The following is an 819,055-nucleotide window of genomic DNA, read 5'->3' as shown; positions in this document are numbered from 1 at the left end:
CTAGTACTTGTGAAGCGTAAAACACAGCTAGTTCTAGGATTGCTGGAAGGAGCTGGAAGTCATTGGCACAGCAGTGTTCTGCTGCTGAGGCAGGAAAGAAACCCTTCTCCTCTCCCTCCTCTTCGGCTCCAGCCAGTGTCTCTCATTGGCAGGATCTAATGGGAGCCATCTGACAAGGGAGTCTGGAAATTGTGCTAAAAAGTACCAGTCCCAGCCTCACAAAGCAGAGTACAGAGGAATGAGCTTGGAAAGCAGAGACTGAGTAAGTGAGCACATGCACCCCAAAATCTATTTAAACCTCCCAACCACCCCGGGAGAGAGGTACCATTTCTATCCCCAATGAATAATTGGCAGTGTGGTATTCAGATCCAAGAAGTCTGGCTCCAACTTCCATCCTAAAATTACTGAAATATGTTGACTATTAATTTTTATTCAACAAATATTTATTGAAATAGTACCTACTATGTGCTAGAAACTATGCTAAGGCCTGTGAATAGTAAGTAAGCGAGACGGGTATCTATTCTTAAGAAATACGTAGTCTAGTAGGCAAAGGAGCATTGTTCACATAAGCCCAGTATCCAAAGGGAGCATGGAGTTGCTAAGGACATTCACCACGAAGGGTACACAGTGTCCTAAAAGCCTGAAGGGGCAAATACGGTAGATAAGAAATTGGCCAGGCAAAAAGAGGGAGGATGAATATTCTAGATAAAGGGAACTGTACAAAGTGCCTGTAGTCAGTCAGAAGAAACTGAAAGAAGACCAGTTTGGATGAAGAAGAAAGGAGAAAACGTGTTATGAGATGAAGCTTGATATTTAGGTGAAGACATTGCAGGGCTTTGTGACATGTGACTTTTCTTCCTCTGAGAGCCTTATAAAGCATGTATTTGTCAGGTTAAGCCAGGTATATACTGTACAAAAAAAAATCTTAAGTGGTTCACAACCATGAAGGTTTTCTCAATTTACATGTCTGTGCAGGGTTGCCTGTGGCCTCTGAATGAGGAACTCAGGGTGGAAAACAGCTACCATTTGGAACATGGATGGATGTGTTGGCAAGCCACACTCCAGCTTTTAACAAGCCCATCTGGAATTGACCTCAGTCACTGCCACTCACATTTCATTGGTCAGAGCAAATTACCTGGCCATGCCTGAGCTCCATGGGACCCGGGAAGATAATGGCTCTTGGAGGAGGATGGAGAACCTGATTAGGACTAGTCTTGAGGATAGAAGGGAACGTACACAGTGTAGAGGCTGAGCTGAGAGGAGCTGGCCCTCGAGGAAGTTGTGAGGCAACCAGATAACACGCTTGGGCTGTGGGGTCGGCGATAGAACGGGAGAGCAGTGAACAGACTAGAGAAACTAAGAAGGATAGAAACAGCTACTGTGCAGTGAACTCATTATAGGTGATTTACCCCATTAAATAATACCTGCTCTTACTGCAGCTCTCAGAAAGGTATAGTTCTTCAAAACATATTTCTGATAGGTGGATGGACAAATTTCACAATACACACCTTAGAGTTTAAATTAGACCAAATCAGCCACTACCTAGTTTTGGTCTTTATTGTTTCGGGATATGAAATTATAATCAAAGGCAGCCAAAACCACCTGTTGACATATTCAGGACATGTGCGGTGAGAGTACAGGGCTTGGGTGGAGAAATGTAGTGATTAAAACCATGGACTTGGGCACCAAACTGCCTGGGTTGAATCCTAGCTCTCCATTTTATTAGCTCTGTGGTGTTAGCGCAGTGCCTCAGTTTCCCCACTGGAATAAGTATAACAGCGCTATCTACCGAACAGGGCTGCTGTAGATATTTGATGAGTTAGAATTCATTAATTGGTTAGCAGAGGTCTGCCATATTACAAATGCTGGAAGGAAGGAAGGAAGGTTGTTTCCAACACGTAGAGAGGAGGCATTTTTTCAGTGCACTGAGGGCATAAGAGTCTAGCCGAGGAAACCAAATAATTGCACCATCCCTTTTAAGAACCAGGAAGGCATCATGTGCCAACTATATACTCAAGAGAGAGGAAAGTGGGAAGAGAGTCCATCTGTTTTCTGTTGCCATAACAAAACGCCTGTGACGGGGTAACTTATAAAGAATAGGAGTTTATTTGGCTCATGATTTTAAAGACTGGGAAACCCAAGAGCATGGTGCTGGCGTCTGACAGTCTTTCTTTCTGCATTATAACATGGTAGAGGGCAGCACATGGCAAGGCAGAGCAATCATTCCAGCTCAGATCTTCCTTCCTTCTCTTAAGTCTCTAATGCCAGCAGGGGGACCCTAATTACTCCCAAATGCCCCACTTCCAAATACCATCAATTAACACATGAATTTGGGGGTTAAATTTCCAACACATGAACTTCTGGAGACACATTCAAAACATAGCAGGGAACCACAGGGAGGAAATGTTCATATTAATAATGATAAGTATTGATAGCCTCAGACACAGCTGAGCCCTTATTTAACTCCCTGCATTGTTGTAAGTGCTCCATGAACTCACACATATAATCCAACCTCATGAAGAAGATTTCTTGCTATCCCCATTTTACAGATGCGGGCACTAAGGCACAGAATGTTTTAGTAACTTTCCTTTCTTATTTTCATAATTATCCTGTGTGCTATTAAAGGGAAAATTCTGGGATGCTTATGGGGTGGAGCACCTGTGGGTCACAATTAGAAACAAATGGAAATCTGGTTCACAGGCCTATCCCAGTGTCCAGAGCAGCATCCAGCACACAGAAAGCACTCCATACTGTCAGGGGCTGAACATTCAATTTCCCTTTCTAGATCTACCTTCCACCCTTCTCCAAACTGCTGACCCCTCAGGGATTGGCCTGTTTGGAACATGTCATTGAGCTTCCTTGACCTCAGGTTTTCAGTTGGTGGAAACTCTGCCAGAGATTGGTGGGAGGAAGGAGAGCAATGTCAGGATATTTATTTCCAGGGCTCTGTCCTTGAGTCCTCTCTAGATAGTGTTCCTCAACATAAGGTTACAGCTCCTCTCAAGATGGTTCTCTGTACCCTAATTTCTCCTTCTAGCTTCTGATAACTGCTTTCTCCCTTTATCCCATTAAGCAAGGAGCAATAAGAGCTTTGGAGTACAATGCTATCTTTTGCCATCTCTCCACATCTCACCCAACACCTTTGTAAACAGTCTTTTTATTAAACCCCTCTCACATCATCTTGAGTTGAATGTGCTGTCTGTTTCCTGCTGGAACCCCAACTGACAGAGTGGTCAAGCCAGAGCAGGCTTCTGGAAACTTCTTTCTCCTGAAAACACCAGCAGAGACTCAGATTTACTCACATGATGGATGTCAAAACCATAAATTTCCCCGTCTTAGTTTATCCCAGACTCAAAAGGTTGGACTGAACCTTCAAAGGTCACTGAAGTGCATCTCCCTGCCTCCAGTGAGGAACCCCACCCCCACCACCTCCCCCAAGCGAGCCTGTCAGAGGAAGTATATCTTACTTTGAAGATCTCCAGGTAAGGAGAGACCATAACTCACTCCAGTGCCTTCAGTCTCCTTGTCTGATTCATCTCCCTCCTGTCTAACACAGGACCCCTCCTGTTACAGGTGAAGCCCATTTCCTTTGTCTGCTCCTTGGCAAGAACTGCAAAAAAATCCTTCATTCTTTGAAAACAGGCATTAAATCATCCTTACCCTCCTCCAGCTTGACGTGCAGATCGATGAAAGTAGCTCATCTGCACATGCTAGTCCCCTGGATGTTCTAGGAGCTCCCTGGGCTGTAACTAACACAGGAGAACAGGCTTAAAAGGTTGGTCAGAGGAGGGAGAAAACATGGAGCCCAGGTTTCACAAAACATGACTGACTGGGCTCCTGGCAGAAGTGCAGGCGAATCCTTCTCCATCCAGTTACTTTTATCTACTTGGCCGTTTATCCTCTGCCTGTTACCTCAAGCATGAGTTCTGGGCGCTGCTGGTGTTTACCAGCCCTGGCTTACACTGTTACTCTGCACACATTTCTCCTCAGCTTCACCTCAGGTCTTTCTGTTTTAGTCTGCACCACAGACCAGGTGACTTAACAAGAATTTATTTTCAGAAACCTGAAAGTCCTATGTGTCAACAGGTTTAGTTTCTTCTGAGTTTCCTCTCCATGACTGCAGATGACTGCCTTTCTCACTGTGTTCTCATATGGTCCTTCCTCTGTCCACACACATCCCGGTCTCTCTGTGTCCAAATGTCCTCTTCTTATGAGGACACCAATCACATTGGATTATGGCCCACGTTGAAGGCCTCATTTTGTTGTAATCACCTCTTTAAAGGTCTTATCTTCTGAGATACTGAGGCCTCCACATATGAACTTGGGAGGGGAACACTATTTAGCTTCTTACCTTTTGTGGTCTCCATCTAAATGGACTTTCAATGGACTTCAACTGAGCCATCTATGAAGCAGGAGCAGCAATAATCGCTAAGCTTTGATGAACCTCAGAGCTCAAAACCAATTGTAGTGGAGCCAGGAGCCAGTGGCTCACACCTGTAATCCTAGCTATAGATATCAGAAGGATTGTGATTTGAAGCCAGCCCAGGCAAATAGTTCAGGAGACCCTATCTCATAAATACCCAACATAAAGAAGGGCTGGTGAAGTGGTTGAGCACCTGCTTAGCAAATCATGGGGCCTTGAATTCAAATCCCAATACCATCAAAAAGAAAAATCAATTTTAATTGAAATACATATTTTCTCCCTTAAATCTTGATGTGTGTACATTCACACACAATATCCCAATTATATATTTTGAGCCACTTATCTGGATCTTTAAAGTGTTCTCTAATTTCATACACTGTTTTTTTCTCATTCTTGGATTGTTAAATGTGGTCACATAAGGACACCACAAAAGCACAAATGACTCACAGATTGGCCCCACTTATTCCACCATCACTTTAAAGGCCTGCAATGGAGCCCAAACACCAGAACTATGATACATGTTCTGCTTATGTCATTGGTCACCTCATGCAATCATCTCATCCTCCCTACAACCCACCAAGGGAGCTCCCACTAGTCCCATTTAACAAGACAGAGAGACTAAAGTCATCCTGTACTCTGTATGAATCACAGAGACTCACCTTTGAGCCCCAAAAGCTGAGTAAAGTGTAATCAGACCAAGAGAAGAGCCATCAATTAATATAATTAAATATTTACATCCCCAGAGTGCTTACAATTAGGACTTGGTATCTCACAACCCTTAAGTACTGTCAGAATAATCAAGAAAAGCTTTGTATAGTGTTAATACCACTCGAGTGAGAAAATTCTCATCCTCTGAGAGCAGGTGACCAGCACAGGAACCATCAATTGAACCACTAGTTACTCTGAGCACCATTTGCAAGGAATGAGGGGTAAACAATGAGCTGAGTGGGAAGTGTGACTTCTGAGGTCACACAGCCATGTCTGAGACACAATGTATGGAGAGTCCTGATTCTTCAGCAGCTCTCTTGTTAAGTCAGGACAAATCTTCAGTCACTGCACAGACAGCCACACATTTGACTATGGCACAGCAAGAGGAAATCAGAGGCTGTCACTCTCTGGCCAATGTGGTATTGGTTAGGATCCAGTCTGGAGTTAAGACATGGTATTAGTCAGGGTTCTTTAGAGAAACAGAACCAACAGAATGGGTATCTGTATCCCTATGTCTGTCTCTATCTTTACATCTCTCTCTCCATTTAAACAGGTTTTTTAATATGATGTTGGCTCACATGATCATGGAGGCTGAGAAATCCACTGCCCTCTGCAAGTGGGAGTCCCATGGAGCAGTAGGAAGACCTGTGATAGTGTACATTCCAGTCCAAGCCTGAGGTTCCGAGAACCAGGAGCACCATGAAAAAAGAAGTGAATTCAACCTACCTCTGACTCTGTTCCATCCAGAGGATTGGAGGAGCCCCATCCTTCACCATGCACACACACACTGGGGAGGACATCTGCTTTCTCAGCCCACAAACTCAAATGCTAATCTCTTCCAGAAACACCTTCACAGACACACTCCAAAATATCATTTAGTCAGGTACCCGGGCATCCTGATCCAGTCAAGTTGACAAAGTTCACTACCACAGCGGGCACACGTTGCTAATTGGCTCAGCAGACCCAGGGTTTGGTTTCTCCCCTTGCTTTCACATGATTTATCTTTACCACTAAATCCTTGAACCTCAGCACTCCTCATTAGTAAAATGGGGTGACAGAAGTCCTTAGTAAACAAAGGAAAGCCCTATATAGGTGGCTGGCTGGCTGTAAGGACTGATAGAAATGGTGGGGCCGGGACATGGCTTAGTGTAGAGTGCTTAGCTAGCATGTCAAGGCCCTGGGTTTGATTCCCACCACTGGGGCTGATTCATTTTTAAAAAGCCAGACATGGCTGCATACTTCTGTAATCCCAGCTTGGGTGACCGTGGTGATTGTGGCAGAAAGATTGAGAGTTCAAGGCTAGCCAGGACTAAAAAGACAGACCCTCATCTCAAAAAGAAAGACAGGGGAGAGAGAGTAATTTGTTGGAAATCCAACTTCAGTAATACAGGTGGAGGCAGGAAGCTGAGGAGGAAGAAGAGGCCAAAGTGGTGCTTGAGAGATCCTAAGAAAACAGAACTCAGGGATGTTGTTTCATGTGGGCCCATTGTGAAGAACCAGGGGATAGAAAGATGCTGCCAGATGAGAATCAGAAATTAAAGTCAATTATAGAAACAGAGTTTCTTTCTTTTTTTCAAAACAAAGAGAGTTTCTCTCTCTCTCTCTCTCTCTCTCTCTCTCTCTCTCTCTCTCGCACACTTTCTTTTCCTTCTTTTCTTTCTCCCTCCCTCCCTCTTTCCTTCCTTCCTTTCTTCCTTCTTTCCTTCCCTCCTTCCCTTCCTTCCTTCCTTCCTTTTTTCCTTCTCTCCTTCCCTTCCTAATTGCCACGCTGAAGATGGACCCCAGGACTTTGTGCATGTGAAGCAAATGCTGTACCACTAAGCTACATCCCCCAGCCTGAGAGTTTTACACTCTATGTACCCAAGTGATGACCTTCATTGCAGCGCCTCTCCAGCTGTTAGTAACCATGAGTCAAGGGAGCTCTGACCTGGGACACAAATGCTAATGGCCTTCTCAAGATGATGTAAGAAAAAAAAAAAAAACACACCTGCTGTTTTGACTTTCCTATAGCAGCAAGGACAAACCACAAAGAATATCTGTAAATTGTCATATAAAATAATAAAGATGATTAACAACTGCTACCCATTGAGAGCAGTTGAGAGACATGTGCCAGTTTTTTGCTGTGTACATCACTTACAAGTGTTATTTTATTTAAACCTCCCTGCATCATAGCAGCGAGGTTTTCTTTATGACTGAGGTGCAGGAAGGACTGTGTCATCCTTTTTTCTTTCTGGTAACCCCTGTAACTCAGACCATATCTGTTGTGGTTGAAAGAAAAGGTCATGGCTGGAGATGAGGTACAAGGAGTTGTAAAATTCATAATGTGAGAACTGCCCTTCCCCTTACCTCACCCTGCTTTCAAACAGGACCCCTGAACTCTGGTTCCTCCCAAACAGGGGAGTAGGCCAAGGGACAGGGACAGGACAAGCAAGTAGGGCACTTGTCTAGGGCACAAAATTTAAGAGAATGACAAAAAATCTTGAATAATCAAGATAAATAATGTGTTGGTACAAATTTCTAGAAAGTAAGATTTAATGTAAAAATATTTGCGATGGTTGGGCTCAGTGGCTTAGGCCTGTAATCCCAGCTACTCAGGAGGCAGCGAGGGAGAAGACTGTGATTTGGGAAAAAAGCTAATGAGATCCTTATCTCAATCAATAAACAGGAAATGCTAGGTCTTGTGGGTCATGTCTGTAATCCTAGCTACTTGGGGAGCTGAGATTAGGAGAACCAAAGTTTGAGGCAGCCTGGGAAAACAGTTCAGGAAACCCACTCTACAAAATAGCCAGAGAAAAATGGACTAGCAGTGTGCCTCAAGCAGTAGAGTGACTGCTTTGCAAGCAGGAAGCCCTGAGTTCAAACCCCATCCCACCAAAATAAATAAAACAAAACAAAAAATAAGCCAAGCATGGTGACACACACCTGTGATCCCAGCTAGGCAAGAGGCATAGACAAGAGGATCATAGTCTGAGGCCAGCCCTATGCAAAAACATGAGACCATACCTGAAAAATAATTAAGTAAAAAGGGGTTGGGAGCATGGCTTGAGTGGTGGAGTACCTGCATAGCAAGCGAGGGGCCCTTAGTTCAAACACCAATACCAACAAAAAAACCTCACACACATACACACACATATATGTCCAGGATTACTGACTTACTTTCCCCTCAGGCTCCCATCCGTATGACTCAGTGACACTGTTGATAATCTTATGAAGAGAAAATTATCTTTATTCACAGGCTACATGATTGACTCTGAAGAAAATGCAAAGAATCTGTAAAAAAAAAAAGTTTCAAGACCTAATAAATAAGAATAGTAAGTGTACTAGTCAGTTGAGATGTTCATAGCAGCATACCAAAAGCAGGGTGATTTGAGCGACAGAAATTATTTCTCACAGTTTTGGGCACCAGCAAGCTAGGTTTCATTCTGAGGGGTCTTGTCTTGGCTTGTGGGTAGCCATCATCTCACTGTGTAGTCACATAAACTTTTATCTGTGTATATCCCAGAGGGAGCAAGGGAAGGAACGAGAGAGACAGAGACAGAGACAAAGACAAAGACAAAGACAGAGAGAAACAAGCTCTCTGGTGTCTCTTCTTATGGAGCACTAATCATGACCTTGTGTAACCCTAACTACCTCCAAAAGCCACATCTACAAACACCACCACACTGGTATTAGAACTTCACTACCTGAATTCAGACAGTAGAGAGAAACATAAACACACAACTGACAACAATAACATGGTAAACACACAAAAATTAATTCTACCTCTATGTAATAGTTATATAGAACTGGAATTCAATTTGTAAAGTACTATTTACAGTAGTGCCCGCAAAATTCTTAGGTACAAATCTAACAATATATGTCCAGGACCTGTATGCTGAAAACTATAAAACATTGACGAAAGAAATCAAATAAAACCTAAAATAAGTGCAGAGATACACCATGTTCTTAGATTGGCATACTCAAAATTGTTAAGATGACAATGTCCTATGAATTGATCTATAGAGTCAAAAAAGTACCAGCACAATTTTCTTATACATATATATCAACAATCTGATTTCAAATTTTATATGGAAAGGCAAAAAGACTGGAATAGCCAAAACACATTTGAGAGAGAGGAACAGCTTTGGTGATCTCCGTACTATGTAATTTGAAACCTATCATAAACTTACAATAATCAAGACAGGGCAATATTAGCAAAAGGATACATAAATCAATGAATAGAATAGAACACAGAAATGTAACCACTCCAGGGCAGTCACCTCGTTTTTGACAAATGTACAAAGGCAATTCAATAGAGAAAGTAAAGTCTTTTCAACACATGGTGCTGGAAAACTGGACATCTGCATGCAAAAAGAAGAAAATGCAGGAGAAAGAGGAGGAAGCACAACTTCAGCAAATATGTCACACTTGGTACAAAATCTAACTTTAAAAAGCATCATAGAACTAAATGTAAAACCTAAAATTATAAAACTTCTAGAATAAAATAACTAGAAAATCTTTGTGATGCTGAGTTATGTAAAGCATTCTTATGTACAAGAACAAAAGCATGATCCAGTGTTTAAATGATCCATTTAGCCAAACTAAATAAAATCTTTGGCTTCTCAAAACACACTGTTAAAAAATGGAAAATACAAGTTACAAACTAGAAAAAAAATAATTTCCAAGCATACATCTAACAAGGAATAATAAAAACAAATATCCCAAATTTTAAATAGGCAAAATATTTGAATAGACACTTCGTCTAAGAGGAAGAATAAATTTAAGTGTACTATGTTATAAAGAGAAAAAATTAAATTTAAGTGATTTAAGCTAAACCATACTTAGATAACATTTTATGGCTTAGGATGTATATATTAACAAAGTATGAAGTCATTCCCTTAAGGGTGCAACTCAAAAAAAATTTAAACCACTAAATTATGCCCAAGAAAAGTAGAGAGAAAAAAGAAAAAAAAAGAAAGACAAAACAATAAACAATAGAGATTAGCACAATTGCAAAATTGGTACTTGAAGCAAACCCTAAAACTGAATACTCCCTGAGGAGAATGTTCCATAAAGAGGATCTTGAATCGCATGTCAGTAAGCCATGTCAGGAATGAAAGGGTTCATAACTGTACATGTGGCGGTCATTAAAAATAACATAATGAGAAGTTTATGAACTAGTTTTATATCCATAAACAATAAAATATTTGCTAAATAAGACAAATTCCTTTAAACATTCTGACACCAGACAAAATAGAAAATCTGAAATGTCCTATTACAATGAAAGAATTTTTTAAAACCTTTACACCAAGAAAACTCTAGTCCTTAATATCCTCAGCAGTGACTATTACTTAAGGAAGATAATGCCAATATTTCAGAACTCTTTTAGAGAATAGAAAAAGAGAGACCCTCCTCTAACTATTTTACTTGATTGTCAAAACCTGAAAAGGACATTGCAGGAAAGAAAAATTACAGGCTAATCCCATTCCTGAACAAAGATGCAAAAATCCTAAACAGAATGTTACCACCAAATCCAGTCTTACAGTAAAAGAACAAGCAGTTTGGTTTCATTCCAATCATGCAAGTTTAATTTAGCATTCAAAAATCAAAGCCATTCACCATATATAACAGGATTAAGGAGACTATTTGCATATGGCAAGTCATCAAGCTGTAGACTTTTATTTGGGGTACTTATCTATGTGTGTGTTAGATTTCACAATTTAAAGCATTAATATAGTCAAGTCTGCCTTTTATAACTTAACTGACTGGACAATATACATCTTGAAAAATTAACTGTGCAGTTGAGCTTTCAAGAAAGAGAAATCCTCGGGTTCTAGAAGGATAGAGAACTCAGGCACAATAGAAGCCTGGTGTGTGTTGAGGTGGGAACCGGGAGCACTGCAGTGGCAGTATAAGTGAGTAGGACCTGAGTCAGTTGCCTGTATCAGTTTAGGGTGTCTGGGAGATAGTGTGAACTTGGGACGTTTTAAGCAGTCGATGCATGTGAGACATTGAAGTCAAGTAGCACGCTCTTAAGTATCTGAAGCTGGGAGAAATGCCTCAGAGCTATTGAATGAAATCTGGGCCTATGGCAGATGGGGCGGGCTTAAAGGTGCTTTCCTCTGCTCTGGGACTCTTCATCCTCCTCCTGGCACGCTCCACTTGTTTGTCTCTCTGCTTGTGACAGGGAACACTTCTGAATGTTCACTGTGGGTTGCAAATAGCTACTCCAAAAACAAGCTTATTGAACTACTGGCGATCATGCCAAGGAGGAATCTGGTCAAGCAATGAACAGGCTGGAAAAGCAGGTAAGTCCGGGGAAGTGGACATGTTGGAGAAGGGCACCATGGGCTTCTGAGGAGACACCCGGGAAGCTGCAGAGGTAGGCATGACTTTGGGGACATGGAGGAGCCTTCAGTGGAGAGAAGGCTGATGCCAGCTGGGCAGAGACTGCCCTCTTCTCTCCAGAGTCTGACTTGTGACTCTCAAGAGGCACATTTTGACTGATGGATTAACTAGGAAAGTCCTTCTATCTCCCCAGCCTACTGCACCTCCCCTGAGTGCTCATGGGAGCATTATAGGAACAAACAACGCCCTAAAGCCAGGATCCAAATTCCTTGCTCTTTGTCATCTACAAAAGACCAGTGGGTCAGGGAGTCCATAAATCCACACTGGAACACATTGAGCCACCGCTCCCTGGAGCAATGAAAAATCATTTAAAGTCCCTCTTTCTAGCTGATTCGAGAAACATCACTGGATCCAGAGCCCTTGCCCAGGCCAAGTGCATGCTGTGGGGCTCATCTCCCAGCTCACTCTTCTTTCTGAATGGCATTTTGCATTACTGTTAAATCTTGAGGAACTCAGTGACCACGCCTGGGACATCCAGGGGTGGAGGTGAGAAAGGTGGGGGAAGGGGCGGAGCAGGTAGCAGACTCATAGTCCAGGGGGTGCTTCTTGACCTTTGATTCTCATAGAGGCCAAGGCACCATCAGAAACTGGACCCAAACCTGAGTTGTTTTTTTTCAAAGCTGAAAGGAGAATCAGGAAGATCAATGAGTTATGTGTACCTTTTAAACAGCCTGAAAATAGCTGAAGGAGGCAAGGTTATAGTGTTACTTAAAAGAGAAGAAAGATTGATATAAAATAATTATACACAGAATATGCTGTAGACTGCAGCATTTGAGCAACCTCTGCATAAAAAAAGCAAAAAAGGAGGATATTAGCCAACACATCACACTGTATTTTCCAAACAGTTTGTAATATGCATGTCTATCCTAATTCCTGAATAAATCTAAACTGCATATGCCTATTCTTCCCATATCTTGAAAAATAAGACTTTGGAAAAGAACAATGTAGACGTATTTATTATCCTGCTCCCTAATTTTGCAGACTGAGCTGGCACATCTTACTCAGTTAGTATAATAGCAACACCAACCCGCTGACCACTTTTACATTTTGTCATGGTTTGGATCTGAAATGTCTCCGCAAAGGTTCACCTTTGGATGTTTGGTATCCAGGTGGTGGTAGAAACTTCAGGTGTTGGGGCCTAGTTGGAAGAAGTAAGTCACTGGGGTGTGCCTTTGAACCTTTGAAAGTTATGTTTTTTCTCTGAACACCTACCCTTCCCTTTCTGCTTCCTCTTCTCTTTTCTTCCCTTTCCCTCCCTCCACCAGCTCCCAGGAGTGAGCAGCTTTGCTCCACCATGCCCTTCCACCATGGTGTTCTGCCTCACCATGGGCCCAGAAACAGTGGAGCCAGAAGAGCATAGGCTGAGCCAAAAAAACCTCTTCTGCTTTAGGTTGATTTTCTCAAGTATTTTGTCACAGCAACAGAAAGCTGACTAACCCACATGACACCCTGGTCATGATGTTCTGTGGGTTGTATCATGGGTGATTTGTAACCTTGGTAGGAGCAGTCTTCTGAAGTGGAGGCTTAAGCCAGGTTGTAGCAGGCTATAGACTGAGATGGGGCAAGAGAAGAAAGTGTGACAGTGAACTTATTCAGGGAGTTAGGTACATATCAGCAGTAAAAGGAAGTTTTGTATAAGGAGGTTGCATTGATTTGATGGGACTGCTATAGCAAAATACTAAAGCCTACTGCCAGGTGTGGTGGTACACAAACTGGAATCCCAGTTATGAGAGGCTGGGAGAACCTCCCAAGGAGGATCTAAGACCCTGTCTCAAAAAAAGAAAGAGAAAGAAAAAAGAAAGAAAGAAACATACATTTTTAAATGTTATATTAATCCAGTTCTTGTTACTTTAGCCAAACACATGAAGCTGGGTACTTATAAAGAAAAAAGATTCATTTAGCTCACAGTTTGGGTGGTTGAAAGTCCTACATCATTTGTCCTCCTTGGTTCCGCCTCTGATGGGGGCCTAACAGTGGGCAGCATCACGGCGGGTGCCTGGAAGCAAGAGAGATCACATTGCCAGACAGCCAAGAGCAGTTCAGAGGCCAGGCTCAGGATTTTATATCAATTCACTCCTGCAAAAACTACCACAGGGCCGCCTAGATCGACTTTAATAGTTTCTGGGGTCAGCACAGTGACCCCAATGACTTAAGGACTTACTACCAAGCACCGCTTCTTCCCCTGCCCCCAACTCCTTTTTATTCTGAGATAGTTCTGTAGTTCTTGGAAATGTTGAGATTTCAATTCACCACTTCCTTCACTCACGTATGTATGGTCTAGGCTAGTGGGTAGGCTTGAGATTCAACTGTCCCAAGCAGGGGACTTGGGTTGAGGAGCATGCACAAGAGGCCAGCAGCCCTGTGGCCATCACGAAACACATGCTTGTCTGTGAGCCCAGTAGCACTGCCTTCTGCACAGTCTGCATGCATCGAAGAAACGACTTCACTTGGAAGTTATGACTGAATTCACAGTTACAGAAGGACAAGACCATCACAGATAAGAAACTGGATCAGAGGTCAATCACAGACAGAACTTCCCCATCTGGAAAGGAGTATGGCTCCCCCCAGGCCACACCCCAAGGGGCATCCCTGAAGTAGCACCAGTTCTGAAGAGGACCAGAGGAGCCCCTGTTCTCAACCAGGTTCCCAAAGGGATCCGAGGAGAACTGCCCCTCCTTTAGACCCATCATTGCTTGCTTCTTACACCTCAACCCTTAGGGTACAAGGGTTGTAACCCAAACTACAGTGATTGTAGAAAGAGCCCCTGGAGAAACAGAGGAGGATAAATAGGGGGAAGCCCTAAGGCTAGGGCAGGGGTGGATTGCAGGACCTAGGGGGCTCTGAGCAGGAGGTGCTACAGAACCAGACCAATGGGAACTGGAAGGCCCTGCAGTCTGTTTCTCTCTAATTCAAGTGTGAGAAGTTGGGGAGTCTTCACGTGATGGAAAAGGATGCCTGGAGTCTAAACTGGAACCAGTCTGAGGGTAAATTGGCCATGTGTATCAACAGCCTTAAAAATGTGCAATAATTTGACCTAGAATTCTACTTCAATTAATTTATCCTAGGCAAATAATTAAGGGTGTGCACTGGAACAATCAGGGTGTGTCCTAGAATTTATCCTAGGGAGTAACTAGGTGTGTGCATAGAAATGAGGATTAAGACACAAACAAAATGACAGCTTTGTTTAAAATAAAACCAATATCGCTGTAACAAAATCTATGGTATACTCTTAGAATGTCAAGTGCACAAGTCAGCAGGGCCTTGAGGGTTCTGTAGCCATTAGTTATGGAAGTATATTTGTTGAGAGGAATGGTGGAACAGTATAAACTAATGTGAGGAAATGAGAGGCAGACAATTTTGCAAAGAATAATTATGCTTCAAAAAAAGGTGGTGAACATATGTAAAAGAGGAGAGTGAGCCTGTGTGTGTGGGAAGCACAGGTTAACTGTGGTGAACGCTGGGTGGTAGGATTTAGGGAGCTAATTACTCTCTTTTTGCTTACCTATAGTTTCTAATTTTTGCCACAGTCTACATATTATTTAAGCAAGAAGGGGTAGGGGGGAAGCAATAAAAATTTTAATGCACCACCTGCGTTTCTTGTCAGGGCTATTTTCCTTAAAGAAACCAATTTTTCATTACCTCCTAAGAGTTTCTGTGTAAATGACGTTGGCTTGTGGAAAATAATAAAGGCGATATGAATCCACACCGTGCAGATTTCTTGAAAAGGCAACAAAGGTACCAGGATCCATACTCCATAGCGTAGACAGTGTTTCGCACATAGTAGGACCATAGGAAATTGTCAAAGAACTAATGAAACAACATGGAAAAACCAGAGAGAAATACATGCAGTTTCAGACATTTAATTTTTGACAAAGGAGCCTAAAACATAGGTTGTGAAAAGACAGCCTCTTCAACAAACAGTGCTAGGAAATCTGTATATCCACATGTAGAAGACTGAAACTAGATCCCTATCTCTCACCCTGCAGTAATATCAATTCAGAATGGATCAACGACCCCAATGTAAGGCCTCAAACTTTGAAACTACTACAGGAAAGATTAGGGGAAACACTGGAACATATAGGCATACACAATAACTTTCTGAGTACAACTCCACTAGCTAAGCAAATAAGAGAGATACTGACAATTGGACAGCATCAAACTAAAAAGCTTCTGTACAGCAGACAGTCACAGTGAAGTGACAGCCTGCAGGATGGGAGAAAATCATTGCCAGCTATACATCTCATGGGATTAATGACCAGAATTTATAGGGAACACAAAAAATTAACCCCCTCCAAAATCAACAACTGAATGAAGAAATGGGCAAATGAATGGAACAATTTTCAAAGGAAAATGTACAAATGGCCAATAAATACATGAAGACATGTTCAACATCCCTGCATTTTTTCCTTTGCATAAAGGAAATGCAAATCAAAACCACATTGAGATTCCACCTCACGCCAGTCAGAATGGCTATCGTCAAGAACACAAATAACAAATGTTGGCGAGGATGTGGGGAAATAGGAACCCTAATACACCATTGGTGGAAATGTAAATTAGTACAACCACTATGGAAAACAGTATGGAGGTTCCTCAATACTGCAATCCAGTGATGCCATGCCTGGGCATATATCCTAAGGAATGTTAGGTCAGGATACAATAAAGACACTTACACACCTATGTTCATTGCAACACAATTCACAATAACCAAGTTATGGAAATAACCCAGATGCCTTAAAAGTGATGAATGGGGTATTATTCAATCATAAAGAGCAATGAAATTATGTCATTTGTGGATAAATTGATGGAACTACAGATCAACATGTTAAGCACAATAAGCCAGGTTCAAAAAGACATATGTGGAAGATAGATCCAAAAGAAAAACTTATACAGAAATACAAACAGATCATACTGAGAGAGAGAGAGAGAGAGAGAGAAAGAAGAGAGACAGAGAACATGTTAGCAATAGTGGAACTGTCAGAAGGGACTGGGGGAAAGAAAAGGAAAAGAGAATGATAGAGAGTGAATAACATCGAAACACATTGCACCTGCGTAGGATGATGGTGTAACAAAATGCACTGGGAGCTGCTGGATAATAGGGGTTAGAGGAGAAATGGAAAGGGAGAGTGATAGAGGAGGTTAATCTAATTATAGTATATTCATGGGTGAAATATGGTGAAATCCCTTTGTACAATGAATATACACTTTAAAAATGAAGAACAGGAATGTTCTCCTATTAGGGAGAAGGTACTAATAGGAGAGGGAGGGCAAAGGAGGGGGGATATGGTCGATGTACTTTATATACTTGCATGAAAATAGAACAATAAACCTATTGAAATTGTTTTTAGTGTGGGGTGGAGGTGGGAACTGAAAGAGAACGATGGAGGGGGTGAATCTAATCAAGGTATATCGTAAGTATATAAAGAAATATCACAATAACCCCCCCATACAACTAATATATGTTAATAAAAATATATTTTTTAAAGAAATAGTCGAAGAAGAGATGGTTGCATGAAGCTATGGGCCTCACTCAAAATAAGAAAATCACTCTCTCACAGAACCTCTGTATGAAATTAAAGCCCTGCCCTAGCAGAATAACCATTTACCAAATGCTATGAGTCCCTGATGTGGCTCCAGAGTTGGCAAAATCTATGGAATTCTCTTTGTACAAGGTTTCACACCTGTGGGAAATGTGAACTCCATCTTCTACTCACTACCCAGAACACTGGTCAGCCAGGACCCCAGACCCTGTCAGATGAAGGGCACTGGTACTGGTGATAGATCATCTTCAGAAATGTTCTAGCCGCTTTTCAGGCATACTGTCATCACCACAATATCCTGAAGGCATTTCCTAGATGTCATGAGATGGCCTTTTAAATTCATGTTATGGGCTGTCCAGCTATTTAATCTGGTTCTTAAATGTAAATGTTCCCGATGCTATGGAGAGGAAGCGAATGGGAGAATATTATTAAAGCGGGATGAGTCTAATGTCTTTTATCTGCCGGAGACAAGCCAAGATTGGAGGTATTTATTGGTTCAGTACTTCAGCAACATGGTTTTAATTGTCTCTGAGTGCTTTGATAGGTAGTTAATGCAAGGATATTAATGAAAACAGCCCAACTTCATTTTAAAATTAACTACCTGGCCATTGAGCAACAGGAGCTGATAAACTATGGCAATAAATTTGCGATGGAGATTTATGTCCTCGTAACTCAGAGCCGGGCAACAGGCATGCTTAGATGGGGTGGGAGATAAGGAATACCAAAAAGGACATTTCTCCCCCCAAAGAGACTTTCTCCCAAACAGTTGCTAAGCCTATCGGCAGTTACTTCTCTTTGGGGTGCAATGGACTTGGGAAGCCCTGGTCTGCCCGGCACCAGGAACAGGTCCCAGAGCATCTGCAGGAGGAAGGTTTTTGTAGTGTGCCCCTCAAAACCCTATTGATAGTAAGGGAAGTACCTTTCATTCACCTGCACTATGACAAGCAGCTCCTCCTTGGTCAGCTGGGCCAACACACAACTGCTCTTTCCCAGAGTTCCTTACTGACTATGCGATGGACAAGTCTACCATCCAGCTGGACACAGCAATGGCGGGAGAGAAATATTTCTTACACAGTTGTGGTCAGTCTTTGGGCTAGGTGCCTAATCTACATAATTTCATTTAATCTCCACAACAATCTTGAGAACTAACTCTTATTAACTCGGTTTTAGAGGAGGAAGCTGAACTCATGAACCTGAAATGACTTGTCCTGGCCCTACAAGGAGGCCAGATGGCAGGGAAAATGTGAACCTTTTAGAAGTACGGAAACCACAATTTGAATTCCTGGAACCCCACTCATTGGCTGGGCAATTTTGAGAAAATTATTGAATCTTTCTATGCCCAGTGTTTCTCATCTGTCAATACATGGGATTACCCCTGTCATTCCAGAATACTAGGTGGGGGAGGTCAAATCATAAAATTAAAGTCAACTGAGCTAGAATTCTAAACTAGGTTTTCCTGACTCCAAAGTTCTTGTGACTAAACCACAGATACTCATGACTCTGGGGAGGCACGGAGGCCAACACAGGATGCCAAATCCAGAGTTGCCAGTAGGACCCACTGGGTTACAATGTGAGGCTTGGATTTGTAGAGGAGAGAACGCAGTTATGCATGATAAGGAAAAGCCAGCATCCAGCAGACTCAATGCTAATAATGTATCTGCTATGTGGGAATCATAGAAAAGCACTCCCCCCCACCACTCCCGCCAAGAAATTGAGAATGAGAGGAGATTGGCCTCAGCCCCAACTCAAATGTGAGCAAGTTCAAAGGCCTGATTAACTATGCTATGCCAGAAACTCAGTGGGCCAAAAGGGGAGGAAGTTGGGAGGGAAGACAAGGACAAAATAGTCAACGTTGGTGGCACAAGACATGCCAAATAGAGTTTCCGAGGGGTGAGGAGGACACTGTCTGCTGCTGGGATTCTGCTGTAGGGCATCATTCAACAAGCCATTTCCACTGGACATTTCCTAAAGCAGAAAGTCATCCTGCTGCAGGAAGACTGGTAGGGAGAATAACAAGGATCTAGGAAAGAGGTTCAGTTTTAGGCCCTGGAATTAACTGAGGACTTTCAGTACTAGAGAAGCTACTTACAGTAGGTTTGGAGCCCTGAGGTCCATCTGAGTTCTAGAGAAGATGTCCCTGGCACCGTCCCTAGTAAAATCACGATATTCAGTAACTTGGCACGTAAGATGGGCCACACTCATGATTCGGGTCCTGCCTTAATCCCCAAGCTCCTTATTTCTCATCACTCTCTACCTCACACTTTGGCCTATAGCTGCATACGGTCACCTCTGTGTCCATGCTGCTTGTGACTATTTGATTATAGACTTCCTAAGGGAGTCTATAATCCAGCACTGCTTAAGGGGGCTGAATTCTATTCAACCTTTAAGCATCTTTTAAGAATCACTCTCTGCCCACCCCCAACCTGGCGTTCGGTGTCTCTCATCGAAACCACGTGCGTGACTCTATCACTGTCCTTGCCACCTTGTTCTAGATTGAATTATCGGTCCATTTTCCTTTCTAGATATTGTACTAGCTTAGGTCAGGAACTACATATTCTTTTTTATAGTCAGTTTCCAGAATTTAGCTACTGCTTCATAAATTATTTTGCAATAACTAGTAACGGAAAAGTGGGCCAATATTTAAATGGAGTATTCCTTCTCTCCCAAGAGTTACCAGACAAACACAGGATGCTCACTTAAATTTAAATTTAAATTTTAAATAAACATGAACAATTTTTAGAGTAAGTGGAAAATGCTGCACAGGAAATACAAGAAAGTGTTACTTATCTGAAATACAAATTTAATTTGGCATCCTTTATTTTTATTTGTGAAATCTGTTAGTCTTGTTTCTCCTGTTAAATTTGAAGATATTAAAAAGTATAAAGGTATAAGCATTCTAATGTTGCTGGTGAAAAATATTCAATCTGGGGGGAAATTTGACAAAATATTTTCAAATATCATTGGAGAGTTGTACAAAGATAAGGGGGTGAATTCTGGGCTATTCTAAAATGGCCCAAAGTTAGAAACAATGTAAAAGCACATCAACAAGGATGGCGGTTGGTTAAAGGAAATAAAATTTCTTATACACTGAAACATTAAGAGCAGAGGATATGTAATCAGAATGCCTGGGTCCAGTCACAGCACAGGATACTGGCTGTGAGACTCTGAGAAAGGTTACTTAATTTTTCTATGTCTCCATCCTCACATTTGTAACAAGGGAATATAAATGTCTTCAACTAATAAAAGCTGGAAAGATTTAATAGGTTACACAATACAGCATGTATAAGAGGAACTGGCAGGGAGTAATGTTCAAATAAAGACTACTGTTGTTATTGTTTTCATTCCTATAGCAGAATACTATCATTGGTATCATTGGAAATGTCTTTATAATTTGTATTTATTATACAGATTATATTTATTGGTACATAAAGGTGTTCTCCTTATGCACCAAATAACTTTTGAACACACACAGGAAAAACAAAGAAATGACTCCTCCCTTGTAAAAACCTGTAAGATCATAAGCAGACATTACAGAAAACATATGCAAATTATGATGCAATTAATATTGTGGTAAGAGCCATAAAGACACATCAATGCAGTGTGAGGGAAAGGACTATTAAGAAAGGGCTATTTTTCCTGAAACCTAAAAGATGAGTGGAATTCCAGGAGAAGAGTGTTTTAAGTAAACAGCTTCTATGAAAGTCGTGAGGAGTGGGAAATATGGACAAGTTTAAGGAGCTGAAGAAAGTACAATGTGGTTGGATCCTAGTCGATGAGTGGGGATGTGGGGCAAGATGAAATTAGAGAGTAAGTAAGGGTTCAATCACATTTAGCTTCATAAAATATCAAAAATTGAATTAAGTAGGGTTCAGTGGTTGGGTCTTTATCCTGAGGTCTTCTGATACAATCTTACCCTCTATGATCTTTGTCTTACCTGCTCAGGATTTTCAATTCTGGACTAGAAAATCTCAGTGGTTGGATTAAAGCCATGTGTGCCATTGAACAGCTGCTTCCTGTGCCTTCAGGCCCTGGACAGTCCTTTCCCTTCTGAATCCAGGGAGCCCATGTTGACCTCATGTCTCCTCAGTACCCCTAGTCTCTAGATAGCAATTGCTGGTGTTCCCCTCAGGAAGGTATTTCTCAAGACTTTGGCAAAGGGAATGCCCTCTGATCTCTCCCAGGAGACACAGTTAGGGAGTGAGAGGGTGCATTGCACATGATAAATTCACTCCAGCATTCCTATCTCTCAGTCTTTGGATTCTTTCCTTTACTTGATATCAAGGAATTTATGACTTCTCATCTCTGTTTAATGTTGGCCATCACTGAGTCCAGATTTCTGTCAACCCATTGAACAAACAACAGTGTCTACTCCCAGCTGCTCCAAACCAGCAACAGAATCAGAGTCTCTGCTGAGTGCATCCACATTGATGACTATAACGAAGCCTAACGTCGTGTTCCTCTGTCCTTAGTCAAGAGCCTGCAAGATTCATGCCTACAAGTATTTTGGAGATTGTTGAAGGTATAAATTGGCAAAGTTGCAAATCATTTATTATACATGCCTCTGCTCTCAGCTTTGACTTTGTAGTTCACAAAGATATTCTAGGTCAAATCTTAGAAACAAGGGAGAGAAGCTACAGCGCGGATCAAAGACAGAGCAGACTACTTCTTTCCATGTAACTCTTTTGGGTTAGGATGCAAAAACCAAAGAGCATCAACAGTGAGGGAGGAAGCTGCACTGGCACTCACTTTACCAGGGAAGAGGGACAAGAGAAAGAGGGAAAGAATTTCCCTAAGGAATCCCAGAAAGAGCTTTGGTTTGGGGAAGCCAAGAAGCAACAAATGGTCAGTGCTCCGTGTTTTGTTTCAGGCTTACGTAACACCACGAAGGCAGAGGGGTGGGGAAACTGACCTTCACTATCCATCTCCATGAGATGTTGCGGCTTCTAGGCGACAAGCTTGTGCAAGTGACCATAGAATCTGCCTCCTCCCAACCACAAAAGCGATGCTTCCTCTCTCTGGATTTAGGGACATCCCTCTGTCCCCAGCACTCTGGGCTATGGAGCATCTACAAGGCAGCTTGGGTCTGTTTTCCTCCATTCTCCACCTCGCCATTTCTACTGTGGCCTATTTCCCCAAAAAATAGACTATCTTGAGAAAAAAGCAGGGGGCTCTTGACTTCCTCAAGTCTGTCTGGAATTTCTGCTCCCCCTCTCCCCCAGGTAGGCAGGCTCCTGCCTCAGCTCCCCTTACCGCTCCTGCCTAGAGAATCTTTTTGCTGCTGCAGCTTTATCCTGAAGGCAAACTGCTGGGCTACACCTAGATTTCTTCATCTATTACTTATGCCCTGTCTTAGGCTTTTGAAACTCACAAGCCAAGAAACTGACCCTTTGGTTTTGCATTCTGCTTGGCTATCCCTCTTGTCAGGCAGGAAATAGAACACACAAGCCACTTGTCAAATACTAAGAAAAAATGTTAGTATAAAATATGATTCTGTAACATTACTGTTTTTGCTGATGTGTATTTTAAACCTTTTCATTGATTAAGTCAGATTACATTGAAGTTTATAAAACAGTTACACGGGGCATGGAGGTAATCCTAGCACTTGGGAGGCAGGAGGATCGTGAGTTTGAGGCCAGCAGCTACTGCATAGTGAGTTTGAGGCCAATCTGGACTACAAAGTAAGACCCTGTCTCAAAAAACAAAACCAAACAAACAAAATAAACTAAAATGACTTTATGAGGTAGTAAGATTTTTTCCATCAGTAGAGGTATCCAAACAGAGGCAGGTATAGTAAAAAGAACCTATCCATTGTTTGGAGGTAGAATGAGGAGATGGTTGAGGTCTATTTTATGAATAGGGTCTCACTTTCATGCCCCATTTGCACTGGACCACAATTCTTTTATTTACACCTTTGTGTAGCTGGGATGACAGGCATGCGCCACCAAGCCCAACTTTTATTGGTTGAGATTGGGTTTCGCTAACTTTTTGCCAGAGCTGGCCTCGTACCACCACTCTCCCAATCTCTGCCTCCTGAGTAGCTAGGATTATTGGTGTGAGCCACCATACCTGGCATTTTTCTTTTCTTTTCTTTTAATTACGTTTTTATTTGCTCCCCAGATGTGGGCATCATAATGGGAATACTTTTGAGGTCCACACTAATTATGAACATTTAAAATGGCCTCCCTGGTTTCTAATAAATTAGTCAACATATTTACTAGAACTTACTCTGAATGCTCAAGATCTCTATTTCCAATTCTATTGATTCCATTGGCTTTGTACAACTTTTTCTGTTACAATGGCTTCATTGTGCTTTATTTCTTTTGGCCTTTGCCCCATACATCTTCTGTGGAGTGGGTGGGGTGTGGCTCAGCAGTACAGTACTTGCCTAGCACATGCACAGACCTAGGTTCCATCCTGAGCACAAGAAAGGAAAGATGGAGGGAGGGAGAAAGGGAGGGAAGGAAAGAAGGAAGGGGGCGTGTCCTGGACTGGGAAGAAAGCCATGCTTCTTTTTAGCATGGGGCCCTGAGAAGATACTCAAGCTCTGAGCTTCAGTTTCTTACATGCAAAATAAGGAGAAATTGTGCCTACGATATCAACACAATCAAAATTAAGCCAAAATCCAGGTGTCATCTGATCCTGAAGCCACAGTGTCATGGGTCTGTCTGTTTCTCTGCCCTGTCCACTCCACCTTCTGTGGGGTCAGCTCCCTTCCCTCACCTGTCTCTTTCCTTGGCTGCCTCCTCTAACAGCAGCAAAAACAACAGTCTTCGGGCTTCCCCTCCACACACTACACCCTCCAATGGCAGAAGTTGGTTCTCTTCCAGTCATCACTGTGGATAGAAGAGAAAGCATCTTTCCTGGAAGTGTCAGCACCTCTCCTAACACCTCATCAGCCACACTAGGCCCCATTGCCAGCCCAACAAATTCTTGTGGCCCAGAGTGGTCAAGCTGACCAATAAAAAGTAACTAGGGTCCCCTCTGGAGAGAAGGGAAAGGACTTCCTCTCCAGAGAAGTGAGTTAAGCCTAGGAAGGGACTCCCCTCCATAGGAAGACCTGGAGGCTTCTGGGAGAAGGAGATGGGGAGACAGATACTGGAGACACACCCACCAAATGGCCTGCATTCCTACAGTTCTCTAGGTTAACATAAAAACCATGTGAGATTGTGAAAGTGACAGTGCCTTGTACCTGTAAATTGCTAGACACAAGTATGTGAAGAGATGTCATTGGACTATGTTGGTTTCTGGCCATATCACTTTGGACATTTTACAGAATTCTGAGCCTTGTTTTCCCCATCTATAAAATGAGGCTGTCATCTAATAAGGGAATATGCTCACACATTATATATATTTTTATTTTCTTTTTTTGCTGAATCCATGCTAGAATTCCTGTCAGTTGTTATAAAACCAGTTTGAGCTGGTAAATTTCAAGGTGTGGTTTGCAATCTTAGAAAACCACACATAGGCACATCAGTAAGTGAGTAACCATGGCACTGAGATTTCAGATGGAAGGAATGCTTTGTGAACCAAATTTTTAGTAACACATAGAAAATGAAATTCATCTGTGCATAAGTCATCATGCCCTCAGCGCTTAATCTCCATATCTCTGATGCAGAAAGATTAATCTTACAAGGAATAACTGACAACCCATTGCCTCCGGCTGCAGAGAAAATGAAAATGTCCTTTACAAACGTGATTCATATTACAATACTTAGGCACGTTCTGTGCTATCTGGTCTTGTTCAAATGAAAGGAACCTAGTCAACTTTTCTCTTGGAGGCTATCCTTTTTTTTTTTTCCTTCACTTTTTCTGATTGTGCCACTCTCAGAATTGTTAGAGGATAAAAAAGAAGTCTGTTTCTTGCTAACACAATCTTATCTTGAAGCCAGGCATTCCTAGGGAGGTAGTATGGCTCTGTGGGATTTGTCAGATTGTCGTGTGACCAAATTGTGAGTCAACTATTTACTTAACCTCTCCAACTTTTAACATTCTCATTAGGAAAGTTGGGGTGATAATAGTATCCACTTCATTATAAGAAATAAATGAGGTAATGTTTGTTAAATGCATAAAAGAAAGCCTAACATACTGAATACATGTTAGCTAATGCTGTATTTGGATTTTCAAAAAAGAAAGAATGTACTATATTGGGAAAGTACCAGGCGAAGCTGATGCATATTTCAGCTTGAGATCTTGCTCCATCATGGCTTGCATGTCCCAACCTATAAGGGACCTGGAACAAGAGTACAGATAGAGGTCCCTGGCTCACGACTAACTCTCTTCTCATTTTATTCCCAACTTAGACTGGCACTCGGGGGTCTTGTGCACATGCTTGAACATCTCAACCTATATCTCCCAGCTCCATTCTCTGGTGCAGAGACTCCCCCTTGCACTTTATAAACGTTAGACTGTATGTACCTGTGACAAGGTCTGTCATTATCATTGGGAAATGGACGGGTGAAGCGGCTCTGCAAGCCACAATAGTAAGTTTGGGCCATTTGGTCCGGGACTTCAGAGGACCTGGAGCCAATAGTATGGCCTATAAAAGAAAACAAAGGACCTGGTTGTTCACAGCCCCTTGGCATTATGACATCTCAGCCTGCCGGGCAGATACAGCCAAAGGAAAGCCAAAGAAAGGGGCCTCATAAGCCTGGAACCCCGGAGAAGAGCCCCAATGGCCTAAATCTAAGAGTAGTGCTGATTTCATCTCCTGGAAACTTATAGACAAGCCCACAGCTGAATTTAAAATAAAAACCTTATTGAGATATAATTAAGAAACCATGCAATTCACGCATTGACGTGTACAATCCAGTAAGTTTCGGTATATACACAGAGTTGTGTAAACAGAACATATTCAACATGTGTGGCCTAGGGTGAGCCTGAGAAGGAGAGACTGGAGCTGGTTTTTCCTCAAGATGTCCCTCCCTTCACCTCTCCAATAGTGTCAGTGCACTGAGTTTGATTCTAATTTTTAAAGATCTAAATTCCTGGTACCAAAGTGCAACCCAGTGCCTGCACTGGGGACCAACTAAGAAATTTAATGATTTTAGCTGGTTGGCACTGTTGTCCCAGCTACTTGGGAGGCTGAGGCATGAGGATTGCAAGTTTGAGGCCAGCCTGAGCAAATAGTGAGACCAGAGAGAGAGAGAGAGAGAGAGAGAGAGAGAGAGATTTTTTCCCAAAGAGAAGAAAAAGCCTCCAAATTAGTATTTTCCTGAGGGAGCTTCAAGGGAAATTTTGATGATATAAAATTTCCACTCTGATACATTGTTGTCAGACCCAGATCTCTGAGGAAGATACAATTTCACTTTTCTCAGGAGCACAGGCAAATCACTTCAGTCTGTCCCAGGCGTTAGAGATGACCTCTGGCTTTTGCAGGCCCATCTGCCTGTGACTCAGAATAAGGTCACTCAGTGTGGCTATCTGCAGCTGTGGTCTCCTCAGTTCAGACAATAGTGCATCTGATCAGCCGAACACGGAACAAAAAACTGGCCTCTCCATAACTGTCCTTTGCTAGCTAAATGTATCAGCTCTTGAGTTGGGACAGACATTTGGATTGTGAGGAGTATCAGGTTGGCCAAGCTAGTCAGATCTTGATAGGAAAGTGTATACACCAAATTGATTCTCCCTGTTTTTTTTTTTAACTTTTATTTTTAAAAAATTGATATACTAGATTATGTATAAAAAATAATGGACTTTATTATATTTTCATACATGCATAGAAATGTACATTGATCATATTTACTTTCCATTACCCTGTCTTCTCTCGCTCCCCCTTCTGCTGTCATCTTCCTTCTCAAATAGTCTGTCGTCTACTTTTATGTCGTTTTTTAAATCTGTATTCCATATATGAGAGAAAACATGTGATATTTGTCTTTCTGAGTCTAGTTTATTACGGATTATCTCCAGCTCCGTCCATTTTCCTGAAGATGACATAATTTTGTTCTTCATGGCTGAGTAAAACTCCATTGTGTATATATTCCACATTTTCTTTATCCATTCATCCATGATGGGCAAACAGACTGAGTCCATAATTTGGCTATTGTGAACAGTGCTACAGTACACCTGTGTGTACAGGTGCCTGCAGACTTACATTCCTTTGGATATACACCCAGGAGTGGTATAGCAGGATCATATGGCAGTTCTTAAAAAATAGTTTTTTGTGGAACCTCCATAATGATTTCCATAATGCCTAGCTAATTTACATTCCCACCAACAGTGTATAAATTTTCCTACTCCCCTCCTCCAGCTCCTGCATCCTAGCCAGCACTTGATGTTATTTGTTTGCTGGGTGATAGCCACTCTGACTGGGTTGAGATGGAATCTCAATATAGTTTTGATTTGCTTTTCCTTTACAGCTAAGAATGCAGAACATTTCTTCATATATTTATTTGCCATTTGGATTCCTTCTTTTGAGAACTGTCTATTCAATTCATTTGTCCATTTATAAATTGGATTGTTCTTTTGGTGTTTAATTTTTGAGCTCTTTATATATTCTAGATATTAATCCCCTGTCTGATGAATACCTGGCAATGATTGTATATTGTCTCCATACTCTTTTTGCTGTGCAGAAGTTTTTTAATTTGATGAAATGCCATTTGTTCATTCTTACTCTTATTTCCTGAACTATTGGAGTTCTATTCAGAAAGTCATTGCCTTTGCCTATGTCTTCCAGGGTTTTTCCGGTTTTCCTCTTAGGAGTTTTAAAGATTCAGATCTTATACGAAGGTCTTTGATCTATTTTGAATTGATGTTTGGATAGACTGAGATACAGGGAATCTAGCTCCTGTCTTCTACATGTGGCTATCCAGTTTCCCAGCACCATTTGTTAAAGAAGCTGTCTTTTCTCCAATGCATGTTTTTGGCACCTTTGTTAAAAATCAGTTGACTGAAGCTGCATGGGTTTATTTCTGGGTCCTCTACTCTGATCTGCATGTCTTTTTTTTTGTGCCAGTATTATGCTGTTTTTCTTACTATGGCTCTGTAGTATAATTTGAATCAGGTATTGTGATACCTTCAGTACTGCTCTTTTTACTCAGGGTTGCTTGGCTATTTGGAGTCTTTTGTGCTTCCATATGAATTTTAGGAATGTTTTTTTCTATTTCTATGAAGGATGCTATTAAAATTTTGATGGGGATTGATTGCCTTGATTCTATAAATCACTTTTGATTTTGCAATATTAATTCTATCCATAAACATGAAAGGTTTTTCTAGTGTCTTCTTCAAATTTCTTTCTTTAATATTTTATAGATTTCATTGGACAGGTCTTTTATCACCTTGGTTAGGTTTATTCCTATGGTTTTGTTTTGTTTTTCTGAAGCTATTGTGAATATGATTGCTTTTCTGATTTCTTTCTCAGCATGTTCATTATTGGTATATAGAAGAGCTACTGATTTTTGTATGTTGATCTTTTAACTTGCTACTTTTCTGAAAGATGTTTGGTGAAGTATTTAGAGTCTTAAGCATAGGATCCTATCATCTGCAAATAGGGATAATTTGAATTTATTCTTTCCTATTTGTAACCCTATTATCTCCTTTTTTTAAAAAATTGATCTGGTGAGAATCTAGGCATTATTGAATAAGAGTGGACAGGGTAAGTATCCTTGTCTTATTCCTGATTTTATAAGCAATGTTTTCAACTTTTCCTCATTCTGGATAGTGATGTTTCTAGGTTTGTCATACATAACTTTTATTATAGTAAAGTATAGTCCTTCTATTCCTAGTTTCTTCAGAACTTTTATCATGAAAAGATGTTGAACTTTGTCAAAGGCTTTCTCTATATCTATTGAGATGATTGTGTGATTTTTGTACTTAATTATATTTATGTGCTGTATGACATTTGTTGATTAATGTATGTTGAGCCCTCCTTACATCCCTGGAATGAATCCAATACCATTATGTTGTATGATTTTTAATGTGTTATTGAATTCAGTTTGAAAATATTTTATTGGAGATTTTTGCATCTATGTTATCAATGAATGTTGTGTCCGTTCTTTTTTGGTGTCAGGGTAATAAGCTGTAGAATGGGTTTGAAAATGTTCCTTCCCCATTTTATGGAATAGCTTGAGGAGCTTTGGTGTTATTTCTTCTTGAAAGGTCTGGTAGAACTCAGCAGTGAATTCATCTGGTTCTGAGTTTTTCTTTATTGAGAGAGTCTTTTTTTCTTTATTCATTTATTAATATGTGCATACATTGCTTGGGCCATTTCTCCCCTCTGCCCCCTGCCCTCTCCCTCTCCCCATGACCCACCTTGCTTCCAGGCAAAACCTGTTCTGCCCTTTTCTCCAATTTTGTTGAAGAGAAGACATGAGCAATAATAAGAAAGACATAGTGTTTTTGCTAGCTGAGATAAGGGTAGCTATACAGAGAGATTCCTAGCATTGCTTCCATGCACAAGTGTATTACAACCCGAATTGATTCATCTCTACCTGACCTCTTCACTACTTCCTGATCACCTTCCCCTATTGACCTCTGTCGCTTTAAGGTTACTGTATTAGCTCCTCTGCAGTGGGGACATCAGACACTTTCAAGTTTTGGGTTTCCTACCTATCCCCATTCCTCCCGTATGTGCTCTCCCCTTAGTGTGTGATCCAAGTCCAACAACATTACTGCCTTTGCCCTAGATCTAAAGTCCATATATGAGGGAAAACATACGATTTTTGCTTTTCTGAGCCTGGCTAACCTCATTCAGGATGATGTTCTCCAGTTCCATCCATTTACTTGCGGATAAGATTTCATTCTTCTTCATGGCTGAGTAAAATTCCATTGTGTCTAAATACCACATTTTCTTAATTCATTCGTCAGTAGTGGGGCATCTTGGCTGTTTCCATAACTTGGCTATTGTGAATAGCACTGCAATAAACATGGGTGTGCAAGTGTCTCTGGAGTAGCCTGAATCGCATTCCTTTGGGTAAATCCCTAGGAGTGGGATTCCTTGTACACCAGCAGTGTGCAAGGGTTCCTTTTTCCCTACATCCTCGCCAACATTTATTGTTGGTGGTGTTTTTGATGATAGTTATTCTAACAGGGGTGAGGAGGAATCTCAGTGTGGTTTTGATTTGCATTTTCTTTATGGCCAGACATGGTGAGCATTTTTTTCATGTGTTTTTTGGCATTTGAATTTCTTCTTTTGAGAAAGTTCTGTTTAGTTCAATTGCCCATTTCCTTATTGGTTCTTGATTTTGGGGGACTTTAGTTCTTTGAGCTCCCTGTATATTCTGGTTATCAGTTTTTGTCTGATGAATAGATGGCAAATATTTTCTCCCACTCTGTGGGTGGTCTTAGTAGGATGGTCTTAGGATGGAGAGTGAAGGGGGTGAGAGTAAGAATGAGAAGATGATGATGGTTGATAGTATAGAAAGAGAAAAGAAAAAAAAGATACTAGGAGTAAAAGCAAAAATAGAAAACCCACAATAATAAAATTAAAAAAAAAAAAACCAAAAACTCAACAGGGAGAGACAAACAAACAAACAAGAAACAAAACAAACAAACACAAAAACTCCAGGTTCAGGAACAACAGAATTTCAGTCTTAGTTTAAGTTCTGGTATAACTCCTCCAGCATCCAGTCCTGGTATTGGTATTTAAGTAGAAGCTCTGTCGTACTCTCACCAGGTGGTTGGCTTGTGGGTAGTGTTTTTTTCTTCTTTCAGTGGCAGCTGCTTGGTCAGCTCCTCCCTCAGTGAAGTGTGGCAGTTTAAGTTTGCATGCTGTCCTCAGGTTCAGGAGCTCAGATCTGTAATTCACCAGCTGTCCTGCTTGGGAGGTGGATTTTTGCTATACTTGTTTACTGCGGGCTTGTTTCTTTGCCTCACCCCTTTTCTCTGGGGCAAGGTCAGCCACCCTCCTGCTGTCAGTGTGTTGTGATGATTCATTGTTTTTCAGTTTTGTGGAGCCATTTGACTTTGGGTGTTGCTCACTGGCTCAGGAGATGAGCTTTGTGGTCCGCTACGTGTCCTGCTTCAGGCAGTGGCTTATCACCCACCAGCTGTCAGCATCCTGCCTGTCCAGCCATTTGTTTGCTGATAGTTCACCTAGAGATTAGCTCCTTGCCTTCCCCCCCTTCTCTGGCGCATTTTCAGCATTCCCACCCCCTCTGCTGTGTGCTAGTTTTCAGTTCATTGTTTTTGTTCAGGTGTTTTTTTGGTGGGGGGTCAGTCTGCCCAGGGGACTACACTGGTCTATCCCAAGGGTGGATGGGGGAATACCGCAAGACACTTGGTGCTCACCTGTTTGGTCTGTCAAATGTCTCCCAGGCAGGTTTGCAGCCAGCAGTTGTGGTGGCACTGGTGGCAGTCCACCTGTTTTCTCAGTGTAATGTGGCATGGAGAAGCTTTCTATGGGCAAGGGGTTCAGCGTGTTTAAATTTTGATTCTCCTTGGTGCTTTATTAACACCAAGTATGGCTCCAGTGTCTCAGCAAGGTTTTGGAGTCACAGAGCTCACACTTTCTGGTTCTGCACCTTAGTCGCATTCTTGGATCTCCCAAGAGATTCTTTACTACTGCTTCATTCTCATTGTTCACTATACATCTGTTTAGGTTGTTTATACCTCTTGGTTCAACTTAGGTAGGCCAAATGCATCTAAACATTTATCTATTTCTTCAAAATTTTTCAGCTTGTTTGGAATACAATGTCCAAAAATTTCCCCAGCAATCCTCTATATTTCAATTGTATCTGTTAAAATATCCCCTCTTTTATCTCTAATTTTATTAATTTGTATGTTCTCCCTCTTTCTTTTGATTAGTTTGGCTAAGGGCTTGTCAATCTTGTTTATCTTTTCAAAGAACTAACTCTTGGTTTCATTGATTCTTTGTGTTGTTCTTTCAGTCTTCATTTCATTAATTTCTGCCCCAATCTTCATTTCTCTCCATCTACTGCTTTTGAGTTTGGCTCATCCTTGTTTTGCTAAGAGCTTAAAGTACATCATTATCTTATTTATTTGAGGTCTCTTTGATTTTTTGATGAAGGCACTCATAGCTAAATACCCCTCTTAGATCTGCCTTTGCTATATTCCAAAGGTTCTGGGAAGCTGTGTTTTTATTTTCATTTGATTCTAGGACATTTTTAATTTCCTCCTTGATTTGTTCAATGGCCTACTGATCACTCAAAAAGTATTTTGTTAAATTTCTATGTGTCTGTCTACTTTCTATAGTTTTTTCTTGCAATTGGTTTTTAATTTTATTCCATTATGATCTTATACGAAACAAGAAATTATTTTATTGTTTTTGTATTTGTTAAGAGTTGTTTTATGGCCTAATTGTGGCCTATTTTAGAGAAAGTTCTATGGACTGCTGAGAAGAACATGTATTTATCAGCTGTGGGATGAAATATTCCATAAATGTCAGTTTAGTCCATTTGCTGTATGATTTGTTTTAACTCTGAAATATCTATCTACTGATACGAGTGGAGTATTGAAGTCGCTTACTACTATTATATGGACTTACCTGTTTGTGGAGTATTGAAGTCATCTACTACTATTATATGGACCTACCTGTTCCTTTATGTCCAGTAGTGTTTGTTTTATGAAATTGGGTACACCAATATTCAATGCAAATATATTTATAATCATTATGTTTTCTTGATGGGTTGTTCACTTTATTAATACTTAGTGACCTTCTTTATCCCTTCTGATTAGTTTTGGCATGAAGTCTGCTTTGTCAGATATGAATACAGTTACTCCTGCTTACCTTCAAATTCTGTTTGCTTGGAATGTCATTTTCTATTCTTCACTTTCAGTCTGTTGTGTCTCTGCTAGTGAAGTGAGTTTCTTATAGATAGAAAACAGTTGGATCTTGATTTTTAATCCATTCAGCCAGTCTTTGTTTTTCAGTTGGAGAGAAAAGACCACTACATTTCAGGTTATTATTGAAAGTTTTGCACTAACTTCTCTACTCTTCATCTTAGGTGTTTACCTATTTAATGACTTAATCATGCTTGATTTTTTCCCCTACATCTCCTTTGTTTATCTATTCTCCTAGTGAGTTTTATTCTTTCCTGAGCTCTCCTATTTGTGTATATTTTCCTTCCTCATCTATGTGTAGTATTCCTTTAAGTATCATCTGCAGTGCTGTCTTAGTGGTCATGAATTGCTTTAGTTTTGGCTAATTATGGAAGATCTTTATTTCTCTTCAATTTTAAAGGACATTTTGCTAGAAATAGTAGTTTGGTAGGCAGTTATTTTGTTTCAAGGCTTGAAATATATCAGTTCATACTCTCTTGGCCTTTAAGTTTCTGCTGAGAGGACTGCTATCATTCTGGTAGGTATGCTTTTGCATGTAATTTGCTGCTTCTCTCTTGCAACTTTCAGAATTCTTTCTTTGTTCTATACTACTGGCATTTTTAACTATACCATGACCAAGGACAGGTTCTTCTCTGGTCATGTCTATTTGTAGTTCTAATTGCCATGGATACTTGGATGTCTATTTCTTTTTCTAGAGCTGGTAAATTTTCTGCAATAATTTCATCAAATAAGTTTTTGGTGACTTTAGTCTTTCTCGTCCTTTATACCACAAATTCATAGGTTTGGTATCTTAATTGTGTCCCAGAGGTCTTCAATGTAGTGGTCATGATTGTTTTCTTTTTTCTTTCCTGATATCTAAATATAGTAATTTGTTAATCTTGTCTTCAAGACAAGATCACAACCCTGACACTATGACAAGTTGTCCCCAAGCTCCCTGACTTGCAATTGTTCCTTGTTTCAGGTCCCCAGAGTAGTTCAATCTCAAACAATAGGCCCCTCTTAAGATGGTGCTTTGGCACTCCAAGATATGGGGATCAACTCAATGGATTTCTTCTCTTGCCACATAGGAAAAGTCACTGTCACACTGTCACACCAAATCTCCCTGACATACACTGGATTTAAAGAGAACTGCAAGCTTATCTTACAGCTAGGACTGCCAGTCTATTGTCACCACAGCTTACCTTGTGGCTGTGGCTTTGGCTCTCCCCTCCCAGGTTGAGTAAGAGCTATGAGTTGTTTCTTAATTTTCTCTGTGAAGCCTTTGTTTCCCTGTGCTTTTCAGCTGTCCTGCCACCTCTTTCATGATGCTCTTCCTTTCTTTCTTTGGAATATAGCCTGTCCTTTGTTGCCTTGACTCTTCTCATTCATGGAATCTCATAGAAGAAGCTTCTAACTCTATCTTTACTCCTTGAGCTAAAATAGTGGGAGTTTGGCCAGCAAGGGTTGCTGATATTTATTTAAAATTACATTTGAATACTTTACTGAAATACTATAGGCATTCTAAAAAAATCACACAAAAAAGTCATTTCTAATAGGTGAAATAAATAAGTGCAATAAAAGCTCTCATTATGGTAGTAGTTCCACAGGGTGTGTCCCTACTTTGAGGCTCATTCTGACTTGCTAACAACAAGGAGCAACCAAGGGTCACTATGCGGAGTACAGCTAAAACAGCCTGACCTATCTCACTGATTCTCAGAACAATAATCTCCAATATATTCACAGCTATTAGTGTGGCTAATGCTTGGAATGAATGCCTTTTCTTCATGCAGGCTCATTTTATCACTTTATAAGTTTTGATGGTATTAGCAAATTTGTAATAGCTTCTCCCTTCTCTGCTTCACAGTAGATTGAACATTAGTGTTAAATGGGAAGTTTATGATTTCTCCTTAAAATAGAATCCTAATTATGTTTAAAACTACCTTCTCCTTGGGTGTTTTTCAATAATAATTCCCAAAATGCTGAAAGGTTTCTGTTCTTCAGAAAGAACAATCTAGATCTGGCCTCTTCTGGCCTCATACTGAATTCCATATAAGCATCTGGCTTTTTCTGACCCTTAGAGAGACAAGCAGGACTTTAAACATGAATTACAGTTGTCAGTATATTGACACTTTCCATTCACTTTAATCAATATTTCTGTAGACTTATAATTTTTAAGATTCAATGATCTGAGCCTGAGGTTCTGGGTTATGTTTCATTGGCTCAGTGACAATTTTATTTCTGTGGTAAAGCTCTTCAGGTAACATTAAAATTTTTCATTTCATCTTCATATTCAATTTCACATAGGGAAAACTGGCTTGTCGGTTATAGCAGTCTTTTCATGTTTTTTAGTAGCATGCTTGGAACCATCATGCATAACAGAGATAAGAATTCTCCAGTCATAAGGGGCAAGAGTCCCAGATTCAAACTACATGGACTTCTCTTTCCTGGAGTCCCAAGTTCACTTATTTGTAGGAAAGAGCTGGGGAAATAGATTGAAACATGTGAACTAAAATTTCCCCTCTGTAAGAAACAATATTAATATATGACTTTGAGCAGGTACTCTACTCCTCTATGTCTCTGCTTGTTTTAAAGATAGATTCTGTGATAGCTATTTCCTAGAGTGATAAGGAACCTTAAATGAAAAATCAAGCTCGTGTTTCACTCAATCATTGTGCTCCAGCAGGCCAGGTTTTCTGGGCAAGAATAGGACAATAATAGCTTTACCACTGCTCTCAAATCAAACCAAAGTGAACCAGTGAGAAGTTTCTGCCCAAGGCTGCTTCTCAGTAACAACACCAGTGGGTACAGCAAACAGAAGACCTGGATCATCAGCAAGAGGGATTCTGATCTGTACTGCTTGTCATTAAGCACACACAGGTTTCCAGTACCCAGATGTTCTCTGTAAGATCTTACCACCTGGCCCACTTCTAATTGTTCTTATTTTGTTCCTAATAACTAAAGTTTGTATCTTTCCCTCCTCCCATAAGAGAGTCCCCTCTCCAAGTTCCTTTTGATCAGTTCTTCCCTACTCAATGAAAATGATTATAAGTATGCTTTGAAATTATTACAAACTGTGTACATTAGTTATTGTGGCTATATTTCATACAAATTTCCAGAAATTCTATGTATCACACTTTTGATATCCATTTATTGTCAACTTTAACCATCTTAATTTTTTTTTGGTCTTCTTTCAAACATAGCTGATCTATAATCATTTATTCCCCAGTAGCCCTTGAAACCTAAATCCAAAACAACACTATGGCTGGTGTGTCAGCAAGGAGAGCTTGGCTTCTATTACTCCATCCTGTTTCCCCTACCAGCCAATTTTGTTTCCCCAGAGTGAAGCCAAAATCCCATAGCAGATATGCTGCTTTCTGTTAATCTTTTCATTAACAGAACATCTACTATTTGCAGTTGTCAATTACTATTGGCACTGAGAAGTCAGTCCTCCTCTAATCTCAAGGATGGTCGGCAGATCAGGCCCTGATTCATCTGTGGTAGGGCTTCTTCCTCTCCTCCATCCCTACTGAGGGGTTTGCAGAATCTCATTGTTCTGTGAAAAGGGGGTAAGGTCTAAGTCCTGGTTGGGATTGTCAGCCAAGGGAAAGTAGAACCTGTAACTAGATTATAGGCAGCTGGTAGCCAGATCAATGGGTCTCCCTTCAACTTGGGGACCCCTGGGCTATGTACCTGTGAGGAAACTCAGCCAGAAGGTATGAGTGAAGGGAGGCAGATGTGGCAGGCAGTTTATTGCCTAGGCCTGACAATTCAACCTCTGCAGCATCAGAGGTGTTTACCAATACCTCCACTTTCTCTGGAAAGGGTGAGTTATTGCGTATGAAGTAAATACAAATATTGGAGGTTATTCTCATGCAAAGGCAACTTGAGGTAAAGTTTTTTTAGGTAGTAAGTCTTATCAACAATAGCTTCCCTAAGTACTTACAAAGTGTCTATCCATTAGGCCAAAGGAGGCGCTTTGATTCTCCCTCAGAAGAGAGAGCAGTTCAATAAATCAGCAAGTGGATGGAGCATCTAAATCCAATAATTGTGAAGTGTACATAAATCATTGCTGTCAATGCTGATTGTAGACTTGATTCATTCAGAATAGTCAAAATCAAACAGCAATCTCCAATCCAGCATCTGGACTCACACAGCTCAGGCCCCAGCCACCAAGCCAAAACATCCTTCTGGACCTGGATCTTATGCTGGCTAACTGTTGGGAGGTGAAGGAGGAGGAAGGAGGTTGATATGATCCATTCTCTTGATGGAGTCATGGTGGAAGCTCAGAATGGATAATTCATCAACCTGTTTGACTGTGTTAGGTTCCATCCCTAGATCTGCTGATGCAAAGGAAATCAGGCTCTGCTGTCTTACCCCAACTGCCCAACTGGGCCTTCTAGCACTTTATCTGTGGTTGATTTTCTCACTAGCAATGACAGCACATGAACAATGGTGCATGATAGAAGGTAGAAATTTAGCAGATTCAAGTTGAGCCAAGATTGGCAGAGTATTTCCATTTACTCCCCTGGATTCCTTCTCATAGAACATGGGCATTTCCACCCCCTCCATTCAACTCAAGTAAGTTTCATGTGAAATGCAAGAAAAGTGCAGCCCTTGTATTTATAAACATGCCAACTTGCAAATGGTTGGATAGGTATTTGAATTATTGATTGTTAAATATTTAAGCTGAATTCCTCATCCATCAGTTCTTGTGAGAAGCCAGGGGACAGATTTATGATGCTAGAGTCTTTCTGGTTAGTTGGCAGTTGGCATCTCTATTAATTATAGCTTACACGGTAAGTTCTGCAGCATTCGTTGCAGCCACTCAGAATCAACATCTCTATTATTCCTTTGAAAGAGGGCTTGAGCAACAAGAGCCCCTGAAATGAAAAGGGAAAGTAACATGTCATCTCTGAATTATTGCCACCACCTTCTGTGGTCTTGGTGGATCTGATTGCATCTCTCTGATAGAGCAAAACTTTTAGAGGCAGATGGATCTGAAGTTTTTATTCTAGCCCCATCACTTCCTGATTCTGTGGACTTGAACTATTTATTTCATTCTTCTACATCTCAATTTCTTTATCTAAAAAATGGGATAATAGTAATTAAATGGAAATCTATCTACACATATATACATATGTGGAGGGCTTAGATATATCAAGTTTAGAGTACCTATCAAATAATAGACAGCTGCAGTCTAAGGCAACAAAGCATTGCTTCCACAAGGAAAGACTCTAGTCACTTTTATTCACTGTTAATATGCATTGCATAGGACAGTGCCTGACATTCAGAAGAAACTCAATAAACATCTGTCCTTTCTACACTTTACAGGCCCCATGGCTCGCAACCTCCTATAAAAAGGCAAGCACATCTCCAGGAGGCTTGTGGTCATCGTCACCATAGTCTGAGGCATATTTCCTCTTTAATTTCACAGCTGAAAACTCAAAATAGAGCTGGGGGTATAGCTCAGTGGTAGAACACTTGCCTAGCATGCACAAAGCTGTGGGTCTAATGCCCATGCACTGAAAAAAAAAAAGACTCAAAATTGAGCAAATTTCTCCAAACTAGTGTAGGCTGTAAGAGAGAATATAGGTATGAATTTATAAGCTCATGGAATGCTCAATCTCTGCAGATGGGACAAAAGCATAGCGCACAGAAGGGAAATGCATTGAGTATGCAGGGAAGGAAAGTCCTCCTTGGGTCTCTAGCTACTTTTGTGGCTTACATCTCAATCTCTTCCTCTTTTCTGAAGATTCATACTCAGCTGTCAGAGAGGAATGAGCTGCTGCTCTTGGACAGCTCTCTTTGCGAACTGAACCCATGAGGAGGGCTGTGAGTTTTCTGACTAACGTTGGAATGGTGTGTGTGTGTGTGTTGAGGGGGAAGGGTACATGGAAGGGTGTTTGACGTGGAAATTATGAAGGCAAGGACTGCACTTTGCTCACCGTTAACTTCCCCATGCCAGCACAATGAGCAGCACTTAGTAAGTGCTCAACAATTCTTAGCTGAATACATGGATTCTAGCCCTGCTCCCATAAAGTATGGCAAGTATGAAGTAAGCTTCCTCTGGCCAGCTTCTTACTGTACTAAGCACCTTTACTGTTCCGGTGAGATATTAGCAGCCCTGTTTCATAAATGAAGCAGTCCAGGTTCCTGAAATTCAAGGAATATTCTATCAGTTATGGGACCAGAGAGAGGTGTGGCCCAGAGTCTTGACCCTCAGACTCTAGATATTTCAACAAACTATTCCGTTTCCAACAGGCTACTTCCACATGCTCCAGCTGTTTCTGACCCAGCTACTCTTGAGCCCAGCACCAATGACAGTTCAGATACTTTATTGTGGAGGAACTGTCCTGTATTATTTTTAGTAGTATTCCTGGCCTCTACTCACTACAGCCAGTAGACACCTCCTCAATCCCTTTTGACAAACTAAAGTGTTTCCAGATATTATAAGTGTCCCCTGACTGGCGGAGCAACAAAATTTTTCCCAGTCAAGAAGCACCATAATCTCTCTGATTCTTCTCCACGCCCCCCCCCCATGACAAAGTGTGAAGTTCTTGGGATATCAAACCTCAGATATCCAGTTGCCACCAGATATCCAGCTGTTAATTCCCCACTGTTCTACACCCTAAAACTGAGCTCATCATCCTTTTCTGACTCACAGCTCACCCTTACATATTCTTTACTGCTATAGGCTGAATGCTGGTGTCTTCCCCAAATTCATATGTTGAAATCTGAACCTCCAAGGTGATGGAATTCAAAAGTGGATTTGAGAGGTAATTAAGTCATCAGGGATGTGTTCTCATGAATTAGGACTAGTGAGATTCTAATAAGAGAGCTTGCTCTTGCTTTCTGCTGTCTGCCATGTAATGATACAAATAAGAAGGTGGCCAAAAACACAAGGGAGGTATGAGGATAGGTAAGACACCCAAAAAACTAGATAGCATTTGTTGCCCTCAACACAGAGAAACTAACGCAGACACCTTAAAGCAACTGAGGCCAATAAGAGAAGGGGACCAAGAACTAGAGAAAAGGTTAGTTTGAGAAGAATTAACTTAGAAGATAACATACATGCACAGGAAATTAATGAGCATCAACTCCCTGTATAGCTATCCTTATCTCAACTAGCAAAAACCCTTGGTCCTTCCTATTGCTGCTTATACTCTCTCGTCAACAAAATTAAAGATAAGGGCAAAATAGTTTCTGCCTGGTAGCAAGGGGCTTGGGGGGTAAGGGAGGGGGCAAGTAGGTAAGATAAGGAGCATGGGGAAGTGGGGAGAAATGATCCAAACATTGTATGCACATATAAATAAAAAAAAAAAAGAAGGTGGCCAAAAAATTGCATGTTCTCCCTCATATGCAGACTTTAGACATAAAACAAATGCAGTAATATTATTCGACATGGGTCACATGCTAAGAGGAGAATACATACCTGAGGAATAGGGAAAGGTAGGAAACCCAAAACTTGAAAGTGTTTGATGTGTCCACTGTAGAGGAGCTAATATAGTAACCTTAAAATGACAGAGGTCACTATGGGAAGGAGACCAGGAAGTAGTGAAGAGGTCTGGTAGAGATGAATCAACTCGGGTTGTAATACACATCTGCATGGAAGCAAGGCTAGGAATCTCTCCATATAGCTATCCTTATCTCAACTAGCAAAAACGCTATGTCTTTCTTATTATTGCTTATGTCTTCTCTTCAACAAAATTGGAGAAAAAAGCAGAACAGGTTCTGCCTGGAAGCAAGGGGGGTGGGAGGGAGAGGGAGGAGGCGGGGCAGGGGAGGGAGGCAGGGGAGAGACATGGCCCAAACAATGTATGCACATATGAATAAATAAACAAATACAATAAAAAGGAAGTCACAATAAAGCCACCCAAGGTCTCACTAAGCTGTAAATGTCCAGAACAGAGCAAATCCAGAAAAAGAAAAAAAAGAAGGTGGCCATCTGCAAATCCAGAAGCTGGCTCTCAGCAGACACCAGATCTGCAAGCACCTTGACCTTGCACTTTCTAGTCTCCAAAGCTGAGAAATAAATGTTTGTAATTTATGCCACACAGTCTATGTTATTTGTTGTAGCAGCCTGAACTAAGATACCTGGCTCTGCTAATGTCACCACCACTGGCCAGTTGCCCCAAATGACATGCTTATCCATTCTCATCATACTTATCCATTCTCAACAACCAATCAGTCCCAAGTCCTGTCCATTTACCTCTTCAGTAGCACTTGAACTTGTCTACTTCTCTCTGACTCTACTGCTACCCAGCTGCCTAATAATGGGTTGCTCTGAATCAGATTTCACAGACTTCCTTGTACTTCTAATCTATTCTCTTGCTAAAGTGAAATTCTTATAAAATGTAGGCCTAGGGAGGATCCAAGATGGTGGCTAGAGTAGGGAAGAAAAAATCCTAAACTTTGAGACACGAGAAACCTCCTTGAGATGTCAGAGGTAATTCTGATTGCTTCTAGCCAAAATAATAACCACCATCACATCAGGTGCAGACAAAATTCAAAGACAGACCCTTAACCCAGCCTTTAATTGCACTTAACAGCCGCAAAAATCCCATGGCACAGCTAGCAAGATGTGTCCTGCCTGGGAAAAAAGCCCCCCAGCTGTTTCTCTTTTTTTCTTAATCTTTCTTTTTTTTTTCTCCCAATCAGCAGAAGACAGAGCATCAATCAGAATCAAACTCTGCAACATCCTGGACTCCTAGCCTGTGGAAAGCCTCCCTATACTGCACTGCACTGAAAAAAGCAACACCATTTCTCCATGCCAGCTGGCTCCAAAGCTGCTTGCTTGAAACTGCAGAAGGAACAGGTGAGCAACTCCCCTATTGACCCCCCAGGAAAATAACCCAGCACAGTCCCTGGGCAGACTGACCCCACCCCCCCAGCAAAACTGAAAAACATAAATAGTGAACTGTAATCTAACACTGACAGTGGTGGTGGGAGTGGAACACTGAACCTGCCCTGGAGAATGGGGGTGGAACAGAAGCTGAACTCTCACTGAAATCCAGGAAAAGCAGCAAAGGCTGAGAGTGTGGGCAAGGTGACAAGTCAATCTCCCAGAGGATCTGCTAGCACCCAGCACAGATCAGGAGACCACAACGGCTGAGAGCAGGAGTGGGGTGACAAGCCAACCTCCCAAAGGAGCTGCTAGCACCCAGCAGAGGCCAGAAGAGGCATAAAGGCTGAGCACAGGAGTAAGGTGACAAGCCAAAGTCCCAGAGGGGCTGCTAGCTCCAAGCAGAGGTCAGAAGAGGCACAAAGGCTGAGAGCAGGGGCAGGGCAACAAGCTCCCAGAGGAGCCACTAACACCCAGCAGAGGTCAGAAGAGGCACAAAGGCTGAGATCAGGGGTGGGGTGACAGACCAACCTCCCAAAGCAGGGCAAGTGGTGGGTCCTGGAGCTGATCTCCAGGACAGAGGGCAGCATTCAAACTGAATTGCCCCACCTTGCTGGGGGAGGAGCTGACCAAACAGAGCTGCAGCTGAAGGGCAACACAGCTGCCACCTGGTGAAAAACAACAGCTCTGACCACCCTGCACAAACTGGCAGACTTACCTCACCTCAGAATTCCAACTAACCTTGTGGACAGAAGGATCGAATACTATTCACAAGTCAGTCACTTGGTGAGACCACATCAGAGCTTTCACTTGTGTGCCAATACCAGGATTTGACACCTAAGGAATAACTCCAGAACTTTTATCAAAAGACTGAACTTTTTGTGGTTCCTGAACCTGGTGTTTTTTATTGTGTTTCTTTTTTTTTTTCTTGTATTATTAACTTCATCATCACTATTTTCTTATCCCTACTTTTACCCCCTCCACTTGCCCCCTTTTCCTATGTTATAATGCATTGTTCTCCCTCTCTACTCTTTCTGCCCCTTTTCATCCACTCTTTCCCCTGTCTTCACCTCCCCCTCCAACCCTCCCCTCATCTGTCACCAAACTATACCTCCCTCCTACACATTCACCACATACTGACAAGCCTACTGTACCAACTGTACACAACTCCAGCCCCCTGCAGTCCCTGACACAAGCACCCTACACTACAACAACTATAACAACATAAATACACCTGAATATACACAAGGGCCACAAAACTCAGAAGCCCCCATACCTCCTCTTCCCCAACTCACCCACCTCTTCCTTGCCCTGCCTTTTAGTGCCACCTTTACCAATTCCCCAAAATCTATAACTAGCCTAATAACCATTAACCCCCCAACTCCCACTGTTTATAGATATTATCACCATAGGGTTTTCTACATAATATGTAAACAACTGGTCTGGCATTGAACCTATGAATTTGTTATTGCTAAATTATACCTCCAAGCCAGGGACAGAATAAGCGTATCAACCTAGCTAACAACGAAGTCAGTCACAACACAAAAATTAAATCAAGGGAAAGAAAACAGGCAATTAAAACTACCAACTAGCCTATCAAGAATATAGTTGCATAGCACCAACTGGAGTGATGGGAAGAAGAAGGGATGGAAACCACTCTCCTCAAAAAAAATAATTCAATACAGGATTCAGTGAGAAATGAAGAAAATGGATACCTAGTTCTTGACCTCAACAAAACAATGATAAATGTCACTAAGGAGCCCAGTGACAACCACAGAAAAACCCTCAAAGAGGAAATCTTGGAAGAAATCTCTGAGAAATTGATAGAGATGACACTAGACATGGTTAACCAGAGTGTAAAAGACACACTCAAGAAATTTCAAGACACTAAAAATAAAGAACATGGGAAGACACAGAAACAAAGGAACTCAGAGAGGACTTCAACAAACATCAAAGTGAAACAAAGGACACTATAAACAGAGATACACAAATTAAAGAGAACAACACAAATTATAAAAGAGGAATTGAACAAAGATATGGAAAGCCTCAAAAGAATCAAACAGAAAATCCTGGAAATAAAAAGTCCCTTTAGTCAAACAAAAAACACAGTGGAACACCACTCCAGTAGACTAGACCAAGTGGAAGACAGAGTCTCAGAACTCGAAAATAAAATAGAAATTAAACAAAAAAAAAAACAGAAGAAATCTTAAACAACTTAAAAGCTGTGAAAGTAATATGCAAGAACTCACTGACTCTAGCAAAAGACCAAACCTGAGAACCATGGGCATTGAAAAAGGAGACCAAATAGAACCTCCCTATGGCATATTATTAAACAAAAAGCACAGAGAACAGAGAAAGAATACTGAAGGCTGTAAGAAAGAAAAAACCAAATAACGTATAAAGGTAAACCCATCAAAAATAACAGCAGATTTCTCAATGGAAACCTTAACAGCAAGAAGGACATGGAGTGAGATCTGGGCACTGAATGAAAGTAACTTCATCCCTAAGATACTCTATCCAGAAAACTGTCATTCAAAATTGATGGAGCAATAAAAATCTTCCACAATAAACAGAAAATAAAATAATACATGACCACCAAGCCACCATTACAGAAGATTTGACAAGGAATTCTACACACAGAAGATGAAAGCAAACAAAACCACAAGAAGACAGGAAGTATCAAACCACAGAAGAAGAAAAGACAAGTAATCAGACAGTAGCATTGATTCAGCTGCACATAATCAAATCCTTAAACAACAAAACCACTAAATGGCAGGAATTATCACATACCTACCAACAATAAACTGAATGTCAATGGACTCAACTCCCCCATCAAAAGTCAATGTTTGGCAAACTGGATTAAAAAGGAAGATCTGACAATATATTGTTTATAAAGACCCATCTTATTGCCAGAAATAAACACTGGCTTAGGGTGAAAGGGTGGAAGAAGATTTACCAAGCCAATGGCCCCTGAAAACAGGCAGGATTAGCAATACTTATATCAGACAAAGTAGACTTCAAACTTACATTGGTCAAATGAGATAAAGAAGGACACTGTATTCTAGTAAAAGGTGCAATACATCAAAAGGAAATAACAATTATCAACCTATATGCACCCAATGTCAGTGCACCCAGTTTTATCCAACATACACTAAAGGACTTAAAAAATAGATACAGACTCTAACACAGTGGTAATGGGAGACTTTAATACCCCTCTATCACCAATAGATAGGTCATCCAAACAAAAAATCAACAAAAAAATCCTAGAATGAAATGACACCATAGATCAAATGGACCTAACTGCTGTCTACAGAATATTTCATCCAACATCAATGCAATATACATTCTTTGCAGAAGCCCATGGAACTTTCTCCAAAATAGATCATATCTTAGTACACAAAGCAAGCCTCAGCATATATAAGAAAATAGAAATAACCCCCTGCATTCTATCTGATTACAATGCATTAAAACTAGAACTAAACAACAGCAGAAAACACACAAATAACTGGAGGCTGAATAACACATTGCTCAACCATCAATGAGTCATAGTAAAAACAACAGAGGAAATTGAAGCATTTTTGAAAGTTAATGAACATGAAAACACAACCTACCAAAACCTATGTGACACAGCAAAGGCAGTCCGAAGAGGAAAGTTTATAGCCATGAGAGCATATATTAAAAGGACAGAAAGATCTCAAATAAACAACCTAATGATACATCTCGAACTCCTAGAAAAACAAGAACAAGTAAACCCCAAAACAAGCAGAAGGAGAGAAATAATAAAAAATATAAGGGCTGAAATTAATGAAATAGAGACCAAAAAACCATACAAAGAATCAATGAAACAAAGAGCTGGTTCTTTGAAAAAATAAGGAAGATTAACAAGATCCTGGAAAATCTGACTAAAATGACGAGGGAAAAGACCCAAATTAGTAAAATCAGAAACGAGAAAGGGGAAAAAAACAACAAACAGTGAAGAAATCCAGGGAATCATCAGAGACTACTTTAAGAACCTATATTCCAATAAATTGGAAAATCTTGAAGAAATGAACAAACTTCTAGATACTTAATGATCATCCAAAACTGAACCAAGAGGATATTAACTACCTAAATAGATCTATAACACATAATGAAATTGAAGCAGCAATAAAGTCTCCCAAAAAATAAAAGTCCTGAACCTGACAGATTCTCAGCTGAATTCTACCAGACCTTCAAAGAAGAACTAATACCAACTCTCCTTAAACTTTTCGATGAAGTAGAAAGGGAAGGACCACTGCCTAAATCTTTCTATGAAGTCAGCATTATACTCATCCCAAATTCAGACAAGGAAACATCCAAAAAGGAGAACTACATGCCAGTATCTTTGATGAACATTGATGCAAAAATCCTCAATAAGATAATGGCAAACCGAATCCAACAACATATCAGAAAGATCATTGACTGTGACCAAGTCGGCTTCATCCCAGGGATGCAGGAATGGTTCGACATACACAGATGAATAAGTGTAATATAGCACATTAATAGAAGCAAAGACAAAAACTACTTGATCATCTCAATAGATGCAGAAAAAGCCTTTGATAAGATTCAACACAACTTCATGATAAAATCTCTAAGAAAACTAGGAATAGAAGGAATGTACCCCAACACTCTAATGGCTATATATAGCAAACCCATAGCCAACATTATAGTTCATGGGGAAAAACTTAAACCATTTCCCCTAAGGTCAGGAATGAGACAAGGATGCCCACTCTCCCCACTCCTATTCAACATAGTCCTGTAATTCCTAGCCAGAACAATAAGCCAAGAAGAAGAAATAAAAGGAATACAGATAGGTAAAAAAATAGTCAAAGTATCTCTATTTGCAGACAACATGATCCTATACCTCAAAGACCCAAAAAACTCCTAGTCACCATAAACAGCTTCAGCGATGTAGCAGGATACAAAGTCAATGTACAAAAATCAGTACCTTTTCTATACACCAACAATGAACAAATTGAGAAAGAATACAGGAAAACAATTTAATTTATAATAGCCTCAATAAAAAAATCAAATACCTGGGAATAAACTTAACAAGGATGTAAATGACCTCTATAAGGAGAACTACAAACCACCAAGAAAGAGATCAAGGAAGACTACAGAAGGTGGAAAGATCTCCCGTGCTCATGGATTGGCAGAATCAACATAGTAAAAATGGCTATACTGCCAAAAGCAATCTACATGTTCAACATAATTCCCATCAAAATCTCAATGATATTCATCACAGAGGTTGAAAATTCTACCCTAAAATTCATTTGGAAACTCAAAAGACCATGAATAGCCAAGGTAATACTGAGCAAAAAGAGCAATGCTGGAGAAAAAGAGCTAACTTCAAACTATACTACAGAGCCATAGCAATAAAAACAGCATGGTACTGGCACAAAAACAGATATGAAGACCAGTGGAACAGAATAGAGGACCTGGATATGAATCCATACAGCTACACCCACCTTATTTTTAACCAAAAGCACCAAAAACATACAATGGAGAAAAGAAAGCCGGTTCAACAAATGTTGCCAGAAAAAGTGGTTATCTGCCTGCAGAAAACTGAACTAGATCCCTGCCTGTCACCCTGTATTAGTATCAATTCAAAGTGGATTAAGGACCTTAATATCAGACCTGAAACCTTGCAGTTAGTACACAAAAGAGGAGGGAATACTCTGGAAGCAATAGGTATAGGCAAGGACTTCCTCAATAGAACTCCAGCAGCCCAGCAACTAAGAGAAAGGATGGACAAATGGGACTACATGAAATTAAAAAGTTTCTGCACAACAAAAGAAATGGTCTCTAAATTGAAGAGACCACCCACAGAGTGGGAGAAAATATTTGCTAGCTATACATCAGACAAAAACTGATAACCAGAATATACAGGGAGCTCAAAAAACTAAACTTCCCAAAAATTAATGAACCAATAAAGAAGTGGATAACTGAACTAAACAGAACTTTTTCAAAGGAAGAAATACAAATGGCCAAAAAACATGAAAAAATGCTCACCATCCTTGGCCATAAAGGAGGAAATGGAAATCAAAGCTACACTAAGATTCCACCTCACTCCTGTTAGAACAGCTAGCATCAAGAACACTACCAACAACAAATGTTGGTGAGGATGTGGGAAAAATGGAACCCTCATACACTGCTGGTGGGAATGTAAGCTAGTACAACCACTTTGGAAAGCAATATGGAGGCTTCTTTAAAAACTAAACATAGATCTGCCATATGATCCAGCAATACCACTCCTAGGGATATACCCAAAAGAATGTGACCTAGATTATTACAAAGGCATCTGCACACCCATGTTTATTGCAGCTATTTACAATAGCCAAGCTATGGAAAATGTGGTATTTAACACAATGGAATTTTTCTCAGCCACAAAGAAGAATGAAATTTTGTCATTTGCAAGTAAATGGATAGAAATGGAGAACATCATCTTAAGCAAAGTTAGCCAGGCTCAGAAGTCCAAAAATCACGTGTTCTCCTTCATAGGCTGATTATAAACCTAAAACAAATGCAGTAATTATTGGACATGGGTCATGCACTAAGGGGAGAATGTGCACAGGAGGAATAGGGAAAGGAAAGGAAACTGAGAACTTGAATGTGGTTGATTTGCTCACTGTAGAGGAGTGAATATGGTAATCTTAAACTGACAGAGGCCACTATTGGAAGGGGACTAGGAAGTAGTGAAGAGGTCTGGTAGAGATGAACCAATGTGGGTTGCAATACACATATGCATGGAAGCAATGCTAGGAATCTCTGTATAGCTATCTTTACCTCAAACTAGCAAAAATGCTGTCTTTCTTATTACCTCTTATGTTTTCTCTTCAACAAAATTGGAGAACAAGAGGGCAGAACAGGTTCTGCCCAGAAGCAGGGGGGAGGGGAAAGGGAGGGGGTTGTCGGGAGGAAGGGGGAGGTGGCCCAAACAATGTATACACATATAAGTAAATGTAAAAACAATAAAAAAATAAATAAAATGTAGGCCTAATCACACCTTCCTTCAGCTAATAGCCTTCAAATGATACACCAGCCTGAGATGAGTCCAGGTTCCTTCACATGGTTTGGAAGGTCTTGAACAATCTTCCCTCTCTGGGCTCATTCCTCCCTTTGTGCTCCATGCTCTTGACCACATGGAACTCTTCCAAGATGCCAGACTTCCTATACTTAATGAAGCAGGATATGTGGCAGTATGCGTGATTTTCTGTCCCTGCTTTTGTTTAAGGGGTCACCCTCTCCTCCGTGCCTGGCTCATATCTAAGTTAGGATAACAGTCAGGCATCCACTGGTATTCAAATGAATATTTTAAAATACCTTTTTGAACATAATAAAATATAGGAGATATGCTAAGGATGCACCAGGATGAGGGGTGCAGGAAAGCTAAGGTGATGGAGTCCAGGTGCAATAATAAAGTGGTCATGGTAGGACCTATTGAGAAGTTCTAATCTGAACACAGAGTTGCAGAAAGTGAGGGAGTGAGCCAACCAAATGACAGAGAGCAGGAACTTCCAGACAGAGAGCAAGACCTGAGCAAAGACTCTGATCCTCCATAATCTAACCCATGAAATAAGTAAGTTGGGGCCCCCAAGCTCTTCCTACTCTAAAATTCCATTACAATATGAAAAGGGAGATCCTAACTCTATTGTGCTTCCTTTACAGGGATACTGGCAAATTCCTGGAAAAGCAAAATATGAGTCTTCCTTGAGTGGTAAAGAGGAGTAAGAACTGAGGCACACCAGAAAATGGAGTGCTCGCCAATGAACTTAGCCTTCCTCAGCCTCAACGTCTCCATCTGTGGATGGGAGTCACAACTACCAACCTGCTTATCTTTAGGTTTGGTGAATGGTTCCAAGGAGATAATCCAGAAGGCCTATGAATTATGGTGCATGTGGTAAAATTATTTCTCTGGTTTGCTTATGCTGTTCCTGAGCTCTGTGGCCTTGCTTGATATGTTAAAAGAGATGAGCATTTCGTCATGCACCAAAGTCCTGTTGGCTGTGACTTATGTTTCCTAAAGACCAAAATGAAGTCCAGATGTAAGTAAGACTTTCTGTCTAGGCTGTGCTGCCTTGCAAATAAGAGTGAGCCTGGGGAACTAGAGAAAAGGTTAGATCAAAAAGAATTAACCTAGAAGGTAACACCCACACACAGGAAATCAATGTGAGTCAATGCCCTGTATAGCTATCCTTATCTCAACCAGCAAAAACCCTTGTTCCTTCCTATTATTGCTTATACTCTCTCTACAACAAGATTAGAAATAAGGGCAAAATAGTTTCTGCTGGGTATTGAGGGGGTGGGGGGGAGAGGGAGGGGGCGGAGTGGGTGGTAAGGGAGGGGGTGGGGGCAGGGGGGAGAAATGACCCAAGCATTGTATGCACATATGAATAATAAAAGAAAAAAAAAGTTAAAAAAAAAAGAGTGAGCCTGGGGCATAGGGGCGTGGCTCAAGTAGTAAGGCCCTGAGTTCAAACCCTAGTACTGCCCTCCCCCTCAAAAAAGAGAAGAGTGAGGCTGTAATACCAGAGACAGCTAGGAGAGCATGGGTTAGTCACTTCTCTGAGTTGCTTGCTGACCCCTTTCTCTGAGAGTGGCGCTCCTCTCCATCACAAAGATGCAGTTGCCTTTTTATGATGTGGCAGAGCCTCCTTGCCCATCACTGTTAGAGCAGAAGTGGGACTGACACAAGAAGGGCTTACAAGATTGTCTCTATATAGAAAATATAGCTAATATAAGGCAGAACCTGAAGTTGGGCTGAACACTATTACTGAAGGAACAGATCCATGCTGGCTGATTCACAATCCCTACAATTCATCTCCACCTAAAGCCTAGTTGTAAAATTTTGGATTCCAAAAAGACCAAGGAGTCCTTCCCCAAAATGTCCTTTTTACTTTGAAGCCAATTTCAAGAGGGCTTCTGTTTCTTGCAATCATAACAGACTGGACAGTATTCTTCCTTGGGAAGAATCGTAATGGAAAGAACTTCTTGACTTCCCCTTTTGAGATTGGGGTCTCTTTATGTTGGCCAGGCTGGTTTTGAACTGTTAGGCTCAATCCATCTGCCCTAGCCTCCCAATTTTTGGGACTATAGATATACATCACAGAGCCCAGGTCTCTCTCACTTCTTGAAATGTACTTTGAAATACAGAAATTTGTTTTCCAAATTCTGTCCCAAAGCACAGTAGTCCCATTAAGTGAGTAGAACGGTGCAGAGCTGGAAGTAAAAATTAGCTTAAAAACGTGTATTGAATATATTTTCTTATTGTCTGTATTCTTGATACTTTAGTATCTTGGGCCTTGCTCACTGTGTATGGTGAGGTACATTTTCCATATGCATCAGAACTCATACTCCTTACCACCTAATTTGGCCCTCACACGCCAGGAAACAACATCCCTCTGCTCAAACCATTCCAGATACACGTGCTAGACAACTAGAGACACCCCCTAGGCCCCAAAGCCCATCACAATTATTCAAACTATCCAATCCTAAGCCTGCTTAGCTCACCTTGCCTGTGGAAACACACCTGCTCATGCTTCTCTCTCTCTCCTTCTGCTCTGAACCAACCCTGGTACTGATCTATGCACTCCCGTGTGGCCCAGCATGTCCCTACTCTTGAAAACATAATCTTTTTTCATTGATAGCAGAAATGGACTAAGACAGAGAGTGAGACCCTATGGCGAGTCTCCCAATAGCAGTGCTGGAACTGGGTAAGAGAGGCCCTTCAGTTGCTAGATCATAGGAATGTAGGGTGAGGAGTCCCAGGTGAGGATACAAGATTGCTGAGTGAAGCAGGAGTGTGTGATTATTCTGAGGATTCAGGGCACAAGTGTTTTTCCAACTACAGAAACAGGTCAATGTTAGACAACTGATAGAACTGTTCTGGTATAAGCCAGCTAAACATTTCCCCTGAATTCATGAGCAGTCTATGTTTATCATAGGCTGGTTGTATCATCCCAAAATTTTTTAAAGTTTTATGTAAATAAGTATACATATAATTCAGGGGAACATGATAAATAAATATAAAACTGTTCTCCACATAAAATCAACTATCTACATTTTAAAATACAAGATATGGCTATATTATTTATAACAGTGTCAATATCTCAAATTTTGGTTAAAATAAGGATTCATTTAATTTAAGTACCCAGTGACTCTATTTGGTGAATTCTAAACCTTTTTCTTTCTTTAGGAATGGTCACACAGCCAGGCAGAGGCCTCTGGCTTGGGTGATTGCCCATAATAACAGAAAGAATACTGAAAGCTTTGGCTCTGCCACTTACTCACTGTGTGGCCTTGGGAAAGTTTTATAACATTTCTGATCTTCTTTTTCCCTCATTTGGAAAATGAGAATAGTCATAAGATAATCTGAATAAAAAAACATTGATATAACATGCATTCAATAACAAAAAACTCATTACTGTAACCTAGAAAACTGGAAAGCCAACTAACCAATTAACTAACTACAGAATCTCATATACCCATACCTTCTGGGTCACAGGCTTCATTTCACAAATAGAGTTGATTTGGATTTAGATGTGGGGGAGGTGGTCTGAGACTAACTGCTTGCCCAACTCTGCATCCTTGCCTTCAGTTAAGGAAAAGCGGATGTATAGACCGGAAAGGACGTACTAATTGGAGTGATAAAGCATAGGCTGAAAGAACATAGCATAAAACAAACACATAGATCAATGAGACAGAATCAAGAGCCCAGAAATAAACCCATACATACATGGATGGTCAATTAATATTTGACAAGGGTGCCAAAAATCCACAATGGAGAAAGAACTGTTTCTTCAAAAAATTGTGCTGGTAAAATGGGATAGTCATCTGCAAAAAAATGAATAGGACCTCTATTTTACTCCACTCACAAAACTTAACTTAAAGCATATTAATGACTTTAATATAAGATCTGAAAGTTCAAAACTTCTAGAATAAAACACAGGAGAAAAAAAATTAAAGAACGGGAAAAAAGAAAACAGGAAAAATCCTTGACATTGGTGTGGAATACACACACAGAGACACATAATGTCGTGTGTGTGTGTGTGTGTCAACAAAACCAAAAACAAACAAGTAGAACTACATCAAACTAAAAAGCTTCTGCACAGCAAAGGAAAAAAAAAATCAACAAAATGAAAGGCAACACATGGAATGGGAGAAAAATATTTGCAAACATGTATCTGATAAGGAGGTAATATCCAAAATATATAAGGAACTTCATATAAATCAACAGCCAGAAGAAGACCAAATAATCTGATTTTAAAATGGGCAAAGGACCTAAATAGACGTTTCTGATGATGACAAAGAAATGTCCAAAGAGTAATGAAAACGTGGTCAACATCACTCTTAGAGAAATGAAAATCAAAACCACAATGAAATAACATCTCACATCTGTTTGGTTGTTGGCTCTTATTAAAAAGACAAAAGATAACAGGAGTTGTTAAAGATATGGAGAAAAGGAACCCTTGTCGGTGGAAATGTAAACTGGTGCAACCACTAAGAAACAATATGTAGATTCCTCAAAAACATTAAAAATAGAACTTGCATATGATTTAGTAATCCTATTCCTGGGTGTACACCTGAAGAAAACAAAAACAGTGTGTCAAAGAGATAACTATGCTCACATACTTATTGCAATATTATCTACAATAGCCAAGATATGGAAACAATTTAAGTATCCACCAATGGATTTATGGATAAAGAGAATATGGTGTATACACAATGAAATGTGATGCGGCCATAAGAAAGAGGAAAATCCTGTCATTTAGGACAATAGGAATGAAACTTGAGGACATTATACCAAGTGGAACAAGTCAGAGAAAGACAAATACCATATGGTGTCATTTATCTGTAGAACCTAAAAATGTTGACTCCCTAGAAACAGATAGTAAAATGGAGATTATTGAGGCATGGAAGATGGGGAAAATGGAAAATGTTGGTCAAAGGGTACAAACATTCAGTTAAATGATGAATAAGTTCAGGGGAGATAACATATGTCATGGTGACCATAGTTAACAACACAGTATTGTACACCAGAAATTTTCTAAGAGAGTAAATCTTAAAAGTTCTTATCACACACATGAGAGGAACTGTGTGAGGCGATGGTTGTGTTAACTGATTGTGGTAATCATCACAGTTCTACTTTCCAATTCTACCTAGGAAATCTGGGGGAGGGGAAGAATTCTTACTTTCTAGTCCTAGAACCACCACCATGGAGTAGTGTCACTGGTTATTCACACCCTAGCAAAGAAGGAATAGGGTCTCCTCCTCCTCTATAGACTGCAGTTTGATCTTGAGCTTATGACTCACTGATCACTAAAAATATCTGTATTGTTATCATGGCCACTTTCCAGTCCTCACCTAATGATTCTTCATTTCATCAGGGCTCCTGAACAGATCTTAGCTCAGTGATCCCTCTACATAAATAGATGGCAACCCAGGTAGATGAGTCAAGTTCTGTTTTCTGGAAGTCTGGCTGGCCCTTCTCAGACTCATAAGCTATCTGCTCAGATAGGATCCTCACCTGTACAGTCCTCATTCTTAAGGTAGGGAAACCAGAGAGGATATGGTCCTTACTCAGATCCACACACATAGTAGTATCATGTATCAGTTAGCTTTTTTAAATAACAAGCTACCCCAAAATTTATTGAGTTAAAGCAAAGATCATATACTTAGCTCATTGTTGTATGAATCAAGATATAGGACTGGGGTTATCTGGTCTTGGCTGGACTCACTCACATATATGCACTCCACTGGAGAGTCAGAAAAGGGTTGGCAAGGCTATGGTGACCTCAGTATGACCTAGTCTGCATAGTCTTTCACCTCCAGCAGGCCTCCAGGTCTCTCACCACTAGTCACACAGCAACTGGGCAGGATGCCGTGAGAGAGTGGGAGTACTCAAGAACTCATAAGCCTGGGTCGAGAACTTGCATATCACTTCTATGGTCTCCTATTAGTCAAAGCAAGTGACAAGACCAGTACAGGTTTGAGAGGTGGAGAAATAGTCTCTATCTCTTGTACAGGGCTTGCCTAGACTGCACGAGACCCTGGGTTCAATCCCCAGCACTGCAGAAAAAGAAAAAAACAAAAAGGTCAGAGAAATCTATCTCTTGATAGGAGATGCTTTTAAGTTACATTTAAAACGGCAAACTATCCGTCCAGAAGTATGCTCAGGAATTCTCCCTGAAGTCTACTGATTTTGAGGTAGAAAGGACATCTGATGTTTTGCCTATCTAGTATGCATTTCCTCTTCTGATAAATACACTCAGGTTTTACTTTGGTTTCAGTCTTAGCAGAATTCTTGATCAAAGAGCTGCACTCAATCTATTCAACAGGTGGATGTGTTGCCCAGGCTCAACACTTTCTGTCTGGATTGGGAACATTGAGGAAAAGGACCCTGTGACTTCAGAAGAACACTCCATTGCTCCTGCTCCATTGCCTCCTAGGGCAGTCTGGCCACTTCTCTTCTCAGCCTGGCTATCCAGGTCAGCACTTAGGTCCTGTGGTGGTACACTAAGATCCCCCTCACGACTGGGCCAGGAATTTCTTCAGCTGCTGGGAGGGTTGCTTGCTGATAGCCCCCAAGAATTGCCTTGGCTCAAGATTGCTTCCTTGAGCAGTGAGTGACCTCCTTGGGACAATTCTGAGATTAGCTGAGGTTTCTGAGGTACTTGCATCCCTGGTCAATTTTGCTTCTCCCACTCCCTCATAAGTTCTGTGTCCAAAAACACTCTCCATTAGAGTGAAAAATATTGAAACATTCCGCCTATATATGAAAATAATACAATGCAATGCACTTCAAACTGTTAATTAATAGGGGAAGAGGACAATAGAGAAAGAGTCGGCAATAGAGGGGTAATCTGATGAAAGCACAATATATACATGCCGGAAATGCCAAGGAATTTGGACTATCAATATATACTTTTTAAAAATGAAGGACAGAAAAGTAAAACAGGTCCTTTCTGGGAGTAGGTAGGTACCAGTTGGAGGCAGGAGGGCATAAGGAAAGAGGGTGAATATGATGGATGCATTTTTGTATTCATGTATGAAAATAGAATAACGAAATCTGTCAAAATTTCTGTAAGAAAGGTGAAGAGGGAATGAAGGAGAATGATGGAGAGGGTGAATCTAAATAAGATACATATTATAAGCACAAATGTAAATGTCACAATGTATCCCCCTGTACAACTATTATGATAATAAAAACAGAAAAAAAGTCAACATGAAAAAAAAAAAAAAACCACTATCCACTACATGTCCTGCAAAAAACCCTCTATCTGAGAGACTGTTTCCTGCAAGCTCAGTGGAAGCGATCCCATGTCCCTGTGGTAACTTCCATCTTTACCTGGGTGGGTCAGTCAGCTTCTGTTGCACACAGCCCAAAATGCTAAGAGACATTCCCACCCAGGATTCTGTCCACTATGCCATTTTTGAATTCTTACCTACTGTTTACTCAGTGACTAGGCCACTCAAATTAACCCTGCCATGTACGTGCCATTGTCACAAACTAGCTGACTTGGTCCTTCTGCTCTACCCAGACAGAAATCACGGGAAGTGAGGATTAACTCTGCTAGTTACTCTGGCCCCCTGCTGTTATTTTCAGTCACCAAAGTGTATGACACAGGGCAGAGGCAGTCTTCCCTGGGCCTTTGAAAGCTAGGGCAGCAGACTCACCTTTAGGTTCTTGGGATTTGGACAGCTAAGGGTAGAGTCATGGGGTTCAGGCCCAAGAACCTAAGGGTTATAGCTCCTTTGTGCCCCAGGCAGGGACCTGCAATGGGAAGGATCTCTCCACCTGCCAATCCTGACCTGCCACTATCACTTTCACCTTCTCTGCTACCCACCTGTGCTACCACCTGGCTACTGTCTGCCCCCCCCCCCAACTCTGGTCAGTTTCACCTGGGCTCCTCATCTGTGATCAGCCCAAGCTGCTGCTGCCTGGGACCACTCAACTCTTACTGTTGTGGGAACTGCTTACCAGTCTTCCTGCTGCCCTGCTGCCAAGGCAGCCTCCTCCCTGCCTCCACTGCCACCTCTCTCCCTACTAATACTGCTCCTCTTCCTTTTCTTTGTGTTACCAGCTCAGCAAAGGTGGGCAAGATCACTGGAGAGAAAGTCTTTATTGGGACCTGATGCTATAACACCAGGGTCTCTGCAAAGAAAGGGTCTCCCAGCTGCTCACAAAGTGAGTTGAGCAGCCTGCTTATATATCCAAAGGAGGAGGGTGGACAAAGGTCCAATTGCTCACCAATCACAGCAATTCCCTCATGTTTGCACCAATCATGGTTCAGTCCATTATACAAATAAAGGATTATGTTTACACCAATCACAGGTCTTTTGTTGGGCCAAAGTGCTCCCCCTCTGGCCTGGGTGGAAGAGGAAGAGAAGGGTCTAGCAGCTGTCAACTAGGGAGTTAAGTCTTCCTAGCCTCCAACATCTCAGCACATTTAAAGAAAAAAAAGTAACTTCCAGAGGGTACTTACAACAAAGACTTATCAGTAAAATTGCTTTAATAGTATTTAACAGTACACTAACAATGCTTAAATTCTGTCCAGTGCCCCAGGGAGAGGTGGGTCCCTACCATCTGTTTCACCATTATCACCATTTTATTGTTGGGATAACTAAATCAAGAACCTTCAGTGAATTGCCCCAGGTGAATAGCTTCTAAACAAGGTAGTTAAGAATACTGATTTGGAGACAGGCTCCCAAGTTATGATCGCTGCCTCCACCACTCACTATGCACCTTAGACAAATTACTAAATTTCTAGGCCTCAGTTTCCTCCTCTGTAAAAGGGGACAAGAATAGTACCTCTGTCATAGGGTTTCTGTGAGAATTAAATGAGTACATTGACTGATATGTAATTAATGTAAATTAATTAATGAGAACGTGTGAGAACAGTACCTGGGAAAGAGCAAGCCCTAAGTAAGTGTTTGCTATTATAACGGTTGCCACTGATTGGCATTATTAGCAGTACTTGTATTAATGTGGAGCGTTCTTATTCAAGCCCATGTGTGCTGTGTTTACCCCTCACACGCAGATGTGGTCCTCCAGTGCAACCTGCCCCTGGAGGGCCAGCACTGGAGGACAGAGCCGTGAACTCCTCTGAAAGAGAGGATGCCTGCTCTGCAGACAGGCCTCTTTCTGCTTGCTTGTGCGTTTTTCTTTCTTATACCTTTGATATCCTGTCTGTGGTTGTCTTCTTGGAGCAATCCGAAATGTTCTCCTGTTTGGGGACGTGTGTCCTGATGGGGATGTAATTTGTTAAAGTATATTTTATACACAATAGACTCCCATGGTGAACAGACCTGCTGTGCTACCAAGGAGCTAGTTTAATTATTAGGATCATTCTCCATCTATTCTTAATCTCAGGCCTACCTCTGTTTTCTGCACATTTTAGGATGAGACACAATGTGAATATCAAAATCAATAAATTACAAGTTTTCAAAGGTGGAAGCCAAGCAATAGTTACCTGGTTACTGGGCACAAAAGCCAACTCTCTCTTAGAAACCATAATCCCAAAACAATAAGCCCAGGCAGTGGGACACATTCTTGTTTGGACACATGCTGTTCTGCTGTTAAAAGAACGCAGATTGGTCTTAACACTTAGCACCTTGTAATTACAAGGGATGAATGGTTCTTAGTGAAAACAGAAGTGTACCTGGGACTTAGCCAACTTCTATTTGGAAGTCACAATGCCCACGATCAATGTGAGCAACAAATAGTAGCTGAGTACTCTTCCACAAAAAAGAAGGGACTGCAACCTTTTCTGTCCCCCCAGAAGAGAAGTGAAGGGCAAGATACAGAGAAGCATCTTTGTAGAAGAGCCAGCAAGTGATGGAGGGACACAAGGAAAGTCATCAGGAGCCAGATTGAGGGGAAGAGGGGCTTCCTGAACTGGAGATTCTCAAAGTGAAGGTGAGCAGGAGGCAGGTGCAAAAGACCAACCTAGGCAGAAGGCCAAGTTCTCTTCATAGCACCATTTCATGGACAGCTTTGGAAACTACGAGCATCCCCTAAATATACTTCACTCCCACCTCCATCTTCCCCCCACCCAATCAAGGTCAGACTCTTTTCCTTCTGCCTCCCTCCTTTTTTCCCTCCCTCCCTTCTTTCTTTCCTCCTTCCTTTCTTTTTCTTCCTTCCATCTCCCCAACTCCCTCCCACAGCTCCTGGTAACCATCATTCTACTCTCTAGTTTTATGAATTCAACTTTTAAAAATTCTATATGTAAGTGAAATAATGTAGTGTTTATCTTTCTATGCCACACTTATTTTAATTAACATAATGCCCTCCAAGTTTATCAATATATAAATGAAAGGATTTCTTTCCCTTAAAAAAGCTGAGTAGTATTCCATTGTGTACATATGCTATATTATTCCTTATGCATTCATCCACTGATGGACTCTTAGGTTTGTTCTATGTCTTGACTATTGTGAATAATACTCCGATGAACATGGGAGTGCAAATATCTCTTTGACATACTGATTTCATATCATTTGGATATATACTCAGTAGTGAAATTGCTGAATCATATGGTAGTCTTATTTTTTTATTCATTTATTCATATGTGCATACATTGTTTGGGCCATTTCTTCTCCCTACCTCCCGCCTCTTCTCTCTCCCTCCCACCACCTCCTCACTTCCAGGCAGAATCTGTTCTGCCCTTATCTCTAATTTTGTTGAAGAGAAAGTATAAGCAATAGTAAGAAAGACTAAGCATTTTTGCTAGTTGAGGTACGGATAGCTATACAGAGAGATTCCTAGCATTGCTTCCATGTACAAATGTGTTACATCCCAAGTTGATTCATCTCTACCAGACCTTTTCACTAGTTCCTGATCCCCTTCTCATATTGACCTCTGTTGCTTTAAGGTTTCTGTATTAGTTCCTCTGTAGTGGAACATCAAATACTATCATGTTTTAGGTTTCTTACCTATCCCCGTACCTCCCGTGTGTGCTCTCCCCTTATCATGTGACCCAAGTTCGACCACATTGCTCTATATGCCCTAGATCTAAAGTCTGCATATGAGGGAGAACATACGATTTTGGTCTTCTGAGCCTGGCTAAACTCGCTCAGAAGAATGTTCTCCAGTTCCATCCATTTACTTGTGAATGGTAAGATTTCATTCTTCTTCGTGGCTGAGTAAAATTCCACTGTGTTTAAATACCACATTTTCTTAATCCATTCATTCGGTAGTGAGGCATCTTGGCTGTTTCCATAACTTGGCTATTGTAAATAGTGCTGCAATAAACACAGGTGTGCAAGTGCCTATGGAGTAACCTGTGTCACATTCCTTTGGATATATCCCTAGGAGTGGGATTACTGGATCATATGGCAGATCTATGTTTAGATTTTTAAGAAGCCTCCAAATTTATTTCCTGACTGATTTCACTAGTTTGCATTCCCACCAGCAGTGTACAAGGGTTCCTTTCTCCCCACATCCTTGCTAACACCTGTTGTTAGTGGTGTTTTGAATGATGGCTATTCTAGCAGGGGTGAGGTGGAATCTTAGTGTGGTTTTGATTTGCATTTCCTTTATGGCTAGAGATGGTGAGCATTTTTTCATGTGTTTTTTGGCCATTTGAATTTCTTCTTTTGAGAAAGTTCAGTTGCCCATTTCTTTATTGGTTCATTAATTTTGGGAGAGTTTAGTTTTTTTGTGTTCCCTACGTATTCTGGTTATCAGTACTTTGTCTGATGCATAGCTGGCAAATATTTTCTCCCACTCTGTGGGTGGTCTCTTCAGTTTAGAAACCATTTCTTTTGTTGTGCAGAAGCTTTTTAGTTTTATAAAGTCCCATTTGTCCATCCTTTCTCTTAGTTGCTGAGTTGCTAGGGTTCTATTGAGGAAGTCCTTGCCTATACCTATTACTTCCAGAGTGTTTCCTGCTCTTTCCTGTACCAACTTCAGAGTTTTGTGTCTGATATTAAGGTCCTTGATCCATTTTGAGTCGATACTAGTTTATTCTTTGAGGAACCTCCATACTATTTTTCAAAATGGCTATACTAACTTCCCTTTCCAATGACAGTGCACAAGGGTTACTTTTTCTCCACATCTTCATGACACTTTTTATCTCTTGTCTTTTTCACAGCAGCCATTCTACTTGGAGTAAGGTGATATCTCATTGTGGTTTTGGTTTATACTTTTCTGATTATTAGTGATTTGGGGCATTTTTAAGTACAAATATTGCCCATTTCTTTTAAGAAATGGTTATTTAGGTTCTTTGCTCATTTTTCTTCCTTACATTGAGTTGTTTGAGTTTCTTTGGATATTAGCCCCTTACCACCATGTAACTGGCATAAAAACAGACACATAGACCAATACCAAAGAATAGAAATCCTAGAAATAAATCCACATATTTATAGTCAAACGATTTTCTTTCTTTTTTTTTTTTTTACTTTTAAATTGATTTTGAGTTTCTACCATTTGGCTAACTGGGAATTTTATTTTTTTTATTGTTTTATTATTCATATGTGCATACAACATGGGTCATTTCTCCCCCCTGCCCCCACCCCCTCCCTTACCACCCACTCCACCCCCTCCCTCTCCCCCCCACCCCCTCAATACCCGGCAGAAACTATTTTGCCCTTATCTCTAATTTTGTTGAAGAGAGAGTATAAGCAATAATAGTAAGGAACAAGGGTTTTTGCTGGTTGAGATAAGGATAGCTATACAGGGAGTTGACTCACATTAATTTCCTGTACGTGTGTGTTGCCTTCTAGGTTAATTCTTTTTGATCTAACCTTTTCTCTAGTTCCTGGTCCCCTTTTCCTATTGGCCTCAGTTGCTTTTTTTTTTTTTTTCATTTTTCTTTTATTATTCATATGTGCATACAAGGATTGGTTCATTTCTCCCCCCTGCCCCCACCCCCTCCCTTACCACCCACTCCACCCCCTCCCTCTCCCCCACACCCCCTCAATACCCGGCAGAAACTATTTTGCCCTTATTTCTAATTTTGTTGTAGAGAGAGTATCAGCAATAATAGGAAGGAACAAGGGTTTTTGCTGGTTGAGATAAGGATAGCTATACAGGGCATTGACTCACATTGATTTCCTGTGCATGGGTGTTACCTTCTAGGTTAATTCTTTTTGATCTAACCTTTTCTCTAGTACCTGTTGCCCTTTTCCTATTGGCCTCAGTTGCTTTTAAGGTATCTGCTTTAGTTTCTCTGCATTGAGGGCAACAAATGCTAGCTAATTTTTTAGGTGTCTTACCTGTCCTCAACAAAGGTGCCAAGAGCACACATGGGGACAAGATAGTCTCTTCAATAAGTGGTATTGAGACAACCGATATCCACATGTAGAAGAATAAAAATAGGCCCTTATCTCACACCTTATAAAAATGTAGTGGATGAAGTACTAAATGTAATACTTGGAACTTTTTAGAATGTTTTTAGAAGAAAATGTTGGGAAGATGCCTGAAGACATTGGTCTGGGCAATGATATTTTTTAATATTAACCCCAAATCACAAACAAAGAAAGGTAATATGATTAAATCAAACCACGAAGCTTTGCAACTAAAGAAATAATCCGGTGTCAACCTGTGGAATAGGAGAAAATATTTACACACCATTCCAGCTCTCATCATTTCTCACTGAGAAATCTTCAGTGGCCTTTCTGGAATTGCTGTCTCCTGCCCCTCCCATAGCCTTCCCACCTCTTCACCACTTTCCCAAATTTTCCCTTGCTGAGTAATCTCATTCTCAGTCTTCATCCTAAAACCCTTTGAAGAGGGCTTCACTGCCTATTTTACTTGCTAGCCATTGCCCATGCCACATAGTACACACTCAATAAATCCTTCAAGTGTGAATGAATTTTAGAATGTTATCTTGCCTCAGCTGGTTCTACTCAAGTTCTCCTTCTCCCTCTCCCCAGTTCCTGATAACCTCTTATCTACTTTCTATGTCTATGAATTTATTTATTATAGATATTCCATATGCATGAAATCATACAATATTTGTCCCTCTGCATTTGGTTTAGTTCACTTAGCATCTGTTTTTAAGATTCATTCATGTTGTAATATGTATTAGGGGAGTGAGTTTTTTCACACTCCTATTTCTCCTGATCTAACTAGGGGCAACTGGAAATGCAAAAAGGGCAAACCATAGAAGACAGACATGCAGAAAGTTGGGATCAGGTATGCTGGGCGCTCAGATGGAGATGCACAGCAGCCTCATTGCTTTTTTACTCTAATAACTCTTCTTTTACTCTACTTCTTTCCTCTATCTTTAAAACCTTACTTCTAAAGTCTTTTCTATTCTTTAAAGTCTCTTTCCTTAGACTTGCACTGTTCCATGCTTTCTTTAATCTCTCATAAAGTTTTGCTCAGACTTGCAAACAACAGCAGCCATGTCTAAAAACTGCATCAGCATAACTCTTAAAGTCTCAGTCCTTAAACTTGCACTGTCCCATGTTCTCTTTAGCTTTCTTAGTCTCAGTGCTCAGACTTGCATTGTCCCATGTTTCCTCTAATCTCTAGTATAACTCAGCAGCCAACGTCATTCTGTGGCAGTCCCCTTGCAAGCCGCCAACCAATCAATCCATGCCCCACCAAAAAACCTCCCCATCAAAAAGACCTCCCAGACTTTAACACCCCATTATCATCAATAGCTAGGTCACCCAAACAAAAAATCAATAAAGAAATCCAAGATCTAAAATATGCAATAGATCAAATGGACCTAGTTGATGTCTACAGAACATTTCATCCAACTTCTACACAATATACATTCTTCTCAGCAGCCCATGGAACCTTCTCCAAAATAGATCATATCCTAGGGCACAAATCGAGTCTCAGCAAATATAAGAAAATAGAAATTATACCGTGCATACTATCTGATCACAATGAAGTAAAAGTAGAACTCAACAACAAAAGTAAAGACAAAAAACATTCAAACAGCTGGAAACTAAATAACTCATTACTTAATGGACAATGGATCATCAATGAAATAAAAGACAAAATTAAAAAGTTCCTGGAAGTCAATGAAAATGAAAACACAACCTACCGTAACCTATGGGACACAGCTAAGGCAGTCCTGAGAGGAAAGTTTATAGCCATGAGTGAATATATTAAAAAGACTGAAAGATCCCAAATCAATGACCTAATGATACATCTCAAACTCCTAGAAAAACAAGAACAAGCAAATCCCAAAACAAATAGAAGGAGAGAAATAATAAAAACAAGAGCTGAAATCAACGAAATAGAAACCAAAAAAACCATACAAAGAATTAATGAAACAAAAAGTTGGTTCTTTGAAAAAATAAATAAGATCGATAGACCGCTGGCAAACCTGACTAAAATGAGGAGAGAAAAAAACCCAAATTAGTAGAATCAGGAATGCAAAAGGGGAGATAACAACAAACACCATGGAAGTCCAGGAAATTATCAGAGACTACTTTGAGAACCTATATTCAATTAAACTTGAAAATCTTAAAGAAATGGACAGATTTCTAGATACATATGATCATCCAAAACTGAACCAAGAGGAAATTAATCACCTGAATAGACCTATAACACAAAATGAAATTGAAGCAGCAATCAAGAGTCTCCCCAAAAAGAAAAGTCCAGGACCTGATGGATTCTCTGCTGAATTCTATCAGACCTTTAAAGAAGAACTGATACCAACCCTCCTTAAACTGTCCCACGAAATAGAAAGGGAAGGAAAACTGCCTAACACATTTTATGAAGCCAGTATTACACTTATCCCAAAACCAGGCAAAGACAAAAAGGAGAACTATAGGCCAATCTCCTTAATGAACATTGACGCAAAAATCCTCAACAAAATAATGGCAAACCAAATTCAACAACACATCAAAAAGATTATTCACCACGACCAAGTAGGCTTCATTCCAGGTATGCAGGGGTGGTTCAACATATGAAAATCAATAAATGTAATAAACCACATTAACAGAAGCAAAGACAATAGATGCAGAAAAAGCCTTTGATAAGCTCCAACATCATTTCATGATAAAAGCTCTAAGAAAACTAGGAATAGAAGGAAAGTACCTCAACATTATAAAAGCTATATATGGCAAACCTACAGCCAGCATTATACTTAATGGAGAAAAACTGAAACCATTCCCTCTAAAATCAGGAACCAGACAAGGATGCCCACTATCTCCACTCCTATCCAACATAGTACTGGAATTCCTAGCCAGAGCAATTAGGCAAGAAGAAGGAATAAAAGGAATACAAATAGGTAAAGAAACTGTCAAAATGTCCCTATTTGCAGATGACATGATCCTATACCTTAAAGACCCAAAAAACTCTACTCAGAAGCTTCTAGACATCATCAATAGCTATAGCAAGGTAGCAGGATATAAAATCAACATAGAAAAATCATCAGCATTTCTATACACAAACAATGAGCAAACTGAAAAAGAATGTATGAAAACAACTCCATTTACAATAGCCTCAAAAAAAATCAAATACCTAGGTGCAAACCTAACAAAAGATGTGAAAGACCTCTACAAGGAAAACTATAAACTTCTGAAGAAAGAGATTAAGGAAGACTATAGAAAGTGGAGAGATCTCCCATGCTCATGGATTGGCAGAATCAACATAGTAAAAATGTTGATACTCCCAAAAGTAATCTACATGCTTAATGCAATTCCCATCAACATTCCTATGACATTCATTAAAGAGATTGAAAAATCTACCATTAAATTTATATAGAAACACAAGAGGCCACAAATAGCCAAGGCAATACTCAGTCAAAAGAACAATGCAGGAGGTATCACAATACCTGACTTCAAACTATATTACAAAGCAAAAACAATAAAAACAGCATGGTACTGGCACAAAAACAGACATGAAGACCAGTGGAACAGAATAGAGGACCCAGATATGAAGCCACACAACTATAACCAACTTGTCTTTGACAAAGGAGCTAAAAATATACGATGGAGAAATAGCAGCCTCTTCAACAAAAACTGCTGGGAAAACTGGTTAGAGGTCTGCAAAAAACTGAAACTAGATCCATGTATATCACCCTATACCAACATTAACTCAAAATGGATCAAGGATCTTAATATCAGACCACAAACTCTAACGTTGATACAGGAAAGAGTAGGAAATACTCTGGAGTTAGTAGGTATAGGTAAGAACTTTCTCAATGAAACCCCAGCAGCACAGCAACTAAGAGATAGCATAGATAAATGGGACCTCATAAAGCTGAAAAGCTTCTGTTCATCAAAAGAAATGGTCTCTAAACTAAAGAGAACACCCACAGAGTGGAGAAAATATTTGCCAACTATACATCAGACAAAGGACTGATAACCAGAATATATAGGGAACTTAAAAAACTAAATTCTCCCAAAACTAATGAACCAATAAAGAAATGGGCAAGTGAACTAAACAGAACTTTCTCAAAAGAAGAATTCAAATGGCCAAAAAACACATGAAAAAATACTCACCATCTCTAGCAATAAAGGAAATGCAAATTAAAACCACACTAAGATTCCACCTCACCCCTGTTAGAATAGCCATCATCAGCAACACCACCAACAACAGGTGTTCGTGAGGATGCAGGGAAAAAGGAACCCTCTTACACTGTTGGTGGGAATGTAGACTAGTACAACCACTCTGGAAAAAAATTTGGAGGCTACTTAAAAAGCTAGACATCGATCTACCATTTGATCCAGCAATACCACTCTTGGGGATATACCCAAAAGACTGTGACACAGGTTACTCCAGAGGCACCTGCACACCCATGTTTATTGCAGCACTATTCACAATAGCCAAGTTATGGAAACAGCCAAGATGCCCCACCACTGACGAATGGATTAAGAAAATGTGGTATCTATACACAATGGAATTTTATGCAGCCATGAAGAAGAACGAAATGTTATCATTCACTGGTAAATGGATGGAATTGGAGAACATCATTCTGAGTGAGGTTAGCCTGGCCCAAAAGACCAAAAATCATATGTTCTCCTGCATATGTGGACATTAGATCAAGGGCAAACACAACAATGGGATTGGACTTTGAGCACATGATAAAAGTGAGAGCACACAAGGGAGGGGTGAGGATAGGTAAGACACCTAAAAAATTAGCTAGCATTTGTTGCCCTTAACGCAGAGAAACTAAAGCAGATACCTTAAAAGCAACTGAGGCCAATAGGAAAAGGGGACCAGGAACTAGAGAAAAGGTGAGATCAAAAAGCATTAACCTAGAAGGTAACACACACACACAGGAAATTAATGTGAGTCACCTCCCTGTATAGCTAGTCTTATCTCAACCAGCTAAAACCCTTGTTCCTTCCTATTATGGCTTATACTCTCTCTACAACAAAATTAGAAATAAGGGAAAAATAGTTTCTGCTGGGTATTGAGGGGGTGGGGGGGAGAGGGATGGGGCAGAGTGGGAGGTAAGGGAGGGGGTGGGGGCAGGGGGGAGAAATGACCCAAGCCTTGTATGCACATATGAATAATAAAAGAAATTAGAAAAAGACCTCCCATCCTCCTTCAGTGAGTCTTTTATATCCAGTGGTAAACAAGGAGGTGGAGCAACAGTTTTCGGGGAGGGGCATGACAATGTAACAAGAAAAACCTGTGAACTTTCTCAATGAAACCCCAGCAGCACAGCAACTAAGAGATAGCATAGATAAATGGGACCTCATAAAGCTAAAAACCTTCTGTGCATCAAAAGAAATGGTCTTTAAACTGAAGAGAACACCCACAGAGTGGGAGAAAATATTTGCCAACTATACATCAGACAAAGGACTGATAACCAGAATATATAGGGAACTTAAAAAACTAAATTCTCCCAAAACTAATGAACCAATAAAGAAATGGGCAAGTGAACTAAACAGAACTTTCTCAAAAGAAGAAATTCAAATGGCCAAAAAACACATGAAAAAATGCTCACCATCTCTAGCAATAAAGGAAATGCAAATTAAAACCACACTAAGATTCCACCTTACCCCTGTTAGAATAGCCATCATCAGCAACACCACCACCAACAGGTGTTGGCAAGGATGCGGGGAAAAAGGAACCCTCTTACACTGTTGGTGGGAATGTAGACTAGTACAACCACTCTGGAAAAAAATTTGGAGGCTACTTAAAAAGCTAGACATCGATCTATCATTTGATCCAGCAATACCACTCTTGGGGATATACCCAAAAGACTGTGACACAGGTTACTCCAGAGGCACCTGCACACCCATGTTTATTGTGGCACTATTCACAATAGCCAAGTTATGGAAACAGCCAAGATGCCCCACCACTGACGAATGGATTAAGAAAATGTGGTATCTATACACAATGGAATTTTATGCAGCCATGAAGAAGAACGAAATGTTATCATTCGCTGGTAAATGGATGGAATTGGAGAACATCATTCTGAGTGAGGTTAGCCTGGCCCAAAAGACCAAAAATCATATGTTCTCCCTCATATGTGGACATTAGATCAAGGGCAAACACAACAAGGGGAGTGGACTATGAGCACATGATAAAAGCAAGAGCACACAAGGAAGGGGTGAGGATAGGTAAGACACCTAAAAAATTAGCTAGCATTTGTTGCCCTCAATGCACAGAAACTAAAGCAGACACCTTAAAAGCAACTGAGGCCAATAGGAAAAGGGGAACAGGTACTAGAGAAAAGGTTAGATCAAAAAGAATTTAACCTAGAAGGTGACACCCATGCACAGGAAATCAATGTGAGTCAATGCCCTGTATAGCTATCCTTATCTCAACCAGCAAAAACCCTTGTTCCTTCCTGTTATTGCCTATACTCTCTCTACAACAAAATTAGAAATAAGGGCAAAATAGTTTCTGCTGGTATTGAGGGGATGGGGGGGAGAGGGATGGGGCAGAGTGGGAGGTAAGGGAGGGGGTGGGGGCAGGGGGGAGAAATGAACCAAGCCTTGTATGCACATATGAATAATAAAAGAAAAAGAAAAAAAAAAGAAAAACCTGCATTCCTACTTCTCTGAACATAAACATCTTAGGAAAAGCAGCTGTGCTGCATTTTGTACTCTTCTGCAGCTGGGGCCATGCCAAACTCAGTCTGCTGATTATCAAGCACAACTGTGCATATGTCAAGTTCTCATATTAGAACTTCATTTCCTTTAATGGCTAAATATTTTGTTGTATGTCTATACCACATTTATTTATCTATATCTGTTGATGGGCACTTGGGTTGTTTCCATTTTTGGCTATTTTGAAAAATGCTACAATGAGCATCGGCACACAAGCATCTATTAAGAATATGTCCTCTCAATTAATTTGGGTATACACCTCGAAGGGGAATTGCTGGGTCATGTGGTAATTCTATATTTAGTTTTTTCACATAAAGCCTCACCATTTTAATTACCACCAACAGTGTATAGGATTTCCAATTTCTCCACATCCTTGACACTTTTTATTTTCTACTGTTTTTAAAATTACAGCCATCCTAGTCGATACAAGGTTGTATCTCATTGTGATTTTTAACTTGCATTTCCCTAATGACAAATGGTGCTGGGGATCTTTTCATGTGCATTTGGTCATTTTTATGTCTTCTTTGAAGGACCTGTTTATTCAAATCTTTGCCCATTTTTAAGTTGAACTGTCTTTTTATTATTGAGTTTTATGAGATCTTTATATATTCTGGATACAAATTCCTTATCAGATATATAATTTTCAATTTCACACGTGTGGTTTGGACTTTGAAGCATGGAGGTTTTTTATTTTGATGAATCTATTTAAAATTTTATTTAATTTTGATTTAGCTATTTCTTATAATTACTTATACTTTTGTTTACATATGTAAGAAACTATTGCCTAATCCAAAGTCATAAAATTTTATTTTTATTTTGTTCAAGCAACATTTAGTTTCAACTTCTACATTTAGGCCTGTAACGCATTTTGAGTTAAATTTTGTATATGATGTGACACGGCGAGGTTGGGGTATGTTTCCAAGCTTGTTCTTTGGCTATGGATATCTGGTTGTCCAATCACCATTTGTTGAAAAGAGTATGTTTCAGCATTGAGCTTTCTTACCTCCATTGTTGAAAATCAATGGCCCATAATAAATTTCTTCTATAGTGGGAGACTTTAATACACCTTCTTAGTAACTTCTGGAATAGATAGACCAAAACATCAGAAAATATATAAAAGATATGAATTAAGCCGGCACCAGTGGTTCATGCTTATAATCCTAGCTACTCAACAGACAGAGATCAGGAAGATCGCCATTTGAAGCCACCTCCAGGCAAATTGTTCTGGAGATCCTATCTCAACAATACCCAACACAAAATAGGGCTGGTTGAGCCATGCAAGTGGTAGTGTGCCTGCCTAGCAAGCACGAGGCCCTGAGTTCAAACCCCAATACCACCCCAAAAAAAGATATGAATTAATCCAATAATTATTTATGGAACATTCCAAACAACTACAAAGTACAAATATTTTTATGTGCATTATGAGTATTTATACTAAATTTTTATATATAGTAGTGTAAGTCCTCAGACTATTCTTCGAAATTGTTTTATCTAATTTTGGTCATTTACACTTTCTTCATTTACATTTTTGTATGAATTTTAGAATCACTCTGGCAATTTTTAAACAGCAACAACAACAACAAAACTAGCTGGGATTCTGAATGGGGTTTCGTGAACTCTCTGGATCATGCTGTGGAGAACTGGCATTTATATATACATACGATCCTAGGAACACAGCATATTCCTCCACTTACTTAGATCTTGTTTGATTTCTCTTAACAATGCTTTATGGTATGGTGGTGGTGCACTTCTTTCCTTATATTTATTCATAAGTATTATAAATGCTATGCTTTAGAAATAAGATTTTTTAATTTGTTGTTGTGGATATCTAAAAAGTCTACTGATATTTGTGTACTGACTTTGTATTCAGAGAACTGAAAAATTAATTTCTTAATTACTTTTAGGTTAGAGTCTGTTAAAATTTCAGTATGTAATCAGATCATCTGTGAAAAATGATAGTTTTCTTCCTTTATAATCTTTATCCTCCTATACTCTCATTTTAGTCCATTGACTAGGACTCCAATATGGTGTTGAACAAAATTCTTGATAGCAGGCATTTTATTCCTGTTTTCAATGGAGGAATTGTTTAATTTTTTTTTTTACCAGTAGATAAGACAGATACTTTAAGTTGTTTACTTTGTTTTTAAGAAACACTTTATTGTAATAAGGATGCTCTTAATCCTGATTTGCTAATTCTTTGTTCATTTTTTATCACAAGTGGGCACAGTATTTTATCAACATTTTTATTAAGCACAACCTGGTCTTGCTTTATTTCATAAGGGAATTTTGTATTTATGCTCATAGGAAATAGACAGTAAATAAGACTTGAAATTCAGGCTGCTATGTGCTAATGACTATGGAGAACACTTCCTATGAATACTTAACCTAGTGTCTGAGAGTCAGGGAAGGCTTCACATAGGAAGAGAACTCTAAGTTAAGGGTTAGGAATAGTAATCCAGTTCATAGTGACATGGATAGATGAGATAGCATATTCTGAGCAGAGAAAAGAACACATTCAAGGAGAAAGCTTTTGTACCCCAAGAATGGCAAACTACTCAGTATAGTTAAAATACAAATAGGATATTGAAAATTCATATGGTAACCAATACTGGAGTAACATCAGTTCAGCAATTTTCCCTCTCCTGCTCTAAGCAGCCCAGGAGTTCTGTAGAAATGTCCACAGACTAGATCAGGATGGAAGGTAGGAGACAAAACAAGACTCTCTTGAGACTTTGTCATCTATTTAAAAACCTCCACTTTGGCCAGAACACATTTGCACTAATCTGATTCATAACATGAACTCCTGTGGAAGATGTCATCTGAAGAAAGGATCCTGCTCTATAGTTAGCTGGTTCCTAGGAAATAAGCTATTATCTCCATAGACTTACTACTCTGCTCCTAGGAAAGCACCCGAACTCTGTCCTCCAAGGGAAGCAAGGGAGGGATCTTCTTGTTAGAATATGACCAGATGTTTGCAACATGCTGCAGTGAAAAACTTGAATGTTCCCAGAGCTGAACTGCAAAAACTAAGGAAAGGGAGGGGGAGGGAAGAGGAAAGGGGAAAAGTCAAACATGTGAGTGTGAGTGTTTGCAAGGACCTTGGAAAATATGTATTCTGAAAGGTGAGAAGCTGCAGGAACTCAAATGGGAGGCTTCATAAAAGAACATTCTGGAATAAAACATGCTTCTCCTTGTCACTTGTGCCATTATCACAGAGAGCCAAAATGGTGAACAGAACCAAGAATTTCTCTTCCCACCTTTGATGTCATCACTCTGCCCAGACACACCCAACCCTGCCTGTTGGAGAGGATAATTTGAGTTTGGCAGACAAGGCAAAAACAGTTCATTTTCCCAAGACTTTGAAAAACAGCAATTAAAACCATCTCCAATGCCTTGAAAATTAATTAATTCTTTTCCAGTTAGGCTGACAGCCTTGTGAAGGCTATAACCTCGTCTTGTTAATATACATTGGAACATTTACTCATTATTTCTCCATATCTACCTGTCTTATCTATCTTTATTTGGACTTTTACAAAGTAGTTACTGAATTGTGTGCACCAGTAAATGCATTAACTCTGTGCAATTTCACGGAGATTTATGCACCTGCAATGTCGAATATATTAAGTTCCCATAAAAGCTTGGCATTTTGGGTATGATCTTTCCAAAGACCCTATGGGGTACATTTTCAATGTGGAAAGTGGTATGAAGGAACCAAAATCAATGGGTTTAAATTATTAAAATTCTAAGCAGTCGTTACGGATTGGGTCAAGTATTATAAAACTTACAGTCCATCAACTTACTTTCAATATTAATTTTAGCCTTGTGCCTTGCCATGAACGCATAAGAATGGAACGCATGTAACATCTCACTTACAGCTGACACAGAAGGGAAGTGACTGAAATATAGACCCTCCTGGCCTCTGGGGAAGATTTATGTGGCGGAGATCACCCTCCTGAGAGTGACACTGCAGGTGAGTGGCAGGTCTGCATTATAAATGCCTGGGGTAACTATAAAAACATAAATGGCATTAGGTTATTGATTTTTTTTTCTTTCTAGAGCCCACAAATTAGAAAAGTCACTGCTAAAAATCACTGATCTATCCACAAATTTTAATTAAAGCATACATAAATCATTTTAGTTGCTGCACTTGCATATAAACAAAGGGGGAGATGGCATCTTTACAAATGCTTGTCAACATTTGGTGACTAATGGCTCACAGTGAAAATACAATCTGAAGCAACTGAATTGAGAGCAGATTCTCCAGCTAACTAATATCACATGCAAACCCTCTACAACTCTTATGGTGAAAGGCATTGAAACCACAGAACAGGCTGGGTTTTTTTTCTTTTTTGGGGGGGTGAAGAGATGGGGATAATTTTGTTAAATAGAGCAATACTATTTTTTTTTATTAAATAAAGCGAAACCCTGTAATGAGATATTACAGCTGCCGCACTTTCGCCACATGACAGAGAAATGGATACCCTTCCCCTTTACAGCAAACGCCAACCATATGCTGCGATGATTGCAAATGTTGATTTTATTCCTAAATAAATACACAGCAAGGACGCATACAAATAGGTCTTTAGAAAACAGGAGCTAAAGGGGATGTTCTGAGAAGTCCTAGATCCCATGTCATCAAAAAGGAGAAACTGAGATAGTGGATATTAAAGGAATTCCCCGGGGATTTCCAATCTTGGCAGGGTCTCAGGAAGCCACACCATGACAGCAATGTGCTCCAGTTTTGGGAAAAGCCTGTGGAATTGGAATGCCCCTTCTACAGACATGGTGAGAAAGGTCCCCTCTGCATGTCTCTTGGAAATCTGGGGCACTAGGCTCTGCTGTTGTTGCAGGGAGGGGGCACAGTCAGAATGACCCATGGCCAGCACAACTTAATTCAAGGTTGTATACAACCTTGAATGAGAAATGGGCATTAGTTCATTTTCTTTGCAGCTAGACTGAAGACCAGGAGAAAGCAAGAAATGTGTGGTCTATAGTAATGCCCTAATTGTCAAATGCCAGTACAATAAGGAATGCAGTTTGTTCCTCATTCATTCATTCACTCATTCATTCAATTAGCAAGCATTTATCATGTACTTACTATATGCCATGCATAGTGTTGCTATTTGAGGATACAAAAGAGCATAATACAAAGTCTCTGCCCTTTGAAAAGATTCACAAGTTAAAACACTTCTTCAACACAAAGTGGTATTTTAATAGCAACATCCTAAGGAGACCCTGGGGACCTAGAAGAAGGCAAGCTTAACACTGGAAAAAAAGGGATGGGGCTAAAGAACATTTTACAAAGATGGTGACAGGCTGAATCTTGTCATATGAAGGTGATTTGATAAGAAAAAAGATGCAGTAAAATTTTCAAACAACTGAATTTAACCTTTTATGTACTAAACTTTTCTCTTTATCAATTACTAAAAGAAGGAAAATCTTATTTTAAAAAATATAAAGAGAAACTATAGCGAAGACATAGAGAACAAACCCTGAAGCCCCACTACTTAGCTTTAAATCCTGGCTTTACCACTTCCTGACCCTGAAAGCTTAGGCAGGTTACTTACCTTCGCTCTGCCTCAATTTTCTAATCTTTCAAACAGGAATGGTAATGTACTTACCTCACATGTATTGTTACTGTAAGAGGCAAATGAAAGTCAAAACCTGGAGAGATCTTAGTGCTGTGTATATAAAAGCATTACAACCCCACATACATGTATTAATATACAACGCACATTGACACATACATTCTCACAAGCACACAAATGTGTGTGTGTGTTTGTAATTATGATATTTGCTGTATGGCAAATGTTTATTGAGTGTTGATTATGTGCAAGTTACTATGTTAGGCACTGAAAATAGATGATAAACTGAAAAAAAGGTCCTTGATCTTATGGCTCTCACAGCTTTAACTCCAATGTCACCAACATCTAAATCTGTCTTCCAGAATGAACACTCCACTTAGTCACAGATGCCACCTCCTTCTCTTACGGAACTCTCACACTCACCAGGCACAGAAACACACACATCATATTTTCCCTTCTAAATCTTTTTTTCCTTTGTTCTCTGCCTAAATTGGTGGTATCATCATCCAGTCAGGTGTTCAAGCCAGAACCTGTAAATCATCCCTGATTCTTCTCTCTCACCCTCACCCCCAAATCCAATCACCAAGCCTGTCCTTTTTTATGTCTAAAATGCATGTCAAATCCACCCCTTTTTCTTTTTCTGGATATTCACTCATGGATATCAAGCCCTCAACATTGCCCTTCTGTATGATTGCCAGAGCTTCTGAGCCAGCCCACTGTACAGCCAGATCCCACAGGGAACTTTCCAAAATGGAACTTTGCCATCTTTCTCTCTTTAGTTCCTTAAATGAATCCTCCTTGGTTGTGGTATACACAGTGTACCATTCAAGCTCAACATGAGCCCAGCCTCATTGCATCAGATGCTGAACACCTCTGGCCTCATGCTGAACCCCACCTCCCATTTGATCCTCCTTCAAGATGGATTTCCTTTTATCCTCAACATCTCCACTCTTTCCTTACCAACCCATACTCTGTCTCTCCAGGAAGATTCCTGGGCCCCTCTGCTGGCTAGTGCTCCTTCTCTGAATCCCCGTACCCTCCTATGCATGACTCTTGTTCACTACACACTTCTCTTTGTGTGGTAGACAATGGTTATCAGTATGTACTTCTCTTACACCACTGTACAATAAGCCTTGCACCATTGCCTGGCATAGAGAATGAGCAGTCACAATGTACTCCCAGGACATAAAATTTTTAAAAAATGACTATTGCTTTATATGAAGTGCTGTCAATCAAACTTATATATTAGTATCACATCTATTATATGACACATCCCAAGTGCAGAGATATTAAAATGGGAAAAACAGGCTTCTTAGGCACCACTAAACATGGTAACTAAAATTATCTTCATGACTTTACCAGACTTGTACAGCAATTAAGGCATGGGCTCTAGAGGTAGACAAAATCCCATCTGCACTCTATTAGGTGTGTGAACCTGATCAAGTTACATCCCCTTCTCTGTACCTTGGCTTTCTCATTTATAAAATGGGGTTAACAAAAATCATAAGCGCAGGATGTCACTCAGTGGTGAAGCACTGACCTAACATGTGGAAGGTTCCAGATTCAGTCCTCAGCACCATGAAAAATAAAAATAAATTTAAAAGTTCTTTTTCTGTTTTGTCCACCCACACCATTCTTGCACTTTGAACTTTAAATGATAAAGCTATAGCCTTTCTGGAATGGCCTATTTTGTAACTCAGTAGATACATGTTTCTCTGTCCTTGGAGAACCAAGACTTACCCATCTCAGTGCTATCTTGCTCAGTCGATCCACTGGCTCTGAAGGGATGCTGATCCTAGTCTCTGCCCAATCAGAAACAGGAGATAAAGTCACAGGAGGAGGAAGGGCAGGTGGTCATACAGACAGTAAACCTGACCAATCAGCACACACCATGCTACTTGGCCACAGCAACTGGTTCAAGGGAAAAAAATAGCACTAGGTTTTAGGTGAAGGTCAAAGAAGTTAATGTGCAGAAAGCAGGTGCACAGTGCTTAGCATATGGTACGTGTGGACTAGCTATTCATTATAATCATCATGACTGCTGTGGAATGAGCTATCTTCCAATGAAGCCTGAAGTAATACTGAAACCCGAAAGCATGGGCCTGGATTCTAAATGCATCTATGCATTTTCTACAGCGAGTGAACACGTGCTGGGATAGGCTTTATGGGGCAGAGTTCTTCATCTGATTCATCTACTAATATATCCCAGGCACTTAGAATACAGGCTGGCACATAGGGCCATAGTTGGTGCTTAAAAAATTGTTCAGTGAATGAATTGCTTTGCTTTTCTGGTAACACAATTCTGTCTAAATGTAGGATTTCCCTTCATACTGCCTTCAGTGTGTCTTCCTCTAATCTCCCTCCCTCTCTTCTTTATTTTTGCTTTACTTCTAGATGCTGTTAGCTGGAAAATAAAAATAGCCACACAGCCGTACATATTAGAATGATATGATATGAAAAGTCAGCCTAAGTAGCGCACCTCATCCCTGCCTAACCCCTCCGTGGACACAGTCTTGCTGAGGGGGAGCACAGGTGTTTCTCATGATGCTTAGTACTATGTTTGAATTGATGGAATCTTGTGATTTCAGAGACAACTGCTACACCAGGTTCCTCTGTTCTGTTTCTGGGTGGGCATGGACTGCAGTCAATCCTCAGAGACATTGTACGGAAGGTCGGAGCATTTGGGTGGGCCTGTTGTTCTTTGACCTTTCTCCTGACTCACTTCCATTCCTGTCACACATTCCTGGTTGACAGCAAGCTTTCAACTGGGAGACAATACCATCTCAGCCCAAGGGACCTCAAAGACAAGCTCCCTCTCCCTCATCTCAGGGAAGAGCCACCTGGAGGAGAGAATGAATTTCCAACCCTACAGGCCCCAGGAAGGTTGCACCAGAGCTCAGCCTCACTGTCTGTGAGACTGAGAATGAACCTGGCCCATTGCTTACAGAGTGTGAAGCCCAGGTAGACACCAAGGACGGTGGCCAAGGGCAAAATTCCACTGCAGCTCAGTTTAGAGGTTGGTGAGGAAAGGTAAGAAATCCAAAAAACATGAGAGCATCTGATATCCTCAATGCAAAGGAACTAATGCAGAACCTTTAAAGTGACAGAGGCCAATAGGAGAAGGGGATCAGGAACTAGAGAAAAGGTCAGTTCAAGAAGAATCAACTTAGAATGTAACACATATGTACATGAAAGCAATGTGAGGAATCTCCCTGTATAGCTATCCTTATCTCAACTAGCAAAAACCCTTTGTCCTTCTTATTATCATTTATACTCTCTCTTCAACAAAATTAGAGATAAGGGCAGAACAGTTTCTGCCTGGAAGCGAGGGGATGGGGGTAGGGGGGGCAATGGGAGGGAGTGGGGGGTAGGGGGGAGAAAGGATCAAAACATTGTATGCCCATATGAATAAACAAAACAAAACAAAACAAAAAAAAAGAGGTTGGTGAAGAGAGGTGGCAGGTGGCAAGGACAAAGCACTGGGGTAGAAAAACCAGGACACTAGAATAACCAGGTTTGACTGGTGAGCATGAGGTGATGCTAACATCATTAATAACAGTCATAGATCTCATTTGGGAGACCTACTAAGGGCTTTACTTATGTTGTCTCATTTTGTTGTTGTTGTTTTGGTGGTACTAGAGTTTTAACTCAAGGCCTCACACCTGCTAGACATGTGCTCTACCATTTAGGCCACACCCTCAGCCCTTTCTTGCTTTAGTTATTTTTCAAATAAGGTCTCACTTTTTTGCCTGGGGTCAGCCTCAGACTGTTATTCTCCTACCTACCCCTCCTGTGTAGCTGGGATTATAGACATGTGCCACCACCCCTGGCTTGTTTGTTGAGATAGGATTTTACCAGTTTGCCTCAAGCCAGGATCCTCCTAATCTCCACCTCCTGAGTAGCTGCAATTCAACAACATACCATTAATTCAACAACATACCATTGCAGAACAAGATCAAACCCAGGTCTGTCTGATGCCAATGTCTGTGCCTTTGACCACTCCAGTCCTGGGCCTCCGTGATCTGAGGTGACAATGGGAGCACATGGGCCTCTAGGAAAAGTGTCTGCAACTTCACCTATAGCAGCAGATAGCCTGTTAAGCACAATTGGATGTTCAGCAATAAGAATGGTCTTGAGGCCAAAGATAAATATCTCAAAAGTAGTCAGTACCTACCCAGTGCCATGTGCCTCCCAATGAACTTTCTCTTTTGTGACAACACAGTTTAGATGAAGGATACATGTTACGCCCATTTGTATATGCCCCTTTCTCAGCCATCTCAGCACTCAGGCCTGCCAAACATCAAGATGTCAGTGTAAAATAATAGCAAATAATAGAAGAAAGCTACAGGCAAAAAGCCTGGTCTGATTCCTGGCTCAGCCACTTCTCTGATCCTTATTTTCCTCCTCTGTAAAACAGAGAAATTAATAATGGCACCTACTCTCACTTCATGGACTTCATCAACATGTGCATGATGCACTTGGACTAGCTCCTGGAATATCACACCTGCCCATAAACACTAACTACTATTATTATAGTGAGCATAGGAACCAGGGACCTGCCAAATTTTGCCTGTATTTTCTCACTTAAACAAAATGAAATAGGTACTATCATTTTGGCCCCATTTCTATAAATGAGAAAAATCAAGGCCAGAGTTTACTAACTTATCCAAGATCACACAGCTAGTCAGTGGTGGAGATGGGTTTGAACTCAAGCTGACAGACTCTAGGCTGTGTCCTCAGAATCACTACACTGAACTATTCCCAGTGTAGAGCCAGGCTTCAGTCATGTACTTGCCTCATACAACCCCCTCAACAAATAAGAAATCGTGTTGTCTGCTTAGCATCTGCCATCAGCAGCCTAGCCTGCTTCATCTCTCAGGCCTGATATTTAGCTGGTCCACATATGACCTTGGATTCCTCAACTAGCACCCTCATCAGACACGGGAATGGGAGGCACCCCTCCAGGTCTAGCATTGTATCCCTCCATGCCTGGCTCCTCCCAGAAAGCCTAGAAAGGTTTGCTGCTTCCTGAGAGCCTCCATTTTTGTGCTGCTAAGGTCCTGTTATGTTGTAGGTAATAAATCCCATTAGATGGGATTTACAGCTTCATAGGGCATTAGTCAAAGATTCTAATGAGCTAGGAGTTCTCAAATTGCTTCTTCCTAGACTGAGCAGCAGGAAGGAAAGTAACATCCTTACTAGGATGCTTCCTTGATGCTAATTCTGCTGTTTCAAATATTTGGAATTCCGCAGGGTGAAAGGCAACAGTGGGTTTATTCTTTTTTAGAACTGTGCACTCTGGATTCTTGCAGAAGGGGCACAGGGAGAACATAAACACATTTAAAAAATGTTATGCCAGGTGTCCATGAAGGAGAAAGAGACTTGGAAGGCAAGGACAGGCAAAAAGCACACAGATACAGGGAAACACGCAGAAACCCAAGTCCCAGTTGGTCTGACAGTGGCCCAGACAGGGTTACATGCTCAGAGGAGATGAGTTGCTGTGAGGAGCTCCTAGAGATGCAAGGCACAAGGAGGAGGGTTTCCCATTTCACCATTGCCCCAAGCAGAGCTCCTGGACCTGACAAGGTCCAAGAGTACAGTGGGCAGTCACCAAAGAGGTCTCTGGCCCTGCAAAAGTAACTAGAAACTTGTCCACAAGCTGTAAGTTGCAAGACTGAGACTGAATTCCTCCTAACATGAAAGGGATTGGAGTTCAGATTTAGAATTAAGTTGATTTGAGAAAGTGAGTGTGATACAGTTAGCCAGGTTCAGAAAGCCAAAGGCTGTATGTTTTCTCTCATATATGGTATACAGGTCCTATACAAATACAAGTAATATTATATATGCATACAAATATGTACAGAACATGTACCCAAAAGTGGGACTGGTAGAGGAGACCAAGGGAGGAAAGACAGTGGATAATAATAAACGCATCACATCTGTGTAGGAGCAAGACACAAGGAAACACTGTTAAACAACACAGAATGGGGGGAAAGGGTGAGGAAGTGCAATGGAGGGGGTTACATTGACTTAAGCACAATGCATGTACAGGTATAATACCAAGGCAAAAATCCCACTGAAAAATGAAAAGACACTTAAACAATGAAGGACGTGAATGAAAAATAAGTCACAGTAAGGGGAAGTTACAAACAACAGAGGGAGGGTAAAAGAAGGAAGTAAAGAACATGAATATGGTTGATGAACTTTCTATACAAGAATGGATATAGAGTATTCAAACCTGTTGAAATCACCATAAGAGAGGGACTAAGGTACAAAGGAGAAAAATGGAAGGGATGAATCAATTTGTGATACAATACATATATGTGTAGAAATGTCGTAATGAAACTCCATGTACAGTTATCTTAAACAAACAAAAATGCCTTTTTTCAAAAATGAAGGACAGAAGTTAAAACAGGTCCTATCTGGGGGTTGGTGCCAGTGGGAGAGGGGAGGATATAGGAAAGGGTGATTTCTTCCTTGAAACATTTCCCTTAACATTGGCACCTATTCTTTCCTTCCTAAGCAACAAAGGAATTTGTATCAGTATACACAATCTATTATTTCTTTTGATAGTTTTATTGGTGTACAATTAATACACTATAGTATGTACACATTTAAAACATAAAATTCAAAGTTTTTCAGTATGTTTACAAGATTATAACCATCACCACCATCAATTTTAGAACATTTTCATCTCTCTGGTGAGAAACTATATACCCATTTCCCCTCAACCATCCAGACCCAAGCAACCAACCACCAATCTACTTTTGTCTCTGTAGGATTTGCCTATTTGAGATACTTCAATAAATAGAAAATAAAATATGTGGCCTTTTGTGACTAGATTCCTTCACTTAATGTTTTCAAGATATAGCTACGCTTTAGTGTGTATATCATTTAATTATTTCAACTGTATAATATTCCATTGTGAGGATATGCATGCTTTAGTTATCACTGATTAGTGTAAGTTGCAAGACTGAGACTGAATTCCTCTTAACATGAAAGGGATGGCAGTTCAGACTTAGAATTAAGTTGATTTAACAACCAACTGCTCAGGAAGCAGCCAAAGGCTGCATGTTTTCTCTCATATGTGGTATACAGGTCCTAAACAAATACAAGTAATATTATATATGCATACAAATAGATACAGAACATGTACCCAAAAGTGGGACTGGGAGAGGAGACCAAGGGAGGAAAGACAGTGGATAATAATGAAATGCATCACATCTGAGTAGGAACAAGATGCAAAAAAATACAGTGAAAACAGTTAAACAACACAGAATAGGGGGAGAAAGGGTAGGGGTTTCCTATATCATCATTATGAATAATGATGCTCTGAACACTTGTACTAGTTTTTGTGTGGACACATGTTTTTGTATTCCTTCAAGTACATACATTGGAGTAGAATTGCTAGAACACATGGTAACTGGATAGTTAACATTTCAAGACACTGCCAAAAAGTTGGCCAAAGCAACTGCACTGTTTCACATTCCCACTGGCAATGTCTAAAGCTTCCAATTCTCCGTACCCTCTCCAGCACTTGTTACTTGATTTTTTTATTGTAACCCTCTCAGCGATACAATGTACCATTGTTTTGCATGTCCCTAATGACTAATGTTGAGTATCATTTTATGTACTTGTTGGCCATTTGCTTATCTTCCCCAGTAAATGTCCATTCAGACCCTTTGCCTATTTTAAAAATTGGGTTGTTTGTCTTTTTACTATTGAGTTGAAAGAGTTCCTATCCATTCTGGATACTGGTCCTGCAAACATGATTTTCAACCACTCTGTGTATTGTCTTTTCATTTTTGTGATAGTGATGTTCACAGCCCAAAAAGATTAATATTTATGTAGGTCATTGTAGTTTTATGGGGGAGGTTGAGACAGGCTGATCTGGAACTTGTGATCTTCCTGCCTCCACCTCCCAAGTGCTGGGATTGTAGGTGTCCACAACATGCTTGGCTCAACTTATCTATTTATTCTTTGGTTGTTTGTACTTTAAATGCTATGTTTAAGAAAATATACCTAGAGATTCCAAGATGGAGACTAGAGGGAGGAAGCAGAAAGCATGCCTCCTAAAGTAAAATCTTGGAGAGACGCTGGAGATACACATTACAGGAAAAACCACTGAGAAGAGGCAAAACTTTGACTCCTCCAAACCCCCAGCCCACGCATAGCATCTCCACTTCACATTAAACGAAGAAATCAGGAGGGCTCCCACACTGCTGCCAGATGCCAGCGCCCAGACAGCTTGGGAAGATGCGGACCACAAGGTGAGCTAAGTGGCACATGGTACTCCCACAGACAATCCTGGGCCAGATCAGCATAACACCCTGCACAGACTGACCCCCACCCAGGGAAAAAAAAACTGAATAATAAGCAATAACAATAAAAAAGACACGCAGCAAAGAGGATGGGGCACCCTGAGTGCCAAAGGGGGGGAGGGGAAATCCCTCACAACAAGCCAGCTGGAGAAGGCAGGAGTGGCGGCACATGCCCAGCAACCAGGAGCGGGAAAGCTTGTAAAAGCGGTGGTGGGAGGAAAACTCCACAGGAGAGGGGGGAAGGCCCACTTCCCACATGAACTGTAAATAAACACATCGGCCTGGTGCAGTGTCACCTCCCCCAGTGTACTTGGAAAAGGGAAAGCTTGTGACAGTGGTGGTCCCACCCAGGAGAACTCTAAGTAAACAAAGCCTGAGGATTCCAAGATGGCGGCTAGAGGGAGGGAGCAGAAAGCAAGCCTCCTATAGTGAAATCTTGGAGAGACGCTGGAGACACATTTTGCAGGCATAATCACTGAGAAGAGGCATAACTTTGACCCCTCCACACCTCCAACTGGCACAGAGAGTCTCCACTTCACGTTAAATGGAGAAACCAGGAGGGCCCCGGGGCCGCCAGTTGCAGGCGCCCAGACGGCTTGGGAAGACGCAGACCAGGTGAGCTTCACGGTAATGTGGTACTCCCACAGACAAGCCTGGGCCAGAGCAGCATAGCCCCCTGGACAGTCTGACCTCCACCGGGGGAAAAAAAATAGAAACTGAGTAATAAGCAATAAGAACAATAAAGACACATGGGAAAGAGGGTGGGGCGCCCTGTGTGCCAAAGATTGGGGGAAGGGAATCCTTCCCGGGACTGTAAATAAACAAGGCGGCCTGGCCGGAGAGCCTCTGGCAGGAGCGGGAAAACTTGTGAGAGTGGCAGAGGGAGGAAAACTCCACAGGAGAGGAGGGAAGACCCACTTCCAATGTGAGCTGTAAACAAACATGGCAGCTGGCAGGAGCAGCAGCACCGCCCAGGAAGCAGGAGCAGGAAAGCTTGTGAAAGCGGAGGTGGGAGGAGAACTGCACAGGAGAGGGGGGAAGACCCACTTCCCACATGAACTGTAAATAAACACGCAGGCCTGAGAACGCAGGCCTTTCCCAGTGCTTGGAAAGGGGAAAGCTTGTAGCAGAGGCTCAAGCACAGGAAAAATCTGAGCAAACAAAGCCTGCAGGGCCAGGTGAGTGCTAAGCTCACCCCAGAGATCTGCATAAATAACGCCTCTAGCAACAGCAGGCTGACAGCAGCAGGCAGGCAAGCCACAGTTGCAGATACCATTCTCAGAACTGTCTCCAGATTCTTTTTTTTCTTCTTTGTCTCCCTACCTTTGATGAGAGAACAAGCAAATTACACCTGCAAGCTGAAAAACTTACTGAAACTGTATTGCATTTGAACTTGGGACACTTGGGGATTTTTTTGTGCGTGTGTGTGTAGTTTTGTTCTACTTTATGTTTCCCCTCTGATGACACAATTACAGAACAACATCTGAAGCACCATCTCCAGGATTGGAGACTGAGACTTCACTGCATTTGAACTTGGAAGTTTTTTGGTTTTTTGGTTTTTTTAAATTTTCTATTTTTTCATTTTATTTTAATACATTTTTATAAATAGATTTTTCTTTCATTTACTTTTTATTTTTATTCTTACCTTTTTTTTATTTTTGATTTTCAATCCTCTCTCTGTCTCTCTATTGTCTGTTCAGCTTACTGTCGATTAGTACACTAACACTCCCTGTTTATACCTTTGAAATCTTCTTGTCTGATACCTTGTTCTGTTTTCTCCCTCCAATCTGTGTATTTGTTTTTCCCATTTCTTTAACTTCTTGCTTTCCATCTCAGCTCACCCTTCCATTCTAAATATTACCATTGTTATTATTACAAGCTAGAAAATACTTAATTGCACACAGTACAGGGACAGTAACAACACTAAAGACAATGACAGGAAGACAGAAAAAACAGGGAAACCAGATTCCCCACAGCAAAAAATTACTACAGGAACCAGAGGGGAATGAAGAGAACAGAAACTCAGATCCAGACTCCAACAAAATGAACATAAACTATGCCAAAGGACCCAATGAAGCCCACAAGAATAATTTAAAAGAAGACATACTACAGGAACTCAATGAGAATTTTATAGAGATGATACTGGATAGGGTCAACCAAAATGTACAGGAGACACTCAAGAAATTCCAAGACAACAAAAATAGAGAATTTGAAAAAACAAAAGAAGAAATAAAGGAAACCATAGAAGCACTGTATAAACACGACAGTGAAAGAGAGAACACGATGAATAAACAGATAAATGAACTCAGGACAAAAATAGACAACATTAAAGAGGAAAACAGCCAGGATATGGAAAACCTCAGAAAAAAGAATGAAACAGAACTGCAAAACAAAACAGAAGGCCAATCCAGCAGAATAGAACAAACAGAAGACATAATCTCAGAACTTGAAGATGAAATGGTAATTAAAGGAAAACCCAAAGAACTATTAATTAAACAACTCAAGACCTCTGAAAAGAAAATGCAAGAACTCACCGACTCCATCAAAAGACCAAACTTGAGAATCATGGGCATCGAAGAAGGAGAAGAGGTGCAAGCGAAGGGAATGCGTAATCTAGTCAACAAAATAATAATGGAAAATTTCCCAAATCTAGAGAAAGATATTCCCATACAGATGCAAGAGGCCTCTAGGACACCAAACAGACCAGATCAAAATAGAACTACTCCACAACATATCATCATTAAAACAAGTTCAGAAACTAAGGAAAGAATATTGAAGGCTGTAGAGAGAAAAAATAAGTAACATACAAAGGTAAACCCATCAAAATCACAGCAGACTTCTCAACAGATACATTAAAAGCAAGAAGAGCGTGGGGTGAGATCTTCCAGGCACTGAATGAAAATAACTTCAACCCCAGGATACTCTACCCAGCAAAACTATCATTCAAAATAGATGGAGCAATAAAAGTCTTCCATGATAAACAGAAACTAAAACAATATGTGACCACAAAGCCACCACTACAAAGGATTCTTCAAGGGATTCTGCACACAGAAAGTGAAACCCAACTTAACCATGAAAAGACAGGCAGCACCAAACCACAGGAAAAGAAAAGGCAAGACAGTAGAGAATAACCTCAACTTAGGTACACACAATCAAACCTTCAAACAACCAAGATAACTAAATGACAGGAATCACCACATACCTGTCAGTAATAACGCTTAATGTTAACGGACTTAATTCACCCATCAAAAGGCACCGCTTGATGAAATGGATTAAAAAGGAAAATCCAACAATTTGTTGCTTACAGGAGACCCATCTCACCGACAGAAATAAGCATAGGCTAAGGATGAAAGGCTGGAAGAAGATTTACCAAGCCCATGGACCCTGAAAACAGGCAGGAGTAGCAATACTTATCTCTGACAAAGTAGACTTCAAACCTACATTGATCAAACGAGATAAAGAAGGACATTCCATACTAATAAAAGGGGAAATGGACCAAAAGGAAATAATAATTATCAACCTGTATACACCCAATGTCAATGCACCCAATTTCATCAAACATACCCTGAAAGACCTAAAAGCGTATATAAATGCCAACACAGTGGTTAATAAGATCCAACACCATTTCATGATAAAAGCTCAAAGAAAACTAGGACTAGAAGGAAAGTACCTCAACATTATAAAAGCTATATATGACAAACCTACAGCCAGCATTATACTTAACGGAGAAAAACTGAAACCATTCCCTCTAAAATCAAGAACCAGACAAGGATGCCCACTATCTCCACTCCTATTCAACATAGTACTAGAATTCCTAGCCAGAGCAATTAGGCAAGAAGAAGAAATAAAAGGAATACAAATAGGTAAAGAAACTGTCAAAATATCCCTATTTGTAGATGACATGATCCTATACCTTAAAGACCCAAAAAACTCTACTCAAAATCTCCTAGATGCCATCAATAGCTATAGCAAGGTAGCAGAATATAAAATCAACAGAGAAAAATCATTAGCATTTCTATACACTAATAATGAACAAACTGAGAAAGAATATATGAGAGCAATTCCATTTACAATAGCCAAAAAAAAAAAAAATCAAATACCTAGGTGTAAACCTAACAAAGGATGTGAACAAACTCTACAAGGAAAACTATAAACTTCTGAAGAAAGAGATTGAGGAAGACTATAGAAAGTGGAGAGATCTCCCATGCTCATGGATTGGTAGAATCAACATAGTAAAAATGTCGATACTCCCAAAAGTAATCTACATGCTTAATGCAATTCCCATCAACATTCTTATGCCATTCATTAAAGAGATTGAAAAATCTATGTTAAATTTATATGGAAACACAAGAGGCCACGAATAGCCAAGGCAATACTCAGTCAAAAGAACAACACTGGAGGTATCACGATACCTGACTTCAATCTATATTACAAAGCAATAACAATAAAAACAGCATGGTACTGGCACAAAAACAGACATGAAGGCCAGTGGAACAGAATAGAGGATCCAGATATGAAGCCACACAACTATAACCAACTTGTCTTTGACAAAGGTGCTAAAAATATATGATGGAGAAAAGACAGCCTCTTCAACAAAAACTGCTGGGAAAACTGGTTAGCAGTCTGCAAAAAACTGAAACTAGATCCATGTATATCACCCTATACCAAGATTAACTCAAAATGGATCAAGGATCTTAATATCATACCCCAAACTCTAAAGTTGGTACAGGAAAGAGTAGGAAATACTCTGAAATTAATAGGTATAGGCAAGAACTTTCTCAATGGAACCCCAGCAGCACAGCAACTAAGAGATAGCATAGATAAATGGGACTTCATAAAACTATAAAGTTTCTGCTCAACAAAAGAAATGGTCTCTAAACTGAAGAGAACACCCACAGAGTAGCTGATAGAAAATATTTGCCAGCTACACATCAGACAAAGGACTATAACCAAAATATATAGAGAACTTAAAAAACTAAATTCTCTGGGGGTAGGGGGGAGAAATAAACCAAGCCTTGTATGCACATATGAATAATAAAAGAAAAATGGAAAAAAAAAAAAAAAACTAAATTCTCCCAAAATTAATGAACTAATATCTTTATTAGCTAGTGAACTAAACAGAACTTTCTCAAAAGAAGAAATTCAAATGGCCAAAAAACACATGAAAAAATGCTCACCATCTCTAGCAATAAAGGAAATGCAAATTAAAACCACACTAAGATTCCACCTCACCCCTGTTAGAATAGCCATCATTAACAACACTACTAACAACAGGCGAGGATGCAGGAAAAAAGGAACCCTCTTACACTGCTGGTGGGAATGTAAACTAGTACAACCAAATGTACTAGTATGGTAGATCCAGCAAATTTGGAGGCTACCAAATTTGCTGGATCTACCATATCATCCAGCAATACCACTCTTGGGGATATACCCAAAAGAATGTGACTCAGGTTTCTCCAGAGGCACCTGCACACCCATGTTTATTGCAGCACTATTCACAATAGCCAAGTTATGAAAACAGCCAAGATGCCCCACTACTGATGAATGGATCAAGAAAATGTGGTTTTATACACAATGGAAATTTATGTAGCCATGAAGAAGAATGAAGTGTTATCATTCGCTAGTAAATGGATGGAATTGGAGAACATCATTCTGAGTGAGGTTAGCCTGGCCCAAAAGACCAAAAATCATATGTTCTCCCTCATATGTGGACATTAGATCAAGGGCAAACAGAACAAGGGGATTGAACTTTGATCACATGATAAAGTGAGAGCACACAAGGGAGGTATAAGGATAGGTAAGACACCAAAAAAACTAGATAGCATTTGTTGCCCTCCACGCAGAAAAACTAAAGCAGATACTTTAAAGCAACTGAGGGCAATAGGAAAAAGGGACCAGGAGCTAGAGAAAAGGTTAGTTCAAGAAGAATTAACTTAGAAGGTAACTACATGCACAGGAAAGCAATGCAAGTCAACTCCCTATATAGCTATCCTTATCTCAACCAACAAAAACCCTTGGTCCTTCCTATTATTGCTTATATTCTCTCCTCAACAAAACTAGAGATAAGGGCAAAATAGTTTCTGCCAGGTAGCAAGGGGGTGGGGGGGAGGGGGAGTAAGGGAGAGGGTAGGGGAAGCGGGGAGAAATGACCCATACATTGTAAGCACATATGAATAAAATAAAAATTAAAAAATTTATCTAATCCAAAGTCATAAATATTTACCTCTATATTTTCTTCTAAGAGATTTTTAATAGTATTTTTGAAGTCTTTGTCTTCTAAGTCTACCATAAGAGCCTCTTCAAAGACAGTCTATAGTATCTGCTTTTTCTCTTTTTTTTTTAAAGTCTTATGGTTTTTTTTACTGAAATCTGGGCATTTTGTTCATTTACTCTGTCTTTCTAATAGTGACTCTGGCATGGCATAAGTCACTTATCCATCAAAAGTCCCAAGTAGGTGGCAGAGCTGCACTATGAGCATAAGATTTCCTGCCTCCAAGTAAGTCTCTTTCTTCCATGCTGATTCCCTCTTTCTGAGAAAAGAGAACTACAGCAATTTTGAGGAAAATCGTTCTTGACACCTTGAATCATCCACGGGATTGCATGCTCTGAGAGCCTGCTGTTGCTCCCAAAGCAAATATGCTATCTGGCCTCTTCATGCTTGCTGCACTCTGGCACACAAAATGACTAATGATGAACCACAGAAGGGAAATGGAGTGACCTTGTTGCACCATCCCAACCCCCCCACCAGTGACCCCAATTAAGACCACAATCTGGCTTGTTTACAAATATGTAGCCCACAAAATGGCAAATATAACTCAACCACAACCAATCTGGCCTTTGTTAGCTATGTTGTAACAAGAACTTGTACAAATATCATTATGAAACATTTATTTAGGGCAAGAATTATTCTGAATTCAGGTTTTTCTGCCCTAACAGGAAAATTATATTCGTTAGAAATAGTGACGCATATCTACACCTCTCTCTCTTTAAGTTGATTTGTGAACATCTTCAAAACCCTGCATCCTTGGGAATCTTTGGCTCTTCAGAATTTAAGTGGTTCAGTTGGATCTCATTGGTTGATTCCTTTAAACGAATCTAAAAATCTAAATAGCTTATCTTCTCAACAGGCTGCAGAATCAATAAAGCGAGGAGGGTAAAATGGACGAATTTGAGTGGAAACCTCTGAGGACAGTGTAGTTTCCATGGAAAGAAGAAAAGTTGACATTTCATTAAATTGTACTAGACTATAAACTTATTGAGTGTTAGACTACCTCTCCCATAGGCCCTATAAAACACCTGGTATAGTATTATTTACCTATCAGGAAGTCTTCAAGAATTCTTTGATTATTGCAGACTGAATCTTCCTTTAGCAATGGAGTTGGGATTATGTCACTTCAAGAATTTGCCTCTGTTCTCTTACTAGTCCTCATCAGCCATATGGCATATGCAGACCTTCTTTGCATCTCTCTGGGAGTTCCAGGTTGGGTTGGAATGGCTCACATATAATTTAAGCTGTTTCCCAGTCATCTCTCCCTTTCTTGTCCTCTGGCTGTTGTTTCTCTTGGCTAGAGCATGCTCCTGTTTTTATCAGCCACATCCAGGCACTGTGGGTTGGATTGAGGGGCTCAACAATGTTCTTTCCTCTACCCACATTCTGAACCCGTTGAGAACTCAGAGAAAACACCAAGATGGAACGAAGCCAAAATATCACCTCCATCACCGAGGAAAGCTAAGTTGAAGGGCATGGCTTTTTATCTGTGAGCTAATGCACCTCCCACTGTCCAAATCAGGCCAGCTTGGCCACCCAGTCCCAGAGAACATTGAACCACTCTGCACATTCCCGAGTGGGGTCAGGTTCCTCTGCCACTTGTGGTATGGAGAAGTAGAAGTGAGTGTGTGTGGCCATTGGGCAGCTTACTCTCAGAAGGAAGAAGCAAGGAATTGAGCCAGCTATGCCAAGTTTATTGTGTCTAAATTTACCAATCAGTTGTTTTTCTAACTGCCCTGGGAGGAGAAGAGTAAAGGACCAGGGGACCAGGAAAAGGCCAAGAGTATTGCTCTTATTAAGCTCATCCCACAAAATCAGGATGATTTCAGCATGGTGGAGCAGCATTTACTTCCAAGGCCCTAAAGCATTTTGCTAAGTGTCCCATCATGGTGGCACTGGTCTGTCCTTGACCTCTAATGCCACTGCTATTTCCTGAGTCTAGATCTCTGACGGTTCCCTTTCTCTCTGATCAGTTCAGCCTCTTTCCTTTGCCTTTTCACTGTTCTTTCCATAAGGCAGAGGGTCATAGCCAAATTAGCATAGGAGAGTGCAAGAATTATCATTCTACTTGGGAAATTTTGAGTTTGTTTCTAATTTGCAGTTTATAACCAGTTTGTGGAATGTTCTAAACTCAGTAAAGTCCGAACATGAAAAATATTTCTTCCAGTGACTGCCCCTAAAAAAGCTCTGGTGAGTTTCACTTCCTTTCTGTAAGTCACATTTTAGATAAAACTCTATGCTCGTTTTCAGTTATTAAAATATCTAACATAATACAGTTGATCCAGTTTAAAGCTTCAGACTTATATCCAACTTAATTCTCTTCCTCTTGACTCAGGAGACTTACCATTTGCTGTGAAAGACAATGTGCTTTCCTCTTTCACTTCTCATCCTTCTCTCCTGCCTTCCCCTTTCTTCTCCTGTTTCTGAGTCTTAAAAAACAGGCGGCGAAAGGGGAAACAAAATTAAACTCAAGTAGTGCTGTTTGATCCTTCCTTCTTTGACAGTCAACAGTCATGTATGGCAGAAGCATAACTGCTGAGTCTCTCATTGGCACAAAATAAGTTAATGGGATTTGGTAAAGGCCTCACATTTCACAGTAGCTGTGATGGGGGTGCACTCTGACATGATTTCTTACAATACCCCACTCTATCCTGAGTTCCAACTCCTAATGGCAAATCCCACAGCATCTTTCTGGGTGGGATACTGGTAAAACTGCTGATCTACATAATCATTTAGCCAACACATCAGAACTGTACTTCATTCTCATCTAACAGAATTGAGGTAGATGAGTTTTCTCTCTAGCTAGCAGGACATCTCTGATTCACAGTTTCATTCAGGAATCCAGGTTTCCCCATCTATACCTGCATTGCAGCCTGCAGGAAAGAGAAAGAGAAACTCAAAGTTAGCAGCTTTGCCTTTAAAGTGATGAGAAAGTTTCCATACATCACTTCTATGCACATTCTATTGGCCTGAAAAAAGATACATGTTCATACCTAGCTGTAAGGAAGACTGGGAAAATGTAATCTTTATCTGAATAGCCATGTGACCTGTTAAAAAAGGAAAACAAAGAAATTGGGTTTGGGGCAGAGTTCAGCAGTCTCCTCTGGAATATTTGGGAACATTCTCACACTGTAACACAAACCACTTTGCCCTCAGGTCCTGTTGCCAAGTGTGAGTCATAGTGTCAGACTTCTTCCCCATTTCCTCTAGGCCCCCAGTGATCTTCCCTGAAACAACTCCAGCTGTCAAATTTGTCTGTAGATGCTAGAAACCCAACTGTAAATAAATTCACATGTTCTTGCTTAAAGTGACACATGCAGTTCAAATGTATAACCTTCGGTTGCCTGGGGGATGCACTGTAGGAACATCATGCCTAAGCCATGTAAAGAGGGCAGAGCTGGAAAAGGCCGCTAGGATGACAGCGATGTCTGTGAAGAGTTCTGAAAGAGGAGAAGTTAGTCCATGGGAAGCATTTTGGCACCGAAAGCGGACATGCCAGAAAGTACAGACATAGTGCATCCATCCACGGAACAAAATAAGACACCATTTCTTGAGAGTCAAGGTTGGGAAGCGGTAGGGGAATTTTTTAGAAGGTAGACAAGAAGCAATAAGGGCTTTTGTAGGCATAGACTTTATACTGAGGACAAATAAAATTTAATGGAGAATTTTAAGCAGGGAAGTAACCCAAACTGATCTGTATTTTCAAAAGACAACTCTAAAGTGAAGGGTGCACTAAAGTGGTCCACACTGGGTGCTACCAAGGAGTTGGGAGGCAATTGGAGACATGTAAGGGGAAAATAATCAGGGCCTGAAATAAAATAATCTGCCTTCAAAAACCCACACATACTTTCTATGATGATTGCAATTTTCTTCTCTGTTTAAACACTATTGCATTTCAAAAGGGATTTGAGGTGAGTTTCACAAATTCATTAAATACTGTAGTGAATATGAATTCCAGTCTGAAAATTCAGATATGTAAGAAATATTATATTTCTTTTGTTTCTTATAAATCAAGCATCATTTCTAATCCTAGTCCACCCCTACTGGGTAGGTAGGGGAAATTTAGCCTCAGCCATTTTGGGGGTCCCCATTTTCACATTAGTGGGATGGTCATTCTTCCCTGAGAATGGAAAATAGTAGGGATTGGCTCACAAGTCTCTGTGGCTCTGCCCATCCCAAGTCATGTTTACTCAGAGACCTCGGCCTTCTCACCTGTGCTCTTTCCACTTTTCTGGTGCTCTACTTCCCTTTGTTTTCTCTACACCCACAGGTGCAAAGAGACTCTGTGAATCTCTGGTTAAGCTTGAGAAAATTGCCACTCTTTCCAACTTTCCCTCAGAAGTCCTTTTTCTCCATTGGACACTATTCCAACCTCATCAAGGTCTTTGGACATTTCTAAACCAATCCAGAAATGGGAGGCAACCATAATTTTACCACCCTCAGAGCGAACAGGCACAGAGTCTGCAAGCTACTTTCATAGAAGAAGAAAACTCTCGAATCAACATGTCAACAAAATGACCCTGTCATGATATTATATGATTTTCTTTTTCAAATATAAAGAATTCATGTTGAATAGAAAATAAAATAAAAATCTAATGAGAAAGTTACAGTTTTAAAAACTATAATCACTTTCCAAAGTTAGGACTATAACTTCAGCTTTGAGTTAGGTTGTGACCAAAGCAAAAATGGACACACAGACCCATGTTACAATGTTTTATGACATCTATTAAGGAAAACACACAGTCCGCGCATGGTGGCTCATTCCTGTGACCCCAGCTACTAGGGAGACAGAGATTGGGAGAACTGAAGCTTGAGGTCAACTGTGGCAAAAGTTAGTGAGACTCTATATAAATAAAGAAAAAGCTGATTGGTGGTGCACACCTGTTATCCCAGCTGTGTGGAAAGCATTAGTAGGAAGGTCTCTCTTCAGGCCAACCTGGGCATAAAATGCAAGACCCAACTTGAAAAATAACTACATTTAAAAGAGCTGGGATGTGGCTTCAATGGTAGAGTTCCTGCCTAGCAAGTGCAAGGTCCTGAATTCAAACCCCAGTAATTCTGGGAGAGGGTGGAGAAGAAAGAATATCCACCTGTATTTCAGGAGCAAGATAGTTTTGCCTGTCTTGGGGACCAGACAGGCAAATCTTCTGATGGACAATTTCTCCACCAGATCCATGGAAAGGGAAGACTGAATGCTACAGGCTCTTCCATGTCAAACATCATCCTATAATAATAAGTTTTGCTAGATTGTTTTTAATCGCAAAATAAGCACAAAAGATACAAAACAACTCAAAAATAGTCCTTATCTCAATGTACTGTGGTACACACATAGATGACTGCCACATACTATTAAAATACTGTCATGCAGGTCTCGAACAAAAGTAAAAAAATAAACAAATAAATAACCACAGATGAGAATGGACACCGAAGGCAGACCTTCAAGGAGACATCAAAATTCCCTGAAAAGAAAGGATGGAGGGAGCCTTGCATTCAAAGATCATAGAGGCTGCAATGAGAACGGAAAATTCTCAGGTCATAAGAAGCAGAACACAATATCATATTCAAAACAACTATACTGTGACAGTCAGTCTTGTCAATTTGATCCAATAGTGGGACACCTAGAAGATTAGTAAAGTATACTCTGGGTGTGTCTATGAGGGCATTTCCAGAGATGATAGACACATTGGACAGCAACTGAGTGGGGAAGACCTACTCTGAATGTGGGTGGGCATCATCCAACAGCATGGGGGCCTGGATGAAGCAAAAGCCAAACGGGCTGTCTTTCACTCTCTCTGCCTCCTGTCCATCATGAAGTGAACACTTTGCTCTACCATGTGCTCCCATTGTGATGCTCTGCCTCACCGCACACAGGTCCAGCCTTGGCAATGGAGCCAAGTGTCTACAGACTGAAACCTCTGAAAGCATGAACCAAAACAAATCTTTCCTCCTTTAAACTGTTTATCTCAGGGATTTGTCACAATTAGAAACAGTCTAACACACATACAACATACTGAAAGGAAGGCACACTATAGTATTTGTGTTGCCTTTATTAATTCGGGATGCTATGATAGCACATACTTGGCACCATATAAATAACAAAGCTTTATTCCTGACTATTCTGGAAGCTGGGAATTCCAAGATCGAGGTGACAATAGATTAGGTATCTGATGAAGGCCCACTTCCTGGTTCACAGACTCCTCATCTTTTCATTGTAAACTTACACAGTGGAAGTAGCAAGACAGCTTGCAGGGGGCATCTTATAAGGGGCCTAATCCCACTCATGAGGACTGTCCTCATGAGTGGGATTATGACCTAATCACTTTCCAAAGGCCCCACCTCCAAATCCCATCACATTAGAGATTGGGTTTCAACATATGAATTTTGTGGGGGCATAAACATTAAGTCCCATAGCTGTTGCTATTTCTAAGACATCAAATTATCAGTGATTTTTGTATTTTGCCTTCAGCTTTTCTACACTTTCAAATTTTATGTGGAAAGGGTTATAAATATTTAGTGACTAGTTTGGGTTGTAACTGAAGAACCACATGAAAGTAGTTTTTAGTTTTTGTCACGCATGAAGTATTCCAGAATGAAATGATATGAGGTTTGGGATTTGCTTCAAAATAATGTGGTCAGAGGAAAAGTGAGTAGACAGGGGCATACATGAGCCAAGACTGGCTATGAATTGCTAATTGTTTAAACTGGGTGATTGATAGGTACATGGGGATTCACTATACTACTTCAGCATATATTTTAAATTTTCTATAACAAAAGATGAGAAAACAAGCAAGTAGATAAGGATAGTGACCTACCATTAGTTATGCCCAAATATAAAGTGAGCATAATACCTACCTCATAAGCTAGTTGTGAAGAGTCAACAAACTGACATATATAAGAGTTTCTTAACAGTGCCTAACACTTAAGTCTAAAATTTAATTTTTATTATGATTGCCTAAACCAGAGGCACATTAACCTCCTTAGGATGCTAGATTCCTCCATCTTTCTGTTCTTCCCATCTCAAATATGTCACAGCTGTCATGGCCATGTGATGCTGAAGCTGCTTTTGGTATCTCCTTCCATAGCCCTGATCAGTAATAGAAAAAAGGTGATTCCCTGTCTTTGTGCGTGTGTATGTGTGTTCCCTTTCAGACTCAGAGAACTTTTCAAGAAACCCCCAAGCAAGCTTCCCTTTACTTCTTATCAGCTATGCCTAAGTCGATCAAAAAGCAATAGCTCTTCTAGAATGGCCATGGACCAATCAAAACCTACACATTAGGACTTTGTGGGGCCCCTGAAACATACAAATGGCTGAAGAAAGAAAAGTCGTGATTCTGTTAGTAAAGAAGAAAGTAAGAGAGTGGCTAGGGCAGTCAGTCAATAATGACACCTGGCATGTTAGAAAACAATGACTAGTGAGCTCTGTGTGGTGGCAGGCAAGTATTCCTGTCTAGGAAGAGGTAGAGAACAGGGGAAGAGCTGGTGGTGGCAGGACATATGAATTGGCATGAGATAGGGAAGCACCAAGAGAGGACACTATTTTTTCCTGTAAGCCGAGGGAAGCCATGAAACTGAGGGACGAAGCTAAGAAAAAATAATAAAGACATAGAGGCAACTTCACTAATTTCATGTTAGCCTAGAATTTTCCTAAAAATAATATGTAATCCTATGCAAATTGTATGTACATTATATGCAAATATACTTCTTACTCCCTCAAATATTTTCCATTTCTATTTTATTGGTAGAAATAATTGATTCAACAATTAGCTCTCTAAGTAAGGAAGCCAACTGGCCTTGGCTAAAATATTTACATTTTAACTTCATTTCTGCTGGCTGAGTTTCATGATCTGTCTGAAGGAGGTGGTCAATACCCATAGCCCTCACTGTAGAACACCTACCCTCTGTGCTGAGTGTCATTATTCATATGTGAAAATAAATTCCACATGGATCTTTTGAGGAAAACAGAGCCTACGAAAATATTATTTAATTACAAATCAGAAATGCATTATTTGATCCATTAAAGAAGACCATGATGAGGACAAATACAGCAAGGGGATTGGACTTTGGTCACATGATAAGGTGAGAGCCCACAAGGGAGGTATGAGGATAGATAAGAAACCCAAAAAAACATGATAGTATTTGATGTCCTCAATGCAAAGGAACTAATGCAGAAACTTTAAAGTGACAGAGGCCAATAGGAGAAGGAGACCAGGAACTAGAGATATGGTCAGTTCAAGAAGAATCAACTTAGAATGTAACACATATGTACATAAAAGCAATGTGAGGACTCTCCCTGTATAGCTATCCTTATCTCAACTAGCAAAAACCCTTTGTCCTTCTTATTATTGTTTATACTCTCTCTTCAACAAAATTAGAGATAAGGGCAAAACAGTTTCTGCCTGGAAGCAAGGGGGTGGGGGAACAGGGAGGGGGGAGGGGGGGAGAAAGGGAGGTGGCGAGGGGGGAGAAATGACCCAAACATTGTATGCACATATGAATAAACAAACAAACAAAAAAAGAAGACCATGATGCAAGGAGGCTGACTTCAAGCTGATGAAAACTTTTAAAATTAAGATACTGGGAACTTCATCATTGATGTGAATTTTGCTTGGGGGATGGGGGGCATTGTTCATGTGAAAAAATGCAAATGGATCAGGAAGGAGGAATTATCAGTGTGCTTGTCACACAGAGGCCTTACGGTATTTCTCAACAAGGAAACTTGATTTCAACAAGATCGTTGCTAAAAACATAAGATTAAGTTTTTGTTTCTATGAAAGTCAAGTAGCTCCTGTTCCTTCATTGGCAAAGTAATAGAAAATGATTTCTTATTTGTCTGGTCTGCTTGAGGATGGGACTATTTGATTTGATGTGTAGAGCCTCACAACGCACTCAAATTTGTTTAATGTACTGACTAGCCAAATCCCAAGCCTGATTAACTGAAAATCATGTATATTTTACATGGATCACTAATTGTATCCATCCTATCACTCATTTATTTATTCAACAAAATTTTATTGAGAAATTCTGGTAATAGTTGCTATTATAGGTACTAGAAACACAGTTTTGAATAAAGAAGCAAAATTCCCTTGCAGTCTATATTCTAATGAGGGAATGATATAAGATTAGATAGATAGATCTTATATGTCTCATGTCATACATATGTGTATATATATATACATACATAAACATATATACATAGTGATAGAGCCTAAAGAAATAATAAGTAAAATAGGTTAGGGGACTAGAGATTGCAAAGTGGTCAAGAAGACTTGTAAGTTTTGACAGCATGGCTAAATAAGACCTCTAACTTAGCAAGTTAGATCATGATTGTGGTAACCATTAATATTAATATCAATTTTACTGGTTCTTCTGGGCATATGATAGGATTGTATTTCCTCACAAAATTGGATTTAGAGACAGCCAGTGACATGCTTTGACTGATTAAATGTAAATATAAATGATGGTGCTACTTTGACATGGAAGCTTTAAGAGCTGACATATGATTCATCATGCTCTCCCTTTGCCTCTGCCATAGCAATGTTTCAATAGTGGCTGTTCTATCAGCCTGGAACCTGAAATGAAAACAACACAGAGCAGATCCAAAATGGGCATTATTACAACTTGTTCTGAACCACTAAGATTTTGAAGTTGCTTGTTACTATTTCATAACCTAGCCCATCCTGTCTGAATGGGCTACAGTAACAACCAATTAAAGACCTAGAAGAAGTGGGGAAATGAAAAGTGTGGACACCTAAGGAAGGGCATTGGGGATAATGACAAGTAAAAGGACCTCAAAATGGGAGTCTTCTTGGCATTTTAGAGTCAAGTAAATAAGGAAAAGAGTAGTAGAAAGTGAATGCAAAAACTGATAGATTCTCACATCATGTAGGTTCTATATAAGAACTTTTACTTTTTTTTTTAAGTGAGATGTAAAATCATTCAAAGGGGACCAACATGATCTGATTTAACATTTAGAAAACACTGAGGTTTTTTTTTTGAGAATGAGATGAGGTAGGGGTAAGATAGCAAGCAGCAGGAGAAGAGTAAGAAGGTTATTGCTTTAAGTCTAGGCAAGAGAGCAGAGTCGCCTGAATCAGGCTAGTGGCAGTGGAGGTGGTAAGAAATAGTTGAATTTTGGATATATTTTTCATATAAAGCTGATAGGATTTGCTGATGCATCAGATGTGGGTTACGTCTTATTCCATTCCTGCTACTATAACAAAATACCTGAGACTAGACAACTTATAAAAAGCATAAATTTATTTCTCCTTCTGGAGGTAGAAGTCAAAGATCAAGGTGCCAGCGGTTCAGTATCTCACAAGGCTTCTTTCTGCTTCTAAGATGGTGCCTCATTGTTGTGGTCCTCCAGAGGAGATAAATACTGTGTATTCCTTCCAAAGGGATGTATTCTGCTGTAATTCATATACAGAAGAGATGAAATGCAGAAGGTTTTAGCTAGTTGTTTCCAGCTCTCTTATAAGGCATTAATCTCATCTATGAGTGTAGAATCACTACAGATGTGTGGTCAGGTTGTAGCCTAACTACCTCTTACAGCCACACATCTTAATATTGTTGCATTGGGGATTAAGGTCCAATATCAATTTTAGGGGGACATAAACATTCAAATCATAGCAAGGTGGAAGAAGAAAAATGGAATCAAAGATGATCTCAAGGTTTTTGCTTTAAATAAATTGGAAAGATATAGCTGCTACTTACTGATATGGAGAAGTCTGTGGGAGGATCAAGTTTGTTTGGGGGAAACTTGGAACCTTAGTTTTGGATACTGTTAAGTTTGGGATGCCCTTTAGACTTCAAAAGAAATGTTGAATAGATAAGAGGTTCATAGCAGAGATACAAATTTGGAGCCATTGGTATATAGGTAGTATTTTAAATCATTAAACTCAATGATAGCACCAAAAGGAAAAGTGTAGAGCGAAAGGTGTACAGATCTAAGGATCAAGTTTCTTAATTGAATGATAAAGATCAGGGTAGGCTGGGAAATGGGGTGGGGGACAAGATGGCAGGTTAGAAGCATCCACCATTTTGACTCTATGAATGTAAAGTCAGATAACACAGGAGAGACTATATTCTGAAGAAAGAAATAGAAGAAGAACATGAAGAATCATGAAAGAGGTGGCAAAAGAGCAGAAAAGCATAGAGAAACTGAGGCAACAGAGAAAAGCAACAAACAATTCCAAACCCATCCTTGGCTCCCCAGGAGTTGGAGGGGAAGCTGAAAATTGTAAGAAAAGCTCGATGGTCCTGGTGACAGACTGGCAATTCTGACTGTAAAATAGCCCCACACCTCCCACAAGTCTTCAATCTATGTGGGAATTTGATGAGATAGTGATGGTTCTAGTAACCTCAGGGAAGAAAAATATTATGTCACTCCTCTCATTTCTGGCAGTTATAGCAAGATGCCATCTTGAGAGAGGGCCTACTACTACTGAACTACTCTGGGAAACTGAAAACAAGGAACAATCAAGGTTCAGGGAGTCTTGGGGCCCTCTGCCACAGTATCTTGTGAGAGACAGCCACAACAAGTGGTCATGAGAAGGCAGAGGGTCTGATGGGTCCCACAGAGAAGTTCTTGCAGTGAAGGGTGCCAGCAGCAAAAGTCATGGTGATCAAAGGCCCCACCCTCCATTGCAAGCACCAAGTTCCATGATCTAAGGGTAGCAGCAGAAACAAAGTACCAAGCCTGTGGTTGTCAAAGTATTTGGCCTCCTGGGCCTGTCTCCTACCTGTATGTGTTGGGTCTTAGGTGAGTTACAGGGCCCTGAACTCAAACCTTCTGAAGCATGTGATGTCCAAAGCCTCCTCCCTCAAATAGGGAGGCAAATTTCTGGGTAAGGTCCAGTTCCAGAAATCAAGTCACCTTGATTGGGTGGGCATCAAGGCCCACCTCCAGAAATTGCATCCCATCATGTTTGCTTCCAGGTGAATCTGAGGACCTGCAGCATGGGCATTTCAAATCATGTGATTTGCATAACCTCTTCTCCCTAACTGTTGAGAAGGGTCTGAAAGCACCAAGACCACCTCTGGGAACAACATGCTGGCATGTTATAGCTGCCAGGATGGACTGGGGGCCCAAACCCAGGTCCTCTGAATCGCATGACTTCCTCAGCTTCCTTTCCAACACAGGAAATTAAACTGCTGGGTGGAACCTGAAAACACTGAGACCTGCCTCCAGGAAATGCATCCTAGTGTGTGTTTGCTACCAGGCAAACCTGAGGGTCCCCATTCCAGACACTCTGAATCAACAGATTTCCACACAGTCTCCTCCTCCCCATAAGGAAAGGAACTTATGGACAGGGTCTATAAGCATTAAGACCAGAAAGCAGAATGACTAGTTCCTTCATTTCTCCCCCATCCAGTACAGAACTCAATGTTCTATTTGTTCATCCCACTTTCTGATGCACTTGGGGATCATTTCAAGGCTTGGACACTTGCTGCTCCTGGGGATACAACTGGGGAGCTCGTGAAGCAAGGGGGAATCTGCCCAGTGTTCAGACTATAAAACTTCCCACAGCAAGCAATGGATCCCAGTACACAAAGTAGGGAAGCTTCTATACTGAAAGTAGCTCAGAAGTAGAAAACCAGCCCTTCTAGACTTCAGTTAGTTAACCATGATCTAAGTAGTGCTGGGGATCAAGCCCAGCACCCTGAGCATACAGGCAAATGCTTGGCTACTGAGTTATACCTGAGTTCAGTGGTAAAAAATAACATTTCAACCCAACCACTACACTGTCCTTCATGAATATTGAGACTATTTCGAAAGACTAGAAGGAATTAAAACTTCCATCCAATGATTTGGCCGCAGATATACAAATCTCAATTCAGAAACATAAGAAAATATGAAACAAGGCAACATGATTCCTCAAAACTTCAACAACCCCACAGTAACAAACAATAATGACTGTGAAATGGATGAAATCTTAGACAAGAGATTTTAAAAATTATTATAAGAATGATCGGGGGAATTCCAAGATGGCGGCTAGAGGTAGGAAGCAGAAAGCGACCCTCCTATAGTGAAATCTTGGAGAGACACTGGAGACACACTTTGCAGGCATAATCACCGAGAAAAGGCATAACTTTGACTCCTCCACATCTCCAGCCGGCGCAGAGAATCTCCACTTCACGTTAAACGGAGAACCGAGGAGGCCCCCGGGCCGCCAGTGGCCGGCGCCCATACGGCTTGGGAAGACGCGGACCAGGTGAGCTTCGCGGTACCGCGGTTCCCCCACAGACAAGCCTGGGCCAGAGCAGCATAGCCCCCTGGACAGACTGACCTCCACCAGGGAAAAAAAGAGAAACTGAGTACTAAGCAATAAGAACAGTTAAGACGCGCTGGAAAGAGGGTGGGGCGCCCTGAGCGCTGAAGATTGGGGGAAGGGAACCCTTCCCGGGACTGTAAATAAACGAGCCGGGCGGGCCGGAGAGGCTCTGGCGGGAGCGGGGCGCGCCAGCAACCAGGAGCGGGGACGCTTGTGAGAGGAGGGAAGACCCACTTCCCACGTGAACTGTAAATAAACACGCAGGCCTGACAACGCGGGGCAGTGTCGCCTTTCCCAGTGCTTGGAAAGGGAAAAGCCTGTAGCAGAGGCCCCCCCTCCCCCGCACAGGAGAACTCTGAGCAAACAAAGCCTGTGGGACCAGGTGAGTGCTAAGCTCACCCCAGAGATCTGCATAAATAACGCCGCCAGCTACAGGCTGAGAGCAGCAGGCAGGCAAGCCACAGTTGCACATACCACTCTCAGAACTGCCTCCAGACGCTTTTTTTTCTTTTTCTCCCTACCTTTGATGAGAGAACAACCGAATTACACCTGCAAGCTGAAAAACTTACTGAAACTGTATTGCATTTGAACTGGGGACACTTGGTGGGGCTTTTTTTTTTTTTTTCTTCTGTGTGGGTGTGAGTGTAGTTTTGTTCTACTTTATGCATCCCCTTTGATGAGACAACTACAGAACAACATCTGAGGCACCAACTCCAGGACTGGAGATTGAGATGGACATCCAAATTATTAAGACTGAAATTGCATTGCATATAAACTTGGAAGTTTTTTGGTTTTTTGGTTTTTTTTGTTTTTTTTAATTTTCTATTTTCCATTTTATTTTAATTCATTTTTATAAATAGATATTACTTTCATATACTTATTTTTTATTTTTTTTATCTTTGATTTTCAATCCTCTCTCTGTCACTCTATTGTCTGTTCAGCTTACTGTCGATTAGTACACTAACACTCCCTGTTTATACCTTTGAAACTCTCTTGTCTGATACCTTGTTCTGCTTTCTCCCTCTTGTCTGTATATTTGTTTTCCCCTTTTCTTTAACTTCTTGCTTTCCATCTCAGCTCACTCTTCCATTCTCAATATTACCATTGTTATTATTACAAGCTAGAAAATACTTAATTACACACAGTACAGGGACAGTAACAACACCAAGGACAATGACAGGAAGACAGAAAAAACAAGGAAACCAGTTTCCCCACAGCAAAAAATTAGTACAGGAACCAGAGGGGAATGAAGAGAACAGAAACTCAGAGCCAGACTCCAACAAAATGAAGATAAACTATGCCAAAGGACCCAATGAAGCCTACAAGAATAATTTAAAAGAAGACATACTACAAGTACTCAATGAGAATTTTATAGAGATGATACTGGATAGGGTCAACCAAAATGTACAGGAGACACTCAAGAAATTCCAAGACAATAAAAATAGAGAATTTGAAAAAGCAAAAGAAGAAATAAAGGAAACCATAGAAGCACTGTATAAACACCAAAGTGAAAGAGAAAACACAATGAATAAATGGATAAATGAACTCAGGACAAAAATAGACAACAATAAAGAAGAAAACAGCCAGGATATGGAAAACCTCAGAAAAAAGAACGAAACAGAACTGCAAAACAAAACGGAAGGCCAATCCAGCAGAATAGAACAAACAGAAGACAGAATCTCAGAACTTGAAGATGAAATGGTAATTAAAGGAAAAACTGAAGAACTATTAATTAAACAACTCAAGACCTGTGAAAAGAAAATGCAAGAACTCACTGACTCCATCAAAAGACCAAACTTGAGAATCATGGGCATCGAAGAAGGAGAAGAGGTGCAAGCGAAGGGAATGCGTAATATATTCAACAAAATAATAATGGAAAATTTCCCAAATCTAGAGAAAGCTATTCCCATACAGATGCAAGAGGCCTCCAGGACACCAAACAGACCAGATCAAAATAGAACTACTCCACGACATATCATCATTAAAACAACAAGTTCAGAAACTAAGGAAAGAATATTGACTTCTGTTGAGAAGTCACAGCAGACTTCTCAACAGAAACATTAAAAGCAAGAAGAGCGTGGGGTGAGATCTTCCGGGCACTGAATGAAAATAACTTCAACCCCAGGATACTCTACCCAGCAAAGCTATCATTCAAAATAGATGGAGCAATAAAAGTCTTCCATGATAAGCAGAAACTAAAACAATATGTGACCACAAAGCCACCATTACAAAAGATTCTGCAAGGGATCCTGCACACAGAAAGTGACACCCAACTTAACCATGAAAAGGCAGGCAGCACCAAACCACAGGATAAGAAAAAGCAAGACAGTAGAGAGTAACATCAAGTTAGGTACACACAATCAAACCTTCAAACAACTAAGATAACTAAATGGCAGGAATCATCACATACCTATCAGTACTAACACTTAATGTTAATGGACTTAATTCACCCATCAAAAGACACCGTTTGACAAAATGGATTAAAAAAGAAGATCCAACAATTTGTTGCTTACAGGAGACTCATCTCACCGACAGAAATAAGCATATGCTTAGGATGAAAGGCTGGAAGAAGATTTACCAAGCCAATGGCCCCCGAAAACAAGCAGGAGTAGCAATACTTATCTCTGACAAAGTAGACTTCAAACCTACATTGATCAAACGAGATAAAGAAGGACATTCCATACTAATAAAAGGGGAAATAGACCAAAAGGAAATAATAATCATCAATCTGTACGCACCCAATGTCAATGCACCCAATTTCATCAAACATACCCTGAAAGACCTAAAAGCATATATAAACGCCAACACAGTGGTTGTGGGAGACTTTAACACTCCATTATCATCAATAGATAGGTCATCCAAACAAAAACTCAATAAAGAAATCCAAGATCTAAAATATGCAATAGATCAAGTTGACTTAGTAGATGTCTACAGAACATTTCATCCAACCTCTACACAATATACATTCTTCTCAGCAGCCCATGGAACCTTCTCCAAAATAGATCATATCCTAGGGCACAAAGCAAGTCTCAGCAAATATAAGAAAATAGAAATAATACCATGCATACTATCTGACCACAATGCAGTAAAAGTAGAACTCAACAACAAAAGTAAAGACAAAAAACATGCAAACAGCTGGAAACTAAATAACTCATTACTTAATGAAGAATGGATCATCGATGCAATAAAAGAGGAAATTAAAAAGTTCCTAGAAGTCAATGAAAATGAAAACACAACCTACCAGAACCTATGGGACACAGCTAAGGCAGTCTTGAGAGGAAAGTTTATAGCCATGAGTGCATATATTAAAAAGATTGAAAGATCCCAAATCAATGACCTAATGATACATCTCAAACTCCTAGAAAAACAAGAACAAGCAAATCCCAAAACAAATAGAAGGAGAGAAATAATAAAAATAAGAGCTGAAATCAACGAAATAGAAACCAAAAAAACCATACAAAGAATTAATGAAACAAAAAGTTGGTTCTTTGAAAAAATAAACAAGATCGATAGACCCCTGGCAAACCTGACTAAAATGAGGAGAGAAAAAACCCAAATTAGTAGAATCAGGAATGGAAAAGGGGAGATAACAACAAACACCATGGAAGTCCAGGAAATCATCAGAGACTACTTTGAGAACCTATATTCAAATAAATTTGAAAATCTAAAAGAAATGGACAGATTTCTAGATACATATGATCATCCAAAACTGAACCAAGAGGAAATTAATCACCTGAATAGACCTATAACACAAAATGAAATTGAAGCAGCAATCAAGAGTCTCCCCAAAAAGAAAAGTCCAGGACCTGATGGATTCTCTGCTGAATTCTATCAGACCTTTAAAGAAGAACTGATACCAACCCTCCTTAAACTGTTCCATGAAATAGAAAGGGAAGGAAAACTGCCAAACACATTTTATGAAGCCACTATTACACTTATCCCAAAACCAGGCAAAGACACCTCCAAAAAGGAGAACTATAGGCCAATCTCCTTAATGAACATTGATGCAAAAATCCTCAACAAGATAATGGCAAATCGAATTCAGCAACACATCAAAAAGATTATTCACCACGACCAGGTAGGCTTCATCCCAGGGATGCAGGGGTGGTTCAACATACGAAAATCAATAAACGTAATAAACCACATTAACAGAAGCAAAGACAAAAACCACTTGATCATCTCAATAGATGCAGAAAAAGCCTTTGATAAGATCCAACATCATTTCATGATAAAAGCTCTAAGAAAACTAGGAATAGAAGGAAAGTTCCTCAACATTATAAAAGCTATATATGACAAACCTACAGCCAGCATTATACTTAACGGAGAAAAATTAAAACCATTCCCTCTAAAATCAGGAACCAGACAAGGATGCCCACTATCTCCACTCCTATTCAACATAGTACTGGAATTCCTAGCCAGAGCAATTAGGCAAGAAGAAGGAATAAAAGGAATACAAATAGGTAAAGAAACTGTCAAAATATCCCTATTTGCAGACGACATGATCCTATACCTTAAAGACCCAAAAAACTCTACTCAGAAGCTTCTAGACATCATCAATAGCTATAGCAAGGTAGCAGGATATAAAATCAACATAGAAAAATCATTAGCATTTCTATACACTAACAATGAGCAAACGGAAAAAGAATGTATGAAAACAATTCCATTTACAATAGCCTCAAACAAAATCAAATACCTAGGTGTAAACCTAACAAAAGATGTGAAAGACCTCTACAAGGAAAACTATACACTTCTGAAGAAAGAGATTGAGGAAGACTATAGAAAGTGGAGAGATCTCCCATGCTCATGGATTGGTAGAATCAACATAGTAAAAATGTCTATACTCCCAAAAGTAATCTACATGTTTAATGCAATTCCCATCAAAATTCCAATGACATTCATCAAAGAGATTGAAAAATCTACTGTTAAATTTATATGGAAACACAAGAGGCCACGAATAGCCAAGGCAATACTCAGTCAAAAGAACAATGCAGGAGGTATCACAATACCTGACTTCAAACTATATTACAAAGCAATAATAATAAAAACAGCATGGTACTGGCACAAAAACAGACATGAAGACCAGTGGAACAGAATAGAGGATCCAGATATGAAGCCACACAACTATAAGCAACTTATCTTTGACAAAGGAGCTAAAAATATACGATGGAGAAATAGCAGCCTCTTCAACAAAAACTGCTGGGAAAACTGGTTAGCAGTCTGCAAAAAACTGAAACTAGATCCATGTATATCACCCTATACCAAGATTAACTCAAAATGGATCAAGGATCTTAATATCAGACCCCAAACTCTTAAGTTGATACAAGAAAGAGTAGGAAATACTCTGGAGTTAGTAGGTATAGGTAAGAACTTTCTCAATGAAACCCCAGCAGCACAGCAACTAAGAGATAGCATAGATAAATGGGACCTCATAAAACTAAAAAGCTTCTGTTCATCAAAAGAAATGGTCTCTAAACTGAAGAGAACACCCACAGAGTGGGAGAAAATATTTGCCAATTATACATCAGACAAAGGACTGATAACCAAAATATACAGGGAACTTAAAAAACTAAATTCTCCCAAAACTAATGAACCAATAAAGAAATGGGCATGTGAACTAAACAGAACTTTCTCAAAAGAAGAAATTCAAATGGCCAGAAAACACATGAAAAAATGCTCACCATCTCTAGCAATAAAGGAAATGCAAATTAAAACCACACTAAGATTCCACCTCACCCCTGTTAGAATAGCCATCATCAGCAACACCACCAACAACAGGTGTTGGCGAGGATGCGGGGAAAAAGGAACCCTCTTACACTGTTGGTGGGAATGTAGACTAGTACAACCACTCTGGAAAAAAATTTGGAGGCTACTTAAAAAGCTGGACATCGATCTACCATTTGATCCAGCAATACCACTCTTGGGGATATACCCAAAAGACTGTTACTCCAGAGGCACCTGCACATCCATGTTTATTGCGGCACTATTCACAATAGCCAAGTTATGGAAACAGCCAAGATGCCCCAGCACTGACGAATGGATTAAGAAAATGTGGTATCTATACACAATGGAATTTTATGCAGCCATGAAGAAGAATGAAATGTTATCATTCGCTGGTAAATGGATGGAATTGGAGAACATCATTCTGAGTGAGGTTAGCCTGGCTCAAAAGACCAAAAATCGTATGTTCTCCCTCATATGTGGACATTAGATCAAGGGCAAACACAACAAGGGGATTGGACTATGAGCACATGATAAAAGCGAGAGCACACAAGGGAGGGGTGAGGATAGGTAAGACACCTAAAAAACTAGCTAGCATTTGTTGCCCTTAATGCAGAGAAACTAAAGCAGATACCTTAAAGCAACTGAGGCCAATAGGAAAAGGGGACCAGGAACTAGAGAAAAGGTTAGATTAAAAAGAATTAACCTAGAAGGTAACACCCACGCACAGGAAATCAATGTGAGTCAATGCCCTGTATAGCTATCCTTATCTCAACCAGCAAAACCCCTTGTTCCTTCCTATTATTGCTTATACTCTCTCTACAACAAAATTAGAGATAAGGGCAAAATAGTTTCTGCTGGGTATTGAGGGGGGGAGCGGGAGGGAGTGGAGTGGGTGGTAAGGGAGGGGGTGGGGGCAGGGGGAAGAAATAAACCAAGCCTTGTATGCACATATGAATAATAAAAGAAAAATGAAAAAAAAAAAAAAAGAATGATCAATAACACTGGGGATGTGTTTCAAGTGGTATAGCACCTGCCTAGCAAGCACAAAGCTCATAGTTCAGACCCCAGTACAACTCCCCCTCCCCCAAAAGAATGATTAAAGAGGACACAAATAAACACTTCATGAATTAAAAAAAAAAAAACTCAAAGAGGCAAATCAAATAAAGAAGATAATGCAGGACCACTAATTCTGAAAAAAATCTATTTGAAATTCTGGAAATGAAAACCCCATAAAATCAAATAAAAATTCAGTTGAAAGTCTCTCCTGTAGACAGGATCAAGCTGAAGACAGACTATTAGGGCTTGAATACAAGGTAGATGTGTCAGAATATGCAAATGAAGAGAGAGAAAAAAACCAAAGAAGTATGAACAGAGCATGCAAGACCACTGGGACACCATTAACAGACCAAAACTATGAATCATGGGCATAGAAGAAGGAGAAGATCTACAAGCTAAAGACAAAGAAAACATACTCAATAAAATAATAGAAGAAATGTTCTCAAATCTTGAGAAAGTGATAGGCATCCACATACATGAATCTTTTAGGACTCCCAACAGACAAAACCAGAAAAGAGCCTCTCCACATCATATTATAGTTCAAACATTAGGCACACAGAATAAGAAAAGAACATTGAGAGCTGCAAGAGCAGAGCACCAAGTCATCCATAAAGCAAATCCATCTGAAAAACATGAAATTTCTCAACAGAACCTTTAAAATCAAGGAACGATATAGTTCAAGCCCTGAAAGAAAATTACTGCCAAACTAGATTACTATACCCAGCAAAACTATCCTTCATAATTGAAGGAGAGATAAAAATTTCCCATGACAAACAAAACTAAATCAATTCATGACCACTAAACCAGCACTGCAGAATGTACTTGATGGAATACTAAACATAGAAGAAGAAGATAAATGCAACCATGAAAATATGGAGAATAATAGATTTCACTAGAAAAGCAGATACACAAATGAGGAGTAAGGAAGAATCAAGCACTACAAAACCAGTAAAATAGCAGGAATTACAATATACCTTTTAATAATAACTCTGAATGTTAATGGTCTCAGTTTTCCAGGGAAAGATGCAGACTGATAGACTGCATTAAAAAAATAAGACTAGACTATTTGTTGCCTACAAGAAACACCCCCAATGGCAAAGATAAACATAGACTTACAGTGAAAGTATATAAACAGATTTTCTAATCAAATGGAGTCCAAAAGCAAGCAGGAGTAACATATTCATTTGAAAAACCAAACATCAAACCAAAATTAGTCACTTCATACTGATAAAGAAAACAATCAGGAGGAGGAGTTAACAATTATAAATATATACACACTGAAGGTCAGCACATCCAATTTCATAAGGCAAACACTACTGAATGTAAAAACACAGAAAGACTCCAACATAATAATAGTGTGTGACTTTAGTATCCACTCTCACCAATAGTAGGTCATTCAGACAAAAACTCACCAAGGAAACTTCAGAATTAAATGACACTATAGATGTACTTAACAAACATCTACAGAACATTCTACTCCAAAACTTCAGGATACATATTCTTCTCAGCAGCCCAGGGAACTTTCTCCAAAATAAATCATATCTTAGGACATAAGGTGAGTCTTAACAAATGCAAGAAAACTGAAGTAACCTCCTATGTTTTATCAGACCACAATGGAATAAAACTAGAAATCAATAACAAGAGAAACTATTTGTGGTTATATATACTAAAACATGGAGGCTGAACAATTCATTCATGAATTCACTCATGATCAGTGGGTCATGGAAGAAATAAAGGGGGGAAATAATAATAATAATAATAACTCCTAGAATCAAATGTGAAAACACAGAACCATTCAGGCATAGAAAAGTCAGTGCTAAGAGGGAAGTATATAAACATGTGTGCCTTTGTTAAAACTCAGAGAGATTCCAAATAAGTAAACTAACGATGCACTTCAAGCTCTTAAAAAAACAAGAAGAAGCCAAGCCCCAAAGCAGTAGGCAAAGAAATTATAAAAATCAGAGCAGAAATTAATGAAATGGAGACTTAAAAAAAATTACAAAGAATCAATGAAACAAAAACTTGGTTCTTTAAAAAGATTGATAAACCATTAGGTAAACTAATTCAAAGAAAGAGAGAGAAGAATCTCCTCTCCCCCTTTCTTTCCCCATCCCTCTCCTACTCCTATAAATGGGAACAGGGATATCACAACAAACACCAATGAAATTCACAGGATCCTTAGGGAATACTTCAGAAACTTATATTCTAATATACTGGGAAGTCTACATGAAATGGATAGATTTCTAGATGCATATAACTAGGAGGATATTAGTCACGTAAGCAGGTCTTTAACAAGCAATGAAATTGAATCAGTAATAAAGAGTCTCCAAAAAAGAAAAGCCCAGCACTGGATGTCTTCACTAATGAATTCTAAACCTTTAAAGAACTAACACCAATGCTCCTCAAACTATTCCATAAAATGGAAAGGGAAGAAACGCAACCAAACTCATTCTATAAAGCCAGTATTACCCTGATACCAAAACCTGATAAGGACACAACAAAAAAGAAAAAGTAATAGACCAATTTCTTTAATAAATATAGAGACAAAAATTCTCAATAAAATACTTGCAAACTGAATTTGACAACACATTAAAAAAGATCAGATACCACAATCAAGTTGGTTTCATTCCAGGGATGCAAGGTTGGTTCAACATATGCCAATCAATTAACATAGTAAACACATAAACAGAATAAAGGACAAAACTTACATAATCATCTCAATAGATGCAGAGAAAACCTTTGACAAAATTCAACATCCCTTCATGATAAAAGTCTTGAAGAAACTAGTAATAGGAGGAACATATCACAACATAAAAACAACTATAAAAGATAAACCTATAGCCAACATCATCTAAATGGGGAAAAACTAAAACCACTTCCTCTAAAGTGAGGAATGAAATAAGGATGACCACTTTCTCCACCCTTATTCAATGTAGTACTAGAATTCCCAGCCAGAGCAATAAAACAAGAGACAGAAACAAAACAGATACAAATAGGAAAAGAAGAAGTCAAATTATTCTTATTTACAGATTATATGATCCTATACCTACCAAGACTCTAAAGATTTCATCAAAAAAAGTCTTAGATCTTAGATCTGGTAAACACCTTTGGCAAAATAGCAGTATACAAAATCAAATACACAAATCAGTAGCTTTTCTATAGACCAATGAGCATGGTAGTACAGTCAGGAAGTAGGTGGTAAAATGGAATTACACAGGAAGCAGGTAGATGATGGAGAAAGAAAGGGACAATGTAATTGAGGGCATAGGCAATGGTGTGATAGTATTGTAATTAACTCTGGAATTTAAGCCAGCCAAGGTCAGAAGTGGGGAAATGAGCAGGGGGAGTTACTAAGAAAAATGTTAGGCTGATTAAATGCCTACAATGTATCCTCACTAGATTATGTGATTTGTGTTCATTGATGCTAATACTTACAACTCTGGAAGGAAGGTATAATTTCAAGTTTATATGTTGCTAATTGACTAATCTCATACATTTTGATCACAAGTGAAGTCCTGAGAGATCTATGACATTCAATTAACTATTTCAATATCCAATATTTAGTGAATATATTCAGTGCAGTAAATGTTCTGTAGCTTTGAGAACTCAAAAGAAGCTGGCAGGACACTTACAGCTCTTAAGTGCCAAGGAACTGCAAAACTTAACCAAGAGACTGGCTTAGTCAGGAGTTACAGGCTTCTAATATACATTGAAATATGTGTAAGTTGACTCTGGGGACAAGGGCTACACAAATAGCCCCCTCTGGAAATCAATGTGCAACTATAATTAAAGTTCAGCACATCCAAGCAAAGTCAAAGACAAGAATCCAGTCAGCTTCCTGGAGTTGAGTAACATATACGCAAACTCAAAAAAAAGTCTGCATACTACTTAAGATGACACAGTAGGTTTTGCTGAGGTTCGAGAGGCATCTCTCCAGGTGTCTGTAGCTTCAGGTTTCTAGTTTAAAGTAACCTCAGTGTGGTGGCCAGCATACTTTTTTAAAAAAGGAAATTAAGTAACCTAAGTGACTTACAGTGATACTGTATAGACAAGTATAGAATTACCTAATAATAAGATTTCACACTAAGGAATCTATATGGGGGTTGGGGTATAGCTTAGTGGTAGAGTGCTTGCCTAGCATGTGAAAGACTTTAGCTTTTATCCCCAGCACTGCAAAAAGAAACAAAGGGAAGGAGAGAGAGAGAAAGAGGGAAAGGAAGAGTGACAGAGAGAGAGAAAGAGAGAGAGAAAATGAGAACTCTATGTAAGTGTTACATATTTCTAACATCTGCCTGAATTTGGTCAATAGAATGGCAGTTTTATAACTCCATCTTAAATTATGTAATCAAATATCTAATTACACTTGTGGTTTTAATTTCAAGTCTTACTAAGTTTATGTACTATATGAGAACATTTAAGAGAACAACCTTCCTGGATTTATAAGTTCAATTTATTACATTTATAATTTAATACTCATGAAAGTTTTGTTTGTTTTATTTCAGACAACTAAAATCCTTAAGAAAAGAATCAAATATATTCAATATGTAAATGCACTTTGAAATATTTTAAGTTTTTAACTAACCAAGTTTGTAAATGAAATCAAATACTAGTCAGAGGACCCCTTAAAGATGACTATTAAAATTTGTTAGACTGATAAGGAGATTAATAAGATTAGAAACTTAAGAAAAGTCAATTTTACCACTCTTGGGGATATACCCAAAAGACTGTTACTCCAGAGGCACCTGCACATCCATGTTTATTGCGGCACTATTCACAATAGCCAAGTTATGGAAACAGCCAAGATGTCCCAGCACTGACGAATGGATTAAGAAAATGTGGTATCTATACACAATGGAATTTTATGCAGCCATGAAGAAGAACGAAATGTTATCATTCGCTGGTAAATGGATGGAATTGGAGAACATCATTCTGAGTGAGGTTAGCCTGGCTCAAAAGACCAAAAATCGTATGTTCTCCCTCATATGTGGACATTAGATCAAGGGCAAACACAACAAGGGGATTGGACTATGAGCACATGATAAAAGCGAGAGCACACAAGGGAGGGGTGAGGATAGGTAAGACACCTAAAAAACTAGCTAGCATTTGTTGCCCTTAACGCAGAGAAACTAAAGCAGATACCTTAAAGCAACTGAGGCCAATAGGAAAAGGGGACCAGGAACTAGAGAAAAGGTTAGATCAAAAAGAATTAACCTAGAAGGTAACACCCACACACAGGAAATCAATGTGAGTCAATGCCCTGTATAGCTATCCTTATCTCAACCAGCAAAACCCCTTGTTCCTTCCTATTATTGCTTATACTCTCTCTACAACAAAATTAGAGATAAGGGCAAAATAGTCTCTGCTGGGTATTGAGGGGGGGAGCGGGAGGGGGTGGAGTGGGTGGTAAGGGAGGGGGTGGGGGCAGGGGGGAGAAATGAACCAAGCCTTGTATGCACATATGAATAATAAAAGAAAAATGAAAAAAAAAAAAAAAAAAAAAAAACAAAATAGTACGGCAAAGAATAAAAAAAAAAAAAAAAAAAAAAAAAAAAAAAAGAAAAGTCAATTTTTCAATTTTTAACTTTAATGAAAGAAAGAACATTAATTTTAAAAACAAAACTAAGTCTCTGATTAATCTTTCTGTGCACTAAAACTTCCCTTGAGAATACCAAAATCTTACTGACTAGTGAAGGAAATTAAGGTAGACGGTTATGAAGGGGCAGACCTGGGATACAATCCCAAACTTGTCCAACTCAGAAACCCATGTTTTTCTCGTCATTCTTCATCACCTTCCCCAAACAAATAATTAGAGAAGAGTAACACACAATTAACATAAAAATTGAAAAGAAGACTTCATTCTTCTCCCATATCCTGCAAGGCCTACAGATTATAATTATATCATTACCCCACAGTACAGACAAAGCTGAGTAGGTGTTAAGGATCAGGCTGAATTAGCATGACTTTAATTACAGCATACTCTGTAAATGGCTTTTCTTACTAAATCCCTAACGTTTGCATGTGTGTATATATTTCATCAGTTTCTCAGAAGAGTATAAGTAGAAGAAATCCAATAACCTATGGTTGACTATTTAAACTATATTTGTTTTACGGATAAACTGGTGTTTCCTGTCCTCGAGCTTTTTCCTTAAATTGATTCTATATGCCCCTGGGGCAGAGGAATTGCATGGAAGACTGTTCGCTTTTAAGCTTTCTAATGAAACCCCAAATCCAAATCCCCAAACAGGTAAAATGTGATCATTCTCATTAGTAGCCAGCACTATTGAAGCTGCACTTTGGCCACTCAGCCTCATGTCAGTGGCTGCTCTCCAAAGACTCACCTAATTCTTGCAGAGCTGTTTTAGATTGCTCCAGCTTCCTCTGTGGTATGTGCATCCTGTTGTTTCTGTGTTTTCTGTTAACAAGGAGGAAAGTTGGTAATGGCTTCCAGAAGGCAGTCATTGATGGCCTTCCCAACAGCCTCAGCCCTTTGTCCTTGCTTCGTCTTGTTCAGCAGGCAGCAGGGAAGAGCTGTGATTATCCCATTCTTCTTTGCCAGTGATAGGTGTAGAGGTGAACATACGGTTTCATTTGAGCCAATGAAACATAAGGATAAGAATGCAATAGTGGAGAGGAGGCTTCTGGGAAAGATTCCTTCCCAGATATAAGAGGGAGTGTTATGAGAAGCTCCTCTGGCAATCTCTCCCTCCTGCCAGTCATTTGAATGAGGGATTCTTGGAGTTTCAGCAGCCATCTTGGAACTGTATGAGGTAGAATCTCCACTTTCATCAGCACTTACCCAGGAGAGACCAAAACTTACTGTTGTGTTTCATTCAATTGGTCTGAGTAGCAATACTTGATGAAGTACCTGGAACTTAAAGGAAATCAGATCCTTACAGAACCTAACTGAAGACTCCTTCCTGGCCAGTGAGCAATGAGACTGGACTTAACAAGTCTCAGGCAGACTTACAGATATACACTGTTCTATCCTGAACACTAATTTTTAAGTTTTAGTTAGCCTCACCACTTCTCATTTAATGTTTAAAAACCTCTGACTTTTCCCCCTTCAGAAACCTCTTAGTAAAATTTTCATTGATACGTGTTCTCTTGACTACCAGTTTAAGAAACTTATCTTTTCTGTCTAAAATGAAACCTAAGAAAAACACTGGTGCCTTTGTTTTGTTATGGGAACCATAGAAATGATTCTCCAACTCTCATTTCATGATATTCATGAACCAACCTAGAAACCAACCATTGCTAGACTTCTTACTAAGTAAACCTGAGGTAGTTTTGTTTTGTGTCAGGGATTAGCCAACTACAGCCAACGGGCCAATAAATAGTTTTATTGGAACACAGCTATGCTCACTTGTTTATGTATGTCTATGGTTCCTTTTATGTGCCACTAGCAGAGTTAAGTAGCTCCAACAGAGACAGTTTGGCCAGCAAAATCCAAAATATTTACTATCTGGTCCTTTATAGAAAAAGTTTGCTAACCTCAGTTTTCAGTAGTTAGTTAGGTTTTCTGTTACATAATGTTGAAAGCATGCCAAAATTATCTATCTACATGTTGGCTACCTCCTCCAATTCCTAGATTCTCCCAAGAAACTCCCAAAGGGGTCATGGTTACTTCCCTATACATTCATTCATAGTGCCTTAAAGACTGAATCCAATATCTACTTAAACTAAAATGTTGTACAACTAGTATCGCTGCCATCCAGTCATCCAGCTCTTTCTCAGATCTATAAATGAGCCCTGCTCTGTCTCAACAGGAATATCATACATATAAGTCTGGAACATTCTTACAGCTCTTTCTTTCCCTTGACTAGCTTCTATCTATTTTTTTTTACAGCTTAGGTCACATGTCATTTCCTCAAGAAAATATTCTCTGACTCCAAACCAGGCCATACTCTTATCTTATGGGATCTTAAACTTCTCCATTCTAACAGTTATCAGAAACTGCAACTAAGGTATGAATTGTGAGATTAGCTTTTAATATCTTCCTTCCTTTTCAAGAATGAAAACTCCTTAAGTCCAAGACTATCTGTCCTGGTTATGTTCTTTATCTGGACTGCCTAAAACCTTACTTATGTAAATCACAAAGTTGATATGCAATAAATGATATGCAATCCTACTTTGAACCATGTAAAGTTCTAGGTCCTTTACTTGACTTAGTCCATCTTCCAGAAACATAAAAAATACTGAATTGTGTTAGTCTAGTGTGTTAGTCCTGACAAGTGTGTCAAGTGACATCTTGGCCACCACACCCCTCCAGCATGCTCCTTGTTTTTCTAGGAAGACACTTCCATCTGACGGTCTTTCATTCATGCATCCCTACCTCTGCTTATCCCCAGAAAGATAGTTCTGCCACTCACTAGCCATGAGCCCTTGCAGGTTACTTAAACTCCATTTTCTCACCTGTAAAATGAAAGCAATGGAATGGATCACAGACTTCTTCCACTGCGGAGAAACTATGTAAGCTTCTACCTAACCTCAGACAATCTATCAGATACAAGAAGGAGGAGAAGAAGTACCTCTAGAGGGAAGAAACAGTCCTGGAAGTCCTACTAACAGAATCCACTGGATATTTGCCTGAGACCACTGCAAACCTAAAGAGACTTCATTAGCTTTCATTGGAAATTTCCAATTCCAATTTCATTGGAACATTTCCCCTCCATCATCAGAAATGGGATCTTGAAATCAAAATGGATCTATGCAGACAATGTCACTTTTGGTTATAAAGCCAAGTTCCATTTAGTCTAAATCAAACTTTCAACCTCACTTCCAATTTAAAACTCCTGCTCTTCCCAGCATGCCCTAATTTTCAACACTCAACCAAGCCTGAGTCATGGTCAGGAGTCCTTGGTGGCAAGAGAGAGTGTGTTCCAGAATTCATTCTCTTCTGTGTACTGGTTCTTCAGATTTGGTGTGGATAGGAGAGAAACAGGAAGAAAGAACAACATTTTTTAGATGCTGATGTTTGAAGTCTCCCTTGACTTATCACTGCCTGTCCCAATTGGAAATATCCATACCCTGGGTTTGGGAGATGGTTGGATGAATGGATTACCTGGAAGCACCTTGCAGACCTATATGTAGGGCAGCTCCAGAGACCAGCATAGGCAACACACACACTCCAGCTGGTATCTTCTAGTCTTCTATCCACCAGCTTCTACAATTACTCTACTACACTTTCTGCTTGGGTGGCCTTTAAAGAGCTTTAAATCTTACTGCCTTCTAAAACATCACCTTGGCCCAGAGAAACCCCAGGCATCCCTTCCACGCTGGATGACAGTGTCAGTGTGTTCCTTTTTACTCTCTTCTTTATCTTGATGTTGCAAATGACTCATCTGGCTTCCCACCGCCAAGAAGGGAGCATGCATGAAGCCTCCAAGAACTTTCTCCTTCTACTCTGCTTGAAAAACAGCACCTGCATGGGCCTGGAGCATGCAGCCAGCATCCAGCCAGGAGTAAGAAGCCCCCAATTTCCTGGGATGGTCCCTCCCTTAAGAGCTTCTTTCAATTTGACCTAGAAGTGGAGAATTTATGGATAAGGCAAGATAAATGGTACAAAAATCCCCATTTGACCTATAGCTCCTTAGCATGAAGTTCCTACTTAGCAAACTGCATTTGAGTTTCTTGTCTTATGCAGGCTGAGTTGGGGTAGTAGGATGTTATGAGACTATCTGTTCCATTTTTAATAGACTCTGCAGGTGTGTACATAGTGTTACTCTCAAGGATGTGAGTCCTTGCTAGCCATTGCTTTAGGCTTTATAGCTGTATCCTAGAGTTCATGACAAGAAGAGTAACATTTATAAAAAAATTAAAAATTATATCACATATAATATCCAACCAAACTCAAATCATTTTATTTTGTTATAAAATTTTCCATATTACTAAATGGGCTTTGAAATGTTATTTTTAGTGACTGTGAGCGGGAGATAAAGAATACTTCATAGCATAAGTAATGTTGGAACTGGGTGTAAAAGGGTGAGTCATAGTTTTCCAGAGAGAATGAGGGAAACCTCATATTGAAAGATACAGAAGAAATAACTTTAAATGTTCTGGGAAGTGGGAACTGGGGCACAGAGGCCTGATCTACACAATCCTGTGAAATCTGAGGGTGAGGTTTTATTTTCAGTGGCCAAGCCAGAATTCAAAGTCAAAATTTCCAGATCCCAAGATGGGACTGAACATAAGAAGAAAAGGATGATATCAAGGAAACCAAAGTCATGACAAGGAAGAAGGGGACCCCCTAAGTGTGAAAGAGAAGAAAGGATAGAAAACCCCCTCTGCGCAGTTTCCAGTTAGGTCTCCTTTGTTCTTAGAGAAGCCTGGAGGTTGACCACCAATCTCTTTCATCTGATGAGTAAGGTGTAATAAATTTGTGCTTTGCTTTGTTGTACAAAGGTGAAATGCTTTCCAAAATTAGCCCTGTCCAACTGTTAAAATCCCCAATTTCCCAAACTCTCTCAACAGGAAATAAGCAGTGGACATCCAGATGTTTCTCCTCATGGTGTTTGTCTGTGAAGTGTTTGCACTTATCTTTTTCTTGTCAAATCATGACTTTATAAAATGCTTTATTATAGTCATTGATCATTTGCACAAAAATGCTAAGAAAGAGAACTGAGGGATACGTGGGTACCAGGTGACCCATGGCAAACAATTCACCTCAGAAAACCATTACCGAGAGCCATGCTTCCAACAAACACCAAGACATAAGAAGTAAGGATTGGTGGAGTGGCTCAAGCAGTAGAGTGCTTGCCTAGCAAGTGTGAGGTCCCGAGTTCAAAGTCTAGTACTGCCAAAAAAAAAAAAAAAAAAAAAAAAAAAAGACATAAGAAGTAAACCAAGTATGTGACTCTGTTGAAACTGTCCTTTTTCTGTATAAAGAGAAGCAGCCCAGGAAGCACCTTTAATGAAACCACCCTTTGGAGGTTAAGAAGGGAATGGATCTATCTGCAAAGCATGACTCTCCTAAAGGCTATGTATACAAACAGAGCATCTTCCTGAAGAAAGAGAATTGTGCAGAAGCCAGGGGGTGGGTTGCATAAAAAGTAGGCTTTTACCATGGGTATCATTACCCCTCACCTGTTGCCGGGGACTAGGCTATAAAAGGTAAGCATTTTGCAAACATTGCCTTATTTAATCATCACAACAGTCTAGGAAAGTGGTAATATTTCATGCCCTATTTATAGATGAGGAAGCTTAAACCCAAGACAGATTAACAAGCCTAAAAGGTTGCACACCTGGTAAGTGGTTGAGCTGGAAATCCAACCTATATATGTATACCTGAGTCCAAAGACATGGGATTTTGCCTCGGTTAGGGCTGTATGTTTTTCTCTCTGTTGGTAAGTATTTAACAAGAATCATTCTCCACCCCATCTATGGCAGATATTTTGCTTAGAAGATGGGTAATTTTCAATCACTTTTCTTGTCTTCATTTTTGGTTGTCTTACTCTTTCTTTGAATCCCAAACAGAGATATAAAAGACAGTCAGTACACATCTGGCAGGGCTCAGTGATTAACAATGGAAAAAACAGAAGCCTTTCTCAAACCAGGTAACTGTGACCCAAAGGATAACTTAGCCCACTTCCAACTGGTCTTTCTTCCTTTTAATTAATTGATTGGCCTTTATTTCTCTTTAAGTACAATCATAACCAAAACTCCATGTGATTTATCCCACCATTAAAGGAAGCAAAGGAAGAAAAAAACGAAGATAAATACAACCAATGTTATTTTATTTGGACCTTCTGTCTCATTAGCAAACTTATGGCTTAGGTGTAGAGTGATATTTAGTTTAGAAAAGGCATTTTTCTTTTTTCTATTTTTTTAACTGAATGTTTAATTGGTTTGTCCCCTTTGGCCTAGCTAGAGAAATACCTACATCTGACATGCTCACACTGTACATAATAATGGGCATAAACAAAAGTCAAACATCTGCTCACCAGACCTGCCCGTCTTCTTCCTATGCACAGAGGGAAGCATCTCCAGCTAGCCTCCAGTTTGACTCTGCAGGAATGTTGGATCTCTGTAGCATTTTTGCCTCTCACCTTTCCTGGGCGTTTATAGGGCGTTTTGAAGTTACTCTGAACAAACAGGGTCTCTGTGTTTCACTTACTACTGAGCCAACCCTGGGGCCTTGGTTCCATCAGCTCCTTATTAAGTGTTTAGTAATTACAGTTTCCACCTTTTGGTCTTGCCCGCTCTGCAGACATCTGGAAAGAATTAGCTCCCAGGCCCCTGTAACATACCCATTTTGTGGTTCTAGGGAGAATTGTATGCTAGGGGATGTTGGAGCCCTTAACGAGCTTTCTTTATGATGTTTAACAGTAAAAGGTCCCCTCGTTAATATTAATAGACAAGGAGAAAGCAAGGCCAATACCCCCTGTTTTGCAAGAGCTTTACTGTGAGCAAGAATTTCATGCTGAAAAAGAAAGAACAAATATGAAAACAGGATAAAATATAAGGTAAAATAAGACATCATAATAGTAATAAGCCCATGTTCTTGAAAAGCATATGAGGCTTTGCCTGTGCTATTCAGTGTGACAACCACTAGCCTCATGTCACTTTTGAGCATTTAAACTGTGGCTATAAAGATTCAAGTATGAAGTGTACACTAAATTTTGAAGGCAGTATAAAAATGTAAAATATCTCAGTAATTTTTATATTGATTATATCTTGAAATGATAATAATTTGGAGATATTAGGTTAAATAAGATATACTATTAAAATTTATCTTACTCATTTATTTCCTTAATGTGGCTATTAGAAAATTTAAAGTGAAGTAAGTGACTCAACATTTGTGGTTTGCAGCATTTCTCGTTGGATAGCAGGGCACCAGAGGACCAGGAAGACTGTTAATCAAGGACTTCCAAGATTCCTATGACTGAGATCCATGTGACATCAGAGTGAACGGGAGAGGTACATAAGGAGGTTATTAAGAAAATGTCATCCTCAATATCAACAAACAGGAAAAGACAGCTATAGGAAACTGATTAGTAAATTCTTTTATAGGACAAAATTTTAGAATCAATAGCTAAATATATTTATGAGCAAATTAGAAGCAATGATTACAAGAAACTAGTTGAATTCACTAAAAACAAAACATATCACATTAAATTCATTATCATTTTTAATTAAGTGACTAGACTAACAAACTTGGACAGTTACATAAAAATGTCTGATTTCAGTAAACTATTGGACAGATCTTCTCATGGCATTGTGGCCAAATTTCAGAAACTTGAATTGGATAATAATAAATAGGAAAAACCACAGCTGGTTGAATATTTGTATTATAGTCTTGAAAATCTGTTTATAGAAAGGACTATAGGAGAGGTCACAAAACTGAAAAAAAATTAATATATTAGATACCAAGCTCTGTACTCAAAAACTAATACATCAATTATGAAAATATGACATTTAACCACCATAAAGTGCTGAGTTCATAAAATTAATTGTGTAGATACTGCACTAAGTTGTCCCAGTTTAAAAATAATGTATATTAAAAAGAATTAATGTTTTTCTAAGGCACAACACAAACTAAATGTGTGACAGCTTGTGGGAAAATATCATAAGAAATAGTAGTCTCACTTTATTATACGGAACTGGCCAAATCTAGAATATTTTATTCAGTTATTGGAAAACCAGTCTTACAAGTGAGGCCATACGGCCTCACAGAGAGGAGCTCTGGGGTACCCCAGTGACATCACTTGGGGACTGTAGATGTTAGAACAATTGGTGGAAGTTATAGGAATGGGAGGAACAAATCATTATAATGAAAAAATTTTAAATAATTTGGGGGCTGTCCATGAGAAAGACTGGCTTGGAAGATAACAAACATGTTCCCTGTCCTGAAGTATGTTCCATAGAGGGAGATGGGTATTCTCCAGAAATGTTAAAAGAGAGAATTCTCTTTTGGAAGTAAGGCTAAATTATGTGAGATCTTTAATTTTCAAACAACAGGGCTAGAAATCCTGTTATCAGTACTTGGAGTCTACAGAAACCCTGCAGTTTTAACTTGGATAAAATTAAGCTAAATATCATCTAGAAGCTTGCTAGCAAATGGTGATGCACCAGAAAATCAGACTATCAAGAAAACTACGGCTGGCTCTGTGAGCGTTTGGGAATGGGGAGAGTGAGGATGAAGTCCTGATTTGTAGTGTGTGCCAATTTCTGTAGTGTAAATACTCCTACTATGGTACGTTTTAAGCTACCTGAGTTTAACAATCACCTCACAAATTTCCTGAAAATTTAAACAGCTCTCACAAGTCAATATGAGCCAGTTTCAGTATATCTCTGTTAGCAGTCGGAATGTGATATCAATGAGACAGAATTGATCAATCAATCAAATGATTTGTTTGTTGTTTGTTTGCTATGAATTCCATACTCTAAAAGGTGTTAATATCTTTTACCTCAAAAACTTAAGGCAAATTGGGTGGGGGGAGGAGAAATGTAAAGATTAACACACATTGAAAAAAATAGTGTTTTAGCACTGACCATGTATTTTTGTGTTAGTGGAGCCCAGAAAACCACAGAAGGGGAAAGGGATAGAGCTCAGTGGTAGAGCACTTGCCGAGAATGCATGAGACCCTAGGTTCAATCCCCAGCACTGAAAAAAAAAAAGTCAATAAAAGAATAAGGCATGATGTTTATTGAGTATTGAAATGTTCCATCACTTTTCTTTCCCAAGAAATGTAATCACACTCCTGTGAGGTAGTCATTGTGCCCATTGTATGGATGAGGAACAAAAAACATCAAGACTAGCACAGTGCCTGCCAAAGAGCATAGATAAACCCTGTTTAGTTACAGATCTGATGCTGAGCTAAAAAATGCTTTCACATTACATAAAATATATATGAACAGGTATAAATCTATTAGAGTATCAAGAAGTCATGGTATATTTTTTTCGGGCTACTCATTCCACACAAGTGAGAGAATGTCAGTTCTCCAGCAAGACATCCTGATGGTCCTCTCACCTCCGTCTGAAAAGTGTGTTGATCTATTTACAGTAGCCCCTCTTAATTGTGGGGCATACATTCCAACACCCCAATGGATATCTGAAACTAATAATAACATTGAATCATATATGTGTGCTTACTACATTTTTCCTATACGTATGACCTATAATAAAGTTTAATTTATAAATTAGATACAGTAAGAGATTGACAGCAATTGTTACCAATAAGAGAACAACTGTAAAAATACACTTTAATAAAAGTTCTGTGACTGTGATTTCTATTTCTTTCTCTCAGTCTTACTGTACTGTACTCACCTTTGTTGTGATGATGTGAGATGATGCAATGCATATATGATGAAAAAAGGTGAAGTGAAAGGCAATGCATCGTGTTGCAGTGTTAGGCTACCATTGACCTTCTGATGATACAGCAGACCACAGAGCCACAATGAGACTGGTAGATGAAACTGAAATTGCAGAAAAAGGAACCAATACAGATTGGTTTATGCCAATCAGAGCTGGAGTTGGAGAGTCAGCTTCCAGGATGAATAAAGTAGGTGAGAGGCAATGACACAAATGAAGGGTAAGAGGATCCTGCATCCTCAGATAACATGTCCACTAGAGTCAGGGAAGTTGTCACTAAAGAGAAGATGTGATTTTGAAAGGCCAGTTGAATGAGGTGAATTGAATGTTTTTAACCACATTTCCATAACATAGAAAACATCACAGATTTCTATAATGCCGGAAAATTTGTGAAATAGATAATCATAAGTTTTGTGAAATTGTGTCATCTAAATAAAAGTTATTATTATGTCAAAAAAAAGAAAGAAAGAAAGAAAAGGGAACCATGGATAAGGGAGACTACTATATTTTCTTCAACAAGGTTTCACCTTTAAGCCATGGTCCTTTTATCTGGTGATCTGTTTGTCCCATTTTATTAACAAGTGAAAAGTTCTGGGGTTGCCACAAAATGTCCAAGGAAGAATGGATGCCAGACTCAAGCATTATGTCAGACCAAGGCAAGTTCAGCCAACCAAGCAAGCAATGAAGCTCACAAATCTGTTCAGGAGATTCTCTGATTTTTATGAAGGGCCCTGTGCCCATCATGCAGCCTGGAGGACTGAGCAAGAAGGCACATGGTCTGAAGGTTGTCCTGATTTCAGGGGTTGGCATCATGCCAAGGCACCCAGCCATGCTACACCTCCCAACCTGCCACCCCCACCACCGGGAGATCATCTCTCCTATCAGCACCAGCACCACTTCCCGGGCTGTGCCCAATGGCTCTCCCTGCATGTGTTCTGCAGGAACAAACTATGAAACCCACCTATGCATTTTCTATGGGTTCTGCCTCTGGTTTAAGTAGATAGCACATGCTGTCATCTGGTTTTTGTTAAATTCCATAAGTAAGAGAGTAATTCATACTCCAAAATGGTCAATCTCACTACTTACATAGTGAGACCATAATTGAAAACTGTTTTGTTCTCTTCTGCTTTTCCCTATTTCTCAAATTTCCTTTAATGGGCACAGAGTACTTTTACATTTAAAAAATTAAGACTAATTTATGGTAGAAACAGCAGCCTGGTCATAGAAATGTCTATTCATAGAGGCCTTAAGAGCCATACTCTGGCAGCTCTGTTGGCCAAGAAATCATTTTACTGGGATGTCCCCACATTCTGTGAACTGAGTGAGCTTTCTTTCGAGACTATCAGCCAACAGTTTGAGTTCTAGGACAAAAGCTTAGAAAATGATGGAGGGTTTCCTCACTGTGGAATGACAAAATAGGTAACAGCTCTTTGACCAATCATATCTTATTAACTGTGTGTCAGACACTATATTATGCTGGACACAGAAGACACAAAGATCAATTATTGTGTCTTCACTGTAGTTAGGAAGGTAGATATAAAAATGCTGTTGCTACACTAGGAAGTGAGTTATGTACAGGTGCGAGAGCAGTCAGAGCAGGTTTCAGAGAGGCCAGGACATTTCAACAGTCATCACTTCAGACCAGAGCAGTTGGGTGGTAAGGAATTAGTGAGGGACAAGGAGAGCTCAGCAGAGGGAAAGTACATGTGAAAGCAGGAACCAGCCAGAGTGTGGAATTGCCAGGACACCAGGACCTAACTCACAGAAGGCTCTCGAAGACATACCAGTTCTTGTCTAGGTAAGAAAGCAGGCTAGTTGGCCACTATGAGCCCCAATTCCTACTAGCCCATCTAGCATCATAAGCATGGGATGACAGAAAAAAAATCAGAGTGACATCACCATTGGGATTGTGTGATAATCAGAGTTTTCTTGCTGCCTTTTGGCAAATAAAAATCAAACTCTGAGCTGCCCATTCAAGAATGACAAATTGCATTTTACGGTTAGCATGATAAATAATTCTGTTTTGTATAGCCTACATAATTTAGAAAAGAAATTATGGTCTAGGTACTTCCCTACCACCTAGATACTCAGGAAAGGAAAGAGAGGTGGTTTAACCAACCGTACTTGCTTGGGTCCCAGGCGGCCTTCCAGGTCAAGAAATAAAAATAATTGTAAGGCAATTTTAATCTTTGCTGAACTCTCTCGAAGCATACCAAAGAGAATCCCAAATGCACAGCAAAACATCTCAAAAATTGCCTTTCACTACCTCTCTCAAGTCATATATATCACACATTTATGGCTCCCTCCTCCTGATTTCTTTCCTCCCTCCTATACTCCTCCAAACCCCTCATAAGCCTAACTACAGAGCACTTGTATTTCTACCCCAGCTCCCTTTCCCCTCCCCCCTTTGTAGATTTATTCCTCCTGTGGCTGGTAGCTCTCTCTTCCCTTCTAAAGTAAATCAATTTCACCTTTCTGGCCCCTGTTCCAATCACCACCACTGTATTTTTATATTTGTGGCAGAAGTTTAATAGGTGGGAAGGGGGGATGCTTCGCAGAGCCTAGAATACCCAAGAGAAGGATGTGTTTTCCTTGTCATTTGAGCAGCAAGCATTTTTAGCCCCTGCTGGCAAAGTTTCTTTCTGGTGGCTCCCATATTTTAGGTCGTTGCTCACCCTAAAACGTAAGGCATATCATAGAAGTTTAATGCAAAATGATCTTTATGAGTCTGTGTTTCTTAAGTATTTCCCTTTTTTCATAGCAAATTTAAGTCTGTGTCCTTACTCATCCAAGTGGTCAACTACAAGTATACTATTTATTTCATCCCAGTCTTTTCCACACACACAAATTCCCATAATGCAAGGGCGCTGGCATCTCATTGGCCATTCACACTGTCCCTGGAAAATAGAATGCACTCATTTATTATTGCATTCAGGATTTGTTGGGGTGAATTTGAATGCGAGCATAAATTTCCTAAAGCATCTTTCAGTCCCTGGAACCAAGTGTCAAAGTCCTGAGACTCAGAACATACGCAAATGCATTTTATCTTCTCCCAAGCGACCATACAAATGGGTGACCAGGAAGCAACCTTTCCCTCACTTACCCTGTAAGCCAAGAATCTTCAGGTATAGAAAAAGCCATCCTTTTTTCCTTTCCTTTAAGGAAAGTGACCAAATGCAAGTTTTTCTGAACCAGCTCTGAGCCCACTCCGGCATTTGAAGAGTTAATCTGCTGCCACCTAGTGGCTCCCAGCCAACCTGCAGGACCCTCAGCTCACTGAAAAGGAATGAGGGTGACTGGGGTGGAGGTGGGGTGCCTTGGGGACAGGGCCAAAATCCAGAGTGTCTTCGTCCTCCTGTCCCAGAGTACTAGTTAGAAGGATTGGTGTTTTTTTTAAAGCATATTTTTCTCTTTCTCTCTCTCTCTCTCCTCTCTCTCTCTCTCTCTCCCTCTCCTCTCCCTCTCTCCCTCTCTCCCTCTCTCCCTCTCTCCCTCTCTCTCTCTCTCGTTCCTTCTCTCTTCACCGCCCCCCCCCCCCCCATGCAACTGCAGAGCCTGTTTCCTGTAGACCTGAGGCAAAGCAGTAGTACAGGCTGGGATTTCTTGCAAGTTTTCCACTGTGGGGTGCCGCAACAGCTGTGACCCTTTCTTGATTTTGATGTAGACTTCAAGGGCGCCGTCCTCAGCGGGGGAACATTTTTACCTCAGGAGCCTATTCACATTGGTAGCCTTGGCAGGGAAATTTCCAGAAGCTTTGATTACACAAATACCTCTGCTAGGTACAGGCCCGTCTTGGCAACCTGGGGAGAGAGAATGTGCACGTGGGCTGATTAAACTAAACGACCCGTTTCCTTTGGTGCGACTGGGGGTTGCGGGGGTCTTCAGTTTGGAAATGATTTTTTTCCTTGGCTGTGTTGCCTGGAAACTTTGAGGGTTTAATTAGGACAGGGAGGGGAGTTTTTTGGCTTCTGCAGCTGCCTCTGCTCTCCCCCGGGGGGCGCAGAGAGAGAGAGAGAGAGGGAGGGGGAGGGGGAGAGAGAGAGAGGTGCCTTTTATTTCAATTGATTTCACTTAGTAACTTTTAACCTTCCGAACCAGAGTGAGACTCTGTGTGGTTTAGGTGTCACGTACTGGAGTCCGGGCACCTGAGTAGAAGTGGTAGCTATTACCTTAGCTCCTTCCATCTAGGGCCACTCTTAGGAAGGTTTTCTAAACGTTCTCAAGCAACTCTCAGAAGGACTGCCTTCCTCAGGGTCTCCCAACTCTCCAAGTTCCAGAGCCTAGGCCTGCCCTGGAAGCAGTTACTCGACTTGGTTAGGGAAAAACCAGAGCAAACAAATTAAAATGTGACATTTTTAATCCTTTATTAACTTCAGTGTCCTTTACTAACCCTCAGCATTACCAGTTACTCTCTTGTTTCAAGATTTGGAAAGACAAAAGAAGAAAACCTTTTTGGTTTTCTTTGGTATGTACATATGTTTGTATTTATTTTTCAACCACAAATTTTATACAGGAATATATTCTGGTTATAAGAGGATAAAATTCAGATGTATAACCCTTCTTGCTCAAGAGCAGATTTTCCAGCTGGGGTCAAGGTAGATCTTGACCTTGGCCAGCACACACACTGGCACACACTTGGCCAGTCCCTCTGCTTCCTTTTCTCCCTCTCTTCCTTTCCTCATTCCTTCAGAGGAACAGTCAGGGGCAAAGTCCCCTCCTATGTGGACAGCACAGAAACAAGCCACTGCATACTACAGGCAATGGTTTTCCACGGCTGCGTGGGCAAAGTTCCACAGAACAAATGGCTTAGACAGCAGAAATGGGTTGGCCCATGGTTCAGATCAACAGGGTTGCTTCTTGAGGGCCTGAGGGAGGTTGTTCATGTCTCTCCCACAGCCTCGTGATTTGTTAGCCATTGTTAGTGTTCCTTGACTTGTAGATGCAGCACCCTGGTCCCTGCATTCAGGGTCACAAGGCATTCGCTCTGTGTGTGTGTGTGTGTGTGTGTGTGTGTGTGTGTGTTGCTAGATCCAAATGTTCCTTTTTATAAGGACACCACTCATATTGGACTAGAGCCGACCACAACAACCTTCCTTTAAACTTCACTACCTCTGTGAAGGCACCATCTCCAAATAACATCACATTCTGAAGTTGTTTGAGTTAGATTTTCAACATCATTTGGAGAGATGATGTTCAATCTCTAATGTCAGGTAAAGCAACAAGTATGTGCACTTGGTACTGTGGAAGCACTACTTTAGGAGGGGGTACAAAAAAAACATGGAATATTTTTATACTGCCCTAATAACAAAATTCCCTTCTTTACTTTTTAAATTTAATGTTTATTTTCATTAATGTTATACATACGCATACATTTAAAAGTCAGGTTGTCTTACCAGGCCTTTACTGCCTACTCTCTAAGACAATCTCTTTCATCTCCTAGATCCTGTTAATAAATTTCCAAACATCAGTTTCATGTTGCTGCATGGTCTTTCAATAATAGACATTATCTTTTGGCTACACAACATGAATGATGGAAGATGAATCCAATGTTTTCCTTTCCATGACTATCTGAAGTCACATGGGATACTAAAATTGCCAATTCTTTCCTGAATAACATTTTTCCCACTTGGAGTGAGTAACTGCCTTGTTTTTTACTTGCTTGGTTTTTAATGTGTTTATCCCTAATCAAACTCAAATTCTGCCCAGTTGTATAAGTCTCTTGATACATTCATATACACTGGCTCCAACGTGGCACTGACTCACCTATCCTCCTAGGGAACCCTCAGTTTAGACTCTTCCTTGTAGGTTGGTCAGATGTCCAGAGGAGACTCTTCCATTCTGTACTTGAAGAGTAGACAGCAGTCTTTCCATTATGCAGTTTCACCTTTTTCAGTTTCAGTTAGCCACAATCAACTGCATTCTGAAAATATTAAATGAAAAATCACAGAAATAAACAATTCATGAGTTTTAAATTGTGCTCCAGTCTTAGTAGCAAGATACAATCTTATGCCATCCTGCTCCATTCTGCCCTGGATGTGAATTCTTCCTTTGTCCAGTGTTTCCATGCTATATATGCTACCTCCCCATTAGTGGAGACAACTGTCTCAGTTATCAAATTGACTTGTGATATCAAAGTGCTTGTGTTCAAATAACCTTTGTTTCACTTAACAATGGCCTCAAACTGCAACAGTAGTGATGCTGGCAATTCAGGTATGTCAAAGAGAAGCCACGAAGTGCTTCCCTTATGTGAAAAGATGAAAGTACAAGCAGGTATTTTGGGAGGGAGACACCAAAAGCACATTCACATCACTTTTATTGTAGACTATTGTTATAATTGTTCCATTTTATTATTAGTTTTTATTGTTAATCTTTCACCATGCCCAATTTTTTAATTAAACTTATTGCAGGTATGTAGGTATAGGAAAATACAGAGTAGGTATAAGGTCAGTACTATTCATGGTTTCAGAAATCACTAGGGGTCTTGTAACCCATGGACAATGGAGGACTCCCAGATATCTTGCTGCTGTGTTCTGGGTGCTGTGGGGGAAGGTAGAGCCCAGCATTTGGTCAGCCTATCCATATACCTTTAATCCGTCTTTCTCAGTGTAGCATCCACTCCACCCTGGCATCTCCACTTCAGAAACCCCTTGCTTTCTGTCTCTAGAAAACAAATCTTCTGTCATTTACTGCAGTGGAAAAGGAGTCCCACAGCTGGGCAGCCTGGGAGTGGGACAGGGGTTGAACAGCTTCTAAGACCATGTCCACGAACCCTCCTCTTTCAGCCCCACCTTCCCTCTTACTTTTCCAATGGAACCAAGTACTACCAGAGCTTTTTACTGAACTTTTTCACTGCTTCAAATGTAAACGAAGTCACTTTTGGAGTCTTCTCTCTGTGGGCTCAGTATGTCACCTTATTGGGTCTGCTACACCAGTCACCAGTCTTTCACAACACTCCAATTTCCAAGGTTTTACAGTTTCCTCCTGCCCTGTCCTCTGCATTTTTGTGTGAGTTTCAGGAAGAAAGAGAGTTACATGCATTTGTCCAATCTGTCAGGCTCAACTCTAAAGCCATTTTTGCTTCTTAACCCACATGTCCTAGAGACATTCTCAAACCCCAAAGGAGTCATCCTATTCTTGGCCCATGTGGAAGTTGTGGGTGAGTTCATGGGCAAGAGCAGCCCTTCAGAAATCCTGCCACGTGTGACAACATGACTGGAACTGGACATTAGTGAAATAAGCCAGACATAGGAAAAAAAAATGCTGCTTCGTCTCACTTATATGTGGAATCAAAAAAAGTCAAGTATATAAAAACAGAAAGAACGGATGTTGATGGATGTGCGGGGCAGCGGGGGGTGTAGTTCAAAGGGTACAATGTTCTACTCATATAGGATACGTCTAAAGAACTAATGTAGAATGAAAACTGTAGTTATAATACTGTGATATAGATTGGAAACTCACTAGGAGGGTAGTTTTCAGATGTTGTCACTACTAAAAATAAATTTTAAAAAGTAACTATATGAGGAGATGGTTATGTTAACTGGCTTGACTATGATCATTTTTTCAGTGTGTACATGTACACCAAAACAAGCTATAGACCTTAAATATATACAACAAAAATAGAGGACCGTCAGTGTGCCCTAGTTAATATGTGAACATACACACACATTCACCTCAGCTATCCATCTGCATAATCCACAGCCAACCTGGGCTGGACATTTTGCTTCATCTGCCAGATTCTTATTTTGTTCTCCATGTAATTCTCTTTCGTTCCCCTCATTCTCCCCCACTGCCATTAATTCTTAAAAATACACCTGAAGTGTTCTTTTCAAAATACAAAGCCAATTATTGTAGATCATCCCCTTACTTCAGAGCCTTCAAAGTCTTCTGTTCACCCTTAGAATAAAGTTTAAAACGCCACTATTGTCCTCTAAGCCCCCTCACAGTGGACCCCAACTACCTGTCCTACCTCAGATTAGACTCCCTCTCCTTGTCTGAGCCTTGGCCTCCTTGGCGATTTCTCAGTTCCATTGGGCTCTTACACATGCTCTGTCCTCTGCCTGGAAAGCTCAGTACCCCACACACACTAAATTAAATCCTGTATTGCACATTCCCATGACACCCCAAGGTTTTGCTTTGGTAACATTTTATTTACTTGACCAGGCTAGACAGGCAGTATCACGAGAGCAAGAATTTTTTTGGTCTTGTTCATATTCTAACCTTAGTACCTACTACCAGACCTGGCATGTAGAAAAGATTTTTAAAATATTTATGAAATGAATTATATTTTTTTACCTTAGTTTTTTCCAACCTTTGCTCCTCTACAGTTACAATAAGAGAAAGCATTAGCTCAATATTGAGAGGTTTAATTCTCTTTCTGGAAAGCTGGGCTTGGTGCCTTTCTTTCTCCCCTCTGAAAAACAGCCTTAGATGTCCTCAGGATACTAGATCTGGAGACCAGACGACTCTCCACTCATTCTACTGGCTCTAAAAGCAGAACATCCCTAAGAATACAAAGAAAAATGGAAAAACGTAATTTTTGTCTCTCATAGGCAATCAGGGAAGTTGGTGGCAGCAATAAAGTTAGCAGGTCACACAAGGATTCCCACAAAATAAACTGTTACAGAATCACACTTGCCATAAGATATAAAGGTTGCCCTGATTTTTTTTTTCACATGAGAGAAACAAAACAAAAATGGTGGCCACTGTATATGACCATGGGAAGTTGGAAGTTGCAACTATTTGAAGATTGTACTCCATGCCCTCCTAAGGCCTTTCCGTAACTCTGTGACCTTATTCTATGATTCTTTATAACACTTGTTCACAAGAACTTCTGGGTTTCTGAAAATACATAGCTCTTGAAAAAATCAAAGTTTTAGTGCAGGGTTTTAAAAAAATATAAACACCTTTATGAACTTGGCAGAGAGTCAAGTAAAGAATACTGTGGGTCTGAGATCTGCCAACAATGGCACAGTTCTAAAGAGCTCGGCAGCCAGCATTTTAGCACTCACAGTTGAGCTATGCAAGGGCTGCAAGATTGAAATCTTCATTAGCAGCTTGGAATTTTGAGTTTGACACAGGAAGGGAAATAAAATAATACCTGCCTGAAAGAGAAGAATACAGTTTCCTAAACTTTAAATTAAACATATGACAAATTGATTGTGTGATATTTTGTAGTATTATTCAGTAAATATTTACCCCTCCTTCTCTCACCATGGGCCTTCACCTCCCTCCCCCACTGATGTTGGGTTTGGACACACTTTGGTTTTGCCAATGAAACATCTGTGGACATGACATTTTTCTTAAAAGTGCTTGCTTTGTTCAACTTTAATCTTGTGCATGATGACCTGCCTTGAGAAGTATATCCTGGACTCAATATATAACATAGATATTCATGTACAGCATATATATGTGTTAATAGACTTGATGGATGTATATTTAAGATATGTAGCATATGATATATACTGTATTTATATTTTGAATAGTTGTAAACACAGAACCCCAGCAGAGCTCAACAAAAACTCAGCCAAATCACAGTTGATCCCTTTGACTGTGAGAATAAATGCTTGTGTTTTAAGTCACTAACTATTGAAGAAGTTATCATACAGCATTATTGTGGAAAAAGCTGACTAATGAAGAAGGCAGTATGAGTTCTCATGAGATATTCCAGCTGTGACAGTTAGGAGCATGGTTTCTGATGTTTGGCATATCTTGTTTTAAATCTCATTCCCATTATTTCCTAGAGGAGAAAAGTTATGTAATTTAACCTCGTTGAAAACTTTTTTTTTCTTTTGGTAGTACTGGGGTTTGAACTCAGGGCTTTGTGCTTGCTAGGCAGGTGCTCTACTGCTTGAGCCATGTCTCTAGTCCTTATCTTTGTTGAGACTTGATATCTTTATCTTCAAAATGGAGACAATCGTCATACCAATTTCATAGCCCTGCTGTAAGGATCAAATGACTTAATGGACACCAAGCAGCTAAGATAATACCTGTACACACTGAGAAGGCAATAAACATTTGGTATTATTAACGATAACAATAAATGTCTTTTCTATTAAATGAATATTACTTTCCTATTAACCTATATTATAAAACTGGATATATTTTTTTCATGAAACTAAGTATAGGGGCTAGGATGTAGTTCAGTAGTACAGCACTTGCCTAATGGATCTGAGACCTTGGCTTCTATCCACAGCATCATAAAAGAAAAAAAAAAAAAGAGTAGACATAGGAGGATTCTGAGAAGGCTGCAGAATAGAATAGGAAACACCAACAATCTGCCTCCTTATCTAGACAACACCTGTACTAGCAGAATCTGGCTAATGCAACTATTTTGGAACTCTAGAATGTATTAAAGCTTGTAGCTTCCAAGGAAAGCCTTGGCGGTTTATGGTAGCAAATTTCAGTCAGTTTTAGCTCTCAGCCCAGGAGTAGCTACCCATCATCCCTCTCAAGTCTCATGACAGGAGCTTTGCATTTGTTCCTGGAGCACCTTGCACACAGCTTGCAGGAACCAGGGTGGAAAAAAACACCTTGACCTCCAAATATCAGAGATGTGATCTGATCACTGATAGCTACTTCTGACCACAGAGCTGAGACAAAGAGGCTGAAAGCCATTGCTGTTGCACTTCCTTGCATTATGGCAACTCATCCTCCTCTTACTAAAGTGACTTCCAGGGACTTAAGGCACTAGTGCCCTCCCTGTCCTTTTGTTTTCCTCTTTTACTCCGTTTGATAGCTAGACATGAAAAGCCAGGACATTCAAAAGCAACCAAATATATGAGGAACATTAGAAAGAGATTGTGAATGCCTAGAAAAAGGCACATGAGAAGAACTGATCCTTGACCCAGAGACATCCCGTAACAATAAAAAGAAAAACAATAACAAAACCAGCAAATTCTGGAAAAGGAGGATAATCTGATTTCTTGAGTTACGTTATTAGGTTCAGATGTCCAGCTTTCAACAAAAAAAATTCAAAAGGCATACAAAGAAACAAAAATATTTGGCACATTCAAAGGAAAAAATGAATCAATAGAAATTATACTTGAAAAAGAACTATTGGCAGATCTACTAGACAGAAATATTAAAGCAACCTTTCCTTCTGGTTTGTGTGTGTGTGTATGTGTGTGTGTATTACAGGGGTTAGAACTCAGGGCCTCATGATTGCTAAGCAAGTGCTCTACTACTTGAACTCATTTTTGTTGTTGTTGCTCTTTATTTTTGTTTTGAGATAATTCATCAAGGTTGGCCTAAAACTCATGATCCTGGTGCCTCTGCCTCCTGAGTAGATGAGATTACAGGTGTGTGCAGCCACACCTGGCTTTTAAAGTAACTATTTTAATGATACTCAGAGAATTAAAGGAAGATGTGGTGAGAGCCAGGAAACAACGTGTGACAAAATGGAAATATCAATAAAGTAGAAAACTTAAGAAGGAACCAAAAGGAAATTCTGCAGCTGAAAAATCAATTACTGAAATGAAAAATTCACTAGTGGGATTCAAAGGCAGATTTGAACAAGCAAAAGAAAGAACCATCAAACTTGAAGAAAGGGCAATGGAAGTTATTGCAGAAAAAAAGACTGAAGAAAAGTGAACAGATATGCATTGTGGGAGTTCCAGAAGAAGAAAAAGAGGGAAAGAGAGAACATTTGAAGAAATAATGGCTAAAAAATCCCAAATTTGATGCAAGTTATGAATATAAATACCCAAGAAACTCAAAGAACTCCAAATAAGTTGATCTCAAAGAGGTCTACAAAGTAACACATTACAATTAAAAAAATTCTAAACACTGGAGATGTGGCTCAAGCGGTAGAGTGCTTGCCTGGCAAGCATGGAGGTCCTAGTACTGCCAAAAAACATTTTTTTTTTTAAAGAAAAAGAAGGAATCTTAAAAACAGCAAGAAAGAAGTGACTTACCACATACAGAGGAATTCAATAATATTTTCAGTAGATTTATTATTCTTAAAGACCTGAAGTCTATGAACCAATATATTCAAAGTAGTAAAAAAAAAACAAACAAAAAAACCCAGTCAACTAAGAATCTTATGCCTAACAAAACTTCCTAACAAGTGAGAAAGACTATAAACTATTAAAGAAAGAAATCAAAGAAGACTACAGAAGATGGAAAGGTTTCCCATGCTAATGGATTGGTAGAATCAGTATTGTGAAAATGACTATATTACCAAAAGCAATCTACATGTTCAGTGCAATCCTGATCAGAATTCCAATGACATTCATCCCAGAGACTGAAAAATCTACCCTAAAGTTCATTTGGAAACACAAAAGACCATGAGAAGCCAAGGCAATACTGAGCATAAAGAACACTGCTGCCATTCACAATAGCCAAGTTATGGAAACAGCCAAGATGCCCCAGTACTGACGAATGGATCAAGAAAATGTGGTATCTATACACAACGGAATTTTATGCAGCCATGAAGAAGAACGAAATGTTATCATTTGCTGGTAAATGGATAGAATTGGAGAACATCATTCTGAGTGAGGTTAGCCTGGACCAAAAGACCAAAAATCATATGTTCTCCCTCATATGCAGACATTAGATCAGGGGCAAACACAACAAGGTAATTGGACTTTGATCACAAGATAAAAGCGAGAGCACACAAGGGAGATATGAGGATGGGTAAGACACCTAAAAAATTAGGTAGCATTTGTTGCCCTCAACACAGAGAAACTAAAGCAGATACCTTAAAAGCAACTGAGGCCAATAGGAGAAGGGGACCAGGAACTAGAGAAAAGGTGAGATCAAAAAGAATTAACCTAGAAGGTAACACACACGTACAGGAAATTAATGTGAGTCAACTCCCTGTATAGCTATCCTTATCTCAACCAGTAAAAACCCTTGTTCCTTTCTATTATTGCTTATACTCTCTCTACAACAAAATTAGAAATAAGGGCAAAATAGTTTCTGCTGGGTATTGAGGGGGTGGGGGGGAGAGGGAGGGGGTGGAGTGGGTGGTAAGGGAGGGGGTGGGGGCAGGGGGGAGAAATGACCCAAGCATTGTATGCACATATGAATAATTAAAAAAAAAAAAGAACACTGCTGGAGAAATGGCAATACCTGACTTCCAACTATACTACAGAGCCATAGCAATAAAAACAGCATGGTACTGGCACAAAAACAGACATGAAGACCAGTGGAACAGAATAGAAGACCACGATATGAGCCCACACAGCTATGTCCACCTGATTTTTTACAAAAGTACCCAAAACATATGATGGAGAAAAGACAGCCTCTTCAAAAAATGTTGCTGGGAAAACTGGATATCTGCATGCAAAAACTGAAACTAGATCCATGTCTTTTATCCTGTACAAGTATCAACTCACAGTGGATTAAGAACCTTAATATATAAGACCTGAAACTTTGAAGCTAGTGCAGCAAAGAGCAGGAATGAACAGGCATAGGCAATGACTTCCTAAATAGAACTCAAATGGCTCAGCAACTAAGAGAAAGGATTGACAAATAGGACTACAATTAAATATCTTCTGCACAACAAAAGAAATAGTCACCCGATTGAAGAGACTGCCCACAGAATGGGAGAAAATCTTTGACAGCTACATATCTGACAAGGGATTAATAACCAGAATATACAGGGAGCTCAAAAAACTAAACTCCCAAAAACTCAATAACCCAATGAAGAAATGAACAAATGAACTGAACAGAGCTTTTTCGAAGGAAGAAGTCCAAATAGCCAAAAAGCACATGAAGAAATGCCCAACATCTCTGGCCATAAAGGATGTGCAAATCAAAACCATGTTAAGATTCTACCTCATTCCTGTTAGCATGGCTACCATCAAGAACACAAACAACAACAAATGTTGGCGAGGATGTGGGGAAAAAGAACCCTTTTACACTGTTGATGGGAATGTAAAGTAGTACAATCACTATGGAAAACAGTATGGAAGTGCCTCAAAAAACTAAAAGTAGAACTGCCATGTGATCCAGCAATTCCACTCTTAGGGATCTACCTGAGGAATGTAAACCAGGTCACAATAAAGGCACCTGCACACCCATGTTTACTGCAGCATTACTCACAACAGCTAAGCTGTGGAAACAGCCAAGATGCCCCACTACTGAAGAATGGATCAAGAAAATGTGTTATTTATACACAATGGAATTTTACTCAGCCATGAAGAATGAAACTGTCATTTGCAGGTAAATGGATGGAACTGGAGAACATCATCTTAAGTGAATTTAGCCAGGTTCAGAAGGCCAAAGGCCACATGTTTTCTCTCATATGTGAAATACAGACCTAATACAAACATTAGCAATATTACAAAAAACAGGTCACACCAATGGGAGGTCACTAATGAGAGAGGGACAGCCAAAGAAAGAAGTTAAGAAGATGAATATGGTTGATGTACTTCCTATACAAGAATGAATATAGAACACTTAAATCTATTGAAATCACCAAAGGAAGGGGACTAATGTAGAAAGGAGAAAAATAGAGGGGATGAACCAATTCAGGTTATAATACTTAACACATGGACATGTCACAAGGAAACTCCCTGTATAGCTATCCTAAACAAACAAAAATGTCATTTTGTTTTTTTACAAAAACTGAGAACAAGAGGGTAGAACAGGCCTACCTGGGTGGGGCGGGGAGTGGGGGGTTGGTATCAGTAAGAAGGGGGAGGTGTGGGGAGAAGGTGTAGGAGGGTGTATATGGTGCCAATATTGTGTACACATGTATATAAGCAGAAAAATAAGACCTGCTGAAACTATTCCAAGAATGGTGGGGGGAGTGGGGGAGATAAGGGATAAAGGGGAATGATGGATGGGGTGAATTCAACTGTGATACATAGTAAGAACTTTTGTAAATGTCACAGTGTACCCCCAGCACAACAATAATTTTTAAAAGTAGAGAGAAATTGAGAGATTCCTAAATAAACAAAAGCTGGGAGATTTTATACCATTAGACCTACCCAAAAGGATGCTATAGAATCATTTGAAGTCATAGGAATGAATAAAGGTCTTAATGAAGGTCTTAATGAAGGTAGACACATGGGAAAGTACAAAAGCTTAGTATTATTCTAACAATGATTTGTAACCACCTTTTACTATATGATTTAAGAGATCAACACATCTTAAAAAGTGGTTAGTCTACAATCTAGTATTATTGTAACTTTGGTTTATAACTCCGCATTTTGTTTCCTTTATAACTTAAGGTATAATGCATTTAAAAAAATTATTATCTTGTTTGTGGGGCATGCAATATATGTAGATGTAATTCCATGACATCAACGATGGAAAGGGGTAGGGATAGAACTGAAAAAGAGTAGAGGTTTTTGTACGCCAGTGATGTTAAACTGATATAAATTCAAATTGTAGTGGTATAACTTTAGGATATTAAACATAAACTTCATGGTAACCACAGAGACAATAAATATAGATATACACCAAAGAAAATGAGAAGGGAACTTAAATATGTACTATAAAAGATTAGCTAAACACAAAAAAAGACAATAATGAAGGAAATAAGGTATATAGATAACCAATAGAAAAATGACAGAAGTAAGTTCCTCAACATTAATTACTTTAGGGGCTGGGGGAATGGCTCAAGTGGTAGAGCACTTGGGTCCAATTCCAAGTACCACACACACAAAAAAAAAACCCCTCACAGATTGGCAGAATACATTTAAAAAAAAATACATTGCTCCATCTATATCTTGTCTACAAGAGATTCAGAGATTTACATTAGGTCCAAAGCACAAATAGATTGACAGTGACAGTATAGAAAAAGATATTCCATGCTCTCTTTTCTCTGAAAAGAGAGTAGAGATAGTTACACCAATATCAGATAAAATAGATTTTAAAATCAAAAAGTTCACAAGAGACAAAGAAGGAGGTGGCATGTTGAGAAAACGTTCAATCAGTATGAAGGTGTGAAAATTATGAATAATTATGAATACCCCCTGCACATCAATGATACACCATCAAAATATACGAAGTAAAAACTGTCAAACTGAAGGGATGTTATTACACCTCAATAACAGGTAGAACAACCAAAGAGAAGATAAGACAGTAAGAGAGGGTTTAAACTGCACAATAAGCCACGTGGATCTAACAGACATACAAAGCATTGGACAAATCTTTAGCCAGATGGACTAGAAAAAAAAGACTCAAATTACTAAAATCAGAAATGAAAGTAAAATATTAATATGAATTCTATAGAAATAAAAAGTACAATTTAGAAATAAAAAATACAAGAGTAGTATGTTCACCAACAAATTGGATATCCTAGATGTAATGGACTTTTTTAAACCCGTCCTCCCAAAGAGTTTCTTTAAACATATTCATTATTTTTTATCAAATAAGAAAATAAGCCAGGTGTGATGTACCTGCCTGTAATCCCAGCACCTGGGAGGCTGAGGCTGAAGGATCAAGAGTTTAGGGTCAGCCTGGACTACACTGAAAGACTTTGTCCCAAAATAAAAAAAACAAACCTAGAAAATAGTAAGTCATCAGAACATTTATGTACTATTGATAAGAATATAAGAATATAAAATGGTACAACCACTGTGGAAAACTGTATAGAGATTTCCCCAAAATTAAAAATAGAATACCAATATGATCTGGCAATTCTAGGTACAAGAGAATCCAAAACAGAGTCTTGAAGAGATGTTTATACACCTATGTTCATACCATCACTATTCACAATAGCTAACAGGATGGAAGCAAGCTATGTGTCCATTGCTAGATGAATGGCTACGTGAATGTGGTGTGCACACACAGGCTGTTAACACAAGGCAATTCTGACAATATATTACAACAAAAATGAACCCTGAGCACATTGTGCTCAGTGAAATAAGCCAATCATAAACAGACAACTGCTATATGATTACACTTAGATGAAATACTCAAAGGAGTCAAAATCACAGAGATGAAAGTACAATGGTGGTTGTCAGGGGATGAAGGTAGGGAAAGATAGAGGGTTAGTGTTTAATGGGTGTAGAGTTTCAGTTTTAGAAAATAAAAAAGTTACAGAGGATGGTGAAGGCTGCACAGCATTCCTAGTGTGCTTAATATCACTGAACTGTTTACTTAAAAATGGTTTCATGTTATGTGTATTCTGTCACAATTTTTAAGTGGATATACTTATTCAGAAATATTTAGTGAAGAAATATATGTCCAGCTGCAAATCTAATAAATTCCATATATCAACTTTCTTATGTATGCGAGGTTTACTTTCCACAAAGCAAATCTTTGTGTCCTGTGTGTGTGTGTGTGTGTGTGTGTGTGTAAAACACTTTTAAGTATGTTACGGTCTGAATGTTTGTGTCCCCTCCAAATTCCTATCTTGAAATCATCATTCCCAAGGAGACCATATTAGGGAGGTGGGGTTTTCAGGAGGTGATAAGGACGCAAGAGAAGAACTCCCGTGAGAAAGATTGGTGTCTTTCTAAAGAGAGACTGAGGGAATTCATGGGATCCTCCTATGAGGTGGGGACACAAAACAGGAAATAGGGCATGGATTCAGAGCCTGACTCTGCCAGGGCTTTACCTTGGGCTTCCCAGACTCCAGAGCTATGAGGGATAAGTGTTTGTTTAAAAGCCATTCAGTTTTATATAAAATTTTGTTACAGCAGCCAAAACAAATTAAAGACAACTTCTTTGCAATAATTTCCCAAATCTGAGCTCCTTTTACCAGCACAGTTTATATTTCCATATCCCAGAGTGTAGGATATGAACTTTGGGGTCAAGTATTAGTGGTCTAGGTGTCACTCCATGCTCACGGTGCCCAGAGTTGCTCATCTAGGGTTCAGGGGTGACATACTTTGCTGCCCATGTACTTAACAAATATATATTAAGTACTAGGTATTGCACTGGGTGCTAGAAGTGGGGAGATAATTAAGACATGGTTTCTGCAATCTTTGGCTCTTATAGTTCACCTACAGATTGGTGAATACATTTCACCCTGGTGGCAACTCTGATGGAGTTAGAAGGCCTGCCTAAGCACTGACTAAACATAACTATAGGCAATATTTAAATTCAGTGGGGAAAAGAGCCATTGGCATAGAAAGAAGGAATGGCTTTGAATGTCTGCTAAGTATTTATCTGGGGACAAGAGCATATACAACAAAATATAATTTCATGTAGTAAACATACTTGTAAGATGAGGACGAAGTAGCATCAAAGCACAGAGCAAAGGGTTCATTGATTTAGCCAGGAGGGGAGGAAAGTAAGGTCAGGCTTAATTGAAAAAGCGAAATTATAGCTGGACCTTGATGGATGGCTACAAATTTAGTGAGTGATGAAGTGGACAAAGATTTCAGGCCAAGAAACATGGCAAGCAAGGCAGAGAGGTATGTAAGTATGCAGGGAGCTGAGGGGCCAGTGAGGGGTTCTGTATGGTTAGGAGAGAACATGAAGTGATGCTTGCAGAAATAAGGGTGTCAGAGAGTGAGTTTGGACCAGATGATATTGCTTTAGCCTTTAAGTCATAGGCTCAATGGGAGCCAACTAAGCAAAAGAATATATGGCCAAATATATTCTTTCAAAGAGTTACTCAAGAGTTAGACTGAAGGTAGAGAAGAGAGAAAGAGACAGGACAGTAGAGAGGGATTACAACTGTGAAAACAGGAGCAGCAGGAAACTGAACTGGGGTGGCATGGGGCATAAAACAGAGGTGTTCTCTCAAATGTGATCCAGTAGGGTTTCGATGGGTACAAGCAAATTCCTTACACTGACTTTTCAGAACTTATGTCCTAATATCATAGTCTGCATATGTCAATATTGTTAAATTATACATATAAGTGGGACATCCAAGAGTAACCTTGGACTTTTACATAGTAGATGCTGTTTTTTCCATTTAACAGAGGGGAAAACTGAGCTTCAGTGATTTTAAAAAGCCCAAGATCAGTGATGTTAGACTATATACCTTCCAAGTGTCAAAGATGGCCGATGGACCCAGGGAAACTTGACTCAAGAGTTTGTGCAGCTGGGTATGATGGTGCATGCCTGTCATCTCAGCACTCTGGAGGCTGAGGCAAGAGGATCATGAGTCCCCAGCCAGCCTGGGCTATGTAGCAAGACCTGTCTCAGAAAACAAGAAGCAGCACGGTGACCCATACCTAACTACTCAGGAGGCGAAGACAGGAGGATTGCAGTTTGAGATCAGCTGGGACAACAAGTGTGTGAGAATCTATCTCAATCCACAGATGGGTGTGAGAGAACATACCTGCTGTCCCAGCAACACAGGAGGCTCAGATGAGGAGGATTATGATTCCAGACCAGCTAGGCAAAAAAATAAAGTTCACAAGACACCATGTCAACAGAAAAATCTGGGTGTGGTGGCATGTTCCTGTCATTCCAGCTACAGTGAGAAGCAAAAAATAGGAGAATTATGGTCCAGACCTGCCCAGGCACAAAGCAAGACCCTATCTTAAAAATAACCCGAGCAAAAAGGGCTGAAGGTGTAGCCTCAAATGGTAGAGCACTGTAAACCCCTGAGTTCAAAACCTAGTACTGCCAAAAGAACGTTTTCTATATCACACCAACAATTAATTCTCCAACATGCATGTTCATCTCTGCTATACATTAAACCTCTTTCACTCATGTCATTTTTTTTGGATATGGACATAGGTGATATAGGCATGAATGGATACATAGGTATTGACGCAAAAGATGATCCAATGAATATGAGAAAAGTGGCAAAAGCAGAAGAAAATAATGCCAACTGAGCCCCGCCTCTGCAATAATGTTAATGATTTGGACTTGAAGTAGAGGAAAGCTATTGATTTTTTCCTGATTACTCAAGAGGCTCGTCAAGTATTCTGACTCTCACTCTACTGAAATCGACGCTTTCGTCAGCCACTGGCTGCGGATCTAGCCTTGTGCTGGGGGAACACAGTGCAGTGTTTCTGGGGAAAAAGCCCAGGACTCTGAGTCAGGTGACAAGGTTGGGAGTTTGACTGAGCCTTGTGGCCTGTTCACTACTGCTGGCAATAGCTCAGATGACCTCAAAGTCCTCACCAGTCCTTCATTGTTCTTGTGCCTGCCTTGCAGGATTCATTTCAGGGAAAAGTGGAAGAGCAATTAGTGCCCAACATGAAAGTGTAGTAATGAAACACACTCAGTTGCCATGCCAATGCCCTGGATATGCAGGGGCATGTCTATACTTCCTGCTCCTGTGGTCCCAGACACCTCACTGACAGAATGGGCCTTACCATTTCTTACTTTTTCAAAAACTGCTGGATTTGAAATCTTGCAGGATGTTTAAACCTTGTTCTAGAGGATCTGCAGCCCTGTGACACTGGGACACTCTGTGCCTCGAGCACTTTTCATCTTACCTGGAGAATCCCAGTGGAGAGTTTAGAGCACATTAAGGAAATTAACCAAGACCTTTGGAGCGCTAGGCAGCACAGGGTGTATTCTGAGACAACATTTTTTTGAAGGATGGCTAGATATGATGCTATTTCCTGGAGCCAAACTTGCAAACTAGTGCTTGTGCCCCCTTTCTTCCAGAGGGAGGCTGGAGGGTGCACAGAAACACAAGCTCATCCTTGCCACTTCAACAGCATCATCAGATCTGGCAGTTATCATTTTGACTTCCGGAGGAAGAAGAGCAAGTGTTGAGTCTTGCAAGAGAGCAGTCCTCACTGCCTTCTGGCTCGAATAGACTAGGCAAAGTCTCCAGAGAGCACAGCTCCAAGCACTCATTAGAGACAATAACATTCCCGAGTGCCAGGGCCACATGCTCTGCTCTCCAAAATAAACGCTTCTCTCACAGCATCGCACTCTGGTACTCCTTAGATTAACCCAGGAGCTGACAGATTGGTTGAGAAGCTGCAGCTAATATTTTTGAGGGCATAAGAGATCATGGCACTGGTTCTAATTCCACAGCTGATCTTTTTAGCAGATCATGATGGATGACTCTCCACGGTGGTCAGCGCCTCCTGTATATTTTATGTGGAATGCTTGCCTTTGACATGTACTTTACAGAGACATATGTGTATCTTATTTTAATTAATGGAAGAAATGATTCATTCACAAGTGAAAGATTTAATTAAATAAAGGGTCAGCATGGGTCAGTTATGAATTGCAAAATACCTCAGGTGTTTATTATATTCTGTGTGCTGTCTGGAGTGTGCATGGCAATAAAGGCAGGCCTGCAAAGTAACAAAATAAAGTTTCACTCATTCATTCATTCATTCAGCAAGTATTACTTGGGCCCCTACTCTACTTAGGCACTGTGCCAAGCCCCAGGGACACAATGGACAGACAGGTATGGTTTTTGCTGGAATGACAATTACAGTGTAGAAGGGGATTCGAGAAAAAATTAAGGACAAATAGTCATGCTAGTACAGATCATGACATTTTATGAATGTTTTCTTTGCAATGTTTTGGAATTGTTTTTTATAATGCCATACCTGTGCAACAGTGGAATATATGTATCTAAAGCCAGTCTGAGCCACACCTGGAAGATACAGTATTTAATTTTTAAAAGCAGCAGCTACCCATATGGAGGCGCCCAAACTTAGGATCATTATTATTCCAGGAAATGTTGGAGAACACAATTACCTGGCTCGTGAGCTCCTTCCTCTGAGTTGATAAGCTCTGTGCTTTGGAAGCTGACACACCTAGAATCAAATTCTAGCCTCTCAGCTTACTTGCTTTCTGACCTATGGCATTGGTTTGCTTTTTTGACCTCAGGAAACAACAGCAAAAGTTCACAAGACAATGAATCCCTATTAGATAACACATGGATAGGACCAAGGGCACATAGCACTCCACTAATGTTTGTAATTCACATTTTTATTACATTACTATTAGAAGTAGTGTTTTGCACTCTATTTTCTTATCTTCTTAGTGACAGAGGTAACAACATTTTAGTACTAGACACAGCTGATATATGATTATTCTCAATAAATACCTATTGAGTAAACGAATGAAATTCTTTCTACCCCTTTTTGGAACTGATAATCCCAGCTACTCAGGAGGCAGAGGTAAGAGGATTGTGATCTGAGGTTGACCCTATCTGAAAAACAAAGTGAAAGTCAAAGGACTGGACATATGGTTCTTGTGATAGAGTTCAGTGTCCAGTACCACAAAAAAGAGAGAGAGAGAGAAGGAAGGAGAGGGAAGGAAGAAAGGAGAGACAAGGAAGGAAGGGAGGGAGGGAGGAGAAGAAGAAGAAAGGAAAAAGAAAAGAGGAGAAAGGAAACTCAATAAAAACACAGTCCTTCAAAGACTTTCCATGACACTTGGAATAGAATCTGAATTGCTGGCTATGGCAAACAGGAGCCTACATGCTTGACCTCTGCCTACCATCCCAATCTCAACCACCACCCTTTCCCCTTCAAACTCAGCTTGAGCCACTGGCCTTGCTTGAAATGCCTTTCCTCTAGAATTATGCATGGCTCACTGTTTCCAGTCCTGCTCAAATATCTTCTCCTCCAAGGGGCCTTCTCTAACCACCTCAGCTATTCATTTTCTGTCTCCTTGCATTAATAGAATGCTTCATTTTTTTAAATAGCATTGTCTCTGATAAAAATTAAATTATATATGTCTTGGCTTACAAATGTATTTTCTATCTCACCTACTTCTAACATGCCAATTGCTGAGGGCGGAGACTGCTCTGTTCTTTATCAGCCATCAAATGAATCAAACCAGCGAAGTATGAGGTTTTCATTTTCCCGGGAAAATAGAGTCGCAAAAACTATCCCAGTAGTTTCCAAACTACAGTAGTCTCCAAAATATGAAAGCTTTCCCCCAAAACTTTTTTCTACTTGCAGCACTTGATGAATTTCAGAATGACAGGAAGAGGGCAAATAAATTTTCCGGTCACACAGAAAATGAAGATAGAGCCACTAGGAAGTCTCCAAATCTCCAGATTTCAACTGAGTTCCTCTATGGCTTTGCTTTCTCACCATGAATCTGATGAGAAAACTCACTGCCTTTGTGATTAAAATATAGTTGTAGAGACTGGGGATTTGCCCAGAGGTACAGCACTGGCCCTGGGCTCAATTCCCAGCCCTGGAAAAAACAAAGTAGCTGTGAGATTACTCCTGTTCTCAAAGCCAGCAATCATGGATTTTCCTTAGTTTTTACATGATCTGGCTGGAAGCACAGATCAGGAAATTTGAATGTTTCATTTGGCATCTTTCACTGACCAAGTACTGAAGCACTGCAAACACAAGAGGTATCTCCATTTGCCATGGATGTTTGGTGGTAGAAAGGAAAGGCAAGAACTGTGTACACCAAGATATTGTCCAGGACACAATGACTGTGATTAGCTCTCTCTGGGTTGGAAGAAAGGCAGGGAACTCAGGCTTTCTTCTGCCCCGATGTGAGAGGTCAGAGCCTGTGCACGTTGTTGTGCGAAGTGGGGTCTTGCTCTGGGTATCTAGAGCATCCTGTCCCAGAAGTATCACCAAAGAACCAAACAATGCCGGCTGTTCCTGGCAAGGTCAGCCCTGGCTTACTCAGATCAGTGTTTTAGGAGAGGTGCTTCAGGGTAACAGAACTGGCTCTGTTTCCACCATGACCACATAGGCCCTGGTTTCTGCTGTGAAAAACAAAATTTTAAAAAATGTTACCATACCAAATTGTGTGTGGCTTTTGTTTTATAAACAATTTTTTCAGTCTGTTGAAACTATAATAAAGACCAATACCATATCCACTTGTTTTCCAAAGAGCCAACTCAACTTGGGAGACTCTCAGCATGAGCCCCTGGTCTTTCCTAGCAGATACTCTTCAAAATGTGACTCCCTGTGGTTAAGAGCAGAACAGGGGTAGTTGGCACCTCACCCCGGAAGCACAGGCTTCTTTCTGCTTCTGAAAAGGGAGGTTTCAGTGGGAGATGGCTGGAGTCACATCCAAGAGTAGAGGACCAGGGTGCTTCTAGGCAAGAAGGAGACCACCCTGAAAAGGGTACTATACCTTTTGGGCTCAAGTATTGCACTGGCAATGAGAATACTTCCTGAAGACTTTGATTTTCCCAACTATCTGGACACTGACTGAAGCTCATTCTTTCCAAATGCCTTACTTTTTTCAATATGATTTCATTTAAGCCAAGTGTATGAAAGCTTACAACAGGATGTCACTGATTTTCAAACACAAAGCAGGCAAGGGTGAGCATATTAATGGAATAAATATGTTCTAGAAGAAAATAATCTAGTTAATTCTTATCATTTACACAGATGACAAATCACAAAATCTAGTTGAGTGCCAGGAACCTCTTTTCCCTGGTGACCAAGAAAACTTGTACACTCCACCACACTCCCGAGGATGGATCCCACTTACGACTGAGACCAATGGATAATTCATGGCTTACAGAATGCACCGTTACGCCCAAGTTGCACGAAACAATAGTTCAGAATCTGATCACCACTTTCAAATCTCACTTTTCAAATTTCACATCTATAACATGGGAAAAATATGCTTATCTAAAAGTGTTAGGCTGGCAGAGTAGCTCAAGTGGTAAAGCACCTGCCTAGCAAGCATGGGGCCCTGAGTTCAAACCCTAGTACCATAAAAAATAAATTGAAAGTGTTGTTGGGAAAATTAGATAACCCACAAAAGGGGTTGGCATAGGGTTTGGCATATGCTAAATTCTCAATAAATGTTACCTTCTAAAACATTGTTACAACCAGTGTGACTTATGGCATTATTAGCAAAGTGTAATATTTGTTGTTAATGATTTCTATCAGTATCATCCTGATTCATGTTTAATTTTTTACTGTCTTTTGAATCCCAAAATCTAGTGGCCTATATACTAAGAGGTAAAATACAATTAAATACAATTAAAATACATTATTCCTCAGGTAAATTTCTCTGAAAAATAATGATGCTTTAGACTTCCATATGTATTTTCTTTGAATAAGTCAAATGGACAAATAACATAAAACCAGCATATTTTTCTATCTATTAGTAGAGTATAAGTCTCTATTTAGCACCTTTTTTTACTCTTTTCTCTTTAGCTCCTAATACATGGGGCTGCTCAAAAAATACTTGTTGCATAAATAAATGTTCTGTACTAATACAGAGGGAAAAATTACTGCCTGCATAACCTCTAGTATTCATTCATCTAGCACTTTTCTAACAAAGAAATTTCTAAGAGAGATGTGGTTATGGACAAGGGAACTTTATAATCTTGTATTTCACCCTTTTTGGTGGTTTATGTTACAGAGCTCTTGCTCAGGAACAAAAGCTATATGACTGGCTAGAACATTTCCTTAGATGTGTCATTTGAAATACTGACTCATTATTTTAATAGCACCTTTCTTAAATTAGGGTCAGAATTCTTTACCCAGCCACATTCTTTTCATCCACGTTAGGAAAGAGCTGTCACTGTCTCATGTTCCCACTAATTGGATAAGTGATTCTTTCTGACCTCGAAACAACTTAGTAGGAAAGATACCCAGTGACTCTAAAAGTGACAGCCTTCTCCTTTTCAAGCTGGCTTGTAAGATATGAATTTTTTCTAGTTCCTATAAAGGAGTATACATGAGTCAGCAAAATATAGGAGTTAGGATCTCCCAAATGGGGGGTTCTACTAAATTCATTTCAAACCAAGTGAAGGGGGTTTTCACTGGGCCACATGGCAAGAGCAATATGGTGGCAAAGCCTATATGCTGACTCCCACCTGCTAAATCCAGAAGCTGAGCAACATGATAACAGGTCGCTTTGATGGTAGAGCCAGGAAAGGGCTGCTGAGCTGAGGAAAATCCTGCATTCCCTCAGTTTGATGGGATAAGTGCAATTCCCTGAATGTTTGTGTGCCCCTCCCACAAATTCGTATGTTGATAAATTCAACCCCCAAGGTGGTGGCATTAGGAAGTGGGACAAATGGGACATTTGGACATTAGGAAGTGGGACATTTGGGTGAGATCCCTCACCTCTTCTGCCTTGTGAGGATGTAACAAGAAGTAAGCAATATGCAATCCACAAGTAGGTCTTTACCAATCACAAATCTGCCAGTGTTTTGATCTTGGAATCCCAGCCACCAGAACTCTGAAAAAAAGTTTCTGTTCTTTAAAAGCCACCCAGTCTATGGTAGTTTGTTATAGCAGCACTATAAAAAAAATAGTGCAGACAACAAATGATAAGTTTCACATGGACAGACATGGGCAATGCTGAAGAGAGAACTAAGCTGCAGAACTTTTAAAGTTTTGTCCACTTGAACCTGCTGGGCGAGAGGCCCACCATGTAGGCCATGGGAAGCAGCCCCTGTTGAGCCAGTGTCTGCAGAAAGGAGACAATTCAAGTCAAAGGAAAATGTGCACTGGAGCTGCAAGTGGAAGACCCAATGGGAACCACCAGAAAATCCTGGGATCCCCTCTAATGGAAAAGGGGGCAGTATATAATAGAAAAGATTTAAAAAGGCTTTCCTAACCCTTTTTATCTCCTCCCCTTCCTTGCTCACACACCAGAAGAGTCATAAACTGGATAGCAAGTGAGGGGTCTGGGAAGGGAGACACAAGAAGAAGAGATGTAATTCCTCCTAGATCCCATCTTGCCATAGTCCCCTTGCTCACCATAGCAATCATTCTGACCTCATCCCTGTTGTTCTGATACTCAAAATTTACTCCCAACATATAGCCTTTATACTTGACATTCTCTTTGTCTGGACTATTCTTCCCCTAGATAATCAATTATTGGAACATTTCATTTTCTATAGAAATATGTTCTAGTTTACATCTTAAAAGATTATTCAGGTGGAGAAAGGACAGCAGAGAGAAAATAGTAGAACAGATGTAGAGCTATGTCACTGGTCCCCAGGAGGCATAATAATGGGGTAATAGAAGGAGAAGTGTTTAGAAGTGACAGAATTCAGAATATGCCTTGAAGCTAGTGCCATTGGACTTGATGGATGTGACAAAAAAAGAAGAATCTTTTTTGACTGCAAAGTTTTTTTACCTGAACAAATGAATGAATGAATGAGGAGTCATTGAAGAGTCTTCAAGCAATGAGGTCTCAGATTTGTGTTTCAGAAAATTTACTCTGGCAACATAGTTAAGGTCAGATTGGGCATGGGGACTGGAAGCCATTTACACTAAAAGACAAGTTAGAAGATTACTAAAATTGTTCAGGGGACAGATGCTAAGGCTCTGAGCTCTGGTAGTAGATATGGAGAAGGGATTGATTAAAAAAATATTCAAGAAATAAAATAATTCATATATAGTTATCTGATCACTGTGAGGGATAAGAAACAATGGTTTCCAGATGACTGAGTAGTGATTTCACCAATGGTGAAGAACATGGGAGAAAAAGAGGTGAGGAGGAAAAAGCATATTGAGTTGATTGTTGAATGTTGTTATAGGCACAGAGATGTGTCATCCAGATTGTGCTTCAAGGTAGGACTTTTGCTCCAGCTGCTGGAACTGCTATCAACAGACAGCTTCTGGGTTTGCCTCAGTTGCCAAAAGTCAGTCAGTACAAAGTCATGCCCCTTCCTGGAATGACCCGTGTGTGGTGCGTGATTCAGTGGGGTAGAAAGACCCAGATCATTTGCCTCACTGTAGAATAACTCTGACAGATCCTGCATACTCTGGAGCTCTTTGTGGAGGGGCCAAAGCTTTCTTAGGCTTCTCTCTCTGCCTGCTCTTACTTCCACCATTGCCTTCCACAGGTGTTGATTCCTAATAAATATCCTGGATGTCTATGTGTCTCATTGTCTGCTTCCAGAGAATCCAACCTGTGACAGGCTGGCACCAGAAGTGGCCCAAAAGAGCAGGTTATAAGTTAGTGTTTGGAAGTTGGATCACTGAACTGGCTGACTGGAAAAAGGGGGACAGTTGGAATATACCTAGTAGTGAGTCACTGTGACTATTTTCCTGGGTGGGGGATCAGAGGAGGAGATACACTGGTTGTTGAAATGTAGCAGGCATTTAAGAACTAGGCAGTAACTGTTAATTATAAAGAAAATGGGATTGGCTGCCTGTTGGTAAGTGTCATTGATATAGTGAAGTGTGAAGGTATCTATCTGTTGAATTTGGTGAAGAGTATATCACCAATGGCCTTAGAAATGGCTGTTCTAGCTGGGCACAGTGGTACATGCCTGTAATCCTAGCACTAGGGAAGCTGAGGTAGGAGGAGCTCATGTGTGAGGCCAGACTGTGAGATCATGTCTCAAAACAAACAAACAAAACATTCCTTTAACAGATAATCATTATATAGATGTACAAAGAGAAGAAAAGAAAAGACAGGAGAGAGGAGGGGAGAGAAGAGCTCCAGGAAGTTAGGATAGGATGTGCAAAGCCTGCCATTGATGCAGGGGAAAAGGTAGTCCTTCCAGTTACATTAACTGGTTGGGGAAGGGGAAAGTTTACAAAACTTACTCTGACACCCTTAATTTGCTTTTCAAATGGGACGCAGACAGCCTGGACTACATAGGAAGAACCTGTCTCAAAAACTGAAAAAAACAAAAAAGAGATAAGAGACAGAGCCATTGCCATGGTAGGAGGATCTTGTGGAATCTGGGCAGCCAGGTCTTGGGTAGACTCCTCCTCAGCCTGATGGGGATGCAGTTGCATCAGATGCAAAACAAGCAGGAGAATGGAAACCAAGCTAGGTGTTAAAACAAAGGGAATTGGTTACAAAGATTATGGAAGGCTCAGAGGTCAAAAGGGTAAGCAGAGGTATTCCCAAATGTACATAAACTACAGAAAGTTGCTGTTAGTCAAAGTACCAGATGAAACTAGGGGCTGGAACCATGACTGTGCTTTGTTACTGTTGTTGCTGTTTTTGCTGTTGTGACACCAACACTAAAAACAGAAATAGTCCCTTCCTCTTCTTTGCGTCTTCCAGTCTCCCTCCAGCTCTTTCCATTTGTTAACAGGAAGCCAACTGGCAAGAGCTTCTGAGAAACAGTTTGCAGCATTGCCAGAGCAGACATAGAAGAGTGGCTTAGGAGCTGAAAGACAAGAGGCAAATGACACCTTCTGAACATTGTGTCCCTCCAAAACTCCTATATTGAAATTCTAACACCCAAGTTAATTCTCTTAGAAGGGGGGACTAGCTAGAGAGTGGTTCGGACATAAAAACAGAGCCTTTTTCAATGGGCTTAGCACCCTTATAAAAGGAACTCAGAGAGACCTTCTCCCCTTCTATCAGATGAGGACACAGCCAGAAGTTACCACGTATGGATCAGATACCACATCTGCTGATACCTTGATTTGCCCAGACCAGTCTCTAGAACTGTGAGAAATAAATTTCTAATGTTTACAAGCTATTTTGTCTCTGGTATTTTGTTATGGCAGCCTGAATGGACAAAGACAGCAAATAAACACCACAACCACACTAGAGAAAAGAAATGGTCCAAGAGGCTTGAGCTTTGGGCTAAAAAGAAACAGGTGTGCTGTGGCTGTAGCGCCAATAAGCATAGGCATGTGTCTCTAACAGGGAGCCCAGCAGGTGTGAGGCATGGCCAGGCATCCTTTTCTTCTTTGTTCACTAGTATTGGCAACTGCAAGGATGACAAAGCACCTGGTGGCAGAGAATCCAGGATTGGTAATGTCCCTCAGACCATCTGGCTGGTACTTCCGTAGGCCCAGGAGTTCCAGCAGATTCACAGGTTCCTCCCCATGCTATGATCCTCCCAGTAGGAAATATTGGACAAGCTTCCTAGGGCAGCCAGACCATATGAACAAGATTTAGAGGAGAATTTTGCCCTTAGAAAGACATGTTTGGAAGACAGTCAAAGCATCTCCTTTTCTTTCATTTACAAAAACAGAAAGGAAATTAAATAAATACATGGTTTTAAATCAATAGCTTTATGTAACAGAGATAGCTAATTAGAAAATACAACTGAAAAATCTTCCACAGTCAATATCAATAGAATTAGAAATACCTAGAAATAACCTTAACAAGAAATGTATAGAACCTACCTATAAATGAAGAAAACTAAAAATTTAAAGTACTGAAAATGGCACTAGAACAAGAGAGACTTGTCTATTAGAAGGTTAAATATCATTAAGATATAAATTATTTCCTAGTTTAGTTCCATGTTTACTAATCACAAACTACCAGCACAATTTTAACCTCTTATATGCCTAAACATCCAGAACAATATTTCTCACACAATTGGTTGGAAATATAAGTTGTTAAAAATATTCTAGAAAACAATTTGACTACATGATCCAGGGATTATTTATATTATTATTATACATTTTGATCATATTGTCAATTCACCTAAAGTTTACCAATAATGACCTGATCCTAGGTGGTAAAATTCTTAGTATTTTTCACTTTCATATTTTTGTGTGTATTTTAATTCTTACCATGAAAACATTTAATGGGGGAGGAGGCTGTCATTTCAAATGAAGAGGCATTTGGTTTCTTCCAATTTTTCTTTCAAAAATTCAGTAACTCTTTAAGTGCCAGTATGTGCCAGGCACTTTGTGACAGCCTTTCCTTTCAATGTCAGGTCACCTGATAAGAGTCATGTCTACATTCTAAAATAGTGGGATATGGGGCTGGAAAGATGGAGTGGTCCAAGTTGTTGGTGGATTTGTAGATCAGACAGGGAGCCCTGATGGTGAGCTTGTAAGTTTGGATACATCTGAGGGAATCACTGGGAAGGATGGCTGTGAGTGCAGCAATTGCCTCCTGAAAAACTAAAGAGCCTTTGCTTACCCCCGGTCCCCACCCTGTTTGTAGAAGAAATGGTTAAGCACCGCCCCACTTTTTATATCCCAGGGCTGCTATCTCTAAAGGCTAAATCAATAAAGCATAAGTACTGAAATTCCTCCTTTCTCTATGAGGTCCACAGAGATAGAAGCCATCTGTATGAAAGCCATATCAGACACAGAAATCACAGGAGCATCTGACAACAAGAAGGTGAGTGTGATGAAAAGCAATTGGAGCTGGATTTTTTATTGAGGCAGAAAATAAAGGATCATAAGAAGTCCTGCTAGGAGTAGGCTTGGACAATCCTATGGTAGTCTCTGGACAACAATGGCTGATCTAAGCACAAGCATGTGACTAGACAGTCTTCCCATGATGTTAATGTATGAGTCCTGGAAAAACATCTTTCTCTCCCTTTCGAAATTAGCACAATGATCATAGAAGCCTTGGACCACCAACAGCCAACTTTCCCATCTCACAAAAAGAGCATGTCCACAGACTTAAGCTAACTTCAAAGAAAGGAAACACAGTCAGAATAAAAGGAATGACATAATATCATTTAGCATCATTTCGATCTAGTACATGAGAAGCAAGAATATTCTGTGTTTCCCAGTTATATAAGCTTATAAAGTCTCTTTCGTGCCCAAAGCATCTCAGCTACATTCTGACATTTGCAACAAAGAACCCTGACTAATACATCTTTGATTCAGTGACTGGCCCATAGGAGTAGGACTCTATAAAGCTGTGTTAAATGGATGAATGAGTAATTTTGCAAAAGGTTCAGGAGTTGGCTCTGTGAGGGGAGAATTCCTCCTGCCCCAAACTGCTCCGTACCAGCAACACCCAGCATCACCAGCATCGTGATATAAAGAAGCCACACCTGAATCTATGTGAGGCTTCTCCTTAAGCAATCTTTGCCTAGTTAGCAAGTGCCTGAAATACCTGGTAACGTGTAAGTAATTGGAAAGACTCCAGGTTTGTATTCTTATTTTCCTCATTCAAAGTGATAAGTGAACTTAAAGTTAGAAAAGCTCTTAACAGAAAAGTCATCACGCCAATGCAAATCACTGAACAAATGATCCAGAAACACTCCATATGACCTGGGATTTTGGGAAAAAAAGCCCTATCTGAAGTGTGCTTGAGCCTTGTGACTGCGGGCAAGTTTTCCTCTTGCAGGTATCAATAGTGTTAGTCCTCAAGTGTGGAACTACCAAGGACTCTACCTCAAATGGAAGGAGGCAGAACTTCTAAACCATTGCTAGGTTAATCCATTTCATTGGTTTTTGGAGAATAAAAGACAGCTGTGTTTTGTTTAATAAGCAAATTTCATTTGAATTCCAGTTTTTTCCTCCTTATAAGGTAAATGTCCTACTCAAAGTTACTCTCCCTTCTCAAACCCAACAGATCTAATCCTCTTTCAACACACATGTGAAAATCGTAGCATTTTATGTTCTAAAAGCAATTCAAGGTTAAGTCAAAAACAGTCCTTCTGGAATCCATTTGACTCATATAAATAATTGCAAAGGTCAACAAGGGTGCTTCTGAAATTTTTCCCTTCCATTATTCACTAAGGTCAATAATCTAAAATCATCAAGATACGATTTTTAACAGCAAAAAAATAAGATCAAAAACTAGAAATTGGTTTTTCATGTGCTCTTGCAGAGTTAGGAAAATCTGAAAGTGTGTAATAGTTTCTGTCTGAAAATTAAGTATAATGAAAGAACTCAACTCAGGCAGGGGCAATCCTCGGCAGAGAATGAGGACTATCAAAGAGAGAAGCCTGGTGGACTCTGACCTGCAGTGGTTTTCAACTTTTGACAAAGTGTATGCATTTACAAGGAAAGCCCGGGATTGTGGGGATTTAGAATAGGGTGGAGAGGGTTAGACTGATCTGCACAGAGCTTTGGAAGCATTTGAAAAAGTCTTTTTGTTTCTGAGAAGGGGCAGAAGGGGAAATAATGGGCAGGGTAGATGGAGGACTGGATAAAATGTTTCGTATATTTATTTTTTATTGACAAACATTATTCTGTACTCCCAGTTACTTGGGAGGCAGGTAGGTGGTGGGGGAAGTGGGAGGGAGCACATCACTTGAACACAGGAATTTGAGACCAGCCTGGGCAGCATAGTGATATGCCATTTAAAAATATAAATGAATAAAAAATAAACATTTTATGTATATATACACATCATGTCATTATATGTATATACTATACATGTTGTAATATACATCATATGGATGCATGTTTATGAATGTGTGTTTTAAAATATGTATTCGACTAGGGACATTGCTCGGTGATGATAGTGTTTGCTACCAGGCACAAGGACCTAGGGTCAATCCCAGCACTGTCAAAATAAAAAAAGGTGTTAAAATATGTATAGATTATGGAATGGTAAACCAAGTTAATTAACATATGCCTTATTGCACATACTTATTTTTTATTTGTGGTGAGAACACTTAAAATCTGTTCTCCTTATCTTTTATTTTACGTTCTCTATGTTGCTGTATCTTCCTTTTGTCTTACCAAGCCTTAGTTCACTACATACACAGAAACTTTTTGTGGTTAAAATAAAACAAAACATGGGCAGGGGGGAGAAATGAACCAAGCCTTGTATGCACATATGAATAATAAAAGAAAAATGAAAATAAATAAATAAATAAATAAAACAAAACACAACACAACAAAAAAACAGAGAGGCATACAAATGTGGAATGGTAGCCTTTCAAATCATGGTAGAAACAGGGGAGAGTACAGGCTGGGGGTGTAGCTCAAAAGGTAGGGCACCTCCTCTCAAGTGCAAGCTGAGTTCAAACCTCAGTACTGCCAAGAGAAAAGATAAAACAAGAGTGTGGGCAATTATGAAAGGTAGTAAGTAACTCAGACAAGGTTGGGCAGAGAAGGACCAGACTGGAAAACATCTATGTATTGTATATAGGAATAAAAGTGGAGTAATACCATATTATTGTTTCACTCTGCATGTAGGAACAGAATTCGTAAATAGAAATTGTAATTACAGAAAACATCTCACATGGTCTTTAATATTTAATTAGTCTCCCCACTGGAAATCAACCACACAGAAAAGAAACACTTTCTCAATAGGTTAATATTAATTACTTACCAACCCTGATATCGATATTTATGGAATACCTAGGAAACAAGCTTTCATGAAGTGGAGGCTGGTTCATCCATCTACTGGGAGGCTTACAGCATTTTCCAAGTGTCAAATTCACTTTGCGCTCTGCCTCTTTATGTTGTGAAAATTTGAAATTACCATTGATTTGAAGGCTCTTCAAAAGGCTTTTTTTATTCTAGTTGAGAAAAAAAGTCAAAACAGATTAATCTAGTATTCTTTATGTATGTCATTTCCTAATCTTGCAAAAGGAAGAGGATAATTGTATGAGGAAAATGTGGAGTGACTCAAATGATAGAGGGTCTACCTAGCAAAGCCTAGCAAGCATAAGGTCTTGAGTTCAAGCCCCAGGCCTGCCAAAAACAAAAACAAAAACAAAAACAATCTGGGGGTGGGGGCAGGGGGGAGAAATGAACCAAGCCTTGTATGCACATATGAATAATAAAAGAAAAATGAAAAAAAAAAAAAGAAGAAACTAGAGAGTCAGTGTCAGTATACATGGCTAATCACAAACACACACACACACACACACATGTATGTGTATGTATTTAAGGTCAGAAACCAGGGTATAAAGGGTTGAGCTGTAGCTCAGTGGTACAGCACATGCCTAGTTTGTGCAAAGCCCTGGGTTTGATATGTCCAGCACTGGGAGGAAGGAAGGGAGAGAGGGAGGGAGGGAGGGATGGACAGAGGGAGGACAAAAGAAATAGAGCAGGAAAGTGAGTATTCAACAGGACTTGAAGAATGTTCTTCCCAACAGAACATCTTTGTTCAGAAGGATAAAGGTGCACTATCAAAGATTTCTAGACCTCGTGCCTGGTGGTCCTTCATTTTCATTCATCCTCTCAACACTGTGTCACACCTTGGCCTGGTGCTGGGATGCAGTGACAAGTAGAACCCATTTGCTGTCCTTGGGTGTTCGGAATCCAATGGGGAGACATTCAAATCAGAAACAATTGCAACACTTAGCTAAACTCACCACAGAGATAAATACTGGTGAGAACAGGAATTGTAGGTGAGGAGTGACAATTTTATATGTAAACATACATTGAATATGTTTAAAATGTATGTTGAATATGTTTACGTGATTCAAAATGTTTTCTCTTTGTTATCTGCAAACTCTTAAACAATAAATAAATCATGCTGTGAGAGTTAGTGTGTAACAGTGCAAGTACGCTGGACCCCAAGCCAGTTCCAGTTCTGGCTCTGTCCCCTTGCAGCTATGATACCTCCAGCAAGTCCTGGGAGACTTTGGAGCCTCAGTGGCCTCCCCTATAAAATAAATGCGTTTGTCCTGATGATCTATAAGCAACTTGCCAGGCTTGACAATCTATGCTGCTTCATTTAAAATGCAAATGTTATCCTCAGAGGGTGATGCATGGAGCTGATGGGACTTTATTGTGCATTAGTTAATTAAATTAGCTAGCCAGTCACCTTGCAGAGCCCTGAGAAAAAAGGGACACAGGTGGGATTAATCTCAAAAGAAGAGCAGAAGAGTCCTAGAGTCAGAGCAGATAAGAGAACAGGCAAGCTAGGCAAATAGGGGTGTTGAAGGATATTTAGCCTCTGGGGGAAGTAGCACGGAGAAAGGAGAAACATGGAAAAATTTTTAGCACGTTTTCAACCTTGCTTTCAGAATAAAGCACCAGAACATGTGATGTGAATCGAAGGCCAGAGTAGCTCCAGACTATCTGCACAGGAAGGGTTTAGGGCAGCTGTCTGGTTGAAAAGAACGCTCAGGGATGGACGTGTCTTGATACACTTACATCGCATTTACACAAACTACTCCTGCTTAAATAACAGATTTATCTGGGATGATGGATGTGTAGGAAGAGTGAAGATGAGGACATACGGTATGGATTAGGACCTACCCAAATGATGGACAGAAGAAGGTGGAGGAGGAGGAGACTAAAACTGCTCATAACTTTCCTTGCAAAACTCCTTCCACATCACCACTCATGCAAGCAGACTGGTCAAATCTCCCCTCTCTCTTCTCATCCCAACATGACTCCCATCCCAAGTCACTTAATGAGAAAGCACTTACTTACTCTTCTGTCACTTATCCCTGCCCTGCCCGGGTGCCACAAATGTACAGCCCTAGCAAATGACAAATGTGAGGGCAGGTTACATTCTGCCCTAGTCACCACCATTGGTGTTTTTGCATAGCTTTTTCAAAATGTCTGTCCTCAATTTACTTGCTTCTAAGGGTAGATACTTTTACAGGGGGTACAACTTAAAAGCTGTGTTAGATTTTGCAGTCAGAGCGAACTTACTTTTCAGGAGCTTACAAAGGCCATATCAACCACGACTAGAGTGCAGCTATGGAGATCAGATGACTGGCAGAAGTTGAGGCTGGAGCAGAGCTGTGTTGAGTCCTGGCTAATCCATCGATCCAGTGTTGGTCAGTTTCACACATGCACAAAAGTGCAGAATGCTACTTTGCTGTGGAAGTGTTCATACTTTTTACAGGGTAGTATAGGATGGGCTTTTATCTTAACTTAATATCTGACGCTAGTTGAAAGAATTTGAAAGATGAGATGCCCCAAATAAGTTCTGCATTTGAAAACAGTGGAAACTACATGCACATCCAGTCATCTCTTGTGATGAGCACATGCTTACCTATGGTCATACTTTCTGATTTCACACATCAAGCAAGGTCCTTGCACACCTTAGATCCTTGTGTGTTCAGGTCCGGGTAGATGCCTGGCTCTCCTTACAGTAAAGCACCTCCTCTTGCTTCTCTGTTTGGGGCCAGTCCTGATGCCTGAAACCTTGACTCCTACCTCCTCACTTCCTCTAGATCTTGTTCCATCAATATTCTGAGTGTCCTTCCCTGAATCCTCAACCACCCCTCCTTGTCTACTATTTCCTTCCTCTCATCTCATGACAATGCTTAAATCTCTTATATTTCAGCAGACACTCTCCCTTTCCTTGGTATTTCCCCACAAATTACCATCTCCTCTTTCTCTTCTTCATATATTAACTTTTTTTGGTTTTTTTGTTTTTGTTTTTGTTTTGTTGTTTTGTTTTGGTTTTTGGCAGTACAGGGGTTTAACTCAGGGCTTTGTGCTTGCCAGGCAGGTGTTCTACTGCTTGAGCCATACCTCCAGTCCTACTTTTTTTAAGGGTGTACTGTTTTTTATATTTACATAGCCTTATTTCCATTAGCCTTTCACCTCACTACAATTTATCTCCCATTTTGCATAAAGAAACAGAAACAAGGAAAAAGCATTTGGTTTCAATATACTGGATAGCACCCATTCTTACCTCCTTGGAGAGCCTAGAAAGTTTAAAACTACTTAGGTTGTGTATGTAAATCAGGTTCTGCCAATGAATGCATTCACAAAAGTTTTGAAAGACAAATATAGAAAAGAGGGTCCCCTGTTGCTGTTGCTATTCTGCTAACAAGCAAGCTCACAAAAACATGAGCATCAAAAGCAGTTGTGTGGCAATAACACCAGACTTGGTGTCTGGTTAACACCTTTATGGGTGTTAAGAAGATTTCAATGGTGACAGAGGAAGTGGTTTCCTAACCCCAACTACCTTATCTCTAAATAGGGTTTATGAGGATGAGCACTGAACTTTATAGTTCCACTTGTGGTCTCCTGATTTATGCTTCTCTACCATTTTTTAAAGCACTTCATTTCCTGGATAAGATTTTTCAATGCTTAAAATACCTAAGGTACTTTCTTTTATACTGAGCAGTAACCAATACAGGTTGTGGAACTGGAAAAACTGATAGATTGCAAACTCTTAACAATGCGGATTTGGGAGTAGTTACCTCATTTGGTTGGTTTGAAGGCAAGGATGACTCAATTCCCCCTAAAGAATGGGAAACTGGCAGTCCCAGGGCACAACTGCAAATAGTCACATAAATTATCACATTTTTAATGGACTTAATTAAGTGCCTAATGAAGGCAAGACTTTTGGTGGATCAGCATATAGGAATGGGATAAACAAGGACTATGAAGTACCTGACCACTTCTGAAGCTCTGGAGAGTTTAAGAAAAGGAATCATGCTCAGACTTTTAAATCTCTTTAAATTCTAAACTGTAACTGAAATGAGAGGACTGAAGAGTTTCTGTAACCATCATCAAACAATCTCTTAAAGTCAATGGGATGATCCAAAAGTAAGATGCCAAGTCTGAGCGTGAATAATGAATTATAAATTAAATCGAATTTGCAGCCTCACCTGATCGTCTATGTTCAAGCTAGGCTTTGGTTAGGAAAAGAGCAGAGTCCAGAGAACTGTGATTAAATTCAGACGTATATGAATCCCTGCAGTTCCCACTATCCACAAGTCACCCCGACCAGCAAAAGCAGTCCTTACTCCCTAATAAACCCAGCTATGCCTTGTGTGGGGTCATGCAGCAGCCATCCTTCCTTGGGATGTCAAGTATCCTTGTGTTCCACCATAACAATTTCCATTGTCTCTTGACCTGTCAAAAAGTCACATCTACCATGCCTCAAGGAGAAAAGTAAAGAGGGATTGCTATTTAAGTATTTGCCATTGCCTGCTTATTTATATCTACAGAAGTCTGGAGAATTGTGATAGAGGATTCATGTTGGGAAAAGACAAGATCAAAAAGAAAGGATTATCAATATAGATGTAGTTACTAGAAATTTTGAATCCAGTAATCTAATTTAAGAACAGGCATTTGTTTGCTCAGTTGATCAACTGAAATCTGGTTTTAAAAGAAGCCTACCTCAAGTGAGATTGAAATGTCAAAGATGCCTGAACATAACATAGAAGGAAAAAATTCCAAAGACTTAGGGGTTAATAATGCTGAAATGGAAATATTATTCATGACCTGTTAACTCCCACCATTGAACTGTGTTTTCCAAAAGGGCCCAAATAATATTCCTTTCACTAAGACACAGAAGTACATCTGAGGTTCCAGCACCTTAAAAGATAGGAGGGGTATCCTGTCCTACATAGCAGATGCTGCTATTGCTGCTATTGTAAAAGGCTCCATGAATCTAGTGATGATGATGTGGCATTGTCTTGAAGATGAATTGTAATTGTAAATTTTGGCCTTGACTCATTTTTTTTGGTGGTGAGGGGGGAGAGTTGGAATTATTAGGGCTTGAACTAAGGGTCTTGCATTTGCTAGGCAGACACTCTACCACTTGAGCCCCTCCACCAGCCCTGGTCCTTGTCTTGGGTAAAGAAACTGAAGCCATTTGCCATGATGACTGTGCACTGAGATAAGAGAAATATCCAGACTTTGGGGTTATTGCTAGACATTGGTTCTTAGCTAGCATTAATCCTTATGGACAACACAAAAGACAAATCTATCCACTAGTAAGAGTAAAGGCTAGGGAGGTTAAAGTGATACATGCAGTTTTGGCTAGAATCCATCTTGCAAAAGGCCAAGAAAGCTCACCAATCCATTCTGTGGTTATTTTCTCATTCCAGAACACAAAGTTGGAATATCATTTTGGCAGGTGGTAGACTCCACATTGATTCCCCATAACAGAGGGAAGGAACAAGTGTGGTGAACCAAAGAGGGAGTCAAAAACATCACATCCCTGAGTGAATACACACAAATGCCATGATGGAAGACTTGAAAGGGGAAGATGGCAGCAACAGTGACAGTATGGCTCTGGATCTTGCTGAATCTTCATATAAATCATACTGAAAAATCATAAGACCAAAGACAACCAAACAACCAAACTAATAACAGTGTATCCACAAAAGCTCCAAACTATTAACAGGTGGAGAAAACAATGACAATAACAAGATCTACATGTTATCAGTGTCTGTTGGAAAAATCAGAAAAAGCAACCATGAAACGTGGACTGAAAATCCCCAAAAAGCAACAGATCCTGAAGAAAGGTGCAACAGGCCAATTTTGGAACAGCAGCAGAAATTCCAATAGTGGTTGGGTGCAGGGGACAGGGGCAAGGCCTGCAAGGGGCTGCAGCAGTTTAATCCCCTGAACTCTTGAAAAGACCCAACAGGACTGGCTTGCAGGACAAAACTCCACAGGGGAAACTGCTGGGAGTGGAATTGGACAGGAGCAACAGAGATGAATGAATATGAAGTAGGGAAGGGCAATAGAGCCAGGACTACATTAAAAAAAAAAAAAAAACCAGGAGAAAGAGTTCTGTAAAGTGGAAAAATCTATCTGAAACAAGCCTCCTTTCAAAAGTTCAAGGAGCTGGGAAAATGGCTCAAGCAGTAAACCACAGGCCGAAAAATCACAGGTGCTGCATTCAAACCCCAGTACCACCAGAAACATAAGTTTAAAAAAATAAAAAGTAAAAGCTGAGCATGGTGGCATATACCTATAATCCCAGCACCCAGGAAGCAGATGCAGGAGGATGGTGAGATGGTTGAACTACATAGTAAGTTCCAGGCCAACCTGTGCTATAAAGCAAGACCCTGTCTCAAAAACATCAATAAAAAACAAATTTTATATTTAAATGAATAGCAAACAAAAGAGAATGAAGATTAAATCCCATACAGAGTTATGATTAGGAGGAGGAAAAGTAGGCAGAGAAAGAACAGGAGCAGAAAGAGAAGATCCCTGCAGATAAAAAAAAAAAAAAAAAAAAAGCACATATGAAAGAACGATATTCTCAAAACTATACCAAAGGCCAAGTGCAGTGGTTCACATCTGTAATTCCACCTACTCAGAAGGTGGAATTTGAGAAGGGGCCACCCTGGGCAAAAAGTTAGAAAGACCCTATCTCCCAGCTACTGGTGGAGGCAGAGGTAAGAGGATCCAGGCCAACATGAGCAAATGCATGACCCTATCAGATTAAAAAAAAACTAAAGCAAAAAAAGGGCTAGGGGTGTAGTTCGAGTGGTAGAGCATCAACTTAGCAAATGAAAGGCCCTGAGTTCAACCCCCAGTACAGGAAGGAAGGAGAGAGAGAGAGAGGAGAAAGAGAGAGAGAGAAAGAAAAAGAGAGAGAAAGAAATGGAAGAAAGAAAGAAAGAAAGAAGAGGAAGGGGAGGAAGGAAGAAAGGGAAGGAAGAAGAGGGTGAGGAGGAAGGAAGGGAAGGAAGGAAGGAAGGAAGGTAGGTGTCAATAAAAAGAAAAAACTCCTTTTTCAACAAAACAAGACATATATAAGACAAAAATAAAAGCAAATAAGCACAAGTGAAGTCTTCAAATTTGAAAGGTACAAAGAAATAAACATTTACAATAAAAAATAAATCAAGAGAAGTGACAAACATTGAATTTAGACAAATAAAATCCAAGATCTGGATAACAGGAGTCCCTGAAGAACTCCAAAGCAGGGAACAGACCAATATAAATTCTTCACAAAATAAAAATAATAGTCATTAAAATTACAGATGGAAAGAGCACACTTTGTCGAGGAAAGAGATCTAAAATAGGTATGTCATTGATGTCTCTTAGCATGAATACTCTCAGTTCTAGTTATTGCTGTTTTCTGTCTCCTGACAGGACAATGACCGACCCAGAACTTGGTACAAGTAGTGTTCTTAGAAGGCAGATTCTTAGCCGGGCGCTGGTGGCTCACACCTGTAATTCTAGCTACTCAGGAGGCAGAGATCAGGAGGATCGCAGTTTGAGGCCAGCTGGGGCAAATAGTTCTGCAAGACCCTATTTCGTAAAACCCTTCACAAAATAGAGCTGGTGAATAGGAGAAGGGGACCAGGAACTAGAGAAAAGGTTAGATCAAAAAGTATTAACCTAGAAGGTAACACACATGCACAGGAAATTAATGTGAGTCAACTCCCTGTAGAGCTATCCTTATCTCAACCAGCAAAAACCCTTGTTCCTTCCTATTATTGCTTATACTCTCTCTTCAACAAAATTAGAGATAAGGGCAAAATAGTTTCTGCTGGGTATTGAGGGGGGGAGGGGGGGGAGTGGGTGGTAAGGGAGGGGGTGGGGGCAGGGGGGAGAAATGACCCAAGCATTGTATGCACATATGAATAATAAAAAAATAAAAATTAAAAAAAAAATAGGGCTGGTGGAGTGGCTCAAGATGAAGGCCTTGAGTTCAAGCCCCGGTACTGCAAAAAGAAAAAAGGCAGATCCTCAAAGATCTCACAGATTGGATTGGGGGATTCATTTGATCATGTCCGTGGGCCAGAACAATGTACTGAACTCCCTGCCAATGAAAATGGGGAACACAGGTAATGTGTAGCATGAGGTGGGTCTCACAATTAATAAAGTTATCTGTGGCTGGTTGTGATGAGGTGTCTGCTGAAGCACTAAGACACAGTCTAGTGAAATGGCTGAGCTTAACTGAAAAAGAAAAAAACTCTCAGGCATCTACACCATAGCATACATGAGTAAAGGAAAAATTGTACTATCATCAGATTTTTTAACAGCAACTTTTTATGCCAGAAGAAAATGGAGTACCATACTTAAGATCCTAAAAAAATAGAAAACATGAGGCAAAGATTCTATATACGACAAAACAGGTCTACAAGGGCTGAGGGTGTGGCTCAAGGGGTAGAGTGCTTGCTTAGCAAGCATGAAGCCCTGAGTTCAAGCCCCAGTACCACAAAGAAAAAAAAATGCTTAAAAGGAGAATGATGGAGGGGTGAATTCAACTATGATATATTGTCAGAACTTTTGTAAATGTCACAATGTAACATTATGTCACAATGTAACAATAATATACAATGTATTATTGTTATAACCCCAGTACAACAATAATATGATAATTAAAAATTTTTAAAGAAAAAAGTTAAAAAAAATAGACATAAAAGTATAAAAGTGGAGGCAAACTTTTATCCACATGTCAAGAATTCAAGGAGAGCTGGGTATAGTGGTATAATCCCAGCACTCAAGAGGCTGAGGCAAGAGAATTGAGAGTTTGAAGGCAGCTTGGGCAACACAGCAAATTCTGTCTCAATATTCTGACTCAAAGAATATTGTTCCCATGAGTCCTTCCTAAGAAACCTACTAGAACTAAGCAATAGCTTAGCTCTACCAATAAGGTAGCCACAAGCCACATGTGGTTATTTAGATTATAATTATAATGAATTACCTGAAGCAAAATTAAAAACTCAGGTCTTCAGTTAAACTAGCTACATGTAGCTAGTGACTATTATATACACAGTATCTACAGTGTAGATATAACATTTCCATCATCACAGAAAATTCTACGGGATAGCACAGTTCTAGATAAGGACCACCAGATGACTGAAATGACTGGGTAATCATTGACACAAGGACTGCCGGTGATATTAAATATGTACTTAATTGAATAACTAAGACTACATAAGGATAAAAAGGGAGACAGTATAGTATATAATGTTTTACATGATCTGACAATTTAGATATAGTGAAGTCATTAAAATAAGGGAAATAGAAATAGCATATGCAAAGGAAAAATATTTTTAAATTTTATTTTCAGTAATCATAAATGATAGCAGTATTAGTACTGCTACTCTGAGAGCATTTTATGTGTAACTGGTACAAAGCAAATGGATAGTTATGGGTATTCTAGTTCTATCAGTCTTTGAGAACCAGGATTCTCAATGTGGAAGAAAAGTGATATAGATATAATATAGGAAAGGTTAAGTACAAAAAAATCCTGAATATAAATTAGAAGCTAGATGTGGTGGTACACACCTATAATCTCATTATTTGGGAGGCAAAGGCAGGAAGATCAAGAGTTAGAGGCTAACTTGAGCTACTTAACAGGATGCTATTTTAAAAAAAAAACTAAACAAAAATGTCTCAAAAAAACTAAACAAAAATTGGAAATATGAAAATATGACCAACTCAGTAATAATGAGCCCATACAGGGCCCGTATTGTGGTTTCAAATACAACTTCCCATCAAAGGAAACCAGGGACTCTTGGAGAACTGGCTGATTCCAAGTCTGAGTTATGAGATATATAAGACATGCCCGGAACATCTTGACATACCAGATAGCAAGGACACTATCAGAGACCACTGGAGACATGTCTAAAAGATTCAGGAGCCCACCTGATGACATTCTTATTGGCCAAAGATGGGGCAATTTCAACATCAAATAAAAATTATATCAGATAGAGCAATTCCTATAAAAATTCTGATGCCATTTTTCACAGAAATAGAAAAACCAATCTTAAAATTCATATGAAAGCACAAAAGATCCAAAATAGCCAAAGCAATCCTGAGCAAAAAGAACAATGCTGGAGGTTTTACAATGCCAGACTTCTAACTGTACTACAAAGCCATAGTAACAAAACCAACTGGTACTGGCACAAAAACAGACAAGTGGACCAATGAAATAGAATAGAAGTTGCAGAAATAAGCCCACACACTACAGCTATCTGATTTTTGATAAAGGTACCAAAACATCCTTTAGAGAAAAGACAGACTTTTCAACAAATGGTGTTGGGAAAATTAGATATCCACATGTAGAAGACTGAAGCTAGACCCTTTCTCTCACCCTATCCAAAAATTAATTCCAAATGGATTAAAGTCTAAATGTAAGATTTGAAACTACTACAGAAAAACAAAGATATAGGGAAGATAGAGGCATAGGCAACCCCTTTTTGCATAGGACTCTAATTGCTCAGGAAACAAGAGCAAGAACTGACAATGAAATCACATCAAATTAAAAAACTTTGGGGCTGGAGGTATGGCTCAAGTGGTAGAGTACCTGCCTGGTACGCATGAAGCCCTGAGTTCAATCCCCAGTACTGCCAAAAAAAAAAAATTCTGCACAACAAAGAAAACAATTACCAGAATTAAGAATGGGAGAAAATCTTTGCCAGCTATTCATCAGATAAAGGATTAATATCCAGACTATATAACGTACTCTAAAAATAAACACCAGTAGAACAAACAAGCCAATTAAAAATCAATTAAAAAATGAATTGAGCTATCAAAACTACAATAAAATTCCATCTCACCCCAGTCAGAATGGCAATCATCAAGAAAACAAACAACAAATTTTGGCAAGGATGCTGGTGGGGGGGCGGTGTATGGATTAATTTACTTTCCCATTGTTGGTGGGTTCTATGGAGAGCAGATTATGAGAAGCCTATGAGAACTGGACATAAGCAAGGTGAGATGCAGCTCAACTGTTTTTCCTAAGATGTTTATCTGTAGGCTGAGATATGCACAGCCCCGTCCACCGAAGAGGGAAATGCAGCTCAGCTGCTTCTAAATTGTTTACATTCAGAGAGGCAGGGACACAGGTTTCTCCGGTTACAATGTCACGCCCTTCCCTGAGAACCACTACTCCACCCTGTTTACCACTGGGTATAAAAAACTCACTGAAGGAGGATGCCAGGCTTTTTGTTTTGGGGCTTTTGCTTTGGGGGCTTTTGCTTGAGGCTTTTGGAAGGGAAAAGAATTGCTGAAGGGAAAAGGAGAATTGCTAAAGGGGAATTGCTAGCAAGCCTGAAGCTGAGACTTTGCTTAAGAGATAACATGGGACAGAGCAAGTCTAAGGAAACAGGTTTTAAGCAAGGTTTTAAAGACAACTTTAGAAGGAAGGTTTTAAAGAGTAAAGACAGAGAAAGCAATGATGGTTGTGAGTCTCCACCTGAGTGCCCAACACACCTGATCTCACTTTCACTTTCTGTCTATCCTGTGTCTTTTCTAAATCTCCATATGCCCCCAGTTATCCCCAGTTGGGTGGTAATAATGAGAAAACTCACTCCAACAAAGGAGCGAGAGAAACAGCTCGCTCCAGGGTTCCTCAAAAAACTAAAAATAGAACCACTATATGATCCTCTATAATACTCCTAGGCATATATCCAAAGAAATGTGAGTCTGCATACAATACTGCACACCATGCTTATAGCAGCACTATTCTGATAGCCTAGGCGTCCATCAGCTAATGGGAAAAGAAGAGTGTTAGCCATAAAGAAGAATGAAATTATGTCGTTTGCAGGAAAATGGATAGCACTGGTTGGTAATCATCATATTAAGTGAAATAAGCCAGACTGAGAAATACAAATATTTCATGATCTCTCTCATATGCAAAATCTAGACCTTTGAAAAATGAGTGACAAGTGTATAAGGGTGGGGGGACTGTTTAGTGGTGGGAACCAGCACAGGGAATATGGTCAAGTGGTTCATACACGTGTATGAAAACACAGTAACAAAACCTGTTAGAATTGTTTTAGAAAGGGGGTAGGAGGGTTAAGAAAGAGTAATAAAGGGGGTAAATTTGACCAAAATACATTATATGCACATTTAACACGTACTATAAAAAGAAAAAGAACAAAAATAACAACAGATTAAATCTCATCAAATATGTTTAAGTCCTTGAGTTTATAATAATATTAAAATAAAAAACAACTAACTGGTCACCTTCTAAGGATAAAAAGGAACCCAATTCACTTCCTTCAGAACTGGTAAATTAAACAAGAGAATCAATCATTTATCTTGCTTATTTTAAAAGAAATGTCTCCTTATAAAAATTAGTTCAGTAATGTGGAATCAAAATGATAGACTATCACAATCGTGAAGTCTCTAGTAAGTGGGTGGATCTTGGCCTTGAGCATCGCCAGATGCTAAAATCATAACAAGAGCAAAATCAAACAGATATTATATGCCTTCTGATGAAAGAACACATCACTTATTGTATCGACTAAGGAATTGAATCTGAGGCCAATCAAACCTCTTGGTCCAACTGCCAATCCACAGGAAATCAAAGGGTAGACAAACATATTGAACTGCTTCATGAGTTTGCAATTAGAAAATCCAGCATTGGGGTGTAACTCAGTGGTAGAAGCCCTGGGTTCAATCCCCAGCACCAAAAATTAAATTTTTAAAAAACCCAGATGTATAAACTTTAAAATTGACATGATTAAGCTAGAATATTTAAGGACACACACACTTAGGTGATAATAGTTTTAGAATGTAAGGATGAGATTGCTACACAGAAGTCAGGATAGCTGTTACTTTCAAAGGAAAAAGGCTATGATTGGGATGAGACGCATGTACAGGGTTCTGGGGTAAACTTGTATGTCTTAACTCATAGTTTGGTTACAAGGATGTTCACCTTAATGTAACCCACTGCTATTACAAAATAAGACTTGAAAGATGCTGAAGTAGTGATTTTTATCATAGCCCGTTTACCCACCACGATGGCCACTGCTGAAGATGTATAGGTTCTGAAAAATCACTATGAGATCTTAAATTGAGTCCTATGGCAGCACTTTAATTGCAATTACTTTTTCAAATGTAGCCTCTTTACTAGAGCAAATCAATACAGTGGGTGGCACGTAGCGTGCAGGCAGCAGTGAGCAAAATGCTTTGTTCTCTATCCCAACAAGCAGAGAAGACCAGAAGAGTTTGCTTTCATGTGGCAAGAGACAAGTTCTCCTGCACTGTCCCACCTCAGGGACATAGCAAGTCTGGCTCTCTGTCAAAACTTAGTCACAGGACATTGATCACCATACCATCCCATGGGACATTCTAGCAGGTCAGTACATTGATGACATTATATGCTTAAGACATCATAAATAAGAAGCAGCTGTAATTCAGACACATAGATGAAACACCTAGATGTGCATGAGAAGCTGTGAGGTAAAACATCACAAAAACCCAGGGCTCTGCCACCTCAGTATGGAGATATTTAGAAGGTCTTTTAGGATTAGCCTGGACACCAATGTGATCTAAGCCACCCAGTATTGATTATGCTTTCTAACCTGTGTGTTAATAAGTATGTGGCAAAGATTTGTTGAATGTCTTATACATTTTAATATTTATTATAATGCCTTAAAATATTTGAATCTATGTAGTTGTGTTTATCAGATACTTGTTAAGTGACAAAAGGTATGATCAGCTAGGTCAGGAGTCAGTTCATGATAGCCTGTGGGCCAAATCCAACCTGTTACTATTTCTGTAGATTTTACATTTTTCAGGGGGTTGAGGAAAAAAATCAAAAAAAGAAAGAATTATTTTTACACGTGAAAATTATATGAAATTAAAATTTCAGTGTCCATGTCCACCAAAAAAGGTTTTTTTTGTGTGTACAGGTGTTTGAACTCAGGGCTTTGGACTTGTTATGCATGTGCTCTACTGATTGAGCCACCAGTCTTTTTTGTTCTGGTTAATTTTTAGATAGGGTCTCACTTTTTGCCCAGGTTAGTCTCCTGCCCAGCTTAGATCCTCCTATTTCACACTTCCACCATACTAGGATGACAGACACATGCTACCACACCAGCTATTGGTTGAGATGAGGTCTTGCAAACTTTTTTTTTTTTGCCTGGGCTGGCCTGGTACCATGATCCTCCTGACCCAGCTCATAAGTAAAGTTTTATTGAAACACAGCCACACTCATTTGCTTACATCTATTCTAAATGGTATGTTGCAACAAAGATCATACAGTCTGCAAATATTTACTGTCTGGCACTTTGTAGAAAAAGTTTGCTGACCTCTGAACTAGGTATCCCCAGGTACAGAGCACAATTCTTAAGAAGATGGTTAAAAGAGTCTGCCTCGTTTTGCAGAGCTCGGCTTCTTCACTTCCATTTCTCCTAAAGGAAGCAAACAATCCTTACAGCTCATGGCTCCAGGGTGTGGTTTATTCCAAAACTTGTCAGCACCTTTAGGCTCTTCTCTGCCATGTTTGAGACAATGAGATATGCAGTAGTCAAGACAGATAAATACATCCAGAGAGGCAGAAGGACAGCGATAGAGAGCATAGAAGAAAAGTCAGGACACCGAATTTTGGCACACCAAACCCATAAGGGAAATTTTCTTTCTGTCAGCATCAATTTGAAATTATGTAATGTGGCCTTTTCCAAAGTTTACTACTATTTTTATTGCAATAAAATGTTTATTGTGATTATGAGACAATTGTCTTAAAGCTATAGAAGGGTTTAAACTATATTTAGTGAATCAGTGTTTTAAAATAAGACATTGAGCTGGAGGCATGGCTCAAGTGGTAGAGTGCCTGTTTTGTGAGCATGAAGTCCTGTGTTCAGACCCCAGTCCTACCAAAAAGAAGAATAAATAAAATAAGACTTTGAGGCTTATGAAGAAATCAACTCTTCCCAAAGAGAGAAAATGAGGGGTTTTGTCCTAAAATAATGATTTCATTGAGTTAGAAAAGTTGCTGTATTTTTGTTATTTAACTTCTTCATCAACCTCTATAAAATGCATTACTCTACTTATCTACCATATGTCTGGAGTAACCACATGTTAGTAATTGGCTTTCTTTGATTTTTCTTTATCCGCCAAAAATTCTTTATCATTTAACTTTATTACAAGCAAGCAGAACCTGGTCCCTATTAGAGTGACAAGGACTATTTCCATAATTACAATACATAGATAATAGCATTTATTCTGGCAGTTCCAGTGCTGTTCAATCAGGCAAGATTCGCTACAAAAAAAAAAAAAAAAAAAAAAAAAAGACTGATTTGCCAAAAGGGAGATTAGTGTAAGATAGAATAATCACATTCTATTTTTTGAAGTTTTCAACTCTCATGGAGCACTTCTTGTTAGACGTTCTATTTCGAAATTCAGAAGGATATTGATTGCTATCCACCTGATAGAGGAAAACCACAAAAGGCAAGGGTGCCATTCTGGAAATCATAACTTTTAAGCTACTTGCAATTTTGAAAGTAAGCCCAGTGGTACCACAGAGGACAGCGCACCCATGGAATCCCTGCAGCACAGTGACCGAGCTCACTACCCGTGCGGGTGCTGTTATGCCTTCTCCGTTCCTTGGTCATGTGCCGTGACACACGTGACTGTCAAGGATGATCATTGTCAAGGACAAACTAAGACTCTTGGTGTTTTTTTTTCCCCCTTTGGTTTTTTGTTTTGTTTTTACCAAAACTGCATTTTATGGGCAGAAATGCACATGTGACATTACATATTTTTTGGTAGCAGTTTAAATAGGGTGGTCTAATACAAGGAGTGGATAAAATGCAAGCAAACTTGGAGACAAAACTGCAAGCGGTAGACTTAAAGGAAGGGTACACATAGGGGAACTGGTCAGGACCTAAAGCTGACCTTTAAGGAAAATGCCAATGCCACTATGTTCAGAAGTTGAAATGGCAGTCATTCAATTGTTCTGCCCTCCACTGGGCTCACTAGAAGGAAGTGCTCTAACTCAACCCCAAATGTCACTTCCCAAAAAATATGTATATATGCCTATAATGGTCAAAAACATGGAACTATTTCCTGCTGCATTTTATTTTTTAATCTTCTCTGAATTGCTAAGGCAATTTCTTGATTTCTGTCCTTTCTTCCTGAGCAAGGCTCCTGTATAAATCCTTGTGATGTCGTCTGCTCTTACTGAGTCCATTTCAACACCTGAAAAGCCTTACAACTTGCAGACCATTCTCCATACTGAGACGTACATCCTTTTGGTTAAACTATCTCAGTACTTAACTTATCAATCTCTTGAAAACTATGGTACAACTTTGACTCCAAGAAGCAGAAGGAAGAACACATAAGAAAGAAAAGTAATTTGAAGGAAATATGAACAAAGTGATTATTTGTTCATTCTGGGAGGTGGCTACAGGGATATCTGTCATTTTCTGCTTTTCTGTATTTGGAATACTTCATAAGGTTTGAATTTTTTTTTAAGGAAAAAAAAGCTAGTTATCGGGTGCTCAAATTGTAAATGAAGAAAGGAGAAGGGGGAAAGTCGCACTGCTTTTCTTTTTCAGGGGTAGTAAGTTAAGAAACTCTGCAGTTGCATTGGGGGAGCAGTGATGTAGGGGTCCCTGGGAGCAATATTCCCACCCCACTGAAGGAGGTGAACCAAGGTACTTAGAAGCTCTGGAGAACCTTTAACACAGGAAGCTATTTATCATAACAAGCTTGGTTGATACTGCTCCCATACTGAACCAATTAGGTTCGCTTATTTCGTCATACTTCATAACTTGGGATGATAGGTTTCCAAGTATGGTACAGTGTAGTAATTGAATTTTGATCAAACACACATGGCCCATAACCCAGTATGTGAAATTTTCAGAACAGTTCACAGCTTTTAAATATCCAGTCAACATGTTGCCAAAAGCACAGGATGTACTTGATGCAAGAGGGAGAGAAAAGGGAGGGCTGAGTCTTGGTAGAGCTGTAAAACAAATATTTTTGTTCTTGTTCTCTTCTTATTTTTCAAATAGCAGTGGAGAAAGGCCGCAGAATATCATATCATAACTCAAGTCTTCCCTTCTCTTGTTCCATGTGTGTAAACATCTTCTAGTCTCGTTTCAGATTACCCGTCCCTTTTTTGCATAAAACTGTTTTCATGTTGCAGGTCTGTTACAGATGACTTACTAGCATTCTCATTGAAGCACTCTCCAAAGAAGTATTTCTTGACCACCTGTTATATATTAGCTGCTGGCTATATAGGAAGATATGATCCTACCCTCATGTGATACACTGTGAATGGAAAGACAGGCATAAGGTAAATCAAAACAGCAATAATTTTATAATTGCAATCTATGAAGGAAAAAATAGAGTATCTGGAGTGACAAGAATGGTGATACAATTTTTCCAGTAGGGATGAAGTAGAGAGAAGCCTACGATGTATTGCCAAGGACATCCCATTTAGAGACTGAACACTGCATGGTCTTCCCAGAAGTGATCTGAAGGATAGTTTATTCAGAAAGAGACCAAAAAAAAAAAAAAAAAAAAAGAAATGGTGGGCAGGAAGGGGAGACAGACCACACCAAGTCTTTTGAAGTATGGTCACTGAAGGGTGGTAAGCCAGAAGTGATATGGTGGGAGGCAAGCAGGACTAGAAGCAGAAAGACTAGAAGGCATTTGTCCAGCTGTGAAGTGATAATGGCTTGGAAGAGAAGGGATGGAGAACAGTGGGCAAATCTGAGAGGTATTTCGGAGAAGAATTGACATGACTTGGTAATAACTGGAGGTGGGAGGTGGGGTAGGGGAGGTCCCATGGATATTTCCAAGTTTCTAGCTTGAGCAACTTTAATGAATCAAGTCTACTGAACAACAATGGGTTAAGTCTAACTCTTAAGGTTACACCAAAGCCTTTACCAAAAGCCAGAGGAATGTCTCTGAGCTATGAAAAATTCAGACTTGACATAAACTTTGAGGTTTTCCTCTCAGCTCTACAGAAGAGCTGAGATACTGTTAGAGATACTGGCAATAGAACTAGGAGAACCTAAGAGAAAACAAATTGGCCCTTTGAAATTATTTAAAAACCAAGCATGTTTATCATTCAACAGGTTTTACTGAGTGTCTTTAGTGTGAGGGGTATGAGGGAAATGAGACACATTCCCTGCCTAGGCAGAGAGAATATTACATCATGGGAGAAAAATATGTGTGTGTGTGTGTGTGTGTGTGTGTGTGTGTGTGCATTTGTATATGTGTGTGACAGTGTATTTCGTTACACAGATCAGGGCACAGGGTTACATGTAACAGATGACAAGATTATTAGTTCTAAAGGGGATTGGACACTGCTATGAACATCTTCACAGACATTGTATTTGCAATAAGTCTTGGAAGAAAAACATGAGTTTGGTAAGCAGAGAAGAGGATAAGGAGAAATTACAAGAGAAGGAAACACCACAAGCAAAAGCTTGGGGGTACTAAACAGGACAGGGTTTTTAGGGCCAAGCCCTTGGGGTGAAAAAGAAAGGTCTCTGATTCCAGAAAGTAGAATCTGACTCCAGATTCTATTCTGAAATCTGAAAAACACTACCAGCCTGCTCTACACTCTCAACTGGCCCAGGTAGAGAATTCTCATTTGGGTGCCCCAAATGCAATTGGTGGGCCTCTTGCTACAACTACTGCCTGAATATTTTCTATGTTCTTCTGAGCTCTGGGTTTACTTCCTGAGATGGAAGGTCATCTCTCCCTAGATTCCCAACAGGCCCACAACTTGGCCACTGCCAAGGTCCTACCTTTCTAGAGTGCCTAGGAAGACAAGTCAGTGACCCAGGGTGATGGTCATGTAGGCTGAAACATGCAGGCCAAAGAATGACTGTGACATTTAATCTCAGTCTGAAAATTGGCACAGCTGTCCTTGTGCGATAGTCAGGCTCAGTGACTGACCACCGACCAAAACAAATGAGAGAGAGAGAGAGAGAGAGAGAGAGAGAGAGAGAGAGAGAGAGAGAGAGAGAGAGAGTGTGTGTGTGTGTGTGTGTGTGTGTGTGTGTGTGTGTGTGTGTGCGCGCGCGCGCATGCGTGTGTGCGTGCATGCCTGTGTGTGATCTTTAAATGTTAATAGCTATTCAGACAGTCCTGGGAGAGGGAATTGGCAGGTTCAGCTGGAGGCTACTCCCACCTGCCTCCAGGCACTGCAAACACAGCTGTGTATGAAGGAGACAGTCAAAGCTTCCAAGGAAAGAAATAATGCAGTGGAGGAGGAGGGGAATGAGAAGAGGCCTTTCCCACAAACCCACTTGGGACAGGCCTGTCTAGCAACTGCAAAAACAAGCGAGGAGCTTCTTTCTACAAACTTCATGTTAAGTACAATCATTCAAGATCCAACTCAACAGCCACTTTAAAACCATTTTTTAAAAGGGGGAGAAGCACACCATTCAAGCTCAGAGGAGAACAAGGTAAATGCACTTCTGGCAAGGCACACATTCAGGTTTTTCTCCTTGAATGGAGATGAAACCGTAAAGACGATTTATGCACTTGGACTTGCATTTCCTTACACAAAACACAGGACTTCCTGGTAAAGTGCCTAGAAACTTCTTTATCTGTGTTTCCCCAGGCTGAGAAGTACACACATTTTAAAAGTTCAATTTTAGAAACAAAGAGGGGGGCGGGGAGGAAGAAAGGAAAAGAAAAGAGAAGAAAAGAAAAGAAGGAGGGAGGGAGGGGAGAGAGGAGAAGAAGGGAAAAAAGTCAGCAGGCCAGATTTCAACCTTGATGTTAACAATGGCAGAGCGGTCAAGGGTTTGCGCTCCCAAAAGTGAGGGGGCAATTAGAAAAGGGGAAGAAGTCGTTTCAGAAGATGAAAACCAAAGCAAGGAGGTATTTTTGGTATCATTTTAATCGCAAAATAGCAGGAATGCGATCTGTGCCTGCGTGCTACCCGAGCGGCGACGTGAATACCACTGAACGCTAGTTTGAAAATTTCCATTTTCGTAATTTGCTTCCCTTTGTTAAGCCAAGACTTGAGAGAAAGCTGGCAGCCGTCTCCGAGGCTGGCACGATCTCACCTCGGACGCATCCGGCGAGGGAGGGAGAGAGAGAAAAAGAGAGGGAGAGAAAGAAAGAGAGAGAGAGAGAGAGAGAGAGAGAGAGCCGGAGAGGGAGAGAGGGAGGGAGGGAGAGAGGGAGGGAGGGAGAGAGAGAAAAAGAGAGGGAGAGAAAGAAAGAGAGAGAGAGAGACAGAGAGAGAGAGAAAGGGCCGGAGGGGACCCGAGGGAGAGAGGGAGGGAGGGAGGGAGAGAGGGAGGGAGAGAGAAAGAGAGAGAGGGAGGGAGAGAGAGAGAGCCGGAGAGGGAGATAGGGAGGGAGGGAGAGAGAGAAAGGGAGAGAGAGAGAAAGAGAGAGAGAGAGAGAGAGAGAGAGAGAGAGAGAGAGAGAGAGAGAGAGAGAGAGAGAGAGAGAGAGAGAGAGAGAAGAGAGGAGAGAGGAGAGAGAGAGGAGAGAGAGAGAGCCGGAAGGGACCCGCGACCGCGGCCGGCCGCCAGCGCAGTGCAGCGCCCTCCCGGCCTCCCCGCCAGGGCGTCTGGCGCCACCTACAGGGAGCCGAGGGCAGCGCGCCAGGGCCGCCGCGGCGTCCCCAGAACCAGGCTAGGTGAGGGGGACCTGACACCCTCACACCTCCTGAGTAGGAATGGATGGGGATAGCGGGAAGGGCGAGAGGAAGAATGTCCATCAGCAGGCCCAGGGAGTCCGAGCAGACTGAACACAGGGAGGTACGTCTAGAGGAGAAAAGATACCAAGGTAGAGCACCTGCCTAGCAAGTTCAAACCCCAGCACCTCGGGGGTAAGGGAGGAGGGTGTCTCTTCACCAGATACCATGCTGCGTCCTGTGGCCCAGGAATTAATTTACCTGCTTAAATGGAAACCCCTATGTTTGGGCCCAGTACAGGTCCAGCACCTGGTGTGTACTTAAACATTAGCTAAGGAAGGGAGGTAAAAAGAGAGGGTTGAAGGAGGGAAGTAGGAAGGGAGGAAAGCAGCCCACTGAATAATCCATTCTATCAAACAAGAGACCTAAGGTGTTTTAAAACACACACACACACACACACACACACACACACTCCCCCCCTCTTTCAGGTAAGCACTGTTGTTTAATGGCTAGAAATTGCTACAAAAATCCTGCGCTTAGGCAAGTCCCCAGTGCTCACGCCTGTAATCCTAGCTACTTGGGAGGCTAAGATGGGAGGATAGTGGTTGAAGGCCAGCTGGGGCACATAGTTCAAGAGCTCCCCATCTCCAATATAACCAGAGTAAAAGAGACTGGAGGTGTGGCTCAAACAGTACATCACCTGCTTTGCAACTGCAAAACCCTGAATTCAAACCCTAGTCCTCCTACCCCCCTCACCCTCCCACCTCCCCACCCCTCCACCCCAGCCAAAAAAAAAAAAGAAGAAAAATCCTGCATTGATCTAGGGTTCTATCTCCAGTGTGTGCAGCAGTAATTGAGAGCTGCCAAGTTCATCCCTGCCCTGTTTTGCAGAAGAGTAAAGAGAAGCTTGACAAGATTAAATGCCTTTTCCCAGGTCATTCAGTTTATTGGTGACAGACCTGATTTGGGGCTAAATTTTCCTGACCTCTTTAGTATTTATTTTGTAAGAAAAGAGAATCATTTTTCCTGACTGAAGGCTGGCCTGCACGGATTCGCTCTGTTGACTGGCTCTCAGGAGGAAGTCAACTTCTGTACCTACCTGTTATCCATCCCTGAAGTTCTGTCCCAGCTTCCACTCTGGGCCAACACAGCTGCTTATGCTGTTTTATTCCAAAACTCAAGTGCTGCCTGGGGCTGACGCCAAACTTGTGAATTCATTTTTTAAAGCCTAAAGGGTAGAATCTTTGAGCCTATGTGTTAGTAAGTTACAAACAGGCAGGTGCTTTGTTTCAGCAACACAGGTGTCTTATTATATGCAGTATCTACTTAGCCAAGGTGCTTAATAAGCAATTATTGAACTTCCCAATGAGAATTACACACAAAGATGGTATTTACCAACTGAAAAGCAATTTTTGCTCTAGGCTATTAACATTCAGTTTCCAAATAAAATTGAGCACCCTTCTGGTAAATGAGGCTCATCTGCATTGTGTCTGAGGACTGTAATCCAGTGAAAGCTGAGGAGCAGAAGCTCCACATTCTAACCATGCCCCACCTCCGCAGTGAAAATAACATGTCATGATCTCTGAAAGGAAGGAAATGAATCATTATTACTAACCATAATAATAATAGCTTCGAAACAGTATTAAGTGCTTGCTGCATTCCAGGACCTCTGCTAATTATTTCATGGGCACTAACTTGTCCTCACAACAACCCCATGTTGATTACCATTAATATTCCCATTACACAGAACAACAGAAAAGAAGTTCAGAGCGTTTAAGATACTCTCCTATGGTGACAGTTGATACTGGCAAGGCCAGTGTTGGAACTCCCAACTCCCAGCTCCTAAACATTACATAACAGGATTAACCACTCATTCTGTGCCGCTGGTGTTCAAACCCCCCAATCTCCCCTGCTGAGCTCCCCCAGGAATCCTGTGTTTCTGATTGCTGAAAGCATACCATTAATTATATATTCTGCAATTGTCCCAAACTTGAATGGGTCGCAGCCAAACTCTTTTCTTCTTTTTATAAGCACCTACTGAGAACCACCCATGTTCCCACCTCTTTGGTTTTATCTAGAGCTGTATTTCTCAAGTGAGGGGGTGAGTTTGTCCTCCAGGGGACACTTGGCAATGTCTAAACACACTCTGGGTGTCGCAACAGTGGGCAGAAAGTGCTACTAGCATCTAATAAGTAGAAGTGAAGGTTGCTGCCCAACTCTGTGACATACCTACCAAACAGAAGAGTTATTTGGCCCAAGATGTCAATATCTCAGAGTTGACAAATTCTGTTTGAGAAATCTGAAAATTAATCAAACAGATATCATCACCAGTAGCCTGATACAAGAGATGCATATATAAACTTTAAGTATAAGTTTCATATTAATATCTTTGTGATGACAAAGGATCAGGGCCTCAAGATGTATTGAGAGCTATGGGGTTTATTATGGGAAGAGAAAGGCTTGGTAGAAGAGGTGGCACTTGAGCCAGGATTCAAAGAAGAGACAAGACTGGATTGCAGATAAATGAACAAGCCATGCATAGAGTGTGGGTGTGTGGGGAATGTTAGCTTATTGTAACTAGGGTGTGAAGAGAAGTAGTGAAGAAAAGGGGTTAATGATTTGTTGGGGCCTGATGCAAGAATGATGTTGGGCTTTTTTTTATAAGTAATGAGAAGCTATCTAACATTCTTACACAGTGGAGTCATTTGATCAAAATGTCTTGGGGAGATGAATCTAGCTTCCGAATGAAAATGGATCACAGTGAATATGAGACCAGAGACAGAAAGACATGTTGTAGCACTATTGCTATGTATTTTGCTATTAAAAAAAAAAAAACACTTAGCTATTTTTGTTATTAGAAGTAGCAAACGATATCGGAGTGATTATTGTGATTCAGGACCTAAGCTAATCACAATGTCTATAATCCTACTTAATGTTCCCCACTCTTATAAGGAATTTGCCATTTTGTAGCTAAGGAAACAGAGTCTCCCCGAGTGGACAGGAAGTGGCAGAGTTGGGATTGAAGTCCAACTCTCGCTACTAAAGTCTTTGCTCCTGCCTGCTTTGTGATCTGGGTAAATGGTCAGGATTCTTGACCCCTTTACCAAACCAGACTGTTCTCATCTATAAGGAGGACAATAAAACCAAGCAGTCCAGCCCCACAATGTGAATGAGACAGTCTAGGACAAACAGCTTCAGGAAATGTTGCTTCTCCTTGATAGGCCTAAACGGAGTGTTTCTCCAGGCTAGTTTTGGCCGTGTGCGGAGCATCTGCCTATTAGGAACAATTTTTTCCCTTAAATCTACTTGAAGTCAGTTCCTCCCAGAGGGATGGTAAAAACAAAACGGGGCACAGTCCAGAATATTTGAAGCAAAGATTGGTTTCTTGTGTCAGCCCTATCCTGCTTCATGAGGCAGCAAACAGAAAAGATGAAGTGGGGAGAAGACTGTGACTCAGAAATTCCTTGTTTACTTGGCTCCTGAACAAATTGCTAACCAGATTCAGGTGTGCACTCTGGTTTTGTTTGAGAGTCTGTTGGCCACAGGCAAGGAAGCTGTGGAAAGGTGTCAACCACATCCGCAGACAGAGTGGGTGGCAGCACTGGAATTGATGCAGGCGCTGACAGAGGCAAGGCTATGCATGCGTGCCGGCACTAGCAACAGTGGCAGGCCTTTGGTGGACCTGAAACCACGGTGACTTTTGTCATGAAAGAAGATTTGCTGCAAGGAGCTAAAGAAGCAAAGACCCACAGGAAGCCACCTCCAAATAGCTAAGGACCAGAAGGTACCTATGAGAACCTTCCTGAATACTTTTAGAACTACTGACAGGAATTGAGAAGGTGACCATTCTCACAGAGAAGGCAGGGTAAAGACAGAAACACTGCTTGATGGCCATCTCTGCTATTCTATGTGACTTCCGCAGGACTATCTTTCCATTGTTTGGGAGAATTGTGATCTAGAATTTTAAGGTCAAAAGTTGCAGGATTTTAAGAACCAAACTTTTTCTTCTAAAATCCCATAATTCTAAAGAAACACAGATTCTTGCCCCACAGTCTCTTAGATGCTGACATTCTAATAAAAAGACTTCTTTTTAAAAGCAGGACAAAATCTTCCTCAGTAGACTTGAATTCCTGAAGGTCAAGGGTTGAATCTGCAGCACTGAGCTCAGGAGGATCTGCAATGTTCACTCAAGAAATCCAGAGAATTCATCAAATGCATTAATATAGTTTTATACCAAGTTAAAAAAATTAAAGCCTAACCTTATGCATCAATATGCCTGTTTTCACAAAGCCTTTGCCCACAGTCTGTAAGTTGTCCTAATACTAAGACCAAATGCCAAAAAGCAAATGTTTTCGCCTTAAGAAAAATCTGGAAGAAGCAATTATACTAAAACATACTACTCAAAATGATCTGTTTCCCTGTGTTTGCTTGTGTAAGTGCCATAATTAGGCCTCTTCAAACCAAACAGTGTCCTGAGCAAACAATGCAAACCAGAAATCCAAATTTCTCATTCTTATGGCCTCTTTATTTTGTTCCAGGGGATATCCCTTATGGAAATGAGGGATACAAGCACACTATCAAGACTGGAGAGTCTTCAAACAACTGAAAAGATCCATGATGACTTCACCTACCCCACACTTCAAACTGTCTTGCTTAAGTCAACTCGGTGGATAACATATTAGTTAACACTGAAGCACCAAGTTGGCTTCTCATCTTTATTGATGCATTTGGTGCAGAATTACGAGGTATAGAGTCAAAATATGACTCTGGCTCTTGAAGTTTGGTTTATCAGGCTCGTTGAGGATAAAACAGTGACTGTAGAAAGAAGGAAGTAGCACTTGCTAAGTGCCTATTTTGAGCTAAGCCCTGTGCTGGACAAAAGGGGTACCAAAGCTGAATTAGTTCATTTTATCCTTTCATCTGGTATATATTTTTTGGATGTGTTTGTACTACGCCTGCCTCCAATGTTAATGCGTATGTAAATCACCTGACACAGCAGGTCTGGAGTTGGGCCAGTAGTCTACATTTCTAGCAAGTTCCCAGGAGATACCACTGCTGCTAGCCCACAAACCAGTATGGTAAGGCACTTTGAGTAATAAGGGACTGCAAAATATCCCAGTCCTTTGCTATACGGGCATAAATAAGCTAGCCATGGCCCTTGCCCTTTTGAAGCTTCTGTTCTAATACTGAATATAAATATTAAGAAGGAATTACAATAATGTACAATGTTAATGGAAATTCAAAGTCATTTGATGAGCATGGTTTGAGAGGACCTAACTTAGTGTAGGAATCAAAAAAAGCTTTCCTGAGGAAGTGGTATTTGGAGTGATAGGAATTTACAAATAACAAAGGAAGGGAGAGTATTTCAGGAAAAAGAATAGCATGTTTGAAGATGTGAAGGTGAGAGAAAAGATAGTTAAATATTTACTGAGCGTTTTCATTGCCAGGCTTTATACTGGGTATAAGACCCTGACTTGGAGACTGCAGTGAGGGGACAGATAAGGGAGGTGACTTCAGACTCATGTGGCAGGAGTTCTAACGGTGGTGAGCACAGAGTGCTAGAGGAGCATGGAGCAGAGCTCCTCGCCTAGCACAGGAGAGAGTATTTGTGCTGAGTCTTGAAGAATGAGAGTGAGGCAAGAGAAAAAGATGTGATTACAGGAGGTCTGGTCCTTGCCTCTGAGGACACAGTCTAGTGGGGCAATAGGCAAACTGTACTACATGGTTCTGATTATGATACAGTAGTGCCTGACACACAGTAGGCCCTCACTGGATGAATGTTTAAAGGATGAATATATAAATGCTATGGTAGTGATAGGAACAGGATGCCCTAGCTGTAACAGGCACTAAATTGAGTGCCACCAATTCTAAGTATCCTAGGAGTTCAGAGCACAAAGCACTCAAAAAGGGTGAGAACAGAAACTGGGCTTGCAAGATGGGGTGAGTCTGTGGGATGCAGAGGCTATCAGTAAACATCCATCCAGAGGCACTGCTAGGAATGAAGGGTGAAGAAAACAGGAAATGTGCACCAAGTACAGTTTCTTAACCCAGGGTTCATGGAACCTGGGGTGTCTATGAAGGCCCAGAGATTATATGCAGACTCCTAGGTATCTATGTGCAGGGCTATTTTTCTGGGGAAAGGACTAGAACTTTCATCGACCAGTCAAGGGAATTCAGTCACCACAGGTAGCCTATTCTAGGTGGCCTAGAATCACTTAGCGATGATAAATAATTATGCCAATATAATCCCAACACAGAAAGCCTTGGGTGGGAGTGAGCTGGAATGGTTTCAGGTCTGCCTTTAAGTGGCATTTTAGCATTTCCTTTCTGCTGCCTATCAATCCAGACCTGTCCATGTTGTCAGGGTACCCTTAGCAGCCAATGGAGATGCCTCCTTCTAGAGGCAATTTATATGCACCCAAGTCCTTCCTAACGAGTTTCCAGGGAGAACAATGCCTTCCTGTTAGAATGTCAACTGTTTACAGTTCTCTGGTCTTTTCTCGGGGTGTCCACTGAGCCTCAGTTGCTGCAGCCACCTGAACATCAGATGGGCAATTAATTGGAACAGATTTAATAAGTGTATTGTACAAGGAAGCTGTATGTTTGTGGACTACAGTGCTTTCCTAGTCATGCATAATAGACCAGGCACCTTTCCACCCACCTGCTTATGCTACCAGAGTGAACACAAAATTTACATACCTGGAAGAAAACTGTTTTCTTGAAACATTAATAATAAATGCCGAAATTTGTCTGCTATGGTTGAAACATACTGATGGCTTAACTTTGTTACAGTATTTCCCCTTACACTGATGGTCATTGAAATACACTGGTGGTCACTGAAATGGCCCTTCTTAATCGAGAATCACGGTTTTGTGAAATACTAAAGAGTAATCCGCTATTTGAGGACACAAGGAATGTTTAAGGTCCTTAGAGTAAAATAGAGAAGCAACCAGGCTGTGCTAATAGAACTGCCATGTTCAGAATGACAGGGCAATAGTCCTCTCTCCTCAGGGCTAGACATTGTGTAAGAAATGTTTTATATTCAGGGCTCGATGCCACATAAGAGGGATAGCATTAGATATGTGATGGTGGTAGGTGCCCTTGAAATGAAGGCAAATGGCAATAGCTAACATCCATGGAGTCCTAACTAAGTGCAACACTGGACATTCATCCTCACAAGCACCCTGTATTATGCCTACTTGCCAAATAAAGAAACCCAGGCAGGCACATAGTAAGTGCCATTTGGTTCTGTCTCATGACAATGGACCCTCAGCTTAGGCAGGTGGCATATTTTCAGCTCATCTTAGTAATATGACAATGAAATCATTGCTGCTATGCGTGTGCATGATTGTGTGTGTGTGTGTGCATTAGTCTCGTCTCACCAATCAAACACACACAGTGTGAAAGCAGTGACCACATTAGCTATGCACATACTTACTCCCCAGACTGGACACAAAGATCTTTTTCTAAATAAAATAACAAATTTTAAAATGCTCAGATTACTGAAAGTATGAAAGGAAAGAACACTCTGAAGGAATGAAACATTACTCATTTTAGAGGACACTTTGGCAATAATTGCAAAACGTGAAATGCTCTGAGTTCATACCCCAGTCCCACCAAAAAAAAAAAAGTGAAATGCATGAATACCTTGACCCAGTTACATGTCTATGAATCTAACCAATGTATTCTATAGAAACACTAATGCATATATACAAAGACATATGGATCTATGCATAAATATACACAGATATATATATATATATAATATATATGCAAAGATATACACACATACATGAATATATAAATATATATAGGTGTTTTATTACAGTTGGTTCATATCAGCAAAATAAAATGAAAACAACCTAAATGACCATCAGTAGGGGAGTGGTTAATAATTAGTGTATAACCATACAATACAATACCATGTAGCCATTAAAATATTGGAAATGATGTATTAGGCTAACTATACATGAAACTGCCAACTCTTTGTTGCTGTTGATCCAAAGAAATATGGGTGAACTATTTTTTAAGTTTAAACTATTTATTAAGTCATTTCCTGCCCACAAGCAAAGTAATGGAAGATCAGTGTGCTTGTATCAAATGATAATTTGATACAAAAAAAAGGTAAGCATTAGGTACTGTGCACTTTTCTAGTCCATGTGCAGAGAAAGGGTCCAAACCAGTGCTATGGTCATGTGCCTGGCTGATGGCCCAGGTTCTCCACTCATCTTCATAGCCAGTGGGAACCAGATTCACATGAGGATTATGGGCAGAGTATGGCTGCTGCCTCCCCAGGGAAAGGGCTTAGTCTTTGATGATGAACTTGGGTCTCATGCTGTCGGTGGTGCCACTTCAGGAAAACATTCAGCATGCTCATTCCCACTCCAGGCAGTGCAATAAAGTAGGTGACAGCTTTCCACACTTGAGCTGAGCCCTCCTTACCGTGGGGTGGACCTGGGCTGCCCACCTGGGGATCGCACCAACCTAGTAGTGGAGAACTTCAGGATACAGGTGCTGTTGGCAGCACCATTTTGGATCTTTTCTTGAAAAACACATGTACAGACATGAAAAGACTTCTAAGCATATTAGTAATTAGAGACAGCAAGTAGCAGAACAGTACATATGGTGTGGAATATTTATGTTCTAACCATAAGAATCAGGGCTTGGGGTGAGGTTCAAATCGTAGAGTGCCTGCCTGCCTAGCAAGCTCAAGACCCTGAGTTCAAACCCCCATATCACCAAAAAGTATAAGAAATAAAAATATAGAAAAAGAAAGAAAGCACATTTATTTCTGAGTATAACAGTTCATATTTTAGTCTATATAGTTCTCTATTATAACCTTTTATGATTAGAATTTTATAATTTGTTCTTAATATTTGTTTACTACAACTGATTATACAATATTTATTTATTTTATAATTTTTTTCATCTACAAATTCCAAACTCTCCTGAGAGTTTCTCCACTGACCCACAAAAGAAGAGTAATGAAGAATTAGCCTTAATTATTCAGGCAAAGAAACCCAGACTATTATAAGAATACAGTAAAAAGCAGACGTTTGGCTTGGTTTATCTCAGATAATTGCCTAGAGATTTCCTGCTTACTTTCCTGTCTGTACCTGGCTCTTCAGATTAATGTGAGGTGATCTGTTCACAGCTCTTGGCAGGCAAAAAAAAAAAAACCAAAAAACAAAGAAAGGGGAAAAATGAAAGGGGAGTGTGGGGAATAAAAGATGGGCAGAACTTGAGAAGTCTTCATAAAGTAACATAACACACTCCATCCCCTCTGGGACAAAGGAACAAAGCTGATAGCACACAGCAGATGATCTCCTTCCCAAGTCATAAAAGCACAGCACTGCACCCCAAACTCCTCCTCCAAGGAGTGGCTGACACCTCTTACTGGCATTTTTTTTTCTTTTTCCTTAGCTATGGGTAATAAAAGAAAAATCACCACTATCAGGTACTGTCAACTGTAGGTTGTCCACATTGTCAGTTTCTCTTGGTTCTTATTTCTTTAAATCAACTGTTTTGAGGTATGCTTTACATACAATAAAATATAGCCATTGCAATTGGATATATCCATAAGTCTTGGCAAAGTTAATGAAGTCATGCAACCACCCCCATAGTGAAGAAACAGAGCATTTCCATCATCCAAAATGTTCCTTTGTGCCAGTCAGTTCCCACTCATATCCCTAGCCCCAGGCAACCACTGGTCTGTTTTCTGTCACTACAGATTAGACTTTTCTTTCCTGACACTTCATATAAATAGAATCATACAGTATGCACTCTTTGGTATGTGGCTTCTTCTGATCAGCACAATGGACATGCATCCATGTTGCTTCATGAATTTCTTTTTATTGTTGAGATTTTATTGGATGGGTAGGCTATAACCACTGTTTAACCAGTCACCCTGTTGCTAGACATTTTGGTTGCTTCTAAATCTTTGGCTATTATGAATAAATCTGCGCTGAGTTTTAGTCTTTTATATTTGAAGAGAAATTCAAATATATCCATTTGTTTGGGGCATGAAAATGGAAAATAAAATAATATTTTAGGTACCTACTAAGTGCTAGTGAATATACATACATTATCTCTTCAATCTTCACAAGAACCTAATCTGTGAAATAGGTATCATTGTATTCTTCTACCAATGAGAAATTAAAGACACCAAGAAGTTAAAAAGCTTACCCAACATCACAAAGCTAGTAAGTAGCAAGTCCAGCAATCTGAACACAGGCCTGCCTGACTCCTGTAGGATGTTCTGCAACCCTATTTCTAACGCTTGCATTTCTGGTAGAAGGCTTGGTAAAGAAAGCCAAAGGCAGAAGGATTTGGGGTCAGAGGTATGATGTTGACACAGAAGGGGAAAAAGAAGGAAGTGAGCATTGACTGGGGAAAGATAAGAGAAAGGAAGGCTGAGGGAGTGACTCAAGTGGTAGAGGGCCTGCCTGGCAAGCACAAGGTCCTGAGTTCAAATCCCCATACCACCAAAAGAAAGGAAGGAGGAAAGAAGATAAAAGAGGAGGAAAGAGGGTAGCACTCTCTCCATCTGTAAAGAAAGCATGTGAAGCAATGAAGGACTCTAAAACTCCATCAAGGAGTTGGACACCCTGGAAATGGCCTGAAGCTGGAAATACTCTGCTCACAATTGAAGGCACAACCTCATCTAGCATTGGCAACTCCTCCCCTCCTCAGGAACCTTGATAATGGCCTTAAAGCCTACAGAATCAGGAAGGGCGAGTGAGCACCCTTCTAGTTGGATGACTAAGCAATGCTGCTTGCATTTATGTTTGAAGTCATGAAAGAAGCCCTGCTTAGAGCTAGAGAAGCTGAAAAGAAATAAGATGACTCATCCAACAGTCTGAAATCTACAGAAGGGTCAATATTTTACTTCAAATATTAAGTGGATGCCTAGAAAAAGAAAAGAGAGGCATATTGCTTTCAATATGTGTCAACCACTGAGCTACGAGCTTTACTTGTGTAATTTGAGGTTGTTTTTTTTTTTATAACTCTGAAGCAATCACTCATTATCCCCATTTTACTGAGGGACTAGTTCCTCATAGTAACTCGGTGAGGCTATATGGCCTGCCCAGTACAGCAGAGGTAGAATTCTAGCTCACTAAACTACTGTTCTGGCCCCTTCCTTGGGGCCATCTAGCAGTGACTGTGGTGGGGGAGCAAAAATATACAAAGCATGGTTCCAGACTTTGGAGAGGTCAGAGGTAAATGCTGGACAATTTTTTAGAAATAGGAATGCTTTGGGGAAGTGATTTAATATTTCTGATTAGAATGGGAATAATCCCTTCTGACTAAGCAGAGATAATTCCTTTAATGCCCTCCTTAAAAGGTTCATTTCTTTGTTTCACAAATTCTTTTTGAACTTCTATTATGTGCCAGGCTGAAGTTCAGCCTGGAGCATATATCTAGAAAGAAAAGAAGGCAATAATCATTTAAAAAATAGATAAGTAAGTGGGGAGAGGATGACAAGAAGAAAAGGAAGGGAAGAGGAAGTTTACCAACTTAGCAGTTTAAAACAAGGAAGAAAGAAAAGAAGGAAGGAGAAAAGTCAGGAGGGAGGAAGGAGATGTTTTTGGATGGTAAGAAGGTTATATGAGAAAAAGAAATTGAGCAATGGAATGATGGGTGGTTTTGGGTGGGGAGGTGGTTATTACTTTGCAAAAGGTACTCAGGAATGTTCTCTGTGGTAACACTAAACTGAGACCTGAATAATGAAAATTATCCAGCCACATACAGGTCAAGAGACAATAAGAGTCGGGGAAAGAGAAAAAACTGAGAGGCAGGTGAGGTCATGTTACATTTGAGGGACAGAAGGAAGTTAGCAGGGCTGAGATATGATGAGGAAGAGGGAGAGTGGTAAGTAAGAAAATCAGAAAAGCAAGCAGAGGCCAGGTCATGAAGGGATGGGAATTTGGATTTTATGGCCATTACACTGAGAAAATTCTGAGGAAGAAGGTGATCTTGGAAGTCGGTATTCCCCAGTCAAGCCTTCAGATGAGAATGCAGCCCTGGCTAATACCTGATTGCAGTTATGAGATCCTGAGCAGGGAAAGTAGTTAAACCATGTATGTACTCCAGACTCACAGATACAATGAGATAATGAGTGGATGCTGTTTTAAGCTGCTAAATTGATGATAATTTGTCAGTCACAGTAGAATACTAATACAGGTGGAGGATAAATTATTGAGTTACAGAAGGCCTTGAAGTGCTCCTCATTCAAATCTAAAAGACAGGAACCAATTCAATCCCAGCTGGTCCCAGCCGCACTTGGTGCCCCATTCCTGGGGGGCTGTGTGCAGATTATCCTTTAAGGAAAGAGAATTTGATGATTAGGTGACCTCATTAATCTCTGTCATTCTCTCTTCCTGGTCCACCACACCAGTCCCAAATGCTGAGTTAATCTGTTCCTTGCTTAGTCACCACATTTGGCTTTGCTGAACCTGCAGAAATTTCTTCAAGTCAGGAAATGCTGCATCTATAAGGCCAGCATCCATTCCACTAGAGGAAGAAGGAGCTCCCCCAAGTCCTGAGTGTACAGTTCCCACCTGCTCCTTAAAATCTTTCCAGATCATGAGGGTCATATAGTTAATCCTCTCAGCAGAAGCCTAAAGACTTCACTGCCCGTCTGCCATGGCATCTTACATAAACACCTTCCAGGAGAAATGGTGAAGACAGACCCACCTGATTCTAAATTCTCAGTCTGTCTCCCACTGCCTGTGGATCATGGGCAAGATCCTTAATATCTTACAGCCTCAGTTTCTTTATCTGTAAACTGGGGATCGTAATACCTTTACAGAGTTGTTCTGATTGACCTAACACTTGTGAAGCCTCCCTCTAGTGATGAAAAAGTAGCCCAGCTCATTATCTTCCTTCTTTGATTTCTTTTATCTCCTACTCTCTTTAATAACCATTTTTGACACCTAATATTATGCTATGTTTCATTGTTCCTCAATTACTTTGTATGCACGGGTTGTGACCTCCCAAACAGGCTGAGGATAGACAGCCATATTTTATATTTCTTGGGGTCCCCCAAAGGATTTAGGTCAATCCAGGGCATGAAGCAAATTTACAATGAAACAGTAAAACCTGCCAAATTAAATTAACAATCCATCATCATTGGAGTAACTTAAAACCGGCTATGCTCCATGAACTGTCATTTGATTGTAGTTTCTCGTAAAAGGGCCCCCTTTCTATAATATCCATTTTCAAGTTAAAAAAAATACTGAGTGCAAAGGCCTTTTCTTTAAAAAGAAATCTTTTCATGGTTCTCACATTTGCATTTGAAACACAACTTCTTTGTAACCATTCTCCCCCTCCCCCCAAAAAAAACCTCACAAAGCATCCTAAATTGTACAATTCAGGTGATGTTCCCTCAACCCAAATGACACAGAAGTGCCCAGCCCCAAGTTTTCACCTTTCCTTTCTTATTTGCCCACCCATTTGTGTACTGAAGAGTTAAGATTTTTAAAGGATAGTTTGAAAAAGAAATGAATCCCAAATCTACATAAGAACTGTAAGGTCCTTATTTCAAGTGAATACAGGTTAGAATATGTCGGACCCATAAAAGCAGAAAGGCTGCCATAAAGTGCCATAAGGAATCTGTTGGAAGAAATGGGATCAGATAGATGTGGTGCACTTCTCTTAAGTGCATACACTTAAGTGCATAATCAGCTTGCACTCCGAGAATTATGCAGTCTCTGTCTGGCCCCCATTAGATTGAATGTGTTGCTACTCCAGCTAATTGCATATCAGCAAATTGCATAATTCAACTATATGCACCCTGAGCCGAGTTCCAAATTCCATCCAGTACAATGTAATCAAACTAGGGAAGTGAAGAGCCAGAATACTTATGAGAGGCTGCCCATTTGTCACATTTGGTTTGGAAGTCTGTGTTGTGGAGAAGGCAGCTCATTGGTCATAGGCCTAAGTGCTTTGGATTCCTGAACGTTCTGTTCCCTGCAACACCCCCACTTCATGGAGTCCCTACCCCAAAATTAATTAAAATGGGTGCAAAAGAAAACAGGATGTCAGTGTGGGAAAACCTGATTAAAAAGTCAAAACTCTGAGTCATAACTATGGCTCTGTCCTTCCAGGACTGACAGCAGTTACCAGACAGGCAAAAAAAGCTCAAAGTAGTCTGAATTTTGCCTTTAGCGATTCAGGCAAGTTTCTTTTCTCCCTTGGCCTGAGTTTTGCTGGTCTCCCAACTGTAATGAGGGTTAAACTTGACACAGCTCGGTGGTCTGCACATTCCTGTGAAAATCTATGACTAACTGCAGCAGAGTGCAGATGATTGCTTTATGTAGAGGAATACAGAGCCTGACATAGCTCAGCAAGGGCTGGAACGAGAAAGTGATAAAATAGAAAGGAAAGAAGGAAATGTCACTGACACCCTGGAAAGCTCTTTAAAGGATGGCTCCTGTCCCTGGTTTTGCTCCAGTTCTTACTCTGTAAAGACCCACTCTTTCTCAAATATTCCTCCTCAATCACCTGGAGGAGTCTCTAAGTCACCAATTACCAGCTGACAGAGTAGATGGTTGTTCGTTTACTACTGTGGTTAAGAAGAGTGATAGGAGAGAGGGAGGAAGAGGGAGAATGATGGAGGGTGTAAATCTAACTAAGATATATTGTAAACACATATGTAAATATCACAATATCCCCCTGTACAACTATTATATACTAATAAAATCATTAAAAAATGTTTAAATAAATAAATAGAAGAAGAGTGATTCCTAGTTCAGCCTCTTACTAGTTATATAATTCTGGAAAAGGTACTTAATCTTGTAAAGTCTTCCTTTCCTTTACCTAAAAATGAGGCCCATAATAGTACTTACTTTTTGGGGCTTTTGCAAGGGTTACATGAGAGTACTTATGCAGTGTATGGGACACCGTCGTAAGTGGTGTTACCATTTACTAGCACTAAGCTCAAATATTATCCAAGATAAACTAACAGGAATTATGCATGAACATTTTTACAGAATACTGAAGTAACATTTGTTTCAACAAAAATTTTGGGGGGTTTTAACGAATTTAATCTGCATGTCATATGGCCCATTTAAGTGCCTAAGAAAGGACTTTCGCTTTGGGATGAGGACATCAAGGTACATAACAAAATATGTGCACAAATCATTCTAGAAAATTGGCATGGAAAGGAGGGACTCTGACTAGTATTATCGTGTGGCACCCATGTCAAGTGGGCATGCTCAGGGAAGCTCCAACAGAGAAGGAACTTAAATGTCAGTTACGTTGAATTAATATAGAAGTTCCGCTGACCAGTTCCAAATGGAAGTCAATGATTTCTCAGTAGATGGATCAAAAATGGAGCAAACACTCTAGTGTAACATTCAAACAAAGCCTCAAAATATATGGCTGTTGTGTTGCTATACCCCAGCACCGAGCACAGGGCTTAATAGTAATATGCGCTCAATAATAAACAAGTTAATTAATTAGTTAATGGCTCCAAGCTTATCTTTCACTGTCTCCTGTCATGAGCACTTCATTGTACCCCGGCTGATACCTACTCAGATTCTCATAAACACTAACTTATTCCTTCCTACCTCCAAGCCTTTGCTCACAAGACTTAGTAACATGCTCCTTTTACTCTTTTGTCTCTTATACAAATTTGTCACACTTTTGAAGGTGTGATGGTTTTGAACTGTGTCACTGTTCAGCTTGACTAAACTGAAACCACATTTCCCAAGATCTCTTTTCCTATATGATTCCAGGTTCAGGTTGACCAAAAGAGAAATTTGGAAGACCTCTGGAAAGTAAAGTCTTGATTAGATGTGGTGATTGAAGAGCAGAGCTGGTAACAGATTCAAACTAGTCCTTGCTCTCCCCTGTTCCCTGACAGCTCTTCTTCCCAACGGCTGGCCCTGATGACCACCAAAGCCCAAAGTCTACCACCAGAGCCAAAGCAAACAACCTTCTATTGGCTTCTCCATTAGTTCTCTTCAGTGTCTCTTTCTAACAGCTGGCCTCCCAGATTTCCCTTGCAAGTGTTTAGTCATCCATCAGCACTAGCATTTCAGGGCAAAGGCTGGTTAGTGATTTTTATTTTAGATCCTTCAGCTCTCCTTTTCTAGATCCTCTCACAATTATGTAATGTCTAATTGCTGCAATAAATCCCTTATTTCCTTACACTCATTGAGGTTCTGCATCTCTGATCCAACTTTGACACAGTTCACGTAACAATTGCTCTTTGATTCCTTCTCTGACTCTTCCAGCAATTTCTCTACAACTTTTTGGCACAATGTGTGTGGTCCTCCATTGGCATTCACCACACATTGCTTTATACTGCATCTGCATGCATGTGTGCCTTCATGATCCTAAGGACATGGTAGGTATTCAGTAAGTTTAATGAGTAAATGAATGTTTACATAGCATATATGTCACCATTGTCCCCTCTCACACTTATAGAAGACATATTTTATTGATCACAGCACTCATTCTCATCACGCTTGAGCTCAGCCTTTCAATCCTTTTTGACACAGTGCTATAGACAGGCAATTGAAGCGGGCATGGGAGAAGCCTGTTATCCATATTGAAAGCCTCTGAGTGCAATGACTTACATTTCTTAAGCAAATTAAATATGCATAAAGTATCACAGAGCATACTGAAGCTCAGTAGATGCTACTTCCCTTCCCTACTGTACCTGTTTCTCACACAGTAGGTATCCAGGAAATGTTTGTTGAGTGAGAGAACGTCAGTGTAGCCTTCACAAAATGAGCTGTGTGATCTCTACAAACCAAAGTGACTCACAAAAGTCCCACCCTCCAAAATAATGAATAAACAAAAGGGCAGCTCAAGTGCTCTTCTTGCATTTTAATAAGGCCATTCCAGCCATTAATGGACCTTTCTGAGCTAAAGAAGACAAAGTACAAACAAGCCCAGGCTTTGACCAGACCAAAAAAAAAAAAAAAAAGTGTCACGATGCCAAGCACTTGGAAAGAGGGCAAACTTTCATAGTTTCTGTCCTCCCAATGTTATTAGCCCTTGAGGAGGAAGACTGGAGGAGAGAAGTTTGATGGGAAGTTTGGGTCCAAAGGAGCCAGGTAGAATTATGAGATAGGAAGTGTAGGGTCCTGAGAACGACACTTTTGTTTCTTTCTTAGAAGGGAACAGAAATGAAGACAAAATCCATTTGACGCTTAGAAACATTATTTTCGGTTTGTTTTCTTTTTGTGAATTTTGTCTTGCTCACCAAGACTCCAATCTCTTAAGAATTCTGGTAGGTACTTCCTATTCCTGTGCTCATTCTCTCATTTCCTATTCCTATGAATGGAATGCAAGGATGCCTCTGATTGTCCTGGAAATTGATCATTGACAGCATGAATCTCAGGAAAGTAAAGACAAAAAAAAAAAAAAAATCCTCATGGGTCAATTCTGAAGGTGGAAGGAAAGTAGAAACATTTATCTTCACAGTTACTCTACAAAGCATAGCAAAGTCTTCTCCCAATCTGTGTAATACACACATGCAGGCTCCATGATAATCAGAAAAGAAATAATAATGTTTTGTTATTTCTTAATAACAAAAACTTTATTGTTCTTAAACAATAAAAATGTTTTGCCACATTTTTCTCTCTCACTTGGAATTTGTGTGTCTGGCCTCTGTTGGTTTTTCATTGGGAAAGAAATTTTAAGAATAGTTCCATGTAACTGACATGTATTCACACTCTTGAGTCTAGAAAATGTATAACCTAACAAATACTATGCTGATTCAACTTTTTTATTTTTTTGCTTCGCCATCAATTGAAAGAGCACTAAGTCTTGGACAACTGTTAAATGTGAGATATTCTCATTTTCCCTCCACATTTTGGGAAGCACTCTCATAAAATAGATTCAAAGTTTCTTCACTTGACTGAAAGCGACATGAAGGCCAGATATTATTTTTATTTGTGTTTACATACAAATAAAAGAGAGTAAAGTAAGGCCTAACACAGAGTAGGTGAGTAGGAATACTTGTAGAATAAATGAATGAGTTTTATAATATTGGTATTACAGGCAGAATAAATGCCACCCAAAAGATGCCTACACTCTGATTCCCAGAACCTTTGAACACATTATCTTACATAGTAAAAGGGACTTTGCAGAGGTGATTAAGAATCCTGAGATGGACAGATTTACCATGGATTATCTGGGTGGGCCCAAGTTAGTTACAAGGGTTCTTCTAAATGACAGAGGAACAAAAAATTTTTTTCTAAAAAAAAAATATAAAAGACGAAGGGTAAGGGTCAAAGAAAGAGATGGGTTGACAGAAGCAGAGTTGGAATGATGCAAGACCATAAACCAAGAATGAAAAAAGCAGAGAAATAGTCTCCCCCTACAGTCTCCAGAACACAGCCCTACACACATTTTGATTTTAGCTGAGTAAAACCCAATCTAGACTACTGACCCCTAGACCTGTAAGACAATAAGTTTTTATGTTTTAAGCTAGGGAAGTTTATGGGGAATAGCAGCAATAGGGAATGAATATAATTAGTCCTAACATTAGTAAGTCAGACAGCAAGTCATTGCTAATAGGTAAAAAATCAGAATGACAGCTAGTATTTGTTGAGCATGGGAAAGGTGTAGTACAAGATTCTTTACAGATACATTGTATTCATTCTAATTCTCAGAACTAATAAGGCAGGTATTATTAGTACTTGCAATTTACAGCCATGGAAATGGAGGGTTAGAAAAGTTGAATGACTTGATTAAGAACACACAGGTAGCAAGTGACAGAATGATTGAACTCAGGCAATTTGACTCCATACCATCTCCCATGCTAGTGCTAAGAAATGTGGAAAATATCAGAGACCTATAAGTCATTCCTCACCTTCAGGGAACAAATAGCATGGCAAAGACCCCCTAGCATCCATGCCATTAGAGAGATTGTGTCATAGGTGCTAAATGATCAATGACCTACATTTAATGAGGAAACTGAGAAAGCTGGAATGCTCAAGACCCTTTGGAGCTGGGCCTTGGCGGGTCTTGGGCTTGGACTGCCAGTGCATCAGGGAGCCCCTTCTGGGCCAGGGAAACGGAATGAGCACAGGGAACAGTTGTGCAAATGAGCATGGAAATGGGGAAAGAAAATAATCAAAAAGGTCTGTGAGGGAAAATACAGAGGAACAACAAGAAGATAAAGTACTTAATTATTTCTATGGGGATGGTAACATTTATTGAGCACCTCCTCCATCATGAAGGGCACATTCACATTTGTTATTTTCTTTAATCCTCACAAGCCTCCACTAAATGAGTATTATTAGTCTCATTTTTGCAAAAGAGGAAATTAAACATCCAGAAAGATTAAGTAATTGCTGAAAGGTACATACTCAATACGTTTGATTCCAAAATTCATGTTCTGTTTCTTTTTTGTCCCCACAATAAACTCAGCCCTTCTCTGAGAACAAACACATTTCCACTAAAGTAAGAGACAGGCAGAGCTGTCTGAAAAAAATGGAAAGAGCTGCTTTGGAAGGTGACGACTGAAAGGCCATCAGACAAGACTGGTTTCATTCAATCAGTTCAACAAACCTTCACTGACAAGCCCTGTGCTGAACACTGGGCATAGAAAACTCACACCAAAAGGACACTCATCCCTGCCTTCCATTAAGGTGCCAACTGTTTACTGAGGAAGACAAGTGAGCAAAAAGACTTCTAGTTGGTGCAGTGGTACACCTGTAGTCCCAACACTGGAGAGGCTGAGGTTGGATGATGACAAGTTCACATCCAGTTAAAGCTACATAGGAATGCCTGTCTTAAAAAAAAAAAAAAGCAAACAAGAAATGGCTAGGGGTATGGCTCAAGTAATAGATCACCTACCTGCCTGGCAACCTCAAGTCCCTGAGTTAAAAATGACCACCAACTAAAAGAGGAGAGAGAGAGAGATAAATTACTAACACATACTTCATCTCAGGAGTGAGTACACAGGTATCTGTGACATTACTCTTCTTTATTTAGTTGTTTATAATGGCTATAGTTTTGATAACTGCCCCAAGGTCCAAGTTTTAAAGGCTTGGTAGTAGCCTATAGTGCTGTTGGCAGGTGGTAGAACCTTTAAGAGGTGGGACCTAGTGGGAGGAAGTTAGGTCACTAGGGGTGTGTCTTTGAAGGAGACCTCTTCTTTTTGCTTCCCAGCTGCTATGAGGTGAGTAGCTTTCTCTGTCACAGGCTCTCCACCATGATGTTCGGCCTCACAGGTCAAAAGTGAGGAGGCAACTGACAATGGACTGAAACCTTGGAAACTGTGAGACAAAATGCAACTTTCCTCATTTTAAGTTGATTATCTCAGGTATTCTGTCATAATGACAGAAAGCTGACTAGCACAGCCTGTACTAGTTTTATTTCTCCTGAAATAAAAAAATGAAGGAACAGTAAGTTTAAAAATGAAAATTCAGTCTGGAGGTATATGCATATGCAAGGAGGCTCTGGGTTCAATGTCCAGCACCAAAGAAAGAAAGAGAAATGAAATGAGTTTTCAACAAATGTCATTGCAACAACTGGTCATCCACATGCAAAGCAGTGACTCTAGATGCAGACCTTATACCTATCACAGAAATGGATTACTGACCTAAATGTAAAACACAACACTATAAAACTCCAGAAAGACAGTGTAGGCAAAAAAATCTAGATGATGTTGGATTTGGCAATGACGTTTTAGATACTTCACCAGAGGCATGAACCATGAAGGAAAGAATTGGTAAGATGGACATCATTAAAATTACAAATTTCTGCTCTTCAAGGAACACTACCAAGAGAATGGAAAGACAATTCCCAAAGTGTGAGAAAATACTTGCAAGAGTCATCTGATAAAAAGCTCTTATCCAAAATACAGAAACAACTCTTAAAACTCAACCAAGGCTGGGCATGGTGGATACAGCTATAGTCCCAGCTACTTGGAAGGCTGAGGCAGGAGGATCACTTGAGTCCAAGAGTTCAAGACTTCATCTCAAACAAGCAAAAATAAACAAACAAAAGCCCTAAACAAAAAACAAACAATCCAGTGGGAAAAATGGGCCAAAGGTATACAGATAGCAAATAAGAATGAAAATTTGCTCCACATCATGTCACCAAGGAAACAAAAATTTAAATGACAGTGAAATACCACTAGGCACCTACCAGAATGGCCAAAATCCAGAATAACACCAAATGCTGGCAAGGATGTACAGCACCAGGAACTTTCATTCTTTGCAGATGGGAATACAAAATGGTACAGCCACCTTGGGAGACAGTTTGGCAGTTTCTTACAAAACTAAACATATTCCAATCAAGGGATTCAGCTATTGCACTCCTTGGTATTTACCCAAATGAGTTACGTCTGCACAAGAACCTGCGTGTGATGTTGATAGCAGCTTCACTCCTAACTGCCAAAACTTGGGAGTAATCAAGATGTTCTTCTGTAGCAAAAGGAAAACCAAATTTTGGTACACTCAGAATAATGTAATTTTAGTTGGCACCAAAAAGAAAACATTTATCAAGTCATGGAAAGACGTAAAGGAGAAAACTGAAATGCATAGAACTAAATGAGTCAATCTGCAAAGGGTTTGAACTCTATGATTTCAGCTACCCAATAATCTGGAAAAGGCAAAATCATGGAGACAGTAAAAAGAACAGTGTTTATCGGGGAGGGATGAATAAGTAGGACATAAGCAATTTTTAGGGCAGGGAAACTATTCTGTACGATACTATAATGGTGGATACCTGTCATTTTATATTTGTCCAAACCTTTAGACTAAATAACACTAAGATTGAACCCTAATGTGAACCATGGACACTGGGTGGCTGTAGTGTGTCATTGTAGGTTCACCAGTCATAATAATGTACCCCCTGGTTGACAATGGAGAAAGCTATGGCTGTATGGGGTTGAGTAATACACAGGAGACCTCTGAACTCACTGCTCAATTGTGCTGTGAGCATAAAACTGCTCTTTTAAGAAGTTTATTATTGAAAAAAGATGACGGGAACAACTTTGAATCTTGCATCTCAGTCCTGAGGAGATGTAAGTAGAAATATTTTAATAGGTATTTGATCATAATATTGATAATACTATTACTTCATGATCAATTTATACATGAGAAAATTGAGAAACAGGGAGATAAAGTATCTTGCACAAGGTCCCAAAACACATTCAGTAGCAAAGGGTAGAATTTGAGCCCAGAAAACTTGACTATCATGCCTAGGTGAGAAGCCATATGTGACATGAGGTTTTAAGGACATCTGTTTCCTTTTGCTGCTGTGCCAAACTATAACACACTCAGAGTCTTAAAATAATACGAATTAATTTTCTTATAGCTCTGGGGGTTCAGAAGTTCAAAATGAGCCTCACTGAGCTAAAGTGTAAGTGGGAGAGGGTCTGTGCCCTTCTAGGGGCTTAGAAGAGAATTGTTTTGAGGTCTTTTCCCGGATTCTTCTAGAGGCTGTGCACAGTCCTTGGCTCATGGCCCCTTCCATCATTACAGCAGCAATGGCGTCAATCTGACCTCTGCTTCCGTTGTCACATCTCCTTCTCTGACCGAGACAAACCAAAACAACAAAATGATGATAATATAAACCTGAGGACTTCAAAAGTTAAAGGATAAGAATGAAATGGATAAATATTAAGTTTGACAAACTATCTTCCCTTCATAAATTTCTTGAATCATTATTTGGTATCTGAAACAGAAGTTTAGCACTCTAATGTAGTATTTAATTTATGTGTCAAATGCTCAAGACAATTTTATTTTAAAAGTGGAAAGGATAAATGGAAGTAAGATTTCAATACCATATTTAAAGTGGTAACTGATAATTATACACTTATACAGGTATATTCGGGGCAACCACCAAAAAATTATGCAGGATGAAATGTTCAAAAACATTATAAATTAAAGAAACTTGATTTTTAAAAAAGGCTCAAATAATGTCCAAATGACAAGGAGAAACAAAAGAATGAGAAACAGGAAGAAAACAAACAAGTTTAAAAAAGGGTATCTTTACGACCTAACATACCTGTAATCAATGTGAAGGCAAATAGTATCAATATACTAATTAAAAGATAAAGATTAGTAGAATAGGGGAAAATGATCCAACAATATATTGCCTATTTAAAAAAAAACCCCTCACACTGACCATGACAATGGTATTAGTTTTCTATACTGGAGGTAAACGAGCTTACTGAAAAGGGACCTCTAAGGCTAACCTGAAGCTCTTGGCAGAACTGTGTCCTTCTGGAGGCTGTAGGGCAAGATCTGTTCCCTTTTCCACCTTCTAGAAGCCAGTAGCATGACACCTTTACCTCTCCTCTCTGACCTCTGCTTCAGTCATCTTCCTCTGACAGTCATGCCTCTCTCTTTCCCTCATAAGGACTCTAGTGACTATATTGGGAACACCTGGACAATCCACCCCATCCTGTTCCTCCATTTAATCACATCTGCAAAATCTCTGTTGCAATGTAAACTAATGTAGTTCTAGGTGGTGAGGATTGGGACGCGAGCATCTTTGGGGGACAAACATTCTGCCTACTGTAAGACTCAAGGGAGAAAAGGTAGACAGACCAAGATCCTTTCACGACTATAGGCCAATAAGAAAGCTGTGGCTGCTAAGGCAGTCTTGAGAGGAAAGTTTATAGCCATGAGTGCATATATTAAAAAGATTGAAAGATCCCAAATCAATGACCTAATGATACATCTCAAACTCCTAGAAAAACAAGAACAAGCAAATCCCAAAACAAATAGAAGGAGAGAAATAATAAAAATAAGAGCTGAAATCAACGAAATAGAAACCAAAAAAACCATACAAAGAATTAATGAAACAAAAAGTTGGTTCTTTGAAAAAATAAACAAGATCGATAGACCCCTGGCAAACCTGACTAAAATGAGGAGAGAAAAAACCCAAATTAGTAGAATTAGGAATGCAAAAGGGGAGATAACAACAAACACCATGGAAGTCCAGGAAATCATCAGAGACTACTTTGAGAACCTATATTCAAATAAATTTGAAAATCTAAAAGAAATGGACAGATTTCTAGATACATATGATCATCCAAAACTGAACCAAGAGGAAATTAATCACCTGAATAGACCTATAACACAAAATGAAATTGAAGCAGCAATCAAGAGTCTCCCCAAAAAGAAAAGTCCAGGACCTGATGGATTCTCTGCTGAATTCTATCAGACCTTTAAAGAAGAACTGATACCAACCCTCCTTAAACTGTTCCATGAAATAGAAAGGGAAGGAAAACTGCCAAACACATTTTATGAAGCCAGTATTACACTTATCCCAAAACCAGGCAAAGACACCTCCAAAAAGGAGAACTATAGGCCAATCTCCTTAATGAACATTGATGCAAAAATCCTCAACAAAATAATGGCAAATCGAATTCAGCAACACATCAAAAAGATTATTCACCACGACCAGGTAGGCTTCATCCCAGGGATGCAGGGGTGGTTCAACATACGAAAATCAATAAACGTAATAAACCACATTAACAGAAGCAAAGACAAAAACCACTTGATCATCTCAATAGATGCAGAAAAAGCCTTTGATAAGATCCAACATCATTTCATGATAAAAGCTCTAGGAAAACTAGGAATAGAAGGAAAGTTCCTCAACATTATAAAAGCTATATATGACAAACCTACAGCCAGCATTATATTTAACGGAGAAAAATTAAAACCATTCCCTCTAAAATCAGGAACCAGACAAGGATGCCCACTATCTCCACTCCTATTCAACATAGTACTGGAATTCCTAGCCAGAGCAATTAGGCAAGAAGAAGGAATAAAAGGAATACAAATAGGTAAAGAAACTGTCAAAATATCCTTATTTGCAGACAACATGATCCTATACCTTAAAGACCCAAAAAACTCTACTCAGAAGCTTCTAGACATCATCAATAGCTATAGCAAGGTAGCAGGATATAAAATCAACATAGAAAAATCATTAGCATTTCTATACACTAACAATGAGCAAACGGAAAAAGAATGTATGAAAACAATTCCATTTACAATAGCCTCAAACAAAATCAAATACCTAGGTGTAAACCTAACAAAAGATGTGAAAGACCTCTACAAGGAAAACTATACACTTCTCAAGAAAGAGATTGAGGAAGACTATAGAAAGTGGAGAGATCTCCCATGCTCATGGATTGGTAGAATCAACATAGTAAAAATGTCGATACTCCCCAAAGTAATCTACATGTTTAATGCAATTCCCATCAACATTCCAATGACATTCATCAAAGAGATTGAAAAATCTACTGTTAAATTTATATGGAAACACAAGAGGCCACGAATAGCCAAGGCAATACTCAGTCAAAAGAACAATGCAGGAGGTATCACAATACCTGACTTCAAACTATATTACAAAGCAATAACAATAAAAACAGCATGGTACTGGCACAAAAACAGACATGAAGACCAGTGGAACAGAATAGAGGATCCAGATATGAAGCCACACAACTATGAGCAACTTATCTTTGACAAAGGAGCTAAAAATATACGATGGAGAAATAGCAGCCTCTTCAACAAAAACTGCTGGGAAAACTGGTTAGCAGTCTGCAAAAAACTGAAACTAGATCCATGTATATCACCCTATACCAACATTAACTCAAAATGGATCAAGGATCTTAATATCAGACCCCAAACTCTTAAGTTGATACAAGAAAGAATAGGAAATACTCTGGAGTTAGTAGGTATAGGTAAGAACTTTCTCAATGAAACCCCAGCAGCACAGCAACTAAGAGAGAGCATAGATAAATGGGACCTCATAAAGCTAAAAAGCTTCTGTGCATCAAAAGAAATGGTCTCTAAACTGAAGAGAACACCCACAGAGTGGGAGAAAATATTTACCAATTATACATCAGACAAAGGACTGATAACCAGAATATACAGGGAACTTAAAAAACTAAATTCTCCCAAAACTAATGAACCAATAAAGAAATGGGCATGTGAACTAAACAGAACTTTCTCAAAAGAAGAAATTCAAATGGCCAGAAAACACATGAAAAAATGCTCACCATCTCTAGCAATAAAGGAAATGCAAATTAAAACCACACTAAGATTCCACCTCACCCCTGTTAGAATAGCAACACCACCAACAACAGGTGTTGGCGAGGATGCGGGGAAAAAGGAACCCTCTTACACTGTTGGTGGGAATGTAGACTAGTACAACCACTCTGGAAAAAAATTTGGAGGCTACTTAAAAAGCTGGACATCGATCTACCATTTGATCCAGCAATACCACTCTTGGGGATATACCCAAAAGACTGTTACTCCAGAGGCACCTGCACACCCATGTTTATTGCGGCACTATTCACAATAGCCCAGTTATGGAAACAGCCAAGATGCCCCACCACTGACGAATGGATTAAGAAAATGTGGTATCTATACACAATGGAATTTTATGCAGCCATGAAGAAGAACGAAATGTTATCATTCGCTGGTAAATGTATGGAATTGGAGAACATCATTCTGAGTGAGGTTAGCCTGGCCCAAAAGACCAAAAATCGTATGTTCTCCCTCATATGTGGACATTAGATCAAGGGCAAACACAACAAGGGGATTGGACGATGAGCACATGATAAAAGCGAGAGCACACAAGGGAGGGGTGAGGATAGGTAAGACACCTAAAAAACTAGCTAGCATTTGTTGCCCTTAATGCAGAGAAACTAAAGCAGATACCTTAAAGCAACTGAGGCCAATAGGAAAAGGGGACCAGGAACTAGAGAAAAGGTTAGATCAAAAAGAATTAACCTAGAAGGTAACACCCACACACAGGAAATCAATGTGAGTCAATGCCCTGTATAGCTATCCTTATCTCAACCAGCAAAACCCCTTGTTCCTTCCTATTATTGCTTATACTCTCTCTACAACAAAATTAGAGATAAGGGCAAAATAGTTTCTGCTGGGTATTGGGGGGGGGAGCGGGAGGGGGTGGAGTGGGTGGTAAGGGAGGGGGTGGGGGCAGGGGGGAGAAATGAACCAAGCCTTGTATGCACATATGAATAATAAAAGAAAAATGAAAAAAAAAAAAAAGAAAGCTGTGGCTGATGTTTCATCTGACATTCATGGAGCTAATCCTCTCAGGACCAGCATCCAAATAACAGATAGTTCCAGGCACCTCTGTTTACTGAGGAGCCACTAATGTCTTCCAAGCCTGCTTTTTATTGGCCTAGAGTTTGGCTGGGGTTGGACTTGCAAATGACAGATTTTATTATAGGCAGGCAAAGTGTCCTTCTAAGTGTGAGGAAAGCCCAGTTAGAGGTATCTGTCAGATATTCTGACATACGCTATGGAAAAGCCCAGTTTAGAGAAGAAAACCAGAAGAATTTTAGTTTGTTTTGGTTTGTTCATGTTTTTAGAGACATGGTTTCACTATGCTGTCAGGCTGGCCTCCCAGTCACAATCCTCCTGCCTCAGCCTCCTCAGTAGCAGATACTACAGACATGTAGTGACTGGCAAAAAGAATTTTAATTTGAGCAACAGCAAAACACAAATAAATAAAATAAAGTCATATATATGTGTATATAGTATGTATGTGCATTTATATATATATGTGTACTTTAGGAAACCCCATTCTAATCTATCTACTGGAGGCTATGCAGGTCACTCTGACCCTTTCATGGAAATGCTTGCCCTTGTTTTCATAGGAAAAAGCAATGGCTTTCATAGCTGGTGATGGAAATTATGGAAGGAGCACAGGGCTGGATGTCAATTAACTCCTACAAAACGAGGACTAACTTAGCCATTTCATTCAGCTCTCAGTTTTGCTAGCCCAAACTTTGAGTCAAAATAGTGTTGTTTGGATGGGCCACAGAAGATTTATAAACTACTTTGATACTAGGTGATACTAATTTTTTTTTAACTTGGGAGGCCATTAGGCTGGGGCAGCTTCAGTGCTTTACATTCTATGTAAAAAAAACTGAAACCCAGTGTAAAGAGCAAAATGAAACTAGAAGCTTTACCTCTCAGAAACTGCCAGCTAACCTCTAAGTATGTTCTTTCTACTAGCCAATCAGATGTATGTTTTTGTCTTCATGGTGTTACTGGGGTTTGAACTCAGGACCTTGTGCTTGCTAGGCCACCACTTGTGCCATGCTCTCCCCACCTCCTTTTTTTTTTTTTGCTTTAGTAATTTTCCAGATGGGGTCTCATGCTTTTTGTCCTCAGACCAGCCTCAGACTTCAACCCTCCTACAAATGCCTTCTATATAGGTAGATTATAGACCTGAATCACCACACCCAATTGTTTATTGAGATAAAATCTTGAAAACTCTTTGCCCTGGTTGGCCTTGAACTGCACTCCTCCCTACTTCTGCTTCCTGAGAAGCTGGTAGGTGTGTACCTCTGCCCCTGGCTGCAGTCAGCCTTTAAAAGTTCACTGTCCACACTGAGGCACTGCTGGTTCTGAGTGCTGCTTAATGCCCAAATAAGCTGTTAAATGTATTTCATGTAAAGTTTTTCTTTTGACACAGGAAAACTCTCTAAACTGATGTGACAAATGGATGTTCAGCCTCTGCTTAAGTTCCCTTAGTGGCTGGGAGAAACCCTATTTTATTTTTATGAACAATCAGTAGAAAATGGAAACCAAGTTAATGTTCAAAAGACTGATACCACCAAGTGTGGATGAGGACATAGAACAAATAGAATGCTTATATTTCCTGGTGGCAGTGCAAGTGGCACAAACACTTTCAAACAGCTAGTGTTTACTAAAACTAAGCACATGCCTACCGTATGATCCAGAAATTCAACTCCTGCACATAGATGCGAACAGAAGACATATACAAAGAGGCCCACAGAAGCTCTATTCATAATAGCCCCAAAGTAGACACCAGTCAAATGCCTGACAACAGTAGAATCAATATCTTTGATACAATGCAATACAACACTATAATTGATAATGAATACAACATGCCAAACACAAATGTATGTGATTACATTCACATGAAGTTCAAAAACAGGCAATAAAATCATAGAAGAGGGATTACCTATGGAGGGGCACTGACTGAGAAAGTACACAAGGGAACCTTCTGGGTGCTCCCATTATTCTTAGCTTAAAGTGGGTGGTGGTTAGATGGGTGTATACACACGCAAAAATTCACCAAACTTTATACTTAAGATTTTGGCATTTTATATATACTACAATAGAATCTTTTAAAGTGAACTCATTTGGCCTTTAAAATTTTGTCTTTCTTGGATAAAACAAACAAACAAACAAAACTCCAGTGGGGCAGTTATAAAAGAAAGAGAAAAATAGATATATGATCAGTTGTCCATCCAGAGAGGGCTTCATAGGAAGGTAGTTCAGGGCTGTGACTAGGAGAATGGACTTTGGAGACACAGACCTGGGTTCAGGCTTTGACTTCTTGTTATCTGTGTAATCTTGCTCAAAATGATGATGACAACAATAATGGGACCTGAATGTAGACGGGGGACTGTCAGGGGTCTTCAGGGGGAGGAGGGAAAGGGAAAGGATACTGGGGTGAAGTACGCTGCATATATACATATGAAGACAGCATAATGAAATCCACTAAAGAGTGTTTGAAGTGGGGGTGGTGATGGGATATAATGGAGGGGGTGAACTTGTTCAAGGTACACTGTAGACGTGTGTGGAATTATCTCAATGAAATCCCTCATATTATCAATGTATGATAAATAAAAAAAAACTTTAAAAAGGCATTTGGTATCTCAAACGTTCAGTCTCATTATGTATAAAATAGGGATATGTAAATAGCAGTACTGACCTCACAGGAGTGTTAAAAATACTATATGAGATGAAAAATGTAATAACCTTAACAATCATCTATTTATTAAATACTATATGCTACACACCGTGTGAAATATATTGCTTTACTTAACCCTACAATGACTGTGAGAAAGATACTAATATGTCCACTTTAAGAAAAAAGAAACTGGTTGTGTGTGGTATCTCATGCCTATAAATCCAGCTACTAAGAAGGCAGAGAGCAGAAGCATGGTAGTTCCACGCCAGCCCTGGCAAAAAGTTAGTGAGACCCCAACTCAACCAATAAACCAAGCATGGTGGCATGTGTCTGTCATCCCCGTTGTGTGGGAGGAAATAGGTGGGAAGATCACAGGCCAGGCCAGCCCAGCCAAAAGCACGAGACTATTCAAAGAATAAGTAAATGAAGAAGCAGGCATAGCTAAAGTGGTAGAGCACCTGCCTAGCAAGCATGAGGCCCTGAGTTCAAACCTCAGTACTGACAAAAAATAGAAAAATAGTGAAGAAATCAGGTTCAAAGAGCTTTTCTATGTTAAGTGCATCTGATCCTAACATCCATAAACTTGAGTGTTACCCTGTATAGACATTAGTGTACTTGGATAAGTCAGTGGGTAGATAAAGAAAAATTAAATCAGAAAGTTGCTGGAGACTATTTACAATAGCCAAGTTATGGAAACAGCCAAGATGCCCCACTACTGACGAATGGATCAAGAAAATGTGGTATCTATACACAATGGAGTTTTATGCAGCCATGAAGAAGAACGAAATGTTACCATTCGCTGGTAAATGGATGGAATTGGAGAACATCATTCTGAGTGAGGTTAGCCTGGCCCAAAAGACCAAAAATCATATGTTCTCCCTCATATGCGGACATTAGATCAAGGGCAAACACAACAAGGGGATTGGACTTTGAGCACATGATAAAAGCGAAAGCACACAAGGGGGATACGAGGATAGGTAAGACACCTAAAAAATTAGGTAGCATTTGTTGCCCTTAACACAGAGAAGCTAAAGCAGATACCTTAAAAGCAACTGAGGCCAATAGGAAAAGGGGACCAGGAACTAGAGAAAAGGTTTGATCAAGAAGAATTAACCTAGAAGGTAACACACACGCACAGGAAATTAATGTGAGTCAACTCCCTATATAGCTATCCTTATCTCAACTAGCAAAATCCCTTGTTCCTTCCTATTATTGCTTATATTCTCTCTTCAACAAAATTAGAGATAAGGGCAAAATAGTTTCTGCTGGGTATCGAGGGGGTGGGGGGGAGAGGGAGGGGGCGGAGTGGGTGGTAAGGGAGGGGGTGGGGGCAGGGGGGAGAAATGACCCAAGCATTTGTATGCACATATGAATAATAAAACAATAAAAATAAATAAATAAAAAATAAAAAGTTGCTGGAGGAATGGGTCAGGTGGTAGAGTTTAAGCCCCGGTACCAAACCCCCTCAAAACAGAAACTAGCCTGGGTTCTGCTGAGGAGTATAATAGCTAACAAAACCTTTCCTGTTAACATCTTAATGGGTAGCTGTCTTACAAGGCAATTGTGATGATTAAATGAGGTAATCATCATTAATTTGGGTTTTCTTCCTTTTTTTTTTTTTTTTTGATGGAATCGGGGTTTGAACTCAGGGCCTTGCACTTGCTACGCAGTAGCTCTTATAACTTGAGCCACTCTGTCAGCCCTTCCTTCTCTTTCTTTTGGTTAGTTTGGCCAGAGGTTTGTCAATCTTGTTAACCTTCTCGAAGAACCAATGCTGTGTTTCTTTATATCATGCTTTTCGTTTCCATGTCATTAAATTTCTGCCTTGAGCTTCATTTGCTGCTTTTGGGTTTGGCTTGTTCTTGTTTTTCTAAGAGCCTGAGGTGCATAGTTAGGTTATTTATTTGAGATCTCTCTGAATTTTAATGTTGGCACTTGTAGTTATAAAGTTTCCTCTCAGCACTGCCTTCTCTGTGTCCCAAAAGTTCTAATAAGTTAGTTGTGTTTTAATCTTCTTTAGGTCAAATAGCAGGTGGTTTAATAGCCCCCCTTTCTTTCTAATAATCTACTTAGCTGATCTGTTTTCAAGAACCTCTAGCCAGGTGTGGTGATGCACCTTGGGAGGTAGAGACAGGAGGATTGTGAGTTTGAGGCCAGCTTGGGCTACATCAGCAAGTTCCATACTAGCCTGGGCTACACAGCAAGATCCTCTTTCATAAAACCAGAAAGAAAAAAAGAAAACCATCTCCAGCAATCACCCCTTACGGGTGAAAACTCAATGTGTGTACAGTTCTTATTCCACACCAGGCACTGCTCTAAGCTTTGGGACCATGAAAGGGCTTCAATGGGTCAACTTAATCTCATTCACTCAACCACTCCTTAGACACAAGAATTAGGGTCAGAATCATGCTTGGATGCTAATTCCTAAATTATCCTAAGCGGAAGGGTGTTTAATATCAAATTAATGTATATTCCTATTAACTCATTCTGCCATTCCTGTTCACTCAAAACTAGTTTTTGAACATGTTGAAGGCACTGTTCCAAGTGCTGAGGACTCAGCACTACCCTAGACAAGGCCACTGCCTCATTAAGCATAAGTTCCAATAGACGACAGGAGAAATCAATAGACAAATGCACTGCAGGCAGCAAGAGGTGCTATGAAAAGAACTAAAGGGCAGGACTCAGAGAGGGGAGGGCTGGAGCAGATATTAGGAAGAGCGATCAGGAGGAATATTTGAGCAGAGACCTGAAGGAGCAAGGAAGCAAATCTTATAAACCCTCAGAAAGGGTATTTCAGGCAAAGGAAAGAGCAGATATAAACATCTTGAGGGAGGAACCAATTGGCCTATTTGATACTGACAGGAAGCCACTGGAGAACTGGCAGAAAAGTGACAGTCTCACTTATTGTTACCTCTTTAACTGCTGTGTGATGAATGTGTTGCAGGAGAGCAGAAGTGTATAGTAGGTCAATAGTGAAAATGGATAAACATTTCTTTCTGAAACCTTGTAAGACACCTAACTCATTCAAAGCAATCTGTGTTTCATGTCTCAGGCCATCTCAGTTCAACAGTTCACCTCCATCTCTTTGTTACATAGCGAAGATATATATCATCCGCCCTAAGGTTTCTATGTTGCAATAAGTGAATTTCATGTTCCGTTGATATAATTTATTAAAATTTGACATTTTTTTTTTCTGAAAATCAAAGATGGGACCTTGAATCTTCATAATCAACACTCTCTTAAATAGAAAATGAGCTCACATGATTAAAGGTTCCAAACACTACTTTCTAAAGGGTTCTCGTAAAACAATGTTTTTCTTTGGCATATGTAGCCCAAATAGCTCTAACCTTAATCATTTTTCAAGTTTTAATCTCTACATGCTTGGCATATTCTGATAACACTGACAGGTTAAAAGCAACATTGTGTTGTGTGCATAGTGATTGCTTGCAATTAACCATAATTTAGGCTGAAAGTAGACTTGATCAGCCCCTCACAGCAACATTTCTAAACTTATTAGATAAATATCTCCAGAGAGCTTCAGAGGAAAAAGCAGCAACAAGATATGCAACATTCCAGCATTCCTTTTCCTAAGGAGAGTTGCAAGGAGTGAAGGTGCTGGTAAGACTGATTCTTGAGAAAAGAGAGACATTTTTGTCTCACATTACTGCAGATAAAGGCAATTATGGAGATAAGAAAAATGTAGGCAAACAATGTTCAAAGAAGGAAAGTTTGAGTCCTCTGGTATTTTACTGAGGGCATAAGCACACTGAAACGCAAGCGTGAGGCAGACTTCAGTTAGTTCCATCATCCCATCCCCTTAAACAGCGCTAAGTGGCCACTACCATCCATGTCATTTAATCTCGATTGACCTGATTGATGTCATTAACCTATTCACATGAAGACAGGGATTCAGAATGCTCATGTGCTCAGTCACAAAGCAAGGAAATAATGACAGGAAGCAGAGTCAGGTCCATTTGATTCTAAAGTCCGCACGATTCCCGTGGCTGCTTGGATACAAGACCCAAGTCCTTGGTATGGTATGTTAATTCTGCCTTTTTCATTTAATGTACCAAGTCAGGATCATGGCAGAAATCAGGGCAAGTGCATCTTGAGGGGGGATGGGGAGAGAAGGATAATGTAAGATTTTCTTGGCTTCCTTGTTCTACTTTACCCATGCATTTATTATGTCAAATGAATACATGCAAATAATGCATTATTGTAGTAAAAAATTTAAGACAAACCTAAAGAAGACCGACCTGCAATCCCATCACCTACAGATATGTCTAGCTTCGTTTCACTTTAACAAGAATTAAGCAGTCAAATTATATGGTCCTACCCACTATCTCATCCCTTGCCACATAAATGCAACTCTCAAAGATAAATGGCCAGGCTTTTGGTTCAGAAAATGCTATAAACGTCAGATGAGAAGGTAGTCTATGGATTTTTGGCATAATCACTTTGTCTCATTTTGACATTCATAAACCTTTTTTTTTTTTTTTGGTGTTACTGGTGTTTGAACTCAGGGCCTCAGGCTTGTAGGCAGGTATTGTACTACTTGAGCCACTCCACCTGTTTTTGTGATGGATTTTTTCAAGATAGGGTCTCACGAACTGTTTGCCTCAGCTGGCTTCAAACTTTGACCCTCCTGATCTCTGCCTCATGAGTAGCTGGGATTACAGGCGTGAGCCACTGGGCACTTGGCTCAAGAAACATTTTGGCATTTATGTGATATAAAGTTGAGAAATGTGAATTAAAAAAAACAGCAAACTCTGTTAAGCAAAAGGACTCAGTATAGGAAGATAATTCTATTTTCACTGGAAACATTTAGCAATATAGTTTTACAAAGCGTGGGGCTGAAGCATAGGTCAGTGGTAGAGCGCTTGCCTAGCACATGCAAAGCCCTGGGTTTGACCCCAACATCACAAAAAATAAAATCTCTTATTTATCCCTAATTAGTAACTTTCCTCATTTTCAAAATTTACCCACCTCCCTTTTCCCATTCAGCAGAAGAGAATAAGACCATAAGACTCTTCTCCCTTGTGAAGCAGGAAGCTTTCTGTAGGGTAATTTGACAATGCAGACAACTATTTGACATCCCATGCCAGAGTGATTTGTTCTCTGTCCTGTCTCCCCCCTACCTCTTTACAATGTGCACCTGTACTGTAGCTGCTGTCCTGGTCTCAGGTTTGCTCTTCTCCCTCAGTTCTCAGACATAAGGAACAGCAATCAATGCTAACATAAACAATGGCCTCATTACAAAGCAGGGGCAGGCTCGGGTCTCTGCACTGCTTTACCAGGGCTAATCTGGATGGGGGTAATTGGGCAGTTAAAATGGTTTTGTTTAAACTTAAGTTTGGCTATTGGACTTCATTCCTTTTCAATTACCTTGGTTAACTGAGACTGCACATACGTATAAAAAATTTTACTATATGATTACTCTTTGTCTAAGAACGACAAATCTAGGGGGAATATCAGAAATATTCATCATTTGCTGGAATAACAAATTCCAAATAAGGGATTGAATAAATAAATTGGTGTAGACAAGGAATACTCTGCAGCCATGAAAAAGATTTTGTGAAAAGGTATTTATTGAAATAGAAAACTCTCTAGTGTGAAGCAGGCTATAAAACAATATGCATAATATACCATTTTGTGAAGAAAAATGTATAAACATGCATGAAAAAGATTTTGGAAGTAGAAAAAACACTTTCTTTTTGGACTTTGGAATCCAGTGTTTTATTTTCTTTGCACTTTCAGGCTGGTCTCAGCTTTGTTAATAGAAAAAAAGCGTAAGGGATCTATCTCATAAAAGAAGGGAACAAGGGCAGCCAGAGTCTGGGGGCACCTCCACGTCTAAAAGAGGAGACCAATTTCCCCTCTGCTGCCACTTCCGAGGTAAGATATTACGTATTTTAGCTTTATGCACCTGCATTAAAATAAGAGGGAAAGACACATTTTAAAAAACAAAACATATTCCAAATTATTACTTCTTATGGTCTTAGTGGCCCCATGAACAAATGCTGACAGTAGTCATTACAGACTTTAGATGTCTTAAAGAGGTCTTTTAGTTTAATAGTGTTGTGTCCCCCAAAATTTCATGTTTTGGAGACTTAATCCCCAAATTCATTTAGTGATGGTATTTGGGTAGGTCTCTGGGAAGTAAATAGGGTTACATGAGGTGATGACAGCAGGGCCCCCATGATAGATTAGGAAGAGCCGTGAGCTCACACTCCTGTTCTCTCCCTGCTACATCATGATGAAATAAGAAGGTCCTCAGCAGATCTGGCATGTTGACACTAAATTTCCCAGGCTCCAGAATTATAAAAGATTAATCTATTCCTTACAAATTTCCCAGTTTTAGGTATTCTGTTATAGAAGCAGAAAACAGAGTAAGACATAGTGAAGGAAAGAAATCTTCCTAGGTAACAGATACTTCTGGGAACTGTACTGATCCTTTCAGGCTAAAGTAGTACCATTTGTGAATAACTGCTACAGGGCACTGCATGTCTTTCTGGGATGGAAAGAAGCCACACTATTTGCCCTAGAGGTTGAGGAGTAATCTATGGGATGACCAAGATAATGCATCTCACAATTCTGGCCAGTGTCCTCAAAGCAGGATTATCATACAAATCATTACAGACAGGGTTTAACATATAATATATACACACATGCAGTACTAATACTCAGGCATGATGAAATAATGCCCTACAAAAGAAAAAAACTGACAAACAGAATTTATGTGCATTCACATGAGTTTGTAAAAAATAGTGAAAGAGAAGAAACATCTGTTAGAACATTACATATATTAGGCAAAAGAGAATTAGGCAAACTGGAAGTGTTCTTATCGTGTAAATTTAGGAAATTATAGTGAAAATAAAGTCAAAAGGTCTAATAATATACTGGGAAGGGACTTTGCTTCCAGATTTCATCAACAACTTTTTTGGAGTACAGCTTATTAAACATTTTGAGAAGCACCTGCTTTGAAACAGACTTCCCACCTGGCCAATTTAATGAGCACAACAATTAAGTAGGAATCAAGGTACTTTTCAAGATTTGACTGCAGTTATTATATAATTGAAGTACGTGACTGTGGAGAATTAGGGCTTTTAAAATCTGGGCTTAGGTGATCCTGAAGGAAACTAGGGAGGACTGGAAACTGGGCATCTACCCAACCAGCTTAACTCCGACCAAAGTTTTGTGTTTGTTTCATTGCTGCACTTCCAGTTAACAGTGTCTTCCATGTAGCAGACACTCAAAACTTGAATGAATGACTGAATGACTCAGAGAGACATTCCTGGTGAAGATTAGCAGTCAACCTAACTCTACTACATACATCAATATTTGATAATTGCCCACCACCTGGAGAAACTGACTGACTACTGTTATGAAGCTAACTGTATTATACACTTTTTAGGGAAAATGGTTTTACTCTTGAGGACCTAGATGCTAATAACTTTAAAACTGGTATGCCTATCACTAAAGAAAGAGCAGGATAGAATCATGGGGACATAGCATTTCATGTTTTCATCTTCTTAGAGCGTTTTTAAGCTCTGTGAAAGAACCCAGGTGCTTCATACAGGTGCTACTTCCTTCAGACCCTGGTGCGACACTGAAGGCTCTATTGCTGTTCATCTGCCTAGTGGTGCTCACAGATGGCAGACTAATCACCTGCTGGGTTTCCATCTTGTCCACCCAGCTTCAGCTGTAACTCAGTGAAACAGAGCAATCAGTAGCTGGGCTTCCACAGCTAGTGTATCACTCCTGAAGTACAAAAGGAAAGTTCACACTTCACACACTGGAAGAGTCATATGGCCTCAAGGTCTCACAACTCCCTGATGACCTTTAGTGCCCAGGATACGAGGGAGAAGATAGACTTGAAAGCTGCAACATCACAGGTGGGCTGGGCTACCACGCACAGGATTGCAGCCCCAATACCATGGATTAATTGCTTTGAAGGATCAAAATGCAGAAGACAGCTACATTCAGTATTTAAGAAGGTTTTCTTAATAAAGCACTAAAAATGTAAATAAATTATGCTTTTATTTTTCACAAGCAAAAGTGACAAGTGGCAACTTGCCTTTGTAGGATACATTAAACAATATTGGAATAATAAGCTATCTCATAGAGACAGTAGCCTCAGAAAGACTATTATATACCTTTTAAACAGTCTTATTAAATAAATCTAAGAATAATATACTTTTAACTAAATCAACAAATCAGAATGACCACATACACACACACACACCATGTAGAATCCACAAGGGGATGTGAAGAAGGAAGAGGGAAAAAATCTGGAAATCCACATACTGGGAATCCCTATTAAAATCAAGGAGGCTCAAATCCTAAAATGGAAAAAAAAAATATGTTAAAACTGTATATTAAAAGAATCACATGAGGCTACTGCAGGTGCTTTTTTTTTTTTTTTTAAATTTTCAGTACTGGGGATGGAACCCAGGCCTGTGCATGCTGGGCAAGTGTTCTGCCACTGAGCTACACACCAAGCTCTGGGTGCACATTTTAACACTTCATTTACTCGACACTTTTTCCCACTCTTGGACTAAATTTATATACTGTCGAGAGATCGTAAGAATGATAATCCCGCTAGCTGCCTGCCTTCACAATGGGTCCCTCAAATCTTAAATTTCAAGTATGAGTCTGAAATCCCAATTAAATGTTTACATAATAGGCTACAGAGAATGAAATCACTTTAAAATTGCATGTGTTTAATTTTTACACTTTTGAAAGAGACACAATATACAGTATGAACAAGGTTATGTGAAACTACATAACCCTTCTCATAAAGTAGGAGAAACTATTTCCAAAATGCAGATGCCTAATACAAACTGATGTGGTTGGTAGGGGCTTGGGTATGTGACAGTATATTACAGAAGTAAGCCGGGCGCTGGTGGCTCACGCCTGTAATCCAAGCTACTCAGGAGGCAGAGATCAGGAGGATCACAGTTCAAAGCCAACACGGGCAACTAGTTCCACGAGACTCTATCTTGAAAAAACTCTTCACAAACAAGGGCTAGTGGAGTGGCTCAAGGTGTAGACCCTGAGTTCAAGCCCCAGTAATGCAAAAAAAAAAAAAAAAAAAGACTGATATTCTAGTTTCAGTTCTACATTCGTGGTACATCTTTGTCTCAACTTCCTTAGGTTTTCCTTCTGGTAAGAAGAGGTAAAAGGATCTTTAAGATTCAACTTTCAAGCTCAACAGTTCTGCTCAGGAGGCAGAGGCAGGAAGATGGAGGGTTCAAGGCCAGCATGAGCTACATGGTGAGATCCTATCTCAAAAAACAGAAAACCACCACCAACAAAAATTTCAATAATTCTTACAGTTTACAAGAAAGAATTTGAAAAACTTCTTGGAAATTTTGGATGGTTTGTTACTGTTCAATCCCATTATAACAGTCATATCCCATAATTTTAACAGTGAGAAAGAAAATACCTAATAGGCAAAATTATACTTCATATCCTATTTATACACTACAACAGAGATAACAAATGTGTCTTCTCTTCCTGGCTTCTAGAAGTGGTCTCTGAGACAGAATCAACTGAAAACCCATGCACTATGATGGTGGCCTACATATCTGCTTTTCTCTTGGCCTATCTATCTCTCTAAAAGCAGCTAGCTAGTTCAAAGTGAAAAATTACCTAACAAGTGCCTTGTACCCTACATTTTATATAGCACTTGACCATTACAGAGAATGGTTATACCAGGAAATGGTTTTTCTGACATTACTCACTTCAGCAGATGTATAACCTATTTAAAGCTGAAGCCAATTAAGAATTCTCAAGGGCAAGGTCAAACTTTAGGTTACAGTAAGTGTTTACAAGTGATTGAAGGTTTGAATTCCACCAAATTTCAGGTATAGGGAAGAATAAAAGAAAAAGACTGAAGATCATATATTGAGGAGGGACGTGGTGGTACCTGTAATCCCAGAACTAGGGAGGCAGAGACAGGAATATTTCAAGTTTGAGGCCAGTATGGGCTACAGAGCAAGACCTACTGATCCTCAAAGAGATGGAGAGCAGAAAACATAAGCTACATTAGACTACTTGCATCACATACTTTCATCATACCCATCATTTAATGAATATCTTCCTTGCTGATTTTTTTTTTTCTTGTGAACTTTGACCTTTAATCATATTTACTGCAAAGACTACTTTACAATCTGCAAAAGCAATGACCATACATAGTTTTCAAGGATTAGAGACATTTGGGTTTATGTAGACCTGAGTTTCCTGATAAGCAAAATGAGAGATTTGCCACACTAAATGATCTTTTAAAACTTCTACGGTTCCAAAATTCTCACATTTTATATGACTAGTATACTATAATTGAGATTAGATATATATCACTTACTGTTTCTCTCTTTAAATATTTATGGATATAATTGTGTTTTTCTAAAAGTTTCATTAGTGATACTCAGTCTTGTAAGTCTGGTTCCATAATAATCTATAATGTAACTACTTCCATCTGAAGGTCCAACAATCTAGAAGAGATAAATTTCAAAATTATTCATTTTACAAAAGATAATTCACAATACTTTTCTTAGCTGTTAATAAAATTATTTTATTAAAAATAAAAATCCAACTATAAATTGAACAAACAGAGTGGCACATGAAGCTGAAAAGGATTGGGGTAGCTCGTAGTGTCAAAAGCTGAGCTGTAACAGCCAAGATCTCTGGCTCAAGTGGTAGAGCACCTGCTTTTTAAGTGCAAAGCCCTGAGTTCAAACCCCAGTACTGAATTAAAAAAAAAAAAAAAAAAGAACCAAGGTCTCAAAGTCTGAATTCTGTGCACCATGAGGCCCTTGGTCTGGCCTCCCTGCTTCTTTTCTTTGTTTTGTAGACAGGCATTCAACAGACTGCCAGCAGTCCAGAGCTCCCAAAAGAAAAAGTAGTACTTCCTTTCCCAGTGTTTACATACCAATTCCAGGGAAAGATTTCCATTGGTCTGCTATTGCCTGCTTTCTGTGCCTAGTGTGAAGCAAATTACTGTATCCAGCTGGGCCCACTGCCTACAGTAATCTCAGCTATCTGGGAGGTAGAGATCAGGAGGACTGTGCTTCAAGGTCAGCCCAGGCAACAAGTCAGCAAGACCTCTATTACAACCAATAAGCAATGTGTGGTGGTACACGCCTATGATTCCAGCTACATGGGAAACAATGGTTAGGAGGATCATGATCTGAGGCTGGCCCTGGGCAAAAACGCCAAGATCTTACCTCAAAAATAACTAAAGCACAAAATGGCTGGAGTGTGGGTAGAATGGTAGAGCACTTGCCTAAGTGCACTAGGCTCTCAGTTCAAACCCCAATGCTACCAAAAAAAGAAGTAAAATAAAAAAATTACTGTATCCAAGGAAACAGAATTTAATATGACTGGCTAGGTCAGGCTCCCTATGGGAGATGATGTAAGGTAACTGACAGTCCTGCCAGAACCACTTGGAATGGAAAAGGCAAAAAAGAACACATGTTCACTACCATCACTGTGTCCACTTAATCATGTTTGTGACAATCCAGTTAACTGTATCTCTCAGTAAGTCATTCTATACAGCAATAACCTTCAAACTGTAGCCTTAGGATAGACAATGATTTACCAAGTTGTAAGTGGTTCCAGAGTTTTATAAGTACCAATTCTCAGATACTTGTAGAATTCATCTGCCTGACAACAGGCTATACTGGAGGCGTTGTGCTAGCTTTCCTTCCCACTTCCCTTCTCACTATGGTCTTTTCTGTAGCTTGGTAACAGTAAAGCATACCTTTCCTCTTCAAAACCTACCATGAGTCTGACAATGGCACACTGCTCTGAGATATAAAAACTTCTAATGTGCCAAACCAAGGGCTTAGGAAAACCTCTAACCAAAGGCCCAAAAACATGTTCTGCCACATCTTGTTCAAAAGATGTGTTCCCAATAACATTTTTTACTAAAACAAAAAATAGGAATTTGTAACACACTAATGCTGTTTCAACCTACTGTATTACCAAAAATTGTAATAACTCAATCCAAAAATTTCAGAAAGGTTTTAAAATAATTTAATTTTAATGACTAACATGATTGATTAGAGATTTCCAAGCACAAGAATATATTACATTAAGATAAAATCCTGTGGGAAAGGTGAAAAGAAATCAAAATTCAAGGAGAAAAAGAAGCAATGTAAAATTTGTAATGGTTTGTTAAAGAGTTTATTCATGTCTTTTTTAAGTGGATGATATTCAAAATCCTATGATATTTATAGTCTGTTGGATACATTTAAAAATTGATGTAACAGTTTCATTTAAATATGTCAATATTTGAAACTACATCTTTTGCAACTATTTAAATTCATGACAGGAAACTTAAATGTCAATTTAAAAATATGCAGCGGGTACAGACTTATAAAAAAATTTCTTCTAGAGGTTATACAACTAGAGTTTGAAGAAAACTACCACACAGCACTTCTCACTTAAAAAATGAATTTGATCTTAAAAACTATTCAGCAAAAGCTGGGTGCAATGGTGCATACCTGTGGTCCCCTCAGCTGAGGATGCTGAGGTAGGAGGATAGCTTGAACCTTTTAAGGCCACGAGTTCAAGATCAGCTTGCACAATATCTCAAAACAACAAAAACAAAACTACTCAACAAATATTTAATTCTTATACTACTCCAAGCACTATGCTAGGCATTGTACAGAGACCAGTGAATAAGCTGCCACTTCTGCCAACAGGGAGCTTACTGTAGTGAACTATGTACCTTAATGTTCAAGTAATACTGACAAGGCACTTGTCAGATATCATGTCAGGTGCTACTATGCATGTTCACTCACTTTCCAAAGATTAAGTTGACTTGGTTTGACATTTATAAATGCTATTTATGCATTTAAGCAAAAGTTAAAACATTGCACTTTTGGTGGCAAGGGTCACAGAAGAAATTATTATGACTATTAAGTCAAGAGAGAAAAGAATGGACAATTAGAAGACAACATGTTTTGAGGTTGTATTAGGAAAACCAAGAAAAGGTAAAGCCCAGCTAGAAGTAGGTCGAGTAGTACTGTAAAGACTTGTTGATTTGGAAAGTTAAGAGTGGGACTGAGTCTTTTGTCCTAGTATCTTTTCCTTCCTATATCACTTCTCCTGACAATCTCATTTACTCACTGAGGAAAAGTATGAAAAAGTCAGAAATAAACCAAGTGTATGACTGCATGACCTTTTAATATTACACATTTCTGATAATTCCACCTAAAGCTCATTTGACTCTCTCAGGAAGTATAACTATTCAACTAAAAACTGATCAGAGCCCAAGTGCTTGTCAATTTAGTGATCACCTTGTAGAAAAATGGTAAGGCACTGGTCCCCATCACACCTCCCTCCTTCCTGTTCAGAAGACAGCCCTAAAGATTATAGGTTACATATAATCCAGTTTGGTATTTAATTTAGCAATCTTCTATGACAGCATTTCTTTCTCTTTAAACTGTTCATGCTGGTTCTTCAACAACCAGTTCTGAACAATAATTCCATTTCTCTTCCAAGGATTGTTTGGCCTTGGAATGGTAATACAATTCTGGCCAATCACCTATAAGACAAGCTCATTCAGGGTTTTATTTACTTTTAAGAAGGTATGTGTGCAAGGAAACAGAACCTTTTCTGCCCCTGAAAGTGACCACATAAGGAAGTGATACTAACCAAAGGATGTGAAGGTGAAAGAAGAAAATATGAAAGACAGAGGAAGGGAAAGAAAGGGAAGACAGGGAAAGAGGAAAGACTACATGGATTGGGGGCCTTCATTATGTCCTTTTCTTCTGAATAAATAAATATTAGAACTACCTAATCCCTAGACTGTTGTATAATATAATAAACTAAATGTTACTTGAAGCCAACAACCCTAATAATGCACTTGTCTTCAACATCTCCTACAGACCACTGCCAGATAACCAAAGCACAACACTGGCTATTATTTTCTGCTAAAACAGTTTAAGGAACTGCCCATTGACCACCAAATTAAGTTAGTGTGGTAAATCATTAATCTAAAAAAACAACTTGGAAAAAAAGCTATCACTAACTAGTTGTAGGGTCAAAAAATTTAATTCTCTCTTATCCAATACTGAGGAAGAGAACAAACTGATCTGGATAGTACTTTTTAAGTTCCAATGTGTTGTATGCAAACATCTCGGCTTAGGCCTCTCTGCAAGGTATCAATCATCGGCATGCCTTTTCATGAACTATCCTGTTTAAAAAGCAATTGCTTCCCCTACATAATTTTTAAGAAAATTCTCACAACCCACATGAGTTCCTGTCCTACTGACCTAACTGGGGAAGGCTAGAGATGCAGAAAGGACAAAAGATAGAAGAGAAACATGCACAAAGCTGAGGTCAGGTGTGCTGGGCACTCAGATGGAGATGCACAACAGCCACTTTTACTTCTTTTTTACTTCTCTCTTCTTTTTCTTTGCTTCTTTTCTCTATTGTTTAAAACCTTACTTCTTTTCTATTCTTTAACGTCTTGGTCCTTAGACTCACATTGTCCCATGTTTCCTCTAATCTCTAACACTCTAACATAACTCCTAAAGTCTTGGTCCTTAGACTCATAGACGTACAACAGCAGCTGCCCCCTCACAAGCAGCCAACCCTCATATCCTCCTTCAGGGAGTCTTATATACAGTGGCAAACAAGGAAGTGGAGCAACAGTTCTGGTGTGTGTGTGGGGCATGACATTGTAACAAGAGAAACCTGCAATCTCAGCTGTGCTGCATTTTGCCCTCATCCCCTTCTGTGGCTGGGGCCGTGCCAACTCAGCCTGCAGGTTATTGGGCTAGCTGCTCTTATGTCAAGTTTTCATAGGCTTCTCATACTCCACTCCCCACAAAAATTGGGAAGGAGGAAGAGGGAAAATGACAGAGGGGTGAATGTAAGACATATTGTAAGCACACATGTAAATATCACAATGTATCCCCCGGTACAACTATTATATGCTAATGAACAACTATCAGCAATAAAGGTTTCAGCTACTCAAATCCAGATGCCCTCACAAAAATAAGAAACACATATGTATAATAAATGTGCCAATTATAAAATCTCTTATGAGGATGGTAGTGAACTGTCATAAAGTTTTAAATCTTTTAAATTATCCCAGATTGGGAAAGTTTTTACTCAGTAAATTTGCCCATGTCCATTTGTGCACTGACAAAGAATATGAACACCAAAATTATGAGTTTATTTCTCTGCCAAGAAATACCCTGAGGCTGGGATTGTACCTCAGTAGTACAGTGCTTGCTTAGCATATGTAAGGCCCTGGGTTCAATCCCCACCTCCTCTCAAACTCAACCAATCTACCAAAACAAACAAAAAACCCTGAAGTCAAATTCTATAGTATGAAGCTATTGCCATACAATAAGCTGGGGCAGATTTTTTGTAATCTATGAGAAATATAACGACTTTTTACATACTTCATTCCAATTAATGGCCCAAGAAGTTGCTAAAGATCTGCATCCTACAAGGGGGTAAATAAGGGCTACTGTACGTTGAAAAGCAAGTGTGCACAACAGACATCAACGTCTCCTATGTAGTAAGCCTTCAAACCACCAGAAAGCAACTTCACATCCCTCTGTATTAGTTTCCTAAAGCTGCTGTAACAATTGTCACAAATTTTACAGGTTAAAACAGCAGAAAAGTCAGGCATGGTGGTATATATATATCTGTAATCCCAGTACTTGGGAGTCTGAGGCAGGAGAGATCAGGAGTTGAAGCCAGCCTTGGCTACCTAGAGAGTTCCAGGCCAGTCTGAACTATATGTGAGATGCTGATTCAAACAAACAAACAAACAAAAAATAGAAATTTATAGTCTGGAGGCCAGAAGTCTGAAATAATGCAACTGCATGACCTATTGACTCTAGAGGAGAATCTGTTTTACGGTTCTCTCTAAGCTTCTATAGACCAGCAGCATTCTTTGGCTTGTGGCCGATTAACAGTCTGAAGACACTTGCATTTAGGGCCCACATATAATCTAACATGATCTCCTCATCTCAAGATCTTTAAGACCTTCTTTCCAAACAACATTCATAGGTTCCAAGACCTACAATGTCCTCCTTCCATGGAGATGATTTGAGATAGTTTGGAGAGATTTTCTGTTCTTCATCCTTGATTCTCAATCTAATTCTTTTTTTTTTCCTTTTTCTTTTATTATTCATATGTGCATACAAGGCTTGGTTCATTTCTCCCCCCTGCCCCCACGCCCTACCTTACAACCCACTCCCCCCTCTCCCCCCCTCAATACCCAGCAGAAACTATTTTGCCCTTATTTCTAATTTTGTTGTAGAGAGAGTATAAGCAATAATAGGAAGGAACAAGGGTTTTTGCTGGTTGAGATAAGGATAGCTATACAGGGCATTGACTCACATTGATTTCCTGTGCGTGGGTGTTACCTTCTAGGTTAATTCTTCTTGAACTAACCTTTTCTCTAGTACCTGTTCCCCTTTTCCTATTGGCCTCAGTTGCTTTTAAGGTATCTGCTTTAGCTTCTCTGCGTTAAGGGCAACAAATGCTAACTAACTTTTTAGGTGTCTTACCTATCCTCACCCCTCCCTTGTGTGCTCTCGCTTTTATCATGTGCTCATAGTCCAATCCCATTGTTGTGTTTGCCCTTGATCTAATGTCCACATATGAGGGAGAACATACGATTTTTGATCTTTTGGGCCAGGCTAACCTCACTCAGAATGATGTTCTCCAATTCCATCCATTTACCAGTGAATGATAACATTTCGTTCTTCTTCATGGCTGCATAAAATTCCATTGTGTATAGATACCACATTTTCTTAATCCATTCGTCAGTGCTGGGGCATCTTGGCTGTTTCCATAACTTGGCTATTGTGAATAGTGCCGCAATAAACATGGGTGTGCAGGTGCCTCTGGAGTAACCTGTGTCACAGTCTTTTGGATATATCCCCAAGAGTGGTATTGCTGGATCAAATGGTAGATCGATGTCTAGCTTTTTAAGTAGCCTCCAAATTTTTTTCCAGAGTGGTCGTACTAGTCTACATTCCCACCAACAGTGTAAGAGGGTTCCTTTTTCCCCGCATCCTCGCCAACACCTGTTGTTGGTGGTGTTGCTGATGATGGCTATTCTAACAGGAGTGAGGTGAAATCTTAGTGTGGTTTTAATTTGCATTTCCTTTATTGCTAGAGATGGTGAGCATTTTTTCATGTGTTTTCTGGCCATTTGAATTTCTTCTTTTGAGAAAGTTCTGTTTAGTTCACTTGCCCATTTCTTTATTGGTTCATTAATTTTGGGAGAATTTAGTTTTTTAAGTTCCCTGTATAATCTGGTTATCAGTCCTTTGTCTGATGTATAGTTGGCAAATATTTTCTCCCACTCTGTGGGTGTTCTCTTCAGTTTAGAGACCATTTCTTTTGATGCACAGAAGCTTTTTAGCTTTATGAGGTCCCATTTATCTATGCTCTCTCTTAGTTGCTGTGCTGCTGGGGTTTCATTGAGAAAGTTCTTACCTATACCTACTAACTCCAGAGTATTTCCTACTCTTTCCTGTATCAACTTAAGAGTTTGGGGTCTGATATTAAGATCCTTGATCCATTTTGAGTTAATCTTGGTATAGGGTGATATACATGGATCTAGTTTCAGTTTTTTGCAGACTGCTAACCAGTTTTCCCAGCAGTTTTTGTTGAAGAGGCTGCTATTTCTCCATCATATATTTTTAGCTCCTTTGTCAAAGATAAGTTGCTTATAGTTGTGTGGCTTCATATCTGGGTCCTCTATTCTGTTTCACTGGTCTTCATGTCTGTTTTTGTGCCAGTACCATGCTGTTTTTATTGTTATTGCGTTGTAATATAGTTTGAAGTCAGGTATTGTGATACCTCCTGCATTGTTCTTTTGACTGAGTATTGCCTTGGCTATTTGTGGCCTCTTGTGTTTCCATATAAATTTAACAGATTTTTCAATCTCTTTAATGAATGTCATTGGAATGTTGATGGGAATTGCATTAAACATGTAGATTACTTTAGGGAGTATCGACCTTTTTACTATGTTGATTCTACCAATCCATGAGCATGGGAGATCTCTCCACTTTCTATAGTCTTCCTCAATCTCTTTCTTGAGAAGTGTATAGTTTTCCTTGTAGAGGTCTTTCACATCTTTTGTTAGGTTTACACCTAGGTATTTGATTTTGTTTGAGGCTATTGTAAATGGAATTGTTTTCATACATTCTTTTTCCGTTTGCTCATTGTTAGTGTATAGAAATGCTAATGATTTTTCTATGTTGATTTTATATCCTGCTACCTTGCTATAGCTATTGATGATGTCTAGAAGCTTCTGAGTAGAGTTTTTTGGGTCTTTAAGGTATAGGATCATGTCGTCTGCAAATAGGGATATTTTGACAGTTTCTTTACCTATTTGTATTCCTTTTATTCCTTCTTCTTGCCTAATTGCTCTGGCTAGGAATTCCAGTACTATGTTGAATAGGAGTGGAGATAGTGGGCATCCTTGTCTGGTTCCTGATTTTAGAGGGAATGGTTTTAATTTTTCTCCATTAAGTATAATGCTGGCTGTAGGTTTGTCATATATAGCTTTTATAATGTTGAGGAACTTTCCTTCTATTCCTAGTTTTCTTAGAGCTTTTATCATGAAATGATGTTGGATCTTATCAAAGGCTTTTTCTGCATCTATTGAGATGATCAAGTGGTTTTTGTCTTTGCTTCTGTTAATGTGGTTTATTACGTTTGTTGATTTTCGTATGTTGAACCACCCCTGCATCCCTGGGATGAAGCCTACTTGGTCGTGGTGAATAATCTTTTTGATGTGTTGCTGAATTCGGTTTGCCATTATTTTGTTGAGGATTTTTGCATCAATGTTCATTAAGGAGATTGGCCTATAGTTCTCCTTTTTGGAGATGTCTTTGCCTGGTTTTGGGATAAGTGTAATACTGTCAATTTAATTCTTGACAACGTCTCTCCCTCCTCACATAGATAGCTATACAAATAATGGGCATACACTTAATGTGACATATGACTTGGGTATGTATTTATTTTTAACAGTGCAATATTATTTGAATAAATACTAGTTTTAATTTACCTGAATAGTATCGTGTTGTAAATCTTCAATTTAAAACTACTTTCACAGTACACTATGATTGTAAGACATTCCCATGTAACTGTACATACAACTAGTAATTGATACAGGGCTAAGTAGGGAGTTTGAAGACTTGATGGCTGAGATGATGACTTGAACGTTGATAAGGAATCACATCCAAAATTGCTGATGTTAATGGAATGGCTTGTAACATACAGCAGGGTCTTGCTGATCCACAGCCCCTACCACCACAGAAAGTAACAGCCCTGGTCTGACCACCCATGGCCAAGGATTCCCCCCACGTGACATGTGCGAGGAGTTGATGACACATAGCCCAACTCTAGAAGTTAATGACACATTACGCAGTTTTCCAAGACTGAACAACCCCATCTCTACATATCCCAAAAAAGCTTAAGATCTTGTGATCACCAGGTCAGCACTTGCTCTTTAGCTTACCCATCCTTCCATCCAGAAGATGCACTTTTGCTTTGTTTTTTATTAATAAAGCTGCTCCTATTTAAATTTATACTGTGTCCATCTTTAAATTTTTTTCTCATTAGACCAGGATTTTTCTGCCCCCCCCAGACCAGTGATCCAAATCTGGTGATATATTTTGGCAAGCCAAGCCAGGAGACTCAAGGAGACCCCTATTCAGGAGCAGGTGACTTTATTCTCCTCTCATTCTGGTAAGTTTACCTGATTCCTTATTGATACTGGGCGGGAGGGGGGAAGAGGGGAACCATCTGGACTACCTTTTCAGTTTAACTTTCTCATTCTTGACTATTATCTTATAATACTTACACAATAATGGAGGTTTACTTCTCCTCTCTACTGTGCTTGGGAAGACCAATAATTATCCATCGATTTGCCTTTTTATCCTAAACTGAAACTGTAGAGTTAACATGTAAAGATTCTAGGCTCTTGCGTAATTTCTCTCCCCTCTACCTTCTTCTTGCTGTTTTGCTGTTCCAGGTTGTTTAGAAGTTTTGTTATCTTAGCCAGCCCTCGTTGAAATGTAACATTCTGCAACTCAGATTGAGGTAAAACATAGGAAAAAATGCTTTCAAGGACCCTTTTAAAAATCTAAGCTCAGCAAAGTTTGTATAACTTCTGCAGCTATGTGTGGCTGGGTGACAAGATAAAAAGGAACCAGTAAGTAGGAGATAAAGAGATACAAAAAGATTATAAAGATGGAGATCATTTCTACATAAGAAAGGGTTTTGTATGTAAATAAGGTTTTGTCTAAAAGCAAAAGATTGTTCCAAGGTACAGGCAGGCAGACATGGACAAGGCCAAGAGAGTAAAAGCATGCCACAGAAGGATTGTGGTGGGATTTATGATGACATATAATGGATTAAAAAAACAACAACAATAATGTCTTGATAAATTTATGTCTAAAATTTCCTCTCAGACCCTAATGAAACTGGAAACAAAAAAGTGTCACTGATCTCCTCTCCAAGATAGCCTGCTCTCCTCTATGGGGCATGTTCTTCCTTCTCTTAATAAACTTTGTCATTACTTTCACTACATTTCATGTCTTACTTGAAATCTTCTCTCATGGGAATGCAAGGACTGAGGACTTCAACTGAAACTCCACAATATAAGTACTGCTGTAATTATTGTCTAAAGTTACAAAGGATGCATCCATTCCTCTACTGGTGGACACATCTAGCCTCCTGCTGCTACAGTGGATATCTATCTACTGTATCATACACTTTAACTGCTTTGTCCCCTTAAAGACAGGGTACGAGCTTTCTGGGGGCAAATGCTCAGGAGTACCTCCTATTTACTTGTTAGTTATTTAGGTAACTTGTTTGGTGAATTGCCGATTAGTCACTATGCTCATTTAACTATTAGGCTGAGTTTCATTTTCTTGTTGATTTGTACAAATTGCCTGTATATTCTAGGTATCAAGTCTTACTACTAGTATCATTTTACTTGGTCTGTTAACCATTAACTTGACCTGTTATATCCTTTTAAAAATAGAATTTCTCAATTTTAATACAGTCAAACTCACTGACTTTTAAAATGTTTTTTTTTTTTTAAATGGGACTGGGGTTTGAACTCAGGGCTTCAGCACTTGCAAAGCAGGTGCCCCACCACTTAAGCTATACCTACAGTCCATTTTGCTATACTTATTTGGAGATATGGTCTCACAAACTATTTGTGTGGGCTGGCCTCAAAAAACCACGATCCTCCCAATCCCAGCCTCCCAAGTAGCTAAAGTTACAGATGTGGGCCATGGCTCCCAGCAACTTTTTTCCTTTATGGCTTATCATTGGTGATCTTGTTTAAGGCTTAACCCATCCAAGATCATTAAAGTATTCTCTACATTATCTTTACATAAAAGTTTACATTCAGTCTCAGGGTAGTTCAGTGGTAGAGCACATACCTACCACAAGGCCACAGGGGAAAAAAAAAAAAGCTTACCTAGGTTTACCTACATATATAACCAAAAGAACAGGAACTACAAGGGACTTAGATACTTGCAAGCAAATGTTTAATAGTCAAAAAGTGAAACCGCTCAAGTGTTCATCATCAGACAAACACATAAACAAAATGTGAGGGGTATATGTGTGTGTGTACGATGGTATATAAATATCAACAAAACGTGTATATATAATGGAATATTACTCAACCATAAAGAGGAATGAGGTTCCTAAACATACCACAACACTGATGAATCTTGACAAGCAAAAAAGGCAGATACAAAAGGACAAATATTGTCTATATTATCTTATTCCACTTTTGTGCAATATTGTGAAGTACGCAAATTCATAATGACTGAAAATAGAGGTTATCATTAGTGATAGGAAGAGGGAGGGACAGTTATTGCCTAATGGGTATAGAATGTTATTTGGGTGATGAAAAGTTTTGGAACTGGATAATGGTGATGGCTGCTCAGCATTTCTGAATGTAATTAATGCCCCTGAACTATACACCTAAAAAAGGTTAAAATGGGAAACTTATTATATGTATTTCAACACAAACTAACTTACCTTACTTGAACTTTATTAATGTTGTAGTATTAATATCCAATTTATAAATTTATAAATTTATATCCAATTTTATAAATTTATAAATTTTGGGGGTTTGAATTTAGGATCTCATGTTTGCTAGGCAGGCAGGTGCTCAACCTCTTAATCCAAGCCTCCAGCCCTTTTTTGTGTTGGGTGTTTTTGAAATAGGGTCTCACTTTTTGCCCAGACTAGCCTCAAAATGTGATCCTTGTGGTCTCTGCCTCCCAAGTAGCCAGGATTATAGATGTGAGCTACCAGTACTCATTTAAACTATATTTTTGTTTGTACATATTTAGGTAGCACTTTAATAAAAATAAATTAAAAAAAAAAACAGAGCTATGGGGAAGTACTTTATTATCTAAACTATAGCAATAGATTTAGCCCCTCACTTAATTACTTTACATTGTTATTGAAGTCATACTTTTATGGGTAATCAAGTATTTTATAAATTCAAGAATGCATGAACAAATGAAAGAAAGAACACTCTATACAACTCTACCAACACATTTTTTTCTATCTAAAACACTTCTGACTTTCTCCATACAAAGAATGCAAATTCTAACACTGACAGGGCCAAATCATCTCTAAGGCTTCTAAGCTGGTGACAAGCACAGTGACTCAATGGCCTGCAGTTACAGGACACTGAGGCAACCTATGTCCATTTTACTTCCCCCAAATAAGTACCTTTATGTTTCCTAAAAGTTGAATTGCATTTGTTCCACAGCTGACTATGTGTGTGGTAAGTAATATGAGGACATTAAAACCATCTGATTAGTCACATTTTAATTAAGCATCAAAATTCCTACCTGGTACTAGAATCTAGAATTTGGATCTCCTGAGTTAATTTGATTTAAAGACTGGCTAGTATTAATTCTAAATAACCAGTATCAACATTATTCTTTAAGAAATGAGTAAGTTTCACTACTATATCTCCTGAGGAAAACACAGCTTTGGGATTAATCTCAGAACCAGTTTTAAATACTTTTATTTTGATAATTCCTTTAAGTCACTATATGGCCTCAGAGGGTATGTGAACTACATGAAACCTACCCAAGTATGGCACATGACAGAGTAGAAACTACACAAATAAATTATGAGTCACCAGGTTTTCCAGTTTATTTCCCTAATAAATCATACCAGGATTAAATAGGTAATATGGTAAGAATTTGAAAGGCTTGATATTTACAAAAAGTGCTTTGCACTTACATAGTGCTATCCTACATCTAGTGAACAACTGAGTGCTTAGATTTAGGAGTACACATTTAGCTCTTCTTTTGGTCAAACAGTACACAGTAAAATTAAATGAGATAAAAATCATGCTTTTTAATTTCTCAAGTCAATATATCATTTCTGATAATAAATAAAATCTATTACTAGACCATTTTTGGAATAAATTATAAATTTCTTTAGGACAAGGATCTCAAGATTATTATACCTAGATTTGTGCTCATTAAACTTATTTAAATGTCAGCATAAAACCTATTATATATAGTTCATTACATCACCTTTTGTTTTTATTCATTGCCCCTCAAGTGATCCTGTGAAATTTTATCTAAGGTACTGCTATGGTCTGAATGTTTGTGCCCCTCCAAAATTCTTTTTTTTTTTTCTAAAATTCTTATGTTGAATCTAATCCCCATTAGCTGGAATGATGAGGTGGGCCCTTGAGGAGGTAATTAAATCATGAGGGCTCCACTCTGGTAAATGGTACTGTACCTTAACAAAAGGAGCCTGGATAGAGTTTATCTCTCCCTTCTGACACATGAGAACACACAGAAGACACCATCTACAAAGTTGTGTGCTCACATCACACACCAAATCTGTTGGCACCTTGATCTTGGGTTTCCCAGACTCTAGAATTGTGAGCAATGAATTCTGTTGTTTATAAATTACCTAGTCCAAGGCATTTTGTTACAGCAGCCGAAATGCATTAAGACAGATCCTAAAGGAAAGCAGTCACTTTTTAAGACTACCATGTTTAGCTTCTTGTTTGTACTTGGCACAAAGCCATGCTTTTCACAAAGTATACCACATTCACTTCAGATCAGAAAAAAAGAAAATTAGGACACACTTCACTCCGTCTAGCATTACTACCGGTGCTATGGGGATTAGTAAAAGCCTTTTTTTATCCCTTAAGAAATTTATGTGTGGAACGTCAAGCCTAGTGTATAAAAGCTTAAAAAAAAGCAACATAGAAGCCAGTGCTAAAATGAGTGGCATATATTAAATGCCAAATTAATGAAACATTTTATAAATCTGAAACATTTATTTATAAAATTCACAAATGTCTTGGAGATTTTTCCTTCAAGAAAATCCATTGGGTAATGTTAATAGGAATGAAAATGAAAGTAATTTCTTCCATAATGTACAAAATATTTAAATTAAAACAAAGAAATCGACATACTTCCTTTTAACTACCTTTTGCATTCCATTTTCCCCCTGTATAATACTCAGCTTCCTGGATTCATGGTTGTTTGGCAGAGTACACATCAGTAATTCAGGTATAATTTGAGATGTTCGGATTGTGCATGTGATGAAAGATGTTTAAATGTAATCAAAATATTATTTTTTCTTGATAAAAAACTCATTGTTTAATCTGTTATTCATGATGTAGAATTATGTATCACTTAATGATGGAGACATGGTCTGAGAAATTCATGGCTGGGTGATTTTATTACCCTACAAACATCAGAGTGTACTACACAAACCTAGATGGTATAGGTTAATCACCCAATGCTGCTTCTGGATGTAATCATGAAGCTGCTGTTGAAATTATAATACAGTATACTACTTTATAGCAAACTTTTTATGAGTAGGAAAAGTATGCTCTAAAATAGTGACAGTGAGTACCTAAACTAGTAATAGTCATTTCTGGTTGTTTTCAAGTATGCATTATTCATAATTGTATTTGATGTACTTCTATATCACTGGCAGCATAGCTACAAACATGTGAGGTATGCATTATGCTATGACATCATGACAACTCCTACCTTACTAGGGAATAAGAATTTTCTAGTTCTATTTTTATAATTCTATGGTCCATTTCAGTTGACTGAAATGTAGTTAGGCAGTGTATGACTATATATAAAAATATATAGGCACGAAAGAATGAGTGTTTTTAAATCTGCAGAACTATGTATAAATAACTACATGTATAATAGTGATATAACTAGATGTAGGAATAACTATAGTAAACTATAGTTACCTAAATTTGAAAGATGGTATGGTATACACAAGTAATTGATTTTTTTTTTTTTTGGTAGTACTGTTGTTTGAAGTCAGGGTCTCACACTTGCTACGGAGGTACTCTACCAACTGAGCCATTCCACCAGCCTGAGTCACTGATTTAGATTTTTGTTGAATGTATTCCATTTACTATGTCATCCCATTCATGACTCATACAAGTTACCTATTTTTCACCCTGGACATGCTAAGTTCTACCACTGAGCTATACTCCTAATTTGCATACTTTTAAGAACAAAATATAGCCGCCTCCAAGCCAGGTGTGGTGGTGCAAACCTATAACCCAAACATTCAGGAGGATGAGGCAGGAAGATCTGAGTTTGAGGCCTGCCCAGGCCACATATTGAGTTCCAGGCCAGCTGAGGCCATATTACAAAAAAACAACAAAAAAATGAAACTTCCAAAGTTTATTAACAAATAAAGTACTTTCATTAAATATAACAACATATAAAGCCTACTTACTTTAGCAATATGTGTATCATACTTCATATTGTTTTGGTTCTAAGATAAATTAACTGGACTTCTAGATTTTTGCTGTAAGTACAGTAAGACAAAGAATGTTTTTCTAGGTGTGAGTCCATGCACAGTATGTGTGTGATATCACAGCTCAATAGGAAAACACTGCTATTCACTGGGAAATAATATTTAATGACTAAAGAAAAAGTGAAAAAAAATCAGGCATGGACAAAACAGGCAAAGAAAGAAGAATTAGGAAAAAAATGACAAAATGCAAAAGGAAGGTCTATTGAGAAATTGAAAAAAATATATTCGAGACATAAATACTAAGATAATTTATGATATTTATAGTAAAAAACTTGATCAATTTGCTGGGGAAAAAAGTCTCTAAAACTGATGAAGTCATCATCTTCTTTTTTTTTTTTTTTTTGAGTTTAAGACCCAGGATGGTCTTAAACTCAGGATCCTCCTGGCTCAGCCTCCTGACTTGTGGGATTACAGGCATGCTAGAGCACACCTGGCCAACATCATGTTAAGTGTATTATACTTCATGTAGAATAAAGCTACATATCCTATTTGGTTATATTTTAAAACTAATTTATTTTTCCTACAATCTGAAAGTGGTCTAAACTGGCCATACTTATTAAAAAGTCTTATTCATATAAATGTACTGCAGAAATTCAAGCACTCTAATTCTGTCTTAATTTCTTTTTTTTTTTTTTTGGTGGAGGGGTGCATATGGAAGCTTGAACTTAGGGCCTGATGTCTACTAGACAAATGCTCTACCACTTGACAGCACCTATCTCAATAATTTCTTAATGTGATAGCATTAAGAACCCCAATCCCAAGAGCTCTTTGGAGAAAAGAACTATTTACTATGAAAAGTTCAGATGCACACATGGCAGGAACTAGTGGCTGAATTAAATCAGCTCTAGCATTTGATATAACTAAAGCTATAAAGCAAGGAAAGAACCTAGCATGAAAATATTAGGTATATTGTTGGGTTTCAAACACACTTTGAATTCTGGGTATCTTAACTTGATGAATTCCAATAATACTTTAAATTTCTTGAAGCATACATGCACAGGTACCTTAGCCTCTTCATGCCTGCTTGCCTGTCCTGCAGTTAAAGAAGGCAGGATATTTGGTTAGGCATATGTTTATGAGTAAAGGCAGGAAAATTCCAACTTTAAAACCAAATATTTTCCTTGTTTAATTCTGGGATCTTATTGGTCCATATGATGCCTCCTCCTAACAGTATGGTACCAAAATCTCTTAAATTTCAACTTTCCTTTTTAGTGTAATAATAATATCAAGCAGCCAGAATTGAAGAGTGGAAATGATGGATGAGAAAGCAGAGCAAAACAGACGATTTAAATGCACACTGACACCCTCCCTGAAGACATTAGGTGCTCCATGAATGCTTGTTAAAGTACTATTTGGCAATATTTGTTGTGAAATTCATCTCTTTCTCAAAGTTTAGAATCCTCATGAATTAAGCACCAGTTTAGTGCACCGTAAGACATATGGGACACTTTTAAGCGCTTAAGGATAGTATCTCACAAACTATGCTTGCCCGTCCCCACTGTAACAGGAGAAAGTGAGGTAGAAACAGATAAACATCAAGAGAGTATGGAACATGTTTGTTTGTATGGACTTGATCTTGCTTGAGGCTAGCCCCTTGTCCCAGACATTCTAAGGAGCATTCATACATTCCTTTTTTCTTTTTCCGTAAAGTTGCTTGATTTTAGTTTCTGTAATTTGCAATCAGCAGAGTATTAGTATAGAGTAGCTGTCTAGTGCAAAAGAAATTCTTATTTAGAACACCTTGATGTTCATGTGTGTATCTGTGTCCTGTCAATGTCCTATTACTGTAATTGACAAGGCAAAAAAAAAAATGACTTTAGGCAAATAAACAGTAACTTTGAGAAATAACCACAATCCTTCTTGCAGACTCAATACACACTATAAAGATCCTGAAAAGTTCCTTGATAAATCTCTAATTCAGTTGAACTCATATCTACAAAGCACATGTGAGCATGGAATCCTTTTTTTTTATGAATATCTTGCATCTTTTAGAACCACAGTTTAGGAAATGCTTATTAGAAACATGACTATGAATCCCTTAGATTTGGCATCTGAAGAAAACATTCCTATCTGCTTCCTAATATATCTAATTTTGGGGGAGTGTAGGGGACAGTGTGGTATTGGGAATTGAACTTAGGGCTTCTACTTGTTAGGCAGGCTGTCATACCTCTAGCCCCTAAAAATTTATTCTGAATATAAAAGTAGTTGACATTTCAAATTGAAACCAACTTACCTGCATTGAGATAAGAATGAAATCAATTAGGCTCCCAATTCCACAAAATCCTACAGTGCAAAACTTTAACAAACCTAGAAAAGAAACTAAAGTCATTTACAATCTGGAAACTCTTATAAATATTAACAAACTTTTCCATGTTCTAATAAATCATAATATATGCCATAAACTCTAGTTATAATATGAAAAGCAATACTTTAAAAATAATATTTACATATATGATCATATATATACACATAATACATACACAAATATATACACAACACATACATACATATACATGGTGAGGGAGAGAACAAAACTGTATAAGCAATTCTGATGGGACTATGGGAGGATGTGGAGGGAAATGTTAAAAGAGAATGAAAAATATTGAAACAGCCTATCTATATATGAATGTAATATAATGTACTGTACTCTATGCTGTTGAATATTAGGGGAGCATGGTAACAGAGAAAGAGTAAGTAATGGGGGGGGTTAGTTTGATTAAAGCAATGAAATATACAGGCCTGAAGTAACAAGGCAAAACCCCCTTGGTCCATCAATATACACTGAAAAAACAAATGAAGCGCAGAGGGGTAAAGCATGTCCTTTCCAGGGATGGGTACCAGCAGGAGGGGAGTGGGCACAAGGAAAGGGTGAATGAGATGAATATGGTGGATGCATTTTGTATTCATATGTGAAAATGGAACAATGAAACCTACTGAAATTGTTCTAAGAAGGGAGGGAGGAAAAGAATGATGGAAGGGATATATAAATATCGAAATGTATCCCTGTACAAGTATTATATGCTAATAAAAATTTTAAAATAAATCATCAAATCTTTACCTAAAAACATAGGAAAATTTAAAGGATTCTTACATATAGAAAAACCACAAATAGGGCTGGTGGAATGGCTCAAGTGGTAGCGTACCTGCCTAGCAAGCATGAGGCCCTGAGTTCAAACTCCTGTACCACAAAAAAGTTATTTAATGAATTAATAAATTATAAATTCATTTATTTCACTAAATAAAAGAATTAATAAATTATAAATTCATTTATTTCACTAAATAAAAGAATTTATAAATTAATAAACATTAATAACTGAAAGAAAAATTCAGTGTAACCTTACAAAACGCTTTCTTTCTTTCTTTTTTATGGTGAGACTAGGGTTTGAACTCAGGGCCTCATGCTTGCTGGGCAGGTGCTCTACATGAACCACACCCCAACCCCTTTTTGTTTTGAGTATTTTCTTTTTATAAAAACTATTTTTCAAAAGTAAGATAAACCTTTTTTGCCAAAATAAAAAAAAAATTTTTTTTCTTTTTATCATATTGTTGCTGTACTGGGGATATAATGTACAAAAATGCTTATAACATATCTTAGTTAAATTCACCTCCTTTTCAGTATTTTTGAGATAGGGTCTCATAAACTATTTGCCCAGGCTGACTTCAAGCCAGATACTCCTGATCTCTGCCTCCTGAGTAGCTAGGATTATAGGCATGAGCCACCAGCACCTGGCACAAAATTTCTGAAGACTATAAATCTTTAAGAATAAATATTTAAATCTTAGTATATCAATGGACTGAGGGTGTAGCTCAGTGAGCTTGCTGGGAGACCCTGGGTTTCCCAGCATCATAAAACCAAACAAAACAACTCAGTATACCAGAGTTACAAGACATCTTTTAGTACTAAATTCCTTATTGATTTAATAAGACTCAATACATTACATGATTCAAATTTTGATTTAGAGTGGGAAGTTTTAATGTATAAATGGTCATGCCACAAAAAATAATTAGGGAAAACACTGACCTTGCTGTAAAAACTGCAAAATTTGATTAGTAATCCAATTACCTATAATTTACCCTAGACTTTTTCTTAAGAATCTCTTCTTTATTAACTCTGTAGTCAAAACCAACACTTGTGCTGAATATCAAGTATACTTTTATCCTTGGTCCTAACCCAAGAACTAGGATACTAATAAAATAGGTGATAATAGAACATCAAATCTAGGATGTATACAAGGATATAACCCCAAAACATGACGACTGTTAAGAGGCAAGAATGGGGGGAGGATGATGGGAGGGAGCAGGATGAGCAATACTTTCTTTTCCTATTTTTAACTCGAGACAAGTCTTACTACATAGCTCAGGCTGACATCAAATTTACAATCATCCTGTGTCAGTCTGCCCAGCTAGCAATCTTTCTTTAGTCTTTAAACTTGAGTTCCTTACAAGTCATTTCATTTGATATACAAAAATAATATGAAACAAGACTCTGTGAAAAGGTAGCTCCAAAATCGACTACAAATATTAACTAAAAAATGTAAGAATATGATGAGATTACCTCCTACATACAAGCTGAATTTTGCCTTCAGCTTTCTTCCACTTACTACCTCCTTAATTTATTGTTTATTCATTTATATATATATATATATATATATATATATGCATTGTTTGGGCCATCTCTCCCCATCTTCTGCCCCCCTCCACTCTCCCTAACTCCCTAACATTTTATCTTTGCTTGCTATCTGTCTCATGGAAGCCCTCCCTGGGCAGTGACTTCTATTTTGCTTATTCCTTCACTCTTAGTGCCTACAACACTGCATGAGACAGAGGGTCCATATCTACTGAATAAAGGGCTAAATCCTCTCATATTTCTGTTTCCTAAACACCTCCATCATTTTACCTATTTTAAATAATAACTCCTGACTTTTTTTCATTAGTTGTCTAAAGAAACTTATCCATTGAGATTTTATCCACTCAGTATATTTTATATTTTGAAAATATATCCTTTTTCACATAGCATTTTAGCATAAATCTGGAAATACCATAGTTCCCCTTTAATTTGTTCTTTAAAAAAAGAATACTAAGAATAGTTCAAAAAAGTTTTGCTTTCATTGCTCATCTATGAATGAAAAGCAACCATGAGCTAAGGCCTTTGTCTTAGTTTTGCCATCTTCCAAGGACGTTCTTCCAGTACCCTTCTGGTACATTTTCTCATATTCAGCTACTTCTTCGCAGAAGCCTTCCTTGACCTGCTGTGTAAAGCAGCCTGTGCTCCTCCCACCACCCAAAGCTCTGTCACTTCTTTCTTGCTTCTTTCCTTTCCAGCCTGATTGTGAATCTGTTAACAGGCAGGGTTCCTTTCCTTACTCAGTGGGTTCCTTTGTTCACTCATCTTCCTTCGTCTTCTGCAGTGTAAATTCCTAATGCAGAAGTACCATCTGTCTTACTCATGTAGATGCCCTGAGCAATACCTGACAGACTCCAAGAGTTTGATGGATACTTGTTATATGAATATAAAAATTGGAAACAATCTAAGTATTCAGTAGGGAAAGACTGTCTCAAAAAATTAAGGTATATGTAACAACAGAACAGAATACTATGCATCATTTAAGACAATGATACAGAAGTACAGCTGCTGGCAAAAGAAATGTGAGAACACTCAAAATACAGTAAAATGATTCCATCATGAAAATCTGGAAATTCTACAGCTAAATCCCTGTCCTCCCTCCTTGCCTGTCCCTCTCTCTCTCCCTTGGAAATATAAATTAAGAGTGCTTCACAAAAATGAACACGAGAAGTCTCTGTTAAAATAAAATATTAGAAGGCCAAGCATGTTGGCTCACATCTATAACCCCAGCTACATGGGAAGTGGCGATCATGAGGATTGAGACTTGAGGCTAGCCCAGGCAAATAGTTAGCGAGACCCCATCTCAATCAATAGGCAGATGTGGTGGTTTGTGCCTGTGGTCCCAGCTATGTAGGAGTTGTAGGTAAGAGGAGCACAGTATAAGGGCAGCCCCAAGCAAAAACGTGAGACCCTAGCTGACAACTAAAATAAAATGGGGCTAGGACATGGCTCACATGGCAGAGCTCGTGACTAGCAAGCATGAGGTCCTGAGTTCAAACCCCAATACTGCCAAAAAAAAAGACTAAATCTTAGATAAGGTAATGATAATTGCATTTGGAAATCTGGTAAACATTGTACAACCCTGGAGTAGAGCACATTTAAAGGAACTACCAAAGAGGTCCCAGATGATACTTAAAATTTAAGCAATTTACAAGCTAATATATAGTGACAGAAAGTAGATTAGTGCCTGTAAGGGAAAGAGGTGGGACATAGAGGGATAAAAAGCAGGGATTAAGTTGGGGGGGGAGGATGAGGAAGCTTTTGGGAATGGTGGATATGGTCATCTTGAATATGATTATTTGATTATTTCAATGTGGCATGTTTAACGAATGTCAAATTTATTTGGGTCTGGGGATGTAACTCAATGGTAAAGGTGTGTGTGTAGAATGTACAAGGCCCTTAGTTCAAGCCCTAGCATCCCAAAAAAAGTGGGGGAGAACACAGATGTTCTCTTTTGGAAGGTCTTCTCTAATGGCCCAAGGATGAAATTAAAGTCATTCTTAGAAGTTCCTCTAGCACTGCCTTAACTCTCAGCATAGCAAATATCCCAGAGTTCGATTTATTGTCTATTTGTCTGTCTTCCCCTGTCTTTCTGGCAACGACTTGAAGTAGGCTGTCATAATGCCTAGCCTAAACTAGGTATTCAATATGACTACTAAAGAAACAAACTATATCCACTATAACTCATCTTATCTATTAATACACACTGATCAACTTGGACACATTCCATGTGACACTAAAACCAGTAGCAACTATTATGCTATGGAATTCATTATTTGGTATTTGCAAATACCAAAGTAGACTTTTTCTTTTTCAGTATTAGAAGGTTGAGAATGTAGCTCAGTGGTAGAACACTTGCCTAACACATGAGGCCTTGGGTTCAAGACAGAAAAAAAAGGCAGTTCTAAAGAACACTGTTTCTCTTTCTTCCTAACCTTTTAAAAACATTTTAAAAGCTAGAAATACTTCCAAAAAAATGTATCGTCCATTCCTACTAAAGAGGACATAATAAAATACAAGAAATGTCAAAAGACTTGGCTGGACTGTAACGACCACCATATCATGTTTCTTTCTCCTTATAAACTTAAGTTTCTCTATCCATCCATCATCTAATGACTAAATGTTTTTTATACTGGCAATTCAGAGGCTTTCTGTGCATATGACAGTTTTCAGCTGTATTAAGGAAAAGTACAGTTGCTCTACCAAATGGCACTACTATTCAGGCAAAGACTATGGCATCAACCTCTTTTAGCTCTCTCTGACACAAGTCTTTCTTCATGTTAAGCCATTATTCACAATTCCACCAATATTAATATTGCTGAAATATAAATTTGATTATGACACTTTGCTTAAAGATTTTAATTTCCAAGTGGAGACACAATGATGGAAGCTCAAGGCAAACTTGGCAAAAGCTAGAAAGACCCTGTCTCAAAACTAAAACAGGTGTAATGCCAATAATCCCAGCTGTGCAGGAGATGAGGTAAGAGACTGCAGTTTGAGCACAAGACCCTGTCTGAAAAACAAACTAAAAGCAAAGGGACTGGAGGCATGCTTAAGTGGTAGAGTGCTTGCCTAGGAAACACAAGGCCCTGACTTCAATCCCCAAAACTACAAAAGCCACAAAATTACAGTAACAACAAAACCTCTAATCCCCTCTGCTATCTAAAAGGGTAAAATCCACACTCCATAGCAAGACATTCAAAGCCTTATAATCTGACGATGGGTTACCTCTGCAGTCAGCTTCATATGCTGTCACCATTTTTCTTAAGCCATAGGTAAAACTTTTCTCTTTCTCTTAATGCATACCCATTCTCTTTCATACCCCAAGACCCTGCACATACTGTTCCCTATAATTACTTAAATCTCTAATTTCTTCATCTTTTAAAAGCTGCCTCAAATGTCACCTCTTCTAAGAAGTCTGTCTCCCTTCCCCAAGGCCTCCTGAATTAGTCCCTTTTCTGTGCTTTCAAAGCACTTTGCTATGGTTTTATTTACAGTGCTACATCATAAATTGATCTATCAACATGTTTCACTCTTTTTTTTTGGCAGTACTCAGGGCCTTTTGCATGCTAGGAAAGACACTCTACCACCTGCCCTTCTTTGCTTCAGTCATTTTTCCAGATGGGGTCTCTAATTTTTCATTCAGGCTGGCCTCAGACTGCAATTCTCCTGATCTTTGTCTCCCATCCCAAGTAGCTGGGATTACAGGCATGATCCACCACACCTGGCTTACTTCACATTTATTTTCTTTTTTACCAATATACACTGTGATCATCATTACTCCTATAGTATTTATATGGTCTTTTTGTTTTTTTTTTAAACTTGGAACTTTCACAGATTTGTGCGTAATCCTCACACAGGGGCCATGTTAATCTTGTCTATCATTCCAGTTTAAGTACTGCTTTAGTGAATACTGCAGCTATTTTCTTTGAAAGAAATGTCTGGTTACTAAAAAAAGTAGTCATACAGTACTTTAAACTTTGACTTTTATTTATGAACTTTACATTCAGTTTTAGGTATGGATTTCAGAAACATACCTCCCACTACCCCACAGTGAAGATTCCTCTTTGCAATCTCTACACTGGCTCAGTGAAGGACAAATAAGACAGTAGAGTACTGTAGTAAACAAAGCACGATCTCTGGAGCCAGGAGATTTGGGTTCAAATTAAAGCAACTTGCTAAGTAGCCTTGGATAAATATTTCATGCTCATGACAATTTCCTGATCTACAAAACAAAGACATGCCTGTGATCCCAGCATTTAAGAGGGCAAGGCAAGAGGAATGAGAGTTAGATGCCACCCTTGGCTACAGAGCAAGACCCTGTCTTAAAACAAACAAACAAACAAAAAAACATTTTAAGGAGGCATATGAAAGTATTGTTTAACAGAAACTATGGCCCAGTGCAAATAGTTCTCATAAGCCTTAGCAACCATAGCAAATGTGCAGACTGAAACTATGGGGAAGATGTGAAGAGGATCCTAATGGGTGATACAAGTCAGGCTCCATCCCAGCTCATGCTGATCACCAAAGTCCAACAGAAATTTGTCCTCCAAGTAACTGTTTCTACTCCCAAGTTAAAGTAACAGAGGATTGGGTAGAGGAAAAAATGTTTTGGAGAGACAGAGGATTTGCATTCATTCATAAAGCCCTTATTGCACATACACAGTGTTCCTGGCACTAGCACTGACAGTTCCAAGTATTGCTGCAAGTGCCTACATTGTCCTGAGTGTGGTTTTCAAAAGGAAAAGTCAGTATTTCTTACTTAAGCTGAATTGTAGAGCTAGCAGAAAGCTCTACATTCACAGAAGAACATTAACTATTCAACTTCAATTTCATGGAATTTACAATATGCAGAGATTTAATCTGTAAGAATACATGTATTTAACCAGATTACAAGTTTCACAAGAATCTTTTTTTTTGGATGAAACATACTCACCCAAGGCAGGATATCCAAGGTAAAATCGATCTGCTCCCAGCCATCCGAGAAAAAGAGACAATGCAACTGCCACTTTGTATGAGTAGCCATTTCTGCGCAGAATTAAAACCTAAGTGTCATATTCATGTATTTCTAACACGTGAACATTTTAGAAAACAAAACTGTGAATTACTACTTATGTGTTAATTGGCTAGTTCATTTCATTAATGCTTTTTGGGTAACTACTATGTCACAAGCACTATTCTAAGCCTTGGGGATATATTAATAAAAACGACAAAGATGCCTAGATTCCTATACCTCGGGAGCTTACATTTTAGTAGCAGCAAGAAAAACCACAAGTATATTTAAAAGATAAATCACATAACTTGTTAGAAAATCATAAATGTTATAGAAACAAACAAAACATGAAGCAGGATGTTTCAGAATGCCAAGGTTATAAGGAATCTGGAATGCCAGAGGCCACTTAAAAGGAGTGATAAGGTAAGCCTCACTAAGAATGTGATATCTGAGCAAAGACCAGAGGGAGGTAAATGATTAAGCCACGTGGAGGGCAAAAGAAAAAGCTGGTGCAAAGGCAGCATATTTTGCAGGTTTCAGGCCTATCAAGGAGGACAGAGTAGCAGGAGTGAGAAAAGAAAAGATTATTAGGGGATGTATAAAGTCAGAAAGGAGAAGCAGATTATACCTTCTATACCACTACTAATACTCTTTTACTCTGAGAGCAATGGGAAGCTACTGCAGGATTTTAAGGTGTGACATGACCTTATCTAGATCTTAAAGTAATCACTCTGGTTGCTGTGCTGAAAATAAAGACTGTAGGGGAATACTGATCAACGATTTCCACAATAATGTCATACAAAAACCACCCCAAAACTTAGTAGCTGACAACAATAAGCTATTATTCTCACACTTGTAGATTGCAGATTGGCTGTGCTTCAACTGACTTTTAAGTTCAACTGGGAGAATCTGCTTCATGCTGAAGTGTGGCTGAGCTTGGATCCAGGCTCTAGATTTAGTTCAAGGCAGTTCAGTCAGAAAAACTTAGTTTTTCTAGGGTTCAAGCTGACAGTATAGCAGCTACGTAGGGTAAATTCCTTGAAGAACATAGCATCAAAATAAAAAAGGAAAGCCAAACCCTACAAGCACACTTAAGCTTCTGTTTGCTTCTCACCTGCTAACATTATAGAGATCAAATTTAGTAACATGCTCAAGCTCTAAATCAATGGAGTGGGACGTTTATGCTACCCAGTTGACTAGGAACAAGAGGGATAAATATTTGCTGAACAAATTCATCTATCTTCTTCTGTACTGGGGCTTCAACTTAGGGCCTTATGCTTGCTAAGCAATTGCTCTACTGTCAGGGTGAATAAAAGGGAAGCCATATTAAAACTGTACCCCTTTCCCCTTGAAGGTGGCTTACTGGAAACGCCACCTGGCCCTAAAGAAAAATAAACCACCACCTTTAGCCGTTTACTAGCAACTCCCCACTTGCTCTAGAAGAATGACCTGCCCTTAAGTTATTATCTCAGGAGCCTCAGAGGGCCAATGAGGATTTTCCCACCCAGTGACCTTCCTGGGACTTCACCACCAACCTGTGGTCTCCAGCTCTCTTGCTGGGGACCCCTCCTCAGGGCTTCTTCCTGAATAATAAGCCCTGTGCTGGCACCGAGCTGTCTTCCCATCTATGTATTGTGTGCCTCTTTTCAGTCTAACACTACCACTTGAGCCACACCCTAGTTCTTGCTGAACAAATTCAAACAGGGACAAGAGTTTGAAGGCTATTTCAATAATCCAGGTAGGAATTAATAATGGCTTGACTGGAGTAATAATAAAAGTAGTAGTGAGAAGTGATCAAATTCTGGATATATTCTGAAGTATAGTTAACTAGATTATCCTGAAGTATTAAATTTAGGGTACCAAAAAAAAAAAAAAAAAGAGAGAGAGAAAATAGTAAAGCTAGCACTGAAGATTTTATCCTAAGGAACTAGAAGAACAAGGTAGGAAAAGGCAAGAATGGGTAGATCTTGGAAAATTGGGATGGAAGTTTTAGATATGTGAGTTTGAGATGTTTATCAGACATCCAAGTGGAGTTGTCCAATATAAATAGCTGAATTTGCAAATTTAGAGTATATCTAGGCTGGAGACATACATAAATTGAAGAGTTACAAACATACAGGAAGTATTTAGAGCCATGAGATTACCATGTGAGCATAGACAGATATATTACAACAATGTCTAACTTTATGTGGAGGGCACTGGCACCCTAGGTACACTGAATTAGGGTACCATGATAAAGGTAGAAAAATAAAGAGCCTTTGCAGAAACTCAGGTGGTAATCAAATGGGCAGTAGCAGAAGCAGAAAAAAAAGAAAACTGGCAAATATTAAGAAGCCAGAAGCAAGGAATGAGGGGAAAGGACAAGAATGTCTTCAAGGCACCTGCTTAAGAAACTGGGTAGAAGAGATGCCATTCCCTAAGACAAAGGAGGAAATGATTTGAAGGAAGATGACAGATTCAGTTTTGGAACATACATATATACACACATATATCTGGACTATATAGATGATAACATATCTACAATATATTATATAAGAGAAGCAAAAGGAGTGAATGAATCAAAAAGAAAAACAGGACCAAGGATATAATCTTGGGTAACCCAAGATTTAAAGCAGTAGCAAAGAAACAGGAATCAAAGGAAATGGAAATATACTTTGTATTAGAAGCCAAAAAAATAAAATATTTTAAGAGAAAGAAATATGCAATGTTGTAGAAAGATTACAAAATGGATTGTAAAACCATTTATTACTGTAACAAAGAAGGCTGGTGAATTTCAGCATGGCCAAAAGCCATACTGCATTAGACAAAAATAAAAGTTCACAGTCAAGTTAGAAACAACTCAGCCCAGCATGGTGGCACACACTTGTAAGGGAGGGAGGGGGGACGGGAGTGAGGAAAACAGAGAGAAATAAAGAGAAACGAAAACCCTAATCCTTTCAAAAGTTTCGCTGGGAAGGGAAATGAAATTAGAAAATCATGCTAAAGAGTAATCGAAGCATGATATAACAGAGATTGTCTACTTATTTACTGAACCATTTCTCTTCTTCTCATAGATACACAGTTAAACTACATTTCATAGCCAACTTGCAAACTGCACATGGCCAGGAGAATGAAGACAGAAATGTCTGACCCTTAAGAAACATTTTCAAAGGGCTCTCTCTCTTCTCTCCCATCTGTTAGCTGACTAGAAAGGACTCTGAGGACTACAGGAATCAAAGGGCCAAGATGAAAGTACTGGTCCTCTACATAACTATGTGAAACAATCATCACCCTGCTCACATCCCATTCCCAGACCTCCAAGGTAACCCAAATTGGACCAAAATGTGAACAAGAAATAACTTTTGTGTGTGAGTTCGTTGAACTCAGGGCCTCACGCTTGGCAGGAAGGCACTCTACTACTTGAGTCACTGTGAGCACTGAGAAATAACTTTTAGTGTGTTAAACTACTAAAAACCAGAAAACATTTTATAGCCTGTTCCAAGTAATATAGAGGGCAAGAAAAACCAAGGTAAGTGGCTTAGTAATCAGCAGAAAAATCAATCTATAATTTAAAAACCAACTAAGCCATACCTAAGCACTTTGGAAATAATTCCTTTTAACATTTTTCACACTGTAAATGAAAAAATTTGGAGCTCAACAAGGTTAAGTGTTTGCCTTGGGATTATAAAGATAAAAATGTTAAAATCCTCATTAACTCAATGAAGTAGGATCAAAAGGAAAAAGAAAGGACCCTAAGAGCTCTAAGGATTCTGAAAGAAGTTGTAGAAATAGCCAAACAGTGGTTATTTCTTGATAGGACTGCAAATAGGTACCATCAAATAATATGCAGCTATATACAGTTAAAAGGTAGAAATAGTGTTAGCATCTAATAAAAATGTGAAAAAAACCCAAGCTTTTAGTACAAAGCAGAGATATAAGCTTTAGTATAGCAAAAATAAACTTAAATGTCCCTTAAGCAGGACATTTCTAGCAAAATATTTGTCTTACTATATCTAAAACTGATACTTTAGAATTCTGTTTAACATTACCATTCATCATCCATATCTATTATAAGGAATGACACCAAATTTTAAAATGTCTTTAATGTGCAAATCATTAATAATTAGTGCTTTTCTGATATAATACCTAATTGTACTATAGAAAACCCTCAAATTTTAAAAACAAAATTGTTTGTGTTTTTTTTGTTGTTGTTGTTTGTTTTCACTCTATGAGGCAGGGTCTCAATATATAGCCCAGACTGGCCTTGACTCAATAGCCCAAGCTGGCCTCCAAGTGGTGATCCTCTTGCTTCAGTCTCCTGAGCGTTGCGAATACAGGTGGGCATCACCACCTCTGGCAGAAAAACAGAACTTTTTCGAACTCATTTGCTGGCATAAACTGACTGCCCTGAATCAACAAGGCCTACGTCCATTTATAGTCTGTATTTATCCCACACAATGAACTCGGCTCTACTTGGTTGCTGAACTACGTTATAAAAATATATGCAGACTTAAAGAAGAGATTTTCTTGGTGTACATCTGTGATCCCAGCTACTTAAGAAGCCAAGGCAGGAAGACTGCAAATTCAAGGATAACTTAAACGGATAACTTATGGCAACTCTGTCACAAAATAAATTAAAAAGGACTGCGGAAGGTTAGCTCAGTGATAAGAGTGTTTGCCTTGCACGCATGAAGCCCTGGGTTCCATCCCAAGGACTAAAAAGGAATTATTTTTTGAGGTTTCATGACACAAGCAAAAAGATAAAATTATATTCACAGAAAGTGTATCTTTATCTCCTTATTCCATGAATGTAAGATACAACACAGGCAAGAAATTTGAAATTTTAAGTTTCAGTCATATACTTACACATTTCGGCAAGATATGGGCCTGAGAAAACCAACTTCATTTCCAGTAAAATGTGTTTCATTGCCACTGAAATCCTTACAAGTTATATTGGGTGCTGGAAAACAAGAGACTAAAGGCAGAAAATGTTAACTGTTTTTTTCAAAGAGCAACAAAGCATACAAAAACATATAAAATTATAATAAACTATCTCCCAATATAACATCTGACATGAGGCTTTAAATAGGAAAAGCTGTATTACTTATGCATTTATGTAAGATAAATGTGAGTGTTTCCTTTTTTATTTTTGAGACAGACTCTTGCTGTTTAACACAGGCTGACCTCAAACCTATTGTCCTCCTGCCTCAGCCTCCTAAGTGATGAGATTACAGGTATGCTCGATTATTCCCAGCTAGAGCAGTCCCTTAAGCCAAAAATACAATAATTTTAAGAATTGCCACCCTGCATTAGATATGTGCAAGGCACGTCTAGTTCAAGCTCTTGTCTCTGATAAAGATAAAAAGGAAGAATTGTACAATATTACTGTCCTTTACTTCATCTCTAGGATGAAGAATACTTGAATTTTTTGTGCATGCAAGGCAAGCACTCTACCACTGAGCTACATCTCCAGCCTTTGGTTTTTTGAGACAGCATCTCACTATGCAGCGCAGGCTGGCCTCAAACTTGCAATTACCCTGCCTCTACTTCCCAAGTATTAATACCTCTATTTTAGTTGGTACCTCATATTATTTTTTTGAATTTTTAAAATTTGTGTTGTACTGGGGATACCATTTTATTTATCTGTTAAATTACTGCAATATAATCTCACTTTATATTTCCAGCTTATATTAACTATTCAAACAGAAAGAAGACACTACAATTGAGCCAAATATTTGGCTCAGAGATTCCTGGTAAGCTTGGTATAAAAAAAAAAAACTTTAAGGGTTATTGTGATATAACTGAAAGAAAAACATGTCAATTCACCTGTAAACCACTGTAGTAATGTGGTTTCATTGATGACAGAAAGGACACAATGTAACAGAGAAGGCTCTCAATAAGAATTTTTACAAACAAGAGGTTTTACACAAAGCTACTTCCTATCCTGACTCCACATATACAGAAGGACATACATGGTGCTAAGGTTTACAAAGAGATGGGGAAAAAGATAGCAGACATTTGATAAGTAGCTGTTTAGCCACCTGCTTTGATACAGGGATAACACTGACTTGTGAATGAATCATTACGTCCCTAAGATTATGTGTTTAGAAAACCTTTCATCTGAGGTTATGCTTTTGACTAGTTATCTGGTAGACAAGTCAAAATTGAGTTTACCAAATGACTGAAATGCTAATATAAATTCCATGTTGCTGGCTAAAAGATCTATATGTTCCAGATCATTTATTTTTAAAATTTATTTATTTTTGCAGTACTAGGGTTTGAACTCAGGGCCTCACACTTACTAGGCAAGCACTCTACCTTCTTAACAGGGGCAATTTTATTCCCCAGAGGACATTAGGTAATATTTGTATACATTTCTGGGTTTTACTACTGGAGGGATGTTACTGGCACATAGTAGGCAGAGATACTACTAAACATCCTACAAGACAGCCTCCCCACAGTGACGATCCAATCCAAAACATCAATAGCACTGAGGCTGAGAAATTCTGCTCTGTATTGCTCTGGTCTTCAAAAAATTTTGCTCATACAACTCCCCCCTCTTTTTTTTAAACTATGCATTCCCACACATCTATTTGACATCTAAAAGTTTTCATCATGAATTAAAATGGTTACAAAAATTATAACACTGCCTTTAAAATTAAAATGCTCTATCATTCTTTATAATGGAATCTAAATACCAAAAATATTTGATAGCCATCACAATCCACCACAGAAAATATGAAAGAGCTCTTTTTCATAACTCAGAAACTTTGCCTCCATTTTAGGAAAGAAAGCACACATAACAGCATCTGTATGGGATGAACTGTGTTGCTCCAAAATATATACTGAAGTCCAAGCACCAAATATCTCAGTAATAAGAATGTGGCCTTATTTGGAAATAGGTTCTTTGCACATATAACTAAGTTAAGATGACATCATCAAGGTAGGGCCTAATGCAATATATAAGGTATCCTTATTTTTTAAAAAAAGGAAATTGGACACATACAAGGGGAGAATGCTGTGAAGATTCACAGGGGGAAGAATGTGATATGAAGAGGGAAGCAGAGATGGACTGATATAGGGGGAACCATGGAATAGCAAGAATCACTGCCACCAACAAAAGATTAAAAAAATGGCTGGAGGTGTAGCTCAAATGATAGAGCACCTGCCTAGCAAGCAAGCGGCCGTGAGTTCAAATTGAAGTACTACCTAAAAATAAAAATAAAATAAAATAAATTCTCACACAAGATTGGAAGAAGGAAGGAAGGATTCCACTCGCGAACCTGAGGGTGAGCAAGGGCTCTGTCATTTCAGACTTTTGCCATCAGAAATGAATCAGGAAATTTCTGTTGTTTTAGGCCATTCAGTTTGTGGTACTATGTTACATCTGTTTACATCTTAGAAAACTCTGAGCATCCCCAGTAACTCTGCTCATCCCCAGGAGAATAGGTTCCTGTTTACAGACCAATATTTGAATTACTAAGCATGTAAACCAAAGAGATGTCTAGTTTAAAAAGATGATGATTGGTTGATTGCATTATGAAAAAAGATCTATCTGTTGTCTGCAAGAAACATACCTCACTGGCAAAGACACACATGAACTGAAAGTGGAAGGATGGCAAATGATAAAGTAAGGATGTAGAAATCAAAAGCAAGCAGTAGCTATACTCATATCTGACAAAGCAGACTTCAAGCCAGTATTAGTTAGAAGGAATAAAGAAGGTTGCTACCTATTAATAGTGGAACAATCCATCAGAAAATATAATAAATGTAAATTTATATGTACCAAAGGCTGGTGTATAAAATTTCATAAAACAAAACACTATTAGAAATAAAGGGACAGATAGGGCCAGATACAATAGTAGGAGACTTCAATACCTCACTTCCACCAATAAATACATCATCCAGACAAAAAAAAAAAAAAAAAAAAAACCCCAAGAAATGTTCAGAGTTAAAATGCACCACAGAGCAAATGGATTTAATAGACACTTACAGAATATTCTAGCAAACACATGCAGAATACATACTCTTCTCAGCAGCCCATAGAACTTTCTCCAAAACAGATCATATATTAGGTCATAAAGCAAGTTTTAATAAATAAGAGAAAACTACAATAGTATCTTGCTCTTACCTGATAAAAATGGAATAAAACTAGACATAAATACCAAGAGAAATTACAGAAACTGTAAAAACACATGGAAATTGAATAATACATTTTTGAATGATCTGTGGGTAATTGAAGAAATCAGACAGGAAATTAAAAAAATTCCTAAAATCAAATGAAAATACAACATATCAGAAGCTGTGGGATGCAACAAAAGCAGTTCTAAGAGGAACATTTATATCTATGAGTGCCAACATTTAAAAAAATTAGATATCTCAAATAAATAACCTAATGATGTGCTTCAACTTCTTAGAGAAAAAAAGAACAAGCCAAACCCCAAATTAGAATACAGAAAGAAATAATAAAGATCAGGCTGGAAATCAATGGAACAGAGACTAAAAGATAATACAAAGAATCAATGAAACACAGGTGGTCCTTCGAAAAGATAAACCAGACTGACACTTAGCCAAACTAACCAAAAGAAACAGAAGACCAAAATTAATAATTTAGAGGTTACAAAAAGGGGGGGGGGAATATTACAACAAATACAAATGAAACTTCTCAGAGGATAATCAAAGGAATATTTTGGAAACTTATATTCAAACAAACTGGAAAATCTAGAAGAAATGGGCAAGTTTATAGACACATGTGGCTTACCAAAACTGAGCCAAGAAGATATGAAAAACTTAAGCAGATCTATAAAGATCAACGAGATTGAAGCAGTAACAAAGTCTCCCAAATAAAAAAGGGGCCAGGCCAGACAAAATACTGCTGAATTCTACCAGACCTTCAAACAAGAACTAACATAAGTCCTCTTCAAACTATTCCATAAGTCAGAAGAAGAAGGAAGAAATGTTGAACATCCTCAGCCATGAAGGAAACACAAATCAAAACAACACTAAGATTCTATCCACCCAATCAGTCAAATTGACAATCATCAAGAAAATGAACAAGAAATAGTGGCAAGCATGTAGGGGAAAAGGAACCCTCATATAGTGTTGCTGGGAATGTAAACTAATGCAACCATGATGGAAATCAGTATGAAGTTTATCCAAAAACTAAAAATAGACCTACCTTATGACCCTGCTATACCACTCTTGGGGTGGTACAACATTCAAAGGAGTGTAAATCAATACACAAGAGAGATTCCTGCACACCCAGTTTATTGCAGTACTATTCACAATAGCTAAGTTGTGGAATCAGCCAACATATCCAACAACTGATGAATGGATAAAGAAATGTGGTATGTATATATATGTGTGTATATATATATATATATATATACACACACACACACACACACACATACACAAAATGGAGTGCTATTCAGTCATAAAGAACAAAATTATTGTCATTTGCAGCAAAATGGATGGATATGGAGAGCAACATGTTGAGTGAAATAAGCCAAGCTCAAAAAGCCAAATATTGCATGGTTTTGTTTTATGCAGAATCTATAACTAAAATGAGACATGAGCATAAAAGGGGGACTATGGGGGAGGGTAGGGACTCAGCAAGAGGCGGGAACACAGGGTACTAGGGGTAAAGAGGATCAAAGTACATTGCGTATATATAGCATAATGAACAACACCAAATACCATTTCAAAAGAGGAGGTGGATAAGGGAATAAGCTAGTTCCTCCCCACCAGTGCTGGTTGTATCTTCTGGTGACCATCCTAAAACCCCAGGACGTGGACCTATAAGAAGCACACTGAGTTTTACTAGGAGGATCTCAGGGCCCAAATGAAAGGTGAACATGTTCAATGTACACATTACACATCTGTAGAATTATCACAATGAACTCCTCCTGTACTGTTGATATATACTAATAAAAATGCAAAAAGAAAAAGAAAAGAGTAACAAATGCTTGTAAGATTGTGGGAAGGGGGTAAGGACAGGAAGGAAACCTTATACACTGTTGTGAGAATGTATATGTCAAGCAACAATGGAAATCAGTATGAAGAATCCTTAAAAACTAAAAAAAAGGGTCAGACATGGTAGTGCACACTTATAATCCCAAGTACTTGGATGGAGGAGATTGGGAGGATAACAGTTCAAGGCCAGCCCTGGGGGTGGGGAGGAGGGAGTTAGCGAGCTGGGCATGGTGGCAAATATCTGTAACCCAAAATAGACAGGAGGCGTAAGTAGAGGACTGTGGTCAGAGGCTGGCACCAGGCAGCCATATCTGAAAGACCATATCTGAAATATAACTAAAACAAAAAGGGACTGGAGGCCTAACTCAAGCAGTAGAGTGCCTGCCTAGCAAGTGCAAAACCCTGAGTTCAAACTCCAGCACTTCCAAAAAATAAAACTAAAAACAGAACTCCCATAATATCCTACTATACTGCTTTTGGGCATATAGTTGAAGGAATTTAAGTCAACATACAAGAGACTGCATATTCATGTTTATGCCAGCACTGTAGATAATAACCAAGTAAGTTATGGAATCAGCTTAGGTGCCCATCAACATATAAATGGATACACAAAACACAGTACATATACACGACGGAATATTTACTCAGCCATGAAAAAATAAAATGTTATTTGCTAGAAAATGGACAGAACTAGAGACCAATTTAAGTAAAAGATACCAGACTCATAAAAATAATTTCTGAGCACATTTTCTCTCATATGTGGAATCTAGATCTGAAAAGAGAAAAAAAAGGTCATAAACAAAAAAGAGGGACTGCTGAGGGGAGAGGGGACCATTGGCAGGTGGGAGTGAGAACAGAAAGAATTAAAGGGGAAAATACAATCAAATACATTATATGCACATATGAAAAGGTCATAATGAAGTATATGTATGAACATATCACAATGAAACTCCTCATTATGTACTATTAATATACACTATTAAAATAACTAAAAATTCAAACAATTTGCCTTGATAAGTAGCATCTCACTTTCCATGAAGTGACCTGTGAGCTACAAGGATGTCCATTAAGTACTGGCTCTTCTCACACTACTGCTTTAAATCTTCTGTCCTCAAACAGAGAACTGAATCATACAGCATAGAATTCTATTACTAATTTTGGACAATTTTTCTCTGTTATCACCTTGCTGTTATAGTTTGAATCTGAAATGCTTGCTGAAGAATCATTTGTTAAAAGACTTGGTTGTCAGCTCATGGGCTTTGGGGAGGTGACCGGATCATGAGGGAACTAACTTCATTAGTGGACTCATCCATTGATGAGTTCATGAACTATTAGGTGTTGGGCCTGCATTCAGGAAGTAGGTCACTGGGGTGTGCCCTTTTTTTTTTTTTTGGTGGGACTGGGGGTTGAACTTAGGGCTTCACACTTGCAAAGCAAGCACTCTATTGCTTGAGCCATACCTTCAGTCATTTGCTCTCGCTATTTTGAAGATGGGGTCTTGTGAACTACTTGGCCGGGCTGGCCTCAAACCATGATCCTTCTGATCTCAGCCTCCCAAGTAGCTAGGATTATAGACGTGAGTCACCAGTGCCCAGCCTGGGGTGTGAGTTTGAAGGGTACATCTTGTCCCTGGTTCCTCCCTTTCTCTGCTCTCTAGCTGCTAAAGATGAGGACCTTTCCTCCACTATGTCCTTCCACCATTATGTTTCTACCTTGCCACAAGACTCAAAGCAATGAAGCCAGCCAACCATGGACTGAGACTTTTGAGCCTGTGTGCTAAAATAAATCTTTCCTGTTTTACATTGCTTATTTGGGGTATTACATCATAGTAATGGAAAACTGACACACGTTTTCTCAGTTTGAAATTGTCACTTTCTTGTCATACAGCCTTGTTAGACCTTCCTGCAGACTGTCTTAAAATCAGGTCTTCAAGAGATAGCTGCAATACAGAACATTAATTATGATTCCAGTTGGGGTTATTTTTAAACATATCCACCTAATACAGTGCATTGTTTTCTGAGATGACAGTTTTCTATTCAAATTTTTTCTTTTTGATGCTGGGGATCAAGCCCAGGGTCTCAGTCATACTAGACTTACCAGAATAAAGGAAAAACCACATTGTTACAAAGATTTTAAAGAAGTATGACACAAGTATGTTTATATGGAGGCATAAAAATTAAATACTTCAGAGAAAATGGACAGGCTTCTGCTCTCAGTATACACAGCAATGAATGACAATAAAAAAAGAATACTGAAACTGGTTTGTTTGAATTGATCAAGAACTCCAAAGAACAGGGCTATGGAATTGGAGAGGACCTGGATTTAAGTCCAAACTCTATCACTTAGTGTGTTCCTTAGGACAAGTTACAAAATCTTTCTAAATTTCGTTCTCCACCTATGAAACAGAGATAACTTTTGTAATGCTATTATATATGTATTAAAAGTATGTGGCATGTAAAACACAGTGCTTGGTTAGAGAAAGTACTCAAGAAGTGTTAATTTCCTCACTTTAGGAAATTAGAGAAATTCAACAATAAGAAGACTAATAGAGAAAGAACCTGACACGAGAATGAATAATATAACATTGTGAGTGGCTACAGAATTAATGTAAAAAATTTGTGTTAACTAGTAGACACAATTAAGCAACATGTTGTAAGCTTGAAAGCTATTCAATTTACAGTTTTCTTACAAAAAGGTTTAGTCCTGGCCAATATTTGGATTTAGATGGCATATATTCAAGCCAATAACAACACACTATTTCTTGAAGCAGCACTATATTTTAAATGTAGAAATGTTAAACTAGAGAACTCTATATTCTGCTCCCAGGCTCAGTCACTGGTCCCTCCACTTCAACTTGGCAAAACTATTCAGCCCTGCAGAATCCAAGCAATGCATGGAGTCCCCAGTTGCCATTTCCCAGAAGTATGCTGGACAGAATGAGAACATCACTTTCCAAGAGGGAGTTGCTAAATTTCATGAATACAGAACTGGCTGCCTTCACAAAGAACCAGAAGGACACAGGTGTCCTTGATTTCATAAAGAACCAGGACAGAGGCTGAAACTAGCCTTCAACAGTTTTGGCAAACTGATCTGCAAGAATTTCTTAAATCTTATTGTCGTCTTGGCAATGGCTTTCCATGACTCCTTTCTCAAGGCTACCCAGAAACATATCTGAGGCCCTGTGCAGCTGGTCTCCCAACTTATCCCTCTAACTACCAATTTATCACCTCCTCCTCACAGTCCCACATGTACCCTGAGCCCAGGACACCTACTATTATTCCATGCAAGTCACACCTACAGGCAGGAATAAAACAATCTTATTTGTTATTTTTGTGTGTGTATATAAGTGTTTGTGTTTGTACATGGTACTGGGGATCAAACCCAGGTCCTCACTAAGCTATATCCCCAAACCAAAAATATCTGTTTTAAACACATACACATACACACACTAAAACTGAATAAACTAACCAGCCAATGAAGTTTCCCTAGTACTAATCCATAAAATAAAAGGATCAGACTGGATACAATTTCTTTAACAGGTTATTCTATGTTGACTAGCTCCATACACATGCCAATCTAGCATTCAGATGAAAATAACAGCTAGAGATCAAGTTGGCAAGAGCCAACCCCATCTTTACATTTTCCAGCATTAAAACACAGCTCTCCTCTGGCCAGAATGACTAACGGATGATAAATCCATGGGAAGAGTTTGATGAGGAATAGGATATTAGACTAGTCTTAATGAGCTGCTCCATATACTCTTTATTAGTTGCAAAGGAAAAGATATTAATTACGCAGTAGAAAACCTGAGTACTCAACAACAATTAACATTACTAATGAGAAAGAGATGTCATGAGTTCCCAGAGGTGAGATGCTGAAGACACCCCACTGCCTATGTAATCTTTTAGCCTGGAATGTATGACCTAATTTTAATCATAAGGAAACTTCAGACAATCTCGAATGAGGAACATTCTATTAAAATTAAAGGGACTATAATCATCAAACAAGTCAGTGCCATGAAAGACAAAGCTGTGGATGTTTCAACTTAAACAAAACTAAATGCTAAAACCCAAGGGTGTAAAATACATAAAAGTTTTGCATGTATGTTAGAATACCAACAAAAGTCAGCTGCAAAGTAAACCCTGGATCACAACCAAACCATAACACCAAGTTATAAAACTCTGGGAGTCTGACGGACAATCACAATGCAAGCGCCATGACCTGCCAATGCCTAGCACCACTTCTGTTTCTACAATAGCTATGAGAGAGCAGAAGCAAGCTTCAGAGAGAAGGCACAGAATAGAAAGGCACCATTGCTCAGCCTACAGAAGATCAGAAGCCACTGCCTTTAACCAAGCCACAGTGCAGCAAAGAACACATTCTGCCATAGAGAGGCAGGCCTCAAGGATCATTTTGAGGTCTTTTTCTGATCAGGAATTAGAAAGGATTTACTATGATTACCACATTAACTTTTTTTGTGTTTTAATAGACACAACTAGAAAAAAAAACTACTAATAACAAACACAGACTCAAGAGTGTTGGGCTAGGATGAGAGCACCTTATCCCATCTCTCTCTCTCTCTCTCTCTTTTTCGTTTTTTTGGTGTGACTGCAGTTTGAACTCAGTGCTTCATGCTTGCAAAGCAGGTGCTCTACCACTTGGGCCACTCCTCTAGTTCATTTTGCTCTGGTTATTTTTGAGATGGGATCTTAAAAATTATTTGACCAGGCTGGCCTTGAGCCTTGATCCTCCCATTCTCAGTCTCCCAAGTAGCTAGGATTACAGGTATGTATCACATGAACCCATCTCCAACTATTAAAACCTCTGTACTATGCATAAATTATATAACTATATGCAGACGCCATTTCTGGCACACCTGTCTCAAACTTTGTTTTCTTTTTGAATTTATGAGGATGATTTAAGCTCATTTATTATTCTTTAAAGTCATTTATTAATCTACAACATTTTACATAATTCCCAGATTTAGGCAAATTACTTCTATTTTACATGCTCCTGAAATGAATACCTTCTGTGAAAACCCTTCCTTCTATTTTCTTGAACCTGTCTGTTTATATCACCTATAAATACTTAACATGATAGGTCATGGCTAGTACAGTCTTTATACTTTCTAGCAACCTGATTGTTTATTTGATTTTTTATATGCTTATCACCTTTTTATCAATAATCCTTAAGGGAATTCCAACTTATTTTATCCAAAAGAGAACTGAACTGGCAGAATTCTGTTTGGGTAGAAATCCTCATACCTGAAAAAAACACCATAGGATAGAAAATACTATTTTGAGATAGTTAGCTGTCAGCTTCCTAGTCTGACGTTAGATACCTGAGTCACAAATAGCATGCACAGGTTATCAACATCTTTCATATGAACTAGAAATAAGTATATCTGAGAACTGACTCTTTATGCACATTAACTATGTTCTGTGTTCTAAAAGCTGTATTATAAAAGACTATAAATGATAAAACGGGAGTCAGAGCAAACTTATGCACTACCCAAAAAGTGAGGGGTTACTTACAAACTTCTTTTAAGTTTACTATTCCTAAACTGAACAAAATGTATACATGATAAGCTATTTTTATTACATAATTCATGTATAGCCTACTACTGTTCAAAAAGTAAAAATTTACCATTTCAACATAGTTCCAAAAAGACAATGATAAAAGTTTAGCACATCTTACTTCCAGATATCTCTTCTGCCTAGAATTGGGCTAATATTAGCCATTATCAAACCACCTACGAAAATTCTGAAGCATTCTTAAAATCCCTCCTATATTGTTTTTATACTTAGGATGTACTTATGTGAACCTTACAAGAAGTATAGTATGGATATTAGTTCTTCTCTGTATTTTCTTGAACTAAGTTTCATTTCAAGTTCTTTTTCAGTAATTAAAAACCCTATGCAGGTGAGGAAGCACATGTGTATGGTCCCAGGCTGAGGCAGGAGGATTACTTGAGCCCACCAATTTGAGATCAGCATGAGCAACATAGTGAGACACTATCTCAATAATAATAATAATAATAATGAATAAAACCGTAACTAAAGGAGTATCTTTGCATAACAAAGCTTAGGAATTAAAAGCTATAAATTTTTGGAGTACAGACATGTTTACCCTGATTTAGACATTATACAACATATACAAGTAACAAAACATCATATCATACCACATAAATAGATACGGTAGCTATGTTTTCATTTATCAGTTAAAAAATATAAGCTCAAGAAGAAAAAAACTGATTCTAAAGGTTTAAAAGAAATAATAAAAATAAATTCCACAGTTTATATAATTAAGAAACATTTTTATTTAAATGTTGGGGATGGGGTTCAGTAGTAGAGCGGGTGTGAGGCTCTGAGTTCAACCCTCAGCATCCAAATTAATTAATTAATTATTAACAATTCCCAGCTAGTTCTTCACTGCCATTTTTTTTGGGGGTGGGACTGGGATTTGAACTCAGGGCCTTGCACTTATAAAGCAGATGCTCTACCACTTGAGCACTCTTCCAGCCCCTTACCTAGTTCTTCAAATTAAAATTGTTCTGGAAACTGAATATTAATAACGTCTGACTTAAGGAAAAACACACTTATCAATTATCTTTAGTGGTCATACACTGATCTATGAAACAAACAATATTTTAAAAATTATTTTTAAAGACATGATTCTGGAAGACTTACCATGAGCTGTGTAGTTTGTACAGTTAACTGGTTCTTGTGTAGCATCATTTATCTTTGGATCTTTACAAATATATGTACAGAGAAGTTAAGGAAATATGAACTACATTTTTAACAGAAAACATCATTATGCCTTTAATACCTTACATAATCTTGTTGATATTCACATGTAAAACAGACGCTACTAATTTGTCCAACTCAACAAGCACAAGTACAAATATATTTTTGGTTACAAAATAATACTTGTACACTAACTTATTCCTGGAAAAGTCTACAAAATACTTAAAAGCTCTAGCAGAGGATGCCCTCCTCAAAGAACATTAGCCAGGGACCAGCAGAAAGTGAAATTAAAATATTTACCAAATTATTGTAAGATGGCTCAGCTTAAAAACAAATTCATTTCCAGAGATTTGGTGGAATTAATTTACAGACCCCCCACCCCAGTATACACTTTATTTCACGTAATACAAACCTATGAGGTAGATACCAGATCACAGAAACACAAACTGTGGCTCAAACTTTGAGTATGTTATCCTGTCACATAAATGATCGGTGGTAAAATCAGATGTCCTGATTCCAAGCCTTGGACACTTCCTCAGACTGCAGGAAGAAGGCTGTTTTCTGTGTGATCCCTCCAACATATTAAGTTTTTGAAAACCCTCCTAAAATAGATGTCCAATGCACTCAAGAGAGGTTGGAAGTGGATTAAATACTTTTTTGCTGACACTACAATGGGGAAGGCATAGTATTCACAAGATGTCTCTAGAGATAGCCTGACCCCTCTTTAAGATTTTGAATCACTATTGGAAAGTTCATCTTTTTTGTTGGCAGTAACAGACATTTTCCAGTGGTCACCACTTCATAGTTATACAGGCTCAGTCACTTCTCTCTGAGGTTCAACTCTTACACTGTTCAATCATTTTCTTAGAATCACCCTCATATTTTTCCAAAAAGAGGACTAAATTTACCAGGTCAGTGCTTCTCAAACTCCAAGCATAATGATAGCTAGGAAGTTAGAGCTATTCTGTGACAATCTAATGATGGCTACCTCTCCTCAAATCACGTAAAAATACTATGGATTTTTCTTAATTTTCTTTCACAGACTCTTGTACAGGTTGAGTATCCTTTACATAAAATGCTTGAGGCATCATGCCCGTCCTCCAAAACTTGCAGATTTTGGAGCATTTGGAATTTCAGAGTTTCATGTTAGGGATGGTCAACTTGTCATCTTCCCCTTCTTTACAAAATTTGTGTAAAACTAACTTTGCGGAAAAGTAGCTATATAACTCCCATCTCATCTTGATCCTAATTACCATAAAGCTGTGTTACAGCAATTCACTTAATCCTAACTCACCCCCCCCCTTTCCTCAAGTGTAAATAAATAGCAACACATACAGTCCTATTATGCCAGGCACGGTCCTAAGTGTCTTACCCGTACTAACTTAAACAGCACGACATCCCTTTAAGTTGGTGCCATTGTCATTAACACTTTTATTCATGAGAAAATAGAGTTTAAATAATTTGAAACCAAGGTTACAACGTGGAGAAGGAACTGGGCTGGCAATGCAGCATCTCAGGACGACAAATACCTGTAGTTAATGATAACTGAGCAACACAACTTGGCTCATTAGGGATGACTCGTTACTTAGTTGGCGAACTTGCAGCGTAGTCTGAATTTTTGTTCTGCTCATATGAGGAGGTCAGGGCCTGGAGTCCTTTAGGGTCTCCAGGTTTGTGGCACAGGTAGAGAGGAATGAGGGCAGGGGAATCAACGACCGGCAAACCCTATGCACAGCACCCAGGGCGGCCTCGTACCCTCCGGTCCCCACACCCTCCTCACCTCCCGGGGTCCCTCGGTCACTAGTGGGCCGTGATCCCCGTCCACCTCGCCTCCGAGGGAGGGCTGTCCACATAGGATATTGTCCCACTCTGAGGTCCTCGCACTTAAGCGTCTCCTCGCCCCCGGCGGCGGCGGTGGCGGCAGCCCCCCAAGATCCCGTGGTAACTGTCGCGAGCCACAGAACACCCAGAAGCTGGGCGGCCACAACCTCAGGCGAAGCGGCCCCGGAGGCCCTGGCGGCCGCCATGTTGGGGACCGGCGGCGTCCCACGCACTTCCGGTTGCGCCTCCGCCTGGGTGCCGACGGGAGGCGGGCGGAAGGAGGCGGGACGGTCTTAAAGGCGCCGCGCTGTAGCTGGGGCTAGGTTTGGTCAACCCGCTTGCTCTACTGAGGGTCGGCGGATCACCTAGGAGTGTGTTTTTGTTTTGTTTCTTTAAATGCACGTCGGGGAGCCCTCGCCCGAGAGTGTCGGAAGAAGGAAAGGCTGGCTCGGGCGTTGGCTTCCTCAGCCCAGCCGCGCCCCGCGTCCGCCCTGCGAGGCGTTTCCCGGCTCCACGTGTTGCGCGAGGCTCGGGCGACGGGACGAGCGCCTTCCCCGCGTGGTCTCCAGGAGGGCGCGTGGGGCCTGGGCTCCATCGAGAGCCACTCGTGAAGACGCGGAGGCACGTTGGCCGTGGTCGCCCAGTGAGGGGAGTAGATTGGCTGTTTGCGTCTGAGCTGCCAGGGATTACGGTCTGCTGCCTTGCCGCTGCGGAGGAGGAGCCGCGCAGGCTGCCTGGACAGAATTTGGGAGCGCTGTCGCAAAGAGGCATTAGGATTTTTAATTTTACTTATAAATTTTTAAAATTTATTTTTGTGGTACTGGGGTTTCAACTCAGGACCCAAATCTTCAGTCACTCCAGCAGCCCTTTATTTTGTGAAGGGTATTTTGAGATGGGGTCTCGCGCACTATTTTATTTCCCTGGGCTGACTTCGAACCGTGATCCTCCAGATCTCTGCCTTCCGAATAGCCAGTATTACATGCGTGAACCCGACTAGGATTTTTAAATATGAAAATTAAGGTGGGGGAAAACTTGGGGGAGGGCGCCTATAACAATAAAAGAACGAATAGTTTATGACTACCGTAAATGTTTCTTTCTTTTTTTTTTTTTCGGATTTTTACCCATTTTGGTGGCACTGGGATTTAGAACTCAGGTCTTAACACGCTTGCTAGGCAGACGGTCTACCACTTGAGTCAGTCTAAGACTACTGTAAGGGAAAAGCTGGAAGGTTTTCTCTTATTCTCTTATTTTTACATATTCTGAAATTCTGTCGTGGGGGAATTTATAATGAGAAACACATTTTTAAGTGAAAGTGTAATCCTTTTTGACATCTGAAATATTTGAATTTGGTGCGCCTTTATCCACCTTAGGGCCGTCATTTTGAAGAATTATACTATGCACTGGTTCTCAAACTGCATAGCATCGGAGTAATCTGGAGTGTACTTGTTAAAACAGAATAATGTGCCAGGCCTGGTGGTTCACGTCTGTAATCTCAGCACTGAGGAGTCTGAGGCTAGTGCAGGCCACATAGTGAGACCCTGTCTCAAAAAAAAAAAAAAGAGAAAACCCCAAAACCTTCCTTCAGTTTCTGATTCAGAAGTTAAGGTTGGGGCTTTGCATTTATTTCTGAAGGGCTTCCAAGGGATGCATATATTCCTGGCCTAAGAACCACTTCTGAGAACGCTGGTATGATGTGTTATGGGAAGTATCGTTTTGGAATCTGATCTGGACTACATAAAGCTGTTTGAAGTAATACTTCAGCGTTGTAACTATGTTTACATTTTTTCTTGGTAAACAAGTTTGGCAGCATTACCCTGCTGTTCCTAACATTTATGCATAATTTATGCTTTAAGTGGTAGGAAATTTGAAATTCACTAAGTTCAACTTTAAACTTACTGTTTTAAGTGGTCTTCTCCCTCCCACCTCTCTTCCTCATGTTCTTTCTCTTCCCTTTCTTCCTTCAAAAAAAAAAAAAATTTATTAAGCATTTACTATGTACCCAGCACAAGCTGCAATAGGAGTTAGGCTAGACCTTAGAGATTCAAAAATGAAGAGACAAGAATTAAGCATTTAGGTTTGGTAAGCAAGAGATAGTTGCTAGTTAAGGTAGTAGGACAAAGTTCTGGGGGTGAACTTGTTGTGTTTTTCTTTTGTTCAAGATACAGTCTTGCTATGTTGCCCAGGCAGGCCTCAAACTCCTGCCTCAGCCTCCTCAGAAGCTAGAACTAGGACTGGAGGTGTGGCTCAAGTGGTAGAGTGCCTGCCTAGCAATCTTGAAACTCTGGGTTCACACCCCGGTACAACCAAAAAACCTCAGAAGCTAGAATTACAGGCTGCCCAGGCTAAGCTGGTGCTCTACCACTCACCTACACCCCTAGCTCTGGGACCTGGGTTTTGATTAAGATATCCCTCCTCCCCCAACAGTACTTAAAACACCATATTTTGACATGAGCATCATACCAGTTTTAGTATATGTGCTGTCAAAGCAAGCATAGACATTAGCTTTAAAATAATTAAAAGTCAAGAACAGACTGAGTTCTCTGAGATTTATCTTCATAGGGTACATGACAACCTGAAAATGTACAGCCTAGAAAACTAACCATTACCTTTAAGTTAAAAAAAAGACCAAAAACAAAAGCCCCTAGTAACATGTACATTACACAGTTTAACCCAATTCCTCAGCCTCATCCTGAGATGAAATTTAGAGAAAAATTAGAAGTCAAGGATTAGGTAAATTTCAAGAATAAGGGACCACAATATGGGTTACATATGTTACTTGGCAATATCTGTGTAATATGTAAAAATAGAACAGCTTTGTATTTTGACTATTGACTCAATGATTGATTTTTTTAAATACAGCCTGAAAACAAAAAAAAAGAAGCAATTTTGTATTTTCAGTTTATTGAAACTATAACAAAATTCGATGTTTTTCTGCTGATCGCAAGAATATTGCTAAGCTTTGTATTTGTGTCAGTTTTCATAGTTTGAACAATTAATTTTGAAACCATTTATGCTTTGCTGATTAATCCCATTACAAAATCTATTTTTATGTTTTCAACATTATCTTTATTCTGTCCCACAATATATAAACTTTAAAGAAAACCGAAAAGGTTTCTCTGTTAAAGATGCAGTGTAAAATTTTTTGACTATTGGACTGGAATGTAGCTCAGTGGTGGAGCGTTTGTATATAGCATGTGCAAGGCTGGGATTTCAATGTCCACCACAGAAAAAAATTGAATTTTTTTACTCGTGATGATGTGTTTAAAAATTCATTTTCCCTACATACTACCTTTTAATCCATTTTCTCCTGGCTATGTGAAATATACTACTCTATTCCTTTGCAATCAGTCTCTAATCATGATAGATTGTTTAAATTTAGTAAGAACTTAAATCTCAATGTTTTCACTGCCATTTTTTTTTTGTCACATAAAGTTCTACAGAAATTCTATAGAAAGTAAAGGACATGAATAACACAACCCAAGGTGGAAATTGTGCAGAAACATTAGGAAAGAGGATTACCAGCAAAGCCTGAAGGAAAGCTTCCTCTGGGATTCAAAGACTCTACACATTGGTGCTTTTCATTCCTAAGTTTTTATGCACACCTAATTACATTCACAGATAGTTCTGTGCATACCAAAATTTGCCAGGGAAACCAACCTAACTCTTGTTTCCAAGGTTAGGACAGAAACATAGCAATATAAAAAAATATTACTCTTAAAGCTTCTTTGTGTGACTATGATGGCCAATTTTGTCCTCTGGTGATAAATTCATAGCATCAACAATCTGTGTAATCTTTATTATCCACTTCTGCACAGCATTTAGAGTTCTGTAACTGTGCTATTGGTTTCCAACTATGTCTGATCCTGTCCTCTCGTTGGTTTGCTGATTTAACTGCCAGCATGGTATCCAATTAAATTAACTTTGCTTCACCACTTAATAAGGTCGACATTTATATGCCAAATATATTTAATCTTAATGTAAAAAGGAGGATCTAAGACTTATTTTATCAGCTTCATCCCCATAAAACAAATCAAAACAAAATAAATTGGCTTTTCTAAATTTCACCACCACTCTCTTTTTATCAGGTTCAAAACTTGGACTCATTTTTACCCTTCGGTCAGTAAGCAATTGCTATTTTAAAGTATTTGTTCTTTTTTTCATCCTGTGTTTTCATTCCTTATGTACTTTGCTATAGTGATCTTATAGTTCCTGTTTTATTCCAGTACCTCTCGACAAGTTCATCTATCTGTTTTTCCATACTGCTTCCAAATATATCCCTTGTTATTTTTTTAAAGCCTATATAATATTCAAAATTCTATTAAGTTTATTTTCAGAGCCTGGTCCAGTGGCAGATGCCTGTAGTCCCAGGTACTTGGGAGGCTGAAGAAGGAGGATTCCTTTAGTTGGGAGGAAAGGGGACCTTGTCTCAAAAAAGAGTAAACAAAAATTTTTCCATGATTCCTTAATTTATCAGAAATGAAAGGCAAATACACCTAAAGCTCTCTGTGGTACTTTCAGGTTCTCCAGCATCTGCACTGCTGTCATTAATATCTGCCTTCCTGAACCATCTTTGTGCTGCTTCATCAAGTGCGTTCCTTATCCTGATAGATGCAGTGCACCTATCCCTTCCTTTCACCTTCAGAATTCCCATATGGAGTAAGCACTGCCACCACAGTTTCACTAGAAAGAATTAGAAAGGCTAAGTAACTTGCCAGGGTCATATATTTTAGAAAGTGGTGAAATCAAGATTCAAGCTCAGCTCTGAATTCAGAGCTCATGCTGCTCTTCAAAAATCAAATGCAGATCAGGCACAATGGGTCACTCCTGTAATTCTAGCAACTTGGGAGGATTGAGGCTTTTGGCCAACTGGGCAAAATGTTAGGGGGACCCCATTTTAACAAATAAGCTGTGTATGGTGGTATAGCACCTGTTGTCTCAGCTAAGAAGGAATCATAGGTAGGAGGATCATGGTCTAAGATTGTCCCCAGGCAAAAACTTACTAGACCCTGTTTAAAGCAAAAAAGGACTGGGGCAGGGCTCAAATGGTAGAGCACCTGTGTAGCAGACATGGAGAGAGCAGACAATTGGGCTAAAAGTGGTGGAGATGGATGATTGCTGGGAGAGTCAGAGAGGCCTCTTTTCATCATAAGGCCCTGGAGGAAGGGCTAGGCCACTGGACCTCCTCGGCAGGGGAAAGAGGATGAGTAGCCATGGAGTGGTGATGCTGTGGGCACAGAGTAATCAACTGGCCAGAGTGTGATTCTGGAGAGGTGAAGTGCGGGATTAGGTTGAAGAGTCAGCAAGAAGGGGAGAGTTTGGAAGCCACCAAATTCTAAGAAAAGGCATTTCAACTTGATTTCATTCGAGTCAATATTTTGAGAAAGGGGGACTGTGTTCATAACATCAAATGTTGAAGTAAGAGACTCAGTGGTTTGCAAGGTAATGCTTTGAGATTAGTGATCTCCGCCTTTTTAAAAACTGCTCTCTGATCTGGGAGGCATTGTTGTCTCTATTTTTACCTAATTCCAAGTCCTCTCTTGTGCTTGTTTAAATTCTAACCAATGCTTTCAAAAAGTGTAATAGATCTCTGTATTTCCTGAAGGTTCTGGCTTCATGCTACTTGGTAAGTTGTTATTGTATAAGGTTATTTCCCTCAATAGTTTGTTATTTCCTAAAAAAGCAGGGATCATTGCGTATCTTCCTTTTTAAATGTAGTTTTGGCACATGATAATTGTACACATTCATGGGGTGCAGGATGGTAATTCAATGCGTGAATGTAATGTGTCACCATTTACATATTTTCAACATTTATATTTCTATGTGCTTGAAGCCTGGGAATCCCTTCCTTAAATTGTTGGGCTAAGGGTGTAACTCAGGGGTAGGACACTTGCCAGCTTGCAAGAGACCCTGGTTTGGTCATCACCACCACAAAAGATATTATCTATATGCAGGTGTGTTATATAGATACGTTGTACACTATAATATCCCTGTGGTATTGTAGAACACTGGAACTTGTTCCTCCTATGTAACTATATTTTGGTACCTGTTGTCCAGCCTCCTTTTATTTCCCCTCTCACTCCCCTTCCTAGCCTCCTGTAATGACTATTTTTCTCTCCTCTATGAAATCACTGTTTTTTAGCTTCCACAAATGAGGAGCAATATGCAGTGTTTGCCTTTCTGTTTCTGGCTTCTCTCACAAAACAACATAATATCTTCCAGTTTCATCCATGTTGCTGCAAACAACAGGATTTTATTCTTTTCTAGAACTGAATACTTTTCCATTGTGCATATGTACAATATTTTATTTACTCATTCATTTGCTGGTGGACACTTAGGTTGATTCCATAATCTTGACTATTGTAAATAGTGCAACAATAACTTGCAAGCGCAGATGTCTTTTTTGATAGGCTGATTTCCATTGTATATTTCCTTATATATCCTTTGGATATATAAGCAGTAGGAGGATAGCTGGGTCACATGGCAGTTCTATTTTTAGTTTTTTGAGGAACCTCCATCCATACTGTTTTTCCATAATTATTGTGCTAATTTATGTTCCCACAGTGTACATGAGTTCCCTGCTTTCTGCATTTGCACCAGCATTTATTTTTTGTCTTTTTGATTATAGTCATTCTAACTGGGGTGCGATGACATTCATTGTGGTTTTGATGCCAGTTCTCTGTTGATTAGAGGTATTGAGCATTTTTCCTGCTTGTTGGTCATTTGTATATCCTCTTTGGAGAAATGTCTTTTCAGATCATTTGTCCATTCTTCAGTCTGTTGATTATTTTCTTTTGCTGAACAGAAATTTCTTAGTGTGATATAATCCCATTGCCTATTTTGGTTTTTGTTGCCTTTGCCTTTAGGATCTAATCCAAAATATCTCACACACCAATGTCTTGAAATGTTCCCTGTGTTTTCTCCTAGTAGTTGCAGGTCTTTGGTTTAGGTCTCGGATCCATTCTGAGTTGATGTTTGTATATTGTAATAGATAAGCGTCTAGTCTGCATGTGGATATCCCGTTTTCCCAGCACCATTTATTGAAGAGACTGTCATTTCTCCAAAGAATGTTTTAGTTACCTTTGTCAAAGACCAGCTGGCTATAGAGGTGAGGATTCATTTCTAGGTTCTGTATTCTGTTCTATTGGTATGTGTTAGTTTTTATGCTGGTACTCTTCTGTTTTGGTTACTATAGATTTGTAGTATATTTTGAAGTGAGAGATGTTAGGATGCTTTCAGCTCCATTCTTTTTGCTCAAAATTACTTTGGCTACTCTGGGTCTTTTAAAATTCCATATTAATGTTTTTTCAGCACTGGGGTTTGAGCTCAGGGCCTCACACATGCTTAGGCAGGTGCTCTACCACCTGAATCACTCTGCCAGCTCCCATACTAATTTTAGGATTTATTTTTGTATTTCTATAAAGAATGTCATTATGTTTTGATAGGAATTGCACTGAAATATACATTGCTTTGAGTAGTAAGGGGGTTTAACTATTCTTCCAATCCATTAATATGGGATGTCTTTCCATTGTGTGTGTGTGTGTGTGTGTGTGTGTGTGTATTCTTTTCAGTTTCTTTCATCAGTGTTTTGTAACACTGAAGAAATCATTCCATGGTTAATTGATTTCTAAGTGTTTTTTTTTTTTGTAGCCATTGTGAATAGGATTATTTTCTTGATTTCCATCTCAGCAAGTTCATAATTGGATATAAAAAATGCTACTGACTTATGTATTTTTTTAAACTAAATTCATTTATGAGTTCTAATAGTTTTTTCATGAAGTCTTTAGGTTTTTCTGTATAGAAAATGATATCTTCAAACAGGAATAGTTTATTTAATTTCCTTTTTCTTTTTCCTACTTTCTTTTCTTTTTTCTTTTTTTTGAGACAAGTTTTTTCTGTTATTGCCTGGGCTAGCCTTGAATTCACATTCCTTTTGCCTCAGCAATTACAGGCATGTGCCACTACTGTTTATTTCTTCTCTTGCCTGCTGCTTTGGCTAAGATGTATAATACTGTGTAGAGTAAGAGTGATGAAAGTGAACATCCTTACCTTGTTTTTCAAATTGTGTATATTCTTACCAGGATTAACAAGTGATCCTTTAAAAAGAGCAAACAAGTAACCATGAACTTCCAAGTGCATGATCATACAACAAATACCCTTGTAGTGCAGTTGTTATGTATATATTTATTTTCTTTGAGGACAGCGATACCATTTTATAAATGTCCTCAACCACAGTGCTAACACATAATGCATTTATTTAATGGATAAGATATCTGATGACTGATTCTCTTTATTGTTAATAAGTGGATTGATTGTATTAAAAAAAGTTAACTTATCGTCAAATTCCACCCTCATGAATGTTCCTGAGGGTGGAATAATGCTACTGCAGCATATTTTTCTTTTTTCAGGGTGCTGAATATCCAATACAAGGCCTTGTGCATGCTAGGCAAGTTACTTTATCAGTAAACTACATCCCCACCTTAGCACATTTTTCTAGAAGTCAAGTTGTTACATCATGAGTAAGTGTTAAAATCTGTAGTGAAATAAACACAGTGGATTTAGAGTTAAAGCCAAACTACCTCTCACATTTTGAGCCAATCAGTTAACTTATCAGGTGTGCAGTTTATTCGGTTCCTTCACAGAGTAAATGAGATCAATGTATAAGTTAACACCCTGAATACTGCAGGCAAATATTACTAGATTCTTTTCCTTCAAATAAATGAGAACAAAGAAAAAAGGCCACAGTTACACTTAGGATTTGTGTGTGTGTGTGTGGTACTGGGGCTTGAACTCAGGCTCTACATCTTGAGCCACTCCACCAGTCATTTTTCTGTGATGGATTTTTCGAGCTAGGGTCTCTCAGGCAGGCTTCAAACCGCGAGTCTCCTATCTCTGCCTCCTGAGTGGCTAGGATTACAGGCGTGAACCACCTGCGACACTTAAGAAATTCTATGTTGGCTGGGGGCATGGCTCAAGTGGTAGGGCACCTGCTTAGCAAGCACAAGACCCTGAGATCAAACCCCAGTACCGGGAAAAAAAATTCTATGTCGTGGCTTCAGATCTAGAAAACGCAAGAGAAGGATCGATAAGAAAACGGCAAGGGAAAGGGGCAAAAAGACAAGGGGCTAGAGTGGTCTTGACCGGGTGGTTTAATCAACATCGTCCTTGAGCTGCTGAAGTCTGAGCCTCGCTCTCCGCCCAGGCGTCCATCCACACCTGGCGGGTTGGACCTCGGGGGTGGGTCGGTGCCGGCTGCCCGCACAGCCCCAAATCCCACCCTTGCAGGCTCTCTGGCCTCCCCCTCTGGTCTAAGTTCACCTGCACAGAGCAGCAAGGCCAAGGTCCGACCTGCCCTCCCGGCTCCCCCCTCCCCTTCCCCTCCCCCGCGCCGCCCCGGGCCCCGCCCCGCGGAGGGGAGGGTCAGGCGAGGGGAGGGCTTGCAGGTGAGGCGCGGTCACCCGGGCCGCACTTCCGCCCAGGTGAGCAGGGCCGCAGCTGAGCCGCCCTGCGGTCCGCGCTGCCCCCGCGCCTTCGCCGGACCAGGTAAGGCGTGGGGTCCCCGAGCTCTTCGCCTGCGGGGAGGGGCAAGGGTCGCGTCCCTGGGGGCGCGCGGGGGCCGCGGCGGGGGCGACGGGGATCCCGAGGCGGGGCGGGGGCCGCTGTCCTCTTGCGCTGGGCCGGGGGCTCCACCGCAGTCCCCGCCCCGTCGCGCGACCCGCGGGAGGCCGGGCCGCCAGCCTCCATCTCCGCAGGCCTGGGATCTCCGCCCGGTCAGCTGGCCGCCCCGCCGGGCGGGGCCTCCCCACCGCCACAGCGGGAGGGGACAGCCACTCGGCCTCGGGGCCTCCCGGCGCCCAGGATCCCCGGCCAACCTCGCTGCGTGGACAGCAGCTGCGGAAACCCGCTGGCCCCCAGCTTGGGATCACTGGACTCCTACTGGGAGGCATATTCCAGGTCCGTCCCACTGCTCCCAGTGCCCCAGCCTGCCCATTCCCCCTGGCAGGCCGAGTTACCCCGCCCCCACCCCCTCGCCGGGGGTGTCACCTGGCCCTGGGTCCTGTCTCCAGGTGGTGCTTTTATCACCTGGGACTCCAACTCGCTGTTCACCGATTGCCTCTGCCATTGAGAGGCTGGGTTTCTTTCTCCAGGTCTTTTCTCCCCTATATTTAGGGTCTGGCCCTGCCCCACAAGTGTGTGAGTGTGTGTGTGTGTGTGTAAGGTTTTTTCGAGATAGGGGCTCACGCACTATTTGCCCGGGGTTGGCTTCCAACCTCAATCCTCCTGATCTCTGCCTCCTGAGTAGCTAGGATTACAGAGGTGAGCCACCAGCGCCTGGCTCCAACAAGTGTTCTTGAATGAAGAAACAACAAAAGGATACCTGGGTTCCCCCAAGCTCGTAGACCAATTCAAAGCTGACTCATTTTCACAATCTAGGCAAAGTTCGGGAGGAGTGAAGTGGGTAGACTCAAGTCTCCATTTAGCAGAATTAGAAAATATTAGGTGAGGTCGTGACCTTTAGCTAAAATGAGTTTGATGTTGGTAGGCCCGATGGCCTTTAGAAGTGTTATTAAAAACTTAAGATAATTAGGAAGTTAATAAACACAAGGAGTGAAAGATACTCATGGGTAGAATTTATACAAGGAGTTCTAAACAGGTTTAAAGTTGAAAAAAAAGTTGTGTCAAGTGCTTATCTGTATTTAATGATACCTTATAAGTTCCAGCCATACATCGTTGTATTATTGCTGCGGCTGTTGTTCTTACTGTGGTGGTGCTGGGGAGGAACTGCACACTTGCTGAGCAGGTGCTCCACACTGAGCACTGCCACCAACCTCTTCATATTTTCATAACTATAAAGTTAACATTATTCATTGTGGAGGAAATTGTAGAGGATTTTCAAAAAAGGAGCTGAAGACTCCTAGAAACCCACTCACTATTGAAAGAAAAGCACTACTCATGTTACATTTTCATTCAGCTTGTATTTTTAAAAGTAGAGGGATAATTTCTTATAGTGAATTTGTTTTTAAAACAGTGGCTTATCGTTTCCTTTCCTTACAGTTGTGATTTTGCTTAACATTTAAGAATGATCTTTACACTGAACAGTCAAGTAGTCTGAATTAACTTTCATTGCTTAAAGTTTAACAAAAACATTATTTTGAGGAAGCCACAAATGAGTTTACTTTGTTTACTTAAGACTTTGCTTACCCCTGTAGTAGATTATTTTTTGAGAAAACAAGGCTATTCTGCTTTAATATTTGCAGGTGCACAACAATGCTTTGTCTTTTCTTGTGTGTGTGTGTGTGTATGTGTGTTGTGTTTGTGTGTAGTACTGAAATTGAATTTAGGGTCTTGCTCTTACTGCTCTACCCATTTGAGCTAACTTTCAGCCCTTTTTGCTTTAGGTTATATTTTAAATAGGGTCTTGCACTTTTTGCCCAGGTCTGTCTCAAGTGTGATCCTCTTATCTATGCCTCCTGAATAGTTAGGATTACAGGCCCACTACTCCCTAGCTTGTTTGTTGACATAGTCTCAGCAGCTTTTTGCTGGGATTAGCTATGTTTTTTCTTATTCAGGAGTCTTTGTATAGATTTGGATGCCTAAAGGCCCCAATTTTAGGTTCTGGTGCAAACAGAGCCTTTCCTTTTTTCTTTTTGATGCTAGGATCAATCCCAGGGCCTTTTCCCATGCTCAGTACATGCCCTGCTGCTGAGCTGTGGCCCCAGCCAGTACTGTTTGAGCTGGCTGTGAAGAAACACCACTGAGCTGCCTGCGGAGGGTCTGGTCCACTTACCATGCGGCTTTTGGCAGGACTCTTGTTCTAGTCCTCCATTTTTCCCCGTTTGTAAATAATCTACCTCAGTGAAATTTGGGGGAGGTTGAAAGGAAACGATGTTTCAGAACATGTCTTGTGAGCAGGAAGCCATTACTCTCCAACAGTCACTCCACACTGATGTTTAATTTTGATGGAATTGTGGAGCAGCCTCTTTTTTTAAATTTTATTTTATTATTCATATGTGCATACAAGGCTTGGGTCATTTCTCCCCCCTGCCCCCACCCCCTCCCTTACCACCCACTCCACCCGCTCCCTCTCCCTCCCACCCCCTCAATACCCAGCAGAAACTATTTTGCCCTTATTTCTAATTTTGTTGTAGAGAGGGTATAAGCAATAATAGGAAGGAACAAGTGTTTTGAGCAGCCTCTTTTTATTGGGAAAATGCAAGTCTGTGAGCTTCTTTACCCTGACAGTTACTTGGATCAAAGGCATAGAGACCCTCTGAGCTGACAAACACAAGTCTTTTCTAAAACACTGTGTAGGAATCTTTCCTAAAAGGTCTAGGTTAGCACTTTGCTGGGTCATTCGGGCTTGTGATGTGCTGTAAATGTAAAACACACCAGATTTTGAAGAGATTTAGTGTGAAAAAAGTTTAAGATATTGATTTGTATACTATGTACATATTGAAAGGATGACTTGCATATATTGGGCATAGTAAAATATGTGATTAAAATTGATTTTCCCCCCTACTCCCACCTTTTTATTTTTTTACTTGAGGCTACTAGAAAATTGAAAATTACGTATATGGCCCACATATTTAGTTGGAGGGCACTGTGTTAGGATTCAGTGTGTGTTTACTCTTTGGGGGTTTAGTTGAGAGAAACACACTCTGTATTCATGTATACAGTGACTTTTTTGTTACTGTTTTTGAGACAGTCTTGCATCTTGTTATGTAGCCCAGTGCAGCTTTGAACTCCCACCCTCCTTCCTCAGCATCCTGAGTGCTGGAATTACAAGCTTGCATCACCATGGCAGTTACTCTACTACTTGAGTCAACTCTTCATCCCTTTTTGCTTTTTAGGTTATTTTTCAGATACTCTTGCATTTTTGCCTGGACTGGTCTTGGATCAGCTCCTCCTACCTATGCCTCCCATATTAGCTGGGATTACAGCAATGGTACCACCACATGCTGATTACTTGTTAAGATGAGATCTTACTAACTTTTCACCCAGTTTGGCTTTGAACCTTGATTTCCTGAGTAGCTGGGGTTCCAGGCATGAGCCTGGCCTTAATCTGACTTTTTAAACTCCAACTTGTAGTCCTTCACTATTACCTCCTCTCTTATATTCATTGCATTGGTAAACAGTTTCATTGTTCAATCTTCTCAGAACAAAAGCAAAACCTCAGGTAAAATAATTATTAGCTTCCTTGACACCTCAAAATAAATTAAGTCATTTTGATTGAAAGAGATGCTAGTAATAATAGCAGTCACTTGTGTGCTGTGTGCTAGGACAAATACAGTATCTTATTTAGTCCTTTCAACTATGTGACATAACTTTTCTTACTACTTACCTCCTTCTTGAATTTTTGCTGTCTGTATGGTAGAGAGGTGAGATGAGTGAATGTTGAGAAATGTTCCTCTTATTTAACATTTGACCTACCACTCATTTTATTTATTTATTTATTTTTAATTTTATTATTCATATGTGCATACAAGGCTTGGGTCATTTCTCCCCCCTGCCCCCACCCCCTCCCTTACCACCCACTCCGCCCCTTCCCTCTCCCCCCCCTCAATACCCAGCAGAAACTATTTTGCCCTTATTTCTAATTTTGTTGTTGAGAGAGTATAAGCCATAATAGGAAGGAACAAGGGTTTTTGCTGGTTGAGATAAGGATAGCTATACAGGGAGTTGACTCACATTAATTTCCTGTGCATGTGTGTTACCTTCTAGGTTAATTCTTTTTGATCTCACCTTTTCTCTAGTTCCTGGTCCCCTTTTCCTATTGGCCTCAGTTGCTTTAAGGTATCTGCTTTAGTTTCTCTGCGTTAAGGGCAACAAATGCTAGCTAATTTTTTAGGTGTCTTACCTGTCCTCACCCCTCCCTTGTGTGCTCTCGCTTTTATCATGTGCTCAAAGTCCAATCCCCTTGTTGTGTTTGCCCTTGATCTAATGTCCACATATGAAGGAGAACACACAATTTTTGGTCTTTTGGGCCAGGCTAACCTCACTCAGAATGATGTTCTCCAATTCCATCCATTTACCAGCGAATGATAACATTTCGTCCTTCTTCATGGCTGCATAAAATTCCATTGTGTATAGATACCACATTTTCTTAAAAATAATTATTCTTAAAATAATTTTCTTAAAAATAATTAAAAGTAATTACCTATACAAAGGTCATCAACATTCCCCCTTTTTATGATTAGTGCCCCCTAGTGGTATCTATGCTTTTTTTGGCTTCGTTTTTACCTTTTTTTATAGCACTTTTCCCATGGTATTTACTTTCTTGGTTGTAGGGAGTTTTCTGCATGTATGAAATGAGATGATAATACATTGTTAAGGAGATAGGTGAGATAATTTTACACAGAACGGCCTTGCATTGTACATAGCGGGCATTGAAAAAAATAGTCAACTTAGTGGCAGGTGAATGATTTTTGGAAAAAGGCCAGAAGGAAACATGAGGGTGAACATTGATGGGTAGGCTGTCCAAAACCTAAAGTGGCCTTATTTCACAATTTTCCAGAATTGTTTTGAATAGTACAGTCTTCCAAAAGTGGTCTGATCATTATTTCTGGAGAGAAGTGAGGGCACACCATCTTCAGTGTGGGAAATTGAACAGTGGTGTGGAGCTAATCCTTAGTGAGGACCTGACGTCCAGGTCTTTTAAATTTTTTTAATTTTTATTTATTTATTTATTTATTTTTTGTGGCACTGGGGTTTAATCCAGGGCCTCACACTTGCTAGGCAGGCACTCTACACGTGAAGCCACTCTACCAGCTCTGCCCAGATCTTTTTTTACTGGGAGCCTGGCTGCAAGATCAGAGATTCAGTAAGTGTGGAAATTGCCTCAAGTTGTTTTTGCTCATAGAGAAAATGGTCGTCAACAAATCTAGAAACATACCATGAAGCACCAACTTTGTTCATGCAAAATTGACCAGGTTACTGAAGAATATTGATATGAGCTTATTCACTTTGAACGATTCAGTACAAAACTTAGCATTTGGCCAACTGAATTATTCTGAGGAACTGACTCAGTTTTCAGTTATTATTCTGAGTTTATCATGATGTCTTTTAACTTTGACGTCGGCATTTCCTGCATGTTCCCTGTCAGGAGAACTTAAGCAATAGTTCCAACTGTCAGGATCATTCTTGAATTTATATCTATTTCCAAAATTCCTGGGATATACTGTTTTGACAGTGGTTAAACACTGTAGAATTTTTATATCTAAGGGTTTAGGAAGGCCAATTTTTAGGAACACAAGACTAGGACACAGAACTTGAATCTGTACTTGCATGACAGCAGGTATAAGTATTTAGAGGTCTAGTGGTGACACTGCTCTCCAGCTGGGAGAGTTTATTATTTAACCAGTGCCTCATAAATGCTGAGCTTCCAGGACAAAGAATGCTAATTAGATAAATCCTGAGCTTTACACACCAAAGGAAGCCATGAAAACTTACAACTGCAGTAGAGTTCAAGTTTTGGGAAACTTCTGAAGTCATGACTTAATAGCTGATTGATCCTTCAAACTCCCTGGTTCCTGAGCTCTGGCAAGTTCCCTAGGGGAGTAACTGATTGTGGTCTTCCCAATTCACTGCAGTGGCAGGAAGAATACCTTTAGGTGCCCAAGGACGTAGCCAGGGGCCCTTTCCTCTGAAATGTTCAAGATAGAGCAAATGTCTTTTTAAATTAGTAGGGAGCTATATTCTTGTGAGCTATTGGTAGTTGGAAAAGTGTTTCTCAGCTCCTTAATTTGCCTAAATTCTTGATCTCAGGAAGTTAATCAATCCTTTCAGTAAGTTTCCTTCTATCAGAAATTTAAACTAAATCAAATTTCTCTCTCTGAGTCAACTTCCCCCACCCCCATATTCCAGTTATTGGTATTGGCGTGGGACATGGTTTTTTAAAAAGCCACAATATTATAATGATTTCCTTCAATCAAATCCTACCTTTGATCAGATATGAAAAATTAATGGCCTAAACAATGTTGAACAATGGCAGAGTGGAAATTACCAAGCATAATGAGCTGCTCTTCCCTTAGAGGCCCTTAGGACTAAGAGGATAGTGTTACATTGTGGCATTTTTAGTGTGTTAACTATGACCAACTGGAGGTAGACTCAGCTTTACCATGCTTGAACAAACTGGAAACTCTTTTGTAAGCCCTGGTTTTTGAAAATTTTGTGGCAGTGCCTTGTGAATGCTGAAAGCGCTTTACTACCCCCCCACCCCCACCCCGAGCTGTAGACCCTGCCCTGTTAGTATCTTTGCCCAAAGATTTCCTGTGGCCCTTCCTTGGTGAGAGATAGGTTCCATTTAGCCCATTGCTGATGTTCTGCTGGAGAGCTGTGACTGGCATGTCTCCCTTCGCTTGCCTTTGCTCCCTGAACTTCTAGAGCTTCAGTCCCCTTCACTAGGTATCACCAAGCCTGTTTTGTGGACACAGGTAGCTGTACTGGACATGGCTGGCCTGCCCCTTTCTAGCTAACCCTCACTGATGGGTGCTCTAGACCCATGGTTTCCAAAATGTGCAGGGTATGACAATAAAATTTTACTTCCTGATGTTTACTTTTCTTTCATGAAGTTTCTGTTTTATGTATCTTTAAAAAATATATGACCTGTTAGAATAGTAGTATATTTTTATAATTGTAAAAAATAGATTGAGGTCTTTAGTCAACTCCCTCCCCCACTTTAATTAACTTCCTCCTGCCTCAAGGGTAATGCTTAGCATGACTTAGAAGAACCCTCTCAAAGCTGTCTGTCTAAACCCGTGCTTCTCAGCTATTGGTGAAAGATTAGTGTTCACCTCCCTAATCTCTCAAAGTCTGACTTTTTTTTTTTGGTGGATGCAAACTCAGGGCTATTTTTCTTTGGCTGTTTTGGAGATGGGATCTCTTCAACTATTTGTCCAGACTGACCTTGAACTGTGATCCTCCCAATCTCAGTCTCTCAAGTAGCTAGGATTACAGGCATGAGCCACTAGCGCCTGGCAAGGTCTGATGCTTTTTATAGAAGAAATTATTTTTAAAATGAAATTTAAAATATATATACAAAATATAAGGGTAATTTTTTTTGTTACTAAATATAATAGATGCATGTTACTGTACCATCTTGCAGGAAGGTTTCTAAATACTTATTTCCAGTTTTGGTACTTATCTCGTTGTGGGCTTAGCATCGGTTCACAACTCACACTTGCAGTAACATTGTTCTAAACTACTTTTTTCTCCCCCCTCTGCTACTTCCAGAGACATTACACTAGCTCATTTAGAGCTAGATGTGTATTCTAAAATTGTGCCTTCCACAATTTTATGGAAGTGGTTTTTAATTTGTGGCCACTGGGCCTTGGGTCACATGAAAACTTGTTAGGAATGCAAGCTCAAGGCCACCTTAGACCTACTGATCAGAGCCACTGGGGTGGGACTTGTCATTCATGTTCTGTGGGTGAGTCTGATGCAGGCTAAAGTTAGAGGCTCATTGACCTGGGGAGGCCCTATATGTATGTCAAACTGGGACACTTGAGTGAAATGAAGCACCTTTTTGGTGCTGAGGATTGAACCCAGGTCCTCATGCATGCGAGCAACACTCTACAGTGAGGATGCTGGGTAGATAGAGACTTGAGAATAAATTGAGGAAAGGAGACAGAATGGTCACTGTATTTTTACTTTCCACCTTGTTCCTTTTCTTTTTCAATGAGGAGTTTCTGGTATGTTCATTCCAGTCTTCCCAACATTCTTCATCAAAACTGCTGTAGGAACAGTGTTTTATGAAATGTTAAGTTATCCTTTTGTCCTTTCAGTTACAATACCTGTTACATAGTTATTGTCTGGACAAATCTTTTGTTTCCTCAAGAAAACCCTCAGACTGTGTTGGGATTACAGGTATACACCACCATGCCTGGCATTTTTACCACTTTTAAAAAAAATTATAAACTTAATGCATGCTATTTATTTATTTACTTTTATTATGGTGCTGGGGAATCAAACCCAAGATCTCATATGTGCTAGGTTAACACTCTTAACATTGAGCTATATCCCCAACCCAAGTTTTTTATTTTATTTTTTTTTAATTTTAATTTTTTTATCATTCATATGTGCATAGAATGCTTGGGTCATTTCTCCCTCCTCCCCCCACCCCCTCCCTTACCACCCACTCCGCCCTCTCCCTCTCCCCTCCCACCCCCTCGATACCCGGCAGAAACTATTTTGCCCTTATCTCTAATTTTGTTGAAGAGAGAGTATAAGCCATAATAGGAAGGAACAAGGGTTTTTGCTAGTTGAGATAAGGACAGCTGTACAGGGAGTCGACTCACATTAATTTCCTGTGCATGTGTGTTATCTTCTAGGTTAATTCTTCTTGATCTCACCTTTTCTCTAGTTCCTGGTCCCCTTCTTCTATTGGCCTCAGTTGCTTTTAAGGTATCTGCTTTAGTTTCTCTGCGTTGAGGGCAACAAATGCTAGCTAATTTTTTAGGTGTCTTACCTATCTTCATATCTCCCTTGTGTGCACTCACTTTTATCTTGTGATCAAAGTTCAATCCCCTTGTTGTGTTTGCCCTTGATCTAATGTCCACATATGAGAGAGAACATACGATTTTTGGTCTTTTGGTCCAGGCTAACCTCACTCAGAAAGATGTTCTCCAATTCCATCCATTTACCAGTGAATGATAACATTTCGTTCTTCTTCATGGCTGCATAAAATTCCATTGTGTATAGATACCACATTTTCTTAATCCATTCGTCAGTAATGGGGCATCTTGGCTGTTTCCATAACTTGGCTATTGTGAATAGTGCCGCAATAAACATGGGTGTGCAGGTGCCTCTGGAGTAACCTGTGTCACAGTCTTTTGGGTATATCCCCAAGAGTGGTATTGCTGGATCAAATGGTAGATCGATGTCCAGCTTTTTAAGTAGCCTCCAAATTTTTTTCCAGAGTGCCAACCCAAGTTTTTTAAATAAAAATTCAAATGACACTGAAATCTATAAAGTAAAAAGGCTAATTTTTATTTTATATTTTTATGTGGCTGGGATTGAACCCAGTGCTTCATGTATGCTAAACACATGTTTTACCACTAAGCTATATACCGCCAGCTCCAGAAGACCGATTTTTAAATTCCTCCATCCCCACTTTGACTTTCTAGAAGTAATCACTTTCTAATGATAATCATTATTACTAAGTTGACTAAATCTTTTTCCACAGACTCCCAAAACACACTTTTTACCCTCATAAAAATGAGAAAATAATTATAGATTATAATTATAGAATCTAAGTTATAGATCATGTCATGGAATCTTGCAGTTTGTATCTTTTTTCTTTTCCTCAGCATGCTTGTATTTTATTTATTTTTTGGTGCTGGGCATAAAATCCAGACCCTCTTGCATGCTGAGCAGCACTCTACATTGAGCTACACCCAGATCACCAGCATACTGTTTCTCAGATACGTACTTATTGTATGTAGCAGTAGTTTTTCCTTTTTATTTCTGAATATTATATGCCCATTATTGTTTACTCATCTGTGATTAAACGTTTGGGTATTTTTAGTTTGGGACTTTTACAAATAATGCTGTTTACTTTCATGTACAATTCTTTTTGTGGACATACATTTTCATTTCTCTTGGGAATATATGAGTAGAAATACTAGGTCATTCAATAATTTTTTTGGGGGGGAGGTGGGCCTGGCAGGGTTTGAATTAGGCTTCTAGCTTGCAAAGTAAGCACTCTACTGCTTAAGCCACACTCCAGTCTGTATAAATGTTTTTTTAACTTTGTAAGAATCTACCTTTTAGCGCCTAGGAATATAACTCAGTAGTTGAGTGCTTGCCTAGTATGCACAAGGCCCTGAGTTTGATCCCTCCACACCGCAAAAACAAACAAAAAACTACCTTTTCTCCATACATTTAATTTAAAAACAAAGAAATAACCAAATAATTTTCTAAAGTGGTTGTGCCATTTTACATTCTGGCGCTTAGCACTGCCTGTTTTTTTTGTTTTTCATTTTAGCCTTCTGAGTGGATACGTAGTAGTACTCCACTGTGGTTTAATTTGAATTTCACTAAGAGGAGTCTTTTAATGAAGAATGTTCTTGAAATTTTCTTCAGTTTTCCTAGAGGACTGTAGATATGTTTATACAATGGAATTCAAATTGCACAATTTAAAAATTCATATTTAAAATTTTTTCTTTAGGTTTCGTTAAAGGTGATTGAAGAGAATAATCCAAAATGCCTGAAAATCCTGCTGCAGGTAAATTAGGTACAGAGTTTTGTCATTAAATTAATTAATGATTTAAAAATGGATCATGAGATGGGATTTAACTTGTACTCTGATAATCCTTCCTCAACAAAGACAAACTGCAGGTTCTGCAGGTCCTGGATCGCCTGAAAATGAAATTGCAGGAGAAGGGTGACACATCACAGAATGAGAAGCTGTCTCTGTTTCATGAGACACTGAGGAGCCCTCTCTTCAACCAGATCCTCACACTTCAGCAGTCCATCAAGCAGCTGAAGGGGCAAGTAAGTCTTATCTTGGGTTCTGCTTTGCCGTTTGCAAACCAGCAAAGACAGAAAGAGACAGATGAAGGCAAGTTGCCTATAAGGACTCTTAGTCAGCAGGACCATATTGGGGCCTGTGTCCTATGGGCAGCATTGGCATGGATAGTTTTAACATGTTGATAATAAATTTTATGTTGGGCTTTGGAACATGAGTTTTGTATTTATGTAAATATGTAAAAGTTAGATGGCTTGAGAATTCCCAGTATTATCTTCAAAATTATAAAATAGTGCTTAATTTTTTAAATCTGGTCCTGAGTACTGAACTTAGGGCAACGTAGAGGCTAAGTGTGTGCTCGACCACTGAGCACACAAAATGCCTCTTGACATTTATTCTTTCTGGTTTTGGGGGGGCTGAGGTTTGAATTCAGGGCTTCACACTTGCAAAGCGGGTGCTCTACCATGGGAGCCACTCTTCCAGTCCATTTTGTTCGGGTTATTTTTGTGAACTGTTTGCTTGGGCTGGCCTCGAACCTCAGTCCTCCTAATCTCAGCCTTCCAACTAGCTAGGATTGCAGGTGTGAGCCACCAGTACCTGGCTGACATTTATTCTTAATGTTACCTTTATTCCACTATGTTGGCAGTTTGTTACCAGCCAGTGATAACTTTAAAATCCTGCTCCTTATAATTACACAATGCTCTTCTTTCTACTAATGTTTAAGTGACTCTATAACTCACTTGCTATTAACCTTGTAAAAGGACGACCTCTGTGCCTCAGTTCACAAAGATTTCATAGGCTACTGTAAGGATTAAATGAGATAATGCGGGCAAAGATCTTGGAATAGCACGTGACTCTTAGCAAGCACTCAGTAAGTGCTATTTTTAGTACTGTTACATACTACCTATGGCCCTTTTGTGGCTCCCCATGTGGAAATGTACAGACGAGTACAAAAGTACTTCATGGCTTACACTTACATGGTGTATCTGTGTATGTGAAGTGTAATGAGATGTTAATGTACATCTTGTTCCCTTGGGATGATCAGAAGGCAGGAAAAAACATGTAAGCAATTATACATTTTATATCATTATATTAAGTAGAAATTCTAACCCGATGAGCACAGATTCATGTATTTCTCTCACATGTATATATTTAACACACAAAATGCACATGTAATGGACAAAATATAATGTGTGATAAATAAAAATGTTCTTTTCTGTGGGCTTCGATTGATGATTCTCTTTTGTTTTTCTCTCCAACAGCTTAACCATATCCCCTCAGATTGTTCAGCCAACTTTGATTTTTCTAGGAAGGGTTTATTAGTATTCACGGATGGTTCCATTACAAATGGGAATGCCCAGAGGCCCTGTAATAATTTAACTGTATCTGGATTATTTCCTTGGACCCCGAAGTCTGGAAATGAAGACTTTAACTCAATCATTCAACAGATGGCACAGGTAGTTACATATTGTCATGGGAATATTTAACTTTATTTTTCCTGTTTCAGGTTAAAAAAGAAACCCATACATACTTTTTTTTTTGCCATGAAATGTGTTACCATATATTTTGTTTATGTTTTGTATTGTTATGGGGAATTGATATCATTTGCTAACCTGTACATTGGAAATTTCTTGTCTTAAAAATATGTAAAAGTTGAGCAAGGTAGTGTGCACCTATAATCCCAGTATTCTGGAAGCGGAGGCAGGAGGATCTCAAGTTCCAGGCCAGCCCGAGCTACATAGCAACCCTCTGTCTCAAAACAAAAACCAAAGACACAAAACCAAAAGAATACCATAAGAAAGTGTCCTTGTGTATAGTAAATGAGTGTTTTTAGGCAGACTCCAATTGAACACAGTTTGTAAGGAAAGAGATTCTCAGTGGTTTTGATCACAGAAAAAAAATTAATGACTTCTAAAAGTGACAAAATTGCTGTTAATTTTATATAAAACAAAATTAGCAGGAGTTGGAACTAATATAATTTGAAATCCTTGGAAAACATTGGAAAGGGTAGTCCTCTTGTAGCCCCTAGTGCCTATTAAAATTGAATAATAGATAACTGAATGTTTGGGCATGTTAGTTTTATGTTTGTTTATTCCGCCATGTAATAACTGCCTTTAAAAATGAAACTTGAGTTTCAAAGTTAAAAAGACTCTATTTAAGCTGTGGTTTTGTTTTTGAGATAGGATCGCCTTAACTTTGCCCAGGCTGTCCTTGAACTCACAATCCTGTCTTATCTCCCAAGTAGCTGGGATTACCAGTGTGCACGATTGCTGTAGGCTTCCATAGCCTTTTGAGTGCACCTAATGAATGGAATATTTATTCATCACTGTAGTGTTAAACAGAACCCTAAAAGAAATGCAGCTGATTCTGACTAGGCTAAACACTAGCATATTTTGGATAATTTACTTTCCTCATTAAAAATGCATTTTGCATCTAGACAATTTAGAGAAATTCATGTACAAAGTAATTTAAAATTTACTGTGGGAAAAGGCATTTTTCTCAGTTTTCATTCAACTTGGGACTCATCTCATAATGTGAATGAAGTGTGAAAATACCTCTTGGATTCCCTGAGGTTGCAGAAGGCTGCACAGTACCTCTTGTGTTCTGCTGAAAATAATCAAGTTAGAGGATTTCAAAACAGAAGTAGTAGTGTCTTACTGAAACGCTGAGTTTATTTGGTTTTATAGGGATAGGAGAAGCTGGTTTTTGTGCTGAGAGATTTCAGTTCTGTGGAAAGGGTGTATTGTTTAAATGTGTATCATTGACTTTTTTTTTTAACCCCCCTTCACAGGGCCGGCAAATTGAATATATAAACATAGAACGCCCTTCAACTGGAGGCCTTGGGTTCAGTGTGGTGGCTCTTAGAAGCTCAAATCTGGGACAAATTGATATCTTTGTGAAGGAAGTACATCCAGGGAGTGTAGCAGACAGGTGAGGATGGTGTTCATTTTGTGCTTTGCTAATTTTTTTTCTGACAGTTCCAAAAACATTATTGTAAAGAGAATGATGAGCTAGTGATAAAAACAGTAACAATAGAAGCTAACATTTGTCAGGCGTTTTCTGCCTGCTCTTACATTTACTTATGGTAGCAGTCTAGCTACATAGGTATCATAACTCCATTTTGTCCTCTTTTTGTTTTGTTTTTGTGATGCTTAGGATTGAACCCAGGGCCTTGCACATGTTAGGTTAGTGCTCTACCATTAAACTACATCCCGAGCCTTATTATTCCGATTTATAGATGAGAGAGCTGATGTTCAGGAGCTTAGGGCTTTACCTGTGGTCACAGAGCCAATATGCTGGGATATGGTATGATTCTATACTGTTTGCAAAGAAACCTGCATCAGGCTTAAACTCTCTTTTACAACTGCACATATTTTAGCTGTGGTCTCATCAGTAGAATGGAAATACTGAAATTCTCATTCTGCATATTATTGCTAATTAAAGTCAAGACTATAACAATTTTTTCAGTGGTCATATCACACGATTAATTTATTATTTTATCGTTAAGATGCACCTCAACTCGGTGCTGTCCTCCATATTGCATTTGTTTTTGTTTTTTAAGGGTTATATGCAAGCTTCATATTTTTTTCTATTGATATCCAGGCTTTGGTTCACTTAATAAATACACTGTTCAAATATGCTTGGGAGAATGATTGCAATAATGGCAGTATATAATTATAAAAATTCTTAGTCAATAATATATTTTTTGAATTTATTTCTTCAGGTATGTTCTGTGGAGCCATGGTAGTGGTCAGATGTATTTGAAAAACTATCCTGTTCTTGGAGACTGAGTGTACATAGTTAGGGTGATCATATAATTTATTGTCCAAGTTGGGATGGTTTTGGGAGTGAGGGGATGTGCTATTTTTTAATGATTTATTTATTTAAATTTATGTTTTTGGTGGGACTGCGGTTTGAACTCAGGACTTCAGGCTTGAGAGGGTGTGCTCTTAATAATGAAACATACAGCAGTTTTAAACTCAGACTACTCTTAAACATTGCAGAATAAACCTGAACTTACAGTTGCTTAATATTAAGCCCATTAACTTTGGTTGGCCAGCTTTTCTTTTTAAATTAGAATTTTTTTAAACTATTGGGATATAATTCAAGTAATATAACTTCATCATTTTAAAATCTACAGTGTAGTGAGTTTTAGTATACTTGGTGTTATGCAACCATTTCCACTATTTAATTCTAGAACATTTTTGTTAACCAATAAAGAAACAATAACCCCATTAGTCCTGTTAACAGTCATTTACAGTGCCTTTCTTTTTCTGTCCCTTAGCAACCACTAATCTACTTTCCTTAAACAATACCTGTAAAGAAAAATCTTTGGAACACCTTGGGAAGTTCTGACCTAATATATTATGTTCGTGATCCTTCCTAACTTTGTGTTATGTGTATGTTTGGTGTTTAGATACATGAAAAGTTGAGCAGCCTACTGTGGTATATGGGTTGAGTCTTCATTGCAGGTTGACCTTCCAATACTATAATTGTAAGCATTTTGTCAGTAATTCATGCAGTTATCCCTACATTCAGTATTTGCTTCTCCATTCTTTCATAAAGCCATCATGAGGAACTTCCCTAGTCTATTTTGCTATAGCATAATACCCAAAACTGCATAATTTATAACAAGCAGAAGTTTATTTGCTTATAGTTCTGAACGCTGCGAAGTCCAGTGTCAAGGTGTGTATATCTGATGAAGTCCTTCTTGATGTATTATCATGAGGTTATAAGGCATGAGGATGAGAGCTGGCAAGAAGGGACCAAACTCACCCTTTTGTAAAGACACCAGTCCCACACATGAGCTGGAAGTTCTCATGGCCTAATCACCTCTTTTTTTGTATTGGGGATTGAACTCAAGACCTCATACTTGCTAGGCAGGTGCTCTACCATTTTAGCTACTCCATCAGCCCTAAAAGGATTGTTTTTTTGAGTTTTTTCCCCCTGTACTGGGATTTAAACTGCCCTTGAGCTTGCTAGGCAAGTACTCTACCACTTCAGCCACGTCCCCAGCCCCTAATCACCTCTTAAAGGTCCTCTCTTAATACTATTATTATGACAGTTAAATTTCAACATGAGTTTTAGAGGGGACAGACATTCAAACTGTAGCAGAAACCTTGCCAAATACTTTGTTGACATGCTGCCATGAAATACATCTACAGTGTTTCCCTGATCTACCATATATGTAATTGGATTTTTTTTTAAATTATGAAAATGTTTCTATCAGGATATATTTGTTATACATGGTGGGGGGATTCATAGTGACAATTCTGGTTAGGCTTACATTTGTTAGGTCACCCCTATTGTCTCTCCCCCTTACCCCCCTCTTTGCTGCACTTAAAGCAATTGCAAGAGGTTTCTTTGTTCTATTTTATATAAGTATATAAGGTCCATCAACCATATACTCTCACCTTAATCTCCTTCATTCACCTTCCCCTTCCCACTAGTGCCCCCCCGACCGTACCTCTTTTACAGTCCTGTCTTTCATTATTAATATTTAAGTTGATATTCAAAGAGGTTTCTCAGTGTATCCCCTCTGTGAGTATACTTTACTTTGGCCCATTCAATCCCTACCATTACTCTCCCTTACCCCTTTACCCCTGCCCCCAATTTTTCAACAGCTTTAGGTCCCATATATGAAATTGAATAATGCAATTTCTGAGCTCCCTTCCCCTCCCAAAGATACAGAAATAGTTCCAATACCTATGTGCCAAGGTTTTTAGGGCAGAGAATCTTATTAGAAAGGGAAGGCTTATAGATTCGTTAAGCAAAGAAGTACTATAGTTTGGGCCTGAGTGTTGATTTTTCTCTCTAGCTGTATTGACCTTGGTCAGGTACTTAATTTTGCCAAAAATTTTAGTTTCTTGATCTGTAAAATGGCAATGTTATAGTAAGATACAGACGAAATAATATAATTAAGTCTGGCAGAGGAGTGCCTAACTTACTGTAAATATTCAGTAAACAGTTGATTTGCTATTTACAGACTCCATTTATGGATTCAACTAACTGTGGATTGGAGATAATTGGAAAAAATTATGTACTGAACATTATGTGACTGATTTACACGCCATTTATATTATATCAAGTACTAAAGTAATCTAGTGATTTAAAGTACACTGGAAGATGTGCATAGACCATGTAGATTCTATACCATTTCATATGAGGCATTTGGGCATTGGTGGATTTTGGTATGGAGGGGTCCTGGAACCAGTTCCCATGGATGCTGAGGGACGACTAAATAATTGCTATCATTCTTACTCTTCTGGCAACATACAAAGCAGCATGATTTGTATAATACATTTTCAAGATACTACATATGTCTTCCTATTTTCCTCCCATTAATGAGTATAGATTCATTGTGGGGTGGTTGATGATGTATATATTAATTTTTCACAATACTCAACATACTTAATAGCATGTAGTAATTAGAATCTATTTGTTGAATGGATAAGTGAATGGGCTAGCATTCATATGTGTTTTGGGGATTTTAAATATTCCAAGAATAATGTATGTATGCCTATATGTTTAAATTTTAGTTTTAGTATATTAATAGGAAAAAAGAAAAAAATCCAAATTATAAAGCAATAAGCTAATAATAACCTAAAAAATCCTATAGATGAAGTTGTTAGTATTTTTTTGCCAAAATACAATGAAAAAAATATAGTTTCATAACAAATGATATAGTGAATGGGGTCCATAGATGGGAGGGAGGGCATATGGAGGCTTATAATATGTAGAAATGGATCTGTGACTACAAACTGAGGTGAATACTTCCAAAAAGAGGAGTTTGATTATTTTTGTATGTCAGACTCTTCCAAGGCTGAGAAGTCAGGTGACTCCTCAGAGGCAGTGGTACTTGAAGGGAGACTTGAGGAGAGAAAGCAGGTTCTGTAGAGAGCAGAAGGTGTTGGGGGAAAGAACAGAGAGCTCTCTGGACCATTAGCGCCACAGGGAGATGGAACACAGGTCCTGTGCTTGGAGTGTAGCTGGCACTTAACTAGGAAGGGAGCGTAATGCAAGATGGTGCAGGAGGGAGGGGCTGGAGGGAGGTAGGGGCCAGCCATGCATGACCTTGTTAAAGGTCTTCATGATCTTGATCAGGTCTTCCTTTCTTCTGAGGACTTCCCACATACAGCCATGTTATTTTAGAAGCTTTCCCAGGACTTGTGCCCTCAAAGACACAGAAGTCAACCCTTTCTGGATGTTGTGACAGTGAGACAAGAACTATTTTCTTTTGAATAGAAAGTGTGAATTCAGTGTGTAAGTAATCATTAGTATGGAGAAGCTAAATTTCATATATATGTGTATATAGCACATTATATATAACTATATATAACTATTCATATAATAGCATTTGGTATTAAGTTGTATAATTATATGCTATTTTATATACAATAGTATGGGGGAATTCAATTGTAAATAATAGGGGCAGTAAAGCTAACCTTACTCAACCTTAGAATGCATCAAAAATCATACTTTCTAGAAGATGTTTCCTCTAGACATTGTTTCTCTTTGGATTTTATATTCTTTGAGTGTACTTCAATGTGGAAAGGAAGGAGATATTCTGGAGATCAATTGGGCAGGAGAAAAGTTGTATTAAAGTAGTTTGATTTCTAGAAAATAGAAAATTTATAAGAAGCTGAGGATTGAGATGCAAATAAGTTACATCAGGGTTGAAAAGATTTAAGAATAACTTCTCCATTTGGGATGAAGTAAGAGATTTCCCTGAATGAACAAGCTGTGAATAGGAGCGTAGATGAAGAAGTTAGGGGAAGGAGGACATGGGATGAATGGGATTGACTCGTGAATATTTCCTGTGCCATTTATATTTAAAAACAAGGATTTCTTTAGTGCTGGGGAAAAGTTCACAAGCAGTATTCTTAATTTAAGGGTTTGGAGCATAGCTCAGTGCTAGAGTGTTTGCCTAGCATGTATGAGGCCTTGGCTTTGATACTCAGCATCACAAAAAATCTTTTAAAAATATGTTTTTATATTATGAAAATATGTTATACATAGAATAAAACTATAAAATATAGACATATAAAAATGAAGCCTCAAAACACTTTGACTTTTTTGGGGGTGAGTGTTACTAGGAAGTGAACCCAGGGCCTTATGTATGTTAAGCATGTGCTCTAATGCTGAGCTGTACCCCCAGCCTTACACCACCAGCCCACAATGTTTTCTTTTTGTAAAGACAAGGTCATAGAATATATGCAGTTTTACATATTATTCTTATGTCTTAGTATGACATTAGTCATTCCTACTATTAATAAAAGAATTTATATGCATAATTTTTAATGCTACCTGATCTGTTGTGAGAGCCACCCACAATATTGGCATCAAAAACTGAACTATTGAAATTGCTAGTTCCAAGCGAGACTCTAAAACATGAGCTCCTGACTCCAGAAAACTTAAAATTGAATAGTGGAGGATTTAGCTAGCTCTGGGAAGAGCATACTTAGTAAGTGATAAGTGGTTTAGAGCCCTGTGAGAATGAGACTGGAGACTCAGCTGTATGGTGGAGGGTGGATTGGATTTGGTTAAGTAGGAAGGCATTAGATATGAAGAAAATAGTTTACACAGAAGCAGGAAATGCCAGGCATGTTTGAGAGAGAAACCATAGATCAGTATGGTTGGAGAACCAGTTTTTGCAGGCAAAATCCAAATCGGAAGAATACTTTGGGGCAGAATGTAAGTCTGAGTCCCAACCTGGTTTACTTTGTGTCCTAGAGCTCAGTAGTTACCGTATTCTGGTCCATGACAGTGTTCTATTGATCTGCTATGAACTGAGAAAAATAAGGGCAATATAATGGACTTTTCATAACTCAAGGTTGTATTTATGAAGAGGATTATTCTGTGTTCTGAAATAAATCCCTTCATGAGTTTTAGGGGTTAAAAATATTATTATTACAGTTTTTTTTTTTTTTTCTGGTGTTGGGGACTGAATCCAGGGCTTTGTGCATGCTGGGCAAGCACTCTACCACTTAGCTATAGCTACAATTCCAGCCCTCCTTACACGTTTTTTGAATTGGGAAACACCATCAAGGTAAAGCCTTTTAAAAATAAATCTTGTGGTATTTTGCAAATGAGAGTTTAGGCATTAGATAAGGATTCTCTCTGGATGGTTTGCATTAGGAATGGAAAGGAAGAGACAAAGAAGAGTGAGGAAGGAGTATTGCCTTTTGGTGGTATTTGGGAGATAAAATAGTCAAATACAGTAAATGAGGACAGAGTAAATCCTAGGCTTATCTTAGGATGCACTTTACCATAAGAAGTTAGACTAAGCTTCCGATTTACACTCTAGATGAGGTGGTGAGCTTGTCTGGGCTTTAGTTTCTTATATGTAAAATTTAGCTAACTACTTTGAAAGGTAATTGTGAGGATTCAATGAGATAATGTATTCAGAGCACTTAACAGTACCTGACTCATAAGTGCTTAGCAAATATTGCCTTTTTTTTTTTTTTTTTAATTTTGTAGCCAGGCTGGCCTGGAGCTCATAATCCTCCTGTCCCCTGGTCCTTCCGAGATTTTGTTAAATTCTTTAAAAAAAAAAAAAGTCTCTTTTTGCTTGATTAGCAGTTAGGAGGCCAATATTTGGGTGAGAGAAAAGGGCTCAGATACAGGTTTGGAAGCAATCAGTATGGATTTTTAAGAGGGGTTTGACCTGTGTTGGCAAATGGTAGAGAAGTAAAGCACAGTGGAGATGGGGTAAGCTTACTAGTGAGGAGATCATTGGAGAGATTGAGAACATAGTTGGATTTCATGTGATGCCAGTGCCAGTCAGATCGGAAGGAGCTCAGGAGCCATATGGTACTTAGGTGGCATGTGGTGTTCATGCTTGCAAAACCCTGGTGGTGGAGCCTGATCATATTTTTCTAGCCAAATAGCTTTTAGAGTGTGTGTGTGTTTGGGCTGTACTACTTAATTGAGTGATTAGTTATTAAGCGCTTTGATGAAAAGCACTCTGAGCTCTGTTATATAACAATAATTGTTTGGGTAAATGTAATAAGTAAAGTAGTACCATAAGCAATAAGTTAGTTATCTTAAATATCAGATTTTTAAAAATTAAGCTATTAGAACATTTCCAAACAAAATTTTCTTTTCTTGTATGATTAAGGGATCAAAGGTTAAAGGAAAACGACCAGATTTTGGCCATTAATCACACGCCATTGGACCACAATATTTCCCATCAGCAAGCGATTGCATTATTACAACAGACCACCGGGTCTCTGAGTCTGGTTGTGGCCAGGGAACCAGTCCACACTAGAAGCAGAACTTCTACTGGCCCAGCTGATACAACTCTGCCCCAAACAGTGAGTTGCAAACTTGGAAAAGTACTTAATTTTGAATTATGCTGTTGATTGTAAGGATAGTAAAAAGATTAAGAAGGTGTCATTTTAGTTATATAGGTTAAGAAAGATAAACATATTTCCAAATATAGCATTAACATATTTAAAGAAGATGTTTCTTGAAGGGTGTTTTTGTTGCTGTTGTTTGTTTTGGTTACTTATTTTTTTTTTCTGTAGTGTAAAATGGCAGAGTAGAGCTCCCAGGGTGGGTGGTAGAAGGAGGTCCTAAAAGAGGGTGTCCTATTTTGGTTATTTTGTTTTTGATCTTTTCAATGTCCCGTGAGTCATTTTAGTTAATATCATTATTTAATATAAAAGCCAAATTGAATATTAGGCATAATTTATATGGTGATAGAAGGTCTTGTATTCCTTGATGATGTTGCCAGGTAATTATTTGAGATTTTTTCTTATTTTTTTGTGGGATTGGGGTTTGAACTTGGCTTTGTACTTGGGAAGCAGGCACTCTATTGCTGTAGTCTGAGAATTTATTTTTTTATATTATTTTTTGAGACAGAGTTTTAATATAGTTCAGGCCTGCCTGGAAATCGCAAGGTAGTCCAGGCTGTTCTTGAACCTGCAATTCCCCTGCCTCAGATTCTTGAGTGCTGGGATTACAGGCATACACCATATTTGGCTTTTTAATTTGTTTTTGTTTTCTTTAGATCAAACCCAGGGCCATGTGCATGCTAGACAAGCACTATACCACTGAGCTACACCCCAGCCCCGTCCCTGGCTTTTTAATTGAGAGGTTTTGTTACAGATTTATTTTTGACTTTCCTAAAACAGATTTGGTTATTTATTTCAAAAACATTTTTACAAATTATAATAGGAATTTATGTATATCTAGAATATTGATGTTACAAAATTACAGCGGGTATTTTTATTTTTACAAGGAAATATACTTAATAGTATATATGTTTCTTTTAGGAATGCTTAACCTGGCTTTGTAACATTTTACTGATTTTGGCCTGCATCTTCAGAATGCAAGCTAATAAATTTTATTTTCTTATAACACTAAGTGTTAGCTAATTTATTTAATATTTGCTCATCAGGACAAATGCAAAAATAGACTGGTACATTGCAAGGTCACAACACAAATGAATGTATAGACATTTTCCATGTAATCTGCAATAGTTACACAGCATAATTTATATAATAAATACAATGAACAAAGTGGGACATTGTTTAGCATATAAAGAAGGGCTTTAGAGTCAGGCTTTGATGGATTCAAGTCCATTTTTTTCCCCTTCCTAGTTGTGTCACACCTGGTAGGTCCTTGACCTCTTCACACTTCAGTTTTTTCATCTGTTATATGGAACCAACAGTGATGTCTAGTTCTCAGAGATGTTGCCAGAATTAAAAGAGAAGGCCTGTGAAGAGCTTAGCACAGTGTCTGGTGCCAGTAAACACTGTGACCAGTAGCTGCCATCATCAGTTCAGGCTCCTTATTTCAGCAAATATTACTGCTTCACTGATATTAGGTATTCTTCCAGACTTGAGGTTGTTAAATATTTCCAAGATTCCTGCTTATTTACCTGGTAACCATCCAGTTTCATATAATAGAAAAACTAAATGATGAGTGTGCCTTCATCATCTTGAGAGGGAGATACTGTTCTGCAGTTGGATTATGTGAATTTGATGCATATGGAAGCCTGCTAGTTAGATGAAAAACAACTTTCTGTCCAATTTGTATGATCCTGTTGCTAGTAACTGTAGTTGTAGCAGCCTTTCTTCTCCCTCATGAGAGTCTCCTGAATTTGTCTCTTTACCTCATGTTCTTACCATCTCATTCTTTGCCGTTTTCCTGTCACTGTTTTATTCCTGCGATTCCCTCTGCTAAAACCTTCATTTATTCCTACTTACCTTCCCAGTTAAATAACCTTTTGAACATGTCTTTGACCTATTCTGTTATCTGGCCCAGCTTTGCTCTCATATCTCCCTTTTACTTTAATGTCTTTCTTCTTCTTTCTTTTTCCTTCTCCTCCTTCTTCTTCCTTCTCCTTCTCCTCCTCTTCCTTCCTTCCTCCTTTTTTTTTTTTCACAACTGGGTTTGAACTCAGAGCCTCAAGCTTACCAGGCAGGTGCTCCACCACCTACTACTTGATCCAGAATCAAGGAAATGCTCCTTTTCCTTAAAGCTGTCCACAATTCTTAATTGAATTTTACTCCCTTTCTCTAACACTCTAAAGTCTGTGCAACATGTTGTGATTCTCTTTGAATTGAAGCATACCTATATGTTGGGCTCTATGCTAGGTTTGTTTCTCTACTGGATTGTAAGATCCTTAAGGGCAGGGACATCTAACTGTCTACCTATTTTCTGTCTATCTGTGTATGTTTATTTTAGACTCTAGAGAGTCATCTTGATTAGTTGTATGAATGTGCAATTTCTTGTAACTCTATTGTTTTAGAAACTTCTGTATTAGAAAATTAAGCATCTGTGTGTTTTACTGACACTAGTTCTTCCTTGCCATTAACTTGTAGGTTTGTTGGAGACATATTGAAGATGTTGAGCTCATTAATGATGGCTCTGGATTAGGTTTTGGAATAGTTGGAGGGAAGTCAAGTGGTGTGGTTGTAAGGACCATAGTTCCTGGAGGATTAGCAGATCGAGTAAGTTGGCCCAATTTTTTTTGTTTGTTTGTTTGTTTGTTTTTATAATTTTGGTTTTATAAAGTTTAAATTGTATGACTTGAAATGTAATTTTATGATTGACTACGATAAGTGACTCAATAAAAAGAATTTAAGTGTAGCTTAAAAGTGACTTATTCCATAAAAAATGTTGTAGTGTTTAAAATAAAACTTTATTTATTTATTTATTATATTAAAATAATGCTTTCTTTTAAATGGTTTCTAATACAACTTTTTTTCTTGCCTGTAATTGACAGGGTTATTGATTCTGTCAGAAGATATTTTTATTTAAAAAAGTACTGTCTATTGAACACCTATATTTTCTTAGTATATCTTTCAAGGACTTAGTGATAAAATCAGAAGGTACAATGATTGTAAACATTTATCCCAGTACTGTACATGAAAAATTCTTGATTTAAAATTTCCTGATACTTAAAATTTTCTGATATTATAAATCAAATGTCTACCCTTCTTTATGCAGCAGTGTTTAAACTGAAAGTAGGCTATTTAAAAACTTAGAAAGTACTTTTGCTTAATTTTTATTTGGGAGAAAATGTTAAAAATCAGTAACAGTTTTTAGAAAAACTACTTAATAATGACTTCATATTATGTACAATGTCCATGATGAATCAGAATTAACATTAGTTATTTCTGCGTTCAGAATAGTAAATAAAGTTTCACTGATTATTATCTACTTATATATAAACTCATCTGATGTAATAAGTGAAAATGAATTTGCTATGCAAATGCAGCTTTGAGACAAGTTCCTCAGCATCTTGTTTCTGATCAAACTGTGGAGCTACCGGTGTTCCCATGTGTATTCATTTAGAGCAGTGGTTCTCAAAGTTTGGTCTATGGGCTTCTGGGAACCTGTGAGTCCCTTGCAAGGGGGTCTTTGAGATAAAAACAACTCTTATAATAATTATTATCCCTTGTCATCCCCTTTGATAGTTGCAAGTATGACACAAAAGCAGCAGTGGACTAAAACTGCAGGTGCCTTAGCATAAAACAAGGCAGTGGCCTCCACCTATGCTGATAGTCATTGCATTCTTTTTCATCAAATGCCTGCAGCAAAAAAAAAAAAAAGAGCCAGGTTCACTTAAGGTTCAACATGATGCAGTAAAAATGAGTGACTTTAGTAAACTTTGACCTTTCAGTGCATGCCTTTCTAATACCCTATGACAAAATAGGAGGTATCTTACAGCATTCCTGTTATGATCTTTGTCTTGAGAAAAAAATATTTTAGAGATGAACCAGTCATTTCTTAAAATATGGTACAACATTTTAATTTTTGAAATAATAATAACTGACAGAAAAATTGTGGTTATTCAGACTTCAATGTTTGGGAATTTCCTTGAAAATGAATGAAGTGAGCCTGTTACTTCAAGGAAAACTGTAACAGTGTTTGTTGGCCATGATAAGATTTAAGCTTTCAAACAAAAATTAGAGTTCTGAAAAATTTATATTTACCACAGGCATAAATTCCCCACTATTTAGACTTTTTTGAGTGGATTATTGATGATAGTCACCAATGTTATTTTCTGGCATTCTGAAGTGATATAGGTCAATATTTGGAAGATCTCTACAACTTTGTGAATCAGTATTTTTTGAAAACCAGTATGTGATATGACAAAGAAATTTATTGGTAACAGCTCAAAGAGTTTTATGAAACAGTGTCTGAAAATTGATGTAGTTTCAGATTCCACATTACAGCTGACTTTTAAGAAACCACCACTTGTCAGGTTTGGGTGTGTTATCAAAGAAGAATGAGGACTGTTAAAATATTCCTTCCTTTTCCAACTGTATAACTGATTGAGGCCAGATTTTCTTCATGTATTTAACCAAAACATTTTGACATGTTGAACCAGACTGAAGCAGATAGGAGAATATAGCTTTGTCTTTTAAACCAGCCATTAAAGAGATTTACACAAATATGAGGAAGTAATACTCTTCTCAGTAACAGTTTCTATTTGGAAAATGGAGCTCTTGTTAAAATTAAATAAGCACACACACACACACACACACACACACACACACACAGTCATTTATTTGTATGTTTATTCATTTACTTATGGTGCCTGGGATAGAAACCAAGTAAGGACACATGTTCTTCAAGTGCTCCACTACTGAGCCACTCCCCCAGTGCTCTTTTTCCCTGGAGTCACACTAAGTTGCCCAGTCTGACTTTGAACTTGTGATCTTTTTGCCCCAGTCTCCCAAGTAGCTGGGATTATTGGTGTGCACCACCACACCTGACCAATATGAATATTTTAATATGTACTAATATATGATTTAAATATTTCAAAGTTTCTGTGCCAAGTTCTAATTCAGATATTGACAGATAACCCATATAAGTGAAAGCTCTTTGAGATTTTTAGTAATTTTTTATAGCTTTAGTGATTTATAATTGACATACAAAAAAATTACACATATGTAGAACTTGCAATTCAGTAACTTTTAAAAAATTTCTTTGTTGCAGTGCTAGGGGTTTAACTCATAGCCTCATGACTTGGTAGGCAGGCACTCTACCACCTGAGCCACTCTGCCAGCATGCAACTCAGTAACTTTTGATGTATGTATGCACATGTGAATTCCTCTTTATCAGTCAGGGCTCTCCAGAGAAACAGAATCAATAGGATACTATATATACATTAAGAGTCTCTCTCTCTCTCTTTTGGTGGTTCTGGGATTTGAACTCAGGGCCTACACCTTGACCACTCCACCAGCCCTTTTTTGTTTTGGGTTTTTTCGGGTTAGGGTCTTGCAAAGTATTTTCCTGGGCTGGCTTTGAACTGTAATCCTCCTGATCTCTGCCTCCTGAGTAGCTCAGACTACAGGTGTGAGCCACTGGCGCCCAGCTTTTAAGAGTCTCTCTTAAGGAATTAACTCAAACATTGTGAAGCTAGAAACTCATACAGCATCTGCAGAATAAACTGGCAGGATTTCCCAGGACATTCAACTGGGACTTCTGTCAAACTTGGGTGTGTGACCAGTTTTGAGGCATAATTTCTTTATCAGGAAACCTCAGGTTTTGCTCTAAAAGTTGCCAACTGATTGGATAAGGTTCACTCACATCATATTTATCTCCTAAAGTCAACTGATGGTGTTAGTGACATCTATAAAATACCTTTATAGCAATATGTAGACTAATAATTGACTGAACAACTAGATACCACAGTTGAGCCAAGTTGACACCTAAATTTTCACCATCATCCTTTCCATCACTACCACCAAGATAGTGAATATATCTGTCACTAATATGTCCATCACCTGAACAGTTTGCTCTGGCACCACATAATTCCCATTCTTTCGTCTTCAAAAAATTGTAAGAGTGTAAAAGGGGTCTGAGACCAGAATGTTTGAGAATGGATCTTGTTTGGGTCTTCAAAACACATTTATTACAATATACCCCCCTGTACAACTATTATATGCTAATAAATGAAAAAACCCATTACACAAAACAGTTAATATTCTTTTGTTTTTCTTTTTGGGAGACAGAGTCTTACTGTGTCGTGCAGGTGTCTTAGATCTCATAATGTATCCCAAACTGACCTCCAACTGAAGATCCCTGTGCCTTTGCTTCTTGAGTGCTGGGATTACAGGTGTACACTCCCATATCCAGCCATAACAACTAGTCTTTAAGGGTTTCTTTTTTCTTTCTTTCTTTTTTTTTTTTGTGCTGGGGCTTGAACTCAGGGCCTCACCCATGCTAAGCACTCTGCCACTGAGCCACACCCCAGCCCTAACGGTTTTTGAAATAATTCTTTTGTAGTGGAATATTTTGGTATCTCTTCCCTCCTGTCCCCTAACACCTCTTTAGCAATTTTAACAGGCTTGTTTGATGGAGTAGAGTTTTTTTCAAAGTGCAGTGTTAACTTTGAAAAACAAAAGGTCAAATAAATTTGAACAAAATCAAATAGGTTACTTTACTGTAAGAATTTTCTGAGGTTTTTAATATACTAATGTGCATTATGAATTTTCACAAGGACATTGTGACGTGCAGAGTTTCCCAGATTAATCCCATTGAGGCACTGTTGGGAAGAGCCCAAATGTGATCTTCACCCTTTACTGGAAGGGATCATCACAATTCAGATCATCAAGGAGGGGGTAGGGGATGCCCATCAAAGAGTTGTAATGGAGAAGCAAGAGCTTATGCCAGACATTGTCATCAGCCTAATATGCATTATTCTAATGTAATCTTCAAAACAGTCTTATAGTTTTATTTCCAAATTATAGCTATGGAACCTGTTTAAAAAATTGCCCAAGGTTGCACTGCTAGAGAGTGACAAAGTCACTTCTCCCTTTCTTTTATCTCAGCTAATGGCAGATGAAATCCCTTCAGCTTTCCCAATGTAACCCATTTATCTCATGCCTGGCCCCCTTGTTCCTTGGTTCCACTCAGTGTGATGCTTGCTGTAACTCAAGAAGTAAGTTTGATTGCAGTTCCCTTATTCCCAAGCCTATAGCACAAGATGTGCCTATTGCTACCTTTGAACAAATTATTCTTTCTCATCCTGCCCACATCCTAAGTGAACCTTTCTGACATGAAAGAGTGAGCATGTGAGCTTTAGAATCATGCAGATAAAGGCTGAAATCATTAACCATAGGCAAATTACTTCTTAGTTTCATTCCACGGTTCTAAAGTAGTCCTGAGTGTATTCTGAGGTTTGACGATTTGCTAGGAGGACACTCAGGGCTCAACATACTGTTGTGTTCATGGCTGTGATTTATACAGCAACAGAAGAAGGGCGTGAGGTGAAGTCTGAAGGAAACCTGATCAAGTTTCCAAGAGTCCTCTACCAGCTGACTCCCACAGGAACACTTAAATGTTCCAGTGGCGATGTTGACAGTACATCTGAAATGTCTATCATGAAAGCATTAGTATCTCAGAGCCCAGGCTTTTATTCGATGGTCATGTAGGCACACACTGTCCAGCATGTACTAAAGGCTTGCAGAAGAAGCAGGTCTTCAGGAGAAAAACCACATTGTTTGCAATTTAGGCTCAGTGAGTCATTCTTATCAGGTTGTGATGGGAGCCGTCCCAGAATCTGAACTCCCAGACATCAGCCAACAGCAAACCTTGTAAGAAGGTCCTTCAAAGCATAACAGTCTCAGGCCTATGGCAATCTGTATGTCTGGGGAGTATAGCTGTCTCAGGTTATTTGTATAGATGTGATCAAGACTGGTCACAATAAAGTGATACTGCTAAAGGGATTAATGAATGCTTCTTTTTTCAAAGAATATAAAATTGAAGATAGAGTCTTATAGCTCATGCCTATAATCCTAGCTTCTGGAAGGCTGAAATCAGTGGTTAAAGGTCAGTCGGGCAAAAACTTCTTGAGACCCCCATCTCAACCAACAGCTGGGTACAGTGGCATGTAGGCCACAAAACGGATCAGGAGGATCATGGTTCCAGGCCACCCAGCCAAAGTTTTCAAGACCCCCACCTCAAAGGAAAAAAGCTGTGTTGTGCACCTGTCATCTCAGCTATAGCATGAAGCATAAAATAGGAGGATTGCAGTTGAGGCCAGCATAGGGGAAAAGCAAAGCCCTACCTCCAAAATAACCAGTGCAAAAAGTCTTGCAGGCATGGCTCAATCAGTAGGGCACCTGCTTAGCAAGTGTGATGTTCTGAGTTCAAACCCTAGTACCACCAAACAAACCAAAAAACAAAGAGAAAAGGGGGAGAAGTGATAAAATTGTGTAATAGGAAGTTAGAAAAGAGAGTCTGTTTTTTATTTAAAGGGCCTTCATAAATACCTCCTTATATTTCCATGTGTATTTACAGACAAGTTAGTATGTAGGATTAAAAGATGGAGGTGAGTTGAGGAGGTGTGGCAGTGAACACTCACTGAATGTTACTGTAGTCTGAAGAACCATCAGAAGTGAACGTGTTTGGAGACTTGGTGTGAACAAGGTCTGGGCTAAACATTTTACATCTGATACTGAGTTTAGTGATCACAATTCCATGAGAGAAGGATTTGTTCTCATTTTGACTGACAGACCGCAAAGATTTAGGTAGGGTAAGCAATTGACCTTTGTAGACCAAAGTAAAGCCATGGTTTGAATTTGGTTCTATGTAGACCGCAAAGATTTAGGTAGGGTAAGCAATTGACCTTTGTAGACCAAAGTAAAGCCATGGTTTGAATTTGGTTCTATGTAACCCCAAAGCTTTGATTTGTTCTGCTGCAAACTACTGCCTCTAACTTGTAAGAAGGTAAATGAAATAGAAAGTAGCATGCATTTTGTTTAAAAAATTTTGATTTATATGAAGCTTTTTAGAAGCGTTTATTGAGACACAGTTAGTTGCAATCACCAGTCAGTTAATATAATCAGGGCTAATTCCATGGATACAGAAATACATGATATTGAGTAAGGGGAGCTAAAAGGCCTATTTATGTGTGATCCTCAGCCACTCTCCAGTATTTCTGGCACACAGCACACATCTTTCTTTTTCTTTTCCCCCCATGGTACTGGGGTTTCAATTCTGGGCCTCACACTTGCTAGGCAGGCACTCTGCCACTTGAGCCATTCTGCCAGCCCACAAAACACAGATCCTTAGAGCATTCTATTGTGTTTGGGGAAAAAGTATAAAATTTCAGAAGCTACTGTTTGTAATTAATAATGGGCAATGGACATTTTTACAGAAACCTCTTTTATGTTATCTGGTGGAATTCTGTGGATTTAAGGTTACACTGAGTCACCCCATTGTGTCTAAAAGTTGATTATTACAATGCAGCCTATTTTAAAGTTGTCATAAATTGACACTTTGGTGTAAAGCAGATGTATTATGACTCTCGTAACTGTCAATACTAAGAAGAAACGTGGTCAAGCAAGGGATGGCGGGTGGGTGAGGACTAAGAGGGACTTTAACCTAAAGTAATCAAGGTCCACCATTGAATAGGTGGTTTTCCTAGGCAATTTTGCTTTGCCTGATCCTATAGACTGATACTTTCCTTATCCTTAAACCAGTTGATGAGGGCTCTGTGGATTCGAGTAGGGTAGGACAGGTGTACTGAAGTTTAACTTCGTTAATTTGTTGGCAAAAGGAGTATTAACTCTCTAAAGTCACTGCTTTTGTTAGTGACATAGTGCCTTTTGATTAAAGACCAAAAATGGAACTAACCTGTAAGCAAAGATAATTTTTTTTCTGAGTTATTTTTTATTTTATTTTTAAATTTTATTTTGTGGTGCTGGGGGTCAAACTCAGGATCTTGTGTGTGCTAGACAAGCGTTCTACCACTGAGCTACATCCAGAGCCCAAATTTGATTTCTTTACTTCTTTTGTAGCTCACCCTTGAATTCCTATAGGTTTTCAAATATTTTAAAATTGAAATTATTATCTACCAGACATACCAGAGAACTTAAAATACAGAGTGTTTTAGCCAAAAACTATTAACTTGGATTAAAGTTAATTTTTTCTTTTTAACTATATAAATGATAACTGTCTTCACTATAATTGTGTGATACCCTATTGTACCAAATGTTTTAATTTTTCTGCTTTCTATGCTGTCTGGCCATATGCATCTTTTTTTGTCTTTGAAAGAATGGATAGGTTAATAAACTTTATATTTGAATATTTGATTAGCCTGATATGTACTTGAATGTTGCATAGCTATTTATTGGTTTTCAATCATTTATAAGAACAAAAGGGACTTCATGCTTTTTAGTGTCCTTGCTTAGTAGACAGGTTATGGAAGGAGACTATCAATCAGAAGATATCAATAAATGCAGTGTTTGGGGCTGCTGGACTTAGCCAAGGCAGCTGTCATTTTGGTGTCTTTCCTATCAGTCTGATGAATGACTATTTTTGCACTTACAAATTCGTTAGAACACCTGTTTTTCTGTAAGAAGAAAATGTTTGACTTTCAGTGACAGATGCAAATTATGTACATCATTTTAAAATGAAGAGGTGAGGTAAAATAAGGAAAAAATAGTGCCTAAGAAGTGACTACATACATACTGTGGAAAATGCCCTTCTTTTGCCAAGCCGAGTATGAAAACACTGATGTAGCATTCTTTATTGTTTTGGTCAGATCATAATTCTTTCCAAGGATAGTTTGACTCACAAAGGCAACTTTGCCCTTATTTTTCATCAGAACCACTGACCTTCTCTTAACTAGTTGCATGGAATATCAAATTATCACATGAAAATAGATATTCAATTCTTTATTCCCCTTTCTATAATAATTTCTTTTCTGTATCTGCTTCTTTTCTTAAATGTTTTCAAATGTTTCTGAATTAAATTGCATTTGTGTTGTCTTGTTTCTGTGACACTTCCAGTCACTTTCCAGCACCTTCTGCAGCATTCACAACACAGCATAAAGCTTTGTGCTCATTGTTTTGATCTGAAGACCTCCTTCACTCGGCATCATGCAGAGTTGGAGAAAGGCAAGGATGATGAATAGACTTTTCTGTCTTGAGGATTTTAGGAACTTCTTCCTTCAGAATGTCATGTATAACTTACAGATACTGCCACCTGGAAGCATGATTGTTAAGCTTAGAGCTGGAGTAACTCAGTGTTCCATCAGTGTTCTATTCTCATGCTCTTTTGCTCTCCCAGTTGCAAAGTATTTATTTTCAATCTTTTTTGGCAGTTATAGATGATAGAATATAGGAAAATAGCAAATGTACTGTCTATAAGCATCCTTTGTGTGTGAGAGATCAACTTAAATAATGTTACTCTAGAGATACCAAAGTACAAGACAAATGACTATGTGAAGAAATATCAGTGGACAGCTTGGATTAAACATCAGTTTTATTTCTTTCTAGCTTTGTTAACTTGATCACGTCAGTCAACTGGTTTGAGTCTCAGTTTTCTTATTGTTCTTTGAATGAGGTGATACATTAAAGTGATCTTTATCCTGGGGTTTGAACTCAGGGTCTTGTGCTTGCTAGGCAGGTGCTTTACCACTTGAGCCACACCCCAACCCCATGAAATTGATTTTTAACATGTAAAGTACTCTACAGGTATAATTAAAAAAATAAACAGCTATGTTGGCATTTTGGTATTTTTTTTTTAAATTTTTTATTTTTTTATTATTCATATGTGCATACAATGCTTGGGTCATTTCTCCCCCCTCCCTTACCTCCCACCCCACCTCCTCCCTCTCCCTCCCACCCCCTCGATACCCGGCAGAAACTATTTTGCCCTTATCTCTAATTTTGTTGAAGAGAGAATATAAGCAATAATAGGAAGGAACAAGGGTTTTTGCTAGTTGAGATAAAGATAGCTATACAGGGAGTTGACTCACATTGATTTCCTGTGCATGTGTGTTACCTTCTAGGTTAATTCTTTTTTATCTAACCTTTTCTCTAGTTCCTGGTCCCCTTCTCCTATTGGCCTCAGTTGCTTTTAAGATATCTGCTTTAGTTTTTCTGCATTGAGTGCAACAAATGCTAGCTAATTTTTTAGGTGTCTTACCTATCCTCATATCTCCCTTGTGTGCTTTCGCTTTTATCTTATGATCAAAGTCCAATCCCCTTGTTGTGTTTGCCCTTGATCTAATGTCTGAATATGAGGGAGAACATACGATTTTTGGTCTTTTGGGCCAGGCTAACCTCACTCAGAATGATGTTCTCCAATTCCATCCATTTACTAGCGAATGATAACATTTCATTCTTCTTCATGGCTGCATAAAATTCCATTGTGTATAGATACCACATTTTCTTGATCCATTCATCAGTGGTGGGGCATCTTGGCTGTTTCCATAACTTGGCTATTGTGAATAGTGCCGCAATAAACATGGGTGTGCAGGTGCCTCTGGAGTAACCTGTGTCATAGTCTTTTGGGTATATCCCCAAGAGTGGTATTGCTGGATCAAACGGTAGATCAATGTTTAGCTTTTTAAGTAGCCTCCAAATTTTTTTTCAGAGTGGTTATACTAGTTTACATTCCCACCAGCAGTGTAAGAGGGTTCCTTTTTCCCTGCATCCTCTCCAACACCTGTTGTTGGTGGTATTGCTAAGCATTTTGGTATTGTTAATATTTATACTAAAGTTAATTAAAGAGAATTCAAAACTTTTGATGAAACAAATGTAGAAAAAAAATGGAGATTGATCATCTGTTTCAGAAATTCCACAAGGAAAGTTATAAATATTTTGAGGTGATATGCGTTGTAATAAATTACCTATTAAACTTTTCTGCATCTGAAATATATGTACACATGAATGTGCACATTTAAAATAGTAGTAATTATGATAATAACCAGCAATGTACTTATTACCCAGCTTTAGAAATAGAACATTTCATATCCTTACTCTAAACTCACCCCAATTCAAGACTTTAAGTGTGTCTTATGTGTGTGGTTTGGATTTTCCTAACCTCCCACCCTGTAGACCCAGTTGTAGTCCTGATGTCTTCTTTTGGATGCACGTTTCTAAAGCTGGACTGGTTTCCATTCCCACTCAACTGTTACCATGTCTCGTTCTTCATAGTTCTATCATTTCCAGTTGGTCAGGCTAAAATCTTGGGGTTTGATCTCCCCACCCCCATGTAGAAGCTATAAGCAGATCCTATTGACAGTTCATTGAAAATATATCTAGAATTTCCCTTCTCAACACCCCAACTGCTAACCTAGTCCAAGCTATTGTTATCTCTTTCTAGATTTTTGCTAAGGCCTCCCAACTGGCATCTCTGCCATCTCTGCTTGGATTGTTTCCTCTGCTATAGTCTATTTTAAGCACAGAAGCTTGAGGGCTCCTGTAAAAAGTCCGTCAGATAATGTCTCTCTTCCCTTCAAAACCCTCACATGACTTCCCTTCCCAGTCACACAGAGAAAGGGCCACACTGTCTGATCCCGTTAATTTGCACACTTTCCCTCACTCTATTGCAGCCACGCTGGCGTTTTTCTGTTCCTCAGACTTGGTGGCTGAGCTAGTTGACCCTAGGCGTCCCTTAGCTTTATGCTGAAAGCTTTTATTCTGACCTGTTCTTGAGGTCCAGGGCTTTCTGATCCCTTCCTTGCGTACATAGCCGTTATACTCTGGCTCTGGGCCATTGGGAATGATTCGATACCCTCGAGCATATGCCTATTTTAGAATTCTGGTTGCTTTTTCTCATTTTGAACTCTTCTGTCTTTTGTGTTCTCCAAGGAAGTCCTTTATTCTTTTGCCAATTCAGCAATTCATTAAAAATGTTATATTTTGTTCAGCATTTATAGTGTCTTCTTTGTCAAGTCACTTTGTCAGAATTGAAAATCTGGTGAATTGTTAACTAGTGAAGTTAAGTTATTGATTTCCCTAAAAAAATTTTTTTTTCTTGGATTCAAGGATGGAAGACTACAGACAGGGGACCACATCTTACAGATTGGTGGCACAAATGTGCAGGGAATGACCAGTGAGCAAGTTGCCCAAGTGCTAAGAAACTGTGGGAATTCAGTTAGGATGCTTGTGGCTAGAGATCCAACTTGTGAAATATCAGTAACTCCTCCTACCCCTACATCCTTACCTGTCGCTCTGCCTGCTGCAGCCAACAGAAACCCTGCTACTGTGAGTATATGCATCATTCTTTCATCTTCAGTTATTGGGAATGATACAGTACAAGATAAGAAATCCTTTGAACTCCAAGCACCACATTGGTGTAAGTGGTGCTTTAGTGCTCAACCCAACTTGGAGGCAGGCACTAGACATGTCTGATTTTTCCTTTTTTGCTGTTTCTCTGGGAACAGTCATTCAACTTCCATGAACCTCAGCTACTCATTTGTAAATTGGAGAATAATAGTTCTTGCCTTGTTGACTTCATTTGGTTGATGAAGAGACATCCCAGTGGTGGCAGGGCATACTAGTCAGCGTATTAGAATTATCACTGATGAAAACTCTCGCTAACGTGAATGATGTATAGTAATAATAATGGCTGTTATACTTATGAAAGAGTAATTATTATAGTTAAATAGTAATAATTAGTAGTCCTTGTTAAGCACCTGGAGTTGTCCAGTTTCTTTGTTTATTTTTGGCAGTATTGGGGTTTGAACTCAAGGTTTTGTGCTTTGGAGGCACAAAGTGCTTTACTGCTTGAGCCATGCCTCCATCCAGATCCAGGTTCTTGATAATGACATCCACATGGTACTTCTGCAAGATAGGTCTAATGCATTTAATAGATGAGGAAACCAAAGTCAGTCAACTTGTTGAAGATTTTTATTGGGAGTCTGGGGATATGGCTCAAGTGCTAGAGCACTTGAGGTCCAGAGTCAATCTCTAGTACCCGCAAGGGGGAAAAATTACAAATAGTATGTTGCAAAGGCTGGTTTTTTAATTCGGATATTTTGATCCATTCCATGCATATCTCACAGGCTCTGAATGAAAACGTAACAAGGCAACAAAACAGCTTTTTAAAAGAGGGGCCAGAAGGAAAAGAGAAGTGACTAAGGTAGAAAAGGGTAGAATGCTACCAATTGTCACCTGAGGCATAACTCTGATCTTAATGGAAAGTTGTTTGTCTTTCTCTACTTGGAACTGTATAAGAGGAAGTTTTCTGGTATTCCTTTTTTTTTGACAGCACTGGGGTTTGAACTCAAGTCCTCACACTTGGTAGGTAGAGTGGTGTTGTACCACTTAAGCTACTCCACCAGCCCTCGAGTGGAAGTTTTCTACCTGTGATAATAGAACCTTTTTTTTTTTTAAACTTGTCCAACTTGTGGTTACAACCATTTTTTCCCTCTTTGTTACATTATCTCCCTGAACACTTCTTTAGTGAAGGACCAGTGAAGCCTTGATGTATGGGAATTTTGCACACTTATTTCTACTATTAACGCTTGGCATTGTGAGTGAAGTGTTTAAACACCTTGCTCCTCTGCAGAGATGTTTAGAAGATGGGTATTAAAAATAAGTTTTAGGGTTGATATTTTTTATATTACTTACAATAGGGAGCCCTATCTTTTGTTCCTAAATTTTCTTTATGCTTGTGATTCTTTCGGATGCAATTATAGCCTGACATTTTTCTAAGGGGCTTTCTATCATTTTCTATCATTGTATAACAAATTACTACAAATTTAGTAGCAGTTCTGTAGGTCAGAATTCAGGGTGGGCTGGCTGGGTTTTCTGCTTAGATTCTTACAAGGCCAAAATAAAAGTGTTGGCCTGTTTGTGCTTTTTTTCTGGATACTCTGGGAACAATCCAATCCTAAATTTATTCAGATTGTTGACAGAACACAGTTCTTGCAGCTGTAGGACAGAGGTCCTTTTTTCTTTGCTGGCTATCTGCCAGAACATCTTTCCTCTCCTTAAGACCTCCCTCCCCCAGTTCATTCTCACATGACCTCCTCCATCTTCAAACTACAGTTGAATCCTTATGTTTCAAATGTTTTTCACTTCCCTTCTGCTACCAGCAGGAGAAAACTCTGCTTTTAAAGGACTCCTGTGATTAGATTAGGCCTGATTAATCTCCCTTTTGCCATGTAATGGAACAAATGGAACACTTTCCAGGGATGGAAAGTGATGGAAGCCAGGCTCTGGTGGCTCATGCCAGTAATCCTAGCTACTCAGGAGGCAGAGATCAGGAGGATCATGGTTGGAAGCCAGACCGGGCAATAGTCTGAGAGACCCTATCTTGAAAAACCCTTCACAAAAAATAGGTCTGGTGGAGTGGCTCAAGTTGTAGACCCTGAGTTCAAGCCCCAGTACTGCCAAAAAAAAAAAAAAAAAAAAGTCAAGGAAACCATCAGAAAGCTCTGCTTATCACAGAAAAAAACCTAACAAACCTTGGACGAATTGACTATGTACACATGGTTATATAACTAAACACATATAATTAAACACATATAATTAAGCTTGTTATTTCCTTTCAGGACAATTCTTTTTTTGAAACTTACAATGTTGAACTCACTAAAAAAGATGGACAGAGTCTTGGGATTAGGATTGTTGGCTATATTGGAACATCTCATACAGGTAAATGAATCATGTCTATTTTATATTTGGAAATAATTATAAAGGATGATAAGGTTTTTAGACAGTAAAATTAAATACCTGCAGATTTTAATTTAAACCTTAAATAATAAAACCACGAATGTATAATAGCAGCCAGTTACTTTTCAGTGATTAGAGAATCACATTTTTATCCCAATAGTTTAATAGCTGGCTCAATAGTTACTGAGAAAAGAATGTAATAGTCCAATTCAGCAGATAGCATTCAAGTTGTACCTCCTTTTGTTTCTAAAATAGATAGATTTTGAATATTGTGACTGTTAACATATTATGTGATACAGTTCTGCCTATATTGCATATTGTGAATGTTCAGTAAGTATTACTACTATGTTTAATCTTGGAAAAAGAAGATAAATATTTCATTAGAATTATTTTCCTTTCGTATAATGGAAATGGACCATGAGAATAAATACATGGCCCAGGTATCTCTGAATATAATCTGCTCACCTCTCACCTGCAAAGCTACCTTTGGTAACTTTCACTGTAAGAGTTTTTCTTTTATTATAAGAGAATTATTAGGGTAAGTAAAAGTTAGCCTTTCTACAAACTAGTTACATGAAAATTCAGTTATGAAATGTTTTAGTTTTTCTGAAAAAATAGCAAGTTTAGAGTGTTAATTTCTTTAAAAAAATTATCTTGCATACTTACAGCAGGTGGAAAGATTAAGAGTGCTAATATATTCAAAGTCCTGAATGAAATTCATGTCAGGGCACCTTGTGCTATTTTAGCCTAATGAAATATCTTTTTTTCAGACCTTCAGATTCTTCTAAGTGTACCTTTTTCAGATTAGCATTCAAATAAGTTCCAAAAGAGCTATGTATGGGTTTTATAATAATGTTGCAAAAAAATCATATTGAGTAGTTGTCAGTATGCTGTCTGGTTAAAGAAATCAAGAACTTAGTTTATAAACTTATGATTTTCTTCCTAAATAAAACTGAATGAATGATAGAAAACTTGTGTTACCGAGTAACAAAAAGAATCTTTTTACTTCTTTTTTGGAATTGGGTCATTTGGGAAGGGTGAGTTTTCCTGCATTATACTTTTCTATCTCAATAAACTCTCCTGAAAAAACAAAACAAACCATAAATTAAAAAACCCAGCATGCTTTTTAACATGTCATGAAAAATTGATTAGACATTTTTTGGAGACAGGTTTTACTCTGTAGCCCAGGCTGGCCAGGAACTTTCTGTCCTTTTTCCTTAGTCTCGTAAGTGCTGGATCTACAGGTGTGTACCACCATACCCAGCTTATTATGTATCAGACTTTTCGGAGGTTACTTTCCTTAGTTCTGGAGGAGATAGAAAAGTAAATATAAGAACGGTCCAGAGCGCCAGGCATGGTGGCATGTACCTGTTGTCCCAACTACTTGGGAGGCTGAGCTTAGAAGATCACTGAGCTCGGGGGGATTGAGAGCAGCCTGGGTAACAGACAGAGGCTCCCGTCTTAAAAAAGAAAGGAGGGAGGGAGGGCGGGGAGGGAAGGGAAGGGAAGGGGAGGGAAGGAAGAAAAATGTCTATTCAGGGAGGCAAACATATAAAAGCTCTTTAAATGTTTAAGGGTAACTTATGTGTCTTAGTACAGATAGAAGCAAGCTGTCATGGTGTGGCAGATGAAAAATTCAATTTGATGGGGGAAGTGGAGAATTCAGAAAGAAGGCATTTGAACTAGAGATAAAAAGGATTTTTATAGAGGGGATCAGGTTGACAGGAAGGAAAAATTAAATGAAAGAAAGTACACGATCAAGTGTATGAAATTCCTTTGGTGTTTTGGTGGAATGTCAGTGTGTCTGGATGTTTGTTGAAGGGGTATTGTAGAAGATGACATCAAGAAATAAGTTTATTGTTCAGATTGGAAAGGGTCCCAAATGTGATTCTATGACATTTATATATTATTATGTAGGCAAGTAGGAATCCCTGGATGTATATTTTCTCCTACAAAGTTTTGACTTCATTTGAAATTAGTAAAGATATAAAATTACCAGATCTATGATTTTTAAAAAATTTTTCTTTACAGTGTCAGGGAGTCCTGAGCTCTGTGGTTTCTTATTTTCCAGTTTCCTTGCTATCCTTTTATATAGTTATAATTTTTGTATAGCCACTTGTTTCTGTATAAATGTTTTATTTTGTAATATAAGGATTATTTAATGTGCTGAGCTCATTCTAGTGTTTTTTTTTTTTTTGAAGCCCATGTGTAGTTTTCTTTATCCTGTGTTTGGACAGCCTAGATAGCACTGAAGTAAACACGGAAGTTTTTACTTTACGTGAAGTAAAGGAAGACCTGTTAGGAGACTCTTGTCATAGTGCTGGTGAAAAATGAAAATAGCTTCTGCCAAGTCAGCAGAGATAATGGACGTAGAGCAGGACTTAACCTGGGCCCTCCTGAACCCAACTTAGATGGGAGTGTGTTTCATCAAGGCTCCATTACTGATTATTTTTCCAGAACAGCAGTCATCAGTCAAATCATTTTGAATTCGGGTCACTTGTGAGGGTGACAGTTTGAAATAATCCATCAATTTCTCTGCTTGTGTTCAAAATAGTATTTATCAAGCCTCCAGTCAGCCTCTTTAGCTAATTAACCTCTTGATATGAATTTTGCAATCAAGGCCTAATTAGAGCTTTCTTCCTTTTTCCATATGTCTGTGTACCTTCAGGGGAAGCTGCAGGGATTTATGTGAAAAGTATAATACCCGGCAGTGCTGCATACCACAATGGCCAAATTCAAGTGAACGACAAAATAGTTGCTGTAAGTAACTGCACTCTTCTAGATTTTAATGGAGTTGAAAAAGAAAGGTTAATTATATGCATGAGAGGAGGATGGATTAATGTAAGTTTCACAAGGTTTTGAGGAAATTTAAGTTTATCAATACAATGAAATCCCATAAATTTGGCCTTTTTATGGCTCTAAATCTGATTTTTTTTTTTTTTTTTTTTTTTAACTGTCAGTGAAGAAACAATTCACTAACCATATTGGTAGGAAAAAAATTTCATATATATATATATATACTCACACACACATATATATATACACACACATATAGATAGGGTGTGTGTTAATTACATAAATAAAAATATATACATGCAAGTATATTTGAAAGATAGTCTTGCATTCTCCTAGAAAACACTCTTCATTATCTCTTTACACTCACCGATCTTGTATACAATTAATAGACCAGTAACCAATTTTTTTTTCTCTTTGTAGAAGTAACTTTTCTACTTAAAATAATTTTGAGGATACCCCAAATGGAAATATTTAACATATTTGTGAATATTATCTTTTGCTACTTAATATTCCTCTTTCCCCCTCTTTCCTTGTAGAAATGTAATTTATATCTATATATTTTTAGTGTCAGTACATGTGTGCACATAGCAATTTACCTAGCAGCAGATGTTGAGTAATATGATTTCAATCTTTGTCCTTCAAGTCCATCTAGGGAAGCACCTTTCATGACTTGCCTTTTATATTAATAGGCTTAGGAAATGTCTTCTGGCGATTTGCAGGGTTTGCAGGCCAGCAGTCACAGGGCTTGCTTGAGAGAATGCTTAGGGGAAAGCCAAAGTAGTGGTTTGGCTGGCTTGCAGAAGAGAGAGGCCGGTTGGTCCCAAAGGACTTCAGAAATGGAAATAGGGCTTGACTTAGATTACGAATACCTTTCTTGCACACGTTTTCAGAACACTAGAAGACCTAACAGAGGGAGATTAGTGTGTTTCTTTGGAAATATCACCTAGTGATAGAGAGGGATATGTGTATTAGGTGGCCTCTTCAATTCTGTTAAGAATGGCTTTTATTAATACATATTGAGGGCCACATGCAACAGTTGACCATCTTATTTGGGTTTTTGAAGTTTGAGTAGCATAAGAGATTAAAACTCTTTACCTTTCTCAGACTGTTAGATAAAATGTGTGTGTTGGGAGTCCAAGCTTGAATTTGTTTTCTAATATGTGTGGAAGTTTGTCAGCATATTTTACTACAGTTTGCATCCTTACTCAAAAATACTTTCAAAGGTCCAATATAAATTATTTTGGAGATAAAATGAATCTCCTCATTTTATTCAGCATTGCCAGAATTAAAAATGATGGTAGTTAACTTGAAACCTGTGTTTAATGTGACTCTTACTGTTTTAGGTGGATGGTGTGAATATTGAGGGTTTTGCCAATCAGGATGTTGTTGAAGTATTAAGGAGTGCAGGGCAGGTGGTACACCTGACCTTAGTTCGCAGGAAAACATCCTCATCTGTTTCTCTATTGGAATGGCCTTTAGATCAAGGTAATTAACGCTACCATCCCTGTTCCCTCTGCAGAGTTAAGGTTTGGAAAAATAGCAAAGTTCTGGAGGTAGCTCTGGAAAAACTGCCTGTTTGTGTAATGTGATGGAGAAGTGAATCAGTTATCTGTGAAGCAAAGAAGCATTTCCTTTGCTTTTTATAAGGTGCCAGTCCAAATGATGTGAACCCTAAGTTCTAAGAGTTTCTCTAAATGGAGGTAGAAATCACTTTTCCAAAAGACTTCTAAATTTCATTCATTGCTTATACATGAATAATAAAGCTATGACACCTCTTGATCCAGGGGTGAATCTTGATCTCATTTGACATATGCTCTTACCTTTTTTAGTGAGTGAAAAATAAAACAGGAATTTTTGTCAGGAACATTTTTATTTTCAAAATAATATTTATTGCTAATATGGTTATAAAATATCAAATCCTCATTGTGAAACAAATACATAATTGTATGCATATCAGTTTTTAATTATCAACTTAAAAATGTATGTATCAACAAGAGTTGGTAGTGAGAACATAACTCAAAGTGAGCAAGAAATACTTCTGGTAGCATTTGTCAAAGATGAGTAAATCCTCCCCTGAAATATTTTTCTGAAGATAGAAGCATGGAAAACTTTGCTTTCAACTGAAATTAATTGTTTTTAAATTAGAACTTTTATTTATTTATTTTTGAGACAAGGTTTCGCTAATGTAGCCCAGGTTGACCTCAAACTTTCAATCCTCCCACCTCATCCTTGTGAGTGCTAGGATTATAGGTACACACCACCATGCCTGGCTTAAGTTAGAAATTTTAATGTTTTGTATGACAGCAGAAATTTTGCTGCTGAAAGACTGGTACCATGCCTAAGTAGTGCTAATTGTATAAATGCCATATTGACCTTAAAAGGTTTACATCAATATCTACATAAATACAACAGTTTAATAGTTGCAGTAGAGCCCTTGTCTTTAGACTATTATATCAATGAATGCAGGCATGGCCGGTATCTGTGGTTAGCAGTTCTTTTTTTTTTTTTTTTTCTTTTATTATTCATATGTGCATACAAGGCTTGGGTCATTTCTCCCCCCTGCCCCCACCCCCTCCCTTACCACCCACTCCGCCTCCTCCGTCTCCCCCTACCCCCTCAATACCCAGCAGAAACTATTTTGCCCTTATCTCTAATTTTGTTGTAGAGAGAGTATAAGCAATAATAGGAAGGAACAAGGGGTTTTGCTGGTTGAGATAAGGATAGCTATACAAGACATTGACTCACATTGATTTCCTGTGCGTGGGTGTTACCTTCTAGGTTAATTCTTTTTGATCTAACCTTTTCTCTAGTTCCTGGTCCCCTTTTCCTATTGGCCTCAGTTGCTTTTAAGGTATCTGCTTTAGTTTCTCTGCGTTAAGGGCAACAAATGCTAACTAATTTTTTAGGTGTCTTACCTATCCTCACCCCTCCCTTGTGTGCTCTCGCTTTTATCATGTGCTCATAGTCCAATCCCATTGTTGTGTTTGCCCTTGATCTAATGTCCACATATAAGGGAGAACATACGATTTTTGGTCTTTTGGGCCAGTGGTTAGCAGTTCTTTACTGGGCAAGTGTACACTGTAAATTTGTATTGGGATTCATTCTGACTCTAGACTTGTCCTTCTTCTCCATGATTTGGGTCTCCTTCAAACATGCTTCACACGTACCCTTTGAGCACATGGGGCCCATGCTGTAATCACCTATGTATGTGTGGAACCATAGTGTAGGGGAGAGTGGTTTTGTCCTAGTCCCTGTTCCCGTGTCACACATGCTTTCCTTGCACATGATGTGGTTAGTATTTAGAAGTCTGACAGAGACTACACAGCTTCCAGTCTTGCACAGTGCCTCCTCTCCATTCTAAATCTTGCTATCTTTTCTTCTCTACCCTCCTAATATTTACATACCTTGTCTGTTCTTACTTACGTTCCCATTTGTATACTCTCTGTGGCACACAGACTGCTTTGTACTGTAAACTGCTGCCATATAACTATTTCCCCCAGCTATACTAGCAGTAGCATTTTTAAAAGTTGTGTTAGTTATCATAAAATCTGCCTCCTGACAAAGTTTTTAGTGTGTAGTACAGTGTTGTTAACTGTTAACACTTGGTTATTATGAATAATGCTACAATGAATGGCTATCATTTCTTCTTCTAGCCTAGACTGTGCATTTATAGTTGTTACTGGATCAGTGATCTAAAAAAAATACTATGTGTGATTTAAAGATTCATATTGAGATTATAGGAAATTTTAACTGATTACATTTTTCAACTTTTTATTAAAAAATTTTAAGCAGACGGAAAAATGAAAAATACATAATGAATAAACACAAACCCATCATTTAGATACAATAGCTAACATTTTGCCATTTTTCTTCATCTGTTTGTTTTTCCTTGAACCATTTCAGAGTGAGTGTGTAGACATCATTCACTTTACCTTACATGCTTCAGTCTATGTCTTATAAAAATAAGGATGGTTTGTTATATAATCACACCAAAAAATATGAATTCCTAATATTAAATGCTAAATATATACTTAAAATTTCCCAACTGCCCTAAAATGTCTTGTATTTTCTCTTCCTACTCCTTCCTAACTCCTTCCCCCCAAATCTCCCAAAACTAAGGCCTAATCGTGCATTGCATATATTACATTTGTATTGTCTCTTTGGTTTATTTATTTATTTTTTTTCTGATACTGGAGTTTGAACCTGGAGTCTTGTGCTTTGTAGGCAGGTGCTACCAGTTGAGCCACTCCACCAGCCATCTTTGGTTTCTTAATCGAGAACAATCCCCCCATCTCTGCTTCTAGGGTATAGATTTTTTGAAGGAATCAGTTCATTTGTCACCAGAATGCTACATTCTGAATTTAATTGTTTCTTTGTGGCATTATTTAACTTGTTCTTCTTCCTCTGAGTTAAAAGCTAGAGCTAAAGACATAGTGAGATTCAGGTTAAATAATTTTAAAATAAGAATATAAGCACTGTGTAGTTATTTAAAATAATCTAAAATGATTATTGTTTAACTTTTCTTGTGTTTAAGAGATAGATACATAGTGACTTGATGATAACTTTGGATAACTCCTGTCACTTTTTTTAAACTCAGTGGAGCCAAGAGAAGAGAATCCCCCACATCCAGGGGAGTTGTCTACAATTCCTTTCTGGTTGATTAAAGTTACCTATGTAGACTTGCTTGTGGTAAACACGAAGGTATGGTGCCAGTACCTCTCCAGAGCCCAGAGTAATTGGTTCAGCTTATTCTGCATCTGTCGCCCCCTACCCAGAACAGTAGCAAGAGCGTAAAACTTGTTTTTTTTTCTTATTCTATATTGAGAAGCATCTATCCCTGCTTTGTCATGGACTTGACCTTGCTTTTCTTTCCCATTGCTTTGTTCTATATTCTTTCAATACTATAAAAAGTTTATTTTCCCCAAGTAGACTGGTTACTCCACATGGCATTTTATATAAGTTACCTGTGATGCTTGCAATGACGTTATGAAAAGGGAGAACAGGAGTGAAATAACAAATGAAATGAAATAAACAGGATGTGAATAAATAAACCACTAGTAATTCAAATTAGCAATTCTTTTTTTGTTATTCTTGTTTTTGTTTATCTTAGTATATTCCATTATTAAAATGGAGGGGAAAGAGGAATAAACAATGTGTAAATACCTGATTTGAAAGCTGCTCCACTTTGGGAGGAAACAAAAAAAGTGAGCAATTCTTATTTTAGGAACTGTTGTAGAATCACCAAAAACAGAAGCTGTTTCTCTAACTGAAGCTGTGGAAGCTGAAACTAATGTGGATGCTGAAGATGAGGAAATTGGAGAAAGAATGGATAATCTAAAAAAGGACAACATTCAAATCTTAGAACAGTCGGGTAAGCAAAAGCATTCATTTTGGAGTACTTGGCTTTCTCATTTGTTTATTATTTCTTCTCTTTACAATTAAGATTAATGTGGCAACTCTTGGAGACATCTTGGAGATTTAAATTAGGTATTCTGAGGTGTACACCTTGAGTCACTCCACCAGCCCTTTTTTGTGATGGATTTTTTTCAAGATAGGATCTTGAGAACTGTTTCCCTGGGCTGGCTTTGAATCTCCTGGTCTCTGCCTCCTGAGTAGCTAGGATTACAGGCAAGAGCTACTGGTGATTGGCTAAAATGGGGTATTCTTAATATTAAAATCTCCATACTTTTGACAGTTCTAAGCAAGCATATTCTTGTGCATATAATCTTTTTTTAATCATACCGCTTTTGAATGTTTATTTACTAGTATGTGATTATTTTATATCGTGTTCCTAGCATTTTTAATTATTACATACACTAGCTTGTACATTATTATTGATGTATCCATATAGATTATAGCTATTACATACATATACATATAGTAGTGTTTCTTTTTCATCATAAAAATTAATAATATGTATACTTTTTTAAATGTTACATCACATTGCCAGGCTGCTATATATTTATCCTTTCATTTTCTTTTTATCACTGTGCAACGTTGTCCTTTTATTTTGCACTGTGATACCTCAACTGTTATTCTGGCCTATTTCGCAAGCATATTGAGTCATAACCTCGCCCACTTCCCAATGCAGAGGTGCTTAGGGAAGCTGTGTTAGCTAAATGAAATTGCTCAATACTGACACTACCTGTGTTCCACAGTTTTGGCTTCTGGTTTTCTCTTGCCTCAGGAAAGAATAGCATAAAGGAAGGCATTGTTTGTAATGAGATAAAATAAGTTTTGTTTACATAATTTATATCTATAGGACACAGCAGAGATAACTTGGGAAAAGAAAATTATAAATGACAGATACTGCTTCTTTTGTCACAGACTTCAAGTACAATAGTATACAGGGTCACTTCTATTTAAAATAACGTGGTAAACAATGGGTATTGTTCTTTTCATCTATGCATCAACCAATTTATCAATATACTTTTAAACTTTCATGTTGGTCACTTGCTAAGATAAGTTCAGGAGGAAAAGGCAAAAAAGATAAGGACCTTTAATCCCAACTCTTTTAAACTTATAAATTATTTACAACATCTTAAACATAAGTTTTTTTGGGGTTTTTTTTTGGTAGTACTGAGGTTTGAACTCAGGGCCTCCTACCTGCTATGCTTGTACTATACCCCTTGAGCCACACTCCAACTCTTGAAGGAAGGAATTAACCCCTCACTCAATTAAAATTTTTTCTGTAATTTAGAAACCTACTTTGTTCTTTTTGACCCAAGTAGATTGCAACTAATCTTTGTTATTTTACTTTAGATGAACTCAGCTGATTTTCAGTGTATTTCAGAATGTATTTGAAAATACATTCTGAAGCTAGAAGTAGTTTTAGAAATACTTTTCCTGTGCTTTTTTTGTTGCTGTTGTTTTGAGACAGGGATTTGCTAAATAGCCTGGGCTGGCCTGGTACTCTGGATTCTCCTGCCAGCATCCCCCGAGAGCTGCGTTTATACTTTTTGGATGAACTTCACTACACTTTTTTTTTTTTTTTCATGCAGATGTATAATTTCAACTTGAGAGTAAAAGCAAGGTCTTCTAATTTTATGAAGTTAGCTCTATATTTTTTTTTGCATGTGGAATAATTAAGATAGTTATGTTATCATCTGTTTGATCATTTTGTGTAGCCTAAGATTTATTGAGCTTCTGTAAGTAAATTAATCTCTTTTCTCTGGCACTTATGCCTCTGTGCTATGCTTTAAAATGCATGACTGTGTTTGCATTGTATAAGTGAAAGATAAAAAGATAGTCAAGAGAATTGTTGGTGAAATGTCAACATTATTTTATACACATGTATGGAGCTCTCATCTGACTACTACCATGTTTTTAAGCTTAGAATTCAGCCAATACATTGGAAATTGTGTTCAGATTCACTTACCACATAAGAAGCTGCTGCGTGGAAGAAATTTAATGGGCAAGACATTTCTTAAGAAAAAAGCTTAGAATTTCTTAAGGAGATATTAGCAGGTGTAAGTGCACATGTGCAGAGCCCAGATTAATTTAATATTTTAATATTTTACTTTAAATAGGTTCATAGATTGAATCTAGCATGTCAGTTAATACAGTTATTTCATAGATGTTCCTCTGTGAATGTAGCAGTTTAAGTTCTTTAGTGTTCATTAGTCTTAGTCTCTGATTTCTAAAGCTAGACTGTTTAACTTAATGATTTGTAATTTGTAATTAAGCACTATGTGCAATGAGATGAGTGGTCTGTGTAGAAGAGTAAAAGAGCTGATACCCGATGATATATTTGATTTTAGTCAGATGGTTATGTTAGTTGTGATAAGTGTTCTGTGACTTTTCCAATCTTATGACAAATTTGAGAGAGTTTAACCTAGAAAATGTGGAAAGTTTTTCATCCTCTGCTTTTAGTATGGATATAAGTTGAAATTATAGTTTTGGTACTTTGATTTTTATCTGTTAGACATTTTAGACTACAGTGAGTTCTGAGCTCCTGGCTAAGATCCTATAGAGGATGGGCAAGACACTTAAAATCTATCTTAGTTCTTTAAAATTATCTTACCTATGCAACAAAGGCAATATTACATTAAGAACATTGCAAAGATACAAATATCCTAACGACCAAGTGGCAGTAAAAGACCGGGGTAAAAGCAAAATTTCTCTTATATGAAAGCACATTCAACTCTGAATTAAAACAAGTAAGTCTTTCTATCAGTCTGCCCATATGAAAGCCTGATTGTACTTTTCACTATGCGTGTTGATCATAAAGGTATCTTGATAGGTTTTCACTTTTCCAGTGGTAGGTGGAATGGTGGAATGTTGAAATGAGTAATATTTAAACTAAAATCCTTGCATGACTTAAATAAAGCAAGGCCGCATGTGTTCTACTTGTATGCTATGGAGTATCTACATAGAAACTGTATATATTCAAATTTCTCCTAAAACTCGTCATTTCCTCTTATCTGTAAAAAAATTCCTTAGCAACAAAAGCCCCTTCATAATTTGTCACAGCTGGTCTTTACATTTACATGTCTTATAAATCACTTTTGATTTACTTTACCTAGCAGGCTTAAGTTAATGTACTTTCGTTTATATTCATTTCCCCTTTCCTCACTGAAACTGTGCTGTTATTAAAGAATTTAGTAGTTAAGTGTGTTTGGCTCACGGTAGCTTCAACATTTCTTTCTTTCTTTCTCTAGAAAATAAGCTGAAATCCAGATGGGAAAACCTACTGGGCCCCGATTATGAAGTAATGGTATGTTAAAATCTTCAGATACAAAACACTCATGTCTCATTTCATGTCAAGTTTCTAACACTAAAATATAAAGAAGTGGAGGGTCAAAGAACAGCCAGACTGCTATATTTTTTTTTCTGCCTTTCTTCCCTATTGAATCAATCAATTGATTTTTTTTTTTAAGCATTCTAAGCTGTAAGAACAATTAAGGTCTGCACACAAATTTCAGTTACAATTAGCAGACACTCAGTTCATGTTGAAACCATTTAAGTTGACAATAGGCAAAACAATGTTAGGAAAGAGAGAGAGAGAGAGAGGGCTTGCCTTTAAATTTATAACCTGTATCAGCTGCTTAAAATTGCTGGCATTTTTATGACTGCTTTTATGATCTGTTTGTTTTATTGTACACTGAAAGGGCTGTGGATATTAGTCCTGTGTTGCAGAAAGAATCTTACAGTTTTATGAGAAAAATGAAAGAATGATTAGCAGATGTATTTAAAAGCACAGGAAGTAATTTAGGTGAGATATAAGTTTGTAGTGCTAGTGGTCCATTAGACTTCCTTTCACCTGTTATTAGATTCATTGAATAGGGGATTGGTTACATTTCCCCCACATGAATCCACATGAAAGCAGAAAGCTGTGTTCCTTGACAGTGTCCAGCAAATGCAGTAGTAATCAGATATTCTTTTAAATTTCTGCTGCCATACATTTTCTTATACATATTCATTATTAACACTGGGTGGCTCTCTGCAGATTCTTTTCTCTTCTAGGTTTTGAATGTCCAGCCACTATCTATTGTTAGAAAATTTCAAAACATGTCCTGTCTGGGAGTTGGTACCAGTGTGTGGGGGGATATGAAGAAATGGTGCAGAAAGATGAATATGGTGGAAATATTGTGTACTCATGTATGAAAATGGGAAAATGAGACCTGCTGAAACTATTCCAGGAATGGGGGAGGAGAGTAAAGGAGAATGATGGAGGGGGGAACTCAACTATGATATATTGTAAGAACTTTTGTAAATGTCACAATATACTCCCAGTACAACAATATATAATATATTTAATATAAATAAATATTATATTTTATATATATATAAATATATAAAAGAAAATTTTTAGTATCAGTAAGATAAGTCAAAATGGTGCTAAGTTTAGCCCGGCACTGCTGGCTCAGACCTGTAATCCTAGCTACTCAAGAGTCAGAGATCAGGAGGATCAAGGTTTGAAGCCAGCCTGGCAAATAGTTCCCGAGATCCTATTTTGAAAAAACCCATCACTAAAAAGGGCTGGTGGAACTGCTCAAGGTGTAAGTCCTGAGTTCAAACCCCAGTACTGCAAAAAAAACAAAAAAAAAGTGCTAATTTTGTGCTTGCATGTCAGTTCCCTGCTTAGTTACTTCATGGATTTAGAATACTGTTATTAAGTTTAACCTAGAAAAAGATCTTTTCTTCTATCCTTAGTGGCTTGATACTCAAAGAAACGTGGTATGCCAGTGTTTAACAATGGTCAGTTTTGTTATGCGCTTTTTGTTAAAGTTTATCCTCTATATAACCACATTTACTTACATGGTGAGGTCATAGTGGGGGGAAGGTGCTAGAAAAAGGAGACAATTTGAACTTGGAACTTTAAATTGATGGCTTTGAAGTATAGACTGTTCTGAGAAATGAGTGGCAGAAGAGAGAATCCAGGTAAGATGGGCGAGGGAATGAATGCATATACTTCACTCAAAGTGAAATACTTTCTTCCAGGATTCACTTTTTTGAAATGCAGTACTTTAGGAAGCTTTAGCTGGAGCACTATTTAACTTATCTCCCCCCTTCCAGATGCATGGAATTTTATTAACAACTTACAGATGCAAATCATTAGTACTTGTGCTTGAAAGGAATTCACGTCTGTGGATGTCCACTATTGAAACTCAGAACAAAAGGTTTAGGCCAGGATTAAAAGCTTTGAGTATTCCCCCAAGCTTCTCACGAGGGATCAGCCCTTTCTTCTGGGGAAGTGATTTGAACTTGTTGTCGTAAGCCAGATACATTAGCTTTTGCAAACTTGTCTGACTTTACTGACCTTTGCAAATTTTAAGGCTCAAGTTTGAAAGTAAAAATGGCCATGCTCTTGATTTTGACAAAAGGGTAAATTTTTTATGGGTTCAGTACAATGGAGGATTATATTAAAATTTTAGGAATCAAGAGCTTTTAAAAATAGTATAGTTAGCCTTCTGTATCTGCTGGGTCTCAGATTCAACCAACCATGGAGCAAAAATATTTGAAAGAAATTGCATCTGTTCCTAAAATGTATACTTTTTTCCTTATCATTCCCTAAACAATACAGTATGAAACCTACTTACAAAGCATCGATTCTGAATTAGGTATTGTAAGTAATCTAGAGATGATATAAAATATACAGGAAAACATGAGCAGATTATATGCAGATAATACACTGTTTTGTATAGGAACTTGAGCATCTTGAGGGTTCTGGAATCAACCTCCCAGTACTAAGGGATAAATATATATACATATGTATGGATGTATACTTGCTCATCACTTCAGTTCAACTTGTAGAAAACTCAGGAAAAAAGATTGATGTGGAGAATAACAAAAAAAGGAAATGCACTCTGAAATGTTGCTTTATGTACTAAGGATTTCAGAAATACAGGAAAGAGATTTTCAGATGGTGTTAGCCGTATATAGATTTTGCTGATATTTTCAGAAAACAGGAGGAAATAAAGTTATGCTTTTATGAATACAGAAATTTTTTTTTGGTAAATTTAGGTAGCTACTTTGGACACACAGATAGCAGATGATGCTGAGCTGCAGAAGTATTCAAAGGTAAGCACTATTTTAAAAAAAAGTAGTAGTTTTTAATTGTTGTGAAGAACTTCTCTGAATTCTTATTGAAGAAAACAAGTGAATGCTGTGACCTAAAGTTTCTAGACTTTAGTCATAAATGTTTTCAGGAAGTGTGATGGGTTCTCACTGTCAGGAGAGGTGATGATAGAAGGAATTCTCTAATGCCATGTCCAGAAATCCTGGTTTGACTCTTTTGCCCACATTAGAAGTAGTATGAAGAATAACAGGCAGCTTATGTCAGCTTTTTAAATGTAACAAGTCTTTTGAAAGATGTTTCCTAAAAATCAAGACCAGGAATATAGACTTAAAAAAAAAGTCTCAGGTCCAGATGTTCAAGGAGAGAAAAAGTAGTTTATCTTCTGAGTATTGGCAGTGGTTGTTCTTGACTTAAAACATTTTTGGTAATCATTTATTTCTAATGCATAATGCAAGAAGGTAACTTTTACAGATTTTCAACATACTTAATGTCCTCTCACTACAACTTAATTTTGTGGTTTCCATTCTAGATAATCAAACTCCAAGGCAATTAAAACTTGGAGAAGCCTTTTAGGTAGTTTTCTCAGCAAATGATAAGAAAGGAAAGATTTCTTGCCAGAATAGTTTGAAACATCATTTTGTAATCCTACATGGGACTGAAGAGCTGAGCTCATCCTAAAGTCTGCTTTCAGATGCAGTATTTAAAATGAGTTTTCTCTGTCCCGTGTGGGTTTAATAAGAAGTTGAATATCTTGTTAGTAGTTTTGCTATTTCCTCTTTTGAGTACTTGTGATGAATGTTTCTTTTCCACAATTTAATGCTCTGTGTGCCATTATTTTGTAGGGTTAGATTTCAAGGCTGACAGTGGGGAATACTTCTTTTCTTCTCAGCTTACCTGCATTTGAGTCACTTCCTTGCTGTGACTGTGTTGCCAACTGACCAAGCTTTCCACAAATGTACATTGTATGGATTAGAGGTGTGGCTCAAGCAATAGAGTGTCTGCTTTGCAAGCAGACAGCCATGAGTCCAACCCCAGTCCTACCAAAAAGAAAAACCCAAAAAAACAAAAAAGTACATTGTAAAAGCAACATGGCAAATCTCATAGCTAGTTTTAAATTATTTGCAGTTATGTTTATATTAGAATAGTGATTTAATTACTAATAATAGTTCCAGCTACGTATTTTGAGAGGAATTTAATTCAAAATGAGGGTAACATATAATGATCAAACTTCAGTTGCTACTAATTGCTGCAGTATGGTGTACTGATCATATGGGCTCTGGAGCCATGTTCAGATTCTAGCTTACCTAGAATCCAACAGCTGTGTGAACTTGGAAAATATTTAAATTCTGTGTTTCAGTCTTGTATGTAAAGGGAGGAATACTAGTAGTTTATTACTTGAATTCATGGATTTGTATAGAAATTAAATATAATGTGCAAGCATTTTTATTATCATTATCATAGAAATTAATGATGCTTTCCCCTAAAATTGTTCTTTAATTTACACTAAACTCTTAGATAGTAGATATTTTGTGTTTAGCTATATTCCAGTTTATAGAATTTCCTGTGCTTAATCTACTGCTAAAGCCCACCTACTTGATGCTTACTTTTAGTTATTTTTGTGTTCTACATTTTCCTTTTTAGACTATAGTTCTCAGGTGAAATTATCAATATAAAAAAAGCTCTGTATTTGCCATCCTTTTATCTATTTCTTGACTGTATTAACAGTACCTTTTAAGGACTTTAAATTGTTAATTCAAATATTTAGACGTATTTTGGATGTGTCTCTATTTTATTTTATTTTGTTTGGTGGAACCAGGGTTTGAACTCAGGGTTTCACACTTGCAATGCAGCTGCTCTACCACTTAAGCACCACCTCTAGTTGGATATGTTTCTATTGTTTTCTCTTGTTATTAATTATTTGCCTGTATCCATTGTCATGCTATAATTTGACAGAATGTCTAATATTATATATGGAAAATACAAAGAGCTGCAGGCGATCTTAGTTTTCTCTATTCAGAGATGTCTTGCTTTGCACAGGGTAGTGTGTGTGTGTGTGTGTGTGTGTGTGTGTGTGTGTGTGTGTGTTTGTGTGTGTGGTGGTGGTGGTAGTAGTTAACAGTGAGTGACCATCTCAGAGCAGAGGCAAATGTACAATTCTGATAAGGCTCAGACTATATGTTCACTCTTAAGACACAGCCTTCCAGGAATTCCAGGTCAGGGTCTGGGGTGTTTACCAGTCCCCTCATCCTGCTGGAACCTGAACTCTGATCCTACCTCCTCAGTACTGTGTGGCTACTGATGTCTTTACTTTGCTTTTCAGAAGTTTCTGGGTTAGCTTTTTAACCTTCTATACTATATTTCTCAGGAGACATCCTTGGACAGAAAACATGCCCTGGATCAGGCTTAGTTCATCACACAGTTTTGTTGTCTTTCCTCCCAACTTCAAAGCCATAGACCCAGTATCTCCATATTTCATAAGTAAACAAGGACAATAAGCATACTTTTTGTGCATCTTTTAAGCATGTGACTCACCAGACAGAAGATGTTCTCTCTAGTTCCCTGCCACCAGCCTTAGGAAATTTACCCTCTCCCCAACAGTCTGTGTGTTGTACTTAGCCACTCTGGTGTAACTGAGTGGAAAGGCTTTGAAATGATCAGACTTTCAGAACCACCTTGAAACGATACAAGTACATTCAGCTGTGCTTTCATTGGCCAAATGCTTATTAATATCTGTTCTATGAAGCTGAGGTTCCTGAAGAGAACAAAGCAGGGTAATAAAGCTCTGCTTTGTAGCACTTACATGCAGGAGGGGGAAACAAAAAAATCACTTACCTAGTACAGGGGATATGTGTCATGAGACTATTAGGGGGAGCTGGATAGGGAATTCAGGCAAGAAGCTGGGCTTGAATTTTAGATAGGTTGGTCAGGAAAGGCCTCATTAAGAAGGTGACATTTGAATGCTAGGCATGTGTCTGAAGAGGTAGAGTGCCTGTCTAGCAAGAGCAAGGCCATGAGTTCAAACCCCAGTACTGGAAAAAAAAAATAAAAATAAAAAATAAAAAAAGGTGACATTTGAGAAAATTTCTCTTTCTTTTTTGAGAAGGATATTTGTTTTTCCACATAACATTTTCATATTTTTTTAAATCCCCTTATAATTGGATATTTAGGTCATACATCAGTAGCTTTTCATTTTCCTCTCACAGTATGTAAAGGGGATTTTAATTACCCAATGAAAACTCATTTTATAGATGTGGTACTGAAGGCTGCCAGGTGGAATGACTTTCCCAAACTGTACAGCAACAAAGTAGTAGAGGCAGGTTGCACTTAGAGTGCTTCCAGTCATTTCTGAAAATCTTACTTTGCTCCTACTATTTGCCACACACTGTGCTACCATTTGTGGAGAACAAAATGAAATGGGTTCTTGCTCGCAGAGTGCTCAGATTCTTGGCTTGGATAGGAGTATGATGGTAGACAAGTAAAAGATAACTTGATAACTTGTAGATTCTAAGAAATGCTGAAAATGAATCATCAGGGTGAATAGAACATAACTAGGTGAGGCTACTTCCTTAATTTTTTAAAACTCTTCCAAAATTTAATTTTCTAATATTAAAGTTCCATTTCCCCCATGAAACATTATGTCCTAAGACTGAGGATGAACAGTGGGGATGAAGAAAATGGAAAATAGTCTCTTAGCAGTCTCTAAAATTAATTCTATAGTAGATTCATGCTCGAGGGAACAGTTCTTTTTTTATCCACCTTCCTCTTCTGTTTCTTTAGTCTTATTCCTGAGTCATATTTTTTTATCTTTTGGTGTACTGAAGTTTGAACTCAGGGCTCTGGACTTGCTAGGCAGATGTTCTACTTGCTTGAGCCATGCCTCAAGCCTACTATTTCTATTTTTTAAATTGTCATATAATACTTGTTATTCTTTATGGGGCATAATATTCTAACTTGACACATGTATCCAATATGTGATGATCAGCTTAGAGTAATTTGCATTTCTATTTCCTCATCGGTTGTCATTTCTATGTTTGGGAACCTTCACTGTTCTCCTGTGGTTATTTTGAAATGTGTAAATAATGTTATAGACTGTGGATGCCGTTGTGCTCTAGAACACTAGCAGTACTTCCCCTTCTAACCAATTCTGGTTTTCTACCATCTCACTAGTGACTTCTATTCTTCTATTCTTCTGTGTGATTTACTGTTTAGGAGAGGCCACTTTGAAGGGAAGGGGTCAGGGAACACCTCCAAGCTCAGGCTTGAAGGATAAGAATGTGATGAGCCAGGGACTGGGGAGTGGCAGGTCTGGCAGCCCTGTTGTGGTGACAGGCTGGCATGTGGGAGAAAGAACAGTTGTTTATTTAGAATGTCTGGGCCAAACTCAGTCAAGAGCAGAATGTTGTGTGATGAAGTCCAGGTGCTATGGAGCTTGAGAACCATGTGATAGGTGTGGACTTTGTCCTCAGAGCCAGTGGAAGGTTTGCAGCATGGGTGTGACATGATCAAGGTTGTAGATTTTCCTTCTGCCCCTTCCATGCTCTTGTTAGGAAAGTCATGTTTCAAGACTGTAGCTGGTGTGGCTGAGGATCTAGTTGTCTCTATCACCACATTTCTCAAAGGGATGATTTAAGAAGTACCTTCATGCTTATGGGGCTTATGATAATAGATATGGTTTTCTTGTGAGCTGGATGGAGTTGTGGGAAAGAGGAAGGTGAAAGTTATTTGCAGTGGCTTGTGCATTAGCCACACTGCTTCTAGGAAGCTGTTAATCATGACACAAGCACAGCTTTCCCGAATCTGGGGAGACTTGCACTTTTAGGGATGGCTTTCTTGGCAAGTGTTTACTATTAAGATAATCACAGCACTATGAGGGAAAAGCATTAAGCTCTTTCTGTGACCTTTCTGCTGGCCGTCAAGAGTAATATCAACTGAGCATCACTAGTGTGGGAAACAAAAATAGCAAGGCCTGGTCTTTGGTTTTGACAGGACGAATTGACAGATTTCACTTTGTTTTCCTCCTGAATTATATTTCCAGGGTCAGAGAACATTAAAATGTGGTTTTCCCTTTCATCATAAGCAAACTTTTTTTTTTTTTGATGGTGCTGAAGTTTGAACTCAGGACCTCACATGTGTTAGGTGAGTGCTCTACCCCTTGAGCCATGCCTCCAGCTGGCAAATGAAATTTTAAGGTGGTGGGATATCCTGGGCTGTCCAGGGGCTGCAGCTGGGTTACCGTGCTATCACTGGGGCCAGGTCTTTGTTTTAAATGTTTTCTTCATTTTTCACAACACCCTTATTGATCTGCAAGCATTTTCTTCTCTCCATTTTTCATATGGGAAAATTGGCTATCAGGCAGGTTAAGGTAACTTGCCCATGATCATATGCAGCTAGTTAGTGGAAGGATTAGGAAACAAGTCACGGGTTACCTGGTTCCTAAGCCTGCACCATTCTTTTTTTGTTAATTTTTAATAGCTGATGACGGACAACACATAAAATTCAAAGGTGCAGAAGAGTGGACTGTGAAGACTAAGTGTCTCTACCATCCTAAGGGCCTTAGTGTCCTCCCCAGAGGCAACAGCAGTTTCCAGTTCTCAAGCATTTGATTTTTGTACTTTGTGGCCCTCATTTTGAGCAGAGAACACAAGGCACAGAATCAGATAGTTTCAGTAACTGTGGTTTCTCCTGAGGGCAGTTTGTTGGTCAGAAGAATCAGAGGATCTTTTTGTTTGTTTGTTTGTTTTTCTCTTTCTTTCTTTTTTTGGACAGTCAGACTAAGTAGCCCCAGCCGGCTTCAAACTCATGCTTCTACCTCACAAGTGCTTTGACCACAGGCATACATCACCATTCCCAGAGCAGGGGTGCTTGTTCAAAATGCATGTTCCCTATTTTGTTCCTCCTCATCAGTATTGTAATTCTGTAGGTTTGGAGTGAGGTGTATGAGGGGAATTTTGATCCCCTCTTTTTCCCCACTACATTGAGAATGGTCATACAAGTATTGCTAAAATGCTAATTAATGTTCAAGGAAGTAAACGGTACTTCCTGAAGACAGATGAAAGAAGCTTATAGGAGGATTGCATTTGAATATACTCTGAGGAATGGTTTGTAAAACACCATTCCTGGATATTCCAGGCAGAGGAAATGCCATGAGCAAAAGTAGGGAGGGAGTCAAGTACAGTATTAGGTCAGGTGTTAAAAACTGCAGGCAGGTAATGCAAATGACACTAAAATGATAAATGGGAGCTGATACTTGTCCTTGTGTTAGACAGCTGAAGAGAACTTTCTTTATACTACTGTACACAACAGAGTACAATTCAGGACTAAAATTTCAGAAGGGGTGAGAGAAACAAATACTATATAAATGAAGCACTAATGGATTGGCTGGTTGTGGTGCGTAACCTTGGAATGAATGGAACTGTCTTTGAGATCATTGTGGTTGTGAGGCTCACCATTGCTTCAAAATGTGTCGCCTCAGTCTTGGAAAGTTTGCTTTTTGCTAATGGGAAATTTAGTAATGCCCTAGTTTTTAAACATAAATATCTATTTAATGTTCTCACTGTGTGTGTGTGTGTGTGTGTGTGTGTGTGTGTGTGTGTGTGTGTGTGTTTCTTGCTGTTCTGTTTTATTTTGAGTTCAACTTTTTTGGAAGTATCCTCCCCCACCCCACTGACACATCTTTGGAGCATTTCTTTCCAAAAGTTTTTTCTCCCCCTGAAGCAGTAGCATTTATATTCCCACTTGAGCATGTTGGCATCTTGTTTTAAGATCCTAAAACTAGAGCTTTTGGGGAAATAAATGGGGTGTGTTTTTTTCCTGACATGTCTCTCCACTCTTGGGATGAGGGCTCCAGCTCTCTTTCTCAGTTGATCTTTATCATTTTAGCACTGACGGTAAATCACGTGATGGTCACCCTCTCCTCGTATGCATTTCTTTGCATCTTGTACTTGTCGTGTCAGGACCATGAAAACCCTGCTGCTTATTAGCTTTGTAGTTTCAATAGGACCTGTCACACAGCACGTTGCATAAGCATTAAGAGGCATGACCCAGTGCTCCTGTGAAGGTGTCAGTCATTGCCGAACCCACTCCTGTCATTTCAGCACTTTTCTGCACGAAGAACTCAGAATAGCAAAGGGGTGGACAAGTGAAAGACACAGATGAAATGGTTGATTTGTTTAGTTGCTAAATGCAGCTGGGACAGGTAATTAAACAGTCCTGCTCCCTTGGAGAAGCCTGCAGCAATGTAGCAAGAAGTCTCAGGCAGCCAGCTGTACTGAAATTTAGATTCAGAACTAATATTAAGTAGGCCTCCTTCAGACTGACAGATTGTGTAAACAACATGGCTGGTTTTTTTGTTCAGCATGATGGAAAATGAAACGTATGTTTTGTTCATGGTTTAAGTTTTTAAGAGAGCATTCAGTGTTCACAGATATCTGGAGGAATAATTTATATGGGCATGGCCCCATATTTGGAGGGGTAGAGATGCCATGGACAAGCCTATGCTGATCCTGCATGCTCCAGCTCATTCCTGACCTCATTTGGTCAGTGGAGATGGGGCACATAGGTCAGACATGTGAATTCACCAGGGTTAGTTGTGTAGGGAGATTGAGGGGGGGAGGCCCAAAAGGGGAGACTGGAATCACTCCCTCCTTAATTAACCCTCTTCTCTTTGATGAGCATATTATTATATAAGGAGCAAAATTCTCTTGTGTGGACGGCAAAGTCTTTGATGCCATTTGGTACTTATTTCTATGTAGAAATTATCACTACCATCCACTTACTTGCTCACATAAAAGCTTTAGCAATTGTCCTTTCACTCACCTATGAGCAGTTCCCTAGTAGGCTACCTCATTTTATCCTTCAAGTCTTCAGATGTCTTTCTTTCTCTGGGAGACTACCTGAACTAATATCCCAGATCACCTCCACCAGCGGTGCTCCTATGTTATGAACTGAGCAGTTGCCTTCAGTACTTATCAGAATGACTATTTACGTATTTTTCATACCATGGTCAGACTTTTCTTTGGATGTATTTCTGTGTATTCTTATTGTGTTGGCATCATGATGATCTTGCTGTATATTGGCCAGTTCATTGTTCACGTACACATTTACTTGTCTTTCTGTCATACAGTTGTCACTTCTAAGCAGGGAAAAAAGACTTTCAGTCATTTTGTATTTCCAGCTTGTAGTTCAGTCCCTCATACTATAAGCACATGCTGAACATCATGTCCAAACAAGGTGTCAAAAAAGGAAGGAAAGGAGGGAGGAAGAAAGAAAGGAAGGAAAGGAAATTTGCAGCATTTATCATTATCTGTGGTGTCAGTACTCCTGCAAGGGCATTTTTCAAGCTACCAAGATGACGTCGTCACTGATCATTGAGCTGGCAAGCAATGCACAGTAGCACTTTATTGTCAGAGATGCCTCTTCAGGGTCAGGACTGTCCCAGTTGCCTTAAAAAGCTAAACAAATCAATCATTTCATCCATCTCCTTTTCTTTTTTTGTGGTACTGGGGCTTAAACTCAGGGCCTACACCTTGAGCCACTCCGCCAGCCCTTTTTATTTATTTATTTATCTATTTATCTATCTATTTATTTATTTACTTATAGGGTCTTCTGTACTGTTTGCCAGGGGCTGGCTTTGAACCGCAATCCTCCTGATCTCTATCTCTTAAGTAGCTAGGATTATTGGTGTGAGCAACCGGTGCCCGGCTCATCTATCTCTTTCAATCATCTACTCCTGTGGCATTCTCTGAGATCTGAGGGAATATTTCTACCACACAGATATAAATTACTTCAAGAAAATGTTTAGCAGTAAAATATAATAAATAATTAAAAAGTGATGGATTTTGAGTGCTTATTACATTTATTTTTATTTAATTAAAATTTATATAACTTACTTTCTAATAATGGCTATGTTTAACAACTAGCTTACAGAAGTTCTACAAATTGAACAATCTGCTTTTACAAGCCATTACAAACCAGGCCCAGCATCCCACTGGAGATGGTCTCTTGGTGTTTGCCCTATGGTGTTTGGCTCAGAGAGGAAGAAAGGCAGTTTGCAGAGATGAGTGGGCAAACTGTTATTACAGAACCATTTCTCTGAGAGGTTTTACTCACTTCCACTAGATGTACTATTAAGCGGTGATACATTCTCTTCTATCTTGATATACATGAGTTCATACAGTGACTAGACAAGAGAATGAGATAGCAGCAGTGAGAAATTAAGAAATCATAGCGTGAGAAGAACAGTAAAAACAACTTTAACCTTCCATTCAGGTTACTAGAACATCTCATTGCCACAGATGGCTATATATCCAAAAGTGCTTGGTGACAAGAACACTTCATTTTCAAAAAATTAGCTCAGGGCCAGAAGTCCCTTATGCCTGTTTTAAGTCATTGAGGTTGTAGTCAGTTGGACTACTTGCCACTTCACGTTTGTCTGGATGTCTACTGTGGTATAAAAATGAATCCCAGATGGTATCTGAAAGAAGGTCTGTGGGTCTCTCGGGATTTGGGGCAGATGAATAAGGGAAGGTGACAGCTCAGGGGTGAGGCATCACAGAGAATAGGAAAAATGAAGGAAAAGCCACACTGGGGCTGCATTACCATCCTTGTAGGATTTTCCCCTCAATCAAAAATAGTTGGCGGTGGCCCTTGTATGTTTAGTTAAATAGGTTAGTAATATAGAAAATATAGATCATAAAAGTATCTTTTACCATATTTGAGTGACTAGAGTTTCTCAATCCTTGACTCATATCTTAGCCTCCATGAATCCTTATAAACCAACACAGTCAATCCTAGAATGTGTAATGGTTGCCTTCCCCAACTCGGAAATGTTCTCACTTACTTTGGCAAATGGAAAAGAACATCTTTCACAGATTAATTCAAATAGTATTCAATAAACCGTGTTCATGCCTAATACTGCCCTAGGGCTTGAGGCTGTAGAGATTACCGGTACAGACTCTGCAAATTCATGTAATGCACAGAGAGCAATCAAGAAATAGAATTCTAGGGCTGGCTATGTGGCTCAAGTGGTAGAGTGCCTGCTTTGTAAAGCTCAAAGCCCTGAGTTCAAAAAAAAAAGAAAGAAAATAGAATTCTAAACACACTATGTTGTGAGTTGTGAGGGAGATGTGTACAGGGTGGTCTTAACCCCCAGATGGAGGCTCATTAACTCAGGGCTTCCTGGAAGTGGCACTGCCTTGTTGGATTATGAGTAGAATTGGGTAATAAAGGGGAGTTAGGAGGTGAGGAATATCTGCAGAAAAGTGAAACACAGGACTAGAGATATGGCTTAAATGGTAGAGCACCTGCCTAGCAAACTGAAGGCTCTGAGTTCAAAAATGAGTACCACTGAGAAAAAAGTGAAACAACCTATGTAGTAACAATTGTAAGAACATAGTGGGGTACCTGGAGCTTGGATTAAAGGCAGGTCTTTGTAAGTCTGTTTCTCCATTCTCAAAGACTCTGAAAGGAAAGAAGAGTGAGAACACTACCAATGACCTCATAATATTACTTGAGGCTGCTTTTCCCATTATTGTCTTCTTTTGGGATTTTTGTGATCTTACTCAAGAGGTGGTGTTTTCAAATCAGAGTGGTCCTTGATGGAGGATTAACAGCTGAATGTATCTTTGTTGTGCTGGATATCATTGCTCTTTGTTTTGCTACAGCTGTTGCCTATTCACACTCTGAGGCTTGGCATGGAAGTGGATTCCTTTGACGGGCACCATTATATCTCTTCAATTGCTCCTGGTGGTCCTGTTGATTCACTGAATCTCCTGCGGCCGGAGGACGAGCTTCTCCAGGTAAAATTTCTGGGGAAAGAAAGATACAAGGTAGGAATTTTTAAGTTCTAGGAAAATGTGTCAAAGGTAGGAATTTTTAAGTTCTAGGAAAATGTGTCTACTGAGTTACAGTGTCACCAATTTCAATGTAATATGAGCTATTAATACTAGAAAATACTTGTAGTTTATTGGATGATAAGGAACTCTAGGTATCAGACTTTCAGTTTATTTTCCCCATCTGTTAAAACTTCTGTGACATACTTTTGAATGTTTATCTAAATGACTGACTAAGAAAGAAGTTGGATAAACATAGTTTGTATTTTTATTATGAGCAAAATGCTTTTTAAGGATCTAATCCCTGTCCCTTGTTAGCAACATGTAGTCACATTTATTTAAAGATTTGTTGGTTATTTCTAATAAGGATTAGAGCCGAATAATCTGATTTATGTATAGTTGACCTGTTGGGACACTCCTCTCAATGGAGTACCCTCCAGGGGGAACGCTTAGGCTTCCCCAGCCTGTTGTCAGTCAGAGCAGTTCTAGAACACCTCTGCTTTGAAATGACTTTCTCAAGAGATTAGATTGGAAAGTTCCATTGCTAACTCAACAAACAAACCAAAACAACATTGAAGCCCCTACTTTTATAGACAAGAAAATAGCACGCTGACTTCCCCAACTTTATATATTGAATTAGATAGAATGAAAGTTTAGCTCCTGTTTCCTAATTCTAGTTTCATTGTTTTTTTCCAAATACATTGTACTACCTCTTGAGTCCCTAAAACAGATATAGGAAATGGCCAATTGAGAAGATGGTATAGGGGAGTGTTCTCTAAATAGTTAGGATCTACAAGCCCTTGATTGGATTTAATAGAATTGACCTGACAGCCTTAGCCAAGATTAGAATCCCATGCACCCTAATTTTAGAGATTTTTAACATTGATGTTGGTCAAAGTGAAATGACAAAGATGACACATAGGTTTCATGTTGGCTGCAACTGTAATTTCTTTGCAACACATACTCCTGCCGAAAGGAGTGTGTTGAGAAGAATTCAAGGTTGAATTTCAAGGTCAGAGGGAGAAGTGCTATGACCAATTATCAACTTCTGTCAGAAGCATGGGAGAACAGGGTGTTGGAGTCCTCTTTTAAGATATAGTAAGTGGCTTATTTTTAAAATTAAATTTTTAACTGATAACATAAAGCATTAAGATTATACATAGTAGTGGGGTAATGTGATGTTTTGATACATGTAGTGTTTAAGTCAGGTTAAATATGTCTCCTCAAACATTTGTCATTTCTTTATGGTGAAAAATTGGTTATTTTTAGAAGTGTTGAAAAAGTGGTTCTAAGAATAGAGGATCCAGATATGAAGCCACACAACTATAAGCAACTTATCTTTGACAAAGGAGCTAAAAATATACGATGGAGAAATAACAGCCTCTTCAACAAAAACTGCTGGGAAAACTGGTTAGCAGTCTGCAAAAAACTGAAACTAGATCCATGTATATCACCCTATACCAAGATTAACTCAAAATGGATCAAGGATCTTAATATCAGACCCCAAACTCTTAAGTTGATACAAGAAAGAGTAGGAAATACTCTGGAGTTAGTAGGTATAGGTAAGAACTTTCTCAATGAAACCCCAGCAGCACAGCAACTAAGAGATAGCATAGATAAATGGGACCTCATAAAACTAAAAAGCTTCTGTTCATCAAAAGAAATGGTCTCTAAACTGAAGAGAACACCCACAGAGTGGGAGAAAATATTTGCCAATTATACATCAGACAAAGGACTGATAACCAGAATATACAGGGAACTTAAAAAACTAAATTCTCCCAAAACTAATGAACCAATAAAGAAATGGGCATGTGAACTAAACAGAACTTTCTCAAAAGAAGAAATTCAAATGGCCAGAAAACACATGAAAAAATGCTCACCATCTCTAGCAATAAAGGAAATGCAAATTAAAACCACACTAAGATTCCACCTCACCCCTGTTAGAATAGCCATCATCAGCAACACCACCAACAACAGGTGTTGGCGAGGATGCGGGGAAAAAGGAACCCTCTTACACTGTTGGTGGGAATGTAGACTAGTACAACCACTCTGGAAAAAAATTTGGAGGCTACTTAAAAAGCTGGACATCGATCTACCATTTGATCCAGCAATACCACTCTTGGGGATATACCCAAAAGACTGTTACTCCAGAGGCACCTGCACATCCATGTTTATTGCGGCACTATTCACAATAGCTAAGTTATGGAAACAGCCAAGATGCCCCAGCACTGACGAATGGATTAAGAAAATGTGGTATCTATACACAATGGAATTTTATGCAGCCATGAAGAAGAATGAAATGTTATCATTCGCTGGTAAATGGATGGAATTGGAGAACATCATTCTGAGTGAGGTTAGCCTGGCTCAAAAGACCAAAAATCGTATGTTCTCCCTCATATGTGGACATTAGATCAAGGGCAAACACAACAAGGGGATTGAACTATGAGCACATGATAAAAGCGAGAGCACACAAGGGAGGGGTGAGGATAGGTAAGACACCTAAAAAACTAGCTAGCATTTGTTGCCCTTAATGCAGAGAAACTAAAGCAGATACCTTAAAGCAACTGAGGCCAATAGGAAAAGGGGACCAGGAACTAGAGAAAAGGTTAGATGAAAAAGAATTAACCTAGAAGGTAACACCCACGCACAGGAAATCAATGTGAGTCAATGCCCTGTATAGCTATCCTTATCTCAACCAGCAAAACCCCTTGTTCCTTCCTATTATTGCTTATACTCTCTCTACAACAAAATTAGAGATAAGGGCAAAATAGTTTCTGCTGGGTATTGAGGGGGGGGAGCGGGAGGGGGTGGAGTGGGTGGTAAGGGAGGGGGTGGGGGCAGGGGGGAGAAATAAACCAAGCCTTGTATGCACATATGAATAATAAAAGAAAAATGAAAAAAAATAAAAAAAAATAAAAAAAAAAGAAAAAGTGGTTCTTGGGCTACTTACTACAGATGAATGCCCTAACTTTTTTTTTTTTATTCATATGTGCATACAATGTTTGGGTCATTTTTCTCCCCTCCCCCCACCCCCTCCTTTACCACCCACTCCACCTGCTCCCTCTCCCCCCACCCCCTCGAGACCCGGCAGAAACTATTTTGCCCTTATCTTTAATTTTGTTGAAGAGAGAGTATAAGCAATAATAGAAAGGAACAAGAGTTTTTGCTGGTTGAGATAAGGATAGCTATATGGGAAGTTGACTCACATTGATTTCCTGTGCGTGGGTGTTACCTTCAAGGTTAATTCTTCTTGATCTAACCTTTTCTCTAGTTCCTGGTCCCCTTCTCCTATTGGCCTCAGTTGCTTTAAAGTATCTGTTTTAGTTTCTCTGCATTGAGGGCAACAAAAAATCTAGTTTTTGAGGTGTCTTACCTATCCTCATATCTCCCTTGTGTGCTCTCGCTTTTATCTTGTGATCAAAGTCCAATCCCCTTGTTGTGTTTGCCCTTGATCTAATGTCCGCATATGAGGGAGAGCATGCGATTTTTGGTCTTTTGGGCCAGGCTAACCTCACTCAGAATGATGTTCTCCAGTTCCATCCATTTACCAGCGAATGATAACATTTCATTCTTCTTCATGGCTGCATAAAATTCCATTGTGTATAGATACCACATTTTCTTGATCCATTCATCAGTGCTGGGGCATCTTGGCTGTTTCCATAACTTGGCTATTGTGAATAGTGCCGCAATAAACATGGGTGTGCAGGTGCCTCTGGAGTAACCTGTGTCACAGTCTTTTGGGTATATCCCCAAGAGTGGTATTGCTGGATCAAATGGTAGATCAATGTTTAGCTTTTTAAGTAGCCTCCAAATTTTTTTCCAGAGTGGTTGTACTAGTTTACATTCCCACCAACAGTGTAAGAGGGTTCCTTTTTCCCCCCCTCCCCGCATCCTCGCCAGCACCTGTTGTTGGTGGTGTTGCTAATGATGAATGCCCTAACTTTTAGTGGATGAGTTAAACTTGCTTCTGGTACTGAGATCACATCTTCCTCTCCTGATTGGCTTGGCAAGGAGCATCGGTTTGACGTGATAATCTGGATTGGAGACTATCACTATGGTTCGTAGTTATTAGGTTTTGTGAAATGGTATTATCTGAGATGAGAAGGTATGAATAAAATCACTTTATTGTTTTGGGTGGTGAAGTATACATAGCATAAAATTTACCATTAGACTTTTAAAGTGTAAAATTCAGTGACATGAACTATAAATCACTCCTAGTATGTGGTAGGTGCTAAAGAAATGTTGTTGGGGGGATTAGAGTGAAGTAAATATAAGTCATCCCAACTAGCAACTGAATCCTCCATGCTGTAGGCAAGATTAGAATATGCTGGGCCCATGACCTTGAAGTAGAATGTGGTATATAAAGTAGCATGAAGAGTTTTGATTTTTTTTTTTTTTTGTGGTACTGAGGAGGGAACCCAGGGTCTTGCACAAGTTAAGTAGGCATGTGCTGTTCCCCTGAGCCACATCCCCAGCCCTGAGTTTTTAAATTCTGAAGTGTAGATTTCTGGTGCAGGAACTTGGGGTACAGAAAGAAGTCTTGGTTTGAACATTAGAGGGCCACTTTTGGTTCTGAATTCGCAGCAGATTGCCATGTGTCCCTTAGCATGTCATTTAATGTTTTAGGGAATCAGTTTATTCACCAATAAATGCCTTTTTCACTGTGTGTTGTTGAAGATCTAACAAGATACCGTCCATGGAAACTATAAGGCCTTCTCTCAGTAGCACTAATTGGCCATGTTATCTTTGTGACAGAGGCATGATTGCAGGTTTTATGGGCTAGGGTGAGGATTGAATGATAATATAGTCACAAACATTTGTACAATATTCTGTGTTCTGCAAATGTGTACATGTGTACATTTTCTAATCAAAAAGTCTAGAAAATTGAGACTTGATGACACAAGAGTCTCAAGTTGAAGGACCTTGAGAAATACTGTGAATTCTAAAATAAAAAAACCAGATTCTTCTGAATAACTGAATGTAGACATAAAACATCTCTGTAAAGTTAGCCAAATAAACTCTTGGACTCTGTGTGTGTAATGTACTCCTTAGAGCTTAAAACCAGAAACACAAATATGCTTTGGGGTTAGAAGACTGTGCCAAGTCTCAGCCCAGAACAACTATTTACAGCAGCCATAAATCCCCTTAGCCAGGAGTTGGTAATGGGAAATGTGACCAACCCCTTTAGCAATGCAGTAGTGAGGAGGACTAGCAGGCATTGCAATAATAATTGGAGACAATACGAATGAATAAATAATGAACTAAATAAATATTTAAAGGTACTCCAAGATAAAAACCTGAAAAGTGACTTTCTAATTTGTTAGGTAGAGTTCCTACGTCCATTGTTTCTGCTTGCTGTTTTTAATATAGGTTACTACCCAGTCAGTTGACTCTAGAACTTTCTGTGCAGTGTCATCAGTTGGCACTGTGGATAGGTGACCAGTGATCAGTACCTCCCTGCCCCTTCTCGTGTAAAGGTTGACTTGCAGTTCTTCCAAGCAAAACCCTTTTGTCTGCTGCTAAACTTGCTTTCCCCAGTACCTCTTTATAGTCACAAAGACTTGGGACATGGTATTTACTTTTCTAGTAGGGCCAGCTCCCCGAGTGCACCAGCCTCACTTTACCATGTGGTAATTTATTTTGTAAATAATTAAGAGGCAGGGGGCTGGGTGCCAGTGGCTCACTCCTATAATCCTAGCTACTCAGGAGGCAGAGATCAAGAGGATTGCAGTTTGAAACCAGCCTGGGCAAATAGTTCTGCAAGACCCTATCTCAAAAAACCCTTCTCAAAAATAGGGCTGGTGGAGTGGCTCCAGGTGAAGGCCCTGAGTTCAAGCCCTAGTACCACAAAAAAAAAAAAAAAAAAGAGGCAGGGGGTTGTGTCTGGCCCAAAGGCTAAGTGGGCTATGTTATGGCTTGAGAGTAGTTCCCAGAATGACTTGATTTGAGGCTCCGCCTGCTGCTAATGGGATGCTTCCAGCAGCCTGGTGTCCTCGGATTCTCTGGAGTACCAACAGATCTGTGGAAAGGCAACTCCCAGTAAAGTCAGTCATGCCAGTTATATGAACATTAGCTCTATACCCATCGGGAGTTAATGCCAGACTAGAAATAATATTGAAACTGATAATGCTGTTAATCCCTCCCAGGAAGACAGGAGTCAGATGTGAAAAGACCAATGTTGACTGGATTGTCTTCATTCCTTAGCTTTTTCTGAGTAGCAAACAGGCTAGCTTTTAGTGATATGCAAACAGAACTGAGAGAACTCTTTGAGCTAAAGTGATAAATATGGAAAATCATAGTCGGTTTAATATTTTTAAATCATATATTATGCACCAAAATAGTAGGAAATTTGGATAATTTTTGGTGATAAGGATTAATCATTAGTAATGAATAGTTTTGTGTGTGTTTTTTTAACACATGTAATACTTGCATGCCATAACCTGGAAACCGCCGAACTTCCTGTAGACAGTTGATAGCTGCATCAGCAAAGCTGACAAGAATGGAACTGATGCAAGTTATGCATATTTATTATCTGTATAAGTGATTTTTCTAAGATGGTATAAAGTGTGTAAGAGGTGAGAGAACATTTGAACAGAGGTTAAATTTGGACAGCCAAGTGTCCTAGGTTTGGTAACCTACACATTGTAAGGTAAGCAATTTTTTAAAAGCCTTTAATTTAATGTTAACATCTATAGTGATATTCTTATTAATGTTGTGAAATGAAAATGCAAAAAGAAATGGTCTTAAAATGGCTGTGAGTGATGTTTAGTACATGTAAGGAGAGATGAGTGTAAATAAGTAGGTGAGAGCACAACACTTGAGTGTCAAAGGGGAGACCACAGAGGTGTAGAAAAGGAGGAAGGCTGCTCAGCCCAGAAGAGTGGTACTCCACACATGTTTATACTTTATTCATTCAAATTCAGTAAAGATTCACCCTTAATTTTTTGAGGATCCCTAACATTTTTAGTTGATACTAAAATCACATGATTGCATTTAGCCCCTTTGGCTATGGGGACAATAAAATGATACTGTATTTTCAATTTGGTAAATTGGTGTATACAAGAGATGTTTTTACTTTTTCATTTGGGGCCTCCTCAGTGCTGCCTTATCCCTGCTTTTCCTAGGTCAATGGCATACAGCTTTATGGGAAATCTCGCCGAGAAGCCGTCTCCTTTCTTAAAGAAGTGCCAACCCCTTTCACCATGGTTTGCTGTCGACGGCTGTTTGATGATGAGGCCTCTGTGGATGAACCAAGGATCACTGAGACCCCTGTTCCCAAGCTGGAGGTAAAAATGAGATGTGCTATAGTCCCCTAAGCATGCCTTTTCACCAGGGGTGCCCCGAAGGGAGTGGTACTACCCCACTCCACTCTTTTTTGTTTGACGAAGAGAACGATGCGTACCTTTGCACATTTTTACTTTTCATTTAGCACCCTAAAACTTTTTTTTTTTTTCTCTTGAAATGTTGGTAACATTGATGGGCATGCATTTTCATTTTAGAGAACTTTTTCTTTTTTAAATTAATTGCCTGGGCTCATGGCTTTTGCCTTTTAGTTCAACTCAGGTCACCTTATGATGTTACAGTGTTGAATATCTAAAGGAAAGACTCTTTCATTTTCAGAGTCTTAAAAATAGGAAGATCTATGATCAGATTCAAAGTGAGTCTAGAAGTTGCCATAAAAGCAGAATGTTGCAGAATAAAGTAACACTTTCTCTGCTGTTGGAGCTCTTCTCCTAAGAGCATTAGAGTTATGGTAAGAGTTCTGAGCACATGCTTAGCTGTCATGTGCCCTCTACGCCCTCCTCTTTCAGGCCACTTTGTCTTCTTTCTAGACTATTCTAGGTTATAAGTCCATTCACACCAGCTTAGATATGTGAGCCTTCCCTTTTACCTACTTAACATTTGCATTTCAAGTTGCATGGACCTTAATCCTGCCTCTACCCCTTCATATTTTTGATTATTTGGACAAACGACCTTGCTTTCTGTTCATCATCTTCTGAAAAATGGTGCTGCTTATAGAATTTATGCATCTTATGAGTTTATAGGAAAAGGAATGCTTGTGAAATTCTTAGCATTATGCCTCACACATGGGAAATGTTTTATAAAACCTAGCGATGGCTGTTCTTGACTAGTTTCTTCCACACATCTTTGATTTCTTTTTTAATTTTCTTTTGGCAGTACTGAGATTTGAACTCAGGGCCTTGCACTTGCCAAGCAGGTGCTGTACTACTTGAGCCACACCCCCCACCCTTTTTTGCTTTTGTAGTTTTTTGAATAGGATCTCCCTTTTATGCCCATGCCAGCCTGGACTCCAATCCTCCTCTTTATGCTTCCCTTGTGGCTGGGGTGGCAGGCATGTACACCACCACACCCAGCTTTTTATTGGTTGAGATGGGGTCTTGAGGACTTTTTGCCCATGCTGGCACCTGATCTGCACTTCCCAAATAGCGGGGATTACAGGTATGAGCTACTGTGCCTAGCTCCAATCTTGACTTCTGATTTCCTAAATTACTTGAGTCTAATACTGTTTTATATCACAGATCCTTTAGTGTGTATTAACTTGGTTTTCCAAGAAGACTGTCAGTTCTTTGTGAGTAGAAGCCACCCCTTTAAGTTACTTTGTATCACATTATTGCCATCTGTATTGGGCATAGAAGAGGGACTTAGTGCCACACACCTGTAATCCCACAATTTGGGAGATGGGGGAAGAATTATGAGTTTGAGGCCAGCCTGGGCTATAGTGAATTCCAGGCGAGCCTTGGATTTTAGTTATTTATTTAGGTGGTTATAGGGTTTGAACTGAGGGCTTCAGACTTGCTAAGCAGGTGTTCTGCCACTTGAGCCACACCCCCAGCCCTGTTGCTTTAGATATTTTTTCAGGCAGTGTGTTGAGGTTTTGCAGTCTTGGCCCATGCTCCTCCTATTTAAGCTTCTCGTTAGATGGGGTAACAGGTGCTTGTAACCATGCCCAGCTCCTTTGTTGAGATGGGATCTTACTAACTTTTTGACTGAACTGGCCTGGAATCTCGATCTTCCTGATCTTTACCTCCTGAGTAGTTGAGGTCACATGTGGCACTTCGCCCAGCCCTAAATTTTTGATTATTGGTTGACATCTTTTAAAAAAATGTATATCTTTTGTAAAAAAAAAAAATTTCAAGGAGAGGACTCTTTTGTTACATTTGCTATCCTTCCTAAGGTGAAGTGTGGATGGTGGCTTCCCTCTGAAGGTTGATAAAAATGCCTTTAATCTAATCCGTTAGGGTGTATAAATCATCAGCCCAGCTTGCTGACCCTGTGTTCCTATTCGTCATGTTTTACCACAATGGCTGAGGAGCAGCTTGAATTATGCCGAACGTCCACCTTGCTGCCCATTAGTTGATTGCCTTCCATTCTGTAAATATGAGAGTCATGCCGAATTGATTATATCAGAGTGATAGATTTCGTTTTGGAGCACAATATCTTATGCACCTGGGATGACTTAAAACTTGTGTTTTATAATTGTATGTGGTTTCTTGAAATCTTGGCTTTCTTTTCCTTCTCTTTTTTTCATTTAACCTGATATCCATTTATGTTGTAAACTCTTACCTAGTTAGGTGGCTAGGCCAAAATTCCAATACTCGTTAATCAGCGAGGATATTAAATGCCCCAGAAAACATCAGTCGTGTTGTATTGGCCGTCAGTACATTTATAGGTTACATTTTCATTGGAAAATGTAAGTGTTTTCTTTCCAGGTACATAACTTCCTCAGGCTGGGGCACACAGAGGTTATTGATCCATAACATTCCCACTAAGTTTAGGTCTTATGATTTGAGAACTAAGAAATTGTTCCTGGGTTTAAATTCAATACACCATGGCTTAGGTATTGACCTTCCATGATCTGCAGCAACAATTTGAAGGTTTTTGTACTAGCCATGGTGCTTTTCCAAATTATAGACCCCTTTTGATTCCATTAAATGGATTTTCTTAGCCAGGTCACTCAAAATGTTTGTAGAAATGATGCATTTTTCATTCTGTTTACTGAGATCATCCAAGGTCATAAGAAAGTTGCTTTTAGAAGTGGGAGGATGAGGACTACAAGGAGAAATAATTTTAAAAATTATTTATTCTGTAGCTTTATTAAGAATGCATTTTGTGAGAAACACACTCAAAAGTACATGGTACATTAATGCACTGGACAAATATTTGCCAAGTGTCTACATGAGGCAGGGGGTAGGGGCTTGAGTGGATCATCAAGGGAAGTGCAGCAGCCTCAGAGTTCCCATTCTAGCCTGCAGCACTCTATAGAAGCCCAGAGTATTTGGGGGAAGGTAAGTCAGAGGAAAATAATACAGTGCTATAAGTAGTATAAAAACAGAAGTGTTTTTTCATTTTAATGCTTTTTTTAAACTCTTTAATATAGCACAGTGCGTTTCCCATTGGTTTTGTATTTATTTTTTAAGCTGTATGAGTTCCTTTCTTTTTTTCTTTATATTTCTTTTTTTCCTTTTTTAGAAGTTATATTCTCATTGTACTGGGGTTACTGTGTGACATTTATAAAAGTTCTTATAATATATCATAATTGAATTCACCCTCTCTGTCATTGTCCTTTATTCCTCCTCTTCCCCATTCCTGGAATAGTTTCAGCATGTCTCACTTTTCCATTTTCATGCATGAGTACATAACATTTTCACTACACTCAGCCTTCCTCACCCTTTCCTTAGATTTCCGCATAGGACCTGATTTGGAAGGTTTTGAAGGAGCCACTGCCCTTCTACCTAGTGGACCTATTGACTGTCGCCTCTAGGTTCTTGGAATCCCACATGGCAGTGTTGTTTCTCCCTGAAAAGACAAGGCATCTAGACTAGAGGGACTGGGGATGTGAAGTTAGAAAACAAAATGAAGGACTTGTGTAATAGGCAGTTGTGCTGAGCATTTTCCTCTAAGAAAGGATTTTCATTATTTCAAATCAGTAATTTTTACTTAGTTATAGAATTACATAATGCCCAAGGACTTGGATTTTTGTTTTCACGTAAATTTTTTCTTGAAAATCTCTAGGAGTCAGCAGAAGTTTTCTTCTGTCTTGCTCTGACTTGTCTCTGTGTTGGCCTCTTTCTCTCTGTGTATTACTCTAATTATGAATCCAGATGTTGCTTTTTAAACATCTTATTTGCTACTACTTTGTGTGCTATTTCACTTTTACTTAAATTGCATATTTTTCCTTTTATGCTTCAAATGGGATGACAGAACTCATTGAAGTATAAGAGGTTAGTGTTATACTTTCAATGAAACATGTACTTAACGTTTTTAAAAAAGGAACTGTATGAGCATCTGTATTTTTAAATGCTTGATTTTTATATGGATCTTTTCCTGGATTGTGTGTATTCCAGTGCATGGCCTCTTTAAAAAAGATCAAAAAGAAGAATTACGCATGCCGAAGAGAATTCCCAGTTTGAAAAGAAGCCGTGAGATTTCTGATATGTTCATTCTTTTCAGAATAGAAAGAATGGTGTTTTGAAGCATTTGTCTTTGGTGTTTCAGGTTTACCACAGTATAGATGTTAATACTGAAGACGATGATGGAGAGTTAGCCCTGTGGTCTCCTGAAGTCAAGATTGTTGAGCTTATAAAGGACCATAAAGGCTTGGGATTCAGCATTTTGGATTACCAGGTATAAGAACCCATTTGAAGGGTTTTTGTTTTGTTTTGCTTTTGTTTCTTGTTTTGTTTTTTGGAGTAATTGCTTTATGTTAAGGTTTTGTGAAATGGTAATTGTTTAAAGCATCCATTGATTTAAGCAAAGCTGAATGCCAAACATGTGATGTTGTACTTCTTATTGTTACCTTTAAAATTAGTAGCTTGTTTAGTACATGTAATCATGGATGATATAATACTGGACAATAAGGGAGGTATTACTTTTATACACATGGATGAAAACTTGAGGAACTTTTTAGTTTTTATTTTTAAAAAATTTATAACTTAATTATTTGATGAGCTTTTAAAAATGAGTCTCCACTAGCTTCATTGAGCTATATTTCATGTACTACAAAATTCATTGATTTAAAGCATTCAGGTCACTTGTTTTTAGTATAGTCACAAGTTGTGCATCATTATCAATTTTAGAGTGTGCTCCACACTCCAAAAAGAGACCCTGTACACATTAGCAATCAGTTCCATTCTCACTTTCCCTTCTTCCCTTTGATATAAGACTTTTATAGTTTTGTTTACCAATTAATCTCAGTGAATTTAAATAAGTGGAAATGCTCTTGGTGAAATTATATGTTTACATTGATACATAACATTTTGGTTGTTGTTGATTTGAGACAGGATCTTGCTACATAGCCCTTGCTGGCCTACAATTCCACGTGTAACCCGGCCTGGCTTTGAACTTGAAATCCTCCCACTGGGATTATACATGAGTGCCACTTTGCCTGGCCATCTGTGTACTTAAATATTTATAGCAACTCCAACTCTAGCTATGCTAAAGTTATTTATACATTGGGAGGGGGTGCAAAATGTCACCATAGGACATGTTTACATTATTTGCATATCTATACAATTTGTCTTTTATCCTTGATTATGTGGGAGAATTAAAACTGTTAGTTTACTGTTAAGATGCATATTTTAAACTTTACTGCTACCTGAATACGCTGTGGTTTGGTAAAGCAGAATATACTCTATCAAAGTACATAAACTGCAAAATGATACAAAATTGATTTTTTAACATAATAAGGCAATCGGGAGCAGATTATAAGAAAGTATTTTTACTTTTGTTGGTATATTCTGTGCCAGATAACCCTTTTGTGTCAGAGTTTCTTTTTGGAATATTATTGAACTGTGAGCATTGATATCAATTGAAGATTTTGGGAAATATTTTCATCAAGAAACATCAATACTTTTAGATTCTGGAGTGTTGTGTATTGGCTAATACTGGGGTCACATAAAGCAAATGGCAAGGACTACCTCCTTTGCTCCTCTTCTCCCTGTTTCCTAGCACATAGATCAGTAAATACCTGCAGAATGACTGAATAAAGTCAAGTTGAGTCTAGCTAAAATTAACTGGGATTGTCTGAATTCAATGAGAATTTGTTAACCATTTTCATAATTGGGACTTAAGTTAAAAAACACCTTTAAGATGTAGTCTAGATGTTCAGCTATTTTCCATTATTATATGGATTGGTGTATACTTGCATTCTTATGTAATAAATATTTATACCTTTTGGTTATCTACTCCAGGCCTCACACCTACTACGCAGACTCTACTGCTTGAGCCACTCCACCAGCCCAGTGGTTACCTTCTTAAATGACATTATTTACAGCATTTATTTATTTACCAATATGGGGGATCTAACCCAGGCCCTTGCACATCTGGAAAAACAGTTCACTTACTATATCCCCAAATCTAAGTTTTATATTTTGAGAATTGCACATGTTAAAGGAAAGGAGTATTTTTGAACTTAAAAAAAAGAATTTTCAATAAGGGATAGAAAGAAAAACTTGATAGTCTTTATCTTTATTTTAATTTCTAGTTGGCAGAAACATCCCTTAATCAGTTTTGAGCTTTACACTTAAAAAAAAATAGTTTTAATCGGGGATTATTTTTCCTTCACTACATGAGTATGCATTCTAATTTCTATTGCTTTTTGAAATTTTACTTTTATTTCTAAAATCTAGAGTTGAGTTTTTCTTGTCTTCCTCATAGTCATCAGCACACATACAAACTCATTTCTGCAAAATTGTATAAACTACTTTTGGGGCAAAAAGTGTTAGATATTCTTTTTGCCTTTGTGTGTTTCTCAAAGAACTGATAGAAAAAAATACTCAATTTCCTAACTGGTGTGTAGGCTCACATGAGAAGGCTCAGTTTAATTACATCTGTATCTAAACCTTGAAAGGAAAAAAGATTCATTACTGAATATTTTTCTTAAGTCAAATCTCAAGTCACAGTTGTGTATAGCACATTTTCACCATTTGTCAGTGGTATGTGAAATTGTTTACTTACTATGACATTTAAATGACAGTTGAGCACAATTTAAAATTTGGTTTGAGGTAAGTTAATTAATTGACTATACTGTCCCTTGTTATAATTAGGTAATAAATTCTAAAGTTGAAAAATATTTTTTGCAAGCCAGGCAAAGGTTTAGCAAAAGCCATGAAAGGCCATGTTCCTTGCTGTTTCAGTATTCAGTGTGTCCTGTATGAATTTATTAGGGTACCGAATAGGGCCAAGGCAGATTCCTGTCCTGCTGGACTGAGCGTTATTTAGAATAAGAAGTACTGTAGAAGAGAGCTTGCCTCACATGCACAAGGCCCTGCGTTTGATTCCCAGCACTGCAAGAAGAAAAGAAAAAGAAAATCTTGTCAATGATGTCTGCATTCTAATAACTTCACATAAAAGCAAAATAAGTTAACCTTTAAAAAAAAAGGTACTAGAGTGCTACAGAGACATTTTAACCTCTGGGGGAAGTAGAGTAAGAGAGCTTCGGAGGTATAAAGGACCTGCAGTCTTGAAGATCCTGGACTTTGCTTTGGAATGTTAACGTCAATTAACCACTTCTCTAACTAACAGATTTTTTTTTTAAATTTTTTTTTTTTTTTTGAGATACTGGTGCTTGAACTCAGGGCCCTCACCTTGAGCCACTCCACTAGCCCTATTTTTCTAAAGGGTATTTTTGAGATAGTGTCTCGTAAACTATTTGCCTGGGCTGGCTTCAAACTGCAATCCTCCTGATCTCTGCCCCCTGAATAGGATTACCGGTGTGTACACTTATGTCATCAGCGGTCATGGAACTTCACATCTGTAAAATGGACATGATCATGTCTCAGTGAAAGTGTTGTATGAATTAAGTGAATTAATGTGTAAGGAGTATGGAATGTTACGTTATGGAAATGCGAGATTCCTGTAGCCAAGCAAAGCAAAGAAGCATGCCTTCTTACCGGAAATGAAGGAGCTGAGTCTTACGCAGAGTCCTAGACAGAAGACAGTCATATGGCCAAAGAACAAAGTGTGGAAATTCACTTCCATGAAAGGCATTTTAAACAAGATTAGGGCAAAGGAAAAAGAGGAAACAGCAGGGAAGACAGCAAATACAACTCAGGTTATGAAGTTTTTCGTTGGATTTAGGGTGAAGTGATAGTAGGTTTTGTTGGCTATTTGAGCAGAGGTAGAGTATTTGTTAGTCTCAGATATGCCTAGGCATCGCTCTGTGTAGTGCATGTTCTCAAACCCTGCCCTGCATGTGTGTCGTATTGTGGAATTCACTGGTTTTTGTAGAACTTCGTACCACAGGGTTGCATCTTGGAAAACAATGCTGTATGAATATACACCTTTACTATTTACTGTGTTTCTAAGCAACAGAACTTCAGAAGTCTGGTTACAAGTTTTTATAGCATGATTTTTTTCAAGTTGTAAGTGAGGTTTCTATATCATGTCTTAGTTATCTTTATTTTGTTTCTATAGTACTTAGGTATAATGGCTTTATTTCTCTGAATATTGCTTTCATAGAATATTATTAATACACTAACATTAACACAAGTAAAGTATAAATTCAGTAATAACAGACAACATTTATGGAGTGCTTATTATATGCTAGGCCCTATTGTAATTGCTTTACATACATTAGCTCATGTTTTCCCACAAGGATGAGGAGCATCCTCGCCTTACAAGTGAAGAAACTGAGGCACAGAGAAGTAAGTAACTGGGATAAGGTCACACAAATAGTGTTTGGTAGAACTGAATTTGCACTCACACAGCCAAGCCCCAGGTCTTCATGCTTTTAAACATAATACTGTATTTCTCCTTTCTTTGTAAGTAGTATTTCCATCCGCATTTTATTATACTAAAGGCATCCCTATAATAAATTTGTTACAGCAGATCTTCATATTTTTCCAGCTTGGAAAAAAAATTCATTTCTTACAGACTAAGCTGCGAGACAGTATTCTCATTTTTAGTGCTTCTATGAAAGTTTAGTAAATAGTAAAAATTAATACAGTACTCTCAAACAAGTATTTATTGCTTCAGAAGAAGATAATTGCAAATTTAGGAAACTTAAACTAGTACAAAGTAATTTGTTGCAGATTAACGTTCAGTTATGAGGCAATTATTAGGTAGTCTGAGAGTCTGTACTTCTTAATTTCTACCAAAATGCTTGAAAAACTTTTAAGCTATATGGATTTTACCTTCAGTTGACCTTATAAATTAAACATGGCAGGTGGGTATTTTCTGGTGTTTTGATTTATGGCGAACTTTGAATAACCCCTCATGATTATAATTCACTGGAAATGTTTGACATTAGCCAATTTTTGAACATTAGCCATGATATTGCCATCCTAGGTACTTTTGAATTTCAGTGATTTAGAAGGTAAAATTTATTAACCAATAATTCTCTTCTCTCCTACATCCTATTCTCCATTTTTCTTTCCTCCTGACTGACTCAAATTTTGCCAAAGCAGGTATTTTTGAAAGGCTTTGGGTTTGTCTCCAATGTTGAGAGAGAGAAAGAAAAGTAGAAAGCATACGGCACAGTTGTTGAGTGGTGACTCTTACATATTACTGTTAGCAGTGTGTTTGAAAGTCCAAAGGCAAATGGTGACTCATTAAAAAGAATAGTGCAAATAGTCCTTTCCATAAAAGTGAACGGTCTTTATTTAATTTTTTAACAGAAGAAATGGGTTATGAAGTCAAAGTTAGTGTGAATGCGTCATGCTACGGTGTTGTGGAGTCTTGGATATGGTATGCCTTTGAATTTGTGAGGAAAGCTTAATGCGTAGTTGTGACTGACTGTTAACTCTCTTAGATTCTTTTGTTGTTTTGTTTGTTTTGTGGTGTTGGAGAACAAAACAAGAGCTTTGAGTATGCCAGGTGCCCTACACTGAGCTACATCCCCAAATCCTGTTTATAAAAGATTTTAAAATGTTGTATGAAAGGATTGCATAAATTTCATGTGTGTGTCTAAACTTGTTTTTTTTGTTTTTTAGTTGGCTTTCTGAATGTACTAAAATTCTTTTTTTTTAACTGATCATATGTACCTAGGTGTAAAAATTCAAAGGTACATGAAGGCATCTTATGACAAATCTACCTTCTCTTCCAGATAAGAGAACACTGTTTTTGATGGCTCTCTTCTCAGAAATATTTTATACATGTGTGGTCACATAAGTAATAGTTTTATTGTGTTATATAATGTTTTTTAAAATTTTTGACACATAAATGGGATGTATAAAGTGTATTATATACACTTTAACCTCTGTGTTTTTATTTTCAACTGCATCTTCTTTCATTTTGGTGTTTATAGAACTGCCTAAATCTTTTTAATGACTAATATTTTATTGTTGATATACAATAATTTATTTAGTCAGCCTCCTGTGCCCACTTGGTATATATTTTAAGTGAGGCTGTAGTAGATCTTTGTCATATTCTTTTGTCAAAAAAAAAAAAAGAATGGTGACAATAAATCTGGTGGTAAATTTTTATAAGTCCAGTTGCTCATCAAAAGAGTATATACCATTTAAATTTTAGTGCATTTTTACCAAATTGCTTGAAGGTGACTGTGAGACATATACATTTAGATCACTTAAAGTTGATGCCTTCTTATGTAGAGTCATTTACTTATTCAGGTAGTTCTCCTAGAAAATAGTGTAAGCAGATGTGTCACTAAGGGATTTACTAATGGTTTTTCATAATGTGGACAGATTAAGTGGTAGCAATATATAACTGTCAATTTTGTTTCAACTTTACGGCAGTAATTCATTATTGGCCTTTGTAGCAAAGTGGTTATAAAGTATTTATATTCATACTTTGATATTAGTGTCTAAAAGTCTATTCCTATTTCTTCTACCAATTTTAATTTTCTTTATCAGGAAATTGAGCTTTAAAATGGGAAGGGGGTTAGCACCTTTATTTTTGCCAGGAGATTCGAGAGTTTAAGTGGATATAGCTATCAGCTGGTAATGGTCAGCAGCCAGTGGAAGCCCAGTATCTTTACATTCAACTTATCTTATGAGTGTTCAGAACCCTGCATATAGAATTTGATGGATATTGACATCATTTTAACGTATAGCTGTACAAAGAATAGTAACATTAAAACGTCAGGTACAGAACTATGCTTTTTCCAGAATCCAAATAGGATAGTCAAGTATTTGAAGTTACATAGTTTCACTTTAATGCTCAAGCAGTCTTAGAATATGGTGACTGGTATCTGGTTTTTGTGTTTTTATGTTTTTTCTTTTTCTTCTTTTTGGGTTATTTTTGTCTTTTTTTTTAATTTTTAAAGAGCTCTTTGGGCTCATTACAGCCGCATAAGATGGTGGCACTAAGCAAGATGCCGTCAGTTTCCTACTAATGGTGATATTCGTGTTCTCACACAGACATGAAGCTGTTGTGAAAAGCAACACAGCTGCATTTAAAGGTTGTGTTTTTCTTAACGGGACTTAGGGGAACTGATAAAGGCTACTTTTTGCCCATCCCTGATTCCTATCCATGTTTATTTTTATTAACTGTAAGCTCCAGTGCCAACTGGGCTGAAGATTTCTTTTCACAGAGGATTTGCTTCCTTTCCCTCTATGGGAAAGTTCTGTATCCTTTAAATCATTTTAAGCTGCTTCATTTGAAAAATAATTCTTAGTAGTGTGTTCATGGAGTGGATTGATTGTGGCTACTGGGGAAAATCTCTCATGGCTTAAATATTGCTTTTCAAGCCTGCAAAGTGGGTGAATGAAGGGAGCCCACTCCTGGTGTGTGGAGTTTGTAGTGTGCTCAGGATGACGACTGACTTCCAAAAACCTCATTGCAGCACGACTAAAGGCATCAGGAGACCAGAAGCCACTTAATAAGAGATCAAAGAGGCTGTGTGTATATCAGCTTGAAATCCAGATAGTACAGATCAAAAGCTTGCCTTAGTGAGGCAGCTGCAGGGGGATGAAGTTAGCAGGAGGCCTCCCACATCTAAGTTGGGCCTGGTGTTGAACTTTGTGGGAATTTCATGGCTCTGGAATACAAATTTGGCAAAAAGTCCGATTATGTCTAATGGGGGTGAAAGAGAATAGTGCTCGTCAGCTGGATGGTGCTTTCTCATGGGGAGCCTTCCTTTTAACACATGCCTGCTTCTGTTTCACACTAGAGGGCATGGCTGAGGAGGTGAGGAAAATGATCTAGCGGTTGTCTTAGCTTTAGTGAGTATTTCAGAAATGGACAAACAATAAATACAGTGTTTATCAACTGACCATGGAGAGCTAAAATACAGGCTCAAAGATGCTCTGATTTACTACAACACCTAAAAATCACATCTCTCCTGTGCTTCCTCAAGATATTCTAGGAAGTGAGTGGATATAAGTCTTGTTATGTATCTGTGTCTCCCGTGTAATAATAATAATAATAATAACAATAAAGAATAAGTATTTTTAAACAAAAGAGTAGATCTAAAGAAGAAATTCAGTCTGCAGAGGCATCTCCTCACCAGTCTCTACCTCCAGACATGGCTTTGTTTTGGAAGTTCCACCTGATTCTGATGCCAACATTGAGGACCAGGATAATGAAAGCCATAGCCCTTCTTAGAGTGTGGCAGGGTGTCCTGTAGGTAGGTGTCATTGGAGGCAGGCTGTGATCCAGAGAAGCCATGCTTTCTCGTTGAGGGCCAAGAAGTCGTGCTGCCTCCTTTTAGGACAGAGGTTTAATTTGCTAATGATGCATGAGGAGGATTGACTGAACCTCATATGCCATTTCGAGGGCTCAAGTTCTACTTTCAGCCCTTCCCTCTTTGTTTTATCTTAAACAGGCATTAAACTTACCACAGTCACTCTATGAATATACAGTATGGTTCAGAGCACTAACTTGTGAGACAGAAAGGTCACCTGGGTTTGGACTCAGGTTATAATGTACTGTTAAGGACTTCAGATAAGCTTTGTATCCTCGGTTTTCTAAAATAATAACTCCCAAAATAGAAATCATATTTCTAATATAAAGTTGCAATGTCTAAATAAAAAGATTCATATAAATGCCCATATTTTTTTCTGCACAAAATAATCAGTGTTATTGTTTGTTGGAAAATGATGATGATAAGTTTTAAATATAGACTTGGCACAGGTTTGGTATGCCCATCATTCACTCTCACCTTCAAAAGAAGTTATCATTCATTAAGTATGAGCTGGTGTGGAGAATATATAGGTGAAAAAACACGTTCCCTTTAAAGATCTTACATATGTCACAGGTGCATTCAGATGTTCTATGCCAGGCACTGTTCCAATCCTGGGGAATCTAGCTGTGAGCAAACAGACAAAGTCCTGTTCTCAGAGTTTAAATACAATTTGGAAGAGGCAATAGATAAGCATAAGTTAAGTTATAATAAAGGAAAGAGTATTATGTACCACTCTGCACCATACATTATGATTTTAGCAATGACAGAAATAAGATCTACTCTGAGGATTATTTCTTAGGAGCTAGACAGCCTTCGAAAGGAATTGAGGCCTGCTGTGTGGACAGGCCAGTAGTGGACATTCTAGGAAAAGACAGTGGTCTGGAATCAATGTAAGTCCTGATTTCATGTCTTTATTTTCCTTAGTAACTATTTAATGTCTTTCTAAACTTTCAAATTTTATTCCTTTTAATGAAAAAATCCATTGAGAAACCTTACATTCTAATTTTTTATTTGGCAATCATGACCACAAGGTAATAATGGCCAACAATTATGTACTGCGTACTCTCTCTGGCATTGTTTGAAGTGCCCTGTGTATGTTAACTGATTTCATCTTTTCTACAACCCCAGGAGGTTGGTCCTGTAATTATCTTCATGTTCTGGATAGAGAAACTGATGCTGAGAGGTTAAGGAATTTGCTCACTACCAGCCAGTTAAGGTAGTGGTGAGTCCTCTAGTCCAGAAGGGTGAAAATGCAAACTTCAGGCCAGAAACAATACTGATTATTTTTTTCTTCCCAATTATAGCCTAGCTGAAGATGGTAGAAATTTCTGTTTTTGTCTTTCTGGAAAGATATATTTATTTAATAGTTTTGCTTCTCTTTATCCCTTTTTTTTTTTTTTTTGGTAGCATGAACTCAGAGCCTCTTGCTTACTAGGCAGGTTCTCTGTACTTGAGGCCATACCCTAGTCCTTGCTCCTCATTATCCCTGAAGCTTGTGGTCCCTTGTCTTTATTCCTTTCACCTGGATAAAGCTCTGCAGAGATTTGATGGGTTTTGCTGCCACAGTATGAACTGCGTGTGGTTTGCCAGGAGTTTCCCACTAGGACTCCTTGGTTTTTTTCCTGGATAGTTTCAAAGTTAGCAGTTTTTATTCTGTACATTGTGTGCTGCATATCTTGGAGTATTGGATAGCCTTTTAAGGATTAAAAAAATTACGTAGAATCTTTTTTAAAGAATGAGGGCTATCTTGTGTCTTTGATGTAGCAGCAGGAGTTGTCATACAACCTCCTAGCTTAGAGATGGCTCCTGTTTTTCAGTATCTGCAAGGGTTATGAGTATTGAAGATGTCATGTTGTTATGAGGCTTTTTTGGGTACATTTGGGAGGTTCAAGGTCTGCATATTTGGAAATTGTAGGTTCAACACCGTATTTTCATGTGTTAGCATTTAAGTGTAACGTCACAAACAGTTTAGCAAATGACAGCACTGTTGGTCTAAGTTACATATGCTCAGTTGAATGTAAAGTGCAATAAATGAGTTAAAAAGTGTTAACCTCTCCAGCTCTTATGTCCTACTTAATTCTTTTCTTTCATTATCATAGCAATAGCAATAGCAGCAGTGGGTATGAAGGGACAACTGTGGACTTACTAGGCACTTTACTATGCAGTGCTTCTAACAACTGTGTATCTGTGAATCTCCATTTACAGATGACAAACTCAAGTCTCAGAGACTAGACAACTTGACCAATATTACTTGGCTAATATTTATGTTTAAATTAAGTGATTTGCTTAGAAAATTAAGATACATTCCAAATTTAGTATTTGAAAGGTTTGAAAAGTTTTACATGTCTGTGCTCTCCCTGCATCATAATAATCTTCAAGTAATGTAATATTTTCCTGAAAGATATTGGGATATTTCTTATTTTAAATTCATTTTCCCCATTTAAAAATGTTGTGATTAAACACACCTACCATAAACCCCACCATTTTAGCCACTTTTAATGACACAATTCACCAATGTCAGGTATGTTCACCCTGCAACTCGTGTCATTGTAATTGTACTTCACTGTAGCTCTGTGCCTAGTGGAGCCCCAGGCTTTTCAGCCAGATAAAAGACAGTTCTGCATCTCATTTTGTTTTCCATATAACCAGCAAAAGGTTTGGATCAGGAGTGACTGCTAAGTGGTAAATTAGAAAATCAGGAAATTACACCGTGACATAAAATTTTCAAGAAATAAAGCATCCAAAGAACATATCACAGAAGAGTAGATAAGAGGGAGTAATTTCTTTCAAGAGTGGTCTCTCTCTCTCCTTTTTTTTTTTGAGGTACTGGGCTTAGAACTCAGGGCTTCACTCTTGCTAGCAGGTGCTCTACTGCTTGAGCTATGCCTCTATTCTTTTTCACACTCATTATTTTAGAGATAGGATCTTGCTTTTTACTCAGACTGGCCTGGACCTCAGTTCTCCTATTTTATGGTTTTCTCTATCACTGGAATGATAAGCATGTACCTCTATTCTCAGCTCTTTTCCATTGAGTTGGAGTCTCATAAACTTTCTTGCCCAAGCTGGCCTGGGATGGCAATCCTCCTGTACTCAGCCTCCTGCTTAGCTTGGGGTGACAGGTGCATGTTACTTCATCCAGCTATTGATTGATATGGGGTCTGGCAAATTTTTTGCCTTGGCTGGCCTCAAGCATAGATCCTCCCAAACTCAGCCTCCTAAGTAGCTAGGATTACAGGCGTGAGCCACTGACACCCAGTTTCCAAGAGTGGTTCCTATGGGACTCCTGCTTGAACCATTTTAGTTGTTATGGTGCTTAGATTTTTAGAGTAGGGATATAAATCAGTGATAGAACACTTGCCTAGCATGAGTGAGACCCTGGGTTCAATCCCAGGGGATTTTTGTTTTAAAAAACAAATTCTTTTGAGACAGTATCCTGTTATGTAGCTCATGGGCCTCCTGTTTCATCCTCCTGAGTGCTGAAATTTCAGATGTGCGCCATGACAGCTCAAAATAGATTTTTAAAGTACTAAGATATATGAGTCAATTATATGCAAGCTTATATAGTTTTGTTTCCTTTTGATTATATTTTGATCATTTAGCAAGTTTCCTGTCCACTTACCTTCCATCGCACTTTTAATCGCCTTATGTGCAATACCGTGCTGCTCAAGGACTGTTTAGTTCTGTGCTGATGTGTGAAGAAATCTATTCTTAGTAGCTAATAGTGTTTAAGAAGCAATAAGGCATTAGGAATCAGGAAACATAACAGTTTACTCTATCTTGAGTGGGCTGAATGTATTTTGTGGGCACATACTTTGAACATGGTGGTGTTATGGTAATTGCTATGTTATAAAACAGTTAAAAAGGGATTAGAGTTTAGATAAGATAGCTTGCTCATTGTTCTTCATTTATACTTTACATTCACTATAAATATATTTATTTGTCTTTCTTGAAAGTAAATGCTTAGCTTACTGGTCAAATCTAAAGAAGCTCTTTTGAAATAGTTATATCCCACTATCTTAAACCAGAACTAGTCTACTGATTTTCAAATTCAACTAATGGACCCTGTCATTAAAAAAAAAATTTATTTATTACTATCTTAAAATGGCAAAGGGGGAGAAAAAGGTGTTTTAAGATTTGTCTTACAAAGGAGAGTACATATTGTCATATGTATTTTGTGGTTTTCTTGTTTTGTTTGGATGGTAGAATACTCAGGAAGTTAGTCTTGTGTAGTCAGTGACCTTTTTATGAGTTTTTAAATGTTATCACTAGCTAAAATTATGTCACTGTTGTACCTGTAGTGGACTTTTTTTTCATTGTTTATGCAGCATTTCCCTACTTGTTTTTTATACTGGTTTTGTGACTGGTAGAAATTAAGGACAAATTTGACTCAAGATAACACTGTCAAATGTAGCATTTTACAATTGGGGAAGGGATATAATTCACATATCCAGCTTTCTCATCCCACATTTGAGGAAATTGACTCAGAGAAATGAAGACACTTGTGAAACTTTATGTAGCCAGGCCTGGACCAAGTTGGGGCTCACAGCTTGTCTGTTGAATTCTAATTCACAGTCATCCTACCACTAACAGTTTGAATATCTGTCTTCTCTGACTCTCATACTTACCATTTCCCCTTTTAAAAATCTTTGAATTCCTATTTTTGATTGGTACTGCTTTTAATGGAGATTTCAACTCATGCCAACTGTGCACCAAAGTTTCTGTGTCACTTTTTCCCCCTTGAGACGTATACGTGTGTGTGTGTAGAAGAAACTTGCCTTTGATTCTTCGTACCCAGTCTTTTCTTTTGCCTACCTCCAAGTCAAAATAGTTAACCTTCTCCCTTTTAAATTTAATGGTTTCTTTCTGTTTTCCACATTTTAGCTACTTCGGTGAGATATTATTTTTTAAAAAATTTAGCCATTAATTAATTATAGTTTAAATAATCCTTAGTTTAAATAATGAAGTTCACATTTTGCTCTTCAAGGAATTAATATTTGACTACTAACTGTTTTCATGGTTTTCTCTTATTGACTATTACTTAGTTTGGACAATCCTTTATTAAATATTGCATAGCTAACTATTGATATTGTCCAGAAATTAGTGTACATAGATCCTTCAAAATTATCTTTGAAGCATACGTCCTAATTTAAGTAAAGAAAAACTTGTAGAACGAAACTTTCAACCTAATTCTGTACCATATCCTTGAGTTCATTGGTTGGTAGGTTTTTTCTTTCCATTTATGGAACACTTTCTGTTTCAACTCTTATTTCAGAGTTGATTGACACTGTTTTGCCATTCCTGCCCAGGAACCACTTCTTCCTTGGTTTAGGACTCTGCACTGCATTCCCAGAGCAGGTGTTCTGCTGCAGTGAGCTGCTAGACCCCGGAACACAGACCCTGATGACTTACAAGTAAAACTACATGAATGAACCATGTTTCCTCATGAGTCTAGTAGGTGCTTATCTCAAAATACTCAGTTGATAATGAGTGCCAAAATTATCAAAAGTAAAGGAATTTGTAGACAAGTTTTTATCTGAAATAAGCTGGAACCTATCTCTTAGCTATCCTGCTGTGTGGTCTCTGAATTCTTGCCCTGTTACTTAATGTTTTTAAGTTGGGTGTTAGTTGCAGAATACATGTAAAAAGCAAACAAATCCAAAAGATGTTCTTTATTTTGATTGTGGTTAAAGCAGTGTTATACCTTGACTTTTGGTTTTTTTCATTGAGGCAGTACTGCAAAGCATATAGACGTTAAATGCCAGAGCAATCCTCTGGGTGTGCCTCACATTGGCATTATTTTTAAAATGCCAGTTTTTAAACAGTGACCATTTTTGTTGCTAGTTCCTTTTGTGTCTTCTTTATTTTACATTCCCTGCTTTATGTTTTTCCAGTGAGTTTGCCAGAGTTGCTTGCTTGTATTTGTATTTGAGTCTTTGGAGTAACCGTAGTTAGAACCCTGCACACCTAATTGATATCTGTTGCTGACAGAGCCCACATTTCAATGGACCCACCTCCCCACCACAGGTGACACCCCTGCACTCTGCTGGATTTTATGTGAAGTCTGGTCTCTTTGATCTCTGGGAATGGACACAAATACTTGTATAATACATTTTATGGGCACTTCAGAAACTTTGAATCCCATCCATTTGGGCATAATGATTGTCACATGTCTGCATCTATTCATATAAAGGTGTTCTTATGCTTATTAGATGAGGGGATTCTTGCAAAGTAAACATAAATTAAAATTTGGCAAAGAAGGACATGACTTACCTGTACGTGCAGACATGCTGCACATTCTGTGCTCAACTTTTCTTCTTCTAGGTACTGAAATACATGCCTCTCATATTTAAAGGACTCAGTTTTAGACTGAGAAAGGTGATAAATTTATTTTCTAACAGGTTTGCATTCTTTCAGCCTTTATTCATTTAGCAAAAAATTTACTTACAGGTAGAGAAACAACTTTGCTGAGTGACTAAACTCTGGAATTTAACTGGTCAATTTAAGTTCTAGCTCTGCTATTTATCAGCTGTGTGCTTTGGTTAAGTCATTTAATTTTTCTCTTCATTTTCTCATCTGGAAAGTCATGGTTGGTGTGAAGATTATATAGGTTCAAGTAAGTCAGACTCTTACAACACCTGCATGCAAAAACTCAAGAAGGTTGACAGTTGTTCATATATGATAGGAAATGGCCTTTGCTTTTGGTGTACTTATAGTTTGAGGAGAGAGAAACTGGATAGGCTGTCATTAAATATTTTGAAATTTTGGTACCTACTATTTGGCAGGCATTGTAGTAGGCCCTGGAAGAAATAAAGCAGTAAACAAGCAAATATACTCTTGTTCTCACAAAGCTTTTTTTTTTTTTTTTTTTTTTGTGGTACTAAGGTTTGAACGCAGGGTCTATACCTTGAGCCACTCTACCAACCCTTTTTTGTGATGGGGTTTTTTGAAATAGGTTGCAAACTATTTGCCCCACTGTCTTCAAACCATAATCCTCCTAATCTGTGCCTTCTGAGTAGCTAAGATTACAGGCATGCATCACCAGCACCCAGCAGCATAGTCTTCGAGAGCACACAAGGGAGGTATGAGGATAGGTAAGACACCCAAAAAGCTAGATAGCACTTATTGCCCTCAATGCAGAGAAACTAATGCAGATACTTTAGAATGACAGAGGCCAATAGGAGAAGGGGACCAGGAACTAGGGAAAAGATTAGTTCAAGAAGAATTAATTTAGAAGGTAACACACATGTACAGGAAAACAATGCGAGTCAACTCCCTGTATAGCTTTCCTTATCTCATCTAGTAAAAACCCTTGGTCCTTCCTATTGTTGCTTATACTCTCTCTTCAACAAAATTAGAGATAAGGGCAAAGTAGTTTCTGCCTGGTAGTGGGGGAGAGGGAGGGAGCGGGGTAGGTAAGGGAGGGGGCGGGGGGAAGAGGGGAGAAATGACCCAAACATTGTATGCACATATGAATAAAAGAAAATGCAAGGTTATATCTAATAGGAAAACCTAGGTAGTTCTGAAAGGTCAGGGCAGGTAAGGAAAATATATTGTGACAAATGCTTTAATGGACATTATAGCATCACAAATGCTTTAACGGCCTCTGGGGAGTTGGGGAAGTTTTCTCATTGGAGGGAACTTTTTTTTTTGGTAGACTGGGGTTTTGAAATCCAGGCTTCACCCTTGCAAAGCAGGCACTCTACTGCTTGAGCCACATCGCTAGTCCAGTTTGTTCTGGTTATTTTGAAGATAGGGTCTTGTAAACTATTTTCCCAAGCTGGCCTCGAATCTCCATCCTCCTGATTTCAGCCTCCCAAGTAGCTAGGATTTACAGGTGTAAGCCACCAGTGCTTGGCGTGGATGAAATTCTTAAGCTGACTCTGGTGGCAAAGATGTAGACAAATGGCAGCAGGTCAGGAAGAGCATTACTGGCAGAGGGGATAGCTTGCGCAATGTCAAGCCAAAGCATGAGACAGTCCCTGAGTTGCAGTAGTTCTGTATCACTGGGACAGAACTGCAGTTCTAAAGGTTTTTCTCTACATAAAGGATAAAGGAGTTAGGTCTTAATCCTGGAGGCAGTGGATGTCATTTAAGTATTTTAAGCAGAGGAGGAGTTATGATCACATTTTTATTTTTAAAGATATTTCAGTTATCTGTGTAGAAAGTAAGACTGATAGAGATGAAATTTAGAGACAGTAAACCTATCAGCAAACTATAATAGTTGTTCAGGAAAGAAATAATGAGAAGCTGAGCCAAGATAGTGGTGGTGGAAATGGAGAGGAAGGATCTGATAGAAGAGGTGGGAGACCAGATTGACATGCCTAGCACACCCCTCAATGCAAGGGTGAGAGAGGAGAAGCGTCTGCATGGGGTGTGTGTGCTGATGCCACTCGGGTTATAGGGAGAGAGGAGTCTGGTTGTCAACTTGGATTTCCCTGGGCATTGGAATATCCTGTTTGTAGTAAATATCAAACATTAGCATCCTTTCAAAAGACTTAAACATTCCCTGTAACCATTTTTCTTCAGGCATGGGGCTTCATTCACCTGTGACAGAGAGCATTGAGGTGGCTCAGCAGGATTTCCTAGATAAGTGATGAGGTATAGAATTCCAGTCCCCTCTCCTGTCTTCTGCTTTAGTACACTGATGAAAGTTTGCTGATCTTGATTGAGTAATTGATTGATTATAGGAATTTGATATTTTTATGAGCTATAAGGAACAACTTTCATAAATGGTTGAGTTGGGCACCATAGGGACACTATTACAGTATGTATAATAACATAAAGCTTTTGACTAGAGAGGAAAAGAATTTCCTCAGAAGAGAATGTCTTACAGATAGTTCTTATTTTCTACAATTGGTTTTTAGTGCCCTCTGTTGGCTATTTAGTCTAAAGCAGTGTCTTCATTCTGGAACACAGTGTGCCTTGCAATGTTCTTCACCAAAAGGAGAAAAATGAGAGATTTAAAAATTATGATAACAGGTTATAAAATCTGATGGGGACATTTGTAGGTCCTCAGGGTCGAGTAGGGGGTTTTGATAATATCTTTTTAATATTTTGGTTGATATAACACGCCTATGACATGGTGGACTACATTTCCAGAAACTAGACATTTCTGATGAGAAGCAGCCTGAAGATCGGTGTTTGAGCATTTTTCATTCAGAAAAGCCTCAAGAATAGCAGCTGCCCCAGTAGGCAGCAGCAGCTGCTGTTTGAAGGGTGGCTGCTACATGGGATGTCCATGAAAGGAAATGACTGTTGCTCATTAAAGGACTTCATTCAGCCATGTGGGAAATCACACAGTCAGGAAAGTCATCCTAGCAAAGGCAGTAACAATTATACATAATGGGACATCTTCAGAGGTGGCTGGTTTGTCTTTCTTTCTTTTTTTTTTTGTCTTTTCCTCCAACCAACAGAGAAGCTATCTTCGGGTTTTCTTCTCCAGGAAAAGAGGTAGTAGATTACAGTAACTACAGGTCTAGACCTGAATAAGTTTTAGTAATCAAGTACACCTGGCAGTAATTAGCGAGCTAAAAAATACCATGCTTTGTGTACATAAGTGCTACCATGACTTTTGTACAATAAATGAAATCTATTAATCTCCCCAGAGTAGAATTCTATTTCCATTATTTTTGGTGAATCTTCCTAGTTACAGAACTGTATTCTTCCTAATAAGCATTTCAGTCAGCTGCATTCTTAAAAACTTACTCATTTACATACTGGGTTTAAAAAAAATCATATGTTTTGATTCAGTGTTTTATGAAACTAGTGGTTGTTCACAGCTAACTTAGTGAAATCATTTATTTGCTTTTGGTATATTTTTATTGTTACAATTTTCTCTAAGAAAGTTTAGCAGTTATTGATCCAAAGTAATACTAGCTGCTTTCTGTGTGTTTCCTGAGAGGAATAAGCTATTATGTACTTTCCCTTCCTCCTCAATAAAAAAGCCTTTCATCAAAAACTGACATCCTAAATGAAGGACATAATTGTACAGCTTATTTATTAGTGTGTCAAACTTAAAATGTAATGGTTTCATATTTCAGAATGAAAAGTGTGCTGTGATTCATGGTTGCTAGTGACAAAATAGACAGCTCTTTTATATTACCGTGCTGATCGCCTCCTGATATACCACTGCACTTTTTGCTTCCCTTCTCTTCTCTCCTTATGCAATAGCTCCCTCTACTTGAAAACATTGTTGTAATTATATTTTAACGCTGCATACTTTATTAGTGAATTCCCTTCACTGTTTTTTACTTTTTATTTTCTTCATAAATATGTGGTGTTAAATATTAGAGCTTGTAACAAAATTACCAGGGATCTCTTGACTAAGGGAGCAGAAAGGCAAGGTTAGTTGAGGAAAATAAGATAAATTGTTTTTGAAGGCATTTTTCAAGGAATTGGCTGTGTAGCTTTTGTCTTAAATATGGTATATTTGCTTCAAATTCTGCGTACTACTTTGAAGATGAGCCATGACGTCTGAAACATAGAAAACTGGGTCAAAAAACTTCAAAAGATCCATCAACCACTTCAAACAGAGCCTGGAACTTGGCAAATCCTCACCTTGTGAACTGCAAAATCTCATAGTTCTAACACAGAGCCTGGCAGATTCTGTCTGGGCTATCAGGAAGGTTTTAGTGGAAGCCAGCAGCAGTGGAATTTCATGCTGTTGTCTCTTGCTTTTGTTGAATGGTTACTGCATAACGAAAGGATGGGAACCACACAGGCAAACCAAAGCACGTGATGCTGTGCTTGGGTTGAGCATCTCTCCTCTCCCCTTGTTTGATCTTAGCAGTAAGTGTCACATACCTCAACCATTAGGAGAAGTTGAATCTCAGCCTAAGAGTTCCATGTGAATATGTCTGTCTTCTTCATTCACAGCTCTTTGTCCCCAGTTTCTCCTGACCAATATTATTGTGCGGAGCTTGGCCATCAAGAGTAAGGACTTAGTGAGCCAGACTGCCTGGATGAATCCTGGCTCTGCTACTTACCAGCTGGCTGACTTCAGCTAGCTTCCTTAACTTCCTCATCTATAAAATTAATACATTAAATCTACTTATATCCTACAACTGTTGTAAGGATTAGGTGAATTAGATGATTGTCAAGCCTGACATGTATTAAGCACTATTTACCAGTTTGCTTAATAAAATAAAAAATTAGAGTGGAGTTAAGAATTGTTTTTTATTAACCAAATGTATTGACATGTCAATAAGAAACACAGAGCTCTCCCACTTGAGAGAGATTTACACATTGGTTTTGTTCATGAGTTTCCTTTCTATTGGAATAGTTCTGACCTAGGGCACCTAGCTATGTCTAAATTTTGATTATGTTATCTTCAAACGTGTGTGTGTGTGTGTGTGTGTGTGTGTGACTGGCAATTGAATACAAGGCCTTACTTACACTTGTACTCAGGTGCTCTACCACTGAACTAAATCTCCAGCCCTAACTACACTTTCCTAATGCAGTAAAATATTCTGTTTTTTATGTCTTTCCTGAACTTAAGTGGTTTTATGAGAGGATTCTGTACTGGCACATGCTTTAAAGTGTGGTATCATTTTCCATAATGTGCTCCTCTTAGAGCCTACTTAGGCTAGAGTCTTTGTAGACGGACTTGTCTTTGGTCCACAATATGACAGTGCTTGAGAATGTCAGAGAATCTTGCCTTTGGTCCAACAAGATGCCAGTCACCAAAAGTTTAAAAGACAAGTTTATATATGTTGAACATTCAGACATGTAATTGAAACTGTTAAGGCTATACCTTCACCTTGATACAAGCTATCAGAGTGATATTTTTGTTTACTTTGACCTCATTAGAAGAATAATGCCAGAAAGCTGAGCATATGAAGTAAAATAGTAAGATCAGATTCATGAAGGTAAGCACAAATTTTCTAAAGCCTACATATTTGTTTTCAGGGTACTGACTCATTGTTCTCTTTGCATTATTCATAGGATCCTTTAGATCCCACAAGATCAGTGATTGTGATCCGCTCCCTGGTAGCAGATGGTGTTGCAGAAAGAAGTGGAGAACTTCTACCTGGAGACCGCCTGATATCGGTCAATGAATGCTGTTTGGACAATACCTCACTTGCTGAAGCTGTGGAAATACTGAAGTCTGTGCCCCCGGGCGTTGTGCACCTTGGCATCTGTAAGCCTTTGGTGGTAAGTATTGAATTTTGTCAATATAGGACGTGATAAGAGTGTGATAGTTAAGAACATGGATTTTAAAGACAAATGCACTTGGCCTTGAATTCCCTGTTCCACTGTTTACTATGTGCTTGCCCTTGGGCAAGTTTCTTAATATCCTTGACTTACAACATGAACAAGTAATATCTATCTTATAGGGCTTGGGGGAATTAAGATTATATTTGATGGACGTGTAACTTATTATAGTTATATTACTGCTAGCCTCTAACTTCCTAGTTCTGCTACCATCACTCTATAAGTAGTTTTACATTTTAACTTTCATTTGAGAATGATGAGATGGCAAAGTACATTGAAATCCAGTTAACCATATCATTTGAACCATATGGCAATGAGATTTTAATGCTTTACTTACTCATCAGAATGTCTGGTAAGCCCTAGCATCTAGAACTCCTATACGGTTGAACCATCTTGAAGACGTCTTACTATTGAATGTACTGTGTCAGGTTACTATTCATGACCAAAGGGTACTTTACAGTTATGGTGCTGTTAAGTTCTCCAGTACAGAAACAAAAGCAACAAACCCTTGATAATATTTCAGCCTTTAAAATATATATACATATATATGTCAGTCAGCATTTTAATCCCATTACAAGCATTAACTAACATAATCCTCAAAGCAACTTTAAGGGCAGTCCTCTGTTATTCTCAGTACAAATGAGTCAGTGGAGGCACAGAGGGCTGAGTAACTTTTCCAGGACTGTATAACTAGCAAGGGGTAGAACTGAAATATGATCTCAACTGGGCATCTTCAAACCCTGTGTTCTTAGCCACAGTACTGTGTAGCTATGTGTTCCTGTTTTATTATGTTGTGTCTTGTTTTGTTTGTATGCAGTCAGTGTGTCTACAACAGAGAGTTTGATCATGATAGGTTGTTCAGGAAACCTGGATTCTTTTTCTAGCTTAGCCCAGTAGGTTTCAAACTTGAAGATACGCAGTCTATGCAAGAAACCCTGGGAGATGGTTAAAATGAAGTTTCCCAGACTTTGCCCTCAGAGATTCTGATTTAGGAATTCTAATGTACTGTTGAGGAATCTCCCTCTTCAGTGGGTCACCTATGTTGTTTTGATGCAGAGATTTTCACTTTAAGAAGCATTGTGCAAGTAGTTTGATCAATCACTATACTACTTCTACAAACTTATTTCTTTACTGAGAAGAATGGTTAAAACTAGAGAACTAAGGTTTTTCTTAGTTTTAAAATCTTTTGGGGATGGCTAGAGGTGTGACTTAAGCAGTAGAGTGCCTGCCTAGCATGTGTGAAGTCCTGAGTTCAAACTCCAGTACTACAAAAAAAAAAAAAGAAAATTATTTCAAGGGAAAAGAGGAATGGGAATATAAGATACACTGTACCTTGTATAGAATTATTACAATGAAATCCCCTTGTATTATTAATATATGATAAATCAAAAATAAAAACCTTTCATTGTATGAAATATATTAACTTGTTGCATGAGTAACGTCCTATAAGTGCTCAAATAGCTAGCTAGATGAGAAGATACTATAGATAGATATGATCATATACAGATATAGGTAAGTGTACATGGGGTTTTTGCATTGGAAAAATCTCAATATGGCTTCTTGTGTTAACTTTTAAAAATATTTCAGTGCCAGGGATAGAATCCAGGCCCTTAAATATGGGAAGTACATGTTCTGCTGTTGATCTGCACTCCTGGTCTCAGTATCATATTTTTTATTCTTCATCTACTACAGATAAAAATGCCTGTATATGATACCTATCAGCACTTGAAATTGTTCCACATAGCTAACCAAGTTCTTGACTTTCTGTGTATTTGGTGTATTGTCATAGCCAATAAATGGTACAATGAAGTACTCAGTTTGATTTTTGGCTAAATTAAGGAGATAAAAAAAAAACTACTAATATTTTAATGGGACCTCATTTGCTTAGCATTTTAGGTTGTAGCACATACTTTGTCTAGATTTTTCCTGATGAATATTTGTTAGATTGTGGTGATTACATGGGAAAATTCCAAACTATTTAAGTCTGATAGGACATAATCAAGGAAGACTAAGACAGGGTAACAAAATGGGACTTAGTATCAATGGGGCATGGATTCCTTAGTGGTGTTTGTCATGGAGGGAGAGCTGCAAACCCTCAGACCCTGGGGCATTGCTCTGAGATTGTTCTGGAACATCATAATCTTGGGGAAGAGCTTGCCCAGCCTCTTTCCCTTCATGAGTCCAAGGCTGCCAGGATACTTAAGAGTGAGAGACTAGTGAGGACATTGAGAGGAAGGTCAATTGCAAGACTTTTTGTTTTTTAACCATTAAGTAATTCCTTCTTTAATATCTGGGTTCTTGTATAAAACTGCTCATGAGCTGTAAATAGTGATTCAAGGAACTAGGCACCAAATCTTTGCTGAATTCTCAGTCTTGGTCTCTGCCCCTTTCTTATGGTACAACTGGTGACTGCATATCTTGTCAACTGATGTTTCCTGGGCATTTATTCAATCCACGGCAGAAGGAGGGATAGAGAATATGTATAAAAAGATCCGAAGTCTGATTAGGACAGAAAGATTGTGAATACGTGAACAATTATGAGAACAAAATTATTTTTTTAAGGTGTACAATATATATCTATATAATTTCAATGATACATTTTCATCTTACCCATGAATGTGATTTTTATCTTCTCTTTTCTATAAACTTACCTCAAATATATCAGATCAAAAAAAAGTGAATGAACTGACCTTTTTTGCAGTGAGTTTTCAGCACTTGGGGGTAGAATTGGCAGTAGAACTCTTGAGCAGGACATCTATGGGTTTTGCTTAGTTTTGTGTGTCCTTGGGCCAGTTTATTGAGCCTCACCAAAACCCACCTTGCTGCTTTGTAAAGTGAGGATCCCACGTACAGCCACTGAGAACACGGGGTTCAGGGCAGACAGCCGGAGTTCAGATTCTGAATGTGGAACTGACTTGTTAGGAACACGGGGCAAAGTACTGTGTGCCTTTTACTGATGTACAATATTGTTAATGAGAACACCTACTTAAAGTATATATTAATACATTAATTATACATTAACTGTATTTAAACCTGTACCTGTGGATAGCTATATAACTATATATAAAAGGTCTAATTCTGGGTAGGTCATTTTTTTCCTTAAGGAATATTTAAAATTTGAGAAGCTCTAATCTAAATATGGCTTTCTTTTTAATTATGGGAGAAAGTTTCTTGTAATAAAACAATTTGCATAAATTTTGTTGTATACTTGTACAAGATGAAAATTAATCAGAAGAGGGTTTGAAACTAAAGGATTTTCTTGATCATAAAAGTGGTTTATATTTTCAGGAAGATGAGAAAGAAGAAAGTTGCTATGTTTTACATTTAAACAATAATGAAGATGAGACTGAACTTTCAGAAACAATTCATGATATAAATTCATCTTTAATACTTGAAGCACCCCAGGTATTTAGTAAATTTATTTCCCATTGGAATTATTTGCTGTGAGCTAGTTTCTATAAGAATACAAAAGCCTGTCTCCTCTCCCTTGGCTAAATAGATACAAATTGAATAATTCTTTTTCTTTCTCTCTCTCTCTCTCTCTCTCTCTCATACTCAGGCTGGGCTTGAATTCATGATCCTCAGCTTCTTGAGTGGCGGGATGTGGCTTTTCTTCTCTCTTTTATTAGTACTTGTAAAACTGTAATCTTTTCCTTCTGTTACATTGTTTTGTTAAATGACACAAGCAAGATGTAAGGCATTTAAGAAGAATAAACAATACCTTAGTTTGTATCACTAACATAGTCCCAAAACTGGAGGAAAGGGGATAGAATATATTATTGAAAGTTGACATGCATTTAAAATGCTGTAGAAAATGGAACTAAACAAAAAATGTTCATATTGAATGCTTTCTAAAGAAGAGTTATCTAGTTGAGTCGTACTTTATGCTATAATTGTAAGAAGTATAAATTAGAGCTTTTTGGTTTTTATTCTAAAGTATGCTTTTGTTCTTTGTGATTCGAATATGATTTTTGCTTGATAACAACTATCTAGTGACATAATTGGCTCTTGGCATCTATGTTGACACTGACAGGCATTCCTATAATGTTGGTCACACTTCTAAAATTGTAGACATTGTTATTAAAATCTCATAACCACGTGATATGTCATAATCTCTGGCTACAGTTGTTTTTTGGAAATAACCAGTACACAGTATTTGGTATACTATATTAATTTAAAAACTTCATGAAATGTTTAGCTGTGAAGAGAAGGCAATGGGAAAGAGTAGGTTTTCCCAGGAATTTACACTTGATAGTACTTAATAGATAGGGCTTAAAATAGGAATTATCATTGGTCTCTTAGCTGGAATTGGGCCTTATTGTACCCAGCACTGACAGGTTCCCCAGAGTTAGGTCAGAGGCTCAGCAAATCCACATATTCATCAGGCATTAGCCAGGGACTCAAAATTTCTGCCTGTGGATGACTGTTTAGGTTCAGTAGTATGCACTAGCTGTTCTGATTAGTGAACTGTGGGAAAAAAGTATACTGAATGCATTCTATTTATCATATACTTTCAACATATTTCTATTAAATGGTATATTATAAAAGAATTGTATTCAAAGGAGTTGAAACATACTGCCCACATTTTAGTTACAGAGGATAGTTTTTGAGGGCTGGGTATATAGCTCAGAGGTAGAGGACTTGCCTATCATGAGCAAGGCCCTGTATTAATTGCCAGCACTGCAAAAAAGAAAAAGAGAATATGTTTTGAACTTTCAAATAGCCATAATTTCTTTGTGTTACTTGGCAGTCTTGCCCTTGTAAATATTCCTATGAAGTGAGTCTGTATTGACATACTACTTTTTTAAAATTAAGTACATGGGTTAAATATTTAGTGTAACAGCTTAACAAAATTTCTATTTCTGATGGAGAATTTTCAGGTGGTTAATGTATAATGAATCTTTTAGAATAGTCATTCACCTTGCCATGGACAGGTTTCTGCCTCTTATTTTACTGTTTGTCCTTTCCCCTGAGTTGCGGGCAGTGTGGAGGTAAGCTTCTATTTCTGCTGTGTAGTGGGGAAATATAGCGGCTGACCCTGCTAGCCATGTGTGAGTACAGGCAGCATACTCAATTATGTCAGCATTTTGATTTTCTGGTTGAGGTGAATAGTACAGCTTTAAGTCAAGTGTAGTTTAACATTTTTTGCAACTTTTATTTGCAGGGTTTTAGAGATGAACCATATTTTAAAGAAGAACTTGTGGATGAACCATTTCTAGATTTGGGACAGTCTTTGCAGTCCTCACAGAAAGAAATAGACAATGGCAAGGAGTCCTGGGAAATGCAGGAGTTTCTGAGTCCTGGACTGGAGGAAATGGGCGAAGAAAGAGAGATGCTTGTTGATGAGGACTATGAACTGTATCAAGACCACTTTCGGCCCATGGAATTATATCTCTCAGCACACATGCCAGAGGCCACTCCTGTGCCCGCCAACCAGGAACACCAGTTTGGCACACAGTGGTTACATGATGACCTCTCAGGTGGTGAAATTCCCGAGTCTCCAGATACAAGGTCTGTGAGGGGTGTATCTTCCCAGCAGACACAGCAGTATGGCTATAGCGCTGGAGACATGGTAAGAGCTTGTGCCATGGTTTCTCATTCTCTCATCTGCACCCCTGCCTCTTCCCATCTCTCCCTCATGTGACTTTCCAGAAATAAAACAAAGCAAAGCAAAAAATTTAATAGGTCTTTTCACAATGAGTGGTGGTTTACAAGATCTCCTGTAGACTGTATAAGGTCATTTATTTTGGGTCACCTATCTTTTCACAGGAATCAATAAGCTGGAGCTGTCTTGCTGCTGTAGTGGGTTTTCACTGTGCCTTTTTTTTGTTTTTGTTTTTGAAGGCAGAATCGTCCTGTGTAACTTAGGAGGCAAGCCTTGAACTTGCATTCTCCTGCCTCAGTTCTCGAGTGCTGGAATTACAGGTGTGCACTACCATGCCCAGCTTCACTAAGCCTTACTACTCACTTCAAGGAAGAGCTCTTTGAACATTTGTGATTGTCTTTTTCTTTTTTTGTTTTTCCTGCAGTACTGGGGTTTGAACTCAGGGCCTACAGCTTGAACCACTCCATCAGCCTTTTTTTTTGTGTGATGGGTTTTTTTGAGATAGGGTCTCATAAAATATTTGCCTAGACTGGCTCGGAACCTTGATCCTCCTTATCGCTGTCTCCTGAGTACCTAGGGTTACAGACATGAGCCACCAGCACCTGAAGATTTCCTTTTAAATTACCTAGGGGAACATAGTTGTATATTTTTCATGTAGCATGTTGATTAGGGAAAATAAAGGCAAAATTGATTTTTTAAAAATACTGTTAGTTATTTATATCTTGGCCGTACATAGTGTTCCCTCCACTATATATGACACAGAGAAGCGATGAAGACTAGAAAACCATCTCTCCATTTGAGACACTGTTTATTTGCAACTTGGAAGGTTTGCCCTTGATATTAAATCACCAGTAAACTTTGTTTTTTTCTAAACTTGTAGTCAACCAGTCACCAGTAGGAGTCTTTCATTAAAGGCTTTGTGTTTTTCTTTTTGCACTACTGGGGTTTGAACTCAGGTACTCTACCACTTGAGCCACTCCCCCAGCCCTTTCTGCTCTTAGTTATTATTTGAATAGGATTTCACTTTATGCCCAGCCCAGCCTGGGTGGTGATCTTTCTGTTTACACTTCCTGTTTAGCTAGGATGACAGGCATGTACCACCACAGCCAGCTTTTACTGGTTGATGGGGTCGTGAGAACTTTGCCTTTGCTGGCCCTAAGCTCCAATCCTCCCAATCTCTGCCTCCTGAATAGCTAGGATTATAGACATGAGCCACCACACCTGACCTCGTTAGGGACATTTTTTACTGTTTTATTTTTATTCACTTGTTTCTTCCCTGAATTAATTTTCAGACAAATGAAAAGATAGTCACTGTTCAGAGATGTTTTGAAAAAGTCAATTTAGTAGGATATCCGGAGGCAAGATTTTGCTCCGTGCCAGCCTGGCACCTCTTCTGTCATGGCAGGCAGTGCAGACCTTCCTTTGCCCTCCCACAGGGCCAGTAAACAGTGTTCTTCCCCTGCCTCCCCCAGACATTTCCTCTGTTCTTCCCTTCTGCAAGTCTTGTGGGTCCCTGTGTTGGGCAAGGTGCTATGTTAGCTGTGTTTTTGGGACCCTGGAGGACTCTCCATGGTAGAGGGCTCTGGGCAGCCTAGCAGGAATCAGATTTGTTTGGAATTTGTGAATGCTCCTGGATGGAAGAGGTGACAGAATCATCTAGAATGTTCCGGTTACATTGGTACTTTCTATGTCTGCCAGTCCCTTTCCTACAAGTGTACAGCCCCAAACTATATCGACTTTCATGAGCAAATTGGAATTAGAGATTATTGAAGATGCATAAATACCCACTTGTGATGGCAGATTTTCCTACAAAATTTTTTTTCTATTCAAGTAAGAGGCAACCTGAAATACTGATCTTTTTAAATATACAAACATTTAAGGATGTAGATGAAATATTCAGATGTATACTGGTAATATATACTTAATTTGCTTAGTTAAAATTTGTATTTTAAAACCTTTAAAATGAATTCTGAGTAAGGTTAGCCTGGCCCAAAATACCAAAAATTGTATGTTCTCTCTCATATGTGGACATTAGATCAAGGGAAAAAAAAAGTTTTACCTTTTATCACATTTAATATTTTATTCAAATTATTATAGTGCATATTTAGCGAAAGTATCAGCTGGCCACAATGGCTGACAACTCAGGAGGCAAAAGTAGGAAAATTGGGTCTGAGGCCAGCCCTGGAAAAATGGGAGACCCTATCCAAAAAATAACTAAAGCAGAAAAAGGCTTGGGGGCATGGTTCAAGTGGTAGAGCGCTTGTGAGAGCTCTGAGTTCAAACCCCAGTACCACCACCACCAAAGAAAGTATCAACATTCACTAGAATCTTTCTTTTTTTACTATTTAACACATTTTCCAAATATATCATCTTCATTTTCATCTAGGGCATTGAAATAACAGCAAATTTTGAATCCATGCTCTCACTCAAAATTTCATCCTTACCTCAAGCTCTCATTTGTATAGCATTAGGATTTTTGGAAGTCCCTCTTATCTGCTTATATCATTGTTTTCTGCAGGGTGATGGCTCACTCTCATTTAGTGACGTGTTTTTTTAAAGGCCTGTTTAAGACAATAATCAATGCTTACATTTGAAGGACACGCACCCTCTTACTAAGCCTGGGTTAAATTTCCTAGTTTCCTTCTTTTTGTTTCCCCTTACTTGCTTATTATTGCTGTTCTCTTCAATAAAAAGAATTTTTTTTCAATTTCCCCAAATAAAGGCTACCTAAATTATCAGCCTATGTTAATATATAAACTTTTAAGACTATAGATAAAATAACCAAATGTATATTTATAGTATTTACTTTGTATATTGACCATTCATATTTTAAAACCGTACAATGTTAATTTTCTGGCCTATTCTCACATCTAAGGATAAGGTTATAGAATGTATAGTTAAAGATTGTTTAAGCCCCAGTGGATGTTGCTCAAGAGTATTTTATTTTCCTTAAGTAGTTATCTTTCCTTGCTTGGGTCATTGACGCTTTTCCTCCCTCCCAGTGATGATAGTTCATACTCACACTATCAGGATGGGCCTGCATCTTTATTGGCCCACCTCTCATTACTAATGGACCCCCAAGGTGATAATTTGTTATCTAGTACAGGTCACGTATCCCTTATCCAAAATGCTTGAGATCAGAATGATTAGGGTTTTGAGATATTTATATATTCTTCAAGGAGTATGTTGGGGATGAGACCCACATCTAAAAGCAAAGTTCATTTGTGTCTCCTGCATACTTTACACATGTAGCCAGTAGGTGTTTGTCTACAGTGCTTTTAGTGTTATTGCCCTGCCTAGCAAGCATGAGGCCCTGTGTTCAAACCCAAATACTGCCCCCCAAAAAAAGCAAAACAAGTGTTATTGCATTTTTGTTTTAAACCCCTATGCTAGGTCAGGTGTGGAATTTTCCACTTATTGTGTCATGTGGTACTCGAAAAGTTTTGGATTTTGGAGCATTTTGGATTTAGTATTTTCAAATGAGGAGATTCTTAACCTGTAATACTATCTAATACTGCAAGCCCTGAGAGAATTTTGAAAGCACATTCAAATGTCTAACAAATGCGTAATTCGCAGTTCCTGCTTTAGAGAGGCCCCTCTAGAAGGGTGGAGAGACGTCATTTGTGCCTTGCTTGCAGGACCCATTTTGGGCTACAGATGTGGCTGTGTTTGTGTAGTACAGCACTACGTGAATGCTTCAAAAATTGTCATTCTCCACCACCTTCATATGTCCTTTTAGTTTAAGAGTGAGACTTAAAGGTTTGTAGGTCTAGTTTTTTGTAAGTGTGGTAAAACACATAACCTTCAATCTACCATTTAAATCATGCTTAGGTGTGCAGTTCAGTGGTATTAAATACACTTGTTGTGTGCCCCATCAGTCTTCACACGTTTTTTATCTCCCATCACTGGAACACTATACCACTGAACAATAACCTCCTCTCCCCGTCCCCGGTTACCAGCCACCATTCTATTTTCTATTTACGAATTTGAGTACTTGTTAGAAGTGGAATCAGGCAATATTTATTATTATGTGTCTGCTTACCTCATTTAACACAATGTCTTCAAAGTTCATCCACGTTGTACTATTTATTAAAACTTCCTTTTTGGAGCCCAGTAATTCCCCCTTGTATGTATATGTTAGAAGGAAAAAAACCAAACATTTCCTCTGCTTTCTGGTTCATGCCTGGGAGAGTGCAAATTAAAGTGACAAAAGGCATTAACAAGAGGAAAAGGAATGGTTTCTATGGAAAGAACAAAAAGGTTTTTTTTCTGTTTGTTTAGGAAAGACAGTGGGTTTTCAGAAGAACAAATGATCAATCTTTCTACTCTTCAAGAGAGGTTTCATAGTAGGCTTACTCTTCTTGGTAGTGGACCGGACCTCGGACCTCTTTGACATTTGACAGTCTCATTTCCCACAGTTGCTGCTTTTAATCATACAAGGGAAGCTCTAAGAGGGCTTCTCTTTGCATTTTTTGAATCTTAAATATCTTTAGCGTAAAATCATCCATACCGACTGCGGGATTCCAAGAGGGCCCTGCACACATGCCATTTTTTGCTTTCCATTCTTTGGTGGTGGATATTTGGATATTTGGGTTCCTTCTACCTTTGATCTTTGTGGATGCTGCTGTGAACCTCAGTAGATACAGAACTGCTTTCAGTTCCTTTTGGTTGTCAGTCTAAGTAACAATCAGAAATTCTTCAGAGAATAATGGTACAGATTTGGGAATGACAGCATTTCAGTGGGATTACATGTGCCATACTAAATACTGGGCATGTCCAAGGAGGTTGAGGCAAGGGGAAGTTTTTAAAAAGGGAGAAATTAGCATGATCTACTTGAATATAAAGTTCATTGAAGACATGAGGCAGAGGCTGGCTGAGCTTACTGGTGGAAGTGCCCTTGCTAGGCCTTGAATGGTAAATGTTGATTGGATCCAGAGAGGCCTAGGGGATTGGATGTGTCTGAGAAGGAATGTAGCTAATACAAGAACTTTGTCTAAGTTGTTGCAGCCTTAAAGAACTTAAACTTTGTAACTGAAATCTGTGCCTATCTGTAAGGCTTGCAAAGCATGAGGTGCAGCTAGAGTGAGAAGAATTCTCTTTTGTACCCTTGGAAGCTTCTTGAGAAAGACCTCATTCTCAGATAGGCAGGCATGAGTCCTCCCCCTCTTAACTTTCCAGCTCCATTTTTGTCTGGGTCTGACAAGAACTATTTCACCTTGGTATCATCTACTTTCACAGGGTATTTACAGAGAGGTGCAATTGCCAGAACATATGATAATTCCTTATTTATTTTTGAGGAAACACCATACTGTTTTTCATAGCAGCTGTACTACATTGCATTCCCACCAGTCATGCACAGTTTCCAGTTTCTCCTCATCCTCTTTGCTCTAGGTTTTGTGTGTAAGAGAGAGAGAGAGAGAGAGAGAGAGAGAGGGAGGGAGAGAGAGAGATTGTGAAGTACTGTCTCATTGAGATTTGGTTTTTTTCTTTTTGGTGATACTAGAAGTTGAACTAAGAGACTTGCACTTGCCAGGTAGGCACTCTTAACTTCAGACAGACCCCCAGCCCTTTTTGCTTTAGGTATTTCTAGAATAGGGTATTGCATCTCCCCCTCCAGCCAGGATCCTCCTGTTTACACGTCTTGCAGATTGAGGGTGACAGATGTTTGACACCACATCCAGCTGTTGTTTAAGATGGGATCTCCCTGACTTTTTGCCCAAACTGACATTTACTTCACTTCTCCTGATCTCAGCTTCCTGAGTAGCAAGGATTACAGATGTGAGACAGTATTTGGTATACCAGTTCATAAGATCTGATCATAATTCTACAAAAAGTGAATCACTGTAAAATATATACTTCATATATTCTGAACAAAAATTTAAAAATCCTAATAAAATGATGAAAATTTATGTTGTATATCTTAGCTGAGCTGCTATAACAAAAATACCACAAACTGGGTAGTTTATAAATAAAATGTACTTATTTCTCACATTTCTGGAGACCAGGAAATCCAAGGTCAAGGTGCTGATAGTTCTCTGTTTGGGAAGGGCCTGATTTTTGTTTAATAAATATAACTTTGTAACAGTGTGCTCACATGGTAGAAGGGCCAAAGAGTCACTCTCTGGCCTCTTTTTATAAGGGCACTGATCTAGTTCATGAGGACAGAGCCCTTGACCTAATCACCTCAGAAGAGGCCCTACCTCCTAATACCTCCTCCTTGGGGCAATAAGGGCTGAAAAACTCCATTTCTATCCTGGCAGAGTCCTAGAATTAAATCGACATGAGATAGATTAACAGTAAAAAAGCATACAAATTAATTTCACAAATTTTATGTGACATAGGAGTCCTCATAAAAAATAAAGACCCAAAGAGCAATTAGAATGAGTTATGTACTGGATTGGAGAAGAATAATACAGTGTGCAAGTGTAACTAAAGTTTAGAAGTCTTAAGAGATGTTATCCTAATGAGGTCTGTAAGGTGTTCTGTGTTTCACCTTCTCATCCTTCAAGCTAAGGATGCTGACCTTGCTTTTTCTTGTGTAGGGAGCATGTCTTTCATACAGGAAATAGGATTTCATCTTCCTCTCTTAAACAGAGGAGGGTCCAAGTGATCTTTTTGCACCTGCTGTGTTTCAAGTGCCTTTAACTTAGCAGTTGATATGTCATAATAGCATATTTAACCCTTTCAAGGATTTGAATTTCAGCATATGAATTTTAGAAGGACACAAACATTTTAGCATTCTGACAGTTTTTGAACTTTAGAAAACCATAAAAGACATGTGTGTAAGAAGAAAAGAGGAAAGTGCACTGTGTTTTCAACAAATTTTTGTTGTTGTTGTTGTTTGTTTTGATGTTTAGAGACAGGGAACTTATGTAGCCCAGGGTGGCCTCAAACACAGTCCTGTTGCCTTAGCCACTGAGCACTGGATTACAGGCATGTACTACTTCCATGCCCAGCTTCTACAATGTTTAGCTGTAGGCTTTAAGTTTGGGTCATCATCAGGCAGGTAAGAGTGATAGGAAGAGCAAGGCGACATGGTGGCACACTGGTAATCCTAACACTCAGGAGGATGAAACGAGGATTTTGAGTTCCAGGCCAGCCTGGGCTATATAGGAAAACCCTGTTACAAAATAAAAACAAACTGTACAAGCAAAAAAGAATGCTTAGCAATATGAAAATTTACTGTGTCTTTTTGGGATCTGCAGTGGAGCTGTTTACGGTCTGGGTATCAGCAACAACTGACCTCAGCTGCTGTGGTCAACCGTCTGCTCTTCTTCCTTGTATATATTTATTTCAATCCACGTATGTTCTGCAACAACGTTTGTATTAAAAATCTAGTGTTTGGCTAGGGCAGATTTTACTAGTATGAACTCTTGGAGATATTAAGTTCCCAGCAGGATAAACTAGCATGTAAGGATGCCTGTTTGCAGGGCCAGTGCTCAGCTATCACTGTTATCTGATTTGAACACATTACATTGTTCCAACTTGTTTCGTAAAGGAGGAATGCATTTCTATTTTTTCTCCCTTTCAAGATGGAAGAAACCTTTGGCTATGATTCCTTACCACCTGTACCTTCTGCTGAAGAAAACAGTCAACATGGGAGATTTGATGATCTAGAGAATCTCAATTCATTGGCAAAAGGCAGCCTGGATTTAGGTTTGTGATTTTTGTTTCTTACAACACAAGTTTGACTATTTGCAATCTTTCTGTTTTATATTGTGTATAGTGAGTTTCACTGTCACATTTTCATTCGTTCAGATGCTTTGAATTTAAATCTGCTTGTCAATTGTCTGCTTCAGAACACCTGGAAGAACAACTGTGTTCAGATTTCAACAGAGAAATGTCAGATTCTGTTTTCTGGGAGGGCTAATTTTGGTTTTTATTAGCAGTATGGATTAAAACATGAACTGGTACCTTACATTGAAATAAGTCTACTACTGTATGTTAAAAATCTCTGATGCTTTTAAATGGTATTGTTAGCTCATTGAATGGCACTGTTAAATATTAATAAAGAGAGGCATATTAGAACATTCATGAAACATTTTCATAGCCAGACATTATAGTCAGTTTTAGTTCATTAATAGCTTAGTTTCCGTCAAGAAATTCTAAAAATATCATGCCTCTCCTTGTCTCCCCTGATGTAAACTCCTATATACTTTTAAAAACTTGACTTTAAGAAATAACTTTTCTGCATTCAGCACTGAACTCCTGAGTGTCATTGTGATATTAACATCCCTGTATAAGACTGGTGAGTTCTTTCCTAGCCCCGGGCTTTGTGGAGCCACTGGTGAAGATTTACACTCTCTCTTCTGCTGTGAATCTACTTACAGAGAAGCCCTCCATGTGCATTTCTCCTGATGTACTTGAGATGTCGTTGTGGGGGTAGAGAGAGTACTTTCGAAAGATCGATGTGAGATCAGGATTCTGTTGAGTAAAAACTGCAGAACAGAATCCTAGTGGTACAGATTGGAGGCATCTATGGTTGGATAACACTCGTCAGTTCCTTGTGGGTCAGAACAGTGCACGGGTAGTTGCTTTTGAATGCCTATGATTAAATGAGTCTATGAATTTTTTAAGATTATGGCTGAGAGAAAATGGGACTTTTTTTTTGCCCCCAAGCTTTCCAGGTACACTGCTTTTTAAAATTCACATTTCTATAGTTTGCTGAATATTAAGAACTTGTTCATGATTTATAACAAAATGAATGCACAGACTGAGCCTGTTTGATTACCATCGATACTGGGCAGCAGTCTTGGACTTCCTCGGACCAGATCATTCTTGTGTAGAGTGGGGAACTGCTCTGTACATTCCAGGATGTGCAGCTATTTCCCTGGCCTCTACCCTGGAATGTTGGTGATGCTCACTCTTCTAGTCTTGACCAAAATCACAATATCTTTGGACATTGCCAGATGTCTCCCTGTGGGCACAACTGCCCTTGGTTGCGAACCACAGCCTTGTGCCCTCAGGATTGAAAGGAGTTGACTAGATATATATGGATGAGTGCCAGGGAGTGAACTTGGGTAGAAGACAGGGAAGGGATGATGTTCTCATGGGATGGTCCAGTCCTCCCACCCCAAGCCCTGCTCGTTGTGTCATCTAAATGACTTCGGAGTTACTGTCTATGCTTTCTACTGCCTGTGTTAGCTTCCTATGGCTGCTGTAACAAATCACCACACTCTCGATGGCTTAAAACAATAGATATAATCTCTTTCAGTGTTCTGGGGGCCAGAAGTCCCACATCAGTCTCATAAGCCATTCTGATGGCTCTAGGGAAGAGTCTAGTCTTTGCTCTTTCAGCTTTTGGTGGCTCCATATGGCAGTATCACTTCACTTTCTGCCTTTGTCTTCACTTGGCCTCCTTTTTTACCCATCTGTGGTGTCTTCTCCTCTTCAGTCTCTTATAAGGTCACCTGTCATTGGATTTGGAGTCACTTGAGTAATCCAGGATGTTCTCACCTCAAGAGCTCTACCTTATTTGCATCTGCAAAAACTCTTTTCTCAAATAAGTTACATTTGTAGGTTCTGGAACATGGACATATCTTTTTTGGGGGGGTAGGGGACACCGTTCAACCACTACATTGCCTTAGTCTGTTACTTTGCAAGACCCTATGTTAAGTTTATTGTTTGAGGTATAACTTTAGGAATATACTAAATTTATGTATCTTAGACTGTCCCCACTAGAAAAGCATTCATAACCACATGCTTTCAGAGAAAGATTTTGAGAACCTCCAACATGCATGCTATGTGGAGGACATGAGTAGATTCATGCCATCCATGGTTGATGCAGATTTCAGTGGCATGCATATTGAGTTAACTCTACTCTGCTTCTCATTTTCTTCCTGAGATTCCTGTCCAGCAAACAACAGGCTCTGTTTCAATCTAGGCCCTCTGTGCTGAGCTATTAACCTGCCATGTCACCAAGCAAGCCTCAGCTTCTCCATTTTCTCAATTATAAAATGAAGAATTATGACCAGGTGCTGAGACCCCTTTCAAGTCTTTAGCTAGTTCACTCTATTACTTGTGCTTTTTTTTTTTGGCCAGGGTTTGGAGGGTAGGGGAAGGAGTAGGATGGGACTGGGGTTTGAACTCAATGCTTCACACTTGCAAAGCAGGTGCTCTACCACTTGAGCCATACCTCTAGTCCTCCACTCTATTACGAACAGGCAGTCTGAGATTTATCTATAGTACAATTACTTTAAAAATCATTTTTGAGAACATAAGTATAATAGGCTGCTGTTGACCCTGTAGTTAATAAAAAATGAGGTATCCTTGAGTAAGGCTATAGCTCAGTGATAGAGTGCATGCTAGATTTCAGCCCCAGCCCCATCAGAACTGAACAACAATCACAACAAAACCCAAAACCAACAAAATGATGTATCCTGAAGGAACTTATATTGTCCATGGGCTATGAGCCTGTGAATGAGCGTGACTAACAATGTAAGGCACACAATAAATTCCAAATGAGGAATATACTTAGTGCTACAAGATTTTGGGCAGAAGTAGCTCCATTTCCCTGTTTCCAACTTCCCTGTCCTGAATGGGTCTGTCATTGGCCTCCAGAGTCAGTGCACATGCTGTAAACTGAGCTTCTGAAGGACTTCTGTAGCCATAGTACACTGAAGAAGTATTTGTTAAGTGAGAGCATGACATACTGCTCATGTGTGGTTATTCAATACCAACATCATCTCACTACTTTTGGTTTTTGTTTTTTTTTTTTCAGTTGCTACATTATACAATCACACAATCTCCTCTCTATTCGGATTCTGTTTGCCTTTTGTTGATGCCATTCTGTTCTTGGTACCACACCAAGTATAAACTTTTTTAAAGTTTCCCCATTCCTCTGCTGTGAGCATTAACTTCCATCCATCCAGGCGCATATTTCTTTTTTAACTTCCCTGTTTTTCTAACCTCTGTGCCCCTGTTATGTCTGTTACCTAATGACTGCAGTGGCCTTCCAGGATGTGATTTGTTTTATGGGCTCGTGGGTGCTGGGAAGCACTCGGTGACCAGCTCTGTAGAGTGTGTGTTAAGAGGTGAGAGATGTGAGCCTGAGCAGCAACTAGGGTCTAGTGACGAGTCAGTGGGCAAAGGACTCGGGCAGCCTCTGTGTGCAGCAGGAATGAGAAGTGGTACACACTACAGTAACCTGTGCAGCCTATGGTGTGACTTAACAGACTACTTTTTACCATCAGAGCTGCACAGGAAGAAGCTCTGCAGACAGAATCAGTTCCTGTTCTCCCAACTCTGTTTGTCCCCATTCCTGTCCAAGTCCTGCTCCCACATCTAGGTCCCCTTCTCGTCAGTGAAGAGGCACAGATAGCCAAAGCTGGAGCAGCTGGGCAATGCTTTGACTATTTTGTAGGAATGTGGGCCCCAGCAGATGGAGCGAAGGTATTTGGGAATGGCAAAGTCAGTTGGGACTTCTTTTAGTGCTCCCTGCTCACAGGAAGGACTTCAGTTTTAGGATTTTTCTTTTTTCTCTCTGCGTTGTTTGGTTTAGTTTGGTTTGAAGGGCACCTGTGCTGTGTCGCATTCTTCTGCTTGTCACATTGCTGAGCTGTAGTGATTTTTGTGGTGACAAATCAAAACACCATTTAAGCTCTGTGCTTTTCAAACCAGTCTGCCTCCTCACACTGTTTACTCTACACAGCACACTTAGAGATTTGAGCAGGACGGGTTCCCCAGGTCCCTGACTGCTCTATTTAAAATAGCCGTTTCTCCTTCTGGAACTTAGCGCCTCTGATGTCATTCAGAGTGTTCAGTCTGTCCGTCCACACTAGCATGTGGCTCCCAGTGGTAGGAACTTTGTTAGCTTTGTGCACCCGAGTACCTGAGAGTTCCTGGCAGTGGAGGGTGCTTCCTGAACACTCATCGAGCAAACGTTTAAAAGCAAATGAACAACAACCACATTAATGTTGGATGTACCGAAAGCTTTGTCTTTCTTTCTTTTTTCTTTTTTCTTTTTTTTTTTTTTTGTAGTTTTAGTGTCTTCCTCTATGAGCCATAGAAGTAATACTTCATGTTTTTGGTCTTCTCACATTTGTTTGATGGGGAATAAAATAAAGTGTAGAAGTTACTTACATTAAACCATTTTTTCTTTTAGTTCAGGTTCCCTGCCAGAAAGATTTAAAAACTTACAAGAAGTGTACAAATAATAGATGTCTGTAATCTTGATAAGAGTATGCATTTTTTCTTATCGTTTGAATAAATGCTATATTATTTATTGTCTCCCATTCTTGTAAAACAGTGTTTCATCATCTTTCATATGCTTGAGCTTCTAGCCAACACTTTGATTATGAAATTTGTGATATTTTAAAATTTCTTCCTACCAGGAACATCATTTTAAAGAAATATATTGCAGGGAAAAACTGTTTTTAATCTATGGTTCATGGAACCTGTAGGTTGCCCCCATTATCTCTGGGAGAGACTCCTGCCCTGCCAAGTCCAGGGTTCTTTCCAGGCACTAAGGCGCTCCATAGCTGGGCCTCCTGGACCTCTCCCTTGCCTTGTATATCATTGTGCACTGAGCTGTGCACACTCAGCTCTGAACCATGCTACTTTTCTGTCTGTAATTACTCTGTGTTCACTGACAGTGTTTTACATTGCACATGCTCTGTGAAATGGACTGTGTGATGCAAGGACCCAGTATCCATTCTAATGATAACATTAGCTCTGAAGTTTTGATTTGCTTTCTTCTTAGGCAAACAGTATCTTCTCCCATTTTAACTAAAAACTCATTTTTGATTTATTAAACAGGTATTTACTCATTCAAAGGTACTTGTTAGTTGCTTTCTATGTAGGTTCCATGTGGGTTGTGAGGATGGAGCAGTGAACAAAACATAGTCAGCTCTTGTGGAGCCCATGTCCTAATGGTAGCTAGTGCTGCTATGTCCTACTTAGCAAGTCCTAATGCTGTGGTACGGATGAGGAGGGAAAGTAAGGCACTGAGGGGGATATGGAGTATTTGAGGTGGGTTTCTATTTAATAGGGGTGGCATGACTAGGCTGTTTTAGTAGGAGGACATTTGACTGAGAATTGAGTGAAATGTGAGCCCCTTATAAAGATATTTCAGGTAGGACTAAGAGGTAAGATAATGCAGATAAACACAAAATAGACATAAAAATTGTCTATAAGGACATGGTTTGGTTGTTATCTTTTCAAATGAGAAAACTCCCTGTCTACCCTCGTAACTTGCCTGTCAGCTTCCTTCCTCATCCCACATCTTTTCTTTCTAAGCAGTAAAACTATTAAAATGCAGCGTAATGCCCTCTCCATAGATAATCATTGTGTTGAACCCTGTGCATTATCTGCATGACTGTGTGTCATGACTATACCTGGGCATACATGTACACATGTCCATATGTTGTATGTTTATTGTACATAGTATGTCAGCACATGATCTACTGTGGTGAAACCAGACTGTCCCCCTCCAAGGTTATTTGAACTAATGGAAAGACAAAAATCATAGCTTTTCTAATTTTTTATATTAATATGAAAATCCTACAACATACTACCTAAATCTAGGGAAGAATACAAGAAGTAAAGCCCACAGCTGTCTTCCTCCTTCCACCAGTGCCTCTCAAGCTTACTACATGAACCCTCTTAAGTAGAAATAAGAATTAATAAAAATTTGGCAAAAAATGCTATAAATAGTTAAATAAATTATGACACTCTATATACCTTACGTGCCAGGTAAAAATTGGCAAAATTCCTTAACCTGAGTGTCTTCATCCATAAAAAACAGTTGATAGTATTTTTTTCTTTCTACTCACAGTTTGATGTGAGAATTAAATGTGTTAACAGATGTAAAATGATTCTGAAATTTATAAACAAAGCCTTTTTAAAATTTAAGCATTCTTATTTGATTATTTGCTTTTCCATGGAGAGATTTTTTTTTTCTTTTTTTACTTAGTTAATTGTCAGAGAACCTATAATTGGAAGAGCCTAGGTTGATAAAAGGAGAATGTGCAGTAAGATTAGAAAACTATCATAAAAGGAATTCTTTTGATAAAATAATAATGTTGCTAAAATGTCATTTTTTTCAGTAAGCCATACTTAAACAGTAACCTCTCTGCTGAGCAATCCCATCCCCCTTCCTGGCTTCATTTTTCACTGTAGTACTTACCACCATCCAACATTAAGTCTTTCACTTACTTGCTTTAATATTATCAGTCTTCTGCTTAGAAGGCTGCCTGCCCATAGTGGGCGCTGTTTGTTGAGTGGCTAAAGGAAGAATGACTGTGAATTTGCTCTTCAGGCATGATGACTCCAAATGATGTCCCAGGTGCCAGCATGCTTGTTGACCTTCCTGCTGTGGCTGAAAGGGAACAAGAAGATTTGCCTTTATACCAGCTCCCCAGGACCCGCGGTATTTCAGAGGCCTCAGCATACGTGGGGATGTCGTCTTCTAGATATGCCACTGGTGTATGGTATGGTATCATTTCTCTGTTTTCACCTTATAAAATAGGCTTCTGTTTTTTTGCTTTTTGCACAATTTTGGTGGATCATTTGGTAAATACAGAAAATATTATGACTAAATCTACTATATCAGACAATTACTATGTTAATGTCATTGGACCATGCATACACGTTTATGTTATTGTGCACAAAATGGATGACATAGAGAATTTGCTTAGAGAATAGGGGGTTAATTTAGAGCTTGTGTTAACAACTCAGGCAAATGTACTTGAGGACGAATTGAGGGGTGGATTTAAGACTTAGAGAATCTATAGGAAGGGTGACTAAACATGTTACGAATAGGATGACTCCTGCTTCTAGAGCAGGAAACTAGATGGATAACAGGATGGTAAGTCTTTGATAAAAGATTATAGGAGCCAGGTGCCAGTGGCTCATGCCTGTAATGCCAGCTGATCAGGAGGATTGGGGTTTGAAGCCAGTCTCAGCAAATAGCTCTCGAGATCCTAGCTCAAAAAAACCCATCACAACAAAGGGCTGGCAGAGTGGCTCAAGGTATTAGCCCTAAGTTCAAACCCCAGTACCGCCCAAAAAAAAGGAACAAAAACAGCTTGGAAGGGAAAGTCATGATGAGTTCATTTTAGGACATGTTGAATGTTGAAATCCCCATAGAACCAGAAAATGAAGTGGAATCCATTAGATATGTGAGTCTGAAGATTAATGTTGAAGTCTGTTCTAGCATGTATCATTGGGAGCAAGATCAAGTGTAGATAAAACTCCAGGATTTAAATGGTCACCCAGGGGAAGCTCAAACAGTAAGAAGAGCATAGGGCCAAGATTGGTGCCCTGTGAAAGAGCAGTGTTTAAGGCATGGTTGGAGGAAGAGTCGAGTGGGATGAATGAAAGGTAGAAGGAAATTGATGAACTAGAGTTTGAATTGGAAACCAAAAGAAGAGAGCATTTTTAACAAAAAGATCACCACAGGCTGTGATCATAAAGCTACAGAGAGGTCAAAGTAGATAAGACAAAGGAGTTTTCATGAAGCTTGGCCACATAAATGCCATTAGTAAGCACAGAGCATTTTCAGTAAAGTGGACTACTCAGACAGTAATGGGTTGAGAATTGAAGAAAAAGTCAGAAATTGTACACTGTAAGAACAGACTAGTGTTGAGAATCCAGGTTATGAAAAGAGGCTAATACTGCATATTGACCCAGGTAACTCCAAGGTATCATCGTATCAAGGAAAGGGGTAAGTGTTACATATATATAACTACATACATAAATATGCACATACATCACTGCATACACATTTAATTATGTATTATGTATAGATTATGTATGACCACATTCATATGTGTATGAAAAAACTCTAGAGAATTTTATTTGCTTGCTAGACAATGTAGCAAAGGAATATGTAGAGACTAGGAAGAGGGTGGGGAGGGCGCAGTTAAAACAGTCTTGAAGATTTTTCTAGGAAGGGAGGACATTGCACACCTAGAGAGATTAGCTTTTGAGAGTTAGATAGGTGCATTAGATAAGAGAAAGCTCACCTTCTCCACTGAGACAAGTGCCAAGAATAAAAAGAAGTACAAAAGCCAGTACCTTTTATAGCTTGGGGCAGGAATCCAAGGTGATTATTGTCCAATGACCCATGATTTTTTCTTCTGACACTCAAGAGTGAGGTTATTTACTCAGAGTGATGGAGTGCTAGGAAAGTGGTGTTAAAAGGAGATGTACAGGGATAGAGACTAGCTTTTGAAGCTAGGGTAGGAGGAGTTAAAAAAATTCTTACTCCCCGGGGAGTGACAGAATGAGCACCACTCATCTGAGTATGAAATCCTTGGCAGGATCCAGAGATATTGAAGTGCAGGTTCTAAGACAGTGCAGTGAGAGGGGAGGGCTAGAATAGTTTGCTTACAGACCAAGGAGATGGCATAGAGTATGACAGATAGCGTGCAGGGTGGGCCTTGGGGTAGAGGTATGGCCATCAAGGGAAGCATGTTGGAAGGAAAAGCTTACAAGGTGTAACATCGTGAATTGCTGTTATGCTGGCATATGAAATGTCTCATATTAGATGGTGGGCATTTCTCTGTTCTGCAGCTTGTACCCTTTGCCCAGAGTTATACATAAAAGCTTCATAAAAAACTTTCCAGAGCAGGAGGGGATGGGCACAGGTAGGCCCAACCATTGGAAGAACTGGTGGCTTTTTCACTCAACGGAACCAGACCAATGTCAGAGGAGAGTCGCTGCCAGGCCCTGTGTTCTGGGCAGCTCCTGAGGACCACATAGAGATAAATAAGCAATGATTCTTTCCTTAGGAGACATACCCCTAGGTGGAAGAGTTGGGAACATATTTTATGACTTTTTAATACAGCCAAATTGCTTTCCACATGAGATACCTTTGAATTTTAAGTTTGTCTTGTGCTTAGTGTTGCAAGTTGAATCTGCTAGAAGAAATCAGAAGTGGGGCTGCTACTCTAACCTGTGGAATTATAACTGTAGAACTGGTAAAGATCTAAGTACACGTCTAAGCCCACCCCACTGCCTTGCATAGAAGAGGAAGTGCAAACTGAGTTGTGTCTCATTCAATTCTCCCAGCCTCTGAGAGGGAAGATGTGCTTTACTCCCACCAGCTTCTCCTCAAGTGAGCACTTGGACAGGCTGAGTTCTTAACGCAGGCACAGGCATTTAAAGATCCAAACTAACTTGTGTCTTTGGAGATCTGTCTTATATTTGAAATTCTTTCTTGGCTTACTGTCAGAGATTTATGATGTATTTAAATCTCAGTGGTTTTGAAAGCGTTCCTGTAAATCATATTCCCCTCTTTTCACCTTTAAAGGCATGCCTCCAGTAGTTAGGTTCTGAGGTATTTATTGCCACTCATGAGCCTTCCTGAGTTTGGAAGTTTATCTTTAAGGCTGTTGGGGTATCCTGTTGTGCTGAGTGACACTTTATAGAGTTTCTTCTTTGCATGAATTTTTTGTAGACCCCTCACAGATGTCTATGAGCACACACATGTGCTCACATGTGCTGAAGATAAGGAGTTAATGACTGTGTTGTTTAGTGTACACTGTGTTTTTGCATCAAGCTGACCTCTCCTTTCCTTTGGAGGCTGTACTGGTATTAAGGTATCAAAGGTACCTTGAAAGTAGAGATCTTTAGACAGACAGTGTGGAAAGGAAGACTGTAGAGAGAATCCAGGTAAACATATTTGAAATATCCTCTCTTTTCTTAAGGTCAGTGAGATCATGTCTTCTGAACTCACCCAGTTTCCATCTTTTTCTTCCTCATCTCTGCCATCTGCTGTTAAGGACATATGGGTACCCATAGTGCTGGACAAGGGCATTTCACTGACTAAGAGGAGGTCTTCAGTGTGAATATATTGTGGACACTGTTCAAATCTTCCTCTGTTATAGTTATGTGACACTGAGGTTTCCCTGTAATGCTGTTTACCAGCAGAACCTGGGTGACCGAAGCCGTAAAAAGATAAGGGGACTACTGAGTCCTGCTCAGTAGCCACTTTAATGAAGTATACATTGCTTTTTATAAACTCCTTTTACACAGAGAGCATTTGGTCAGAAAAAGCATGCCAAGTATTACACGTCAAGGTTACATTAGTACAGGGAAATTAACTCCTTGTTATGTCTCTTTTAAAGTGGGAACAGAGAAGCAGGAGAAGCACATGGTCAGCATAACTTTCTTATTTACATCTGAAGGACACGAAGCCATCTGGGAACCTTGAATACTGTTTTTCTGGATGTCTGGCTTTCTCACAAGGCCAGATGCCAACTCACACAGGCAAGGTCCCACTGCTGGTTCCGACATTTCCCTATGCCTGTATTTCCTCATAGGTTAAGTAACAATGCATATAAAGGATTTACATTATTTTATTTGTCAACTATACATCAGTAAAGTCAGGGGAAGTGATATAATAATGCCTTGCTCACAGTGAATGTTTAATAAAAGATTGGCAGTGATGGTGGTAGCAGTGGCAATGACAATGATCAGTGTATGGGCAAGATGGGTTCTCTGGGTAACATCCATTGTTGCTGAATTTAATGATAGGATAAAACCATAGTAAGGGAAGCAAATGTCAGAGGCTAATGCGGGGAGGATAATGAACTTGAGGCAAAAGACCTGTATTTAAAAAACCAAACCCCATGTTGTAGGTAAAAGAGGATGTAAATGAACAGAAATGGTTTTAGGCTTTGGGAACTTTGTTATGAATAGTGGGAGGTAAAATAGGAGGCAGGGTGCCATGATTGGGGAAGGATTAAAGGAGTTAATGTTGTATTTTAAGTCCCTAAATAGAGGGCCTGGAATTTAGCACCTTCTAAATAAATGGTGGATATCTAATAGGTTTGCCTTTGAGTTAAACTGCCAAAAGTTATGTGTAATTTAGCAGAGAATGAATTTATGTATTTGAGAGAGGGTTACCCTTAAGTAACCTTGGAGTTGAAAGAAAAAAGGGAAAGGTGAAAATTGGGGGCCTGTCTCAGTGGTAGCTTGTGTGCTTAGCATGTTTGGGGCACTGGGTTTAGTTCTCTAACACACACACACACACACACAAAACGAGGACAGAAGAGGTTACTGGCAAGAGTATGGGATACATGACACTTTCCTGTTTTACAATATTGCCACAGCTGTGACCCAAACTACAAGTGACGTATGAAAATTTAAGACAGGAAGTATACAGAAATATTCTAATGCCTTTGAAAATGAAGTTAGATGTTTGATTACTAATCCAGACTGTACAGAAAGCCAAGAGAGAAGTCAAGTTAACCCAAGCAATTTATCATGTATGGCTTGGACTTTTGTTTCTTAACAAAACAAACACAATTTTACTCATTAATGAAACGTACTTTTTGTGGTACTGGGATTTGAACTCTGGACCTCACACTTGCTAGGCAGGTGCTTTTCTACTTGAGCAATTCAGACAGCCCTGTTTTGTGTTGGGAATTTTTGAGATAGGGTCTCACGAATTATTTGCCCAAGGCTGGCTTTGAATAACAGTCCTCCTGATCTCTGTCTCCTGAGTAGCTAGGATTACAGGTGTGAGCCACTGGCACCCAACAGTTGAAATGCACTTATTTTAAGGTATGCTTTGCTGCATTTTGATAAATGTACATTCATGTTGCCCACACCCCAATGAAGATAGGAAGCATTTCTGTCATCCAGAAGTTCCCCTCTGTCCCTTTTTAGTGTCTTACACCAGGCCTCCACTAATCTGATTTCTAATGCTGTAATTTAATTTTCCCCATGCTGGAATGCACATAAATGTGGTCATACAGTAGCTGTTGTTTGTGTCTGCTTTTTTACTGCAACACAGTGTGTGTGTCATTCTAAACATTAATGTAAGGCAATGTTGAATTCTTACATACTGGTGTCACATAATGATTTGCTTCGCATCTTTAAAGTTATAGTGCAGCACCTGTGTAAGTAACTGCACTAATTTGGAAAACACTAGTGCCCACGTTTTCTGCTTCCAAATGCTTATATCTCTGTGACATGTTGCAGAAAACTGCCATGTGAAATCGGTATTAAAAGGGGACAAAGAAATATTGAAATCATGTAGTCACAATCAGAGCTCTATCTGCTTCCACCATTTCTGAGCACTGAGCTTTTTTGACCTGCATATGACTTAGTAAGTAGAAATTTTATATGATAAAAAGTACTATTAAGAGGAAAGATCACCTTGGCTATCTGGAGTCATCTGATTTTTGTGTGATGTTGAAACTTTTATTTGCAGAAAGATCGTATGTCATGGTCATGGATTAGCATTAATGTCTACTTGTTCACTAATGGAGTATTCCATCTTTTCCTTCACAGAATGATAACTTTGGGCATTTGTTATAAAGGCTGAAATAAAAAAGCATTGTATCTATTTGATGGTTAGTTCCTTTGGAGGAAAAATTGGTCATAAAACTGGTTGAAAAAAAAACCTGGTTGAATGTAGGGTTTTTTTTTTTGAGACTTAGCTTTTTTAGAACAGTTTTAGGTTCATAGCAAAATTGAGAGGAAGGTACAGAGATTTCCCACATACCCCCTTACCTACACACGTACAGCCTCCCCCATTATCAATATCACCTACTAGAACGGTATGTTCGTTACAATTGATGAACCTGGATGAACACCCTGAGTTCATAGTGTACATTGGGGTTCGCTCTTGGTGTTGTATGTTGTGCATATTTAAAGAATTCAATTATTTTAGGGTTTGCAAGTCTGGCTGAGCTATTTCTCATGGTTAATTACAATGGAATTTATAAAATTTGAGGTTGGAAATCACTTGTTAATATTTCAAATGTGCTTCTATAAATTTACATCTTAATACAGTGCAGTAAAAGTATTTTACTTTCACTGTTAAGTTCTATTTTGGGTTAAAAGATATGTACATTCATCAAGGTAAAGTGACTGCATTAGTTGACATAGTTGCTGAAACTACTGCATGGATAGGTTTCACAAGTTTTATCCTTTGTTAGGTATGAAATAATCTGAAAAAAATCTGTATACCAACTCCCTGAAGAAAGGCAATATGCTATGAAAAAAAAATCAGTGTCTTCCATCAGAATAATCCTTTTGTTGCATACTTTATCTAAGAAAACAATTTTTCATTGTTTTCTAAAACAGACATTAGCTCCCCTACTGTGATGTTTCATGTGAGAGCCAGTAGTTTAGGAAACTTTGTTTTCATTATTTTAATTAGAAAAACAAGTTGCCCATACTACTTGTTAAAGTGTGGTTGCCCTTCTATTGCAGTTTTATTGGTTGTACTGGGGTTTGAACTCAGGGCCTTGTGCTTGCTAGGCAGATGATCTGTTTGAGCTATGCCCCCCCCCCCCCAGATCTTTTTTATTTGAAGGATTTAATTCATGTAGTGATAGTATAAATGTGCCATAGTAAAAATACTTATTTTTCCCCTTTAATGCTCATCATGATTTGGAGTGCAAGAAAGTAGAAAACGCAGAGAAGGCTTCAGTGTTTTTTTTTTTTTTTAATTGATAGACTCTTTTGGGGTGAGGGGAGCCCTGGGGTTTGAATTTAGGGCTTTGTGCATGCTAGGCAGATACTCAACCATTTAAGCTATGCCTCCAGCACTCAATGTTGTTTTAATCTTAGTTTTCAGTCTTATTTTAGTGAATGTTTATTTAACTATTTCTAGAATACAGCAAAGCATGAAACTATTCCTTGCAATAATGTCCATAGTCCAAAAATAGGATATAATCTAAGTGTATCATATATTGTAATAGCAATATATCAGTGCCATTAACTAAGATACTTTTAAATAAAAAGTGATTAATACTATGGTAATATATGAGGAAATTTTTTATATAAATCAAGTGAAAAAATTATAAAAGACTATCTTGGTTGAACCTCAGTTAAACACTAGTTATATCTCATCTAATCCTTGCTACTATTTCATAGAATCACCAGAATATGAAAGTCTGTGCTGTGATTACAGCTACCCAGTAAATACAAATATGCACATGTGCCAGGAACAAGAATGTGATAGGACAGCATGAAGACAGGTCACAGAAGCTGGTGAATTGTGGGTGTCATTGAGGGACCATTCAGCTGCTCATAGAAACAAAATCCACATAGTGTGACCTAAGCAAACAGGGGCTTAGTTTGTTTTCACATAAAAAGAGCTGAAGAGTTGTTCTTGGGTTGGCATGGGTTGAATCCTATCTCATGATCTTAACACCTTTGTCATTGCTCCTCTTCTATCCTTAACACATGGCCTTAGTCCTCATTGTTATTTTAAGATCTGAAGGTGGTAACTGTACCACCAATGTCACCTCTGCATGGTAGGCAAGAATAAGAGAAAGGCACAGAGAAAAAGGCTCCTGAATTTTCCTGGAAGTCTCATCCAGGGACTTTTGCTTCTATACCACTAATTGAAACTATATCAGACAGTTCAGGAAATCCAGAAAATGTACTTTCTTTTTCCAAACTGGGCATAATGCCACCTGGAATAAAGTGGAAGTTATGATGGTAAGGAAGAAGGGAGCAGAAGACATTAGATAAATAACCAGGTAGTGTTGGCCAAGTAGTTTTCCCTGAATGAATGATACTTTTAAATTGTAAAAATTAGACTGGCTAAGGCAAGGAAGCCATCTGGTCATGGGTAAGATGTTAATGATCCCAACTATTAAAGTGATGTTTGGATTGTCTAGATTCTTTTGACTTTCTCCTTCTCACATGGACTTACGATCATTATTTCCTAAAAAGTTTGTGGAGTGGTAGGTTGGTGGAGTTTTGCTACTCTATTCGGTACTTACTTGAGAGTTCAGAGAAAATTGGCACACTGACACTTGGTGCTGAAAGGGTAGGCTGTGTGTGGTGTGGTTGTCAGGTTATTTGGAGTCTGTGAACCTTTTCAGAGCCTCCCTTCCTCAAGAGTAAAATACCATACTGCAACCAGCTGGGCTTATTTCAGAGTTTTTAGGAAAATGAAACCCAAAAGGCAGTGCCTGTATCTTTGTATAGACTAATACCACTTATGATAGCACATGTTATTAAATGGTCCAACATCACATACCTATTTTATGATGCAGATTAGACTTGAGCTTACAATGGCTCCTCTGCCAGATAATAAATGATAATGCCTGTATCCTATTAGATCACATGACTCCTATAACCATTTACTCTAAGTCAGCATTTTATGTTATCCAGCTCAGCCGTTCCATTCTGACATAACTTAACAGGTAAAAATATAATGGGAGGGTATGAGATCAAATTATATAATGTAAGTAAATTTCTCTGTAACTGCACAAAATGTTCACAGGATACAAATGATAGAAGTCATTTGGGGTTAGAGTGATTGATAAAGGTATCATGTAATTGAAAGAAGTATCATGTTGACCTGTCAATTAATACTAGCCTGTTCTTTTATTTGGTCAACCAATTCCAAGTTTTAGCAAATGTATTTTGTATAGTGGTAGATAAACAAAAGTAAAATTGTACAGAGCAAGCACAAATTTGTAGAAAAATATCATCTGGAGTTTCACCAATAAGTGTTTATAATCATTCTGTGATTTTTCTGGTGTTGCATGGGGATTTGTTATATTGAATATTAAAGTAGATATGTTTGCTTTGTGTATTTACTGATAACAAATGTTGTAAAAGCTTAAAAATTAAGAACTTTTAATTCTCTATGCATTGTGTGATTTTGAAGCTTTCCAATAACTTAGAAGACTAAGAGTGTGTCTTATGAGTTGTATTTTTTTACTTTCTTTCCCCTCAGTGACTTACCTGAGAGAGAAGAAGGAGAAGGAGAAGAAACACCAAACTACAGCCACTGGGGTCCACCAAGAATGTATGTGGGTAACATTGTTGGCTTTCTCAGTAGCACAAGCACAGATGTCTGTCTAGGATCGTAGATAATGAACTGAATGCACTTTATGCCTGCATTATTAAGCAAGTCAGGTGGGGCTGCCTTGAATGTAGTGAAGCTGCAGAGTATAAGCAGCAGTAGCTGAGGTTTCTCCTACATATCAGTTTTTCTCTACTTTCCTCCCCTGTAGAGGCCAAGTTTGTGTCTTGTTTATGGTAACATCTTTCCTTGGATATGGTCATGGATTTCAATACTTGCCAGGTCTGCACTTTAAGATTATAGGTCTTCTTTTAGCTTCTCTCTCTCTCTCTCTCTCTCTCTCCTTTCCATTGCCACCCAACCTGTCCTTTTCTTGATTAAATTCTGAGTTTTGTCTTAAAAGCTCTTAGGATTTGCTTTCTGAGTTACTTTTAAATTTGATTTAATTGCTGGCCCTGTGTCTGTGGCTTAAGCAAAAATCTATAATATATATAAGGACAAATTTTATTAGGCAGAAAGAAAGAATATCATCCAGGCTTAGGAGTGAATAAAATCTGTCCTCTGATTTGAGAACTACAGAGCTTAGCCTTCAGACTAGGAAAAGAAGCATGGGCTGTGTCTCTCAGTGCCAATTTTATTTTATTCTGAGTCTGAGCTTTTTACTAGAATGTTATATGTGGCTTTCTTAGTTTTTCACCCATTTTTTATTTCCTCAGTTCATTCTTTGCTGATATTACAGATATAAATAACACATGCAAAAAAAATTAATAACAGGAGATGGGAACATTAAAGCCTAGCTAAATCTGGTCTGATTCTTAAGAGCTGTATGTATTGTTTTTAGAGATCTTTTTCAGATTTTAAACTTTTGCATGTCATTGACAACATCTTACAATTTTGGAATAACATTTGTAAAAATACATTTAGAAAATTTATTTTTATAAAACATGAATCATAAATTGAATACATGTAGAGACAGTTCAGCAAGTTAAATTAACTTGTTCATGATTGAATGTTTATGTTTTTGTAGGGTTGAGATTCATAGAGAACCCAATGTGTCTCTTGGTATCAGTATTGTTGGTGGACAAACAGTTATAAAACGTCTGAAGAATGGAGAGGAGCTTAAAGGTATATTTATCAAACAAGTTTTAGAAGACAGTCCAGCAGGAAAAACCAACGCACTTAAAACTGGAGATAAAATACTTGCGGTAAATGATATTAAAATATTACTTTTGTTTGAAAAATATTTAAGGCAGTAAAAGAACCATTTAGCCTGAAGACCTTTCTTTATGTGTTTATACAATTGGTATTGTCTATTTGTAAGCCTTAGTTTGTACGTTGTACACACAATTTATGAGTTTCTAAGTCTAGGGGAAAGCAAATAAAATGATAAAATGGAAACCTTAGCCACTCAAAAAAGATAATTTAACAAAGGGCTCTGTGGATAATGGGGTAGACGGTAGATATTATACTTCTTCCAAACCTTTCACGAGCTCTAAATTTCATAATAATGGGTCAATGGGATACCTGTGCTTGTCTAGAGAAAGGAATTGACCTTATAAAGTCAAAGACTGCGTCATGGGAGTGGCGGATCCATGTTTCACTTGTGATGAGCTTTGCAGGAACTAAATTGTAAAGGCAAATCAAAGCATAGCGACTCCCCCAAGATCTGAATATAATATTGTGTTGAGTTTATTCGATGGCACCATAGTGGGTAGCTCACTCCCAGAAGCTTGTTCATTTATTTATTTATTCATACATTCATTCACTTATTTATAAGATAAGGTCTTTAAGAAGATATAACAATGGAAAACATAAATGCATCAAGTATTGTTGCACTCAGTTTTATGAGACAACTATTATTGGACATAAGGAGACAAGTAAATCCAGGTACAGTCACAGTAGGTAACTTCAGTACCCTATTCTCACCAATAGCTAGGTCTTCCAGACTGAAGAACATCGTGGTTAAACTGCACGTAGATCCCCTGGATTTAATGTACATCCACAGAAGAGTCTGCACCTCAGTTGCGTAATAGTACACATTCTTCTCATCAGTCCACAGGACTTTCTCTGAAATACATCACGTTTTAGGCCATAAAACAAGTCTTAACAAATACAAGGAAATTAAAATGATTTCTTGTATCTTATCCAATCACAATAGAATAAAACTATAAATCAATACCAAAAAGAAATACAGAAATTTTATAAACATATACAAATTGAAAAAAAGTTTTCATTTCCATCAGAAACTGGGATAAATCTAAATGGGGGGGTGTTAAGGTCTTCGTATGTGTCCCAGTCTGACTTGCTTTGAACTTTTGATATCTTACCCCAGCCTCCCACGTTCTGGGATTGCAGCTGTATTCATCATACCTGCTTGTTCTTGATTTGCACTTTCTGATGATGATAATCAGCTGTGGGGTTCAGTTCTGGAGACTGAAGTCTGGACTCTGTCCTTTTTCTAATTGTTGTTGTTCTTGGGCAAATTATTAGATGTACCATATCACTTGTTTCCAAATAAAATGGAAATGAGAATTCAAACCCAGCAGCATCATTGTGAGTGTTAAACAACTACAGAAAAGCAGCTCTGTATATACAAATTTGGGGTTGTGGAGGTTGAATGTTCCTTATCTTAAGTGCTTTGGAGTGGAAGTGTTTTCTGATTTGGTTCTTTTTTGGGTTTTGGAATATTTGCATTTATGTAACACAGTATCTTGGGGATGAGAATCAAATCTAAACATGAAATTCCATTTATGCTTCACACACACCTTATACACATAGCCTGGAGGTAATTTTATGCATTATTTTTACTGCAACTGTACTTTGATTGTGACCTGTCACATGAGGTCAGTTATGGCATCATGCCAGCACTCACAGAGTTTCAGATTTGGCAACATTTTGAATTTTGGATTTTTTTTGAGTGAGGGATGCTCAGCTTACATTTGCTTTTGTGAAATTTTTAGAAAGAATTCTAAATACACCAATAATATGGCAGTGAAAAAAAAATGACCAAAAGTGTCTTCCCTTACCATTTTTACATGGTAATGTAGTAGGAGGGAGAGAGGCAGTAAGTTAATTTGGAAAAAAAAAAAAAGCCAAAGACAATTCACAGGCTCTTCAGCTTTCTTTTTTGTTTGTTTGGTTTTTGTAATTCTGGGGATCAAAACCAGGGTCTTGTGTGTGGTAGGCAAGTGGTCTATCACTGAGCCACATCCTCATCCCTTAATTTCTTTCTCAATTTTTTTTACTGTTCTTTGTTGTTTTATTTTTGTTAGTTTTTTGTGAACAACCATTAACCTGATTTTGCTTCTCTAATCTAAGCTGATAATCTTCATCTAAAATATAAGTGAGATTCCTTTTTACTTAGATAATCAGATCTATTTAAATTCTAATTTTTTTTGTATTTTTCCCTTATCGTTCTATTTTGAAATAATTCTAGATTCATAGGAAATTACAGAGAAATGTCCCAGAAAGTCCATGTACCCTTTCCTCAGTGGCCTTTGTTCGCTATGTAATAATAGCAGCACCAAGAAATTAACAGTGGCACAACCCACAGTTTGTTGAGATTTCATTAGTTATATGTGCAGTCCTGTGTGTGTGTAGCTCTGAGCAGTTTTATCACATAATCATACATGTGGCCTTGCATAAGCACCACCACACTCCAAAAGCTCAATTTAGGGCTGGCGGAGTGGCTCCAGTGGTGGAGCACCTGCGTACAAACCCCAGTACCACTAAAAATAAATAAACAAACAAACCTCACCTGTATCATCACAAGACCCCTATGTGACCCCTCTAGTGCTTCACCATCCCTAGTCTAGGACAACTACTAATCAGTTTCTCCATGCCTGTCATTGTTATTTCACAATTATCACACAAAAGGAATCATACATTATGTATCATTTTGAGATTTGCTTTATTTTTACTCAGCATAATTTCCTTGAGGTTCATTTAATTTATTGTATCAGAAGCTCATTCTTTTTTATTGCTGAGTAATTGTCTCAGTCTGTTTAGCTGCTATAACCAAGTATCATAAACAATAGAAATTTATCTTTCACTGTTCTCAAGGCTGGGAAGAGCAAGGTCAAAGCACTGGTAGCTTAGGTGTCTGTTGAGGACCTGCTTCTGTTTCATAAAAGGTATCTTCTTACTTATCCCCACAGGTGGAAGAGGGGAGCTAGCTCTCCTGGGCATTTTTTACAGGGGCACTAATCTCATTCTTGAGGGCAGAGTTGCCAGACCTAATATTACCTAGCAAAGGCCTCACCTCCCAGTACCTTCACCTGAGGGTTAGATTTCAATAAATGAGCTTTGAGGGGGCACAAACATTCAGACTACAGCAGTAGCATTTTGTGGTGTGGATATAACATTACTTAACTGTGCACCCATTGAAGGATATTTGGGTAGTTTCTTATTATTAGCTATTGCAAATAAAGATGCTATAAATATTATACAGATTCCTGAATGAAATGGGATAAATATCCAAGTGCATACTTGCTGAGTTTTTGAAAAAAACCTATCAAATTATTTTCTAGAGTGGCTGTATCATTTTACATTCCTACTAGCCATGTATAAGTGATCAAGTTTCTCCATATCCTTACCAAATTTTGCTTTGTTAGTATTTTTCCACTTTGGCCTTTCTGTTAGGCAGGTAGTGATATCTCATTTTGGCTTCAGTTTGCACTTCCATCATAGCTAGCATGTAGCACGTTCTCATGTGCTTATTTGCATCTACGTATCCTTTCCAGTGGAATATCTTCACCTGTTCCCTAATGGATTAATTGTACTTTTATCTTTTTAAATTTTGGTGGGTTTTTGTTTTTTGCCTCTCATCTGTTTCTATTGTCAGTTGAATATAAAATGTTCTCTCACTCATCATTTGTTATACATAGTAACAAGAACCCAAGACTTTCTCTCGGATTTAATCATCTGTACTTTCCCAAACTCAGAGGTTACATTTCCTAAATGTTATATCAAATATAACGAATCACTTGTTTGCTTTTTTTCCTGTGAAAAGTATAAAGTTTTTGTTTTGTTCTAATTTTATTATTTGCTTATTTATTTATTTAAATTTTGTGGTACTGCAGCTTAAACTCAGGGCCTATACCTTGAGCCACTCCACCAGTCCTTTTTGTGATGATTTTTTTCGAGATAGGGTCTCGTGAACTATTTGCCTGGGTTGGTTTCCAACCATGATCCTCCTGATCTCTACCTCCTGAGTAGCTAGGATTACAGGCGTGAGCCACAGGCACCCGGCTTTTGTTTTGTTTTTAAGTACAGCCTAGTAATCATTTCTCTCTGTATAACAAGTGTCTGAAAGCAATAACATGAAGGATTTAGATGCATAAAATAAAGAATTTTTATAAACTAGGAAGTGAGAACTTAACTTTTCAGAAATGGATCTTCATCTGAGGCAATAGATGAATCCTTGGATTATAGTTCTGAAGCTGAGGAAAACCAAGATGGTTTTTAGATATGTTTGGTAAATACAGTGTGCTCTTGGAGATTTCTGGACATGCTAATAAATAAGCCTCTCCAAGTTTCTATAATAAGGAGCCCTTTACAGTTAGTTACCCAAACTAACTGGATGTAGACCCCTTTTAGTAAAAGAACCTATGGGTGTTTGAGTGTTTCTCTTTTAACATGGTTTAAGAAATGTTGAATTCTTGAATGTGATAATGGACAATTTGTTTAAATTAGGCAAATTGTTTAATGAAGAGACAATAAAAGTCCAGAGAGTTACTCCCAAAATCCCCTGCTCCCACTCAAAATTATGTGCTATGCTAGTGACAGGTGACAACTTATGGTTCTATTACATAATTGGCTTGTGTTATTTCACATGATCTCTTAAATGAAATTATGCCTTATGAGCTACCAGTTTTGGATCACTGTATTTAATCAAGGTTATAATGATATATGTGTCTTGGTTACTTTTCCTGAAGGTGCAACATTATTTTCCTTAAACCTGTCCTGAGACAGCAACACATTTCATGGGCCAATCTTATTTCCCCCCCCTGGGTGTGGTCTAAATCATTAGATTCTGACTGTTCTTATAAGTAGACAATCCACATGAACTTTGACTTCGCCTGCCCATAATACCTCATACTTTTCCAATCAGAATAAATTGCTTCTGTGTTTCAGGTGTCTGGAGTGGATTTGCAGAATGCCTCCCACAGTGAAGCAGTTGAGGCCATTAAGAATGCAGGAAACCCTGTGGTGTTTGTGGTTCAGAGCTTATCATCCACCCCAAGAGTAAGTTTTACTTCCTGTTTTCTACAAGTTGAATACTATAGTCTTGCAAGGCAAGCACATCCCCAACCCACAGTGCTGTTTCTACACCTGTGGATCAAATTTTTGCCTTCAAAAAATTTTCCACATATCTTCATTGTCACTTAGCTATAGTATTACTTAGAAACAGTATTAGCTTCACACAAATTTAGTTGTTAACTTCAATTTCCATTTCTCCCATTCCAATTTTGATTTGCTGGTCAAATTGAAGTCATTACAGTGTGTGATAGCTTAAGTCACAAGCAGTGGAGTCAAAGACCTGTTTCTAATTCCTTGGTTCCCTGTTGAGTAGCTTTGCATTTCTGAGCCAGTTACTTTATGAAATGCTTTGAATGCGAAGAGAGTCAGGTATGAAAACATTCTAGAGATCCATCAAATATGCTATATATTTATTAAAGCATGTAAATGCGGACATGTTGGCAGTGTTGAATTATTGTATGTCTGATATCAGATTTGAATTGAAAAATGACAGTATTTAACGATAACAGGTTTTTTTTTTTAATAATTACTCATTTGGTATGGAATTGGAACTATGATAAGAAGGTACTGGTGGCAGGATGTGTATATCATATTGCAATGTGCAACAGAAATGTCACCCATAAATCCTATAACTGGAAACAATATTTTCCATTGTAATTAAAGACAGCTGTTCAAAACCTAGGCACTTGTGAACAGTAGAAAACCTACATATCTAGCAGAATTATTTGCTTTTCAATATACTAATGTAGTCCTTTACAAACTCCTTTACATCGAGCATTCAGAAAATAAAATTTGTACAGCAAACTGGGGAAGTAGATGGGCTAGCTGCTCTGGTGGGAGTGTATTTTGCATACTTGTCACCTCTCGCACACAGGAGGCCACAGCCTCTGCCTGATTCAGGCAGCATCTGCTGTGTTGTACTGCACTGCAGTACAGGGCCTTCGACTCTTAGTGCTAAATGTACTGTCAAGCTAATTGAAAGCAGTGAACTGAATGAAGTCCTCTCCTTTTCCTAAAATTTGAAATGCAATTTAGTTTTTCAGAACAGTTTTTTAACTCATAATATTGAGAATGTTGTTGTGTCCATCCTTCTTATTTCCGGAAACTGAATTCAATCAGAAAATTGGTCCGATTAGTCTTTGCCAAATGGATCTTAACAAAGAAACAACTTTGAGTAAAAATGAGTCAATCAGATTATGCATTTATGTGGCCAACTGTGAATGCCCTGCTGGAAAATATTCAAAGCATTTAAATAGGTAATAAAGTCAACCAAAAAAGGCTAAACTTTCAATCCAGCCTTTGCTTGTGAGCTAAAGTGGAAATTTTTGCTTGGATGACATGAACAGTGCAATTTCTTTCAGCTGTTCAAAAGAAGAAAATCTCTTCAGCATCATGCCATTCTCACATCAGTTGTCTGTGTGGTGTAACAGGCTACCACATTGTGTACTTGGTTGGTTAAGCGTTGAACTATGTGTGGTTCCAGCCAAGGGAGTGCATTCAGTTGATGGAGTTAATTACTGTGTCTATGACTTGGTTCCATTTTTGTCCTTGCTTCAGCTCAAAGTGATTTCTGCTGAATGAGGCAATTAAGCAAGTTTTATATCTTGCTAAAAGATGCTCTCTTTGACTTAATTCTTGGTGCAAGACCTACAGATCATCTAGGAATGGAAAATGTAGGCAATGCCTTCATCAACTTTATTTGTTTGTTTATTGATTTATTGGTACTAGGAATGGATTCCAGAGCCCTCATGCATACTAGCAAGCACTGACTGTACCACCGAGTTACATCCCTAGCTATCCTTTTTAATTTAATTTTTCTTTTTCTTTTCTTTTTCCAGTGCTGGGGATTGAACCCATAGTCTCACACATGTTAAACAGGCATTCTACCACTGATCTCCATCCCCAACCCCTATTTTGTTAGTTTGAGACAGGGTTTCAATCTTGCCATCTTCCTACCTCACCCTCCCAAGTAACTTGAATTACAGGTGTGAGCTACTGCACCCCATTACCTTCAACATTTCTAACAGTTAACATTAAATTTTGAACTTTTCCTCAAAACCTAAATAGAAGCCATTTCCTAATGTTGCGCTCATCAAGGCCCGATTGTCTAAAACTACCTTGGGGACATACGAGTCCTCCCCCACACCATGAGCCGGGTAATGGTGTGTGCGTGTGTGCAACACTAGCTGCCTTAGGGCACCACTGACACGTTACCTTTTAAGCGTCTAAATTCAGCATGCCGCCAAAACGTGGCTATCCACTTAGAGTTCCTTGGCCAATGGTTTTCTGAGACCAGAACCCATGATTTATACTGCACTTCTTTATAGAAGTTTTTATACCAGAGTAATTGTTGTTTCCACTTAACAACAACTGTATCTCATGGTATTATCACATTTTATTTAACATTCAAAAAAAAAAACCTTTTGAAATTGGACTCATGTCTTCAGCTCATTAAGTTTAGTTTATATCTTGTGCTGTTTTGGCTCTTCTCATATTCTGTTGTACTTCCTTAATATTGTTTTATAAAGGCCCCTACATTTTTGGGCATATGCACATTTGATATATTAATCATATAAAATATATTTACTTTTATAAGAAATACATTGTCTTCTATTTTTGTAAAAGAGTCTTTTTTTGGTGAGCATTGACTTCTGAGTTTTGCTAATGATATGCATACAGAAATATGTCTTTGCTGTTCAAAAAACATTGTAAACATTGTAAGTGGAAATTAACATTCTGTCTAGGCAGCTTCAGCCGGCTTTTCCAGGGGAGAATGTAGGCCAGGCATGGTTTTGGTTTAAGATTCTTTGGGACAAGAATGTATGCCTGTGGACCCACCAGTCTTCAAACGCTGACTTATGTGCTCTGTGTGTTGAATAGCGATGTAAGTGCTAGGCACTACCACAGTGTTCAGATAGGAAGCACTGACGATGTATGTTCATGACTCATTGCTATTAGCTTTTAAACAAACCTTCTTGAGGCTTTCTCATTCATTCTAACTTAGTTTATTTAACAGTGAAAGAGAAGGAAGTTGAATCTTAAGTTGTGTTTAGATGAATGTGGATTTTTTGTTTTTGGGTGGTGGTTTTGTTTTTCATTTTCTCTAGGAAGGCAAATCCTTTAATTTTCTCAGAAAGATGATTTATTTTTTCTTTCAGTCTTCATGTCTCTTTTCAGGTTTTATGCCAACACTATACCTGTTAGTCATTAGAAGAACCTTAAAAAAAAAATCTCTAAGGGCTATGGATGTAGTAGCTCTGTGGTAGAGGCGCTTGCCTGGCAGGGCTAGGCTCTTGGTTTGATCCCCAGAATTGTAGGGGGAAAAAATCAATAAAAATATTATATATTCCTAAGATGTTCCATAGATAGTTTTACAAAAAGAAATGAGCCAAGAAATAAACAATGCAGTTGGCATCATTAAGAACTAAAATCATTTTTATGAAATTCTCTTATAATCACTATTGAACATAACTACATATTAAACCCCTTCTGAGCTGCATGGAAATGATGGAAAATGTCACTAAGTTCCTACTTAGCTTATCCCATGGTGGAAGTTTGTCATTCATCCCTATGCTAACAGTGATAGTGACATAGTTATTGAGGGTATGCTGGCTGGATAACATACTTTAACTGGGAGTACAATGATGAATGGGTAAATATATCAAATAAATGAGGTTTCCTATAATCTAGGAATTAATTTAAGTCACCACTGCGACTTTATTTTGGAAAATGAGATGTTTGGATGACAGTGTTGTAACCTTTTTAGTCTTCTTCATCTTCACACAAATCTGAATTTCTATTCCTAGGTGACATATAATTTTATAGTATTTTAGCGTTAATGCAACTTACCAGATTTTCCTAGTTTTATTGTTTGGCTTGAATTATACTTCTCATAGATTTTCTTTTGAGATGAAGTCACAAAGTTAATTATATATTTATTGTTTAAAAAATATAGTAAGAAAGGTTGGAGATGTAGCTCAGTGCCTTCCATGCTTAGCATATATAGGAGCCTAGGTTAGACTCCCCCCAGCACTGCAGACAGACAAACAAAACCCTAGTAAGAAATGCAATGAATCGGGAGGCTGAGATCAGGAAGATCACAGGGTTCTAGGCCAGCCTGGGCAAAAGTTTGTGAGACTCCCATCTCAAACAAAACACAACCAAAACAAAGGGAGGGAGGGAAAGAGGAAGAGAGAAAAGAAAAGGAAGAAATGCAATGAACATAAACATGACATTTGAACTTACTTTTTTCCCCTTGCCACCTCTTTTTTTGTTGTAGGTCATTACTAATGTGCATAACAAGGGCAACAAAACCACCAGTAGCCAGGACCAGGACGCCCAAGGAAGAAAAGAACAGGTAACCTGAACCACCCATGCTTCTGAAGAATGGTTGGGTTCCCTTTCCCATACCTGAGCTGTAATTATACAAATAGCTTTTGATGAGTGTCAGTGGAGAAGTACTGTGTGTGTATTTCCTCCCTTTGTGCATAAATGCTTCTCTCAAGGATGAAGTGGAGGTACAAAAGTATTGTAGAGGACCAGTCAGCCATGGACGTCTGTGTCTCTGCTTCCTACTTAGCTGGGCTGGTTTGTGTCCATTCCCAGAACTTGCTGCTCACGCTTGAGACTTTGATCTTTCTGTCTCAGCCTGGAAGTTCATTTCCTGCCTTGCTCTTCCCATAAGAATGCCTTCTCTACTGAAAAACTGTACTGTCAATGAGAGTTAACCATCCACTCATACCTGTTTTCCTACTTCTATTTTAGTAGAATTTGTTGACTTAAAAATGATTTTGAGATATGGTATCAGGTGGGAATGAATTTTCATTTTTCCCTCTTGTAAAGATAAGTGTTGTCCTACTGTGTTAAAATAGGACCTCCTTTGCCTACTGATTAACAGGGTAACGCTGTCACTTCAGGTTACAAGGAGGGGTCTGCTTCTGGGCTTTCTCTGTTCCATCTCTCAACTTGTCTATCCCAGCATGCAGGCTGTACTCTTAAATTATTGAAGCCTAATAATACATCTTATTTTTCAATAGAGCAATTTCTTTTACATATTTCTTCTTGTAAAGTCTTAACATATTTCTTCTTGTAAAGTCTTAACATATTTGTGTCCTTGTTTTCTGTGTAAATTTATAATCAGCTTGTCAATTTACAAAAACCTCTTGGGATATCCATTACAACTGTGTTGAAGCTGTAGATTTTAATTTGGAAAGATTTAAATGATGTTACAACTTTTTAGCAATTAACATGCTTTATTTTTTACTTATTAAAGTTTTTTTATTTCTTTCAATTTAAACAGAAGCTATTATAAACCTTTGATTTATTCCTTGATAACTTTACATTTTGTATCACTATTACATTATCTCTTTATGTTGCATTTTCTACTTGTTAGTGTATAGACATTAAATTGACTTTTATATATTTAGTCAATGTATTATAATGTGGTTGCCTTATTTTTTTATAACATGAAAAAATGTAGTGTCAAACATTAGGAAAGGCAAAACCCTGAAATAAAAATATAAGAATCTCTCTTAAACCCACCACTTAAAGTTAAAATTTTAGATGTTTTTTGTATAGCCTTCTAGTGTCTTTATGTTCTCTGTAAATATAGATGAAGTATTTTTAATAAGAATGTTAATATTTAAATTCTAATACAGATTTTTATTTTGGGATTTGCTACACATAATAATAGATACTTTGCAGACAAGCATTTTTCTTTCTCTTATTTCTTTTTCTTATTTTAGTGTATATTTAGTAAGACTTTCGATATTGTATTTAATGGAAGTAATGATAGCTATCATTCTTGTCATTTTTTTTTCTTGATATTTAAGGAAATGCTTTTAATATTTCACCACTGAATATAATGTGTGCTGTAGGTATTGAGATAATCCTTCAGATTAAGGAAATATTCCTTCATTCCTGTTTTCACTGTAGATTTTTAACATGAATGGCATTGACATTGAATTTTATCTAAAGTTTTACTTGCATTAACTGAAACAACCTTAAATCCTTGGATTTAATTTATTGTGATCATATTCATTTTTGCTCATTGTTAGTATTTTTTTTTTTTAAGCAGTACTGGGGTTTGCTAGGCAGGTGCTTTACTGCTTGAGCCGTGCCCCTAGCCCAGTATTTCTTTTAGGATTTTTGCATCCATGGTAATGAATAAGATTGACTTGGAAGTTTTCATTTGTATACTGCTGTTAGTTATGCTGTTAAGATGAATAGTAAAAGTATTTGTCTTTTTCCATTTTCTGAGTGTTTATATAAAATAGTAATTACCAATCCTTCATTTTGGTCAACTAGCCGATAAAACTATGTAAGCCTGTGTCTTCTATGTGGGAAAAAATTTTAAATACTGATTTAGTTCTTTAATAATTATTTCACATTCGTTGTCATAAGATTCATATATTCATGTGTTCTCTTAACTGTTATTATTTCTGCTCCATCCAGTTAGTTCTTTTGAAATTCTGCATGTAAACTGTTTGTCTTCTCCTATTGTTGATTAACATTAAAAGTAATTTTTTCATGTACTACTTTTTGGCGTCCAGCACTGGGGTTTGTACTTAGGGCTTTGCACTTGCTAGGCCTTCAGTGCATTTTGCTGTGGTTATTTTAGAGCTAGAGTCTCAATTTCAGCCCAGGATAGCCTGGGCAGAGATTCTCCTATTTTAAACTTTCTACTGTCACTGGGATGAGAGGCATGCACCACTATGCCCTGCTTTTTTCTATTGAGATGGGTCTTGCAAACTTTTTGGCCTGGGCTGTCCTGGAACCATGATCCTCCCCATCTCAGCTTCCTAAATAGTTTGGGATGACAGGCTCACACTACCACGCCAGCTATTGGTTGAGATGGAGTCTTGCATATTTTTTTGCCCAGACTGATCTCAAACTGAAATCCTCCCAGTCTCAGCCAAGTAGTAATTCTTTTTGAAGAATTAACTTTTGACCTGTGTTGATCTTCTGTATTGTATCATTTCTCTGCTTAATTAATTTTGTTACCATCTTAATGTTGCTTTACTTCTTTGTTTGGTCTTATTCTCCTCAGCCCCCACACCAAATCTTTAGTTATTTGAAGAGCATATTAGTTTTTAATCCTTCTTTCTTTTTTAAAATCCATGTTTACTTGCATCACAAGATGTTAACTTGAATTTCTGTTGTTCAATACCAAGCTATTTCATGCTTGTAGAATTTTTCATACCCTAGGTTTATTTAGAAATGCATTTTTAAATGTCCCCTATGAATATTTTAAAAAATCTTTTTATTACCTACTAACTTCATTTATAATGGAAATTGTTATGTGTATAACATTAATTCTTGCACATCAGTTGAGACTTTTTTTTCCCAGATAGGGTCTTATTATGTAACTCAGGGTGGCCTCAAACTCATTATGTAGCCTAGCCTAGCTTTAAACTTTTGATCTCTCCTGCCTCAGCCCCCTGAGTGCTGGGTTGGTAGAAGTCTGTCATCACGCCTTTTTCTTTTCTTTTCTTTTAAAATGGCCTAAACATAGTTATTATAAATGCTGTATTTGTAATTAAAAAGAATAGCTATTACCTAGTTATAGAGTACAGATTTTTTTTAAGTTGTTAGAGCCAAATAACTAAATTGATTTCTTCAGGTATTTTGTATATTTACTGAGATTTTTGTTGTTAGCAGAACCTAGTGATCACTCATTTTGATTGTAAAATTAGTTTACTTTCTTATGTAGTTTTTTTAGTTTTTATTTTACATGTTTTCAGTTTAACTTATTAGGTGCCAAGATTAAGAATTGTCTCTGTTCCTATGGAATTGCACTTTAATTATTATGTGGACACAGTATGTAGTAATGCTTTAACATCTATTCCCTCTATTTACTGAAAGTATACTGGCTTTCTTTTTTGTATCTGCCTGATATTTTGGCTTGGAATTTTTTTTTTTTTTTCATCTGATAGCATTCAGATAAAACGAATTCAGGTCTCCATGCAACCTGGTTGCATATAAACTTGAACAGTTCTCAGAGATACCTTGTTTCTCCTTTTCCACCTGAAGCTAAGACCAAGGCCAGTAAACATCCCTACCTTCTTCTGTGATCAGGATTTTGGTTTGTTTGGGTTAACCCTGTTTGTCTTTATCCATTGCAGATTAACTGAATTAAACACTTGGGAAACGTTCATTATATGGCCCAATCAAGGCACCCACTCTTCAAGGATTTGGGGAAACCTCTTGAAAAGAATAAGTAACATTAGATTGTTTAGCAAATTGTAGGATTGTCCATTTAACCAGGCTGGCCACAATCTTTGAACTAAGATCTTAATTACAAAGATTGTATCCAGATTAGCATCAGCACTCATTGTGTGATCAAGATTCTGTGGTTTCTGTTTGGCAGCTGTTTAGAAGCACAGGTAATAAGTAGATTTCAGGAGCCTGTGATTATTGCTTGCACAACTGGTAATTACTTGCACAACTCTCCCTCAACCCTTCAGGGGTACAAGATTTATTCTCAGGCCTGGGAATGGGAGCGTTTGTGTCTATAGTCCAGCTTTCTGCCTTGCTTGGCCTCAAGGGGGCACCTGGGACTCAGTAAATCCTTAGATCTCAGAAGGTTAAAAATGAGTAAATACTATATGATTATATTTACATAAATGTGCAGGAAATCCAGTCTGGCATTCCAGAAAGCAAATCAGTTCCTGGAAATGAGGTGTCGGGAAGGATTAGGAAGCAGGAGGGTTGAAAGAGATGTAAAGGAACATTGGGCGGTGGTACTTATGTTCGTTATCTTATTGGTGATGATGGATTAAGATTATATGCTTTAAAGTGTGTACAGTTTCTTAGGTCCTTCATACTGCTGTATAGTGCACTAAAGCTGGTAAAGTCAGAAATTCTCTGTTTTCCTTAAATCTTGTGTTCTTGTGGGACAAGGCAAACAGGATAGTTCAGCACCCGTTACTTTAAAGCAATTTAGGGGTAAGGCGTGAAGACTCACAAAACATGGCATCTGAGTGGGAATGGAATATAAGCTCAGTGAGGGCAGGGACTCTTCGGTGTCACCATTGCTCTATCTCCATTGCTAAAGCACTGCCTGCCACTTAATAGGCACAAAACACACATTTGTTAATTGAAAAAAGAATCCAAAAACAAAGCAACAAAATCTCTGGCTCATGGTCATCAGGGACTAGAGGTGCCCTCAGCATGTGCCTCCTTCTCTAATGGAGTTGGGGCCTCCTGACGTCACACGTTACCAAAACACTTTTTATAAATTTTATCCATCATTTTTATGTGGCTAAAAAGAGTTTCCTGGAGTTTGATCAGTTCATAGGTTGATTCAAAGCCCTGCACATTCTCTATCTATTCACTGGGGTCTGTAGTGAGCCGGTCACTGTGCAGCCCTTCTGGTCATGTCCAAAGGAAGCCAATAGGTGTCAGTCTATAGGGACCAAACAATGAACTGGTTACTTATTTAATTACTCTGGTAGTTTTGTTAGTTCAGGAAAATTCCAGAGATGAACCCAGGGAAGAAAAGATAATGGCCTGCTCCATTCAACCAAAACGCATTTCAATCCATGACAAGGATGTCTGCATTCAGTAAAACTCCAATCCGAGTCCATTAACATCTAAAGCCAGTGTGTAACTGTTCTATGGCAGCCTCTGTTACAGAGAAAAACAACTAATCGCTGAGTTAACATAATATAAGAAATTGCACCTTCACCCACCTGCCACAGAACAAGGGCAACAAATAGTGAGACGAAGGGACTTTGTTTAGTAGAGATGTGTACAGAGGGACATATCTTCTCCAAAGTCAAGAGGTCCTGATGGTGACTAACCTCTCTCTTTAAAAGTTATTATCATTAGAAGTAATTCTTTTTATGTATTATTTATCCTTATTTTTAAAAAGTACATGTTCTCTAGAATTATGAACAAGCAAAAAAAAAAAGACTGAAAATCACCAGAAACTCATTCCTAACACAGGTCTAGGTTAAAAATATAAACTTCACCTTACATAGAAACTACATTTACTACATTTTTAATCATTTAAATGATTAGAAAAAGAAGAAAGTTTTAACAGACTAACTCAAAAAAGAAAACAATTAGCAGGTCTTGGATAAATTACTTGTTTTTTTTTTTTTTGTTTGTTTGTTTTTTGGTAGCCTGCGCTGACCTTGAACTCACAATCTTCATGCCTCCATCTTTCCAGTGCTGGAAGCACAGGCATGTACCACCATGCCCAGCTGAAATTTGTTTTTGTTCTGTCAGGACATGCCAGACTGTAGGTCTAAGGGAAACCTTGTGAAGGCATTTTCCATAGATCAAAATGATCTCTAGTGAGCCTCCTGGTGGCACTTAAGATGTTACGCTGTGCATGTTGTCGGCTTATCCTTAGCAGCAACAAATGATAGTGTCCCATCAGTGATGTTCCACATTATGCCCTGTCTTCTGATTGGTGGTTCACGTGTAAATACTTGTGACATTCAAACATGTTTGTGCACATGTAGAACACATAGTCATGTGGGTGTCGTGCAGAATAGGTGTAAATATTTTCATAGCCTTGTGTATTTTTGTTTTATAATCCAACCAATGAGATAAAAGAGCTCAAGGAGAAGTGTAACTGTTTCTAAATGAAAATTAGCAAACCACTTTGGTACTGTGAATCTGAGTTCTTACATAAAAATACTTCTTAGTGGTTTCTGTGAAGAAGAGATTTTTTTTCTTAATTAAAAGGCTGGAACATTTAAAGTAATTTGAATTTAGTTGTTCTCTTTAAGAGACTGGGAATATTAGATTTAAAGGATGTTTTTTGTTGGAGGAGATTTACATCTAATTTATTAATACACTGATGATAGGGAAATATTTCACACTCAAAATGAGTGATAAGGACTTCTCAACCCCAAATTCTCAGGAAGCTTTTAACTTCTGTTCTAGAGCCATAGTCATATATTAAATGCAGAAACAGAAATGCAAAAACCCACACTAGTCTGTTTGTCAGAGAGCCATTCTTTCCAGGACACCTAAGACAAGTTCTAGTACAAAAACAATCAGGCAAACAAAAGTGAACGACAAGCACATATTCTGTTACTTTTCAACCAAAGAGAGTAGATACCTATAGAACCAACTGAGAATAGATAATCCTCCCAACAAATGCCACCAAATGAACAACCATAAAACCAAACTCCATTTATTGGTGCTACTCACAGGCAATAAGTTACAGCCCACATATGTAGTAGAACCAGACTTGACCTAGTAGCAGAAACAAAAACATAGAATTAGAAATAAAAGCACCTGAAACGTGCATTCACCAAGGGAAGGTGAGGAACCACAGGCACGACTGTAGAGGAGAGGTGATCTAGATGCTCTCCAGATCGTTGGTTATAATAGTATTTGGCTTATCCTGCTACCCTCATCTTGGTTTCTGGAGTTGCCTGTGGCATGAACCTGGGCTGGGGCCTCCGCATGTGCTTTGGGAAGCTCCTCAAAATCTCAAGTGAGGCGGGCACAGAGATTGGAACTGAAGCAAGCATCTTGGGAGTGTGGGGAGTACGAAATGATTCTTGTGGTTTGAAGTGACTTAAAGACGGGAAAAGACAAAGTTGCCGCCCAGTGCTCTCATGCTGCTGTTTCTGCGTAAAAGCAAATTCAAAGGAGAAACCCTTACATGCTCAAACAGTGGGAATACTGAGGACAACTCAAAGTGGTGGTCAAAGAGCCTGATGAAGAAGCCCTGATGGAATTACTGACCCATGCCAAAATGCTAGGGCTCACCATGAGTTTAATCCAAGTGCTGAGTGCTAGGCACACTCAGATTGAACCAGGCTCTCAGACCATCCTAGAAATCAGGCCAGGATGAGCAGACAACTCAATAAGTTACCAGCCACCTCACACTTTATTAGACAGACTTTTGTGTGATGCTCCTATTGCAAGTGTTTGAAATCTGTCAAATTCTAATGATAAAAATTGAATTTCTTCCCCCCCAAAATAAAATAAAATAAAATAAAATAAAAAGATCAAATTCTGTTGCTGCTTGGAATTTACTGTAGTAGCCAAAAAATCATGTAGATGGACTTAAACAGCTCATGAAGACATCACGGTTAATTAGTTCCAGAAGGTGAGTCTTTTTGAGCATCTCAGTGGGACTTCCAAAACTATCAAAGTATCTAAGTTAAGAAAAAATAAAGCCATGACTCATAAATTCATGCTAAACATGCAGGTGCCAGGTATTTGTTTAACTCATTAACAAGAGAACCAATGAGATGGTAAGCGTGGTGCAGACAGACGAGTTAACACTGAGTCTGACTTGTTCTCTGCCCTCGTGGAGATTGTAGTCTCTTGGCCTCATGTGGATGCCTTGCTCCAGCCTTCTTTGCCACAGGGAGAGCCTGGCCCCACCCATACCCTTCTCTCACTTGCAGCGGAAAGATTCCAGTATCTGGCAATCCATGCTGAGACTGTCGGAGATTAGGACATGCTTATCTTGTATGCTTTTCAGGAGCATTGGTGGAAGCTAGTCAATAAGTTAGTTTGCAAATTTCCCTTAAATGTATCTTTAAATGCTATTAAAGATAATTCATATGTCTTAATATTATTCTCAAATCCAAATGTTTTTGTTTTAAATATTGTCTTTCACATAGAATAACCTCCTGGGAAAAAGTTTTACTGAAAAGAATTCATTTGACTTTATTCTTCATTTCATTCACCTTTTATTTTAAAATTTAAAAAATTTAAAGAGACACAACAATCACATTTCTCTTGTCACTTAATGAGTATTTCATTTTGGCATCTTTATCTTCATCATTCTTGCATTTTAATAATTTTTAATTTTCTGGATATATATATAATTACTGCTTTGATTAGACATTAGAGAAATATGGGTGTGTTTTCTTTCATGAGTCCCAAATAGTGTCTCCTGTTTTGGAGGAATTTATCACATGCCTTCTCTGTAATGGATCAGTCATTGTCCACTTACTGAAGCATCTCCTGCCATTAGTGTTTCTGTTATACAAGGCATAATTGAATGTACTTTATTGAAGTCCTGTAGCAAAACAAATTTTAATCAGTTACTGGAGTATTTGCAGAAGGCTTGGAGCTACAGACTCGTATTCTGTTTAGCAGCTTGGCTGTCTCTAAAGCTTGGCATGTTTTATTTTTCTCCACGTTCACAAAAATATCTCTGTTCTGTAAAGGTAATCCGATCATAGAATTTTGTTCTACTTTAATTATCTGTGTGAGTCAAATATTGATGTGCTGTATCATTTGGTATGTAAATGGAAAGCATGTGTGGAAAAATAATTATTCATCATAAAGATTTCACTGTCTAAAAACATTAAAATGTGGCCATCCATGAGTTATAGACAAATGCCTTTTCAGTTACAACACTTTGGTATTTCAATTCAAGTATTTTTTAAAGGATGAAATCTATAACTTTTATAATTGAAGAAAATTTAGGTGTAGAATATGTTAGTTTTTAATTTCAATTATTTTGTTAATAACAAAGAAGATTAAATTTCCCAATGTAAAGAAAATTTATACAACTGGCTTTCTTACTAGAGAAAGGAGTGCATCTTCTAACTAGGGCAGAGTCTTCAAAGCTATGCTTTCCAATTCCTGTTCTCTACATTGCTGTTTACATTCTGGAGTCACTCATACAATAGCATAGTCACAAAAGAACAAATTGCATTTCTTTAACAATCCTTGAATTATGACTGAAGTTGACTGTTGTCAAAGTACGTCCATATTATCTTTTTATCCTTTTTTTTTTTCCATTGAAGAGAGTTTTGTCTGAAAGCAATTAATTGTTCTCTCAAATTTTGCATCTTCAGAGGCGAGGAATGGCTCCACCTCCAATGAAACTGCCTCCTCCTTACAAATCTCCATCATCTTCAGACAGTGATGAAAGCGAAGGAGAATGTTCACCAGCCGAGAGTGAGTTCCTTAGCATTACCGAGAGTAGGTGCAGAATTTATTAAATTATGCTATATGACTTGTAAATGATCAAATAGACGGCTGTAGGCTCTTCCAAAATGTGCATAAACATAGGCTAAAATAGAAGATGTTATTGTTAAAACTCCTGTGGCTTTATTTCTTCCTTTGTGTTTTTCTTTGACATTGACAAAGGGATATTGAAGGAAGCTGTGTTGTTCAATGTTGTACCGGTAGTCCTTCCTATTTTCACTATTTGGTTGTGAATACAAAAATGCTGAGAAGTCCTTGGAATTGGAGTTTGACCTATAGGAATCTGAGTGGGTCATAGATGTCAGCTCTCAATTACTTACCTTAAAAAGTAATGGTGATATTGCTAATTTGAAATTACAGGAAATCCAAGTCATATTTAATCCTTTGGAATTCATTTAATGATTTTCCTTTGCACTAGCTGATCAGATATACATGCAAATGTATACTAAATGGAGGCTTTATTTTTTAAAATGTGCATTTCTTTTATGCATATATAGTACATATAGTTGGACCTGACTGCTAATGTTTATGGAATTTCTTTTGGGAATGATGAAAATGTTCTAAAAGTAGATGGTGATGATGGTTGTACAATTTGTAAATATACTGAAAACTACTAACATATACATTATAAATGGGTTAATTTTATGGTATATAAAATGTTTCTTAATTTTTTTTCCTTCAACAGTATAGAAAAGGATTTCAATATAGAAACTGAAAAAGTTAAATTTCTGGCTCCAGCACTTTCAGAGCGTGACTTTAAGTATGGCCTCTTCTCTAAAAAAGGGAGGGTTGTAGTGAGGATTGAAATAAAACAATGAGGCCTTCAGAGTACCACATAGTGAGTCTTCTACAGGTACTATAGCTATTACAGTTATTAATAATTATTAAATTAAGTATATTTTTCTAAATATAATAAATATATAAATAAAAATATTAAAGTAAATATAACTACAATAATCAAGTTAAGTTCATACAAATTTGATTTGTACTTTACAGAGTCCTTGACATACACATTATTTTCACAGTTTCTGAGAGGTTTTTTAATTTTTTGGTAGTGGTAGGGGTGAAGTCCAGGGACTTGCACATGGGAGGCAAGCACTCAACCACTGAGCTGCATTCCCCATCCATTATTTTCATCATTTATTGGACAAATCTTGATTGAATAACACCTGCCTTTTAGAAACAGTTTTGAGTGAGTCTGTATGAAATGAATTAAACATGACTCCTTTTTTCTTGGTGGGGTCGCCAGCCTTGCAGGGAGAGCATAGAGGCATAGGGACAACATTTGATGTTGACTGCGGCACTGTGGTTCTCAACCTGTCTTTGGAGAGCTATGTGTGGTGGATCCCGCTGCCATGCCTGAGCACACTGTCATACACCCTGTGTTCTGGTCTAGACTCTAGAGTGCCTGTGCAGAATATCAATAGGTAGTGACTATTCATCATTTCTCAGATGCTGGAAAGCTAGATTTTGCTTCACTACTAAGAACTCTGATTTAGGTGTGCAATTAAGACTATTCAAATCCTTGTTCCTGACTTAATTGTGTGTTCGTATACCTCTGCATGGCTCACATTTGCTTATCAATAAAGAGACAAGGAGATTCTTACAATAACTTGCCTAATAGGGCTGTTGTGATAATTAGAGATGATAAAGCATTTGAACAGCTTAATATACGAATTGTGATACCAGTTGGGCATTGGTAGCTCATGCCTATAATCATAGCTTGAAGGGCTGAGATCAGGAGACCTCATCTCCAAAATAACCGAGCAAAATGGACTAAAAGTATGGCTTAAGTGATAGAGCACCTGCTTTGAAAGTGTGTAGCTTTGAGTTAAAAACCCAGTTCTACCTCCCTGCCCCACCCCTGGAAAAAAAGTTTGATACCTGGTAAGTACTCTGGTTTCCATGTGCCAGTCATTATTCTAAGTTCTTTACATGTACTATTACAGCAGTCAACTTAATAACTTTGTAAGAACTGCCCTTATTCAAAGAAACTGAGATTTGGGGAAATGAAGAAATGTGTCCAAAGTCATACAGCTAATAAGTTACAGGCGTTGGGTTTAAACCAGGCACTATGACTCCAGAGCCTGTACCATCGTCTGCATTTGCTGTTTCTTAAAACACATTACTGTAGCAGAAAAAGAAACAAAGCGGCAAGGGTACCCTTATGATTCTCATTTCTATGCCATAAGATAGGCAGCCCAGCAGCATACTCCCCAAGGCTGCAAGCTCACGTGCATGTCACGTGTACAGATATACACATGGCATCGGTGGGGTTCAGGAAGGATACCAGTGTACACTAAACGTGGAAGAAGACTCCCAATATGTTCAAAGTATGAAATCTTACATTTCACAGATTATCTAGCAAGCTTATTTGGGCTGTATAGTGACTCTATTTATTTTGGTCTCTATTTTTTTCCTTCTCAATGTGAGTTCCCTTCCTATCCTATCTCATTGATTTTACTCTTAACCTCTCCAAGAGTTGCAAATGTATTGGAGAATTTATTAAATAGTTCTCATTCAAAATGTGGGCAAGCCTAAAAGCCTGTGGCCTTCCTGTATTTCCTTTGGAGTGGTTCTTTGTTTTTCTTTATTTCTTAACTCTTATTAATACTCTGCTCCAATCTGTCCCAAACTAAAGATAGATCAAGTCACTGTTTTATTCTTACATCTTTTCCATTTACATATTTTATGAAATATTACATACATTTCCCAGAGTCTGTGACTCTGGAGTGTACAGCAGGAGTTCAACTCCTTGGTCCACAACGAAGTAATGACTTAGAGATCACAGACACAAGATGTGCATGGATGAGACAACATTAAGTAGTCTGGTTAAGAAAGTGCAAATAAGATCTAAGTGACAAGGAGCCAGACATGCAAATATCTGGATCACATGGTCATCACAAAGATTAAGGTTTTGTGAGACTTTGAGCACAGTAACATGTCTTAAGTGTATTAGTTAGATTCCCATTGTTGTGACAAAACACCCAAGAAAATCAACTTAAAGAAAAAAAGGTTTATTTTGGCTAATGGTTTCAAAGGTTTCAGTCACTTTGGGCCTGTGCTAGCCCAGTGATGGCAGGAGCATGTGGTAGTGGAGTGCTTACTTCATGGTGGCAGCAAATAAAAGAGAGAGAGAAGGAGGAGCCTGGGTCCCAATGTCCCCTTTGAGGGCATGCCCCAGTGTCCTGACTTCCTTCCTCGAGGCCCCACCTCCCAATAGCACCATGGGCTGGTGACCAAGAATTTAGCACATGAACCTTTGGGGAACATGTCCAAACCATCACAATAGTTGATGTAGATGGGCAGATGCAGCGGAATATGCATATGTAATTGAGGCAAAAGTCTTGTGAACATTAATTACCTGTATATGTGATGAACTTTATTCTTTTTCTATTTCATTTTTTAAATGCTGGTTATAATTCAATTTATTTCATGACCAACAAATGAGTTTCAACCTGTGTTATGAAAGGCACTAAGATAGATCAGTGGTTTTTAAACTAGAAGGCATCAAAACACTTGTCAAGCTTGTTAAAACATTAGGCTGAGGCAGGAGGATTCTGAATTTGAGGCATGGGTTATATGGCGATACTTTCTCCCTCAACAAAACAAAATTAAACTAACAAAAAGGTGGGAACTCAGCACTGCCTCATGAAACCAGCAAAAGAGCATTCTAGCATAAGAGCTCTTCTAGGAGATTATGAGATGATGTAGGTTAGGAAAAGAAAGTATATCAGGAAGGCTTCTGTCGTGGAACTTCGGTAGTCAACTAAGGCATGCGGGCAAGAGATGCCACCCACCGTTGAGTTTAGCACCAAAGAATTGAGAAGGAAGAAGAGAAAGAGGATGCTTGATAAAACAACCATGGTAATTATTGTTCAAGTTGATGTGAGATTAAATGTTATGACCAATGTGCATAGTTCGGCACACAATAGGCATTTATGTTTCAGATCCCTTATCTTGCATTGTTGAGCACATTCCATGCTATACTGCTGACTAATTCTAAGAAGGCTTATAATCATTGGTTGAAACAAAGTTACTTGAATTTTGATTAAGAATTATGAAACAATAAAGAGTTAAGAAGCAAGATACTACATCAGTGTTTAGCTGTTAACAAAACCACCATTATCAAAGACTGAAGGATTTGTCAGTGGTACGGATTGATGGTACACAATTTATTTTGGGGAAATAGCCATCAATACCAAAATTTTAAAACCACATTGCCTTGTGAAAGAGAAGAGGTCACTATCCTATGGTGACTTTAAAGTCTCTGTTTCTAGCCTTAACTGCTCTCTGGTCTCCTATCCCAGTTTTCAGTTGCTGTTGGAACAATGCCATGTGGTTTTTCCACTAGCCCTATAAATCCTTGTGTGTCTTCCGCTAAGGCTACCTTTTGCTCCCGCATCCTCCCCAACCTTTTTTTATTTGGTGGTGGTGGTGGTACCAGGGATTAAACCCAGGGCTTTGAACATTCTAGGCAAGTGCTCTACCACTGAGCTACATCTCAGCCCACTTTTTACTTCCTATTCTGTTTTAAATAAAGCCATTTCCAGGTCTCCTATCTCTTGTCTCCCAGTGAAACTTCTCTTCTGTTTAATTTTTCTCTTCCTGACAATGAAGGTAGGTGAATTATCATCCCCATTCTCTTACATTTGTAGCTTCTTTCACATTTTTATTGACACAATTTTAGTAAAGCACAGGAAACGTCATAGTTGTATGGACGGTAGGACATCCATTCTCCCTGCCTTTCAGTGCATTCCCATGTGGTATTCAGAGGAATCTTTCAGGGAGATATTCAACCTACAGATTTCAGCTCAATGTCACCTTCTTTGGAAAGCATTCCCAACTCCTTAATTCAATACAGGTTCTTACATTTTTCTTTTATACCGCTTAACAAAAAGTAGCTTTTAGTATAATTGTTAGATTAGTATCTGTCTTCCCCACTTAAAGCCTTTCAGTTCCATGAAGTTAGTGCTGGTCTCTGATCTGATTCGCACATGACAGACACTTAGCATTTGGGACAGTTGAATCCAGGGGGCATGTGAGTCACATATTCAGCAGAGGGTATGATGAAAATCCAGATTTGACAAGCCCAGTCATCTGTCAGGTGTCAGAGCATTCTGTGCCCAGCAGCCTGACTTCTCTTTCCCAGTATGACATCCATCCTTAGCTGGAAGCTGCCCTCTGCAGAAACCCAGCTTGGATCCATCCCTGAGGTTAAATGCTGTCACACCACCTGAGGCATTCATTCCTTTTCGCAGCATAGAAGAGGGTGGTCAAAATGAAGCACTGAGACTGTTACCATAGGCTTGACTCTTGGAGCAGACAAGGTCTGAGAAATTCAGAGTGCAGCTGACTTGGGTATTGTCACTTGGCTGTTGATCTGGCTCATGCTCCAGTACCTTGCATCTTCTTATTTTATTTTAATTCTTGTCTTTTGCTTTTTGGTTTTGTTGTTGTTTGTTTACTTGGTTTTTTTGTTTGTTTGTTTTTTGACACCGTGTCTTAGTATGTAGCTCAGACTAGCCTCCTCTGTCGCCTCTTGTATACACGTTACCTCTTCTGATCTCTCGCAGCACCCTGGTGAAGGGTTATGTCCACCTTAAAAGTAAGGAAGCTAAAAGAGAGAGCTGCAACCTGACCCAGGTCATGTGACTAGAGAAGCTTAGTCAAGGTGTGTTCTGTAATAAGCACATGTAATATTTGTCACTGTGACTGCTTATTGTAAAAAGTGCGGTAAGCCATCTTTATAGATGTAGAAATACACACAGACATATGTATTCACATGGATAGTGAAAGTCTTAGGCTGTCCACTAGAGGCTGAATTATTTAGTTAAAGAACATGCACAGTTAGATGTTTTATGGGCCAGAGTGTACTTCAGTGGTGCACCACTTACGTAGCATGTGAGAAGCCCTGAGTTCAATTCCCAATATCACAAAATTTTTTTTCATTATGTTGCCAAGCAGGTCTTTGAAAAGAGGAAAATGGATTCTCATTTCTACAGTATATAAGAATTCCTTTTCTTCTCACAACCTCTCCAACAATCATTAGTAGAATTTTTCAATCTTTTTTTTTTTTTTTTGTGGTAGTAGTGGGGTTTGAACGCAGGGCCTTGCACTGGTTAGGCAGGTACTCTGCCACTTGAGCATTCCCCTATACTCCCACCCCCTTTTTTTTTTTGCTCTAGTTATTTTTTGGATAAGGTCTTGCGTTTTTGCCAGCCTGGATTAGTGATCCTCCTACCTCCCATGTAGCTCAGATTGCATGAGTAGCCACCATGCCCAGCTTATCTGTTCAGATAGGGTCTCATTAACTCTTTTTTTGCCAGGCTGCCCTCAAATCTCCATGTTCCCAATCTCCACCTCCTGAGTAGCTGGGATGATAGGTCTGTACCATCATTCCCAGCCCTAAAATCTTAAGTGATCTGATAGGCAATACAATCTGCTTTTCATCTTAATTTGAATTTTCTTTCATTATTAGTGAGACTGAACATATTTTTTATACTTGTCCAAAGTTTGTTTGTTGTTTGTTGCATACTGTCTGATTTTTGTTTTTCTATAGTTGTTCATGTCTTTTTCTGACTATATATATTTATATATGTATTTAAAATGTTTACATAACAAAAATTATTATTATTTTCCTTTAGAGTGCTGCTATGAAAATATGAAGGACCTGTCCCTGTACGTGCCAAGAAAAAAAATAAATGTACTTTATTGATGTACATTAATTGTTCAAGGGAGTTTCATTGTGATATTTCCATAGATGTGTATAGTATACTTAAAACAAGTTCACACCCTCTCTACTTCCCTTCCCCCTTATTTCAAGTAGTATATAATAGATTTCAGTATGCTGTCTTCATATGTGTGTGTGTGTTTATATATATATGTAATGTACTTCAGTCCTGTTTGCCTTCCAATACCCTCTCCTTTGCCACTGATTTCCCACCCCCCCAAGATAGCTTCCCTTATGCTCATATCCTATTGTCATTATTAGAATCATCATCATCTTTTCGTCATCATCATAATTTAGTTCTAGATTCAACATATAAGTGAAAGCATGCTTTTTTATCTTGGCCTATCTCATTCAATGTGATGACCTCCAGTTCCACCCATTTTTCTGCAAATGATATAATTTCATTCTTTATGGCTGAATAATACTCCATGGTGTATGGTCTCTGTTTAAGATTACAGTGGTTCTTTGCAAATATACTGATCTTATTTTTACTATCTCAAAATGAATACTTCATATTCTTAACTCTAAGTAGGCACCTGGGTCTATTTCTAGACTATATTTAATGTAAATATGAAATGAATTTAATTGCTGCAGGTTCAAACCACGTTTCTGAGCAGGAATACCACTGTTGGCTGTGGGCAGGGTGATACCTCATTGTATGAGATTATCCCTCGGCACCCAACCTACAAGTAACAGTAGAACTCCAGTTCTGTGTAGACAAGGGGACACTTGACAATGAGTGCAGACCTTTTTTATTTTTTTGGTAATAAACCACATTTCAAAAGGCCTTAGCTTAGTATCCTAAGCTTAAAAATAATTGAAATTGAGCAGGTCAAGATAGCACACTTCTGTAATCCCAGCACCAGGAGGAGCTCCGTGGTAGAGCGTTTGTCTAGTACACACAAGGAATGGGTTCAATCCCCAGCACCACACACACACAAATGTTACAGAAAGTGGTCCAGAAGTGTTAGCTACCACTTTTTATTGTCATCAGTAATCATACACAGTTGTTCAGTGTGTGCTAAATATCATACAAAATAAAATTCTGGCATATGAATATATTAAAAATTTGGGAGGTGAGCTGTAGCTTACTTGTAGTGTATGTGGTCGGCATCTGTGAGGGCTTAGGTTCAATTCCTAGCACCAAAAGGAAAAAGAATACATGAAAAAATTTTCTAAAACTTATCATACTTTAAAAGGCAATGTTTTAGCATTCAGCATTCTTGAGCAAGGTGGGGACTTCCTTAATATTGTCTGCTGTGCCTGTTCCTTGCCTTGGCACACTAGGACACTTCGCAGCATCTCACTTTCCTCTCTGGACTAGAGGTGGATTCTCTCAGAAGTATTGCTGTGTGAATTTGTCAGTCATCCTTACTATGGAACTTTGATGTGCTGAGGTTGACATTTTACCTTTTATTTCAGTTCTATGAATGTAGGAGAAATACACAGGACATTTTTTAAGAAAAAAAATTAATGGTATAAATGGAATTTAAGAACTAAAAGTAAGGCTGGTGGAGTGGCTTAAGTGGTAGAGCATCTGCCTAACAAGCGTGAGGCCCTGAGTTCAAACCCCAGTACCACCAAAAAAAAAAAGGAACTAAAAATACAGCTTTTAAGGATTGCTTTATCCAATGTGAGTACTAGTTTACCAAACAGTCCTATGAAATTTATGGCATAACTCAATCTCTACTATTCTGAATACTCCTTGACTAATGAAGGGTATAATGTTCCTTTTAATAATTTTAATATAAAAGCTAGCAGATTTCATCCTCATCTTTTTTTTTTTTTTTTTTTGTGAGACTGGGGTGCAAACTCAGGGCATTGCACTTGCAAAGCAGGCACTGTACCACTTGAGCCATGTCTCCAGTTCATTTTGCTCTGGTTATTTTGGAGATAGTGATCTCACAACTATTTGTCCAGGCTGATCTCGAATCTTGATCTCCCCAGTCTCAGTACTAACCACTAGCACTTGGCTTATCCTCATCTTTAATTGTAGTATTTACGCTTAGAATAACAAGTGAAGATAGTACTTCAATTAACTGATCAAATTTAAGCATAGCAGGCACATGTCACAGGAAGAGATTGATTGATTGATTGATTGATTTATAGAGGTACTGGAGTTTGAACTCAGGATCTCATGTTTGCTAGGCAGATACTCTACCACTTGAGCCACTCTGCCAGCCCAGAAAGAGACTTGTCACTCTGGGCTATGTGGAGAATGCTAACATCAGAAGTAACAGTAGATCCATGTGCAGCCATTTGGGTTGTTGCCATTCACATGTGGTTTCATGCCACTGCTAGCCTGTGCTGTCACTGGACCACTCACCTGGTATGGTTCAGAGGTGCCTGAAAGGTGTCTGAATATCTTGCAGGTCTTGGGCCTTGCAGAAGCCAAAGCCAAGTAGAGGAGGCTGGCACCATGGCTCAGATGATAGAGTACCTGCCCAGCAAGTGAGACAAGCCCCAGTACACCACCAAAAAGGACAAAGACAAACAAAGCAAAATCTGAAGCCAAAGGTGAAGTTTTAGGGTCCCTAGTGTTTTTTCACTTGAAAAAAATTGCTGAGGAATATATACTACATTACCTTGAGAAGTTTAAGAAAAAACTTCTACTTTCTACTTTACTTAATCCACTTGAATCATATGTAATAATAGCTGCTTATTTGGAAAGAATAAAGCACTTTGTCTGACAGATCAATAATAAGAAAATAACCAATTCCGATTTTTTAAATGGGTAAAAACTGGAAATGACATGTGAATAGTTAATAAACACATTAAAAAGTGTTTAATATCCTTGGTCAGGTGTGGTGGCTGAATCCTAGCTCGTTGCGAAATGGAGATCAGGAGGATCCTGAGAGGGTCGAGGGGGCGGGGGGTAGGGGGAGAAGTTCACAAGACCCCATCTCACCCAATGGCTGGGCATCGTGACGTGTCTGTCATCCCAGCTACATGAGAAGCATAAATAGGAGGATTATGATCCAGGGCAGGGCAGGTTTAATACAAAAAATAAAAACAAATATACTGTCTCTTCAACAAAATTAGAGATAAGGGCAAAATAGTTTCTGCTGGGTAGCAAGGGGATGGGGGGAGAGGGAGGGGGCAGGAGGATTAGGGAGGGAGGGGGTGAGGGAAGGGGGAGAAATGACCCAAACATTGTATGCACATATGAATAAAAAATAAAGAAGTAAAAGCAAAAAAGGATGACAAAATGGCTCAAGTGGTAGAGTGCCTGCCTAGTAAGCACAAGGCCCTAAGTTTTACCCCAGTACTGCCAAAGAAAATGGGGGAGGGGTGGCGCTTAATACCAGGGAAATGCAAACTAAAATATTACAGCTTCACTAACGTGATTTTTAATTTAAAAAAAAATAGGCAACGAGATCTGTTTACATACTGCTCAAGTGGAAATTAAAATGGTATAGCTATTTTGGATAATAGTTTGACTGTTGTTAAAAAGTTTAATACAGTATAGGCTTACTATATAACCCAGAAATTTTACTTGTAGGTATATACCCAAGACAAGTGAAAATACCTGTCCACATAAATACTCCTCCATGGATGTTTATAGCAGCATAATTCTTAGTACCCAAAAACTGCAAACAAGTTAAATGTCCATCAACTGGTAAAATATTGTATATCTATACACTAGAATGCTATTCACCAATAAAAAAGAACTAAATATTGATACATGCTCATTAAGTAATCCTGATGAAAAAAGACTACATACTGTATGATCCCATTTATATAAAATATCCATTAAAAACAGATATATGGCAATAAAAAGCAGCCTGGGCTGATGCTGGAATAAGGCTTGGTGGAATTTTGGGGGGGTTATAGGAATGTTCTAAAACTGAATAGTTGTGATGATTTCACACTCTGTAAATTTTCTAAAAGTCATTGGCTATTATACTCATGGTATACAATTATACTTAATACAGTTTCTTAAATTACTTCAAAGTTTCATTTTATAAATAATCACATTTGCAAGAGATAGTTAAAACGTGCACAATGGTGTAGTTTAAAGGAGAGGGAAGAAATTCAGGTAATATATTACTTTAAAGAAGGAATTAAGCTATATGCAGTGTGAAAAACGGAATGCTCTGCTGGAGTTTGTCTGGTTTTACAGTCGAGGATCTGAAGGTCAAGAGTGATTAATGAGCCCAAATCATAGAATTCAGTCTCCATGTGGGAAGCGTGGAACCAGGTCTCAGTGGGTGCTCAGGGCCACAGTGGGTGCTTAGCGCCTCCCTGCCAGTGTTTTCCTCAGTATTTTTAGCACGAAGTAAGCTCATGATAAACAAAGATTTATTGAGCAACTAGTAGCATTTTGGGTTGAAAATGACTGTTTTATATCACTGTAGACTCTAGTTGATCTCCACCTTGCCAATAGATGTCACCACACTCAGCAGCAGTTTAAAGAGTGTCAGGAATGTGCACTTCACAACAGTGAACAGTATTTACCTGTTCCCTACTCTACTAAACATAGTCCTGTGTCTGCTCCTCTTTGTTTTGTTTTGACAATTTAAAATAGAGTAGAAAATATAAAAAAGGCTAAGATTTAATTTCTTTGTTTTATATAAATTATTTTCTTATTTCCTACAGTTAACTACCCTCTATGGACCATCATATTTTACAATTAAGTAAAATGAGTAGCAGTTTTATCCTAGTCCTGTTAAGAGATCGGGGAAGTTGGCTTTCTGTTTTAGTCTTTTGTTTGTTTGTTTTTAACTCTGAAAACTTCCTAAGCTTCAGTTTTTTATATAATTTCAATGAATTTACTATAGTATTAATTTTAAAAATGTATTGTTGAACACATTTGAATAGCATTTAAATTATGTCCTGGTGTTCTTGACTTTTTTAGTATTTCTCATGATGCAGTGATCACATAAATGACTTATTATGGTTTACAGAGAAAGGTTAGAAGACACCAAAGAGCTGACATAATTTGAAGTAGTTACAGTTTATTTTTAGGTGTGTTAGGTGGGACTGGGCAGGGCATATGAGGTAGCATTTTCGGTGAAGTTTAAAAGACTTCATTTCTTTCTGTAGTGATTTTTTTGAAGTTACTATTTTTTTCATAACTGTTTCCTTCCCAAAGCTATCTTGAAGAGTTGACCAAATGCTTAAATAGAGTCTTTACTGTGGTTTAAAATGTCACTGAGACGTGAATGAATCTCACCAGGGCATTAAGGCATGCACCAGTTTCTTTGTTCAGAATGTGATTCAGTGTTTGGAGCAAAAAGGAAGAGGGAAGTTGATGCTTGTTCCCCTACTTCGGACAGGCTGACATCAGCTGCTGTCTCCTTTTAATTTGCATTAGAAGGATGCCACAAATGTGATGCACAGCTTCTCAGCAGGAAAACCGGGTCATTAAAATGATATTAATTGAATCTGGCCGCATTCCTACCGCTTCCCGCTCTGGAATAGAGCTGTCATCCTGATGTGAGCAGGGTAACCGAGTGTCACGGTCACGGTCGGCATCAGGAAGCATGCGGGGGTCAGATGTTGGAAACCAGAGATTTTGCTTCTCCTGAAGGGCTCACTTTTCCAGGCAGCCTTCACCTACTGACAGATGTGGCTGTTAGCTCCAGGGCTGGTTGGAAATTAGCTTAATTGATTGTTTCTTATGATCAAAATAGACTGACAGGTTGCCCTTAAAGAGAATAAAATCTGAGGGGCGAAAAAAAAAAAAAAGGCCCAAGGTCGTCAGAAGAGAGTGGACAGCATTCTTGGTGAGGACTGAACTGCTTGCAGCATTGAATATCCGTCAGGAATGCAGATATCCTGAAGGGAACACAGGTGCAGCCATGGTCCAAGGGGGGTTCCCAGGTAAGATTTTTGTTGCCTGCGTGGTGTGTGGGTCTTTCTGAAAGCAGTCTTTACACAGTCTTCATGTCGGTGCAGGGGGTTGTTTTAAAAGCTTAAACGATAGTAGGTGAAGGCATTTGTCTTAAATGAGAGAGCGAGGGCACAGATGCATGTGCAAGGTGAGTGCATGTTGGTGGCAAACCTCCCATTGCTGTCCGTGTGTACTGCGGTTTGAATTGTCCTCGTGATGCTTTTCAAAAGTGGAGCAGTTTATCAGACTGTCAAGAATATACTAGTAGTTTCAGTGCCAAAATTCTTAAGTGTTCATGCAGTATCCTCGCCTTTCAGAATTATAATTGAGAAGTCCATCTCCTGTATGTTCTTTTTAATCACTGCTGGTGCTGTTTGTGACATAATAAAAAGGGAAGAAGATTTACATTAGAACAAGATTACTCTAATTTTAAAAACTCACCATTCAACGTTTTGTTGTAGATGAACACAGAATATCATTAAGGAATCATAGCAACAAAGGGCTGCTTTTTCTAAACTGTAAAAGAGTACACTAAGTATTACTTGTTAATTGTGATACAGGTCCACTTCATGTAAACCCACAACTTTAAATTCCTAAGGGGAGGGGGCTCAGCATTTGGGAGTGTTAGCAGAAACTTCCTTGTAAACGTACAGCTTTGAAATTATTGTTAGATTGACAATATAACTTCATGCAATAAGGTACTAGTCTCTTTCGCATATGCTTCTGCTTCACTTTAAAAGAATAATTTATTAAAACCAGAGCTGCTTTTTATGCAAGTAAGATATGTAATATTTAGAAAATATGGGGTCTTCTTGCTTAAGTATTTTTCCCTGGGAGTCAATTGTAAGCTCCAGGAGTTAGACCTCACATTATAGCTTTTCGTTCTACTTTCAGTGGCGCACACACAAATTAGGTTATTTCTACTGCAACAGCAGGAATATGCAGCATTCCTAATTGAAGCTAGCAAACCTTATTCCTGAATATGTTGTCAAAATAACAGAGCAAAAACTTTTCTCTTCCCTAAAATATAATTTCTTGAGATTTTAGTGTGAGGGTCCAGTCTGTGGTTTTGGTGGAGGAAATATCACAGCTTTTAAATGCATGCGTCACAGAACCCTGTAGTAACAGCTGTCTGTATTATGCTTGTTTCTGTTCTGTAGTTGGGATTGCTTTCAGGTATCTAAGTATTATCTTTCTATATTATATCTCCAACTTTTATTGACAAAACAACTATGGAAATGATCTTTCATATTTGTGGGTCCTGCCTGCTTCTCTTCACACTCCCTGGAGCAGGTGCTTCTTCCCCCCAGCCTTTTGGCATACTGGAGTTTGAACTCAGGGCTTCATGCTTGCTAGGCAGGCACACCACCACCTGAGCCACTTCACCAGCCCTCATTTTCCTTTTATTCCATCCAGTTTCTTGATTTGTTTTTTAGCTCTCTTTCTCTCCAGATTGTAAATACGTGTGTGTGTTGGTCTCCTCACAGACTTGAAGTTGCTATCATCTCTGCTTCAAATGTCGCAGCAGAACCCTTGGGAATCCCCACAGCACTTTTCCAGAAGTTGTATTAAGTGTATGTAGTAATTAGGAATTTCTGTCCTTTGCATTTTATTAAAATCATGTATGAATTCAGTTTTGAAACCATTAGTAATCGTGTCTGTCAACATGTTTACGTGTTACATATGTTCTTGTTGTTACATATGCTCCTGCTCAGGAGTAATTGTCTGGGAGTTCATGATCTCTGCCCTCAACATTTATTAAAGGCTTCTGTGGACACACATCTAATTCCCAGCAATTTTATGTTTGTAACAGACTATGTCCTGGCTAACCTCATGTTCACTACTTCTGTGTTCCAATCTATCTTTCCATTTCACGTCTCTCTTCGGGACTTAAAATAGTTATGCATAGTAGAAAGGATGATAGATAGCTCAGTCATTTTAATTGGTCCAGTGCTGAACAAAGAATATAGTAATTTAAATTAAGGAAATAATATAACAAAAATTAAGTTTCACTTAGAGTTAATTTCTTGTAGAGACTGCCCTTTTTTGGTGAATGGTATGGGGTGAGAAAGCTACCACTCTAAGTTTCTATGGTGTTTTATTTAGATTGTTACATAGTCTTAAAAATAGCCAACTTTTATCTCTTTTTCTTACATTTACCATGCGCCCAAACTCTAAGATACAGGCATACTATGGAGAATTCATAGTATATATCTTGACTGTCTTGTACCAAGTCAATGAATAGTATTATTCCCATTTTATAGATACTAAATTTTTTATAGAAACCTTGGAGTAGTTCATCCATGGGTTGGTGAAAGCTCTCAGTTATTATGGTGATACATCATCAAGCATTTTGGCCTCTTAAACAGTCCTAAGCATAAGAAGAAAAATGCACCGTCTAACATGATCTTTGCTGTCAAGAAGTTTGCAGTCTTCCTAAAAAGAGAAAGTACCTATAGGCAAGAGAACCAATGTAGGAGAAGGTCTCCTGGAAGAGACTTAGAAAGGGGATGTGGATAGGGCTAATAATAGGAGAAGGGCAGCTTCTGGCCTACGAGTCTGCTGAGAGCCAAGGAGTTTCACAAGCAGGGCTAGCGGGCGGCAGAGGAAAGGGACTCTGAAATGAGAGGAGCAAAGGCAAGCCCAAGGTTCAATACTTGAAGTTCAGAAACTTATTTCATTTTGGGAGAGGGGCAGTACTGGGGTTTGAACTCAGGGACTCACACTTGCTAGGCAGGTGCTTCACCACTTGAGCCACTCCCCCACCCAAGAATTTATTTTCTGAAAGAAAAATTACAGTGGTAGCTAACCCAAGGAGACTATATGTATTTTAGATCGTTGAAATAAAACATACAGTTTCATTTCTGTGCTTGTTTTGAGTATTTATATTCCAAGCACTGTGCTAATTGCTTTACAGATGTTATTTTCTTCAGTACATTTAATTTTATGAGATTTTTTTAAGTCACATTTTATATATGAAGTCTAAGTAAATCCAAAGCCTGTACTTTTAACAGGTTTAGACTTTACATATTTCCAAAGATCCTCTCAAGTAATCCATTCCATTTGCAAAGCCAAATTAACTACAGTTCTCTTAGTTGGTAAATTCTTTTTTTACATCTGTTCTAGACAGATATACAATTAGAATTCTCCCCTGCCCCCTGCCCAAGAAAACATATTGAAGTTCTAAATTCTGAAAAATGTTCAATATATTCATTAAACCATATTTTAATATTGAAAGCTCTCATTTAAAAGAAAAAAATCATAAACCAAATGAAGCTGAACTGGGGAAGTTTCAGTGATGGAGGAGTGCCATGAGTCTTGAGGTGCCTCCTCCTGGTGGCACCACACAGCGCAGTATGCACCAGGCTCCTCGGCGCAAACCAATTTCTCTTCCATCAGGGAATATTTTCTGCATTTAGAGAAGAAATAGCAAGTGCCCTGATGTTATCCAGATGGGAATGGGTAAGCTTTAAGGTTTAATGAGATGATTAGATGAAATTTTAAAAAATTATACTTTGAGTCACCCCTTATTTTCCTGTTTGTCCTAGATGAGACAGAAGTGATTAACATTTTGCTAGGTGTCATGAAGCACATTTGCACTTTGGCTCGGTGTTGCCTGTCCCTGCTCTTGGTCTTCAGTGTCTGCTGTGTACTACAAAAGCTGTACAGAGGCAGAGCATGCTGGGACTGAGATGGTAGCTCCTCTCGGTTTCATGAAGGAAATGTGCATGACCTGTGAGACAGATTTATGTCTAATGGATAGCTGCTAACTTCGCATCTTATTGTTTGCTCGAATACATCTGGTGTTTCTTGGAAATATTTTGATTATGTCTGCAGGGATAAACATGCCTGTTAGAACATAGTGATGTTCTAATAACAAACAGAACTGTGTTGGTTGGGGCTGCTTATCTGTGCCACGTTCTCCCATGCAAAACTAAGTTAATTGCTTTCTGGTTCTTCAAATGGCAGACACTGTTTGCTTTGTTGCTGAGTCACATTCATATACAAACTTGCAAGTTGTTTGCTCAGGTGTTTTGATAGTTCTTTGAGAAGAGTCATTTTGGCAGACAGATAGATCATAGAACCTACATAGAACGAGCTTCCCATTTTCAGTTCCCCTGAAATCAGCAACTTCCATCAAAGGTCAGTGTAGTTCTTGCCTTTATGTTTAATATCGGCTTCCCCCTTGTGTTGGCCATTGATGTGCTCATAGTGCTGTGCTGAGGTTGGTGGTTAGGCTTTGTTCTCTATAGCAAGAGTTTAGGTCATTGTAGACATTCAGCAAATGTGTTTTGACCTATTACAGAAAAAGCCATTTTTGTATGAATATTCATGAAAGAATGGCTAAATCTATTCAATTTATAAAGTGACCATTCTCTTGGAACAGTGGCTTAATGAAGAAAATGAAGTCATTCTGTTATTTACATCTGTTACTTAGAAGGTTCTTTTTTGTGGTCTATACAATGCAAGGATAGTATATAAGGAAAGGACATTTCTCCCAGACCACCAATAGCTTTTCTTGGAAAAAGATTTTTTTCTGTAATGATAAAGGAGTTCTTGTATTTGGGGAAGATGGATGGTAGAATAACAGACAAGTGTATTTTCCTGCTCTCCTTCTCTAACGTGATTTGTGCATTGCAACACACTCATGGCAAGAAGTGGAACCATTTTCTTAGTCCAGCAAGCAGCCTTTCCACATGGTAACCAGTGAGTTTTTGCTGCAGGGGTCAGCCCACTAAATAAGGACTCTGAAAAGCTTAGGTGTATTCAATGTGCAATATGTATTCGTACACATAAACATACCTCTTTATATTTTGTTGGTGGGTTCATTTTTCCTTTGTGCAGCATTAAAAGTTGTTATTTTTATTGTGATACATTTGCTTTTAACTATGAAATAATTTGCTTCCATGTTTATTGCGACATTCACTATTTGTAACTCTCCATGAATTGTGGTGTGAATTTTATCAACCTGATTACTTGTTAGGCTTCCCCATGCTGTAAGAACATCGGCTGTTCCGACATTAACTTTCTAATAAAACATGGTTCTGATTCTTTCTGGAAAAATAGCGATGATAATAGCAAATAGTAAATTGATCAGATCAGAGTATTTTAACATAAGATTTCATTGTATTATTCTCTGGGTGCTTGTTTAGTATTTGGACAGTATCTGCAGATCTAAAGCCCTCTGAGGTTAAATTACCCTATGCTTTGAGGGCCATAAAGATTTACTGTGAAGATTTTCAAGCTGTCACCAGTGTCTTCTGGTTCATTTGACAAACTGTTCTATCCTTGTAGGGAAAACCCATTTGTGCTCTGGCCTCAGATATTTGTATAGTTCTCGTTTCCTGAAGGGAACAAAGTGGGATCAAAAGAGAAAGGATCCCCACAAACTTGTGGACATAGTGACAAGGATAAGCACTCCGTGAGTGGCACATGGAATAGTGCCCTCACTCTCTCAGCCTGGCATTCTAGTGCAGTGCACATACTACACAACCAAACGTGGCTTAGTTACTAGATCTTCTAAAACTAGCTCTTGCTGGCACCCTGACCATTTCTAGCCCAAACACAGACCCAAGAAAGAAATGATCAGAAGAGATTCCCAGGGGCTAAAATGGATATAATGACATTGGTACTCCTAGCTCATTCACTTTGCCCAAAGAAAGAATCCCTGACAAGTTCTCGTTAGCTACTAATTTGAAAATAATTTATCATATTTTACATTCATATAGAATGAAACATAAACGATATTTGGCAAAGAGACTTTAGGCAGGCCTGGTAACTACAGGACCAACAAATGAAAACTATCAACCTGACAGCAAAAGAAGAGGTAGAAAACCTATAGAGAGATACAGAGGTGAGAACTAGCAGTCTCCATTTGATTGCAGTGCTACCTACCACAGCTTCAGCACTGCCCTCCTTTCTTTTTGGCCATGGAGCCTTCCTACTGCCTCAGCTACAAGTGTTATCTGCCATAACCCTTCCTGTCAGTTCTTATACTGTTTCATTCCACACTTTTCACAGCCTGCCACGATACTGTCATTTTTCAAACATGGTTATTCACTATATTTATTGGTTTAGGAGAATAGTTTGTCTTGATTAATTTTTAATTCAGCATGTCTTGTTAATTCCTTATACAGAGAACTCACTCAATAAATATGAAATGAATGAGTGAATGGATGACTGTCAGGCTACATAAAGTTACATAGATGTCATGCAAGTGAGCAGGGTTGAGGCATTGACTAGGTTCTCTTGTCTCTTGATGGTTTTTTCCTTCTTGAAATGCTTATTTCAAATGCTCTGCATGGAGTTTAGTTTTGATTTCCTGTACAAAGTTTGTTCATTGTTTACAAAACAGATGTGAGGCAAACCAACCTAGATACTCAGAATAACTAGACAAGGTCCGTGGTGTGAAGCTGCAGGGTTTTGTGTGAGGTAAGCTTGCTCTTGCAGCTAGTAGGGAACTAATCTTGCAATCCGAAAGGAGAAATAACTTGCCGATAAATTCCAACAGAAAGACTCATTAGAAGGTTTGTCAGGATCAAGTTCGACAGTGAATGGAGAATTGGAGAAGTACCAGTTCTTTGTGGAGGACGGAGCTTGTGTTTTTCATAGAGTGAGCCTGGGAGTGGTTGCTGGTCTGAGAACTAAACTCCTCTCACATGGCAACTGTTCTGAGTGTGATTTACGATTCCCATTTCACCTCCAGGTGGAGATGACTCAGCTTCAGCTCCCAGCATGCATCTAGTCACCAGGAAGGAAGGACACCCTTTTTTTCTGTAGAGGCTGTAGCTGGAAGGTTGCACAAAACTGTTTAGCATACATTCCATTGTGCAGAATGTAGTTATATAACTAGCTACAAAGTTATATAACTAGGCTGAGAAATGGTATTTTCCTTCTGGGCACGTACCTGCCTACCTAAAGTTAAGTAATTCTACTGTTAAAGAAAAAAAAAAAGATTGAATGGGTGTCACAGCACAAATCAGACTTTCACTGTTCTTTTCTTGTTAGTTTGTTTTTAAATATTCTGGGCAAGCTGGAGAGAAGGCCATACATTAATATAAGCAGGATGTGTTGTAGAAAATAAGGTGCATAGACATTTATTCTGCAGGCAGAAAACTGGGTAGCTCTGGTGCAGGAGTCATTGGTGCAGACCACTAAAATAACTATGGGAGCCAATGGGATGGTCAGGAAAGTGTGTGAATACCTAGCACAAAGGTAAGCCAGAGTGAGAGCAGTGATGCTTTCCCCTTAGTAAAATGAAGTATCCTCTTCATTCAAAGAGGGACCAAGGACCCATCACCCTCACCAGCTGTCTGCCAGCCCTGGCCTCAGTTATTGCCCTGTGTTCACACCATAGGTTAAAAACTGTAAATACGAGTAGGAAGAGCCTGGTACTGTCTGTTTCTCCCATCCTGAGGTGCTGATTTTCATCTTTAGGGAATGAGAGCAAAATACACTTTTTATATAGTATTTTGAGCACTTTATTTTAGAAGCATAGAATTAAAAGCAGTATACATATCCTTTTAAAAAAGTGTTTACTTGCTTGCTCATCCTTATCTATCCAAACCAGAAGAGAGTGAGAATTTTGGCTTATATAGTATTTTGATTCTCTTGGAGCTATTTTATTAATCTTATGATTACAGTTGAATGTTTCTTATTCAGATATCATGACTTCTAGGAGTTAATATATATTTTGTTATTGTTTATTACAGGTCACACTTAAGCATATTAAAAAGCAATATAATTAATTACAGGTTCTTGATTATTATTATTATTTTTTTTTTTGGCAGTACTTGGGTTTGAACTCATGTCCTTGCATTTGGTAGCCAAGTGCTCTACCACTTGAACCATGTCACTTTCCCCTTTTGATTTAGTTTATTTTGCAGGTAGGGTCTCCTGCTTTTTGCCCAGAACCAACCTCAGACTACAATCCTCCTACCACTGCCTCCCATGTAGCAGGGACTACAGACATGTACTGCCACAGCAAGCTTGTTTTTTGAGATACAAGGTTGATGACTTCTTGCCTAGACTGACCTTAGACTGATATCTTTCCATTTCTTCCTTCTGAGTATCTGGGATTATAGGTTTGTACCACCTGGCCCAGCAAGGTGTTCTTGACTAGTCTTAGAATAGTCAGCTAAAGATGGGATGGATGAGCTGATTAAAGTTTTCAGAGGAGATTTCTTTGACATATAAAAAAAGTATTTAGATTCTGCCACAATTTTAATTTGAAAAAAAATAAGGCAGCCTGTACTGTTAGTGAGGTTTGTAAACTAGAGCCAAAACTCATTTACAAGTTTCATACGTAGATACAGTGCTACCTGATCATTTGACTATATATGCTTGGATATTATAAAAAGAACAGGATATTAGAAAACTTAATTTTACACTTGATTTTTTTAAAAAACTATATATGGTTGCCTGCATGAGTAAGATTTTATATGTGTCTATCTCTGAAGTATTAAAATGTGCTATACTTAATATTTTGCTTTTCCGACTACTGCAAAATTGTTGCCTACTTCTTTGGAAGTTACCATCATAGTAGTTTTAAGATTTAATTTAATGTTATATATAACCAGTAAGCTAAGAAAGTTCAAGCTTCCAGTTGTGACATGGTTGTTGACTTGGATGCCTTTGCAGGTAAGTCTTCATCCTGTTTGCTGATGGTGGCCCTACCCCATTTCAGGGTCTTCCAGTCGTATTTTCTCCAGGTCCTCACGGTCTGGCCTCAGGATCTTCTTCCAGAGCTGTTGTGCCTCTGCCCTTTCTGTTCCATGTATAGTGGCATTTCCTCCGCCATACCGTCCTTACCTACAGACCTGCCTGATACCACTTGTCTTTCCTCTCTCCTGCATGGATCTCATGTCCTCAAGGAGGACTTCCACATACTTGTTTTGTACCCTCCCCCAGGTTTTTATCTGCGTTCGTTTTCTGATTGTTATGTTAGCTTTTCTTTTCCATTCGTTGGGAAGCTCAAGAGCCAGGTCTCCAACCCCCGTGGGCACCTACCTCCCTACCCGCTGCAGGACAATGTCTACAAAGGGTTTTTTGAGTGAATGAATGAGTAGGCATAGCTTTCAGCTGCACTGGCATCATGCTGAGAACCAAGTAAAGTTCACTTTCACATGAGTGATCTTGTTCAAGAACGAAACCTAAGTTTAACACTCTCCTATCTTTGAAATTAAAAATTGTGTATCTCATACCCAAAGCAGCTTGTGTGTAGAGCCAGAAGATCCGATTTCAGTTCAGATCTACTCATGCCTTTGGGTGTGTTTCATAGTAGATGCCCTGAATTTCCTCCTGCTGGTGCTTCCTGTCTTGATTTTTGAATGATAATCCATTAGGATTCTATCTGAATTTAAGCTAAGATGCACTGCCTGGAAAGGGTTAAAAATATTCAGTCTCACTGGGCACTGGTGGCTCATGGCTACGATCCTAGCTACTTGGGAGGCTGAGATTGGAAGGATCATGGTTCAAGGCCAGCCTGGGCAAATACTTCATGAGACCCCATCTCCAAAATAACCAGAACAAAATGAACTGGAGACATAGCTCAAGTGGTAGAGCACTTACCTTGCAAGCATGAAGCCCTGAGTTCAAACTCCAGTCTCACCAAAAAAAACCAAAAAAACAAAAAATCTCTCATCCTTAACTTCTTGAGGGTACAGTCCAGTATGAGTTAACTGGGTTCTTTCTTTGTGTCAATGCAAAAATGAGTGGAATCCAGTTCTGGTTCTTACGGAGCCTGTCTTCTGAGGGAGATGGCTGAGTCAGTTGAGTTTCACCACGGAGGGGGAGGAACTGTGCTAGGGGATGCTCAGGGGACCTGGGTAATAAGAGAAAAAGACTCCTGGCCCTACTGGAGGAGCCATGGATGCTGTGTGAACTGTTGAGATGAGGGCATGGTACAGTCACTAAGGCATGGAAAACTCAGGAGCCGTATTATAGCATGGCTAGAGCACATCATGTAGGGAAGGAAGCCTGGGAAAATAGGGCTACAAAATAAATGCCTACTGAACACTTCCATGTGCCTTGGGTGGAGCAGGAGTGTTACAGACTTACAAGGCTATTGAAAACACAAGGGGGCATTTTATTTTTATGTAGCCATACTAAAGTAAGACCCTTCTTTTTATTCCTAAAAATCTCAATCTTTCTAAACTTGTTTTTATAGTTAAATACGATTTTGTCTGGGCATTAGTAGAAAGATGACAAGAGTGTTAGTACCTTTTCATATTACCCTCTAAAGAAATGCATGTGATTTATAGTTTGCAAAAGAGACAGATTTTTGTGAAAATGTAATTTCTGCTCTTTACTAACTGATGTTCTTGGGGACACCACTTATCCATTCTGGTCTCACTACTTCTTGTTTCTAGAAAATGAGGTCATTGACTTGCGGCTAACTGCCCCACAAAAGGCAACATCCATTATTGTTAGGAGTTGAGTTCAGAATTGCCCCTAAGAGATTTGGGGTTAGTCTGAAATTGATGTTTCTTGCTTGTTTTCCTGCTTGGCTGTTTTGCTGGATTCTTCCTCTCAGATCCATTCCCTCTCATTTATCTTTTCTTTTGTGAGAGAAGCTGCTGTTCTTGATGTGGGAGATCCTGTGTAGGTTTCTACTGTCAGCTGCTTTCAAAGCGATCAATTTAAAGGCATGACACAAATAAGAAGAGGCTGTCAGGATGCTTCAGATAACTTTGTTTTCATGTTGTCTCAGCTGTGCTTAAAAAAAAAAAAAAACCAAAAAGATACTGAAGCCCAAGGGGTAAAGTATTAAACAGTGCAAAATACCATCTTAGAGAAAAACCAAGTACTTACTGCTCTGTGGGAAGGATATGAATGGTAGATGTTGTCAGTTTATTTTGACAGCCTTTGGTGTGTTTATTGGAATCCTAGCCCCTGTCTTTTCAGAACATAACCCTATTTGTCAGTTTCTTCAGGGCGGTGAGATAGGTGCCTCCTCCCTTCAGCAGGTTCCTTGTAGAACACGCACATGGTCTCCTGACTCTCAGTTGTTCTTTTGGCATATGCAAACCTAGATTTCCTAAAACAAATTTTCAAGGGTTAACTTTTTTGGGGGGTGAGGGGGCTGTATTAGGGTTTGAACACAGAACTTCACTCTTGCTAGGCAGGCGCTCTACCCTTTGTGCCTCACCACCTGCCCTTTTTGCTCTGGTTACTTTGGAGATAAGGTCTCACCTTTTGCTTAGACAGCCTAGACCCCATTCTCCCATTTATGCTTCCTGCTATTGCTGGGATGACAGGCAGGTGCCACTGTGTCCAGTTTTTTATTGGTTAAGATGAGATCTCAATAACTTTTTACCTCAGTCCTCCCCATCTCAGCCTCCCAAGGAACTAGTATTACAGGTGTGAGCCATTAGCAACTAGGGGTTAAGTTTTTTAATGGATGCTGTTTTATGATGATAAAAATGTGCATAAGATTTACCAGTGTAGCCATTTTTAAGTGTGCAGGTCAGTAGTAGTAAGCTGTTCATATTGATAGAAATCCCATCTCTGAAACTCTGCTTTCACTAATTAACTTTTTTTCTGACAAGTTTTATAAAGGCTTTTTTTTTTTTTCCCGCTACCCCTGTGCTGGCCCCTATTAACCACCACTATATCTCCTATTTCTGTGACTTTTGACAACTTTAGCCATCTCCTATAAGGGGAACATGCAGTCTTTGGCTTTACATAACTGACTTAGTTTTCTTAACATGATGTCCTCGGTTCATCTCTATGGTGATCTGTGAGAGGATTTCCATCCTCATGAGGTATTCCATTGCCTGTGTACTCCACATCTTATTTACCTGCTTGTCCACCAGTGGACACTTGGGTTGCTGTCACCCCTGGATGTTGGCAAAGAATATTGCTGAAAATGTGAGCATCTGTCTCCTCAGGACCCTGCTCTTGATTCTTTTGGATGTCTACCCAGAAATGAGCTTGCCAGAGCATGTGGAGGTTGAGTTTTAAGTTTGTGGGGGAATTGCCATGCATCTCCACTGTGGTTTCACCATTCACAATCCAAACAACTGTGCATGCGGGAGGCTTCCAGTTTCTCTACAGCCTCAACAGCAATACTTGCTCTCTTTAGTAGCAGCCATTCAAATGGGCATGTAGTGAAAACTCGTGATGTGGGAGCAGCTTTTCTTTATTCTCGTTCTAAAATTTTTAAATTCTTTTTATTTTTTTACCTTTTATAGCATGTATAAGTTATACAAAAGGGTTTCATTTTGATATTTTCACATATGCATGCTAGGTACCCCTCTTCCCTTTGGAATCCCCCCTCTTCTCCTCTTTATTTTACTTGGGGGAGCAGTACTGGAATTTGAACTCAGGGCCTTGTACTTGTCAGGCAGATGCTTTCCACTTAAGCCACACCTCTGTGGAGCATCTTTTTACATGCTTGTTGGCCATTTGTGTGTCATCTTGGAGTGTGTGTAGTCATGTCCTTTGCCCATTTTAAAATTGGGTTATTTGATTTTCTTTGTTATTGAATTATAGAACTTCTTTAAATATTCTGCATACTGCTGGGTACCAGTGGCTCACGCCTATAAGCCTAGCTTCTCAAGTGGCAGAGGCCAGGAGAATCGCAGTTTGAAGACAGCCTTGGCAAACAGTTCAAAACCCAACACAAAAAAATAGGGCTGGTGGAGTGGCTCATGGTGTAGGCCCTGAGTTCAAGCCCCAGTACCACACACACACACTTTCTGGATACTAACCCCTTATCAAACATATTCTCCATTCATTCGTGTGCCTTTCACTCTGTTGGTTGTGTTCTTTGAACAGAAGCTTTTAATTTTGAGGTAGTCCCATTTGTTGATCTTTGTTTTGTTGCCTGTGTTCTTGGTGTTGTATCCAAGAAACCATTGCCAAATCCAATACCATGAAACTTTCCCCTTGTTTTCTTCTTGGCATGTTATGGTGTGGCTGATAGAGCTTGCTTACTTACTTGACTGTATTTTTTAAAACAGTTTTATGTTCACAGCAAAATTGATCAGAAAAGGCACAGAATTCCAAATTCTCCCTGTCCCTTTACTACCTCCCCCACTATCAGCATCCTGTACCAGCATTTTTTTTTTGAGAGTATGGAGATTTGAACTCAGGGCTTACACTTGCTAAGCAACCACTCTTTCACTTGAACCATACCTTCAAGCCCTTTTTACTTCAGTTTATTTTTCATATACAGTCTCATGCTTTTGCCCAGGGGCAGCCTCAGACTATGATTATCCTCACTCTGCCTTCCTCCTTGCTGAGATTACAGGCATGAACCACCATTCCCAGCCTGTTTTTTGAGATAGGTCTTGCTAACAAGCCCAGGCTGGCTTCAAACCACAGTCTCCACCTCCTGTGTAACTAGAATTAGAGGCATCCAAGTTTCCTAATCCATGGACCTACATTGACACTCAACATCCAGAGTTTCTAATGTACGTTAGAAGTCATTCTTGGTATTGTATGTCATGTCAGTTTTAACAGAGGTACGGTGGACACTTCGGTAATCCTTCCAGGGGTATCTATTTTCATAGTATTATGGGAATAGCTTCAGTGGCCTGAAATCTCCGTGTTCTGCCTATTTGTTCCTCCCTTCTGCCTAAGGATTAATTTGTAATGAAAATATTGAGCAATTCAGAAGACACCATCAAAGTATTCAGTACCCAAATTGTAGAACCATTAGATACCTCTGAGATTTTCAGACACTTGGTGTAATAGTCACAGAAGTGGAATTTTTTTTTTTTTTGGTGGAACTGGGGTTTGAACTCAGGGCTTCATGCTTGCAAAACAGACACTCTACCCCTTGAGCCACACCTCTAGTGCGAGAAATAAAAACTTAATTAGTATCATGTTCCTTTTCTTACAATCAGTCTTCATTAAGAAAAGTTTCAAAGCTAGGCACCAGTAGCTCACGCCTGCCTTCCTAGCTACTCAGGAGGCAGAAGTCAGGAAGATCATGGTTCAAAGCCAGCCTGGGCAAATAGTTCGCAAGACCCTATCTTGAAAAAACCCATCACCAAACAGTGCTGGTGGAGTGGCTCAATGTGTAGGCCCTGAGTTCAAGCCCCAGTACCACAAAAAAACAAAAAAAAGTTTGAGAACAGTTGGGTGTGGTAGCACAAACCTACCATCCCAGCTACTCTAGAGGCAGAGATTGGGAAGACTGCCCTTCAAGGCCAGCCCTGGCAAAAAGTGGTTGAGATCCCCTCTAAACAAGTAAGCTGGGTATGGCAGTGCAATAATAATCCCACCTGTGGTTAGGTGGTAGGGTTGTGGGGCATGGAGTAGGTGGTAAAGGGCCTGTCCAGCAAGTGCAAGACCCTAAGTTCAAACTCCAATATGGTGGGGATAGGGGGATGACTTCATTTCACAAAACTTTAAGAAAATTGAGTGTGATGGTTTTTCAGATATTTTCTCATCTGCTTTTTGTTTTGATCGTTTTATAAACTCTGTGAGATAATTATGGCTGGCAAGATTATTTCCATTTAACCCATGAGCAGACTGAGGCTAGGCTAAGGTAAATTATTTGCCCAGGATTTCACATCTAGAAAGTAGAGTCTAGGTTCTTAACCCAAGGCCTCTCCACTGTACCACATTGCCTCTCTCCTTGGCCTCGGAAATGCGAATAGGTCAGTAGCCACTGCAGTAGTAAATGAGGTATTGCTCGTGACTGGTTTCTTTTCCTGAGCTCACTTTATTCATTGATTTGTTTGTATGTTTGTGTGTGTATGCACGCAGTGCTGGGTAGGGCCTCTTATATGTGGAACAAGTGCTCTACCATGAAATTACACCCCCAGCCTCCCATTTAAACCTCATAGAGTCTGACAGGCTATAGGATGAAACTCTTTAGCATAACTGTTTGTTATTGTTTAAAATTACCTAAACAAAATGAATTATGTTTAGATCATATTATAACAAATGATAGAACTGGTGTTGTTTTTACCCATGAAACTATTTTCAGAGACACTCATGGAATGTTCTCTTGTCATTATTTAAAATTAAACATTGGGTTGGAGGTATGGCTCAAGTGGTAGAGCACCAGCTTTGCAAGCACGAAGTCCTGAGTTCAAACTCCAGCACCACCAAAAAAAAATGTAAAAATTGAAATAAAAGTAGTACAATGTACTGTGCAACCTTTTTGCCTATTACTTAAACTGTCATAGCCTGTTTACTCTTGTATAAAATAAAGACATCAGTAACAATAATTTTTAAACTATGCCATGTAATTAAGACTGGCTTACATGGTGCTTTCAGAATGTCTCTGAGCATAAGAGACAAGGAATGTTGTGGCTGTCAAAACACTTCCCAGGCATATAACTAGTGCGTGTTAGACGTTAGCTAACACGCTCATTCTTCAGTTCTTAGGACCAGAAGAGCGATTGTTTCTGTTTTAAAGATAGAAGTTGTATAGTTTGATGAAGTTAAGTAACGTTCAGGAAGCTAACAGGCATAACATGGTATGAGTGGAATTTGGAAAGTAGTTCTTTTCGACTTTACTATGTGCCTTTTAATGAAGACCTTTGACTCTAAAACTTACAACTGTTTTACTGATTGAATCTACCTAAAATATGTTTCTAATAATAAGGAAATACCTGAATTACCCAGGGGAAAAAACATTCTTACCAGTTTAATCTTGTAGACTTTTAAAAAATGTAATTTGTAGGGAAAATAAAGCTATTAATTAGATTTTTAAAAATATACTGCCTGGTTGTTTTTGAGGCAGGATCTCACTATGTAGCCTAGGCTGGCCTCGAACTTTAGGTCATACTGCTTCAGCCTTCCAAGTGCTGGGATTCCAGACCTGTGCTACCACACCTGTGCACCTGTTTTTACTCAGTGTGATGGGTTTGTTGTTACTTTGCTGTGCTGAGGACTGAACCCAGGATCTTGCACATAATTGTCAAGCACTCCGCTACTGGTTGCATACCCAGCACCAGTGAGAACTTTGGATTAACCTAAATAACCTTTTTCTTGATCAGCCTAGATAATGAAGAATCTGCAAGCTGCAGTTTTATAATTTATTCATGTATTTATGCTGCAGCTGCTCTGAGCCAGGAACTCTGCCCACACTAAACAGAGGTCTAGAAGAGCTCACAGATAGTGGCTACACAAGCAATAGGTCACTAAAGGCAGCTCAACAAAGCACTGCCCAATCTCAGCTAGAATTCTGCTTTCTTGTTCTCCGAACCTTGTTCTGATGATTCTTGGAAATAATACCTACCTAGAGAGCCCTGGGCAAACAGCTCAGTGGTTTGCTAAGCACTGTGTAGAGAGAAGTTGGCTTCCATAATATCTGTCGCTGAGGGGATTGGGTCACCTTGACAAGTACATTTTTAACAGTTTCCTTTGATTATTTGACAATACCATTTCTTCCCCTGCAGAAAACATAATTAAGCACCTAATGCTGTGAGTCCCCCTGCTGATTATGGAGGTGTGGTGCCAGTGTGGGGCTTTGCTTGAGCAGTTTTGCATGACTGGGTAATGAATGACCAGGAAGCAAAACCCACCCAACCCCAACTCCAGCACCTCTCCACTCTACTATAACCACAGTGAACTTGCAAGGCACTACTTCTGTAGTGAGTAAAGAGCTGTGTTCTCCTGGTATTTGAAATGTACAACAAATGATCTCAGTGCTGTTTTACTGGTTTTGAGTTGAGATGGGGAAGACTTTAGAGAACATTCTTTTTTTTTTCCTTCCTTCCTTCCTTCTTTCCCTCCCTCCCTCCCTCCCTCCCTCCCTCCCTCTCTCCCTCCCTCCTTCCTTCCCTCTCTTTCTTTTCTTGGCAATGCTGAGGGTTGAGCTCAGGGCCTCACACATACTAGGCAAGTGTGCTACTGGTATACTGCATCCCAGCCTAACAGTACTTTTTTTTTTTTTTAAGTGGTACTGGGGCTTGAACTCAGGGCCTCATACTTGCTAGGCAGGCACTCTACTGCTTGAGCCACTCTGCCAGTCCTTTTTTGCATTGGGTATTTTCAAGATAGGGTCTCATGAACCATTTGCCTGAACTGGCTTTTTGCTGGCTTCAAACCACGATCCTCCTGAGCTCTGCCTTCTGAGTAGCAAGGATTACAGGCATGAGGCACCAGCACCCGGTTCCCAATAGTTTTCTTTAGTGTGACTAAGAAGTACATAGAGATCTGTTAAAAATAATAATGATGGCTCCTTGGTCCCATCCCTAGAGACTGAGATTTTGCAGATATGACAGAAAGGACAACAATTCACTCTCTTATGGAAAACTGTCTCAGGTGATCTACACTTTGGGAAACACAGGTTTGAGTGCATGGGGCTCTGGCAGAAAGGCCTCATGGACGTACCATCAAGACTGACATGAAAACCCATGCATGTGAATATAGGTGCATTTGTTATTTTCTTCCCCAATTAAAGTGGATAACTTTCTTCACACTAACATGGCTTCATACTACATTTTAACCATAAAGGTGGTCAATGGATTTGTACTTTGCCTTTGTAGATTGATCATTTGCCAACTGTAACTCCCCCACTGCATGATTGCCTCAAAGATTCTCCACATCTCTCCTTACCAGAGGGATTTTGCAAATTGCTCAGGTTTCTCATGACATGAAATAGAGAGAGAAGGCACTGAGATGAGACCTGTGGAAGTGAGAGATGAAGGTAGTCCACCTGTCATTTCAGGTCTGACATGACCCAGTTACCCAAATACTGAGACTGACTCTCTTCCTGGACATGCCATTCATTTGTGACTAAGCTCTATGATCTTTGGTGTCATTGATCATGAATTCTGGACTGGTTTCTTTCCCTCTTGAAACTAAGTATGATTGCTAAAAGTTTAGTTACTGATTGCAGAAGTTGAATCTTTGTCATCATGTAACTGAAATCCTAATCATATCTGGAACTTTTAATGCATTTGATAGTATCTAATTAAACCTTCTCTTTTAATTCACCATTCTCTCCCTAGTAAATAAGCATAGTACCTAGTCCAGAGCTAGGATTCAGAATTTTTAATAAATAAATGGAATAAAGTTAGCTATTACTCTTTTCTTGGCCTCTTTGAATTCCTTTTAATCCCTTTCAGTTGATACCCTTAATTCGGTTAAAAACCATTTCTATTACTCTGGGGTACATGTCCTTCTAATAGGTCAGGTTCCCTATTCTTCCCCTCTGAGCCATCCTTCCCACTGTGAAGTGGTAATTCATTGCCAAACACTGTCCAAAGCATTTTTTCATCTCTACCTTATCTGCATATATGTGGAACCTCTCCACCACCTGATTCTAGCAGCAGTTCCAGGCTTATCTTTCTCATTCCCAAGCCCCAGGCCACATTCAGTGCAGCTCTCTGTTATTGGTACCATAAAACTGCCCATCAAACTGCCTTGCCACCTCTTGTGCTTTGCTCTAAGGATCAAACCTCAGTTTCCTTGTTCCCCTTCCCCTACTTCAGACATCCAAATAGCTCATAAGCCAAATTGGTTTTGTCTTTGAAATTATTTTCTGTCATGCTAATTGTTGACTCTATTCTTTTCTCCATCATTCTACTTTTACAGTCATAGTCATCTTGTCTTCCTGTCTCCTCTTTATCCCCTCTTCCTCATCCTGTATATCCTGCTGTCTAAACTTCATAAGGTCCAGCCCTGGAGATTGCCTACAGCTATTCTATGTCTTCCTCTAAATTGGAAATGTCAGAAGGACTGAGACAAATTTTAGATCTCTCTTCTACTCTAGCAGGCGTGAATACAGCCTGCATCTTTTGCTTCCTTTTATTGTGTGTCAGCATAAAGTGTTTGGAGTGAGGTAGACCCAGATGAACCCCAGGTCTACCAGTTATGAACTTCAAGTTGGGGCAAGTTCTATAACTTCAATCACCGCATTTTCATCATTTATAAGAAAAGATGGCTATGCCTTATAGGATTGTGAGGGAAATTTTGTTTTATTTTGTTTCATTTGTGAAAATTTTCAGATATTTGCAAACATGAAGAGAATAGGCAATGAATTCCTAACATATTATTCTTGCAGGTTCAGTCAAGATTTTACTGTATTTGTTTCACCTGCATGAAAGACAGGACTGTAAAATGGGTACAGTGGGGGGAGGTACTTGTGGGAGGAGGAAGGGTGAGTGGAGGAGGTAGAGATGAAAATATATGATTGATGGACTTCATTTACATATACAAAATAGGTTGAAGAAACCTCTTGCAATTGCTTTAAATGGGGCCAGGAGGCAGATATGGGAAGGGAGATGGTAGGGATGATCTAACCAATGTATAATGTAAGCCTATTTGGAATTGTCACAATGAATTCCCCCTGTAAAATGAATATATCCTAATAAAAATGGAAAAGTAAAAGTAAATAAAACTAGAAGTACATTAATGTACCCAACATAATTTTTTTGTATTTTCTAATATATAATCCATAATCAAATTTCTTTATTATCTCAAAATACACTTTTAAAATTGGTTTGTTCAAATCAAAATTCAAACAAGGTTGCATTACATTATTTTGTGTTTCTTCCTTAAAAAATTAACTTATTAAAACATATACGTAGAAATCTGAAATTTGCTGATTTTCACAAAGAACATATTCCCATGTAAACACCATCCAAGTCATTAAATGGAACTTGACTAGCAACCAGAAGTTGCTTTGTTCCTCCTGTGATTCACTATCCCCCCACCTTCCACATAGGTTGTCTCTGTTCTGACTTCTAAGACCAGTGTTGCTTCGTTTTGAACTGGACAGAAATGGAATTGTATGGGGTGATTTTTACTGTCTTGGTAAATAGTATGTTTTTAGATATTCAACCATGTTGTTTTCCTGTGGAAGTAGTTTTATTGTTGTGTAATGTCTGCCGTATGACTATGCAACAACTTGTTTTTCTGCTATAAGTGGATATATTGAGGGTTATATTTTATATAGTCTAGAATATGCCAAGGAGTCAACTGGTGTCTAACAAAGTTCACTTTAATATTGTTAATATAATGTGCCTTGTGTTTAGAGTTTTCTCACTGCATATTGACTGATTTGAATTTTGATTTATCTAATGGGAAAAGTTTAGATTTTCATTATTAGTTGAGACCTTCCTCCCCACCTCCATACTGTATGGTTTCTTAAGGAGATAACATTAATGATTCTTGTTCAAGTAGGCTGCCTGACTTTTTATTCTTCTAAATCTGGGGTGGTTTTTCTTTTTTCACTTATGTATCTAACACAGATTGAATTACAAGCAAAAGGAAGGAAATGATTTTAAATCTTTGTGTTTCTCATTGAGTTGTGCATATAATCATTTATATATATATTACATATATTATATATGTATATATATTTCTGACCCTGATTCTCATCTAAGATCATGGATTCCAGAACCGAACTCTAGGGTAAACCCCAACTGTACCATTCACTACCTGGTTTATATTGCAAGTTACCTCTACTCTCTGTGCTTTAATTTCTTCATCTATAAAACTGGGGATAATAATACCAGCCTTTCAGTTTCCATATAGATTAAGTGAGCTAAACTATCAAAGTATTTAGAACAATGCATAGCACATAACAGATACATAAGTGTTAGCTATTATTATGATTAATTTGGGTTTTATGGTTTTGTGTTTTGTTAATTTCCATCTGTAAGTTTATATGATATTATCGAGTGCATATACTGGCAAAATATCCAGTGTACATAAGAGAAAATTTGCTTTCTTGCTGTATTGTCAAGTAGTCTCTATGCTTATGTGTTTTCATTATTTGCTCTGAGTATTCACTTCAGGTTTCTCCTTGCTGCTTGAGGTCATAGAGTTTCTTTTAGTTAGCTATGGTTTTCCTTCACATGTTTTTATTTCTCAAGTTTGCATGTACTAATTCTCAGAGAATTAAAAGTTGGTTATTGCATAAGAAAAATTAGATCTAGATGTTTATTATAACCTGATTCTGTTGCTTTTTAAAAGAAACTCCACATTGTACTTACTGCATAGGAAAACTGTTTCAAAACATTTTCTCGGTGCCATATTATTCTTTGTTATTTGGGAACAGGCAAAGTAACTAAATGCTTCTGACATGTTGAGCACTTGCTATTAAAATACTGGACAGTGACTTGAATGAAGTTTCTTTCTTGGAGAAAGGCTCTGTTACTTAGCAACACCTAATATCCTATGGGAAAATATTCTGAGACCACTGTGGAGATCCCATCAGCTTTCATGGAAAAGGAAAAGGCACTGATATTTTGATACAGAGTACAAGCACCTTGGGATTCTTTTTTTCAGATAACATTGTCATGGACTAGAAAATCCATGTTTCAAACAAGCGTGACTGTTCAGATGAGTCAAAAGACTACTCTCTGTCCAATTATTCTGGTCTGATGTTCATTCAGAAATACTTGAGTAAAGCCCAGTGCAGAAGGAAGTAGGTTACTTATCTCCTCATCTCTGATTTTTATCTAGAAATGTAAGGGCATCTAGATTATTTGAAACAGGAACAACTGCCACTTGCCTGATATGTGGTGGAAGTGTAAGGGAAAACTAGTATCTTTCATTTGCATTGTGGGTTCATGCCAAGACCCATATAACAAAGAAAGAAAAGGAAGGGGGAAAAACAGCATAGAAATTTATTTAATACATGTTTTATGTGACACAGGAACCTTCATAAGGAAATGAAGTCCAAAAGAAAGGAGTAAGTCTGTGTATTTATTCTGGTAGGTTTGATGAAAAAATGAATTTTATTATAAATATTTCTTAGAAATACTAGAACCAGTAAGGCTCTGTATTATCCTAATGATTTTAATACTCTAATAAATTTTAATATCCTAATGTTCTTAATATTTTGTTGTTAAACTAGTGCTTACGTAATTTGTAAGTAGAAGTGTATAGTACATGCATGTGTGCTTTGTTTCTTAATTTTAGGGGAGAATCCCACTAGTTTTTAAGTAAAAGAATGCAGTTTATCCTGCCTCTTTAAAATAATACATTTTTAGTGACATTGAAATAAGTAAAATTTAAGGAAACCATCTCTTAAGCCATATTCTTCCTGCTTATCCCCCTGTCACCCCACTGGTTGCCATGGAAATGACTCCCAGCAGCCAAGAGAGCCAGTGCTGGCAGTGGAGGTTCCCTGCTGTGGACCACATGTCTGATGCTGCAGAGCAGCTTACACTGACTCAGCAGCACACAGGAGGAGCACTACCATTTCTCTCTTAAATTCTGAATTAAAAAATAAGCTGCTGGATAGCATCTTGACTTTTTTTTATAGAAGAGGATTGGGATCTTTTTTTCACCTGTACGTGGATTTCATTTTCCTTTTCTCTTTTTTGGAATTCTAGTTTACCTTTTATTATATCTACTGAACATAAGCAATTGCAATGGAAATTACAGGAAACACTTTAGATTCCTGTAATTCCTATAGTGGGGAAGGAAGACAAGAAGGAGGAGAGAGATGACTTAGATGCTAAAGTACTTTTCAACAGTCAAAACAAACCTGTATTCTGAGGCATGGTTGTAGAGACAGAGTCTCTTTTTTTTTTTTTATTATTTTATTTTATTTTATTTTTTCATTTTTCTTTTATTATTCATATCTGCATACAAGGCTTGGTTCATTTCTCCCCCCTGCCCCCACCCCCTCCCTTACCACCCACTCCACCCCCTCCCTCTCCCCCCCCCCAATACCCAGCAGAAACTATTTTGCCCTTATTTCTAATTTTGTTGTAGAGAGAGTATAAGCAATAATAGGAAGGAACAAGGGGTTTTGCTGGTTGAGATAAGGATAGCTATACAGGGCATTGACTCACATTGATTTCCTGTGCGTGGGTGTTACCTTCTAGGTTAATTCTTTTTGATCTAACCTTTTCTCTAGTACCTGTTCCCCTTTTCCTATTGGCCTCAGTTGCTTTAAGGTATCTGCTTTAGTTTCTCTGCGTTAAGGGCAACAAATGCTAGCTAGTTTTTTAGGTGTCTTACCTATCTCACCCCTTCCTTGTGTGCTCTCGCTTTTATCATGTGCTCATAGTCCAATCCCCTTGTTGTGTTTGCCCTTGATCTAATGTCCACATATGAGGGAGAACATACGATTTTTGGTCTTTTGGGCCAGGCTAACCTCACTCAGAATGATGTTCTCCAATTCCATCCATTTACCAGCGAATGATAACATTTCGTTCTTCTTCATGGCTGCATAAAATTCCATTGTGTATAGATACCACATTTTCTTAATCCATTCGTCAGTGCTGGGGCATCTTGGCTGTTTCCATAACTTGGCTATTGTGAATAGTGCCGCAATAAACATGGATGTGCAGGTGCCTCTGGAGTAACAGTCTTTTGGGTATATCCCCGAGAGTGGTATTGCTGGATCAAATGGTAGATCGATGTCCAGCTTTTTAAGTAGCCTCCAAATTTTTTTCCAGAGTGGTTGTACTAGTCTACATTCCCACCAACAGTGTAAGAGGGTTCCTTTCTCCCCGCATCCTCGCCAACACCTGTTGCTGGTGGTGTTGGTGATGATGGCTATTCTAACAGGGGTGAGGTGGAATCTTAGCGTGGTTTTAATTTGCATTTCCTTTATTGCTAGAGATGGGGAGCATTTTTTCATGTGTTTTCTGGCCATTTGAATTTCTTCTTTTGAGAAAGTTCTGTTTAGTTCACATGCCCATTTCTTTATTGGTTCATTAGTTTTGGGAGAATTTAGTTTTTTAAGTTCCCTGTATATTCTGGTTATCAGTCCTTTGTCTGATGTATAGTTGGCAAATATTTTCTCCCACGAGACAGAGTCTCTTGATTAGTTTTGTGATTAGTTTCATTTTTAAAGACTACCTTAATGGTGGGATCTGTAAGCTGTGTGATCAACTGTCATGATCTTTAGAGAAAAAAAGCTCAGTGCATTGCATGAGAGATCATTCTTTAGTTTACAAACCTGGTGACCACCTAAGCACCTTGTTACCAAGAGAGATTCCTGAGTTACCCAACTCATTCCTTCCCATTAAACTCCAAGGTTGATAAGTGGTGTAGGGGAGGAAAAATATTGTCTTTTCCTCATCCATCACAGGATTCATGGCTGAGGCTCCCATACAGAAACATAGATTAACAAGAGAAAAACATAAGATTTTATTCAACTAAAATTGTATGTGACACAAGACCCTTCAAAGATGAAAATCCATAGAAGAGTTTTGATGGCATTCATACAGAAGTATGATGGAAGGACAAAAGGTCATGATCTGATAGAACCGCATGGGGCAGAACTCAGCAAGGCCTGTCTGTTGAGATTCTTCTTGGCTCCCTGTCCATTCCTTCCCTCTGGGTATAGGGCAAGACTCATGTCACACGAAAGTCTTGAGGGAAAAGGAGAGAGCAAAAGTCAAAAATAGCCTTCCTTGGTTGTATGGCCTGCGTCAGTGAAGAAGGGAAGAGTTCTGGTTTCTATAACCTGCTTCAGGAGGGAATGGTTGGGAAAACCTGACTCTGGTTTACTTGACTTCCTGCAGTAGGCCAAGGTGCTGTATTTGAGGTATTGTGTTCAGAACTGTGATAGCCAACTTGTCAGTAAATCTACACCTGCCCAATAACCTAAGGAGACTAGGCCTGGGACCCAGTGTTCTACCTCCCTTAAGAGGACTTCTTACAAATTGTGAGTTTGAGGTCAGCTTGGGCCACATAGTAAGATCCCAGTCTCAAAAAAAAAACGAAGGAAAGAAGGAAAAAAGATAACTTCTTAGTATTCAAGATTCCATCCATCAAAGAAAAAGCTATGATCATGACACCTGGATTGAGCACACCAAACACTGGCTAGGTCACCTCAGCTCTTGGAGTGTTGTCATTTCATCTACAAATGTGGGGCCTTACAAAGATGTAGGAAAGAGTCGATGGCACAGTGAGCCATGAAGTGTCTGTTTCATTTAAGGAGGTATGATAACATGAGGATTCTTTTCTTTAAAATGATATTGGAAAAATTTCAACATGATTTGGTGGACAAAGAATTGAACTGCGTACTATGTATACTCAAAGACTAATTTCTGGTTCTAAATTAACTTCTTTATCTTATAGAAGATCTTTATTCTTCAGTTTTATTTCTTTACCTATAAAATGGAGATTAAAAGTGGGGGTGAGGGACTGTAAGAGATGGTAACTTCACATGATTTCTTTGTTTTGCCTGAATTAAGTCTGATTCCATATGGTAGGGAAAACCATAATTAATTTATCTGAGGAGCAGAACCTGCCATCTTTTAAGCCTCTGCCTGCTATGAATCCAAATGAAATTGTAGGATAACCCAAATGCTCAGGCCTGAAAATTTAGCAATAAAAGTTCAACCGAAGCACGTATTACAGAACACTAGGCACTTTTACCATCTTATTGTTCCTCCTGTTTTATGATACACTAAAAAATAATAAACTGTAAACCCTTTTTGCTTCTCAAGACTCTTCAGTTCAATGGAGTGGACTTTATTTGTTTGTTTATTTGGGAGGGGGCAGCCATTGAGTCCAGGGTTTTGTGTGTGCCAAGCACACTCCGCCACTGACCTGCACTCTCGAGCCCCTAACAGAGTGGCTTTTAAAAGAAAAGGTACACATAGTACTACTTTGTTCTAGTCAATTTGGAATAGGAATCTGAAGAGGAAATTACCTCTTTTAGGTGAAGAAATGCATTGCCTTGGGAAAAATTGTGTGTATCTTGGAATTTCAGGTCTCAAGTGGATTTTATACATCAGTGTTTGAGGGCACTGTTGGCACAGTGTGGCATAGTGATTGAAGAGGACCTTACCTGTCACTGTTTGCCAGTCAAACAGGACAGAAGAAGAGGACAAAGAGCCTCGTGGAGTTCATATTCTAAGAGGGAGAAATAGAAGGAAAGGAGGAATCTAGAAAAGACACTTTCAGAAAATACTGTGATGAAGACAGGGCTGGGCTTGTTTCCCTATTATATCAATACTAGCTAGGTGACCTTTGGCAAGCTGTCTAACATATCAACCCTATTTCCCACATCTGGAACACAGAGATTTTAGATCTTAACCGATAAGGTAGCTTATAGCTATAGCTGCCCAGTGGGTTGCAAGTCAGCAAGAGTATGTATAATGTGCTATGAGCTTGCGGTCATGAGTTGGCTTTCCTGATAACTACTAAAACAGGTGGGTAGTTTCAGAGGCTGGTATTTTATTCATCTCTGAACAATAGCTAGTCATAGGTTTGCTTGTATCCAGGGATAGATTTCTAGGTCTTAGAAAGTAAGTTCACTAGCGGATTCCTTTTGTTTCACAAGTCTGACATTAATTTGGGTTCAATCAGCATTAGTTTATTGAATAATAAAAATTATTATTAAATAATTTATTTTTAATTTTTTTTATAAAAATATAAATATTGGCCAAGAAATAAAGCTTCTAGTTTCAAAGAGTGGGGCTAATAACTTAGTCTCTTAGTAGGTTATTCATAAAGAAACCAAGTTTTGAGGGCCTTTTAAGTTATTGATAAGAGTTTTTAAAATGTGTTAAAATAGTCATTAAGAATTTACTGTTTTAGCCATTTTCATTGTATGTTTCAATATTGTTAATTTCACTGAAGTGGTAAAACTTCTTCACCTTCCCAAACTGAAACTACAAAAAGAGTCGTTGGAGGAAGTGATGGTTGTTTTTTGGGTTTCTTTTTTTTTTTTTTTAATGGTGCTGAGATTTTTGGGGGTTTGAACACAGGACAGAGCCTCACTGTTGCTAGGCAGGCAATCTACCATTTGAGCCATACCTCTAATCCTTTTGTTTTGTTTTCGTTGTTCTGCTTTTGTTATTTCTCAGATAGGGTCTCACTTTTTTGCATGAGCTAACCTCAGACCAACAGTCCTCCAGCTGGATGACAAACATGCACTACCACATCCAGCTTATTTGTTGAGATGGGGGTGTCACTAACTTTTTGCCCAGACTGGCCTCAGAAGGAAACTGCTATCCTCCTGCTCTCCGCCTCCCAAGCAGCTGGGATTACAGATGTGAGCTGCTGTGCCCAACCAGAAAGGGTTTTGATTCCACACTTGGCTATCACACAATTTTAAAGGTGTCTCCATGCCTTATGGGACACCTCGTGATACAGTGTGTCCTCTACACCTTTAGAGAATGTATGCCAAGGAGTCCTCGATGTGGGTAACTCAGAAAAGAGAGCCTAGTGGGCAGAGATGCTAACCCCATCTCATGATTCCCAGGAAGGACTGTGTGGCCTTTTTTTTGTTTTTTGTACCATCATGGGGAAATTTTTACTTACTTTTACAAATCTCAATTTTCCTTGTGATGGACAAAATTAAGAATAAAAAGGTAACTTTGTCATCAATTTAAGATTAATTTAAGGCCAAGTGTGATGATTAATGCCTCTAATCCCAGCTATTCAGGAGGCATGGATAGAAGGAGCATGGTCTGAGGTCAGCTACAGCCAAAAAATGCAAGCCCCCATCCCAAAAAATAACTAAAATTTGAAAAGGGCTGCGGTTGTGGCTCCAAGTTCAAACCCCAGGACTGACCCCTCCTCTAAAAAAAAGATTAACTCAAAACCTCAACATGAGCTGGGGTATAGCTCAAGTGGTATTGCCTGGCAAGCACCAGGCCCTGGGTTCACTCTGTAGTGCCAACAACAACAAAAACAACAAACAAAGAACCTCAGAATAACTAAATAATGGTAAGGAAATCATGACTTTTCTTTCCCTAACATAATTTGGACCTTATACTCCAGATTACTTTTCCGGTGACAACTTCATTGTACAAATAAGAGCTGTAGTTTGCAGCAGTTCATAAGGGGTTAGGACTGTGGAGTGCCCTGAGCAGATCTGACCTGATTCTCACCTGTTGCCCTTCTTCCTTCTCTACTCGTCTCCAAGGACACATGTGCGAGTGATGCAGATTTGTCATTAGCTGTGATGGAAACATTACTTTAGTGAAGGAGGGTCCTTCCTGTCATGAATCATTCACATGCCTAAGCAGTTGAACCTGTAGTGAATGACTTCAAAGATCGTATTTTTTTCTCTGAAGGTTGAATGGATTAGAGAGGTTTTGAACCTGGAAGTCTTTTTGTACTAACCCAGTATGAAAGCCTCTTGCAACATCATTCTTTTTTCAGTCTTCAGGGCCCAGGAATTGCATTAAATGCAATCCTTACTTTGTAGCATGTTACTGCCATTGGTCTGGTAGTAGCTCTGTTTTTCTGTGCTCCTGTTCCTTTCTACCTTCCACAAGGAACCAGTCTAATGTAGTGAATATTTGTCTCTTTATTTGCACTTCCACAACATCTTTTGTGGGCTTTATGAGTAGTCATCTTAACTTGCATAAATGATGCTGTATAAATGGTATAGACCCCATCCTGGTTTTCTTTTTCATTCAGCACTGTTTTGAAAATCTCTTCTTTATTTTGCTACATTCTGTGAATCTCTTCCACCCACTGCTGGCATGCTGTAACATCCATTTTCCAATAATGGGCACCTGATTACTTCCAACTCCCTGCTACCTCAGAAGACATTGTAATCAGCATCCTCCATGTCCGCTGGACACCTGTGTAGAGCTTGTTAGAATGCAGATACCAGGAGTGGGATTGTTGGTTTGTAGACCATGTGCATACTTAATTAGATGAAGGAGCGCTGGGCTGCTGTCTGGAAGTGCATGTCCTTTTGTCTCTGCCAGGACTTATGATCCAGTTTTCATGTTCACCAGCCTAGTAATATGTCTCATTCTAATATCTCATTGCTTAATATCTCCTTCAATATTTTGATGCCTTCATTCCTGGGGGGTAGTGTTGGGGATAGAACCCAGGGGCCTCAAGTATGCAAGGCAAGTGACCCACCTCCGAGCAACATCTCTGGCCCTTGATGTTCTTCTTCAGTGTGCAGTTCTGAAATTACTAATACATTTGAGCATTTCTTCTGTGAGCCTTTCAGTTTATGTGTTTTAGCCAGATTTCTATCAGGGCTGCCATATTTTTCTGTATTTTTAGAACTTCCCTGTGGATTAATTCTTTCCTGGATTAAAATAATTGAAAATATCTCATCGTGGTATATTTTCTATCTATAAATTTAAGTTCAGAAACTACTATTCTGTTTTGCCAACTGTCTTATTTTTAATCTTAAACAGGTATAGCTAATCAAATGCTTTCTCCATCTGTAACATCATCTTTGAACTTTCTCTGAGGTTACTACTGTGGTGATTTTCCTTAGAGGATTCCTGGTACTTAACTTTTTTTTTTTTTTTTTTGTCTTTCTGGGATATGCCCAACTTCATAATATACTCTTAGGTTGAATCATATGAAATTGCTGGGCTTGAGGCCAAAAAATGGTCAAGTGTTGGCCGCCACATGGATATCAAGTTGAATATTTTTATGTACTCAGGTTAAATTTACTTTTTATAAAAAAAGATTTTTTTCACTGGTTTGTTAGTAAGATTTCTGTCACTGAGACAAACACCTGAGATACTGAACTTAAGAAGAAGAGGCTGACTGTGGCTTATGGCTTCAGAGGTTTCATTCTGTGGTTGCTTAGCTCCAGCCATTTGCATATTTTAAAGAATGTATGTTAGAGGTTGGGGATGTAGATCAGAGGTAAAGCACTTGTCGAACATGTACAAGACCCTGGGTTTGATCCCAGCATTGTGCAAATACATTTGCATATTTTAAATCAGTATATTTTAAGTATAATTATGTTTCAGAATTACTGATAATCTTTCCTACTGTTCTATAAACCCACGAGCATAGCAACAATGAATGTGGGTTCAGTATTCTATCTCCAAGACCAAGTACTTTGCTCGGGATCTAGCTGTTCCTCAGTAAATTTCTTTGTTTTCCCCTTTCTGTAAGGGAGGTGGTTAGGGGCCATGATTTCTCCACTTTGTGTTGGCTGTCTTAAATAAGAAAACAATCTGTAGAAATTTCCGGCTACTGGCAACCAGAGCAAGCAGAGGTTTTATAGGTAAGCTATATTTAGGTGGAGATAAAATACTTTTTAACTGTAACCTGCACATCAGGTCATGCTGACCTTACATACTTCATTCTAAAGAGTGACCATTTTAGAAGAATCGAAGGGAGTGCGGGGGATACTGACATCATATTATACATTCAACTGCTCTCATTTTTTCAACTTTTTTTTTATTCTTAATAGAAAAAATCAGGCAAAGGTATGCAGACCTGCCTGGAGAGCTACACATTATTGAACTTGAAAAGGATAAGAACGGACTGGGACTCAGCCTCGCTGGTAACAAAGACAGGTCTCGCTTGAGCATATTCGTGGTGGGGATCAACCCAGAAGGACCTGCAGCCACAGACGGACGGATGCGTGTTGGAGATGAGCTGTTAGAGGTGAGGCTGCCTATATTTCCAGATTCTCTTTTAGTGAAGTGTTGGGGGAAAGGAGTGGGATACAGGAACATGAGATGTTTTCAGAGCAAGACTAGAAATCAGATTTTTGGATGCCAGTATTATTTGCTATATACTTCTGATTGGCCAGCCATAAATTGAGAGCTCCCAAGATCACCTCTTCTGGTTTGATTAATTTGCCACAGAAGCTCACAGAATTCAGGGAACACTTTACTCAACATTTACACAGTTATTATAAAGGATGTTACAGAACATACAAATGAATGGCCTAATGGAAAAGATGCATAGGGCAAGATATGGGAAGTGGGGAGGAGGGAGCAAGCCTCCTCTCTAAGCACACCACCCTCCAGGAACTTCCACATGTTCAACAACCCAGAAGTTCTCCAAACCCTGTAGTTCAAGGGACTTGTTTTTGAGACAGGCCTCAGCCTTGGCAGGTCTCCTACTCCTGGGCTCAAGTGATCCTCTCACCTCAGCCTCCCAAGTTCTGGGACTGCAGGCACACATGACTACACCTGGCTTAGTTCAGGGAGTTTTATGGAGGCTTTATCACATAGGCATGATTGATCATTAACTCAGTCTAGCTCTCTACCTTTCCCAGAAGTTGGGAATGGGGTATGTTTTAGAGGAAAGTCATCCCATTCCTTAGTAGCTCCACGTAGCACCCTAAAAATGAGAAAAGTGCATATATCAGGTTTTTAAGCAGTTATAGCTCACATTCTCATGGGACTTTTTTGGCCTTAGGTCAAGGATGACAGGGAATAAATTTATGTGGGAAACATTTCACTGGTTTCTTTTTATAGTTCAGAAAAAAAAATCTTGCAGTCATTTCTCTTTGATATGAGAAGAATTGGTATAGAGTTTTATATCAAATCCAATGTGCTTGTTAGCTGAGAATAGGAAGTTGACTCGATAGTGAGTGCCAGGAAAGCTAAAGCCAGCGTCACAAGAGCTGTTTCATGGAAGTGAAGAACACTGTTGAGTAGGAATCATTTGTAAATGGGCTTTTAGATTATACATACTGGATTTCTAGGGTAGAGCAATGTCATGTACACTTGCTGACCTGTTTAAAATGTGTCCCCTGACTTAAAGTAAAATTCTCTGTGTCTTGGTTGTTTCTACAATTCTACCTCTGCTTGTATTAGTTCTATTTAGTAGCCTGTAGCTGTTATATTATAACTTTGCTCACAGCCTCCGTTTATTTATACTTGATAGAATTTGCTTAAATACAGCAAAGAAGTAGAAAAAGAATGGTCAAGCACACACTGTGGATTCTCATAAGTCAGAAACTTCCTCTGCCAGAGCCCTGTGTACCACGGGCCCTTGGCGGGACATTTGCCATCAGTGCTGCTGCTGTGAGTTGCTTTGTTACAGTGAGAAGCGGCAGTGAGCTCTGCTCCGCCATTCGATGGCCCAGATCACGTGTCGAAGAAATTTTACATTAAGCCCCCAGAAGAGAATGTGATTAAATCTCAGCTCCTTTACCCTTTCCTTCAATACTATGCGGGGTTGCTGAATTCATTTCAAAAGACATTAGCATCTAATTACCACGCAGATGGGAATGAGACTTACCCTAGAGCACTGGCTTTCCCTCAGCAATTAGTCCCAGAAAATGCACAGACCTGCGCATGGTGCTGTCAGACGAATATAGGATTTATTTATAATCTTCCCTACAGTGTAGATGTGGGAAGAGAGAGCTCATAGTGCTGTGCAGGGAATTGGAGTGATTTGTCAGGTTACAGCAGTAGCGGATGGAACTGAGTGGGTGGCACAAGAATGCGCCATGGGTTAGAGTAGCCTGGAGAGCTGTTGTCCCTGCTTCCCAAACCCTCTGAGACAGAGGAAGTGTGAAGTGTTCCGTCTTAACATGTACCTTCCCAAACTGACCTATGTCATTGTGTATGTGTATAATACATATTTAAGAACCAAGGAAAATAAAAGGCATGACTACTTCCCAGGGAGAAAGACATAGAATTACAGGTAAATTCAGATCTTATTGTCTAGTAATATTAATTTATCAGAGAAAAATCAAAGCCATAGAAGTTAAGTGGGGGCTGGCAGAGTGGCTCAAGTGGTAGAGCACCTACTTAGTAAGCATGAGGCCCTGAGTTCAAACCCCAGTTCCGCAAAAAAAAAAAAAAGTTAAACTGTTTCGTGCAGAACTCCTCCCTGAGTGTCAGCAATTTATTCTGCACTGCATCCTGGATGCCAGTGAGTTACTTTTGAACTCTAGAGGACTTAGATACGATTTGGAAACACAGTGCAGTATAAATAGATCACTAGCTTTTGTGCACCCGTGGGCAAAATTACATGTAATTTACAGTCAAAAGCTGTTATCTGCATGGGCTCTGTTCCATCATTACCACACCTGGACATAATTTTACAAACTGTTTTTTTGTTGCTGTTCTTTTTTTCCCCTCCCTTTGGCAGTACTAGAGATTGAACCCAGGTCCTCATGTTTGCTAGGCAAGCATTCCACCACTTAAGCCACATCCCCAAATTCTTTTGTTATTAGATTGTTTTTCAGAAAAGGTCTCTGGGGTTTTGCCTGGGGCTGTCCTCAGGCTGTAATCCTCTTCCCTCTGCCTCCTGAGTAGCTGGGATTTGAGATAAGTCCTCCCTAACTTTTTGCCCTAACTGGCCTCAAACATGGGGATCCTCCTATCTCTGCCTCCTATAAAGCATTTCTTAATGCAATAATTAGGCTGAAAGGTACCTTATGTAATAAATAAATTTTTTTAAAAACCACTATAGAAAAGGTAACTTGAGTTACAGAAAGAAGACCAAAGGATTTCAAAATTGCAATAAAATTATCTTTTCCTACAATTTTATTAAACAGATAGGCCCTTAATAGTTAATAATGCAAAAATAGATTGGTCTTTTTTTGATGGGGCAAGATGGAGGTGGTTGAACTCAGGGTCTCACACTTGCTAGGCAAGTGTTCTGTACTTGAGCAGCTCTCTAGATCTTTTTTGCTTTAGTTATTTTCCAGATAGGCTCTTGCATTTTGCCCAGGCTGGCCTGGACTGCTGTCCTTTTACCTGTACCTCCTGTGTAGCAGGGATTATGGCACAAGCCACCATGCCATACTTTTTTCTTGAGGTGGGATGTCCACTAACTTTTGCCTGGGCTGGCCTTGAACTATGATCCTCCAGATCTCTACCACCTGATTGAACAATTTTTTTATTGTGACAACAGGATCTACAGGCAAACCCTGGCTTTCCTGACTCTATTTAGTTTTGGGTTAGTGTTGGTTTTAGATGGTGATAAGTGAATTTGTTCTCATTTTTGTAGTTTTGGTTGATGCACACTGATGCAGTTAATCCAGCAGAGTTTAAAATATCTGATATAGTTTTGTATATTGAAATTCCATATTATTTTCATCATCTTAAAATTGAATGACACTCTAAATTCATTAAAAGAAGAATACTGTTGGTAAAATTACAACCATCTTTTTTTTTTTTTTTTTTTTTTTTTTTTTTTTTTTTTTTTTTTTTTTTTGTGGTACTGGGGCTTGAACTCAGGGCCTTCATCTTAGGCCACTCCACCAGCCCTATTTTTGTGAAGGGTTTTTCGAGATGGGATCTCATGAAGTATATGCCTGGGGCAGACTTCAAACCATGATTCTCCTGATCTCTGCCTCCTGAGTAGTTAGGATTGCAGGTGTGAGCCTCCTGTGCCTGGCTTACAACCATCTCTTAAGACCCAAAGAAGGAAAATAATAATTTTTGAACTTGTCCTCACACAGCCACGAGAGCTTCTCTGACCTTTGCAATTAAAGAGACTTCCCCTCAATTCTACCACAGCGTTGTTTTGAGGCTTCAGAAATTATTACATGGAACCCCATTCATATTGGATGGCCTCAATCTTTCTGTGACAACTTTGAAGCTCTATTTCTGCCATTTTGGTCTCTGACTCTGGCTTGTTAGGGGAAGAGCTTTAATTTACTTTGTTGTGCTTCTTTGTCCTTATGTCGCTGAAACATTTAGGCCGGAATGTATATTCTTTGTGTTCTCTTGAAGAAGTGGCAATTATTTAATTTTTATTACTGCAGTTCTTATTATTGCTCTCCCAAAAGCTTTATGCAAGATCTCTCCATTGAGCTAAATTATCTTAAAATCCTGGAGAGAAAGTGTACTGAAAACAGAAAATAAAAGTAAAAGTGGAGGTGCTGGCAATGCCGGAGGGAAGCTGTAAAACACAGGGAGAAGGGGTGGGGAAGAAACCTGCCAGTGATTTCTGGGATGCCTCTCTTGGCCCTCCTTGGCTTCTGCAGCTCTTCCCCACCTCTTATCTGACCCCATTTGGACAGTTCACGGTCTCTGTCTCCACCTTGGTCCGGCCTCTGCCCTGCTGTTCTCAGTCCTCACTGCTGTCTGTCAGTGACTGTGCTGAAATGCAACCTGGAAAAATGTACACTGAGATTATTCTGAAGAATTTGTTTCTGTCAGCCATACATATAATTTGCTTCAGTATTTTTGCCTTATTTTCACAATAGAAATTTCTACCAAACTAACAGTACATTGATTCTCTTTTTCCCGGGGAGATTCACTCAAAGATTCCCTAGTGGATGCCTGAAACCATAGGTAACGCTCAACCCCGTATATACTATGGTTTCTCCTATCAGACATTCATTTGATAAAGTTTACTTTATAATGGGGCACGGTGATAGTTTGACAAAAACTACTAGTAAAGTACAGCAGTTATAACAATGCACCATGATAAACGTTCTGTGAATGTGGTCTATTTCACTCTGGACTTTGACATTTTCACCAAAGGAAGCGCTTTGTAGCATTTCTTTGATGTACTTGAATTGCCAGTGGCACTGTTCTCCTGCTCTGAGGTCTTGAATAAGTGAATAAGATTACTTGACCACAAGCTGATTACTGAGGTGGCTGCTAGGGGAGTAATGGTCAGGCAGTGTGTGCAGTGTGGACAGACACACTGGACATACTGGGAGGGATGGATGAGAGGGTGTGAGATTTCATCACACTACTCAGAATGCTGCACAGTTTAAAGCTTACCAGTTGTTAATTTCTGGAATTGTCCATCAGATATTTTCAGATTGTAGTTGGCCACAAGTAACTGAAACCTTGGAAGCAAAACTGTACATACGAGGGCTTTAGTGTATATGTGAGGCTGTGTCCCCCACCCCCGCCCCCAAAGGTAGCAGACCTTAGCCAACCTGACAGATGCAGGTTTTCCAATAAAGGAAGTTGTTCACACATGTGCCATAAAGAGTCACTTAAGGAAGTAGGAAAATAGTACCTTCTCTGGTGAGAAGGTTTTAAACGTGGACACTTGGATTGGATTTTTCTCTGCCTTTACCACCATAGCGAGAAGAGAATGAGAATTGGGTACTGGGAATTTTTTTTTGCCTGGGTTGGGAGTTGGTTAGGGGTGAGGGTGGGGGATTAGGGTGAGTGTTAAAGTAGTAGCAGGAGTCCTGTAACATCTAGGTAATCATACTGGCCACACGTTCCAGGGGTCTTTTATCAGCTTTGTGGTCTGGAGATTCCACCTTGCATTCTAGTTCTGCCAGTCACCATGCTATGTAAGCCCTTTTACAAGTCACTGAGTTTATGACTCTTAGTGTCCTTGTTACAAAGTTCAGGGCTATCTCCCTTATCTGCCATGAGCAGCGTGGCAGCCTTAGACTCTGATTCTCTGATGCATATGGTGCAGCCCTGCCTCTACAGCACTGACTCACCAGCAAGGCTAGGGCTACAGAGAAAAAGGACGGCAGCTGGCATAGAGTCCTTTTGTGACTGATACAGGTTTTGACTATGTCTATAAAAGGAACAAGTAAAAAATTTTGAAAGCAAGAAGAAAATCTTCTAACAACATAGAATTGGAGTAAAGTTCTAATCAGATCAACTGTATGAAAGAAGCAAACATTGAAGTAAGTATTACTAGTTTGGAGTAAGTCTTGACAGTAATATATGATGGTGTTCTTGCTGAAATTCCAGGTCACTGGTCACCTGAGTCCTATTTGCCTATTTACTAATAGTACCCGTAAGAAATATGCCATAATGCCTGAAACTCCTGGGAAAACATGACTGCAGTATTAAGTTGCTGCCTGCCTGCCTGCCTGCCTGCCTGCCTCCCTCCCTTCCTCCCTCCTTACCTCCCTCCCTCTCTCCCTCTCTTCCTCCCTCCCTCCCTTCCTCTCTCCCTCTTTCTCCCCCCACCATGAATGTGAGAGTGTGATTCTTTAGGAACACTGTACTGCACAAGAAGTAGATTAAATTGAAATTGTAGAACACCTCATTTCAGTGCTGCATCCATTATACTTACTCCTTAAAACCTGCTTCTTTGCCCAGGGTATTAAGAAGTTGATGCTTTTGATGTATATTATGTTGCCTTTGAGAAAAAAATTAATATGATAATTCTTCAGGAATCGTTGTTCAATACTGTGTAATTCTGTTTTCCTGTGAGTTTTAGTCACCTTCCCTGTTCCATCACTGGCCTCATACCCCTTCCCTTCAGTTCTCCCAAACCAGTGGTTTGCAAAAGTGAGCGTCTTCACAAGAGCTAGTGCCTAAGGTTTTTGGAAGGAAAAATATAAGTATGCAAGGTCTTTTTCATTTTGTTTGTTTCTTTTGAGGCAGTCTCACTGTGTGGCCTGGGCTAGTTTCAGATTTACGGTCTTCCTGCCTCAGTCTCTTAAGTGCTGGGATTACAGGTATATAACACCACACCCAGCACAAGGACTTGTTTGAACAGTACCTAGCTACCTCTGTTTTTTGTTAGTCTGCTTCTCTCTTCCCACCACCGAAAGCTACACTGAAGTACCTGTGATTCCTAGAAGGATTCCTGTATATACTTTCATCTGCCTGGAGCCCTTCCTTGAGAGCAGAGAGCATAGATGACAGAATAAAGCAATTCCTGCAAAGCAGCTTTCAGAAAATCTGGTTTCTAGGACACAGTGTTCAGTGCATGGTGCCAATGGAGACTATAGTGATGGAAACTCCTGTATCAGTCGCATGTTCAGTGATTGTTGAGTGAATGAATGAATGGATGAGTGTACCACACATCAGTTATACTTTTACTAGAATATTTGCTGGTCTAGGGTTTCTACTTTGTGAGCCTTTTAAGTTGTAATTAATATTTCATAGGATTAAAGTGATTTACTTATCCTGTAGGTCTTTTTTTTCACCCCAGATAAATGTCCAGATTAAATGTTTTCTAATTATTAACAAGAAAGCCTTTTGGACTCAAAGAGATTTGACTATAAATTCCGGCTCTTGACATGTAATGTTGGTTAAATTTCTTGAACTTACTAAGCCCCAATTTCTTTGTATGTATAATGAGTTAATAATGTATTCCTCAGCAGGGCACCTGTGGCTCACACCTGTAATCCTAGCTACTCATGAGGCAGAGATCAGGAGGATCAAGGTTCAAAGCCAGCCCCAAGCAAATGGTTCATGAGACCCTATCTCAAAAAAAAAAAAAAAAAATCACAAAAAAGTGCTGGTGGAGTGGCTCAAGGTGTAGGTCCTGAGTTCAAACTCTAATACTGCCAAAAAACCCCAAAGTATTCCTCAAATGATTTGTGTAAAAAATAATATATTTAAGGCATACATGCACATGTGTGTATGTGCATACATGTGTGTAGTGTGTGCCTTGTATGTTTTAGGCCCTTACTAAATGGTGTTATTACCCTTAGGAAATCTTGATGTAGAAAAGCAGACCGACAACCACCATAGAACCTCCCAGTTGTGCAGAGTGCGTGAGGCCTGAGCTGTATACCAGTACCAAAAAAACAGATAAATAAGTAATTCTTTTTTATTTTTTGAAAAAAAAATATTGTTGACATTGTTGAGACACACAGCTTTCTTTAAATCCACACAGAATTTTTACAAACACAATGCTTAAAATGTGATTAAGAATTTTACATGATATTTGCTACCTGTTTCACTCAGCAGTGTGTGAAATACACATCTAGTGTGTGACACATCTAGGTGTCATCCTTTCTCTTCTCTCTTTTTTTCTTGTGGTACTGGGGTTTGAACTCAGTCAGGGTCTACACCTTGAGCCACTCCACCAGCCCTTTATTGCGAAGGGTTTTTTCAAGATAGGGTCTTACAAACTATTTACCCAGTCTGGCTTCGAGCTGAGATCCTCCTGATCTCTGCCTCCTGAGTAGCTAGGATGACAGGCGTGAACCACTGGCGCCTGGCTAGCTGCTCTTCTCTTTTTAATGGAACAATTTTCTAGTTGTTGACATATGATGACAAATATAATAAATCTTTGTTGATAAATATGTAGTTTTTCTACTTTTTTCCTAATGAGAAGTATAACTATGATAGACATTTTGATGCCTAACCTTTTAATCTTTTTTAGAATAAATCTATAGAAGTAGAATTATTAGATTAAAAGTTAACCTATAAATGGGTGTGGTGGTATGCACCTGTAATCCCAGCCACTTGAGAGGGTAAGACAGGAGGGATCACAAATTCTAGGCAACCCTGGACAACCAGGTTTTTAAGACTCTGTCTCAAAGTAAAATTAAAAAGGGTGGGGACTTCCCCCTCAGTGATAGAGCAAGTGCATAGCCCTGGGTTCAATGCCTAGTACCAAAAAAAAAGAAAGACTTAGTCTATAAAATTATTCATCATTGTAAGTACTTTCAGTTTGTTTTTTTTTCTGCATGTGTTTTATACTCAATAAAAGAATTAATGAAAGAAAAAAAGTTGAACCATAGATCCTAATGTCTTGAAATGTGAGGTTCAGAATGTATTTGAAAGTAAAGTAGGGAGAAGAGTGCTCACATTTCTTTATCAACAATCCAAAGTAATGTGAATTTCAACTCAGTTCTCTAATAATAATTCATCAGTTCTCATTATAAATCCCTTAGCTTTTAAAAATAAGTATGGGTAGAAAGTAAAAAAGAAAAAATAAAAATAAGTATGTGTAGGAGTATTGTTGAGTATAATAAATTATGACATGATGTTCAAACCCCAGGCTAATCTGTTACTTGAACTAAATTTTAATTTTTGTATAATTAATATTTTCAATCTTAGCTTGAGCTAATTAACTTTAACTTCCAATTTGTTACATCTTTTGAGTAGATTTAATTGAGCTGCTTTTCAGCATAACTTTATATTCATGTTCAGTTGAATTATGGAAAATTAAAGAGTAGTTGAAAACCTATCTCTTTGTGATATTTTTTAATAATTGATCTTACTGAAACAAATCTCATTAAGACCTTAAAGTGAAAGTTTATGTATTATTGGAAAAGAATTTAAATCTATTTACTTTTGCTGAATCTTCATTGGATTAACCCTAATTGTACTTCTGCAACAGTCTATAAAATATAATAATTAAATACCTCATCTCTGGTATGTAGGGGATTTATCTCATATTAGGTTTTGCTTTTTTCCCCCAATACAATAGCAGAAACCAGTGTATCTATGAGGAGAACAATTAAGCACAGTCAAAACTCACTGTATTATGATGCGCAAGCTTTCCGAGTGCAGGTGTCTTGCATTTGGGGCTGTTGGCTTCAGCCTGAATGATGTTTCACTGAATTCCAAATTCAGAACCCGGGAGAAAATGATTAGAGTTCATTGCTGCCTTTCTAAGGCCAGGGGTCTTGGAACTGAGCTAGAAGTTGCTCTCTGGAAGATCTCAGAAGGCCCTCTTCATCAGTACTCAGAAGAGGAAAGCAAAAGATAAGAAAAGGAGAATTGTAGGTCAAGAGCACAGAAAGCTCCTGAGAACAGAAAGTCTTCTTCCTTTCCCTCTTGCTTCTTTTTCCTCCTTGTGGATGTCAAGGTGAATGTCTGCGTATTTGAGAGAGCATAAGGTTGCAAGAGGTATGCCATGTGCCACTTAGTTGTATAAACTGATACTCAGAGTCAGAAGGGGCATCAGAAACCATACCAATGGAGACTCTTCAGCTGCTAAGAGCAGAAATTACTTCAGTTGATTTATTGTTGTAGTCACTTTGGGCTGCCATAACAAATGTTATAGGTGGCTTAAACAACACATCTATTGCTCATGGTTCTGGAGGCTGGAAAGTCCAAGACCAAGAGTCTGTCTATTTGTTCCCTAGTGGTTCCTTCCTCATTTGCAGTCACTCTGGTTACTGCTGTATCCTCGAATGTTTGTTGTTTGTTTTTTGAGCAGAAACTTGCTCCTGCCTCCTTCTCCCAAGTGCTAGGATCATAAGTGTGCACCATCACACTCAGCTGACGTCTCTTCTTATCAAGACATGAATCTCATTGACTAGGGCTCCACCTTCAGCAGTCCCTCCAGATACCATTATATTGGGGATTGGGACTTCAATATGTGAATTTAGGGGGACCATAAATTCTTAGTCCATAGTAATAATGTAGCCCCAAAGGGTAATTTATTGTAATGGTATAAGACTCCCACCTGGGATCTGAAAACGAGGATGCATGTGGCCTGAAGAGATAGTGGTGACTTTTTTAAATGCATGTGATAGAGTATGACCAGCTCACAGAGGCTCAGAGAACATGTAGTGTACACACTTAACTGTGTCTAAGACCCAATTTAAATCACACCAACAGAGAAGCTTGATTGTCTCAGCCTGTGTCACCTGTCACCCAGCTTTGGCCTGGAGTGTCATGACAAGCAATAGAGACTTGTCTTCCTACCACAGTGGGTGGCATTTGTGGTGAAAAGACTTGGAGAACAGCCCCTAGCAAAGAGAAGTGGTTATGTGCTGGAAGGTCTCCATCACACTGCTCTTGTGGCCTGGCTTTCTCGTCTTAGTGAGGCGGACTCTGAGGTGGGATGGCATAAAGCTGCTTGTCATAGTCATGGCTTGGTGAACTTGGGATATAATTTATCTAAACTAGGTCACTTTTTATAGGGAGCACTATTAATAACTGGAACAACATGTACAGACTGGACTGTCACATAAAAATCCAGACATGGTCATCCATGAATGGAAGAGTTGTAGGTCTTAGGTTTTGAGGCAATAAATCCATCATCTGGGTGGGTTGGGAAGCACCACCTTGGGATTTATGATGCTGTCCCCACTGTTAGGGAGCAACGTCAGAGAAAAAAGGACATCTCTGAATAATTTCTCACTCTTTCCTTGTGTCATTGATTCATCTGTGAAAGGAGAAATTTGGGAGAAAGCACTTTGTTTCTCTACTTCCCAGTTTAATGGAAAATCAGAGTGTTTCTCCAATTCCTAGACAATCTGAATGGTAACTCACATTGTGAAAGAATGGGAACAGTATTTGCTTCAAAATGAAATATTTTCATTGTTTTCCTTTGGCTTGGGTCAGAAAAAGCCAAAAGGATGGTCATTGTATACAGAGTGAAAAAGTTCATATTGTTCTGCTTATAATCTGTTTGCATAAAGAGGAAACCACAGATTTATAGAACTCCATAAGGGAGTCTTCTTGGTCTTTGGGGCTTTTTTTTTTTTTTTTTTTTTGGTCCTCTGGTTTGAACTCAGGCCCTTGCACAGCTCTTTTTGCTTTATAGATATTTTTTTAGTAGGGCCTTGTGCTAATGCCCACCTTGGCTGTGCTTCTCCTCTTTAACTTCCTATGTAGCTGGGATGACAGGCACATATCACCACGCCCATCTTATTGGTTAAGATGGGAGGCTCACTAACTTTCTTCCTGGTCTGGATTCAAACCATGATCCACCCAATTTCTCCTTCATGAGTAGCTGGGATTACAAGCATGAAAAACCATGCCTGTTTGATTTTTTTCTTTTTCTTTTGTGGTACCGGGGTTTGAACTCAGGGCCTTATGCTTGCTAAACAGGTGTTCTACCACTTGAGCCACTCCACCAGGCCTGTGGGGTTTTGTTTTTTGTTTTTTTGTTTTTTTTAATGTGCATGATACACATATGTGACCTCTGGATATGCCCTAGGATTTTAAACTAATAGCTCAGTTATGTAGACAAATTATTCAGCTGCTCTGAGTTTCCATTTCATAATCTAATGAAAGTAAGTAATCCCCCTGTTGCTCTGAGATACTTTTCATGAAGAGTTTAGCACAGAGTTCTGCATAGAATAGCCCTCAGTAAATGATAGTTATTACTGATGATAATTTATCCAAAAGACACCAGGAGGTAGGAGATGCTTTCCTTTTTGCCTATGCCGTACTTACATAGACCTCTGTATTATAGGGGTCTGTTGTTTAAAGAAAACAGCCCCTTCTTAGTAATGGAAATCTCAAGTTGATTGTGCCTAAGATGTATTATATTCTTTTGAATTACTGAATTTTCTTTAGCGTGTGTTTCATTTAGGGATGAGGAAATATAAAACTACTTAAATCATTGGGAGCTATATACCTTTCCATAGAATAGTGAAATTGTTTTATATTAAATATAGACTGTGAAAACACAAAGGAGAGCTACTCTCCTGAACCCCAGAGGCCACTAATGTGTTGTTTTTTTAAGGCCAGAAACAAAACTTTGTCTTGCATGGTTTTTATCCAGAGGTCTGCATTTTCCTTTTAGATTTGGTCTAGTAAAATCAGATTTCCCTCTGTCTCAGGTTTCTTGCTGGGTTCCCCGTTTTCTGCTGCATAGCAGAGTTTCTCTAGAGGCCTCTGAGTGTTGGCAGGGAGCAGCTGCCTTCACAGTCAGTACCACCACCATTGGCACTGGAAAAGCTGCAGCAGCAAGCAAGCCTTGTCACCTTTCTCCTGCCAGAGCCCCTGGGCTTCTAGAAACAGGACATGGAAGGCGTGACTGTTGGCTTACTCTTAAGTAAATTAAAATTAATGGCCTATTTGATTCATCTGGGACATCATTTGTCCCTCTTAGAATTATACTCTAGTGTATAATTCTATACACTGTATAATAGTGTATAATTCTATACACTAGAAAATGGAGGTTCACAGCTGAAAAGTGGGCAGATCCATAACATGAAGGACCTTGGTTTCTCTGTACTCAAAGTTTTTGCTGATGAAAATCAAACTTTTTAACCCCAGTCACATTGGAGGCTAGAGCCCACATCAGAAAGAAAGCGTGTACTAGAAGTTGAGTGCCATTTCCACGCGGGGCTCTGTGGTTCAGCACAGCCTCCCCGAGCGCCAAGGATTGACTTTACCCTGTTTGCTGGAGTATAAGTGCAATAAGAGAAAATTTCTTAAGCCTAGTGCCATAAAATTCAAATGCAGTAGGGTTGAGTATGTCTTAGTTCAGAAATGGTTCTCTGGATGCAGAGGCCAGGCATGGTGTGGAAATAATAACGCTTGTAAATAATTACCTGAACGCCAGACCTGGAATCAGGCTCATTCCAGATAATGTGATTGGCAAAAAACATCACGGTCATGCTAGATACTTTTTTATAACCTGGTTTTGCTGCATAATGCATTTTGAACATTTCCTATGTATTAAGTATGCCTTCTCACATTATCCTTAGTGACTGTGTAATTTCTCCAACCGTTTCCTTTATAACCAAGTTAGATAAGAAGATACGGACAGGCTGGGTGGCATAGAATGCATGCTTAGCATGTGCAAGGTCCTGGGTTCAATTCCCAGCACCTCCCCTCCCAAAAAGGTGTGCATCTAGAGAAGTTATATATGTGCATACATGTTTATATGTGTGTATATATATATATGTATATATGAATAATAAAACCATAAAAGTATTAAATATAGATCTATAAAATCTGGAGGGCAAGTGTATTATTAAGTGCATGAACATTAAATGCCGAAAACCTAACAGAAACAATGAGTGGCTTTGAACACATAAAAAAAAAGTCACCAGGTGTAGTGATACACACCTGTAATCCCAGCACTTAGGAAGAACTCAAGTTTGAAGCCAGCCTGGGCTATGTAAGTGAGATGTCTCAAAAACCAAGTTGATTATTAGCTAATTAATTAAAAACTAAAGATCTTTGGGTATGAAGAATACTCTAAGTGAGATGTAAAGGCATTGCCTCTTATAATTCTCACAACAGCTTTGTGAAGGAGGTACTTATATTCCTTTTAGAGAAGAGGATACTGAGTCACAGAAATGACAGTGTAGAGAGGCTGATGATCTCAATGGAGAGCAAAAGCTGATTGAATGAGAGGCAGAGGGAAGAAGTAGCTTGAGTATGGCGTGGTCACAGCCTTGGATACAGATCCTCACGAGCTCTCTAGACAAGGAGGGATGGGTTTCCTTTAAGGCACTTAAAACCATAACACTCTCATGCTGCCCTTCGTTATGTTCACTTCCATTTCCTTGCTCCTCATACCTCAAGCTGAAAAAGATACTTTAAAGGTATGTCAGGTGTGTCTTCACATGCAGAATTACAGAGTCATCAAGGGCAGACAGATGAGACACTGGTCACAGAAGGTTTCCAGTCCTTTTCACTGTTCCTTATGGAGTATATAGGTATTGCAAGTGATCAGTGCCACAGTTCCATAGGGATAATACAATAATACAGATAATTAGTTACTAATTAAAAATGTGGGAGGGCTAAAACTGGATGAACTGTTATTAATTAGAGGAAATAAAATAGAATGATTATAGCTGTCATCATAGTTTAGCAATGGGAAAATCTGCAATGAAAAATTTAGATCTAATGTTGTTACATAATACTTAGGTGGCTCCAAATTAAAACTCCCCCAAGGCCTGGGCATGAGCACATGGCTCATTGATTATGTGCAGTAAGATGTTCCTGTGCAATTGGTCTAAAATTTGGCTTAAATCAGAAACAGTATTTATCTCTTCTTGGATAACAAAATTTATCTGTGTAATAATCTTGACACACTTAAAGAATTCTGATTGATGGGCCCTCTAAGAGCTCTGGTTTGGTCTGTTTTCTACATTTCTTAGGAGTCTGGCAAAGCTATAGGAAATTAAATATCTATCATAAAACTTTTGTATTGAGCTGAAGTACTGTTCTCATAAAGTTTAGCAAAAGGGTCAAGGTCTGTATGTACTTTATTAACTGTACACAAAACTGAATTTGAGTGATTTTTTGATAGTTGCTTAGAATTAGTGTTTGAATCTATACTACAAAGAATATTAAGATTCCTAGCATTAGTGAGTCCTACATACCATATAAAAATGTCTCATTCTGAGTATATATGTGTATACTTGTATATGTATATAAATATGTGTGTATGTTTATTATATAAAATTGTATTTTTAGAAGTCCATTTTCTTTTTTCCCAAACAGATAAACAACCAGATCCTCTATGGAAGAAGTCACCAGAATGCATCTGCCATTATTAAGACTGCCCCATCCAAGGTCAAGCTTGTTTTCATCAGGTGAGGTAGATAGGTCTGATTTTCTAAAACCTGCAGTCTCCTCTGGAGATGTTGCTATTAGTATAACACTATTTTATTTTTGGTTTGTCTAACAAAGTCACTGACTCATCTAAAAATATATTTTCCTTTTGAAACTGTCACTTTAAAAGATAGAGATCGTCTTGCCTATGGACTAAGTTTCCTTGTTTATTTTGTATGTGTTACATAATAGAATTGGCATATATTTCAACTATAAAAAAGTCTTCCTTTGCTGGATCTGATTATGAATATAATGAGACCTTCTAACTTCTCCTGTCATCATCCATTTGGTACACTTGCTGGCTTATTAATGTCTTTATTAAAAAAACATATCAGCATTGAAACAAAACGCAGGAAAGTTTTAAGAGCTTTAAAACTTTATTAACAGTGTAGTGAGGGCTGGGTTGTCAGTGTCACCCACTGCTAGAACACTTACCTAGCATGCTTAAGGCCCTTGGTTTGATCCCCAGCACTGGGTGGGGAGAGGAGGGTATGTGCTGGTGAGAGATCCAGCATGGAGGAGAAGTCAGGTGAGCTGTCTACTTGTGCAGTGGGCTGGGACTCCTTGTTACCCACACTTCACCTGCTAGCTGACAGAGCTCTTGGGCAAGTCAGTCAAAATGGGGAGTCCTTATTTTTTTCGCCATTACTGCCACATCAGAGGGGAAGGAGGCTGTTTGAGTCTCTGTTATTTGCTGAAATGACAGGTAAATCTGGATTATTTTTAGGTGATGTAACTAACCCTATTTGTTAAGTATAACAGGGTTTCTTTTCCTTCCAGGCCTCCATTATCATCTTTAAAATGCCCCGCTTGCTCATTGTAATATTTTAAACATTTAATTTATACTTTTTTTTGTATGGTACTGGGATTTGAACTCAGGGCCTTGTGCATGCTAGGCAGGAACTCTACTACTTGAGCCACACTCCAGCCCCTTATTTTAAACATTTAAAATGATCAGCACAATGCTGAGAATAGCACAAGAGATGAAAGAATGTTAGCTGCTGTTTTATGGTGGTGATGATTATTATTCTTTCTCTCTCATTAGTTACCATCTATAAGACCTACCATTCCCAGGGACCACTGGGATTAGAGGGTAGTTTTATTTCCAGGCATGGGCACCCATGTGATTGGATTGCTCCTTCCTGCATCACCTTTTCACCTCACCTGGTGTTGCTGCTTTTCTCCTGAAACAATCCTACACTGGCACCCTTTTCTCCTATTTCGTGGCTTTTTCTGTTTTTCTAGTTTTTTGTTTTTTGGGTTTTTTTTTTTTTTTAACTCCTATTTCCAAAGGAGACCTTTTTTCTTTCTTTTTTTTTTTATTGTTTTATTATTCATATGTGCATACAAGGCTTGGGTCATTTATCCCCCCTACCCCCACCCCCTCCCTTAACCCCCACTCTGCCCCCTCCCTTTCTCCCCCACCCCCTCGATACCCAGCAGAAACTATTTTGCCCTTATCTCTAATTTTGTTGTAGAGAGAGTATAAGCAATAATAGGAAGGAACAAGGGTTTTTGCTGGTTGAGATAAGGATAGCTATACAGGGAGTTGACTCACATTAATTTCCTGTGCGTGGGTGTTACCTTCTAGGTTAATTCTTTTTGATCTAACCTTTTCTCTAGTTCCTGGTCCCCTTCTCCTGTTGGCCTCAGTTGCTTTTAAGGTATCTGCTTTAGTTTCCAAAGGAGACCTTCTTATATGACTGTGTTAAAACAACCCCTCAGGCTTACTCACCTTGATGTCCTCTGTCAGACACCAGTCTTCTTTTTCAGTTTCCTTGCTCTTCCAGTGTTAGGGGTTGCAAATGAGAGATAATGAAACCTGACAGACTTGAAGGTTGGCCACTTGAGAGATTTAGATGTTGTTCATTGAGAAGAGTCCACACGAGCCAGAGGAGCCTTGAGAACCTCGTTGAAAGCTGAGTGAGGATTACGTGAGAAGATACATATGGATAGCACTGCTGTGGCTCCATGTGGTTGGAGTGTGTCCTCAGGGCTCACATGTTGAAAGTAGGGAAAGAGTAAAAGGAGCCACCATTTTGTTAGTGATGAAAGAGCAAATTGAAGATAGGTGATGTAGAGAAAGGTAAGATTTTTATTTAGAAATGTACCCAGTGTCACATCTGTGGAAAACGGAGGCAAGCACAAGAATGGGCCAGATCTCCATGTCTGTTTGGACAGAAGGCAGGTCAGGCCATTGAATTCTCTAACACAGATGCCAGAGAGAACAAAGGCATTAGCTGGGGAGAAGATATACCCAAAAAGTGCATCTGTGGAGCAGAAACGATATTAACTGCCATTAAGAAGGGAGGAAGGGTAGGCTTAACAGCTTATCTCAAAAAGTTACTAATAAGTAATAGCCACAAACAGAAATGTCATGGCTTTTTTTTTTATGTGTACTATAAAATTCAGTTGATCACCTACATTATGATCCAGATCATGAATGGCTGACAGAATATTTTTGTCAGACAGTACTGATTTCAAAAAAATTGGCTTGTAGTTAGGTATTTTTTTTTTTAAATAGTAATTCCAGTTCAGTAAATACTGTTACTGTTTTCCCTTTCTAAAGATAGGATTGAGGCTGGGGGCATGGCTCAAGTGGTACAGTGCTTATATAGCAAGCATGAGACCATGAGTTCAAACCCCAGAATTGTCCCCCCACAAAAAAAGTCACAATTGGACTTAATGTTCTACTTTTCATAAAGATGGGGATTGCCATCTCAAAACCTATTAACGATTGGGTTTTTATTTAGGTTTATATAACTGGCTTGTGAATATATTTAAATACTAGGGAAATCCCATCACCGTCTCAGAACCTAGTAACACCTGTTCAAATGGACTGCTAAAGGCAATGGTTGAAGATAAGAAAGTGAAGCCTACTTTGTATGTTTGGCCTTGGCTATGCAGATTTATTTAGAAGTCCCAGTATCTAAAATACTGCCCTTTACTTATTGAAAGACATTTTTAGTGTGGCTAATGTATAATATCAAAGGAGAGGCTCAAGTAGTAGAGTGCCTGCCTAGCAAGCACAAAGCTCTGAGTTCAAACCCCAGTACCATCACAAAAAAAAAGGACAAAGTGGTACCTTTAAAAGCTCAGTGGTAGAGGACTTGCCTAGCATGAGTAAGGCCCTGAGTTCAATCCCTAGCACCACACAAAGGGCGGAAAAGACAAAAATAAAATTTTTTTTAAAAAGGAGAAAAAGAAGAGCCTGGCCCATGAATCACTCTCTGGCTCCCTGTCTCTCCATGTGAACTCTCCCTGTCTTACACATATCAGCTGTTATGCCATTTGTCATGGGGCCCTCACCAGAGTCCATACCATGCTGTTTGGACTTTCAGCCTCCAAAACTGCAAACTAAACAAACATCTCTATAAGTTACCCAACTTTAGATATTTTGTTATAACAGTGGAAAGGAATTAAGGCAAGCACTTCAGTACTTGCATATATGTGTTTGGTACATGGTGGTGGCTGATGTTGCAAGTGCTGTTATACATTTGTAGGGCTTTCATGACCAGGAGTAGATCATACACTTTTTAAGAGAGCAAAAAGAAAACTGAATGTGCCAGGTGCTGGTGGCTCATGCCTTTAACCCAACTACTCAGGAGGCAGAGATCAGGAGGATCGCGGTTTGAAGCCAGCCTAGGCAAATAGTTCACAAGACCCTATCTCGAAAAAACCCATCACAAAACAAACTCCAGTACCGCAGAAAGAGAGAGAGAGAGAGAGAATTGAAATCCAGAGGAAATATTAAATTCAGTATTTAGAAATTAGAACCTTCCTCCTTCAATAAAGAAAACTCAAAATGACTTGAAATTATATGGCGTACAGAAAAGAAGGCCGAATAGAATTTTTATAGTACTAGTAAAGCTCCATCAATTTAGTATCTGATGATTTCAATTTTGGTTTTTCAGAACAGAACAGAATTAAGAATTTATTCAGGTAAATTAGTGGTATATGCAAGGTTGAGGTGCTGTGAAATGCTTATTTACTGAAGCAATTTTAAGCAATTTAAAGATATTTAATTATGAACTATCTCAATCTATTTGGGATGCTATAACAAAATGCCACAAACTGGGTGGCTTATAAACAGCAGAAGTCTGTTTCTCAAAGTTTGATGCCAGTGAAGGCCCACTTCCTGTTTCATAGACAGGACCTTTTTGTGGGCCTTCACATAGCCTGTTTTATCTACGATCTAATCACCTCCTAAAGGTGCCACCTAGTGACACCTTCACATTTGTGATTAGGCTTTAACCTATGAAATTGGGGACAACACAAACATTCAGACTATAGCATGCACCATTTTTGCAACATCATGAAATTATAGTACCCAACAAATAATGGCCATTCAGAACATTTTATTGGGTAAATTTCCTTTTTGCTACTACAAAGCGATTGTAGAGTCTTTATTCTCTAAAGCAGTGATCATAGTGCTGCTTTATATAATGTATCATTATTATTTGGATTTAAATATATTTACATAACAGCACTTAACAAAATTCTCCATATCTCAGTCCTTCTTCCTACTAGTTCCCCAGATTAGCTGAGTTTGGAAGATTTTTCAATGCATTCTTTTAGAGAAAGAAAATATGAATGATTCTGAGCAATCAGTTGTCATGTCTGCCTTGAGGTCATATAAAAGAAAATGAGCTTGAATTGAATCAGGAGAGATGTACACACAACTGACTGTGTTTCATTTGATCGAATGAATATGTATCTGGTATTTTGTGTGTAAACTTAATTTGGTAGTTGAAAGGGCAGGAACTATTCACTCAGAACTCTTCCCTAAAAAGATGGATTCTTTTCTAAAGCTTGACTGAACTACAAGGCTTTGTGACTAAAAGAAGCAGCTCTGGGTTCACTCTGCCTGGCCATGTCACCACACTCTGTAATTCCCCAGCTGTGGGAGCTCAGGGATGAGACAGCTATTTCATAAATTGTGTAATGTATTAATACGTATAAATTGCCTGGCCATATGGACTCAACAATGTATGTTGCTTGTAGCGGTGATGATTATTATGGCAGAAAAGCGTAGGAAAGAAGGGTAAAGAAATCAAAAAGGAAGAAAGAGGAGGAGAAAGAATCACTGATGTGCTTTGGTGCATCATTCTGAGTTTTGAAGATGTTTTAAGTGAAGCACATTCATAGTTTAAGATTGCTTTAGTTAACATCATAATGACTAAGCACTGGAAGAGATAACTGTGAATATAATATTTAGAACTTTTTTCCAGAAAATGTTAGAATGAGAAAGATGGGCAAAGCCTGCCTGGACTGGCAGTTCCCACCAGCTGCTTCTTTTTTAAAACGATGATCTGATATTCTAACAAAGAGTAGAATATGGTTTAAGTAAGGAATGTATAAGGAAAACTTTAATTCACACAAATTAAACCCCATGCCAATAAATATAATGGGTTTTACCTGAGTAATATCAAACAGGGTGAGAATTTAAGACACTTAAAGAAAGCAAAAAGGGAAATATTTTGTTGCTTATGAGATCTGTGCATGGTCAGTCGACATATGACAGTAGATTTGCATCCTCATGTGTGCTGACCATATGTGATCGTGGGAATCTATGGTAGATTTATGTCTACCATTTGTTGTTACCTGTGGGGTTGTGCTGGTAGATCTCCTTCCTCTTCATACCTACCCGTGAGCATTGGGAGTAAAATGGCAGGTTTACATCTGCCTGGTGACCGACACATTTTAGATGCTGTCCAACATGACATCCTTTGCTCAGGATCATTACTAGTTCATTAGTCACCTAGGTACGTCTTTCAGTCTCTGCCTTCTGGCCACTTTCAGACTATTGTTACAAGAATGCTGCCATTGCCTATTTTGGAACTAAATCCTGAAGTTTTTAAAAACTGATTTGTTACCAAGTTTCAAGAAGTTAAACTTGGAATCATCTTACCACCAGACATACAATTATGCTTTTTATTTATTTATTTATTGGTGGTATTGGCATTTGAACTCAAGACCTTGTGCTCTGATTATACTTTTAAACTGTGTATCACTTGTACTGTGTTGCAGTGTTACTTTGAAAATTTGTTTATGTAAGTTGAATGATTGATTGATTGATTTGGCCGTGCTGGGCTTTGAACTCTAAGCCTTGTGCTTGCTAGGCATGCCACTACTACTTGTGCTACACTCCCAGCCCTAGTTTATATGTTTTATATCTTTACAGTTAGTGCTTCTATTTGGAAAAAAGCCCTTTAGTTGAAATTATTAGTTTTCTGTTCCTTTTCATTATACAGAAATTAATAGCTTTTATACCTTCCCAGCTGTTTTTCAAATTTATTGATGACTGAAGTAAAGATGGGAACTGGCCACATGTTTTGGAGTATGATTAGCAGTAATGACAAAAAGCTGTTAAAATATGCTGCAGCGACATTTTAATTAACTAGAGCCTTTAGTCTGTGCTGATGTATATGTGTGTGATTGTGTCCTTGTCATATTCTTTTAACACTCATATTTATGCATACACTAGTTGATTTGTAATTTGCAAGGGATCTGTGGGTCATTAGTGCAAATTAGCAAGTTGCTGCTATATTTGCATAGCTTACATACTCTTCCATTTTTCTTTTCGCACGATTAGGTTTTAGACAATCCTATAAATTGTACTCTCAACATATGGACTTTGACATGTTAAATTTTTCAACTCTGCATCACCCAAATGCATATTACTCTCTGCGTTCTTGCTGTGTGTCACACATTCAATTCTGTGTGCTTTCCTGTTCAGCCTGCTCCCCTCTACATGGGCAACGAATTTAAGTAGAAGAGGGGAGCTTTATTAATCCAATGAATGAATGGCTGAATTTGGTAGTACAGGAATGCAAGGAGATTAATGATCCTGCCTGCAGCTCTTGTCTTACCTCCCCACTACCCAAAATTAAATGTCATGTATAACAACTCACTCTCCTTACTTAATTACATGTGGAAAATGTGTACTGTGTTAAAAAAACAAAAAAACCCAAAAACTCCTGGGGCTAAAGGAGGCCAAATGAAACTGAAAGCCTTGGAAAGATTCCGTGCTAGCTGTCAAGCCCTACTGAGTAAAGTGAACTCAGCATGGGATCCACTTTCCTGTATGGATTGAACATATGTCTTTGTTCTGCAATTTAAAAATAGAGTATGGCCTGTTATCCTCTGACCATATCCCTGGAAGATGATATTGACTCAAAATTAATACAAATTTCAGTCAGCTCATCTGAAGAAGCAACTTGAATGCCTGTTTTTATTTAAAATGCTTCCTGTACTCTTGATTCATTAGATGTAGTTTGATGAAAACGATTGTGCAGACAAGCATGAGTTTTTTTTTTTATAAAGAGACATTCCTTCATTTGTTTATTCAGCAGGTGTTTTCTGGGTACCTACTTGTGCTGATGCTATGGAGTCAGCAATGCAGAGAGCACAGTCTCTGCTCTGAAAGGGAAGCAGTGATCACGCCATAGTCTAGTGCCTCATCCAGCGACATAAGTACTGTGGTGCCATAGGAACATACAGGAGACACACCTAACCTAGTCTTTGGGGTCCCTGAAAAGGTGTCATGGAGAAAGATGCTTACATAAGACCTGAAGGAGAAGTAAGCAAAGTCATAGTACCTGCAGAAACCCAAATATTACAGAATTGAGTGTTATGCCTGGTACATCTGAACACTTACTTGGAGAAAAAGCAGTCCTTATTTTTTTTTTAATTGGTGGCACTGGGGTTTGAACTCAGGACCTCATACTTGCTATGCAGGTGCTCTACCATTTGAGCCACTCTGCTAGCCCAAACAGTCCTTCTAGGGGGGTCCCATTGGATGGTGCAGCTGTGTACATTGGTGGTTTTGAATTCTGTAAGGAAGCATCTTTCTGACTCATGGACCGCTAAAGAGTGCAGTGCCTTTTTAAGAGCACAATAAAATATCACCCATGGCATATATGGCAGGAAGATTTTAGGAAGAAGCCAGTCGTTAGCACTGAGCTTCCCTAGGAGTTACAGGGAGGCAGGAAACAGGTGCCGGCAGTTCGAGGCTCTTCTGTGTCTCTGTTCAGTGACCATATGACTCTCTCGTGCTTTGCAATGCTAACTCTTGCATGATTTCTTCCAGTGCTTGTTTCTTGTATAGCATTACCTATTTTAAATAACAGTGTTCATTATTTATCAAAGAAAGAGAAAGGAAGGAGGGAGAGAGGGAGGAAGGAAGGAAAGAAATAGAATTTTGCCTTTGATTTTCAAAAGTTTTTATCACTCAGGTAGCTTTAGCAGAGCATTCTGAATGAGCCTGAAGGGAGGGAGGGAGAGAGGGAGGGGTAGGGAAGGAGGGAGGGGGGGAGGAAATAAATTATGCTCTACTCTGTACCCTGTAGTATGCCCGTTTCCTTCCTATGGTGGATGGACTATAAACACACACACACACACACTCAATCTAGATGTCTGCTGTCTCCCTGTGGAAGTATGATGCTGAGGTATAGCAAGTGAGTGTTCATGTGACCTAAGCTTGGGCAGTATGATACCTTATGTTTCCAATGGAAAGCAAATAATGGGAATGCTTTTTATATGAATGAATTTTATTCCCATAGAACCATAGTGTCCTCTGGAGTTCACTTTTAGAACTATGTGCATAGTATGGTATAAAACATGCATAGGAACATGTACCAATTTCAAGGTCATGAGCTCCTCTGAAGAGGTAAGGAGGAAGATGGGTTGGGAATGCCACTTCAGTTCTGTTGCCAAAATTTAAGTTTTCAGCTGAAGGAGACTTAAAGAGAATATGTTAACATTGTATTTATTCAAGCTCAGTGGCGGGTATTTGACTTTCAGAGATATTACTCTGTACTGTGTGGTTAAAATATTTTATCATTTTAATTGATTCAAAACTTTTAGGAGGACAAATAAATATAATATGATCTCAAAAAAAAGAGAGAACCACAGTGCCCAGATCAGACATTCCTGCTATGACATCGTTCTGCTTCCTTGTCCTATGGAGTTCTCTTAGTTACTGATTGTTCCAAGCCTTGTCCTATATCCTTTGTTTATTTTGTGAGATCCCAGTATTTCTCCAGTAAACTTCCTTTTACCTAAAGTGGCTCTAATTCATTTCAGTTGCTTATCACCAAAATGAAGGGAAAGAGAACAAATTGTGAGCAAAGAAGTAAAAATACCCTTTGGAGATATGTCAAACCTCAAAAATGGAAAGGGATGTTATTCTACAAACACATATACCCTTCATTACATTAGATAGCTTTTTTATTTTTCCTCATTCAGTGGTTGTTGTCATGGGCTCACTGAGCTTTCTGAAGACATAAGTAATGTTGTCCTTATGGCCCACTAATTTTTCTTTTGACTATAATTTGCACTGTTCTTTTAGAGTTGTTTTGTAGATATTATCTCATGTTTAGCCTAAGGAATTAGTCAAAGAGTTGTTGGATTAATGCTTCAAATAACATTTTAATGAAACCCCTTATTATACTTTGAATTATGGTTATAACTTCAAGGGATAAAGAATAAGCATGTAAATAGAATTAACAGATCTCCATACATGTCATATGTGTCTTGACTATTTGGGATTTCTTGAGATTCACTGTGAGTTTTATTCTTTTTTTTTTTTTTTTCATTTTTCTTTTATCATTCATATGTGCATACAAGGATTGGTTCATTTCTCCCCACTGCCCCCACCCCCTCCCTTACCACCCACTCCGCCCCCTCCCTCTCCCCCCCCTCAATACCCAGCAGAAACTATTTTGCCCTTATCTCTAATTTTGTTGTAGAGAGAGTATAAGCAATAATAGGAAGGAACAAGGGTTTTTGCTGGTTGAGATAAGGATAGCTATACAGGGCATTGACTCGCATTGATTTCCTGTGCGTGGGTGTTACCTTCTATGTTAATTCTTTTTGATCTACCCTTTTCTCTAGTTCCTGGTCCCCTTTTCCTATTGGCCTCAGTTGCTTTAAGGTATCTGCTTTAGTTTCTCTGCGTTAAGGGCAACAAATGCTAGCTAGTTTTTTAGGTGTCTTACCTATCCTCATCCCTCCCTTGTGTGCTCTCGCTTTTATCATGTGCTCATAGTCCAATCCCCTTGTTGTGTTTGTGAGTTTTATTCTTGAACTTAACAGAAATAGAGCCAAACAGAATTTATTCTTTTTTTGCCTGTTTTCTTTCATTTAACATATTTTTAAGATTTATCCATTTATCAAAAATTTACTCCTTTAATTACTGATTAATATTCCATTTATGCATATACAAAAATTTATTCATCCCTTCTCCTATAGGTGGATACTTGGGGTGTTTCCAGTTTTTAGCTATTACAAATAAGGCATAAGCATTTATTTAAAAATTATTATAGAATAAACTTGTGTAGTACATGTTTGACTCAGGATAGACTCAGCTATGCTTCAGGAACAAACAGCCCCAAATCTCAGTGGCTTCAAATGACAGGTTCATTTCCTTCTCATGTTACATATCCATCAAGATCAGCAAGGGAGCCTCTTGGTGCACCATGGTCATTAAGGCATCTAGACAACAGATGTTCCATCTCAACATGTTTTCCCATGACCACCAAAGCAGAAAAGTGGGATACATAGTTAACCAACTACTGGCTCAATTTACAAAGGGAAGAGAAGTAAAACCTAGGGCCCCACGCTTGCTAGGCAGAAGTTCTATCACTTGAGCCACTCTGCCAGCCCTCTTTTGTGTCGGGTATTTTTGAGATAAAGTCTCATGAACTATTTACTCGGGCTGACTTCAAACCATGATCCTCCTGATCTCTGCCTTCTGAGTAGCTAGGATTACAGGTGTGAGCCACAGGCACCTGGCTACCTTAAGGAGATTTGTGTAGTAGCTTTAAGAGTAAATTGTGACCTGATACTGCAGGACCTTTCCGCATTGTGGATCTAATGTTAACTTGAGCATATGAGACATGAAGAGCACTGTGGCTCTGAGACAGGCCGTTAAAACTGGAAACACTGAGGTACAGTAGTTTAAAAAGTTGTTTCTAAAACTAGACTGTAGTTTTGAATCTCGGCTCTATTATTTGCTAACTTGTAATTTACTAATTTTGTGATTTAAATTATGTAAAATAAAGAGAAAGAAGAAAATACGTAACTACCCCTTGGAGTTGTTCTGAAGACTAAATGATACATAGTCAGCACTCAAATGCTATTTCTGCAACCATGTTTTCCAAGTCAAAAACTTTTGATGTGTATTAGTTTTCTCTTGCAGTCTAACAAATCACAGGTTTCATGACTTACAACAACATTCACTTTGTGGCTCATGGTTCTTAGGTCAGAAGTCTGGTAAAGGGCAGCTAGGTTCTCTGTTCAGGATCTCACAAGGCCAAAATCAAGGTGTTAGTGAGGCTGAGTCTGGAGGCCTTGGGGGGAGATCTCTTGAGGCTCATTCCTGTTGATACCTGTTTCCTGCTGGTTCTTAGTGGGGCTGCTCCCAGTTCCTGGAGGCCCCCCACATTTCTTGCCTAGTGGCTCCCTTCACCTTCAAGCCAGTAATGTCGCTTCTAATCTCATGCTTCCTGTTTCTGGTCATTAGGTGTTTCAGAAAATACTCACATTGGTTTAGAATCCATGAAAATCAATCTACTAATTAAGCCATGAGACACTGAGGTTCTGAGAAATGAAACTTCTGGATTTAAAGGTTTCTTGTGACTAGGTCAGGCCCAGCCTACTCACTTCCCTTTATCATAAAGTCAGTTGTGCCTTATAACACAGCCTAAAATTCATCCTTTTCATAGCTGTAAACCAGAGCAGGGAATCTCAGGAGCCTTCTTAGTGTTCTAATTCACAGTGTATGATTTTCTGTAACAAAACAAAATTGAAATCAAGACCCAAAATGTGTGTTTGCCATAAACATAAATATATTCTCACTAGCTGCTAATGTCATCAAAGGCAAGAATCATGTTTTATTCATTTTTATATCCATAGTATAAATATTTATTATATAAATGTATATGTTCAAAATAAGATGATGGCTATATTGTTGAATTTCAACCAATTAAATGAACTCTAGCCAGGCTACAAGAATGTCTAAGTGGACTCTTATAAAAAGAGAAGGCATCAGGGTAGCACTAGAGATGTCAGCAGAAGGGGTTCTGAGCCCTGTTTAACCCTGAGCATTTCCATTAGTAGTATCTTGACACCACGCTCCTGAGTTTTATGTATGTTTTCTAAACTCTCAATCTCTGGGACAGAGAATATGATTGACCCAAACTGAGGAAAGTACCTGCCCTTACATCTGCTCAGGTTGAGTCAGGGTTGTTAGTGTTACTAGTGTAGACATGATGGCCCAACCAGGGACTGGCTGTGAGCTGGACATACCCCAAGGAATGTTCCTCACATGTGGTAGTACTCAGAACTGAGTGAGAATAGGTGGCACATTGTCATTATCTCCTTGAAGTTGTAAAGTACAGGGCATAATGTGATAGTTCTGCCTCCTTTTCCAGCCTTACTAAGGTCACTGTCTTCAACAGACATTTGTAGTAGGCCTACTAGGTGTCCTGCTAGTAGCCAGGGATTCAAAGAAATAAGATCCTATCCCTGCGTGTGGAGGGAGAGAAAGAACAGCTCAGGTATTTCCTTGAAGCATGGTAAGTACCTCAATAGGACATTTAGTTGTCCCTCTTACCTGTGTTTTCAGTTACCAAGGGTCAACCATAGTGCCAAAATATTAATATTTGTCTTGGCTCGTTAGAGAGAAAGAGAGACTGTGTTCACATAACTTCTATTATAGTATATTGTTATAATTTGCTCTATTTTATTACTGTTGTTGTTAGTCTCTCACTTTGCCTGACTTGCAAACTTTATGATAGGTATGTATATATAGGAAAAAATTGAGTATATGAAGGATTCAGTACTGTCTGTGGTTTCAGGCATCCATTATGGGTCTTAGACTGTATCCTTCAAGGATTTGGGGATACATTCTGCACATACACAGGGTTCTGTACACTGGAAAATAGTTCTCACTCTTATCCATGGTAGAACTCCATTGTTTCCTTCCAATAGCTCTTAATTATAAAAACACCAACAAATAATTGCAATTCCAGATTGTGTCTTGTATGGTACATGGGTGCTTAAGAAGCTTATGTTAGTTTTTTAAGAAGAGGTTAATTGTAGACATACAGATTTCATTCCTTATGAGTCTGTTAGTCTACTGGGGGAGAGGGTTTCAAAGATTCCCCAGAAGTCATCTGGCTGTTTGATGTAAGTGCCTCCTGTCCTCTGGTTCCCTCCTTCTGTATGTTTTCTATTTGAAATTGCTACTATGTCAGCTCTGCACAGTTTAACACTGAGATATGTATGCAATCACTATTAAGTGGGCTATAAAGGATTATGAATTATAAACCTCACAGCAGCTTTCTTCTCTCCATTAGGAATAATTGTAGGTTTTTATTATTTGAGGTTAAAAAATTTAAATGGACTTTAAAGGGCATTGAAGTCATGTTATTTTGGGGAGAATCATTAAATTATGAAGGGATAATTTGGCTGATTTGAGCCAAGTTGGTCCATTTAATCATGATCTCTCAATAAGAATTTATGTGCAGCCATATTTTCAATGCTGGTAACCTTTGAAAGGGATATGAAAAGCCATCTACTTAATTACTGCCAAATGTACCCTGTCCTGTGAGTTCCAAATTGGGAGCAGATACATCCTTTTGGTTTTCAGTTCCAAACTCAGCTGAGTTCTGTTGTGTTGTTTGATGGGAGAGAATGAGTACCGAGAGGAATTACCACTGGGAGAGTGCTATTACTTACCCATGGGTAACTGATTACTTTTTCTATATGTGAGCAAACTGCCGAGGAATGGATTGTACCCCTAAAAACAGTGGCCATCTCTTAACATAATAGTGCATGCTTAGGCATCCATAATGCTGTCAGAGACAATAAATATATTCTTCATGCTTTGTGGCACTTTATTGTTTTAGTGTTTCTTCCATTTGTTTTGTTTTGGCTCAAATTCTACACAATCCAAGAATCCAAGAAGGACAAAGCAAGAAATGGTAACTAGATTTCATTTTTCTGTACTCTGCTTCATTCCACTAATTTACACACCAGTTTAGAATTCTTATTGTTCAATCTACTTAATGTTAGCCATTTGGAAACTGAGGCTCTGAGAAGTGATTATCCCAAAGCCCCCCAGCTAGTGAGTGGGTTTCCCCCATTGAGTAACACAGTGGATTAGATCCTAAGTATAATAAGAAGACTTATGAGGATTTTAAGGGAAGGACAGAAATATAATAAGATTTATGTATTAAGAGCGTGGTAAATTTGCTGGGTGAGAAATGGATTGGTGTGTGCCTATAATCCAAGCTACCGAGGAGGTGGAGACAGGAGGATCTTGAGTTCGATGTGTACCCAGGCAAAGTTAGTAAGACCCTATCTCAAAACAAAGTTAAAGGTGGGGGGGGTGCTTACATGGTAGAGCACTTGGCATTCGCCTAGCCTGGGTTCGATCCCCAGTACCACAAAAAAGTTGGGGGGGTCAGAATTAGAGAGAGGATTACAGAGAAGACATAAGTAGGAACACCAAATAGGATGCTCTTTCATTAATTTAATTGGAAAGTAATGATGACTTGCAAATAGGATAGGATGGAAGGAAGTAGAAAGATTTAAGATATATTTGAAGGCAAAATCAGTAAGACTTGTTGATGTTGAGAGACTTGTACAGTTGAAAGATAAGAAGTTTCAAAAACAACTCTTGGACTGGAGGTGTGGTTCCAGAGGTAGAGCACCTGCCTAGTTAGCACAAAGCACTAAGTTCAAACCCAGTACCACCAAAAAAAGACCCCAAAACCAAAAAAAAACTTGCCTCTTAGTTCCTGGTTGAATCACTGGGTAAATATTGATCTGTTTTCAAATGAGAATTGGCTATGGACCATCTGGAAACTGAGTAGGATAAAATCTCTATTTTCCTTAAGATGTTTGTAAGAGCTCTAGAAATATAAAGTAGGAGTTGGATATGCAGACCCTAAGCTTGAAAAAAGATCTGGGTTAAGAATGTGAATGTAGATATGGATAGTCTTTGAACTTAAGGCATTAAGTTCAGTGAGTTGAGGGCACTGAACTCACACTGTAGGAGAAGGATGGGTGGGTGTGGATAAATTGAATAAATTCAGGCATTTCAAGGAAAGGTAGTGATATGATTAGAGCAGAAATGACATGGGCCAGTGGAGTTGTTATTCAGTTGGTGAGAAATAAGAAGTAAAATGGGATTGGACTCTGAATGTTCTCCTAAGTCACACAGTGGCTTCTGACTAGACACTGGCCATATGGAAAAAGATAATGTGAAGTCTTATATCTTTTTCACTTATTTATTTTTCCAGTGCTGGGAATCAAACTCAGGACCTCATACATGTTAGGCAAGGGCTCTACCACTGAGCTGCATTCCTATTGTTCACATCTTTACATATCAGCAGGAAGCATCTTTGTGAACTTTTTTGGTTTACTTTGTGAAAGATAAAGTCAAACTTCACATATATCTTGAGATAATTATCCTGGTCATGCACCCTGAGAGAATAATGAAGAACTGTCATTATCTCCCACTGAATCACTGCCTGCCATTTGTTAGCAGTGTGGTGGAAATAGGCCCGAATAATCCAAACTGACATTGGAGGATTTGTTTCCTGCTTGCTACCCTGGGGATGAAGTTTCAGCTCCCACCTACGCTGCTCCATTAAGATGATGAGCAGAATTTACCTAGCCCACAAGGTATCGTCTGTCTGGAGTTCTGCACTCCCCATCCATCACTCCTCCTACAGCCCACCATGCAGGGCCTGTTGTAGACATCCTGCCATCCTTCATTTGGCAGGACAGTCAGAAGCCAAGAGAGGAGGCCGGGAACCTTTCCAGTTCAAAGAACAAAACACCCTAGACATTAATGGGGCCTAGAGGTTATGCATGCCCATTTGAAAAATTTATACTCCACAGTGCTGAAAAAATTGACACCTTTCCAAAATTGTCTTTCTCTGCTGGATTTGGCCAACTCCTACCATCATCATTCTTTGTCACTAATAATTGTATCTGAGTGTCCCTTGAGTAATACATCTCTTTTGTGTCTAATAGCTTTGCACGCCTGGAAGCTATGCATATATACATATTTAATTCTATGGTGCTGTGTGTATATTTTCAATGAGGAGCGAGGAAGTATTTGTAATTTGAGCCAGGAATTTAGCACTTACCATGTACTGATTCTGCCTGTTTCACTATTTTCACAGAAATGAAGATGCAGTCAATCAGATGGCCGTTACTCCTTTCCCATTGCCATCAAGCTCCCCATCCTCCATTGAGGTAAGGTGGTTCCTAATGAGCTCAGTGCACTAGATGGATTTGTTATGCGCATTGTCCCCAAATCCTAGTTTTTTGATTTTTAGTATTTAGTATTCCAAACATATAGTATTTGTTAACTAGCAAATTTGTCAGACTAAAATAGAAAGTCTTTGAGGTATGGTTATAAGGCAATGTAAAATAATGTTAAACAGACACATTAGAACTTAACAATATGAGTATTATCTTCTTTCAAGTTGCAAAGTTCCTCAAGATGTATAATTTTGTCCTAATTGAGCATTTTAGAGTTTACTAAAACATTCTCTATTTTATGAATGAATTATTATTATCCTTTTCTTTATGGTTTCAAAATACTTTAGTACCTGCCAGGTGCATATCTATTATCCCAGCACAAGTTCAAGGCCAGCCTGGGCTCCATTGCAAGTTCCATGCCAGCCTCAGCTCTGTATAGCAAGACCTTGCTGGAAAAAAAAAAAAAACCCTTTAATACCTGTGATCACAAGTATCTTTAAATAATTGCTTTAATCTATCTTTAAACTATTAATGGAAAAATTACAATATGAGTGCTGTAGTCTGTTTTTAGAGTTGTTGGAAGAGATAGGTAGATAGATAGACAGATAACTACCTATTGCTATATAGGGTAAATATCCCTTGAAAGGCTTAGGACCAGAAGTGTTTCAGATGTTGGAATATTTTCACATACATGATAAGGTCTTGAGGGTAGACCCCAAATCTAAACACGAAATTCATCTGTGGTCTGTACGTACCTTGTACACATAGTTTGAAGGTAATTTTCGTTAGCTAATTTGTTTTTGTTACCATGTGGTTCTGTATGATATTTTTAGTGTACCTGCCTTTTGCTTGTGGTCATCACAGGAACTCAGGTCTAGCATTTCCCTCTTGGCTCCAACATTTAAAACTCAGAAAGTTTTCAGATTCTCAGATTTTCTCTAGCTGAGAGAATAATCATTCTCGTCACACTTTTTATTCATTGAATTATTTTTAATTCCAAATGTATATATACTTGTTAATAATTAAACAATGCACAATTATTAGAATAGTTTTCACAGTCAGTTGATGTTTACTATTTAACATCTTTCTGTACTTTTTTCTTTGCTTCTACAACAAACATATGTATATATTATTTATATATAAATAACAACTATATATAAATGGTCTTCCTTTCAGAAAAAAAATTGATTACACAATAGTACATTCTTTCCATTCATTAAGTAAGTATCCAATGGGTGCATATTTTATAGCAGGTGCTATTTTGGATATTGGAGATAGCAATATGAATAAAACAGATAAGGCTTTCTTCCATGCTTCAGCTTACAGTCTAATGAGAAGTGTAAAATAAATTAAGAAATAAATAAGCCATGAGAATTATCAGATATTAGTCAATGCCTGGTAGAGAATTAAAACAGACAATGTGACTGGTGAACATTTTGATTAATCATAGAAAAGGCCTCCTAGACAGGTGAAATTCAAACAAGATCATAATGATAAGCAGCCAGACATGCAAAAATAAGGAGGACAAACTTGCCCTGTAGCAGGAACGGAAATAGCTCTATGGTGAAAATGAGCCTGGGGAAGAGAGAGGATGAGGGAGGGAGGGAGAGGCCTTATCAGGCAGGGTACAGCTTGGCTTTTATTGTACGTGCAGCAGTGCAGCAGAAGCCAGTGGAAGGTTTTTAAACAGGGAGTGAAGTGACCTAATGCACAGATTTAAAGGCTCCATCTGTGGCTGGAGGTGTGGCTCAAGTGGTAGAGCACTTAGCTAGCAGGCGTAAGGCCTTGAGTTAAAACCCCAGTACCACCAAAATAGTTAGAATAAATAAATAAAACAAAGGCTAGATCCATTTAGGGGAAGAAAAAATATTTTTTTTCTCTAGGTCTTATAGGTTCCTAGTAGGAACAGACCCCTGTAACAAAAGGCAGATTAACAAGAGAAAAAACAAAGTTTTATTAGCATGTATATTTCATATATGGTGAGAAACACTCCGGGAAAGAATACTTTTCAAAGACAAGTAACAAGATAAAAACTGACCTTTAAGTCAAGGAGCAGCAAGTTGGGAAAAGATAGCTTATCGGGTGAAGGCTGGTTTACAGAGCTCATGATGCAGGTTCCTCTGATACCACCTCCAGGCCAACAGGGGTCCCACGTTCTCTTCAGTGTTTAACCTCTGTTCTCCCTTACCCTGGGGTGAGGATACCTTTCACCTTTTGTCTTTCTGGGTAAATAGAGGAAGGGCAGAGAGCTTCTGACATGTTCTTTTTAATTGCCCTTAGCTCAACAGTCCTTCATATTTTGGGTGGTATATACTGGCCTCTCATGGCTTCTAGGTAGATATTGGATTGTAGGAAGGTAAAGGTGATATTCTGGAGGTGAGACCTGAATGTGACTTGGATGGTTTGTAGGTATTAGAAGCAAAGAATAGTGAATAGAATCTTGAGCCAGTGACCCAGTAGGTGCTCAGTCCAAGCTGGAAGCCTCAGAACAAGAAAGCCAATGATGCCGATCCACCCTGAGACTGAAGGCCTGGAGAGTCTCCTGATGTGAGTTTGTATTGCAAGTTTGCAGAAGCTGGAGTCTGAAAGTCCATGGGCCATGCCAACAGCAGTAGACACTCTTGCTAAGGGAGAGGAGTTTACATGCACTGACTGCCTCCTCCTCCTTGCTCCTTTGGGCTGCTCCTGTTGCATGCTCAGCCCACATTCAGGACAGTGCTTTTCCCCTCAGGTGCTGTCTTATGTGTCAGTGGTCTCTGGAAATGGCCTCATAGATGCACCCAGAGGTGTGCTTTGCAAATCTCCCAGGCATCTCTTAATCCAATCAGCTTTAGCCATCACACTGAATCTAAAGTATCCAACTTCAAAATTTTAATGTAAGCCCAGCCTGCAATCTCAGTTACTCAGGAGGCAAAGATTGAGAGGATCACAGTAGGCCAGCCCAGGCAAAAAGCTCATGAGACACCATGCCGGGCATAGTAGCAAGTGCCTGTCTCTCAGCTACATGGGTGCTGGGGCCTAGGCATAAAGCAAGACCCTATTTCAAAAATAACCCGTGCAAAAAGGGCTGTCAGGGTGGCTACCCTGCCTAGCAAGTGCAAGGCCCTGAGTTTAAACACCAGTACACCAAAAAAAAACCAAAAAAAACCAAATTAACCTATATTGACCAATTACTGTCTAAAAAAGTAGTGATAGACAGTGACTCTCCATCAATAGCTATTTCACCACAGTCTTGCCAGTACAAGTTTTTTCACTCCAATTAAGACCTCCGAGGGTAGGGGACAAAGGCTGAGAGCACTGGCTAGCTGACATGAAGCACTGGTTCCATTCCCAGCACCACAGAAAAGAAGGAAAAGTCCTGGGATGGATAGATAGGCAGGTAGGTTGGTGGTGGAGTGGATGGGCCCTGGAGCCACACTGTTCTGAGTCACATGTTGCCATAATGTACACATACACAAGGCCTGTGACCTTGAGTAGTTGCCATAACCTCGCAGACCTACATTTTGCTTCTCTGCAGGAAGACTTCAGTACTTTCTACCTCACAGAATTAAGGTTAAATAACATACAGTAGCTCCTCCCTTATCTGTGAAGTGTATGTTTCATGACCCCCAGGGATGCCTGAAGCCAAAGACAGTATGAAACCCTAAAGACAAGCACCACAGTACTATGACATTTGACCTGTTACCTTAGATGACTAGTGACTAACAGGTGGTAATGCATACAGTGTGGATATGCTGGACAAAGGGGTGTCTCACATCCTAGGCAGGACAGCGCTGAACAGCACAAGATTTCATCATGCTGCTCAGAAGGTGTGCAGTTTAAAACATACGAATTGTTTATTTCTAGAATTTTCCATCTACTCTTTTTGGGTCACCATTGACTGTAGATAACTGAAAGAAAAACACAGATGGGAGGGACTACTCTGTGTGTGTGTGTGTGTGTGTGTGTGTGTGTGTCTGTGTCTGTGTGTGTGTCTGTGTCTGTGTGTCTGTGTGTCTTGTGCCTGTCACATAGTTACTGCTCAATGCATGCTAAACTTGGCACAAGGACACATAGCTACAGTCCCAGCTGCTTAAGAGGTTGAGAAAGGAGGATCACTTGAGCCCAGGAGGAGTTCAGGGCCCCACTGAACAGATAACAGAGAGACCCTGTCTCAAAAAATAAATTTTTTTTCATTGTTAATTATTCTCTTGTATTTATAGAATGTCACATAAATCTCTTAGTGGAGGGAATTTTTTAGAAATAATGTTTTTGTAGTTGACTATGAGTGTTCCCACCAAAATATTCCATAGGAAGTGATTAGTCTTATTCCACATACTTTTCCTAAATATGAAAGTGCCTCCATAATGACCAAGAGAACTAACCTGTCTTTAAGTTACAGAGCCTCTGTGCAATCCAGTTTTTGTGTCTTCATATGGATAAATGTATCGCTGTTGGTGTTACTACTTAGTTTTGAGAGGCCCATTTGTGGTATGGGCCTCTGTTTTTCCATTGGTTTTTTTCTGTCAGGATGGACTTGTGGATCTCAGCTGCATGGCTTCCTTTGTACCTGGTGAACTGGTGTCAGCTGCCTTCCTGGTAGGGGGCAGCACTTAGAGGGGTAACTAGCACAGTGCCCACTGTGTCAAACATAATTGAAGGTTCTTTTAATACCTAGTCTCATGTCTCTGCCGTATCCAGACTGGGAGACAGGCTTATTTCCATTCTACAGAAGAAGATACTGGGGCTAGAGAAACTAAATAATATATCTATGTGACCATGTGCAAGTATGTAATTCAGCATTACATCCTGTGTGTCCCTGGGCCTGTTACCACCAAGCCTTCACAGACTTGTCATAGAGAGCAACAAAGTAATGTATATGAAGCATTTAGTACTGCTCATGTCACAAAGGACGCACTCAGTCAACATGAACTATGTTTTATTCAAATACTGAAGTGAATTTGACTCAATCTTTATATCATACATTATCTATTGTTTTCATTTTTTAAATCGTGGCAACTGCAGAAATGGTTCACATCATTCAGTCACCTATAAAAGCTAAAATTTACTTATGCTTTATCCTAGAAGAGTCAGTAACCAGAAAAGTAACCTGGTGTTATCCAAAATAGCATCTTTAGGGATGCAGGTATGGCTCAAGCGGTAGAGTGTCTGCCTAGCAAGCACAAAGCCATGAGTTTAAACCCTAGTGCTACAAAAGAATAAATAAATTTTAGACAATACTATGTGGTATTGCAGAACTGCTGCATGAGTGGCTTGATTAATTAGATTCTCTATACAACATAACACACACGATAACATCATTGTATTTTGAAAATTTAAAGACTGACAAGGATAATTAATGCTATTCTCTAAAACATTATGCTAGGTGATATTTCTGTTGCACCATTACAATTTGGATTATATTCTAAAGAGGGCTTTTTAGTTCCTCTCTGGACTGTTGACTCTAGAAGCTGCTAAATGATGGATGATACCCTCCCGTGGGGAACATGAAGTATTACCCCTGACCACTTCCTCACCCCTCCCCACTTGCCTGTATGGCCCCCGCACTCTGCCTTTGCCTTACCCTTAGTGTTTCTATTGAGTGATTAAACATAATCATATCTGTCATGACTGAAACAGCCCATTTCAATCATAACCCAAATAGATAAAGTACAGCCATATCACTATTAAGTTGGCCCTAATTACTCAGCATAACTGAATAGCACTTTTATTATATGCTGATGCTATCCCACATTTATTCCTTTAGTCAACAAATATCTATTGAGCTCTTATTATGTGCCCAGCACTGTTCTAGACACCAAGGAGAGAAGAAAATTGCTTGACACCGTTGTGTGCTGATAGTGAAAAACAATGCTAACAAAATATTGAATGAGAAGTCTGATGATGTGAGTTCTTATTCTGGCTCTGCCAGTTGTCTGTTGTGCATATGACCTTGGTAAAGGCAGTTAAACTCCCAAAGCCTATCTTTTTTCTGTAAAGCCAGGTTATTAGCCTCTCCTGCATGTGTCAAGAAGGAGTTATGAAGATCGAATAATAAATGTAGGCAAAGGTATTTTATAATCCATGCAGCTATATATATTTATAAGGGATTATTAGCATTTCTGCTGCAGTACACTTGGTGACTTTAATACCATTAAGGCAGTTGTACAGCACAGTGATTAAGAACACAAGCTTATAAAAATGATAAAATAAAATTTAAAAAAGAACACAAGCTTAGCAGTCTGACAGATCCAAGCCCTAATCTTTATCCCCATTTACTAGTAGAGTGGCCTTGACTGGTTAAGTTCTAGATGCTTCGGTTCCTTCATGTTTAATGCAGATTTGGTAATAATTCTGTGGGTTTGTTGGAAGAGTTAAATAATGTTTATAGACTGCTTAGCATGATTCTTGGCACACAGAAAGAGCTCATGTTGGATGTGATTGTACTTATGTTATTACAGCCTGTAGCAGAATTCCCAGCCTCCGGTGGAAGATACTGATCTTCCATTTTCCATGGCTAAGTACAAAACAGGATTTCTTCCTTCTTAAAATTAGTTTGCTTTTGAACTTAACAAATGAAAACAACAAAACATTTTGAAAAATGTATACATTATAGAAAGCATAAATTGAACAAATATGCATTACCTAACATACCATTTTTTTGTGATAAGAGCACTTAAAACTGCACAATAGATCTGTTGAACTTACATATTCTGACTAATTGAATTTTTTAATCCTTTGACTAACCCCTACCCTACCCCCACCTCTAATCCCTGCTAACCACTGCTCTACTTTCTAATTCTTTGAGTTAAACTTTTGTAATTCCATGTTTAAGTGAGCTCATATAATATTTGATTTCTAATGCCTTGCTTGTTTTCACGTCACATAGTGTCCTCCATATTGTCATAAATAATAGAATTTCCTCCTTTAATGCTGTGTATGTGTACACACCATTTTCTTTGTTCATTCATTCACTGATAGATACTTAGGTTGATTCCATATCTTGGCTGTTGTGCATAATGCCACAACAAACATGGGAATACAGATATCTCTTCAACATACTGGTTTCAGTTCCTTTGCATATGTACCCAGTGGTGTAATTGCTGGATCATATTATAGTTCTATTTTTTAATTAAGGAGCCTCCATACAGTTTTCTATAATAGTTGTACTAATTTCATTCAAGGGTTCACTTTTCTCCACATTCATACCAACAATTATCTTTTAACCTTTTGATAATAGCCTTTCCAATAGGTATAAGGTTGATATCTCATTGTGGTTTTAAGTTGCATTTCCCTGAAGACTAGGAATGTTGAGCATTTTTTTTTATACCTGTTGGCCATTTGTATTTCTTCTTTTGAGAAACATCTATTCAGGTCCATGCCCCCACTTTTTATTGAGGGGGTGGGGTTGTGCTACAGGTTAAAATCAGGGCCTCATGCTTCTCAGGTAGGTGGTCTATCACTTACAAGTACTCTACCTGAGTCAAAACCACAGCCCCCATGCCTAAGTCAAGTTATTTTTTCCTTGTTAAGTTGTTTGACTTCCTCATATATTTTGAGTATTAACCCCTTATCAGAAGTATAGCTTGCAAATATTTTCTCCTAATTGCTAGATTATCAGGATTTCTTTCCTTCTTATATTTACTGTACTTACTCTCTTACTCAAAAGTCTTTGAGGAGACAAGCCCATGCCATGCCTCCGGCTCACATCTCCTAGATGGACATTGGAAATAGCTTTTGATGGTATAGGGCTTCTTTCATGTGACCCCAGAATTTGTATGAGGGATCCAAGATGGCGACTAGAGTGCAGAAGCAGACAGCGTGAGCTCCATAAATCAAAAATCTTGCTGAGATGCTGGAGCCATACTTGGCAGAAATAAAGCACCAAGAAGAATCAAAACTTCAACACCTTGAACCCCAAGCCCATACAAAGCTTCTCCATGCCAAGTTACACTGAGAAAACAGGAGGGCTCCTGCACTGCCAGACGCCAGCTCCAAACCTGCTTGGGAGACATCAGCAGACCAATAGGTGAGCACCAAGTGTCATGCGGTATTCCCACAGCCATCTCTGGGATAAACCAGCATAGCCTCCTAGACAGACTGACCCCCTGCCCTGCAAAAAAAAAAAAAAAAAAACTAAACAATAAATAAGGAACTGAAAATGAACACGCAGCAGAGGGGGCGGGATGCTGTAAGTGCACTGGAGAAGGGGGGAGGGACAAGGACCTAATCTCCACATGAACTTTCAGTAAACAAAGGCTGAAAAGGCAGAAGGGCCAACAGCAGGCAGTTGATAAACCGCTGCCTGAAATAGGGCAGGTAGCAGTCCACAAAGCTTATCTCCTGAGCCAGTGAGCAGCATCCAAAGTCAAATGACACTGCAAAATTGAAAAGCAATCAGCAAACCATCACAACATGCTGACAGCAGGGGGCCAGCTGATGGATCATTGACCTTGCCCCAGAGAAAGGGGATGAGGCAAAGAAACAAGCCCCCAGTAAACCAACACAGTGAAAACCCAATCCAAAGCAGGATGGCTGGTGGGCTACAGAGCTGATTACCAGAGCCACACCTCACTGAGGGAGGAGCTGACTAAGCACCTGCCACTGAAACACAGGAAAAAAAAAACAAAAACAACTGGCAAGACTAAGACAGAGCCTCTGCTTAAATACCAACACCAAGACTGGATGCTGAAGGAATAACAACAGAACTAAGACTGAAATTCTATTGTTCCTGAACCTGAAATGTTTTTGTGTGTTTGTCTGTTTTGTTTCTCATTTGTTTGTGTGAGTTTGCCCATCTCTTCCTATTGATTTCTTTGGTTGGTTTTCTTTTGTTAGTTTTACTATTGTGAGTTAGCTAATACTAAATTACACAGACCAGGGACAGAAATAGCATACATACACTAACCTAAGAACCCAACACACCGACAAAACAAAATTAAACCAAGGGAAATAAAACAGGTGACTGAAACCACCAATAGCCTATCAAGAGCATAGTTACCGAGTACCAAGTACTGTGAAGTACTGTGAAGATGAAAAAGGGATGAAAACCATTCTCCCCACAAAAATAATTTAATACAGGGTTCAGAGGGAAATGAAGAAAATGGATACCTAGTTCCAGACTCCAAAAAAACAAAGATAAACTGTGCCAAGGAACCCAATGAAGCCCACAAGAACACTCTGAAAGAAGAAATCCTGCAAGTAATCACTGAGAATTTCATGGAGATGTTTCTAGACATGATCAACGAAAACGTACAAGAGGCATTCAAATTCCAAGACACCAAAAATAAAGAATACAAGAATACACAGAAACAAATGAACTCATAGGAGCCCTAAATAAATGCCAAAGTGAAACAGAGAACACTATAAATAGATAAATGAATTAAAGATGAAAATGAGTAAAAGAGAAAGTGACCCATGGTATGGAAAACCTCAAAAAAAAAAGAATGAAACAGAAATACCAAACAAAATGGAAAGCCACTCTAGCAGACTAGAACAAGCAGAAGACAGAATCTCAGAATTTGAAGATGAAATGGAAATTAAAGGAAAAAATGAAGAGCTGTTAGTCAGACAACTCAAGACCTGTGAAAGGAATATGCAAGAACTCACCAACTCCATCAAAAGACCAAGCCTGACAAACATGACCATTGAAGAAGGAGAAGAGCTGCAAGCAAAAGGGATTCATAATATATTCAACAAAATAATAACAGAAAATTTCCCAAATCTAGAGAAAGCTGTGCCCGTTCAGGGACACCAAACAGACTTGACCAAAATAAAACTACCCCACAACATATTACCATTAAAACAATAAGACAGAGAATAGAGAAAGAATATCGAAGGCTGTGAGAGAGAAAAAACAAATAACATACAAAGGTAAACCCATCAAAATCACAGCAGATTTCTCAATGGAAACCTTAAAAGCAAGAAGCACATGGAGTGAGGTATTCCAGGCACTGAATAAAAATGACTTTAACCCTAGGATACTCTACCCAGCAAAACTATCATTCAAAATAGATGGAGCAATAAAAGTCTTCCATGATAAGCAGAAACTAAGACAATATATGACCACCAAGCCACCACTACAAAAGATTCTTCAAGGGATTCTGCACACACAAAGTGAAAGCAAACAAAACATTGAGAGGATAGGCAGCACTAAACCATAGGAGAAGAAAAGACAAGGAATCAGAGAGTAACACTGATTCAGCTGCACACAATCAAACCCTTAAACAACAAAGATAACTAAATGACAGGGATCACCGTATACCTGTCATTACTAACATTGAATGTTAATGGACTTAACTCCGCCATCAAAAGACATTGCTTGGCAAACTGGATTAATAATAAAGGAAGACCCAACAATCTGTTGTTTACAGGAGATCCATCTCATCAACAGAAACAAACACTGGCTTAAGGTGAAAGGCTGGAAGAAGATATACCAAGCCAGTGGCCCCCCAAAACAGGCAGTAGTGGCAATACTTATCTTGGACAAAGTAGACTTCAAACCTACATTGATCAAATTAGATAAAGAAGGACATTCCATACTAATAAAAGATGAAATACACAAAAAGGAAATAACTGTTATCAACCTATATGCACCCAGCGTCAGTGCACCCAATTTCATTAAACATACTCTGAAGAATCTAAAAGCATGTATAGACTCCAACACAGTGGTAGTGGGCGATTTTAATAACCCCTTATCACCAATTGATAGGTCATCCAAATAAAAAAATCAATAAAGAAATTCTAGAACTAAATCACACCATAGATCAAATGGACCTACTTGATGTCTACAGAACATTTCATCCAACTTCTGCACAATATACATTCGTCTCAGCAGGCCATGGAACCTTCTCCAAAATTGATCATATCTTAGGCTACAAAGCAAGCCTCAACAAATATAAGAAAATATAAATAATCCCATGCATTCTATCTGATCACAATGCATTAAAACTAGAACTCAGCAACAAAAACAACAGTAAAAAACATGCAGACAATTGGAAGCTGAACAACACATTGCTCAATGATCAATGGGTCATTGATGAAGTAAAAGAGGACATTAAAAGGTTCTTGGAAGTTAATGAAAATGAAAACACAGTTTCTCTCAGAGGAGCCATTGCAATTGCCGGCGCTGCAAGCAGCAGTTTACTTTCAGTTTCCTCTGGCACAGTAAAGCCATGACTAAAGCACCTTTTACTTTCCTTAGTGATTTTTTCCATATCTCCTGTATCTAATTCATACTCAAGAAGGGAGGCTACAGTATCTTTTTCCAAATTTTCTTCCCTTCTCTCTCCCCCAAGTGTAAAAATTACATATTTAACCAGATCCCATGTTACCCAGAAATGAACAGGTATCTTTTCTCCATGTTTGTATGCCTTTTCAACATTTTTACATGCTTGCTTCCAAACTTCTTCATCTAAAGTACCTTCCTCAGGAAGCCAAGGATTATACTCACAAATTACTTCTAAGCAGTCCTTTAACTGCTCTTTTGAAACTCAAGCTTCCCTTGTAATAAAAAATGATGCACGAGTGAAAGAAAAGGCTGGACTCCACACTGATTTTGCCCCATCTTGTCTTACTTACCTCCTTCTGTGAGGGTCTCTGCCTCACTTTCAAAATTCTCCTTCAGGTCCCTGTTCAGGCACCAAATGTAATGCTGTTTACTGGCAGAACCTGGGTGACCGAAGCCATAAAAGAATGGGGTGACTACTGAGTCCTGCTCAATAGCCACTTTAATGAAGTATACATTGCTTTTTATAAACTCCTTTTACACAGAGAGCATTTGGTCAGAAAAAGCATGCCAAGTATTACATGTCAAGGTTACATTAGTACGGGGAAATTAACTCTTTGTTCTGTCTCCTTTAAAATGGGAACAGAGAAGCAGGAGAAGCACATGGTCAGCATAACTTTCTTATTTACATGAAGTACACAAAGCCATCTGGGAACCTTGAATACTGTTTTTCTGGATGTCTGGCTTTCTCACAATGCCAGATGCTGACTCACACAGGCACGGTCCCACTGCTGGCCCCCACATACCGGAACCTATGGGACACAGCAAAGGCAGTCCTGATAGGAAAGTTTATAGCCCTGAGTGCATATATTAAAAAGACTGAAAGATCTCAAATCAATGGCCTACATCTCAAACTCCTAGAAAAACAAGAACAAGCAAATCCCAAAACAAGCAGGAGAGAAATAATAAAAATAAGGGCCGAAATTAATGAAATAGAAATTTTAAAAAAACATACAAAGAATCAATGAAATAAAAGGCTGGTTCTTTGAAAAAATAATAAGATTGACAGACTCCTGGCAAACCTGACTAAACTGAGGAGAGAGAAAACCTAAATTAGTAAAATCAGAAATGCAAAAGGGGAGATAACAACAAACACCAAGGAAATCATCAGAGACTACTTTAAGAACCTATATTCTAATAAATTTGATAATCTTAAAGAAATGAACAGATTTCTAGATACTTATGACCATCCAAAATTGAACCAAGAGGATGTTAATCACCTGAATAGATCTATAACATAAAATGATCTATAACACAATAGAGTCTCCTAAAAAAGAAAACTCCAGGACCTGATGGATTCTCTGCTGAATTCTATTAGAAGAACTAATACCAACTCTCCTTAAACTTTTCCACAAAATAGAAAGGGAAGGAACACTGCCTAACTAATTTTATAAAGCCAGTATTACACTCATCCCAAAACCAAACAAAGACACCTCCAAAAAGGAGAACTATAGGCCAATCTCCGTAATGTACATCGATGCAAAATTCCTCAAAAAATATTGGCAAACTGAGTCCAACAACTCATCAGAGAGATCATTCACCATGACCCAAGTTGGCTTCATCCTGGGGATGCAAGGGTGGTTCAACATTTGCAAATCTATAAATGTAATACAGCACATTAATAGAAGCAAAGACAAAAACCACTTGATCATCTCAACAGATGCAGAAAAAACCTTTGATAAGATCCAACACCACTTCATGATAAAAGCTCTAAGAAAACTAGAAATAGAAGGAAAGCACCTCAACATTGTAAAGGCTATATATGACAAACCTATAGGCAACATCATACATAATGGTGAAAAACTAAAACCATTTCCCCTAAAATCAGGAAGGAGACAAGGGTGCCCATTATCCCCACTCCTATTCAACATAGTCCTGGAATTTCTAGCCAGAGCAATTAGGAAAGAAGAAGAAATAAAAGAAATACAAATAGGTAAGGAAACTGTCAAAATATCCCTTATTGCAGACAACATGACCCTGTATCTTAAAGACCCGAAAAACTCTTACACAGCATAAACGTCTACAGAAAGGTGGCAGGATACAAAAATCAACTTACAAAAATTAGTTTTCTATACACCAACTGCAAACAAATTAAGAAAGAATATATGGAAACAATTCCATTTATAATATCCTCAAAAATAATCAAATACCTGGGAGTAAACTTAAAGGATGTGAATGACCTCTGTAAGGAGAACTACAAACCCCTGAAGAAAGAGATGGAGGAAGACTACAGAAGATGGAAAGAAGCCCCATGGTCATGGATTGGTAGAATCAACATCGTAAAAATGGCTATAATACCAAAAGCAATCTATGTGTTTAATGCAATTCCCATCAAAATCCCAATGACATTCATCACAGAGATTGAAAAATCTACCCTAAAGTTCATTTGGAAACACAAGAGACCGCCAATAGCCAAGGCAATACTCAGCAAAAAGAACAATGTTGGAGGTATTACAATACTGAAGTTCAAACTATATTACAAAGCAATGGTAATAAAAACAGCATGGTACTGGCACAAAAATAGACATGAAGACCCATGGAACAGAATAGAGGACCTGGAGACAAATCCACACAGCTGTACCCTCCTTATTTTTTGACAAAGGCACTAAAAATAATATGATGGAGAAAAAACAGCCTCTTAAACAAATGTTGCTGGGAAAAGTGATTATCTGTCTGCAAGAAACTGAAACTAGATCCATGTTTATCACCTTGTACTAGTATCAACTCAAAATGGATAAAGGACCTTAATATCAGACCTGAAACTCTGAAGTTAGTACAGGAAAGAGCAGGGAATACCCTGAAAGTAATAGGTATAGGCAAGACTTCCTCAATAGAACCCCAACACTTCAGCAACTAAGAGGATGGACAAATAAGACTACATAAAATTAAAAAGCTTCCGCACAACAAAAGAAATGGTCTCTAAACTGAAGGGACCATCCACAGAATGGGAGAAAATATTTGCCAGCTATATGTCAGACAAAGGACTGATAACCAGATTATACAGGGAACTTAAAAAACTAAACTCTTCCAAAATCAATGAACCAATAAAGAAATGGGGAACTGAACTAAACAGAACTTTCTCAAAAGAAGAAATTCAAATGGCCAAAAAACACATGAAAAAATACTTGCCATCTCTAGCCATAAAGGAAACGCAAATCAAAACCACACTAAGATTCCACCTCACCCCTGTTAGAATAGCCATCATTAGCAACACCACCAACAACAGGTGTTGGCGAGGATCCAGGGAAAAAGGAACCCTCTTACACTGTTGGTGGGAATGTAAACTAGTATAACCACTCTGAAAAAAAGTTTGGAGGCTACTTAAAAAGCTAGACATTGATCTACCATTTGATCCAGCAATGCCACTCTTGGGGATATACCCAAAAGACTGTGACACAGGTTACTCCAGAGGCACCTGCACACCCATGTTTATTGCAGCACTATTCACAATAGCCAACTTATGGAAACGGCCCAGATGCTTCACCACTGACGAATGGATTAAGAAAATGTATCTATACACAATGGAATTTTATGCAGCCGTGAAGAACGAAATGTTATCATTCGCTGGTAAATGGATGGAATTGGAGAACATCATTCTGAGTGAGGTTAGCCTGGCCCAAAAGACCAAAAATCATATGTTCTCCCTCATATGTGGACATTAGATCAAGGGCAAACACAATAATGGGATTGGACTTTGAGCACATGATAAAAGCGAGAGCACACAAGGGAGGGGTGAGGATAGGTAAGACACCTAAAAAATTAGTTAGCATTTGTTACCCTTAACGCAGAGAAGCTAAAGCAGATACCTTAAAAGCAACTGAGGCCAATAGGAAAAGGAGACCAGGAACTAGAGAAAAGGTGAGATCAAAAAGAATTAACCTAGAAGGTAACACCCACGCACAGGAAATCAATGTGAGTCAATGCCCTGTATAGCTATCCTTATCTCAACCAGCAAAAACCCTTGTTCCTTCCTATTATTGCTTATACTCTCTCTACAACAAAATTAGAAATAAGGGCAAAATAGTTTCTGCTGGGTATTGAGGGGGTGGGGGGGAGAGGGAGGGGGTGGAGTGGGTGGCAAGGGAGGGGGTGGGGGCAGGGGGGAGAAATGACCCAAGCCTTGTATGCACATATGAATAATAAAATAAAATTAAAAAAAACACCAACAACAACAGGTGTTGGTGAGGATATGGGGAAAAAATACACTGATGGTAGGAATGCAACTAGTACAACCACTATGGAAAACAATATGGAGGCTTCTTAAAAAGTCTAAACATAGATCTGCCATGTGATCCAGCAATCCCACTCCTGGGGATGTACCCAAAGGAATGCAACACAGGTTACTCCAGAGGCACCTGCACACCCATGTTTATTGCGGCACTATTCACAATAGCCAAGTTATGGAAACAGCCAGGCTGCCCCACTACTGACGAGTGGATCAAGAAAATGTGGTATTTATACACAATGGAATTTTACTCAGCCATGAAGAAGAATTAAATCTTATCATTTGCAGGTAAATGGGTGGAACTGGAGAACATCATCCTGAGCGAGGTTAGTCAGGCTCAGAAGACCAGAAATCGTATGTTCTCCCTCATATGTGGACTTTTAAGTCTAGGGCAAATACAGCAGTGTGGTTGGACTTGGGTCATACACTAAGGGGAGAGCATGTATGGAAGGTATGGGGATAGGTAGGAAACCCAAAACTTGAAAGTGTTTGATGTCCCCACTGCAGAGGAGCTAATACAGTAACTTTAAAGTGACAGAGATCAATATGAGAAGGGGATCAGGAACTAGTGAAAAGGTCAGGTAGAGATGAATCAACTTGTGTTGTAACACAGTTGTGCATGGAAGCAATGCTAGGAATCTCTCGGTACAGCTATCCTTACCTCAACTAGCAAAAACGCTTTGTTTCTTATTATTCCTTATGTCTTCTCTTCAACAAAATTAGAGAAAAGGGCAGAACAGATTCTGCCTGGAAGCGAGGTGGGGTGGAGGGAGAGGGAAGGGGCAGGGGGAAGAAATGGCCTAAACAATGTATGTACATATGAATAAATGAATAAATAAAAAAATTCTTTAATGAGCTGGTGGAGTGGTTCAAGTGGTAGAACACCTGCCTAGCAAGCATGAGGCCCTAAGGTCAAGCCCCAGTACTGCCAAAAAAAAAAAAAAAATCTTTAGTACCTCCCTCTTTCCTCTCAGATCAAATCTTTATTTCAAGTTTACAATTAAGGTTTTCTATTTATCTCTTCAACCATTAATAAGCTTTCTTTTCTCATTAAATATATAATGAAAGTCCTGGGTAGTCCACCTGTCTCTATTCACACACACACACACACACACACACACGTGTATATTTCGATCTCTCTGGCCTTTGTGTCTTTGCTCTTCTTGCTGCCTCTGTGTAATGCCCTTTCCTTCCTCTTTATTAATTCACAACCACCAGTTCTTTGAAGGATTGTCTTCAGGATGGTTCTTCCAAGTTGTTTGTGCCTCAAATAAATAAAATAATGTATGGACAACAATGTTCAAATGTGGTATGCTATGATAGTGACTGACTTCATCCCATACCATTCCCTTCAGTAATTTTGCCTTTTATGGTTTTTCACACTCATGACTCATTTTGAAAGGTCAAACTATTCTTTATCTATTGTGTGATGTCATATGGGACTCATGGAAGAAGGGGAACCTATTTCCAAGTGGGTTTCTCAGTTATGACTCCATTCCTCACATTCCCCTCATTCCCTTCATTGTTTCAGTTTTTTAAGATAGTGTGCTATTGGCTGCAGTTGGGCCTCACCTGCAGAGACTCTGCCATTGAGTGCTCTTCCAGTGAGCGTTTTGTGAGTAGCACCAGCATTTGGCCCTGCAGTCTCCTCCCTGCCATTTGAGAAAGTTGGCATTATCTCTTGGGAGAAGCAAGAGGTGAGCCCTGATCGGGGCCTCCATCTCCTCTTCTGCAAATGTTGGTGTGAGGCCAACTGTGGCTTAGACTTGGCCCTGGCCAGGTCCACCATTGTTTCCTGGTAGGCTATGACTCCAGGGTACACCTGGGCTTCAATTTAGTGACCTCTTGAATCCATCCCAGTATGGGCACCAAGATGTGATTATTCCCTCTGATAAGCTAAGACACCAATAAACAAAGCACTGTAGAGGAGGGCAGGACTGGGACGTCCCAGGGAGAATAGCTAGGCACCCTGGCTTGAGATACAAATGTCCTCTGGCTGCTGGGGAGACTTGGAGGAGAATGTGGTGAGCTCTGGGGTAGGAGGCTGGCCCACATGCCACACTCATCTGTGAGCTAAAAGACAGCCCCAAGTATCAGCCTGTGTCTTCCAGAACCTGGTGTTTGCTTTCTTCTGCCTCCTCCCCATACTCCAGTTGCTTGCTGAGAATAGTGAGGACGTGTAGAGTGTTCTCACCTAACCAAAATCCCTGGGGCTCAAGCTTGGCCGTGGTGGTGGCTCCAGCTAATACCAGTTGACCCTGTTGTCCTACAGCTGCTCTTGTGATGGCTGGGGAGGGATCACCTCTGAGCCCGAAGCACCTGGCCTGATCACCTGTCCACATTCATCTCAGCTTAATGGGTGGGCCAGTGTTTTAGTGTTTGTGCCCCTTCTTTCCTGTGTGCCTGGCTCCTAGCACAGGGAGCAAACGCTGGCACCTTTCAGTGCTCCATACATTGTGTGTGAGACGTTTGTCCTGTCCTTGTGTGCTAAATCACAGTGACTGATGTGTTGTATGTGCTCCTATAAGAGCTGTAGTCTTGGCCTCTTGTGTTGTGGCACCCAATGTGGTATTTCCAACTGTTATCTTGTATTGTCCAAAAATTTAATTTTTCACCTAGCCAGAGTTCTTCAACCTTAATTTTATGTAATATCCTCAGTCCTTAATCAGTATCATGAGCACTGGGATAAACATTCTGTTTTGTTTTCCTTCTGTGCTTACTTTTGTGTTACCTGAGCCCTTGGACACCTTTGCTGGTCTCCACCATATTGCCTTCCAGCTGCTACCACAGTTCATTACCTGACACTGCTTTTTCCTGCTGCTTGTAGAAACCTGTTTTCTTTCAGAAATAATGTCCAACACAGAAAAAAAATGTTTGTTGTAAACGGCAGGAAAATTGTATTTTTCTGTACCACTGGGCATATTGTCTTTTTTTTTTTTTTTTTTTTTTGACACAAGGTCTCACTGTGTAGCCCAACTGGCCTCACACTCCTGATCCTTCTGCCTCCGCATCTCTAGTGCTGAGATTACAGTCCTGTACTGCCAAGCCCGGTGTGGCTCATGGTCTTCTTCACCACAGACTCCCCAGTGCCTAGCACATAGAACGGGCTTGGTAAGTAGTTGTTGAATGAGTGAATGACAGGAATAAAATTCTGGCTTTTCATACCTTTACTGGCTTATTGCTTTGGTTCTGTATTGAGTACTTATTGATGTAATCTATTCTGCTGCAATTCACCAAATACCTACCTTGTATAGAACAGACAAAGTAATCACACATAGTCTCCACCCTCAAAGAACTGAGCATCTAATGGGAAAAATATGGCATATATTATACAGGTTACTAAAATACAGTGTTCAGGGACAGGGGAGGAGGATGAGGGGTGGCCCAAACGTGCATACACATGAATAAATGTAAAAGCGATAAAATAAGTTTTAAAAAATAAATTTTTGGACTTTAAAGGCAAAATGAGCAATTGGATACATATAGAAACCGATATTAAAAATAATCTGGTGAATTAAAGACAAAAGAAGCTTTTGATTAAAAAAATAAAAACTTGAGGTGATATAAAATAAATAAATAAATTACAGTGTGCACTAAGAGAGAAAATAAAGCTTTAGGAGTTGTTCAGAAAGACGAGTGAGATTTCCTGATAGGCAAACAGCTATTACTGGTGGATAGAGTGGACTTTACAATGTGTTTGTTCTGCTCGGCATGGTGGTGCACATCTGTAATTCCAGCACTCAAGAGGCTGAGGCAGGAGGATCCCCTGTTCATCCTGGGCCATAATGAGTTCAAGTCCAGTCTGGCCTACATAACAAGTCCCTGTCTCAAACAAACAAGTATATGTTTAGCTAACACAAAGAAAAGTACAGAAGAAAAATCAGTGCACAATGGGGGGAAGAATGTAGGGGGATGTGAAAGGAAGTAATAGAAGATGACATTTGAAAAATAAACTGAGGTCGCATGAGGGAGACTTGAATGTAAATCTAGAGAAGGGTTGGATTTCATGCTTAGGCAGGTGGAACTGTTGAAGGCATTTTGAACAGTGAAATGGTCTGATCAAGGCTCCACCTTGAGCAGGTTAGTGGAATCACAGCATCAAAGATGTCTTGAGGAGGGAGACCTGGTTAAGAAGCCGCTGCTTCTCCTTCCTTCTCTGACATATGTAACCAATTTCTGAAAGTTAATTATTCAACCCATGACTTTCTTTACATTTTTACAATGTATGTATGTATCCCTAAGTTAATATGTAATACTATTTGCATGTTTTGAACTTTATATAATTAGTATCATACAGTATATTTTCTAACTTACTTTTATTTCTTTCTCAACTTCTTTATGTTTGTAGGACTTGTCAGTAGTGATTCATATTGGTTATTTCATATTTCATCAAATAAATATATAATTTCTTCTGCATTCTCCTATTGTTCAATACTTAGGTGGTTTGCAGCATAAATAAAATTTTGACAAGTTAAAAAAAAAAAAAGAGGCCGCTGCTGTGGTCATGTAAGACATACTGGGGATCAGATAGATCTGGTATGCAAGATATTCATTCCATGAGAATGAATCCTACCATGAGAAGGAAACCTGGATCTTTGCGAATCACTTTAAATAAACAAGGGACTTCATTTTTCCTTCTCAGAAATCGTGCTTTTCTGAGCACCACATTAGAAGCAGCAGGCCTTGTAAAGAACAGTGAGGTTGACTACTGGGGAAGGGCCGCTAGCATAATTTCCATTTTATCTTTAATTGCGCACTGCCTTCCTGGAATCTGAGTTGCCTAATAAGTAGGCTCCTGATCACGGATGGAAGAAAGAAATTCAATTTGTCACATCTAGTAAACCTGGTTTTATAGAAAGAAATATTTGTGAGTTTAGGCTGGCAGTAGAGTAATAAATCATTTTGTGGTGTTTTGGAAAATAACATTAGCTGTAGAAATATGGGGATGACAAACTTTAACCTAATCTGAGCTTTATTTTAAGTATAAAGAACTTTCAGTTATATCAGGGAAGTATAGTTGCTGGGTATTTTTAATTCATGTTACTTAGCACCATCTCAAATCAAAAGGAAAACAGCTGTATATGCTGATAGTTATATATACTGTATATACTCCTCATGGTAAATGGGGAGCCAGGGTGAGGAACAGCATCAAACATTTATGTGATCAGAAATGTTCTCCAACCCACAATAACATCCTAAATGTATCCTTCACCATCGCCCAACTGGGGTCTTCTGGAGGAAGTTGTTCTCTGTGGGCAGGCTTGGCAAGCAGACCATCTTGGACAGGTGGTTTGAAGATCAGCAAGAGAGAAAGCGGACATTAGCCATCTGGATTAGCTGAGTCATCTTGGGTGTCAAGGCCACCTACCTGTCAGCCAGATGGTCCTCAAGTCACCCAGTTGAACTTAGAAGTCAGGCTTCTCACCTGTTATTTCCTTTCCTGTCTCTGACTGTCGGCTGTGTTCTAAGCTTTTGGCATATGGGGTGTTTTGAAGGCTTCTTACCTTGTGAGCCATTCTGTTCTCAAAACAAAATCCACGCTGTTTTTTCGGTACCTCCTTTCAAAATAAAACCCTTTCATCAACTTTAGCTCTCCTAGAAAGTAAATGCCTCCTTGCTGACCTCTCTTGGGTCGTCCTTCCTTTCTGCCTGAGTCTCTTCTCCATCTGAATTTGGACTCCATGCCCTCTGAATGGAGTCATCTCAAGCTAAAAACAGAAGAGAAGACATTGAAGGGGAACATAGTGCAGTGAAAAAGAGCATGAACTTTGAACGAAGACAGACTGAGGAGTAATTGAAAAATGGGCCAGGCAAAGGAAAAGAAGGAACTCAACATCTTTCATGATCATCAAGGAGATCAGTTCTGTGCATATGTAATTAGGATACAAAAGAGATGACGATAGTGACTGAAGAGGTTCAGGTAAAATGTAGATGACTTTACAAGAAGACATTGTCTTCCAGCTAAGGGAAAGAGTGAGTTTGTGCAACAAGTGGAAGGGGACACACACAACACATACACTTAGATGAGTAGCATCTGCTGACCACTATCCACAGGAGCTTCCTGTGGACTGGTTCCACAGTCTTATCTACTGCATTTAGTCACCATTTACTGCATTTGGTCACCATAGCCTCACCAGGGCCACCTCAGAGTCTCCATAGCTCACAGAACCAGATCCGTTAAGCAACTTGGACATGAACAGTTTTGCATAGATTAAGTACTGGTTTTTGAAAGGGCAGTTCATTTGTTCAGAATTTTTCTCTCTTTAAAACTCACCACAGGTCTGAGGATGTAGCTCAGTGTCAGAGTGCTTGCTTAGCATGTGTGAAGTCCTGAGTTCCATCCCTAGCACTGCAGTCAATCAATCAGTCAACCAATCAACCAAACAAACAAACTTACCCACTGTCTAACATGCTAAAAATCTGTATTTCTGCTACCAACTATGTGTGTTATTTCTTCTGTATGACTATGCTATATGGGATGTGTGTGTGTATGTACATCTATAAATAGTATAGTCTATTGCTCCTAAGACCATGATGAACAAAGTAACTCAAGATTAAATCAAATACAAGAGGAAATTATTCAACGAAGAGGCATGTACATGAGCTGTGTGGGGCTGTTGCTGGCTTAACACTCATATTGTTTTACAGTAAGTGTTTTTATAAAACAGTATCAGAATGTCATGTATTAGGCTGGAGCATGGCCCAAGTGGTAGCATGCCTGCCAGCAGCATGAAGCCCTGAGTTCCAACCCCAGAACTGCCAAAAAAAGGTTGTCTAGTAAATAGTAGAAGAACAATAGAAAATATATAATATAGCAAACACATAAACAAGTACACAGCCATTTATTGTCATTTAGTAATATTTACTATACATAGTTGTTTATGTGTTATACTTTTTTTTTTAGACAGGTCTCACGATGTTGGTTAGGCTGGCCTCACTCATAATCTTCCTTCCTCAGCTTTTCCTGAGTGCTGGGATCACAGGTGTGTATCACCACACCTGGCTTGTGTTATACTTTTATACAACTGGCAGCAAAAATTTGTTTTCATCAGCATCACCTAAAATTTAACACGTAGTGCAGTGTCATGATAGCTGTGACATCACCATGTAATAGGTAATAATAGCTCCATTATTGTCTTATGGGACCATGTAGTGTCTGAAGCATTGCTGTGCAACAAATGACTGTACTCAGGTTACTTTGTTTTTGAGACAGGCTCTCAGTGTGTTCCACAGGCAGGTCTCAACCTCCTAACCTCAAGCAGTCCTCCTACCCCAGACTCCCAAGTTCTGGGACTATAGACATGCACCACTACACCCAGCTTATTCTCAGATTTAGAAAGCATCTTGCTTCAAATCATATGTATGTATGTGGCAGAGGCAAGATTTGAACCACAATCTGATTAATGCTAATTCTAAAATCCACACTACTTTTTTCCTTATTTTTTCTAAAATCTTTTAGGTATTTATTATAGCTTTCCTCTATTTTATTTTTGAACATGCAACAGTAAGTGCTTTCTTCTCTGATCAAAAACACTGTAAAAATGACTAATGTAAAGTGTTACTGATATACTAATCTAATGTAAAAATTCCCTGCTCCTTAACCCCAGAAGTAAGCAATTAAAAAAATTTGTTCTGTGTACTTATATTTTCCTTGATATATATTTATATTTTTGTAGCTGTTATATAGGTTTTTGCTGAAAAGATTACCCTAATTCACATTCTGTGAATGATGTGTAAAAGTTACCATTTCCTTACATCATCAATACTGAATGTTCTTTTTCTATTCTGTTGTCCATTTGATAATTGAAAGAATAGTTGCTCTGTTTCAGCTTGCATGTTTCAAATTATACATGACATTAAATGTCCAAAAATTAGAACCATCTTCCCTGTAAACTATTCCACCCAAATCCCAAGAAGGTGGAGATTTAAAAAAAAAAAATCCAGTGCTGGGGGAGTGGCTCAAATGGTAGAGCACCTGCCTAACAAGAGGCCTGAGTTCAACTCCAGCACTGCAAAAAAAAAAAAAAAAAAAAAAAAAAAATCCAGATAAACACAATGTCAATACTCCGTTTATCATTCTCATCCCTCCATGTGCTCCATAAAAGTAAAGAAACTTCTAATTGGTTAACCAGGACATTTAATAGGTCATAATTAAATTGAAGATACACTTAATGTGTTTTGGAACTTTAATAGGGTTTATTACTACCAGGTGATTCATTTCTACAGAGTACATATTTTTAATATTATGCCAAAAAAATCTTCAAGAAAACAAGAACTCCGTTCTTCAGTTCAGCCAGTGTTTGACAGGTGGTTTTCACGTGCAGGGCATGGTGCTAGCTAAGTACTTGATTTCAAAAATAAGATAAACATGGTCTGAGGAGTTTGACAGCAGTCTCACTGGGAAAGCTTTGGTTGGAGGTAACAGAATAGCTAACTTAGACTGGCTGAAGCAGTAAGGAAATTTCTTAGCTCTCTGGAGAAGGTGGCTTAGGATAAGACTGGGCTCCACGTGTGGCTGATCCAGGGATCCATCTGAGAGCCACTTCCTCCCTTACTGTCTTTACTGTCATCCACAGTGTAGCTGGTCCCTTTCCTCATGGGATAGCTTCCTGTGGTAATTTGGACTTTATGTTTTCTGTCCATTTGGGAGATATTTTGGCTCATGATTAAGGAAGAACTTTTCTGTAGGTTCTCAGCAAATTTCACTTTCTGTCTCCTTGGCAGACTGACAAAATCTGTTCCTGACAAAATAGTTGGCAGAAAGAAGGGACAGACTTTAGACAGTCCTGCTGATCCCTGGAACAGAAAGCTGGGACAGATACCTACAAAACACAAGTAAACAATGGCCTTCTACTAGAAAGGAAGGTGACAGGAATGGCTTCTACAGAAGCAATACCACTACAACATTAAAGCCAGCAACTGTGTTGATGGTGTGTCCATTCTGGGGCTGTGTAAGAGGAGATTGATGCCTTGCTATTTCTTTTTAATGTCCTGTAGGATCAGAGTGGCACCGAACCTGTCAGTAGTGAGGAAGATGGCTATCTGCAAGTTGGTGTTAAGCAGCTACCGGGAAGTGAAAGCTCCAAGCTGGTGAGACTTCTGGGTGCTTTTCATCCTATGTTCTTTGAAGGATGTATTGTTTATATGTAGACCTGTCCATGCTGAATAGCATCTTCCCCTACCACACGTGAGCTGTGCTATCTGAGGCCAAAGAAGCACTCACTGCTTCAAATAGGGTTTTTACAAAGTCAGAGCTGTGCTGACAGGAAGAGATGTAGAATAAATAGTTTTATTGATCTCTCCTTCCTCATGTCTTTGGCATCTTGTTATTTACTACTTACCAAATGTTTCCTGTGTACCCAGCCCTGTGCTGCGTTCTGCACGCGTTTCCTGGTCTTTGTCACTGACAGTTAGGGAAGTTACCACTAATATGTGGTAGGTCTGGGTTCCATCTCCATTCTATCTGACATCCATGCCTTTGCTCAGTCTGTCCTTCTGGTTTACAGCCTATGCACCTCTAAGCTTAGACTACAAATTCTGGAAGGAAACGTGGGCCTTTTTTTCTGTTTCAAACTGTCCTTCAAATCTCAAAGAATTAATCACTTAACCCTGATTTTAAGACGGCTAGAGTTTCATTTTACTTCACAGAGTTTGAGAAATCTTCCTTTTATATTCTTTCAACTTTTAGAAAATATGTGTTGGGATGGAGTCAGATTCTATATCCTAGAAAATAAACTGGTTCTTTGGGGCCTTAAAAGAAAAGAATGCTTCAGGAACAGTGCAAACTGTAACAGGCTACACTTAGCCAAACCTCAATGGACCTGAGACCCTGGCATCAAAACAGTTGGGAGTCCGTTAGGACCATTGCTCTTGAACAAAGCACCTCAAGGTTACATTGCTCCTTTCCCAAAGGAGAGACTGTACTTCTACTGATGGACAATGAGTAACCACAACAAATTTCAAACTAAAAGGTCCTTCATTCAAAAACGTATTAGGCCAGGCGCCAGTAACTCACTCCTGTCATCCTAGCTACTAAAGAGGCAGAGATCGGGGGATGGCAGTTCAAAGCCAGACTGGGCAAAAAGTTCTCAAGACTCCATCTCCAAAATAACCAGAGCAAGATGGACTGGAGGTGTGACTCAAGTTGTAGAGCACCTGCTTTGCAAGTATAAAGCCCTGAGCTCAAACCCCAGTCTCACCTAAATTAGTTAATTAATTAAAATTTAAAACATTTCTTCAAGATTGTTATTTTCAGAACTAAGATTAAGCCCTAGGTTTGTGCACACTCAGTGCTATGTCCACTATTTGTTTGTGGTTAGCTTTGGAGCATATCTCTGTAGCCCTCAGACACACAGCAAGGAGTTTATACTAACTTCCATCTCTAAAATAGCTTAAGGGAAAAATAACTTGTTTGTAGATCAGATGATGGTTTGTGAAACATATACTCCAATTGTGAGAGACTGGAGGCAGGGAAATGTCTGGAATCTATTTCAGAAGTCTAGGTGAGAACCTGTTATGACTATTTTTTAAGCCTTTTGAAAAGATGCTTTTTTAAAAAAGAAAAAAACTATTTACACAGAGCTTTTCAATTTGTAAAACAAAATTTCATGTTATCTCATTATTAAAGTTTAAAGTTAATTTTTAATATCTCAGTTTTTTCAAAAATGGTATCTAGTTGGTTCATGATCTTATTCAGTCTTATACCCAAGATAATCCCATGTCAAATGCTGGGCAGAAATTATTTATCCAGCCAGGCGCCTGTGGCTCAGGTCTGTAATCCTAGCTACTCAGGAGGCAGAGATCAGGAGGATCACAGGCAAATAGTTCCATGAGACCCTATCTGGAAAACACCCATCACAAAAAAGGGCTGGTGGAGTGGCTGAAGATGTAGGCCTTGAGTTCAAACCCAGGTACCAAAAAAAAGTTATTAAAAAAATTGTTTTAATTATTTATGTAGATATATAGATGAGACATAATTTACTTAGTGAAAATTCATAAAATTAGAAATTGGGGAGCTGGTTCTCATTCTGAAAGGTCCCTGACTCCCTGGTTCCTTGGTGATAAAAGCTCATGAATCCCTAAAATAATCGTTTTACTCTTTTGGGTAAAAACCTAATGTTTTTATCATGCTCAGAATATCTATGTTCATATAGAATACTCTTGAGGCAGAGTATAAACAGTTGAGCCAGACTACTTGGATTTCAGTCCTGGCCTGCCCCTTACTAACTATAACTGTATAACCTTAGGGAAATACTTGATTTTTCTGTGCCCCAGTTTCTGCATTTGTAAAAGAAGGAAAGAAACAACCAAGCGGTGTTTAAGAATTAAAGGAATTGAAGGTAGAGGATATAAGGATGCGTATTGAAAGCTGTTGAAAAATGGGGTGGGAGGTAAAGGGATAGGGGAGAGTATTTGAAGGGATTGATCAGACCAAAGTAAAGCATACCCACAGAGAGCATACATTGAGACACCCTTCGAATGTCAACTCAAATACTAATTATGAAAACCAGGACTGTAAAATAGGTACAATGTGTGTGTGGGGGGGGGGGGTGTACGACTGGGAGGGGGGAGAGTGAAAGAAGGAGATTAAGGTGATGGTATATGGTTGATGGACTTCACATACATATATGAAACAGAACTAAATAACCTCTTGCAATTACTTTAAATGGGGTGATGAGGGAGCTGAGAGGAAGAGACAATGGGGGAATGTAAATAATGTACAATATTAGACTAATTGGAATTGTCACTATGAATCTCCCTTCGTACAATGAATATATCCTAATAAAAAAAAATTTAGGGAAAAAAGAAGAATTAAGGAGTTAATAACTACTAAGTTCTGTTACTGAAAGGGAATTCAGGGAAAACTTGAAATGCAATGAAGGTGATAGGAAAATTTATTAGGAAAGGAATACACTTTCAACAGACTGAAAACTGGTTGTCTCTAAGGTTAGAACACAATATTATCCTTTGGGGGTTGAATATTGAGATTGCTGGTGAGAAATTCCTATCCCTAGGCTCCCTATAGGGCTGAGGTCAGGGTAAACAGAGTCTTAAAGCTAGGGTAGGGTACTGAATTACAATGTACAAATGATTATTGGGTCCACATGACCCCTAGGGGATGATTTATAGGTTGGGTTTTTGTTTTGTTAAGTAAAGACCTGTTGTTCTAGGAATTCCAGGATCTTTAGATCCACCTCATGGTGGGTGGGGGACTCAAAAACACCTTGTGACATCTCTTGACCTTGGTTGGGCTATTTTGATATTAGCAGAGAACTCCCACAGTTGGAAAGTTTAATTACAATGTTTTCTCTCAGAGACCTTGCAACCTCTTTCTCCATTTTAAGTTCCTTGCACATCCAGTGCCTTGTGGCTAACTGCTGTCAGTACCACTTAGAACAGTGTCCTGCAATCACTGTTTAAAGTGAGTTGTTTGTTATTTATTTTGTAATTCTGGTAAAGCATGAAGAGTAGCCATAAAAGGTTTAGCTCTACTAAGTGAAGCATTAATGTATAACTTGGAAAATTGAAATGAATTTTTGAACCCCCTAACTGTAAGTGCTAATGTGTTAGTTAGGGTTCTCCAGAGTGACAGAGCCAATAAGGTAGATTTTAGAGAGAAGGTTTATTAAGGGAATTGAGTCACTTGACTTTGGAGGCTGAGAAGTCTCACAGTAGGCCATCCATAAGCTGGAAAACCAGAAAATCAGTGATAAGTCCAAAGGCCTCAGTACCAGGGGAGCCACGGGCAAGTGAAGGTAGTGTTTCTTTTCCAGAAGAGAGAGAAGGAGGGAGAGACACTCAAAAATAATGCTTTTGCAGCTCTCTGGTTATCCCTTAATGCAGCCAAGTTGGCACCTAAAATTAATACTCACAGCTAATAATAATGGCTAACATTTATTGAAGGCCTACAGGTCTGACATTATTCTTAGCTCCTCTGTGAAGGTTGCAGCATCGTTACCACGTAAGAGGCACTGAAACATTAAATAAATTGCCTAAAATCACCCAGTGAACAAGGAGAATAACTTTCTGATTTTCATCTCCCTTTGTCTAAATCTTGAGCTCTAACATAGAAAATTGTGGCATATAAGCAGATAGTTAAAGAGGCTGAAATTTACCTGTTAATGTCTTTTATATGGTAATTAAACACAGATGTCCAAACAGATGTTCCTAAAATGTTTCAAGAGGATCACCTGTGCCAGGCATTTTCATATTGTTGTTGGAATCTCGAATAGAGACCCAGGAACCAAGGCAATTTAGCAGGAAGCAATATTTTATTGTTCCAGCCCAGAGTCCAGAGTCTGAGCCCTGACAACAAAGGGGTTTCACCTTACATACCCTTGCAAGCAGGTTACAGAAACAGAAAGCAAGGTTTAACCCATACATGGTTGCATGCAACTCTATTGGCTACTTCACCCCCAGTGCTACGGGACCTTCCTCACGTTTAGTTTTATCTCCCTGCTATTCCAGCACCTCCCCCCGCTACACTATCAGGACACATACTTGCTTGCTTCTTTTCTGGCCCTCCTTCCTGCTACATTATTCCCCACTTTGATGCTTGGACCCACCTAGGGTCAAAGAGAATCATCCTGATTTAGGGGTTTGTATTTCCACAGCATCATTACATGGACAGTTGTTTTTCTTTCTATAGTGGCCTCCATAATGGTCCTTTAGACCGCAATATCAGGGGAACCAGGCAGGGTAACATCAGACACACTCCCAGGACTAGACCCACTGCCTATCAGGGTTTTGAATCTGCCCGGGGCAGATTACCATCCACCGAACAGACTGTCTGGGTCCCATCCTTTCCACACCTCATTGGTTGAACTTGCCATATATTCCCCCCTCCTTAGCTAAAAGATGATCCAAGGCCAGGCGATTTTGATATATAGTAACTTGCATTTGAGTTTGTTGCTTCGCCAGCAGCTTTAGGGCAGAGGCAGTCTGGTTGGTAATAATTTCCATGGCTGCCTGTAACCTAATGATTCTGTTGAGCATCTAGGAGTCCAGTATCCCCATCCTGTGTCCTGGTGGCTGGTCCATAGGTCTCGACAATCCTCTGGGGAGGCCATTCGTCTTCTCCTCATCTCTGTTGGCCCCCCACCTCGATATCCCTTTTTATTCTAGGCCACAAAGTTTCAAAAAGAACTTTCCAGCTGTTCCCCTTGGCAGTTGGGCAAAAGGAAGAGCCCCGGCTAGATAACCCCTATAGTACAGCTTCCCTTCCAAGTCCTAGGGAGTTCAGTATAAGCTCTCTTTCCACATATCCAAAATAACCCCTCCAGTGTCCTCCACCACCCGGGGTCAGTATTGGTGAGGTTATTCCAATATTTGCCAGTCTCAGGGACACCTCAGAATGGGTTTGCCTCGCCAGTAGTAGGACAATTTAAAAGGCTGTCATTGGGTGGAGAATCATGACATTGGGAACTGTTTTCTGATGGGGGCAATGCCCAATACCATTTAAGCTCATGGGGCCACCAGGTTAGATTAATCCTATTCCAAGAGAGTACCCTCTTACGAGGGGTTTCTCCCACCCACTTTTCATATCCTGGCCCTGTTCTTTTGATACATTCTTCCCCAATTACCTGTCATGTGAGCATCCAGGTCTGAGGCTGGTTACTCTCTTGTCTATTTATATATTGATTCCACCATAAAAGTGTAAGCATTTAAACCAGTCCCTTTCCAAGGCCATTCCTTACTCTTGAGGGTGCCTCCGCACACCGAGCAGTTTGAGGGATTTAGTTCTTTAACAATCCTTTCCACCAGGTCTACAAAAAGATATTTTCCTATTGTTGGGAGAGCTGATCCTCTGCCTAATTTGCTTCTGATTTTATTATACAGTAGCCCAGCACTTTGATTGACAGCTGGCCCTGGTCTGGGTGAGAGTACCTTTGACACTCAGTGTGCTGACACTTGGTATGATGTCTCTCTAGCAAGTTGTTTCCGAGCTAAGTCCTGGACTCCCCCACCATTAGAGCCTCCCCAATATCCCAAATAAGTCCAGCAGACCCATTCTCTCTTTCCATGACAAATGTAGAAGGCATTGTTTTCCTTACCCTGGGACTTCCAGTATCACCTACCAGTAACCTTGCAAACCTGAGGAGTATATGAGCAGATGAAACATCTGACCTATTGGCATGTGTATGATACAAAGTGTGGCTGTGCAGAGGTCCCAGCAACAGCTCTCTTATAACATTCTGTACATGAGGGAAACCTTGAAAGGGCCAATCCAAAAAGTAAGAGTCCGTGTGTATAGAGGAAAACAGGTGTATCCCATGTTCGAGCTTCCACCATGTGTAGACTAGTCACCTTCCAGAGTGACTAGAGCAGGGCTGTTGTCCCATTGTTCGTGGTACCCTGCTGTCTCCTGGGGGACAGAGTCCTGGCAGGGAAGGGCGTGGGTGTTCTGGAAGGTGATCTTGCATTGTGAGGCTGGGTCAAGGATGCATTTCCATTTGAGAGAGACTGGCTTTACTCAGCTGTGGTGGATCCAAGGTACAATCTCTACAACTTTAACTCCTGTGGAAGTAGACAAAATAACAACAAGAGTGCTTCTCCACTGAGGCGCTAACAGTTGGGCATTCCATTCCTTTACCCAGATGGCATCCCCTGGTTTATAAGGGTATATAGGAGTTGTCATGTTAACAGGAAGTCTCTCCCGGATCCAGCCATTGATTTTTGAGAGTCAACCTGAGGGCCTGCATTTGCTGTCTTAGGATGAAGTCACCTATTTCCCCCAAGGTTCCCTCACAGGCCCTTGACTAAAGGGGGTGGACGCCTAAAAAGAATTTCAAAAGGAAAGAGCCATGTCCACTTGGTATGGCTAGACCTAATCCTGAGTAAGGCTATTGGCAGTAACTGATCCCATTGTAAGTTGGTATCCTGTGACATAATCTTCCCAACTGCAATTTTGGAGTCCTATTCATACGTTCTAGTTTCTCTCAACTCTGTAGGCCATGTGCAACTTCCAAGTTACCCCTAGGCCCCTACCCACCAACTATACCATCTCAGCCCATTGTCTGATCCAATAGATAAGGGTATTCCAAAGTGAGGAGTGATCTCCTTTATCAGGCACCTGGCCACTTCCTGGGTTTTCTCAACAAGTAGGGAAGGCTTCCACCCATCCAGAGATGGTGCAAACACCAGTAGATATCTGCATCCTTTGTCCTGTGGCATGTCAGTGAAATCTACAGTCAAGTTCTCAAAAAGGATTTCCTCCAACACTCTGCACCTGGGGTGGCACTTTTGGCCCCTATCAGGGATTGTTTTTGGCACATAGGCTACATCTTTCACATACTGCTTTACTTATGCTGGAGAGCTTGGGAACATAAAAATGCTGGGTCAAGATGGTCTCAAGAGCTTTCCACCCTGAGTCCCTTCATGGAACTGATTGACAAATGTAGGTGCCAGCAACTCAGGAATGGTGATATAGCCATCAGCAACTTTCCACCACCTGCCTGGCAGAAGACTTCCTCCTTCAGTTTTAAGACAAACCTGTTCTTGTGATGTGTACTGTGTGTCCCATTCATATAAAGGACAAGAAAACAAAGCAGTGGTCAGTGAGGTTGAAGTTTGTCCTCCTGTGAGAGCTGCTTGTTTGGCTTCCCTATCAGCTTTCCAGTTTCCCTGGACAATTGTAGTCTCTCCCTTTTGGTGTCCTCAGCAGTGCATAACTGCCACCCATTTAGGAGCCCATACAGCGTCTAGCAGTTCGAGGATTTACTGCCCATACTTGATACTTTTTCCTCCCAAGTTAATGAGTCTCCTCTCTTTATATAAGGCCCCATGGACATGAATGGTTGTAAAGGTATACTTGGCGTCAGTGTAGATGTTTACCTGTACTCCTGCAGCAAGGTGGAGTGGCTGTGTGAGGGCAACAAAGTCAGCCTTTTGTGCAGAAATTCCAACTGGCAGCAGGTGGGCCTCAGTGACTGAGTCCAGAGTCACCACCACATACCTGGCAAAGTACATGCCATCACAAACAAATCTCTGCCATCTATGAAATATTCAATGTCTGTATGGCTGATAGGCTGATCAGTTAGATCTGGCAGCCTCGGGAAAACCTCAGCCATAACCTCTAAGTAGTCATGCTCCGGGGGGGCTCGTATCAACCATCAAAAGGGTGACCAGGTTTAGAGTCTTAACAACCTCCAGCCAGATCCACAGATTCTCAGATAAAATGCTTTGGTATCTGACCATTCAGGAGTTTGTTAGCCCATAATTTCTTTTATATTCCATAAGGGTCAAGACAGAGTGGGGAACTTGGACTGTGAGTTCTTGCCCCAAAGTGAGTTTGTCTGCTTCAGTCACAGGGCAGCAGTGGCTGCTAGGGCACACAGTCAAGGCGGCCAGGCTCAGGAAACTGCATTGAGTTATTTTGACAAGTAAGCTACTGGATGACGCCAGGAGCCTAGTAGCTTAGTCAGGACCCTAGTAGCTGTCCTCTTTCACTCATGAATATATAGGAAAAAGGGCTTCATCACATCCAGCAGGCCTAGGGCAGGGGCATTTGTGAGGGCCCTCTTGATTTCTTTAAAGGCTTTCTCTTGTTCTTCATCCCATACAAAGAGTTCCCATTCTCCTCCCTTTGAGGCTTCATAGTGGGTTTGACCAAGAGGGAGTAATTAGGGATCCAGATTTGGCAGAAACCTGCAGCTCCCAAAGACTCTCTGATTTGTCAGTGGGTCTTATGGGCTGGAATGGAATAGATAGCCTGTTTCTTCTCAGGGCCAACTCTGCGTTGCCCCTGGGACGGGTGAAAGCTGAGGTATTTGACAGTGTTTTGGCAAATCTGGGCCTTTTTCCTAGAGACTTTGTATCCTGCCTTCCATAAAAGAAAAAGGAGGAGGCAAGTCCTTTCCATACTGTCCTCCCAAGTTGGTCCAGTCAGCAGGAGGTCATCTACATACTGGAGGTGGGTGCAGCCATGTTGGTCAACTGAGAAGGCTTTGAGGTCAGATGCCAATGCAGTTCCAAAAATAGTGGGCAAATTTTTAAAACCCTGTGGCAATTGAGTCCAGGTTAGTTGCCCCCTTTTCTCCATTATTGGGATTTTCCCATTGGAAGGCAAAGATGGATTGGCTCTGTGGGGCCCCGCAGATGCAGAAAAATGCATCCTTAAGGTCCAGGCAGATAAAGAACTTTGCCTCAGCTGGTTTAAGGCCCATGAGCATGTAGGGGTTTAGGACCACAGGGTATAGAGTAATAGTTACCAAGTTGACTGCATGGAGGTCCTAAGCTGGCATGAAGTCCTCAGTCCCTGGCTTTTGGACTAGTAGTAAGGGAGTGTTCCAGGGAGAGTGACAAGGCCAAGATGATTCTGGATTCTAACTTGGGCCTTGTGAGGAAGGTAATATTGTTTTTGGCTAACAGGAGTAGCTCCTGGCTTTAGTTCTACCACCACCGGAGGTATGTTCTGAGCCAATGAAGGTTGGAGGGGTGGGGCAGTTGTCCTCAGCCCATATTCCTGGAATCTTATAGGGAAGCTCAGGAATTTCAGGGATCTCTTTCTTAGAGGCATAGAGTCGCCATTCTTCCTCCTTTGCAACTGTGAGGGTTAGAACCTTGGCTTCAGGCTCCCTCACCTTCAGGGCTGCCATGCCATCAGAGTAAAAAGTTATCTGTGCCCTTAGATTGCACAAGTCTTTGCCCATCAAGGCTACAGGGCAATCAGGAAGATAGAGGAACTCATGTTTCACTTCATGTTTTCCAAGGTTACATTTTCTAGATGCTAGGAAGGGGCGGTGAGTCTGATCCCCCATGGCTCCGACAGTGGTCTCATGCTTCTGTGAGAGGGGGCTCATGGGTTGGGTTACAACCGAATGGGTCATGCCAGTGTCCACCATTAGGTCAATGGGACGGCCCCCTCTCTTCATTCAGACCATAGGCTCCTGGGTGTCCAGTAGAATGGAGCCTGGTCCGTCCTAGTCCTCCTCATAATCCCCCCAATGATGTCTTCTGACCAGGGGCTGCCCTTCCCCTTAGCTGGCTGATACTTTCCTTCAACAACGCAGCCACTGCCTCTGGTCTGGGGGGCTTTCTGGGGGTCCTGGGCCATTAGAGGCACTCAGTTTTCCATTGCCCTTCCTGACAACAATAGGCACATTGATTTCACCCTAGTTCCTCCCTAGGGTGGGGGTGTCCTGGGGGCATTGGTCACAGTCCATGGTGATTGCCTCTGCCTCTGCCTGGATTAGCTCACCGGGACCCATCTGACTGTTCAGCAAGGGCTGCTGCAAGGAGGTCCACTTTCCTTTTCATCTTCCTGTCAGCCTCCTGTTTAGCCTCCTGATCGCAATTGATAAAAACCTTTATGGCCGTCTCCAGGAACTGGCTGGTGTTCATTACAGTGAATCCCTCCAGTTTCTGCAATTTTCCCATTATGTCCCCCTGGGCCTGGACAACAAAAGTGGCATTAATCATCTGCTGGTTTTCAGTGGCTTCCAGGTCAAATGGGATATACAAAGAGAAGGTTTCACACAAATGCTCATAAAACTGGCTGGAACTCTGGTCTGGTGCTTGGAGGACCTCTGATGTTTTGCTGATGCTCATGGCCTTTCTCCCTCCTTTCTTCATACCCCAGTGCCTCCCGATATCGTTCAAGTGCTGGTGGTCTCGATCATCATTGAGGTCCCAACAGGGGTCTTCCTTGAAGAACTGAGCCTGAGCTCAGGCATTTAGAGTGCCCTCAGGAGCACAATCTTCCAGCCACTTTAGAACCACCAGCGTTATAAGGGGTTTCACCTTACATGCCCTTGCAAGCAGGTTACAGAAGCAGAAAGCAAGGTTTAACCCATATATGGTTGCATGCAACCCTATTGGCTATTTCATCCAGTTCTTTGTGACCTTCCTCATGTTTAGATTCTTTAAGTTTTATCTCCCTGCTTTGCCATCCCCTCCCCCATGCTATGTTATCAGGATACAGACTCGCTTGCTTCTTTTCTGGCCCTCCTTTCTGCTACAATATGGGTTGTCTTAACTCAGTGATGCTCATAGTATTTGCCTACTTTACTGATAAGGAGCTTATTTAGAGGATGGCAAGTCCATTGCTGAGATCCCACAGCTAGTAGGTGGCAGGGCTAAGACTCAAATTCAATCTTCTCTATGTAGTTCACAAAGTCCCTTCTTTCCTTCTCCCTCCCTCCCTCCTTTTCTCCCTTCCTTCCTATTGGCATATATTAAATAGTTCAAGGGGGTTTTCATTATGATAATTCCATAAATGGGTACAGTGTACTTTGAACAAGTTCACCCCCCCCACCCCGTATAGACAACTTTTCTTAAAATGGAAGAATTATCATCATGTGACACATTTGTTCAAAAAACAATTATTAATCAAGTATCTCTTGTTTGTCAGTCTTGAGTTATGTACGGGGATTCAACAATGAACTGTATGTGTGTGTTTGTGTTTTGTGACAGTGTCTCACTGTGTAGTGCAGGCTGGCCTCAAACTAGCAATCCTCCTGCTTCAGCCTCCTGAGTGCTGGTATTACAGGTGCGCACTGAAAAGTTTAGTGCTCAGTTCTTGTATCTAGTGAGAAAAGTATTCAATCAAGATGCAAAAACATAGTGAAATTGCTTGTGAAGTTTATTAGGAAAGGAGTATACTTTCAATAGATTGAAAGCAAGTTGTCTCTAGAGTGAGAAAAACAGTAACTGGAGCTGAAATATTAATTGAGGAATTCTCAGCTCCAGGTCCATTTGGTCCCTAAGGTGGGCTCCTGGGCTGGGTGTTTGTCTTGTTAAATTAAAGAGTTGCCTGCATGAAACTCCAACCCCAGGCCTAGCAGATGTTTACACTGTAGCTTACTCTTAAGTAAAGAATGGATTAAGCTTTAGGTGAGTGGCTGACTTCAAAGCATGCTGTGATATCTCCTTTTTCTCCACAGATAAAGAATTAAGAGGCAGGAAATGTGAGAGAGTTCAGCAAAGTTTTTTTGAGGAGATAGAAAGTGAGAGTAAAGCAGGAACTTCTCTAGTAGGAAGGGGACCCGGAAATTGGTAGTGTGCTGAGGACTTTCAGGATTTCCTCTTTTAGGATCCCCTCTCTCCCCTCCCCAAGGTGGTGTGGGAAATACCCTCCATTTCAGTTTGCCCATTCTTCTGTCACCCTCTGTCCATGGATCCCTGCCTGTGAGCTGAGCACAGCATGAGTACAGAAGTGCAAGGGTCCTTCCTGTTCCAGGGCATGTTGGAAAGAAGCCTCTGCATCAGTCACCATGTGGAATCCACCAGCCATGTGGAATCCACCATCTTTCCCTGACTGGTTATATCCTACTTTCTATCCCTCATTCCTCACTCTTGGATGGCACCCCACTACTCTGGCTTCTTCCTGCTGGACAGGGATGTCATAGGGGTGCAGTCATGGTGCATCCTTGAAGGGGAATGCTGGCCAGTCCAGCGGACTGCAGTGGTTCTGAGGTGACAATGTTTTTATCTCCATGACCATTTGGAGGAGACAAATTGTACTAAAAGATTGAAAATGTAGGGTCCATAGATGAGGAACAGGATTATAGCTAATAATGGCTCCAGAAGGGAAAGGAACCAAGTAATAGAATGTAACCATGTCTTGATCTGATTACCAAGGATGACATCTGTAACTGCAGGGACTGTCCCTTAAGCCATTTAGCTTGTTGGAGTATTCTGTCCACGCTTTCCTCCACCATCCCTGATGTACTAACGTACATGCAGCAGGAGGTTGTTAGCAACAGCACATACCCCTTTCTTTTCAGCCTGGAGAAAGTTGAGGGTCAGACAGTGGTCCAGGACCATTTCTGCTAGAGAACTGGGGAATTTCTGGAGGTCCTTAAAGGTCAGTCCTGTATCCTCTGCCATCAGTTCCACCATTTTAGTTAGGTTTTTGGAGGTAAAATAATTATTGACTACTCCATAGGAAATGCCAGCATCGCTGTTACCAGGACCACTGTCCTAACCACAGTCAAAGTGATAGGTTCCCTCTTTTGTCTATGGCTATCAGTACCTGAACAGCCAACATATTCCATGGACTGAATCTTTGGATTTAGGACCACTTGTGTGATGGCCCATATACCTTGAGTATGATTAGAATTTAAGCACTAGAGGCTCCAAACCTGAGTATGGTTTTGGGAGTGTCCCATAAACAAAAACCCCTCTTTAAGAGAAATCTCAAGGTCCCCAGGGATGGGGTCCATTTTCAGGACTTTTAAGGCCAGGATTTTCCCTATAAAGTTTAAAAAATTAGCCTGTAAAGTACTTAAGAAACATAGTTTGGTACAGTTGTCTTTGTTTCAACTAAGGAACCAGTTCTGATACTGTTTCCAGGCTATCTCAGTATGACTGAGGTTGTAAGTAGTAATCACAGTAAGGTAAGTTTATGGCACCCAGTCCAGCATTGAAGATAAAGGTCATGGTCCATGACTGAGGGGAAATGACACATGAAGGGTAAAACTGAGAAGGTAGGGGCCAGTGGGTATGGAGGCATTACCGTTCTGGCAGCTAGTAAAATTAATGACCAAGCCATTCTTGAAAAGACAAGTCCCTGTGCTCCCAGTGGGGCAGTAGAACCAAGTCTTGGTTTTTGAAAACTCCCAGGTCTTCTCAGGGTGGGGACAGTTAGGATCATAAGAGATATTTGAAAAAGGTAAGATCATAGTATACCAGGCATAGTAGTACCATCCAGCAGCCATCAAGGAGGGAATTTACCTAGCACCACAGTTAAGGGAGCCAGTGAGTAAGGGACTCTGGGGCCCCTGGAATGTAACTGGGGACTCTGACAGGTAAAATTAAGTTGAAGCATGCTGGTTGGTGAGCTGTGGTAGGCTTCTTGAAGCAAACCCAGCAGTTGTTAACATTAGGGTATTTTCCAATCCTAGATAGTAGAGTTGATTAAGTGATTTTAAAACCTTCCACTTATGAGCTCTAGGAAGCCATAGATGCCCCTCGGGGGATATCCACCAGCCTCTATGATCCAGATGGCCGTCTTGGATTGAGTCTTGTTGGGTTTCCTCTGGCTGGTAATGGGGCCTCTCTGGGGGAATCAGGGATTCTGCCCACAGAAGAGGACTGTCAGAAACTCCCTCATGGCTGCCCTTTTTTTGAAGCCTCGTCAGCGACTTGGTCTCCCCTGGCTATAGTGTCTCCCTTTTGATGGCTGGGGCAATGAATTACTGACTCTTGTTTGGGCAATAAAACAGCATCTAGGAGGGCAAGGATCTCTTGTGAATACTTAACAGGGGACCCTGCGGTGGCTACCATTCCCTGTTCCCTCCAAATAGCTGCATGGGCATGGAGGATTAGGAAGACATATTTGGAGTTAGTGTAGACTTTGACTCTCTTTCCTTTTGATCATTCTAAGGCCTTTGTAAGAGCTACAGTTTAGCAAGCTGAGTGCTAGTGTTGAGAAGATAGGGGACTGGACTGAATTGTGCCAAAATTTGATACCACCGTGAATCCTGTATGTCACATCCCATCTCTGACAAACAAACTCCTATCTACATATAGTACCAGGTCACAGTTGTCCAGGGGTGGTCAGTTACGTCAGATTTAGCAGCATAACTTTCTATTAGTACTTCCTTGCATGAGTGTTAGGGTTTCCCTTCACCCTCAGGCAGAAAGGAAGCAGGGGTGAGGTTTTGGCAGGCTCTTAAGGTGATCTCAGATCCTTCTAGTAAAAGAGCATAGTATTTGAGGAGGCAGCTGTCAGATACCCATAAGCCTCCCTTGGAGTTTAGAATTCCCCCTCTATCATGTGGAGTGAAAACCATCAGGGGCCTGCCCAAGACAAGCTTTTGACCCTCAAGGATCAAAAGGCTCACTGCAGCTACCACCCACAGTGAGTGGCCATCCCTTAGCCACTTGATCTGATTTTGTACTCAGATATCCTCCTGGCTATGGGTGGGCCCTCAGTGCTGTGTTACCACTTCCAGACCAGTCCCTTTTTCTCAAGGACTAGTTGGAATGCATCCTGCACGGGCAGGCTCACAGCAGGAGCCCTTGTTAGAGCCTTCTTTAATTGATGAAAAGCATTAGTGGTAGTTCAGTCCCATTCAATGAATGACTGGGAATGCTTTTGAGCCTTCTGGAGGGCCAGATATAGGGATTCGGCAAGATTTGCATAGCCCAGGATCCAAAGCCTATAATAGCTTGTTACCCCCAAAAGGCCCTCAGCTATTTGAGGGTACTAAGAAGAGGGAAGACTAAAATTGGCTGTATTCAATCATTTCCCAAGGCCCTTGTCCGTTTAGTTGAAACAAGCCCCAAGTAAGTAACATAATTGAGCCTTTTCCCTGGATACTTTATAGCTCTGGTCTGCCAGAAAGTTTAGAAAGGACTCAGTAGCCCAGGAAGTGGTATCTTCCGAAGACCCACAGAGAAGGTCATCCACATGTTGCAGCAGGTCGTTTGTGGGTAGGCCCTTCTGCTAGGTCCTGGGCTAGAGCCAATTCAAATAGATGGGGGTTGTCTCTAAACCCCTGGGGAAGAACTTTCCAAGTGACTTGACCTCAAAGGTGAATCGGGGTTGACTGTCAGAGTTATAAGGGAATGTAAAAAGAAGGCATCCTTGAGGTCCAAAACCAAATAGTGTGTAGTACTAGTAGGTTTCTGAGGCAAGAGGGTATAGGAATTAAGAAGTATAGGAAAGAGAGGAGTTACTGCATCATTAACCAACCAGAGGTCCTGTACCAGCCTCCACTTCCTGGGCCCCTTCCTGACCCCCAAAATAGGAGTGTTACAGGGGCTGGAGAATTTAACCAGGAGCCCCTGTTCTTTAAGTCCTTTTATAATGGGAATCAGGCCCTCTCTGAACTCCAGTCTCAGTGAGTACTGTTTGGTGATGGAATTGGGAGGAATTTTTGAGGCATACTATGACCTCATCAGCTGTTTGGGCCCTTGCCACTGACCGGCCATCTGTCTGTATGGCTGGATCCACCTGAGATTCTGTTAAGGGCAGGCAATAGTATTTTTCTGGAAGCAAAGGAAGCTGGACCTTTAACTGGGACAATAGACTGAAAGTGGGGTTGGTAGCTCAGGAACTATCAAAAAGGAGTAACAGAAGTGGGGATCTCCCCATGAGCAGGCAAGAGGTTGAGTGAAATAGCACTCTAGGGGCTGGCCTTATATGCCCTGAATGGGATTACTCTATTTGGGGTCCTGGGTCCAGGGGAGAAGGGTATGGCTGACAATCTGGCTCCTGTATAAATTAGAAAGCTGATCTTCTGCTGTTCAACCTTGAGCATGACCGGGGGCTCCTTTGTTTTAATTACAGTTACAAGAGCCTGAATGGCAAGCCCTGGGACCCATCATTATTCCCTGGAAGTGGTGAAACCTATTTCATTTGGCATCGGGGGCATCAAGCCTTCCAATGTTTCCCCTACAGATGGGACAGGGTCCCAGAGGTAACTTTTGCCTCCAGGGGACATTCCCTCCTAATATGGCCTTTCTGGCTGCACAGGAACCAGGCCAGAAGATGAGGGCCTGCTCCTGAAGGAATCACCCTCATGACCATGATGAGTGCTTCCTGGTGTTTGTCCTTTTTTCTTGTCTTTTTAGGTCCCTATTATAAAATATAGAGTAGCCACCCAGACCAACTGAATCAATGATTTGCCTCCCTCAGCCAATACCTGGGGCTGATTGTATCAACAATTTATCCTTTAGGATGATCTCCTCCTCCTATGTCCCTGGCTCTACATTAGTATGCTTCTGGATGGCATCCTTTAACCATGGAAGGATGGCTACTGGGGATTCAAGATCCCCCTGGTGGATAGCAGCCAGCTGGGAGTAATTAAGGGCCTTTACCTTAGCCTCTTTTAATCCCTCTAGTATGCAACATTGAAGTGATTTCTTTCCCATTCACCACATTCATCCTCATAGTCCCATTTGGGATCCTTCAAGGGGACTGCCTGGTCCCCCACGGGAACCTGCCTCCATTGCCTCTGAGTCTGGGCAAAGGAAAAGTAATAATTGTTCCCAGCCATTACTGCCTGCTCCAAAACTCTATTTTTCCAGGGAAGTGAGATTCTGTTCTAGTAATAACATGATATCCTTTCATGCCACATCAACTGCGCTAATTGTTGGAAAGACTGGACATACTGATCTGGATTATCAGTGTAGCTTCCCAGGTCCTGCTTAATTTCCTTGAGTTCACTTTGGGAAAAGGGAGTATGAACAAACTCAGGTCTGAACTCTCCTCCTGGCACCACCTACATGGGGAACATCCCTTAGTGGAACCTTGGATCCTTCTTTGTCCCCCTGAGTACAAAAGGGACAGGGGCTTGGGGTTCTTCTTATGTCACTTAGATTGGGATAGAGAACTTTCTGGGTGGGTGAGACTGATGAAGGTGGCAAGAGATTGGGTTCAGAAGGGGACTCATCCTTTTTTGAGTTAGGCTCTGGGGAGTCTGGGCTCCAACTCTTTTGGGAGCTCTAGGGGTACCCTAGAGCAGAACACAGCAAGAGTCTGTGCATCCAGCTTACATTCTTCCACCCATTTAGGATAGTCTCTCAAATAACAGAAGAGCTGGACATAGGAGACCTCTGTCCATATTTCCTCTTTTTTTTACAGAATAGATCCAATTGGAGGATGTTATTATAGTTAATACTTCCACCCTCCAGCCAGGTTTCACCATCTCCCAGTGGACATTTATGCCCAGGCCTCAATACAATATAATGTTAGAATGTTTTTCTTTAAATTCTGGGGGCTCTAAGTCCCTCCAGTGTTTCAATAGACAGGTGAGGAGAGATCCTTCAGGGATCTTGGGCGAATTCTTACCCATCTGTGGACAGGGGAGCATCTTCCCCTCCACCTATCACCCTGTCTCTTGTGACCAGGAGGTGGGGTTTCTCAGACCTGGGCGGATTTGGGTTGCCATTACTGGTGTGGTCTCACCTGAGTCCCTGCTTTTCTCTCCTCCTCTTACATCTTTTATATTCTCTAGTTATCAAAGGCAGCCAATTCAAAAATCACTATCTGGGTAAAAGGTCTCAGGATGGCCTCCAAAGAAAATGTATTCAAAGGAGGAGCCTCTGTGGGTCCCAGAGGCCTCAGAGTCCAGAGCCCAGAGAAAGGGGCAGACATCAGATGGGAATGGGAGTCTAAGGGTGCCCTCAAGGTACTGAAGAAACCACTCAAACACGATGAGGGGTATGCTTTCCTTGCCCATCACTTCCCTCTCCTGGATACCCTTACTGCTCAGGGGTGAGTCAGCAGGGGTGTGAGAGGCATGGTGCCTGATGAAAGCATAAAATCCCTAATCTGACAGGGGGAAGGGTACAAACCAATCAAACAAAAGGCTGCAAAAGGAGCAGGGGATCTGCAGAGGGCACAGCCAGAGAGCAGACAGAGAGAGTCACTGAGGAGTGTTTGTTCCCAAATGTCTTTTAAAAAGGAAGCCCACCACTGTCGGGGGCAGTGGGGCCAGTGGGGCCGGCCACTCATGATGAAAAGGAAGGAGAAGGGATATTAGCTAGGAGTTTCATCCATGCTAGTTGTAGCTGTGGGTACTCCCCAAGGAGGTGGAGCCACAAAGGCATTGGAGGCTCAACAGTTGTTCTCCGTGTGCTCTCCTCCCAGTTTGGCCTGGTAGATACTGACCTTGAGTTGATGATCTTGTGGGGAGTGGGGGGGGGGTCTCAGTATCCCAGGCGATCCCCCAAAGATGTTACTGTCTAGGATGCAGGTTCTTTTTTTCCACTGGATAAAGAATTAAGAGGCAGGAAAAGAGAGAGTTTAGCAAAGTTTTATTAGAGAGGTAGAAAGTGAGAGTAAAGCAGGAACTTCCCCAACTGGAAGAGGACCTAGAAATTGATAGTCTGCTAATGCATGATGCCCCTCCTCTTGTGATTTCCCCTTTCAGGAGTCTCTCTCCCCTCCCCCAGGTGATGTAGGAAATACCCTCCATTTCAGTTAGCCCAGACTTCCATCGCCTTCTGTTCACACACTCTTTCCCTGTCTGATTGGATCCCCACCTGTGAGCTGAGCACTGCATGAGTACAGAAGTGCGGGGGTCCTCCCTGTCCCAGGGCATGTTGGGAAGAAGAAGCCCCTGTGTCACTGGTGCCATGTGGAATCTGCCATCTTTCCCTGAATACTGTATCCCATTATCTATTCCTCACTCTGGCATCTGTGGGCTACTCTTATATTCTGATCGTAACAGAGACTGGTCACCTGTGGATTTGGGAAGTTTAATTACAAATGACTGTCTGTGGTTACTGCTTATATCTAATTGCTACCTAACATGTACCATCACACCTGGCTGTCAAGAGTGTTTGTCTGAAAGGGCTTGAAGTGGGTAAGGACAAGTGCTCCCATCAACCTGCTGTCTTTGGAAGCTTAGGGATTAGGTGGGAAGGAAGGGGAGAGATTGCACTGCTTCTTATAAATAGCAAGCTTCTATCTTGTGCCATCCTTTGATTTCTTTTATCTTTTTTTTTTTTTTGCAGTAATGGGACTTGAACTCAGGGCCTACACCTTGAGCCACTCCACCAGCCCTTTTTTTGTGGAGGGTTTTTTTGAGATAGGGTCTCCTGAACTATTTGCCTGGGCTGACTTCAAACTGTGAGGCACCATCACCCAGCTCTGCCTTTTGCATTTCTGATCCTGAGTCTGACTTTCTGTTTCATGTAAAGCCCATTTTGCTCTTCTTTTGCTCTTGACCATCTCCTCCTCCATGCAGTTGTCAATTGGGTCAGTTATAGATAGAGGTCTGCTGCACTGGCTAGGTCACAACCCTTTTAGCTCAGCTGCAGAGGGTTTCCAATTCACGCTGAACTCAAAGAATGCAGTCCACCAAGAACGAAGGGTGAGTGTATAGGCAAGAAGTTTATTAAGAGAAAGAACAGAACTCCCATGTGAGATAGGGAGGAGTGCTGAATGGATTGCTGGTGAAGTGACTTGGTCTAAACGTAACTCAATTTCTATGCTAATTATGTGTGCAGAAAGCAGCATTGTGGTTGGCTGTGCCTGCAAGGTTCTGATTGGCTGTGCCCTTTAAACTGAGGTTTTGAAATTGCTACTTGTCCTCTTAGTATCCTCATTCTGGTCCCCCCTGCTTTTGCTTCTTGCCTTTCAAGGTCACAGGAAGGTCATAATGGAGGTTTCTATGGGTCCTTCTGTCCTGGGTATACTGTCTAATTTTAGCTAACTGCCTAGCCTACTTGCTTACAAGGATCCTAGTATTTTTCCAGAGGTACGCAAATGGCCAGTGAGCATATGATGAGGTGCTCAACATTTCTCCCCTAGGGAAGTGCATCAGTAAGGTGCCACTGCACATGCATTGGATGGGTGCAATCAGCATGACAGATAATAACAAGTACTGGCAGGATGTGGAAGAATTGGAACTCTCATACCTAGCTGATAGGACTGGAAAGAAGTGTGAATGGCTTGGAAACTGTTTTCAGTTCTTCAGAATGTTGCACATAGCTACCATTGTGAAACTGGATTGTTGATCCCAAGTTTATGTCCTGGCAAAGTCAATGATTAAAGACCAGGAGTTTAGAGTAAAGCAAGCACAAAGTTTATTGAAAGGATAGTAAAACACCCTGATGGGTGGGATTTAGCAAAAGAACTAAGCTAAAGAATAACTGAAGTCTAGGGGATAATATAGGGCCCTGCCTGACTAAGGTCCTCCTTTCTACCTTCAAACTAGTTTGTGATCCAGTGTCATTTTAGTTGACTTCTCGCTGAACCCAGCCACCTGGTCACACCCATCTTTATGGAACTGGCATTCCAGTATGGTCTGGTTAGCCACACTGGCCCTGAGGCCCATCGTTTACACTTCAGAGCTACTTTTTGCTATCTCAGTGAGACATTTGCTGGTTTCTTTTCCTTGAGGAGCCTGTTTCTCATCTCTTTGGATGTTTGTCTTCAAAAATGTTTTCCTGCCTCCCTTATCTAGAAGAAAGACTGCTGTATTTTATTATCTTGATGAGAGGCCTGCTCCTTGCATCTCCTTAGATGTTTACTTTTAAGGATGCCTTCCTGTCTCTCTTGTCTAAGACAAAGTCACTTTGGCCATTTGCTCCCTTCACAATAGGACCCACTTTCATTACTGGGTGTAGGTACAAGAGAAATTAAAACACACGTCCACATGAAAATTAAATGTTCATAGCAGCATTATTAATAAGAGCCACCGAAAAGGAAGCAACCCACACATCTATCAACCGATGGATGGAAAAATAAAGCGGGACGTGTGCATACAATGGAATACTGTTTAGCAATAAAAAATAAAATAATGATACTACAACTATGTTTTGTGTGATTCTATTTATGTGAAATTCTAAAAGAGGCTAAACTATAAAGTAGAAAGTCAATTAGTTGCTGCCTATGACAGGTTAGAGGAGAGAAGGGAATATCGGCTTTCTTTTTGAGTTTATAGAAATACTCTAAACTTATAGTGATGTATGCACAACTCTGTAACTAGACTTTTCTATTGAATCATACACTGTAAGTAGAGGAATTTTATGGCATAGTATGTCTAATAAGCATGCTTTTAAGAAAAAAAAACAGAAAGAGGAAAGAGGGGAAGGAAGGTAGTCCACAGAAGTGCTGCAGCAACATCATATGGCATCTGTACACCTTCTGGACTATTTCACAAGTGCTCAATAATCTGTACCGTAGGGAACAAAGCCCATTCTCTTGTCTGCTAAAACTAGGGCTAGCTATCTTGGAAATTCTTTTATCCTGCTTGTTACTGTGCCTTACTTTAGATCCTAGGAAGCTGCTACTAAAGGTAAACAGATATGCTGTAGACCCTTGGGACCTCTGGGTCTGTGCTTCCAAGGAGCCCACCATGGAGGAGAAACCACAGATGCTCGGGTTGCTTAGAGGCCAGTGCTGTGCTGCTGATGCTTGATTCATTTTTCTCCTAATGCCACCCAGAGTCCCCTAAAGACATGCTGCCTTTCGACAAATCTCAAATTTTCACTTATCACTTAGATTAAGTGCATTTTACTTTTTTGGGGGGGGCGGGGAGGTACCATTTGCTTTTTGAGGGGCAGATTTTCTCAAAATTAAGGTCAGGAAAACAGCAGCTCACACAATGATTTAAACAGCACTGATGATAACGAGGAACTGACTGGGAGCTGGCATCAATGGAGCTGCATTGTACTTGTGGGAATTTAAAATTTTTGTCTTTGGAATTTCTTTTTATTTGTTTACTTATTTACTGACTGCACTTGGTCAAGAGCATGTGTAATAAGTCAAAATGAGGCAGGCTTACTATAATCTCTTCTCTTATATTGGTTACAGTCTTCATGGAGACTGATGTTTTTCAAATAATATAAAAATATATTAAAATCTCAGCTTTGATGAGTGCTAAGAAACAGAGCTGTTGGCATATGATGACCTCCTCAGTGAGGGGCTCACCCCAGAAAACCGAACTGAGATTTGACGGAGAAGCTGGTAATACAGTCCTCCGTGGTGTCTGTGGAGGTCTGAATCTAGGATGTCCTTGGGTACCAAAGTCCTTGAAGGTCAAGCCCCTCATGTAAAATGGCATAGCATTTGTATATAACCTATGCACATCTTCCTGTTTCCTTTAAAACATCTGTAATTACTTATAATACTTAATATTATGAAGACAGTTATTTTTCTGTATTGTTTAGGGAATAATGACAATGCAGACATTCAGTGCAGACACATGGGTTTTCTTCCTCTGCATGACTGGTTGATTCCACGAATGCAGGACCTGTGGATACACAGAGCTGGCCATAATGGGGAATGGGGTAATAAAGAAACAAAGGAGATTTCTTGGCCATCTTAGAGCCTGGGGGAGTCTGGTGAACTGAAAGTCATAGGAACATGAACTGGTGAGATGGAAGCAGACTTGGGAGGGGTCAACAGTAGCCAGGTCACAGTAACAGTGTGGGCTGACAGCAAAGGAAGGCTGTGGAGGACTGTAGGAGATGACTCCAAGTTCATGGTAGCTACATGTGACGATCAGATCAGACAGTTGAGTGCAGGCTGACAGACTGGAGGAGAGTTTAGTGCAGCAATGGCAGTCTGTGAGAGATAGTGGCAGCAGTGCATACCCTCATACTTTATCTTCATCAAGCATAAAACGTGCTTCACTCTTCAGTAAGGCAATAGGCATGTTCGTCAGGGAGGTTCCACAGAGGGGTGTTAGTGGAAGAATTTCCCTTTCTTGCCCCATGTGCAAGCCCTCTTCTGTACACTTTCCTTAAAGCTTTCCTCTGAGTGCAGGTTGAGAGCTATTTAATGGCAGTAGTTATGCTGTCAGGTTCTTCAGAACAAACATTAGCCTAGGGGTTGGCTAGCAGCCCAAGATCACCCTGCTAGAAATGACTCAAACAGATGTGCCTTCGTTCTTTCCCCATTTTGTAAAACTGCTTAGCAACAGTGCAGTCTGTGTGTCAAGTGACACTTGTCATTACAAACCTTATTCATGTGTAACAGCCTCCATAACATTTTCAATTTGTCACAGCTTTTCAAAATTGTTTGATTTTTCAAACTGTCAGTGGCGTTCATCTTCACTGTTGTCTTTCACCGTGAAACATAATCCTAACCCTTAGCACAAGAACAGAAAAATGAGAACATTCAAAACAGCTCAGGGTAGCATTCAAGCTGTAGTTTCTTTGTGGAGATTTTAGCATTTACAGGGTAGCAAGATGCATGAGCTGTTTCCGGAATTAACTCACTAACCTCAATGGGCTGTGACATAGAAACTCACACCAAAGCTGACAGGGCGTTTTACTGTCTCACAGTCCCCGCCAGCTATAATACCAGAGTCATAGGAGCACTCTGTACTCTCTGCCTTGAAATGCTTGATCCATGTAAAATGTGCAAGCATACTTCTCGGGAGATCAGTGTTGCAGGTAATAAACAATGCCCATATGTCCAAATGGACTGGTAATTCTCACACTTCAGATGAAAAAGGCTCTCAGATTCAACTTGCTTGTTCCCAAGAATGCACAGACTTGGGTCCTGCCTCTGCTGGATGTGGCTTTTGGAAAGTGGCTTATGCTGTCTGTCCACATTTCTTCCTTCAAAAATGAAGAAGGATGCCCACCTCTTTGTTTTGAGGCTTGAAAATGATTTTATACCTGAAACTCAGCACAGCGTTTGCTTGCAGTAGGGCTAGCATCAATACCAGATTTTGCCTATGTAGAATCTAGGTGTACTAGAATGCTCACTATTTAGTACACATTTTTTTAGAACCTGTGATGTGCCAAGCTCTAGAATTATAAAGATACATAAGACATCTTTCCTGTCCAGGAGTATGCCACCTTCTCTGTAATGCTGAAATCAGATCCAGCCCACAGATGAGTCTCTCTTAGCCTACACAATAGTCTTAAGATCTCTGAGCTAAGTTTTATAAATAGAAGGAAGAAATGTGGACATTTTATTTTTACATAAAAATCCTCATGTCCATTTTCTACTGCAAATGGGCCAGCATTCCAAACTGCCACTTCACTTACGTATTGCTAGTTTATTCCAGTCCCTACTTTTTTGCCACTCTCCTGCCCCCAACCTGCCTTCTTTATCTCCATCACTTGAAGGTACCCAACACTGCATCCTTGGGATAACACTAGAGACAGCTGTAGGCATGCAGGAGCTGGCTGGTGGAAGGCCTTGTGGCCCAGGGAAAAGGTCTTTATGCCAGAAGAAGCCTATTTTTAACAGGGGACTGTAATGATGAGATTTGGCCTTTGGAAAGATCCTTCTGAGTGCCCTGTGAAGAACCAGTTAGCAAATATTAAATCCAAAGTCAAGGAGAAAGTATCCTTTCTAAGTAACTGACATGAAAGTTGTGAGCAACCTAAACCAGGGATCTGGTGGAGAGAACAGAGAAATATGGACAGATTTTCAATATATACAGGAGTTAGAATTGATAGGACTTCATGATTAAGTGGATATCTAAGTCAGAGGAGAGCAAGGCAAGAACAATTCTAAGGTAAATCAAGGGCAGCTGACTCCTGGTTGATTGATGCTATTTACTAAGAAAAGAAGCAGAAGAAAGAACAGATTTGTGGGGAGAGATGATATCTTCACTCGTGTCTATTTACAGATGTGTGTAAGACAGGAGACCATTATCTGATGCCTCTTCAGTTGTACCCGTCACTGAGCAGGCAGTGTAAATTTTATCTCATTCATCCCATCCGAAACAGTACTAACAACAATGCCACACACCACTTACTGAGCACTTCTTTGTTAAGAACTTAGCAGAGCTTATTCTCTCCATCTCTTCCCTCCCTGTATGGAAGCTTTCTATTGTCTGCACTGACAGAAGAGGACTCTGTATTCTCCACGTGGATTCACTAAACCAAAGACCTAGAGCCAGGAAGTGCCATAGTAAAGACTCAAGCCTGTGTGTTTGACTCACTGACTTTGATGAAAGTCAAAAGGCAGTAGAAAGGCAGTAGAGCCATGGTGCTTTTCAGAGGTAATTCCTATCAATCCATAAAAAAGCAGACATTTAGAGAAGGGGGTTTTTCAAAGAGCACATAAGACTCCAAAACCCAAGCTTTCTCCTAGCTCCATAATCTGAGCATTATCAGAGCCATGTGCATCTGTAGAAAATGTGAAAGTTTATAACCATACCGAGAAGTAACTGGCTCTCCCTAAAAGATACTTTGGTAACAGCGTAAAATAGTAGTTAGCCTAGAAGTAGTAAATAAGTTGAATCCTCTGAAATCACTGCTATTTAACCATTTCCTGACTTATAAAGGGAAAAATTCACAAGCTCCAATCTAATATGTCTTTGGTCTTAATTACGTGTCACCCTCCTCCCCATAATAGGTAATTCTAGAGCTGGGGGCATGGCTCCAGTGGTAGAGCACCTGCCTAGCAAGTGTAGGACCCTGAGTCAAACTCCAGTACCAGGAAAGAAAAAAAAAAAAAAAAGTAATTCTGTGTCACCAGAAGTTCATTTGAAAATGTTCTAATCTGAGAGAAATCTACTGTTTCATGTTTCATCCCTGGAATTAAGAGGACTTTACAAATGATCAGGTGGAAGCAGGCAAGAGACAAATCAATAAAAGTTGGGTGTGGCTTAAAATCTGAAAAGTGAGAAAAGAGAAAAAACAGACTTGTGGGAGAAGATAGTGAATTCAATTAGGAATTTTGACTTTTAAGGAAATGACACGGCATGTGAGTTCTGATACAGGATTAATCTATCAATTTCCACTGCTTGATTAGAATTATTCCATTTTTTTTAAAGTGCTAGCATTCAGTTTTTAAAAAATAGCTCAACATTTGTTTCTAGTGCTTATAGGCTTCTTAAGAGTTTTCTTCCAGCTTGTATTCCCAAATGTAATATCCTGCTCATTTATAAAACAGGGTCCTGAACCGTGTGTTTAAAATCCATTGTTAGCCCCAATTTGCACTCCATCAAGAGCTGCTGAGTTTGTGGTTTGGCTTTTGGGAGATGTCACTGTGCTAATCTTACTTTGTTTCAGACCCACTGTAAAAGTGGCATCTAAGCTTGCAGGGAATTCCCTGCAAGGCCAGGAAACTGTCTGAGTCAGCCCTGACTTCTCATTTGTAGCAGTATGAAAATTGCTAGTGGCAGAGTTCAAATACATGCAGATATGTGGCATTTTCCACAGCTCATTGTTCTTTATATCTTCTATTTCTGAAAACCTCTTGAGATTTCCCTTGATGATAAATTTCCCTTTCCTGATCATTAAAAAAAACAAACAGTGGATTTATAATCGAATTTACTTCGTTCATGCAAGTTGTAGAGAAAAGCTTGTGGCTTTTTCTTCCATTCTCTTCCCCTCTGTGTGGTGAACGAAGACCACATAGAGAAAAGCAACCTCATGACCACAAACAGAAGAAATACAGGTACACACATCTGAGGTCTTGTTAACGCTGGTACAGTCTGTGATCAGAAGACTTCCAAATTCTTTGTATGCCACCCGGAAGAATCCATGGCAGGACACGTGGGTGTACAGGGAGTTAATTAAAAGTTAGGGAAAAGAAATACAAAGGGAAGCATAGTGGGCCCAGGTAGAAGTCGGAAGCCGAGGGAGCTTGTCTCTGCTCTTTAGGTACTTTTAAAACCGAAGATAACCTAGGGGAAGGGGAGAACCAGGTGATTCTCATGCAATAATCAATGAGTGGGGAGGGGCACGGGCGGTTCCCTGCCAGGTGAGGGCGGTCCCTGAGCCAAAGCATGGTAATCTGAGATGTAATCTTTTTCTATGAGTAAGTACCAAACTTTCCCTACTTCAGCCTGCCTCTTTCTGAAGCTCACCTTCATGCCAAGCTGCTGTAACTTGTCCACTGAGACTTGTTATCTAACTTGAAATTTAGCTTGTCTGGAAGGAATCACTTGCTATCAGATTTTTTCTCAATGAAGAAAATATTGTGACAGTCATACTTACTAGCACTCCAGTCTCAAAGTGCTCAGCACAGAACTCAGACTTTCTTTTTGGAGTTGAGTTCCTGCCTGAACCCCAGGCTTCTCGGAAACCATTCTTCTCAGTGCTGTCCCCTGAATATGGAGGGCTGAGCCTTCAGGAGAAGGAAGCATTTGTTTGTTCGTGTAATATAAAGACCCTGTCGTCTAACACCTATGTCAATTGTGCTTTCTTTCAAAGGCAGCAGTAAATCCACATCGCTTTCAAAAATTAAGACAGTTCGTACTGAGGCCTGTTATATCCAGGCATAGTGCTAACCATGGGGGAAACCATGATATCACAGAACTGCTGAAAATAATGGTGACTACTGCTTATAGCATTTACTATGTGCTCTGATAGACACCATTCTAATTCATATTTTATGTGACACCAATCCATATTTTACTTTGGTGCCTCAGTTACCTGAACTATAAAAAGATGACAGCAGTACCCTAATGCAAAGGCCTGTGCCTAGCTCAGTAACCAGCACACAGTGTGCACTTGGTGAGTTTTATCTGTTGTTACCATCATGGCTGCTACATACCAGCCCTTGTCCCTTGACCCAGAAGCTTAAGGGTAATCAGGTTTAAGAAGTGAGATGGCACATTGGACCAGCCTTTTCAGAAGTCTGAGTTCCTCATAATTATTTCTCTCATACCAGTGTCACCAGATAGGTGGAGGTGGTAAGTGTAAGGGCACCTCTGTTAAGTGTTTCACTGCTGGCACATATTAGATGCTCCATAAACACCTGTTGACTTCAAGTCTGCTCAAAACCTCTTAATCAGATAGATTTTGTTACTTTGTTACTGTTGAAAAAAAAAAAAAGATTTCCAAGCACTACTACAGATAATAAGCAGTGAAACCACTGTGAACCAGATTTTCTGGCCCTTCTTTGTTTATTTTAAAAGTGCAAATGGTGAGGGAGAATTATACCAGATTAGTAGTTCCTCTGAGCAATATACAGCTTTAAATCTGTAGCGAGGGTAGTCAGCTCCTTTGTCCCATTACTGGCTAATTGAGAATAAACCAAGGTAGAATTGCACACTTGCAGTATCATTTTTAAATAGAAGCAGTTATGTTTGTTCCTCCTAAGGCCATTGGTTTGGAAGGAGCAATACTAATGGCTCTTCTTTTGAATTTTTACCCTAAAACATCCTCATCAACCTTGTTAAACTTTCCGTGTCATTTTTCTCTCTTCTCAACTATGATCCTTTCAAGTAGAGGCCACAGAGTCACATTCACTGTGCATCCTTCCTTTCACGGCTGGCTTCAAAATCCAGATGGGTGCATTTAAAACTTAAGTTCCCAAACTTTACTAGTTTAGTGCTAACTCTTTAAGACCATATTCTACTCTGCCATGTTATTGAAGAAATATGGCAAACTTGATCCAATTACTATGTGGGAGATGAATACATAAATAGATAGTTCGCTACTGTAAAAATAGTGGTAACATGAGTTGTTCATGCTGGACGTGGTGGTGCATGCCTGGAATCCCAGCACTCAGGAGGCTGAGGCAGGAGAAGCACAAGTTCAAGACCAGCCTGGACTACAGAGCAAGAACCTGTCTCAAATAAGGGGGAACAAAGAATTGATCATGCTGTGGAAGAGGTACCACCCATGGGCTCAGGGAAGAATTAGGAGATGAGATGATTTATGAGTTCTTTTTTTTTATATCACATCATCTGTTTAGGAGCATGGTTTAAGGGGGATGGAAGATGAGTTCTAGGATCTTTCTCCCACAAAGATGACATCAAAGAGAATCTAAATGAATGAAGGAAATCTAGTTGTGAAAAGTAAATCAGGAAATAGGCACTAAGGGTACCACAGTCATTCAGAGCACCAAGGCTCCAATCTCAAGCTTCCATGCTGGGATTAGATCTCTCAGGTTGTTTTCATTTTATTCAGAAGGAAATTGGGGCCTGATAACCTGCTCAGGTTTGCAGACCTTTTAAGTCAAGGAGCTAGGATCACAGACTCCTAACACTGTAATACAAGTCCTCCTTCTTCTCATTCCCAGATCAGTTTACCTGCCTGCTGCTTGGGGTCCCTACCTCTGCCCCCCAAGGTCTCTCACACCTATCCCCAAGAGCAGAGTAAACCCATCCTTTCTTTCTTTCTTTTTTTTTTTAGTACTGGGGCTTGAACTCAGGGCCTATACTTTGAGCCACTCCACCAGCCCCTTTTCGTGATTTTTTTTTTTTTTTTTTAAGATAGGTCTCACAAACTATTTGCCCAGACTGGCTTCAAACAGCATTCCTTCTGATCTCTGCCTCCTGAGTAGCTAGGATTACAGGTGTGAGCCACCAATGCCTGGCCCATCCTTTCTCCTATCTAAATCAGTGTCTTGTCATATCCCCTGCCTCATCCAAGCCCAGAACCAGGAGGTCACACCTTAGACTCAGCTTAGATACTGCCTTCTCTGGAAATTTGACTGTAATAAGAAGATGGGACATGGTGGGAGGCAGATAGAAACATCCTGGTCAATTATCCATGCCTCTGTTTATTTTAGTTAATAAATGCATGGGTATCCCACATGTCTTGGTAGTTTTCTTCTCTTTTAAGTCTGAAACTTACTCCTCCATGAGGCTCAGGACTGACTTAGCGTTTCTCTTATACTACCTCAAGCAGTTGTGCTTTTTGTTAAAAAAGGTTAAAAAAAATTCTGATATCAGGAATTGAATCCCTGAAAGTATATTTAATTTTCAAAATAAATACAGAGATAGGGATACGCATGTAAGGGAAGAAGAAAAATCTGAAATGAGCACTAAAGGGTATCTGATAGCACTGACACCCAGCAGAACCGGAAGGGCTAAAGAAAGTTTGGAATTGACAGGTCTGCTCTCCTTTGGAGGGTCAGTCCACATGGGTGAATGGAACTTTCATGCCTGGTACTCGTGGTCATTTTTGTAGTAGACCAAAGCCCACTTAAAGGGTGCTTCACTGCCAAGGTTGAAAAGTGCAACTGAGCCCTGCTTGCCTCTAACTACTTGTATCTTTTATGTTTCAGGAAGACCTGTCCCAGGTGGTTGGTCTGCAGAAACCCTCAGAGTATCCAACTGACAGTGTATGTAACTTGAGCTTAGGTTTTGCTCTACTGGGATGGTGTGCAATGTGAATGTACTCTAGAAGAAAAAGGGGTGATTGCAGTGAGGTCAAATCCTTTATTACATTACACGAGGATAAGGAGGTCTAGCCCCTGAAGTCAATCCACACTCCTGTCCCCAGTGACACACAAAGTGTGTAGAAATACCCTCTGTTTGTCTCTCTGTACTTATACCCTGCACAAGTATTTAAAAGAACATCCCTAAAACACCCTCCCACATAAATTCTGAGAGCATCCCATCTTACACAATGCCATAAGTAAAAATTTCAAATGGGAGGATTTATAGTTCTATAAAAATATAAATACAGTTGTGTGTGATGGCACATGCCTGTGGTGCCAGCATGCAGTAGACTGAGGCAGGAAGATCAAGAGTCCACACAAGTGCTGGTGGAGTGGCTCAAATGGGAGAGTGCTTGCCTAGCAAGCCTGAGTCCCTGAGTTCAAACTCCCAGTACCACCAAAAAAGAAAGAAAGAAAGAAAAAGTTTCAGACCAGGGCTAGAGGTGGGATTTAAGTGGTAGGGCACTGCTTAGCAAGCACAAGATTCTGAGTTCAAACCCCAATACCACACACACACATCAACGTTCCTTCCATTTTGAATTTCAATTCTCTTAAAAGAAAAAGAAAAAAACTACAAGATCTGGGGGATATAGCTCAGGGGTAGAGTGCTTGCCTAGCATGTGCCAGGCTCTGAGTGCGATCCCCTGCACCAAGGGGAAATTTTAAAAAGGTTATAAACCTTTTTCTGTCGAATGTTTGTACTTTTGTTGCTGTTGAGCTGTTTCCTTGCTTTTCTTTTTTTGAGTCCCGATTTTCATGTCTGTTACTACTTTTGTGCTACCTAAATTTTTATTATTCCTATTAACTATTTTAGAACTAGAGCTTATAAAGAGTACATCATATTTCAAACATTTCTAAAGAAGATACCCTTGAAAATTCTCCAAAATTGTACGCTGAAATCCTCAATAAAAACAGATGGAGGGCTAGGGATGTAGCTCAGTAGTAGAGCACTCGTCTAGCATGTCTAAGACCCTAGGGTTTCATCCCTCGCTCCAGGCCCCTCCCAAAAATAAAATATAGAAGGCACCTTAAAAGTAGCCAAAGTATGTTCAACTGTAAGCATTTTTTTTAATTTAAAACCAGAATTAGCATTGTGTAATGTGTTTGCAAATACCACTAATATGTTAATGCTTTGTATACTGACACCTATCTCCAGGCACAGATCAAACATCTCTAAACTTTTGTAACCACAGAGTTTTAGAGCTGGGTTGAATCCTAAACATCATCGAGCCTCTTTTCCCTGCTGAAGAATGTGACTTAACTGTCTATAGCATTCTCCTCTGGGAGAGTGAGTATAAACCTTTCCTACAGCTACCCAAGAGAGTGGCCCAGGCACCAGTGGGCAGCTTTGTAGACAGAACTTCCAACCCCTCAGGCTACTCCACATGGATGAGCTTCCCCAGAGAAATGGAATTTTCCATCCCTGAAGGTTTTCCAGCAAAAGCTAGCCAATCATTTATTAATGTCATACAAAGACAAAAAGAGCATGAATAGCTATTATTACTTGAGTTCTTAGGTTGTTCCTGGCCTGGTGATAGGTTTATTTGTCTTTAATCTTCACAGTGCCCTCAGTCTCTTATGATATTTATTGGTCAAGGTTAAGCACAGATACTACGTGGAACAGAAACTACACGGAGCTGGGTAGCAGCCATTCCCTGCTATTATAAACGTCATAAAGTGACCGCTTAGTCTCTGCTTCCTCATTACAAAATTCACATGATTTTTTTAAGGAAAGACTCTGTAGCTGACATTGACCTTTGTTAGGGATCCATGCTCATTCTTGAGATGATACAAAATGATGTATCACTACCAACTTACAGATGAGGAGGTTGAGTGACTTTTCTGTGGTCACCTAACTAATTAATGGTAGCAAACTTAGCAATTCATGTCTTCCTTTAAGTGAAGACCTGACACTTTCCCCAGAAAAACACTATTAAGTTTAATTTTGTTTAACCATAGAGGTTTTCACACAACCACAGAGGTTTTACAGCTCCCAGAATTCCTTCTGTGGATCTCTTAGAAGCCTTGGGTTAAGAATCTATGCACTAAGTCTCAATTAAAATAACAACAACAAAAATGCCTTGCCTGAGCTTCACACCCCTAAATACCTGTTTGTTTGGTCTGGGATTGGGGGCGAGATCTCAGCATGCATAATTTTTTAAACCAAAGGTATTGCTATCAGAAAACAGGGTTGAGAGCCAGGGTTTAGTTGGGTTGGATGATCTACAGGGTCAGCCTTAACTCTTATGATCTAACATAGGAGCAAACAGAAAATCAGTTGTCTGATCTTTCATAAACTTAATAGTTTGGTTTTGTGAGTGGATGAATCACGAAGCGCACATTCACCCATCACCACACCTAACAGCAGAAGGTTTGCCTCTGTGTGTGTGTGTGCATATGCATATGCAGGTTCGAGTGCCCTTGGTTTCTGTGGACTCTTTCCCTTTTTTTTTTGTGGTACTGGGATTTGAACTCAGAGCCTACACCTTGAGCCACTCCACCAGCCCTTTTTCCTGATGGGTTTTTATAAGACAGGATCTTATAAACTATTTACCCGGGCTGTCCTCAAACTGTAATACTAAGTAGTTAGAATTATAGGCATGAGCCACTGGTACCTGGCCTTATTTTTATTATTATTTATTTTGGAGGGTGTGAAACTGGCGTTTGAACTCAGGACTGGGGTTTGAACTCAAGACACACCTTCAGTTAATATTATTCTGTTTTTGTTGTTATTTGGTGCTCTGGGGTTTTTGTTGTTGTTTTTGGAGGTGGGGTGTCTCTTGAACTATCTGCGCAGGCTGGCCTGGGACCATGATCCTCCTGTTCTCAGCCTCCCAAGTAGCTAGGATTACAGGTTTGAGCCACTGGTGCCTGGTTCCCTATTTTTAAGTTGAATTCAATTCCATTGATGTTTATTGGTCACCTATTAAGCACCAGATGCTACATGGAACTGGGACATATAGCTGAGTAGCCACCATTCCCTGCTATTATAAATGTCATAAAGTGACTACTCAACCAGGCAGGCACCTGTGGCATAAGCCTATAATCCTAGCTACTCAGGAGGCAGAGATCAGGAGAATCACAGCTCGAAGCCAGCCCAGACGAATAGTTCATGAGACCCTATTTTGAAAAATCCCATCACAAAAAAGGGCTGGTGGAGTGGCTCAAATGTAGGCCCAAAACTGCAAAAAATAAAAATAAAAAAATAAAATGACCACTCCATCACAAAATTCATATGATGTTTTTAGGAAAGCTCTGTAGTTTACATTCAGCTTTGTGGGGAATCCGTGTTCATTGTTGAAATGATACTAAATGAAAGTTAGGTGTAAGTACCATCTGAATTAAGATAGAGATTGCTGCATGAAGTTTCTGTTTCACAAAATAGTCTGTGGATCATCAGTTTGGGGGTGGTACAGTATGTATCTCCATGTTGTCACAGACCCACAGATCTCTCACCTCTTTACATGCTGACCTGATTATCATCCTAAATCATCTTTTTCATCTAAGACAACTGCTCAGGGTCTTTCTCCTTTAGAGAATGACCTGAAAATCGTGCGTTTACTTCTGCTGACATCCTGTTGACCAGGCCTTCGTCTGTGAGCACACTGGCTTCAGGGAGGCTGGGAAATGTGGTCCTCAGAGTAACTGGCTGGTTTGGTCATTCCAGTGTCCAGTTTTCTGATAGTAACCCCTTATTTGTCCTTTTTCCCACACTCCTCTTTTTAAAATCACTAATTGAGTAAGTCTTTTTAAATAAAGATACAGTCAGTTGTAAATAATAATAGAAAAACTACAAGAAAAAATGAATTACTGTGGAATCATTGCTTAGCAGAGTTAACCACTTTAAACATGTAACATTTTTCTACTCACTTGCAGTCCTACTCTTCCTCTGATTAGCTGTGCAATTTCAGAGCTGTCACTTGACATTTGTGTCTTACTGAATCTGCAAATGATAACAAAACTGACTCAAGGTTGTTCTTATGATGGCATAAATCCATGTATAAGTGTTTTGAAACCTAGAAAGCACAATACAAGTCTGAAGTGAGTGGAATCATCTCAGTTGTTGGACACAGCACTGTCCCATGTTGAGGCATGGCCTTCCACTATTTCTAGATTCCAGAGACAGCCTGGTGCTTCACTGCCCCCACCAGAATCTTCCAGCTGGGGATGTGACCCAGAAGACAGGCCAGGTTACTACCTATATCTTTTCATTGCCTGTGAAGCAAGCATGGAGTCCTTTTTGGTTTTTCTTAGTTTTTTAATATTAATATACAAAGGAGGAATTGTCAGCAGAAATTCAGAATTATAAGTTAATTTTCTGAAGCTCGCATAGCCAGAGTCCCTGTGCCTTCATGGAATTCCAAGTTCATTTTCTACCCAGAGTTCCCATGTCTTCACTTTTGTTTTCTGTACCTGTTTATTCATCAGACATTTATTGAATCTCTGCTATTTTTCAGCCACTGGATGTATTAAGGGTGAATAAGGTACAGTTCCTTTAGATGAACTAAATGTACCTGATGTTGCTGACATTTTGTAGACTAGAAGTCTCTTTTCCTTCCTGCCTCTGGTGTTGTTCAATTAACCTACCTAAAGAGTCTTTGATTGTTGTGAACGTATATAAAAAAGGAACGATGTTTCATCGTCCTCTGTGGCATAGATTGTTTTTCAGTGATTACAGCAGGTTTTGTGGACTTTGTGTTGATTTCAGTCAGAATGAGTAGAAATTGCAAAAAAAAGTTGGTGTGTTTCCTGTCCCCAGTTTCACACACAGATCACAGTGACAGACCATTTGCAGTTTGTGTCCTTCACCAAAGTATTTTAGGTGTAAAGTTAAATAAGGAGGCATAGGGAATGGGACAAAAGTCACCCTAACTTCTCTTGCCACCCTCTAGTCTCAAAAGATATCACTGGAATGCATCATTATTTTGATATCAATGCATCAATTTTAAGATCTCTTGTAACCTCACTCCTCTTTGACATTCACAAAGTATGGCTTCCTTTCGTAGGCTGCCAGCCAGATGAAACAGCAAAAATCTTCAGCAAAAGCCTCCTTCAGTTCGCAAGAGGTCCTGCTAGCACCAGCTTCATCATCTGATTCAACAGATGGAGACTTCACAGGAAATGGTATGATTCTTGTCCTGAGCAGAATTCACTCATGAAACCTTAGAGAAGGAAGGGATCATGATGTCCTAAAAGGAAAATGGGACCAGGATGGCTGGCTCTGCATTCCTCCTCTACTTCCTTAGCTTTGGGACTTGGACAAGTCACTTCATTTCCTACACCACTTTCCTTATCTCTATCATACACATTGTTTATTGGATGTAAGAAAAATACAACAGAAGTTGGGTGCCAGTGGCTCATGCCTGTAATTGTAGCTACTCAGGAGGCAGAGATCAGAAAGATCGTGGTACAAAGCCAGCCCAGGCAAACAGTTCCTGAGAAAATATCTCGGAAAAAAACAGCTGGCAATGTGACTCAAGTGGTAGAGCGCCTGCCTAGCAAGCGTGGGGCCCTGAGTTCAAATCCCCAGGACCAAAAAAAACACTACTAGGACAGAAAGGCCATCAACAAGTACCATCTGAAACCTAGGCTTATAGTCTATTCTCCAGGCTCTCCAAAAGATTGTGTTTAGGTCAGGAGTAATATCTTAAAAATCATATTGATTTTTAGCCCTGCATATGTTGATGTAAGCTATTTGAAGACTTATTTTCAGTGCTTAAAAAAAATTGATGTTCCCATGTTCTGTTTTTAAATTCCTGCCTTGAATTATGCTAGCTGGGGGTTGAAAGTAGAACTTCAAAACAAGTAAAGGAGTTGGTGCCAGTGACTCACCTGTAATCCTAACTACTTAGGACACTGAGACTAGGAGGATAGGCTTTCAAGGCCGGCCCAAGCAAATAGTTTGTGAGACCCCACCTCCAAAATAACCAGAGCAAAATGGAATGGAGATATGGCTCAAGCAGTAGAGCACCTGCTTTTCTTTTCTTCTTCTTTTTTTTTTTTTTTTAATATATGAACTCTTTTTTTTTTAATTGTTTTATTATTCATATGTGCATACAAAGCTTAGGTCATTTCTCCCCCTTGCCCCCACCCCCTCCCTTAACCACCCAAGAGCACCTGCTTTTCAAGCACAAAGCCCTGAGCTCAAATCCCAGTCCCACTAAAAAAAAACACCAAAAACCCTAATAAAAGGCATTTCCACTTTGTTTATATGCAGTTAAAAAAAAAAAAAGAATTCTTTACAACACATGCTAAGTTTAGTAAGTAGGTACTATTTTAGCACTAGACTTCTACTAAAATACTTTGATCAGCAAACTATGGCCCATGAGTCAAATTTGCCCACTGCCCATTTCTGTTTGGTCAATGAGCTAAAAATTGTTTTCACTTTTTTCTTTTATCCTAACGATAGTAGGGGTTGAACTCAAGATGTTGCATTTGCTTGGCAGGCATTTGAGCCATTCAACCAGCCCTTTGTGTGTTAGTTTTTGTTGTTTTGTTTGTTTGTTTTTTGAAATAGTGTCTCCCTTTATGCTCAGAGTGGCCTGGAACCACAGTCCTCTGGATCTCTGCTTCCCAAGCAACTAGTAGCCTTTAGACTGTTTGCTGGCCATGCATGTGGACCAGTTGGATTTTAGTAATATATATCACATATTTACACTAAATAACAGAAACTCATGACCCCACATTTTAATCTATGGAAATTTTATTCATTTACTCACTTAACAGACATTCACTGAGCATTTGATAGGAGTCAGAGAATAACTCGGAACAGGCTTGGGTGAGGAACAGTAAAGAGGGAGGAAATGAAGGAAAAGAGGGAAAGAGTTCTAGCATCTCTCACTCTTCTTACTCAGGAGAGTAAATCAACCATTAGCAAAAGCAGTATATCAACTCTTAAAAGCACCAATGAAATTGTGCCACTATGGTGTATCACTTTTGTGGTAAAGTAGTGGGAAACACTGTGAGATATGTATACTGCAAAAAACCTAGAATCAAATCAGGTGTACAATTTAATCTTCTACTTCTCATATGCCACTTTTTTCTTATTACTGAGATTATATCACTAAGTTTCTTGTCCTTAGCCAGAAAGCTATTCGATTAATATATTCCACCTGGACAGGAACAGCAAGCATGAATGCGTGAAGTAGGGCAGACTCTGGCCGGGCGCTCACGCTGCTCCTGTCATTCCTCTAACAGCCTGCTCAGTAGCGGGTGCCCACATTTTTCTGATGAGCAGTGAGCACCCAGTTTTACCCACATTTGAGTTTTGGGCTTAAGGACCCAAATCCACTTCTGTGCCCTCGAAACCTAGTTCCCCTCTTTGTCACACAGTTGTGGTTATAGCTTAGAGAGAACCCCTCAGGCTGACCTAGAGCCTGTTTCCTTTTATATTAGAGACTGGCACACTTTCCTTCCCTCCCTCTCTCCCTTCTCTCCCTCCCGTTTTTGTGGGGTTGTTTTATTTTGTTTTTGAGACAGGGTTTTGCTATATAGCCCAGGCTGGCCTTGAACTCACAATCTTCCTGCCCCACCCTCCTGAGTGCTGGAATTATAGGTATATAGCACCACATCTGGCCCATACTTTTCTATAAAGAGCCAGTTAGTCAATATTTTAGGCTCACAGGCCACACAATCTCTGTTGTAGCCACTCAGCTCTGCCTTGTGGTGTGATAGCAGCCATAGACAAAGCCATACATGAGTCAGATAGTGGGGCTGTGTTCCAATACAGCTTTATTTATGGACACTGAAGTTTGTATTTCACATTTTTCTTTTGGTTTTATTTTTGGGGTTTTTTTTTTTTTGGTTGGCAGGGGAGATTGTTTTGTTTTGTTTGGCAGTACTGTGGTTTGATTTCAGGGCCTCGTGCTTGCTTGGCCTCGTGCTGTACCATTTGAGTCACATCCCTAGCCCTTTTTGCTTTGGTTATTTTTGAGATAAGGTCTCATGAATTTGCCCTCCCAGCCTGGACCTTGATCAGCTAGGATGACAGACAAGCACCACCATGTCCGGCTTTTCGTGATGAGATGGGTGGGGGCCTTGCTAACTTTTTGTCCAGGCTGGTTACAAACCTCGATACCCCCACCTCCAGATTAGCTGGGATTTTAGGCATGAGCCACCATGCCCAGCTCTTTTACTTTTGTTTTTTTAAGCCTTTTGAAAATGTAAAACCATTCTTGGCCCATGGGCTGTAGTTTTCAGACCTCTACAGTTTCATAGGTCTAAAGAACATTGTGGATCCCCTGTCTTCTGTGCATTAGCTACAACTGACCAGCAGATGGGGCTCTGTGTCATCAGCCCTTTGCTGAATTCTTTCACAAAGTAAGAATCAATTCTCATGATCAATCTGAGTTAGCAGAAAGGTGAGATTCTTTAGAGAATACTAACTGTATGGGAGTCTCTTGAAACTAACATTTTGAACGTTTTGATTTTTTTATGGGTTAGGTCTCATCTGGAAAATGTACATATGTAGAAATAAGTAAATGGATACTAACATTTTTCTCACTTGGTTTTTAGAAAACTTCATTCTAAAACTATTTTTTAAAAAAACTTTCTAAAACAGCAATAACTCTTTTAACAAGACTTTCACTTATGGAACCCTCAAGTAATTCTTAAGTATTGTGTTTTGAAATGTTTCAAAAAATATTCTCTATATACACACACATACAGAATTCAGTATCCTTTACCCAAAATGCTTGGGACTAAAAGTATTTTTGATTTTGGATTTTTTCAAGTTTTGAAGTATTTGAGTATGCAAGTGAGGTATCTTTGGGATGGGACCTAAGTATTTTTACTGTGCCTCCATTTTGACCCCATCACATGAGGTCAAGTGTGGCATTTTCCCCAGGTCTGAGGTCATGTCAGTGCTCAGAAATTTTCAGACTTTTGGGTTAAGGATACTCAACCCTTTGGAGATAAATTTTATGTAATTGTGGGCTGGCAGAGTGGCTCAAGTGGTAGGGCACTTGTCAAGCAAGCATGAGGCCCTGAGTTCAAACCCTAGTTCTGCCACAAAAAAAAAAAAGTAGGCAATTGTTATTTTTAGTCACATCATACTTTATTGACTATATCCTTTATAAGTCTGAGTTCATATGATATGCTACAATTGAAAGTATTTAAGTACTACTTCTTAATTAGTATTTTTATAACTCTGACTTTTCTGTCATACCAGCCTTTATTCTTATTGTAACATATGCTTTTTGGTACCCAAATATTTAGTGAGCTTAAATTTTTCCATGTTGTTTTTCATGATGTGTTTTAAGAAGAAAAAAATTTTTATGTATCCATAAAATTGGTGAGTTAAGTGGTGGGAAGAGTTGTTGCTTTAATCTCACAAATACCGTAGGGCTATCCTGCTTCATCCCTGGGTGAATGAGAAATAACGAGCCAGCCTTTTCTTCCCGGTGCTTGGCAGGAAGAGAGTGAAATGATGAGACACGCAAACCCCACGTCCCAAGTGATGGAGCATGAGTTGAGCTGGGCCTCCTGCTTGCCAGTCATTCTGTGTGCATTCGCTTTCCAGGTGGCTTCCAGGCTCCTCTGTCTGTGGATCCTGCAACACGTCCCATCGTCCCTGGCCAGGAAATGATTATAGAAATATCCAAGGGACGCTCAGGGCTTGGTCTCAGCATCGTGGGAGGAAAAGACACACCCTTGGTAAGTTTCTAGAGGTAAAATAGATGTACAAAGTTTGTTGTTGAGCCTCATTATGGCCCTAGGACCCTTCTGTAGAACACTTGGCATTTTCACTTTATGGAGAAAACCATAATTATAAGTAAATGTGCATCCATATTCTCACCAGATTTCAAGTTTTTCTTCAGTTTTTAATGGTACCAGGATTTTCTCCATCTAGGATGTCGGGTATTTTTAATAAAGGCTTACTAGAGCATCAGCATCATAGCATAATCCAGCAGTGTTATCACAACACTTGGAGTGGTGCTTGGTGTGGAGTGAATATTCGGTAAGTAGGTACTTATTTAATCATTTAATGGAGTAATAGATAAAAAGTAAGCATCAGTTATTCCAGCCCAATCATTTAGGCTTGGTTTTATGTGAGCAGAAGTTAGTTTTTTCCCTGGGATAATTGACTTTGGGTTATTCAAAACCTTTTATTTGTCACTATTCAGTAGCACCATTAAAATTTAAAACTTTTCCTGTTTTTATTTAATTTACTGAAAATGTGAGTAATCAGTATATATGCATTCAAATAGGTGATCCATACAATCATACAAAGTTAATTTGGCACACAAGGATATGAAGAGAAAAATTAATCTCTCTCCCTCTTTTGTTCTAGCCCTGCTCTTTATTTCATACCCACCCCCTCAAAATACAGGGCCTACTCCTAGAGCTAATCACTTGTATGAGTGTATATATGTTTAAATGAACATCTTGGTTATTTCCTTTGCCCACTTTATTTGGTAAGGAATGAATTTATACATGTCATATTTGCAGGTGAAACAAATACAATATGATCCATTAGCTTTTTTCTTCATTTCTGGCAGAAGTGTGGTGTTTCTGTGGTAGGGGTTAGAAAGAGAGATCCTATTCTGTTTTTCTATAGTATATGCTTATCCCCAAAAGTATCAGGAAACTCAGGAACTGCAGATGCTGCAGAAACTTGGTCTTACTGCCTCTTACTGTTTGTTGGCCATGGTCCTCCCTCCTTCCACCAGGCCTGCTCTATAGCATGTTGGTGTGCAGTGACCCTCCAGGTGACACCCCTGCTTAAACCTCAATGTGCTTGGAGCTGGTGTTTATTGCCTAAAGAACTTTCGCCTTCAGCTTGATTAAAGTATTGGAAATCAGGATAATTTATGTCCTAAATTCTCCTTCTGCCGTGCAAGCAGGTGGTGCTGCATGTGGCTTCGGTATATACTGATGTTCCATTGGGTGGAACTAGAGACGCCTGGAATTGAGCAGGCCCCACTGCCGGTTGTAGCTGCAGCCCTTTGTACAGGTCTTTGCATCCCTAATGGCCCAGACTTCGCATTTCTTCTTATCTGCTTCGGAATACTACCTGCCCATCTTTTACCACTGACAAGGAGGTCAGCTCTCCTTCATAGGTTTTCCCTCAAGTACTGTGATCTAGGCTGTATTTTTAAATTGTAAAATATTTATAATGTTTTTAGTAATCCTGACTCATGGGTTGTAGTGAGGATTAGAGATTTTTATTAACAGCAGAAAATGGTTTATAACAGTCATCCTTGCCCTACCGAGGCTATTAGGGTGGGTATTCCAAAATATGGGTGGACTCTGAACATGGGTATCCTCTCTATCCCTACCTGGGCCTATTTTCTCATTTTCCCAAAAAGGCATCTTGAATGCTAAATAAATTGAATTTGTGTAAATAAATCTATATTTGAAATGAACCAGGGAAATGACATTTTAGAAAAATTCTGTACTAAAATCTTTCATAAAAAGTCAACCTTCCAATTAATTTTTATGTAAATACAAGTCTCTTTAGAAGGCAGAACTAGATTTCCCATAGGAATCAGAAGAGTCAAATCAGCTTGTCTGGCCTAGCTAATAACTTGTGGGTTTTGTTGTCATCTCATGGTGTTAATATGGTTTTGCTCTGTGTAAGTTGCTCAGAAATCCCTGAGTAAGGTGTGCCTGAGCTGCTCTCAGGTCTTTAATATTGCATTCCTTTGCACTGTGGGCCACCAGCCTGCAGGCTTTCTCTGAGCTTCATCACCTCCTGCAGCCTGAAGCCTTTTGCTAAGGACAGTGCTTGTCTTCTCTTGCTGACGTGAGATAGCCAAAAGGAAATTCTCTAAGAGTGTCTGAAGGTTCATAATATATAGTTCTGCCATTTGAGACCATAAGTCCCATTGTCCTTGGAAGGAGAACACCACTTAAAAAATGAGAGATGGAACACAACACAGCTTTTATTTCCTAACCTCATCAGAAGCTGTAAGTTAGAGCATGAGAAAATCTGTAAGCCTGTCATTTTAGTGAGGCTGAAAAGCAAGTGAGAGTAGTGCTTTAACAAATAAAACCATGTTCCCACAATGAAAATCTTTCTTTTTGCCTTTTTTTTTAATTCCCCTTCAAATTTTGATATGGAACATGTAACATAATTGACACTGTGGGTCACATTATCCAATCAGTTATTGGGATTGCATCCAGCAGCAGGAAGTTCGTAAAGACGAGAGTCCATGGAAGGAAATTGTGGGAAATGTTGAACCCTTGTATCAAAAGTCCATCTGCACATGTGATTATGTGACACAGCCTTCCTTGAGCTCTGGTGCAGGGGGGATACATCTGAGTTCTCCAACTTTCCCAATTAGGCTTTCCCTGTCCACTTTATTGTGTGACCAACAGATACTTTGGCTGTCCATAGAGGAAGTAAGTCTCTGGAACCTGCTCTTGACACCACATCAGTCCTCTCTGCTATAAGTAGTTTCTCTTGAGCCAAGACAGATGGTTTCTGAGATCACAGAGGGAGATCGCATGGACCATCCATTATGTTTGCAATCAGTCATGTGCACCAGCCTTTTAAAGTACTGAGATAATGGTGAGGGTGAGCCCCTCAGAAGATTTACGGGCACACCTGGGCCAGTCCTCAGGGACAGCCTCCGCCTCTGCTTTTTCCCTGTAAATGTCCCTCCCAGGTCTCAGCCAGAGCGCCTGGCCTTCTGTGATAGTGGTGTATATTTGCTCCAATCCCCTTTGCTTAGTGCTGAGGATAGGAAGTTGAGTGACACAGCCCCATCCTCAAAGAGTGTGCACATTGACCCAAGTTAGTTCTACTGTTCTTAGTGTTCAAGGCCTGACACAGGAGATCAACCATGGAACAATCAGAATGCAGACGATTAAATCTCTAGAAGGGAGAAAAAAGGAGAGCCGTGGTAATCACTGTGTAGATTTAATACAGCCTGTTTGTTACATGGTTCCTGGAAGCTAGGGAGCCAGACACAGTACATTGTAGAGCAGAGGTAGTGTATTAATTCACATTTTAAAAAAAGTTTCCATCCGTCCATCTGTGCATCGTTCATCTGTTCATGCCATCTTCCCTCTCTCCCTGGCCTTGTTGGGGTGTTCATTTGCGTAAAATGCCACAGCTCGGAGGACTCCGCCTCATCTGGAGCTCTTACCGTTGCACCATAATCCTGAGCCCTTCAGAGTCCCCTCCTCAGGATTGTTTGCTTCCTAGTTAGAAGTTTTAAGTATTATTACCAGTGTCCTTAGAAGAAATAAAATACAGCTCTGGACTCATTGAGGTTATTTTATTATCAGACTCGGGAGTTCTAGAGACGAAAAACAAAGTATAAGAAGTAAACCATTTATCTTGACCTTGAACTGTTCTTGCGATTGACCAATGAACTGAGAAAGAATGAGGATAGGGTCTCCGAGAGCCTCTCTGCATTTTCCTTTCTCTGGATATTGTCAAGAGTGCCCAGTATAGACAGTGTTCCACGGAACCTCCCAAGCATGAACCTCCAGCAGAGAATAGTACTGATTCCTGGGCATTGGAATGTCATATTTCAACTGTAGGCTCAGGACAAGTGACTTTACCTTTCTAAGTTAAGTCTGCTGCCTTGGTACAACAGTGCCAACAAGAATCTACCGCTCAAGGTTATGTAGATTGTTAGGAGATGAATATAAAGAACTCTATGGGTGCCCATCATTACTAGAGTAGATGCTTAGCTTAAACTCTGACTTAGGCACTGTTCTTTTTATTATTATTATTATTTTTTTTTTTACTCATATGTGCATACAATGTTTGGGTCATTTTTTCCCCCCTTCCCCCACCCCCTCCCTTAACCGCCCCCCCGCCCCCTCCCTCTCGCCCTCACCCCCTCGATACCCAGCAGAAACTATTTTGCCCTTATCTCTAATTTTGTTGAAGAGAGAGTATAAGCAATAACAGGAAGGAACAAGGGTTTTTGCTGGTTGAAATAAGGATAGCTATACAGGGAGTTGACTCACATTAATTTCCTGTGAGCGTGTGTTACCTTCTAGGTTAATTCTTTTTGATTTAACCTTTTCTCTAGTTCCTGGTCCCCTTCTCCTATTGGCCTCAGTTGCTTTAAAGTATCTGCTTTAGTTTCTCTGAGTTGAGGGCAACAAATGCTATCTAGTTTTTTAGGTGTCTTACCTATCCCCATACCTCCCTTGTGTAGGCATTGTTCTTGATACGTGATGAATATGTGTCCTCTCATGTAATGCTCACAACACTAGAGAGAGATAGTCATGGTTTCCCCATTTGCAGATGAGGAAACAGAGATGCAGAGAAGGCAGGTAACTTCTCTGGAGACCACGCTAGCAGAAGTCCAGTGGGGTTTAGTCAGACAATATGACTTTAGAGCTATACCATTTGGGGGCTTTTTCTAGTGCTACCACTGTGTGTCATCTATAAAAGGGAGTTATATCATCTCATCAACCAGGCCCAGTGCTCTGTTCTATTTTGTGTCTTAATGGACCCCCATACAGCGCCTTGCACCTTAAAAATATGCCTCTCTGCTGGCCTTATTGCACCACTCCAACTCCAGCCCTGCTGCCTCACTCAGATCCTGATCATCCTATTCCCACCCGCTGCAAAGCTTCTAGGGTTCTGTTAGCTTGTCGGAGCACTTCTGATGAGTTTTAACTGTAGCTAGACTATCTTGTTCATTTCTGGACGTGTCTATGTGCCTAACAAGAACAGTGTTGAAGCCGCATCATTTGTGGGGGAGAATGGGACAGAATGGGAAAGGGGCAGTGATGACTTTCTGTGAAACTTCAGTATCACCTTGTTGCTAAAATGGTATCATAAAGCACTCTTCCTCTCCATCTCCCTCCTTCCCTTAGTCTCTGTCTCTATCTCCCTCTGTCTCTCTCTCTCTTCACCCCGCCCCACCCCACCCCGAAAAAAAAAGGTGAAACGAATGCTTCAGGTGCACCTAAAGGACTTGGTGATGGGCAGGTTTGGTGCCAGTGGCTCACACCTGTAATCCTAGCTACTCAGGAGATGGAGATTGGGAAGATCGAGGTTTGACGCTGCCCAGGCAAATAGTTAGTGAGACCCTGTCTCGAAAAACACATCACAAAAAGGGTTGGTGGAGTGGTTCAAGGTGAAAGCCCTGAGTTCAAACCCCAGTACTGCCAAAAAACCAAAGGTAGAGTGTACTTTCAGGACACAGTAGGTGCCCCATCCATAGGGAAATTCTGAGAAAAGCCAGCATACAGTCTGCAAGGATGTGATTATTACTCATCTTTAAAAATGGGTTTGGGGGTCTTGTGGAGTGGCTCAAGCAATAGAGCACCTGCCTACCAAGCATGAAGCCCTGAGTTCAAACTCCAGTACCACCAAAAATAAATAAATAAGCAGAGCCTTTACATTTTTAATTGTCTTTTTCAAGATGCTCATGAGTATAAGAGAATCTCTCCTTCTCACAGATCTCTTAGAACTTCAAAGTCTTGGGTTTTTTTTTTTTTTAAACTGAGGAATAAGGGCTAATTATTGTGGGGCTCTGTTTATTTATTTTATGGAAGTTGGTGTTTATTATCACTTTGGAAAGTCCTAGTTTATATTGCATTGTCTTGGAGTCTCTTTACAAGAGGAAAACAAGTTAGACTAGAGCTTTGGCTTTGTCTTCCTATTTTTGGTACTGATCCATTGTAAATAACATCAGTGGATCCCTGGCATAGATTATAAAATTTAAATATTCTTAATAAAAGGAATGTCAGATTTAGAATCTTGTCATCTCTAAGTTTCAAACCTTCATTTTTTTCACCACCTGACTTAATTCCAATTTATTTATTGGTTTTAGTGCTGGGGATTGAATCCAAGGCTTCATGCTCTCTACCACTGAGCAGCACTCCACCAGCCTAATACCAATTTAATTCACCTTTATTAAACAGTCATGTAGGGCAGATACATTAGTAAGACATCAAGGTAAAAGGACTCTGCCATTTGGAAATTATGCGGCAAAGTTCTTCCATCTAGAAATTGAAGTAGAGTACCTCTCCTGTAACCATTTGTCTATTGAGAACTGACCTCGTTTAACCCCGGTCATGTTACCTACTGTGGTTGACTTATTACTGCTTTTGACAATTTAAAAGTAGGACTGTAGCAATTTAAACCACAGCTTATTTTAAGAGTAAGCAGAGTAGAGCACTATTTTACATTTGATTAAGTGTTTTATTTTGCCATTCCCCTTCATGTGAACTCTGTACAGTCTATTTCATGAGGAGTGTGGTTTGCTTTGGCCTGTAATCCCTGAAGCCAAGCTCCTTTTATCGTTATTGCTTAAGTCATATATTTTTATACAAAACATCTTATTACCTTAGTTTTGTTTTAAAATCAAAGCAAAGTTTGCAAAAAGTCTATGAATCACATTGAAAGAATGTTAACGAATAGTACCTCTGAATTTCCAGATTTGGACATTTCGGGTCCTAAAGAATATGACTGTAAGCAAAAATATTATACAAGCTGGGTAAAATTTAAATAAATAAGGGCCAGATGGAACTATGGGGACTTATAAGATATAATGCAAATATTATTCCACTTCCTTAAATAAATCTGTATTTCAGTATGAAAAATTATATTCATGTGGATGAGTATCAGCTTTTTGTTAAATCACACTTGGAAGGGAGCCCCACTGTAAGCAAATATAAAACAGTTTCATTTTTGAGCCTAAGAAGAGAAAGCTTTTCACAGTTTAAAGTAAAAAACATTTTTATGTTTTCACAGCAGTTCTTAGGTTAGCTATTTTATTGGTGTGATTTTCATTTCACATATTAGTTATCTAGTAAAGTATACAAGAGTTTGAAATCCCTGAGTTTCAATTTTAGAATTATTTGTATAATTATTTACATTAAAACACACACACACGCACACGCACCCACAGACACACAGGTGTTACTTCTTTCAGTGTAAATGAGCATTTAATCCTTCTATGTCAAAAAAGCCACTGTGTCTGTTATTGACTTCATGCTCCTTTATGTTATCTGCAGTTTATTGCCTAAGAATGTTTCAGTATTCCAAAATAATAGTACTGAACATTATGATCCATTTTCTTTCTCTTTGAAGGGTTTTGTTGGTGCATGTTAGGATCTATAGACTATGTCTTTGTTCTTTTAGCAGCAGAGTCAGAAAATCTGTACAGTAAACTCTAATTTATTAGACTAGAGCATATTGATTGTAAAAGCTTATGATTTCAAGTAAGATAGATAAGTTCCTTTCACTCTTGCTGGCTTTCCTTATACAACCATAGCCCCGCAGGTTTTTTGAACAGAAATAATCATCTGTTCAGTCCATAAGGTTATCAAGCAAAAATGGCATCAATTTGACAAATACTATATTTCTTCTAAAGTAATTGTGTTTTATTGTGGTCTGTAGGAAAGCAGTACATTTAACGTACACTTGACTATGAGACACACCCATATTATTTTAGAATAAAGCAAGTATAGCATTTATTGACTACATTTTGTCCCAGATCCTATGTGCTCCTATGAGATACTGAAATTAAGTAACCTCTTAATCTTTCACATCTTGTGAATCAGTGAGGTGATGATACCAAGTACTCCACATCAAGCAAGGGAAAAGTTATTCATCTAAAAGTGAGGAAGATTAGCAGCTCTGCAGCTCATCTTAAATCCTTTCTGAATTGTACATTGTGTGCAACTTTTTTTTTCTTTTTTTAGTGGTGCTTGGGATTGAACCCAGAGCCTTGCACATGCTAGAGAAGTGTTCTACCACTGAGCTACCTCCCCAGCCCCTTAAATTTACCTTTCTAATTGGCTTAAAAACACAGGTCCACAAAATGCATTTAGGAATAAGGCAACATACCACAGCATAGGAAGAATGCATTCTTAAGTTTTCCAGCCTTGGGTTACTAACCCATTGCCACGGTAGCAAGGACAATGGAGGACTGCCTTTGTGGACAAGAGTCCTGCCTCCTCTATCACAGACAGCATTGCCTGCCTTACTAGCCTTACCAGCTTTCACATGAGCTTTCCTAGTTCTGTTGTAGTGAGGCAGCACAGTTCTCAGTACTCAGGGTCACTGTGCTCTATCAAGTTGAGGTAAACACTGAGTTAGTGAAGACTGAGCCACTATGTCCAAGGAAAATGAAAAGGTGGTTTCCTCCAAGCCTCTGTCATAGCATCGTCAACAACCAATCAATATATATTTGTTTTATCTGCTTTTCTGCCTAAATATATCTTATTTACTGTAAATTGTTGACCCATTAACATTGAACTCACAGCCAGTAGCACTGAAACTCATGCCTGAACAAACCTTTCCAAACACATATTTTCTCTGTATCTTAAGCCAATTGCACTTAAGAACATGAGACAGAATTTTAGACCTGTTCTTAAGGACCATTTTAAACAACCAAATCACAAATAAAACAGACAAAAATGCAAAAGTGACACTAAGCAGACCATGCAAAGGGTACTTGTTTACAATATGAGAACTGAAGCAAGAAGAGAATCTCAATCAGGAACAAGGGAATTAGAGGATTTAATTTTTCAACACTCTACACATGTCCAAGAATGACAATGAAAGTCCTGGGAGCATTGGTTTCCAGGTTACAAGTAAATTTTATCAAGTAGGCAAATTCACAGATATGGACTCCATGAACAATGAAGCATGGTGTTATATATATTAATTATATTTAAAACTGCACTTAGAAGGAATGGGGAAGGTGATAAGAACTAGTAGAGGGATGTATATGACCAAAGTATATTATATGCATGTATGAGAATAACACAGTGAATGATAAAAATGTGGAGGAAAAGTTAGCAATTAACTTCATCCTCAAGCTCTAAGTGGCCTGAGGTGTAGTTCAGTGGTACAGCACTTACCTAACCTGCATCAAGGCCTGGGTTTGATACCCAGTACAACAAGCAAAAAAGTATAAATAAATAAATAAATAAGGTTAGATGATCCTCAGGTTCGAAAGGTGGGGTTTATTAGTTCCATTTTCAGAAACAGAAACACTGACTCACAGGGGTCAGTAATTCAAAGGGGGCATCAGTCCTAAAGCTCTGAGGGGTCACCTGATCATACCTGCCACTTGCCCCGCCAGACATTGCTGCCTCCCACTGATTACGGGTTCAAGAACTCCCAGGCAACCTTGCTAACGTCTGGGATATATTAAAATTGGCCATGAGTTTTATGCTACTCCTTCCAGAGCCCTTAACTCTAACCTGACTCATTGACTTGCTTGGTGAAATCACATGACCTCAAACCTTGGGTCAAGAGGCCTTGTGATCATCAGCCCTGGCTCTCCTGAAACCCTGCCACCCTGCGAGCAAGCCTACTATGGCCCCTGAAGGATGAGATGCCATATGGAGGGACCAGTCCTTTCTGCTGGACGCTAGGGCATTCAGAACACAACCAGCCCTAGCCAACCTGACTGCAAACTCATGTGAGCCCAAATGACACCACACAGAGCAGAACTGCTCTGCTGAGCCAAGCCAGAGCTGCAGCCCACAGAATTATGGACTACTGCACGTTATTTATTGTTTTAAGCCACAAAAGACAGCAAACACAGAGTATAACCCAGTTCTCATGTCTTTCTTAGAGCTCTCAGCCGATGGAAGTTAGGATTCCTTCTGGCTGCTATTGAGGAGGTTTTATTCCTGAAATAGAAGGCAATTTTGTTGTTGTTGTTCTGCACTAGGGTTTGAACTCAGAGCCTCACACTTGCTAGGCAGGTGCTCTTACCACTTGAGCCACTCTAGAGGAGGTCTTATTTCTAGGCAGGACCTAAGCATGTGTGTAAAACCACGACTTTCTGTCCTTCCTTTTGCACAGTATTTGGGCTCGTAGAGGCTAAGTTGTGATTCAGTGTTTTACTGATCATTTTAAGTGTCATGAGTGAAGTGAACCATTTGGTTACCCTCAGAAGTGTCAGAAAATTTTAACTTCTCTGACCCTCAGTCCTAAGTCTGTTCTCCCACACACTACTGAACAATTTTTCCCCAAATCACATTGTAACTGAATTTTTTAAAAAGCTTCATTCCTCGAAATGTTATCATTCGCTGGTAAATGGATGGAATTGGAGAACATCATTCTGAGTGAGGTTAGCCTGGCCCAAAAGACCAAAAATCGTATGTTCTCCCTCATATGTGGACATTAGATCAAGGGCAAACACAACAATGGGATTAGACTATGAGCACATGATAAAAGCGAGAGCACACAAGGGAGGGGTGAGGATAGGTAAGACACCTAAAAAATTAGCTAGCATTTGTTGCCCTTAACGCAGAGAAACTAAAGCAGATACCTTAAATGCAACTGAGGCCAATAGGAATAAGGGGAACAGGTACTAGAGAAAAGGTTAGATCAAAAAGAATTAACCTAGAAGGTAACACTCACGCACAGGAAATCAATGTGAGTCAATGCTCTGTATAGCTATCCTTATCTCAACCAGCAAAAACCCTTGTCCCTTCCTGTTATTGCTTATACTCTCTCTACAACAAAATTAGAAATAAGGGCAAAATAGTTTCTGCTGGGTATTGAGGGGGTGGGGGGGAGAGAGAGGGGGTGGAGTGGGTGGCAAGGGAGGGGGTGGGGGCAGGGGGGAGAAATGACCCAAGCCTTGTATGCACATATGAATAATAAAAGAAAAAAAATAAAAAGCTTCGTTCCTAAAGAATTTGAGGGCTGGGAGTGTAGCTCAGTGGTAGAGCACTTTCTTAGCATGCACAAAGCTCTGGGTTCGATTCCCAGCACTGGAAAAAATGAAAAGCTAATACCTTGGGAGGGAGGAAGGGAGTCTCAAGGCTGGGGATTTGCTTGAAGTAGAGCACTTGCCTAGCATGCTTGAGGGCTTGAGTTTGATTTGAGATGGAAACAGAATCATGTTCTTAGGATTTATAGGAATTATAGATACAGTTTGGGCCTACAACTTTGCTCAATGTGAGATGTACTTTAATACTTAAACCCAATGCTTTCTTTTGAACTCTGTAACTGCAGGAGACATCACAAATCTGTAACTGAATCTACAGTCATGTGTTCTCAAACGTGGTTTTGTGTGTGTTTTGCTGTCCTCACCATGTTACTACCCGCTTGTTGGCTATGCCCTCCAGCTGAGAAAGCAGTGCACCATGTAGAAGGCATGTGTGCTATGACTTCTGAAGTAGCCATAGAGAGACCTCTATTACATGGTGTTTCAAAGTAGCATCACTCGCCCTCTAAGGCATAAATCTGCACTGAGGCGTCTTTCAGAGGAAAAACTGCTCATTTTATATGTAATGTCTTTAATATTTTTTTTGATCCTTGGGGGTCTTTTTATTAGTAGGGGTTTTTTTCCTAAAAGGAGGGTAATATAACATAACACTTTTTTTGAATTATTGATAAATATGTTTTTCATCTTAAAAGTGAAATTTAATGTGAAACCTTTTTGCAGTTAAAATGTCCCTTAGGATTTTTGGTGGGGAGTGTGGGTGGGGGTTTTTATGAGTATGGCAAAGATTGGGTTTAATTCCAGGTTGACTCAAATTAAGTAACCTGCAAGCAGTAAAAATAAGCCTATATACATGGTCCTTCATTATTACCTACCATATAATCCTTTGTCAATGTTTTGTCCTAAAATGATTATTAAAGCAGCTTCTTGAATATCTACAAATATTAAACATAAAATCTCTTCTTAGAAGAGAAGAAGGGTGCTTATTCATCTCCTTCACCCCATAGAAGGCCTTCAGTTAATTTTTCTAACACATGGCTTCTCTAAGGCCTATTGTGACAACAGTAAAATTGCCTTTTGCTAAATGATTGGTCTGTTTATGAGTTACTTGTTGGCAGCTCCAACAGTAAAAGAAAATGTTGATTGATGGGCTGAAGTGTCTGATGACTGTGCCTCTGTCTAAGGATACATTATTGCATGTTATGAAATTCTTTTCTAGCAATTTAGAGCTGAAATCCCCTTAGAGGAGTTTGGGATTTTTGTGGAGCTCCATGATAATTAAGTCTCTCATACTTGGCTCCTTTAAGTTGCTCTCTGAGCTAAAGTAAATTCGCTGGGAGTTCAGATGGATTTAACATCAATTTGTGATGAGTACTTTGGTTGTGTACTGCTAATACTTTACTGCCAGAAGGTTGCTTGGGTTGGGACGAGATTAAGACACACTAACCCTAACTGCCACTTCCCCCCAGGCATTTTTATCCTGTTTTCTATCTCCAGTCCTTTTTTTTTTTTTTTTTTTGCAGTACTGGAGCCACTCCACCAGCCCTTTTTTGTGTTGGGTTTTTTCGAGATAGGGTCTCGAGAACTGTTTGCCTGGGCTGGCTTCAAACTGTGATCCTCCTGATCTCTGCCTCCTGAGTAGCTAGGATTACAGGTGTGAGCCACTGGCGCCCGGCTCATTTTTGATCAACAGTTAGCAAACATTGACTGAGTGCCTGCTCTGGGCTCAGCACCAGAATACCAAGATGAGTTGGAAGCAGCCCTTGCCCTGAAGAGCTCCATTGAGCTCTTCAGACAAGTGTGATAAGTTCAGTAATACTAGAAAATGTAGTGGTGACCCACAGAAGGGTGCATCACCCTTACCAAGACAGAGAGTTGGGGATTTCGTAGAGGTGGCACTTGGTTGATTCAAGTACAATTTCATGAAAAGGAGGTAGCAGACAAAAGAGGGCATGGCCTTTATACTTTCCAATATAGATACAGGGAATGTCTCTATAAAAATATGTGAGAAATCTGGCTGGGGATGTCCCTCCAGTGGTAAGCTCCTGGGTTCAAACCCTAGTATACCAAAAAATAAATTAATAAAAATAAAAATACCATTTGTAACTAGATAGGGAAAATGGGTAGCTGAGGGATAGTGCTAAAGATCAACTTTTCATTGTTTGCTGTTTTTAGTATACTACAATGTCCCCATGTTATCTGTTTTTAAAAACAAATACTTATTATTTTGGGAGTGGAGACATTAAAACAGTAGTCCCTTAAACAAAGTGATGTGCTTGTAGAGTGGCTTAAGTGATAACGTGCCTGTCTAGCAAGCACAAGGCCCTGAGTTCAAAGCCAAGTACCACCAAAAAAAAAAAAAAATGTGATGCAGTTGCCAGCTAGCCACTTCTTCATGTGTGTCTACGCAGCTGTGCACTGTGTGTTTTCTGTTTTGTTTTTGAGCCCAGGACCTTGCACATGCTAGGTAAGTGCTCTACCACTACACTACATTCCTAACCCCTTCCTGTTGTGTCTAACTGTGGAATAAAGGAGCACACCTTAGTTAGTGTGTTTCAGATACAGGCTGCAGCCTGAACATTTTGAATAAGGAAAATTCAAGATTTGAGAGATTCTTCAACTCCCTGGTGAAATTCTTATCTGCCTCTAGACTCACCAAGTCAAATGAGTAATTTAAGTTGTCCAGAGGGAGGTCGTTGGACTTGTTTTAGGTCATCATTCTTAAATTTCTGTTTTCCCAGTGAAAAATAGCACAACTTCCAGGAGAAATTAGGTTTGGGCCCTAACTAATTAATTAACAGAAATTAATGCCATTAATTAACATTAAGGTGTAGCATCTTTAGCACATCGATGTTAAGCAAATGAGTACTCTCCCTCAGCCACCCATTTTCCCTATCTAGATACAAAAGGTATTTTTATTTTTATTAATTTATTTTTTGGTATACTAGGGTTTGAACCCAGGAGCTTACCACTGGAGGGACATTAACAGAAATTAATCTATTTTCGTAGACTGAACAGCTTTGTTATTTTGAATCCCAAGTTATCACTGGCATCTATTATAATGTTGGTTTTATATCCTATCCAGTAAAAAAAAATTTTGAGGGAGTACACAGAAACAAGACTGAAAAGATGAAAATAAAGGAAAGAAACAAGAATAACAAATGGAATTAAGGGAGAAACTGTTTTGGCTTGGAAGAGCGCTTACCCATCATGCTTTGTGTAAGCCGCTAATCATGTACAGTGCTGGCTGGTGAGATCATGGATTGTGGATCATCACCACCTCATTAGGCCAAAGGCTTTGGTTTCTGTTTCTACAAGTATCTTTTCGTTCACTCTCTGTAAAATGATCAACTCATACCCTCAAAGTTTTTGCTATAGAATTGAGGTGACAATATTTCAACAGAATTGATGCCATATGGAAAACCCCAAGTTAGCTTTTGTGTAAGTACACAGTAAACTATTCAAAACAGATGAGATGCTTAGTAACACAGTGGGAGCCCAGACTTTGGTGTTAAACAGTCCATGTTAGAATTTCATCTCTCCTACTTGGAGGCTACAAAGACCTGTTCAAGTCTGAACCCTTATGAGCCCCATTTGCTCAGCTGTAAATGGGGCTCACAATGCTGGCACAGATGGGGAGTGTGTAGCATCTTTAGCACATCGATGTTAAGCAAATGAGTACTGGTAAAAGTGGAGCTATCGTTCCCTCACTGGGTGCTGGCACTGTACATAAAGCCACATCTGTAGATAATTCTGTTTAAAAAAAAAAAAAAGTGCGAACATATTAAAAAATGAGTCCCAGAGAAGTTAACAGTCTTCTCAAGGCCCATGGTCAGCAGTAGTAGGCCTAAGATTTGCATAGAGAAAGTCTGACCCCAGAGGCCCCGCTCATAATCACTGCCTCTAGGGCCCCTTCTCAGACCAGGCCAGCAAGTGGCCACGGGGAAATGATGAATAGACCACTTCTGGAGTAGATGAGTTTTAGGTATTGATTGGTATTGGTATTGATTTAGGTATTTCGGCATTGATTGATAGGGAGGTGTTGATTGAGGTGTTCTGGGTGGAGCAGTGTCAGTTTTGTGGGCAGAGACAGGAAGGGGGAGTGTGAAAGAGAGGCACCCAGAGCTGCAGCTCAGGAGCAGAGAAATTTAGGAGGACATCCAATGATGAGGGGAAACCGTGTGCATAATCAATTCTGCATTTTTAAATTTAAAATAATAAAGATCAGCTTTTCATTAATGACCCATTATTTCATGTAATCTCACTTTTCCAAAGGTAAAAGGAAGGAAAGTTTTAATACAGTGTTGTTAAATAGATCTGAAATACCTCAACCCAGTATCCTTTTTACTATTCTGTTCTACCTGTAAAGTACACAAGTTTTAAAAAATAGATATATTTTTCTTTTCAATTCACCAGCCCACATTTCTAATTTAGCTTTTGGTCCCCACCTCTGACCTCTGTCACCCCCAGTTAATGCAACTGTCCAGAATTACGGCCTCATAGAACACTTTCAGTACACAAGGATCCAGAGGAAGAAAGGTAGCCTTTAATTTTTATTATTAGGTCACAGCATCTCATGTTTTCATGTGTTTTCAAAATATTCACAGAAATTATAGCAGTAATCAAGCAAAGGAAAAGAAATACACAGGGAATATTTCAGAAAAACTTATGGGACAAAACCAGACCATTAGTAGTGAACTCATCATTTCTTTGAGACTATCAACAATATCTACCTTTATGTATCATGGCTCATGAGCATGGAAGTATATGTAAGGGTTTTGAACTCAGACCTCTTTTATGGAATAAAAACTCTATGGATCTTTTTCTTTCAGTGTGTAGTTTTCCCAACACAGGGACGATGGGGAGTTTGGGTGGCAAACTTTACAGACTGACATCATTATATGGGCTGTTCTCAGAGCCTGTGTTGGTTTCTCCCTTGGTTTCAATGACTCTTGGTGGGATCTTGGCACAGTGTGTTGGGATCACCACAAGCCATGTTTCTTCCCCTGAAACAGTACAGAGAAACAAACCTTTGGCAGTGTAAACATTCTCTGGGTCGGAAATTTCAGAAGGCAGAGTTAAAACAAAGAACAGTGTAAAATCTGTTGTTGATACAGAATCTGAAATGTAAATGGTTTGGATAAAGGCACCTTTCCTGGTTCCTGGGGACTGCCTCTCTATTTGCTGTAGTAAAGAATGTTTTCAGCTGGGTGCCATGGCTCATGCCTATAATCCCAGCTACTTTCCTGCAATCTTGGTTACTCACCTATAATCCAAGCTACTTGGGAGGCAGAAATCAGGAGGAATGTAGTTCGAGACCAGCCCAGACAAAAGTAAGGGAGACACACACACACCCTTCTCAATCAGTAAGCCAGGCAGTGGTAGCCTGCACCTGTAATTCCAGCTATTGGGAGGCTGTAGGTAGGAAGATCACAGTCTAGACAAAAACATGAGAGCCTACCTGAGAAATAACTAAAGCAAAAAAAGAAAAACAAGGGATGAAAGTGTGGCTCAAGTGGTAGAGCGCCTGCCTAGCAAGCATGACGCCCCTGAGTTCAAGCCCCAGTAGCACCAAAAAAAAAGAATGTTTTCAGAACTATGTAGTAATAAAATGAAAGTATTGTGAAGGTATTCAGAATCCAGGTTTGTCATTTGGTTATAGAGCTCTTATTTTGTTGTGTCTCTACTGTGAATTTTTACTTCTTAAAGAAAGTACATTTGCTTTGGAAATTTCTTTCTATCTTGTTCGCGGTTTTCTTACAAGAAATACCTCTTTCTTTTCCTTCATGTGAATTTAATGTTGAAGCTTTGTACTTGTGAACTAAGGCAAAATTTGACCTCATCCATTTTTGTGGCTCATTAATTCTCAGGGCCCTTAACAGAGCCACCCAACATTGGCAAGACCCTTTGTGGTCCTGGCTGTTGGCCCAGCCTGGCAATCATCAAGCCCCTCCTCATCTAAGCCTACCTGGTCTCTGCAGGCAAGAAGTCCCACTGCTTGCAGGCCTGTGCTTGGGACACTGGCTTCTTGCAAGGCTGGGATCCTTTATGCCTGGCTTTGCCCTTGACCCATTGGCTATGGTGTCTTGTGAGCTGTGTGTGCCACAAGCAGGGAACAGAGGACCCTGACCAGTGTAGATCTCAGATCCTCACTGTAGGACCCATGGATCTCTGTTTCCCATCTCCACTTAAAAGCTTCTTCCCTCTGCCTGCAGCCCTGCAGGGCACCTAGTGTGAGCTATTGGCCAAGTCTGCTCAGTGCCCTTCAGTTCCATTAAACACAGAAGGAAGCCTTGACTTCCGGTAGCTTTGTTTACAGTACCGCCTGAAGGAGAGAAAATAATGTGAACGAACTCTGTTTAATATTTTCACAGAATAGTCTCACCAAAATACACAGTGATTTGATTCTGTAAATGTAGATTTGGGAAATTCTTAATGAACTGATAATGCTGCTTTCTCAGGAGAGGAGATGGGGAGTTTAGGGTGGAGAGCAACTTCTCTCTGAGGTTTACAACACCCTATGGTATTGCTTAAATCCTTATTTTAATGACTGTTTTTAAATTTTAAAGATTATTAATTTGAAGAGATGCATTTTTTAATTCTTTAATCATAAAGCACTTTCTTCCCTAGATATTGTTGTCCTAATGACTCAGAATGATGAGTTCAGCGGAGGTAATTTGTCCAAGACTGTATGATGACAGGATTTGAACCCATGGCCATCTTATACTCAGATCTGTGGATGCTGCTTCCCCTTACACCGTGTTTTGTCCTTCAGCACCCGATCATTCCACTAAGTTCCTTTCTTTCATTGCCCAAATAATGAGGCCTGGCAAGCCCCTTCTTCAGGCCACACATCTATGCCAAATCCTTGAATACCAATAAGTACAGAAACTGTGTTTCAAAATACACCATAAAGTATAAATAAGAATGACACATGGTTCACCTCAAGTTCATACACAGCAGCAATGTTCAAGGTTAACAATAAAATGTTCAGAGGAAGTTTAACGTGAAAGGGTAGGCAAAGCCAGTCTAAGGGAGTAAAATTATCATCAGGAAAACTTAATTGCACCTCCAGTACATAACCGCGTGGCTTGTTTATCAACTAAAGTAAACATTGTTAGCAAATGGCATACTATGGCTTGATGCCTGCTTAAGAAGTATTTGTGGGTGTTGAGAATTAATAGAAATCTTTTTTATAGGATGCCATTGTCATTCATGAAGTCTATGAAGAAGGAGCAGCAGCCAGAGATGGAAGGCTGTGGGCTGGAGATCAGATATTAGAGGTACATAATTTTAAGATTTTTTTTCTTACCAGTAAGTATGGTTGCCTTGCTGACTTTAGGCCACAAAGTCAGTGTGTCTGTCTTCTACCCAGTGTACCATCACTGACTTCTGTCCCATCAACAAAATGTAAAAAAAGGAAACAAAAAAAGAGACATACTAGAACTTTTGGCCAGGCGCTCGTTACTCATGCCTTCAATCCTAGCTACTCAGGAGGCAGAGATAACGAGGAACGCAGTTTGAGGCCAACCCAGGCAAATAGTTCAAGAGAACCTATCTCAGAAATACCCAACGCACAAAAAAAGGGCTGGCGAAGTGGCTCAAGTGGTAGAGCACCTTCCTAGTAAGCATGAGGCCCTGTGTTAAAACCCCAGTACTGCCCAAAAAACATCAACAACAAAAAAAAACACACCATATCTCTTTTTTTCAGTGTGCTTTAAACAACTCATCAGTTTAGAATCATGACAGATTACCAATCTAAATTTGTTTCTGCAAACATTTTTTAAAAGGAAGAGTACAACTTACAATTCTATCATTTTAAAATCAAGTAGTACTACATAATATTGCAACTTGATTTTTTTTTTTTTGCCTTCCCATTTTCCCATACAAAATTCCCTCCTAAAAACACATACAGGCATGGTGCCACCCAACTATAATCCCAGCATTCTAGAAGCTGAGACAGGAGGATCACAAGTTCAAGGCCAGCTTGGATTACATAGCAAGACCCTGTTTTAGAAAACAATAAATTTTTTAAAACCTCACATACCTATATATACCTTTGATATTTTAAAGACTTCATTGCAGTTTAAGTAGTATTTTCTAATCCTAAGAAACCTTTATGTCAAAGGGAAGTCTGTGCCTTGCCACCAACATGTTCAAGCTGATGAAAATGTAGAATCTTCCCTTTAGGTGGCATATAGTACTCTTAAACATTGAAATGCTTAGCTGGACTCTTTCAAATTTGTCTTTCATTTAAAGACTTAAAAATTGTTTTAAGTCTTTTAAAAAAGTGTCAGAGCAGCCAGGCACTGGTGGCTAACACCTGTAATCCTAGCTACTTGGGAGGTTGAGTTTGGGAGGATCAAGGTTCAAGGCCAGCCCTGGTAAATAGTTCAAGAGACCCCCCATCTCCAAAATGACCAGAGCAAAATGGACTGGAGGTGTGGCTCAAGTGATAGAGTGCCTGCTTTGCAAGCATGAAGCCTTGAGTTCAAACCCCAGTCCCACAAGAAAAAAAAAAAAAAATGCCAGGACAAGCATGACAAGCTGTATGACACTAGGGAATGGATGAGCAGGAAGCCAGTGATTGCCAGGCGTTCTGGTGGGTGGAACTAAAGAGCCTTTTGATGATGTGAAACCTTTAGGCAACACTTACTTCTTTCATTGGATAAAGTCAGTAGAATAGTTAAATTTTATGGTGGGCATGGGTAATTGCTGCTTTGTAACTTTGATATAGCACATTATGAATGACATCAGAAAGTTTTATTTTTCCCCTTAGTTCATTTCTGCCTCCCAAGATGAAAACAGAAGTGTAAGTAGGGGCTAGTAGAGTGGCTCAAGTGGTAAGAATGCTAAGCATGAAGCCCTGAGTTCAAACCCTAGTATTGCCAAAAAATAAAAAAAAGAAAGTGTAATTGGGGGCAGCACACATAGACGAGAAAGGGTTAGCAGAGAGGCCAAGCTGACAGCGAGTTAAATTCAGGCCAAGTCACGGGGTTTCTTTTCTGGTCTTTACTGTGCCTTAGCATTGGATTAGGGCATTCTCCCAGCACCTGCATTAAGGTACAAGCAAACCAAGGTCCCTTTGGGAATTGGCATGACTACTTCAGCATGCAACACAGTTTTAGTGGTTAGGAGTTTGAGAGGTTCTGGGTTTTTTTGTTTTATCCTTCCTAGATTTTCTAATAAACTGATGTTATCATAATTGACTTTTTCAGATGAATGGGCTAAATATTAAAAATAGTACAGGTGCAAATGTGCCTTGACACATATATAAATTGTAAGTCCAGAAATTGTCCTGAATGGTCACTTGAAACTAAATTTAATATGCTTATTATCTTCAAGTATAGCTGTGCCTTCATGGGTAGAAACAAATGTATATCAAAACCAATTACATTGTACCTCTAAGTATATGTAGCTTATTTTATATCAATAATACCTCAGTAAAACTTTCTCACCATGTCTGCTTGTATTGGATAGACTGTAGCTGCTTTCTTCTGTAAGTGTATTCCTGTCCAGTGAACACTCAGGGTCAATTAGCTGGAGAAGGGAATGTGCTTCAGATGGAAGGAGAACTGGAAAGGTCAGGCATTCTGTGGTCCAGTCTGGATGAATGGTCTCTACTTCCTAGTGAAGATGGCCAGTTCGGTTCCTCTTAGTTTGGGAGCGTACACATGGGTTTGCTTCAGGAGTAGCTTGTGATTTCACCCAGTCTCATGCTCCTTTCTAGGCAGGTTTAGGCCCCACAGTGGGATGTGTTCTGGACATGGCTGACGAGTACAAATACATGATACATAACCAACCACCTGAGATCGGCAGACTCTAGAGAAGACAGACCAGCCTTGGTGGGCTCTTTGAGACCAGGAAACAAGGTCTCATCAGGCACTGATGTCAGGACCACACTCTCTAAATCCCCACATCAGCACTTTGCCTGCAGTGGCTTTTCTGCTGCTGGGAGAACTGCATCCTTCTGGCTTGTCTTCCATGGGTACAATTATGTCCTGATGCCAAAAGTGAGGCAGGCCAGATCTTGTTCCACAGATGCAGTTAAATAATATGTTAGCATGGACTTTCTTCTTTGCGGTTCTCCTCGTAGGCTCCTCTCACCTTCCCTACCTCCCCCATCCTCACCTGTGTGGGTGTGGGTGGGAGTAGAAAGAGAGTCAATGCCTCATTTTTCCCTGCAGAATAAAATAATAAACCACAGGCATTGATTATTTGCCACAGGTGACAACTTCCTATCCAAGGGATGTGACAACTAGGGCTTCCGAGGGCCCCCACACACACCCCCGTTACCTCCTGTCCTCTTATGTCATTGATGCCCTGTGCACACAGTACTTCTGTGAAGCTTAAGGAGCACATGACACCCACTGTCCTAGCCACTCAGTGATGTTTCTCTCGTGGTGTCTCTGGATAAGCAGTGGAAATTGTGAACAGCCATCACTTGGATCTGAGCAGGATTTCATAGAAATGCTTTTCTAATAGTAGAATTTAATGGCAGTGCTTTCAATTAAGAGTTTATTTGTTAGGCTTTTTAAGAGGTATTTAGAAGCTTTCTAAGTTCGTCTTGGACCCATGGAGCTAGCCTTTGTTTTTTTTAACTGAGTCACAGAAGTGGTCTTGTGTGCCATCTATTGGAACACAGGAGAAAAATCAGCTCCAACCACATTTCTAGACACGTGGCTTCTGCTTTGTTCCGTGAGCTCTCCTGGCAATCTGAGAGAGCGTTCACTGACCCACAGCAACAGTAAGTGGCTCTGGCTGCCCTTACTTCAATCTCTTGTAAAATGTCAGCTTCTCTCGTCCATTAACCATAAGGATATACCAGTCAGTCCTCACAACACAAGCTAGGTGTCCTTATCTCCAGTTCACGCTTATCAGGGCCAACACTGTTTCTGTAATTTCAACAGAGCTTCACACAGGCAGAAAGTGAAGTCAGCACTAGCCAAAGTCCATCTACGTCCATGGGTATTCTGAATGTCGCTCATCCAAAGGACTCCAATACCAACTTACACCAGAGAAGAAAAGGCAGCTTGAACATTGGGCTTTTAGACATTTTCTTGGCTCATAGAATCAACTTTAAATAGCAGCCACAGGGTCACCTTCTTCAAGAAGGGTCTGTTCTTCTCCCTTCTCTGTAGCCGTTCTTTTTTAGATTTAATTAAATTTATTTATTTTGGGTGGTACTGAGGATTGAATTCAGAGCCTCATGCTTGTGAGTCACATGCTCTACTATTTGAGCCATGCACCCAGCCCTTTTATGCTTTCGTTGTTTTTCAGATAGGTTCTCACACTTTTGGCCTGGCCTCAGACCTCAGTCTTCCTGCCTATGCCTCCTGTGCAGCTGGGATCACAGGTATCATACCTGGCCTATTTGTTGAGATGAAGTCTTGCTAACTTTTTACCCAGGCTGGCCTAAAATTGTGATCCTCCAATTTTGAAGTTGGCCTTAGACCAACTTCCCTGAACAGATGAAGAAGCAAAGGTTCAGAGACAGATTTGAGCTGCCCAGGGCACACTGCACTGCACCAGAACAAGGGGTGGACGCCACATCTTGGGCTCTCTTCCACTGTGCCATGTGCCTGGCTGTGGTGTGGAGCCTTATTCCCTTTCTTTGGCTCCTTTCCCCGCTGTGACCCAGGAGTGACTCATGACTTGTCTTCCTTCAAGTTCAACACTACTCTGCCCTGCCATTTTCCCTTTTATCAAATTCACTAACCAAGGATATGCTGATTTGCGAGTTCATCCCACATTTACATTCTTGGCCAAGAATAAAAGTCTCCTTCACTGTGAGAAAAAAAAAATTTACCAGCCAATATCAGTATTTGACTTTCTTTATGGCAGATGGATCCAGTAACCCATTTGAAGAGTAAATTGTGGTTCTGTGTGGCATAGGAACTAAGAAAAGAAAAGATTGACGGGGGTCTGCTCCTTTATATTTGAAGCAGGTCATGCTTCTGAGGGTCACATCCGTGAGCTGTGGGAATGACGAAATTTCTTAAGGTTTCTCACTGATTGGATCAAGGAGCTATAGTGGGCAGAAAGGTCTATGCTGTCAGTGCCCACCTTGGGATGTCCCTTGTTGCAGGTCAATGGCATTGACCTTAGGAGCTCCAGCCACGAAGAAGCCATCACGGCCCTGAGGCAGACTCCCCAAAAGGTGCGGCTGGTGGTGTACAGAGATGAAGCACACTACCGGGATGAGGAAAACTTGGAGATTTTCCCTGTGGATCTGCAGAAGAAGGCCGGCCGAGGCCTGGGGCTGAGCATCGTTGGGAAACGGTAAGGGCATGATGATCAAGTCAGGATCAGCCTTTGCCCTTCAACTTGTGGGGATTAATGCCCAGAGACACTGACAGATAAAGCCTGCTGTGTGCTGCCAGTGGGGTTTCTAAAACTAAGATAATTGTGAATATATGAACACCATAAGTCATATTTCTCAGCAATGTCTACAAAAAAAAAAGATGTAATTCCAGACATTATCAACCCAACCCAGACTATTATATTTCCTCCTAGAATATGAATAGCTTGCAAGGTTTTTCCAGTTTCAAAAACCTACATCTGAGCTTGCAGAGATTAATCAATGCAACCATGTCCGGGAAACAGCTAATATCTGAAGATACATTCATACAATGTTGGGTTAAGAAAATTGAAGTGACATGGAATACCATGTTAATTTCATACTGTGTTAAAACTAGTGGAGTAGATACAGTTGAGACACAAGCATAAATTTCTCATGACTTTAGTTTCCTTTTAAGAATGTAGTCCACAAAATAATAGTTTGTACCAAACTATTGAAGTCTTGATTACTGGTGTCAGGATTACTCTATTGAAGTCTATCCTGCTTAGGTATTCAGTGGGGACTACAGGGTAATATGGATGGGTTCCTTGCTTGATAAATTAGAAAGGAAAATGTGGCGGGGGGAGGAGGTAAGAGGGGGAGAAATGGTGGGGTGATCTAACCAATGGACAATATAAACCTATTTGGAAGTGTCACAATGAATCCCTCTATACAACAAATATATTCAAATAAATAAGAAAGGAAAGTGGTATCTTTCTTCTTAGACTGTCATCCTAGCTCCCATGGCTGGCTTACTAGCTTTAGGATCCTAGTGTGGATTTATTCCACCAGGGCTACAAGATTTCCAGGTGACACTCAAATATGACCTTAAGTTATATGGCCATCTTCTTAGGAAGAGTTCAAAGTTCAATGTGCGTTGTAGCACATGTCCTCACTGTCCTCTGATGGCTCACCTGGTGCTGTTTCCCAGCAGTCCAAGCTGTGACTGGCTACCATTTTTGAGTACTAATTTTATGCATTCAGCATTGCAAAACCATCATCTGAAAGCACATCACAGGACTGGTGGCGTGACACAAACAGTAAGAGCGCAGCCCAGCAAGCATGAGGCCCTGAGTTCAAACCCCACTGCTGCCAAAAAAAAAAAAAAAAAAAAAGGAAATGCATTCTGGTACCAACAAAACTGAATCTCTTACATCTCTAAACAAAATCAGTGCACATCTGAGTGCGGAGCAACTGACGGGGCCAATATTGAAATTTTGTTCTTATTTTGATACAGATGTATGTATCTGGGGAGATTCCATTTAGAAAAATGGTATTTGTTTTATTATCCTGGGGTGAGTTCATGAAATAATTGCCACGCAGTGCCAGCATTTCAGGTTGAATTTGTAAAGAACATTTACATTCCTTAGCACAAAAACTTTCACTGTCAAGGATCAGATATATATCTCTGAAAATCCACAATTTCCTTGACTAACAATTCCATGGTTTGGAATTCATCTTACAGACGTGTTTGCAGGCTTTTCTCATACACTGTTTGCAATAGCTAAAGAATGAAAATAACCTGTATGTCCATCAGTGGGTTACTAATAAGTGAAATTGTGGAACATCTACAGAATATTATGTAGCAGTAAAAAGTGAACACCTGCAGGTGCTAATAGAAGTAATTGAAGTTGACATAGCTCAGTGCTAGATCACACACACTTAGCATATGTGAGGCCCTGGATACAGTTCTCAGTACTAAAAAAAAAATCATAATCATCAATTTGACAAGATGTATCAAGTGTAAAAAAGAATTAAAATGAGGGGGAAAAATGTGTGTGTGTGTGTGTGCCCAGTTACACACACATAGGTTCCACACATGGATGCATTTGCTCATGTATGCACAGAATGTCCCTTACACAGACCCAAGAAGCAGGTAACAACACTGCCTCTAAAAGAGGTCAAAGGCTAGAGGTGAGAGGGAAACCTTTCAAGGTATGCAGTTTGTAACCTCTTTGAATTTTGAGACGTTATGTATTCACCAAATAAATGCAATTAAGACTTTAAAGTAATAAAGGCAGGAAAAGAATGAGAGAGAAATTAGAAATTAGAAATTGTTAACAAGTAAATTTCCATGTCACTCCACTAAAATTGTCATCTTGGACCAATAAGAATGACTTTCCAAGAGGAAACATAAATAGGCATGGGTCATTGAACAGTGAACCCTCTGCAGTCCATCATCTAAAAGTCAGTGGACAGTGTTGGATTTAATAGCTTCTTAGGGCCTGTCTCAGTTTTAGGGTTTAGTGCAGCTACACAGAAAGTCACCGATCTCAGATTTTCATTAAGGAACACTTGCTTATGCCAATGCCCCACTGCTTCTTGGTATTAACAGGAACGGAAGTGGAGTGTTTATTTCTGACATCGTGAAAGGCGGAGCTGCAGACCTGGATGGGAGGTTAATTCAGGGAGATCAGATCCTGTCTGTGAATGGGGAGGACATGAGGAATGCCTCGCAAGAGACAGTGGCCACCATCCTCAAGGTGAGTCCCTGAATTGCTCTTTGCCCAGTTGCCATGCCAGAAGCCCATTGGAACTGTCCAAGTCAATTGTAAGCATAAAATGGGATGGATTTTGTGCTCTCTAGTTTTCACTAGAAGTCTATTCTCTGGTTATTTCAAATGACCAGGAATAGCTTTAAAAGAAAGCCCCTGTTACATTAACTAACAGAGTGAAAGGGAAACTGTGTTGAGATTTCCCAGCTCCTTTTTCTGTGAGAATTCCAGCTATCTACAATTACCCTCTAAATGCATGGGATGGAATGGGCTCTCTGGAAGCACGGGATTTGTCATCCTCCCCTGGGCTCCCAGAGAGCTCATGATTATGAGTTCATTAAATCCAGCCTTTGTTAGTAGAAAGAAAACATTAAAGATTATCTGACCAATTCCTCCACTTCACAAATGAGAACTGAAAAACAGCTTGACACGCCCCAAATCACAAAACTCTGCTTGAGTGGTTTTCTTACCACCCAGCTGGCTCTCACTGAACCTGTAAGATGCTGAGGTTCAAAATTCACTTCCAGGTATCCATGGAGCCCCCTTCCCATTCTGCTATAATGAGGTACATTTTATTCTGTATTTCACAAATAACTGGAAGCTTGTGCAAAGTCAGGTGAATTTTGTTTTTAAATTCTGATTTTTAGATCTATCAGTTACTACCCAAGAGGATTTGTATTTGTAAATTCTCCCCATGTTTGATTCTCCTATTCTGTTCTTCGCCACTGTTTCTTAATTATTTCACTCTTCATGAATAGTTGTATCTGAAGGGAGAAGGAAGAGAGGAGAGGGGACTTGAAATCCAATCCTTTTTATACATTTAAAGAAGTCCTGAGAAGAATGCTGTCAAGTTTCTAAGTCTGCATTATTTTGTTGGATTTTTGGATGATTGAGCCTCCTTTTTGCCTGCTGCCTTCATCGCCCTTTTCTAAATCTTGGCTGCAGAGATGAGTGGAGGCTCTTCTGTGGTGTTTTAGAGCCTAAGCACTACTACATCTCATTTCTGTTCTTTTCTTATCTTCCCAAGTGTGCACAGGGCCTTGTGCAGCTAGAGATTGGGAGACTCCGAGCCGGTTCCTGGGCCTCCTCAAGGAAGACATCGCAAAACAGTCAGGTTGTTGATGGCTTCCCAGCAGACTGACTGACTCCCCTGCTCCCATTGGGAGAAATTTTCTCATTTCATAAATGATCACTTAGAAATAATATCTAGTATGCAGCATATTCACATCACCAAGTTCAGTGTGCCTTCATGTGTTTGAAATAAAAATGAAAGGTGGGATGAAAATTCACTAATCCCTAGAATTTTCTCTCCTTTATTGCTTTCAAATGTTTTCTTACAACCACTTTTCTCTCCCACTGTTAGTTCTATATTGCCTATGCACTTGTACACAGCTGTGTTTATTTTTAAAAAAAGGCAACATCTGGTGGCAATTTGACCCTCATTAGCACAACATTGTTCTACTCATTTAATTAAATATTGCTATAAAGTTAACTTGTGGATAGCCAGTCACACATGCTGAGGGCAATTAATGATATATTCCTAGGAGAGCTAAGTGTGGGGGTTTCTCCTATGAGAGGGAGGTCATAGTGGGTGATATTTTGTGAGTTAGCAAACATCTTATGTTTATTTGCAAGGCTGATGTAAGTGCTACTTTTTTTTTAACAGAATATTTTCTCCATTATAATGGCTGACACAATCAAGATGGTAGACTATATGTTTAATCCCATTTGGTGCATAATGCAGCTATGGAAACTTGCATGTGATCCCCCCAGGTCTCCTTTGTGTGTTATGGACAGGCCTTTGTTTCAGAGTTAAAGCATGACTTTTTGGATGCTTAATCTGGTTGCCTTAGATGTAAAGCCTCTCCAAGGCCTTTGGGTAGAACATGATGTGATTTTGGGTTAGCACACAGCTACTCCTGGACAGCCATTAGCTGTCTTCTTTGCCTCATTGCCTTTAGAAAATGGGTGAGGAAAAAAAATATCCTTGATCAGACAGGATCACAGATTAGCTGGCTTGTCTTAGGGAATCTTCAAGTAAGTCAAATCCAACAAACACCATTTAAGTTTGGACCTTTTTTTTCATTTCTGACTTACATAATAGGTAGCACATATACATAGTAAGACAAAATGCTACTATGGGGTTCCACAAGTTAATGGTCGGTGACAATTCTGTGCAGACTTGGGAACTGGACATGTAAGACCATCTTGGCCAGGCTCCTTCCATAATGGAAGACTCGTCTCTGTGGAATAATTTCATTAAAGCCTCATCGTACACAGGAAACTACTGCACAATGAATCGTACTGGGGTTGAGATCGTGCTTCCTGCCAGAGTATGAGAAAGCTACAAAGAGGTGGTTCCATTGGATCACACTGCTAAAGGGGTTTGAGGAAAAGGAGAAGTCATCCCAGACAGAGTAGATATGCAAAGACACAAAGGGAGGAGAGGATTTCATGTGTTTTAAGACATTTGGGCTAGCAGCTGAGGTGGTAGGTAGAGCTGGACTTCTGACCTTCCTGAGGGAATGTGAGCACCTTCATGATTAGTAAAGTTCACAGTTGCCAGGTGCCAGTGGCTCATGCCTGTAATCCTAGCTCCCTGGGAGGCTGAGATCAGGGAGGTTGCACTTTGAGGCCAGCCTGGGCAAACACTTCATGAGACCCCCCATTTCAACCAAAAGCAGGGTGCCATGACATATGCCTGTCATCCCAGCAATGGGCAGGAAGCATAAAATAGAAGGAACATGGCACAGGTCAGGCTGAGCAAAAAGTGAGACCCTATCTCCAAAATAACCAGAGCAAAAAAGGGCTAGAGATGTGGCTTAAGCAATAGAGTACCTGCCTAGCCAGCACAAATCCCTGAGTTCAAAACCCTAGTACTGCCAGAAAAGGAAGAGGAGGAGGAGAAGAAGAAGAAAGAACAACAAGCTGAAGCTTGATAGTTGTACACATCTGTAATTCCAGCAACTCAAGCAGTTGAAGCAAGAGGATCAAAAGTTCAAAACCAGCCTGGGCTACACAGCAAGACCCTGTCTCGAAAACAAAACGAAAAACCAAATTATAATTTACCAACTGATAATAGTGATCTTAAGCATAGCTTAAAATTTCAGTGAGGTTAGGCATAACCTTGATAATTTGGTAGAAAAAATACTTATTAGTGGTGGTATTGCCCACATTAGGAAAGGCCTTTACTGTGTTTTCAGAATTTAATAGTCATTACCCATAAATGATTATACATTATGGACTTCAGATATTTAAATGAATAAAAAGGTCAGGTCACAGAGGTATTGGAGCAGATTGAGTTAAATTGTTAATAACATTTTTGAGAAAAAAAGTAATATATCCTTAAAGTAAGCCTTTTTTCCGTCCTTGATATTTGCTGATTTCTCCTACAATTAAGGGTTCCACTCATCCAAATATCTATTAAAGTTTTAGTCTACTTGTTTTAGCAAAGTATGTAATACATCTTTGGTAGTAAGGGGTCACATGTTGACAGTAGCCCCAAATGACACAGTGCCCATTTGCTGAGCATTTTAAAGACCAGGTGGCCACCTAGGAAAATGTTTTGGGTTTCATATGGAGTAAGAACAGCTCTAAGGTTGCATGTTTTCTACCCTAATGATTGAACCCTTATATTAAAGCACATCCAGTGGAGAAAGCAATGGAAGAGACGTTTAAATGGGCCTGGGGTGGGATGGGGAAGGAATGAGTCTGGTGGTTCTAGTTTTCTTTCTTGGCCTCTTCAGAATTTTCTGATATATGGTCATGGTGACTATGGCAATTGGCATACAAATGGCATTTTTAGGCTAAACCAGTGTCTGCATGAGAGTGACCATGGTTCTTCTTTTTAGGGAAATCAGCACAGCGCACACAGCAGCTCTCGGCCCTCCTTGGCCCCTGTCATTGCCAGCCTGCAAAACCTAGTCGGCACAAAAAGAGCTTCGGATTCTTCTCAGAAAATTTCAGGTATCACATAGACACACCCCCAGCAAAACAATCCTGTTACCTAATTTTTTAAAAAAAATAGTGTTTTCAAAAAGCAGCCTTATCGTCTTTGAATAAAATGTTTTTAAGCCAAACTGTGATAGTGCACACATATAATCCTAGCTGCTCCAGAGACTAAGGCAGAAGGATGGAAAGTTGGAGGCCAGCCTGAGTTACATACCAAGTTCAGGGGCAGCCTGGGCAACTTAGGAAGACCCTGCCTCAAAACCGAAAGTGAAAAAGGACTGGGGGCATAGGCCAGTCATACTGCACTTGCTTAGCACACACAAGGCTGTGGCTTCAGTCAATCTACAGTACCACCAAGAACAAAAATGTATTAAATCTTGAGCTGGGCCACTGAAGTTTGCAAGCTGTCTGAAAGGCCTATCCTGAAGGGAGGAGAGCCCTAGAACGTCCTGTTTGGAATATGCCCTTAAGAGCACACAGATCACATGAGCAACAGAAAAGCTGGAAACAAGTGCACCAGAAAGTACTGCCATTCACAAAGAGAACATTAATAAATTCCAGGTGACTGGATGGAGGTCAGAAGTGCATATAACCCTGCAGACAAGGCAGGGACAGGGTTTTTTTTAAGCCTTTCATTGGGAGGAGCATTATCTTTGATTAAGGCAGAAAAATATGGAGTGAAGCACAAGTGGCTCATCCTCTTCCCAATCACATGTTTCAGGCAGCTGCAGCTTTTATCAGACCAGAAGACTATGCCTGTGTCTTGCAAATACAGGGCTCTCCTTTAAATCAGAGGCCGTGGCCCTTGATGACTGGACTGCCAAGCTGATGTCGGGGAATGGGGTGAAACCTGTTTGCTTTAGCATCTTCTCTTGAAAGGCCTAGAAAATGATATTTCATGAGATACTGTTATCTCCTAAATACATCATCTCTGAATTTGAATAAGTTAATGGTCTTCCTTCTCTATTTATAGGCACAGATATGGGACCAAGGACTGTTGAGATAATCAGAGTAAGTCAGTTATTTTGCTGTTTTTGACTCTGGCTTGTATTAGATTTGCACAAAATGTACATTTTGCCCCTTAATTGGGTTGTTAGTGTGTTCTTCTAAGTTACTGAAGCAAATATGTAATAGAAACAGACTTAAGAAAATAGATTAAAACACTACGATAGCCACTGTGAATTTTTTGGCAAATACTGTCCACTACAGTATATATGTGTGCGTATATGTGCAAATTTTACAAAACAGAAAGTGTTACCATGGTAGGCAGACTCTTGTAGTCTATTTTCTTCACTTTGCAAAATGAACTCTTAGCCATTGGGGGCTGGAGGCATGGCTCGAGCACTAGAGCGCCTGCCTAGCAGTCATGAAACCTTGTGTTCAAACCCCAGTACCACCAATTAAAAAAAAAAGTGGTTTTGGACAACACAATTCATATTTGTTGCATAGTATTCTATCATGTGATGTGCCTGTCATTTTCTTAATCAGCTTTCTCTTACTGAACAATTAGCATAGTTCTCAATTTTTATCTTACACAGCAAAACATCTTTATATTAACCTTTTTTTTCCTTATCATGGATAATCTCAGTGCTGTATTGGTTGACACAAAAGCACCATTCTTCCTGTGGGAACAGACAGGTCCCCCTTTTTCTGCATTGAGGAGATCCAAGGCTTGTCTGTTTTGGAGAACAACTCTGGCAAGAGAGTCTATTTGATTTTTTTAAATCAGTGTTAGCCATCTCTTGGAAAGTGTCTTTAAGGACTTTTGAGAGCTGGTGAAAGTAGAGGATAGAGAATGTTACTCTGGCTACTCAGATTCCAAGGGTGGTTGAAATGTCCAGTCTGAAGTATGCAGGTTCCTCACCAGTAGACAAGCAGGTAGATAAAGGAGGAAGTGTTGCAGAGAAAGAAAATACCCATAGTGGAGAGGCAAAAATTGCAGGTTAAGGTGGCAAGCCAAGAAAAAAGTGGGTGAAGGGTCTTTAACCCACCTGTCCCGGAAAAAATTTTGTTTTCCCAAATCATGTAGGTCCCCAAGAGGGCAGCCTCTGTGAGAGGCTGGTATTCTGCCGAAGGGGAAGCCTGTTTTTCTGGCATGTGGGAGAACCAAGTAATATCTATCTTGGTGTTTACCATGGCAGAGGAGAGGGACAGTGAGATAGGTGGTAGGTTTGGAACAGACCCTCCAGGGGACGCCCTCCAATTCAGCATAGCCCAGTTTGTGTTGATATGAGGAGGGGGAATGGTCAGTTTTTGAGATATTTGGGGGCCCAGAGAATTGCAGGGGATTTGAAAATATGCTTGCAAAACCTATCTTGACAGAGACATGTTTATTTTGTTGGTCTTTAGAGAGGGAGAAGGGCAAGAGTATACTTGCAGAGAATCTTAGAAAAATGTCCTTTGGGGGTGCTTAGAGTATGGTTGAAGTAGGAGTGAGTGAGACATGGGGGTGCTTGGGCAAACAGTCTGGTCTGGGTAGAGATGGGTTGCCAAATGGGTTGTCTGTGGGCTGAGTTTTTGTCTATGGTGTTTGGTATGTGGTTGGGGTTTTGAGTCCTTGGGACATGGTCCTCAGCAGGAGAGCAATTGCTCTCCTGGAGATTGTACAAGTGCAGCCAAAGTCTGTAGGGGAAAAGGAATTGATGCAGAGGAGGTTGTGGGAAGAGTCTGGGTAAGGTTCAGTTGAATAAGTGAGGTGTAAATTCATGGTTGAGGTAGCCCAGTCAGACAATTCTGCCAGGATTGCAGTAAGTTGTTGGGTCTGGATTAAGATACAAATCCAAAAAGCAGAGGAGAATGAAGAGTTTGTCTGCCACAGGAAAAAGTAGGTTGCGTTAATGAGAGGGTCCCAGCTTGTGGGGGTGGGGTGGATCTGTGTATGTCAAGGGAATGGCAAGAGGATAGGAAGAGCAAAATGTATAGAAAGAGATCTGAGTTGGTGTGAAGTCTTGGAAGGTGCCCTGTACACATAGTTCCTCTGTGAGGTGTTGGTGGTGGGCTAGCAACCATAAGGCCTCTACCAGGGGGTCTAAGTTCTCTGTCAGGGGTTCTGGGAGAGGGTACCAGCTGAGATCCTCAACTAAGTGGAAGAGATATTCCTGAAAGTTAAGGAGTAACAAGGTCATGGAGTATTGACATCTGATTCTGGGAGAGGCTCGGGGATCCTGGTTAGTCGCAGAGAGGTATGTTCTGTGGCATGTGTCCTAAATGACAAATATTTAGGAGGCATGGGGGAGTGGGATCAGGGATTGAGTTGGACTAAGGTATAGCTACCTTCCTTAGTCTGGAATGATGTATCCAGTGAGACGTCCCTTTACCTTAACCATGATAGGTGTAGTAAGGATTATCTGGTAGGGTCTTTTCCATTTGGGTTGCAGGGGAGAGACAGTCAGCGACCCACATCCACTCTCTGGGGTGAAGGGATAAGGGGTATGTGTTGTATGTCTCTTTGCAGCTTGGGAAGGTGTTTGTCTGCATAGTCCCTCAGGAGGTATCTGCTGAGATGCAGTGTGGGCCAGCTGTCTGTTTCTGTTTGAGGAAGGTCTCTTGATGGGGCGCCTGGTAGTGGTAAGTCATAGAGAATAAAGGGCCTACCATACATCAGTTCAAATGGGCTCAAGTTTAGGGGCTGTTGGGGAACCATTCTTAGTTTCATGAGGACGAGAGGTGAAAGTGAGAGCCAGGCCAGTTTGACTTCCAGGGAGAGTGTTCAAGTGCTGTCTTAGTAAGGCATTGGTTCACTCTGCTTTGCCTGAGGACTACAAGCAGTATGGAATATGTTAAACCCATTTAAAACCTAGCGCTTTCAGGAGTGATCTGAGGGTGTCCCCTGAGAATACTGGGTAACTACGGAATCCTGTCACGTAGTGCTGGGATCTAGTGAGACAAACAAGAGGAGAGGAATCCAGACATGGGGGAATGGTAGACTCACCCAAATGGAAGTGACCGTGTGGGATGTGGTGTCCCACAGCGGAGAGGTCCTTGCTGGGCCTGCCAGAGAGAAGTTGAAGGGATGGGGTTATGAGAAGGGCATCTATCCAGCCTGGAATGGGCTGCCACTGCCCACTGCTTCCCAGGCTGCATGGGGGACACCACTCCTGCAGGACCCAAAACCCTGTCCCAGGTTTCAGCACCAAAATGTTACGTTCAACAGCAACATAGGTTTATTTAGGAGCAAAACCTACAAAGGGGTACTCCAACCAAAGCCAGAGCCCATGCACAGCTCACAGGCTGGGACAGTTTCAGGTTAGGGAGTGCCCACCCGCTGCTCTGTGTTGGGGAAATTCTTTCAGTTAGCTATTCTGAGTGGGGAAACGTGTCGCAATTAGCTATGGCTAGGATTCCAGTTCTTCAGTTAATCTACATTCTTCCCAAACAGAATATTTGTGTGCTTCCAGGGGCCCTGGTGGCCTCTAAGATGGAGGCCTCTAAGATGGTGACGACCATGCTAACAGCAACTTTGATATTCCTGTAATGGAGAATGTGCCAGCAGTGTACACAGTTGTGGATAAATTGAGGAAGCACCATACTGAAGTTACAGCCAAATTATCCCATCAATTTCTCTTCATTCCAAGATTTTAAAACTAATAATTCTGTATTTACTTAATCATTTCAGCCTTATGGGCTTCTATTATAGGCCTGCTAATACCCACCCTGTTCTGCCCCACATAGTCAAGCAAAGACCTCATAATACAGCGCACAAGGCTGGACTATTGATGCATTCAGAAAGTATAAATTAGATACAAATGCTCAAAAACAGGGTATAAGCTACCTGTGACTGGAGAGGTCAGCATACCATTTTTCTGAATTATAAGGATGGCGTAACAGTACCGGTATTGTAATAGAGATAATCCATCATATGACCAAGGAGGGCTGTAGTGGTTTGGTTTGCTTTGCTTTGGTTTGGTTTGGGTGGGTTTTTGTTTGGTCTTGGTGCTAGGCATTGAACCCAGGCCTCATACATGCCAGGTATATCTATGTAAATTCAGAATCCCACCAAAGAACAATATCATTTTTATTTTCAACTGTCCTACATATTCTGAAGAACTTCAGAAGAAAATTGGCCATATTTTCCTGGTTCTTTGCCTGTCGACTAATTTAGGATTTTATCCTGGACCTCATGAGTTTATGAAGAGTGTTAATGTTTATGCTGTCGCAGGCAGTCAACCCGGTTAGGTGCAGAATGCAAGTTATGTCTCACCTTTTTGGGTGGAGATTCAAATCTCAGTTCAGTTCTCAAAACTTTTGCTCTGTGGGTTTGGGACTGTCACACACATTTGTAGCTTAGAATTGAGCCTGAATGCTGTGTGTTCCCAGGAAGAATTAGGGAACCCCTCTCTCTAGCTCTTTCTACTCCGCTATTCTTTCCATACTCCCAAGCCCCCAGGGACTCCTCTTCCTGGTTCCTTGGATGGGAAAGATGGAGTTTCCATCAGAATTTCAGCAGTTTTCCCCACATTTTCAGCAACTTGACTGGTGTCACCCTCAGGGCAAAGCTACCAGGAAAGAAAAGAAAACTGGGCAACATCCGCCCTGCTGTCATTGACCACCAAAGTTGAGTCTCTTTCCATTTCCAAGGCTGCGGATAGTTTTTGTCTTTCAACAAAACTTCTCAATTGTGTCAGCAGGAGGGTGAGCTTGGTACATGTATGCCAGAGTGCCAGAACTGGAAGTTGCATTTGTTCTTTCAGTGATTTTTAAATATTAACCCTGTAATACAAATGTGGGGAAAATAGGACTAGAGCCAAGTCTCTTCACCAGAGTCCAGCTCAGAAGATGTTTTGGCTGCATTTTACTTCTCTGTCAGATCCTTTCACAGTTGTGCAGCTCTTTCAGAGCCAAGCATATTTGTTCATACCCAGAAGATCATGCTACCTATGGCAATTTAATTGTCAACACCATATGAGACCATGCTTGCCAAGACTGCCTACACCAAGTGGTAGCACAGGATCTTATCCATTTACTCCTACCACCACCTTTCACTGAGCCTTTTCTATAGGCCAGGGCTGCCGGTATGCTGCCGATATTATCTTACTTATCCCTCAAACCATCACTGTAGGATGTGCACAATTCTTTCCATTTCATGCATAGAGATGGAGGCTCTAAGAGGTTAATGTCTCCACGACCCCACAGCTAACTTAGTGCTAGTGCTGAGATGTCTGACTCCAAAGATGCCATGCTTAGCTCTCAGGGAACCCTGACCTTCTGCATCATGGAGGGATTTTGTCAACAGCATCTGTGGCCCATTGTTAAATATGAAGTGTTACGTTCTCTCTTTCAGGAGCCCAGTGATGCCCTTGGAATTAGTATTGCTGGAGGAAAAGGAAGTCCCTTAGGAGATATTCCTATTTTTATCGCCATGATTCAGGCCAGTGGAGTAGCTGCACGCACACAGAAACTTAAAGTAAGGAAGGAGCGCTGGTTAAAGCATTGATGGCCTGCGGTGGGGTGGGGGAGAACTGGCAGCCACGGGTACCTTATTTAAAAGTGGAATTCCAAGAAACCATCAGAGACCCATGCTGAGGGCAAAATGCATTAGAGAAACTTTATACCTGAAATTCATTAGGTCCCTGGGCATATAAAATGTTACTGTTTGTATCAAAGCTTCTCAATAAAAGAAGAAATTGCAGCTCCTTTGCAGACCCTCCTGTACCCTTCTTAGCACCTCATTCTACCCCAAATTAGTTTTCAACTCACAGAGATTTGACCTTAGACTCTTCCCCCAACCAAAAGAATCAACATTTTTATGATTATTTTTCCTATTACCCCTTAGTCTTAACTGAGGTAGAAAAATAAAGCAGAGAATATTTGGCTTCCTCATTAGAGCTTTATTGAACAGTTAATTTGTGCACCCTACTATTATTGGCGAATGGCTGTATAAAACACCACTATTACCAAAATACAAAGTGACCTGCTGTGCCTTTTAGTAATCAAATCTGACCCCCTTCTTGTTTCTCTGATTGGTCTGTATTGGGGAAAAGCCATAAAAATTCCTCATGCTTCTAGAACAGGCATGCACAGTAGAAACACGTAATCTTTGCAATAGCCACAGATGGGGAAATATGACTCACAAAGAATTTTAAGCATTCTTCTCAAATTTAATTTTTCTTAATGATAGTGATTTTCTCCCACTTTGTACTTGCAGGTTGGAGATCGGATTGTCAGCATCAACGGGCAACCTGTGGATGGGCTATCTCACGCAGACGTGGTCAATCTGCTGAAAAACGCCTACGGGCACATTATCCTGCAGGTACTGCCGTCAGTGGGACGCGCAGCTGCGAGAGGCAGATAAGCGCGCAGAAAAGATTGAGCGTCACTGGCAGTCGGCATCACTGCCCAGTGGGGTGCCTGCTGATGTGAATTATGAAGGCTGAAAGCAAGAAATTATTATTTTTATTCAGAAATTCTTTAATGCCACCCATACAGGCAGTGGGCACGATTATATGAAAGCCTAACAAGGGTAGAAAAATTACTCTTTGCTTCACACGATAAATCAACAAGGCTTTTAGCTTCTAGTGTCCTTTTGTAAATCAAAGTTTGCAAGGCATGGGAAATGAGTTTCTTTCTTATGCCTGAGGACTGCTATTGGAATGCCCAAGTGCTGTTTCTTCCTGTCCCTTTAAAAGAAAAGAATACAGTGTGCTTTTTCCCGGAGCATAAATGGTTGCCAACACTGAAACTCTCACTGCGTAATAGTCATCAATTAAGGCAGACTATTATTGATCAACTGTGGTCCCCACGAGTATTGTCCAGAGGCATGGAAAAATATACCAGGAAGTAAAAGCAAAGCGTGCTGTTAATTACCTGTCCTTGTATTTCAGCATTTCACGCATCTTTGAGATTGACACCACGCAGAGATAGAAAGGCACATACTGACAGTGAGTTGCATTAACGAGTGTTCCAAAAGTGAAGGATTATAATTACATACTTTTTGCAGAGGTAGTATAAAATGGTTTATAGGTAAAAAGAATAAAGCCCACGGCCGGCCACTCAGATAATTCTACCCTTAAAATAAGAAGTTTGGTTTGAAAAGCAGTTGCATTTGGGAGAACTAATCTGTGGTGCTTAACTCTTAACACCAAAAAAGTGCCAAAATAGACCTTATGAAAGGTAAATGGCATTGAGCATGTCTGAAGGGAACAGTGAAAATTCTGTCAGTGGCTTCAAGGGAGTTGATATGATAGGCCAAGTATGACCAAGTGTTGAACACAAAGCCAAGCACTGTGTGGCAGGCCTCAGTTCTGCGTCCCCTCAGCCACTTGCTGTCCTCACTTTTAATGGAAACTTGCATGCATATAGCTACCTGGCATTCCTCCTCTCCTCCCACAAAGCCCTGGCTGGTTGTCTGTTGTGGTTGCTCCTCCTGCAGGTTACACTGACCCTACCCAGGGCCTCACAGTAAGTGCAACTCTTCAATCTGGAGCAGCTATTTCCCTAGAAGAGGACTTCAGATAGAACTAGGACAAGAAAAGAGGCATTCCCTTAGTAATATCTGGTATTACTGGTATTTTCATGCTATGATATTTGTTCATCTCCACCTCTCTTCACAAAGAAATAAAAAGCCACAATCTGGGGCCAGGGTCTAGCTAACCCTCCATTGAGCTTCCAATATCACCTCTTTGAATAAGAAAAAAAAAAGGTAATTTAGAAGTATTACGTTAATTAAATTTTAAAAGTACCTTAAATGAAGCTGAGTTTATACTCTGCCCTGAAGAATTAACAATGCTGTCTCTAATCTGTTAGAACTTTCTTCCCCTCCTCCTCCTCCTCCTCCTTCTTCTGTTTTGATTTTTTTGTTTGTTTTTGTTTTTGTTTTTTGAGGTAGGGCCTCAGCTATGTATGAGGCTGGCCTCAAACTCAAGATCCTACTGCCTCAGCCTCCTGAGTGCTGGGATTATAGGTGTGTGACACCATGCCCAGCTCACAGTTAACATACTTTTGAAAAAGTTCCTTACTTTCCCTATTTCTGTATTTTAAGAAGAACATAACATTTGATTTCAAACGCTCTCTTGTGTGAATCACATTAGTTGGTGTTTTTATTTTCTCACCTGTGCTATTAATAGATTAGTGGAAGGGTGGGAGAGGTGGTACACACCTGTAAGCTACAGGGGAAGTAAAAACGTAGGAGGATCACAGTCCAAGGCCAGCCTAGACAACAAAAAAGCAAGACACTATCAGAAAAACACTAAAAGCTAACAAGGAATGGGGACATGGTTTCAGTGGTAGAGCACTGGCCGAGCAAGCTTGAGTTCCTGAGTTCAATCCACAATACCACCAAAAAGAGAGAGTGCTTAGTGGAGTCCTATGAGATTCTCGAAGTTGTGATCTTCACACTTTTGGGTATGGAACATCTGTGCTGCCAAAGATTATAGACACAAAACTGAGGAAACTCGCATCCGCATCGAGTGCCTAACCGGTTGCATCATGTGTTTGTTTTAATTGAAACAATGTCATGGAGCAGTGACAGCAGTACAGTCATCAGACCTGCCTTGTCCTTAGGCAGCTGTTTTATTTTCAGGTAAGCCAGCCAAGCAGAGTGGTATGAAAGGTCAGATAACTGATTGTCCCATGTGACGCAGCCAGTGTGACTGGCCCTCATTGATTATGGTGTGAGTCTGCAGATGGCAACGTGGAGCAGGACAGCAAAGTCACAGCAGCACTTCTGAAAGCTTCTCTCCACGGTGTAGATTGCTATCTGTGGGTATAAGCAGAGGTATTTCTGCCCTTAGAGCTGGACGGCCGCTTATTGCCAGTTACAGATTGGACAACTGACATTGATCTGCCATTTTAAATACTTTGAAGTGTTCCCAATCCTGTTTGCTTCTATAATAATTTGAGAGGTTGCCTTGCTCAGTTCTTTTGTCTGTGGAATTACTGTAAATCTTCTTTGGATGAGATCAGGTAGCCCGTACTTCTAGAAACTTTTTCACCTGTTTCTGTTTTACATTTTTCATTGAGGATGTAGAAGTAATTTTTAGGAATTTTTTATTCCTAAAGGAATTTGCAGGGCTCCTTCTGGGTCCACTAAGAGACCCAGAAGCATTTTAAAGCTTTCACGAGCAAGTACATTGGCGAGGACTAAGCCAGGAGTATAGGCAGAGAGTGTTGGGTAACACGGGATGACATGGAACTTGGTAGCCATGTGGATGGAGGTGCCCAGAAGCTTAGCAGAGGACGTGTGCCTCAATGCTCAAGGAGACGTCAGTGCAGGAAACAGGGCTAATGAAAGCCATTTCTGCAGTGCTGACATCCCATCACCAGGCACATAGTTCTTAATAGGTAGTGGTTAAACAAATGAATAAAAGTTTCAAAGACAGGACACAGGTTGGAGCCAGCAGCAAGTTTCAACGTCAGAAAACAATTTTGCAATTAGGAAGACTAACAAAGGATCTATCAAATAGTACTTTGGGAAAAATTAAAAAGCAAAACAATGACAACAAAGGGTACTTTGGGGAGCCTTTTGAGGGCGTCCTCCAGAGCTCCGAAAGCTGATGTAAGAGGCCCCTGCTGGATAGAATAGTTATTAGGACAACACAGAAAAGAGGCCGGGATGTGACTGTGTGGGTTTGGCGCCCAGCACCACAAACAAAACTGGGAGGGCAGAATGAAACACTGGATTAAGGTAGGAGATTCTAAATTCAACAAGTAGGAATTGCAAACAGGAACACAAAGTAAGTAAAACTTAAAAATGAAAGAAATTTAGTTTAATTAACCCGTGAGCAGGATAAATCCAGGCGCAGAATAATACCAGCAGGACTGGAGCTGTGGCTCAAGCAGTATCGCACCTCCTACCAAGTGCAAAGCCCTGAGTTCAAACCCCAGTACTACCAAAAAATAATACTTAAATACATTTTATAATTTTGAAAAGAAAAAAATTTATACTACCTGTAAAAGAATAAGACATTCAAATAACACTCAACTTATTTTTTTTAATCAGCAATGTTTTCCTGAGAAAATTACTTTAGGACATACTCCAACAAATGAATAAAAAAGGAAGAAAGAAGCAAATGGCTGTGATGCTAAAGCACTCTAAAATCCCTTGTTGAGCTACTCAGGAGGCAGAGATCAAAGGGTTAAAAGCCAGCCTGGGGCAAATAATTCAGGAGACCCTATCATGGCAGGGAGGGAGGGGGAGGTCACAAAAAGGGCTGGTGGAATGGCTCAAGTGGCAGAGTGCCTGCCTAGCAAGCATGAGATCCTGAGTTCAAACTCCAGTGCTGCCAAAAAAAATCCCAGGTTGACAACTGGATGTAGTTAACATAGACAACAATTTGTCCAATTGAAACAGGAGGAAAAGAGGCCTTTGAGGATTATTGCCTCCATCCAGACATGGTGGCACACACGTATAATCCCAGCACTCAGGAGACTGAGACAGGAGGATCATGAGTTTGAGACCAGCCTGGTTTACATAGTGAGACCCCTCAGTGCCTCTAAATTAAAAAAGAAAAAAAAAGGACAGATTGTCTAATATGTGTAACTAGACTGAAAGTCTGAAATCAGTTAAAATGTAGGGCTAACCTAATATTAAGTATATAAAAAAATAAAATATGAGCTTATTATTAACCTTGAGGGAAATAAATTTATACAATAAAAAAGGAAACAATTATAGTATAATGGTCAGTGTGGATAAACATTTATATGAACATTTTAAGTCATAACCCCTTCTTTTGAATTTTTGTTGCTGTTTTGTTATTGTTGTTTTTCTTTTTTGAGATAGGGTCTCACTGTGTAGCCCAAGCTAACTTCAAACTCATGATCTTGCGCCTGACTCAGCCTCCCCAGTACTGGGATTACAGCTGTGTGCCCAGCTAAACATTATACCACACTCATCTAAACTAGGTATACCAGTCATAGTGTAACCAGACTCCAAAGCCAAACAGGGCCTGTTTCTGGGGGGGGGGTCCCACAGAACCAGGGTTCAGCCATTTGCCAAAATCAAACAGAAGGCAAGTGTTGGTGAATGCAGGAAGGAAATTTATTCTCAGAGTGGCCACACCAAGAAGACAGAACTAAAGACTGTCTTCAGAGTTCTACAGTAGTGTTGGGATATACAGGAAGGGACTAAAGGCCAGAGTGGAGAGGGTTCCATAGCTAGCAGGCCAGGTCCCATTCTGGTTGATCGTTAAGCCTGGGGGACTGGTCATACTGGATCTTCTCTATGTCTGGGAGGTAGTTGCTGGGGGCAATTTTGACTGACCACACAGGATGTTTATCTTATGAGACCTGTGATCCTGAAATCCAAGAGGAAGAACAAGTCAGAAAGGCAAAACGGAGGCAGTTAGGGCAATGGCTGGTGTGGAACAGGATGTTGTGAAAGCTGGTGCTGCTTTTACATAATCTGTTGATTATGATGTCTCTGCAAATCATGAAAATAGCTGAGCTGCTCTTGTCCTGGTGCCTTCAGCCTTAAAGGAGGAGTCCCAGATAAACACACCTTACATGATCGACAGGTCTATGTGCAGAGTTGAGCAGGAATCTGATCCAGAATTTAAGGTAACAAAAGGGACAGAGGCAAAATGAAGGCAGGGGCGCCAAGCTGTGTCCTGCTGTAGTTACCCTTCAGGCATCTCCGCCCAAGTGAAGAGTCAGTGCTTTTGCAAAAGCAGGCTCTAGTTCCCGTTAAAACAAGACAGAGGTAACCAAACATTATGGTGCAGGAATGACTAGGAGCATGGGGGATTGTGGTGTTTTAGAGGAAGGTAAATGAATTAAATCCTTATTTTCCACACAGGATGTGATTAGATATCAAAAATGTAAAAATCAAGAAATAAAACTAAAATTGAGATATATAGTAATCTGGAACCAAATATTAGAAGAAACATCTAAAATGGTGGCAAGTGATTTTAGGGAGAATCTGTAATAGGGAGAGGAGCAGGGATTCTTTTTCATTATTATAGAATAATTTTGACTTTAAAAAAATTATATGCTGTACAATGAAGTTCATTTTTAAAATTGTAATAGAATGAACAGTAGTTGGAACTTGTTAAAACTACGCTGATGATGTGTACCTGTAATCACAGGCACTAGGGAGGCTAAGGCAAGAAGGTAGAGTTTGAGGCCAGCCTGCACTACATAGCAAGTTCCTGTCTAAAAAAAAAAAGTTGAAGAGAACAAGAACAAAAAAAATAGAAAGAAGTAGAACTTAAATATATAAAAGTTTAGAGCTAGAGATGTATCAGGAAGATCGTGGTTTGAAGCCAGCCTAGGCAAATAGTCACAAGACCCAACATTAAAATGGCTGGAGGCGTGGCTCAAGTGGTAGAGCATCTGCCTAGCAAGCATGAGGCCCTGAGTTCAAACCCCAGTACCACTAAAAAAAAAATAAATTTTCATCACTTGGGAGGTGGAGGAAGGAGGATCAGGAGTTTGAGGCCAGCTTTGGCTACATAGCAAGACTGAAAAAAACACAAGGGCTGGAGTTAGTAGAGCACTTGCCTAATATGGATTCAATCTCCAGAACCAGAAAAAAAAATGCAAAATAGCTTCTGGGCGTGGTTGCTCAAGCCTGTAATTCTAACTACTCATGAGTTGGAGATTAGGAAGATCTTGGTTTAAGGCCAGCCTGGGCAAAAAGTTCATGAGACCTCATCTCAGCCAATAGCTGGACATGGTGGTGGTATGCCTGTCATTCCAGTTAGGCAAAGAAGCACAAATAGGAGAGTCTCAGTCCAGGCCAGCCGGGGAATAAATTGAGACCCTATCTCAGAAATAGCCAATGTAAAAAGTGTTGGATGAGTGGCTCAAGTGGTAGAGCACCCGCCTAGCAAGCAACAGGCCTGAGTTCAAACCTCAGTACCCGCAAAAACAAAAATTCAAAATAGCATACAGGCATATTGTTTAGCTTATTCCTCTAGACTACTGTGTCTTTGGAGGCAGTGAGAGTGTTGAACTTTTTTTTATCATGTACTGTGCTTTTTAATTTTTATCACGTGTACACATAAAAGATCCTGGAATAAAAAAGTAGAAAAGAAACTAGAGTCAAGAGTACAAATCCAGTGTGGCATGGAAGTACACACTTGCAATCCCAGCACTCAGAATGCTGAGGGAGGAAGATTGGGAGTTTGAGGCCAGTTTGGGCTGCATAGGGAGTGTCTCCTGTCTCAAAAAGAAAAGGAGACCCAGCTCAAGTGGTAACATGCTGTAGAAACACCTAGAGGGCCGGGTACACAGGATTGCTGGGTCTGCCCAGAGCTGCAGGTGCTAAAGGACTGCTGTGAGGTCCAGGCCTTTGCATTTCTTCTCAGGAGCTCCAGGTTTTAAGGGTGCTGCTTGTTCAGGTCTACACCTGAGATTGCTGGAATGGAGTGATATGTAGAGATGAATAAGGTTTCCATACATTATTCTCTGTCTAGATCACACATCTCACCCCACTCTTATCTCTCTCTCTAAATCTTGTGAAATCCCACTTTTAGAAACTCTCCAACCAAGAATAGGGAGTGCTTGGGCATCTGTTTCCCCAAAGCTGGGACGCTGTGCCTCCAGCTCCGGCCCAGCCCAGGGCAGATGCCTAGGAAATGTTACTCACGTTTGAGTGGCTTGATCAACTTGAAGTACATGATCCATAAAGAAGGAATTAGGGGGCTGACAATATAAGAGGTATAGCTCAATGGTAGAGTGCTTGCCTGAGCATAGGAGAGGCCCTGGAGTCCTCTATGTCACCAGGGGAGGGGAGGGAAGGGAAGAGACACTCAAGACACATGTGAATACAGTTACTCTGTAATTGGGGTAGGATGTGGCATGGACATGAAATGATTTTAAAGCTCCTCAGGTGATTCTAGTATGGGGGGAGAGGTTGTGGAGAAGAGGAAAGAACAGCAAAAGAAAGAGCAGGAAAAAGACAAAGACCTAAAGAATTGAAGGTGAAATGAAAACCTAGTATAAGAGCTGTTAGGAGGCCCGAGTGTCAGAAAGTTGTGAGCTGAAACCTCTTGCTTGAAGTCTAAGGTGTGTCTCTACAACAGGCATCATAGCTCCTTTCTTGCACAGTTGCTCTGAGGCCTGAATGGGGTGTGGTGTAAAGTGTTTAGTAGACAGCATCTTGCAAATCGTAGACACTAAGTGGTATCTTACTTCCATTATAATAACATAGGCTTGAAGTTCAAGGGTGCAAAAATCTCTTTTAAAATTCTGGAAACTGGGTTGGGGTTGTAGCTCAGTGATAAGTGTTTGACTACCAAGCAGCCTTGAGTCCAATCTCCAGCACTGCAAAAAAAAAAAAATCCTGGTAACTGCCAGCAGCTGTGGTGGTGCCCACCTGTGATCCCAGCACTCAGGAGGCTGAGGATCGTGAGTTTGAGTTTGAGGACAGCCTTGGATACACAAAGCAAAATCCTGTCTCAAAAAAAAAAAATCCTGGAGTGGTTTTTCCAGGCGACATTTGGGGTGACTGCCACTAGATGGCAGTGTCTAGCAGTCAGTTTGTCCTTTCTGCATTTTACTCCAACTTCTCAACACTGGAGCATTAGATTTTTTAAGACAGATAAGAATCAGGGTGTCATCGAGGCCAGTGTCACTAGAGTTAAATAAAAATTTTAGGCAGCTGTGCCTCCTACTTCACTAAATTAATCAAAAGCCAGTCATTTGCTTTCCTGACCTGTAATGTCCCCCACATTAAGATGCCACCTTCCAGGCAGGCACTGGCAGCTCATGTCTGTAATCCTGGCTACTCAGAAGGCAGAGATCAGGAGTGTCAAGCCAGCCCAGGCAAATAGTTGTCAAGACCCTATCTCAAAAAACCCCATCACAAATAAAGGCCTGGTGGAGTGGCTCAAGGTGTAGGCCCTGAGTTCAAACCCCAGTACCACAGGAAAAAAAAAAAAAAAAAGCCAACTCTGCACCTGAGGGTCTGGGAGCCAGGCTGGGTCTGAATGCTGAGGCTTGCATTTTATAAATTGAGGGCTCATCCTGTTCCTGCACAGGATTAAAAGCTCCTGAAAGCTCTCAGCAAGGAGCAAGCTTTTGTGAATTGTAACAGCTCATTTATCTGGAAACTATTGTGGCTTCTCAGTTCTCTAAGACATAATCCCACAAACCTGTGTTCAAGGGAAGGCACTCATCCTAGGGTCCATGCAATAAAAACGTGTACTTTATTATGCAAGTAGAAAGTTTATTGAAGTGCAGTGTTCTATACAGTTCCAGTTGACTAGTTTTGCTCTTGGCCTGTTATTAAAGGCCACAGTAGCCAGAGCACAAGGGAATGGTAGCAGACGAAGTACTTTCCTGAAGGGAATGGTTTGAGAGACAGACACAGTTGACGGAATTGCAGGTTAAAGGGGAAACCCTATTGGAGAGAGAAGAGCAAGGAGGAGGAAACACAGACAGAGGGGGAAACACAGACTGAGGGGGGTAAGCACTGGGAGGGGGGAACACGGACTGAGGAGAGTGTGCTGTGGGGGGGGGGAACACAGACTGAGGAGGGAGGGAACTGGGAGGGGGGAACACAGACTGAGGAAGAAGAGCACTGGGAGGGGGGAACATGCTGACTGGTTCTTCCACTGGTGCAAATGTCTCTGCCTGTCCCTTAGCGGGGGAGGACAAGGCTTCTACTCCATCCTTTAGAGGGATCTCCTCCTTGGGTGGGTGCATCTCCTCCTCCTCCTTGGGTGGGTCTCCTCCTCCTCCTTAGGGGAGCAGTTCTCCTCTTCCTTCCTGTTGGTGGCCTCCTCCCCCCGGGGAGTCTCTGTGTCTCCCTTCAGGCCACTGGTCTGCTGTGTCAGGTGGGTAGCTGGTAACAATAATAAACGATAATAGTAACAAAGGCTGAGGAGGGTGTGGGAAGCAGAGTTCTTTCATTAAACGTCTGGTGAGAATTGAAAACGACAAGCACTTGGCAAACGAGGAGTTCTGCACATCTGGCATGGGCACACCCATCAGCCTGCAGTTCAAAGCTGAGTGACCCACCTTCACCACTCTGGCATGTCTCCAGCAGCACCATGCCGAGTAAGGAGATGCACACGGAACAGACCTTCTGGGTTTTACCCCATTAATGTTTGAAGGGCTGCTGTTCAGAACGTCAGCCACCCTGCCTGCCCTCTGGGTCTGGGAGAATGAGAGTAAAGGTTGCTGGTCTGCATCATGCAACCGGCCAGACCACATATCTTAGGATGTGTGGAGCCTAGGATGCAGCCCCACCCACGACAGGGACCCCCACAGCTCTTGAACTACACTTCAGGCTGAAGAGACATTAATACCCACAGTCTAATTAAGGGTAGCTAAGTCCCTCTTTCCTCCCCAGGAGGACCGCATCTTCTCTCCTCTCTACTGTCTCTTCTCTCCTCTCTCCACTTTGACCTGCATTGTCCATATCTGCCACCTACACCAGATGACATCTACTACAAGTTTATCACACTGCAGGGAACATTTGCTTCCCCATGGTTTCCCTGAGTCCCATCCCTGTTCTCAGAACTTCACAGATAATTGATAATAGGAAGTTCAAGATAAACTTTAAAAAAAAAAAAAAAAGAAGAAGGAAAAAAGCATGGTGTGGTGGTGCATACCTGTAATCGCAACACAGGGGAGGCTAAGACAAGAGGTTGAGAGTTCAAGGCTAGTCTGGCTACATGAGACCCTATCTCAAAAAAATTAAATGAAATTTTTTTTAAACGAGGCCACTTCCTGTCAGCCTATTTCCTTCCTCCCCTTCCCCAGAGCACCCAGAGGCTCCCGCCTCACCTCCAAGTCCTTCAGTCCCTGGTGTTGATAGAGAGGAGCACTGCAGAGGCAGGGCTGAGCTGGACTCAGAGTGAACTTGTATACCACTGACCACACCCTTGGGAGGTCAGATCCTTCCCTTTGACCAGCAGAGCCCCAGAGGAGGTTTAACTGCTGTCCGTCAAATGACTCACCAATCAACTCTTAGGACAAAGGAGGTTGATGCAGATGTCTGAGGGCTATAAAGTCATTCTGAGGGTGACAAATCTGTGCTCTCCCGGTCTTTGCAAAAGACCAAAAGATTAAGCTATTCTTCTTATTTCCCATACAGCCCATTGGGTTCCAATCCTACCAAACCCTCAGGAGCTGGAGAGCTCCAAGAGATGCTGGGTGGGTCTCTAGGATTTAAAATCTATCATCCATGGTCAAGGGGTCCTTTTTATTTCATAGCTGGGAGGGCAGCAAGAGAACTTTAGGTTTGGGAGGGATGTCAGTTTTTCTCTTAGACACAGAGTGCTGTAGAAGTAGTTTTGTATTTTCCAGCTAGATGATAAAATTTGAGTTTTACCCAAATAGACTATTTGATGAGTATGACTGGACAGTGGCTAAGGATTCCTACTGTAACTGCTGGAAATAACTGACTCTGTGCCCACTGAACTCAGGACTTCTTCCCTCAACGCCAGGTGATGGCTTCATACCACATGTGGCTAAGCACACAGGAGTCGGGGTGGACATGTGGCTCGAGTGGTAGAGCACCTGCCAAGCAAGTATGAGGCCCTGAATTTAAACCCCATTACCTCCAAACAAGAAAACAGAGTACAAGATTCCAGGCAGCACCTGTAGCCCTGGCAGAAGGCTTGTGTTGTGTGCAGAGGCCCTGGATTTGATCCTCAGCATGAGAAAGAAAAAAGCAGGCATTCTAGGATGAAATATAGCTTTGGATTTGAATCCTGGCGTCATCCTTTACCACCTCTGTGACCCTGGGAGAGTTACTTGACCTCTCTGCCTCTGTAATAATAATGGTGCCTGCCTCCATAGAGACTCAGCAGAGTGTCTAGCATAAAGCACTCAGTTTATATTCAGTGATGGTGGTACTGTCACATGTTGAATAAATCAACAAGTAAAGGAAGAAGTGGGGTGCCATCAAATCTTGGCATTTGGAGATACCTTAGAAAACAATGTTTCAGTGACTGACCTTCTTCCTCAGCCCCATAAGGGATGTGTCATGACCATACACATCCAACTTCCCTTTCAGCACATCCTGGATTGAGTCCCTATTTAAATGCTTGCTTTGACAGGATCTTAACATTCTAACGGTGCCATTCCATACTGTTACCAGAGTTAGGGCAAAATTCCAGGGTCCCAATGGACTAGGCTCAGCCAACCGGTCTCAAAGCCAGTCAGCCAGACAAATGGTGATGAAGGCATAAAAGGAGCTTTATTATCAGTGTGATCACACACTGATAATAAAACATAAATAATCAGAACAAAAGTCTGATGACCTAAAACCTGTCTTCCAAGTACTTACGGCAGCCTTAGTGTTATATAGGAAAGAGAAACAAAGTCAAGATCGGGGTTTCCAAAGTAGCAGTCCATGTCGTGTTGTTCTGGCTGTTTCTGGTTGATCGTAACCTCAGCCATTATCTCAGAATCAGCTATGTTGGTGCCAAGAAGACTTCTGTTGCTTGGTGGGTAGTTTAGGTCCTTTGTCTTAAGATGTTCATCAATCAGGCCTGTTGTTCCTGGGATCTAAGTTAACCATAGGGGAGACTCAGGAAAGCTCAAAAGGAAGGAAATGAAACTAGCCGAGTCAGAAACAAGGCAGATAGGAGTGGAAAAGAGATGGATGGGATTAGAGAGGCGGGCTGGGGGTGGCCTTTATGTCCTTGGAATTTTATCCCAAGTACAAGGAGAAACTGCTGAGAGGTTTTAGGCAACGGAGCACCATTATCCACCTTACATTTGAAAAGTTAACTGAGGACTGTGCAAGAAAGATTGGAAAATGAGAGCCTTTCTTTTTTTGTTTTTGTTTTTGTATTTTTTGCAGTACGGGGGCTTGAACTCAGAACCTACACCTCAAGCCACTCCACCAGCACTTTTTTGTGAAGGGTTTTTCCAAGATGGGGTCTGTGAACTGTTTCCCCAGGTTGGCTTCAAACCTGGATCCTGATCTCTGCCTCCTGAGTAGCTAGGATTATAGGCGGCGCCCGGCTGTGCCTTTGTTCTTGATGGTGGATTGGATTATGGCCACCTGTAGATAAAAAGCAGACAGATAGGAGAAGGGTTTTGGAGGTAGAACTGGAGGACTTGGTAGTAGTTTGCTATGGCAGGTAGGAGTGGGAGGTACCAGGTGGCTATTCAGGGTGAGCACCTGGCTAGCAGCCTATCGTCCTTCCCAACTGAACAGATGCCAGCCACAACCAAGTTTGCAGTATTACAATCCTAGTGGATTTCTAATGGGGAAGCTGGGGGTGCCATTCACCAAGAAAAGGAAAACTGAAGGGGCTGGGTTGATGGATCAAGGGTTTGAATTTTGAGCTCGTTCCAATGGCTCATGTCTGTCATCCTAGATACTTGGGAGAAATCAGGAGGATCATGGTTTAAAGCCAACCTGGGCAAATAGTTCGCCAAACCCTGTCTTGAAAACACCCAACATAAAAAAGGCTGGTGGAACATGAGGTCCCAACTCAAGCCTGTAATCCTGGCTACTTGAGAGGCTGAAATATGGAGGATCTCCATCCAAGGCAAAATGGATTTGCGATGTGGCTCAAGTGGTAGAGCGCCTGCTTTGTAAGCGCAAAGCCCTGAGTTCAAACCTCACACACCAAAAGGAAAAAAAGAAAAAGAAAAGCGTTTTGATTTTGTGGTGTTGGTTTTCACAAGCCTTGAGACAGCATAATGTAAATCTTGAACTGGCAATTGAATAGAGCAGACTAAACTGCGTTGTCAGTACATAATTGGAATTTAACGCCATGAGAGAGTTATATGCTGTCACTTGAGTCTGTGGGCTCATGACTGAGCCATGGGGGTGGGGGCAAACAGAAAAATAGCACAGAGGTAGGAAAGCAGACTCCAACAGCCAGAATACAGCTGAAGAGAGTGGGTCGTGGAATTTTGGACTCGTGATCAAGATCCATCATTTGCACGTGGAAGTATCTCCCCCAGGGGAAGATCTTCCCAACTATATTCTGACTCATCTGAGGCGAGCCTGCTGCCTTTCTTCTTTACTCAACAAATGCAGCTGTTTAGCAGTTAGGCAACTGTGCCCTCTGTTGGTCTATTCTGAAACTGCAGTGAACATTACAGCCCTGAATATATCCTCTGTCGTTAGGCAGAGGATGGTTGCTTCTGTGTTGAACACAGACTTTTTTCCTTGCGTTATTCCCTGAACAATACAGATAACAACTTGTTTGCATTGTAGTAGGCATATAAGTAATCAGAGATGGTTTAAAGTATATACAGAAGGGTGTCATAGGTTGTATGCAGGACTGGAGTTGTGGCTCAAGCACTGAAAGGGTAGAGCCCTGAGTTCAAATCCCAGTTCCGTGGAAAAAAAAAAAAGAATTCACTATTCTTAGCTATGAAGTTTCCCTGTTAAAGCCCAAATACCTAAAATAACTTTTTTGGGCTGGTGGAGTGGCTCAAGTGATAGAGCTCCTGCCTAGCAAACTTGAGGCCCTGAGTTCATCCCCAATACCAACGACAACAGCAACAAAATATCCTGACATAGGTTGTATGCAAATGTTAGGCCACTTTATCTAAGGGACTTGAGAATCCGTGGATTCTCCATGGATACTAAGGAATAATTGTATCACCAGAAGCAGACCATTGGTCAGAAGCAGTAGTAACCAAAGAGCTCTTGAGAAAGAGACTTTGGTAATTAGTTGAGGTGGGAGACAACTCCAGAAGAAGGAAGCAAAGTCAGGCTTTTGTTATTCCAACTTAATAGGTGAGGAAGCCAAAACTGTAGTGTGAAGTGGCAGAAACTGAATGCTGGAATTCCACCAGTGTCCTCGTATAGGCTCTCAGAGCTATACTATATTTCTTCTGAATGCTTTAGAATGTTATTTGCAGAATACTAATGCAAAGTGAATGGTTTTTAAATCTTTATTTTAGAATTATGATGCGTTGTTTGCTATGAGGGGATTTCTCTGTGATAATGCCATATATGCATACAGTGTACTTTGAACAAGTTCACCCCCATTATGTTTCATTCTCCTCCTCTGTCTCCCCCGCTTTTTCAAACAGTGTTTGGTGGGTCTCGTTAATGCTGTGTGTGTGTGTGATATCTCAGAGCTCTTCACCTCGCAATATCTTTTCCTTTCCCTCCTCTCCCGCTGGCCCCCAACCAGGCCATCCCCATATACATTCATGTCCCGTTACTGTTATTGTCATTGTAAAGTGACAGTTTAAATGTTATTATTCTACTGTCCCTTGGTTTAGGACCATCTAAAAGTCAAATCTCAGAGTCAGAGATACTCATCCATTCTTTCATTCACCAGTTATCTACTGAACCCTTCTGTGTGCTGGGCACTGTCCTTTGTGATGGTGACACAGTAGTGAACAAAGCAGTCCTACATCCCAACCTCACATTCTCTGCAATATGACAGATAACAGCTATGGTAAGATACACAGTTTATTAGATAGGAAAGTGGGTAGAGGGAAAGTAGAAGCAGAGGAGGGGTATGAGGAGTTGCACCAGGATGCTGCTCTGGAAGTTTTAGAGTGACCACGGAAGGTGACTTTCCAGATCCGAGGGAAGTGAAGGAAGCAGCCATGCAGCTGCCAACTTCAAAGCACTGCAGACCAAAGTCAGTGCTGAGGAGGGGATGTGTGTAGCCTATAAGAGAAACAGCAAGCAAGACAGTGTGCCGAGATGTCACAGGGAGGTCACCTGCAGACGACCTTCTAGGTCATAGTAAGGACTTCATTTGTCGTCCAAGAGTCAAGTCTCCTTTGCCTGGTTTAAGCAGAGGAACGGATGATCTGTGTTTTAACAGGACTAGTCTAGCAGACTGAGGGGCCAAAGCAGGGAGACCAGTTACTATAAAACTCCAGACAGGAGATGGCTTTGTAGATAGACCCATAGAGTCTTATGAGGATTGGATGTGGATTGTGAGAGAAAGAGAGGGGTCAGGGATGACACCAAGTGTTTGTGTGACTGGAAGAATCAAGTTGTGGTGACCCTAGGTGTAGCAGGCTGTAGGAGCAAAGGCTAGGGAGAGGCGTCGCATTTTGTTATGTGAATTTGGAGTTAGGTGAGAGCTGGAGCTGAGATACAAACTTGGGAATTATCATCATTTGGGTGATACTTAAACTCATGGCATGAGCTAGCCAGAGGAATATGTTTAGATGAAAATGATAAGAGGAGCAAGGTCCGAGCTCTAGAAAGCTCGGATGGTTAGAGGTTTAAAACATACGAAGGAATGGTCAGATCGGTGGGAACAAAACCAGGAAACTTTCTGCCCAGAAATGGGGGGAGGGGCAAATAATGTATACGCAAGTGAGTAAATGTAAAAATAATAAAATAACAATTTTTTTAAAAAAACAGTAAACTGTGGTGTCATGGCTGCCAAATGAAGACAATAGTCTGGGAGAGAGACCATCCAGTCAGGTGTGGTAGTGCATACCTGTAGTCACAGCACTTGAGAGGCAGAGGCAGGAGAATTAAGAGCTCAAGGTCAAAAAAAGAAAAAGAAAAGAGCTCAAGGCCAGACTGGGCTACATAGTAGGACCCTGTCTCTAGGGGAAAAAAAAGAGAAAAAAAGAAGGAAAGGAGATGGAAGGAGGAGGAAAAAGAAACCTATTGTGTCCAATGCTGCAGATGGGTTGAAGAGGATGAGGGCTAAAAACTGGCTATAGAATGGTTTCTCCAATTCTCCCCGGCCTTATAGTGAAATATCTTGTTCTAATTTTCACCCCAGGTTGTAGCAGATACCAATATAAGCGCCATAGCAACTCAGCTTGAAAACATGTCCACAGGCTGCCACCTTGGCTCACCCACAGCTGACCACCAACTGGAAGACAAAGAGTGAGTATTTCAGACATACGCTCCTTCTTCTGTGCGTGGGCCAAGCTGCTGAGAACTTTCCCCAGATTCTAACGTGTGCTTTCTACAAGAGAGGAAAGTGCCCTATTCCCAGAAAAGGTCCAAGAAGGCACTAGGGTTTCCTTCCTCCTCACAGGGTTCTGGTTCACCCTGTGAGCTCCTCAAAGACTGTGGTTGCAGGGCATTACATTCATGCTGCACATGGGTACTGTGACACAAACCCATGCCTTTTCCCCTAAGAAACTAGCAGATTTATGGTTCAGGTACACCCTGCTGTAGTGTGCAAGTTTCCTCAATTCGCTAAGCTAAGATCTTGGTGTGAGATGAAATCTTATTGTCACACTTACTGGTGTCTCATTAAACCAGTCATTGCAATCAAACGCAGCGTTTCTAAAACTAGGATGTATGTAAGGTAAGGAGGATGTTAAGTGTAGTAACTGCCAGGCCCCGTTCTTAGACATCTGCTCAGCTGGTCTGAAGTACATTCAGAAGTCTGATTTTAGCAATGTGCCATGGTGATCCCATTAGAAACAGGCAGAGGATTCATATTTGAGAAGTGCTGCCTAAGCACTGCCTCTCAGTGCCACAGTGTGTCTGGTCACTTGTAGATAGATGCTCAATAAATGTTTGTTGACCAATCTGGATGGTTCTTTTGAAGGTTCTCATCACAGCCACTCTCAACATTTTTCTGGTAGTTTCTCAAATGATAGTTTTGAGTTTGCTTTTCTTGAGGAAACAATATTAAATTAACTACATTCTACCTTTTTCTCATTATAAAAGTAATGAATGTCATTAAAATATGATAAAAACACAAACATACAGTATTTTCAAAATAAAATGACTCCTTTTTACAAAATCAAGCCAGGCATGGTGGTACATGCCTATAATCCCAGCACTTGGGAGGCTTGAGGCAGAATTGCAAGTTTGAGGCCACCCAGGGCTATATAGAGACCCTGTCTCAGAGAAAAAAAAAAAAAAAGAAAGAAAGAGAGAAAGGCTCAAGAGCGCTATAGAAGAGTAGCATACTTTGTCACACTTGAAGTGTATGCAATGGAGCTGCCTTGTGTTCTTAATTCCTTTGCTGTCATCCCACAGCTTCTGGCAGTTTGGGAACCAGTAACATAAAGAATTTAAAAATCACTCATAATCCCACCACTGCTAACATTTGGAGATTTTTTTTTTTTTTTTTTTTGGTAGTACTGGGGTTTGAACTCAGGGCCTCGCACTTGCTAGGCAGGTACTCTACTCCATCAGCCCTGTTTGGAGATTTTTTTTTTTTAAAAGCTAACCTTCTACTTGAAAGTAAAGGAAAACGAAGTGATGGGAAATGTTGGGACACTGTGAGATAAATGCAGACTTCATCTGATGTTGCCTCACTCCTCCCTCTCCCCCTGAAAACACATTCCCTGATTATTCCAGTCTCAAAGGTCTCCAAGGACTTGGTGGCCCAGGGGCGAGTGCTAAAACACTAGCTTTGGGCATCTAGGCTCCCAGTCCGATATCCTTGGAAACAGGATCTATGCTTGAAAAAGGAAACATGAGTCAAACTCATGTCCAGCCTGTGGCCATTACTGAGAGCCTTATCCATGACCTTACCACTCAGATATAGGGATAGTTCACCATTGTTTCCACAGATACTTATTGAGCACCTTTCTAAGGCCAGACACTATACAAGTTCTGGATCCTGAGGATTCAAACATAGAAATGTAGATAAAGCTATTAACCTAGGCTTTAAGGAACATAGAAGAAACAGACGCTTAAATCCGTCGTTATGAAAGAGATGGTAAGGGTAGGAGAGCTAAGTTCAGTGAGAGAGGGTCCTGTGACACTATGGACCTGGGATGTGACTTAGAAATGGGGTTTACCTGGAGGGGCTAATACTTAAGCTGAGCTGTGAAAGTGTTGGAATAAGCAGGATGGCATTCAAAACGGTATAGATGGCACAGACTACCAGTAGCTACCAGGACACCAACAAAGAGCTAGTGTCAACCAGCTGCAAGTCAACCCCTAATAAGCTAGGCAAAATTGAGCGGGGGGAGTAGGAAAAATACTCTAATCAGGCAGAGCAGCATGCTCAAAGTTCCCTTACATCCCCTCTTCACAGACATGCGTGTTGCCCCAAAACTGCCTCCAGTATCAACTATGAGCCTCCTGCCACAAATCAGCACAGGGTGGGGACACCAGAGCTCAATTAGGTTTGACCCGGTGGACATTAGTACTTGGGAAGAAGACCCCAGCACCAGCTAAGCATAGGTTAGATTACTTGAGCCCACCTAGATCATGTCATGTGTAGTCAAGTTGTTTCTGAGAGAGAGACTTCCACACTGAACAAAGCTTTGAAAATCTCAATTTGACATTTGAAACAGATTTTTTTCTTGGTTTCTTTCTTCTCTCCTGGATTTTAGTCTCATTTACACAGTCATGATCCTGAGTTTTGTGACAAGCATGTGTGTAGTGCTGGGAACACTCAGATAATGAGTTTGTAAAGGAGAACGCTAAGGAATTGCAGCGTGATATAATACATTTCATAGTTAAAAACTAGCTAGGCATGGTGACACACACCTGAAATCCCAGCACTCAGGAGGCTGAGACAGGAGCATAGAGAATCCCAGGCCAACCTGTCACAAAAGAGTTAAAAACCAAGCATAGAAAGGAGTGCTTTGACAATCTCAGCATCGTGACTTTATTTCATTTAAAAGCAGTAGATCTTATACGAGAGAAACCCCAAGCCATGAAGAGTGTTGATGATGCATCGGCATGACATGGAAATTTAAAAATTAGTCTCTGGATTGCTCGCTGAGAGTCTGATTGGATAAACTGACATTCATAGCTTCCCAGTGTGAAAGTCTCTCTCAAATCTGTAATCTTCCATTAAAATGAAATTCCCTCTCAGTATCTACTCTCAAATTAAACAGCATGCATTGTGCTTTCAGAACACCTCCACCTAAGATTATTACTTTGGAGAAAGGCTCTGAAGGATTGGGGTTTAGTATTGTAGGGGGTTATGGAAGTCCCCATGGAGACCTGCCAATTTATGTCAAGACTATATTTGCAAAGGTATTTTTTTTCTTTTTACTGTACTTTTAAAAAAAAAAAAAACTAGGTGAGATTTGAAAAAGTGCTTTGTGTTGCTTTTCTTGGGGTTGTACTGGATGTGTGTGTGTCTGTGTGTGTGTCTATGTGTGTGTGTGCTAATTTTCACTTGAAGCTTGTAGGAAATCCCCACACCAGTGAGAGAGGGTTCTATTACAGCAGAGCAGTTGCAGCTCCTTTACAGACGTTAAGCAGTGTCTCCTTCCAACAACAGTACTGAGAGCGATGCCACTCTTTTGAAGCTAGCTGGCCTTGGAAGTATTGCTCTGGGCCTGTCCTTTAAGAAAAGATAGCAGGACTGGGGGTGTGGCTTAAGTGGTAGAGCACCTGCTTTGCAAGTTCAAACCCCAGTCCCAACCGAAAAGAAAAGAAATCAGACACCAGAGGCTGAAGCAGAGAGCTCAGTACAAGGTTCAGACCAGCACAAAAAGATTAATGGCTACCCATCCACCAGAACACTCAGGAGGCTTTAGCTCAAAGTGATTTCTCTTGTTCAGTCCTCTGACAAGTACTTGATATGTTAGACTAACACTGGGTAATAGGTGTTCAGGAATTAAGCATTACTTCTAGTATGTCCCAGTTAATCAGAACAGAGCTCCAACTGTGCCTCTAAATGACTCTGAGAGTAATTATTTTTAACTTCATTGTGAGTTTTTTAAGTTAGAATTTAGAAGAAGCTGTGACCATTATTCTTACTTTGCTCTTGAAAGAATCAACTATGTTGATAAGGGCAATGGAAAGGTTACTGAGTGAGCCCCCATGTTTTAGCCAGTCCAGCCAGCCTGCCTTTGCTTCCGTAGAGCCCTCCAGCGCACAGGCTCACTTCCTGGTAGCTGTGCTACATCCACTGCAGTTCAGAGAGCTGTCTAGCAGCCAGAGTGCAGCTGGCTGCCCCTGTACTGTCTACAGTTTCAGAGATCAAAGCAATAGGAGCCCAATTACCAGAATATACAGCCGGGTATGAAACGGCCATGCAGTGCTGGTGTGGTTAAAAGAAACCACCATCAGGGCTAGAGGTATGGCACAAGTGGCAGAGTGCCTGCTTTGCAAGCCTGAAGCCCTGAGTTCAAACCCCAGTTCCACCAAAAAAAGAAAAAAATAATAAAATAAAATAAAAAAGAAACCACCATCAAATCACACGGTGCAAGAATTGTGGGAACAATGGGTGTACTGAAGCTCCCACAGGCACACTGTAGAAAGGGCCCACCACAAGGGCTCATCAGGAAGTACCTACCAAGTAGTAGCATTAGAAATGATAAATACTGGATATCCTTGGTATGTTTTGTAAAGAAAATGCCTCTTCAGATCATAAAGCATTTAAATAGTGTGATTTTATATAATTGTATGACAATATATTTACATGCATATGGAAAAATTTAGAAGTATATACACATAACAGAATACTAAAATGTCCCCCAAATTAAAAAAAAAAAAAAAAAGAAGACGCCAGGTGTGGTCACACATGTTATAATCCCAGCACTCAAGAGTGTGAGGCAGCAGGAGGAGCTGGAGTTCAAGGCCAACCTGGGCTATGTAGCCAAGACCCTGTCTATAAACAAATAATAATACAAAAAGAAAAATTTCTAAGCCCTATCTAATGGCCCACTTAGTGCAGTCAGTCCTGATGCAAGACTATTCTAACGCAAATAACACTGATGTTGATTAGATATCCCATAGATTTAAGATTTGATGACTTTTCCTTTTTTTTTTAGTTGTTACAATAAACCAGTATATCTGACTTTATAAGTTTTCTATAGAGAATCAACAAACTAAAAACTAGCAAAGGAATTTTTTTTTTCCCCCAGTGGTGAAGTCTTTCCAAAATGGATTCTGACACTGAGCTAAGCATTACCCCATAGGAATTTTGAAGATGTGGGAACTATACACAAATGCTTTCTGTGCTTCTTTAACATGAGATGTACATTCTTCTTTTTTGGTATTGGGGTTTGAACTCAGGGATGGATGCTTTTCTAGGCTGGCACTCTACCACTTGAGGCATCCTGCCAGCCCTTTTTTTGTACTAAGCATTTTTGAGATAGGGTCTCTCGAACTATTTGTCCAGACTGGCCTTGAACCACGATCCTCCTGATCTTTGCCTCCTGAGTAGCTAGGATTTTAGTCACCAGCACAGCCTTTTATGTTAGGTATTTTTGAGATAGGATCTTGCTTTTGTTGCCCAGGCTATAGCTAAGAGTATAGGCGTGAGCCACCAGCACCCAGTAAGGCATGTATTCTTTAAAATGTTTCTCTTTTCAGATTTCTGGAGCTCTGATGTCCTCAGGGTTAGATGTTTATGTGCCCACAGAGGTCTTTTCCCCCTCCAGGCGGGTGCTGCTTTGCAGGCACTTGGAGTGTGTGGGGAGCAGGAGGTGGTCAGTCTGGTTAGCAGGCTGGCAGGTCCTTCAGGTGTGTGTGGTCAGAAAGTTCAAAGTCAAAGCTACCAGTCCTCTTAGTCCTTTCAGCAGCCGAATTTAACACTACACAAGAAGAACTTGGCCTCAAGACTTCAACAACTCTGAAAATGTAGGGAGCAGTTTCTCAGCCTGTGAAATATGAAACATGAGTTGGAGTGTCGTGAGTTTTATTTTATTACACTCCCACCATTGTTGAGTAAATGCCATATGTCACACAGTTAATCCTTACAAAAAGCTGTAAGTTGATACAGACTGAGTACATTTTACCCAAAATGCTTGGGGCCAGAAGTATTTCAGATTTGGGATTTTTTTTCAGATTTTGGAATATTTTCACACGCATGAGATTTCTTGGGGAGAGGACCCACGTCTACATACAAAATCCACTTGAGTTTTGTATATACCTTACACACATAGCCTGAAGGTAATTGTATACAATATTCTGCTTTTTGAGACGGGTCTCACCATGTAGCCCAGGCTGGCCTGGAACTCAAAATCCTCCTGACTTCACCTCCCAAGTACTAGGATTATAGGCACATAGCAACATGCCCAGCTGAATTTTCTATTTTTGGTACCATGCCACAGAACTACACTAAAGAGCTCCAGATTCGGGAGTATTTTGTATTCTCAGATCAGGGATGTCCAGCCTGCAGTCACTGCCCGTTTACAGCACCCAAGAGGCAGTTGGGACAGAGAGTGAGCAGAGCCTAGGTGGAGGCCTGAGAGCCATTTATTTCCTCCTTCCCTAGTCACAAGTGCCACATTGATGAAGTAGGAGACCAGAGACAAGTCACTCAGTAGTTATCAAGTATTCCCTGCAATAGCCAAAGTAGGGACAGATCTCAGAAAGCTGAAAATTCATCCTTTTTTGTACTTCTAAAGGAAGACTGGAAGAGCATGCCAAGATCTTTCAAAACTATCTGAGGTTTACCGAAGCCCTTACATCTAAGCATATTGTGGACTGGGTGTGTGGCTCAAGTGGTAAAGTGTCTGCCTAGACACTCTACATGAGGACCTGTGTTCAAACCCCATTGCCACCAAAAAAATCCAAGCACGTCATGAATAAAAGCAGGTTTACCTAGTAATTCCAATTTACCCCCCCTAGAGTTACTTGTTTAATCCTGTCTTTAGTGCATTGGCACATTCCTTTTTTAAAAGAATGTGAGTGAGCTGGCTCAGCTGGCTCACACCTATAATCCTAGCTACTCAGGAAGCAGAGGTCAGGAGGATCGAAGTTCAAAGCCAGCCTCCCCCATTTTGGATAGTTGAGAGACCTTATCTCAAAAAACCCATCAAAAAACGGGCTGGTGGAGTGGCTCAAGGTGTAGACCCTAAGTTTAAGCCCCAGTGCCACATACACACACACACACACACACACACAAAAAGTGAGTGAAGTCACAAGTTATTTAATTCTGATAACCTTACCCCCAGTAAGGTGGGTTTGAATATTCTTTATTGCACAATTCACACAGGAATTCCACCCTTTCCACAGTTTCAAAATTCTAGATAATTACCCAAGCACCTCCGGCCCTCCTGCTGCTGGTAGACACAAGACTGGTAAGCTTGAGCTTGGCTTAGCATCTGATCAGGGCTCAATGCCAGTGGGCTCTCTCCCAGTACTGTGACCTCCTTTGGAGGACTACTGACTTTTTGTTTGTTGGTTTGGTTGGTTTGTTGATTTTGGTGGCACTGGAGCTTGAAGTCAGGACCTCATACTTGCTATAGGCAGGCGCTTCACCACTTGAGCCACTCTGCCAGACCTGACTTGTGGCTTTCCTGTGTGTCTTGACACTGCTGGGGACTGAACCAAGGCTAGGCAAGTGCTCTACCACTGAGCTGCACCCCTAACGCCCTGGCCTTTCAAAGAACTTAAAGAGTTGCCCCGACAGTGGAGAAAACTATAAATTGTTCTCCAGGTCTTTACCAGTCCAAAACATTTCTAGTAATGATATTTTTAAACACTTAGCTTTAGAATGAAACAAAACCAAAAACCCAAGTTTCACTTGCTCTATACTGTTTTGAGGAGCCATGCCTGACTGAGTGTATAATAAAAGTAGTCATTTGGAGACCTATTTAGATAATCAAAGGTGAAGTTGAAGCTTGCAAATAGATGACAAAATTTTAGAGATGCCACACATTTGTATCTATAATAGCACATTCACACATGTACAATTCACCCGTTTAAAGGCTGCTCTCATGGTTGATAGATGGCAGTGCTGATGGCTTATTAATGTAATGGAAACTTTACATGATGATAGTATTGTAATAAGACTAACAGCAGGTTCCATTCTGCCTTTTCTAATATATATTACATTTCCATGAACATGGCATGATAGGATATCCAAGCTCATTTAATACTGAGGATTGAAATAAGGTACTTCTGTTACAAGAATGTGAGTGTCAGTGTACTTCTACTACTGTAGTATTTAGATGATTCAGAGTTAGGGTTACTGTCTGACCAGTATTATTCAAACAGCATATCCTATGTTTGTCTTCATTTAAAACACTGCCCAGAAACATTTTTAACTGATAGTTTTTAAAGTGACTCTTTTATGCACATAGACACAAGTTAGAGGTTTTAATATTAATTTAATGTAAACTGCTTCACCCTGGATTAAATGGAATGTCTCTTGTTTGTAGGGAGCAGCTGCAGATGATGGACGATTAAAGCGAGGTGATCAGATTTTAGCTGTTAATGGCGAAACCCTGGAAGGCGTAACTCATGAGCAAGCTGTGGCCATTCTAAAGCACCAGAGAGGGACTGTAACCTTAACTGTGCTGTCCTGAGCCACAGACCTGATCATGAGATAGATGTGATTGTTAGAATGTCCATGAGAAGATGAAGTTTCAGGTGGGGGTGAAAAGCCACCTGCACTAAAATTCAGCCATCGTCACCCTCTCATCCTCTGTGCTCAGGAGAGCTGGTTGGAGCTGCAACTGAGTTTCCCAAGTAACAGCCATCTGCCTAAGGTTTCCCAATGCTTGTCACTTCTTGGTGAGGTTAACTTCTAAAACTTGAATGAGTCTCACCTGTTTTGCACTTACCATCCATGTGAACCGATTCTTATTGTATTTGCTGAAACTGGAGTGAACAACCTCTTGTTCCTTACACCCATCCCCATTCGCATAGAGGCTTTCATAGCCAGCTGCAATCTCATCTGATGAACAGAAACGAATATTCCAGCCTGTTATCCCACTCATGATTTACTTAGGCTAATTGTCTCTTCAAGTAAGTCAGAAAATACTAGCAGTGTTATCAACTTCCTATGCTCTCCTAAGGGAAATTACTATACTCTCCTCTGAATGACTTATAGTCAAATAAGTCTCAAATCCATTTCCCTGGATAGATCTTTACATGTGAGCCACTGGTGATTTTCATGAGTCAATTTGCAGACTGCAACCTTCTAAAATTCTGACAGGCTTTCTAATTGTTTTCTGAGTTACACACCACTGAGCAAATGCACCTTGTTCTCACAGGAACAGTTAGCCCCCATGTTCTGAATTCTACCGAAGCTAATTTGTATTTGTGTCTGGGACGTTCATCCAAGTCATTCCCACCCTCAGTCAAGGTGGATGCCTCAGAGCCACACTACAGAGAGTGGCAGGTTTTTCCTGGAGCCAGATGAGGTCTGAGTAACCTTGGCCTTGTGCAAAGTAGAGTGCAAGTAAGGTACCCTTCCCTTCACCTCCATACCTGTCAGCACAGCACCACAGGCTGCAGGGACTAGATGGGACCTTGCTTAGCCATAAAGTAACCGAGCCTAGGAATCAGATGAAAATGCTTGCTTCATGTTTCCAGGTCTCCAGGGGGGCTTCACATTGGCTGAAGTTTTGCATGTTAAGAAAGCACCCACTGGCCTGGGCCGTGGCTCAAGGGGTAAAGCATCTGCCTAGCAAGCACAAGGCCCTGAGTTCAAATCCATGTACCAACACACACACACACATACACACAAATCACATGTAAAGAGAGCAACTACAGAAGAAAAATATAAGAATGCCTGGAAAGGTGGCCATGGGCATTCTTACTCACACATTAGCAGGAAGCAGGGAGATGCTTGTCAGTGAACGCTATAGAACCTTCTTTTTAAAAAATACCCTAAAGATAAGCACCAGAGTCAGTCACAGGTGTAGTTCAATGTTGTTTTACTACACCATACTGCAAATGTTCACAATAATTACCAAAATTTAATGGGCTGTAATTTAAAAGGTTATTTAATAAGTATAGATTTTAACTGAGAATTAGCTTTTAGTAGATGTAATCACAAAAGTGCATTAACTCTTGTTGGAATATTTTGTTGCTATTCCAAAGTCTAGAGTGCCTAAACTTTCTGTTGAAAATGTGTTTAATGACTGGTATTAAGTTTTTTGAGATTACATACAGTTTTTGGAACTTCTAACACATCCAAGATAACACAGCGTTGTTAGGATCTCATCTTTCAGTATGTGAGAAGCTACCAACCTCAGAATGTTCTGTGTTAATAGTATCTCAAGAACATCTCAGGCAGCCAAGATGAAACGAAGCCCAAATGAAACTTGAAAATGCACCTTAAACTATCTATGTAAACATAGAGACTTCTGAAATGTGATTCTGCTTACTTTTGATGGAATGGCCTAGTATTAAATACACCTTTTGAAATAACACATTGTTGTTGTGTTTCTTTACAACACCATGCTATTAAAAGTGTATTGATCGACTGGGCGCCAGTGGATCAGGCCTGTAATCCTAGCTATCTGTAAAGCAATTTGTGATAGTTTATACCTCTCAGCATAGCACAGAAACATCACAGAACTAGTACTTCCCCTAAGTGGATCTGCCTCTGCTTGTATCACTAGTGAATGACTGCCTTGCCAGAAAGATACTTTTGCATCAGGACTTACTGACAAGCTGAGAGAATGTAAATTTGTGAAAGAAGTAGTTTGCTTATAGCCACATCTATCTTTTTATCCAAAGTGTTTGGGCCATTTAAGTACAGTAGTGATATCCCTAACTGGAGTTAACACAAGAGAGAAGTAAACTGGGAAAAAACAAAACTACCAAGTGTCTGAGTGAGAGAGATGTTTCTAAGGATTCTAAATAAATGTAGTCACCTAAGGAGCAAACAGTCTTACTATATGTGAAAAAGTTTAATTCCTGCTTCTGATTTTTTTTCTCTAAAAGAAAAAAGAATCCAACTTTTCACAGGACTTTCAGTATCCTACTCCAGTCTAGAGTCTATTAATAATCGTCTCATGGATTAATTGCAATTATTTTTTCAAGAACAGATGCTTTACAAAGGAACCCATACCTCTCAGCTCCAGAGTGCAGTTTCACCCAGTGGCTCACGCTTGTAATCTTAGCTACTCAGGAGGCAGAGATCAGGAGGATCGTGGTTTGAGGCCAGCCTGGCCAAATGGTTCACAATACCCTATCTTGGAAAAGAAACCCATCATATAAAGGTCTAGTGGAGTGGTTCAAGGTGAAGGCCCTGAGTTCAAACCCCAGGACTGCAGAAAGAAAAACAAAACAGAGTAGAGTTTCACTCTCCTGGGAACCTCAGGCACCTTGAGCTGTCCCACCCACCTCAGGGATGGCCTCGCCTCAGAGTGAGTGTGTAAATATTCCCTTTCCTTGTTCCCAACCCTTTCCAGCCCCCTGTCCCTCCAGTACCGCAGCTGTAGGGCAGCCACCATCAAGGCTACTACCTCTTTGATCCCCTGGAGTAGACGGCTGGAGACATTGTCTCTACCATCCCTCCACCAGGACCCATAGATGTCTGTACACCTGTAACCATGAAAGATCTGGTTCCACTGCACCTGATGAAGCAAATAACTCAAGAGACAGAGTGACGGGGAAGAAAGAATTTTATTGGCAGGGACTGGCCAGTTCAAAGACTGGCACCTGAATCTTAAAATGCCATCTTACCTAGGGGTCATAAGCACCAGCTTCTCAGGAATTTGGGGAAGGTATAGTTTTAGTCTCAGGTGGACAAGGTGCCAGGTGGTCATAACTTTCATGGTGGTCTGATTTTCCTTTTTTTTTCCCCCCTCCGGTACTAGGGCTTAAACTCAGCCTGTGCCTTGAGCCACTCCACCAGCCTTTTCTGTGATGGGCTTTTTCAAGATAGGGTCTCGAAAACTATTTGCCCTGGCTTCGAACCTTGATCCTCCTGACCTCTGCCTCCTGAGTAGCTAGGATTATAGGCATGAGCCACTAGCGCCCCCGGCAGTGATCTAGTTTGCTGGTGCAATCTGAAGATCACCAAAGGATCCGGGCTCTGTAGCTAAAGAAAATTCACTAATCCCAGCACTGGGAGGATGAGGAAGGAGGATCACAAGTTCAAGGTCAGCCTGGGCTAGGTAGTGAGACCTTGTCTCAAAAACACAAGATAAAAATCACTGATTAGTTCCTCCCCCCAAGAATAGCTGACTTTGCAGTTTAAGATACAGATCACAGGGAACAGCCAAAAGCAAGCTTTAATGGAGAGCAATATTAGATGGCTTCAAATCTACATCAGAGCCAGTGTGAGGCTAATAATATAGATTGATTAGCTGGTAACCTCTAGAATTGGGGATTTTTAAAGCCAAATAAAGCCGAGTGCCAGTGGCTCACGCCTGTAATCCTAGCCACTGGAGAGGCAAAGATCAGGAAGATCATGGACCAAAGCCAGCCAGGGCAAATAGTTCGAGAGACCCTATCTTGAAAATACCTACACAGGGAGGGGGTGGGGGCAGAGGGGAGAAATGACCCAAGCCTTGTATGCACATATGAATAATAAAATTAAAAAAGAAAAGACCTACACAAAACAGGGCTGGTAGAGTGGCTGAAGTGGTAGAGCACTTGCCTAGCAATCATGAAGCCCTCAATTCAACCTCCAGTACACCCAAAAAATATAAAGTCAATTAAAAGCAAATGTTCATTTAGGTTTTCCCTGGGTTACACACCTAATAAGGCACTCAATGCAAATCCCGAACTCAGTGTGCTGCTAAGGCACTGCGTGATTTCACTTCTGAGGGACTCCCCAACAGCAGCGTTAACGCTAGTCCCATGACAGTACACCGTGAATGAGCCCGGCTCTCACCTGTGCCTTTGCCCATGTTGTCCATGAGCAAGACAGCATTCTCCAGGTGTAACCACGGACCTCTTCATGGAACCTCTTCACCTGGAACCAAGCAAACACATGCACTGTCCTCAGACAACTGACTCAAAGTCCCTGGGGTGGGACCAAGAAATTTGTGTTTTAACATGTCCTCCAGATGATTCCAATGTACCCGAGTTTGAGCCCTACAACACCTCACCCTTTTTTCTTTTATTGGTGTGGGTGATGGAAGCCACTGAGCATCCTCGTTGGACCTGTATAGCTCACTGAGCTGCAGTCCCCACACCCACCATTCTAGTCTGTGGCCATTCACATTCACTAGAACGAGAACTAGCCAGGTGCTGGGTTTGGTAAACACCAGTGACCCTCACTGCCCTTCTACAGAGGTACTTTACGCTGGAGAGCAAGGGTCACACTGGGCCTGCCATCTGCATAACGACTGATGAGCAGACAGGCACAGCACACAACCCCCACCGGTCCAGAAAGCTCAGTGAGCTCAGTCTTCTAGGGTGGTGGCTCTCAACCTCGGCTGTGCATTAAAATCACCAGGAGGCATTTCAAATCCCAGTGCCGGCTGTGCATTAAAATCACCAGGAGGCATTTCAAATCCCAGTGCCGGGGCTACACCTAGTCAGATGGGAGTGAGGGGGAGGGAGCCATCAAAGAATTGTCTCTCCTTCAGTTTGAAGCTCCCCAGAGGATGCTAATGTGCAGCTGGAGTTTCTAACAATTGTTGTCAATCCACCCACAAGGCCCTGTCCTTAGGTTTCCTTCCCAGGCCATTGCAACCACATTCAATATTCAGCTTTTTTTTTTTTCTTGAGACCTCCTATGTAGCCTTGTAGCCTGATGGGTCTCGAACGTGGTACATAACCCAAGATGGCCTCGAACCTGTGATTTTCCTGCCTCACCCTCTCAAAGTGCTGGGATTAGAGAGGTGTGCACCACCACACCCAGCCAGTATTCAGCCTGCATATCTAATCAGCTAGCAAAGCACAGGGAAGATTTCCGGAGGAGGCCAGCCTCTGGGAGAGGAAATGCAGAACCGAGCTCCCCAGACCTCCAAGGTTACCCTGAAGTTATTGGCGTTTGGGTCCTTGGAGCCTGTTTAAGCATCTTCAGAGGAAGAAGGAAGCCAGGCAAGGGTCACATCCACCCAAATGTTTTCCCTTCTGACTCCTGGCTGCCTGCGAGACCTCAGGCGGCCGCGCGAGGGCGCAGGAGAGACGCTGGAATCCGCCGCCTGGCCGGCAGCGAGGCAGACGCAGTAAGTTCTCTTGGCTGAGCCGTAAGTGGGGACCAGAGCGGGGATGCAGGGAGACTCAGCTGCAGAGGATGGTTTCCTGACTTCCACTGCGACCCGAGCCTCAGACTGTCAAACCAGCCAGGCTGTAACAGCACAGGAAGGACGCGATCCCCAAACTTGGTGCGCTGTCCCTAAGACGGGGTTCCCCTACCTTGCAGTTCCTGCTTTCCGCTAACCTTTTGCTTGTTTGCCCGGCTCTTGACCCTGAGCAGTGATATGCAGATGTAAGGCCTCCAAGGTTTTAGTCCTCAGAGGACCCCACCTCCACACTTCCCCCGTTCCTTTCCCGTTCCTGCACTTTGGAGGAGTCTGGTTGTTGGGATTTATCATTTTATCGTGTGCTTATGGCATTTTCTAAGTGCTCTTGTAGGATGAGCTTAGTGCTAGCAAATTGAGCAGTCACTAAAATTGATCTTAAAAATAAATTAGGCCTGGCGTAGTGATACACAGCTGTAATCCCAGCACTGGGGAGGCTGAGGCAGGAGGATTTCAAGTTAGAAGTCAGCTTGAGCTACATAGTGAGACCCCATCTCAAAAAAAAAAGCCTTATATTTGAGGTACAATAATCCATTTCATCTATTCATACAGTGTGAATTAAGGGCTGACCACTGTTCACGTCAGGAGATGGAGAACTGAGTAAGACGCGATCCGCCCTCGCCCGCTTGGTCCAAGGGAGAGAGGAACAAACGCGTGGTGCGGGGTCAGGAGCGCCACCTGCCGAGGCCGAGCGCTAGGGTCGGCCGGTGTGGCAGGTGTCGTGGAGAGCAGCAGCGATCCCAAGGTAAAGATCCGGAATGGCGAGCTCTGCAAACCCCCACGGGTCACGCGTGAGCAGGGCGTAAACCGGGAGCGGCCGGGCCAGGTCGGGGGCGGAAGTGGTTTTTTTGCCTCAATGTGGAGTCACGAAGATGCTTTGATGTAGGGACTGCTGTCATCAGGTTTGTTCTCTCTTTTTTTGGCACTGGGGTTTGGTCTCAGGATTTCACGCTTGTTAGGCAGGCGCTCTACCACTTGAGCCACTCCACCAGCACTTTTTTGTGATGGGTTTTTTCGAGATTACCTGGTGAACTATTTGCCCGGGGCTGGCTTCGAACCGCGATCCTCCTGATCTCTGCCTCCTGACTAGCTAGGATTACAGGTGTGAGCCACCGGCGCCCGGCTGCAGATTTGCTCTTGAAAGTAAGAAAGCACTGGCCTTCGTTCACTTTATTTTTCTGGTGCTGGGGACTGAGTTCCTGCCTCCGAAGTCCGCCTCCAGCCCCACCGCATCACGTCCGCCCTTTCTCAGCCGGGAGGCCATTTCACGTTAGTCCCCTGCGTGGGGCAGGTGCACGTGTAGAAGCCAGAACTGAATCTAACCTCGTTCCTCAGGTGAAGAAACTCAGGATTGGCGCTAGTTTTAAAAGCAGAGGGAAGGAACCCTGAGACAGTGCAGGGCTATGGTCTTCAGAACGCAACTCCCACCACGGCCAGGAGATGGCGCGGGTTTGCCACATGCCTGAGTCTTGTGTCACCAGAAAGACATCTGTTCAAAAGAAATTGCTGGGTCTCCCTGGCCAAGTCCAGAAGGGCCCCCTCCACCCCGCACGAAACTGAGATGACGCGTGGGGGACTAGAAAGAGACTGCCTAACCGATGGGAACAGAGTCCCATCTCCCCAGAGGCCACTCCTCTCTAGAGAAAGATCAGCAGGGGAAGACTCCAGGACAGTGTCGCACCCCAACAGGGAAACTCCAACCTTGTCATGTTTTGGCTTTGAAGCCAGGGCAGAGCGGAGGGTAGGAAGGGGCCCCTGCAGGATGTAAGAACCGCAGACTGGGCTGCCATGGAAAAGGGAGAGGAGTGCCCCAGCATCTGCAGGGGCTGCCACCATTCCCCAGTTCTCCCAGGTCCCAGTTGAGTGTGGGCACCAGTGGGGACAGGAGGCAGAGCCAGCCCTCCCCCCCATCCTCCCCCCTCACCTCCGCTTTGGGAGAGGTGAACAGTTGTGGGCGCACAGCACCCTTGCTCTGCACAATGCTGCTGTGTCAGGACCCACCCTCCTGCCATCCGAGCCCCTTCCCCACACCTCCTCTGCCATGCTGGGGACCCCGATGCTGACCTGTAATTTTTCTGTCAACGTGTTGTGTGAGAATTAATCTGTTTACGATGTCTGTCTAACCCAGGAAAGGCTATGAGCCCCCAGCAACAGGCCATCAGCTACCTTTCCTGCATATCAGCAACAAACGCAGGAAACCGAAATAAATGCTCCCTGGGAATAAACTGACAACAGATGTGGAAGGCCTATTTGAAAATTTAACCTGCAAAATGTTTAAGCATGAGATGCTGGGGCTGGTGGTGTAGCTCAGACAGAGGCCTTGCCTCCATCCAGGAGGGAGGAGGAGGAGGAGGAGGAAGAAGAAGGGGGAGGGGCTCTCTCCCTTCCTCTGCCGAAAAGCAGGACAGAGATTTGGGAAGTCCTCACCGCCGCCCCCACCAGAAGAGCAGGGGTGAGCCACTGCACACAACATCTGTCCTCTGCCTGGAGCTGGCGCCAGCGGGTGATGTTACAAGAAGCAGCATTCCAGACCAGTTCGGGGAGGGAGGCTTCCTTGTTGCCTTCCTCCAAGCCGCTGCCCAGACTGAACGACTTTTGTATGTTTTTGTTTGTCCTTTCTCTAAAAATGTACTGGTCTTCTGGGAAGATGCTGTGAGAAGGACTTGTCCCCTGGGGTATCCTGTCATATTTGAAATATTCATGGTAAACTTCTGTTTGCTTGTCTGTGTGTGTGTGTGTGTGTGTTGGTATTTTCCAGATAAGGTCTCTCAAACTATTTGCTGGGGACTGACTTCAAACTAAAATCCTGCCTCTTGAGTAGCTAGGATTATTGGCATAAGCCCTGGTGCCCAGCTTTTGACATTTTTAATTTTGATTATTTTACCTATTGAGATGTATTAAGATGTAAAGCAAAATGTTAAATGGAACTTCTCTCTGATTAAGATACATTAATATTGTAAATATTCTCAAACATTAGCTATTAATGTTATTTTATTTTTTACTTTTTGGGCAGAAGTTTAAAATATTACATTACATTAAAAACAACTTTTCTACCATCTTCCCATGCTACCTTAATGGCTCACATAGAAATCCTGACTGATGCTCTTCAGATCATCAACAGAATCAGACATGGTGGCTCACTCCTGTAATCCCAACTACTCAGGAGATAGAGATCAAGAAGATTGTAGTTCCCCACCAGCCTAAGCAAAAAGTTCAAGAGACCCCATCTCAAAAAAAAATAAAGCTGAGCATGGTGGTACACACTGTAATCTCAGCTACACAAGGAGGTATAAATAAGAGAATAGCAGTCAAGGCCAGCCCTGGGGGAAAAACATGAAACTCTATCTGAAAAAATAACTAGAACAAAAAGGACTGGGGGCATGGCTCAAGTGATCTCCTGCTTGCAAGAGGGAGACCCTGAATTCACACCCCAGTACCACCAAAAACATAAAATAAAATAAAAATAAGAGTAAAAGGCAAAAGACCTGGGGCACAGCTCAAGCGGTAGAGCACTCGTGCTTTGCGATAGGCACAAGGCCCTGGGTTCAGTGGCCAGCACTGCAAAAGCAGCGACACAAAAGGAAAGTAAGCATCAGTGTCCACTGGGCTCCTAGGCCCACTCACCTCGGGCAGGCCCTGCACTTTGGACACCTGGGCTGTCCCCTCGCCGTCACCCAACTCCACTTAGCATAAATAGGCCTTGGTCAGCCTCTCAAACTCAGAGCCCAACTCAAATCTTTTTCACCCAAAGCGACGACTGTGCAAAGGGCTGGAAGGTTGTAGGCCTTTTAAATATCACAGAAACCTTCTTACAATTAAACAAATGGATGGTAATCCCTCAAGAGCATTCAATATCCAATCTGTCCCAATTCCCTTTTTTCTGGAATTTTGCCTACTGGGTTTTGTCAGCATGTTGTTTTCCCAGCATGCCCTGGGATTCAAAGCAGGGCTTTTTGGTGTGGGGTGGCATGCTACCACCTGAGCCATGTCTCCAGCCCTTGGTGCTGTTCAGAGTGAGGATTCAAAGAGGGCCGTAAAGCCCATTCAGTTAATATAATCCATATGTCATTTAAGTCTCTTAATAATTAATTTTTTTTCTGTATTGGGGCTTGAACTCAGAGCCTTCACCTTGAGCCACTCCACCAGCCTTTATGTGATGGGTTTTTTTCGAGACAGGGTCCGTGAACTATTTGCGGAAGTGGCTTTGACCCTTGCTTCTCCTGATCTCTGCCTCCTGGGTAGCTAGGATTGCAAGCATGAGCCACTGGTGCCCACCAAAGGTTAAAATTTATAGGTTCTTCCTCCACCCGCTTTTTCATTCAAGCGTGACTTCTTTCTGCCATTTTATTTTTTCATTTAAATGCCAAAGTTAGTTATGCCAAAGAGGAAGTAAAACATTAGAAAAAGAAAAGACACACTAGGTGCAGTAGCTCACTGCTGTATTCCCAGCTACAGGAGAGGCAGAGATTAGGAGGCTCACAGTTTGAGGCCAGCCCAGGCAAAAAGTTAGTGAGACCCCCCCACACACACACAGGGTGGCACATCTGTCATCCCAGCTACCAGGAGGCATAGGTAGGAAGATTTTGGTCTGAAGGCTGAGCCCCAGCAAAAAGTGAGACCCTATGTAAAAAATCACCTAAAAACAAAAAGGGCTGGGGCATGGCTTAGATGGTAGAGTGCCTGTCTAGCAAGGGTGAAGCCCTGGGTTCAAACCCCAGTACAGGAGGGAAAGAAGGAAGGGAAGGAGGGAGGGAGATCAAACTCACTTATTCCATGTTTATTGATTGAATATCTACCAGACATGGAGACTTCACTGCTTCTTAGCTGTTTGACCTTGGGCAAGTCAACTTGCATCCAAGTCTTGCATCTGAGCCAGCAGCTCAGACCCCCAGGGTCCCCTCTCAGGACAGCCTGGCCACCCTCCTCAGTTCTGAAGAGAATCTGGTGCATGCTCAGTTGTGCAGGGAGTGCGGTTGTGGTTGAGCTGGTAAGAGCTCCCCACAGGGTCACCATGCTGTATACAGGGAACACGTGGGGGACCAGGAAGTACAGGATTCTCGCCCTTGTGGGGTTACATCTGTGCTCTAGGGGGAAGCAGGAGGGGGACATAACAAGGAAACACACTTGAACCCAACAGAGGAGCTCAGCTTCTGAACCCTGGGAGCCAGGACAGGGAAGGTGCTACTAAAGAGAGAATGGGGTGGGGGGCCTGGGGCTCCTTCCTTTAGGAGGGGTGAGCAGGAGGGGTTAATGTTTAAGAGAGAAGGTCTCACTAAGGTGTCTAAGCAAGCCCGGAACTCCCGCGCTCAAATGACTCTGGGACTATAAGCATGGCCACCGTGCCTGGCAGGCATTAATATTTGACCTGAGATCTAAGTACGGAAAGAAGCCAGTCTCGAAAGAACTGAGAAAATAACTCACAAAGGAAACTGCTAGTGCAAAGGCCCTGGGGCAGAAGTGTCTATTTTCCGAGGACCAGAAATGAGACAGTATTTCTGTTCCGGAGTAGCAGTGCTAAGACAGTGGAGTCAGGATAGACTGAGGACTTAGAAATGTATGCAATGGTAAGAGGAAGCCAGGAGAGGTACTGACTGGGAGGAAGGATTGAAGAGGAGCCAATACCGGGTTGGAGCTGCGGGAGGGGGACAGAAGTGAGACAACCCAGAGGCTTGGGAGTGGATCCACTGTGGGGACCAAGGGAAAGACTGGCGTCAAGGCTGACACCAGGTTCCGGCCTGCACAGCTGGGCTCCTGGTGGTCCTTTGCTGAGCCTGGAGTCAGGACAGATGGGGCGAGGGAGGTAATGCGACGTGGGAGAGGCACTGGGACTCACTGGCCACCTGATGAGATTTCCGATGGGTGGGGGAGGCGAGGACAGGTGGACGGGGCGGGGCCCGGAGACCGAGTGGTGGGGGAGGGAGGGGAGGAGCCAGCCCTAGAGCTTCAGGTCAAGTCCCCAAGGTGGGGAAGAACACTCCTTCGCTCGCCCTCTCGCTCGTCGCCATCTTCCCCAGGTAAGGCCGGCCCAGGTGTACGGGACTAGAGAGAGATGGATGTTCCTAAGCCGCCTGCACCCCAAAAGCGGGGGCCTGCGGGGAAAAATGACATCAGGAAGAGTGCAGGGAGGTGGGGACGTGGTGGCCTTCCCTAGCCCGGGAATAAACAGGGCCCTGGAGGCAGGCTGGTCTTGAACGTCTGTCCTCAGCCTTTTTCTTCAGGGCCTTTCTTTCCCTCGGAGGCACTGTGGTCTTCCCTTCATTGCTCCGGTTTCTTTCAGTTTGCTAGGAAATCGGCTGGATTCGGGATGAGCCCCACGTGCTCAGAGGTCAAGGCCCCTCCTCTCCCTTCTCCAGCCATCGCTGGTCCCCCCTGGCCCCACCCCAGCCCCGGCCCCGCGTTAACCTGGGCCTAGCTGGGGACGCAAGTTTCCTTCTTTCTGTCGTCAGGACGCGTGGTTTTCTACCCAGTAAACCGTGAACCTTTGCTGGACTTGACTTCGGGCGCTGAACACAGTGGCAGTGGATCGAGTCCTGCTCTGAGGACCTGGGGTCCCCTTCCTTCCTGGCCAAGGGGGAGACAGGTGAGCTGCTAAGGCTGGAGCTGCCTAGTGGCTCCAGAGTGGGCCGGGGATGTGGTGGGGCTGGGGACCGGGATTTGGGAGACAGGAAAGACGACTTGGGGCTGAGGAAAGTGCACCTTGCCCATAATCTAGGTGGGTTCTTAATCCGGTGCCCCCGGCCCTTTGGTGGCCTTGAGCTGTGAGCAGAACTCATTGGGCCTCACAGATACTTCCTTTCACCTTCCAGGTGCAAAGCCCAAGGCAAGAAACAGAGTTTCTAGACTTTAAAAGAACTTTGGTCTAAACAGTACACCAAAGTACGTGTATCTCAAATTTATCATTTTTTTATTGTACTGGGGGTACACTGTGACATTTACAAAAGTTCTTACAATGTGTCACAGTCGAATTCGCCCCTCCATCATCAGATTTACCATTTTTGATAGCTGTCAGGTGCTAAATTCCAGGAGAGTAATACAAATAAATACCTGTGCCCTCATTCCCTTCCGAGAGACTTCCCGTAATCTGGGTGCCACCCCCAGGCACTGTGCTTTGAGAGTCCCTAGACCAGGCTGAAAGCAAGGTCAAACCCAGGCTGGGCCCAAGTGAGCAAGTTTCAGGTCAAGTTTGGCTGGCAGCCATTAGGGTCATTAGCATCACAGACCTAGTGAGGATGCAGAAAGTGATGAGTCCTTTGTGTCTGAAGATAAGTTTCCCCACCCATATGGACTGGGGGTGGGGAGGTCCACTGAATCCCTCAGCCTCCCCCAGGCCGCAGAACTTTCTCCTTCCTTTCTTATGCTCATTGTTTGCATTTCCTCTAAGGTAAATCGCCTGTGGTTTGGGTTCCCCCACCCCCGCCTCCCGAATTTGCCGGCTGTGTTTGTGGTTCGTCCCTAGTACCTGGGGTGGGGGTGGGGGGGGAGGTTGATTCTCCACCTCAATCTTTTTTTTTTTTTTGATAACAGCTTTCATTACGTAGCCCAAACTGGCCTCAAACTTGGCAATCCTCAGGCCCTGCCTCCAGAAGCGTGCCACCACACCTGGCCGGTGCCACTTAAAGTCACCGCCCCCAACCCGAGGCCACCTATACAGACCCACAATGGGGCATCCCGCCACATGTCAGGTGCCTATTATTATTATGTGTTCGAGGAAAGGGTAAAGGAGAACGCTGAGCGGCTGGCTCCCTCTTCCAACACGTCACTCTGGAACACTGGATTTTTTTTCTTTTTGGTGGGACAGGGGTTTGAACTCAGGGTCTTGCCCTTGCTAGGCAGGTCTCTGCCATGCACTTGAGCCACACTGCCAGCCTAACTTGCTAACTTCAACTTGTAGTTTGTGCGTCTCCTTCCTGGATGAAGGGTCGTTTATATGACATTAACCTCCTCTTCCCCCAACACTGGGCATTGAACCCAGGGCCTCGGGAGTGCAAGGGCACTACCACTTGACCATGACCCCAGCCCTCTAAAAAGTTTTTTCTTTTGGTGGTGCTGGGGTTTGAACTCAGGGCCACTTCTACCACTCGAGCCACACCCCATTTCTAATTTTTTTTTTTTTGGGGGGGCGGCACTGGGGTTTGAACTCAGGGTTGCACCCTTGCTAGGCAGGAGCTCTGACCACTTGAGCTAGTCTGCCAGCCCTTTGTTGTCTTGGGTATTTTGAAGATAGGATCTCACAAACTTATTTGCCCCAGCTGGCCTTGAACTGTCATCCTCCTGACCTCTGCCTCCTAAGCAGCTAGGATTATAGATGTGAGCCACTAGCACCTGGACTAAAAATGTTTTTAAAAGATTTTAAACCTTACACATTAGTTTCTAGGTCTTTTCTTTTGCTTTGCTTCTATGGACAGGGCATTTGTAAGCTTCCATTCTGTATGTACAGGTTTCACTGGAAACCACTTGAGGCAAGCCTGATGCAAAACTGTTAAAGCAAACATTAGCAAATCAAATCCAACAGCATATACCAAGCTTACACCAATATTGAGTGTGGGTTTATTCACAAATGCAAGGACAGCAGTTTGGAAAAAAGTATGGGTGTCATCAAATTAAAATAGGGACCAGAAGTGTGGCTGGGTGGCACAGTGCATGTCTAGCATAGGGTTCTGTCCCCAGCACCACAATAAATAATACCACTTGAGCCATGCCTCCAGCTGTGTTTTACTATAATTAAATTATATAATTTAATATAACTAAATTATATAATTAATTATACTGACATTTGCAAACCTGTTCTTTAAATCCCTTAACACAAGGCACATTGGTTCCTTTCCATGCTTAATGGGTATTTTGTCTCATTAAGGAAAACCTGGCTTTTGATTTATTCTTTATACTTTCTACTTTTTTCTCAACTTTTTTGTCTTTACTTTCCTTGTTTTTAATTTAGCTACATTTGGAATGCAAATATTTATGGATTATGAATGAAAAATTCTTTGTCACATTTCATACTTTGACCTTGAATTTTGGTTTGCATTCATCTATACAACTTGGGCCTTTTTTTTTCAGTGACCTTTGGCTTCCCCCCACCACCACACCCGTGCTCTGGAGATTGGACCCGGGAACCGGAGCCCCCCTCCTTTCCCTTCCTCCCAACCCCAGCATTTATTTTAGTATCGTCTTTCTATTTTAGAGGTAGTGGGGTTTGAACTCAAGGCTTTGCTCTACCACTTGAGCCACGCCCCCTACCCTGTGTTTCCTGTTTCGACCTTTTCTTTGACATCAGCGAATGTACTCCAGACATTGGTTCCTTTCACCTCCTCCTGTTGCTAATATTTTGGGAGTTATTCTGTCATAAATAATTTATTCATTAAATACATAAGACAATATTAGTTTTTTTTGCAACTACCTGTCTTTAGATTTATCTATTGAAGTATGTTTATAAATCATTTGCTTTTTAAATTCTGGCCCCAGCCTCCTCCAGTGGGGATGAACCCAGCTTCATGCATGCTAGGCAGTGCTCTGCCACTAGCCACACCTTTGTGCTGGCTGTCCTTTTTTTGCAGTTTCAGCTAAACATAAGCCACAATAGAATCTGTAATGTAGAAATGACTGACAGAAGTAGGTTCACGTGTGTTAGGGCGATCATAAGGTCAGCCATGTTAGGCCCAAATCCCCCTCACAGTTGACTGGCTAGAAACTCCCCACCCGGCTCATTCTATGAGTCCCCCACTTATCTCCCTTAGCTAGCCACAAAAGAATTTTCTCACCTGCTGACCTTCCTGGGACTTCTCCCAAGCTTCCTATACTACCCCCAGTCTGTAAGCAGCGGTAGGCTCCAGCTCTCTTGTTGGAGACCCCTTCCACAGGGGGGAAGGTTTCTTCTCCCAAATAAAGCCTGTGCTGACATTGAGTCATCTCACCTATCTCTGTGCCTTTTTTATTTTTATTTTTGAAGACACTGGGGTTTTTTAACTCAGGTCCTCAGTCATACTAGCCTCACCGTCTCCATCTCCATAACTTTTTCATCTTTCCAAACTGAAACTACCCAGTAAACAAAATCTCCATCTTCCCCTCCTCCCTCCATTCTACTTCTGTCTCTAAATTTGACTCCTCCAGGAACCCCGGTGAAATGGACATTCTGAGATGCCTGGTCTGGCTCACTAAGCCTATGTCTCTAAGCACTATCTATGTTACAACAGGGGTCAGAGTTTCCTTTAAGGCTGAGTAATATAAATATTCCTCTGCATGTATACGCCACATTTTCTTTTTCCATTTATCTGTGAATAGACTAGGGTCGCTTTCACTTGCTCCTGTTGTAAATAATGCTATGAACTTGAGTGTTCAGATAGCTGTTTGAGTCTCTGTTCATGTCTTTTGGCATACACCCAAAAATGAATTGCTGGATCACGGAGTAATTCCAGTTTATTTTGTTTGTTGTGGTGCTGGGGAGGAACCCTGGGCCTCTTGCATGCTAGGCATGCACTGTGCCACCCAGCCACATGCCTAGCCCTTATTTTAATTTTTTGAAGACACATCATACTCTTTTCCACTGCCGTCCTTGCATTTTGAATAAACCCAAGCTTGCTATGTGCTATTGGATTTGATTTGCTAATGTTTGCTTTAAGAGTTTGGCATCAGGCTTGGCTCAGTGGCAGAGCATTTGCCCAGCATGCACAAGGCCCTGGGTTTAATCTCTAGTATAGTCAATAAAACAACAGCAACAATAAAAATCTTTGCAGCTGGTAGCTCACACCTGTAATCCTAGCTACTTGGAAGGCTGAGATTGAGAGGCTCTCAGTTAGAGGCCAGTCTGGGGAAATAATTTAAGACAGCCACACCTCCAAAACAACCAGAGCAAAATGGATGGACTGAAGGTGTGGCTCAAGTGGTAGAGAACCTGCTTTGCAAGTGCAAAACCCTAAGTTCAAACACCAGTCCCACCAAAAAAAAAAAAAAACAAAACTTGCATTTGTATGAGTTTGAAGAAATGAACTTGTGTTACCTAGCCTCCTAATGTGTATTAAAATACTTTTTTTTTTTCCTTTTCTTTATTTGTGGCCCTGGAGTTTGAACTCAGGGCCTCCCACTTGCTAGGCATGTGCTCTACCACTTGAGCCACTCCACCAGCCCCAAATACTCGTTTTTGCTCTTTTGAATTCTAGAGCTTGGGTATAACTAAATCTTCAGATTTGGGCTGGCAGAGTGGCTCAAGCAGTATCGTGCTGCCTAGCAAGTGTGAGGCACTGAGTACTGCCCAAAAAAAAAGAAGTTTTGATTTCAGATTTAATCATGAGAATTTTAATAATTCCCCCATTTAAGTTTGTTTTTGTTTTGGTTTGGTTTTTGTCAGTTTTGAGGATGTAACTCACGGCCTCATGCTTGCATTTTTACCATTTAGCCTCACCTCCAGTCCTTTAGCTTTTAGTTTGTTTTTCAGCTGTGTCTCACCAAATTGCTGTGGTTTACATCAAATTGAGAGGCAGGCCTCTCTGCCTCTCAATTTGCTGGGATTACAGGTATGTGCGACCACACCCAGTCATTTCTCCCTTTTTATCCCTAGTCTTCTCTTTTCGTTCATAGTGCTTCTTATAGCCCTTCTCTCCGTTTTTAGAAATCTTTTATAAATCTGGTTTTCATTTTATTGAATTGTATTCACCTCTGTTTTCTTGGGTACATTTTGTTCTTAGTCTGGCAGCTTAACTCAGCTTTCATCCTCTCTGCTTTTCTAACATCTTAAGTTTACAGATTTTCCTTAACACTAATTTATATACCTCAGGTTTGCTAAGCAGTTGTCATTGCAATTCAGTATAAACATTTTCCATTAGTTTTGACTAATGAGTTATTATTTAAATAACTTTAATCTTTAGTATTTCACTATCAAACATAGAGATTTTAAGTTTTAATTTATTATTTTATTTATTTTGGGGACGGTATTGGGGTTTGAACTAGGGCTACCAGGCGCTCTACCACTTGACCACTCCAACAGCCCTTTTTTGTGATGGGTATTTTCAAGATTGGGTCTCATGAACTATTTGCCCAGGCTGGCTTCAAACTGGATCCTCCTTATCTCTGCTTCCTGAGTAGCTAGGATTACAGGCGTGAGCCACCAGAACCTGGCTATATCGCTTTTTAAAAATCCATTCATCAGCTGTAGGCCATCGGGATTGTTTCCATAGCTTGGCTATTGTGAACAGCACTGCGATGATCATGGGTGTGCAGGTGTCTACTGTGTTCTGACTTACAGCTTTTCAGGCACTTGCACAGACGCAGCATCCTCAGGTCATATGGCAGATCTATGTTTAGTTTTTTGAAGAGCCTCCATACTGTTTTCCATAGTGGTTGCACTAATTTACATTCCCACCAGCAGTCTCAATCTCATTGCTCTTTATAGATCTGTTTAAGTTGCCAATGGCCTCTTGGTTCAATTTTGGTGGGTCATATGTATCAGGAAATGCATCTGTTTCTTCATTTTCCAGTTTGTTAGAATATAGGTTTTCAAAATATTCTCATATAACCTTCTGAATTTCATTGGTGTCTGTTATAATATCCCCTTTTTCATCTCTGATTTTATTAATTTGGGCCTTCTCCTTTCTTTCGGCAGTTTGGCTAAAGGTTTGTCAATCTTGTTTATTTTTTCAAAGAACCAACTTTTTGTTTCACTGATTTGTTGTATCCTTCTTTTGATCTCCAATTCTTTGCTTTCAGTTCTGATCTCTATAATTTCTTTCATTCTAGTACTTTTGGGATTGGCTTGTTCTTGTTTTTCTAAGAATTTGAGGTGCATCCATGTGCTTCTGCCTTGATGTACTGCTGCTGCCACAGGCCCAAAGCAACATGGCCAAGCAACCATGGAGTGGAACCTCAGGATTGTGATTGAGCCAAAAGAAACCTTCCCCCTGTGCTTACCTCAGATACTTAATCACAGTGACTGAAAAAAATTAGTATGAATCCGCTCTGCCCTTTCTCCCATGTCCTAGGCTGTCCTTTGCCAATGCCTGCTCCAGCTTCGCACACAGCATCCTCTGTGTGACGTGCACTCCTTCCATTCCATCTGATGACTCAAGCTCAGGGAGGTTGTTGATCCTTCTTCTGTTAGCAGTGGTAGGTTTTCTGGTTCTGTTTGTTCTTAATTCTTACAAATTCCATCTTCCTTTTTTTCTTCCCTTGACCTGATTCAAAAATATCTATCAATTTTGGTTTTGTTGTTTGCTTGTTTGTTTTGGAATGGAGTCCAGTGTAGTCTTTTTTTTTTTTTTCCTTTATTCATATGTGCATACAATGTTTGGGTCATTTCTCCCCCACTTCCCTCCAGTGTAGTCTTAAATTTATGGACTCAAGTGATCCTTATGCCTCAGCCTCCCAACAAGCTGGGACTACAGCTGTGTGTCACCATGCCCAACTAAAATCTACCAATTTTGATTATTTATCCTGATCTCCATCAAAGGGGGTGTGATTTTTTTTTTTTTTCCAAGCAGTGTGGGTATTGTTGGCAGTGGTGAACTCAGAGCTGGTAAGACCACAAGGACAACAAGGTTTGGATAACATCCTTCTGTCATCCACCAGGTGTTAGCATTGCTCTTTCCCACTCACCTTGTTAAACACCTGAATGGAGGGTCTCTTCCTTTCCACCTTGCCAGGTCAGGCGGTTTTGCAATGCAGTGCAATAGATAAAACCAAAGATAAGGCCTATGCGAGGCTGGAGGAGGTGTGGGATTTAGTTCTCCTCCCCTCAGGATGCAACATTTGCACTCTGGGTTGCAACTCTGACTTAACCTGATAACTGGTTTTGAGCAAAAGTCGTAATGTTAGTGATCTGCAATCAAAAAGGGGGAGGGGGGTTTTGAACTTGGGGTCTCATGCTTGCTAGGCAGGCATGCAACTGTTTTAGCCACACCTCCAGCCCCAGTATAGTACATTTTAAAACCTTTATTTTCTTGTAATCTAGTTAATGTTCATTATAGTGAACACTGACAGCTTGAGGTCATAGTGTGGGAAATCAGACAATTTCTATCATTTTGTTATTTTTCTTTTGGTTGACCTATTCCAAAGTGGATATATATATATATATTCCTAAGCTATATATATATATATATTCCTAAGCTATATATATATATATATTCCTAAGCTCATATTCTTACTCAGTTTCTCAATAAAATTCTTCAGTATATAAATTTTTATTTCTTTATATTTCAGGTGACTTTTTTTTTTCAAGATCTTGAGTTCTAGAGTCTAGCTAGTGTTCAAAAACAAAAATAACTCTTTAGGAGGAGAAATCAAAATCCAGTCTTAACAACATATCTACAGTGTCCAGTGTACACTTAAAAATGGCTAAGGAACAGGAAAATATCTCAGATACTGAAATAAAGCAATTAGCAGAAATTGACAGGGAGATAGACTCAATTCTGGATCTGAAGTACAAAGACATATCAGCAACTATTAGGAAGAAGCTTAAGGTCTTGGCGGAAATGCAAGACCTGATGTTTGAAGACATAAGGGAAACCCTTAAAAATGACCTAAAAGAAATGTTAGAAGTTATACCTAGTGTGAAAAATTCAAAGAACTCCACTAGCAGGAAAGAGTCACAAGAAGTAAAAGATTTAACCTCACAGAAAATAGAATTGGCAGAGAAACCAGAAGGGAAAAACTCTAAAATAGATGAGGATATTGAAAACTTTACCTTTAACGGAAAGAAAATAAATGCACTGGATAGCAAATTAGACAAAGCTGAAAAGTACAATAATCAAGGAAAAAGATTGTCACAGGCTGAATCTCAAAATTTCAAAATCATACAAAGCATGGGAGAAGCCTCATGCAATACCAATGACAGAGGTAGAAATTGCAGTATCCTTGTAGAAGTTCCAAAAGGAGAGAGTCAAAGGAAGGGGGAAGATGAACAAGTCAAAGAAATGGAAGAGGAAGAATACCTTCACAACATAAAGAATCAAGAGAAGGTGTTAACAGCCTCCAAAGAGGAAAAAACATTGGCAGATGAAGGAGCCACACTTAGGCTGGCGGCTGACTTTTCCTCAGCAACACTGAGTGTTAATAAGCAATGGGGTGACATCTTCAACATTCTGAGAGAAAATGGTTTTGAACCTAAACTTCAGTGCAAGGTGCAGCTAACGTTGCAATATGATGGTGAAACGAAGATGTTTTCAGACCTTCAAAGCCTCAGCAAATTTACCACCCAAAAATCTGTCATGAAAGAATTGCTGAAAGATGTACTCCCACAAAATGAAAAAAAATGTCAAGGAGGAAGGAGATATGAGATTGAAGAAAAAGTGGTATGTATACAAATCTGTAAAACTTGTGTATAAAGTATAATGATTGATATAGTTATTTTGAAGGTTAAATCAATTTTTTTTAATTGATTTTTAAAGAAATAATTCCTTAAGTGTTGTGTGGTGGTGCACACCTGTAATCCCACTCCAAAGGCTGGGGAGAATGTGGAGTTCTAGGCTAGCCTGAGCTATGTAGCAAGATCTTGTCTCCCAGAGGAAAACAAAAAAAGTCTTAAAAGAAAACACTCTTAGCAAACATGAGGCTCTGAGTTCAAACTCCAGTACCACCAATAAATAAATAAAAACATTAAAAATAATGGGTTACACTAGGCATGGTAGCTTGTGCCTACAATCCCAGCTACTTAGAAAGTAGAAATCAGGAGAATTTTGGTTTGAGACCAGCCTGGACAAAAAGATTTATGTTATGGTGTGTGTCTATAATCCCAGCTGTACAGGAGGCACAGGTAGGAGGATTGTAGTTTGAGGCCAGGCTGGGTAAAAATGTGAGAGCCTACACAAGAAAACTGAGTAAAAGACTCAAGCTCAAGTGGTAAAGGCTCCAGTACTGCCAATATAATGGTGGTGGTGATAATGGTTTGAAACTTTGTTTTTTGGGTTTTTTTTTTTTTTTTAGGGTATTGGGATTTAAACTTGGCCTCGTGCCTGCTAGGCAACTGCTCTACCTTTTGAGCCATTGCTCCAGCCCTCGTGAAACTTTTTTATGAGTGGTGTTGGAAGCTTGGAAGATGTGAGCAAAGGTTAAGGGTTGTTAGGGAGAATTTTAAACACATTCTAGACGGTCACAGGAAAAGTAATTCCCAGATGTTGAAACTTAAGGGTAAACACCAGAACAATAGCCTTTAAATCATTAAAAGCAAAAAAAAAAAAAAAAAAAAAAACTGAATTGAATGATTCAACTAAAAAGCTTCTAGTGTTAAGAATAGCACCAAAAATATCAAGTGGAAATAGTTGGGTTCAATTTTCAGTGTGTAAAATCCTGCTAGGTCCTCTTCACTAGCAATCAAGGAAATTCAAGTAATATTATTTTAGTAAAACCTATCAGATAGTAGTAGATCAATGACAATACCCAGCTTTGATAGCATTCCATGTATTAAGGTTTTTTTCCCCTTTTTTGGTGGTACTAAGGATTGAACTCAGGGCCTCACACTTGCTAGGCAGACACTCTACCACTGAGCCATCCCACCAGCCCAAGGTTGTTTCTTTCATATATCCTTCTAGATTGTATTGTCATGTCTTTGATCCTTTCTTATTGAAAAGAATTTGACTTTTTTTGGTGGGGGGAGGGACTGAGATTTGAACTCATAGCTTTGTGCTTACAAAGTGGGCACTCTACACTTGAGCCACACCTCCAGTCCACTTTGTTGTGGTTAATTTGGAGATGGGGTCAAGTGAACTATTTGCCTGGGCTGACCTCAAACCACCATCCTCTCCATCTCAGCCTCCCTAGTAGCTAGGATTAAAGGCATGAGCCACCAGCACCCAACTGACTTTTTTTGCAGAACTGGGTTTGAATTCAGGGCCCTGCAGTTGCTGCGTAGGTGCTCTACCATTTTGAGCCATGCCTCCAGTCCTAGAACCGTGATACTTCTGATTTCCACCTTCCAAGTAGCTGTGATTACAGGCATGAACACCATCCCTGACCTATAAATAGTTTTAAATTGAGCCTGTACTCCTAATCAAAACCTGTCTTTCTTTTAGGTGATGTTGCTACAGTTAAAACTGCAAGTGGGATCTTTTTAAAAATTTTAATTTGTTCTTGTCTTGTATTTATTTTTGGGGGGGGACTTGGGTTTTGAACTCAGGGCTTTGCACTTGCAAAGCAAGTGCTCTACTGCTTGAACCACACCTCCAGTTTTTTCTGGTTATTTTGGAGATGGGGTCTTGAACTATTTGCCTGGGCTGTCCCCAAACCACAAGCAAGCTGGGCATTGGTGCTCACTCCTGTAACCAAAGCTACTCAGGAGGTAGAGATCAGGAGGGTTGCGGTTTGAAGCCAGCCTGGGCAAATAGTTTACAAGACATCATCTCAAAAACAACCCAACACAAAAATAGGGTTGGCAGCATGGCAAAAGTGGTAGAGCACCTGCCTAGCAAGTGTGAGGCCCTGAATTCAAGCCCCAATACTGTAAAAAAAAAAACAAACAAACAAGTAACAGGGGCTGGAGGTGTAGTTCAGTGTGTAGAATGCTTCCTTAGCATGTGCAAGGTCCTGAGTTCAATCCCCATCAGGACAAAAAAATTAATATTAACATTTTTCCAGATCTTTGCTCATTGTCAAAATGGCAGTCATATTAAATTTAGGGAATGAAGTAAAAGTTATAATTCTTTAAAGGACATATAATTTATTTCATTTTTAATTTTAATTTTTTTTTATTCATATGTGCATACAATGTTTGGGTCATTTCTCCCCCCTTCTCCCCACCCCCTCCCTTCTCCCCCATCCTCTCCCTGTCCCCCCCACCCCCCTTGCTTCCAGGCAGAAACTATTTTGCCCTTATCTCTGATTTTGTTGAAGAGAGAGTATAAGCAATAATAGGAAGGACCAAGGGTTTTTGCTAGTTGAGATAAGGATAGCTATACAGGGAGTTGACTTGCATTGCTTTCCTGTGCATGTGTTACTTTCTAGGTTAATTCTTCTTGAACTAACCTTTAAGGACACATAATTTAAATAAATAATTTGTTTTAATTTTCAGGGTAAATCACTAGTAGATTCAAAGCATGAAGCTGGAGGAACAACAAATGATGGCTTGAGCTTCCTGTTCATCAAAGAGGTAAGAGTTTGTAGGCCAGAGGTGAAGAACTTAGAGATCCAGGAGAAAGAGGCTTCAGAATGGAAGGAAAAAGAAGCCCCCATGTTGGAAGAGCAAGAGCCCTCAGGACTGGAGGGTGAGGAAACCTCAGAAACAGAGGAAGAGGATGGAGAAGAAACCATAGAGATGGAAGAAGAGGAGGGAGAAGAGGCCTCAGGGTTAGAGGAAGAAGAGGAGGAGGAAGGAGAAGAGACCTCAGGTGAGGAGGAAGAGGGTGAAGAGATCTCAGTAATACATGAAGAATGGGACACAACCTTTCAGCATCTTACTGTGGTAGATACAAAGCTTGGAAGTGAGGAAATAACCAGGGATGACTTGGAGATTAATTTAATTGATTTGGTAGTGGATTCTGAGTCAGAGGAAGAAGAGGAAATTGGAATGACAAAGACTACTTCCCAGACTAAGAAAAAACAGACCTTATATGAACTTAAAGAAATTGCTTTTAGTTACTTGATTTGGGACTCTGAGAAGAAAAAGTTGGTAAAACGTCATATGGTAAACAAAACCCAGGAGAAAGTGAAAACACCCATACCCAGAAATCAAGGAATTGGTACACCTTGTCTGACCTTATATTTAGCTTCTCCCACAAAATCACTAGAGATAAGTAATGGTGAAAATAAAAAGCATTCATGTACAAATGCAAGTGCTCCATCAGGAATCACTCCGTTTTTAAGGCAAACAGAGAAGGAGAGATACAAGACTTTGCAATTAGAAGAGCTAACATCCAAAGAAGCAGACTTAATCCAGGAAACAGAAGAAAACTTTAGGAGAGGTGTGATCTGTGTCTTGAGAGAAATCCAAGAGGAGGTTGGAAAAATAAAATATTGCAATCTCCGTGTCTTGGATATTAAAAATTCAATAGATGATCTCTATAACACTTTGGGCATACTTGAAATGAAAATGAATGGTCTAGAAGAACAAATGGAAGAATTCTCTAATGATACAATGCAAATGGCCAAGCAGATAATCAATAAAGAAAGGCTAAGAGATAGAGAGGACAGATTCAGAAGCGCCAACATCCGTTTGATAGGAATTCCAGAAAAAGATAACAAAGAGAATGAAGCAGAGGACATAATTAAGGAAATAATTGAAGAAAACTTTCCAGAGTTAAAGAAAGATTCAGATCTTGAAGTTGTCAGTGCTAACCGAATACCCAGTACAATTGATGAAAACAGACTCACTCCTAGACATATCTTGGTAAAGTTTTGGAACTCTAGTGATAAACATAAAATCATAAAGGCTTCCAGAGAGAGAAAAGAGATAACCTACAGAGGAACCAGAATCAGATTGACAGCCGACTTATCATTGGGTACCTTGGATGCTAGAAGTCAATGGGCCAATATCATAAAAGTTCTGAAAGAAGAAGGCTTTCAACCTCGAATCCTGTATCCAGCCAAATTGGCATTCAATTTTGAGGGTAAGACAAAGGTATTTTTTGATATTGAAGAATTCAGGAAGTTTATTTCTTGTGTACCCTCTTTGAAAGAATTACTAGAGAATACACTTTAGTTATTTAGGATGCTTCCTCCTACCAAAACATCCAAGAAAAATTCAAGTACACCTGAAAAATGAGAACTCCTGTCCTTAACGGTGGACAACCAACAGCTTACTTGGAGATGAAGGGAAGGAACTGTTAGGCTGATCAAGTTAAAGGGTGTATTTTAAAATTTTAATGGCAACCATTCTAGCTTGCATAGGAGTAAACTTTCTATCTTGTCACTGTAACTGTAGATGGGAAAATGGAAACACACAGGGGAAAGGTTCCAGATAAATTGGAATAGAAAAACTGCAGCAAGTGCGGGGTCTGAGCTCAATCCCTAGTACCACTGGTGGGGGAAGCAAAGTCTGCATGCATCAAGAGGAGGAAATTTCATAATGCAAATTTCAGGATGTGAACCTCTGCATTAAAACTTGTATTAGAATATGCTTCATTTGCTTCTATTTTATATTTCCAAAGGTGCTTTGGCACTACCGTGACTTACATTTCATTGCCTAAACCCATCAATGGATCAAGTCTTTCCCCCAAACATGTAACATTAGTGAGTTTTCAGTTGTTAAATTACTTAAAATGAAGTTAATCACGCTAATGAAAAAATTAGGAGCAAAAAAGTGATTTAACGATTTTTAAGGCTTTTGCTACAAGAACTCAGTTTATTTAACTCCCATCCCCACCCCCAAAAAAAGAGCCAGTGTGTCCTGTCTAGTCTCTCCTTTTCTCAGTTCTGCCAACCCTGCCCTGCAAGGACCACCTGCAAAATCCCTGTTTAAAGTGCCCTGGCCTCTCAACAGCAGGCTTCAGGCCCAGTTCTGTGAGAATGCAGGCAAGTTGCTGAGTTCTGTTGAGGCTCAAGTTCCTTAATCTGTAATTGGGTCAATCCCTTCCCACCAGTCTTTTTATGAAGATTCCTTGCAGTGACAATTGTGCCCATAGGAGAATCCTCAGTGGGTGGGAGCCCTGCTGCTTCTCTCCCTAGTGCTGGGGATTGAACCAGGGCCTCGCACTCCCTAGCCCTGTCATGTGAGGCTGCTTCACTGAGTCAAGGATGGGTTGGGAAGATGGACACATTAGTCATAGCTGCCTTACTTTGTTACACTGCTTTGTGCTGGAGTGGCTTACAAAAGTTTCCCTACATGGTTTTGTGTTTTTTAAAATCTTGTTTAAGTAATACAAAAAAGGTTTCCACACACCTTTTGCCCTGATTCTAGAAACATCTTTACATTGCTAGTACAGTGTTATTAACCAGATCTTTTATGTTTATATAGCACAAGTTACTACAAACTTATTACAAATTTATCCTGGCATGGTAATCCAATCTTGTAGTCCCAGCACTTTGAAGGGTGAAGTAGGAGGATGGAAAATTCAAGGTCAGCTAGGGCTATATGGACACACCACCACCCCGCCCCAAGAAACCACTACAAGTTATGCATGTGTAATTTTTTAATTGGCTGCAGGGGTTGAACTCAGCCTTATGCTTGCTAGGCAAGTGCTCTTTCACTTGAGCCACGCTCCCAGCTCTATAATTCATTGTTTCTGGTTCTGGAAATTAAACACTGCATTTATACTGTACTCAGTAGCTTGCCAGCAGTAGACACCTAAACTGGTTCTTAACTTCCCAGTCCAAACAATCCTACTTAGAAATGTCCTTCTCCCTGCTGCCCCAGATGTGTAACCACCATCAATACATAGAATTGTTCAGGACCCCCTAAAATTCTCCTGTCTCTTCCCCCCATCCAGCTCCTGATGCACTGATTTGCATCCCTGCATACAAAAGGCTTGGTTTTCTTGAGCAGTGACTTTGTCCCTGATCCCTGAGACATGTAGTTCTCTTCCAACTTCCCCCACCCCAACACACACACACCTCATGCTTAGCCTTGATTTCAACTCAAGAAACCAGACCGAAAAAACCACGTAGCTCAAAGGAAAGCTCCCAGCAGAAAGTCTGTTGTACTGTTTGTCCAAAGAGGGATTTGCAGGTGACACAGGGAACTCCCACACCTGCTCTGAAGGCTGGTTGGGGTGAAGGCTACTGAGCCCTGGGAAGGTCAGGCACTCTGGCAGCTTGCACCTTGCCAGGGGACACTGGCCATCTCGGGCAGGAATGGAAGCAGGAGACTCCACAGAAGGAACCCAGTTCTGTGGGACTCAGTAAAGGCTGACTCTAGCCTCAGCTCAGTTAGCAGGTGCCTGAAGCTGACAGCCTTATTGGCCCACACAATGGCCTATCGCCTCCTCTTCATGTTTAAGGGTGTTTTTTTTTTTTTTTTTCATTTTTCTTTTATTACTCATATGCATATAAGGCTTGGTTCATTTCTCCTCCCTGCCCCCACCCCCTCCCTTACCACCCACTCCGCCCCCTCCCTCCCCCCCCCCAGCTCAATACCCAGCAGAAACTATTTTGTAAGGTAAGGGTGTTTTCTTGATCTGTTTAAGTATCTTCAATTTATTTTGTCTATCTCTCTCTCTTTTTTTTTTTTTTTTTTTTTGCGGTACTGGGGTTTGAACTCAGAGTCTACACCTTGAGCCACTCCACCAGCCCTTTTTCATGATGAGTTTTTTCGAGATAGGATCTCAAAAACTATTTGCCAGGGCTGGCTTCGAACTGCGTCCCTGCTGATCTCTGCCTCCTGTTTAGCTGGGATTACAGATGTGAGCACCAGTGTCCAGCGCCCAACTTTAATTTCTCTTTTAGGTCTGTGTAGTGTCATTCAGAGCTGAGTTCTTTCATTTAAGAATGTAGACTGTACTTGAATGCCATTGGATTTTTCCAAATACACTATAATTTTTGATAAAGAGATTTCCCAAGCGGCTTGGCTGTGGAATCTTGATTTGGGGCAACTCCCCAGTGACTACTGGTCAGGTCCTATTTTGAGTTTTTTTATGCTTGTGGATTGGCTTGGGTTTTGACATCTTGAAAATGCAGGCCACATACCCACTCGTGGTACAGGCTCAGGTTCCAATTTCAGAGTTGCAGTCTGGGAAGAATCGCCCTTGTCTCGCTAAGAACTTGGGCTAATGGAAGGACATTTGGATTCCTGTTTGTAGCTGGGCAGCTCAACCCTGGCTCCAACTGAAAACAAATAGTCCAACAAAATTGAATTCATGCATTCATTAGAATACTACGGGCATTTTAACCCAAACCTCTGAAGTAGCCTATATCTGTTACTGTTCCCTTCATGGGCTGTACTACCTCATCTTCTACTCTGATACTATGGAGTCCCTGTCCTCTTTCTTGCATTGAGACACATTTTTTTTTTCTTTTTCTTGTTACTGGGGCTTGAACTCAGGGCCTCACACTTGCTAGGTAGGTGCCCTATCACTTGAGCCACTCCATCAGCCCCTTTTTTGTGTTGGATATTTTCAAGAGAGGGTCTCTGAAACTATTTGCCCTGCCTGGCCTTAAACCATGAACCTCCTGATCTCTGCATCTGTAATCCTCTAGAGCCACTGGTGCCCAGGAGGACATATTTTCTTATATATATATAAGAATATTACATAATATTATTATATTATCTATATAAGAATATTATAAGACTAATATTGTATTCTTATAAATGATATAAGAATATATATGTTCATATATATGTATATATATTTGGTGGCACTGGGGTTTGAACTCAGGTCTCAGGCACTCTTACTGCTTGACCTGCTCTGCCAGCTCCATTAAATTTTTTTTTTTGTAGTACTATTAAAATATTTTAGTGCTTGTATTTTAAAGGTTCTTTATTTAGTATTTCCATGTCGCTCACAGAATGTTGTGTTTTAGAATGTGCCTAGTGTACCGTCTTGCCCTAGAAATTCCCATTATATATACATATGTGTATATATGTACATGTGTGTATATGTGCATATACATATTAAAATGCGTGTGTATATGTATTTTTTTTTATACCAACTCTCACTATGTTGCCCAGGGTGGCCTTGAACTCCTGAATTCAAGCCATCCTCTTGCCTCAGCGTCCTGAGTAACTGGGAATATAGGTGGCTTCCCATTATTTTTTGGTGGTACTGGGGTTTGAGCTCAGGGTCTCACCCTTGCTAGGCAGGCGCTCTACCACTTGAGCCACTTTGCTAACCGCATTATATTCTTAATAAGATTTGTCTTTAGTGTTGTTTTGAAGCAGGCTCTTGCTCTGGATCCCTGGCTGGATTGGAACTTGTCATCCTCCCGCCTCAGCCTCCCAATTTCAGGGAGTGTACCACCACACCTGGCAACATTTGCTTTTAATATTAATTTCAGGAGTGATCTCCTTTTTCTAGCAGTTTTAAGTAGTTTCTGTTTCTTTAGGATAAATGCAATTATATAGTCTGTAAATAACGACAATTTCGCAACCTTCTATTACATATTTTAATTCAGCCCTTACCAATTGCCTGAGCAAGAACGTTTAGAGCAATAACTGGTAATAATCACAAATAACACTATTTTAACATTAGACACATCCTGCCTTGGCTTTAGAGAAATACGTTTTCAATGTGCCATCTGCTGACGGCACAGATTTCACTTTCACTGGAGATGACCCTTGGGGACTGACTTCCTGTGAGGACATACCAGTCTATTCATTAAGAAGCTGTTACGGACTGAGTGTTTGTGAGCCTCAAAACTCATATGCTAAGCTTTGCACAGTGGCAGGATCGCAGCCAATGAGGTTTATCCAAGGCACAATTATTGCTAATTGAAAACGTTTCCTAACACACCGCCATGACAGCTCGAAATATAGTTGGCATTGGCAATTTTTGATAGTCTCTACGGAGACTGAGAAAAAAACTCCAAAAACCAACTCCTATGTTGAAACCCCAATGGGATGGCATTTGGAGGTGGAGTAGGGGAGGTAAGTAGGTTAGGTCAGGTTGTGAGAGTGGGACCTGCACGACTGGAGTCAGTCTGTGTAAGAACAGCACACTGAGGTGAGGCCTGGTGAGAGGCAAGAAGGCCACTGTCTGCAGACCAGGAAGAGAGCCCGCTGGTCCTCCAGCCGCCGGAACTGTGAGAGACAAAGGCTGTGGAAGCACTGGTAAGGCGACATAGCAGCCTGAGCTAGCTAAGTCAAGGTCCATCAGAAGTAGGGGGCAGGATTTTGTTTTCAACATTAATGAAGGTAATATTTGACTTATTTAGCCATTTATATTACTAAATTGATCAGCAGAGTACCAGCCTTGATTTCTGGAAAACTGCTTTTGGTTTTGAAGTATTATTCTTTCAATATACTGCTAATTCAATTTATATAAATATATATAATATAATACACAGAAAATATATGTGTGCATATATTTCCTTTTTTCTTTTGTTTTGCAGTATTAGGGTTGAACTCAGGGCCTTGAGCTTACTAGGCAGGTGCTCTGTCACTTGCCTTTTTTGCTTTAGTTATTTTTCAGAGAGGGTTTTCATTTTTTCCCACCAGGCAGGCCTGGATCACAATCCTCCCACAGACCTGGGATTGTATGTATGCACCACAATGCCCAACGTTGTTTGTTGAGATGGAGTCTTGATAACTTTTTGCCCATGCTGACTTCCAACAATGATCCTCCTGATCCACCTCCTGAGTAGCTGGGGTTATAGGTGGGAGCCCCTGCCCTGCCTTTTTGTTTTTTGGTTTTTTTACTTTTAAATTTTTCTTTTCTACTCACAAGTAAAATTGGCCTATAGTTGTCTATATTAGGTTCTTAGACTAGTGATTTGTTGATTTTATATAGTGCATTAAGATATTTCCTTTATTTCTCTATGGTTTTGCACTGTTTAAATTGGGGCAAAAAAAAAATCCATGCTTTCAATATTTGAAAGACCTGAGTTTTCAAGGAAAATTTTATTAATTTCTTTCATGTTATTAATTTGCCTGGGCTTTCTATTTCTTTGTGATCCGCCTCCAGTTTTGTTAGTGTATATGTTTATAGAAGGTCACCAATTTTGTTTGGATTTGCAAGTTGATTAAAGTAGTACGTAACAGTCTCTATATTTCCTCTACAGATGGGACACACTTCCCTTTATAACTTCTAATTTTGTGGGCTTGTGCTTGCTTCTTTCTTTCTCCTTTGCTGACTTTTCCCCTCCCTTTCGACCAATAACAGCCATATAGTTCAGTGATCCAACTTTTAACTTTTAGCTTTATATATTCAATTTCCATATTTTGGGTTTTTTTTTTTCCTTTTTTTATTTTTTGGGGTTTTTTGGTTTTGGCAGTACAGGAGTTTAAACTCACGCTTGCTAGGCAGGCATTCTTACAGTTTGAGTCACTCCACAAGCCCTTTGTCTGTGTTCATTTTTCTCAAGATAGGGTCTCTAGAACTACTTGTCCGGGCTGGCTTGGAACCCTGATCCTTCTGATCTCTGCCTCCTGAGTAGCTAGGAATACAGGCATAAACCACCTGAGCCTGGGTAATTTTCATGTTTTCTTAATCAGCTTATGATTTTAACATTATTTCAGCATTTATTTTACTTTCTTTGGAATCATTTTATCGTTTTTCTAGTGTTTTGAAGTAGTTGGGTTTTCAAAGATTTTTTTCTGCAGTGACCGTTAACCACGAACGGTGGCTAAGAGCTCCACAGCGCCATCTGTTGGCCTTCCATGATATCGCGCTCACTAGAGACGGGTTTTTTGGTTTTGTTTTTTGTGAAGGCACATTTAATTTACTATAAAGAGTACAATTCAAAAGCTCAGATATGAAGGAACACATTCCCCCATTAACACCAACAGCAATGCTCTTTAACATGTGCCTGTTGGATGGGATGAGGGTTTTGTACAGCCCATGTCGCCATACTTTCTAGTTGTGAAGTGGTTTATGATGCTTCCAACAGTTTAAACCTGAAACTTGACACCACACCTTCGTGTCTGCACATTCCTCAGTTAAGGGTATCTACAGTTTTCAAAACCATTCAAAGGACAAGCCATTGATTTAAACCACACTGATTTAAGGCCCCATCAAATAATACCGAGCCCTAACCTAGTTGGTTAACCATATGTGCTTGTACTGACATCTGCTATTTGATTCTCTCATGACTATTAAAAGTATTTTTGGTTTTTTTGTTTGTTTGTTTTTAACGGTACTGGGGTTTGAATTGAGGGCCTACACCTTGAGCCACTCCGTCAGCCCTAATTTGTGATGGGTTTTATTGAGATAGGGTCTCACAAAATTATTTCTCTGGACTGGCTTTGAACGGCAATCCTCCTGTCCTCCTGATCTCTGCCTCCTGAGTAGCTAGGATTGCAGATGTGAGCCACCAGCATCCGGCTAAAAGTTGGTTCTTCATGCTTATAATAGTGGAACTACTCTATAGAACTCGGGAAGGAGGGAAAGGAAAAGAGAAAGATAGAGCATCAACAGTAGCATAAAACATTACATCTGTGAAGGTAGAGGATATAAGGATGTGTACTGAAAGCTGTTGAAAATGGGGGGTGGGAGGTAAAGGGGTAAGAGAGAGTAATGGAAGGGATTAAACAGACCAAAGTGAGTATATTCACAGTGGGGATACATCAAGAACCTCCTTTGAACATTGGCTTAAATATTAATAATGAAAGACAAGGCTGTAAAATAGGTACTGTGTGGGGGAGGGTACTTGTATGTGGGGGGGTGAATGAAGATTAGGTGAGGAAATATGGGTGATGGACTTCATAAACTTATACAAAATAGAACAAAGAAACCTCTTGCAATAATTTTAAGTGTGTGGGTAGGAGACTGAAGGGGAGAGAGGTGGGGTGATCTAACCTAATGTACAAAATAAGCCTATCTGGAATTGTCATAATGAATCTCCCCAGTACAATAAATATATCCTAATAAAAAATTAATGAAAAGAAAGTAGGTTCTTTACAAGTACATTCTAATTCACTTCATTTGAATTTTGAGTTCAACAACAATCATGAAGTCCACAGTCTTACTGGCAAAACTGATATCCAGTGTCTCTAAGTCACTATGCTGAAGGTTAAGAGCAATGCAATTCCATGTTTACATTTTACTGGAATTCTACATGTTCAATTCATGATTTAAAAATCTCTAGGTTTTCAGTCCTCCAAACTGTCTGAAGACAGCACAGACTTACAGCTGGCCTTTTGAAATTACTTATTTTGCACTTTAAATCTGAAAGACTGAAGAAGAACCCTGGGTGAGATGTGAGCATGTAGACATTGGGATGAGATCAAGGTGGGAATAAACAATAGAAGTAAATCCTCAGAGGTAGGAAGGAATGAGACATGTTGCCTAGCAGGAGACAGGAGTCAGCAGTGCAGCAGAGGATGTTTGGAAGGGGAAGTGGGTCAGACCACTCTTGACCTTGAATCCAGGTCTGGAGTTCAGAGAATGTCTGTAGATGGCGGGGAGCTATGGGGGTTTCTTGACAACTGGATGCCATGGGCTCAGAAGGGGATCAGCAGATGCCAGCACCTGGGTGTCAGATGCATCAGACACACCTGCTGTCAAGGTCAGTATGCCCTGGAGCTTGGGAAAGGTCATGCAAGTGTGGAAGTGGATGGAATGAAAGTGTCCATAAAGTCCCTAGCATTCAAATTCTTTTAAAGAGCCTGAGACAGAGCCCTGAGCAAGAAGAAATAAATTAATCAATCCTTTATCTGGGTGTGTGGCTCAAGTAGTAGAGCACCTGCCTAGCAAATGCAAGGCCCTGAGTTCAAGCCCCAGGACAGCCAAAAAAAAAAAAAAAAAAAAAAGACTCCCTCATTCCAACACTAAATGAGTAAAGTGAATGTTAAGTAGCAGAATGGAAACACTAATGGCAAGTAGGTTCTGGAAAGAACGGGCTTTTCATTCCTATAGATCTTTTTTCTTCATTCACAAACAAATTATTAGAGATTTATTTTTGTTATTAGAGGTCAAATCCTTATCTGGCATATTTAATGAAAAATATCGACTGATCTCTTCTTTTGGACAATGAAATTTTTCAAAGAGTAGTCAATTAGATGAGAAAAAAAAGCCAACAAAGATTGTTTTCTTTATTTCAGAGGTTTGCTAAATGTTTCCTATAAATAGAAGTCTCTTGTAGGGTGTTGAAAATATAATTCTATTTATAAAGATTTTGGATATGCAGCTGTGTGTGGTGTCTCACACCTGTAATCCCAGCATTTGGGAGGCTGAGGCAGGAAGACTGGGAGTTCAAGTGCCTGCTGGGCTACATAGCAAGACCCTGTCTTGAAATAAACAAAGGAACCAAATTTATGGCTGTGCTGAACTTTTTCATGCAAAATGATGCCTAAAATGCCTTGCAGGCACTGGATAACCTCCCACTCCAAATAGTTCTGAGGCAAATCAGGCTATCCCAGGGAGTGAGTTTCCTCCAGATTAGACGTGACGTCAGGTGTTCTCACCTGGGTCAGACACATCTGTGTCTCCCAACCAGAGGCTGTATGCTTGGCTTGACCTTTCTAAGACAGCTGCATTCACCTGATAAGCCTGCTCAGTTTGCCTGATGTCTGTGAGAATAATCACACTGGAAGGTGCAGGGCAGGTTCCTGCTTCCAGATTGCACACAGAGCAGGAGAGGTTTGGAATAGGTCACTGGCGTCATCAAACTCGACTTGTCCAGTAAGATACTCATACAACTGTGGTGGTCTCTAGCAGAGAAGAGAAGCCCACTCAGATCTTGGACATCTCTTCTAACCATGGTGGAGTCAAGGCTAACCCAGGGCCAGAAGGAAAGGTAACTTACTGGCTTCCCATGTCAGTGATTAAAAGTCCATGCCACTGGGTATGGTGGCACAGACCTGTAATACCAGCACCTGGGAAGCTGAGGTAGGAGAATCGTAGTCAGAGGTCTGGCTCCAGACAAAAATATGAGACTCTATCTGAAAAATAATTAAGGCAAAAAAGGTCTGGGCACATAGCTCAAGTGGTAGAGTATCTGTCTAGCAAATTTGAGACTCTTAGTTTATATCCCAGCACCGCAAAAAAAAAAAAAAAAGGTTGGGTGTTGGTGGCTTACACTTGTAATCCTAGCTACTTGGGAGGGTGAAATCTGAAGGACTTTGACTTGAGGACAGCCCAGGTACATAGTTGAGACCCCAAAATAATCAGAGCAAAAATGGAAGGGAGGCATGGCTCACACAGCATCTGCTTTGGCAAGTGCAAAGCCCTGCATCAGTGCCAAGTGCATTCAAAGGTATTGTTGTGCTGAGTATATGAGGGATTCAAGTTTCCCTTTTCAGGATTATCTTTCATTACCCTGGGTAAGTGATTGATAGGTGCCAAGGCCCACCAGCTCCCAGTTTCCCTGGCTTTCTTGTCTTTCTAGGTGTCTCTCCTGACTCCTGAGAACCGAGACCATCCAGACCCACACGGCCCCCGTCCACACTGTCATGACTTGCCTTTTCCACCATCTTCATTAACAGAACTGCATGATGAGTGTCCCTTATCTGAAATGCTTGAGATCAGAAATGTTCTGGATTTTTGTTTCTTTCAGATTTAGGAATAACTGATATACACAGTGAGATATCTTCAGGATGGACTCAAATCTAAATAAAAAATTCATTTATGTTTCATAAATACCTTATACACATAGCCTGAAGGTGATTTTATGCAAGATTTTCAATTATTTTGTGCATGAAATTTTGCCCTTGTGCCATCATGTTGGTACCCAAAAAGTTTCAGATTTTGGAGCATTTAAGATTTTGGCTTGTCAGGTGTGGTGGCGCACTCTTGTAATTCCAGATAGTCAGGAGACAGAGGCAAGAGAATTGCAGTTCGAACCAGCCAGGGAAAAAGTCAGTGCAAAACCCTATCTGAAAAACAATCCAAAAAAGTAGAAGAACCAGAGTGTGGCTCAAGAAGTAGAATGCTTGCCTAGCAAGAGAGTGACCCTAAATTCAGCCCCCAAAACCCCCCCAAAAAAGACTTTGGATTTTCTGATTTGGGATGCTGAACATGTATTATTCCAGGAAACTCTTGCCTTGGAAGATAAAAGTTGCAAGTAATTTGTTTATTCAAGGAAGTTTAAAAAAAAACTAATTAAATAACGTATTCAATTCTGTTTTCTTATGGTGAGATGGGAGTTTGCACTCAAGGCTTCACACTTGCAAAGCAGACCCTTTACTGCTTGAGCCACAATCCAGTCCATTTTGCTGTGGTTATTTTGGAGATGAGGGTCTCACAAACTATTCGCCTAAGCTGGCCTCGTACCAAGATCCTCCTGACTTCAGTATCCCAAATACGATTACAGACATAAGCCACTGGTACCCAACCCTGTTAAACTATTAAACAGAAAATGCCAAACAGCAGTTTACTTATCAAGACTCTGAACCTCTTAGGTAAAAAAATGGTCTCACTATTTACCAAATCTAAACTATTATCTCATGACCACCTCAGTCCAAATCAGGCCCAATCCTAATTAGACCAGATGCCTGTGTCTTGTACATGTCTCGAGGTTTTGAGACAAGAATGAACTCATTCTCTTCTTATTAATATGTTGTTTTGATAGCATTTTTTTTTTTTTTTTGGACAGGGTCTCACTGTCTAGCTCAGGCTGGCCTCGAACTCCCTGATCCTCCTGCCTTCGCCTCCTTAGTGCTGGGATTACAGGCATGTACCATCACGGCCAGCTTGGTAGCAATTTTGAAAAACCAGCATTTGATAGTCTCATCTGTCTCATCTGTCACTGAGCCTCTCTGTGACAGGGCCATCCTGACTCACGCAAAGGGGATCTGGATTAGAGGAACTCCAGGAACAGGAGAAAGGTTTATGTAGCCGTAATTATCCAGCCTAGACTTCCATGTTAATGCAGTTGATTCCTGTCTGCTACGTTTGGGGTCAGCAGCTAGGTAATGGGAATTAAAAGCTGAAAAACCACAAAGTCTCCCTGCCTGCTCTCCCTCCAGAGTTTAGTGTGGACGAGAGACCTCTGAACAGACAGAAAGCAATTCACTGTGTACGACATTATGTGGAGTGGTGCTTCTTAAACTGTAATCAGGAACAAGATTTTCCCCACTGGGCTAGAGGACAGGCATAGGGCAGATCCTCCCTCAGAAGCAACAGCCTCTGACACCTCCATCTCAACTTCCCTCCAGAGCTGGGAGACGACGCATTCTCCGTCATACAGCCCTGGTGAGCGAACAAGGTGTGCTGGTGAGGAAAGGTGGCTTGGGGAGTCACAGCTGTGTTCTAGACCAGCACGGTACTGAGACTGCAGAATCAGGGAGGTGCAGACCATGAAGGCCTTGATGGTGGAGTTAGAAGGCTAAACTCAATTCTACAATTCAATAACTTCACACTTTTTATTGATCTAGGGCTGGTGCATGGCTCAAGTGGTAGAGCACCTGTCTAGCAAGCACAAAGCCTCAGGGCTTCAACCCCCATATGATGAAAAAAATAAATATTTATTTTTGTTTAATAAGTAACATGCACAGAGCTAAAAAATACCCCAGGCTCCAGTTGGTATACAGTAAAACATTTCCTACCTTTCCTTCCTCCTGCCACTTCCTCGGACAGGACCACCATTTCCAGCCTGTGTCTTCCCCCGGCTTCCCAAAGTGGGGGTGCTGTCCAGGAGCCTCGGGAACTTCCTAGAAATGCAGAATCGCAGGCTCCCTCAGACTTAGGGAATCAGGATCTGCGTTTTAACAAGGTGGCCAGGCCGTCTGAATGGAGATTTTACTTCCAGACACACCACTGTCTCCAGTCTGAGATCCCTCTTGCATATTAAGGCACTCAAGAATGCCTGTGAAACTTGGGAAGGCAGCTGCATTAGGGTGGAGGAAGCTGTGGTTTGTTTTATTTGTTTATTTATTGCTGGGGATCCTAGCCAAGACCTCAAGCATGCTAGGCACATGCCACACCACTGAGCCCACCCCAGGCTCAGGACTCTGTATTTCTGTCTGGCCACATGGAGCTGCTGAGCCATGGCTCTGACACTTTGAACAGCTCTGCAGCTCTGTGGAATGGTGGTGGCTTGTGTGGGACATGTCAGGAAAGTCATTGAGCTGATACGCTGAGGATGGAATGGAAAAGGGCTAGGGAAGGACAGACAAAAAAGTGTAAGAGGCAGAAGAGCTGCCCAAGGGCCAGCGGGCACCTGGATTGTGGGTCTCTGTAAGTCCCTGCTCCAATTCCTGCTGGTGTAGTGGCCTTGAACCTTGTGAGAGCTAATACAGATGTGATGGGACACTGAGCGGGACTTGTCATGTTGCCTTGCGAGTAGTTACAGCCTTAAATTGGAGAACACAGCACGCAGCTGGCCCAGACGCCAGGCCTTGTCCAAGCATGGAAGTGGGGTGGAGACAGGATGAGGAGAGGCAGAGAGGAAGTCAGCTGGGACCCCCTGGAGCACAGGCTGGGCTCCCTGGGTGCCAGGCCCAACTCTGTGATGGGGATGGGGTAAGGAATTGGCTTAGAACTATGCTATAGGGAATTCCTTCCTCAGGGAATAGTGGGGCTTGGCCCATCTGTGCTCTGGACAGAGGCCCCTTTCTTCCCCAGAAATGCTGAGCCTGTGGACATTCTGACACTCAACTGTTCCAGTCTTGAACACTCTGCCTGTTTTGTCCCCTCTGTCCTCGGGTCACCCAGCTGGACTTGCGGGTCAGTGACTGATTTAATATTGGGTCCCTGAAACAGCAGAGCCTCCTTGCCCCCCTCTCCCCACACACCAGGCACCCTTTCTCCAGCTTGGGACAGACGAATTTGAGTGCATGACATGGAGTGTAGTTCCAGAGTCTGAGCTGTCTACTTGAAATCTGGATGTGCTGTCCCTAGGCTATGGCCATGGATGAGTTACTCAACCTCTCTATGCTTCAGTACCTTCATATGTAAAACATAGATAACAGAAGTGCTTACCTGTGACTGTAAGAAGTAAATGACTTTATACAAAGTCCTTAAAACCAGTGCCTCAATGGGGAATGGTGGTGCACACCTGTAATCCCAGCCTACATCATTATTCAGGAGGCTGAGGCAGGAGGATTGTGAATTTGAGGCTAGCCTGGGTTACATGGTGAGATCCTGCTTCAAAATAAATAATAAATAAATAAAAGAAAATAAAAAGAGACTCCCAACAGCAAAAGAACCCAGAAACCAAAAAAAGCAACAGCAACAAACCCCAAACAAATGCTCCCCCCAAACCCAATGCTTGCACACTTCTAAGTCTAAGTTCCTGCGTTCCCAGGAGATGGTCTGATTGGCCCAGGTCATATCTAGTGTCTGTCCTTCAAGGGCCAGGGACACGTACAGCTATGGTCCTGTGATGCTGGGTGGGGCTGGGAAGGGAGGTCCCAGGTAGGCAGGACTGGTGGAGCATTGTTCTCTCCGTCACGGCCCCTTGCTTCTCCTTTCAATGTGTCTGACTTCTATTCACCAGTATTCCAGCTCTCTCCTCTCCACCTCGAGGCTTCACTCACTTCTCACGCCCAACGATAACCCACTGTCACTGTCTGAAAATCTGTTTTTCTATTCAGATTGCTCAGGTAATTCACTGATCTTGGCCAGATTGCTACACAGGACATGTCAAAGATGCTTCAAAGATCTGTTTCAGGACTGACTGGTTGGGGTGCAGAGCCTGTATCTGGGATTCGGCCAGGGTGACACAATGCTGTGATTTCTGCAGGGCTGTAGCCTTGGTGATTCCACTATGGGGCTGGTTTCATAAGGACACATCCATCACACCGGCCTATGAAATGATGCTTCTCCAGAAAGGTTTTCCTAAGCTTTTCTACCCCGAAATCCACTAACTATGGTATTAGGCCCTCAAAGTCCCAAGTGCATTTTTTTCAATGCAACACACACTAGCTGAAGTTAGAAGATTATGTCTTTTAAGACATAATCTTAGAACTAAGCAGTCCAGAGAAAAGGCATGACGGGACCCCTGCTGTTGCAATCTCCCGAATCCAGCTTGATCACTGGCACATTGCAGCCAGTGGGAAGGGGGAAATGCATTTCCTTTCCAACTGCAAGGGCATTTCGCAGCCGGCTTTGCCTGCATCTGATTAGCTGGGACTTAGTTGCATGGTCACATAAAACTGCAAGGGCAATGACAGCTGTATTCTGGGAGGCATGTGCCCCGTCACAGACTGGTGATTCTGTTAAGGAGGGAGGGGAGAATGGGTACTGGGGGCAATGGCACCCCCATTCATTCAGGTCATCCATTTTTCTTTTCATGGTATTGGGGTTTGAACTCAGGGCCTTATACTTGCTAGGCAGGAACTCTATCACTTGAACCATGCGCTATCCCGTCATTCATTTTTGATGTCTCTCCACCATTCAATTTGTCACCACATCCAGGCATACCTCCGTTCTTGGTGCATGTCCTGAGGGTCTCTATCTTTATCCCTGCTCTTACTGTTTTATATCCAGTGTCTCACTTCAGTTTCTGTTGGGTACGAGAAGTGGCAGAAGAGGACATTTGAAAGGGAGGTCTCACTTGCATGCTTTTGTTGGTTTGTTTGTTTTGTGGTACTGGGGGTTGAACTCAGGTCCTACATCTTGAGCTACTCTGCCAGCCCTTTTTGTGATGGATTTTTTCAAGATGGGGGTCTCATGAACTATTTGCCCAGGCTGACTTCGAACTTTGATCCTCCTGATCTCTGCCTCCTGAGTAGCTAGGATTACAGGCGTGAGCCACTGGTGCCCAGCTCATTTGCATGTTGTTATTAGAAATTTGTACTTGAGCCTGAGACATGAGAGGTCCGTCTCACTCACCCCTTGGAGAATCCAGAGCAGCCTTGCCCTGCTAAGGAACAAATCTGAACAGATGGCTCCCATGTTTAAAAATTCTTCAGTGGCTCCTGCTGCCCAAATGGGCAGGATTTTAAGTGGTGGGGTTCAGATTCCAAATGCCTGAGGTCAGCCAACTTTGCACAGATATGCATTTTTTTGAAGAGCACCCCAGATTCTCTAAGGGGTCTGTGAGACGGACCCCTCAAGTTCCAATTCCTAGTATCAACTTATAAGTGGGACACATTTCCCTACCTCCCTCTCAAATCTCCTTTCCTGTCACTTCTCCCACACAAGTGAACCTGAGTCATCTGAAATTCTGTCTAACAGGCCATCCCTTTTCACATGCCACCGGACCCCGTGTGGCTGACTCAGTCTCCAAAGCACAGTTCAAACTGCCTCCCCTGTCTCAGCCTTGGAGGTAGGGTGGAACTTTTAGGGGGTGAGGCCTACTTGGAGGCCTTAGGTTATGGGGGTATGCCCTCAAACGAGATTAAGGTATTTCTCATGGAATCCTGGTTAGTTGTTCTGAGACTGTTATAAAATCCTGAGCCTGACCCCACCCAGCTCTCCAGCTTCCTGTACCCAGATGTGCTCCTGCCATTGTCATTCAGCCTTCACCAGACCCTGCACAATGCTGATTGGACTTTCAGCCCCCCTAACTGTGAGCTAAACAACCATCTTTTTCTTCATGAGTAGCCTTCCTCAGGTGTTTTGTTATAGCAACAAAAAGCAAATTAATACAGACCTGCCATTCAAATTCCCAAGAATGAAGAACAGAGAAATGCAAAGACATTTTGAAACAGAAGACCAAGAGGCAGCATTTTAATAGACAAAGACTAAGGACAGGCAAGGGCCTTGCTACCCCAAGTGTGGTTGTGGCCCCACAGCATCAGCATCCTCTGGGAACTGGTCAGAAATACAGAATCTTGGGCGCCACCCTAGGCTTACTGTGTGCAACAGGATCCCAGAGGATTGTGTCACGTTAATGTTTGCAAAGCACTGGTCTAGAACACGAATTAAGGTGAAGCTTTTCTTGCTTTTACAATAGAGTTGAGGTGGAAATAAATCCACTTTGCATTTAAAAAATTTTTTTTTTTTAGCTCATCGTGTGCTCCATTCTCTTCATTTCTGAGCAGCACCGAGACGTCAGTGTTCCCGCCCTGGGACTGTGTGATGTTTCTTATGAGTCACAACAGTGTAAAGAAGTTTGTTGTACCATTACTGAAGACAGCCTTTATGAGTTATAAACTGGATTCCTGAACTCCCATCAGCAGTTTCTTGCTCAGCACCCCCAGGAGGTAGGTTGTAGGATCATTTCTGCTGTCAGAGATGATGAAACTGACGCCCAAGCTTTGTGACTCACTCAAGGGCCGCCAAGCAAACTGGCATTCCAGTCCAAATAAGAACTCATGCTTTTGAGTTTTCAGTGACGTCTTTCTTTTCTATTTAAGGGTTTTATTTTTATTTTTTGCACAAAAGACTTTAGAACACATTCACAGATCATCTTGTGTGAGCTTTGAACATGAACCCTGGATTATGGAAACTGAGGAAGAATTATTCAGAGGAGCCAGATGTCAGTCCAGGGAGGACCCTGCCCTGACCAGCCTGGCTATAGCCCAGGCTGGAGGGCCCACTGTGCAGCCAGAAGCCTGGGACTCTTTAGAGTCCTATGGAGGGTACTGGGGATTATCATGAGGCTATGGAGGAGAGGTGGTAGCTTCTAGAGGATGTCATCCCCAAAATGAAGTGTGCTCCGACTCAGTCCCTTCTGTCACAGGTTAAGAATAGCTGATGTAACTGGACTCTGCCTAAATATGTATGCGTGGTGTGTGTCATTGGACTGGATTTCCTGATTAATTCTATTTTCCACAGAGCAACCAGAGCCACTGGGTGACCCAGCAGTGTTCGAGACTGTACACGTGGCATTGGCTTTAATGTGTTTCTTCCCGTCCTGTTAGAATTGAAGATTATTCTGTCACCCCATCTAAACTAAGTGTCCAAATGGAACTTGATCAGTGTCACCTGTCTTCACCGTGTATTCCCTAGGGACTTCTTGAGAAGGATCACCAGGGTGGCAGCTGAAGTCCTCTCCCATCTTCTCTAGACATGCATATCCAATGGATATATTTGGATATACTTGATTAAAAACAAAAAGGCCATGTAAAAAGTATTGCTTTTCTAACATGCGGGTGTGCTGCTGCCTGCCTGCTGGCTACACGGTGCTGCAAAGGTAGTCACCAGGAATTCAAGGCTGAAGATGTTTTGGATTTTTGGATGACACCAGTGTACCCAGCACTCTGCGCCTTGCTCCCTGCTCTGAAGTCCAGTGTAGTTTTGGGGCTTGACCTAAGGCAAAAACTACAAAGCATCCTAATGAGCAGAATTACACAACAGGAATGTATGTGCATATTTGAAATAGTTTCTTCTCTTGAGAGGCAGCCCTCTGGCTCTGACCCCTGCCCTCTCCAAGGACAAGGGCGGAGTCCAGAGAAGGAGCCTTTTGTTCCTGGCTGCCAGTTCTCCTGCAGCTCCTACAGCCCCAGGGACCTGCCCCGTTCTGAGTGGGCTCTCAGAAGCTCTGCAATTTCCACATGGGTGGGTGACTTCAGCACGATGGACAAAGCTGTGTGGCCAGCCTGCAGGGGAGAAAGAAAAGGAGAAGTAAACTTCATCTTATCTACCAGGCACAAGCCTGCAGAGACCAAGGAAGGAAAGCCATTCAAAAAGCATGAAGCTAATGAGAATGGGGACCACAAGAATGGGGGCCCCCTTCCTTGGAAAGAGCAGTCACTCCTGGGAAATGTGTGTCAGTGGAAACAAAGAAGGGTCACTCAGCTTTTAATGCTTAAATTACACCTTTAATTCCAGCACTTGAGAAGCCAAGGAAGGGGGATCCAGAGTTCGAGGCCAGCATGGGCTACATGGTGAAATCCTGTCTCAAAAAAAAAAAAAAGAAAAGAAAAAGTGAAAACTGGCATTTTGTGTTTTTCTCCAGTCTTTTCTAAATTTATTGGTTTTAAAACCGAGGAAGAAAACACACATTAATCTTGAATCTGCTTTTACTTTTACTTACCATGGGATGCTGGGAGACTGTCTAGTACATACTGTCTTCATAACGCTTGGGTTTTCTTGTGGCTGTTAAAATATCCCATAATGTTCTAACCAGTTCCCTCCTACTGGAGACTTATGCTGTTTCCATATCTTAGTGCAAGAAATATTTTATTATCTTTAATTATTTCCTAAGGACTGACAGATGGACTCTCTCGGACGTGGGCTCACAGTATGACTGGACACACATGTTTACACCTCCTGCTGCATGATGCCTTGCTGTCCCCACCACCCTGACATCTGTGCAGGGAGCTGCTGGTCCTGCTGCATAAAGATGCTGCACTAGTGGGGTTCTCATCAGGCAATGCTGGCTACAGAGGGATGGAGGGAAAGGCTGACATGGCTGGGTTTTGATGGATGCTCAGCTCCATGTGAACAGCCAGTCCCTATGAGTGGACTGATCCTGTATCCAGAATTCTGAAGCCTAAACACATCTGAAAAACACACTTTTTCTTTTTTTTTTTTTGGTGTCTTACTTGGAGGTAAAACTTGACCTGAGGCTATTTACAATCCTATGTGACTATTTTTACATTTGCTGCAGAACCAGGAATGGGTTTGGTGGGTTGAGGCACTCCAGCCCCTACTGCTGTTCTCTACTGTATATGCACAAAATGATCCCTCAAATGGGAAAACTCTTCCATAGAAGAGGTGGGAAGTGTTAACACCCAGCTTCAGATTCTTGGCTTTTCCCTTGGAACCAGGATGGAATCCAGCTGGTCACAGGGGCTCCACAAGTATGCAAATAATCATATGTGTGATAAAAAGCTGAAGGAGGGGAGAGAGTTGCAGAGGAGCTCAAGGGACAGGGAAGCCACTGGCAGGGGGCAGTGCAAGGGTGGTGGGCTCAGGAAAGGCAAAGGAAGGAAGTGGTGTTTCAGGGGGACCCAAAGGATGGCATGGGGGTTTCACAAAACATACAAAGTTCTTTCCCCAAAATGGCCTCAAGACTCCCTGGACCTCTTCATTATTTCTCTCCTCTCCCCTCCCTTCCCATTCCCTTCTTCCTCTCCTCCTCTCCTCTCCATCTCCTTTTCCCTCTCCTCTCCTCTTCTCTTCTTTTTTCTTTTCTTTCTTCTTCAGTTTTTTAAAGACAGGTTTCGTTATGTATTTCAGTCTGGCCTTGAATTCACTGTGAATCCCTCTCTGGACTTTTCTTTTACCACCCCTTCTATTTGTGGGATTGTTCAATAAATCTCACTCTCCATGAGGTCGGGAACTCCATCTGGCCTGCTCACTGCCACCTCCTGGCTCCTGGTCCCTTGCCTGGCATAGGTAAGCACTGTTAAAAGAGGAACTGTTGGAGGTAAGTACTTGCTCGAGTTGATGAAGAACCCCAGCAGCTAAATCCTACAGTATTTTCTTAGACTGGGCAAGACTGGAACAAAGCAGAATCCTGCAGGGCGCCTGGGGGAGGGGCCTGGGTTTATTTAAGTTTGTGTCTGCTCCATATGCTTCATCATGCTGGGCTCTGTCATGCCAGAGGTTTCATGTAAACATGAAGAGTGTGCAATTGCTATCATCATGGGAAAGAGCCACAGGACCAGTCCCAGGGGCACACATCATCTAACAGGGCCCATCTGGACATGACAGCCTCCATCTGTGGGCTGCTAACTGCAGACAGGGAGAGCAGGGGAAGTGGGTCAGAGAGACCACCTAGAGAGGGTAAGAGTCCCTCAAATGCTTCTGAGAGAGAAAGCCCTGGAAGGAAGGAGCCCATGGCATGGGGCTGTAGTACAGCCAGCTGTGGTGAGCCCTGCCCAGCATGGTTGCAGGCTGGATAAGGATGTCATTGACTCTGATCTGAAGAGATGGACTGGGCAGTCAGAGAGAGAGAGAGGAAAGTGTGTGTGTGTGTGCACTCATGCATCTGTGTTGGAATGGCGGTGTCTTTCAGTGTGACAAGAACTCAAATCATAAGTCCACTATATCAGGCAGGGTATAATCTCCATCTTAAAAGTTTTCAATTTGCTAGATACTTTGAAGCAGCTGCCTAATGAGCCCTTCCTGAGGCAACCCTCCAGTGGGTGCTCAGGCCTCCCTACAGCCCCATCCTCATCCCTCTGCAGGTCCCCAGAGACAGGGTAGTGATTTCCCTGATCACCTTCTAAACCTAGAGAAAGTGCCTGGAGTTCTGCATTTATATCCAACCTTGTTGATGAGGAGAAACAATTCCAGGACATGATTTCTCTCTCAGTCATCTGAAGGAATTCCTAGGAAGTCCCTGCTGTGGACATCTGCACTGCCACAGAAAGATGCTGCTGGCATGACATGGTGCTAGGATCAGGTGGACCCTCCCACAGATGGAGAGCGCCAGGTACAAGCCCTATCAACAGTCTCCTTCTCCCCCCGAAGTTTCTCACCCTGGGCTAGGGACATATGGGTGTGAACCCTGAGTCAAGCAGACCTAGGCAGGCAGTGTATCTCTGGATACACTGGATCTCTGGATCCAGAATTGCCTTCCTGTGGGTCTGCTGTGCCCATGGCTGTGCCACTGCTGGGCATTGTACTGGCTGATTTCCTAGAGTGCTGTACCTTCCCGCTAGGACAGATTCCCACCTCTGTAACCTGCTGGGCACTCCAGTCCCTCTCTTCCAAGATTCGAGCCCTGCGCTGCCCTGCCCAGCAGCTGGCCTGCTCCTCAGTGCCTTCCTGGCTCTTCCTGACCCAACACTTGGCTGGCTAACTGACTGTCTCAACCTGCTTGGTTTTCAGTACTCACCTCAGCCTGGTTTCTCAACCATGGCACTACTGACACTTTAGGCCAGATAATTCTTAATTCTTTCTGTCCCTGTGCACTGTAGATGCTAGGCAGCATCCCTGGTTTCTTCCCAATAGATGCTAGGAGCATCTATGGCATAAAGAGGGTCACAGTAACTACTTGCCGGGTTATTGGGAGGAATATTGACAATGTACAGACATGGTTTAATTCCCATGAGTGCTCTAGAAATGTCACCCGCTGTATGATCAGCAACAGGACCACTGACTGATGACCGGCCTCTGCAGTTTTGAAGTTCATTCACTCCATGGCTGGTTCATTCACTGACTTGGGGCATGCACTCTTCTATGTGTGTGTGTGTGGGGGGGGGGGTTCAGCAGGGAGCCAGAAAAATGGCTGCTTCAATGTTACAGCAGTGAGGATGATGGGACAGATAAGAGCATGGGCTTAGGAGTTTGATGGGGCTGGGTTCCACACGTGGGGTGGTCTATGGTAATGCTTGGTACAGAACCTGGCTGGCATGAGTAAGCCCTTGAACTAAGTCAGCTATCACCATCATCGCTGCCAGACATGTTTATGCGAGAGGCCTATGTCTGGTGGAGTTACCGCAAGTAAGCTGACCTGGTGGAACAGGCTGCTCTATGAAGTGAATCAATGTCAGAAAGATACCTTCGGTGTAATGACTACCGAGATGATCTAAAGTTTTTTCCTTCCCCTGACTGTTCAGAATTTTCACTAGCTAGCAGAGCCTCCCTGTCCAAGCTGCTGCCTCAAAGTCACATGCTGTTTTTGCCATGACCAGATGAGGGTGGGGGCACGTCCCCACACCCCCCAGAGTGGTGGTCTAAAAGGTCAGTGTTGTGTTTCTCAGCTCTAAGGCTCAAAGCATTTACCACACACCCATCTCATTTAAATCTCACAACTGCCTTATCAGGTTGATTTTACTGCTACAGTTGTATGGTTCCTTGAATTTTGCTGGATGCAAGATAACTTTTCAGGACCAGAAGTTAAATACCAATTTGTTAATTGCTTACAAGTCTCACCTTGTCAGTCAGGCTGCTGTCGCAAGCAGGGTGTGCCAACAGCAGCCGCACCATATCAGTGTTGCCACGGTGACAAGCCAGCATGAGGGCTGAGGATCCATCCTGGTCCTGCAGGTTGACATCTGCCTGGCAGCTCAGTAGCGCTTGGACCATGTCCTCCCGGTCGTGGCTGACTCCCAGCATCAGCGCAGTCTGGCCTCCCTGCACATAGGGACACTGGGATGAGGTGATGTTGCTGCCAGCATCGGTGTGCTCAGCAAAGACTGCTCAAGAAAATGACTTGATCAGAACTTCCCTCTGTCCTTGATACAGGACATATCCTTCTCTGCCTGGCAAACTTCTGCTCTGCCAAGGATCCAACCAAATGCAACATCCTCTCTAAGGCATTCCCTAACTTCCAGGCATGGGATTCATCCCTGGCACTTACCACTTGTACTGCAACTTATTAGTCTCTCTCAGGGGCTGGCGGTTGACATCAGGGGCTCTTTTGTCTCCCTCTCCCCAGTGCCTAGCACCCAGTGTGCGCTGGTATGTTGATGGAGCAGATGAAGTGGGGGGCTTCAGCACCACGCCTTCTCACTGCCTGCCTAACCCAGTGTTCGCCAAAAAGCCTTGGTCTGCTTACACCTCTGGTATGATACCCAGAGCCCTCTTGTCTCAACCACCTTTCTGTCTATATGTCCCTGTAGTCACCTCTAACCTGTAGCCATTGGCAATAATGTTTTTCATCCCTGGGGTCACTGATGGATGTAGCAATGGTTTAGAGTCAGAGAGCCAGTTCAAGTGCTAGTTCTGCTATTTACCCTAGCCACATTACTTCCCTTTCCTGAATCTTGGTTTTGCTTTGCTTAAGAATGAATATAATATCAATCTGTCCTATGTACCTCAGAGGACTATCAAAGTAGATAAAAGATATAAATATACCAACATGTAGTAGTGATTTTTCTGATTACAAACTATCATTTCTTATTTCCCGTAGATTTTCTAATATGTACTATATATTCCTATATTTCCCTATAGTCTTTTCATGTGGCTTTATTATATTTTGTCCTCTTAGTTTTCCTGGGTTCCAGGCAGATCATATTTGTCTCTCTGATGGAACACCAGGCTCCAAGTACGAGGCAAGGACTATACTTTCTCTCCTTTCAGATCCCCCATGGCTCTGAACAGAGTGTCTTACATGTAAAAAGCTCTGAGGACATATTTGCTGGTGTTTGGCTTGTTAAAACTATAGTCTGACTCACCTATGGGCCATATTTCTGTGCCCAGCACCCTAGAGTTTAGAAAAAAGAAAGGGGGTTTGGCATCAGAAGAATCCTGGCTCTGCCACTTATGTCAATATGGATGTGTATAAGCTAACCTCTCTGTACCTGTTCCTGATTTGGGAGGATAGACGTGATCGATCAATGGGGTGTGGTGAGACCCAGGTACTCAGCAAGTGCTACTAAGTATTAGTTGCTATCATTACAAGGATTATAGACAGCATATGACAGATGCTCAGTATGTGAGTGAATTATTAGATATCCTAGGACCCAATTCTCTAGAACTCAGACAGATATTTCCAGAAAAGATGGTTTTCCTTTTTATGTCCTTTTATTCAATCCAGAGATAATGGTTGTTTACTAAACTAACCAGATACCTCTTCCCAACTGTTTTTTTCTCCTATGAAGAAAGGTTTATTTTGCCTACAGTTTTGGAGGTTTCATTTCAAAGTCAGGTGACCTGTTGCTTTTGGGTCTGTGGCAAGGCAAAACATTATGGTTGGAGCATGTGGCAAAGGATGGCACTTGAGACTCTGAGTGTGTTGTTCAGGGTAGGGGTTCTGGAATCAGAGGGGTGAGTCAGAGGCCCCTACTCCCTCTCCAAAGTTGGCACTTTGGTGGTAATCCCAAATAGACAGGAGTCCTGGGGCAGAGAGAGAGCCCTGCCATCCCCCTGCATTGTGAGGTCTTCAGAAGCCTGAAACTCCCCCAGATGTTTTTAAAGCCAGGTGACATGCAGATTGCTCTCCTGTCTGCTCTTCTGCCTAACTCAGGGCCCTTCTTCCTGGTCCAGTTAAATACAATTTAATTCAGTGGTCACTCACCAAGTACTATTATGCACTGACTCTGGAACTGCAAAGACAAGGACAGGACGTAGCACATCCCTAGGAGGCTCCCATCTCACTCCCGGTTAACCTGGCCCCTCCACCTCTCCTCACAGTTTGAGGCCCAGGGGCACAGCTGCAAGCATTAAGTCACACCCTTCCTTTTGTGAACTGTGGCCCTCCTACAAATCAGGTTCTCCTCTGGAAAAAGAAGGGGCTGACTTTGATCACTGGTGAGTATCCCCTTTTATGAGAGTCTAACTTAGAAAATTAATCAGCATGTTTAAAATGATAATAGTTTTATGGAGTCTTCTGGAACGGGAGTTGTAGGTGGGTGAAAATACTTTGAAAACAAGAAAGTGGTGTAGAGATACCTGTGTGTAGCCATCAGCAGGATGCGATCAGATGAGGTGCACAAGGTGACTGCTATCAGGCCAGGCAGCCTGTAGTCACTTTGGGGAGTATGGAAGAGCTAAGTTAAGTATGCTGTTGGGAGTCCATTTTCCATGGCGTTCCTTGCCTTTCTGCAAGGTACTATCTACCTTTTTGTTCTAAATCATCTTTTCAAAGACACCTGTACAGTGAACAGCCTTGGAAGGTGGAGATAGTGTCTCCTTCAGAGACAAGATCAGGCTTGTTTACTTCCCATTGTTAAAAATTCAGGTTCCCTAAGCTCAGTGTTCCTCTCCTGTGATGCAACTGTGATGGTTTGGATAAGTGTCCTCCCAAAGCCCACAGGTTAAAGGCTTGTTTGCCAGCCTGTGGCACTATTGGTAGGTGGAGGAACCTTTAACAGGTAGGGACTAGTAGGGGGAAGTGAGTTTACAAGGGCATGCCTTCAAAGGGTACATTAGGACGCTATAGCTTTATTCTCTCTCTCTCTTTTTTCCTGGCTGTCATGAGATGATCATGAGTTCTTTCTTTTTTTTTTCTCCTGGTTCTGAGAATTGAACCCACAGCCTCAAGCATACTAATCAAGTGCTCTGCCACTGAGCTACATCCCCAACCTACCTTCTTTATAAGTTGATTTATCTCAAGTACTTGTTACAGTAATGGAAAGGCAACACAGCTCAGGTAGGCCCCTCACACTGCCCTTGGGGAACTAGCAATTGGGCAATGCTGATTCCATGCTGTGACTACTGTGGATTGTGTGTTGTCCTTTGTCTCTGGCACAGAGGTCTCATGTCTTCAGCCAGCATCCATGACACCTTGGCACACTAACTTGTTAGCTTTCAAGGGTAAGGTCTCTGGCTCCTCACAGTTTTTGACAGTTATACCAATATTGGGTGAAGGGAAGGCCTGTGTGGTCAAAGATGGGCAGTGATCATTGTTCCATATGGAGCCTTGTCTAACTCAAAGCCCGACTGAGTAAGGTCCCCATCCCTGCCCTGAGTTCTTAAGTACAGGTCCTCAGAAGCTGAATGTAGATAGACACTCCAAACCTCTGATTGCCTTTCATACCTTTGCTGTTTGCAAGATCTCTCTTGGTGTGAACCCCAACCAACTTCTACCTAATCATCCTATGAAAAGTTCAGAGTGTCTCATTTTGGCTCCATTTAAAAGTTACCAGAGCTGTCCAGAATAACAAATGGGCTACTTCGGAAGAGCACGTGGTTCCTGACACTGGAGGTCATAGGGCTGGAGATCACTATAAGGAAGCTGGGGACCATCTGGAACTTTATAAAAGGTTACCTAGGGGGTAGACCTAGGTAACCTTTAAGGGCTTCTAGACCTAAGGCACAAGGGGACTCAGTGAATTAGTGGGCCCAATGGCCTGATTTCCTGGCTACTACCTTTGAGTAGGGCCCCACTGGCTCTTGGAAGCCACCGCTCTTCTTGGACTGGCCCATGGCACTGCTTCTGATGACTGGGACATGATTTCTGTGCCTGGAACAATGTCACTCACACTGGTTGGTAGGGAGGTAAGGAAGACGGAAGTGTTTTGAGATCCAGTCACTTTAAGGACTGAGAAGGCACGCTGGGCAGACTTAACCAATTGCCATTCAAACTCAATGACTCTGAGCCAAGCTGAGGCCTGGGAAGTGTGCTCTTCATACCTCTCGATCAGCGACAGGTCCTGTCTGCCCTGGCTATCCACACTTTCTCTCCATTCGCCTGATAGACAGACTCATGGCTTTATTAGAAGCCCTTGGAGAGAGAGGGGATGGCAGCTGAGAACTTCTTTGAGGGACTGGATCTCCAAAGAGCATCCTGCCAGGTTAGATGTCTATGGGTCAAGATCAAGGTGACCCATACAACGGGCTTTACTAGAATAGCTAACTATCTGCCTTGGGTAGGCCCCATTGGCTTTCTCAAGAGGCTAACTCTCGTACTGTTTGGTTGGAGAAGTCAAGTAAGTCCAAGCAGAGTTGGCCCAGATTTACACTGTGGCTAAATTAAACCCTGACTCAATCCCCGGAGCTTTAAAGAAGACAACATATTCAGGCTTTGGATGAGTGCCATTTGGAGGCCCCAGCCTTCTGGGGTGAAAAACACTCCATAGATCTGCATGGATTTTCTCACTCCACTAGCAGGATAAAACTGAGAGACACCCTATGTTTATGAAAGAGGAGAGAGTTCATGTTCACACCACCTACCTGAGTAGCTTGGATGTTCACATTTCCTTCTCTTAAGAGCTTCCGGACAACAGCCATGTCTTCATCTGTCTCTGCAGAAGCCAAGGGAGTGATCATCACAGCAGTATAGCCAGCTTTGTTCTGATGGTCCACGTTACAGACACCTGCAAAAGGAGCATGGGTGCTGGGATGGAGGGCCAGAGCCAGATCCACTTCTTCAACAGCTGGTTAAAAGGCCATGGAAGAGAGCATTCTTTCCTCAGTGGCAGAACACTACATTTTTCAGCAGACTTTAAACCTGGCTACTTTTCTGGAACCAATTTTTTTTTTTTTTGGTGGTGGTGGTATAGGGGCTTGAACTTGTGCTTGGCTAGGTAAGTGCTCTACCACTTGAGCCACTCTGCCAGCTAAATCTGGCTACTTTTCTTTATAAGCTTTTTGAGGATACCTAGCAAGCGTAAGACCAGAAATAGTCAGAGGCCAATGTCCATGGCTTTATTACCTAAACCTGAGCACAACACATAATTCCCATTTTTTAAGATGACACAGAAGGTCAGAGGAGTTACACTATCCACATGAAGGTGAAGCCACACGAGGACTCTGGAACCCATCCTTCATCTAGTCACATGCCACCCACGGCTGTGCATTCGCTCATGTTTGCATGTAACTCAATCTGATGGGTATGTTTGTAGGTCCTTTCCCAGGGACTACTGATCTGCTGTGCAGTGTACCAGAGGCATGGGAAATGTCACATGACAAACATGGGAAGTCTTGCAGGAACAAGCATCTCACTTGAAAAACAGAGAGGAAAAAACTCCCCAATTCTTACACTAAGACAATTAAAAACTGGGCATGGTGGTACCCTTCTGTAATCCCAGCATCCAGCAGGTTGAGGTAGGAGGAATGAGAGTTTGTGGCCTTCCTTGACTACATAGTGAAATCTTGTCTCAACACAACAAAGAAAACAAAACAAAAAGCAGGCACAACTTTAGAAAATTAAAAATAAAATGAAGCAAAACAACTAAGAATTTATCTTTCACAGTAGAATAAAAAACAGGCATATTTGTAAGATGGGCAGTAAGTGAGAATTTAAAACAAATTCTTGCTCTGTAGCCTACGGAATGTGCATTACTATTGCTCCATGCCAAAGGAAAGGTAGGGGTTGTCCCACACAGATGACGTCTGTTAATAATGAGCCCTCTGCTCCAGGACAGTACAGTGTGCAAACCCAAATCATCCTTGGTTGTTGCTCACCAGAAAAACCTATGTGGCCTTTTTGGGCAATAATAAATCTATCTTATTAGATCAAGACAGCATTTCTTATCATTTCCTCCTCTGTAAAAAGAGGTAACAGAATTTACCTTGTAGGATTATTATGAAACTTACAGAGTTAATATCATTAAATCACTTAGAACAGTGCCTAGCACATAGTAAACACTCAATAAGTGCTAGGTGATATCACTGTCACCAGAATGGTGGGTGAATCTGAGCCCAGCATAGCTGAAGGAGGAGAATGTGGTGGCAGCAGAGACAATAAAGACAGGCAGAAACCAGAGCAGCCTGTGGAAGCTGTGGGAGGGATTTAAGCCAACTGACAAGAACTGAAATGGGGGGAAGCAACTGGGTCTTGAGTTCAGACTTTCTAAGTGCATTTAAACTCCCGCCTCCAGCAGCTTGAAAAGGTTACAGATCTTCCACACTTCTGGATGCCAGCCCTCCCCCAAGAGGACTCCTTATGCTTTGCAGGCTGCTCCCGAGGCTCTATTGCCTGCTGATTTGGGATCTGAATTTGTCACTAGCCTTCCAGACATTTCCACCTGAATGACCCACTGGAAACTTAGAATCCTCCCCAAACTGAATGGTCTTTTCCACCTTCCCCACTCTTGCTCCTTCCCCTTTTGTAGCACCACCATCTTCTCAGCCATCCAAGCTCAACAGAGAGTTCCAACACCCCTTCTCCCCTCACAGCCAGCTGGTCACTGACCCTCCAGTTTTTTTGTTTTCTTTTTTCTCTTCTATTCTTGCCATTCTCACCTATTCTAAGATCTCACTACCTCTCTGTGGACCACTGCTAGACACTTCTGTCTGGCCTGCCAACTCCTTCCCTGCTTCCTCTACTAGCCTAGTTCTAGCACCAAATTGCACTTCTTAGATAACTTCCTGGTGGTGGTGCTCTCTACACAAAAGCCTGCACTGGCTTCCCAGCACCTTCCAAACAGTGCTCAAGCTATGCCAGTCTGGCATCCAACGTCCTCCGTGTTGTGACTCTAACTCACCTTTTCAACTTTCACTCCCCTCCCCTCCAAACCAGAAGCCTCTGGTCTCTAGGCATCTTTTCCCTCCTCCTCCTCCATGCTGTCCTCCTCACATGGGACATTTCTCTACCTGCTCCAGGGCCCCTGTCCTGCTTCCTAAACTGGACATGATCTTACTCCTTCTGCATCTCTAAATCTCACTCTGCTTCTCTCTCTTCTGAGCCAGAATCCTGCTCCACTCTGGGTTAGGCTGTAAGCTTCTGGTAGGCAGAGGACTCACATCTGGCACACCTTTGCCTCTCTGGTCACAGCCAGTACAGATCTTTTATGCAGTCAGTAAATATCTGATGATGAATGAAAGAGTCAAATTGGTCAAATGGAGCCATGGCCTTTGTTACAAAACATCAGAAGGTGGCCTTTCCTAAGACCGTGTGGTACAGCTCTGGAGTTAGACCAAATACAAAATCTGCTCCATTCAGCAAGTTCTGTAACTCTCTGGACCTCAGTTTCTTCAACTGCAATATGAGAATAACAGCACTCACATCACAGGAGTGTTCTGAAGAATAAATAATACAGGTAAATGGTCTAGCTCAGTTCTTGGAATACAGGAGGAGGTCTGAATGATGAAGCATTTGCTTGCTGGAAAGAAGGAAAATAGATCCTACTGGAATCCCCAGCTGTTCAGGAGGCTGAGGCAGGACGTTCACTTGAGTCAAGGAGTTCAGAGCCACGGGGAACAAAAGCGAGACTCATCTCTTTAAAAATAAAAAGAGTAGCCCTTCAAGGAGAGACCCAGACTGCAACGAACCCTTTCCGACCTGTGTCCAGCAGCAGCTTCACGATGGCAAAGTTGGAGTAGGACACGCTGTAGAGCAGAGCCGTGTTCCCGCTGCGGTCAGCCAAGTTGACAAGCAGCCTCAGGAGATGTGGGGAGTGAGGCTGGACCCCGAGGAGGTAGGCGGCCACCACAGCAGGGCTAGATGACTTCCGGCTGGACACACGGAACCACTCTTGACTGATGGTGTTCAAGCTTTGCCTCTGAAACCCCAAAAGACTCCAATTCCAAGAAGTTCCCTGGTCTGGGATGGCCAGCTAGGGCTCCCACCTCCCACCAGGACAAGTTGACTCTGGATGCTTCTGCCTCTCCCCCTTCACCTCCCTGCAGTTCTCCTTGTAATTTACCTGGGGACTCAGAGATAGCAAGGCTGGGAATGCAGTGTCACACTTTGTACCTGTGTGAATGACACTCCATGCAAGGGATACTAGGACAGCAATGCAACAGTCAGGTCAGAGTCCTCTACCAGGTGACAGATTGATCTTTGTAAGTTTAGATGGCATCCTGTGTGCACACGATTACTAAGCCCCTCTCTCACATGCACACTGCCAGCCTATACGTATCTGTGCCAAACTGTGCCAGGATTCTCACCTGCTTTTACCAGGCATAGCAGGAAGCTCAAATGCTGCAAAGTTAGGAAAAATGCTTGCTGACATCTAATACAAACAACACACTAACTTACACCAGCCCTAAAACCAAATGGGCGTGCTCAGCTTATTTTTGGCTTTAAACTTTGTTGAGTTTTCAGTGTAGAAGGTTTAATAATTCCAGGGCAGGACCCTGCTGTTTGTAGGATTCGTCAACTTTTGAGCCATACAGAAGAGCATAACAGATGATAGCATCAACTGTGTGTGTGACATGGTCCAAGTGTTTAAGATCACACACGTTTAAAGACTCTACTTTCAGGGATCGTTTTTATACTTGTTAAGATGACACATTTAGATATTTACCTAATGGGGAGGAGAAGCTATTGGGAAGTGGTTATGATAAATGATTTTGTGCTCATTGTGGAAAACGTAGTGGATTTAGTGTCACTAAATCCATGTGGCCAGGTCAAAGCCCTGGTAGAGCTGTGTGATCTTGGAAGTCATATACTCTTTTTGTGGCTCTTGGAATTCAATCCAGGGTCTCAAGCAAGCATTCTACCCCTAAACTATAGCCCCAGCCCTTGGCTTTCTTTCTGGTTTTTTTTTTGGGGGACAGATCTCATTATGTAGTGAGACCTTGAACTCATGATCCTCCTGCCTCATCCTCCTAAATGCTGGGATTACAGATGTAAGCCACACACCTGGCCACATACCCTTTTTGAATCTTATTTGTCCCTATTACACAATGGGTCTGGCACCCTTATTTCCACGGCTCTACACAGTGGGGTCCTTGTACAATGTGCTTTGTCTCTCAGGGAGGGCCAGATGGGAGAAGTGGCAGTGCATTCTGTACTTCGATCCTAACATGGGTGGGGTGTCAGCCTCTGATTAATTTTCCAGGGCAAAAACAGTGGAATCATTTGTGGCTGGAACACTTTTTTTTTATACCAGAATATCTCCTTTATCTGTAGAGCCATCAAGAAAATCTGGAGAAATATGCCAATAAGAAAAGGCCCCTAGTAGTAGATTATAAATGAAGAGCTAAGCAGACTTAGTTCTGTAACTTGTTTAAGAGAAAGTAACAGGAGTCTTGATCAACCCCTCCACCTCAAATATTGGTTCTTTCACAGTCTGGGAACTGCTATTTGCCTAATCAGCTAAGATAAAACGACAAAACACTGCTGAATTGATCGTTCTTTCTCATAGGGCTCTTCAGCAAAGGAAGCATATCAGGTTTTAAAAGTGCTTACAGGTTGTTCCACTTTGGGTCTGAAAGTTCTCTAATGACGTGGGGAAGCGTGCCCCCAATTGTTACAGGTTTAAATCTCCATGGACCATGATGGTTGGGATGGAGCAAGTGGATACATTTTCTTGTGTTTGGTCTCATGGCCCATCAATACTTTTTAAGAAAAGCAGTAATGGCTCTGGAATTCAGTGTCAGGGATTGAGGGTGATGCAGCCCACCACCATTTTATTGGTGAGGAAAGTAGGCCCTGAGCACTGAGCTGATTGGCCCTATATCCTGCAGAAGAGGTCCTGGGAGGAGAATTCCCAGACTCCATTCCATGTGCTCTTCCCTCTCCCAACCGCAGGGCACTCTTGAGCCTAAGCCACCAACAGAGTTTGATGACAGATACTCAGGCTGGGACAGCTTTTGGTAAATGCTCCAAATGCTGCTTTCCTGGGCATACTGACTCTTCTACTTCCTGAGCACAATCCATCACCTTAGGTGGCAGCATTTGGATAAATGACAGAACACCCAAAAGACAGGGACTCCTGTGTGCCCTCATACTGCTACCTCTGGCAAGAGAACAAAGTCGCCCTGATGGAAATCTGTATGTGACAATGAAAAGTCAGAGTACCAAGAGCTGGTCGGTGGTGGCCCCAGTTTCAGGGAGACGTTGGCTCAATTCCTGACATGCATGAAGAAATTCTTCTGAGGGTCTGTATCTAAAGGAACCAAACACAAATACAGAATCATTCTCCATGTGACAAAAAAAAAAAAAACCCACCAAAAAGACTTTCACTTTCCTTTTTTGCTTCCCAACATCTCAAACAACCAAATTGGGTGAGTACCCCCCCAGGATAAGGGACATTCCTGATGATGTGGTTTGGCTTCTGAACTCTTCTGAAGGGCCTGTTGCCTTTTAGAGGGTCAAGGACTGGAACAGATAGACCACACTTGGGACCAGGGGCCAAACAGCACATTCCACCATGCTGGGGAGGATTGTCTTTCTGACTTTGGGTGAAATATTTTCTGCCCAGTGACTAGAAAAATACAAAGAACTCAATGGAAAACAGCAAAGTTTTTTATGTTATTTTTCCAGTGAAGGGCAGCATAAACACTAACAGAGTCCACAAAGTGAGAAATACTGAAGTTGGGGTGTCAGTTCTCAGTGACAAGCGCTCTTCTGTGTTCATGTGAGGGCACCTAGATGCCTTGGCAGGTCTTGATGGCACCACCACTAAGAGGCAAACTTGCTCATCACCATTTATCAGCTGCCATGATGGAGCAGCCCTCTGGATGTGTTCCTCCCCATTCCCAACCAGGCTGGGGATGGTGATGGTGATGACAGTGCTTCTGACCTGTCTCCTTATACTTTTACCTGGCGCCTACTCTGCGGCAGACACAGTGCTAGGGGCTTCACTCCTATTCTCATGAAGTCCTTGGATTGAACCTAACAGCCCCCTACTGTCCACATGTTCCAGATGAGGAAACCGAGGCGACCACAGCTTAAGGATTTTGCCAATCAAGGTGTGTCCGAAGACAAAGGTGCTACTCTTTTCATCATACTGCATGACCTTCCATTACAGGGCTATGGCAGTGTGGCCAGTGGAAGAAGCAGAAATGTTTGTGGGTTAGAATGAAAGGGACCTGGGTCCAAACCCTTGCTCTGCTAGCTGCACCATTACTTCACTTCTTTAGGCTTCTGTTTCAACATCTGTGAAGTGGGGATTACAGTATTTTCTGCCTTGCAGGATTGTTAAAAGGATTATATAAAACAATACTTGTAACCAGATGTGGTAGCACACACTTATAATCCCACTACGCAGGAAGCTGAGACCAGAGAAGCACAAGTTCAAGGCCAGCTTGGACTAGAGCGAGACCCTGTCACAAAGCAATCCTTGTAAAGTGCATCACGTTTCTGGTGTTACATAATATTGGCTTTATCTGTAGAGCTCTGACCATGACTCTATAGACATAGAAGCCTCGTCTATTTAGTTTAACCGGGGCACAGGGCCTGACATAGAACAGAAACTCAATACGTATTGCTGAATGCACAGATAAATGAATGAACACATGAACAACCAATGGATCAAAGGATGAGTATCCATCTTTGCCCCTCTTCAGAGGAACAGGTGCCCCACTTGTACTCATCAGACTCACCTCTCAGCCTTGGGATGGGAGGCTTCATCCCCAGGCCCACTTTCCTGGCCTGTGTTGTGAATGACTTTGGGGTCTCCTGGTCCAGCCTCACAGCTGGGGTGGGCAGCCCTGCCTTGCCTGTGTTCTGGGTCATCACATTTCTTCTCAGTCTCGCTGTCAGACAAGTCCTCCGGGGAGCTGTCCTCACCACTGGTCTCCTCACTAGAGGTGGTCTCATAGCTGGGGAAGGAGACAAAGGCCACTTAGTCCATCCTTCCTGCCCGGGCCCCATGTCAACACCAAGGAGAATGAGGTGGGCCTCAGGTAACCCTCCCAGCTTGCTAACCACTTCCTCCATTCTCTACTCCTGCAGGCTAGGGCAAGGGAACTCTCAGGAATCTGGGCTGAGAACAAGGTGTTCTGACACTGGAGGCCATTGGGGAGAAAAGATAGTTAACTGTGCTCTTTGTGCTAACATACAAATAGACTGTCCCTGAATTTGCTGACACATTTAATGACCCATCAGTCCAAATTTCCCACAGAAGCATTTGCTTCTAGAATTTTATTGTTAGGTCCAGAGAGGAGCCCAAATCTAGGCTCCCATCTCCCACCTCCCCTCTGAGTTCCCTGAGCTGCCTAACAAATCCCCACATCTCTGGAGGATCGGGAGGATTTTCAGCCCTCCGGCTCTGGCCCAGCACACAGCTGGCAAGGAGGGTCTCATCTGCACCTGCTCCCTGCAGGGCTCTGTGGTACCTGAGCACAGCATCTGCCTGTCTCAGCTGCAGCCTGTTTGAGCTGCTGCTTTGCAGCAGCAAAGTGACGATGTGGGACCCCTGAGTTGTGGCTCTGTTTCCTGGCAGTGAGCATTATGCTTACTTCTGAGATTATACAGAGGAGTCACACCAGAGGCTGTGGGCAAAGTCCTGGAAGACTTGCTGGTTTTTCTGCTGATGTTCAACAGGAGACCCCAATGGAGGGTGCTGGTGTTAATATCTGAGTTTTGAGGACACTGGACACAGCTACAGGGGCCAGTGACCATGGCTTTCTTTCTCCAAATGGTGGCCCTCACATAAGGCACCTGTACTCACTGGATTGCAAACCCAGCCTGTTTCCTGGTACACTCCACTCTGTCTGGCTTCAACCTATACTGGGCTTGGAACAACCTTTTGCTTTTGTGATTAAGAAAGTGGGGACAGCTGGGCACTGGGGGCTCATGCCTGGAATTCTAGCTACTTGGGAGGCTGAGATCTCAATGATCACAGTTTGAGGCCAGTCCAAGCAAACATTCTTGAGACCACCATCTCCAAAATAACCAGATCAAAAAGCTCAAGTGGTAGAGCACCTGAGCACAAAGCCCTGAGTTCAAACTCCAGTTCAACCAAAACCAACCAACCAACCAACCAAACAAACAAAAAGAGCAAGCAGTGCCCATCTTAGAATTGCTTCCATTAAAACTACCTGGATTTTTATGCGTTCATTCAACAGAAATTTATTGAGTACCTCTTAAGAGCTAGGCAGCATTCTAAGTGCTATACCAAAGTTCTGCCTTAAGGGACTTAGTAGAAAGAGGCAGGAAATAAACATGCAAACAAATATTATATTCAGGTAGTGAACAAAATAGAAAGGGGCCACAGGATAAAGTGACGAGAGGAAGGGCTACTTCAATTAGAACACAGGGTCTCTCCTTCCCTCTTCCTCCCTTCCTCCTTTCCTCCCTGCTTTGGCATACTGGGGATTAGACTCAGGACCCTGCACTTGCTAGGTAAGTGCTGTCACTTGAGCCACTGCCCCTGTCCTTTTGCTTTTAGTTGTTTTGGGGACAGGGTCTTGCTAACTTTGCCCAGCTGGCCATGGACTGTGACTCTCCTGTCTCCGCCTCCTGAGCAGTTGGGATTGCAGGTGTGCACCAGCATACCAGGCGTCTCTTTGAGTTACAGTCTTACTAACGTTTTGCCCAGGTTGGTCTTGAACCATGATCCTCCTGTCTCTGCCTCCCAAGTAGCTGGGATTACATATGTGTGGCAACACGCTCAGCCTAGAACCCAGGTGTTTAACCTTGGCTGCACATTAGAACCTGGGGGTACTTAGCGATCCCATATGTGGATGGTACCTAGGCTAATTACAGCAGAGTGGAGTCTTCAGGACTGCGCTGAGAACTTTGCGACTCGCCCCTGTGTCTCCAGTGTGCAGCCACGGCTGAGTACCATGGCACTAGAATACCAAATCCTGAGAAATGAGGAGGAGAAGCACTCCGGACAGGGGAAGCAAACGCCAGCGCCATGAGAGGGGCCTGAGCACAGCACGGCGAAGCGAGGGAAGGCATGAACTGGGGTGGATGAGGCAGGCGGAGCCGTGATTGGGGCATTCCAGGTCTGAGCACAGAGGGGAATGGTGGGGGTGGCTTAGCGGGAGAGTGAGGTAACTACGTTAGGTCGGAGGTTAGGCTGATTCTCCTCCTCTGTGTGTGAACTGGGGAATGATAACAGCAAACTGGTTTCTTCACAGGCCACAGGGTCACACAACAGAAGTAGGACAGTAAGATGACTGTGACACCCATTTCATCATTTCTGCTGTTTTTCTCACACAGCCTGCAACAATGATGCCACCCTGTTTACAACTAACGTCTTTCCTTCTGGTGTGACTGGAATTAGGAGGGCCTTCCACTTCCCGGCAGCCTCCTGGGCCCACTGCCAGCTGGGCTGGGGGCCCTTCTCCCAGCTTCCACAGCCTCCTGTACTTCCTTGCCTAAGAGAACATATTTTGGCCGTTCCTCTCCTTCTTGATCAATCTATGAGCTAAAGATAAGGACCAGGGTTTATTTGACCATCACCTACCATATTGCTAGTATTTAATAAAAAAAATGGTTTTGGTGGTATTGGGGTTTGAACTCAGAGCCTCACACTTGCTAAGCAGGTGCTCCACCACTTTAGCCATCCCCCTAGCCCTCCATTTCTTGACTCATTTAAAGGTAGGGAACAGGATTTATTTGATTTTTTAATCCCTACTGTCTGTCATATCACTGGCAGTTAGTAAATGCTTGTTGAATGATGATTTAGAAAATATAACCATATGCCACTTAACAATGTATCAATCAACAACAGGAGCCCCATGAGTTTATGTTGCCTAGTGAATGTCATAGTTTGTGTAAGTACTGACGTTCACAGTGACAAAATCACCTAACAACACACTTCCTCAAATGTATTGCTAAGTGACCAGGACTATATTCTAAATCCGATGTTTAACTCTCTAGACTATAGAAGGCTTGCTAGTTGTTTGGGTGTGGTTTACCATAAGTTCAAAGAAGAAAAAATTTAAGTGGATTGGGCTGGGGTGTAGTTTAGCGGTGGACCCCTTGCCTAGCATGCTCAAGGCCCTGGGTTCGATCCCCAGCACCACACATAAATAAATACATACATATATAAGCAAGTAAAATTCAATGTTCAACTAATCAACACGCTTGTGCTAGTTTCAGTGTTGTGGTTCAAGTTACAGGCTTTCCTCAAAAGGTCCGGTATGCCCCAATTCCCAGAAACCACCTGGGGTCCTGGCCCTGGGGGAGCCCAAAGCCAAGACATATTAAAAGCAGAGGTTCTAATAGACACCACAGCTGGCAGTGAGCCAAACACCGGACATGGAGTTTTAAAGGGCCATGGAGATTAATTCCCTTGCTGAAGAATGAAAACCAGATGCTTCCCCGGGGAAAAGAGCACTATGGGCAATAGCAGGAGAGGTAGCAGGAAAGGCAGTCTGCGCGTCACAACCGATGCTTACCCACCGTTAACCCCAACAAACTGAAGGTTCTTTTTGGTCCCATTACCTCCTGCACGAAAGCCATAGTCTTTCTTTTTCATTATGGATTTAAGGCTGGTCGACGGGGAGATCTCTAGGCAGACACAACATCAAAGGTTAGAATGATCTTGGGGCAGCAAAACCAGGACTCTTGCTTTGAAGGGATACAGGTTGCAGGTGTATAAAAAGGTAGAAAGGGACTGGGGACCAGATAATGCAAATCAAAGGTCTTTGGGGGTTTTAGTGGGAGGCGTGGCTTTCTGGTCAATGTCAGTAGAACTATTTCTGTCAATAATGTCCATTTCAGTGTGTATGACACAGTAGAGTCATTGGAGCACTTCCTCAGAGGCCCATGTGGTAGAGGTGCCATTGTTGTCCCTGACCTATGGCTGAGGCTCACATTTGCTCAGTGAATGCCAGAACAGGAGAACTCAGGTCTCTCGCTCATGGTCCACTACCCTTCCCTGCTCAGGGGCACTTCAGTGGTCCTTCCTGGCTCATGTATGAGTTGACACTTGTGACAGCATAGTGATGCCTAAGCAAGGGCACAAATCTTCTCATACTGTGCTCAATGGTATGGGAAGCATTTCCCAATGGCAAGACTAGAACTGGCACCAAAATGAGAAAGTACCAACTTGTGGCCTGTGATGGGAAGGAGACTGGCACACTGCCTGTTGAGCAAAGCCCAATATGGCTCTGCACTTTGCTCAACAGTGAAGAGCATGTGGTGGCCTGTTAGGAGAGAAAGGGCTGCTGTGTGTGTGTATGTGTGTGTATGTGTGTGTGTGTGTATTGAAATTCAGGCTAGAGAAATCCTCTGATGTGGGGGAGCTGGAAAGGAAGCAAGAATACGAGAGCCCAGGAAACAGGAAGGGACACTCAGGCAAACCACACAGGCCCCAGACTTGGCCTTGGCCGAGCACCTGGCCTTCGAGCAATGCAAATGAGACTAGGCGTCCTCTGGGCAGACTCAGTGCTGAGGGTGAAAGGCATGGAGTGTGGGCTGGACTTCACTCTTATTTGTCCTCCCTGTGCTCTGTGGTCTGCACTGTCTGTACAGCTGTATCTGGTGGCCGAGCAGCCAGACCCAATCCTACAGCAAGGACAAGAGTAGAGGTATGGGTCCCCACTGCTACACAGAAAAGTTTTATTCCACTGGATTCCTAGAGGTGCTAAAATCTTGTAAAAACCATACTCATGCAATTAAAACCCCTTCCCCCTTCAATTTGTCAGATAAAGGAGACTGGTTCCCTTCTGGGCACCAGTGTTTACCAGTTGGTGGGGAGGAGGGCGGGGCTGCAGGCTCCTGGGCCGGAGCCTGGGCGGAGTAGGCAGACAGCAGTAGGTTGAGAGAGCTGAGCAGCTGGCTCTGGATGCTGCTGAGCTTGGAGGCCGGCTGCTTGATGGCGCTGGCTAGCTCAGGGTATCCGTGCTCAAGGCAGCTCCACTGCTCCTGCAGGAGCTCCTGGATCTTCTTCACATATTGCCCAATTGTGACATCTGTCGGAGAGCTTGGTGGCCTTTCCTGGCGCTCCTTCCCAGGGAGCTCTGAATTGGCCTCCTCCCAGGCTGTTAAGGTGGCCTCTCTGCTGCTCCATGACAAGCTGTTTGCTGCCCTGGTCAGGCCTTCGGCTCCTGCCTCTGGGCCACTCACCTGCTCAGAGCCCTCTTCTTCGATCCTGAGTTCAGTGGAGAGGCAGCTACACAAAGATGAGGCTAGGACCTTTTCGGGTCCCTTTGGCAGTGACAGCTGGGGTGGTAGCACATGCTGTGCAAGGCTCTGATCTCCTTGTGTGTGACTGTTTTGCCCCCACAGAAGGCCATTTTCTTCCCCTCTAGGTCCCCAGAGTTTAGGGTCTGTTATACTCAGAAGGTTGACCCCAATGCTTTTGTCACATGACTCTTCTGGGAAGTGTCCATGGAAAGGGTCAGTGTTCACCATGGCGTCTGTCTGGCCCTGGGCATCTCTAGTGTTCTCTTGGCTAAGCTTTCCTTCTAATTGGGCTACTGTGGACTCTAACTCTTGAATTTTCTGCTCTCTGGCCTTGATTTCCTCTTCCCGCTTCTGGAGGGCAACTCTGACCTGGGCCAGCTCCTCCGTTCTTCCCAACAACGTACCCTCAAGAGCTGAGACCTGCTGCTTTAGGCTGGAGAGGCAGCTGGGATCCATCCTGACCAGGCCCAGGCTTTCTTCCGTTACCCGGGTGCCAATGCTTCTCACGTCCACCTCCACGGGTGGCGGGGGTGGGATCTCGCTAATGTTCAGCTCAATATCCTCCAGGGGCAGCTCATTCTCAGGGATGGGTGACGGCAGAGGAGGAGGGCTGGGTGTTGAGGTGCCAGGCGTGAACACCACCTCTTCTTCCCTGGTTTGGTGTTGGCCTTCTACATCCTCTAGGACAACAAGTGCATTCTGGAATGAGGAAGGAGGGCCTGGAAGAGCCAAGGGACCTGCAACCTTCACTTCCCCCTCTGCAGGCTCAGCCCCCTCCTGGACTGGCTCTGGAATCCCTTGCACCAGGTCTCCTGGCTCCCTGCCTGCATGGGCTGATGCTTGCAGGCTGGCGCTGTGCAAACCTGCAAATCCTTCTGCAGGGCCAAAGGCGCCATCACTGACATTGCTTTCACTATGGAGTGCAGGCAGGCTTGGAGGCACGGGGGACCCTGAGCTCAGGCTTGCCTCCTCTGAGGCCCTGTTTTGCAGCAGCGTGGCCGGCATGCTGGATGCCCTCAAAAGTTGGGGCCGTCCACTCCCAGAGGCGACATCAGCGTCCTCCAGGGCGACAGCCTCCAATAGCCTGGAGGCCTCTGCCAACAGGGCCTTCCTATGGCAGCTCAGTTCACTTCCACTGGTCGAGGCCTGGGGGGGATCACCTGGTGACAGGGACTGGATTTGCTCCTGGGTCCCCAGTGACACCTTCCTTGGCACCAATGGGGACCAGTATTGCTGGGGAAGAGTGGCCTGGGGGCGAGCCCCACTGTCTGGAAGGCTGAAGTTTCGGGGCAAAGTGCTAAACTTGGCCTGCTTGGCTCTTCTGTGGATAGGAATCCTTTTGATTGTGTTTCCCTTCTCAATGTCATCCACATACTTAAGGAAGTCTAGGTCTAAGTGAAAGCCGTATGGGGTCTCTACAGAGTAAGGGTAGCTTTTTGGAGGGTCCTTCTCTTCATCCCCCTGAAAGGTCTGGTCTTTGGCTAGGAGACATAAGACACAGAAAGAAAGAATCACCAAGTTAACAACGAACTGTGCACATAACCTTGACTTTATCATGTGAGACTTCTGTAAATGTTCTAGCTTCAAAATTATGCTGTGACACTCACAGCCTTTTTGGTTGAACAGAATATCATCTTATCAAATCAATGTGTATTTAGCCAGTGTCTGCAAGGGAATAGGTAGAGTGAATGCTCTGTATTTTTCAGTATGTCATCTGTTGCCACTGTGGAATCTCCTTGCAGACCAGCAAAACAAAATTGTTTCCTGCCATTTTTCTGTGTTTGAGTCATGTAACTGCTGAACTGGAGGGGCCAGCACTTTGCCAAATCAAGATAGCAACTGGCAATTATGGACATGGAAGATTTTTAAAAGATGAGAAATACAATTTTCTCAGCATTAAAAAAGAAACTTGGACCAGGTGCCAGTGTCTTATGCCTGTCATTCTATCTATTCAGGAAGCAGAGATCAGGAGGATTGCAGTTCAAAGCCAGCCAGGGTAAACAGTTCATGAGACCTGATCTCAAAACAACCCTTCAGAAAAAAGTGCTGGTGGAGTGGCTTAAGGTGTAGGCCCTGAGTTCAAGCCCCAGTACCACAAAAAAAAACCAAAAACAAAAACAAAAAAACTTGGGGCTGGTGTAGTGGCTCAAATGGTAGAGTACAGGCCTAATATATTCCATATATATTTAAAAAAGAAACTTGCATTCTGTGGAGAGTGGAGTAGGAGAAGCCTATGAGGACATAAGCACAGTTGTACTCAGTATTCTGCAGGCTGAGTTCAGCACAGCCCCAGCTGCAGAATAGGGCAAGAGTAAGATGCAGAGCAGCTGCTTTTCCTAAAATGTTTATGTCAAATAATCTGTAGGCTGAGATTTGCCACAGCCCCAGCCACAGAAGAGAGCTAGAAGGTAAGATGCAGCTCAGCTGCTTTTCCTAAGTTGTTTATTTCACTGTCATGCCCCTCCCCGAGAACTGTTGCTCCACCTCCGTGTTTACCACTGGATATAAAATACTTGCTGAAGGAGGATTTGAGGCTTTTGGATGGGGGAGGCTTTTTGATGGCAGGGGGTTTGGCTGAAGGGAAATTGCTGGAGGGAGATTGCTGAAGGGGGAAAATGAACTGCTGAAGGGAGGATTGCTGAAGGGAAAAGAACTGCTGAAGGAGAATTGCCAAAGGGTAACTGCTAAAGAGGGGTTGATAGAATTGATTGGCAGCTTGCAAGGGAACAGCTGCTGTTGAGTATCTGCAAGTCTGAGGGCTGAAACTTTAAGAAAGCTAAAGAGAGAGCATGGGGCAGTGCAAGTCTGAGGGCAAAGTCTTCGAGAGAGATTATGCTAAAGAACAGTTAAGAGAAGACATGGGACAAAGCGAGTCTAAAGAAAGATACTTTAAAGAATAGAAAAGAAGACTTTTAGAAACAAGGTTTTAAAGAATTGTAAAGGAGTAAGGCCTTAAAGAAAAAATAGAGAAAAGAAGCAGAGTAAATGAAGAGAATAATAGAGATAAGAAACAGTGAGGCTATTGTGCGTCTCCACCCAAGCACCCAGCACACCTGGCCCCAGCTTTCTGTCTGTCTGTCTATCCTTTGTCCTTTCTGCATCTCCCATCGCCTCCAGTTAGCCCCAGTTAGGTTCAGTAACAACAGGAGCAAAAGCAAGCTCGGTCCAGCATTCCTCAAGTCAGTACTAGTAGATTGCTAACACCAGAGGTATCAATGAGTTATACCTTCTACATTGGCTAAGCTTCCTCAGATACCTGAGCCTCCAGGTACATGAAGATCAGACAGAACTGGGACGGGGGACTGTGCACAGCCAATGTTCCTTTCCCCCTGAAAACTGCTCAGTGCTTAACTAACATGAATTCCTCTTTCAAAATTCTATGCCAAGGAAGGAAATACCACATTTTTCACAGACTGGAAAAAAAGGTGTTAAGGAAGAAGGGCCAATGAATGTCAAAAGAGAAGTAGGCAGGCTGGGTGTGAGGGCCCACCCCATGATCCTAGCTACTCAGGAGGCACAGATCAGAAAGACTGAAGATCAAGGTCAGCCTGGGCAAAAAGTTCACTAGACCCCATCTTGACCAATAAAAACTGGGCATATTGGTGCACACCTGTCATCCCAGGTATGTGGGAAGCATAAATAGAAGGATTGCAATCCAGACTGGCCCAGGCATGAACATGAGGTCCTAGTCAAAAAATAAGTAAAGGAAAAAGGGCTGGAGCATGGCTCAGGTAGTAGAGTGCCTGCCTGTTTGGCAAGGCCCTGAGTTCAAAACACAATACTGTCCAAAAAAAGGGTGGGGCATAGAGTACATCCTCCAAGAGATGTGGGCCCACCCAGTGTCTTTTCAGGGCAGCCTGAACTATAATGGAAAGAATATTTTCCATTATACCAAGGTGCTACCAATCTTGCAGCATCCACCTGCTGACCCCAACAGAAAGTACCATGAACAAGGCAGTCCTTTGACTATTTGAATCTTTAAGGACTTCTCTCCAAGGAGTCTCTTCTTCAGCTTGAACAGTCTTTGTTCCCTCAGTGCTCCTCCTGTGACACCCCTTACTATCTTGGTGACATTCTGTTAAAATAATAGACTCTGAAAAAAGTGAATTCAGGACAATTTAAGAATATAGATTCCACTCAACATGGTGAAGCATGCCTGTAATCCCAGCTCTTAGGAGGCTGAGACAGGAGAATCATGAATTTGAGGCCAGCCTACATAGTGAGATCCTGGCTCAAAAAAAGACAGAAGGAAAACAGATTCTGGATCCTGACCTATATCTCTGGTCAGTGACTGTATGCCTAGTACATAAACACATTTGATACATGCTCAATATTATAGTTACCATCTTTGTGGAAACCTGAAATACAGAGAGCTGGGGCTACATAATGGAAATCAAATTATATGACTCATTGCTGGGTAAAAAGAGGTGGGGTCCACAAGTTCTTTGTGACTGACTGATTGCTTGGTTCTAAGGGGAGGAGGCCCTCTACTCAATTCAATTCAATCAGTATTTACTGAGCACCTGTGTGTCAGTGGTAAGCTAGATCACAAGGACACAAAGGACTGAGGGTGAAGAAGGAGAAACACCAGCAAATACAATGCAGTATGGTAAGGGTAGTAACAGATACATATTCAAGGTAGTCTTCTTCCCAGATTTATTTTTTCAGTTTCTCTAGAAGTATTTTCTTGAATATGGAGGCTAATTGCCTCCGTGAAAAGAGAAGAAATCACCAAAGTGACATAGGACTGGATGTTAAATGAACAAATAGAAATTTTCCAGGAGAACAAGAGGACAAAAGACATTGTAGCAGTTTATCCAACATGGCACCATCAATTCCTACTCCCTTTAGACAAGCAAGCTAATCTTACATTTCTATTTCTCCATGCCTTTGACTGCTGCCTCTGATGCTTTGATCAAAAGAATATGGCAGAAATGATGCTGACAGAATTCTAAGGTTAGGTCACAGGAAGCCTTGTAGCTTCTGCCTGGTCTCTTAGAATGCATACCTGGTGGGAAGCCAGCTGCTATGAAAGAAGTCCAACTTACCTGAGATGGCCATGCTGTGAGGAAGCCTAAATAGTCCCAGAGAGAGGGAGGGAGATGCCTAGCCAGCTTCCAGCTACTCCAGTCATCCTACCCTAGATAAATGCATGAGTATAAAAGTCACCAGTCACATTTGACTTCAACTACAGCAGGGACCCTGAGTGAGGATCATGCTAATAAGGAATTTTTGTGGTAGCCAACTAAGTTCCAGTGTGGCTTCTTACGCAGCAACAGCCAGCCAGAACAGAGATTCTAGATGTCAGAGAATGTGCAAAGACACAGAGGTGTGAAATTACACAGCATTTCAGAGCTCTGTAAATACAACTGATATGGCCAGAACATAGAGAATGGTATAGAAGGGTGAGGAATAGAGAAAGATAAAGTTGGAAAGGCTAGCAAGAGCCAGACTAAGAAGCAACTGTACGCAGTCCAAAGAGCTTCAACCGTACTTTCTAGGCAGTGGGAGTCATGGGAGGGTTTTAAACAAAGGAGTGATGTGGTCAAATATGATTTCAAAAAGAGTATTCTTCTTGTTTTTTGTTTTGACACAGGGTTTTGCTATGTAACCCTGGCTGGCCTTGAGCTTGCAATTCTCCTGCCTGAGCCTATTGAGTAGCTGGGATTACAGGCATGAAATATTATGTCCATCTCAAAAAGAGATTCTTGCAGAGTATTAGAAGAAGGACAAATCAGGAGCCAGGGGACCAGTTGGGAGACTGCTGACTTGGTTAAGGTGAGAGAAGCCAAAGGTAATGAAGGAAAAGGGGCTGTTTTTTAAAAAAAAGTGCAAATGATGGTGATACCTGGGCACCTTGGGGGCTGAGGGCGATGACAGACAGGCTGAGTTCCTCTCAGCTGTCTGCCTGGTAGGCCCTTCTTCCAGCGATAATGCCACATGCTTGTTGTCCCTTGTCCCATAGCTCTCTGTGCTGAGGGAAATGCAGTTATCTCCAAAAGAACGGGATGAAGCCAACTAGACACATGAAGGCTGGTCACGAACAAGTGAGCCTGTGAGCCATAGCTGCTAAGTAAAGCCACAGCCCTGTGGGTAATCATGTCACAACCACAGGGAGTAGGATGAGCACTGGTCCCTATCCACATCAGGTCCCTGTATCTTCTGTAGCAGGTATCTGGACTTCAAGGTGGATACAGCACCCTAAAAACTCCACATAAGTTCCCATCTGCCCACACAACTTTTTTTTCATCCTCTTGCAAGAAGCACACTGGAAGCTTCTTTTATTGGCTTCTGTTAGTTGTCCAAGTTGCACTCAGCTACAACTTTGGGCCCACTCAGAAGCCTCCTGCATCAAGGACAGGCAACATCAGACAGGAGATGTTTGTCTAAAGTTATAAGCCAGAAGGCAAAGGCCTCTGCATTATGTATCTGCTTATTGCTTCTATTCAATAGAAATGCACTGATTTGCCTAGTGGGCTCTGGGAGCAGGTCCACAGCACAAATACGATAGTAGTATGGTAAGAAAAAGAAGATTCTGAGGCAAGGGCTTCCACCAAGGACTTTCCTAAGACACACTCACACACATACCACACACACACACACACACACACACACACACACACACACACACACACTCTCTTATTCAGTGATTCATCCATCATGCTGCCTGGCCTGCCACCATTATTCCACAGGCCTTGATGACAGAACTTGAGCGCATATGCAGTGAGGCTCACCCTCTGCTCCTGTTATTCTACCTGGTAACAGGTATGCAGGAGCTCAGAATTCTAGGCATTAGGCCAGGGCAAGAACTAATGGCCAGGGTGGCTAGATTCAAATCCAGGCCATTATCTTTCATCTGTGTGGATCTGTGTACTTCATTTCTCTCTGTCTCCATTTCTCCATCTGCAAAGTGGACACAATGACATCTAATTCACAAAATCTTGTGATTATTAGAACATGGCACAGAGTAGGTACTCCACGAGGGTGCTGCAGGCTGGGGCAAGGCGCAGGGTTGGCTCCACTAAGAATTCTCTCCGTGGAATATCTAATTTTTTGAGGACTGCAGCTTCAAGGGGCAATGAGAGCTCATGAAAATAACTAGAGGCAGGGAAAATGAGCCTCAGAGGAAAAGAAAGGTATGGAAGGCTCGATGCTACCCAGGATTCCCTGTGGGGGTCTTAGAGGGATTGGTAGGCCCTTGGAAAGGATCTACAAGCACAGCCACCAGCTGAAGGGGATGGGAAGAGGACAACATAAGCAGGGAGAGGCAGTCATCATCTTGAGGCACAAAATGAAGTACAGCAGGTAAATGAATCAGTTAGAAGGATTTAAAGAGAAAGAAAAGTCCAAAACATCTATCTGTATTCAGGTTTCTAAAGGAAATGGGAAAAACAGAACCTAGAGAGAAAGTGGCCAAAAATAAAGCCGGAAAGAATGGGAATTAAATGAACTTCTTCAAAAGGCCGGGTGGTAAAGGAAGCTTTTGCTTTCTCTGTCTTTGCTCTGTGAGACACTGTGCTGAAGGGAGGAGTGACTTTCTTGAGCTTGTGGGCGATCATGTGAGAGCAGTGACAGCAATGATGCTGAGCAGGAACCAAGGAGATGAGGCAGTAGGATGGCGGCCCCAGGCACTAAGGGAATTAGCCAGTGGACTGCTTCCAGGGATGCACTGCAAAAGCAGCTCTCTGGGGAGAAAGGCAGGCTCTTGAAATATGTGGCAAATCATTTGGAAAAAAGCAAGAGGCAAAGCTGCAGCTGACGTCTGGTCCCTAGGTCCTGCGCCAGTAAGGGCCACGTGAAACAGGGATTATCAACTCTCCTGTTTCCTGCCATTGGGTGATCTGGAAAAAGCATTTCATCAGAAGTCAGGAGACTGGGGTCTGGACAATGACCTTCAGCAGGTGTCCTGGGAGGGGACAAGGGGGAACATTAATTGAGATGTTCATGATTCTCCATAGTTATTACTCGACAACTTTAGGTACCTTGTCTCACTAGTTCTTTACCAACTCTAAGAGATAGTATCAATGCCCATTTGTAGATAAGCTATGGCACGCAGTTTGCAAAAACGGCCACAGTATTACTTTATCCTTAGGTGCTCCCTATCACCCTGATCAGGGGATTGGCCTTGTGACTGACTTTAGCTGGAGTCAGGGAGCAGAAAACATGACATATATGCACAGATTGGAACACTGCTGCCCACTGAGATTTGTCTGTTCTTGTTGTGCTCTAACCCTTTTGCCACCATGTCTGAACATGCTGTATGTAGCTAGCCTCCTGGATGACAAATGCCACATGGCCAAGACCATCACTGATGGCCCGGGGGACATGGAATCAACCATCACACATGTAAGTGAGGCTATTAAATACTGTACAACCCCAGCCAAGCCACCCATTAGACCACATGAATGGACTCAGGACAGATAGGCCAAGCCAGGCTAACTCAGAATACCAATCCTGACAACTACATAATCTTTTGAGAAATAACAAATGCTTTTAAGTCACAAACATTTTTGAGTGTTTTGTTACACAGCAAAGCTAACGTATATATGAAGACTGAGGCTCAGAAACATAAGTGACTATGCGGTCACACAGGTATGAATGGAAGCTCTTCTACTATATTGTGCCTCTGTCCTTGACCTCAAGTTCCTCATCTATAGAATGAGGGTGAGGAGGGAGAGCACCTGCTCCCTTCTTGGTGCTTGAATAAAATGAGAAAATTTTCTGAAAATCACACGCGTCTAATATTTTATATTTTGTAAGATTTCTTTTTTGTTCTCTACCGCTTTCTGTGGCTCATATCTGAAATACATGGTTTGGGCCCAGCACTGCCAACTTGGGAAATGCCTCCTCTAGGCCTCTCTCAGGCTATTTCCAGGATTTACAGTAACTATCCCTTTTCCAAAGCAAGTGCCCCCTTTAAACCAGGGAAATAGAAAGCTGCTTTCCTACCATCTGACTTCTCCATCTTAGGGAATGCAAGCCTCAGTTTCTCACACAGTCTTCATCCGCAGAGCCTGTGAAATTCCTGGAGAGTTATGGAAGAAAGGGAGAGAAGTGGAGTCTCATTAGAGTTAGAATCAGTCAGACTTGAGAAAATACACACAAAAGGAAATAATACCCACCCCTGCCTTTCTCCCAGGGGTGCCCACAAGCTCTTAGCTCTCCAAGGGAGGAGATGAAGAGCCTTTACCCATTTCTACAGCCCAATTCTGGGCATGTCTTTATGGAATGTTAGCAACAGCTAACACTAAAGAAAGCACTTGGTCCAACCCCAGCACTTAGAGATGAGGAAACTGAGGCTGAGAAGAAAATTCCCTCACAAGGTCTCTCAGCAGATTAGTAACAGAGCTGGAACCAGACCCAGGGCTTCTGAGGACCAGCACAGTGCTCTTTCCATAATACCAACAGTTGAAATTTACCTGCTCCTCACTCCCAAACTGGTAGGTGAATTATAATCCACTTTGTGAAAAAGCTAGAATACAGCACCTATAGAAGATCTATGACAGCCTAATCAGATACAAGGCAAAGACAAGATAACTGCAAGTGCTGACAAGGAGCTGATACTTACAGGTAAGCAAGAGGAAGTTCAACCCAGGTGGCCAGAAGGCAGCAGTAATGATGCGAGCACAATGTTGTCCTGACTCTGAATTAGTAAACCTTAAGGTTTGACCATAAATTCACCCTGAAATTTTAATCCATTCCCAGGACTCTTTCTTCAAATGGTAAACAGCCTAGTGCCTGCCTCTATTATAATAAATCACCCAGAAAATTGGATTTTTATGATTGCAACTCCACACACATCAAAATAATGAGTTATCTGTGACACTGCAGCAGTGGAAGCAGGGTTGGTTCAGGAATTCCAATGTACTTGACACTGAACTCCAGGCCAGAGAAGTGGACCCGTGATGAAGGAAGGATTGGGGAAAGGGAGAATGAAAGAGGCCAAGGAGAGACACCTCCACAACTGACAGTGGAAAAGGGGAACAAATAAGTAACCACAGAAGAAAAATATTAGGCCTACCAAGTAAGAGAGACAGTCTAATGTCTGCCCTCACAGGAAGTTGGGTAGAAGCTCCTTTCTGTGAGTGCTGCTTCTGCTTCCAAAGCCAGTGCCCTGCTTCCTACCTTGGCTCTTCTACGCAGCTGCCACAGAGCCCATCCCTATGCGGGTCTGATGGAGACCCAGAGGGCAGGCACGTTTTCTAGAAGCAGAGCCACTCCCTACAGAAGGACTGCCAACACTGAGTACCTCATTTTGGAGGTAACAAGCTCTTAACCAGCAAGTACTTGAGTTTGGTGGAGCGTAGAGCTGGCACAAAGGGTAAGGAAGGTGAAAGAGTGGGTGATCTTGGAGCTACATGTAGACATGAAGAAAGCAGAGAGTGGAAAGCAAGGAAGAGTTGCCCTCATGGTAAAGAGGAGGCTCTGAGGCAGAGGATTCAGCTGCCTCTCCCAAGGCCCCATGTCTACAGCCTGCTGTTGGTGATGCTGACAGGAAGGGCAGGGTTGGCAGTGTTAAGCAGAGCCTGGAGAAGAAAGGGTTAATGCTTGGCCTTGTGCCTCCATCATCACAGCCACTCTCCCTCCCACCCCATAACATTACCAAGCCACAGACAGAGCTTGGAGCATTTGATGTACCCAAATTATCTATGTAATCCTCCCATAACCCAGAGAGGATTATTCTTCCCATTTTTCAGATAGAGAGACTGAGGTCAAGAGAGTCGACAGGTCTGCTCAAGGTCTTATAACAAGTTTTGGAGCAGAGTTTGCCTTCAAGTCTAGCCAACTCCAATTCTGTGTTGTGAACAGAAGTGATTGTAAATGTCTGTCTTCCATGTAAGCTCTGTTTACTGCTGCTGTGATTGCCTCTCATTACCCTTATGAGGGAAAATGTTTCTGATGATGCTTCTTGCTTCTTCATCAGGCACATGCAAAGCCTTCTGGGCCTGGAGGAAGCCAGCTATTGTCCTCCTAGGCCAAAGGAGAGTTCTGCTTCTTCAAGGCTGGATACCATGCACCCAGGCTCCAGAGGAAAAGGGGCCACCAGGTGTGGCTGGACCTTTGGGACACAAATTCTCACCAGCACCTCCTGCACTTCAGTTTTACTCGCTGTCTTTGTCTAGAATTAGGATTTCAGCCCATAGTGTATGGGAACAAATGACAGCCGGTAATAATTCAGCACACATTAGGCCAAATTTCAGTAAAAAGAACTCTATAGAGACCTATAAGATTTCTCTTTGACTTGAATTTTAGTAAAATTAATCACTTTAAAGCTACAGATATTAATTGGAGTTGACACCGCAACTCTCTGAGGAAGCAGGAGTCCTTCCTTTCACTCTAAAGGAAGGACAGGAACGAACTGCTGTCACACAACTAACGGCTTCCCCCACCTGCACTCCCCTCCCCATCCCAGCCTTCTCTACTTTCATCCAGATCCTGATGGCAGACATCCTGGAGTTAGCTAAGGGGGACTCCTTGAAGTGGGCGGATGTCTGATGTTAGGAGAGAGGACAAGAAGAATAGTTGCCACATCAACACACACTACTTTGTTTGCAATACAACAGAATGTGAAATAGCTTTGTTGGACAGAATTCCCCTTTAAAATGGAATTTCACAACCCTCTGGAGCATTTAAAGCTTTGACGTAAAGCAATTTATTACTCATTCCGTTAATTTGAATCCCCAGTGTTCAATACCTCTTAATACCTGCTGTTGTTAATGTAACTTTTCATTTGTTTGTGGCTTGTCCCAGGCTCCAGGGTCCCTACCTTTCTTATTCGCTCATCATATCCTACATGTTTTGAGTGCATATAGCTTTTTGTCTCTCTGGGTCTTCTCCCCCACTCATCTGTAAGATTGTGAAGGTCAGAATTCTTGCAACACTCATTCTTGTATCATTACAACTCCCCACATCTAAAATATGTTAGACATGCAGTCCATGGTTCTTAAATGAGTGAAGAAGGGAACGAAATGACCCATCCCCAAAGGGAATCTCTGGAAAGAAATGATCAGATGCTAAGCACTTACTAGGTGAGCTTACCACTTACCAGGCCCTGAGTATCATTTCTCATTTCACCCTTACTTAAACAATCCTGGGAAACAGGTCCAAGTCACAAATGAAACTAAGGCACGAAGAGGCTATATGGCCAGTCCAAAGTTTCCAGTTAGTTTGGGGCAGGATGGCTTCTGTAACTCCATCATTCTGCAAAGTCTTTCATATCCTATGAGGTAGTGAGAAGGCAGGGATGAGGAGCGCATTCAGATCTCTAAAGGCAGTCACTATCAGACAGCTATGATGGTCCATGTGTAATCACCAGGTCACATCAGAAATGGTTCCAGCAGGTCCACACTCCCACCCGAAACCACAGATTTCCCCAGGTCAGCCCAACTCCTGTGGCACCTTACCCCACAGCCTCCCCCTTTCTACTTTTATTCCTTTTATGATGGCATTTGCAACCTCATTTCACCTCAAATCCAGATATAAAGAAACCTTCCCTTCCTTAGTCCTGAAACTGAAACCTGGTTCTTCATTCTTGTTCGCATCAAACCCCTCTTTATTCTGCAATAATGAAAATGCAGTATTTCATCCCAGAACAGGCCACATGCCAAAATAAATAGCACCTTGGATTTCCTTGAAAAAAGAGCTTGGCTCAAGGCACACTCTCCTTGCCATGAGAATTCTTGGAGAATTCAACCTTACAAAGTCAAACATTTAGCAACTGGCACACCAAACAGCATCCCTGTCAATCCCTGCACAGTCACCTGCAAAGACAAAGCACTCTTTCCAAAAGAAAAAAAAAATCACCCACACCTGGGACGGATCCTATCAAGATGATGAGTGTTTCCATTCCCCATCCCAGGACCCCAAGCCTCCAAGTGGAAATGTTTCCTGTGCTAAGAAGCAGGAGTATCTGACAGCCCCTGCTTACCACCAGAGGAGGCAAGATAGGGTCCTAACAGAATTCTGTCAACTGAGTTTTCAGGAGGGCTCCAGTGGAAAACCCATGAACTCGTGCTCAGTAAACAGCACATGCATACAGTCTCATTCACTCCATCTGCAAGGGTCGGTCATTTTTGCCTGCATTGCAGCAGCTGGATCAGGAGCATGGCAAAGACAGAGAAGAGCTGGGAAGAAGGCTGGACACACATCACTTCCCGGATCATCCTCCCCCTGCACGGCCAAAGTGAAGGACCCGTCTGCCTCCCACAAAGCCCGCTTCAGGCTGCAGAGTCCACACAGCCACAGCTGGCTGCTTCCCAGCTGTTAGAGGACTTGGTCAGCTGACCTGTGACCTTGCTGGGAAAGCAAATACTGACTTCCTTTTTGCTCCAGGGAATAAGTGAGTAGGATCAGAAAGGAATTCGGGATCTTACAGAAAGAGGGCAACCCTGAAATCCTTCAATTGGAAAGTTAGTTCCCAGAGCTGCCGTTCATTTAGAGAAACATATCTAAAGGAACCCAAACACCACACTGTCTTCCTTCCTGACGCCTTCAAATCTGGGAGCTCATCTGGGCAGTGTGGCTTTTCCTCTTCCCCCCTGCACTGATGTGGCTCATTAGTGGAGTTCCTAATGAGAACGCAGCCTCCTTAGGAGCTGAAACCCTTCAGGGGTGCATCGCTTTCTTCCTGGCTCTGCTTTAGAAACAGCCTCCCCTTCCCACCCTCCTGGGGTCCCAGGACCTCTGATCATTAAGTTAGTGGAAGTCTGCCCTGCAGAGCAGAGCAGACAGGAACAATGACCAGTGAATTCCCGGGGCCACACTGGCAGCTCTGCTTCCTGCTACTCCACCAATCTGCTGCCTTTCAACACCAAAACATACCACATTCTGGCGGGCAGAGAAAGGCAAGGAAATACCAGCTATGACAATCAAACTACTGTCCAGTGGCTCCAGCTCCAGACAAGGTTTCTAACTGCAGGAAGGACCATGACTGGGGAGGGGAAGGGAGGCAGTTGCGGGAGAAGGCAGGTGTCAATGTCCCAGAGGCTTGGTGGGCAATCCAGCCCAAAGCTGCTGCAAGTTCCTGGAGCAGAAGCAGGTCATGCAGGAGGCTCCAGGCTCTACAAATCCCACACTGCTTCTGGACCTAAAGGAGATAGACAGGGGTGGCATGGTCGAACAGGATACCCCCAGGGAGCCTTGGGGGCTCCGTGACAGCATAAGAGAGGTTTGTCCCTTTACTTGGCAGGGCTCTAATCGGTGAGGCTGTCCTAGAATGTGTCAGAGGCAGCTCTGTTGCAAATATTTAAGGTGGAGGGGTTCTTTCCAAGGCCAGGGCAGGCTCCTGTTTAACCTGCGTTGAAACTGATGGTGGCACCGAGCATCACCCTGAAGTGCTGCCTGCATCACACCTAGTACACTTGGAAAGCACTTCCATTCCATCCCATGTCCCCTTTATCCTCACCCAAGCATTTAACTTAAGGCAGCCAGCTCAGGGACAAGTATCCCCGTTGTACAGGTAAAGAAAATGAGACAGATGGGCTCACCCAGGAGTGAAGATTCCTGTTTCTTCCATTCTTTTCCTCAGAAGATTCTAGAGTATCTTGTTTCATCTAGAGATGAAGAGACTTTGCAAAGGGCACAGGAGATGGGATGGTTAACCACGCCATGGAATAGGCTTTGACTTTTCTCGACTGTTAAATGTCAGTGTTAACTAAGTACATAGACCACACCATCTGAATAAAAGCAGAATCAGAAACACAGCTTCAAGGCTAAGGTTCTATGAGGACACAATGAGGGCAAACTTCCTTGCTAATAACACTTAAAATGATCACTGCCCACCCCTCTCTAAACTGTCTAGAGAACAGCTAGACACCAATTCTGTGCCTTGCCAGCCAGCCTCTGTTCTACCTTGTGACTAAGACAGGTACTGTCTTTCCCTTCTCCAAACAGAGAGATGGAGGGCTTACTTTCCTGCCAGACTCAACAATCTACCTGAAATGCTGTTCCACCTAATCTGCCTGGCCAGTTCCCGCCTGCCCTCTCTGCATCATCAGTCATCCCCCTAAGTGCAAGGGTCACTGTTCCTGCTGTTATTGCTCCTGTCTGCCCTGGGTCTGTTTCCCTGCCCTCCACCAGAAGCTAGCTGCTCCAGAAAATATGTGAACTAAACTTATCCATCCCTACAGATAAACACAGGCAACCTGCCCAGACACTCCCTTTTATATGTGGGGCGGGAAGAGTGGGGGCAACTCTGCTCCCGGCCTCTTATCAGACTAAAAAGTAGAATCCAAAAAAGTGGATCACATGGAAGTTGAGAATAGTGGTTCCCAGAGGCTGGGGAAAGGAGAAGAGAGAAGGAGTGGGGAGGGGCTGGTGAATGGGTACAGTGCTAGAGTTAGATAGGAGGTAAGTTTGATGTTCTGGTATAGCCCAGAGAATATAATTCATGATAATGCATTATATATCTCACAGTAGTTACAAGAGAGGATTTCAAAGGCACTCACCATAAAGAGACGACAAAAGCATAAGGTGATGAATATACTAATTCTCCTCAGTTGATCACTACCAAATAAATATACACACGAACCAAGACATGCCACTGTGCCTCACAAATAGGTGCAAATGTTACATGTCAATCAAAAAGTAAAATAAAATATTAGAAGTTTTTTTTTTAAAAAAAGACTGTGGGAAGGAAATACTAGCCCGCTGGCAGTGCCACCGATCAGCACGACTCAGAAGCCAGGACAGAAGGCACATAGGGAAAAAAGGCCGCACACATGTACACGTGCATGTACACACTCTAAATCAAGTTTCTCTGGCCTCTTCGGGCCTCCTTCTGGGGAGAGGTAGCCCTTCGTTCTCGGGCTCTGCCTGAGATGCTGGGACAGGCACTGCGCTGACTGCTGACGTCTCAGAGTTTTCTCCCCTGGCGTCTCTATAACCTAGCCAGTAGCCTCGTTTGAACTCCATGGTCAAGTGGGGAGGTGAGAAGAACAGGGAATATTACCCTCCAGTTTCCAGAGTAAGCAAAGTATGTTCCCATGGCTACAGAGCTAACACGAGGCACAGCCTGAATTCAAAGCCAGATTTTCTCTCTCCCAATCCAACACTCTTTCCACTAAACCCCACACCTTAAACCGGGCATGCAGGCGCACCCTCAGAGGACGTGAAAACAGACCACCCAACTTTCCATGCTGGCGCTGTCCAGCAGGTTACCTCACCGTGAAGAGAGGTCCTCATGGGAATCCCAACCACTTTCTCTGGGGAAGCCTGGCTTCTTTGTGGGGGGGCCCTCCATACTCTCGTTGCCTTCCACCCCTATGCTTCAATTCAGATATATGTCAGATCGGTAGCCAACTTCATTTCACCTTCAAACACTCAGAGCATCTCCTGGACTGATCACATTTGTCCACAAGAACTCTTCTGATGAGAAGTACTTGATGGAAGGGAGGTTTAACTGATTTTGCAATTTAGAAACCTTCGAATTCTATGACCCTTGCCCCTTCTGCCTCAGGATGGGAAAAACATGAACATCCAAACCCAAGAAGAGGGACTGACTCCTTAAAACAGATAAAATTTTCTTGAGGCAAGAAAGAAGGCAGGGAGAAGGCAGGCTGCATTGACCAGTGGGAAGTACTCCTTGGAGAAAAAGAAAGGCATTAGGGTCACGGGAAAGACCTCTGCTCTGCACATCTCCTTCATGTAGAACCTTCCAAAACACTCCTTGGCCAAAACACACTGTGAAATCGGGATGCCAATAAACAAACAAGGAACGGGTGTGAGAAGACAATTCATCAAAGAAGAAATACCAATGGTTAGTATCTGAAAATACTAACTGCACAAATAATAAAAGCCAGATAAATGTTGAAGTATCATACTCTTTGTTTACCCTACAAAGTTCCAGGCACTCCAAATCCAATCCAAACACTACCTCATTTCATCCCCTCACTAATCCTACATAAAAATCGTTTCTATTTTCCAAGGGCAAAGCTGAGGCTCAGAGGAGTTACCAAGCAAGGTACGAGAACTATCACAGTCAAAATTCAAATCCATATGCTCTTCTTAATCATGTCAGCAGACTCTCTTACATGGTTAGAGTCAAAAACATTCTTCAGTAGGTATGATGGTGCATGCCTGTAATTCCAGCACTCAGGATGCTGAGGCAAAACTGATAGCAAGTTCCAGGCCAGCTTGGGCTACATGGTAAGATCCCCTCTAAAAAAAAAAAAACCAACATTTTTCAGAAAGCTCCTCAGTGCTGATAAGCATGTCATGGGAAGGTCCCCTCACCCCCACCCACCCCAGCAGACTGCAGCCAAGCCCGGGGAAGCTGCGACAGCAGAAGCAGCGCGGCTGCGGCTGCGGCAATGTCTCCAGATGTGATGAATCTTCCCCACCATGGGGACGTTTAGCTTGCGCAAGTGCACAGGGAAATTTCGAATCAAATACTAAATAAAATGGTGATGATTTAGGAAGATGAATCTCAGTTGCACATGGTTTCTTGATCTCAAAATTATCACTATTGTGATGTATTCTTAGAAAATAAATAAATAGATCACCTGGGAAAAAAGGATGAAAGTCACCACGATCCGTAATCCTAACCTGCTACCACTATTTTCATATTCATCTGTTTTACATATTTTAATGTAATTTAAGGCAAGTTCTAGATCGGTTAAGAGCCGGGGCTCCAACTCAAATAGTTATGGCTGAAATTCCAGCTCTGCCACTGACTGGCTGAGTAACTGATGAGCTATTTAACTTTTCTGAGCCTCAGTTGCCTTGCTTGTAAAACAGATCTAGCAATATTTTCTAGTGTAGGAAATGGAGCTTTCAGAGGATTAAATAAGACAATTCAGGTAAACACTAAGAATGGAGTCAGGCATATAGTCTGTATTCAAGAAGTAAGTAAATTATCAGTATAACAATACAGTTTTGTTGTTTGGAAGGGAGTGGGTTTGAACTCAGGGCTTAGCACTTGCTAAGCTAGTGCTCTACCTCTTTGAGCCACTCCTAGTATAACAATATAAATTCAATTATGAGTTCAGTTTTGTATTTAACAGTCTATCAAGTAACCATTATGCTTGCTTTAGAATAGTTACTGTAAATGGCTGCACAAGACTCCCTTGATTTATGCCTTGTTTTCCAAACCCACTCCCAATGGAAGTCATCCTGCTTCACATTTAAGTCTCTCTTTAACACTGCCACACCAGCCAGCCAGACAGGCAGCCCTCAGGGCAGGTCTCCCCAGAAGAGCCCAATTTTGGGTGGATGCAAATCCAGCTTCCCTGGGCTGTGAGGTTTGAGTCCTGGCTGTGGGAACTTGACTGACTCTCCTTACTTGTGAAGAGCTCGGTCTAGCTGGGCACTGGTGGCTCACGTCTGTAATCCTAACTACTCAGGAGACAGAGATCAGGAGGATCACAGTTCGAAGCTGGCCCTGGGCAAATAGTTCATAAGACTTTATCTTGAAAAAGACTCATCACACAGAAAGGTTGATGGAATGCCTCAAGGTGAAGGCTCTGAGTTCAAACCCCAGTACCTAAAAAAAAAAAAAAAAAAAAAAGAGCCCAGTCCATCCAGTGTACCATGAAGACTGTAGGAAATAAGGTACTTAAAGTGCTTGTGCCCCTTCCCAGGAGGTAACAGACACTTGATAAAATTAGCTATAATTACAATTTAAAACACTGAGTTTAAAGCAAGGAAAAGGGCAAGGGACCATGTTTATTCTGTTCATTTTCCTAATCCTAACACCTGACATAGTAGGAATTCAATCAAAATGTATAAAATGTGGGAATCCACCAGGCCATTTCCCACAACGGTTGCATTCCCACTAGCAATGAATGAAGGCTCTAATTTCTTCATATCCTAACCAACGCTTTACAAAAATTCTAACTGTCTTAGTAGGTATAGAAGGTATGAAGCGGAATCTCATTTTGGGTTTTGATTTGCAATTCCCTAATGACTGATGACTATCTTTTTCTACAAAGAAATGTCTATTTAAGTGTTTTGCCTGTTCTTAAATTGGATTGTTTGGTTTTTGTTGTTGTAGGAGTTCTTTATATATTAACTTCTTATGAAAGATAAGATTTGTGAATAATTTATTTGATTCTATAGAATGCCTCTTTGTTTTTTTGATAGTGTCCTTTGATGTGCAAAGATTATTAATTTTGATGTCCAACTTAGGTAAGTTTTTCTTCTGCTGCTTCTGTTTTAGTGTCGTTCCCATGAAATTGCTGTCAAACCCAAAATCATGAAGATTTCCCCCAAGGTTTTCTTCTATGACTTTTATTTTTTAGCTCTTAAGTTTTGGTCTTGATCCATTTTGAGGTAGTTTTTATATATGGTGTAAGACAAGGGTCCAGCTTCATTCTTTTTGTTTTTGAGATAGGGTCTCCCTTGTACCCCAAACTTTGCCTGGAACTTATTATATAACCCAGGCTGGCCTTGAACTTGCAATCCTCCTGCCTCAGCCTCCAGAGTGCTGGGATTACAAGTGTGAACCACCATGCCTGGCCCAGCCCCATTCTTATGCATGTGAATATTCAGTTTTCCTAGCACCATTTGTTGAAAAAATCACAATCTACTTTGGAACATTTTCATCACCTTACAAAGAAACCCCATACTCAGTGACAGTCATTTCACATTCCCTCCACCCTTACACTCCTAGGAAATAGCTAATCTAAAACAGATTTGCCTACACTGGACATTTCATATAAACAGAATTATGTAATGTGCCCTTTGCGGCTGGCTTCCTTCACTTAGCATGATGTTTTCAAGGTTCATGAGAACTGGAAAGGATTTCTGCAGGTCATCTGATCTAACTCTAATTTCACATGAGGAAAGTGACACCCACATCACACAGAACCTTGGAAATGGAGTCCATAAAAGCATCTAATCCAAAGGTTGGCTAACCCTGACTCTAGAAACATCTCGATGCCTAGGAGGTGTGGGGCGTTCTCAGTGAGAAATGTACTCAGCCTCCTGGTCAAGGTTTTAGATTTGAATCTGCCCTTACTCAGACTGTGCCACTTGGCTAGACCAGTTTCCCCACACTGCCTCTTGTTCAAATGCCACTAGCCTTCTCAGCCCACTAGACCCTCCTCCCCTAGGAAGCCATTTTTTGAGCTACTCAGGTATAACCCTCCATCAGCTGAAATATTACTATTTAATCTGTGTGAGATCACATGGGATTAGGAATCTAATTTCTAACCAGGAGAGCTTCTTCCAGTTGAGGATGACAAATCTCTAATGGGAGGTGAACAGGGAAATGCCTCAGACAATTTTGGATTACCTTGACATACCTGGCTATGCTTTGGCTCATCTCTTCTATACAAGGAGGACAGTTGATCAATGACCTATTTCTCACTTGCTGGACACAGGGGTGGCAAAAGTCAGCTTTAGAATCTTACAGAGGCAGATTCAAATGTTGCCTTTCCTATAGTGAGACCTTCACAAGTAACTTGCCCCATGGTGCCTAGCTGTGTTGGCCAGCATTCTGTTATGATAACAAATACCTGAGACAATTAACTTATAAGGAGAAAAGGGTTATTTTGGCTCATGATGTTAGAGGTTCCAGTTTATCAGACAGATCCATTGCTTTTAGGCCTAGGGTGGGGTTGCTGAATGACAATGGCAAGGAGCACATGATGGAACACTACCACTCACATGATGGCCAGGAAGCAAAGGAAGAAAAAGAAAGAGACCGAGGTCCCCCAACACCCTTCAAAGGAACACCCTCAATGACCTAACTTCCTCCCACTTGGTCCCACCTCATAAAGGTTCTACGACCTCTCAATAGTACCATCTTGGGGGCCAAATCTTTAACATATGGGCCTTTGGAGGACATTCAAAATCCAAATTATAGCGCTATCTTGTCCTGCCATCTCCCTTTATTATTGCATATATATATATACACACACACACACACACATACACATATTATATATATTATATGTATATTTTTGCAGTACTGGGGTTTGAACTCAGGCCACATCCTTGCTAGGAAGGTGCTCTACCACTTTAGTCACTCGACAGCCCTGTTTTCAGCTGAATATTTTTTGAGATAGTGTCTTGCAAACTATTTGCCCAGGCTGGCTTTGAACCGGGATCCTCCTGATCTTTGCCTCTTAAGTAGCTAGGAATATGGGCATGAGTCACCAGTGGCCTGCTTGTTATTGTATAGTTTATCTAACCCCTTTTTCTAGTCCAGAAGCTCCTAATGGCAAGAATCAAGCCTTGCCGTTGCCAGGGGCTCATGCCTGTAATCCTAGCTACTCAGGAGGCAGAGATAAGGAGGATTTTGGTTTTGAAGCCAGCCCAGGCAAATAGTTCACAAGCCCCTATCTTGAAAAAACCCATTACAAGAAAGGGCTGGTGGAGGGGCACAAGGTGTAGGACCTGGGTTCAAACCCCAGTATAAAAAAAAAAGCTTCCTCATCTGAGTCCCTCACAGTGTTTGAGACAGAGTCCCTGGCCCAATGTAAGAGAGTAAGCGTTTCCAAAAGAGCCATAAATGGATCCCAAATACATGTGTTTTCATCAGTTCTAATAGGTAAGTGACATCAATACATGGAGATCATTGTTATAAGAAACTAGGAACAAAATATGTGGTTACCGAGGACTCATAAACTTTGGAATTAATAAACAGAAATTGATCTGTTACGAGTCTCCTGAGAACATTAATTCTCTGTTCTGCAGAGAAGAGTGACCTCCATCATAACTAAACAATAGTGCAAAACTCCTGGGTGTGCACCCAGGCCAAGATCTGGAATTCTTGCAATTCAGGAAGGGCGTTTTGCTATTAGAACAGAAGACATTTGCTGTGCTTTTTTCAGCACCTTGTGAACACCCTTTCCTATGCCTGGGTTATTTCCCTTCCTCGGAGACCCACCTTTCCAAGGTTGAAAGTGGATTCACAGTGCCAGCCCCCTTCACAGCAAGGACTCAGTCATAGGTCAGCAGGCAGAGACGCCCAGGCCAGACTCCAAACTGGAAGAAAGTACCCTGGAAAAGGAAAGGCTACGGGCAAGGGATTCTGCAGAGGGCAGTGGAGTGACATCTGCTACCTGATACGCTTTATAAATTCCTCTTCTGTAAGCGAGCTAGAGCTAGAGTTCTCGTTTGCAGCTGTGACCCTTGACTGCAACCAGGAAGCACTAGCATTGTCTTGGGTTTTAATTGCTTCTCTTCTATTAACTTATATTACACATACAATTACTTTTAGGAGTTTTTGTGGATCGATGTCCTAAGTATTTGCTACGTTACGACTTGATTATTTTTCTCTTCCCCTTTAATGCCTTACCACCAAATTTTTCCCCACTGGAAGGTGGGGATGAGTAAACTCAGTGGACTACAAGGTCGTCTGCTCTGCTGAAGAGGGCCACAGCTAAGACAGCTTGGGAACCACAATTTGGAGTTGTTTCCAAAGTATTCAGCCTCACCCCCATCCTGCAGGGTCCCTTCAGTGAAAGCGTCTCAACAGGAAGAGACAAACACCCTCTGCAGTGGGGCACCCCTGCACCTCTTTGGTCAGCTGCTATCCCCAGCATCACTGTCTCTGGTCAGAATCCAGCTGAAGCCTTCTCCTGCATCAGCCTGGATGCCTCGCTTGAGTCACAGGTGCAGGCAACTTAGAGCTTGCGTGGGCTGTCGCATCTGCTTTCTGGGTTGGGAGGAAGGTTTTTCTTGGCTCACATACACAGCCTGCACATTCAGGAAAGTCAGTTTATACCAAACGGAGATGTGATCCCCAGATATCTGGGTGGAGTCAGTGATGTTTCCAGATTTTTCTGGCAAGTTGAAAAGCTTTTATTATTATTTCACAACACCCCACCTAGCCTTCTTTGATGCAGGTCAAACAAGGATGAGAGACACCCAGCTGCAGCAATATGCTGGCTGGAGGAAGGGCGGGCATCATCAGAGATGAACCAGAGACAGGAAGGGCTCTAGAAACTTCCATCAACTTCAACTTTTCCTGGAAGAAGATGGAAATTACTCAGTGTTACATTTGGGAATATAAAGGAAGTTTACATACTATTGCAATGTGGGTTTTGTTTGTTTGTTTGTTTTTGTTTTAATAGGGGTGCTTTGTTTGAACGTATTTCTCAAAGTTCATGTGTTAGAAACCTAATTACCCATGCAACAGTGTCGGGAGGAGGGGCCTAATAAGAAAACAGGAGTCACGAGGGCTCCACCTCCATGGATGGGTTAATGTCACCCATTACAGGAGTGAGGTAGTTATTGAGAGGTGGGTTGTTCTAATAGTGAGTTTGGCCCTCTCGTGCTCAATTGCTCTTGCCTTTTGCCCTTCTGCCGTCTGCCATGGAATGAAGCAGCATCAAGGCTCTCACCAGATGGCACCATGCCCTTAGTCTTCTAGCCTGCAGGACTATGAGCCAAATGAATTTCTGTTCTTTATAAATTACCCAGTCTCAGATGTTCTGCTATCTAGAAATATCTTAGAAAATGGACAGAGTAGCTAAAATCACTAAGAACAGGTACTGCTGGGATTCACATCTCAGGTTTAAATCATTCCACAATGGCTCACACCACAATGTTTGGGCATTTGGAGCACAGCACAGACAGACTTAATAGACACCTGCTCGCCTCTTCTCTTTCAGCCAGGTTACAGCTCTTTCAAGTCAAGGCCTCTTCATGCTCCTGGAAACCTTTTACGGCGCCAGTCCTAGACTGGCAGCAAGTGCCCAATCAGTCCTGCCTATTCTACTGTTGGGAGAAGAGAAATATACAACAGGGTCTTGGGCATCACCCTCATTTGATAATGGGGACACTGAGGCTCCATGACTTGCTCACACCATATCACCGCTTTCTGCTTTGTCAACTCTTCTTAGTTTACTTCAGTTTTTGTTTTTTTGGAGGCAGGGTCTCACCATATATCTCAGGCTAGCCTTGAACTCATCCTCCTCCTCCCTCAGTCTTCCTAGTGCTGGGATTGCAGATATCTACCACCACATCTAGCTGCTTTCAGGGCTCTTGATCCAAGACATTCATTCCTTTATAAGCCTCGTGCTGATGACATTTGTTTACAACATGATACTGAAGGACACCAAGTTGATGGTTTCTTTAAAAATAACATGGCTGGTGTCCCCAGTTAAAATGGGGGAATAATGGAATTTTTCTTGTGGTAACACGTGCCAGAAAACTGCTCCTACTCCTGGTGACCTTCACCTGCAGCCTCTGGCTACAGAGAAAATACCACACACAACAATAAGAACAGTTGCCAACAACGATTAAGCACTGTTTCTGTATTAAGTCCTTACTCATCCTTACTCAGCACTGAGGCCGGGCTGTTGTACCTCCTCTGTAAATGAGGTAAAGATGGCTGCCCCATGCCCAGATGGAGTTTGGTGTTGTGTTCAAAGAAACAGCAGTTAAACAGAAAAAAAATTAATTGGAAGCAATCCAAGCCTTCACTGCAGTCTCCAGAGGAACACCAGAGAGGAAGTGCACTCTCAGCACAAAGCGAAAGCCTTAAGTGTTTGCCTTCCTCTCTCTGCTATTCTTGGTATCTATTTCCAGCAGAGCAACTACTGCAGAAGCAGTAGGCTTTGTTCTCCAGCATCCCCTGTGCAGACCCATCCACCTGGCTCCTTTCTCACCCCCTCCTCACCTCAGCACTCACTCTGCCAGGCTCTTTGCCCTCTTCCCTGGGAATCCCAATATAGACTCCATGTGTCCAGGCCTTTCTCCTCACTGCCTAATTCCAATTCACAGAGTAATGGAAAAGTGACAGCCAAGCAGGCTACACCAGAAATTTCCTTAGAAGAGAATTACTTAGGAGGGTCTACAGGTAAAATTTTGAATGCTCACATGTTAACATTCTTATTTCCCCATCACACCCATCTTACAGATAAGAAAACTGAGGCTTAAAAATAATAATTGCCCTGCCAACTCTCCTGCCTAACAGAACAGAGGTGCCTGCAGAGGTGCCCAGTAGGGGCCTATTCAGAAATTGCTAGAAAACAACACAGCCCCCACCAAAACTGCAAGTGCTTCTGGCTCCTGTCACATCTGTCCCTGCACATAGCTCCTTGACCCAGGGAACCTTGTGAACCGCCTCCCAGATGTCAGAGATGATCAATGACCAAAATGAAGACATGTTTAGCTACACAACCAATATGGAGGTGGAAGAACCCCAGCGCCCCAGTAATTGCTGCAAGACAGTATTGTCATTTGGGAACAACTCCAACTTCCAGAATGACATGATCAAGAACATCACTAGATATACACATGCCATTCCTCTCCTGTTCAGTGGTATGGAATTATAATCCGAGGTTCACAGCTGCAGGCACCACCGGCAGCCCTGTTTTACTGATCACAACTTTGCAGGCTCCACACGACTGCTGAGCTCATCAGCGAGGACTTGCGGCTCAAGCCTTTGTACTTCCACAGGTGGATGAAGGTACCTGAACAGGGAGCAGAGAGGACAGGTGAGCAGGCAAAATGGGTCCAACGTGAGCTCCCTGCCAGTTGACACTCCTGATCACAGACTTTCACTTGGCAGCTTTTAGAGAAGAGCTCTGCTCCTTCAAAGCTACCTAGAGGGTAAAAATACCTAAAGGGGAAAAAATGCCCCTTCACACCAGCAATCACATGTGTGTTCCTGTGTTTACTTGGCAGTAGGGGATGGAAAAGGTTTTGATAAGAAATCAGCCCTGTAGGGCTCCTTTGAAAAATAATAGCAAAGCCAGGCGCCAGTGGCTCATGCCTATAATCCTAGCTATTCAGAAGGCTAAAATCAGGAGGATTGAGGTTCAAAGCCAGCCCTGGCGAAATAGTTATCAAGATCCTATCTTGAAAAAAATCCATCAAAAAAAAAAAAAAAAAAAGGGCTGTTGGAGTGGCTCAAGTGGTAGAGTGTCTGTCTAGCAAGTGTGAGGCCCTGAGTTCAAACCCAGTGCAGCAAAAAAAAAAAGTACATTGTTATAATAGCAATTTTTATTTTTACCTAGATACTCTCCTATATTGCACAAATGCTAACTTGTTTAGTTTCATAATAGTCTTATTCAGTAGGTGTTATTATGTCCTTTTCACCCATGACAGGTGTGGGCACAAATCTAGGAACTGGCAGGGTTTGTCTTACTGCAGAGAGAGACGAACCTATCAGTGTTCTCTGCCTTTTGGATCCTATTTCTGCAACTGTTGCCAGTACAGCCTAAACAGGAAAAGGAACCAGATATCAGGATTTAGCAATGAAAGGAGTTTAGATTCCAACACCAGCCATTTTTTTTTATTAAATATTAGATTATTGTGCCAGGCGTGGTAGTACATGCCTGCAATTCTAGCTTCTTAGGATTCAGAGATTAGAAGGATTGTGGTTTAAGGCTAGCCCCAGCAAAAAGTGAGACCTCCATTTCAACAAACTAGCCAGGTGTGGTGGCATTTTCCTGCAATCCCAGCTACATGGGAGGCATAGATAGAAGGATCATGATCTGAGTCCAGCCTGAGCAGAAAGTACAAGACCTTATCTGAAAAATAACTAAAAGCACAAAAGACTGGGAGCATGGCTCAAGTGGTAGAACACCTGCCTAGCAAGCACAAAGCCCTGAGTTCAAGCCTCAGAACTGCCCCCCCAAAAAGCAGATGACTATTAAAATATAAACATTTCCAAGGGTATACAAAAGTTCTACCACAAATTCATTTGCCAAGGAATAGACTGAAAAGAGCAGTGACTATCTAATTAACTTAAAATTATTTAATCGATAAAACACAATTACTTTTCAAATAATCTTTAAAAGTTCCAAGGAGTCTTGAGATGTTTAATTGCTATTTAGCCAGACAGCAGCAGTCAAGTAACACAGATATCAATTTTATGTAAAATGTTCTTTGCAGATCTAGCACTCAGTCCAAACATCCATTTTAAAGACATTTTTAGGCCAGGTACAAGGGTTTTAGGTTACAAATTAATTTCCTTTCTCTGTCACGGAGGTGTGGAGTGGTTGAAGGAGGGGTCCACGGCTCTGCCTTGCATAACTCAAGAGACAAATGCCAAGGGCAGTTTCCCCCAGATCTGAAGGATGCTGTTGCCAGTGGTCTCAGTGAGAGCCCCAGTCTGGTCTAGCTCTCACCAGTGGGAGATAGAAACCATGAGCTACCTGAGCCAGTTTGCTTGGATCCACTCAATATCCATCTCCTAGTCTGAGAGCCCATGCCATGAAAGCTTCGAGTTTGATTGGAAAGAGCGATCAGAATTTCCAAGTAGGAATCAGTGCTTACCGGCCCTCCAGGGGGTGTTTATCCACACTCTACCCTACTTGTTAGAGACAGGGTCTCACTGTGTATGTATTAGCTTAGGCTGGCCTCAAACTCCTGATTCTCCTACCTCAGCCTTCCCAGTGCTGGTCTTATGTGTGTGCCACCACAACTGGCTCTAGCCTACTTGGGCACATTTTTACACCTTTTAATTTTTCATTTCTACTAGTAGGCCCTGTGCCTACTAGTAGAGCAAGCATTCTACCATCGAGCCACATCCCAAATCCATCTAACCTACTTTTAAAACCATTTTGTAAACTCTAGTCCAGCACCTCTCAAACTATATTATGCATTCAGTTTCTGAAAGATCTTGCTAACAGGCAAATGCTGGTTCCAGAAGTCAATGGAGTGGGACCTGGGACTTTGCATTTCCAGCGAGTTCTCAGGAGATGCTGGTGTTGCTGGTCCCAGTGCCAAGGAGCACAGCGTGCGATCAGAGCGTCTGGTGGGGAAGGAGTGCAGGCCTGTTCTTAACGTAGCACTTGGCACATGGAAAACACTCAGATGGAAGCTATGCTTGCTGGTGTTTCTGAGGGAAGGAAGAATCCAGTATGTGCTCAATAATTGCTAGTTGCTGTTATTATTTCTTGAGAGTTGCGTATTAGGTGTGCTCTGCACTTGAGCCAAGTATTGCATTATCATGTACTCTTACCTAGCGCTCTCCTCTGTGCTAGGTATTGTTTTTTTGTTGTTTTGTTTCTATTTGGCAGATTAGGAAACCAAAGTGCAGATGGGTTTACTAACTTGGTCAAAGTCACAAAGGTAGTAAAAGCAGAGATGGGTTGAATTCAGGAGTTCCTACCAAAGTTTTGAGTGGCCAAACTGAGGCGCAGTTCTGTCTACACCCATCTGAAAGCCTGAGTCTAGGGAGGTTGAGGGGCTGAAAACAGGCAAGCACCAGGAAGCAACATTTCAGGCCAGGGTATAAAGGCAGAGAAAGGGCAAAGCAGAGGCCTCCAGACAGGAATGCTGAGGGTAGAGGGAAATCAGGCCAAAGAGAAGGAGCAGGGCCAGGTCCCACAAAGCTTTGAACCTTGGCAACCAGGAATAGGGCCTAAAGCAACAAGGACTAGGTCTTCTCCATCTGTGGTGCCTACTACAGTGCTGACCCATAGTAAGGCTCCTAAAAGATACAATAGTTTGACTAATGAATTACTTACATAATAGATTAATGTTTTGAAGGCAGAAACGAATTTGAAATAGGTAGGCAGTATGTATTGGAGCCAGGAAGAGATTTTCACTTCTTTAAAAGAAATGCTGGGCTTTTCTTCTTTAAAAGAGGGAGCCGTTCAACATGGAAGAACAACTGGACTATTTCCCTTGGAGCACTGCCAGCACACACAATACCTTCTTTTCTTCGCAGGTCAGCAGGCATTTGTGGCCCAGCCCTTTCGGCATGTGTGTGCAGCATGGAGCCTGCCCAACATACTTACCCACTTGTGTGCTGGAGCATGGAGACCTCTGCCTGCCAAGCCCAACACAAAGGTCTCCTTCACCGCAGTCCTCTAGTGCGTGTGGTTTCAGCTGCCACTGCTTCTGGAAGTCCCCCTCTGGGGCCAGTGAGGATCCTGGGACTGGGTCTTCCCACTACTGTTGGGTGACAGTGACAGCCAGGCTTTGTCTACCATCCAGTCACCTCCACAGGCCACAAGATACAAAGCTCAACTGCACCGCAACTTGAGGGAAAAAGAGTGAGCCTTTTCTGTTCAAAGACCAACCTCTCCAGATGTGTGCAATCACCCATGCATCTGAAATTACGGCCCAGGAACTGGGCCAGGCTCTGTGGATTCATGGATGAATAAGACAGAGTTATTCCCTTTAAGGAACTTACAGTCCTTAAAGTCCTGGAAGGAAGGGACCTAAGGGATGTCAGGTGTTAGAGAGGTATGGCTTAGAGACGATCAGGAAAGCATCACAAATGTGCTACTTGAGTTGGGCTCTGAAGAATGAGTAAGAGCTCACCATGCAGATGGGGCAGAGACACAAACACGTAAGGAAGCTTGAGGAACAGTCAGCACATCTGGCCAGAGTGCAGGGTGGCAGCAGAGGATGAGGAAGACAAGGGATGAGGCCGCTCATTTTATTCAAAGGTTCTTAAGCAGAAGAGGAGCAGATGAAAGCTGGGTTTGGATACAGCTCTGACTGGAGTGTCCCTAATCACTGGCCATTATAGACACTCAAAAAGAATTTATAGGATGAAAACTGATTTTGGGAAGAGAGAGTAGCAAGTATAGTGAGAAGTCTAGCCAGACTTAATGCTTTTCACTAAATGCCCCTTTATTTGTTTTTTCTTTTTCTTTTAGGAGAACAGCAGCTTTTCTTCTCCTTTATTGAACCATCACAATGTATATAATCTGAAATTTTAGGCATAATTGCATAATGACTTATACAGTTGGCAGTTTCCTGAATGTTGGCTCTGTCTTCCTGAATAATTTTCAGCTCCGTGACAGCTTGGACAATGCCTTTTGTGCGCTCTGCGTTGCTCAGCAGCCTCTCTCATGTACTGAGCATACAGTAGGCTCTAGGTGAGCAGAAACATGAATCAGATTCATGGAGCACATGAACTGGTCCAGCTCTTGCAGCTAACCGAGGGCCAACTCTCTCATTTCACAGACGGAGACTTAGACACAGGGAAAGGGACAGACATGCCCTCCCCAAGATGTGTGTGTGTTTCTACTGCTCTTGGATTTCACAGCAGGGACCTGGGCTCAGCTGAGACTTTGAAGTGGAAGCATCAAGAGGCCAGGCCCAGCCTCTGGAATAAATCAGTGAGGAGTCACAGATAGAGCACGGACATGCAGACAGCGCAGGCACTGAGGAGGTGTCGGTGTACATCCTTCAGCATCCAGGGCTTCCTAAATTCTGCAAGGACTAGGCCTGCCAGAGGCAGAGTGCTCAAGGAATAAGCGCACGGGCTGAGGAGTTAGATGGGTAGGGTTTGAATCCCAGCTCTACCACGTACAGTGCATGTTTACCAAGTTCCCTAGCCTCCCCAGTCCCATGTCCTCCTTACAGAGTTGAACAGATTAACTGAGATGAGGTAAGGTGCACAAAGTGCTCATTACAGTGCCCAGAGTGGGTGGTGAAAGGTGATCCTCTGGAGAGAAAACGAGGGAGAAAAGAGGACTTGGCATTGGGAGTCACGGAGCATCCAGCTCCAGCCACAGAACACATCATTAGATCAAACAGTGGATGAGGAAGGAGACGGAGGCGTCCATAGTGCCTGGGGTTCCAACCCGGATAACGAGAGGGACAACACCTGAGCTAGGAGAATCAGGAGGGAAAAGAGCGGGAGGAGGGATGGTCCCGCCTTGGGCATGTTGAGTGTGCCCTATTAGGGTTCAGCTAGTTAGAGAGGAGTTAGTTCTAAGAGCCGCCCAGCAGACAGTTGACAAGGGAGGAACCTGCAGGTTAGGGTTGTGCATCCTGAGTTCTCCATACTGGTATGATAACCACAGGAGTGGGAGGAGCAGACAGGGGGTCTGAGGAAAACTGGAGAGAGTCCCCTGCCAGATGCAGATGAGGAAGATGAACTAGGGTGGCTGCAGCCCTGATACACGACAGGGGAGGTTTTGAGATGGCTCTTCTATGGGGTGTGATGCTTTAGGATTTGAACACAAGTCAAGAGCAGGGGCAGGTGCCAAAGGTTGACAAGATGGTGGGGCCAGCAGATGAAGCTCCTCCTTCAAGATGGAAAGGAGTAGCAGCTCACAGGACAAAGAAGCTGAGGAAGGTGAGAACATGTGCCTGCAGGCCAGGGGGAAGAAGCTGAGGGAAAAGGATGACCTCAGACACAAGCAAAAGAGCCGAAATTTACTCCAGACACTGAGCAAAAAAAGACAAGCAATGAGCTTAACCTTCACCACCACAGGAGTTGGTGCTTTTCTTATTTTATTTCCTATTGTATAATGAGGAAACTAGGCACAGAGAAATTGCTGTTGCCCAAATATTTGTATCACTCTCTAATTCGTATGTTAAATCTTTACCAGGATGTGAGGACATTAGGGCTCTGGTAGGTACAGCAGAGCCCTCTTGAATGGGTTAAGACCCTAATAAAAGAGCCCCAGGGAGCTGCCTCACTCCTTATGCCACAGTGTGGAGAAGACCACCATCTGTGAGCCATGAAGGTGACCCTCACCAGACACTGAATCTGCCAGCACTCTGATCTAGAATTTCCAGCCTCTAGATCTATGAGAAATCAACTTCTTTTATTTCTAAGACAGTCAGGCTATGGTAGTTTGTTATAGCAGCCCATACAGACTAAGTCAGAGGCTAACTAACATACGGGATTAGCAGTTGGAGGAGCTAGTTGAAATCTGAAGCTCTGGCTCTGGTGTCAGTAGCTTTTTATCCCAAGAGTTTCTGGAGGTGGGAAAGGAAGGCTTTTAAGTGTTGGCTCTGGCAAGGGCGAGGAGAGCAAAAATGGTGAGGAAACAGTGAGATGGAAATAAGGGAGTTTAAGTCACCTTCTTCATAAGTAGGAAATGGCCAAGTGCTAAAAATGAAGTCTGGGGACTCTCAGAGAGCAGATACGGTTTGTGCGAGTCAGTAAGGAGACTGGGGTAAGGGACCACTGAGAGAAGCATTAGGGGCCTCCAATATCACTGAGGGCAAAGGGCGTGGATTTAACATGGCTCCAGCAGTTCCAAGGTGAAGAAGGATGGCAAAGTTTAACCCAGTGAAGGGGGAGATGTTAGGATAACCGTAGAAGGACACAAGTGGTTGGCACAATGGGGCAGGAGATATTGCCAATGTCACATGATTCACATCAACAAGCACAGAGGTGAGGATAGATCAGGCAGCCATGCTGTGTTATTCCTGAGGTCTGCTGACCACACCCCCTCTCCAAGACACCCTGATTGCCAAGGGGTCCCCAAGCTTCTCCAACACTGGTAAGAGTTCTTGGATTAACAGTGATGGTACATAATTCCGTTGCCCAGTGGCACAGCCACTAACTTCCTGTGGCTACTGACTTGTGGCCAGTATGAATTAAAATGTGATACACCATAAGAATAAAAGACACCTAGATTTTGAAGGTTTAGTATAAAAAAATGGATGTAAAAGTCTTTTTGTGGTATTGATTGAATGTTGAAATGGTAATATTTGACTATGGTGGGTTAAATAAATTATATTACAATTCATTTTACCTATGTTTATTTTACGTTCTACTAAAACACTTAAATGTGATTCAAACTATATTTCTATTGACAAGAGCTGGTCTACCAGGTAAATGAGACATTAAATTTGGGCTAAATAAATGTTAATGCATTTAAATGGACCAGTATGCCCATTTAAGCAAAAGAGTTTATCTGAATAGATCACTTGGTTCTTTTGAGACTGGAAAACAGACTGGTAAACTTTGATTTGTTGAATGTGAAATGGAGGGCCAGGGAGATGTGACCTGAGTTAGGAAAGGGCCCTCTTTGGTTACTAGAATATTCTATGGTATGCCACTGGGGAAAGAAATGGGCTAGACATCCATCCAAAATGAGACCAAGTATCTAAAAGTCCACAGACTCTCCAGTGATGACAAGGTGACCCTGGATTCACTTCCAATCCACGACCCCCCCTTTAGGTGTCCCAAAGGCCATTTTCAACCTCCACTGACCTCAGGGTGACACCCAAACTCACCCCCCTCACTTGTTGCACCAGTTTCTCCCAGAACACAAAACTCAACAACCTCACACCTTCCAAAAAGCCCCCCGACCCTCCAGAACTAGAGCTGGAACACTTCTCCCTCCCTCCTACCTCCTCCTAGCCACCAGTACTCCCTTCCAGGAACTGCCTGCCAACAATCAGGAAAGGAGGGAGCTTGATGGGTGTTATCAGCAGGGCTCTCAGGCCAGAAAATCCACATCCTAACCCAGACCTGTCCATTTCTTACTGTGTGAGTTTAAGGCATCTCACAACTTCCTGGGACCTCTGCTTCCTCATTGCTACCTAACATTACTGACCTCTGTCTATGTGTGTTAGTAGAGGGGGGTGAGGGGTTCAGTGAGATAGTGGAACAGCAGAGCTTTGTTATGGTGGAAGCGGAATGAAGGAATGGGAATATTCTAATCCCACTGGGAAGTGGGGGGAGGAGGGGGCAGAAGCAGGTAGGGTGCAAGCAGAGGATGTCACAGGCAGAAACAAGGCACCCTGTAATGCTAAGGGGCTGTCCTTCTCCTCCAGCAGGAGGGCACTTCCTCATCCTTCCCCCCAAGGGCCACAGTGCAGGTCACAGCCTTCCTATCAGAGAACACATACCTGGCTTAGGGAATTCTCCTTCAGCTGAACAAATAAAAGTGATTCCAGGGAAAATGTCCTGAACAAAACCCGAGGGCAGCTATTAATGCACTGCACAGATGTTGAGGTTATTCAGCACTGCAAAGGGGATTTTAAACTCCACTGTGAAAAGTGGTAACTCATACCAGACTCACTCTCCCTCCAAACCCTTCCCCAACATGGAGAAGGCTGGAGAATGAGGAATCTGAAGAATGGAAGATGGGAGCAAGGGTGCTCCTTCTCCGTGCTGCTGGAGGACGCTGAGCATCAGATCCACACCCCCAAAATTGGTTGAGCACATTCACATTTTATTTAACCCTCATGTGACCCTTTGAAGGAAGGAATTATTATTCCCATTTTATACAGAAGGAATTTGGGGGCTTGGAGGGGCACAGTGAGACTCAAGACTAGCTCCTCCAGCTAGGATTGCTCCCCATCACAGACTCTTCACACAGACCTCACATAATTAATGACTTAAAATTTGTTCAAGATAGAGGATTGGGGAAAAATGTACCAAGACAGAATGTAAAGCCTCATTTTTACTAAAAAATGTTATCTGTCTGCACGCACATACATACACACACATCTGGATCTAGATTGAAATCTAAATAAGTATTTATAGTTACGTATCCTATAGGTGTAGCGTCAAGTCTAGAACAACACTTCAAACTATCTCATACACCTTAACTATGGGGGAAAGCTCCCTGCTACTTTCTCCCCCTCTCCCCCATTTACAGAGGCACGCTGGGAACAAAATACCAAGAGCCAGGAGTAATGAAGAAGGAAAGGGCCAGCATATGGAATGCATCCTGAATGAGAAAATAGGGATGGGAGCTCCAAAATGTTCCTGCTCAGGAAATTCAAACCATGATCCCAGGAAGAGACAACCACTCAATAAAGTCCACAAAAAAAGGGAGACAGCCAATCAAAAGTAGCCTACCCAAGGTATAAAACCTACTTTCAACCCTATCTTGGGCTATACTTCCTTGCTTAGCTGCCCGCCATTTTCATTCCTTTTAATGGCGTCCTAATAAATCTTTGCCTGCTCTTACTCTTCCATCTCCTTAAATTTTTTTACCAACCCAAGGCTCTGAAGTAGATGACATTAACCACCAATTCCTGACAGATTGGAGTTTTCTCCCTTATGTGTGTCTATATTATTTTTACATGTTTGCTATAGTTTGGTATGATCAAAAGGACCCATCAATCTAGCCTTCCTTGTGTCCCACTCAATTCCCTTCCTAGACTTTCCATCCAACCACAAGGCATCACGCATCCCATTACCTCTCCCACCTGCTTTTCTAGTCACAATTAAAATTTTCCCAAGGAACAATAACATTCATTCCCTAATCTGATAAAGGAAGATTACAATGTCAATGGCTCGGAATTTCCTTTCCCCTCTCCTGTAATGCATTATTTGGAACATTCTGAGCACATGGCATTAACTCTAGAGTGACTTTATGGTGAAGAGCTCAGGCAAGCTGATTGGTTGTGGGACCATGATGATCACCTAAAGGTGCACTGTTCACTTTGCAGCCAGGTGTGCCATGTGGGGATTCATTCAAGGCTACTGTTGCCAGATCGGATGTTTTTGAAAGAAGCCAGGAATGTGGACTTTGGTAAAAATCTGATTTTTAAATGATGACTGAATTATTTTCTTGAAAAAAAGTGCTGTGAAGGTCAAACAAAACTCCAAACGCAAGCCAAATGCTCCCCATGTGAGACAGTGCCAGATTTAAGGTGGTCTCAGCTCATCTTTCTAGAATGGTCTCCAACTACTCTGCTCCTCACAAATTCAACACTGCCTCCCCTGTGCCTGACAGCTCCGTGTCTTTGTCTGTGCCATACTTACCCCATTAGGGTGCCCCTTTTGCTTTTCCATCTGGCCTTCCAACCTTCAAGGAGCTGCTTTGTTGCATGCACTACTTCTCACTCCTCCTAGTTCTAGACATTCATCTCAATTAAAATTTCTCCTCCATCACGATCTCTTTAGAAACTTGCTTCTCTGCCCCTTTCCGCTGATTTTTACCACTTTCCACATCCTGCTCTCACGCTGTTGTTTCTGTGTGTTTAAATCCCTCTAGTAGATCATATATCAGAAGAAAGGATTTGTAGAAGAGAAAACCAAAAATTCAGGGGCTGTGTGGCCATCTTTTTTTTTTTCTATATTGGGGCTTGAACTCAGGGCTTCACGCTTTAGCACGAGTTACAGATTATATCATATTTCCAACATCTCTCTCTCTCGCTTTCTTTTTGTTTTTTGTGGAACTGGGGTTTGAACTCAGGGCTTTGCGCTTGCTAAGCAGGTTCTCTACCACTTGAGCCACACCTCCAGTCTTATGTGGCTATCTTGAGTGTTCTGTATGCACCACAGCTTTGCACGTCTTCTAGACTCCCTTCTCCTCCCTCAACCAGGATCCTCCTCCTCCCTTCTCTGTAACTACAGTTCAACTCTAAGGATGATTTTACCTTCAGCCCCCTCCTTCCTTACACGCCAGAGGGCACTGGATCCCCAACCTCTGTCCTGTGCCCATACAGCACCTCCATGGTCTATCAGCCCTCATCAAACTGCCTTGTAACTCACTGTTTGATTACTCGTCTCTTCTAATGGATTGTAAGCTCTTTGCCTAGCAAAGTACCTGACCCAATGGAGGTGATCAGTCAACACTTGCTGGATGGCAGGAAGGGGAGGACAATGGCGGGAGTGAGGAAGGTGGAAAGAGGAAAGAAAGGACCAGAGTCACAGGTAACCAAGAAATGTGAGGTACAATGACCTAATGGCTATAAGCCCTACTCCTGTGCGGAGACGAAGTGGCTCCACTGTGCTGCAGACTGAAAACATACCACTGGGAAGGCTCCAGCTGCCATCCCATCCTAGCAGAGGGCAGGCTACTCCTTGGCCTCTGGGCCTCAGGAACCAGCATTCACCTCTCCACCTTTTGCTCCTGGTGTCTCTCTCTGAGAGAAGTGATTCCGCCCCAGACAGGCTCCGCTTTGGAGATTTAACTGAAGTTCTGAGGGACGAGGATGACTGATGGTGAGGATGAGCATCCCCAAAGGCTGACGGGAGTGAACTGGACAGGCCCACAGCAAGCTGTAGGATTCCCTCTCTCTGGCCAGAAAAATAGGCCTTCCTAAGACGGTGGTGGCAGGGTGGTGGTGGCAGAGGGATCTCCCAGAACCTCCTAGAAGTGAGGGTCTGCTGGTCACCAGAACACTCCTGGTCCCGGAGAAACGTCAGAGAACCTAAGTGGTCCACGTTCTCCAAAGCCCAGCTGCCTCTCAAAAGCAGCTTCTGACTCCCACAGCCCCACCGTGAGCTCAGGACATGAAGGGAAACTTGTCACCTCACCTCCACCACCAGCCAAACCAGGGAGGGTTACTAGGGCGACATCCTCAGGGATTCAGAAGCTCAGAGAGAAAGGCGACAGGGCCCAGCCCTCCCGGCCAGACTGCGTCTAACCCCCCCTTCCTCCTTTCCTGCCAGTAACTCGCCCAGAACCTCCCCGCAAGCTCCCAGTGGCTTTCCATCCCCACCCACAGGACAGGCCTAAGAATGCCAGGTGTCTTAGTTGTGACTGCTACAACAAAGTAGTGTCAGAGACTGGTGACTTATAAATAACATACATTTATTTCTCAGTTTTGGAGGCTGATCAGAGAACCAGCCTGGTGAGGGCCCCTTCCAGGTTACAGACTGATAGGAATGTTGAATCCTCAGGATGGCAGAAGGGTAAGAGAGCTCTCTGGGGTCCCTTTGATAAGGACACTAATCCCATTCACAAAGGCTCCAACTTCATGGCCTAATCACCTCCCAAAGCCCCCACCTCCAAATACCATGGATGATGCAGGGGGTTAGGATTTCAACACGAACTGAAAGAAAACAAATACTGGCACCATAGCAGGAGCATCAGCTCAGCTAGACTTTTTAACCTATTTTAGACAAGAAAATGAAGCTCAAAACATTTTATAATAAGAAAAAAAAAAACACCCTACAATGAAAAGAGACCACATTATTTAAATAAACAAATTACTTTTAAAAACCTAACAAAGGGCTGGGGTGACAGCTCAGTGGCAGAGCACTTGCCTAACAAGCATGAGATCCTGGGTTCAATCCCCAGTACTGCAAAAAATAAAGACACCCCAACAAGACCTAGGACTTCAGACAGGGAACTCACTAATCCTGCTGACTTAAGAAAGAAGAAAACAAAGCCAACTCCTTGACTGCATAATATGCTTTTTGTGAACTATTTCATATTTCATTCCATCCTGGGGTGATCCTACAATGCAATCTCTTAGCACCCCCATTTTACAGAAGAGAAACGGAAGGGAAGGGAAGTGATCTGGGGACCAGGACACCCCGCTCTTCCACAGTAGTGGGTCAGCAGATTCCCCCACAAGGAAGCGCATCTGCATGTGAACAACAGATCTCTGGAGAAGACAAGAGTAGTCCACAGAAATGGCTCCGATGTGGGGAGTGTCAGCCTTCAGCTCTGCCAGTGGGCAGAGTTCTCAGGGCACCAGCAGGCATCCCCCGAAGGCAAAGGCACCCACCCATGGGCCTGGCTAACACAGAGCTGCATTCAGCAGCTGGCAATGCTGAGGGGCAGAGGGGGGGGGGGATTAGCTGAGGGAAAGCTAGCCCCAGGCGGGGGCGAGGTGAGACAAGCAAGTCCCTGCAGAAGAATGTGCTCTCTGCTCAAAAGTATCAGCCCACTCAGCAGTGTGGAAGAGGGACCGTGATAGTGCACGCCAGGGCAGTGAGTGAGAGCAAGAGGTCTGGAGTCTCATTCAGTCCAGCTACCCTCTCCCTGTGCAACCCAGGCCTGCACTTGCCTGGTCCTCAGCACCCTCACCTGTGGGGTGATCGGGTAGCAGGTGAAGTTTCTTCCACCTTCAACAATGTGCAATCACAGGAACAATAAGTCCAGCACTTGGAGTAACAGCTTTACTGGACAAAGAGGGCAGGACTGGGAAGAGGGAGGAAGTAGCAGGGGCCAAAGAGAAAGGAGTGGAGACAAGCTCGAGGTGATGGATCCCAGAATAGGCACCTAAGGGGACTCAGGGGGGCCAAAAATGGGCAAGGGGCCCTGAAAAGGGGATGGAAAGACACCGGTCATTTGCTGTTATCCAGGTTCTACTGAGAAAGGCTGCACTGAGTGATGGGAAAGGGGAAAAGACAGCCATGCACAGTGACACTAACGGGGTTCTTCCCAGAGGCAGAGCTGGACTGCCATGATGAGTGAGGAAGCCCTTCTAGCAGAGCTCATGTATGAAGAAGAGGGAGACAATTTCACCCAGTCTAAGAGGAGAGTGGAGGCCCTCCACTGGACAAGACTATCCAGAATGGCACAGAAGCACTAGAGGAAGAATATGTAAATTTAGGAAGGAGGCATCATTGTCCCCATTTCACAGATGTGAAGACTGAGGCTCAGCCTAGTCGGAGCTGGAATAAGAAAGCAGTTTTCCTTGACTCCATGGCTTTTGTTCATACCTTTTCTGTTATTCTTACTCCTCCAGAGCATATGCCTCTGCATGGGCTAAGGGTTGGGCGGGAAGATAGGGATGTATGAGAACAGAGAAAAGGCTAGAGAGATTGGGACCACAGTACGCATTTTCCTACGGAAACAAAATGGCACTCAGAGCTTTTCCAAAGATTTTTCTGTGGTTGCCGATACAGATTCTGAAGACCATGGGGTTCTAGAATTAGCCAGATCTGAACTAAGCTCATGGCTCCACCACTTTCAACCTCCGTGACCTAGAGCAAGTATTTAATCTCTTAGAGCCTCCAGTCATACCTTATTACATAGTTGGAATAGGTTAATAATTGTTACATTTATAGTTGGTCCAGCACTCTCCTCCCTCCTGGCCTCCTCCCCCAAACCAAGATCTGGCCAATCTCCCCCTCTCCTCCCTCCTCACTTCCTCCTTTGCAATCCCTCCATTTCAGAACCCACTTCAAAGCTACTTCTCCCTCATAATCCTTTCCTTAGGATTTGAGTTTGCTATCGATAAAATGATTCATCAGTTCACCTATGCAAACTTCTTAGCCCCTCAGGAGTGGAACCGCCCATTAGCTGGGTGTTCAAATAGGCCGATGTGCATGGGATTGGCCAAGCAATCAGCGCAGGGCCTCCTGGTGTGGGCTGGTAGGAATTACCTAACAAGCATCCCATGTGCACCTGCACAGTGCAAAATGGATATGCAGCAAAACCTTCTCCCCAAACCACAAATTCTGTGCCTTTGCAAATTTGCCAACTAGTAAATGGAATTTACTACTGCTCCAGAATGTCTTCCACTAATGAGAGAGAGAGGACACAGACAGAGAGAGGTGGGTCTGTGAGAAGTTAGGGTGAGGGAGGGTAGGAAATTGGTAACAGCTTACTGACTTCCTGTCAGGGGTCTTAACCATTTTTGTGCTTTCACCCTGCTGACACATTGTGAGGCCTTATGGACTTTATCTCAGTCAGTTTGTGTGTTTTTAAAACACATAAAACGCATAGCTTGACTACAAGGACAACCAATAATACTGAAATATAGTTATTAAAATTTCAAGAAACCAAGTGCATAACATAGCAATGCATGTTCTCCTTTATTAACACATTAAATAACAAGCTCTACAAGCTCTACAGCAAGTGTAATAACTACTGTAATTTCAAAGCCACAACTGACATAATATTTTGAGATACTGTATCTGTAGCAGCAAAAATGCAATTGAAACCTGTGTGCAAATATGCTGTTTTGTTGCCTACACTGATGATCAGAAAAAAAATGCCAATAAAAATGTTATTCCCCTCTCGAGTTCACAGAACTCTCCGAATTCTCTACATGGGACCCTTGGGGCTGCTGACTCCAAGTTAGGAACCCCTGTTAGGTGCCTTACAACTCAGCATTTGTACTGGGCATGTTCCTGAGTTCGGCTCACCCTTACGCCACCATACCCTTCCCGCATCAAAAGGCCAAGTTCTACAGCTCTGACCCTCTTCTGCCCACCCCTCCCATCCGTGTGACCTGGGAGGACGCCTGCCTCGGCTGCATGCTGTGCCCAGGCCGCCTGATCTCTGCCAAGACCTGGCCTTGACAGACACAAACTCAGACAAGGGATTCTCGCTGGCCTTCAAGGAAGGAGAGGTTCTTGTGATGGCAGCACCAGTGGTGGGGTGCGCAGTGCTGCGATGAGCGAATAGCAGATTTCTCTGCTTGGTGTCACCTGTCTCAGGGATGCTTGGCCTCCTTCCAGGCCTGGGCTGAGATGTCATTCCTGCATTTTATGGCTTCTCTCCTCCTAGCTCAGAGCTTAAGGGAAGATCTGTTTTCTGTGACAGAAGAGCCCTCCATCAGTCTTAGCAACACTCTTTTACAGGTTAGGAGGCTGAAGTTCATTAAACTTGAGTAATTTGCCCAGGCTCATTAGGGCTGGGAAGAGGTGAAACCGTGGATCCTTTCTTCCCCCACCCCCCCTCCCCTTTTATCGGGAGGCGCTAGGTGGTAGCCATTGTTACTTATTTATTTAAAATCACACAAATTATACATGACAACAAGCACTTAGAATAGTCACACATTGTTGATAAAACACCCTCTCCTCCACACACACTCAACATTGAACCTGAACCTAGGAAATGCAGACCCTGACCTCTCCAGATACTCAACAGCCACCCTATTTGACATTCTGTCTTTTCAACTTTTCCCCAAGAGTTGAATGGCTATGTTTTCCAAGGTGGAGGGGAGTGGGGAGCAGGGAACGCCGAAGAGCATGGCACCTGGAAACACTCAGCCCTCAGCTTGGTGTCCTGGGAGGAAACACAGATCTCCTTTGAGTTCACTCAGCATGGCGTCACTGGGTGGCTGGGCAGAAACCAGGCTGTGGCAGGGATTGGCACCAGCGGCTGCTCTTTTATCTTTGCGTGGAGCAAATTCTCCCCATGCCATGTTTCTCTGCCCCCTTGTCACTTGACGTCAGAGCCCCAAACTAGAAATACATACCAAAGGAAACTCAGACACAAAGGATCCTCTACACAGAGGGGGAAAAGCCACAGACAGACAGACAGACACACACACACACACACACAGAGTCAGCCAACAAGTTTTATTTACTTTTGGAAAAAAAATGGGGGAGGGGGTTGGGAATTGGGATTTGTGTTTTCTCCCACAATGCCTGTCCCTGGAAAGCTACTTGGGAGGCAGTGTCTGGGTGAGACAGTGAGGCATTCCTTGGGAATTCCTTTCTTTGGAGAAAGAGCACACAGCTGGTTTCTTCAGACACCACCAATCTATAACTGCCTGAGCACCACATCAACCGTCAACTTGAAATCTTGGGACAGCCACAGGCTGTCTATTTTTAGCAAGAGGGCCCTTCTTCTTTCCTTTCATCCTACTTTGAAATACTATCTGTGGAGACCGGAAGCTATTTACAGAGAGGCCTCTTAGTCCAACCTCAGTCTGGGAGATTAGCGTTCTGAGGCATAGAGAGGCTAGGGTCCAGCTGTAAATCACACAGCTGGTCACCAGCAGACCTAGGCTCATATCCTAGATTCCCCGACCTCAAAGTCTCTTCCCACATACACTGCTGCAAGACAAGCACAAAGCGGCTCGCTGTTTGAGTTCCAAAAACAGAGATCTCCATCGATTCCAGTTTTATGGTTTACTCATCCATGACCCTGGGCAAATCACTTAACCTCTCTGCATCTCCCTTTCTGCACCCGTGCACTGGGGATCAGGACGGTAACCATCCCAAGGATGCCTGTGGGACCAAGCGTGCCAGGCCTGATATGCATTGCACTGTTCTTAAAACACACTGCTCCTGTTTTGTACACGGAATCAAACGGATCTGTAGAAAGTGAATCTGCACGATCGCCAGAGATAAGCAAGAAAGGACTGTTATCAAATGTATTCACTGCAAAGAAACTGAGCCCCTCAGAGATGACATAACATGCACGAGCTCAGAGGGGGTTTTGGGTTTGTTTTTTGGTTTTCTGCCGTGCTAGGGAATTGAACCCAGGTCCAGCTCATACCAGTAGCTCTAGTACTGAGCTACAACCCCAGCCCTGAGATCAGAGTTTTAAAAGTGAGCACACTCTGGAATTCAGAGGTCCTAAATGTCCCCCCACCAAACACACACACACACACACACACACACACATCCCTAGGTGTGGGAAGACTTAGGTGTGGTTCCCTCTTCCCTCTCCCCCTGCACAGCAGAGCTGGCATGCACTGGTTCACACTCTCCAGGACCCTTCCTTATAAACTGTGCCTGGCACAGAGTAGCAGCTCAATGAGGTTTTGATGAATAAGTGAATTACTGAATGAACGAAGAGCCTGACCCACAGACAGGAATGGTAAAGTCTGAAGCCAGTGTCTGGTTGTAAAAAAGCAGGGGTAGGCAGGCAAGACCGCAGCAACAGCAAGCAAGAGCCCCATCCTTGCCCCTGAGGGCCCCCGATCTCAAAGGTTCTGTCCAGAGCACCTCTCTGCCTAACCCACCAGACCCACTTCAGGGCCCAGAGGATGACGGTAAAGCACACGTGACCCGCCGCCAGCTAAAACAGATGTAATAACATTGCAAGCCAGGGGAGGCGAACAGGCCGGGGAGACAGCCCATCTGTCTTCCTAATTGTCAACTCTGCCCATAAGAAGATTGTCTGTCACACCTTAGGCTGCTACTGAACTGAAGCAAAACCAAGATATCCATTTTGTAGCCACAAACAGTGGCCTTCACAAAGTGCCAGGGATGAAATGAGGCTGCTTGGTTCAGAGAAAGGGAGAAAGAGAGAGAGAGAGAGAGAGAGAGAGAGAGAGAGACAGACACACATGAAAGGATACCTGGACTTGGACTGGTAGTCAGGAGTTGGGTTCCCTGCTCTTCCCCAGCTGTGGGGTGCTTGGGCAGTAACTGTGTAACATTGAGCCTCTGCTTCCTGAAGAACTATAGTTCAAAGTTCTGGAAATGGGGTCCTTGAACAATGTGATATTGCATGCAAAGTATTTTAAATTATCTGCATTTGAAAAGAGTGTCCTGGCTCATGTCTGTGATCCCAGCTATTCTGGAAGCGAAAATAGGAGGATCACAGTCCAGGCCAGCCTAGGCATAAACATGAGAACTTATTTGAAAAATAACTAAAGCAAAAAGGGCTGGGGGGCGGCTCAAGCATTTGAGCACCTGCCTAGCAAGCACAGGACCCTGAGTTCAAACTCCAGTACCACCAAAAAACGGTCAAAAACACTGTCTAGACATTTTCTATTGAACAAGCATTTATTGAGCATCTTCTGCTTGTCTCTGATTTTTGCAAGACACTTGAGACCAAATCTGACAACAGAGTCCTGGTTTGGTTTTTTTTTGGTGCTACTGGGATTTGAACTCAAGGCCTCATGATTGCTAGGAAGGCGCTCTACCACTTAAGCCATTCTGCCAGTCCTAGGGTCCTGCTTTTTGAGTACTGTTATAGTTGATGCTCATTGTGACAAGCTGAATGTTGAAGCTGGAGGAGACTGAGAACAAGGGGAAGAGTTAGACAAAGAGCAGCACGTGCACAGGCCATGCATTCTCCAGGAACCGCCTGCAGTAGAACTGTGAGTAGAATATGGCGGAGTGATCACTGCAGAAGACTGGGGGTGTGGGGGAGGTGGGAGAAGCCAGAAATGAGGCTGGAAAGGTAGACAGGGCCCAGGTTAGGAAGTGCCATGTGCCTTCCTAAGGAATATTACGTTGCAAGTAAGCAGTTCTTCCAGGCTGTAAAAGTCTGGATGAGTCACCACTGCCAGTACAAATCTTCCTGAATGGTGAACACAGGTTTTGGCCAGCTGTGAGCTGAATGCTACAGAAGGGAACGAGCAGAGGAAAGAACCAAAACATTGCTGCTCTTGACACTGAGAATCCGGCCAGAGGGCAGGCCACAGGTGCCCACGGGCAGGTTGAGTCCAGCAAGTTGAGTCAGGGTCTCCCTCTTTTCTCCCTTGACCTAGCGAGGGGGCCTCCAACTATTCAATATTATGGTTGAGAAAGGAAGACCCTGATTGGCCCATCAATGGGATACAGAGCTCAAGGACATGCCCATTCCAGCCCCTGGCCTCACTTGCAAAAGCTCTCACCTCCTCCACTGACTGCTGCTGGCCACAGGACCCTTTCACATACTGCTCCTGCTGCCTGGAAGTCTTTGCGCCCTCTTCCACTGGTTAAGTCCTTTCCATCTTCAGACTGACACCAGATCTATCACTGAGATCTAGGTTCTCAGGGCACCTAGGAGTTTCCATTTAAAGAGCCCAGCACTGTGCAGAATTCTGTGCTTACTACAATGACCTGATTCACATTCATCTTAGTCACTGGAAGCAAGCTTCACAAAGTCACAAAGCCAAAAAATGCCAGTTCTGTTTATTTTTCTATCTTGCTACCTCCACCCATGCCCGCACAGAGCTGCTGTTGATTGAGTGTAAGTCTGGTCAGGACTCTGAGCCATTCCCCACAACTCACTGTCTCTGGGACACATGCTGGTCCAGTGAGGCTGCAGAGCCTGATTTGAAAAGGCAAAGTCAGAGTGGCCTCTGTGCCCAGTGCAGCGCCACGATTTGCTGTGTCTGTCCTGATGGACTAAGGAACTGGAGTCGATTAACTCAGGTATGTCCTTGGGAATCTCACTTACAGAGGGGTTCCTCCAAGGTTTCACTGGTCACTGGCCACTTGAGATCCCTCCCCTGTCCCCTTCCCTGCTTGGTGGATAGGACTTTGCCCAAGCTTCAGGGGTCATCCTTGGGGAGGGGGAATCTACTCCTGGAAAATGCCCCTCGTCACCGAGGCCTGCACCCGGGGCGCTTAGGAAGTTAGACCGTCAGGTTTTGCAGTCCTGCTTCCGACCCGGTATAGGGGTCGACTTTCCAACTCCCATAGTAAGTAACTGGCCAGTCTGTAGGGGCAAAGTACCTGGGGTCAAACATTTGACCTTAAGGAAGCTGCACGAAGGCGGGGAGCTCGCGGAGTGGCGCGCCCGCTTGGCAGAGTACCCTCGGCGGGCGGCGGTCCCGAGCGGCCCCCCTGCCTGCACCCAAGGTCGAGGCCCAACGGGAGCGCTGGAAACTTCAGCCAGGGCTGAGCGGTGCGGGGCCGGGAACTAGGACCGGCTTCTGCGAAAGGAGGGACAGTCAGCGACCCCCAGGGAGTTCCGGGAGCCAGCGGCGCGGAGCCCCCAGTCCCGCAAGACGCATCCCGGATCGCAACGTCCCGCGGGGCAAAGGTGGGCAGGATCGGCACCACCTGAGCCGCAAGGAAGACCTGTAGTCGCCACCGTTCGCCACCTCCCTCCCCGGGATGGAAAGGGAGAGGCGCCAACCCTGGCGCAGTCCGCAACCCCTTCCCGCGCTGTCGCGGACCCCGGGCGCCCGCTCGGCCCCGGCTGCCGCAGCCTCTGCCGGGGACGCGGCGCTGGGAGGGGGCGCGGCGGGCGGCGGAGGCGACAGCTGAGTGGCGAGCGCCCGGCCAAGCCCCGGGTTGCGCCGGCGGGGTGCGGGACTCCCCGGCACGCGCCGTCCGCGCGAGGACGCGGAGCCCCTTACCTTGGCGAGCCCCGGGAGTCCGGCGGGAGGCGGCCAGCGGTGCGGGGCCGCGCGGCGGGGCGCCCACCCGGGCTTCGGGGCGCACGCAGCCGCGATGCACCGTCCGCGTCCTGGGCGCGCACCCCGCGCTGGCGCACCCTGCTCGTCCGGGGCGCGCACACCCTCCAGGCGCCCTCTGGGCGGCGGGTTCGGCCTGCACTCGGGGCGCACACCCTGCGGGCACACCCACCGCGCCGGATGCGGGACTGCCAGGCGCCGCGAGTCGCCGGCTGCCAGCACCGCCGAGTCCCCGCCTTCGCCGGGGGGGAAAAGGCTCCTGACGCCGCGCGGGCTTTGGTGTGTAGGAAGGGGCAGAATTGCGAAAGCGAGGGGAGGGTCTTAGCCTTGATCAACTCGAACGCCCTTGGACAGAGTTCAGAAGAAAAACTTGGAAAAAAACCCAGAAAACTCCTAACCTGCACTTTTTCAGATCCCCAAAGTATTTTCACGCCCATTTCTCTTGGTTCATGTAGATATTTCTATCCTCGCAATCGATGGGGAGACAGCATCAGAAAAAGTCATGACTTGCCCAAGTCAGGATTCGAACTCAGGGTTGGTAACTGGGAGTCTGCGTGCAGTGAGGTCCTAGCCACGGTTTGGGGGCATGAGAGTGGTTGAGGAAAGTGATAGAACTTTTAATTTACCTCTCCTCGGCATTTAATTCTTTTTCTGTTTTCTTCCAAGTCATTGCTGTAGCCCCATTCAGAATCCTAAATCTTTCATTTCCTAGTACCACCTCCCATGGAAGATTTTTATCAGTTCAAGATATTTGCATTTCAATCACTAACCTTGAATGACCAGCTGCCTAAGTGCTACCTTTCACACAATAACCCTTAGGAGAAGTGGCTTCTGCTACCCCTTTACAGATGGGGACAAACAGGCACAGAGGAGTAAGTGTAGTGCAGCCTGTGGGACCCCAGATCCCAGACCTGACCCACCTCACACATCTTCAAATACTTACTGCCATAGGGTCAAACTTAACCAGAGGGATTTTACATTTGACATTGTCACCCAGATGGGAAAGATAATTTGAGGCAACGGACATTTCTGGGACTTTCATGTTCCGTTGTGTCAGAAACTTGGTTATTAGACTGATTTCACTTACACTAGGACCCACCCAGAGCAAAGCAATAGCCGCAGAGCAATGGTAAGTGGAATGGAGGCGTGGCCCTCTGTGATGGGGCAGCAAGGAGTAGGGGGGACTGTAGCAAGCTGCACAACAGTTCCAGACTCTTGTCCAAGTGAAGAGGCTGATGCTACTTGGCCCTAGCTGATTTTTGACAGCCAGTGAAAGGAAGAATCCTCTTGTTTTTAAGAAAAGCCAAAAATCCAGATTTAAGTGAATTCTCCCAGTTTCTTGGCAACTCATTTAAAAAAAAAAAAAGCTAAACACTTTATCTAGGTCCACATTGTGCAAGTTAAAGGAAATCTGGTTATGAACCAGATCCAGCATATAGAGCAAACCTCACGTTTGGGGTACTTACACTATGTTACTTGGGCCTCCCAACATCCCCGTGGGACAACCCCAGTAAGGATCACTATTTCCATTTTAGGGAAGAGGAAGTCCAGTTCCGGAGGGTTCCATGCTGAGCCCAAGGTCACACAAGCTAATTGGTGGAGCTGGAACTGAAGCCAGACATTCAGAGCCCTGGTCTTGGAACCTTTCCCTCTGCATCCTCTAATCGCATGAAGATTTGTTCTTGATTTCTGGGCATTGTAAGCCAAATTAGGGATACGGTGGCACTGGGGTGTGGAGACACAGTACCTTTCCTGGGAATATGGAGCAGCAGTGCCAGACAGCTGTCCTCGAAAGCAGCTCAGCCTGATGACTCAGAGACGGAACTGTGTCTCTAGGGGAGAGCTGAGTCAGAACAGGCAAAGTGTGAACTAGGCCAGCTGGGGCTACTGGAACCCAGAAATGAGAAGAAAAGCAGACTCAGCAAATATGCCCACCCTGTAGCTCACCCTACTCCCAAACCAGAAGCCACAGACACAGAGACACCGCTAGAAAACTGCCTGGCCACATTCAGGCAGTGGACTTTTTAGAGTCTCAGATTGGAGATCCTCCACTGCAGCACCCAGCCTGGGCCTCTCAGACAGTGAGCATTCATCTTGGAAGCTGATTTAGAATGACTGGGCACAACCCTGCTGCAGCCTGAACCACCACAGTCAAAGGACTGAGCAGTAGACAGAACGGAGTCTCCTGCCTTCCCCACTCCTCACCTCCCTTTTTGGGGTTTACAGTGGAGGTGTAGGAAGATTAACATGCTGTTTACTGTCTGCCATGTGCCAGGCACCGGGCTGACCTTTTCCCATACATCTGTCTCACTGGGACTTACAACACAGCTGTGAAGTAGCTGTCATTCTCCAGCTGAGCACAATGAGGCACAGCGTCACTAGCGTAATAAATTGGGGTGGGGGAATGGTGACTGGAAGACTGACCTTCTCTAACTGAAGGCTTGGAAATTGGGCCTACATGGAGATGTGTCACTCAGATCTTGCTCCAACACAGGACTGCCCAGCTACAAGCAGTGTGGGTGGCAGACAGCCCCACAGTGTCATGGTTCTGAGGCAGGGTTGGCCTCAGTCAGTGGCGTGTTGACAAACAGCATGTAGACCATCAATGATAAAGCTTGATTTATAAATTAGGCACAGTAAGATATTAATAATCACTAACAATAAAATTAGGATAATTATAACATATATGAATGTGGCTAGTCTTGCTCAAATATCTTGCTAAACTGTACTCAACCTTTATCTCGTGACAATGTGAAGTGAGAAGACGAGGTGAGGTGAATGACATAGTCAAGGTGACATGTGTAGTCTTAGACTGCTACTCGGTGGTTACTTGAACACAGACATTACGGTAGTTGATCCGATAACCAAGACGGCTGGTAAGTGACTAATGGTCAGATAGTATATATGATGTAGAGACTCAGGACAATCCAGAGGAGGACAGATAGACAGTGCAAGATTTCATTTGCTATTTGGAATGGTACTCTATTATGAATTGTTTGTTTCTGGAACTTTCCATTTAATATTTTAGGACTGCAGTTGACCATGGGTAACTTAAGCGTCAGAAAACAAAACCAAGGATAAAGGAGGAATATCTGTGTTTCAGTTTGAAGACACCTTTTGCAATATTTATTGTTGGCTCAGATTAATGTTGGCTTATTCATGGCCAAACAAGGCTTATCTAACCTACATATTTTGTCCATAAGGCACATCACAGCCTTCTGGTGCTTTCCTGAACACTAAGCTTGGAGGCTCTTGTAAACTACAAAATCACCAAAATGCACAAAAATCTGAGAAGTACGGCACTAGGTAAACTGTGAGGTGTACACTCACAGTGTGAGAGCTGAAGCAAGAAGCAGAGCTGAGACTTGTCTAACTCAGGCAGAGAGCATTCTGGGCAGGTAAAACTTTTTACCATGCCTCATGCCCACAGATGACTATAAAACCATGTTGGGTCTTAACCGAAATTCACACAAGAAAATTTTAACAAGTGCGTAAAATTTTAAATGCAACATTTGCAAATAATGAGGATGGAATGCTTATGTATCATGTGTGCATATGCATATCAGTTCATTATAAATTGTATTGATACAGGGCACAGTTTACAAATAATAATCAAACATGCAATACTCTGTTACATATTCTATTCAGTCAATTGATTCTCACAGAAATCTTTCTGTGTTCTGTGCCCAACTCTTACATCCAAGCTGTTGTGCCCAAAGTGCAATTAACAAATGAGCACGGCTCTGCCATGAATGTTGGTTGATATTTTTGTTCACATTAAGGATTAATATAAAACTAACTTAGCAAAGACCCAAGCTGGGAACTTCGCTCATTCTTCAATGCATGGATGACTTCCTTGTGACTCCAAAGTGGTTTTCAAATATTAGAAGAACATTCTTCGTTTTTTGTGCTATTTACCATGTAACAGCTACGACCTTGTCACACTTTTAAGTTTAATCTTTAAAACTTTAAGTTTTATTAAACTTTCTTCTTTACATTCTGATGTCTCAAACACTGTGCAGATTTTGTGTCAACATAGATGTTCATTTCCTTAAGATAAATATGCAGGAGAGACACTGGGAACCATATGACAAGCACGTGTTTAACTTTACAGGAAACTTCCCAACTGTCTTCCGGAGCAGCTGTGTTACATTTTACATTTTGCATCGCTGCCAGCCCTGCATGAGAAATCCGGTTCCTCCCTATCCTTATCAGCACTCGTTATCATTACTATTTATTTATTTATTTTTATTGTTTTATTATTCATATGTGCATACAAGGCTTGGGTCATTTCTCCCCCCTGCCCCCACCCCCTGCCTTACAACCTACTTCACCCCCTCCCTCTCCTCCCCACCCCCTCGATACCCGGCAGAAACTATTTTGCCCTTATTTCTAATTTTGTTGTAGAGAGAGTATAAGCAATAATAGGAAGGAACAAGGGTTTTTGCTGGTTGAGATAAGGATAGCTATACAGGGAGTTGACTCACATGAATTTCCTATCACTATTTTTAAAAAAGCTTTAGTCACAAGTGAGCAGAGGTATCCCATCAGACCTTTAATTTGTATTTTCCTAATGTTGAACGATCTTGAACCTCTCTGGTCATGTGCTCCTTTGCGCCATCTGTATTGTATTCATTTTTAAGTAGTATTTCATTTAAATTGTAAGTTTAATTATAAGCATTTAATTTTTAATAATGGCTCTGTGAAACCACTAGTTCATAAAATTCCTGAAATTATAAGAATCAGCTGGAAGAGGCTGGCTCCAGCATGGCTGCCCTTCTGCTGGCTGACTGAGGGTTCCTCTCCTTGGGCAGCTCCCAGCCAATGGCTGAGCAAAGAGGTGGGACTGGGGCCTGGCCATTTCCTCCAGGAGAAGAGGCTGCTCCCAGGGGCAGTCTTTGCTCCCAGACTCTGCTTGGGATTAGAGACACCTTGGCCAAACTCTCCATTGTCCCTGTGCGGAGAGGCTACTGGGGGAACAAGATTGGCAAGCCTCACACTGTCCCATGCAAGGTGACAGGCTGCTGTGGTTCTGTGCTGGTTCGTCTCATCCCTGCCCCCAGGGGCACTGGCATCGTGTCGGCTCCTGTGCCCAAGAAGCTACTGCTGATGGCTGGTATTGATGACTGCTACACTTCAGCCAGGGGCTGCACTGCCACCCTGGGCAACTTTGCTAAGGCCACCTTTGATGCCATCTCCAAGACCTACAGCTACTTGACCCCCGACCTCTGGAAAGAGACCGTGTTCACCAAGTCTCCCTATCAGGAATTCACTGACCATCTTGTAAAACCCACACCAGAGTGTCTGTGCAGAGGACCGAGGCTCCAGCTGTGGCTACAACATAGGATTTTTAAAAAAATATAAAAATAATAAAGTGAATTAACCCTGTTTAAAAAAAAAATAGAGACACCTTGAGGACCCTACATCCCCATCCAACAGCTCTCCCTGCTGGATTCTGCTGCTACTCTCTGGTTTCCACTCAGCAGGTGTTCTCTAGAGAGCCACACCTCGCCGGGCCCCTCCTCTCTGTGGCCTTGTGATGAATTGCTTTCCACTGCTGCTTCAGGCCAGGGGGTCACTGTGGTAGCTGATCTGGTCCCTGGAGTCATTCTCAGGCATAGCCCCACAGTGCCTTGTGAACTGTGCAGGAAATGCTAAAGTCATGAAGAGGCATGGAGAGCTGCAGAGATACTCTTCTCCATTCCTGCCCTGATTGACAGCCCTTCCTTTTCCCCACCAAGTCTTTCTGACACTTCCTATGAGGTAGAGCAGTCACCTTGTCTCAAAGTAATGGCTGCCTCACCAGGTGAGGTACCTCTTTTGAATTTGCTTTCCTCCCTCTCCTTCTGTTCTCTTCTTCCTCAGTCTGAATGCCCTGGGATTGCTTTCAGGAATGTGTTTGCAACAGGCTCAGATTTCTACAGCACCTGGTCTAAGACACCCAGAAGACTAAGCTGTCATTTGTAAAAAGGTTTCGTTGGGGCCTTCTGCGCCCTACATACCCACATCCCTTATAGGCTTACATCCCATAATTCTGGGCTATACCCCAAACAGGTCCCACATTTTTCTAGCTTGGTGAATGAATACAGGGACTCCTTCCACCGAGGTTCTTTCTTCACTACCTCCCAACATAGCGCACGTGCACACACCTGAAACTTCACCTTGTCTCTCGTGTCCAAGTGACTCTGCTGACCATTAGCTGCTGTCCAGGGGTACTTCTTCCAGGAAGGCCTTCTTGATACCTCAAGCCAATCAGGCTTTTCCTTCCTTGGAGCCACTGTGGTGTTTAGAGGCCCACATCACACTGCTTGTGTTCTACCTTGTCTAAAAGGCAGCCTTAGTAATCTGCCAAAAAAATAAATCTCATGCCACTCCCTTGCTTAAAGCCTTTCAAATGCAGCCAGTCCCAGAGAAAGCCCAGATGCTGTTAAGAAAGCTTGCAGCCCCTTCCTGTCTCTCCAGTCTTGTCCTATGTCCTCTCTGTTTCAGTCCCTTACATCAAGACTCTTCATAGTTCCTCTAAAACTCTGGGTTCCTCCTTGCTGTGTTTTGTTTGTTTGCTTGTTTGTTTGTTTGTTTGTTTTTCTGTCTGTAAGTCCCCCCCACCCCAATTCTTTGTCTAAGTAGCTAATTCTCATCCCATAGGTCTCAACTTAAGCATCACTCCTGCAGGGGCTCTCTCTGATGCACCCTTAACCCCAGGCTAAGTTAGGAGCTGTGGTTTCCACACCCGTGGTCTCCACATCCATGGCATCTCAAGACCTTTTTCCATAACACTCAGCACAACTGAAATTATGTGTGTTGTCCACTTCTCCCAAAAGGTTGTAATTATGTATTTGGTATGTTGCAGTATCTCGTTCGGCCAGGCATATACAAAGGTAAATCTGGGCTCTCAGTGTTTTATGAGTGAATAAATAATTAGGTCTCCATTGCCTTGAGACCTGGTGAGGAGTGAGATCACAGATCAGTTTCAAGTTTTCTTTTGTTTGTTTGATGTTAAATTACTACTTTATTGATTCATACTGAACATGGAATTCTAAATTTGAAACATTATTGAGTACAAAAGGAATATACACCACACACACACATCATTTTATGTGTCTATTAACATGTGAAAGATCATCAATAAATTTTCTAAAAGTTAACATAGGCTTCACATCCTAGAAGTACGCAAACACTTCTTAAACAGGACACAAAAGCCCCAGTCCTGAAGAGGAAGATTGACTATCAGGAGCGCATTACAGTGAAGCACTTCTATCCATCAAGCATGTCTTAGTGCTGCAGACAGCAGCATCTTACTTGTTCTTGTGGTTCTATGGGATGGGTGGGCTCAGCTGAGCAGATCTGCAGCTCCACATGGCATGGGTTGGGGTTATGTCATCTGGCTTGCTGGCTGGAGTATCCAGGATGGCTCTTTCACGTGGTTGATAGCTCATTCTGGTTCAACTGGGGCTGGTAACTCAAGTGGCCTCTCCCTGTGGCCTGGACTCCTCACAATCTGGTGTCCCAAGAGCAAATGTCCCAAGAACAGGCCTTCTGAGAAGGAAGAGGTAGGTCTGTCCTTTCTCTCAAAGGTTAGGCTCCAACACATCAGCATCACTTCCAACACATTTTATTGGATAAGCAGTCCTAGGAGAAACCCAGATTCCAGGGAGGGTATAAGAAAAACCAACTCTCAATGGAGATGGTGAAAAATAATTTATTGTCATCTTGAATCTACCATGACACCATTGAGAAAGTGTAAGTAACAGCAAACCACAGACTGGAGAAAGCTGTGTCTTAAAAAGCATACAAGTTAGCTGGGCACAGTGGCTCACACCTGTAACATCAGCTACTCAGAAGCAGAGATCAGGAGGATTGCAGTTAGAAGCCAGCTTAGGCAATAAGCCAGATGTGGTGGTACATGCCTGTGATCCCAACTCACAACAGGCAGAGATAGGATGACACAATGTGGTACCAGCCCTGGGCAAAAAGCATGACTCTTTTAGTTTTTTTAGTTGAAAAACAACTAAAGCAAAAAAGGGCTCAGGGCATTGTTCAAGTGGTAGAGAGCCTCCCTAGCAAGCATAAGGCCCTGAGTTCAAACCCCAGTACCACCAAATATATATATATATTTGGAAATAGGGTCATTGCAGATGTAAATAGTTAAGATGAAGTCATACTGGCCTAGAGTGGACCCTAATCCAATATAGCTGGTCTTTTCATAAAAGGGGAAATTTAGCTAGGCATAGTGACTCACCCAGAACTTGGGAGGCTGAGGCAGGAGGATGATGAGTTTGAGGCCACATAGCAAGACTCTGTCTCAAAAAAAAACCAAAAAAACAAAAACAAAACAAAGGGGGAGGTTGTAATTTGGAGATGTAGAACACTATGTAAAAATAAGGACAAACATCTGTAAGCTAAGGAAAACTAAACATTGCCAGCAAAAGACCAGAAACTAGGAGAGAGGCATGGACAGCTTTTTCCTCACATGCATCAGAAAGAGCCATCTTTGCCAACACCTTGATCTCAGACTTCCAGCTTCCAGAACTGTGAGACAATTAATGTCTATTATTTAAGCCATCTAGTATATGGTACTTCACACGGCTGTATTGGCCCAGTAAACCAATACAATACATAAAGGATGTCTTCAGAGCGGGAGGCAAAAGACATCCAACAAAGAGATGATCAAAAGCATAAACATACACTTACAAAAGAAGATATCTTAAAAGGCATTCATATGAGAAAGTATGCGACATTGTTAGTTACTGGGGAAATGCAACTTGAACCTCAATAAGATATCACTGCACATCCTTCAGAATAGCTTGTTGTAGAAATATCACTAACATAAAGTATTGGTGAGGATGTAGACGTGGAATGAACAGAACTCATGGACATGGTTCCTGGAGTATAAATTACTCCCTTGGAAACTGCCAGTGTCTACCATGTGCATCCATGACCCTGAAGTTTCACTCCCAGGCATAGAACCAACAGACATATGTGTTCATATGTGTGTCATAGAGCATAATCATAAATTTCCCCAAACTGGAAATAATCTAAATTTTAATTCACTGTAGGATAATGGAATAGTTAATAAAATATGGTACAGCAGTGAAAACAAATCAACTATTACTATATATAACATGGATGATGCTCACAAAATGAACCATGAACACAAATTACAAAGAATGTAGACTACATTAGTCCATTTATATAATGTTCAGACTGGCAAAACTGCTTTGTGACAACAGAACTAAGTGGTTATCTTTGGGGAACGGAGGGTAGAAGGAGGCACAGAGGGGCTTAGGGCAGCAATGTTCTGTTTTTACAATTTGTGTGATATTTACAAGACAATGATGGTGAAAATCCATGGAGTTGTATGTTTATTATTTGTGTATTTTATCTCTGTAAAATTTAATTTAAAATTAAGGAAATACATTCCAAAGTATGAGAGAATCCCGGCTCTCCGATAACTGGAAATTCTAGTCGTGCTTTTTGCATTTGAAATGGTTTATAAATCTGTTCTTCTGGAAAACTGTTCTTAGAGTTTTGGTCATTTTTGCAAAGAAGTTGTAAGTTTATCTTTTATAAAGAAGTTTTGCTGTGTGTATGAAACATTCAGTGTTGATTAGCTATTTAAAACTTGATTTAAGCATAGAGTGAACAAGATGACATTAAACAAGAAATTTGACATTAGGTTGAGAGTCACAGTCCATCCATTGGATGACAAAATTAGTCACCAAAGTCAACTTGCTCTCTAATGTCCACATAGATGGAAGCCTACACTCCAACATTACTGAACTTGTAATTCCTCCAGCCCCGGGCTCTCTCTCTCACGCATAGCATTCTCTGCATAAGACAGTCCTCTGTAGCTCTTTATCTATTTAACTCTTGAATCCAGTCCAGGTATCCCCTGCTGTAAGTAATCTCCTTCGGCCCCTGTGATAGTCTCTGGACTGGCACCCAGCAATCCCCACCTTCTGTGTTCATGCCTTGCACAATTCCCCTCTTGTCAGTATGGGCTAGACCTAATGAGTCTTTGCAAATACACAGAATATGGTGAAAAGTGATGCCATGTCATTTGTGAGATTAGGTTACAAAAAACCTGGTTTCCATCCTGGGCTCCTTCTCTTCTCTCAGTCTCATACTTGGTCCCAGAACCTTTGCTGGGAAATAGTTAGGAAGAGCCCTGTCTCAGGCAACAGCTAGTGAGGATCTGAGGTGTGTTAACAGTCAAGTGAGTGTGTTTTAGGATGAATCCTCCCCAAGTAAGCTGACACCTGGCTGCAGCCTTGTGGGACCCTAAGTCACAGACACTTATCTAAGCTGTACTCAGATGACTGATCCACAGAACCTATGAGCTAATGTAGGTGTGTTGTTTGAAGTAGCTCAAGTTTGGAGAAACTTGTTATATAGCAACAGGTAATTAATACAACTCTACTTTCACCCTTCTCACCACAGGCTGGATTTCTTCTCTGGTAGTTCCCAATGCCTTCCACAGTCATGGGATTTATCACACCTTATTGGATTTCAATTGCTTGCCTGTCCACCTTTCCCATGAAAGGGACTAGAGACCATGTCTTATAAGCTTTTTCATGTGTGTGATTGGCAGATGAAAGAGTAAATAGAAGACAGCTATTTAATCTTAGAAAACAGCAACCTTTCTGATCCTTACTCTTTCTAAATTTTAAAATAATAACAAAAGTTGTAGAAACATTTAAGAGACAAAATGAGTATAACTTAGAAAATAACTAGATGTGATAGGTAGCAGAAAAGGAGGAGTCAAAGTGTGGGCAGCAAGGTGTTCCTAAGAAAGAGAAAGAATGCCAGACGAGAAACCAACTCATAGTAGAAGATGTCGAGTTTAACTTTGGACACGCCAAAATTGAGGGGTCCACTAGGCTCATTGGTATGCAGTTCCGGTAGTTTGGAAGAGGTTTGTGGTGAGATAGATTTGGGAGTTACTGGCACATAGATAGTAATTGAAGTCATAGGAGAGAAGGTAACAGTGTGATAAGCCATGGAAAGAATTTAGGTTCTTGGAGAACATTATCATTAAAAGGAGGACAGAGGTGCACATGAAGGACAGGGAAAGTGGGCAGAGGTCTCTGTCTAGACCTGGAAGAATGTGGTGACAGGTAGCTGGATGTAGACAGCTTCATAATGTAAAGTTTGAACAACAACAAAACACAGCAAATACTAACTGCCAACCATCCTTAAATTCAATAGTTGGAAGGTAATTAAGTCTGTGGCCGGTTGTGTTTTTCAAAGATGACAGCAATGGGATTCCCCACTCCATACAGTCTTCTACAATGTGACCTCATCACCTTCCCATTGAGGGATTGATCTATACCATCTCCCCTTGATTCTCAGCGTCTTGTGACCTCTTTGACTAATGAACTATCCTGGAAGTGAAACTATGGGATTTCTGTGCTTATAAAAATCAGAGTGACTTCTGAGACACAAAAAGTAGTAGGACTTCCACCTTGTGTGCTGGCTTCCATATAGGAAGCCATACTACCCTGAGGCCATTCTGCAGTGAGAAAGCCAAGTCAACTAGAGAGGTATGTACATGTCTGTTTAGCAGACTGAGTCTTTGCATTGTCCTAACACGGATGTAGGGTGGAAGTGAATGAGTCTTCTGTTGATTTTAGCCCACAGTTTTTTTTTTTTTCATTTTTCTTTTATTATTCATATATGCATACAAGGCTTGGTTCATTTCTCCCCCCTGCCCCCACCCCCTCCCTTACCACCCACTCCGCCCCCTCCCGCTCCCCCCCTCAATACCCAGCAGAAACTATTTTGCCCTTATCTCTAATTTTGTTGTAGAGAGAGTATAAGCAATAATAGGAAGGAACAAGGGTTTTTGCTGGTTGAGATAAGGATAGCTATACAGGGCATTGACTCACATTGATTTCCTGTGCGTGGGTGTTACCTTCTAGGTTAATTCTTTTTCATCTAACCTTTTCTCTAGTTCCTGGTCCCCTTTTCCTATTGGCCTCAATTACTTTAAGGTATCTGCTTTAGTTTCTCTGCATTAAGGGCAACAAATGCTAGCTAGTTTTTTAGGTGTCTTACCTATCCTCACCCCTCCCTTGTGTGCTCTCGCTTTTATCATGTGCTCATAGTCCAATCCCCTTGTTGTGTTTGCCCTTGATCTAATGTCCACATATGAGAGAGAACATACGATTTTTGGTCTTTTGGGCCAGGCTAACCTCACTCAGAATGATGTTCTCCAATTCCATCCATTTACCAGCGAATGATAACATTTCGTTCTTCTTCATGGCTGCATAAAATTCCATTGTGTATAGATACCACATTTTCTTAATCCATTCGTCAGTGCTGGGGCATCTTGGCTGTTTCCATAACTTGGCTATTGTGAATAGTGCCGCAATAAACATGGATGTGCAGGTGCCTCTGGAGTAACAGTCTTTTGGGTATATCCCCAAGAGTGGTATTGCTGGATCAAATGGTAGATCGATGTCCAGCTTTTTAAGTAGCCTCCAAATTTTTTTCCAGAGTGGTTGTACTAGTTTACATTCCCACCAACAGTGTAAGAGGGCTCCTTTTTCCCCACATCCTCGCCAACACCTGTTGTTGGTGGTGTTGCTGATGATGGCTATTCTAACAGGGGTGAGGTGGAATCTTAGTGTGGTTTTAATTTGCATTTCCTTTATTGCTAGAGATGGTGAGCATTTTTTCATGTGTTTTCTGGCCATTTGAATTTCTTCTTTTGAGAAAGTTCTGTTTAGTTCACGTGCCCATTTCTTTATTGGTTCATTAGTTTTGGGAGAATTTAGTTTTTTAAGTTCCCTGTATATTCTGGTTATCAGTCCTTTGTCTGATGTATAATTGGCAAATATTTTCTCCCACTCTGTGGGTGTTCTCTTCAGTTTAGAGACCATTTCTTTTGATGAGCAGAAGCTTTTTAGTTTTATGAGGTCCCATTTATCTATGCTATCTCTTAGTTGCTGTGCTGCTGGGGTTTCATTGAGAAAGTTCTTACCTATACCTACTAACTCCAGAGTATTTCCTACTCTTTCTTGTATCAACTTAAGAGTTTGGGGTCTGATATTAAGATCCTTGATCCATTTTGAGTTAATCTTGGTATAGGGTGATATACATGGATCTAGTTTCAGTTTTTTGCAGACTGCTAACCAGTTTTCCCAGCAGTTTTTGTTGAAGAGGCTGCTATTTCTCCATCGTGTATTTTTAGCTCCTTTGTCAAAGATAAGTTGCTCATAGTTGTGCGGCTTCATATCTGGATCCTCTATTCTGTTCCACTGGTCTTCATGTCTGTTTTTGTGCCAGTCCCATGCTGTTTTTATTGTTATTGCTTTGTAATATAGTTTGAAGTCAGGTATTGTGATACCTCCTGCATTGTTCTTTTGACTGAGTATTGCCTTGGCTATTCGTGGCCTCTTGTGTTTCCATATAAATTTAACAGTAGATTTTTCAATCTCTTTAATGAATGTCATTGGAATTTTGATGGGAATTGCATTAAACATGTAGATTACTTTGGGGAGTATCGACATTTTTACTATGTTGATTCTACCAATCCATGAGCATGGGAGATCTCTCCACTTTCTATAGTCTTCCTCAATCTCTTTCTTCAGAAGTGTATAGTTTTCCTTGTAGAGGTCTTTCACATCTTTTGTTAGGTTTACACCTAGGTATTTGATTTTGTTTGAGGCTATTGTAAATGGAATTGTTTTCATACATTCTTTTTCCGTTTGCTCATTGTTAGTGTATAGAAATGCTAATGATTTTTCTATGTTGATTTTATATCCTGCTACCTTGCTATAGCTATTGATGATGTCTAGAAGCTTCTGAGTAGAGTTTTTTGGGTCATTAAGGTATAGGATCATGTCGTCTGCAAATAGGGATATTTTGACAGTTTCTTTACCTATTTGTATTCCTTTTATTCCTTCTTCTTGCCTAATTGCTCTGGCTAGGAATTCCAGTACTATGTTGAATAGGAGTGGAGATAGTGTAGCCCACAGTTGTTAAGCCGCTCTCAGACTTCAAGTCTTCCCAGATGAGGCTCCAGTCATCATGAAGCAGAGATGAGCTGTGTTTTGTGACCAATCTGAATCCATGAGCCTAATAACATATTTGCTTTATTCTATAAGTTTCAGGACATTTATCATTGTTACACAGTATTAGGACATGAAACTATGACTTTAGAGAACGAAGTCTTGATGGAGGGTCAGGACAGACACCAGAATAGGGAAAGTACAGGAGGTGAGGAAGGGGGTGATGGCAGGAATAGAGGAGAGTGGGAGGAAAGCAAAGTGGAGGATAACAGAGAAGGGCTGAGGAGGTTCTTGGGTAAGTGCACTGGAAAGATTTATAGGTCAAGAGGAAAACATCAGAGCCAGGGGTTGACCCTGAGGAGGGAGCAGATGAGGCAGCAGTGGAGGTGTGGGACGTGGGCTGAGTAGCTGTTTGAATGGTCCCCACAGAGGCTGGAAGAAAGTAGTGGAACTTGTTGGATGAGGAAGTTGCAGCAGGATAGCTGTGAAAGGAAAATGACACATGTGGTGGTGTGAACACAGTGCACACGATCACCTGCAGACTCCAACTTTCAGCCAGAAGGACTGATAGAGCAAGGGGAAGAACCAAAGGGCTGAGTTCTCTTGGGGGTCAAGGTGCAGTTGTCTTGGGTGTGAGGCATGAGCTGGCTCATACAAAAATGAACCAGAGAGGCAGATAGGGCCAAGGCAAGCTCCAGGGTGGGGTCTGGAAGTAGTGTCTGAAGTGGAGCTAAGGCTGAGCCTCTGAGTTAAGGGGGTCAGAGAAGTACAGGCCAATCAGCTGCCTGCCCAGGCAGTGACATCTCTAAGGAGGACATAGGATGTGAGCTGGAAAGGAAGATGGTGAGCCAGTTCTTGAGTGATTCAGAAAATGAACACTGGACAGTTTTCAGGGCTTAGGAGGAAGATGGTGGATGGCATGAGGCTCAAAAGAAGAGTTGAGTGTAGACAAGCAATCATGCGGAAGAGGGAGCCAGGACAATCCCAGCCCCATTTCTGCTTCAGAGTGGGAGGGTATGAGTGAGCGACATTCTCCTGAAAGGCTGAAGAAATGAAGTCTCCAGTCATGACAAAATGTGCTGAGCTTTTTGTGAAGATCTGGGGGAAAAGGAGAGTATATTCACAGCCAGCAGAGGGCTCCAGGGAGTGCAATGGCTAAGTAGGATTTTGGCCTGGAGTGAGAGAGAAATACAAGGAGGGAAAAGAATGGCGAGAGGAAGAAGGTAAGATTTAAGGTGGAGAAAGGAACTTTTCTTATTACAAGGTCCTTGTCTTAGGCAGGGTCTCTCTTAAGGTATTCAAAATAAGCAAAAACCTAAGATAGAAGAGTCATGAGGACCTTGTTCTAAAGCAAGATCTCCCCAGTTCTTTTTCCCAACCCAGTTCTTTTGACTCCTTCCCATCAAAGCCTGGAAGTCCTTGTACCTGGCAGTGAGGATCAAAGCTGGATGACTATCTGCCTAGGACTTTGTGAGGTGAGGGGAGCAGGGGGTGGCACTTGACTCTGAGACACTTCAGACAGTGGGGCATCTTGATTCAGGAAGTTCCACAGAGCAATGGATCTTCCTGTTATGGCTGTTTTTGCTATAAATGAAACAGGAAAATACAAGAGAGTTCTTGGACTCTCCTGAGAGGAAGACAATAAAAACTGGTCTGACCACCCAACTGCAAGTTCATTTGAAATAACTTTCTTTGGCTATTTTAAGACAGAAAAACATGTTCCTATTAGTAAGCCTGGTAAGTTAAGGCTACCCACAGAGGGTGACTCTGAAAGCCACCTCCCCATAGAACGCCAAGGGTGACACAGAAAAGGGTGTGCTCCTGTGGATGGACTGCTCCAGTCATTCCAGGTAGAACATCCCACAGAGAGATGCCTCAATCTCTTAGTCCACCCCTTGCCTTTCATTAACTCTAGAGGAGGGGCAACTGGTCTTCCAGGTTCTCACCACCCCAGCCACCTGAGGAAGAAGAGTCATCACTGGGTTTTGAACTCAAGGCTTCATGCTTGCTAAGCAGGTACTCTTACCACTTGAGCCACTCCACCAGCCCTTTTTTGTGATAGTCATTTTTGAGTAGGGTCTCACAAACTCTCCGGGACTGGCTTTGAACTGTGATCCTCCTGATCTCTGCCTTGTAAGTAGCTAGGATTACAGGCACAGGCCTCCAGCACCTGGCTTCATCTTCATTTTAGATGTGGAAACCAAGACTTAGAAAAGCACACCTTTCCCCAAGCCCTCACAATTGGTAAGCAAAGTTGGAATTTGAGACAGTTGAGCTCCCAAGCCGATGTAAGTAAACACTCCAGCTTTGCCTCCCTTCCTGAGTCACCATTTGGATGATGGGAAGCCTTCAAAGTCACCTTCCTCTTGTGCTGCCACAGATGTTGTGGGAGGTGACTGACCATCCCCGGACTTTCTTTGTTTTGTTCATAGGGTTCTTTAATGTACTTATACTCTACAAAGCAACCAAGGACCGAGGGCCAGGTCCCCTTCAACCCAGAACCATCCTGTGTGGAGGTCACTGCCCCAGCCCTGTTTTGTCCCATCATCCATTGTGTTACCTCAGGAGAAAGGGAATGAGGTAGAGTGGGGACTGGAGCAGGGCCTGGGGGAAGGGGGTGCTGAGGGCTCTGTCTTTCCTGGACTGTGTAGTCTTTATATCTGCCTGCACCTTTCTCCTTTTCTTTCCCTTCTGTGCACTTTCTACTGACCAGTTCTCTGCTGACTCTGTGTCTCTCTGCCTTCCTCATGTGACTCTCCATGTTTGAATTCCATCTATAGACTCTTCCAATGCATTCCTGTGGCCTCTAGCCCCACTGTTATCTGCCTGCATGTCTCAACATTTCTTGGCTCAAATTCCTGAGGAAGGAATCTGATTGACCTGGCTCCCCTTATGCTGGGCCATAGGTCATAGGTCACCAACCTGCTCCAGTTAGCCATCACTGGCTCCTTTCGCTGCTGTACTGGACAGCCAGGAGTGGAGCAGGATAGAATTGGGCTGAGGAATGCCTCCCTTCCCCAAGCCAAGGCTATTTGTTGAATTGTTCCTTTAGAAGGGACAATATCAATATTTGTACTGCACTTCTAAAACCTCCACTGGCCCTGAGGCAGGAACACAGCTTTCTGGATCCTTTATAAATAAGGGTTTTAATTGTTAGAAATTCTAACTTAACAGGACGCTGGTTCTCACTCCAACCCTGATTATTGCATAACCTAGTTTTCTCTCAACCTCCTCCCCACCACCCAACTCTCTCTATCCCTGGGACTCCCACACTGTGGTCCTGTCCAGTGTTTCGAGTGCAGCCCTCTGCCTCCCACTGGCCCCCACCTCTGCCACTTGCATTTGTGTGGTTATCTCTTGTCTCAGCTCTTGTTGCTGACACCCTAAGCACCTGGACTGTGGAGTGTTTTAAGGAACAATCCAGGTGGGGAGCTCTTCTCCCAGCTGTGTTACCCTCTATGGAAGGAGAGTTCAATGCTGAAGCTTCCAATGGCTTAGAGGAGTGCAAATGACTTTGCTCTTTCCATTTTTACTCAGAGGCCACCTTGCCCAGAAGCCAGCACAGGAACAGAGGCTGGGCAAAGTGAAGGACAGACAGCGGGTCTCCTTCAGTCTCGGCCTTCATTTGGTTACTACACCTCACTCACTTCCCTTGGGGCAAGTATTTCCCAAGGGAAATAATTCTCATTGGTCTCCCAGGCTAAAAGTCTTGGGACAGGCCTGCCCCATAAAGTCTGACTCTCGGTGATGTGGCTTAGAATGGAGCCTAATAGTCCATTAGGCTCCTGGCAGCAGAAATAGTCAGGACCAACTTTCGCTCTTCTTAGGACCTTATGTGAAGAGGGAAGATAGCATTACAGCATGGCCAGGGGCATGGGCCTTGAGAACAGACTAGCCTGACCTCCAGTCTTGGTTTCACCACTTGAGCTGGCCATTTGTCTTCTCTGAGACTTGGATTTCTTATTTATAAGTGGGAAGTGCCCATCTTGCCTCTTAGGGTTGTTGTGGGAATGAAACCGCAACAGATAATATAAGGAAAGCACCTGAACCTGTTCCATTCCTCAGCAAGAGTTGATTGATGGAAATATTTTCTGACCCAAAGACTAAAATCAGATTCATGCACACAACTGAGGCCTAGTGACCCACTGCAGTGGCTGTCATGGTCATTCCTCTTAGGATGGGCAGGAGTGAGGCTTAGGGGGTGAAGAATACAATACAGCCAGCAGCCCAGCCCCAGAACTGCTGGGAAGATGATCGGTAGGGAGGGGTCCTGAAGTTTACATTAGTCCCCTTTCTGCCTAGTCTCAGGGTGACATGAGAAGTGAGACCTGGGGAGAGGAATGGTGGCAGAAATTGGTCCCAGACAGCAGTAGACTCAAGGCAAAGGTTTGGTCTGCAGGTGGTAGGTCAGTGGGCGTCTTGCTGGAGTGAGGCATCCTGGAAGCCAGTCTTTCATAAACTGCATACACTTATGTGTGTCTCTTGGGGGCAGATGGAACACACTTGATGAAATAATCTGCAGCCTGTGTTGGAATTCCAGCTCCATCACTCACAGCTGTGTGACCTTGGGCCAGTTACTCCAAGTCTCAGTTTCCTCATCTGTGAGATGGGAGTCACAATAGCATAGTGCTATAAGGCTGTCATGAGCAGTCATGAAGTAGTACACAAAGTGCTCTGAACAGTCTGGCACACAGCGGATCATTCATTATTGTCTCCAACTCACTTGTGAGCTCCTTAAGGGAGTTTAATTTTTTTCTTTTCTTGTGGTAGGCCAGTGTTGATGATGGGGGAAATGAATATATGGTGAATGGAATATAAACTTATTTACAAGTTTCCAGTGAAGAAGAGTTTATTAGCAGTGCTCAGACATGTGTAGTCTCATGTGTTTATGAAGCCCATCTCCTCAGGGTGACACAGTGTGACACAGAACTACAGCCACAGCTCCCCAGCCTCTCCTCACCCCAACTCCCCACAATCCCACTTGAAGCAATCCAAGAAATGTATTTTCCTTCTCTGCCTTCCTTAGGGAGAGTCAGGAGAAGAGCTGCCCTGCCTGTGCGGGGTCTTCAGTTTCTTACCCACTAGTGTGTCCTTCTTGCTGTCCTTGCTTCCTGCCTCCCAGCTGAAAGGACAAAGCCTCAGGAGTCCCAAGGCTGCATTCCTGAGATGTCACTGAAATAGAGCCACAGTTCAGAGGTCACCAAGAGTAAGAGTGACCTGCAGTGCCCTCACGGCAGGAAAAAACTGTGGCTACCTGGAAGGAAGCACCATTAGGCTCAGAGCTGGATTCCCTTTAGGGCAGAGTCTATTCAATCTTAGCTCCTCTCTTTGGTGGTTTTCATTGCCTGGGGGACTTAAATTTAACATATGCTACTTGTGCAACATCATTTAAAGCTCACAACACTGTGAAGTTGGGTCATTCTCCACTTTTCTGAGGAAATTGAGCACAGAGGTGTTTAGTGACATGTCCCTGATCACACAGTAAGTAAATGGCAGAGATATGGCAGATTCCTCTGGTATCAAATCTTCAATTTTAAAAAGTGAAAAAATCCTCTCTATAACATTAGGTCTAAAACAAGTGACTCTGCTGCTCTAGGAACAGCTTTGCCAGAATATGAGTGTGCATCACACTCGCCTAGTGATGCACAGAGACGACGGACCACCACATGAGACAACATGTGTGACAGGCAGCTCTGCCTTTCTGGGGAGGTGCAAACATTTCATCTTGACTCTGCAAAGAAGTTCCTCCATCTATTCACCCAACCGTCCATTCACCTATCCACCCATCCATCCATGCACCCACCTATCCAGCTATCCATCTAACTAAAACCTTTCTGAGCCCCAATTTACTCATCTATAAGGAGGGGATGTTGACGTAAGAACAAAAGTGATATAAAACATGTTAATTACCTGCCATTTCATGGATGCATTAATGTTTTTCCCAGGCATGCCTCTTGCCTTATTAAGGCATCAAGAATTAAAATCAAGGAGGATTTTAATTCTTTGGAATGTCCCATCCCTGGGCTGCATAATGTTCAATGAGCCTGTCTTTTGACTTAATGCTCTGGGGACGCAGGCTGATGGAGTGTGCACTGGGTCATTTTCACAGAGAGCAGTAAGAAAATCCCGAGAAAGTGTGAACGGTGGCATCATGAATAACAGAAACACAAGGCAGGAGCAGCTGTGGGTCTCACCCTGATGGAGACAGGCAGGGCTGCAGCAGGAAGTTTGGAGCAGCTTTGTCCCCTTCCCTCTGACTCTACCTCTCGAGAAGGGGAAGCTCGTCCAGTGTTGCACTATACAAATCCTCGGTGGAGGCCTTGCTACATCTTCTCCATAAAGAGCAGTGGTCTGGCTCCAGGAGGAGAAGGAGATGGATTGCTTCAGGCCAGGGAGTTGGCTGCTATGAAGAAAGCTAGCAAGCTGTGGCCTGAATTGACTCCTGAAGATAATGATAGTGAGATGATTGTGCCTGACATACATACAGCACTTTACAGTTTATACAGGATTTGCACATGTGCCATCTCATCACAACCTTGTGGGTCAGGAGAGACAGGCATGTTATACCCATTTTAGAGATGGAGAAACGAATGCAGCAACACACTCACTGCCTGCCAGATCATGCAGGCTCTAACCCCTGACTGCACATCCAGATCCCTCTCCCCATTTCAGAGGTTTCCTTTCACATGGGCCTGCACACTGGAACAGAGTTGCTTTCCTACATCTTAAGCAGTCACTTGGAGAGCCCTCTCTTGGTTACTTTTGTTAATGTATAAGCTTTAATTAATTTCAACTGACCAACCATTTGCTGGGAGCTTGACATCTAGTGGAGGTGGCAGACAAATGCAGGCTGTTGCAATTCAGTGGATGTGGCCATAATCAGAAAGTGGTTGCTCCAAGACCACTTCTCAATAACCTCTGAGAAGCAGTGATTCAGCAGCTGAGATCAAAAAGTTAGGTAAGAGACTCTGGCAAAGGGAGGAAGAGGAGAGGAAGAGGAGAGGAAACCCCACCTGCAAACTGGATGCAAAGAGCTGGGGAGTCCTGGGGACACTGAAAGAGGTTGGTAGAGGAGGGGGGAGTAGAGCAGGTGGAAAGAAGGGGAATGGGAGTGGAGAGCGCCAAGGCTGGAGAGGGGACAGGGCTGGAGGACCCAGCAGTCTTTATCCTTAGAGCAATAGAAAGTCTTTGGGAAGTGTTGGGAGGGACTTCAGATGTTTAGGTTTTGCACCTGCCAAGACTGTGAAAAGTGGGTTGAGAGAAGGGAGAAGGACAAAGCCAGTGGGTTTTTAACATCTCCGAGAACACCTGGGAGTCAAAGAAAGACTCTGAAGTTAAGGTCCTAAGATTTCCTTTTAGGAGAAAGGAGCCTTTATACTGGTCTTTAGGTGCTGGTGCCCCCCTGGGTGCCAGGCAGAGCCTGTGTGACCCTCAGGTCCACAATCTCATGTAGTGTACAGACAAGGAAACCCATGGAGAAGTCTGTGTGAGCACCATATGGGCATGACAGGCTCATAGGGATTAAGAAGGCTTCTCAGGGAAGGTGACACCTGACCTGTTTATAAAACAATGGACAGGAGTTTGCTGACTCAACAAAAAGATCTCATCTTACTCAAAGGAGAGTAAAGAAAGATTATTTCTCAGGAAAATCCTTGTCTTGTGGAGCTGGCAGGGTTGGTGGCAGAGCTATCAGCCCACAGGAGGCAGACCACAGTGGACACTCAGCGAATGTCCTCCTGTCTGCTCACCTGCTCTTCTAGGTAACTCCCAAATCACCCGCCTTACCCTGCCCTGCCCCTTGCTGCCAACCTGACAATTCTGGGACTCCAAAATCTGTTTCGTCCCCAACACCTTGATAATTTAAAAATGTGAAGGACACCTGGGATAGCATTGCCATTAAGAGCAGAGGGACCAGGCTTCAAATCAGTGCTGTGCCACTTCAACTGATTAGGCATGTCACCTAGACTTTCTAGACCCTCAGTTCCCTCATCTGTGTAACGAGATAGCAGTCTCTGCATCACAGCTTTGTAGGATGGCTTCCTGTGTGCAATATGACGCTGTGGCATCTTAGTTCCAAAACCCTCTGTGATGCTGGCCCTGGTTCTGTGCAAACTACATGTCTGCTCAACCAGCTGCCTCTCCCAGAAGTTGTGCTGTGGGGGTGCTGGAGGGAGCCATGCCTTTGAACCCAGGCAGTAACAAGGCTTCCCCAAGGCAGTGATGGAAACCAGTTTGCACTTTTTCCAATGCTCACAGAATCAGCTTCATCACATCTAACTCAAAGATACCAGCCTAGCCAGTGTCCTCCTCAACAGGCCCAGGCTGGCTCACAGGGTCCCTCTTGCAAGCCTCTGAACTTTGATTCTCCCGACATCCTCCCTGAATTAGCTCATCACTAGGGTGCACAATTTCTTTTGCTCTCTGTCTGTCCTTGCTGTGGTCAGAATGTTTGTGTCCCCGCCAAGATTCATGTGTTGAAATCCTAACATGAATGGGATTAAGCCTCCTTATAAAAGAGGCTGCTGAGTGCCACCTTGCCATGTGAGGATACAGTGAGAAGACGCGTTTATGAGCCAAACACAGAATCTGAACTTCTCAGCCTTTATAACAATGAGAAATAAAATCTCTGTTATTTAGAAGCACCAAGCTTATGGTGCTTATAAGACAGTCTTCATTTTACCTGTTTAGCTACCTACTTGACAACTGTATAGCTCGTTAATAATCCTTTACATTAAGTTCTCCCTGTTCAAGCTACCGATGTGGTTTCTGTTGCCCAACTGTTATACCTAATTAAGATCCTGGGATGCAGAACTGAATAAGACTCAGCTCAGTCCTCATGGAGCTCATAATGTAAGTAGAGGAGACCACCAGGAACACAGGTCCATGAAGGACATGGGCCCACCCCAGAAATGGTTCTTGGCACCTCTGCCAAGCAACTGTCATTGCTGATCTCACAAGGTCTCCATCTAGCACCTTTCCAAATGCCTGTGTTGATAAACACCTAGAAGTGATCGTTATGGTCAGGTTACCTTGATAATACTTCATGTTATTATTTTTTATTTGCACATCTTACCATCCTTCTTAGCTGCTAAAATACTCAGGATTGATTTCCCCAAATGCCTCATTTTTGTATCCATATTTTTGGGGTGAGAGTTGAATCTGGGGCTTGAACTCATTGTGCTTGCAAAGCAGGCACTCTACTGCTTGAGTCACACCTCCAGTCCATTTTGCTCTGGTTATTTTGAAGATATCTCTAAACTATTTCTTGGGGCTGGTATCAAACTGTGATCTTCCCGATTTCAGCCTCCCAAGTAGCTAGGATTACAGACGTGAGCTACTGGTGCCTGGCTCTGTGTCAATTGAACAGCCTAGAATAGTGCCTGAGTCATGAGAAAATGCCCCCAAAAAGATGGTGAATGAATTAATTCATCTAGTCAGCAAAAATTCCCTCAGTTCAACCTCTGAATCAGGCTCTGGGCTAAGAATGGGGGGCACAGAACAAGGAAATCAACAGGGTCCCTGCCAGTAATGAATGGATGTCTGATTCATTGACTGGAACTGGACAGCCTCTGAAGACCCAGCCATTCATGGGGCTGGAAATGGTGCCATCATCCTGGTGTGACACAGTTTTTTCTGGATGTCCTCTGCCTCCTTTCTGCTGAGCCCAGCCAAGTCCTCCATGGGAGATGCTCTTCACTGTGGTTTGCCTTGTCCAGAACGCTCTGAGCTGGTGGCCAAAGGCTGTATTTAAAGAGCAAACATTTGCATTTTTAATGTTGACAGGAATTGGAAAAGCAGTGATAACCTTTCCAAACCAATATTGGTTTTCACATGATTGGAACAGAGCAGGCCTCGGGCACTTCTTAAATGGAAAATTTAAAGTATTTTCTGTATCAGTGAGAGTGCAGAATCATCCTAGAACACCGGCCCTGATGGTATTCTTACAAAGCGCTGTCTTTCCCCCTTTAGTTGAGCACACTCAGTGCCTTGGCCTTGACCACATTTCAGAGTTGTTCCTTCATGCAGTCCTCTTGACCTTCTCAGAGGGGAGACAGCTGTGCACCCTGTGTCCTGGGTGAGGAAGCCGGTGCTCAGAAGAGTTGAGGAAATGCAGAGGCCAAGGCAAGAGTTTTGGCCTCAAAACCTGCTCCCAACCTTCCTAAGCCTCACCACCTGGGGAACTTGGACAGGTTGCTCACCTCTCTAGCATTCCTTTTCTCACCCACACGTAACACTGGAATAAGAATCCTACTTTGTGGGTTTGCTTGATGTTCCAACATGACTGTCTGTAAAAGTGCCTGTCACTGCATGCCTGGTGCTTTGCGGACTGTACCTCCCCTGGCAGCGGCCTGTGTGAGGTGAGAACCCTGGGCTGTGGGCCCGGCAGACACAGACAGGTTAACATGAATAGTCGGCGTGTGTGCATGCTGCTTCAGTTTTTGCTTGTTTGTTTGGGCTGGCATTGAACCCAGGGCCTTGTATGTGCTAAGCATGACCTTGACCACTGAGCTTCATGCTTAGCCTCCACAGTCAGGTTAAAAGCAAAAGGACTCATTTTCATTCTCACTTATATTCCAGTTACTATCCTAAACAAAATATGCCATGACAGCCTTCTGACATTAAGACTTCTTAATAGCTGTATTTTACTTCCTTGTTCTTGTTGTAGAAAAAGTCACTACACTGTCCAATGTGGTAGCAAATAGCAACATATGGCTATTTAAATTGAAGTTAATTAAAACTGATACTTCAAGGGCTCAGTGGCTATGTGTGGCTAGTGGCTGCCTGTGCAGATATAGACATTGCCATTATTACAGAAAGTACTATAGGACAGTGCTAAGTGAGAGAAAGAATAAGAGAGTGAGAAGAAGGAAGGAGAGGAGATGTGTCCTGCGAGTTTCCTATGGGTGATATAATAAATTAGGACAATCTTGGTGGCTGAAAACATCATAATTTTCTCTTACAGTCTGGATGTCAGAAGTCAAGGTGTGGGTAGGGGTAGTTCTTTGTACAGACTCAGAGGGTTCTTGGGTTGATATTGGGCCCACTCAGAAAATTCAGAGTAACCTCCACTTCGTGATCCTTACTTGAATCACAGAGTCCCTTTTGCCATGTAAAGTGATTCTCACAGGTTCCAAGATGTGACATCTCTGTAGGGCTATTGTTAATCCTACCATAGATGCATAGAGGAGAGCCAAGGAAGGTGCCAAAATAGACACATTGGTTCCAGAGCATTCCTCAGCTATGCTCATCCAGGCTTGGAAATCAACCTGAGTATTGCACATTTTGATGGAAGAGGGGAATTCTGTTCTCTGACACACTCAGTATTGAGAACTTTAAAGATTTAGCTTGGTACAATGAATATTATCATTTGAAACTTACATATGATTTCATTCCCTGCTTAAAATCAATGCAGACTACGGGAAAAGCCCCAGCCCCATGGTGGACCATGCTGACCTCACACGAATGCTTCTAGACTCCTTTCACAGTCTACCCTGGCCCTGCTCCCTGCAGACAGACAACAGACACATACGCACACACACATGCCCGTGTGTGCACATGGGTGTATGTGCTGCAAGTCTTATGGCCCACCTGCTCCAGGGCCACCTTGTACTCTCTACTCCTTACCTTAGTTCCTGCTGCATCCACCATCAGGAATACCCTGAAAGGCACGTTCTACCTGTGGACATTGGTCTAAACAGCTCAGACCCTTCCGCCTGCCCGTACCTTCTCCATTTCTGCTAAGCTGATATTCTGTTCCATCTCCAGATCTTTATTCCTTTATCTTCCAGAGCATTTGGCCAGTTGTACTCTATCAGTTTCTCCTACTCTCTGTCCACTGTGTCCCTCCACAGTGACGACTCCCAAACTCTACTTGGGAGAAAGGTGAGTATTTTTTTGTTTAGTTTTCATTTTTACAAATTTCTGATGTATCACAGACTGATTTTATATAAAATGAAAATTTAAAGAGATGTGTGCATTAGTCTATTTTCTATTCCTGTAATGAAATATTTGAGGCAGGTTAATTTTATAAAGAAGAGATTTATTTAGTTTGGCCAAGCTTGTTCTTCTATGACAACCCCCTGGTGAAAACTAACTCATGGGTCCCATGAGAGCTAATTACCTCAATCCCTTCCAAGGGCAGCTCCCACAATGACCTAAGGACCTCCTGCTAGTGCCCAGCTCTTAGAAGCCCACCACCTCCAACTTCACCCTAGGACCAAGTTTCCAACACATGAACCTTTGGGGTACAAACCACATCCAAACCATGGCAACATACAAAATCCATGCCTTCTTCTATTTAATTTAAGTCGCTGCAAGGATTCCGAAGTCCTCATGCTCAATTTCTGTGCCTCCCCATCTTTGACCAGTACAAGTTTTAGGCTGCATTGTCTAGCGCTGCTCTCCAGCCCCTGGGAAGACCCTGCAGGTTGTCAGCATTTGAATCACTTTGTGGCCAAGTGCTCTGCCAGCTGTCTGAGGGGATGTGGATAGGAGAGGTCTTTGTGAGGAGCTCTCAAAATGGAGGGGGGTCCTCTGTGGTAATGCTCACAGGCAGATTTAGGGGTGGGCCTTAGTTCTTCCCCATGATCCTGGGTATATCACCTGAATGTGACTTCGACCTAAATCTGAATTAAGGTTCTTAAATTCTTTTGTGCCACATCTACATACCTTTTTGATAGTCTAGAGAGGCCTATGGCTTTTTCTCAATTTTTTTTTTTTTTTTTTTTTTTTTGCAGTACTGGGGCTTGAACACAAGGCCTCCACCTTGAGCCATGCCACCAACCCTATTTTTGTGAAGGGTTTTTCAAGATAGGGTCAAACAAACTATTTGCCTGGGCTGCTTTGAACCATGATCCTCCTGATCTCTGCCTCCTGAGTAGCTAGGATTATAGACGTAAGCCACTAGCCTCTAGCTCTCAGAATGTTTTAATGTTCTCTCTTTTCTTGGCAGCACTAGGGTTTGAATTTAGGGCCTCATACTTGCTAGGCAGGCACACTACCACTTGAGCCACTCTGTCAGTCCTTTCTTTAATGTTTTCTTAAATGCAGAAAATACAAACCACAAGATTTCAAAGGAAGTCAATTATACACAAATGCAATGATTAAAATGTGCGATTCTGAAATGTTTATTAGCACATTAAAATGATAGTATCTGGTAGTAAGCAGAATATCTACCATAAAATTTAAAGAATTTAAAGAAATATAGTTTAGAGCATAAACTATATCTCATGTTACCTACAAATGAAATGTGATTTGAACCCCTGCCCTCCCACACACCACCACCATTCAGGGGATCCAAACCAGGGCCTTCATGCTAGGCAAGTGCCCTACCACTGAGCTACATCCCCATCCCTGTGATCTGAATATGTCAGCAATTTCTATTGTGACAGTCAGATACTGCCCTAATACTGTTGTGATTTGTTTTACCTATGATCATGATTGAAGGAACTGTTCAATGTTAGTTAGAAAATAGAGACATAACTTTTCCTACTACCAGACGTCCAAAGTGTTTCCTCATTCATTCACTCATTCCCTCAACAAGTATTTACTGAGAGCCTACTATATGTTTGGCATTGTTCTGGATTCACAGTTATTGCCCTCAATGACTTTCCATTCTACTTTGAGTCAGATGCTAAATAAGTTGATAATTACTGTTTACAGCAGTTATGTCCTATAAAGTTACCAACAACACTGACTTAGCAAACAGTAAACTATTGCTGCTTAGGGAAATACAGAGTTAGTTTCCTCTGTCACAATATTTTCATCAACTGACAAATACATAACCTTGTTTTATGAGGTTTTTTGGCAGTCGTGGGGTCTGAACTCAGGGCCTCACACTTGATAGGCAGGTGCTCTACCACTTGAGGCACTCCCTCAACCCTGTTTTGTGGTGGGTTTGAGATAGGGTCTTGCAAACTATTTGCCTGGGCTGGCTTTGAGCTGCAATCTTCCTGATCTCTGCCTCCCAAGTAACTAGGATTACAGGCGTGAGCCACCGGCACCTGGCTTGGGTTTCTGTTTAAAGACTCCTTATTCAATATATATCGTTTCATACATTGAGTTCATGGTCAACAGCACTACAACTCATGCCAGAACAAAGCTTGCCTCATAAACATATTTTCTCTGTATGATACAATCACAGTCTCCTTTCATCTGGGACACTGGTGATGCTTCAGCACTACCCTTGGGGCCTTTTTATAGAGTGAAATCAACAGCCAAAGCACAAAAAATGCAAAAATCATGGCACTAAATAGACCACAAAAAGGACAAATCTTTCAAGAATGAGAACTAAAACAAGCAGACAGATGCTCCCCTTGTTTGACTTTAGCTGGGAAGGTGCAAATCAGGTGATTCAAATTTTTTGTCACTCTTCGGATTTCTTCAAATGACCTCAAAGCACTGCAAGTGTTTATTTGGGTTACAAAGAAGTTTTAGAGAGCAGATAAATTCACAAATGCAAAGCCTATGTATGAGTCATGTGTATGAATTGTAGATTTACAATATCACGAGACAGGAAAAATGGAATAGAGAAAAATATTGCAGGGTAATGATGGTAGCAGATCAAAGTAGTCACATTTGGGACATAGCCTGAAGACAGAACAAATAGGATTTGCTTGCAGATTGAATATTAGATATAGGAAAAAAAAGAGTGTCAAGATTTTTTTGTGTTAAGTGAATGAGTGGTAAGGTTTGCTGAGATACAGAACTGTCAATTATTAAGCACCAACTTTATACTGTTTACTGCACAGGATGCTCAAGTTGCAGTGGCAGACAGCAGGAGCTGCCCTTAGGAGGTGCTGGTGTTACTTCAGTAAGCTGATTGGCCCCAAGGCAGAAGAGGACCTGAATCCTGCTCTGCTCTGCCCAGCCATGGGCCTTACTGATTCCAGAGATGCACAAGGTCTTCTGGAAATTGTGTGTAAAGCCTTCTTCAGTAAGGCTTTACAATGACTATTGTCTCTAAAGACACTTCCTGCCACTGGATAGATGCATTTGCCTAATTTAGCTTGACCACTCATGAAATGGAAGAAGACGATCAAGTTCATGCTGGAGCATTGTGGAAAAGAAACACCAACAACTCATCATTGACAGGGTGGCCTGTAGCCTCTCTGTTCTCAAATGGGCCTTGAGTGATGGTGACAGTTGGCCGGAGCCTTGGGGCTCTACCCCACAGTGAATAGCAGGGAGTTAAGGCATTACTTAGGGGAAATGATAAGGAGTGACATCTTCCCTGAGAAGGGTATACAGCTCTGCTTAGAATAATGGGTGCTGATTCAGATGAATGATGCTTGGGAGAGAGGACACAAAGCCAGGGCAAAGGGAGGCAGGGTAGGAGCATAGGATCCCTGAGTGTGAAGAAACTAAGTTTAAGGACTTAGTCCAATCCCAAGTCCTGAACTGTTCTGACCTTCTTCTAGTGGAAGTCACATGTGCCTGCACAACTTGGAAGACCCAAAGGACCAGAGACTAGAGGCAGAAGCCTGCCCCTCAGACTCCTTCCTCTTTCTACAGGGTGACCATGAATCAGAGTTCCCAATAGTCACGAGCAGTGCAGAGGGTGGCCCAGAGATGAACTGGGAGCAGCTAGAACTGCATGTGACAGCTACTACAGTGTCTAGGTGGGAAGGAGACAGTGGGACCAGACCTGTCGCCCTGTAAGCGGAAGAAACTGCCCTCTGATGGGGAAGTGGGTGCTCGGTACATGATAACAATAGTTTTGCTCTTGCATCCTACAACCCAGTGAGCTCCTTGAAAGCAGGATCTCTCCTGCTTTATTCTCAGTGTCCTTAGTGCCCAGCGCAGGGCCTGGCACCTAGGAAACCCTCCCTAACCACTTGATGAAGCAAGGAAAGAAAAAGGAAGGGAAAAAGGGGCTGATATTTGGAGAGTCTAAGGAGCTCCAAAAGATAGAATTTTAGAGCTTCCAAGATTGTACATGGCAGCGCCCTTGTTCAGAAATTTTAAATTATACAGTTCCCAATTAATTAATCACTGTGTCTAATGAACATAGATTTGTCTCAGCAAGTAAGCACCAAGTTTGTCATGGGAATAATGAAATGAATGAATGACACCCTCACTTGGGCAGATATGACTACCAGGTGAGAGATAAGCGGCAAGAATGAAATGTGCCGGACCCAGAGGAAAAAGCAGTGGATGGGGGCACTCAGGGCTGGAGGAGAAGGGGAAGGGTGCACAAAGGAGAGGACACATGTCCTCTGGGGCCCAGGTAGGGTGGGCACAGGTGAGGAGAAAGGAAAAAGGCAGGGAGGAGAAGCAGTAAAGATGGAGTAGAGCTTGCTGGAGAACCTTAGGGACCACAGACAGAGAGTCAGAGTCTGCAGATGGCAGTGGGGGGCAGTGGGAGGAGTACAGGAGACCAGAATGAGGGGGCACAAAGGCAAGCAGGAAACCCTGAAAAATCTCTGAGCAGGAAAGTGAGATGATCACGACTGTCCTTTGGAAAGATGTCACCATTGGGGAGGAAGTGATAAATTGTAGGGAAAAGAGGCTGTGGGAGGGAAGCAATTTGGAAGGAAGGGCTAAAAACCAGGCAGGAGATGGGGAGCCTGGCCAAGGGTTGGGGGGGGGAGCTCATGTAGAGAAAGGGGGAGAGGTGAGAAATGTTCTAGATTGGAATTGACAGGCCTGTGAGACCCAGTCACCCACCTTCCCATGTAAACTTCCTCCTGGTTGGAGGTGTGGGCGTGGGTGGGAGGAGGTGTGTGAAGTTTGCCTGACTCAAGATAAGGATGGATGGTTAAATAGGTGTTGATGCCATTCAGTGAGAGAGGAGATTCCAGTTAAGGGCAAGAAAGATGTATCCAGTTTCTGGCATTCCCACAGGAGAACTGGGAAGAGACCCAGTTTCAACTGAAATAGAAGCCTGAAGCTCAGAAGGGAGGATCTGGGGGTCAACAGGGTGTAAGAGGTCATTGAAGTTGTAGAGGTGGGCAAGCAACCATCAGCTAACTAGGGAGGTGAGAGAAGCCCAACCAAGCCACTAGAAACGAGTACCTGATGGGCTGGACCACAAAATGTCCAGGTGTGTGTCAGAAATAACACGTGCTGTTGACAGAAGGAAATGATGAATGACAGATGGAGATGCTAAAACAAACTAACCCACTTCCTGGAGAAGAGGCTTGAAGAGAAATACAGGCTAACAGGGCAACGAGGCAGAGGGCGAGGATGTCATGTGGGCACCATGGGGAGAGGGCAGTGGGTCCACAGTGGGGCAATGAGGACTCTCACCTAGAGTCTATTGTCCGTGGAGGAGCAGCCAGAGAAAGAAACAAAGCGCTGACTTAAATCCTCTTTGAGGAAACTGCTCACTGGGCTGCCTCTGCAGAGGGGAACCGGAGTCTACAGGGTGACATCTCTCAATACCCTTTTGCCTCTTCTGGATATTTTAACCTTGTGCACCAGTTACTTTTTAAAAAGTGATTTAAATAAATTATTTGGGGTTTGGCAGACCAAGATGTGCGTCTGGTACAGAAGGGAATCAAATGGATCTAGGTCTAGGGCAGATTCCTGGCCTGCTTTTTAGGTATGGAAACGGGACCGGCTCTAACTGAGGGCCCAGGGCTAGTGGCTGGAGCTCAGAGTTTCTGCCTTGGGGATTTTTCCACATGGATTTGGTTTCAGGAGAAGCTGAGGAAGTGAATGAGCCCTCTAGAGAGCACATGAGGAAGAGAAGACGCGGCTGACACTGGAGCAGGGCAGGTGCCAGGTAAATAGAAGAATGCCTCCAAGTTGGGTTAGTGGTGCAAAGTGGGTTTCAAATAGCAAATCTTTCTCTTATTAGCGAGTGGAACTGGCCAGAGCCTCAGCTGTTTACTACACGGTTTACACAGAATTGTCGTGAGAATTAAATAAGATCAGACATTTTTGAGGACCTGCTATGCTTGGCATTGAGCTAAGTTGCCCACATAGTTTAATCCCCTTAAAAGCCCAATGATACCATTTCCATTCTTACCTTATAAATGTGAGCAATAAGACACAGAGAAGGCATAAGAGAGGCCAGTGGATTTGTCCCAGAGCACCTGGTAAGAAAGTAAATTGGGACTAGAGCTTGATCTCCGTGGAAAGTACTGAACCCAGGGCAGTACACACCTGCAGTCAGTCAGGTCAAGCTAGGCAACGCTGCAGCAACCAACAGAGCTGGAAAATAAAAGGTTAGTCCCCACTCTTGCTGCACGTCGCGTGAGGGTGGCAAGTATGGTCCTTGCAGTGACTCATGGCCACCAGTGAGGGAGGCTTTGTCTTGTGTGCTTCTGTACACACTGAGGAAGGAGAAAGAAAGGCAATTCTTCCGCTTGGTATGCATTGCTTCTGCTCTCCTTATTTTTCAGAGCTAAGGCAGTGGGGAAGTGAAATTTGACCTTATGTCCTGGACGTTCAAACCAAAATATTCATTAATAGTCTTCATGACTGCACACAGGTGTCTGTTAAGAGTTGATTGAGCTGAAGAAGTTGAATAAGCACTTCTGACCGGTTTGGATGAATGCTGCCTCACCCACCATTCAATTTATAAGCTTTTTGGGAGTTTGAAAACATAAGCACTATTAGTCCTGTGTTGAAACTGCCAGAGAACCACCGCCTCACTAATTCTGCATGGCAGGCATTTCTTCGTGAGGTGGGCATGCTGCCAAGAGACCACAAAGGGTTCTGGTTACATGACAGCAAGCATTCCTGGAAAACGTGATTACTGTCCTCCAACCATGGCCACTCATCCCCTGCCCCATCCCAGACTGCCTTCTGTGATGGTTTTTTATTTTTACCCTTTTTGTGGTTTTTCTTATCCTGTTTTTCCATAAACTTATATGAGGCACATGCAGAAATATGGCAAACTTGTTTAGTAGCAAATGTCCTGAACCATTTGTAAGTGTACATTTTACTGACGTCAATTACACTCACAATGTGTGTAATCACCACAAATATCTATTTCCCAAACTTTTTCATCACTTCAAATAAAAACTCTGTACCCCTTAAGAAATAAGTTCTTGGGCTGGTGGAGTGGCTCAGCAGTAAGAAAGCCACCTAGCAAGTGTGAGGACCTGAGTTCAAACCCCAGTGCTGCCAAAAAAATAAAAAGAGAGAGAGAGAAATAAGTTCTCGTGGATACCAAAGTTATCATTCATACTTTAAAGGCCAGGGTACTTCATGTAAGCAGTTTGCTCACTGGTCTCACAGGAAGTAAGTGACAGAGACAGGTTCTCTGACTTTGAAGCCCATGGTCTTGTTGCATTCTGAACCATCTGTACGTGATCTCATTCAGGATGCACCACATCAGCAGAATGAAAGACAAAGACCATGCGATCGTCTTCATGACTCTGAACCCATTAGATACAGAAAGAATATACCTCAGCTTAATAAAGGCTAGAGAAAGAAAGAAAGGACATCCAAACTAGAAAAGAGGAAGTTAAATTGTCACTGTTTGCAGAAGACATGATTTTATATACAAAAAACCCTATCAAAAAACTATTGGAACTCATACACGAATTCAGCAAAGTTTCGGGATACAAAATCAACACACAAAAATCAGTAGTGTTAAAGCAGATACCTTAAAGCAACTGAGGCCAATAGGAAAAGGGGAACAGGTACTAGAGAAAAGGTTTGATCAAAAAGAATTAACCTAGAAGGTAACACCCACGCACAGGAAATCAATGTGAGTCAATGCCCTGTATAGCTATCCTTATCTCAACCAGCAAAACCCCTTGTTCCTTCCTATTATGGCTTATACTCTCTCTACAACAAAATTAGAGATAAGGGCAAAATAGTTTCTGCTGGGTATTGAGGGGGGGGAGCGGGAGGGGACGGAGTGGGAGGTAAGGGAGGGGGTGGGGGCAGGGGGGAGAAATGAACCAAGCCTTGTATGCACATATGAATAATAAAAGAAAAATGAAAAAAAAAATCAGTAGTGTTGTTATACACCAATAGCAAATTATCTGAAATATTAATCAAGAAAGAAATTCTACTGACTAGTAACAAAAATACCTAGGAAAAATTACTCAAAGAGATGAAAGATTCCTTCATTGCAAACTATAAAACATTGATGAAGTAAGTTGAAGAGAACACACAAATGGAAGATATCTGTGTTCATGGATTGAAGAATCAATGTCGTTGAAATGTTTGTACAACCTAGAACAATCTACAGACTCAATGCATTCCCTTTCAAAATGCTAAGGACATATTTTTCACAGCACTCCATAGAGCAATCCTAAAATTTGTATAGAACCAAAAAAAAAAACAAAAAACTTGACTAGCCAAAGCAATCTCGAGTAAAGAGAGCATAGCAAAAGGCATTACACTACCTGACTTTAAAATATACTACACTATATTGGATAAAACAGACACATAGACCAGTGGGACAGTGTAGAAGTTAAGTAAACGCACACAGCTACAGGCAACTGATTTTCAAAAAAGGTGCTAAAACATGTCGTGGAGAAAGACCATTGTCTTCAGTTTATGGTGTGGAAATTGGATATTCTCATGCACAAGAATGAACTAGACCCTTACCTCTTGCCAGTTAGAAAAATCAACTCAAAATATGAATCCTTCAGTATATGATGTGAAATCATGAAACTACTCGGGTCAAACATAGAGGAAATGTGAGCTATCAGATAGATGTCACCTCGCTCTAGTAAAGATGGCTATTATCAAACAGACAAAAGATAGCAAGCACTGACGAGAATGTGACAAAAAGGGAACCCCTGCACCCTGTTAATGGGAATGTCAATTAGTACAAAACCATAATGGAAAACAGTATGAAGGTTGCTCAAAAACTTAAAAATAGAACAACTCTATAACCCAGCGATCCCACTTCTGGGAAGGAAATGAAATCAGTTTTCTGAGATTTGTACTCCCATGATTATTGAAGCACTAGTCACAATAGCAAAGAAGTGGAAACAACAATGGAATTGGTCTATCAACAGTGGAACACTATGCAGCCATAAAAAGAACAAAATCCTGAGATTTGTGACAATATAAATGTAAGCGGAGATCATTGTGGTAAGTAAAATAAGCCAGACACAAAAGGACAAGTACTTCATGATCTTGCTTGTTTGTGGAATATGAAAACTTGATCTTCTAGAAGTTGAGAGTAGAATGGTGGTTACCAAAGATTGTGGAGAATAGGAAGAAGAGAGGGATATGGTGAGCTTGATCAGTGGGAAATAAGTTACAATAAGGAGAAAGAGGCTCTGGGGTGCTGCTGCACAGTAGAGTGACGGTAGATGATAGTAATGTTCTGTATATTTCAACAAGCTGGAAGAAAGGATTTTGAATGTTTTTGCCCTAAGAAATGATAAATGTTGGAGGTGATAGGAATGTTTAACTTGCCTCAAACATTACACAGTGTATACATGCTCAAATATCACATAGTACCCCATAAATATAAATATAAATTTAACTTTTTAAAATGATCTATACTGGTCTGGAGGTGTAGCTCAAGTGGTAGAGCACCTGCCTTATAAATGAAAAGCCCTGAGTTCAAACCCCAGTCCCACAAAAAAAAAAAACCTCTCTGCTCAGCCACTCCCCATAGCACCAGTTGGCCGTGTACTGGAGGCATGCCGAGGTAAGGGCTGCAAATGCCCAGGTGAGAAAAACCCTACATCTGCTGAAGTAGTTCACAGCACAGAGAAGATGCTGCTCGTTTCCCATCTCCAAATTATTTCCTTTCTTCTTTAGTAAAATAAATAAACAAAAAATAAATAAAAATAAAAACAAAGATTTTGTTTTAGCTGGGCTCATGGTTCCCAGTGTCTCTTGTAACTTGTCATTGTCACATGACTAGTTCTGGTCAGTGAGACGGAAGCGTAAGTGGCAGGTAGAATGTCTGGAGAGTCCTTGTATAACAGAAGGAGCGTGCTCTTTCCCATCACCCTTTCTCTCCCCCTCTCTCGCTTCAGACGGCTTCCTAGCTAGAATCCAAATGCAATGACTGGAGCTTGTGCAACTATTTTGGATCATGTAGTACATAAGCCATGAATTGGGGATGAAAGAACAATATGATAGAAAAAGCCGCTCCTAGCTTCTTGATGGCTATGCCTCTCTGGATTTCATATTTCTCATTTACTAACTTTTGCTGTGTAACAACTTCAAACTTAGTGGCTTAAAACAGTAATCATCTTACTTAGCTCCTGATTCTATGAGTCAGCTGGCTGTCACATTGGCTGGAGCTGGATGCGTAGGATGGTTGGTGTGAGGGCCTCCTCCAAGACGGTTCATCTTCCTTCCATCTGGCCTCATCTCTGGTAGGCTTCACCTAAGCTTCTTCACATGACACTCTCAGTCTTCCAAAACAACTCAAAAACAAAAAATAAGGGAAGTCAAGCCCTAATAAGCCAGGTGTGGTGGTGCACACCTATAATTTCAGCACTTGTAGGCTGAGAAGAATCTCGAGTTCTGAGCCAGCTTGGGCTACATAGTGAAACACTATCTTAAAAAACAAAACAACAGCTGGGCACTGGTGGCTCAAACCTGTAATCCTAGCTACTCAAGAGGTAGAGATAAGGAGGATCACCATTTGAAGACCCTATCTCGAAAAAAACCCAACACAAAAAAGGGCTGGTGGAGTGGCTCAAGTAGTAGAGTGCCTGCCTAGCAAGCGCAAGGCCTGAGTTAAAATCCCAGTGCTGTAAAAAAAACAAAAAAAACGAAAAAAAACAGCAACAATGAAAAAGCCTCAATATGCTATTGGTTGAGAAGCAGAATTGCATTTGAGTTTTAAGGCGATACTAAGAAAACAAGAGAAGGTCACAGACTGTTTTTGCTGTGGCGTTTGCTTAATAATGATGACAATCCAAGGAACTTATTTCAAAAGAGCCTCACGAGCAAAGGTCTATCCACTGGGGCCACCATATGCCACTCCAGAGTCCCATTTGTCTACTTTGGTTCCCACTGGCTGATGCCCTCAGCCCAGGGAGCAGCGTGAAGAGGGAGCGTGTGCAAGGCCTCTGCCAGGCTCCCAGCTGTTGTCACTGCTGTAAGGAGGGCGCTGTGTCCTGGTGCATGGGCCTCACTCTGGGTGGAGAAGGCAAGTTACTAGATATGCTCTGCAGCCTCTCTGCCAGGGCGGTCCTCCCAGCAACAGTGTGATTTGCCCCAGGTCCCTGAAGTGTCTATCACATGTCCCACATCCACGAATCCTGTAACTCCGACTTCTCTACTCTGCTCCCCACTTCCTGTGACAGCGGAGCCAAGGAGCTTCCCTCCCAGACTTCGTCCCAATAGAACCAGAGTGGTTCACATCACCAGCCAGTGCATTCACTTCCCAGTCGAAAGCTACAATGGTGTCTTCACAGCTGTACCCAAGATCCAGGAATGGGTGCCTGTTGCACAGCTCATTCCTTGCATCTAGAAGGAACACCCTGCAGGGTTTTACTAAGCAAAGGAATGATCTGCTCCAAAGGCAAGTCGAGCCTCCACCTCACAGCTCCAAAATGTCCTGCTCCTACTCACTGTGGTCTCCAAGTTGCACTGTCTTGTCCCGGACAAAGTCCTGCTTTATATTTGGGACAAAATTATTACAATACAACATGACAAATGCATCAACAGAAATGAGAGCGTGGTGTGACGAGGAGAGTCCTGCTTTGGGCCTCAGTTACTGACCTCGACAACTTATTTGAGGCTTCGAACACAGTGTCTGTAGGGTACCTCAGCTAGAGCCTGGCTCAGGGCCCACTTACTGGGGCTGTTAGAAGTCATTTTCACTGCCCTTCATGCCAGGAGGCCCCTTCCCTTTTGTCCACCAGAAAGCAATGTGACATTGTTCACACTCACAGAACTGCACAGATATGGGCTGTGGGAGCTGGGAACCTCTAACTTAGCTTTGTTAGGAATTTAATTTAGTGACCTTGGTCGTGTCCTTCAGGTACCAAGATTCCAAATAAAGCTATATCTGTTTATTTCTCCAAGAGATGGCTGATGTGTAAACATTTAGACCCTGTGGTTTTTGTAGGAAGGCATCTGTTGCCTCTGGTCTGCACGTGGTCACACACAGAATGGGGGTGGTGGTGATGAGTGGTACACACTTCCTAGCTTTTCCTTTTTGGCTCAATCTAATCCCATTTTTCCTCTAGCAAATATAGAGCAAGAGTTTCCTGATAAAATCTGACTCCAGACACCTGGTACACAGTTGGTTTAGATTAAGGATATTGTATAAATAAAACAGCACAGACACTCCCATCAGCCACAGCACAACAAAGACATGGAGAGGGGTAGTAGGGAAGATGCCTGGACAGTTCGTCAGCACACCAAGGTACCCAGCTGTTAGGTTCACAAGAATTTTCCACGGATTGTTTTTTTCTTTTTTTGCAAACATTTATAGCAGCTAAATATGAGCCAGAAGACTATTTTAGAATCTAGGCCTTGCTATTGGTTGTGAGGTATACACAAATGACTGAAAGCTGGGAGGTCTATAAAAATACCACCTCCCAACATGTGGCCATTGCAAGGAGTCTATGAAGGACACAACCAAAGCCTTGAGAATTGTCCTGGACTCAGGGTAAGCCCTCGAAACATTAGCTATTACTGTATTATTGTTATGTGCTGGATCAGAGGCAGCCGTTTCCAATCACACAGCCCCTGACTCCATGTGGTGGCCTAGGATAGCGAGGAAGGTAATGGTCCCCCTAGGAAGGAGCTCCATGAGAGCAGGGTCTTTTCTTTTTGTTTTCCCTTGTATGTCCAGGGTCTGGAACAGACAGTGCCTGGGATACAGGAAGTGCTCAAACACTTGACTTGAATGAATACATTTAAACAATTATTTCAGGAGTTATGCTGGATCATACGAATTCAGGTGGAGTACAAAGGAGGGATGTCAGTGAAATGATTATAAAAATTAATCAGTGAGACAGGTAAGGAGGAATAGAGAATCACGAAAGAAGTTACTAAAATTTGACAAAGATTAATGAATTCTTCTTCTGACACACAATCCAAGTCATAAGGAAATTTGAGGATTTAAATCCCCATAACCTTAAGACAGGGTGGGGGAGATGAATCTGGGTCTTAGGTAGCACCAGCCTGGAAATACTGAATTTCTGGCAGGACCTCTGACTTGAACTTGAATCTGTAACCCCAGCCACAGGGCGAGACCTTCAAAGACCTGAGCTGGTACATTGGTTCCCTGTAGTTGGGGAAATGATTTTGTTGCTTAGGAAAGTTAATAAAATATAGAGATGATAAAGTAAATTTAAATTCACGGAATTAATATTTCATGTGATGATTAGGACTAAGATTTGAATTCATCATGCAAAAAATGTACATAATTGTTATTTAAAATGCCTAAGAAAAGCTTACATATTACTCATGATTTTAATGTGACATGTTTATTATTAAACGTAGCATTTTAATTTAAAACATACATGAGGACTTGTTTAGTTTTGTAAAAAGTATTTGACTATCTAAAAGATTGAGATGTTCTTAGGTCTTTATAGGAACATATGTTTGTAACTAGAATTTCCATACTTAACAATGCTTTGCTTATCTGTTGGGTAAATTAGCCTTGCAGGGTGTCTGATGTGCTTGAGAAAATCAAATATTTCACATTTGAGATTATAAGTTAAAACTTAAAGGGATTTAATTAATCATGATGGTTAAATGGGCTAATAGTTAAAGGAAATATTGTTTGTTATACCTAACTGAACATTAATTACAGGACAGATGAACGTAATGTGATTTTTATACAAACAGTCTACATTTACAAATAAATTAATTAGATCGATACACTGAAATTAAAGGCTTAAGAAGAAACTATTTTTAAATTTACAACTTTATTAAGTTGAATAGCAGTGAAAACCAGCCACGGTAAGCATCCCTTTGTGTGTGAGGAAGTCTGTCAGACATTCACAACTGCACTGACAAGGGAGTGAGTGCTTGGCCTTGAGGGCTGGGCTTGTGGTCCAGTGGTAGAGGAATTGCCTAGCTTGGGTGAGGTGTTGGACTCAATCCCCAGCACCACCAAGACAAACAAACAAACAAACAAACAAATCCAGAGATGCTTGATTGAATACTCCTGTGAAAAGTGTTGCTACTGTGGTTCTTCTTGCCTTATCTTGTATCATTGAAGTAAGTGAAAACGTTAGCTTTGGGTAACTGACATTTCCAGTGCTCTTAACAGACTCCTTTGTGATCTGCTCCCTAGGGGACAGCCCCTCTGGAACAGAGACTGCATCCCAGGCTTCACCTCTCAGTGGGGTTCCTCCCCATCTGATCCCATTTCCCACACACTCAGCCTTAACCTGGGACCACATATGCCATCCACAAAAGCCCTGTATCCAACACACCAGGGATGTGATGATCTTTAGGGAAAAGTCTAGAAATCTGTGGGGTTACTTTGAATTTTTACAGGGATTGTCAAGCACTACAAGTATCGAATGGGTGGGGACCCAGGGTGCTAGATGTTCAGTGATCAGGACACAGTCCCGCATATGAAGACTTGTTCTGTAAAGTGTGGAATTTTCAAATGTTGCTGTACATTCACATGGGTTACACAAGTTATTTGTGGCTAGATTTGGATTGCGCTTTACATATAAACATAAAACAGTGTTGCATGGTTTTAATATATGCCAAATTTTCCAAGAATGTCTTAACATGCAAATCAAAAGAAGACTGTACTTTGTTATATTTGAAACTTTACCAGGAACTATTTATCATTTTGGAAAAAATCACATCCCCAAAGGCAAAGCTGCTCCTAGTACTTGAGGCATCCATCCAAAAACAACAGCATCTGTCTGCATTTTGGTATTCTTGACAAGATGACTTACTGTAATAATCCAAAGATATTACTTTATCCCAACACCGACTGGGGACATTCTCAAGCTCTTCCACACTATTTTAAGAATAGACCCTCCTTTCATTTCTCCCATATGTGACACTGCAGCCTCAGCCTCACTTCAAGACCATGTGTGCGCACAAGTTGCATCACTTATGATCTCTGAGTAGTGAAGGGACACCACGTGGTATTTATTTAGTCTGACAGGATTGTGGCACTGCTCTACCCCTTCAATGCCTTCTCTGAAAATTCCCTTCTCCTTCTTGGAATGTGGCTCTCTGAGCACCCTGTTCTTCTACAGCCCTCACAAGTGGTGTTTGCACTTTCTCCCACATCTTCCCACCATGGCACCCAGAAGGAGGCTGAGTATCCATTTGCTTTTCCTTGACTTCCAGACCTTGCTCCTCCCTCTGAAAACTCCCAGAAAATTCCTAGCCGTAGACAACAGCACTAGTTTTTAGTTGCCAAGGATCTCCAGATGCCTGGATTACTGTTTTTCACTCCTGGGACATTTTAGTTGCCATTTATTGTCACTCTCTCTAACAAGGTGTTTTGCTCAATTCTTGGTGATTTCAATACTCGCGGAGACAGGGATAGGCAGTGACCAAGCACAGTCGGTCTCCAAGTGGGCCTCATGACATTAGTAGAAATGACTTTATTTTTATGAAAAAAAAACCCCCAACATTTTCCAAACTCAAAAAAAAAATGTAGCAAGAAGAGGAGCATTGTTTTACATTTTGTAAAATCTTTTTTATTAGTGTGTGTTAATTGTACGAAGGGGCTTCGTTGTGACGTCTCCATACATGCGTATAAAGTATTCTAATCGTATATTACCCTCATCTTCCTTTCTCCTCCTCCTGCTTTTTAAAAAAATTTAATGGATTTCATTATACTATTTTCATACATGCATATAAGGTGCCCCCATCACCACTGGTTTCCCCCCACACTGGTTTCCCCCAGACCATCCCCCTTTTACATTCATGTCATAGGTCTAGATTCTGACCATGAAAGACAACATGTCTGAGAATATTTTTCAGAGTCTGGTTTATTTTGCTTAACATGGTGATCTCTAGTTCCATCCATTTTCATGCAAATGGCATAATTTCATTCTTCTTCTTCTTCTTTTTTTTTTTTTTTTGGTGGTACTAGAGCTTGAACTCAGGCCCTTCACCTTGAGCCACTCCACCAGTCCTATTTTTGTGAAGGGTTTTTCAAGATAGGGTCTCATTAACTATTTGCCTGGGCTGGCTTCAAACCTTGATCCTCCTGATCTCTGCCTCCTAAGTAGCTAGGATTACAGGAGTGAGCCACTGGCGCCCAGCAATTTCATTTTTCTTTATGACTAATACTCCATTGTGTGTGTGTGTGCGTGTATCATTTTTTTTCCCATTCATCAGTTGATGGGCACCTAGGAGTCCATAATTTGGCTATTGTGATTAGTGCTGCTGTAAACATGGGTGTGCCACTGTCTCTACTGTACGTTGACTTGCATTCCTTTGGATATATGCCTAGAAGTGGTATAGCAGGAACATAAAGTAGTTCTATTTTTAGTTTTTTGAGGAAACTTCAAACTGATTTCCATAGGGTTGGACTAATTTACATTCCCATCAACAGTTGGTAAGTTTTCCTTCCCCCATCCTTACCAGCATCAGCATTTGTTCTTGTTTTTTTTTTTTTTTTTTTTTTCTTTCTTTCTTTTTGAACTCAGGGCTTCCACTTGCAACACAAGGGTTCTACAGTTTGAGCCACACCTCTAGTCTATTTTGCCCTGGCTTATTATGGATATGGGTCTCATGAACTATTTGCCCAGGCTGGCCTTGAACCACAATCCTGCTGATCTCAGCCTCCTAAGTATCAAGGATGACAGGCACCTGGCTTTGTTTTCTTGATGATAGCCACCTGACTGGAAAGAGGTGGAATCTCGGTGGAGTTTTGATTTGCATTGTTCTTTTGCCTAAGGATGTTATACATTTCTTCCTGTATATATTTCCCATTTGTCCTTTTTCCTTGGAGAGCTGTTTTCTCAATTCAGTTACCCGTTTATTAATTGGATTATTTGTTCCTTTGATGTTTTTTAAAATTCTATATATTCTGGATATTAACCTCATGTCAGATAAGATTTTCGCCCACTCTATGGGATATCTCTTTATTCTAGTAATTATTTCCTTTGATGTATAGAAGCTTTTTAATTTGATACAATTCCATTTATCAATTTTTGCTATTATTTCCCAAGTTACTGGATTATTATTCAGAAAGTCATCGCTTATGTCTGTATATTCCAGTGCTTTCTCTGTTTTCCTACAGTAGTTTCAAATTTTTCGTTAAGGCCTTTGGACCATTTTGAATTTATTTTTATACAGGGTGAGAGATAGGGTTTACTTTCAGTCTCCTGCATGTGGACATCCATTTTTCCCAACAACATTTGTTGAAGAGACAGTCATATTGCCAACATATGTTTTTGGCACCTTTGTCGAAGATCAGATGACTGTAGCTGTGTGTGGTTATTTCTGGGGCTTCTGTTCTATTCTTTGGGTCTACGTGTCTGTTTTTGTGCCAGTACCATGCAGTTTTTGTTACTATGGTTCTGGAATTGTGATAAAGTCAGCATTTTCCTTTTTGCTCAGGATTTCCTTGGCTATTTGGGATTTTGTGCATGTGTGTGTTTCCATATGAATTTTAGGATTGGTTTTTCTATTTTCTATTTCTATGAAGAATGTCATTGGACATTTGATGGGGATTGTATTGAATATAAAGATCACTTTCAGTAATAAACCCATTTCCACAATATTAATTCTGCTGATCCATGAACATGGATCTTTTAGTGTCTTCTATTTCATCCTTCAGTATTTTATATTTTTCATTGTAGAGTTCTTTCACCTCCTTAGTTAAGTTTATGCCTCGGTATTTTATTTTGAGGCTATTATGAATGGGATTATTTTCCTAATTTCTTTCTTAGCATGTTCATTATATAGAAAAGCAACTAATTTTTTATATGTTGATTTTGTATTCTGTTACTTTGCTGAAAATTTGCTCATGGGTTTGTCATAGATAGTCTTTATTATGTTGAAGTAGGACTTCTAATCATGAACGGATGTTGTTGAGTTTTGTTAAAGGCCTTTTCTGAATCTGTTGAGAAGATCATGTCATTTTTGTCTTCAATTCTATTTATGTTATCTGTAATGTTTATTGATGTTGAACCATCCCTTCATCATAGTGTATGATCTTTTTAATGTGCTATTGAATTCAGTTTGCAAGTATTTTATTGAGGATTTTTGCATCTATGTTTATCAAATAAATTGTTATAGTTTTCTTTGGTTGGATTTTTTTGTTTGTTTGTTTGGAGATACTGGGGTTTGAACTCAGGGCCTCGTGCTTGCTAGGCAGGCACTCTACCTCTTGAGCCACACTTTCAGCCCTTCTTTTTTGGGTTGTGTCCTTATCTGGTTTTGGTATTATGGTAATACTAACTTCCTTGAATGAATTTGGTGGTGGTTTATCTCTTTCTGTTTTTTGGAATTTATGAGAAGTGTTGGTGTTAGTTCTTCTTTAAAGGTCTGGTAGAATTAAGCCATGAATCTATTCTTGGGCTTTTGTTCATTAGGAGACTTTTATTACTGCTTCAATTACATTGATCTAGAATGAGCAATTTTGGTAGATCATATGTGTCTAGTAAGTTACCCATTTCTTCTAGATTTTACAATTTGAGTGTATGTTTTCAAAATATTTCCTAATGATCCTCTGAATTTCATTGATATCTATTGTAACATCCACTTTTTCCTAATTTTTATCAATTTGGGTCTTTTCCTTCTTTCTTTTGGTTAGTTTGGCTATGGGTTCGTCAATCTTGTTTATCTTTCCAAAGAATCATCTCTGTTTTATCGATTCTTTGTATTGTTCTTTTCATTTCTGTTTCATTAATTTCTGCCCTGGTTTTTATTATTTCTTTCCATCTACTGAATTTGGGTTAGGCTTCTTCTTTTTTTTTCTAAGACCTTGAGGTCTATCATTAGGTTATTTATTTGAGACCCCTCTGATTTTTTAATATAGGCATTCATAGCTGTAAACTTTCCTCTTTGCATTGCCTTTGCTGTGTGCCAAAGATTCTGGTATATTTTCCCTTATGTTTGATTCTAGGAATTTTTTAATTTCCTCCCTGATTTTTTCTACTGGTCATTCAAAAGTGTGTTATTCAATCTCCATGTGTTTGCATAGTTCTGTAGCTTCTCTTGCTATTAATTTCTAATTTATTCCATTAAATCGGGTGTACCAGCTTTCAGTGCATATATATTTAGGATTGTTGTATCTTCTTGATGGATTGTTTCCTTTATTAATATGTAGTGACCTTCTTCATCTCTACTTTTGGCTCAGAGTCTGCTCTGTCAGATAAAAGTATAGGTACTCCTGCTTGCTTTCTAGTTCTTCTCTCTTGCTAAATCATTTCCTATCCTTTTATTTTCAGTCCGTGTCTTTGCCAGTGAGGTGTGTATCTTGTAGATGACAAAAAGATGGATCTTGTTTTTTAAATTTAATCAGTCAGTCTATGTCTTTTGATTGAAGAGTTAAGACTATTTACATTTAGGTTATTGTGGAGAGGCATTTGCTAATTCCTGTGATTTTGTTCATCATTTTCCTGGCAGATTTGAGTGTTGTTTGTTCTTTTCTTTTGCCTTGTTCATCTAAGGTTTTTGTTGTTTGCTGATTTGAGCTTGTTTGATTCTTTCCAATTTCTCATGTGTTCATCTATTCCTCTGACGAATTTATTCTTTCCTTAGTTCTTGTGTTTGTGTCGAATTTCCTCCTCCTCTGTGTATAGTATTCCTTTAATCATCTTCTGTGATACCATCTTAGTGGTCATGAATTGCTTTAGCTTATGCTTTTCTTGGAAGGCTTTTATTTCTCCATCAATTTTGAATGATAATTTTGCTGGATATAGTTAATTCAGTTGGCAGTTATTTACTTTCATGGCTTGAAATATATCATTCAATGCTTTCTTGACTCTTAGGGTTTCTGCTCAGATTGTGAGGCAATGCTGATGTGTTCACCTTTGTAAGTAAGTTGGTGTCTCTCTTATAGCTTTTGATAATGTTTCTTTGTTCTCCAGTCTTGGCATTTTAACTATAATGTGATGTGGAAAGGTTCTTTTCTGGTCATGTCTATTTGGGGGTTCTAAATGCTTCCTGTATTTGAATGTCTATTTCTTTCCCAGTATTTGGAAAGTTTTCTATTATAATTTCATTGAATAGGTTTTCTATGCCTTTTGTTTTGTATCTCAGCTCCTTTTACTCCATGAATTTTTAGATGTGGTCTCTTGATCATGCCTCAGAGCTCTTAAAGGTTATTTTTTTCCTTCATAACTGTCTGAGTGTAATATTTCTTCAGTCTTATCTTCAATCCTGATATTTGGTCTTTGCTTGATCTTATCTACTGATGATGCTTCTACTTTTTTTTTTAAGTTGGTTTATCAAGGTTTTCATTTTCAACATTTTCTTTTTTTCCCCCCAGAATCTCAATTTCTTTGTTGAACTTCTCATCCATGTTGCTAATGTTTTTGTCAGGTCTTGAATTGATTTCCTTACTTCATTTTTCTGTTTGTTTGAATCTGCATTGAGGTCATTGATCACTTTTAAAAGTCAACTCTTGAATTCTTTGTCTGGCATTTCAACCATTTCAGTATCTTAGGATTCAGCTATTGAGGTGTTATGGCTTTGGAGGAGTTATAATGCCTTGCATTTTCACATTTCTTGTGTTTCTACATTGCAATTTGTGCATCTGATGAGTTGGATTTCTCTTTCACTACCACTCACAGGAGAAGAATCAAACCGTAATAATGAAATCAACAATTCAAAAACAAACTAGATATTTAAATGTACTAAAAAATATATATAAACAGCAACTACTCCTCCAAAAGGGTTATAAAGGAATTAGAGTATGTATACAATAATCTAGTAGTTAATTTTTTAAAGGCATAGGTATTAATAAATACTAAAGAGAAGGGGAATGTGGAAGTGAAAAGAGAAGAAAAGTATATATTGTGAATATATTAGAAATGATTGTGAGGGAGAACACAGTAAACTAGGTACCAAGAAAGACAAAGTAGTTATGAAAGATAATGACACCATAACAATGCCAACTACAGAAGAAAGACGAGAAGGAAGAGGAAGAGGAGGAGGAGGGGGCAGCAAGGGAGAGAAAAAACACAGTCAATATTTGTTGATTGTTAAGAAGGAGGGTGGCTTCCTCCCCCAACATGCCCATCCCTAGCAGTTTGTTGTTTGTTTTGTTTTTGCCTTGTGTGTGTGTGTGTGTGTGTGTGTGTGTGTGTGTGTGTGTGTTTCCTTTTCAGTATGAATAGGTTAGGCCAGAGGAGATTGTCTTGCTTGGGAATTTAGCTCAGTGCAGAGCACTCACTCAGCACTTGCAAAGCTCTGAGTTAGAACCCCAGCATAAGCAAGTAAACAGAAAGTGCTCTCTGCAATTTGCAAGTTCCCCTCCTGGCTCCCAGTGACTCCTTACCTCCCAGTTTGCTTGAGGCTTGCTCCCTACTTGTGTCAGACTCTGGGTCTACTCCCCACTTGACTCATGGTGACTTTCACATTGCCTAGGCCCCCACCAACTCATAGATCATTCTCTATACAACTTGCCCAATTCCCAGCTGTGTTGACTTCCAGCTTTCTTCCTACTCAACTCCTGCCAGTGGTTGTGTTGGCAGGATCTGGGTTCCACCTCACAGGATTTCCACATCCCTCTGGTTCCCAACTGGCAGATTCCCAACTGGCTCTCTACTGCACTCACTCTAGGACACACTCAAGGCTAGCAGTGAGCTGTGACAGTTGTCACTGCCCAAGTCCTGGTTCTGGTATTCTGATTCAGAGTTCCCACCTGCTCTGGTTCACACCAATTTCCAGCTGGCTCCTGGTCTCCTGGAGGCTTGTGACTATTCTGCACCTGTGCAGCAGATGGCTTCTAGTTTCTGACTTCAAAACCTCAACTCAGAAGTCATTTTTCTGGCTGATTTGTTTCCAAGTTGTGGAAGAATGGAGAGTGCTGCTTGCTTCTTATCTGCCATCTTGGCTCCCCCTGTGAAATCATTTTCATGATTGGCTAAGAGAAGCACAATCTATCTGCTTCAGCATTTACATTGTTATAATATATAGTTTTGGATGACTTTCATCATGAAAATTCTGTTCTCACACAGATATGTATAAGTAACTGGGAAAGGGGAGAATATTTTAACAACCTTTTCGGATAATTAAAGATATTTTTCTTTGACGCTACACATAAACTGGACAAGGGTTGATTTCTTAAAGATTAGTTGCACTTTGGGTTTTGAAACCTTATCAGTCAACTTTTCAAACTGTGTTACATCAAAATCTGTTGGCTTACCTCGTACTTTGAATGGATTTTTTTTACCTCTACATTATTTTGTAACATCATAATCAGTCATTTGAAAATAGTGGCTCAGAGTTCTTCAGATGTCTAAACATGCACACAATTATCTAGGCTAAAAATGTCACGTCTACTGCTGTCACCATCGATATCATGCGAGGTCTTGGAGTATTGAGAAGCTAAAGTTCATGGTGGCAGATACAAATTTTCCAAAATTCAAAATTTACAGAAACTTGAATTTCATCACCATCAACAAGTAACTCCTGTCAAAGAGACTCACTGTGCTCATTTGTTAGAGTCTAACCACCCAAATCTGAATCATCAAAGTTGGTATTTCAACTAGTGTCCCTTAAGTACAGTGTCCTGTTCAGCAGAGAATATTAAGTTTTCTAAGGAGGAAGTTTTATAAAACTAGCCATCATTTTTACTGCTTCATCAAAGATACTCTTTAGAAAAACATTTTTTCCCTTTCAAGGGTTTGGTGGTGAAGAATGTAATGTTAGCATCATTGCCTGATTAGCACAAAGTCACCAGCAGTTTTACCCACCATTGGTTTTTGCAGCACCAGTGTAAATATTAACAGTTGTTACAGGACAAACCAGGCAATTCAAAAGTTATTAAACATTTGGAACATTTCACCCTTACTTGTGTTTATTGCATTTACCTGAACAATCTGCAGGAAGAGATTCTTTCATGATTAGATGGTGCTGAGCCCAAATAAGTACAAGCAAAACTGAAAGTCTAGGCACATGTGTGGACTTGCTCCTTTGAAAGCAGAGGTTCAATTCTATACGGGAGAGACTTTCAGTCGCCGTGTCATTGAAGAGCTGGCGTTCTATCATTGCTTTTGCTGCCTTTTCAGACAACAGGCATTCAGCAACATCAGCTCTACAAGGATTTGTTAGTCTTGTTCCACCATATTTTATAGGTCAGACACTCTGCTTTAGAATGTGGAATCTATTATCTCAGCTACAACTAAGAACAGACCCATTTTTAATATCCTGTTATAGCTTTATCTAAAACATTACCTAAAAGTTAGTGTCAGAGAACTGAGCTACTAGAAAATGACTTGATACAGTCATCTCTGTCAGACCTGAGAAAACCAACACCTTTGCTGTTATCAACACTGTCATTTTCATCTATGCTTCATTTGCAGAGTTCTGTTAGCACAGCTATCTACCTTGGTCCTTGGGTCAGGCCAGAGAATTCAGGCAAGACTTGGAAATGTAGTGAATGTGAGTTTATTAGGAAAGGAATACATTTTCAATAAACTCAGAAAGGAGGTCGAGGACAACAATAATTATTTTTACCCCAGAACAAGTTTTTATTGAAATGGAAGGGGCTTGGAGTCAAGTCCATACCAGAACCAGCCCAGCAGGCTGGGTTAAGGTCAAGGTCACAAGGCTAGGGTAGGTCTATAGATTTACAACAAATAAATTATTACATCCACATGAACCCTATGATATGGTTTACAGGCCTGGATTTTTGTTTTGTTAAATTAAAGATCTGCTGTTCCAGGAACTGTTTGATGTCCACCCACCTTAGTGTGTGGGGGAGACTCAAAAATATCTTGTGACATCCCATGATCTTGGTGGGTAACCCTGGTGAGCTATTTTGATCTTTACAGAGGCTGTTAAGAATTGGAAAGATTACAGTATTTTTCTCTCAGAGACCTTAAGGAATCATGCATTTTAGGTTCCCTTCGCATATCCCCCTCATCATGGCAGACTGCCACCTAACAGTTCTTCATCCATTTCATTCTCTAAACTGCCAACTTAGGCTGGGCATGGGGTGGACCAGGGAAGCCTGGCACTGACAAGGGTGCATTCTAGGTGTATTTTTCTAAATTCTAAATTTTTGTTTTCATAATTAAGTGTTGATTATGTTTAATATTTTTTTAAAAATCCTTACTACCATTATTTAAAAGTCCACTGTACTTTTTTTTTCTATCACATTCTGAAGTGTGGTGTATTTACAGAGTTCTATTCTGTTTTATTCATATATTTGCATGTATCTATACCCACACTATACTATCTTAATGAATCAAACTTTGTGTCTATAAGTGACTACTGCATAAGTCAGAGTATGTTTTAAATATTTATTACATTTACTGAATAGTTATGTGTTCTGTTTTATTTGGGTTTTATTTTACTTCACAAGTACATTTGGAACTATTCTCCACCCAACAAAACCAGGGCTCTTGAGAGAATGGCTGAGTCCAGGACTAAGCAAAGGAGGTTCGTTTTGAGCCTGGACTACCTTATTATCTTAAAGAAACCTTATCATCTTGATGCTCAAGAATAACGGAGACGTGGCACAAGAACATGGGAGCCAGCTTAATCGGAGAGAATATGAATATCAAAAAATTGATAGTTGCCAGGCATAGTGATGCACAACTGTAATCCCAGCTACACAGGAGGTGGAGGCAGGAGAATTACAAATTTGAAACTTTTTCTAGAGCTGTGGTGGGCCATGCCTTTAATTCCAGCACTTGGGAAACTGAGCTAGAGGGATCTCGAGTTCAAGGCCAGCTTGGGTCATCAAGTTAACCCCTGAAAACAAAACTGAACTAAACTAAATTTATAATTGTTTTCAAAATAAAAAGTTATTAAATGCATTTACCTCCCAAACAAAATGTTCATTTTTTAAAAATGTAAGCCTTAGTTATGTTTTTAAAGCCACTCTTTGAAACCTTGGTAGTGTTTATTCAATAAATATCTTCGGTATCTATTATGTGGTAGAATCTAGGAACACAGAAGTAAACATTAGCCTTGTCCACGTGAAGTCTACAATCTAATAATAACGACATATATGTATGTGTGTCATACTATATGTATTGTGACAAGTAGTAGCACACATTTAGTTCTTATAAGATTCACTCCTGCAGCAACACGTGTGCTTCACAAGGTCTCGGTTATGAGAAGACTATATCATTGTCCTTCTGTATGAAAACACAGGTCTCACTGTTTCCTTCTGGTGCTGTCTGTCACCACAGGATGCCATTTTGAGCCCACCCACCGATTCACTCTGTCTCTGTCAGAGGGCCAGGAGTTAAAAAAGAAAATGGTGGCAGTTGCTTTTCTGATAGCTAAGGCATTTTTCATCTTGAAAAGCAATAAAATCTGCCGCAGAGACAGGGTGCATTTTCAAACCTCCTGCTTATTACAGAGATATTCATCTAAGGAGCTTCGGGCCATGTTCTGGGGCAACTCTTTTGAAAATGTGAACAAAGGGAGTTTGTTACAGGGCTCACAGGGCAGTTCTAAAATTTCTATTAATTTTTATAATTTCCAATTAATTCATTCGTCATTTCCTGGTTTTGTGAAATTGTTCATTTTCAAATCAGCTATCTTTAACATTAGGTAAAATTAAGAATGCTGTGCTTTTAGCTGATCCAATCTAAGCTAAACTTTTAGCCAATTATAAAAATGCCAACCAGAAACCTAGGCCCAAGTCTGAGATGTGTACTGTGCAAGAATACTCTTCATTTGTACAGTCTTTGGAATGAAGAACCCTACAAATCCTAGGGCACGTTAATGATCTGGCGATAAGTAGAATTTTACCAGTGCTTCTCCTGGCTAGAGGCCCTAGGCCCGATAACAAAGGGCCTACCAGTAAGGTCATAATGGGAACACATCCAGAATTCTCCAGCTCGGCCTGGCCAGTGTAAATATACCTCTGTGGTGGGGGTGGGAGGTGTGGGTGGGGATGGGGAAGCGGATTTGTGTGGTGAGGGTGGGAAGGGGGAGGTTGTTCAGGAAACTTCCTTCCTGCCATGGTTGATATTGTTAACTAGGACCACATCACTAATGGCCCCTAGCCTGTGTCTGGGATGCTCCTACTCCTTAGAGTGTGGCCTTCCTGGTTAGACCTGCCATGGCTCTGACACCCTCAAAACTATTATGGTTGCTACCACACCCAGCCCTATCATGCATAGTTTTCAGTTCTTAAATGTGGATGACTCCATTTTTAGAAGACATGGAAATACCTCAACCCACAGGCTAATAAATTGAGAAATGAAGCTCTGTTCTAAAAAGAGTTTGCCAGAAAATCCTCCTCAGGAAACCAAGTGTTCCTGATAAGCAGAGGCAGATTAACACAAACCAACAAAGCGTGGACTACAAGACCCATCATTTACAGAGACCCTTCTAAGGCCACGGAAGACTGCTAACTACGTGTTTACGTAGTCATATAGATACATACATATATATATATATATATTTTTTTTTTTTACAAATTTGCAAGAAGTACAATATTTTAACTGCAGTTGGTTCTGGCTATTGTCTCTTTCCACTGTGGCTTCCCCTTCAGACCACCTTTTCTTGTCTCCATAGTTTTGGAATATCTGGAAGTAATTTTAGGACCCAGGTAAAGGATGTGTGAGCCATTTGTCTGGGTTTAGTGGGACATTTTTATTTGACTCAAATTTACTTCCCTGCATAGTTTGGCATTGCTAGACATCCTGGTACAGGAAAGGCTCTTGGGAACATCCCTGTCAACCACATATTGACCTCCTCAGACTCATGACAGGAAGAGACAGCACTCCTAAGTATGTGAGTAATAGAGGAAGAACATGTTAGAAGAAAGACTGGCTTTCAAAGGTGAGGAAAGTGAGACTTGGCTGAATCACAGCCCTTGGTGAGAGCAAAGGTCCTTCCAAGAAAGTCTCACTTTCCTCACCAAGGAAAGCAGACTTATCTGCTATGTGTGGAGTTCTAGAAGTTTCTTTCCACTCAAGGAGTCAGGGAGCTGCTTTGCTTCCCCGTCATTGGAGGGAATTGGAATCTGCCCTCAGCAGCTTCTTATTCTCCTTCTCAAGTCTAAACAACTAAGTTTTTATAAATAAAATATTTAAATAGCTTAAGAATTCTCAATATTTAGAAGGATCTCAGGGAGAATCTGTCAAGTAGATAGTTGCTTCCAAATTATTCTGTTCTGAGTTCTAGGGTTTAAAATAATAGTTAATTTACCTTGAGCACCTACTTCATGCCAGGTCTGTGTTAAGTATATTTAGTGAGCATTACTTAATCTTCACGGTAACCAATGAGGGAGTCACTATAATTATGCCAGTTTTGTAGAGGTTAGTCAATGTGAGGCTTATTGGGGTTACATAACCTGCTGAGGCCCTCCCAGCTCTGAAGTGGTAGAAGAAGTCTGCATAAGTTATATTCTTAATGAAAACCAGAAAAACTGCCGAAGGTGGAGAAGAGGGGGGATGGCAGTTAAGAAAGAGTAATACAGATGGAACAAATTTGATCAAAGTACTTTATATGCATATATGTAAATATCACAATGAAACCTCTTTGTACAATTAATTTATCCTAATAAAAAATTAAAAATAAGTCTTGCTCTAAGCCAGGGGTGGCAACATGTACCTTAGTCCTAACACTTGAGAGGCTGAGGCAGGAAGATTCCTTGAGCCCAAGAGTTCGAGACCAGCCAGGACAGCATTGCAAGACCTTGTCTCAAAAAAAAAAAAAAAAAAAAAAAAGGTTGATGAGAAGTTTCTCTTCATAGAAGTATTTCAGAGTTTCTAACAAGGAATGAGAATTAGAGGATCACCACTTTGTGACTCCTCTGAAGTGTAGACAATGATCATCCAAAGATATTAACATTACAAAATGCAGACAGATACTACGAACCTTGCAATGGAAGTAAACACTACAACCTACAGAATTGTCAGAAATAAAAAATAAAGCAAACCTAATTCCCATCAAGCATCTCTACGTAACTATCAGTTACAGAAACTACAAGGGAAAGAGAACGTGTTAAACAACACAGTGGGAATCCGGTCAGCAAACTCCAGACTGAGCACATGCTGTAGGAAAAACAACCTCAAACAACCTTGACAAATAAATTATAAGGAAGAAAAAGAAGAGATGAAAAGGAGAAGCCATAGACTAAGCTGAGAGACATAATCAATTTTAATGTACATCTCTTCTTTGGGTTCTGATTCTAACAAGCACTCAAAAGATATTTTAGGACTACAGAGGAGCCCACAGCAATTACTGAATGGATATTTGATCAAAATTAAGAAGTTGTTCATATTTTAGAGAGGCTAATGTTACTGTAGGGTTTTATTCTTTATACTTTGGGCATACATACTAAAATATTTATAGATGAAATCGGATGTCTGGGATTTGCTCCAATATAATTTGGGGGGTGGCGGGAGAGATGGCTGGGAGTACAGATAAAACAAGATTGGCCTTGTACTGATAATTATTGAGACAGAGTGATGGGTACATGGGAGTTCGTTATATCATCTCCCCTGTTTTGTATATATTTGAAAAATCTCCACACAACAAAAATTAAGTCTTTAAGACTTAAAAGCTATGCTCTTATGTATTGGTCCCATCTTATCACCTACATAACTATCAATCTACAAATATCATTTTCTCCCAGTTTGGAAAAGAAAAATTTGTCAATATTATTAATATATTCAAATCATTCTCCCCACATTGTACCAACTGCCCTTCCCTCTCCACTGCCTCAGTGAATATGATTCACCTTCATTCCAGTTAAAATACCACCTAATTTCTCTACTAACGCAGCCAATAGAGGGGAGAGATTCCGAAACAGATTCCCAACTTCTGGATCTTGGAAAGGCACTACTAAAGCTGAGGGAAGATGGTAGTGATGGGTAACAGAAGCTCTTCTCCGCTCCTGTTAAGGGATCCCCTTAGAGAGGCTTAACGAGAACTTTCTAAGTGAGTGAAAACGGTCCACGAGTAACTGATGAGTGTAGAGATGCAGCACCCAGATCGCCTTCCCAGAAGGGCTGTGACCCTACTTGGTGGAAGGGCCCCAAAAGCAGCTATTGACCCCTTCAGAGACTTTGAGAGTTGTGGAGAGACACTTTCTTCAAGGTCGTGCCCTGCCAATGACAGCTTATATCCCACGTGGAGCACCTGGCCTTGTGACCCAGTGCAGGACGGCTCTGACAGGCCAATTCAATCTCAGAGTTCCCTGGGGGGTTGGTGGAGAGGATGCTGGGCCTGTGGCACAATTTGACATCTCTTTCTGTCTACCCCTGGTTCTTTCTACTCCTTCCATCGGTATTGTTCCTGTGTGTGTGCTCTGTTTACTTCTGCACACTAGACTGTCTTTGAGTCTGATTCCTGAGAACGCTGAAAGGCTACAGTAAGGACTCAGAAATGCCTGGCTTTACCAGCAACCGAGCTGCTTTCTTAAGGCCTAGATCAATCATGTCTTCGATTAGGTGCTCAAACCCTTGAAGTTGTCTTGAAAAGTTTCTGAGTGTCCTATAATTAATTTGTGCTCTTACTGTTTTGTGGTTTGTGGATACTGGTGAGATAGTTTATCCTAACTCTTAGTAGCTGCTGGATCCTAGACCTGATAGATGATCTATCTCAGAATGGGTAGACCTTTCCTGGTGTTCTTTCTTGTAACTGTTTTCACATCCAGGAGACAGACAACAATGTTGGCAAGGGCTCATGTCAGGAGCTTAGACATGTGGATTCCAACACTCTATTGACATAGCAATTCCTCTATGGATACAAATTTGCCATTAGAAGAAATACTAGTCCTCACATGTTTATTTATACATTATTCCACATGGCCCAAATTATCACATTGAGTGAACTTGAAATCATTCCAAGTCCTGTTGCAGCTGTCAAGCAACAGCACAGGGAGAGTTTGTTTAATCTGAATTTCAGTTCAGGATGAAACCAAAACATGCTGGAGGGGGCAAAGGATCTGCTCCGTGGCAAAGCCTTGCAACTGGGGCTGTGAGAAACAGTTGGCATCTGGGTTGTTAGCAGCAGGAAGGAAAAAGTGCCATGACTGGTCTATTTGGTGTTTTACTGGTTGAATGAGTCAAGATGAATATGTATAAGGGCTTTTGTGGCTTCATTCATTAGTTTGGTCCCTTTTCACACAAGATCTTTTGTTTATCAACCATGAATTCTATTAATAAGGAATTTCCACAGAATGTACTTATCATGGTGGGAGAGCATATCTGAGACCCTGGAGTTGATACCCAGAACTTCCCCTGCTTAACAGTTCTTTTTCTTTTTTTCTTTCTTTCTTTGTTTTGGGGAGGGGGGGGTGGTTGGTGGTGCTGGAGGTCTTGATGAACCCAAGGCTTTGTGCATGTTAGATCAGGGTAGACCTGAACTATATCTACAGCCTAATAAAAGAAGTTCTGGAAAAAAATAGCGGTGAGAGTTGTATGATAATATGAATATGCTTAATGCTACAGAACTGTTTTCTTAAAAACAGTTAAAATGGTAAGTGTTATGTTATATATATTATAACACACACACAGTTAAAGCAGAGGGTCAGAAAGACAACTAGTGTAAGTGAGCATTTGGCATGGCACCCAAGGGAGGGCTTTGGGAGTTACACAGACCTAGAGTTGCTGCCCTTTTTAGCCATTTGGTAGCTATGCCACCTTTGGACAGTAAGCTAGCTTCCTGTGGCTCACTGGTAAGATGGGGGTACTAGCATGGCTGTTGGAAGGCTTGAGTGAGATGCTGCAGGCAGCACACCCAATGCCAGGCACTGATGAGTGCTCAGTAACTGCTGACTGGGATCAGGAAGCGACATGTACCATGACGAACCAGCCTGGAGAAGGGTTGCTCAAGAGCAAAGCCCAGCTTCCCACTCACCACTTTCTGTCCCTACGCAAGCCACATGACCTCTCTGTACTTCAGTGGTCTCATCTGTACCACAGAGAAAACGATAGTCCCACCTGAGAGGTATAAGGACTTCGACATTTCCGTCAATGAGCGTCAGAAACACGTTTGCATAAGTTGGTAGGTGAAGCACTCAAAAGCCTACTACACGGTACTATTATTTAAATATCCATTTTTATTATTAGGAGAAATTCTGGAATGGAATAATAGACTGAAATGATAAAATTGTCTTGTCAGAATATGCAAACAAAGGAATTTAAGGTTTCTACGATTTGTGTTGTACTGCCTCATTTATTTCTGTCGTTCTGTTCTGTCATCACGTATTGGTGCTAACTGTCCCAGGCTCTCTGCAAAGCACTAAGCATTAAAACATTCCCCATTTAACAAGACACAGAGCAGATGAGGCACTTGCTCAAGGATCAGTCAACTTGAATCACCTTGCGTCTGACTCCAGAACTCTTCCATTCAACCTTGCACAATTGTCTGAAGCCCGTTGCTAATGAAAATGCATGTACAATAGAGTGCTAAAAATAAGTGAGTAACGACTCTGGGAGGGAGGCCAATAGTTGACATTGGAACCTGGGATAAAATAGTAATTGCATTAAGCATTAATTCAGAGCAAAGCCTCCCAGCAGCCAGGGAAGATGGTATGGTATCCAATTAAAAAAAAAGAGACTTAGCTCCCCCTTCCTTCACCCAGAACCTGGCATGCTCCTACCCATCAGTAGACTCTAGAACTACCTACAGGCACTTGTCATTCCTGCAAAAGACACATGTGGGAGTCTAATGTTCCCATGTCTTTGGTAGGTCATAAATCTTGGATGTTCTCTTTCCCGTTTTGTTCTTTTCTTTTTTTTTTTTTAAGACCCTAAACTCCCAACTAAATTGTTAAGTGTGGTGGCTCATGAGTGTCCTGTGGAACGACATCTGTAGGAACTGGTGCAGGAACTGCATGACCACCATCCAAGTGGCCACTTTTGTTGTCAACCCTAAATACAGGCAGGGAGCAGAGCATTCGGTCTGTGGTTCTGGGCAGGCAGTGAGTATCAGTGCATCACAGGCTCTCCACAACCAGGAATGCTGTGATCTGTTCGACTGTCAATACTCTTGTGTGTAAGACAGTGCATCATCTTTTATTGTACTTCAATATGGACAAGGACTGACAGGTCCAAAGATTTAAGAAGAAATTTTAAAACATGAAAAAAAATCTTTAAATTCTATCCATTGACTTAGTGCACTTTCCTGAAAATTGAGGAAAGTACAAAATTACAGCAGAATGCTGGCACAGCCCTCAGAACAGTAGTAATCACAAAGTAAGGTGACAAGTGAAAGGACAGAGTCCCTTGATGGTTCCCTTGTTTTGCAAGAAGGTGGCCTGAAGTCAGGAGGTCAAAGCGGCCCCCAGGGGTGAGGAAGAGGTCCAGTTACAGGAAACAGCTGTGGGCCCTGCCCTTAGAATTCCTGGAATGGAAAGGGACCTTAGCACTCAAATGTCAGCCTCCTTCCAGAGAAGGGATGCCTGGCTGTGCCAGTCAGAGTTCTCTTTCTTACTCTGCCATTGGCCCTAATCCCAGTTGGCTAATGTGATTTATGAACTCTCAAGACTTAGTAGCTTAATGCAGTGCTTCCCAACTTTGATCAGGAGAAATCTTTATTGGCAGCGTTGCTCATAGTATGCTGATATGATGGAATGGACATACACAGGTGAGTAAACTCTGGCCAACGACCAAGATAAGGGGAACATAATCCTGTATTGTGCTCTCATCTTGCTTTCTGTTTTGAATGTTGGTTTTCCTTTAAACAAGGCCCTCTGCCTCAAAGAGGCTCTTTGTGCAAGGTGTGTTTGTATTTCAAAGTCTTACATTTATAAGTAAAGCCAAGTTCTGAAAATACATTTTACCGTGCTAAAGACTTTTCTGAGCCTAGAAAACTAAAGTAGGGTGCATTAAAAAAGTTCTTCTTTACCACAGAATTATCCATGAGAGACTCATAAACACTTACTTACACAGTCTTTGTGAGTCCACTGGACAACTAACTACATAATCAACGCACGAAAGGAATGCACATGGCACCCATGTGTTAATGGGTACAATTGTCGGCTTGTGTCTTCTAGGAATATTAACTACTCTCCAGCTGGTAACTTTGACAAAGTACTCCTCCTACACGCACTGGAATTTCTCTCTCTCGCTTTTTTTTTTTTTAGCAGCACTGGGGTTTGAACTCAGGACCTCATACTTGCTAGGCTGGCGCTCTACTACTTGAGCCACTCCTCCAGCGTATTGCAGTCTCAACATCTGACAACTGACGATGTTGGATCACAGGGTTTCTAAAACCTCCCTAAAGATGAGAATCTCTGAAATAGTGCTTGTATGTCGAGATTACTGATCTTCCATGGAAATTCTGATTAAATGGATCTGGGTTTGGGTCCAGGAACTGGGTTTTTGTTTGTTTGTTGTTTATTTGCTCATATACTTGCGTTTTTGTTTTATTTCATTTTTTTTGGTGGCACTGAGTTTTGAACTCAGAGCCCCACACTTGCTAGATAAGTGCTCTTACTGCTTGAACTACTCCACCAGCTCTTCTTTGTTTTGAAACCAAGGCTTTATGTCCTTATCTTGAAGAAAGTTGGGGGACACTTGACTCAATGACTAAGGGAACTTTTGACTGCAATTCTATAATTCTGTGATTCTGAGGGTAGACACTCACTGGTCCCCTTACTAGAAGCTACCAACTAGTTAAAAGCTTGAGAAACTTGCTTTTATAGGTTCTCTCCATACTGGAGTAGCTTTTGGACAAGTTTGTCTGAGACAGTCATCTTCTACAAGTCAACAATACAATAATTCCTGAGAGAAACAAACCGCAACTGTTTTGTGCTAATTAAAGCTGCAAACGTCCTCCCCACTTAACCCTTCTGATGTGTTCCAGATAGATGTCCCTCATAGCACCCTAGTGTCTATCTTCCTTCTCAAACTTCAGATTTATAACTTTTGACACCCACAAATGGTTTCAGAAACACCACAAGTTGTTCCTGAGATAAAAAGGGTGGTGGCCTGTGGTCAAACCTCAAACTCCTACAAGTATCAAGTCTAGTCTCTCTTTTCTCTGGAAACTAGGTAGTTCTTCTGAGATGAACAAATCATTTCCGGAGCTGGTCGGAAGAATGAGGAAGGCTGATTTCCCGACCAATCCCTTGATAGAATCTGAAGTCAAAGGGCTAAGTATCCCTGAGAGTTTATTGCCTCCCCAAGAAAACTCAGAGCATATTCCCAAACACAGCCATTTCAATTTCAATGTTTAAAAAAGTTTTAAGCTGCGTGTTCCTGCCCAAATCAATGACTCACGAAGCGGTGGGGAAGCAGCACAGTGTTCTGTCCACAGCAGACTTTGGAATCTCCTTTTTGACCACTTTAACAAAGTAGTTTTAATCTGTGTAGGAGTTGACCCTGGAGAAAGGAAATGCAGATGTAAGATGAGGTTGAGTAAAATCCTGAAGTCCTGAATTTGGAGCGTTAGTATAAATATAAACCCACCATATGTTTTATCTTAAAGACAAAAATATTTCTTAACTCTGTCCACTGAGAAGAACTAGAGGCAAATAACTCACCTAGTAGAATGAGCACAGCTGGTACAGTTGACCCCCTGTATCTGTGGGTCCCACATCCTCGGATTCAAGCAAATTTGGATAAAAATATCCAGGAAAAAACAACACCTGTACTGAACAGAGGTAGAATTCTGTTCCTTGTTATTATTCATAAACAATACAATGCAGTGATTATTTACAAAGCAGTTACATTGTACAGGTATTATACATAAGGTAGAGGTGATTTAAATTACGGGTGAACATGTACATCACTTATATGCAAGTACTGTACCATTTTATAGAAGGAACTTACATAAAATAAGTTAATCTTATTTTGCTATCCACAGGGTGGGAGGGACTGGAACCAATTCCCCCAAAGATACAGAAAGAAGACTGTACTGAGATTGTGATTTCTGCTGGGCACTGGTGGCTCATGCCTGTAATCCTACCTACTTGGGAGACTGAGATATGGAGGATCATGTTTCCAGGCCAGCCCAGGCAAATAGTTCGTGAGATCCCAGCTCCAAAATCACCAGAGCAAAATGGAACCGGAGGTGTGATTCAAGTAATAGAGTGCCTGCTTTGCAAACTTAAAGCCCTGAGTTCAAAACCCAGTCCCACCAAAAAAAAAAAAAAAAAAAAAGAGAGAGAAAGAGAGTGTGTGATCTCTGCATCCTGTTTTCCATCAAAAGGAACCGAACTCCTTGGACAAATGGGTGATTCCAAATCTGAAGCAGAAAATTGCAAGAAGAGCCTGAATTGTGTTGTCATACTAGGACAAAAGCCAACTGTTGAAGATCGCCAGGGTTTTGTCAGAAGGACTCATCAGCTAACTTAAAGAGGAGCCCACCAACCGAAGATGGACAATTTGAACATCATGAAGAATAATCACTGTGATGTACCCAAACTATCAAGTATGTTAAAAATCTATGAATTAATTTTGCTAGATTAGAATTTTCATTGGTCAAGAGTACATTGATCATCTTTGGAGGATTCTGAATAGTAAGTTTATCTTTATAGGGTTTTTCAGCTACCCTATATAGTTACAGAATTTGACTACCATGAGTTTGCATTTCCTAATAGATTGATATAATGACCATCAATAATCAATAGCTGCTAATAACATACAACTTAAGTTGAAATCTCATCAATTCTCTAGATCTAGCTACAAATTTATAGGACATACAGTGATCAGACAAGATGAAATCAGCAAAATACAGACTATATGGAGAACTCTATAATACCGATACAGGCAGTGACAGAGCATCTGCCTAACAACAGTAAGGCCTTGAGTTCCAATCCCAGTATTGCCAAAGAAAAAGACACTGATCCAGCTTCTCCCATGAAGAGATTGCAAAGAAAAGACAAGAAAGGAGACAGAAGTGGCTTGTTGATTAAAGCAGATGTAAGTGTGTCAACTGCACAACACATGAATTTTATTTGAATCCTGATTCTAACAAAAATAGTAAAGCAATTATTAGACAATCAGGAAATTTGAACACGGACTGAATATTTAAAAATAATGAGGACTGTTAATTTTAGTTTGGGGGCCTGAGTAAGAATCTCACTGGCCAGCCCAGACTGGCCTCAAACTCTCTATCCTCCTGCTTCTGCCTCCTGAGCACTGGGAATACAAGAATACACAATCACACCCAGCTCGGGATTGCTAATTTTTTAAAGCATAGAAATGGTTATCAGCATGTTAAAAATAGTTCTTATATTTTAAAGGTTTATATATATTTATGGGGAAATTATAAAGTATTAATATTTGCCTCAAAATAATCGAGTGGCAGGATAGAGAGGAAAGGAGATCGGCTACGAGTTGATCATTAAGCTAAATGATCCTTACATGATTGTTTATCATGCTGGTCTTTAACTCTTGTATACAATCAAAAATTTTCCATAACATAAAACATTTGGTACAGTAGTATCTCTAGGAAGATTCACCTTGTACATTCTTTTTTTTGGTACTGGAGTTTGAACTCAGGACCTTCACCAGGAGTCAGTCCACCACCCCTTTTTGGTAATGAGTTTTTTTCAAGATAGGGTCTCACAAACTATTTGCTGGAGCTGTCTTTGAACCATGATCCTCCTGATTTCTGCCTTCTGAGTAGCTAGGATTATAGGTGTTAGCCACTGGCGCCTGGCTATACCTTGTACATTCTTGAGAGGTGGTCCCTTGCTCCCATTCCTCTGGGATGAACTAAGCATGGAAGTAACCTTGTTCTTTCACTTGTATCATGTTGAACTCTTTAAAATACACACACCAGGTATGATGGGGTGACTCAAGTGATAGAGTACCTGCTTAGCAAGCTTGAGCCCCTGAGTTCAAACCCCAGTACTACCAAAAAGAAAAATAAATAAAATACATGAACCAAACAAACATTCAAAAGCAACATTTGCCACCATCAAGTTACTGCACTGTCGTTTGGCAGGATGGGGGCCGCAGAGGACCATGATGTCAAACTCCAGAACACAAAAGTTTTCTTTCCTGTCTTCATTTAAAACTCAGACCATCTTCTTTTCCATCTGAAACCAGAAGGAAGATTCTGGGCTCTTGGCCAATATCTCCCTCTTTTCAGGACTGGCCTCTTTCTTCCTGTTTCTTTACAGAATTGAGAAGAACAGAGAAACCTGGAAAACATTTATATACCTTTGACAGAAATAAGACACAAACGTACCATGTCCACTTCCCACAGACACTGCTGCCAGATGCTCACTTTCTTTTCAGAAATGTGAGAGAACCTTTTGTTGGATACCCAGTCCAGCACAACTGGGAGAAAACAGGATACCCTCTAACTAGGTTGTAAATAGATGGCCATCCCTTGGGTCTCCCTGCCTTTAATTCTTAATGCCCTGCCCCACAATGGAATTACAGGGGCCCCATCCTAGCTCTCAGAAGGTTTTTAGAGTTTCCTCCTTCACACGACCCTGGAATTCCTCACATACAGACTAAATAGGGGAGAAAAAAAAAAAACCCATGAGAAATGACTTTAAAAAGACTTGTGATAAAAGCATTTTCTCTGAACAGGAAGAATAACAGACTCAAACAAAGCCACCCAAATGGTTTTCCTCACTTGCTGAGCTGCGTATCTTGGTTCTGAACACTGATTCCAGATCCATAGTACCCTTTTCACTAATTTGCTGGTGGGTTTGAGCTGAATTTGATTTCCATCCTTTCTGTAAAACTTTCAATCTCTCTTGAGAGCAAAGGCGCTAGCTGAGGAAGTTACAGCTAGAGAAAAGAACGAGTTAACACCAGGCAGAAAGCATTGAGTGAAGTAGGCTAACTTTCTTCAGCGCCTGCTTTCCTTCAACGTGCATGCATGCTGAGAAGTGCCTTCTCGGATTTTTCTCGTTTCATAATAGATAAAGACCCTGAAGCTTAAAGGAGTTACAACAGCTAAGAGGCTGAGGTATGTCAGAACAGACGTCTGTTGACTCCAGAGCTCACGCCTGTAATCACCAGGATAAACCTCCTTTATCAGGAGGCTTTGGAAGGAACAGCATGTTACAATTAGCAGAAATTTGTAGGGTAGATGCCAAAGCAGGATGAAGTAAGAAAAGGCACAGGCTCTGCACGTGCTTGTGCACACTGTGCACTAAGCAGCCCCAGGGGGCGCCATTCATCCTATAGTTTATGGGAACGGCATCCTTGGACCTGTGCTGGGCACTAGCTGCATGGCCATGGGCTCTGGATGAGTGTGGGGTTTGATGTTTTAATAAGCAACTGTTATCTTTGACATTGGGTAAGTGGCTTGGGGTAGCCAAGGAACACGGACAAGGCAATCCTGACTGCCAGCTATCCCAGTGACTATTGCAGTGGTTATGAACACAGAACCATGAGCAATGCACCAAGACAGCAGCTTCCCCCAGAGCTCTTGGCCAACTTCAAGGTTCCTTCTCCTCTTTCTTAACATCTAAATGCAGGAGTGCTAAGAGCTCGGTCTTTGGGTGTCTTCTTTACCTATATTCGTTTTCTTGGCGATTTCACCTAGGCCCATAGCTCAATGCCATCCCAAAAATCTCCCTCAAGCCCTATTCTCTCCTGCAGCTCTAGACTCTATCCATCATGACATCTTCACTTGGGCATCCAATAGGCTCATGAAACAACCTGACTGGAGACATCCAGAATGGAAGTCTTGCTGTCTGCCCCTCACCTGCTCTTCTTCAGTCTTCTCCAGTCCTGAAAAGGACACTACATTCACCCAGCTGGCTCAAGTCAAAATTCTATGTCATCCTTAATTCTTCTCTTTCTTTCAGATGCAATTTAAGTGCAAATGCTATCAATTCTGACCTTTAACATTTATCCTGATGGTGACCTCTTCTGGCCACATCCACTTGCTGCTTTTGTGTATGCATGGAGTTTCATGAGTTACATATCTTTTATTTGCCCAATACTATAGATTAAATGTTTGTGTCCCTCCAAACTTCATAGGTTGAAAACTATCCCCCCTGCCCCCAAAGTGATGGTATTAGAAGGTGGGCCTTTGGGAGCTGATTAGGTCATGAGAGTGGTACCATCATGAATGGGACTAGCAACTTTATAAGAGAAGCACTAGAGAGTTCCTTTGCCCTTCTACCACGTGAGGATTATATCAAGAAGGAGGCCTTCTATGACCAGGATAGAGGCCTTCAACAGACACTAAATCTGCTATGTTAGCACCTTGATCTTAGACTTTCCAGTCTCCAGAACTATGGAGAAAGAAATGTGTGTTGTTAATAAGCAGCCACTCTGTGGTAGTTTGTTACAGGAATACAAAAGGACTAAGACACCAAGAGAAATTTTATCTTTCAATAGTGAGTTCTGGCTTTTCTTTTAAACAGTATGTTCTGGGGAGGGTTCTGATACCAAGCTTCTTTTACTGCTCACAATTTCAAGACAGTATACACACTTGATCCTAGTACTGTATTGACTATAAGCATCCCGGAGGAGTTTGGCTCTTCTCACTGACACCACCTACTTCCTCCCAAGCCACTCACTGTTTCATCTTCTGTAATCTCAATCCACCCCACAACCTAGTGATACTGCTCTTGAGAAGGTAATGGCCTTCCAATCACCAAATCCAAAGCGTTATCCCCAGACTAACCATACAGAACTTCATGCACACTGGAAATTGCTAATCTTTCCTTCCACTGTGGGTCCTGCAGCTCCTGCACTGCTCCCCCTACTCAGGCTGAAAAGTGACAGACGTCCTTGGTGACTCTCCTTACACTCTATCCTTGATCTTCCTCTCTTTTCATTCTTCACCAATGTTTCTCATGCTTCTGTTTTCAAAGACACCTTTGACAATATGCTGAAGCTATGGATATTACTCCCTGAAGAAACGGCCTACATTCATGGATATACAACGGCTTGAGTAATTTCAGCTTCCTCATATCTTGAAGTCATGTTTAAAAAAATCTGCTCTACTTTCTCACCCTGAGGATACTGACCACTCCAAGGTCTCCAAGTGTCCCCACAGGTTGATGACTTTCAAATGTGTGCCTTGAGCAGCAACCATTGTCTAAAATCCTAAGCTTTTTGCGGGGGGAGGGGGGCAGTGTGGAATTGGGATTTGAACTCAGGACTTCATGCTTGTAAAGCAGGCACTCTACTGCTTGAGCCACACCTCCAGTCTATATTGCTCTGGGGTCTTGCAAACTATTCACCTTGGCTGGTCTTGAACCAAGATCTCAGCCTCCCAAGTAGTGAAGATTTCAGGCATGAGCCACCAACATCTAGCCAAAACCCTAATCTTGCACTCCCAATTTCCAACTAGAAATCAGTTTGTACCAAAAGCACCTTAAGCTCAATGAGCAAATATCTTACAGCCACTGTTCAATTCTCTTCCAAGTCAGCCCATTTCATACCGACCCTGTCATTCACCAGGGACAATCACCAAGGAGGCATGTTTTTTCTCATTCCCATTTGTCCTCTCTGTCACATGCATCCTCATCTCTTCCCTGGGTTACTGTGAGCCTTTCACTTGGTCTGCCTGACTCCTCGAATCCAGCCTCTACATTGCAATACAATTTATTTTTTTTTTAGTTGGTCACTTTTTTTTTAATTGAGATAGAATTTACCTAACATAAAATTAACTATTTTATTTATTTATTTTTTAATTTTTATTTTATTCATATGTGCATGCAATGCTTGGGTCATTTCTCCCCCCTTCCCACACCCCCTCCCTTACCACCCCCCCACCCCCTCCCTCTCCCCCCCTTCCCCCTCGCTACCCGGCAGAAACTATTTTGCCCTTATCTCTAATTTTGTTGAAGAGAGAGTATAAGCAATAATAGGAAGGAACAAGGGTTTTTGCTAGTTGAGATAAGGATAGCTACACAGGGAGTTGACTCACATTAATTTCCTGTGTGTGGGTGTTACCTTCTAAGTTAATTCTTCTCAAACTAACCTTGTCTCTAGTTCCTGGTCCTCTTCTCCTATTGGCCTCAGTTGCTTTAAAGTATCTGCTTTAGTTTCTCTGCGTTGAGGGCAACAAATGCTATCTAGTTTTTTGGGTGTCTTACCTATCCTCACCCCTCCCTGTGTGCTCTCGCTTTTATCATGTGATCAAAGTCCAATCCCCTTGTTGTGTTTGCCCTTGATCTAATGTCCACATATGAGGGAGAACATATGATTTTTGGTCTTTTGGGCCAGGCTAACCTCACTCAGAATGATGTTCTCCAATTCCATCCATTTACCAGCAAATGATAACATTTCATTCTTCTTCATGGCTCCATAAAATTTCATTGTGTATCGATACCACATTTTCTTAATCCATTCGTCAGTAGTGGGGCATCTTGGCTGTTTCCATAACTTGGCTATTGTGAATAGTGCCGCTATAAACATGGGTGTGCAGGTGCCTCTGGAGTAACCTGTGTCACAGTCTTTTGGGTATATCCCCAAGAGTGGTATTGCTGGATCATATGGTAGATCAACGTTTAGCTTTTTAAGTAGCCTCCAAATTTTTTTCCAGGGTGGTTGTACTAGTTCACATTCCCACCAACAGTGTATGAGGGCTCCTTTTTCCCCGAATCCTCGCCAACACCTGTTGGTGGTGGAGTTGCTAATGATGGCTATTCTAACAGGGGTGAGGTGGAATCTTAGTGTGGTTTTAATTTGTATTTCCTTTATTGCTAGAGATGGTGAGCATTTTTTCGTGTGTTTTTTGGCCATTTGAATTTCTTCTTTTGAGAACGTTCTGTTTAGTTCACTTGCCCATTTCTTTATTGGTTCATTAGTTTTGGGAGAATTTAGTTTATTAAGTTCCCTATATATTCTGGTTATCAGTCTTTGTCTAATGTGTAGCTGGCAAATATTTTCTCCCACTCTGTGGGTGTTCTCTTCAGTTTAGAGATCATTTCTTTTGTTGAGCAGAAGCTTTTTAGTTTTATGAAGTCCCATTTATCTATGCTATCTCTTAGTTGCTGTGCTGCTGGGGTTTCATTGAGAAAGTTCTTACCTATACCTACTAACTCCAGAGTATTTCCGACTCTTTCCTGTATCAACTTTAGAGTTTGGGGTCTGATATTAAGATCCTTGATCCATTTTGAGTTAATATTGGTATAGGGTGATATATATGGATCTAGTTTCAGTTTTTTGCAGACTGCTATCCAGTTTTCCCAGCAGTTTTTGTTGAAGAGGCTGTCTTTTCTCCATCGTATATTTTTAGTGCCTTTGTCAAAGACAAGTTGGTTATAGTTGTGTGGCTTCATGTCTGGGACATCTATTCTGTTCCACTGGTCTTCATTTCTGTTTTTGTGCCAGTCCCATGCTGTTTTTATTGTTATTGCTTTGTAATATAGTTTGAAGTCAGGTATTGTGATACCTCCTGCATTGTTCTTTTGACTGAGTATTGCCTTGGCTATTCGTGGCCTCTTGTGTTTCCATATAAATTTAACGGTAGATTTTTCAATCTCTTTAATGAATGTCATTGGGATTTTGATGGGAATTGCATTAAACATGTAGATTACTTTGGGGAGTATCGACATTTTTACTATGTTGATTCCACCAATCCATGAGCATGGGAGATCTCTCTACTTTCTATAGTCTTCCTCAATCTCTTTCTTCAGAAGTTTATAGTTTCCTTGTAGAGGTCTTTCACATCCTTTGTTAGTTTACACCTAGGTATTTGATTTTTCTTGAGGCTATTGTAAATGGAATTGTTTTCATATATTCTTTCTCAGTTTGTTCATTATTAGTGTATAGAAATGCTAATGATTTTTCTATGTTGATTTTATATCCTGCTACCTTACTATAGCTATTGATGCTGTCTAGGAGCTTTTGAGTAGAGTTTTTTGGGTCTTTAAGGTATAGGATCATGTCATCTGCAAATAGGGATATTTTGACAGTTTCTTTATCTATTTGTATTCCTTTTATTCCTTCTTCTTGCCTAATTGCTCTGGCTAGGAATTCCAGTACTATGTTGAATAGGAGTGGAGATAGTGGGCATCCTTGTCTGGTTCCTGATTTTAGAGGGAATGGTTTCAGTTTTTCTCCATATAGTATAATGCTGGCTGTAGGTTTGTCATATACAGCTTTTATAATGTTGAGGTACTTTCCTTCTATTCCTAACTTTCTTAGAGCTTTTATCATGAAATGGTGTTGGATCTTATCAAAGGCTTTTTCTGCATCTATTGAGATGATCAAGTGGTTTTGGTCTTTGCTTCTGTTAATGTGGTTTATTATGTTTATTGATTTTCGTATGTTGAACCACCCCTGCATTCCTGGGATGAAGCCTACTTGGTCGTGGTGAATGATCTTTTTGATGTGTTGTTGAATTCGGTTTGCCATTATTTTATTGAAGATTTTTGGATCAATGTTCATTAGGGATTTGGCCTATAGTTCTCCTTTTTGGAGGTGTCTTTGCCTGGTTTTGGGATAAGTGTAATATTGGCTTCATAAAATGTGTTAGGCAGTTTTCCTTCCCTTTGTATTTCGTGGAACAGTTTAAGGAGGGTTGGTATCAGTTCTTTAAAGGTCTGATAGAATTCAGCAGAGAATCCATCAGGTCCTGGACTTTTCTTTTTGGGGAGACTCTTGATTGCTGCTTCAATTTCATTTTGTGTTACAGATCTATTCAGGTGATTAATATCCTCTTGGTTCAGTTTTGGAAGATCATATGTATCTAGAAATCTGTCCATTTCTTTAAGATTTTCAAATTTATTTGAATATAGGTTCTCAAAGTAGTCTCTGATGATTTCCTGGACTTCCATGGTGTTTGTTGTTATCTCCCCTTTTGCATTCCTGATTCTACTAATTTGGGTTTTTTCTCTCTTCATTTTAGTCAGGTTTGCCAGGGATCTGTCAATCTTGTTTATTTTTTCAAAGAACCAACTTTTTGTTTCATTAATTCTTTGTATGGTTTTTTTTTTGGTTTCTATTTCATTGATTTCAGCTCTAATTTTTATTATTTCTCTCCCTCTATTTGTTTTGGGATTTGCTTGTTCTTGTTTTTCTAGGAGTTTGAGATGTATCATTATGTCATTGATTTGGGATCTTTCAGTCTTTTTAATATATGCACTCACGGTTATAAATGTTCCTCTCAGGACTGCCTTTGCTGTGTCCCATAGGTTCTGGTAGGTTGTGTTTTCATTTTCACTGACTTCCAGGAACTTTTAAATTTCCTCTTTTATTTCATCAATGACCCATTGTTTTTTAAGCAATGAGTTGTCAGTTTCCAGCTGTTTGCATGTTTTTTGTCTTTACTTTTGTTGTTGAATTCTAGTTTTATTGCATTGTGATCAGATAGAATGCATGGTATAATTTCTATTTTCTTATATTTGCTGAGGCTTGCTTTGTGCCCTAGGATAGGATCTATTTTGGAGAAGGTTCCATGGGCTGCTGAGAAGAATGTATATTGTGTAGAAGTTGGATGAGATGTTCTGTAGACATCAACTAGGTCCATTTGATCTATTGTACATTTTAGATCTAGTATTTCTTTATTGTTTTTTGTTTGGATGACCTATCTATTGATGATAATGGGGTGTTAAAGTCTCCCACAACCACTGTGTTGGAGTTAATATATGCTTTTAGGTCCTTCAGGGTATGTTTGATGAAATTGGGTGTGTTGACATTGGGTGCATATAGGTTGATAATTGTTATTTCCTTTTGGTGTATTTCCTCTTTTATTAGTATGGAATGTCCTTCTTTATCTCATTTGATCAATGTAGGTTTGAAGTCTACTTTGTCAGAGATAAATATTGCTACTCCTGCCTGTTTTGGGGAGCCATTGGCTTGGTAAATCTTCTTCCAGCCTTTCATCCTAAGCCTATGCTTATTTCTGTCAGTGAGATGGGTCTCCTGTAAGCAACAAATTGTTGGATCTTCCTTTTTAATCCAGTTCATCAAATGGTGCCTTTTGATGGGGGAATTAAGTCCATTAACATTAAGTGTTAGTACTGATAGGTATGTGGTGATTCCTGTCATTTAGTTGTCTTAGTTGTTTGAAGGTTTAATTGTGTGTACCTAAGTTGAGGTTATTCTCTACTTTCTTGCTTTTTCTTTTCCTGTAGTTTGGTGCTGCCTGCCCTTTCATGGTTATGTTGGGTGTCACTTTCTATGTGCAGAATCCCTTGAAGAATCTTTTGTAGTGGTGGCTTTGTGGTCACATATTGTTTTAGTTTCTGCTTATCATGGGAGACTTTTATTGCTCCATCTATTTTGAATGATAGTTTTGCTGGGTAGAGTATCTTAGGGTTGAAGTTATTTTCATTCAGTGCCCGGAAGATCTCACCCAGAGCTCTTCTTGCTTTTAATGTTTCTGTTGAGAAGTCTGGTGTGATTTTGATGGGTTTACCTTTGTATGTTATTTGTTTTTTCTCTCTTACAGCCTTCAATATTCTTTCTCATGTCTCTGTATTTGTTGTTTTAATGATAATATGCTGTGGAGTAGACCTATTTTGGTCTGGTCTGTTTGGTGTTCTGGAGGCCTCTTGCTGCTGTATGGGAATAGATTTCTCTAGATTTGGGAAATTTTCTGTTATTATTTTGTTGAATATATTACACATTCCCTTCACTTGCACCTCTCTCCTTCTTCAATGCCCATGATTCTCAGGTTTGGTCTTTTGATGGAGTTGGTGAGTTCTTGCATTTTCTTTTCACAGGTCTTGAGTTGTTTAATTAATAGTTCTTAGATTTTTCCTTTAATTACCATTTCATCTTTGAGTTCTGAGATTCTTTCTTCTTTTGTTCTATTCTGCTGGATTGGCCTTCTGTTTTGTTTTGCAATTCTGTTTCGTTCTTTTTTCTGAGGTTTTCCCTATCCTGGGTCGTTTCCTCTTTAATGTTGTCTATTTTTGTTCTGAGTTCATTTATCTCTTTATTAATCGTGTTCTCTGTTTCACTTTGGTGTTTATACAGTGCTTCTATGGTTTCTTTTATTTTTTCTTTTGCTTTTTCAAATTCTCTATTTTTTTTGTCTTGGAATTTCTTGAGTGTTTCCTGTACATTTTGGTTGACCGCATCCAGTATCATCTGTATAAAATTCTCATTAATTACCTGTAGTATTTCTTCCTTTAGGTTATTCTTATGGGCTTCATTAGGTTCTTTGGCATAGTTTATCTTCATTTTGCTGGAGTCTGGATCTGAGTATCTATTTCCTTCATTTCCCTCTGGTTCCTGTACTAATTTTTTGCTGTGGGGAAACTGGTTTCCCTGTTTTTTCTGTCTTCCCATCAGTGTCTTTGGTGTTGTTACTGTCCCTGTACAGTATGCAATTAAGTATTTTCTAGCTTGTAATAATAACAATGGTAATATTTAGAATGGAAGGGTGAGAGGAGATGGAAATCAAGAAGTTAAAGAAAAGGGAAAAACAAATAAACAGAGAAGTAGGAAAAAACAAAACAAGGAACCAAACAAAAAAGTTTCAAAGGTATAAACAGAGAGCGTTAGTGTACTGATTGACAGTAAGCTGAACAGGCATTACAGAGACAGAGAGGATTGAAAATAAAAAATAAAAAGAATAAAGATAAGAATAAAAATAAAAAATAAGTAAATGAAAGAAATATATATATAAATAAAATAAAACAAAAGGAAAAATAGAAAATTAAAAAAAAAAAAACCTCCAAGTTCAAATGCAATGAAGTTTCAGTCTTAATAATTTTGGTGTCCGTCTCAGTCTCCAATCCTGGAGATGGTGCCTCAGATGTTGTTCTGTAGTTGTCTCATCAAAGGGGATGCATAAAGTAGAACAAAACTGCACACAAAAAAACCCACAAAGTGTCCCAAGTTCAAATGCAATACAGTTTCAGTAAGTTTTTCAGCATGGAGGTGTAGTTCGGTTGTTTTCTCATCAAAGGTAGGGAGAGAGAAAAAAAAATAAAAGTGTCTGGAGATAGTTCTGTGAATGGTATCTGTGGCTGTGGCTTGCCTGCCTGCTGCTGTCAGCCTGCTGTTGCTGGAGGCTTTATTTATGCAGATCTCAGGGGTGAGCTTAGCACTCACCTGGCCCCACAGACTTTGTTTACTCAAAGAGTTCTCCAGTGCACGAGCCTCTTCTACAATCTTTCCCCTTTCCAAGCACACTGGGGGAGGTGACACTGCACCCGCTTTCTCAGACCTGCATGTTTGTTTACAGCTCACATGGGAAGTGGGTCTTCCCCTCTCTCCTGTGGAGTTTTCCTCCCACCGCCACTTTTACAAGTTTTTCTACTCCTGATTACTGGGCAGTGCTGCTGCTCCTGCCAGTTGCTGTGTTTGTTTACAGCTCACGTGGGAGGTGGGTCTTCCCCCCTCTCCTGTGGGGTTTTCCTCCCTCTGCCACTCTCACAAGCTTTCCCACTCCTGGTTGCTGGGTGCGCACCCCCACTCCCACCGGAGCCTCTCCAGCCTGGCCCGGCTTGTTTATTTACAGTTCTGGGAAGGATTCCCTTCCCCCAATCTTCGGCACTCAGTGCACCCCACCCTCTTTCCCATGTGTCTTTATTGTTCTTATTGCTTATTACTCAGTTTCTCTTTTTTCCCTGGGTGGAGGTCGGTCTGTCCAGGGGGCTATGCTGCTCTGGCCCAGAGTTGTCTGTGGGAGTACCACGGTACTGCTAAGCTCACCTTGTCTGTATCTTCCCAAGCCATCTGGGCACAGGCGACTGGCGGCCCAGGGGCCCTCCTGGCTTCTCCGTTTAATGTGAAGTGGAGATGCTCTGTGCCAGCTGGAGGTGTGGAGGGGTCAAAGTTTTGCCTCTTCTTCGTGGTTTTGCCTGCAAGGTGTGTCTCCAGTGTCTCTCTAAGATTTCACTATAGGAGGCCCACTTTCTGCTTCCTCCCTCTAGCTGCCATCTTGGAATCTCTGCTAAAACTCCCACTTTAATTTTTTTTAAGATATATTCATTGCACAGGGAGATTCATTATGACAATTCCATGTAGGCTTATACTGTACATTGGTTAGAACACCCCTACCATTGGATATGGATGGTCAGTGGGCTGAACTTTAATTTCCTTGTCATTCTCTCTTTCTTCCAATCTCCAGCTACTATTCCTGAAAATGTAGACAAAGGGAGGACAGGCAGCAGGGTGGTATCATGGATTCCAGAAGACCAAGGCTTAAATGTCAGAGCAGGACTTTTGGCCTGATGATTTAATTTCTCAGGACACGTGAGAGGCTGAACTAGGGTATTCAATCCCCCTCCCCATTTCCTTCCTTATGGGGCTGGAGTATTTCTCCCCTCTTCCTGGCTTCAGTTCTTCTCAGGTTCTGGGTGGCTCTCCTTTCTCTTTCCCTTTAGTCTTAGAGATGATAACGGCTCCTGGCTGCTGCTATTCTCAGGGTCCTTCATCATCTTTTGTTAGTTTCCTTAGTTCTGTGCATACCTCTGTCAATAGTCTGTTCCTTGACTCTTCGCTTAAACCCTCTGAGGGCACCATCTGTTTCCTGCTGGATTCCTATAAGACTTTAATCTTCCTTACAAAATGGGGGTAATAATGCCTACTTCCTGGGCCAGTTGAGAACATTTCATGAGAGGTAAGAGGTGCAAAGAACCCTGCACAGTGCCTGTCCCCCAGTAGTGTCACTGAATGACAGACACTGCCTGGTCCCACCTGTACTCCAAACAGTCACATATGAAGGAATCTTTGTGCTCCTTTGTCAGTGACCCAGACTGAGGTGGGCAGAGGGAAATAACACCAGGCCCCAGTCTGTAGAGACAAATCTGCCACGGAGGTGCAGACTCCAGGCTATGGCTGCAGAGCAGGGCTAACCTGCAGGTCCCACTCCAGGGCCCCAGAACAGAACATACCAATGGGGACAGCTGAGGGTCAGAGCATCCATGTGCTCAGCATTCCCTTGGAAGAAAGCTGCCAGTGTGCCAGGCCCAGCTGGTCTTCCCAACACTGGCCAATTGTTTCCCAAGGAGGAAATCCTCTCTGCTCCACATATACTCCTTATCTCATTATTAGAGGGACCCAGTGGCCTGTGACAGAGGGGGGTGTTTAGAAAGGGGGATCACTTGAATTAGGGTTCCAGTACATTTCTCAACAGGCACAAATTAGAAAGGTGTTAACAGAAATGATATGTTTGAGAATATTTAGTGAGTACACAGGTAGGTGAATTGTTCCTGGCAAATCACTTGAACTTCACTCACACTAAGCACCTATAAAGAAAATGAACAAGACAAATTCAAGCTGTGGTGTGTAATATAAATGGCATTTCATTTAGTTTTCTAACATTCCTTCATGTTCAGTGGGTGAAAATCTCCTTATAGCTTTTGAAAATCAGGGAGATTTTTTTCTGATCACTATTTTCTTTCCTTTTTCTCCTTCCTTCCTTTCCTTCTTTCCTTTCTTTCTCTTTCTCTCTTTTTTTTTCTTTCTTCTCTCTCTCTCTCCCTCCCTCCCTCTTCTACATCTCCCTCCCCCTCTTCCTCTCTTTCTTTCTTTCTTGACAGGGTCTTACTATGTAGCCCAGGCTGGACTCAAGCTCATAACCCTCCTATCTCAGCCTCCTACAGGCATGAACCACCACATCCAGTTTTCATTGCACTAAAAGCCAATAGAGTACCATCTAATTTGGAGACAAAATGATCCAGTACATTCTCCAACACATTGAACTTCATAGAAGGCCAGTCTTTCTCCCACCCCAGGAACTCTCTGGAGTATAAATTACCTACCAGGATTGTACCCATCCCAAAGCAGCTGCAGGAAGCCTGAGCCCTTCCAATACTCTAGAGCCTAAGAGATATAAAATGTAAAATTTCGGGCTGGAAGAGCAGCTCAAGTGTACAGTGCCTGCCTAGTAAGCGTGAGGCTCTGAGTCCTGAATTCAAACTCCAGTACCACCAAAAAAAAAACTTCTATTGGTAGACATGACTAGTGGTTCAAATGCCAAAGTGAGGACACAGAAGAGGAAAGAGAGCAAATAGAGGAGGTGGACTCTGCCTGGAAGGTGAACAAAGAAGGCTTCATCAGCCCTCTGTGCCCATGGCTTTTAGCCTTCCCCAGGTGGGCTGAGGTTTTGGGGACCCTGAGGTGGTCTTGGGGATGAGGGACAACTAGCTTGGAGAGCACAGGAGGCCCACCTTTCTAGCTGTCCACAGACAGAGCATGGGGTTTAACCCTCCATAGCCCAGAGTAAATGCAAACCAAAGTGTGTTGTGGCGGGGGGGAGTTGCTGCTAGGAAGAGGTGTCAAACTAGCTACAAATTAAATGTCTCTATTTCCCCCCCCACCCCTGCCACTCTGCAGGACTCTGGATGGCATGCTAAACAGGCCAGAGTGCAGCTCCAGAAATCTGAGAACTTCAGAGCTGCAGAGCAGGTAGAAGTGCAGGCCTAAGCAAATCTCTTAGTGTCAGGCGAGGGCATAGGTGCATCGTGAATGGCTCCATTTGGGAGGATGGGCTGTGAAGGAAACCCTCATCCAATGACTCAGTATTTTTTTCTAGATTTAATGTGAGTAGAAGTCACCGCCCTGCTATTTGATCCCAAACTTTTCAGTCCCCTGTCAGACTCACTACCTTAGTCCCTGGGGTGGAAGGCAGTACAGTGACCCCTCAAAGATATCCATGTCTTTATCCCCTTAACTTTTGAATATGTTATCCACATGGTAAAAGGGACCTTGCAGATGTGATTAAGCTGAGGATCTTGAACTGGGATGATTATTCTAGACTCTCCAGGTGAATAGGCCCCATGTAATCATAAGGGTTCTTATTAGAGGGAGGCAGGGGTGTCAGAGTCAGAGAGGAGATGTGGCTATGGAAAGTCAGTGATGTGACTGCTGGCTTTGAAACTGAGAGGAGGCCAAGATGTGGGCATCCTCTAGAGGCCGGGAAGGCAAGGACATGGCTTCTCCCCAAAGGCTCTAGGATGATACAGCCCTGACAACACCTTGATTTTGGCCAAAGGAACTGACTTCAGACTTTTGACCTCAAGAACAATAAGATAAAAAAATATGTCATTTTAAGCCACTAAGTTCTTAATAATTTGCTGTGGCAGTCATAGGAAACTAACGGCCATGAAAGAACCATTCTGATGAATCTTCCAAGTTCCTAAGTTGGCTTTCCATTTCTGAGAAAACAAATACCTGAGAAAATCAATTTTAAGGCAGAAAAGTTTATTTTGGTTCACAGTTTGGTTGACCTTGATGCTTTTGAGCCTGTGGTGAGGCAGAACATGGTGGCATGGAGTATATGGTAGCAGGTAGCTCACCTCAGGGAAGAGGGAAGCTAAGACACAGAGGAAAGGGATAGAATCCCAAAATCCCCTTCAAGGACACATCCCAGGAACCTGACTTCTTTCTACTAGGCCCCACCTCCTAAAGTTTCCACCATCTTCCATTAGTGCCACAGGCTAGATACCACGCCTTTAATACGAGGGTCTTGGGCTGGAGATGTAGTTTAGTGGTAGAGCACTTACCTACATGTGTGAGGCCTTGGGTTTGATCCCCAGCCCCACAAGCAAAACAAAACAACAATGTCCTTTAGGGGACATTTCAGATCCAAACTATAGCACATTTCTCTACCCATCTACCCAATCCAACTCTGTTCAATGATAACTTTTTTCACATCCAGCCTTTAATTACAATCTGGGATACCACAGGGTCTCAGAGCTGAGTGCAGCTATCCACTTCATGGGCTAATACCCATTGAGGAGGCGGCTTCTCCTTTGTCAATTATGGCTTTAGTTAAAAGATTATGGTGATTCATAAGGTGGTGGTAGGAATGAATGTCAGTCTGTATATTTTTTTAAAATAAGAAACATCTACTCGTGCTAAATGGTTTCTGAGTATCCTTGAACGAAGAGATTAGGAAATTGAAATACTAGAGATAAAATATACCCCAGCCTAAAATCAGTATTCAATATTAACATTATCACAACTGTGTAAATATTATGCCCAGCTGAAACATACAGTGCATTATAATTGATTTTTGATACTATATCTTTTTCTTTTCTATATCAGGTTAATAATTGGCTTTGATTTATTTGTTTTTCTAGGTACCTGTCACTGTTTAATTTTTAAACTCTGGGACTTAAGTATAAATCTCCTATTAAAATGTTCAAATATTAGGGCTGGACATGTAGCCCAGCAGTACAGCATGTATGAAGGGTTCCATCCCTAACATGCCAAAAAATAAAAATAAAAAATAAAAATTCAAATACATGAGGCAATCTAGAAGTTTTATTATTTTCTTTTTCTGGGACACATTTCTGAATACCCCCTGCCATCATCCTGCTCCTTTCTGGACTGGTTTCTTTCTAGGCTATCTGACACCAATACCTCTCATGCTAGATTAGTTACTTTTGAGTTGAACGTACTAGATTGTCTAAGAAGTACTTAAGGAAACTGCTTTGGAGTATGTACAGATACTTCATATTCTCAATTCACACAGGAAACAGTCTCAATCATATTGTATTTAGTCTCAATCCCTGACTGACCCTAAAACATTTTTAACTGATAGTTGGTCAAGTAGATCTGCCAAGACAAAGATGGCTAGTGGGATCTCAAATCAGCTGGAGATAAGTGAACCTAGACCTAATAAGAAGCTGTCATTGGTGCCCTGAGGACAGCTCTGGCCCCTTCTTTTCAAGAGGGCTTAAGACCACACTAGTGCCCCTAGTCAACCACCCCAAAGCAGGCAAGAAGATTGGGGGCTTTCATCTAGAAAGGGAAGCCACAGTGTCAATTGTGTCCCTAAGATCAGGTAAATAAATGAGGATTATGGACTTCAAATGATGTCATATTGAATAATTTTTATTCCTTTTCTCAAATTTCTTCCTCAATTGCTTTAGAACATGCATTGTCAAGTGGTTTCAAGTGTTTGTGGCCCTCCCAAGGGCTATGGTACACAAACAAATGTCTGCAACCTTAACAATTCAATATCTGTAATATTAAGTGAGGAGAAGAGCTGTTTTGGAAATTTAATCTAAAAAATTCCTTTTTTTTGTAGTATTGGGATTTGAACTCAGGGCCTCACACTTGCTAGGCAGGTACTCTACCACTTGAGCTACTCTGCCAGCACTAAAAAGATTCCTTACATGGGTAATAACATGGGTAAAGTTTGAGAGGGCTGGTGTAGTAGCTCAAGGTATAGGCCCTGAGTTCAAACCCCAGTACCACACACACAAAAAAAAGTTTGAGAAATCCTGTGTGGAGATTACTAAATGAAAGCTGGACTGATTATTGGTCTCTTCATAATGTGGTCTTTAATAATTAAAATTTGAGTCAAATGGGAAAGTGATCATTTTCTATTGTGTTCGTGTTGGGAAAATAATTCCTATAAAAACTTACCTCACATCAGAACCCTTTGATTGTCATGGCCCAGGAAGCTTAGCAGACACAAATTATCCTGGTGTTGTTAGCTACTAATAATTATCCAAGTTATAAAATCCAGAGGGGATAAGTAATTTTCTTTTCTTTTCTTTTTTTGAGGCAGGGTCTTGCTATGTAGTCCAGGCTGGCCTCAAATTCACTATCCTTCTACTTCATCCTCCCTTGTGTTGGGATTACAGGTGTGCACCACCACAATCAGTGATTGCTGACTACTATTAACAAAGATGTTAAGAACATTTTGTGGGGAAAGGTTAGCCTCTTTGTTAAATGGTTCTGGGAAAATTGGACAGCCACATGTGGAAGATGAAACTAGACCCTTACCTTTCACTTGTTATATAAATAAACTCAAAATTAATTTTAAATGTAAGACTTGAAACTATGAAACCACTAGAGGAAAACATAGGGAAATATTCAGAATACTGGAATGGGTAAGGAGGTTTTAGAGAAGGAACAAAAGCAAACATAGACAAATAAGATTACATCACATTGAAAGTTTCTTCACAAAAGGAAACAACTGGCTAGGCCTAGGAGTACACACTTGTAATCCCAGCACATGGGAGGCTGAGGCAGAATTGAAAGCTTGAGACCTTGTCTCAAAACAAACAAGCAAATAAAAGAAATAGGGTGCTAGAGGCATGGCTGAAGTGGTAAAGCACCTGCCTAGCAAGGGTGAGGCCCTGAGTTCAAACCCTGGTACTGCCAAAAAGCAGTAACCAAACCAAAACCAAAACCCAAAAACAGGAAACAGAGTGAATATCTCAATAGCAAAAAACAAAAAAAATTAAAAATGGGTGATTGAACTGGAGTTGTTTCTTAGTGATACAGCACTCACATTGCATGTACAAGACCCTGGTTTCAATCCCTGGCACTGCAAAAAAAAAAAGGCAGGGGGAATGGATCAGACCTAACAGACATTTCTCAAAAGAAGACATACACATGGCCAACACGCATTTCGGAAAATGCTCAACCTTACTAATCATCAGAGAAATGCAAATCAAAACCAAAATGAGATGTCACCTTACTTTAGTTAAGAAGGCCTATTATAGAAGGGCAAGAGCTAATGAGCTCTGGGGAGGCTGGGGAGAAAAGGGAACTCCTGTGCCTTGTTGGTGGGAATATACGTTAGCACAGCCATTATGGCAAAGCAGTGTGAAGGTTCCTCAAAAAACTAAAAATGGAACTCTTGGTTTCCAAGTGACTGGGTGATCACACCATTGAGTGACATGTGCCTCCCTCAAATCTTGTTACAATATTGGCACATTACACTTCTGATGTGAAAGAAAAACAAATGGAGCTACCATATGATCCAGCAATCCCACTCCAAAGGGAATGAAATCAGTCTGTCAAAAAGACACCTGCGCTCCCAGGTTTACGGCAGTGCCATCCAGAATAGTCAACAAATGGGAGCAGCCTAAGTGTTCATCAACCAATCAATGGATATGCATACATGATAGCATACTACTCAGCCATAAAAAGGGCAAAATCCCATTATTTGTGTCAACATGGATGGGACTAGAGATCATAATTTTAAGTGAAACAAGCCAGGCTCAGAAAGACAGGTATTATATGCCATCGCTCATAAGTAGAATCTAAAAATAGTGGGTCTCATGGAAGTTGAGATGGAATGGTGGCTACCACAGGCTGGGGAGAGAAGAAGGGTAGATTATTGTTAGGCAGGAGTAAGAAGTTCTAGTATGCTGTTGCACAGCAGGGTGACGATAGATAAGGATAATATACTGTACATTTTTAAAGCTAGTGTAGTAGGGAGAAGAACTAAAAAAAGACAAACAGACAGGTTTGTGTTCTGATAATGTAGCAGGGGAAAGGGATGGCATAACAGAGAGATAAAACTTAAAGAACTGAAACATAAAAAAGGTCACGTAGCACTGGGAGAGAAGTAGCCAATAGAGTTACCTACAATCACATATGGGTTAAACCTTGCCTTTTGTTTCTGTAACCTGCTTACAAGGGTACATAAGGTAAGACCTTTTTGTTCTCAGGGCTCAGCCTTTGGACAGGAGTCTGCTGAGTCTGCTGGCAAAATAAAATGCTGCTTCCTGCTAAACTGCCTCAGTGTCCTGTATCTCAGCTTGAGGTTCCCACAACATTTCTTGGGGGCTGGTCTGGGATTGTGGAGCTGGTGATTTGTCACCTCCCTTGTTGCCAGGATGTGCATCCCTGGACCACCGGGAGAAGACACCATCAGGAGCCAACAAACAGCTTGATCCAGAGGAGGGACTCGACCTCTCAGCAAGATGAGGTGAAGGCCTCAGATGTACAACGGAACCTGGTGAGGCACAGGAACCAGCGAGGGAAGGGGAGCACTGCCTGTCAGACTGGTAAGAACCCGGGTTCAAATTCAGGCCTGCCTCAGGAGGCAGAAGGGGAGACTGATCACCTCCCACAGACCCCCTAAGAGCCCTATTTGGAGCAAAACTGGGTCTCTCAGGTTAAGGGAGCCGAGCAAAATTGTGTGAGATACGTCCTAGAGTTAGGGGCATTGAGCTTTTCCCAGGAGATAGCCACAACTGAGGTTAAGGGATGGATAACAAAAAATTCAGCTCCAAAGAGGGAGACTCACAAGAGAACAGATGCATCATCTACCATTCCACCAGATAGCCCTCTGGGTACAATTTACAAGTTTTTTCTTTTTTTTTTTTTTGAGATTATGTGTGTATCAATTTGTTTAAAGCACTGGGCAAAATTTAATTTGCTCCTGGAATTCCAACTCATCTTATGCGCACTTAAGTTGATATTTTTTTCTGGCATGCTTAATTTATAAAACTTGGGGTGTGTGTGTGTGTGTGTGTGTGTGTGTGTGTATAAGCATCTTGAAAATGGCTCTTAAAATGCTATTGTAAGGTTAATGTGATATTCAAGGTAACAACAACAACAACAACAAAAACCCAGGGTGTTTATTTTAAAGATCTCTGTTATAAACTGCTTAAACTTTTTATATATGAATATGTATCTTGAGGATGGTTCTCATTATAGAGTCAAGGTAAAAAATTATTACTCTGTTCTACTGCTACTTTAAGAAAACAGGTTTTCAAACTTACTTCAATCAGGTCTCACTAGGATACAGGCATTCAGGGGTTAACACTGGCTTAGACCAGAGGAGAAAAGAAAAAAAGAAAAGAAAAGGGGGCACAGCCTGCAGCAGGAATCTTAAAATTTGGGTTGTTAAAAATGACCTCAGCCTGTTCATTCTGTCGTAAATAAAATCTGGGATTTAACTCTCTCTTATAATCCATGGGCCTATTAACAAATGAGCTTTCTATAAATTGTTTTTATACAAAAAATAATTTTAAGGTTGCTTTCTTTCTGTTTTTTTTCTCTTCATACAAATATAAGGCTCTAAGTTAAAAGGTTTTACAAGTGATATATATAATATATATTATACATATATATTATATATAGTATTATGGTATTAAAGATATGGGTTTTAAAGAATAAAAGGTTAAAAAAATACTTTTAAATAAAAAAAAAAAGATAAAAACAAGCTCCTCCAGGGGATACAAAATAAGTACAGAGTGAGTTGTTATAAAAAGATGGAGCTTATAAATGCTATGTAAGTGATTGAGTTGACTAAAATCCAGTTATATTAAAGGTTTTATAAGGTCAAAATTTAAGGTACTGATATTAAACTAAAACTTAAGTCTCTAAGCTCATAACAAGAAGACTATCTTAAAAATATTATACTGTTCTTAATAATATTTACAAAAACTATCTTAAAAATGGTTTTTGTTTTGTCGAGATAACTGTCAGGAATTTCTGGTGCTACAGGTTAATCCACAAATTTGTCAAGACAACAAGAGTTTATTGAAACAGAGAGAGACAAGAGGCAGCTGAGGACAGGGAGTGCTGCTGCACTGCTATGAGGGTTGGGACAGATTTACTTATGTAAAGCAAAGTAAAAAAAAAAAAAACAAAGCCAAGGTGCACTGTCCAGATAGGATAAAGGGAAAAAAAAAACTCAAAAAGGAGCACTACACTGGAGGTCAAGACCTCCAGCTTTTATTAGAGTCAGTAGAGTGAAGATGTTAGTCCTACTCCTTCCCCATGGCAGGCAGAGGGAATTTCTGGCCTGGGATGGCCAGATTGTGCTGTTATTTTAGGGGGACTCCATTGACTACAGGTTGGTGGGATCCTGCTGTATGTCATGAGCCATGTGTTAATGTCAACAATCTGGGATGTGATCCCTTATCAACATCTGAGCCATGGTTCTTGGCCATTAGGTTTCCTAACTCCACACTTAGTGCCATAAATATTTACCTGTATTCTCTAGTGATTTTTGTCAGGGTTTTAACTACTAAGGTAACTGAGTCATGTTCATTTAAGAGTTGGCTTATGTAAAATTTTCTATATGACCTCATGGTTAAACAACTGTTGTCATGGATGATACGAATACAGTCATTACACTATATGTGTCTGTTACTGGGCTGTTTGGGGTCACTGACACTGTTTTGGTACGTTCAAGTGATCATATCAAGCCCACAGGAAAGGTCCATCTGCACAGAAGCGGCCATTGCCATTCTGGGGTATGGATGAGCTCAGTTGGAAATTGGAGGGAGAAGTTCTAAGCTGGGAACACAGCTCAGTGATATACGGCTTGCCTAGCATGCGCAAGGCCCTGGGTTAGAGCCCCAGAATAGCAAAAAAAAAAAAAAAAAAAAAGTAGGGAGTGTCTAGGACTATGCTATGAAGAACACTTGTTAGCCAAAAAGAAAAACAAACAAATTAAAACAATGAAACCAAAAATCAAAGAGGTGATGTCCAGATTTAGAAAGAAAGCCAGGAAGCTCAGGTAAGAGAGTGTGTTGCAAGGGAGGGGTGAGGATAGGTAAGACACTTAAAAAAACAGCATTTGTTGCCCTCAATGCAGAGAAACTAAAGCAGATACCTTAAAAGCAACTGAGGCCAATAGGAGAAGGGGACCAGGAACTAGAGAAAAGTTTAGATCAAAAAGAATTAACCTAGAAGGTAACACCCACACACAGGAAATCAATGTGAGTCAACTCCCTGTATAGCCGTCCTTATCTCAACCAGCAAAACCCCTTGTTCCTTCCTATTATTGCTTATACTCTCTTCAACAAAATTAGACATAAGGTCAAAATAGTTTCTGCCTGGTAGCAAGGGGGTGGGGGGGAAAGGGAAGGGGTGGGGGCAGGGGGGAGAAATGACCTAAACATTGTATGAACATATGAATAAAATAAAAATAAAAAAAAATAAAAAATAAAAAATAAAGAGCGTGTGTTGGAAGGAGGTCCACAGTATGGAAAGAAAACATGTTGGCCTCTGATCACTTTGGAGAAAACTGTTCTGATGCAGTAGCAGGCATGGAAGACACACTGAAGAGAGTAGAAGAGGCAGCAGGACTGAGGAAACTGGTATAGCAAGTGCTGGCAGGGAGTTTGGTTGGGAAGGAGGGAGGGTAGCACCTGGCGGAGGATGAAGGGCTTTGAGGGAGGATGTGTGTAATTGGCAAGCTCCTACCTCACAGGACTATTGTAGTCAAAACTGGAGAGTCCACACAAAAGGGTTCGCCTGGTGCCTGCTACATAGCACACACTTAACAAACTTAAGTTTAAAAAAATTGGAGAAAAGCTAGCATAATACCAAAGCCCATGCTCTCACTTCCGAGCACTCATCAAAGGCCTGCGTACCCCCTAAATTGTCACTCACATCCTGCCTTTCTAAGCACTGTATTGATTAAACCACTCAAGCAAATATACTTGCCCAAGTGCCTTGTGTACTAACAACAGAACCTAGATTTTAAAAAACACTTATTTTTAATATATTTCTTATTTTTTATTCTCATAACAATTATACACTGTGCTTTCTGCATATATAACGAATTAGAGGAACCACCCTTTGGCAGTCAAGTCACTAGAAAATCAAGTTTAAACACCAGTCAAGGCTATGATGTGAGCGCCCCCTACTGCTGAGAAACTTAAAAGTACACCTCAGGTTCTAACAGTTATCTTGAATTGATTCAAAGCATTACATACTCTAGAAATCTTTCCACAGATGACACTGAGATGACTATTATTTCCAGTAACTAATTAAAATACGAAAACTTTAAAACTTTAACTTTTCCTTTTAATCTGTAAACAGTTGATTAGTTAATTGATCAAGTGTTTGTGTTCTCCCTTTTAACTAGAAAGCTTCATGTCTTTTAGCTGCTTAAGTTATAAGTCTTACAAAATATTGTAATATTTATATGTAACTTTGAATTTTTTAAGTAGACAACATTTCTAAGATGTGTTTTTGGCTTGTACTTACGAGCTAGAACGTAACACTTCAACCTTCATTGATAACTTTCTTTGTACTGGGTACTTGATGCTGTGGGAACAGAGTTTTAAAAAATTATTTCAATGAAGCAACAATATAAGAATAAAACACATTTTAAGTGTTCTATAAGCAAGAAATCAGGAAAAAAGAGTCCTGTGTGGGATTTTGCAGAGGTGACTTACTTTTTCATCCATCTACTTAGTAAGTGCCTACTATATAAACAAAGATAAATCACACAGGGCTCTTTTTTTTTTTAATAGAGCCCACAACCTAGTAGGGGAGACAGATATATAAACAAATCATTTATTCCCCATCTTTTTTGGGGGATGGGACTGGGGTTTGAACCTAGGGCTTTGCACTGGCAAAGTGGGCACTCTACCACTTGAGCAACACTTCCAGCTCATTTTGCTCTGGTGATTTTGGAGATGGAGGTCTCATGAATTATTTGCCCAGGCTAGCCTCAAACTGTGATCCTCCCAATCTCAGCCTCCCAAGTAGCTAGGATTATAGGCATGAGCTACTGGTACCTGGCTCCCATCTTTTGTCTAAACCAGAGAAAAGTATGTGTTAATTTGGAATGGAAATATAAACATCATGAGACTTACAGCTATGTGAGGGGCAGAGATGGGAGATCTGGGTTCAAGGCAGAAAGTTAGCAAGATCCTTTCTCAAAAAACAAGTTTGATGTAATGGCACATATCTATAATCCCAGATAGTCAGGAGGTATAAGCAGGAAGATCTCAGTTGAAGGCTGGACCCAGGCAAAAAGGGAAAAATCCTAGATGAAAAAAAAAAAAGTAAAAAAGGGTTGGGGGTTGATTCAAGTGATAGAGCACCTGCCTAGTAAGCAGAAGGTCCTGAGTTCAAACCCTAGTGCAGGAAGGAAGGAAGGAAGAAGAGGAGAGGAGAGGAGGGGAGAGGTGAAGAAAGAAAAGGAAAAGAAAAAGATTCACTCACTCACCTGCACAAAGAACTCAATACCTGTGTGCAGCTCTGTAAGAGGAGTGGCTTTGTGTGAACTGGTCACATAAATATGACATGATGGATCCCATTCTCACTGAGGCCTTCTGCTGGAATATTGTTTTCTTTAGGGTAAAACTTGGTCATATTAATTTTTCAGCCTCTGGACAGCACAGGGACTGGAATACAGTGGCCAACCAAAGCTGATTGAATGGTGGTCAGAGGAGGGAATGGACAAAGAGGTTTCAAGAAGATTGAGCTAGGTATTTAAATTAACTAGGAGTTTTCAAGATTGACAGTAGGAGCTGGGTGGCTGTGGCTCCTGCCTGTAATTCTAGCTACTCAGGAGGCAGAGATCAAGAGCATCATGTCTCAAAGCCAGCCATCAGGGGCTGGTAAGAGGGAGAGGGCTTGCCTAGCAAGTGTGAGGCCCTGAGTTTAAACCCCAGTACCACCAAAAAAAAAAAAAAAAAAAAGATTAACACTGGATACAGATTGGGAGAAAAGAGGCCAAAGAAAAGTGTTCTGAGCAAAGGAGTGAGTACAGGGAAACAAGGAAAGCCACAGAGCCCACTGGGGCGATTGCAAACACTCTGATGTATTTGGAGGAAAGCGTGAGAAAAGGAAGTGAAGGAACGCTACACTGGAGAAACAGGAACTGTTAGCATGAAACATGCATGTTCTCCACAGCAGAAAGACAAACTCTCACGGCAATGGAAAGGCTGCACCAGCATGGGAAAGAGCTAAATAAAAAGCTTGGGAAGGAGTGAAAGTAGAGAGTAAACTAAAGCCATGAAGGTGGAGAGAAAGAGCAGTTTTAAAACCTACTTGGAGTGTCAGTTTTGCAATACAGAAGAAAATACCATTTTTTTGATGGTACTGGTTTGAACTCAGGGCCTCACACTTGCTCAGCAGGTACTCCACCAGTGGACCCACTCTGACAGCTCAGTAATTGAGGTTTTAAGCAGCATTTGGATGTCTCAAGATCACAAAAATGATTGTTTAGAAAAGGTTCTCTCCAAGCAGCCAAAAAAAAAAAAAAAAAAAACCTTCATTGAAAACATCAGACTTTCATTGATAAAAGGTGTAAAAACAAATCATTTTAGTATGTCTGTTTCAAAAAACTGAATATATAAAAATAAGTTTTGCTAGGTACAGGTGGCTCACGCTTGTAATACTAGCTACCCAGGAAGCAGAGATCAGGAGGATCAAGGTTTGAAGCTAGCCTGGGCAAATAGTTTGCGAGACCCTATCTTGAAAATACCTAACAAAAAAAGGGCTGGTGAAGTGTCCAGTGCAAGAGTACCTGCCAAGCAAGCACATAGGCCCTGAGTTCAAACCCTAGTACCACCACCAAAAAAAAAAAAAGTTTTGTGTGCAAACTTAAAGACATAACTTTTATCGATATTTTGACAAATTGTGATAAATCAGTAAATCTGATATTATAGATTAAATTGTTTTATTTAATCATTGGGGGTTTTGGCATACTCTAAACAGAAGGGAAAAACTAACTTACATGCACATAGACAAAAATTATGATGTAGTAATAGGATGGCTTTACATGGGCATGTGCACACACACACGGTAACATGCATGCAGCTCCTTTATATCTCCCAAGTGAGAAAAAAGGGTGTCACTTTCACTCCAAAGACCATGGCTTCTGAGCTGAGAAGAAGGTAGCTAAGCTCTCCCTTTTCCATTTTTGATAAAGAGGAAAAAAACCACACGGGGTGCAGTGGCTCATGCTTGTAATCCTAGCTGCTTGGGAGGTGGGAATGAAGAGGATCTCTGTTCAAGGCCAGCCCTTGCAAAAAGTTACCGAGACCCCCATCTCAACAAATAAGCTCGGAGTGGTAGTATTTGCCTGTAATTCCAGCTACTGGGAGGCATAGGTAGGGCATTACCATCCAAGGCAGGCCACAGGCAAAAATGAGAGGCTTTACCCAAAAAATAAATAATTAAAGCAAACCAAGACTGGGGGTGTGGCTCAAATGGCAGAGCACCTGCCTAGCAAGTAGGCGGCCCTGAGTTATCTATATATCTATATAATGTAAAGACATTTTTAAGAAACAAAGAGAGAGTTCAGTTCCAAATTGCCTTGGATAAAAGGTAAAAAATGGGCTTGGGGTGATAGAGTACATGCTAAAGGTTTGGGTTCAGGCTCTAGCACCAAATAAAAACAGAAGGAAAAGCCAGGCACCAGTGGCTCACGCCTGTAATCCTAGCTACTCAGGAGGCAGAGATCAGGAGGATCGCGGTTTGAAGTCAGCCTGGGCAAATAGTTCTCGAGACCCTATCCCAGAAAACCAAGGTGTAGGTCCTAAGTTCAAACCTCAGATTGAAAAAAAAAACAATAGAAAGAAAGAAAGAAAAATGACACTGGGAAGTACGTATTTGTATGTAACAACTAACTGTGGTTAGGGTTGGGCCTTGTGGTACACAACTGTAATCCCAACTACTTGGGAGACAGAAATAGGCCAGGTAACGCCAACAATTAGGGAGCTCTTATCTCAAAAACAAACTAAAAGCAGCAAGGCAAAGTGGCTTATGCCTGTAATCCTACATTGGGAGGCTCAAGGTTGGAGGCCAGCCTGGGCAAATGGTTCTGGAGACCCCATCTCCAAAATAACCAGAGCAAAATGGATTGGAGGTGTGGTTTAAGCTGTAGAGCGCCTGCTTTGCAAGCATGAAGCTCTGAGTTCAAACCCCAGTCCCACCAAAAGGACAACAAAAGCTAAAAGCAAAAGGACTGAGGATGTGGGCTAGAAGTGTGGCTCAAGAGGTAGAGCACTTGTCTGGAAAGTGCAAGGCCCTGAGTTCAAACCCCAGCACTACAGAAGAAAGAAAAATAAAACGGATTGGGGATGTGGCTCAAGTGCTTGTCTAGCAAGCTCGAGGCCCTGAGTTCAATTGAGATTTAGATTAAATCTCATACAAAAGTCTATAAAAATAGTAGGCATCTGTCTGATCTATCCCTGAATGGTAGGACTTTTTCTTTTCAGGTCACTTATATTGCATTAATACTCATGGGGAGCTTGGGGTAGACCTTAATGGCCTCCTAGACTTACACCCTTCATCATGCCCTTGTGAAGTCCCTACCCATACTGACTTTGGGCTTGGCTATGGGACCAAACAGTAATGATACAGGCAGAGATCCCTGTGAGATTGTACACTGTGACTTGCCCTCTTAGAGTGCCACTGTTGCCACATGAAGCCAATCTGGCCTCCTAGAGATGCAGGGCCCACTGGGAGGGAACTGAGCCCACCACATCCAACCCAGGTCACTTAATGCAGCCACCAAGGGAGCCTAAGGGAGACCAGCAAAAGAAGTATGTGGCCAAACTATAGAAACGTGAAGAATAAGTTCTTATATTAGGTCCCCAAGTTTGGGGATGGCTACATACTGTGAGAATCAACTAAAGTTAGGTCTTTTCTGTGAAAGGAGTTAATGTATAACTATCATTGTGTAGATGCCAGCTAACCTCCACAATTTGCTGCCTACATGCTTTGTGAAATGTTTTTTTGACCTTGCAAGGTTCTTGCGGTCAAAGAGCTGTTTATCGCCGGATGTCCTAATCTCAAACTGTTTGCAAGATGAATATTGCCCAAAAGAATTTTCTTGTTCTTCCTGCTTCAAGGTCCCCCTTACTCCAAGTGCCCCCTTTTCTAAGTAACCAATTGCAAAGATTGTGAACCCAAACCCATCCATCAAGGTGAGGTGCAGAGAGAGATAAAAACTGAGCTGACTCCCCACTCAGTGTGCTCTGCCTATCAGACTCTAGTCTGTGGCTGCACCCTTCTGCAGAAATAAAACTTATCTTTTTGCCTTGCTGAGTGACTCCTGGGGTTGTTTCTTTGATCATCGTTTGGGAGCAGCACTTCTAACAATACCAAGACCATCTAATTCCCAAATATTTGGGGAGAAAGAAGGAAAAAAATCATAACAATCAACATAATCCCCACATTACAGCTAACTGCATGATTGTCTAATTGAACATATGAGCTTTTTTCAAAATCCAAGTGAAATGCTAAGGTAGTACACAATGACTAGCACAATATGACATGCTTAAGTAAGATTTTTTTTAAATTAAGGGTTATAAGCCTTTAGTAGTATGTTTTGATTGTAAAGATAGTATAGTAAAACAGTATGTTATAAGGCATATTCAAGTTAGTAAAAAAATACTTTTTAAAGCTGGATCTGGAGTTTGCCAGAAGGTGAGGATGCTTCAAAATGTTGAAAGAACCCAAAAGCTAGTTTAAAAGGAGTTCCCACAACTTAAATTGGGACCTTTTTTTTTTTTTTTGCTTCAAAAAGAAAATTTTTACTTAAAAACAACAACAAATTAAGATCATAAAAAGCTATGAGTTTTGTAATGACACTCAAATGAAAATTAGAATTTTTCTTCAAATACTTAGTACTTTATGAAGGTAAATTTTATTCAGAAAAGAAAAAATACTATTGTAAAGTTTAATTGTATCTATCTTTTCAGAATAGGTTAGACAAAGGATAAGAGAATCTTAATGGCAGGAGAAAGACCAAACTTGTTTCCTCTGAAATATAAATAGCTCGTGAGACTTCCTGCAACCTCTCAGCTCTTGCCCACTCGCCGGACATCTGCCCACTAACTTGTTACCAGACATGGAGATGTGGAGCAAGGCATTCCTTTCAAACCAGGCTTGAGTGGTCCTCCCACTTGACACTGGGGCATGACACTAAGACAATTAAAATTCTGAAGTCAAGAGAATTTTACTTTTCAATGCCATAAACTACTGAAATTCATTTCTCATGGTTCTTGAGACTGGGAATCCAGATCAAGGTACCAACAGAGCCAGGCCCTGGTGGCTCATGCCTATAATCCTAGCTAATCAGGAGGCAGAAATCAGGAGGATCTCAGTTGGAAGCCAGTACAGGCAAA

The 819,055-nt window shown here is 40.7% G+C and overlaps 3 protein-coding genes, 2 long non-coding RNA genes, 1 other non-coding gene and 3 pseudogenes across 38 annotated transcripts; 4 read left to right on the top strand and 5 right to left on the bottom strand.

The window, feature by feature from the left end:
* Nucleotides 1-69,274: 69,274 nt before the first annotated feature.
* Nucleotides 69,275-119,620, bottom strand: LOC141424926 (uncharacterized). 3 transcript variants are annotated; one of them, XR_012449886.1, is made up of 6 exons: nucleotides 115,172-119,620; nucleotides 91,776-91,829; nucleotides 91,127-91,655; nucleotides 78,368-78,483; nucleotides 78,134-78,286; nucleotides 69,275-75,995 (listed from the first exon to the last, which is right to left on the bottom strand). It is a non-coding gene; the product is annotated as an uncharacterized lncRNA (long non-coding RNA). The 3 variants fall into 3 exon arrangements; XR_012449884.1 differs by lacking the exon at nucleotides 115,172-119,620 and adding an exon at nucleotides 95,095-97,184 and having other exon boundaries at nucleotides 91,776-95,050; XR_012449885.1 differs by lacking the exon at nucleotides 115,172-119,620 and adding an exon at nucleotides 95,095-97,184 and having other exon boundaries at nucleotides 69,275-69,688; nucleotides 91,776-95,050.
* An 8,075-nt stretch (nucleotides 119,621-127,695) lies between these two features.
* Tm2d1 (TM2 domain containing 1) lies at nucleotides 127,696-262,433 on the bottom strand. 9 transcript variants are annotated; one of them, XR_012449882.1, is made up of 11 exons: nucleotides 262,223-262,431; nucleotides 260,306-260,379; nucleotides 248,508-248,616; nucleotides 243,606-243,697; nucleotides 236,279-236,352; nucleotides 235,050-235,078; nucleotides 218,549-218,678; nucleotides 132,436-132,644; nucleotides 130,728-130,803; nucleotides 129,907-130,063; nucleotides 127,696-127,943 (listed from the first exon to the last, which is right to left on the bottom strand). XR_012449882.1 is itself a non-coding variant. In XM_074079951.1 (7 exons), the coding sequence occupies exons 1-6, from the start codon at nucleotides 262,387-262,389 to the stop codon at nucleotides 218,568-218,570; spliced, it is 627 nt and encodes a 208-aa protein (XP_073936052.1). In that variant the 5' UTR covers nucleotides 262,390-262,430; the 3' UTR covers nucleotides 186,311-200,994; nucleotides 218,549-218,567. The 9 variants fall into 9 exon arrangements, 5 of the variants coding, with proteins under 5 accessions (XP_073936052.1, XP_073936050.1, XP_073936049.1 ...); XR_012449880.1 differs by lacking the exon at nucleotides 235,050-235,078 and having other exon boundaries at nucleotides 127,707-127,943; nucleotides 262,223-262,430; XR_012449883.1 differs by lacking the exons at nucleotides 127,696-127,943; nucleotides 129,907-130,063; nucleotides 130,728-130,803; nucleotides 132,436-132,644 and adding an exon at nucleotides 186,311-200,994.
* LOC141425269 (U6 spliceosomal RNA) lies at nucleotides 242,485-242,585 on the bottom strand (annotated as a pseudogene).
* A 9,165-nt stretch (nucleotides 262,434-271,598) lies between the features above and the next one.
* Nucleotides 271,599-625,054, top strand: Patj (PATJ crumbs cell polarity complex component). 20 transcript variants are annotated; one of them, XR_012449877.1, is made up of 46 exons: nucleotides 271,599-271,723; nucleotides 282,348-282,413; nucleotides 282,507-282,673; nucleotides 283,910-284,104; nucleotides 285,439-285,578; nucleotides 292,768-292,963; nucleotides 295,481-295,609; nucleotides 306,899-307,117; nucleotides 309,412-309,511; nucleotides 312,198-312,289; nucleotides 313,669-313,810; nucleotides 317,550-317,696; nucleotides 320,986-321,041; nucleotides 323,792-323,848; nucleotides 334,508-334,642; nucleotides 341,800-341,961; nucleotides 346,193-346,321; nucleotides 366,222-366,431; nucleotides 369,780-369,896; nucleotides 371,656-372,063; nucleotides 379,629-379,752; nucleotides 386,354-386,525; nucleotides 395,756-395,827; nucleotides 396,852-397,029; nucleotides 401,960-402,070; nucleotides 406,365-406,442; nucleotides 415,876-416,002; nucleotides 458,606-458,802; nucleotides 473,937-474,028; nucleotides 490,253-490,325; nucleotides 514,823-514,915; nucleotides 545,163-545,219; nucleotides 550,325-550,442; nucleotides 554,839-554,972; nucleotides 573,136-573,219; nucleotides 578,025-578,218; nucleotides 580,612-580,759; nucleotides 581,799-581,885; nucleotides 584,623-584,737; nucleotides 585,696-585,733; nucleotides 591,003-591,125; nucleotides 591,867-591,971; nucleotides 608,296-608,402; nucleotides 611,354-611,477; nucleotides 616,565-622,267; nucleotides 622,895-625,054. XR_012449877.1 is itself a non-coding variant. In XM_074079946.1 (45 exons), exons 2-45 carry the CDS (start codon nucleotides 282,383-282,385, stop codon nucleotides 616,709-616,711), a joined length of 5,697 nt encoding a protein of 1,898 aa, XP_073936047.1. In that variant the 5' UTR covers nucleotides 271,599-271,723; nucleotides 282,348-282,382; the 3' UTR covers nucleotides 616,712-625,054. The 20 variants fall into 20 exon arrangements, 18 of the variants coding, with proteins under 18 accessions (XP_073936047.1, XP_073936031.1, XP_073936033.1 ...); XR_012449876.1 differs by having other exon boundaries at nucleotides 616,565-622,426; XM_074079946.1 differs by having other exon boundaries at nucleotides 282,348-282,404; nucleotides 415,876-415,978; nucleotides 616,565-625,054.
* On the top strand, nucleotides 406,634-415,868 carry LOC109703003 (peptidyl-tRNA hydrolase 2, mitochondrial-like; annotated as a pseudogene).
* LOC141424925 (uncharacterized) lies at nucleotides 600,809-654,725 on the bottom strand. Of its 2 annotated transcripts, XR_012449878.1 has the most exons (5): nucleotides 654,330-654,725; nucleotides 620,983-621,063; nucleotides 610,983-611,038; nucleotides 602,393-604,622; nucleotides 600,809-601,445 (listed from the first exon to the last, which is right to left on the bottom strand). It is a non-coding gene; the product is annotated as an uncharacterized lncRNA (long non-coding RNA). The 2 variants fall into 2 exon arrangements; XR_012449879.1 differs by lacking the exon at nucleotides 620,983-621,063.
* Nucleotides 646,556-646,696, top strand: LOC141425121 (U4 spliceosomal RNA). The gene has a single exon (XR_012450214.1). It is a non-coding gene; the product is annotated as a U4 spliceosomal RNA (small nuclear RNA).
* Nucleotides 654,726-658,338: 3,613 nt separating the features above from the next.
* Nucleotides 658,339-698,067, bottom strand: Kank4 (KN motif and ankyrin repeat domains 4). 3 transcript variants are annotated; one of them, XM_074079925.1, is made up of 10 exons: nucleotides 693,702-698,067; nucleotides 690,605-690,680; nucleotides 681,214-683,136; nucleotides 679,924-680,035; nucleotides 676,171-676,389; nucleotides 674,645-674,732; nucleotides 672,179-672,398; nucleotides 669,127-669,269; nucleotides 664,444-664,644; nucleotides 658,339-660,212 (listed from the first exon to the last, which is right to left on the bottom strand). In XM_074079925.1, the coding sequence occupies exons 2-10, from the start codon at nucleotides 690,618-690,620 to the stop codon at nucleotides 660,108-660,110; spliced, it is 3,027 nt and encodes a 1,008-aa protein (XP_073936026.1). In that variant the 5' UTR covers nucleotides 690,621-690,680; nucleotides 693,702-698,067; the 3' UTR covers nucleotides 658,339-660,107. The 3 variants fall into 3 exon arrangements, with proteins under 3 accessions (XP_073936026.1, XP_020040463.2, XP_073936027.1); XM_020184874.2 differs by lacking the exons at nucleotides 690,605-690,680; nucleotides 693,702-698,067 and adding an exon at nucleotides 687,504-690,598; XM_074079926.1 differs by lacking the exons at nucleotides 658,339-660,212; nucleotides 664,444-664,644; nucleotides 669,127-669,269; nucleotides 690,605-690,680; nucleotides 693,702-698,067 and adding an exon at nucleotides 687,504-690,598 and having other exon boundaries at nucleotides 672,264-672,398; nucleotides 679,970-680,035.
* Nucleotides 698,068-808,064: 109,997 nt separating this feature from the next.
* On the top strand, nucleotides 808,065-808,159 carry LOC141425396 (small nucleolar RNA U13; annotated as a pseudogene).
* Nucleotides 808,160-819,055: the final 10,896 nt, after the last annotated feature.

Source organism: Castor canadensis, chromosome 7 (assembly GCF_047511655.1).
Source record: "Castor canadensis chromosome 7, mCasCan1.hap1v2, whole genome shotgun sequence".
NCBI lineage: Eukaryota > Metazoa > Chordata > Mammalia > Rodentia > Castoridae > Castor > Castor canadensis.
The sequence above is the reverse complement of the archived record's forward strand: the minus strand, read 5'-3'. Positions and strand labels throughout refer to the sequence as shown.

What these genes read in the sequence shown, in the direction of transcription:
- Tm2d1 (XM_074079948.1), bottom strand. Translation starts at nt 262,389, where the DNA reads ATGGCGGCCGCCAGGGCCTCCGGGGCCGCTTCGCCTGAGGTTGTGGCC. An exon ending in TACAAACTACACAGCTCATG is followed by an intron (nt 248,617 to 260,305) that starts GTAAGTCTTCCA and finishes TTCTGCCTTTAG; the next exon opens with TCTCTTGTTTTCCAGCACCC. An exon ending in TCATTCTTATCTCAATGCAG is followed by an intron (nt 200,995 to 236,278) that starts GTAAGTTGGTTT and finishes TGTCTCGGTCAG; the next exon opens with AGAAGGAGATGTGACAACGG.
- Kank4 (XM_020184874.2), bottom strand. Translation starts at nt 687,801, where the DNA reads ATGTGGATAGGGACCAGTGCTCATCCTACTCCCTGTGGTTGTGACATG. An exon ending in TCAGCCCCCAAGGTGCCCAG is followed by an intron (nt 683,137 to 687,503) that starts GTATCACCATCA and finishes TATGTCTCCTAG; the next exon opens with CCAAAGACCAGACCTTTCAG. An exon ending in TCCCATCCCAAGGCTGAGAG is followed by an intron (nt 674,733 to 676,170) that starts GTGAGTCTGATG and finishes TGGTTCCTTTAG; the next exon opens with ATACAGACCCTCAGAAGAAT.
- Patj (XM_074079927.1), top strand. Translation starts at nt 282,383, where the DNA reads ATGCCTGAAAATCCTGCTGCAGGTAAATTAG. An exon ending in TGAACGACAAAATAGTTGCT is followed by an intron (nt 312,290 to 313,668) that starts GTAAGTAACTGC and finishes TTACTGTTTTAG; the next exon opens with GTGGATGGTGTGAATATTGA. An exon ending in CACTGGGGTCCACCAAGAAT is followed by an intron (nt 395,828 to 396,851) that starts GTATGTGGGTAA and finishes ATGTTTTTGTAG; the next exon opens with GGTTGAGATTCATAGAGAAC.